The sequence below is a fragment of the Ovis canadensis genome, chromosome 20 (genome assembly GCF_042477335.2).
Source record: "Ovis canadensis isolate MfBH-ARS-UI-01 breed Bighorn chromosome 20, ARS-UI_OviCan_v2, whole genome shotgun sequence".
NCBI lineage: Eukaryota > Metazoa > Chordata > Mammalia > Artiodactyla > Bovidae > Ovis > Ovis canadensis.
The window spans coordinates 51,168,523-52,222,892 of record NC_091264.1 but is presented as its reverse complement, the minus strand read 5'-3'; the positions used below and the strand labels follow the sequence as shown (position 1 = coordinate 52,222,892).

Below are 1,054,370 nucleotides of genomic sequence, written 5' to 3'. Positions count from 1 at the left end.
TTAATGTTTTTCTCTCTCTACCAGTAACTTCTGAAAACATAGACAAGAGGTTATTTCTTGCAGGAAGAATTATCTACATAATTTGTCTCTAACCCGGTAGATTGCTATATGTTTTGCAAAGGTATTGAGCAGTCAGACATTGGGAAGACTTCCAGTGAGAACTCAGTAAGAAACCATGGCCAAATTCAAAACAAATCCTTTTTCCTATAGTGGCTAGGAAAATACATTACTCTGCCTACCTCTATTAAGAACTTTCTTACCTTATCTATACCTCAATTTAAAAAAATGCTAAATTTTAAAAAAGAAACATTTGTAAAATAAATGAGTGAATAATGAGTTAATTTTTTTAAATTTTATTCAAATTTTTGTATGAAACTTTTGATTAATAAATTTCTTAAATTAAAAAATATTGTTATATTCTTATTTTCTAGTGAAGTTCTTTCTGGCTTTGCTCTGCTCACAGCATTTTACTTGTGGGAAAAATACTTTGTGGGCTACAGATATGCTCAATTATTTTTCTGAGAATTTTTTCAGGTATCTACAAGGAAAAACTGAAGAGAAATAATATATATATAATTAAAATTGAGATCATTAAGCTGAAAAATCACAAAACACATAAAAACAGAGAAAAATTAAAGGAGGTCAAAACAAAAGGAATTGGTGGTGCTGGAGAAGACTCTTGAGAGTCCCTTGGGCAGCAAAGAGATCAAACTAGTTGATCTTAAAGGAAATCAACCCTGAATATTCATTGGAAGGATTGATGCTAAAGCTCCAATACTTTGGCCACCTGATGCAAAGAGCCAACTCATTGGAAAAGAGCCTGATGCTGAGAAAGATTAAAGCAAAGGTGAGGAGGGCAGTAGAGGATGAGATTGTTAGACAGCATCACCAATTCAACAGACATGAATCTGAGCAAACTCCAGGAGATAGTGAAGGACAGGGGAGCCTGGCGTGCTGCTGTCCATGGGGTCACAAAGAGTCCAAGATGACTTAGCAACTGAACAGCAACAACAAAATGGAGATTATACCTCATGCATCCAAGATTATACTTTGGATTAGAAATCTCAATATTTGCTAGCATGACACTTCTTCCCAAATCAATCTATATCTCTGCCCAGTTCCTGAATGGCCAGTGACAGGGGCCTTGCTCATGTCCACTGGCTAGATGCATCTCCCATGACCCATACTTTCTGATGGGTATAGTGGTACAAATATCTTCCCATTTTGTACCCGTTTTCATATGCCCAGCCATAAGCCTCTGATCCAGACCTGTTTGTCACCAAACTTCCAGTCCCCTCCCTTCCAAGCTCCTGACCACACTTCCTGGATTTTTTAATTTAGTTGACTGCACTGAGTCTTAGGTGCAGCATGTGGGATCTAGTTCCCTGACCAGGGTTGGAACCGGGGTCCCCTGCATTGGGAACGCAGTGTCTTAGCCACGGGACCACCAGGGAAGACCCCTTCCTGCAGTCTTATTTAATCAGTTTGAATTATATTTATTCTTCTGTGCATATCACATCACAGGCCAGAGAATTCTGCCTGCATGATGTGGAAGGGGCCAGCCCACTAGCCGAGAACTTCCTGCCCAAAGGTTTATCTACTGTGTGAGAACAAGAGGCAGTTTTCCGGCAGTAGTAGTGTCATGCTCTAATACATGATCTGAATAGATCAATCAAAGTAAAACACAAGCTTTAGAGTGAAAATAGCTTTAGGGAACACTGGATTAAATCAGGTTTTTAAAATCTCTCTGTTTTTTAAGCCAGATGTCACAATGCTTTTAATGTGGTAAGTTACACTGTAAATCTCCAGTAAAGAACTAAGATAGTCACCATGTCCAAAACTTTTTTGATCACAGACCCCCTTGCTTTTCTTTTGTGAACAGCTCTCCCGATTAATGTTTTGTGGAACTCACTTTAGGACATGGCGTTCAATAGTTATATGATGAAAACAGCACAAGTGGATTTTTGTTTCGCAGAACAGCTTCGGCATTTTGCTCTGCTGAAGCAAATTGCAATTACCATTTATTGCAAAATCTGTATCTCCTTTCAATCTTTCTCATCACCGGCCCATTTGTAGTACCAGCCGCTACATCTCTACTCTGCATCAGGAGTGTACCTTCATTTTAAATTTCAAATGTTTCTGCACTTATAGATTACCTCTTAAGAGTTTCAGTGTTTAATAGAAGATATAAGACTTACAAATAACTATGCCCGATAACTAGAAAATGACTTTGAGATATTATAGTAAAAATTAAAATGATCATATTTAAATGTATTTCTCAATTATGATTCAATAGGTATGAGTTTAATTTGTGCTCTCTGCCAAAAATATTCAAATAAACACTTTACAATGTCACACTGGTATGCACAAAAAAAAGAACTCACACTGAGTATTGACCAATTAGATCGGTGATGTGTTTATGAGTAATACTAGATGACACACACTCTACAGGTGTACTACATTACTATGTGATGCAATGGTTGAAGTGAAATACAGCTCTACCAGAATGGTAGAGTTGTGTTTAATGGGAAAGTGTTTCACACTGCTTTAGGTTTCTAAGTTAAAATGGAAATTACTTAAAATGAAATAAAATGTAAAATATAGTTCCTCAACTACTCTGGCCATATTTCAAGTCCTCACACGCCACATGTGACTAATAGTTACCATATTGGCAATAGTGAAAGGAAATGCAGGGTCATGGGAGAGCGTCTCAAAAGACAAGAGAGATTTGCACACACAGTACTGGAGAGGGATGCTGCTGACTGGAGAGGGAGAGGGGGTACCTCACAGTGATGGACGAGGTCCCCAAGGAGATGTGAGGACATAGGATCCAGAGAGACCAGACTTGAAGAGGAGGAACATATTACTCCAGCTCTGAAACTACTTCTAGACCCTTATACTCCATCTCCGTGTACCCCATCCCTACTCCTCTAAGAACAGTACATAAAGGAAGTTGAGAGCCTCTGAAGATGATTGTAAAGGAAGGGGTTTTAAAAAGAGTGTGGCATCAAATAGACCTGGGTTCAAATCCTGGCTCTATCATTTACTAAGTGACTTTTGTCAAGTCATTTAAATTTCTGAGACAGTTTTCTTCTTTTTTTTAAATTGAAGTATAGTTGATTTACAATATTTATTAGTTTCAGGGGTACAGCAAAGTGATTCAGTTATATATATAGTTGTCAGATTATATTCCATTACAGGTTATTACAAGATGATGAATATCATTCCCTGTGTTATGTATAAATCCTTGCTGCTTATCTATTTTAAATAAGTAGTGTGTGTCTGTTCACTCCAAAGTCCTAATCTATCCCTCCCTCAAATATTCCCGTTTGATAACCATAAGTTTGTTTTCTATGTCTGTGAGTCTGTTTCTGTTTTGTATATAGATTCATTTGCATTATTTTTTAGATTCCACATTGAAGCAATATCATATAATGGTTGCTTTATCTCTGACTTATTTCACTTAGTATTATATTCTCTAGGTGTATCCATGCTGCTGTAAATGGCAATATTTCATTCTTTTATGGTTGAATAGTATTCCATTGTGTGTGTGTATATATACACATCTACATCTTCTTAAATCAGTCAACTGTTGATTTGAGTTCGGGTTGTTTCCATGTCTTGACTATTATAAATAGTGCTGCTATGAACACTGAGTTTTCATCTTTTTGATATATGCCCAGGAGTGAGATTGCTGGATCATATGGTAGCTCTAGTCTTAGTTTTTTCAGAAACTTCAATACTCTTCTCCATAGTGCTGCGCCTGTTTTCTTATAATTAAGATAGGGACACTTCCTGTCTTCAAGAATGGTGTGAGAATCAAACAAGGTAATGCACACAAAGAAATGTTTCATGTAGTAGCCACCTCATTAGAAGCACTGAATCCTTCACATCAGGCAGTAAGAATACCTTTCACCTATTTCTGCCTGAGACTGTATCTGATAGCTGTGGGGAGCCCCAGGGCTAAATGACTGACAGCAAATCAAAGAAGAGTAGTGAGAAACCTGGACATTTTCTAAAGTACTTTCCCATAAACACCATCCTTTTCCGTGAGGCCTTCTGCAGCTAAACCTCCTGCCCTCTCATTCAAAGCATACTATGAGACAGAGGAAGACAGCTAGTAGTAAAAGATGACCTCATTGATACCTTGGTGATACCTAGTTGGATATCATACACTTGGCCCTTCCTTCCTGGATCTCTGACAACCTAAATGTAACACGACATTTCACAAAATACTTGAGAGGTTTCCTCCAGTTTTGTGGGCAGAAAACCTTTCCTAGACTCTTGAAAAGACATTCTTTAGTCCTCCAGTAGCCAGATAATCTCAGAAGGAACCTAACCAATGCCTACTGCCAAGGGAAGGGGACTCACAGAGAAGAACTCCTCCCCGCAGATTCCTCCCCGCCCCGCCCGCACCATGCACAACGATATCAACAAGCTTTGGTGAGGCTGCTAAGTTGCATCAGTCGTGTCCAACCCTGTGTGACTTCATAGATGGCACCCAACAGGCTCCTCTGTCCCTGGGATTCTCCAGGCAAGAACACTGGAGTGGGTTGCCATTGCCTTCTCCATTGGTGACACTAAGAATAGACAAGTTCTTGAAGAACTGTACCAAAAAAAAAAAGATCTTCAGGATCCAGATAATCACAATGGTGTGATCACTCACCTAGAGCCAGACATCCTAGAATGTGAAGTCGAGGGGGCCTTAGGAAAAATCACTACGAACAAAGCTAGTGGGGGTGATGGGATTCCAGTGGAGCTATTTCAAATCCTAAAAGATGATGCTGTGAAAGTGCTGCACTCAAAATGTCAGCAAATTTGGAAAACTCAGCAGTGGCCACAGGACTAGAAAAGGTCAGTTTTCATTCCAATCCCTAGGAAAGGCAATGCCAAAGAATGCTCAAACTACCACACAATTATACTCATCTCACACACTAGCAAAGTAATGCTCAAAATTCTCCATATGTGAACCATGAACTTCCAGATGTTCAAGCTGGTTTTAGAAAAGGCAGAGGAACCAGAGATCAAATTGCCAACATCTGCTAGATGATCGAAAAAGCAAGAGAGTTCCAGAAAAACATCTATTTCTGCTTTATTGACTATGCCAAAGCCTTTGACTATGTGGATCACAATAAACTGTGGAAAATTCTTCAAGAGATGGGAATACCAGATCACCTGACCTGCCTCATGAGAAATCTGTATGCAGGTCAGGAAGCAACAGTTAGAACCAGACATGGAACAGACTGGTTCCAAATAGGAAAAGGAGTACGTCAAGGCTGTATATTGTCACCCTGCTTATTTAACTTATATGCAGAGCACATCATGAGAAATGCTAGGCTGGAAGAAGCACAAGCTGGAATCAAGATTGCTGGGAGAAATATCAATAACCTCAGATATGCAGATGACACCACCCTTATGGCAGAAAGTGAAGAAGAACTAAAGATCCTCTTGATGAAAATGAAAGAGGAGAGTGAAAAAGTTGGCTTAAAGCTCAACATTCAGAAAACGAAGATCATGGCATCTGGTCCCATCACTTCATGGGAAACAGATGGGGAAACAGTGGAAACAGTGGCTGACTTTATTTTTGGGGGCTCCAAAATCACTGCAAATGGTGACTGCAGCTATGAAATTAAAAGACATTTACTCCTTGGAAGGAACATCATGACCAACCTAGACAGCATATTCAAAAGCAGAGACATTACCTTGTCATCAAAGGTCCATCTAGTCAAGGCTATGGTTTTTCCAGTAGTCATGTATGGATGTGAGAGTTGGACTATAAAGAAAGCTGAGCACCGAAGAATTGCTGCTTTTGAACTGTGGTGTTGGAGAAGACTCTTGAGAGTCCCTTGGACTGCAAGGAGATCCAACCAGTCCATCCTAAAGAAGATCAGTCCTGGGTGTTCATTGGAAGGACTGATGTTGAAGCTGAAACTCCAATACTTTGACCACCTGATGTGAAGGGCTGACTCATTTGAAAAAATCCTCATGCTGGGAAAGATTGAAGACAGGAGAAGAAGGGGACGACAGAGGATGAGATGATTGGATGGCATCACTGACTCAATGGACATGGATTTGGGTGAACTCTGGGAGTTGGTGATGGACAGGGAGGCCTGGCGTGCTGCAGTTCATGGGGTCGCAACGAGTCAGACATGACTGAGTGACTGAACTGAACTGCCCCTCCAAATTCCCCACCCCTCTTCCAGTCACTTTCCCTACCTCCACTAATTGGTTGGAAGTTCTCATCCCTCTAGCCTGTCATTCTGGTGGTATAATTTCCCCAGTGGTAAATCAAAACACTGATTAAAAGAGTGGGTGTACAGAATAATTTGATGACTTTAAAGTGATCATGGCTTCAGAAAGCCTGTGTACAGGTGTTTTATTATGAGGTATTTCAAACAGAAAATAAACCAGGGAGAACAAAATAATAGGCTCTTAGTCACCAATATCCAGATTGTTCTCATTTCCTCGTGTTTATTTCAGATGTTTCTGAGGAAATAAAATATCACAGATGCAGTTGAAGTCTTCTTTATACCTCTTTTGGAAGTTGCAGTTATTGTTATTCTTCAAACTTTATAAACACTAGGTTGTGAGCATGGTAGTAATAAATCTGAAAATAACATTCAAAGGCAAAGTGAAATTTTTCTTCTCCTGTTGCTATGGATTTTAATTTAACAAGTCTTAGGGCATGTTTTACTTCTCATTTATAGGCCTTTTTTTTCCCATTATTTTCCAAATAATCTCATACCCAGAATTAGGGTTCATTGTGCTATTAAGCTGTAAACAAAAAACAGATTTGAATGTGCTTTGAAATTTTTCTCTGCCTTCAATCTAAGTTATTAAAGTTTAAGATACCCAAAGATATCATAAAAATCTTGTATAATTTCACAAGTTAAGATATTTGATTTTTATTTTATTTCCCTATAGAGTAGCCATTTAGAATTGCAAAATTTCCTGCAAAAATAACTGATTGCTGCTCTTGCCCAACTGAATCTCTTCCTATTCAAGTTTTTACTTGTTTTCATCAAAGTCTGAATGGTTACTTATCCATCAATTACATAACTCAGGATGAGAGCCCAGCAAATGTAATAAATATGTATTTTTAGTTATTAATTAAATTTTAGTTAGTATTGAAATTTTCACATTCTAGAAGACAAGACTATCTAGAAATTTAGAAGCTTTTTTGGGTTATCTTCCAAGGACCCATTTGGAAAACCCAAACTTCCTTATCTTCCCTTCAAGTTCATTCATTCAAATTATTTTTCCTATAAAACTTTGTGCCCATTCTCCTGGAAGGAAATCTCCATACACATGTACTCCCTCTCTTTTGCCACCTAGAGGTCAAAGAGTAAAACAACTCATAATCTTCCCAAGATATTTCCACCCCAGAGTTCTTAAACCTTCTTAATTGTACAAAATTATCTTACTTTCCTCCACCATGGGAATTCCTGTAACACCTTCTACCACTTTTAATTTGTTTCTACATTTTACCCTATACAGTAGTTATTTGTGAACAACTCTTATGTCCCCTTACAGACACCGAATATCTTAAGGGGCAGGTATGTATGTTACCATTCTTCTTATCTTGCATAACACCTAGCTGTGCTTTACAGAGAGAATAATGAATAAAACAATGAATGACCCCATAAACAAACATATCAATTTTGGGACAGAATCTCATTCAGCCCCATTCTGTCTTGGGTATATAAGAAAAGATGACAACCATAAGAAGACGCTTTCTGGAAGCATGGTGTCGGGTAGAGTGGTGTTGAAATATGGAAAAATATGACCTTGGGAATCAGATTCTTGCCTTCTCCAGTTCTAGCTCTGTCCCTAGCCAATCAGGAAATTGTTGGTTAAATGATATTTAGGCTTAGACTTGCTTTCTCTTTCTCTAAAATAAAGAAAATAATACCTATTTTGTAATGATGTATGAATACTAAGTAATACAGTGTAAGAGAAAGTGCCTTGCTCTCATAATAAATAAACAACAATTATACATGATTGTTCCTGGAGAGGGAGCTTACTCATAGAAAGATAGATGATGTTTCCTGCCCAGCTCTGACACAGGCTGACCAGCTGTGCAACCTTGAGGAAGTCATCACCCTCTCTGGGATTCCCCTTTTCTCATTTACGAAACTGAAAAGTACATATAATCCTTGAGGTGTCTCCCAGCTCTATGACTTAGAAGATAAGTGTTTAATGTATCAACTCCTTATCACAGTATGTCTGGGTTGAGGAACTCCATAACTCTCTTTTTAAAACAACACAGTTGACAAATTTATAGTAACCACCACTTCTAAATTTTGTTCCCCTCATGAGAAGAGTTAAGAATCCAACTTAAAAAAAAAAACAACCTATGCATCTTTCAGAAAAGAATATTTAATTGGCTTTACATATGACACCATCCATTGAGCATATTTTTGCTTCAACATAGTTTTGCTGAATGAAGGAATGAATAATACTTTAGTGGGTGTTTGCCAAAAGTTCCAAGAATAATAATTCACATTCCCAACTAGGCTTGATTCTTTATAAACAGCCAGCTTAACTTTTTTTTTTTCTCCCCAAATTGGCTTTGAGTCACTGATATGATTCACAACATTAAAAAAAGAAAAAAAAGGTTGAACCTGAAATTGCCCTGGCAGGCAGGAAATGAGCTTAAAGAACACAGTCCAGGTGAAAGAGAGATGCCACCACCACCCCCCAACCAGTAAAAATGATGTGTTCTTTTTTTATTTTCTAGTTCCCAAAATGAGATGACAAAATGTCAACATATAGCCTGATTCTCATCTCTCTGATCACACTGGTTGAAATAGTAAAATCCAATATGAAATACAGAGCAATTAAATGTCTAGGCACATTTTTTTTTTTCAGATGCAGTTGGTCTTCCCACTCCTCCCCCAGATGAGTCACTCAACAGGAGGTAAGCAGAGGAAGGTGAATCGACACTTCTGCCAGAGGAAAGGAACATAACCAGGTCAGGTCTTGACCTACACAGAAACCACTGATGTCACACAGGAAGATACAGGTGGCAAGAGCTAAGAGATGAGTACCAGAGAGAGATGACGATGGTTGAGCACAGGTCGCCTGCTGACATCCTTGAAAAGGGAAGAGAGACAGCCAGCAACACAGGGGCCACTGGGAAGGGGGTCTGCCTGACCGAAGGAGTTCAGGCGCTTGCTTGTTTCAGGAAGTCTCCCATGTTTGAAGGAGGATCCTCAAAGATGAAAGGGTGGTTTCAGTTCCATTTTCTACCTCCTCTCTGCAGCTCAAACTTCTGGTAATATCTGGACGCTCCTTTGCCTTCTCCTGGCCTATATATTCCCATGAATAATGGCATATCTTCGTGGTTGTCCAGAAGCTTATAAAAGCAATTATCTTAGGAAAATAAACAAGATGGACTGGAGAGTATGTATTTTAGTAACACTGTTAAATAGGAGCGGGGTGGTTTAAGCCCTTAGGCAAGTACCCGGAAGTTACCTGGTGCCCACCCTACGATGTGGGCAAGAAAGCTTCCTGCCCTTGACTCCATGCATAGAGAGCTCCCTCTGGCTCTTCTCCACCCATCACCCCTACCTTCATGAGCAAAAGGACACACCAACTTGGAGCTCGTGACCTCTCTCTGAAGACCTTGGAGTTCCCTTCCCAAACGACCCTGAGCCCTCTTCCAGGGCTTGCCCTGGTCTCTTCTCTGGGTCTGGTGCAAGGGCAGGCAGAACAGCTAGGATACCCACTCCCAGCCCATGGGACAGCTGCTATGGAGGTGGCAGAACGTGGACAGAGATTCTGTGCAAGACTAGGGTGCCCACGTGTGCCAAATGCCACAAGGAGCCCACAGTACCGGATGGAGCTGGTGATGGGAAGACAAGAGGGGTGGCCAGGGGCTGCGGACATTCAACACTAAGTGGTCTAAGAATTCTAAATCTGACCTTGACTTCCAATCATGAAAGTACATCAATCGATATAGGAGGATAGAACATATTTTGTTTAGCAAGTAGCTAGTTTGGTTTAACCTTTCTAGGGATCGATCCCCAACCTCTGGGATCCAATGCCTGATGATCTGGAGGTATAACTGATGTAATAATAATGGAAATAAAGTGAACAATAAATGTAATGTGACTGAATTATCCAGAAACCATCCCTGCCACCCATCCATGGAAAAGGTGTCTTCCAATAAACTGGTCCCTGGACCAAAAATGTCGGGGACAGCTGTTTAAAGCTATTCCATGTGGGTTTCTACTGTTGCTTTTGCCTAGGTCATGCAAGTGTTGGAAGTGGGGTGAGTATACCATGCACTTCAATCAAAGGTTGGTTATTTATTGCTTTCACAATGACAAGGATTTGAATTTGGTCAGTAGTAAATGGCTGTTTCTTTAATATGTGTCAATTTCTCATTCTGTTAAGGAGATTGGTATGCTCTATACCCTAGAGCAGTGTGTAACTTATGTCAATAATTCATGACAATACCAGAAAAGGGGCTATGGTTTTTAATGTAAAGGAAAATGAAGGTGTCAGTTTGGATTATGGTTTCAAGAAGTTTCTAGTGACAGCTGTTCAATTTATTTAAATTTCTAGACACTTTCTTCCTAGATGTCTTTACGAAAGGACTTTTCAAAGTCTGAGTATTTAGTAAATTAATGAATTTTCTGTGTTTTAGTTTATTTTAGAGAGAGCACCAGCAAAATATTTAAACATCTTTAATTCTAAAAAGTGTTTAGTAGCTCTCAGAATTTGCAATGGTTATTACTATAGTAACTAGCTTGGGGGTCAGGGTCCCTGCCTTGCTGCTGCTCCACTCATAAAAATACCAAATAGACACCAAAGTCTTGTTAAATGCATCCTGACAAAGTACAGAATCCTGCTTTACAGTCTGTCTCTAACACTGTTTAAGGGACTAAGTTGCCAGGGAACCTCATTATCAGGGGATGGTATCTGTGCCCTGGCCCTAACAGCCATCTCGGGCAACAGCATGGTTGTAAACTGTCAATTATCATGAGCACAGAAGCTCTCAAAGTCTTTGCGAAAAGGGGACAGGACTTTTGGTTTTGTTTTGTTTTTACTTTACTTAGCTCCCTTGCCATATTATTAGGCTTTTGGGTATTTAATTAAAGATTTGATATAAGTATTAAATTCTATCCTCTTATTGGTTTGGTCACACAACATACAGTGCTAAAAGAATGTCCTAAAGAGAATATACTCAGTTGGCCAAAAAGCCCACTCAGGTTTTTCTGTAACATGTGGGAAATCCAAAGGAACATTCTGGTCAACGCAGGAAGTTCACTCACCACCCAGATGAAACTGAATCCTGTAAGGATGGTTCCCTTTCAAGTAACAAATGCCCATAACTCAATCAGAAGTCTTCAGGAAAAGGGGTCAGACTCTCTCTTACTTCTCCCCTTCCAGAGGAACGCATGGACCCCAGGTAAATCCTTTTGCCAGCCCCAGGTATTGTTGTTCAGGTTGCTCTTCCCTACCCTCGAGTGCCAGGTTGCCTCCACTCTCTCTGCAGGCTCTCTTGGTTGCTAGTCACCTTGCCCCGTCAGCCACCAAGCTGGCACTTACTTCCTGACCGCTGGAACCCAGTCATGGCTGTGTCAGCCAGCCTCACAGACATCCCCCTGCCAGTGACATTTCTCACTCTGTCCCCGGCCAGCCATCACTGACTGTCATCACTGGCTCTGTTGACCCTCATATTAGTTCCTTGAGAAGCTGAGGAAAGAGGGGACATCTAGGCTGTAGACATACTCTTGCCCAACGCAGATCCTCAACGTCGCTCTTTCTCTGAAGAGGTATGAGTCAGGCCAACTACCTGTTCTTTCACACAGATAGATTAGACAGTTCCACTCATGTTCTTTTCGCATTTCTTTTCCATGGGGATGGTTTCAAAAGCAGAGACATTACTTTGCCAACTAAGGTGCATCTAGTCAAGGCTATGGTTTTTCCAGTGGTCATGTATGGATGTGAGAGTTGGACTGTGAAGAAGGCTGAGCGCCGAAGAATTGATGCTTTTGAACTGTGGTGTTGGAGAAGACTCTTGAGAGTCCCTTGGACTGCAAGGAGATCCAACCAGTGCATTCTGAAGGAGATCAACCCTGGGATTTCTTTGGAAGGAATGATGCTAAAGCTGAAACTCCAGTACTTTGGCCACCTCATGCGAAGAGTTGACTCATTGGAAAAGACTGATGCTGGGAGGAATTGGGGGCAGGAGGAGAAGGGGACGACAGAGGATGAGATGGCTGGATGACATCACTGACTCGATGGATGTGAGTCTGAGTGAACTCCGGGAGATGGTGATGGACAGGGAAGCCTGGAGTGCTGCAATTCATGGGGTGGCAAAGAGTCGGACATGACTGAGCGACTGAACTGAACTGAAGTGAACTGATTCATGTTCTTTGATTAGCAGATGTATAATATCCTCTCCTTCAGGCTGGTCTTTTACCCTCCGTACGTCCCTTATCACAACACTTGTCTGAATCTCTTTGCGTTCACTTGTCCACCAGTGCTATATGGGCAGGATTGCACCTACCTTGCTAACTGTTACATCTCTCTAGCATCTGGTCCTCCCGCACCCCATAAATCTTCCTTAAACTTAACTGAACCTCAGAAACTTAGGGCAAAAACTGCACAGGCATCTTTCAACATGACAGCGTGTACCTCCAGAACTTCTTCTCCAGCCATCACCTCCCCCTTCCCAGCTCAACAATCAAAAATTTTGATCAAAGAGGAACCCCCTTCTCTGCAGGGTCTTATCTGTCCTGGCGGTGGCGGGGGGGGGGGTTGTCCCACCCAGGGCATATGCTGGGCTATATTAGTCTAGATGGTTGGGGTGAAGTTTTGTCTCAGTGACTGAGGTTTCCAAATACCTCCTCAAAATTAGGGGTGTGACTAGTGACTAGGAGAGGAGGGGAAAGCACCCTTCTGTTTGGATCTGCAAAGGACACTGCATAATCTCCCTGCTGGGGAAGCCAGACTCTCCACTGAAAGCGACTGAGCCTCCGAACCACAGCCCCACCATGTCTGCCCACCTGTTGGTTGGGGAAACAGGATCAGGAGAGATAGGCATATAGAAATGGAATAGAAGAACATGATACAGAAAAGGTATGCTTCCATCTTCATTCTTAGCCCAATAAAGTCACAATTAACTAAATTGTAACTTCATTTTCCTCTAACAAGAGATAATTCTTTTTAAAATTTTTATTTTGTATAAAGTTGCACAATTGGTGTATAGCAATTACAGCAAGTTTATTCAGTAAATGTTATGATAGAGTTATATTTGGGCTTGTTTGTTTAGTTGCTAAGTTGTGTCTGACTCTTTACGACCTCATGGACTGTAGCCTGCCAGGCTCCTCTGTCCAAGGGATTTCTCAGGCAAGAATATTGGAGTGGGTTGCCATTTCCTTCTCCAGAGGATCTTCCCCCACCCAGGGATCAAAACCGCGTCTCTTGCATTGTCAGGCGGGTTCTTTACCACTGAGCCACCAGGAAAGCCCATTCCTAGTATGCCTGATTGTAAAACAGGCAGGGCTTTCCTGGCTGCATAGAGTCTATTTTCTCTGTAGCATCTCTCAAGGGTAGACAGTGATCACAGCGGTGGGGTTCCTTGTGGGGATTAGGCATGCTCAAGTTAAAGGGCTAGTTCACTGGTTCATCAACAGGTGGGGAAGGGGAAGAGGGCTGGGGAGAGATGGGGCTGATTTTGCCCTCAGGGAACACTGGACAATGTCCAGAGGCAATTTTGCTTCTCATAACTGGAAGACATCTAGTGAGCATAGGCCAGTGACCCTGCTCAACACCCCATAGGGCACAGGACCGCCTGCCTACCACAAAGAGGTGTCTGGCCAAAATGTCAATGGTGCTCAATCTCTGCTCCAATTTTGAACCTCCAAAGGCCATCTCTGTTCTCCTCACCCCCAGATTGGATGCCTAAGAAACTTCACTGATATTCTTTTACGACCCTCACCATCTTTTAGCTCATTTTAGCTATTGAATAACTTGTTTCATCTTCCCTGTCTCCTGACTAGTATTTGGAGTACAAACCTCACCCCCTCAAAAAAACAGGACTTCCAATCTGACTGGGGGAAGTGGTATTAAGAGATGCTTCCAAGGTTGATGTTTAAGATGAATCTTGAAGGCTAAGTATGACATGGAGAAAGTGAGGAGGGAGGAAAGAGCAGGGGCATTCTGGGGAGAGGCCTTAGTACATGCAACAGCATGGAGGTACCACGTCTTGTGATGTCCTGGGAACCATAAATATGGCTAGAGATAAAGGTGGGTTGCAGGATGTGGGAAGTGGTACTACATAAGTCACGTGGAGCCAGATCATGCTGTAGCTACTGTGCTAAGCTCAGTTTAGAGGACCACAGACTGGCTTAAGTTGTTTCCTGTACTGTCAATGCTACTAAGGGCGGAGAACAGATCTTCCTTGTACATTTCTATATCCTCGGTGCCTAGAACGGGATAGACTCTCAATAGATGTGTGTTGGACAATTAGATTAACTTATTAATTAAACCCTGTCACTGGAAGGAGAAGAGTTTTTAAATCAATTACAGGAAAAGACAACTTTTATTTATATTAGCATATAGTTACTGCAAAATTTTTTTAAATTTAAAATATGAAAGATACTTTCAGTTAAAGGTAAATAATTTTTTTTGTTTTTTGAAAGATAAAATTGGTAATAAGCTAGACTCACCAAGAAAAATAGAGAATTCAAATAAATAAAATCAGAAATGGAATAGGAGACACTATAACTGATACCACAAAAGTACAAAGATCATAGGAGACTACTAAGAATAACTAGATACCAACAAATTGGACAACCTAGAAGAAATGGGTACATTCCTGGAAATATACAACCTGCCAAACTGAATTATGAGGAAACAGAAATATCTGAACAGAGACTTATCCATTAGAAGATTGGCTAGATAATCAAAATCCTTCCCGAAGGGCTTCCCTGGCAGCTCAGTGGTAAAGAATTCACCTGCCAATGCAGGAGACATGGGTTTGATCCTTGATCTGGGAAGATCCCACACGCCCCGGAGCAACTAAGCTGACGCACCACAACTATTGAGACTGCACGCAGAGCCCAAGAGCCACAACTCCTGATGCCTGGACGCCCTAGAGCCCGTGCCCCTCCATAAGAGAAGCCACTGCAATGAGAAGGCAGTGCACCACCACCAGAGAGTAGCCCGTGCTCTCCTCACACAACCAGGGAAAAGACCACGCAGCAGCGAAAACCCAGCACGGCCAAAAATAAAAAATAACCTCCCCCCAAACAAAAGTCTAAGAGCTGAAGTCTTCACTGTTGAATTCTATCCAATAATTGTGTGTGTGTGTGTGTGCTCAGTTGCTCAGTCATGTCCAACTCTTTGCAAACCCATAGACTGTAGTCCACCAGGCTCCTCTGTCCATGGAATTTTCCAAGCAAGAATACTGGAGTGGGTTGCCATGGCTTCCTCCAGGGGATGTTCCCAACCCAGGGATCAAACCCACATCTCCTGCACTGGCAGGCAGATTCTTTACCACTAACACCACCTGAGAAGCCATCAAGCATTTAAAGAAAAATTAATGCCAATCTTTCTCAAACAATTGAAGAGGAGGGGATACTTTTGAACTCATTTTACAAGGCCAATTACCAAAACCAGACAAGGACTCCACAAGAAAAGAAAATTATACACCAATATCCCTGATGGCCATAGATTCAAAAATTATCAACAAAATCTTGGTAAGTCAAAATCAACAATACAGTAAAAGGATTGTACACCATGATCAAGTGGGATATTATCCAGGGATGCAAGGATGGTTTGATATCCACAAATCAATCAATGTGATAGACTACATTAACAAAATGAAGGATAAAAATATGATCATCTCAACGGATGCTGAAAACATTTTACAAATTCGACATGTGTTTATGGTAAAAAAAATTTCAGCACAATGGGTTGTTTTTAAGTGAATAGACATTTTCCCAAAGTAGGTGGGTAGATGACCAACAGATACATGAAAATATGCTCAAAATCACAAATCATCAGAGAAGTGCAAATAAAACTCACAATGAGATAACACCTTACACCTGTTAGAAAGGTATTATCAAACATACACACACACATACACACGTTGCTAAGAACGTGGAGAAAAGGGAAACTTTGTGCACTGTTGGTGAGAATTAAATTGGTGCAGCCAAGATGGAAAGTATGGAGGTGCCACGCAAAATTAAAAATAGAATTACCATATGATCCAGCAGTCCCATTTAAGGATGTTTAGGCAAAGGAAAAGGAGAAGACAATGGCACCCCACTCCAGTACTCTTGCCTGCAAATCCCATGGATGGAGGAGCCTGGTGGGCTGCAGTCCATGGGGGTCACTAGCAGTCAGACACAACTGAGCGACTTCACTGTCACTTTTCACTTTCATGCACTAGAAAAGGAAATGGCAACCCACTCCAGTGTTCTTGCCTGGAGAATCCCAGGGATGGGGGAGCCTGGTGGGCTGCCGTCTATGGAGTCGCACAGAGTTGGACACGACTGAAGCGACTTAGCAGCAGCAGCAGTCAAAGGAAAAAAACACTAACTTGAAAAGATTCTGGCACCCCCATGTTCACTGTAGCATCACAATTGACCCTTAAAGTAGTCATAAAGTTGACTACTTTAGTGTTGGGGCACTGGCCTCTGCTCAGTCAAAGCTTTACATTATAACTTTGTAGTTAATCCTCCACATCCAAGCTTCTATAATGGCAGATTCAACAAACTGATGATCTTGTAGTACTATACTACATATTTGTTGAAAAGAAATCCAGTACAAGTGGATCCATGAAGTTCAAACTCATGCTCTTCAAGGGTCAACAAGGGTCAACATCTTGGCATTTACAACAGCCAAGAAACGAAAGCAATTTAAGTGTTCACTAATGGATGAATAGATGAAGAAAAGGCATATATACACAATGGAGTATTATTCAGCCACAAAAAAGAAGGATTATCTTGCCATCTGCAATAACACTGAAGGACCTTGAGGACATTATACTAAGATAAATAAGCCAGACAGGGAACCATAAGCACCATACAATCTTGCATGTATGTATAATCAAAAAACCAAACTCATTGATACAGAGAAATTGGGGAGGGAGGCAGAAGTGAGTGAAGGTGATCAAGGGTACAGACTTTCAGTTATAAAATAAACATCATGGGGATATAACATGGTGTATGGTGACTGTAGTTAATAATACTGTATTACATGTTTGAATGCTGCTAAAAGAGTAGACTTTAAAGTTCTTATTACACACACAAAAAAGACGACAAACATACAGTACCTACCACAATTAATATAAAAAAGATTTAGATTCCATCAAACAGATCTCTTAAGCATGCATGGAGTTCTGGGGAGTGGGATCCTTTTTCATGTCTCATTAGAAACACAGCAGAAAATATCTTTGAAGTTTACAATGCTGGACAAGCATCCCCCAGAATTTTAATTTCACATACTATGTCCCCTGCAATATCCTTTAATTCCTTGTTTATTCTAAAATTCAATTTTTAACTGAATGTTCAGAATTTCATGTGTCAAATCTATACTACGGCCTTATAAAATACTGATTTAAGTTAAACAAATATTTTTAAATGCTAATCTTCACAGAGCCACTGAGTAGATTCTGGTAAATAATGTTTCTCTGAGAGGGAACTGAATGTGCAGTTTTTCTCAAACTTAACAGAACTTCATGTTTTAAGTGAACATCCCCAAGCTAGTCTGGAAGGCAAGTACTCAACTATCTCTGGAGGTTTGTTACCTTATTCACTGTTTCTATAATTTCTTATTGCATTCTGATCAAATCATTTCCCCATTTAATATTAGTAAATCATTCATTGCAAGAGAAAGTCTGAAATCCTTAGCTCAAAATGCAGGGTCTTCCCCAATCTGTTACTCATCTCTCCAGCTTCACTCCTAGGTTTTCCTCAAACACACCCTACCTGCAGGTCCCACTGAGTCCCCTCCACCCTCTGAACATTCCATATTCTTTCAGACCACTGTGGTCTTTGCACGTATTTCCAGAAATGCCCTTCTCTAGGCCCCTCTCTTCTCAGTGAACCATTAATCCCATAAATGAATGAAGATGTTCCTGACTCCTCACTGAACAGGTAGTCATTCTTTCCTTCTTCCTCGTACAACACTTGGTACATTTGTCTATTAGTACTAACCTTCCTGTGTATCATGTATTTATAGGTCTGGATCCCCCTCCCTCACCCTCACCAGTAGAGAATCAACTTTTCCAAGAGTATCACTTTACACCATTCTTTTCCATTTATTTTATTTTACTTTTTGGCCATGCCATGCAGCATGTGGGATCTTAGTTCCCCAACCAGGGATCGAACCCACACCCCCAGCAGTGGAAACATGGAGTCAACCACTGGACTGCCGGGAAAGTCCCTATGCCATTCATTTTCAAGTCAGGGGATTTGACACATATATGCTGGAAAACGATTTGGGAATTAATGAATAAATAGTAAATCTGATTTTTTAAAAGAGAAGATTCAGGTTGTGGCATGCCTCTGTGCTCAGTCGCTTCAGTCATGTCCGACTCTTTCCGACCCATGGACTGCAGCCCACCAGGCTCCTCTTCCGTGGGATTCGCCAGGCGAGAATAGTGGAGTGGGTTGCCATGCCCTCCTCCAGGGGAGCTTCCCCACCCAGGGAGGGAACTCACGTGTCTTACGTCTCCTGCATTGGCAGCTGTGCTACACTTCATGCCCCCGGGAAAGCCCTCAGATCATGGACCCTTTCCCTTTTCCTCAATCCTCTCTTCTGATTCTGCAGAAGACCTAGAATATCTTCCAATAAAATGACTACTTAAGAAATAGGTACCATTTTAAAGAAATCAACTCAGAATTCTAATGCTCCTCTGAAAAGAATAAGATGCAATGAAACTAGGTAAATGTCTCCAAACATAGTACCTATCTCTCTATGGATCCTTGCCTTCCCATGGATTATGATTATATGATTAAATTATTCAAAACCTGTTTTTCTCTAGTTACATAGTTACATATTCAAGAAGTTTTACTGACATTCAATTAACCTGTTATCTTCTACCTGTTCCATATGTGAGGTATTATTATTTTCACTTTAAGAGACATGAAAGTGTAAGAAGCCACACCTACATGAGAGGAAATCCTCTTCAGGCATTCGTCTAAAGATCTTGACTGATTTAACCACCTTCAACAACCAATTAGGGGCTTCCCTGGTAGCTTAGATGGTAAAGAATCTGCCTGCAATGCAGGAGACCCCAGTTTGATTCCTGGGTCCGGAAGATCCCCTGGAGAAGGGATAGGCTACCCACTCCACTATTCTTGGGCTTCCCTCTTGGCTCAGATGGTAAAGAATCCACCTGCAATGCGGGAGACCTGGGGTCGATCCCTAGATCGGGAAGATTCCCTGGAGGAGGGCACGGCAACCCACTACAGTATTCTTCCCTGGAGAATCCCCATGGACAGAGGAGCCTGTGGGTTGCAGTCCATGGGGTTGCAAAGAGTTGGACACGACTGAGCAACTAAGCGCATGCACACGCACACACACACACACACACACACACACACACACACACACACCAGCCAATTAGAGACCATAAGTGTTATTCAATCTGTCTGATTCAGGTACCTCTCTTAAGAGTATATGAAGAACAACTTCAAAACTCAGGAATATATAAATTCAACAAAAAGATTAACTAAGACTAATGAACCCACTATATGGAATGAACAACATGCAATTTACTAACGGCAGATATATATTATAGATAAAAGAGCCAGGTGTATGTAACCTTTCCCCAATTGGAATTTACTCTCACATCAAGTCCTGATATGTGAAGATTTATTTTCCAATATATTTTCAACAAAAAGAGAGTTTGACTTCAAACATTTTAAAAATGTGCATTAAAAGTTGTGATTCCCTCTATGAAGGAAATTGAAAAAGAATTAAAGGCAGAAAAAAAAGGAAGTGAAATGAGTGATACAAGCATGGCTGCATGCATGCTAAGTCGCTTCAGTTGTGTCCGATTCTGGGCAATCCTATGGATTGTAGCCTACCAGGCTCCTCTGCCATGGAGTTTTCCAGGCAAGAATACTGGAGTGGTTTGCCATGACCTCCTCCAGGGGATTTTCCCAACCCAGGGCTTGAACCTATGTCTTGCATCTCCTGCATTGGCAGGCAAGCTCTTTACCACCAGCACCACCTGGGAAGCCCACAGGCATGATTATTGGTATATAATATTTGCTGACTTGAGTTGGATCAAGATAAGGACATTGAGGCTTATGTAATAAAGTGAAGAGAAAGATATATATATTTTTAAAAGGCTGAGGGAAAGTAAATGCAGGCTTTAGAAACTCACCACTAGGAATGAGAAGCCTACGATGGGTAAAGGAGGATCTCACATTGATTGACACAAAGCCACCAAGGGCTGGAGGAAGCCTGGCTGCAGAGTCAGGGAGGCTGCTGAGAAACACGAGCCTGATGGGGTCAAGGAAGCTGAGCAAGGCTGATACAGCTTTGCTCACTGCCAGCTTTCAGTGATTATCTCAGAGGCCTCATAGGGACCCTACAATAAAAGTTTATTTATTTGAGAAGTAAACTGTCTGGGATCATAAAATGAGAAAGACATTCGCTCTGGGATGGAGGCCCAGAAAGACACAGAGCAGCCTCAGAGCCCCACTGAGCATCTGGCAGGACAGCTCGCACAGCTGCTGGTGAGCCAACGAGGATGAATGGAAAGTGACTCTGCGGACCTCATGGTCTGCAAAGGGCATGGACGAGATCCTGAAAAGTGTCCTTATTTAGTCCATTGTCTTTCTGGCTTTATCCTTAGGAAGAGTGACAACTCAGCTTTCATACTCCAGGCTTGTTCAAGCGGTTTTACATAGAAGCCATTCAATCCTATTAACAATCCCGTGAAGTTTGTGCTGTTATGATTTTCATTTTATAAACAAGGAAACTGATACATAGAAAGATCTCTTGGCAAGTAAGTGATGGAGGGAGTAGCCACTGGAATCTCGTCAGTCTGCCGGCACAGGTGTGCACGTGTACCCCCAGGGTGAAGGTTTCATAGCAACTATCCAGCCATCCTCCTCCAAGTTGTGCTGGGAATGACCAGGGTGGTGACTGTCAGGGTGCACTGTAGGGGCCATCCCACACAGACTAATGCACCAGTGGTCGTGTCTGTGCTAAGCCAACACCTGATACAGAAGCTGCTCACTCCAACCCCAAGAAGGATTTGTGACCCCTCTAGGTCAACAGAGGTCTACTTCCCTAGTGGCTCAGATGGTAAAGCGCCTGTCTACAATGTGGGAGACCTGGGTTCAATACCTGGGTCGGGAAGATCCCCTGGAGAAGGAAATGGTGCAATCCACTCCAGTACTATTGCCTGGAAAATCCCATGGATAGAGGAGCCTGGTAGGCTACAGTCCATGGGGTTGCGAAGAGTCGGACACAACTGAGCAACTTCACTTTCCCTTTCACTACGTCAACAGACAGCTCACCCCTTGGCTATTAGTCCAATAGTCCAAGTGGTGGGCATCAGAATCCCATATGAATCATCTAAATCCTTCCACAGGATCTTTGCAACTGAAATTCAAAGATGAAGAGACATCTATAGCTGCAGATCTCTCAGGATGTGACTTTGACAGTTGTTGAAGGCCATTTATCCTATTGGGCAGAGAATGTCCATCTCTATTAACAGAGAAGGAAGCTTAAGTGGAGCAGATGAAAGAGAGACAGAGAACCAGTGAGCGAACATTTGGGTTCTAGTCCGTGACACTCCAGAATGGCTCCAGGTCCTGTGACGGTCCTTTGAGCTACTTCTATGCTCTTCCGATAAATTGCTCGTTTTGTTCAGCCTAGTTTGGATTGGTTTTCTGTCCCTTGCTGTTCAAAGCGTCCTTGCTGAAGATTCTTCTCTCATTTTGCTTCTCCATTATCACATCCTGTTTCTTCATCAGCTGAGGTGCTTCTCTACGTGGACCACATCCCATGGCAGTCTACCTCCTATGCTGATTCGCATCTGTCCACACCCTCTGCAATCTGATCTGTGGGCTGCAGAGGAGATTTCAGTCATTTATACCTACAGTTCTCAAAGTTTAGCTTCCAGACACATATGTATAATACTCATATTGTCATCTCTCTAGATATCCCCATTTTAATTGCTATTACACAAATTAAGTGGAGGTTATTACACTGATGTCATCTTAACTAAGTACATATGCAAAGACTATTTCCAAATAGGGTCACAGTCTAAGGCTCCAGGTAGAGGTGAAGTTTAAGGAGATACTATTCAATCCACTACAGGAAATGACTGCTAACTGGTATAGGGTTTCTTTCTCAAGTCATGAAAATGTCCTAAAATTGACTATGGTGATGACTGTACTAGTCTATGAATATATTAAAAACCATTTAACCACATACATTAAATGAAATAACTATATGGGATGTGAATTATTTCTCAGAAATAAAAACTATCTTAAGAAGCAAAAAGAATTAAGATTCAACCAGCTTCCAGTAATGGAACCTCTAAAAGATGTATAGAGAGAAGAAGAAAAATGATCCCAGGAAAAAGACAAGAAGTGTAGGAAAGTTGGAAGTTAAGTCCCTGAAGGTCAGAGACTTTGTTTTGTTTACTGGCTGAGTCCCTAGGTTTATAGTTGATGTTCAAAAATTACACATTGAGGAACTTCTCTAGTGGTCCAGTGGCTAAGACTCCGTGCTCTCAATGCAGGGGGACCCAGATGATTCCTGATCAGGGAAGTAGATGCCGCTGCCACTAAGAGTTCGCATGTTGCAACTAAAAATCCCGCATTCTATAACTAAAGATCCTGCATACTGCAACAAAGATTGAAGGTCTCACATGCTATAACTAAGACCCGTTGCAGCCAAATAATTAAATAAATAAATATATGGTTTTTTAATTGCATATTGGAGAAATGGCTGATGAGCAAACAAATTGGTAAATGGGAACATAAATCTAAATAATCATTTTCATTAAACAATAAATTTTAACTTTTATGGTTAAACCAAAAAAAGAAGATGAAAATAGTGGACAATAGCATGTAAGCTGGGAGAATGTGATCAGTTGGAGCAAGGCAATGCCTTGGCATCTTTGAGGCCTGGGTTAAAGTGACTGATGGATGGCAGACTTTGTAAATTAAATACGCATGAAAATATTTCAAAAGGAACCATTACAAGAATAAAGAGGGTATAACTTCCTAGCTAATTGAGCAAAATCTTTAAAAAAAGAGAAAGGAAGCTCAGTTAATCCACTGGAATGTTGGAAAGGAGGAAAGAACAGATAATGTGGGATAATTAGAAAGCAAAAAAGACAGAGGGCAGAAAAAAAATGCACATACATCAGAAATAGATGTAAGTGGACTCAGCCTTCCATTTAAAAGACATGTTGTTATATTAGATTAAAAGTAAATCCAGCTATGTGTATTTCTTTCATAAATTTTATAAATATTACTTTACATCTACTCAATATATCATGAAAATATTCTTAAAAAATTAAATCCAGCTAAATGCCACCTAGACATACATTTCTAAAACAAGAACACGGGGAAAAATATACATATAAAAATATATTTATATATTTATATATGCAACTATATAAAATATATCCTATATAATTTATAAATATGCTTATTTTATATTATATTTGTTATATAACATATAATGTGTATTACATATTTTATATATTATATAGTTTTGTATGTTTTATGTTATAAATATTTTGTATCATATAAAAATGTATACACACACACACACAAGTCTTTGATCCAAACCCTAGGACAAAATGTTTCCAAATTCATATTATTTTAATTTATTAAGAAATTAATAGAGGTATATGTTATATCTACATGACACCCCCAGTGGAGTTCAATGCAGCACCTCTTAATCAAGCACAATAATACTTCTGAAAGAAACATTACTATTCACTCTAAGTGGAATAAAGACTAAAGAGCTTCACATCAGCACAGATCAGGTTTTGCTGCCAAATGAATCATGGAAGAAACCTTTTTCCAGAGCTTTTTGATCTTCAGAACAGCAGATAGGGTTATTACAGACTCGAAGCAGGCAAGTATTAGGCGGAAGGAATGGTATACCTGCAATAATAGCAAACCGAAGAAGTTCTAAGGCAAATAACCTTATCAGGGCTTACCAAATAATATTTCTAGAAGCTTCTGTTCACCAGGAGGGTATAACAATTCTAAATGTATATATTCTTATTGAGAGAGCCTCCAAACACAAAGGAAAACTAATAGGACAGAAAGAAAAATCTGGTGAACACATGAAGTCATTTCAACATATGATATATTCTGTTCAGTATTTCAATGTGTGTATTGTCACCCCAACTAGATTGCAATAAATCAGCGGTGAGTGGGTGTTTTCCTTCCCAGTGAAAGGCCCTTTGTACTCTCGACCTCCTTTGAGCTTCATGCCCCTATGCGGTAGGAACGGTGTGGCCTTGCTGTAACAAAGGAGATAAAGTAGTCTGTCCAAAATCGCGCTGCTAAGTATCAGAGTCTGGATTTAAATTTAGTTCTGTTTGACTCCAAAGAGCCAAGACCTTTACAGTGGATCCTGAAATAAGCATAAGACATCATTCCCTTTGCACGCATGCCCGTGCCTGCTCAGTCGTGTCCAGCTCTTTGTCACCCCATGGACTGTAGCCCCCCAGGCTCCTCTGTCCATGGGACTCTCCAGGCAAGAATACTGGAGTGGGTTGCCATTTCCCTCTCCAGGGGATCTTCTCAACCCAGAGACTGAGTCTGCTTCTCTTGGGTCCCCTGCATTAGCAGGCGGGATTCTTTACCACTGCACCACCTGGGTTACCATCCCCTGAGTTAGCGAAACTGAAATGGCACTCATCGTATAGAAGAGTTTCAATTGACACTAGCGACCTATACATAACATCTGTCATTTTTCCAAGAGGCATATTATCAAGAGTCCACGGGCAGGAGACACCTTCTAAAGCCGTGTACAATCAGCATCCTCCTACAGCTCCCCAAATCCTGTCATTTTCTCCCTGACCTTCAGATAGCTTTGAAAAGAGCTGAACTCACAATCCCAAGACATTCTGAGATTTCTCAGCCTTAAAATCACATTATCCCTGTAACACAAAAATGCAGAGTTGTATGGGTTAGGAATGAATTCATAGTTTAAAACGTAAAGCCCTTTAAAACCTGTTTAAAATGGATTTTCTGCTTTCATTCAGCAATTATCCTCCGTCAAACAGAGAAAATGAAAACTAAAACCGGTGATAGTAGCAGCAGTTGGCAGAAAAAGAAACAGAGAAAAATAAAATCTAGAAATAAAAGCAACATATTTGTCCTTATGTTTCAAGAACCAGAGACCTCTCAAGACGGGGCCTGCTTCTCTTCACCAGGGATGGCAGAGGATACTCAAGACAAACCACGGCTCATCTCATGTCACAAAGAACCCGGGAGCAAGATGGAGACGTGCATACTGAGAGTCCACCACAAGAGGGCGCTCATCAAAAGGGAGTGAAAGGTCATCCTGCCCTAAATATGCACCGGAAGAGTAAATCCCTGTCTGAAAAGCCTGAGAATATTTTTATCATCAGGCGCTGCTGCTAGATGGTTTGGTCACACAATGATCCAAATTAAGATTTTTTTTCCCCTCCAATACCATTTTTGTGTCGTCAGTCCCATTTCTTAATGAATTCTAAGAGACATTCTATAAAGAATGAAAACAGTTTGCTGTCTGTATGGCAAAACAGAAATCAAATAAACTGCTCACATAAAATAATTACAGTAAGAGTCAGCGTTAAGTGAATTTTATTTTAGATAGACTTAGTTAAAAAAAAAATTGGGAGAATAAAAGGGATTCAGCCTGCATTTCCTTTTTAGAAAGGGAGAGAGGGGAGATGTGAATTTAAATTTCAGTTCCTTATAAACTATTGAAGAGTGAAAAACTTGAGTTCAAATTCCAGTTTTATCTTCCAAAAATGTTGCTCGCAGCTGTCTCAGCCTCACTGATCTCCATATCATTGGTACAGGGTTTGTCTTGGATGACTCTCCTTCAGATGACTTACACTAATAAAGCCATTGTTGTTGTTCAGTCCCTCAGGACTTTTTTGAGACCCCATGGACTGTAGCCCATCAGATTCCTCTGTCCATGGGATTTTGCAGGCAGTATTACTGCAGTGGGTTGCCATTTCCTTCTGCAGAGGATCTTCCTGACCCAGGAATCGAACCGGCTTCTCTTGCTTGGCAGGCAGGTTCTCTACCACTGAGCCACCTGGGAAGCCCAACAAATCCATCCTATAGATCTAATCTGTTAACAAGAATCTGTTAGGTTTCCAGGTGCCCAGCAGCCAAGAAGTGGTGTGTGCCCTACAGGCCAGACAAGCTCTTTGGTCGGGCGTTTCTGTGTTTGAATGCTGGCTCCACTTCTTACTGGATACTTGTAACTTCAGGTTAGTCTTTCAATATGCCTCAACCTGATTCCTTATCTGTAAAATGCAAATAATAATAGAGCATAGATAAGGATTGAGAATTAGAGGTCTAAACTACTACATGTAAAATAAATAAGCTGTAAGGATATATTGTACAACACAGGGAATATTGTCAACCATTTATAATAACTATAACTTTAAAAATTGTGAATCACTATGTTGTGCACTTGAAACTTAGTTCAGTTCAGCTCCGTCGTGTCCAACCGTTTGCGACCCCACGGACTGCAGCACAGAAACTTATACAATATTCATCAACTATACCTCAATTTGAAAACTAATAGAGCATGGAACAATTGTAAGGACTCAATGAGATTAAATGATAAAAAGAATATAGTAAAGTGCTTTGTCCAAAAATGTGCTTGGTAAATGTTCATTATTAGATGTCAATTACTCACAAATATTTATTGATTGCCTTGCTGTGCCAGGTATATTCTGAGAGCTTGGGATACATCCATGAACAAAAATACAAATGACCCCTGCCATTGGGAGTTAGTATTCTATCAAATGAAGGCAGACAGTCAACAACAGCCATTATAAGTAAGTAACATATGCTAGAAGGGAAGAAGGTAACCAGAGCTATGGAAAAGAAAACTTGTGGCCAAGTAGTGCTAATGTTAAAGAACCCGCCAGCCAATACAGGAGACTTAAGAGACGCTGGTTCGATCCCTGAGTCGGGAAGATCTCCTGGAGGAGTGAATGGCAACCCACCCCAGTATCCTTGCCTAGAGAATCCCTTGGACACAGGAATCTGGCAGGGACAGTCCATTGGGTCGCACAGAGTTGGACATGAATGAAGCGACTTAGCACGCACACAGGCAAGATTTTCTCTGCATGGTGTACAATTCTCTGAGCTTTGACAAATGCATATGGTTACGTAGCCACTGTCATCATCAAGATACAAAACAGTGAGGGCACTCTACTGAAACAGTCCGTGTGTCCCTGTGTAGTCAGCCTCTCTCTCTGCCCCCGGCAATCACTGATCTCTCTCCTGTTCCTATAGGTTTTGCTTTTCTAGCATGTCATATAAATGAAATCATTCACTATGTGATCTTTTGAGCCTGACTTCTTTCACTTAGCAGAACGTATTTGGGATTCATCCATTTTGTTGCATATACTAGTAGTCTGTTCCTTTTTGTTTTATGGGAGAACCAGCAGTGTGTAGAACATTTAAACTGCTTTCAGTTTCGGGCAATTATGAACAAAGCCATCAAAATCTGTCATCTGCAGGTTTCCGTGTGAACATTATGTGTTCATTTTTCTTGGATAAACATACAGAAGTGAAATTATTGGAGCAGGTAGTGTATTTAACTTTTTAAGGAAATGTCAAACTGTTTTCCAAAGGGACTGTCACCATTTTACATCCCTGCCAACAATATAGGATAGTTGTTCTAGACCCTCAATAGCACTTGGTATTATCAGTTTTTTCTTTATTATTGTTATTTCCCCAATTCCAGTAGGTTTATTTCATTGTGGTTTTAATATATATTTCCCTAGTGACAATGTTGAGCATCTTTTCACATGCTTACTTGCCATCCATATAAGTTCCTCAGTGAAATGTCTATTCAAATCTTTTGTTATTTTTAATTGCTTTGCTTGTTTTATTATTGGGCTTCCCTGGTAGCTCATATGGTTTTTAAAAAATGCCTGCAAGGCACTAGATACAGGTTTGATTCCTAGGTCAGGAAGATCCCCTGGAGAAGGGCATGGCAACCCACTCCAGTATTCTTGCCTAGAGAATCCCATGGACAGAGGAGCCTGGCACGGGTTGCAAAAGAGTCAGACACAACTCAGCAACTAAACAACAACTATTACAACATATACACCAAAGCAACTAAAACCTAGATCAGACAGAATGTTCAGAAGCCGTATTAAGGGAGAAACAAGGAAAACATTCAGCTGCAAATATGCAATGGATGCTTATTTGTTCTCTGAGCTTCCTATATTATCTTCCAGGGCAAAAAGAAAAAAAAAATTCTTTTGGTTGTTAATTGGAGAAAAATAATTTTTTCATCAGAGGAAAACATTTTCCTTCACTAATTCTCAGACAAATTTGTCACATAATTTCTTATATAAAAGATCCATAAGAAATATTGACTAGCATCATGAAAACCACAGTTTTGCAGGAGATGCAAAAATTTCTTCGTAGGAAATTGCATTGCATTCCACCTTCCAAATAATCTATCAGAACACAGCGTGTAGGAAAATCAATGTATTCATATCCAGTCTCTCAAACATGGTCACTGGTACACGTGGGTCAAAATCACCTGGTGTTATTTGTGTGTGTGTGTGTGTTAGTCAGTTGTGTCTGACCCTTTTCCACCCCACAGACTCTAGCCTTCCATGTTCCTCTGACTATAGAATTCTCCAGGCAAGAATACTGGAGTGGGTTGCCATTCCCTTCTCCAGGGGATCTTTCCAACCCAGGGATCAAACCCAGGTCTCCTGCATTGCAGGCAGATTCTTTACCATCTGAACCACTGGGGAAGCTGGTGTTAGTTGATACACATACAAATTCCTAAACCCTATCCCAGGAAAACTCATTCAAAATTTGAGTAGACAGGGCCCAGGAACCTGGTACATTAAAGTCTGAAAAACCACCCCGATTAAAAAATATGGTTACTTTTAGGTCCCATAGAATGCAGAAACAGAAATGGAAGGATTTGGGAAAATGAATAATTAAGTAACATGCCCTTTGAACCATCTCTCGATATTAATTGCTTCCACTGTGCTTTTGGCAGCCAATTAAGTGCTGAGTTCTTTGGTAAGTGCCTGGGGTGCAAACCTTCAATATTATTGACTGAACCTTGGCAATTTAAATACTTTGAAGTGTGTAAGTCTACCAAAGAAGCCGTACTATAGATCATCTCTTGAACAAAAAAAGTCTCGATAAACACTTGAATTTAAAAAAAAAGGTTGATCATATTTTCACTTCTATTTGCCCAAACTACCAGCTGTAAGCATGTTAGCACACTGCACCACCCATCAGAAATGGGACATAAATATTTTTTTGAAAGTGAAAGTGAAAGTTGCTCAGTCATGCCCGACTCTCTGCAACCCTATGAACTATAGACTCCATGGATTTCTCCAGGCCAGAATACTGGAGTGGGTCGCTGTTCCCTTCTCCAGGGGGTCTTCCTAACCCAGGAATCAAACCCAGGTCTCCCCCATTGCAGACAGATTCTTTACCAGTTGAGCCACCAAGGGCTTTTTTAATTTTACATATTTGTTTTTTGCTGTGCTAGGTTGCTTGGGTTCCTCTCTAGTTGCAGCAAGTGGAGGCTACACTTCTTTGCGGCAAGCACTGGCTTCACATTGCAGTGGTTTATCTTGTTGCGGAGCACAGGCTCTAGGATGCTCTGGCTTCAGCAGTTGTGGCTTCTGGGCTCTAGAGCACAGACTCAATAGCCAAGGCACACAGGCTTAGGTGCCCCGAGGCATGCGGGATCTTCCCAGGTCAGGGATCGAACTCGTGTCTCCTGGATTGGCAGGCAGATTCTCTACCACCGAGCCACCAGGGAAGCCCACAGATGGGACATAAACACAGAGCAGGAGGCCCTTAACTTGGAAATACCTTGCCTGAAGCTTTAGTTCACGTATGAGCCAGAAAGTCACAAACCATAGTTCTTTAAAATTATTCTTAAGTTTAGACTGTACTCCCACACTTCATTGAGGTTACTGAAGTGTTACAGTCTATGTTTTGTGACCCTCCTCATTCTTACTTCAGTAAACCACAGGAGGATTAGTCAATTTTCTTGTTAAAAACAGGATAAACAGAAGAGGCGAACCAGTGAGAAATAGAAATTTCAAGTCTAGAAAACATACTGCATTTATTTTATAATCCCATTTATATTGAGATCTAGCGCATGCCCAGAAGACCTTGATATACATTTATTTCCTTGGGAGGAGATGCCAGCCTGTATAACAATATCTGCAGTCATTATCTCTGTCTAGTAGCAGATCACATTTGTTAAGCCCTTGTGGGCATGTGCGAATGCTGGATGAGTTATAATTCCTCTATAAGTGTTTACATTCTAGGGGTAAAAAACAAAACAAAACAAAAAAAACCCTCCACGTTAACACTGAATGTTGGAATAACTTGGATTCCTAAAACCCAGTAGAAAACTAGGAAGACAACTCCCACTGAAAATAACATGCTTTTGAACTTTAAATCCACGCAATTAAACATACCACTCTTTCTATCAGAATATGCAAAGAAAACCAATAACCACCACTCATTGTTTGCTTTGGAACAATTGGAAAAACAAAATATGTGAACATTATATTTGACTTATGATTACATTTAACTTTCATTGCTATTTAACCCAATCCTTTTCACCTCATGAACTGAAAAATCCTGGTTCTCATTCAATACAGACCATCCTTTCTTCTCCCCACCCCCAACTTGAGCTCTCAAGGAATGTATTTCCTAGAGGAATTTTCTGGTCGATGTTCTCATTCCTGCCCTGCACACTGTTATGCATACACGTAAGTATATACTTTGTGCTCTTTACCCTTAAAGGACTGATGTTAATGGTCACCCTAACAGTTGATTCCTTTTCAATCATGCAGTTGATAATAGCTGGAAGTTCCCTTAGAGTTCCCCAGTTTTTAAACATTAAGTCTTTTAGACTCATTCCACGCCATTTCCTTTTCTAGTCTTTGACTCTTTCTTGAAATGACCCCTTTTAGTTCAGCCAAATGTAAACAGAACTGAATTTTAGCCCTGCTCTTACAGGGCTGTGTTTAGATTGTGATTTACTTCAGGCCAATGCTTTCCAAAGGAGGAGATTTTGATCTCTGGGAATCCTTGAAGGTGAATAATGACAAGGATCGGGAAGGCAAAATTAAAATTTTATATATATATATATACATATATATATATATTTGTTCATCATTCTTGTTAGAGGGGGAAAAACTAGATTTAGATGCAAGTAAAAAGCATCTAAGCATGAACAGACACTGACATAATTCAAAAACACAGAACTATTAACCATTAAAATAACCGTTTACTTATACCTGCATATTATTTCAAAATGGATTTTATTATGGTGCTCAGTCGCTCACTTGTGTCTAACTCTTGCGACACCACAGTCTGTGACCCACCAAGCTCCTCTGTTCATGGGATTTCCAGGCAAGAATACTGGAGTAGGTTGCCATGCTCTCTTCCAAGGGATCTTCCCGACCTGGGGATCGAACCTGAGCATCCTTTGTCTCCTGAATTATAGGTGGATTCTTTATCACAGAGCCACCAGGGAAGCCCTTAATTTTATTATATGATTCCATTTATAGGAAATATCCACGATAAGCATATTTGTAGAGTCAGAAAGGAGACTGGCAGTTGCCTAGGTCTGGAGGGTGGAGATGGGGAGAAGTGGGAGAGGCTGCTTGGGGTGCAAGGCTTCTTTTGGAGATGATGAAAATGTTCTGAAACCAGACAGTGGCGATGGTTGCCCAACTCTGTGCATAGACTGAAAACCACTGTATTGTATACTCTGAAGGGGAGGAATGTTACGGCTTTGTGCATCAGATCCCAATAAAGCTGTTATTTTTAAAATGTACCTGGTTCCCACCCGACCATAAGAAGATAATAAATAACCCAAAAGAAAATGCACAAAGGATATGTATTGGGAACTCTCAGAAGAGGAACCAGAATTAGATGAATAAGTGGTTTCCCCCCACAAAGAGTTGGGGGAAATGCAGAGGGCAGACAACAAGGAGATAGGTAAGGCCATTATATTGGCAAAAATGGTAACAATTCCAAATGATATCAGGATGTGAAAGTGACATTCTCACTTTCCCACACAGCTGGTGGGAATGTAAATTGGTACAAGAGCTTCAGAGGGTGATTTGGCAACATCTCAAAGTTAAAGATAAGCATACCTTCCCACCTGGCACTTCCGTTTCATTTCTCAGCACACTCTCCCACAGCAGCGTGAAGATATATGGACAGGGACATCCGTTAACATCGTTTGTAATAGGGAAAAAAGGCAACAACTGAAGGATCTATCAATAATGGGGTGGGGAATTAAATTGTAGTACATGTTTACTACAGAATACCATAATACTAAAGTAAATTAGATTCACTAGGGGAACCCTTAGCAGCCAATGCAAAACAAGGAAATTTGATCAATCACAGAATCAGACTGTGATGGAAAAACACACAGCTCTTCCTGACACTAAGATCCAAGGGAAACTTCCCCCAGGGTTTTCAGAAAGCGACAACCACCACAGTAGTGGAGTAATTAACATCCTCGCTGTCATTCTCTCATTCATAAGAGACCCTCATTTCCACAAAGACACATCCCTGTGCTTCGGTCTCCAAGTGTCTGGCTTTGTCAGAAGATTCATTTTTGAGAGCAGAGGTTAGAAACTGGGTGCCAAAGTACTTTGCTTGGCCAGCATGGTGTTTAAGATTTTTTAATTTGAATGCCTCCAGATGGGACATGTACTCCTTGGAGGAGCCTTGGTAAAAAAAACTTTCTGCTGTGATGAACATGCTGTGATGAACATGCTCTGTTATCTGCACTGTCCAGTGCGGTAGCTGACAGTCCAATGCAGCAACCTACTAAGTATGTGAAACGTGGCTGGTTTAGTAGAAGAACAGAATTTAAATTTAATTTAATTTTAATGTAAATAGTCATGTGTGTCTCGTGGTGACCCTACTGGGCAGTACAGCTCTAGAAGACCGCAGGTCCCACCATTTTCTACTTTATTAAACCTCCCGTGCTCAACATCACACATTTAGGTTGTCTGGCCCCTAGAGGTATTTTTGTGTGTCACTCATGTTCTAAAGTACCACGTTTTGAGGAAGGACAGATCGTCATTTTATTGTATTTCCTCTTTTGTTCATTGATTCAGTACTCTTTCTACATATATCAGTCTGGGGCAACACAGCACTTACCATCTCAGGGGCAGCACAGACAAATCAATCTATGTCAGCCCTGCAAGGATGGGTGATGTGTGTGACGGGGGAAAAGCAAGGTCCATGGGGGCCACACAGGATGGAGATGCTCTGTAAGGGAGAACTAGGGATAAGCATAGATCAGCTGTGGGGAGGAACGGTTTTCAGAGGAGGAAACAGCATGGCCTCCTCTACAGATTCAAAGAAATTCACTAGAATTTAGAATGTGGGGGTAGAGGATTGTGAGAGATTGTCAAAGGGTGAGATCATGCAGGATGTTTGACCTGACTTTGGACTTTGTCCTGAAGGCAGCGGAAAACCACTGAAATATTTTACACAGAGAAGTAGATTCTTATGATCTCTACATTCAAAGAAATCCACAAGAATTACCATGCGATCCATCAATTCCACTTCTGTAGATACCAAAAAAATTGAAAACTAGGTCTTGAATATGTATTTGTATGCCCATGTTCATAGCACCACTATTCACAATAGCCAAAAGATGGAAACAACTCAAGTGTCCATCAAGATGAGTGGATAAATAAAACATAGTCTATACATACAGCGGAATATTATTTGGTCTTAAAAAAGAAGGAAATTCTGGCACATGCTACTATATGGATGAATCTTAAAGACATTATACTAAGTGAACAGGTTAGAGACAAAAAGAGAGATAGTATATGATTCCACTTATATCATGTAACTAGGACAGTCAGATTCACAGAGACAGAAAGTAAAACGGTGGTTACCAGGGACTGGGAGGAGGAGGGAATGGGAAATTACTGTTTAATGGGTACAGAGTTTCAGTTTGGGAAGATGCAAACTCTTTCAGAGATGGGTGGTGGTGATGGTTGCATAACAATATGAACATATTTAATGCCAGTGAACTGTATACTTAGAAGTGGTTAAAATGGTAAATTGTCTGCTATGCATATTTTATCAAAGAAAGGCAATGCCAAAGAATGCTCAAACTACCGCTCAATTGCACTCATCTCACACGCTAGTAAAGTAATGCTCAAAATTCTCCAAGCCAGGCTTCAGCAATACATGAACCGTGAACTTCCAGATGTTCAAGTTGTTTTTAGAAAAGGCAGAGGAACCAGAGATCAAATTGCCAACATCCGCTGGATCATGGAAAAAGCAAGAGAGTTCCAGAAAAACATCTATTTCTGCTTTATTGACTATGCCTTTGACTGTGTGGATCACAATAAACTGTGGAAAATTCTGAGAGAGATGGGAATACCAGACCACCTGACCTGCCTCTTGAGAAATCTGTATGCAGGTCAGGAAGCAATAGTTAGAACTGGACATGGAACAACAGACTGGTTCCATATAGGAAAAGGAGTACGTCAAGGCTGTATACTGTCACCCTGCTTATATAACTTATATGCAGAGTATATCATGAGAAACGCTGGACTGGAAGAAACACAAGCTGGAATCAAGATTACCAGGAGAAATATCAATAACCTCAGATATGCAGATGACACCACCCTTACGGCAGAGGAACTAAAGAGGAACTAAAAAGCCTCTTGATGAAAGTGAAAGAGGAGAGTGAAAAAGTTGGCTTAAAGCTCAACAGTCAGAAAACGAAGATCATGGAATCCGGTCCCATCACTTCATGGCAAATAGATGGAGAAACAGTGGAAACCGTGTCAGACTTTATTTTTCTGGGCTCCAAAATCACTGCAGATGGTGACTGCAGCCATGAAATTAAAAGACGCTTACTCCTTGGAAGAAAAGTTATGACCAACCTAGATAGCATATTCAAAAGCAGAGACATTACTTTGCCAACTAAGGTCCGTCTAGTCAAGGCTATGGTTTTTTCCAGTAGTCATGTATGGATGTGAGAGTTGGACTGTGAAGAGGGCTGAGCGCCAAAGAATTGCTGCTTTTAAACTGTGGTGTCGGAGAAGACTCTTGAGAGTCCCTTGGACTGCAAGGAGAGCCCACCAGTCCATTCTGAAGGAGATCAACCCTGGGATTTCTTTGGAAGGAATGATGCTAAAGCTGAAACTCCAGTACTTTGGCCACCTCATGCAAAGAGGTGACTCATTGGAAAAGACTTTGATGCTGGGAGGGATTGGAGGCAGGAGGAGAAGGGGACGACCAAGGATGAGATGGCTGTATGGCATCACTGACTCGATGGACATGAATCTGAGTGAACTCTGGGAGTTGGTGATGGACAGGGAGGCCTGGCGTGCTGTGATTCATGGGGTCGCAAACAGTCGGACACGACTGAGCAACTGAACTGAACTGAACTGAAATAAACTCTTCATTATTTCTTGCACAAACTCTGCAAAACCCTCCTTACTGATCTCTTTCAGACCATTCTTGATCCCTTGTACAAAGTTTATTTTCTACTCAATAGAGCAAGTGATGGATGAAACATGAGTCAGGTCATCTCCTCTCTGACTAAAAAGTTTTCAGCGGCTGGACAGCCTCTAGATATCTGGTCCCTCATCACCTCCGTGGCCTCCTTTCCTCCACTTACCAAAGGCTGACTCCACTCCAACCTCACTGGTCTCTTTGAGCTTACCAAGAAAGCTCTTTACTTTAGGTCTTCCTCATTCTGGAACATCCTTTCCTCTGATGTTCACCTAGTTTTCTTTCTTACTTCATTCTGAAGGTAATATTACCCTTGAAACACCTTCCTTGACCTCCTTACCTAAAAATATGGCTACCTTGCTTTCCTTCATAGCACTCAACCCACCCATCATTTTAGTATATATCCATTTGTTAATTTCTTGTCTGTCTCTCTTGCAATGTTAAGTTCCATGAAGACTAGGACTTAGTTTTGGGTGCTACTGAATTCCAGCCATTGGAACAGAGGCAGTCATGCAGGAAACATTCAATAAATATGTGGTGAATGAAAGAATAATGATAGTTCTGTTTCAGCAAGATTGTGAGGATGGATTGCAATGGGGACTAGAATGGGAGAAACCAGGTTGGGTAGCTGCTTCTTAATCATACAAGTGGTTAAAGCAGCCAGGATGGATGATGGCGGGGGTGGTAAACAAGAAGATTCGGGGAGACAGATATTTAGAAGAGGAAATCAAGAGGCGGGATGGTGGGTTCTCTCAAAGAAGTAGAAGAGTCAGAAAGAGAAACAGGTTTGCAGGAGAAGTGAACTCCATCTTAAGCTCAGAGTGGACTTTCTTCATAGAAATATTCAGCGGGCAGTTCAATTTCTTCAACAGAGAAATCTGGGTTAGAAATGCAGATTTGGCAGTTCATAAATATAATCTCAGTGGAAATTTTGATAACTGTTGAGCAGCAGTTAGTTGGAGGTTATACTGTTTGAATTAGTATTTGAATGTACATATTCACTGCTGCCAATTAAACAGACTCATGTGCTCTCATAGTCAGCCAAGCTGGTCATATTTTTTTAAATGTAAGGAATGCAGGAAATGAAACTTCTATTTAAAAAAAAATTGGGGTAATGCTACTCTTTTTTTTAATTGCAACTGAGTCAATTTTAATGGATGATATCCAATCTTAAACCATATATTCTATAATCCACCTAATTAAAAATACAGATTAATGTTTGGCCTTTATGGGAACATCATTATCCTTTATATTTAAAAAATTATCTCCTAATCCAACTCATCATTTCACTTATGTGGAAATAATATCCTTTGGATGTTAGTGACCCACCCTTCTGAAAGTGAAAGTCTTAGTTGCTCAGTAATATCCGACTCTTTGTGACCCCAGAGACTGTAGCCCACCAGGCTCCTCTGTCCATAGGATTTCCCAGGCAAGAATACTGAAGTGGGTTGCCATTGCCTCCTTCTTTGACCCAGGGATCGAACCAGCATCTCCTGCACTGCAGGCAGATTCTTTGCCACTGAGCCATCAGGGAAGCCCAACTCACACAGTTGGATGTAGCAAAATAGAACTGGAATCCAGAGCTTGTACTGTTTCTCAGTAGTTCATAATTGTGGGCACACTGTTTTAATTTCTGTTTCGGTATATTCTTGGAGGATTCCTTCAAAACTGCTCATCACAACTGTGTGTGGTTTACCAAGGCCAAAGCTACCCAGAGATCCTACAGTTACTGCTGTCCCACCCAGGGAACCATTGTTAGACACCAAGTCTTCACTCTTCATTAGTTTTCTGCAAAGGTGAATAGGTACAAGAACTGCTTGAACATAGAGATATGGCCTCCAAGACATGCTCAGGATTTCACATTACTAAAAAGGACAAGGCATTTCTGCCTTCTTGATTTAAAGTCTGGACTTTGCAACCACTCCAGGCCTCTTCTCCAGCATATTTCTTACTTCATGGAAATACACTTTTAGATGATGTCCCTAAGGATCAAAGTTCAGTGCCCACATCTAGCAATGAAACCTTACCTTAGAAGCAGAATAAAGAGCCATCTCAATTGTGAGGGTCACTCAATCAGAGTTGGTCATTTTCTGACCATAGTGGAAACTAATTACAGCAGACTCTTTTATCACATGGGTAATTACAAAGGCAACCAACTTTATTTTTTTAACTTTTTGTTTTGTATTGGGGTGTAACTGATTAACAATGTTGTGATAGTTTCAGGTGAAGAGCAAAGAGACTCAGCCATGCATGTATACGTATCCATTCTCCCCCAAACTCTCCTCCCACCCAGGCTGTAACTGCAGCAAACTCTTTAAATGGCCACCCCAAGCCTCCCCCACTTCTCCTTAGACCTTCCTACTGCAAATTCCTCACTGAAGTGCAGATACCCAAGGGACTCAATTCAGATCCATGATACATAAGCAGAAATCTTCCCAGGCAGATGCTGGTAGTTGGCATGATCCTATTCCCACTTCCCTTTCCTCCTTATGGATGTGATGGCTTGAGCTACGGCAGCTTTCTTGCGTTTATGAAGGAAAGGGCCAAGCAAATCACACAATAGGGGCCCTCCCATTATCTCCCTGCTGAACCAAAACCCACCAATGCCAGATCTCTCAAGTGAGAAAAGTTATTTTCTTTTTGTTTAAGCCACTGAAGATGTATTTTGTTTCCCACACCTAAATGCAATTATATTAGATTATTCAATCTGATTATGGGGAGGTGGTGGTGAAGCAGTAGAAGAAATGGGAGAATTGGGTTCTTTTAGTTTAAGTAAGTTTTATTATTTTAATTTTTTAAAATAAATGAATTATAAATAAATATAAGTATAGCCAAAACAGTAATGAAACAAGTTGAAAGGGTTGGGGACGGGGGTGGGATCTATCAGAATATTTGTAGTTGGAAACTAGTGCGTATATGAGTATACACATTATAACTATGTGTGTGCGTATATATATATGTGTGCGTGTGTGTGTAGCCCCCAACACCTTCTCTCCCAATTGGGAATTATTTGTGTATAAGGTTTTCTTATGAGGTCCAGTTTTATCCCTTTATACCACCATAATCAAGCATCAAAATAAAATTTAAAAAAACTTTAAAACTGACCTAGACAGTCAATATCTGAAGACAACTTTCATACACAGGGAAACTTTCCTAATTTGTTAAAGATTGAAAATTGCCCCTAAAATTTCAGAAAATATCCTAGGAGTATGCAATTGTACAAACCATTAGAGATCCTCTTAGGCCATTTGTGAAGCTCTCTAGGGCTGCACCCGCAGGACCATGTGCTGAAGAGATTAGGGAAAATCTGCTTTGCTCAGCCTGGGACTCGGGCTCCACGCGTGTCCTGACACGACCCTGGGACAGCCCACTCCCTCGTCTGTGCAGTACGCAGGGCCTCAGCTGACTAAGGAACTGCGAGCCTCGGGCTCTGTTGCTATCAACGCCTTGGCCACATCACTGCCAACCATCTGCTGGTTTTCCTTGCCTCCATCACTCTGCGAAGATCACGGTTCAATCTGTTCTTTCACACCGGGGCCAAAGCTTCCTGATTGACAATGCTAGTCAACCCAGAAGTCAAGATCTTGTCAACAGTGGATTTTTTCTTAGGTCCTGGGTGGTTTTCGACCCAGTTCTACAAATAACAAGGGTAGGAGGCCTTTGAAATCCAGAGGCATTTTCTTGGTTCTCTGACTTTGCAGGTAACCGCTGAGCAAGTGTCTCAGCATTATGTTGTCATCCTTGATTTGATTACCAGGCTAGGAAACAGTGAAATGGGTGAAGTCAGCCCACCCTGGCTCTGTTAGGACACCTGCTGGCACCCTCAGAGCTTCTTCTTCTCCCAGGTGCCACCTGATGACTCTATGCCCACCCAGAACCCTCCCCAGCCAATCACTTGCCACACCGGGGACAGAGGCCCTTCACGAATAACTTAACCTAGACTTCAGGTTATATGCCTTGTGGGCACTGGCTCTTTAACAACCACCCCAAATCCAAAGGCATGAATCGGATGGTACTATTTCAGGCACCAGTTGACAGGCTGCTGGGAGACATTCTTCAGCAGCAACAACCCCAAGCATGTCGAGATCCAGCCTGCCTTCATTAGAAGCCTCTGCATTCTCACTTTTGTGAGACATTTTGATTACTCTAGCACTGACAAATAGAAAAATAAAAAAAAATACAATCTGCACACGTTTTATGTGTCCTGTTTCTACTATCAGCTATTTCTTAAATCATCTTTTTTATTAATCATAGGAGTTGTAAAACAGTGTCAATGTTTGCTGGAAATCCTAGAAGCTCATCAAACTAGCAAACCTGTAGGTATACCACACTGTTGTAACCACACACAGGCAAAACTTGTTCAAACAAGGCAGAAAAACAGCCCATTGGATCACTTTCCTTCACATTAGTGGCATTTTCCAGTGGCCACTAAGAGTCATCTTGTCAGCCTCTCTAATCACAAATGTTCCCTATTGTAATGTTGTTGTTCAGCCGCTCAGTTGTATCTGACTCTTTGTGACCCCATGGACTGCAGCACACCAGGCTTCCCTGTCCTTCACTATCTCTCAGTTTGCTCAAATTCATGTCCATTGAGTCAGTGATGCCATCCAACCATCTCATCCTCTGTCGTCCCTTTCTTCTCCTGCCCCATTCTTTCCCAACATCAGGGTCTTTTCCAATGAGTCAGCTCTTTACATCAGGTGGCCAAAGTATTGGACTTTCAGCTTCAGCATCAGTACTTCTAATGAATATTCAAGGTTGATTTCATAGTCTATATTTTTGTTTCATGAATTAATTTCTTTGTTTTTCTAGCTAATACAAATGAAACATCACCTGATTTTTCTCTCATTCAATGCAGTATAGACTCCCCCACTAGCTCTGCAAATTATTTTTTTCAGTGGTGTGTGGAAGCTGGCAGAATAAGCGATCTGTTATTTGTCCTGCTGCAGTGGCTTATGAAGAAAAAAGCATGACAATTACAAGAGCAATGTTGTGAGTACTTAAGATTGATGTAACTAATTTTAAAAGTCCTTCTGATCATCGTAAGCTCCTCCCCTACCTTCTGCCAGATCTTTTAGGTCCTGTTGAAAGAGCCTCTAAAATCATGGGAATTGTGTTCAAAGTAATTTAAGAAAACAAACTTTACACCTTTGCAAAAATAGTCCACTGGGAATTATTGGTGTCAGTTTTCAACCCCGGCAGACTGCCTGGTGTGAATTTCACCTGCCATTTGTTAAGGATCCCAAGGCTTGATTCAAGGCAGCCGGGGGAGTCAACAGGCAACTCCTCATAACATAATTAGAAGGGAACTTTTTGTCCCAGGAGTATTTTTCTCTTTCTTTCCTGCCCTCTGCAGTATGGGCTCCAGATCTAAAAATGCCACTTCTTAGAAGAAGCATAACAAGCAACAGGCAAATGCATTCTTGTCTGTGATGGAAAGCAAGCCCGCATGGCTCATTCTTACTGGGATAAAAACAAACCAACACGGAGACAAAATGCATTACGAGGCATACGAGCCCATGGGTGGAAGATTTCACCTCAGAGGCTGTCTCTGTCATGTGATGGGCAGGTGCTCAAAGGCACCAGTTCTGTTAACCAGTCATGCTGTGTGTGCCCTTCCCTCTCCCTGCTTCCCTGGGTGAGACATCACACGAAGCCTCTGTTCTCCCAGGTGTGAAACAAGCACAATGATAACCTCACAGAGTACCTCCGTGAGGCCTGGGCTCACAGTCATGCCCCTGTCTACGTCTGGGTCACTTTCCTTTGCCTGCACCCGCAAAACCCCCGTGAAAATCTGCAAGGGGAATTTCTGTTTCTTTCTCTGTCTTTATCACAGCCTCTTTTTCTATTCCCACTGTTGACACAGTCTCTCTAGTTCTACTCACTTCCATCTGGCTGCCAATTCATTCCCACAAAGCCAGATGGAATTACAACCCAACACTGCACCGATCAAATGTGGATTTCCTCCTTGTCCCATACATCCTAGCTGTACTTTGATAAAATGAGACTCTTTGGACATCATAAAGTGATGATTACTTTGCAGTGTTACATGTTCAAAGGTCAGAAAGCAATACAGGAGGGAGAGTCTTAAACAGTTTATTTCTTTAAAAAAAATTTTTTTTTCTGACCACACTGCACAGGATTTTAGTTCCCTGACCAGAGATCAAACCCATGCTCCTTGCATTGGAAGCACAAAGTCCTAACCACTGGACCACCAAGCAAGTCCCCAATTTCCTTTTTAAACTGTATGCTTCCAGTCAATCTGATGGGATTACATAGTGAATTTGTATAAGAAGTAATTTTGCATCTATTGCCTGCTAATCTGCAAAAAAAAAAAAAAATAGGGGGAAGAATAGGACTATTGTGCAATGAATCAGCTCAGTTTTAACAAGTTTTGTTAGGTAAATGATATCCTCAAATGGTTTATGGATTAGAAAATCCCAGCACAAGAAGTACAAAAACATACCTGTAAAACAACGCCAACCCCATCAGCTGTTTTCCTTACCTTTGCATCTGAAGGGAATGGAATTCAGTATTAATTTCATGACAATTTTTTTCTAAAGCTAGGATCAAATCATGGCTCTTCAAAAAACTTTGAGAAGGAATGCATTTTTAGAGGTAGGGTTGTGAAAGTCCCAGAGTTATGTCCGACTCTTTGTGACCCCATGGATTGTAGTCTTCCAGGCTCCTGTGTCCATGGAATTTTCCAGGCAGGAGGCAGGGTTACCTGGAAGTATGTAGAGGCTGAGAAATGACACTTTAGACTAACGTAGGTTCAAATTCCCACTCTTCTACTCATCAGCTATATACCTTGGACAGATTACAAAGCTTTGGTTTTCTCATCTCAAAAAGAGGAATGAGAGCATTTTTTGTAAGATTTGTGGCATTGTGTATATAAAAGAGGCTGAGCACAAATAGTGGAGTTTTCTACTTGGGATTGGACCCTGGCATTGTTATGTGACCTTGACCTTGCTATGTATTCCAGCACCATTATAGCTTAAATGGAACCATGATACATGTCTTACAAGACTGCTATAGAATTAAATGAGACTCCAGTACAGGGGTCAGTAAACTTTTTGTAACAGGGTAAGATAATAAATATTTTAGACTTTGCAGGCCTTGAGGTCTTTGTCACAACTATTCAATTCTGTCCTGGTCACAAAAATGCAGCCATAGATAATGTTGAAATGGCATGGCTGTGTTCCCACAAAAGTTTACTCATGAAAACAAGGCATGAGCCAGATTTTGTTTATAGGCTATACTTTGCCAATTCCTGCTCTAGAGATGATTAATAAAAGATAAAAACTGTAGTAAGGAACACAATCTTTTTAATTCACATAATGGATAATAGATGAGAGAGAAAGAGAAAGAACTGAAGATTCAGTCTTTCCTTAGACATCAATATGCTTTTACATAATTATTCCATGTTATGGTAGTTCAGCTGGTAAAGAATCCACCTGCAATGCAGGAGACCCCGGATAAATTCCTGGGTTGGGAAGATCCCCTGGAGATAGGCTACCTACTCCAGTATTCATGGGCTTCCCTGGTGGCTCAGACAGAAAAGAATCTGCCTGCAATGCAGGAGACCTGGGTTCAATCCCTGAGTTGGGAAGATTCCCTGGAGGAGGGCAAGGCAACCCACTCCAGTATTCTTGCCTGGAGAATCCCCATGGACAGAGTTGCCTGGTGGGCTACAATCCAAGGGGTGGCAAAGAGTCAGACACGACTGAGCAACTAAGCACAGCACAGCGTATATCCATATGAATTCTATGAACAATAATAGTGCATATGTTGTTGTATAGCAGAAACGAACACATTATAGACTAATTATATTCCAACTTAAGACAGTTTTAAAGTAGTGCAATAAACAATAAAAATACATGTACTCCAGTATTCTTAGCAGCACTGTTTATAATAGCCAAGACCTGGAAGCACCCTAAATGTCTGTTGACGGATGAATGGATAAAGATGTGAAGATGTGGTGTGTGCGTGTGTATGTATATATATATTGGACTATTATTCAGCCATAGAAAAGAAAGAAATAATGCTATTTACAGCAACCTGGATGGACCTAGAGATTATCACACTAAGAGAAGTAAGTAAGACAAATATCATAGGATATCACTTATATGCGGACTCTAAAAAATGAACTTATCTGTTTTGTAAAACAGAAACAGACTGACAGATATAGAAAACAAATTTATGGCTATCAAAGGGGAAACACGGACAGAGTGAAAAGACAGGAGTTTGGGATTAATAGAAACATACCAGTATACATAACATAAAATAAACAACATCTCATTGTATAGCATGGGGAACTATATTCAGCATCTTATAATGACCTATAATGGAAAAGAATCTGAAAAGAAATATATATATATATACACATATATATATATATATATATAACTGAATCACTTTGCTGTATATCAGAAACTAACAGAACATTATAAATAAACTTCACTTTAAAATGATTTTTAAAGTATTTTCATAGGCTGAGTCCAAATAAAGCAAGGTCATGTGGGTTACGATATATATTTTGGGATATATATATATTCCCTTCATCCTGAGGGAAATGGAGACCAACTATGGGGTTTTAAGCAGGACAATAGCAGAAGTCAGATTTGTGTTTCAGAAGACACGGTGGCTATAGTGCAGAGAATGGACCCATTAGGAATCTATTGCATAGTCCAGGCATGATGTAATGGTAGCCGAGACAGGATTGGTAGAAATGGTGGAGAAGAGTGAATGGACCAGAGAAATATTTAAAAGGTACAATTGACACAATTGTTAGATTGTTAGATTGGTTTCTGAGAATCAGAAGTCATGGGAAAGACTACAGTGAAAAGAGGATAACAGTCTGGGAAAAGACAAGGAGTGGATAGATGGTCACATTATCTAGTGAGCTAGGGAAGAAGAACAGGTTGATTTAGGGGCAAGACGCTTTCATTTTGCACTTGTGTTTGATGGAACCATGAGATGCCCAGTTGGAGAAAGCTTTTACCACACCTTCTCGGCTGCCCACCTCCCACCGTGCGCCTCTGACCTGCTTCCTTTCTCTTCTTTGTTCTCTTTCTCTCCTGAGTTTAAGGCCTCCCAACCTCAGGTCTTTGCATTCCCATCAGAGGAAACAAAAATAAAAACATATTTATGAGAAGGACTCATAATTAATTCTCCCTAGAGAAGACATTTGGAGAAGGCAATGGTACCCCACTCTAGTACTCTTGCCTGGAAAATCCCATGGATGGAGGAGGCTGGTGGGCTGCAGTCCATGGGGTTGCTAAGAGACGGACATGACTGAGCAACTTCACTTTCACTTTTCACTTTCATGCATTGGAGAAGGAAATGGCAACCCCCTCCAGTGTTCTTGCCTGGAGAATCCCAGGGATGGGGGAGCCTGGTGGGAGGCCGTCTATGGGGTGGCACAGAGTCAGACACAACTGAAGCAACTTAGCAGCAGCAGCAGCACAGAAGACATTTGACAATCTCATATCAGAGTCTGATGCATCTCCTTCCATTGATTGGATGGTATTCACTGGTCTGGAACTTCCCCACAATAATGGCTAGTTATATGGTTCATCTCATATCTGTTGATTAAAAGTGGTCTCCAGTGGCTTCTTTCTCAGAAGACAGTAAGATCACTGAAATATGAGTTCTAACTTCTTTCCTAGAACCACCTGGGATTCCACCTACCCTGGTAGATATCTCACAACGTATTTATATTAGAGCTGTGATTTTTACCCAATATCTAGTTGTGGAACCCTTTTGTCTAAAGAAAGTTTTCCTAGAATAGAAGTTCCCTAGCACAGAAGCTGAGATGGAGATTCTTGCACAAGTGATTTATGGAGGAAATGCCCTTGGAGAGGAGGAATAAGAGAAGAAGGATAGGGAAGGATGAAAAACCTAAAAAAGGACAAGGATGCTGTCTCAGCTGGAGCCTAGCTTCAGTTGGATCCCCAGGGAGCCTGGGAGCCTACACCAAAGTCAATTATGCATTAGGCAAGGGGCCAGCCTTTTGTATCCCACCAGTTGGTCATTGACTGGGGGTGGCTGAGAGGGGTATAACCTCCAGGCAGCTCCATACTAAGGGCAATTCTTTGGACCAGAGGGGCAGCAGTGGGTCATAAACAGTCAATGTTCCCTGCAGTGAGGGGATGGGTGCACCCATCCCCCTAGATTACCTGGGAAAGGTAACACAGACAGGAAACTCATGGCTTTCTTCAAACAAGATCTTATCAGGAAGCCCAATGTATGTAAAAGAAAATACATGCTCACGTACACTGCTGATGCATGGCACCTTCATGGAAAACTTTCTGACTCCTCGTCACCCCCAGAAGGAGAGAAAGCTCACCAGTTTGTATGAGAAGCCTACATAAGTAAATAGTAAATATTGTGTTTAAATACTTAATGTTTAAAAATGCGAGAAAAGTAACCAAATTAGATAAGATGATCATCATCTCAAGATATAACAAGCTTAAAGCACATTCTAAAAACCTGATGAATGAAAGAAGAAAGAATAGCAAAAACAAAGATAATTTTCCAAGGAGATGCAAGAAAAGTGTGTGACTAGTTTGATTATTGAACCCAATCCACACTGGGTACTTAATAAAGATTTGCTGAATTGAATGGCTGAATTGAATATCTCCCTCAAAACATCATCCTCTGAATGTTTAATGTTTTAAATTCATTCATTGAAGTCTTAACCTCCAGTATCTCAGAATGTGACCTTATCAGGAGACAGGTCTCCACAGAGATAATCAAGTCGAAATGAGATCATTAGGGCGGGCGCTGATCCAGTATTGCTGGTGACCCTATAAAGGGGCAAATGTGGACAGAGACACACAGAAGTAAGGGAGTATGAAGAGAGATTGGGAGAAGACGCATGTCTGCAAGCCGAGGAGAGAAGCCCGGAACCACTCCTTCCCTCACAGCTCTTAGCCACCGAGTCTGCCAACACCGTGATCTTGGACTGAGCCTGGAGAACTGTGACTCAACAAACCTTTGTTGTGTAAACCACCTGGTCTGTGGCCCTTTGTTAAGGTAGTCCCAGGAAACCAATACGTGTGCCAAGGGACACGTCTGGGGAAAACACTGAGGGAGGGCTTGACAAGTGGTCTAGTGGTGAAGGCTTCAGCTCCAAAGCAGTGGGTGCCGTTCCAATCCCTGGTCGGGGAGTTAAGAGTCCCACAGACAAAAATTTGAAACATAAAGCAGAAGCAATAATGCAACAAATGCAGCAGACATTTTCAATGGTCCCTGTCAAAAAAGAAGAAAGGAAACTGAAAGTGGCTATCTCACTGCTTGAAAGAATAATCAAAGTTATAGTAAACAGCACAAAGTCTAAGAATACCAGCATACGTCGCAAGGAAAATATAGACGGAAATAGAATTGTACTTTGAAATGATGGTGTTCCACACGACAAATCCAAAGGATCAAGACTGAACAAAGAAAGTGTGGGATTGATTATTATAATAAATTAGGTATAATTAACAGACGTAGAATCACAGAAGTAAAACTTTGTTTTAGTACAATGGGTCATCAAAAATATCAATCAAATAAAGCACAAAAAGTTTTCTTCACTTGAACAACAACAAAAAAAGATTCTACACACCACATTCCCAAAGTAAAAAATAGTGCAACTTGAAAGAATAAACAATAGTAGAGTTGATTAAAATTTTAAATAATAACCTACATCAGAGAGCAAATCCACTATATAATTCAGTATATTTTAAACAACACATCCGTTTGGTCTAATACGTACATGTGGTCGATAAAGCTTATACATGACTGTCACAAAATTTTGCAAATGCAAGTAAATGCATCAAAATAAACATAGTTGTCTTTGGGTTGTCAGACTCAGCCCTAATTTTCCTTATTTAATGAATTTTCTAAATTATCTGTTTTCTAAGAAGAAAGAAAATCATTAAGAAAAACTAGGAAAAGGAGAACTGATAAACCAAGCATAAATAAAGAAGCAAAAGCTATAGCATGAGTAACAGGAGGTTCTTTGACAATTTTTTAAAAAGTGTTTATCAATGAAATAAAAAGAAAATCCGGATTAATAATATTCAGTCCAAAAAAAATAGCTATCACAATTCAAACCCCAATTTTTTTATTTCACTAAAATGGAGGACTATTATTTTCTATTGTATGTTAAAACATTTGATAACCAAAACAAAACAGATGAGTTTCCAAAAATATAAAAGCTAACAAAACTTGCAGAAATAAAAGGTCTCATTTTGATTAGTGTACTGTCCTAAAGAATACCTCATAAGGTTTCCTGAGAATGTCTTCAAAAATCAATCTCCAAGCACCAAGTACCTTTGTTACTCCACCTTAGAGTGAAAAATTAACAACAGGAGATGATTTATTATAACACACTTACTATATTGAGTTGGCCAAAAATTCCATTCAACTTTTCTGTAACATGTTACAGAAAAACCAAGGCAAACTTTTTGGCCAGACAATAGCAGAGAAAAAAACGCCCCAGCAGAATTAAATAGAAGGGGGGAAAAAAGGAAAAGCTTTCACAATAAAATGAAAAAAAAAAAGGAGAAAAGGCAACTGACTCTTGCTAAATTTGCAGATCTTTCCAATAATAAATAACTCTGTCACATATTGTTTCAAAAATGGAAAAAAAAATAATATGTTTCTGACCTGACTTTATAAGTTAAACATGAATTTATGGCCCAAACCTAAGGCCAGTAACAAAGAAGAAAACTATAATTATCAGCATAGATGCAAAGGAAGAAAGGGCAAAAGGAAGGAAGGGGAAAAGGTGAGCGAGTAAGTGAGGTAGTAGGAAGGAGGAGAATGAGATTGTTCCAAACATCTAAACACAAATAATCACTGATGACTGAGTCTGGTTTATTTCGGGAATAAAAGGTTAATATAACAAAACATGATCAAGACAATCATCATATTAACAGGAAAGAGTAAAGATCATATAATTACATGAATAGGTACAAAGAAAGTATTCCATTAATTACAAAATATTTTCTTGATTAAAAGTTTAGGAATTTTTCTTTCTTAATTTGATAAAGAGTACATTCTTAAACCTGATAGTAACTATTGCACATAGCATAGAAGTTAGCATTAGAAATGTTCAACTTCAAAATAGGAAGCTGACAAATTTCCCTTTGTCATTAATCCTACTTAATATTGTACTAGAAGAGTTGTCCATTGTATTCTAAATAAAAGAGATGCAAATACAGACAAAGGGAAAAATAATCTATGACTTTTTACAAAATGTTATATACGAGTTGCATGAAGAAGCAGGTTGTAAGGAAGATCCATGCATCTTAATTGGATTGTCATAAATTAGTGACATGCCTTAAAAAAACAACCAGTGAAGTGGTGATACTAGATGTTTTGTTCTAGAAACCAGGAAACAATGATTAACCAAAAAGAACCGAAATCAGGAAAAGAGTCACTCATTAATGAGTATTATTGGGATAACTAGATATCCATATCAAAAATTATGTGGATTACTATGTTATGTCATACAATGAAAAATAACGCCTATTTTAAAAATAGAAGCTATAAGAGTATTACAGCTATGGATGGCTGGTTATCACTGTTGTCAATCAAAGATAAGATTTCAAAAGAGATGAACGGGTAGGATGAGAAAATACAACAAAACAAGGCATACAAAATTCACAGGCTTACCATTCATTATGAAAATCAAAATTTAATAACTCTAGGATCCACCTTTTAAATCACCTAAAATTGATTTATATAGCAAAAATCCAATACATTGGGACTGCATGCAGAAGGGCATACTAACAGCTACGTCGGGGCATGTCTTTCCAGAAAGCAATCTGACAATATTTAAAAACATCATTAAACCTTCTTCTGCAGGTTGACAAATCTATTCTCATTCTCCTCCAAACTCCAAATTTTAGGAATAATAGTTTACGTAAGAATGTTCATGGCAGCCGTTTAATAGCAAGCTGTTATAAACAGCCTAAATGCCCAACCAGGAGTAGATGCTTAAGCAGATGAAGGCGAGTGCTGTGTGAAGCGCTCGCTTTTCTCCTTCACCCCCTCTCTCAGTGAATGACAGCACCGCCCACACAGGAACCCAACAGAGAAACCTAAGACTTCTTTCTTTACCATATTCCAGCCCTCCCCCCATCTGTTAGCTTCCTGACTGGTCTGGGCCTCCAATCTCAGACTCCTCCAGGTCATTTTCCGCAACAGTGCCAGAGTGCTAATTCTGAAATTCGAGTCTACTTTAAAGTCCTATAGCGCCCATCCCCCTCTCCCCAATCGCCCATAAAATTAAAATGCAAACAGCATGGCATCCAAAGTTCTCCCAGACCTGACCCTACCTACCCGGTTTATTTCTTCACACCACTCCCCATCCCCCAGTCCCTACACACACACACACACACACACACACACACACACACACACGCATATACCCTGTTCCTAACCATCTGGACCATTTTCAGTTCAGCAAGTTCATCACGCTGTTGACAATTTACAATGCTGTTTCCTTTGCCCGGAATGCTCTCCCCTCCCCTCTTGTCCTCCTGACAAACACGCCTCACCTTTTAACCTTCACTCAAGCTTTACTTCCTTATAAGTCCTCGGCCGCATAGCTGGGGTAAAATGTGTGCATTTTTGTCTCAGATAGGCAAAAATGCATTCCTACGTTGATTTCCCCTCTGTTGGATTGCTCCTGTTAGTGATAGGGGCAGTACCAAAATGTATTGATAATTCCGGCTCTTGGGGTTTTAAACTGTTAACTTTCAGGAAGATGGGGAAGGTTCCAACACCTCATGAGTCAATTTCTTCTTTTTCAAAGAGACTCATGCGCCCCCACCACCCCCACCCAACACTCCCTGCAGGGACATCCCATATCTTCACCACTTTCGTCTGAAGATAGGAGTCTGAAGATACCAGTCTCCTTCCTGGCTTTGCTGAGATGGCACCTGCCTTGTCAAGTCTCTGAACATAATGAACTAGTAGTTGCTGAGATACGGTCGACCTGGTCTGAGGAGATTGTAATAATAAGAAATCCATGACCTTTGGCATCATGCCTATATTCTAAAGCCTCCTCAGTCTGAGCCCAGGAGTCTTTCCAGTCTCCTGGCTGAACGAACAGTCCTGCTCTGATGTGTGTGTGGAGCTTCTGGAACCCTCATGCCATGTACAGGCTTCGGGCACCTGGTACTTTGCCATCAGGCTCATCCATGGTCCATCCTTTGCCAGTGCCATCCTGTTGTTCTTGAGAGATACAGGGTGGGATGAGTGATGAACTGCCCCCAAATAAATACCCAAAGAAACAAGGGATCTGCCCCAATATAATACCAGACTGTTTCTACATCTTTTCCCAACCCTGAAGATGAAGTTCAACAGTTATAACTCAACCCTGGCCCTTCACCTCCTCTCTCCTGAGTGCCTTCTCTTAGTGCTGGAATGGGTTTCTGATGGCCCTTCCCAACTTAACAGGAATTACTTACATCAGTGCTTCTCAAACGTTGATGTGAATATAAATCCTCTGGGGATACTATTAAAATGCAGATTTCTAATTCAGTAGTTCTAGAGTGGGACCTGAGGAGTTTCCAGGTGACACCAAGCAGGTTGGTCAACTGCCACTTTTTCAGGAACCAGGCTTGACCCATCCTCGTTCACTGGATTGTATTTGTTTCGCCCACTCCACTTCGCTGGGACAATAATAGCAGAGATGGCTCAGGGAAAGAAAATAGGCACTCAATGGGAAAATGTCTCGGAGGGTGTTCCACAGATATTATCTCAGTCCACCACCTTTTCCTCTCCCACTGGAATCCTCCTGCTTCTTATCTGCTGTACAAATTTCAGCCACTGCTCCTGTATCTGATTCTCTGCATTTCTCTAAGGTTAAGTTTCTTGAAAGTACAGAACAGAATTCCCAAATTGGTGGCAAAGGGCTGCATATGGTCCCACAGATGTTTTGTTTTACCATCACTGTTTTTAAAATATATGAATAGGTTGCCAAAGGCAAAGCACTGATTTTCAACCCCAACTGCACATTAAAATCACCCGGAAAACTTTCAAAACGTGTCAGTGTCTGAATGCTACCCTCTGAGCAATTCCACCTTAATTTAGTGCAAACACATCAGTGCTTGTTTTTAATAAACTTTTTTTTTCCTTGTCATGCCACGCAGCATGCAAGATCTTAGTTTCCTGACCAAGGATCAAAACCCTTGTCCCCTGCATTGGGAGTATGGAGTCTTAACCACTGGAACACCAGGTAAGTCCCGTTAATAAACTCTTCATTCTAGAACAATGTGAAATGTAGAGAATTATTGCAAATGTGGTGGTTTAGTCGCTAAGTCGTGTCCAACTCTTGTGACCCCATGGACTGTAGCCCACCAGGCTCTTCTGTCCATAGCATTTTCTATAATAACAGGCAATAATTTTTATTCTAGTTACAACTACATTTCCTAGACTCCCACACAGCAATCAGGGGAGGGTGGTCCTGACAAACTTACTTTGCCCAACTTGGAAGGAGGCATGAAGCCACAGAAGGAGAAAGCTGGGCACAGGGAGAGTGGTTTTTCTGGCCAGCACAGTCATGGAGAAACACTTGGTTATTCAGAGACCGGCAGACCTGACTGGGGCCTGGAAGCAGCAGCTAGCAGAGCAGGCCAGTCCTCAGTGTGGTTCTTGGAGCTGTTCCCCCAAACACAGCCCCCTCGATCTATTCTTGCATCTTCCCAACAATTTCTCCCTAAATTTACAGCCTGGATTCTGTCATCTTCATTTATTCCTCTTGAGTGATAGAATAACTGGCCCGAAACTGCAAATTGCCTACCCTGTATCTATTCTCTTCTTCACTAACTTCTATATTTGGGAGGTGTAAATATGTCCTGCTTTAAAAACATATGCTTCATCTCCATATCCCTTTTGCAGAATGAATGGCCAAGGAGATGAAATGGAAGAGTCTGGACAGCGCTTCTGGGAAAGGTCTAGAGGCAAGACCTCAGAGATACCGCAGGGTCGGTCCAGACCACCGTAATGAAGCATATAGCACAATAAAGCCAGTCACACCCATTTTGGGGTTTCCCAGTGGATCTAAAATTATGTTTACACCATACTGTAGTCTCTTAAGTGTAGTCTATTAAGTGTGTAGTCTGTTACGTCTATACTATAGTCTGCTAAGTAGCCCATGTCTTAAAAAATGTACAGACCTTAATTTTAAAATACTGTATTGCTTAAAAACATGAGTTAACCATCATCAGCTCATCCTGCTGAGCCTTAAGCAAGTCATAATCTTTTTACAATAGTCATATCAGAGACCGCTGATCACAAATCACCATCACCCATATAGTCATCATGGACAAGCTTGAAATCCTGCACAGAGGTACGAAGTGAGCAAATGCTGTTGGGAAAATGGCACCGACAGACTTGCCACAAACCTGCAATTTGTTTAAAAAAAAAAAAAAAGTCCACTATCTGTGAAGGACAATGAAGAGAATCGCCACAAAACGAAGTATGCCTATCCTCGATGGCAAGCACTCATTTGTCCAGACCATCCTCCAACTTGGACGAGCTGTTTTTAACACCAGCTCTTGTGAAGATGGAAGCCATGTGCTAGGGATGGCAGAGAAGAAAGCCAGGAGGAGGAGGCTGGATGCTGATGCCACAGCGGTGCTATCTCACCAGCCCTCAGCTGCCTGCCTCCAGCCTTCCTGTTATGTCAGCAACAAACTGATCTTGTTTAAGCTACTATTATAGGACAGGGTGGGAAGGGATTCTCCTTTCCCAAGCATTTAGAGCAGTTCTTTCATAATATCAACATAATGCAACAAAATATCCAGCTGGAAATGAAACTTTTTGAGTGATTTTTGCTCTAGGGAAAGGGGAACTAGAAAGTCAGCTTGGTCTTTTCACCTGCCCAGTCTAATCTCCTTTGAGCAGTCAAAAGGGTCTCCTTCCATCTTCAGAGCCAGTTTAAGGTCTGGATGTTCACCCAGGTGGTCAAGGCGGAGATGATGAAAGACTGCCCTATTATCTGGCAAGGGAATTCTTTCATTTTAAAAATAAAAATTATTTATTTTGTGTGTGTGGAGTATTTTTTTTAACTTTTTCTAGTATACTGTAGTATAGCCGATTAACAAGGTTGTGATAGTTTCAGGTGGACAGTCAAGGGACTCAGCTGTACATACACCTGTATCCTTTCTCCCTCAAATTCCTCTCCCATCCAGGCTGCCACATAACACTGAGCAGAGTTCCCTGTGCTATACAGTAAGTCCTTGTTGGTTATCCATTTTAAATAGAGCAGTGTGTACCTGACCATTCCAAACTCCCAGACTATCCCTTCCCTTCATCCTTCCTGCAAGGGGACTCCCTCTCATCAGCCCTTTATCCAGACAAAGCCTTGTGGAAAGCCTGACTTTGGATTCATTTGTTTATTCAGGGCTTCCTAACTATTCGTTGTGGTTCACACAAAAACACTGTATATGCCAGACACGGTCTGGGTAGTAAGTGGCAACAAGGAATGAAAGATCAGGCTCTACCCTCAGGGAGCGGGCACTCTGGTGGGGCTCCTGCTGGGAAGATGAGCTGAGTTATAGAATCAGCCAAGAGAAGGTGACTGCGTGGGTGAAAATAGAGAAGAAATCTCTGCCCATGACGGCTCTGCAGCCTGGGACAGAGCCCCCTCGCCCTTTAAGGGAGGGTTTCTCTCTCAGGCCAGCTGTCTCTCTCTAATCTGCCCTCCCCACCGTGATCCCAGCTGGACTCACGGCTCACCGGCTTCCCTGTTCCTTTGTAAATTATGGATAGGAACTCTAGGCCTCATGTTCTGGGAATAGGAGAGTAAGCTGGGGTACAGTGAGCTTAGAGAGGGGGGAGCAGAGGTCTGGTTAGGTAGTTATTAAATCTTGGTTTTTAAAGACAGGTTTCTAATAGAATATACGCACTGATTATAACCATTTATTTTATAATGAACAGACTGTGGCCTGCCATGTGCAAGGCACTTGATCTCATTCAGTCGTCACAGAAACCCAGAGAGTGATACACTATTATCTTCATTTTACAAATGAGATCAGTGCTCAGAGAAGTTCATTATCTTGATTGGGTGCAGTAAGAAATCAAAATTGATCCATCAGGCTTTAAGGTCATGTTCTTTCCACTTCACTGTTCTGCCTCCTCCATGCCAGCCTGCAATTAAAGACCTTGGATCCTGGAGAATATGGCCAGTTTAAGTTTTGCCAGGGAACTCATACAAATTGAAAACACAGCCACAACAATCACACCACAAGAACTGATGCTGAAGCTTCAGATGGGCTGCCCAGCTTGGAGGAGAGCACTGGAACCATATGTATCCAGGAATTCAATGCTTTTCAATAATTATCTTTCTCAAGAGTATATCCAGCCATAAGAAATATTTGACAGAACAATAAATCACTACCTTTTTAAAAATTCTTTTTTTGGTAATTTACATGACCTATTCTTTCTGGGGATGTGGGCTTAAGGCCAGTTACTGCTGCCTAAAAGACAGGAAAAAAATTTTTTTTTTTTTCTCACCATTTCACCTGCTCAGTCTTTGATTAACGCTGTAGGGTCTTCAGAAATACCCAAAGTTAATGAAAATGCACAGAGGAGGGGAAATTGGAGAAGAAAAGGAGTTACCAGAAACTTTTTTTCCAGACCACTGGCTCCTCCTAGAACTAATTAGCTAGAGGCATGTAGGAAGAGAGATTATATGTCTCATGGTCAGTAGGAGTGTTGGTTAGTCACCGACTGTTACCCTCTCCAGGCTGAGGAAACTTACTCCCCCAGACAGAGGCAGCGGCTCTGCTCCCACCACAGGAGGAAGGTATGTCTAAATTTGTACTTACCACATACCTGCCACCTCAGTATCAGGAATGACGTTTTGTCATTTATGCCTCTGGGTCAAAACTCTTGAGTTGTTGGTGGCAAAAGACAAAAAGTTAATTCAAACTGGCATAAGCTAAGAGGAAGTGTGGTGTTTTATTTTTGTTTTGTTTTTTAAAGGAAATCTATTGGCTCATGAAACTGAAAAGTTCAAGGTTAGTACCAGATTGATAATGCCTGGACCCAGAGGCTCAAATAGTTATCTTCAGAATTCCATTTTTCTCCATCTCAGCTCTGCTTTCCATAAGTGAAAGAAAGTGAAAGTGAAGTCGCTCAGTCGTGTCCGACTCTGCGACTGCATGGACTGTAGCCCACCAGGCTCCTCCATCCATGGGATTCTCTAGGCAAGAATACTGGAGTGGGTTGACCATTTCCTTCTCCAGAGGATCTTCCCAACCCGGGGATCGAACCCCGGTCTCCCACATTGCAGGCAGACACTTTTAACCTCCGAACTACCAGGGAAGCCCATGGGGTGGGTTAAACACTATGTGCTGACTGCTGGCAAGGTCAGGTTCACCTCATTCTTACTATTATCAACCCGAGAAGACATTAATGTAGTGCCAGTGCTTCCCTCCGGAGAAGGCAGTGGCACCCACTCCAGTAGTCTTGCCTGGAAAATCCCATGGGCGGAGGAGCCTGGGGGGCTGCGGTCCATGGGGTCGCTAAGAGTCAGACACGACTGAGCGACTTCACCTTCACTTTTCCCTTTCATGCATTGGAGAAGGAAATGGCAACCCACTCCAGTGTTCTTGCCTGGAGAATCCCAGGGACGGCAGAGCGTGGTGGGCTGCTGTCTATAGGGTCGCACAGAGTCGGACACGACTCAAGCGACTTAGCAGCAGCAGCAGCAGTGCCTCCCTCTTAAGTTCTGGGTTCAATCTGATTGGAGAAACCTGAGTGACTCAGCCATTTCTGAACCAATCACTAGCTAGGAGAATTCAGTTCTGCTATTGGTCAGCCTTGAGGCACGTGCTTCATCTCTGACGTGGGAGACTCTAAAGGAGGGGCGTGGAGACTCTAAACCATTGGGACTGAGCAAGGTTGGATGGGAGTAGTTCCCTGAAAGAAACCCATGGAGCTTTTTCTGGAAGAAAAGGTGGAACAGATAGTAAGCGATCATAATGTTAAACTCTTTGTGACCCCATGGACTGTAGCCCACCAGGTTCCTCTGTCCATGGAATTTTCCAGGCAAGAATACTGGAGTCGGGTGCCACTTCCTTCTATACCGATGGGGCCACTTCCTTCTCTACCGATGGAACCAGGGCCTCCTGCGTTGGCAGGTGGATTCTTTACCATTGCTCCACCTGGGAAACCTGATACAACACCTATTCGCACAGTATTCCCACTGCCTAACACAGTGTTTGGCACATTGTAGGAGCTCATAAGTCTTTATTCAATTTATTATTGCAGTAAGAGGTCTTCCTGGTGCATATCTGTGCTTGGAGGAGTGCCTTGACTCTAGCACCCAGTGGTGTTGGTAAGAGATGCCCTTCTTGGCTTTCTTTACTCTCAGCGCCTCTCCTCTCAGTTCTGACTTGATCCTGCATAATCTGCTCTGCTTCACAGCATGCCTTCCATTTCCTAGTCGTAACCAGTCAACCCTCTTTTCCCTGAGGTTGAGCTCTTTAGAAGGCAAAGTCCAAGTTGCCTCCCTCCCTGGTCTTCAAAACTCAACTGGACCTGAGCTGTTCCGGGTGAGACACAAATTGGGACAAGTGCATTGCTACACCGGGATGAAGGACAGAGAGTAAAAACATTGCAGAACAGGAGTTCTGTTCTCTAGCTCCTTCATTGCATCCTCTTTCCTAGCCACCTAGGGCCTCCTTTCCACCGTTTATCTGGTTGGTATCCTGAGAATAAGTCCGGTGATCTTTCAAGATGGCAGCAGTTAGTGTCTAAGCAGTATAACTACACTGGTAAATTTCCACCTCAGAGTGTTTTACTAGTTGGCCAGAAAATATTGTGCCCTTGAAACAGTCAATAGCTAAACCCTGTCTAGCATCTGTAAGAAGATACATTCATTTCCTGGTAATCCCCAAAGAACTTAAAGTTGACTGAATCATCTTGAATTATAACTCTCACATGCTAAGTTAGCCTAACAGGATGTTAGTAATCTTCTTTTTGTTCCCACAATAATTAATTTTTTTTTTCTCCTAAATGTTTGCCTAATTAATCAGTTCAGTTCAGTCACTCAGTCGAGTCTGACTCTTTGTGGCCGCATCGACTGTGGCACGCCAGGCTTCCCTGTCCATCACCAACACCTGGCGTTTACCCAAACTCATGTCCATACAGTCAGTAATGCCAAATTGATGCACTCATTTTAAAAATTTACATTGTATAGAACAGCTATTGACCTTTATCATGAAAATTGTGCTCCAGAAGGTAAAATATCCAATTTCCTATTTTCACCACCCATATTATTTTTAAATAAGCCTGACATTTAAGACATTAATTATAGACTTGCATTCTAGTTCAGGCATCAGAGAAGAACCTGGAGTAACAAATAAACTTTTCATTTCTTATGCATTCCAAATAAGAACTTGAAAAGGAGAACAGGGAAGCAGTTACCCATAAAAGTGGATTTTAATGGGTGCTTGAGGATTTGTCTTCCAGTATTACTTTACAGTCAGAGGAAACCAAAAGTGAAATATAGCATAGCTTATGATAAGAGACCTGGTCTATATCTGTACCGTGCATTTCTTCACAGAATGTTGTAATCCTTATCTCAGTGATCTTTATAACCACAAGGGGAGCTGAGTAGGCGGTCAGTGATTCCATTTTACAGATAAAGAAGTTGAGGTACAGAATAATTGAGTTTCTCAAAGTCACATACATTAGAGATAACACTGGGAATAAAATCCCAGTCTAGAAACTGGTCATATTTTTCAAAGCAAAAACCCACCCAGCTTGGTTTTGAACCTTTATTCTGCACACTGCCGTTCTTTCTGTCTCCCTTGATTTTCATCTCAGATATCAATTCAATTCTCTTCCTGACACCAAAATCTTTTATTTTTTCCCTGATTCTTGGTTGTCTCTGAGTATGAATTGATTTCCTGTTTGTGTTCCTAAAGCTCACGAGTGCATTTATTTTTACCAGCTAAAAGACATGAACCAAAATCCTTGTGACATACATTGAAATGCAGCTGAGTTGTTAAGTGGAGCACAAAATGTTGTACAATCAAAATACAACGGTTTGTGGGTGCAGAAAGTACGGGTCTTATGCTATTCAGCCTTCATTTCCAGGAGGCATGTGTCTGCCCTTTGCTGATGGAGGGCTAAATTTGACAAATTGATTTTTTTCCAACTAGGGTTAAATAACAATTAATTTCCCAAGGGGTATAACTTTCCTTAGGGGTTGTAGTCAAATGTCCTTGTCATTTCCATGGTTAGGTGACAGAAAAGTTGTATCTTTGGTTTTTAAATAGGCATTTGACAGCAAACGTTCAGAAAGCTTCCAAGGGCTTACACTAAACACCAAACTCTTCCTGGATCACATCACTTATTCTTAAATATATTGCAGATTCCAGGAGGGGAAGCATTTATTTAGCATGAATCGCCTTCATGCTAAATAAGGTGTCAGGGTCTTCTAGACACTGTTTCCCTAATCGAAAATGTATCATTGAAAATGAAGTAGAGAGAATAAAGAATCAATATTCGAGTAGGCTTTTAATAGGAGGATAGAGTGTGTTGATTAACAGCAATGGGCTGCAGAGAGCTGTGGACTCAGAGCTTAGCTCTCTGCTGCCTTGGGATAGTCAGTTGATTTTCTGTGCCTGTCTCCTCACTTATGAAACGATGTTGATGGTACCCAGTTCCTAGCATCCAAACGGAGCTGAAATGAGCACGTCAAGCATCCTTGTAATACTCAATGAATAGCAACTGTTTGAGAGTATGCTTAAACATTTTCAAAGGCTGTTAATTGCACTAGTGTGTATGAGAATATTCAAGGCAATTTGTCCTTGATGATTGGTGATAACCTGAACTTTGCATCCTGTTCTGTTCATCTTGTATACTGTTGTATGTCTCAGACACAAGGTAGCAAAGTCACTATGTGTCCATTTATAATTTGAATGAGTGTAGATGGTCCAGTTGTCTCATGGGCAAGTGGTAGAGCTTTCAGTTTCTGTAAGAAATGAGAGCATTGATTTCCAATCTTTTCTAAGAGGAGGGAGACAGAGTTCCTCCCACTGCCCTAGGATCACAGAAAGGTAATGCTGTATCCTTGAAGATTTGAGAACCCAGCTGGTTACCCTTTTGTAAGTAGAAAATCTTTGTAGATGTGATGGAATTGAATTTTATTTTTGCAGATGATCTAATTTGAAGCTCTGGGGTTAAGAGGGAATAATCTCTTATTTACTAAGAACTGAATTAGAATTGGAGCTTATGATGTGTCCTTTGACACCCCTGTGGCTGTAAGGCAGCTGAGCCATGAGGACCTGGATGTAACCCAAACTCAGTTTCTCTTCCATCTCTTGCTCTGTTGGGTGTATTCTGCAAATGCTTAGGAGAATGCTTTGGCCCCCCTGCACCTTTTTACAACCAACGCGGCATCTGGAATCACCAGCAGCTGCCACTAGCAGAACCTTATGCAGCAGTTTCCAGGTCTTTGCTTTCGGTTCACTCTGATACAGGTGTATAAAGCCCTGCAGAATCCCTGCTGATCAGATCACTGGTCATGGCATGCACGGAGCTCATTAGCACTTTTCCTGTGTGAATGGGACCACTGCCTTGGTGTTCAATTGGTGGGAATCGAACCAATTACCACCTATAAAGTCACTCTCTTTCTCTCTCTCTCTCTCTCACACACACACACACTCACACCCACTACCAGCTGCCTGACCTGTGGATAAACAGCCACATCACATCCCCATCACAAGGTCAACACCACCACTAACTAGGAAGAAAGACCACAGGACTCCTTCATGTTGGGGAAAGTGGACAGTCTTACCCAAGGACAATCCTCACACCATCATTACTGGGAACAGCAATGCAAAGTATATTTTAGCAACAAGGTAGGAAGAGTAAGGATGTGGAATGATTCAGGAAGCAGAGATAGAGATAAGCATGAGGTCATGTTGGTTAGCTATTATTATGGCACTTAAAAAAAAAAAAAACAAAAAACCACAGAATGTACTTGGGCATACAGGAGGGCCCAAGAAAAGTCAACTAGTATCCATTAAGCAACAACGTTGATCACAGTATTGAGTTGGATGTGGTTGGAAGCACATTAGAAGTACCTAAGTTCCACCCATCTTTTAAGGCCTAACTTAAGTACCACAGCTTCTAAAAAACCTACCAAGAAGAATCCTCTGAACTTCTATTTCTCGTCTGCCAGAAGTTTTCAAACTTTATTCTTACCTTGTTTTTTTCCCCCTGTGCTATACAGTAGGTTCTCATTAGGTATCTATTTTACACACAGTAGTGTGTGTGTGTGTGTGTATGTGTGTGTACAAATCCTAATCTCCCAATTTATCCCCCCACCCTTGCTTTCCACCCTTGGTGTCTATACATTTGTTCTCTATGTCTGAGTCTCTATTTCTGCTTTGAAAATAGGTTCATCTGTACTGATTTTTTTCTAGATTCCACGTATATGCATTAATATGCAATATTTGTTTTTCTGACTTACTTCACTCTGTATGATACTCTCTAGGTTTATCCATGTTTCTGTAAACGGCACACATTCATTCCATTTCATAGTTGAGTAATATTCCATTCCAGCACTTCATGGCAAATAGATGGGGAAAAAGTGGAAACATTGGCAGATTTTGTTTCCTTGGGCTGCAAAATCACTGTGAATGGTGACTACAGCCATAAAATTAAAAGACACTTGCTCCTTGGAAGAAAAGCTATGACAAAACTAGAGAGTGTATTAAAAAGCAGAAACATCATTTTGTTGACAAAGGTCCATCTAGTCAAAGCTATGGTTTTTCCAGTTGTCATGTATGGATGTGAGAATTGGACTATAAAGAAGTCTGAGTACCAAAGAATTGATGCTTTTGAATTGTGGTGCGAATTGTGATGCTTTCGAATTGTCCAAGACTCTTGAGAGCTCCTTGGACAGCAAGGAGATCAAGCCAGTCAATCCTAAAGGAAATTAGTCCTGAATATTCATTGGAAGGACTGATGCTGAAGCTCCAATAGTGTGGCCTACTGATGCAAAGAGCCGACTCATTGGAAAAGATCTGATGCTGGGAAAGATTGAGGGCAGGAGGAGAAGAGGGCAACCTAGGATGAGATGGTTGGATGGCATCACCGACTCAGTTAACATGAGTTTGAGCAAATTCCAGGAGAAAGTGAAGGACAGAGAAGCCTGACGTGCTGCAGTCCATGGGGTCGCAAAAGAGTAGGACGTACCACATTTTCTTTCTCCATTCCTCCATCAATGAACATTTAGATTGCTTCCATGGCCTACCTGTTGTAAATAGTGCATATATATGTAAACATCTTGATTGAAGACAAGAATTCTGCAGAGGCCAATATGAACACCAGATATAAGCAGAGGGGCTCTGTGAGAAGTGGGGATGTGCTTGCCTGGGCATCTCTCCACTGAAAACCTGAGGAAACCTAGGGTACCCTGGAACACTATTTAAAGAATACTTGTCGTTAAGGTCCATCTAGTCAAGGCTGTGATTTTTCTAGTAGTCACGTATGGATGTGAGAGTTGGACTATAAAAAAAGCTGAGTGCCGAAGAATTGATGCTTTTGAACTCGTTTTGGAGAAGACTGTTGAGAGTTCCTTGGACTGCAAGGAGATCCAACCAGTCCATCCTAAAGGAGAGCAGTCCTGGGTGTTCATTGGAAGGACTGATGTTGAAGCTGAAACTCCAGTACTTTGGCCACCTGATGCAAAGGGCTGACTCATTTGAAAAGACCCTGATGCTGGGAAAGATTGAGGGCAGGAGGAGAAGGGGACAACAGAAGATGAGATGGTTGGATGACATCGCCAACTCAATGGACATGAGTTTGAGTAAACTCCGGGAGTTGGTGATGGACAGGGAGGCCTGGCGTGCTGCAGTTCATGGGGTTGCAAAGAGTCGGACACGACTGAGTGACTGAACTGAACTGATCATTTACTTGGCAGTTAATTGGCATACACTGTCTTATGCTTCCCCCTGATTCTTATAGGTTCGCCAGCTTGATTACAAGTTTCTAAAGGGCAAAGATTCAAATGACAACAGAAACAGCAAGGGCTAGGAGCCAGAAGATGGAAGTTCTGGGCCTGGCACTGCCAGGCATCAGGCCTTGCATATGCGCCCACTCAGTGTGCTGGGCTTTTGAAGACCAAACTGGATAGCACATAAGAAATTCCCAGCATCCCATGATAGTCTTGATTTCTGTGTGCTGGAGATCAATGACTTAATTATTTTTAGGGCTCCTTTCTGAGAGTAAAAGGAGCCCCCAAAGTATCCTATGGACAGAGGAGACTTGCAGGCTACATTCCATAGGGTTGCAAAGAATTGGACATGACTGAAGTGACTTAGCACTCACTCTCAGAAGTCTCCCGATTTGGGATGATAATCATATGACTTCTCTAAGGCTTATATTTATTTTTAAAAAATATTTATTTATGTGTTTTGTTTTAATTTTGTTGGCTGTGCCAGGTCTTATTGTGGCATGCGGTATCTTTAGTTGAGGTATGTGAACCCTTACTTAGTTGCAGCACATGGGATCCAGTTCCTTTGGCCAGGGATTAAACCCAGGACCCCTGCATTAGGAGCATGTATCACCAGGGAAGTCCCATGGCCTCTATTTGATTCACGATGCTGTGCTGGTCCTACAGTCTTCCCTGGTGGCTCAGATGGTAAAGAATCTGCTGGCAAGGCTGGAGACCCAGGTTCAATCCCTGGGTCGGGAAGATCCCCTGAAGAAGAGAATGGCAATCCACTCTAATATTCTTGCCTGGAGAATTTCATGGACAGAAGAGCCTGGCAGGCTACTGTCCATGGGGTGGCAAAGAGTCAGACACGACTGAGCAACTAACACTTGCATGCCGGTGCTTCATCTACACATTCACACACCGTAACACATACACACACACACCCTGGGATCCAGCATTGGGCTTAGGACATAATAAGGACTCAATGTATATTAAATTAATTCATGGTAAGACATCATTATTAACCTAAAGGAATTCATAACCTAGCTGAGGAGATGACTTACATGTATGAAGTCTCTGGAAATCAGTACAAACCAGTGTCCGAGGAGGGCTGGTAAATTGCAAGACACATAAGAAGGCCTGCAGGCAGATCCCCTGTGCTCTGTACCACAGGTGGTCCTTCCCATCACAGCAAGTGAGATTCTGAACATCAGAGCCAGTGAGAGAAGCCAGCTGAGCAATGGCCAGGACCCAGACACAGCAGACCACCAAGTGGGAACCGTGACTAGGGCCACAGGGATTTCAAGGTAGTGAGTATCCGGGAGGCACAGTGTGGGCCTGGTTAGCTGGCTGGCTGGCTGGCAGCACTCCACAGAGTGAGACAATTGACAGCAATCCAGGCAGGCAGCGGTGTCAGTCAGGTCCTTGTGCAAATAGGCCAACAGCAGTGGGGTTAACGTGCTATGGGCAAGCCAGGCGTTGGGTCCAGGCAACCCCATGCAGCTGCCAAACCCTGGAAAAGAACAAGGCATAGTGGTTTAGGCAGGAACTTTCTGAATGTTGGGGGAAAGTGGATGCTCTAATTTGGGCTGATTTGGCCAAGGGACGTGCTGGGATCTCAATGGTGGGTGAGAACTGAAAGAATGAGCTGAAAGTTGGCGGAGACCGAGAAGTGGGATTAATGTGGTTTTAGGCATGGCCCCAGGGAGAGAAGCGGATGTCCAAACCACAAACTAGGGTCTGACTTGGGTTAGTACCAGTGTTCAAATCTGGCAGCAGAAGCCCAGTCCCTGCCTCCTGTTAGACAGAACCAGGCAAAATCACTGGGGCTAATCCCACCAGATATGATGGGTCCCTGGGCATAACACTACTTTCCCAGGGCGAGGGTTGCAGTGGGTGAGGCTGAAGGGAGAGACTTCTTTTTTTAATATAAATTTTAATATTTACACTGGATGTGTTTTAAAACTGACTTTGTATTTGACTTCATGTTTTATACCAACAAAAATATTGCACAGGAATTAGATATAATAAAATATTAGGTGGCCAGTAGAAATGTGCTCCTAGACTCTAATAATCCTATGAAGAAGTATTTTCACTCTCATGCACCTACAACAATTCAATCTCTGTGGCACGAATAGCCTCCTAAGACGAATGAATAATATCTGTTGACATAATCTCTTCAGCTCTATTAGGAAAGAGTAACTCAGGACTCTTAGTAAAGACAAATCTTTATAATGTTCACAGCAGCACTGCTTACAACAGCCAAGATATGGAAACAATCTAAGTGTCCCTCCACAGATGAAAGGCTAGAGAAAATGTGGTACATACACACGGGATGGAATACTACCCAGCCTAAGAAGAATGAAAAATTTTCCATTTCCAGCAACACGGATGGACCTGGAGGGTACTACGCTGAGTGAAATAAGTCAGAGAAAGAAAGCAAATACTGCATGTGCCATCACTTATTTGTGGAATCTGAAAAACAAAACAAATGAATATAATGAAACAGAAATAGACTCACAGGTATAGAGATCAAACTAGTGGCTACCAGTGGGGAGAGGGAAGGAAGGAGGGATACAACAGGAGTAGCAAGTTAAGAGGTACAAGCTACTATCTATACAATAAGTAAGCTGCAAGAATATTAGTGTGTAGCACAGAGAATAGAGCCAATGTTTTATAATAACTTCAAGTGGAGTATAATCTGTAAAATTTTTGATTCACTATATTATACACCTGAAACTAATATAATATTGTAAATTAACTATACCTCAATAAAAAAGTAAAAAAATCATAACATTTCAACACACAAAATACTTAGACGGCAAATCTAAAACTAGGTCATACTTCAGTCAATGAAAAGCCATGAACTCCTTGTTTACTATCAATATAACCCTCCCAACTTCCTCTTCTGCTCCATAAAAGCATCCTCTTTCTCTTGCTGTAGGGAGACTTAACATGGCTCATCATGGTTGCAAACCCCAGATTGCAATTCTCTGCTGATTCCTAATAAACCCACTCTGCTGGGAAAAAATAAATAAAACTAGGTCATACAGCAAGGGTTTGATTGAGAATAGTTTTTGAGTTAAAGAGCCCACTGGGAGATCAGGAAACTAGGGGAAAGAGGTGAAGAGCGCGGAGCACCCAGGACAGTTTCCGGGGCAATTTCATGACAAAATGTGAGCGCCTAGAGTGGCCTTTATGTGTAACAGTCCCAAGAGGACTGACATAGATGCACTTGAGCCCCTGAGGAGCCGATGGTGCATGGCAACAACCATCTGCAGATAAAGGTTGGGCAAGTGGTCAAGCAGGAGGGAGGCTCCTGGTTCGATGAGAGCCTGGTCAGCTGAGCACAAGATCGCACCAGGCAGCTGGAGGGCACAGCTGCAGAAGAGGAGGTGGGGAAGGTCTGAGGCAGGATGCGAGGGCTTCAGCAAAGCAGACTGGGAGTCAGACTGGAGCTCCGGTCTAGGAGGAAACGTCAGAATCGAGGACAGAAGCACAGACACACGGATGAGGCACAGGCAGTGAGGAGAGATGTGAGGCCGGAGCGTGTTGCACTCGCCCAAGTCCACAGATCCTGGACGTGGGCAGCAGGACTGCAGGGGGGTGGAACCTGGCATCCGCTCTGGACTCAGACTAATTGGGGTTTTTGTCTTGATTCTACCATGAGCTGGCTGCGAGACTGTCGACAGGTTATTTAACGTCTCTGAGTTGCGGTTGTCTCATCCTGAAGAGGAGGATAACAACATGGACTTGGCACACGGTGGCTGTGAAGATTATGTGATGGGACGTGTATGAAGCACTAAGCCTGGTGCCTGGCGCCATGATAGATGCTCTGTAAACAGAGCTATTACTATCATTAAGACTAAATCCAAACCACACCTACAGTGAGGAAGGCAGATGGAGCCTTTAATACGCTGCCAGGTTGGTCCAGATCAACAAAGGAAACGGATGATGCCTAGCCTGGAGGCTCGGAGAAGGCAATGGCACCCCACTCCAGTACTCTTGCCTAGAAAATCCCATGGACAGAGGAGCCTGGTGGCTGCAGTCCATGGGGTCGCTGAGTTGGACACGACTGAGTGACTTCACTTTCACTTTTCACTTTCATGCATTGGAGAAGGAAATGGCAACCCACTCCAGTGTTCTTGCCTGGAGAATCCCAGGGATGGGGGAGCCTGGTGGGCTGCCGTCTATGGGGTCGCACAGAGTCGGACCCAACTGAAGTGACTTAGCAGCTTAGCAGCACCCTGGAGGCTGAATGGTGCTGAGACAGAGGGACCAGGAGTGGGCTTGGTCCTACGGAGAAAGCAAGGGCTGTGTTTCTTAACATAGGAGTTCAGATTCAGAGAACAACCAGCCTTGGGGTGCCCACTCACTGGCCTCTGTTTGCAGCTCAAGGAGCACCAAGCCTATAAGCAAGGTCCAGACAACCCTTGCAGAAACAGGGAAGGGATGTGGGATTCAGCAAATAAACAGCTCATCACCTGGAGAGCCAGTGTACCCTGTCATCCAAAAAATACCCCCTCTCCTTAATTCTGGACCATTGGTACCTAAAATTCCATCATTACATGTTCATTTCTTTGAGTTAAATATTATTCTCCCCAGGCATAACTGTTCAAAAACGTAGGCCTTGGAAGATGTGGAACACACTGAGTCACTCAGTATTTGTAACGAGACCTTGATCTGCTGAGATGCCTGCAACCCTCCCAGAGGATTCACGTGGGCAGCGACCTTCCCAGACCTGGGGCAGCCAGCACCAGAGAAGATGAGGAAGAATCTTTAGGAAGACTTGGGAAGAAAGTGAGAAAAGATGGAAGTTCACACAGCATTTGTTCTCTTTTTCCTGCTCACATCGGGGTTTCATGGGGTCTAGTTTCTAGATTCAGTTCTCAGCATGAGGACTACAGGCGTCTGGTCATAGGAAGATGGTCTGGAAAGGTAGGTAGAGGAACATTGTCTCCACCACTTCCTTTTCTTGGTGTCTAAAACCCTGATAAGACCTTCTTCATTTGTTCTCCAGACTTCCCCCGACAAAGCTAATACTTGGACACAATCTGGCTGAGGGAGCTCTGAATTTAGGTCTGAAAGCTACATGAGAAATGTATGTGTGGTTGGCTTGCAAAGGTAACTTTTTGACCTGTAGCCCAAACCATGTGTGGCTCCTGAGCCCTTGAAATGTGGCTGGTTCAAACTGAGATGTGTTATAAATATAAAATACACACCAGATTTTAAAGACTTATTACAAAAAGAATGTAAAATGCCTCTTTAATAATTTTATACACTGATTACATGTGGAAATGATAAGATTCGGAATATGCTGGACTAAATAAAATATATTATTGAAATTTAATTCCACTTTTCTTCAGTTCAGTTCAGTCGCTCAGTCGTGTCCGACTATTTGCAACCCCATGAATTGCAGCACGCCAGGCTTCCCTGTCCATCACCAACTCCCGGAGTTCACTCAAACTCATGTCCATCGAGTCGGTGATGCCATCCAGCCATCTCATCCTCTGTCATCCCCTTCTCCTCCTGCCCCCAATCCCTCCCAGCATCAGGGTCTTTTCAAATGAGTCAACTCTTTGCATCAGGTGGCCAAAGTATTGGAGTTTCAGCTTCAACATCAGTCCTTCCAATGAACACCCAGAACTGATCACCTTTAGGATGGACTTGTTGGATCTCCTTGCAGTCCAAGGGACTCTCAAGAGTCTTCTGCAACACCACAGTTCAAAAGCATCAATTCTTCGGCTCTCAGCTTTCTTCACAGTCCAACTCTCACATCCATACATGACCACTGGAAAAACCATAGCCTTGACTAGATGACCTTTGTTGGCAAAGTAATATCTCTGCTTTTCAATATACTATCTAGGTTGGTCATAACTTTTCTTCCAAGGAGTAAGCATCTTTAAATTTCAAAAATAAAAGTCTGACACTGTTTCCACTGTTTCTCCATCTATTTCCCATGAAGTGACGGAACCAGATGCCATGATCTTAGTTTTCTGAATGTTGAGCTTTAAGCCAACTTTTTCACTCTCCTCTTTCACTTTCATCAAGAGGATCTTTAGTTCTTCTTCACTTTCTGCCATAAGGGTGGTGCCATCTGCATATCTGAGGTTATTGATATTTCTCCTGGCAATCTTGATTTGCTTGTGTTTCTTCCAGCCCAGCGTTTCTCATGATGTACTCTGCATTTAAGTTAAATAAGCAGAGTGACAATATACAGCCTTGATGTACTCCTTTTCCTATTTGGAACCAGTCTGTTGTTCCATGTGCAGTTCTAACTGTTGCTTCCTGACCTGCATACAAGTTTCTCAAGAGGCAGGTCAGGTGGTCTGGCATTCCCATCTCTTTCAGAATTTTCCACAGTTTGTTGTGATCTACACAGTCAAAGGCTTTGGCATAGTCAATAAAGCAGAAATAGATGTTTTTCTGGAACTCTCTTGCCACTTTTCATAGGTTTTTAAAAATGTGACTACTAAATTTTTTCAGTTCCACATGTGGCTTGCTGCTGCTGCTAAGTTGCTTCAGTCGTGTCCGACTCTGTGCGACCCCATAGACGGCAGCCCACCAGGCTCCCCCATCCCTGGGATTCTCCAGGCAAGAACACTGGAGTGGGTTGCCATTTCCTTCTCCAATGCATGAAAGTGAAAAGTGAAAGTGAAGTCGCTCAGTCGTATCTGACCCTTTACAACCCCATGGACTGCAGCCTACCAGGCTCCTCCATCCATGAGATTTTCCAGGCAAGAGTACTGGAGTGGGGTGCCATTGCCTTCTCCGCATGTGGTTTGCATTATGTTCCTATCGGACAGTACTGTTTTAGACAAATTGTTGACTTAGTTTTGTCCAAAGAGCCCTAGCCCCCAAAGGTCTGGCCACCCCCACAGTGATCGATCAATCGGGTAGATACCTGACCTCTGGCCAATCACAGAGGGGCAGCTCCTCTGGTGAGAGGGAAGTGGTGGTTCCAGGTAGGCAAAGATAACTGAACTTTCTGTACAACAAAGGAAGCCATCAACAAAATGAAAAGACAACCTGGATGGGAGAAAATAGTTTTAAATTATATAATTAATAAGGAGTTAATATTCAAAATATATAAACAGCTCATACAACTCTGTATCAAAAGGACAAACAATCCCATTAAAAAAAATGAGAAGACTGGAATAGACATTTTTCCAAAGAAGACAAACAGATGGCCAACAGAATGTGGAAAGATGCTCAAGCTCATTAACCATGATAGACATGCAAACCAAAACCACAATGAGCTATCACCTTACACCTGTTGGAAGGCTTTAATCAAAAAGAAATAAGTGTTGGTAATAATGTGGAGAAAAGGGAAACTCTGTGCACTGTTGGTGGGAATTAAATTTATACAGCCACCATGAAAAGCAGTATGGAGTTTCCTCACAAAATTAAAAATAGAACTACCATGTGACCCAGTAATTCCACTTCTGGGTATATATTTAAAGAAAATGAAAACATTAATTTGAAAAGATAGATGCACTTCAATGTTCATAGCAGCATTATTTACAATAGCCAAGATATGGAAGCAAACTAAATGTCCATCAACAGATGAATGGGGAACTCCCCGACTTAGGGGCTTAGGACTCTGCACTTTCACTGCCGAGGGCCCGGGTTCAATCCCTGGTCAAGGATCTAAGATTCCATAAGCTGCATGGCACAGCCAAAAACAAAACAAAACAAAAAAACAGGTGAATGGATTAAGAAGGTGAGGTGTCTATACACACACACACACACACACATACACACACAATAGAATACACATACATGCAATAGAATACTATACATACACACAGTAGAACACTACTCAGCCATGAAAAAGAATGCAATCTTGCCATTTGTAACAACATGGATGGACCTATGGGGTATTAGACTAAGTGAAATAAATCGGACAGAGAATGATGAACTCCATCTGAGCTCACTTATATGTGGAATGTAAAAAACAAAACAAAACAAAAAAACAGACTCACAAATACAGAGAACAAACAAGTGGAGAAAAGGAAGGCGGGAAGAGCAACATGGGGTAGGGGATTAAGCATGCAAACTACTATGTATGAAATATGTGTAAATAAGCTACAAGGATATAGTGTATAGCACAGGGAATGTAGTCAATATTTTGTAACTAATAATTGAATATAACCTTTAAAAATTATGAGTCAGTATGTTGATACTATGTTGAACACACATATATATAAGCTTATAGAAACTCATATAATATAAATCAACCATACCTAAAAAAATAGATTTTAAAAAATAACTGACATTCCTTTTATCCCTGCTGCTGGGATCTGTTAAGGAAGTGCTGTCTTGCTTCTTGTCAGACACGAAGGACACTCAGGCAGCAGAAGAACCACTCCCACCCTTTCCCCACCATCAGCACCTTATAGTTCCTGCCTGTGTGCGTAGAAACAGAAATTCTTAACCCTCTATTTTTTCACCAGCTGGTACCTTGGAGGACAGAACCTCCATTAAAATATCTTGTAGGGCTCTTGACTCTGCTAGCACCTTCTCACCTAGATCCAAAAACCTGCCCTAGCTCCACCTCTGAAACAAGAAAAATTAGTCCTTGATTAGATTACTAAGGACACAGACCTTACCTCATTTCTGTATTCATTCAACAAATATTTGTGCAATGTCTATTCTATGCCCAGCATTGAATAGAAGAGCTATCAAAACAGACATCTGGCTTTACCAGCAGAATTTGATGAGTCCACCTTGAAATTTCCTTCCTGAAAAACTTGCTCCTTGTCGCCGCTAGACATCCCTGTTTCTTAGTTCTTCCTACTTAATTGTCCAATCCTCCATCTCTTAACTAGTTCCCAACTGCCCCAATCTTTTAATCCTGGAGCTCCCTCAGTCTTCATACCTCATTTTTTACCATCACAAACTCCCCAAGTTATAACTATCTTCCAATGGCTGCAAATTCAATCTATGCTGCAGCAACATCTCCTCTTCTCCATGACCAAATGCCGGTCCCACCTCCCCCTTGGACCCCAGACTCATACATCCAGCTCCCTTTTCAACATTTCCACTTGGATGTGCAGTAACCATCTCAAATGGAACACATCTAAAGCTAACTTCTACTTTCTCCTCTAAAATCTGCTCCAATTTGATATCTCGAAAACCCATTCTTCCAGCTGTTTAGGTTTGAAAACAACTCTGCTCAGTGTTATGTGGCAGCCTGGAGGGGAGGGTCGTTTGGGGGAGAATGGATAGATATATATGTATGGCTGAGTCCCTTTGTTCTGCACCTGAAACTATCACAACATTGTTAATTAGCCATACTCTGATATGAAATAAAAAATTTTAAAAAAAGAAGACACGGAGCAGTCCTCTTGCCTAGAATGAAAAATTAAATAAAAAATAAATAAAATAGGAAAAAAATCTTGGCATTGTCCTGACTCCTCCTTCTCTCACATCCCATTTCAAATCTGTCAGCAAATCCTATCTGCTCTATTTCAAAATATATCCATTTTCTGACCATTCTCTCCATGCTGACCTCTACTCCTTTGCATCAAGCCACAGTCATCTCCTATGGGGGAATAGGGAGGAATATTACAGTTGTTTCCTAATCAGTCTTCCTGCTAGTATCCTTGCCTTCCTATATGGTCTATTATTAAGTCAAAGGCCAGAGGGAGCTTAAAAAATGTGAGCTATAGCATTATCATTCTCAGAACACTCCAGCCATTTCCATGTCTCTTTAAGTGAAATCCAGTGTTTACTATATCAACCAGGTCTACCATAGTCCCCCTGTTCTCTCCAGTCCAGCCACCCTGGTCCCTGGTGTCCTTGCTTTCTTCAGACGTACCATCCAAGATGCACACACTTCAGAGGCTTTCAATTTGCCATTGCCTCTCCCTAAAAACTCTTCTCCTAGACATGTGCGTGTCTTGCTTCCTTACTTCCTTCCGGTCTCTACTCAGACGACTTTCTCCAAGAGGCCTTCCCAAACCACCTCTTATAAAGTAGCACTCTATTCCTTGCTATCCCCTTCTTCTGTTTGATTTTTTTTTTTCCTGATGCTCATCAGTACCTGTTGTATATTCACTTCTATGTTTTTTTGTGTTTTGTTTTTTGGCTATACCATGCAGCATGTTGGATCCCTGACCAGGGATTGAACCCACACCCCTTGCATTGGAAGAGCAGAGTCTTAATCACAGGACCACCAGGGAAGTCCCTCACTTTTGTGTTTATTGCCTGCCTATTAGGATGTGAATTCTCCGACAATAGGGAGTGTATGTTTTTGTCCACTACTGTCTCCCAGTATCAGGTATAACACCTGAAAGGGAAAAGTGAAGTCGCTCAGTCGTGTCCGACTCTGCGACCCCAGGGACTGTAGCCTACCAGGCTTCTCCATTCATGGGATTTTCCAGGCAAGAGTACCGGAGTGGGTTGCCTTTTTCTTCTCCAGGGGACTTTCCCCGACCTAGGGATTGAACCTCCGTCTCCTGCATTGCAGGCAGAGGCTTTACCCTCTGAGCCACCAGGAAGCATGGTGAAGCATTGTTGTAAATGCTTGTTCAATATTTGTTGAATCCACAGAGGCAAAGAAATGGTTTCCTTCATGAAGATAATCATTGTAAGAGGCAGACAATACACCAGAAAAGAATAAACATATATAATTACAAGTTGTGATGAGTGCTGTGAGGAAGCTAACAGGTACAGTGATGGAGAAACCACTTTAAATAGGCTGGTCAAAAGGGATCTTGGGAAAGAAATGATGTGTAGGATTAGAAGAATGAGATTGGGCCAGTCCTGCCAAGGGGGGAGAAGACCATTCCGGAAGGAAAAAAAAACAACAACACACATTCAAAGAACTTGAAGTGGAAATGAATTTGACATCTTCGAAGTATTGAAAGGGGACCCAGAGTAAAGGAAAAAATGACAAGAGATGATGTTGAAGAGGACCTGATAGACTATGGTAAAGTTTAGATTCTATTCACCCTTCTAAGGCAAGATTTGTTAGTAGCAAGTTGAGAGGCATAGGTGTCCAGAGATGGAGTATGGATTTCTGGCCCATTTCTTTAAGTTTCTTACTTAGGAGTGAGGTTGCCTTTACAAGGAGAGTGCAGACTGGTCCTCCTACAACAGAACTGCCAAGATGCCGTTTCCCATGCAGGCAGCAGCAGCATCCTCTCTCTATGGGAACCGGTCCCTGGCTGCTCCAGCTGTTCTCTTCTCTGGGCCCTCTGTAATTATGTAGGCAGTTTCTTCTCCCACCGCAGCAATGTATCACATGACATTTTCAGTCCAGGTGGCCTGGTCCCGACTGTCTCGTCTACATCCTCTTGGCTGACCCCTAGGCCATTGCTTATGCCGTTTCCCTGCAAAGAAATACCCTGGCCTCGCCCACATCTTCAAAACTCAACTCTAATCCTGAGACAACCAGGAGATCTGACTTATAGGCCTGCTCATCATTTCACATTTACTCCACTAGGGCAGAAACCTGAATAAATGCCCCCTCCTACTGCCGTCTCCCCAGATACCTAATCTCTCTCCAGAGATTAGACATCCTAATCTCTGGAGCCTGTCAATGTTATTTTCTGTGGCTAAAACAGGACTTTGCAGATGGATCTAAATGAAAGATCTTGGCATGGGGAGAGCATAGTCCACTGTCTGGGCCCATCCTAAATGCCATCACAGGGATTTTTATAAAAGAACAGTAGAGGGGAAAAAAACAGACCAAAAGGGGGAAGGCAGTGTAACCGTGGAAACAAAGATGGGAATGATGCAGCCACAAGCCTGGGGATGCCAGCTGCCACCTGAAGCTGAAAGAGGCACGAAATGGATCCTCCCCTAGAACCTGTGGAGAGGGTGGCCATGTGATGTCTGGTTTCAGCCTAGTGATTCTGACTTCAGATATCTGGGCCTCCAGAACTGTGAGAGAATAAAGTTCTGTTGCTCAAAGCCACCAAGTTTATGGCAATTTGTTACAACAGCCACAGGAAACTAACACGATTATGCTGCTCTTTCTCTTGGCATCTTGTCCCTTTGGGAGGTCACAGCACCTTGCTGTCGGCTTTCCTGGTGAGTTGCTAGATAATTCCTATTCTTACCCTTGATGCGATGCCCACTCACATTTGTTGCATCTTAATTTCACAGTTTCATGCATGGATGTTCTCTCTCTTGCAATCTTCATCTGAAAGCCCCATGTCCTAGCTAGTCAGACTCCAGGTAAATATCTTTATGATGTGGGTGGCAGAATCCAGGATAGACTGTGCTCAGCAGGTCTAGAGGCTAGTTCAGTCATCCATGGGGTGTGGACTAGTAGGTGGTTTGAGCTAGTTGGATTTTCTTTTTTTTTTTAATTTTGATAATACTGGGCGCCTAGAATTGTGATGACTAGAGGCAGATAACAAAGGCTTCAGGCTTGATTGTACCCAGGGACTTGATGACCTGAAAGGAAAGGGAAGAACTAGCAAAACATAATAACTGAATGGCTCCAGGGGGTAAATAAAATAGAAACACAAGGTTTTAAACCTGAATCACTGGGAAGATAAATAGTAGTACTATTTACAGAAAGGGAAATATCAGGATGCAATGAGTTGGGGAGAGAAAATTATAGATTTTTTATTTGAAATGCTGAGTCTTAGGTAAGTGGGAATGGCCACTTGAAAGGTCATCTCCTGTGAGAGGGCTCCTCCTCACCTTTGGTGCTTTCAGAATCCTCTGGTTATGCCTTAATTGTAGCCCTGATGCCCCTAAAGCATGATTACTGGCTTTTCTGTCTCCACAATGGGCTTCCCAGGTGGCTCAGTGGTGAAGAATCTGCCCACCAATGCAGGAGACATAAGTTTGATCCCTGGGTCAGGAAGATCCTCTGAAGATGGAAATGGCAACCCACTCCAGTATTCTTGCCTGGGAAATTCCATGGACAGAAAAGCCTGGTGGATGCTACAGTCTGTAGGGTCTCAAAAGAGTTGGACACAACTTAGCAAATCAACAATTGTCTCCCTAACAGCCTGTGAATTCCTTAGGTGAAGAATCGTGTCTTCTTTTATCTCCAGCACCAAATACACTATCCAGCACCTAACAGATGCTCAATAAATAAATTTTCAATGAATTAACGAATGAGATGACCCCCAGACAAGATGTTCAGGCTTCAGCCAAAGTCTTAGAGTTTATAACCCCCTTTCATTGGTAAGCAGTGAAGCCATGAAAAATAGCACAGTTCAAACAGATGACAGCTTGTCATCAGTTGGGTTCTATAACAACAGGAGGTAGTTCCAGCTAAGTAGATTTGTAAACTTTGACCCAATATTCAGGTGTCAGGGATCACAATAATCAAATAAGGAAGAAGACAGGAGTCTGAGACATTATCATCCATCCAGAGCTTTCACGAAACTAAAAGTAATTTTTCACTAGCCAGGCAGGTCAAGGTTCAGTCACCCTTATCCCTGTTGTCATGCAATCTTATAATAAGCTGCCGTCAGAGGCATAAAGATATTCTTTATGTGATGTGCCTGACTTCTGGAGACTGGTAATTATATTTTATGCCATATCAAAGATCTAGTCAGGGCAGGAAGATCTACAGGCAGTATACTTTCTTTGTTGGATATTTCTGCTTCTAAAAAGCCACCAAAGGTATGGAGCATTCTCTAAAATGCATTTCAGGCACTGCTGGAAAATGCTCTTCCTTAAATTCCCAGCCAGATCCTTTTTGTACCTCCTGTAGATATCCGGATATGGAGGTCAACGTCTTCTGAATGCCAAAAAATTCAGATAATAATCCTGGCTGTTTTAGATACTTTCTTACCTTCATAGCCTGGATCTATCATTGAATTTCCCTGGGCATTTTATGATATATTGATTGAACCTAATTAAGTCAAGAATTTGCTTACTGTTATCTGCCTTCACAGCCTCTGCACAGAGCTATTCAATTCAAACAACATTTACTAAGCTACTAATAAGTACAAAGCTCTGGGCTGGACACAAAGATAAATAAGACACAGTCCCTCTTGTCTGGCAGACCATGGTCTCAGAACAATTAGGGTTTGTGTGCATATACTCTAACCCAGGAAAATTAAGATAAATACTGCAAAAGCAATGTAAAGAGGGATCAACCTTTTTCACAAAGTTTACCTTCAGTTACTGGGTTGAAATGGTAATGACCTGAATTATTTGTTGGAAATAATAATGACCCTGCCCACAGATTTGTATGCATTTATTCCTGAAACAGAGGATAAGGAATACTGACTCATGTGGTATTATATACCTCAATCACTTTCTTCACGATTAACCCAGACACTTTCTTCTGGTAACCACCTCCATTGCTCCTCTGGTTCCAAAGCCCATGTTTAGACAGACACAAAAAGATGTGGGATTATGTCCTAGGAAAATGCGGGAACATTTCTAGGATGACCTTGGAGAGCTTTGCTTCTTTTTTTTTTTAATAATTTTATTTATTTATTTTTCTTTGGGTGTGTTGGCAAAATGGATGTTTGAGGAGGCCTTACAAACAGCTGAGAAAAGAAGAGAAGCTAAAGGCAAATGAGAAAAGGAAAGATATACCCACCTGAGTGCAGAGTTCCAAAGAATAGCAAGGAGAGATAAGAAAGCCTTCCTCAGCAATCAATGCAAAGAAATAGAGGAAAATAATAGAATGGGAAAGATTAGAAAACTTCAAGAAAATTAGAGATGCCAAGGGAATATTTCATGCAAAGATGGGCTCAATAAAGGATAGAAATGGTATGGACCTAACAGAAGCAGAAGATATTAAGAAGAGGTGGCAAGAATACACAGAAGATCTATACAAAAAAGATTTTCATGACCCAGATAACCATGATGATGTGGTCATTCACCTAAAGCCAGATATCCTTGAATGCAAAGTCAAGTGGGCCTTAGGAAGCATCACTATGAACAAAGCTAGTAGAGGTGATGGAATTCCAGCTGAGTGTTTTCAAATTGTAAAAGAGGATGCTGTGAAAGTGCTGTATTCAATATGCCAGCAAATTTGGAAAACTCAGCAGTGGCCACAAGACTGGAAAAGATCAGCTTACATTCCAATCCCAAAGAAAGGAAATGGCAAAGACTGTTTAAACTATTGCACAATTGCACTCATCTCACATGCTAGCAAAGTAATGCTCAAAATTCTCCAAGCAAGGCTTCAACAGTATGTGAACTGAGAACTTCCAGATGTTCAAGCTGGATTTAGAAAAGGCAGGGGAACCAGAGATCAAATCACCAATGTTCATAGGATCATCAAAAAAGCAAAAGAGTTCCAGAAAAACATCTACTTCTGCTTTATTGTCTGTGCCAACGCCTTGAACCATGTAGATCACAACAAACTGTGGAAAATTCTGAAAGAGATGAGAATACCAGACCACCTTACCTGCCTCCTGAGAAATCTGTATGCAGATCAAGAAGCAACAGTTAGAACTAGACATGGAACAATGGACTGGTTCCAAATTGGGAAAGGAGTATGTCAACACTGTATGTTGTCACCCTACTTTTTTAACTTATATGTAAAGTACATCATGTGAAATGCTGGCCTGGATGAAGCACAAGCTGGAATCAAGATTGCCAGGAGAAATATCAATAACCTCAGATATGCAGATGACACCACCTTTATGATAGAAAGAGAAGAGGAACTGAAGAGCCTCTTGATGAAAGTGAGAGGAGTGAAAAGGCTAAGATTATGGCATCCAGTCCCATCACTTCATGGCACGTAGATGGGAAAACAATGGAAACACTGACAGACTTTATTTTGGGGGGGTTCCAAAGCCACTGTGGACAGTGATTGAAGCCATGAAATTAAAAGACGCTTGCTCCTTGGAAGAAAACCCATGACCAACATAGACAGCATATTAAAAAGCAGAGATATTACTTTGCTGGCAAAGGTCTGTCTAGTCAAAGCTATGGTTTTTCCAGTAGTCAGGTATGGATGTGAGAGTTGGACTATAAAGAAAGCTGAGGGCTGAAGAATGGATGCTTTTGAACTGTGTTGTTGGAGAAGACTCTTGAGAGTCTCTTGGACTGCAAGGAGATCCAACCAGTCCATCCTAAAGGAAATCAGTCCTGAATATTCACTGGAAGGACTGATGCTGAAGCTCCAATTTCTTTGACCACCTGATGCGAAGAACTGACTCATTTGAAATGACCCTGATGCTGGAAAAGATTGAGGGCAGGAGGAGAAGGGGACGACAGAGGATGAGATAGTTGGATGGCATCACCAACTCAATGGACATGAGTTTGAGTGAACTCCAGGAGCTGGGGATGGACAGGGAGGCTGGCGTGCTGCGATCCATGGGGTTGCAAAGAGTCAGGCACGACTGACCTGACTGCTGGATCTTCACTGCTGCACAGGCTCGTTAGTTGCAGTGAGCGGGGACTGCTCTATAGTTACCATGTTCGGGTTTCTCACTGTGGTGGCTTCTCTTGTTGCAAAGCGTGGGCTCTAGTCTCGCAGGCTTCAGTAGCTGTGGATCCGGGGCTCTAGAGCACAGGCTAAATAGTTGTGGCATCAGGCTTCGTCGCTCCGCAGCATATGGGATCTTCCCAGATCGGATATCAAACCTGCATCCCCTGCATTGGCAGGCAGATTCTTTACCACTAAGCCACTGAGGAAGCCCTGTTTCTTTATTGTTATTATTATTATTTTTTTTTTGCAAATTATCATACACCCATGAAATCAATTTTAAATCTCTGAGGGGAAATGGATATTTCTTGTTTTGCTTTTGACATCTTAAAACTATTCCTAGCTTTTTAAAGTTATTACTTCTTTTTAAAGTTTTCTCAAATTGAAGTATCTTTGTTTTACAATGTTGCGTTGGTTTCTGCTGTACAACAATGTGAATCTGCTATATGTATACATGCATCCCCTCCCTCCTGAGCCTCCCTTCTATTCCCCAGCTTTCTTTCTTTAGTTGCAGAATCCTTTTTATCACATTCTCATTACTTGATTCCCAGTTCTGGTGGCTCGGCGCCATGTTACCCAGAAACATTTGAGAGCTAAATTTCAACAGTTGTGTGTGGACTCTCCTCTCTGTGGGACTCTCCCTGGTATCTTAACAAAGGTTATTGATGCTGAGATAACGTCCTTCACAATTCTTTCCCACTCCTTCCTTCTGAGAGCAGCTAACATTCTTACATGTCTCCACCACTGCCAACACTCCAAGACAGGCACTCAAGAAGTGGATGAATCCAAATCTTCAAGCAGATAATGCTGTATCCTAAATTCTGATAGAAAATAATGTTTGTGGAAAACCATAGCTATTTCTCTGGAATATTATTTTATATAAAACTTCAAGGTAAGTGGTACTTGCTTATGTGTGTGTATATCCATGTAGATAGATAGATAATCTGAGTGTCAACTTCCTAGTTACTTTCAAAAACTATAATTAGAGCAACTTATGACTAGGCAGTAAGTGAATTGATTGCATCTCACAGACTTCTAGACTTCAAGTGTAAGGGTGGTTTAGGAAGAAATTACCATGCTTTTCCTATACATAGTATCTTTAACAAGTCACTTAACCTAAATCTTAGTCACCTTTTTACAAAATGAGATGGTATCTGACCTTCTGAACTTTCAAAGTGGTTATGAGGAACAGATAGAACCATATTGGTAAGACCACCTTATATAAAACAAAGGGATTGTGACGATAATGATTCAAAAGTGTCTTTGAGACCTTTGGGTTCTTTGCTCTCTGTAGACCACTTGGCAACCTAGGTATTGTGGGCATTAAAGATGGACTTCTTTCCATTAAAATTACTTATAATCTTGAATCCCAAACATCTAAGACTAGAAGGTATTCGACTCAGAAAATCCAGAATCTTGTGTGCTGTGCTTAGTTGCTCATTTATGTCCGACTCTTTGTGACCTCATGGACTGCGGCCCACCAGGCTCCTCTGTCTGTGGGCATTCTCCAGGCAAGAATACAGGAGTGGGTTGCCATGCCTTCCTCCAGGGGAATCTTCCCAACCCAGGGATCGAACCCAGGTCTCCTGCATTGCAGGTGAATTCTTTTACCATCTGAGCCACCCTGTCAATTGTTCAGTATTGTGTGTTATTAAATGTTCCTCTGTGCCAGCCACAGCAATAGACCTTGGAGACGCTAAGACAAAGAATTCTGAATTCCTGCCTGTAAAGGGCTTGGAATATAAATGAAAGAAACAAATAAATGCAATAAAAATTTATGGGTGGTATATAGAAGTTTGTATGGAAAAGAAATAGCACTCAGGAGGGAGTGGTTGAATCTAGTGTTGGTTGGGGGTGGGAGGGCGACAAACTGCTGACTGCCTAGCTAACAATCGCCCTTTCCCCTTCCCCAGCTCTGCTACCCACTGGACAGACTTCAAGGTCAAATATTCCCTTTCTCACCCTCCCAAAGCAACTAAGCATGCATGTGACACAGATGTGTTCTGTGAGATACAAGAATAAATGTACTAGAATTGCTTTCTTAATAAGAGTGTTCTTGGAAGGTTGTATTTTTCAAAGACGGCCACAACAAATGGTATCGATGAATTCATTTACAAAGCACAAATAGACATGCAGATGTAGAGGACAAATATATGGATATCAATGGCGGAAAAGGGTTGGGATTAATTAGGAGATTGGGATTGCATAAATACACTACTCTGTATAAAACAGAACTATTGAGAACCTACTGTAGAGCACAGGGAACTCTAGTCAATGCCCTCTGGTGACCAAAATGGGAAGGAAATCCAAGAAAGAGGGGATATATGTACACGGGTGGCTGATTCACTTTATAGCAGAAACTAACACAACATTGTACAGCAATTATACTATTAAAAAAAACAACAACAACAATAAATAAAGGTGGCCACAACAATGGCTCTCAGCCCTATGCTCTTCTTACAATGTGATCTTAAAGCATCTCCCATTAAGAGATAGGGTCAAGGTCCCGTTCCCTTGATCCTGGAGTGAGCATTGACTGTCTTAGACAACAGAGCGCAGAAGTGGCATTGTGACATTTGAGGCTAGATCATAAAATTGCTACGTGTTTCCATCTTGCTCTGTTGGGATATTTGCTTCTGGAAGCCAGCCACCATGTTGCAAGGAAGCCCAGACTGTACCAGGAGACCACAGGGAGAGACCATGTTGCGATGTTCTGGACAATATAGCAGAGGTCCTAGCCCACAGTTGGCACCAACTACAAGAGGTGTGAGTGAGGACATCTCTCAGTGACTGTAGTCCCTTCCAGAGAATTGTGCCTGGCCTTCATCCTAGCTGAGACCCAAGACATGGTGGGACAGAAACCATCTTTCCCTACTGTGCTCTGTACAAATTCCTATAGAATCAACAAGCAAAATAAAATGGTTCTTCAGGGATAACTAGGTAACTAATGAGAACCAACTGTATATTGCAGGGAACTCTACGCAGTGTTCTGTAGTGACTTAAATGGGAAGGAAACCCCAAAAAGAAGGGATGTATGTATACACATAAATTGTTTCACTTCGCTAGACAGCAAAAACTAATGCATCGTGGTAAAGCAACTACCCTCCAATAAAACATTGTTTTTAAATAAAGTAATTCCTTTTATGTTACTTAGCTTTGGGGTGATTTGTTCATATCTAGAGTGTGGATATAGCTGGCCTGACCCTTTCTTTCTTCTTCCAACCTTGATTCTAGGAGCTGAGCAGAGTGGGAGCAGCAGAAATCTTACAACCATGTGGTGAAAGCACGATCTTGGCCTTGACATTGTTGAGCTGCTGAACCAACACCCACAACTATCTCCAAACCTCTTGAAATGGGGGGAAAATTAACACACTCTTATTTGTTTATGCTGCTATATGCCAGATTATCTGTTACTTACTGTTAGCCTGGTAAGATCTGGTGGGTTTTGTGGGAATAAAATTTGATTTTAAAATATCAGTGACTGTCTAATCAGAAAGTGGAGGTAGCAGTTGTAATCTACTCTTCTGAGAAATCTGACTCTGAAGAAAATAAGAACATGAAGTGGTAGCTGGGCTGGGGATGGGGGATCCTATGGGGAAATTTTATAATCCATGAGGCCCTATCTAGCAAAGCCTGAGAGATTAAAGACTGGAAAGAGGATGACCTCAGCAATTCTTGGCACAGCTCAATCTTCCTTTGGTTCTGGCTGTCTTCAGCTGGCCTCCCATCCAAGTACTAACCAGGCCCGACCCTGCTTAGCTTCCAGCTTCAGACAAGATCAGGCACGTTCAGGGTGGTATGGCCATAGACCAGCCAGTCTCAGAGACTCCCTTGGAATTGTTAAAAACAGGGCCAGGACTTCCCTGGCGGTACAGTAGATAAGAATCTGCCTGCCAATGCAGGGGACACGGGTTTGATCCCTGGTCCAGGAAGATCCCATGTGCTGCAGAGCAGCTAAGCCCATGTGCCCCAACTACTGAGGCCCACGCACCCCAAAGCCTGTGCTCCACAACCAGAGAAACCGCTGTAATGAGAAGCCCACACACCACAACTAGAAAGTAGCCGTGTTCGCCACAGGCAGAGAAAGCCCACACAAAGGAGCGAAAGGCACAAGGCTCAGCACAGCCAAAAATAAATAAATAATTAAAATTAAAAAAAAAGAACAGGGCCAGTTTCCAGGGCATGCAGCCTATACTGCTGCCCAGAGTTTTGTGCTGAGAAGGACCTCTCGTGTGATGTAACGCTCTACTCTCTCTGTCTTGAATGTCTTGATTTTTGAATAAGGGCCCCATGGTTTCATTTTGCAGAGTCCTGCAAACCACGTAGACAGTCCTGCCTAAAAGTTTCTTGCTCCAACTACCCACATATGTGAGGTGCTAAGAAACAACTTGGACTTTTAATATTAATGGATTTTTGTCTTAAGGGAACTATATTCCTCTAGTTTTAAATAATGTGGCACAGGGTGGCATATAGACAGATCCCCAGATGGCCATCAAGAAAGTAGCCTCTAAAAAGAAAAGAAAGAAAGTAGCCTTTTCCATCTGGGAAATTTTCCAGTTCCCACAAGTCCTGGGCCAGATGACCACAAGAGAAGTGAGACTCTTGTACCTCCATATTCAGATCATTCATTTGAGCCCAAGAGTCTCCTGCCCAACACCTGCATCACTGTGTCAAACGTACAAGCAGACCTATGAATTAACTCCTCAAGAACTACATCCCATTATGCCCAGATAAGTGGGCAGTTGAGTGGCCCATGGCTGACTAATACCTTCTATGTGACCAGCTGAAATATTCCTACCACAGTAATTAGGAATTCTCTGTTCCATCCAGCCCATGACTACAACTGCGCCCACAGGATGCACTCCTGGTCAGTCTCTGGGACACACTTCATGGGGCAAAGGCATGGTATGAAGTCCTTAAAAAAGAATGCAGCTGATTAAAGGGGATTCTATATGGATGCAATGACCTTGGTCGCCATACTCATTACATTTTCTCTCTCTAGCTGTTCAGAAGATCTCAGGATATCTCTCTGAGGATGTGAAGAGCTAAAAATAGTTAAGCAAGTGATCTGATCCATCCACTCTTACTGATGTAGATGAACAAAACACTGTTCTCTTTTTCCTTTCTGTGTTTAAGATTACCAGAAGCTAGGACTTCACCCATTGCTCCCCAGAGACACCCCTAAGGTGGGGCAAAGGGGACAACAGAGTGTTTTGCGAAGCTGTCATTTATGAGCTGTCAGGTGTGTTAAAAAGCAGAGACATCATTTTGCCAATGAAGGTCCATATGGTCAAAGCTATGGTTTTTCCAGTAGTCATATACAGATTTGAGAGTTGGACCATAAAGAATGCTGAGTGCCAAACAATTGATGCTTTCAAACTGTGGTGCTGGAGATGACTCTTGAGAGTCCCTTGGACAGTAATGAGATCAAACCAGTCAAGCCTAAAAGAAACAACCTGAATATTCATTGGAAGGTATGATGCTGAAGCTCAAGGTCTAATACTTTGGCCAAGAGTGCAAAGAGCTGACTCATTGGAAAAGATTCTGATGCTGGGAAAGATTGAGGACAAGATGAGAAGGGGACGACAGAGAAGAGATGGTTGGATGGCATCACTGATTCAAAGGACATGAGTTTGAACAAACTACAGGAGATAGTGAAGGACAGGGAAGCCTGGCATGCTACAGTCCATGGGGTCGCAAAGAGTCAGACATGACTGAGTGACTAAACCACAAGGCATGCGCCATAACTGTGGATCAAGAATCCCAGATGCAGAGCTCATTCCTATTCTAGATAAAGGCATGGTGATCTGGTCTCCAGCCAGCTGGGCTGAGCTTAATCATACCGAGAATGGAAACCAAGCAAGGGGATGGGAGGTCTGCTGAGGGGTGGCCCACAGATGGTAAGGGTTTGATTAGAACCAGGGCCTGCATGTCCATGAGGGTGTCTATGGCCCCATTTTCCAGAAAGAAAGCTGCAGACTCTTCCCAAGCTCCCTCGTCCTCCCCACCAGTGGGCAGAGAGCTGCTGACATACACCACCTGCCCTGACTCTTAACAGGCTCGGGGAAGCAGATGGTCATCTCTAGCAGATGGGGGTGAGTGTGCCTGTGAAATGAGGGCGGTGAAAGCAGGAACTTCCCTCCTCTCCCCTTCCTTCTCCCTGTGCTAAGGGAAAAGGCTGAGATGAATTTATGCCTCCACAGCCCCTTGTGCCGGAGAAGGCAATGGCAACCCACTCCAGTACTCTTGCCTGGAAAATCCCATGGATGCCTGGAAAATCCCATGGATGGAGGAACCTGGTAGGCTGCAGTCCATGGGGCCGCTAGAAGTCAGACACGACTGAGCAACTTCACTTTCACTTTTCACTTTCATGCATTGGAGAAGGAAATGGCAACCCACTCCAGTGTTCTTGCCTGAAGAATCCCATGGTCGGGGGAGCCCGGTGAGCTGCCATCTATGGGGTCGCACAGAGTTAGACAAGACTAAAGTGACTTAGTAGCAGCAGCAGCAGCAGCAGCCCCTTATGCAGGGCTCAGCAACCATTTAAAAAAATAAAATTTAACACTTGTTTTTAATAACAAACACTGGCAAAAAGGCAGAAAACAAAGTGCTACTCACTTAGAGGTGCTGTGTTTAGTCACTCAGTTGTGTCCAACTCTTTGAGACCCCCACAGACTATAGCCCGACAGGCTCCTCTGTCCATGGGATTTCCCAAGCAAGAATATTGGGGTGGGTTGCCATTCCTTTCTCTAGGGAATCTTCCCCACCCAGGGATCAAACCTGAGTCTTCTGCATTGCATGCAGATTCTTTACCATCTAAGCCACCAGGGAAGAGGAAAAGCTGGTAAAAACCGTGGGTGGTTGATAAATGTCTTTAAGACTCATTTCTGTGCCCACAACAGAGAGCCCCGTGGTCCAATGCTTGCACATCATAGCAGCCTGAAATCACTCTACCCCTAATATCTTGACAAGGCATATGACATCCTTTTTAAAATCTTCTTTTTCTTCTCTCACCCACTGTCCCACACTCAACAGCTCACTTCTCAATTCTCAAAACCCTTCAGAAAATATCCTCCTCGCCCTAGCCAATATGCCTTTCCTCTTAATACTCATCACAAAAGCCGAAACGAATTCATCCGGCAAGACAGGCCCTTCCATAGAGTTTAAGGAAAAGAAACCTCTCAGGCAGTTAGAATTCTCCGTTGCAAGTGGAGAGAGGGGAAAGTCGAGCTTATGTTTTGGTAATCGTTGTCTTATATGTGCATTTAAAAAAAAAAAGAGTGCTTTTCTACATCCATCAGTATTCTATGTTGTAATTTTGACTGGCTTCATTGTATTCCATTGTACAGAGAAACTATAATTTCTTTAACCAAGCCATTATTTATTTGCAACTTTCACATAAGGTCTATAATAAACTTCACTGGTTTTTAAATCTTTGCAAATATCCCCACTTACTGACTTAGGGTAAATATCCAAAAGTAGGAATTCAGAGGCATTACTTAGGATATTTTGGGCCACATGTGTGACATAATAGTAGCTTAAATAACATGAGTGTTTTTATATCTGGGATAAAATCAGAGTTGGGATGGTGATTCTGCATTGTGACATCCAAGATCCAGGTTCTTTCCATCTTGTGGCTCTGCCATCTTTAGACATTGCTCTTAGCCATGTGAGTGAAAGACACACGTGAATGCCAGGCAAGGAAAAGGGGGAACAAGACACTGCACCCCTACACTCCTGCCCTTTTAGGGCTCAATCTTGAGGTTACACATGTCACTTCTGCTCTCATCCCATTGACCAGAACTTACTCATGTACCCATTCATTGCTGCAGGGGAAGCTGGGAATGTGATCTTTATCCTGGGTAGCCTGGCTAAAAATTCCATGACCATAGAAGAAGGGGTTAACAAGCATACATATTTTTAAGGTGTTTGATATAAATTACCTTATTGGTTTGCAGAAAGACTGTAGCTATTTATATTTTCCTCTCTTGTGCCAACACAGGACAATTCAAATATCCTGCCAAATTAATAACTCAAGAAAATGATCGTCATGCTACTTTATTTTGCATTTTCCTAATTTCTGGTGATTTTTCTAACATTTATGTTTCTGGTGAAATACATGTTAGAAGTGATTTCTGAGATTCTAAATGCAGAGGCAAACGGGAAACCCAGATTTCAGGATTATGGACACTCAGCAGGGCGTGCCAGCTTGCCTAGCATCTTCCAGGGCTGTTTTGTTGCAGATGGTTCTAGTCCTGGTTCTCAGGAGTGGCCCTTTTTTCCCACCAGGTCTGGATCTACCATTATCAAGTAGGTACCCATGGGTTTTACTATTTCAAAGACTTCATGGAGTGGTGAGGCAGCCCCTTTGAGGCTAGGGCTGAATTCCTTAGAACTTAAAAGGCCTGTTCCTCCCAGGAATTCCAGGTAAACTAAATTCAGTGTTATCTTTGTTCCTTTAACGTTACTGGTCACCCAGGACTCCCAGTCCTAACTGAGAGCCTGATCCAGGACCACAAAAACTCCTGCCAGGTCTGGGAGATGTTCACAGTATCTGTTATGCTGAGGTAACAAACCCTTCCAAATTTCAGTGGCTTAAAACAACAGAGCTTTTTCACGCTTACAGCACTATCTACCTTGTGACTGTTTAGGAGTAGTGGGCTCTACTCCATGCCACTCTTAGCATGAGACCCCACCTAATAGAGCCTCACCACGTGAAACATGGCCAGCCCCTAATGCAGCAAATCATGTACTTGCTCACAACAGCTTTTTCTCAGAAATGACATGTGGGGACTTCCCTGGTGGCACAGTGGATAAGAATCCGCCTGCCAATGTAGGGGACACAGGTTTGATCCCTGGTCTGGGAGGACTCTGCATGCCTCAGAGCAACTCAGCCCGGGCGGCACACCTATTGAGTCTGTGCTCTAGAGCCCTCGAGCCACAATACTAAAGCCCACGCACTCGAGAGCCCAGGCTCCACAAGGAAAGAAGCCACCGGGATGCAGAGCAAACTCCGCTGGCCTCAACTGGAGAAAGCCCAAGCAAACTCAGGACAGCCAAAAATAAATGAAATAATACATTAAAAAAGTGACACGTGACTTCCACTCAGATCATATTGACCAAAGAAAGTCATACGGCTAGACTTCATTTCAAGGGGAAGGAGAAGTGAAATTCTACCAGGATCTGCGACGGAGGAGGACCAGAAACACTGGGGAATAGCACTAAGGACGATCAGACTCTCATTCCCCAGGATGTAGGGGATGGTGAATGCACTTCAGGTTTTAGGAAACTTCAGAGTCATCTTGGTTGGTTTTCTAAGGGTTTTCAGGTTTGTTTTCCATTGTCCTGATGAATCTGCAGTCTCCTTAAGATACAATCTCATCTCATTTGCTTTCGATCCCCAACACCTGGCACATCTCCTGGCAATTACTCAGCAAATATTAATTGAATGAGGGATGAGAGAGGGAATTGCTCTTATATGAAAAGTACTGGAGAATGGAGCGCATAGGAACAGAATGCTAAGAAGGGTGACTGCCTGCTTGGGGCATTTCAATTCACCGCATGAAAGGAGCCAGAAATAACAAATGTATATAACTAGGAGGCATGAGTGAAATGGTGGACAGCTAGCTAGGATGGAAGGATATTGACCCACTATTCTCATCATCACACACTCAAGACTCATATCGCCTTGACACACACACACGCTCAGTGCGTCTGAGTTCACACGTGTATCAGTTTAAATTCCAATTACCTCATAATGCTACAGGGACGCATAAACACGCACATACATACACCCAGCACTAGCTGATTATAAATCTCTTGTTCATTTTTTTTAAAGGCTTGGTAATAACTACCATCACCTTGAAAAAAGAATTTTAAAAGCCCCAAACCTTTCCATGATTTAATTTTTCATAGGCAAGAGGACAAGATTGATTTACTCTTTATGTTTTATCTCACTAATCTTTTAAACTAAACAAGCAATACATGTTGTGTCAGTAAAGTGATACTTTGGTTGCAAACTGCCAAATCAATTTAGGGTAACTGAAAAACCAAAGACAAAACAAATAGAAGAAGCTGGGTAACCCTAAAATCAAAGAAATTCCTAAATCCTCGAGAAAGATAGAAACCAAGGAAATTTCAGGTCTCTTTTAACACGGCCAACAGGAAATTCGACTCTAAAAACCATCTTTTCCTATATTATCCGTATTAAGATTTAGATTCCAGGAAAGTATCAGATTGGCTAACTTTAGGTGATATCTATCTGCTTTTCTGTTAGTGGGATAGAAGGTGGTAAACAGAACCACACGGACAGAAAGCAGGGTAGTTCCGATTAGGACAGAAGTAATAGCTGTTTATGACATGCGCTTATACTTTTAGAATAAAAATAAATATACAGAAAGAAAATTTCAATCACCTATATTCCCATGAAGTTTATATTCTGGTATATAGCCTTTCAGACACTTCTCTAATCATATATTTCTTTTCCTTGCAAAATTTGAGTCATACTGTATATCCTGCATTATAATTTGGCTTTTTTTCACTTAAAATATTGAGTTGGCCAAAAAGTTCCATTGAGTTTTCTGTAACATGTCGTGGGAAAACCCAAAGGAACTTTTTGACCAACCTAATACCTTGTGAAAACTCTATATAAATAGCAACAAGATCAAAATATAGTTTTTAATTCAGAGTAAGGACAATCAAATGAATTGTAATCAGAGATAGTGAACACTAGACTAATTAATCAATGTTAGAATAAACATTTACAGTTATGCTTTCCAGACCTATATTCCTACCCATGAACAGCTACTACCAGTACATCTGGATTTCCATCTCTTTGTCTATGTATCTTTCTACCAACATACATACCTATTCACCATCTGGCTAGCAACCTACTATACCAGACATGATAGACTAAGTTATGCTCCAGTAACAAATACCTGTGAAATTTCTGTGGCTTAATAAATGTATTTTTTCATCCTACCACATGTCCAGTCTTGGTTGGGGAGATTCTGTTCACCTAGGTACCTGGGAACCAGGGTAATAAAATTTCCATTCAACCCAGCAGGGACACCGAATATGGCAAAGCACACCCTAGTTCGCAAAGCCTCACCCAGAAGTGATATATCTTTTTACTTCTGATCATAACTCATTCATCAAAGCAAGTCTCATAGCCAAGCTAACAACTCTAAGGCAGCAATCCTGCCACGTGACCCTGACATGTCCTCAGAAGAATGAAGATATTTGTGAGTGGCAAGCGGCAGAGATGACATTTTGTTTTTTGGAGTTTATAAACAATTTAGTAGTCGAAATTAGGTTTGGAATGGAAAATAAAATCTTTCCCAATTTGCAAATCCTCTAAGAGGATCAAATGATTTAACCGTATTAGTCAGAGTGTGCATCATAAATCATTTCCATTTCTATCTCAAACTGTATTTTTCCCTTGCCCTAATTCCTCTGTTCCTCTATTACCAAGTGAACAAGAAAGTAAGGATGTGGACAGCTGGTGTCAGTAACTCGCACAGAAGATGACTTTGTGATATGCTATTAAATAAAAAGCCCAGAGTTATTCATTCTAGGGGATCTAAAACAAATTCTGAATAGTTTTGATTATTTAAACTGCTTTAAAAACTATCCCAAGGAATAGAGTATTAATGTCAGAGCATTATCATCAGTGATTCAGATCGGGAAACTGTTATGAAAATACGACCTATAATAGTAGGTAGCTCAGGGACCAGTTTACTTCAATGCCTACCAAATATATTAACTGATTAATGTTTTAAGTGTTTTTTAAAGAAGTGATATATTATATGGCTTTCCTGGTGGTTCAGTGGTAAAGAACCCACCTGCCAATGCAGGAGACATGGGTTTGATTCCTGGGTTAGGACAACCCTCTGGAGAAGGAAATGGCAATCCATTGCAGTACTCTTGCCTGGGAAATCCAATGGACATAGGAGCCGGGTGGGCTACAGTCCATGTAGTCTGAAAGAGTCAGACACGACTAAGCTCACATACAGATACATTAGATAAAATATGTGAAAGCAACATCTTTAGCCATTGCACGATGCAACTAAGATATATCAAACTGTTACATATATTGGTAGATCCCAAAGGGCACTGTCTTGAGGAAGAGAAAGATGGACAAGGTCATCTTAAGAGGGGATCTGAGTCTAGGACAAGTTGGATACCAAAGTACACAGCCCTCTGAGTTAGGTGGCAGCAGAGATGGAGGCCAAGGTAGCTGATTGAGTCATACTAGAAACTATGGATTCGAGGCAGACAGGTTCCAGGGATGACCTCTGATGAGACTAGACACAAATGCTCATTTATAACCAATTTTGTCAACTCACTGGTAAAGGGTGGAAAAAGCGGAGATGATGGGATGACAGTTTGCAGCCCTTGGAAAGGGGAACTGAGCCAGCAGCGGGCACACAGAGGACTCCCTGAGGCCCAGGGCAAGTCTTACTGGGACATGGGCAGAAGAAGACTTCTGCACCTGGGGTAGCAGAGGAGGATGCTTCCTAGAAAAAATTCATGAAGACTCTGAAGAACCAAAGCTTGCTGCAGAGGGAAATTCCAAGCTGGTGGTTGAGGGCTTGGCTTTCATTTCCTGGTCCCTGAGCAGTTTAGGGAGGGTGAAACTGGCCTCTGTCACACACACACTTCTTGCCAGACCTCGGCTACTCTGAGCAGAGAAGTGAGGGTCTCCTAGTCCTAAAAATGGAGGGGACAGGCTGAGGGAAGAGGGATAGATGAGGCGAAATTGGATTCAGAAAAATTCTGCCAATCCTGCAATGGCCCAGTTAGTCCACCCTTCTTTTAAAGTCCAGAAGGTGTATGTTTGGTGATATACATGCATGTTTCAATCAAGCCAGCAAGTATTTTTTTCAGTCCAATATAATAAGCAAAGTGGTTGAGCTATTTTTTTTAGTGCATCAAATATACTGGAATTAAAAAAAATATTTTGTAATTATAAAATTAATATCTAAGAATTGCAAATATTTTTGGAAAAGCAGAAAACTATAAAGAAAAAAGTTTAAAGTAACCATAAGCTCACTGCCAGGAGATGGCTATTGTTAATGTTTAAAATAGTTCCTTTTCATCTCTTTGCAGTTTTTAACACTCTAGACTTGCAAAAACATTTAAAATTATATGTTATATAGTTTGGACACTATATTTGTCAATTTTAAATAAAACATGAATGTCTTTCTATGTATGGGAAACTCTAATACTATTTTAATGGCTTTACATCATCTTACTGGTTCACTAGCACTTATTCATTTTCCTATTGTTAGTCCAACATTTCATTATTATAAGCTACACTGAAAGGCATTCATAAGTGCATTTCAGTATAATTAAAAAATATCAGTCAATCGGTCAGTTCAGTCGCTCAGTCCTGTCCGACTCTTTGTGACCCCATGAATCGCAGCACGCCAGGCCTTCCTGTCCATCATCAACTCCCAAAGTTCACTCAGATTTGCATTCATCGAGTCAGTGATGCCATCCAGCCATCTCATCCTCTGTCGTCCCCTTCTCCTCCTGCCCCCAATCCCTCCCAGTATCAAAGTCTTTTCCAATGAGTCAGCTCTTCGCATGAGGTGGCAAAGCACTGGAGTTTCAGCTTTAGCATCATTTCTTCCAAAGAAATCCCAGGGTTGGTCTCCTTCCGAAATATGTATTAAATATAAGTATATTATATTATATATATATGAGCATATAACTTTGTCCACATTTTGAATTGTTTCTTTAAGATAAGTTCTGAGAAGTGAAATCCAAGAGTCAGAAGACAAACATTGAAGTAGTTTTGAAACATGACCCTGAAATTCTCCGACACTTTCTAGGGAGGGCTGAGGGTCTATATCCCTTCTTGAATCTCGGCAGGTTTGGGACAACTTCAACCAGCAGAGTAAGCAGAACTGATGCTGTGTGGTCTCTGAAATTTGATGGCTGGAGCACTCACACTTGAACCTCTGAGTTGTCATATACACAACATGACTACCCTATGGCTACCATGCGGGGAGGAAGCCAACCCACATGGAAGCCAAGGGAGGACTTTAGGGGACGTTGCTGGCCTGTGCACAGCTAGTTGAGAAACCAAACTTGTGAGTGAGCAAGCCTTCTGAAATTTTCAGCCCCTGGCCACTGAGTCACCCCCAGCTTTCAGGTCTTACCAGCTGAAGCCCCCACATGTCCTAGAGCAGACAAACCATCTGCTCGAATGACAAACCCACAGTTCGAATTCCTGATTCCCAGAATCTGTGAACTTAATAAAATGATGCTGTAAGCCAAGTTTCTGGGTAATTTTTCAGGTAGCAATAGTAACCGGGTCAAACATTTTCGGGGTCCTTGATTTATCCTGTCAATTTGTTTTCTAGGCAGCTTATGGCAATTTGGCCTCCCACCTAGAGCACACGAAACCTCCCACTGCACTGCACTGATCCACACTGACATATTACAGACTTCATCTCTTGTTTAATCTTAAAAAGTTTAACTATGGAAAATGAACATTCACAAAAATGAGGAACTAATATATGAATGACCATGTACCCATCAGCTAGCACCAGTAATTCCCACTCTTACATCATCTCTGCCCCTTCCTACTCCCATTTCTTCTACCAGCAGAGCTGTTATATTTATACATTATTCTTCTTAAATAAAGATATATTTGCTCCTGTAGTCAATGAAGACCAAGATTTGCCAGAAATAGCTTCATTAAACAATAAACAATGGAGTAAGAAGATTGCTGAATACATATTAAATACTACATATTAAATAGTTACAACAAGCAAAGAGCTGTTGTATCACATGTAACTACTTATTTATGCCTCTTAGGAATTCTAAGAGGTAGGTCAAATTAATTATAATCAGCCCATTTTACAGATGAGGACACAGGAAACGAACCTGTTCCAGTTTGCATAGCTAACTAGGAAGTGGTAGAGACAGAAATGGAACCCAAGCAATTTGGCCTTGAAGCCCAGGCTGATAATCCCTCTACTACTTCACTGCTCTTGAGGAAGCCTAAATTTTGAAGTTGCTCAGTCGTGTCTGACTCTTTGCAACCCCGTGGACTGTAGCCTACCAGGCTCCTCAGTCCATGGGATTCTCCCGGCAAGAATACTGGAGTGGGTTGCCATTTCCTTCTCCAGGGGATCTACCCAACCCAGGGATCGAACCCGGGTCTCCCACATTGGAGGCAGACGCTTTAACCTCTGAGCCACCAGGTTGGTTATAGCAAATTAGCTTGTATGGCACACTGCACTGATCCTCTAATCCACCATCATCCCAGTTACTAGGAGGATATTTGAAGGGTGAAGATAGATATGGTGCCATTTGATGAGGTAGCTCAAGTATTTCTGGTTTGTGTGGAGCCTTATAAAGAAAAAAGCCAGGCTAGAAAAAAAAAGACAACTGTATTATAGGCTCATGAATCAGGGTTTCTACTGCATATGAAATAGGTTGTTTTATACTAAAAGGAAAAAATACAACCTCTGGATTAATATGGTAGAATGAAGCTGAATCTTACTGCATTCCTAAGGAAATAATGGGAAAAAGTAGAAGCAAGTCCTTCAAAAATTCATCAGCAGCAATCAGTGAGGAAAGGAGCCTATTCCACTGCCATAAACCTTGAAACAATGGTCCAGAAAGAACACAGACTCAGGGTCAAGCAAGGCTGCCAACCCCAGTTCCTTGGGTCCCAAGTTACTAAACCGTAAACCTTCTCATCAAAACTTCATATCTACAAATCTATGTGATTACCCTTATTTTTTCTGCTTTCTGGGTTGCAGGGAATGGAAATGGCTGCTGAGGTAAATTGGGTGAAATAGTCAATTGGAATAACCTGGACAGGAAAGCTCCTAGGCTACCCTCTAAACCAGGGGTCCCCAACCTCCGGGGTCTAATGCCTGATGTTCTGAGGTGGAGCTGATATAATAATAATAGAAATAAGGTGCACAATAAATATAATGCTCGAGTACTTCCCTGGCGGCAGAGTGATAAAGAATCAGCCTGCCAACGCATGGGACACGGATTCGATCCCTGGCTCGGGAAGATTCCACACGCCGTTCCACAACTACCGAGCCCATGCCCTACAGCCCAAGCTCCACAACAAGAGAAGTCATCACAATGAGAAGCCTGTGCACTGAAAAGGAAGAGTAGCCCCTACTCCATGCAACTATAGAAAGCCTGAGCACAGCAACGAAGATCCAGAGCAATCCAAACAAAAAAAATTAATTAAATAAATAAATGTAATGCACTTGCCCCAAACCATCACACATCCACTACCATCCAGGGAAAAACTGTCTTCCACAAAACTGGTCCCGAGTGCCAGAAAATTGGGGACCACTGCTCCAAACTGGAGAAGGGATCCAAACCCTGTAGAAATGCAAAATGACGAATGAACTCAGAGAGAAGCACGTAGCCCAGGCTTTCTAAGAGGGCTCCAGCCTCAGAGGAGCCCCCCTGCCATGGCCGAAGGGTGCAGAAAAACAGCAAATGCATCGAACCCTCCAATTATCGCACCACACCGAAAACAAACTGGTTTCAGATAAGGCGGGAAGACAGTCACGGAGTCACCCACACAACATCAGAGCAAACCGGGGGGTTGACAGAGCTGCCCGAACTTGAGCAGATGAAAAGCCTTAGCACTGGAGAGGACGCACCGTGCTGTGGGGCTGGGGGCAGAGTGGGGGTGGAAGGAACCAAGGGGAACAAAAGACAAACACACTGCAGCTGGCATGAAGATGTAACGCAAGGAAAAGGAAGATCTGACCTTACCAGCGTCTAGGACAAGGCAGACCCAGGCAGCGGGACCTTTGAGAGAGGAGAAAATGGAGGAGAGCAGAACCAGCCAGAATGCGTCCACCTGAGACAGTGCTGAAGACCTTATTCTTTCATGAAATTCAAGGAAGTGAGCCAGCTCCAGCTTTCGGACTAATATTGAACCCTTCAAGGGCTTCCCAGGTGGTGCAGTGGTAAAGAATATGCCTGCAATCGCAGGAGATGCAGGAGACTCAGGTTCCATCCCTGGGTCAGGAAGATTGCCTAGGGGAGGAAATGGCAGGCCACTCCAGTATTCTTGCCTGGAAAATCCCATGGACAGAAGAGCCTGGTGGGCCACAGTCTATGGGGTCACAAAGAGTTGGACACAACTGAGCATGCACGCACACACACACACACACACACACACACCTGCAGACAGCTATTTGAGTACCATGATGCATTAGGTACTAAGCTCTTTTCCTGCATTAAATCATTGAATCCTTACAGTAACCCTACGAGATTATACTCTTATCATCCCATTTTACAGATAAATATATTTACCCAGGGGCTGAAGAGGTGGTCTGCATTCAGAATCTACCCTCTTATCCATTATACTCCCCGGAGTCCCCTTTACTCAAGAAAAAAGAAAAAGAATCTTCCTCTAGAGCTAGAGGAACCCATTAGAACTACTGGACAGACAGAACTAACCACAGCCTGCCTATCCTGAGAGAAGTTAAGAGTTTTCTTTGATTTTTTTTTTTCCTTCCCACTCCTATCCTCAGAAACAGGTAAAGAAGGAAAGCATCAGCCACCCACTTGGTTACACTTTTGCTACCAAACCTTATTGTCCATGTAAAAAACCAGGTGAAATTAATGCTATCTCTGTTAAGTGCTAAGAGCTTTCTCTTGGGTAAATGAAAATCCCTCCACCAACAGGTTTGGCTTCCCAGGCTGCAGACTACACCCATACATAAAACACCCACGCAGGCACACACAGCTTGCAGCAGTGTTTTAACACAGACATAATTATGACTCACAGATAACCATGGCTGGAGCATAAAGCACTCAACCAGAGTTACATAAGCATGGATGACATCCATTTTCTACTAGAGCAGTACTAACATGATGCATCGTGGGTTGGAGATTCAATTAGCAGAAGGCAGAATAGGCCATTTATTGCAATGAATTCTTGAAACGGGGAGGGGAAGGGGGGAACTGTCTTGTAATCACTAGTCCACTGTGGGGAGCGTAATATTGCAGCAATTAACAACAAACTCGGTGATAAGCCCAAATGTCTCTTCCAGAGAGGAATTTGGTCTCCAAACCAGTGACTCTGACTCAATATTTCGTGTTCTAGGGTTGATTACCCTTAAATAATTCCCACATGTGAATGATGTTTTCTTTTTTATATCTCCCGGAAAGTACCTAAATTATATCAAACTTCTCAAATCAAGAATAGGAGAGAAGGACAAAGCCAGGGTTCTCAGCTCAGAAGCATGAGGGATACAGGAAATACCTACAGCCTGTGGGGCCGCAAAAGTGTTTGACCCAAATGCTGTACCCTCCTCTCTGTTTTGTTTGTTCCTTGATCCTTCTCTAAAGTTTTTGGTGTATGAGTGTATGGAAAACGTGTGAGAATAGGAAGGGTAGAAGGAGCTGATTATTGGAGACCTGATTATAAGAAGTTGACTGTAAAAAATAGATCATTGGGGACTTCCCTGATGGTCCAGTGATTCAGAATACACACATCCACTGCAAGGTGGTGCAGGTTCGATTCCTAGTCGGGGAACTATCGGGGAACTAAGATTCCTGCATACTGCCTGGCGGACCAAAAAAAAAAAATCATTGGCAGCCCTATCCTCTGTGACCTATTCTCTATAAAATATTAGTATTCCTGTCTCTGTAGTACACCCAACTGTTGGCACATAAAGGTGTTAGATGTAAAGGTGTTAGGAAGATAAGCAGGAAGAGAGATCAGGTGACGTCAAAAGGAGGATTGTGGCTGAAAGCGGTGTTGGCGCCAGTAAAACTCCCCCCTGCAGCAATGAGGGTGTGCTATAGGAAATGATCTCACATCTGGGGAGACTCTGGGGCCCTCCCTGAAGCAACAGGAGTGTTTAGACTCTAAGTGAGAACAAGTCAGCAAGAACTACTACTATTCAAAATCATCAAGGATATTTAAGTACTTGCACGGGTATGAGTGCAGGGGACAGGAGAACAAAGTGTATCAGTGGAAGAATCAGGAAGAGTGAGAAGAGGGGAAAAAGGGGGCCACTGAAAAGCAATTACAGGGAAGCCAAGAAGGTAGGGAGTTTCAAGAAGAGAGAAATTAAGTGTCCAAATAGTAGATGTCTTGAAATGTTTACTCCTTTAAAAAACAGAAGTCCTTTCTGAATCCTACACATCTCCCTTGTGCTCTCTCCCAACTACTGTCCAACCACGCTCTTCCTCAAGAGAAGTCCACTGTCCTTTTGTTCCTCTCCACCCTGCCTCTGAGTAATTCCATCCACTCTTGTACCTCCTTGCTCAAATGCCCAGGTCACAGTATCTGAATGCATGTTTTCTGAGTTAATTTATAGATGTGAAACCCTAACCAAATGGAAGAAATTAACTACTTGATAATCATGAGCGGGTAGCCCCCCATGCCTGCTGAAGCCTAAGGTGATCAGGTTAATACCTGTGACATCTGTTACCTCACCACGAACCAATCAGAGGATTGGGCACGAGCTGTACCCTGGAATGCATTCCTCCCACCCCCGCCCCACTTACCTGGCCTTTAAAAATGCGTTGCTGAAAACTTTGGAGGAGTTTGAGCTTTTTGAGCACTCGCTGTCCTGGATCCCTTGCTTGGTGCCCTGCAGTAAACGCTGCACTTTGCTTCACCACAACCAGACTGACTTTACTGTGCGTGGGTGAGCAAATCCAAGCTTAGTTTGGTAACACTTCCCTTATTCTTAGCCACCTCTCATCTACGTGTTCAGAGTCCCAGATCAACCCTACCTCTCTCTATCTCTCCCTCAAGTTTAGGCTTTTTTTTTTTTCTTTTTCAACTTCTTGCTAAACAGTTTCACCTGGATGTCCTACTGACCCAAGTGAACAATTCTCCCTGTCTGTAACTTTCAGCTAGACGCCCTACTATCTGACCATCACCGAAGCTGGAAACCTGAAAGGCATTTTTTACAATTCCTTACCTCCAACCCTCATTTCTGATACCTGAGACTTGCCTCTTTTGAATTCTAAACATTTCTCAGATTCATCATCCCCTCTCCAGCCTGAGTACTTCCTGCCACTTCATCTCTCCTCTACCACCACTGCGCGTATGCGCGTGCATGCTCAGTCAAGTCCGATTCTTTGCAACCGCATGGACTGTAGCCTTCCAGGCTCCTCTGTCTGTGGATTTCCCAGGCAAGAATACTGGAGTGGGTTGCCATTTCCTTCTCCAGGGGATCTTCCCTACCCAGGGATTGAACCCACGTTTCCTGCATTGGCAAGCAGATTCTTTACCACTGAGCTACCTGGGAAGCCGCCACCATGATGATCTATTATTGATCTCCTCTTCTCTGGTCTTGCCTCCCTCAAGCCATCCTTCCCACATTCTCAGGGTCAGCTGACGGCAAAGCTCACCATTTCACTCTCCTCTTTCAAACTTCTCTGGGACTTCCGTGGTGGTCCAGTGGTTAAGAATCTGCCGTCCAATACAGGGGATGCAGGTTCTCCCTGGTGGGAGAACTAAGACCCCACACGCTGTGGGGCTACTGAGCCTGTGTGCGTGGAGCCCACACAGCACAACCAAAAAGGCACACACAGGGTAACAAAAGATCTCACATGCCGCAGTGAAGATCCCACGTGTGGCACTGAAGAACCGATGCAGCCAAATGAATAAACAGATACCAAAAAACCCAACTCTTCAATTGCTGCCAACATCCATGGACACTATGTAAACAACTTAAGTGTCCATCAATGGATGCATGGATAAAGGAAATGTGGTATCAACACACAATGGAAGATCATTCAGCCATAAAAGAGAAATTTTGTCATTTGCAACAAAATCGATGAATCTTGAGGGCATTATGTTAAGTGAAATAAGTCCGAGAAAGAAATATCATGTGATCTCTCTTATATGCGTCTCCTTGGACAATTCATCGCCCAATGTTAGACAAGAGCCCAGTTTCAGGCCCTGGAAGGGGTCCGCCTTCCTGCAACAAATGGTGACTCTGGTGGGACTCTTCTTCGCTGAGACTGACATCCTGACCATTCGGGGTACTCAGGGGCCAGCTTGCCTACCGATGGACCAGACCCAGTGGCCGCAACTGGGACCCTTTTGTCCCTGGTCACCTCCTGACGCAGACAGCTGGCCAGAGTGCCCCGACCGGTAAGGAACAAGAGACTTTATTGACTTCTCTCCCCTTCCCTCTCTCTTTCCTCTCCTTAACCCTTCCTATCCTTCCCTGTTTTTCTAGTCCCCTGGTCCTGGACGTAGGAATCTGGTTGAAGGGCCCTCAGCCTGAGCTGAGGATTGGAGATTGATCACCTCCTCTTGGCAGAGAACTCGAATTCTGGTTCTGGTCTGGTCTGATTTCTGGTAGGGCCGAGTTCTAGTCCTCCCTTCTCTGGAGGCCCAGGGAAAAGTCCCATAATGCCTGGGTATCTGTAGGTGGCAGGAGACATCTGTAAGGCCACTCCTTTTGCCCCCCTCTCCCATCTCCTCCCCCTTCTTCTTTCAACCTGGCTTCCTTTCCTCCCTTGAAATCTTTGATGTTAGTGCTTAGATCTGAAGTTCTGTGTCTCTATAGGAGGTTTTCTGAGAGACTGTATTCTTGTATTTAAGGGCTTCCCTGATGGCTCAGAGGTTAAAGCGTCTGCCTGCAATGCAGGAGACCTGGGTTCGATCCCTGGGTTGGGAAGATCCCCTGGAGAAGGAAATGGCAACCCATTCCAGTATTCTTGCCTGGAGAATCCCATGGATGGAGGAGCTTGGTGGGCGACAGTTCACGGGTCGCAAAGAGTTGGACATGACTGAGCAACTTCACTTTCACTTTCTCTTCTATGTGGAATTTAAAAAAAATAACAACTCCTCATCAGTAAAGAGAACATATTGGTGCTTGTCAGAAGCAAGTGGTGGGTGCGGGTGAAATGGGTGAAGGCAGTCAAAAGATACAAATTCCAGTTATAAAAAATAAGTCATGGAATGTAATATACAGCATGGAAATTATAGTTAATAATGCATGTGTGTGTTAGTCACTCAGTCGTGTTTGACTCTTTGTGACCCTATGGACTATAGCACGCCAGGCTCCTCTGTCCGTGGGATTCCCCAAGCAAGACTACTGGAGTGGGTTGCCATTCCCTTCTCCAGGGGATCTTCCCAATCCAGGGATCAAACCTGGGTCTCCTGCATTGCAGGCAGATGCTCTACCATCTGAACCTTCAGGGAAGTCCATAGTTAATAATACTGTGTTACATATTGGAAACTTGCTAAGAAGGCAGATCTTAAAACTTATCGTCGCTGGAAAATATTTGCTATGTATGATGACAGATGTCAACTAGACTTACTGTGGTGATCACTTTGCAACTTATACAACTATCAAATCATCACACTGTATACCTGAAACTGCTGCTGCTGCTGCTAAGTCATGTCAGTCATGTCCGACTCTGTATAATAGACATATAACATTAACCTGAAACTGACATAATGTTATATGTCTATTATATCTCAGTTGAAAAAGAAACTTCACTTGCTGCCCATCATGCATTGGATAAAAGTTCCATGTCCCTCCATCATCCAGCCCCTGCCTTCCTCTTCCATCTCCTCCCAATGCTCTCTTCCCCAAACTCCAACAACAATGAAACTTATGAGGTTCTAATTACACGTGATGCTACTTATTCCTCTGTTTCTCTGCTCATGCCTCTTCCCTGAGCCCAGCTCAGCCTGACCATCTCATACTTTAAGACTCAACTTTCTCCAAAAAGCTTATCTGGTCCTTCCAGGCTACTTTTCCTCCTAGTACCTCATATGATTTTTAGTTCATGCAATAAAACACTCAGAATTGTACCCAACAAGTGGCCTAGAGTAATAACTCCAGTACACTACTGCTGCTGCTGCTAAGTCGCTTCAGTCGTGTCCGACTCTATGCGACCCCATAGATGGCAGCCCACCAGGCTCCCCCATCCCTGGGATTCTCCAGGCAAGAACACTGGAGTGGGTTGCCATTTCCTTCTCCAATGCATGAAAGTGAAAAGTGAAAGTGAAGTCGCTTAGTCATGTCCAACTCCTAGCGACCCCATGAACTATAGCCTACCAGGCTCCTCCGTCCATGGGATTTTCCAGGCAAGAGTACTGGGTGGGGTGCCATTGCCTTCTCCGCCAGTACACTACACAGCTACTCTGTTGCATCCCACATCATATTTATAGTACCTGTTCCTATTTGTCTTAGATACTGAGCTACTTGAGGACTTGCAGGATACCTTTCATCTGGGCATCCAGATCTACTCCACCCTACTCCTTCTTATTCTCCTTGAGGAGGCTGATGTACAGAAGCATCAACTGGGTTCCTCCTTCACTGGCTTCCAATCGGTTTGGAAGGGACCCATCAGGGTGAGGCAGAGAAGGCAATGGCAACCCACTCCAGTACTCTTGCCTGGAAAATCCCATGGGCGGAGGAGCCTGGTAGGCTGCAGTCTGTGGGGTCGTGAGGAGTTGGACAGAACTGAGCAACTTCACTTTAACTTTTCACTTTCATTCACTGGAGAAGGAAATGGCAACCCACTCCAGTGTTCTTGCCTGGAGAATCCCAGGGACGAGGGAGCCCGGTCCCTGGGCAGGAGCATCTCTGCTTACCTTCCTGGTCCTTCTTCTCCTTCACCTCCCATGTCCCAGTAGCTCTGCTCCCCATCTCCCCCAGTTTCATGCCAAAGGACGGTAAGGGATTCCTGCTGTTACTGGTCTTAGAAGACTACACTATCCCATGTGTTTTCCTACACTCTGTCTACATTCTCTTCATTTTTAAACTTTTTTTTAAACCATCTCTTTTTTTTAGATTAGTTTTTATTGGAGTATACTTCATGATGTTGTGTTAGTTTCTATTGTATAGCAAAATGAATCAGCCATACATATACATATATCCCCCCTTTTTTTGGATTTTCTTTCCATATCAGGTCACCACAGTATATTAGAGTTCCCTGTGCTATATAGTATGTTCTCATTAGTTGTCCATTTTATACACAGTATCGATAGTGTACATATGTCAATTCCAATTGCCCAATTCCACCCCACATTCTCTTCAACTTACCCAGCTTTAAATACCATACATTTTCTACTGGAATCCTAACTGGTACAGGATAGTTATCTCTGGATATTCCTATCTAGCAGAGTGCTTGGCAGACAGTAGGTGCTCAATAATGAACTACATGAATAAATGTGTCATCCTGCTGCAGTTCATCAAGTCACACCCAACTATGTCTGAGACAAGAGTGATAATTAACAAAGTAACTAAACTGGTTCAAGAGGAAATAGAAAGACTATCAAAAGCCAAGGAAGGGGAGTAGTCCCAACAGAGGGACTCAGAGTCTGTTAGAATTAGAGAAAGCAGGGATGGTCTTGATCTTCCTGGTAAATTTAGGAGAAAGGAAGTTCACCTTTGGAATGTAAAGAAGGTTGGAACAACTAATGTGAAGAAGGAGATATGGAAGATAGAGAAAAAAGAACTATCAATTATCAGGGAAAGCTGAGTTGGCATTAGTAATTGTTTGTATTTGCATATTTCTATAGTATGCTGGGGTAATGACTCTCTGATGTGAATAGAGGGACAGAATCCAAATAAACACTGTGTTGAGTACTCCCATGGGCCAGGCATTAGGGTATAATCTGGAGACATAACAATGAATGAGACATGATTTCTATATTCAGATAAAAAAGAATAGTAGAGAAGACAAATACAAAAACAGATCATTTCAGGGCCATTTGGTAAAGACTATGGTCTATGGGGAGCGCCAATAGACATAGGAAGGGTTATCAAGCCAGCTTGGAAGAGAGAATGGGAAAGAAATCCAGGAAGACTTTCTGAGGCAGTGCCCTTGAAGAGTCAGCCAGGTGAAGAAGGGCAGCCCAGACTTGTAGTAAGTACACTGAGCAGGGGAGAAAGTCAATGGGATAGAAACCTACTAGGGGCTGCTTGGGAAAATGTGTTGTCTATTATTAGCTTTAATTACAAAAGGTATCATTAAAACATGTCTGTAAATAATTCAAAGAAGCCAAAAGAGGATTTACAAAGTAAAATCAGAAAGTCTGCTCCCTCCTCACTTTCAGTTCCCCTCCACTCCTTAGCGATAAACCCTACTAATAACTGGAGAGGTTTCCCAAATTTTCTTCTGTGTGGTGAAATAATATGTTGATATATTAATCGGGGTGATTTTGTCTTTGATATTTGTTTTCCTTTCTTTTTTTTTTTTGTAATTCTTTTTTATGTGATAACTCACTTAGTCATACATAGGTCCCTACAGACTCTATAGTCGTTCAGTCGTGTCCAACTCTTTGCAACCCATGGACTGTAGCCTGCCAGGTTCCTCTGTCCATGGGGATTCTCCAGGCAAGAATATTGGAGTAAGTTGCCATGCCCTCCTCCAGGGGAACTTCCCAACCCACGGATCAAACCCAGGTCTCCCACATTGCAAGCAGATTCTTTACCATCTGAGCTACCAGAACCCATTTTTAAATATTTTTGTGACTAAATGAAAAGTCCTGAAGTTCTTGCAGACAGCATAAGGGTATTGGTGAAGGATCTGAGTCAGAGACAACAGAATCACTCTAGCTAGCCATGACAGAAATGGATTTATCACTGCTATCTAAGCTTAAGGAATTTCCAAACGGGGCAGGTCCAGGTTTGGCGGCCACAGGGCCAGGAACAATGCCTTCAGGATAAACACCCAACCACACCAGGACCCTGTCTAACACCCACTCAGCTGCCGCTAGGACCATGGGGCGCCAGACAGCTGTGCCGCCATCGGGTGGCCCTGGAGGGATCACAGTCTCCACCACAGAATTCTCTCTCCCCAGGGGCTGCCAGCTCATATCATTTGCTCCACCTTCTGAGTTTCTGGCAGAAGCTACTTACAAATGAATTTGCAAAGTGGATTTTAAGCTTTCTAGTCTCCGAAGTCAATTGGCACCCCACTCCAGTACTCTTGTCTGGAAAATCCCGTGGATGGAGGAGCCTGGTGGGCTGCAGTCCATGGGGTCGCTAAGAGTCGGACACGACTGTGCGACTTCACTTTCACTTTGCACTTTCCTGCATTGGAGAAGGAAATGGCAACCCACTCCAGTGTTCTTGCCTGGAGAATCCCAGGGACAGGGGAGCCTGGTGGGCTGCTGTCATGGGGTCACACAGAGTCAGACACAACTAAAGCAACTTAGCAGCAGCAGCAGTCTCCTAAGTACAATCCAGAAGGGTTTGGAGTGAGCTCTACACAATTGACAGATTTCACTACAAGGAAACATACTTTTTCCCCCTAAAGATTCAATAAAGTTTTGTCTTCTGTGAATGAGGGGATGAAAAGAGAGATGATTGAGAAATATCTTTGTTTTCTTGAATTGGCTTTCTTACAATGTGTCCTATACAAGAGTGCACAGCTGTGAGAGAGAATTAGAGGCTCCAGTTATAAGAACAAGGTGAGGGGACTTCCCTGGTGATCTGGTGGTTAGGAATCCACCTTGCAATGCAGGTGATGTGGTTTTTATCCATGGTTGGGAACTAAGATCCCACATGCTGTGGGGCAACTACTGAGCCTTTGGGCCTCAACTAGAGAGTCTATGCCACAGCTAAGACCCAATGCAGCCCAAAATAAATAAATAAATAAAAGAACAAGGTGGGAACTGGAAACTGGTCAAGAGTCAACATTTCCAAACCAGGATAGCCAGTCACCTGTTAATACAGATATGACAGTAATGGACATCCATGGCACTGTCCCCCCCAGCACTGACCTCTCTGTTCCTGAGAAGTGCCCTCCCCATCCCTACTCCCATCTGTTCAATACATGGCTACTTCAGAACTTCCCTTCCCTTGTTCATCTATGCTCTTTATCATTCTTGCATGACTACAATTCCCAGCCAAAGGTGGCTGAGCGAAGGAGTGGCAACTGGAGCCAAACCAAAATAATGCCTACCTTTACTGGTGGTTTTGAGTTTGTGACTTGGTGGTGGAACCCATAAGATCTGACCCTAGAGAGCTATTCGTAGCCCTGTCTCTTACTAGTCTGCAATGAAAGAAATAAAGCTAAGCCAAATGAGGGAAGCCATGGCCATAGACAGAGTTCCAGTAGTACTTGAGCTACTGGTTCAAGTCGTCCCCAGGATGTACCTGCATTACAGCCCTCTGTGATTTACCCGATGAAGTTTCAGACACCATCACACAAAAGATGCACCGCACGTTATGTATGCATTTTATGTAAATATTCTTGTAAAAACAGTAATGTTCCATCAATTGTCAGACTCATTTCAGAGCTATTTAAAAAATTATAATGCAAATTTTAGTATCAATGAGATAGAGTAGTTATTCAACTCTTCCTTGGCATCTAAGCAAATTCAAGTTGGCTTGCCATGAATTACAATGACAAGAATAACTAATGTATTATGGACTTACATATGTGAATATGATGCAGAAAAAAGTTCCGACCTGGGAGTAGGATAATGTGAAAAACACACGGCAGTAAGTATTTCTTAAGGGAAAAATTATTTCATGCAAGAATTATAAACAGCATAAATTACCCTGAAAGTAAGCGTGAGTGCCAGTGTCCTCATTTGCCCCAGTATTACTTGGAAGCACTCTGGTGCCCCATCTTGAGGTGAAGAACTAATGACAGTAACAATAGTTTCAAGCAAGTCAATTAAGCTGTTTTCTTATAATTATCAAACAAACACAATTTTGGATATTGGTTCATATACATAAGCATCTTCTCAAGAGTGAGAAAGTCCTCAGAATCCAGCCTCTTCATATAGTTAAATCATATTCTAACAATTAGTGATGAGAGAATAATTCGAACTAAAGAAAGCTTTGTTGTTGTTCAGTTGCTGAGTCATGTCCAGCTATTGGCAACCCGATGGACTGTAGCATGCCAGGCTTCTCTGTCCTCCACCATCTCCTGGAGTTTGTGCAAGTTCATGTCTGTTGAGGTGATGATGTCATCCAACCATCTCATCCTCTGCTGCCCTCTTCTCTTGCCCTCAGTCTTTCCCAGCATCAGGGTCTGTTCCAGTGAGTTGACTCTTCGCATCAGATGGCCAAAGTGTTGGAACTTCAGCTTTAGCACCAGTCCTTCCAATGAATATTCAGGATTGATTTCCTTTAGGATTGACTGGTTTGATAACCAGTAAAAATTAACTTTTTTAAAGAAAGCTTTAAAACTTTACAAATAAGCAAACTTTTCTTTGGGAACAAAGCCATTGATAAACTCAGACTTACCTTTGTCAGCACAGGTAAAGAAGACCAGTGGGAAGACTACAGAGATTTGCCAACTTTTAAAGGTGACAGTCCCACCAGAAAGAATTTACAGAGCAAAACAAGAACTCATTCTTACAAGTTCAAGTGTCCCGTAGCTCACTTTCATTTTAAATTTGACTCGTGGTCTCGCTTCTGCCATAGCATGAGCTGCAAACTCACACACTCTGCCAGATGGCTGCGGGAAGCCCATTAGTTATGCATCACACATCCTGATCAAAACTGAAAGAAATTATGCTCAGATTGAGGAGAGATGCTCGAGAGTAAGGCAATGATTAGAATTTTCTGTATTTCTACAGAAGATTTCACATCATCATTGTCCATAAATAAACTCATTCTTATGATCTGCAGACCCAAATTCTGGGATTGCTGCCAAAGGAACTCCTCTCATGGTTTGGGTCAAAACACGCACGTCCCTGTGATATTCATTACAGAATGCCATGGAGTTGATGCCTTTTCAAGGTTATCTCAAAAAGTCTGAGAATTAGACTGCAAGATAATACATTAAACATTGTGCCTTTCAGAGGATGTCTGTTTTTTAATGCATACCGGGGAGGAAGAGGAGGAATTCAGTTACAAAGGAAGCTTATTAGAAACTTCAAGAGAACAAACTTGAAAATTAATGGGAAATGCAATGTATAAATATTGGTGATGAGAAAGATATTAAGCAGCACTTTGAAAGGAACTGAGGGACCCAAAGTGCATACAACAATATCAACTAATTGCAAAATATATAATCTTTGAAATAAAATATGATTGTATTTGTTGCTCAACAAAACCATCAGATTGTATTGTAATCATATGTTACTAGTTTTCTGCTAAGTAGAAGACATTCATATAAAGGCTTATTCTAATGTAGTCTCCCCAGAAAAGTTCTTTTTTGTTAGTGCTTAAGGAAAACCAATTACTGTACATATGTCCATGGAAGCCAATCCCAGCTGCACTTGGTATTATTCTTTTGGCAAAGAGTGAAATGAATAACTATTCTAGTCCTTGGTTTCCTCATCTAGGAAATAAGAATTAAGATACCTATCTTTTGGGATTTCCCTGGTGGTCCAGTGGTTAAGACTCCCTGCTCCCAATGCAGGGGGTCCTGGATTGGATCCCTGGTTAGGGAACTATAACCACATGCCACAACTAAAGATCCCACATACTGCAACTAAGACCCAGCACAGCCAAAACAAAAACAAAACCTCTCTTTCCCCACCCACTGGGATGCTGTGAAGAAAAATGAGAGAGAGAGACATTTCAAAGAGGGGAAAGCTCTGTCTCAGATGAAGAGGAAAATATCTGTCTGTCCTAGTCCCAAATTTTCTGAAAAAGCTAGACAAATGAACTCTCACTGAGCATCTACGATAACTCCAAATCAGTTCCAGGGGAAGCTTAGAAGACCACAAACAGGCAACTGCAGAAATAGAAGTAGGGAAAATAGCACAGTGGTCCAGGGTGAAGGTGGCCCTCCAGTTGTGGGAGATGCAACCTATATATTCCCTGCTCCTGTGAAGCATCCAGCCTAGTGTCCAGGGGAACCCTGGAGATGCAGTGTCTAAGCCTGGAGTGTCTCCATTATATTCACCTGGGAAGCTTCCTGTGAACACAATCCCCGGGTGCCTCTCCCCATATCCAGTGAACTGGAGCATTAGGAATGAAGAGGCATGTAACAGGTAGAGAGGTAATTAGATGACGCCCTGGACTTCTCATCCAAACTCGCATCACTGAGGCTTTGCCCTTATTATATTCAGCAAGATCCTGGTTGAACAAAGAATTCATCATCTAAAATAAAACAAAATTAACCTTTGATTTTGAAACACCGTAGGTCTAATGGGCATCCTCCTGAACAGAAAATGATTTCTAGAGATTCATTCATTCACTCATCCTTCATTCCTTCAACAGATATTTCTTGTATGTCTCTTGTGGCACTAGGGTCCCAGCAGTGAAAAGGACAAAGTCCCAGCTCTGAGGAAGCTCTCACCAACATAAACTGGGCATCCAGACCCCCAGCTTTTGTTTTCTCAGGTTTGATTCTTTAACTGAACCAGATGTTCGTCCCATAATTCCAAACATTCCTTCTCACCCTACCCCCTTTCTGCCACCCTTTCTTCCCTCCGGAAAGTCATTTCTATTTATTCGCAAACACAGGTTTTAACGTTTGCTCATCTGAAGTTTATTAGTCTCTGCATATTTCTGCCCTTGATTCTGCACTAGGCAGTGCAGTAAAGCAAGTGCGTCTGGGTAACACGTGGTTGCTCCTTGCTTCATTTTCTTCTGTTCTATATTCAGGATGACATGTGGGAAAGACATCTTGGAGCAGGATGTTTACATGTACGGAGCTTGGGTAGATACAATTTGATGGGCAATGTAGACATAATCAACCGACAAAGACTTATGAGACATTCCTGAACATACAAAACAGTATTCTCACTCTCAAGAAGTGTACCAAGCTTCCTGTGATAGACAACACAGCCAAGGTAACAGAGACCTACCCTCTCCCTTCAGTAGCGTGAGCAGAGGAGAGGAGGGATTTTAAAGGTGGCAGGCAAATTACCTCCTGTTGAATTAACAGTCCAAAGTCAAAATAATAATTGCCTTATATTGAACAGTTTCACTTTAGGTACTATTTGTGTGCGTGTGAGAGAGAGAAAGAGTGAGAGAGACAGTGAGTGAGAGATGCAAAAATGGGAATAGTGTGTACCTAAAGGGACGAGCTTTTCACTGAATATCTCACCAGCTTTGGGCAGGATGAAAATAAGGTCACTTCTTGATAAAAACCAACAAAAAGGAAGATGGGAAGGTGACCCTCGGAGCATCCTCTCCTCCTTTGTTCTTCCTGCTCACCTTCAAGTGGGCTTTCTCATCACCATCCCTCCCATCTTTCTGCTCCCAGACATGGCTATCCAAGGTCCTACAGTTTGTCTTGCCTCCTCACTAGGGTATGAGGATACAGCATTCTATCCAGGCCCCTCCTTCATTCATCAACAGAGTAGGTCCAACTGTTCTGGTGGATGGACCTCCCTTCCTCCCTGCTTGAGAGCACCCCCCTCCCGCCCTTAAAGCTGCCTGGCCAAAGGGGAGGATGACCTTCCTAGACAGAAAGGGCTGTTGTCCACATAATATAAAGAGCCTTCTGGTCTCTCCAACAGTCCTCCAAGCTCATGTTGTGTTTTCTCCACTACCAAATTTAGCTTCTCTGATCCAGATTCTTTAACATTGCTGGTAAACTTTAACAGATCAAGTAAATTATTCCAGGCTAATCAGCTCATGGGAGAAGAGCCATGGATAATCTAAACACTTATCTGTTACCTGTCTCAGATGTCATCTGTGAATTATTACAATCTCTCAAAACAATGATGTCCCGACCTTTGTTTGCTTAACCCAAAGAAATGACTCTGTAAGAGAAGGAATTTTAGGCTAGAGTAGAAAGGGAAAAGGGAGGTATATTAGTACCGGAGGGTCCTTCTCTTCATACTAATACCTATAGGTCATCCCCCAACAAAACTAGTTCAACAAAGAAAATTCAGTAACCTTCTTGCAAATTACCTTTATTATGAAGGGAAAAACATTAACATATGCTTCAAATGGTAGCCATGCTTTATATACTTTCTGCCATAGTTTAAAATGTTTTCACACAACCATAATGTGTAAGTATCTTTCTATACATTTCTCCCCCCCCCAAAAAAAAATAACCTCAGAGTTTAAAAAGAAGTCTGTTTTTGTAATAAATGTTGGGGGAAATAATTATAGGAATTAAATATCAGCTACTTGCTCTTAAACCAAGAACACATCATTTCTCTTTGAACTTTGAAACAATCATTGAGTAACAGAAGATAAAAATCATATTGTTTCTGGCTTTTTATGTGTGCTTTTGTTTTGTGTTGAGAAACTTAACATATAAACAGAAAATACTATCCTGGAGAAAAGAATGTGATTTTTTTTTCCTTTGGCAAATAAGATGTTAGCAAAGACATTTACCTTTGTAGAATTTATTAGAAACAAATTTACCTGCTGTGTTAGTATCCTAGGTTGCTGTCATGTAGGGTTGTAAAACCAATGAAATTTATTGTCTCCTAGTCCTGGGGGCTAGAAGTCTGAAATCATGGTGTCAGCAGGACCATACTCCATCTAAAAGCTGTAGAAGAATCCTTCCTTGCCTCTTCCAGTCCCTGGTAGTTTTCTGGCAATTGTGGGCATTCCTCAGCTTGCAGCTACACACCTCAATCTCTGCCTTCATCATCATATGGCGTTTTCCCTGCCTGTGTCTTCACGTGGCCATCTTTTTATGCAAACACCAGTCTTACTGGATTAAGAGCCCACACTATTTCAGTATGACCTTGTTTAACTTAACTATGACTCTATTTCCAAATAAGAGGACATTGTGCAGTACTTGGGGTTGTTCTTATTCAGTTGTTAAGTCGTGTCTGACTCTTTGTGACTCCACGGACTGCAGCACACCAGGATTCCCCATCTTCACCATCTCCTGGAACTTGCTCAAACTTAAGTCCATTGAGTCAGTGATGCCATCCAACCATCTCATCCTCTGTCGTCCTCTTCTCCTCCTGAGGGCTAGGACTTCACTATATCTTTTGAGGGGGACATGACTCAAGCCATAACATCCAGAATCTGCTATTTTATTTGAGAATGACTTGGAAACCAGGTATGGTTCTCTGGAGGAGCTGGGTACTCGGTCTAGACCAGTGATCCATTTTCAGAGCTCTGTTATATATAGGTCACTGGGCTCCCATTTAGGGGGTATGAGTTGTAGAAGTGTCACTAAATCAAGAGTAGAAACATTGGGCTTTGAAATTCAGCTCTGCCAGTGGAGTTTGGAGGAGAATGGCTACATGTATATGTATGGATGAGTCCCTTTGCTGTCCATCTGAAACTATCACAATGCTGTTAAACAGCTATACTTCAATATAAAACAAAAAGTTTTTTTTTTTTTAACAAAAGTGAAAAAAAAAAAAAAGAAATTTAGTTCTGCCATCTAGCAAGTGTATGATTTGGGGCTATGCATTTGATATCTGTAATCCCTTGTGTTAGAGAGGGTAAAAATACCTAGATTTTTCAGAAGGTTAGAAACACCTATGTATCTCAAGAGGCAAAAGCACCTAGCCAAGTGGGTTATTGTGAATATTTTAAATTGTTCAAAACAAGACTGTATTCATAGATTACTTGTAAAATTAAAATACCTTCATTAAAAGCTTAAGGCTTTATAATCTGTAAAGCACTCCCAAATTAAGGTATTATTACACTTAATAAATCATCAGTCAGTTCAGTTCAGTTGCTCAGGCATGTCCGACTCTTTGCAACCCCATGGACTGCAGCATACCAGGCCTCCCTGTCCATCACCAAATCCTGGAGTTTATTCAAACTCATGTTCATTGAGTCGGTGATGCCACCCAACCATCTCATCCTCTCCTTCTCCTCCCACCTTCAATCTTTCTCAGCATCAGGGTCTTTTCAAATGAGTCAGTTCTTTGCATCAGGTGGCCAAAGTATTGGAGTTTCAGCTTCAGCATCAGTCCTTCCAATGAATATTCAGGACTGATTTCCTTTAGGATGGACTGGTTGGATCTCCTTGCAGTCCAAGGGACTCTCAAGAGTCTTCTCCAACACCACAGTTCAAAAGCATCAATTCTTTGGTGTTCATCATACCCAACGTTTTAAAAATATTAATATTCTTTCCAAAGCACCTACCATTCATCTTAGACATCACTCGCACAAGTAAATGGCATTTGACGCAATTTTGTCCACAGCACTCCTACAATTCCACCTCTGTCTTTTTCTTCTTCTTGCCTTTCACCTTTCCCATTTGTTCCTCTTCTGCTTTTTCTCTGTTGCTTCTCTCAGGGTTGCTTCTCCACTCGAGGGCATTCCTAAGAGCACACGGGATTAACAGAAGCAGCTGACCACTAATATAGAATGGCTAACAGTGTGGCCTGTCGACTCAGTGCACTACATTATACTTACTGTTCACCTGTGACTGCAGAGTAGCTGTGCTGGAGAGTTCCCCAAGGCAGCTGCACCTCACGTGTAAGCCCAGCACCTCCCTACAGTTCTGCTTGAAGTTTTCTCCCAAGGTGAGGAAGCCTGCTCAACTGGGTGCACCAGCAGCCCTAAATTCTGATACATGAGGGAGCAGAGATGCTGCATAGATGCCTGCGTCTCCCTTCCTTGGGTGGGACGACTCTGAGGCGGTTTACCCAGAGGGTCTCCAGGTCATCAACAACCCCTCTTTATTGGATTTTGCCCTTTCACTCTCATTGCTTCTTCATCCTTGATATCTTCACCCAAATAACCACCCACACCCTAATACTTATCTCTGGCTAAGGAGCTCAAACTAAGACAACATCTGATATTAAAAAAATACAACATCTCATAGATTTCAACTCCATAAGTCTTTAGATCAGTTCAGTTCAGTTCAGTCGCTCAGTCGTGTCCTACTCTTTGCGACCCCATGAATTGCAGCATGCCAGGCCTCCCTGTCCATCACCATATCCTGGAGTTCACTCAGACTCACATCCATCGAGTCAGTGATGCCATCCAGCCATCTCATCCTCTGTCGTCCCCTTCTCCTCCTGCCCTCAATCCCTCCCAGCATCAGGGTCTTTTTCAATGAGTCAACTCTTCGCATGAGGTGGCCAAAGTACTGGAGTTTCAGTTTTAGCATCATTCCTTCCAAAGAAATCCCAGGGCTGATCTCCTTCAGAATGGACTGGTTGGATCTCCTTGCAGTCCAAGGGACTCTCAAGAGTCTTCTCCAACACCACAGTTCAAAAGCATCAATTCTTCAGCACTCAGCCTTCTTCACAGTCCAACTCTCACATCCATATATGTATGAATTGTCCCATTTGCAATAACAGAAACCCAACTCACACTACATTAAGCAAAGAGGATCCAACTCATATAACTGAAAGTACACCTAGGCTTAGGGACTCTAATTGTATCATTAGTACTTGAATTCTCTTCTTTTTTTTTTTTTTTTCATTTGCATTGTCCTTTGCATTGACTCCATTCTCAGGCAGTCTCTCTCTAAATGGTGGTCTCTAGATGATTTAGACTTATACCTTCCCAGCTTAGAATACAGTAGAAAAAATTCCTCTTTTCCAATAGATATAGAAAAAAAAAATCCTGAGTGGAGTTTCACTGGCTTGGTTTAAGCCATATGCCCACCGATGACATTCAGTTCTACCTCATCTTACCTTAAGAAGAGAAACAAAAGGCAAAAGGAGAAAAGGAAAGATATATCCATCTGAATACAGAGTTCCAAAGAATAGCAAGGAATGATAAGAAAGGCTTCCTAAGTGAACAATGCAAAGAAATGGAGGAAAACGATAGAATGGGAAAGACTAGAGATCTCTTCTAGAAAATTAGTGATACCAAGGGAACACTTCATGAAAAGATGGGCACAATAAAGGACAGAAACGGTATGGACCTAATGGAAGCAGAAGATATTAAGAAGAGGTGGCAAGAATACACAAAAGAACTATACAAAAAAGATTTTAATGTCCCAGATAACCACGATGGTGTGATCATTCACCTAGAGCCAGACAGAATGTGAACTCAAGTGGGTCTTAGGAAGCATCACTAAGAACAAAGCCAGTAGAAGTGATGGAATTCCAGCTGAGCTATTTCAAATCCTAAAAGATGATGCTGTGAAAGTGCCGCATCCAATATGCCAGCAAATTTGGAAAACTCACCAGTGGCCAAAAGACAGGAAAAGGTGAGTTCATTTCAATCCCAAAGAGAGGCAATGCCAAAGAATGTTCAAACTACTGCACAATTGCATTCATCTCACATGCTAGCAAAGTAGTGCTCAACATTCTCCAGGCTAGGCTTCAACAGTACATGAATGAAGAACTTCCAGACATTCAAGCTGGATTTAGAAAAAGCAGAGGAACCAGAGATCAAATTACCAACACCCACTGGATCATAGAAAAAGCAAAAGAATTCCAGAAAAACATCTACTTCTGCTTCCTTGACTACGCTAAAGCCTTTGACTGCATGGATCACAACAAACTGTGGAAAATTCGTAAAGAGATGGGAATACCAGACCACCTTACCTGCCTCCTAAGAACCCTGTACACAGATCAAGAAGCAACAGTTAGAACCAGACATGGAAAAATGGACTGGTTCCAAATTGGGAAAGCAGAACATCAAGGCTGTATACTGTCACCCTACTTATTTAACTTATATGTAGAGTATCTCATGTGAAATGCTGGGCTGGATGAAGCTCAAGCTGGAATCAAGATTGCCGGGAGAAATATCAATAACCTCAGATATGCAGATGACACCACCCTAATGGCAGAAAGCAAAGAGGAACTAAATAGCCTCTTGATGAAGGTGAAAGAAGAGAGTGAAAAAGCTGGCTTGAAACTCAACATTCAAAAAACTAAGATCCGTGGCATCCAGTCCCATCATTTCACATCAAATAGATGGGGAAACAATGGAAACAATGACAGACTTTATTTTTGAGGGCTCCAAAATCACTGCAGATGGTGACTGCAGCCACAAAATTAAAAGACGCTTACTCCTTGGAAGAAAAGCTATGATAAAACTAGACAGTGTATTAAAAAGCAGAGACACCACTCTGCTGACAAATGTCCTTCTCGTCTAAGCTATGGTTTTCAAGTAGTCATGTATGGATGTGAGAGTTGGACCATAAAGAAAGTTGAGCACTGAAGAATTGATGCTTTTGAACTGTGGTGCTGGAGAAGACTTTTGAGAGTCCCTTGGACTGCAAGGAGATCAAACTAGTCAATCCTAAAGGAAATCAACCCTGATTATTCACTGGAAGGACTAATGCTGGAGCTGAAACTCCAATACTTTGGCCACCTGATGTGAAGGACTGACTCATTGGAAAAGACCCTGATGCTGGGAAAGATTGAAGGCAGGAGAAGGGGACGAAAGAGGACAAGATGGTTGGATGTCATCACCAGCTCAATGGACATAAATTTGAGCAAGATCCAGGAGATGGTGAAGGATACGGAAGCCTGGTATGCTACAGTCCATGGGGTTGCTAAGAGTCAGACATGACTGAGCGACTGAACTGAACTGATCTTATCCATCTTATTATTTTTGGTGTCACACAAGCTCAGGACAAGTGAGTCCTGTTCCTATCCCTAGAGGGATAAATCTTTCAATTCTACTCATGGATAGCTCACCAGTTTTGGGTAGAATGAAAGTAAGGTCAACTCTAGGCAAAATCAACAGAAGGGAAAGTGGACCTCTGAGCTCTAAAGCAGGAAAATCTAAGGCTTAGGAAAGACTTAATGGCCAGGACCAGGCCACATTTGAATTTTATTTAATTTTTCACATCATGGGATATATTCTTCTTTTGATTTTTTTTTAGCCATTCAAAAGAATAAAAAAGTCTAAAAATGGCTCTAGATTGCAGGTTGTACAAAAACACACAATAGCCAGATTTGCTCCAGAAGCTAGATTGCCCATCTCTGGTCTGGTCCCATCACTTCATGGGAAATAGATGGGGAAACAGTGGAAACAGTGTCAGACTTTATTTTGTGGGCTCCAGAATTAGTGCAGATGGTGATTGCAGCCATGAAATTAAAAGACGCTTACTCCTTGGAAGAAAAGTTATGACCAACCTAGATAGTATATTCAAAAGCAGAGACATTACTTTGCCAACAAAGGTCTGTCTAGTCAAGGCTATGGTTTTTCCAGTGGTCATGTATGGATGTGAGAGTTGGACTATAAAGAAAGCTGAGTGCTGAAGAATTGATGCTTTTGAACTGTGGTGTTGGAGAAGACTCTTGAGAGTCCCTTGGACTGCAAGGAGATCCAGCCAGTCCATTCTGAAGGAGATCAGCCCTGGGATTTCTTTGGAAGGAATGATGCTGAAGCTGAAATTCCAGTACTTTGGCCACCTCATGCGAAGAGGTGACTCACTGGAAAAGACTTTAATACTGGGAGGGATTGGGGGCAGGAGGAGAAGGGGATGACAGAGGATGAGATGGCTGGATGGCATCACTGACTCGATGGATGTGAGTCTGAGTGAACTCTGGGATATGGTGATGGACAGGGAGGCCTGGCGGTGCTGCGATTCATGGGGTTGCAAAGAATCGGACACGACTGAGCGATTGAACTGACTGATTGACTGACTGACCTAGATCATTGCCACAGTCCTGGCCCCTCCAATACATTCCCCATCCTGTCACCAGAGGAATCCTTCTAAGACCAAGTCTTACCATGTCACACATCTGTCTCAGTGACCTTTCATTGCCTTCAGAATAAACTCCACATATCTTGTTAATGGTAAGTTTCTTCACAATTTCTTGCTGAAACACTTTCATTTCCTCCAACAAGTCATGCATCCGATATTCCCTGCTCCCACTCCACAATAATGAAATAATCCCTACTCATTCTTCTACCTACTTTTTTCCTCCAGGAAACCTTCCTTAAATTCTTCCCCCAGCCTGGGTTAGGTGTCCTTAGTGTTTTGATACCCCTGTGTATTGCCTTACCTCACAGCACCGATTACATACGATATCATTAATATCATAATATGTAATTACAATGACCATGCTATTATCATTTCCTGTTTGCCAGCCTGTATCTTCAAGCTGGATGAAGACAGCTTTAAGTCTATGCATTTCTCACTTACATCGCAGTTCCTGAACTGGGGTCTGGCACAAAGTTGATGCTCAACAAGCATTTATCTGATAAATAAGTAATATGAGGAGGGCTGTCTTAGGAGACTTTGCAGAGGAGATGTCCCCTGGGCAAAGTCTTAATAGATGAGTAAGAGTTTATCAGTTTGACAAGGTGACTTCCCTGATGGTCCAGTTGCTAAGATTCTGTGCCCCCAGTGCAGGGGGCTGGGGCTCGATCCCTGGTCAGGGAACAGGATCCCATGTCCTGCAATTAAAGATCCCTCATATTGTAACAAAGATCAAAGATTCCGCATGCCAGAGCTAAGACCTGGCACAACCAAATAAATAAATATTTTAAAAAATTTGACAAGGAGCGGTAGGCATTTTTTAAGCAGAGTGACAGCTATATTAGACATGGAAGTGGGAGAAACCATTTGAGATACTCCAGACAGTGTGAGTACAGCTTGGAGTTCATGCTGCCTACTGGAAAATGATGGGAAGTGAGGCTAGAGAGATAACTGGAGAACTTGTAGATGAAGATAATGAATTTAGTCTTAAATCTTCAGGTAATGAAGAGCCTCAGAAGGACAGTTTGTTGGATTTACATTTTAGAAATTTCACTTAGATTTCATTGCACATGGAGATAGTCTAGATGCAATGAAAGTGCCTAGGATAAAGCAGACACGATCATTCTGGCAGCAGAGGTAACTGGACTTTGATGCCAACTTCCTTAGGAAATAATATTGGAGTCTGCAGTGACAATGCATGTAAGAAATAAAGGCCATGTGATTTAAGGAAATGTCAGTGGAAAGTTAGTGAAAGTGTGTATTTAAAACAGGAAAAATGGCCAGGTTGGAAATAAAGAATTAGAAGAAGTCACAGCCTGTCAATATACAATGTCTGATTTACTAACGCACATGTGGCTATTTAAATTTGAATTTAAGTTGATTAAAATTATATAAGGGGCTTTGCTAGCGGTTCAAGATGGTAAGGAATCTGCCTGCATTGCAGGAGACCTGGGTTTGATCCCTGAGTTGGGAAGATCCCCTGGAGAAGGAAATGACAACCCAGAATTCTTGCCTGGAAAATCCCATGGACAGAGGATAAAAACTCAGGTCATTTGTCAAACTAGCTATATTTCATGTGATCATTAGCTATGTGTGGTTAATGGCTATTGTATTGGACAGTACAGAATTATAGAACATTTCAATTATTGTAGAAAGTTCTATGGGACAAAACTACATAAACTGTTGTTGACATTGTAGCTTATGTCAAGATTGTCCCAAGAGTGCCTCAAAAAGTTAAATATAAAACTACCATATGACCCAGAAATTCCACTGCTGGTATACAAGCATACTTCATGTTATTATGCTTTGCTTTACTGTATTTTTACAGATATTGTATTTTTTTTTTTACAAAGTGAAGTTGTGTGACAATTCTGCATCAACCAAGTCTATCAGCACAATTTTTGCAGCAGCCTTTGTTCCATTTCATGGCTCTGTGTCACATTTCGGTAATTCCTTCAATATTTCAAGCCTTCCACCAACAAAACTATTATGACTCACTTAAGGATCAGATGACAGTTAGCAGTTTTTATCAATGAAACATTTTTAAAGTATGTATATTGTTGCTTTAGTATAATGCTATTGCACATTTAATAAACTACAGGACAGTATAAACATATCCTATTTGCACTGGGAAAACAGAAAATGTGTGTGGCTCACTTCATTGTGATATTCACTTTGTTGTGTGGTCTGGAATCAAAGCCTCAATATCTCCAAGGTATACCTATATATCCAAAAGAATTGAAAGCAGGTACTTGAACAGATATTTGCTTATTAATATTCATAGCAACATTATTCACAATAGCCAAAAGGTGGAAGCAACCTGAGTCTACCAACAGATGAATGGACAAACACAATGTGTATGCATATAATAGAATATTATTCGTCCTTAAAAAAGGACATTCTGACCCGGTACCACGCAGATGAACCCCAAAGATACTATGCTAATTAAAATAATCCACACACAAAAGGACAAATTATATGATTCCACTTATATGAGCTACCTAGAGTAGTCAAGTTCATACAGACAAAAAGTAAAACAGTGATTACCAAGAACTGAGGGAAGAAGAGGATGGGGAGATAGTTTAGCAGATACAGAGTTTTTGTTGGGGATGAAAAAAAAAGTTTGCTGTATAGATAGTGGCAATGGTTATACAACATTTATTTAATACCACTGAATTTTATCCTCACAAATGGTTAAAATGACATCTACTATGTTATACAGATTTTATAATAATAATATAAAAGATTACCCAGAGAGAATGAAGAAGAGGAAGAGGAGAAAGAGATTTGTCAGGAAATAAGAAAATGAAGCCATCAAGGAGATCCAGAAGGTCAGAGGGCTAGAATGAGAAACCAGAGGCAGTGCTGTCAAGGAAACCAAGGTGGAGAAGAAAAAGTACTTTTCTGCCCACAGGTCCATTTGTGACATGCTGCCCGCCATGTTCCCTATTTAAAACCCACAAGAAAGAAGTACGTCCAGATTATCAAGTCTGAAAAGGTAGCCTGCATCCTTCTGCTTCCTCCCATCCCAGATCTCATTCTAGCCATTATCTAAGGGGACCACTTTTCTTCTTCACTTTTTCAAGTTCTCTCTGAGAAACTGAAAAGAAAACAGCTCGTCACTTTACATGCTGCTGCTAAGTCGCTTCAGTCGTGTCCGACCCTGTGCGACCCCATAGACGGCAGCCCACCACGCTCTGCCGTCCCTGGGATTCTCCAGGCAAGAACACTGGTGGGTTGCCATTTCCTTCTCCAATGCAGGACAGTGAAAAGGGAAAGTGAAGTTGCTCAGTCGTGTCTGACTCTTAGCGACCCCACGTACTGCAGCCCACCAGGCTCCTCCGTCCATGGGATTTTCCGAACAAGAGTACTGGAGTGGGTTGCCATTGCCTTCTCCAATCACTTTACGTGTATACACACACACACACACACACACACACACACACACACACACGTACACACATATTTGACTGTGCAAGTCTTCCAGGATCTATAGTTGCAGCATGTGGGATCTAGTTTCCTGACTGGGATCAAACCTGGGCCCCATGCATTGAGAGAACAGAGCAGCCTTAACTACTGGACTATCAGGGAAGTCCCTCCCTTAACATTTGTTGGAAACATTTTTGGCTTATGTGGCATTGTTTCAAGGACACTTCCAATCTGGTAGTCTCAAAACAAACATTAAAAAAAAAAAAGGAAAGGTAAATCTGAATAAGAGGATGAAGCAGCATCATTTTTCCATCTCTCCTTATTCCCACATGAGAACAGAGAGACATCTAGATAGGAAAACCGAAACCCATGGTCTACAAGACTTGGCGGCAGTGTTGCCCTGGGAATCCCAAAATACAAATGAATGTGAACCAGCCACCAGCTGCCATAAGAGCTGTGTGGTCTCAGCCTGTATATGAGGGAGAAGGAAAGACTTGCATGGTACTCAGTGCCTGCTGGACCTAAGAACAGGAGAACAGCCCCCCTCCAAGAGATCCAGATTTTCATTGGGATGTGAGTGGACTGTTGGGGTAATGGCTGGGACAGAGAGCGGTTTTGCTCCCCAGGAGCAGGTGAGAGCAAGGGGCTGCAGTAGAAGGTCTAGAGGGACCAGAGCAGTCTCACCCAACTCCCCTCAAAACCGACCCTCAGGGCTCCCTTTTAAGACAGAGAGGAAGACCAAGGAGGAACTGCTGGGAGTGGAATCAAAACTGACCAGGACAGTATGGAATCAACTAAATGTCCACTGACAAATGAATGGACAAAGATGTGGGGGGTGTGTGTGTGTGTGATGGAATACTACTTAATCATGAAAAGGAATGAAACAATGCCATTTGCAGCAACATGGATGGACCTAGAGATTATCATTCTAAGTAAGTCAAGTACAGAGAGAAATATCATATGACATTACTTATATGTTGAATCTAAAATCTAAAATGATTCAAATGAACTTATTTACAAAACAGAAATAGACTTATAGACATAGAAAACAAATTTCTGGTTAATAAAGGGGAAGAAAGATAAATTATGAGTTTGGGATTAACAGATACACACTAGTGTATATATGATAGATAACCAGCAAGGGCCTACTGTACAGCACAGAGAACCACATTCAGAATCTTGTAATGGAAGAGAATATAAGAGAATAAAAGAAAAAATTTATACATATATATAAATGAATCTCTTTGCTGTATATCTGAAACTGATACATTATAAATCAACTATATTTCAATAAATTTTTTAAAAACTTTATATCAGGGGTTCCCAGGTGACACTCGTAGTAAAGAATTCAGTTGCCAATGCAGGAGACTCAAGAGATGCAGCTCTGATCCCTGGGTTGGGAAGATCCCCTGGAGAAGGAAATGGCAACCCACTCCAGAATTCTTCCCTGGGAAATCCCATGGACAAGGAGCCTGGTGGGCTACAGATGTGACTGAGCACAGAGAAAGGCATATCAAGGCATATCATTTTTTAATGGGCATGACTAAATTATATTTCCTGGTGATGCATATTTGGGTGACAAATTTTTTAAAAAACAAAGAAGTGAAGACTTAAAACTATCAGGCTAATGGTACTTTTATTGGGAGGGAAGGGGCTGTGATCAGGATTGTGGGGAATGAAAAGGACTTCAGGGGTGCCGATTAAGTTCTACTTTTTGACTTGAATGGTGCTTACAAGTGTTCACCTTGTAATAATTCACTAATCTGTGATTTGTTTTGTTTAGTTTTCTGTATTTTTTTGTTTCAATAAAAGCCTGGTAACTACTGTGTGATCTGTAAGATTCTTCTAAGAAATTCTGCTTTTTAAAGATAAAAATACCACACTGAGAGGGGTGACTTACTTATATCCCACACTAGTGGGTGGTCACTCTATTTATAGGATCTTTAAAGGAAGTACATTTTCAGTGAGCTAAGGTGAATAAGGAGACAACTAAAAGTTGTCAAAAAGTTTTAAAAGATTTAAATCTGCTTCAAAACAGCAAGGAAACACACACCTTTGAGATAATACCATTTTTTTCCCCATCCAGTATAGTGTATCTAAATAGTATTGTTAACTGAGCAGGAAGAGCTTCAGTAGAAGAGGCAATCTGCAATCAGGGTACAGGCTAAATAAATAGTTACACTAACAATGGTAACGTTAGTTGCTCAAAGATTCTATATACAAGAGAACTGTCTATGTCATCATTGCCTAGGAAGCCAATGCGTAGAGCAGACTGCTGGGGCATGCATGCCTGTGCGGCAGTGTTTCCCCAAGTGTATTCTGTGGACCACCTGCATCACAATTATCCTGTTTATGATGTGGATTCCTGGAGTCCAACCAGAAATTCAGATTCAGTAGATGATACGGAGACTAATGCTCTAATGCAGGAAGTTCATCTGAGATTTATTTAAAAACACAAAAGCTCTATCTAAACAGTACCTTCCTGGACTGGTCAAAGAACCAAAGACAAGAAACTCGACACCAGCACCTAAACCATCTATAATAACCATAATGGTCAATTTTAAAGGATAAGCACCTAGAAATTTTGTTACTACTGTTTGCTATGGTAATGGCTTAAGGACATGCTCCTTTTTCCTCCTAACCAGGAGGATAAAAAAACCAGAATGTTATTTCTATGTGGGCAACCAACTGAATTGCAATAGAAAACCCTTAGATTCAAATCTTTAGATTCAAAACTCTATACTCTCAATCCAATGCAGGAACCAGATTTGGCTAAACTAAATTAGAGGCACAATTTAAACTTTAGATGTTCCAAAGACTATCTGGGTTTGTGAGCAGTTTCCTTAATCTTGGAAACTCATAATTTTTCCATCTGAAGATTTAACATTTAATTCCAAGACAACCATTTAATATTGAATAGTATTATTTCTTGGGAGTTATTTATATAGATCTTATTATTGGCCAAATTGTATTTGACACTGAAAAATGAAGACTTTTACCAATAATGTGTATAATGTGTGTATGTGTGTGTATATATATATATGTATATATATATATATATATATGCATACTACGTTGCTTCAGTCATGTCCCACTCTTTGCAATCCTATGGACTGGGGATTCTTCAGGCAAGAATACTGGAGTGGGTTGCCATGCCTTCTCCAGGGGATCTTCCTGATCCAGGGATCAAACTCTTGTCTCCAGCATTGGCAGGTGGGTTCTTTACCACTAGTGGCACCTGCTGCTGCTGCTGCTGCTGCTGCTGCTGCTAAGTCGCTTCAGTCTTGTCCTACTCTGTGTGACCCCATAGACGGCAGCCCATCAGGCTCCCCCATCCCTGGGATTCTCCAGGCAAGAACACTGGAGTGGATTGCCATTTCCTTCTCCAATGCAGAAAAGTGAAAAGGGAAAGTGAAGTTGCTCAGTCGTATCCGACTCTTAGCGACCCCATGGACAGCAGCCTACCAGGCTCCTCCATCCATGGGATTTTCCAGGCAAGAGTACTGGAGTGGGGTGCCATTGCCTTCTCCAGCTGGGAAGCCTATAAATATGTGTGTGTGTGTGTGTGTATGTGTATGTGAATAAAGAACTTGTTAGGATAAATGGCAGGATAAGAAGGTGCAGTAACAGATTGGAAGCACCCATCAGGGTATTAGACATTGGGGTGGCAAGGCTGGCTGTAGCAATGGGAAATAATGGGCAGACTATTTGACTCTGACCCTCAACTCTAGAGCATAAAGGACTTACCTGGAGGGACTCGTTAAATGAGTCTCAGGGATTCTGACTGGCTGGGGTAGAGCTTAGGAATCTGCACTTAATGGCACCCCACTCCAGTACTCTTGCCTGGAAAATCCCATGGACGGAGGAGACTGGTGGGCTGCAGTCTACGGGGTCGCTAAGAGTTGGACACGACTGAGCGACTTCACTTTCACTTTTCACTTTTATGCACTGGAGAAGGCAATGGCAACCCACTCCAGTGTTCTTGCCTGGAGAATCCCAGGGATGGGGGAGCCTGGTGGGCTGCCATCTATGGGGTCGCACAGAGTCAGACACAACTGAAGCGACTTAGCAGTAGCAGCAGCAGGGTAAGTCTACACCAGGTGGTCAGCAAGTCATACTTTGAAGAAACTTCAACAGGAGCTATCACCCAGGCTGGCAATGAATATCATCTGTGTACAGTAAAGAATAGTATCTTGGCAACAATTCAAAACAGGGTGAGTAGCACCTAAGAGGTCTGAGGCTTAGGTAGGCAGGCTAACCAACCCAGGATTGCCATAATAAATCACCATAAACTGGGGAACCGAAAACAACAGAAACCTACTCTATTGCAGGTCTAGAAGCCAGAAGTCCAAAATCAAAGTGTTGGCTCTGCTCCCTCCAGAGGCTCTAGAGGAGATTCTGGTCCTTGCCTCCTCCAGCTTCGGGTGGCTGCAGGCATTCTTCAAATTCTGCTCCTCATTCCAACCTCTGCTGCTGTCTTCACATGGCCATCTCGCCCTCTCTACACGTTTCTCTTCTGGGTGTCTAAGAATACTTGTCATTGGATTTAGGGCCCATTCAGATAATCCAGAATGATCTTGTTTCAAGATTCTTAGCTTAATTATATCTGCAAAGACCCTTCTTCCAAATAAGGTCACAATCACAGGTTCTAGAGATCTGTACGAAGATGTGTTTTGGGAGCACTGACACCATTCAAACAGAATCGGGGACCAATTCTGGGACAGTTAGTTGCCTTGGGTCACTGTCAGAGCAAGGGAGAGCGTGGGGGTGATTGGCAGAAACAGTCTGGCTCCAGTGCTAGAGCAGTCTGACCTTTGAGGGAAGATCTTGGGGCTCAGATTTAGGGACCAGTCAGAAGCTGGCCACCGACAGATGAGCGGGTTGGAGTAGGAGCTGCAAAGTTGACCTTGTTACCTTGAACTTCTGAGTCAGGATTCTATAATCCCCCCAACCAGGACTCGACTGTGCTCCTGCCCTGGAACAAAGCTAAGCTGCCATGGCAAGTGGACATCCGGTGGCAGTGGGAAGATTAGAGGCTTGAGTCAGAACTGGACCAAAAAGAGCTACAGCACAATTGCACAAATAAGTAGATTCATAACTTGTTGTTGTTTAGTCACCAATTTATGACCAAATCTTCTTATGTGACCCCATGGAGTGTAGCCAGGCTCATGGTCTGTGGGATTTCCCAGGCAAGCACACTGGAGTGGGTTGCCATTTCCTTCTCCAAGAGATCTTCCTGACCCAGGGATTGAAACCCACTGTCCTGCACAGGCAGTCAGATTCTTTACTGCTGAGCCACTGGAGAAGCCCAGAATCATAAATACCTATTAATTAAAGTGCTATTATTATTGCTCCTTTTCATCATCATCTTGTGATATCAGTATTAACAACATGGGATCTCATTTAACATACAAGAACACAAGCTTTTAAAGATGAAAGTTAGATAGCCAGTAAGTAGAAGAGGTAGAATTTAAACCCAGATCACTCTGGCTCCAAATCCCCTTTTCTTTCTACTAAAACATTCTACCTCTCCACAAATTAACTTCCAGCGCTTCCTCTTCTCTCTTTGAACCTTTCCCATCCCATCCTGGGGTTCACTGAGCATAACATGTCAAAACATGTCTTTCTCCAGTAAATACCTTATATTAAAAAGTGTAACTTGGCTAAGGTAGAACGGTAAATATTTCAAATCTTTCTAAACTAGAACCACAGGGGTGGGTCTAGGTGGTGAACACTTGCTACCTGTGACTGTGTCCTATCCATCTTACCATGAGCAGTAAGGGGGAGTGTGAGGAGTTGAGGCAGAGATCCTGTGCACAGTCCCAAGTCCTAGGCTTGTCTCTCATCTTAAAATGCAGGTCTATAATGAGAGTGTCTGTTGTACCATCACTCCTTCCACAACCCCCACTATATCCACCCAATTCATGCTGCCAGTGATGTTCTGTTATTGCTGTTCAGTTGCGTCCGATTCTTGCAATCCCATGGACTGCAGCCTTGCCAGGCTCCTCTGCCCATGGAATTTCCCAGCCAAGAATACTGGAGTGGGTTGCCATGTCCTACTCCAAGGGTTCTTCTTGACTCAGGGATAGAACCTGTGTCTCCTACAATGGAGGATTCTTCACTGGGGAGCCATAGGTAAAGCCCAGTGACATTCTACAGCTGGTGATACCCAAGTAGTTACTAGTTTCTTCCACAGTGACCCACAGTGGAAAGTAACATTGATGATCAAGACCAAGGAAGTTGCTAATACCTTATGCCTCTAGCCCAATGAGGCATTGATGCCCTATGAATACCACCTAATCTGTCCTAAAGATATTGTCAGTTTGATGACATGTATCATTCATGTTAATAAAGGTTTGGGTACTGGGCCTTGAATCCTGAATGCTAAAACCAAAATTTTCCTGAGCCTGGTGCAAATTTTAACAATACTTTGAGCTCACCCTATTTCAGGTAATAAGACTGATATATCTTGTCAGGCTTTTCATAGGACTGAGTATATGAATTTTGGAAACTAATAATAATAGTCTTGCAAAATGGCTGGAGGTATTGCAATGCTCATCACCCAGTGAACACCAACCAGATCAGCAGTTATTTTGTACAATTTTCATTGACTGGAACTGTAAATGATGACCTGACCTATGTACACCTTTTCTCTTAACCTGCTCAGGGTCCTTTTCCTGCTTAGTCTCAAAGGCGCAATCTTCAATTTTAAAATCCATGAATACTTGCAGCAGCACAAAAGTCAGTTTGACAATAATTTAATATTTTTCTGGTGGCAATATCTAGTTTACTTTAAAAAATTCTTTGAAAATATTTTGGAATAAGTTTAGGTCGTCCTGTCAGAGAACTTGCTAGGAAACCAAAATTGTAAAGTGCTGGTGCCAGGCGTGCAGCGTTTGTTTGGAGCAAGACGTCATCGTGGGAAGCATGTACTTCTTCGGGTTACCGTTCGGCGGATTAGAAACCCGCCGATCAGTCCTAGGTTAGCCCAGATTAACTGCCCTGGGTGCTTCTGGGCCAGAGGGTGAGGAGGCGTTGGAGGTGTCTGCTGAACTCAAAATTCGTTATAAGATTTCACTTGGCAAAACATTTGGAGTTAATTTTTACTTAAATCCCATCAGGCTAATAATGAAACTACCAGAAATGATCTGGAATGGTTACTAAATGGTGCCCGCAACCACGTCAGTCGAACCTTCTGCCCCCACGATTCTGTCTGCCCACATGCTTCTGTCTGTCAGCCTCGGCCTCGGGATCAGCTCTTGCCGCATTGGTTGGATTTCAGGAAGGGGGAAACCCACGATTTAAAGGGCTTAGTTTCCACCTGCCAGGCGTCATTTGCAAGGTCCAACTTGCCTTTGGCACACACTTGGGAGAATCTCTCGCTGTCGTTCACCTATTACGGTTACTGGTCAAACGAAAGCGAGTCCCCGAAAAGTGTCCCCTTGGTCACCTTGACAATTTCCAAAAGCGAAACTTGCGCTCTAGGTTAAATCCACACTGAGTCTGCGGGGCGCGGAGTCCCTGCCCAGGTCAGCAGCGCCCGCCCGGCTGGAGGGCGGGGACGGGGGAGGAGTCTGTACAAGGCGTGGTCTTCCGTGGGAGAGAAGGCAGACTTTACCCCCCACCGCCTAAAACCCACACTCCGCCCCAGCCAATCAAGGAAGCCTATGCAAATAAGAGCCCTGTCGCCCCGACAACCATGATGCGCGGCAGCCAATTGAAACCGGCAAGTCGCGGCCCTGCTCCACGATTGGGACGGAAGGAATGAGACAGAGGCCCAATGGGCTGTGGGAACGGTCCTCGGCGGGTTGAGGGGCGGGGACATGCAAATATGGTTTGAAAAGCCGGCGGGAAATCTGAGTTTCGCGGGAGGACCTTGGCGCGTAAACCGTATCCCTTCATTCATTGTCAGCAGCAGCTTCCTGGAGCCATTTTTCAGCTGCCGGCCGCAGCACTCGGGCAGCCGCCGCCGCCTCGCAATCCATTGCATCGGCCGCCCCCGACGCCTCCATCCCCCCTCGGGGCCCGATATCCGTGCGGCCGGGACCCTCCTCTCTCCAGGGCCCCGATTATTTTTGGCCCCCGGGGCCCGTGCGGTGCGGAAAAATAAAAAGAAAAGAGAGAGAAGGGGCTCGGAAGCGCCGGGCGGGGAGGAGAGAAGGAGAGACTTGGAAACTCCGACTGCAAATAATAAAAGAAATTGCAAACAATACGTTAATATTACCATAGCAATAAAAAGAGCAGGAGCGAGAGATGAGAAAGGGGATCCAGCCCGCCCTGGAGCAGTACCTGGTGACCGCCGGGGGTGGGGAGGGGGCGGCTGTCGTCGCCGCGGCCGCTGCAGCCTCCATGGACAAAAGGGCACTGCTAGCCAGCCCCGGCTTCCCCGCCGCCGCCGCCGCCCCGAGCGCGTACATCCAGATCCTCACCACGAACACTTCCACCACCTCCTGTTCCTCCTCCCTCCAAAGCGGCGCCGTCGCCGCTGGCCCCCTCCTCCCCAGTGCCCCCGGCGTGGAGCAGACCGCTGGCAGCCTCATCTACACCACGCCGCACGGACCCTCCGGCAGAGCCGGGCTGCTGCAGCAGCCACCAGCGCTGGGACGCGGCGGCAGCGGCGGCGGCGGCCCTCCGGTAAATGCCCTCCCGTCCCCACCGTCCTCAGCCCGGGCGGGAGGTGGGCTCGCATTGCGCGGGGTGGTGGGCGCGCTGCGGGCCGCCCTTGGTGGGGAGTGCGGGGCCGAGCGTCTCGGGCCTCGGCGGCTGCCCCTCCAACGAGGGTTTATTGTTAAAGACTCGTGTGTTGACCCCCACCAGCACCCGGAGGGTCGGGGGGCTCCGCCGCGAGCGCGGGGCGGCGGGGATCGCCTTGGCGCGAACCACATCAAAAACTCCGAAACTTTTCGCGGCCCCCCCCTCTTCTTTTCCTGCACTTTTCCCTACCCCCACTCTCCCCTCCCCTCCAACTCGAAGCTTCCTCTTTCTCGGGCGTAGGAAGGGGTCACGCCCCGGATGGAGAAGGGGGTGGAGGAGGGAGTAGGGAACTGGGGAGTGGGAGACGCCGGGGGGTGGAAACCGAGGTGGGGGCCCTGGGGGTGATGGCCCCCCCTTCCGGCCTCCGAGGCCCGTTGGCAGCCGGGGGTCCCTAAGGCGTGCTCGGAGTGCAGGGGCTCTGCCAGGTTGCGCTTCGACACATTTGGGGATCTGTTAACTCCCGGCAACAAAGGGGCTGGGGGGAGTGGAGGCGGGCGGTGGAGCAGGGAGCCGGGTGCGGGCGCTGGCGTGGGCTGTCTAGGGGGTGAGGGGCTCGCGGGCTGGCGGCCCCGGCCTGGGCGCATCCCGGCGGTGGCCGCGGCGGCGCCCGCGTGGCCCGAGCGCCCGGGCCTTCCTCGCCGGGCCCCGGGCCTGCCCTTGACCCGCCTCTCCCCTTGCCCCTTCCTTCCCCCCGCCCTGTCCCCCTCTCCGCCCCCCGGCGACGGAGGGCGGGGGCAGCCGTGTTCCCGTCCCGCCGCCTGGGTCTGTCCCTCTCCCCGGGACCCGCCGGTGACGTTTCGCACACGTGCGCGGAGGACGCGCCTGTGACTGGGGAGGAGGCGGCGGCGGCGGCGGGAGGGGGCGCTGGAGGGGGAGAGGGGGCACCCACTTCCTCCTGCTCGCCGGCTCCCTGGCCTGGGACCGTCCCGGCGCCCTCGCACCCGCCCCCGGCGCGGCCACCCTCCCTCTCCTCTCCCCGGCACCCCCCCCCTCCACGGGCGCCCGCCCTCGCCCGGCGCCGCCGGTCCGCTCGGCCCTCCGGGCCCCCTCTCCAGCCGGCACCCCCCACCTCCCCCCCGGAGCCAGGCTGGTTTCGGAAATGCCCTTACAGCAGCAGGTTAGTGACCGGGACGGCTCGGGGGGCCGCCGCCGCCGCGGGGGCACAGGGTTCTGTTGGGGGGCTGGAGCCGTGAGGGTAGGCGGTTGAGCGGGGTTTTGGAGTGGGAACGGGGGGTTGGGTGCTCGAGGGAAATGAGTAAGCAAGAAAAATGTAACTAAGTAAATGCCCCGGCCTCCGGTTCTAGGAACCCAGGGGGCAGGAGTGTCCGCCCCAGGGGGTGGGTATGGCGTTTACGTGGATTTTTTCCTAGGGGGGCCGAGGGATGGGCGATCGGAGGGGGGCTTCTCGCCGATGGCCGAGTTGAGCTCTGTTTTCTGTCTTCCTTCCCTTGTGCTGGAGGGGGAGGGGGGCGGGTCAGAGGGTAGGGTGTCTGTAGGATTCCCAGGCCACCCGCCACCCCCTCCCTTTGTCCCTGTAATTTATAAAGCGCCTTTGAGAGATGATTTAGGTCAGTATGCGGCTTCTTTTTTTGTTGATACTAGAAAGAAGTGTGGCCGGGAGGTCTTCCCCCTTTCTCCTTTTCTCTCCTGCATTCCCTTCCTCCATGCCTCCAGTCTTCTCCCTCGTGGTGAGGCTTGGCCCCCACGAGGCTAGAAACGAACCAGACCCAGTTTAGATAAATGGTGGGTTGGTCGTACCCGTCGTTGACCTCACCTTGTCTCGGCTCCGAATGGGCTGAAATTTGGGAAGACTCAAGATTCTGCAGAGATCTTTAAGAGCGGCAGCACCCAGGCAGCACTTCGGGGGCAAGAGATGGGTCTAGGAAGAATGAAATATATTATTTCCTGACTTTTCTCAATTTCTCCTCGAGTTGGGTCTTTAGTGCTTTCAGCCCCGGAGATACTTGCTAGGGATGTGTGATACCTTCTCAGTCAAAGGAGCTCTCATCGCGTTTAGTGACTAGGGTCTGCCAGCAGGGGGGAAAAGAGTATAGGACCTGCTCACACATACAGTATCCACTGTGCCGGATTCTCAGTCACAGAAATATGCCACTCTTACTAACATTAAACACTATTACTGACTTTACCTAAACACGCTTGGATGTATTTCAAACATATATTCCCCCTACTCAGTTCTGCCCCTATATCATAAACCTAATCTGAAACAACCAGCTATTGACATACTTCTGGGATTGGATTCAGATTTATGGGAGGGTAGTTTTGATCATGGGAAATTGCAAGACCACCGGTGTTTTTTTTAACTTTTGAATTTTAGCCCACTTGGGCCGAGTCTTTGAAACTGTGTAGCCAAACTTCTCTGTAGTTCATTGTATTTAAGTTTTGAAAATTACCCTCACCACCTTCCAAACTATTTCAAAACTTTATCCTCCTTTTTGTGAGATGATTATTCTAAAGACATGAAAACTGTGTATAAAGTTTGGTTTCTTTTTTTTTTTTTTCTTATCAAAATTGTATTAGCCCTCTATTTAAGTCTTGAACTTTTGTTGATATTCTTTCCCTAAGCAGGAGAGACAGCACGGGGAACGCTAAGTGATTGGCTGAGCAAAGAGATCATTTAAACACTTTGCATCCAAAACAGGTTGAGAAATCCTGTTGAGGTTGCCAGAGTTGCAGACCTACCTGGTTCTGATTTCCATGCTCTGTCTTTGGAATTTAAGAGCATACTCTTCACTTGTTTTTTAATGTGGAAAAAATCCATATATATGTGTGTATCTATTATTTGTATATATATTATTTATAGATATATGTATGCACATTTAGTACTGCCTTACTAGCTGCAATTGCCTGTGTCATTTACAAGTCATCAGATCTTAGGCAAATAACAATCTCTCTTACCAACAGCACTGTAAAAAGGGGGCAATAAGAAATATGAACATGAAAGTATTTTTTAGGGTTAAATATGACAATGCAAGTAAAACACTGAACCAGGCAAATAGTAGATGCCTAAGAAAATGGATATCCAGAAATGTTATTTTTTTTTAACTTAGAGAAATAATACAAGAACATGTGTACACTGCCCCTTTGTTGACATGTATGAGTAAAATGGCTAAAACTCTTTCTAAAGTGATGCATAACTATTTATACCTACTTGAGTTTTTAAATCCATATGTCTCGGCGATCTTCAAGAATGGATACAATAGGGATACATCACTAGGACAGGCCCATGTTAGAGATGGCAGTGATGTGCTACCCCAGCATGAGCCTGTGGCTTGAGTTGAGACAAATCTAGATCAACTCACCCTCACTTTCTGGCCTTGCTCTTCCCTTGATCCCAGGGACCTACCATCCTTGGGTGCAGCTCTGTAGCTTTTGTAGAACTGGGCTCTTCATCATTGCCATGGCAGAGACATGCACCAGGTAAATGCAGTTTCAGATGATGAGCTGTTGGGCACAGAAGGGATCTAGGGAAACCACAGTCAACAAGCACTGTTTTCTAGAACAGAAGGGGCTTCATTATTTTCTGTCTCTGCTAAAAAGCAGCTGAATGATTTCATCCCACTTCTAGAAAGTTTGGGATCTAATAATGCAAGAGACAATGACCTGTCACATCTGATTTAATTTGATCCAGTCACAGCAGCCCGCTGATTAGACTTTGGGAAGGAACCCACAATGCTTGAAATTTCCGTGTAAGAATGGAGAAACCATAGGTGCTACAGCTGAGTCTTTTTTTCTTTTCTTTTCCTGTATGAGTATAAAAGAAGAAAAATGCTGGGTTCCTGTGGTTCTGTACTCAATAATCTTGCTTCTGCTGAGATAGATGGTTAGTGCCAAGTTTAAGCTAGGAGAGAATTTTTAGTCACTACATACCCCAAAATGGAAGTTTTAATATAATGCAGTGCCCAGACTCGGGCAGTACAAATAGCTCTACTATAATCAGTACCCATGGTGCCACTCTAATCATCCTCTGAAACAAAGCACTCTTAAATGTGGCTCTGTGAGCTAAGGAACCCAAGCTTGCAAACAGGAAAGGATTTTTTTTTTCTCTTTTTCTATAAATCATCACCTTGTGTAATACTTGGAAGAGTAGATTCTGAGATTAATGTTGTGTTGTGCAAAAGCTAACTTGAAAACAGAAAATAATACTCTAATCTTAGACATGAATAAATAACAGCACCTGGAGGTTGAAAGGTTGTAGAGAAAAGTGGCTTTTATTCTCATTTCTTACAGGTATAATGCATAGTTGTCTTATTGCCACTCCCAACGATATACCATCCGTACCTTTAGCCTCTTTCCAAAGGACCTGGACCCATTTGGCAAGGCTTCAAATATTCATAGTTGATTTTCTGGCTGCTCTTCTAATTTGACATGAGTTTCATATATTCCATTTGTATGTCCAGTTTTCATCCACTTTCCTCGGCTGACCAACTCCCAATTCTTTTTTAACCATCTGCTTTCTACTAACATTTTAAACTAGGATGAGTGAAAAATCAACCACTGCCTGTGCTCACTAAATCATGTCACTCCTAGATGCACGTGAAACCATCGCAAATAGTGCATGGCAAAGAAGGTAGATTGCAATTCTTATCAGATGCTCTGTTTCATTTTAGTTTTTAAATAGAGGAACTTCCCTGAATTCTTTGAGGTACTAAGCATGTGGTTTAATGCATATTTTTCATGCTTGTTAGCAGCTTAAAAGTAGTGTTTCGAGTACTGTATTTACAATGGCTAAGAAGCTTTTTTTTTTTTTTTACTAATAATTTTTCAGGGGACTAAGAAGACCAGCTAACTGGGAAAGCAGTGAGTATAGGAAACCACCAGTGGTATCTTCTTCCTCCTACCCTGACCCCTTCTTTGGCTTCCAAGAGTGACTTGGAAAATGTATCTTACACAAGGACAAGTTGTACAGCAGAAGAGACAAAAAAGCAGCAACTGGGATGGGGTCAAGAAATCCACAGAGGTGATGGTGGGGTAATATAGAGGGATCATACACACAGCTTCTGCATCAGTAGAAAGAGAATTGGTTTGTTTTCTGTTTTCGCTTTTGCTTCAAACACTCTTCCCCCAAAGCAATGCATTTTTAGAACGCAAAGAATGTGTGGGTTTCAAGGATGTATTCTCAGGTAGCCTCCAACCTTAACTGCAGATCAGGCTTGTTGCTGTGGCAGCTACGGTCATCTACAGTAGGGGTGCCCAAGCTCCCGGATCAAAGAGGTAAACCCCCTAGTCACCAGATTATAATCACAAAGCCTGTGTACCTTGCTTTGCTGGAGAACCTGGGTGAAACAGACCACTGCTTAGGTTTACATCAGCGGAGGTTGATAGTGAGAACAGACAGCTGATGGAATAGAGAGGACTTCGGAGGAGGTGGGAAGAATAAAAGTAATTGACTTCGGTCTGCTTTCTGTTACTTTAGCCCAACTGTCTGGGGCCATTTCTAGTGTCCCGGCAACATTCTTATAACAATTCTTACAATTAGCACAGGCAATAATTGATATTCTTGATGGTCTTTGAATCATAACATGTGAGAGCTGTAAAAGCAAGAATCATCATGTGACCCAATGCCCTTCATTTCACAGGTGAGGAAATTAAGACCCAGTGCAGTTGAGTTACTTACCCAAGGTCACAAGCTAACTAGCGACAAAGCCAGAACTGAAACCGGAGACTTGAATTCTTAGAAGCCTCATTCGCCAAGAGAAAGTTAACTGTGTCCCAGGTGCCCTGTATGGGAAAATTGGGATGAGTAGAATATATTTTAGATTGCCTTCAGGAATGGTTACACTTTTTGAAAATAGACACATACAAAAGTGTCCTTTGAACAGTTGGCTTTAGAGTAACAGCTCATTCTCAAAGATACAAAATAAGCAAAGCTCCTTTAGATGTTCAGTGAGAGGGAGTTAAAAAAAAAAGAAGGAATGACTGACTCATAGAAACGTGAGAGTAGCATGTTTAAAGCTTTATGTGTTATTTGCAGACTTATGTGGATATGACACTTCCGGTGCTCAGAAAGTGAAACACACACTTCACTGAGAATAGAACCTGGAAGGATTTTTGCCATCGTCTTTGGGAGAGGGGTACACCGTAGCTCTGGTGTTGGAGGTCTGTCTGGGCCATCCACATCCTGGGTGACTGCTGTGCTTTTTAGAGGTCAGGGGCCCTTGCCTAGTGACCTTAGACCAGGTGCCCTGCTGTCTTTGAAGATTGCTGGCTAAACAGAATGGCCGGTCATTTTAACTCTTTCAGAGGAAGTCCTCATCCCCTAAAAGCCAGAACTAATTTCCTTAAAACGTCTTCTTTTACTCCTGAAATTGAGAAAGCTTAAAAATAGAATCACTTCAAGCCCTGAAGCCCAAAAGTGAAACATAATCCAGTGTGGCGGTAGTCCACTGACTAGTTAGGGGGCGGGGATATATAGCTGGTCTATAATTCACAGACCGGAAAGGTGTCGCCTGCAGGTACAGTCTCGATCAGGGCAGCTGTTGGTGAGACCTGTGGTCAACAGTGAAGCGGATTTCCCCTGGAGGACTCTATGGAGGATGGAGTCCATCTCAGGAAGTGGGGGAGCTAACCACCCTTGGTGCTCCCAGCCAGCTCATGCCTGGCTACCCAGGAGATCCTGTTGGCTCCTCCAGCCTGACTGCTGAGAAGGGCTTCTCTGAGCTCTGGAGATGATCCTGAATGTTGCAGCTCTGGACACTTGGGGTCACGGGAGGTCTACTCGGAGCCTGTAGACTTCACCCCTCCCTGGCCCTTTTTCTGTGTCTGATGCTTTAAGGCTCCAGAAATAGAACCCAAGCAGCCGCCCTGTGGCCCCATCCCTTCTGAGCCTTTCTGGGTTTGGCGGCCCTTAGGAGAGGTGAAAGCTTCTGTGTACCAAACCCATGCCCTCCACCTAAAGGGCAAAGTAAACGGCAGCCAAGTAGACGATTCAGACGATTGAGCGTGAAGCCAGTGTCTGGGTTCTTATTCTCTCAACAACTGTGTCACTGGGCAAATCCGCTTAACCTCTGCATCTTCATTTCCTCCCCTGTAAAATGGGTGCATCACTGTACCTACCTCATGGGATCGGGAAGATTAAATGAGTTCATGTTGTAAGGTGTCTAGACCAGTGCCTGGCCCATGGGAAGGATTCGGTGGATTCCTGATGGAATTGCTCTTTCTGTTTAGGGCTGTCTCTCAGGCCCTTCCTCCAGTAGTTTATTTTCAGAACCAGCCCCAGCGTTCATCCAAACCCAGTGATGCCTCTAAAAATGACGGTGATGGGGAGGAACAGTGAACTGCGAGGCGGGTTCTCCTAAACATATTCTTCAGGATTTTTGTATGTCTTTATAAATTGTGCATGGACTTGGGAGAAAGAGCAGAAAAATATACTCTCTATTATAATAGCCCTCTCAGTAGTGATAGTTTCATGACTAGAATTTTTTATTTCTGTGATGATCTGTGCTACAAAAGTTGCAAGTATTAACGTGATGTCACTTCTGTACAGTAAATGAGGGCTTGAGACAGAATGGTGGAGATCAGGATGTCCGAGGTCTCTGGGCCCTGGAAGGTTGGGGAGGTCCCCACGTCGGTGTGGGGGAGGGGCTCTGCCTCTGGGCCCCTCTCTCCCTTTCTCATCTCGGGCTGGCAGTGCCCGGTGGTTCAGTGTGTTTGCCTGTTCCTCCCACTTACCCCTCACCTCTCCCTCTGCCTGGCGTTTATAGAAGGATTCTCGAGTGACTTATCAAATTAATTACAACCTCCTCCCTACCATTTGAGGTCCTGGGAAATCTCGCCCTTCCCGTTCTTCTTCCCAGCTGGGATGTTGGCGGGCGCAGCGTTTAAGGTGCTGCTGCCCTCCTTCTTTGTTGTTCAGTCGCTTATTCATGTCCAACTCTGTGACCCCCGTGGACTGCAGCTCACCAGGAGCTTTCTCTCTAAGGCATTTATTTGCTCGCTCCTCTCGGTCCTTCCTGGTGGCCTATCAAGGACACATCCTGCACAGGGCCTCCCCTGATGTCCGGGGCCTCGGGTCCCCTCCCCTTCCTTGAGTTCCTGCTTCCTTCCTTCCTATAGCACATTTTAGTTCACCTTCCATCCCCATCAGCGGTGCCCTTGACTCGCTCTTCCTCCAAACCCACAAGCTTCAAGAAAACCAGCCTGTGGTTTGTCTTCATGTTGCCCTTGCCATGGCTTCTTCATCGTGGATGCTCAATTACTTGAGAAGAGGGCCTTTTCATCAGGCAGCCATGGTGTGCTTGGCACCCCAGTCTTCCTGTTGAGGACGCAAAAGAAGTATGAGGTGTGTGATCCACCCACTCTTTGCGTTTACAGTCTGTTTGGGGAGCCAGGCTTTAAACACAAGCTGAGTCGCAGGCAAGACTAAACAGGAGTCGGGAGGAAAACACGACTCATCTCGTCCTCGGCTGTACAGTGTCGACAGGACGTGCCCGCCGGGCCGGCAGAATGAGGAGGCCATGGCTCCCGTAGTCACCAACCTTAGAGCACGTGCGGCTGTACTTCTGGATCACCTGAGCACTTTGGAGAAATACCCCCATCTAGACATGAGATTTTGAATGTGTCCCAGGTCTTTTTAATGTGCATTCAGTTGGAACCTCTGGACTAGGTAGACAGGGAGGGCTGGGGAAGCTGATCATGGCTGGGGAGACATCTTGAAGCCAAATAGGGAGGTGGGAAGTAGGCATAAGGAGACCAGCTAGACTGGCATCCATAATGGAAATATTCAGAACTAGCACTGGATACATTGAGATGACTGGTCTAGAATAGAGATTACCTTCCTGCAAGGGCCAGGGGTATGGGAAAGTGAATAGAGATTACTTTCCTGCAAGGGCCAGGGGTATGGGAAAGTGAACGTGTTAATCCCTCAGTAGTGTCTGACTCTTTGCGACCCCACAGACCATAGCCCACTGGGCTCCACTGTCCATGGGATTCTCCAGGCAAGAATACTGGAGTGGGTAGCTATTCACTTCTTCAGGGGATCTTCCCGACCCAGGGATCAAACTCAGGGCTCCTGCATTGCAGGCAGATTCTTTACTGTCTGAGCCACCAGGGGGGAATGGGAAGGTGAGAATAAGTGGCATGGGGGTTGGTCTTGAACAGAGAAGAAATGCCCTTTCTGAAGAGTGCCAAGGGACCCCGCCCCAGGTGATGGTTGCCAGAGGGGAAAACAGGCCGCGTTTGTTGCCAGGTCTTCAAGTGTCTTAAAATGGCCAGGAATCTACCAGTTTTTAAATGTTGGCTCAATTAAAAAGGAAAATGTGCAAGCCAAACAAAATAGGTCTCTAGGCCAGATCTGGCTTTAGCGCTGCCTCTCAGCAGTCTCTGGTCTATGGGATAATAATAGCTAATGTTTATCAAGTGCCCACGCGTGGAGGGCCCTAAACTAAGTGCTCTACGCGCATTAGCACATTATCCATATAACCTGTGGAGTGGGTGTCATTATCATGCTTATTCTTCACAGAAAGGAGCAGACAGTGAGGGGTTAAGTGGCTAGCTCTGGGCTCCACTGAGGAGTGAGGCAGGTGAAATTGAACCCAAGGAGCCTGGCTCCAAGGTCTCTGCTTGTTCCTGGTCTTTATCCTGTATGGTCTCTGTTATGGTATAAATTCTATAGTACGGACCCCAGATACCTGTCAAAAAGAAGGGATCCAGTGTTTTTTTCCAAGCTGCTCGAGAATAAGAATTGCCTGCAGCGTGTGTTCCAGATGCAGGTTCCCAGGCACTTTCTTTACCCTCAGTCAGAGAAGTGCGCTGGCCTTCTGGAACATTTGGGAAACACTGTTGCAGGTGGTTGAGCACAAGCAAAGGTTCTTGCAGCTGGAATGACCTGCAGAATCAGAAGCTGCCTGCAGAATCAGAGCGCATTCCATTCATCCCAAGCCCTTCCTCACAGACCCCAGAAACCAGGGCCAGGTGTACCGGTATCCCATACCTACCCTTTTCCCAACTTCTGGATTTCTAGCTCATTGCCAAAGGCAAACCATCCAAAGAAATGTGACCCCAAACCCAAAGGAGGTAAAACAAGGACTTCCTGAAAGGCTGAGAATCTTAGAGGGGTCCAAGGGAGCACTGCTGCCTGGCACAGCACCACTGGGAACCATGGCAATTTCCTGGACAGCCTGCCCTTGAGGGATTTGCTTTGCCTGATAGTAGGAAGGCTTTCCATTCTGTTGGGTCTGGGCCTGCCTGGAACAGGTTACCACGTGGGCAAAAAGCCAGACCTCCCCCTGGAAAGAGAAGTGGGGCATACCATTTAGAACATGGGTGCTACAGTGTCGATGAATCTAGAAGCAGGACAGCGATGGGATGGTGTGAAAGGCCAGATGGAAGAGAGAAGAAGTATATGGCCTTGGCTCCCCACGTAGTTAGATTATGGGGCTGAAAGAATGGACTCAGTTTTTCCTCCATGAGGGTTTGTACCACGTGGAGGGAATGATGAGCTTGGAATGTGTTGGCTGTGAGGGATGCCAGGGGCCACCCAGCTTTCTAAGAGGCTGGGACCCAGCACTAGAAATATGGCTTTGGCACAGAGGTTAGAGGGGAAGGCTTGATGAACAACAGCCAACCAAGAACTGATCTCCCTAGCTTTAAAAAAAAAAAAAAAGTGCCACAAAAACCTTTCATTTTCACTTCTCCCTTTATAATATGAAAACGAGACAGATTCATCAGGTTGATTTGGGCGGGGGGAGGATCAATACTGTCAGGGCTCCCAGAGATGAGCCATCAGTTGTTATTTATGACGTGCCTTCCCAGGTCTGGGCCTGGCTCCTGGCTGCTTTGAGAAAGCCCACAGTTTACAGCCTCTCAAAGCAAAGAGGAGCCAGCTGGAGAGAGCTGTGCATAGAGAAAGGTCACATAATTATGTCTTGAACTAAGATGGCTTTTTTGACCATGATTTCCTAGGCTCTCTGATTTTACAGGTTAAAAAAAAAAAAAATCTTGGATTTATTTTCTTAAGCCCTAGCATATTAAAATTTAAAAATGAAAGTGTAAATTCTTTGTTATTGATTTTTAAATATGTAACTTGTGTTTAAGCCTATTTGCAATAACCCTGGAATTGACCGATTTTTGTTGGTGTGGTGGATACCCAAACTTGTGATGATTCCACTAATAATGTGGTAAAGTTTTCAATCTTTTCTATTCCTGTTTTCCTTGCCAGCATCTCAGACACTCTAATCCTGGGACTGGTCTTTAGGAGGGAGGTTTTCAACTCTGGCTACCCACAGCATTGGGGAGCAGAGGGCTTGGCGATCTGGCTCCAGAAATGGGCCCTGTCACTTACCAGCCTGTGATCCTTCACAAATTCCATCTATGAGCTGTAACTACCAAAAATAGTGCTCCTGTCTCTTTCAGTAATTGAAAGGATTCAATGAGCTGTGTTTATAGGAAGTGTACTGTGCATTCCTAGCTTAGTGTATACACCCGACCTTCCCTCTTCCATGGTAAGAGCTCTTGAGAATTGATTACATCTGAATTCTCTGTTTTTAACCATTGGAGGGAAAACAAACTACAGGACAGATACTGAGCACTGAGCTGACTGGGTTCCCAGTATTCTGGGTGCTCCAGTGACTAAGATACTCTTGCATTCAAGTTCATCAGGAGATCAGTTCAGTTCAGTCGTGTCCGACTCTTTGCAACCCCATGAACCGCAGCACGCCAGGCCTCCCTGTCCATCACCAACTCCCGGAGTCCACCCAAACCCATGTCCATTGAGTCGGTGACGTCCTCCAACCATCTGTCATCCCCTTCTCCTCCTGTCCTCAATCTTTGCCAGCATCAGGGTCTTTTCAGATTAGTCAACTCTGCATCAGGTGGCCAAAGTATTGGAGTTTCAGCTTCAAAATCAGTCCTACCAATGAACACCCAAGACCAGTCTCCTTTAGGATGGACTGGTTGGATCTCCCTACAGTCCAAGGGACCCTCAGGAGTCTTCTCCAACACCACAGTTCAAAAGCGTCAATTCTTAGGCTCTCAGCTTTCTTTATAGTCCAACTCTCACATCCATACGTGACCACTGGAAAAACCATAGCCTTGACTAGAAGGAGCTTTGTTGACAAAGTAATGTTTCTGCTTTTGAATATGCTATCTAGGTTGGTCATAACTTTCCTTCCAAGGAGCAGGCATCTTTTAATTTCATGGCTGCAGTCACCATCTGCAGTGATTTTGGAGCCCAGAAAAATAAAGTCAGCCACTGTTTCCCCATCTATTTGCCATGAAGTGATGGGACCGGATGCCATGGTCTTAGTTTTCTGAATGATGAGCTTTAAGCCAATTTTTTCACTCTCCTCTTTTCACTTTCATCAAGAGGCTCTATAGTTCTTCTTCACTTTCTGCCATAAGGGTCATGTCATCTGCATATCTGAGGTTATTGATATTTCTCCTGGCAATCTTGATTCCAGCTTGTGCTTCCTCCAGCCCAGCATTTCTCATGATGGGCTCCATATAAATTATATGCATATAACTCTGCATATAAGTTAAATAAGCAGGGTGACAATATACAGCCTTGACGTACTCCTTTTCCTATTTGGAACCAGTCTGTTGTTCCATGTTCAGTTCTAACGGTTGCTTCCTGAACTGCATACAGGTTTCTCAAGAGGCAGGTCAGGTGGTCTGGTATTCCCATCTCTTTCAGAATTTTCCACAGTTTATTGTGATCCACACAGTCAAAGGCTTTGGCATAGTCAATAAAGCAGACATAGATGTTTTTCTGGAACTCTCTTGCTTTTTCGATGATCCAGCAGATGTTGGCAGTTTGATCTAGGGGAGATGAAACAAGTTTTTCAGTAACTAAGATGCGATAAAAGATGATGAGGGACCTAAGAGTATGGATGAAGTTTCTTAGGCATCCAACCTGAGGGCGAGAACGGATAAGGATTTTGGAGGTTCAAAACTGGAGCAGCATTTTGGTACTGTTGACACTTTGGCCAGACTCCTCCTCGTGGTGGGCAGGCGGTCCCGTGCACCGTGGGGTGTTAAGCAGCATCACTGGCCTCTGCCCGCTAGATGCCTGTAGCACCTTCCAGTTACGAGAAGCAAAATATCTCTGGACATTGTCCAGTGTCCCCTGAGGGCAAAACTGGCCCGCACTTCTCCTTGGCCCCCTCCCGGGCCTGTTGATGAACCACTGAACTAGCTCTTTAACTTGGGCATGCTCCACATGGAGCCCCAGCACTGGGATCACTGTCCACCACTCAGATGATACAGAGGAAACAGGCTCTATAGCCAGCAAAGCCCTGCCTGTTTTACGACCAGGTAGGCGCTCTAGGAATGGGCCACTCGAAGCCCCTCCCTAAGCTGGAGAAGAAGGGATCAAAGTCTGCAGTTCCAAGAAGGCCAAAGAAGTTTTGCATTTATCATTGACTCAACTGGGTAATTAAGAAAAGACTTTCTGAAAAAACAGGGTTTAGGACTTGGTCATATCACTTACTTTCCAACCTGTTTCCTCACCTGTTAAATGAAGAGAATCAGGGTTCCCGTCTCTTAGGTAATTGTACAAATTGAATGCCCTCCTGTGTGTTAAGTGCTGGTTTCAGCGCTGGCCATGTGCACTCCGACCTGTATGTTGTCATCATGCGTGTCGTTATTGCTGTTGTTGCAATCATTGCTGTCAAGCTGAGCTTCCCTCTCAGGGCAGTTCAGCTATTAAAAACCATTCCCTTCCTTACTGGTGTTTCCACAAGCACTTTCCTTGAACCTCCATCTCCCACCACGGGGCAAACTGATCCATTTGACTTACTTAGCAGGTATGTTTGGGGCACCGAGTATATATGTCAGCCCCTGTTCTAAGTTCCGAGATGCAGCTATGTAGGCACAAAAATCCCCTGCCTTCATGTGACTTGGATTACGATTGATGAAAAATTTGCCACATTTTGGCAAAATAGCCACCTCCTCCCAACCTCCTACTGTTCTGTCTTTTTTCTTTTTTTAATTGGAGGATAATTACTTTACAGTATTGTGGTGGTTTTTGCCATACATCAACGTAATGTATGCAACCACAGGTGCACACGTGTGCCCCCACCCCCAGCCTGACACCCCTTCTTCCACCACTCTCCCCACCCCATCCCTCTGGGTTGTCCCAGAGCACCTGTTCCTGTGTTAGATGGATCCTGTCCTGTTTTGTTTTGTTTTACAATGTTGTTTCTTAAATCTGTGGTTCTAGATCAGTAGCAGCATTCAGCCTGTTAGAAATGCAAATTTTGGATTTATACCCTAGACCTACTGACCCAGAAATTCTGGGTGTGGCCAGCAGCTTGGGGTTTGATAGATACCCCAGCCCAAGTTGAGAGGCACGGTTTGGGGAAAGATGCCTCTCAACAAAAAGGACTAGGGGAAACCAAGGTCTGGGTTGGGCTGTGTTGCGTGCTGCCATCAGAGAGGGAGTTGCCCATATAGTGTATGCGTGAATTGTTCAGTATTGCCCGACTCTTAGCGACACCATGGACTGTAGCCCTCCAGGCTCCTCTGTCTATATAATTCTCCAGGCAAGAACGCTGGAGTGGGTTGCCATTCCCTTCTCCAGGGGACCTTCCTGACCCAGGGACCATACCTGGGTCTCCCGCATTAGAGGCAGATTCTTTACTGTCGGAGCCACCAGGGAAGGCCTGCCCCATATAGTACATTTCCAAAAACAGCAGAGCTTACGAAAGACAGTCTTAGATGTATCAAGACAGTTCAAAATGGGCAGCGTGCTTTGATCTCTTCCGGGCCTGGCCTCCCTCCTTGAAACAGGAGGATCCTGCAAGCCACAGTGCAGAACTCAGTCACAGACATTCTTAGCCATCTTTGGGTCTTCCAGCATGCTGAGAATGGGAAAACTGCTTCCTTCCCTTTTCTCCAGAGCCTTGTGAGGTGTGTGTTTGACAGTTATGCTCCTTCTTTTAATGTCTTCTCCTTTAATCGTCCTCCTATCTATCTGAAAGTGAAAGTGAAAATGAAGTCGCTCAGTCGTGTCTTGACTCTTTGCGACCCTCTGGGCTGTAGCCCACTAGGTTCCTCCGTACTCGGGGTTTTCCAGAAAAGAATACTGGAGTGGGTTGTAATTTCCTTCCTGACCCAGGGGTCGAACCCAGGTCTCCTGTACTGCAGGTATCTACCACCTGAGCCACCAGGGAATCCTGTTCTTTCCTATCTAGCACCAGTAAAAAAAACCCTCACATCATAAGCCAGCTAGATGGACCAGGCTTCCCTGAAGATGAAATGGTAGCTGTCCGTACACGTCTGGTAATTTGGGTATTTAAAGATACCGTGAGGAGTAAATGAAACGAGAGACCCTGGGCCAGTGTCCAGCCTGGAGCTGGGCACAGAGTGTCCAGCCACTTGATAAATTCCCGCCCCTGTTCCCAACTCATTATGAAAACCAATAAAGGCATTAAATAGATACCACAGTTATTCGTATGAAAAGCTTTTGACTATAGACAGTTTGAATGAGTATGAATAACCATCGTATAAATTATAACCAAAATCATGGAATCAGAAGTTTTGATCTATTAAAACTCGTATTAAATATGTATGTAATTAAATAAACTTTAGAGACTTAAAAGAAGTATATGTTACCTGATTTTTCTCTCTCTCTCTCTTTTTTTTTTTTTCATGAAAATGGATTTTTTTTTTCCTTTGTCTGAAAGACATGTAGGATCTTAGTTCCCTGACCAGGGTTTGAACATACACCGCCTGCATTGGAAGCGTGGCATCTTAACCACCGTACTGCCAGGGAAGTCCCAAAGATGGATTTTTATTTTTTTAAAGCCCTAATCAGATTAATAGAAATTCTTTTCTTCTGCACTAACCCAAACCTGGTTCTGCTTATATGGAATCTGTTAATGTAAGAGCCATATTCAGTTTACAAATGCTAATTAATTACTATTATGTTGATCATGTTAAAAGGCGTGTTTGAGATGGACTGATGGTTCCTTCTGATAGGGTTTTGTCTTGAACGTGCATGTGGAAGGCTAGAAAGCTTTACTGTGGTCCAGCTTGGCCTTCTGCAAGTGTCTCTCTGGCCATCGGTGGGCCTTTCCTCCCCCCACTTCCAGCCAAAACAGCTTCTGGTCACAGTGATGGCTTTCGGTTTGCCATTTGTGGTTGATTGTATTTTAGAGGTTGGGAAAGTAAGGTGAGCAGTACTCATTTCTTGCTTCCTGCCTCGCTTGAGAATAAGGATCAGCTTTTCTCAGTCCTTGACTTTCAACGTTTGCTCCTGTATATGGTAAGGGTGGCCAAGGTGTGGCCCTGCAGTGGCGCCCCTCTGAAGGTCTGTTATGACGCAGTGCCCACCGCCCTTTCCAAAACTAGCTCTGGGGACCAGGGTGTGGGCCTCCCCTGTGCCGTGCAGAATAAAAGAAGTATCTAGACTAGAAGGAAAAGACTAGAATCTAGTATCTAGAAGTAAAGGACTAGAGCCATGCTGGCTGCATAGTTGAGTTTCATAAATATTTTTTAGACGGATCTAAACAAGCATCATCCCATCTGACAGTAACAGGTTACCGAGTCCTGGAGTTTTGCTGTAATAGAAGAATAAAGTTACAGTGGTCAGCTTGTGGGCTGCCCCTTTCAAGTCAGCTAATCTCCAGCTCTTTGCACCTTGGAGAAGTGCACTCAATCAGACTAGACATAGACCCCAACTTGGCACGATTAAGGACTTTATTTATTTATTGCTCTTGGGACTACTTGGTGTAAATCAGAGTTCTGGAGGTTGATGAACTGGAATGCAAACTTACTAATTTACTCTGAGAAACATAACTGCCAAGTGGACAGTTGCAGAAATTGGTATTGCCTTGGGTTTGCAATCAGAAGATTATTAGCTGAGTCAGAATATAGGGGTTTGACTCATCCTGTTAGCATCTTCCCACTGTGCCGGCTCCCCTCTGGAGCTCACCTGCAGGGTCAGGAGTCCTGCCTTCTGCTGGAAGAACATAATGGACACTGTCATTTACTCAGGCGTCCAGTGGTGTCTGTAAGGATAACATTGACTTTGTTGCCTTTTTTTTTTAAGGGAGAATACTTGTTTTTAGTCCAGGTTTGTTATTTAAAGAAATCAAAGATGGTCTAAGTCACTGAAGTAAAATTTGAAATACCCTCTCCACTCCCTCCTAGTCCTGCTTCACTTTCCAGAGGTGACTACCACAACTTGGTTTGTCACTTTTATATCCACTTGCAAATATGTATCTTATATGCAGATGCAAATTGCAGCTTGCAGTTTGTACTTAACAGGTATTAGATGTATTTCCATCTTAATGTCCATTACACCTTGTATGTGAAAGTTACTCAGTCCTGTCTGACTCTGCAACACCATGGACTATACAGTCCTTGGAATTCTCCTGGCCAGAATACTAGAGTGGGTAGCTGTTTCCTCCTCCAGGGGATCTTCCCAACCCAGGGATTGAACCCAGGTCTCTCGCATTGTAGGCAGAGCCTACCAGTGAGCCACCAGGGAACTGCTGCCCATTATATGCGATATGCCAGAATGTAGTTAACTCTTCCTATTTGATTGTTTTTCCTAATTTTATAAACAGTTCTACACTGAATATCCTTGTGCGTATGTTTTTGTGCATATGTGTATTTCTGAAGGCTAGATTTTTTCTTTAAAAATTTTTAAATCCAGGTATAGTTGATTTATAATATTAGTTTCAGGTGCACAACATAGTGATTCAAATTTTTTATAGATTACACTCCATTCAAAGTTCTTATATGTAGACTTCTATACATATATTGAATTTGTAGATTGTATTGTACATATTCTATTGACTATGTAGATACGTTCATATCTATGAATACATATTCATATATTGTATTGAATATGTAGATTTCTGTACATACATTGAATTTCTGTCACAGGGCACGTATAGTAAAATGCTGGATTGTTGTTGTTTAGTCACTAAGCCATGTCCGGCTCTTTTGCAACCTCATGGACTATAGCCTGCCGGGCTCCTCTGTCCGTGAGATTTTTCTAGGGAAGAATACTGGAATGGGTTGCCATTTCCTTCTGCAGGGGATCTTCTTGACCCAGGGATTGCACTTATGTCTCCTACACTGGCAGGTGGATTCTTTACCACTGAGCTTCCTGGAAACCCAAAATGCTGGACAGATAGGGCCAAATTGTCCCCCACTAAAAGCCAAAGCAATTCTTCTTCCTCTCACCAGTATGGAGAATGCTTTTTTCTCATACTCTTTACAATGTGAGATCACGTTAGTTGTTTTGCAGTTTCGCTCATGATGATTTTGCTAGAAATGCTAGATACTATCTCCTGATTCTTGTTTTGTGTTTCCTTAATTATACGACTGTCATCACCACCACTGCTGCTATTATTACTGCTGCTGGTTAATAATATTTGTTGGATGTTTTATGTGACAGGATTGTTTTAAGCACGTTAAATGAAATTTACTAATTTAAAGTTCAACATCCCTGTGAATTTGGTATGATTATTTTTGTGATTTTACAGATGATGAGAGAGAAATTAGTCAATTTAAACATCTCTGCCCAATGCATTTCTGTGAGTTGCTTCTTTGAATCCTTTATCATTTGTGTTTATACAGCTATTTATAGTTTTCTTACTGATTTATTGGAGCTTCTCAGATACTGCACTTTCTCTGTATGTATGTGTGTGCACACGTGTGTGTACCAAATATTTTTTTGCCAGTTTGTCATTTTTCTTTTATCTATGCGATGTATTTCTCTGTACAGAAATTGTGCTCATTTGTTAATATATAAAATTATAGTCTTTACTTTTGTCAGTTTGGCGGCCCTTCCTAGTCCCCAAATTATAAACTATTCTCTGTTTTCTTCTTCTGATCTTATAATTTTATTATATTGATGCTTAACCTCTTTGGAAGGGGTTGTGTGTAGGTGTTAAAGATCTGACCCTGTATTTTTCCCAAATGGATAGCTAGTTATACTAGTGCCATTTATTGAGTGGTTCAGCCTTTACCCATGAATTTGAAATGCCACTTTTGTTGTGTGTGTGTACATGTGCAGCCTCGTGCACGGATCTGTGTTGATCAGTACCTGAACCTTCTACTCTGCTCTGCTGATATCTTTGTCTCTTTCTAAGGAAATACTATCCCTCTAAATACAGTAATTTTATGCTAATTTTGCTATAAATTGGAAAAATCCCATCCCCTTTCATCTTGTACTTGTTTTTTTTCATTAAAATTGCTTTTCATTATTGGTTTTCATTATTCATTCTTGCAATTGTACAGACTGGGGTTCTCTCTCCCCTCTCCACTGTCAGTTTGGGGCCATAAGAAAGATAACAGTTACCTACTTTATTGTGACTGAACCACCACCACAACAACCTGATTGAATAGTTTTGTACACGAGGAATGGCAGTGAGCATCTTACATATATTATTTCATCTTGTAAAGCAACCCTCCCTCATCTGTAAAGGTGGAAGGTGAGGCTCAGTGGTTAAGCTGTTTGTCCCCAGCTACACTTCCAGACGAAAGGATTTCAAACCTCTCTCTTAATTCTGATGCTCCCCACCCACCCCCAGACACGTGGAGTCTCTTCATGGGATACTTACAGGCCTTTGTCTGGGGTGGGTTATCAAGTGTTTCCGTGTTCTGCGGGGCAGCTGATGGCATTTAAGCAGTCTTTATTGTGTGAAGAAAACCTAACAAGATCTCTCCTAAGGACTCACACATTGGGGCAGCAAGAGTTGAAAGACCTGGCTTTACCAAGAGTAGTTTTTCCAATTTAGGATGAGTCAAGGTGGGGTCACAGTGTAAAATATAGAAAGTGAGAGGAGAGGAATCACTTAGCAGATGCTTCTTAGGCTGGATACTGGTTTAACTCATCCTCGGCTCTGAGAGCATCTTCGGGTCAGGGCCTGGATCATACAGAGGTGAGGTATACACAGCCCTGGATGTTAAAGGAGGGGCGTTTTGATGGAAGAGGCCACAGATAGGACTCTGGGAGCTTCTACATTTTCAGAGAAAGGGCAGCACATGTTGGAGGAACAAAGGCCTGCAGAGGTCCTAAGAGGAGGGTTTAAACAGGGACGCTTTCTCTCTTTGTCTAAATCTATCTACCTACCAGTCTATGGGGCTTCCCACGCGGCGCAGTGGTAAAGAATTCACCTGCCAATGCGGGAGACACAAGAGACACGGGTTCAATCTCTGGGTTGGAAGATCCCCTGGAGTAGGAAATGACAACCCAGTTCAGTATTCTTGCCTGGAAAATTCCCTGGACAGAGGAGCTGGCGGGCTACAGTCCACGGGCCCGCAGAGTCGGTCACAACTGAGCAAGTGAGCACCAGCCTAAGACTTCCCGTCCCACTGCTGGTTGCCTCTGGATTCAATTTCTCTCAGGTGCCTTCTGTGGCTTTTTAAGGGTGAACATCAGGAAAGTAATTTTCTTAGGAGAACTTTGAAACTGCCTCCCAAACAAGTCCAGCTGAGCTCCCACCAGGAGCTGTGGAAAAGTAATCCTATTTATTAGTAGTAGTATATTGATTTTGCGTGTAAAATGGACCCAGAGGCCTGTGACAATGAGTCCATTTGAAATTATAATTTAAAATACCTAACAGAATAGCCGGGCAGAACTACTACCCCCCGAATGTAAATTATTAGATGCTTAGTGAATTTCTCGTGTGCAGTAAATTGGCAATCAGCAGGTCAAATTTTGTTTTTTAATATCCTAAATTCTTTCATTTTTTTCCTTTTCTTCAACAGTCGCAGGTGTAAGGATAGAGGCGTAGTTATTAAATCTCAGGGACCTATATAAAAATAACAATATATAGTTGTGCTTTGTTGTTCACTCGTTTAATCAGTCCACTTTACCGTAACACACAAGGCACTTCATCAAAGAATTCTTTTGCTGCATGACTGCACTCTTAATTTTGTGAAAACTTGCAAGGTTTCCTTCCAGACTGAAAGGTAAATGTATGATTACTTTATTACCTATTTAGCACTGGCTACCCGGCTTTGACTTTAGGTCTGCAGTTATGGCTGATACATCCGTTTCAGTCCCACCTGCCCATTGGGCATATCTTTCCAGTCACCACCTAGTGTCCCGGGACTATGACCCCCAGACGGGCCGCGGGGCTGCTCTGGTGGTGACCACATGATGCGGGGAACTGACGCCCTGGCTTCACCTCTGCTGACCTGAGCTTTCCCTTGCTCCTGGGGCTGAAGTTTTAACTCTGCCCACTCTATTAGCCATTCTTCTCCATCTTTCTTTTAAAATATACTTTCACTTTTTCCTTCCCATCCACGCCCCACCCCGCCACCCCCAATACAACTGCCTCGGCATCCTGGCTTTTTCCATTCTTGACAAATGATCTGTCCACTGTAACCGTAGCTCCGTTGTGCTGATATCTGTTGAAATTAGACCTAGAATCTAAATGCGGCTTCATGGAATGATGGGTGAGAGAGACATTTTTCTCTTCGAACAGCCGGTGATCTACTGCTACTCCAAACCACCTATCTGTACCTTCCCCACTATGATAACTGGGGAGGTGGGGGGAAATGGGGAAAGGGACTTAGAATCAAAAGTTCTGTATAAGGTACTGCATTAGCTGGTTTTGCCTCCATAATAAAGCAGCGGGGTGTTGCCCACCATTGCTAACTGCTCCCTCCCCTCAAGCATATTGAATGGGACTTCACCCTCATTGCATTTCTTATCCTGTGATAGGAATCGAGAACCTTCCCTGTATTCACACCCATAGCTGCTTCTCACCCTAGTGTGGCTTTGTAACCCAAAGATGAAACATTTCCCTTGTGCTTTAGGGAATGTGCTGCCCAAATGGCGTTTTCCTTTAGAGGTTCAAAATAATAACTGGGTCCTGAAACTACTCCTGCAAAGATAGGTGTGTGACAAATATGACTGTGCTGGAGACGGGCCAGACTGCGCGGTGATTTCTTGGGAGGCTGCTTAGGAAAGAAGGATGGACCAGGGCCCAGCCAGCAAAGGGGTTTGCTGAGGGGCAGGCTTCTCGTGGCGACCTGGGGCCTGGTGGGGCTCACAGCCTGGAAGGGCCAGATCAGTTCTTTCACACCTTGGCTCATTTCTGATCTGTCAGGTGTGAGCCATCTTTATGGCCTCCTTGCGCTCAGATCCCCTGTGACTTTGTCCACTAAGCTACAGGGGTACTTGGGGGCTCAGGGTAGCCGCTCAGCTGCACCCATGCATTGGGTGCTCCACTGGAGGTGACTGGGACCCTAGCAAGGAGGGGAACCACTGAGGGCGGAGTCATTCCCATCAGTCACCACACCCTTTCCCAGCCAGACTTGATGTCGCTCACTTCTCCTCTTTTCAAGTCCTAAGGGTTAATTATGTTGTTTACTGTTTACATTTGCATTCCTGATAGTGCTCTTTCACAGTGAGTTGGCTCATTTTCTAGTCTAAGTAGATCTCAGAAGCAGGGTGTGGTTCTTCTGGCCTTTGAGATGGGCACAGTTCAAGTGCAGCAGGCCTAGAGAATGCCACAGTCATTCAGAAATCGCTGAAGATCGCCGCCTGCCCGCGGCCAGGACTTTGGTCCCTGCCGTCTAACGACTCACTGAAGTGAAATTTAAGTTCCTGCAGCGATTCTGAGAAATACTGAGAAATGCTATTTCTGGGTTGCAGGTGAGGAAACAGAATGAAGGTCAGAGACATTTAGTGACTTGTTTTCCCCCCACATTGAGGTTAAGAGGTTAGAACTTTGCAGTTACTTAGTTTTAAAATCTCTCAAGCTGTGGGGGCTCAGTAAAGTTACTTCGCTTTTCTAGACCTCAGTTTACTCATCCATAAGGTGGGACAATTCATGGCCTGCATCTCCAGGTTGGTGGATAGACAGATGAGAAGGCACATCATAGAAAGTGACCAGAAGGTTAGGTCTTCTAGACGTGGTGAGCAAGTAGGAGAGATGGGACGGAAAACAGCGCTCCACTTCCTCATATAAAGAGAATTGGAGGCGTCTTTAGATAAATAGACCTGTTGCATTTAAATATACTAGCGACCCCATGGACTGCAGCCTACCAGGCTCCTCCGTCCATAGGATTTTCCAGGCAAGAGTACTGGAGTGGGGTGCCATTGCCTTCTCCAATAAATATATTTAGAGCAATTTTGATCATCATGGATTTGGTGCAAATTTTGTTATAACTTTTTTCCCCCTTCTCTCCGTTGTTCTAAGCTACGCTGCAATGATACTTTAAAAAATTGCCGGGAGCTCAGGACTAGAGAATCAAGACACTAAAGGTTCTCCTAGGCCAGTGATTCTCAACTGGAGCAATTCTGCCCTCCTGGGGAGGGATATTTGACAATGTCTGGAGACATTTTGGGTTGCTACTGGCATCTGGTGGGCAGAGGCCAGGGATGTTAAGCACCCTGAAACGCACAGGGGCAGCCTTCCTTGCAGCACAGGATTATTGTTGTTGAGTCGCTAAGTTGTGTCTGACACTTTTATGACCCCATGGACTGTAGCCCGCCAGGCTTCTTTGTCCGGGGGATTTCCCAGGTAAGAATATTGGGGTGGGTTGCCATTTCCTTCTCCAGGATATCTTCCTGGCCCGAGGATTGAACCCATGTCTCTTGCATCTCCCATCTGGGAAGTCCATTATCAGGCCCCCAATGTCAGCAGTGCTGAGGTTGAGAGGTCGTGCTCTCAGGTAATCCTACTTCTGTTGCAGTCAGACTTTCTTCCGTTATTGCAGAATCATTCAAAGCTTTTCAAACAAGGTGTACTCATTTCCTAAGGTATAGTGTTTTCCATGTGAGCTGTCTTCTAAATCCTGAAAACCTTGGACCATGTCTCGGACTATAAGCGGAGGAGGAGACAGGAGAAGAAATTGTTCAGCTCTTCCTCGAGGTGTGTAGAGCATTCAAATCCAATCAATTTTTCTCAACAACTTTCTTTTTTGTGTGTTTCTTTCCCCCCAGGGTCATATAGCCTACATTAATGTTTTAGTTTTTGTAAGCACTAGGTAAACAGTAAGCTATTCAAATAAAATGGGTTCTTAATACATTTTAATCGCTCTTTCTTGTACAGGTAGTTTATGGCTTTTTGTTCCTGCACATGGATTTCAGGGGAATTTTAATATTTATTCTTTAACTTTTTAATTTATTTCAAATTGAATGACCATAATTGTTAGAATGAACCATCAGTTCTAATGGGAATCCTGTCTGTTAGAATAGCAGCTTATTTGAACTAGTCATGCTTTGAGCATGTGGTTTATTGAAATTAAAATAGGAAGTTTAAATTCTAAAAAGAAATCTTACTTTTAAATCCTAATTTTGATAATTTTCCATTCCAGGATATTAAGGTAGGTAGGATTGCCATATAAAATAAAAGATGCCACCAGATAAATAAGTACTTTAAGTATGTCCCATGCAATATTTAGGATATACTTATAATAAATTATTTGCTGTTTGTGTGAAACTAATTCAGCAGAGTGTTATGCATTTTTATTTGCTAAATCTGGCAACTCTGGTGATAGAACTCAAGAGTATTGGAAAATACCAGGAAATACCACTCATGTCTGGCATCTCCCTGAATAACTTCATCTTGGATGCTGTACTTTACAAAACTGTTAAATAATACGTTTCAGACAATTATTTGCCAAAAAGATGGAAATAATTTTCTGAAGGAAATTTAGAAAATTTGTTTTGTGATCCCATTCATCTGTCTTTAAGGGTAGCTTGAATAAACTAGAAGTAATCCCATCTGAAGTTCAGAAGTGCCATATATCTGACCTTAAAACTCAGCTTCAGAGATGAAACTTGGATGGGAGAGAATCCTTTCTATGGTGTGACTTCCAGGTATTACCTGGAATTTAAATGAGGACTTAATAATCTCTAAACTCTCTCTGCTTCTCGTAAAGCGGTAGAATTCCTTTTCAGTGCTGAAGGGCCCGTTACATCAAATGGAACAGGTAGATTGTAAAAGACTTTAGATTGGCTTTGGAAAATAGCACACACAAAAAAGCCAACCAAAATTCTTCTCTGAAAGACGGAATTTTTTGTGGGGCTTCCCTGGTGGTCCAGTGGTTGAGACTTCTCGCCTTCCAACACAGGGGCTGCAGATTGGATCCCTGGTTAGGCAGCTGAGAAGCTAAGGTCGATCTCACATGCCTCGTGGCCAACCAACCAAAAAACGTAAAACAGAAGTAATATTTTAACATTCAATAAAGACTTTAAAAATGGTCCACATTAAAAAAAGAATCTTAAACAATAAAAGAATTCACAGGAGTCTACTGAAAGCCTGCATGCCCAAGTGAGTCTTCTGTAACCTTCCTCTCAATTATCTACTGATACCCATATTTACCCTTTGGGAAGAAAGCAGCTGTCATGGATGCCAACATCTTTTACGTCTTTGTGGCCTGGAAATGGGTCCATCGCAGAATGTTGCTGTCTTAAGGAATTTTTTGCCTCTGGAGGAAGAGCCAGCTGTGTCAACTGTCGTCACCTAACTGCACATTCCCTTGGGTCCCATATCTTCTTCCTGTGGTCCACCCTGTTTTCAGCCACCTCCGGTGCCAGCAGAACTGGTTTTTGCTTTCTCCCGAGGAGCTCTCTAGTGCCACAGGCACTGCAGCCTACAAGTCAAGGGAGCTAACACCCCTAGAGGCAACCCTCCGCTCCCTGGGAAAGGAAGGAAGCCATCAGTTAAATGGCCCTGCCTCCCAGAGCGCTTTTAGGGGGCATTCTGTTACCCATGGCTGTGAACTGGTCCACACTCTCTTAAACAATACGTCTGCCTCCTGCCCCCTGCTGCCCATTTCTTCTCCCTGGGAGCACTTCCAAATAAACTGTTTGCACCCAAATCCCTGTCTTGGTTTTTGTTTTTGGAAATGTCTAATGTTAAGACACCTGTTGCATTAGTTGCTAGGGCCGTCATAACGAAATAACCACTGACTGGGTGGCTTCAGCAATAAAAATTTATTTTTCAGAGTTCTGGAGGCTGGCAAGTTCAGGATCAAGGTTAGGTTCAGTTCAGGCCAGCAGGGCTGGTTTTTCCTGAGGCCCAGCTCATCTTGGCTTGCAGATGGCCACCCTCTTGCTGCCTCTTCTCATGGACCCTGGGCATGTGGATCCCGGTGTCTCTCTGTGTGTCCAGGTCTCTTCATCTAATAGGGATACCAGTCATTGTGCTAGGGCTCATATTAACGGCCTCTTTTTCTCTTAGTCATCTCTTGAAAGACTCACTCTGAGGTACTAGGGGCTAGCACTTCAACCTATGAATTCTGAGGTGGATGTTCTTCAGCCCAGAACGCCTGTGAAGAAGAAAAGGTTGACGTAGAAAACGAACTGTTGGGAAAGTTAGTCACTCAGCCATGTCCGACTCCTTGGAACCCCATGGACTGTAGCCCACCAGGATCCTCTGTCCATGAGGTTCTCCAGGCAAGAATACTGGAGTGGGTAGCCATTCTCTTCTCCAGGGGATCTTCCCAACCCAAGGATCAAACCCAGGTCTCTGGAGTTGCAGGCAGATTCTTTACCGTCTGAGCCACCAGAGAAGCCAGACCCACCATAATTATTTGGTCCCAAGTTTGTGGCTGTTTCCACAAAAATTTTCCATCTTGTCTATCCTAGGACCTTGGAGAGGTAGGTCTAGGAACTTGGAGTGGAAAAAAACTACAGTAGTTGGCTATCTTGCTTTAAGTTTAGCGAGCAGCCTACATTCTGGAGCAGTCATGCCAGGCGAGGCTGCCTCTTAGCCTGAAGGAGCTTAATGTCTTAAAGAAGAAAAAGAGATTATTAGACATACATTAGCAGAAAACTGTTTGAGATAATAACTGACTATATGGTATAGTCCGTGAACTTAGTTTAGGGGAGATGGGCTCCTTCAGTGGGTTGAATTTCTTATCCCTGAAAGAATGATCAGATTATGACAGGTCATGGTTGAATTAGGTGATTTGTGGAACTCCTACCCTGAGATTCCCTGATTGAGAGATCAGTGTGGCCTGGAGCGTGTGAACTCGTGTGATAGACGAAGGGAAGAAGGGAAGGTTACGGCAGAGATGAACAGAGTCTCTTTTGGGACCTTGGAAGAGATCCTCAGCATCTTACTACTTTTTTTTTTTAAGGTCATATTTACTTTTTTAAGGTCTGTGAGAGGAAATGCTGACAGGTCGTGGTGCAGTCAGGTGAGTGGAAGGAAAGGGACCTTTTAATGTGTTTTCTCAAGGGTCCCACAGAACAAAGGAAGATGCTCTAGGTGGTGTTTTGTGGGAGGGAAGGGGGGTCTAGGGAGTAGAGCAGCTTTTTAGAGGGAAAGAAGTTCGGAAGTAAGAAAGGCCTGAGCCAAACTTCTTCCTACCTCACAGCCTTGGTACTTGCTGTTCCCTCTGCCTGGAATGGCCTCGCTCACGTCTTCCCACGTGGCCGTGGTTCCTGGTCGGGACTGACTCAGCCGACACTTCAGAAAGGGCCCTGCCACCAGCCAGTCTAAAAATGCCCCTCTCCCACCAGCCACTGTCTCCTCTTCTTGTGTTTTATTTGTGTCACACTAACCTCCCCCTGGACCTGGGCTCTTCACCTAGTGCCTAGAATGTCGCCCACCACTGACCAGGTGCCTGGTGAATATTTGCTAAATGAAAGAACTCAATTGGGCTCCAGGGCCCGGACTGTCCAGTTGACCAGCTGTCCTCACGGACTTGGCTTCCGGGTCCCGTGCACCTAGTTGCGAGTCTGTTGCAGTGGGTTAAGGATATGTTTCTTTTCAGTTGCTGGCAGTGGGTGGGAGGTTGAAGGTCACTAAGAGTTTCCTCAGCATCTTCTTTTTTTTTTTAGGTCATATTTGCTTATTCCAGTTCAAATACTTACTGAGTCCCTGTCTTGTTGCTGTGTGTTGCTGTGCTGTGCTTAGTTGCTCAATTGTGTTGGAGCCCACCAGGCTCCTCTGTTCATGGGATTCTCCAGGCAAGGATGCTAGAGTGGGTTGCCATGCCCTCCTCCAGGCTGTGCATTAAACTTACTGTTAAATAGGTCTCAGGAATCACAGAGCAAATAAGACCTCAGGGAGATCACAGGTCAGTGTATGGTCCCCCCCACCTTTTTTTTTTTTTTGAGTTTGCAGTAACTTTTTTTTTCTTTCAACAATTTTATTTGTTTTTGGCTGTGCTGGGTCTTTGTTGCCACGCAGGCTTTTCTCTAGTAGCGGAGAGCAGGGGCTACTCTTTAGTTGAGGTTCATGGGCTTCTCATCGTGGTAGTTTCTCTTGTTGCCGAGCACAGGCTCTAGGGTGCTTGAGCTTCAGTCGTGGGCTCAGTAATTGTGGTTCCTGGGCTCTAGGGCACCAGTTCAGTAATTGTGGCACACCGGCTAAGTGGCTCCGTGGCATATGGGGTCTTCCCGGGTCAGGAGTTGAACCATGTCTCCTGCACTGGCAGGTGGATTCTTTACCACTGAGCCACCAGGGAAGGCCCCAGTGTGTATGGTTCTTGATGGGTTCCCAAATAGAATTCTAGATTTTTCTTTCTTTATTTTTACTAGCCTCTAACTGAAATTTGGGGCTTCCCAGATGACTCAGTGATAAAGAATCTGCCTGACAATGCAGGAGATGCAGGTTGCCTCCCTGGGTCGGGAAGATCCCCTGGAGAAGCAAATGGCAACCCACTCCAGTAATCGTGACTGGGGAGTCCCATGGACAGAGAAGACTGGTGACCTGTGGGGTTGCAAAAGAATGACACATGACTTAGCAAGTAAACTACAGCAGCAATGACTGAAATGTTGCATTTCCTTTCATTATGAATGTAGGCAGTAAATCAGAGCAGTACTGACAGTACCTGTGGCTTCATCACCTATAGAAATCACAGATATTTTCATATCATGTTACACTTGTTGGCAGATATCTTCAAATGCTCATCACAGCTTCAAAAAGACAGTGATTTTTGGACCTGCTACTGGATATTTTTATTGAATGCTTAATGAAACACACATTACTGTATCATAAATGTCTTTTTAATATTTGAGTAGCTGTATCTATCTCAGTACAAGTGTTTCCTTTATGATCCTATGTATTTTATCTTAGGCATATAAAAACATTAGTCTGAGCAAGAGTACATGGGCTTCCCCAGAAGAAGCCCCTGGCACAAAAGAAGTTAAGAGGCTTAGTGGAATTATGTAAAACAAACCAAAAAACGGGTCATATAACTTTATCTTAAATTAGGATAGTTGGTAATTCCTATCAAAAATGGTCCCCTGCTCTGGGCTTACTGATTCTTCTTGAGTCTTCTTCCGGCCCCCAGGATCTTTTGTAATTTTGAGATGGACCTTGTGTGAAAGATTCTTTTTTTCTTGTAGTTTGATTGGAAGACATACTCACCTTGACAGGACTGTAAGAGAATATTGCAAGCTTTGATGATAGAGCAGAAAAATCTTAGGACAGCTGGTCAAAACAAGCTTGTCCTGCCTTGTGGGAGGGACAGGGCTTTCAAATGATCTTTTGGTTTAAGACCTTAATTAAAAACAGCCTAAATTCACTTGTGGCAAGAATTTATTAAAGGAAAATAACCATGAGTAAGTCTCTGTTGTGGTCTAAAGAAAGGAGTATGCCAGCAAGGGTCAGGAGGCTCGAATCCTGGTGAACTTGGTGCAGAGTACCCAAGAAACCTCGGACTGGTCACTTAACAGTTTGTGAGCCATATAATTAGGGAGTGGTTTGGTCACTAAGATCTGGGAGTCTCTGAACCCGAAGACACAATAATCTGTGACATATTTATATATAGTTTAAACTGTGATGTCAAGGTGTTAGAAGAACAGTTTACCAGTGATACCTCTCAGTTTCTCTTCTCATGCGAGAAGCCTCTTAGACCCACAAAAAGCACCTCAATGCATCAGTGGATTTTTCAGTGTTAACAAAAGTGTTCTGCTTGTTCTTTGTCTAGACAATACATAGAGCAATGCAGGTTTCTTCCAAAATGCCCTTTTATTCAGCTCAACTGTCAGACCTTGGAAGCTTCTCTTTTTGGTCTCATTTAGGATCCGAAAGGGGCCAGGTAGCTGAATGTCCTTTCCCTGCCTGGACACCCCATTCACTGCTGCAAACTTTTTAATGCCTCTGGGTATCCTTGGAATGACAGCACTGGGGACCAGACCCGCGCCATACTGAGCAGAGCGAGTGGCTTCTACCCTCCAAAATCAGCAGAGGCACATGCGCACAATCAGAGCCTGGCAGATGGAGAGGAGGTGGGGAGCCTAGAGAGTGACCAGTTCCAGGCGTACTCCATGGAGAAAGGCCCTGGAGTATGGCGCCAGAGCCAGGACAGTTGGCATCTGCCCCCAGCCCTCAGTACAGCGTCGATGTGCTAGTGGGTGTCACCGTGGATGAGTGAGGTCCCACTGGATTATTTCAGAATATTTCATGATGGTTTTAATGTGTTCTTCCCAGCAACAGCTCTTTGAAGTAGTTTACTAGTGGATCCATTTTACAGAGGAAGAACTTGAGACCTAGGTTGGTTATAACTTGCCCAAAGTCATGTAAAAAATTAATAGTGTACCCTGAATATGTGGCGACTTGAATATTGCTTGGACTTTTTGACTTGATAACAAGAGCAGACTTTTTAGCATAGTAAAAGTTTACTAAGTCTGTTTGTTAACTTAAAAAAAAAATAAAAAAGAGGGAACAATATGTGTTACTAAAATTCATTGCACTGGCTGAATACCATAACAGGCCCAGGGACAGTAGAACCGGTGGGCTGCCGTCTATGGGGTCACGCAGAGTTGGACACAACTGAAGTGACTTAGCAGCAGCAGAAGTAAGAAGAATGAGCTCCTTTTGTTATTCTAGAATAATAAAAGTGTTGTTAGTCCCTCAGTCATGTCCAGCTCTGCGACCCCATGGACTATAGCCCACAAGGCTCCTCTGTCCATGGAATTCTCCAGGCAAGAATACTAGAATACTGGAGTGGGTTGCCATTCCCTTCTCCAGGGGATCTTCCCAACCCAGGAATCGAACTCCAGTCTCAGCAATTGTTATTACAGCTCCTTCTTTCCTTGCTTTCTTGTTCCTCCCAACTTCCCCTGGGGAAAAAGAGAACTTTATCAAAACTAAGATCATACACCAAAGAAGTGCCTTTGTGAAAAAGGAATATTTGCGTTTTCTCTTAGAACATTTACAGTAGAATGGAAATTCTAGATTTTCTTCCTCTCTCTGTGCATTAGGAGCTTTCTCTCATTAGCAGCCCTTTCCCCCCTCCCTTAAACAAAAGGACCAGGCAGGAGTAGGGAAGCATGCAGGTAAAGAGATCACAGTGACTGTAATTCAAGCCCTTGAATTCCAGTAAAGTTCTAATATGGACTTATAAAATTGTAGCCATTAAGTCCATTTAGGGAGCAGGGAAATCTTTCATACCTTTTAAAGTATCAAAAATCAACATTCCCAGGTGGGACGTACTACCAAGAAAATGAAGTCTCTTGGTTGGACCTAACTGATATGGAAGGTGAAAGAAACATCAGTCATTGCCAGCTACAGGTGGACTGGTCATTTTGAATAGCATTTATCAGCCTTTGAAATGGCATCAATTTTAAAGGAACAATTCTCTCTAGGGCAAGACTGTTCTTATTCTGGCTTCTGATAGCCTTGATCTATCAGAAGGGTATAAAAATTGGCTGATGCAAATCCAGTTTGGAAAAGAAACAGCCTTCTAATCTACAGGAAACATTAGATGAGTCTCAAAATGTTGGTTCTTCAGTGTTCATATATTGCTTTACTTAGGTTGGCCAAAAGTTGGCAAAATGCATTTCATAACCCAGTTTCTGTTTTGATCCCTGGGTTGGGAAGATTCCCTGGAGAAGGAAATGGCAACGCACTTCAGTATTCTTGCCTGGAAAACCCCACGGACAGAGGAGCCTGGTGGGCTACAGTCCATGGGGTCCCAAAGAGTCGGACATGACTTAGCAACTGAACAACAGCAACACATTCTATTTAGTTGGGGAGAATGGAGAGTGATTGACTTGGTAAAGCATCTAATATCCAGAAGGGAAAGAAATTCAGCACGGAATTCTGAGTAGGCATGAACAGAAAAAAGTGAAGCCACTCAGTTGTGTAACCAACTTGCTATTGAAAGGACTTTGGAGATTCTGTACTTAGTACTTTTGCTTTACTGCTTAAGAACTGAGTCAGAGAAATCGATTGCCCAGGGTCAGACAAAGCCAGTGGGAATGCTGCTTTTTTCATTACCACTTTCCCTGCACCATCTGTATTCCCCGGCCATGCTTGGTTATAAGATTTATTTAACGACATGTGTTGACCTAGGATTATTTGTGATGGTGAATACCACAGATTTGACTGGGTAATGTGATCCTTTTTATTTGCTTTAAGTTAACTTTAGCCCTTAGCATGGTGTGTTGGAAAGGGCACTAAACTTGGATCCAGAAGACTTGAGTTCAAGTTTCAGCTTCGACCTTAGCTTCTCTTCAGCAAATCTGAGAGCCCTGTATTCTTAATCCATAAAATGGGGATAATAATACCCAATTTACCCTCCATAGTGTGAGGATTAGTTGTGAAAAGCTTTGTAAAGCATAAAGTGCTAAATAAGCATAAGGGTATTCATGTTTTCAAATTTCGCTCACCCTAATTTGCATAATCAATACAAATGCTTTTTCTCTGTTTTTTACTCTAAGTATCTTTTCCCGTTAGAATTTCTAGATGCTAGGAATGATAGCATCTCTCCTGATCTGGCCTTTGTCTCAAGCTGTATGCACTCAAAGTAGTACCTCTGGTGCAATTTGTCCGTCCCTCGATCTGTCTTAAATTTTTGTTTCATTTGATGTGAAGCAAATGTTCAAACTTATATTGTGAAAATCCTAGCTTGCTCTCCACTGGGGAAGTGGAGAACTGAGTATGGTTTGTGATAAGAGCATCACTTTAAAACAGCCCACCTAGGCAACACAGATTGGAAGGAGATCTGGTAATCGCATTCTTTTGTTCTATGAATATAACCGATCTGGGCAATTTGGGCACCAGAGTGAATTTTTAGGCATGAGTTATCTGGTTAAGTTAGCCAGATAATTGCCAGCTGTCTCCTCTGCTCTCTGTTCTGTAGACCCCAGCCTGAGCAATTGTCTTGTTTACTCATGCAAGCAAGTTGCTGGTTTCCATTTTCAGACAAAACCAAACTACATATTAGAATGATATTTTAATTGAGCTATTTTTGCCACTGATTCAAAGGTCCCCCATCTCTTGCCAAAGGAGTTGCCCAGATGCGAACCCATGAATTTAGTTGATTTGGGGGGTTCCCTTGTTGGCTCTGGGAAAGACACACACAATAAAAGAGATTTGGAAGTTGATGGTCTGAGATTTTGTGAAATATTCAAAACTTATCTCACATTCTGACCAAATATTTTTCTACTAATTTTCCTAACTAAATGGAAACTCCAGCTGTATAAATAGTGATTTTTGTTTGAAAATATTTCTTCCCTTGTTTTTAGAACCATCAGGGGAATTAAATTATAAATAAGTAGCAGCAAAGAGCTGCTTTGTCAATGTGAAAACAAATGAAAAATGGCTGAAATTTTGAACTGAATTCTAGAATGTAGACACCACCCTTCCACATGGGTTGACAAAGCAAGCTGCTCTCTCAAGAGGGAGGAAGATGCTTACTCACATGTTTCATTTTGTTTGTGTGTATGTTTATTCTTAATTTATTTGCCCATTTCTCTGTTGGATCTGATTTGAATCCTGAAGTTCTTTCCACATACTTTTAACTGATTACCAGTGTAGTAACGTGTCCATCTGAATCCCTCTTTTTTTCTTCCTATTTTTTTTCTAAAAAAAAAAAAAAGAAAGAGGGACTACCCTGGTAGCCCAGTGGTTAAGACTTCTCCTTCCAATGTGGAGGGGTGCAGGTATGACCCCTGGTCAGGGAGCTAAGACCCCGCATGCCTCAGGACCAAAACACTCAAACCAAGGCAAAAAAAACCCAGAAGCAATGCAGTAACAAATTCAATAAAAACTTTTAAAATGGTCCACATCCAAAAAAAAACTTTAAAAAATTCACCTTTCATTGACCTCACAAACCTCATCCTACTTAAGCATATGCAATGAAGATGCTTTATGACCCATGCATTCTGTATATTTGTATTTTGTTTATAAACTCCAGTGGAGAAGGCAGTGAGTCATAAGCCTAGCCAGGGTGTTCTCTGCCCAATACTTCGCCTGTTGCTGTGAAATCCCCTTATCAAAACATTATGAATGGGGACTTCTGTAGTGGTCCAGTGGTTGAGACTCCAAGCTCCCGTTGCAGGGGGCCTGGGTTTGATCCTTGGTCAGGGAACTAGATCCCACACACCACAACTAAAAATCCCATATGCCCCAATGAAGATTGAAGATCCTGCATGCTATAACTAAGACCTGATGCAGTCAAATAAATAGAATGAAACTCAATTATAATGATAAGCAGGATAAATATAAAGAAGTAAAATTAAAAACAAAAATACGTTTTGTGTTATCAGGACTCTTCATCGCGCTTTCTGAGCTCCTGTCACTGTACATCAAGGATGTAGTCACATTATTGAACTATAAGCTTCAGAGATTTTGAACTCATCTTTCATTGGAGGGAGCTGTATTCATCATTCCACAAACACTTAATCAATGAATATTTTGTGATATTACTATCAAAGAAATGGTAATAATGAGTTATTTTTATTTAATTATAATAACCTAGGTTAATAGTGTCACTATTATCTTACATTGAACTTTCCTGTAGAATTATTCAGTAGAAACAAGTGGTTGCTGTGATCTTTTTTTTTTTTTTTTGGCTATGAGTTTTTACCTTAGCCCTGGCTTACTTCTTATCGTGAGAGTTATATATCCATCTGTCCAAAAAAGAGAAGAGCAAATTTAGCCCCCCTCCCCTGCCCGTCAGGAGAGCAAAAACCATCTACACACCTCAAGGCTTCACCTCTGTCTCTCAGGCTTCTTGGTAGGAAGTCAGTGACTCCAATACAAAAAGGCCGTTTTTCTTACTTGGGATTTGGTCTGCTCTCTGGAAACCAGTGGAGACACTGAAGTTTTCTTTCCATAATGATCTTAAGTGTTGGTAGTTACCGTCTCTGTGAAAACTCGTTAGGAATGAGTTCTTTTCCTCTGGACTGGGAAGTCACACGCTGGAGCTCACAGTGGAACAACAGAACGGAGGATCACAAAGCTGCTTTAACTCAAATTTATTTCCGCCTCCTTCTGCCAGGAGTAATTTCAGTGGATATCTCACTGTGTACAGATGGTCAAGGAGAGGGAAAGTGGTCAGGGGTAGGGGTGGGGAGACCTGGCAATCCAGTGAAACCCACACCAGGCAAGGACCTGCAGGGGTGAGCAATCCTTTAGGAATCTTTGTTTAGTTAGTTAGTTTTATTGTGGTAAGATATATATCACATAACATTTGTCATTTTTAGGTGTATAATTCAGTGACACTAAGTACATTTATAATGTTGTACAACCATCACCACTATTTCCAGGATTTTTTTTATCATCCCTAATAGAAATTGCTACACAGTAACTCCCCCCACCCCCCACCCCCTAGTCCCTCGTAACCGCTGTTGTACTTACTGTCTTTGAACTTGGCTACTGTGAGTGCCTCATACAAGTGGAATAATAGACTATTTGTCCGTCTGTGTCTGCCTTATTTCGCTTTTCCTAGTGTCTTTGAGGTACATCCATGTTGTAACATGTATCAAGATTTCACTCCTTTTTATGGCTGAATAATATTCCATTGTGTACATGATACACCCACTGTTTATCTGTTCATCTTTCAATGGGCTGTTGTTTCCATCTTTGACCTATTGTGAATAGTCCTGCTATGAACACTGGTGTAGAAATATCTTAGTTTCTGCTTTCAATTCCTTTGGGTATAGACCCAGCAGTGGGATTGCTGGGTCATATGGCATTTCCATGTTTAACTTTTAGAGGAACCTCTGAGCTGTTTTCCACAGAGGTGGTTTTCCACATTCCCACCAGCCTTGCACAAGGCTGGGAATCCTTGTTTTGACCCCTATGAATGTCACCTAATTCTGATTTGCTCACCAGGCCTCATTCCTCACTGGGTTTCCCATGAGGAACTGTTTTTACTATCTGGTGAGTTGGCTGTGATTGGGGAAAGGAGCGTTTTTGTCGTGTTGTTACCTGGTTGGACACGGAGGCCTGTTTGTGAGGTGTAGGAAGGCTTCCTGGGGCCTGGCTGTGGGTGCTGTGGTCTGTGTGTCCACTGTAAAGGGAGCCGCGTGGCAAAGGCTCACCCTCCCTCCAGAAGCAGCCTACTTTCCAGGCTTTTCAATCTCGGTAACCATCTTAATAGCTGCCGGGTCGTCTAAATGAAAAATTTATCTTGTGCTGCTTACCCAAAGGAGAGGCTCCTCACATGTCAGATATTATTTTACCAATTATCTTGGTAACTTCTGTACTTTTCATTTCTTCAAGCAAAGGTTAGAATTATTTTGAGTCTCCATAACCTTCAACTTTGTACACCTTTTTATAATTAGTTAGTAACAGTAAACTAAGCAAACTTTAGAATTATTTGGAATGCTATGACACCTTCAACTGCATATGTATTTGTGTGTGTGTGTGTGTGTGCACTTATATTTGGACATGATTCTTTTCCTTCATCAATGCAGATAAAGCCTTTCATGTAGGTTTGCCAAATAATCATTTTTATGGAAATCTGAGATTTTTTAAAAGTAAATTTTAAATGAGTCAATTTAATTAAATTTTACATTAATTTTAAAAATTAATTTATTTAATTGGAGGCTAGTTACTTTACAATATTGTGGAGGTTTTTGCCATACATCAACATGAATCAGCCATGGGTGTACATGTGTCCCCCGGTCCCAAACTCCCCTCCCACCTCCCTCTGCGCCCCATCCCTCTGGGTTGTCTCAGAGCGCTAGCTCTGAGTGCCCTGCTTCATGCACTGAACTTGCACTGGTCATCTGTTTTACATTTGGTAATGTACATGTCTCAATGCTGTTCTCTCAAATCATCCCACCCTCACCTTCTCCCACATAGTCCAAAAGTCAGTTCTTCACATCTGTGTCTCTCTTGCTGTCTTGCATATAGAGACATCATTTCTTTCTAAATTGCATATATATGTGTTAATATACTGTATTGGTGTTTCTGTTTCTGACTGACTTCACTCTGTATAATAGGCTCCAGTGTCATCCACCTCATTAGAACTGATTCAAATGAGTTCTTTTTCATAGCTGAGTAATAGTCCATTGTGTGTATGTAACACAACTTCCTTATCCTTTCATCTGCTGTTGGACATCTAGGTTGCTTCCGTGTCCTAGCTATTGTAAACCAATGAAACCTTTTATATTGTAACCTTTGACACATTTGCATGAAGTAGGTAGCTTGAGCACCGGTTTTTTTTTTGTTTTTTTTTTTTGGCAGATGAAGAAGTGAGCATGTCTGTCAATGAGGAAAGCTGGACCTGCCCATGTTCCCTTGGGGGTATGATGTGGGAAAGGCCAGTGTAGATTGGGTACCACCATCTGTGGTGGGAGCTGTGTAGGCACAAGTAGGGGCAGAGGCCTCTGCTTTCATTTCTGTCTCTCTGTGTAGCCTTATCCTTTTTGGGTCCTCACTCTTTTTCTCTTCCTGGATTACTATGCTGGATATGGACATAACCGTCCCACATCACAACTTGTTGTTTCCCCATACCCTCACGCTTTACAAATACATACTTTCTTCATCTGGAATCCCCAGTATGGGGATAATCTCTGTTATCCCCAGGGATTTGGGATAACGTTTTTTGAAAACTGTAGTGCTTCAGATGCTGTCTCAGCCTGTGTGAATTCCCATGGCTTTATTGCCTATGGAAATTATTTGACTGTGTGTGTACTAATATAGGCGCTTCCCTGATAGCTCAGTTGATAAAGAATCTGCCTGCAGTACAGGACACCCTGGTTTGATTCCCGGGCTAGGAAGATCCACTGGAGTATTCTTGGGCCCACTCCAGTATTCTTGGGCCTCCCTGGTGGCTCAGCTGGTAAGGAATCTGCTTGCAATGTGGGAGACCTGGGTTCGATCCCTGAGTTGGGAAGATCCTCTGAAGAAGGGAAAAGCTACCCACTCCAGTATTCTGGCCTGGAGAATTCCAAGGACTGTATAGCCCATGGGGTTGCAAAGAGTCGGACACAACTGAGTGATGATATGGGCTTCCCTGGTAGCTCAGACAATAAAGAATCCACCTGCAATGCAGGAGACCTGGATTTAATCCCTGGGTTGGGAAGATCCCCTGGAGAAGGGAATGGCAACCCACTCAAGTATCCTGGCATGGAAAATCCCAGGGACAGAGGAGTGTGGTGGACTACAGTGTACTAATATTGCATGTCTTCTGTAAGTTAAAAGTTAGTGGTTATTTTATTTTATTTATTTCAGTTTAATTTCCTATCAACTGTTTGATCATTATTTAGCTTGTAAGTTTTGTTGAGATAAAAGTTCCATATTAGTGCCTTGTACCTTTGAAGACACGTTACTGTCTTCCCTATGGTGTCCTGTACCACACATTTATGATTTGATACAGTACTTTTGAGCAAAGAGGTATTTGGCGGGGGGCAGGGGTAGGTGTTGCAGCATGCAAGATCTTAGTTCTCAGGTCGGGGATTGAACTGGTGGCCCCCTGTACTGTGAGTGTGGAGTCCTAACCACTAAACCACCAGGGAAGTCTCTCGCAAAGAGATTTTTAATATTAGATACTCATGCTTCATCACAAGTTCAGCCTCTGTGAAATAAGCTTCATTCAGACCTTTGAAATGTCCAGTGTGTTTTGCAGAAGAGATGCGTAGTTGACACCTTGAACAGATTAAGCCAGCCAGTATGTGCTCAGTTGTGTCAACCTCTCTGTGACCTCACAGATTGTAGCCCCCACCAGGCTCCCGGGGATTTTTCAGGCAAGCATACTAGAGTGGATTGCCATTTCCTACTTCAGGGGATCTTCCGAAGCCAGGGATCAAACCTGTGTCTCCTGCATCGACAGGCAGATTCTTTACCAGCTGCGCCACCTGAACAGTTTAAAGGTTTATCCGTCTCTTAGTTCATCCCTTCACAAAACAAGAACATCTAGTTTCTAGTATGATCCCTAGTAGCCCTCAAAAAATGTTAGTTTCCATCCACCTGTCCAAGTCATGGGTCTGTTTCTCTTTATCCCATTGTATGTCGGTTCTTTACTGTGACTGATTCCAGAAGAAAAGGCAAGAAAGCAGAGTGAGTGTCATCCTGGCAGTTCTGCCCACGTTGTTCACATCCTCACCCAGTAGCAGCAAGACCCTTGGAAATGAAATGTTATGTCAAAAGACAAAACAAAAAGAACAGAGAAAACACATTTTCTTTCTTAACTGTTCAATTCAAGGCTTTCTATTAAGTCTGAGGAAATGTTACAGAGTCAATCTAAAGGCCTTGGAAAGTCACCCTGAGTTATGAATGGATGTAGTTTATGGCCGGGACATAGCATCAGGGCCTCTGAGCTTTCATTCTGATACTAAGTTCCCCGGAGGCAGGTATCACACAGGACCCAGGTCTAGCCTAGTTTCTGCCACATAATAGGTGCGTGCTTTTTGAAGCTGAACTGCCTTGGTCCTGCCACGCCTTGAACCCTTGGTCAAATCACAGCCTTTTGAACCTCAGGCTCCTCCTCAATCAGGGCAGGAAGTGGGGAGCAGGTCATCATGAGTTGTCGCTTTTGTGTAAGAATCAGTGTATTTTCTCCATTTTCCAAGACATGACATTTTTTGGCAGATGTTATCTGCCCCTTAACGATTGATCTCTTTGTTCATTTTTGAAACGATGGTACATCTTGCAATCTGGGCTTCTCAGAGCCAAGGACTTTGTTTTCTCATCCACTCTTGGTGGGAAATTGGGTATCAGAAAGACAGGTTCTGGAACTTAAAACACGGGTTCAAGTGGCTGCTCGCTTTGCCATTGTTTCCTCATCTGTGCCATAGGAGTTCAGGAAAGATGAAATAATAATTTTGAGCACCCCAATCCAACTTTCAGCAGAGGCTCGGTGCAGGTTAACTATAATTATTTCACCAAAAGTTTAGGGACTTACTCCTGAAAGTTCAAGGAACACCCCCTTGACACACATACAGGAGTTGGGTAATACCATGGGCAGTGCTTAAGCTGGACACATTACTGACCCCTGATGTAAAATACCTGTTTCTGAATTAGGAAACAAAAAATGAGATTTGTAACCCATCCTTTGTCTTATTTTTGACAGAATGGACAACTCTCTCTCTCCATATATATATATATATATGTAAACCTAGAAAGTTTAAGAACAAATAAACCTTCATGCCAAAAAAGCAGCTTTATGAAATATCACTGGTTTACTGCATCATTATAAAGAAACGCGGCCACCTTGGACCCAGAAGACATTAGTTTTTAAAAGTGTCTCCCTTGGCTAATATTGGGATGTAGTGTGATAAGTTAGATTAATGTATTGTATTAGCTGTGGCTCCAGAGAAGACAGGGAGGGTCCTCAGAGCACAGAGGAGAGAGGACCCTCCACGCTGTCTTGAATGCCACTGGAAGGGGAATAACACCAGCCACTGCCTTGGTGTTCTGCAGCTTTTGACAAACTTGGGGGAAGGGCCCAGACTCTCTTGTGAGTTTTTTTTGCCCATGGGACAAATGAGCTAAGCAGTACTGCATTATTGGTTGTGTGTGTGTGTGAGAGAGAGAGAGAAAGAACCTCACAGTAGCAGAGCTGAATAGGTCCTGCCATTTTGCTTTACATCTGACCAGCCAAGCCACTGCCTTCTCTGCTTGGGCCTCTCAAGGAGGCAGTTCCTCCACTGCCCTTGACAGAGACCCACAGCGATCTTCTGGGATACTTTTTCCTGAGTGTCAGTGATTTGTACTGATCCAGCCTCCAAGGGGAAGGGACAGGATGAAATAGAGAATTTATTTTTATACTATGTCATCTCATGCAGAGACTGCTACATAATCAGGAGTCAGAAATCGAAAGGATTAGGCCGTGAAGTCACTCTGCCCACGAGCTAGGTTACAACACGCTTATTCATTGTAAAGCAACAGAAGCCCCTGTCGTCACCATAATTTATTTCTGACAGAGTAAGCTCGAGGAATTAAGCAACTTGGAGTTCCCGTCTCTGCTGGAGAATGCTGGGGAAGACCTCTGTGAGACCTCAGCTACCACCACCACCTTCTGGAGATGAGTACATAGAGGCCCAGAGAAAGCGGTGACTTGCCCGGGGTCACACAGCAATTCAGGGCCATATCGAGGGTCAGGAAATGGGTAGTTCTTGATAATGTCCTTGGGTCTTTCTAATCCATTTCCTGATGACACAGTGGATAGGATTTTCCTCAGATTTCCTTCTTTAGGGTTGAAGTGAAAGGTCTTTCACTTGTCCAACCCCATTCTGTTTTTCCAAGTAGATTACAGGTAGCAATTGTAGAAATTGAGCAAGAGATGCTGGAAAGCTAGTTTGTGGAGTAGGTGGTTTATTTTTTTTTTTTGGTTTGGTTGTCAGGAGCACTCTCTGTGCACAGCCTAGAAACACCTCCCAGGAAATGATCATTGGTTCTCCAGGGAGTGTTGTGCAGTGGCCGGGTCTGTGCTTGCTGATAAAGGCCCTTTTGTAGGTTCCTGCCGCTGAGAGTCCATGCAGGAAAGGTCAGCTGACTTGTTTTCTTTCATTGATATGTGACACAGAGTCAGAACTGTAACTCTAGTGCCTTGACATGTGGCCAGAATAATAAATGTGCTTGTTTTTATTTTTAAAAATTTTCTATAACATTTATATATATAAGGTTTATATTAACTTTAGTTTTTGTTTTTCTTCCAATTTTATAGAAATGTTATTGACATGCAGCACCATGTAAGTTTAAGGTGTACAATTTGACTTACATCATCAAATGATTACCACAAGTTTAGTGAGCATCTGTCATCTCGTATATGTGCAAAAGAGAAGAAGAGGAAAAAGTGTTTATGGAGCTACTGGTAAAGAACTTTGCCTGCCAATGCAGGAGACATAGGGGACGTGGGTTTGATCCCTGGGTCAGGAAGATCTGCTGGAGAAGGAAATGGCAACCCACTCCGGTATTCTTGTCTGGAGAACCCCATGGACAGTGGCAGGCTATGGCCCATAGGGTTGCAAAGAGTAGGACACAGCTGAAGCAACTTAGCACACTTGGCAAATGAGGAGCACTCAGGATGTACACGCTTAACTTTCAGATTTAACATGCAGCAGTGTTAATTATATTTCTCTTATTGTACATTATATCCTTGACGACTTCTCTGGTGGCTCAGACAGTAAAGCGTCTGTCTACAATGTGGGAGACCTGAGTTCTATCCCTGGGTCGGGAAGATCCCTTGGAGAAGAAAATGGCAATCCACTCCAGTACTATTGCCTGGAAAATCCCATGGACAGAGGAGCCTGATAGGCTACAGTCCATGGGGTTGCAAAGAGTTGGACACGACTGAGCGGCTTCACTTTCCTTAGTTTTTATTTATAACTGGAAGTTTGTACCTTTTAACTGCCTTCATCCAATTCCTCCTCCCCCCTCCCCTCATCTCTGGTAACTACAAATTGAAGTTTATATTTACTTTATAAATTTTATGCAACAACAGTCTGAATATAGAGATGATTTTAAAATAAGATACTTCAGGGATTATGTAAAAACTGGCATCTCTTCAGGGAGGCATGGAGGTATTAAAAATTTGGTTACTCTGACTTATTTGTATATTCTGTATATTGTACTTTGTACAGTATCAAAAGATGTTTCCTGGTTTTGATTTAGAGAAAAGACAGGTCTGAGAGGTGGGGGAAGGGGAGGGTGTCATTCTTGGTCTGATCTAGGGAATTTTATGTTCCTGAAGTCTATAATTAGGTGCTTCTGTTGATTGTTTATTTATTAAAACAAAAGTGGGGGGAGAGTGCCACGGAGTGAAAAACACTGGATGGCAAACATCTTGAGTGTGGCTTAAAAGCATGGGCTGCAAAGAAATGGAAATTCATTGACTCAATTGGAAGAGAATATTTATAGAAATTGAATGATCCAGTAAAATTAAAAGCCTGGCTTCTTTCATCTTCAGAGACCTGTTGTAGTAAATGCTCTTCTGAAAAGCCCTTGCCTACAGAGTGGACTTTGCCACCTAATGTCTGGCCTCCTAGAGGTCAGTGGTTTTGGCCCAACCCTATCACTTGACTTGTATTTACTAAGCCCTGTTTTTTGAATGGGGGCAGGGTACAGGACTTTGAAAGGTGCTGAAAACATGTAAAGGAAAAGTACTCACAGACACCAAAGTTTTCTCATGTTTTGAATAGTACTACACTTGGGCTGGGGCTTCCCTGGTAATAACTCAGATGGTAAAGAAACTGCCTGCAGTGCAGGAGACCTAAGCAATGCAGGTTTGATCCTTGGGTCAGGAAGATCCCCTAGAGGAGGGCATGGCAACCCACTCCAGTGTTCTTGCCTGGAGAATTCCATGGACAGTGGAGCCTGGCGGGCTACAGTCCATGGGGTCGCACAGAGTCGGACACGACTGAGATAACTTAGCCCAGCACACTTTGATTTCAATCACTATTTATTATAGAGGAACTTTTATGAGGTGTATCTGAAAATCGTACTCTCAGGCCTGTTCCCATCCACCACTCCACCCTCCTGTTTCCATTAGTGTCTTGTGAATTCTTCCACTGTTTGTGCAAACTCAAAAAATTAAATATTTTTCTTTTCCTCCTTTTCTTACAAAAGATGACAGCTGTTGTTATTCTGCAATTTGTATTTACATTTAACGAAATACTTTAAAAAAAAATTTCTGTTGGCATATAGTTGATTTATAATGCTGTTTCAGGTATACAGCAAAGTGATTCAGTTAAACATGTACATATATCCAGTCTTTGTTACTGCAGATTCTTTTCTCATATACTCAGAGTAGTGAGTAGAGCTCTCTGTGCAATACAGTAGGTCCCTTAATGAAATACTTTAATGAGCCTTCCATGTCAGAACATACAGAGCTACGTCGTGATTTTTAGAGGTAAATAAGCCTTTGACTGTGTGGATCACAATAAACTGTGGAAAATTCTGAAAGAGATGGGAATACCAGACCACCTGACCTGCCTCTTGAGAAACCTATATGCAGGTTAGGAAGCAACAGTTAGAACTGGACATGGAACAACAGACTGGTTCCAAATAGGAAAAGGAGTACATTGTCACCCTGCTTATATAGTCACCCTGCCGTATATTGTCACCCTGCTTATTTAACTTATATGCAGAGTACATCATGAGAAATGCTGGGCTGGAAGAAGCACAAGCTGGAATCAAGATTGCCGGGAGAAATATCAGTAACCTCAGATACGCAGATGACACACCACCCTTATGGCAGAAAGTGAAGAGGAGCTAAAAAGCTTCTTGATGAAAGTGAAAGAGGAGGTGAAAAAGTTGGCTTAAAGCTCAACATTCAGAAAACTAAGATCATGGCATCCGGTCCAATCACTTCATGGGAAATAGATGGGGAAACAGTGGATACAGTGTCAGACTTTATTTTGGGGGCTCCAAAATCACTGCAGATGATGACTGCAGCCATGAAATTAAAAGACGCTTACTCCTTGGAAGGAAAGTTATGACCAACCTAGACAGCATATTCAAAAGCAGAGATACTACTTTGCCAACAAAGGTCCGTCTAGTCAAGGCTATGGTTTTTCCAGTGGTCATGTATGGGTGTGAGAGTTGGACTGTGACGAAAGCTGAGTGCCAAAGAATTGATGCTTTTGAACTGTGGTGTTGGAGAAGACTTGAGAGTCCCTTGGACTGCAAGGAGATGCAACCAGTCCATTCTAAAGGAGATCAGTCCTGGGTGTTCATTGGAAGGGCTGATGCTAAAGCTGAAACTCCAATACTTTGGCCATCTGATGGGAAGAGTTGACTCATTGGAAAATACCCTGATGCTGGGAGGGATTGGGGGCGGGAGGAGAAGGAGAAGACAGAGGATGAGATGGCTGGATGGCATCATTGACTCAATGGACATGAGTTTGGGTAAACTCTGGGAGTTGGTGATGGACAGGGAGGCCTGGCATGCTGTGATTCATGGGGTCGCAAAGAGTCGGACAGGACTGAGCGACTGAACTGAACTGAACTGAACTGAACATTCCACTGCATGGAAGTTGTAGTTACTAAACCAAGCTTCTATGAATAGTCTCATAGATTCTGTCAGTCTTCTTTTACTACAAACAAGGTTGCAGATGTATCAGCTTCACTCACTTGCAACTGTAACTGCAGAGCAATTTCCTGAAGGATGGGTCAAAATTTTGATCAGAGAATATGTTTACACATACTTGATGTTGTTAATTGCCTTTTCTACGAATTGTTTTATTTTGCTCTCTTTCCAACAGTATATGAGAGTTTTACCAACAGAGTGAGTTTTCACACTGTTGAAATTTTGCCAGTCTGATATGCAAACCATATCTCAATATATATTTTACATTTGCATGCCTTTTTTAGAGAGTGTGAGATGAGACATCTTATCCATTTAAAGGCCATTTGTATTTCTTTGTTTGCAAACTGTATCTTCCTGTACTTAACTTACTTTTCTACTGAGTTGCTGGCCTTTGTGTTATTAATTTATAGAGCACTTTATATAATAGGGAGATTAATTAGCTCTAAGACCATGATATGATCTCCAAATATTTTTCTCAGTTTATCATTTTCTTTAGTCTTTAAGGTTTTGGTTTGCCACACTCAGAAGTCAATTTTTATAAAGCATATTTTTTTTCCATTCTTTCTTTGTTGACTTCCAGATTTTGAGTCACAGAAAGCATCCTCCACTATCCCCCTTCCACACACACATACAAAATTGAGCCCGTTTTATTTTTTTTGCAGAATTATGTAGGTTTTTTTAAAATATTTCAATATTTGCTTCATTTGAGGTTTTTCCTACTCTTTTATAAAGTACAGACTCAACTTTGTTGTTGTTTTTTTTCCCACGTATTACTCAATGGCCCTGACCACTTAGTTAAAAAGCCCACATTTACAGCCAATTAAATGCTTCCCAGGTGGCACTAGTGGTAAAGATGCAAGAGATGTGGATTCGATCCCTGGGTTGGGAAGATCCCCTGGAGGAGGGCATGGCAAACCACTCCAGTATTCCTGCCTGGAGAATCCCAAGAACATAGGAGCCTGGCTGGCTGCGGCCCATAGGATTGCAAAGAGTTGGACAGAACTGCAAGGAGTTGGACACACAGCACAGATGCCGCGTTATGAAATAAGCATTTTGTAAATGAAAAATAGCCACTATTTTTTTCTAAAACAAGAAACCATGGGAAAAAAAAAAAGAAATCATGAGTTGATGTGTTTTTGAGGGTAAATCTTTTAAGGTCTTCCTCTTTTAACTTGAGGCATATCTTTCATTTTCTCCTCTGAGGGTAACATTTACTCACAAGGGAATAAATGAAGTTAACTCCTCTGTCCCTTTCTAGGGGGATGATACAAATTTGCCTCTTGACATAAATCTCAAGATTTATCTTAATATCTCATTTCAGTCAAAGTGAGTTTTCTCTTTATCACAAAGCCTGAAGCAAGACAGAAACATTTCTTGTTACTTCAGAGCATGCCATTTGTGAGCTCTGGGGACAGAGGTCCTCAACATAGGGTCCTCACACCAGCAGCATCTGTGGCACCCGGGAACTTGGAAATGCAACTTCGCATCCTCAGCCTCTGGAATCACAGATCTGTGCTCAGGGTCCAACAGTCTGCATTTAATAAGCCCTGTGGGTGATTCTCAGCATGCTTAAGTTTGGGACCCATGGCCTTAGAAATTATATTCAATCTATGAATGGAAAATTGCAACCTTAGAGCACTGCCTTTAGGGTAGATAGGTTTGATCCTTATCTTCTTGCCATGGGAAAATTAAAGACTGGTAAGAAATGACAATATCTGCACTTTAACAGTAGTATTCTTAGAATAGACGTCTTCTCTAGATTCTCCCAGAGATAATGTCATTAGTGCTTTGGACTAGTACATCTTCCATCCAGAATTCAGCCGATTGGGTCAGTGCTTCCCTTTGTCATATAGTAAAAAAAAAAAAAAAAAAACTGGTTTCTGTCATACGCTAGGAAGTTTTGTAGCATTGAAGACCTGCCTTACTCCTACAAAGCATCATTGTTCTTTCTGTCTCTTGCCCTTCTGCCTTTAAAAATAATTTGGTATCAGAACAGAATACATATTTCCCTCTGATGAGTGTTCGCTACACCAAAATTGTGCCTCTGTTTGGCAGGTTAAGGCAGACTTTCCATAAACAGCAGTACCTTCTGAGCCTAATTGCCAACCAGGGTTTACCTGAGAGCTGTAGTTCTGAAACTTTGCTAGGCGTGAGACTCAGCTGCAAGGCTTTAAAAACTCTTGCCACCCATGTAGCCACATGGATGGACCTCGAGATTATCATATTAAGTGAAATAAGTCAGACAGAGAAAGACAAATAAAATATGATATCACTTATATGTAGAATCTAGAAAATGATGCAAATGAGCTTATTTACAAGACAAAAATAGACTCAGACATAGAAAACAAGCTTATAGTTACCAAAGGGGATGGTGAAGTGGGGATAAATTAGGAGTTAGGACTTACTATAAACACACTACTATATAAAACAAACAACAAGGACCTACTGTATAGCACAGGGAGCTATATTCAATATCTTGTAATAACCTATCATGAAAAAGAATCTAAAACAGAATATATATTCCTTTTCAGAATATATATATTCATATATATATATTGTACACCTGAAACTAACACAGCATTGTAAATTAACTATGTTTTTGTTGTTTAGTCACTAAGTCATGTCTGACTGTTTTGCAACCCCATAGACTATAGCCCGCCAGGCTCCTCTCTCTGTCCATGAGATCTTCCAGACAAGAATACTGTAGTGGGTTGTCATTTCTTCCTCCAGGGGAACTTCCTGACCCAGGGAACAAACTTGTGTCTCCTTCATTAACAGGAGGATTCTTTACCATTAAGCCACCAGGGAAACCCAAATTAACTATATTTCATTTTAAAAGGCTTAAATAAATGAATATGAAAAACAATTTTGCCACCCAAACCACACCCATATACCTAATCAGTAATGTCCCAGTTGATTCCAATGTATGTCCAAGTTTGGGAACCAGGACTTGGGTGTTTATTTTACTGTCATCTCGGATATCACAACAAAGACTGTTAACAGTGACCAGACATCACATGCAAAGAAAATGGTCCTGAAAATGCCACATACAATCAGAACAAGAAACTTGTAGTTGAAACAGCAACTGGCTTGAAACTTAAATCACTTGCTTTGGGGATGACTTTCTCATCTTTTGAAGATTCGGGGTGGTAGCATGTGTTTCTCTCCAAACCCCCTGTATTTCGTGGTAACAGCCTCTCTGATTTGGTTGGCTGCAGAGAAAGTGACAAAGTGCCCAGGTGGGTCATTATTGGACTTTCGCATTGGCTTTGCTTTCATGCATTTAGTGGGTTGATTCCAACCCTCTTTGGAAACTTTGATCTCCTGAAGGTTCTGCTGTCTGAGCGCCTCTGGGAAAGCCGTGGTCCTTTTCAGATCTTTTCCTGCCTTTTGCCCATCAGATACTGCTTTCTCTACAGCAGGAGTCGATAATCACGCCTAGAAGTCTGTGACTTTATTAACTGACTCTGCCATATAAGTTTCTCTGTAGAGAATCATAGCTGGCCGAAAGGGAAAATGAAGATTGAGTGCAAACTTTTTGAACATTCTGCATTCCCTGAAGACAGGGGACTGTTCATAATAAAGCAAACATTCTTTTGCACAAGCCCTGAGGCAAGGGTGTCCCAGATGCTTTGACAAGGGTGCCATTTGGTCATAAACCAATAACAGGGTGGGGACAGAAAAGAAACTCTCTCATCCCTTTTACATCTCCAGACAAGTCTAGAACCAGACCCTGAGGAACCCGGGAAAGAGCTTGGGAAATGATCCAGAGGTTGCTTACACACCCACACACACACCTTGGCCACTCAGGTTTAACGGCTGAAGGAGCTGGGGAGAGGGCAAAACTGTGTTTGGCTACGAACTAAGTCACAAATCAAGAGACTTTTGCTCTTCTTAAATTTCTGCTTCAGGTTCTATGACAGCTTTTGAAGTGTCTTTATTTTCATAACCAATCTAGTAAAAATTTCTGGTGAATTTAACACTTCCCAGGGTCTGGTTAGAACCCTCTTATGGAAGGGATCTTGCTCAGAAATGTAAATACAAGTGAACTTTATTAGTAGATGAACTTTATTAGTAGATGAGGTTTCAGAAATGTTCACAGGCATCAAGACTCTGGAACGTATTCTAGGGATCTTTCTAGTCCTCTCTTCACTGTGTACAAACAAGGAAACTGAGGTCCAGAAAGCTCTGCAGCTTGGCCAACATTTCTTGCCCTTCACAGTCTCACTGTTAAAAGAAAAATCTTTTTTTCTTAAAGTTATATTTTGTGAACTGACAGAATGATATACTACTGTGGTAGAAATAACAGTAATGTATATGTTCCTGTAGCTTATTTTATTCCCCTTTATAAACCACTCTGAGAATATCAAAATAAAGATTGTTCTCCAAAATTGGAATGTGACTCAAATAGCCCTCTTTTCCTGTCTGCTTTTTATGAAGTGGCTGCCTACACTGCACATGTCTTTCAGTGAGCAAATGCAATTGTGAGTACAAATAGAGATTTTTGTGAAAAATCAATGTCAGTCCACCAGTTGAAAAAAGTACCAAAGTAATTACAGGATTCATTAATGATATGTTTAATAAAAACTATCCAGGTTTTTTCTTTTTTTGGATTGGTTCCATTTATTCTATAAAAATCTTAACATCCTCAGGTTGGTAAACATAGTGGTTTGCAGAGATCAGGAAGTTTGACTTATCACACAGATTTGTTATTTTTAATGACCAGGTATTTACTTCACATTTACAATAACTAATTGTGGAAAAGTTTAACACAAGTTATAGGAACGTTCGCCAGGGGTCCTAGGTTAAGAAAAGCTATGCATTTCCGGTTTGTGACCTCACGTTGCTAACCGCGAGATTTCCTGGCCCAGAAGCCGCGGGAGGAGGCTTCACCGCACTCAGAAGGAGCGGTGTTTGGTCGCGATGCAGGTACCACTTCAGAGATGAAGAGAGTGCTTGTGCTTCGTGCCTCCACCAAGCCGGCATCTGGAAGTAAGTTCTGTTGTTCCTCGGTTTCCCCGGGAGATTTGGGTCCAGGACCCTTACGTATACCAAAATCCCTGGATGCGGAACCCACTGAGCCAGAGGGCAGACTGTATACTGACAGGGGAGAAATTGTTCTCCAAGTTGTCAGGTTCAACTTAAGTCATTTTCATGATCTCTCTTTTGTCTCCCAATTAACATAATATCTATCGAGATAACATCCAGTGCCCCGAATAAGGTACATAGGTTAGAGGTAGTAAAAAGATAAAGGGGGTTAGAAAAAGGAAAAAACCCTCACTTTAAAAAAAAGAGACAAGCTCCATTGGCCCCTAAAAAAGAACCTGATTTGTTCCACGACTGAGCTTAAGCGCTGTTCAGATAAATCGCTGCTTTTCCTGTAATTACCAAGCTGCTGAATAGAGCCAGGTCCTTGATAAGCTTTATAGCTTGTTATTGATTTTCATCATTACTAAAGGTTAACATTTATCATCATCTCCTATACAACCCAGTAGCTTTTTTTTTTTCAACTCGCGATAAAAAACATTTTTGCCTACATGCTCTTTGAATTCAATATTATCAAGTTTGTACATTTTTAGAGCTATTGTAGCACCAGTGTTCAATCCCACGTTTTTCATAGCGTTTATTCCTAATATGTTTGCAAGATCTTTTTATGTGCGTTTGGGAAATGAACCGATTTCATATGTATTCATTAGCCATCACTGCCATAGGCCTTTCTGTTTGATTTTCTTCTGGACCTCAAAGGTAGTGGCTCATTATGAAACAGAAAAAGCGAAGACCTTGTTCTGAACCTTTCCTGGGTAAGTGAAAGGATTCTGAATGATAATCTCTATCAAAATGTTTGCTCACGTTAATATAACAGGGAATTAAAGTCCATTTCGTGTGTCAGAACCTGAGAAATAAAAACTGCAAAAGTGAGTAGGAGAATTTGACTCCTTTCAAAGGGTTATATTTTTTTCTATCTTGATGGCTGTATTGTTTTGCCCTGCAAATTTAAGAAGAGAGGACCCATGCTTTGTGTTCTCCAGACTGCGGGGTCTTTAAAACCTAGGTCAGGCAGTACGTACCATTCAGGAATTGCTCTGCAGCTAAATAAGGTTCCCCACTCACACAGACGACTCCTCCCCTCCCTTGCCTGAGACCATTTCTCCATTTCTTCACCCTTAGAAAACTCACTAGCTGTCCTACTTGGTGAGAAATTTCTATTCTTTATTGTTTAAAGAATAAAAATTTAATGTTTAGAAATTTAATGTTGAAAATTCAACATTTTAAGAGTGTTGAATTCTCATCTTAGAGCCAATACATGTCTTATGGGTATTATTTTATTCACTTTCTAATGAATCCATTCTATCTTTTAAACTCTGGGAAGTTTCTCAAGAATAGGTAGGCCTGTTGGTAAAATTCTGTCATTATAAAGCAGGTAAACTTACAGTTTTTTTGCAAGTGAGTAGTTCATTTAAAATAATCTGTTCCCCAGAAACAGGAAGCGTCTGTAAAAGTTATTGGGGAGAAAACAATTAGAATAATGAGGGTCTTCTATCATGTGTTCCCTGTCTGGGTGTTTTAGGGTGATTCTCCCATCTCAAAAGTTGTTTAATCCCATATTTACTTTGTTGGGGATCATATGAATTAGGATCTATGTTAAATTTTCGGTAAGTATTTGCTCTTCAGTGATCTTGCCACGAAGAACACCAGTGGGTGGAATGGATTTACAGGGATTATGTGAAGAGACTCATTAATCCCAGGATAACCTATAAAAACCAAGACTCCCTTATTACCTTTATATGGAGAGACTACAGTCAGCCCTTCCTATCCACAGGTTCTGCATTTACAGATTTAAGCAACCTCAGATTGAAAATATTCTGGGGAAAAAATTCCAGAAAGTTCCAAAAAGCAAAACTTGAATTTGACATGCACACTAGCAACTATTTACATAGCATTTACATTGTATTTACAAAGCATATCAGATATTATAAGTGATCTAGAGATGATTTGAAGTATATGGGAGGAATGTACATAGATTACATGCAAACACTATGACATTTTGCACAAAAAAAATTGAGAGTCCTTTGATTTTGGTATCCTGGTTGAGGGGCAGTGGGGTGGGGAGGCAGTCCTGGAACAAATCCCCTGTGGACACTGAAGGACAAAGGAATTCTGAAATTCTCCAGTTACCACTGTATTGTGTTTAATATTGTGCTTCTAAATAGTCAGTGTATCTGAGAATTGACATCACTATGTTTACATTGTTTTTTTTATAAGAAGAAATTTTCATCTTAAGAAGTGAAAAATTTGTCAGAGGACCCACCTTTCCTTAATTGAAATAATCTATATGAAAGTACACAATAGGCACTGGATAATCAATTTCCTTTCTGAAAATTTGAAAGTTACCTAATTATAGGGAAGCAAAGAAGTGATATTATAGAAATGGTCAATAATCCTAAAACCTGAAGGCTCTCATCCCCTTCTTTCTTCCTTTCTCCCTCTTATCCTTCCATCCTTTTCATAGACTTGATTCTTGGTCAGTCTTCACAGAGCTTCCACCCACCCTACCTCCCAGAAGCCCAGCCATCCCCAAACCTCATCATCATGAAGGCCAGGGCTGGCTGGCCCTCACACTTCTCATCTTTAATTTCTAGTTCCTCACATTTGTCGTTTGCAAATTCCTGGTCCCTAGGCATTTTTGTTTTTAACGTTTCCTCTATTAATATTCTTTTTTAATCAGTTTTTGAAGTGAATCACAAGGTAGTGTATTATGATATACCTTCTAGCAGAAGTCTATAAAACTTAGTGCCTTCCTTCATCTCTCATCTTCCTCCTCATTGATGGACTTCCACTTAGGCCTTTCTGTGTATTTTCAACAGTGGTTGTTTTTGCTTTTACTTAGGATACCATAGGGTAAATACTGTTCTGACTTGCTTTTTCTCGTTCTCTAACTAGATAAAGCCAAAGATAGATCTCACCATAAAATACTGCAGCTATATAATGTGGGTGTATAATGTAATGTTTTACTTAACCATTCCTCAATTAATGGACAACAGACATTTAGGGTTTTGGTGTTTTTTTTTTTTAGCTCCCCTCACCCCCCCCCCGCCCCCGACCCTGTTAAATGCAAAGCTGTATTTAAATCCTTGTACTTACCTCTCTGTGCATGCGTTTTTAGTATATCTCTAAATTGGTTCTCAGAAGTGCAATTGTAGGGTCAAAATGATGTGCTCATTTAAAATGTTGATCACACTGCCAGATTACCCTCCAAATTGTTGGGCATGTACCTACTCTTTTACTAGCCAACTCCTGTTCATTGTTTAATTTTTTTTAATTTACTATAAAATGTTTCAGGTACAAAGGTACAAAAAAATAGCCGCATGTAATAACATGAACATTTTGAGTGCTGAATTCTCATCTCAGAGGCAATATGTGTCTTATCAGTATTATTTTATTCACTTTCCAGTGAATCCATTCTATCTTTTAAACTCTGGGAAGTTTCTCAAGAACAGGTAGGCCTGTTGATAAAATTCTGTCATTATAAAACAGGTAAACTTACATTTTTTTTGCAAGTGGGTAGTACATTTAAAATAATGTTTCCCAGAAACAGGAAGCCTCCATGGAAGTTACTGGGGAAAAACCAGTTAGAATAATGAGGGGTATTCTAATGCCAGAGAAGCTGAAATTGAATGGTGCTATGATGACCTACAAGACCTTCTAGAACTAACACCCAAATAAGATGTCCTTTTCATCATAGGGGACTGGAATGCAAAAGTAGGAAGTCAAGAGATACCTGAGTAACTGGCAAGTTTGGCCTTGGAGTACAAAATGAAGCAAGGCAAAGGCTAACAGAATTTTGCCAAGAGAACACACTGGTCATAGCAAACACCCTCTTCCAACAACACAAGATAAGACTCTATAATGGACATCACTAGATGATCAGTACCAAAATCAGATTGATGATATTCTTTGCGGCCAAAGATGGGGACACTCTATACAGTCAGCAAAAACAAGACCAGCAGCAGACTGTGGCTTAGATCATGAACTCCTTGTTTCTGAATTCAGACTTAAATTGGAGAAAGTAGGGAAAACCACTAGACCAATCAGGTATGACCTAAATCAAATCCCTTACGATTATACAGTGGAAGTGACAAATAGATTCAAGGGATTAGATCTGATAGCGTGCCTGAAGAACTATGAACAGAGGTTTGTGACATTGTACAGGAGGCAGTGATTAAGACCATCCCCAAGAAAAACAACTGCAAAAAGACCTGTCTGAGGAGGCATTACAAATAGCTGAGAAAAGAAGAGAAGCTAAAGGCAAAGAAGAAAAGGAAAGATATTTCCATCTGAATGCAGCGTTCCAAAGAATACCAAGGAGAGATGAGAAAGCCTTCCTAAGTGATCAATGCAAAGAAACAGAGGCAAACAATAGAATGGGAAAGACTAGAGATCTCTTCAATAAAATTGGAGATACCAAGGGAATATTTCTTGCAAAGTGGAAGTCGCTCAGTCATGTCTGACTCTTTGCTACCCCATGGACTATACAGTCCTTGGAATTCTCCAGGCCAGAATACTGGAGTGGGTATTCCAGTATTTCCCTTCTTCAGGGGATCTTCCCAACCCAAGGATTGAACCTAGGCCTTCGATATTGCAGGTGTATTTACCACCTGAGCCACAACAGAAGCCCAATACTGGAGTGGGTAGCCTGTCCTTTCTCCAGCAGATCTTTCCAACCCAGGAATCGAACTGTGGTCTCCTGCATTGCAGGCAGATTCTTTACCAACAGAGCTGTCAGGTATTCTCATTTCATGCAAAGATGGGCATAATAAAGTATAGACCTTAACAGATGTGGAAGATAAAAGAAGAGGTGGCAAAAATACACAGAAGAACTATACAAAGAAGGTCTTAATGACTCAAATAACCAGGATGGTGTTATCACTCATCTAGAGCCAGACATTCTAGAGTGTGAAGCCAAGTGGGCCTTAGAAAGCATCACTATGAACAAAGCTAGTGGAGGTGATGGAATTCCAGTTGAACTTTTTCAAATCCTGAAAGATGATGCTGTGAAAGTGTTGCACTCAATATGCCAGCAAATTTGGAAAACTCAGCAGTGGCCATAAGACTGGAAAAGGTCAGTTTTCATTCCAAGCCCAAAGAAGGGTAATGCCAAAGAATGTTCAAACTACCACACAGTTGCGCTCCTCTCACATGCTAGCAAAATGATGTTCAAAATTCTCCAAGTGAGACTTCAACAGTACGTGAACTGAGAACTTCCAGATGTTCGAGCTGGATTTAGAAAAGGCAGAGGAACCAGAGATCAAATTGCCAACGTCCGTTGGATCAAAAAAAAAAAAAAAAGCCAGAGAATTCCAGAAAAACATCTTCTTCATTGACTACGCTAAAACCTTTGACTGTGTGGATCACAACAAACTGGAAAATTGTTCAAGACATAAAAATACCATACCACCTTACCTGCCTCCTGAGAAACCTGTATACAGATCAAGAAGCAACAGTTAGAACCAGACATGGAACAATGGACTGGTTCCAAGTTGGGAAAGGAGTATGTCAAGACTGTATGTATATTGTTATCCGCTTGTTTAACTTATATGCAAAGTACATCATGGAAAATGCTGGGCTCAATGAAGCACAAGCTGGAATCAAGATTGCCGGGAGAAATATCAACAACCTCAGATATACAGATGATATCACTCTAATGGCAGAAAGCAAAGATGAATGTAAAGGGCCTCTTGATGAAGGTGAAAGAGGAGAGTGAAAAAGCTGGCTTAAAACTCAACATTCTAAAAACAAAGATCATGGCGTCTGATCCCATCACTTCATGGCAAATAGATGTGGAGACAATGGAAACAGTGACAGACTTTATTTTCTCGTGCTCCAAAATCACTGCAGACAGTGGCTGCAACCATGAAATTAAGAGATAGTTGCTCCTTGGAAGAAAAGATATGACCAACCTAGACAAGGTATTAAAAAGCTTTACTTTGCCAACAAAGGTCCATGTAGTCAAAGCTATGGTTTTTCTGGTTGTCATGCATGGATGTGAGAGTTCAACCGTAAAGAAGGCTGAGTGCTGAAGAATTGATACTTTTGAACTGTGGTGTTGGAGAAGACTCTCGACTCCCTTGGGTAGCAAAGAGATCAAAGCAGTCAATCCTAAAGGAAATCAACCCTGAATATTCATTGGAAGGACTGATGCTGAGGCTGAAACTCCAATACTTTGGCCACATGATGCAAAGAGCCGACTCACTTGAAAAGACCCCGATGCTAGGAAAGCTTGAAGGCATGAAGAGAAGGGTATGACAGAGGACGAGATGGTTGGATGGCATCACCAACGCAATGGACGTGAGTTTGCACAGGCTCTGGGAGATGGTGAAGGACAGGGAAGCCTGGCATGCTGCAGTCCATGGACTTGCACCAAGAGTCTGTCCTGACTGAGCTGCTGAACAACAAATACTTCCATCTGGCATAATTTCTTTTTGCTCAAAGGACTTCGTTTAATATTTCTTTTAGTGCACATAGTAAGTTTTTTTCAGCTTTTGTGTCTCAGAAAAAATCTCTGTTTTGCCTTTTGGATTTTGAAAGATATTTTTGCTTGGTATGAAATTCTGGTTGGACAGTTTCTTTTCTGTCAATGCTTTCAAAGATGTTGCTCCACTATCTTCTGACTACATAGTTAGAATTGGGAAAGTTCCCATCATTTTAATTTCCTTTTTTAACTTGTCCTTTTTTTTTAATCCCTCTGGCTGCTTTTTGGATTTTCTCACTTTGTCATTGATTTTTGAACAATTTGATTGTGATATGCCTTGATACAGTTTTCTTTATGTTTCTTGTGTTTGAGATACTGAACTTCTTGAAAAAAACTGTACGTTTATGTCATTCATGTCTCTACTTAACTTTTTGAACATATGCAATATAGTTACATCAACTTTTATATATGTCTTTGTCTACTATTTCTAACATTTGTGTTGGTTCTAGGTTCATTTCTGTTGATTGTTTGAATTTTTTTTTTCTCCTAAATATAGGTGGGATTTTCATGCTTCCTTGGAAGCCTGGTAATCTCTGGTCAGATGACAGTCATTATTGGGTGCTAGACATTTTTGTATTTCTGTAAATATTCTTGAGTTTTGTGTTGAAATGCAGTTTCGTTTCTTAGAAACAGTTTGATCTTTCAGGCTTTGCTTTTTTGGGTGGGACAAGAGCATGTTTATTCAAGGGCTACTTTGGCCTCAGCAATGAGACAACATTTTTCTGAGTTTTCTACCCTATACCTCATGAATTATGAGTAGTTGTAGTAGTTGTTGTTGTTGTTTTTCCAGCCTGAGAACAGTTGTAGGAACAATGTGCCTGTAGTTTCAGGCCCTGTGGGAACTCTCGACAGTGTTTTCCATCCCCTTTGGGTGTTTGTTTTTCCTGGACTTGATTCGTGTCTTCCCATACATCAACCAGTCAGGGGTCTGCTGAATTCAAGGGACCTTCTGCAGATTTCTAAGATTCTCTCTTTAAATAGGTCTTTCCTTTTTGGTCCTTTGTCCAAATTGTAGCTATTTTGAATTCCCAGACTCTAATCAACATCTTCTCAACTCAGCCTTCACCTGGGTTCCTTCCTGCTGTACTACTGCAGGCTAGAAACTCCCAGCCCTCAAATAGAGGAATTGAGTTTGCCACAAAATGAAAGTTGAGTGAGCAGGAAAACAACGCTTTTTGGCCATCAAGTCAATTGTACAAGTATTGAATATTGCTGACATGATTCGACACTAGCAGATGTCAGCTTTATGTTCTTTGTATTTCTTAAAGTAACACTTTACTACTTTAAGAAGGAGTTCTTCAATTAGTTCTTAGGGTCATAAATCTTCCCAAACCATTCTTACTTCTTGAAGTCCATTTATTAATATCTTGCTTCTGTACCAGGAGATAGTTTGTGAATCTATGTCCTCCAGAGCGAAGTGCCCTGTCCCTTGAACCCTGGGTGATAATTAAACACATGCTGTTTTTCTGAGATTTAAGGTACCAGCACTGTGCTACAAGCTATTTTAGCAACTATGTTCTGAAGCAAGCTTCTGTGAACTCACCAGTCTGGATTCAGAACAATTACCCTCGTGTGTTAACAGTAACTCAATGGGAGAAAGATTGCTGATATTTTTTGGTGCTAGTAATGAAACAGTGAATTACTACTCTCTAAAACTGATCCATCAAACCCATGGTAAGAATTTGTTTATATCTGTTTATTGCATCTATAAACTATCTTTTTTAGAGGTGAATGGTCGAGGACATAAAAAGAAGTACCTTTGTGTGTTTAATTATCATTGTTTTCCGTGGATGGGATGAGGTCCAACTCTTCAAATGGATAGCTCAGATTTGCTTTTATTTTTAGTACTTGTTTTGAGTCCTCACAGATAACATTAAGCATGACAGAGATATAATTTCATTAGCCCAAAAGATGATTGGCTTTGTCACTTCATAAAATTTTAGTGTTTGGTATGAGCAACATAGATGTCCTTTGATAAAACATAATGAACATTTATAAGATGGTAATGATTTATCCTGTGAGTCCATAGACTGTGGTCCAAGGCCCTATCTGTTCCACTGCCTGTTTTTAAATAAAGTTTTGTTGCAATAGAGTCAAGCCCGTATATGTATGCGCTCTGGATGATTTCTTGTTACAACAGCAGATTTGAGCAGTTACAACGGAGCTGTGTCCCACAAGGCCTAAGATATTTACTGCCTGGTCTTCTTGTTTTATTCCACTGCTGATGAAAAGAGGTAAAATCTTAAGGAAAAAAAAACTAGGGATTGGAAAGGGAAGTAGAGATTAAATAGTACTCCAGTGGGAGCAGCAGAATGAGAGCCTGTTTCCTAACTGCCCATCACTGAATATATTTTAAATACTTTTGCCAACCTCCAAATTGGAAATTCAGATGTCTAAAGAGAAGAATTCTTGAATTCCATTTTATGGGCAATAACTACGTATTCAAGGCTAGCAATCATTTAAATTAAAGAAGAACACATTATGAATTTGGTAGTATAGATGAATGTAAAGCTGTCTTTTAAGTTAGCAATTTAATTGCACAATTTTCCCTGTCATTTATTTTTCTGTAAAAGCATAGAAAATTCAGACTTTGAAGGGAGCAATAAAGCGTAAGCATTGCAGAGGGGATAAAAATCTTTTGCCCACTCTGATTTAGAGACCTCTGTGACTCACAGATAAAAAGGGTGATCATAGTGTTTCTTATTATTAAAAGTATTACTCATTTTTTCTTATTTCATCTGAGTAGCATTAGGTCTATATAACTTATTAATCATTACTTTATCTTAAGCTTCTTACCCATTTACTCTTAGTTTGAGATACATAGCCAGACAGACAGATTGACAGAATTACTCTGTTAAAGGTTTTCAGAGGTCTTCACTTTTTAAGACCAGCATATTATTAGGGGTAGAAAGACATTAGAGCTTCAGCTGCTATTTGTAAAAGAAACAATTGCCTTTATTATGTGGTTTCATTTACTGATATAAAGTGCCAAGCACAGTGCCTTATGCTTAGAGACCCAACAGTGTATATGTGTCAATCCCAACTGTCCAATTTATCCCATTCCCCAATTCCCTGCCCGCCCCCTCCCCGCCCCACCGCCCCAGCTTGGTGTCCATACGTTCTCTACATCTGTCTTTATTTCTGCTTTGCAAATAGGTTCATCTGTACCATTTTTCTGAATTCCACATACATGCACTAGTGAATGTACTTAGTGCCACTGAACTATAGTGTTAAATATGGTTAAAATAGTATGTTTTCTGTTGTGTGACTTTCACAATTGAAAAAAAACCACTTAAAAATAATTAGTGGTACTAGAGAGGCTTTGCTATTCAGAAAACAAGAACAACACGCCATGAAAATAGGTTGAGGGAGCGAAACAAATGTTCTTGGAAATTAAAAATCTAGTTGCCCGTTTTTTAAGTCAAGTAAAAGCTAAATTTGGTGTAAGCAAGTAAGTAAATTTGATGTTAGTGAGTAGAACAACAACAAAAAGACATGGAAAATAGAAGATAAAAGCTTCAAAGGATCAATCCAGGAGGAATAGGAATTCCGGAAAGATTAGACCATGACAATGAGAGGGAATGGCTTACAGCATAAATATTCCTCACAGCTGAAGGCCAAGCATGTAGTTTCTAGAAGCCCGCAGTAAGTGAAAAAAAGACGCACACCTGACTATGTGTTGTGAAATTTTACAATAAATGTGAGACAAGCCTGGAAGCTTTGAGGGAAGTTAAAAATCGCAGAGCTTCAAAGGAATGAGAATCTGTGACCGCAGGTTTCTCATCATCCACCCTGGATATCAAAACCCTGGGAACAGTGACTTCAGAGTCCTGAGGGCTGCTGACGGTCAACCTTTGATTCTTAGCTTAGACAGACCATCAGGTGCGAGGGTGGAACACACGTTTCAGGCATGTAAGGGCTCAGACTCTCTCTTCCATACTACTTACTGTTGGGAGGCGTTCCAGGAAAACAATGAATTAACAGCAGGATCCGGAAACTGACTCTGTTGCAAGCAGTAGTACCCAACTCTGGCCAGCTTAAGCAGAAAAGATGTTTATTGAAAGGATATTGGATAACTCCACTAAATTGTCAGGAAGATTAGAGAACCAGGCTTGGCAAACAGGCAGAAACAAGGAATGTTCTGTAGCCAGAACCACGGCTAAAACATTTCACCACAGCCATCACCACCGATCTGCTCTTGGGCCGGAGCAACTCCAAATTGCATGTCTAGTGAAGGTGTATCTGCCTGTCCCAGCCCAGGGAACCCTAGCCCAGGTTCTAGGGAAATTGGGAGAGAGGGCTAGGAGTCTTCAGTTTCTGTAGTTGATTCAAGAGGGGGGAGTTTCTCCCCTAACCCTCTTGAGTTCCTTTGGCTCGTGTAATGATTTAATTGACACAAAACAGATTAACAGAGGAGGGGGAAAAAAGAAAAAGCAATTCATATGCACGAGGTCTCAGAGGACTAAGATCCCCAAAGTGACCAAAGCAGGCCATTTATCATTTTAGATGAAGAACCAATTACTTGTGAAAATTTAACCACAAAGGGGCTTGTGCTTGGGGTAACAAACTGATGAAGAAGTAACAAAGTTTGTTTATATGGCTTCTGGTGATAAGGAGGCTTTCTATACCTTCATATGAAAGAGTTATTTCCCACTTTCATGGGGAATGGGGTGGGGGGGGGGGGATGGACAGGGTGGTTTTTTTTTAAAATATATTTTTTCCCATCTATTTCCTCAAGTAACTTTTAATTGGGGAGTAACTGCTTTACAATATTGTGTTGGTTTCTGCCATATACCCACCACATTCAGCCATAAGTACCCACCTCAATCAGCTGTAAGTATCCATGTGTATATCCCCTCCCTCTTGAGACTCCCTCCCACCTCCCACCTCCCACCTCATCCCACCTCTCTAGATTGTCACAGTCAAGTAACTTTTAATTCAAAGTTTTTAAATATAGAAAGGAAGGCAGTCACCAGTTCATAAGTAATTGACTTCTGTTCCAAAAGTTTGTACGTCAATTTAAGATTTCTTTTCCTTTAGAAGCATTCTTGTGTACCTGGTTAGATTCCCAAACTAGTCCATGAATACAAGTTAGAGCGAAGTTAAAATGCCTAAATCTGTTGTTTACAAATCAAAAGAAACAACAGGGTCAGTTTTGGGGTCCATTCTAGTAGTCCAGTGAGAAGTGATGGAAGGATTTGGCTGGGGCCGTGAAGCAGGCGTGGAGGGGGGCACCTGAAAAAGAAAAGAGAGTATTCTGCCCACCAGATGCTCGTGGCTGAATGTGGGACCTCAGGCGGCATCTCCAAGAAAAACACACACCGGCTAGTGCCAGTGCCAAATGCTCCCATCTGCGCTTCTCTAGTGCCGTTCAGTTCATCAGTCCCCCGAGATACTGGTTTCTAAGTAGGCTTCTCACCTAACAGCTTCTCCTGATAGATTCTAAACTTAACCTGTTGCTGGAAAAAACTGGGAAGACCAGAGCTCTTCCTCTTAGGTAACCTCACGTTCAATGAAAGATTGATGCTGGCAGTGTGGTTATTAGTCTGGTATTTCAGGGACGATGATCTGGCCCTTCTTTCATCCTCCGCGCCCAAGCTCCCCTCCTTACCCACTAGCCCCTCCAAACCAGGGCCCTTGCAAGTCACTGTGCTTCCAGGCGTGCTTGGACTGCCTGCTTAAGGCCCCCAGCTCCCACTCCCTTTTTAAATGGTTAACCAGATTGAGTTAATACATAGTCACAGCTGGAAACTAGGTATTCTTTTCTTAAAATCCCCGTGCCCTAACCCACTGACCTAATGGCCAGAATCCAAGTGAGTTTCAAGTGTGGTCTGGTCTCAAGCTGGAGATCGCCTCCTTTGGGCTATTTCACTGTTGTATTGAATCTGGTCCTCATGCTATTTATTTAAAGTCTGTTTTCCTCTATTTCCCTCCCTCTGTTCAGAATGCCCTATCTTGCGCTTGACTTGGAGACAAAATATCTCTAAATTCTTTCCTTTGCTCAGATCTGTTAACCAGGGTAAAGGGAGTTTATTTTAATGTTCACAGAATAATTTTTTTCTTGATTTATCTTTTTTTTTCCTATGACTCAGTTGAATGCTACATAAGAACACCACTTCCCTTCCCACCATGAAAATGGGATGCCTGTTCTGGTAGCCTACCCCCATTTTTGTTTTGAACCAGTACCTGTACACATTGAGTGAGTATAAACCACTAGACTTTTTTTGTTGAACTCCAAATGGAAATGATTTTCATTTTTCTTTTTATGTGAGAAACCCACACTCACTTTAAAGTGACTTAGTAATATTAAAAGTTAAGAAGAGGACTTCTGTGGAAGTCCAGTGGTTAAGACTCTGTGCTTCCACTGCAGGAGGCATGAGTTCTGTCCCTGGTCAGGGAACAGTGAGGCCAATAAATAAAGCATTAAAGAAAAAAAAGAAAAAAGAAAAAGTTAAGAAAATAAAATCACTGTAATCCTACCACCCAAAGATTAATACTGTTAAACTGTTTGTTATTATGTATCCTTAAACTTATATACATAAATGTATATCATTATTAATTGTATAACATTACATTATATAAATGTAGAATAACTTCCTGAATTTTTCTTCTGAGATTGGGCATTTATGTTAGATATATATGGAAAAGTATAAATATTCAAGAAACTGGGTGTGCTGTTTTTAATAGACAAACTGTAGAAACAACATAAATGTTCTCAGAATATACTCCAAAAAATGGAAGTTTTAGTTTGAAAGATAGACATTTAATGTGTATACAGACTCCTCACTTTGTGAAATCCAACCAAATATTACAGAACTATAAACATGAAATCATTACCTCATATTTAATTTTACTTCTTAGACATAATCTCCATTAACATTGGATGTGGATCTTTTCAGACTTCTCTCCTCTGTGGATACATGGGAAATTTCATATTGAGGTCTATAGTTTTATAGTTTTTTACCCCCATGAGATATTCTTGTGCAACCTTAATTTTTCCCCTTTATAAATATATCTGAAAAAAAATATTTCAAAACATGTAGATGTATGTTTGTGTGTATGTATATATATGTATATATTTATGCCTTTTATAGGTTGGTATTGTTGGAGTTTTGTGATTTACCTGCCAAAAAACGTTGGGAATTTATTCCTCGATTCATTGAAAATAAATACGTCAGTTTGATTGAGTGCATACCATATGCAAGGCTTTGGGGAAACTAAGCTACTTAAGATCTGAGCTCATGGTCCGGTGTGGAAACCTGGAGAGTCTATGTGTTATGATAGTGAAATCATGCCCCAACAGCTTAGAAACCACTATCCAGCAAAGGAGGGACGTGTCAATCAGTCCAGGAAGTCATGGTCACTGACAAGCTATTTGAACAGACCCGAGTTCAATCCTGGTTTCTGTGATTTATTAACTGAGATTTTAGGTAAATCCTTAACTTCTCTGCCTCAGTGCAAGATGGGTTTAGGAATGCCTCGCCTATGATGCTGTCATGAATATTTATTGGGGAAGTGGTTATTGCAGAGGAGTGTTGAATGCCTATTAGTAGGTGTCTGTCTAGGTAAACAAACCATGATATATTAATGGATACACTATGCAGCTCTAAAATATAAAGTCATTCTGTGTATACTGATAGGGACCAAACTCCAAGACATATTATTAACAGTGTGTGGTTTGCTACCATTTGTGTTAGAAAAAAAAATTTTTTTAATAAGGTGTGATGGTTTAAAACTATATGTACTTGTATTTACACAGCCTGTCTGAAAGGATATCTAAGTAACTTGGTAGTGCTTACTTTGAGGAAAGGAATTGGGGATCTAGAGTGGGAGAAAGGCACAACATTGAAAATCAACTGTCCTCAGTAAAAATTTTAAAAGGAACAGAAAAGAATGGGAGACAGATTAGCTGTCCAGGTATATCCATTTGTGCTGCTTAAATTATCTTCTGCGTTTATTATGTAAAGGAAAGTTTTTTTTAAATTATGAATAAAATAAAACAAGTTTATCATAAAGTAAGATGGTATCAGTTTAATATAACTTCAAATATTTTTATATGCCAATCTTTCACTATCATTTTATGGAATGGTTATAGACACAGACTTTAGAGTACATATTTACTGGCTGTGGGGATATTGGAAAAGTTATTTAAGAGATCTAAATCTCCACTTTCTCCTGTAAAGTAGGAAATTATATTAACCACTTTATGGGGTTGTTGTAAAAATAAGATACATAGTCAAATGGAAAGCGATTAACCTGTTATATGATATGTTGTAAGCACTCAAATGTTGAGTGTCAGTTCAGTTCAGTTCAGTCGCTCAGTCGTGTCCGACTCTTTGCGACCCCGTGAATCGCAGCACGCCAGGCCTCTCTGTCCATCACCAAGGAGTTCACTCAGACTCAGGTCCATTGAGTCAGTGATGCCATCCAGCCATCTCATCCTCTGTCATCCCCTTCTCCTCCTGCCCCCAATCCCTCCCAGCATCAGAGTCTTTTCCAATGAGTCAACTCTTCACATGAGGTGGCCAAAGTACTGGAGTTTCAGCTTTAGCATCATTCCTTCCAGAGAAATCCCAGGGCTGATCTCCTTCAGAATGGATTGGTTGGATCTCCCTGCAGTCCAAGGGACTATAGTTAATACCAAAAGGCTGTATCTAGGACTCTTTGTTGCAAGTGATAGTAATCTAACCATTGTCATTTACCAAAAAGGGACATTGTCAGCTCACACAAATGAAAGTCCAGAGTAGCTCTGTTTTGGGGACTGGTGACATCTAGCAACCCCTTTGAAGGGACTCAGTCTCCCTTCAGCTCTTAACTCTGCTTTCTTCTCTGTTGGCTCATCTCCTAGAGAGCTCCAGGCTCATGTCCTACTAGCCTAATAACTCGCAGTGAAAAGAACCCAGTACTATCCAACAGAAATCCCATTATTGACTGATTCATCCTGCTTTGGTCATGGGCCCATCCGTCAACCAGTCAGGTTAGCCAGCCGACTGGACCATGCTGATGGGTGGGCCCAGATTGAGGCACCCACCTCTGCAACTTTAATGGGAAGGGCCAGCCTAAGATGCTGAACAGTGTCAGACATTTTGTTCTCAAGCTTGGAGACAAAGAAACCGCCTAAACTAAGAACTGTGAAGAAGTTCCCCGGATGAAAAAATTAGGAGCCAGAAATAGCAAGGTAGACAGAAACCATGTATGTTCCCCTCAGCCCACTGCTTGGCTGCCTGACAGTTATTCCTGTTATTTTCTGAACCGCTTAATGGTGCAACTCTTCCATAGAGAGTCATGTCATCATAGTTGGGGCTGAGGTCCTAAAGTTAGCACATACTTCCTTTCCAGTAAAAGCCACCCTTGATAATGACAGCTGAGGAAGATGCTGCATGGCTCCTGGTCAGCATTTACTCCTCCTCAGGACCAAATGGCTGGACCTTCTGTTAAGTACCAGATGTATTGGTTGCTTTACTGGTAGGGGGCATGTAGTTTGAAGATCCCTTTATAAACTGGGTAGCTCTCCATTCAGCAAGACTAAGAGCAAACAAACCAGCAGGAGATTTTCCTCTGTGCTGCTGCTCTGCCCAGGGCAAGGGAGTGTGTAGGTGGAGACTACCTGCCCTGTTTAAATCCTCCCATCTGGCTTCTTGTTTGTTTCAGCAAGCATGTGTGCTGGAGCTTGCTAAGGTAACCATTCAGGTGATGCTGTTGGATCATATATCAAAATGTGGAGCCCTTCCCCCAGAGTCCTGTTACTGTGCCTGTCTTCAGATCTAGGGCCTGCACAAGTTCTGTGTGGTTCAGTTCAGTCCCCATTCACTACCCAGTGGAAGAAAGGTACCAGGATAACTCGAAACTTCCATTTGAAACAGGGGAGATCACACACAGAGTTCACCTCCCAAAGTGCATTGTGTCCTCCCCGCAGCAGAAGGCTTCCTGGAGGTGTGACCTGCTTGTGGGGCCAAGACGGCCACTCTGATTTCTGTCCTTTGGGAGAATTTTTCTGAGGGTGCCCTTCTTTCATTTCCTTTGGGTATAAATTCACAGGCTTAGTGACTGATTCCCTTAGAGATGGAGGTGTCATAGGCCTCAGTTTCTCGGGTGTCTTTCAAATTGAGTCGATTTTCTATCTAGTATTGAGATTTGGTCCACTCTGGTTTGGTGCTTGGTTACCAAAGTCACACAGCCTGGCTAGTTCTGGTCCTTGAAGTTGAATCTGAATTTCTTAGCAACAGATCTCAGAATTTCCCCCAGCCTGCAGCCTACTGCTTCCACAGACCTTAGCCTTAGAGCAGTTAGAAACAACAGCCTAGGGTGGGGAAGCAAAAACGAGTTTGTCCCCGGGCTGCTGGCCAGCAGATGGTTCTTTATTGAGGGGTCAGGAGGATGCAACCTGTAGGGTGCACGAGTTTAGGATCCCAAGCTCTTTTCCCATTTTACTTTCCTTCTATGGGCGCTAGCCGGGGCAGAGAATACAGCTCTCTTAAGTTCTTGGGTTCCTTTTTACAGAGAGAAAGCATCTCTAGAGCAGAGCTGTAGAGCTTTTTTCTTTCTCTACTTTTAGGTAAGCCTCAAATGAAGCTTGTCTCTCCCAGTAATAATTTCCTGAAGACCACAAGAAGTGGCCACCACACCCTGCCCCTCTCCAGCGATGCATGCCAGCTCCACATTGCACTGGAGCCCGTCGTGACTCAGCCATTTCCACAGGCTCTTGCTCTGCCCACCTCACCTTCCTTCAGGAGGTCGGTCCTTCAGAAGGTCCTCAGCACACCTTCAGGAGCTCAAAGTGCTCTGAGGAAAAAAAGAGGCTTTATTGGCTAGTGTAACTGAAAAGTCTGGGGAAGACCAACTTCATGACCTTACCCAGAGTTCTGAAGGATGGCCTCAGACTCCCATCTCTCCTTTTCCTCACTCCGCTTTCCCCTGGGGAGGCCTCATTTTCAGGCCATTTCTGGCTAACAGCTTAACCTTACTAACAAGCCACACCCCTTCCTAGCGGTTCCAGAAAACTTCCTTGGGTTGCCTTGTTCACCCAGCTTTGATTCTAGGTCATCTGATTCAATCACTGTGGGGGAGGGGGAGGAATGAAAGAAAGACAAGCCCGGTCAGGGTCACCTGTGTGCACGGATACACCTGTCTCTGGGAAGAGATGCTCTCCAAAGAACAATCAGGGAACTTGCCTGATGAAGAAGGAACGTTCGCTGGGCCAGCCAAAGCAACAGGCCCATACAAGGACTTGACGGACTATTTGGGAGCAGATGATGACATGCTTCCCAGGTGGGGCAAGTGGTAATAAAGAACCCGCCTGCCAATGCAGGAGGCATGAGACAGGGGAGGGTCAGTCCCTGAGTCGGGAAGATCCCCTGGAGGAGGTCACGGCAATCCACTCCGGTATTCTTGCCTGGAGAATCCCATGGACAGGAGCCTGGCGGGCTTTGCTAGTCCATAGGGTCATATAGAGTTGGATACGACTGAAGCTGCTTAGTACACACACAAAGTTAATTTGCTAATTGTCATTTCTGAGCCTTTGGAGTGGATGATGTTTAGCTCAGCACTGCTCAGTGGAAAGATAATGTGTGCCACAAACGCAGGCCACACAATAAAAAGATGTGTGTGTGTGTGTGTTTAGATAATGGAAATAGATAAAATGACCACTTTAGTAGTATCTTATTTAATCAAGCCAAAACAGCACCATTTTAACATGTAATCAATATTAAAAAAATGATTCATGAGCTCTTTTACCCTTAGTTTTTGAAATCCAGCATGTGTCTTACATGGACAGCACATGTCCGTTCACATGAGCCTCCTGTGGCTCATGGCCACTGTAGTGAACAGAGTGAATTTAGCTGATAACTTTTCCATAGAGAAGCTGGATATGTGTCATCAGCTGATAAGTTGTTACTTCAGTGTCTACGTCATGGGGAGTTATTTTGAAATTGTGAATCTCCTCGTTAGAAGAATCCGCCCTGAAATGAGCCTAAATGCACATTGCCACGTGGGTGTCTCGCTGGTACCACCCCTGTCTGAATGCCCTTCACACCCGTGCAGTCAGCAGTTACTTACTTAATTATCTGGCTTCTCTCCTGGTCTCTACACAGTAGGAACTAAGGGACTCTTTATCTGTCTTGCTTAGCTCTGTTCCCTGAGCCCAGAGCCCAGTACACAGAAGACAGAAAGTGGATATTTTTAAAGTGAAAATCAGATGAAAAAGTTGGGCGAGAACTTCTCGTTTGCCCATGTTGATAACAAAATGCAGAAAGTAATCCTAGTGGAAGCCCAAGATGGAGTGTTTGTGGTATTTTTTTATTCTGATGAATGACCATTTGTAGTCTGTGACTAGTTGTGTTCCTGTTCAATCACTCTTTCTTTCATTGAATATATCAATATATGTATATATATAGAGAGAGACTGTGTGTGTGATTGAATACCTACAGAAACCCAGGCTCTGTGCCAAGCCCTAGGTATGCAAAGATAAATGGGAAACAGTCCCTGCCTTAAAGGAAATGAGAAACAGATAAGTAAAATAACTCACATCCAGCAAGTGTTATGATACCAACAAACGTAGAGTGTTTGGGGATCACATGGAAGGGGGTTCAGTCCAGGTCAGAGATGAAGGTAGCAGCCAGGGTTTGCTGGGGGAAAGTGAATTAAAGTTCCACGGTGCCTGTGGTGTTCTTAGTCTCCAGCCCCATGCCTGGCACGTGTGTGGAATCCATGAGTAAGTGAACAAAGTGGCTGCAGAGCCTAAGCCTGAAGGATCATTGGATTTGTCCATCTGTGCACAGGAGGCGAGAGCCCCACCTTGGAGGGTTCCAGGCAGCCCAGGCTGGAGGGACCTGAGACCCAGAGGAGGCCGAGGGGGCCAGGGTAGGGCTGATGCAAGCCTGCTGCGTTTGGCAGGAGCCAGGCCGCAGCCTCACTTGTGATCGTCCACATGACCCGCGACCAACAACTGTACTCTCTTATTCTAGGCAAAGCGCAGGCTGGAGCTAGGAGAAAGCGGCCAGCAGTACCTCTCAGATGGTTTAAAAACCCCCAAGGGCAAAGGAAGAGCGGCACTCCGGAGTCCAGACAGCCCAAAAAGTAAGGATTCTGTCGTCTCTCCCTCCCCCAGGTGTGAGCTTCCCAACTTTCAGAGCTCGTGGCTGAAGGGACGCCGAGGTGTGGACAATTTTGGCATGTTTGGTTCTTTTTCATTTCTGTCTTTGCCTGTCCAAAAAAATAAATATGTCTGCAGACACCCAGTGAAAGGTTTACAGAGTGAGTCCTGTTACCTGTATGCTGACTTCAGGGGAGGCCTCTGTTGATGTGAGCAGTTTGATTTTTCAACTCAGAGCGTAAACTCTTTGGTACCATTCTGTAGTCAAATCTAACTTTAACTTGCCTTCATGGACCTTACTTGAGGGACCAAGGCTAGCTGGGCATTAGGTGTTACCTCCATTGGCCTAAATCTCTAGCTCAGCATATGGCAGCATAAGAATTGATGGAGACCAGTGAATTGCAGCTAGTTTGCATTTCCATCAACACGATCCTTGTTTCTTTGAGAGAAAAGGAGGTTGTCAATAGCTAAATTGTCCTTTATGTCTCTGGCATTTAATGTGGAGGCTAAATTAGACTTCATCTTCTTCTAACCTGTAGTTTATGAATTAGGGAGTCCACAAATTGTGTGTCCTATTCAGTTAAACCCTTGACCTATATACCTGTAAGAGAGTAAATACAATATTAAATGGGGATATTTCATACCAGAGGGATGGGGAGATGGGATTGACAGACTTTCCTAGGCATTCTTCATCTACATTATTTGAAAAGTTGGTGAACAAGTTATATACAAACAGATAAAGGAGTCTGAAAAGCCAGTTAGGCTGGGTCTGTCATCAAAAGCTGAGAGGTTCACAGTCTGAACCCTTTGAGTTAGGCTCCATGTGTGCTGATTCCATGAGGCTACAGCACTTTTCATTCATTCAACAGATAGTTTTGAACACCTACCATCTGTGAGATACTTCACTAGTCCCAGAGAGTAAGATAAGTCAAAATAAAAACTACTGAGAAATTCACAGTGAAACACTCACCAAACAGGAATTTTTATTCCATCCCTTCCTTTTCTAATAAAGCAGTTCATAGCTTTCTATGACTCACCAAAAACATCAGCAACAACAGCTTTGCTTCTGACGCTAATACCTGGGCTGCTGGGGGAGAAGGGGCTTGCTTGACTGCAAAGAAACCCTTCATTTCTTTACCTTTCCCCCTATCCCCCCTACCCGCTTGGTTTTTGTTTTTCTTTAAGCTCCAAAATCTCCCTCAGAAAAAACACGGTATGATACATCCCTTGGTCTGCTCACCAAGAAGTTCATTCAGCTACTGAGCCAATCACCTGATGGGGTCTTGGATTTGAACAAGGCAGCAGAGGTGCTGAAGGTGCAAAAAAGAAGGATTTATGACATCACCAATGTCCTGGAAGGCATCCACCTCATTAAGAAGAAGTCTAAAAATAACGTGCAGTGGATGTGAGTATGGGTCACCTCCACCACCCCCAGTTTGCTGGCTCTGGGCTGGGTTGGGGGTGGGGTTCCTTGCAAACTGCAGCAGGGTTTCTCCCAGCCCCAGCTTTCACACTCATGCCCACACTTCATTCCTTTTTTTTCTGCTACTCTCTTCTCTCTCCTCAGTTCCTTAGCCAGAAGTTCAAAGTCTCTTTACAAAGAGACCTTCTGTTTAGATGGTATTGTAGATAAAAGGATTTATATTCAATCAGCCTCAAGCAAGGGGATCCTGGGATTAAATAGGGCCCTGCAGATGTACAGTAACTTGCTGTCCGACTGTCACCCTCATATCAGCATGTGTGCTCCCATGTAATCTAATAGATGCTTACACAGGCCTCTGGCTTGTCTCTAATAGGAATTTAGAAACTGTCTATGGCTGTGTATGAACACATACGTGTATATACACAGTATCTTTATCCATGGTTCTCACTGCGGATTAACTCACTTTCTGTGTAAATTAAGTCAAGACAAATGCCTTGGTTCCTTCTGGAAAGCCGAGATGATAATACTTGTCACCTACACACCCACGTGCATGATTAAATGTGTGATCACATCATTTGTGAATTACGGACAGAGAATCTGAACACCCAGTATTTGAGAAGCAACTTCCAAAGCCTTATTAGAGGGAATTAGTCTGTTATGGGTTGACTTTGAAAAAATACTGCTTCAAACATAATAAAACAAACAGGTAGTTTTCTTGAACTTTTTGGAATTTTGTGACGATTCAGTAACCCACTTTAGCTAGTGGTTGAGACAGACCTGTTGGGGATTGGTCTTTGTTCTTGCATCCAGCACATCTGTGTTTCCTTAACCTCCTTTTCCTTTTTAGTTGTTGATATAAGACCCTCAGAAATTACCTAGGTTTTTCATGCTTTTTTGGGATGATGTTTGGTTGAATTTTTGAACGATTCCATCTTTTCCTTCCAGTCTCTCTACCTTACTGTTTCTTTCCTTCCCCCCACACCCCCCTCCCCATTTCTTTTTCCCCGCTGGGAGGCACGTGGCAGGAAGAAGAGCTGCCTCCTTCTGCCCTTTGAATTTGAGTCTTCTAAAGAAACAGGCCTCCTACGGAGGAAAGAAACCTGAAAATAGCAGTGTTTCTTCACTTAATTTCTATGGTGTGAAAAGTGAAGGACTGTATGTATTAAAAAAATATATAAACGTTCTAATTTTAACACTTGGCTAGCAAGCAATGTGACCTCCTACATCAAGAGGGGACATTTACCCGAAGGACCATTTCTCCCAGCCCTACCTTTCACTGCCCCACCCCTACCCCCCCGCCCCCCCCACCCTTTTGGCCCGTTGAACAGCCAGGCAGAGTCTGTGTTTGGATTTCCAGGGGCTGCAGTCTATCTGAGGACGGGGGCATGCTGGCCCAGTGTCAAGGCCTGTCAAAAGAAGTGACCGAGCTCAGTCAGGAAGAGAAGAAATTAGATGAACTGATCCAAAGCTGCACCCTGGACCTCAAACTGTTAACCGAGGATTCAGAGAATCAAAGATATCCTTTGTGCCACCTGTTCAGTGGGGGTCAGTGCTTTCTAGACTATTTCCAGAGTTGACCATCTGACGTTAATGTGCAAGGTAGAATTTTACCCTAGTTTCATCCAAGTAAGTTGGGCGGGGGCGGGGTGGGGGGGACATGTATGTGTATTCAGTATGTATGGAATGATAGTTATTAGACTGTATCCTATCATCTTTCTTCTGATAACCAGATGGGAACTATTTTTTAAAGCGTTTTATTCACGTGTGGTTGGGACATAACGAGTACATTCATAGCATAGGGCAACACTATTCATGAGATCTGTAAGGTGTCAGTATTCATATTAATGATAACATTCAGCAGATTCATCTTAGGCTTCCCGGATTTTGGATGGGTGTTAGGTGTCATTGTTGGGGTTCTTATATTCTGTTTTCATTTCATCAGATATTGGAAGCAGTTGGAATTTATTGACTCTGTGACCGAACTATAGTTGAAGGACTTGAATGAGTGTAAGAAGAATTGTTCTGTAATTTTTAAAGCACATTATGGTGGCTCAGTGGTAAAAAATCTGCCTGCCAATGCAGGAGAGGCGGGTCGGATTCCTGGGTGGGGAAGGTCCCCTGGAGAAAGAAAGGGCAACCCACTCTAGTCTTCTTGCCTGGAGAATGCCATGGACAGGTGAGCCTTGTGGGCTACAGTCCATGGGGTCACAAAGTCAGACATGACTGATGGACCAAACAGCAACAACAGTGCTGAATCACAGCACTGAAAACTGATTTCAGAAGCACCCTAAGGCTTAAGAAATCTCAGTTTATCCATTCTTCTAGTCCTTGAAAGTAAAAGTACTAAAAGGCCAACTCTTGTTCTTAACTGGCTGGCAGTCTGTTGACTACTTGAAGGGAACTTACTGGTCATCACTTCACGTCAGACCATAGAGGAGGGCGATTACTTCATTGTGTTGACAAGAAGATTTTGCAATCTTCTCAGTTATTAGTAGAAAACAAAACCAGTATTTTAAATAATCCTGTCTCTAATTTTAGCTCGACATTTATCTTCGTTAGACAAAAAATAAAATGTGACCTGCCCAGTTTCTTGTAGTGTCTCATCTAAAGTAACCTTTCGCTTAAAGTTATGGAGACATTTGTTTTCCAATTCAAGCAGTTTTTTAAAAAACTCAATTGTTCATTTCCTGTTGGCCAAAGGATTAACCTTGTCAGCTGGTGGTTAGTGAGCTGGAGAAGAGGTGTGATGATTTGACGCCCACCCCGCCCTCCAGGGTGGTTTTACAGGAGAAGAAATAAGAATAGCTATAGCTGGGCTGTTTCCTACATTGTGTAGTCAGGAGCCCCCTTCGAGGAGGAGATGTGGTTTTTACACATGATTGGCAACTTGTAGCCTTATCACCTACATTAGCTTTCTCTGGGGCCTTTGTGGCAGAAGGTGAAAGGTTCCTTACAGGGGGGGGCTGCTATCCTGAGAAACAAATTCAGGAGGGAGCCACAGGGGAAGCACTTTCAAGTTTGTAAGATTAGAGAATATGTTTGCACAATTTATTTCAATTTGCCATCCAGTTCCGAATGTGGTACAGCTTGTTCACATATGTGTTGAAATTTTCCTTCCTGTAGCATGTTGGGTAATTGTAGATGAGCTTTTATTTTAATAAGTTGTCAGATAGCTTTCTGACAGTGGGCTGTGGGGCAAGTACCTAGTTATCAGTTTCCCCACTGTTCTCAGTAAAAATTCACAACTGTCAAGTCTTCCATAAAGATAGCAATTGGCTTCCTTGATGAGACAGATGACCTAAAACCTAGAATCCTGCATGAGCTGTTCTGTCAAGCTCAGCAGTAAATTAGCTGTTGTCTGAACTACTGAGACTTAACATGCTAGGCTGTGAGATGCTGGATGCTCAGTTGCTTCAGTCGTGTCCCAACTCTTTGTGACCCCATGGACTGTAGCCCACAGGCTCCTCTGTTTAAGCGATTCTCCAGGCAAGAAGCCTGGAGTAGGTTGCCGTTTCCTACTCCAATAGTCTGTGAGAGATGCCCCTAAATGTGCATGCAGGGACTTCCCTGGGGATCCAGTGGTTAAGACTCTGTACTTCCACTGCAGGGGGCAGGTTTGATTGCTGGTCAGGGAACTAAGAACCCACATTCCACTCAGGGCAGCCAAAAAAAAATGTTTTTAATGTGCATGTAGATTATGGGTGAAGGTGTTTTTTTCTGGACAGTAGGTTCATAGCTTCCTTTAATTTCTAATAAAAAGCTACTAATCTAAGGGACATCATTTCCTCTAGGCTAAGTCCTATGACTGTATCGAACATATTAGATCACAGACTCCTTTCCCTATGTTATCTTCGGAAATGCCTTCATTGGCTTGTGATTTGCTGTTTCATCCTAGGCATTTTTTGGTAAGTTAATATAAAAAAGCAACTGGCTAAAGCCATTGTAGATTAATTATGTTATTCCGTATCCTTTATAAAAGAAAGCTATGTGACCTCTTCTCTAGTAGCACCAAGTCAAAGCCTGTCTCTCTAAGCAAGCTTGCACAAATACCTTTATCATATAATAAATACCATATTCTTTCATAATATCCTCTTAGGTTTGACTGTCAGTCAGGGCACTTTAAAGAATTGTTCAGTGCCCAGAAGTAGCTACTGAGAGTACTGAATATGATTTTACTCTCTTTTCCTTAATCATTTAGTTTGCAGAGCATCTGGAAGCTGCTTTCCTCCTTGTGAGCACCAAAATATTGTAGTTAATAATATTATAGAAAGGACAGTTTTCCTAACAGAGAAATAATGACACTCTTATCAGCAAGCAGTCTATAACACAACCAGCCCAGGTGCACTTAAGAAAACAAGCTGTCTGCCTGAGTGGGACTTGGAGTTCTTCCACGGATAAATGTAGTTGCTACTCATTCATTCATTTTGGGTGGCTGCTGACACTTTCAAATAGTAGAGTAGCAAATAGAAGTTACTGCAGTTTCAACAAAATTATGGCTAATAGAGCTCAAATTTTTTCTGTAAATTGAGATTCTGCCGTCATTCAACTTGAGTGACAGAACATTCAGAATCTGGTTTGAAAAGCCCTGACCAAACTGAGTTTTAGTTTTCTTTTGAGAGTTTAACTATTCTGTTTCTGTTTTTATGTTAATATCTTAAGTAGCCATGGACTTTTTAGAAATGGGCAGGAAAAAAGCTATATATTTGTTTTGTTGTTTGGAAGATCTACAAGGAGATAATATGTAAAATACTTAAAATTTTTTCCATGCATCTATTTGGTTCTGTTCATAGTGGTTACATCTGAGACAATTAGTTGGAAGAGTTCCTTAACGCTCATTACGTTAGCTTATGTTACATATCAAGATATTCGAAAAATTAGTGGCCTTAAAGACCAAACTGTTATAGTTGTGAAAGCCCCTCCAGAAACAAGACTTGAAGTGCCTGACCCAATAGAGGTAAGGAGATATCTCTGTTCATCTGCAGAGATCTTTTTGGAATGCCTGGTGTTTTTTTGGTTTTCTCCTTATAAACTTTATTATGTATTGGAGTATAGCTGATTATGTCGTGATAGTTTCAGGTGAACAGTGAAGGGACTCAGCCATGCATAGAACATGTATCCGTCCTCCCCCATACTCCCTTCCCATACAGGCTGCCACGTAACACTGAGCAGAGTTCCATGTGCTATATGGTAGGTCCTTGTTGGTTATCCATTTTAAATATAGCAGTGTGTACCTGACCATTCCAAACTCCCAGCTGTCCCCCTACCCCCACAACCATAAGCTCATTTTCTAAGTCTGTGAGTCTATGTTTTGTAAGTTGTACCATTTCCTTTTAGATTCCCCGTATTAGGGATGTCATACGATATTTTTCCTTCTCTGTCTGACTGACTTCACTCAGTATGACACTCTCGGGGTCCATCCGTGTTGCTGCAAATTGGAATGCCTAGTGTTTAAAGAACCATTGACGTCAGTTAAAATCCATATATTCCTGAAAGCTTGAGAGTTCTTCCCCATCTGTTTTACTTAATCCTAACCTTAAAAACATATGAACAGCTTGCTGTGTATTGAATGTCCATAAAGTCTAATTTTAACATAGCAGAGCATTCAACTCAAAGTGGTTGATAGTTTACAAAGTGGCATATGGGGCCCTGTCTCTCTTGTGGTTTACTCTTTTTCATAATTTGTTATCTGGTGGTTCTGATTGATTTGAACCAGTGGGGACTTTTATGTTGCTTACCCTGGATATGGTCCCCACCATGAATAGAGATATAGATGTTTTAAAGTAGCTCCCTACCTTATCTTAGCACATTTAAAGAATTTATTTATTTATAACACATTAACATTTACACAATCAAATGAGACTTTGGGATTGTTGATAGATGAGAATTAGAGCATATTTTTGTGATTGTTTTCAGATATACTTTGATAATATAAGCTTAGACTATAAGATAAAGAAATGTAGTAAAAGAATGCACACAAAATAAAAAGAATGGAATTTACAAACTCCCATCTAGTGTAGAGTTCTCATCTTAAATGATCATAATAGGTTTATGACATAGATGAAGAATTTTAAATATAAGTGTTCTATATTCTTTTATTAAACTCAGTTCCTAGCACTTAAGACTACTTACTATTCATGCAGTGGCAATTAAAGTTCAATATAAAAAAAATCTATTCTTCAGGAATGAGTAAAATGGAAATATGGTATTTGGAACATTTAAAAGACCTTTTAATAGTTTGCATAAAAGAAATTTTTTTTAAAAAAAGATTCACCTCCTCTTGGCAGGGATCAGCAAAGTTTTTCTTTATAAAGAGCCAGAAAGTAAATATTGTTGGCTGTGTGAGCCCTATAGTCTGTTGGGACTACTCAACTGCACAGCCCTACTGTTACAGCATAAAAAAAAAAGAAGAAGAAGCCAGAGGCAACAGATAAACAATGAGAATAGGTGTAACTTTTCCCAATAAAACTTTATTTACAAAGCCAGTTGGTGGACAGGATTTACCTTCGGGCTGTAGTCTGCTGACCCCTGCTCTAGAGGTTAACAGTCATTGACTGAGATAGCCTACCAGTGGAGAAGCAAACGCAACAATGAAAATTACCCTTACTTTCCATTTTTCCATGAACATTACAAAACAGCTTCCAGTTTGAACTTTTCTCACTTCTATTCATAGAGCCTACAGATACATTTGGCAAGTACCCAAGGACCCATTGAGGTTTATTTGTGTCCAGAAGAGACTGAAACACACAGTCCAATGAAAACAAACAACCAAGACCACAATGGGAATATCCCTAAACCCACTTCCAAAGGTAAAAATTCCACTTTTGTCATTTGGAAACTATGTTAAAAATGAAGGTAACTAGAAGGATCCAGTATCAGAATCACAAGTCTTGGCAAGAAACAAAAATTTCTATCATTAATATTACATTAAAAAAAAATTCTGAATAGTTTACAGAAGAAAATAATGATCTTGGGCAAACGGCTCCTCCACTCACTTAATGGAATCCCCTCAGGCTTTTGCTATCAGCAGAAACGGTTTCTTTGCAGTGTTTTGGAAAACCAGCGAAAATGAAGAGTGGAGGTGTGAGCGGTCCAGCTGAACCACCAGCTATACTTGGCCACATACCTCTGAGTGATATCACAGATCATTGGAGAGGGAACTGAAAAAAAGTTGGGAGAAGGAAGCCTTTTGCCCAAGAAGTTTTATCTTAATTGTTCCCCCCCAGTGTGATGGGGAGAGAATAAGGGAAGAGAAGAAAAAGTAAATCTAATTCCTCCCTTCGTTGTCTCCACAGCAAAGGAAGCTCTTTGTAGTCTTTTTGTTGTCTCAGATTGGAGATATGCACTTCATTTTTTCTCCCTCCCAAGATAGCAGCAAGAAGTGATTTAAATAATCAGATCTGACTTAATATTGAGGGAAAAAAAAAAGGCACCTCAAATGGTAAAACCAAAGACCACTTTTTCCCCCCACCCTAGAACTTCAAAGTGGATGTGTCCTTTTATTTGTATTTTCAGAATTATCTTTAATAAGCTAGTTGTTTAAAAAAAAAAAGACTAAGTTAAAATCAGTGATCTCTATGGGGAAGCCAGCTTTTCCGTCTGCATGTTTTGTTCTGTTTTTCCTAAAGGATGACTAACTGGTATCAGAAACTTGTTTTTGAACTTGTTCGTCTCTAATCTTTGAAGCTACCTGTATTCTTGTTTGCTAACAGTTGATATTTTAAAAGATGAGTGAATAGACAAGAACAAAAAAAAGCTGACCAGAGTCCCTACTTAACAATGCACATTAGTATAAGAGGTGATCTATACCATAATGTCAGGTTTCCCTAGTGGCTCAGTGGTAAAGAATCTGCCTGCCAATACAGGAGACATGGGTTCCATCCCTGGGTTGTGAAGTTCCCCTGGAGAAGGAAGTGGCAACCCGCTCCAGTATTCTTGTCTGAGAAATTCTATGGACAGAGGAGCCTGGCAGGCTACAGTCCGTGGAGACACAAGAGTTGGACATGACTTACAGACTAAACAACAACAATGTCGTAATGTCATCTAATTGTCCTTAGCGAAAGAGCGCATGCTTCTGTAACAGCAACATGTATATGCTTCCTCCAGATTAGATTTTTGCCTGACTTATTTTCTTGTTTCCACCACCTTTTTCTTTCTTCTCAGACTTGGCTTCAACCAACTCAGGACATAGTGATTGCTCGATTTCCATGGCAAACCTTTCTCCTCTGGCCTCCCCGGCCAACCTTTTACAGCAGACTGAGGACCAAATTCCTTCCAACCTAGAAGGACCATTTGTGAACTTACTGCCTCCCCTGCTCCAAGAAGACTATCTCCTAAGCCTCGGGGAGGAAGAAGGCATCAGCGATCTCTTTGATGCTTATGATTTGGAAAAGCTCCCGCTGGTGGAAGACTTTATGTGTAGTTGATTATGCTTTGTGTGAACTCCCCTTATAAACCAATATTTTTTTATTATGGAACCAGAACATGTGTCATGCAGTGTTGTCCCTTCCTCCCTTCTTCCTCCAAGATAGTATCATGAAGTAAACTACAGACTTCAGGACAAAGCTGACATTTTAATGAATTAAAAAAAACAAAACTGTCTATCAACGCACAGTTGCAGGCTCCCTTGGGAAAGCCCTGCCTTGCCCCAGGCTCCAAAATCTCCTGGATGAGTCAGCAAGTGAGAAAATGTGCAATCAGGTGTCTCTCACCCGTCCTCTTCCTCCCTCCCTCCCTCCCGGATTGGCTTGCTGTGCCTGACGGATGGGCTGTAGAATGGGTTCTGGCCACCTGGCCCACTCGAAAACAGCAATCTTCCTTAATAGCATTTCAAGCCGTGCCTTCTCCGCAGAATGCATGTCTTTGGGGTCTGCTAATTTGGGATGGAAACTGCAGGAACTGTAAACTTGAAGTCATGCGAAAGTATGAAATGGATTTCTTCAGCTCTTCTTAGGAATATTTAAATTACTGTCATAATTCAGTTTAAGCTATGGACCGCGTGTCCCACTTGGAGGCCAAGAGATCTTCCACAGCCTTTCGGATGAAGAAACTGTTCTCCAATATTCATTGCAGATACAGAAGAACAGTCGAGTTCTGCCCCTCTAAGCTGTTGTGGATTTTCCTGTCTCCATAAACCACTCCCACTCTCTTGCCCCCAACATATTTGTAAGTTTGAAGTTTATAGCAAATGCCTACTTAGGAGTTCTTTGTGGATTGTTTCTTTTTCTTTCTTTTTTTTAGCTGCCATTTAAGCATTCCTGTGGCACCCATCAACCATTTCAATTTAATTGTTTACTTTGAAGCGGTTTTTGCTAATTCAAATTATTTTAAGCAGAGGTAGAGAACCTCTACTGATCAGAGCATGTGTGATCTAAGGCTTAATAGCCTCAGCGAGAAGCTTTGCCCCATCTCGCATCCTTCCCCAGGAGGGGGTGCTCGGAGCGAGTGGAGCTCACTGACGGGGGTGGCCCATTGGAGAGAACCAGGTCAGACCCCAAGGAGCAGCAGGTATGGATGGATCCCTCCGTCCCTTGGGCTTCCCAGGCCCCCTGTGACCGGGGAAAGGGCTCTTACACTGCACTCAGGGAGACCACTTCTCAGGATGGGGTCGGATGGAGAGGCCTCTGGGGAGAAGGACATCCCCTGTCATGAGTAGCATGCTATCAGTAGCACTTCACTTCAGCCGTTGAGAGCAGGGAGCTCCCACTGTGTTGGGGGCTACAGGAGTCCTGGCCAGAACCCCTGTTCCCCCTTCCACTGTGAAGGAGCAGGTTGGACCAAGGAAAGCTGGGGCTATAGAAAAAAGGCAGGGCAGGATGCCAGGGCATCTTCTGCTTAACTCTTTAGGAATGGCATCCCAAGTCGGAGGCTTCCTGACAGCGGCAAAATCCTACCAGTTGAGTCCAAGAATGGCTTTCCCATTGGCCACGGGGTAGATGGCCATCTCCCACTGGGAATGTGGCAGAGTACCTCACATCCATTCCTTGGATGCTAACGACTGTGGGAATGAGGGAGTCATCTAATAAATAAATTAAACCTCAACACCAAGAATGGTTGAGTTGAATTGCTGTTCTACCCGACACAGTGGGAGGCACGTGGTAGGCACTCGATTCAACAGGATGGGAAAAAAGAAATACTGGGTTGGCCAAAAAGTTCATTTGGGCTTTTCCATACCATCTTATGGAATATTCCTTACTTATATCCCTTAGGAAAAGTACAAAACAAAACCCACGAAAGCCCCAGCCGATTTACTCTAGGTAGATTTCCACAATATGCAAAGTGGTGGTGGGGTCAACACAAATGACACCAGCACTTTAAACTATTTGTGTAGGTATGCATGGGTGTATGTTTGAGAAGAAAAACAAAGGTGCAGTTTATCCTCCTTTTTCTTCGGCCTCCATCCCCACCCTCCTCCCCTGGACACACACTGGACCTGGTCCGAGATGAAGCATTGGGTGGGGGAGGGAGGGGGAGCTTTGTGTCAAGTGCCTACTGGAAATGCACTGTGGGGTTTTTTTCCTGTATGGGAAACCATTTATGCCAAGCTTTTCCCTATTTCCCATATTTATCTCATCTGGTTAGCTGCCTCTGCTTCCAGCTTTGTGTAATTCTCTTTGCCAGCTGCACAAAGCTGATTTTTTCCCAAAGTCTAAAGACTGAGCTCACCTGACTAGGTGGTTGTGTGTTTGGTTGAATTTCTCGTTAAACCTTTTCGTAACGTGATGCCGTATTTATTGTTTTAAAAAACGAAAGGAATCCTAATAAGTCTTAAAAGTTCCTTCATGCATAAGGCTTTCCCAGTTAATGGGCTTAACTGGTGTATAGTAAGTAGATGTCCATACTGTATTCTGTTTGCAGTAGTCATTTTCTTTTTGACATAAGTTTCTGGCACACGAAGTGGGTTAGTACTACAGTATTTGTGTTACTTTAAGTACTGAGTATGCAGGTTTCCTGGTACCATTGAGTTGCTGCTATTAAAGCTCACACATGAAATGGCTAAAAGTTACAAGTATGCGAATTATGACTGCGTGAGCCTTAGAGAGTAAATTGTATAAAGAGCAACACATGAGCTGTCAAACAGTGTTAGGTGTGTGTTTATATGTACAGATTTGTGCGTAGTAATCATTTTATTTAAGTTGATATGCGGTCTCCTCATATTTTCATTATCTAGCAATTTTGTACAAAAATAGCAATTAATTTGTAAACACTGCCAGAATATTTTCTAGCTGGTTTGTAATTTTTAAAGAGTGTTATTTTTTTTTTCTTGTTGTTGTTCTTGTTGTGGTGGTTCTTGTGTTCATTTTTGTTGTAAGTGTAGATCTGTAAATACAATTGCAGTATTTAAAGCTTTAGCTTTCAGGAAAAAGAAAGTAAGAACTCAGTGTGTGCATGACAACTCGTGTGTACGAAATGAGGGATTTGAAGGAAGATGCCTTGCAGAGTGAGTCGGGTGGCAACTGTCCGATTGTGGGAATTTCTTTTCCTGTGGGGTACGAGATTTTGTCAAAAGGAAGTATTTCTCCCAGAATTGGGAGTATGCAAACTACTAATCAGTTTAGCTTTGTGTTGTATGCTAGTTTAAAAAAGAAAATATGTAATATAATGTAAAAAAAAAAAGCTTTTATGATGGATTTTGTAAATAGATTTGTTACAGGGTAACCTGTTCTCTAGCTGTGATCTTACCACTTCAAATGGGTGTAATTTGAATAAATTTTGTATGGTAAAGGATCAATAAAATGATTTTTTTTTAAGAGTTCAGCCTTGTGGATGGTTTCTTACTATTGGCTTATGCTCCTACATTATATTTCTAAAGATATGCTTAAGTTAAGGGGAAAGGTTAAACAAAAATTCAAAATATCATATGCCTTCCTGTTTATTTGGGATCTGGGGAACATTAAGCAAAAGGTTTTTTGACCACTTGTGAGTGTTTGCCACTTTAGGAAGCAAAAGAACTTGCCATATCTCTGATCACCTGCAGAAGCCACTGCAGGTATGGAAGATGGATTTGTATACCGAGAAAACACCAAGTCAAGTTTTCTTCCTCATAAGGAGCTGGAAGGCAGTAGATTATTTCTCAATACAGGTAATTGCCTCTCTTGTTCAATTCACTCCATGTTCATTAAGTGAAGTAGTTGTTCATTTATTCATTCAGTCACTCTTGGAATGAGCATGAAGTGATTACTATATGCCCGATATGGTTGCAAGTGCTGGAGTCCAAATAGAAAGAGACATAGATCCTTATCAGCATGAAGAAGCTTACAGTCTAGTAGGGAGAGAAATAAGTTTTAATTAGGAGAATTAAATTCTGAGGACAGGCTCTTAAGTGATTTTTTCTTCTGAAGCCATATTTGGAAGACTTAAGGATAGATGCTTTGAGGCAAAAATGGAAATGAAGGGAAGATAAAGCCTTGCTATTGGAGAGCTGTACAAGGAGGAGAGATTCTGATCCGGAGAGCTTTTGGGGCCTATGCGTCTGGAGGCAGGAAGATTTGCAGAAGACTGCCTGGGTAGGCATAACTCAAACTTGAATAGCCAGTGGATTCATCTTCTAGTATGTAGGAAGCTGGGGAGCACCTGAATCCAATCTAGACTACAATCCAGATATCATGAAAGAAAATAGAAAGATTAAATGGTAGGTCATGCCTTGGGATATGAATGAGAATCCCTGCCCTGCCTACTTAGAATTAATCACCCAGGAGTCAGTCAGAAGTTAACAGAAATACCATTAACAGCAGGAAGTTGCAGTGATCCACAGAATGCAAAGAGCAAGCTTTCTGTTGTGCCCTTAAATCTGGGACTGAAAGACAAATAGAACAAGTTCTTAAAATACTCTGGAATGTTTATAACACTAGGAATTACTATTACACTTTGTTGTGCAAAGAGTCCTATCAAAAAGTTCTGGAATTCCTTATGCTGGGGTGTCTGAAAAGTGTTGTGGGAAACAGAAGGGACAAAGTCCCCATGTTATCACGTGCCTTAGTAACAAAACTGGAAATTCTGGCATGTTGGGCTTCTGTTGGGCTGTTTTAGGACTTGAGTATATACAACAGAAAAGACCGAGTTAGTTCCTAGGGAAAAGGGAGAATATGTGTGTCTTTTCTCTTTCCTGTATCAATTTCAGTAGCTGCCTGCACACATCAGGAATACAGAAACAAGGGAATCAGAACCATGTTTTAATTAAAGCAGGGGATTCAGATAAACAAACCAAAAACATTAATTAAGGCCTACTTTTTCAACTTGAGCAAAACCATGTCAACTAATAATGACCAGAGAGTCACAGGATTTGAACTGGAAAGCAACCTGATCCTGAACAAGGAGCTGGTGTCCTCATGTGACAATTTAGCTTTTTTTTTTTCACCAAGAAAACCATCTCCATAATCCTAATCCAGTGCTTTTTCTGCGATATTTTAAGGTCTCCTAGTTCCTCCGCCTCAGACATATATGAGAAACCTGCCTCTTCCCAGTTTTACTCTTGGAACCACAGCCTGGCTGACGTGGTTAATTCATTCTGAGTTAACATCACCTTCTGGAAGATCTGTGGCCATCCTGTCCATTGGCACTGATTTCTCGTACTCTTCCCCATCGTGTTTGATGGATGCTGTCACTATCTTCTGTGCCTCTGCACAGTTACAAACTGAGAGAGATGGAAACCATTGGAAGGCTAAGTTGAAGGACTCCTCAGTGGTTCTTTTGTCCTCAGTCTTTGATAAAAATGAATTTGCTGTATTTAAACAGAGGAAGAATTGAATCCACAACAGCTTCTAAATAGGATATTCTATTTCCCCCTTGAAAGACTCAAACTTCTCTTCCTGCACAGACTACTTTTCAGCTCCAGAAGCCTTTAAGACTTTTTTTCTGCATAATCAAATTCAGGAACAGTTGCCTCAGCTGAAACCTAAATTATACTGTGTCTCTCAGCCTTGAACAGCCCTTAGCATTGTACAGGACTTTACAGTTTACAATGCATTTTCATCTGCCTTATCTCTGCATATAAAGCCATTTGTAACTGATGGCATTAGCTGCAGAAGTAACCAATCAGTCTAAAAATGACAGAACAGTATGTGGGCAGTGATATGAAGAAAGGACGAAAAGCACTTAGCTTTAAGCCATACTCTGGAGACCCAAGGAACAAGAAAGAACACTGATTCCACAGGAGAGATCTGAAATAAAGACATCAGTAAGTAAAAATTAAACCATGTCAACAAAGAGAGCATGTTTCAATAGTTTAGGGAGGGGAAGAGAGGTTGTATGTGCTTAGAAATGGGAGGAAGCAGAACGAGACCCAAGATGCTTGAAAAGAGCCGCAGCCAAATCCTACCCTTGGCAAGAAACCAAAGTACAGCTGTTCTTTAGTCAAAGAGAAGGTACCATCACCATTGACTCAAAGTTTGGTTATCTATCAAAGGAATAAAGTGAGTACTAAAGACAGGGACAGGCATAGGGGTGCAGCAAAGAAAAGGAGACAATAGAAAGTGTAGAAATTATTCCCTTACCTGGTACTGAGAAGGAGCTAAACCAGCAACAGGGGGGCAAAGTTACTTCTAAGTGAAGAAGAAATAATTGGATAGGACTCCTGCTCTGGCAGTATGACAGATTAAATGGCCAGGAAACCTGTTACAAAACATCTAGACTGCACAGAAAATTTTTTTTTATTATACTGCTGAGATTACAAGGAATTCCCATGGGCCAGAAGAATAAAAAAGAGCTGAGCTAAAAAGGTTGAAGAGCATGTAAACAGTAAAGACAGATAAGCCTCAGGTTGGCTACCAGTTACATTTCTAATACTGTTGCTGGAATTGAGAAAAAATGTCTCAGGTCAACAAAGAAAGCCTGAAGAACTAAACCTAAGATTCAGATTAAACCAGATAAACTGGAAGAAGGCTCTAGTGCTCCAGCTCAGAGTCATCTCTCTGGCTTTCAGCAGAGCAAACTCATCCATATTCTGGACAAGACCACATAGGACCACAGACTGTATGTACCAAATAGAGTGTTAGTCACTCAGTCATGTCTGATTCTTTGTGACCCCATTGACTGTAGCGCCCCTAGGCTCCTCTTTCCATGGAATTCTCTAGGCAAGAATACTGGAGTGGGATGCCATTCCCTTCTCCAGGAGATCTTCCCAACCCAGAAATCGAACCTGAGTCTCCTGCATTGCAGGCAGAGTCTTTACCATGTGACCCACCAGGGAGGCCCCTAATATAAGATGACAGTGAAAGGTGAACAAATACAAAAGGAAACAGACCAGCATTGATAACAGAAGCAGAAAACATCAGATTTAGAGCTCAAAGAATTCAAATAATGGAATTACCAGATATAGTATATAAGATAAATAGGTATGAAGTGTTTAAGAAACAGTACTACAAAAATGAGCGACCAAGAAGAAATGATCAAAACCTGCCCCAGAGACTTGGAAAAGAATAAAATGTTAGGAATAAGAAATATAATTGTTGAAGAAAAGAAATGATGGCTAAACCAGCAGTTTAGATATAGCTAAAGAGATCGAAATGAATTGGTATGACAAAATTACCCAAAGTGTAGCACAGAGAGAAAAGGAGATGGAAAATATAAATACATTTTGAGAGATCCAGATAATAAATATTTTAGGCATTGTGGGCCATAAGGTCTCTGTCAAAACTACTTAACTCTGCAGCGTGAAAGCAGCCATAAACAGTCAGTAAATAAATGAGCATGGCTGTGCTCCAATAAAAATTAGGGATGCTAAAATTTGATTTTCATGTATTTCTCACTTGTCATGAAATAATATTCTTCTTTTGACTTCTCTCAACAATTTTAAGAATGTAAAAACTGTTTTTAGCTCACAGGTTGTACAAAAAGAGGTGGTGGGTGGTTTCTGGTCCAACATGTAGAGTGTGGAAGCTGTCACGCCTGTCCTCAAAACAAGAAAAAGACTGAACAATGTGAAAATCAACAACCGTCAGAGTGAATTACAAACTCGAGGAGGGCTCAGACCAAGGGGCACCTCCCAGCACTGCTGCTGCCAGTGCCCCCACCCCCATGGTGAGCCACTGCGACCCACGTCTTCACAAGAAACCCTCCAACACTAGCAGATCTCGGCTATTTCCCAATGGGCTACAGAACGTGTCACACAGGAGCACCTCCATAAATGTTGACTGCTTTACCTAGTTTCTTTCTGCCCCCCATTTAACAATAAAGAAACCGAGACTCCAAGAGCTTAGGTGATTTGCTCAAATTCACAGGGTTAATAAGTGGCAAACTGGGGGTTTCAACGCCAATGTTTTTTCACTCTGCCACACCACCTCCAGAAGCAACTAGAACAGGTGGGCAAAATACATCATTCTAGCCTTATCTAGAGATGCTGACACTACACAGGGGAGGTGCAGAGTTCTGCAACACATTTTTTTAACATAAACATTACTTCAGTACAAAGACCAAGCCCTTGCTGACCTCACTTACTTCAAGAATATTCTCACACATGTGTGCAGTCCTTTGTGACACAGACACATATCACAACCTGTACCTCCCTGCTCCCTGGCCACACAGCTGGACTGCACTTCCCTGCTGCCCTTGCAGCGAGGCACGGCACGTGGCTGCCTTCTACACAATGGAATGAATGAAAGCACTGGCCATCACCTCCAAATCTGGCCTTTAAAACACCAAAAAAAACCAAAAAACAAAAAAACTGACAGCCAACTGTATGTTATTTATAATATATCTACTTTAAATACAAAGACAGCTAAATTAAATGTAAAAGAATGGGAAAAGATATGCCATAAATACTAACCAAAGCCAAGTGGATTCGCTATTAGTTTCAGATAGAGCAACACCGTTTGAATTAGTGCCCCCCCGAAGCAGACACTTAGGCATAAACCTAATAAAATATGTATGAGATCTACATGAGCAGAACTGTGAGTCTCTGATGAAAGAAGTCAAAGATCTATACAGATAGAAAGCTATTCCGTGTCCATGGATAAGAAGACAAAAAATTGTTAAGGGATCAGTTGTCTCCAATTTGACCTATAGATTCAATCCCAAATTAAAATTCAGCAAGTTATTTTGTGGATATCAACAAAGAGATTATAAATTTTATATGGAAAGAGAAAATCCCCAGCATAGCCAACCCAAAACTGGAGAACACAATTGGAAGACTGATACTACCCAACATGAAGAATTACTATAAAGCCATAGTGATTAAGTCAGTATGACACCAGTAAAATAGACAAACTCAGCTGTGAAACAGAAAAGAGAGTCCAGAAGTAGAACCACAAAAATGTAGTCAAGTTATCACTGAGAAAGTAACAGAGGCAATTCAATGGATAAAGGACAGTCTTTTCAACAAATGGTGCTACAACAATTGGTCATCTACATGCAAAAAAAAAAAGAATCTAGACACAGTTTTTACCCTTTTCACAAGGATTAACTCCAAATTAATCATAGGCCTAATGTATTGGAGAAGGCAATGGCACCCCACTCCAGTACTCTTGCCTGGAAAATCCCATGGACGGAGGAGCCTGGAGGGCTGCAGTCCATGGGGTAGCTAAGAGTCGGACACGACTGAGCGATTTCACTTTCACTTTTCACTCTCATGCATTGAAGGAAATGGCAACCCACTCCAGTGTTCTTGCCTGGAGAATCTCAGGGATGGGGGAGCCTGGTGGGCTGCCGTCTATGGGGTCGCACAGAGTCAGACACGACTAAAGCGACTTAGCAACAGCAACAGCAATGTAAAACACAAATCCATAAAACTTTTAGAAGATAGAATAGAAGAAAAATCTAGGTCCCCTTTGGCTTGGTTATGGCTTTGAGACACAACACCAAAAGCATGATTTGTGAAAACCGTTTTGATAAGTTGGTCAGTCTGTCCATGGGATTTTCCAGGCAAGAGTACTGGAGTGGGGTGCCATCGCCTTCTCCTGATATGATAGTAATGGTCTTTTATTCTTAAAAGTGGGTAGTGAGTTCATAGGTACTCATTTTATTATTAAGTATCAACCTTACATTCACCCTGCACATAATACTTTGTAAAATAATTACACATTTTTTTTCTTGAGTTTTGAGGTTGGGCCTCAAAATGTCAGAAGGATAAAGGCAATGGATTGGTATGTTCTGCGACAACCAACTGGTCTTTATGGTGGTTTATTTGCTAAGTCATGTCTGACTCTTTTGCGACCCCATGGGCTGTAGCCCGCCAGGCTTCTCTGTCCACGGGATTCTCCCGGCAAAAAGACTGGAGTGGGTTGCCATTTCCTTCTCCAGGGGATCTTCCCCACCCAGCGATCAAACCCGGGTCTCCTGCACTGCAGGCAGATTCTTTACCAGCTGAGCCACCTGGGAAGGGGGACAACTGCTCTTTAGAGTACCAAATATGATAGATTAATACCTCATATACTGCTGCTGCTGCTGCTAAGTCGCTTCAGTCGTGTCCGACTCTGTGCGACCCCATAGACGGCAGCCCACCAGGCTCCCCCGTCCCTGGGATTCTCCAGACAAGAACACGGGAGTGGGTTGCCATTTCCTTCTCCAGTGCATGAAAGTGAAAAGTGAAAGTGAAGTCGCTCAGTCATGTCCGACTCTTCACAACCCCATGGGCTGCAGTCCACCAGGCTCCTCCATCCATGGGATTTTCCCAGCAAGAGTACCGGAGAGGGGTGCCATCGGTGTGCCATCGCCTTCTCCGCTAACCCACCATAGATTGAATTATCTTTTTTTTTTTCTGTGCTGCACACTACAATAAAGCCTTCTGATAGATAAAAATAGGGAATTGGGTAAATTAAGAGAAAGGCAAAGCTTTACAATTCATTATTTTTTAAAGCCAAGAATTAAATCAGAAACAGAATGCTTAGGAAAGAAACAAGTAGACAGAAAAAATTAGTTTCACCTCAGCAGGATGACGGCATGCTCTGCCTAGCACTTCTTTGAAGTGCTGATGTGTGCAGACAGAGTTCCACGAACTGCCCTCGATTAAAACTGCTTTTCCTCCAGGCCCCTTGTCCAGCTGGGTTCAGTTACCTTTTCAAAGGCCCCAGGCACAACCTGCTTGTGGACGGGTGCCAACAGGGTAGAGGTCGGTGAGAGCAGGAACCACCACTGATACTGAAATGTGTGCCTTGCCCCTTTTGTAGTAATTTCATGAAAATACTCAGCAAAAACTGGAATAAGAAAGGATTTTTTAAGCCATTCTTGCTGATTTATTCTCTCTTGCCTGTCTCACCTCCAAATTTCACAGCCCATATCATATCATCTTTGCCTTATCTTCTTTCTTCCTTCAGGCCTGCTGTTTGTCAGATCACAACCAGTGTGAACTTGATTCAGATGCCTACTGACCCAGCACTGACCTCCCAACCCTGAGCCCAAATCCCCCCTTACCACCCAGAGTTAGTATTCTGCATCTTAGTCCTTAATATTCCAATTCTGACTCTCACAGTATGCACTAATGAAAGAGCAGAGACAATCAAACTATACTGCATTAACTATCCTCTGGAAAGAGCCATTCAACTCATTTTACAACCTTCTTTGGTTCTCTGATCTTTTTTTTCCCCCACTTATTGTACTTTGAGGGAAAATTCTATATAATCTATGTACTTTTATCCTTTAATTGTTTAGTTTCTTCCTCTTCTTTGCTTTCAAAATAGATTTTTAGGTATTATCAACATTTGGCTTAACACATGAAAGTCTAGAAGCATCTAAAAGTTATTTCTGACACTTTTTCATTTCACTGCTTATGTTTTAAAAATCAGAAACCCTACAGTTGAGTAAAGCTGCAGTGATGTGGATTTCATCACTGAAGTTTCACGTTTCCTCCCAAGCAGTCAACCAATATTTATCATCAAGCCTCAATTCCCTACCACCTACAAGTTCACTGTGGCCTCTTCTTTAGTCCAGTGCAAACTACCCTCACATACACACACATTAAGAGTCTCCAAGTCACTCACAACACACAACAGTCTCTCAACACTCATCTGCTTGCTAATTACGAGTCATTTTTCCTAACACTGCCTACTAGCTCTTTGTCCATTTCTCCCACAATACTCAAAACAACAAAAGAAACAAGTTCCTCTTCCCTGGAAGAACTAGAAACAAACTAGCTCTTTACACTTTTTTTATACCCCCTTATTCTGTCCCCCACCTTTGTTATTTAGAAGGTGCAGGGTCTCCTTCACCTCTGCTACAGGTACCAGCACCAGTTGCTGGCGGATCCAGGACAGACTAGCTTCAAAGTCCTACCCCAGCCGTATTCAGTCACCTTCTCCACCAGAGGCAGCTGCAGAGCCCAGGCCATCCTGGCTCCTTCCTTCTGTGATTCTCCCCAAGGAAGGCAAGACTAGAAAATTCCAAATCAGTATCTCCCACCTAGTACCGGCCAGCCATGCCTAAGTCCGACCCACACTGCCTGCACCCCTTGGTTCCTGGCTCTTGGCTGCAATAACCTTAAAAATTTCTCTCCCCTCTTCTCTACAGCTGTGCAAGATCCCTTTGGCTTAAGTCTTCCTGATCATCCGGAAGCACCCTGGACTCCCCGCATCCCCCTCGCTGGCTCTCCCCTTAAGCTTGTGCTTCCCAAACAGACCAGCGACAGTGACCCGCCTGCCGCCTACCCATTGCTCTCAGGCGACTTTCGCACCTTTTCTTGCCCCCTTAAGACTGGAAGCCCTCTCCCTCCTGGGATCTTCTCTCTCACTTCCAGCCATACCTAGCTTCTGGCCATCCCAATATCTTTTCCAGTCACCCTTTCTCAACCCAGGACCCTTAGAACCAAATCCAAGGTTCTGCTGAGCCGACTCCCTGCCCTGTGCAGCACCGTGTGCCTGGAAACAGATGGAGAAGACCCAACTCCAGCTTGAAACCAGACTAGCCAGTTTCCTCCACTGCCCCAGCTATCTAGCTTTGAAAATCACAGAGGTATTTTGTTTCTGGTAAAATCACAATTTTGTCTTCATATATATATATATATATATATATGATTATTTGACATAACTGAAATAGATAGTACTAATGCTATGTCACTTATGAAAACTTTTGTTTTAGGATGACTATTTTTCTTTCTAGGGTAAAAAGGTGATATGATAATAGAAAAAGAAATGGGGGCTACCGCCCTGGTAGTGGTTAAGACTTTGCCTTCCAATGCAGGGGTTGCAGGTTCGATCCCTGGTCAGGGAGCTAAGATCCCACATGTCTTAGAGCCAAAAAAACAAAATATAAAACAGAAGTGATATTGTAACAAATTCAGTAAAGATTAAAAAACAAAAAAGGAAATGGGGACCACTCTCTGGCCTTTCCTCATTTTGTTATGTACTACTTAGAGCTGCTACTCTGGAGATGCCGGGGAGATGCTGAACGAACATCACATAGAAAGCCTCAACTCTTAGTGTTACGTACATAATAAAGTTCCTATTGCTTCAGTTATCAAAATATAGTGGTTTCAACGTAACCTCCTAAACTTAAGTATATAGCTGTGTAATTAAGATTTTCCAGATGGTTCAGGAAAATTCTAATGCCATCCATGTTTATTGAACAGATTCAGTTATAATTACAAAGACTTTTCTCAGTTCTCGTCTTGACCTCAGCAACTCTCTCTTACTTTAGCTCACTTTTTAGCCCTGCCACCGCCAAAGAAGGCTTCCCTGATGGCTCAGACAGTAAAGAATCTGCTCCAATGCAGGAAACCCAGGTTTGATCACTGGGTTGGGAAGATCCCCTGGAGAAGGGAATGCAATCCACTCCAGTATTCTTGCCTGGAGAATTCCATGGACAGAGGAGCCTGGCAGGCTAGAGTCCATAGGGTTGCAGAGAGTCAGACATGATTGAGTGACTAACACACTATACACTATACCCCCAAACAAACGGCTTCTTCTAGAATCCTTTTGTTTGTAGATCTGAGGAAAACAGCATAGTTTTCAGAGGTGGGGGGGGGGGTGCGGGGGATGGGGTGGGGCGGGGACACTGCACCAGGTCTTCTTTGCTATGCATGAACTTTTTCTGGTTGTGGCGACCTGGGGCTACTCTCTAGTTGTGGTTCATGGACTTCTCATTGCAGTAAATTCTCTTGTTGCAGAGCTCTAGAGCACTAAGGCTTCAATAGCTATGGTACTTGGGCTTAGTTGCTCTTCAGGATGTCGGATCTTCCTGGACCAGGGATTGAACCCATGTACCCTGCATTGGCAGGCAGATTCTTAACCACCTGACCACCAGGGAAGCCCCATAGCATTTTTTTTTTTTAGCATATGTTTTAAGATGGTTTTATGGAGAACAGTTTAAGCTGGTTAAAAAAAAAAAAAAAACCCTGTATATATCCTTATGTGTGTTAAGTTGTTTCAGATGTATCCACCTCTGTGCAACCCTATGTACTGTAGCCTGCCAAGCTCCTCTGTCCATGGGATTCTCCAGGCAAGAATATTGGAGTGGGTTGTCATACCCTCTTCCAGGGGATCTTTCTGACCCAGGGATCGAATTCTCCTAAGTCTCCTGCATTAGCAGGTGGATTCTTTGTCACTAGCGCCACCTTGGAAACTCCTGTATACATATACATCTTTATCCCTCTATCGGTCAATGACTACTTACAATGGACATTTAGGTTGCTTCTATGTCTTGGCTATTGTAAATAGTGCTGCAATGAACATGAAGGTGCCTGTATCTTTTTGAATTATGGTCTTCTCCAGCTGAAAGGTACACCATATTTAAATCAACTATACTTCAATTTTTAAAAAATGCCTGGAGCTGTTTTGACAACACATTGCATCATTGAGCGCTTGGCTTTCATTATGCTTTGAACGGTGAGAGATTGATGGTATGTGCTGTTTCTTTCGAAACTCTTAACAGGAAGGCTGGAATGGAACGAATGTGAGAATCAAATCATATGATTGTAGTGGTGGCTCCCCAGCCCAAACCCGAGGTGTGATGATCCCTTCCCTTTTCCTTCCCTGGACTGGCTAGTGCTCTCTGTTGAGGCAGGGGCTGATTCATCGCGCCTCTCTGAGCCCAGTTGTGCCTAACTCATTAGGCCACTGCTCCCACTACCCACAGCTGCACAAACTGGCACACGGGAGCTCCACTCAGGAGGTGCCAGCTCCCGGACCGCCTTGTTGGTCGTGAGGTGACTGGTGGGGCCAGAGAAAGGCTGAGCCCACGGCTCCCACCGCCTCAGGCAGTGGTCCTGGTTAACGGGTGTGTCAACTGCCTCTGCGTGGCCTTCATGATCTCTGCCGCCTGCAAGCCTCGCTCCACTGGGGACGGAGGATGACATTGCTGGAGCGGCGGTTACTTCGGACCTGGCAGCTTTCTAGAGTCACACCTTTCAGCTCGGGGTACTGCTGTTGGCGAGATGAGCACCGGTTGTGGCGGATACGAGTTATAGCGGCGGTTGGTTGGTTGGTGCTCACATCGGCCCCTCCCCCAAGCAAGCGACCGGTAGTGAGCAACTGTCAGCTAGCGACCGTTAGTGCTCCTGCTCCCCCATTGGTCGGTGCCGCAGGGGCCCCCTCCCGTTTTGTATATAAAAGGACCCTGAATTCTGACTGAGATAAGTTGGTTTTTTGAGAGGCTAGTCTGCCAACTTCTCAGTCTGCTAGCTTTCTGATTAAACTCATTATTTCTTGTTCTAAGAACTCATCTTCCAATTTATTGGCCTGTTGTGAGGTAAGCAGAACAATCTTGGGCTCAGTAACAGGGTGACTTTTTTAAAAAAAGACTGGTCTGTTATATGGCTATCCTATGGGTTCTGTTTTCTGGAGAACTTGACTACTGTAGCATCTATGTAGTAGAAAATTGTGTCTGCACCTCCTTCAAAATCAAGCCATTGAGTCATCACTGGTGGGCCTTCTGATTAATATTCAGTTCAGTTCAGTTCAGTCGCTCAGTCATGTCCGACTCTTTGCGACCCCATGAATCGCAGCACGCTAGGCCTCCCTGTCTATCACCAACTCCCAGAGTTCACTCAGACTCACGTCCATCGAGTCAGTGATGCCATCCCGCCATCTCATCATCTGTCATCCCCTTCTCCTCCTGCCTCCAATCCCTCCCAGCATCAGAGTCTTTTCCAATGAGTCAACTCTTCGCATGAGTGGCCAAAGTACTGGAGTTTCAGCTTCAGCATCATTCCATCCAAAGAAATCCCAGGGCTGATCTCCTTCAGAATGGACTGGTTGGATCTCCTTGCAGTCCAAGGGACTCTCAAGAGTCTTCTCCAACACCACAGTTCAAACGCATCAATTCTTCTACATGACCCTCATTTCTTAGACTCAGTTGATTGAACGAAGTCTCTTCTCTAGGAATTGGAATTAAAGTGAAGAGAAATTCGTGTCTATTTCTTGAATAGAGGAGATGAAACAATTCAGGAGTGTTATGTAGCCACTTTTCACATGAAGTGAGTTGCAGAGGAAGCCATGGCAATTAAAGAAAAAGGAACTCCAGAGGTTAAGAGAAACTGAAGTAAGAGAGCAGTGAGTTCCACATGTTCCTGAGGCCAGCAGCCCTCCAGCCCTGAAACTCTTCTTATAATAAATTCTTCACTGCTTACTTGGGCTTAAGTTTTTTGTATTACTTGCAACCAAAACCTCTTAACTAATTTAATAACCTAGTGTGTCAGACAGTTTATCAGTCAATAGGGATATGGAGATTAAAAAAAGAGATATTCTTATCCCACCAGCCCACAACTCTCCACCAAAAAAAAAAAAAAAAAAGACATGGTCCCTTCCTGCAGGGAACTTCCAGTACCCAACGGAGAGGTTAAGCAGATAAAGTCTACACAGTATACTAAGTGAGGAGATACATTGTGTTGCCAAATTTAGAAAACAAAAACAAAAGCAGGATGCCTGGTGAAATTTGAATTTCAGATAAACGATGAACACATTTTAGTATAAGTGATTCACAAATATTTTATCTGGCAACCCCAATGAAAGGATAAACCACAGACAGATGTTAGAGAAGTGTGTATGTGCGCGCGCGCGCACTAGCTCAGGCATGTCTGACTCTTGGCAACCCCATGGACTGTAGCCCATGAGGCTCCTCTGTCCATGGAATTTTCCAGGCGAGAATATTGGAGTGTGTTGTCCTCCTCCAGGGGATCTTCCAGACTGAGGGACCAAACCCGTATCTCTTGTGTCTTCTGAATTGGCTGGCAGATTCTTTACCAACTGTGCCACCTGGGAAGCGCTGTTAGAGAAGGGGGTACTTAATTCAAACTATGTTGTCAGAGAAATCTTATTTATTTATATATCTGCTTGGTTAGTTCTTTTCTGGAAAAAGATCACTTGGGTTAAGTTTTAAAGGACAAGTGTGTGAGTTCACCAGGGGAAGAAAGGCAGGAAGTGTATTTGAGTGAGAGAGAGAAAATAACAGGACTAAAGGCATAGAAGCACGACATGGCAGTATGTGAGAGGGGATCTCAAGCATTTTGGTATCACCAAAGCTCACCAGTGCAGGCAAGGAGATTTAAAATGTCAGTAAATGTTCAAGGATTCAGATAATACACTAAACATGATGATTTTCTGTCTGTGCATATACCTATTGGAATATCAGGAAAGATATTTTAAAAAATGTAATTCATAATGACACTAGAAATGTAGAAGGGCTATAGGCAGCAGATAAAACAGTTGAGGAATTCATGGAAAATAGAACATTCATAGCATAATAGTAGCAAAGCAACAAAATGGAGAAACTATAGGCAAAACACTAATAGGAGAAAGTCACTTCAGTAATATTTCAAGAGTAAGAATGAATTTTCTTAAGGAAACCCAAAGTTTGGTTGTCCATACATAGAAAAAAAGAAAAGAGCCTAGATACATTAAAATGGAATTCCTGAAAGGTCTGACTTGGGACAGCAGTATCTTCTGGATCTCCCTCTCCTCCCTATGTGCTAGCCAACAGTTTGCTCCCAGAATAAAGGCTTGGGAATGTTTTTTCTAAGCGTGGCAAGGAATGGTTAGGGTTAGAATTATCATGGATATTTGGGTCAGAGAGCAAAGCAGGGAGGCGCCAGAGGTAACTCTAGACTCTGGCCAAGACTATAGAGGGTGATGGCACCCCACTCCAGTACTCTTGCCTGGAAAATCCCATGGACGGAGGAGCCTGGTGGGCTACAGTCCATGGGGTTGCTAAGAGTCGGACACGACTGAGTGACTTCACTTGCGCTTTTCACTTTCATGCATTGGAGAAGGAAATGGCAACCCACTCCAGTGTTCTTGCCTGGAGAATCCCATGGACAGGGGAGCCTGGTGGGCTGCCACCTATGGGATCACACAGAGTCGGACATGACTGAAGCGACTTAGCAGCAGCAGCAGCAGCATAGAGGGTGAAAGATTCCAAATTAAAGTCAGGAGCACTGCTCTGTAAAGAGAATTGTATTTCAAAAGATAGGCAGAGGCCCCAGGTAAGAGGAAGGTGCCTCCAAAAATCATCCTCAATCTTTCTCGATCTCTCTTTCTGTATATAAACAAGTACACACGTACACACACGTATATTATGTATATATTATCTTTCTACTTTGACAAATACTCCTTCATAACAAAAATTTTTTAGTATTGTATTCAAAGCCATGATTTGTAAAATATTCAAGATGTCTGACTTTAAAAGTAATACATCTGTCTGGATGACCAATCATGCTTAAATGTGTAAAAAAAAAATCTGTAATTAATAAATGATTATGTATTTAATCCATAGCATTTCTTTTTACTGACAATATCAGCAAACTATTTATTATTATATCAATATTTTCATATAATTGGTGCTCTACTGGCAGTTATTATCTGAGGGATTAAAAATGTAAATATCTTTAAAATGTATAAAATTTCAATTATTTTAATGAAAATGTGTATAAAAATATGAAAATTATTTCTTACATAAGGTTTCAAATGTTATATCTTCTAAAGTTTTAAATCATTAAAATGACTACAAATTTAATTTAATGAATATTGAATTTTCAAATCAAATTACTTTTAAAACTGAAATTTAATTTTATTTTTAAAAATTTATTTAAATGTTATTAATTTAAAAATAAAATACATTAAAAGCTAGTCACATATTTAGTTTTTATTATCCATCTGGTTGTCAGTAGAATCAGCATCATGTGACATGCCTATTATGTCTAAACATGTACCTATATATGCAAATTTAAGAGTAATATGAATGATAATATTGGAAAATTTTACTCAGCTGTACAGTTGTTACAAATGTTGAGCTAATGTAAAAGAATCTTCAGATTCACAAAGGTAGGCAAGAAAAATGGATACTGAGCCCACTTAGAGAATAATCCTTCATTATGCAAGAATCTACTGCATTCACCTTGAGAGAAAGGATTTGTCACAAGAGTTATTTTGTATTTTCTCTCTCTTTAGTGTTTCTGCCTCTTGAAACCTCCCTGCTAAAACAATACCCATTTCTGAAATTGGCAGAACACAGCTAACAAACATTCAGGGCCTTTGGACAGGATTACTTTTTTTTCCATTTCAAGGTCATGGACTTGAGGGAAGGTATTGGCGTGACAGCAGATGTTTAGGGATGCAGAGCTCAGTGTGCCAGGACTGAGTTCCTGTCCTGAGTAGAAAAGGCACTTGCGTTCTCTTTAATAATTTATTTCTGTGCAGAATCTTTTATGCCCGAGTGTCAGAGTATGAATGCTCCTGTTGCCACATGACCCAGCTCTCAGTGGCCATCATCAGAAATAGTTTTCCATGGTCAAAACTTAAGCCCACTGGACTTCCCTGGTGGTCCAGTGATTAAGAATCCACCTGCCAGTGCAGAGGACATGGGTTTGATCCCTGAGCTTGAAGATTTCACATTCTGCGAGGCAACTAAGCCCATGCACCACAATTACTGAGTCTGCTTGCTGCATCCAGAGAAAAGTCACATGCAGCAACAAAGACCCAGTGCAGGCAAAAATAAGTACAAAAGAAAAAAAAAAAAAAGGCGGGAACTTCTGTTTAAAAAACAAAAAAACAAACTTGAATCCACTGATAGGTAACCAGAGAGCCTCATTTGAGGGCTTCCCAGGAGGTACTAGTGGTAAAGACCCACTCTGTCAATGCAGGAGACATAAGAGATGTGGGTTCAATCCTGGGGTCAGGAAAATCTCCTGGAGGAGGGTATGGCAACCCACTCCAGTATTCTTGCCTGGAGAATCCCATGGACAGAGGGGCCTGATGGGCTACAGTGCATAGGGTTGCAAAGAGTCAGGCATGACTGGGGTGACAGCACACATGCACACTCACTGAAGTGTGGAAATAAGATGCTTAATTTAGGTCCACACAGCAAACATTAACAAGAAAGAAAAAAGAAAGAAACAAAGCAAGATCCACCAAGCATCTGGGGAAGAGCAACCCTTTGAACGAGCGGCATCAAGTGCAGCAAGTAAGAGAATTAACTCTTGGTTACACTGTGTTCCTTAGAGGAGAGACAGACAACAGCCAGGTCCTGACAGGCCTTTCAGGTCATGCTAAGGAGACTGGATGCTGTACAGCTGTCAGAAGGCCAGGAAAGGTTTCATCAGGGAATGCCTTTATCATATTTGTGTTGTAGACAGGTCACAGGCTGCAGTGTGAAAAACAAGTTCCAGGGGAATAAGATTAGAGGCAGGAAATAATTTAGGAAACTATTTAACAGTCTAGATGGGAGTTGATGGATGGAGGCCTGAACTAGGCAATGAGAGTAGGAATAAAGAAAATTATCTGAAAGTACTTATAGATATTATTATTAGAGCATAATGAGTGATTGGATATAAAGAGGAAGAATAAAAGCATAATATAATATCAAGGATAATATCCAGTTTTCTGGTATTTTAACTGTCTGGATCGTCTTCCTGATTTAAAAAAAAACAACAGAGGAGGAGAAACAGATTAGGTTAAAATTAAAAGTAAAAAAATAGTCACAACAATAACTGCAATAAAATATAGATGACATCTCATGAGTTTCCACTGTGTGTGTAGTCATGCAATCATGTCTGACTCTTTGCTACCCTTTGGACTGTAGCCTGCCAGCTTCTTAGTCCATGGGATTCTCCAGGCAAGAATACTGGAGTGAGTTGGAGCTTCTACTATGTCTATATAATTCCATTTTATTCTTTGAAATAGCTGCATCTATTATTCTAGTTGATGTTACAGACATTCTTAAAAATGGGTACTATTTTAGCAAGTTTATTAGGGTCGTTTCTTTTCATGTCTGCTTTAATCTATCACTGCATAGCAAAATACCAGAACCTATTGGCTCAAAACAACAATAAACATTTATTATCTCATACAGTTTCCATGGGTCAGGAATTGGGGAGCAGCTTTATTAGGTGGTTCTGGCTTGAGGGGTCTCATGAAGCTCCAGTCATCAGCCAGGGCAGCAGTCTTCTGAACTGGACTGAGACTGGAGTATCCACTTCATGTTGGTTCACTCGTGGTAAGTATGTTGGTGCTGGCTTTTGGCAGGAGGCCTCAGTCCATCCCATGTGGACCCTTGAGTGTCTACTTGAGTGTCCTAATTGCTTGGCCACTGGCTTTCCCAGGGTGAATGATCTGAAAAAGAAAAAGATGGAAGCTACACTGTTTTTTATGTCCTAGCCTTCCAAATCACACAGTCATTTCCTCAATATCTTAGCGGTTCTCCAAGTCAGCCAGATTCATTGTGAAAGAGGAATATATAAAGTTAAGCCTCTTGGGATCATCTTGGACATTGGCTGCCGTATGTCCTCTAACTTCACTTTGTGGCATGAAGTCATAAAACCTTTCAACAGTGTAATCTAGCTCTCAGCTCATCTGACTTAATCCACGTGTGAGTGTGTGCTAAACTGCCTCAGTCATGTCCGACTCTTTGCGATCTTATGACTGTAGCCCACCAGACTTCTCTGTCCACAGGATTCTCCAGGCAAGAACACTGGGTTGCCATGCCCTTCTCCAGGGATCTTTCCGACCTAGGGATCGAACCTGTGACTCTTAAGTCTCCTGCATTGGCAGGCAGGAGACAAGCATGCACTCCATACCCATAAGGCAATCTTTTACTAATGTTGAACCTGTCAACTGAGCTGTAGTCAATGCTGAGTATCAGAAAATTTGACACAGTAATCACTGACAGGTTCCTTGAGGCCAGTGTAGCTTTCTTGGTGACTAAGAGTATAGAAGGGCTAGCATAGTGGTCTCTGTCTCACTCCTGTCAGGCCACTCTCTTCCCATTCATATATTTCGGTTTCACTGGCCCTTTTTTCCACTTTGGAGCCTTTGAATCTGCAGTCCTCTCTGCCTAGAATTTTTTTCCTTGCTTCCTCACATATTCTCTCTCCTCTGGCTTCTTATTCTAGGCTTCAGTTTACATATCACTACTTCAGAGAGTCCTTTCCTCTTCATATGAGATTCAAATGGAGTAGTGGCCTCTCATAACTGAGGGGCCCCAAAACTGACATCTTGCCATGAAGCAGGTGAGAAGAACTCTGCTCTGATTGAGGAGGGCAGCTCCATTAGCACCCACGTGGGGAAGAGATGGCACCATTTTTACAGTTATTACGAAGGATGATAAAGACAATTACTGTTATTTGTCAGCACTTAGAGAGCAGTGGTACCCTTGTCCTCAGCTCTTTTAAGAATTCATGAAAGCAAGAGTGAATAAAAGGGATTTTACTAAAGATGTCATGGGAAGAACGAGAAGAAAATAATCTGCAAATGTATCTCTTATATATCTCCATTTCTAAGCAACTTTCTTTGCTGCTTTGGTATATTTTATCCAGTGTTTAATGGGGACAGGGAGGCCTGGCAGGCTGCAATTCATGGGGTCACAAAGAGTCGGACACAGCCGAGCAACTGAACTGAACTGAACTGATTCAGTGTTAAATGTTTACCAGCCAGCTCTTTCAGGGGTAGAAAGGACTTATTTGTAGAGTTGCCAACTGCTGCAGTGTAAATATTCTCATTGTAGTTGATTTAACACTATCAGCATGATATCACTGAACATGGAGTTATGAAGAAATGCCAACCATCAGCCCTTGGGAGCCAAGAGGAGCCAACTAGAGCACCTACTACCCCCTTAGCACCAACCACATTGATTCTTTTCTTTTTCCTCACAGATTTAACTTCTCTCTCAGCTCCTGACTATCAAACATCCCATATCCAAACCCTACTCAGAAAATCAAAGGGCCTCAGTCAACAAGATTCAACCCTCCTAGAAGGCAGTATATATATATTTTTTATTTGGTCAAAGTTATTGAGCAGCAACTATGTGCCCAACCCTCGGAATACAGCAGTGAACAAGAAGGACAGCTATCTGTCCTCATGAGCTAATAATCTAGCAGCCAGCTAGCCAACTACATCCATAATTTTAACATTACTATTATAATAAATGCTCTGAAATGGAAAAAGCAAGAGAGTTCCAGAAAAACATCTATTTCTGCTTTATCGACTATCCCAAAGCCTTTGACTGTGTGGATCACAATACACTGTGGAAAATTCTGAGAGAGATGGGAATACCAGACCACCTGACCTGCCTCTTGATAAATCTATATGCAGCCCAGGAAGCAACAGTTAGAACTGGACATGGAAGAACAGACTGGTTCCAAATAGGAACAGGAGTACGTCAAGGCTGTATATTGTCACTCTGCTTATTTAACTTATATGCAGAGTACATCATGAGAAACACTGGACTGGAAGAAACACAAGCTGGAATCAAGATTGCCAGGAGAAATATCAGTAACCTCAGATATGCAGATGACACCACTCTTATGGTAGAAAGTGAAGAGGAACTAAAAAGACTCTTGATGAAAGTGAAAGTGGAGAGTGAAAAAGTTGGCCTAAAGCTCAACATTCAGAAAACAAAGATCATGGCATCTGGTCCCATCACTTCATGGGAAATAGATGGGGAAACAGTGGAAACAGTGGCTGACTTTATTTTGGGGGAGCTCCAAAATCACTGCAGATGGTGACTACAGCCATGAAATTAAAAGACGCTTACTCCTTGGAAGAAAAGTTATGACCAACCTAGATAGTATATTCAAAAGCAGAGACATTACTTTGCCGACTAAGGTCCGTCTAGTCAAGGCTATGGTTTTTCCTGTGGTCATGTATGGATGTGAGAGTTGGACTGTGAAGAAGGCTGAGCGCTGAAGAATTGATGCTTTTAAACTGTGGTGTTGGAGAAGACTCTTGAGAGTCCCTTGGACTGCAAGGAGATCCAACCAGTCCATTCTGAAGGAGATCAGCCCTGGGATTCCTTTGGATGGAATGATGCTGAAGCTGAAACGCCAATACTTTGACCACCTCATGCGAAGAGTTGACTCATTGGAAAAGACTCTGATGCTGGGAGGGATTGGGGGCAAGAGGAGAAGGGGCCGACAGAGGATGAGACGGCTGGATGGCATCACTGACTCAATGGACATGAGTCTGAGTGAACTCTGGAAGTTGGTGATGGACAGGGAGGACTGGCGTGCTGCGGTTCATGGGGTCGCAAAGAGTCAGACACGACTGAGCGACTGAACTGAACTGAACTGAAGAGAAGTTTAACAGTACGTCTTGACCTCCATGGAGTAATCAGACAAGGTCTCTGTGAGGAAGAAACACTTAGGATTAGCAAGGTGGGAAATGGAGGAGTGTTGCAAGCAGAGAGAACAGCCTGTGTGCCGGCTCTGAGGCAGGAAGACAGTGAACAGAAGGCCAGCCAGTGTGACTGGAACATAGGGAACAAAGTGTGGGTGATGCCAGGCAGAGGCTGATTTATGCAAGGTCTTTGGATGTAGGACTTTATTACAAAAAAAGCTGGAAGCTACTGAAGAATTGTCAGGAGGAAAGTTAGATGCTTAGGTTTGTTTTCTAGACCTCACTCTGCCATGTGTGGAGGTTGTTGTTTAGTTGTGAAGCTAACTCTTTTGAAATCCCGAAGACTGTAGCCCACTAGGTTTCTTTGTCCTTGAGATTTTCCAGGCAAGAATACTGGAGTGGATTGCCATTTCTTTCTCATTCAGTTCAGTTCAGTTCATTCACTCAGTCGTGTCCGACTCTGCAACCCCATGAATCGCAGCACACCAGGCCTCCCTGTCCATCACCATCTCCCAGAGTTCACCCAAACTCATGTCCTTCTAGCCGATGATGTCATCCAGCCATCTCATCCTCTGTCATCCCCTTCTCCTCCTGCCCCTAATCCCTCCCAGCATCAGAGTCTTTCCCAATGAGTCAACTCTCGCATGAGGTGGCCAAAGTATTGGAGTTTCAGCCTCAGCATCAGTCCTTCCAATGAACACCCAGGACTGATCTCCTTTAGAATGGACTAGTTGGATCTCCTTGCAGTCCAAGGGACTCTCAAAAGTCTTCTCCAACACCACAGTTTAAAAGCATCAATTCTTCGGCTCTCAGCTTTCTTCACAGTCCAACTCTCACATCCATACATGACCACAGGAAAAACCATAGCCTTGACTAGATGGACCTTTGTTGGCAAAGTAATGTCTCTGCTTTTGAATATGCTATTTAGTTTGGTCATAACTTTCCTTCCAAGGAGTAAGTGTCTTTTAATTTCATGGCTGAAATCACCATCTGCAGTGATTTTGGAGCCCCCCAGAATAAAGTCTGACACTGTTTCCACTGTTTCCCCATCTATTTCCCATGAAGTGATGGGACCAGATGCCATGATCTTTGTTTTCTGAATGTTGAGCTTTAAGCCAACTTATTCTCTCTCCTCTTTCACTTTCATCAAGAGGCTTTTTAGTTCCTCTTCACTTTCTGCCATAAGGGTGGTGTCATCTGCATATCTGAGGTTACTGATATTTCTCCTGGCAATCTTGATTCCAGCTTGTGTTTCTTCCAGCCCAGCATTTCTCTTGATGTATTCCGCATATAAGTTCGGCAGTATATTTTGTTGGCACAGCTTGACTCTTGGGATCTTTGTCATCAAAGTATTTCTTCTAAACTCAAATGTGCTAGATCATAAGAGGAATTCAAGAGAATGTTATCTCCTCTCTCTTTATTCATAGGTCATCTCTTATACAATCCCCATGGCTGTCATTTGGGATATTATTATCTCAGTTTACCAATTAGGAAATTGAAGTTCAATGAGTTTAAGCCATTTTCTCAAACTCATTGAGATAGGAAGTGGAATAACTAGGATTTGAAGACAGGCTGTCTGGTTCCATTTCTGGGCTTTTGATTTTTATCTTACATTAAGTGCACCTGTGAACCATGCTGTGTCACTGAGCTTTGGCTGAGAAGCACTGATAGAGTCATTTCTCAATCAGCTCCACAGCCTTTTCAGGATGTTGCTGGAAAACTACAGAATTAAAACTGTGACTCAAACTGTTTTAAATATACATTTAGAAAACTTTTCTTTTGTGTCAATTTTGTGCAAAGCACAAAGCAAGATAGAGTTGTGAATATAAACTGGAACCAAGACCTTTTCAACATCTGTAGAAAAACAGTGATTAAAGTATTTTAGGCCAAGTTTCACAGGGTGCTGCATCTTGGAGGCAACCGATAGGATCATTGTTAACTGGACAAAGTGTCAACATATCAGGGGAGAGTCTCAGAAAATCAGTTCCTTCTTCCTAAACTCAGTTTCTGATGGATAGCATCCATTCACCCTTCTTTTAAAAAGAATGCTCATTTTATTCTGTGAAATCTTGCCTCCCCAACCTTTAGTCCAGGTGCTGTAGATGGCATTCATTCCATGTCCCACTTCCAAAGAGTTGGTATGAGATAAACTTTATGGCTTGTGAACTTTATCTCAATAGAGCTGTTATTTAAAAAGCAGAATTCATGCAACTTAGACTGGCTAATTAGAATATTACATTTTCCTGGCCACAGTAAATTTGTTCAGGGACAGTTATGCAACTTAATCAAGCTAGTAAAAATAAATGAGACTTTTGCTGGGATTGTTGAAAGGCACACCTTAAAAAATTTTTTTTAATTAAATTGAATTTAGGAAGATGTTTCTACAGGCAGCCATCTCATTACCTCATGAAGCCAGAGAATAAGCCCAGGCTTCTCAAGACAAGAAATTAAAATGGTGTTTCCTGATGACACTTTGTTTCTCCTTTCTCCCAATCCAACCTTGATTGAAGTGGGATCTTAATCAAGACTTCACTAACAAGCCAATAACCTATCTTTATTTAATCCAATTTGGATTATAGTTTCTGTTATTTGCAATGACATAGACGTTCTAAATGATAAAGAAATGCATAATAGAAGGACACTAAACTGTAGAAAAATCTAAAGTGGGGTAGGGTATTTTCAAGAAAAGTGAAGAATCCTTTCTCCTGGGCTGGAAAGTTGGTAACTCTTAACCTTTCACGTAAAGTAGTAACTGATCAAATGACTATCATATATTTTATCTTGGGACTCAGACTGTTTATTGACAAAGGATGGAACATCAGAGGATGGAGTAGAATGATGTCAGAATTTTAGAGTATACTGGCTATTTCTTGTGGCCTATGTTCTTGTGTTCCAAAAAGGAGGGCTTAGGCTGCAAGTGATTCATTATGAAATCTAAGAGCCAGCATCAACATTTTAAAAACACTCCTAACCCCACAGATTCAATCTAATCACCTTGCAAAAAGTGCTTCTGCCTGAGAAACTGAGCAAGTACTGTTTACAAAAGAGTGGATGGAATATAGGCCTGGAGCAGAATAACCTCATCTACCTACCCCAGCAGATCATTTCGAACTTTTCAAAACAGATGTGGAAAGAAAGGTCACTAAATTAAGGGTTATAGAAGAACAACAGAGCACTGAAACCTGCTGCTAAGAAACAGAAGTCCATAGATCCTGGTCTAGACTCAACTAGTTGTCTGGCTTTGGCTGTTAGCCCAGAGAGTTGCAAAGAAGCAACAGCTAACTAAACTCCAAGTCTGGCAAACAAAGACTAGTGATTATCTCACATCTGAATCTCTCGCCACACTATTAGTAGCTGCAGAGATGTGAAGGGAAATCCTCCCCAATGTCCACCTCAAAAATGGCCATGGAGAACAGGGACCATTTTGACCAATTACGAAACTGACTTCAGGATCCTCTATGATCCACTTCCCAGAATACTGGAAATAAAAGCAAAAATAAACAAATGGGATCTAATTAAAATTAAAAGCTTCTGCACAACAAAGGAAACTATAAGCAAGGTGAAAAGACAGCCTTCTGAATGGGAGAAACTAACAGCAAATGAAGCAACTGACAAATGACTAATCTCAAAAATATACAAGCAACTTATGCAGCTCAATTCCAGAAAAATAAACAACCCAATCAAAAAATGGGCCAAAGAACTAAATAGACATTTCTCCAAAGAAGACATACGGATAGCTAACAAACACATGAAAAGATGCTCAACATCACTCATTATCAGACAAATGCAAATCAAAACCACAATGAGGTACCATCTCACACCAGTCAGAATGGCTGTGATCCAAAAGTCTACAAGCGATAAATGCTGGAGAGGGTGTGGAGAAAAGGGAACCCTCTTACACTGTTGGTGGGAATGTAAACTAGTATAGCCACTATGGAGAACAATGTGGAGATTCCTTTAAAAATTGCAAACAGAACTGCCTTATGACCCAGCAATCCCACTGCTGGGCATACACACTGAGGAAACCAGAACTGGAAGAGACATGTGTACCCCAATGTTCATTGCAGCACTGTTTCTAATAGCCAGGACATGGAAACAACCTAGACATCCATCAGCAGATGAATGGATAAGAAAGCTGTGGTACATATACACAATGGAATATTACACAGCCATTAAAAAGATTACATTTGAATCAGTTCTAATGAGGTGGATGAAACTGGAGCCTATTATACAGAGTGAAGTAAGCCAGAAAGAAAGACACCAATACAGTCTACTAACACATATATATGGAATTTAGAAAGATGGTAATGATAATCCTGTATGCGAGACAGCAAAAGAGACACAGATATATAGAACAGATTTTTGGACTCTGTGAGAGAGGGAGAGGGTGGGATGATTTGGGAGAATGGCATTGAAACATGTATACTATCATGTAGGAAACGAATCGCCAGCCTATGTTTGATACAGGATACAGGATGCTTGGGGCTGGTGCACAGGGATGATCCAGAGAGATGATATGGGGTGGGAGGTGGGATGGGGGTTCAGGATTGGGAACTTATGTACACCCGTGGCAGATTCATGTCAATGTATGGCAAAACCAATACCGTATTATAAAGCAAAATAAAGTAAAAATAAGAATTTTAAATAATAAATAAAAGAAAAGAGAAAAAAAAAAAACAACACGAAACTGACTCCACTGCCATGATTGGGGACCTTGCTAGACCTATTCAGCAGTATATGATCTATATGAACTGGGGACCACTGTGTGTCTTTTCATACTTTTTCCTTTTTCAAAAAAGGGTTGATGGAAGCTTGGTAACAAAGACAGATCATGACTTCACTTTTATTTTTGATTCTCTTCCCCAGATAACTTGAAACTCGGTATAGAGCGTAGTGTTGGTTCTAGCCTATTAAGAAGCAAATGCTGATGAAGTCAGAAATGCAAAAAGGTGTATTGGCCAGGAGTTGGGGGGTGGGAGGGATAGGGAGTGGGGGTGGAGAGAGGTTTATACTACGTTAAAAAAATTTATTGGGAGTAATGTCTGTAAGGCCTTCCCTTGTGGCTCAGTGGTAAAGAATCCAGCTGCCAATACAGGAGACACAGGTTTGATCCCTGAGTCAGGAAGACCCCCTGGAGAAGGAAATGCAACCCAACCCAGGCTCCATTGGAGCCTGGCGGGCTACTGTCCGTGAGGTCACAAAGAGTTGGACATAACTTAGAGACTAAACAACAACAACAAATGTATGTAAAAGATACCGGGGGAGCAAGTTGGTTAGGGAAAAACCTACCCAATCACATGAAGTCTAGGCCAGTGCCATGGACAGTTTTGTAGCAAAAACTGCAGTCAGAGTAATGGCTACATATGAATATCAAGTTTCATCATTACCTGAGGGCAGTTGCTCAGGAAGGGCATGGCCACAGCTGAGAAGCTGGGGTGGATCCTGAAGCGCTGCTGCTGAAGCGGGTGGCTAATTGCACTCTTCAGAGCTGAGCAGCTTGTGCTTTCTTGAGAGCAACCCTGCTGGTTGCACTTCCACGGCTGCCACGGGGTGGTAACCAGTTGATCTGACCATCTGAGCAGCTTGTGTCTCTCATTACCATTACTATACATTGCATATGTGTGTGTGTGTGTGTGTGCTTGCATGCACATGCACAAGAGTTGTTTTTATCATTTAATTTGGACTTTTCTAGAGTATATGGAATCACTTAGAGAACTTAGACATGTATTTCAATGGAGCAACTAGACAGGTCTTTGAGTTGTCTTATTTTAAGAATGGAGTGGTTGTGTTTTGGTTGCATATGGTATTCCTGTGTAGAAGTGTGGGCATATTTTCAGGTGTGCATATGGAAAGAAGGGTGTGTTGGAATGTTGAGCTGCTGAAAGGAATGAAATGACTAGTGGAAATCCATTTTTCTACCTAGTGCTTGGTCATCCTTCCAATTTTCCTCTATGGAGGCCCCCCTATCCCACACCAGTGCAGGTGGTTCGGAGCGAGCTTGTTCCACACTTGCACCCACGGGTGAGAGCCGCTCAGTCATTGTACTGCAGCCCCTGTGCCATAGCAACTCTTTAAGGAGAGGCACAATACCCAGTCAGAGCCGACGGCCTGCGATGAGACTTTTGTTTTTCGATTATTGAGTGAAAACTAATCTTTTATTCTTTTCTTCTGGATTTGAATCTGGAAATTGGCCTGGAAACTAATGACAGAGTCTGAGAATGAAAATGAGGTCAAAATGAATGACAGAGTCAAGCCATGGAGGGAGAAATTGGTTGTGGGTGAAATTATTTGAGGCTCTAAATCCATTTTTTTGCCTGAAGCATGAACCATCCAAGGATTTAAACATCCTGTTTTACTTAAGAAAATCTGGTTTATGTGTATTCACACACACATCATTCCCCACAGACCTAAAATGTATATACACACATATATACACATGCTTTTCTGTTTATATTTTCTTCTATATCTACTTTTATATTAAAAATGAGTTCACACTGACATCTCTAATTTAAATCCAGTACCCCAGGATTCCTCCTTATTTTGTCTGTTTTCGTATTTCTCATTCTCTTGTTTGTGAGAAACTTGGCTCCCGTTATCCCCAATACATTATTTGCTTGATCCTCTTATATGTAACTAATCTCCCATCATGGCCACCATGCCTCTTCCCTTGTCATAGACACCCTCTCACCCTTGGAATCTGACACCCCACCCTCACCCTTGGCAGACACTCTTCTTACTCATTCTGAGTTCTGATACTTTGTGCCAGGTTGGTACAGGTGCTGTCCCATACAGATATCCTGAGTCATCCCTGGCAGGTAGTATCCATAGTATGGAGATACTGTTGTTCATGAAACCATTTACCTGTTGAAGGATGTGTTAGTTATTTCCAGTAATAGTGTGCAGTATTACAAATAAAGCTGCTGTGGACAGCAACATGTTTCTGTGTTAACATGGGTCTTCATTTCTTAGGAATCAATGTCCAGAAATGTAATTTATAGATCATCTGATGTTTAGTTTTTAAAGAAACCATCAAGTTCTTTTCCAGAGTGGTTCTACCCCATTACATTCTCCTGGTCTAATGACTTTTTCACTAAATTGTTCAGGCAGGGCAGAGCAAAGGAGGGAAAACAAGGGAAGGGAAGGAAAAGAGGAAAAGGAAAAGATGGTTGTAAACTATCCCCTATAGTTAAGTCAATATCTATGTCTGTTTGTTTGGGCTTCCCAAACAAACTCAGGCTCAGTGCTAAAGAATTTGCCTGCCAAGCAGGAGACAAGCTTTTGATCCTTGGGTCAGGAAGACCCCCCTGGAGAAGGAAATGGCAACCCACTCCCAGTATTCTTGCCTGGAGAATTCTATGGACAGAGGAGCATGGCGGGCTGTAGTCCAAATGGTCGCAAAGAGTCAGACATGGCTTAGAGATTCAACAGCAAAAACACAGCTGCTTTCTTTAATTTTTTCCTTTGCTCTAGATTTCTGTTTCCATGCTATTAACATATCATTTTAATTTTGGTCTATAGAATATTCTTTTATAAGAGCATTGTTTTGTGTGTGCATGCATGCTGTCACTTCAGTCATTCCGACTCTTTATGACCATATGGACTCAGTTCAGTTCAGTTCAGTCGCTCAGTCCTGTCCGACTCTTTGCGACCCCATGAATTGCAGCACGCCAGGCCTCCCTGTCCATCACCAACTCCTGGAGTTCACTCAGATTCACATCCATCGAGTCAGTGATGACATCCAGCCATCTCATCCTCGGTCGTCCCCTTCTCCTTCTGCCCCCAATCCCTCCCAGCATCAAAGTCTTTTCCAATGAGTCACCTCTTCGCATGAGGAGGCCAAAGTACTGGAGTTTCAGCTTTAGCATCATTCCTTCCAGAGAAATCCCAGGGCTGATCTCCTTCAGAATGGACTGGTTGGATCTCCTTGCAGTCCAAGGGACTCTCAAGTCTTCTCCAACACCACAGTTCAAAAGCATCACAGTCCAACTCTCACATCCATACATGACCACAGGAAAAACCATATCCTTGACTAGGTGGACCTTAGTCGGCAAAGTAATGTCTCTGCTTTTGAATATGCTATCTAAGTTGGTCATAGCTTTCCTTCCAAGGAGTAAGCGTCTTTTAATTTTATGGCTGCAGTCACCATCTGCAGTGATTTTGGACTATAGCTCGTTAAACTCTTCTGTCCATAGGATTCTCCAGGCAAGAATACTGAAGTGGGTTGCCATGCCTTCTTCCAGGGTATGTTCCCCGCCCAGGGATCTCTTATGTCTCCTACATTGACAAGGAGGTCTTTTATCACTAGCACCATCTGGGAAGCCCAAGAGCACTTTTTTTATCAGTCCTTTTCAGAATTATTCTTCAATATTTTGTCCATTAAAATTTTAAAAAATCCAGTTTTCAGTTCAGTTCAGTTCAGTCGCTCAGTTGTGTCTGACTCTTTGTGACCCCATGGACTGCAGCACTCGAGGCCTCCCTGTCCATCACCAGCTGCCAGAGTCTACCCAAACCCATGTCCATTGAGTGGGTGATCCCATCCAGCCATCTCATTCTCTGTCGTCCCCTTCTCTTCCTGCCCTCAATCTTTCCCAGCATCAGGGTAATCCAGTTTTATTGAGGTGTAATATGCATACAATAAAATTCAACATTTTTGGTGTACAATTCTAAGAATTTTGGCAAATGCACAGAATCGTATAACAACCATTCTTAAGATATAGAACATTTTTTAACACCTTAATATGTTCTCTCACTGTTTACAGTCACCCTTTCCTTTATTCCCAATTCCTGTCAGGTGATGTTTTCTGTTTTTATAGTTTAACCTCCAGAATGTTATACAAATAGAATCATGTAGTATGTAACCATTTATGTCTTTTTCATGCAGAATATTTATATGTGTTACAGAATTCATTTCTCTTCCTGAATAATATTCCATTAAATGTCTGTACTAAAGTTCAATTATTTACTAGTTGAAAGACATTCGTTGCTTTCAGGTTTTTCTGGTATTTGAAAAAGTGAAGTTTATGAACATATCCTCATTTCTACAAAAATTCTTTTGATACTATCTTCATGTATAGTTTTATATTATTTTTTATTTGCTTGCCATGTCTATGTTCTAGCTTCTAATTATTTTACTGTGTTATATCTGTCACTTGTTATAGCAGTCTCTTTTAGAAAAATCAGCTGTTGATTTTGTCATGTGTTTTTAATTTCTAATTTATTTTATTATGCTTTTAATATTTTTTTACCCAAGGTTTAAAATTTTTCTTATCTAAGATCTTAATTTAATGTTTATTTAATTATTAGTAACCAAATAATTTAGAAGAATATCTTTTATTTTTTTATTTTTTTATTTTTTTGGTGACATCGCATGGCTTGTGGGATTTTAGTTCTCCAATCAGGATTCAAATCTGGGCCCCCCCACTTCTTCCCCACTCCCTGCCCCCACAGTGGAGGTATGGAGGCCTAATCACTGCACTGCCAGGGAATTCCCAGCATATTGAATTTGCTTGCCTTTTACAGCTTTTGAGAAACATTTTATTTTTTTAAGTAAGTTTTTATTGTGTTCTTTTTGCTTGATAAGTCTACTATTTAGGAGAATTAAATTTTTTTGTATGTAATTAGGCTTTTTTTTGGTTTAATATTTTTGTTATTAATTTGTTTTTTTCACAACTGATGGCCTGAAGAACATTATATATGCACTATAAATAGAATTCTTGCACCTCATTTAATTTATTACAAACATCAATTAAATCTGTATTTGAAGATGTCAAGACCTTTTATACAATACTTCATTCACTCAATCTCTCATATTGACAATGGAGAATTAAAATCTCCAGCATAATTTTGAGTCTGTCAGTTGCCTGTATTTCCAACAAACACATATACACCAGGGTTTCGACACTTGGGTCACACTCTCTATCTAATTTCTGCAACTTCTGCACGTAAATTACACATACCATTTCTTCCTGTCAGAGTTTCTTAGTCTCTACTCCAACTCTTATTTCCTTTCAACAGCTCACTCTCCTCACCACATCCTGGACCTTATTACAGTTTGGGGCTCCTCCACCTATGACATTGCTCTATCAGACCACATCTTTTCTTCTTGATTCCTGACTCCCACAAAGCAACAAATTCATCTAACCATGTCCTGTAGCCTCTCCGCTCTTTTCCTTCTTCCAGTTGGATTTATCCCATTTGGGATTCTCATTCCAATTTGACTCTCATTTTCAACCACTGCAGCTTCGTTCTCACTGGTACCTTTAATTTCCTTTTCTTCTTGGGCTTCTACTCTATCTGTCCTACAGAGCCCCATCACTGGGTCAATACGTTCATCTGCCTTCTCTGTCAATACACTCATTCAACTGCGTTCAGAGGCTGCAGAATCAGTAAGGATTCTTTATTGACAATGAGAAATCAACTGGAGCTAGCTTCAAAGGAAATTATCATGAAGATTCACATTTGTATCTGCTCAGGACTTCTCTCTTCATTTTTATCTCTGTTTCTATCTGCCTGATATGCTTCTTTCTTCTCTCATTCTCTCTCTTTGGATCAGCTTTCTTATCTCCCATAGCCTCATGGATTCTCCTTTACAAACAACTATTCTGTTAGATGTCAAAACTGATATTGGACTCTTAGTCTCAATTTTGACTTCATAGGGGAAGACCTCTGATTGGGCCAATTTTGGTCAGAGGTCAACTCTAGATTAATCTATTAGGGCCAGAAGGGCATGGTCATGTTTTATAAAAATGGCAGCTGGGGACTCTTGTTACCAAAGGATTGTGTTACCATATACTCATCCATGAACTTATGGCCAGGGAGAATAAGATATTCTGATGGGGCTTGCCCAGTTATATGTAAATCCAGTACTGTGGTTGGAGGAATCCTATGTTCTGATTGAACTGGTCTTAGTCACTTTCCCACTAATAGAGGCTGAAAGTAGTCCATGGTAGCCTGAACCACACAGAATTAGAGTAGGTTCTTCTGGACAGAGAAAAACAATGACTATCTGATGTAGTTGCTAAATGATAGATAATGAAGCTGAGAAACTTTCTGGTACATCTGTTTATTGGAAATTTTTTCATATGCAGAGCTAAGCTATGATCTACGTTTTCACTCAGTATGTTTTTGTTGCTTTATTTGAAGTTTTTAAAAAGATCTTAGCATGTTAAAAATACTCACATTCATTGCCAAATATCAAACACTTTTTTCAAAGTCAAATATAAATGACCTTAGATTATTTTGGATTAACCGCATCATTGTTTCCCTTCATTAGCCAAGATAATCAACAATCAGCTAAATAAACTTATACATCATTTGTTTAATAATACATCATAATTTTGTCAAAACAAGTCAACTTCAGGGAATACAGTTTTGTTTTGAGCAAATTCATTTAGGATATTAATTTTGCCCATATTTACAGATAACATAAATATATCCTTTGAAAATAAATGCTTTAATTATTCAGTGAGTGCTTTTTTGCTAAACAGCCCTTTTTGCCTCCTTACAAATAATTTATTGAGAAATTAAAGTGGGTAAATATAAGAATACAACAAAAAGAAGACAAAATGTCTTGTTTCCTTTATTTTCCTTGCTTTTTCTTTTGATCTTTGTTCTTATTTTCTGGTTGAATGGACACAAACTCAAGGAGGTCTTTGAGAAATTTAGAATAATCAAATTAACCATAACTGGACACTCCCTCTACTTCCTCCCCTCCTAACTATTGCAGCTTATTTACTTATTTTATTTACTTGGCTGCACTGGGTCTTAGTTGCGGCATGTGGGATATAGTTCCCTGACCAGGGATCCAACCTGGGCCCCCTGCATTGGGAGTACACAGATTTAGCCACTAGAACATCAGGAAAGTCCCTGCTGTTGCAGTTCAAATCTGACTTCTCTGTAACTTCAGGGAATAAATCCTCATTATATCAGCTATGTATTGATACAATTGGATTGCAAGAGTTGTTCTGTTCTCTGGCAGAGAGTTTCTGACTAGTATTGTCCTCCTCAGCCTTTATCATTCTCACCACTCACTCTCAAAGAGATTTTCTCTCAGTGGAATTGCAAATCTCTGAATTTCCCCTACAGATTTATCACTTGTAAGAAAGTACTTGGAAAGAAGCCAGTGAGAGATATGACTAATAGAGAGCATTTAATGAATGCATCAAACACACACACACACACACACACACACACACACACACACGCCATCTATGGTTAAGGAGAAAAAAAGAGAAAGGAAAAAAGGATTTTCTGTTTCTACATTTTCCTGGCAATGATCACATTCTTCTACTTTCCAGTGAAATACATCTCCAGTATAATATATTAGTTGACTCTTGATGATCACTGCTAAGGACTTATTATTTCACAGAAAGTTCTAGTTATTAAAAAGTCACATTTCTTTAAACATGCTTTTTAAAATAACATCAGCCAAATGTACTTGATTTTTTAAAACAGGGTGAATAACCTTTATTTAGTCTCCGAATATTTACGTCTCAGGTACTATGATATAATGCTTAGAAAATCGTCACTGTCCTTTCTCAGAAGTATGACTTCAGTAGTTTTTCCCTCTCTGTACAGTACCATGAATTTTCCCATCTCCAAAGGATTATTCTCATTTAACACATAATAATTCTCTTGTTTTTCTATCTTAACAAAATTTCCCTCCTTTTGAACCTACTTTCTCCACTTTTATAGTCCTGTATCTTTGCTCTTCTTTTTAAAAAATTTATTTTTAACGTTTATTTATTGTAATTGAAAGATAATTGCTTTACAATATTGGTTTGATTTTTGCCATACATCAACATGAATTAGCCATAGGTGTACATAAGTCCCCTCCTTCCTGAGTCTCCCTCCCATGCCACCTGCCCCTGCCCCTGCCCTGTAGGTCTTCACCGAGCACCCTTTGCTCCTCTTTGCGGTAAAACTTCAAAGTTGTCTCTAAGTCCTACCTCCAATTATCTTCCCTTCTTCCCCCTTGAATCCACTTCATTCAACTTTTACCCACTCCCATCCACCAAAACCACCCTTCCAAGTTGCTCAATTCCGTAACTTTTTCTCAGGCTTCATCTTACTTGACCTGGCCACATAATTGGACACAGCTGATCACTCCCTCCTCCATAATATACTGTTATCATTTGACTTCTGAGATACAACCCTCCTAATTTTCTTCCTACCTCACTGGTTACTCCTTATCAGTTTTCTCTGCTGGTTCTTCTTTCCTCTTATCTTAGTATTGGAGTGCCTCAGGTCTCTTAGTCTTTGATCCTCTTCGCTTCTTATGTCAATTCTAATCTCATTTAATATTTTGACTTAAACATCATCTAAATTTCTCACGCAAACCTCAGAATCATAATTCTAACTGCCAAGTTAACAATCCAGTTGGATGTCTAGTAGGCCTCATAAGCTAAATAGGTTTAAATTCCGAGCTCCAGAAGCAATGCCACTTGATAGCAATGAGCGCACCCATTAGCAGTGAGCTCATGTCTAGTTTCTAAATACCATTTCCCACTAAGAGGAACCACAACTCCTTGGAGAACTGGCTGGTTCTAGGCATAGGACAGAGCAAGTGCAAGGTGAACCTAGGGCATCTTGTGCTGCCAGAAAATGAGGTGTGGAAAAAAAAAAGGAATAATTCTCTGGCAGTCAAGTGGTTAGGACTCTGTGCTCTCACTGTCAAGGGCAGGGGTTCAATTCCTGGTCAGGGAACAAAGATCCCACAGGCTGCTCAACTCATCCATGAAAGAAAAAAAAAAATGCAGATGTGTCAAAAGAGCACAGAAGCTAACCTGAAGGGCAATGGCCAAACCTGGAATAACATGAGCATCGAATTAATTTTGGTAGAGGATTATAAACCAGAGAATAAAGTAAGTATCTGTGAACCCATACTAACATAAACAATTGAATACAGAAATGAAAAGGGACAGGTCATTTAATAGTAAAAATAGAAGGAATAATGGAAATGGAAAATGACCTTTGTCAAACAGCAGAATAATAGCTGTTGTCTACATCCCTAGATCATTAAGGGATAGTGTAACGGAGGCAAATACACGATGGGAAACAGAATACTTATATATTCTCAAAGTATCTTCCCACAAGACACTTACTAATAACAATGGGAAATATAGTAACCTTACATTGCAGAAGCCAGGTTCACAGTGCATCACTGGTAAGTGAGACCTATCAACATCAAGCATCTCCTTAATATGATGGGCCGAGAGGGGCACAGCATCACTGCTGGAGAGTGTTGCCAAAAATTTGTAACCTGAATTTGGTCATCAGCAAACATCAGACCAGCTCATATTGAGGGACATTTTACAAAACAACTGATTCATATTCTTCAAAAGTGTCAAAGTCACAAAAGACAAAGGAAGAATGAAGAACTGCCCTAGGTTGGATATCATATCAATGTTAATAGTATTGCATCAATGTTAATTTCCTGGTGTTGATACTTATACTTTGTGTGGGTATGTGTTAGTTGCTCAGTTGTGTTCAACACTTTGTGATCCCATGGACTATGACTTGTCAGGCTTCTCTGTTCACGGAATTCTCCAGGCAAGAATACTGGAGTAGGTTGCCATTCCCTTCTCCAGGGAATCTTCTCAGCCCAGGAATCAAACCGGAGTCTTCTGCATTGCAGGCAGATTGCTTATAGTCTGAGCCACCAGGGATTGTACTTTGGTTATATAAAATGCTATCCTCTGAGGAAGCTAGGTGAAGGTTATAGATGAAATAATTATAATAATTTTACAACTTTAAAAATCTAAAATAAAAAAAATTAAGCAGATTCAAAAATACCCTAAGTTCCTGATCTCCCCCTCAGCAGTCTGTTCCATTTCAGTTGATAGCAATTTCATTGTTCTTATAGTCTAGGCCCCAAACTTGGAAGTCATCATCCTTTATTTCTTTTTTCTCCTGATACCCTAAATCAATCCACAGGAAATTCTAAGGACTGTGTCCTCAAATATGTCCAGAATCTAACCACTTTTTATCACCCCCTTCTCATGGCCTCTTAGTCTACGATTCCATCAGTGACTCCCTGGGTTATTTCAACAGCTTTCTAACCAGACTTCTTCATCTGCCCCTCCTCTTGGAACTCTAAAGTCTCGTTTCTTGAAAAGTCAAAGGTCTGAACACACTTGTAGTTTGGGTTTGTTCAATCTCTGACATCTTATTACTTACTCTGTTCCAACCTCACTTATCTTCCTTCTTTTTTCAAAAAATTGTTTACTTATTCTTATTGAAGTATAGTTGACTTACAGTACTATGTAAGATACAAGTGTACAACACAGAAAAATTTCAATTCACAATCTTTCAAGGTTATACTGTTTATAGCTATTATAAAATATTGGCTATATTCCTTGTATTGTACAATATATCTTTGAATTTTATTTATTTTATACATAACAATTTATACCTCTTAATCCCTTACTCCTGTCTTGTCCCCCCCACTTCCCTCTCCCATTGGTAACCACTAGTTTGTTCTCTGTGTCTGTGTCTTTTCTTCATATTTGCTTGTTTGTTTTATTTTTTAGATTTCATATGTAAGTGATAATATACAGTATTTGTCTTTCTCCATCTGACCTACTTCACCAAGCATAATACTCTTCAAGTTTATCCATGTTGTTGGAAATGGCAAAACTTCATTCTTTTTTATGCCTGAGTGGGTATCACATCCTTTTTATCCATTCATCTGTTGATGGACCCTGCTATCTTTTGAACATGGCAGGTGTTCGCTTTCCTTAGAGACTTTCCCCTGGCTGGTACCTTTTATTTGAATGCTCTTTCACACACATTTTTTTTTTTTTGCTAACCTCCTTATCTTTTTGAAGTCTTTGCCTAAAGGTCTTTTTCTCAACAACCCAACCAATGTAGGCTTAAAAACTGCAAGTCTATCTTTAAAAATTGCATTGCTCACTCTTGATTCTCCTTAATCTGCAGCAATTTTGAGGTTATCACCTCTGAACATACTATATAATTTTAATTTATATCATATTTATTATGTATTGTCTCTCTCTACTTGCTGTCATGTAGACTCTGAAGAGGGATGAGATATTGGTCTGTACTTTCTCCCCTGAGTGTTAAAACAGTTCTTGGTATACTGTATATACTCAATGAATATATTATTATATAACTCAATAAATTTGTTATTTGAGTCATATATTACTGAAGGATAGAGAAAGGATAGAGAAGGATAAAAAAAAAATCATACGTCTCTTCTCCAATCAGGGAGTTAGACAACCAATATCAGTTGTTTAAAAGCTAAGAGAATATGTAAAAATAAGATTATGAAAGTGTTAGTTGCTCAGTCGTGTCTGACTCTTTGCAACCCCAAGGACTGTCCAGGCTCTTCTGTCCATGGGATTTTCCAGGCAAGAATACCGGAGTGAGTTACCATTCCCTTCTCGAGGGGATCTTCCTGACCCTGGGATCGAACCTGGGTATCCTGCATTGCAGGTAGATTCTTTAGCATCTAAGCCACCAGGGAAGCCAGGGGAAAAAAAAAAAAAAGGTTAGCCAGGGCTCTTTTGGTTGCAATTGAAAGACTTCTGCTCACAGTAGTTTTAGGGATAAAAAGGGGAATTTACTTGTTCACAAACCTGGAGAGTTCAGAAGTAAACCTAGCTCCAGGCATGTGGAAGTAGGGGCCTTACAGCTGTCTTTAGAACTTCTTGATGTCTCCCTACATCACTCAGCTCTACTTTCCTCTGAAATAGCTCGGTCTCAGGCAGGTGTGGTCCATATGGTGGCCCTGGAAGTTCTAGCTGTAGATTCTCCCACTGACTGAGAGCCCAGAATCCTCTCTGGCTTGGCATGGGTTACCTGCCCTGGGGCAAGGCAATGTGGTGATCTCATCACTCTGGCCTGGGGCACAAGAACAGCCCCCAACCACTCACAGTGAGAGTGGGAGAAGGGAAAGATAAGATTAATTATAAAATTGAGCCAAACCAATTTGTGTAAATTGATAGAACAGGATAGCTGATACTAGAAGTATGGCACTCTGACCCCTAGTGGTTAGATTACACCAAGAAAATTCAACATTAGCCCAAAGACAATAGCATGTTAATTTATTTCACATCATGTTTCTAACAGGAGGTGGCTCAGATGGTAAAGAATCCGTCTGCAATGCAGGAGACCTGGGTTCGATCCCTGGGTTGGGAAGATTCCCTGGAGAAGGGAATGGCTGCCCACTTCAGTGTTCTGGCCTGGAGAATTCCCTGGACAGAGGAGCCTGACAGGCTACAGTCCATGTGGTCGCAGAGTCAGACACGACTGAGCAACTTTCACTCACTCACTTTTTCAGTTTATTTAAGGACACCAACGTCCTTTTTTATCCTCTACATTGAAGCATTCACCCATTTGGAACGAATGTTCTTTTGACTATTCTTGTATCCTTTTAAAATTCTGTTTCTACTATCATCATCTTGGTTTCATATTTAGACTATTGTGATAATATCCTTATTTCCTTATTTTTTATCCTTTATGTAAACAAACACCTGAAAACTCTTACTAAAAAACTGCTTTAGTTGTACGGCATTCAGCTGGGAAATTTACCTGACAATTGATCAGACCCAATCAAAATCCCTGGGTCTAGAATTCATTTTCATGCGTCCCCTTATTCTTTTGTAGTTAAGAAATCACAGTTACCTTCTACTACATGTGGTGGGAAGGTAGCATATGTAATAATATATTTGCATAATACATGTTGACCTGCTGAACTTTAAAAATTGGGAACATATATATATATAAATAGATTAATTCATTTTAAATTTCATTCTACTAAACTTATCTAATATTCTACACAGAAAATTTCATATATATTTATTATCATTTTTCAAGAGTTAATTAAATGTATGATTCATTTATCCTAAAGAGATACTGATTGGCACAAATTTATAAGTATGCCAGATAATTGCTCAAATCATAAACTAAATGTAAAATATGGCTCCTAAATTTTTATAGCTTTCATATTTTACTTTCTTTCTTCATTAGTGGCTGAGATAGTAAGAATTCTCTAACTTCATTATTGCCCACATTTTCTCTTTAATTTTCACTGTGAAGAATAACATTAAAAGATTGAGTTAATCGCTATGAAGTTTTATAATTTTATTCTATATTTCCCTTTTCATTCTTTTCTTTTTTCTCCAGTGATTTTCTTTATTTGAAATTATGCATTTTAAATGAAAGTATACAGTTTCTTTCTTTTGAGTTATTTATATAGAGTTGAAACAAGCACAAAAACCTAAAGTCAGACTGCCTAACCTTCAGTTTTCTCTGTAAAAAGGGGATAATGAGACTAATACTAGTACTCCTAATTTATAGGATTACTTATGGAGTCATTGTAAAGAATACATTTGATAATTCACATAAAGGACTTAGGGTGGTTACTGGCACGTGTCAACTCTCAAAACATGTTAGCTTTTACAATTATTTTATAGGCTCAGTTGCATTTTTAATGTATCTGTTTATACACCAACTGGTTTGTCTACCATCAATCATTTATAAAGCATTAAAAATATAATATTTTAATATTATATTGTTGGCTGGAAAAACAATAACAATATGGAGTGTCTATTCTTAGGAAGTTTGAAAGCTAATTGGAGAAACAAAGCATGAATATTTAAATTTATAAACAAAATGTGCTATATACATAAATGGAATATTATTTACCCTTAAAATGAAAGGACATTCTGATATGCTGCCACATGGATGAACCTTGAAGACATTATACTAAGTGAAATAAGCCAGTTACAAAAGGACAAATATTGCATGGTTCCACTTATATGAAGAAACGACAGTAGTCAGATTCATACAAACAAATTCTGTAGGATGGTTGTCATCAGGGTTTGGGAAAAATGGAGATTAGGGAGTTATTGTTTAACAGGTAGAGAGTTTCAGTATGGGAAGATGAAAAAGTTCTGGAGATAGAGGGTTGTCTAAGAATGTGAAGGTACTGAATGCTGCTTACTGAGCTGTATAGTTAAAAATGGTTAAAATGGTAAATTTTATGTTATGTACATCTTAACATAATAAAAAGATTTGAAATTTAAATGTTCATAAGAAAAAAATACAATGTAAGCAGATAAACCAGTAAATAATAAATTATCAAATGTCATTTTAATTTTATTTATAAAATGCATCCATTTACTTTTTGAATAAATAATACGTCTGCATGGTCCAGAAATGAAAGGTACAAAATGACATACAGGAAAAAGCAAATCTTCCTTTAGCCACTCAGTATCTTTTCCTAGAGGCATGATTCTATTACCAATTATTTATACATCCTACCAGAGATTTTATACATGTCTAAAACTGTAGTTATAGCTATAGTCACACACTCTTTTTCCACTTAAGGATAGTGCATAAAGAAATTATCCTTCAATTAAAAATAAATTTAAAAAAGAATAGATACTGCATTAAAAATAACCTTGTTCTTTTTCAAGAACTGTATAGCTACCGTAAAGATATTTAACCTATTCTCTACTGAGAAGCCAGAGAGTTTTCAGTCTTTTGCTTTTGAAAGGAATCTTTCAAAGACTAATCTGGCACATATGTCATTTTGTGTAACCGTGAGCATTTCCATAAGTGAAATTCCTAGAAGTAGTGTCACTGGCTTTTCAAATGATTCAGATTGAGTGCCTTAACGAGACAGATTTCACCAAAGAAGTGCTAGTGTCAGCTGCTTTATTCCCAAACTTGGAAACATCCTTGTATCCTTTCTTTCACACCTATCAATCTCTAAGTCTTGCTCATTTTACCTTCTCAATATCTTTTCTGTCTTCTTGTTTCATTTTCCCATTGCTCACAGCCAACAATTTCATTTAGGCTTTTCACTGTTCCTTCATGTTTGAAATGTCCTCAAACCCAGCCTCCTGCTCGGGTACTTTCATGCTACCCAGCACCACCAGGATTAAGTCTAATGTCTTAATTTGAGCAAACAAAGCTCACCTTAATCTGGTCCCTGCCCTTTCCTTTTCAGCTTTTTCTGCTATTATCCCACTTTACTCTTTTTGCTTTTATAATATATAACAGTTTATGGTTTTAGGCCACTATGTATTTGCCCTCACTGTCTTCTGAGTCTGGAATACTCTCATGGCATCCCAGAGGCAAGTACTGATTTCCTCATGTAAGAAATGGAACCTCCCTGTTGTGCCCACAAGCCCCTTGCATTCATCTTCGACAGGGATTGCTCTTCTCTAGTGAAGCTATATCCTTGTAGCAGCCTCAAAGAGTGGTAGGGAGTTGTCTTTTTTCCTTTCTAACCCTAGTATCCAGCTTCATCTTGCTTGAGGTCACATGGCATGCACTCAGTACACTTTCTTTGACTGAACTTAAATCAGATCTTGTAGAGAAGGGGTGCACTCATTTTTTCACCCCACATATGTTTAATGAGAGGCTATAAAGTGCAAGAGTATGTATTAGGCAGTGGGATTATCACCAAGAAGAAGATGAGCCAAAGCCTACTTATGGTCTAGAGAAAGAGGTGGGGCAACATAACACACAATTCTAATTCATTTGGGTAAAGATTGCCATGGATGTCATATCACAATTTAGAATTTTTTTTTTATAGATGATAAGGATGAACAAAGTGTGGCATTTTGACTGGAGGGAGTTGCACTAGGAAACTTGTTTTGTATTACAAAACAAGACAATAACTCCAAATCACTGTGAAACCCAGAGTTAGGCATAATTCTGAATTCCTGTTCGTGTCCTATTGTCTTCTATAGTGGAGATGCTTTTCTGGTAAACAAGGTCAAATACGATGTCTAGGGTAAAGAATAAGGTGAGATAATTCATGTAAAAGGTAACCACGTCAGAATCTTACATACCCCTTATTAAAATTCTCTTTTTATGCCAGACTTCTACTCCTAAACTGTCTTCTGACCGTTAAAAAACAAAACCAAAAAACAACAAAAACCCTTGCTTGCTGTTAAATGATCTATGTTAAGTTTAATGCAGCTGTTCTTTCTTTACCCTTTTCCATTTTCGTTAACACGATCTCTTTTCAGAAAAGGCTGAGGAAGTTGGGAAAATGTAATGAAAAGAGCAGGTTCTTTGGAGTCCGGCAGAGTTGGATTGAGTATGGAGGACAGTCACTACTAGCACAGTTATTTTGGACAAGTAATTAAACTCTTAGCTTCCTCTTCTGTAAAATAAGAATAAATGGGAGATAATGTTTATATAAAGCGTGGAACACAGTGTCCCACAGTAGTAAGAGCTCAGGCATGCATGCTCAGTGGCTCAGTAGTGTCCCGCTTTGCAACCCCACAGACTGTATGTAGCCCGCCAGGCTTCTCTGTCCATGGAATTCCCCAGGCAAGAATACTGGAATGGGCTGCCATTTCCTTCTGCAGGGAACAGCTCGGGGAGGTTAGCTATTAAACGATTCTAAGAACTCGATGTCTTGAAGGTCTTCTCCCTCCTGCCGTCAAAGGAATTAAGTGTAATCGGTTAAACCCGAACGCGCACGTTCGGCGCCGATGTAGTTTGACCTCTCCGGGCCGCCGTCTGCGAGCATGCGTACATAAATGTGGCGGCACGTACGTGTCATGGCGAGCTCCAGCTAAAGTCGCTGCAGTTTCCGGCGAGTGGCGTGTAGGTTCTGTTACTTTTGGTTGGCTTGTTATTTCCCGACTGCTGGGTAAGGGTGATGGGTGGATCGGTGTGGGGCAGAGGTTGACCAGAGCTGCTTTTACGGCAGAGCCTTGTTCCCTCAGTTTCAGTCCTTCTCGTGGCCGTTCGCTGGTTTGTTTCGAAATTGAAAGAAAACTTACCAGCTGGGTTGGGAACATTGGGAAGCAGATAGCGTTGCCTGAAGTGAGGACCGGGACCTTGGCCTTAGGTGCTGCAGGACTGTTAGGAGTACTTAAGAGATCTCGTTGCTTACTGTAAAATTTAATTTCCTCCGTTCTCCCACTTTCTGCGTTAGTTCGTGGGACGGGATAAGGCTTTTACAGTTACCATGCTTTCACGAGGCTGCATCTCAATAAAAATTTAAACTGAAGTTGGTCTGAAGAGCAGGTGTCTTGATTTTTCACTTTTCTTTCTCGTTTACTGTTGAAACCTGTCACAACACGTGTCTTTCGGGTGTCGGGTGATATGGAAACCTACTTGTTTGCTCTGTTTTGTAGTATTCTTACTACTGGATCACGCTGACGTATTGTAGTGCCGGATAGAATTTATTACTAGGGCCATACGCTGGATCTCAGTCATAGCAAATGTAGCAGATGTCAACATACCTGTCCTAATCAGTAAGAAATTGGGAGTAGTACGGAACACCGTTAACCTTGCTCTATAAAACCACCTTTTATAGAGTGTAATCTCTTTTAGGCAATTTTAGAGGCCTTACTGTGGTTTTGTAAACTTGTTGCAACTTTCTTTTCTAAACAGTTTTTATTTTCCAGACTCATCTTTCAAGACGATTTAAGACTAATTGCAAATAATCAAGGTACTTGTTTATTTTAAAACTTTTATGTTGGGAGTGTTATTTACCCAATGTAATATGCAAAGAGGTAGCCTAATTTTAATTTGTTAGTGATTTTGTTGCCATCATTATATGGAAACACCAAGATCTCTATATCACTAAATCCAAGAAACATTTTCACTCATTTTACTCAAGCTTTCATCACTTGCCTTAAGCAGCACTGACCACGTCCACCTGTTTGACATACTGTCTTCATTTTCCTTCTGTGACCCTCTGATTTTTCTCATTTGGTGACTGCTTCTTGATCTCCATTGTAGGCGGTTTCTCTTCTGTTTGGTAGGTAAATTTGGAGTTCCTTAAGGCTTGGCCCATCACCTTTTCCAATTAGAAGAAATTCTATTCTTTTTCTCTCTGGGTGATCTAATCTACTTCTTCAGCAACACCAAGTTCTTTTTTATTTTAGCCATCTTAGTATGTGAGAGGGCTTCCCTGGTGGCTCAGATGGTAAAGCGTCTACTTGCCATGCGGGAGACCTGGGTTCGATCCCTGGGTCGGGAAGATCCCCTGGAGAAGGATATGGCCACCCACTCCAGTACTCTTGCCTTGAAAATTCCATGGACACAGGAGCCTCATAGGCTACAGTCCATGGAGTCGCAAAGAGTCGGACACGACTGAGCAACTTCGCTTTTAATGGTCTTCACTTTAAGTATGTGAGAAGTGTGTTGTGGTTTTGATTTATATTTCCTTGATAGCTAATGATGTTGGCATCTCATGTTACTGGCCCTTTGTATATCTTCTTTGGAGAAGATACATATTTGCAAATATGTATCTTCTTGATGGAGTTCTTTGAAGCATGAAAGTTTTAAGTCCAGTCTCTTTTCCTTTGTTTCTTGTTCTTTTGGTGTCATAAGAAAGACGTCATAAACACATACACCTATGATTTCTTGTAAGAGTTTTATAGTATTTCTTAAATTTAGGTCTGTAATCAATTTAATTTTTGTTTATGACGTGAAGTTGGAATCCAGCTTTATTCTTTGCATGTAGCCATCAAGTTGTTCCAACACTGTTTTTTGAAAGCATACTCTTCCTCATTGAATATTCTTGGCACCCTTTTAGAAAATCAGCTGACTAGGTGATGTGTTTTTGACAGGCATTCTAGATGATTTTTATGAAAACAAACAAACAAAAAAACAACTCCAGGACAGTGATTTTCAAACTGTAGTGCATGTCGAAATCACCTGGAGGGCTTGTTAAAGATTGCTGAGCTTTATTCCAAGTATCTGATTCAGTTGGTTTGGAGGGGGACCCAAGACTTCGTTTCTAGGAAGTTCTCTAGTGACACTTAATTGTGCTGGTGTGGGAGCCATACTATAAAAACTATGGGTGTAGGACTTTTGTTCCCAGCTGTGGCAGCACATGAGACTTACTGGAAAGTTTTAAAAAATATTGATGGCTAGGCTGAGTTCTAGAGATTGATTCAACTAGAGCAAGGCTCTAGTTGATAATTTTGTTGTTGATAATTTTCTATAGCTCCCCAGGTGACTATAATGAACATCAACTGAGAACCTTCCTAGGAGAACAGTGGTTCTCAGTGAGATGTATAGTGGAATCACCTAGACAGGTTTTACATAGCCACCCTTAAATTCCACTTTGGAGATTCTGATTCAGAATGGGGCTTCGGTGTTGGCTGTTATAAAAGCTCTCCTAATAAATCACCTGTGTAAATAGCCAGTACTCTATACTATTTGTCATCATTTTCCATGTCTCCTTTTTCACTTTCTGTTTTTCTTTCCTTTATCAAACTTGATTTTCTCTACCTTTGAGAGAGAACTTTATATAATTCATTCTGTAGCACTTAACTACTATCTTGCTTTCCTTCTATTCTCACACTTTCATTATTATTCACTTATTTAATATTTTCTGAAGGCTAACAATTCACTTTACCAGTTTGCTGGAAGTAAAAAGCTTGTTAATAGTGATAGGTGAGTTTATTCAGGTGTTTATTATATGCAGCCAGGTTTAGGAACCTCTGCGTTTTATATTTGTCTCTTTTGTTTAGAGTGAATTTCTAGAAATGGAATTGCTGGGCTAAAGGATATATGTGTGTCAAAGTTTGATACGTATTGCTAGATTGCCCTTCAGAAAGGGTTTGGCAGTTCTACCATGCTTTTAGCTAACAATTGGTTTTTTGTCAGTCTTTGTTATCAGTGGGGTAGATGGAAAATAATTTCTTGTTTAAGTTCATGCCCTTAGTGTGTTTGAGCATTCTTTCCTATGCTTAATGGCTATTTGACTTGCTTAAGTGTGTTGCCAGTTTTTCCTTTGCCCATTTTTTTTCTGGGATGATTTTCTTTCTTAGGGTCATCTCAGACTCTTGCATTGTTTGTGCTTTGCCAATGAAACAGAGTCATCTGGGGAGAGCTTGGTGTTGAGAGAGGGTCCAATTCTAGCTCTGTCAGTGGACAAATCTAAGTCCTTTGGACTTCTCCCATCTAGTGTAAGAATTTCCTTCTGTGTTATAGAAAGACTAGCTAAATTCAGCTTAAACAAGGATTTATTCATCCTTTCATTCAGCAGATATTCTGCACTTGCTGTGTGGTAGGCATTGTTATAAGTGTTGTAGATATAGTGGTGAAAAAGACAGGGTGCCTCTGTTCTGAAGCTTCCACTGTAGTGAGAAAGACACCAGCAGTTACATATATGGAGTCAGGTAAGTGTGATGAAGGGAAACGAAGCATAAAGTGGAGTTAGAGGCTGGTGAGAGTGTGTGGGATGCCTGATCAGTGTGTGGTTATTTTAGATAAGGTCGTTAGGAAAAGCCCTTTCCAAGGAGGTGTTATTTGAGTAAAGGAGTAGGCAGCAAGGCATCCAAATATCTGGGGATGATATTCCAGACAGAGGAAGAGCAAGTGTGAAGGCCCTGAGTCAGAAACTAGCTTGGTCTGCTTGGAGAATGTTGGAAAGGTTATTACAGTTGGGGCGGAGTGGGAGGTGGCAGAGGGACCATATTTTGTAGACTGGGTTGTGGACAGTTTAAAAAAAATTTCTTTTTTTTTTTTTTTGAGAAGCTGCCATGCGCTAGGTAGTTTAGGCACCACCTAGGATAAAGCAGTGAACAAAACACTCAAAAACCTTCCCACCCCCAGAGTATATATCCTAGTAGAAAGAGAGGGTAATAAGATGATGAAGATACTGTTGTGGAGGAAGAAATTTTCCTTTACAGTTCTCAAACAAAAGTGTAGTAGCATGCGGCATGTAAACATGAGCTTCCCTAGTGACTCGGGGGGTAAATGATCTGCCTGTAATGTGGGAGACCTGGGTTTGATCCCTGGGTTGGGAAGATTCCTTAGAGAAGAGAATGGCTACCCGTTCCAGTATTCTGGCTTGGAGAAGAATGAGTGGATATCTACTCCTCTCCTCCATGGACAGAGGAGCCTGGCAGGCTATAGTCCATGGAATTGCAAAGAGTGGGACATGACTGAGCAACTCACACTTTCACATACATGGGACAGACCCAGGGAAACTGAGTAACTTGCCAAAATGCCTGAAACTTACCTTAAATATTGTCTTCAGCTAAAGACAAAAGATCTTGGGGGTAGTGGTTTGGGACCTCAAAGCGGAGGAAGGCAGTTGCCATGAGATGGAAAAGCAAATGTTTGGTAACAGTTTTAACAGACAGACTTTGCCTGGTTCCTCCCCCTCTGTGCGCATAGTTCATACTATAGTTATCCATGGGGATCGCCTCCCTTCCTGAAACATGTCTTCTCTTTACATTCTTTTAGCAGTTAGAAGGAAGGTCAAAGTTTCTTCTTGGCCTTGATTTGTCTTCAGCTCAAAATAATCCACATGGCAAAGAGACATTTTCGGGTGGCAGGTTTGTTCCTCTGTAGTATCTAAGCACATGGGGAGGTGCTGTGGCACGAAAGCAAGGCTGGGGGGAGGGGGACAGGAGGTGTGTGTACATGGCGAGGTGGGGGTTGTTCAGAAAGACCTCACTGGTGACATTTGGACAGAGTTCCAAAGGGCTTGAAGGCATTCCAGGCTTGACCAAGACCTTGAGATGAGTGTGTGCCTGGTGGGTATGAACTAGCCAGAGAGCCCATGTGTCTGAGTGGAGTTGAAACTGTGCACCTCAGATGGGACTTGAATCCACAGGCTGGGACCCAAACCTTGCCAGAACCCAGACTGGGACTTGAACCCACAATCTTTTTGAACCCACAATCTTTTAATCGAGATCACACACGTGGTCTCAGGGCTTCCCCAGTAGCTCAGACAGTAAAGAATCTGTCTGCAGTGCAGGAGATCTGGGTTTGATCCCTGGATTGGAAAGATCCCCTGGAGAAGGGAATGGCAACCCACTCCAGTACTCTGGCCTGGAGAACATGGACAGAGGAGCCTGGTGGGCTACAGTCCATAGAGTTGCAAAGAGTTGGACACAACCAAGCGACTAGCACATAACACATACCTGGTCTCAGGACTTAATGAAGCTCACGTTCTTCTTATCAAAAGAATTCAGTGAGAGACAAAGTAATAGGTAAGAAATGGGTTTATTTAGAGAGAAACACGCTCCACAGAATGTGGGCCTTATCAGAAGGTGAGAGGCCCCAAAATATGGCGTGGTTAGTGTTTATGTCTAGGTAATTTCATAGGCTAATTTCATGGGCTTCCCTTGTAGCTCAGTTGGTAAAGAATCTGCCTGTAATGAAGATCTGTGTTTGATTGCTGAGTTGGGAAGATCCCCTGGAGAAGGAAATGGCAACCCACTCCAGTATTCTTGCCTGGGAAATCCATGCACAGAGGAACCTGGCAGGCTATAGTCCATGGAGTTGCAAGAGTTGGACACAACTTAGCCACTAAACCAGCAGTCTCTAATTTCATAGGCTAATGAGCAAGAGGATTATTCCACTTATTTTGGGGAAGGGATGGGGATTTCCAGGAATTGGACTACTCTTCAGCCTTTCACGGTCAGCTCTGAGCTGCCGTGCGGTGGCTGTGTTACTTTAGTGTGCTGATGTAGTACAATGAGCGTACAAGGCTCAGGGCCCACTAGAAGTCGAGTCTTCTGCTACCTTGGACCTAGTTGGTTCTTACCAGTGTGTCATGTCCTGTGGCTAAGAATTGTGGAATCTTCCTGGACAAGGGATTGAACCCATGTCTCCTGTATCGGCAGGTGGATTCTGGATTCTTTACTACTGAACTACCAGGGAAGCCCCTGTCCTTGTAAAACTTAGTGCTTTTAACTCTGGGCTTTTTACTCTGATAGAATACCAATGGAAGGTTTTGATCAGAAACCTGAGATGAACTCAGGTTTTAGATGGATCCCTGGCTTATTGTGCAGCAAGGTTCCTTTGGGAATTGAGGGTAGAAATAGGTGACTATGACAGTAATCCAGGCAAGAGTTAATGTTGGGACCAAGAATATAACAGAGGGTATGGTCAGAAATGGTTAGATTCTGAATATATTTGGAAGCTCAAGCCAATGGGATTTTGGTGATGTATTGGACTTAGGGTGAAGGAAAGAGGAGTCAGGGATGATTCCGGGATTTTGGGCCTGAGAGGTTAGAAGGTTGGTATTGCTTTTCAGTGAGATGGAGAAAGTCGTGGGGGAATCTGTGTGATCCTCCTGGCTGCAGGTGGGGTCAGCTGGGGAGAGAATTAGGAGTTCTGTTCTTGATTTTAAGTTTGAAGTAACTCTTAGCCATTCAAGCAGGGTGTTAAGTAGGCAGTTGGATGGACATCTGAGTCTGAAGTTCAAGGGAGGCCTGGGGCTGGTTATATAAGCATATATAGTTAGTATTTCAAGGCCACGAGGCTGGATGAGATCACCTAGGATGCGCCTGTAACTAAAGAAGAGAAGACATCCTGTAACGGAGCCTTGGGGGTGTTCTGACCTTGAGAAGTTGGAGAGATGAGGAACGGGCAATGGAAACTTGGGGAGTGGCTAATGCAGGAGGGGGAGAACTCGGCGTGTGGGATCCCGAAAGCCAGGGAAGAAGATATCTTGAGGGAATGAAGGGTCAGTAGTGTCAAGTGCCGCCGGCAGGATCACATGAGGTGGCTGAGAGTTGACTGCTCTGTAGATTGCTGGAGTCACTGAAATCAGGTCGGCAGTTTTGGGATGGTGGGGGTGAAAGCCTGGCATATGAGGGACTGGGAGGGGGAAACTAGAGACAGTTCTTGCAAGGAGTTTTAAAGCATAGAAATGTGATGGAGACAGTAGGTAGAGGAAGTGAGGCCTCGATAAGGTTTTTGTTTTTTAAATGGGAGAAATAAGAGTACCCACAGACAGTTAGTGATTAGGTAGGGAGGAGCATGACTAGAATTCTGTGCTCCAGCAGGTTAGAATAGCAGGTTGCTGTTAGAGGGGTGGGTAGTTCTAGTAACAGGTTGGTACGTGGGCGAAGAACCATTTCCTATTAAGAGAATGCAGTCTTCTGTCTGCGGAATGTGGGAGGGGATCTGAGGGTGGGCTTCACTCAGGCCTCCTGTTTTCAGTACCATCTATAGCCTCATGAAGAGGCAATCCATGAGAAATTAATTTTCAGGAAGTTTCTAAGATCAGTGAGTTTGTTTCTTTACTGTAGTTCTTCGCAGTCCTTGCTCTCGTAGTATACACATACATGCATGCACACACATACTGGGAGTCTGAGAGAGGCAGAATTTTCCAAATTTATTTGACCACAGAACTAGTTTTTCACTGATAGTTCATAGAACCAGTTTGGGAGACACTTAGTTCATTTCACCTTCCCTAGTGTGCTGAGTCAGCCAGGGCTCTTGTTGGCAAGAGCAGAAAGCCCAGCTCAAATGAATTTAAGCCTCAGGGAATTCCTGAGCTCACATGAATGGGCAGAGCAGGGCTATGTCTGGCTTCAGGCATTGGTTGGATCCAGCTGCTCAAGTATCTCATCTCTCCAGCTCTTATAAGACTTCCTGCCTTGGGTAGTCTTCTGCTTTGTGGCAGGCAGGATGGCCCCCCGGTAGCCTCAAGTTGACATCCTCCTAACTGAGCCACTTCAGTGAAAGAGAAGTTAGCACTGGCATGGAAGTCCTCATGGTGACTGTGACTGACTGGGCTTGTTAGGTCCAACTCTGAGCCGGTCTTTATGGCTCAGGGTGAATTACTCTGGCAGGCATGGGTCACGTGTGCCATTGCTGCGCCTGGGGAGGGAGGAGGCCTGTAATTGACAGGTGGTATGCATGCTGCGATTCATGGGGTCGCAAAGAGTCAGACATGACTGAGCGACTGAACTGAACTGATGCATGCTGTGGTGTGTTACAGATTTGTAGTGATATCTCATTGTGGTTTGTATTTCTCTGATTGCTGGTAATGTTAAATCTCTTTTCATGTACTTTATATCCCACTCAGTAAGATTTGTCTGATTTATCCGATGTTTCTTGTTTTTCAGTATCTCTTGTATTTTCTGTAAAGTTGAAGTTAAAATCTAAAGGCTTTATTAGATTTAAGTTTGGCAAGAATATTTCATAGGTGATATGTTAAACAGATGTTCTGAGGACTCATGCCTGTATCATTTATAACTTGTTTATACGATAGAGAAGATGCCTTCTGCATCCTGTGATACGTTCCTGGATGACATAGAAGATATTGTGTCACAAGAAGATTCAAAGCCACAAGATAGGCATTTTTCGAGAAAGCACGTTGTTCCAAAGGTGCGAAGGCGAAATACCCAAAAATATTTGCAAGAGGAAAACCGTCCACCAAGCGATAGGTAAGCTTTTTTTGAAATTATATTCCGTATCGTACCATGGGAGAGGCTGACACTACTGTATGTGATATACATAATGTATCTTTTAAAAGAATCTTTGAAGTTTTGAAAGGAAATATGTAGGGTTTTTAAAATTTGAATGGTTATATTTAGCAAAGTCATTAATTAAAGATGTCAAATTGCATATTGGCCTAGGGCAGTATTTGGCACAAAGATAGATCACCCTGCCTCCCACCCTCCTTCGACCAGATCTCTTTGATATCATTGTGGTTGGTATGTTCTTGTTACTTCCACATTAAAATTTTTATTGGAATTTATGATTCTTAGGAGATAGTGGTGGGAGATAGTGGTGGTTTGGGCATGTGGTTTTTCTTAGCAAATTTAAAGTACTTATGAATCAACTAAAGGCTTTGACACAAATTCTTGTGCTGTGTGTACTATTAGGTATCTAGTGAAATTCTAATACAACCTAGCCAGAAAGGATTATGCAGTTATATAGTTTTAATATGCTTATATTTGTATATCTAGTAAACTTGAAAACTTTGATGCATTTGATTTATTTGGAACAGAGTCATAAAGTCTATGAATTTAAATTTGCTTAATACTTGAAATTTATTAACTTTTTCTTGACCATATGATTAAAGGTAATGTCTACTTAGTTGTTAATTATTTAGGGCAATCCAAGTTGAAAGTCCTTTTATTCCCTTTCTAAAAATTACATTTTTTAGAACTCTTTGTATATGCGGAATACTTTTAATAGTGCTGTAGGGTGACAGATTTTCATTTTGATTGAGTTATTTATATCTAAGTTATGAAGATTTGATTAGTATATAGTGGTCTTCAGATGTGTTTAGGTTTTCTTTATTTGCTTTTGCTGCTAGAACCATTTTCTGTGCTATTGTTATTTGTTTGTACCTTTCCAGGAATTGAACTTAGTGGTAGTATTTAGTAGTATTGAACTTAAAATACAACTTGGAGAAAAGATATTCTTTACATAGAAAGATAGTCTTAGAATGTTATACTGTTATTTTATCTTGATTTTAGACTTTTGGTATAACAGCAGATTAAGTTGGTACATTTAATGAATAGCTTATAAATAGAATGCAGGGAGTGTTTTTGCATAATATTCTCAGAAATTAACTTGTGCTTTTTATTAAAAAAAATCCCTTAATGAGGCTTATTTTTAAAAATTGATTAACAGCACTATTCCAGGCATACAGAAAATTTGGATACGAACTTGGGGTTGTTCTCATAATAATTCAGATGGAGAATACATGGCTGGACAACTGGCTGCTTATGGATACAAAATTACAGGTAATGAGATACGTAATGTGTTTTATTGATTACATTTTTTAAAGCCAAGGTTTTTAGAGGTATAAGTTCTAGCTTCAGCAACTAAAGGATAATTTAGCATGACAATGATTTTAAGAGAAAATAAAATGCTAATATGTTGTCTAGACTCTTGAGCAATGTGGCTTTGAGCTGTGTGCCACACTCATCTGGGGACCTTTTCCAGTGCAGATGCTACTGGACTAACAGTCTGGGGCTGGTTGAGTCCTGGGATGTGGAGCTCTCCAATAGTGGAGCCAGGTGTGGCACTTGGGGATATGTGGGGTGATATCGGCTGCAGGTCTGGGAACCAGTCCCCTGGAAGTGCTGAGGGATGACTATATATCTCATTTAAAAAAAGAAAAATAAAAACTCCTCATTTTGAAATAAGTTTGAACTGACAGAAAAGTGGCAAAATTACGTTTCTGTATGCCTTTTATATCTTATGTAGTTATGGTATAATTCACTGGGAAGTGAGCAATCTGCCAGTTTCTCAATTTTTTTCTAATTTTTTATGACCTTGACGCTTCTGAAAGAGAATCATTTTGTAGAATGCCCATCATCTTAGGTTTGTCTGATAGTTTCTCCTGGTTAGAATAAAGTAATTAATGCATTTCTGGCAAGAGGAACATACAAGTGGTATTGTATCTTTCTCAGCTCAGCGCGTCAGGGGCTTCATGATGTTGGTACACTAACCCTTATCTGCCAGATTTCTCTTCTGAGTTATTTTTCTCACTGTCACCGATAAGTATCCTGTGTTTCCTCAACCATTTGCATACTAATTTTAGTATTCGATAATTTTAGTATCTGTTGGTGGATCTCGTCTGCAACTGTTGTTACTGTGATAGTTGCGCAGTGGTGGTTTTCTGTTTTCTTTCCTCCCACATTTAATAGTTTGGATTCTTCTGAGCCTCTGGAGAAGGAAATGGAAACCCACTCCAGTATTCTTGCCTGGAGAATCCCATGGAAGGGGAGGCCTGGTGGGCTACAGTCCAGGAGGTCCATGGGGTCACAAAGAGTTGGACACAACTGGGCGACCGAGCATACACACATCCTTCTGTGAGGAAGCGCTGTCCTTTTGCCACCATGCTACTTGTTTTTATCAGTATGGGCTCACGGATATTTACTCTACAGGTTATAGTTCGCTGCTGTCATGTCGTTGCTTGCATTGTTCTAGCTTTGGCCACAGGACCTCATCAGGCTGGCGCCTGTGTATTTCAGACATGCCCCCCCTTGCTTTCTGATCACTTCTTATTTTCTGGCACCACAGGAGGTTCTAGTCTTGTATTTCCCTTTCCCAGCCTCAGAAGCAACCACTTTTTCGAGGAATCCTGACCCTTTTCATTAGGAGACTAGTGTTTAGAACCGGACCAAAGACCCGGGCACTAGGTGTGCTCTTTGCCACCATGAAGTATCAGTGCTTCTAGGTCCTCTCCGCAGACAGAGTTAGGAAATACGTAGATATACTGACTGGCGCACACACATCTCTATTTCTGTCGTATGTGTATTAGATGGGAACTTAGTTTGAGTGCTTTGTGACAGGCAGTGGCCCAATGCTTTATTTGTGTTATCTTACTTGTGCCCTGCTCAGTTGTGTCCAACTCTTTGTGACCCCAGGTACTGTAGCCCTCCAGGTTCCTCTGTCCATGGGCATGGACAGAGACAAGAATACTGGAGTGGGTTGCCATTCCTTCTCCAGGAGACCTGCCTGGCCCAGGAATCAAACCTGAATCTCCTGCATTACTCCAAAACACTGCTTTTGACCACTAGTCTATATCGCATAGCAACTTGCTTTTGCATGTGAAATTGGCTGGTCCCAGGTTCGATGCACATGTTAGGAGTAGGGAAGATTGGAAAGGTAACTCCTTTCATAGCTTTGTTTCCTTCAATAAGTAAATGCTCAAATGTCATTAATTTTGTTTTTGATACCATTTTTTAGAGAGCGAAATCAGTCTTATGTAAAAAAATCCACCTAAAATCTGCTTTTAGAATCACTTCTCTGTGTTCATTAGTAATTTTTATATAATTTAGCCTAGACTTGTCTAATACATTCTGATGGTACATTTGAAAATGAAAGAAATCACTTTAAAGGTAGTTTCCTGAAACATTAAAAAAAATTCAAAGTTTGATTTATCCTGTGTGTGTGTGTGTGTTAGTTGCTTAGTCGTGTTTGTCTCTGCGACCCCATGGATTGTAGCCCACCAGGCTCCTCTGTCCGTGAGATTCTCCAGGCAAGAATACTAGAGTGGGTTGCCATTATCCTATATGATATTAAATATCTAACATATTTTAATGTTTTTGTCTATTAGCATTAAAAAAAATCTTATAACAGTACTCTTCTATGTAAAGTAATAGTCTTAACGTGTTTACACAAGAATGTTAAGCTTTGTTATGTACACCTAATTTTGGTTTCTCATTTGGGAATACCAAAAAGGGAATTAAGGAACCAATCACTTGAATATGAAATTTATTTTTCTTAATGTGGTTTATTTTATATGCCTGTGTAACTGATACATATTTGTATTAATTTTACATGTTGTTGATTTTACTCACTTCAGAAATTTGTAATTGGTTTCAGTTTAGTCTGGCTTGCATGCAGTAGACACTAGGACCACTTTTCATGCTTGTCTAGATGCTGTAGGCCCAGAAAATATAAGCATTATCTTCAGTAGGACATTTAATAAGGAAATCTCTACAGGAAATCTCTCATTTAAGTTAGATATATGAATGATTTCTGGATGCCTATGCCAGTGGCCTCTTTTGTTATTGTGAAATAATGGGAGTTTATAAAAAATATTATTTAATAGCTTATAATTAATCAAATGTAGACCTAAAATGGGCTTCCCTGGTAGCTCAGCTGGTAAAAAATCCACCTGCAATGCAGGAGATTGCGTTTTGATTCCTGTGTTGGGAAGATCCCCTGGAGAAGGGCATAATAACCCACTCCAGTATTCTTGCCTGGAGAATCCCATGGTCTGAGGAGCCTGGCGGGCTAAACTCCATGGGGTCACAAAGAGTTGGACATGACTGAGCATCGAAGCACAGCACATACCTAAAATATTTTCATTTAACTCTGTAATTGATAAGAATGAGGTATAAAATAGTTTATGTATAATGTTCACAGAGGTTATTGAAAACAGGATACAGAGAAATTCAGAATTCTCAGTTACCAGTGGTGGATATTTTTACTATTTGAGGAGAGTGGACATTTTTTACTATTTGAGGAAAGAAGAGAGATTATGTCAGTAAATACTTGAAATTGTTGCTTTTGTATAAATCTAGGAATATAATTTGGAGAAGGCAATGGCACCCCACTTCAGTACTCTTGCCTGGAAAATCCCATGGGCGGAGGAGCCTGGTGGGCTGCAGTCCATGGGGTCGCTAAGAGTCAGACACGACTGAGCGACTTCACTTTCACTTTTCACTTCCATGCACTAGAGAAGGACATGGCAACCCACTCCAGTGTTCTTGCCTGGAGAATCCCATGGGCAGAGGATCCTGGTGGGCTGCTGTCTATGGGGTCGCGCAGAGTTGGACATGACTGAAGCGACTTAGCAGCAGCAGCAGCAGGAATATAATTACTCCATTGTAACACTGCACAGAGGCTTGCTCAGAGTAGTAAGTGCTTATTTGGTGACTCTTTCAAACCCTTTTTATTTTGAGGAGAAGGTGATTTAAACCTTAGAAAATAATTCCTGCTTGCCTTTCATTTCATTTTCTGCCCTGCTGAGGGAAAAATGATGTCATTCCCCAAAACTCGGACACCTGTTTGCATGATATAATTAAATTAGTATCATGGAAAGCAGTCAAACTGTCCTGGTAGGTACAGTGGCTTTTAAAAGAAGTATGATTTGAACACATACATTTCATGAGTGTGTTCTTCAAGTGAGTGATTTCTTATAGACTAAGTAGAAATGCACTCCCCCCCTCACCATAGTGCTTCCTTTGGTTATTGGTTTTGGATTATTTCTTTTGGAAAGTTGGTAAATTATTTTCAGTTCCTCTTGCTTCAGTGCAGCTCAGTTGCTCGGTTGTGTTAGACTCTGTGACCGCATGGATTGCAGCACATCAGGCCTCCCTGTCCATCACCAACTCCTGGAGTTTACCCAAACTCATATTCATTGAGTCGGTGATGCCATCCAACCATCTCATCCTCTGTTTTCCCTTCTCCTCCTGCCCTCAATCTTTCTCAGCCCTCAGTCTTTCTCAGCATCAGGGTCTTTTCCAGTGAGTCAGCTCTTCGCATCAGGTGGCCAAAGTATTGGAGTTTCAGCTTCAACATCAGTCCTTCCAATGAATATTCAGGACTGATCTCCTTTAGAATGGACTGGTTGGATCTCCTTGCAGTCCAAGGGACTCTCAAGAGTCTCCTCCAACACCACAGTTCAAAAGCGTCAATTCTTTTGCACTCAACTTTCTTTGTAGTCCAACTTTCACATCCATACATGACTACTGGAAAAACCATAGCCTTGACTAGACGGACCTTTGTTGGCAAGGTAATATCTCTACTTTTAATGTGCTGTCTAGTTTGGTCATAACTTTCCTTCCAAGGAGTAAGCGTCTTTTAATTCTATAACATTTTAAGGGCGATCTAGTATGGACATTTAATAATATTAATGGCTTTAATGATTAGAGTAGTTGCTTTTTGCTGTCCTTCATTTTGAAATTTCTTCTCTTGTATGTACTAGTCTCTTCTATGTGATCCTTATTAGAAGCCATTTTTCTCCTGGACTGGTGGGTGAGAGGGATTATACCATTGGACTCCATGCTGCAGGAACGTGCACAGCTTATTAACTTCTGTTCTGAGTGAGAAGTTGGGAGTTGCTGTTTAGTTATAGACAGCAGTGTCGGCTGAGAGCTTCCTGGTCCATTCCTACCTCCTTAATTATGAAGTCATTTTCCATCTTCTTGACTTTTCCAGTGCAATTTTCTAGTGCAATTCAGTGAAAGAATCATCAGGCATCTTAATGCAGAGCTTTTAGCTTGCCTTCCATGGACCTCTGTAATTTAGACTTCTTGCCCCTTCACCATCGCCACAGTTATTTACGTGTGGGTAGCAACTCACTCCAGTACTCTTGCCTGGAAAATCCCATGGACAGAGGAGCCCCTTAGGCTGCAGTCCCTGGGGTCGCTGTGAGTCGGACACGACTGAGCGGCTTCGTTTTCACTTTTCACTTTCATGCATTGGAGAAAGAAATGGCAACGCACTCCATTGTTCTTGCCTGGAGAATTCCAGGGACGGGGGAGCCTGGTGGGCTGCCGTCTATGGGTCACATAGAGTTGGACATGACCGAAGCGACTCAGCAGCAGCAGCAGTGTCTTACAGTTTGTAAAATGCATTCATATCTAATTGCTAGTTTTATGTAGCTTTGGGATAAAGACAGAACAAAGACTGTTGACCTAGGCTTTGAAAAAGATATTTAAAAATATCCTGACATATAGGTTGCTGACTTAAATTATATATATTAGTCATTAATGTTTATAATGAAGGTTTTAGTTATGTGCTGAGTAGAACATTTTCTTAATGTAATACAGAATTTCCTTGCAGAAACTCTTTATTGTGTAGCCAGAGATGGTGCTTTTATCTGAAGGTTTTGAAGTCTGTCTGGAATTACAGTGAAAGTAAATTTCACTGTGATCATTTGCAGAGTGCTTGTAATGCAGAGGGATCTGCAGCTTATACATTGTTGAATCTTAGCGTTATTTTAAAGCCCAGAAGTTAAACATAGAAAGGATTATATAAAGGGAAACAAAGCCTTCCCTCCACTAAAATAGAAGCTATATCTGATCTGTAAAACGTCCTCATGTGGGCATTTCAGGCTAATTCTATAAGCTTTTACTTTTTATATATATCTTATGTTCTAGAAAACTATACTCTTATTTAAAAGTACTTTCTTTTAAGTAAGAAAGTATTTTTAAGAAAATACTTTTTACTAACTTCCCAGTAATTTACTTTCATTTTCTCTCCCTGGTTATTGTGGAAATGCTATATTAGGTGCTTTTCATGTAATCTTGTAAGAATATTCTTCATAAGTCATAATATTTTTATGGTTACTTTTTGCCACTATTAAATCACCTAGAAAATTGAGAATTTTATTAAAAGCTGGTCTTGTATGAAGAACTGATGGTGCAGGGATAGAAGAGTAAACCTTTTTTTCAGGGTGTGTCTTCCAGCAAAATAAAAGGGATGAACCAGTTGTGGCAGGGATGACAGTTGGTATTGGATCACTGAGCTCTGTTTTTTCTATGGAGTCTCTCTCCAGCAGATTCAGCTTTTAAGGACAGAGGTCTTAAAGAGAAGTCTTAAAGACCCTTTTATCTGCCCAGACAGAAGAAAAACCAAAACAACTCACAATGTTAGGATTAGTAGACAGAAAGTAATTAGATGATATCTATATCTTAAATCTAAATATATATTATTTACTTTTATTTATTGGGATTGAAACAGTCGAACCAGATGTTTTCTTTTTGATCAGACCTCCTGTTCTGGGTAGGGCTTCCCTGGTAAAGAATCCGCCTGCAATGAGGAGACCCTGATTCGATCCCTGGATCGGGATGATCCCCTGGAGGAGGGAATGGCTACCCACTCCAGTATTCTGGGCTGGAGAATTCCATGGACTATACAGTCCATGGGGTCGCAAAGAGTCAGACACGATTTCCTGTCCTGGGTGGGTGAGACTTTGGAATCCTGTACTTGGAGTTCTGGAATGGCTTACCTGAAACAAGAACATTGTGATCTCAGAAGGAATTGAGTCAAGACTTAGTCTTCAGCAACATCCCCCTTTTGTTGAAGAAAGTTGACAAGGAATGGTAACAAAGTAGAAGATGCAATGCTTGAAGTGTGGAAGATGAGCAGCTATTTCAGGGGGCTAAAGTGTGATTTTTAAAGTGGAAATTGCAGGCTGCAGATTTGATTTCCTAAATAAAACCGAAGACCGAAATGAAAGTCATTGGAGGAGAATTAATTAGCCGAGGGTGTGCATGTGTGTTAATGAAAAACTCCGTCATTTGGAAGAATGTGGACAAACGTAATTGAGAAATCATTTTTATAAAGTACATATAATTAATTGCCATATGTTGTGCATCACTTTCTGGAAAACTATCAACTGTTGCCTTTGTGAGCTCAGGGTGTAAGTAGACTTTATAAAAGTGTTATAACATTGTTTAGGTTACCTGAAAATGGAGCTGAATATGTACATTTCATAAGTGTTGTAATAAAGATATTGCGTTTCTTAATTGGCATATTGTGATGAATGGTTTTCCTGTGAGTTTCTTTTCTTTTTGTTTTACTTTAAAGCAACTTTATTGATGTATAATTTAGATTATATTTACCCTTAAAATTTACCTGTTTTCCATATAAGGTCTTGTAAGGAAGTTGTCTTTATTTTTAAATCAGCCTAAGATGACTGAGAAAATAGGAGAAAATTGTTTTTTGTTACATAAGGAATAATAGTATGCTTTATATTATAAAAAGTGAATAGCTTTCTCTATTCAAGTTCCTAAAATTTAAATTCTGTATACTAAAAATTTACTTAAATCCTACAGTGCTTTAAGTGGAATGAAACATCTCAAAAAGGTGTGTTGGGAATGCTACTATGATAGAGATCAGGATACGTACTGTTTTTTTTTTTTTTAATCTTTACAGTCTAGTTTTTTCTTCTTTAAATAGAGCATGGGAATATTTAGTTTGTTATTTCTCCTCTTTTTGTCTCAACAGGAATGTCCTCTTATCATAGTAAGAAGCACAAAGCTACATGTGTTTCAAACAACAACCAACTAAGTGGCCCTAGCTTTGATTGTACTGTTATCCATGCAGATTAAGTAGTGTCAACTTTGTCATTGTTTACATCCTGAGCAGTGTCTCCCTTGTATTTGAGAGTGAACCTACATGGTTGATTAGAATCTTCACCTTTTTCAGAGATACAGAGAAAATCTAGTTTACTCTTGTGAATTCTAAAATATTTTGGCTCCAGGTTGTGAATGCCCAGTAGTAGTTAATAATGTGCATGGTAATCAAATTATTTGGATAAAAGTTCTGTGTTCTTTTTGTTAATTTTCTCACTAATAAATGTGGGGAAGCTTCACCTTTTTTTTTTTTCAATCGTCTTTCTTTGAGAACGTGAAGATCATTTTCCATCCTGTTCCACTTTTGGCTGGACCTTTTCAAGTCACTTAAACTTCTTGTTTGCATTTTTTAAAATTAATTAATTAATTTTGATTGGAGGCTAATTACTTTACAATATTGTGGTGGTTTTTGCCATGTAGCATGTAAGTGGTAGTACTTCAACTCACACATAGTTGCATTAATTTTTGTGAATAAACTGGTGTGGAGTGCTGAGTTGTATTAAGAGGACATCTTTTTAGAATTGCTGGCATTCTGGTACTGAAGAACTTAAAATAGTTTCTAGGTTCAGTATTTTAGAATTTTTATGAGTGACAAATTGATGTAGACTGATAGATTTTCAGAAACTTTTGCTTAATTGCTTAATGATTCATATTACTCTTTGAGATTTTATAAAACTTCTTTTTGATAATTTAGACATAGCCTGTTTTAAAATTTTATTTTTTAAGAAAATGGGCAGATGAGTAATTATCACCAAGGCTTCACTTGAAAATCTTTCTAGGCATTGTTTTCTCTGATTTTGGGGAAAAAACTTTTTTGAGATATTGACACCAGAGCATGTAAAATAATGTTGGCTTTTTTTGGCTTTTAAATTTTAGTGGCTTTGGGTTAGAGAGACATGTGTTTTTAGCTCTTGGACAATAGATGGCAGTATTACATTACATGATCACTGCAGCTGTGCCATTACTAGGAAAAGTGAATTTCGTGTTACAAATAGTCTTCTAATAAAATTATTAGAAGTCATTAAGTTTGTTAACTCTATTTTATTCTGACTTACTGCTTTTTAAACTTTTTAGTAGGCCTTGTGTAAGAATTGGACAAATTGACCTTTCCAGAGGCAGCATGATTCAGCTTGGATACAGCCCACCATATGCTGGACGCTGCATGTGAAATTATTCATTCATTGCATACTACTTGACATCCTTGTTGCTCTGTTGCCCTGACTGTGGTTTTTCTAGAATGTGGTTATTGTCCTTTTGCCGTGCGAAAGTGGGAAATTTTGAATCTGAGGACAAACATTTGATTCCTTTTGCCACTATATTGCTTTCATGCTTAACTAAACACTGTTTGTGTAAGGTACATCTTGAGTATCTCATTACTCCCCAAATCTGTTAACAAATATTGAGGTTAAAGGAGAATAGAGTGGATTATAGCACTTTAAAATTTCCCCCTCATTCCCACTTTACCAACATGTGTTTGGTTGATTCAAGATGGTTTGAATGTCCAGGCATTTTCAGAGACTTTCTGTTTGGTCCTTTCTTCATTGTAGCTTGATGATTCTCAAATTGAAGAGTGTCTACGAATTTTTGTGTCGTGTTGTATACACATATTCATGTATATGGGTGATTTAAGGGCTGTGTGTGGTGTGGTTACTCTTTTGATCACCTGATTTGGTCATTTTAGTTCCATTTAACTCCTTTTACAGCTGTGTCTCCACTTGCTCTGCTTAGTTATAATTACTTTATAATTCACTGTTCAGCTTACTTCCCTTGACTTAGAGTGGTAACTCAGCTACTTCCTGTCTTTGGATGATTTATCGTGTTTTTTTTTTTTTTTTTTTACCTTTTCTCTCCCATGGTGTGTGAGTTCCTTCTGTCTTAATCATCTTTGCCTTTGTTTGGCATCTCAGACACTGTAGCTTAGTGATTAAGAGCAGACTGTAGCCAGCTATTAATATTGAGCCAGACTGTGAAACCAGCTACCGCAGTGTATTAGCTTTATGACTTTGGGCAAAGGACAGTACCTCTATGCTTCAGTAGTAGTATTTATCTAATGAAGATGACAATAGCAATCCTTTCTAAACATTAAATATTGGTATATACAGAAGTGTTCAGTGTGTGGTTTCATCATTATCAAATTCAGTACCTGGCACACAATAGGAATTCAAGTGTTTTTTGTATGTGTGTGTTAGTGCCAAATGAAAACTATTTTTTGACTATAATGAAGTTAACTTTATTCTTTATGCTCTAAAGAATATTTGTAAGATATACAAATTAAAGTATATTCTAAAGGTTCAGTAAATGTGTGTGGTGTGTGTGTGCGTGAGTCCCTAAATAGGAGTTTTTTCAGTAAACTCCAATTTAGTGCCTGTCAAGTCCAGACTGCATGGTCCTGACATGTCTTGGTAAGATCTTCATATTATCACGTTGCCTGACATGGACACTGCAAATTATATTGAATCAGCAATCTAATTTAATCCATTCTTATAAATTGGAAGTAATTGCTTTTAATTTAGTAGGATTGAATTCAGTATTAGAAATTTTGCTGTTCCTTCAAATGCAGTAAAATTTAGATATATATATTTTCATATATCTATGTGTATGCCTGTACATTTGCAGAGAGAAGTGATCTTGGAGCATTGCTTGTAGTCAAATGAGTTATTTGCAGGAATTGGTAAGGGGGCAGATAGTACAGGGTGTCAACGAAAGTGGCATTTTCTCCTTTTTTCCCCTTCTACCTAGGGCGAAAGCAAAAGAAATAAAACTAAGGGCCTTCAAAATGGGATTTTCATTCATTCAGAAATAGTGGAGGGAAATTAAGAGTATCTAGAGAAGATTTCTTAGAGAAGGAAATGGCAACCCACTCCAGTATTCTTGGCTGGAGAATCCCAGGGACAGAGGAGCCTAGTGCGCTGCTGTCTATGGGGTTGCACAGAGTCGGACACGACTGAAGCGACTTAGCAGCAGTAGCAGAGAAGATTTCTATGTTATTTACTCTTGGTGGGGGCGGTGGGGGGGGCGGTGCATTCAGCCCTCCCAGTGATGAAAAAAGAACTGTGAGGGTGAAATGGAATCCTTCAAAAATGTATTTAGTATGTTTATATTCAATCTTTCCCACTAAGTTATTTTTAGAAATGGCTAGCTTTACCAGCTTTTATGTCTCACACTGTGCTTATTCTTGAATATATTAGGAACAAGAGGTGAGACTACTTAACGAACATTTCTAGTTAATGTCTGATAATTGTATTAATTGTGGAGTTCGGTTTCTCAGAAGATGTACTTCTGACTCTTCCCTCTGGCTTGCTCTTTGCTTTTATTCTTTCAGTATTTTCAGGAACCATTTTAGTTACCATCTTACCAGCTCTTCTTTCTTTTGAATTGAGTGGCGGTATACAATAATTTAAGAAGGACTCATTACTTATATTAACTGTTTCTGAATTTTCCATAAATTACTATCAATGACTGCACTTTGAGTAAAATTCATAGTAACAAATGAATCAAAGATAAGACTGTTGAATATTTTCTTTTTTCCATGTGAGAGCTGAATTCTTAGTGAGCTTACAAAAATCAGGGAGTTGTGAGGGTGTTTTAGAATAAATATATTACAGTCTCATAAAAATTATTCAGGAAATCAGCGAAAGAGATTAAAAATAGAAGACGCTGAAAATGCTTTACAGACATCTAAATATGAGAGATCAAATTAAGACAGAGAAGCTTTAGGGAGAATATTTGAAGCTTATCATTTCCATCTCATCTGTAAGCAGCTTTTTATCTTGTGTCTTACCTAAGTTGCAAATCACGTGCAAGCCATAAACAAGGGCTTTTGTACGCTGAGCGAAAAAAATGAGAGAAAGTGTTTTAGTTTTCAGTGAAGGTTTTCTCTGTTAGCATAGAGGCAGGAAGAATACTGTGTTAGATGAAGAGTTTTTGTGTTTGTAAAATGTAAACAGCTGTGTGAATGTAGTCAGTGTGTGTTCTTCATGTAATAATTTAAACATAAATATCTTTTCTTTGCAAGTGCGTACAAAAAACTGTGCAAATAATAGTTATTTTGCAAAATCTTATGTAGCGTGGAAATGAATCAGGAAAACCTGATTTTTTTTTAATTCAGTTCAGTACAGTGCATTATTGTAACTTACAAGATTTGACTGAGGAACTAACATTGACATCTAAAAACTAGCAGTTTCAGGATATTGAGGACTCAGCCATTCTTAACTGAGGAATTATTTGGGTCAGGCATTAACATTTTCTGAACCTCAGTTTTCTTTGAAATGACATGGTGGTCTGCCAACCTCATGAAAATGAAATGGAAGCATATACACATGAGATAATACTTCAGTTTTTGAAAATATTTATAAGTTTTAAAATAAACAGCTAATTTATTACACTTTAATGTTAGTAAATTGTAAACTGGTGTTTTTTTAATTTCTCTTTCATCTGTTACATTTAAAGGTATTTTTGTACAATTTAGAAGCTCAGTTCCTAAATATTCCAAAAGGTGGCACTGTTTACATATGTATACTCTGCGTTTTGATGAAAAAAATGTTCCATGTTTTATCTGCAAAGGTATTAAATTGAGGTTATATTTTTTAGTTTTAATTTTCTGTTTTGTAAATGGATTTTTAATTCATGTGAAGTTTGCTAGGACCAGGTTTCATTTTTATTTGGAAATGGTTTGGAAATTCAGATATTTAGCAATCATCTTGTAGACATAAACTCCTGTATAATCCAGTATAATTAATGATAAAACCTTGTATTAATGTGACAGCCTAATGTTTCATGGAAAACATAGTTGCTTTTGTATAGCAAAAACCATTAATTTTTTTTAAGCCTCTAAAAACTATCCAGTGATTAAAACATAACAGCTATAAATAAATTATTTATGTGGCTTTTAGGTCATACCACATAGGTTATCCATTCTGCAGTGTTATTTTATGGTAAAAATACCTTTGAAAATTTACGAAGATCTTCCATTGCTTGAATTTCCTACTGGCAGTAGTGTGATGAAAGGAGACTCTAGATTCTATGAATAGCTTTCTAGGTGAAGAATGCAAAAATTAAATAAAATGAATTTGACTCAGAGTGAGGATTATTTACATAATAGGATGTGGTGAATACATTTCCCATGCTATTAGGTGAAAACCTGATTTTTTTTTTTTTAAATTCATGGAGCATATTACATCCAATGTAGTTTATGACCTAAGAAGATAATACAACTATTAATATTACATTTTTAATGTCCAATCAAAGCTCTGTAGTTTTTTTTTTTTAAATATAAATAGAATTTGCCAGTGATTTTTGCTGGATGTAGACCAGCACAGAATGCTTCTGTGACCAGTAGTATAAGATGCTTGACTTTTGTTTGGGGGTAAGATTAAGAAATCTAAGACAACTTCAGGTGTGGTTCCACTGTTTCCTTTACTTGAAAGTAGAAAATGTTTCCAGCCAACATAGCTTGTACATTTCAGTTTTTGTTATTTTCTTAAATATCTCTTTTTAAGGTACTAATCCTTAGAAATAGTTAACATCTTGCTCCATTAAAAACTCATCTTTATAGCTCTGACGTGATTGTCTCAGTTACTAAATGTATGTAGCTTGGGGGAGGTGAAGACATACTTGGCAGTGAGAGGGTTCATTATGTTTATGAGAGTGTATGTGCTTATATCTAAATGTTCCCTCTTATTGCTGCTTTTGCTGGTGTTACTAATATGATGCATGTGTGATTTGTCTGAATTATTTAAAAAATGGATAATTAAAGGAGGATTTGACCATTCAGCAACTGTTTTAGTAGCTAAAAACTATCATTTAGACATTTTCTTCCAGTGGTTGACAATTTTTTTGTGAGCTATGAAATAGTATGAAAAATTGAAGGGAAGTATTGTGACATTTTAATACTTCAGAGCCCATACTCTTAGGAAATTCTTATTGTAGAGATTAATAATGTCTTAATTATTCAGCGAGAGACAGATCTGTTTTTTAACCTAGTCTTTTAATATATGTAAAACTTGCGGGTTTGGTAAATAACAGATTATTTTCCTAAATGACTTCGGGTTTACAGATTTGTTGTAAGTTAGAGCAGAAATGCACTCATAATAACTTAAAAAAAAATTGTTTGTGTGCATGAAACTGAGAGACAGCTATGTGTCCCCAAAATGCTTTCAATAGGTTCCCACCTACCAGCCCTTCCCCAAGGTTCCCCATAGCTTCAGATGTGCTTCTCAGGATAAGAGCTGAAGTAATAAAATGTGATATTATACAAGCAGTTTTTTCCCCCCTAAATAATGCTTGTGATTAAAAGAAATCCAGTCAATCAGCATTATATATTTGTATGAAAAAAAAATCCATCATACAAATTCTGTTTGGCTCCTTTAGATGCCTTCATAATGTGCTAATTTATGCTGCTGGTCTAACGGTGTGACCCTTCCCTGTGGCCTAGATATGTAGATCTGTTACAGCTTCTTAATTTCAGTCATCTGTGTTGGTTGAATATACTTGTTAGTCCACCGTACCACTCACCAGTCTATGTCAGGGACTGGAAAAGAACAAGAAAAACGAATCTCAGAATCAGTTTCTTTAAGCCTGCATTAGTAATGAAGGAAATTACAAAATAGACATAATTTTAATAAGACTGTTACATCTGAACATTCATTGAAACTAGTAAGTACTCCAAGTACTGTCAGCTTTTAATTAGGAAAGGGAATTGGATCATTGGTTTTATTAAGCAGAGGCTTATCAACATCTTTTTATTTTTTAATTTTTAAAAATGTCAATGAGAAAATATCTCAAGAGTAAGAAACAGACATCATAGGCAGTTGCTAAGAAGTGAACCATTTTATTATGCTTCTTTCCTATTCGGTGAACTTTGAGGATCATGTATTCCCAAACCCCAATAGTAGAAAAATACTGCCCGTGGTTGAAAATTGCAAGACCTTATGATGATTATGCAGTGAGGATGACCAAGCTTAAAATATGGGTGAACTAAAATATTTTTAAAAACGTGTTAAAAATATCATAGCAAACAATGTATATGACTTAAACATAAGGAATTCAACTTACCTGTTCTTCTTCATCCAATGAGAATTACAAGATATTTTTATTCTTTCTATTCTTTCTGTGAAAAGTATTCTAGGGGGGATTACTTTTCCTTCGATTATTTAGCCCTTTATCTGAAAGTGTAATGCCCCTGTAGCTTTGTCTTGGAATTTTTGTCTCCCAGTTTTGGTTCTTGTCATAATCTGAAAGACACTGATCCACTCAGATGCTTGAACAACGTGGGGTAATTTTTAAATACGCATACTCAGCATCACTGAGTAAGTATTTCTCATACCTCTCTGAGCCTGTGACTCCTTGTCTCTAAAATGGGTTATGGGGTTGTTGTGAAAATTAATAAATGGTTGATAAAATGTTAGCTTTTATTATATTAAGTATTTAATAAAGAAAATTCACCATTATGTTTTAAATTTGAGTCTCTGCAATGAACTGGTAACTTAATGAAATTTAATTTAAACGTGTTTAATTTACTGTAATCTATTTAAATATCTTTTAAAGTATTTCTCTTGCACATCTTTTTCTTATGGTGAGTGTTAATTAGGACACGAGGCTAGTATATTGAAGTAATGTATAATAAATGGCTTCTTCAGGGAACCAGCGAGGCAGAATGAGGTGATTTCATAGAAGAAATAAGAGATTAGAAGTTGGGAGATTGGAGGTCTTGCTTCTAAGATGACATGGATTATCAGGGAACTTATTTATCTTTTCTTTGGCTTTCCCCCCTTGTTTTTTTTTTTAAATGTTTTACTTTGGGCTGTGTTTTTGGTGTTCAGTCGCTCAGTAGTATCTGACTCTGCAACCCCAGGGACTGCAGCTTGCCAGGCTTTCCTGTCCTTTACTAAGCTCCTGGAGTTTGTTCAAACTCATGTCCATTGAATTGTTGATGCCATCCAACCATCTTATCCTCTGTCATCCCCTTTTCCTCCTGCCTTCAGTCTTTCCCAGCATCAGGGTGTTTTCCAGTGAATCTGCTCATCACATCAGGTGGCCAAAGAATTAGAGCTTCAAGCTTCAGCATCAGTCCTTCCAATGAATATTCAGGGTTGATTTCCTTTAGGATTGACTGGTTTGATTTCCTTGCTGTCATTGGACTGTAGTTGATAGTGTATACATACATAGGCCTCCCAGATGGTGCTGCTGCTAAGTCGCTTCAGTCATGTCCGACTCTGTGTGACCCCGTAGACGGCAGGCAACCAGGCTCCCCCGTCCCTGGGATTCTCCAGGCAAGAACACTGGAGAGGCTTGCCATTGCCTTCTAGTGGTAAAGAACTCTCTTGCCAGTGCAGGAGATGTAAGAGACGGGTCTTCGATCATTGGGTTCGATCAGGAAGATCCCCTGGAGGAGGGCATGGCAACCCACTCCAGTGTTCTTGCCTGGAGAATTCTACGGACAGCGGAGCCTGATGGGCTACAGTCCACAGGCTTGCAAAGAGTTGGGCACGACTGAAGCAGCTGAATACATGCGCACAGTGTTAGTCTCATTACACATGTATGTGTACCTTTTTTTTGACTTTTTAATTCTCATTTGTGAAATAACACATTTTGACACAGAAATGTGAGGGGCGAGTGGACAGATCATGTTTTCTCACTTACTTTGCCTCACTTTGAAAGAGGTAAAGCTCCAGGTTAAGTACCAGGTGTGAAATCCTTCTAATTCCATTCCTCCTTATCCCATCTCCCTCACCACACCTCCCAAATCAGGCTTTTTCCTTAACACACTATTACCACCAAGATCATCTTTATCTCTGCTTATAGCACTCATTAGACTCTATAGAGTTTTTGTTTACATATCTTTGTCTTATAAAACTGAACTTGAGTACAGAGATAGCCCTTGTTTCTTGTGTTCTTGGTTCAGTTCAGTCCAGTCGCTCAGTCCTGTCCGACTCTTTGTGACCCCATGAATCGCAGCACGCCAGGCCTCCCTGTCCATCACCGTCTCCCGGAGTTCACTCAAACTCACGTCCATCGAGTTGGTGATGCCATCCAGCCATCTCATCCTCTGTCGTCCCCTTCTCCTCCTGCCCCCAATCCCTCCCAGCATCAGTGTCTTTTCCAATGAGTCAACTCTTCGCATGAGGTGGCCAAAGTACTGGAGTTTCAGCTTTAGCATCATTCCTTCCAAAGAAATCCCAGGGCTGATCTCCTTCAGAATGGACTGGTTGGATCTCTTTGCAGTCCAAGGGATTCTCAAGAGTCTTCTCCAACACCACAGTTCAAAAGCATCAATTCTTTGGCACTTATCTTTCTTCACAGTCCAACTCTCACATCCATACATGACTACTGGAAAAACCATAGCCTTGACTAGATGGACCTTTGTTGGCAAAGTAATGTCTCTGCTTTTGAATATGCTATCTAGATTGGTCATAACTTTTCTTCCAAGGAGTGTTCTTGGTACCCATTATCATATTTGGCCTATAATAAACAGTCAGTTCATGTTTGTTGAATGAATTTATATCAATATTCATGTCATTCATGAGAAATGGGTCAAATTTACCGAGTGATACCATGTAAGTACAGAGGTGGTTTCTCATTTTCGTTGCCCTTTCTTTTACCATTAGGTGTAAACCACCGATGGTTTCTTAACCACCTGAAAGAATTATATTTAGCATTTTTTTTAGGTCAAGTAGTCTTAAGTTTTTGAGACCATTTAATGAGCCTGACCATAGTAAGGGGCCTTCTTGGTGCATTACAAATGCTGTGATTCATGGGCGCCTTAAGCATAGATTTCCTGCCTGAAATAACTGAACAGAATAGACACATTGTTCTTTGTTAGTTTCCTCAATTGGTTCTTTTAATTTTCCTGTTCCTACTGGTGATACCTTAAGGCATCTGGCCAGTGCTGAGAATTTCTTCCTGACTCATCATTTCTTCTGCCACCTGCCAAAGACATGCTTTTACTTTGGTCAAAAACATCTGGGGCGAGTTAGATTTCATTATGGTGTAGGTTATGGAGCACCTGAGAAATCTAAGCATGTTGTGCTAATTAGCATTGACTGGCAGCCACTAGAATGCTTAATTCTGGTGGTTTGCTTTTTAAACCTAAAGGTGTTATAGAGGATGGAAAAATCCTTTATCGGAGTATGAAACTAGCTACTAAGTTTGAATACTTGCCCCCACTGCCAGTATGGTTTTTACATTGTGTGACGTTCCTATAGATATACTTACTTTTTTTATAATCCTTCAGGATCATTAGAATTTGTTTCCTCAGGTATATTTAAATCACCCCTTTTAAAGATAATTTAGAAAAGAGGACACTGAGGTTTAGTGATTAAAAAGGAAGAAAAATGGCTCCTAGATCGTTTGTAGAGACTTAACGTTTCACCCTGGAAAAGAGAGAGACTTTGGGGTCCTAGTGCTTATCATCTTTTATCTGAGAGATGGGAGGAAGCTGAGATATGTGCTGGAGGGTCCCTGGGACCTCTTAGGACCCCTCCCTGCAAATGGGAATCTGTTGGAATTCCCAGAAAGAATCTGTTGGACTTGTAAATGTTTGGATACATCTTGAGTATGCATTTTATCTGCTGCAAGTCAAAAGAAGTTTACTCATATTTGAATTAAACTATAGAAAGGAAATCCTGAATTTTCTCGGAAGTAGGGGAGGTTAGAGAACCTGAAAATGCAGTCTTTGTCATTACGAACTAAAAGTAAAATGTCACTGTTCTTTCTTTTAGTGTCGTATCTTCATTAGATTATAGTAAATTTTACAGATATTAATAGGGGCTTCTGTGGGTTCTTTTTCTACCTTTGGTTTCCCTGTCCTGTCTTCCAGTTAGATCTTAAATTCCTTCCAAATTTATTATTCTCCTGCTATGGGAATCTTTAGAAACATTAGCCCCCTGATTGGGGAGGGTCTACATTGCATCTGTATTTCTTAATTTCTAGAAAGATTTATGTTGAGCTTAAAGAATTAGTATTAAAGGTGGGAGAACAAGAAAAAATTTGATGTAAAAGCAGCATCTAGTGTGTTAAACTCTGCAAGGCTGACCAACTTGCCTTGTGATCTTAGCCAAGCCATTTAATCTTTTTGGGTTTCAGTATACTTATATCTAAAATGAGTGAGTTGAACTCCAGTATTCTCTGGTTCTTTATAAATTCATTTATTCATTAGATATTCATCATGTGCCTATGGTGCTGTGTATTTATCAGTGAACAAGGCAGATACAGTCTCTTCCTTGTAAGAAGGCTTCTATTTCTCCTGTCTCTGCTGACCTGTCTTTCTCCCCGTTCTTTGCTTATCTAGTAATTGGGTGGATAATGAAGAAATGAAGCAATGTGAGGTGATTAGTTATGAATTTGGGGATCCTGCTTACTTATGTACAGAATGGATCAGTGTTTTTTTTTGGTGGGGGAACACCTTGTAAAGAACATAGTTTGTGTATATTTAAAAGGTTATTAAAATGAAGTGAGTTATCTGCTAGTGGAAATGATGGGATAACTTAGGAGTGAGAGAACTGAAAGACTGCTAGAGAATGATCTTGTTTGAGTTTTGGTGTGTCAGTTATAAATGGCATAGATTTATCCCTGGTGTTGAAAAGTAGTTTAAGAAGTGAGTTTTTTGGTATATTTTCTCATGCCTAAGGTCAGATGTAATTTTTTGGGGTGGCAGAGGGGTGGGCGGATCTCCTTGGTTTGAATCAGCTCTAATATCTTGAGCTCTATGCCTTTAGTTGGAGAACTGAATTTATCTCAGAAAAGGGGGAAACAATTTGAATAGAGTTAATTGAAGTGAATGGAGTAAATTTTTACTTAATTAAGATATACATTGAGGCATCCAAAATGAAGGAAACTCCTATATTTGGCTTCTGCATCTGAAGTGATCCTCTAGTCTGTGTACATTGATTCAAGAGCATTTTAGTCTCTTGGAGGCAGCCAGGTTAGCTTCATAGAATTTAAAACTCTGGGTTTTCCTGAGATACTGACGAAAGCTGCTAAATTTATTAGTTATTAGGGAGAGAGAGTAAGTTCAATTTTCTCCAGACTTGTGACAATTAGAGGTTGGTTCTAGCATATCTAATGCTTCAGTTTCAAGGCTCCCTCTATTTGAGAGCTGTTTTGGGGAGATAACCCTGTAACACATACATTTTAATGAGTACATTACTTTTACCACCTGCTGAAGTCAACTTGGAGTGACTACTGACCTGAAGTGAATGCCTGTGTTCAATATTAATATGGCATGTCTGGATCCAGACAGCAATCTTTCATTTTGACATGCACATAGTCAAAGTAAATTAATGTTTAAAATGTGAACACTTTAAGTTCAGCCAGTGTGTGCATTCCATAATAATCCTTCAGAAGCAGTTTACATAGAAATGCTGAGTGCTTTCTTATACTTTATTTATCATATGTATGGGTCCACATTGCAGTATTTGTAACAAGATTTATCCAGTGCTATTTTTTGTGACTCTTCTTGAGGTGGCTAAAGAAATTAATTATTTTAGGATTTAGTCTTTGCATGTTTTAAATAAAATTACACTATTTTTAAAAGACATTCCTGGCAAGACAAGTAGTCTAATTTCAGTTATATTATTTTCAGTTTTTTTCTTTTAACTAAACTAGTTACTTCCTTTATTTCTGCTCAAATCACACATTTTTGAAAGCATAGTAATTTCTAACAAACTAGGCCTGGAAATAATGCCTATTTGTGACTATTTATGTAATAAGGATATTGCTGGAGGACTTTTCTCTTCTTCCTTACTTACCATTTTCTAACCTTGCTTATATTGGTTAAAAGAACATTCATGGCAGATGTAGTAATGGGAAAATTATATTAACATTTAAGTATTAAATTAGCCTGTAGCCAGTCTCCTGCTAATATGATGACATTTAGTGAGTTCAGGATTTTAAGGACCACGTTGTGCAACTCATTGTTACACATTTCCTGTTTGCCTTTTTAAAAAAGCATGTTAGATCTGCCTTTTCAGATGGAAATTTTCCATTGTGGAATACAGTATTCTTATTTTACCTTGCTTGTCACTGTTTGCTGCTTATGTATTAAGAATATGTGTATACATATTTACACACAAGTAACAAATGTGTGTGTGTGTGTATACATATGTGAGCATATATACACATTTACTATACATGCATTCTTAATACATAAGTAACAAACACTGACAAGCAAGGTAACACAGAGAAGCGCACGTAGTGACCACAGTGGGAATAGTGTGTGACTGGCGCCATCTGCAAACGAGAGTTTTCATAACATGTTTACAGTTTAATTTCAAAGAAGAATCTCAAGTTATATTTATTAGCAAACATATTTCAGTTAGCGAGCTTTTCATCCTTTAGAAAGATGGCAGATGGAAGTGAACCTAATATGTGTTTAAAGAAAATACACTGCATTTGTTTTAAATTCTATTTCTTAGAATCAGCCTCATGCTTTTTATTTTGTCTTAGAGTTGTAATAAATGGCAAATATTACTTTTGCTGCAAATATCAAAATTAGGTTTCTGCTCTGTCTTACAGAATTTTCTGTTCAGAAATAAATCATTTAGTTTAGGATACAGACCATCAAATAACAGCTGTTAGACTACACTTTTTTAGTACACTTTTAGTGTCCTGGATCTTGGATATTCCTCCATCAGAAAATTATGTACTTTTACCCATGATCCAGTGGGTTTAGACTGGATTTGGAATCTTTGCACAGAGAACACCTATTGTTTCCTGTGACTTTGTGACCCGCTGCTCTTCCAATGATCATGGATCTGCCCTGATTCAAGCACAGTCTTTCACTGGGTCCTGTTTTCAGTTCTCACGTGTGACGGCTGGCTGGCAGAATTAAACACCTGCTTTGTGGCTGTGGAAGGCAATGTGACTAGCTGGCTTATGCTGGGTTCAGAGTATTATGCTGTCACTACCTGAATTAAAACTAGCTGTGGATAAATTGTCTTATACCATATGAACATGCTCATATCTTTTTGTTCTGCTGCATGGGAGATTTTTGTCCATCTGTAAGGCTTTGTAAGAGGTTTTGTGTCTCAGTTTGGATTCATTGAGAAGTCAGTATTTTAGCATCGCCTCTTTCCCAGTCAGAGACTTTGTGAGTGACTTCTACAAAAAAGAGACCGTATAAGATTAGATGATCAGGCCTATTATTCCTGATCTGACTTTTTATTTGCTTATTTTATAATTTTCTACCAAAAAAAAACCCAAACCCAAAAAACTCAGCCATATTCTACCTCTAGAAACAATGAGTTTAGCTGGAATATATGTACATGTAGGTTTTTATGGAGGGTTAGACTGAAGCGACTTAGCAGCAGCAGCAGTAGACATCTGTACAAACACATTATAGAGGAAGTGCATTTTGTTGAAGTAGTAAGATCTCTCAGAAGTAAGAGGTATGAAGGCCACAGAAGTCTTGGACTATTTTGTTGGAAGCTACCTTATACCTCCATTGACAGATGATGAGGCAGATATTTTCTTTGGTGAAAAGTAGTTCACAACAAACTCCGATATCCACCTCTTGCAGCTTTATGGACTTACTTCAGAGGCCTGGTTACTGAGCAAAATATGTGCATGATTACATATAATCAAGGTTAATTTTTATCAAGGGTCACCATGTTTTCGCCATGGTCTGACAGTCATGACCTACATTACAAGAGCCCTGTGGGTCTGTCTGGTGTATTTTTGCTTGATGTCTGGGTAGTTTATTTCAGATGCTTGTCAGTTTCATTATATATTACTGTTTGTGGCTCTTGCTAGATTTTCAGGTATGCCATAAAAACAGTGCTCTTTGCAATTAGATTATCATGAGGGAGCTTCTGTTTTATGGTATGTAAACACTCTTTAATCCTGAAGGATGAGTAATTTGGAGGACTTTTTCATTTGGTTTTGTGTTATATTCACTAGGTAGATTATTTTGAAACAGAACAGGCTTTAGTTCTACAACCAAGATTCCAGAATTGATTCAGTTAATTCATTCTTAACTCTTCTTGGGGAAAACATTTTGGAGTTTTCAAATGCATTTTCCATGCTTAAGAAAAATTCAGATGAGTAGTTTATTTCACAACTAGCAAATAAGTTGAATTTATAAGTCAAGAACTTACAAATATTTTCCCCTTTTGCCAGTACAAAAGGAATGGTAAAGTGTTTTTTAAAAATGTAATTTAGGACATTTTGGCGACTCAAAAGACAAGACTTAATGGCTGTTAAAACTGGGTATTTGGTTTTGTAGTTTGAAATCATATTTAATTTTGGCCATATCTATCTTAGAAATTTAAAGGATAAACAGTTCAAACAGTAAGAAAAAAGCAGTTTGTGTTTTGTCAGTTTTCAACTTTAGATATCAGTAAATCATTGCTGTAGCCTTCTTTATCTTTTGTTTGCACAAAAAACCTGTTAGAATTATGTCTGAGGGGACCATCTGCTGTGGTTCCCAGTCTTGTCAGTGTGATAAGGGATAAGCTGTATAAACAGGGGCAGCAAAAAAAAAAAAAAAAAAAAGCAAAAAAAAAAAGCAGACTGCTTTTAGGAAGGGAAAAGTATGGTGTGGGTTTAATTTTATAATGTATCCACAGAAAGTCATAGGATTTTGCTCATAGTCTATCGGGATTGAGGGTGTAATGTATTTATTTAGAAACCACGGGTCCATGTTATTTGAATGGCTTATCTTCATGTTAATATTATATCTTCCTTTTTGATTACAGGGTTCCTATTTTGGAGGTCAGGCTTGTATAAGTTCTTTGAAAATATTTCATTATAACTTTTGACATTGCAGTATTTTCCAGGTTGTCTGTTTAGTTTTTGGTTTTTTATTACCCCCTAGGTGTTAAGTTTTCTCTGAGTTGAATCTTCAGAAATCATCCTATTCCTTTCTCATTTGCCATGAAGTCATGGTGCTTCATAAGGAATAAGCCAGTCATTTCCATGGCAACACACTATCAAAACATCGCAAATCTGTCTTGTCCCTTACCTTTAAACTCTCAAGTGCAGGAAGAAGGAGGTGTGTGAGCAGTGGCGTTATTCTTAGAGCATATTGGATTACAGAAGGGTTGGAGGAAGGAGAGGAAAGTCAATTAAAAAAATTAATCTCAAAAGTACTTTAAATTTACTTTGTTATACATGCGTGGTACGTGTGTGTGGTTGACTTTATTTTGAATCAAACATTTTTTTTTTTTTTAGAATGGAAAAATGAAGTTTCTAAAAAACTAACTTGAGACCAGTCATTTAGTGTCTATGAGAACAGCAAAAGAAGAAAAAGTAACCGAGTTGTATTATCCGTGTAAACATATTAGTCACTCCAGTCAAGAAAAGTCTACCTTTGCTTAAAGGCTCAATCTAGCACATTCTCATCCGTCATTTTGGCTTAAGGCAGTATTATTTCAGCATGAGAGTAGCACCTTGAACTTCACAGTGAGTTCCAGAATTTTGTCAGTTTTTTTTTTTCTCCCTTGTTGGGAGGAGCTAGTGAGATGATGTGATTACCACTTGTTTATGGAATAGGAGGATAATGAGTGTTGAATCATTACTGAATCATACGCAGCCCCCGTTGCAGACTTGTGCTATGTCTTCTCCAGTCCTTACTGTAGAGTCTACCCGCTGTATTCCTGCAGTTGGCACCCCTGACTATCCCTCCTATTGGATGGCAGGCACTTAGGAGGCAGGAGTTTGTTTTTCTCTGGGTGAATGTTAGCAAGTGTTCAGTAAACATTTGCTTAGAGAATAGAGATCACAATGAATGGAGTTAGTTGTTTATGATAAACTATTTTTTTCCTATGGCAAAGGTATATATACTCCCTTTTTTTTTTTTTTCTGTGGATATATAAAATGAAGTTGGAATATGTCCTACACCCCAGGCCTAACACACAGCCATCACTAGAGACATCTTAGCCTGTCTCCTCTCCCATTCACTTCCACATCTGACTAGCTAACCCTGGCATCTCTAAGTTGTCTGTCGTGGAATAAGCAGCTGCTGGTGGGGAACGTTTTCAAAGTCTACAGGCACTACTTGGTGGATTGCATTAAATTTTTTTCATTACAAAATACTCGACAGAGAAAAAGAGTTAAAAGAATAAGGCACAGAACAGCCATGTACTCCCAACCCAGATTTAGAAACAAATGCTTTCGGTAGCAGCTCCCTTACGTATAGGGTAGAGATTAGGTGGGAGTCTATTTTTCATTCTCTCTTTCTGCCTATTTTCTCCAGAAAAGCTCCAGCCTTCAAAGGAAATCTCCCCCCTCCTCTGTGCTTTCAGAGTACTATACTCCAGGCCTCTGAACCCAATATATTATGACCAGCTGTTCAGATGTCTGTCAGCTCTGCCAGACTGGGCCTCACCTTTGTATTCCCAGCACCGCACACAGTGACCGGGATGGGATAGGTGCTCAGTAAGTGCTTGCTGAGTGAACGAATGAATGAATAGGTGCAGTTCTTTCCTAACAAACACCATTTTAATGTGGGATTCTGTTCTGTTCTGCAAAACTATTTCCTTGTCTAGGCCATAGTTATAGGGCTTTGCTGCTCTGATTTGAACAAATTGAATTAAACATAAAATCCTGTAGAAGAGATGCATTTACAAGTCTCTGCTCACACAGCTGCTCGCCTATTTAATAAAAACGTTGCTGTTTTGATTGAGTATTCATAGTCTTTCTTTCTGTTAACTCTGTTAGCATCGTGGTGTAAGCAGAGACAGCAAACTCTGCGTTGAGTGGAAGAATGAGCCAGTGATCAGAACTGAGAGAGACAATAGGAGATGGATGAGGTGGATATAAATAGGAGGTGTGCTGTTACTAGAAAGCACAGATGCATATATTTGTTTTCCGTGGACCATAACTCATTAAGTTTTGACCCTAAATTTCACAATTCTTCAGTCTTCTCCTAAATCACCTATATAACATCCCTAACTCTCAATTACAAAGAGGTATTTGCTTTTTTAGTAAAAAATTCAGGTATAATTTATATCCAATAAAATATACAGGTCTTAAGTGTTCAGTTCGATGAATAGTTCCCATTTTGTGTATCCATGTGTATCCAACCACCCAAAGAAGATGGAGACCATTTCCATCATCCCGGAAAATTTTGCTGTGCTTCTTTCCCACCCATCCTCCCTTTTCCTTCCCAACTGTAGCAGCCAGTTTCTGGTACTATCTCTGTTTGTTCTTGGGAGACATATAAACAAAATCATATGGTATGTACCCTTTTGTGTATGGCTTCTTTTACTCAATGTTTCTGAAATTTGTATTGTTGCATGTACAAATTCCATTGCTTCTGATAACAAAACGTGTACACTCACAACCAAATAAAAATTTATTTTTACCTAAAGCCGAGAAATTGAGCAATGCTTTTTCAGGAGCATTGTTAATAGAATTAATGACTACAACTCACATTGATGGAGTGCCAGCCCTTATGCTAAGTTCTTTGCACACATTATCTTATTTAGTTGAGTTCTGTGGTTATGTGTTTATTTAGTCCTGTGTGGCAGACCTATTTGGTGAAAGTCTTGACATCTGATGAAGGACTGTCTTGTGTTGTAAAATTCTAATTGTTTTCCTTAGAAGCAGGCAATGTTTATAGCAGGTGTTGATGACCTAAAACATGAACCAAGAGCAGGAGCTTAAAAGGACAGGGGAAGAGTGGCACTGGGTAGGAAAGAAAGCCGTGCGGTAGCTTGGTTTAGATTACCCTGACATGGCTGCAAGGAAATAGCCTTTGTACGTATGAAAAGTTGTTGTGTTAAGACTTTTAAAAGATGCTTGTAATAATACAGTGCCCTTCATTTTGTTGAGGATTTTCAGTCCAGCTTTGAGGTTTCATGTCGGTTTTGTTTTGCTTGCACTTATGTAATGCCTGCTGTGTGCCAGACACTGACCTAACTGCTTTACATGTATTCTCACAAATGTGCGAAGTAGGAACTTTTTCTTCTTAATTCCTGTTTTGCATGTGAGGCTGCTGAATCACTGAGAGGCTAAAAGCCTGGACCAAAGTCACGTGAGTCATAACGGTGAGCCGGGATTCTTACCCTGGCCGGCTGGTTTTAGAACCCACACTGCTTTTAGTCACTACAGTATAAGCCACAGTCCCCCAACCAACTTCTTCCTTTTGCTTGACCTTGGTGGTGATACTGGCTGAGTATTGGGTTATTTGGAGGATTGATAATATTTATACAGAGGTAGTGATTGGAACTTAAATTAAGACTTGTGTAGTCCATGAAATAGTGCCTCTTCAAACCTTTATGCACAGAGGATTGATACTTCTCAGCTAGTTGTCTGTACCCCCTGTGGGTGAGAGATTTAGAAGATTCGTTGCAGGCAAGGTCTCTGAATATGTGTGTGTGTGTGTGTTTTCTCAGTCATTGGCAGTTGAAAGTAGTATATCACCACATGGGGTCTGGTGCTCTGAAGGACTGGACGCATCTGCACTAGGTCCTTGACATTTGTGAACTTAGCCTTCAGGGTTTCAATTATTTTCAAGCACCCAGAAAGTCTATGACATTTGGTAGTTTGTTATGAGAATACTATCAGTTTTGTAGTTGTAGGAATTAGCTGTCAGGAGGTGGGATTACAATTTCTAGTCCCTTTGTTAGACAGTGACCCCAGCAGAGTTTCCCACCTGTCTTTTGATGTTCATGAATTTGGGAGGATCTCAGAATTCATCCATTTGCCATGTCAAGGAGGCACTGTTGTCACTCGGGTCCAGACCGGCACAAATTTCTTCCCTGGACTTAGGCCCCCTTGTCACTTATGGAGCAGTTACTTTTTACTCCTGTTTGGTCTTTAAAGATGAAACCCCTTTATTATTTATTGTCTGTCTCCCCTCTCCAGATTGTAACAGAGACTGTTCATGGCTGTCACCTTTCTTAGCTGTGGGTTCAAGCATTCTGGAGAGGATTTTCCCTTTTTACTCTGCTGTCGCTCTTGTATCTCTCCCTCAACATGGCTAGGTTGGCTTCACTGATGTTTTTTCTCTAATTTTTTTCATCTTAAAATACGTTATTAATTTTTGCAAGAGAAGCCCAGATGTTTTCTCAGGATGGCCTTCAGAGCCTTAGTAGCACCTTGATGCCTACTAACTTGGATCTTTGGACCTTGTGGAAACCTGAAATGGGGTTATTATAATACACATTTTTCATTTTTCAAAGTCATACTTAACATTTCATTTTACTGTGAGTTGGGGATAAAAGATTATCTCACATTTAAATCTTAACAAATAAACCATATATCCTTTCTGGTAGAGATTATTTCAAATTGAGAATTCTTTTGTGAAAGAGTATTTTATCTGTATACTGACTCATGAGATATACTGCCTGTGTTTGGTTTGGTAAACAGGCCAGCTTACACTTCTTGAAATTCTTAGGAGTTGTTTTCATTGCAGCTGTGCAGTGTGTACTTAACTGTGTAAAAGATACTGAGGTTTGTGTTGTGGGGGACTTGGAGATGAAACCTTGTCTTCCATTCTTAGAAAACATTCCTCCTTTTTTTAAAAGTTGAAAGGTATTAATGTTTTGGGCAATCCAAATATAAATTTCTTTTGTTAGAGTATGGGTAAAATTTTGAAGAACAATTCTATACATATATATTAATTTATCACAAATTTCATTAACCCTCATTTTTAATGCTATTCCTTATTCCTTTAATGCTGTTCCTACATTAATGAAATGTGGGTATTAAAGTGACCCATATAGTGTGACAGTCAGTAATGGCGGCTGCTGTAGCGCCTTCAGAACTGAGCAGGTTTACAGCCAGTGCGAAGTGCCTGCAGTGGTCTTGAAGTACAGTCTTCAGTTTGGGTATTATTTTACTTATGATTTATACTAAATATCATGAAAAAGGCAGGTTTTGCCTTTTTCAGTAAAGTACAAGTCAGTAAACAACCTTTAACGCCCCAGTTTTGGTTTAGCTATTCATGGTCATATCGAAAATGTACTTAGCTTTTACTGTATGCTAGGCATTACTCTGAATGTTAATGCATGGTTTTTCAAAAAGTAATACTAAATCTTTCTGGGAAAATAGAACAAAGCTGTCTTGTAGAACCTGGGTTTGAAAAGCCTAGCACCGTATCCCCAAACCCTTTCTCTGGAAAAAAAAAAAATGTGCTTGCAGATGTATAACTTGTATAAATATATTTTCAAATGTAGACACACTGCAATTTTCTAATTCATGTCTTTAATACATAAAATGCTATTTCTTTCACAAGACGTTTTATATCAACCTTTTCATTTATGTGAAGTTGGTTTTAACACGTTGCTTAGCTATTGAGTGAATCTGAGATACACTGCTGCGGGTTGAAGGAAATGACTTTAAAAATGAAAAGATTTGGTCTTTGTCCTTATTTTTTTCAATCATTGCAGGTGGCAAATACCTGTGATTCTGATATAAAGCGATGCCCTTGTCTTCCCAGTGAGTAGGTTAAGGAAAGTGTTCTGACTAACTGGAATATATAAAGTTTAGGAATGCAGATGAAATTGTCACATATCCTTAACATAAGTTAAGGATGTGTGCTTTAAAGTTGCATCATATGAAGTCGTTTTTAAATGTTGCTTTCCTCCCCTGGCTTTTCATGAAGCAATTTAAACACTTCCAGGGCATCATGAACATAAGGGTTTTTTCTCCCTCCTTAAATCACTTTGAATTGTCTGACAGTTTGACTTTACTTCCATTGGGCTTGTTTGAAATCCAACATATTTTGAGTCTTTGAGGTCCCTGAAAATTTCCTCCATGGTGCCCATTCTCATTATTAAAGGACAGTTGGTTTTGTCTTTCCTCTTGGAGAAGCATATATGTTGATCTCTAAAGTGTAACCACTTATTATAATGCTTTGTAAAAATTTGTCTTTGAAGGACTTGTTTACAGTGAAATCAAATACTTGCCAGTGTCAGGTTATATCCTTAGGAGTTAAATCAGGCTTAAATCCTTTACAGCCCTTCTGACCGGTTCAGTTGGCTGATTCAGGTGACTTCCCTAGGCTTCCAGGGATCCTGTTACTTGGGGTAATGTCTACTTGAAGTGATACTGTAACTCACAATAAGGGGATGGAGAGAGTAAGAGCTGTGGTAAAAAAGAAAGACTTGATATGGACTTGATAGGAATATGAAACAATTTTCTCTTCTGAGGGATAACTGTACCTTTGCATTTGGGCTTTTTTTTTTTTCTTTAATAGCTATCTAACACCTGGTGGAGAGAGTGGATAGTTGTATTTTTGCCCACTTTTTCTTACTGTACTGTCACCATTGTGTACTTGCTTTTCCTCGCCATGAATTTAGTTCTTCTTACCTGATCTTTATTTTTATGTTTTTTGGTTTCATATTATCTTGTTAGATTTTTTTCCCTTGTCAGTTGAAGAACCGTTTATCACTATTGATGTCTTCAGGATCATAAATATCTGTAACTCTTATTTGGGGCATTAGAATAATGTTCTATTGGCTAAGATTCTACCAACTTGACCTCTAGTACATGCTGATATATTTCTGGAATGAATGTTCCTGTGGCCCATCCTTGCACATCAGAACTTTAATATTTGGATTCAGACCTGTGCAGTGCAAAAAGACAAAATACGCTTTTAAAATATTTGCATGATAATCTAAAGAACAAAAACATTTAGTGGGAGTGGTGGTAGAATGTTTCCAGGATCAACACTTGAGTGTTGTAGGAGAAAAAGAAAATTATTTTAATGGCTGGCAGGTGGTAGAGTTGAAAAACAGGTTTTTTATAATGGAAATGCTAAGAGTCTTAGCTACAGTGAATGGTATTGTTACACTAGATATAATAGATGTATTGCATTATCTTATCTAATCAGACACTTTTGTTAGTCAAAGCGTCCCCCCCATTAGTTTCAGCATGCTTATTGCAGAGAATGATTCCTCTCAGCAATTTGAACTACTTACACAATTTTTGGAAGACTGAGGATATTATTTTTTCTTTGTCAAGTTTTAACAGATTTAATAGGCCTAAATTTATTTGGTTAGAAAAATACTGTGTTATGCTAGGAAAGCAAGTATAGGAAGTGAGCTAGATGTAGTCCAGATTAGAGGGGATATGACTTTGCCCCTTTAATGAACATCAGTAATGTTGACTGCTTTTTTTTTTTTTTTTTTTTTTATGTTACTACTCCTGTTTAACATTTGATTTGTTTTCAGTGCCCTTACTCTTAGAAAAGGGCTCAGGAAATTGAATTACATTTTATATAGTTAATTCCTAATATTGTTCAAGTTTTGTATAATTTCTGAAAGCTCATTGTAAACAGGGGTCTGTAGTGTTTGCAAGTTTGGGAGGCTAGGAGGGGAAAGACCACACAGGAGCTGGGTTTGATCACAATGAGAAAGGCACTATATATGGTATGCTTAAAGGCAAAGAGACTCAGTTATAGTCTAAGAAAGTAGAACCGCTTGGTCTGTCCTAAGTAAACAGACCACTGTCTGAAGGGGGAAATCAGTCAAAATAAAAGTGGGTAGTTGCCATCTGGGGATTACAGGCAGGAGACACTTTCTGCACGTGGAAGCTGGATATATGTATAATCCTCCCACCCCATCCTAGAGTAGCAGTGCTGTGTGGGGAGGGCAAGGTGGCGAGCTGTGGTTGGTGATGACTGTGACACCTTTTCTTCTGTGTAATGTTGAGTGTTCTCTGTACAGAATGGATTGGTAAGTCCTGCACAAGTCAGGGCTTAAGCTGAGGTCCCTGTGTAGTCTGATAGTTCCAAGAATATGTTTGTTGGATAGAACTCTTGAATAATTTAATGTGTGCCAGCTTGCTAGTGTTAGGAATACAATGATAACTAAAACACAGTTGATTCCTTTGAAAAGCAATGTCTAACGGGACACATAACTGTTTAGAACTATCAGAATAGTCACATGTTCCCAATACCAAATCTTCCTGTCTTCATGAATTTATTTCACCAACCTACCCTGGCCCCTCCATGGCCCTTGATGAATGGTCTGTGCACCCTTCTGATGAGATGGTTGGATGGCATTACTGACTCAACGGACATGAGTTTGAGTAAGCTCCAGGCGTTGGTGATGGACAGGGAAACCTGGCATACTGCGGTCCATGGGGATGCAAAGAGTCGGACACGACTGAGCGACTGAACTGAGGCCAGCTGTATCATTGTGAATTTACCTCCTCTCATCTGCTCAAGGACGTTCCTGCTGTTTTCTCCTTCCTCTGTTGAACCATTTCCCCTCTTTATTGGATTATTCCTGTCATCAAACATGTCATCTTAAAATAATCTCCTTCCTTGGCACCATACTTTCTTCAACTGTTCCATGTCTTTTTGTAGGTGGCAAAAGCTCCTTGTAAGCAGTTGTTTATACCTACTGCTTCCCCTTCTGCTCCCAGCTTACTCCAGTCGTACCCCGTTACTAAAATGTTCTTGTCAAGTTCACCAGTGACCAAATGCAGTCAGTACGTCTTTGTCCTCTTAGTTTTTGTCTGTTTGCATTTGTCATAGCCCTTTCCTTCTCGAAATACACTCACTGGTCTTCCTGGACACCACTCCCTCTTGGTTACTGGTTCTCTTCCCATTTCACTGGCTGCTCGTTTAGTCATATTTGTTGATTCCTCCTCATTATTATGATATGATATCTAAATGTTGGAGAGTCTCCAAGGTACTTCTTTGTTTATTTTCTTACCTGTACTCACTGATTTGGAATTTTATAGAGCTCTACAGCTTTTAAATAATCTTTATATGCTGCTGCTGCTAAGTCAGTGCTAAGTCACTTCAGTCGTGTCCGACTCTGTGCGACCCCATAGACGGCAGCCCACCAGGCTCCCCCGTCCCTGGGATTCTCCAGGCAAGAACACTGGAGTGGGTTGCTATTTCCTTCTCCAATGCACTAGAGTGAAAAGTGCTGGCACTTCTCAAATATATATTTCTGAATTTAATCGCTCCTTTGGGTCCTAAACTGTCTAGTTATGTATTATTTGATTGTGGATCTTTAATAGGCCTGTCTATTTAACATGTCTAAAACTCCTGATCTTTCCAACAGATCTCTTCCTCTATTGTCTTCTTATCTCAGTAAGAGGAGTCCACCTTCCAGTTGCGTGTGCGCAAAATTTTGGAGTCAAGGAGAACACGTCTGGTTTTCACACCTCACACTGAATCTGTCAGCAGATGCTGGTGGCTCTGTCTTGACATCCAGAGTCCTGCTAGTTCTCTCATCCACACCGAGGCTACCATCTTACGCTGAGTCAGCAGCTTCTTGTTGCCTAGATTATAATAGTTGCCTGACTTATTTCCTTGTTTTCACTCCTACAGTCTGTTTTCCACCCAGCAGTCAGAGATTCTTTGAATACCATCTTTTGCTGTTCAGCTCAAAAATCACGGCACTGTCCAAGAAAACTTTCTAAGTGATGGAAATGTTCTGTTTTACATTGTCTAATGTGGTACCTGGGGCCTCCCAGATGGCTCAATGGTAAAGAATCTGCCTGCCAGTACAAGAGATGTGGATTCGATCCCTGAGTTGGGAAGATCCCCTGGAGGAGGAAATGGCCACCCACTCCAGGATTCTTGCTGGGATAATCCCATGGACAGAGAAGCCTGGCAGGCTACAGTCCATAGGGTCACCAAGAGTCAGACACAACTGAGCATACATGCATGCAGTATGGTACCCATTGACCATAGGTGGCTGTTCAGCACTTGGAAATTGGCTGCTGCTGCTGCTAAGTTGCTTCAGTGGTGTCCAACTCTGTGCGACCCCATAGACGGCAGCCCACCAGGCTCCCCCGTCCCTGGGATTCTCCAGGCAAGAACACTGGAATGGGTTGCCATTTCCTTCTCCAGTGCATGAAAGTGAAAAGGGAAACTGAAGTCGCTCAGTTGTGTCCGACTCTTCGCGACCCCATGGACTGCAGCCTACCAGGCTCCTCCATCCATGGGATTTTCCAGGCAAGAGTACTGGAGTGGGGCACCATCACCTTCTCTGTGAAAACTGGCTAGTGTAACCAGAAACCTGAATTTTAAATTTTATTTAACTTTAATGAATTTAAATATAAATAGGCATGTGAGTAAAAGCGGGAGTTTTTATCATGACTTGGGAGGTGTGGGGTGAACACGCTTTTCATTTCTCTGGCTTGATCCGCCACCACTGTCACCTTCGTGTTCTTGCTGTTCCTTGAACACAGGGAGTATGTGCGCGCTCTTGCTGTTCCCTTCACCTGGACGGTTTTCCCTCCAGGTGTCTCCTTGTTCTGGTCTCACATTTCAGACTTCGTTCAAATGTTACCTTCCCAGAGAGTCTTTCCATGATTCCCCTATATAAAATAGCATCTTTCCCTTCTAGCTCTGATTTTCTGTATTTCCTTTGAGTATTGATCACCAGCTGATAGACTTACTTGTTTGTGATCTGTGTCTTCCTCACTAGAATGTAAGTGCTGTGAGAGCAAGGGCCTTGTGTCGCAAGACTGTTCATAGCTCCAGAGCCTAGAGCAGTTGTTGGCAGTCAGTAACTAGTTAATGAGTAAGTGGTTAGAGTCAAGATGATGACATACTCTTGTTGACTGATGAATGAAGTCTTCTTGTCATTATAGAGGAATTAGTAATGACTTCAGATTCAGGACTAGAACTATCCTCATAGAACACTGAGGCTCGAATTAGGCATTAATAGAAAATTATCTTATTTTAGGAGCGATAAAATTAATGTGACTTAATTTATATTTCGTTTTTACCTCGTTTTCAACAATGGTGACATTTAGGCAACTCAAATGAATACTCAAGTTCTGTTGTGTGGTGGGCTCTGTGCTGGGTCCTAGTGAGATAAAGAAGATAAATATGATGTTCTTGCTTCCTTCCAGGAACTCATTGTATGTGATATAGTGATATTCACTGATTGGAAATAGAGTAAAGTAGTGAAAAGTTTAAGTTCAGCTCTTTCTATTAGCATTTAAATGATATATGGATTATTTAATAATTAAGAGATTGACGTATTAAAAATATATTGAGCAATGTCTGTTTGATTCCATCAGTACTGATAATGACCATTCTTCCTCGTGGTTGATTCGCTCCAAGCTGTTGTTGATGGGGATCAATTTTTTTTTTCTACCTCCCTCCTCTTTTCATTATGGGATTGGGTTCTGTAGAAATCTAACCAGGCCAATAAAACTCATCAGTTGTCTGTGAACTTTCAAAAATAACAAATTTGAATTGTTAAGATTTTCATTGTTAAAGAGGAGCACTAACTAGGTTAATATGATAATCTTGGATTGCTGCAGAGTAGATCTTTGTGCATACTTGATAAATTTAGTGCTTTTTAAAATTGAGTAAATATAAACTGAGACAGTGTCTTAGTACCCATTTCCCAGTGTGTTGTGGTTCATTTAGATATCCTGGGTGAAAAATGAGCTTTTCAAAACTACTTCCTTTTGTTCAACCCAAAGAGTATATTCTTCAAAGTCACCTTCCCTCCCTCACCCAAGAAAACTCATCTTTCCTCCTAGCTGCCTATGTTCCTCTTAATTCTTTGAGCCCACCTTTGAATTTTGGACTTGTAAAATTATAAACATTTATAAATGTTTGATCTCTAAGTCCATGGAACAGCTTTAAAAATCTTCTTTAATCTCTGAGATGAGGCAGTCAAGAGTCAGGCATCTTCGATTATGGAATCTCTTTGAAGTTTTCTTTCTTTCTCAGTTTTTCCCTCTAGCACTTCTACGTTCAGTGGCTCAGAGGTGGGTTTTTTCATTAAAACATTTTTTTCCCCTTTCACTTAGGTCTCTTTGGCAGTCTTTCAGAAGTTCAGAGGCAAAATTAGTAAAATTAGGCTTTGAACTTTGTTTATTGTTTTCAGACTCCACCTCTCTACCAAGATTATTGCTCGAGTTAGAAAGATCTCCTTTTAAAGTGTTTTTTAAAATCTATTTTGCATGTTATTGCTGCTTCTCTTGTAGGTATAATAGTCCAAAAAACAAGCTGTTGTTTTCCTTGTCTAGACTAGAAAATTCAATTAATCAAGATGTCTTTAGTCTAGTCTAGCTACTATCCATTTCTGTTTAATAGAATTACACACATAATTTTTGAAATGAAAAATCTGAAAACTTACAATGTGAGATTTTATTTTGTGGTTTTACATGAATCAGGTCTTGGGCCAGGGAATAATATGAAAACTCTACTACAAAAAAAGAAGGTATCTTGTTGTTTTTTCATTCAGGTAGCCCTACGTGAGATTATTGGTAGTTTTTCTTTTTTTAATCTCATACCTACTCTCCTACATTGAGAAATGTGCTTTGCTTTTTGTTATCAGATTCATATGTTATGAATGTTCAGGGTGAATAGCATTAGTCAGAGCTGTTCTACTACATGTATCATAATATCTTGCATATTTATGTTGGGCTTTTACTTTGGTGATGGGTTTGCCTCTGCTTTCTCCTTTATACTTTGTACACACACATACACACACCCTTCTAGTTTCAGATCACTTGCAGCTTGATTTTAGATGTCACTGATACTCTTACTGAAAGTCAATGAAATTGAAAGGCTTAACTTTGTAAGAAAGTTTTTGTTTCTTCAGTTGTATACTTAATAATTGTTTCTCAAGTTTCCTTTTGCAGGTATTCTCATGGAACATTCCAGGATCCTATAATACTTCTTGTTTCATTAGAAAATTATTCATTACCTGTCTCTCAGTTCTTTAGGAAAGTAGAGAGCCTCCCTCTTCACATCAGTGAGACTGAATTTCAGATAAAGAATATATTGCACAAAAATACTTAAAAATTATTTTGTTAGGTGAGTTTTCTCTTATTTTGGTGAAATTTTATGAAGCTCAAATTTACCTTTCAGAGATTTGCAGGGTGACTCATTGACTGTAGAACCGCATTCTGTTATTTTAGACCTTAGTGGGATGGTATAGGAAAGCAGGCACCAGGCTGCCTAAGTCCAAGAGCCATCTCGTTACTTATTTCCTTTGTCACCTTGAATAAGCTGTTTAACCTCTCTGTACAGAGTTTTCTCATCTGTAAGGAGGATGATAGTACCTATTCTGTATGGTTGTTATGAATAATAAATGAACTTAGATTAAAATATTTAAGACACTTAGAAATGCATTAAAGTGTATTGAGAAGAAACAGTCTGATAGTAATGCAGCTGCTACTACTATTATTCTTGTCCTTATTAGTATTAACAGTTCTGTGCCTGGATTCTTGCTCTGTCATTGAATATTTATGTGACTCTCCCAGCTTACTTTGTTTCACGTCTAAGTTTTCATCTTTAAAATGAAGATTATATTATGTTGTACTTAATAAAAGTCATCAGGAGGCATAGACGCATATCCAAATAATCTACTACACTGATTTTCAGAGTAGGGCATCATAACTTTATTACTAGCAGTTGTATTATTAGTATTTTTTTTTTTCTCTTGAAAATCCTACCTGATATCCATTTTCCTTTTTCTTTAACCTGTTGTAATGTTTCACTGTATCCTGCTAAATGAACATCTAGAGAGTTTCCAAAAAAGAGGCATGCTTTTGGAATTCAGGACTTTAGACAGAATTGAAATAAATGTTGCTTCATTGCTGACTGTGGGAGAAACATGGGTGGGGACCATTATGGTTTCAGCACTGCGCGTGAGGATGTGAGTGCTGGGCCAACGTTTTCCCTCTCCTTTATCTGCTGTCTGTCTGCAGATAGCCCCTTCTCTTTGTCCAGTATTGTTTCTGTTGTGAGGTTGTTACAGTGCCTGGAGTTACCGTGCAGACCCTGTGATATGAATCACAGTCCTTTTAGAGTGTCGGCATGGGGCCACATAAAACTGTAAAGGCATTAAAGGATTAAATGAGTTTCAGAGGCACTGTTAGAAAGATGAAGTTGCATTTCCTTAAATTCTTAGATTTGTCATGGTTACAGTTAACGAAAGCATGAGAATAATCTGGAACCTAGGGAAGGCTGTGGCCTGGGCTAGTTTTGTGTCAGAGTTTGCTTTTGCTAATGTAGCATACTGATTTTCTTTTCTCCGGAAGGCAACATTGTTTCTAAACTGAAACCTCAGCTTACTGAGCATAATATTGATTTTGAGGGCTGTATAGTGATGACTGAAAAATGGGTTACAGCCATTTTTGAAGCGAGAATGTGTCTGAACTTCTGCGTTAAGAGTGGCATGTGCTACGTGTCTGACACATCTTGCTGAAGCAAGTCGGTAATGGCATGACCTCCTGTCATGAGCACAGACACATGTTTTAAATTCATAAATGGTGGCCCACTGAGAAATGTCTACTGTGTTCATTAAAGTATACATATGAAGCTGGAATCAAACATTTCAAACAGCTCATTTTATCAACTCTTAATAATTAATTAGTTTTTTGCACTAAGAATAAAGGTAATTAAAATAGATTTACTCCATGCTATAAGATTTCTGCCTCAGGAAGATGAAATAGGACATTTATTTTTCATACACTTAAACATTGGTATTTCTGCTTTTATTCTCTGGGGCCTTTGTATATAACAAAAGAATTTACTGAGTTTTCTAAATTATACAACTATAATTATGAAATATATTTAATGCTTTTTTAGTCTACCTAAGTTCAATTACAGTCTGTTGAAATATTAAAATTCCTTCTTTAACTTCTGCAATTAATGAAAAGGTGTTTTCTGCTACTGTGGTGTATTTTCAGATCATTTTATTTACATTTTTCTTAGTCTCTGGTGTGGTTTATGTCTTCACATGGTTTAAAATACCCAAGACATAAAAAGATTCACAGACAAAGGTATGTTCCTGTCTGAATTCATTCCTTATTTACTCTGTTCTCATATCCTCTCCTTGTGAAAACATTGATTAGTTTCTGTGTATCCTTCCATAGTTTAAAGAATGCAAATAAATACATTGTCACATTAAAAAAAAAAAAGGTAGAGATCCAGGCATATAAGGTAATAGGTAGCAAATGTTAGATAATGCCTTGGAAAGAACAAAGTCAAAGTATTGTTATTCTTGGAAATCATTCAGCTGTGTGTATCACCCGCTCCCCTATTATTTCAGGCTGAGTGTACCTGTTTGCTTCATCTTCAGAATAGAAAGTTCCTGGTGAAGATCTATCCTATCTGGAACTGTTTCTGTTGGACCCATCCTATGCAAACTTACTCAGTCATGCAAACACTGAGTGCTTTATACAAATATTACCACCTGTATTTTTTATTTGTGTTTCTCAAAGGAGTTTTTGGTAAAATTTGCATAGTGATTCAGCTCATTTAGTTTTGTATATTGTTAGGAGTTCAAATGCTGTGGATATGAAACATTATAGTGTGTACCAAATAGAAAAGTTCTATATGATAGGCAACGTTCTCAGGATAACTCTGTCTCAGATATTCAAATTCTAATTTGCATATTGAATCTAGACCTATGATTATTAACCCAACTCCATTTACAGTTGATGAAGATTTGCATAAAATTGGTCTGCTTGATAGCTTATGGTATAGTGAGCAAAATGTTAACTCCTTATTTATGTAGCATGTGCAGCTCTGACTGACTGTCATGATGAAAAGCTAATCTAAGCACATTTAGTTCACTGATAATTTTTTCTGGAAATTAGCTGTGGTATCATGTCACAGTGTCAGACACATGTCTGACAGGTTTGCCTTTTCACGCAGGAGATGGTGGATGGCATGTTTCAAATCCTAGAAGCATGTTAAATCCTCTCTATATGGATCTTTCAGGAGAAGGGTGTGTTTTATAATTTTGAAAGAAATTGCACTAATTTTGTTTACTTCATGTTGGCTCTTGTTTCATTGTAGGCTTTATTTCTGGTGTTAACTGACAACTTCCCAGTCATCTCATCTTTTTTGTTATTGTTTTTGGAGCGGATTCTTTTTTTTATTAAGTACTGTGTGAGTGTATGTATGTGTGATGATCTACTGGAGGCAGTGAGTGAGTGAGTGAGTGAGTGATAGTTGCTCAGTCGTGTCCGACTCTTTGTGACCCCAGGGGCTGTAGCCCACCAGGCTCCTCCATCCATAGGATTTTCCAGGCAAGAATACTGGAGTGGGTTGCCATTCCTTCTCCAGGGGATCTTCCCAACCCAGAAATCGAACCTGGGTCTCCCACGTTGTAGGCACTCTTTACTGTCTGAGCTACTAGGGAAGCTGTCACTGGAGGCAGTGAGCTTATATAAATCTTTTCGGATAAAGTTCCTGGTTATTTACAAAGGTTGATTACTTTTGAGAACAGTGATTGCCTGAGATTTGCAAAGGCAGAGGAAAATCACACTTCTTGCTTTACCTTTCTCCATCTGTTAAACCTACTGTAAATATATTGGTAAGGGTGTTAGGCCATTGACTAGGCGGCTGTATTTGAACAGTTTGATTCTATCAATTCTATTGAAGTCGTTATTCTCTGTAGGACCTCAGGATGATATCAGGTTCGAGTTAGTGGCTGAACACACATCAGTCCTTAAGCAGTAAAATTTCAATTAAATTTCCCCTTTTGTTATGAATAGTCTCTATGCCCTTTTAAAATAAGTTTTTAATAAGATGGTAATTGAGTAATACTCAAGGTATTTGTAAAGTTTTGGCTGCCTTGAACAAATCTAATGATGTCCCCCAAAGCCTTGAATTATAGATATATAAATATAAAATATTTTGTAGCATTATTTATAAGTTATTTCTGGCTAATGTGCACTCCTTAGTGTATTTAAAATATTAGATTTGTAAAATTCACTTTATATACAATATTAGTTTAGGACATGTGTTATGTAAAGCCAGGCAAATGCCTCTATGAAACCTGGCATGTTTTTTTTGTTTCCAAAATCTGTGTTGTGTGTACTGAGTGATAAACAGTCACGTTCTTAGTCAGGTTGATCCTGGATCTCCTGAGGGAACTGGTAATTTCCCTTGAATGGCATTTCTAAATTTGCAGTTTCTTCCTGACTTGCTCTCCGTGTGGCTCACACTGAGGTCAGATTTCTGAGAAATTCAGTGTTACTGATGAATGGTTTGTACACGATTATAGAAGGCTCAGGACCTCTGAGAAAGAGGAGAGATGTAATTAAATGCAAATGGTAGTAACTTGTTTAATTTTGAGTTAATGTAGGTTAATCTCACGTCATTGACCACTTGGGGATATGGGGTCAGTCTAATAAATACAGTGATTCTTAGTTTTCCTTTTAGATAAATTAATGTTTGAGTATAGCAAACTTTATTAAGCTTGAACAAACTTTTTCTGGGAGAAGGGTAAGTAGTGATTAAAGTTTTGAGTTTAATAAGTGGAAGGAAAAGAAAACCCCTGCGAATTGATTTAAATTTGTCCTTGGAGGAATGGGAGTACTCAGAGCACCCCTGGTAGTGAGCTGGTGTGTGATGGTGATGAAGGGGAAGATATGAGTAAAAATCCAGGAGGATCAAGCACAGGTGTATTAATAACACAGAACTTAAAAGTTTGCTTTGTGATTATTGATTATAGAATTGTAGTGGAGGAAGAAACTCTTGCCAGCACTTGACTCACACATGTATTGTATTAGTAGGAAAACTGAGGCCCATAAAGAATGGGGAACTTGTGCCAAGTTATTGAACTAATAAGTGACAGCTTGGATTCCAGGTCTTTTTTGTTTAGCCCAGCACCTTTTCCTTTGCTACTATCCTTACTTGTTTATTGGTTATACGGAATTATTATTGGGCTGGAACTGTGGTGTTGGAGAGGACTCTTGAGAGTCCCTTGGACTGCAAGGAGATCCAACCAGTCCATTTCTAAAGGAGATCAGTCCTGGGTGTTCTTTGGAAGGACTGATGCTAAAGCTGAAACTCCAATACTTTGGCTACCTCATGCGAAGAGTTGACTCATTGGAAAAGACTCTGATGCTGGGAGGGATTGAGGGCAGGAGGAGAAGGGGACGACAGAGGATGAGATGGCTGGATGGCATCACCAACTCGATGGATGTGAGTTTAAGTGAACTCCAAGTGTTGGTGATGGACAGGGAGGCTGGTATGCTGCGATTCATGGGGTCGCAAAGAGTTGGACACGACTGAGCAACTGAACTGACCTGACCAGATGGTTAGGTGTGATTGAGAAAGCAGGTAGGACGACCTCCCTATTTCACAGTTCTACTGAGGACCAGGGTGGCTGACAGTCACAGTAGCCAATGTAGCATCGAGGGCTTGCTGGCTAAGAGGCATGGTGCAAAGAGCTTTCCATGTACGTGCCTGTAATCCTCAAAAGAGATCTGGGAACTAGAGAGCATTATTATTCTATTTTGTAGATGCAAAAGGTAAGTCTTAAAGAGATGAAGTAATCTGCTAAAGATAAGTATCTCCTGAGTGTAGGAGCACAGATCTGAACTCCCATTCTGCTTCCCATTGTATTCTATCAACATCTAAGGGAAGGCCTTTGAAAAAACCCAAAGCCCTTTCTAGCTCTTAAAATCTAGTGACCACTGAATTTTAGTATCTTTTCTTCTGCTTTTCAGTTATAATGGGAAAGTTAGCTTATTGGAACTCACTCTAACTTCTAAGTGAGTAGACTCCTTCCTGTGATAGAGCTCATGCTGAATGGGCTGATAACCCTTAGAAAGGGAACAGTTTGGTTAGGTTGATCACAGATACGCAAATAGATAGGAAATTTTAGTCCTCAAGATTTCAGGCTTCTCCTGACTAGTTAGTGATTACTTTCTGAAGTGGTTTGAAACCATCTTTAAAATGATTTATTTACAGTCCTCTGAGGATTAATGGCAAATGGACAGGTTGCCCAAGGTACTTGATCTTTGAAAATTGGACTATTTACCTACCTTTTTGTCTTCCCATGTTTCTTTGTTTCTCCAAAACTTCAGAGATTAGTGATGGATTGGGCAGCCTCACCTGCTTGTTCTCTCATTACCTGAGATATCAGTCACATGGGCTGGATTTAGAACAGTGAGACACTTTATTCTTCCTCATCTTGGCCTCTATTTCCTTTTTGTCACATTCATTGTTTTCTTCTCTGATCTGAAGAAAAAGGGTCACATCCAGTTTCTCAAGGCAACAAAGAAAAACTCAGTAATCATCTTTTCTCGGGGTCTCTTTTCTTGCTTGGGACTGTAGTCCTGGTGTACTGATGAAATCTCAAGGGGATAGATTTAGGGAGCAACATTCACTTGTTCCCTTTTGGGTGCAAAAGTTGTATTCTGTGATTTTCTGCCCCTCCTACTTTTTCCTTTTTCTTGTGATTATTTGCCTCTGGCAAACACCGCTAAGAATCACAGTGCAGATGTCAAGGATTTAGCGGCAAATCTATGGACTCTTCTGCAGATAACGATTCTTTTGAGAAATAGCTGCTGGCCTATATTGGGCCTTACTGGAGATTGAATATGCAATCATGAGATACCAGGTGACCATGTGACCTGAGCTCCCTGAGCATTGGGTGTTGTCTAACCCATTGGGCCAGAGATTGGGAGTGAAGAGCACCATCTGTTATCAGATGGGAATGGTATATGAGATCAAATTCGGGCAGGTGTGGAATGTGTAAGTCGGTTGTATGAGTAGGGGGGTCCAACGCCTTCAGTCCCGACTTGAGTTGCATTGCTTCTTCTTTTTCAATCTGTGTCTCTGGCCTCTTTGGAGTTCCTTATGATCACCTGAGCAAAGAAGAAAATGACTTGAGCCTGGTTTACAGATGAGTCTGCATGATATGTTGGTTATCACTTAAAAGCACAGACGCTATAGCACTGAAACCCTGCTCAAGACCAACCACACATGACAGTGGTGAAGGAGAGTCCCTACAGTGGGCAAACGCTGAGCAGTATATTTTGTTGCCTGCTATCCTTGGAGTGGGAGATGACCAGAGAGAAAGACCTAGATTGATTAATGGGCAGTTGCAGATGTTTTGTGTAGAAGGGACACAGTCTGAAGATTGGTGACAAGGAAGTCAAGGGAAGAGATGTATGGATGGACCACTCTGAATATTCAGGCTGTGAAGATTGTTTCCCTTGTGAACGCCCACCAAAGGGCATTACTGCAAATGAGTTAGACAGAACGATGTACTCTGTGGATGTCAGTTAGCTTCTTGCTGCAGCTTCCCTGGTTCTTGCTCAGTTGGCTTATGGAATAGTGACCGTGTTGGCAGGGCTGGAGGGGTGCTCATGGTTCAACAGTGTGGACTTTGTGTGACAAGACTGACCAGACTGACAACTGTTGCTGAGTCCCTCATCTGCCAGCAGCAGGTTCAACACTGAGTCCCTGACAGGACCCTGTTAACTCAGGGAGCCAGTCATCTGCCTGCCAGTAGTTGATTGTATTGGACCTCTTCTATCATGGAGCGAACAGAGGTTTAAATCTTCACTGGAATAGTCACATAGTCTGCATATGAATTTGCATTCTCACCTCTAATGCTTCTGCCAGCAGCATCATTTGGGTTCACAGAAGATTTCATCCACTGTCGTGGCATCCTGTGGGCTTCCCTGGTGACTTCCCTGTGAAGAATCTGCCTGCCGATGCAGGTTTGATCCCTGGGTCAGAAAGATCCCCTGGAGACGGGAAATGGCAACCCACTCCAGCATTCTTGCCTGGGGAGTCCCATGGACAAAGGAGCCTGGTGGCCTACAGTCCATTGTGTTGCAAAGAGTTGAACACGACTTAGCAGCTAGACAACAACAACATGGCAGTCTGTATTGTCTTGCTTCTGGTCAGGGCATTCATTTCACGGCAGCAAAGGTGTAAAATAGGCTCCTGTCCTTGGAATTAGCTGGTCTTGCCACATACCCTGTTACCGAAAGTGCCTTGCCTAACTGAAAAGTGGAGTGGCTTACTGAATACTCCATTACAGTAGCATCCTTTCAATACCATGAAGGGATGCAGTTCTGCATTATAGGATGCAGTCTAGACTTTGAATTATACGATTCTGTCTCTTCCACAGTTAGAATTCATGGCTCTGGGAATTAAGCATTGAAGTGAGAGTGGCGTTTCTCACTGTTATACCTAATAATCCACGTGTAGAACTTTTGCTACCTGTCTTGGGAATACCAAGCTCTGCGGTTTTAGAGATCTTAGTCTCCAAGGGAGAATGTTTCCACTAAGGGGAATGATGGTGGCTCTGCTGAATTGGAAGATGAAGATACCATTTGGCCATTTTAGAGACGTTGTACCATTGAACCAACACGTGGTGAAAAATGAGGCTAACTTATGCACTGGAGTGATTGATGTTGATTACTAAGGGGAATTTGGATTACTGTTATTTTATGGAGTCAAGGAGACAAAATCTGGAATACAAAGGGTTTTGGGGCATTCCACTTAGTATTTTTATTCATAGTAATAAAGGTCACTGGAAAACTGTATCAGTCAAAAAAGGACAGTGATTAATGACTCGTCTTTTAAAAATGAAGGTTTGGGTTCACTCTGCCAGATGAGGAACCCAGAGCAGCTGAGATAGTTTAATCTCTAGAGATTCAATTTGTTTTTTTTTTTTTTAGTCTTTCGGGTCTATGCTTAATTTCTTGAACATATGTAGATAGTTATAATAACTTGTTAATGTTTTTGTCGGCAGGTTCTAATGTCTGTGTTAATTCTGGGTCAGTTTTGATTTACTGACTTTTCTCCTCATTATGGGATTTTATTTCCCTTCATTTTTGCATTGCATTTTTGATTAGATGCTAGACATTGCAGACTTTACCTTGTTAGATGTGTATTTTTATATTCCTATAAATATTCTTAAGCTTTGTTCTGGGATCCAGCTAAGTTACTTGGAAGCAGTTTGGTGCTCTGGAGCATGGCCAGAGCCATGCTTGATCAAGGGCTGCTACTGAGACAAGACCTTTCTGTGTACTCTACACAGTGTCCCATGAATCATAAGGTTTTTCCATCTGGCTGGAGAGAACAGGCATTATTCCCAACCTCAAGTGAGCTTTGGGCACTGTCACCTCCATTCTTTTGAGGTCATTCCTTTTCTGACTTTGGCTTGTTTCCTCACATGTTTGCACTGATTAATGCTCAGCTGAATATTTGAAGAGTCTCTTCTACAGATCTCTGGAGTTTCTTGTTTCCCGTACTCTGTCTTGCAAACCGTAGGAAACCTTGGTTTCCCCAGACCCTTAACTCTTCTCAATTTAGATTCCTCTAGACTGTCTTGGTCAAATACATCTAGACTGGAAATTGTGAAGGCCGTAAGCTGGGGCAGTTGAGAGCCCACCTCCTTTGTATCCCATCTCACAGGGCTCATTGTCCTTCACAGTGTGATGTTCAGTATCTTAAACTGCTGTTTTATATATTTTGCATGTCTTTTTTGGGTTGTTTCAGGTGGGAGCTTTTAGTGTAGTGTTTGAGGCCACATATTCACGTAACGTTTGATAGGCTAAGATTAAACAGAACAAAACATATTGGTTATTTCAAAAGTCAAAGGAAAACCTTTCTGCATCATGGGAACCTGTTTTTAGCCATTTATATCCACTTCTTAATCATGGCGAGATGTATTTTTATTGAAGATTTGTGTGTCTCCAGAGTTTTTCTTCATAAATTCTATCAGTAGAACACAGACAAGAGAGAATGCAGATAAGATTGACCTGATTGCCTCTGTAGGTTTGTGTTTGCAGAGCAGCTGAATGTGTAGAATTTCAAGGTGATAGAGAGTCGAGAGGAGAGTTTATCTGAGCACCAAAGAATCATTTGTAAGTAAACGTGGGATGAAAATGAAGAATCAAAAGAGAAGCTTTTAATGCTCAGTATTCCTAAGGTCTTGTCTTCAGTATATGTTTCTGTGTTTGTTGTTTATTGATTTGAGATTGGCTTTGTGTACGTTGGAGAATTTATCAGGCTGAAGGAGTTGGTCCAGACATGCTGCAGAAAAGTTGGATAAGAAATGGGAGAGCAAAGAGCTAACTTTGCAACTTTTCATAGAATTGATCTCAATTAAGGGAGAAAATGGCAAAACCTTGTGGCTCCCACTGCGGTTTTGAAGGCTATTCTGGTTGTTGATTTGAGTCTTTATGAAGTGAGGTTTTTATTCCTTTAACTTCTTTTTGCCTTATTCTATGTCAGGTGCTTTCCCTGGAGAAGGGAATGGCTACCCACTCCAGTGCTCTTGCCTGGAGAATTTCATGTACGAGGAGCCTGGTGGGCTCTAGTCCATGGAGTCACCAAGAGTTGGGCACAACTGAACAACTAACTTTTTCATTTCATGCCAGGTGCTTTACATATATTATTTCATTTTTTTTTTCCCTTGACAAATCCTGTGAAGTATTTGGTGTTAATCTCATTTTTAAAATGGAGATTTTTGAGGCTTATAAGGGTTTTAGGTAGTTTATTTAAGGTCACTGCTGGTTAGTGAGCAAGGATTGTGCTGGAGTTTTGACTCATAGACAAGTATTTTTTATACATCATCACATACTTGGGTTGTGTGTTTATACCTTCCTTCTGAAGGTAATAGATAAAGATTTCTTTCTGTGGGTAAAGAGCAAAAACTGAAGAACTGAAAGTAGTTCTTAGGTTATCTCAGTTTATTCTGGTCACCAAATTAACAGGAAAAGGGAAGTATAGACTGAGTAGCCTGTCTAAAACCCAAGTTTTGTGTTTTCCCTGTTCAGACTTAACGTACATTTTGTTGAAATGCCCACAGTCACTGTGTTGAAATGGCCATATATGTTTCTAAATAAAATAGTTACATATTTTTAAATGCCTTTTTAAAACTAGTTAATCATGCATTCTTCTAAATGATCCAAGGGTTAAAGTAAGTTTTTGTATCAGATAGCACTTGGAGTCATAATTTTAGTATCTCAGGAAGATTCAGAGTCTGTTTCCCAAATAAAATCATCTGATCCCAAAGCACAATTAAATAATACTATAAAAGCAGAGTTGTTATGACTGGGGGGGTGGTGGCTGTACCTTTTTCTCGAAGGCAGTGTAAGAATAGAGTTGAACACATTCAGTGCAGCATGTATTCTTTTGTTAAAGCCTGTTGCATTATTAAGAATGTTAAACAGTGGTTTACTTAGATAGCTCGTATTACTTTAAGTCTGAGTATGTTCTGTAGTTCCTAAAATAACATATGAGTAGTAGATTTTGAGATACCACCATGTGGACAGATGGAAGTTTACTGAGGAAAGCAGTTTAGTGCTCATCATATAAAAGATATTACTGCTTTTGGTAATGTATAAAGCCTGTGGCCAAAGTTGAGAAGATTCTTGAACTAATAAAAATAATTCTCATTGTGTGATTGTGACAGTGAAATTGGCACTTTATGTGCTTTTGTTTTCTTTGGTATACTGTGTATGTGTGTGTGTATGCTCTGTTATGTCTGACTCTTTGCAACCCCATAGGACTGTAGCTGACCAGGCTCGTCTATCTATGGAGTTTTCCAGGCAAGAATACTGGAGTGGGTTGCTATTTTCTACTGGGTCGGGACCCAGGGCTCGAACCATGTCTCTTGCGTCTCATGCACTGGCAGGTGGATTCTTTACCTTTACACCACCCTGGAAGCTTATATACTTGATATTTGAGGAGTTGAAAAATTTAAGAAATTGAAGATCTTTTTTAGTACTTTTTAGGTTCCTGGTTCCAAATTGGTATCAGTTTTTATAACTGCATTGTACTATGTTTTACTCTAGCCAAACCTAAAAAGTAAATAAAATTCAATTTTATATCCTTGACAAGAACACTATTTTGTTGCTGGCATATGGTTCGTCATTAGTTGTATTCAGTACCATACCTTCCTCATTTAATGGCACCATCTGTTAAAACTATGACTGATAGCAGTAGAGAGGAAGCCAATTATTTATTTAGTTTGTAAACATGGAGTAAACGACAAGAAGTTGCCTGCAGTCAAGTACTTTACAATGGGTTTAGTCAAAACAGTTGGTGCTAGTGCTACGTTGGGAAACCAGATCAGGAAAGAACATGATTTAGCATCTTTACTTACTCTTAGCAAAAGGGTAATGTGTTATAAAAAGTAAATAACACTTGATTAAGTTATTTTAAAAGATTTGCCTGATATACCTTGTTTTAAAAGGAACTTCCTTGGTGAATCAGATGGTAAAGCGTCTGCCTACAATGCAGGAGACCTTGGTTCAATCCCTGGGTTGGGAAGATCCTCTGGAGAAGGAAATGACAACCCACTCCAGTACTGTTGCCTGGAAAATCCCATGGATGGAGGAGCGTGGTAGGGTACAGTCCATGGGGTCACAAAGAGTAGGACATGACTGAGCGACTTCACTTCACTTCCTTGTTTTTTACTACTCTTGAAATATAGGTGTTTGTGGTTTGTGATTGCAGCTAACATGCTGAGGGTTCAAAAAGGTGTTCACATAATGAGGCAGAAACTTTTACAAGAATGATTTTTATAGACTGGATTTAGGACAAGTTTATACAGTAAAATAAATCTTAAGAAAATTGTTCAGTTCAATTGCTCAGTGGTGTCTGGCTCTTTGCGACTCTATGAATCGAACATGCCAGTCCTCCCTGTCTATCACCAACTCCCAGAGTTTACTCAAACTCATGTCCATTGAGTTGGTGATGCCATCCAGCCATCTCATCCTCTGTCGTCCCCTTCTCCTCCTGCCCCCAATCCCTCCCAGCATCAGGGTCATCAGGGTCTTTTCCAATGAGGCAACTCTTCACATGAGGTGGCCAAAGTATTGGAGTTTCAGTTTCAGCATCAGTCCTTCCAGTGAACACCCAGGACTGATCTCCTTTAGAATGGACTGGCTGGATCTCCTTGCAGTCCAAGGGACTCTCAACACCATAGTTCAAAAGCATCAATTCTTTGGCACTCAGCTTTCTTCACAGTCCAACTCACACATCCATACATGACCACTGGAAAAACCATAGCCTTGACTAGATGGACCTTTGTTGGCAAAGTAATGTCTCTGCTTTTGAATATGCTATCTAGGTTGGTCATAACTTTCCTTCCAAGGAGTAAGCATTTTTTAATTTCATGGCTGCAGTCACCGTCTGCAGTGATTTTGGAGCTCAAAAAAATAAAGTCTGACACTGTTTCCACTGTTTCCCCATCTATTTCCTATGAAGTGATGGGACCAGATGCCATGATCTTAATTTTCTGAATGTTGAGCTTTAAGCCAACTTTTTCACTCTCCTCTTTCACTTTCATCAAGAGTCTTTTTAGTTCCTCTTCACTTTCTGCCATAAGGGTGGTGTCATCTGCATATCTGAGGTTATTGATATTTCTCCTGGCAATCTTGATTCCAGCTTGTGCTTCTTCCAGCCCAGCATTTCTCATGATGTACTCTGCATATAAGTTAAATAAGCAGGGTGACAATATACAGCCTTGACGTACTCCTTTTCCTATTTGGAACCAGTCTGTTGTTCCATGTCCAGTTCGAACTGTTGCTTCCTGACCTGCATATAGGTTTCTCAAGAGGCAGGTCAGGTGGTCTGCTATTCCCATCTCTTTCAGAATTTTCCACAGTTTATTGTGATCCACACAGTCAAAGGCTTTGGCATAGTCAGTAAAGCAGAAATAAATGTTTTTCTGGAACTCTCTTGCTTTTTCGATGATCCAGCAGATATTGGAAATTTGATCTCTTGTTCCTCTGCCGTTTCTAAACCTAGCTTGAACATCTGGAAGTTCGCAGTTCACGTATTGTTGAAGCGTGGCTTGGAGAATCTTGAGCATCACTTTACTAGCGTGTGAGATGAGTGCCATTGTGCGGTAGTTTGAGCATCCTTTGGCATTGCCTTTCTTTGGGATTGGAATGAAAACTGACCTTTTCCAGTCCTGTGGCCACTGCTGAGTTTTCCAAATTGGCTGGCTTACTGAGTGCAGCTCTTAATTATTAGACATTTAGAATTTGCTCCTTTTCATGGCTTTGACTCTGTTGTGAAATAAAGTTTTGCGATGCCTGTATGGGGCAATAGCACAGTTAGAGACCTTGTTGGAGGGTAGGAGTATACACATTGTTGGGGTTCCTTACAGCCCTCCATGGTTGTGCTGTGACGGTAGTAAACGTGCGTGCTGTCAGTCTTTTCACCGCTCCATCTAGGCTCTTGGGACAGTTTTATTGTTTTTTAATAGTTTTGACTTTGAAATTACTTACGGTTGTGCTTCTGTCTGGTGTCCTCTTGACTCACCCTTCCTGCCCAAACTCTTTAAAGGACCAATAACCAATATCAGGTTAGGATTTTCCTTCCCTCTCTCTCCCCTTCCTTTCCTCCTTTCTCCCCTCCATGAGTAAATCTTATCCAGGTGATAAAACCAAAAATTAACAAAATATAAAAGGTAAGGAGATATGGCAACAAAATTCACCCTTGACTTAGAATCTGTCCTGAGTCATTGTGTCTGAAGAGGTCTGCGGTAGTACACTGTCTGCTCCTCCTCAACCGAACGTGATTCATACTTGTTGGAATGGACATAGTTTTCTAGACCAAAAATGATTTTCCCTCAGATCTTTGAGGCATTCTTTCCTTTTAGAATTCAGGCTAATAGATCGGAAATCTGATGACAATGTGGCTTTCTCTCTGTAGGTATCTTATCTTTTCTTATCTTTCCTTTTTAGAAAACATTTAGGACTTTATCTTCAGAAAGCCTCAGTCTGAAACAGCAAAAGGGTATTTCCAGGTGTGGATGATCTTTCCGTTACCATACTTAGCACTCTATTATCAGTCAGAAGGTTCCAATATCTTATCTCTAGGAAGTTTTCAATTTTATTCTTTATTTCCATACGTTTATTTCCTTTGTCTTATTATATTTGTCGTGGACTGAACTTCTTTGCCTTTTAACTTATTTTCTGTTTGTCTTTTGGCAGTACTTTCTGGAATTTCCTTTACAGTGGTACACTAAAAAATATGTGGTAGCAGTTAACTTTAGTGCATATTTAAAAATTCGTATGTGCATTAACTATATCTGAAGAAATATTTTCCATATTCCACATTTTCATGCAGATTGTTAATATATTCTCAAATTTATATATACATATAAAGTGTTAATTTTGTGCGCTAGGATGACCACCTCTTTATCAACAGTGACTTCTGGGCTCATCTTTCATGCCTCTCTGGAATTTTCTCTCAGTTCTCTGCTGTAGGTTACTTTCTTTTAACTACTTAACCATCTTTTGCTTTTGCTGCCTCTTTCCTATCCTGAGAAAGCGTGCCAGTGCCCGTCTACCCACCCCAGAATAATTTTCTTCTAGTTGTGACCATTTCATCATCTTACTTCTTTAGCGTAGAGACAGATGGCAGGCAAACCAGACATTGTGCCTTGATGATAGAGTAGTAATTATAACAAGCAGTTGGTTGTGCCTGCTACTTCTGTGGATGTAGGAGGAATTCTAATAGTCTGATTGAGAACAAATTAGAGATTATTTTAAAGTGATAGTATCATTGTCAGGCCTCTTAACTTTTTTATCAACATATTTTGAGTAGGGAAGACTTTTTGTGACTCAGGACCAAAGCATTTGTTACATCTTTCAGTTCAGTTCAGCTCAGTCATATCTGACTCTTTGCGACCCCATGAACCACAGCACACCAGACCTCCCTGTCCATCACCAACTCCCAGAGTCCACCCAAACCCATGTCCTTTGAGTCGGTGATGCCATCCAACCATCTCATCCTCTGTCGTCTCCTTCTCCTCCTGCCCTCAATCTTTCCCAGCATCAGAGTCTTTTCCAATGAGTCAGCTCTTCTCATCAGGTGGCCAAAGTATTGGAGTTTCAGCTTCAACATCAATCCTTCCAATGAACACCCAGGACTGATCTCCTTTAGGATGGACTGGTTGGATCTCCTTGCAGTCCAAGGGACTCTCAAGAGTCTTCTCCAACACCACAGTTCAAAAGCATCAATTCTTTGGCGCTCAGCTTTCTTTGCAGTCCACCTCTCACATCCACACATGACCATTGGAAAAACCATAGCCTTGACTAGACGGACCTTTGTTGACAAAGTAATGTCTCTGCTTTTTAATATGCTGTCTAGGTTGGTCATAACTTTCTTTCCAAGGAGTCAGCGTCTTTTAATTTCATGGCTGCAATCACCATCTGCAATGATTTTGGAGCCCAGAAAAATAGTCAGCCACTGTTTCTCCAGTTACGTCCTTCAGTTTTACATTAATAGTGTATGTAACCAAGACTCTGGTGTTTACTGTTACCATCATGCTTTTGAATCAGATGGAGAATATTAAAAAAAAAAGTTTTTGAATGAATAATTTATTCACATGGCACAAAATTCAAAAGGAATGAAAGGGTGTACAGTAATGTCTCCATCTGCTTTAGTTACTAAATTTTCCTGAAGAAATCTGGTTTTAAAATTTCCTTCTCTTTATAAAGAAGGGCTTGGAATTATAAGGATAAATGTGCATACATAATCACACTCACATGTATAAACAAAAAAGATTTTTTTTTGCTTCCTTTTACCTTTTATAAATGTAGGATCATTTTTTTTTTTAACTGGGCTGTTTATTCTAGACATTCACACTGCTTCTGTTGTCTGTTACTGTTACCAAGAGCACTGCAGGGATACGCGAATCTTTGTGTTTGTGTGTTATTTTGCCCGTATATCTGTTTGAATAAATATCTGGAAGTGTTATTATTGGGTCAAACAGTGTATGCATTTATAATTTTGGTTGCTGCCAAATTGCTTTTTTTGCTAATGTGATGAATGAAACATGGTATTTCCATGTCTTTTAATGTGCATTTCTCAGAAGAGCTATTTTTATCTCTTGTGACCTGTCCATATCCCTTTATCCTTTTTCCATGGGGTGATGCTTACTAATTGGTAGGCCATCGCTGTTTGGGAAAGTGTCCCTTTGTGATACGATTTCCAGATTGTCCCCTCTTTATTGTGCTTGTTGTTTATGGTTGCTTTTGCCATAAAGTAATCGTTTTTTTATACAGTTGACCTTATCAGTGTTTTCTTTTGTACCAAGATGATGATCATAATTCTCTCATCGCTTCTGCTGTGACTTTAATAGTTTCACTTTCCTACATTTAAATCTTTGAGCTGCTTGGAATTCATTTTGATTTATGTTTGACATGTGGATCCAATGCTCCCCCTCGTCCCAGATGACTAACCAGTTCTCCTGACACTATTAACTGAGTCATTTATCTTTTCTCCTTTAATTTGAAATGCTACCTTTACCATACATTAATTTTGTATATGCATTTGTATTTTTTTCCATATTTAGGAGTTACGTTTGTTTATTGTGAAAGTGCAAACATCCACCCAAGTAGAGGGGATAGTTGAGTGAGCCCTCTACAGCTATCAACAGGTTCAGTAATTAAGATTTATCTTTCTTTCATTGTTTGTTTCTGCTGAGGAATTTTAAAGCAGTCCCAGATATGTTATTTGACTCTTATATAACTTTTGCCCACAACTCTAAAAATACACATATTTTAAAAGATAAGTTAAATATTTGACTTTAATTTCAAATTCAAGAGAAAAAGCATTTGAGGCTAATATTTGGTGTCTCTGTGCTTTTCTTAGTCATCTGTTGCTTCAGAGGGTGATGTCATATTAGCCCTTTGGTTGTTTAGTGTTGAATCATCATGAAATTCTCATCCTGGACTGTTTTTTTTTTTTTTTTTGAAGAGCCTGGATCTGTGTACCATGGGTATTGAGATATTTTTATTAGTGTAGAGGTGTTCCGATGATTTCACTAGTGGGCTGCATAATGACCAGTCTGTGTGTAGGGTATGTGAATAATAAAATTGTAAATGGCAGTTAAATATAGCCAAATGTATGGATGAGAGCAAGGGAGTGATACATAAGCAGTTAAGCTCCATCTTAATCTGTTTTCTGACACTGTATGCTGCTGCTGCTGCTGCTGCTGCTGCCTGAAACTGAACTTGAGAATCAGGGCTTCAGATTGTGTGGCCCATTTGACTCTAGAGTTCTGTCTCTAGCGTTAGTGCTATTTCAGGTGTGTCAGTTTCATATGAGAAAGTACACGTCCACAGTGCCAGATGGGTACAAACGTTTTACAGAACTGTAAATTTCAGTTTAACTTATATTTGTCAGGTATCATGGCTAGAATGTTTCCTTTCAGTTTAATCTTAAGACTGATCTAACTTCACAGAGCTTGTTCTTAATAATTCAATTGTATCCTCAGATTTACTTCCAAAAGCAGCTTCAGAAACTTAAAACATTATCTCACAGTATAATACTTTTGGAAATGATAAGCCATTTTCATCAACTAGCCCTGATATTCTGTATGATTCACCAAATATCTTACTGTGATGTAAAATGAGTTTGGAATTTAGTTAGCATTTGCATATTTCATATATCCAATTTGACTAGGAATTCTTCCTTTTTTTTTTTTTTAAGATTTTTACCACTTCTTGATTTTCTTTAGTTTCACTGTGTTTTATATGCCTTGTTAAAATCTGTTACTGTCTAGTGAGTCTCATAGATATTTGACTAGTGAGGTCTTCCAGAGCCCTACAACTCCCGGAAATGATCTGAGGAGGCACTTTTTCATTTATGTCATTGATTTTTACTCTCTTGTCATTTGATTGAATTAAAATAAACTCTCCATGTTCTTAAGCTTTTAAATATCCCCTTAACTTCTGTATGTGTTCAGCTGACTTGGAAAGGTTATAGCACAATCTCTTAATGAATAATTTACTGGAAGTCTAATTACCACCTCTTATTTGACTTGAATAAACTGTCTGAAATCTTCTTTTCACCCTATGGCAAATTATCTATGGCAGATGTACTCCGTTTTTCCATGTTAGACAGAATTTCTTGTTTTCTTCTGGTAGGTTTTTGTCTCTTATTACATATGTGCTGGCTAAATAAAACAGAATATGGGCTGAAAACCTTACTTTTCTACATATAAAAAAACCATACTTTGTATTTGAAGAAAAAACAAACACAAATCCTCAATCTGTTTGAGGGAAATGGTAAAAATCTCAAAGTAGTATCTAGGCACTGTGTGTTTAACAAGATAGCTTTTCAGTTTTTATAAATACTAACCTTCTTTCAGAACTACTAAATTCAGAATTATTGAAAATAATTATTAGTCCAGATCCTTAAAGAATTTAAATGTTTGTACCATCTCTTAAGCTTCAACAGTTTGCTTCACAGTTTGCTCTATCTTGTCCTAGTAACAACTTTGCGTATATCGTCTTTAATTTTGACAACAAATCCACAAACTGAATATTATCCTCATTAGATGAAGAAACTGAAGCTCCAGAGGTTGTCATTGCCATTCACACTACTAGTATATGAAGCAGTGAAGATTCAAAGCTACATTTCTGAATGCAAAGTTCTTAACTTTTCAACATTTGATGGTTTCTATCGAATTCGTGAAGATGACAAAACTCAATAACACTCTGACATTTGTTGTACTTTTATTCCCTGTCTATCTCAGGGGTAGATTGGAGAACTTTAAACTTTGAAATAGTGAATATTTTTTCTTACTAGGCTTTTTTGGTGGACAGTTTTAGACTTAAAGGTTAAACATATGGTACAGAGTTCATATATATGTCCCCATTCCCCCATACATTACCTTGTTATTAACATATTAATACGGTATATTTATTACAATTAGACAGCCAATATTGATGCATTTTTTACTAAATCCAGATGTAGATTGCCAGGCTCCTCCTCTTTAGACCAAGAGGCCGTCACTCATCTCTGAGGAAACTCCTCTGAAGAGGTAGAGCAGAAACCAGTCTATATCTGATTTTTGGCTAGGAAATATAAGCAGTCAACATTCATGTTGGTAAGAGATTACTGCTAGGCACAAAAAATGAATATCTCAGTTCAGTCAGTCAGTCATGTCCAACTCTTTGTGACCCCATGGACCGCAGCATGCCAGGCCTCCTTGTCCATCACCAACTCCCAGAGTTTACTCAAACTCATGTCCATTGAGTCGGTGATGCCATCCAATCCTCTCATCCTCTGTTGTCCCCTTCTCCTCCTGCTTTCAATCTTTCCCAGCATCAGGATATTTTCAAATGAGTCAGTTCTTTGCATTAGGTGGCCAAAGTATTGGAGTTTCACCTTTGGCATCAGTCCTTCCAATGAGTATTCAGGACTGACTTCCTTTAGGATGGACTGGTTGGATCTCCTTGCAGTCCAAGGGACTCTCAAGAGTCTTCTCTAACACCACAGTTCGAAAGCATCAATTCTTTGGCACTCAGCTTTCTTTATCTCAAGTTAATGATTTTAGTCTTTTTCTGTGTATGGGTAGATGCAGGAATCGGGGGTCAATGAAATTCTTCCCGAGGTAGGCTTCTAACTCTCTATGCAGCTAGTTCATCCAAAACAGAGAGTGCCTTATCCTCTTTTTTTCTTTTTCATCCTGAATTGCTCTAGGGTGCACTGTCAGTCAGCAGCTGCAGTGGCTTCCCACTTCACCGTTGTGGAACTGGGTGGTGGGAAACACCCGATGTTCTTCTTTGTTCATCCCCAGAAGCAGCCATTTCTCCAGGGAGCCCTGGTTCCTTTTACTGGAGAGAGGTGTTTGAAACCAAGGTTGGGGTGCTGGATATACTAGTTGCCAGTGCTTGTCATTACCTTTAGACCATCTCTGATGGCAGATCAAGGAAATATATATAGGTACTCTAACCCATGTGTCTATACATATGTATAAATATTTCTATCTGTATCTATGTTAAACATGAGTTCTTACTTATGTCTCCAATTCTAATTCAATATAACTCTAATTTTTTAAGTAATTAAAATTTTTTTTTTCTTTTACAAATTTATGGCAATTTTATCCTGTCCCATAATAGATACCCTCTTCTGTTCTTCAGCTTTGTTTGTTTAGCTATATTAGGTGGATTCATTGTTCACTCCCAGTTGTTTCCTGTAAGGACTTCTCCATTCCTGTGTCATTTTCATTCTTCTATGGACTGTATAGCTTTTTTAAACTCAACTTGCTGCCTCCTCCTTCCCCAGTGTTTATGGATAGCTATATTTCCTAAGCTCTTACTCATATGTTTGAAATTGTATTTTAAATAAAAATTAAGTTCTATCAGTGAGCTATTTGAAAATTTTATCCATTCACCTTTCATCCTCATAATATTTCTTATATTTCTGCATTTATTTATTTATTTTTTGGCCATGAGACATGAGAGATCTTAGTTTCCTGACTAGGGGTCAAATCCACAGCCCTTGGAGTGGAAGTGTAGAGTCTTATAACCATTGGAGCATCAGGGAATTCCCTCGTAGTTTCTGATTTTGAATAGATAGTGGGGGCAAAAGAGTGAAGGATAACTCTGAGATGATGAATAAAATATTTTGTTTTCAGTTTTATATGTTTACTCTGCTTCCAGATGACATTAAAATTTTTTTTTGTAGATTAAGTTTGGCCCTTCTCAGATTAGAATGCCAGTGGTATTTTTTTTTTTTCTTTGTTAATTTTATTTTTTCTGTTTAGTTCATTGGGGTTAGAAAAAGGTTCAGTGATTCTGTGTTAATCTGCCATCTTTTTCCTTGACCAGCACATTTTTTCTTGAAAGCCTTCCTACTCTGGTTTGCTGCTTCCTCAAATTTACTATTTTCATTTCAGTACTATTGTGCCATCTAATTATTAATCTTAGCTGTTATCTAGTACAACTCTCAATTTTTTAAGAACTTAATCAGCTGTAATTTTCATGAGAAACTGACAAATTGATTTTTTTATACTAATCTGAAACAGAAAGGAGACCACTTGGATTTGTCAGGCTTTTTCAATAAAATGTTTTTGTTCCTAAACATCTTTGTGGGGATTAATTGTATTGTTTTTATATGGCTTTTTGGTGAAGAAAAATGTGTATTAAAGTTGCTTTGTTGGTTAGTGAGCAGTGAAATATAAATCAATCTTATATTTCCAGAACAAAGCTAACCTCTCTTCAAATAAACAGTTATAGACAAGTTTTGTTGTTGCTAAAATCCCATTCATTTTTTAGTAACAAAGAATTTTAACATTCCAGTGAAGTACATACCCTGACTTTAGTGGAATATGTTTGGAAAGATCTGAAGATAATCAGTATATAAGCTAACTTTATAAGCCAAGAAAGCAAAGAAGTTTATTTAGTGATCCATTTGGACTGTGGACAGTGGGGAGATGATACAATATTATAACAGCCTGCCAACTCACTTATTTTGTAACACTTAAGTTATTTACTGTATTAAAGGTTTTAAATTGGGATCCTTTACAATATACTTTCCCAAAAGGGAGATTGCTATGTTGTGTTCAGATCTTGTTAAAATGAAGTCTTATTACTGTAATTTACAGAAAGAGAGGTATATTGATTCAGAAATTTTTTTATCAAGTGCAAGATGCTTACTGTATGTGTTTTTACAATGTAAATCAAGATGGAAGTTAGTAATTCATAGGGAGGTTTTGCTGATTTCTAAGTCATAGTGCCTGACATAAAGAAAAATAGTGCTATGTAATGATGCTAAAGCTGAAACTCCAGTACTTTGGCCACCTGATGTGAAGAGTTGACTCACTGGAAAAGACTCTGATGCTGGGAGGGATTGGGGGCAGGAGGAGAAGGAGACGACAGAGGATGAGATGGCTGGATGGCATCACTGACTCGATGGATGTGAGTCTGAGTGAACTCCGGGAGATGGTGATGGACAGGGAGGCCTGGCGTGCTGCGATTCATGGGGTTGCAAAGAGTCGGACATGACTGAGCAACTGAACTGAATAGACCCTTATTTTATTCCTGATATATTTTGAAGTGCTTTTACCTACATTTGACAGCAGGAGTGTGTAAGTGGTGATTAATGTTGAGAGTTTGGAGCCAGATTGCTCAGTTCAAATCCTTGTTTTATCATTTGGCAATGTGTAACCTTGGCTGAGTTACTTACGCCCAGGTTCCTCATCTGTAAAGTGGAAAACAACCATGTTCCTGTCTTGTGGAATTGTACGGATTGAATGAATTTATGCATGTAGAACTCTGAGAATCTGGCACAAGAATGTGCTGAATAAGTAATAGTTATGATTTGTTATTTTTTTTTACATCTCATTTTAAAAAGGTATATTGGTTTATTCATGTGCTTTCTTTGGGAGATTGGAGAGCCTTTTATTTGCAGCTTATTGTGGAATTCTTTTCTTGAAACTAGTTCCTGTGAAGTTTCGGAGAGTTTACTACCTAATTCAAGGGGTTTGTTTTCAAAGTTTATGAGAAAGCATTTGGTGATTTGGGGTGACTGCTAGGGTGAGGGGCTGGTCAGCTCTTGGTTTAGGAATGGAGTAGTAGTAGTTAAGAGGTGAGACCCATGGAGATGGTCTCTTCTCTTCAGTCAGTGAAGAGGACTCAGTAGGAAAAACGCATAGTATTTTGTCTGTTTTTGTAAGACTTTCCTTCTCTTTTGAAGATGCTTATTGTTATCGTCTGACTCAGGAGTAGGCTAGGGAGGTAATAGTGTGTCCAGCTTCTGGGCAGGTAATAGGTCCTGCCTCTGATATACTTGAATCCCTACTTCTTTCCACCTTTATTCCGTCTCAACAGCTCACCACCACCCTAAGCTCCCCAAACTCACATGAAACTGGGCTATCATTTCAGATGAGAACCGAGGGCCAGACTTAATTTAAAAGCATCTATTTCCACAAACGAAGGGAATAGTAGGGGGAAAAAAGAGACACGAAAATCTGAAAAGTATTTCAAATTATAAGATGACTTAGTACTAAAATATGTACATAAACTTCTATGTTTAAAATGCTGTGTAGTGTAATATTTTTGCATAGTTGATGGAAGCAAATTTTTGTTTGGTTTTAATTGACTTTGTTTTATTCACACCAACAACTGGTATTAGAGTAGGCTGTAGAACAGAAAGTTTCTTTGTAACAATGATTTTATTGAAACAAAATTCTGTCTCTAATGCTTATATACTTTTTGCGTAGATCCTACTATTATGGTTTGTAAAAATATTCTCACCTTCTTCTTCATCTGTTTTCTGACTAGTAGCATGATTTCCCAGAATACTTAGCACACTTAATTCAAAAAGACAATATTTGTCTTTGCTGTGGTTGCAGTGACATAAAACACTGATGCATTCTGGATAAAGATATTATGGACAGTTAATTCCTAGAAAAAATTATTTTATTTCTTTTAAAGCTTTTTCTAAGAATAAAGGCATAGATATGATTGGTATCTGTTTTAACAACTGTAATCTAGAAATAGTTCCATATTCTATTCCGCTTTGGCAAACTTCTTTTAAATACGTTGTAAAACTTTTATTTATGTAAGTTCTCTTATCTATCAAATGTAAGAATGGCTATTAGAGAAAATTTCATTGGTTAATTAATTTAGTGTGTAGTCAGTATGCATTCATTTTACTTTCTCTGCATTGGTTAGTTAGACAAGAATTCCAGGGTGTCTGTATTAGTCTAGAATGTTACCCACAGTTTCTCACCAGGGAAATGTGTGAATTTCACTCAATTAATGAAAAGTTTTTAATGTCTTTGTGACTCATGACAAATTGCTGAAAATTGGGGCTTTCTAATGAGTCAAGTTATATAGGTAGTGTGTAAGAAGTCAATATATTGCTGTAAGGTACATTTTAATAAGTGTTTAGACACATTTGACTTAAATGCACTCTGTGTATTTTAACTCTCTTAAGTGATTTGTAATATTTAGATCTATTTGCCCCATGAGATAAAGTAGAAGTAAGGCATTTAACAATCAATGAATTGCTTCTGGGTAGAACAGAACAGACAGATTTGGCTGTAGTGAAGATTATAAAATACCATCATAGAAGAAAATGTTGACTGGTAAGTTAAAAAAAAAATGTGAGATTTTATAAAATCGAAATCGGGAGACTCTACCCTCATTTGACAAGTCCTGCTTTCTTTTATTTTTTGGTTTAGGCTTAAAGCCATAGCACTGTCTCCCAGACCTATGTTAATTGTATTTCCTATTACCCAACTGTTACGATTTAGGATCTGTTTTCTTTACTGCAGTTGTTTTGCGCAGAGTGGGGTTGAGAATGTGGATTGAGTGATTTTTTTTTCCTGTTTCTTTTATTTTGTAATTATTTAACTTCTAACTTCGTAGTTACTACCTTTTTTTCCCCTCGTAGACTCACCGAGTTGGAGTAGTCTCTTTCAGAAGCCCCCTCCCTTTATTGTTTTTTTCCTGATGCCTGTATTATATACTGAACCTAGCTTCATTGCTTTGTAACTGGGTTTTGGGAGATACCATTTTCCATTTGTCTCATTTTACAAATCAATCCTGCTAGAATGTAAGCTGGCTAGAAACAGGCTTTGACAAAATCTTGATCACTTTGTTTTCCCAGCACCTGGTAGAGTGCTTAACACATAGTAGCCTCCTCAGGGGAGAAGGAAATGGCACCCCCTGCTTCCCTGGTGGCTCAGAGGTTAAAGCGTCTGCCCCCAATGTGGGAGACCTGGGTTCGATCCCTGGGTCGGGAAGATCCCCTGAAGAAGGAAATGGCAACCCACTCCAGTATTCTTGCCTGGAGAATCCCCTGGATGGAGGAGCCTGGTAGGCTACAGTCCACGGGGTCGCAAAGAGTCGGACACGACTGAGCGACTTCACCTTCACCTTCGGTACTCTTGCCTGGAATATCCCATGAATGGAGGAGCCTGGTGGGCTGCAGTCCAGGGGGTCACTAAGAGTCAGACACGACTGAGCGACTTCACTTTCACGGTTCACTTTCATGCATTGGAGAAGGGAATGGCAACCTACTCCAGTATTCTTGCCTGGAGAGTCCCAGGGATGGGGGAGCCTGGTGGGCTGCCATCTATGGGGTTGCACAGAGTTGGACACAACTGAAACAACTTAGCAGCAGCAGCAGACTCCTCAGGATACCTGTTGAATGAAAGATAGGAAATGAGATCCTAGGGAGGTTAAGTGAATATATGTGGAGAGTGTATATTATAATACATACTATCAAATTAATATCCTTTCTAAAAGTGCTCCAGAAGGCTTTAAAAAGATGAGTTATTATGTGTGATATTCATGCAGTAGTAAATAATTATTCATATTTTAAAAGAATCTATTACTAGATAACATACCTTGTTTCTAGGTAGGGCTGCTTTATATTGTATATAACAAAACACCAAATCAGCAGTGGCGTAAACTAATGAGGATTTATTTTTCTTACATGAGGAGAAGTTTGGAGGCAGGTATCTTGCTGACATTGGCTGAGCTGCTCAACATTGTCAGGTCTGTTCTGTAATTTTCTTGGCCTTTCCTTCATGGTTGCAAGATGGTTGCTCCTGCTCTAATATCACCTTTCTGTGTGGGGTGCCAAGAAAAGGGTATGGATTGACAGAAGTATCTGTGAGGAAGCCAAAAGCCTTTGTGAGACATCTCTCTTCATTTCACCAGGAAACCAGAAGCTGTCGGGAAACCTTTTTGCACAGCTGACTTTGCCCTAAGTGTTACGGCCAAACTGTTTCAAGTGGTCTCTCATAATGGAAAGGAAGCCTGAAAAAGCTTTCCCAGCCTTTGGTAAAGAGGGAGGAAGGGAGAAAGTTTGGAAATAGGTATTGATTTTGGTAACTGTTGTTTTTGCTTAGTCCCTAAGTCATGTCTGACTCTTCCGTGATTCTTTGGACTGTAGCCCTCCAGGCTCCTCTGTCCATGGGATTTCCCTGGCAAGAATACTGGTGTGGGTTGTCATTTCCTTCTCCAGGGAATCTTCCCAACCCAGGGATTGAACCCACATCTCCTGTATTGGCAGGCAGATTCTTTACCACTGAGCCACCAGGAAGCCCCTTATTAACCATCAGTTCACCTCAGTCGCTCAGTCATGTCCAGCTCTTTGTGACCTCGTGGACTGCAGCATGCCAGGCTTCTCTGTCCATCACCAACTCCCGGAGCTTGCTCAAACTCACGCCCATCGAATTGGTGATACCGTCCAACCATCTCATCCCCTTCTCCTCCTGCCGTTAGTCTTTCCCAGCATCGGGGTCTTTTCCAATGAGTCAATTCTTCGCATCAGGTGGCCAAAGTACTAGAGTTTCAGCTTTAGCATCAGTCCTTCCAAGAAATATTCAGGACTGATCTCCTTTAGGATGGACTGGCTGGGTCTCCTTGCAGTCCAAGGGATTCTCAAGAGTCTTCTCCAACACCACAGTTCAAAAGCATCAGTTCTTCGGCGCTCAGCTTTCTTTATAGTCCAACTCTCACATGCATACATGACTACTGGAAAAACCATAGCTTTGACTAGACGGACCTTTGTTGACAAAGTAATGTCTCTGCTTTTGAATATGCTGTCTAGGTTGGTCATAGCTTTTCTTCCAAGGAGCAAGCGTCTTTTATTTTCATGGCTGCAGTCACCATCTGCAGTGATTTTGGAGCCCCCCCCCCCAAAAAAATAAACTCTGTCACTGTTTCCACTGTGTCCCCATCTATTTGCCGTGAAGTGATAGGACCAGATACCATAATCTTAGTTTTCTGAATGTTGAGTTTTAAACCAACTTTTTTGCTGCTCTCTTTCATTTTCAAGAGGCTCTTTAGTTCTTCACTTTCTGCCATAAGGGTGGTGTCATCTGTGTATCTGAGGTTATTGATATTTCTCCCGGCAGTCTTGAGTCCAGCTTGTGCTTCATCCATAGTATTTGCAAAGTATATCACTTTGGCTAGCTAGAATCAAAACACAGCCTTCTTATGACTGCAGTTACCTCCTCTCTGGGGAGATGACATACATCTACGTTATAGATCAGGATGTCTGCTTGACATGTAGTTTTCTTCATCAGCTTTGGTTGTAGCCGATGACCTAAAGCTAAAAGAGAAAATCTGCATCCTAGTATACTACAGTGGATTAAGGAACAAGGTAACAAATTCTCCCACTTAGGAAAGTGGGGAATTAGAAACTCACTGGTCCACAAACACAGCATACTCTGGAGGATATGAATATCAAAGGGCTCTGTTCTGGCAGTGAATTTAACTTCCTGAATTAATCTATCTGCTGCCCCATTTTATGTTTCCTGGGAGGATCTCCTCAGTCATAAAGGTCTTGATTCCTGTAGCTATCAGGAAGACTGACTCCTCCCACTTTCCTCTTCCTTTGCAGAATTGTTTGCGCTATTTTAGGGACTTTCTTTTTTCATTTAAATTTTGGAGTAAGTATATCTATTTCTACCAAAAATCTTACTGGGATTTGATTGCAATTGCATTAAGCTTATAGATCAATTTGGGGAGTATTGACATCTTTACTATGTTGAATCTTCTAATCCATGGACATGGTAAGTCTCTCCAATGATTTGGTCTATTTTAATTTTTTTCAACAAAAGTTTGTAATTTTCAGCATACAGATCTGGTACATATTTCTCTTTTCTTAGATTTATACCTATTTCATTTTTGTTGAAGCACTTATAAGTGTTATTTTTTTGTTGATTTTTTTTCACTTGTTAGTTGCTAGAATATACATGTGCGCTTGCTTTTTGTTTATTGATTTTATATTCTGTGACCTTATAAAACTCGATTATTAGCAGTTTCTTTTGTAAATTTCTTGGGATATTCTATATAAATAATCGTATTATCTGCAAAAAGAGAAGGCTTTCTTTCTGATTTGTTTGCATTTCACTTTTTTTCCTTTATTGTGCTATCTGGACCACCTTGTCCTTTGTTGGATTTGAGAAGTGAGATGGGGCAGTTGCCTGGATTTTTGATCTTAGGGGGAAAGAGCTGTCTTGCACCATTAAGTGATGTGAGCTGTAGGAGTTTTAGTAGATATTCATTATCTATTTGAGGAAAATACTTTTTCTTTCTAGTTTTCTGAGTGTTTTTATCAGGAAAGGGTGTGGATGACTTATAGATACTTAAAAATGCTGTGAGGGGAGACTGAATAATTTTTTAGTTGGAAATATGTTAGTGCATGAATAGAAGAATGATAAAGTCTCTTAGCTAATACATATGTCACTTAACACACCAAAGACATAAGTATCTGGCTCTGAATCAACTTCACTTATTTCTCCATATTTACGGAAAGATTTATGAATATAATTACATGTGAATATTTTTCTCTTTAGCTTTTAAAATAGATAGTCCCTTAATAAAGAGATTTAGAAAAAACCTACTTTGTCAGTATATTCGTTGGTCCTGCCAGACATTGTTCCCATAAAAATGATGCGTATTTTCCTGTCAGAGAAAAAATGCTGCTTTTGGATAGTCATGTTCCATGGTTTTTAGCGCCTTTTATTCTCTTGCAGTTTTTTTCGTGGCAATGTGGTGTTCTCATGTTGGGGAACAGCCTGTTTTCTCTAGTTACTTCATTTCAAAACTAAAAAATAATGTTTGTAGAAAAGTTGTAGGAACACTGTAGAAAATCTGTTTCTTTTTCTAAGCTATTTGATAGTAAGCCATTCATTTGATGTCTTGTCACCCCCAAATACTTAGTGTCTGTTTCCTGTAAAGTTATTGTCCAACAAAAGCCAAAACACCGTGATCAAAAACAGGGAATTGGCTCTTAGGCTTCCTCACCACCTCCTCCTTGGCCCTCACATGGGTTATCCCCATAATGTCCTTCATAGCAGGAGGATCTGCTTTGAAATTCTGTTTGCTTGTTTTATTTTTTAAAAATCTATTATTAAGTGGAGGATAATTGCTTTACAATATTGTGTCGGCTTCTGCCATACAACAATGTGCATCAGTCGTAAGTATACATATGTCCCCTCCTTCTCGAGCCTCCCCCGCCCCACCCCATCCCACCCTTCTAGGTTGTCACAGAGCACCCTGTTGAACTGCCTGCGTGTTACACAGCAACTTCTCATTGGCTGTTTTACATATAGCGAGGCAGATGTTTCAGCGCTACTCGCTCACTTCATCCGACCCTCTCCTTCGCCCACTCTGTCCAGAGTGTTCTCTGTGTCTCTGTTCCTGCCCTGCAGTTAGGTTCATCAGTACCGTTTTTCTGGATTCCATATATACATCTGTTAATATGTTTGCTTTTGTGTTTCTGACTTACTTCACTCTCTATAACAGGCTTTATGTTTATTCACTTCATTGGAACTGACTCAAATTCATTCCTTTTTATGGCTGAGTTATATTCTATTGTTTGTATGTATCACAGCTTCTTTGTCCATTCATCTGTCTGTGGACGTCTGGATCGCTTTCTTGTCCTGGCTATTGTAAACAGTACTTGTGTGGTCATTGGGGCACATGTGTCTTTTTCAGTTATGATTTTCTCTCAGCATATGCCCAGTAGTGGGATTGCTGGGTCATACAGTAGTTTTAGTCCTAGTTTTTTAAGGAATTTCCAAACTGTTCTCCCTTAGTGGTTGTATCAGTTTACATTCCCACCAACAGCACAAGAGAGTTCCCTTTTCTCTCCACCCTTCCCAGCATATATTATTTGTAGAGTTTTTGATGATGGCCGTTCTGAGCAGTATGCGGTGATATCTCATTATAGTTTTGATTTGTGTTTCTCTAATAATGAGCGATACTGAGCATGTTTTCATGTGTGTGTTGGCCATCTGTATGTCTTCTTTGGAGAAATGTCTGTGTGAGTCTTCTGCCCACTTTTTGATTTTTTTTTTCCCTCTTGGTATTGAGCTCCATGAGCTGCTTGTATATTTTGGATATTAATCCTTTGTCGGTTTCATTTGAATCATTTTCTCGCATTCTGAAGGTTGTCTTTTCATCTTGTTTATAGTTTCATTTGCTGTGCAAAAGCTTTTAAGTTTAATTAGGTCCCACTTATTTAATTTTGTTTCCACTACTCTTAGGAGGTGGGTCAAAGAGGATATTGCTGTGATTTATGTCAGAGTGTTTGCCTATGTTTTCCTGTAAGAGTTTTATAGTTTCTAGCCTTACATTTAGATCTTTAATCCATTTTGAGTTTGTATATGTTGTTAGGAAGTGCTCTAATTTTGTTCTTTTCCATGTAGCTGTCCAGTTGTATTCCTATATACTAACAGTGAAAAATCAGAAAGAGAAATTAAGGAACTAATCCCTTCACCATTGCAAAAAGAAGAAAAAAATACCTGGGAATAAGCCTAAGGAGAGAAAAGACCTGTTTACAGAAAACACTGATGAAAGAAATCAAAGACACAAACAGATGGAGAGATATCCCATGCTGCTAGATTGGAAGAAACTATACTACCCAAAGCAATCTGCAGATTTGGTGCAATCCCTATGACTAATGGGGAAAAATGACTAATGACACTTTTCACAGAATTAGAACAAACAGTTTCACAATTTGAATGGAAACACAAAAGATCCCAAATAGCCGAAGCAATCTTAAGAATAATGGAGCTGGAGGCATCAACCTTCCTGATTTCAGACTGTACTACAAAGCTACAATAACCAGGACTCTATGGTACTGGCACAGAAATCCAGATCAATAGGACAAGATAGAAAGCCCAGGGATAAACCCACACATCTATGGGCACCTTAGCTTTGACAAAAGAGGCAAGAACATAGCACAGAAAAGTTGGCCTTTTCAGTAAGTGGTGCTGGGAAAAGTGGAACCACATTTTGTGTTGAGGTGTCACATCTCCTTAAGACTGTCTTAATCTGGACCAGTCTCTCTTTCCTTGCCCTTTTACTTTTGTCATTTTTGAGGAGTACAGGCAGTTATTTGAATGATCATTCTGTCATTTGTGTTTGTCTGAAGGTGCTCGTGAGTAGGTTCATGTTAGGTGTCTTTGGAAGGACTGTCTTTAGAATCGATCCTCTTAGTGTATCCTGTCTGGTGACACCTGCCTTGGATTTGTCTCATTATCGATGATGGATGACGTTAACTTTGATCAGTTTGTTAAGGTGATGTAGGGCTATTTTTTCCCTGTTATAGTTAATAATGTATTTTGTGAGAAGGTTCTTTGAGCTATGTAAATTTCTTCTTAAAATTTTCACCTCTCTCAAACTCCTGTACTCTGCGTCTTGCTGCGTCCTACAGGGCTGTCCTCCTCAGCCCTCTTGTAGCCTGGTGCCCTGTGAGCACACCCTCCTAACAGCTCACAAGACTGTCCTCCCATGTGCGGTCACCTCACACTGTTTATGCTCTGACAGCAGACACCTGCCTCGTGTGGCACCCTCCTCACCTCCCATGGGCTTGGGACCAGGCTGCCGTGGGCAGACCAGGCTGCCCTCTGTGCACGTGCCCCTCTTACTGTGCTCCAGCTCTGGCACCCCGCTGGGCTGCCCCACCCCCCACCCCAGGATGCCCTTTTTCCTGGGCCCTGAGACCCTGGGCTGGGCTGTCCACCTTAGTGGGTGTTACCGCTTTGCTCAGACTCTGCCACTTGGTGTCAGGCCACACTCCTTCATTTCTTGGCCACTGATACCCCATACCAGTCACTCTCATCCTCCTACTTGTGCTCTGACATTCCCCGCCTCCCGACCCCTGCCCGCTCGGTGGGCTCTGATACCACTTCATGGCCACCGCCCACCTTCCCCAGTGCCCACTTTGTTCAGTGCCCCTCATTGCCCTGTAGGAAATTGTATGGAAGGGCGGGGAGGGTGAGGGGCGCTCAGGTTTCCTCTTGTTACTGTCTTATCCAGCCCCCACGTTGTTGCTTCCTCATCTCCTCTCTCTACTTCATAGCTCTTTTTTATGAGGAGTCGTTAGAGATAATTTATAACATTCAAAGTGCTCAATTTACTTTCTTTGGAGAAAAATATATGACTATAATCTGTGATAGTGTGCAAATCTTAGCTGTTTTAAGTATCATGAAAGAAATAATCTCCCTACATGGGCATTAAGGCAACATCACCATTTCCCTCAAAAGGAAAAGCAATAGTTCAGATTACAAGTGCTTCAGTTCACCTGTTAGACACACATCCATCCTGGCCCTGCCTCCTGGCTTCCAGCTTAGGACGCCAGTCTGCAAGTCATGACATCTTTCTATCCCTGTTTCCTCATCCACAACCTGGGGATCATAAATACTTACCTGAGCTCTTGGAGCTCAGATGAGATAATGTACTTGAAAGTGCTGTGCAGAGGGTAAAATGGCATGCAGATGTGGTTCTTCAGTTCTAATTTATTGCAGAGTCAAATGGGAATCTACAGGAAATTAAGTCAAGCATTTAAATTGCACTTGTGATTTCTAGGCAAATTCCCTCTGATTCATAAGGCAGGGAAGAGGTCAGCATAGATTTTGCTTTTCGCTACCACTGTAAATCCATTGTTCTGTCAGCATTACTCAATCTGACAAACACTCCTCTTTTGAAGTCCTGCCCACCCATTCTGCCTCTGTGACACATTTCCACCTCCTTGATGATTTTTACCCCTGGTGTACAGTAGTCCTCTTTACCACGGTGCCTGCTGTCTATCACCTGTGGTGACCCCTGCATCATCGACCTTATATGAGTTCTGCGTTTGGCCTCATAGGAGTTGTTTGTGGTGCAGTTGTGTTCTCACAGACCACTGGAGAGTATCTCTAAGTGAGTGTGTCTAATGCTGCAGTCACACGCTTTTCCTGTGACCTGCTCCTCCCTACAGCTTCCATTTATGTTACTAGTGTCACGCTCTGCGTGCTCCTTCTACGTTAGAAACCTTAAACCCTCTGTCATTTGCTACTATCTAATTGATCTTGGGTGGCCTGGGCCTGCAGTGGCTTGAAGCAGGGCTTTGGTTTCCTGCTGGAGATTGAGAGCACCAAATCCTAGCCACTAGACCAGTGTTCAGTGACAAGGCCTCGGCCCTTCAGTTTTGCAGAAAAATAACTCCCCGAAAGATGGAAAGTAGTGAAACAAGTAAAGTATTTGTCAGGAGGAAAAAGAGTACAGTAAGTATGGATAGAAACACAAGCAGACTCAGAGTTGCTGAGTTGCGCCATTGTGGTAGTTTGATTTACTTTTATGGGGCATTTCTTCCAGGTTTCCTATGGCCAGTCATTTTGATTTGCCTGGTTCAGAGTCCACATTTGATGTCTTAAGATACCTCCCATGAGTGTACATGCATCTCTTAGCCAAGATCGATTCCATACCAAAGAGGCTTATGGGTAGAACATCAGGATCACTCCCGTTTTGACCTCCAAGGGCCCTTTCTGTGCTTGTGTGGTCAGGGAGGTCTCTTGACTTCAAGGATGAGGAATATGTGGTCTCTTACCTCCCATCTGGGCAGGACCCAGCCTCCTCCCTTAGTTGTCGTCCCATTCTCAGATCCACAGGGAACAAACCTCCGGTTGCTTTACTCTGGTGGCACCCATCTACCTCCTATCACATCATCATTCACTAAGTTCTTTTGTTTTTGCAGAAACCTCTTTCTCACTTGAGCCTTCCTTTTCCTGTAATTAACAGCCTATCTCTGGCCCTTATTACCTAATCTCTGAGCTATCAAAATAGCCTTCTTCAAGGCCAGTGTCAGAACCTTGACTTGCCAGGTCCCAGCCTGGGCCTCTATTGAATAACTGGATGAAAAGGAACCTCCGGGCCAAAGCCAAGTCTCAGAGGGGCCAGCCCTTGCAGATGAGTCAGTAGGATGGTATAGAACATGTCTTCAGAGACCTTAGTTGAGATCAGGCTTGGGGAAGAAGCTCTGCCTTGTCAGGCTCAGACTTCTATCTGAAAGCCTCTAGAATTTAGGAAGACCTCATCTTTAGAACATGAGTGTCATTATCTAAATGTAGCTCCAGTTAACACTTTGGCATGTTTCCTTCCAATTTATTTTTAATGCATAGTTTTTTTTTTTTTACTTTTTCTATAATTGTATGTATAAATTGCATAATGTCTATTAAATAGAAAACATTTCCCATGGTATTTTTGCAAGTGCAACTGAGAAAAATGATTGGTGCATAGTGTTGCACAGAATGAAAAGTTGCTGCTATCGTTCTTCCTGTTAGAACAAGAAGATCCCTGGAAGAAATACTGGATTGTCTGTCAGAGCCTGATCCCAGCTTCTGTTGAAAGCAGTATTTCTCTAGATGTAACTTTTGATTGCTGACAAAAACTACTCTCTTTGCCTCCAAAGTTTGGTCTTGATGCAGATTCATTAACTATCTTGATCTTTGCTGCTTTGCTTATTTTATTTGTTCATCCACGTGCCTCCCCTTCCCCCTCCTATTTTCTTTCTCTCCCAGCCCCACCTTCGCCTCTTTGCCTCTCACTCTCCTTCCTCCACCACTCCCTTCCCCTCCTCCCTTCTTTCCATCCATCCACAGTAAGAGCATGTTCTCTTCTAAGTCCCGAGCTTGGCTCTGGGGATTTAAAGATAAATAGACAATTGAGGGACTTCTTCTAAGGGAGAGAGATGCTTATGACTGCCAGGTTGTGTCCCAAGCTCATTTGGGTGCACATGGAGGGCAGTGCCTTACTCTTTCTGAAGAGGGTAGAGAAGGCTTCCTGGGGCGGTGACTTGTACCTGAACTGTGAGAGGTATCACCTGGTGGATATTTGGGTTTTTCCTACTTTTTGTCTATGATAGATAATGCTGCTGTGGACATTGATGTACATGTTTTTGTGTGGACATATATTTTTATTTCTCTGAGATCTACACCCAAGAAAGGAATTTCTGGATCATATAATAACTCCATACTTAACAATTTGAGGAATTTCCAGACTGTTTTCAAATTAGCTGTATAGTTTTCCATTCTGATCTGATGACTGTTGACGTAGAGCATCTTTTCATGTGATAAGTTATTTGTATATCTTTGGATAAATGTCTTATTGAGAGCTTTTGCCTATTTTAAAATCAGATTATTTGCCTTTTTATCATTGAATTATAGTGATATTTTATTGTCTCTAGTGGTTTGAAGCAAAACCAATACCACTTTGCTTTTGACTTTTAAGTAGAAAATGACTCAATCAAAATTTTGAACCACCTAAAAAGAAAGAATTTAAATCTGAAAAATAGATTGGGAGTTGAGTATCAATACTAATTTCCAAAAAGAACATACATAGTTTCCACAAGTCGAATGCTATTAAGTGGTCATACTTGTTTTTATCAAGCTTCTTCTGCCTGTTTATGTGCACTGCCTTGCCAGCTCAGCTGCTCAGTCGTGTCTGACTCTTTGCAGCTCCATGGACTGAACCCCGTTAGGCTCCCCTGTCATGGGATTCTCCAGGCAAGAATACTGGAGTGGGTTGCCATGCCCTCCCCCAGGGGACCTTCCTGACCCAGGGATCGAACCTGCATCCTCCTGCATTGGCTTCTTTAGCACTGCACCACCTGGGAAGCCCCACTGATGTGCACTGGTGTCAGAGAATTGAAGACTTCTCTCAGAGAGTCCCCAGCCGCTGTGATAAGTGGGCAGCGTTTTCTAATAGCTCTTCTTGCCCAGATAGCCTTTAAGGCCATTGTTTTTCTTCTCTTTATCTCAAATTGGTCAAACACATTTGTAACTTCAGAAAGTGATGCTGTGATTTGGAGATATTATTTATGCATATCTGTCAGTCAGTTGAACAGCAATTATTGGATGCCTGCTTAGGTATATGGTTGACTCACTTTGTTTCTCTTCAGGGGTCATACTCAAAATATCAAACATTGGTGTGGTGTGGGCCTTAGCACATCAGAATGGAGGCTGACTCTAAAGTACTTCACTCACAGTTTCATTATTTCAGTCATAGATCCTTTATATTATTCTTCTTTGTGTTTTGAAATCTAGCAAACCTATGCCTAGTCCATAGCTTTTTTTTTTTTTTCTTTTTTTTTTTTTTTGATGTGGATCTTTCCTCCTTTGGTAGTTTCATGTATTTTTCTTTTGACTGCCAAATTGATAACTGTTTTGGCCCAGTATGTTTGCTGGGTGTTAAAATTGGAAGTAACTCTTATATTAGAGATAATAATATTCAGCAGATATCGTAAACTTCCCTTCAAGGAGATACTTCTGCATTCTAAAATTGGTCATGGAAGCGTACTATTCCAAGCAGAGTTATCAATTGCTAACCAGTTGAGGACTGTATATAATTTGAGTGTTTTGAGAATTTGCTCGTGAGTGGTTTCTCTAGGCCATGAAGATTTATTCCTCAGCTGAATAGAACTCTTTTCAGTATACCATTTTAAAAATATTTGAATCAGGAAGAAAATTTTTCATGGAATACATGACTGTAAAGATATAATCGGACTAGTTGGCTGCTCCAAAAAGCCATCTTTTCATTGTCCCTGCGCCTAGCTCCCTGCACACCGCAGCTGTAGGTTGGAACACCTCCTCCTCAGATGTGGACTCAGGTGACTGTGCTGCCAGAGTCCGTGAACTGGGCTTTCTCTTTAGTCTGGTGCACCGGATAGCCAGTGTGCCCCACCATGTCAGACGCCGCTGTGGACACCAGCTCTGAGGTCACCGCCAAGGACTTAAAGGAGAAGGAGGAGGTTGTGGGGGAGATGAAAAGTGGGAGAGGTGTACCCACAATGGGAAGGCTAGTGAGGAAAGTAGGGGGCAAGAGGCTGCCAGTGCGGTAGAAGAAGGCCTAGAGGAAGGAGGTGTTGGTGAGGAAGACGGTGAAATGAAGATGAGGAAACTGAGGCAGCTGCAGGCAAAAGGGCAGCTGAAGGGAAGTGGGATGACGATATTGACACAAGAAGAAGACGACAGATGAGGATAACTAGACAACAGAAAAGGAAAAAAGAGGACAAAATAAAAAAGGCCACCCTGAGCCATTCATTTTCCAGTTCCTTTCTTAGAATCTCAGCAACATGATTACCTTGGGGGGGCGAGGTTGTCGCCTCGTGGGCAGAGCCACCCGAAGGTGATGCGTGCTCTCGCCACCATCCCACAAACCCATAACACAAATCTGCAATAAGAGAAGGAAAAAACTCCCAAGTTTTCCAGGCATGTCCTGCTGCTTAAAAGTGCCATGGAAGACAAGCTTATGGTTAACAAGGAGGAAAACCAGGATGGGAGGGGTAAATTAGGAACTGGAGGTTAATGTATACACGCTATTATATGCACAATAGATAATCAACAGGTGCCTACTGTATAGCACAAGGAGCTATATTCAGCATCTCGTAATAACCTATAATGGAAAAGAATCTGAAAAAGAATACGTTTATATTTATTTCAACCCTGAATATTCATTGGAAGGACTGGAGGTGAAGTTCCAGTAGTTTGGCCACCTGATGGGAAGAGCCAACTCATTGTAAAAGACCCTGATGCTGGGAAAGACTGAGGGCAGGAGGAGAAGGAAGTGACAGAGGATGAGATGGTTGGATGGCATCACTGACTCAATAGACATGATTTTGAGCAAACTCCAGGAGATAGTGAAGGATAGGGAAGCCTGGCATGCTGTAGTTCATGGGGTCTCACAAGAGTCAGACAAGACTTAGAAAGTGAACAACAATATACATATTTGTATAACTGAGTCACTTTGATGTATACCTGAAACTAACACAGTGTTGTAAATCAGCTATACGCCGATTTTAAAAAAGTGCTTTTGAAAGGAAGATTTGTTTGTATTTTTAATTTGGATTTTTATCTTTAAACATACTGTTAGAGTTTAGCCATTTTTAATGATTGTGGGTGACCAGACCAACCATTGGAGTGTTCTCCTTCCTATTTCTGACTTGACTTGTTGAGTGACCAATTCATTCTAATTTCAAAGGAGAAAAAAAAACTTGGTTTTAAAAAAACCCATAAAAACAACAACAAAAGCATTCTTATTCCCAGGATGCTGGTAAACTTTTCTGTTTATGTATGTAACTGTACTCTAAGTAGTTTTATGAGATGATTTTTTTTGTCTATGAAGTTGTTTATTTTTTTGCCTGTTTGTGTGAAACATTGTTGTTCAAAAATAAACTGGAATTGTATTTTACTAAGTCATTTTTTAAAAAAAGATACAGTTGTGTATATTTTTTAACAACTCTATTTTCTGGTTTGCAGCAAATTTTCAATAATGACTTATTTTCTCCTTACCAAAATATAGTTGCAAATAGCTGCCAATAGTATGTATCTTGTTCACCAAGTTTTCACTGTCCACATACATAGATTATCCATGATAATCTAGTGAAGACAAAAACAGCTCTTGCTTCCCTTTGGTTCATTACTAGTTTTCATAGTTACCTTAATGGCAGCCATAGGGAGGGACAAGCCTGTGCCGTGGTCCAGGTGACTTAAACAAGAGTGTTGGCTGTGGAGATAAAGAGCAGACACATTCACATTGTTTTGGAGGTAAAATCCTTTGGAAGTTGTTGGATTTGCTGTGGGAGAAGATGAGGTGAAAGAAGCATCAGTGATGATTCCCAGGTTTCTGGTTTCAGCATCTGAGTACATAAGCCATGAAATTGAAAGACTGTTGCTCCTTGGAAGAAAAGCTATGACCAACCTAGACAGCATATTAAAAAGCAGAAACATCACTTTTCTGACAAAGGTCTGTATAGTCAAAGTTATGGTTTTTCTGGTAGTCATGTATGAATGTGAGAGTTGGACTATAAAGAAGGCTGAGCACTGAAGAACTGATGCTTTCAAACTGTGATGCTGGAGAGGACTCTTGAGAGTCCCTTGGACTCCAAGGAGATCAAGTTAGTCAATCTTAAAGGAAATCAACTCTGAATGTTAATTGGAAGGACTGATGCTGAAGCTGAAGCTCTGATAGGTTTGGCTGTCTAACACAAAGAGCTAACTTGTTGGAAAAGACCCTGATGCTGACAGAGACTGAAGGCAGGAGGAGAAGGGGTCGACAGAGAATGAGATGGTTGGATGGCATCACCGACTTAATGGACATGAGTTTGAGCAAACTCCTAGAGACAGTGAAGGGCAGGGAAGCCTGGCCTGCTGCAGTCCATGGGATTGCAGATAGTCAGTCCATGGGATTGCAGATAGTTGGATATAATTTAGCAGCTGAACAACAACATGTGTCATTTATAGAGATGGGGAATTCTGGAAGAGGGTAGAGTCAGTCATTTGCCTGTTTGCTCTAAGATTCAGTTTCCTGACTTCTGTCCTCTGTATTGCAGGGAACTGCAATGGCAACCCACTCCAGTACTCTTTGTCTGGAAAATCCCATGGACGGAGGAGCCTGGTAGGCTGCAGTCCACGGGGTCGCTAAGAGTCGGGCACAACTGAGTGACTTCACTTTGACTTTTCACTTTCATGCATTGGAGAAGGAAATGGCGACCCACTCCAGTGTTCTTGCCTGGAGAATCCCAGGGATGGGGGAGCCTGGTGGGCTGCCTGTCTGTGGGGTCGCCCAAAGTCGGACATGACTGAAGCAACTTAGCAGCAGCAGCAGCAGCAGCAGCAGCAGCAGCAGCAGCAGCAGCAGCAGCAGCATTTCACAGTCTCCTTGCCTTTTGGTGTTTGTGGTTAGATTTGGCACGTAATGGGCACTGATGGAAGCCTAGCAGATGGGAGTAGGGATGAGGTAGGGTTGTTTCTCCCTCTTTTTTCACTCTGGGTCAGGTCCCAGGAAGTAGGTGGTTTCATTCCTGTGGCTTCAGTCCCTATCAGAGGGCTCTTCCTTTGCTTGCGGTCCTAGTTTCCAATGGGCAGCTCCTGTTGTTGCTCTTGCTGCTGCCAGCGGTGAGATGCAGGTTCTGGGCTCTTCCAGTGGGTCCCTCTCGCCCTTGGGCTGGTAACAGTTTCCTAATGTTACTTAGCTCCTGGTTACTTCACCTTCCCCATCTGGTGACTTGGCTTCTTCATTGCCTATGTAACCACACTTCTGTATTAATTATTCTTTATCTTAATGCCTTGAGTGGTTTTTGTTTTCCTAACTAGAACCTTAAGAATACGAGGGTGAAAATTTGAGTTTAATTTTGGAAATGGTCGGTGTTGAATTTAATATTTTTTTGGTACGTTCCAGTGGAGATGTTGCTAGATAAGTTGGATGATGAGTTCAGATGGATGTTTCAACTGGGGATGTAAGTGTGGATGCTACTCTCAGTGCGCTGGCAGTGTTTAACACTGTGAGAAATACAGTTGGAAGCATCCAGGGAGCAGATGACAAGGGAACCAAAATCTAGGCTTTAAGTCTGCTTCGTGGAGGACAGATGGGGAGGGATAAAGTAAAGTAGCTGAGGAGGTAAGAGGGAAACAGGAGAGGGATGCTCTTGACAATGGAAGGGAGTGTTTGACGGCATGGTGGGCGGTCTTGTTGTGTTTGGTTATCCGTTTCCCTGATGAAAGAAGTTTGCAGGAAATTGAGAGTGGCTGAAGCTCTTCATCAAAATGGAGTGGTGGAAGAGTGACTGGGAGGTAACAGAGTATAGCTGGTGCACAGAGACAGTTCTTTCCAGGTATTTGACTGTGGAAAAGAGTGTAAGAAACGGGAAGATAGTGGGATGATTAAGACAAACTACATTTTGTAAAATTGCTCTTTTTTTTTTTCCTTTGAAAATACTGAAGTTTTGAATAAGTTCAAAAATTGTAAAAGGTTATACAAGGAAAATATCTTCCTCTTGTCTCCCATCAGTCCCGTTCCAGTCCCAGCCATTGCTATTCATTTTTTATACACATGCCCCCAAATTTCTGATGCAAATACAAGCAAGTGTAAATATATATTCTTGATTTCCAGTGGTGGCATAGTATCTTTATTATTTAGTTTCTTATTTTCTTTGAACCATATGTTCTGGACATCTTTTTACTTTAGGGCTTTGAGGTTATTCTTTTTTCCTCCTATTTTAAAGCATCTTTATAGTAGTTTCAATTCTGGATAGACTAATATGTCTTTAGCCGGTCATCTTTTGCTGTTACAAATAATGCTGCAAGGAATGACTTTACACCCGTGCAAATATGTTTGTCATAGGCAAAATTCATGGAACTTCTCAGCCCCAGGATATGCATTTGCTATTTTCAGAGATAATGTCAAGTTGCCTCCATGGATGATGGTCTAGTTTGTAACCTCTACTATGCATGAGAGTTCCTGTCTCCTCATAGTTACACCAGCTCAGTGTTTTATCAAGTGTTGGGGCTTTTGACAATATAGGAAGTGAAGAAAAATGGTACAGGTATAGTTTTGTTTTGTTTTTGGTATAGTTTTACTTTTCATTGATTAAGAATGAGGTTGAACATCTTTGTTCAAGAGCCTTATGTGTTTCTTCTTTCATAAACTCTGTTCATATTCTATGCCCTTTTTTTATCCAGTTAGATTTTGGTCGTCTCAGATTTGAATTTTACATACTAGGCCTGAGGGCCTAAAAGCTCAGTGGCAGGAACATAGCATATAAGGTGGGCTTTGGACAGAGGGATTGGGACCCAATAATGCAGTGCCCCGTAAAGTCCATTTGGTGTGTATATTGCTGCTTAGTCAAGAAGCCTGTTTAACACAGTTGAAATAGGGATTCTTTGGACACAGTTACTTCTGAAGTAATTATGTGTCAGGATCAGCAGAACAGTTTAACCTGGAAAGAGGATGGAGGAATATTAGCAGTGTTCTGTAAAAGGTCTGTCTAGCATTCTGATTCATACAGGTCTGTTTTCCTATATAATTAACTTTCAACGGTTATCGGTAGAGTTTTGCAACTCTTTTTTCTCATTTAGAAGAGAAAAAAAATATTCTTTTCCCTTCATAGAGTAAACAGGGTTCAAGCTGACCCTTGGCTTCCTCATCTTATTTCTGCAAAATGCTCAGCAGGAGTATTTTATTTTATTTTATTTTTAATTTTTATTTTTACTTTATTTTACTTTACTGTATTGGTTTTGCCATACATTGACATGAATCCGCCACGGGTGTACATGAGTTCCCAATCCTGAACCCCCCTCCCACCCCGTATCATCTCTCTGGATCATCCCTGTGCACCAGCCCCAAGCATCCTGTATCCTGTATTGAACATAGACTGGAGATTCGTTTCTTACATGATAGTATACATGTTTCAATGCCATTCTCCCAAATCATCCCACCCTCTCCTTCTCCCTCAGAGTCCAAAAGTCCGTTCTATACATCTGTCTCTTTTGCTGTCTCGCATACAGGGTTATCATTACCATCTTTCTAAATTCCATATATATGTGTTAGTATACTGTATTGGTGTTTTTCTTTCTGGCTTGCTTCACTCTGTATAATTGGCTCCAGTTTCCTCCACCTCATCAGAACTGATTCAAATGTATTCTTTTTAATGGCTGTGTAATACTCCATTGTGTATATGTACCACATCTTTCTTATCCATTCATCTGCTGATGGACATCTAGGTTATTTCCATGTCCTGTCTATTATAAACAGTGCTGCAATGAACATTGGGGTACATGTGTCTCTTTCAATTCTGGTTTCCTTGGTGTGTATGCCCAGCAGTGGGATTGCTGGGTCATAAGGCAGTTCTGTTTGCAATTTTTAAAGGAATCTCCACACTGTTCTCCATAGTGGCTGTACTAGTTTGCATTCCCACCAACAGTGTAGGAGGGTTCCCTTTTCTCCACACCCTCTCCAGCATTTATTGCTTGTAGACTTTTGGATCGCAGCCATTCTGACTGGCGTGAAATGGAACCTCATTGTGGTCTTGATTTGCATTTGTCTGATAATGCGTGATGTTGAGCATCTTTTCATGTGTTTGTTAGCCATCTGTATGTCTTCTTTGGAGAAATGTCTATTTAGTTCTTTGGCCCATTTTTTGATTGGGTCGTTTATTTTTCTGGAATTGAGCTGCATAAGTTGCTTGTATATTTTTTAGATTAGTTGTTTGTCAGTTGCTTCATTTGTTATTATTTTCTCCCATTCAGAAGGCTGTCTTTTCACCTTGCTTATATTTTCCTTTGTTGTGCAGAAGCTTTTAATTTTAATTAGATCCCATTTGTTTATTTTTGCTTTTATTTCCAGTATTCTGGGAGGTGGATCATAGAGGATCCTGCTGTGATTTATGTCGGAGAGTGTTTTGCCTATGTTCTCCTCTAGGAGTTTTATAGTTTCTGGTCTTATGTTTCGATCTTTAATCCATTTTGAGTTTATTTTTGTGTGTGGTGTTAGAAAGTGCTCTAGTTTCATTCTTTTACAAGTGGTTGACCAGTTTTCCCAGCACCACTTGTTAAAAGAGATTGTCTTTAATCCATTGTATATTCTTGCCTCCTTTGTCGAAGATAAGGTGTCCATAGGTGTGTGGATTTATCTCTGGGCTTTCTATTTTGTTCCATTGATCTATATTTCTGTCTTTGTGCCAGTATCATACTGTCTTGATGACTGTGGCTTTGTAGTAGAGCCTGAAGTCAGGCAAGTTGATTCCTCCATTTCCATTCTTCTGTCTCAAGATTGCTGTGGCTATTCGAGGTTTTTTGTATTTCCATACAAATCTTGAAATTATTTGTTCTAGTTCTGTGAAAAATACCACTGGTAGCTTGATAGGGATTACATTGAATCTGTAGATTGCTTTGGGTAGTATAGTCATTTTCACTATATTGATACTTCCGATCCATGAACATGGTATATTTCTCCATCTATTAGTGTCCCCTTTGATTTCTTTCATCAGTGTTTTATAATTTTCTATATATAGGTCTTTAGTTTCTTTAGGTAGGTATATTCCTAAGTATTTTATTCTTTTCGTTGCAATGGTGAATGGAATTGTTTCCTTAATTTCTTTTTCTACTTTCTTATTATTAGTGTATAGGAATGCAAGGGATTTCTGTGTGTTGATTTTATATCCTGCAACTTTACTATATTCATTGATTAGCTCTAATTATTTTCTGGTGGAGTCTTTAGGGTTTTCTATGTAGAGGATCATGTCATCTACAGTGAGAGTTTTACTTCTTCTTTTCCAATTTGGATTCCTTTTATTTCTTTTTCTGTTCTGATTGCTGTGGCCAAAACTTCCAGAACTATGTTGAATAGTAGCGGTGAAAGTGGGCATCCTTGTCTTGTTCTTGACTTTAGGGGAAATGCTTTGAATTTTCACCATTGAGGATAATGTTTGCTGTGGGTTTGTCAAATATAGCTTTTATTATGTTGAGGTATGTTCCTTCTATTCCTGCTTTCTGGAGAGTTTTTATCATAAATGGATGTTGAATTTTGTCAAAGGCCTTCTCTGCATCTATTGAGATAATCATATGGCTTTTATTTTTCAATTTGTTAATGTGGTGAATTACATTGATTGATTTGTGGATATTGAAGAATCCTTGCATCCCTGGGATAAAGCCCCCTTGGTCATGGTGTATGATCTTTTTAATGTGTTGTTGGATTCTGATTGCTAGAATTTTGTTAAGGATTTTTGCATCTAGTTTTCTTTTTTTGTGGCATCTTTGTCAGGTTTTGGTATTAGGGTGATGGTGGCCTCATAGAATGAGTTTGGAAGTTTACCTTCCTCTGCAATTTTCTGGAAGAGTTTGAGTAGGATAGGTGTTAGCTCTTCTCGAAATTTTTGGTAGGATTCAGCTATGAAGCCGTCTGGACCTAGGCTTTTGTTTACTGGAAGATTTCTGATTACAGTTTCAATTTCCATGCTTGTGAGGGGTCTGTTAAGATTTTCTATTTCTTCCTGGTTCAGTTTTGGGAAGTTGTATTTTTCTAATAATTTGTCCATTTCTCCCATGTTGTCCATTTTATTGGTATATAATTGCTGATAGTAGTCTCTTATGATCCTTTGTATTTCTGTGTTGTCGTGATCTCTCCATTTTCATTTCTAATTTTATTGATTTGATTTTTCTCTCTTTGTTTCTTCATGAGTCTGGCTAATGGTTTGTCAATTTTATTTATCCTTTCAAAGAACCAGCTTTTGGCTTTGTTGATTTTTGCTATGGTCTCTTTTGTTTCTTTTGCATTTATTTCTGCCCTAATTTTTAAGATTTCTTTCCTTCTAACTCTGGGGTTCTCCAATTCTTCCTTTTCTAGTTGCTTTAGGTGTAGAGTTAGGTTATTTATTTGACTTTTTTCTTATTTCTTGAGGTATGCCTGTATTGCTATGAACTTTCCTCTTAGCACTGCTTTTATAGTGTCCTACAGGTTTTGGGTTGTTGTGTTTTCATTTTCATTTGTTCCTATGCATATATTGATTTCTTTTTTGATTTCTTCTGTGATTTGTTGGTTATTCAGAAGCGTGTTGTTCAGCCTCCATATGTTGGAATTTTTAATAGTTTTTCTTCTGTAATTGAGATCTAATCTTAATGCATTATGGTCAGAAAAGATGCTTGGAATGATTTCAATTTTTTTGAATTTATCAGGGTTAGATTTATGGCCCAGCATGTGATCCATCCTGGAGAAGGTTCCGTGAGCAACTTGAGGAAAAGGTGAAATTCATTGTTTTGGGGTGAAATGTCCTATAGATATCAATTAGGTCTAACTGGTCTATTGTATCATTTAAAGTCTGTGTTTCTTTGTTAATTTTTGGTTTAGTTGTTTATCCATAGGTGTGAGTGGGATCTTAAGGTCTCCCACTATTATTGTGTTTTTGTTAATTTCCCCTTTCATACTTGTTAGCATTTGTCTTACATATTGCAGTGCTCCTATGTTGGGTGCATATATATTCATAATTGTTATATCTTCTTCTTGGATTGATCCTTTGATCATTATGTAGTGGCCTTTGTCTCTTTTCACAGCCTTTGTTTTAAAGTCTATTTTAACGGATATGAGTATTGCTGCTACTGCTTTCTTTTGGTCTCTATTTGAGTGGAATATCTTTTTCCAGCCCTTCACTTTCAGTCTGTATGTGTCCCTTGTTTTGAAGTGGGTCTCTTGTAGGCAGCATATATAGGGATCTTGTTTTTGTATCCATTCAGCCAGTCTTTGCCTTTTGGTTGGGGCATTCAACCCATTTATGTTTAAGGTAATTATTGGTAAGTATGATCCTATTGCCATTTACTTTATTGTTTTGGGTTCGGGTTTATATGCCCTTTTTGTGTTTCCTGTCTAGAGAATATCCTTTAGCATTTGTTGGAGAGCTGGTTTGGTGGTGCTGAATTCTCTCAGCTTTTGCTTGTCTGTAAAGCTTTTGATTTCTCCCTCATATTTGAATGAGATCCTTGCTGGGTACAGTAATCTGGGCTATAGGTTATTTTCTTTCATCACTTTAAGTATGTCTTGCCGTTCCCTCCTGGCCTGAAGAGTTTCTATTGAAAGATCAGCTGTTATCCTTATGGGAATCCCCTTGTGTGTTATTTGTTGTTTTTCCCTTGCTGCTTTTAATATTTGTTCTTTGTGTTTGACCTTTGTTAATTAGATTAATATGTGTCTTGGGGTGTTTCACCTTGGGTTTATCCTATTTGGAACTCTCTGGGTTTCTTGGACTTGGGTGATTATTTCCTTCCCCATTTTAGGGAAGTTTTCAACTATTATCTCCTCAAGTATTTTCTCATGGTCTTTCTTTTTGTCTTCTTCTTCTGGGACTCCTATAATTCGAATGTTGGAGCGTTTCATATTGTCCTGGAGGTCTCTGAGATTGTCCTCATTTCTTTTAATTCATTTTTCTTTTTTCCTCTCTGATTCATTTATTTCTATCATTCTGTTTTCTATTTCACTAATCCTATCTTCTGCCTCTGTTATTCTGCTATTTGTTGCCTCCAGAGTGTTCCTGATCTCATTTATTGCATTATTCATTATATATTGACTCTTTTTTTATTTCTTCTAGGTCCTTGTTAAACCTTTCTTGCATCCTCTCAATCCTTGTCTCCAGGCTATTTATCTGTGATTCCATTTTGATTTCAAGATTTTGGATCATTTTCGCTATCAATATTCGGAATTCTTTCTCAGGTAGATTCCTTATCTCTTCCTCTTTTGTTTGGTTTAGTGGGCATTTCTCCTGTTCCTTTACCTGCTGTGTATTCCTCTATCTCTTCATCTTGATTATATTCCTGCGTTTGGGGTGGCCTTTCTATATTCTGGGAATTTGTGGAGTTCTCTTTATTATGGAGTTTCCTCACTGTGGGTGAGATTGTATCAGTGGCTTGTCAAGGTTTCTTGGTTAGGGAGGCTTGTGTTGGAGTTGTGGTGGGTGGAGCTGGATTTCTTCTCTCTGGAGTGCAATGAAGTGACCAGTAATGGGTTATGAGACGTCAGTGGTTTTGGAGTAACTTGGAGCTGCTTGTGTATTGAAGCTCAGGGCTGTGTTCCTGTGTTGCTGGAGAATTTGCATGGTATGTCTTGCTCTGGAACTTGTTGGCCCTTGGGTGGTGCTTGGTTTCAGTGTAGGTATGGAGGCGTTTGATGAGCTCCTATTGATTAATGTTCCCTGGATTCAGGAGTTCTCTGATGTTCTCAGGATTTGGACTTAAGCCTCCTGCTTCTGGTTTTCAGTTTTATTTTTACAGTAGCCTCAAGACTTCTCTATCTATACAGCACCGATGATAAAACATCTAGGTTAAAGATGAAAAGTTTCTCCACATTGAGGGACACCCAGAGAGGTTCACTGAGTTGCATGGAGAAGAGAAGAGGGAGGGGGTAGTTAGAGGTGACTGGAACGAGATGAGGTGGGATCAAAAGAGGAGAGAGCAAGCTAGCCAGTAATCACTTCCTTATGTGCACTCCTCAGTCTGGACTGCTCAGAGGTGTTCGCAGAGTTATACAGGGAAGAGGAGAGGGAGGAAGTAGACAGAGGTGGCCAGAAGGATAAAAGAGGGAAATGAAAAGCAGAGAGACAGATCCAGCCAGTAACCAGTTCCCTAAGTGTTCTCCATCGTCTGGAACACACAGAGATTCACAGAGTTGGGTAGAGAAGAGAAGGGGGAGGGACGAGACAGAGGCCACCTGGTGGAGAAAAAGGAGAGTCCAAAGGAGGAGAGAGTGGTCAAGTCAGCAATCTCGCACTCAGGTAAAATTGGGTACTGAAGATTGGGTTTTTAAATGTACAAAATTGACAACAAATACCAAAAAGCAAAGATTAAAAATCTAGAGTAGAGGTTGGATTTTCAAAAATACAATATTAAAGAAAAGAAAAAAAAAGCCATAAGAATTATTAAAAAACAACAACAACCACAAAAAGACTATATATGGTGTTTGCTTTAAAAATAGGGTCTTTAAAAAAAAAAAAGTAATAGTAGGTTATAAAAATAAAGATTAAAGGAGAAATAGAGGACTTAAAAATTTTAAAAAGTTAAAAAAAAAGAAAAAAGAAAAGAATAAACAATCACACAACAACATCAACAACAACAAAAGGAATGATCGTAAAAATAGTAAAGATATATCTGGCCTTTTCTCTGGTGTTGTGGGCAGTGTGGGGTCACTTCCAAGGCGGTTCCTTCTGTTTAACTTCTTTTTTTTGGTGGTCCCTTCAGTGTCTGATTTCCGTCCTGACACAGGGGGGTCAGTGGTGGACACTTTTTTTTTTTTTAGGCTCACTTGTTCGGTCGTGCTGTGGGGAGGGAGGGATGCTGCAAACAAATAACACTGGCGTGTGCTCGCAGTGTCTCAGCCCCGCTGGGCCTGCCCCTGCTCCCTCGGGACCCGTCTGAAGCCGGCCCTAGGATGCATGCACCTCCCCGGTCTAAGCCGCTCAGGCTCGGTGCTCAGGTAGCCCTCAGAGGTGAAGATTCTGTTAGGTCTCCCAGGTCCAAGTAGCTCAGGTGTTTGGTGAGAGTGATCGCTGTGACTTATCGCCTTTCCCATCTCTACTGCTCAGTTTTCTGGGTGTACTGCTGGCATCCCTTCTCAGGCAGATGATGACTGTCCAGAACCCCCAGAAGTCTTAGTTAGCAAAGAAGCCTGCTTGCAGTTTGGTAGGTAAAGTCTCTCCGGGGCTGCGATTGCCCCCTTCCAGCCCTTACCGCTCTGGCTGGCTGTCACCGGTGGGGGATGGTCTGCAGCCGGGTATTTCTGATCCGTCCTTTGTTCTGTGCGCCGTCCTGGCGGTGTCTTATGTTCGAGCTTTTCGCGTGGTAGGTATCCCACAGTCTGGTTTGCTAGCCCAAGTTAGTTTGCTCTTGTTACGTGCAGGGCGTTCCGGCCCAATTCTTGAAAGCACTGCAGCCCGCGCTTCCCGAGCCTCCCTGCCCAGCCCCCACTTGCTAGTGGCAGATGCAGACGTCTACGCTGCTTCTCTGCTGGGGGAGTTACTGTTGGGCTCGTAATCTGTTGGTTTTAATTATTTATTTATTTTTCCTTCCTGTTATGTTGGCCTCTGTGCTTCCAAGGCTCGCCACAGACTCAGCAGGTAGAGTGTTTCCTGGTGTTTGGAAACCTCTCTTCTTAAGATTCCCTTCCCGGGACAGGACTTCCTTCCTGGGACAGAGCTCCCTCCCTACCTCCTTTGTCTCTTTTTTCGTCTTTTATATTTTTTCCTACCTGTTTTTGAAGACAATGATCTGCTTTTCTGGGTGCCTGATGTCCTCTGCCAGCATTCAGAAGTTGTTTTGTGGAATTTACTCAGTGTTGAAATGTTCTTTTGATGAATTGGTGAGTGAGAAAGTGGTCTCCCCATCCCATTCCTCCGCCATCTTCGTCCTTTCCCAGCAGGAGTATTTTAAAAGAACAAACTCATTATGCATGTAATCTCCAAGCATAAGTGCTTCTCCGGGAGATGCTGTATTCTGATTCACTCAGAAACATGCCAAACAGTCACCAGTGCTGTCCAGTGAGGGAGGGTCAGTTCTGGCTCCAAGTGTTTCAGCCTGGGAGCTGGAGGTACTTGCCGTCAGTCTGTCCCTCTTTCTCCTGGTTATTTCTTCTCTTCATCTTTCCTACTCTGTTTTCTCTCTCGTCTTCTCCCCAGCCTCCCAGCCCTCCAAGCCCAGCTGGTTAAAGGGAATGTAGTTTGTCAGGATCACTTTGCTTTTATAAAATAGATCTTGAAGGCATGGTTATTCTATGCTTTTGTGCATTTATACATTCCCTATAAAGAACAATAAAATGTGGAAGGAAAATATGAATGCATTGACAAGAATTTTTATTTTTTGCCCTTCATTGGTTTGAAGATATTATTTTTCAATATGTTCCTTAAAGGTGCTTTAAAATTTCATTAAAGCATGCTCCATTCTCCGAGTTTTTCGTAGGCATCCAGTGGTTTGTCTTACATAAAGAAATTTCCCCAGCTGGATTAAATGTAATGGGTATTGAAACTGTTGGGACGTGATTTGTCTTCCAGAGTTCTGTGGTAAAGAAATTGCCCCCAGATGCTGCTGGGTCTAAAACAGTCAAGACCATTTGTCCCCCTTCGTTTTGTTCTTAATGGATTTCTCTTTGTACTAGCTTGCTAACTTCCTTGCCTACATCTATGGATTTAAGTCTTTTAAGGCTCCTCGCACTGTTTGCGGCTGTTCCTGTGCGCAGTTGACAGTGGAGCGGTTCTCTAAGGCGCGTGTCTCACTGAGTAGCTGATGTGAGCCACGCCCGTCTCTTCTGTAACGTCACCTTTATGCAGAAGGCTGCGAGGGGATGGGAAGATGGGCTGCTTTGAGAGTCAGCCTGTGCTTTCCAGTGGTGCTCCTGTACTCGGTAGTAAGCTTTTCTTCACTTGCCAGTTTCCCACTGATTATGGAAAGCCAAGAGCTGACGTGTTCATGGTCTTGGAAATTTTGGAAATAGCCTAACAGTTTCTTTTGAAGTCTGGTTATTTGCCTTCTTAGAAAGAGTATCATGAGGCAATCTCACGGTCATGGAATGCTGCTTTATTTTGTTTTTAGGTATTGGCTGTGTTATTTTTGATCAGGAAGCAAAGAGCCACTAATGAGGCATTCTGATTTCCTTAGGTTTTCAGTTTTGGAGTCAGTTTGTCTGGATTTCTAATCCTTCCCCCACTGTCTTATTCTGATTTTAGGCAAGTTACTTTTCCTTTCTATCCTTTAGCTTCCTCCTCTGTAAAACCAGAGTAAAAGGTAAACCCACCTCAATTTGGAGGATTAGATGGATAAAAAGAAAAGGAATATGACATGCTTGGCTCATTGCTGGGTGCATAATATGTACTCAATAATGTTAGCTATTATCATTATTGCTAATCAGATTTATATTACTTTAGATTTTGAAGCGATTTATCTTGTGTACATAAAGAAACAGTTTGGAAACTAAATGCATTTCTATTAAAATAAATAATAGTTTGTTTCTCTGTCTTCATACTCAGAGTGGGTGGTGTGTCAATGGCCATCATTTTCTTGGTTCAGTGAGTACAAAAGCTTTTAGCAGTGGGGAGAAAAGTCCCAGAAAATATTTATCAGGTCACTTTTTCCATGATGGATCACAGCAGGAGCACAGTTTATGTTCTACCTTAAAAATGAAAGAATGCTACTGATTCTGAGCTCTATAAAAAAAGGAAATTAAAAATGATTTTTTTAAAGGCTTGATTAGTATTTTTAGTTTAAATGCTTTTAGAAATTCAAACAATGCAGATGGATATAAATTAAATATTAACATGTCCCTTCTCAGGGTTAAACTTCATACAATTATAAAAGTAATATCCATGCAAGTTTAAACAAAGAAGAGAGGGAAAGACTATAAAAGGTGCACATTAGACCATATTGGAGGCCAGCTGAGCCTTCATCTTATTTCCAAGGGTTAACACCTCAAACCCTTCCATATTTATGCTTCAAGAAATTTTGTTTTTTACTTAGAATTTCCTCTTTTCTCCTTTTCCTTTTTTAAAACACAGGGGAAGTACAAGACCTCCTCTTTACCTTGCTTTCATTGATGATATAACAAAGATTATTATAAATAAGCACTTATAGATATATCTTGCCTTTTTAACGGCTAAATGGTTTTGTAGCTGCAGTCCCATTATCTATTTAATGTCTCCTTATAACAAAAATGTAAGCTTTCTGAGTTCTTTGTTTTTTCAATCTTCCATGTGAACTAATGTTTTTGTGTGTGTACATATATACACATACATGTATATATGTGTGTTTGTATATAAATATGTGTGTGCTGCAAGTATCCTTCAAGCATGTGTAGGAGAGATTCTAGGGCAAGTTTAACTATCTGATAGCTATTCCCACGTTGTATTCCAAAGAGCTTCATCAGTAGAGGCTGCATCGATAGAGGAGAGCTTGACACTTCCTCATTCCTTTGCTATCACTAGGTAGTTCCATACATTTTAATATTTTTCAATTTGGTATGAGAACAAAGGATCTTATTTTGTTTTGCATGAAAAAAAATCAGTAAGAATGATGTACATTGGGATACAGTTTTAATAGAGCCAAAATCTAAATGTAAAACCCTGAGTGTATTAAAATATGAGTGAATTCCTTAGTAATCTGGGAGTAGAGGAAGCTTTCTAATTATGACTCAATATCTGGAAGCAATAAGAGAAATATTTGATAGATTAGCCAATGCAAGCTGTTATATGTAGGATAGATAAACAGTAAAGTCCTACTGTGTAGCTCAGGGAACTATATTTAATATCCTGTGATAAACCATAATAAAAATATGAAAACCAATATATATATATGCATAACTGAGTCATTTTGCTTTATAGTAGAAATTAACACTGTAAATCAACTATACTTCAATAAAATTAAAAGAAGAGTTTGATAAATTTGATATCCTGAAAATTAAAAAGCATGAGGAAACTATAAAAAGTAAAATAACAAGCCAGGAAAAAATATTGTACCTTCTATCACAGACAAAAGATTAACATCCTCTATGTGTGTGTGTTTGTAGGTATGAGTAAATTAAAACGTGAGATTAAAATGACTGTTTAGCCTAGTAGAAAAATGGGCAAAAGATCTGAACAGACAAAAAATGGGGGTGGGGGTGGGGAATGACTCTGCATCTGATCCTTAAACACGTGAAATGATGCTCAACTCATTCTTCATAAGAGAAGTGCACATATTCAAATCCTACTGGCTTCCTATTTCTCATTGCATTAGCAAAAGTACAGAGGTTTGATAGCACACTCCATGGGCGATGCTGTGGATAAGTAGGTAATCTCATGCATTGCTCATGGGAGTGTGAAGCTGTGTACCCCTTACAGACGGGAATTTATCCTTTGACTGAACAGCCCCAGTTTCTTGGACTTCATTCCAAAGGTAAAATGGGAAAAATACAAAATGATACATGCACGGTGCTGTTTATTACAACACCATTTGTAATAATAAAGGGCTGTGAATAATCAAATTTTGGGCTCCAGATTCCATCTGGCCAGCCTCAAGCAGGTAGCTTTTCACACCCGTCCTGATATCCCAGCTCTGGCATTGGCAATATTTGGCTTATGTACAGGTGATTTTCAGCTGCAGATCAGGGGTTAACAAGTGTTAGAACAACTTAAGGGTAGGTAGAATTCAGTTCTTTGGCTTCTCAAAGTCTGTGCCTCCCATCTTGGTGCCTTCTCCCTGCCTTTCCCTTTCTTGGTCCGCTCTTGCTCTAATTCTGCTTCTTTTGGGACTGGAGAATCTGCCATGGATTAAGGCAAGACCATGAGATGTTAACCTTCCCTTGAAGTGAAGTGAAGTCGCTCAGTCATGTCCAGCTCTGCGACACCATGGACTGTAGCCCACCAGGCTCCTCGGTCCATGGGATTCCCCAGGCAAGAATACTGGAGTGGGTTGCCATTTCCTTCTCCAGGGGCTCTTCCCACCCAGGGACCGAACCCGGGTCCCCTGCATTGTAGGCAGACGCCCTACCGTCTGAGCTACCGGGCAAGCCCCATTAGGATGATAATAAAAAGAATGGAAAGGCAGGACAAATATAAATGACACTGCTGCTGCTGCTGCTGCTAAGTCACTTCAGTCGTGTCCGCCTCTGTGCGACCCCATAGACGGCAGCCCACTAGGCTCCTCTGTCCCTGGGATTCTCCAGGCAAGAACACTGGAGTGGGTTGCCATTTCCTTCTCCAGTGCTTGAAAGTGAAAAGTGAAAGTGAAGTCGCTCAGTTGTGCCCGACTCTTAGCGACCCCGTGGACTTGAGCCTACCAGGCTTCTCCATCCATGGGATTTTCCAGGCAAGAGTACTGGAGTGGGGTGCCATTGCCTTCTCTGTAAATGACACTAGGAGATAATAACTTAAAAGTCACTGGTGTCAAGAGATTTCGAGTTTGATCTCCAGGTCTAACAAAGACATTAATCCAATAACCAAATTACCTACTAGCAATAGGATGTTTGAACATTTGTTTTGTTTTGTGTGATGAGGTTCTAGACACTGCAGGTGTTCTGATATTTCCTGATTGTTCTAGATGGTGCTGCTCTACGGTAGATGTACCAAATACTAGCTTATTTCTTCCATTTTAAGTGCATGTCACCCTGCCTCCTATAGTAGTGTTTGAAGTTGGGATGTATCTTAAAACTTAAAAGAACTGAATATAGTGTTCATTGTTAAAGCTCTTGAAGAGCTATTACAAAGTTGACTGTGTTTCTTATGGTTGATGGCATCTTAAAACCCAGAAAATGGGTTCATAAGGGGACAAACATGTGGAATCAACATTTCTTAATGGCAAATAGCCATATATAATTTTTTATCCTCACTCCCCTTTTGTAATGAATTTTTCTGTGTTATTTAAAAACCTTAGAAAAAGGCCTTTGCTGAGTGTGTGTGTGGGTTGGCACAGAGCAAGCAAATACTCAAAACTGAGAAAGGAAAATGATAAAGGGTGGAGGATCATCTTAATTTTTTAGTAACTGTACAGATATCTTTCTTTGAACTCTTAGCATTTAGTACAGTGGATTACTCCTTTTAAAAATACTCTTCGTGGATTTCTGTGACGCCACGGGCCCTCGTTTCTATCTTCTCATCTTCCCGGCTATTTCTTTTCGATGGCCTTTCTCATCTCAGCTTCTATGAGACCCTGGAGCACCAGTGTTCTGTCTTCCGCTTCTCTCTTTCTGTTCCCCTCTATTTGCTGTCCTTAGGTGAGCACATCCATTCCTATGAATTCAGTTATTTTTTTGGGTTTCTGAGTCTCCCATTTGTGTCTCCAGCCTGGAAGACTCCTGAGATCAAATGACTGATCAGTATTTCTAGTTAAATGTTTAATCGGGATCTCGAATATAACATGGGCACAACAAAACTTTGGATTCTCTGTTCCCCAAATCATGTCTTTCTAAACCTTCCTCATTTCGGTAAATGGCACCACAGGCAACTGATACTCAGGCCAGAATCTTTGCCATGTGCCTAGGGATCCTATTTGATTCCTTCTTGCACAGCATATACCTACTCTATCAGTTTTTTTTTGATTCTACTTCCGAAACATGCCTCTCTTCACTTCTCTGATTCATGTCATTGCTCTGACCCCAGTCTAGGTTTCATCACCTTTCGCTTACTCTTAGACCATTGCATTGCATCAGCTTCCAACTGGTTTTCTTGCCTTTACTTTCTTCTCCCACTTGTTTTTACTTTTACCCTATCTACAGACTTTTCTTCACAGTGATTGAAGAATGGGATTACTGAGGTAGAAATTAGTTTATATGTTTGAAATCCAATGGTGACTTCCCCTTACTCTTAGAATAAATGTAAAGCTTTTACATATTAAAAAAAAACAGAGGCATTACTTTGCCGACAAAGATCTGTCTAGTCAAAGCTATGTTTTTTCCAGTAGTCATGTATGGATGTTAGAGTTGGACTATAAAGAAAGCTGAGTGCTGAAGAATTTATGCTCTTGAACTGTGGTGCTGGAGAAGATTCTCCAGAGTCCCTTGGACTGCAAGGAGATCCAACCAGTCCATCCTAAGGGAAATCAGTCCTGAATATTCATTGGCAGGACTGATGCTGAAGCTGAAACACCAGTACTTTGACCATCTGATGTGAAGAACTGACTCATTTGAAAAGACCCTGATGCTGGGAAAGATGGAAGGCAGGAGGAGAAGGGGATGACAGAGGACGAGATGGTTGGATGGCGTCACTGATTCAATAGACATAAATTTGAGCAAGCTCTGGGAGTTGGTGATGGACAGGGAAGACTGGTGTGCTGGTCTGTGTGGTCACAAAGAGTCATCGGACACAACAGAGCAACTGAACTGAACTGAAAGCTCTTAACTTGCCAACATCATCTGATTCCTACCTGCTTCTCAGACCTTTCTCTCCCTGTGTCCAGTCACGCTGATCATCTCTGTTACTGGAACATGACAAGCTTGGGCCTTTTTCATGGCCTTTGCACTTGTGGTATTTTCCTCTTCGAGTGCTCTCTCTTTCTGATCTTTGCTTGGCGGATTCCTTCCCATTGTGTCAGTCTCAACTCAGATTTAAACTTCTGAGGGACACTTACTTTGACCAGCAACCCCACAGTTATTCTCTGTTCATTACCCTCTTTAATCATCTTAATATCATTGACCAGTGCCTGAAATTACCTTGCTCGTTTCTGTTCCTTTGTTTTGATCAGATTTCCTCTTTAAGATTGTAAACTCCTTGAGGTTGAATCTCTTTTACAGCCACATCCCCAGCACTTAGGACAGAGCCTGACACATAGTACAGCCTCATTGCATTTTGATTGCTGGTTGATTTACACTTCTGAGTAGAACAATCTTTATGACTTCTAAGTAGAATGATCTTTTTGACAATACTAAATATATTAGCTCAAAACTAAGTTCAAAGATAACTGGATAAGAAACTCATATGTTCATTGGAGAAAGGACATGGTCTTTTTGGAGGTGGTTACCAAAAAGTTTGTCCTCTGGTGGCTCAGATGGTAAAAAATTTGCGTGCAATGCAGGAGATCCAGGTTCTGTCTCTGGGTCGGGAAGAACCCCTGGAGAAGGGCATGGCAACCCACTCCAGTATTCTTGCCTGGAGAGTTCCATGAACAGAGGAGCCTGGTGGGCTACAGTCCATGGGGTCACAAAGAGTTGGACACAACTGAGTAACTAACACACACACCGAAAAAGTTAGATAACATTGTGGGCATATTGGTGTATTCACAGGATTCCTGTTGATCACGAGTACTGAGTCACCAAGCATAGTATTCACTTTATTTTGAAAGGCAATACATTTCAACGTTGGCAAAATTCCAGACAAAGTAGAATAATGTGCCTTATTTATTAATGGAGTTCTCCTTGAGAAGGCTTTTGTTGAAGTATGGGAAAAGTGGTCTGACAACTTGAAGGTGACTGAAGAAAAGAATGTGCCAGGATATAGAGTTGTCTTCTGCCACATATGGTTCTGTCTTCTGACTTTTGTTTGTTTGAAGTAAGCCCATAGTCTCTACATTCTTCATCATTAGCTAACAGACACCCGTGACTTTTTCCTATGTGCATAATACATAGCTCATAGTATTGCTTTGTCTTTCAAGATTCAGCATTCATTCAGTAAATAGTAGATACTGACTGAGTACCTATGTACGAGGCATTGTAATAAGTACTGGGGATCTGGCTGTGAATAAGGTAAAATCTCGGTCCTAAATATTTGTTAAATAAATTGGTGAACTTCTTGAAGCTTATTTTGGAGGATTGGTGTGGCCTTCAGAGCTTTAGGAAATTGGTAGAAGGCATCTAACAAGCCATACGCATGTGGTCCCACACATTATCTCTCTAGCATCTTTTTTCTTGTTCCTGCTTGTGCCCTGTTTTGTTTTCCATGGTTACTTGAATGTCTGTTTTGTACCCATCACTGTGTTAGGCCCTGGACTTTCAGATAACAGCAGAAAAAAATGTTGTCTTCAATATCTCTTTAATAGTAATATAGACAGACTGGGAAAATGTATTATTTTAATGCAGAATTGTAAAGTACAAGGATAGTCTCAACACAGTCTACTATGGGAGTGCAGAGAGGAGGCGTCAAACCAACATCAAGGGGGAACTGAAGGGCAAATAGGAGTTAGCCAAGTGGGTAGGCAGATGAAAGGGGCATGAGCTGTTTCTGTGAAGCAAATCAAGTGTGCTCCTCAGATGGACTAGTGCAAACTTGAGGAATTTGCTTTGGTGTGGCTGGAAGGATAAAGAATATAGGGAGAAATGAATTTTGAAGTTAAGGAGGTAGAGATTTTTGAATACCAGCTGAAATTCCCTGGAAGATTGAAAAGGTAATTGATCAGATTGCTACAAGAAGACTGTCTTTTAGGTAGCATCTCTGGGGATAATTTGGGAGGAACTAGAAAAGGTAGGTGAATACTCGTCATCTCTGAGTTTGAGCAGGCAGCCAGGTGGATGTTTTATGGACAGCCCCTCTGGGTTCTGGGTGGGAAGATCGACTCTGGGGTGCGGGTGAGGCGTGTGAATGGAAGGAGTAAGACAAGTTAGAGGGAATCTTAGTATTCAGCTGATGTATAGTAATGAGGAGCTTTTCTTTTCAGAGAGTTGTGTATCTTGCCTCTTTGTAAAAAGAAATTTACCATTTTTATAAAAGATGCTGGGGAAGAAGGTTTTGCTAAGTTTTACTGGAAGCTTGGACATGCTCACCCTCCCTTTCATGTTATGTTCTCACTGGAAGTTCTGTTCCCAGGCAGAGACTGTACACACAGACATCAAGTGTCCTTGGTTCTTCATGTCTTTTGACCTTTGCTTCTGTTCTTAATGAAATACCAGTGAAGGTGCTGCAGTTTTCAATTTTGGTTTTCCTTTCATCGTGGTAATCCTGTTTTACTGTTTAAGTCCTTTTAGGCAGTAAGGTTGTTGGAATAGCATCAAGCACTTCAGGCATTTATAAATTCATTTCAGTAAACATGAGTTTAGGTGATTTGTTGCATAGCTAGTGAGTTTATTATTGTATATAACAGTATCTAATCGAATTAGTGAGAGGAATAAAAGGTTTACTTTGATGTAAATCATTAACTTTTTCAAAGAGGACAAGCCATATTTTTAGTAACATCTCAAGCTGAAGAATATTCAGTGAATAATACATGTGCTTGAATAATGTTAACACACAGTCCCCAGAGAGGCAATTAATTTCATATTCAGAGGTAAGATTAGGCCAGTTTCACTTTATCTTTTGGACGTTATTAAATACTTGCAGGTGTTGACAACGTAGGAAGAAAATGCTTATCCTCTTTATATTTTAAATGAGAAAATGAGAGCACAGGTTATATATTTTTAATATTTATTTCTCACCAATGTTTCCATATTGAAGCAGCTGCGTATTGTATTGTAATGGCCCATTGACCTGAGTCATCCTCTAGCTCTTCTCCCTAACCCCCCACCCTACCACAGTCCCAATGCCATTTGAGTAAGCACTTGGATGTTTTTGGCTGACTAAATGTGATACTTACTTTCCTGTTTCATATTTCTGTTTTTAATAGAAAATGCATCAGATGCAGACTTATGGCTCCTGAATAGTTGTACTGTAAAAAATCCGGCTGAAGACCACTTTAGAAACTCAATTAAGTAAGTGAAAGCTGATTTTTTTTTTCTTTCTTCATCTTTTCTAAGTGTTGTAAGAATTTTGGGAAAATAGCTTTTAAAAGATTCTTAACATTACAAATACTCAGGATGTTATCAATAAAAGTATGAGTTGGAGTTTTCTAATTATACTGTTTTGACTTTATCTGATAAAGAGCAAAACTTGAATGCAGACTTTTCTAATAGATGTTTGAGTATTTATAAAGGTGGCTAATAGATGTTTTGACTATCTGTTAAGTATTAATAACATAGTTTTCTCAGGGAATCCAGTCCCTAGTTTTTGAAACTGCCCAAAGCAGTCCTTACCTCTTCTCTCTTCCCTGCCTGTTAGTGCTGTTCTAGGTGCTAATAATGCCTGGCCATCAAGGAAATTGCAGTTTACTGGGGGAGTGGGCATGTAATCCATGGTTATTGAATTGTTCTTCAACTTACAGTGAAAGAAGTATTCTTCTTTCACATCTCTGAATCTTACTCCACCCACCTTCTTAGAACCTTCATTCTATAAATTTATATTCTCATTCACCTCTATTTTCAACCTCTCCAACCCCATTGGTGCCTTTTCATTGACCTATAAACACACTCAGGTCTACTCAGCCCCAATGCACCTCTTTTAGCTATCATCGTATTTTTCTTCTTGCTTTTCCTGAGAAACTTGTTAAGAGTCTTCATTTCCTGACTTCACTCTCTTCATTCTATCCCACCACATTGGTTTTATTGTGAAATATGTCATACATAAATGCGTTTATGAAACATGTACAGTTTAAATAGGATAACAAATGTAACACTTATGCATCCACCATCCAGCATAAGAAATAAGGCGTTACCAAGACCTTAGGTAACTGCCCCGTGTTCCTCTTTCAGTCGTATCCTCAAGATGTATTTTTTTTCCTGACTTGTGTGAGTCATTCCCTGCCTTTTATTTATCATCTGCTAAATATATCTGTAAACAATGGGTTTAATTAGTTTTGCCCTGTTTTAAGCTTTATTTATTGGACTTACACTGTTGATGTTCTGAATTTGCTTCTTCACCATTTTGCTTTTAGATTTATCCATGTTGATGGATGTAAAATAACTCTGGCCATTTGTAGTATCTTACTAAATGAATTTGTCATAATTTATTCATTTTATCATTGAAAGAGTTTTGAGTTTTCCCTGTGTTTTGCTTTTATGAGCATTGGTGCTCTGAATGTTTTGAACATTTTCCAGTGCAGCCATGCAAAAGTTATTTTAGGATATGTACCTGGGAGTTGAATTATTGGGTCACAGGTGTGTGGATATTCAAACTTTTAGGTGATATTGAACTTTTTCCCTGACGGATATACTGAACCTCATTCCCACCGGTCATGAATGTGTGTGGTTGTTCTCCATTCTAGCCAATACTTGATATGGTCAGGGTTGTAAATTTCTGCCAATCTGGTGGCGGAGATGGTATTTCAATGTGGTCTTAATTTGTTTCTATGATTACTAGTGATGTTGAGGTTCTTTTTGTATGTTTGCCATTTGAATTTTGTGTGTGTTTGTGAAATGCTTTTGAAGTATTTTTTCTGATACTTGTCTTTTTATTTGTGGGAATACATTCAATGCATTCTGTGTACTAACCCTTACATATTACATTTGTTGCAGCTATCAGCTGTGGCTTGTCTTTCAATTTCTCTAACGGTATCTCAGGCTGAAGAGAAATTCTGGCTTAAAATGTTCAATCTTTGCCTTTGGGTCTGTGCTTGTTTTCTTTAAGATGTCTTTCCTTACTCTAAAGATATTCTGTGTATTTTCTTTTAAAAATTTTGTGGTTTTTAATTCTTACATTCATATTTATAATTCATCTGGAATTGATTTTTTTTTCTCTTGGTGTGGTACCAGGAAGGGGGTCCCATTTTATTTATTTTTTTGCATAAACACCAACTTTCCCAGTATCATTTATTATTTTTTTTAAAAAGCCTGCCCGTTCTCCTTTTATTTCTTTATTACCCTCTTTGTCATAGGCTCATTGTCCACAGATATTTGGGTCTGTCCCTTGGCACGGTGTTCAGTTTCATGGATCTATTTCTTTGTTTCGGTGCTTACTCTACATAGTCCTAATTAGTCTAGATTTATATTATTAGGCCCAAATGTTTGATAGTGCTAGTGCCTCTTTGTTCTTCAATTTGAAGGAAGACATGTTTTAGTTTTGAAAATGTGAAGTTACAGCTAAATATTATTATAAAGTAATGGGTAATATTTGATCCTCATCAAGTGTCTTCTGTATGACAGGCACTGTTCAAGGTGCTTTACATCAATTGGATATTATCTAATTTAATTCTTGCAGTCTTCCAATGAATTATAGTTTTCACTTTTATTTCTGTTTTACAGAGGAAAAAGCATCTGTTTTTCAGATGAAGTTCTCTAAAGCCCTTGAGTTCATAAATGGTGGAGGTGGGATAATAACGTAGGCAGTCTCACTACAGCCTGTGCATTGTTAAATTTAATACTATGCTTTCCAGGTAAAGATGTCAGGTAAGCAGTTGTAGATTTGGGGCAGATTATCAGACAACACTTGAGATACAGCTTTTGTATTTCCATAGAAGTGACCTTTGAATGTGATGGTGTTCTCAACTCAGTAACTATGGAAGGAGCAGTGAAGACTTGCTACCTGAACAATGGTTGGGAGGCTTAGGAGGGTGGCGGTGATGTAGGTAGGAACTAGGGAGTTAGGGCTGTGGTTAGGACCAGAAGAAGCGAGAGTTAAAACAACAGCAGAGCATGAAATTTGCCAGGTGCTGCTTATTTTCAAAGAATGCTTTTTATTTTGTGAGACGTCTGTCATGTTCCACATTATCTACTTTTTTCCACACTGGAAAGGCGTAAGATACAAAGATATTTTAGTGCTACTGATAGCCTCTAAACTCAAAACCCAGAGAAATTAGTTTCTGTGATTATCAATGTTATAATGTAATTAATGGATACACCTCTAGACTGTTTCTACAAGTTTACTTAAAAAGTCAAATATAACTTGTGTCAGTGGGTTTTCTTATATAAACTGTTGTGAAAGTGGTTTAAGATAATGATACGGTGTTTGATTAAGTGAGGAAATCACTTAAGATGTGTTTGTCATTTTAATGCTACAAAGCTAGTGGTAGTGAGTGTAGGTTCCTTTAATGCGCTGTTCTGCTTGATTGAGAGAAAATTTAACAGTACTATAGGTGATTAAGTATTTCTGTTTTAAATGGCTTTGAAGGCTTTTGATAATCATAACTAGCTCTTGTTAATGTAACACCTAAGCTAATGTTGGATTTGTTTCCAGAATAAATATAATCCTGTAGAAGGCACATTAACAATTAACATTGAGAAAACATCCAATTCAAGTGACATTTATATATGTACAGACTTTCAGTGAAAGATTACCTACTCTTGTCAAGCATTTCACTTTATTTAAATGTTTTCCCCTCTTTCATCACTGTCTCCTAACAAAGCAAAACAAAGATGGATAGTTCATAAACTTTATTATACCTTCAGTCATGCGACATGTTTGTCTTCTCTCTACCTCTGGCTCCATCCTTTCCCTTCAGCCTGCTCACTAGATGCATTTTTTTCTTCTCATCATAGTGAGGCAACATTTAAATGCAAGGATAGCACTATCGGGGCTTCCCTGGTGGCTCAGACTGTAAAAAATCCACCTGTGATGTGGGAGACCTGAGTTTTATCCCTGGGTGGGGAAGATCACCTGGGAGAGGGAATGGTTACCCACTCCAGTACTCTTGCCTGGAGATGCCCATGGAGAGAGGAGCCTGGTGGGCTACAGTCCATGGGGTTGCAAAGAGTCAGTCACTACTGAGCGACTCAGTGCAGCACAGTGCCTGGTAGGATGTCGCATTTCTCTTTGTTCAGCCGCACCTAATCCCTTATGCTCGAACTCACCCTTTATTGAATGGGCTGGGGGCTATATTTCTCTAGTCTGAAAGCCCTACGAGTGATGATTGCTTCACTTTGCTACTTATGTCTGGGTGTTTGTCATTATTTCTGATCATCTGCTTTTGTTTCTCTCCCAATGTAATCTTGATATTTAAGAGTAGTTTGTCTGTTATCAAATCATTTTATCTCTTGAGCTACCTGGCAGTAGACCCTCCTATATTTACAGGAGAAAAGAAAGAAAACTGTGAGAGCTTTATTATCTTTCATGTGATTAATGCAGCCTTGATTAAGATCTCAGAACTGTAAATATGTGACAAGGCAGCCATGGCCTTTTTCTTTTCTTTTGGTGGCGGTGGTCAAAAGTATTAGGTTTGCAGCATCACAGTATAAAAAATATTGGGAGTATTATTTAACCTTTGTTGCAGAGCATATTGGCATAAAATTATTTGGAAATTTTCATTTTATACACTGGTACTGATAATAAATCATTGTGTCCTTAAGTAATTTCTTAACCTAGTCAAAATAACATAGTTGGGATGAAAATGCATGTCTGTTCATCTGTAGGCTCTACCGCTCAATACTTTCTACTAGTTGGTCTAATCACTAAGGTTTTGCAGTGTTTATATCATTGATACTCAGATTGATAAGAGTAGGAGTTTTAAGTAGTGAAAAAGGAGTTAAGAATGATTTTTTTGTCTGCCTTTTGAACTCTGAAGTCTTAAATGCTATTATTGCCTTTACTAATTTTGAAAAAGTTGCTAATGAGCCCCGCGTTTTGTGATGGCAGGCTGTTGCACGCATACTCTATCCTCTTGAGCCCTTGCCAGTTGCCCTGTCCTTGTTTTTATCCAGTATACCAATTTGATTTAGACAATATGGCCTTTAACTTGAGGGGCTCTTGAATAAACGAAAAAGATCAAAAGTTAAAAAAAAAAAAGAATTTCCTCTTAATGAGAGTATCAAATAAGAAAACTCCTTTGGTTCATGCTTTATAGAAATGTGGGATCTTTTCCATGCCACCTAAAGGAGGTCATTCAGAGGCTGGTGAAAATAAACACGTCTTGTGTGTTGCATATAAATGACAGAAAGAATAGCCAGCTTGCTTTGATCATGGACTGTCAACCTCTGTTTGACCTTGTGCATTATTAACCCAAATGGGCACTGTGGTTTAGCCATACTGATAGTGGATAGACAAGTCACGAGTTCTTTGAACCACCTTTGCCTGAAGAAATAAATGGTAATGTTAAAGGGATGGTTTAGATATCTAAGTGAAATTACTGGAAAGAACCATGGAAATATAAGGAGTAATGGCCCAAGATGAAAGTGTGTGTTGAGACAGAGGGTAGCGTGCTTTGTATGATATCTTCAGTTTAAAGGAGAGCTCTTTTTAGAAACAGCATCTTGTTGATCAAACAAATTATTGGAACTTCATTTCTATTATGAAAATATTTTTGGCTTTATGTGGATTTAGTGAACTTCCTCATCATAAGTTAAAGTTGGGGGACACATCAGAATATTATTTCAACTTGAATTTGTAAAATAAATTGCCTTTGAAAAACTGACTTATTAAGAACAGAAATGTTTTCGTTTTCAGTTAGTACTTACACTGTTTAAAGAAAGGAAAAAAACCTCAACTGGTTCTATTTTAACTAGATTTGTTAGTAATCAGGCAGTCTTTTTTTAATTAAAAAAATTGGCATTGGGAGATAAAACTACTAGCTTTTAGTTTGGCTTTTTGCAAGAAACAGGTTAGATAACATAGTTTGTTTTGTTAAACTTACTTTTTTTTTTTTAATACTGTAGGCTGTGGATTTTTTCTTTACACTGAGATATTTTAATTTTGGCTTTTCTGATTGTATGAAGTGACTTTAGTTCAGTATCAGTTTTATGTTATTGTTTCAAGCGTCAGCCACAGAAAGTGAATCATTGTTTGCTTGTACCAGTCACCGTCTCATGGTTCCAGCTCTCCTTTCCCACCTTAAAGGTTTCCCTCAACATGGAGTGTTAGTTCAAAATATTGTACTGTTTGACCTAATACGTATTGTTGCTCGTTTTGTCTAATGTGACAGTTTTTCTCAAAGCAGGGCTATTTTTAACATGAGCTTACACTTCCTGCTACCATTTCTCATCTACTTCTACTGTTGAGGTACTATCTGTATGCTGATTACTCCCAAATTTCTGTTCCTGATCCTGGTCTCCCCTTCCAAGAACCAAGCTTGTACGTCTAGCTCCTTTCTGGACTTTGTCATTTAGATGCCCCGTTGACACTTTAAATCATTGTGTCAGAACCTCTCCATTATCTGCCTCACCTTTCCTCCAGCAACGTTCCTATAACCTGTCTTTGTTGGGTTACAAGTCACTGATCAGAGAGTCTGAGAGTTTTCTTTGTCTCCCTCTTTCCCTTGCCAATTTTCCCTGTCCTTTAGAATTGATTCTCCTTCTGAAATGCCCTTTTCTTCCTCCCTTCAACTTCTTTCTTCTCTTTGCTTTTGCCCAGTGCTATTAGTGTTTATTGCTTCTTGGAATTTGCAGTGAACCAGTATGTTCTCATGTTTCATCAAATTGCCACGAACTGGACACATTAAATTGAATCTTTTCTCTCCATCCCTGTTGCTAATGTCTTAGTAACGGTCCTCCGTGTTTCTTGCACTTAATATTACAGCAGAAGTTGAGCCTGTTCTCAGCTTCTTTTCTGTTCCAGCTCATGCTTTCCTGTCCTTCACGCTCTGTAACAGTTCCTTCTCAGATACAGAATGAAGATAGAATTTCTTAGTTTAACAAGGTATTTAAAACTAATCTGTGTGGAGAAAAGGGAACCCTTTTACACTGTTGGTGGGAATGCAAACTAGTACAGCCACGATGGAGAACAGTATGGAGATTCCTTAAAAAACTGGAAATAGAACTGCTATATGACCCAGAGATCCTAATGCTGGGCATACACACCGAGGAAACCAGAATTGAAAGGGACACGTGTACCCCAATGTTCATCGCAGCACTGTTTATAATAGCCAGGACATGGAAGCAACCTAGATGCCCATCAGCAGATGAATGGATAAGAAAGCTGTGGTACATATACACAGTGGAGTATTACTCAGCCATTAAAAAGAATACATTTGAATCAGTTCTAATGACGTGGATGAAACTGGAGCCTATTACACAGAGTGAAGTAAGCCAGAAAGAAAAACACCAATACAGTATACTAACGCGTATATATGGAATTTAGAAAGGTGGTAATGATAACCCTGTATGCGAGACAGCAAAAGAGACACAGATGTATAGAACAGTATTTTGGACTCTGTGGGAGAGGGTGAGGGTGGGATGATTTGGGAGAATGGCACTGAAACATGTATATTACCATATGTGAAACGAATCGCCAGTCCAGGTTCAATGCATGATACAGGATGCTCGGGGCTGGTGCACTGGGATGACCCAGAGGGATGGTACGTGGAGGGAAGTGGGAGGGGGGTTCAGGATGGGGAACACAGGTACACCCGTGGCGGTTTCATGTCAATGTATGGCAAAACCAATACAACATTATAAAGTAATTAGCCTCCAAAAAGAAAAAATCTGTTCCTCGCCTGCCTCCATTGCCTCTTTTCTCTCTGCTCCTCCATAGAATTTTACTTCCTGCCAGGCTTGTATGATTTTCCAGACACATAATGTGTTTGCATATGTTTTTCCTCTTCCTTGGAGTGTGCTCTTCTTCCCCCACAAGTGCATGCATGTGAATACTCTCTCTTCTCTTCTCTCTCTTATGCACCCCACGCAATCCTACTTGGCAACCCAGTCATCTTGTGGCTCTCCTATCAGAGGTAATTCAGTGCAAGGTTATCTTCCTGCTACCACCAACCCTTCACCGCTAGCGTCCACAGAGGTAATCGCCTTCTCCTCTGTGCTGCTGCTTTATCCCAGACAAACATCTATTGTTGCATATTACATTTTATTATTTGTTTACATATTTGACTCTCTACTAGATTGTGGTCTTTAAGTCAGGTTATTGACCTCAGGAAAATCCTTTTTTATGAAGTCTTTGACCCTCTGACTCCACCATATAATGATTTTCTTTTTCTTGGGAAACAGATACCATCAATAGAGTAAGACTTGCTTGTCAGCTATTTGGAGACTCCCAAGACCACTGTGACTCCCTTGTAGACACAGGCTTTGATTTGCTACAAGGGGAAAGAACTTTCTAAGTTGGAAGACTGTACGAAAGGGCTCTCTTTTTAAGGAATCATGGCATTTTGCTTTTTATGTTTTGCTTATAAACTAGGAAGAAACCTGCTCCCTTGTTGTCCTAAATGAGATAAGAAGCGTGCTTGTCACAATGAGTCCACAATTCTTCCCAGAGGGAGGTAGTGAAAGGAGTGAGAGTTCTTCCTTCTTGAAGTTTCGCTTGGTCATGTTGGCAGAACCTCAGCTCTAAGTGGCAGGACCCTGTTCTTCCTGCCACATGAGGCAAGCTGGGCCTGCTTCAGAATCTTGGCCATTGATTTAATTGAAGCTTCTCATCTCAAGTCAGAGGGTGGGAAAGGGTAGATATAAAACAGGTAGTATTTGACCTTGTTGTAGACACATAGTTGTACTCAACATGTATTTGTACAATTAGGTTAAATCAATTGATTCTTCCTTTTGGGGGAAGAGTGCTTGGCAGCATTCTGCTGTCAGGGCATCAACAAGTCATTGCTAATATATTATTTTGTGTTATGTTAAGTATATTATAAATTATATAACTTTATATTTGAGTATCAAGTTGTCCAGTTTCAATGAATGAACAAAATATTAAAAACCCCAAAGTGGGAGAAAAAAAAGTCAACATGACTGTTGTGGGTGAAGAAGTAGATGTTTTGGGGAGGTTGACTTGATACAGGATCTTTGTGAGAGGAGTGGAACAGTAAGATCTATGTGGACAGGGATGTTGTCTTGTTTACTGAGGGATCTTTAGTTTCTAGAATGGTGCCTGGTAAGTATTTGGCACTGAGTTTTTCGTCGAATTGAAAGCTGGTTTGATGCAGGCCAAATTTCTCTGGATGAGTTGCTGTTTCTGCGTTAGATCTTCTTACTGTCTGCCATATGTGAATTCATATTATTCAAGTCTTAAGTCATGGGACTGTTTAGTCTACTTTCTGTTGTTGCTAGGACTTTGTATTGTTTTTCTCCCCCGTCAGCTAGTCTGGGGTTAATGATGGTATTGGATGAACGTGCTTTCTGGAAACATAAATGAAGAGCTCTCTGTTGATTCCTAAAGTGAAGGGTGAGACTTAAATAATTCAGGGCAGATTTTGACCCATTTCCTGTTACAGGCTTTAGTTGCATGTCCCCTATCCATGGAAAAGCATGGAGATGAATGGGAGTACAGGGAGATTGGTATGTGACAAATCCCAGTGAGAAATTTGATGGGGCATAAAGGAGAAAGTATATTTTAGGATTGAAGTCCTGGTTAACTTCAAACAAACAAAAAAGGAATAGTTAAATATGCAGTTGAAAGATTAGTTCCTTAATTTGCAGATCAGGAACAGAAAAAGCAGTTTAGATGTAGTAAATCATTTTAAAATGCAAAGCTGAGTTTCATAGCTACCTAACATGTTTTTGGAGAATAGTATTTTGCATATTTCATGATTACTGTTACAGCAACAGTTGCTTTGTGTTTGCCGTTTTAAACAGGAGAGTAAGTGAAAGAGGTCAGTGTATTATATACTGGCAACAGCTGGCTGATAGCATTGAATACTTACGTAATTAAATATATGTGTTGGCTGTTGTCCTAACATCTCTGTAGGTGGAGGCCCAGAAAGCATGCAGAAACTTGCTTCAGCAGGATTAAAGATGAAATCAACATGATCTAAGCCTGTGCTTTCAGCCAAGAGTGATTTCCTATTGTTTTGGTTTGAAAGACATTCTACTTATTCTTGGTGTGTGTGTGTTTATGCAACAGGAGAGAAAAAAAGATGCTTGTGTTTTTTTTCCTCCCCTTCTTGTATGCTGTAAGTATGAAAAACGTAATTTTTCTGAAGTTTTGGTCATTCAGCAGTGTTATTAGCTGATAATAAATGAAAAGTATGACTTTAAACCCATAGGACAAGATACTAAAATATTAAATATTAACTGTTTCTGTCCCTTACTTGTGGTTACAATTAGGTTTAGGTGTCCTCTGGGTCATATTAAAAGAGTTACTTTGAATTTTTGACTACATTAAGACTTGGTTGTCGTTGACCGTGGGAAACTGGGTGGGGTGCAGTGAAGGATACATAGAGTCGTCGGGTAAAGTGCAGCTCTGCCTTTAGAGAGTGGTCTTACCTGTGGATGCACATTCTATCCTAAGTACCCTATGTTTAGCTTCTCTATTACTGTTTTTATAGCCCAGGGGCTGAGGGCAGTCCTTAAGGCGCACCTTTGAGCACAGACTTTGAGTGGATGGTACCACTGAGGGTATTAGGGAAAGATACCAATTTTTGTAGACACAATCTGACAGCTGTGTGTGGCTGCCCCCTATAAATAACCCTGAGTTTTAATCATATCTTTGTCTGTAACCCATTTTGAAGTTCCTTTAGGACAGCCACTGTGTCTTTTATCTGTATCCCAGCACCTCATACACTGGTTGACAGTAATAGTTGAACAAGTGAATGAGTCAGCCCACGTGTTTGCTTTCTTGGTGTGTTGGCTTCCCCCCTCCCCCCCCCTTTTTCTCCTGACCTACTCCACTCCCTGCCTTTGTCAGAACAAATGTCTTCCTTTGTAGTTTTTCATAGAACTTTTTCTGTATCTCTTTCCTATTAGATTGCATTACTTAGAAATTAAGTTCAGGTGCATGTCATAGAAAACCCTAAAAATAGAAGCTTAAGTAAGATTGGGGGTTTATTTTTCTTTATGTAATACAAAGTCCATAGTTAGGAAGTTGCTGGCTTTAGTTTACCAACTCAAGGATGTTGAGATCTGAGTCTCTAAAGTTCTCTTGATCTTTCCATTATGATGTAAAATGGTTGCTACTCTTCAGGCATTGTATGTACTTTACAAAGAGGAGGAACTACGAAAAGGGACAATGCCAGCTGAGTTTGTCCCTTTTTTAAAGAAGCTTCATAGGAAGTCTCACACAAAACCTTGTGTTTGCACCTGTTGGCTGGAGCCATATCACATGACCACCGCTATTTGTAAGGGAGGCTAGGAAATGCAGTGTATTTTCGTTTGATTTAGATTAGTTCTTGCCTGGAGGATTCCATGGACAGAGGAGCCTGGCGGACTACAGTCCATGGGGTCACCAAGCGTCGGACACAACTGTGTGGCTAAAACTTTCACTACATTTCAGTCTTGTTTTTGCTTCCAGCAGAATTGGGGTTCTGTTAGTACTGAAGAAAGGGAGAATACTTACTGTGCCTTGATACCTCTGCCACAGGTTGTAGTCTTTGAGGCAAGATACGTGTTTTATCTTTCTCATTTATCGCATCTGGAATATTGGGTGACATTCTTAGCACATCTGTGAACCAATGGACCCTCTTGCTCCTGTTTACTTTATTCAGAATATTTAAGAAACAACATAGTTGATGTTTGAGAACTTTTCTTCTTTTTGGTTACCCTGTGCTATTTCAGAAATAATAACAATAGCAAAATGGGAATTTTCGCATACTTTCTTAAGAATTGCAGTGACCATATTTGACATGGAATTTATAAGGAAAGTATGTATCTCATTGTTTCTGATACTTCATTTTGTGATAACAAGTAAACCTGGTTTAGAAAAGTGTTAGAACAGTTTAGATGGAAAACAAAAACAGAGTTTAAAATTTATCACAGAAGGTCTTAAACAATTGGAAGACAGGTTGAGATTTAAATCCATTATATAATTAACTGCTTGAAAACAGTATTTTTATATAATTCTGAAAAGTTTGTTTCATCTGAGAACAATGCTTCTTGTTCTCAGATGAAAGTTTAGTGTTTTGCATTTAGTTTGAAAATGGAGAATTAGATACAACCAGTGAAAATCTAACGAAAGAGAAGAGTTCTATAATACTTGTTGGATTTCTGTAGGTGCCATTGGATATTATTAGAGGAAAGTTGAATATCCAATTCCCATTCCAGATTGTGACTTGAACATTCTGCAACAGCGTCTTTGTGTCCCTGCAGAGATTCATAGACTACTTCTTTGTGCTCTCGTTCATTTATGGATTCGTAAATGTTCTCTTTTATATATGTGAAATATTATTTACTCATCTATTGATGGACATTTAGGTTTTTCCCTAATAACTGGCTGTTATAAATATTGTTTATAAACATGCTTTGATTGGAATTTTATAGAGTATTAAACTTTTGTATTAATTTGCATCTTGAAATAATGTAATACTGAAAAGTTACATAACAGGGCAGAGATTTTCTATGGACCTTTCACTCAGCTTCCTGTAATGTTTAAATATCTTACAATACCATAATGCAGTGATCAAACCAGGAAATTAATATTGATTAATTATTAATTTATTGATAATTGACAATAAATTATAGTAAATTTATTATTATAAATAAAAACCATAAATAAGTTCATGGTATTGACAATACCATGAACTGTTGTTCAGACTTCATTCAAAATTTTGTGCTTTTCAGGTTCAGGATTCAGTTAAAGATCCTACGTTGTCTGATATAGGACAGTTCCTCAGTCTGTCTTTTATGACATTGACACTTTTGAAGAGTACTGGTGACCTTTGTTGTGGACTATTGCCTAATGTGAGCTTTTCTAGTATTTCCTCATGATTGGATTCAGATGTTAACGCATTTTATCGAGAATATAGAAAGTGATAGGTATGTGTCCTTCTCAGTGTATCATACTAAGAAGATTCAGGGTATTGTTAAATCTTTCTGTTGTTGTTGTTAACTTTGACATATACTAGCTGGATATTAAATGTATCTGCTTAAGGTGGTGGCTTTCAGCTTTCTGCACTAGCTCCTATCTTTGCCTTTGGAATGAATGAGTATTTTGTGATACTTTGCTATTATGCATGTATCCTGTTTCATGTTTTCACCATTAATTTTTGCCCTCATTGATTATTTTTACATATAACAATTCTGTGTTACTTTTCAAGTGATGATTTTTCTGTTGCCATCGTGCATTCTTTGGTAATTAATTGGAATCTTGCTATAAGAAACAGCTGACTCTTTCCTTCTTCCATCTGTCTATCGATGGCTCAAGCAGTAAAGAATCCACCTGCAATGCACGAGACACAGGAGATGCATGTTCAGTCCCTGGATCAAGAAGAACCTTTGCAGGAGGGAATGGCAACCCACTCCAGTATTCTAGCCTGGAAAGGTCTCGTGGACAGAGGAGCCTGGTGGGCTACAGTCCACGGGTCACAAAGAGCTGGACATGATTGAGCACGCACACAGAGTCAAGGTTATTTATTTTAATCTTAGACATAATTCCTTGCTATCATTATTTTGCTGCTCAAATTGTCTGAATTTGGCCAATGGACACTCCTCTAAGTTGGCTACTTCCCAATGCCATGAGAGTCCAGGCTTCTCTTGTGCTTTCCTTGCTTTGGTCTTGATTTGAGCCATTTCTCCAAGGAGTTCTGGTTTCTTTCATTGGTGAAGGATATAAAGAAACCTCTGAGAAATAGGTACGCTCCTTGTTACTGGGATATCATTGCAATTCAGTTCAGTTCAGTCGCTCAGTCGTGTCTGACTCTGCGACCCCATGAATCGCAGCACGCCAGGCCTCCCTGTCCATCACCAACTCCCGGAGTTCACTCAGACTAACGTCCATCGAGTCAGTGATGCCATCCAGCCATCTCATCCTCTGTTGTCTCCTTCTCCTTCTGCCCCCAACCCCTCCCAGCATCAGTCTTTTCCAATGAGTCAACTCTTCGCATGAGGTGGCTATTAATTGTGGACAGGCCTAGGAAATGTATATTTGTACACGCATTTATATCTATGTATATGTCAGTTCAGTTCAGTCGCTCAGTTGTGTCTGACTCTTTGAGACTCCATGGCCTGCAGCTCTCATCCTCTGTCATCCCCTTATCTCCTGCCTTCAATCTTTCCCAGCATCGGGGTTTTTTCAAATGAGTCAGTTGTTCACATCAGGTGGCCAAATTGTTGGAGTTTTCAGCTTCAGCATCAGTCCGTCTAATGAATATTCAGGTCTGATCTCCTTTAGGATGGACTGGTTTGATCTCCTTGCAGTCTAAGGGAACTCTCAAGAGTCTTCTGCAACACCACACTTCAAAAGCATCAATTCTTTGGCGCTCAACTTTCTTTATAGTCCAACTCTCACATCCATACATGACTGCTGGAGAAACCATAGCTTTTACTGGATGGACCTTTGTTGGCAAAGTAATGTCTCTGCTTTTAAATATGCTATCTAGGTCAGTCATAACTTTCCTTTCAAAGAGTAAGCGTCTTTTAATTTCATGGCTGCAGTCACCATCTGAAGTGATTTTGGAGCCCAGAAAATTAAAGTCTGCCACTGTTTCCACTGTTTCCCCATCTATTTGCCGTGAAGTGATGGGACCAGATGCCATGATCTTAGTTTTCTGACTGTTGAGTTTTACGTCAACATTTTTTCTCTCCTCTTTCACTTTCATCAAGAGGCTCTTTAGTTCTTTTTCTGCCATAAGGGTGATGTCATCTACATATCTGAGGTTATTGATATTTCTCCCAGCAATCTTGATTCCAGCTTGTGCTTCTTCCAGCCCAGCATTTTTCATGATGTACTCTGCCTATAAGTTATATAAGAAGGGTGACAATATACAGCCTTGACAGACTCCTTTTCCTATTTGGAACCAGTCTGTTGTTCCATGTCCAGTTCTAACTGTTGCTTCCTGACCTGCATACAGATTTCTCAAGAGGCAGGTCAGGAGCTCTGGTATTCCCATCTCTTTCAGAATTGTCCACAGTTTGTTGTGATCCACACAGTCAAAGGCTTTGGCATAGTCAATAAAGCAGAAATAGATGTTTTTCTGGAACTCTCTTGCTTTTTTGATGATCCAGTGGATGTTGGCAATTTGATCTCTGATTCTTCTGCTTTTTCTATATCCAGTATCTGTATGCATGTTAAAAAGTATAAGGTTTACTCAGAAGTATCACTTGGAACTTATGCTGGTTATCATCCCGATTCTTCTCTTCTTTCCATCCTGTTCCCACCTGTCTCCATTAGCTTCTGGTTTCTTCTTCTTTTTTTTTTTTTGTACATATAAGCGCAAGTCAAATCTTGATTTTTCTATTTCCATCATGTCTTTTACATTTTTTAATTGGACTTTTACTATGAGGGTAACAGTTGTCTTTAATTATTTATTTATATCAGTTTTGACTCACAGTTATTTACTCTGTGGATCATTATTCCACAGAATAAATATACAGAATTCTGTATGCAGAATCCATGTAAGTTTTAGAAATCTCCCTCTAATTTAAATGATGGCATATTCTAGAGATTTCTTTATTCTTTACCCTTTTTCGGTAATAGAGGCTGGAAACTCTGCTTGAGTTGATAGAGATCATCCTTTCTTATGGCTGAATAGCACTTCGAGTGGCTGTATTTTCAGCCACTTTCAGACACGTGCACATTTACGTTGTTTCTAATATTTTGTAGCTCCAAATAGTGCTGTAGTGACTAAACTTTTGCATATATACTTTTGTATTATTGGAAGTGTATCTTCAGGATTAATTTCTCAAGTAGACATGGCTAGGTTGAAAGGTAAGTGCATACATAGATGTTAGTTACCAAAGTACTCTCCAAAAAAAAAAAAAAAAAAAAAAGGCCTTCTCTTTGTTTTTAAGGTTCTTTCTTCTGATGGCACACTTGTGAGATTCTCCATTTCATATCCTCTAGTTCCCCTGAGATTAAAACCCTTTCAGACTCAGCCTCTTTAGTCTATGTGTGGTTCCAGCACTATTTGGTCCATGAATATTTCTAAGTCTTGTAATTCTGTTGTCAGTGGTGGCTTTAGAATTAAAGTGTTCTTTTCCTATTTAACCCTTGCGGCTTGAATTCTACTTTGCTCTTTTTTTGTACGCTTTTTATACCTTTGTCTATCCCTTTAATTTAACCATTCTGAACTACTTTGCTTCACTTTGTCTCTTGTGTATAGAACATTTATAAGCCAAATTTAAAATCTTTTTCTTTTAATAAAGCCAAGCTCCTTTGTATTTGTTGATATGACTGATATATTTATTTGTGTCTCATCTCCGTGGTGATATTTTGTGATTCTCTTGATATATATTGTTTTATACTTGTTATATTTCTCTATGAGATATACTTTTTTCCTTAGATTACCTAAATGGTAATTAGGAGCATTTGTATTTTTATTTTAGTTGTTACGTTTGTGTTTGTCCTGTTTGAATGATTGTATTCCTCTTTTACCTATTTAATCATTTACCATCTATTCAGTGCTAGAGTTTAACTTCTGGCATTTTCCCAACCAGTGGACTTAGTTTACTTAGTCAACTTCCTCTCCCTTTTCTTCAGATTTTTTTTTTTTGCACCATTTGTACTTTGTTACAACGTACAACATTTGTACATTAATCTTCAGCTTTCAAAGATTAATGTTCTCACTTTTATTTTAGTCTCAGATTTACGGTTATTTGTATGAATGGACTTACCACTCTGTTTCTCTGAAATTTCCCTAGTCATTGGTTGGTTGCATAAATAAGCTTATTTTGTAGTAGATTCTTCAAGAAAGGATTATGAATTCCTATTACGTTTAAGACTTTTTATATAGTGTTGATATTTGAAGGACAGCTTGACTGGATGTAAAATCCATTATTCATACTTTTTTCATTGAATTTCTATAAAAACAAAAACAAAAAGCTGCTCTACTGTTGCCATGCATCGTGTTTTAGAAACTCGGATGTGTCAGATTCGCTTGCCTTTGTTCATTGTTTTTTTTTTTTTTTTTGCCTGTGGGCCTTGAGTATCTTTATTTTAAAGCCTAAGAGTTTACTAAGGTTTATCCAGGGGATTCTTCCACGTTAACTCTACTAGATATTGGAAGAATTTCAATATGTAGACTCAGATCTTCGTTTATTTCTGGAAAGTTTTCTTGGGTTCTAATTTTAAATATTGGCTTTATCCTTTTTTTTTTTTTTTAATCTTTCGAAATCCAGTTTTATGAATGTTATTCGCATTTCCTGTTCTCTAATTCCACCACTTTCTCTTCGAATTGCTTTTCTTTTTTAGCTTCTTTATCTCATTTTTTGGGGGTGCTGATTGATTTACTGCATTTCTTAATTATTCCCTATTGCATTTTTATTAGTTGTAGAATGGTTCTTTATAGTTAGGTGGGATCATTTTGGGGTGAACTAGTTGGGAAGGCTTTTGAAAGAGTAACTTTTAATCTAGATCTCAAATGAATTCTAGAATATTTATTCATAGTAAGAGAAAAATATTTCAAACATAGCAGAAAAACACTTAAAAAAAAAAAGAAAGAACCTGTGTGTTAAATTGCCATTGCCATTCCTATTTCTGCCATTCCATTTCCAGCCCTCCTTAGATGAGACCTAAATTATTACTAGGAATGGAAATTATATGTGGATAGTATTTTGTTCTGTTTGGAACCAGCTGACAAAGGGTTCATTATGACCAGTAGCAGTGAATAAGAATAAATTGAATTATTTTTTAATTAGTAATAGTGACTATGAGATAAAATGAGTGGCATTGTTATCCACAACCTGGGCCACCTTGTGTGTTAAACATCTATGTGGAGAGACCCTTTTAGCAGTGAAGTCGCTCAGTTGTGTCTGACCCTTAGCGACCCCATGGACTACAGCCTACCAGGCTCCTCCATCCATGGGATTTTCCAGGCCAGAGTACTGGAGTGGGGTGCCATTGCCTTCTCCATCTCCAGCAAATATCATCCCTTATGTCTTACACATTGGACAGTGTTCTGGAAACTGGAGCATGGACCCTGTCCTCAGCTATAGATAAGCATCTTTAGGGGAGAGCTTTGAGTCTAGGTCTGTTTTGTGTTGAATGGTTTTAGAGGGAGGTTCTGGCATAATTGTATAGTTTCTGAAAGATGAATGGATGCTCCTTCTGAAATTTATTGGAAGAACATCTTAGGATACAAGGACATTATCAATTTTGTTGCTATTTTAAGAAAAACTTTATTTTGTAATGATTGTAGACTCCCATATATTAGTAGTTTTTAAAGCTATAACATATTTGAAGTTAGTTTTGTTATAAATATGTGCCAAATTAAGGAAAACTGAGAGTGAATTTCCTGACAGTCCTGTTAGCAGTGTTTGATTTTTTTTTTATCTTTATTGCTCAAAGCACTACTATTCTAGGACTAGTTTTTTTTTTATAAGATGGTTAAGACTAGACAAGTTGTCACTTGCCTCGAATTGTTCTCTCAGTAAGCAAGACTTCGTTAAGACTGAATGTTGTCTGTCACTGTCTACATCTGTGATTTTCTTTATTCTGATTGAAAGAAAATGTTTACTTTCTGCATGTTGCTTTCTGTGGGGCTTTCAGGTGGCTCAATGTTTAGTTCCACCTGCTAATGCAGGAGATGCAGAAGACTCAGGTTCGATCCTTGGGTTGCGAAGATCCCCTGGAGGAGGAGATCCCCTGGAGGAGGAAATGGCTACCCACTTCAGTATTCTTGCCTGGACAATCCCATGGACAAAAGAGCCTGGCAGACTGCAGTCCCTGGGGTTACAAAGAGTCGAACATGACAGAGCAACCGAGCACACGCTCATGTAGCTTTATGTAGAAATCTGGCTGCACAGGGCACTTTTGGATCAAATCTTGAGCCTTAAAAAACCTTGAAAAAGACAACTTAATGATGGTTCTTTCTGTTCAGCAAGGTGAGGTTTTTGATAATAGGGCAAAACTTAAACCCATATTTCTTATTTGCTAGCTTGTAAAGAGGTGTTTTGTTTTATCATCTAAGTTTCCTGACATCAGGATGTGATTTTAAGATGAAAAAGTAACAGTTTTGGATATCAATGATATCCAAAGTTTTTAATATCTGAGATGAACAATGAAAAATGAGAGAAAGGTTGGGAAGGATCCATGACTTCAGTTTTGTTTGTTGCGTCACTTTAGGTGGGGATCTTTAGATTAAGGCTCGTTCCTGTTGGCCCGCTTTGCCTCAATTGTTCAGTGTTGTCCTGAATGCATTTACAGTTCTTTTGCAGGATGGCCTCTCTTTTGTAGATGAATCCCTATAAGGAACACAGGAAGTTGTTACAGTAACTCCCAAAGTGTGATTCTAGGCAGCCCCAGTCCTGTGCTCCCTGGAGTCGGGGAAATCAGTGCTTTCCTGCTGCTAAGTTGTGCATTGTCCCTGGCCTTTGACTGGACAGGCTTGAACCAAGTATTTGCCTGGGTCTAAATTCTGTTTTCTTTCCATGTCTTAAATTCCTACTTTACACCAGGCATTGTATTAGGGGCCAGGGACCCAAAAATGAATAAGGGAGAGTCCAGTCTTTATTTGATAGGAAAGACGGTGTGCCAGCTCTCAGTTTATCATCTCTTAGCCCCTAGTCCAGCCTTCTCTGTCTTGCTTTGTGGAACTGGAACTGGACCCGGTAATAATAGTCCTCGTGTTAGCTGCTGCAGTCAGTAGAGGGCACTGGTGGGAAGTTGCAGGGCTGTAGGAGGAGAAAAGCACTTCTCTGGCTTCTAAGCCTCCTTCCTTTCTCATTCACGGCAGAGCCAGGCCGGGTGCTTGGAGGCCTGGGGAGGATGGAGTGGACAGTACAGATCCTTTCCAGCAATGACGACACTGCAGGCCGCATCCCTCAGGCAGCTCTGGTCCTGGCTGTACCATACCACCTGTACCTTTACGGTCTTCCAGTATCATTGGTTGTTGATCCATAGACTTTTCAAACTATTTTTCTTCCTGATTATTTAAAAAATAAGGTTAGCAGCAGATTGTAGAATGTTTGGAAAATGCAATTTCAGAGTTGCTTGTGTTCCTTTGTGCACTTAGCATGCTGCTGTGTGTCTCTCCAGTCTTTATCTGCATGGGTTCCTCTTTCATACAGGTGAAATTGTTTGGTGCTATTTTTGTGTCTTACTTAAACACTCAAATTTATTACTTGATATTAATTTTCAATGGCTGTGTAATAGTTCATGTTATGGATATATTATAGTTTATGTACATTTCTTTGATGCTTAAATTTCATCCAATTTGTCCAGTGCATCCAATACATGTATTATGAACATGAAAAAAATGAACATCTCGGGTATACGTCTTTGGGTTCATTGCTGGCTGGCTAATGTATATATATTTTAATGTAGCTTATATTTGCAAAGGTATAAATTTGGTTGAAAACAGTATTTCAAAAACTCCAGGTACATGTTGTCACATTGTTCTCTGGAAAAAGTGTATGAATCAGCTTCCTGTCCAGCAGTGAAAGAAACACATTTCTTTTAGAATTACACCTTTTGACTTTGCTAATTTAATGGGTATTCGGATGATAGTTCCTTGTTTTAATGTGTGTTTCATTGATTATGAGTGTAATCGACTATTTTTAATGTATTTGGATTAGTTACTGTTTACTTTGTCTTTAATTACAGACTTTGTTTTATAAGTATGCTCATGTGAGCTTCTTTGTATATTGAGAATCAGCTCTAGGAGAACTTTTAAAGTCAGGGTTGCTTTACTGTGCTCTTAAAGACAATGAAAGTGAAAGTGTTAGTTGCTCAGTCATGTCTCTTTGTGATCTCATGGACTGTAGCCCATCAGGTTCCTCTGTCCATAGAATTCTCCAGACAAGAATACTGGAGTGAGTTGCCATTTCCTCCTCCAGGGGATCTTCCCGACCCAAGGAGTGAACGTGGGTCTCTTGAATTGCAGGCAGATTCTTTACCATCTGAGCTACCAGGGGAGCCCATTTAGACAGTAATCAAGACAGTGAATTTAACATTCAGATCTTGGGAGAAGGTTTTGTAGACCATTTTTTGCTATTTTTCCTGTGTATCCACCATGGTCTGTTTGAGTACTTTCATCAGTGTACAAAAACAGGAAATAGAGATTATGATATGTTATATTAATAACCATTTTGCTCATACATAATAATAAATATATTTTTCAAATAAGATGAAATATATACTTCATGCAACAAATACTATATTACTAGACTTTTTTTTTAAGTAGGAAATATCCAAGGGAGTGGGCAGTACTGCTTAAAAACGATCTTCAGGGACTGTGGGTGGGTAAAATGCTGTATGACCCAGCTCCCAAGAGGTTTTGTAGCTCTCATTTGTAAGCTGCCGTTCATTATTCTGTCTCTTGTCTTTCACTATCTGCAGCTTTCTTCCTTCATCTTTGGACTTGTTTCTGTGGAAAATGTGAGTTCACAGTGGTGCCCCGCCGGGCCAGGGCATCTCTGGGCCAGCAGGCCCCTAGCAGCCAGTGCTGCTGAGAGCAGGTGCGTGTGCAGATGGTGTGGGGGGCCGGCCTGCCTTCTGCTGGTGGTGCTGGAGGTGATTGATCACACTGCTTGCCCTGCATGATGGTCTGAAGCAAGGGCAGCAAGTGTACCAGGCTAGGTGAAAGTCAGCAGTGGCAGGGCAAGCATGCACACTTAATTTAATCTGAGTTTTATTAGACTTCCTCATTAGTGCTCTTAAGCAGTGGCCTCTGCACATGCTGTTTTGCCTCCTTGTCCATCTCTTGCCCTGTATCTTCTGATGGAGGTGGTACTAAAGGTTTCAGAAAGGGCAGAAAGCAAGCATCTTGAGTTGGAGAAGATAATCAGTTGTTGGTGCTCTCATAATTTGAATGGACTCCAAGGCAGTGTAAAGGCCTCAGTCTGGTTTCTGTCTTTTCTTGTAGGTATTTCCAAAATAGAGTACACATACCCACAGGGTAGATAAAACAGTGCACTGGGAGTTGGGTGGGAAGAAAATAGTACAAGCTTCATTTTTATCTCATTCTTTACATTTTCTGTTTCTGTATATTTTTCTGAAGTACACAAACAGTTTTCACAGTGAGTTGTGTGTGTGCATGCTAAGTCACTTCAGTCGTGTCTGACTCTTTGTGACCTCATGGACTGTAGCCCGCCAGGCTCCTCTGTCCATGGGATTCTCCAGGCAAGAATACTGGAGTGGGTAGCCGTGCCCTCCTCCAGGGGATCTTCCCGACCAGGAGTCAAACCCATTTCTCTTACGTCTCCTGCATTGGCATGCAGGTCCTTCACCATTAGTGCCACCTGAGGAAGTGTATAATTTACAAATAAACATATATAAATTGGGGTGGTATGCTTAGAAGCCTTTTAGTTTTGACTTTATTTTCACAGCAGGCAGCTTTTAAATTTGTAGGACTTTGTCTTATGGGATTTGTTGTATAGGTCTGGTAACTTTTGCATAGTAATACTAGGACGTTGGTGAAACCACAGTCCTTCTTGGATGGGACTTGAATCCATGATCCCTGATGATCCCTGACAGTGGGACTCAAACCCCCTGTCTTTATTATTATTATTATTATTCTTTATTTCTTTAAAACTTTTTATTTTATATTGAAGTATAGCTGATTAACGAAGTTGTAATGATTTCAAGTGAACAATGAAGGGACTCAGCCATAAATATACATGTACCCATTCTCCCCTAAACTCCCGTCCCATCTTGGCTGCCACACAACATTGAGCAGAGTTTCCTGTGCTATACAGTAGGTCCTTGTTGGTTATCCATTTTAAATATAGCAGTGTGTATATAACCATCCCAGGCTGGAACTATTATGGTGCTGCTTAAGTCATATGCATATTAGCAAAAGAGGGGTAGTATATACTGAAATACAGTAATTCATCTCAGGTTTCGGTATAATGTCCCCTTTCACCTAGATTTTTCCCCCTTCACCTATATTCCTGTCTTGGGCAAAAGCAGAAACGCAACTCTTCAAGGACTGTTAACTGCCTGTCGTCATGTAACAAGATCCAGACCCCAAATCTACCGTCTTGTGTTTCAACTTTCAGGACCTGTGGCTTGGGTGTGCCACGAGCTCCAGTGCGCCTGCTCTTCCTTCAAGGTAGTGTAGATTGTTGCCGGGTTACTGGATTCTTGTCTTGAGTGGTCATTAGCTTAGGTTGGTCTCCCAAGCTCCCTTAAAATTCCCTTTCTGTCTTTAATCCCTTAGTGGCACTTTTAAAGTAACTATTTCATTATCCTCCTCTGTCCCTATCATTGGGACATTTACATAAGATTACTGTCTACCTATTAAGAGTTTTTTTGTTCTGCCTTTTTTTCCCCCCTCAGAGTAAATCAGAGTACATATGTACTTAAGAGAGTACATATGAAGGCCATGAGGTCCAGGACAGTTCTCACTGTTTCTTTGCCAGGATTACATTCTGAATTTAAAAATGTCAAAAAGAGGAAAGAGATGGCTAGTGTGGATGTATTCTCGGTTTGTTATTTAACCTCAGAGTTGACCTGGAGTTTTATAACTATTTTAGGCAGCTTTCTGTTTGGAGCCCCAACCATCATGAGCTCTTGTGAATTCTGTCTACAGCTAATAAATAGGTGTAATGATGGTAATTTGTCTCTGGTTTTCTTCATCTTTACTTCTTTTAAGTGTTTGTTTATGAAGTTGAAACCATTCTGGCCTTTTAATTTGGTGTGTTGCACAGAATTTCTGTATGAGTTGCTGAGGGGTTAGTTATTTTTGGGAACTCTGATATTTTATTATTCTTGTGGTTTGAAAATCATGAAACCTACAGTGAAACCATTGTAGAAAGCTTACTGATGGGGAATATCAGCTGTGAGAATTTACAGTAATTCTCATTTTTGCATTTTTTCCCCTTAGAATAAATAATTTATTAGGGCTTCGTTTTTTAGTTTTAGTTGTTGTTTTTCCACAGCCCCAAACATGAGAAAGAAAATCAAACCACTTGGCTACATTTGGAAAACCCATATTTTGAGGGGTCACAGTTAAGAGAAAATGGGAGCTGCCACCAGTGGCAAGAAGTTAAGAAGGAGCCAGAACTTGGAAGGGATCAGATCTCAGCTGGTCTTTTGAGGGGAGTGGGCCTTCCAGTTCTGAGGGAGACTTACTTTTCTTCCTACATTCTCATTTCCTTGACGTATGTTTTAAATGTGCAGATACTTACTGGCTTTTCTTGTTAGAAATACTAACCATTTGTGATAATTTACCTAATTGAGATAAGAATTCTTACTTACTTGCACATCACTGAAATTCCTTTGAAATTAAAACCTGTAGAATTATCAGCTATTAGTACTTTTTTTTTTTAATCAGAGGAAGAAAAACAGTCATCTTCTTGTTTTCCAGAAACCTAGGAGTGAAGAACAGGACAGATGACCATACTGTCTTTCCAGATAGATGTGTGTCTTCCAGGGATGAATATTCTGTTCTCAGTTTTGTTTTGTTTTTTATTTGATAGACTTCCTATTAATATACGCCTAGCACTACACACAACAGCAGCCTTCCTTTCTTGCCTGTGGCTTCCCATAAGGTCAAGACCACAGAAATACTTCTGCCTTCTCTTGTCATGTCTCATCCATTTAATGTGGATGATTGAAATCTAATAGTAAAAGCTTTTCTAAGACCTAGTTATACTTGAACTTGAGGTTACTTGACTTAGAAAAATTTTGGTTTAATTAACTTGGAGTTCAGAACCTGCAAGCTAAATTTGTAGGAGTCAGTTTTTGCTCTTGATACAGGAGGAACCCCTTTCCTTCCACAGAAGGAGAAGAAAGAACATCTGTACCTGTGCATCAGGGTGTCATTCTCTGAGTTGTACAGAGTGCTCTCTGCTCCCATCTTTCCACATTTTTCCATGTCAATTTGTTATCAGGCATCCACTCAGCAGAGGTAACAGGAACCACAGGTACACTGATGCCAGGGCTAAAGAAGCCCTTTCTGTCTTTTCCTGTACAGCCCAAGAAGGTAATGAAACATGTCATCACTCATGTACCGAAATACATAAAAAACATACTGAAGACCTTTGTCACTCCATTTCACCTCTAGAGAAGAAGTAAAAATGTTTTAAGTCCCTGTATAATACATAGCTGCCTCTCCGCCAGCTTGTAAATTTGAAAGTAGATATAGGACTGCTTTTTAGGATGTTGGCTTCCTGGGAGAAATGGAGTTGTTTAGCACTTTCAGAACTCAGTGTTCTCATACTTCTAGATGAAACTTGACCCTGATAGGTTTGTCCAGAATTGTTTCTAAAAGGGTATCTAGGACGTTTGGCCCACCGTCCAATAATCCTTTATCTGTCGGATGGAGGGCTTGTTGTAAAACTCATCCCCTAGGGCTGTTCAGGTTATAAGTCTATCCAGATGTTCATAAACACACACGGTTTTCTCTTTCAGAACCGAGCCCAGATGTCAGGTTGTCCTTGGAGGAAGTGGTATTTCTATATCATGAGGGAGCTTTGGGTCTTCATGTCTGCTAATTCAGTTGCCACCTGGCTTCCTGATACCTGTTCCTGCTACTTCCATCGTTATTTTGTTCACATATTCTCTGGCCGTGCAGGTACACCCTTGATTGCCACTCATTCTGCAGGATGCTGTGTGCAGCGAGTCTGGGTTTCACTGATTTTATTTTTTATCATGATAAAATGTACATAACATAAAATTTACCATTTTAAACCCTTAAATATACAGTTCAGGTGGCACTAAGTACATTCAGATTGCTATGTAATGCTCACCACTGTCCACTCCAGAACTTTTTCATCTTCCCAAATTGAAACTCTACCCATTAAACAATAACTTCTTTCTTCCTTCCCCGCAGTCCCTGGTAAACCCCATTCTACTCTCTGTCTTCATGAATTTGTTCCAGGTACCTCACATAAGTGGAGTCACTGAAATGTAAAACATAGATCTGAAAAGATCACTGCCATGTTTCTTGAATGCATGGCTTAAATCACCAGTTAAGTTTACATTTCATCTTCTCTTAGCCTGTGGCCCCCAAAGGCATTCTGCAGTGACTGGCCAGCTAGAAGCAAGAGAGGAAGACATGCAGGGAGACCCTTGAGATGATGGGCCTTCTTCCTTTTAATAAAAACTAATCCTGTTGCTGCTGCTGCCTCTGCTAAGTCACATCAGTCGTGTCCGACTCTGTGTGTGCAACCCCAGAGACGGCAGCCCACCAGGCTTCCCCGTCTCTGGGATTCTCCAGGCAAGAACACTGGAGTGGGTTGTCATTTCCTTCTCCAGTGCATGAAAGTGGAAAGTGAAAGTGAAGTCGCTCAGTCATGTCCGACTCTTTGCAACCCCATGGACTGCAGCCTACCAGGTTCCTCCATCCACGGGATTTTCCAGGCAAGAGTACTGGAGTGGGGCGCCATCGCCTTCTCCGAACTAATCCTGAGAAGTTATCTAAAAGTGAAAGAGTTCTTCCCCATGTTTTTTATACCCCTCAGTGACAGCGATGTTGTAGTTCCACAAAACAGAAAAACTTGCAAGTTACTCAGGCTTTACTTAGTCTCCAAAGATTTTTAAGGTTAAACTGTGAATTCTTTTAGAAATTGGGTAACTAAAGGCATCTCAAATTAGTGAATGAAATAAAGTCCATTCTTAGAAAACAAAAATTAGAATTTCGCCTAGCAATTCAACAAGGACATTTTCCTTTGGCTAGCTTTTTTCTCTCTAACACTAGCATATGGACATTTAAATTTGGAACTCCTTTTTATCTCTAGCTCTCATTTCATGCTTGGATTAGATAAATTTGTTTTTATTTTTTTATAATTTTTTAAAGTAAATATTTTGACAAAAGCGTATTTTAACCAAATATCTCTGAAGTTATTTTTAATATAGAATGTATGAAATTGAAATATGCTATGATGGAAGAAGTATCACAGCTGATGGTTATATAGCATTTGAGTCCATGCTGTTTTATGCTTTCGTTAACTTTATGGAAGTAAGTCCATGACCGCGCCCGCTGCTCATTTTCCTTCCAGCTTTCTCCGGGTAGGATTTGATCCAAAATAGTACATGCTGAAGGATATTTGTGTGATGTTGGTACTCGGCACTCACTTTTCATAGTGTTCATCTGTAATAAATTTTAGCATTTTCCCACATTTGCTCATGAGGATTGAAAAAAAAAATCTTGTATGTTGCTTTATCAGACACTTGACTGCTTAGATGATGATCTGATGTTTAGCCGCATTTCTGGTGACTACACAGAAAGCCATTTTTCTATATCAGTCTATTCAGGATGAAAAAGATGAGAGAGGTGCAACTGGTGTAAAACATAGTTGAAATAAACGGATTTTGTTTAAAATGAACAACAACGAAAAACAAGCCAAACTAAATCCCACTGAGCTGTGCAGATCATTCACACCTTTGGATAAAATCATTTGAAATCCAAAATGCATCATTGATCAAAAAATAATGACTTCTCGAGAAGTTTTGATTTCTGCTTAGGGTGAGATGTTTGGGATATCAAGTGAATTGTATTTCCTAATAGTTAAGACTTTATCTGTTTTTGGAGGGGATGGAGTAATCATGTAGATCAAATGAGAAGGCCCACTTATTTTTGGGAAAATTTAAATTGTGTAATTTAAAAGAAGACTGATTTTAATGGAAAAAAACAGTAGTTGTTGGTGAGTGATTAGGGGATATGATTTGGTGATATGATTTTTGAGTCACAAATCATTTTAATAATCTGGTAAAAGCTAAGGACATCTTTCCCTATCGAAAAGAAGCACAAATATGTGAGAAATGTTCATACAATTTCAGTTGGATTTCTGGAAGGCCATCCATGGGGGTGAAGTTAGAACGTACACAGATGCCAAGTCTTTCTCTAGAGACTGTAGTGAACTGACGTAGGTTGGGTTTGTCCTTCATGACACTTAGTTTTTGTCAAATAAGTTTGAGGCAGGGGGATTTCTTCTCTACTAGTTTCATACCACATTAATACACAGTGTGTTTTAATCAGTCATTAGAGAAACAGGCTCAGAACAGTTAATGCAGTTTGTTCCATAAACTTGACTGAAGGTTCAGATCTCTGTTCTCTTTGGTGCCTCAACTGGCACTTTGTCTGGAAGGTTCATCCAGGCAGATGCAGTGACGTTTTAGAAGCAGGATTCAGTTACTTCCTCCTACACCCAAAACTGGACACAGGACCTTCTGGAGATGAAACTTTGGGAGCTGTCTCTAAGGGTAAGAGCTACGGACCTCACTAACTCGTCTGCCCTGTCAGCTTAGAGTGGGTCATATCCCTAAATTGTTCAGTCAGTTCACGTGTCTTGCATCCCATTACTTGCAGTAAGTGAAACCCATTTCTGGCAAGAATTCTGCACAGAAACGAGCTACTGTTTTTACAAAAACAAAAACACCCTCATTTCTGACATTTAATGTACCTATTAGCAAACACTAAGTTGTTACTTGAGATATTGATAATAGAAATAGCTATACTCGTTGTGTCTGGAATTAGGATTCTGGTTAGAGCACCCTGAATGTCCCTAGACTCCAGGTTTGAACTACAGAAACTTCCTTCTTTATGCTGAAATATTTAAATTAGCTGACAGACATTGTAACAACAGATAATTGTATGTTTTCTCTCAATGAGACCCTTGTTTCGTATCCACCTGCTTGTAATCATTTTCCTATCAGGGTTTCCTTCAGTCCTACGTTTCAAGTGTTCCAGCGTGTGTTCACATGGTCCCCGTCTCGTGGTATGCTCTCCAGTACGTTTCCTTGTGTGTGGCTATAATACAGTGGCTGCTGAATGAGTTTTGATTGAATGAATAATGGACAGTCAAAATGGCTGCTGAATAGAACGTCAGACGGCATTTTAAATTTGGAAGAATTATATTTACACAAAAGTTGCGAAGATAGTGTAGAGTTCCTGTATACCCTTCACCCAGTGTTGCTGTGAAGTCATGTTTTCACCCATTCCTCACTGTTGGCCTCTTCCATTACTGCAGTGCTTTTGTTACAACTGAGAAACTCGCCTTGGTACATTACCATTAAGTCCACACCGTGATTTATCCAGAGTTCACGAGTTTCCTTTTCTCTGTTCCAGGATGTCATCCCGGATTGCGTTTGATGGTCATGTCTTCTTAGTCTCTGGTCAGTGACAGTTCCTCAGACTGTCCTTGTTTTTGACAGTTTTGAGAAATAGTGTCTTGAAGAATGTCAGCTGTTCTGTAGAATGTCCTAAAGTTTGCATTTGTTATTTTTCCTCATATATAGAGTGGGGTTATGCTTTGAGGGAGGAAGATCAGAGATGAAGTGCCACTTATCAGGAGTACATACTAAACAAATTTTTAATATTTCAGTGTCAGAGTGGAGAGGTGGAGAGAGCAAGAAGGTAAAATTTTAAATCCATTTTGACATGCTAAAAATTGTGGTAAGGATAAGGCAAGGACTCTGAAGCTTAAAGAAAAATGTAAACCTATCTGGGGAATTCAGTCCTAAATACTCATGTCGTGCATTGTGCTGTATGTAGGAGAGTTGATAGTATTCACTTTATTTAAATGCCTGAGTGATACAAATCAGAGCAATGAAAAGGCCAGTGGTATAATGGATGATGCACATCAAGGTAGTACTGCAATGATGTTTAAAAAGTTTCTCAAATAACCAATTTTTTGAAGTCAGAAACATTCTTAATGGTATTTTTTTTTCCTTTCCGGCTCTGTGTTTTGCTTTCCCTGTGTTCTTCTGCATCAGGGTTGATATTTTTCAGGCCGAGTTAATGATATTGAGAAACATTTCAAAGCATTTGACACCAGAGTAGTTTATCCCTTAATTAATGGTGAGGTGGTTTTGCAGACGGATGGCACACTTTAATCTGTTGCAGAGACTAGTCTTGTTAGTTATTGATTAGTGATGAATAAATTACTGCCATTTTTAATCAGAAGAAAATTTCTTTTGAGGATAATTAATCAGATTCATATATTTCCCAACCAGTGTTGGGTTGTCATCTTTTTTAGCGGCAAGAATGAACCTGCCTGCTTCTGCCCTGGATAAATTCAGGATGGAGCAGACAGGCTTCCAGGTTTGTATTTTGATCTTTACTTTCATTTAGGCCGACGAGAAGTGTACTTACTTAAAAATTACTTCAAACCGCCTTTCCTGTTGAGTAGCTTTTGAACTACCTGCCTGACAGATGGTGTTGGAAGTAATTACTGAAATCATGTGTTTACCTGTACGTGGACATGTGTGCACCAGATGCACTCTGTTTACTCAGTGCTGCTGATTTCTTAAAGGAGTAGACACCTTCTGGATAGAGTTGCATAACTTAGGAGAAGGAGTACAAGCTCTGCCAGCCAGAGCGCTCCAGCCCTCAGTTGCAAACTCAGCTGTACCGGGAAGGACATTGATTTCTGAGTGGTCTTCATGAGTGGTCACATTAGTTGAAAGAACCACTTTCAATTATTATTTACCTTTCCTTCTTTTGACTCAGTATTTTTATTTTACCTGCCTACTAATTAAGCAAATAACCCCCATCCCCAACTGTATACTCAACAGTAGTTAAGAGTGATCAAACTTTTAATATGATGATTATGGTTTATTATATTATTTATACTCAATATTTTAAAAACCATGTTTTCCAGGCCACATGGTAAAGATATATCTTTCTCTCTTTCTACATTCTGATTTTGGAGATCTGGCCTTGGATTAAGCATTTTTAAAAAAACAATTTGTGGGTAATTACCTTATTCATTGAAGTTGGAGAATACCTACTTTTAATGTTTTATTTATTAACCATCAAATCTGAATTTATGTTTTCCCCCTCATTTCTATTTTACTTCTGTTTAAATAAAAATTTAAAAACTTAAATGATAATGACCACCTTTTCACATATGTGCCTGAAGTGTTCAGGTCTGCAACTCAGTACATTTAGCTGTCTATAAATCCTGAGAAACAAGGGAAGTCATTGTTTCAAGATTTTGACAGGTGCAAAACTGTAAATAATTACAGGCCTGGGCAGAAACTAGAACAGAAGTTGCAGAGCAGCTGGCAGGCCTGACCTGTGACAGGTCTGACCTGAGTTAAGTAGCCTAGATTTCATGGCAAGCTCAGATTTGTTTTATAGCACAAAATTCACCTTCTGCTATAAGACTACAGTGATTGAGACTAGATACCAGCTGCAAAGGGAGAAACATATACAGAATATTGAGAAAGGAAACTGTCCGTTGAGCTACCTTTTGTGTGACTTCACAACCAGATGGAATTTTTATAGATGAGTTTTTAAATTGATTTACATGGTGGCTGAAATAAATCACTCAACACCCAAGAAGAAGGGTGGTCTGGCCTTTTTTCTTAAAAAGTAATTTTTTATATTATCTGTTTCTAAAACATCTAGATTTTCAGTCTTAGGAGCATAGCTGACTTTTTTTTTTTTAAAGAATAAAGCAATTTTAGTTATACTTGGGAATACCTGAGTTGTCCTTTTCTTGGTTTTCTTAGAAAATAATGCAAATTTTTAATGGAATCAGGTTTTATTACCTTCAGATTACATTAGGCAGTTCCCCATTTTAAAATTGCCAGATTTGTTGTTTCCCCCTCCATGCGCCATGTTGTTATTGCCGGGGAAGATTATAATAATAATAAACAGGAAAACATGGAGTAATATAGTTAGTAAAATCATATTAGTAAAAATTAGTGAAATAAAACTTCTGTTATATTTTGGGCTACAACTCTTTTGGAAGGAAGAATATAATGGCAGTAAGTATGTAAGCATGACATTATGTAACCAGTTTTACAGGTAATATATTTTCAGGAATATATTTAATGCTTAAATGTGCACATATGGTTCATTGTGGTATTAATTTAAACTTTGAAAACTGCTAAAAGTTTCAATTATTAGGGAAATAGTGACGTTTATGATCAATTTAAACATGAATTAAAGATCTTTATTGTTAATTGTTTATTGTTTATTTTGAGAACATTTGAAAGTAACAGGCCTGTATTGTGAGGTTCAGTCAGCATGATGTTCAAGGTATCTCAGGAATTAAACACTGTTCTAGGCACTGGGGCTTCATTGAATACAAAAGCACTTAAGCTTACATGGGCACAGAGAGAAATAAATATGCATTGATAAGTTATTTATTGAGGTATACCAAATACTCTTAAGTCCTGAAGACATAGTAGTGATTAAAGCAGATTTTTTATGCAGTCATTTATGTGTCTTGAGAAACCCATATGTAGGTCAGGAAGCAACAGTTAGAACTGGACATGGAACAACAGACTGGTTCCAAATAGGAAAAGGAGTACATCAAGGCTGTATATTGTCACCCTGCTTATTTAACTTATATGCAGAGTACCTTATGAGAAACGCTGGGCTGGAAGAAGCACAAGCTGGAATCAAGACTGCCGGGAGAAATATGAATAACCTGAGATATGCAGATGACACCACCCTTATGGCAGAAAGTGAAGAGGAACTAAAAACCCTCTTGATGAAAGTGAAAGAGGAGAGTGAAAAAGTTGGCTTAAAGCTCACATTCAGAAAACGAAGATCATGGCATCTGGTCCCATCACTTCATGGGAAATAGATGGGGAAACAGTGGAAACAGTGTCAGACTTTATTTTTTGGGGCTCCAAAATCACTGCAGATGGTGACTGCAACCATGAAATTAAAAGACGCTTACTCCTTGGAAGAAAAGTTATGACCAACCTAGATAGCATACTCAAAAGCAGAGACATTACTTTTCCAACACAGGTCCGTCTAGTCAATGCTATGGTTTTTCCTGTGGTCATGTATGGATGTGAGAGTTGGATGGTGAAGAAAGCTGAGGGCCGAAGAACTGATGCTTTTGAACTGTGGTGTTGGAGAAGACTCCTGAGAATACCTTGGACTGCAAGGAGATCCAACCAGTCCATTCTAAAGGAGATCAGCCCTGGGTTCTTTGGAAGGACTGATGCTTAAGCTGAAACTCCAATGGTTTGGCCACCTCATGCAAAGAGTTGACTCATTGGAAAAGACTCTGATGCTGGGAGGGATTGGGGGCAGGAGGAGAAGGGGACGACAGAGGATGAGATGACATCACTGACTAGATGGACGTGAGTCTGAGTGAGCTCCAGGAGTTGGTGATGGACAGGGAGGCCTGGCGTGCTGCGACTCATGGGGTCGCAAAGAGTCAGACATGACTGAGCAACTGAACTGAACTGACGTGTCTTTCATATAGTTTACATTGTAGTTGGAGAAGAGAGGTAATGGGTAATTCCGGTGACAAATGTTATGAAGAAAGCAAAGTCTTGGGAGAGATTGGGGATTCTAGTTTGGATAGAATGGTTGAGAAAGATTAAGATTTCTCTGATTAGGGAAATTTCTCTGATTGGTGACATTTGAGCTGAGACCTGAATGAAATAAGGTGCTAACAGTGGAGATATTTGAGGAAAGACTATTCACAGGGAATGGAATAGCGGTGAGAAAGTGCTGGGATAGGAACGTGCTAGTTTGTTCAGTGAACAGCTAGGACAGACCAATGTGGTGGTGGAGAAGGAGCCAGTAGAAGAATGGTAGGAGATGAGTTCATTTTCTGCTTAATGAATGGCTATGCTTGTATATCAGGAGTAAAGTCACATGGGGCCAGGCTAAATTCTATATGAAGTGACAGTGGTATAAAACAAGAAAATAAGGATCTGTGGAAGATGTCCCTAGACCAGACCAGGAAATAATAGAGTCAATTTGCTCATTGTTCCTGAAATTAAATCTCACTTCTGTGACTCTCTTGGCGATTGACTCTTTCAAAGTGGAATTCTACATGGTATAGTCCATGCCCTTGAGGTCTGTATAAATTGTTGAATTTATGGTGTGCCAATACCCATTACAGTGTGGCCATCCGGTTAATTGCAACAAAGAATATGAGGTTTGGAATAAATGGGTCAGAAAGCCTGACTAAAATGAGAATAACAGTTCACATTCAATTAAAATGTGCACAGCCTGCAATAATTTTTCATTGTAGTAGGGTTAAGGGGAGACCAGAAGTAGAATGATAATTAATAGTTGTAAATTTAAAAGTCAGCTTTATTCCAAGTGTTAATTTTTCCTGGAAGTGTTGTGCAAAACGGTCAAGTTCCAGAAATTGTAGAAACACAGATCATAGTGTTTGTAATTGACAGGCATGCTAGGTAGCTGACCTCAAGTGTGAACTAATTAACTCAGGGCTTGTGTAATATGCTTTAGTAAAAGCAGATATTTAAAAATAATTGCTTTTTTTCATTTTACCAAAGAAAATACTTATGGAGTTTTAATTTTTTGTAATATTACTGAGCACTTTTTTTGTTTTGTTTTGTTTTTGGTGATTTTCAATTTTGACACAGGTATCAATAAATGAAATTTTGTTTCAGGCATAATATTATTCAGTTTATTCACAAAATATTTATAAAGAACATAATCAACTATTATAAAGCTACCATATTTAAAACAGTGCAGGTTTTTGAAACTCAGTGATGATTATGAAATGCCATACAAAGGTAAGACTAGTTAAATCTGTACCATTCAGAGAAGTATTTCACCAAGAAGGTTTCTACATGTAAACAGATTGTGCTTTAAAAAAGTTCTTTTGCAAAAACTTGGCAGAATTCGGGATTCGTTTTTACTCAGAAGTAATAATGTATATGGTATTTGATTTTCAGCCAAACTCAAAATGTATCAGGAATCTATTCAAATGGATTTTAGAGACAACTCTAGTGCAGTTTTGAGCAGATCTAATTTCCAGTAAAAACCTGTAGCTTTTCTTTTCCTGGTGCACGTGTTTGAGCAGCACACTCCTCCTCGAGTCTGTTTGGAGTTACTTGTCTGCTGCCTGTGTCACCGTGTCCCCTGTGGTGGGTAAGGAAGTCCGTGTTCATAGGATTGCTTCATGTATTGGGTCTGTAGGTAACACTGTTATTGATGTCACCAAACAGTTAACCTGTCACTAGTTCTTCCCCGGGTCAACAGTTCTTACCCATAGGTCACCATCCCTTGATTCTCAGCCACAGGAAAGCTGAGGTGATGGGCAGGGCAGCCCCTGACCCCACCATGTGCTTCTCACCTTGTCCCAGAGTAGGAGGTGGTAAATGCTGAGTACCTTGCCTTCTTTCTTCTTAATGGCCCAGGGTGCTTCCTGTGAAGATTTCATTGACTTAATTTGACTCTAATGAGGGGATACTCACCCCTTTCACTAACTTTGCCTGATGCAGGGGTGCAGGGTTGTTTGTGGTTGGGCATTGGCTGGACGGTGAATTGTGTGGTGGGGGAAAATAGATAGGGAGGGAAGAAGAAAAAATCACTCAGCCTAATTCCTTTTACTTTACATTAGGCTTTCCTGGTCCATTTGGGCAAATTTGAAATAGTGATCAGATGCCTGTAGGTTGACCCATCCAGCTTTTGCCTACTTTCCATTCTTAAATTTCTATCACAAATATCCTGCAAGTCAAATTCAAGGAAGCTGGCTACACATTTCTCCTTGCTCTTGACTTTTATTTCAGATTTGTAGCATCTCACCTTTATTTACTGAAACAGGTGTGTTCGTTTAATTGAGCCCCCTAATTTTACAACAGAGGAAGCAGAATACCATCAAATATATAACCGTATGTAAGTACAGAAGCATATTTAAGTACATAACTGTGTATCTGTGTTTATGTGTATCATTTGTACGTCTGTTATACAGAGTAATAAATAATCCAGGAGCATAGCATCTGTCTCTCACCTGCTGCTCTCTTTATGATGTGAAGGGATGAGTCACATGAGTAATTGTATAACTTGTACAAAGTACTTGGAAGACAGTTTCACTTGCCTAAGTCCTTTGCTGCCTGTCATAAAGATGAAAAGTTTGAGCCATCTGTTACTTAAAAAAAAAAAGAAAATTTTACCCTGGTGTACCACCTGGTGTTTAACTAGGCCCCGGGATTTGTTCCAGATACAGCACTGCTTCATTGAACAAATATTGGGGTGAGGGGTGGGTAGGGTTTGGTGATTACTTCTGTAACTTGGGAGGGGCCCTTTTCACTGAGTCTCGAACAATGTTATTTAGATCATTGTTATCTCCTATTGTGGTTTGCCCATCGTTAAAACCAATTTTGTCTTAATTTTGAAAATTGGATATGAGGAGTAACATGACACAAAAACAACATCATACAATGCTGGAGATAATGTTCTGTGCAGCATGATTTAATTTGGAGCAGCGGATGGCCACCTGCTAGGCCTTTGTTCTTGTGTCAGTCTGGCAAGTGGCCCCAGTGTTTTGGGTCTTTCGTTGGTCACGTGGCCGTGGAGCTCTGCTGGGTTTAGTTGCAAACCATTAATCTGGGAGCACTGAACGATGGAATATTTGACTACTGGGTGTTTGAATTAAGAAAACAAATCCCTTTTAAAGTTGTTATTCAGCAATCACAGAATGCTTTTATCTTGTTGATATAACATCTGAGTCCTTACATTTTATCTGAGGTTGGGTTATTCTTATCTACAACATAGTAACAAAAATCTAATAGTAGTATTTGGCATTATGGTAACTAGCTACCATATAGCACCTGTCGGCTTACCCACTGTGGTAGAGTAAGCCTGTAATTCAGTGGCCAACCTGGGACCTCTGAGAGCGACAGAGAGCCACTAAAAATTATACTGGGCTTAGAGGCATACATGAGGACATGTGAGTACTATATGTATAAAACATGGGCATTTTTATCATCCCCTGTGATCAGGAATAACCAAATATTCCATATGCATTTAAGGATGATTTCTTTATTTAAATTGCATTAATTGTGGCTGGTATAGAGTAGGCATTCAGTATTTGCAATTGAATAAATGTTTATATTTTTAAAATGTCTAAAGCTTCCTGCTATTTAAAAATATTTGTCTTTAAAAATGTACATTTATAAGCAACTTTGGGTAAAAAATCCTCTGTGTATTTTCCCACTATTTGGGCCCAGTCTCAGGCTGCCCCATAGTGATAGTTCCCATTGGCTTATGGTTTGAACTCTGAAACCATTTCATTATGTAGTATACTATAAAGGTAGCGATAGCACTTGAAAATTGCAATTGCCTATGGTTCTGTCTAAAATAATTTAAAATACACATTAAAAGAGGGAGCCATTTAGTCCAGTGCTCATGACTTAGCCTAGTAACTTACTTTACCTTGTTACTTGAAGTTGTTAAACAATTCATTGGATACTTAATGATTCCTTAATTTCTTCTGACAAAATCAGGATACCAAGTTACTCAGTTTAGTTATCTGATAGTACCCAGTCAGAGAGATTCATGATGCGGGAACACTGAAATTCTGGACAATTTTTATGCAGAGCTTTAAGTTTGTGTTTATCACTTTAAAATTTTTCTTTGATTTAAAATTTCTCTATTAGCCTTTATTTTTTACATATGAGACATAGAAGAGGGTGCAGGAATTTCTCTCTTTTTCTATATGAGATAATCAAATGGTGTCTCTTGCTCATGTGGCCATCTCATGAGGTGGATTTTGAACTCTGGAATGTGGGTTACAGTGTGGTGGGTTTTGAAAAGTCAGTTGTGGTTTAGAGGTAGTCTGTGATGTGGGCTGGGAACTTCAGTGTTTTCTGCTGGTCTGAGATAGGTTTTTAAAAAAATTTTTAAAGAGAGATGTTAGAAGATCCGGGGTTCTAGACCTTGTTAATTGGTCTGACATGCCATTTGTCCTAGTCTCTTTCTTTCTAATGTGAAAATTGTAATATATGTTAAATTCCCATTTCTTTATTCGTTGTGTCTGTGTTTTGATGATTTCATAGTCTTGACCTTTCTCCTTCTTTCTCTTCTTTTTAACAACTCTGACCTGACTTTTTTTTTCTCTTTATTTCAGTTTTTTTCTTACTGTTCTCAGGTCGTGTTTCTCTGACGTTTTCTTCATGTTAGTAAGAGTTCATGCAGTCTTCTTGTTTATTTCTACTCTCAGTTCAGTTCTGTTCAGTTGCTCAGTCGTGTCCGACTCTTTGTGACCCCATAAATCACAGCACGCCAGGCCTCCCTGTCCATCACTAACTCCCAGAGTTCACTCAGACTCACATCCATCGAGTTGGTGATGCCATCCGGCCATCTCATCCTCCGTCATCCCCTTCTCCTCTTGCCTTCAATCTTTCCCAGCATCAGGGTCTTTTCCAATGAGTCAGTTCTTTGCATCAGGTGGCCAAAGTATTGGAACTTCAGCTTCAGCGTCAGTCCTTCCAATGAACACCCAGGACTGAGCTCCTTTAGGATGGACTGGTTGGATCTCCTTGCAGTCCAATGGTTCATAATTTTCAGATACTGATCATGATAGAACTTGCTCAGTGCTTCCTGATTTTTATACAGTAGAACTAAATCCATGAGGGAGATTTTTATTTACTTGTTAATTATCTTTCCCTCTTTGCAGTGGAAGCTTCCAGGGCTTTGTTTATAGCTGTATTCCTAGAGCCTAGAAGTATGCTTGGTGGCTAACAACTATGTGAAAAAATGAATAGAAATACTTTAGTTTCCTGATAGTTTATTAAGTCAAGATATTAATTAGGGAGGGTCTTGGAGTTCCCTTGCTCTAGAGAAAACCTGAGTCTTGGCTGGTATTTGAACCATCTCTTGAGGGGGGAAGTTCTTTGTAGTGATTCTTGTTGTAATAATATAGGCTTACAGCCTCTTGTCTTTCTAGTGCTTTTTGTCCATAGACTTGATTTTACTATTTCATCAGTTAAGATCCTTTTTGCTGCAAGTAATAGAAATCTCAGCTGAATTTCGCTTACACAATAAGGAAGTGGATTATTCTCAAAACAGGAAGCCTTGGGAAGCTTCAGGGTGGGTTGACTGAACTTAATTGTTGTCATAAGAGATCTAGGTTCATTTATTCTTTTTCTTCTTCCTTTTATATTCTTACCTTCATCCTTAAACCTGGTCCTTTTTGTGGTTATAAGGACCACAAATATAGCTGAGTCCCTATTTTAATAAAAGTGGGGAAGAGGCTGGCTTTTCCTTCTTTGAAGACCTAAGCAAGACTTTCTGCTGTATCATTGGTCCAGACTGACGTCAGACTACTTCCTGAACACTGGCAGAGAAGACGGAAATATAGCAATTGACTTGGACTCCTCATCTCTGCTGCTGCTGGTGCTGCTGCTGCTGCTGTGTCACGTCAGTCATGTCCAACTCTGTGCGACCCCAAAGGTGGAGCCCACCAGGCTCCTCTGTCCCTGGGATTCTCCAGGCAAGAACACTGGAGTGGGTTGCCATTTCCTTCTCCAATGCACAAAAGTGAAAAGTCAAAGTGAAGTTGCTCAGTCGTGTCCGACTCTTAGCGACCCCATGGACTGTAGCCTACGAGGCTCCTCCATCCATGGGATTTCCTCATCTCTAGTGAAATAGGTATTGGAATCGGGTACAATACTAAGATTGCATATAAATTAACCTTTTGAAATAAATTTCTAAAGACTGTTGATTTCCTGAGTCCCAGGTTAGTACTTCCCAAAGGAATTAGGCTCATAACCAAGAGGATGCTAAGTGAAGTCAACGTTATCATGATAATTGCTTCATTAGGGAAATTATAGTGTTTAAAAAAATGTGACAGTTTTGGTCTGTCTTGCCAAAGTCTAATAAATATCATATGCTGCAGCGTTTTTATAAAGTAGAAAGTAGATGTGTTAAAGGCAGAACCATCACTCCCCCTTAAGTGTATTTACACTGATAACAATTGGTTTGTTTAAATTATTTAAATAAAACTAAATCTTGTTGACTTGAAAAGTGAAAAAGATAAATAGGACATAGTGAAGCTTACTTAAAAAAAAATAAAAAGTCAATATACAAGGCAACGTGCATCTGTCACCTAAACTTACTAAAAGGTTTTTGATTTACTTGAACATACAGTAATGGATTATTTTTGTTTGGCCAAGAATTATCAGTAAATATTTAATGCACAACTTGGAAGCACTGTGATATTGTAGAGAAAGCGCTGAATTAGGAATTTGAATCCAGATTTCTAGTTCTGATTCTGGCCCTGACAATCCGATTTCTAGTGAAACAGTCAGCCTCTGTGAGCCCTCCTTTCTTTATCTGTAAAAGAGTTCCCCTTTAGTTTCCTAAAAATGTTGTGCACTTCATTGGTTGAAACCATTCCTTTCCTGGGAATTCAGTGACGTATCTTTTTCCTTTAGAGGTGTGGTTTTTAGTGTAGTTAACATTATATGTACTTTAAGTTTATTTGAACTAGGAGGGACAGGTAAAAAGTGAGTCCTGGTTGTGAGATAGATAGGTGTTCGGTGTTTAGTGCATATCGTACTTATAGAAAAGAGTTTTTCTCTTCTGAGACATACATATTAACTCATCAGAAAGGCAAGTATTTTGTAAGTATAAGTGTCTTACATTTTCCCAACACTTCTTGTACCTCATTTGCCAAAATGAACTTCTGATGATGTCTGGCATCTGGAATGATGTCAGGCTAGTAGGTTTGTAAATAAAGTGCAGATGCCTAGATTTCCTGGATCAACTGTGATTCAGTAAAAAGAGGTCTGGATTTGGAGTCATAAGAGTTGATTGAAATATAACAGTTGCCATTCAGCCTATGAAAGGGTGAAGCGGTGCCATTGAGGGTGACTCTGTCGGTTGTTAGGCAGGAGCATCTCGTAGTGGCAAACAAGGAGGCAAGGCCTGCGCTAAGGCAAAAAAAAAAAAAAAAGTTGGTTCAAATTCTGGCTTAGCCAGTTAAGAAGAAAGCCTGGTAGTACAGTAGAATAATATGGACACCGGGATTTGTTTGGCTCTACCGCTACATTAATATAGTGTGATGAACCAAGACATTTCAGCTTGGGTACCTTTGGTTGTTAAGTAGCAAAAGACTCAACCAAAAGTAGCCTGAACTGTGAGGGCTTTATCATCTCACATAGTAAGAAGCCTGGAGATCACAGTTCTGGTTTGATTAATTTCGTGGCAACAGTGTCTGCTATGATACATGGTCCTTTTGATTCTGCTGTTCTTTCTCTGTGGCAATATTGCTATCGTAGCAATAGTTTCCAGTATTATGTGCACTTACGATGCACAGCCAGTGAAGAGAGAGATTACCCTCATCATTCTCTTTTTTAGTAGAGGGGAGAATCATTCCTCAAAACTCCAACTGCATACCTCTGGCTAGAAGTGGATCCCAAAGTCAGACCTAAAAGTTACTTACTAGCAAGGAGAATGGAGACATCTTCACTGACTTCTTTAGACTGTTTTTTTTTTTTTTAACCTGACCCTGGGATCTGGGGAGACATTCCCAAGCACAATGCCTCAAAGGACTGACAACAAACAAAATCAAGTTTCTGTTAGTAAGAAAAAAGGTATGCGTCGGGAGAAGGGATATGAGTTGGCAAGCAACAGTGAGCACTCCAGCTTTCTCAGAATCTAATAGGAGGTGCACATTAACCAAGAGACTGTGGTAATAGAATACGATACAATCTATGCTAGGGAGATGTATGAGGCACTACAGAAGAATACACAAAAAAACTCAAGACCGAAAGTTGCAGTGGTTAGAAAAGACTTTTCTGGAGGAAATGACATCTAAGTTGTTACTTGAAGAATGAGTGGAAATCAGACAATTATTAGTCATGGGGCCATGCTTCTTTTCCCCACGTTTGTAAGAGGTCAAAACCTAGTCATGATGGTGTATCTGAGACTATTTTAAGAAAAGTTTTAGGGCAAAAGTTTTGGATTCAAAACCCAACAGTTTTCAGCCTCATTACCTATAGCTATAACAATTAATGTTCAGAATGTTTCTTATTCTTCAAGTAAAAGTTAGATAATAACTTTCCAAGGGCCATATATTTTTAGTATGAAACCTTATATAAGAGTCTAATAATCGGAGAACTGTAATTGCGATGTTCTTAACTCTTGTACGAAGCAGCTGTCACTTACCGGATGCCTTGTAGTGAGAAAAGAGTTGAGTAGAACAAAACCTAGGATGACGTTCATTATTCAGGAAGCACGGATGAGAGACCTTTCCTTTTGATTAGGATGCAAAGCATGTGCAGTTGACCCGTTTTGATAGAAAAGAGATGGATTTCCCCACTTGTTTCACAGAAGGGAGATCAGGAATTCTGACTGGAACATGCTTCATTTGAGATTTGTTACTAGACAGCTGCTTATATAGATGAGGTTGAGATTTAAGAGAAGCATTTGGGAATCCTCATTCTGGTATATAAATCCGTGAGCCCGAAGAAGTTAGCTTAGGGAATTGGGGTAGACGGAGGAGGAGAAGACCAAGGACTAGGAGCCAGCAGAGGGGGCTCAGTCCAGGTGGAAGAAACCAGGAGTGAAGCCAGGAAGAAACTTTGTCTCAGAAGCCAAGTGAAGGATACGTCTCGAGAAGAGAGAGCGGTCAGCTGTGTAAGTGCTGCCGAGAGATTGAGTCAGTTGCAGACCGAGAATTGATCTGCTGAGTTTGTCAACTGGGAGTGAGCTGGTGGTGGTTCTTGCTGAGCAGTTACAGTAGAGAGGTGGGGATGGATATAGGACTGATGTGAGTGAATTTAAAACAGAATCAGAGAGTAAGACAGGGTACAGATTGCAACTTAAAGGAGGTTTGGTATATAAAGTGAAGCAGAAATGGAGCTAGAGCTGAGTGGAGAAAAATTTAGGGTCAAAGAGAGTTTTTGTTTTGTATTTTTGTTTTAAAAAAGAAAAAAAGCAATTTATTGGGCTGCACCAGGTCCTAGATGCGGCACGTGGGATCTTAAGTTGCAGCATACAGGATAGCTCAGCTGGTAAGGAATCCGCTTGCAATGCAGGAGACCCCACTTCAATTCCTGGGTTGGGAAGATCCCCTGGAGAAGGTATAGGCTATCCACTCAGTATTCATGGACTTCCCTGGTGGCTCAGACGATAAAGAATCTGCCTGCAATGCGGGAGATGTGGGTTTGATCCCTGGGTAGGGAAGATCCCCAGGAGGAGGGCATGGCAACCCACTCCAGTATTCTTGCCTGGAAAATTTCCACAGGCAAAGGAGCCTGGCGGGGCTACAGTCAATGGGGTCACAAAGAGTTGGACATGACTGAACAACTAAGCACACACGTGGCAGCAGAGTGTGCACGAGCGACTGGGATCCCACGTACAAGCAGAAGTATTGGGCTTGCATGGCAGTGAGGACAATTGATTTATTTTAACAGATGTGGACACAGAGCAAGTAGTTTGATAGACACAGTGGTGCAAGGAAACAGCAATTCTCTTCTGATTGCTTCTGATTTTCAGTGAAATAAGAAGTAAGATCATCTGCTGAAAAAGGAGAGAGGCCATGTCAGAGCAATAGAAAATGTTTTATTTTCTAAATGCTATTTTAGGAATATATTTTTCCCTTAGTTGTTGGGTTTTGTTGTTGCTATGGTGGTTAGCAGTCTATGCCCAAATACATTTTATTTTAACAGGGAGAGTTGAATTTCATTAGGGCTCGTACATCATATATCAGACTCAACCTTCTCTCCTCCCACGGCTTTTAGAGTATGGGGATTTGAAATTCTGTAACCATGGGAAAGGTTTGGGGTTTTCTCTGTGTTCTAGTTCTTTAATTTTGCAGTGGTAGAGAGGGAGGATGGATTCACCGAGTTCAGTTACTTTCTGCAGCATCCACTTGCTTACAAGATTTGCAAGTAGTTGAAAACACATTTCTTCTACAGTGAAGTGTTAACTTCTGAAGCTCTAGTGGCCTCCCTACCCCTCTAGTGAGGGTGACCCAAGTAGACAGATGCTTTTGTCCAGGTTTTAAGTGAAGCCTCATCTTTCTTCTTCAGCAGGTAGCAATCTCTTCCATGTATTGTTTTTTTTTTTCCCTGAGTATTTTGATGTATCCCTTTTGTTTTAAGTTCTAGAGCCTAATGTTAATTTCCTCTCTTATTCTTGTATTCCATTTTTTTTTAGCTTGCTTCTCTAACCTTCATTTTCCTTATTTGCAAAGTAATAATCCATCCTTTAACTCACAGGTTCTTCATGAAGCTTGCATGAGGCAGCATGTAATATCTGTGAAAACTGTTCTGAAAAAGCCTAACGTGATGTAAAAAGGAAAATTCTGTGGTCATGATGATCATTTTTGTTGTCCTCTAGGAGGCATGGACCATCCTTTAGACTCTTGGGTTTCACCTTTCAGGGATGTTCATTTCTTGTGCTCTTATTTCTTTTCTGTTTGGCGCTTAATGTAGTGGCTTGAATGTTACTTGGAATTTTGATGGGTGGAGTTTAAATTTGAACACTATAAACTGGAGGTGAGAGAAAGGAAATGGAGTTTTTTTACCTGTTTTCATTATTGTCGCTTTTTAAAGCCACAGTAATTTCTGTCACAGTTTTACAAATGGATTTGTGAAACCATAAACCAGAATATAAAATATTTAAAATGAAATTTCTTCTTCTGTTTTCATTTGCTGATTTTCAACTCTACTGGAGCTCAGTGGGGTGTAAAAGATTGAGCATCCATCACAGCTTTTTGGGGGGAATTTTCAAAGAAATTTTATTTTTTTGTAGTTAAATAAAACTTTATAAATGGGAAAGAAAAAAATGTCTAATGATCTTTGCCACTGTGGTATTATTTGCTAAATCTTGGTGGATTCTTGTGGCAAATATTACCTTTTGGGGGCAAATATTTCTCAACAAGATTTTTAGTGCTGGAATAAGTGTCAGTGTTCATCTTGGTGAACCATGTTCATGTGTATGTGAGAAAACGAAGATTCAGAGATGAAGGCAGTTTGTCTTGCTGATGATTTGTGACACAGCCAGAGCCCAAATGGACAGCTTAGGATCTTCGTTCCTGAACCACCTGCCTCTTAAAGCTCACAGTTATGTTCTCAGAAAGAACGGGTGAAGTTCCCTGTCCTCAGTACAGAAGAGCAGGCAGAGTCCAATTCTGTTCACTCTTCATGCTTTTTCATTTTCTTGTCCTTTCGGTGGTGTAAACAGTAACCAGGTGCCACAAAATATAGAAAACAAGCAGCTTTTTTTTTGTGATATTCTCTTGGAATCTCTTTAGTAATAATTCTGACTTGCTTGGTCTCTTTCAGTGTCATTCCAGTTACCTCCTCCAAAGATGTTCAGAGGACAGAATACAGTTTTCTTTCTACAAGCATGCACTGGGGTTCTTCCAGCTAACTGTGACATCCTGTTTACATACCATGGGTTCAAACCGCTTTTGTGTGGGTTCTGAGATATATAGGGAGGTTGAAAAGACTTCAGAGACAGCTACCACACTTTTACTTCTCTTCCCCTTTTTGTTTACTGGGAAATCTGTGGTTATTTAGTTCTAGAGTATTTTGTTGTTGTTGTTGTTAAAGATTTATTTTAACTCTACAATAATAAATTTTAAAACTTATTATAATTTTATAATATATAAAAATTATATGCCGAACAGTGTATAGGTTAGGGAATTACTTTAAAGCAAACACCTCTGTCACTATCCCCTCAGTTCAAGAAATGACCCATTTAGGAGGAAACACCTGAAGTGTATTTTAAAATCTCTTAATCAGTAGGTTCCCCTTCTGTCTCTTTCTTTATCTGTTGAAAATTTACCTGTTGAAGAACCTGGGCCTTTCAACCTGCGAATTCTTCATAGACCAGATTTTGCTGAACTGCGTATTCCAGTGCGGTTCAGTATGTTCCCCTGTCCTGTTTTTGCTGCAAATTGGCAGCTTGCTGCAGTGCCTTGATGGGATTTTAGGTTGAATTTTATTCTCATCAGGAAGCTCGTAACATGTGGTGGTTTGTCTGTTTGCAGTGTTACCAGCTTTTGATGCATAATACCCAGAGTCTGTATTTCTTTGGAGTTTGGAAAATGGTGACTTTCTACCATATCATCCTGTTGTCCGAAATTAGCTGTAATGATGTTATACGGACCTGTTCCCCCTCATCTGCTATTTACTTGTTGGTAGAGTTTATAGAGAAAGGCAGATTAAATTCTAGATTCTTTTTGTTTACCCGATTTCCTAGATAATAAGTTGGTTTTCTGTCATTCTCAGAAGGTGACTGGTAATCCATTTTTTAAAAACCATAGTTAGAAATTCATGAATTGAAACATATTTGGGCTTTAGTCAATTGCGATTCTTGCCCAAGTTCAAACTGTCCTGTCGTTGGCCACTGTGATGCCCTTCAGGTTGGTTTCTGAGACCCTTTGACATGACCCTGGAACTCTCTGATAGCTTCCTTGCTCTCAGGTGGTTTGATAAGATGTTCCAAGTTCATCGTGTACATTTCTTGTCCTAGATGTACAATCAACCATTTCTCTGCAAAGCCTTGGTTATTTTAATGGGAAATGGAGTTTCATCACCACATCTGGAGGTTTGCTTCTGTGTTGGTTTTTATTTCTAGTCCATTTCATTCTTTTTAGTGGGCACATACACACACAAACCCAACTTTTAAGATAAAATAGCTCACGAGTTCATATTGACATTTCCAATTTACACTTAAGTTTATAGGGTTTTCACCTTAATCTCATATATTACATATATATTTCCTTCACCAAGAATCCTAGTTCTCAAGTACACTGAGGATGACAGCATTAGAATTATCCCATAGTTGTCATTGGGGTTCCCTGGTGGCTCAGATGGTAAAGAGCCTGCCTGAAATGCAGGAGACCTGAGTTCTGTCTCTGGGTCTGGAAGATCCCCTGGAGAAGGAAATGGCAACCCATTCCAGCATTCTGGGCTGGAAAATCCAGTGCATGGAGGAGGCTGGCGGGCTACAGTCCATGGGGTCTCACAGAGTCGGACACGACTGAGTGACTTCACTTTCACTTTCATAGTTGTCACTAGCTTTTCTCACTTTCTACATGCGGTGAAAGTATTAGATACTCAGTTGTGTCCGACTCTTAGTGACCCCATGGACTGTAGCCCGCCAGGCTCTTCACAGGAATTCTCCAGGCAAGAATACAGGAGTGGAGGAGCCAGTCCCTTCTCCCGGGGATCTTCCTGACCCAGCGACTAAACCTGGGCCTCCTGTATTTACAGGTAGATTCTTTACTGTCTGAGCCACCGGAGAAGCCGATGTGGTAGTGTCAGGATAATAATACTTGGACATCACCAATTACAGTTACTGAAGATGTTAAAAAGCTTTTTTTTTTTTTTTGCTAATACTGGATTCCATTCTCCTCCCAAATATTTTCAATGGGAATTCTCTATCATCATGTAGTCATTACATAGTCTCTCATTTTCAACCCTTCTTTGGCATTCATTCCCCAAATGACTGTGTGTTTAATGCCTGCCACAAGATCCCATGTAAATATCCTTCTAGTTATTTTTGGTGGTTTGAAGTGCATTTGAGTAGGTTTCTTAGAAAGGATTCCTGGGAACAGCAGCCTCTTGATCACGGTATGTCGATAATAGTGCTCTTTATACTTGATAATCAGTTTTGCAAGATCTAAAATTCTGGCGTAGAGCACTGCTTTCAAAGTCTGGTGACACTCTTAAGTTTTCCCTTCTTAAAACTCATGTGTTGTCTTTGCCTAGAAGCTCAAAGGAATTTTTTCCTTAGGGTCCAGTAATCTTATTGAGTGTGTCTTGGTGTTGGTTGTTTTTGTTGTTCTGGGGTGATGTTCTCAGGTATATAGTATAATCTTCCGATATATAGACAAATCATTTAAAATGTTTTTATGTAACTTTTCTTGAATTATAATTTTTCATATACTGCTCCATTGCCTTCCCGTTTTTTTTCTCTTTTAGGAACTCCTATTATTCATATGATAGCTTGTCTTTGCCTGTCTATTAATTGCTACTTTCTCTGGAATCCCATGGTCTTGCTCAACTAACTTGTTAGTTCTGGTAGCTTTTTATTCCTTTAGAACTTTATACATACTCAGTTATTTCATTTGTGAAGAAACCTTTTTAATTCCTTTCCCCTGTGGTCATATGCCTTTTCTTTCCTTATAGCTAGGCCCTCTATTATAATACTGAATAAGAGTGATAAGAATGGGCATCCTTGCTTTGTTTCTCATCTTAGGGAGAAAACATGTTAACTGTTAATTACAGATAATATGAAGTATCTTGTTTATTAGTTTTAAGATAAAAATGAAGGAATATCAGTCTAATACTGTTAGTTCTCTTTTTCTCATGTATATAGATATGTCTGTGTTACTTCTGTGCATTAGTAAAATATAGTTACTTATAGGACCAATTAATTGATCAATTTCAGTAGAATTCAGAGAAAAGTCTCCAGAGGAAAATGGAAACTAAATTACCCATGGATGTCTGCTAGCCTTAATAATTAAAAGAAAGAAATCACAAGAATGACATGCTTTGTTTGTACAGATAAAGGGAAATGGATAATTAATAAGGCTATACAGTTAAACTAAACCAAATCTTTCCCTTCATTCTTAACATATAGTTTTTGACTCAAGATATTGCATGCTTGCTATATAGCAATTGTTCAATAAATATTTGTTGATTAAGTAAAAAATTTTAAATTGCTGCAGTCCTGTATGTTCTTTGTGTGTGTATATACACACACACACACATGTTGTTTTACATGTCTCAGTGGGAGCCTATAGTCCCTTTCTATATGATTCTGCTGATAATGATGAAATAATAATGAAAAAACTTCTCTTTAGTTTATTATGGTATACTTTAGTTTGAATCATGTTGCTAAATGGTGAATGTCATCTGCTTGGTTATTTCAGTTGAGAGTTTGAATTGGTGTCAAGGTGATGAAGTTTGCCCTTTGGCTGGTATTGCAAACAGGAAAACCTTGACAGACTCCCCCACCCCAAAGGTTTTGGTAATGGGGCATTTTCACATAGAAGGCAGTGTTTGTTTTGCTGAAATTGCTTTGCTTTCTAGGAGTAGAATTGAGTAGTGGCTCCAAGGTTTGTCTGTGAGGTTAAAAAAAAAATGTTTGTGATCAATACCTTTCTCATCTGAGGTCAAGAGTAATTATAACTAGTAGCTATATTACTTTTCTGAAGATAAAATAAAAATTTAAAGAAAGAGTAGTGGAGGGGACAAAGGAGAGAGTTGAAAGGTAAATGGTGCTGTTTAAACCCTATGAAAATAGTTCTGAATATGATAGTAATTCTTATAAGCTGTTTATTTGATTTCTGAAAGTCAGAGACCTTTAAGGACTTAATTCAGAGTATATAAATGGTGTTGATACTAATCGAAGGTAGTTCCTATGATTGGATTGTCTGTATTCCTGGTGATGAAAAATATGGATTCCTGCTTAGTGCTGGCTTTATTAAATTTTAAGGGATATACGCATGGCTATTAATCACAACTTGAGTGAATAATTGATTCTAGTGTTATTTCCTGCTAATTGCTTTTTCATTGGTTTATTATATTGCAAGAAGTTTCTTGAAAATGTACTCTGAGATGTGTAAAGAGAATCATCTAGGTATTACCCTCAAGGAACTTACAGTCTTGTAGGGCAGAGATGTCTATTGAAAGACAGAGTACTACATAGATCAGTGCCGAAGATTGGAAATAATTTGCTTTATTTTTATTTATTTATTAATTTTTTTAATTTTAATTTTTACTTTATTTTACTTTCAATACTGTATTGGTTTTGCCATAGAGTGCATGTACACCCGTGGTGGATTCATGTCAATGTATGAAATCATTTGCTTTAACAGTATTGATCATTTAAGACGATGACTTCTTCTGAATTAGCTAGTTCAACTAGAGTATGTTAAAAAATGAGTTTTTTTAATAGCACCCTAGGGACTTCTCTCAGAGAAGGCAATGGCAACCCAATCCAGTGTTCTTGTCTGGAGAATCCCAGGGACAGAGGAACCTAGTGGGCTGCCATCTATGGGGTCGCAGAGTTGGACATGACTGAAGCGACCTAGCGGCAGCAGGGACTTCCCTGGTGGTCCAGTGGCTAGGACTGTACTTCTAATGCAGGGGGCCTGGGTTCAATCCCTGGTTGGGGACTAGATCCCACTTGCCACAACGAAGGCCCAGTACAGCCAAATGAGTAAATAAATATTTAGAAAACTAGCACCGCAAAATGCTGATATTCTCTGTCTCTTCCCTTCTAATGAAACCTCTCGATCATGCAGGAGTTAGAGCTGCCTGAAGCCCAGTTAGGGCAGTTTCACTGAATCTCTTCCGTTGCCTCATTCCTGTGGGTTGGGGATTCCATGACTGTAAATTAGCCAAAGAGATGACAACTGCTGGTCCTCACCTTTCCCAGGGCAAAGTATTTCCTGCTTGTCCAGTTTAAACAAAGGATGTTTCTGGTACTGCTACCAGAGGATCCGTTTTTCCATTAACTAATGCCTCTTTGGAAACGTGATTTTGAAAAGATGTAAAAAAACTGAAAATTTTGTTTAGGAACCTTTTATAAGCTTTTACAACAGCTTTTTATTCAGACTGTATGAACCAATTATAAATTCTAATTTTGCCTGGGTCTTCCACCAGAAATCAGGTTGGGACCTAATAGTACTCTAGCTCAAATTGTACTCAGGTTGGAACTCTAAATATGGGTGAAAACTACCAACTATGTGTTTTCCTTCAGAACTTTTATGCCTGTAATACCATGTTTAGTTGGAATAAGAACTGTGAATTTTCTTTATTCCTTTCTCAAAACATAGCTTCCTATCGTAAATTAATTTTGGTCTTTCTTGGTGTATGCGATAATTAGAGTAAGTTATAATTAAATGTGCAAATTGGATGGCGAGTTGAATAAATGTAACAGCTGATCAGGACACTTCTTTTCAATGTCACCTTATTAAGGTCTTCCTATATACTGATATATTTGAGGCTTTTTTTTTTTTCTTTTAAAGCAACTTTTTCTTTTTCCTTTCTTTGTTCCTTTTCTCTGTTGAAGGATATTCTCAAGTGTTTGCTATGACTGGAGTATCAATGTATTGATTGTAGGGAGGTGAACTAGTTACAGATTTGCTTTTCATTTTATGGAAATATTAAGTGCTATACAAGTTCTAAATGCAGTTTTAAAAAATATTTTTAAAAGTCTATTTGTAGTGAGGTATCATGTATATAGTGATCTGGTGATGATTAGCTTCATTCATTTTATTTTGCCTTGAATTTTGAAGTTACATGAACTCACTGAACCTTAAACGTCATGATGTAGGAATGGAGGGGGAAACCTCTTTGTATGTACCCTCTTAGGTTTAGCAACTGGGACATGTAAATTAAAGTCATAAAAGACAAACTAATCAGAAAAATAAAACAGATGTAATTATGTAAGTATGCAGGAGTTAGAATTTGGAGATTATTATCCCCTTAATAAAGGGGGTAAAGAATTGAGAAAAATTTAGGGGGTTGGGGTTTATTGGGGAGGTATAGATGATGAGAAGGTGATTAGGATATGTATAGTAAGAAAGGCTTTTTAGTAAGGCTTTTATGCAGATAAGAGTCTGGTGATAAGAGCTGTCTCTGAAGTAGTTCTCTTCCTGGGACTAGAGAGGGAGACACCTTTACAAATGGAAATTTATGTCCTGCTTTTTACAGATAAAAAGGGTTTTTTCCTGAGTCTGCTGTTTCTTAATTGCCTTCAGCAATAGTTCCTGTGCCGAATTGGCATATTTTGTGTTGGCGTATTCTAGCCCTTCTATGAGAAAAGCTTCTAGGTGACTGATAACATTACACCAGATTTTATGAGGCCTTGTTTGATGTTTAGTTGCTAAGTCGTGTCTGACTCCTCTGCGACTCCATGGATTCTAGCCTGCCAGGCTTCTCTGTCTATGAGATTTCCCAGGCAAGAATACTGGAGTAGGTTGCCATTTCCTTCTCCAGGAAATCTTCCCAGTCCAGGGATCAAAATCACGTCTCCTGCATTGGCAGGCGGACTCTCACCACTGAGCCATCACTTTTTTTTTTTAACTGGCATGTCCCTTGATAAAAAGTTTGGTTGCTACTTGTCTGTAAAGTTACTTGTATTTACTCAAGTTCTAAAGACCCTGAGCTGGGAGAGATTGAGGGCAGGAGGAGAAGGGGATGGCAGAGGATGAGATGGTTGGATGGCATCCCTGACTCAATGGACATGAGTTTGAGTAAACTCCAGGAGTTGGTGATGGACAGGGATGCCTGGTGTGCTGCGGTTCATGGGGTCGCAAAGAGTCGGACACGACTGAGCGACTGAACTGAACCTTGCGCATAAAATATATTGCTTTTATATTTCTGTTCAGTTTGTATATTTCATGCTTTTGTCTTGATCTTTTTAACTTCATGTGTATTCCTGGAGGCGCAAATTCCTTTTGGTATCTGGCAGACCTCTAAGCATATATTGTACATGTAATAAACGCAAAATATTTCATTAATGAATTTGTGAAAATAATTTAAAATGAAGTTTTTGGTTGTTTCAAAATTACTCCAGAAATTTTTGTAGATTCATTGCATGGCAGTTAGAAATGGTGGTAGATTTGGATAGAAAAGTTAGAAGTATCTTGAAGTAATAGCTGACACACAGGAAAAAGAAGAATCAATATATATGGCTTATCGAGATTGTTTATCATGGGGCCACCTAACCTTATGGATCTTGTTACTCCCTGGTTAGGACATCATTATATCAAAGCAAAGGGTAGTGATGCGTGACCACTAGTACTGTCTTTACTCTGCTTTTGGGTAATCTATTTAATCTTTGTGGTCCTCTGTTTCCTGTTTTAAACGTGAAATGACAGAGTTGGAAAGTTTCAGATGTCTCTTACAGATGTAAAGTCTATCTACAGTGATTATCTAAGGCAGTCAAATACAGGTTCAATTAGGTTCACGGTACCTTATGTAATAAGTGTAGGCATGCCACATATTTTGGAAATATTTCCTTGAAACGGGTACACATGTTTTGCCTGGGATGTAGGCCAGTGTGTAGAGGATAAAGCTTTGGGAGGTGAAAGAAGGCAAATGAGAATGACTAACTGGAAGTTATATAGAGTTAGAGTTTAATCATATAAACATATGGACAAAAACAGGTATGCGGTGACTAAACAGGAAGTTTTGAAGTAGTGAACTTGGTTCCTTTGAGGAAGTAAAGCTGAAGCCACACGTCCACTTACAAGGGATATTGCAGAAAATATTAACCATTTGAGTAAAATCTGGACAACCTTCCTATCCAAGAGAAGGTCTGGGAATGTGGGGACCACTTTAAGGTTACCTAAGTAAGTTAGGGAAGTAGATAGGGAGGAGTATGGCACATCCATCCTCTTAGGGTGGTCTTTATTCCAAGGTGGCTTAGGGTGGTCTTTATTCCAAGGTGGTGTCTCCAAGAAGCTGGTCGGCCTGCCTTTCCGCAGACACTGGAGAATCTTTCCCTTGCCCTGTTTGGGTGTCACGTTTCTACAAACAGTGTTACGAATGTTCTCTCTATTTTTCTTAATTCCTTATGCAATAGAGATGACTATTATTTACAATTTGGGATATTTTCTTTCAGAATCCCTAGTGGGATTCCGAGAGAAACATCTTCCCATAAGCCTGAGGAATCGTTCTCATTCTCTGCTCTTGACTTCCTTTGGAGCATGAGGTCAGCTAGGTCCACCTGGTGCTCTATAACCTCGTTTCTTACCTTCTACCCACCGTGCAAGCACCATTCACCTATTTTCTGATTCGTGCAGGAGGTCCTTCCTCGTCCTTCTTCCCAGACTTCCTGTCTTTGGTCTCTTCCCTGTCCCACATCACTTTTCCCCTGTAGATTTTTTTTTTTTTAACTTAAAAAAAATTTTTTTTTTGAAGGTTCATATGTTGGGGATTTCCTCTAAGTCTCTACTTACATGACAACAGACAATGACCCACCAAACTCCTGCATGTCACAGAAGAAATCCTAGTCCCTGATCCGTTACAAGAGCTCCTCCAGCCCTAACAACACCTGGCCTCGTCATAGGATTTCAGTTCAATACTAAAATTATCATTAAGTCCACTAATACTCTGACACTATATGGATAATGATGAGACATCATCCGAGAAAGCCCCTGCCAAGGCCGTCCTACACCAACTGTTCCAAAAGGACTTTGATCTGGACTAACTCTTTCCATGCTTTCAGAAGTCCTGTTTCTTTCTTCTTCTCCTTCTCCTTCTTCTCCTTCTCCTTCTTCTCCTTCTTCTTCTTCTTCTCCTTCTTCTCCTTCTTCTTCTTCTTCTCCTTCTTCTCCTTCTCCTTCTTCTTCTTCTCCTTCTCCTTCTCCTTCTTCTCCTTCTTCTTCTCCTTCTTCTCCTTCTTCTTCTCCTTCTTCTCCTTCTTCTCCTTCTTCTTCTCCTTCTTCTCCTTCTTCTCCTTCTCCTTCTTCTCCTTCTTCTTCTCCTCCTCTCCTCCTCTCCTCTTCTCCTCCTCCTCCTCCTCTCCTCCTCTCCTCCTCCTCTTCCTCCTCTCCTCCTCCTCCTCCTTCTCCTCCTCCTTCTTCTTCTTCTCCTCCTCCTCCTTCTTCTTCTTCTTCTTCTTCTCATCCTCTCTTTCCCTCTCCCCATGTCCATAAGTCTAACTCTATGTCTGTTTTCCATTGCTGCTCTGAAAATAAATTCTTCAGTACCATTTTTCTATATTCTGTGTACATGTGTTCAGTTCAGTTGCTCAGTCGTGTCCGACTCTTTGCGACCCCATGAATCGCAGCACGCCAGGCCTCCCTGTCCATCACTAACTCCCAGAGTTCACTCAGACTCACATCCATCGAGTCAGTGATGCCATCCAGCCATCTCATCCTCTGTCGTCCCCTTCTCTGCCTGCCCGCAATCCCTCCCAGCATCAGAGTTTTTTCCAATGAGTCAACTCTTCACATGAGGTGGCCAAAGTACTGGAGTTTCAGTTTCAGCATCATTCCTTCCAAAGAAATCCCAGGGCTGATCTCCTTCAGAATGGACTGGTTGGATCTCCTTGCAGTCCAAGGGACTCTCAAGAGTCTTCTCCAACACCACAAGTTCAAAAGCATCATTTCTTTGGCGCTCAGCTTTCTTCACAGTCCAACTCTCACATCCATACATGACCATTGGAAAAGCCATAGCCTTGACTAGACGGATCTTTGTTGGCAAAGTAATGTCTCTGCTTTTGAATATGCTATCTAGGTTGGTCACAACTTTTCTTCCAAGGAGTAAGTCTTTTAATTTCATGGCTGCAGTCACCATCTGCAGTGATTTTGGAGCCCCCCAAAATAAAGTCTGACAGTTTCCACTGTTTCCCCATCTATTGCTCATGAAGTGATGGGACCAGATGCCATGATCTTCGTTTTCTGAATGTTGAGCTTTAAGCCAACTTTCTCACTCTCCACTTTCACTTTCATCAAGAGGATTTTTATTTCCTCTTTACTTTCTGCCTTTAAGGGTGGTATCATTTGCATATCTCAGGTTATTGATATTTCTCCCAGCAATGGTGATTCCAGCTTGTGCTTCTTCTAGCCCAGCGTTTCTCATGATGTACTCTGCATATAAGTTAAATAAGCAAGGTGACAATATACAGCCTTGACGTACTCCTTTTCCTATTTGGAACCAGTCTGTTGTTCCATGCCCAGTTCTAACTGTTGCTTCCTGACCTGCATATAGGTTTCTCAAGAGGCAGGTCAGGTGGTCTGGTATTCCCATCTCTTTCAGAATATTCCGCAGTTTATTGTGATCCACATAGTCAAAGGCTTTGGCATAGTCAATAAAGCAGACATAGATGTTTTTCTGGAACTCTCTTGCTTTTCCCATGATCCAGCGGATGTTGGAAGTTTGATCTCTGGTTCCTCTGCCTTTTCTAAACCCAGCTTGAACATCTGGAAGTTCACGGTTCACGTATTGCTGAAGTCTGGCTTGGAGAATTTTGACCTTTACTTTACTAGCGTGTGAGATGAATGCAATTGTGCGGTAGTTTGAGCATTCTTTGGCATTGCCTTTCTTTGGGATTGGAATGAAAACGGACCTTTTCCAGTCCCGTGGCCACTGCTGAGTTTTCCAAATTTGCTGGCATATTGAGTGCAGCATTTTCACAGCATCATCTTTCAGGATTTGAAATAGCTCCACTGGAATTCCGTCACCTCCACTGGCTTTGTTTGTAGTGATGGTTTTTAAGGCTCACTTGACTTCACATTCCAGGATGTCTGGCTCTAGGTGAGTGATCACACCATCGTGATTATCTGGGTCGTGAAGATGTTTTTTGTATAGTTCTTCTGTGTATTCTTACACCTCTTCTTAATATCTTCTGCTTCTGTTAGGTCCGTACCATTTCTGTCCTTTATCGAGCCCATCTTTGCATGAAATGTTCCCTTGGTATCTCTTAATTTTCTTGAAGAGATCTCTAGTCTTTCCCATTCTGTTGTTTTCCTCTATTTCTTTGCACTGATTGCTGAGGAAGGCTTTCTTATCTCTTCTTGCTGTTCTTTGGAACTCTGCATTCAGATGCTTCTATCTTTCTTTTTCTCCTTTGCTTTTTGCTAGTATTTATCTCCCTCTTTTAGACTTACTTCACTCTGTATAATAGGTTCTAGGTTCATCTACCTCGTTAGAACTGACTCAAAGGCATTCCTTTTTACGACTGAGTAATATATATTGTGTGTATGTACCACAACTTCTTTCTCCATTCATCTGTCGATGGACATCTAGGTTGCTTCCATGTTCTAGCTATTGTAAATAGTGCTGCAATGAACAATGGGATACATGTGTCTTGTTAAGTTTTGGTTTCCTCAGGGTGTATGCCTAGGAGTGGGATTGCTGGATCATATGGTGCTTTTGTTTCTAATTTTTTAAGGAATCTCCATACCATCTTCCATAGTGGCTGTATCAATTTACATTCCCACCAACAGACTTTTTGATGATGGCCATTTTGGCTAGTATGAGATGATATTTCACTGTAGTTTTGATTTGCATTTCTCTAACAATGAGCGATGTTGAGCATCTTTTCATGTGTTTGTTCACCATCTGTATGTCTTCTTTGGAGAAATGTCTGTTTAGATCTTTTGCCCCTTTTTTATTGGGTTGTTTGTTTTTCTGGTATTGAGTTGTATGAGCTGCTTGTATATTTTGGAAATTAATCCTTTGTCAGTTATTTCATTCGCTATTATTTTCTCCCATTCTGAGGGTTGTCTTTTCACCTTGCTTATAGTTTCCTTTGCTGTGCAAAAGGTTTTAAGTTTAGTCAGGTCCCACTTGTTTACTTTTGTTTTTATTTCTGTTACTCTAGGAGGTGGGTCATAGAGGATCTTGCTTTGATTTGTCATCGAGTGTTCTGCCTATGTTTTCCTCTAAGCGCTTTATAGTTTCTGGTCTTCCATTTAGGTCTTTAGTCAGTTTTGAGTTTCTCTTTGTGTATGGTGTTAGGAAGTGTTCTAACTTCATTCTTGTCCATGTAGCTGTCCAATTTTCCCAGCACCATTTACTGAAGAGGCTGTCTTTTCCCCTTTGTATATTCTTGTCTCCTTTGTCAAAAATAAGGTGCCCGTGGGTGCACGGGCTTACTTCTGGGCTTTTGATTTTGTCCCATTGGTTTGTGTTTCTGTTTTTTGTGCCAGTACCAGTGTTGATGACTGTAGCTTCTTCCCAGACTTTCTGTCTTTGGTCTCTTCCCCGTCCCCATCACTTTTCCCCTGTAGTTTTTTTTTTTTTTTTAAAGAAAACTTTTTTATGCTTCTCATTGAAATCAGTCCTGTGATCCTGAGATTAATACTCCAGTTACTTTGTATTTGATTGTCTCCAGATACCCCCAGTTACATAGTTGAATATATCTGGATTATTTTTTAGGTTGATAAATCCTATCAACACTTAGAGTAACTTTATTTTCAACCTTTGGCAGCTCCTAGCCTAACTCTCAGAGAAGGCAATGGCACTCCACTCCAGTACTCTTGCCTAGAAAATCCATGGACGGAGGAACATGGTAGGCTGCAGTCCATGGGCTCGGTAAGAGTTGGACGCGACTGAGCGACTTCACTTTCACTTTTCACTTTCACGCATTGGAGAAGGAAATGGCAACCCACTCCAGTGTTCTTACCTGAAGAACCCCAGGGACAGGGTAGCCTGGTGGGCTGCTGCCTCTGGGGTCGCAGAGTCAGACACGACTAAATCGACTTAGCAGCGGCAGCAGCAGCCTAACTTTGCAAGTCCCGACAACAGTCATGTCTGGAGACAGTGGCACTGTTGCTACAAACTTTCCTCTTTGACTGGTTGTTCCAAAACTTAGGAAGGAGATTGTGGTTATTGACACAGATCACAAACTTAGATCCTTAGTTGTTTTGTCTTAGATTATTTGCTGAGATATTTATAATGAGTTTCAGAGGGCTATATAGGCCTGCATGTAAATACTTAAAATAGCATCCTCTCACTTGAATATTTGAATGGAGACAATACTCACGTGCAGAGTAGTTTAGACTGCTTGCTTTGCATAGAAGCAGCTGGTTTTGACCTTCTTTCCATTACTGTTGTGAATAAGAGTTTTCAGGAGTGTTATCAGTAGACATTTAGAAATAAAAAAAATCAGATGTAGATTTAAGAATACTTTCTCATGAAAGAGAATTTTGATTGAAGGCTTAGATATTCTATGACTATTTTTATATAGATTAAGTGTCAATTTGCAGAAAGCATATAAGGAATAATAGAAATGAACATGGAGAAGAAGCAACATTTCCTCCTCATCTGCTACTTTTAGAGAACTGTGCTTTTCTTGATAGATCCATGAATTTATTACCCTTCTGTTAGACTATGATTTTGTTCATGAGACTCAGGAAAACAAGAATTGTGAAGTATTAAATAGTGTTTCTACTTTGAAGACATTCAGCATAATATAATCTTTGTCTTTCTGTGTTGTTTTAATCAAGAAACTTTTGCTCCAATGTTTATTATACAGTCAAAACTCAAGTTTGATTTATATTCTGAAATGTAAGACTCAAGGACCCTGGATATCCTGGGCGCTCATGCCAGCTCCAGCACTAACTCCATAAAGTGTGGACCTCTGGGCCTGGACCATTGCGTCTTAAGTCTCATTTGTGAAATAATGATATTATGTCATCTTTATTTTCTGTTGTTTTTGTTCAGTCACTAAGTCTTGTCTGACTCTTTGCTACCCCCATGGACTGCAGCACACCAGGCTTCCCTGTCCTTTGCTGCCTCTTAGGGTTTGCTCAAACTCATGTCCATTGAGTCAGTGATGCCATCCAACAATCTCTCCTCTCTCGCTTCCTTCTTCTCCTGCCCTCAGGTTTCCCAGCATCGGAGTCTTTCCCAGTGAGTCAGCTCTTTGCATCAGGGTAATCTCTTTGGTCTCCTGTATTGGTAGGAGGATTCTTTACCTCTCACCACCTGGGAGGCCCCTTATTTTCTATGATGCTATGAATTTTAAGATTCTGTACGAATTACGTCTTTTGATGCTTGGTAGAAAAGAAGAAAAGGTTTCTTTGTTTTCTGTATTATTCAGATTAATGCTTTAGACAAGGATATATCTCTTTCAATTTAGAAATAGGCTTCAGAAATATGAAAGATTATATTGAATTAACTTTTCAATTTTCATTTTAATTGACATTTCAAGGCTATCTAAAATTTATAGTATTTTAGAATTTCTTAAAGTATTATTCTTGTCAGCATTCATATTTTGAAGGATAAGGCTTTAAAAAATATGTCTGTGCTAGGTACATTTCTAAATAAAAGAAATTCCAGGCTTATTAACCTGAATTAAAGTTCACAAAGCAAAAAGAACAGGATGTAAGAAAGGAATATTTAGAACAAGAACACTCTTTGAGAAATCGCATTAAAACTTTTGGTCACAGAGTGTAGCATCAATATTCCATAGCTGGGGTATGATTTTTGGCTTATAGTTCTGGTCTGCCCTAGCATTTTAAAGCCAAATTCAACAAAAAGCATGAAATAATATTTTAAATAAATTATTTAAGCATCTCTATTTTGAACCTTTCCTCCTAATTTTCTGGTGTTCTGCTTACACCCTAAAATCAGTCTTGGACTGTTGTTTCTTGACCTGGTCTAGTGTTCACAATGTTAGCCGAACACTTTCCCTGGGTTGTCATATATTGGCTGTACTGTTTTCAAAAGTACATAATGAAGAGCGCATTACGTTTCAAAAATACGTAATGAAGTACGTATAGATGCTATCCATGATTATTACTGTTATAGAATTGCTGGTAGTGATTTTATCTTCTTTGTTTTTCACACTAATATGTTTTAGCCTATGGGAATGTTTATACTTTGCTAAAGAACCTTACAGTTTTGTACTCCACAGATTCTCTCCACATCTTTAGAGACTGTCGCATCCATTATCATCAGCCATCACTTTGGACTACATTTCTAAAACCTACCCCCGACTTTATTGCCGGCCCGCCAGCCCAGTTGCATTTCCAGAGACTTGCTGGGCATTACTGTCACCTCAGATCTGATCTGTCCTATTTGAATTTCCTTCTATCCTTACTGGGGCTTCCCGGTTGGCTCAGATGGTAAAGAGTCTGCCTGCAGTGCAGGAGACCCAGGTGTGATCCCTTGATCAGGAAGATCCCCAGGAGAAGGAAATGGCAACCCACTCCAGTATTCTTGCCTGGAAACTCCCGTGGACAGAGGAGCCTGGTGGCTGCAGTCAAAGACTCCGACGTGGCTGAGAGACTAACACTTTTGCTTTCTATCTTTACTGCTCAGCCTCTGCTGATAGCTGGTGACGCCAGTGTTCTTTTGTATTTTCTTAGACTAGAGATTTGCAATCTCTGGCCTTTGGGCCAAATCTCACCTGCTGCTTGTTTCTAATAAAGTTTTATTGAAATAAATGCACCCGTTTAAGTACCACGTCTATCTGCTTTTACCCTAAGATGACAGAGCTAAGCAGTTGCATTGGAAACCTGTGGTCACCAAAGCCTGAATTAATTCACTGTCTGGCTGTTTTTTTAGAAAATGTTAATCCTTGCCTTAGTCTCAAAACCTTGGCACCACCTTTGATTCATCCTTAAGCTTTCCCAAGTATATTCTAGCAAGAGAACTCGTCTCCGTTTAACTTCTTTTCTTTTCTTTTTTTTTGGATCCTCCACGTGTGTTCAGGTCCTCACAGCCTTTTGCCTGGGATATTAAATGTGTGTCACCACCCCTTGGCTTCTTCCCCCATGCAGTTCATTTTGCACCTTGCCACCTTGGTCCTTTACTCAGTTTGGCTCCACTTGGTGTCCACTCTGCCACCAAAACTTAAAAAATTTCCCCACTGCCCACTAAATTGGAGCCTGCCCAGCCTTTTTTTTGTGCGGCTCCTTCCACGATTATAAGCCCTATTCATCTCCTTTATACAGAAATTTTCTCTGTAATGAAATGCTTTCCCCCAGCTTTCTCTCTTCTTGCCTTTGTCCATGCTGTAACAGCTGCCTGAAGCTTTTTCTGCCTCCATTGCACCCTGTCCACTCCTATGAGCGCATGCTCAGTTGTGTCTGACTCTTGGCGACCCTGTGGACTATAGCCCACCAGGCTCCTGTGTCCCTGGGATTCTCCGGGCAGCAATACTGGAGTGGGTTGCCATTTCCTTCTCCAGGGGATCTTCCTGACCCAGAGATTGAATCCGATTCTCTTGTATCTCTTACATCGGCAGGCAGATTCTTTACCATTGCGCCACCTGGCAAGCCTTCTCCACTCTTATCTTGTTTTTAAAATCCTCTCAGATTTTTTCATAAAGCTTTTTACTGTCTTTTCCTGTGTGCATATTCTTTTTCCCTCCATCATATGTTGTTTGTATATCTTTCTGTTGCTTAATGCTGTGATGTTGTTGTTCTTTTGCATCTTATCTGTTATAAACCAGAATGGTGTCAAGTACAAAGTACGTGTCTTCCTCTTACTGTGGTCCCTTAAACACTTACTGTCATGTCTTGTGTGGATACTTGCTCAGTCATGTCTGACTTTTTGCAATCCTATGAACTGTAGCCTGCCGGGCTCTTCTGTTCATGGAATTCTCTAGGCAAGAATACTGGAGTGGGTTGCCATTTTCTTCTACATCATGTCTTCAGTTCAGTTCAGTCACTCAGTCATGTCCAGCTCTTTGCGACTCCATGAATCACAGCACGCCAGGCCTCCCTGTCTATCACCAACTCCCAGAATTCACTCAAACTCACGTCTGTCAAGTCGGTGATGCCATCCAGCCATCTCATTCTCTGTTGTCCCCTTCTCCTTCTGCCCCCAATCCCTCCCAGCATCAGAGTCTTTTCCAATGAGTCAACTCTTCGCATGAGGTGGCCAAAGTATTGGAGTTTCAGCTTTAGTATCAGTCCTTCCAATGAATACCTAAAACTGATCTCCTTCAGAATGGACTGGTTGGATCTCCTTGCAGTCCAAGGGACTCTCAAGAGTCTTCTCCAACACCACAGTTCAAGAGCAGCAATTCTTCGGCGCTCAGCTTGCTTCACAGTCCAACTCTCACATCCATACATGACCACTGGAAAAACCATAGCCTTGACTAGACGGACCTTTGTTGGCAAACTAATGTCTCTGCTTTTGAATATGCTATCTAGGTTGGTCATAACTTTCTTAGATGTACTTAATGAGTAATTGAATCACATTATTGGAAGCCAACGTTTTTTGGGGTGGGTTTAGTTTTTGATGACCTATCAGACTCTTGCACATTTGACAGTGAATCTAGGTATATAGCTGAAATTTTTGAAGAAACCAGATATTATTCCATTGTATGTGTTATTAATGTAAAAAATTTTGTTACAATGGATTGATTTTTTTGTTTGTTTGATAAGGTATTTCATATTTCACATTTACTGCAAGAAAGCTATTTGTGTGCAATGATGTGCTTGGTACTGATTTTTTTTTTTTTAAAGTAAAACTAAGTGGCAGAGCTAGGCAGTAATTCTCTTGGTTATGTTAAGCAATTTACCACAGTCACATTTCCTTGATCCCGTTAACAAGTTTTTTCATGATTCCAAGTGGATAAGTTATACCAGAGTATTTTAAGAAGTTATGGAAGTGCTGTTAGGTGCTTATAGGTGCTGATAAACGAGTATTTCGTCCTCTGCCTGTTCATTCATTTAATCATTCTCTGCATACTTCACAGCAGGCTTTGGTGTTGGCTCTTGGTCACACATAGCTGGCTCTGTTAATCCACCCCCCACCCCCCTCACCCCACCCTCACTTTTTTAGGCTTTCAGTTCTGAATTTGTACACTTGAGAAAGTTGACAGAAACAAGGTGTGCCAGGTATAGAGACTTTTCACTTCATAGTGTGTAGCCTAAAGTTTCCACTTCTGGAAACGGGGCTGCTGATTCCCTTAGCTTTCTCGGTTGGTTTCAGAACCCTAGGCATTGCCTGGAGAGGACAATCAGAAGCACATTTGGGTGTATAAATCACCCGTAACTGGGCAACCTGTGAAAAAAACATACAGAGTATCACAGGTCCAAAAACCACATACTCGAAAAAGAATTGAAGATTTAAAATTTTAATGTAAAATAAGCAAAGAATATTGATAGTTTCCAGGAGGAGTTGTTAGCTCTGCTTGGTATTCCACCATCTTCTAGCAGAGCATCAGTGTTTGCCAAATGCACACATGCCCAGACAAATGATTGACACCCTAACCTGCACTCACATCAAATATGTCCCAACTTCCTCCTAAGTAAAGAAACGCCTAATACAATAACCAGACATATATACCTTTGAAACAGCATTTCCGCGTCTTAGAATTTATGTTAGGGAAATAGAGAACTTGGCATAGCTTTCACACCTAGGTTTTTATAATCCAGAAATACTTTGTCAAATATTCAAAGATTATCTTATCTATCCAGCCTCATGTGTTTGTGCATGTATATGTGTGCACATATCTATATGCATGTTTATTGGAAAATAATTTGTAATAGTGAAAAATTGGAAATACCCTAAATGCCACTCAGAACAAGATTAGTTAAGCTATAGTATACCTACACTCTTATGTTTAAAAAGGATGAGATTCCACTCCTGGATGTATATCCAGGATATGTAAATACTAATTCAAAAAAATACCATGCATCCCCAATGTTCTTAGCAGCATTATTTACAGTTGTGAAGATTAGGAAGCAAGCTAAGTGTCCATCAACAGATAAATGGATAGAGAAAGTGTCACATGTATTTACTATATACACAATGGAATATTATTCAGCCATAAAAAAGAACAGAATTGTGCCATTTTCAACAACAGGAATGGATTTGGAGGGCATTGTGCTTCATGAAATGAGACAGAGGAAGATGAGTACTATATAACACCACTTATATGTAGAAGCTAAAATATAAAAAAGCTAGTGAAGTTAACAAAAAATAATAGACTCACAGTGCAAACAAATGAGTGGTTATGAGTGGGAAGAAGGAAGATCAGGGTAAGGGATTAAGAGGTACAAATTTAGGTATAAAATAAGTAAGTTATGAAGATATACAACATGGGGAATATCGCCAATATTTTATAATACCTGTAAGTGAAGTATAACCTTTAAAAACGGAATCGTTATGTTGTGTACCTGTAACTTATATAATATTGTACTGTACTATCAACTGTAATATCAAATGTACTTCTATTAAAAAAAGTAGAATACAAAAAAAGGGAGGAGGCTAATCTTTAGGTAAAGACGCAAATGATAAACAAGGAGTGTTGGATGGAAGTTATAAAGTATTGAAGTATTGTTTCATCTTTGTGTATTTATAGTGAACACAGGTCTATTTACACATCATACCTGCATTGAGAGGGATTGTCTAGACAGAAGCATAAATAATCCATAACTTGTAGACATCTCTGAGGAACAGAAGTGAGGAGCTGTGTGAATTCTCTGAAGAGAGGGGGATGTTATACCTTCTGTTTCTTTCCTGTTCAACTTTTAAAATGTATATTTTACTTTTATACTAGACAAAAAGACTCAGAAATCATATAGTATGTTTTAGGAACATTGTCATTAATATTTAAAATAAATATAACTTATTTGAATGGCTGATGTCTGTCTGGAAAATGTGGCTTTCAAGAACGATTTATATCCTTGAGAATTCTATATAAGTGAAATTTTTTTGTTTTAGAATGAGGCGGTAATGAATGACCTTACCAGACTGAACTGCCATGGTGTCCCTTATGGTGTGATAAATAGACGCCTAGTCCAGAAGTCATATTATAATGTACTCTCTCGAAGCAGCTGTAAGAAAATCCTGTTTTATACTAGATGGGCCTTTTGAGTTCTAGGGAACTTATGTGCACTAACATCGGTTTCCCAGGGCAAACTTGCGAGGAAAAGAATTAACACTGCTTTCTCTTCTGTCTTTTAGAAAAGCTCAAGAGGAGAACAAGAAAATAGTGCTTGCTGGCTGTGTTCCTCAAGCCCAGCCTCGTCAGGATTACCTCAAAGGGCTGAGCATCATCGGGGTAAGCTTGTGCCTGATGGGAATATAGTCCCTCACTGTTAAAACTTGTCATGGCCCCATATGTTCTGTTTCCAGGTTATTTACAAGCTTGGTTACACTTCTGGATGTCCTTCACACACTTTCCCTATTGCTGTGAAAATTTTATTATGTCTTTGTAACATTTGAACCTAGCATGGAAACATGTTCTAGGTTCTCTCATTAAAAAAAAAAAAAATACACAATAAAAACCATGGTATGGAATTTAACTTCGTTAATTATAACCTAATCTGTGTCTGCCTTCTAGCACTGTCTCTCTCTGTATCATAGTAAATAGATGCGTCTTTTGGAATGTCCCACTTTGTCATAGTTGTGCCCCGAATCTTGGCTCCACCAGTACGCTGCCTCAGTCTGTGCCAACTGCTCTGTGCCAGCCTCGACAGTCCTGTCTCTCGGTTTCCCTTTACTTATTATTCAGTTACCTTTCATTTACTCTCTCGGCATTTCACAGAGTTGTAAGTTTGGAGTTAACTTGTATGATGTTTTGAATATAGCCACCTCTCTTTTTGAATTATTAGCTCCATGCCAACAGATTTTCTATCTTTTTTTAAAACTCTGACCGTGTTTTTCCAGCCTTTCCCATGGTGCCAGAGATACAGTAGACAGTCTTTCAGGCAGTGTTTGGTGACTGAATGAAAGCAGTTTTCCCGTTGTACTTTTATTGTTGGTGTGTTCCTTTCCCTGTTGGGCAGTAAGCTCTCTCAAGTCGGGAAACGACGACCTACTATCTTTGTGGTCATCACTATTCACACGTGCCCAGAGGTAACATTCAAACGGTATTCGTTGACCAAATGTTGGTGCTTCATCCTTTTCACCATTCTACCACAGCTGTACTCACTGTACTCAGTGATGATCTTCTTTTAAAGAGGTTTCATAGTTTAAAAAATATACAAAAATATTACATGCTCATAGAAAAGACTGTATATAAAATCGCCATCTGGATTGGACTCATTGGATTTTTTTTTTCTTCTTTCATATACTGTTGATAGGTTCTTATACTGTATTCTCAGTGTAATGAACTTGTTTTCTGCTGTGAAGTCCTTACCCCACTGGCAAATTTAATAATCTTTGAACAAACATTCTCCTGTTAAACAAACAGAATCTGAATGTTTGGGAACTTTAGTTTGTTTTTACCACTTGTCTGTTTACATTTTGATTTCTCTTGGTTTAAGGAATGAACTGAATATGGACTCCTGAGTTATCTTTTCATGTCAAACTAACTTTCTCCATAAACATGATCCTGCTGTGTTAGGAAAATAGAAAACTAGTTAGAATGCTGTTTTAGAGACAAAGTGTGGTAAAAGCTTGGAATTCGTTTTTTAGTTTATCTCAAGGAATTAAGTTCCCAGAATAATAGAATTTCTGTAGTATGGCAGAAGCCTCCTCCCTGTGTGCATTATAGAAACATTTCCCAGAACTCTACTGTGTGTTGTGAAGAGTTCAGTGTATGTGAGGATCTTGGGGAGATTCTCAAGATATTGTAAGAGAGGACGCCAGTGCTGGTGATACGGGAGATGATATTCAGAGATGATGTAACTCAAGGATGTGGCAGTAAAAATTTATCCCCATTTGATCTGGCACGCTTTGTGTTCTGTCTCCTTGTCTCATTTTATTACCTTTTAAATTCTTTAGATTTATTTAGTTTCTTTACAATTGGAGAAATAATACATTTGAAGAAAGTGAATAGAAAGAAAATTCATGATCCTGTCACCCTAACACAATACTTTCAGAGAAGGCAATGGCACCCCACTCCAGTACTCTTGCCTGGAAAATCCCATGGATGGAGGAGCCTGGTAGGCTGCAGTCCATGGGGTCGTTAGGAGTTGGACACGACTGAGCGACTTCACTTTGACTTTTCACTTTCATGCATTGGAGAAGGAAATGGCAACCCATTCCAGTGTTCTTGCCTGGAGAATCCCAGGGACAGGGGAGCCTGGTGGGCTGCCGTCTCGGGTCGCACAGAGTTGGACATGACTGAAGTGACTTAGCAGCAGCAACACAATACTTATAACTTTGCTTATTCTCTTCAGGGGCTTCCCTAATGGCTCAGACGGTAAAGAATAGGTCTGCAATGTGGGAGACCTGGGTTCAATCTCTGGGTTGGGAAGATCCCCTGGAGAAGGGAATGACTACTCACTCTAGTATTCTTGCCTGGAGAATTCCATGGATAGAGGAACCTGGTGGGCTACAGTCCATGGGGTTGCATAGAGTCAGACATGACTGAGTGACTAACACTTTCACTTTCATCCTCTTCAGACCTTTTTTAACCTCTGCTTAGTTTACTTAATTGCAATGTCAAAACTATTTCGTGTCTCTGTTTTTCCATGAGATTTTATTCCATGAACTCTTAAGTCCTGTGTTAATATTCTACTGAAGGATATGCCACAAGTTACTTACCTGTTTATAATTGTTGGATATAAGTGGTTTTCTAATTTTTAGGAAATACACATAATACAGTAATGTTCATCAAGGGCTTTCTATCTTAAGATCAGCATATTGTGAAAAGTTTCCAAAAGTAGAATTGCTCTATCAATAACAACATTTCAGCATTGTAATGTAATTATATCTTTAGTAATATTACTAAAGTATAAGATTGTTCTCTGTCAACATCGTTTTACACAGCATTTGTATATGTGGCAGCTGTATGTCATCTGTCATAACTGACTATGTATAAAAGCTGTGTCTAGGAGAACTGAAATCTTAAAAAAAAAAACTGGAGAAGGAAACCAGTATCATTTATAATTGCCATTTGGAGAGATCCGTTTCTGAATAGGGCTTCCCTGATGGCTCAGTGGTAAAGAATCCACCTACCAAGCAGGAGATGCTGGTTTGGTCCCTGGATGAGGAATATTCCTGGAGAAGGAGATCGCAACCTGCTCCATATTCTTGCCTGGAAAATCCCATGGACAGAGGAGCCTGGCAGGCTACAGTGCATGGGGTCACATAGAGTCTGATACAACTTAGTGACTAAGCAACAACAACGGTAGTTTCTGAATAGAATTGTTGAACTGCTACAAAATCAAAAACCTTCTGAAATATAGTGAGTTGTAGTCAAGTAAAGAAACAAATTATATTGGTTTACGCAAAAGAATTCTAAAGTGTAAAACAATATGAAGATGTTTAAATTCAGTTATTTGGGAAAGTATTTTTAGGAGGATATTTAGAATTGTATTAAACAGTTGATTTACAGACTGTGTGAAAACTGTTATTCCATCTCAGTATTTCCCTCACAGTGTTTCTATGATGGAGGCATTAATAGAGATGGAAGGAAGACCAGCTGTAACTATGTCCTGTGCTTCCACCTCCTGCTAAGATTTGTCTTTGTTGCCCCTCAATACAGGGAGGGTGGTCTGCTCTGTTGACCAAGTGATTGAAATAAAAAGCTTTAGATTGTGAGCAAGGAACTTATTGCAACCCTGGGGTTAAAAAGACATACTGTCCCATGTTTGCAAGTGCTCCTGGAGTAAGCGTTTAAGAAGATGTGTACTAAGGAAGAGTGATATTTGTTACTGTTTTGACATGCTAACTTCCACCCATATCAGCCTTTAGAAATGGGACATTTAATTTGTTTCCAGAATCAGAGATAACAGTGTGGTGGGGGCACATGATAATTGGTGATTTGCTGCCTCGGCTTTATAATATCATCTCTTAATGCCTTCTGAATCCAGTTGTGATTAATATTATCTGTGTGGTGGGATAGAGAAAGAGAGTTAACAATATCAAAACCAGAGGTAAGACCTATCAACCTCTGGGTCCAGAAGTACTGGCTTCGGTGGCAGTAATCTTTAGATTTCTCTCATCCTGGTTTTTTCCTTATAGTAGGAGAAGAAAAAGGACAGATTTGAAAACATATATGTTGGATAAAAAGATCTTTTTTTTTAACCAAAACTCTTTCCCTAATGTGATTAAATGAAGTTTATTTGTAGAATATAAATTTATAAAGATAAATTTATAGGTAATCAGTGCAGAATCAAGATCTTTTCCATTTTTAAGGGATCTTGAAACATTTTACCTTACTGTGAAAACTGTTATTTCTTTTTTGACAAGTACTTAGAGTTAACTATTCACCTTGCAGTTAGTTTTCATGCAGTGCTACGTTTTTTGTTTTTTCAATCCCCCGCTCTTAATTGTTTACATTGGTTACTCTGTGGCTAGCTGTAGGTAGTTCCAAGATTGTGCGACTGCTCTATTGAATGCTATTTTTCTTCACTTTGTTCATTTTTTGGCAGGAAAGTTGCTTTTAAATTAGCCAGAAAGGATGTTCTCTTTTAAAGTTTGGTAGCAGGAAAAGAATAGCAGACATCAGAGCTCAGAAAGCCAGACTTTAAATCCCAGGGTTGCCGCACCATTCTTTCTTCTATTCAGCTAGTACTTACTGAGTGCCTACTAAGTGCTAGCTATTGTTCCAGGTGTGAGGGATGCAGTGGTTTATGAAAAAGATCCTTGTCCCCATAGAGCTTACATTCCAGTTCTTGGGGAGAGAAATCTGGTTTGAGCCCAGGACATCTTCAGCCTCCTGGAGCATTTGGTGGGATGAGTCCCTAGGCAACAGGGAGATTGATGAGGTGGGAATTTCTTTAAAAGCGTCAGATGCAAATACACTTTGTGTCCATCAGCTGGGAGTTCTGTTAGGAATAGACAGCTGAAATAGCATTTATTTACTTGAGCTCTTCCTGAGGTGGTGTTATTCCTCAGTTCTTAGAGTACTCATTATTGATAGCCATGGTGTTTATTAAGAAGCTTGGTTTTTATTCTGTTACATGAAAGCAGGCTTACAGAACTATACATTTTGTGTGTTTTTTTGTGCTAGTAAACAAAGACTTGCATCTGAACTTGGCTTGGTGTTGACTCATTAGCCTTGTCTTTGTGTTAATATCTCTAGAAATACTAAATAACTGAATTAATAAACCAGTTGTAACATTTTAAAACATGCAGTTCAAAGAGGAATATACAGTTGGATGTTCAAAATCTGTGAGTGATAGAACTTCCTGATGTGCCAGCTGTGAGCCCTGCAGGCAGGTGCATATTTTCTTTGGAGAAATGAACAAAAATGTGCTTTACCACAGGTGTCCACTTATCTCAGGGACTATTACCAGGTTGATTTGCAGTGGTTTAAACATTTTTTCAGGCAGACTACTCTAATCCCGGAGAGTCAGACAGCATGGTGACTGTTTCATATATGAATGTTAATTTTGAAAATTATGTGTGTAAATAAAAGAACATTTGAAAGAGGATACGTTTTAGAATATTTCTATGATATACTGTATTCCAAAAGGTGAATTCATGAAATGAAACAATGTCCCAGTAACAGTGGCATCGATATTGAGGGCAAAACTTGAGAAACTATTCTTCTATTTTTTTCTACTTCATGTCATTTAATATTTCTTCTTGTCATATTCCTTTTTTTTAACTTTAATTATAAAAATGACAGCATTGGCACAGAATGACAGGTGGACGTAAAAGCCCATTCATTTTTGTGCCTTGCTAGATCTATTGTTGTTACTTTTTTGGGGCCTCTACCTATATGTGTACATATTTTTTGCCTGAAAGTGAAAGTGAAGTCGCTCAGTTGTGTCCGACTCTTTGTGACCCCATGAACTGTAACTTATCAGGCTCATCTGTCCATGGGATTTTCCAAGCAATAGTACTGGGGTGGATTGCCGTTTCCTTCTCCAGCTGATCTTCCCGACCCAGGGATCGAACCCAGGTCTCCCGCATTGTAGGCAGACGCTTTACTGCCTAAGCCACCAGGGAATTTTCGCCTACTGAAGTATATAAAAGGAGGTCTAGCATACTACGATTCAGGTTCATGTCCCAGCCCACCGCTTGTTAGCTGTGTGACCTTGTTCAAGTTACTCAACCTTTCTGTGCCTCAGTTTCTTCGTCTGTAGTGTGGAGAATAATAATAGAACCTAACTCTGAATTTTGTAAGGGTTACAGTGTTTAATAAATGTAATGTGCTTAGCATGGTCCCTGGTACATCATTAGTGCTCTGTATTAGCTTTTTAAAATTATTTAATTCTCTTACTAGTAGGATTAACACTGAGCACAGCTATGTGCCTGCAATGAAGCTATCTGCTAGAGATACAGAGCTGAATAAAATTTGTTCCCTAAAGACAGTGAAATCTGAAGAGAGCTGCAAGTAATCATGATAAATACACCTAAGGATCCAGTCTGGTGGGCACACAGAGGTTAAAGTCGTTCTTGACTTGGGTTTCAAAGGTCAAGTAGTGGTTTGATGAATGGAGGAAGGGGAGAGGGCTTCTGAGCAGAAGGCTCATATCTAAGGAAAAGCATGTGTCCTTAAGGGTGCCGTGGAGGTAGAAGGAATATCAAGAAGTGTGTCCTGATTTGAGTATAACCTGGAGGCACTGGCTTTAAGAGGTGTGGTTTGAAGTATTGCAAACTAGTGATAAATAGAGTGGAAAGGAGGAGTCAGAATCAGCATGACTGGGTTAAAGATGGGGGTAGGAATAAGGTAGTATGAAGAGGTGTTACAAGCAGTATAATCTGGTGGTTATTTCTATATACCCTTTGTTCATTATTTTAAACTCTTCTTGTATGTTATTGGTACTAACTTTTCTCTTTTAAGTAAGATTTATTGAAATATAATTAACATGTAATGAAATCACCATTGAGTTTTATGTGGAACATTTCCATTGCACTGGAAAGTTCTCTTATATCCGCCACCCCCCACCCTCAACAAATGTAAACAGGGTCCCTGGAAGTCAAATTTCTGATTTCTGTTCCTACAGTTTTGCGTTTTTCAGATGTCACATAAATAAAATTATAAGCATACCTCAGAGATAGATAGTGGGTTTGATTCTAGACCAATAAGGCAAACATCACAAAAAGCAAGTCACATGGTTTCTTTTTTGCTTTTCAAATGCATATAAATGTTATATTTACACCATATTATAGTCCCTTGTGAAGTGAAGTCGCTCGGTCGTGTCTGACTCTTTGCGACCCCGTGGACTGTAGCCCACCAGGGTCCTCCATCCATGGGATTCTCCAGGCAAGAATACTGGAGTGGGTTGCCATTTCCCTCTCCAGGGGAATCTTCCGACCCAGGGATTGAACCCAGGTCTCCTGCATTGCAGGCAGATGCTTTAACCTCTGAAGAATCTGCCGGCAACGCAGGAGACCTGGGTTTGATTCCTGGGTTGGGAAGATGCCCTGGAGAAGGAAATGGCAACCCACTCCTGTATTCTTACCTGGAGAATCCCATGGACGGAGGAACCTGGTGGGGTCTAGTCCATGGGGTTACAAGAGTCAGACATGACTTAGTGACTAAACCACCACCACCATAGTCTCTTAAGTGTGCAGTAGCACTGTGTCTAAAAAATATATTCATACCTTAATTTTAAATGCTTTATTGCTAAAAATGCTGTGATCTGAGTCTTCAGTGAGTCGTAATCTTTTTGGGAGTAGAGGGTCTTAACCTCAGTGTTGATGGCTGCTGACTAATCAGGGTGGTGGTGGCTGAAGGTTGGGGTGGCTGTGGCAATTTCTTAAAATAAGACAGCAGTGAAGTTTGCCTCATTGATTGATTCTCCTTTCCGTGAATGATTTCTCTGTAGCCTGCAATGCTATTTGATAGCATTTTTCCTACAAGAACTCTCAAAATGACTCAGTTCTGTCAGATCCTGCTGCTTCTTTATCAACTAAGTTTATATAATATTCTAAAGCCTTTTTTGTCATTTCAATAGTCAATTAAGTTTGCTGTCTTATGTGGGCACAGTTCATGGTGCCCAAAAATAAAATTACAGGAGTGACGTTAAAGGTCGCTTATCTCAGATCACCATAACAAATATAATAATGAAAAAGTTGAAAATATGGTGAGGATTACCAAAATGTGACACAGAGATAGGAAGTGAGCAAATGCTGGAAGAAAAATAGTTCCAATAAACTTTTTCAATAGCATTTCCATAAATCTTCTATATATATATATATATATATATAAATATATGTATATAACCCTCAGTATTTGTAAAGGGCGGTAGTACAAGCTTTGCCCCTGTATATGTTACTTTGTTTTTTCACTTAGCATAATTCATTCAGTGTTCATACATGTTGTGGTTAATCGTTTTTTACTTTTTATTTGTATGGAGTTATTTCACTATATGGATGGACAGTTTGTCCATTCAGCTAGGTGATGGAAAAGTTGTGTTGTTTGCAGTTTGGGGCTATGAAGAATAAAGGTCCTGGACACGTGTGCGCAGTCTGTGTGTGTCTGCATTCTCTTGGGTGAATACCTTGGAATGATACTGGTTGGTCCTGTAGTTAGCATTTGCTCAGCCTTTTAAAAACTGCCAAATTGTTTTCCAAAACAGCTGTACTGTTTTGCATTCCTACCAGCAGTTCAGTTGCTTCACCTCTTGACCAGAGCTTGGTCCTGCCAGTTTAATGTTAGCAGTTGTAGTAGTAGATTAGTATTAATAGTATCTCGTTGTGGTTTTAATTTGCTTTTCTCTGTTGGCTAGTGATGCTGACCGTATTTTTTGTGATTATTTGCTATCCATGTATCTTTAATAGAGCGTTCGAATTTTTTTTTTTAATCACCTTCTCCTTTGGTGACCTTGAGTTAGGAAAGTGTTTCTTAGATAGGACACGGACACACACACACACACAGAGCACTGTTTTTTAGGACAGGAAGGAAAAGAAATGAATAAATTGGAGTTTTCAAAGATACTATTAAGATGAAAAGATAAGCCACGAACTGGAGAAAATATTTCCAGAACATTTGTCTCCTAAAGGGTTTATATCCAGAATATATGAAGGACTCCTGTAACTCAACAGCAGGGAATCAACCTATTTTAACATGGGGGAAAACGTGTGTGTGTCTTTTAATCACTATTTTTTATTGCCTTTTAAAATATTGATATTGTGGAAGCTTGGAATTTGAGGGAAGAAGGGAATGAATGGGTAATATCTCCTGTGGTTTCAAAACTTAAAATTTATGTTTCCAGGATCTAGGAACAGGTCTGATTAAAATATATATATTTTTCTCTTTTAACCACCCCCCATCCCTCCCCTCCCCCCCCGCCGCCTTTTTTTTTAAGAATGGAAGGGATTTGTTCAACTCTTCAATCTGTTTGCAGTCTATCATGGTGAACACTTACAAGCTGCAGAAAGCGAGGGATTTTTTTTGCTCTTATTTTACAGCTTTACATATTTTACATTATTTTCTGTACTTAGTACAGTGCCTGGCTCAGTAAATTTGTTGAGTGGATATTTGTTAAATATCAAGTATGCATTTATGTTTTTCCATATTGTTCTCAGTTTTACCAGCAGCATTTAATTTTAAAATGTCTTTTCCTTCTTTGATGCTACCTCTTTATGTTTGTTTCTTAATGTTTGCGTTTTGTAGATTGCTTAACAAATTACCATAAACATGGCTGCTTAAAATAACACGTTTGTTATCTTATGCTTCTGGAGATGAGTTGGACTTGGGTTTTGCTGGGCTAAAGTCGAGGTGTTGATAGGGTTGCATTCTTTCCTGGAGTCTCAGGCAGGGGCGGGGGGCGGGGATCTTCTTCCTTGGTCTCTCCAACCTTTAGAGGCACTGCATCCCTTGACTTGGGGTCCCTTCTTCCATCATTATGGCCAGCAACGCTGTCTTTTTCTCTGCACCTTCCTCTGGCATCGCCTCTCACCTCCTGAGATGGGAAAGATTCTTAGCTTTTAAGGACCAACAGGACTAGATTGGGCCCCTTTGCCTAATCCAGGTTAATCTCATCATTTCAAGGTCTTTAATCATGCCTGCAAAGTCCGTTTGTCTTGGAAGGTAACTTACTCTCCAGTGCTATGGATCATGACTGGAACATGTTTGAGAGGCTATTATTCTGCCCACTACATGCAAATTATTTATTGATGATTTACATCCCTAATGTATATGTTTGTTTTAATTCTAATAGTACTGTTTTTTTTCAACTTTAGTATTACTTGAAACATAATTTTTTTACTTTATAACATGTCCTGTTATTTAATATGGCTATAATATTCTAATGTCCCAAGGAATATTTCCTTATATAATTGAGTTTAGTGTGTTGATTAGCTGCTTAAGGTTTCTCCCTCTCCCCACGAGAAAGTTTTATAGGTATTTTAATTAGATTTAAGAGGGAAAAGTTCCTGGTACTGATCCCCATTTTGCTGGCATCCATCTAGCCTGGCTTCATCTTTCACTTAGTAATTTTTATCTCTTACTCGATGTTCATCACTCACTGGTACCATTCAGGTAGAAAGTATGCTTTCAGTAGTGTGTGGAATGTGTTGTCACATAACTTTTGATGAAAGGGCTATTTCTACCACTGGGGAAGAATTTTTCTCAATGAAGAGATGAAAGGGGATCATGTACTGGCAGATGAGAGAGTTTTTGTTTTTTTTTTTTGAAAAAGTTAAACCACATGTAGTGTCAAATGCTCTTTTGTGTAATTTATGAGTAAACTTGTTCAGGGGCTTGTGAATTCAAGAAATTTTACTCCAGTAGAGTTAGCTAGTGACTACTCTGGACTTCCCCAAATTTAAGAGATTTGGAAATAGAATTCTCTTCCAATAGCATTTATAGAGATAGGGACTTTCCTTAAGAGCTTAAAGAAAAATTTTTTTAGAGAGAAAAATTTTTATTTTTAGCCATGAAGTCAGTATTGAATTTTAACCTGTCAAATGCTGATTATTGGATCAAACTCCGGTTATGGTAAGAGTGAAAAATCTGAATATATACTTAATGGAAAAGGCTTTTTATAGTATAGTTCTTCACAGAAAAAGAAAAGCTTTTTAAAGTTTTGGTCTGATATTGCTTAATTAGAGTGAAATGACAGATTGTCCTAGTTTATTTATGTACAGGCGGGGTTAAGAGTGCTAATGAGAGAGAGCCTCAGTATCTATGTTGATGTGTATCTATAGTGTATAACCTTTGTTACTCCTGAAAGGATCTGAAGTATCTTGGGATAAAATCAAGAGATAGTGAAACCCCAGCCAGATTCATGCAGGTATAAAAAGACTCACATCAAGTAATAGAGGAATATGGATGAAGAGTAGTGTTTGCACATTTTCGATAGTATTAGCCTGAGCGATGCTGTTGAGATTGTTCTGTTAATCCTTCAGTGACTTCCTTCTTCGGGTAGAATAAAATCTGATCGGCCCAGCATGAGCTGCAAAGTCTTCCATAGGCTCCCTCCTCTGATTATCTCACTTCATTACCTACCACAGCACTCCTCATTCACCATGGCTTCCATCTCTCTTCTTCTGTGTGTGATCTTCCCCCTGGAGGTTCACGCTGGTGTTTCTGGCATATGGCTCAGGTCCCCAGCATTGATACTGCCTGTCCAGAGGTTGGCCTGGACCACTGTAAAAAAACTGCCCTCTCCTCCTCCAGTCACTCCCACATTTTGCTTTCTTCATAGCGTCTGTCATGATAGGAAATGAACATGTTCCATTGTTTAGCTGTTTATCTCCCCCAACCAGAAGCAGGGACTTGGTGTTTTTTCGCCATTAGTTCCCGGGTTCCTAGAACAGTCATAGTGCTTGGTTGTTGCTTAATAGATACTTGTTGAGTGATTTGTGGATGAGCATTTGGGGGGATAGTTGTTGCCTGGGTTCACTTGAAAGTCCAAGTTCAGTTGGATAGCATTTTGTGATTATTTAGTAATGACGTCTGCATATAAAGGAAAGGGGAAATTTGAGAAACCTGCCCCCTCAGTGCCGTTTCTAGATAAGATTTACTGAGACTCAGTTCAGTTCAGTCGCTCAGTTGTGTCCGACTCTGCGACCCCATGGACTGTAGCACACCAGGCTTCCCTGTCCATCACCCACTCCCGGAGCTTGCTCAGACTCAAGTTCATCGAGTCGGTGATGCCATCCAATCATCTTATCCTCTGTCGTCCCCATCTCCTCCTGCCTTCAGTCTTTCCCAGCATCAGGGTCTTTTCAAGACTACTTGGTTAAGAATTTAGCAGGATACCTTCATTCCTGTGTTCCCTCAGCCTAGGAAATAGCAGTAAGTATCTACTGCCGAGGGATGTTGTGAGGGTTAAAAGTGATGGTGCATGTGGCGTGTTAGTGCAGAGCCTGCGGCAAGGTAATTGCTCATTATTACTAGTCATTAACTTATCTAGTTGCTGGTTATTGAGAAAAAAGGATACTTCATGCACATACTAAAGCTGTATCTCTGACTGCAGGACAGTTTCAACCTCTTCCTGATCTGTGCTTTTATTTTAGCCTGGTGGCAAAGTTGTGTTTGAGGTGTGTGTTAGTTTCCTGGGCCTGCTTGTATCAAGGCAAACCGAGTGGCTGTCTTAGCCATACTCCCAGTTGCCAATAACCACAGGTGTGTGTATGAATTAATTAAAGTTAGAATTTAGTTCCTCCATCACAGTTAGCCATGTTTCAGGCAGGCAGTAACTACATGTGACTAGTGGCTCCATGTTGGACAGCCCCACGTGTAAACGTTTCTCTCGTAGAAAGGTCTGTTGGAGAGCGCTGCTCAAAAGAATTAGGAAGCAGACTAGCTCTTTTATTTGCTTTGGGTAACTTTGTATAGGTTTATTTCTTGAATATATGTTGTGTTATAAATTTGGAGTAGTTCATAATAGCTGAAAAAATATTTTTATGGGTTTCTTTTAAAAGTTCTGGAGCAGAATGACTCATGAATGTTATTTATGAATTGTTTATTCACCAACTCTTTTCTTCATTGTCGAGAACATATGGAGTCACTAATAGAACATACTGCGTGTCTTTTTTTCCCCTTGTATATTTATAACGAAGTGCCTGAAGGACACAAGATACTGTTTTATTTATTTTATTTGAATTATATGCCTGAGACTAAGCTCTTGTGTATTCGGGGCTACAATTTATAGTATTAATTAAGAACAGCTTTCTTTTTCTCCCCAGAATGAATTCAATGTATTCTTCATTATATGTGAATCTTGAGTTTGTTTTCATTCATGATTGTTTTTTCTTCTCTCCCTGCCTCCCACCCTGTGCTTTTTGCCTCCTGACCTTTCCTTCTTCCATTTAATTCCCCCTCCCTTGACTCTTTCTCTTTCTTCGCTGACTCCTTTCTTTTTTTCTCCCACTGCTTCCTCCAGTAACCTTCTTACTAGAAATGGAAATGACATAATATTCTCTTTAAAGCATTTAATGAACTTCTCCCATGCTTTTTTGTAACCAAATGCTCCCTCCTCCCCCCACCTTTTCCTTAAAGATACATACAACAGTTTTTTAAAGATACAATTCAAACACCATACTACTCTTCCATTTAAAGTGTGTAATTCCGTGGTTTTTAGTATTTTCACAAAGTTATGTGACCATCACCACAATCAGTTTTTAAAATATTTTCATCACTTCAAAAAGAAACACAATACTCCTTAGCAGGGCCTCTCCCGTTTTCCCCCCACCCATCTGTAGGCAATCACTCATCTACTTTGGCTCTCAAGGTTTCCCTGTTACGGTTATTTCGTTTGGATGGAATCAGACAATTTTTTTTTCCCCTCTGGCCTCTTTCCTTTAGCATAGTGTTTTTAACATTGTTAATACTTCATTCCCCTTAATGGTTTAATGATATGTTGTTGTATGCATAATACCAGATTTTGTTTTTATCTGTTCATCAGAAACTGGGAGTTGGGTTGTTTCTACCTTTTGCATATTATGAATAATGCTGTGACTATGTACAAGTGTTTTATGTGGACATATGTTTTCATTTCTCTTGGGTATCCGCCTAGAATTAGAATTGGTGGATCATATTCTTTAGTGGTTTGAGGGTCTGCTAGACTGGTTTCCAAAGCAGCAACATGATTTTATTACATTCCCACTAGCAGCATGTGATGAGGGTTCCAATTTCTCCATATCCTTGCCCACACTTGTTACTGTCTGTCTTTTTTATTATAGCCATCCTAATGAGTATGAAATAGTATTTCATTATGATAAAATATATATAACATAAAATTTACTGTCTTAACCAATTTTAAGTGTGTAGTAGAGTGGTGTTAAGTGCGTTCACTTTTCTGTGTAACCATCACCACCATCCGTCTCCAGAACGTTTTCATCTTTCCAAACTGAAAATCCGTGCACGTTAAACAATAACTTTCTACTTCCTCCATTGTGGTTTTGATTTGCATTCTTTGGTTGGCTAATGATGTTGAACATCTTTTCATGTGCTTATTGGCCATGTGTATATCTTCTTGGAGAAGTGTCTGTTCAGATCTTTTGCCCATTTTTAAATGGCTTATTTATCATTTTACTGTGTTGGAATAGTGCTTTATATAGTCTAGATTCAAGTCTCTTCTCAGGTATATGATTTACAAAAATTTTCTTCCATTTTCTATGTTGTTTTGTTATTTTCTGGGTAGTGTCTTTTGATGCACCAAGAGGTTTTAATTTTCATGTTCAGTGTGCCTTTTTCTTTTCATCGGTCATACTTTTGATGTAATAGTAAGAAACTGTTGTCTTATACACAGTTCATTTAGCTTTATGGCTGTGTTTTCTTCTAAATTTTACAGTTTTAGCTTACCTCCAACTTTTCAGCTGTTCCCTCCCACATGCTATTCTGACTCTTCTCTAGAGATCCTGCTTCTTACTCAGTCCATGAGCTGTGAAATTGGGTGCAGTACCTCGTTTGAACTGCTGTGTCTCCAAGTGCATAAGAAAGCATTTTTGTTTTGGTTTCATCATTGAATTATTTCATATCGCACTTCTTTTATGCTGCCTTTATCCTTAACTGATGTATCGGTTGTTCACCTACACTGGCTGGGAAATTTGACCAACTCTTCCTTCCTTTTCCTACTGGTGTTTCTAATATTGTGGGCAATCTGAGTGTCCATATGGAATGTCTTATCAACATTCTAACCTTCCTTACTTTTCAGCTCCAGTGGTTATCACTTTTATCCTTTTTCAGCAAATTGTTCTCATGCCAAGATCTTGCCATTCTTCAAAAATGCTAAATGTTTATACCTTTCCTCTATTATCACCTCCTGTTCTCTTTTTCTCTCTCTCTCTCCTCTCTCCCTCTTACCCATCCTCCCCTTCTTTCTTTGCTTTCCCCAATGCCCAGCCACTTTGTTTCTCCTTCCTGGCTCTGGTCTCCAACCTGTACTTGAAGTATCATCTTATCCAACATGCATAGTTAATTTCCTTTTTTCTGTATCCTTCATGTCCGTCCTGTAAATCTCTCCATGCTATTTCCTCAGCCTTTTGAACCTTCCTCACATATGTTGTTGTTCAGTCACTAAGTTGTCTGCAACCCCATGAACCGCAGCACGCCAGGCTTCCCTCTCCTTCACTGAGTTTGCTCAGACTCATTGTTCATCACATATGTTAGATGTTCAATAAATGATGAGTGAATGAATGAATGATAGAATGAGCAAACCTTGGATCAATTTATTTAACTGTTCAGTTCCAGGGCCCTGAGAAAAATGACACCTATTCAAGGAGTCACTGGTAAAAGTTCATGATATCTCAGTACTTCAGCAATATGTATGTATTTCTAGTCTTTACTTCTTTTAAAAGGTACTAAACCTTTTAACACATATTTTAAACATCCACTGTGTTCTTATTTAACAATATTCTTTCTCATAGCAGATGAACTTCTATTTCATGTAGGAAATCGAGGCCAACAGATGGGAATCTTGCTTAGTATTCTCTGGCTTCTAGAAGAATAATAGCGTCTGTTTTCATGCTTCCCTCCTAACCCCCTATTTCAGAAGAGGATGACTTGGCCCCTCTCCTATTCTGGGCTTGTGTCTCTAATGGTGTTTTGAATCTTACTCTCTCTACCTCCTGAAGGACCTAGCTCTATTAATTATTTCTCCTGTCTCCAGTTCTTTTTTCTCTATGGCCCTTCTCTACTTAGCATGTATACTGTAAAAAAGGAAGGAAAGAAGGAAAGAAAGAATTAATACACTAACACATGTATACTCAATTTTTTTTTAAGCTACAGGAGTCCTCTTTCTCTTTTTTCCTACTTTGCTTTTAGTAAGCATCGTCGAAATTAGCTGTCACCATTTTCTTATGACTCGTGATTAATGAACTGTTTTTCCTGAGTTAATTGACCCCCTTACTGTTAAATCAGTTTAGTCTTTATGTTACTAGTTATCTCTGAAGCGTTTGACACTGTTGGCTACTTCTTCCTTTTTGAACTCTCTGCTATCTTAGCTTTGATCATATTCTATTAATATAAGGAAGCCATGTGGATTTCTTTTATAACCAAGCTGAATGGTTCCAGTGGTTCTAGGTGGACATATCCATCTCCAGTTAGGTAGGTTTGTTGAGGAGTGAAGATCTACCTTTGAGATTTACTTTGCCTTTAACAATTTCTGAGCAATTATTGTTACCACCGCCGTCATGCTGGGCTGAGTGATCACAGGTGGAGCTGGATTCAGTGTGTTCTCACACGTCTTCCCTTATTTCCTATAAAGCACTGAGGCCAAAAGAATGTTTCAAAGAGATTTAATAAAGTGTTTTCAAAAGGTTCTTCTTGTTTCAGTTGAGTTTATTATGACGTTTTTGTATAATAATGAAAGATTAAGAATAACAGAAATGTTCATCAATAAGGGAATGTGTGGATTGTTGCTGTTGTTCAGTTGCTAAACCACGTCTGGCTCTTTGCGACCCCATGGATGGCAGCACGCCATGCTTCCTTGTCCTTCACTGTCTCCCTGAGTTTGCTCAAGCTCATGTCCATTGAGCCACTGATGCCATCCAATCATCTCATCCTCTGTTGCCCCCTTGTCTTCTTACCCTTTATCTTGCCCAGCATCAAGGTTTTTTCCAATGAGTCGACTCTTCACGTCAGGTGGCCAAAGTATTCGGAGCCTCAGCCTCGGCATCAGTCCTTCCAATGAACATTTTGGGTTGTTTGCCTTCAGGATTCACTGGTTTGATCTCTTTGCTGTCCAAGGGACTCTGAAGAGTCTTCTCCAGCACGACAGTTGGAAAGCGTCAGTTCTTCAGCACTGAGCCTTCTTTATGGTCCAGCTCTCACGTCCGTGCATGACTACTGCAAAAACCATAGCTTTGGCTATTCAGACCTTTGTCAGATAAGTGATGTCTCTGGTTTGTAGTACGCTGTCTAGGTTTGTCATAACTTACCTTCCAAGGAGCAAGCGTCTTTTAATTTCATGGCTACAGTCACTGTCTGCAGTGATTTTGGAGCCCATGGGAATGAAATCTGTTACTGTTTCCACTTTTCCATCAGCTATTGGCTGCAAAGTGATGAGACCAGATGCTATGATCTTCATTTTTTGAATGTTGACTTTTAAGCCAGCTTTTTCACTTTCCTCTTTCACCCTCATTAAGAGGCTCTAGTTCCTCTTTGCTTTCTACATTATGTCATATCCATACATAGATAATAGACACTAGTAAAATGAATGAAGTGGATCTAGGTGTATTGATGATGTCTAGAAAAAAAAATCAAGGAGCAGTTCTATTACTTTATCTGTCATCTATCTCATAATTTGTAAGGGGGAAGAAACACTATGGAACAGAACTATGTATAAATGTTTAACAATTGGTATCTACTCATCAAACCATTATGAGTGAGTTCATCTGAGGACTGGAAATGGAGGGTGTTATGAATTACTTTATTTATCTTTAATATTTCTGTTTTGTAATAGAACAATAATGATTTTGAGAATTTTAAATGTAGAAAAAAATATCAGCTTATGACCTATTCTTACTTGTCTTGCTCTCCTTCCTCTAGCTTCTTAGGCTACAATCTTTGCTTGTTTTCATTTTCCTTCCAAACTCTAGCCACTCTTCTGAATCCCCTTAGTGGGCATCTCCTATCTTAATCCTGTTTATCCCTCAAGAGTCACCTTTGGTTCCCACTAAGCATTGCTGGATTACTCAGACATATTTTATTATTAATGTTTTCCCTCTGTGTTCCCGTGGCACCCTGGGAAATCTTTAGTCACTGGTGTCTGGAGCAGGAGCTGTTATTTGATTTTGTATTCCATGGACCTGAGCGGAGTACTCAGCACATGGTAGAAATTCATTAAAAGGGGTTTCAGTGTTAAAATAATAAAGCATCAAATTTGGAGTAGATCTTCTTAATACCAGCAAGTCCTTTTTTGTAGGTTGTCGTATTATGCTATTTTCCTTGAAGCTCTGTGTGAAGATACATGTTTTAATTAAACTGCAGTTTATATCTCAGGATGTGCTGAGTTTATATTTGATAGGCTATTCTAATTGAACTCCAGGCAGTTTATTTAAATGTAATATGATTTCTTTAATTATAATTGTAGGATGGAGAGTGATAATTTCATACTTCATTGTAACACAAAACAATATGGAGTATTTTTATACTCTCTTCAAATGCTTTAATTAAAGAAGACCTGCATTTGGGTGTTTCAAAATGTGTTCTCTTGACCCAAACAGAAGGATAAACAAAAATTAATGTTTCTTTTGCATATAAACTGCTTGCCTGACAGTTTGCTTTCTTTTTAGGTTCAACAGATAGATCGTGTAGTGGAAGTTGTAGAGGAAACAATTAAAGGTAAGTGTTGAAAGTGAGATAATGTGTATGTTGTTTGAACTGTATCACAGATGAGGTAGATCTAAGTGTATTGATGATGTATAGAAAAAAATCAGGGGACAGGTCTGTTACCTTATCTGTCACCCATCTCATAGTTTGTAAGTGGGAACAAACACCACGGAACAACTCTGCATAAATATTTAACACTTGGTATCTACTCATCAAACCGTAAAGTGATTTCACCTGAGGAGTGGTATTAGGGGGTGTTATGAGTGAGATAATTATATGTTTGAAATATATCATGAAGGTACTATACTTAACATTTGTTAAGCATTTTTATAAAAGTTATTGTTGGACAAAAATCATAAAATTTTGTCCTTGCCTGCTTCGTGCATTGACCAGTCCAATATGGGAGGCATACGTTTGTTTGGCTTTTTATTTTAGTGTAAAATAGACTTAATTTGAACCTGGGATCAGGAAGATAGGATTTAATCTTAAAATAAGGAAATGGCTTTATTTGCTCTTTTTTTTTGGTTTTATTGAGGTACAATTGATATTTTTTGCTTGCTTTTATATCACATAATTAGTTGTAGTTATTCCTTCTGATAGTACTCAGTTTTGATTTCTCTTCTATATGTAATTTTTGTATTTACACCAGAAAATAGAATTACGCTTTGTTTTATTAGGCAGTATTCTTTGAAATAGATTCTTACTGAAGCCACTGAGGAATAAACCATTCTTAATTCTGTGAATTGATTTGTAAATATTTATAGTCTACTTCTGTTAGATTAGCACGAATGAAAACTGATAATATGATATTAAAATATTAAGTGAATTGAGGTTCTCGCTTAAAATTTTAACCATTTTTTTTAGTAAATGCAAATTTGTTTTTTTTTTTTTAAGTCTACTTCCACAAAGTTGATATTTTTAACCGCATACTTTTCCTGCTGGATTGTATTTACTACCTTCTACATGCTGTTATTCATTAATTGTGAATCTTTAATTTACTGTTGTTGTTGAGTTGCTAAGTTGTGTGTGACTCTTTGCGACCCCATTGACTGCAGCACTCCAGGCTCCTCTGTCCTCTACTGTCTCCCAGAGTTTGCTCAAATTCATCTTCATTGAGTCAGTGATGTTATTTAACCATCTCATCCTCTGCTGCCCCCTTCTTTTACCTTCAGTCTTTCTCAGCATCAGGGTCTTTTCCATTGAGTTGCCTGTCTGCATCAGGTGGCAAAGTATTGAAGCTTCAGCTTCAGCAAAAGTTCTTCCAATGAATATTCAGGGTTGTTTGCCTTTAGGATTGACTGGTTTAATCTCCTTGCTATCCAAGGAACTCATAAGAGTCTTCTCCACCACCACAATTAAAAGGCATCAGTTCTTGGGCACTCAGCCTTCTTTATGGTCCAGATTTATTTAATTTATTATATGATCACAGAATATGAGAATTTTAGACTTACATGTTAGTCTGCCTTGAAATTTTGAGATAAAATGAAATATCAGGATTAAAATTTTGTAGCAGTGGTAAGTTTGAAACTTTTTTTCAAACCATACTTCAGCCCTATCTTATCAGGTCTAGAAGTACTAGCATTTATTGTGCACTTACAGGGTGACAGGCACTATACTAAGCATGGAGTAAGTCATTTCAATATTTTACAACAGTGCTGTGAAGTTTGTACATCTGTTTTCCTCATTTTTCAGAAGAGGAAGTTTGGACACAGGGGTATACAGGTAGTAAATGGCGGAGTTGGAATCTGAATCTAAGCATTATGACTGATGGCCCTGCTCTTAAATTTGCCACTCCATTCACACTCTACTGGTTGAGAATCACTACCTTAACAGTTGTTCAATTGAGCTTCTTAAAGTAGTGTTTCAGGATGCTTGAGGATTCTATTGCTTGTCTTGAGTACCTGGCACATACTGTTGTTGTTGTCTAGTCACTCAGTTGTGTCTGACTCTTTGTGACCCCGTGGACTGTAACCCACCAAGCTCCTCTGTCCATGGGATTTCACAGGCAAGAACACTGGACTGGGTTGCCATTTCCTTCTCCAGGGAATATTCAGGAATATTCCCAACCCAGGGCTCAAACCTACTTCTCCTGCGTTGGCAGGCAGGTTCTTTACCACTGAACCATCTTGGAAGCCCACCAGGCATATACTAGTCCCTAAATTATATTATAAAAAAACTAAATGACAGTGAAGACAGGAGAAAAATCTAGCAGACTATGGGTGTGGCTATGACTTTTTAGATGATACACCGAAGAGGGACTGTCTGTGAAGGATAATTGATGAGTTGAACCTCGATAAAATTAAAAACTTCTGCTCTGCAAAAGATAGCATCAAGAGAATGGGAAAATGATCTATAGACTTTTGCAAAAGACATACCAGGTTAACTGTAATCTAAAGTACACAAAATACCTCTTAAAACCCAGCAATTGGAAAATAAACAACCTGATGAAGAAATGGGCCAGTGACTGTATCAGAAACGTCCAAAGATACACAGGTGGAAAATAACCATATGAAAAGATGCTTCACATCATATGTCATCAGGGATGATACCAACCAGCCTCTTTGCTCCAGGAGTTAACTCATTAGTACAGATTCAGATTTGCTTGAAAGGAGCTTATTATGAATAACAAAAGGTGCCCCTCCCACTGCTGTCACTCAGGAAATAATAAGAGTTTTAGGAAATCAGTACCAGGAATGAGGGATGGTTATATATTTCTGTATCACAGTATCACAGAAGGTGTATCACTTCCAGGTTGGTTTAATTAGGGATAGCCTCTCACTGAAGAGTTTTGCTTAAGTAGATTTATTGGAGAGATTGTAGTTGAGTTTTTGATAGTCTACAGCAAAAGTTGAGTTGAAGATGAAGTTGATGTGGAGTTGATGTGGGTGTTCACTGGCAGGTTGGTTTGAGATAGGAAGGTTGAGGATTTAAATTTTAGTAATACAAATCGGGAAAGGAGTATGTCCAGGCAGTACATTGTCACCCAGCTTATTTAACTTAAATTCAGAGTACATCATGCGAAATGCTGGACTGGATGAAGCACAAGCTGGAATCAAGATTGCTGGGAGAAATATCAGTAGCCTCAGATATGCAGATGACACCACCCTTGTGGCAGAAAGCAAAGAACTAAAGAGCCTCTTGATGAAAGTGAAAGAGGAGAGTGAAAAAGCTGGCTTAAAACTCAACATTCAGTAAACTAAGATCATGACATCCGGTCCCATCACTTAATGGCAAATAAATGAGGAAACAGTGAAAACAGTGACAGGTGTTAGTTTTGGGGGCTGCAAAATCACTGCAGATGGTGATTGCAGCCATGAAATTAAAAGACAGTTGTTCCTTGGAAGAAAAGCTATGACCAACCTAGACAGCTTATTAAAAAACAGAGACATTACTTTGCCAACAAAGGTCCGTCTAGTCAAACTTTGGTTTTTCTAGTAGTCATATATGGATGGGAGAGTTGGACTATAAAGAGAGGTGAGCGCCGAAGAATGGATGCTTTTGAACTGTGGTGTTGGAGAAGACTCTTGAGAGTCCCTTGGACTGCAAGGAGATCCAACCAGTCCATCCTAAAGGAAATCAGTCCTGAATATTCATTAGAAGGACTGATGTTGAAGCTGCAACTCCAGTACTTTGGCCACCTGATGTGAAGAACTCACTCATTGAAAAAGACCCTGATGCTGGGAAAGATTGAAGGCAGGAGGAGAAGGGGATGAAAGAGGATGAGATGGTTGGATGGCATCACCGACTCAATGGACTTGAGTTTGAGTAAACTCTGGGGCTGGTGATAGACCGGGAGGCCTGGCGTGCTGCAGTCCATGGGGTCACAAAGAGTCGGACATGACTGAGTGACTGAATCGAACTGAATACAAGAGAATTTTAGAGACAGAAGAAACAATTTTGATAGATGTCCTTAGCTTGCAGATCAGGAAGCTGATCCAGGAAGGAGTTGTGTGACTCATCTGAGATCTTCTGGTTAATGGAAATTTGGGACTGATTTTTCCATTCTTTGCTTTCTATTTCTTCTGCCAATCCTTACTTTCATTAAGACAGCACAAGTTTGTGAAATAATGTGGTCCTTGTAACAGTAACTACTTTCTGTCTGTCTTTCAGTAAGTTATTTCTCTGAGGCTCAGTTTAAAATGGAGAGGATTAAATGGGTAAGACTTTTGCAATACCTGGGATATACTAGGGGGAAATTCTTGTGTATTTATTTCTACCTCTTTAATACTTAGGCAGCTGGAATAATCTAACTCACCTTCAATAGCAGAGATGCTCCTTTCAGTTGGACTGTGTATATGGCCCTCATGTTCTGGAAATGTTTTCCTCTCCTGCATGTGTACCTTCAATGGTCGCCTGTTACCTACCAAGTTAACTGATGACTTCTGCCTCATTCCACCATTTCCACTGTTTCTTCCATCACTTCCATACTAAGCCTTTTGCTCCAGCCAACTGGACTGTTTGATGTGTCTTGTATATTATTTGCAATTTGCTCTGCATTTGTCTTAGGAACTTACACATAAGCAGAGAAGTTCTGTTTGCCCGTGAGACCCATTCCCTGCCCTTCCCCACCTCGACGTGTGTCCATGGAGGCAGACCTGTGTGGACTACATTGGTAGGATCCTTGTTACCTGGTGTCTAGTTGCATTTCTCCAGTTAGAAGTGTGATTAGAGTATGAAATGGGAAGATTCATTCCCTTCTCTCAGTTCTTTCTTTCCTGCTCATCCTAACCCGAAGGTCATAACTCCTATCAGGTGGCCCTCTCTAGTCATCTGTTTTTCTCCTGGTTCCTGTAACTCTTCTTTTCCTTTGCTTTTTCAGGCCCAAAGCTGGAAACAGCATCCTGTTGTTGCTTGCCTGAGACTCTTGCATTGTCTCTTGTTGGTCTTCCTAACCTTGCCAAACTTCAGTAATTAGTGCCTTTATTAAAATCTCTTCCATTATGCAGTGTGCCATCTGCTTTGCTGGGACCCTGGTTGATAAATGCTCGGTGGACAAGAAGGCTCTGCCCAGAAGGGCCAGATGGAATACAGGCTGACTAGGGGATTCTGCTGTAACTGTTTTCTTTCTACATTTGATTCCTGTTGGGCTCCTTCATATGTTTTCCTTGATGGGGATTTGGACACACAGCCTCTACCACAGCCAGTTTGCATTGTCTTTGCATTATATGAAGTCATTTTTTTTAGAAAACATATTAATAAGAAACATTGGTGACAAAATATTTAAATCTATTGTATTGGATTGGCCAAAATGTTCATTCAGGATTTTCTGTAATAGGTTATCGAAAAACCCAAACGAATGTTTTGGCCAACCCAGATAATTATAGTAAAACTGTATAAAGCATATTCCTTTTATGTCTGTCTTGGTTGGAGGAAAATGGAGAATTTAAGTTAACACTTAAAGACTTCTCAATGTTTAACACTGCTGCTGCTAAGTTGCTTCAGTCGTGTCTGACTCTGTGCGAGCCCATAGACAGAAGCCCACCAGGCTCCCCCGTCCCGGGATTCTCCAGGCAAGAACACTGGAGTGGGTTGCCATTTCCTCCTCCAATGCATGAAAGTGAAAAGTGAAAATGAAGTCGCTCAGTCGTGTCCGACTCTTAGCGACCCCATGGACTGCAGCCTACCAGGCTCCTCCATCCATGGGATTTTCCAGGCAAGAGTACTGGAGTGGGGTGACATTGGTGGCCTGAAAATACCATCCACATACATCATTTGCTTTAAGAGAGACTAAATTGTAATGACTTTAGGATTTTCTTCTGTGTCATCTTCACAGTTCAACAAGATATGTAGCTGAAGCTAATGGAAGGAGTAGAGTATTTAAAGAATATCAGTTCAGTTCAGTTCACTCGCTCAGTCAGGTCTGACTCTGGGACCCCATGAATTGGAGCACACCAGGCCTCCCTGTCCATCACCAACTCCCAGAGTTTACTCAAACTCATGTCCATCGAGTTGGTGATGCATCCAACCATCTCATCCTCTGTCGTCCCCTTCTCCTCATGCCCTCAATCACTCCCAACATCAGGGTCTTGTCGAATGAGTCAACTCTTCACATGAGGTGGCCAAAGTACTGGAGTTTCAGCTTTAGCATCATTCCTCCCAAAGAAATCCCAGGACTGATCTCCTTCAGAATGGACTGGTTGGATCTCCTTGTAGTCCAAGGGACTCACAAGAGTCTTTTCCAAAACCAAAGTTCAAAAGCATCAATTCTTCGGTGCTCAGCTTTCTTCACAGTCCAACTCTCACATCCATACATGACCACAGGAAAAACCATAGCCTTGACTAGATGGACCTTTGTTGGCAAAGTAATGTCTGTTTTTGAATATGCTATCTAGGTTGGTGATGACGTTCCTTCCAAGGAGTAAGTGTCTAATATTCCATGGCTGCAATCACCATCTGCAGTGATTTTGGAGCCCAGAAAAAAAAAGTCTGACACTGTTTCCACTGTTCCCCATCTATTTGGCATGAAGTGATGGAACCAGATGCCATGATCTTCTTTTTCTGAATGTTGAGCTTTAAGCCAACTTTTCCACTTCTCTTTCACTTTCATCAAGAGGCTCTTTAGTTCTTCTTCACTTTCTGCCATAAGGGTGGTGCCATCTGCATATCTGAGGTTATTGATATTTCTCCGGTCAGTCTTGATTCCAGCTTGTGTTTCTTCCAGCCCAGCGTTTCTCATGATGTACTCTGCATAGAAGTTAAATAAGCAGGGTGACAATATATAGCCTTGACGTACTCCTTTTCCTATTTGGAACCAGTCTGTTGTTCCATGTCCAGTTCTAACTGTTGCTTCCTGACCTGCATACACATTTCTCAAGAGGCTGGTCAAGTGGTCTGATATTCATATCTCTTTCAGAATTTTCCACAGTTTATTGTGATTCACACAGTCAAAGGCTTTGGCATAGTCAATAAATCAGAAATAGATGTTTTTCTGGAACTCTCTTGCTTTTTCCATGATCCAGAGGATGTTGGCAATTTGATCTCTGGTTCCTCTGCCTTTTCTAAAATGAGCTTGAACATCAGGAAGTTCATGGTTCACATATTGCTGAAGCCTGGCTTGGAGAATTTTGAGCATTACTTTACTAGCGTGTGAGATGAGTGCAGTTGTGCGGTAGTTTGAGCATTCTTTTCCATTGCCTTTCTTTGGAATTGGAATGAAAACTGACCTTTTCCAGTCCCGTGGCCACTGCTGAGTTTTCCAGACTTGCTGGCATATTGAGTGAGGCACGTTCACAGCATCATCTTTCAGGATTTGAAATAGCTCAACTGGAATTCCATCACCTCCACTAGCTTTGTTCATAGTGATGCTTTCTAAGGCCCGCTTGACTTCACATTCCAGGATGTCTGCCCTAGGTGAGTGATCACACCATTGTGATTATCTGGGTCGTGAAGATGTTTTTTGTACAGTTCTTCTGTGTATTCTTGCCACCTCCTCTTAATATCTTCTGCTTCTGTTAGGTCCATACCATTTCTGTCCTTTATTGAGCCCATCTTTGCATGAAATGTTCCCTTGGTATCTCTACTTTTCTTGAAGAGATCTCTAGTCTTTCCCATTCTGTTCTTTTCCTCTATTTCTTTGCATTGATCGCTGAAGAAGGCTTTCTTATCTCTCCTTGCTATTCTTTGGAACTCTGCATTCAGATGCTTATATCTTTCCTCTTCTCCTTTTCTTTTTGCTTGTCTTCTTTTCACAGCTATTTTAAGGCCTCCTCAGACAACCATTTTGCTTTTTTGCATTTCTTTTCCATGGGGATGGTCGTGATCCCTGTCTCCTGTACAATGTCACGAACCTCTATCCACAGTTCATCAAGCACTCTATCAGATCTAGTTCTTTATATCTATTTCTCACTTCCACTGCATAATCATAAGGGATTTGATTTAGGTCATACCTGAATGGTCTAGTGGTTTTCCTTACTTTCTTCAATTTAACTCTGAATTTGGTAATAAGGAGTTCATGATCTGAGCCACAGTCAGCTCCCAGTCTTGTTTTTGCTGACTATACAGAGCTTCTCCATCTTTGGCTGCAAAGAATATAATCAATCTGATTTCAGTATTGACCATCTGGTGATGTCCATGTGTAGAGTCTTCTCTTGTGTTGTTGGAAGAGGGTGTTTACTATGACCAGTGTGTTCTCTTAGCAAAATTTTATTAGCCTTTGCCCTGCTTCATTCTGTACTCTAAGGCCAAATTTGTCTGTTACTCCAGGTGTTTCTTGACTTCCTTCTTTTGCATTCTAATTCCGTATAATGAAAAGATCATCTTTTTTGGGTGTTAGTTCTAGAAAGTCTTGTAGGTCTTCATAGAACTGTTGAACTTCAGTTTCTTCAGCATTACTGGTTGGGGCATAGGCTTGGATTACTGTGATATTGAATGGTTTACCTTGGAAACGAACAGAGATCATTCTGTCATTTTTGAGATTGCATCCAAGTACTGCATTTTGGACTCTTTTGTTGACCATGATGGCTACTCCGTTTCTTCTAGGGGATTCCTGTCCGCAGTCGTAGATATAATGGTCATCTGAGTTAAATTTACCCATTCCAGTCCATTTTAGTTCGCTGATTCCTAGAATGTCTATGTTCGCTCTTTCCATCTCCTGTTTGACCACTTCAAATTTACCTTGATTCATGGACCTAGCAGTCCAGGTTCCTATACTATATTGCTCTTTACAGCATCGGGCCTTGCTTCTGTCACCAGTCAGATCCACAACTGGGTTTTGTTTTTGCTTTGGCTCCATCCTTTCATGCTTTCTGATCTCTAGTAGCATATTGGGCACTTACCAACCTGGGGAGTTCCTCTTTCAGTATCCTATCATTTTGCCTTTTCATACTGTTCATGGGGTTCTCAAGGCAAGAATACTGAAGTGGTTTGCCATTCCCTTTTCCAGTGGACCACATTCTGTCAGACCTCTCCAACATGACCCGCCCATCTTGGGTGGCCCCACACGGCATGGCTTAGTTACATTGAGTTGGAAAGGCTGTGGTCCATGCAATCAGATTGGCTAGTTTTCTGTGATTATGGTTTCAGTGTGTCTGCCCTCTGATGCCCTCTCGCAACACCTACCGTCTTACTTGGGTTTCTTTTACCTTGGTCGTTGGGTATTTCTTCAGGGCTGCTCCTTACCTTGGATGAGGGGTATCTCCTCACGGCCGCCCTTCCTGACTTTGAACATGGAGTAGCTCCTCTAGGCCCTCCTGCACCTGCAGCAGCTGCTTCTTGCACTTTTGGTTGTAAATTAAAGGATTTACATTTCTTTAAAAAATAATCATGAGCACCTTAGTCATGTTTCATATGATAATTAAAGCCCCCCACTCCCTTTTTGGTACAAAAGCTTTGAAAGAAATACAAATCTAAGCATTTTTTTCTGATATATGAAGTCCTCTAAACAAAAGTAATATTTATAAAATGTTTTCATCTGTGTAAAAGATAGCCTAACCAGGTAACTTAAAATAAGTGTTTGTAAATAAATATTGCATATTGAAAATAGAAAAAATGTTTTTACTGTTATGTCATATTTCTTCCCTCATCAGTCTGTAGTAAAGGAGGCCTTTGTTATTTTATCTGTTTTGCTGGTATTTCATTTAGTCTAATTCCAGATGCCTCCAGTGTTGATAATTCAAAACTTTCCAATATGGTACAATCTGCAAGTTTAATTGATTTTCCATTTCTTCTGACTTCTTGGTAATTGATGTGGTCCTGGATTAGACTGACCTGAATTCCCAGGGTACTTCACTGAACAGTTCTTTCTTATGTAACACATTGCTATTAATCTTTACTCTCTCAGAATTGTATGTTGCATTTATTACTGATTAAGAATATAAACTTTTTGTAAATTGAGACTGCAAGGCAGAACTGTCTCAAGTATAGTTTTATCAGTGTTAATGACTGAGGAACCTCCCTGTAAAGTCCAACCAATGAAAATTTTCTTGAAGATGTTTCAAACTTAATGAGCAAGTGACCTCAGCTTGGATAAGTAGTCTCGTACACCTGGGATAGTATTGGATCACAGGTAGAATTGGATCACATCTGCTTTTTCAGTATTTGCTTTTCAAAAGCAAGAGAGTTCCAGAAAAACGTCTATTTCTGCTTTATTGACTGTGCCAAAGCCTTTGACTGTGTGAATCACAATAAACTGTGGAAAATTCTGAAAGAGATACGAATACCAGACCACTTGACCTGCCACTTGAGAAATCTGTATGCAGGTCAGGAAGCAACAGTTAGAAGTGGACATGGAACAACAGACTGGTTCCAAATAGGAAAAGGAGTACGTCAAGGCTATATATTGTCACCCTGCTTATTTAACTTCTATGCAGAGTACATCATGAGAAATGATGGGCTGGAAGAAACACAAGCTGGAATCAAGATTGCCAGGAGAAATATCAATAACCTCAGATATGCAGATGACACCACCCTTATGGCAGAAAGTGAAGAGGAACTATAAAGCCTCTTGATGAAAGTGAAAGAGGAGAGTGAAAAAATTGGCTTAAAGCTCAACATTCAGAAAAAGAAGATCATGCCATCCGGTCCCATCATTTCATGGGAAATAGATGGGGAAACAGTGGAAACAGTGTCAGACTTTGTTTTTTGGGCTCCAAAATCACTGCAGATGGTGACTGCAGCCATGAAATTAAAAGATGCTTACTCCTTGGAAGAAAAGTTATCACCAACCTAGATAGTATATTCAAAAGCAGAGACATTACTTTGCCGACTAAGGTCCGTCTAGTCAAGGCTATGGCTTTTCCAGTGGTCATGTATGGATGTGAGAGTTGGACTGTGAAGAAAGCTGAGTGCCGAAGAATTGATGCTTTTGAACTTTTGGTGTTGGAGAAGACTCTTGAGAGTCCCTTGGACTGCAAGGAGATCAGCCCTGGGATTTCTTTGGAAGGAATGATGCTAAAGCTGAGAGTCCAGTACTTAGGCCACCTCATGCGAAGAGTTGACTCATTGGAAAAGACTCTTATGCTGGGAGGGATTGGGGGCAGGAGGAGAAGGGGACGACCGAGGATGAGATGGCTGGATGGCATCACTGACTCAATGGACATGAGTCTGAGTGAACTCCGGGAGTTGGTGATGGACAGGGAGGCCTGGTATGCTGCAATTCATGGGGTTGCAAAGAGTTGGACACGACTGAGCGACTGAACTGAACTGAAAACAATTTTCTTGATTTTTCAAAATATGCTTTGAAAGGGCACTCCTACACAGCCTCTCATTATGTGTAATGTCTGATGTAGTTACTGTAGTTTCAATATAGTGGAAAAAGGTGGATGTTGGTTCTACATGTTGTGAACACTTTCCAGTGTCCCTGGTGCAGTTAGATAGGTGATAACTTCTGCCGCCTGATAACTAAAGGAGCCAGAATTTATTGCAGTCTTTTTTTTTTTTTTTCATAAGCCTGTTTGTTTTACCTGTATGTTCTGTATTAACCTGTGATTACAGGTTGGTAAGCATTGCATTTTTTCTCCTTTGATGTGTCAGTTGATGTTCTGTTCATCCTCTTTCCTTTCTCTCCTCTCCTTTAGTTTCCCCGAATAACCATAGTCCTCTACCTTTAGTTATTTGTCCTCTGTATTTCTTGTCTGTCCTAGAATGTACTTTTTATTAATCATATCTCTTTTGGATAGCACTTTTCAAATCATAATAGTTTTAGAAATAAGACCAAGCAAATTTCTTTATGACCCCAAACAGCAAAGTTCTCCCATAAGACTGTAAGTTGATTTCTTCACATCACTTTATTCTATAATAGATGGTTTGGAATCATGACTGGATAGGACTGTTCATGAGAGGAAACTACTGTGTCTTGTCTGAATATCTATAACTTTATAATTATCAATCCTGTTTCTAGCCACAGAAATAATAAGCGGTCCCAGTATTATTTATCTGCTTCAAAAATAGCCAAGAGATGCTCTCCCAAGAGTCTTCTTTAAACATGGGAAATAGTTGCATTTGTTTTATTTTTGAAAATAAAAGTAGTTAAAGAACTTTAAGTTGGTCAAATACTTTTCTGCCATTAAAGCTTTTAAAAGTCAAATGCATAAGTATGTTTCCCAGGTGAATTCTGCTATGCTAACTTCAGTGTTTTATATGTTTTGGTTGTGTTAATTTAATTACACTCCTTTTGTGTGTTGAGGTGAATTCTGCTATGCTAACTTTAGTGTCTTATATGTTTTGGTTGTGTTAATATAATTACTCTACTTTGTGTGTTCATCACTTATATTTTCTATTCAGAGATGCATGATCTTATGGTTTGCAGCTGCCTTTACTGATAATGGGATTTATTGATATGAAGACTTGGGTGTTTCATTAACTTCGATTTCTTTATTCCAGAGTGGGAGTGGGGTGGGTGCATAGTGTTGATTAGTTCGTCAGATTGATGCTTGTAACGTAGTTTTCACATAACTGTTATAATGGTTCACTGGATTTGATTGTTCAAAACAAGGAAAGGAAATTACTTTAAGTTTGAACTTCTCAGGCTTCCCATGACCCAGCCCATGTGTTTGTGGTCTCAGTGATCTGTCTGGTAAAGCAGCTTCATCCTTCCTTGTTTAAATATTAACAAAGACTTGCCTGCTGTGAAAATTGGGTTTACATGTTAACTCTTTGCAAAGTTTGATACTGCCTTGGCAGATTGCAGATTGTTGAATTCTCTAAAAATGCATTATTGTATTCTAAACTTTTGTGAGTGTTGTTCATGTTAAAACAGTTTATAAAGTTTGAACATCAGTCACATTAATTATGTCTGTAATAATTTTCTTTTCAAGTATTTGGTATTCTCGGATGTAAAGATCTCCGAGTCCTGTAGTTCCAATTTCTGTTTACTCTACTTTATGGAGAAAGAAATGGCAACCCACTCCAGTACTCTTACCTGGAAAATCCCATGGACGGAGGAGCCTACAGTCCATGGGGTCGCAAAGAGTCAGACAGGACTAAGCAACTTCACTTCACTTCGCTACTTTCTTTAGTAATGCCAAGTAGATCAATTAATCCTATTTTGAGGCTCTCATAGAAGTCCTTAAAATTAATGTAATTAAAAAAACTTCAATGTACCTAAGTTCTTTTATTGTAACTATCTTTTTAGAGAATTAGCATGTGGTACACTGCATTTATACTCTGCTTGTGTATATGTGCTTTCTTACTATTTGGAAAAGTTTGTCTTCATTTAAAGACTCTACTATTTTTGTTTAGTAAAATGTGGCAAGAATAGTTAAGACTGTAAACTTAGGGGAAATAATCCTAGCAGCTTTATTACATTTTTTAAATAGAGAGTAAAATTGTGGGTTGATTGTGATGTTGTCTGTTTCCATATGACTGTCAACAAAATAGTAAATTGTATTGGTAATTCTTCTTTAGTACTTAATAGCTGAGTTCTATAAAAATAGAAATACAAAGTGAAAAACCATGTTAGATCATGTTAGAGGTGTACTATCTTAAACCCCAGGAGCAAAAAATACATAAAATTTTGACATCTTTGAAAAATTTCTTAAAAATACTTTATAGCCAGTAAAATCATATATCACAGACAAGTGAGAAAACTGGCAACATAGAGTAATTTGATGGCTCAGATGTTACTGGACAGGAAATTGAAATCTGATCCTCTCTTTTTCTTGAACATTTTGATAGAAGAATTAACTTAATGAGACAAGTTGTAGGTTGTCTTCTATTAGGTGATGTCGTTGGCCCTTCCTTAGAAAATTTAATCTTGCTAGCAACTGATGTTGAGAAAGAATGCTCAGTTAATATTAAAGTTTTGTATCTAATGTTTGAAGATGCACATATTTTCTTTGAAAACTTCATCTCATAACCCTCTACAAAGCACACAGCATACATGCAGCCATTACTTCGGAGACTGCAAGAATAAACACCAATTTCACTTACTTACTAGTTTGAGGATGGAAAAATTCATTTGCAGAATCTCCAGTTAGGAGATCAACTATGGATGGATTTTTAAGTAGAAACTTAATCAGTACTACTGTTTTATAACAAAGCGTATGCTGCATTGAGTAAGAAACAGTAATTGAAATGTCTTCATAAAAGATGCTGTCCAACACATGAAATCTTTATTGTAACTGAAAATACAAGTGCACCATTTCTTTAAGCTGCGCTGAAGTCTGGTGCTGTAATGGGTGAGAATCATGGATTGAGACTATGCAGGGTTATGCTGAAATACTTGGCTCTGATGCTCACAGTGTCATGTTTAACAACCCACACAAGCTCCTTGGTTCTCCATTTCCTGGGCCATAAATTGTAGGATATGGTAGGTCCCTTCAACTCGGAAATTTTAGGTGTGTTGGGAGTCTGCAATATAAACTGAGCTTCTGAGCCCATCATTAGAAGGAAATGGTGACATTTTGGACAGTGATTTCTAGCAAAAGTTACTGTAATGTCAGTAGCTTTTTCTCGCAGCCTAATCTCCACATGCCAGATTTTCCTTTTTTCCCCCTATGTTGTCTTACTTACAAAATGAATCTGAAGGCATTTGTGGCAGACACACTGTGCACTTTGCTTCTCTGTGTCCTCATATTCTCCAGTGCAGAGGGTCTTGAATAAAGACAGTTCCCTCAGTCCTTTGCCCTTATTCCATTCCCTGGTATCACCCTCCTAGGTGGTGACAGGCTGTGTACTTCCCCGTGTTGCTTAATAGTTTCGTGCTTCTCTAAAGCAATTTTCAGTTCTACCCTGGGGCGTGTTTTATTTTGGGGCTTTGAGACAGGTATTTTGCATCTTGGTGGCTGGGATTGCTGGTGGGGGGGGGAAGTAATTTGAGAGGATTTAATGTAAGGCATGAACTTCACTTGCAGCAGTGATTCTCTAGAGTGTTTGCTGGGAGGGGGACCCTTCGCCAGAATGGCAAGATAGTAGGGTCTTTTATTTGAACCTGGGGAAGCCAGGCTGGAGACTGCCACATGGCCTCTCAGCTGGATTCATTGCCTTGTGAGTCACTGGTATGATGCTCAGGATCCTGTCACTCCGGTGTCCTGGGGTGAGAAGATAGCCATGGCTGTCCGAGCACGTACGCTTAGACTTACCCAGGTCAGGTGCAGTCCCTGGTGCCCTACTTCTGCCTTCTTTCTCTTTCTTCATATCCAAGAAATAATATCAGAATGCCAGCGAGTGATCTGAGAAGGATGACCTTGAATCTACTTTGATTTATACATTAAAAAAAAAAACCATTTGAAAACCTGATTATCATTATCAATGCAATTATTTGTGACCTATTTCCTAGCCCTCCAGAGGTTTAAAGATAAATGGAATCTGACTTTAACATACAGTGCTTTAAAGTTGTAAAAATCTCCCTGCTTTCTTCCTTTTGAGAAGCGTCATTTGCATTATAGGTCTTGATAGGATTACAATTGCATTAATTACAGTAGCAACTGTAATTAACTTCTTTCTGGCTCTTTGTAGCTTACCCTTTCGTATACGTTAATTCATTTGTACTCCACAGGAACCTGGCATTGCTGATTATACCATAATTATGGTACATTGCAGTGTACCATAATTTGAAACCTAGTCCTCTAATCTCCAGTTCTGTTAAGCTGCTTACCTTGAATGGAGGGAAGTGAGAAAGTGACACCTATTTATTATCTCCATCCCTCCTGACTATTGACTAAGGTCCTGGCTCACCTATTTCTAGTTCCCTGTCATATTCTTCACGTATTTTGTTCCTTTACGTGATTTCTTTTTCTCTCTCCTTCTCAGTTTTGCATGAGATTTTATTTTGTGCCATCATAAAAAACTTTTTTGTACGGAGTTGATAAAGATTTGCTGGTGGCTCAGCTGGTAAAGGGTCCACCTGCAGTATGGGAGACCTGAATTCAATCCATGGGTTGGGAAGATCCCCTGGAGAAGGGAATACCCACTCCAGTATTCCAGCCTGGAGAATTCCATGGACCATATACTCCATGGGGTCGCAGAGTCGGACATGACTGAGCGACTTTCACTTCACTTCACTTCAGTAAAGATTTGCTATATCTTTTTAAAAAATTCTGAAAAGCGTATTTTAGTCTTAATCTTGTTGTAAAGGTATTTAATTTAGGAAATGAGTGAGCACACATATTCATTAACTGTAAGCAACCAATAAAAAGTTAATCTAAAAAAAAAAAGCTAAGAGATTCTGCAGAGCATTCTCTTGGGTGTTTTTTAAAGGGTAATTTTTGAAGGTTTTAAAGTAAAACACAGTTTGTACAGTTTTTACTGTCAAATGATTAGGTCAAGAATATCCTCCTGTGTGTTTTAAGGATATAGCCTATGTTCTAAATTCTAGTTTTGTGTTTAGGCTAGATAAGTACTGAAGCTGTAACCAGAGGATTTTGATGTGGATAGCTTTCAGCCTTTAATATTTCATAATCAGTATTAATTGTAATTTCTTGAATTAAGATTGTTTTTCTTTTCCCTCCAGTATTCAACACTCAAGGTTTGAATTAAGCTTTAAAAATAATATTTGACCAGTCTTCTGATTAGAGCTAAGAATTCATCTCAAACCCACATAATTTCTACCTCATAAACTATGTTTAGACACATTGAATTTTTGAAGGTGTGGTTTTTCACAGTGGAGCTCCTTTATGCCAAGTCTTAATAAGTCTTCTCAGTGAATTCTGATTGTAGTGATAGGCTGGTTTTAAGAAGAGGGAAATGAACAAGCAGGAATTGTAGCAAAGATCTGCTCGCTGTGTTAGTAGTATGGTGTCCAGATGTGCTGGGAAACGTATATAGTAGTCATGTATGTAACTTGGCGCCTCTCCTGCTTGGCCTCCCACACTACTGTGTCATTTCTCCTTGAAGCCTTTCCTGATCTTTTTCTATTTTTAAGGAAAGCTGACCACTCTCTCATGGTGAACCACTGTACTTAAAGACGTTGATCACCTCTGGCACTTCATTCCAGTTATTTGTTTGCAAGTTGTTTTCCTCAAGACCTTAAATCCCTTTAGGGCAGAAGTCATTGTGGTGACTCAGGACGGAATAGTTTATTGGGGGTCAGGGTGTTTGTATTTGGGGACTCTTTATGTTGTACCTAAATAACAAATATAATATTTCAAACATACTTCATTTTTTTACTCATCTGTGGCACTTTGGAACTTTCTGTTCCAGTTATGCGTGTGCATTAGTGTGTTCTGTTGTGATATAAAATGTGCTTCCTCTTTGTTTTCCTTACATTTTTACACTTGTTTCACTGTCCACATTTTTGCAGAAAGGCAGTGATGATGCCTGTCACAAGGGGTTGAGGACCATGAGTGTGAACTGAAAGCCAATAAGCAAGTGCCGGATGCCCCCTTCCCTTCCTTCCTTCCTCTGAGGCTACTTTTATACTGTTCCCACCTCTCCTCTGCCATATTTTATAATGATTTGAATAATAGCAGGAGGAACTTGACATGTTCATTTGTGATTGGACTTGGGGATTGGGTCTTCAGTTTTTGAAAGTTAAATGTGGCTTGCAGGTTCTCAATTCTTGTATAATATCATTCTCTCTTTTTTTTAAGGACCCTTAAATGCCATCTGTTATTAGGTCTGTTATCTCTGCTTTCCATTCCTGGTACAGTAATTTGGGGAATATGGGTTTGAGCATGAGCAATGATGTAAGTTTTTCATTACTCCTATGGGTGCTTTACTTACTGAAACTGAAGTGTTGAGTAGCTTTACTGCTATAAACATTAAAGTCTTGGAGCTACTTAACTTTAGAATTCAGGAGAGCCTACTGTAGCCAATGACCTGAGTTCTTTAAGAGTTAGTACTAAGGTGGAGTTACTGACATGGAACTGCTTGGACATTTGAGTATTTTGATGTACACTTGGTTTAGATTGTGAAAAATAAGTTGGCACCATACAGGTCTCCTCTCATTGTCATAAAAGATATATCCACTTGGAAAAGAGATAATTAAAACATACAGTTAAGTGCTTTTGATAGTTTGCCTCCAGAGGGTATTTCCATTAATGAAGATATCTTGCTTATGCAGATTGTTTATTATAAGTATTCTTTGTCCAGTGTGATGACTTTAAAATAGTTGCCATTAGTTATACCAATAACGCTGTGCAAATAAAAGAAAAAAAAATTGCCTTAGAACATTCCATTCCAACATGTTTTCCTCTTTACATCTTCCATAGTTCCAGCTACTTCTGCTGCTAAGTCACTTCAGTTGTGTTTGACTCTGTGCGACCCCATGGACTGCAGCCTACCAGGCTCCTCCATCCATGGGATTTTCCAGGCAAGAGTACTGGAGTGGGTTGCCATAGTTCCAGATCATACATTAATTTCACATCATTATAATTACAATATAAATACATTTTTGTGCAACAAGAGTTTTGATACTGAAATAACCCTCAAAAATTTGCTGCAGTCCATGGGGTCGCACAGAGTCAAACACAACTGAAGTGACTTAGCAGCAGAAGTAGCTGGAACTATGGAAGATGTAAAGAGGAAAACATGTTGGAATGGAATGTTCTAAGGCAATTTTTTTTCTTTTAGGCTTTGTATTTTGTTTTTGTCCTGTCTTCCTCTCCAACCCCAAACTCTGAAAATGCATGCTGGTAACATCAGAACTTTAGTAGGCTTTCTTCACTTTTACTTTGATTCACGCTTTGAATTCTGTCTTTTTGGACAATTGATTCTTACTATTCTTCTCTTATTGTCTTTTTCTAAGTGTCATTGTTCTAGTTAACATTAAAAATTTTCATGATTGCTGAAATCTTAGTAGTTAAAATTGACACTCAAATTGTACTGATATTGTGTTTTTGCATCAATTCTGGAATTTCAGGTAAAATTTTCCAGCTTAGATTAGCTGCTTCTCTCACTTAACCCAGCTTCTTTGTTTTACATTGCTCTCTTCTTTTAAGATGACAGTATTTCAAGAGAGTTACTAAGTGTGACTGTTGGAGAATGCTGGCTTTCTTGGGAGGAGCCTACATCTAAAGAATGACATTGGTTGGAGTAGAGACAAACTTTTGGCCAAATTTTTGTTTTTCTGTCTAATTAAGTAGTTAAAAAGCCTTTGGAGGCTATGCCAAGAAACAGTGCCAAGCATTTTGTAGAAAAACAGAGTAAATTGAGCACTGGCTTTCTAATATTCTTAAACCATATTCAAATTGATGGGACTATGTTTACTTAGGTGAGAGTTGTGTTTGTAGTGCATTTACTCGTTTTTAGAAATTTTTGCTTGAATATATATCTGCCTTCTCTTACCCTCTGTCCCCAGCATCGTGTTGGATTGCTTTATTAGGAAGTTTTCCAGCGGGCTGACCCAGAGCTTAGGGTTCAGATAGGTCTTTGGAATGGCTATTAATAGGACTGAATTTGTGTGAAGTGAGAGCAGTTAGTAAGGGATGAAAAAATTTGGCATGAGGCCTCTCTGGTGGTGGTGGAGGTGGGTGGTCATATATTAAGGAAATAGTGAATGACCTTTAAAATTAGGTGAAATGGATGAAATATTAAAGGAAAGTCTGGCTGTTTATAGAGCCGTTAGAAGAAAAAGAAATTAAAAGGAAAAGAAATAAACAATTGAAATACAAGCTGCCAGATTACCAGTGCTCCTCTAATGTGTAATGATATTCTAAGGCTTTTGTATAACTCACTGTAGTTTGAAGAATCAGAGGGGGAGGTTTGATTTTTACATGGAAACATAGTTTCATTAATAAATATGTATTTTGTAGGTAGTCCTATTTCTATCACTCTATGTATGTGTCTATTTATATATACACATATTCCAGGGGTTGGTACGTTTCTGCTTGTAAATCACCATTATAATTGGATTCCTGATATGTTGACAGATTGGGTTTTCTAGTATGTATGGGTGGGATGTTTTTCCTCAGCTCTAATAATGTCCAATGCAGTTAGCCCTGTGAGATTTGGAAAAGATTATTTGCCCCTGAAAAATCCAAAAGAACACTGAATGTTAATTCAACAAGTATAGCAATTATTGTTCAAAACATGCCTTTTTCATATAGGTTTGTCAGTATTATGAATTCACAAGTATGCATAGTGAATTATATAAAGCAAACTAGCTTTAGGTTCCATACTTTGTAATGTATAATAATTTTAGCTAATAAAATGGTTTAGTAACATTCTTTACTGAATTAGATCAAATGTAAAAACCAGCACAGAATCAGGGTTTTGTAGCTGATTTATAAATAACTGCTGAAAGCCTCAGGCTTAAAATTAAATTTGGTTTAACAGGATGAATTTTATGTGACACTTGTAACAACTTAGAGAGAAGTTTATTAAAGATAGTTAATAAGCCCACTGAGACATATTTGACCATTATTTAAAGGAGATGAAATGTGAATTTACATTGAAAATTGGAAAGATAAAAGATCTCTGGAAATAGAACATTTGAGTGTGTCCCATTCTACATATAAGGCAATCTTCTTTTTTCATCCTTGCATTAAAACCATACATTTCTGTTTTAATCACTTACATCTTTATTTCTGTCTCCTCAGAGGTCTCATGTTATTATCAGTTGACCTGGCCATCCTGAGCATAATTGTTTCCAACTGTTCCTATTAATACTTCTTCCTCTTATTATGTGTGATTGAAAAAGTGAAAGGTGCTCAGTTGTGTCTGACTCTTTGCGACCCTATGGACTGTATAGTCCATGGAATTCTTCAGGCCAGAGTATTGAAGTGGGTAGCTGTTCCTTTCTCCAGGGAATCTTTCCAACCCAGGGATCGAACCCAGGTCTCCCACATTGCAGGTGGATTCTTTACCAGCTAAGCCACAAGAGAAGCCCAACAATACTGGAGTGGGTAGCCTATTCCTTCCCCAAGGGATCTTCCCTACCCAGGAATTGAACCATGGTCTCCTGCATTGCAGGCAGATTCTTTACCACCTGAGCTATCAGGAAGGCCCGTTGAAATGATGTAAAAATTAATATTTTTACTCGGCTCTTCTTTCAAATTCTGTTGTCCTGTTTTCTTTTCTTCCTCTCCTTCTCTTTAGCCACAAAGGGTGATGAAATTTACAGGAGTCACAAAATAAATCAGTATTCATTGAACAGCATTCTCTTTCCGTTACAGTGCTAGGCATCAGTGACCATCCAGAAGGAACTGAACAGAGAAGCCATGTGTGAGTGTCTAATGGTGGTCCATGTGGCTTGGTCCCTTCAGAAGTATAGCATGTTCATTTTCAATATAAATTTGCTCTCAGAGTTTCCTTTTTGCCTTCCAGATTTTTACTCCTTGAGCATGTTTCCCTTTCCTGAGTCCTTTTTTCCTATCTTTCTGTCCCACAGATAAACCTTGTTTAAGACATCTTCAGTTTTATTCTTTATTTTGCCAAATTTCAGTTTGTTTTAGAGGGTAATACTGATACCTACTCATATAATGGGTAGTGATTTGTATTAATATTAAGAGCATATGTTTTTATTCTGTGGTCTATAGATATAAGGAGTTAATTTGATGCAGCAGTTCTGTTTGCAAAAAGATTTTTAAAAGAGATGATATATAACAGGTGTAAAAGTTTTATACTGCTGCCCTGTTTTTATTTTTATTTTTAATAATCATTATGTGATAGAATTTCCTTTCTTTCATCTTTGGCCAGATATAATGAAGGGATTTTATATTATTTCCTACTTTATTTTTAGTGTAGTACATTTTTTCAATTAAAAAAAAAAAAACCCAGACTATTGTTAGGTCTGCCACTCTTTAATGAATCATTGGATTGGAAAATAACTCATTATATCATCAAGCAGAGATATGTTCCTTTATTTGCATGTAGATAGTGGAGATGAATAATTTATCAAATGTTATTAGTACGGGCTCATATTGCTGAAGTCTCAGCAGGATATAATGAAATTTGTCTCATGCTAGTATGAAAATAGCATGCCTTTGCATAGTCATTATTGAACTTTTGGCATCTCTCAGAACTATTACGTTATCATGCCAATCTTGCTCACCTCTTCATTAACTAGACTTGTGATAGAAGAGTTGAACTTATCTTGGAAATCTGTGAAATCTGGTATGCCAAATGCTTGCCTGAGTCGAGCTATGTTTCTCCATCAGAGCAAGAATTTTCAGAGTAAATGAAGTACTTAATGTTTCTTATTAAAGTGATTAGTACAAAAAGGCTATGACTAATGGTTTTATTACTTCTAGTCCTGAAAAGCTATCTGAACAGGAGATGTTTAAGCAATATATCTTTCTGAATTGAGGGATGATGAAACATATATATATAATTGCTTATATGAGTCTTATATCTGTGCTAATTATGTATTTGAAGTTATTTTAAATAATTGCTTTTAAAAATTTGGCTTTGATTAGCTTGTGGCATGACTGTATGTGAAGGTCAACAAATCTCCCCACAAGCAGCAATAAAACTGGACAAATGGTCAAAACCAAACCATTCTGTCACTGTGGAAACTGACCAATAGCAGTCAGCAAACTGAGAAGTGTGTCTCTGTGCGAACAACTGAACTTTGGGTAAAAACAGTGTGAGTCTAAGGTGTTTGTGCTTTTGGTAAGAACAGTGTGAGTCTAAGGTGGTACTGTTATTTTCTTTCCTCAGCTCCATAGGCAAGGTTGTTCACCTAGGGCAGAGCAGGCTGTGAAAACCAGCAGCTTCACTGCTGCACCAAGAAGCCTCAGTTGACTTGAAGAACTGTTTAGACTTTAATGGCAAGTGGCTAGGGGTGAGTAGGTTTGGTGGAGGGGGTGGCAGTAGGTAGGGGATGGAGTGTCTCTGACTCTATATACCTGAAGTTGTAGCTTGTTTGGCAGAAGTAGTAGACAGACAGACTAGCGATAGCTTTAGCAGAGACTTCTGGGAAGTGAGACAGAGAGAGGATGCTTGATAACTCTTCACAGACTGAAGGTTGATTAGAGGGTACATATGCCTAGCAGGGACCAGAGCGGGCCCAAACCACTTAAACTTACCTGTCTGCTGGAGCTTGCATGCTAATCTAATTCATAGATTTAGTCCAGGTGAATTACTAAACAAAGACAGCAGTAACCTTTAGGGGATAAATGTGAATTGAGAATTGCTGCAATATATTACCTAAAATTTCTAATATTTAATAAAATATTATAATAGATACAAAGAAACCAAATATACGTGTAAGTGAGCCACTTTGCTATGTAGCAGACGTTAAACACAACTTTGTAAATCAACTATGCTTCAATGAAAGGAAACAAAACCAAGTATAACCATAATCAAGGTGGGACAAAGCAGTAAGTATCAATTGTCTTTGGCCAGAAATGTTGGATTTAGAAGACAGAGACTTGATAGAACTAAGTGAAGTGATGTTAAAAGGCTTAAGAAAAGGATGATGACAATGACTTGAATAAAGAATTACAAAATAATGGAAATTATATGAGAACCAGTAGGAAATCTGGAGTTGAAAAGTACAGTAGCTGAAGTGAAACATGCATTAGCGAGGCTCAACTGCAGATCTGAGATGGCAGAAGAACATTTGTGGATAGACGAAGAGAAAGACCTGACTTGGGTAGAAGAGCAGATGAAAAATGAGAAAGGCCTCAGAGACCAGTGGGACATCTGGCACACCAACAGATGTATCATCATGGGAGTCACAAAAGAATCCAGTAAAAAAGCAATAACAACAACAACAAGCTTCCCAAAGTTGATGAAAACTGTTACTTAGCTTTTTGGAACCCCAAAGTGAGTTCCATGTGGAAAAATCCCAGAGATCTGCACCTATGCACATCATAGTCATTGTTGAAAGAGAGGGAAAAACTTTATTGCATAAGACAAATGACATATTAATACTGTGTGTAGTAGAACAACAAGATTAATGGTTGACTTCTCATCAGAAGCAACAGAGGTCAAAGACAGTGGAGTGATGCATTCAGTACTCAGAGAACAAAACTGTCAACTAAGATTTCTATACCTAGCAAAAGTATCCTTCACAAATAACAGCAAACCAAAGACATTTCCAAATAACATTTTTTCTTGGTTTACAAGAACTATTAAAGATAATTTTTCAGGCAGAAAGTGGTGCCAAATGGAAATCCCCAGGAGGAAATGAAGAGTGCTAGAAGTGGTGATTATGTGGGTAAATATATTGTACTCTGTACTTAGATATTTTTAACATTTAAAAAAAACATGCAATTGTATAAAACAACAATTCTAGCATTATATTTTTGAGTTTATACAACTATTTGAGGTCTTTCCTGGTACCTCAGATGGTAAAGAATCTGCCTGCAATGCAATGGACCCTGCTTTGATCCCTGGGTTGGAAAGATCCCTTAGAGAAGGGAATGACTGGCCACTTCTCCAGTATTCTTGTCTGAAGAATTCCATGGACAGAGGAACTTGGCGGGCTACAGTCCATGGGGTCGCAAAGATTCAGACACGACTGAGCAACTAACACTTTCACAGCAGTATATGTTAATATATGTGATGACAATAACACAAAGGAGGAAGAAGGAAAAGAAATGAAGCTGGGACAGTTGAATATCTGTGTGCAAAAATAAAGTTAGACCTTTATTAAAAAAAAGTAACACAGTGGGCCCTAGACCCAATTATTAGAGTGAAAATGATAAAAATTGTAGAAGAAAATGTAGGAGAAATCTTTGGGCTCTTGGTCTAGTCAGAGAGTTCTTAGATATGACACCCAAAGCATGAGCTATAAAATAAAATATAGTAAGTTGAGCTTCATTAAATTTAAAAAAGCTTCAGTTTTCAAAATATGCTATCATGAAAGTGAAACTGTAAGCCACAGACTGAGAAAATATTTACAAATCATATATGTCGTAAAGGTCATATAACCAGAATATGTAAAGAATTCTTGTAATTCAATAATAAGACAAACACTACAACTAAAATATTGGCAAAATACTAGAGTAGACATTTGCACTGGTGAGGGTTCCCCAGAGAAAGAGAGCCCAGTAGGGTGTGTGTGTGTGTGTGTAAAGGCATGTCTTATTATGTTACATGCTCCCACCATCAAGGAGGCTGAGAATTCCCAATAGTCAACAAGGTGAAGACTTCAGAGAGCTGATGTGTAGTTCTGGTCCAAGCCCAAAGGCCAGAGAATCAGGAGAGTTGACGGTGTAAGTTCTGGTAAGCAATTGGGAAGGCATGAGACCCCAGAAGATCTAATATTTCATTCTGAGTCTGAAGGCTGGCAAAGACCAATTAGTCAGCTCAGTAGTCAGGTGGGAGAAGTTCCCTCTTACTCAGCCTTTTTGTTCTGTTCAAGTCTTTGATTAATTGCATTATGCCTACCAGTGTTAGGCTGAGCAATCTGCTTTACTCAAGTCTACTAATTCAATATCAGTCTCATGTGGAAACACCCCCACAGACACACCCAAAATAGTGTTTGGCTAAATGTCTGGGGACCCTGTGGCCCAGTCAACTTGACATATAAAATTAACCATCACAACATATTACCAATTGGGAATACAGTTGGCTAATCACATGAAAAAGTGCTCAGTATCCTTATCATCATGGAATGCATAGTCACTCAAAGCACAATAATATACCACAACATGCCCACTAGAATAGCTGTTCTCAGAAGTTACAGTATGAGGTCTTGGTGATGTGGAGAAACTCAAACCCTCATACATTGCTGGTGGGGTATAAAAATGGTAGCACTTCTTTCAAAAACAGTTTTTTCTTATAAAATTTAAATTTACAGCATAACCCACAATTTTCCTAGATATCTATCCAAGAGAAATGAACACATATATCTGCATGAAGATCTGTATTCAGATATAGAAGCTTTATTATAAAAGGTGTTAATTGGAAACAGTCCAAATGTTCATCAGCTGGTTGATAGATTAACAAAATGTATCTTTGGTTTGGGAGCAGGGATAGACTATAAATAAGCTTGAGGGAATTTTGGAGGTGATGTTCTAAATGTTCTAAAAATGGGTCATGATGACTGTACAGCTGTATAAGTTCATTTAAAATTGTTGAATTGTGTATGTACAATGGGTGAGTTATATAGGATGTACCTCAGTGATATTATTAAAAAATTGTATGTGTGTGTATAAATAAAATGGCAAAATAATAATTAGGAAATATCAAGCAGATGGAAATTCTTTGTTCAGTTCTTCCAACTTGTCTGTAAGTCTACAGTTAATTCAGAATTTTAATGGGTCTTAGTGTTCTGATTCTTTTGTAATGGTTTTTGGAAAATTGTTTAAAAACTTTTTTTTTCTTAAAAATCCAACCCTCATGTGTCATTTTATCTCAGCTTTTCATTTTTTACTTCTTTGATTGACAATTTGCCTTGAGCAGATGATCTGCTTTTGCACTTGGCCTTCAGGACCAAGTAAACCCTTCCTACTTCCTAGATATCTGTGTTAGAGACCACTCAGACCTGTGGCATGACACGCTGAAGATATTCCTATTTCTCTCATTAGTGCAGTATAAATGTGCAAATATTCTAAGCAAGGCGCTTATGACTGGAGGACTTGGCCGCAGCTGTCTTTCCCTTTGGTAGTATTACTTAGGGCCAATGATCATATCTTCTCTGGGTCATTTTTGTTTGTTTTCATAAAAGAAAAAGTTAAATGCAAATATCAACACATTTGTTGAAAGCAGTAAATTAAAGTGATGTTGTATGACTCATGCTCACATATATTTATGTGCTTTATTTGAAGGTCACTCTGTGAGACTGTTGGGTCAGAAAAAGGATAATGGAAAACGTTTGGGGGGAGCACGACTGGATTTGCCAAAGATTAGGAAGAATCCACTGATAGAAATCATTTCCATCAATACGGGGTAAGCTTCTCTTGCACTTACTCATTAAACATTCAGTGTACTCTAGTTTTTTGTTTGTTTGTTTGTTTGTTTTCCTAGCTATATGATATAGGAAAGTAATTGAACATTTCCATGGGAAAGAAAAATAAAAAGTGACTTTTTTAAAGAATCATACCTGAATATCATTCCCTCTAAGATGTTCCCTGTACGCAGTTACACTTATATTTGCAGCAAGGGTTTTTGTCTTTATGAAGATAAAAAATTAAAAAATTAACATTATTCTAACTTCTCCTTTTTGGTTAGAAACATGGATTTTATTTTTCAGCTCTGCCCTTGGATAAAATCTTTTTAAGAAGAGTATTACATTTTGTAAAATGGTTACTACACCCATCATCTTTGACTATTTTTTGAGTGGGTTTTATAGTAAATATTGCCCAAGATCCTAACCATATTCTGATTCTTAACTATCTGAAATGAAGGTTTTTTCAGTGTTACTTTTATGAGCCTTAAACTGCAAATAAATACACGTTGTGACTGGATATCAAGTACTCTGAGTTCCATGTTGATCTGAAGTTCTGCCTGACTCTTAACTCCTGGGATAACGAGACATACTTGGTTTTATTTCCTTTTGTTTAAATTATGACTGCATCTGATAAAGTTACTTATTTCCCACTTTGATCTACATTATCATAGGCTGATAATAAACTTAAATTTAAACATCAAGGGGTCCCTCCATTTATGCATCTGCCTCTCATTTCCCACGGATTTAAGCCTTCCTACTCCTTTAAAATTTTATCTAACTTCCCTCTTTACATTGGGGTACATGTGTCTCTTTCAATTCTGGTTTCCTCGGTGTGCATGCCCAGCAGTGGGATTGCTGGGTCATAAGGTAGTTCTATTTGCAATTTTTTAAGGAATCTCCACACTGTTCTCCAAAGTGGCTGTACTAGTTTGCATTCCCACCAACAGTGTAGGAGGGTTCCCTTTTCTCCACACCCTCTCCAGCATTTATTGCTTGCAGATTTTTGGATTGCAGCCATTCTGACTGGTGTGAAGTGGTACCTCATTGTGGCTTTGATTTGCATTTCTCTAATAATGAGTGATGTTGAGCATCTTTTCATGTGTTTGTTAGCCATCCGTATGTCTTCTTTGGAGAAATGTCTATTTAGTTCTTTGGCCCATTGTATGCAAGACAGCAAAAAAGACACAGAGTTCTATAACGGACTTTTGGACTCAGAGGGAGAGGGAGAGGGTGGGATGATTTGGGAAAATGGCATTGTAACATGTATGCTATTATGTAAGAATCGAATCGCCAGTCTGTGTCCGACGCAGGATACAGCATGCTTGGGGCTGGTGCACGGGGATGACCCAGAGAGATGTTATGGGGAGGGAGGTGGGAGGGGGGTTCATGTTTGGGAACGCATGTACACCCGTGGTGGATTCATGTCAATGTATGGCAAAACCAATACAGTATTGCAAAGTAAAATAAAAAAAAAAAAATTGGTCTTTACCTGCCCTTTGCTTTCTTCATGCCCTTTCCCATTGAGAACAGGTGAACTTATCTCTCCAGCTTCAGCATCTTCCTGCCTCTTTCCCAGCCTGTGCCATCCTTTACCCCTATACTATGGCAAGTGTGTTGTCACTGGTCATCTTTGCTCTTGTCTCATCACCTTCTGGTTCATCCCACCACTGCGGCCAAAGACCAGGGAATGTTGATTTTTCCCTAAAAGCCCTGGGGGACTTTCAGCTGACTTTGTGAACTTGTCCAGGACTAACTCTGGCTCTCAGTGTGGAAGATTCAGAACCCCGCCGCCGCCCCAAGCAAGTCTTACTATTCTCCACTTTTTCGGGCAGTCCTGCTGACAGTGTTGTGTGCCCCTTTCTGTGGGTGGCTGCTTGTCCCTCCCTCATGACTGAAGGCCTTCCTCTGCACCTGCAGCATTCCCTGTCTGCCTTGACTATGGCACTTTTCAGAATGTATACTTTGTATTTTCTACCGCATCGTGAGCATCCTGAGTTTAGAAAGTATTTCAGTTGTCACTGTTACTACCTCTGACTTCAGTGTCTAGTACAAAGTGAGTACTCGATAAATGTTGAATTAATGTTGTATTTTTAAATTATTTCTGATTTATTTGGCTATACATTTTTCAAAATTTCCCATAGGTAGCCATTGTAAATGCATTAAGTTAAAAATTTCTTCCCCTATATTATAATTTAACATTTTCTTCTCTTGGGCTTAATGTTTCTTAAAATGAGGCTATGGACTTTTTAAAGCTTGCTGGATATTTCCTTTCACTCTCTCATCCTCTTACATCTCTCTTATTACTGTATAGGATTGCCCCTTAGTAAGTAAATTAGCAAACATTCTTCCACTATTAAGAGGATTCAGTTCATACTGTCACTCTTTGAGGTAAGAGTTTCTAAACTTTTCCGACTGCTAATTATTCTTCGGAGTCAATTGGAGCCTTATCACTTGTTCCCAGATGAAAGTATCTCTGTCAGTGTTTGTCAACGATATCACTCTTAACATCTTTACCTTGATTTTTTTTTAAACCTCTGATAGAGCTCATAGCTTTTTTTTTTGTTTACATTTAAATATTTTAAGAGTTCTATGGGTAATTATTTCTTTCAAATGAAAATGATCACTTCCATCAAAATCTTACGCTTTTCAAAGTTTTATGGCTTTCAAATTAAATATGGATATACAAGTTTCATTTAAATGTTGTATTTATCAGTTAGGGAAAGGATTCATTTGTAACAAATTTCATTCCATGTATTGGTAAATTATCAAAGTGACTGTTAAACTCTACAGTTTTACAGTTCTAAATTAAAATGTAAAAGGGGTATATTGGTTGCTTTAGCCAAGGAACAAATTGAAACTCTCAGATCATGCTAGATTGTGGATGAGCTGAGACGACTATTTATTTGATCATATTGTGTATAATATGAGTACCTTTATTTCTTAAATAGCACTTATCTTTTCCTTCTATACTGTCCCAATATTATGTTCAATTATTTATCCTTGCTGTATTGCATGTATAAATTTGGTCCACTCTGTTCCTTATCCCAATTTACAGTGTCCTTTTTTTTTTTGAGATGAACCTTTTGAGGTTAGCTGCCCCTTGTCCAATGTCACTCTTGTTTCTAGACTGTCCCTTATGGGGTAAGGACTCCTTGTAGACATAAATAGGCACATGTTGTCTAATAGGATGATAAAACTATGTGGATATGACTCAATACAAGTAAGAATAAAATTAATCATTGCATTGGAAAAGACTCTGATGCTGGGAGGGATTGGGGGCAGGAGGAGAAGGGGACGACAGAGGATGAGATGGCTGGATGGCATGACTGACTCGATGGACATGAGTCTGAGTGAACTCCGGGGTTTGGTGATGGACAGGGAGGCCTGGCGTGCTGTGATTCATGGGGTCGCGAAGAGTCAGACACGACTGAGCAACTGAGCTGAATGTATGTATCAATGCCAAAGACTATTCAAACTACCATACAATTGTGCTCATTTCACATGCTAGCAAGGCAATGCTCAAAAATCCTTTAAGCTAAACTTTAGCAGTACATGAACCGAGAACTTCCAGATGTACAAGCTGGATTTAGAAAAGGCAGAGGAACCAGAGATCAAATTGCCAACATTCATTGGATCATAGAGAAAGCAAGGGATTTCCAGAAAAACATCTATTTCTTTCACTACACTAAAGCCTTTGACTGTGTGGATCACAACAAACTGGAAAATTCTTAAAGAGATGGGGATACCAGACCAACTTACCTGTCTCCTGAGAAACCTGTCTTCTGTATGAGGGTCAAGAAGTAACGGTTAGAACCGGACATGGAATAGCAGACTGGTTCCAAATTGGAAAAGGAGTATGACTGAACAATAACAACAACAATGTATGTTAAGTGCTTAATACGTGCCAGACACAATTCTGTGAAATGTGTATTTTCTCCTGTATTTCTGTATCAGAACAGCCCAGGAGATTTTTTTAGTAGATGAGGAAACTAGGTTACAGAGAGTTTGGTGACTTCACGTTGTCCTGCAGCTAGTAGGTGGCTGAGACTGTGACTTATCCACTATTCCCATCAGATATTTTTGTGGGTTCATAGGAACAAGGAGTCATATTAAGTGAGGGGACAGAATAATCTTTGCATTATAATAACATTTGAAATGCTATAGACACACACACACACACTCACTCTCTCTCTCTCTCTCTCTCTCCCTCCCCCCGCCCCAACATCAGTATCTGTAGGCCACCCATGTTTCTTGCCTGTGGTTCTGATAGCAACCCAACCAGGAAGGAACAAGTGCCTGGGTGGTAGTTTCGGGAATGAAAAGCTAGGGTGGCAGAACTGTGAAATGGTTAAGGAGATGGGCTTTGGCATTCTTCAGTGGATTTATTTGTTATCATGGAGCTAGAAGTTCCAAAGAGCGTTTGGAGGTAGAAGTACAAGGCTGAAAAGAAGCCTTAGTTGGAGGGGTGAGAATTGAGGTCATTGAAGGTGAATGGTCAGTGCCTGTGTACAGAAAATAAAAGAAGAGAGAGGAATTATTTATGAAGTAGAACTAGTCAGAGGTGAAGGTTTTATGAATGTGTAATGTCTAACTATTACTCCCGATTCCTTAAGGAGAAGTAATACTGGGATTGTTGTTGCTCTTCAGTTGCCAAGTCCTGTCCAACTCTTTGCAAACCTATAACTGCAGCCTGTCCTTCACTATCTCCTGGATTTCTCAAACTCATGTCCGTTGAGTCAGTGATGCAGTCCAACTATCTCATCCTCTGTCGCCCCCTTCTCTTCTTGCCCTCAATGTTCCCTAGCATCAGGGTCTTTTTCAATGAGCTAGCTCTTCGCATCAGGTGAATAAAGTTTGGAGCCTCAGCATCAATCGTTTCAATGAATATTTAGGGTGAGTTTCCTTTAGGATTGACTGGTTTGATCTCTTTGTTCTCCAAGCATCTCTTAAGAATCTTCTCCAGGTACCACAATTCAAAGACATCAGTTCTTCAATGCTCAGCCTTCTTTATGGTCCAGCTCTCACATCTGTACATGACTACTGGAAAAACCATAGCTTTGACTAAACTGACCTTTGTCAGCAGAGTAAGGTCTTTGCTTTTTAATATGCTGTCTAGGTTTGTCACAGCTTTCCTTCCAAGGGGCAAGTGTCTTAATTTCATAGGTGAACCACTTTGAAAGAGTGGGAAAATTAGAAATCTTGTTAGAAATTAGTGGACTTTGCTAAATGATGATTACTCTTTGGAGGAGTTCAACTATAAAGTGAGAGAGATGGTCTTTAGAAAGATTTTTCTGAGCTTGTTTATAGAGGCAGAGAGGTAAGGATTAGAAATATATGGACAGGAGAAACTGAACAGGAACAGTTGTGAACATAGGTAGACAGGTAAGTGCTGGGAGAAAGATGCTTTCATAATTCCTTAGAGATAGGATTTAAGGACGTAAGTTTGGTTGTAGAACTTATCTCTTCATTTTTCTTACAGATTTTCACTGATTTAGAAAAAGATGTTCAGTCTCTCCATGTCGTCAGGTGGGATGGAGGGTGGCAGTTCTGTGTCACACCCCTTACGCTTTGGTTGATATGTTAATGTCGTGGTCTCTTTTTGATGCTACTGACTTCAGATACACCCAGTGCTCGATCAGAATAACCCTCACCTTCAAGGATTTATCACTTTTCTTCTTCCCCTCTTTTCTGCCTTTGATGGTAGTGTTCAGCTGATATTCTACTCTTGGCATTTTTTAAAACTGGAATCCATATGCAGTCTGAGATTCTAATTAAATATTTGGCCAGAAATAATCTTGTTTCTGAGGATATATTTAATGAAATTTGAAGATTCATCCAGAGTGTTTTTTGTTTCTAATTTTTGTTTCCCGTTCATTAAATTCATGGAGTGAGGTCATGGTTCTGACACACGAGAGAGTAGGAAATCTCTGGGTATTTATGTAGAAGTGTGTCAACCAAGTGTTCTGGTCAGTATAACGGGGAGTCAACATGTGCATGAAAGGAAGAAGTATGCTGAGGTTGAAAAGCTCAGTGTTTTGTCCAGGGACCCCGTTTGTGTGATTGCTTATTTATCTTTCAGTAGTGAGAATGGAGTGTGGAGGAAGAAGGTGGTGCTGGGGACAAAAAGTTAAAATCAGAACTTGGGCCATAAAGAAAATCTCTGGTTCATTTTGCCTTCCCTGTCACTATTAAAGTCATCATTTTTGACAATCCCTTGGCAATTTTTGTTCTTCCAAAGCCAGGAGTTGGATGCTGCTCAGCGGTTCTGATATGTCATTTTTTAGACACTACTATCAGATTATCCTCAATTTGAAGGGATAATCCTCCACAGGGCTAAACACATCTTAGAAAATACCCTCTGACCCTGTAATACTTTACTGATACTTTCTCTTTTAAAATTTATCTTGTCTTTCTTGTTATTTGCCATCTGCCAGACATAAAATGATGGTATATGGTAACTTTTAAGGGGAATCTAATTTTTTTGAGATTACATACTTAAATTTATTTTCATTTTTAAAGTATCTGTTATTTCCCCTTCCCACCCCATGACACTTTAGCTTTGGGAAAATAAACTAATTTGGATGTTTTAACTTTTTTCTGTAATGTCCAGAATTCGTAAGTCCCTATTCCAGAGCTAGATAGGTAGGTGACTGAATGAATGAAAGAGCAAAAATGCAAATTTCTCTCATACAAATGATCTTATTTTTAGAGAAACAGAATTACTAATAACATTTGGTCATCTTTCTGGTTATAATGGTAAGACATGAAGTAGTTATTAACTAGATATAATCACAGTGCATTTGAAAATGCAGTGATTATTACCACATCACCAGGTATTGTGTTAGATATTATGACATACACAAAGGTGAACATTTCCGGAGCCAAGAGATGACCAGTACTGACTGAAATAATCTAAAACATATGGCTCTAAATCGGAGCAAATAGCGGCTCCTTTGTGGGGAGCTTATTCTGTTCCATATTCTGGGGAATAAGTGCTCATAAGTTCCAGCATGACCCTCGTCTAGGAGTGAGGGTACACAGCAGTGAGTCCTGAGACCTCTGAAGGTAAGAGATGTGAGACACTCAGTTATCCTCTTACTGCCCTTCTGTGAGATGTGACAGCCACACAGAAAAAGGGTTGTCTTTTCCTTGACCTTTGTCATCAAACGAGACTACTGCCCTTATCAGTACAGATGTGGAAAATGTAAACCTCAAATGCTGTTTTTTAATGTTACTTTTAAATTATAGCTTTCAGAAAATAATGTTCTGTTAAAAAACATTTTTTGGAGGTATTTAATTGTAAGTATTCTTATAAAGCTTGAATTAAGGTTCCAAAGAGATCCTTGGAGGTTGAATATATGCAGTATCACACTTGTGTTAGGCTGAATCTTTCTAATATTTTGTAAGTTGTTAATATCTTAGCATGGTGTCAATAAATAAGATGTTCTTTTTTGCTCAGTTATACTGTACTGTTCTGTTCACATGTCTTGATTGTATTAACCATGGCCCTATTCTGAATCTGCTATCCTGAGAAAAGTTCCCTAAGCCTGGTGCCATCCTCAGAGACATTCAGGTCCTGATACCTTTCTCTAGGAGACTGTATCTTAAGATAAAACATGTTCCAAAAAGAATTCAGCAGACTTAGTAGTCACTCATTTACTTAAAATTTATGAGTCAGTGTCATTTTTTTACATTTAGACCACTGATTGACTATAAATTAATGTAAGTCAATTTTGTCATGTGTAACTCTAGAGGTCTTTTGATGGACAGTAGTAGCTACCAGTGAGGATTAGTTTGCTTTCTACAACCTAGCTGTCAGGTTATAATGAAAGCAAGTCCCAGCACAAAATCTGCAATGAGAGTTTAAGTAAGCTGGCACCTTCTACCTGTTCTGGGTGATTAAATCAGACCTTGCAAGAAAGGGTCACTTGAGTCAGATGAGACAGTATGATTAGCCTCAGGCAGCCAGAATCCTCTACCCAGTGTCTAGAGTGAGTGTAAAGGAGGGACCAAGACAGAATAGTGTCCTTAAGGGTCAAACTGTTTCCATTGTTTCCCCATCTATTTGCCATGAAGTGACGGGATGGGTTACCATGATCTTTGTTTTCTGAATGTTGAGTTTTAAGCCAACTTTTTCACTCTTTTCTTTCACTTTCATCAAGAGGTTCGTTAGTTCTTCACTTTCTGCCATAAGGATGGTGTCATCTGCATACCTGAGGTTATTGATATTTCTCCTCGCAGTCTTGATTTCAGCTTGTGCTTCATCCAGCCTGGTATTTCACATGATGTACTCTGCATATAAGTTAAATAAGCAGGGTGACAATAAACAGCCTTGATGTACTCCTTTCCCTATTTGGAGCCAGTATGTTGTTCCATGTCCAGTTCTAACTCCTGCCTACAGATTTCTTAGGAGGCACGTCAGGTGGTCTGGTATTCCCATCTCTTGAAGAATTTTCCACGTTCTTTTGTGATCCACAATTAAAGGCTTTTGCGTAGTCAATAAAACGGAAGCAGATGTTTTTCTGGAACTCTCTTGCTTTTTTGATGATCCAGCGAATGTTGGCAATTTGATCTCTGGCTCCTCTGCCTTTTCTAAATCCAGCTTGAACATCTGAAGTTCACGGTTCAAGTACTGTTGAATTGAAGTCTTGCTTGGAGAGTTTGAGCATTACTTTGCTAGCTTATGAGATGAGTGCAATTGTGTGGTAGTTTGAACATACTTTGGCATTGCCTTTTTTTGGGATTGGAATGGAAACTGACCTTTTCCAGTCCTGTGGCCATTGCTGAATTGTCCAAATTTGCTGGCATATTGAGTGCATCACTTTCACAGCATCATCTTTTAGGATTTGAAATAGCTCAACTGGAATTCCATCACCTCCACTAGCTTTGTTCATACTGAGGCTTCCTAAGGCCCACTTGACTTCACACTCAAGAATGTCTGACTCTAGGTTAGTGATCACACCATGTGGTTATCTTGGTTATGAAGATCTTTTTTGTATAGTTCTTCTGTGTATTCTTACCACCTCTTCTCAATATCATCTGCTTCTGTTAGGTCCATACTGTTTCTGTCCTTTATTGTGCCCATCTTTCCATGAAATATTCCATTGGCATCTCTAATTTTCTTGAAGAGATCTCTAGTCTTTCCCATGCTATTGTTTTCCTCTTATTTCTTTTCACTGATCACTGAGGAAGGCTTTCGTATCTCTCCTTGCTATTCTTTGGAATTTTCCATTCAAATGGGTATATCTTTCCTTTTCTCCTTTGTCTTTAGCTTCTTTTCTTTTCAAAGATATTTGTAAGGCCTCCTCAAACAACCATTTTGCCTTTTTGCATTTCTTTTTCTTGGGGATGGTCTTGATCACTACCTCTTGTACAATATCACAAACTTCCGTCTATTGTTTTTCAGGCTCTCTGTCTATCAGCTCTGATCCCTTGAATCTATTTCTCACTTCCACTGTATAATCATAAGGGATTTGATTTAGGTCATACCTGAATGGTCTAGCGGTTTTTCCTACTTTCTTCATTTTAAGTCTGAATTTGGCAATAAGGAGTTCATGATCTGAGCCACAGTCAGCTCCTGGTCTTGTTTTTGCAGACTGTATAGAGTGTCTCCATCTTTGAGTCCAAAGAATATAATCAGTCTGATTTTGGTATTGACCATCTGGTGATGTCCTTGTGTAGTGTCATCTCTTGTGTTGTTGGAAGAGGGTGTTTACTATGATCAGTGTGTTCTCTTGGCAAAACTCTGTTACCCTTTGACCTGCTTCATCTTGTACTACAAGGTCAAATTTGCCTGTTACTCCCGGTATCTCTTGACTTCCTACTTTTGCATTCAAGTCCCCTGTAATGAAAAGGACATCGTTTTGGGGTGTTAGTTCTAGGAGGTCTTGTAGGTTTTCATAAAAGCATTCAAGTTCAGCTTCTTCAGCATTACTTGGTTGGGGCATAGACTTGGATTAATGTGATATTGAATGGTTTGCCTTGGAAACAAACAGATCATTCTGTCATTTTTGAAATTGCACTCAAGTACTGCATTTTGACTCTTGTTGACTGTGAGGGCTACTCCATTTCTTCTAAGGGATTCTTGCCCACAGTAGTAGATATAACGGTCATCTGAACTAAATTCGCCTGTTCCAGTCCGTTTTTGTTCACTGATTCCTAAGATGTTGATGTTCACTCTTGCCATCTCCTCTTTGACCACTTCCAATTTACCTTGATTCATGGACCTAACATTCCAGGTTCCTATGCAGCATTGTTCTTTATAGCATCGCACTTTACTTCCATCACAGGTGGCATCCACAACTTTGCGTTGTTTTTACTTTGGTTCATCTCTTCATTCTTTCTGGAGTGAGTTCTGTATTCTTCTCCAGTGGCATATTGGGCCCCTACCAACCTGGAGAGTTCATCTTTTGGTGTCATATCTTTTTGCCTTTTTGTACTGTTTATGGGGTTCTTAAGGCAAGAATGCTGAAGTGGTTTGCCATTCGCTTGTCCTGTGGACCATGTTTTGTCAGAACTCTCCACCATGACTCGTCCATCTTGGGTGGCCCTACATGACATGGATCATAGTTTCATTGAGTTAGACAAGGCTGTGCTCTGTGTGATCAGTTTGATTAGTTTTCTGTGATTGTGGTTTTCATTCTTTCTGCCCTCTGAGGGATAAGGATAAGAGGCTTATGGAAGCTTCCTGATGGAAGAGACTGACTGAGGGGGAAATTGGGTCTTGTTCTGATGGGCGGGGCTGTTCTCAGTAAATCTTTAATCCAATTTTCTGTTTATGGGCAGGACTGTGTTCCTTCCCAATTGCTTGACCTAAGACCAAACTATGGTGAAGGTAATGAAGAAAATGGTGACCTCCTTTAAAAGGTATTGCTGCAGCTGGTGACAGCAGCCGTGAAAGTAAAAGACGCTTACTCCTAGAAGAAAAGCTATGACCAACCTAGACAGCATATTAAAAAGCAGAGACATTACTCTGCTAATACAGGTCCATCTAGTCAAAGCTGTGGTTTTTCCATTAGTCATGTTATGATGTGAGGGTTGAACTATAAAGAAAGCTGAGCATCAAAGAATTCATGCTTTTGAACTGTGGTGTTGGAGAAGACTCTTGAGAGTCCCTTGGACTTCAAGGAGATCCAACTAGTCCATCTTAAAGGAGATCAGTCCTGAATATTCATTGGAAGGACTGATGCTGAAGCTGAAACTCCAATACTTTGGTCACCTGATGGGAAGAACTGACTCATTTGAAAAGACCCTGATGCTGGGAAAGATTGAGGGCAGGAGGAGAAGTGGACGACAGAAGATGAGATGGTTGGATGGCATCACTGATTCAATGAACATGGGTTTGAGCAAGCTCCAGGAGTTGATGATGGACAGGAAAGCGTGGCATGCTTCAATCCAAGGGGTTGCCAAGAGTTGGATGTAAGTGAGTGAGTGAACTGAACAGGACTGGACTGAACTGAATGGTCCAAGATAGTGCTACCTGAAGTGTGATCTGTGGACTAGTGCTGGCTTGTTAACAACTGTGGATGGCTTGTCTGTGACAATTACAGAACTTGAGAGCAGGCACCTTAGAAACTTTAAGATGGTTTAACGTTGCTCTGATGTCTTATAATTCCTTTTCATTGTGTTTTACAAAAATACTGGTTCACAAGAGGTTGGAAACCAAAAGCCTGGTCTGTCACTACAATTTGATAAATATCAATCTCAGCTAGGGTGTTGCAAGATTCTTTACCCTCTTTTAGCAAAATGTTTCAGCCAGTTGGCTCATCTTGAGAGTCGCTGATTTCAGTAATGTGATCCCATTTCTACTATCTTTTATGCTGATCAGTAAGCACTTGTGTTTAGTAGTTAGCCATTACTTTCAGAAATGAAAATTTATTTCTGTCATTTATTATGCTAATTTGCAAAGCCTGTGCTGTTGACCAAAGATAAAAGACAGCTAAAATGTATCAATTATCTCTGGAAGGTAATCTTTCTAATTAAGTACTAGCAAAAGGAGTCTGTTCTCAGTTGTAGCTTAAAATAACTCATACAGTTTTATGTTACACCCTTGACATTAGGGTTTTCGAAAGTAACTTATAGAAGTCCTAGCAGGGCCACATGAATCTTGAAACTGAAGGTTGTAACTATTCTTTTGGCACATCTCTGAAGTCAGTAGATAACTGTTATTATTATTGTGCTTCTGCAAGCTTATGGAGGCCAGGAAATAACTCTTAGTAATGAGCCTGGAATGTGGCTCCAGTGTATTCCAGAGAAGATAGAGTTTATGGTTCATCGAAGGGACCTCTGTGCTTGGGGTTTAGAGTCATAGACACTGTTATTTTCTAGCTCCATGACTCAGCTATGTTGGGTAACTTCTAAGAGCAGATCTCTTTTGTAAGTTGGACATATACTACGTGCTGTAGACGTAGCCTGACACATCATGGGCATTTCAATAAGTGTTTTCCGTAGTATTATGATCTTGCTGTATCCTGTTCTCTATCAGCATTCTCCAAGCCACCCCCGCCATCCTTTCTCTTCTCCCTTTGTACTTTTTTGGCTGGAAAGGTGCTGGTACTAGAATTTAAGGTTAGGAGTTTATCTGAGAATCATCAGCTCTTCAACTTCCTGTTTCACTTGTTGAGTTTTAAGTGAATGTTTGATAAATAAATGGAAAAAAAAAAAACACCACCTAATCTTAGTCTCACCCATAGCTTGTATAGCAGTGTTACTCAAAATATTCACTTCATAAGCATTTTAGTATTTCAGTGACAGCAGGATTACTTAAATGCAGGAAGTTCTTTGGCTGAGCTGGAATATAATTCTAATTATTTCTCTCTGGCTATAGATGATTGTTTTGTAGAGAAAAAATGTTAATTTGGACCATGAATGAAGTGAAACTTATCTCAAAAAATTAAATGTGTGAAATTGAAGCATTCATGTCAATTTTGAACTTGTTACATTTTTGCTTTTATCCCATAACTAGTTGTCCTGAAATTTGCAGCTTTTTTTCATATCTTCAGTGAAATCCCCAGATACCTTATTTCCACTTAACTATTGTGCAAATAAAATTTTAAAGTAATCTTATTTTTAGTGCATCATAAAAACTGTATTTGGGCAAGATCATTTATAAGAACAGTGGATGGCACTATTGGCTTAAATCTGTGAAATGATTATCATTAAGTTGCAGGATTTTGAAATGCAAGGTTTAATAAATGGCTTTAAGTGGCCCAGTTAAAAATTTGAGGCAGTGTTAGGGTGGAGATTTGTTCTTAAATTTTGTAACTTCTTTTTTATGTATCATTATTTTACATAAACTTTGAAATGAATATATAACTTTTTTAGTAATTGTATATAATGGCTGATTTTTAAAAGCCATTTCAAGTTCTAGCATGTTACAGTCTATAACATCATTGTAACTAAAAAGTGCATCTTCCTTACTATATTTCTCTGATCAATAAAATTGTTTAGTTTGATGAAGCTAGAAGAGCTCTGAATTTGAATAAAAAAGCAAAATTTAAAAGTACTCAAATTTTAGCAAGGAGATTAAACCCCAAGGAGATCAAGACATAAAAGAAATCAACCCTGGATATTCATTGTAAGGACTGATGCTAAAGCTGAAGCTCCAATACTTTGACCACCTGACACAAACAGCTGGCTCATTGGAAAAGACCTTGATGCTGGGAAAGATTGAAGACAGGAGGAATAGGGGACGACAGAGGATGAGATGGATGGATGGCATCACCAACTCAGTGGACATGGATTTGAGCAAATTCTGAGAGATAGTGAAGAACAGGGAAGCCTAGTGTGCTGCAGTCCATGGGGTCACAAAGAGTCAGACATGACTGAGCAACTGAAGAACAACAAATTTCAATACATCGTTAAAGAAACCTCAAAGTTAATTGAATAGAATGGTTCACAATTTTTTTTCAGGTTTGGAGATTGTATAGTGAGGATATACATTAGTTATAGATACTTACACATGCTTTTATAGCTTAGAAGGGTTATTATTTTATTTCATATATAGAAGTCTTTTATATTTGTTCTTTAAGAAAACTGAAGAACCCTGTTTTTGGACATTGATTTATTCAACAAACATGGCTGAACATTTATTAAGTGCAGAGAGTTGAAAGGTGTGTTAGTTTGGTGTCTGCCCTTAAGAATTCCACAGGAGAGAGAGTGAAACAAGCACAAAACATTTAAATGGTAATGTTGTAAGTACAGCAGTACAGGAGTGAACAGAGTTGTTTACGAGCATGATGGATTGTTTGAATGAGTTAGAAGGCGCTTCCCTGAAAAGTGAATCCTGTCTCTCAAAGTGTATTTCATAGGTGGGTTCAAAAGCAGTTTAAGCAGGCACCCCCTCCTACTACCATGAACAGTGGTATTGACTTGTGAAAGGCAGTGTCTCATACAGAGAATGATGAGTGGATCAGTGTGGTGGTATTTTGAGTAAGGGAATGGTAGGAGAAAGGCTAAGAAGAGAGAGCTTGAGATTTCTTGGGTTCAGATATGGCTTCATCATTTTATCATTTGCTTTGTGATATTGTATGTTATTCAGCCCCTCTATAGATCTCAGTTTTCTCATCTATCAGTTCAGTTCAGTCGCTCAGTTGTGTCTAACTCTTTGCGACCCCATGGACTGCAGCACGCAGTCCATAGGCCCACCTATAAAAGGGGGTAATAATTGTGTTGTAAGAATTTAAAGTGATCATATATTTAAAGTAGTTAACACAGTGCATAGCATGTAGTATCTGTTCATGCAATGATAATTGTTTACTGCTATGCAAAGAATTGATGCTTCCAAACTGTGGTTCTAGAGAAGACTCTTGAAAGTCTCTTGGACTGCAAGGAGATCAAACCAGTTGACCTTCAAGGAAATCAACCCTGAATATTCATTGAAAGGACTGATGCTGAAGCTCCAATACTTTGGCAACCTGAGGGGAACAGCTAACTTATTGGAAAAGATCCTGATGCTGGGAAAGATTAAAGGCAAGAGGAGAAAGGGACAGCAGAGGATGAGATGGTTGGATGGCATCACCAACTTAGTAGACATGAATTTAAGCAAACTCTGGGAGATAGTGAAGGACAGGGAAGCCTAGCGTCCTGCTGTCCATGGTCGCAAAGAGTTGGATCTGACTTGATGACTGAACAGCAACAACAGTCACAACTAAACAGAAGCTAGACCTCTGACTTCACTAGACTACAGTTTCCTTAAGACCATGGAGGAGTAAGTGACTGCATTGTAACTTAAACCACATCATCTAACCAGTTCTTTTCCCAGTAAACCACAGGCTCACTGGCTTCTAGCATAGTTTTCTGTTTTTCCTTGCATTGGAACCATAGTTGTTTAGTTACCAGAAAGTGAAGCCAGTCTACAGGATAGTCAACTAAACTCAAAAAAGATGCGCTGGGCCCTGTGATTTTATGAGGAGAATGGGAAACATGGGCTGTCAAGTGAAGATGGACTGGGAGAATTTCTGCTGTTAGGTTTTACTGTGTCAGATACCTCTTAAGACACATTAAGTTTATCCAGTGGGACAGAATCTGAGATTCCTATTCTGATGTGTAAAGGCTAGGACTGCTCAGTCATACAGATTTAGAGATGGGTGATAAGTATGCATTCCTCTCTGGTTGGTTGGTTGTTTTTTTTTTTTGTTTGTTTTGTTGTTGTTTGTTTGTTTGGTTGGTTTTTAAATCAGTGCTTGAGTTAGGGTGCACTTTGTTGCTGTTTAGTTGCTAAGCTGTGCCCAACTCTTTGCGACCCCATGGATCGTAGCCCACCAGAATCCTCTGTCCATAGGATTTCCCAGGCAAGAATACTGGAGTCCGTTGCCATTTTCTTTTCCAAGGGCTCTTCCCCACACAGGGCTTGAACCTGCCTCTCCTGCATTGGTAGGCATATTACCACTGAGCCACTTGGAAAGTCCAGGCTGCACGTAAAAGGGCACAATAGGAGTGGATGATGGATGTTCCCAAAGCACTGCCATTTGTCAGTTTTCCTGTTACTTTAGGAAAACTTGTTTTCCAGTCTTGTCAGGAAGGGGAGAATAACCCCAATACTTGGGTTGCTCAACTTTAATGAAGTATAATTGAACACATATGTAATAAAAGCCTGTCAGTTTTTTCAATACAAAAATAATATATATTTTATATTTATTTCTGAAACTGCTTTATTTTTATTCTGTTATATCTCAGCAGGGTAGCACACCAGTTGTTTTATTTTTGCTAACCCTAACAAAGCAGAATGTTTTGTTTGGCTTTTTAAAAAGGCAGTAGTGCATGTAGTTAAGACCTTTACTTTATCTGATGAAGTCATCTCTGAGGAATGTCTGTTTTTCTGTAAATCCACTAAGGAAATGGGATTTAAGGCGAGGTCATCTTTTAAAATCCTGGTTTTCTATTTTTAAACAGTGTATATAGGTCTGTGATTTGTAATGTGTATTTTTTGGTTCCTTTTAAGTTGTCCTTAAAATATTAATGGTGAGAGATAATGCAGATTTCAGAAAATCTTTGTACCTTGCACAGTACCTTCTATATGTTGTTCCATTATTGCTCTTGAGGAAAACAAACTGTCTGAAATGAGATTTTTAGTCTGTTCTCTTCCTTCCCCACTTCCTTTGCCCCATCTCTGTTTTTCTCCTCTACCCCTCCTATAAATTTTTGGGAACAAGGTATGTATGGATGGATCAATTTATTTCGGACTGATAATCCTTCTGACTGAACAATATCCCTAGCCATTACTGATGATCATATACTTTATTCATTGGTTTGTTCATATATTCGTTTGTTTATTCTTCAGTTCAGTTATTCAGCAAACATCTACAGGTGTCTGTATGTATCAAATCCTCTACTAAATGCAGTGAAAGAAACAAGGTTTACCTATTTTATCACTGGCCCATGAGTCTTTTATTACTAATGTAGTTTAGTTAACTGATAAGTAACCCTGTTTTAATCTTCATTGAATATAATAATCATTAGATTTTTTTTTAATATGTGAGACATAGAGCTGTGTGCCTAGAAATGGCTGCAAAAATAAAGAATGAATAGAACAGAACTTGTCTCATATATGATGGCTGAAAACGGATTTGTACAACAGTAGGATATCACTTTTGTAACAAGTCAACTGGGTAGGCCTCTTTGGTAAACTGATTACTGTTGAGAATTGTGTCATCTGTTTTCAGTCTGGAATTCAGGAAACCTGTGATCTTTTGAATGTTGATCCTCTGCCTACTCTGTGAAACACCTGATTTCACTTCTAAAGAATGAAACTGTTAAGACCCCTTTTTGCTTCTTCCAACTTCTCTCTCATTCTTATTTCTACTATTATGTTTATTTTTCCATTTTACTACCATAATTGTCAATAACATGCAAAGTAAGAAGCAAAACAATAACAATAAAAGCAAACAAAATTTTGAAAAATGTTCACGTATTTTTCTATTGTTGCATTTCATGGCTTGTAGGATCTTAGTTCCCTGAACAGGGATTGAACCCAAGCCCTGGCAATGAAAGCATCAAGGCTTAACCATTAGGCTCCCAGGGAATTCCCCACATTTTTTTTTCACGTTTAAAAAAAATATCACTGTGTCCAATGCCTATGAGGAGAGAGTGAGAATGAGGTTCTATTGGTGCTGAAAGCAAATTTAGTAATATTTAGTGACACCTGATGGTTGCTACATGGTGACTGGCATACTGCAAGTCTTATGTGTAACTGAGTTGACTTAAACTTACATATTTTGCTTTTTACACTAATATTTTGAATAATAACTTCTTAATTTTATTGTGACTTTGCTGTTAAATTTTCTATTTGCAATATGACTAATACAATTTAATACTCCACTAACTTTAAATTCAGTGATAGATTTTCAAAGGTGAATGATAAAAATAAGAATAATACAGATATTTCAGGATTTCTTCTTTTTATAAAGTTATAATTGGGTTATCTTATTTTTGTAAACCCTAATTCAGAACCCAAATGTGGGTAAAATTCATATGTAGAGTACTTTTCTGATATATTTTAAAAATGCTTATTTGAAACAGCATCACTGTGACTTGCCTAATTTTTTAGTTTCATTATCTTTTTTGTTTGTATCTTAAAGATATATCCTAGACAACTTTAATTAATTGATTCTGTCATGTCTGTATTTTCTGATTTGTCTTATAGTCTCTTTATTATCTTTAAATTATTTCTTTGTTCCCTTCCCATTCTCCCACCTTTTATGTCTCCTGTCTTTTCATTTGAGGTATCATTACCATGGGGGCTTCCCAGGTGCTTTGATTATTAGAATAGTTTGGTCCTAAGAAATCACTAATGTCCTATTTTTTCTCTACATCTGATATGGAATTATTAGTATTTTGTTTGTTTGTTTATTGTTTTTTTCTGAAGAGTGGACCTTGGCAGCACTTTTCTCCTGAATTGAGATAGATACAGTGACAACAGCCAGGAAGTTGGTTTTATGTATGATCTGGGCTCGATTATCTCTTCTTTTTAGAACATAGTACTTTATAAATTTGTCCTTGTTCTTTTACTCTGATGGTCTTCCCAGGTGCTCTGATGGGCTTCCCAGGTGGCTTAGGGGGTAAAGAATCCCCCTGCAATGCAGGGGATGCAGGAAACCTGGGTCAGGAGGACAAGGCAACCCCCTCCAGTATTCTTACCTAGAGAATCCTGTGGACAGAGGAGGCTGTCAGGCTACAGTCCATGGCGTCACACAGAGTCGGACATGACTGGAGTGACTGAGCACACTGTTGGTCTTAAGTGCAGTTAGCTTTGACATGTCTAACTTGTACTACTACATATTAAAGAGCATAGATTTTCAAATACATTCATAAATTCATTAGGGTGAATTTACAGAAGTGGAATTGTTATGTCAAGGTTAACCTTTTTATGGATTTTGGAATATAAACTCATTGCTTTCCAAAATATTGTCATTTACAATGCTAACAAGAGGTACACGTTTCACTTCCCGTTTTAGAGAAACTGAGGTTGGAGAGATTAAATTATGTGCCCAGAACTACCACCTTAGTATAGATATAGCTAAAATTTGCAGCCTCATTTTATTAAAGAGGCCTGTTAGGCCTAGTGTTAGGATTATAATTCTGGAGCCAAACTTCTTGGGTCTAAATCTTGGCTTCAGTGCTTGACTATGTAATTCTGGGCAGGTTTCATTGTTAGTTTTCTCATCTCTAAAGTAGGAATAATAATGAAAATAATATGTTTCATAGGATTGTTGTGAGGATTAAGTATATCTCTGTATATATATAGCTTAGACAAGCATCTGGTAAATATAATTGCTATATAAGAGATTGTTATCATTATCACCATTATTCTTTCTAAAACAACATAGGCATTTTGGGTAATCGGATTACTGAACCATTCAAACCATTTTGTGTGGATGAAAGAAAGCCAGCCAGTTAGCCAACCAGACTAGAACCCACATCTTTGGCTTTTATATAATTATGATGTTTTACTAATAGCCTCCTTATTTTGATATACTAGATGAGGAAGAACTAGTCTAACTTAAAAATGTCTATTGTAAACATATGGATTTGTCCTTTGTAACATTTCCTTGCCAAATGTTTGGATGGGTCATAGAGTAACATGATAGTTTGCATTTTGAACAGCAGTTTCATTTAAGCTATTTAGTAATGGGTTATACTGCCTAAGATCTTTTGCCAATTAATGAGAATGGTCTGAGGCCTCCTTTTAAATACGGGATGGAAAAAATAAAACCTTTTAATTAGGGATAGACTCTGCAAACTATTTAAAATTTTCTTTATTATTTGTAGCCCTATGGCCAAATACCAACTGCCCACACACCTACTTAATACGAATCTATTCTTGGATAATTAAAAATCCTTTTGGCAGATTTATATATTCAGAGACTGTTAGAGCCAGAAAAGATTTTAGAGATTCAAAATCTCTTTTTCACAGGTGATGAAGCTGAGGCCCACAGGACACTCAATAGCCTGAGGTCTGGTGGCTTGCCTGTCACACTCACTTTTGGAAAATTTGGTTCATGACAAACAGAAGCCACTTTGACAGGTGGTAGATCTTCACCTTTAGGATTTTGAAGGTTGGTGGGAGGATTAGAAGCATTTGTAGTCTGCAAGACATCATAAAAATGTTACTTTATTTTAGCTTGTGTTGAGCTAAATATAGATCAAAACACCAGAAAGTGGTATCGCTTTGGCCATTAATATTTGCCTAATAAACAATGGAAAACAGTGACTATACGAAGTGGGTTGGATTGCATGGATTAACAAAGCTATTGAGACCTAAGATTTTCGTGTGATGAGTGAGAACCTTCACAGCAGCTCCAGACCTCACATATCCTTGTGTTCCTCTTTTATTGACTCATTATTTGCCTTTTCTGTCAATATTTCTGGTTCTAATTTGTACCTTACATTTATTCCTGTTGGTTTATGTGTTTGTATACTTAGTGCCTGTATGCTAATAGCAACTAGCATGCAGATGCTCTCAAAAAAGATTTTAAGACCCAGTAATGGTGTGTTTTCATTTTCAAGTGTCACTGTTTCCTGACTTGGCCATGTATTCCAGCCTTTCTCAGTTTGTGCTGAGAGAATTAAGCCTAAACTTACAACCCAAATGTTGCAGGCATTCACTGTGGTTCATGGATCTCTCCTGGGCATCTGGATGGGTACATAGCCATGTACGAGTCTTGGGAGAAGTGAGAAAGTGATCACTTAGATTATTTTTTCTACTACTTAGTTATCTTGGCACACTGGTTGAGAAAGTCTGGTTTATTCACTTTATCTGAACCTCTAATACCCTTCTTAAAACTTACTTTTCTAAGAAGTGTCATCATTGATTGACTTCATTGGGTTACCAGTTTTTGGTTTTGCTTTTTTTTTTTTCACTCCGCATTCCCTTAGGTTGTGTAGACTTAAATTTTGACTAAGGGTGATTGCTAAGTTTGCTTTTTTGCCGAATAAGTTACAGAAAATTGGCTTATTCTTTTCAACGAACCAGCAGTAAGTGTGTGATGGAGTTCTCATGTTTCTGTATTTTTCTCCTGTAAATAAAGCCTTTACTACTTGAGTGTCAGACTGGTCACTCCTTGGGTGGGCTTGTATGTCATGGTCGTAGCGTGTCTTACATGCCAAAATACCATCCATGTGTGTTATCCGTGTCACTGCTGGAGAAAGGAGTGCTTTCTGTACGGCCCTTCCTGAGAGAAAACAGGAAGCCTGTTGTATGATGCCTCCAGCCTTCACTTAGGTTGTTTCTCTCTTGCCGATTGCTAGAATCAACTATAGTCCTGAGTGCGGCAGTCTCCCTGATAGTGAGTCACCACGTCTGAGCGTGGTCTTGGGTCTCCTAAAGCAGGGGCTTACTGTGGGATATTGCACTGATGATCAGCATGTTACAATTTACAGTTATAACTAATTCTGCAGTGTTTTTGAGATGTGTATTGCTGTTGTTTTATTTTTGATATTTTTGATGATCAGAGCATAGCCATCGTCCCAAACAAGAGAAAGGTATATGTTGAATGTCTTACTCTTAAAGATATAGTGTAGTGAGGATAATTTTGTTACCAGATTAGGTGGCAGAGTGTTGTGTTTATTATCCCCTGGCACTGTGCTGAAAGAATACAACATGCCTGGACGTAACCAGAGGGAGCACTCATCACAGGTTTCCCAATCCACAGGAAAGCAGCAATCAGAAAAATTGGCAATTTAACATAAAATATCTATTCACAGCAGAGTTTCTTTAGAGAAGTGAAAAAATGAAAGTGAGGCTGCAAGCAAATTAAGTTTCTGACGAGCACTGTTGTTAGCCAAATAAGAAAAGCTGCTCATCAATAGTAACTTAATTAAATCATGTTTGATTGTAGCGCTAAGGAAGTGTATCCAGTGAAAATAAACTTGTTAAACGTTAGGTGAGAACAGTTGCTCAGAGTTGAGGATGTGGGATGCTACATCAAGAGTTAATTAAAAAGCAAGACAAATGATTTTGTGTGGTTTTCTCTGGGTCTTTTATTAGTCAACAGATGTTGTTAATGCTGCTTGGTTATGGTTTATTAGTGGAGTCACTGATGAATTTGTGGTGATGGAAGGACGAGCCTCTTTGAATAGACTGTGTGGAATGATCTACAGGTGAGAATTTTTTACAGAGAAAGTAAGAAAGCATTGAGTACGAGCTGAAATGGAATCTGTGAAGATGTGTCCAAATCTTTGATGAAGTTACAAAGGGAAATTGTAAGACGTGTAAAGCATATCATTATTTATTGTTTTATTCGTCAGCAGATAAGATTTAAAGAAAATAATCTGAGTCTTGGCATGTATTACTGCACCAGTGATGTCATTGGTGAACTTCATGTTTTGTCTTACAGACTAAGCCTTTCTCATTTCCATGAATTTTTGTCAGAAACTAAAGCTAAATATAGTGACTTGCCTTTCTACACAGCAGTTGGCTACTTAGCAGTGGCAAAGTTGTACTGTGACTTTTTTTTTTTTTTTTTTTGAGATGGGGGCTGGAATTGAAATTTTTTGAATGGGGAGAACCACTCCTACCTACTATTGCTGAACATTAAATGACTTTGGAGATAACAAATCTTTGCTAAAGATTCGATAATATTTCTTAAAATGAAAAGGTAAAATGGAACTTACATGTAAAGCTTACACGATAGTAAATTCATTGTTTGCAACTAATGTTCACATCCCAAGTAATCTCCACCTCCTCTTTGCTTCATGTGCCATCAGAACTTAAACCAGGAAGCACACTCTCCATTCCCCACAGGTTTTGTAGCAGATACATCTTTTGATCTCCAGCTACCATCCTAGCAGCATTTTTTTGGACCACAGTGTCAGAGCTAAGGAAATTTCCATACTTCAAAATCCATTTGAATGTGTAGTGAGGAGCTCCCATCTGATCTTCATTGAAAAGGATTCATCTGTCTTGTAAATGACAAACTAAAAGGCAAATACCAAGAATAGAATTCTGTAGATGCCTTCCAAGTGATGAGTGTGCTCAATTAAAATCATCCTTATGTGTGGTTCTTGGTATTTTGCCATTACCTATCTGTGTGAAAACCCCTCAGGGGCTTTCCTGATGGCTCAGAGGTTAAAGCATCTGCCTCTAATACGGGAGACCTGGGTTTGATCCCTGGGTCAGGAAGATCCCCTGGAGAAGGAAATGGCAACCTACTCCAGTATTCTTGCCTGGAGAATCCCCTGGATGGAGGAGCCTGGTGGGCTATAGTCCATGGGGTCGCAAAGAGTCGGACATGACTGAGCGGCTTAACTTATCTGTGTGAAAAGATGTTTTCAAAGGTAAAATAAAGTCTCATCACATGTCAGTCTTAACAAATGAACATTTGTAGTTGATTTTGATGATAAGGGGACATTAACTTTGAAATTAAGTAAAATGTTCTCTCTCATAAGGAAAGAATGTCACTCTTCTTATTAATATACTTTTATTACATTAATACATTAATGTATTGATTAGTTTTGTTATTAACAGAATCAATTTTTTATATAAGTACTTACATATTGACCTCGATATTGCCTTTTGGCCTGGAAAGCTTGGCCTAAAAAAATATTTGCTGTCTGGCCCTTTATTGTAGAAAAAGTGTTCCATGTGTTTATTTGCTGATTGAATGAGGAGAGGTAATCTTGGTAACAGGAGACATGATGCTACCCATGGTGGCAGGAGCAACCCATGGTTTCTGGCGGGACATTGCTCTGATGTTCTTGCAGATAGGTCAAGAGAAGACGTTTGGTGGTGAGACAAAGATGAGCAGTTGAGTTTTGGCTCTGTGTTTGGGGTGCCTGGGGGAGATTTTCAGGAGCCAGTTGAAAATTTGGGTCTGGGTTTCAGGAGAGAAACCAGGACTAGATATGCTGTTACTTGCATAAGATGATGGTAGAAACCAAGGATATTGTTTTAAAGGTACTCTGTAATCCTGTAGGAAATAAGTATGTCTTTCTACTATGTTTTCTGTTTTGAAACAATGCTTGTTTTTCATGGAGTTTCTAAAACACAGACTCTTGTCACTAAGTAACTACCGGTCTTTGATTTTATACTACGAGGAATATTTCACAGTATTTTCTTGACTACATGATAGAATTCTCTTTCACTACCCACACCTTTAATTCTCAGCTACAGTACTTGAAGTAGCATCTAGAAGATCTTTTTTGAAGGCAAAAGGCATACATGCATTTTGCTTCACCAGTGTTGCTTGCAGAAACCACAGTGTTTTTATCAGGGGGAAAGCAAAAACTTGTTTATAGTGGAAAGCATAACAAAATCTGTGATCTTTTTTGCCTGAGGACTCTTTCCAAAACAACTTACTGTAACAGACATCTAAGGTCAGTATTTCCTAATTAAGACTATTCAGCTAGCGCTGGGGCTCCCAGTCCCAGCCATCACCCATAGGGCCATTCCTTACATAGTCCCCACACACACTCCCCACACACATACACACATTCCTTCCATAATACAGTGTGTATTTCAAGCTATTAGTCAGCATCTGGTAGCTGTGCTTTTTTTAGCTTAAAATAATATGTTACAAAAAGTTGTTTTACTTCATATCACAAGTGATTTTTAACTTTTATTTTTGCCCTTTTTTGAAAAAGTAAATTAGAAATTCAGTGTGCTGAGTAGTAATACCTCTTCAATAGCCAAGTGTGAGCAGAGAATTTAATGTATTGATATTTTTGCATCTGGAGTATGTGAGATGAAGCACTGGCTCGAGGAGGCAACACACTTCTTTTTGTTCTTATCTGCTCTCATCAGAATGCCTCATTCTAGTGAATACTCAGTAAATATTTGTTCAGTTGAACTCAGTGAAATCAGCGAAATAGAGGATTAACAATTGAAGAATAAATACATTTTAGAAAGGGAGAAAGGACACTTGTAGATGAGTTGCTCTGGTTCTTAAAGAGTGACAGAAATTTGGGGACTGGTTTGACTTGTCCCTTTTAGATATTTTTTTTTTCTTTTAAGAGTGTAACTCCCTGAAGAAAGGTAATTTTATTTTTGAGATCTTATGAAATTACTCAACAATATTAACTATGTTTAGTATTCCAATCTTGTCATATGAAAAAAAATTAACAAATTCAAAAAGAAAGGGAATGCAGCAAGTCAGTTTAAAGGTGCATCTAAATTTCCAGGGCTTCCCTGGTGTCTAGTGGTAAAGAATCTGGCTGCCAAGCAGGAGATGCATGTTCCGTCCCTGGGTCTGCAGTGTCCCTGGGAAGGAAATGGCTACCTATTCCAGTATTCTTGCCTGGAAAATTCCATGGACAGAGGAATGTGGCAGGCTCCAGTCCATGGGGTCACAAAAGAGTCAGACATGACTTAGCAACTAAACAACAACAAACTTGCTTACAGGTAGACATCGCTATAGGCTGATAGTTATCCTTTATTTTGTGTCCCATTTTTCTACCTGTACTCTTCCACATTTCCTTTATTTATTTATTTTTTCATTATGGAAAGTTTTAAGCATATAGAAAAAAAGGTAATATAATGAACCCTGAAGCATTCACCAGGCTGCAATGATTACCAACTAATGGGCAATCTATTATTTCATGTGCCTCCCACCACCCCCCGCCCCTTGTCTGCACTTGCTCAACTTGATTATTTTAGAGCAAGTTTCAAACATTGTCTCAATTAATTGGTAAGTATATCAGTTATATATCTCTGAAGAAAAGATCTTGTTCATTCTTTTTCCTTATGTGGAGGGGAAGGGAAAGAGAGACTAATCTAATATCATTGTTACACCTAAAATAAAATTAATAAATTTCCTTACTATCAACAAATACATAACTTTCCGCTGATGCCCTTGCTCATTCTTTTCCTGCTCTTCACCAACCATCTTCACAGTTGGTTCTTTTGAATCAGGACCTGAAGGAGATCCTCAAATGCCTTTAGTTGAAATATCTAACATTACAGCACTGGTGTTAAATGTCCAAGTTGGCTATCAGACTCATAAGACTCAAGTGAGTTTAATTTAATACGGCTTTTACTTCAGTTCATAGAAGGACTAAGGCTAGGAGACAGAACAGGTACAGTCTTCTCATCTCAGCAGGAAGCCTTGCCTACCTACTCCATATACAGCTTATTTTAGCCTTCACCTGTGTTGACTATTTCACCGCCATAGTCAAGAGTGTGGATGCTACATTGACACAGTGAAGCCTCAGCCTCAGTTTTTTACTAAATTTTTAAACCATTCAATTAAGTAGACCCCAACCTACATACTGCTTTGCTGAATACAAGGGGCAGTTCCATACTGCAGAAAAAGAAGGCATAACATTCTGATTTTATAACCCCAAAGTTTCCAAGTGGGAGAAGACGGACACTGACATCATTCCCAGATGTCAGCCCAGGCCATTCAGTTCAGTTCAGTCACTCAGTCGTGTCCGACTTTTTGCGACCCCATGAATCGCAGCACACTAGGCCTCCCTGTCTATCACCATCTCCCGGAGTTTACTCAAACTCATGTCCATCGAGTCCGTGATGCCACCCAGCCATCTCATCCTCGGTCGTCCCCTTTTCCTGCTGCCCCCAATCCCTCCCAGCATCAGAGTTTTTTCCAATGAGTCAACTCTTCACATGAGGTGGCCAAAGTACTGGAGTTTCAGCTTTAGCATCATTCCTTCCAAGGAACACCCAGGGCTGACCTCCTTTAGAAGAGATACCAAGAGAACATTTCATGCAAAGATGGGCTCGATAAAGGACAGAAATGGTATGGACCTAACAGAAACAGAAGATATTAAGAAGAGGTGGCAAGAATACACAGAGGAACTGTACAAAAAGATCTTCATGATCAAGATAATCATGATGGTGTGATCACTCACCTAGAGCCAGACATCCTGGAATGTGAAGTCAAGTGGGCCTTAGAAAGCATCACTATGAACAAAGCTAGTGGAGGTGATGGAATTCCAGTTGAACTGTTTCAAATCCTGAAAGATGATGCTGTGAAAGTGCTGCACTCAATATGCCAGCAAATTTGGAAAAGTCAGCAGTGGCCACAGGACTGGAAAAGGTCAGTTTTCATTCCAATCCCAAAGAAAGGCAATGCCAAAGAATGCTCAGACTACTACACAATTGCACTCATCTCACATTCTAGTAAAGTAATGCCCAGGCCATTCAGTTCAGTCACTCAGTCGTGTCTGACTCTTTGCGACCCCATGAATCACAGCACGCCAGGCCTCCTTGTCCATCACCAACTCCCAGAGTTCACTCAGACTCATGTCCATTGAGTCCGTGATGCCATCCAGCCATCTCATCCTCGGTCGTCCCCTTCTCCTCCTGCCCCCAATCACTCCCAGCATCAGGGTCATTTTCCAGTGAGTCAACTCTTCTCATGAGATGGCCAAAGTACTGGAGCTTCAGCTTTAGCATCATTCCTTCCAAAGAAATCCCAGGATTGATCTGCTTCAGAATGGACTGATTGAATCTCCTTGCAGTTCAAGGGACCCTCAAGAGTCTTCTCCAACACCACAGTTCAAATGCATTAATTCTTCGGCACTCAGCCTTCTTCATAGTCCAACTCTCACATCCATACATGACCACAGGGAAAACCATAGCCTTGACAAGACGGACCTTAGTCGGCAAAGTAATGTCTCTGCTTTTGAATATACTATCTAGGTTGGTCATAACTTTTCTTCCAAGGAGTAAGCGTCTTTTAATTTCATGGCTGCAGTCACCATCTGCAGTGATTTTGGAGCCCTCCAAAATAAAGTCTGACACTGTTTCCACTGTTTTCCCATCTATTTCCCATGAAGTGATGGGACCAGATGCCATGATCTTCGTTTTCTGAATGTTGAGCTTTAAGCCAACTTTTTCACTCTCCTCTTTTACTTTCATCAAGAGGCTTTTTATTTCCTCTTCACTTTCTGCCATAAGGATGGTGTCATCTGCATATCTCAGGTTATTGATATTTCTCCTGGCAATCTTGATTCCAGCTTGTGTTTCTTCCAGTCCAGCATTTCTCATGATGTACTCTGCATAGAAGTTAAATAAGCAAGGTGACAATATACAGCCTTGATGTACTCCTTTTCCTATTTGGAACCAGTCTGTTGTTCCATGTCCAGTTCCAACTGTTGCTTCCTGACCTGCATACAGATTTCTCAAGAGCAAGTCAAGTGGTCTGGTATTCCCATCTCTTTCAGAAGTTTCCACAGTTTATTGTGATCCACACGGTCAAAGGCTTTCGCATAGTCAATAAAGCAGAAATAGATGTTTTTCTGGAACTCTCTTCCTTTTTCCATGATCCAGAGGATGTTGGCAATTTGATCTCTGTTTCCTCTGCCTTTTCTAAACCCAGCTTGAACATCAGGAAGTTCACGGTTCACGTATTGCTGAAGTCTGGCCTGGAGAATTTTGAGCATTACTTTACTAGCATGTGAGATGGGTGCAGTTGTGCAGTAGTTTGAGCATTCTTTTGCATTGCCTTTCTTTGGAATTGGAATGAAAACTGACCTTTTTCAGTCCTGTGGCCACGGCTGAGTTTTCCAAATTTGCTGACATATTGAGTGCAGCACTTTCACAGCATCATCTTTCAGGATTTGAAACAGCTCAACTGGAATTCCATCACCTCCACTAGCTTTGTTCATAGTGATGCTTTCTATGGCCCACTTGACTTCACATTCCAGGATGTCTGGTTCTAGATTAGTGATCACACTATCATGATTATCTGGGTTGTGAAGATCTTTTTTGTACAGTTCCTCTGTGTATTCTTGCCACCTCTTCTTAATATCTTCTGCTTCTGTTAGGTCCAGACATTTTCTGTCCTTTATTGAGCCCATCTTTGCATGAAATGTTCCCTTGGTATCTCTACTTTTCTTGAAGAGATCTCTAGTCTTTCCCATTCTGTTGTTTTCCTCTATTTCTTTGCATTGATCGCTGAGGAAGGCTTTCTTATCTCTTCTTGCTATTCTTTTTAACTCTGCATTCAGATGCTTATATCTTTCCTTTTCTCCTTTGCTTTTCGCCTCTCTTCTTTTCACAGCTATTTGTAAGGCCTCCCCAAACAGCCGTTTTGCTTTTTTGCATTTCTTTTCCATGGGGATGGTCTTGATCCCTGTCTCCTGTACAATGTCACGAACCTCATTCCATAGTCCATCAGGCACTCTATCTGGCAGGTCTAGTCCCTTAAATCTGTTTCTCACATCCACTGTATAATCATAAGGGATTTGATTGAGGCCATACCTGAATGGTCTAGCGGTTTTCCCTACTTTCTTCAATTTAAGTCTGAATTTGGCAATAAGGAGTTCATGATCTGAGCCACAGTCAGCTCCTGGTCTTGTTTTTGTTGTCTATATAGAGCGTCTCCATCCACACATTCTCTTTAAGAATTTTTTAGTTTTTTTCTTTCTTTTTGATCTTAGGAAATCATTTCATTTGTCCTCCAGTTTCTCACATTCTAGGTTTTATTGATTATATCCTCACCATGTTATTTGATATGTTTCTTTATTTCCCAGTTTCTGCTGTAAATTGGAAATTAGATCTAGAGACTTGATCAGAATTTAGAATTTTGGCAAAAATACTTCATAGCAAGTGGTATATACTACTTATTGCACCATATCAGGAGGCTTATTTTTAGTTACCTTACTTTTGTTAAGCAGTACTTAGCCTGTTTGGGCTGTATAACAAAATACCACTAAATAGTTTATAAACAACAATACTGTATTGCTCACAGCTCTGGAGGCTAAGCAGCCTAAGATCAAGGTATTAGCATGGTCACCTTCTGCTGAGGGTCTTCCTCTTGGCTCAGAGCCGTCACCGTCTTGCTGTGTCCTCACATGTGGAAGGGTCACATAATCTCTCTGGAGCCTCAAAATTATAAGGGTGCTAATTCCATTTATGAGGACCCACCCTCATGACCTATTCCCCTCCCCACAGTCCCGCCTACTAAAACCATCACTTTTAGGGATTAGAATTTCAACATTCAAATTTTATTGTTAATTGTGGATTTTATGTTCTTGAGTGAATTTGCTTCTGTTCCTAAATTTGCTAGGGATGTTAATCATGAATGGATGTTTAATTTTGTCAAATGCTTTTTCTGCATTTATTGAGATGATCATGTGTATATTTATTCATTTACAGTCTTAGTATGGTGAATTACATTAAAAGATTTTAAAATGTTAAACCAACTTTGCTTTACTGGTTGGTATAAATCTCACATGGTTAAGAAGTATTATTATTTTATGTATTTTTGGATTCAACTTGCTTAAAGTTTGCAAAGAATTTTAAAACATATTTTCATGTAAAACGTTGTTCTGTAGTTTTCTCGAAGTCTAGCTTTTATATATGGGAAATGCTGACCCCCATCTTTTTATTGGTATGTTTAAACCACTCACATTTAGTGTGGTTATTGGTGTGCTGGATTTAATTCACCCATTTTGCTGTTTGCTATCATCACATGCATTTTGATTCCATTTGTCCTCTTCTCATGCCTTCTTGAATGAAATGTGATTTTTTAAATTCTATCCTTTATTTTTGTTCCATTTTCTTAGTAGTTGCTCTGCACACTTTGCAGTATTTATGTTTACTATAATTCCAAGTTATACCATTTTAGATACAGATGAAGAGAAACCCAAGTAAGATGGTAGATGTTGCGAGAGGGCATCAGAGGGCAGACACACAAACCATAATCACAGAAAACTAGTCAGTCTAATCACACGGACCACAGCCTTGTCTAACTCAATGAAACTAAGCCATGCCCTGTGGGGCCACCCAAGACTGGCGGGTCATGGTGGAGAGGTCTGACAGAATGTGGTCCACTGGAAACGGGAATGGCAAACCACTTCAGTATTCTTGCCTTGAGAACCCCATGAACAGTATGAGAAGGCAAAATGAACAGTATGAAAAGGCAAAATGATAGGATACTGAAAGAGGAACTCCCCTGGTCAGTAGGTGCCCAATATGCTACTGGAGATCAGTGGAGAAATAACTCCAGAAAGAACGAAGGTATGGAGCCAAAACAAAACCAATCCCAGTTATGGATGTGACTGGTGATAGAAGTAAGGTCCGATGCTGTAAAGAGCAATATTGCATAGGAACCTGGAATGTTAGGTCCATGAATCAAAGCAAATTGGAACAGGAGATGGCAAGAGTGAACGTCGACATTCTAGGAATCAGCGAATGAAAATGGACTGGTATGGGTGAATTTAACTCAGATTATATCTGCTATTGCGGGCAGGAATCCCTTAGAAGAAATGGAGTAGCCATCGTGGTCAACAAAAGAATCTGAAATGCAGTACTTGGATGCAATCTCAAAAACGACAGAATGATCTCTGTTCATTTCCAAGGCGAATCATTCAATATCACAGTAATCCAAGTCTATGGCCCAACCAGTAACACTGAAGAATCTGAAGTTGAATGGTTCTATGAAGACCTACAAGACCTTTTAGAACTAACACCCAAAATACATGTCCTTTTCATTATAGGGGATTAGAATGCAAAAGTAGGAAGTCAAGAAACACTTGGAGTAACAGGCAAATTTGGCCTTGGAATGCGGAATAAAGCAGGGCAAAGGCTAATAGAGTTTTGCTAAGAAAATGCACTGGTCATAGCAAACACCCTCTTCCAACAACATGAGAGAAGACTCTACACATGGACATCACCAGATGGTCAACACCAAAATCAGATTGATTATATTCTTTGCAGCCAAAGATGGAGACGCTCTATACAGTCAGCAAAACAAGACTGGGAGCTGACTGTGGCTCAGATCATGATCTCCTTATTGCCAAATTCAGACTTAAATTGAAGAAAGTAAGGAAAACCACTAGACCATTCAGATTATGACCTAAATCAAATTCCTTATGATTATACAGTGGAAGTGAGAAATAGATTTAAGGGATTAGATCTGATGGATAGAGTACCTGATGAACTATGGATGGAGGTTCCTGACATAGTGCAGGAGACAGGGATCAAAACCATCCCCGTGGAAAAGAAATGCAAAAAAGCAAAATGGCTGTCTGGGGAGGCCTTACAAATAGCTGTGGAAAGAAGAGAAACGAAAAGCAAAGGCGAAAAGGAAATATGTAAGTGTTTGAATACAGAGTTCCAAAGAAGAGCAAGGAGAGATAAGAAAGCCTTCCTCAGCGATCAATGCAAAGAAATAGAGGAAAAGAACAGAATGGGAAAGATTAGAGATCTCTTCAAGAAAAATAGAAATACCAAGGGAAAATTTCATGCAAAGATGGGTTCGATAAAGGACAGAAATGATATGGACCTAACAGAAACAGAAGATGTTAAAAAGAGATGGCAAGAATACACAGAAGAACTGTACAAAAAGATCTTCATGACCAAGATAATCACGATGGTGTGATCACTCATCTAGAGCCAGACATCCTGGAATGTGTAGTCAAGTGGGCCTTAGAAAGCATTACTATGAACAAAACTAGTGGAGGTGATGGAATTCCAGTTGAGCTATTTCAAATCCTGGAAGATGATGCTGTGAAAGTGCTGCACTCAATATGCTAGCAAGTCTGGAAAAGTCAGCAGTGGCCACGGGACTTGAAAAGGTCAGTTTTCATTCCAATCCCAAAGAAAGGCAATGTGAAAGAATGCTCAAACTACCGCACAACTGCACTCATCTCACACGCTTGTAAAGTAATGCTCAAGATTCTCCAGGCCAGACTTCAGCAATACGTGAACTGTGAACTTCCTGATGTTCAAGCTGGGTTTAGAAAAGGCAGAGGAACAAGAGTTCAAATTGCCAAAATCTGCTTGATCATGGAAAAAGGAAGAGAGTTCCAGAAAAACATCTATTTCTGCTTTATTGACTATGCGAAAGCCTTTGACTGTGTGGATCACAATAAACTGTGGAAACTTCTGAAAGAGATGGGAATACCAGACCACTTGACTTGCCTCTTGAGAAAACTATATGTAGGTCAGGAAGCAACAGTTAGAACTGGACATGGAACAACAGACTGGTTCCAAATGGGAAAAGGAGTACATCAAGGCTGTATATTGTCACCCTGCTTATTTAACTTCTGTGCAGAGTACATCATGAGAAATGATGGGCTGGAAGAAGCACAAGCTGGAATCAAGATTGCCAGGAGAAATATCAATAACCTGAGATATGCAGATGACACCATCCTTATGGCAGGAACTGAAGAGGAACTAAAAAGCCTCTTGATGAAAGTGAAAGAGGAGAGTGAAAAAGTTGGCTTAAAGCTCAACATTCAGAAAACGAAGATTATGGCATCCAGTCCAATCACTACATGGCAAATAGATGGGAAAACAGTGGAAACAGTGTCAGACTTTATTTTTTGGGGCTCCAAAATCACTGCAGATGGTGACTGCAGCCATGAAATGAAAAGACTCTTACTCCTTGGAAGAAAAGTTATGACCAACCTAGACAGCATGTTAAAAAGCAGAGCTATTACTTTGCCAACCAAAGTCCGTCTAGTCAAAGCTATGGTTTTTCCTGTGGTAATGTATGGATGTGAGAGTTGGACTATTGTGGTGTTGGAGAAGATTCTTGAGAGTCCCTTGGACTGCAAGGAGATCCAACCCGTACATCCTAAAGGAGATCAGTCCTGGGTGTTCATTGGAAGGACTGATGTTGAAGTTGAGACTCCAGTACTTTGGCCACCTCATACGAAGAGTTGACTCATTGGAAAAAACCCTGATGCTGGGAGGGATTGGGGGCTGGAGGAGAAGGGGACGACCCAGGACAAGATGGCTGGATGGCATCACAGACTTGACGGACGTGAGTTTGAGTGAACTCCAGGAGTTGGTGATGGACAGGGAGGCCTGGCGTGTTGCAATTCATGGGGTTGCAAAGAGTCGGACACGACTGAGGAACTGAACTGAAGTGAATAACTTTATAGCAGTATATGATTGCATTCTCTTTTCTTCCTTTATTCAATATTCCTCCATTTTGCTTTTTTATGTATTCTAAGCCACATAATAAATATGATTTTATATTACTTCATCTTGGCCAGAAGCTAAAGTCTTTTTGCCAGCGTTTTATTTAGCGTTTTTGCTCCAGTATTCTTGGGAATGGTTGCAGTTTTGGTTTAATTGTCAGATTTCCGAATTACTGTTATGTTTGTTTAAGAAGAAAAGTACGGATAATTTACTTGTTTTGCTGTGTTGAGGAATAGTTTATGTCGCACTTGTAACATCTGCCATCTCAAGACTCAGCGGTGGAAGGAATGCTTTCGATTGTCTGCTCAGATATTGGGTGTTTTGTCTTCATGTCTTCTCTGGGATCAGTTTTACTAATTTGTATTTTCCTAGAAGTTAATTCGTTTTACCTGAAGTTTTAAAATTATTTAGATAAGTTTTTGCAAAGTAGTTTCTTATTTTTAAAATTTGCCTGTTTTGATGAGTATTTCTTTCTTGGCCTTTCTGCTTCTGCATGTTTTTTCCTTTATGCTTTGCTTCCGGATTAGGTGAGTGTTTGTATCCTTTTTTTATGGAGTTTTCCTTTATTGGCTTTTATTCTGATTTAAAGATGTAAACATGTTTATTGAAAAATGATTCACAAAATTTGGAAGAAGCACAGCTAACGAGATAAAAATCAGCTAGTCTATCACTCAGAGATAAGCTTTGTTAACAGTTTGGCAACATTTCATATGTTGCTATGTATGTAATTAATTGCATGTTAATTTAACACAATTGAGATCAGTTTTCTGTGCACATATTTGTATTAATCTCCTAGGGCAACCATCAAAAAGTAAACTGGGTAGCTTAAAATATCAAATTTATTCTTTCTTGGTTTCAGAGGCCAGAAATCCAAAATCAAGGAGTAGGCATGGCCATGCACCTTCCAAACAGAAGTCTAATCTCTGTTCATCTTCATGTGACTTACTCTCTTGTGTGATTATACTTCCCTGTTGTTTTAAGGACTAGTCATTGAATTAGGACTCGTCTGAATCCAGGTTTTTAAGGCATCCTAATTATGTCTGCTAAGATTATATTTCAAATAAGGTCACAGGTTTTGGGTGGACGTGAATAAGGTGGGTATTCCACTCACCCAGGGCTTCCCTTGTAGCTCAGCTGGTAAAGAATTCGCCTGCAATGAGGGAGACCTGGGTTCAATCCCTAGGTTGGGAAGATCCCCTGGAGAAGGGAAAGGCTACCCACTCTAGTATTCTGGCCTAGAGAATTTCATGGACTATACAGTCCATGGGCTTGCCAAGAGTTGGACGCAACTGAGCGACTTTCACCATTCACCCAAATACTATATTCTGTTACTTCCCTTTCTATTTATTATAAGGCCTTCTTTGTACTTTTGTTTTTATAGGTGAATTTTAGGATCTGCTGCTGGCACTGTCAGTGCTAGATTAATCAGCATTGTGATGAGCCAGCAGCAAACTATATTCAAAGTTTACCCACAAGCACAAATTGCTGTCTTTACCTAACAAAGCATCTTCACAGAAAAGAGGAACATGGCTCATTACATTTCCTTAGAGCTTATATTCTGGTTCATTTTAGAGGTTGAGAATGTTCTTTCTCATGTTATTCTTGAAAATAATTTAAATATGTCATATATAAGTGAATAGACTGAATGTGGTATTTTGAAACCCAAATTAAGTATTATAAAAAATCAAATAGATTTAATCAAATTGTATCATTGGAAAACTTAAAAAAAAAAAAATGGGTGGCTTGAGTGATTTTTTTGGTTGTTGTTGGTGCTGGTGGTGCATTTTCCTGGACCTTTATCATGATACCCATCCTGGTCCTCATGTACCCTGTAACATTCTCTAGTTATTTCTTTAACAAATGTTGATCTCGTTCCGTTCCTGTTTTTGTAAAACAAAACTCAGTGGCTTTTCCTTATTGTGATGAGTTAATAAGTAAGTACTTATTGATGTGGCTGTTTAACATTTTAAATTTTAATTAGTCTCAATTCAGGATTCTAGAGGCCAGGTTATGGGCAAGGACACAAACATATTTTGTGGATATTACATGTAATGTACTGTGTGCTATCCGGATGTTTTTGCTTGTTTCTTTAAACTAACTGAAAGGTAAGTATTAAACCACACAAGAGAAGACTCTACAAATGGACATCACCAGATGGTCAATGCTGAAATCAGATTGATTATATTCTTTGCAGTCAAAAATGGAGACACTCTATAAAGTCAGCAAAAACAAGACCGGGAGCTGACTGTATCTCAGATCATAAATTCCTTATTGTCAGATTCAGACTTAAATTGAAGAAAGTAGGGGAAACCACTAGACCATTCAGATATGACCTAAATCAAATTCCTTACAATTATACAGTAGAATTGTGAATTAGATTCAAGCAATTAGATCCGATAGACAGAGCACCTGAAGGACTATGGACGGAGGTTCATGACAGTGTACAGGAGGCAGGGATCAAGACCATCCCCGAGAAATAGAAATGCAATAAGGTAAAATGGCTGTCTGAGGAGGCCTTACAAATAGCTGAGAAAAGAAAAGAAGCTAAAGACAAAGGGAAAAAGGAAAGATATACCATCTGAATGCAGAGTTCCAAAGAATAGCTAGGAGAGATAAGAAGGCCTTCCTCAGTGATCAGTGCAAAGAAATAAGAGGAAAACAACAGAATGGGAAAGACTAGAGATCTCCTCAAGAAAATGAGAGATACCAAAGGAACATTTCATGCAAAGATGAGCACAATAAAGGACAGAAACAGTATGGACCTAACAGAAGCAGAGGATATTGAGAAGAGGCGGCAAGAATACACAGAACTATACAAAAAAGATCTTCATGACCCAGATAACCAGGATGGTGTGATCATTCACCTAGAGCCAGACATCCTCAAATGTAAAGTCAAGTGGGCCTTAGGAAGCATCACTACGAACAAAGCTAGCGGAAGTGATGGAATTCCAGTTGAGCTAGTTCAAATTCTAAACAATAATCCTGTGAAAATGCTGCACTCAATATGCCAGCAAATCTGGAAAACTCAGCAATAGCCACAGGACTGGAAAAGGTCAGTTTTCATTCCAATCCCAAAAAAAGGCAATGCCAAAGAATGTTCACACTGCTGTACAATTCCACTCATCTCACATGCTAGCAAAGTAATGCTCAAAATTCTCCTAAGCCAGCTTCAACAGTACATGAACTGTGAACTTCCAGATGTTCAAGCTGGATTTAGAAAAGGCAGAGGAACCAGAGATCAAATTGCCAACATTCGTTGAATCATCAAAAAAGGAAGAGATTTCCAGAGAAACATCCACTTTTGCTTTATTGACTATGCCAACGCCTTTGACCTTGTGGATCATAACAAACTGTGGAAAATTCTTCAAGAAATGGAAATACCAGACCGCCTGACCAGCCTCCTGAGTAATCTGTATGCAGGTCTAGAAGCAACAGTTAGAATTGGACATGGAACAACAGACTGGTTCTGTATTGGGAAATGAGTACGTTAAGGCTGTATATTGTCACCCTGCTTATTTAACTTATTTGCAGAGTACATCATGTGAAATGCCAGGCTAGGTGAAGCACAAGCTGGAACGAAGATTGCCCGGAGAAATATCAATAACCTCAGATATGCAGATGACACCACCTATATGGCAGAAAGCGAAGAAGAACTAAAGAGCCTCTTGATGAAAGTGAAAGAGAGTGGAAAAGTTGGCTTAAAAGTCAACATTCATAAAACTAAGATCATGGCATCTGTTCCCATCACTTCATGGCAAATAGACAGGGAAACAATGGAAATGGTGAGAGATCTTTTTGGGGGGACTCCAAAATCACTGCAGATGATGATTGCAGCCATGAAATTAAAAGACACTTGCTCCTTGGAAGAAACACTATGACCAACCTAGACAGCATATTAAAAAATAGAGATGTTACTTTGCTGACAAAGGTCCATCTAGTCAAAGCTATGGTTTTTCCAGTAGTCATGTAAGTATGTGAGAGTTGGACTATAGAGAAAGCTGAGTGCTGAAGAATTGATGTTTTTGAACTGTGGTATTTGAGAAGACTCTTTAGAGTCCCTTGGACTGCAAGGAGATCCAACCAGTCCATCCTAGAGAAAGTCAGTCCTGAATATTCTTTGGAAGGACTGACAATGAAGCTGAAACTCCAATCCTTTGGCCAGCTGATGCGAAGAACCGACTCATTGGAAAAGACCCTGACGCTGGAAAAGATTGAAGGCAGGTGCAGAAGGGAATGGCAGAGGATGAGATGGTTGGATGACATCACCAACTCAATGGACATGAGTTTGAGTAAACTCCCAGAGTTGGTGATGGACAGGGAAGCCTGGCGTGCTGCAGTCCGTCGTAGGACATGACTGAGTAACTGAACTGAACACCACTTTCAATATTAGGAACATGAAGACAAAATTATATCAGTGGTTATTGGTACAATTGGAGCTGTAATTTAGGCCTTAATATTCAAAATTTTGCTCATAGCACTGCAGACAGGATTTTTAACTTTAGATTATTGTGAAAGTGATATGCATTCAGCAGAAGACTTCCATAAAACTTTTCATTTTGATATTTTCCCAGGCTAGTGGTAGGAGGTGCAGTGCTTTCCCTTCATGCTGGGCAGCAGTGGTGAGCAGCCCGCCACCTGCCAGGCCACCAAGAAGGTAAACACCTGCACATTACAGACATTCCTCACCCAGACAGCCATTGTTTTTCATTTTCAGTACAGAATTCTGTACATTAGAGCTCCAACACTTTATTGTAGAATAGGCTTTATGTTAAGTTAGGTGGTTTTACCCAACTGTGGACTAATGTAAGCATGTGTAAGGAGAGGTAGGCTAAACTAGGAGATTTGGAAGCTTACTGTATTAAATGCAGTTTAGATTTAGCCATATTCTCAACTTCGAATGGGTTTCTTAAGACCTAACCTCATTGTAAGTTGAGGAAGGTATGTAGTTCATATTAGGAAATGTACACACAGGCCGTGGTGTAGAGACAGGAGATTGTGTATGTGTGTGTGTGTGTCTGTGTGCGTGTCTGTGTGTCTCTGTGTGTTGCTGCTGCTAAGTCGCTTCAGTCATGTCCGACTCTGTGCAGCCCCATAGACGGCAGCCCACCAGGCTCCTCTGTCCATGGGATTTTCCAGGCAAGAGTAGTGGAGTGGGTTGCCATTGCTTTCTCTGTGTGTGTGCGTAAGCATCCTCTATGAAGTCTTCTGTAAGGAAACCCATTTTTAAGAGCTGAAGTGGAATTTTGCTTAATTAGTTTTTTATTTAAATCATTTAAATTCTCAGCCATACACTATCTCTTCATCATCATTATAGGTTTAAAATAAGTTATTTGTCAAAAGGTCAGAGAAAGTCATTGTTAAACTGCCTTTATTTTATGCTACTGACTTGTTTTATGTTGTTGAATTAAATAAAGGGGACTTTTTAGGTGTTTTAAAAACCTGCCTTTAAAAAAAACCTGTCTAACAAGAGTTTACTAATATTTTTTGAAGGGTAATAATGATATAAAGTTGCTCTCCATCTCCAGCAAGCACACAAATGCACCATTGTCTAATCAGCTTGGTGTGACCTGAGAAAGCCGACTTACTACATTATACTGAGAGTTTTTATGGTTTACGTCAACAAAGAACTTTATCATAGGATTTTTGTGGGGGAAAAAAAAATGACTTGATTTTACAGAATGCTTTACAGAAATAATGGCAGACTGGATGAACATGAGTATAACCTAACGTGCCTGGCTCTCAAAGAAACTTCCTATTCCTTAAAAAAAAAAAAAGGTCTTTTTACTCTTTTCCAAGCCTTGTGCTCCCATTCCCAATCCCATCCCCGACAATACTTACCAAGTGGTCATTACATTATGGTTCATACTATGGTGCCGGCTTTTCCTAAAGGTGCTCCCCTCAAGCTAGTGAGTCATTTGTACGATGATGGCTTATCTCAGAGCTTTCACAGTCTCTTATTTGGTCTTGTGGAACCAAATGTTACATTATCACAGTCAAGGGTTAGATTACGGTCTTTGATAATGTGTCTCAGAGTTGGAGTAAGCACTGTTTCTTCACCTGAGGTTTGTTTCTGAATTGCATCCTGTAAACTGTTCTCTGACAGTAATGCCATGTGTCTCAGATTAGTACCTCAGTCATTACTCACATACTATGGAGCAATAAAATCGAATTATTATACAACATTATTGGGTTGTCAGTATTATAAATAGCAAACCAGTATCAACTAATTATCTTTTTTGTCTGAGTGTTTTGTATTTAAGAAAAGTGATAAGGTTCTTCTCATTAAAATCGAGCCAGTGTTACTTCTCTACCTCCTGTCATTGAAATGAGTTACTTCAAAGAATTGAAGATCTCTATTAACCACAGAAAATAAGAAGAATAACTACATAATTGCCCATATTAGGCTTCTCCTTAATAAAGCTTCATTCAGAATCAAAGAATAAGGTTTGTTAGAACAGATGTGTTCAAATTACATAAACATTTAAGAATTCGTAGTAAAATTCATATCAGTGAATTATACTATACCAGTATGGTAGATGTATTTTAAAAGTGCTCCTTGTCAAGTCGTAGTGAGATGCTGAGGTACCCGGGGGAGTAAGGAGAGTGGCTCAGTGTTCATCCTCTTGTGGCACATCTTATAGAATGTTATAAACATCTTTTCATCCTCTATGTGTTATTAACTGATGGCGGGAGTATGTGTTTCTCCAGTTCATAGATGATGCAAGAGCTTGATATGTGTTTTCTGTTAAAACAATCATTTGGCTTAATTGTGTTTGCAAGTTGCTCAATTGATCTGACTGTTGAACAGTTTCTCATAGTGCCCATTTCAGTGGTGTTTTCTATATTTTTGCCCCTCGTGTGGTCAGTGTATCTTGTTGCAAAACTTTAATTTATCTGTTTGCTGTTTTATTTCCCCATATTTTGTATGCTCTACTGTTTATCTCGAGTATGTCTTTTTTTTTTTTTTTTTTAACCTATATTGATGGATTGTTTGGCAAAGATGGCAATCTGCTGGGCTGTCCAAAAAAGTTTTAGGTGGGTTATAAGCAAACATCTTTTTTTTAATTTGCTCGGGAAAAGATTTAGAGTATAGAGATTCCCTGGTAGCTCATCTGGTAAAGAAGACACCTTCAGTGCAAGAGACCCAGGTTCGATTCCTAGGTTGGGAAGATGCACTGGAGAAGGGATAGACCACCCACTTCAGTATTCTTGGGCTTCCCTGGTGGCTCAGCTGGCAAAAAGTCTGCATATATTTTTCTTACCTATGTTGATGGATAGTTTGGCAAAGATGACAGTCTGCTGGGCTGTCCAGAACATTTCATGTGGGTTATAAGCAAACATCTTTTTTAATTTGCTTGGGGAAAGAATGAGAATGTGATAGGTGTGCCTGGTAGATTTCTTCTGACTCCAGGCCTCTATAGATACAATGATTTGGAGGTTTTTTTGAAGAAGTGGCAGAATATTTCATTGTTGCTGGCAAATGTATTTCTTTGCGGTTCATTTAGAACTCTATCTTGAGATGGCTGGACGGCATCACTGACTCAATGGACATGGGTTTGGGTGGACTCTGGGAGTTGGTGATGGACAGAGAGGCCTGGTGTGCTGTGGTTCATGGGGTCACAAAGAGTAGGACACGACTGAGTGAACTGAGAACTCTATCTCCTATATTCCTGATGGTCAAACTGATACCTGAACTCTGCTTTACCCCTTTGATGACAGAAAACACCAACTAACTAGATACTGTCCTGTGGTGACAGATGATCTAAGTATTCATCTTCTAACGCCTTGAAATCTTTGATCACTAAGCGCATGAGACTTTTCTATACTTGAAAATAGTGCTAAGTTGAAAGATTTATTTGTGGTATATGAATATTTTTCTTACATTCTGCATTACAAATGGATTTTTATTACAGAGATAGGAAGATAGCAGTAAATCTCATGTCAGAAAATGTTAGCTTTCATTCAGTGTTCTGAGTGAAAATTTTAGAGGATTGCTCAAGAACCTTGCTCACTCCTGCCTTTGATGCTGTGAGCTGACGTGGAGGCTGCCTAGTACCCGTGATTGCCCCTGCTTCCTCTACTCCGAGAACACCAAAGGGCTGAAGTCTAGGGTGTGGCCTGCCCTGGGCGCCAGTGGATTCCCTCCAAGAAGTCTGTGCTTGCTTTCTGTTGGTGCTCTTCAGAAATCCCGAAAGTAAGCAGAAGTGCTTAGGCCTAAAACGTGTCGACAATATTGTCACTGCTCACAGCTCCTCAGAAACGAGGGTTGTAATAGTGCGGGCAGAAGAGAGTCTAGGCTTCTGACTCTGATTTCAGCTCCTTTTGCTGCCTGTGGTTACACCGACATATTTAGTCTTGCTGGAGTCAAGTTTTCATGTCTGGAAGCCAGTCTGTTCTTTAATGGTGGTGATGGTGGTGGTCACGGAGGAGGAGGAGGGGGAACCCTTGTGCTCTGTTTGTTGGTGAGAGTATGACTTGGTAGCCACTGTGGAAAACAGTATGGCGCTCTAGCTCTATGTGCTTAGATGCCCCAAATATGAACCTTGTAAAGAATGTGTTACTGGTGTCAGACAAGGTCCATACAGAAATAGTCAGCATTGACAAATTTTGCATCAGGTTTTAAAATTTGTTTTGTGTTTTGGTCATTTTAGATATAAGTAATATTTCATTGTGTCACACCCTGTGCTTTTATGACAGCCCTTGTCAACTTTTAGAGGATGACGTGATTCTTCTTGGCAGTACTTGTGACACGAAGGCATATCCCTTAGTGACACACTGTATTCGATGTAAAGACTTTTAAGAACTTTTGCTGATAATATAAGTCTAATAAATGAATTTTTAAGTGATCCCAGTTTACAGATACTGGTCCAAGTTGGTTATTTGTAAATGCCTTAATGAAGGTATTGCCAGATTCCAAATATGGGTAGGCTCCATAGGCCTCTAAACCTCCTGTGGTCTGTTATTTCTTTTAGATTTATATCTCCCCTCCATTCTATTTTTTTAATAAAATTTGAGAGATTACTGTGTTACATTATATTTGAGGGAAAAATTAATTTCTTTTTATTCACAGAGTAAATTTGGTCCTGGAAGAGAGGTTCTTGCAACGTGTGATTATTTAATTCCCTTCATATAGGGTCCACATTTAAGTAGATGTAGCAACTTACAGTCTATCTGCAGCCTTTCTCTTTTGAGATAGAAGTAGAGTTTTGAGTGAAAATTGCTCTCAGGGGAAGCCAGTTCCCCCATCCTGGTGGACTCAGCCTGTTGGCTTGAGGAGAGAATGGTTGTCCTCATGGGCTTCATGTAAATACAGGAAGGAGGGGGATCTGCTGAATTAAGTCCTTATGACAAAAAGCTGTGACTGTTTTCTCTCTAAATATAATAATTTCTTACTGTGACATATTTCATCCTCTGATTTATAGTGTTTCTTTTTTCTCTCTTGCTTCTTTGGTGAAACTTGCTATTTTCAGGTGTTTTGATTTGGAGGGAAGTTATAAATGGAATTGTGTATTTTGGAGAAGGTCATCAGTCATCACATGCCTAGCTCCCTTTTTTATTTTTAAACGGCACACGAGTGTCTGACTCGCACGTGGTGTTTCTTGCTTGGCCGGCTGGTGCCAGACACTGTGCCTTTTGTTTTTAAGAGATAAACGTCTGGTGGTTTTTGTTTTTCTGTGAGACACATGTGAGTCATACTTTTCATGAACTGTGTCCTTCTTCCAAACCTCTAATTGTTTTGAACAACTTACCTAAGCATTTAGAAGCTAATAGGTTAAAATTGTCAACTGTATGCCTGTTTATAAAGGATAGCTGAGTCATTTATACTTTTTATTCCTTCATAGGTTACTGCAATTTTGTCTTGGTTGAGTATCTACCAGTCCTGTTGGCACCAACTTTGTTTAAAAAAAAGTATCACTCAATCTCTGCGACTTACATCTTTCTTAGTCACGTGCAGTACCAAAAATCTAGATTTCATTTGTGTGTTGAATCCTGTGAGTTACACTCTCTAGTTGAGTGGCTCATAGTTTTAAAAAGCAAGCAATACTAATACTCAAAAAGACAACTGAAATGCTTCATATATTATTGAAAACCCTGTTCAGCATGATCAAGATCACCTTTATTTCCCAAATATAGTACGTGTAATGGTTGAGAGAGTGGATGTGGAACCTGCCCTGTCTGGGCTTATATACTAGCTCTACCACTCAACTGGTTCTGTGATGTTTGTCATCTTTGTCAAATCACTTTGTCTCTATGTGCCTCAGAAAAATAGGGAACAATAATAGTACCTAGCTCAGAAGGTTGTTTTCAGGATTAACTTAATATATATAAAGTGCTTACAACAGGTAGGTTTATGTAAGTCTTAGCTATCATTAATCATCTTTGTGATTGTCTAGTGTTACTAACAAGCAAAACTGTTAATAATAAGAACTTATTCAATATTAAATGTACTAGGATTTATAGTTTTTAAAGCTAAAAATTTCCTGTAGAAACCATTTTTTTAATCCATAACTCTTTAAGAAGTGAATAATTGAAGCAAAACACTTTTCACTACCAAAGACAATTGCAAAATAGTGTGTGGTTTTTTTTTTTTTTTTTTTTTCACTTTACTTTACAGTACTGTATTGGTTTTACCATACATCAACATGAATCTGCCACGGGTGTACATGAGTTCCCAATCCTGAACCCCCCCTCCTACCTCCTTCCCCATACCATCTCTCTGGGTCATCCCAGTGCACCAGCCACAAGCATCCTGTATCCTGCTTCGAACCAAGACTGGCGATTCATTTCTTACATGATATTATACGTGTTTCAATGCCATTCTCCAAAATCATCCCACCCTCTCCCTTTCCCACAGAGAAATGTTTTAAACATTAAAAAAATATATATACCTGGAGTTGTATGAAAGACCAAGGAATGTGGTTCTACCATTTTTAACATTGTTTGTTCTTTAAAGATTTACTTAAGTTCCTAGTTCAAGACATAAAACATCTGATTTTCTACAGAAAGTAGATACCAAATCTTCTATGTCTTCTATCTAAAACTTAAGTTTTCATTGAGCTACCACTTAAGTTTTCTTGACTGTTGATACACTTCCACATTATTGTTTTAAATAGTCTTTTTTTTTTTTAATTGGGAACATTTCCTTGAACATTCACTTAAAGTATCAAAAGAAGTTTTTGTTTGTGGTTGGAAAAAATGTCTTTAACCTGCCAAGAGAACTTAAAATTGCATAAGAAAATGGGTGTTGATGCTGAGAAATGGTGTGTAGGCTGCAGATCTCTTGTTCTGTCTGAAAACAGTGATGAAACACAAACAACAAATGTGGAATTGCTGGTGCTCTATTTTTGTGTGGGAAAGACAACTTCAGAGAAGGAGAAAACTTTCTGCTGTTTTAATAAATTTCTATTATATTTAGGCATGGGATTTTCTTGGCAATCATTATAGGGATCATGAAAAGCTAATTTCTATAAAAAGTCCTATGGTGCCTATTTCATTATATTTGTGTTGACATTTAGCAGGAGTTTATAACTTAGGATTCCTTGTGGATCTTTAAGTGATCTGTGAACTCTGAAAATTATCTGTAGAGTTTACTTTGTTTTTGCAGATATTATGGTATTTGTTTTCACCAATCAATTTTTACTTTTTTTTTTTTAACAGAGTAGTAAGGTATATATAACAAAATTAACCATTTTGACCATTGCTAAGTGTACAGTTAGTTCATTGGTATTAAATACATTCATATTTTTGTGTAATTGTCAGCATTGTTCATCTCTTAGAACTTTTCGTTGTCCCAAGCCGAAACTCTGTGCCCATTAATCAGTGACTCTCCATCCACTGCCCCACCCAGGCCCCTGGCAACCACCATTAAAATTTATGTCTTTAGGAACTTGACTACTCTAGATACCTCAAATAAGTAGAATTATGCATTTGTCCTCCTGGCTAATCCACGTTGCAACATGGGTCAGAGTTTTATTTTTTTAAGGGTGAATGACATTCTGTTTTATGTATAGGCCACATTTTGTTTACAGATTAAACTGTTGACACACGTTTGGGTTGTTCTGCATTTTGACTATTGTGAATAATTCTGCTATAAACACTGATGTGCTGTTAAAGTTTCTGCTTTCAGTTCTTTTGTGTGTATACCTAGAAGTGGAATTGGCTGGATCATATTGTGATTCTGTGTTTCAGTTTTTCAAGAACCAGCTTACTGTTAGCCACAGGGGCTACATTCTACTGTCTATAGAATTCTGTGTTGTGTACATTTTTCTTGGGAATCAATTATGAGACTTGGACAAAGTCTCAAAGTGAGCCATTGTTCTCATATTTAGTCCTTATCAGATTCATTTTAATTCCTACATTCCTAAAACAGTGAATACTGTATTCCAGACATTAGTTTCATTAAGCCACCCACGTGTTTCCTTGTTCTACCAAAACTTCCCTGGGAAGGTGAAGTGCACAGCATTACCTTTCAGCTTTAGTCTTATGACTTAACATCAAAATGGGTAGCTGTAGGATTAAGTAGAATCTTGTGTTCAAGTCATCCTGAAAAACAATTTTTTTTTCCAAGCTTACCAAAGACTGAGATGACAAAACACAAAAAGTAGCTTCAGGTATTTTATCTCAGGTCTTTCTGTCCTAATAATATGGCAGTGATCTAACATTTATAGTTTTGATTTCTCAGATTCACAGAAGAGACTGTATCATGTACCTGTTAGTACTTGGGTTAGCTTTTTTCAATGTGACTGTGTTAATGCAAGTATGATAATGAATTTTCTAACAGTAGGTTTTTTATTCTCTACTTTAAGCTTTAAAAGAAGCAGGTGATGCTATCTCACTGCACCTCTTCTCTCCTCTTTTGTCAAGGATCCCTCTTGTTGATGGGACAGGGGCCTGTCTCAGCATCATCTTTGGTCAGGAGAAAAGGTGGACAACAAGCAGTACCATTAAACTGCATTTTAGAAAACATGCTTTTTTCTTTTCTTCTTGAGATTAATTAGCTGAATCGCTAGGTCTCCATTTCTTGTGGTAAAATGAGAGGATTGAACTAGAAGGATGTACTTTCTGATTTTTTTTCTAACTCTGGTTTTCTTCTTTGTGTGTGTGTGTGTGTGTGTGTGTGTGTGTGTGTATGTGTGTTTGGAAAAGGAGTATGACACCAGACTCTTAGAAACACCCCAAATTCTGAAACCTATAGCGTATTACCCAAATAATCTTTATGGAGCCTTGATAATATGTCTATGCTGTAATTCTTTTCTAATTTGAAGGGTCTTTCTATCTTGTAAACCTCATATCTCCCAATATAAAGCATTTTTCAAAGTTGGCACCTAGAAAGAATGCAAGTGCGAAGAATGTTGTTCAGGTTAAAGCGTGTCCGACTCTGTGACCCCATGGACTGTAGCCTGCCAAGCTCCTCTGTCCATGAGATTTTCCAGGCAAGAATACTGGAGTGGGTTGCCATGCCATCCTCCAGGGAATCTTCCAGACCCAGGGAAGGAACCCATGTTTCCCACATTGCACGCAAATTCTTTACCATCTGAGCCACCAGAGAAGCCCTGTTCCAGTTAAGGAAGGTATAAGATTATCGTGGCAGACTGTATTTAATTGGTTCTTAGACATTCTTAATGGATTTTGCTGCATATATTGGTTGTTAGCATTCACATATTTCAACTACAGATCATCAATAACCTACTGATAATGAAATATAATGATTTATATAATGCTAAGTTAAGAGATACACCTTACTTCAGTGGCTTTGTTTGCATTTTTTTGTGATATTTATGGCAACCTTCCTCTGACTTTCAGAACATCAAATGGTCTTGGGTGCAGACCTGTACTTCATAATCTCTAAAGGAGAGGGACTATATTTTAAGAGCGAAATATTTCCCCCAAGGTCTCAGTGCATTTTGTTGATTAGTGCACACTTCTAAACTAATTCCAGTTTCCGTAAGAATGCCATGTGCTGATTGGCTTAGTTCTGAGTTCCTGAAATAATTTATTGAAAAGGAAAAGGGATTTCTCTGTAATCATGCCCTGCTCTAGAACTGGTGCTGGAGCCAGTTTTTCCTGAGCTTTATGGATGATATGAGGGAGGAATCAATTCCTGAACAAAGCCAGTCTTCTTTTAGGAAAGGGAACGGGACTAAATCCAGGGCAGGAACCTAACAACATGCCTTATAGTTCACTTTTCACTCCCAGACTCCTCTCATACATGTTCTTAACTAAAATTTGCTCTTCAACAAGACACCCTCACCACCTCCCTAAACAGGGACATTTCAGTGTCTCATTCAGTTCCAAGACCAGGTCATCTTTCTCCAGTCTGATGGAATGCCTCTCTGTCTTGCAGCCTAAGGCTGGAGCATCACTTCTTTGTGTCTACTCATCATGCTGGAGCAAGAGCAGGATGATGGCGATAAAAATTCCCACTTTTAAAGGAGAATAATGGGAAACTACCCACGTTGGCCGCTGTTTCATGGTCCAGGAACGATTAGTACTCCCTGTACCAGCAGGAAGTTAATTTCTTAGTCAGCGTACTTGACAGCACGCGAGTTTTACCTCTGAAAATGTTTCCTTTTTCTTGTCTTCCATGGCACATCTGGGGTGGCCTTTGGGAAGGACTGTCCATTGGGAACTGCAGCTTCTAGTAACTCTCCCACAGTGGATGGGAGGCTGCCTCAGAGCAGTGGTTTTCAGTGTGGTCTCTGGACCAGCAGCACAAGTATGACCTAGAGAGCAAATTCTTAGGTATCACCCCAGACCTACTGAGTCAGCAACCTGTCTGTTGACAGCACTTTCTAGAGCTCTAGACCTGCTCTCAAGTTTCCGAGCCGTTGACATAGACCTTTAGCAGGTTTTGTGGTTTCTTTGGCAGATTAGCTCCCACAAAACCCAAGTAGACTACTGGTTGATTTGTGGTCATTTCCCATTCTAGGTACCCAGACTTGTTCTTCCTGAGCCTGTTAGAACGTGAAGCCTCCACCCAGGCCCTGGGACCCTAATTTAAAGGCCATTGCCCTATCTTGGCCTCTGCTTGCTCCTTACCCTTAGGCTGCATTTCAAATCCATTTTCACAATGAAGTGTATTGTCTTCTTTGTTAGGCTAGGGTAAGGCCTATTTTAGCTGGAGGTGCTCTGGAAAGGACAGCTGTGGGGGCGGGAGTTAGGTGTCTTCTAGGCTGCAGTCTCCTGTCCTGTGGAATCTAACTTCCCAGACTGTTTCACAAACCTTAGTTTGGCTTTCACAACTTAGCTTTTTGTTTGCTTAGTTTTTGTTTTAACCCTGCTGGAGTCCACATAAGGCCAGACTTTTAGGTTATTTGGCTTATTGAGGCAGAGAGAGTCTATTGTAGCAAAGATCTGTTTTCTCTGCTTTCAGCCTCAGTTTATCTTAAGTAGGAACACATTTCATCATTCTTCATCATTTTTTTTTAATCATTCATTATCATTTCATCATTTTGGGGATGCCTCCCCAAAAAGGCTGAGAGAGAGAACGCTTGTGTCCTTCAAATTAACCCTCTTCCTCTCCCTCCTTCCATCTTCTGAGCATTGGAACGTTAGCCCATGGGTTCCAGCTTTGACTTCCTTTGCCTCCTATGTAATGGAAAGGTAATATCTTCCACACATGCACATGTGAATTGACCGAGTACCTGTGTCATTTGTTTGGAGATGCCCTCAAGAAATGGCAGTGGGAAAAGAAAAGGCTTGAAGTGAATCAAACTGATGATTGTGTTTCAGTTCAGTTCAGTGACTCATTCATGTCTGACTCTTTGCAACCCTATGGACTGCAGGCCTTCTTTCATCCAGGCCTTCCTGTCCATCACCTACTCCCGGAGTTAACTCATGTCCATTGAGTTGGTGATGCCATCCAACCATCTCATCCTCTTTCATCCCCTTCTCCTCCTGCCTTCAATCTTTCCCAGCATCAGGGTCTTTTCAAATGAGTCAGTTCTTCACATCAGGTGGCCAAACCATTGGAGTTTCAGCTTCAACATCAGTCCTTCCAATGAATATTCAGGGCTGATTGCCTTTAGGATGGACTGGTTGGATCTCCTTGCAGTCCAAGGGACTCTCAAGAGTCTTCTCCAACACCACAGTTCAAAAGCATCAATTCTTCGGCGCTCACCTTTCTTTATAGTCCAACTCTCACATCCATACATGACTACTGGAAAAACCATAGCTTTGACTAGACAGATCTTTGTTGGCAAAGTAATGTCTGTTGTTTTTCAAAGGCTGTTTAATTTGCTGAAGTTTGCCTGTTAGCTCACTGTACATGTAATTAATTTGCATGTTATGAAAATATTTTCTCTTAGAAATAAAAAGGCAGCACCACCAAGGCAATCATAGCTGGAACCTCAGCTTAAACTTACCTTCTGTGGCGAATTGAAAGACTTTACAGTAAGAAATAAAGAGATACTCCTGCTCCTGTAGCACATTGCAGTGGGGGATGCCTGGCAGGTTAAGGAGTAGTGAGTTTGCAGGGGCTGCAGCTGTTCTAGGTTAACATTAGTGTAGCTTACAAGCTACATTTCTTGAAATTTAAATACCTTAGGATATGATATTTGGTCATGGATATCAGATCATCAGTGGAATCTTGTCTGTTAATCTACCTAATTTTGACTTTGAATCTTGAAGTCTGATGACCTAGGGCTTCTTAAGTTCAAATCCCAGCCTCACCACTCATTAAGGTGAGGTAAGGTGAAGTCGCTCAGTCGTATCCGACTCTTTGCGACCCCGTGGACTGTAGCCTTCTAGGCTCCTCCATCCATGGGATTCTCCAGGCAAGAATACTGGAGTGGGTTGCCATTTCACCACTCATTAGCAGCCTTTAAAAAGAAAAGAACTCACTAGACTATAGTTGCTTTATAATGTTGTTAGTTTCTGCTGTATGTATGGCAAAGTGAGTCAGCTGTATGTGTACATATGTATCCCTTCTCTTTTGGATTTCCTTCCCATTTGGGTCACCACAGAACATTGAGTACCGTTCCCTGTGCTTGATTCTCATTAGCTATCCATTTTATACATACTTAGGCTCATTCAACCTGTTTTTTCATGTGTGAAAGAAGGTCGATAAAAGCATGACCCTCACTAGGTTGCTGTAAGGACTGAAAGGGATTTGTTGTTGTTGTTTAGTCACTAAGTTTTGTCTGAGCCCATGAACTGTAGCCCACCAGGCTCCTCTATCCATGGGATTTCCCAGGCAAGAATGGGTTGCCATTTCCTTCTCCGGGGGATCTTCCCAGACTGGGGGTCAAACCCATATCTCTTGCATTGGCAGGCAGATTCTTTAACACTGAGCCACCAGGGAAGACCACAGAAGTGATTTGATACATGGAAAGTGCTTAAAATAGTACCTCACACACAATAAACATTGTGCCACTATTACCTCACTATTTATTATTATGCCAGCAGTAGTGTTTTGTTTTTAAGAATCTGTAGTAGAAAGATTATTTCTTTATAAACTGTATACAAATTGTGCAGTTTTAAAATGCAATAAAATATGTATTAGGTTGGGAATCAAGATATTGGGAAATAGTCTTTTAACACATATTAGCAGATTTGTCTTTGGAAAAGTTAGACCAATTTGCACCCTTATCAGCAACCTTTGAGAACCCTGGAAATGGAATTACCAAGACAAATTAGCATGATTTTATCTTGAAAAATCTGAAAATGAACCTATTTCCCCTATTTTATCTAGAAGAAAAGTTATATAGAATAGGAGACACTGGAATTTTCCAGTAGGATCTGTTGAAAGTGAAAGTGAAGTCGCTCAGTTGTGTCCGACTCTGTTGAAAGCCCCCCCAAAAAAGGTAAGACATCTACTCTGGAAGAGACTAATAAATAGCATTTCCTGTCATTTATTTTATATTCTTTGGGAGTTGTGGGCACTCAGCTACCTGGTCTGATCTCCCAAATTTGGGAAATGCTTTTATCCAAGCATGATTCTTTAGAAAGGATTAAATTCTGTATTTAATTGGGGTAGCTTTTATCACTCCTCTCCCTGTGCCCCCAAAAAAGGGAAGAAAAAGAGCTTTTTGGGGATCAGTAGGGGTTCTTGCAATTATTCAAGGAAATAGGTGCAATATGTATGAAGGAGGAGAATACTGTACACAAAACAACCCTTTGTGCAGCTGAGACTTGAATGCAGACGTTTTGGAGGTTTTGGTGGCTTGCTTCATGGGCAGCGACCTTACATTAGGGACCTGCTGGTCCCCTCATTTTATCGTTGATATGTGGTATTTTGTCTTGGCCCTGCTTTAGGTATAATTGCCAAACGGAAGAAATAGGTAGATGGATTTTACTTATTCAGTTATTTTAATTCTAATTAGAATTGTACTTCTCAAATTTGGAGGTTTTATTGAAGTTAAAATGGTGGGTAATTGCATAAATGGTTAGGTGTTATTTTTACATTTCAATTTAAAACACCTCCTCTCTCTTCATTATGTAATTGCACTATTATTTGGCCCAAACTATTTTCTTACACAGGTTAGAAAATTATCTGAGTTTAGCTTTCTAGTTTTAACACAGTTGGAATATAAGATATATATTTTTTTCTTTCCCCAGGATGTTTTGACCCATGTTGGAGCAATACCTTTTATCCTAGGCACCAAAATATGGTACCTGTTATATGTTACAGAATTCATTGCTGCTAGTATTTTCTGTGAGATTTTACCCTGGCAGACATCTGCCTCCAGAGCCACTGAGGAAGCAAAAACAAAAGCTCTCCGCTGATTCTCCTTTACTTTTTAATAGATTTTGGGGTCAATTATTCAGGTTTTTATTCCCTTGGTATAATTAGTGTGTGGTTCATCAAACTTTGAGGAGATTAACCCTTAGATAAGTGTTGCTGGAGATTACTTCTCATATGTTATCCATTAGAATACTTGGAAGTGAAGCTTCAGTTTTCCTTAATAGCAGATAACATTAGCAAATGTGTTAACTATTAAGCCACAAGAAGTAAATTGTTATTTCTAATATCACCAGGTAAATTTGGCCTCAATTTAGGCATATAAGAATAGTACCACTTTTTACAAATGCATATGTCTTGGTTCCATTCTTGTAGATTCTGATACAGTATGTTTGCAAAAGGAACCAGTTGTCTGTATCTTAAAAAAAAAAAAAATCAAAATGAAAAACAAACTCAGAGATGCAGTGAGTATTTAGGAGTGAAACTGGCAGAATTCTCTGTGTGTATGTCTGTGTACTTGCACATCTGTGCTTTACATACAGGTGTATATCTCCGTGATTACATTACCTTAAAAGAGTATTCATTACTGCTTTCTTGACCTTATCATATATATATGATTTACACACACTTTGTAACTAAAGTGCCTTATTACTCTGTTAGCAGATAAATAGTTGCCATCAGAGTCCCTATTTCTTTTTCAGCTTGGACATAAATAAGTTAATTCACCTCAGCCGCACATAGTCACTTTGGCCAATCAGTTGTTTTTGCTTCACTAGTCAATATTACTTGATGACTACAGCTATCTCCACTGAGAGAGAGAGAGAGAGAGAGAGAGAGAGAGAGAGAGAGAGAGAGACAATAGCTTAACCTTAGTTGTTTGTACTGTTGTCATTGTTTTATAAAATTAAAAATAACAATGTAGATGGAATAAAAGAAAATTTTGGAAAAGTATGTGCTTTATGATTGTCAAGATTTCCTCATCTTTCACCATATGTTTTGGTAAACACATTCAGAAAACAGTTATTGCTGTTATGGGTGTGGAAGTGTATCCCCCAAGGAGTAAGCCACTAGCTACAAATAGAACACATTTGGAAATCCAACTGGTGATTTTTATTGTTGCTTATTAGTTATATTCTATGTTTGTATCAGTTGGCATGTTACTTGATTTAGGCTAATATTCAGTAAAAATCTTTTTTTTTCTCTGCTTTTTTCACTTATCCAGCTTCAATTCTAAAGGTTATCATTGACCAAAGAAGGCATGCATATGGCCAAGAAGCACATGAAAAGATGCTCAGTTCAGTTCAGTCACTCAGTTGTGTCTGACTTTTTGCGACCCCATGAATCACAGCATGCCAGGCCTCCCTGTCCATCACCAACTCCCGGAGTTCACTCAGATTCACATCCATTGAGTCCGTGATGCCATCCAGCCATCTCATCCTGGGTCGTCCCCTTCTCCTTCTGCCCCCAATCCCTCCCAGCATCAGAGTCTTTTCCAATGAGTCAGCTCTTCACATGAGGTGTCCAAAGTACTGGAGCTTCAGCTTTAGCATCATTCCTTCCAAAGAAATCCTAGGGTTGGTCTCCTTCAGAATGGACTGATTGGATCTCCTTGCAGTCCAAGGGACCCTCAAGAGTCTTCTCCAACACCACAATTCAAACGCATCAATTCTTCGGCACTCAGCCTTCTTCACAGTCCAACTCTCACATCCATACATGACCACAGGAAAAACCATATCCTTGACTAGGCGGACCTTAGTCGGCAAAGTAATGTCTCTGCTTTTGAATATACTATCTAGGTTGGTCATAACTTTTCTTCCAAGGAGTAAGCGTCTTTTAATTTCATGGCTGCAGTCACCATCTGCAGTGATTTTGGAGCCCCCCAAAATAAAGTCTGACACTGTTTCTCAGCATCACTAATTATCAGAGAATTGTGAGTCAGAGCTGTAATGCGGTATCACCTAACACCGATCAGAATGGCCATCATCAAAAAGTCTAGTCAGTGCTGGAGAAGGTGTAGAGCAAAGGGAACCCTCCTGTACTGTTGTTGGGAATGTAAATTGTTACATCTGCTATGGAGAAAAGTATCTATGTTCCTCAAAAAACTAAAAATAGAGCTACCAATTCTTTCCAATATAGTTCTCGAAGTGGAGCTGCTGGATCATATGGTAATTCTACTTTTACTTTTCCGAGGAAGCACCATACTGTTTTCCACAGTGGCTGTACCAGTTTACATTTCCACCAGTGCCCAAGGATCCTGGGTTCTCCACATATACTTCAACACTTGTTTTTTGGTTTTGTTTTGTTATTTTGGTAATAGCCATCCTAATTGGCGTGAATTAGTATTTCATTGGAGTTTTGACTTTTAGTTCTCTAGTGGTTTGAGTATCTTGTCATGTCCTTCTTTTGGTCATTTGTAGGGCTTCCCTGGTAGCTCAGCTGGTAAAGAGTCCGCCTGCAATGCAGGAGACCCTGGTTTGATTCCTGGATTGGGGAGTTCCCCTGGAGAAGGGATAGGCTACCCACTGTGGTGTTCTTGGGCTTCCCTGGTGGCTCAGGAGGTAAAGAATCCACCTGCAATGCAAGAGAGCTGGGTTTCAATCCCTCAGTTGGGAAGATCCCCTGGGGCAGAGCATGGTGGTCCACTTCAGTATTCTTGCCTGGAGACCCCCCCTGGTAGGCTACAGTCCATGGGGTTGCAAAGAGCTGAACACAGCTCTGTGACTAAGCACAGACATTAGTCATTCATATGTCTTCTTTGGAGAAATGTCTGTTCAAGTCCTTTGCACATTTTTGAATTGGGTTGTTGTTACTGAGATTTTGAAGTCCTCTGTATATTCGGAACATTATTTTTTATCAGGTATTTAGTTGGCAGATATTATCTCCAGTTCTGTGGGTTGCTCTTTTACTCTGTTGACAATGTCATTTGATGCAAAAAATTAAGAACTTTTCCTGAAGTCCTTTGTCTGTTTTCTTACATTGTCTGTGTCTTTGATGTCGCATCCAAGAAATTATTGCCAAACCCAATGTTGTGAAGCTTTTGTCCTTTGTTTTTTTCAAAGAACTTTATTGTTTTAGGTCTTGCATATAGGTCCTTGATCCGTTTGAGTTAAGTTTTGTATATCATTTCAGGTAAGGGTCCAACTTCACTTTTGCATATGGCTATCTAGTTTTCCCAGCATCATTTGTTGAAAAAGTGATCTTTACTCTTTTGTCAAAATCCTTTGACCAGATGCATGAGGGTTTATTTTGGGGCTCTCTATTTTATTCCACTAGTTGACATGTCTGTGTTTATGTCAGTACCACACTGTTTTAATGTAGCTTTATAGAAAGTTTTGAAATCAGGAACTGTGAATCCTCTAGTCTTTCTGTTTTGTTCAAGATTGTTTTGGCTGTTTGGTCTACCTTGATATTTTATATAAATTTTGGGATAGGTTTTTCTATTCCTACAAAAAATGTCATTGGAGTCTTTTTTTTCTTTTTTTTTTAAACCGGATCCCATTGAATCTTTAGATCATTAAATGACATTTTAATGATATTAGGTTTTCTAATCTAACACGAGGTCTATTCACATTTATTTATGTTTTATTTATTATCTATGGGTAACATTGACATTTTAATGATACTAAGTTTTCTAATCCAAATTGATGTATATTTGTATTTTTGTGTCTCCAGTTTCTTATAGCAGTGTTGTCATTTTCACTGCAAAAGACTTTACAGCACTTTGGTTCAGTTAATTTGTAGGTATTTTATTCTTTTTGATGCTATTGTGAATGGAATCATACGCAGAGATTATTTTACCTCTTTTTCCTAATTTCTATGTCCCTTCTTTCTTTTAGTTGCCTAATTGATCAGGCTAAAACTTTAAGTATTATGTTGATTTGAAGTGGTGAAAGTAGGCATCCATGCCTTGTTGCTCATCTTAGAGGGAAACTTTCAGTTTAATCACTGCACATGATGTTCTTTGTGAGTTTCTCATATATGGGTGTTTTTTTTTTTATTATGTTGAGCAAGTTTCTGTTTCTAATATGTTGATTGTTTACATAGTAAAAGATGTTGAATTCTGTCAAATGCTTTCTCTTCATCAACTGACATCATGTTTTTTTTTTCCTCTTTCATTCTGTTGATATAGCATATTATGTTGATCAATTCACATTGTTGAAATATCCTTGCATTTCAGCAGCAAATCCCAGTTGGTTGTACCATATAATTCTTGTAATGTGCTGCTGAATTCTGTTTGCTAGCATCTTGTTTTGGAGAAGGACATGACAGCCCACTCCAGTGTTCTTGCCTGGAGAATCCCAAGGACAGGGGAGCCTGGTGGGCTGCCGTCTATGGGGTCGCACAGAGTCAGACATGACTGAAGCGACTTAGCAGCAGCAGCAGCAGCAGCAGCAGCATCTTGTTTATTGAGGATATTCACAGGGATTTCCTTCTCTTTTTCTGTGATTTCCTTCTCTTTCAGTGGTTTTGTATGACTTGAGTGTTAGGGTAATTTTGCTCTCAGAGAATGAGTTGGAAGATATTCCCTTTTCTTCAATTTTCGAAAAAGCTAGAGAGGAGTAGTTATTAGTTCTTCTCTAAATGTTTGCTAGAATTCACCAGTGAAGTAATCAGCTTCAAAGCTTTTGTGTGTTGAGAGATGTTTGATTACTGATTCAAGCTCTGGACTAGTTACAGGTATATTCACATTTTCTATTTCTTCCTGATTTAGTCTGGATATGTATGTGCTTAGTCGTTTAGTCATGTCTGACTTTTTGCACCCCGCAGACTGTAACCTGCCAGGCTCCTCTGTCTGTGGGATTCTCCAGACAAGAATCCTGGAGTGGTTTGCTATATCCTCCTCCAGGGGATCTTCCCAACCCAGGGATCGAACCCAGGTTTCCTGCATTGCAGGCAGATCTTCACTGTCTGAGCCACCAGGGAAGCCTATTTAGTCTGAATAGTTTTTTTATTTTCAGATATGTGTTCATATCAACTGGGTGATTCAATTTGTTGGTATACAATTGTTCATGTCACTCTTATAATCCTTTTAATATCTTTAGAGTTAGTAATAATGGCCCACTTTCACTTCTGATTATACTAATTAGTCTCCTCCTTTTTCTTTTCTTTATCTAGCTAAAGGTTTGTCATTTTTATTAATCTTTTTGAGGAATGAACCTTTGATTTTGTTGATTTTCTCTTTTGTTTCTCTATTCTCTATCTTTTCTCAAATCTTTATTTCCTTCCTTCTACTAGTCTTGATTTTAGTTTATTTTTCTTTTTCTGTTTACTTTGTAAAGTTGAATAATGATATGAGTGTTTTTTTTTTGAAGTGTTTTTAGCTAGCTATGAAATTTCCCATAGTACTCCTTTATCTGCACCCCATAACTTTTGGTGTGCAGTGCTTGTTCTTGTTCATATCTAATTGTTTTCTAATTTCTCTTTTGTGGTTTGTTTTTTGATTCATAAGTTATTTACAAATGTGTTGTTTGATTTTCACAATATTGTGAATTTTCCTCTCTTTTGTTACTTACTTCTGACTTCATTCTCTTGTTGTCTGAGAAGAAACTTTGTGTGATACCTATCTTTTAAAGTATTGGAGTCTTAAATTGCAGTCTAACATCTGGTCTGTCCTGGAAAATGTCCCATGTCTATTCTGTTGTTGTTGGGCAGTTTGCATTCAGATCTTCCGCTGGAAGTTGCTAGCCTTCAGCAGACTCCAGAATTCCAAAACCGTTACACCAGACAGATTCTGCCAGTGCAGTTGTTGTCTAAGTGGGGAGACAGATTCCTAGAGCTTCCCACTCTGCCATCTCATCTTAATCCTCTCTGACAATCATGTATTCTTACCTAGAGTAATTTATTGTATGTCATGAGAAGTAGAGTACAATCCATGATACAGGAATTTCCGATCAGATCGATTGCATCTTCTACTTGGCCATCTATGCAAATTTGGACACATTTTTAAATCCTTTTCAACCTCAGTTTCCTGTATGAAAGTTAGGAATAATGATACTTATACCAAGATTGTTGCAAGGATAAATGAAACAGTTAATATAAAATTATTGTATGCCTGAGTGCCTGGGAAGTATTCCACAGCCATCTTTTACTCTTACTAGTACTTCGCCTGGAGAAGGCAATGGCACCCCACTCCAGTACTCTTGCCTGGAAAATCCCATGGATGGAGGAGCCTGGTGGGCTGCAGTCCATGGGGTCGCAAAGAGTCAGACTCGACTGAGCGACTTCACTTTCACTTTTCACTTTCATGCATTGGAGAAGGAAATGGCAACCCACTCCAGTGTTCTCGCCTGGAGAATCCCAGGGACGGGGGAGCCTGGGGGGCTGCCGTCTCTGGGGTCGCACAGAGTTGGACACGACTGAAGCGACTTAGCAGCAGCAGCAGTACTTCCCCACCCCAGATGATTTTAAAGCTTATGTTGACTTTTATGGAGATTGATTGATGATGATGATAAAGATATCTTTCAGGTAAAGGAAATGAGAAATAAGGGTACAGAGTTTAAATACATTGACACAACTCCTTGAAGCAAAAGATGTAGCACAGCAGCTAATGGGAGTAGGATAAGGAAAAAATGTAGTTGCAGTTGGTTTTTAATTTAGTACAGATAATAGAAAGGTTAGCAGCTGTGCTCCCAGACCCTTCTGTCCCAACCCCTGCAGTTGCAAAGGGTACAATTACAGTTAAAGACAGAAGCAGCAGTTATTACAATGAAATATGGGGGTAGGATGTTGAGACTGGATATGGAGGCAGGAACTCAAGAGATTTGTTCCATGGGAGGAGCCCTGGCCATCAGTTCAGTTCAGTCGCTCAGTCGTGTCCAAATCTTTGTGAGCCCATGGACTGCAGGCCTTCTTTCATCCAGACCTCCCTGTCCATCACCAACTCTCGGACCTACTCAAACTTCATGTCCATTGTGTCGGTGATGCCATCCAACCATCTCATCCCCTGTCATCCCCTTCTCCTCCCTCCTTCACTCTTTCCCAGCATCAGGGTCTTTTCCAATGAGTCGGTTCTTTGCATCAGGTGGCCAAAGTAAAGTATTGGAGTTTCAGCTTCAGCATCAGTCCTTCCAGTGAATATTCAGGATTGATTTTCTTTGGGATTGAATGGTTTGATCTCCTTGCAGTTCAAGGGACTCTCAAGAATCTTTTCTAACACCACAGTTCAAAAGCATCAGTTCTGGGCTTCCTGGTAGCTCAGTGGTAAAGAATCTACCTGCCAATGCAGGAGACATGGGTTCGATCCCTGGTCCAGGAAGATCCCACATGACGCAGAGCAACTAAGCCTGGGCACCGCAACTACTGAGCCTGTGCTCTAGAGCCCAGGAACGGCAACTACTGGAGCCCACATGCCCTAGAGCCTGTGCTCCACAACAAGAGAAGCCACGGCAATGAGAAACCAGTGCATCACAACTAGAGAGTAGCCCCTGCTTGCCGCAACTAGAGAAAAGCAAAGACTCAGCACAGCCAAACCTAAATAAACAAATAAAATTAAAAAAAACCAAAAGCATCAGTTCTTCAGTGCTCAGCTTTCTTTATAGTCCAACTCTCACATCCATACCTGACTGCTATAAAACCATAGCTTTGACTTAGGTGGACCTTTGTTGGTAAAGTAATGTCTCTGCTTTTTAATATGCTATATAGGTTGGTCATAGCTTTTCCAAGGAGCAAGTGTCTTTTAGTTTCATGGCTGCAGTCACCATCTACAGTGATTTTGGAGGCCCAAAGTTAAGTCTCTCTCTGTTTCCATTTTTTTCCCCATCTATTTTCCATGAAATGATGGTACTGGATGCCATGATCTCAGTTTTCTGAATGTTGAGTTTTAAGCCAGCTTTTTCACTCTCTTTTACTTTCATCAAGAGGCTCTTTAGTTCTTCACCTTCTGTCATAAGGGTGGTGTCATCTGTGTATCTGAGGTTATTGATATTTTTCCCGGCAATCTTGATTCCAGCTTGTGGTTCATCCAGCCCAGCGTTTCTCATGATGTATTCTGCATATAAGTTAAATAAGCAGGGTGACAATATACAGCCTTGATGTACTCCTTTCCCAATTTGGAACCAGTCTGTTGTTCCATGTCCATAGGAAGCTTAAAGAATTTAGGATATATTCTAGTTTTTCAGGTATGTTATTTTTTCCTTTGCTTGTTCAGGATTTTGTTCTTGGCAAACAGGAATTATCATTTGAAGCTCCAATCAGATTTTGCTGCTAAAGAGTATCTTTGGATTTGTTTAAAAGATCAAAAAGTTTGTAAGTTTCCGGGAAGTACTCTTGAGTATTTTAAAAACCATGATGAGGGTTCACAATAGACTATATTTAACAATCAAGTCTGGCACAGCCTGCAGTGTGTGAATCTTTTTGTTTCTTGAGTTTTTGTTTTTTCTTTGCTTCATGAGGGTTCCATATGGAAAGGCACAATGTGATTTTTCCAAGGTTTTGGTTTACAAAGGACTTATTTTGTAAAATTTGAAGCTTTGAGAAAGATGATGCTCTGTCAACTGATTAAAAATAAATAAGAATTAGAGTATGTGAATGACACAGAATGTTAGTTTGAAGTGTTAATGTTATTGTTAAAAACAGTAGTTTTTGCAAATTTAAAATCATCTTTGTCCTGAAGCAGAAACAGAATCCTAAGTCACATAATTTTTTCTCCCCTTAAAAAAAGAGATATCAGTATAGGTGAATTTTTAGAAATATAACTCTGATGTTTAAGTCATTCTAAAGCTTGTGGTTTCAGAAGATGCTCTTTAAAAGAAAAAGCCTAATGTATTAAAACTTTTAATTTTCATTCATTGCATGTGGTTTAGGTATCAAATTAGCATGTTATGCATTTGAACCCTTTGAAATATTTTTTTGATAATTTTAAAATTTTAATTGTGGAAATTCATTATTTGATTGTTTCATTTAAATAATGTAAAACTATTCTACCACAGATGTTTTTTAAGACTTGAGTTATACTGCTAAATTAAATGCCTGGTCTGCCTCTGCTTTTGAGGTTTTCAGTTATTTCTTGGCGTGTGGCCATCTAACAACCTGTACAAAGATGGGTGGGTGGAGTGTGCTAGCTTTACCCTTCTGTGACAACAGGGTATGTCTGTTCAGGAGTTTGCTTCTTCCTTACAGTTCAACAGCCATCTCTTTTTGGTTTTGGCTTTTAACAGTCAACCCTCAAAGATCTTTTGTTTTCCGACAGTTAAAGAAACAGGCTCAGTGTTCTTATTCTTAAACAATTTCTTAATTGTTTACAGATAACTGAAACTACGAAAGGTTTCTGTGATGAATCTATTTTGATGGAGGCTTGTCGTGTGGAAATGATTGGTCATCATATTTCCTGGTGATTGAGAAGATTGTTTTTAAACCAAAGAGCATCAAAAAGCTCACTGTTTTCTGATTTTGCATTGGCTATTTTTCCTGTGTATTTTAACAAACCTCTCCTTTTAAAATGTAAGACCTAGCAGACTTAGTGCTTGATTAGTGCTGTTCTAACATGCTTAAGAAATACTCCCCATAGAAATTTTCACTTTATTTAAATAATAATAGGTATTCTTGTGGTAACTACAGATAGGGATAAACCTATCTTATACAGTGGAGAGTTTAGAACTTCAAAAATATATCACATCAACAACTCTGATTAGCCTGGAGGGAGCAGTTTAGTAAAGAATATTTTTAATTCTTAATGTAACATTTATACTTTGTGCCTTGTTTTGATGATTATAAATGTTTCCGAGTATAAGTCACCTTGTTTTATTGAAATGTTTTAGTCCATTTTCCTAATTGGTTTTCCATGAGGAGTACATTCCCACCTTTATTAAGTGAGCCAGTAGGAAAACATGATTTGGTTTTCATAGTCATGATTTGGTTTTGACGTCAACCTGTCCGCGACGCATCAGTTCCAAAAGGTCAGGTATTCCTGGAACATGATGGTGCATAATGATTTCCTTACAGAATTGTTGAGGATGGTCACAGTGAGCAACCACTGACCAGTACTTACTGATCACTTAGCTAGGTGCCAGCAGTACTGCAGCCATGAAATTAAAAGACGCTTGCTCCTTGGAAGAAAAGTTATGACCAACCTAGACAGCATGTTAAAAAGCAGAGACATTACTTTGCCAACAAAGGTCCGTCTAGTCAAGGCTATGGTTTTTCCAGTAGTCATGTATGGATGTGGGAGTTGGCCGATAAAGAAAGCTGAGTGCCAAAGAATTGATGCTTTTGAACTGTGGTGTTGGAGAAGACTCTTGAGTCCCTTGGACTGCAAGGAGATCCAACCAGTCCATTCTAAAGGAGATCATTCCTGAGTGTTCATTGGAAGGACTGATGCTGAAGCTGAGACTCCAATACTTTAGCCACCTGATGCAAAGAGCTGACCCATTGGAAACGACCCTGATGTTGGGAAAGATTGAGGGCAGGAGGAGAAGGGGATGGATGACAGAGGATGAGATGGTTGAATGGCATCACTGACTCATAGGACATGAGTTTGGGTAAACTCCGGAAGTTGGTGATGGACAGGAAGTCCTGGCATGCTGCAGTCCATGGGGTCGCAAAGAGTCTGACATGACTGAGTGACTAAACAGAACGGAAATATGGAATAATAATCATATATTATGAATCAGAAATTCAATCATATATTTTGAATCAGATATGTGGTTTACAAATATTTTCTTTCATTCTGTTGTTTGCCATTTCATTTCATTGATTGTTTTCCTTTGCTGTGCAGAAGCTTTTTAGTTTGATGTAGTCCAGCTTGTTTATTTTTGCTTCTGTTATTTGTGCTTTGGGTGTAATATCCAAAAATAAAATCATTGCTAAGAACAATGTCAAGGAACTTTTTCCCTGTGTTTTCTTCTGGGAGTTTCTGGTTTTACATTTAATTGTAATTGTAATTTACATGGTTTATGGTTTTACATCTAAGTCTGTAGTTCATTTTCTATTAATTCTTCTCAGTGATACAAGTAAGGGCTTTTGCAAGTTAATATTCAAATTTCCCAGCAACATTTGTTGAATTGACTGTCTTTTCTGTATTGAGTATTCTTGGCTCTTTTGTCAAATGTTAGTTGACTGTATATTCATGAGTTTATTCCTGGACTCTCAGTTCTTTTCGGTTCGGTTCAGTCGCTCAGTCGTGTCCAACTCTTTGCGACCCCGTGAATCCCAGCACACCAGGCCTCCCTGTCCATCACCAACTCCCGGAGTTCACTCACACTCACATCCATCGAGTCCGTGATGCCATCCAGCCATCACATCCTCTGTCGTCCCCTTCTCCTCCTGCCCCCAGTCCCTCCCAGCATCAGAGTCTTTTCCAATGAGTCAAGTCTTCGCATCAGGTGGCCAGAGTACTGGAGTTTCAGCTTTAGCATCATTCCTTCCAAAGAAATCCCAGGGCTGATCTCCTTCAGAATGGACTGGTTGGATCTCCTTGCAGTCCAAGGGACTCTCAAGAGTCTTCTCCAACACCACAGTTCAAAAGCATCAATTCTTCAGCGCTCAGCCTTCTTCACAGTCCAACTCTCACATCCATACATGACCACAGGAAAAACCATAGCCTTGACTAGACGGACCTTTGTTGGCAAAGTAGTGTCTCATGAGTTCATTCCTGGAACCTCAGTTCTTTTACATTAGCCTATATTCCTGTTTTGTCACTGGCACCTACTATTTTGATTACTGTAGCTTAGTAATATCGTTTGAAATTAGGAAATGAGCTGCCTTTGGCTTTGCTCTTTTAAAAAATTTTTGTTTCATCAATGTGTTAAACTTTTCATTCTACAGATCTTTAACCTTCTTGGTTAAATTTATTCCTAGGAATTTCATTGTTTTTGATGCTGTTGTAAATGGGATCATGATTTAGTCTTGGTGGGCTGTTTCTTGAGGGTTTATTTATTCTAGGTTGTCTAGTTGGTGTGTAGTTGTTGCCACAGTAGTATCTTACGCTCCTTTGTGTTTCTGTGAAATCAACTGTATTATCTAACTTTTTCGAAGCATCTGTAAGATGGAGACAGTAACACCTAATTTGAGAAGAGTTAAATGGGATAATATATGTACGACGTCTAGAATAATGCCTGGTGCTCACTCTGGGCTAAGCAAAAGGAAGTTAGTCTTCTACAGTGTGAAAGTGAAAGTCGCTCAATCGTTTCTGACTATTTGCAACTCCATGGTCTACAGTCCATGGAATTTTCCAGGCCAGAATACTGGAGTGGGTAGCCTTTCCCTTTGCCAGGGGATCTTCTCAACCCAGGGATCGAACCCAGGTCTCCCACATTGCAGGTGGATTCTTTACTAGCTGAGCCACAAGGGAAACCCTAGTCTTCCAGTGGCACCCCACTGCAGTACTCTTGCCTGGAAAATCCCATGGACGGAGGAGCCTGGTGGGCTGCAGTCCACGGGATCGCGAAGAGTCGGACGCGACTGAACGACTTCACTTTCACTTTTCACTTTCATGCATTGGAGAAGGAAATGGCAACCCATTCCAGTGTTCTTGCCTGGAGAATCCCAGGGACGAGGGAGCCTGGTGGGTTGCTGTCTATGAGGTCGCACAGAGTCGGACATGACTGAAGCGACTTAGCAGCAGCAGTCTTCCAAGGGGAAGTTTTAAAAAAAAGGTTACTTTTTTCCCTTATTATGGAACAAATGAAAGTTCAAAACAGAAGACATGTAACAGTTGGGGGACCAGAACTTCTATTCATATGAGAGACCACAATTTGTGTGTGTGTGTGTAAGTGGCTTAGGAAGAAGGGGATGTTAGTTTTTTAAGAGTATGTGGTCTGTTAAAAAGTTAAAAATCCTTGCCAAAACAAATGTGTTATTTTACTCAAGAGTTCCATGCAAAAATAATTATAAATTAAGCATTACATTGTTGCCTCCTGATTTATATGATTTATATGTATTTTTAAATTATATGTTAACAGAATGACACATTGGCTACTTGTAATTATTAGAAGTTTAATTTTTCTCAGTTTGAAATTTTAAAGCATCACTTAGTGATGGTCTTAAAAAACCTTGCTATTTATTATAGCAGTTGAATCTTTGAAGAGATGTTATTCTTTGTTCCGTTCAGTGTTGCTGAGACTTATCTTTCTGGCCAAAGTATATTTTATTATGTGTAATGGTTTTTTAAATTTTATAATAAAGTGTATTTAAACTATTTTTAAATTATAAGATTAGAACCAACATTTTCATTATTAAAAGACAGTTCTTTATCGTCTCTTTAGTTTTTTTGGGAGAGAATTCTAGTTTTTAATTCTTTGAAACTAATGTTGTCATTTGGTTTCTGTGATGAATATAATCCCAAAGACCATTCATTGGACCTGTTTGAATATTTCTTTCTGATTTCAAAGAGTTAAAGATATTATTTGAAGATTATTAAGAATGTTTTTGCTTATGAGAATTCTATGTTGCTGATTTATTCTTATGTCATTAGTTAAAAGTTAAAACGTTTTCATTTATGAATAATGCAGTATATAAGTGATATTAAAATTTTAGTTTTATAATAGCCAAATAAATTCCATTGGTTTAAGAATTATGAGTGTTTTTTCTTTTGATTAACCATTTTAAGCACTTATAAACTTTGTTCCATATTAATGTGTGCATTTGAAATTAGTATTATGTGGTTTGTACAACCATTCTTGAATAGCTGAAACTTTTAAAAGAATTACAAATTGCAGATTTCTGTGCCTGGTGGAAATAAATATGAAGCCTCGTAGATACTCATTTTCCATATCTTTTATGTAAACTGGCAAATGATACTAAAACAGCACTTTGGTGTATATTTTGGATATTTTCCCCCTGTGTTAAGTGTCTTTAAAATTTTTAACTGTATTTATCGCTATTATTTGAATAGGTGTCTCAATGCTTGTACCTACTGCAAAACTAAACACGCCAGAGGAAATTTGGCCAGTTATCCAATTGATGAATTAGTAGATAGAGCCAAACAGTCTTTTCAAGGTAAGAGTTTCTAGAATTCTGTGTGATTTCAGTCTCTTTAATAAATTTTAATAGTCTTCTAAGTAAAACTTCAGTTTATGTGTATGCTTGTTTAGCTTTCTGAAGAGTTTGCAAATGTTTCAGCGTATCTAATAGAAGATATTATCAGATCAGGTTATGCTGTTTGCATAACTTTTCTTTCACCACTCTGTTCTCTTATGACTCTAAGGTAAGGGACATACTTTGAAATTTATCACCTGTCTTAATATTTCATGGAAAAGACAAAAAAATAGAAATGAAAGCCATGACCTTCTGGTGTGTGTTAGACTTTTGTGGACTGAGTGAAATATTTTTTAAAGATTTCTGCCTCTTTCTTTGTTAATTTCTGGGCCATTTGGAAAACATAAGGAAAGAGAGAAGGTAGATTTTACTTTGAGCAAGTAAAGATAACCCCCACTCATCCATAGGACTGTTGGAGCTGTGAAGATTGGTAATGGTATAGAGTCCTAAAGAGAGCAATTCTTTGTGTGGGTGGCCAGCTACTTCTGATTCATCACTTGCTGGAAAATGTGATTGCCTCGATATCTCTCAGCATATAGTAAGACATTTGTAACGTGAATCACAATTGTGTTGACACATAACCATAAATTTCATCTTCTGTCTTTGTTTATAGTATGTGTATATAACATTGGTGTGTTTTTATAACCAACATGAGATAATCTATTGTCTCATAATCTTGTGGGTTAATACTTATTGGCAATGTGCTTTTCCTTTTAGCAAGTAACTTAGAGTGCTACTCTCAGGACTTCACACCCTGAATCTCAGAGAGTATGTTTTACAAACACACGTATTTAGTGAAAAGCTTCCATCAACATGAATTTCAACTGCTCTTTAAAACAAAGAGAAAAATACTCTTGATTAATTCAACACTTCTGTACAATTTTTTTTTTCCTAACGTTATATTCTTAGCACAGTCCCCTCTTGTGTTCACATTCAACTTGTACTGAAAGGAATAAATAGAAACTCACTGACTCTTGTAGTTCTTCTGTTTCAGAACCAGGTGAATTGCCTAATCAGAGGAGAAGTCTGAGTGGTTGTCTTTTCTGCAATATGGTTACTTTAAGGATTCTTTAGAAAGGGAATGAATTTGGACAGAAGCCTACTTTGTTTAAAAAATGATCCTTTGCTGGCATTCTTACTTGGTGTTTGTTTTCCCCTATATCTATTGGATAACAGAGATTTTAGAACTGTATGATCTATCCACTAACTGATTTAAAAAGCATACAAATTACAAGTGGGTTTGCTGATTAAAATGAGTGACTTAAAGAATATATCAGAGGTTAACAGTGACTTAGTGGTATTTCTAGAGAAAGTATAAAAAGAGATTTCTTGAATGTTATTTTCATCATCATCAATAGATACATATTTGCTTGGTTAGTCCCCCCACCATGAAATATGTGCAGTGCAGTGTTTTTCTATTGTCTTGTTGATTGAAGGCTAAGTTTTGGACTGATGGGCTTATTGGGTTGATAGGTGGAACTGTTACTAAAATACTGAGGTCTTAACTTTCTAGGTAAGCCAGTGTGTTTAGGGAATTTTAAGTTGTGAGTATCTGATGCTCTTTGCCATAGGAGAGTTTGAATTCACAACAGTGCTCTGCTGGGTTCCAGCCACATGATCTGACAAAGGTACTTGATGTATACAAGTCATGGTTTTCTTATTACTGTGACACGTAGTGTTGCTTGTTTGAATTTGAGATAACTTACATGAAGTCATTGGTTGTGCCCTTATCATAAAGAAGGCATGCAACTTAAACTGGAGGAATTTAAAATAAATCGAAGAAGAGAAGTCTGATTTTTTTTTGAGAAGTCCAGTTTTGAGTGAGAATATTGTAATATCTGTAACATTAATGATTAGAACCATGAGACATTTTCTTTTACTTCTAAAATATATTTTATGAAGAATGTCTTTATAGATAGGAACTATTGAGTATGACAGTCACCTTTTGTTTTCTCAGTTTGACAAATGCAGAATCATGTGAAGGCCTTATTTCACAATAGGAAATAGCAATGCATAAGCTCACATTTTAAAGACATTGAGTTAGCAGCATTGTCTTTTGTTCTGCAGCAAACCTTGGTATCGTAATGGTTGTGTAGAGTTCCTATGAGTTTTAAAATTGCTATCAGTTTTTAAATTGCAAAGAATAATTTATGGAGTTAAATGTAATAGTAGAAATAGCCTGTTTTTCTTCTTTGGTGACGCTTGTGTATCATTCTTTAATAATTGAGAAATTAGGAATATTTAGAGGATCAGAGCCCCTTAAATTCTATATTATACCATTATTAAATTTTCCCATAATCAGTAATAAACATGGTTCTTTGAGGATTTAAGAAGAAAAGTCTAAATATGCTGTTGCTAAATTTTAGTGTTTAAAGCTGTTATGTCAATGCAAGTTAAATTTCCCAACTGAAAATTGCATTTCTTTTCTTACTTTTTCTTAAATTTTTAAATGACGATGTGTCACAAATACAAAATGGTTTTTAAAAAATCTCTATACCAATTGTAGGATAGGGATTATATCCCTGGTTGCCTGTCATGTGATAGATTATACAATAAGGTAACAATTTCTTTCTGAATAGCATATTCATGGGACACTTTATATTCATAAACATTTATTTCTTAGACATCTAATGAGTGAAGAGACTAGTGCTAGCCCATAGGCAAGGGAGCATTCAGAAGAGATTCTGAAATAATCATGAAATCATTCTGAATATAAAGTGGCTTCCTAAAGTACTAAAAATACACTGACTATACATTCAGCTGCCAAGAATGAGAAAAGGAGCCCATTAACTTTTGAATGGATATCATTAAACAAACTTTATATTTTTAATAGAAACTGTAGTTTACCTTTTATGAAAAATATATATAGTTTATATTTTGTTGGTTTCCTAGCTTTTTTTTTTTTTTTTTACATTTTCATTGACTATTTTAACCTTCTCATGTGTTTTCATTTTCCTGGCAGTTCTGCATATGAGTGTGATATTTACCAGATTAATTTCTGGGTATCATCTCTTTGTTCTTAACAGACCATTGGGAAACCTCCCACCCTCACTTCACCTGTGCTGAGCTTTAGGTTTTAAAAATTCCTAGCCATGACAGTCTTTAGGGACTGGGGTTTGACATAGTTGCATTTTAGATATCTAGAAAAACATGTCAAGCAATGACCAGGACTTCGTTGGGGCCAGAATGAATTTACAAGCTAGTGTTTTCTAGGATATTTGTATTGATTTTTCTCCAGCAGCCTATCAATCAGTTTCAGTTGTATAAGTGATGGAGCAAACCTTTTTAAGTGTGCTGGGTGAGTGGTGTGGAAACAGCACCTTTCTCTGCTGTCTCTGGAATCAAAATGTAGAGATGATGGATGGGCTGTTTTCATAGCTCTCGTGTGTTTTTCTAGATCTCATTTCTGTGTTGTTACTTTTTTTTTTCTTCCTCATAAATCTGAACACCCCCCCACAAGATGAGTGGCATAAACCGGTTATGGAAAGGTGAATAAATTAAGATGAAATATTCAGAGCAAGGAGAAAATTTCTTGATGCTTAGTGATTTATGTTGGAATTTGATGAATTCAGTTTTATTTCAATACTTGCAAAGATACTGTCTAGTGTGTATGAGATTAATTATGCAATGCAGCTGGAAAACATTGCTTCCTGCCCTTTTGGATAAGAGAGGATATGAGCAATATTTGATTTTCTGGTATATAAACTTGAAATTGTTGAGTTGTATGGTTTACATGAAATCACATTTGACTTATAACCTTTAGCAATTAATACTGTATATTGATTTTCATCTAAGATGAAAAAGAGACCAATAATTGCATCCTATTAATTTATATGGCAGTTGGTTAAATGTCTCTTTTATTCTTTTATCTTTTCATTTGTGCTGTGTTCAAACTGAGAAATCTGTTTCTTCTGTAGGATTAGTAACATTCATATATATATTTCTTACACATTGTCAACTTCCACCAAAGGATTTTAGGCAGCTTACATTAAAGGATTATATGTAATAGACCATAACAAAATAAAGGCTATATGAAATACTATATTGTGTTTCAAAAGAGGAAAGATAATTTTACCAACTTGTGAATCTTGGCTCTCCCAAAGAATAGGGGGTTAGGGTGATTTATATAATTTGATAATTAGTTTTTAATGACAAATCCACCTGTCTCTAGGCTATAAATACTAAGAAGAGTTATTTGCTTACATCCTTTTCTAAGAGACATTGACAAATATAATAGAAATGCCTTTAGCCTATCATATATGGAGAAGGAAATGGCAACCAACTCTAGTATTCTTGCCTGGCAAATCCCTTGGACAGAAGAGCCTGTTGGGCTATGGTCCATGGGGTCACAAGGAGTCAGACATGACTGAGTGATTTAGCACGGTGAGGTATAGAATTTCAAGATAGTCTCTCCATGGCCTTTTCTTCTGTTGAATGTTACAAAACCCCCCAATATAACATTAAACCATAACTTTTAGAAGAAATTTTAATGGCAGAGCTAAATAAATTTACGTACTATGTGTAACTTGATAGGAGGATCTGATACCTAAATAGCTGTTTGTCAGATATTCGGTTTAAATAAGCTGAGATTAATTACTTTGGTGTCAGAGAATGTTATCTACAGCAGACCGGAGTATAACTGACTTGGTTCTCGCCTCTTCAGACCTTTGAGTTTCTAAGTCAGTGGTGTTCTTAGCAATAAAGCAACTCTTTTTCAAATGAAATTTGAAAAGTAAAAGAACTGCCAGGATTGAAGGTACGAGCCCTTTGGTGCTGAGGCCTTTCTTTCCTCAGAACATTTAGGATTCAGCCTGAACTGGCTGGTATTGATTAATGCTTCTGCTCTAGTCCTTAAATCCACCAGTCCAGTGCTGGCAGAGGTTTTCTTAAAGGGCCACATCATAAATGTTTTAGGCTCTGTGGGCTGCAAGGACTCTGTCCCATCTGTTCATTGTTGTCCTTGTAGCATAGAGTCAGCTACCTGTAGACATGAATGAGTGGGTGTGGCTGTGTTCGAATAAGGGTTTAGTGGTCAGCTTTGGGAAAAGGTAACTTAAATAAGATATTATTGAGAACAGTCTTATGGTCTCTAATATGCTAGGTAATACACATAAATTCATAAGAGAAGGAAATAGTCTTTAGGAACTAATGTTCCTCTGGCATTGATTAACATTATCAGTCTGGCTGTTCATTTTAGTCAGTTGGAAATTTCGTAAAACCAAAACCACACTGATGTCTGTGTCCCCTTGCTGACAACTGCATCATCATTTCTGTGGATTGGGAGACCCTGCATTTTCTAAAATACAGATGATTCTAACGTATAAGCCAGAGTTGAGAACTTGAATTGAGATCCACTAGTGAACTGACCCTCTCAATCTCTACTGAGAGGGACTGTGAGGAGGAGACCCTGGTTGATTAGTAAAGAATGAGCCAGGCTAGGGAGAGTAGTGAAGAAGGCAGTGTCACCCCACTCCAGTACTCTTGCCTGGAAAATCCCATGGATGGAGGAGCCTGGTGGGCTACAGTCCATGGGGTGGCACAGAATCGGGCACGACTGAGTGACTTCACTTTCACTTTTCACTTTCATGTACTGGAGAAGGAAATGGCAACCCACTCCAGTGTTCTTGCCTGGAGAATCCCAGGGACGGGGGAGCCTGGTGGGCTGCCGTGTCTGGGGTCGCACGGAGTCGGACACGACTGAAGCGACTTAGCAGCAGCAGCAGCAGCAGCAGCAGCAGCAGCAGCGAGGGTGGTGGGGCAGAATGAAAAGTGAAAGTGAAGTCACTTAGTCCTGTCTGACTCCTTGCAACCCCATGGACTTGTAGCCTACCAGGCTCCTCTGTCCATGGGATTTTCCAGGCAAGAATACTGGAGTGGGTTGCCATTTCCTTCTCCCATAGTACTGTTCATTTGTAGATACCACTGTGCTGGTTAATGGCTGGTTTCATAATCCCCTGATGGTGCTTACTTATGTGAAGAGGCTCAATGATTTTTATTTTCACTAGGTATCACAGAAGGGTCAGCTGGCATTTTACAAGTGTTTCCTGGGCTCTGTGGAAATCAGAAAGCTGGAAAAGGCTTGTCTCCAAGGAGCTCCTCCTAATTCGAGAGGACAGAGTAGCCAGTTAGACTAATGAAAATTAAAGTACACCGAGCCAGGAAAGACAGTGTTCAGATGGCAAAAAACACCGAGCTTTTTTAACTTTGGATTTTGATCCGTGATCTGTCAGGGTGATGTCAGCAAATTGATGGCCCTTGTGCTCCTCCCCACCTTCCCAACTCCAGGCATCCTTCACTAATCAGCCAAGCTTTCCCCTCAGAATCCCTCTCTATACTGAGTGCTATTTGCCACCACTTGGTATTCTAGATGAACTCTACTTGCCATTCTGAATCTTAAAGTTTGTGTTATGCTGGAGGTAGACGGAAGAAACCACGGTAACTATTGGAACTGTATGGTTGTTGTTTTGACATTCATTCAACAAATATTTATTGAACATTGCTTAGAAACAGTTCCTCGTTCTACTGATAGGTATGTGCTTTAGAAATGTGGTGATAACGATACATTATTATAAGCAGCCTTTGGTTACTTCTGCCAGTAAGATAGGGAGACCAGTGGTGAGGTTTGCTTATCCCTGCTGTGGGAAAGAAAGATGCAATCCCAGGGCTGTTTTACAAAACGGCATCTGTTTATAATTCTGTAAGCTTTCATAGATCAGAGTACATATAACCCGAAAGTGCAGAAAATTTGAAGCTTCTGGGAATATCGCTTTAAATCGGTCCCTAGGAAAACTAGAGTGTAATCAATCCCCCACTATTACCGGTGACTTTTACCTTTTTCACTCTGTTTTGTTCTACAAAACAACCTGCAAGTATGCAATTAGTTATGAAAAATTATATATAATATGATAAGACCTTTGCAAAACAAATGGGAAAAGTCAAGACTTGGTGTGGAATTGGAACTTGGGAAAGTAGGCCATAGTCACATATGCTGTTTCAACTCTGAACTTGTCTTAAAAGCTTATTTTCTGTAAGAATAAAAAAACCAGCTTGGCATTAGATTTGAGAGAAAATTTTCACTTGTGATCTCTTGTAGGGAATGGGAAAGATGTATTAGGTCTCAACAGCATCCGCTTAACACTCAGATCCACATACCGAGTTTCTTACAGTTGTATGTTTTGGCATTCCTTGTTAGAACTTGCAGCCATGCCCTGTAAAGCATAACACTCTGACAGGATTTCTTGGGAGCCTAAGAGAATACGTTCCAAGTGTTTGGGACTTGCTAGTGATCTGGCTCTACTCCCATGTTGTACTCCTTGGGTACTACAAAGGAATCCTGTTGTAGAGGCTAATAGCTTAGGGTTTGCACCCCCAAGGTTGTTTTGCGAGATGATAGATCAGAGTGCAGGAAGAAGATACAAGGATTTGTATTGATTTGTATTTTCTCTTCCTTAAAAGTTTTTTGGTATATGTTTTATATTGTGTATAATAGCACAGTCGTGCTTGAGTATAATTAGTAAATACATCTCCATTGGGATTCATTAAACCTTTTTTTAATTCATTCAGGAGAGTGATTTTCTAAAATATGGAAACTGCTGATTCAGAGGAACAAATAGCCTGCCCGTTTACCACTAGAAACCCAGTTCTTTGCACCAGGCATCTGGTTTGAGTAGGGTTTGCTCTCTGTCAGGGTCCTAAGTTGCCCATATTCTGTTTTGATTGAGGGCAAATCCATCTGCTTTTGAGATCAAATAAGCAAAGAATAAAGTTGATGACCTTTGGAGGAAACCTGTGGTACTTAATGAAGACTCTTGCAGAGCATCTGCTCAGAGGCAGGCTCTTAGTCCTCAGCAACACGTGTTTCCACTCTGCTTCCGTCTGGGTTTCAGATCATTGGAAGACTGAGCCAGGAGGGTGTCGGGTCGGGCCTGGGAGACAGTCCATATTTGGGTTTAGTAGGTGCTCAGTAAATGTTGAATCGGTGGCTGATCCTGAATTGATTATGCTCGATGCAATTCCATATGCGACTTGGAACCTGCAATGAAAATACAGCCTGGAAAAGCTATATTTCTAAAGTGGGCAAGGGATATTGCTTAGTTTCAGCTGCTCTTCCTTCACAATTGAGTACTGTGTCTCATAACACAGGCTTGATTTTATGACACCAGACATTTGGTGGCAGTGGCTTTCTAAGATTTGCAGAAGAGAATTAATTTACTTTTGGAAAGTATCTCCTGGTACCTGTCATTTTACCAAAGGAGTATATCCATGTAGGTCCCATGTTTCTAATTATAAATAAACATTTGCTTTGACATTTCTCTTCTGCGAAGCAGAATACAGCAAACAGTTTGTGGTGACAAGGGGACCAAAGTTAACTGAGGGTTTGCCTTCGGAAGTTCGAACTGAAAGTAATCTGTCTCTGGGATCATTTTGGTGAACTTTAAAGGCTGCAAGTTAGTTTTGGAAGGTTGTTTAATGGAATGTTAATAGCCCTGGAAAGATGTGAAAGTGATACTGCTACCTGGTGGTTTGTAAACCTGACCTTTGTGAGATGTTTTCTGGGCAAAAGTACTATTTTGTGATGCCAGCAGCTTTTATTGATTCTGCAGAGTCTGCAGTTTTCTAACACTGGCTGTCAGTTCATTCCAGCTGAAAAATTATTAAATTTCTTCTCCTGCTTGTGTGGATATTAAATTGCAGTAAACATACTTGCGCAGTGTCAGGTACAGCAAGCACAATTTTCTGCGTGAAAAAAAATGTTTGTTAGTGGGACCTTGGCGGTTCAGCAGAGGTTATAAATTTTTGTATTTCTTCTTATTTATTGCTCTCAGTTATGGTTTTTATTTCTCTTGGTAAGTTCCTTGTTATTTGTAATATAAGAAAGAAAAGTTTGATTTAGACTGCTGACTTTAAAAACTATGCCCTTTAGTCAAAAGAAAAAGATGGCAGTAAGAGGATTTAACCAGTAAAAATATGATTGGAACAGAATGAGAAAGATCTGATGAAAGAATGAATTGAATGAAAAAGGGAAAGGATAAATAAAATAATTCGATGATCATCAATTCAGTTCAGTTCAGTTGCTCAGTTGTGTCTGACTCTGCAACCCCATGAACCACAGCAGGCCAGGCCTCCCTGTCCATCACCAACTCCCGGAGTTCACCCAAACTCATGTTCATTGAGTCGGTGATGTGATCCAACTATCTCATCCTCTGTTGTCCCCTTCTTTTCTTGCCTTCAATCTTTCCCAGCATTTGGGTCTTTTCCAGCAGAAATAGATATTTTTCTCGAACTCTCTTGCTTTTTCGATGATCCAGCAGATGTTGGCAATTTGATCTCTGGTTCCTCTGCCTTTTCTAAAACCAGCTTGAACATCAGGAAGTTTAGAGCCCAGAAATATTGTCGAACTCCAAAAAAGTAGCCTGGAAAGGCATCAAAACAGCGATCTGAATAGAGATTAAAACCAGAGTCTGAAACCAAAAAGACAGAAAATAAAATCCAAGTGCCTGGAGAATAAATAGGTGAAAGTCCTAACTAATTAATTAGAATGGGCCATGTTGCTTACTTGCCACTTGCAGAGTGATAAAGTTAATTCAGGGTTTAAAGGAAATGTGTGCAGTGGACAAAACCCACTTTTGGCATTATAAACTGTTTGAAATAGTTAAGCTTAGGCTTTTTATTTTTTTGTTTTGGCTGTGCTACATGACCTGTGGGATCTTAGTTCTTTCACTAGGGAACCAGCCTGTGCTCCCTACAGTGAACACATGCAGTCCTAACCACTGGACCACCAAAGAAGTCCCATAAGCTAGTTGATTTTATGTTTCATAATTAATTACACATTTTTATAAATGCATTTTAGAATCTAAGATTTAACAAACCCAGCAAATTGTAATCCCTCTTTTCTTCTCTCTAAATATCATGTAGATGAACAGTGAAAAAATCTATCAGTCAGTGGCCACCATTGACTCTCTCCGCTGGTAGTCACGCTTTGTGTAGACAGGGCCCTTCTACATTGGCTGTCTGCTTGTCATGTGTCTTGCTTTGGCCGTCGGCGCATGAGAAAGCCTGATGCAAGTAGTTTTATAAACACTTGTATGATGGGGCTTGTTCTTATGGAATGTTGCTTGGATCCCTGTGTCTCCTTGAAAGTGGTCCAGCTAACCTATTGCAGTTATTGCATGGACATAGCCCACAGATGTACCAGCTGAGACTCGAGATGTGAATGAGGTAGTCATTTTTAATGCTCCCACTGTCACACTGATCAAAAAATCAAAACCCAATCCACACTGCAGAACTATGAGCAATAATAAATTATTGTTTTATGCCACTAACTTTTGTGTAGTTGTTTTGCAGTATTAAGTATATTGTGTTAGCTATTTAGAAAATGTATTTTAAATTCAAACGTCATAATGCTATCATTATATTTACAGTACCTATTCATTTTAGCCAAATGGATTCAGGATTGCATTTTGGTTATGAACAGAAAGGGTTAGATTCTGTGACATTAAGAAAGCTGTTTCTTCTCTCTCAGGTTCAGTTTTTTCATCTGAACAGTAGAAATAAAGCATACTCGTTAGATAATCAGCATAGATTTTAAGCAAGATGCTGTAATACTAAATGTATGCTACTTTGAGAATACTTAAAAACTCTTGTTTTTGTTCAGTCACTAAGTCATGTTCGACTCCTTATGACCCCATGGATGGCAGCACGCCAGGCTTCCTTGTCCATCACCAACTCCCAGAGCTTGCTCAAACTCATATCCATTGAGTCGGTGATGCCATCCAACCATCTCATCCTCTGTCGTCCCTTTCTCCTTCTGATTTCAGTCTTTCCTAGCATCAGGGTCTTTTCCAATGAGTCAGCTCTTCGCTCAGGTGACCAAAGTACTGGAACTTCAACTTCAGCATCAGTCCTTCAAGTGAATACTCAGGGTTGATTTCCTTTAGGATTGACTGGTTTGAGCTTCTTGTTGTCCAAGGGACTTTTGAATCTTCTCCAGCACAATATGAAAGTATCAATTCGTCGATGCCCAGCCTTCTTTATGGTCCAGCTCTTACATCTATACATGACTACTGGAAAAACCATAACTCTGACTACATGGACTTTTGTAGGCAAAATGATGTCTTTGCTGCTTAATATGCTCTCTGTGTTTGGCATTCCCTTCCTTCCAAAGAAGTCTCTTAACCTCGTGGCTACAGTCACTGTCTGCAGTGATTTTGGAATCCAAGAAAATAAAATCTGTCACTGCTTCCACTTTTTCCCCTTCTAATAAATGGTTGCTTATTATTATTGTGTTTGTTCTTAATGATTTAGTAAAAGGACAAGGAGGAAGAAGGGGGAACAGAAAAGAGAAAATATTGTTGCCATTTTATTTTTCTTTCCAAATCTGTCCTGTGTATATTAGTGCATATAGGGACATGCCCTAGCCTGGCTATTTTTTGAGCTTCCCTGGTAGCTTAGACACTAAAGTGTCTGCCTACAAAGCAGGAGACTCGGGTTCAATCCCTGGGTCGGGAAGATCCGCTGGAGAAGGAAATGGCAACCCACTCCAGTATTCATGCCTGCAAAATCCCAGGGACCGAGGAGCCTGGTAGGCTACAGTAAGAGGAAACATTGGCTGGTAGGTGTGCTTCTCACACTTTAAAGGGCAGACAGATCATCTGGAGATTTTGTTAGCATGCAAATTCTATTTCCGATGGGTCTTGAGTTGGGCCTGAGAATTCGCATTTTAAGTTCTCTATTGATACTGATACTGCTGGTCCTCATGACTGTTCATATTTTAGTTCTGAATCCCCTCTTCAGCCATCATCTTTCACCATTCATAATTTGTTCATCACTCACTAATTCAGAATTTTTTCTTCATACGTCTGTGATAGCGCTTGCCAGGTGTAGTTAAAGTGATCTGTTTAAATATTTATATTTTTCTACCTTACCTCCTCTGTGATCTCTCTGATAAGAACTGCTTGCATCTCACTTTTCTTGGTATCACAATTAATGTTCAATAAATGTCGTTTGGTGCATGCCCTTATGATTCTCATAACTGGGAACTTCATCTTCCATTTTACTAATCGGAAATAGTAAATGTTCAGAGAATAAACCTTCTCAATATCTGGCTGTGAATCCTGGAGTTTGAAGGAATAGTCAGCTAGTGGCCTTGCTTGGGAATGAGAGAAGAATGGGTTGTTCACAGATGTGAATAATTTTGGGAGGATAATGGGGATTGGACACAGTTCAGACTGTTTCTTTTTGTGAATATTAATCTACACCCATACTATATCATATAAACAAATAGTAGAAAATTAAGAATATTTGAGGCAGATTTAATGTTCTAGGTAGGAAATGTTGAAGAAAGCTTGTATTTAAAAAGATAATATCTGTTTTCTTTGAAAAATTGGGTTGCTACATATTACGTAGACGTGAATTCATTTCTGCTTTTGTATCTATGTTTGTTCACTCCGGCTACATCTGTGCTTTATTTTTTAAACTAGAAATAATTTATATACAATGGTCTGACCTTAATTTACAGTGTAATTAGTTTTAGTGGAAAAAAAGTAATAATAGGGGGAGGTGAGTAGGAGAAGCCTGGGACTATGTTAAATGGAGAATAATTGAATAAAGATTTTAAAAATAATTTCTCTAACTGTATTAGCCCTGTATTTGAATATTTTAAGCAGGATTATTTCTGCACCTAAATGTTCAAATAGTATGTGCTTTTTATAAATTCATAAATATTATAATCACATGAAAATATACCTCTCCCTGTGAATTTTGAAAATCTGTAAATTTTTTTGCTCTGATTGACTGTCATTTTGCTGAATAGTTCTTGATTTGAAATGAGTACATACAGGGAAATATATGTTGTTTCATATTTTAAGCACCTTTGCCAAGATTAGTGTTAGATTTAATCTTAATTGTAATTATTATTTGTTTATTTAACAAACATTTGTCAGGTACCTAGTAAGTGGGGATATGTGATAGTGAAATCTTTCTGTAGTGAATCTTGGGACATCTAGAAGAAACAATTTGTGATTTTTAAATATGACTTGATAGCAGGTTATGAAACAAATATATATTTTCCTTCACTAAAATACAGAATTTGATAAAATAAAAGTTGCTAAAAAATGACTGACTTGTTCAGAATAATTCATATCAAAGGAAAGCAAATGGAAACTTGGATCAGTGTATTTTAGGTTAGACAGGATATTTCTCAAGTTGGGTTTCAGCTAACTCTTGACATCTTATCACATATTCAGCCCCTCCATTGCTAATTATTTTTAAACTTGGACTTCAGGAAGCCGAATTGCCATCCCTGAGCAAAGAAAGATTATTTTGTATGCTGCATAGCATTTATTGTATTCTACCAGCAACACAGAATTTTTGCACATCACTGATTTCTTCCTTGCTTTATTTTATTCATAGTAGTGATACTGATTTTTTTTGTGTGATAACTGTAGGTACGATTGTAAATCTAGTTCAGACAGTTAATAAAACTGTGTAAGAAGTGGGTGTCAAGTAATGTTCTTTGTACTATTACATCTAGTGTTTCACTTCAGCCTTACTGTTCGTTGAGTGAATTATAGCTGCTGGTGCTTGTTGGCCCTGTTTTACTGCCGCACAGGTTCCTCTGAAGGTCTGAAGAAGAATATGAAGGTAGAGATTTCCTGATGGATGAGCCAGTGTGCTTTGCACTGTAGCATGCTGCTCCTTAGGGAGAATATTGCAAATACATTGGTTGCTATAGTGCAGTTTAGTCTGTTATCATAACTGGGGTCATTTCATCAGTTGGGATCGTTTTGAGAGACGCCCTCGTGAAATTGCAGTCATCATGCTCTTGAATGGTGGCACTGACGCATTTCACAGGTTTTCAGCTTCTTCGGTCACGACTCTTTCAAACGATTAGATACCTAGAAAAATAACAGAATGCTGAAAAACCAGGCCCACACAGAAATTTCAGGTTCTAGATACCTTAATACACCAGAAGAAACTATTTTCATTTGTGTGTCAGTAAATAGACTACATTTAAGTTCATTCATTAAGTCAGTTCATTAAGGTACATTTAAAACTCTGCCTTATTGTAAAATTACCTGTTCTTTTCAAGTTTGGAGATTTAAGAACTGTTTAAAAGTGTATTTCACTGTACGTGAAATGAATATAGAAGTGATGGTAATGATGCAGAAAGATTAGTTCTATATGTAACCATTAACTTGATACTTTGGATCTGTGAAGATCCTTAGTTTCTAGTGTACCCATCAGAGTTGCTTGATTGCCTGAAATCTATGTTCTCCTCACGCCACAGACTTGCACTAAATGAACTGTGAATTTTAATTTGAAATGTATTTGGAAACCAATTTCTATTAAAAATGGATTTATAGCTTGAAAACTGGGTACCTCAGAAATGCCAAGTAAATCCAGTTCATCTTCAGTTGCCAGTTGTGTCTGTTTTTAATTTTAGGCAATTGCGTTTGTGACCCACTCTTGTTTGGCTTTACTTTTTGAAAACCAGTGCTCCAAAGAAAGGAAAAATAAACCCACTTTTGTTCCTAGTTTATTTGCAAACCAGGTCAGACGCCCTTGATTAGCTCTCAGTTGGAGGATAATTTGAACCTTGACAGATTGAACCCAAACAGCAGGGTTTCTCTAGTCTGGCCAACAGATAGAAAAAATAAAATAAAAGCTAATTCCAGTTCATAAGCCATACAACAGGACTGAATAAACGTGCAACTGTTAATGAATAGCTATTTCAAATATTTACAAAAGGCCCGAGAAAAAAGAAAAGATTAGCATCTTAGGCAGCTGTTCTAAGGGAACCCTATTAAAAATAAACATGATAAATGATGCTTGAGAGCTTATATATCTGTCAAATATCAAATACATTCAAAGAGGAAAAACACTTTCAGAAAAAACAAAAAACTATTAAGACTCTTTGGAGCATGACTATCCTGCCTTGTGGTTTACAGTGGAATTTTATTTTTATTCTTTTTTAAATGTATCTTTTCTAACCCCTCAAATATTCCTAGGGATGCTGTTTGATAGAGTATAAGGTTATGGATAAGTGAATGAAATCATTTGAATGGTATCCATTGTGATTAAATTGGTTAGGAACTTTAAAATTCAGCTGTCTGTCATTTGAATGAAGACATACTGTTAATTTTTATTTTATGGGATTGCAGATGACATAATGGTTTGAATATGACTGTAATAACATTTTAGCATCGTGGCAGTTGTGCTAGAAAATACTACGTAGAGATGGAAATTATTACTGACGCAGTGAGGTGTTGGTTCCCCACACTGATTACAAGTACAGTTATTATTGTCTCTGTGTGCTTTGAGCAGTGTTTCTACAAATCCACCCGAGTCTATGTAAAATACCCTTTGTGTGCTTAGCTAAAATAAAAGAAACTATACCTGCCATACATTAATGACTTACATAGCATATCTTTGGAGTTCAAGGCTTACCATTCATGTTTCTAACTATTTTTGATTCTTTGAAAGTGGAGAGGAGCAGTTTGAATTTTCTGAAGCTTGAATTTGTATTTGAGTAGGTGTGTTCTGAGGCTAAAGTGGAAGATCAAGTCATTTGTCTGATGAGTGAGTTTAGATAGCAGCCCAGCATTTGTCTCTTGTGATGTAGAGTAAGTCTCTTGTAAATTTTTAGTTGTAAATGACTAAATCTTTGTTTCTATGTCCAAGATGTCACCTAAAGGAAAGCCAGTACTAGTGGCGTAACCTTTGTGGATTTGGAGGTCTGTAGATGATAATGAGCTACTGTATTAACAATTGAATATTTGAAAAGTTTAAAAAACTTAGTTATTTTGATTTGAGGTCATTTCTGATTTTGTAAAAGTGTGATTCTTTATCGGGAGTACAGATCATTTTGTGAAAGTTCAAAAAACATGTCAGTGGTTGAAGTATAGCCTGCGCGGGTGTGAAGTCTGTGATATAAATATAGAGCAACTTGGTTGTGATCTCAAGTACAAGTCAGATCAGATATACTGATGGATTCTTAGGCCCACTGTTTGTTTTCAGGCTAGTTTCAGAACCAGTGCAGGAGTGTGGCCATCCTCAGTCCATTCTAGAATGGGGGACCAGGCTGACAAAGGATCATGAGATGTTGTGGTCTGGCCCTAGACTTCTCTGACTTCATGTTCCATTCCTCTCCTTTATGGATCCGTTTCCCCTATCCCCACCCAAACTGCCACAACTGAATGCTCCATAATACCCTATCACCTGAAATAGCATCACCATTAATTCATTTTTGCCCTCTAATGTAAGGGTTAGAAAGTGGGAGGGAAATGACTAAAGAACCTAAAACTGATGTATAAAGGGGGCATGAGTATGTAATAAGAGGATGAGGAAGAAAGACAAGTCAGTCCTTTTCAGTTACAGGTTGCTTCTGTGTAATAAACAATGTTATTATTAAATTACTATTTCTTTGAAATATACACACTGCATACACACACACCTGAGGGGAATTTTATTATGACTTATACATGTAAAGAGATTTTTAATGGTAACTTTTCTGTTTCTGCTCTTTTGAAGGGTACTCAATATCACTCCCTTTCTGAAAGTGGTTTTAGTGAAATCCGAAAGGGTCTGTTCTTTCGAAAATACTTGGGTTCAGACCCCATTGATAACACTACATTTTCATGCTGTTCTGCAGTTAGAGTAGACCCTTAAACTTAGAGACTCTCTTTGTGCTTCATCATTGTAATTTACACACTGGGCTGGTACATTCTCTTCAAGACAGTTTGTCTTGTGCCTCCAGCTGCTCCCCAATAGCCATTGTGCTGAATAAGCACTTATTTCAGTATGTCCTTGATACAATTAATGCAGGCATCTGCAGAAGCGGCGGCAGCAGCAGCAGCTGCAGTGCCTTATGGAAGCCAACTTCTGCTTAGCATTGTGATAAAAGAAATAGTTTTGAGCTGGAAGCTAATGTTGGCTTATTTTTAGCATAAAAAGAGTTGCACCTGCCAGGGCTAGTGGAGGACTGAGGTTTGTTGATTACACGTTCTTGTTAGTGCTATTGTTATTGGTAAAATGGGGATGATGTCATCCTTATCAGACTGAATTGGCACCCTGTAGAGTGACAAATAATTTACCCTCTGCGGTTTTATCAGCATGGACCGCATGTTAGAAGCAGCCAGAGTGCTGGGTTTTCACAGCTGAATGCTATGGAACTGCAGAGGTGTATGAAAATGAAAGGGATTGATACTTGTAATCAGTGCACATAGTCACGGCCAAGGTGTAATGAAACATAAGTGCACATTTAGGGTAATTATGCTGCTACCAGGTGGGGCCCTGGGGCTTTGCATGTATAGACGCTGCTTGAGGTGGCGGATGTGCAGCGAGGGACCCTGCAGCAACCATCTGGTAGATTCTCATTTTCTCATTAATTCTTCTGTCCCCTAAGTCTGGGCTACATTGACTCGGAACAGCGCTTCATCTGTTCAGTATCTCATCTCATCTTAGTTGGGACTTGCTTTCAGCAGTGGTATTGATATGATGTAATTCAGAGTCTCAGCTATGTGAAATATATTAGAGCAAATCATTGAGGTGATTTTTTTGTTTTGTTTTGTTTTGTTTTTGCAGTAAAGCTAACTGTCTTTGGTAACATCCACATGGCTAATTATAAATAATTTACCACTTTTGTAGTTATTTTTTAATAACATAAGTAGAATAGCTGTTCACATTGGCTAAATGTACATGGTTCTCCAAAACGTTTTATAAAACACAAGATTATTTATAAAAATTACAAAAGTGCATTTTCTTTGGTAATTATAAAAATTATATGTCTTATTTCTACAGGGTGATATAATTTTTGTCTCAGATAATAACAAACACTTACTTTACAGCCAACCTTAGGGATAAATTATTTGCACAACAATATAAATATACTTAATGCCCCTGAGCATTTAAGAATGATTAAAATGGTTCTTAAAAAAAGAATAAGAAAGTGGTATTTGAAGTTATGTTTGTTTGGTAGGGAAGTAAAATGCCTGAAATTTGCTAAATGAATTTTATAAATATTTTCACATAATATTAAGAAAAATAAATTTAAGGCATCTAGCATAGTGTTTGTAGGTAGTTCTCATGACTGCTTTAATTATTAATATAAATATTAATATCTGAAAACATTTAGTGAAATCTGTAGTATGCATTCATATAAACACAAAAAATAGCAAAGTAACATCTACTGGATGACTTTTTTATACCACATATTTTATATCAGAGTTTGATATATCAGAATAATGTGGACAATATTCTGGAGTCTGTGGTTGCACATAACTGACATGAGATTAGTGATTTCACAATCTTTAATAAATACAAATATAATATTTGTATGGTCTGCATGATTCTCTAAGAGCTTTTTATAAATAATAAAAATACCCCTATTGAAATTTTCCACCAAGGGAATCCCCATGCATTTTGTCATTCCATTTCCATGAATTTTCCTAAAATGGCAAATGAAAGAAAGATATATCAGCTTCTTCTAAAAACTATAGGAACGCCCCCAGCGATGCCCCTGAGGTCTGTCAGTGGGCTTGCACAGAGAGAGGCTTGGTGGACATTTCTAGTCGCAGCAATGCTGCCATCTGAATGTCACTTCAGTGGATCCAGCCTGCTACCCAGATACCTCCATCTGCATGGAAGGAGAGAGTTAAAAGCAATTTACTGCTTTAAAATACCCAACTATTTTTTTTTCATATTTGTCTTGAATAAGGCTCCTAAAACATTAATAAAATGTATCTCATTTCCCCTCCTTTCTATTTATATAAATTCATTTAAGGCAGCAGATGAGAAGAGGTTGAAAACTCCTTGTAAGTTATCTCTTGGGAAATTATTTGATTATTACTTACTAAGTAGTGTGATGGTATACAGAAAACATGTCAGTAGTACTTTATTCTCTCAGAGTTTACTCATTTGTGTTCAGAGCATTTAAATAGGATTTTTTTTTTCCTCATACATTCATTGGATATTAGCTAAATCACCTATTTACTAGGCTGTGAGCTTAGCCCAAGTCTGGGCAAGAGGTCAAATCATTTGAATCCTGACTTGGCCACTAACCAGGTATGTGACTTTGAGCTAGTGATTTCACCTTCCCAAGCCTCAGTCTTCTCATCTAAAACCTGGAAGCAAGAATCCTTTACACAAATCATGAGAATTCTTGATAATGTATTCCTCCTAGCGGAGGACCTGTGAATGGGCACTCAGTGGATGGTTGCTGCTGTTACAGTTTTTTTACTAACAAGTGTGATTAAGAACCGGTACTCCAATGTTTAGATTATCTTCAAAGAAACCATTACACAGGAAAATACAAGAATAAATCATCCTATACTGACTAGCGCCACATGTTTCTCAAAGGCAGAGGTGGACATTTACCTACATAGTTCCAAGATATTTAATAGATTAGAAATGCCAGCTGGTGTGTATTGATCAATTAGGAGAAATACATCTACATCCCTTCTCACTGTGGTATTATATGTTGTATGTATTATGTATGTATTGTTTTTAAATACATAAAATACATAAGAATTAAACAAATTATATTGAAATACCATCAATGTGCAGAAAGGACACTTTTGTGGTATGTGTGTTTTATGAATATATTAAATAGCAAGATGCAGCTATATATCTAATAATTTTAATAATTTCCTAATAGTGATATATCAAAATATCTGGAATAACTATAATATATAAAACTATATACAAAAATTACAGGTACTGTAAATACTGGTGACTTGGTACTATAATTCTAGAAATGCAAAAATTTGGCAAAAGATTAGTGAAAGCAGAGTTGTGATATATTTTTTTTTCCCTCTTATTCAAGTTCAGGCATTCTTTCCTGCACCCCTCAAGTCTGTCATACCTTCAGATTGTTGTCCCCCAGGTGGAGTATAGGTAACTTTCAACTAGCTTTCTTAGTGAAGGAAGAAATGTATACAGCAATGACAGAAGCTAGTACACACACTTATCAACATCAGCATAACAATCTAAAAATGATTCAGACCAGCTGGTTTTCTGTTGTATTAGCCCTTGACCAAGATCCCTGATAAATGGACTCTTCAATACTACCTCAGTCCATCCCTTCAGTTTTATACTCAGTAGTTCCTTGTTATTTGATTATGTTTGCAAATACACGTGACTATTTTATTTGAACTAGAATACAAACTTTCCGTGAAACTGATAAAACTTATTGTTAGATCTGTGTCATAGGTCTATAACATTCACTTAGTTTACAAGAAAATATCTATCCCTTTACCTGTGAGCAAGATTATTCAGGAACACAGTAGACTTGGAGTTCTCAAACCATGGGATCTTAGCTTGAGTAGATACCTAAATTGAAATCTTCAAATTATTTTGTCCAAACATGGAGCAACAAGAAAGATCCAAGCATATTTCTTAGAAATTGTAGTTGTGTAGTTTTGTGTATCTTTAATTATAGAAGATTGTAGCCACAAAAGTATGCCGTGTTTTTAAGAACATATTCAGCAACTTATATTATTGAAAACATTTTAATTTAAGTACATTCTTTAAAGGAGCAATACTTCCCTTTTTTTTTTTTTTTTTTTGTTAAACTCTGAAAAGCTTTCTTTTCCTAATATGGGCTTTTCTGATTAGGGTTTTGATTATCAAAATTGTACTCCGAGCTAAGTAAAAGTAATTTAATGAGAGTCATCAGAGTGCAGAGAAAGATGAATTTTGGCTTTCAAGATGGATGCAGGATTATCTAGGAGGTACCTGTAAACTGAGTTTCAAAGGACATATAGGATTTGATAGATGGTCATGAGGGACTTCCCTGGTGGCTCAGAGGGTAAAGCATCTGCCTACAATGCGAGAGACTGGGGTTCAGTCCCTGGGTTGGCAAGATCTCCTGGAGAAGGAAACGGCAACCCACTCCAGTATTCTTGCCTGGAAAATCCCATGGATGGAGGAGCCTGGTAGGCTACAGTCCATGTGGTCGCAAAGAGTCAGACACTTTGAAGTCAGAAGGAGTTCGCTTTCACTTTCACTTTCATGTGGTAAAGGACCTTTCTAGGCTGGAGGAAGTAATGAAAAGTGAAAGTGAAAGTGTTAGTTACTGGACTGTGGCCTGCCAGGCTCCTCTGTCCATGGGCTTCTCCAGGCAAGAATACTAGTCTGAGTAGCCATTTCCTCTCCAGGGGATCTTCCTGACCAAGTGATTGAACCCTAGCCCCCTGCACTGCAGGCGGATTCTTTACTGTCTGAATCACCAGGGAAGACTTTGCTAGGCTGGAGAAAGAATATGATCAAATACTGAAGAAGAGTGACTTACGTATTTTCCTTAGGAGCAGTCCGAATATGGACTCTATAGAAGCCCAATTATTGAAGATTTATATCCACAGCTAAGAAGCTTAACCATTATTTTGTAATTATTGGAAGGAAATAAACTTTTCTTTTTTAATAAGAAAAAACATAACAAATCTACGTTTTAGGGAAATAATTCAGGTTGTATTATGAAGGATGATGAGAAAACGGAAAACATTGGAGAATGAGATTGTCAAAGGCTGTTCGAATGTTTGAGGTGAGAGACTTGAACTTAGCATTGGGAATTTTGAAAATGATGCATTAGAACCAAGGGAAACCTTAGAATAAAGATTTTAAAAAATTAGAGGATGGGGGAAAACACACACAGTCTCAAATACCTGACATTTTAACCTGCATGATTGGAAAAGGAATTGGCAATCAAAAAAGGAAGAGCTTGTTTTAGAGGAAAAGGCAATTTTAGGCTTAGGCTCAGTGTAGTGTTGGAAGCTTTTCTTCATAGAAAAATATAGCTGCCTATTCTAAATTCTTATCTGACGCTCTCCTAAGAAGTTCAAGTTTAAAGAAGATTGGGAGAAAAAAAAAAGATTGGGGAGTCAGACTTTGAAGGAGAAAGCTGAAAAGGTGCCATCTGTTTTGTAGAGGTTAACTAGGATGAGATTTAAGAAAATATCATTGATGTGAAAATTAGGAACTCACTGATTTCCTGAAGAGAACAATTTGGGTATAGTAGCTGGCCCCAGACTTACGAATGGCCATAGAAAGCTTGTCTAAAATGTAGGTTTATTAAATTGTTATCACTGGTCTCTTGGACTAGGGCAGGGCCTAGAAGTCTGCTTTGAAAATCACTCAGATGATGATGATGACGGTGATGATGGTGATGATTATGAGTAGCTGATACACACACACATACATACATATATATACAAACACATATATATATGATTTAGAGAAGGCAATGGCACCCCACTCCAGTACTCTTGCCTGGAAATCCCATGGACAGAGGAGCCTGGTGGGCTGCAGTCCCTGGGGTCACTAAGAGTCGGAGACGACTGAGCGACTTCACTTTCACTTTTCACTTTCATGCATTGGAGAAGGAAATGGCAACCCACTCCAGTGTTCTTGCCTGGAGAATCCCAGGGACGGCGGAGCCTAGTGGACTGCTGTCTGTGGGGTCGCACAGAGTCGGACACAACTGAAGCGACTTAGCAGCATATACCAGACACTGTTTTAAGTTGATTATAAGCATAGTTTCATAAGAACTCTATGAGGTGTGTACCATAATTGCTCTATTTTACAAATGAGAAAACTGAATCACAAAGAGATTAAATAACTTGCCCCAGTTTTCACGGCCAAGAAATGATGACGCCACCGCCCGTGATCTTGACCACAGCACTGCTTCCAGCGAGTGCTGAGAGTCAGTAACTTAGCACACCAGGCATCAAAGGCAGCTAAAGGGAGACCATTGACTCAACCCTTCATCTTCCAAGGCCCTTAGTCATCATATTTATTTATTTCTGTGGGTGTCTTAAAAGGCATTGCTTTGTTTCCTGCTACAATTCTTGTAACCCTGTTTTGACCTTGCTTAATTTTTATTATTATTTGAGCCTTAAAAAATGTAAGTGACTAGGTTTCTTTTCACTTTCCAGAGGCCCTGGGCAAGTGATTGCAGAGGGAGTCGGCTTGCAGTGCAATTAGTAGCTGAGGGAAGGCAGAGGAGTCAGAAGCAGCAGGGGCTGCTAAGGAGTAGCTCCTGGCCCAGAAGTCTACGTGGAAGGGACTTAGGGAGGCCATCCGAGGTGGGGAAGCTGTGGCTTTAGAACAAACGCACTGAGTCCACTTCGAGTTATGTTAACTTGTACTACTTGGTTAGGGCCTTGGGCCAGGGATACAGAAGGAAATAATTGAGGTTGGGAGTGGGGGTCAGGGGGAGATTGCTAAAGCCCTATTGAAAACTACCCTTCAGTGTCCCCAACTATGGACAGAAGAACAAAAATGATGTGGTAGACGATGAAATTGTATGGAGGGACCGCTGTTTTTACATTAGGGGCTATTTATGCATGTGTCCGTATGACAGGGAAAAAGAAAGTAGAGATAAAGTTTTTGGTCTTACTGGAGAGACAAATCTTGCATAATGGGAGAGCAATTTCAAATGAAACGGGAAAGGATAGCAAGGTTAGACAAGCAGAAAACTAGGAACACTCATACTGTGACACAAAAAGGGAAAAGGAGAGTTCATGTCAAAAAAAGAGAAATTTTGAAGTGATGGAAGGAAGGTTAGAGACTTTTAAGATGAATATTCTCCAGTTTTTTAAGAAGTAGGTAGCAAGGTCGTTGGCTCCCAGGACTCACTGGGGATTTGAGGAGCATGGTTGTATATCACCTGATAATTCTATGTTTCTGTAGATCTTTAAGATTAGTAAGAGAAAAAAGTAATAGAAGCTCTTAGATGTGTCAGTGTTTGCTGTTGTTTCTGAGATGTGTTGGGGGGGTTGGAAGACTGATTCCAGGAGGGGGCAGCAGTGCTATAAGCATTTAATTCGGGTACGTATTTCTTTCTTCTGTTCACTTGGCTTTTAAAAATTAAGTAATAATGTGTTTTCTGTCCCTATTACCTTAACTAATGAAAAAAAAGAGTCTATAAAGGCACTTAATTGTTTTACAATTAATTAATTTGTCTCACACTACTAAGCATAGCAATTGTGGAAAGCACTAAGAATTATCCTTATATGTCATAGTTTGATTTGAAAAATTTTGATTTGAGATTGGCCTAATTTTGCCTCATCTCTATGCGCAGCTTATAATAAGAAAAAGAAAAAGCTCACCAGCTTAAATTGCTTTTAAAATGTAAACTGTGGGAATATAGGATTAATTGTGCTTGTTGAAAGAGATTTTAACATATAAACATTAATTTTTATTGAGCACAGACTGAATTGAAAAAGGCTAAACTTCCATGTTAAAATAATTTGGCAATCTAAGTGCAGATTCAAAATTTCTGAAAATATAAATAAATTAAAATGTTAGGCAGTGTTTTGCCATCTGTAATGAATTAGCATTCCATTTTACCAGCTGCTGCTGGGGTTTGGAAGCCTACTCAGGATCTGAACACACTAGTGGGTTGGTTGCTACTGATAGATATAAGAACCTGTAGTTTAGACTGAGGGAGGGCTGGACCATGCAGTTTTAAGCATGGGAGATTCTTCCATTTGAGGCAGGAGATAAGGGTACACTTTGTGTATAGATGTTAAATACAAAGGAGGAAGATGGGTACCATTACCTGCTACTAAGTGGTCAGAACATTCAGGATGTTGTTCTGAATACTCAGCAGTAGTGTTTGAGCAAGGAGCTGTCCTTGGAGGAGGAAAAAAGAAAAAATGGCACCCATCTTTTATCTCAGTTCAATCACTCAGTCGTGTCTGATTCCTTGCGACCCCATGGACTGCAGCATGCCAGACTTCCCTGACCATCACCAACTCCTGAAGCTTTCTCAACCTCACATCCATCGAGTTGGTGATGCCATCCAACTATCTCATCCTCTGTTGTCCACTTTTCCTCCTGCCTTCAATCTTTCCCAGTATCAGGGTCTTTTCCAATGAGTCAGTTCTTCGCATCAGGTGGCCAAAGTACTGGAGCTTCAGCCCTTATAGTAGGTACATTTTAGGCTAAAATGGCAGTATTTGTATATTGCCATGAAATTTCATACTCCAAATTCTCAATTTTTTTTTCTTCCAAAGCTTTTATTATTTCCAAAGCTTTTATTCTGAGCTTAGAAGAGAGAATGATTTCTTGGAAAGAATTTGAACTTTGAAGTAGACATACCTAGAAGTAAATTCAGACTCTGTCATTTCTTAGGTGTGTGATCGTGTCAAAGAAATTGCTTAAACCTTCTGTGCCTCAGTTTCCCCATCTATAAAATAATGATGATATCTATCTGGTGAAATTGTCAGGGCAATTCTGACACCTTGGAAATCCACCTCACTCTGATTACTGTTTCTATAGCCCTGAACATAGGTAAATCGAGGGAGAAAAACAACAATGGCTTGTGTTTGGTCATTACGCCTTTCTAAGAGATAAGGCCCAGCTCAGTCATCTGTTGATTTCCTCCACCATGTTAACATCTGTGATACTATGAGTAGTAACCGAGACACAGATGTGAAGGTTCACCAAATAAAATGTGCCCAAACCATACTATATTCATTTCACAGATAGGAGGTTACATTGGTAGCTCAGCTGGTTAAGAGTCCACCTGCAATGCAGGAGACCCTGGTTTGATTCTTCGATTCCTGGGTGTAGACTTATCAAAAGGACAGATGCTTACTAAGAGTTTGTTTGCTCCAGAATTGAAAGTGTCCTGCATCCTTATGTTGGCAATATCATGCGAACTCAATACGTTTTGCTTCTAGAACAGATTTCGAATTCAGTGTGTGATCATTAAGCATTTTGTTGTCTTTCCTCATTTTGAAGAGGACAGACACTTTTAAGTGTTTCACTTTTAACACTTTCAAGTAATGAAAACAGTTATGTAATAGATTGACCAGTTCCTAGTGTGATACATACACATACAGACACATCTCTGTGTTTCCCTCTTACCTCTTGACTGTCAATCTTACCAGTTAGCCTTCTAGATATTGTAAGAAGTCTTCTAGATATTATAAGATACTGTAAGTCTTCTAGAATTTACACACTAGCCAGAAACAGCTCAAAGTCAATATTTATTCAGTCAACACACAGTATTTTTAGTGTACTGTGTGTGCTAGGTATGGGAAGACCTAGCTGTGACTGTTACAATCCTGGCCTCACATAGCTGACATTCTAATGGGAGTGGAGGGGGTGATAGTTTGGATGGCTGCAAATGTCTAAGAAAAGACCAGCATATGTACTGTGATCTGGCGAGTGCTGTGATGGGGAAGACTAGCTTGGAGAAGGAAATGGCAACCCACTCCAATGTTCTTGCCTGGAGAATCCCAGGGACGGCGGAGCCTGGTGGACTGCCATCTATGGGGTCACACAGAGTCGGACACGACTGAAGCGACTTAGCAGCAGTAGCAGCAGCAGCAGGGTGGTGAGCGGAGCTTTCCTGTAGCCAGTGGTACAAAATCTGCAACACTTTACCTAAAAATGTATGTAATAGCAGTTAGGACTCAGGGATGTGGAAACGCCTCTGTTGTTTGATAAACATAGTGTCTGACTCTGACAGATTTGTGCAGGCCATATACAAACCTGTATGGTCTAAGACTTGACCACAATTTAGAGAATTTTTAGGTAAATACAGTGAAAGTATCCTGGAAGTTTCTAGATCTTTCTTTGTCTAAAATTTCTGTTCTGTTCCCACCATCACAGAACCTTCAGGTATCCTCCCAGCTTGACCAGTACTGAGAGTGCCCATCAGGCCATTATACAGGCCTGCCTGAGCTCACTGCCCAAGGGTGAAGACCTGTGTCATCGATTGACTAGTGACTCACCTTGTGTTACTCTGACTGGCCCTGACAGCCTCCTCAGCGGGAGTTCAGTGTGAACTCAGAACCTCTTTGTGACCCTAAATTAGTTCTGTGTGCATTTCTCACCGTTACTCATCCATGCATGACTCATGGCTCGGCTCTCATTTTAAACGTGTACACTGGGGTCACTCTTAATTGAGCCTTCCTTCTCTTAGAAGCAGAATTTCATACTTATCCTGTGTTGACTCAGCCCTTGAATGTTTGAAGTGTCTGTTTGGCTTTGGTTATAATCCTAGCTTCGTAGCCTGGAAATTCAGGCTGCTTGTGGTCTCTGTTTCCAGCCAGTGGCCTGACCACCCCACTTCCTGTTGCTCCTGTCAAGCTCACCTACTTAGACTTTTCCACTGTGTTTCAAGCTTTGCCACCAGAATGATGCATCTTGGCCAACCTGGTTTCATTCCTTCAAGTCAAGCTCAAAGTTGCCACATTGGTTTTGAAATTTGAGATGATTTCTCCTACCAGAAATAATTTCTCCCTATTCGAAAGTGTCTTGTATATAGTAATACTAGTAATACTTTCCTTTTTCTACCTTGCATTGTAGTTTACTTGTATTATGCCTTGTCCCCTCTACTAGAGTATAAGATGTTTTTGTCCATGTCCCATGGAGAAGGAAACAGCAACCCACTACGGTATTCTTGCCTGGAGAATCGCATGAATAAAGAGGAGTCTGGTGGGCTGCAGTCCGTGGGATCACAGAGTTGGATATGACTGAGTGACTGAGTTCACATGTGCTGTCTCCTTCATACAGGTTCTCAGTAAAATTTTGCTCAAATTGAAGAAAGTGGGGAAAACCACAAGGCCATTCAGGTATGACCTAAATCAAATCCCTTATGATTATACAGTGGAAGTGAGGAATAGATTTAAGGGACTAGATCTGATAGAGTGCCTGATGAACTACGGACGGAGGTTTGTGACATTGTACAGGAGACAGGGATCAAGACCATCCACCACACCCGCCGCCTCCCCCCCCCCCCACAAAAATGTCAAAACGCAAAATGGTTGTCTGAGGAGCCCTTACAGATACCTGTGAAAAGAAGAGACATGAAAAGCAAAGGAAAAAGGAAAGATAAACTCATTTGAATGCAGAGTTTCAAAAAATAGCGAGGACAGACAAGAAAGCCTTCCTCAGCGATCAGTTGAAAGAAATAGAGGGAAACAATAGAATGGGAAAGACTAGACATCTCTTCAAGAAAATTAAAGATACCAGGGGAACATTTCATGCAAAGATGGGCTTGATAAAGGACAGAAATGGTATGGACCTAACAGAAGCAGAAGATTTTAAGAAGAGTTGCAAGAATACACAGAAGAGCTGTACCAAAAAGATCTTCACGACCCAGATAATCACGATAGTGTGATCACTCACCTAGAGCCAGACATCCTGGAATGTGAAGTTAAGGGCCTTAGGAAGCATCACTATGCACAAAGCTAGTGGAGGTGAAGGAATTCCAGTTGAGCTATTTCAAATCCTAAAAGATGATGCTGTGAAAGTGCTGCATTCAATATGTCAACAAATCTGGAACACTCAGCAGTGGCCACAGGACTGGAAAAGGTCAGTTTTCATTCCAGTCCCAAACAAGGGCAATGCCAAAGAATGCTCAAACTGCCGCACAATTGCACTCATCTCACACGCTAGTAATGTTCAAAATTCTCCAAGCCAGGCTTCAGCAATATGTGAACTGTGAACTTCAGATGTTCAAGCTGGTTTTAGTAAAGGCAGAGGAACCAGAGATCAAATTGCCAACATCTGCTGGATCATTGAAAAAGCTAGAGAGTTCCAGAAAAACATCTATTTCTGCTTTATTGACTATGCCAAAGCCTTTGACTGTGTGGATCACAATAAACTGTGGAAAATTCTGAAAGACATGGGAATACCAGACCACCTGACCTGCCTCTTGAGAAACCTGTACACAGGTCAGGAAGCAATAGTTAGAACTGGACATGGAAGAACAGACTGGTTCCAAATATTTCCTGTATTTTTCAGGAGTACGTCAAGGCTGTATATTGTCACCCTGCTTATTTAACTTATATGCAGAGTACATCATGAGAAACGCTGGACTGGAAGAAGCACAAGCTGGAATCAAGATTGCTGGGAGAAATATCAATAACCTCAGATATGCAGATGACACCACCCTTATGGCAGAAAATGAAGAAGAACTAAAGAGCCTCTTGATGAAAGTCCTGTCTCTTCATGGAAAATAGATGGGGAAACATTGGAAACAGTGGCTGACTTTATTTTCTTGGGCTCCAAAATCACTGCAGATGGTGACTGCAGCCATGAAATTCAAAGACGCTTGCTCCTTGGAAGGATAGTTATGACCAACCTAGACAGCATCTTAAAAGCCAGAGACACTACTTTGTCACCAAAGTTCTGTCTAGTCAAGGCTATGGCTTTTCCTGTAGTCATGTATAGATGTGACCGAGTTGGACTATAAAGAAAGCTGAGCGCTGAAGATTTGATGCTTTTGAGTTGTGCTGTTGGAGAAGACTGAGAGTCCCTTCGACTCCAAGGAGATCCAACCAGTCCATCGTAAAGGAGATCAGTCCTGGGTGTTCATTGGAAGGTCTGATGTTGAAGCTGAAACTCCAGTACTTTGACCACCTGATGTGAAGAGCTGACTCATTGCAAAAGACCCTGATGCTGGTAAAGATTGAGGGCAGGAGAAGAAGGGGACGACAGAGGATGAGATGATTGGATGGCATCACTGACTCAATGGACATGAGTTTGAGTAGGCCCCAGGGGTTGGTGATGGACAGGGAGGCCGGGTGTGCTGCAGTTCATGGGGTCGCAGAGTCAGACACAACTGAGCAACTGAACTGAACTCTCCATCTTAATATTCTTATCCATTTCAAAGTAAAATGCAGACATCAGTCAGTTCATTCTAAATATTTCAGCAAGCACATATGGCTATTTATTAACATTAAATAAATACAAACATTCAATTGCTCAGTTGTATTAGCCACATTTCAGTGTTAAATTGCCACTGTGCCTAGTGGCTACAAAAGCACTGGAGCAATACCCCATCACACTCATAGATTCCACCCACATTCAAAGGGGGGGAGTTATGTAAGGCATGTACAGCAGAGGGCGAGGATCTTAGGGACCATATTTCAGCTCTGCTCACCGCATGTGGGAAAGTGGCAGCTGCCTGGAATTAGACTTCCTGATCTTGACGACAGTGCAACAACTGGGAAAACAAAGCACGCCAGAGAAGGTAAGAGGCGCTCAAGTTCAGTTCCGCATACTCTGTTTCCCATCCAGTCAGCTATTAAGAATTGGGTTTTATTATGCTTCAGTATAGATCTGAGAATCTCCTGTTGAAAGAATAATTGGGGCCGTAGGCCAGTCTATAACAGAACTCATGGTAATACTTAAAATATCCAATTTTATCTATGACTCACAAATGTCTTTAGACCGCTCTCTTACAAAGAATGAATTTTAAAAAACTCACACTGAACAAAAACTTCAGCAGAAAAACAGAAAATTTAAAAAAAAAATCAAGGACTAAAGATAGACAAGTTTCCATCAGTACAAAATGTAAATATAAGAAGTTTTCTTTCAGTTTTGGAAGCTTGTTCTTAACACACTAAAGGACACTGAATCCAGAAATCAGAGGCAGCCACTGTGAGAAGAGAAGACGTTGCAGTAAGTAAAGACTACATGAAAAAGAAAAACTGGTGAGGAAAGTCAGAAACTACCTAGGATGTTATTTCTCACAAAAATCTATACATAAAGTTTTATAGTGGCTTTATTGATAATTGCCAAAATTTCAAAACAGTGCAAAGGTACTCCAATTGGTGAACTGATAAATAACTTAAAGAATGTTCATACAATGGAATACTACTCAGCAATAAACAGGAATAAATATGCAACAATACGGATGAATCTTAAATACACTATGCTAAGTGAAAGAAGCTAGTCTGAAAAGTCTACATACCATATATACTATATGATTCTATTCACAGGACATTCTGGAAAAGGCAAAACTACTGGGACAAAAAACGAATCTGTGGTTTCCAGGGCTTGCAGTGAGAAGAGGGTTGGACAGCAAAGGAACAAAGAGGACATTTTTCATGGGTGGTACAGCTGTCTAATGGGTTTACCAGGTGGCTCAGTGATGAAAAATCTGCCTGCCAGTGCAGAAGATGCAGGTTCAATCTCTGGGTTGGGAAGATCCCCTGGTAAAGGAAATGCCAACTTGCTCTAGTATTCTCGTATGGAAAATTCCATGGACAGACAAGCCTGGCGGGCTATAGTCCATAAGGTCCCAAAAATCTGACGTGACTAAGTGACTGAGCATGCTCATCTGTTCAATATCTAGATTGTAATGACAGTTATAATTTCCAAACAGAATGAATTTTAAACTCTGTAAAATTAAAAATAAAATTTTAATTTGAAGGCAGAAATAGGAGATTTGAGATTGCATAAAAATGAGTAAGGACAGACTTAAAAAAATAAAACCTTAACAAACAGATTACAGCAATATGCTAGCAGATAGGAAAAGCATTTCGCAAAGAGCCATTTCTGGAATAAGCAGAGTTCAAAGAGGAAAACAGAGATAGATGTTTACCTAGAAAGCCCAAAAGAAGCAACTAAAAATCTACAGGATTAATAATTAATAAGAAAGCTCAATCAAATGTCTGGATAAATATAGCAGAATCAATAGCTTGCCCATCTGTAGGTTGATTAAGTCAGAAGACATAACCAAATAAGAAAATCCATTCACAAGAATAAGCTAAAAATAAAATCATAACAAATAAAGAAAAAAATTAAGGTTTTTAGATTTACATATTAAATATACAGAATATATGTTTATAAATATTTAAAGAAGGGGTTTCCCAGGTGGTGCTAGTGGTAAAGAATCCCTGCCAATGCAGCAACTCAGGAAACCTGGATTCAATCCCTGGGTCAGGAAGATCTCCTGGAGAAGGAAATGCAACCCACTCCCATATTCTTAGCTGGAAAATCCCATGGATACAGGAGCCTGGTGGGCTACAGCCCATGGGGTTGCAAAGAGTCAGACATACTGAGCGCTTGAAGTCAGCATAGTGAAGAAGGAATAAATGGAGAAAGGAAGGTCTCTTTACAGTGATCCCTGAAGTACAGTCCCAGACCACCAGCAGCAGTAGCATCTTCAAACTTGAAAGAAATGTAAGTATTCATGCTGTACGCTAGATCCACTGAATCATAAACTCCGGGGATGAGGCCCAGAGATCTGTGTTTTTCATAAGGCTTCCAGGTGACTGTGATGTTCCTCAAAGTTTGAGAACCAAGATGCTGATGCTGGTTTTAGGATCATACTCAGAGAACTGGTAGTTTATTTAAGGAATAGTGATGGGACAAATACTTAGCAGATATCCGGAAGGACATCACATTAATTCCTCATTATATATACACAATTTATACTTAACGGTACCAAGTGGGGCAGTGGTAAAGAATCCGCCTGCCAGTGCAGGAGATGCAAGAGACATGGATTCAATCCCTGGGTCGGGAAGATCCCCTGGAGGAGGAAATGGCAACCTGCTTCAGTATTCTTGCCTGAAAAATTCCATGGATAGAGGAGCCTCGTTCAGGAGCTACAGTTCAAGGGGTCACAAAGATTCAGACATGACTGAGCACACACATATACATATGTTCATATATATATATTAACAGATTTTGTCCTGCATAAGCTCCAGATGGAGAAAGAGTAGCTAAGGGCGATGCCTGGGTAACTCCCCATCCTCAGAGAGCTGGTGACCCCTTGCCAAGGAAACACCCAAACCCATCCAGCCAAGTCACCTGTGGATGTTCTTCCACCTGCCGAGCTGCTTGGGTGTCACAAGAACCAGTAATAATAAATTTCATAATCTTCTTATGGGAACTTAATTTGCAAACTTCTGCCCTTTATAACATTTAACTCAATATGTATATAGTTATATAACATATAACTCAAATTTCTAGATAGTCAACCTTCCAATATATTTTCAGATCTACATTATAAATTCAGGAGGCTTTCTATAGATCATATAAGATATATAGGTCATAGTGAAGTGAAGCAGTCCTTGGTGGCGTCCGACTCTTTGTGACCCCATGGACTGTAGCTGACCAGGCTCCCCTGTCCATGGAATTTTCCAGCAAGAATACTGGAATGGGTTGCCATTTCTTTCTCCAGGGGATCTTCCCAGCCCAGGAATCGAACCTAGGTCTCCCGCATTGCAGGTAGATGCTTTACAGTCTGAGCCACCAGGGAACTATATAAATAACAGAAATACCTTTTATGACATAGCATCTTTTACATTAAAGATGTAATGTAAATGTAAATTTACATATTTTACATTAAAATACTGTAAAAACTGAAAGAATTTCATTTCTCTGATCGGGGGAGGGGGCGGGAAGCCCATAACATAAAATATGTAGTACTTCTTACCCTTACCTCACGTTCCCATTCTAAATATTCTGGAACCCCTGGCAAAACTTCTTCATGTTCATGCGTAAGGAAATTACTTACAACAATTCCAATATAATAAAATATTCCTGAATGCTTCTCTGCCTGTTATGTTGAAGACATGGAATTTATTTATAAAAATAAAAAAAAAGAAGAATTGAACTATTAGAAGTCACAACCTCTGAGAAAATTAAAATGACTCTCTTGGTGAACCAAACACTGGAGAACAATGGCAAGAACATGGCAGACATCCCTGCTCATAACAGCCAAGGAGGCCTGAGATGGAAGAAGAAAGAAGCAAGCAGATGTAAAACACAGCAAGACAGAAATTGAAAGAAGGCTGGGAATAGCGAGAGGATCATCAGCACCACAGTTCTGCCTGTAACTGAGAAATGGACAGTCGTGGTAAACCTTTTAATTGACAACGAGGAAAAAACTCTGTTTAAGAAACATGGTCAACTGCTTGGTTCTAATGGGTTGAATTCTTTCACTAAATATCACTACAGGATGCAGGCAGCTAACAGCAGGGATAGTTGCACAGACAAGGACCCGGAAGTCCAGGAAATCAGGGATCACTTCTAAAACGAGAGAGGTGAGAATAATTAGAGGAGGTCAGGGGCTAAAAGTGTAGAAATTCAGCAAGGATAAAAAGGAATTAGCCGATAGAAAGGAAAATGAAGTTTAAATTAATTTCAAAATACCAGGCAGAGCCAGCAATAAGCCTAACACCGGGACATACATTTTTGCTTCCTGTATCTTCGAATTGCAGGCTTTTCATCTATAAAAGCAGGAATAATAATTACCCAAAAAAGTTGTTTTGAAGATTAAATGACGTAAGAACTGTTCAAAAACCTTGTACATAATGGACAGGAAATACTATTTATTGAGAGCTTTTTAAAGCGTATATGAGCTATTTTAAACCAAGAGGTGTATTCTGTTCCTCTTAACCAGGGTGCACCAATACTGTACTTTAAAACTGAATAGAGATTGTTACTGCACTTTCCTCTCACTTTTAGAGTGTTCACTGCCGGTTCAGCTTTGTCAGTGGTACTAATGGGCTTTCTGGGTCCAAAGAAATGGAAAGAAAGCCCTGATGACTATCAGGCTTAACACTGTAAATACTTCACTGTTCTTGTAGTACTGGAACTATCTCTGATGAGAGAGATTTATTTAAAAACATAGGGTTGTTATGGTTGGCTTCAAAGGTTCATTGACTTACTCAACAATTGGATGACTACAGGACAACAGTGGAAAGCTGCTGTACGTAGGAATGAGGGCAGGGGAGGTTAGCACAGAAGGGGTGCTGGAGATCAACATCTTCGGGAAAACAGGGAGAAGCTCATTAGGTAACAGGTAAGAAGGACAGTCAATCTTGCTGCTCTTGGTTCCTAGCTAACATATGGGAGCCCACTCCTTTCCACTAGCAAAATTCAGTTCAGTCACTCAGTCATGTCCGACTCTTTGTGACCCCATGAACTGCAGCACGCCAGGCCTCCCTGAGTCAGTGATGCCATCCAACCATCTCATCTGCAGTGTACACCACCGCTGGTGTACAGTCAATATAATCAACATTTAAAAGGTTGACAACACTAAATGTTGGCAAGGATGTTGAGTGACTGGAATTTCACTCATTGCTGTTGGGAATTGAAGTTTCTAACCACTTTGGTTTCCAGACCACTAGACCACCTGACCTGCCCCTTGAGAAATCTGTATGCAGGTCAGGAAGCAACAGTTAGAACTGGACATGGAACAACAGACTGGTTCCAAATAGGAAAAGGAGTCTGTCAAGGCTGTATATTGTCACCCTTCTTATATAACTTACAGGCAGAGTACATCATGAAAAATGCTGGGCTGGAAGAAGCACAAGCTGGAATCAAGATTGCTGGGAGAATAGCAATAACCTCAGATATGCAGATGACACCATCCTTATGGCAGAAAGTGAAGAAGAACTAAAGAGCCTCTTGATGAAAGTGAAAGAGGAGAGCGAAAAAGTTGGCTTAAAGCTCAACATTCAGAAAACGAAGATCATGGCATCCAGTCCCATCACTTCATGATAAATAGATGTAGAAACAGTAAGAGACTTTATTTTTCTGGGCTCCAAAATCACTGCAGATGGTAATTGCAGCCATGAAATTAAAAGACGTTTACTCCTTGGAAGGAAAGTTATGACCAACCTAGACAGCATATTAAAAAGCAGAAACATTACTTTGCCGACTAAGGTCCATCTAGTCAAGGCTATGGTTTTTCCAGTAGTCATGTATGGGTGTAAGAATTGGACTATAAAGAAAGCTAAGCACTGAGGAATTGATGCTTTTGAACTGTGCTGTTGGAGAAGACTCTTGAGAGTCCCTTGGACTGCAAGGAGATCCAACCAGTCTATCCTAAAGGAGATCAGTCCTGGTTGTTCATTGGAAGGTCTGATGTTGAAGCTGAAACTCCAATACTTTGGCTACCTGATGCGAAGAGCTGACTCATTTGAAAAGACCCTGATGCTGGGAAAGATTGAGGGCAGGAAGGGAAGGGGACAACAGAGGATGAGTTAGTTGGATGGTATCACTGACTCAATGGAAATGAGTTTGGGTAGGCTCTGGGAGTTGGTGATGGACAGGGAGGCCTGGCGTGCTACAATTCATGGGGTCACAAAGAGTCGGACACGACTGAGTGACTGAACTGAACTGAACCACTTAGGAAAAGGTCTTATAGTTTCTTTAAAAAGTGAAAGTGAAACTTTCTCAGTTGTGTCCAACTCTTTGCAACCTCATGGACTATGTAGCCCATGGAATTCTCCAGGCCAGAATACTGGGTACCCTGCCCCTTTCCAGCAGATCGTCCTGACCCAAGAATCGAACCAGGGTCTCTTGCATTGCAGGTGATTCTTTACCAACTGAGCTATCAGGGTGAATGTACACTTTTCTAATGATCCAGATAGTCTACCCATTTACTGAAGAGAAGGAAAAGCAAATGGTCAGAAAAGATTTGTACAGGAATGTTCATAGCCATTTTGTTGACAGTAGCCCCCCCCCCCCAAAAAAAATGGAGACATCTCTTGTGTCCATCAGTTGAAAATGGATAAACAAAGGATAGTTTATTCACACAGGAGAGTATTATTTATAGATTAAAAGAAACTTTTAAACTTTTGCTGATAGATAAACTTTTGCTGATAGAAGCAAAAATGGATTTGTCTCAAAATGTGCTACGTCAAAGAAGCACTACACAAAAAGTACTCGAGGTATGTTTGCCATTTGCATGAGTCTGTAGAACAGGCGGAACTAACTTAGGGTGGGAAAACGTTCAGTGTGTTGCTTCCTCTGGGATGTGGCGCTGGAGAAGGTAGTGCGTGGGGATCACTTTCCAGAGGAGTGCTGATGGCATCTTGAGAGTCATTTAGGTTCCACAAGTGTTAATATTTGTCAAAACTCACTTAAGATCTGTGCATTTCCTTTTATGTAAATTTTGCATCAAATGGAAAAAACACTCTAGTTCGTGCTATAAGAGGAAAATAATTCTAAGCTTTGAAGTCAGTCGCTCAGTAGCATAAAACAACTGCATGTCTTACGGGGCTGTTACTGCTAACGTTGGGCAGCAAGAGCCTGCTGTTTTACAATGCACTCACCTTACATCTTAACAACGAACACTCTAAACTACATCTTGGTGTTTCTGACTGCTTAATTATCCATTTGTAGACTCTGAGCAGGATGCACAAATGCTGTTTATGGAAGCTTTCCTTTCTCAAGAACTTCCTGTCTAGTAATAAAGTCATTGGGACCCAGATTTGAACACTGTGTGCAGTTGTTAAAAAAAAGAAAAAAAGTGCTCAACAGTGAAAGTGGAGGAAGTGTGCAGTAGATAATTCGATACGTTTTCAAAGATAACAGAGTATTTATAAAATCATCTTTTTATGTTTGTCCCCCTTGTAATTTCAGTCTGTTGGCAAAGAACCTTCTGGTGACATCCAGAGTTTTCCCTCCTAATTTCTTTGTGCACAGTCGCTCAGTCATGTGCAACTCTTTGCGGGCCCCTGGCCTGTAGCCCACCAGGCTCCTCTTTCCGTGTGATGTTCCAGGCAAGAATACTGGAGTGAGTTGCCATTTCCTTATCCAAGTGTTTCTTTAACATTGCTTAAAATAAGAATCTCCTGGAGTGTGGGTTCAAAATACATTTTCTACACTCCTCTCCTGGACATTCTGCCCCGACATGTCTGGATGGGAATCATGGTTGATACATGTCTTTTGAACAAGTATTTAAGGCAGTTCATATCAAATTCTTTGGGAGACACTGCTTTCTGATTGTATGTAAACACATCAGACATGAAGTACTCTGGTAATTCTTAGTGGTGACCAATAATAGCTTAATTATTCAGTAGGACAGTAATAACAATTATACAATAATATTATTGAATATGGCACTGTTAATGTAATCCAGTCACTCTTCTGAAGGCCTTGTTTTTATTGCCTTGTTTAATCCTCTACACAAGAAGAAGGTGCTATTATTATGTCATATTACAAATGAGGAAATAGGCCCAGAGAGGACAAATATTTAATTTGCCCTTAGTCACGAGGATAGAAGGTGACAGGATCAGGCTTTAAACCTAGATATTCTGGCTGCAGATTCCATCCCTTACCTAGCATTTTGCTTGGCTACAAAAACAGGTTGTGGAAAGAACCTCTTGGGAAAAAAAAATTTTTTTAACCTTAAAATTTTTTTTAAAAAAATATTTATTTGCCTACCTCGGATCTTAGTTTTGGCACAGTGTGGCATCTTCCATCTTCATTGGGGCATGCGACCTCCTAGTCTCCACATGTGGGATCTAGTTCCCTGACCAGGGATCGAACCCAGGCCCCTTGCAGTGGGAGTTCAGAGTCTTGGCCACTGGACCACCAGGGAAGTCCTGAGAATGTCTTCTTTTGAAGGTTGGAAGGAATTTCTCTCCATGAGTGTGATGAGGTAGAATGATGTTCCAGTGCCTGGATCCTTCCTCTTATCTCCTTACTGACTTTCTAGCACTCTTGACCTTGAACCACAGAGGGGTTGGAAGGCTTTGGCTTGACCTGTGCAAGATCACTTATTAGCAACTGGATGGTGGGTGTGTCGCAGCCTGTCCTTACCTTGAGTTCACAGTGCTTCCTATGGTGGCTGGATCATGGCAGGGGATGCAAGGGATATGTCACTCATCCTCTACTCCTGTGCCGTTTCACCCTTTGCTGACCTTCCTGTTCTTTGATGTATATGGGGCTCATCCACTTTTCTTGATGGTTGCCTGTTTTTCCTTTTAGCTATCTGTTTAGTCACTGAGTCATGTCCAACTCTTTGTGACCCCATGGATTGTAGCCCACCAGCTCCTTTGTCCATGGGATTTTCCAGTCACGCATACTGGAATGCCCTCCTCCAGGGGATCTTCTTAACCCAGAAGTCAAATCCGAGTCTCTTAGGTGTCCTGCATTGGCAGGTGGGTTCTTTTGTCTAATTTCCATGCAGTTTTCTCCTCAACTCTTTCCGTTCCTGTAGCTTCCTTAGAGTTGCTCTGGTTTTGTATCTCTCCTCCTCTTTAGCATTTTGTGACTTTTGCTTATTGTGTATCTCTGTTAAAATATGTGTTTCCACACCACCCCCCATGAAGAATCGGTACCTAAAAGTTGAACTCACATTTGATGAAGGCAGTGCCAAAGACATGGGGCCTGGGAAACTGTACTTGAGCGATGCAGCCTGAGGAAATTTATGGAATCAAAGATATGTGTCTTCATCAAAAAAAGAGTGATAGGAAGAGAGATGGAAGGGGAACCATATAGATGAAAGGATTTTAAAAGAAAATTGTGGGCTGTGGAGTGCATGTGGATCCTTATTCAAACAAACTTTTAAAAGATGGACACTTATAAAATTGAATACTGATGAGTTAAAAAATATTTTAAAACTTTTTAAATGTTGTGATGAAATACCTGTAGTGAAGTGATATATCTGTAGCTTGCCACAGAAATCTCTGGGTGGGGTCAGAAGGGAGGGTATGTATGAATGGGAGGCCTTGGGTCTCTATGGGTTCTGTTTGTTGAAGCTGCTTGGTAAGTATATGAGGGTTCATTATACTATGCTATCTACTTGTATATGCATTTGCAATTTTTCATTATGAATAGTTAAAATGAAATATGTGCTTATACTCCTTTATCTGCATCAACCTCCAGAATTAATGAAGCAGTTCTTACTTTAAAATGGATTCTTTATTAGGAGTTTTCATTTACCTTATAGTAACTATCCACTTCTACCTTGAACTGCTAAGATTTTGTTCCAGTATTTTCTGACAAGATCTTTCGAGATAAAGCAAGCCTTTAGAAAGCAGTTCCCCCCAGCATCTGTCAGTAGAGTCTGATCAGATTGGTTAAATTGAATGAATTCAACTGAGGCAAAGTCAAGTGCATGAGAACCTCATGGTCTCCACCGAACATCTGCTCCTGGTGACGGGCTCGCAAAGGTCAGGCTACCTGCTTTACCTGAGCTGCATTTGAGGGAGCAGGTGCAGAGTCCTTGGCTTCTTTTGTCCTGCACCTGCCTCACCTCAGGTAAGGAGAAACAGCTGTGGAAAGCAGAATAGTATTACTCTGTAGGTGGTGGGTCTGGAATGATATCAAATAGGCAGCTCTCTTTGCAGCCTCAGTTTTAATAGCTGATAGCTTTAACTTGGCATCACAGAAGAAACATGTTAGGACATCTGAATAAGGTACTAAATTCTTTGGGATTTTGATTGGAGTCAAGTGATCATGTTTCATTCCACTACCTGCCCTGAATGTAGTTTAGAGCCTACTTTCGTGAGGCATTTGCTGGCCTTTCCTTGCCTCAGAGCCACAGAATAGTAGGTTCTGTGCACCTGCCTCCCTGCTGTATGGCTTACTGGTTCTTGGCATATTCATTTTAGGTCTCAGGCCTGTAGCAAATGTTTAATAATTGTGGCAAAGTGCAAGGATGTTTCTAGTGCTAAAGAACCTGCCTGCCAATGCAGGAGATGTAAGAGCACAGGTTTGATCCCTGGGTCAGGAAGATTCCCCTGGAGGAGGGCATGGCAACCCACTCCAGGATTCTTGCCTGGAAAATCCCATGGACAGAGGAGCCTGGAGGGCTACAGTCCAAGGAGTCACAGAGAGTCAGACACGACTGAAGTGACTTAGCCTGTGTGCATGAAGGCATGTTACATGATGTGTTAAGGCAAGGCTGTCTGTTTAAGTGGGGAGGGCCCGACTCAGCAGGGCACTTAACGTAAATTTTAAGGTGTATGTGTCTCATTACATGATATTTATTTGTAAACAGAGTTGCACTTATCAATACAGTTTTCAAAGTTTTCTGTCTGGTAGAGTACAGAATGTATGCTGCTGCTGCTAAGTCACTTCAGTCGTGTCCGACTCTGTGCGACCCCATAGTCGGCAGCCCACCAGGCTCCCCCGTCCCTGGGATTCTCCAGGCAAGAACACTGGTGTGGGTTGCCATTTCCTTCTCCAATGCATGAAAGTGAAAAGTGAAAGGGAAGTCCGCTCAGTCATGTCCAACCCTTAGCATGGACTGCAGCCTACCAGGCTCCTCTGTCCATGGGATTTTCCAGGCAAGAGTACTGGAGTGGGGTGCCATTGTAATGGTTAAGTAATTGACTTCCACAGTTAAACGAATCGCTCTTCTCCTATTTGTTCAATCTCCATGACTTTAAATAACTTATTTAACATAATTATCCTCAGTTACTTGTCTGTCAAGTGAGGAAAATGATAGAACTAACCTCATGAGTTGCAGTGAGAATCAAATGAAAACATGTATGTAAAGGGCTTGGTAGGGATCAGGCTTGAACAGGTGCTTAAGTGATGGTGATGATGGTAATACTCGTGGTGGTGGTGATGGTGAAGTGAGTAGGAGTAGTAGTATAGCAGTGTGTGAACAAAGAGATTGGGTATGTAACTTTGAACATTTTTAGAAATTAGCATTATTTTATGCTAACAAAGCAGACTTTGCTCAAGCATTCAAGTGGTGTGATTATAAATGAAATATAAACACATAAAAAAGTTTTGCAAGCTTTTTTGACATATAATTGTATACTGAGCCCATTGTAATCAAGGCAAGAATGGAATTACTGCCAAGGATACTGGTAGTTCATTTGCTTATTGGCTGCATGCTTAGTATCTAAAAATGTCATTTTGGGAACTTCCCTGGTGGTCCAATGGCTAAGACTCTGTGTTCCCAATGCTGGGGACCAGGATTGGATCCCTGGTCAGGGAACTAAGATCCCACATGCCACAACTAAGACCTGGCACGGCCAAATAAATACAAATAAATATTTAAAATGTCATTTTGGAGTCAGTCTAATACACGAGTTTTCAATTCAGTGTATTATTGACCTCAACTATTTGGTTTTTAAAAATTCAGCTTAACTATTTTTTCAGTCAAACATGGTAAATTAGTATACATATTCAACAAAAATCCGTTTTTTTTTTTAACCGTACCATTCAGATGGTCTTAATCAGTAGACAGTAATAAATTTATTAGTGTTAGAACTTGGGAGAATTAACCTCTGATCTTGCATTGTGCACTATTTTTGCTGTGTTTTCAATCATATAGGAAATATTTCTTCAAGTGATATAAAAGGGAAAGCACATTAACACCTTAAATTTTTTAAAAGCCTTCAATTTAAGCTGTTTTTAAAAATAATTTTGAATGATAATATTGTTTGTAAAGGCTGCTCTTCTAAATAAGAGATTTTCCACTTGGGAAAGTTGGAAGAAGGTCTTTTATTTCATGTTTGCGTGTTTCAGGTATAATAATTGACCCTACATTTATAGAGCTGAACCACAGATTTTTAGAGATAACCATTATTTTTATTTTTCACTAAGCTATGTACTTTCTAACTTTAGTTTTGGCAAATAAAAATAATACGTGAGATATATCGCTGTTATAGCAAAAACTGAATTTTTCAAAGAGAATGAATAGATGTTGGTATTGTCACATGCTCTTTAGTTTTTTTAAGAAATAAAATATTATAAAGTTGAAATACCCTATCATCTCCCACCGGGTTTTATTCTCCTACTTTTCTACCTAAAGTAACTGCTGTCATGAATTTGGTATTTATCATGTGTGTATGTTTTGTAAGTTGTAACAGTGAAAAATGGTTTCATACTCTAAAATATTTTTTAACTTTTCTCTTTTCACTCATCATGTTCTTTTACAGGGCTATCCATGTTGGTCCATATATTTGTTTCACTCATTTTAACAGCTCTATAGTATTTCATTTTATGAGTTTACAGTTTATTCATTTATTTGGTGATGAACATTTGGATTCTTTCTGGGTTGGGAAGATCCTCTGGAGAAGGAAATGGCAACCAACTCTAGTATTCTTGCCTGGAGAATCCCATGGACAGAGGAGCCTGGCAGGCTATATACAGTCCATGGGATCGCAAGAGTCAGACGTGACTTAGCAACTAAACCACAGTTACCAATGATGAAATCACAGTGAACATCCATGCTTATTTCCCTGAATACATGTGTGGTAGTTGCTTCAGGGTATATTACGTCTAAGTGAAATCTTGGGTTAATGGATGTGTTTATTTTCAGCTTTACTGGACATTACCTCACTGCTTTCATATAATCCTTCCAGAAGCATATAAGTATTTCTGTTTCCCCACATCCATACAATTCATTTTTTGGAGTTCAGAATCTAAAATTTCTGTCAGAAAAATGATTTAAGCTGACAGATACATAGATCAGTGAACAGACATAGGTGTGTTTTGTTCAGTAGGTCTTTACCATCATTGTGTTGATAATTTTCATTAGGAGATTTCAGAATTTGCAGGTTATATTCAACATTGGTTGTTGTGAGAAGGTCAGATAAGTCTCATGTCTCTTTAGCTTTGTTTAGCTTCCACTGTTTATAACCATTCCTAGAAAGAACAGGAATGGCTTCCCGTGATAATCTGCCCTAGTGCGAGTACCCCTGTGTCCAAACTGTACTCAGGTGCGTGATTACCCAGTAGAAATATGCATGTTTCTTAATCACTCCTTAAAATTCTGTTTCTCAGCTTTCTTTTTCCCTTTTGAAGAAGCTTAAAGTCTGATTTCCCATGCTCCACAGCAGCGTGTCAAAAATGACTTAGCATTCTGGACATAGGCTAGACAGGAACCCTGACAGATAAAAATTAAGAGATTAGGATTTGGAAATGGCTGTTTTTTCTTTTGAAATCACTTTATGAAATTTAGAAATGAGATTCAGGAGGATGGATAACAAAGTCTTGGTAAAAGCATATTAAGCACATATAAAGACATATGTATTATGTCCTGTATGTATGTATGCTCAGTTGTGTCTGACTCTTTTGTGACCTCATGGACTGTAGCCCATGAGGCTTCTCTGTCCTTATAATTCTTCAAGCAAGAATACTGGAATGGGTTGCTATTTCCTTCTCCAGGGGGTCTTTGCTACCTGGGGATCAAACCCACCTTTCCTGTATCTCCTGCATTGTGAGCAGATTCTTTACTCACTGAGCCACCACCTACGTTCAGTTGATATAAAAATGCATATTTTGAAAATTGTCTTCTGCTCATGTGAAAATGGAAATAAAAAGGTAAAAAATATTTTAAATTAATACTGAAAGTCAGGATTGGGTTTTGTGGTTTAGGAAATAAGTATGTATAGTTGCATTTAATTTGTGAACTCATCAAATTGATGTGGTTCTTTCATTTTTCAGTTAACATTTCAATGTTGATTAGGTTTCTGCTCCCCACTGTTTGAGACTGGGACTGTTAGATGCTACAGGTTAGGTGTGGAGTGCAGCAGGAACCACCAGGATGAAAACTCTATCCCTCTTCTCTCCCTGCCTTTCTCAAAATAAATCTGTCTTCTCAAAGAGAGCTGTGGCGTTGGAACCCTGTAGTTCGTAGAACTCAGTTGGGTTAAAATGTTCTTGAGTTTAGAGGATGATCTCATAAATTATTTTTTACTTAGACCTGCTGTCTCCAACAGTAAATGAAAAGAACTTGAAACTTCTGTTGGTGAAAGTTAATTTTAAAAGAATTTCACAGTCTTTTGGACTCTGTGGGAGAGGGAAAAGGTGGGATGATATGGGAGAATGGCATTGAAACATGTATAATATCATATAAGAAACTAATAGCCAGTCCAGGTTTGATGCAGGATATAGGATGCTTGGGGCTGGTGCACTGGGATGACCCAGGGGGATGGGATGGGGAGGGAGGTGGGAGGGGGGTTCAGGATGGGGAACACGTGTACACCTGTGGTGGATTCATGTTGATGTATGGCAAAACCAATACAATATTGTAAAATAATTAGCCTCCAATTAAAATAAATAATTAAAAAAAAAAAAGAATTTCTGTATGAAGCTTACATTTAAATGAAGAGCTGCCAGGTAGAGTGTTGAGAAGTGTGGCAGTCTTGGCTAAATGTACCTAATAATTTGGAAACTAATTGTTAAGTTTTATTGTTTCCAAGACTCCTATGCTACTAATGTAGATTCAGAATTGTCCTAGACAATTATCTTAATGTGTTCAATAGCCAGTGTTCTGCTAGAGACATGGTTATCTTTATGGAAAAGATGACCTTCTTAGAACAAAAACAACTGAAATATAAAGGGTGGATGAGGATTGAAATAAGTAGTTATCTCTCAGTAATGGAACTTCTTTTAACTTTATATTATATAGAATCTTTACAGTGAGTATGCAAAATCTTTTTTCACACAATTAGTGTGAATCACACCCCCCATTATAAAGTAATTAAAAATACATAGCTAAAGCACTTAATGGTTTTAATACTGCACAAAAAGTGGGAGGATATATGGCAGCTGTGATTTTTGTGTCATTTATTCTTTTTTTTTTTCCAGTTAAATGGCTTCACAGCTAATGAATCAATCTGTTTAAGACTGGAGTATATGAATGACTCAGTCAAGGTCTGATGAATTGATGAAATCTATAGAAAGTCCATGAAAAATGTAGTTACTCTTCAGGGTATAGTCTTATTAATCAACAGACTTTTACTCGTTCACTCCTGGGTGGAGAAGGATATCCCAGTGACTCTTGGGTCTATTTCAGTTTGTGACAGTTTATAACAGCTGGGTTCTGTAATGGGGGACTCCTTGGGCTCTTTTTTACTGTTAATGCTTAGTCTGAATTTTGTTTCATTTGCCTCTGCGTATCTCAGCATACACCGTCCTGTCCTGTGTGTCTTTCTCCATACCTCTCGATCTTCTCTTGGTCCTTAGAGGTGCAGTCTTTCTGCCCCGCCCCCTCCTTTTGTTTCTCTTCTTGTTCCTGATCAATTTGTAGCCCTCTCTAGTTGGGGCATTCTGATGAGATATTTAAATAGGCTAGACCTTAGTGACTAGAGCAGACTCACTCAATGTGACTGTCACCGAGAGAGTGACTCCATGCTTAGTTTTCTTTAGCTTCTTCTCAGAAGCGAACACATTTTTATAGGAATGCTATCATTATTCTAAAGTGGCCTACTCTTGACTAATGGCTGTTTTTCTTGGCATCTGAAATCTAACAGGAAACCAATTCTGTTTTCTAAATACTATGAATTCAGTAGGATTGGAAATACTTGTTGAGAGTACTGATAAATGGACCAACATTTAAATACTATCACCATGAAAATTATTGAATAAACTAATGTTCTGTGAAGTCAATCATATATATTATCTCATTCTCAAACAGATTCTGTAGTTAATCTTATGGTGGAGCTTTTTACAAAACAGTTCCCTCCTAATATATGTTTGCTCAAACTAGCTTATTGCTAAGATTGATGACTTCCAGAGGTTCCCTCTATATAAAATATTTTATTGCTAATGAGTATTTTGGACATCATCTTACTAAAGTTCATATTTTATTTGTATGGAAATTGAGAGCAAAAGGGGCTAAGTGACTTGCCCATGTTATATAATTATCTAACTAGTTCTAGTGAGCTCAGCACAACAAAACATAGTATCCTAGAATCCTTCTTCTTCTATTTCACTCCCAGTTCTGTGGTCTGAGAGTCAATATCACTATTCAGGTATAACATATATATAAAACATTATATTAATCTTAAGTGGTTTGACCTAGTGCCTTGGCAGTGCAGATGGAAAGAACTGGACAGATTGAAAACACACACACACACACACACACCCCTAGGCTGCACAGCTGGCTAGGTCAAGTAAGCAGAATTTAGATGTAAGGTATGAGGAAGAAGCAAGGGAAGCCTAATATTTCCCAGGTTTATGGTTGTGGTATAATGTACTGAATGAGAAGGACCAGAAGAGGCACGAATTTGTCTCAGAAGCTCTGGAGGTCCGTGTGGGGCATGTTATTTTGAAATAAATGAGCTGTCAAAGGGGGATGATCAAGGAGGTGGTTAAATATATAGCAATATTGGAAGTTTGAGAAAGAGAGTCTGAGCTGGAGCTCTGAATTTGAGAATTGCTAAAAGAAATGATTTAAGAAGGCATGGAATACCATAAAAGGGAGGCAGAGAAATGAAGATGTGATCCCAAAGGCGATAACTGAAGAATGGCCGTTGGTTGTAGATGGCAGCAGGTCATTTAGGCAGGCAATCCTCATGGATGATGAATTAAGAGCCTCTTGAGGTAAAGCCTTCCTGGGAGCCCAGGAAAGTAGTGATATGCTTGGTTGTGACCTTAGGGCTTCTGCCCACAAGTCATCCATCTGTAATACTGTGGCTATCACTGCATTCTATAGGCTAAATAGCCCTTAGCTTATAAAAGTGAGTTTGGTCGGTTGTTTCCAACTCTTTGCGACCCCATGGACTGCAGCACGCCAGGCTTCTCTGTCCATCACCAACTCCTGGAGCTTGCTCAACCTCATGTTCATTGAGTCGGTGATGCCATCCAACCATCTCATCCTCTGTCGTCCCCTTCCCCTCCTGCCTTCGGTCTTTCCCAGCATCAGGGTCTTTTTCAATGAGTCAGTTCTTCGCATCAGGTGGCCAAAGTATTGGAGCTTCAGCATTAGTGTAAGTGGTGATTTTTGAGGGAAAATGGGCAAGTTTGAAGTTGTGGATGGAAAACCCACACTATTTTTAATGTATATTTGCCGGTCCTGCTTACAAAATGTCTATGCCTAATTTCTACATCTGAATAACCAAGCTTAACTGCAGTCTTCCCTTCCTCCCTCCCCTTGATACACATGCACACACACACATACCTTTAATGCTGAATATCTTAATTTTGATATCAAAGCTTTTCTGAGGATGTTAGTCTTTGAAACACTAGCTCCTTTAATCTTCCCAAGCATCATTATTTGGAGATGTGTTCTTGAATAAAGTGCTGCTGGAATTAGTAAATGTGTATGTTCATTACTTGACTCAGCCCAAGTTCCTTTGAGACTTTGTAATTGAGCATTAGTAATATGCATCATTTTAGAAGTCTGCAGAGATCAATGTTGATGTTCCCTCTCTTAGCTTTGCTGCTCTTACGTGCCCTTATATGTTTATTGGAAAAGACTAGATGGTTTTCTGCTCCTGCATGCTTCAGTTCGATTGTTCAGTCACAGTTGTATTTTCTAAGGAGTGCATATAGTAACATAGAAGACAAACGAATTCTGGCAACGAACATGCTATTTTTAAATAGAAAGTGTTTTATTTGGAGGTGCGTATAACAACCCTAAGGAGTAAACGGAACTCAAATTTCTATGCAGTCCTGTCATAGAACAGAGCTGGGCTTGCTTTATTTTGTGATGGTAGACATAAATCCTTTTAGGATTAGAAATTGTAGTCTCAAAAGTGACTATGAAGAAAAACTAGTAATTAGGGAAACAAATAACAACCGTTCGCTGATCCTCTCACCACTGTGGTCTAGGAGGTATATGGGTCAGTTAGGTTTGTCAGGGAAGCAGGGCCACTGGGAGTTATGGGACAAAGGATTCCCTATAGGGGTGGGGGAAGCAACGAATTCCCCAAGTGAGGCTTCAACAGTACAGGAACTGAGAACTTCAGGTGTTCAAGCTGGATTTAGAAAAGGCAGAGGCACCAGAGATCAACTTGCCAACATCTGTTGGATCATTGAAAAAGCAAGAGAGTTCCAGAAAAATATCTGCTTTACTGACTATGCTAAAGCCTTTGACTGTGTAGATCATGACAAACTGTAGAAAATTCTTCAAGAGATGGGAATACCAGACCACCTGACCTGCCTCCCGAGAAACATCTATGCAGGTCAAGAAACAACAGTTAGAACTGGACATGGAACAACAGACAGGTTCCACATTGGGAAAGGACTATGCAAGGCTGTATATTGTCATCCTGCTTATTTAACTTATTTGCAGAGTACATCATGAGAAACGCCAGGCTGGATGAAGCACAAACTGGAATCAAGATTGCTGGCTGCTGCTGCTGCTAAGTCGCTTCAGTTGTGTCTGACTCTGTGTGACCCCATAGACGGCAGCCCGCCAGGCTCTGCCGTCCTTGGGATTCTCTAGGCAAGAACACTGGAGTGGGTTGCCATTTCCTTCTCCAATGCATGAAAGTAAGAAGTGAAAGTGAAGTCGCTCAGTCCTATCTCTTTGCGACCCCATGAACTGCAGCCTACCAGGCTCCTCCATCCATGGCATTTTCCAGGCAAGAGTACCGGACTGGGTTGCCATTGCCTTCTCCAACAAAGATTGCCGGGAGAACTATCAATAACCTCAGATATGCAGATGACACCACCTTTATGGCAGAAAGTGAAGAGGAACTGAAGAGCCTCTTGATGAAAGTGAAAGAGGAGAGTGAAAAAGCTGGCTTAAAACTCACCATTCAGAAAACGAAGATCATGACATCCGGTCACATCACTTCATGGCAAATAGATGGGGAAACAATGGAAACAATAACAGACTTTATTTTCTTGGGCTCCACAATGACTGCAGATGGTGACTCCAGCCATGAAATTAAAAGATACGCTCCTTGGAAGGAAAGTTACGACCAACCTACATAGCATATTAAAAAGCAGAGACATTACTTTGCCAACAAAGGTCCATCTATTCAGAGCTATGGTTTTTCCAGTAGTCATGTATGGATGTGGGAGTTGGACCATAAAGAAGGCTGAGCACCAAAGACTTGATGCTTTTGAACTATGCTGTTGGAGAAGACCCTTGAGAGTCCATTTTTACTGCAAGGAGGTCAAAACAGTTAATCCTGAAGGAAATCAGTCCTGAATATTCATTGGAAGGAGTGATGCTAAGCTGAAGCTCCAATAGTTTGGCCACCTGATGCAAAGAACTGACTCATTGGAAAAGACCCTAATGGTGGGAAAGATTGAAGGCAGGAGGAAAAGGGGACGACAGAGGATGAGATGGTTGGATGGCATCAGCGACCCAATGGGCATGGGTTTGAACAAGCTCCTGGAGTTGGTGATGGATAGGGAAGTCTGCCGTGCTACAGTCCATGGAGTCACAAAGAGTTGGACATGACTGAGTGACTGAACTGAACTGATAGGAGGTTGAGCTTCCACAGTGGGGCAGAAACTGAGGATGCGTGTCCAGGCGGGGGATTGGCCATGGGCCTCAGGCTGCTGCTGATCCACAAGGTCAGCTCAGACACACGTGCTGGAAACAAAATGGAGGAGAATGAGAAGTTTGAATCTGCTGGCATTTCTGTGCTGTCAGCACTTCTAATTACAATGAGTTTCATTCAAAGTTGTGGCTGCTGCCTCACTTCGGCTTCCAAGCCTCATGTGAGGTCCTCCTTGGGCAGCTTACACTCAGGACAGAGCAGAGTAAAACAGACAGAATAAAAAAAAAGAAAAGTAAAAAAAGAAACAGACAGCCACAGTGCAGAATCTGAGCAACAGGACTCCTGAAAGTTGATGTTTGCTTTCAGCCACTTTAAATACCAGAATTATCGAATGGAGATAAAAGAAATGTTAATGTATTTTTCACTAGAAAACAGAAGTCTAGAATATGTAAGGTCAACTTATTACGCACTGCCAATGTTTATCAGATTTAGATGGGCCTAAATGTAATTGCTTGAAAATATTTAGCATTGAGTAAAAAATGATAGGAATTATGAGTTCAGATTTAATTGAGTGAATACAGTGAATTCCGTCCTGAATCTTCCTTGGTAGGTAAATAAGAAGACACACTGGGCCAGGCATAACTCTCTCTCGATTTTAATAGTAGCTGTGTTACAAACTAACTCTGTGACTTGGCATAAATATTTAATGTTTTTCATCTTTACCTACTTTATTTATGGAGATTAAAAGAAATAATGTACGTGCAAACTAAGAAGCAGTATACGGTCTTCAGATATTACCATGTCTTTAGGGGAAAAGTTCCCTCCAATCGAAAAGAGGTTAACTTATAATCATTTTAATTTGAAGTAACAACCTTTTAACGAATAGACCGTGTGTTATATCTAGTAAGACTGACTCCAGTGAAGTCCCTCTTCAAGCAATTGTAATTTGACAGAATATTTTTATTAAAATTTAAGTATTCATATTTCTTTGTTGTTGTTCTAAGAGGATTCTTCACCTGTATTTTCAGTGAAAGTGCTGGGTTAGCTTTAATAATAAGAAAATTATTCATTTTCATCCTAGAAATTATATCCTTGTTTGCCCTGCTGCTGCAGTACATCCGAAGGAGCACTAGGCATTGATCTATTCTAATGCTTTGTCAGATTTTGTGGTTGTTTCCTCTTTGGTGCTGTCTCCTTTCCTCATATACAAAACTATATTCAATAAAAGATCAAGCATTATATGTTAAAACCCAAAAGCTAAAATAACCAGTAATGTGATAAAGCCATGTATGCTTTTCTCTCTGTGATTTGTGTGTATGATGTGATACATACAATGGTTTTGTTGAATTTATGCCTCTCTAGGACAGAGTTCAGATTACACAGGGCTGAGAAATCTTTCTAAATATCTCATACAAGAAGAAAATTGAGATTAGGTAATCAGAATTGATGAAGGGACCAAAAATGGGTCAGATTTTCCCAAGAATATATCACGGATCAGCACCTCTTATAATTAATCCAACAAGTCTTGACTCATTCACTATAATTTAGTTTTGTAAACCATTGATACTTTGCTTAAAAGGCCACTAGTCACATCTAGACTATTATTGCTTAGGCAGTCAATAAGATTTATCTAAATGCTGTAGGTGCTTCATTTAAAATTAACTTAAAGCACAGATTTTATTTTCATGTGGTGTTTGCCCTGGTTTTGTTTTGTTTTCCAGTGTTTGAAACATACATTAGTACGTTGTGCTGCACCCAGACCACCCACCGACCAGGTGCACCTCTGCCCTTCTTCTCCATTTACAGGGAGAAAAATGTTGCCCTAGCGAGAAGGAGGCAGAGACACAGGAGGCGGGAAGAACAGACTCCTGGGCAGGCCTCAGGCAGAGCAAAGCTGTGGTGCCCAGAGAGGCAGACAGCAAGTGCTTGTTTTCTGCCAGGAGGGGCCCTTGGTAGTGGAGCAGTCTGAGTTTACAACTTGAACCTGGTGGATTGAGCCCAGTGGGGAACAGTGTAACTCATACAGTCATCACACCCATTCCCATCTCTGCAGCAGATAAGCATGAATGATTTGTGGTTATCAAGTCCTCTTCCCTCTATTCTCATGCTTTAAATGAGAAAAGGCTTGTTATTCTCAACTGTTTTATTTCTAGATGTTTTCACTTGATCATTCTTCTTTGTTCTTATTCTGACAGCTATTCTTTGTCCTCAGCTAGACCACTGTTTCCCAGATGTCTTTGGTAGGAATCATCTTAGCTACTGGTTAAGCCTCTAGTTTTCTAGCCTTTCCCACGGAGGGTCTGCTTCTGTGATTCTGGGTGGAGCCTGGGAATGCACATGTATAACAAGTACCTCAGGGGATTCTTAGGGTTTAGGCAGCGCTGCCTGACCTTGACCTCAGTGTGGCAGTGCACTGCTGCTGCTGCTAAGTCACTTCAGTCGTGTCCGACTGTGCGGACCCCATAGACAGCAGCCCGCCAGGCTCTGCCGTCCCTGGGATTCTCCAGGTAAGAACACTGGAGTGGGTTGCCATTTGCCAATCCATATGTGAGTAGGATGCCAGCTTTAGCAAATAAAAATTCTGGAGAGTCATGGAACATACTTATGCCCCAGATTATTCATTGTATATCTGAAGTTCAAAGTTAACTTGGTGATTCATCTGGCAATCCTACTTTTGGGAAAAAAAAATAGATCTCTACTCTAGACGCACCTGTTTGAACTTATACAGCCTGGGGGCCAGATAAATTCTAGCCAGAGTTAGAAGTCTCTTGGACATAAAATGGAGGTGCCTCTTCAAACCCTCAATGTGTCCCCTCCCCCAAATTCATATGTTGAAGTCGTAAGCCCTAGTACCTCACCTTATTTGGTGATAGTGTCGTTACAGAGATAATCAAGTTTAAACGAAGTCATTAAGGTAGGCCTTAACCCAATATGACCGGTGTCCTTATCAAAAGGGGAAATCTTGTTGGCCAGCACTCACATAGGGAGAATGCAATGTGAAGATGAAGGCATCACGAGGGTGATGCCAGGGAACACCAAAGATGGCCAGTGACCACAGGAGGCTAGGAGACAGGCATCAGATTCAACCATTGTAAGGAATTAGCTGTTCCAACTCTGTGGTCTTAGACTCTAGCTTCCAGAGTAGGAAATTCTGCTGTTTAAGGCACTCAGCTTATGGTGCTCCATGGGGTCGCAAAGAGTCTGACACAACTGAGCGACTTCACTTTGACTTTTCACTTTCATGCGTTGGAGAAGGAAATGGCAACCCACTCCAGTATTCTTGCCGAGAGAATCCCAGGGATGGGGGAGCCTGGCGGGCAGCCGTCTATGGGGTTGCATGGAGTCGGACACGACTGAAGTGACTTAGCAGGGCAACCCTAGCAAGGTAATAAACACGTGGTACAAAAATTGGGCTGATGAGCTTTTTTTCTCGCTTTGGTGTGGAAAACCTGTGGAATGTGGCCTTGACAACTAGCATGATCTCCATTTTACAAATGTGAGAGCTGAAGCACAAAGTAGTTAAATGAGTTATACAAGCTTACACAGCAAGCCACTGATCATGGTGTTTCATATTTACCAACATTTATTAACATATAAACAGGGAATCATATTTATTGTCAGTAAAGTAAAAGGTAATAACCTTTGTTGAGTGACTGTCTTATGCCAAAAACTTGATATTCATTATCTATTTAATGTTCAAGATAACCAGTGGTTAGGGACTGTTCAATAACTTCATTTTATGGATGAAAATCAAAGCTGAGGAAGATGAAGGGTTTGGGCATAGTCAAGTAGTACTCTCCTCCAAGAGGAGGAGCCAGGAATCAAGTTCAAGTCCTCTGGCTCCAAGCTCTATTCTGTACCACTTCTAGACAAAGATGCTTACCAGCTGTGTAGCTCTAAAGGAATAGATGAGACAAAAATAGGTTATTTATTTAGTTGGATTTTTTTTTTTTTGGCTCTAGAAGTGTGTATTTTGCTTCACATTCTCATTTTGCATACATGCACATGAATCAGTAATCTTTTACGTGGGCAAGATCACTCACAGTGCCTTCATTCATGAGTTTTTACCAAGAATTAGAAGAATGTGATAAAAGTTTTTGTATTATTACATATTAATACGAATATTATTCGTATTATTATTACAGGCACTTTTATTCATGCTCTTTCTGTTTTGCCTTTAGACCAGAATCAGTTCAGTTCAGTTGTGTCTAACTCTGCGACCCCATGAATCACAGCACGCCAGGCCTCCCTGTCCATCACCAACTCCTGGAGTTCACTCAAACTCACGTTCATCGAGTTGGTGATGCCATCCAGCCATCTCATCCTCTGTCATCCCCTTCTCCTCCTGCCCCTAATCCCTCCCAGCATCAGAGTCTTTTCCAATGAGTCAACTCTTCGCGTGAGGTGGCCAAAGTACTGGAGTTTCAGTTTTAGCATCATTCCTTCCAAAGAACACCCAGGGCTGATCTCCTTTAGAATGGACTGGTTGGATCTCCTTGCAGTCCAAGGAACTCTCAAGAGTCTTCTCCAACACCTAGACCAGAATAGATGTCAATTTTAATTTCTGGGTTTTAAATTCCTATTAATGCTCAGCAGTTTCCCTATAGGATTGCTGTCAGTAAAATCTTTCTGATGAGGGAAATGTTAAGATTTTACTTCTGTCTTCTTCTTCCTGTGCCTTCCCCAGCACCTGAGATTTGTGGTGCGGATTTATTCCTTTGAGTTTTCACTGCAATGTGTCTAGCCCAGCGTTTTAACAGTTAATGTTTGCCTAGTAACATTGGAAAGGAGGATTTCTCACCAGAGGTGATTTCTGGCATGCAGAGTGTGTGGCTTCTGAGATTTATTATTTTAATGGGGTGGAGAAGTTTCTCCAGGCTATTTCTGTGAATGAGAGATCAAAGTCAGATGGATCTGACAACTTTTCCTCTGAGAGGGACCACCCAATAGTTTGATAGTTCTTGTTTTTTTTTTGTTTTTTAACCACTCAGTGATTGATGTTCCCATGATCCACTGTCATTTTGTTTGGAGTGAAAGCGTATGAAGAAGCCCCTCTTTCTGCTCTTGATGTTTGCCAGGAAACTACTGGGTGCTTTCATTGTTGTTATTATTGTTTCATTCAAATTCATAAAAATTTCCCATGTTCTTTTTCCCTCCAACCACCCCCCCAGCTTCTCTTTAGCTACTGTTTGTTTGTTTTCCCTTCAGCTCAAGAGGAGTTCAGTGAAACGTATTGGACTCCCTGTCTGGGTGGGGAAGCAGCAGACTTTCCTGGATTGGGTTCTGGCATCAACTTGGAGACTAGCTTCACCTTCTCTTGAGGTGAAGTCGGTCTCCTAGATTCTGCTGATGGATATAGTTTTATCAGGGAAGTGGTGTGTTGCTTTGGCCTTCAGTTCCTTACCATGGGTAAGGCATTCAGGAGTCTAGATACATGAGGAATGGGGTGATCTAATTTAGGAATAGCTGAATGAGGCAGGTAATCAGAAGTGAAATCAGAGGCACCCTATGAAAAACCAGATAGTTCAGCAAGGAGGATTAAGTTGGAGGCACACACGGTCAAACAGTTGATCTAAGAATCAACTTTAACTCTGGAAAATTTCTGCGGATCTCACTTTCCACGTTGCCTTGTGCGAGGCTGCTCACTTTTAAAAAGTCCATGTTTCACACAAAACTTTCTCTGTTAAAAGTATTTTCTAAAAAATGCTTTTATTTATTTATTTATTTTCATATAAACACACAGCATCATTTATTCATTCATCCAGTATTGCAGTGCTTACTTCTGTAAGGCACTATAAGAAATACAATAAAAAATACTTTTATTTTTTAATAAAAGTTAACTTTTATTTAAAAGTTATTTTAAAAAAGGAAAATGAAAATCATAATAATCTTGAATTTTGCTAGAAGATAGCATTGTAGGTTAGTTAGATTTTGAAACTGTTTACTCAGTAAATGAATCTGCCTGTTTTCCCTAGTGGGAGAATTGTGACACATGGTCTTTCTTGCACATCAGAGAAAAGCCACAGAGAAGAGTAAGCCATGCTCATTCTATAATTCTGCCCACATATAAGTACTGTGAAGTTTTGTATGTGCTTCTAATTATTTTTAAGGCTAACCCAGTCATTCTCCTTGACTGCAGGAAGGGATTCCAGGACTGTTGGAGACACAAAAATCTAGATTGCCCAACTCCCTTATATAAATCTGAACAGTACAGTTGGCCTTCCATATCCATGGTTCTACATTCACTGATTCAACCAATGGTAGGTTGGTTTTGACCAGTGATTGGTTGAATTCCAGGATGCAGAGTCCACAGATGCAGTGAAGGCCCACTGTAAATGCAGTGTTTGTTTTAGGACTTCAGCCTGGAGCTGATAATCCTCTTACATCTACTTCTTAGTCTATTTACTCACTTATATTCCTATCCCTAAATACAGTTTTTCACCTGGGAGGCTCCATAAAGTGATGCTGTCTTATGGAGGATTAAGAAACGGAGATCCACCCATCTTTGTTGTGTTTATCCATGCATGATGCTGAGGTGAGCAAGAATGCCACAGCACTTGGCTTTCCTGGACGATCCTACCCTCTAGGACTGACCAGTTGCAGTTTTATACGTATTTTATCCTGAAATCCTTCACTTTATGAGTCAGAACAAAGTGTGCATGTTACGAAGGTGGCTCCATGTGAATACACGTGTTTAATGATGAAAGCATTTTTTTTGTGAGAACTTAGCAAAAACTAGTATGTCAGTAGTCATTGAGTTACTAAAGGTAAAAGGCAAAAGGAAAGAGGAAAAGGAGAATTAAAGGAAACAGAATTCACCAAGTGGGACACAAATCAGTAAAGGGCATGAAGCATCAGCTGTGCCTGTACAGTTTGAAAAGGGTGAGGGTGACTGGTATGTATTGGAAATGTTGGCATCAGACAACTAGAAACACTGCCGATTTTCTTCCTCTCTATTTATAATGGACTTAAATCATGCTTGAAGATACTACTACAGCCAGACCATATTTGTTTGCTGTATTTGATATAATTATTTGTTTTAAAACATTCTCTTTTCCATGATGTAGGGAGGAAAGCTATTCACTTTCTTCTTCATGAGGCTGTTTATTTGGTCTTAGCAATTTATAACTTCATCCTGTTGGCATTAGTTGTGTTTGCTGGCCACCCAGTACCCTTTGAACTTTCTTGGGTATAATCTGGGATGTTTCCAACCTTGGAGAACCACTTCCCCAGGATGTAGCTCAGAAAACCAACCTCCTGTGCCCTAGGGCACTAGAGCATGACCTAGATTCCGCCAAGAAATCTAAATTCCAAAGTGAGCAACTTGAGGATAGAGGCTCCCCCTGTAATCCATTTTTGCTAGCCAGAGGGGTGGAGCAGCCGCCTGCTCTTGGGGGTGGCCATGATTGCAGGCTTGGATTCTTGGTGCAGTGGAAGCACTGACGTTCCCCTTAAGCCTGTTTTGTATTGTGTCATATGTTGTTCCTGGAAGCTTAGTACTGAGCCTCATTCTCAGTATCCTGTTAATAAACTCCATTTTTCTGCAATTTTTCAGAAATCAGCTGTTGTTACTTACAACTAAGAACTTGAATAGTATCAGTTCTCAATTAACACGGTGAAGCATCTCATTAGGGTGCCAGACTGAACTTAGCATGCCTGTATTTCAGGGACAGATAAAGGCAGAAAGCAGGGTCTAGGCTTAGAACTTGAAGAATGGTAACGTTTTTAGGACTAGACCTAGAACGATAGGCCTGTCAATGAGAAGTGATGCCTGGATTCAAGGTAAAGGTTTGAGTTCACTCTGGGAAAAGACAACTCCAGCATGAGGTGACAGTAGATATCAAAGTCAGGAAAGTGAGTGGAATATGTTAGATTCATGCTTGATAGGCATGTTGCTGCTACTGCTAAGTCGCTTCAGTCGTGTCCAACTCTGTGCGAGCCCATAGACAGCAGCCCACCAGGCTCCCCTGTCCCTGGGATTCTCCAGGCAAGAACACTGGAGTGGGTTGCCATTTCCTTCTCCAATCCATGAAAGTGAAAAGTGAAAGTGAAGTTGCTCAGTCGTGTCCGACTCTTTGCAACCCCATGGGCTGAAGCCCACCAGGCTCCTCCGTCCATGGGATTTTCTAGGCAAGAGTACTGGAGTGGGGTGCCATTGCCTTCTCTGGATAGGCATGTTGAAATATGGGTGATTTTTGTATTGGTTATAGACAATTTTAGATTTCAGTACCAAATTTTGATTCTGACTTTCCTTTGTCATATTTCCAAGATATTAAGTCTTAAAAAGTTTCAAAGAATTGGGTTCTTTGTCTACTATATACAGAAGTGACTAAGCCTAAATTATTTTTATCTTTAGGATTGTCTTATCATCCACACTTCTGTTTAGTTGATTTTCAAATTCTGATGCTAATTTTTCCATTTTTAGTGAACGGTACACCCAAGAAAGCACTTATAATGAAAATACACTTCAAAAATTGTGGACCTGTGAATTTATTATTTGGATACTCTTAGTAGATTTATCCCAATATTGTGAGTTTTACTTAAAATGAATACTAAGTCTTAATTTGGGAATATGACAATTAGAAGGTAATGTTATTTTAATAATACAGACCAAGTGCTAAGTGCCTCTCTTCCTTGAGATTCAGATGATTATTTTAAAGTCCTTCTCATACCTATACAATTGAAGGTTTCCTTCTTAAAATTTTCTTATTGCAAACTGGTACAGCCACTATGGAGAACAGGGTGGAGATTCCTTAAAAAAACTGGAAATAGAACTGCCATATGACCCAGCAATCCCACTGCTGGGCGTACACACTGAGGAAACCAGAATCGAAAGAGACGTGTACCCCAGTGTTCATCACAGCACTGTTTATAATATCCAGGATATGGAAGCAACCTAGTTGTCCATCAGCAGATGAATGGATAAGAAAGCTATGGTACCTATACACAATGGAGTATTACTCAGCCATTAAAAAGAATACATTTGAATCAGTTCTAATAAAGTGGGTGAAACTGGAGCCTATTATACAGAGTGAAGTAAGCCAGAAAGAAAAACACCAACACAGTATACTAACACGTATATATGGAATTTAGAAAGAAGGTAATGATAACCCTGTATGCAAGACAGCAAAAGAGACACAGATGTATTGAACAGTCTTTTGGACTCTGTGGGAGAGGGCGAGGGTGGGATGATATGGGAGAATGGCATTGAAACATGTAAAATATCATATGTGAAACAAATTGCCAGACTAGGTTTGATGCATGCTACAGGGTGCTCGGGGCTGGTGCACTGGGATGACCCAGAGGAATGGGATGGGGAGGGAGGTGGGAGGGGAGTTCAGGATGGGGAACACATGTACACTCATGGTGGATTCAAGTCAATGTATGGCAAAACCACTACAGTATTGTAAAGTAAAATGAGTAATTAATTTAAAAAACATATAATGATAATAATAAAAATAGCCTCCATTTATTTAGTGGTGATTGGATCCAGTCTCTGTGTTATATGTTTTACATAAATGATCTCTAATCTAAACAACACCCAGCCAGACAAGTTGTTATCCCTATCATATTAATACCAAGAATATAAGGCTCAGAGAGCTTGAGTGACTTGCTCATAGCTCTCCAGGTCTGTTTAAAGTTGATGTTTCAGAGTAATGTTTTGTTTGTTTGTTTTTGCCACACCATGCAGCAGGCCTGCCTCCCCAACCATGGATGGAACCTGTGTCCCCTGCAGCAGGAGTGCAGGGTCTTACCCACTGGACTGCTAGGGAAGTTCTCAGAGTAATTTAAAATTAAACAAAAGGAGACAAAGATGCTTTTCTTAGGAATCTTTACTTAACCCTGAACCTGATCTCAGTTAAAAAAAGTATAGTGGCCCTGTGGCCCATCCTAGCTTTTATATTCAGAGAAGAGTTGTCCTTACTCTGTGGACCAGATCTGTGTCTTGATGTCACAAATTATTGTAACAACCAGCAGTGACTACTGAGAATGACTTCATTTCACTCCCTGTTGAAGTAACTCCTCATAGATTTCAGCTTCACTTTTCTAGTTTCCATTCTTCACGCATGGCCAAAACAGTAAAAATGCGTTGAGCGAGTGCTGTGTTGAGAATGTAAACCCTCTGACTTGTTTCTCAGCAACTGCAGATACCTCCACTATTTTCTTGTTCTAAGAAGGAAAAATTAGTCAAACGTTTCCTCTTATCCTGAGAGATGCCAGGCGTGATTTGCACTTATTTTAGAAGCCTTAATATATTGTTTGTATGCTGTTAACTGTGAATGAAGTACCTCAGATAGATTTTCCAGAGCTGTAGTACTTAAAAGCATAGTATATTTCGAATAAAATGTAACAGGATATTTGAACAAAATTCAGCTTGGTTTTGCGATAAGGGCATGCATTCTGAGCCAATGCAGAGAGAAGAATCACATCAAACTTTTGTCAATCCTCCTGTGCTATTTGGAGAACAAACTTTACATTTGAATAGATCATTAACCCATCAACATTCAAAGGGTCTGCTTCATGTTCCATAATGAGTCACGTACTCAAAATACAGACATAAAAGGAAGCACTGTAAATTTTTTTGTGTGTTTTCAGCTATAAAGAAATTGTGGTTTTGAAGTTTTTCTTTCTTGACCCTCTTTAGTATTCTTATTTCTGGGATGTCTGAGTAGGGGGGCAGGAAGAACTTAACAAAGCGATGGTCTCACCTGAGAAATACTGGAGTTAGAGAGAGGAGACAGTATGGAAATGAAGATTTTCAGTTTTACATAATAATCTAGTAACATCTAGTCGTGTGTGTGTATGTCCTGTTTTGGGAAGGATGACACGCAAACTGCTATAGTGAAAAAGTGGCGAGGTTAAACTGAGGGTTCCTTCATTTCCCTGTGCATTGCCTTCAATATTATTTTTTAATTGTTTGAGTCAAACAACTCCAAGCTTTTTCACCCAGAAAAATAGTCTGCAGTCTGCAAGATCTGACTGAAGACTGGGATGAGAATAGAGAAATGGAAGTTGAATTTTATGGCTTGACTTTATTTACCCAATAACTATCCCTTTGGAAGCTTTTGTTCTTTACAAAAATAGGTTATTTCAGTAAGTCTAAATAATGCACAGAAATTCCCGTCATTTATCAAATGGTTTATAAGTTCAGCTGCATCTGCACACATTTGAGATGATATATTAAAAATAATGAATAGCATAACTTATGTTTAAAGTATAGGTCTTAAGCATTAGGAACCAGAGTACTTATTAGGCGGGGTGGTATTTGACTCAAAAATGTTCCATTATGCAAAGTAGCGCTTATAAAAATGATACTGTCATTTTTAAAAGGTATTTAGAGAGGAAAAGCATGAAGATATAACTTAGGTATTTAAGGTGTCCAAAATTCTAATAGAGAAAATTGGTCATTAGCATACTGACTTGTTAGGTAGTTAACTCTCTAGCTTACATTGTAAGTACTACATTAGTGATATTCTAAGGTGTACTTGCTATAGAATACATCGTTGCAGGAGCAAAAGTCCACAGTACCCTGTTTAGTAAATTTTAGAGTACATTGATTTTTGCTTTGAAGTGAGGATGCATTTATATATCATTTTGCACCTAAATGAAGGTATATTTTATAAATGAGGAAATTTTGTAATTATTTGGAAACATTTTATGGTAGTTTTTTCCCTTAGAACCACATTTTCCAAAGTGTATTTTATTTTTTCCCAGGTTTATTGATACACAATTGACATATAACAAAAACAGTGTATTTTATATTGTTGGTGTCTTACATTCAATTATATATAATAATTATCTTTTAAGTATACATATCAATATATAAGAATTGTAAAGATACTAGAATCTCAGCCAGTTTTGAGGTTCTAATGTTAAGCCAGTGATATGGGTTGGTAAGTACTATGGCATCTTGCAGAATACTTCCAATTAATTTTATCTCTTTTATGATAGGGATGGCCCAGCTGAAAATGTAGGAAGCAATTAATGTTAATTATCCAGACATCAGTGAAAATTTTGACAAATTCCAGTATATATTTTCCATAAGAATGTTAGGAAGATGAACTCAAACATATTAAAAGATATTCTGCTATGCTCTATTAATATTTAGCCTGTGGATGGTTTCCTACAGATGATATCATTAAACTGGAACATTATTGTACTTTATTTAGTAAATAGAATGAAAAGCTTACAGAAGGTACCGATTCATGACATCAGTATGGGAGAAATTGGTGGTGTTAACAGAATGGAAGACTCTGAATTAACTGTAGAAGATTTGGTCTGAAACATCAATAAGTGTATTAGTATGTTGAACTTGTATAATTGTTTCTATAAAGAATTGAGGTCTAGCACTCACCCTGCTTGGGGTGCTGGGGATTTGGGGGTATGGGCAGCTCGTTTAGATTATATCAAGGATATGTTGTTCTTATAAGGGTTAATATTACTTTGGGATAAACTATTGATATATAAGTATTGAGAAATAATTCTTCTGTTAGTCTCCAGGGAAATTCAGGGGAAATGGGTTAGAAAAAGATACCTCTAAGAAAAATTTTTAAAAATTGAAATGGTTTGATTTAAACAGAAGAATCAAGCGATTGAGTTATAAGAAAAGGTACCAGCTGTGCCCCATTTCTATGAACAGAGAGTAAGAATAAATGAGTATCAGTGAGAGTGGAACCAGGCTGGCCATTGTATTAGTACCAGAAAGAAAAAGAGGAACCTATTCTTAGGAATTTTGAATGCAGTACATAATTGCACCTGGTAATAACTAGGTACTCATTTCATAAATATTGAATGTCTTCCATAGGAAGGTCTAATGTTAGGTATTGATTCCTGTTTGAAGCCAAGATGCGAAGGACTAAATATACAGTACCCTTCCTAGTTTTCTTTCATGAAAGTGGTCAGCAGGCTGAGTGACACTTCTTGAGAAATGGAAAAACTTGTGTGGTATCTATTCCACGAGGTGAATATATCAATGTTACATACAGTCAAGAATAGAATGGTTCTATAGAGTTCGACACTCTTTGATGTCAATTAAACTGACCTTCCTATTGAAGTCTCTTTTGCATATTCCTTAAGAAATGTCAAGAGAAGCAAGAGAAGGTTAGTAATGCGGCTTATATTTTCTTTGTCATTATTTACAGTGTATTATGTACATAGTGTAATCTGTCAGCCAACTTTAATTTCATAAGCTATTCATTGTGTTTAAACAGTGCCTTTCTTATATTAAATATTTATGGCAGTCTTTGAGAAGAATACATTAAAATGGCAGGTGGGGGTTGTTTTAAACATTTCCTTGATTGAAGGCAAGGGACCCCCTTGTGAATTTATAGTTTGCTTTCAAAGAAAAGTTCACAATGTCTGATAATAACCCAAGGAAGCTAGAAGTCCGCCAATTCCCAGCACTGTGATTTCCAAAAGCAATGGCTGCAAACAATCTTCATGCTTCAGCACCTTCCATTTTGAAATTGTTTGCAAGGGCAGTGAAGAATGATGAACAAAAACATTTACAGTTGTATTGCCTATTAATAATTCAATAGGAGTGCACCTATTTTACATTAATATTACTTTTTCATTGATTTTTATCCACAGTAACAAAGATAAGTGGAAAATCAAATTTTTGACCTATGTTGGACAAGAAGTTATGTCCTAAACTCTAGAATTCTGCAACTTAAGGGATACTCTGGGAGTCTTGTCTTTGGTTTCCTGAAGGAGGGATGTGCCCTTTTGCTTTACTATTTTCTGTTTGCCTTGGTAGCTGATAAGCCTGAGTGATGATTATTTATTGGAAACCATCCAATAACACTTAACCAGGAGTAACACTTTTTTTTTTTTTTGCCTTTGAGAATGATGTCTTCTAGGTTAAACTTGGAAGAACTATCTATCTTTAATTACATTACTGTCTTTAGTAGTCATGATAAAATTTGTTCTCTGTAATAAGAGCTTTGCTGAATATAAAAACAAATTCTGTGAATTTTTATGAAAATCTTAGGTTATTTATTAACTGTCTAATCTGTCTGTTGATAATTGAGATGCTGTCTCCTTAACCACTCTTACTCTTTCTAAGGGAACAGCCTACGTTTGATGTAAAAGGGTAATGACTGTTTCTGAAAACAAGTTATTTTAGTTCATCCAACTACTTCATTAATGTTTGGTGAGAGCTTTGAAAGTTTCTAGTTGGAGAGAAATTATGACTCTTGTACTACTTAAGTCACTTCCTAATCATTAGTGGCCATCCTTTGTTGATAAAGTGATTATTTACAACTAGCAGAAAGTATGGGCATGTGTGGGTACCATGGACAGTCTGGTAATTTCAGAGTTCTTTTAAATTTATATCTTTCAAGTAGTTAATTGACAGTTATTTAGTGCGGATGTTAGGCAACTGATTTTCTAGTGGTAAAAATTGTGTATCTTAATTTCTTTTTAATGGTTTATTATGTGTATGGTCTCTGGCATCATATTTTTAATATATAATTGGAGAATTCTTCCACACATGTGCTTTCAGGCATCTTTGAATCCCCTGAAATAGCAAGCTAAATATTGTGTGTGGCTTATTTCTGGAAAGGGATCCGTAACTTCCACCGTGTCAAAGGCAATCTCTAACCCAGAAGATTTGAGCTAAGTAGCCTATTCTAATTTTCTTATTTTCCAGATGAAGAATGTAAGAGCCAGCAAAGTTAAATGACTTATTTAAAGCTCTTATTAAAGAGCTTCATTTAAAATCCTTTCTCCCACCTAGATTGTCCCTGGGGTTTCCCTATTTTAAAAGTTACATGCAAAAAACCTGGAATTGAAAAAAATTATGGACCTTTTCCATACAAAAGTCTATTCAACCCACGATCCATATGAGCTAGAGACCTGGACTTATAATACTTTTATGATCCTGTTTTGAATTGCATCTGAACTTGAAGTTATTATTTGCAGAAGACAGCCAGTATTGATTCCATTATTGTAAGAGGAAGTAATGCCTCCTCCCCTGCCTAATTTTAACCTTATACAGTGGGAATTTAGCTTCTCCTTCTTCTGATGTCTATTGAATAAATCTTGCTAGTTCCCAGATAATAAGGAGGATTCCCAGTAGACCCTGGAAAGATCCTCACTTAAAGGCCCCAGCTTAGTGAGATGGCCTTCCTATGAGGATGGTGACAACATATGGTTTTAATACATGCAACCACTCATTTGTTGGGTTTTCTTTGGGGATACTCCTGGTCTTCTTGGGGCGAGGGTACATAGAGATATTATCCCATTCTTTCTGGTATTAAAGGCTCACTTAAGGGCAAGGATACTAGTTACCAGTGCTGCACAGTGTAGGAGAAGGTGGAGGAGAGAGTCCCAAGGAGCAGAGAAGGTCTCCATTCAGAGCCACAGTCGGGAAAGTCAGATACAGTCAAGAAGGAAGTGGGATGGGGATGTTCTGACAAGGGCAGCTACTCACAAGAAAGGAATGATAGCAGACTGCATGTTTCCTGTTTAATCTTAATCCTGTTTTTTAATAGTCTTTCTGTAGCAGTGATTTTTATGTCAGCAGAAGTGATTTTTGCTTTGTTTTTGGCCTTTATTTAACATTCATAATCATCAAAATAAGGTTTTTGGGGTTTGATTTGTAGCAGGCAGGGCATGGGCTAGATTTATTATTTTTAATTTTTGCTGGCTCACACCAGCCCTCACTGAAAATCTACCCCTGTCCACCTCAGCAGTCTCTGGCACCTGTGTTCTTCTACATGGGCAGGTAGGCTGCTGATGGCCCCTTCTCGAACATCATTCATTCAAGGACCAACTCACATCAGTGTCTCCCATCCCATTTGGACCAGAAAATATACAAGGAAAAAAGGCTAGAGATTTAGTGCACTTTTATTAAAAAAAAAAAAAAAAGTGTCAGCTCCTGGCTTATGATGTAAGCACTTGTTTAAATATTCTAAAACAGTATTTTCTTTTTCTTCTCTAATTTTAACTTGTCTTCATAAAGTTCATTTCAAAAAATTTATCAAGGTGGTTTGCATTTTCCAGATCAAAAGTGTCAGTAATTTCTGGACTTCTTTCTTGACCAAAAAGTGCCAAGAAAAGCTGCATTAAAACAACAAATCTAATTTTAAGAGCACTTCATGTGTTAAAAAGCAGACTCAAACCAAACTAATGAAAGCTATTTAAGAGAAGTCAGTTGAAGTGGTTCTAAGCACTTATTTCATTGCTTTCTTAACTCCTTGACTGTTAACACTATAAACGTGAATTTGAGAAAAATTAACTTGTTTTTGAACTCTATAAAAAGTATTTTTTTTCTTTTAATTAACTTTATTGTTTTTAAAGCCCAGCATCAAGCTCTATTTCTGTGCTTGGGTAGTTCCCATTTGCAAATGGGGCCATTTCTGCATATAGGTCTGAACAGACTGTGCCACAATTATCCTTTTTATTGTAACTTGACTGTCAAATAAGTAGTTTTCTTCTCCAAATGGAAATTCAGAGTAACTCAAATGCCTTCGTAAACGTATTGTCATTTCCAATTTCCAAAGGCAATGGCCCCTGATCCAGCAAACAAAACCTGCATTGAGACCTGAAATGGACCCAGAATGCCTTGTTACTTTGGTATTTCATATAATAGTAACGTTTCTAGTATTTGTTGTCTACTCTGTGGCAGCCAGAGTGGGAATTGCTTTGTATGGATTATTTCATTTATCTTTACATCGTCCCTGTGAGATGTGGATATAATTATCTTCAAATCACACCTGAGGAAACGTGTGCTCTGAGTTTTGGAGCTGACTTTACCCAAGGCTTTCTTGTTTAGTTGCTCAGTCATATCCATCTCCTTTGTGACCCCGTCGACTGTAGCCCACCAGGCTCCTCCTTGTCCATGGGATTCTCCAGGCATGAATACTGGAGTGGGTTGCCATTTCCTTCCCCAGGGAATCTTCCCAACCCAGGGATCGAACCTGCATCTCCTACCCAGCTGGCAAATGGTAGAGCCAGAATTCTAAACCAGGTTGACTCAAAAGCTCCTGTAACGTGAGCATCTGTGTTGTACTGATACCCAGGGACGTATATTTGTGTGTGTGTTTCTAGTGATAATTCATCTTTGAAGCCTCTTCAGTTTAGAGGAGTAACTATACAAAGTAGTTGGCCTTATTGGCTTTAGGTCCTGTGCTGAGTTCTTTACTGGAAAATTTGCCATCATTGAATTGTCACAATCCAATGTTGCTGTGCCCACTTTACAAACAACACAGAAGATTTTAATGTGGTCATTGTCACTGACTAGTAAGAGGCCATCCTAGGACATTAAAACCTGGTCTTTCTTAGAAATATCATATGATGTCACTTGTATGTGGAATCTAAAAAAAAAATTTGTAAATAAGTTCTTTTTCTTTTTTTTTGTAGATTCCACATACAGACTCAGGCGTAGAGAACGAACTTACGGTTACCAGGAGGGAAGCATAGGGGGAAAGGGGAGGTTGAGAGTTTGGGATTGACATGTATACACTGCTATAATTAGAATTTGTAGTCAGCAAGGACCTGTACTGTATAGCACAGGCAACTCTGCTCAGTAATCTGTAATAACCTAAATTGGAAAAGAATATGAAGATGAATAGATACATGTCTGTGTATGACTGAATCACTTCTGTCTACACCTGAGACTAACACAGCATGGTTAATCAACTATGCTACAATATGAGTAAAAATTTAAAAAAAAAATCTGCTCTTTCTCCACACAAAACTATTTTTCTATTTATGGATTTTCTATTTAGAAAATAGAAAAACTATTTTCTATTTCTGTACTATTGGACAAGCTACACAAAAGGATTAAAGTACAGAGGTAGGGGGGTTTGTTTGTTTTGTTTTAGTGTGTGGTGGTTATTTGTCTCTGCAGGATCTAATCTTCAGAACACTTTCTAAAGAATTGTTTCCTAACTACAGAAATATTGGAAAATTTTGTTATTTAAGAAATGCATCCTTTCCACAAAGGTTAAATATTTGAATCATTTCCCTGCTGTCTGCCCCATTGCTTTTCTTCCTTTAGCAAATATTAGTTAAGTAGTTATTATGTGCTATGTTCATTGTATGAAGGGCTGAGAGCACCTAAGTGAATGAAACCACTGTGACCTTTAAGAACTTCCAGGTGCTTTTTGAGCGACTACTGTGTACTGCTTACTTTGAGGTTTACAAGTAGAGTAAAGCTCCTTAAGATCAGGGGATTGGTTTTCCAATATAGGTTATCTTTTTTTTTTTTTCAATATAGGTTATCTTTACATGTTTAATATGCATCTCAAAACACTGAGATCTTATTCTGCATTTTAGCTCCCACATCTAACCATGAAATCTGGCCATTGTCTTCTCTCTCTCTATTCTGTGTTGCTTCTAATTGTGGTGGGAAACCTGTTCATCAGGGTGACACAAGAACTATTTGCAAACTCTTGCTAAGAATCGAGAGCCTATAATTCTTTTGGGGATCAGTAATTGGGAAGTATGAAATCAGTGTGTTAACTGATTTCAGGGAGGAAATTTTAAAAGTCTTGGAAAGATTGTTTTTAACGAATTTTGATAATATATTTAATTGTTGTTGCTGTATACTTCCATGAAGCCTAACCCCGGGTGTTTCTCTAGGTGTGGTTATCAGTATCAGCAGAATACCTAGACTTAGATAGACATCACCCAGATGTACTTCAGTAGAATTTTACCCCCTCTGCTTGAATTTTTAAGATGCTTTGTAAGTTATTCTTAAGCACAGTAGCACTTGAATTCTCTTTCCTTTTTTATTTTGCATGTATTTAAGCAGAAGCAACTCTAGTTTGAGTAAAACAGAAATCACAGAGGGATACCTAATGACTTGTGAGCCCTAAAGAAAGCCTTACTAGGTGTCCGTATGCCTTCTGGCCCAAAGATGTGCCTTCCTTAACAGATGGTTGTTTCTTCAAAGGTTCTAAGTAGGGTGAGGCCAGAATTCCGTAACACCAGATTCCAGAGCTTTGAAAACTCCCATTTCTCAAAGAATCTAATTTCCTAACCAACACCAAAAATATTCCCTTAAAAAAATGGAGGGGGAATTTTTTTTTTTTCCTACTTAGTTCCAAAGAGACCTCTTTTTCTGATGAATTCATGTAATCCTCACAGACCCCTCCCAGGAAACAGTGTTAACTTTGTTATATCCTTGCTACAGATCAGACTCTCTACTAGATATTTTTGTGTTATTGAACAGTTAGGTGAGATGGTTATTATTTATTCTTACATCCTAGTTAAATAACTAGCCCAAAGATACCAAGTTAATCAGCAAAGATTTTAGGAATGAAACCGCAGTTGGCTAAATTGCACAACCCTCTTCCTAAGGCAAGAACAATGGAAGACAGAGCTTCCCATTCTGAGCCCCACACAGAAATTCCCATACGATGAAGCCAACATCTTTCCGAGCTTCACAGCAGATTAGTACTGAGTGAAAGGACTTTCTTCATCTCCCCTGAAAGAGAGTCACCCTCTTTCTGAATTTAAGTATTTACCTTACTCATGAGACTATAGTGTCATAGTGTCCTTTGCCTCAGGACAGTAAGATAACTGTTTTAGTTTTAGGGGTCTTTCCTTTTGGCTGTTACAGGTTTAGAATAAACAGAAGTTATGTTTTAGTAAACAATATTATACAGCCAAATAGGTGACACTGTCCTAGTAAAAGCTGGATGAGAGTTGAATTTAAGACAGTGATGAGACATTTTTGAACTAAAACTAGAGACTCAAAATTAAGACTGTCTCTGCAACTGTAACTTTAGCACATTTGACTGAATGTTATAATGTATTCACTGTAAAGTCTAGAAGCCTTATAAATATATGACTGGCAGTTGCCTTAGGCAGAAATCTTTTACTGATGCAATGAGATAAAAGTAATTAAGCTACATGTAGACTGATGGGTAATTAAATCCATGTGAAGCATTTTGTAACTAATTGCTATGTTCTAATCACAGATTGCTTTCTATTTGTCAAGGTAAGTGTATATAATTACACAGTCCTTATTTTCTTTAATCTGAAATCATCCCAGTTGGATGAATATTTTTAAGCACTGAATCTTAGACTATATTCGGTACATTTCTTGCATAAAGATAATTTGCATATTTTGTCATTTGAGGGCCTTTTATAATAAAATAGCTGTTAGGGTCACTGACGGCAATTCTGTGGTCAATAGAGATTTCTGCAATCTAGGTTCATTGTTCGTTTTTATTTCTTTTAATAGTAAAGCTGGTTTGTTATTTGCTGAAACTGGTAATGTTCAAAGCATCATGCGCACTGTGGTGCTGATCACAATCGTTTGAAAAGACCAAGGGTCAGTACGTGGTGTAAAAGAATTTCAGTCAAAAATGGAACTAGAGGAGGTGAAATGGAAAATCTCAGAAGGATGGAATTTAACTGAGAGAATGATTTCCTATGAATATCTGATTTACAGAAGACAGAGTCATATCTCTTGTATGTTTTTGTTTGGTCGCTAAGTTCTGTCTGATTCTTTGCGACCCCACGGACTGTAGCCCGCTAGGCTTCTCTGTTCATGGGATTCTCCAGGCAATTATACTGCAGTGGGTTGGCATTTCCTCCTCTGTGAGATCGTCTTGACCCAGGGATTGAACCCAGGTCTCCTACATTGCAGGCAGATTCTTTACCTGCTGAGCTATCATCTAGGAAAGCCCCTTTTTGTTGCTAATGACTATTAGCAACAGTCTATTGCTATAGTATGGCCACGTTGTAGTATGGCCATATAGTATGGCCATATTATACTATAATATGGCTATCTACAATATGACGATTAATAGTCTTGTAATTTATAATAAATATTCTTTACCTTTGGTCTCCTCTGGTATCTGTTGTGCAAGTCATGGTTTCAAGATGAAATGTAATATATTTGATAAAAAGCCAGATGCTTTCCCCCCTTGTCCTTCCCACTGTTTTTCCTCCAGTTGTTCAAGTTGCCCTGTGTGCATGCGGTTTGGACTCCTGCTGCACACCAGACCCTCCCCTGCCCTCTCTATGGAAGAGAGTGTCCGCAGCGTCCCAGTGATGGGATCTGCTCCTTATCAGTCGTAAGTGTTATGTTGATTCCTTTACACCACAGTTTCTTGTCCTCTAGATTCCCCTTTGTATTAGTGCTTATATAATAATAAATATAGATGTGATATATTTTATCTTTGTTATGTGCTGTGCTGTGCTTAGTTGCTCAGTCATGGCTGACTGTTTGTGACCCCATGGACTGTAGCCTGCCAGGCTCCTCTGCCCATGGGATTCTCCAGGCAAGAATACTGGAATGGGTTGCCAGGTCCTCCTCCAGGGGATCTTCCCAACCCAGGGATTGAACCCAGGTACATCTCAGTTTAATACCTCAGAAACATGGAATATTCCTTCCATTGCATGTTGACATCGTTTTCACATCTCCCTGGCCTACTCCTTAGGATTATTTACAAGATAGATAATATCTTATAATTATGTAACTTAAAAATATTCTGTGCATTTACTTTTAAATTCTCTTTCATAAACGTGTCATCCATTTTGTTTATAAGTGCCCTAAGAAACTGGCAAACGTCACCAGGACTCAGTGGTGACTTCTTAATAAGTACTACTCTGTGATGTTAATGGCAATAGTAAGACCTGTTTCAAAAGCCAGACTTTTCACTTCTAATAGCAAATAAGTATATAACATTTTTCTTCTTTATGTTATGTGTGAAGCTTTTAATTTGAAGACAAATTCTTCAGATTTGGTTCATTTGATGGTATTTTTTTAAAAAACAAGGTGATAATTTTTAGAAGCATCCTGACATTAGCTACTTTAAATCAGGAAGTTGTACTCTTTGCTAAGGGAAATGGGTTCTTGATTTGCATTGTTTTTATGGGAGAATGGTGTTTAAACCCAAGGTCACTAGTTGTGCTGACTGCTTCTGGCTTATCATCTTCTGGCTTGATCTTTGACATTTCAAATGCACGGAGTTTTATGGAACTGAATAGAGTGTACTTCTGTATAAAGTGATGATCTTCAAATGATTCTCTAGTGGAACTCTTTTTTCCCATTAAAATAATGCTGTTTTCTTCATTTCAAAAGGAAAATATTAACTTAAATCATAGAAGTATCTCAGTTGTCAGTATTTTTTAGAGAACTTTTTCTCATTGTTTTGATGTCTACCTTTTACTTGACTGAATGTATGAAAGATGACAAATTAATTCCTAAATAGAAAACATGTATTAACTGAAGCTCAAATAATTTATTATGATTATTTTATAGTCTTTGATTTTTTTCTGTTAAATGTATATTTTAAGTATTTTTTTGATTGTACAGTTTTTACTATAATGAGAAAAGCATTTTTTTACATATTTAATTTTTTTAATTGGAGGATAATTGCTTTACAGTATTGCATTGGTTTCTGCCATACAGCATCTCAAATCAATCATAACTATATATATTCCCTCCTAGAAGCTTCCGCCCAGCCCCCCCATATTTATATTTTGTATTCTGTTTGAAATACTGTGACTTTCTTCTGTTCCTGCCGCTTAAACCTGAGACCTGCATTTGTAGGCTCCTAGTTTAGTCCCCCGTGTTCTCACCCCCAAGTTGTCATCTCCTTCTTTAGCACTTTGTGTGTTCCTTTCTTCCTGTCCTTTTATTAATTGAGTAACTAAATCAACAAACATACATTGGATGCTCATGAAGTCTCAGGCAGTGGTCTATATTACAGGAGATACATTAGTGAAGAAAACAGGTGAAAATCTCAGTCTTATTGTAGTTTTCATCCTAGTTGGGGGTGGGGAAGAGCGAAAATACACTATAAACATAATTAGAAGTAAGCTATCGTGTGTTAGACATTTTTCTCCATATTTCCTTCTGCTGGCTTCTCCCTCCTGTGCTATTCACTGAGTTACCAGGGATACTTTTGGAGATTTTAAGAATAAATAGAGAGTGAAAGAGACCCTCTCTAGGACCTCAGCTTAATCCTCAGCCAGTTGAAGTCACATGAGATAACACAAAAGAACTAAGAAATTTCAGAATACAGAATAAATCCCTCCCCTCGCACACACACAAAGGGTTTTTTTTTTATTTTTTAAAGAATATTTAAGTAAACCCATTTGAAATATTGAGACTGGATTTCCTGGAAGAGATTTTACAGACTTAATAGAGGTAAAATAAAGCATTTAAAAAATGTAACCAACTTACTTATTTTAAAAAAAAATTTAACAAAATGACTTTGCTGCAGTTGGCTGAGTTTGGTCCGGTACAGTTACCACAAGTACTCTAATTTCTTTTTAAATCATTTCTGCATAGTTAGAAAGTATTATAATGTATTGACTGCAGGAATGGAGGAGGAGAAGGTAGAGAGTTCCTTGTAATGGTTTCATGCAGGGGAATTGAGAGAAGGCAAAATTATTATTAAGTTAACATGAATGTTTGATATTTCAAACAAAAATGAATGGGTGATATTTCATTTTTTCACAAAGAAGAAAAGTTGTGTATATCAGCCTCGAAAATTAGGAGTTTTTTAAAGGATTTCTACTCAACTGATATGTTGGTTAATAACAAGTGAGTCACTTACCACACTCATGGTCTGTGTTTCCTCATTTTTAAATTATGAGCTAAATAATGGCTTACAATTAGAGGCAATTGGTAGATCTTTGTATCAAAGTCTGGGAATACTGTTTGTAGTAATACAAAGTATGAGATGAAGTATTCAAGGAATTTTTAAGTATGGTTTTATATAGAAGAATAATCTTGCTTTTTTTAAATTGTGAACTATATGAAATGTACATGTCAAAGATGATTTAACTATAATACACAAAATGGTTGTAATAGAATTGGGAGTTTGCTAATGGCATTTTTACTAACTTTAATATTTTGTGAGATTTTAATACAATATAGCAACATAATCAAATAAAAATAGATATAAGTAAATGAAGTATAAAATGTATAGGGTATAACATCTTATATCTGTTATTTAACTGAAATTTTTGTTTCTCTTGATTATTTAGAAGAAAGTACTTTTTATTAATGAATGAAACTTCGTGTTCTTTTAGTTCTGCATTGTAGACAATTTTGTAGTCTACATAACGGTGCTGTCCAATAGAAATACAATGTAAACCAAGTATGTGATTTACAAGTTTCTAGTAGTCACATTAAGAAAAATAAAAGAAAAAACTACAGGTTAAATTTTATCAAATGTTTTAATTAACCCAATATATCCAGAGTATTTCAACTTATAATCAACATAAAAGTTCTTAGTGAGATATTTACAGTCTCTTTTTCATACTAAGTCTTCAGAATCTGTGTACTTACTGCATATCTCAATTTGAACTAATCATATTTTAAATATTCAGTATCCAAACATGGTTGGTAGCTGTCTTATTGAATGGTGCAGGCTTATACTCTTAATGCATCTCATGGGTTATCTATACCGTGTTTTGATTTTCTTCAGTCAGTTCTTATTTCTAATGTTACTATAGCTTTCTTTCCTGTGAGTTCTAGTTGATACTTTTCAAGTCTCCTTCCCGACCTGGGGATCGAGTTCAGGTCTCTCGTGTCTCCTGCATTCGCAGGCGGGTTGTTTACCATTAGCTCCACCTGGAATGTCTGACTCTCTGCTACCCCATGGACTGTAGCCTGTCAGGCTCTTCTGTCCATGGGGAATCTCCAGGCAAGAATACTGGGTGGGTTGCCTTGCCCTCTTCCAGGAGATCGTCCCAACCCAGGGATTGAACCCAGCTCTTCTGCATTGTAGACAGATTCTTTACTATTTGAGCCACTAGGGAAGCCCATGGTTGTTCTAGGCTTTAAATATGCATAGTATTCTTTACAATGAATTTTCTCAGCTTTGTTTGTCTGAAGTCTTTATTTGTCATTGGAAAAATATTTTTCTATTTTCTTTGAATAGAAAATTCTAGTTCAGTTTTTGAGTATTTTGAGGATGTTTCTCCATTACATTCTAGATTGCATGGTTCTAACAAGAAGTTTTCTGTGATTTTTCTGTCTATGCCTGTGTATAATATCATCCTCATCCTCAATTGCTTTTAAAAGTTCCTCTTTCTTTTTAAAAACAATTAATTTATAATATCCTTTGGTGTGATTCTTTATTCTACTGAGGCTGATTGAGTTTCTAATATTTTTATAGTTTTTATCAAATTTGGAAAAAAATTCAGCTGTTGCTTTAGGGACTCTAACTCTGCATGTGTCAGTCGGCTTACTGTTGTTCTGTTCGTGCTCATACTCAGGGTTCTTTGTGCCTCTTTGCTTCATTTTGGTTAGTGTCTGTTATTAGATCTTTTTCTCCGGAAGTTCCAGTACAGTCTTTTAAAATTTTCTGGTGATTTTCTCATCATGTTCATATTTTTCGAACATGTGAATGACATCTACAGTAGCTATTTTAATGTCCTTGTCTGCTAACTTTGTCATCTCTGTCATTTGTGACTCTATTTCATTTGATCAATGTTTTTCTCCACATCATTACCATAGTCAGTATTTTGTTATATGCATGCCTGGTAATTTTTGTTCAGATGACAGGCATTTTGAAAATTATTTTGAATTTTGCTGTGTTCTTTTTGGACTTTGTCCTATTTTAGAGTTAAATAGTTTGAAATTAGCTTTATTCATTTTTTGAGGCTGTCTTTTTTCAGGTCTATTCGTATAGGTCTAGAGCAGCTATGGGGCTTCCCTGGTGGCTCAGGAAGTCGAGAATATGCCTCCAATGTGGGAGATCTGGGTTTGATCCCTGGGTCAGGAAGATTTCCTGGAGAAGGAACTGGCAACCCTCTCAAGTATTCTTCCCAGAAGAATCCCATGGACAGAGAGGAGCCTGGTGGGCTATAGCTCATAGGGTCTCAGAGTCGGACTCAGTGGAGGAACTGACACACATAGAGCAGCTTTTAGTTTAACACAAATTTTTTCTCTGCCCCTAAGGTGGTTATGGAGAAGGCAATGGCACCCCACTCCAGTACTCTTGCCTGGAAAATCCCATGGGCGGAGGAGCCTGGTAGGCTGCAGTCCATGGGGTCATTAAGAGTTGGACACGACTGAGGGACTTCACTTTCACTTTTCACTTTCCTGCAGTGGAGAAGGAAATGGCAACCCACTCCAGTGTTCTTGCCTGGAGAATCCCAGGGACAGAGGAGCCTGGTGGGCTGCTGTCTATGGGGTCGCACAGGGTTGGACATGACTGAAGCGACTTAGCAGCAGCAAGGTGGTTAACCTTGTAAGGACTCTATCCAGTGATTTGTGTACTCTGAAGTCTTTCTTTTGGCTTGTAGGAACAGACTGTTCCTGGTCCTTTGTAACTTCAAGGAATTGTTTGTCTTATTGCTTTTCTGTGATTCTTAACCCAACTTTGGGGTTTAGTTTTTCCTCCCATGCATTCTCAGTGAGAAGCTTGAGGGGAGCCATCTACTATTCTTTGGAACTCTATCTCTGTACATCTTTCTCGTCAATGATATTTGCGCCTGTAAAGGTAGCTCTCTGAACTCCAGTTTCCATCTCCTCATTTTGGCAAGATCACCAGGCTCTATTTGCTTCTCTTTTTCTGTGCTGTGGACTAGAAGATGCCGCCAGGCAGTAAGATGGACAGTTACAGGACTCACCTTATGTGTTTCTCTCAAAAATCATAGTCCTGGACTGCCTTCTGGTCCTCGTCTGATGATTGTTGTTTTATATATTTTGTCAAAATTTCTAGTTGTTTATAGCATTAAGGCAGTTCCTGTTATGGTTAATCCTTCATGTGTAGAAATGAAAGTCCTCACAGTATTTCTTTTTAATTAAAATTATTTGCTATCATTAACATGGCCAGAGTCCACAGTTCATACTGGATATTATGCGTTCCTCTACAGAAACAGATTGTTGGTGGATATAATTTTGATTAGCATAGACTGGTCAAGCTACAGAGCTAGGCTTTGGCATATATGTTATTCTATTATATATTAAAAACTTTTATTAATATCATGTGCAAATGTTTATAGTGCTTTGTTCTTAGAAATTTTAAATTGAAGAGTAGTTGATTATGAAAATCAGACCTTGCTATTCTGATTCATCTTCTTCTCCAGGCCCAACCACCAACTTCTCCGTACAACTTCCAAACATTTAGATATGTTTTTGTCCTAAGATTGTACTGTAACATTTCATTATATAGAAATAGCACTCACCTCTTCCTCCCACATTTTTTTAGTGTTACTCAGCAGAAAACATAAATATCTTCTGATCTCTGTGATATTACACCTGGAAAGGGCACAAGTAATGCTTCCTGACTATTTTAACTAGCCCATTTTTTGGTCAGTTGCCAGTTAAAAAAGAGTAAAACTGACCTCAGCTATTCTGTTTATCATAATAGTTACTTGGTGTGTGGGTAATAGATTTTTGAGCACTAGCCTCTTTGTCCTTCCTTTTTCCCTGCCACACAAGAAAGGATTCTATTTTACTTCTTCTTATCTGTCCTTCTTCCGGAAGTCACTGTAGTGGTTGAGCATCTTTGAAGACTCTCTGAGTTTGTGGCACTTGTTGGTTTGTTGGATGTTAGCCTAAGTGATGCTCAGTGATGGGGTGATAGCATTATAACCAGTAGTAGTGCTTAGGCTCTGTTGGATGGGAAGAAGAAAAAGGAGCAGATATATAAGGATGATACCACTTTCTTTTTCTCTTGGTGCTCCCAACTAGAAAGCATAAATGTGTTTCTGATCTTGGGTTTTTTGCTTGTTTCCATTTAAATACATGAGTTTTGTTTCATACATTTTGGTCAATTGTAATAAATTCCCTTCTTCAGAAAAAACAGTGAAAGAAAGCAATCTGACAAAGCCTGGACAGTGGCGTTTCCTGTTACTTCTTGTCCTGACCCTTCTTATGTGCCAAATCTAGAGAGTTGAGAATTCCCAAACTGTTTGGGATATTTTTGATCATAGGTTTGAGAGTATCTTAAAACCTGGAGTTATTGAGAGCTTTCACTAGCAATTATAATATCCAGCTTGCATATCCATTGCATACAATAGTTAATAGGTTATGGATATGTAATATTTACTCTCTTAGCTCCGCCCAGTGAGCTTGAGCCTCACTGTTGTCACTGGTGGCTCCCATTTTGCAATTTTTTTTTCCCCAGCACACATCCCTTACCCATTGTGCCCAACCACACTGACAGCTTTGTGCTCCCTTGGGAACTGTAGAAGTGCTTGTGCTGGTCTTTGCACTTACAGTGCGTTTGGTGCAAGCACTCTTCCTTCAGATTGCTGGTCTAGTGGGCTTGCTACTTGGCTCATTCAGATTTCAAGTCATCCTGAGTTGTCCTCACTATTCGCTGTCGACAGTGACTGCATCCATTCCCAACCACTGTATCACTTGTTCCTCTATTCCTGCTTCCAGACATTTTATTAGCAGTTATTTTTACTTGACAACATATTCTTTATCTCAGTTTGTCTCTCACTTGAATACATTTCTTAAGGGCAGAGACCTATCTCTAGATCTGAAACAGTGTCTGGCACATAGTCTGGCAGATATTTGCTAGAAGAAGGATGAGTGAAAGAGTGATTGAGTGAATGAATGATGCATTTGTAATAAGATACCTGCTCGATGCCCCTTCAGGCTGAATATAAGAAACTACTAGAAAATAGAAAACTCTGTTTGCTGTTTAAATACTTGAAATATTAATAAGCTTTATATTTAAAGTCAAAGTTCCCTGATTCTAACTACAGAATTTCTGATCCTATTTGACTGTATGTTTGATGGAGTTCACTTATGAGAAAGACATTTAGGATCAAAAAATGTTAGTCAAAAAAACATTCTGTTTATAAATATTTTTGTAATGATTATATGTAATAATTACATAAAATTATTCTGTAATAATTTAAGTTCTCTTTGTTCCTCATTCTTTACTTGAGTTCAGTAGCCAAAATAACACCAAATCTTTTTAGTTTCCTTTACCCTCTAAACTCTTCTGTAGCTCTTCTGGTTTGTCTTGGAATCCAGATAAATTTCTGCCCATCGCTGTGATCAGCTCATATTAATCTTCTCTGAGACTAGGTCCTGCATTACAGGTGTCTGTTCTTTCCTCCTCCTACTTCCTTTTTCATCTATACTGTTTGGACTGCTGGGAGTGGAGCCCGCTGTAATTTAAAAAAGAAACAAAAACAAAATAACATTTCTCCCTACATCCTATTGAATCACCAGAGGGTCCTTCATAGACACAGCTGTCTGTATTCTCTCTAGGGGGTATTTAAAAAGCCCTGTGTATGGAGCAGAACACACTAGTATTAAGAGGATAAACTTAATCTGCCTTATTGAGGCTTATTGCAGATTTTTGGAGACTGAGGAGTCAGATGCCTTATTTTTAGAAAATGTGTCATCCTTTTGTGGTGTTTAGTTTGGTTTTAGCTTTGCATTATTTCCAGATTCTTATGAAAGTGTGGAAATAAACAATTTTTATATGATTATGACCTTTTAAAAGGAATTAAGTAGGTTTTTTTTTTTTTTTTTAGCAGCAACATTGTCAATCTATTCCAACAATTCTTTTTTTCCTGTGTATGACTGCAGTCAGATGTCAGTGTACTCTGGAAATACTGTCTCTTTGTTAACTCTTATTGTTAAAGCACTTAAAAAGATCATTTTAAAGTTTGGTAAATTTGTGGATAATTGATCCGTCTGAATTTACATGCACATGGGAAGTTTTACCTCTAAGTAAAAAGATAGTTTGTGGTCACTTGTCATGGTATCCTGTAACCACTATCTGGTAATAAAGAACTCTAAGTAAGGATTGCTTACAAGTTAAACTATGCAACAAATGTGAAGTATTCAAGTTGCATTTTCATAGTGTCCAAAGAAAAGTGGTTTTGATATTTTCTCATTGCCTAGTGCAGAACCCGGTGCATTACTGTGTATACTCTGCGTGTATCCATGTGTACACATATATGTTTATATATACCTATGTGGGGACAAGGAAGAATACTTTCAAATGTTAGCTGAATTCAACTTAATTACTCATTTTTATTGAACACAATCTTATTAATTAAATCGATTGGAACTGAAGTTTATTGAGGGCTTCCTGTGTGCTAAGGCACCATAATAGGTCCTCGGCATAAGTGTATTAGGAAGATTTTGCATCTCTGACCAGAAGATTCTTCCATCCTCTCAGGAGAGACAAGCAGTTAAACCTGTAATTATAATGCATTGTGGTATGAAATTTTGTACAAGATGCTGGGAAGCACAGGAGAAGGAGCATCTCAATTAGCCTGGTTGGTCAGCAAAGTTTCCTGGAAGGGGTGTTCATTATGCAAGAAGAGTGAAGTGTATTTTAGACAGAGAGAACAGTGTGTGCCAAAGCACTGAGTTCTGACCACAGAGTTCTCCAGTGTTCCTCTTGCCTGATGTAGTGTTTGTATTGTGAGAATGTGAGGGAGAATATTCTTGATCTTAGAAGCTATATGCTGACATATTTAGAGGTAAAGTACCCTAATGTCTGCAGCTAATTCTCAGACGGTTCAGGAAGAAAAAAAGAAAGTTGTATTTGTGGATGTGGAGAAAGTGTTCACAAATGTGACAAGATGTCATTCCTGACTCTGGGTGAAAGAGGAACATGTGTTTGTTGTACTGCTCTTGAAAATTTTCTTGAAATTCAACACTGTTCAAAATAAAAACAGGGCAAAAACCTTCAGGCCACTAATAAACCTTTTTTAAAGTTTACAAAAACAGTATAAACATAATTGAAGAATTAGCTCATCAATAACTATCTTCTTTGGTGGCCTTTTTGGGTATTTGTCCATGATAAATCATTGTTCTATAAAAGATAGCCTTGATTAGATCTGCTGTGATGCTTCTTTAATAAAAGTGTTACTTAAGCCCTTTTTATCTCAATGGAAACGTAAGATCGCTGAGTGTCTAATAGTAGGATTAGAAAGGACCAAAGGAGTTATATTGTCCAATTCACTCTTAAATGAATTAGCTAAATAAGTAGAAGGCTACCTGTGTGTATTATTACTTAGAAATGTTGCCATTGAAGCAATTTTCATGACCTTTCATATGATTAAACAGAGGGTCATATTCAGTTCTGAATTTTCTTTAAGATAGTTTTTTAAGAAGAAAGAGCCCATAAAAGTCTAGTTCATATACACTGTGACCCTTAAAAGAGAAAATGGGGAATTAAAAGCAGAGAATGGAACGCAGACTCTCTGTCTATGGGATTTTTCAGGCAAGAGTGGTAGAGTGGGTGGTCATTTCCTTCTCTAGGGGATCTTCCCAATCCAGGGATTAAACCCGGGTCTCCTGGGTCTCATGCATGGCAGGCCGATTCTTTACCAGCTGAGCCATCAGGGAAGCCAAATAAAGACAACAAATAATGTATGTTTAATTCATATTCCCCACGGGCCTATATTCCCTACATGGAGGAGAAAATGGAGCATGAAGGCTGGGATGGATGGTGAGAAAGACTGGGGAGCGGAATTGTGGGAGAAAGGGAAGGGCACGGCTGGCAGTGGGGCGCACAAGACACGGGGAGACAATGCGTCTTCTGAGGAAGGAAGGGGCAGCGGATTGTGAGGTGATTTTTTTCAGTATAAAAGTATAGTTGATTTACAATGTTGTGTTAGTTTCTGGTGTACAGCAAAGTGATTCAGTTATACCTCTGTGTGTGTGTGTGTGTGTGTGTGTGTGTGTGTGTGTGTGTGTATTCCTTTTCAAATTCTTTTCCATTGTGGTTCATAGCAATACATTGAATATAGTTCCCTGTGCTATATAGTAAGCCCTTGTTGTTTATTTTATGTATAATAGTTTGTATCTGCTAGTCCCAACTTTCTGCTTTATCCCTCCCTCCAGTATCTTTCTCCTTTGGAAACTGTACATTTGTTTTCTATGTCTGTGAGTCTGTTTTGTAAACAAGGTCGTTTGTGTCTTACTTTAAGTTCCAAGTATAAGTGATATCATATGATATTTGTCTTTCTCTGTCTGACTTACTTCACTTAGTATTATCATCTCTAGGTCCATACATGTTACTGCAGATGACATTTTGTTCTTTTTTTATGATTGATATTCCATCGTATATATGTACCCCGTCTTTATCTGCTCACCTGCCAATGAACACACAAAGGTTGCTTCCATGTCTTGGCTGTGGTAAACAGTGCCGCAGTGAACAGAAGAGTGCATGAATCTTTCAAGTTATAGTTTTTTTCTGGATATATATGCCCAGAAGTGAAATTGCTGGGTCATATGGCAACTCTGTTTTTGTACCAGTCTACATCCCTACCAGTAGTGTAGGAGGATTCTTTTTTCTGCATGAGGTGGGTTTTTTGATATCATGTTTAGTTGATTGTTGATTTTCTTACCATATAGTGCTAAGAAAACATCACAATTTGCAGTTTTTATATTGGTATAGTCTCTATTTTTAGAGACTACTCATATGGAATAACTGAGACAACTCATGATGGTGGAAATTTTTCCCAGTGATAAAGCATGAGCTACCAGAGAAATATCACTTCTCTGATCAGATGAAATCAATCATCACCCATATTTTAATTTATTACAATGAAGCTCATACACAGGAAAATTTATAGTGAGTCATAGGCTTTTGGAATTGAGTTTTGGCAAAGTTTGTTTTTTCAGAAAGGATTTTCTTTATTTTGAGACTGTGTTACTGAGAACATTATCTTTCTATTACTATTAACTTTTTATTTCTTCTACTTTTTCCATCCTCTGTCATCTCAAATTACTGTGGAGCAGAGATCAAAATCCAACTGTTGATGTTGCTCTGTCTTCAGGGGAAAGAGCATTTCAGCTATAAGCTGATCTGTAATTACTTGGGTAAAATGATAATAAATTCCAATAACTAAACTTTTTAAAGAATTTTCCTTTATAAGATGCATTTCCTTTCTTCCTGGTATCTGCTTTCTTTAAAACCAAAATTAATACAACCAAAGGATGATAATCTTATGAATCTAGTGTTTATTAGGAAAGTCAGATAGACAGTAAGGAACATGAACAAAAGTCATTTTTAGGAATAAAGTAAGATATCTCCATGGATGCTTTAAAAAGACTCATTCCTGTCTCTTGAGTTTCTACCCACCACTTTCTTTTTATGCATGTATTTATTATTATAAATATGGAAGGATTTATTGGTGATTCACTTCTCTTATCTCAGTTCTTCCTGCCTCCGACTCTCTTTCATTTCCATGTTTGTTTTTCTGACATGTATCGATATTAGTTAAAATCTGTGTTGCAGTGTAGACTGGCTCTGTGTCACTGGGGTTACCTCATATGCACTTCAGGCCCCTCAGATTGCCCTTGATTTCCGTTTCTCAGGCTGTGTTCCACCAGCATCCACCCCTGTCCACCATCACCAATAGGGATGTATATGAAGTCCCCAGGGCATCTGTCAGTGCCCCCTCACCAACGCCTGAGTAATAGCCAGTCTCAGATCACAGAAGTCTAATGATGAATCCATGTCTGTCATGAGCTGGAAGAGCTGCAGGGCGCATAGTAGGTAAGGGCCTAATAAATGTTTGATGGACAAATAAAGAAATGAATGTGCAAAGGAATAGAGCTCATAACTGAAGTCCTTGAGGAATGAAGCTGTTTAGGCAAGCACTTCTGTCCATAAGTATAGCCAATTAAGTGTGCAGCTCGAAGCATGCATGCGTCCCAATATCCATCAGTGATTTCAGACTGCAGCCTTGGGTTTCCCTGGTGAATTCATATGCAAGCTGACCTGACCGGAACTGCTTGCACTATGAATAATCACAAGGCTTCCCAGAGGGCAGGGTTTCAGTGGCGGGGATTCCGCACCACAGAGCTTCACCTTTGCTATGAAATGGCTTTGTGTGTCCTAACGGTGGGAGGCACTCTCATTAGAATGAATGCTTGAAAGGTCACCTTCCAAAACCTGAACTTTCTGATATAAAGAGCAAAATCATCTTTGACAAAGTTGGGAATTGAATGAGCAAGGCACAGTTCTCCTCAAGTCCAAGGACTTCGTATTTTGCACATGTTTTCTCATTTCATTGTGTTTTGTACCAGGTTGCTATTATATCAAGCATTTTAGCAGCCTTGATCTTGGAGGCATGGAGACCATTATTCCTGTTGTTGCTGACTTACTGCTACAGCTGCTTCCTCTTTCTGTGATTTAATTTGAAGCTTCAGCCCACCAGGGGGCTGTTGGTCCCCACCTATGCAGACTGAAGAGCTGGCTGCTGTTTTCCGCATGGCTATTATTTCCACCCTATTCATAGTGATTTTTCCCCTTCTATATTCATCTAGCAAACAGCAAGGCACTGTTCCAGGAACTTGCTCTCTCTACATAAGGCATAACATGGAACCATTTGGATGGAAAAATTATAAATTAAAATTATTCTGTTCATTTTAAAATATTCATATTGTGTTGCTCAAATGCCAGTAACTGGAAAATCATGGATAATGTCCTGTTTTTATAACCTCTTTCAGAGTGTTTTAAAATCCGTTTATGTTGTTACTTAGCCATCTCTTTTCCTGGAGTGGATTTTGTGATAAGATTTAAAAAAAAAAAGGGTTGTATGAGTCCAGTGTCTGATGGCATATGTCATGTTAAAATACAGATGATACCACTAATTACAACCAGTCTTTTTCAACAGAAAAACACTCTGTGTACAGAGGATATTCATAAAATTATAGAACCACAAAGATAGCCTGTGGATATGCCAGATTATTTACTTTGAGGATAAAACTTTTTATTAAATGATTAAAACTAAGCAAAGGTTTATTAATTTCTGAAACAACATATTTAAATTAAGAAAAGACATATTCATAACATTACGGATTTTCAAATATGAGGTGTTAGAAATGTTTAAAAAACATCTCTGACTTTTAAAATGAAACTTGTTTTTAAATCTCTTCTTTAATTTGGGGAAACTAAATTTTATTTCTATCCTTGTGTTTTCCATGTTGTCTGGATGTGGGTGAGGATGTGCTTGTCTGAGAAAGAGAATCAAGTGGGGAAGAGTTAATATGTTTTTATGTCGGTTGATTAGTTTGTTGATAAAGTAAATATATCTCTTCTTCTAATGGAAAGAGCTGTGATTGGAGATCATAACTTCATGTATATTTTTCCACCTCTGTGTAACACATTAAAGAGAGTGAGGATCTTTCTTTTTTGCTTCTTTTTTCTGTTAAAGTTCACATTCACATAGAAACCGTATGTTTTATTTGTTGTCTCTCTTGGCTGGGAATACTTAAGTGTATTTTTTAGATTCTTCTGTCAACCAAAGACAATTTAAAATTTTAATTTTTCAGTCTCTTCCTAGAAACTTCTACTTTTGGTTCAGGCTGTAGTATTTGTTTGTGTGCCTTGTGTGTGCATCAAGTTTCTTCAGAAGCAACAAACCACATTAGCCTGAGCAAGTTTCACAGTCCCTTCTCACTGTCTATTTCTGCCTTGTGAATCATTTGGCCTTATTAAAACAGGCTAATCCTTTCATTGAGTATGCCTTCAGAAACATTCTGTGCACCCTACAAACTTGGGTGGCTCTTGCTAACTCTGCTTTATTTATTTTAAATAATACTAGGTAATCCCAAAGTATTTCCTTTCAATTTTTGGAAAACTGTTATTGCAAGCGGTAATGTTTGAAGTCAGGATCCTTTATAACAGTAGCAAGGAAACATAGATACATTTTCCTAAAGTCCAACTGATGGAAAATAGGATGCAGTCTGTCCTATTTTTAGTAAACAGGTTTTCCCACACAGATGCTTAGTTCCTACAGCGACCAGCTTCTTTGAATGCAGCAATACAAGGCACTCTATTCTTAATTGAATAAAGAAAACAAATTGGCATAGTTACTGCAGGAGAAGTGGGTACCTCATGATGAATAATTTGTGAGTCCAACTTTAACTACACTTGACATTTTTCCTTAGGTCGCTGACAGACTGATTAGTGAGTTAACTGCTGATGGTACCTATTCTGTGGAGGGACTCTTTCAGTTCTGGGGCTTATGCTGTTCAATCAACTAGGTATCCTCTGTGATGGGACTAAAGCCTCAGTCTTGATCAAAGGGCTTTGGAGGAAGCATGGTTGAACTGATTGGCTGTGAATGTTAATCACTCCATAGGACGCACTGATAATTTACAGCATTGTTGTAACTCTCTGGTGTTCATAAAATGAACTTAATAACCCAGTGCCACCATGGGATAAGCTGCTTTTTCTCTGCAATTGAATACCCAGACTTGCCTGCATAATAATGTTGAAAAAACCTGCATTAAAAAGAGTGAGCAGCTGTATGATGAAGGAAACGGCTCTGCAACAGATTTGTTAATTATCTCCTTTGATTCGCAGAGGGTGTTTGTGAGATATGGTTGACCAGTGAAGACACGGGGGCTTACGGCAGAGATATTGGCTCCAGCCTCCCGGCCCTGCTGTGGAAGCTGGTTGAAGTGATTCCTGAGGGAGCGATGCTGAGGCTGGGCATGACCAATCCACCCTATATTTTAGAGCACCTGGAGGTAAGGAAAAGCAGCTCATTTCCATGCTGACACAGACCTGAACCAACCCAGGCAGCATGGCGGCAGCCTCAGCACCATCCCACGAGTTTCCTTTAAGACCACTTTCACATTCCTTTTGTGGTCCCACATTACCAAGAATGAATTGGGAATTTCAAGTCCCCTTGTCATTCTGCACATCTTGTTTGTTTCCTCACCCTTAATTAATGTTGCCTAAGTTTTCTAGCATTTGTGATCTTGTCCCAGTTCTTTGTATCTTGCTTACAGTTTGCCCTTCAGTTTTCCAATGTGTTTATTTGCCTCAATCCCTCCATTTTTAACTCTTGTCTATTTCAGGACAGATAATATGGTGCATTGATTTTGCAACCAACTGTGAACATTGCATTATCTGAACTGCTGTTAGCCCTACCAGTAAGGATACTGTGCTGCAGAATTTAAGGATGTTTTAAACTCCATCCCTTTGTCTGGCGATAGTCAGGGGTGAAATGAGATCAGAGAGACACAGAGCTTCATGGTCTTCCACTTGGTTCTCTTGTGACCACTGTGAAAAAAGGAGTTATGATAATGTAAGATCCAGAGTCTTATTTTTATAACTTCCATGGATCAGGTTGCTTACCCTCAAGCAGCCTACTGTTAAATTAGGAAAATGAACATTTGTACAAGTAACTATGGTTGTTGTTATTGTTTAGTCACTCAGTTATCTCCCAACTCTTTTGTGACCCAGTGGACTTTTGCCTGCCAGGCTCCTCTGTCCATGGGATTTCCCAAGCGAGAATACTGGAGTGGATTGCCATTTCCTCCTCCAAACTTTCCAACCCGGGGATTGAACCCAGGTCTCCTACATTGCAGGTGGATTCTTTACCACTGAGACTCCAGGGAAGCCCAAGTAACTATGGTACTTGATGACAAATGGTACAATAAGTATGAGCAAAGAATATGGGCAAGGAAGCAACCGTTTAAATGAAAAAGTATATGCTGAGGTCCTTGATTTTTATTTGAGAAATAAATTATGCTATTAATCTCATAGTTGAGGACAAGTACTCTTGGAAAATCATGCATAAAGTGTAGAAACAAGTCACCTATATTTTTAATCAATTGTGTTCTTTGCAATAAGTTTGCACAGAAAAATGACATCGCAAAGTTTTAAAAGCAAGTATAGTGGCTGAAATTAAATGTGTAAATGCAAATAAATATCCCTGAATTGTTTCTGTTGATTTGGTTTAGAGGCATTTACCATGAGGTTGCTGCTGAAAAGTCACGCTACTATGAACAATCCATTTTAGAAATTCTGAAAACAGTTGATTGCAATCTGGTTGTTAAATATAAATATATAATGAAGAGATTTAGCAATTTTGTTACATTTTCCCAGCAAGATCTTTTTAGTAACTGTGTGTGATTTATATGTTAACTTTGGTACTTTGGGCAGTGTGGGACAATTATGATTTGCTATTTAAAAATAAGTTGCAGGCATGTCTGTTTTTACTTAACTCCTTGAACTTGAAAAACCAAGATGATTCTCTGTAAAAAAACAAATCTGCTAAGAGTGGTCTTGCTGTGTTTGCAATAAATGTGAGCCATCATGAAGACCAGGGAGATGTGTTGGGTCTTTGGTGGGTAGGAAAAGAAGTAAGCCCTGCCAGTATATAGCTGATAACAGGCTAGTTTCTTTGGATTTAAAAAAAAAAAACAAAACTGATTAAAGATCAAGGGAACATTAGTAGCTACAGAGAAGTTCAGGTGGGGAGTAAACACAAGGGGAAAAAAATAATGTATTGGCTCTGAGATGAGTAACCTAATATCTCTTGGAAAAAATTCAGTCCTTTAATTAACTGCAAAATTGCAGAAGCTAATATTGCAGTTATAGCAAACCCTAATGCTCAGCACCTGGCATGATGACAGAGTTGTTGACCTCTGAATAGGCGCTCCAGAAGAGCTGCTAAATCAATAGGAGATGCCAAATGAGCTTTATACTTTACCTGGAAAAACAATAGGTGTTTAGTTCATGGATTGTAGTTAGAGTGAAAATAACTTCCAATTGTCATAACGTTGTTGTTGTTCAGTCACCCAGTTGTGTCTGACTTTACCATCTCATGGACTGCAGCACGCCAGGCCTCCCTGTTTCTCACTATCTCCTGGAGTTTGCCCAAGTTCATGTCCATTGCATTGGTGATGCCATTCAGCCATCTCATCCTCTGTTGGCCTCTTCTCCTTCTGCCTTCAATCTTTCCCAGCATCAGGGTGTTTTCCAATGAGTCGGCTGTTTGCATCAGGTGACCAAAGTATTGGTCATTACATTACCTTTTAAAAATGCTTGCTTTAAGATACCTATAATGTTGGCCTTCCCTCCTACCTTCTCATCTTCACGAGGGCATTGTCACTGTCTGTCTCTCGATACCCCACCCAGTAGTAATTCAATGAATGAGTGAATCAAAGGGTGAATAAGGAAGAGCTTTCTTCATAAAATAGATTGTAGAGCCCACGCTGTTGTTTTCAATTTCAAAGTGTTAACATTCTGGCCAGAAGAGGCAGCACAAGATGACAAAGTAAATGAGCTTCAAGGGCTTCCATGTGTGAAAAAGGACATTAGGGAGGGAAGCCAACCCAAGGGCGTCTCAGCCCGTACCCACAGTGCATTGTATTTACCCATTTCCCTCTTACTAAGCTTAGACCACTCTGAAGAAATTACTTGATTTATCTAAAGTGCTGAAGAGAATTCATCAATAAGGAAAAAAAGAAAACAGAAGCTGAAAACAGAGGGAAAAAAAATCCCAGTGAATGACAGGTGATTTTTTTTTTTTTTTAACCATCAGGATAGAAGGAAGCCACTCTTGAATAACTTCTCTGATGCTTTAATACCTTTATGGTGGGCATTCCTAGCATATTATATTGGGAGGACCCAGCTTTTTTGTGTTTCTGGAAGATGCTTCATGCTGCTGCTGCTGCTGCTGCTAAGTCGCTTCAGTCATGTCCGACTCTGTGCGACCCCATAGATGGCAGCCCACCAGGCTTCCCCATCCCTGGGATTCTCCAGGCAAGAACACTGGAGTGGGTTACCGTTTCCTTCTCCAATTCGTGAAAGCTACAGACTTTAATTACAGAACACTTCACTAGGTGGCTTTCCTTCCTCTTGGTTCTGTTCACTTCACATTACCTGACTCTTGAGCTATTTTCTTAAACTCTTTTTTAACAGTTTTTTTTTTAATTGAAGAGTTTAAAGGAAAAGTCATTTAAAGGAAAATACCAAAGTTTCTAGCATTATTTAAATGTACGGTGTGGAAAAATGGGTCTGTTGAAAATAAGATTTTATTAAATAATAAGTCAAATAAATTATTTAATATTATTAAATAATAAATATTAATTAAATAATTAATAATAATAAGATTTTATTCAATCTTCCCAGGAACAGAAGATATCACACTTAACATAGGATGTAGGTTTTAGTTTCTGTTGAGAGTCTAGCGTTATGTGTGGCACTTTATACAGCAGATATTGCATGAATGTGTAATAAAAGAAAAGGAGGGAGAATTCTTAATCACTAACAGGCAGTCAAAGTTGAGTATCTGATTGGAACACCTACAAACCCTATTTTTAACTTACCGATTCTGTAAAGTACCTTAGGGGATTCATTTTAAATGATGACATAACTGACAAAGATCTTATTTATACACATACACATATATATGTATATACATCTATATAGGCATGTGTGTGTGTGTATAAAATGCTTGGTGGGAAAACACCCTAAAATTGAAGAATTATTATAGAATTGAAGAATGTAATAATTATTAAGTTGAATATGAAATAGAAACTATTGATAAAATAGTAGATTAAAAAGCATTTTATCTCATATTAGATCTGTGATGCCTCTTCATTACTCACCATGTAAAGAAGCTCTTTATCATGACCTATAGGGTCCTGCCAGCAAATTTGGAAAACTCAACAGTGGCCACAGGACTGGAAAAGGTCAATTTTCATTTCAATCCCAAAGAAAGGCAATGCCAAAGAATGTTCAAACTACTACACAATTGCACTCATCTCACATGCTAGCAAAGTAATGCTCAAAATTCTCCAAGCCATAATTCTCCAATTCAGCAATATGTGAACTGTGAACTTCCAGATGTTCAAGCTGGATTTAGAAAAGGCAGAGGAACCAGAGATCAAATTGCCAACCTTCATTGGATCATCGAATAAACTAGAGAGTTCCAGAAAAAAATCTGCTTTATTGACTATGCCAAAGCCTTTGATTGTGTGGATCACAACAAACTGTGGGAAATTCTGAGAGATGGGAATACCAGACCACCTGACCTGCCTCCTGAGAAATCTGTATGCAGGTCAAGAAGCAACAGTTAGAACTGGACATGGAAAAACAGACTGGTTCCAAATTGGGAAAGGAGTATGTCAAGGCTGTATATTGTCACCCTTCTTATTTAACTTATATGCAGAGTACATTATGAGAAATATCAAGCTGGATGAAGCACAAGATTGCCAGGAGAAATATCAATAACCTCAGATAACGCAGGTGACACCACTCTTATGGCAGAAAGTGAAGAAGAATTGAAGAGCCTCTTGATGAAAGTGAAAGAGGAGAGTGAAAAAGTTGGCTTAAAACTCAACATTCAGAAAACGAAGATCATGGCATCCGGTCCCATCACTGCATGGCAAATAAACAGGGAAGAATGGAAGCAGTGAGAGACTTTATTTTGGGAGGTTCCAAAATCATGCAGATAGTGTAGCCATGACATTAAAAGATGCTTGCCCCTTGGAAGAAAAGCTATGACCAACCTAGACAGCATATAAAAAGCAGAGACATTACTTTGCCAACAAAGGTCCGTCTAGTCAAAGCTATGGTTTTTCCAGTAGTCGTGTATGGATGTGAGAGTTGAACTGTAAAGAAAGTTGAGTGCCGAAGAATTGATGCTTTTTGACTATGCTGTAGGAAAAGACTCTTGAGAGTCCCTTGGATTGCAAGGTGATCCAACCAGTCAATCCTAAGGAAGTCAGTCCTGAATATTCATTGGAAGGACTGATGCTAAAGTTGAAACTCTAACACGTTGGCCACCTGATGTGAAGAACTGACTCATTGGAAAAGACCCTGATACTGGGAAAAATTGAAGGCAGGAGAAGGGGACGACAGAGGATGAGAAGGTTGGATGTCATCACCAACATGATAGACATGAGTTTTAGTAAGCTCTGGGAGTTGGTGATGGACAGGGAAGCCTGGCCTGCTGTAGTCCGTGGGGTCGCAAAGAGTTGGACACAGCTGAGCGACTGTACTGACTGACAGGGTCCTTAAGATGCTTCTTTCATTGCATTCCTGTTTGCTCTTCCCTTTGCTACCCTTATGATGCCTCCTGTGTGGCCTGTATTTTTTTTAACCCATCTTATACTCCTGCTATTTTTACTTTAATTTTTTTTATATTTCATACTTACCATATGATGACCTTGGGTAGTAATGTTAATCAGAATTACTAATGTTTGCTACTGCATATATTGACTAATATATTCCCCTCATATGTGCTCCTATGGCATCTAGTAAGAGATATTTTCCCTCTATTTTTGCTTTTCTGTTGATATCGCTAAGATAGTAATGTTGGCATACTCCTCTTCAGTGAACTCTGACCTTCTAGATGGAGTGGCTTGTGAATTTGATACTCTTGAAACTGCATCGCTTAGTTTTGCCCTCTGGGTTGTGGGTAGCCCACAGGTAAGGTATTATGTTACCTCAGACTGACCAGTTGGTACTAGTGGTAAAGAATCTTCCTGCCAGTGCAGGAGATGCAAGAGATGTGGGTTCAATCCCTGAGTTGGGAAGATCCCCTGGAGTAGGAAATGGCAACCCCCACTCCAATATTCTTGCCTGTAAAATTTCTTGGGCAAAGGAGGCTGATGGGCTAGTCCGTGGGTTTGCAAAAGAGTCGGACACAACTGGGCGAGTTAACAACATCTTCATCTTATTGGCAGAGAAGCCAAGTCTTAGAAAGCTTTAATAATTGCCTGTATTACATAAGTGATTAGCAGCTGTCTGGTCTCTAATCTCTGATTCTAAAATATTTTCTACAGTCCTGCATCTGCCATAAGACCTTTCCCAATAATTTCCAGTTTCTTTCCTTGCTTTGTCAGACTCTGTCCAACATGTCTGTGTCGGCATTTGTCATGGGGCAACATGATTCCTTATTTACACATACATCCAACAAAAGTGTTCTCATCTTTAGGGAGAGGCTGTATTGTTTATCTTTGCGTTTCAGCGCCACGGAAAACATGTACCTGATAAGTGTGTATGGAATGATGTGCTGGCTGTCACTTTACCTGCTGTTTGACTACGTGTCTTACACATGTTGAGGCTCTTTCATATCAGGGCTGAGCATCTGGTTTTGGAATAGTTTGTGGATGGTTGTCATACATGCTTCTCATTGTGGGTCACCCTAGTGTGAAGAGGCACTAGGTGGTGGGGGAAAACCCACCTAAGTGGTATGCTTTAGTTATTTGCCCTGCTAACATATCATGGTGACAGTTCATCTCTTTTGAACTACCTAGAGCCAATGAGTTAATTATATGATTACTGAACTTGTTGATTATTTAGGTTTTTAGCTTCTTTCTTCTCCTTCCTGCCTCTTAGCTTTCACTGCTTTTTATCACCTCCATCAGAGAAGTCAACAGTGGATGGTCAAGGAGGAGAAATTAAAACCAGGCAGTTTGTCTTGCTCTTTAGTTTGTGGGTTGGCTGGTAAGGAATGGATATGAAAGCTGTTGACCAGTAAGGGATATGAGGATTATCTGTGAATTTGATTTATCTAACCTATCCTGGTTCTCCTTGTGTTACAAATAATTTATTTTTTTTATTTTTTTTATTTTTTTGCTGTTCAATAAGTTTATTATTGTATTATCTGAAAAATCTTGATAGAAAATTGTGGTTTGGTTTAACTCTCAGCAGCTCGTTCCTGAGCTCTAAGGAAGCTTGCCTTCTTCTGAGCTACCCGATCTTTCTTCTGGGCAAGTGACATTTTGGGACGGTTCCACCTCTTCTTTTTAACTTCTTTCTTAGGCTTCTTCTCATACACTGGATTCTCTCGTATTGCAGCATGAGCTTTCTTATACATCTCCTCCATGTCTGGAGTTACGTTGTTCTTTATGTACTGAGAGAACTGTTTCTTGTAAGCATCTTCATCTTCTTCAATCAGGTAACGCATGTAATCTGCCACGTTTTGCCCCATGATGTGCTTTCGGTGGACCTCAGCACTGAATTCTTTGCTTTCTGAATCATAACCAGGGAACCATTTGGTACTGTGAGGGATATACAAGCCTCCATCGACAGCTCCCTTTAGGGCCCCAAAAACTTTATTCCCGGTAGTAGTTCTGGCAAGTCCTGCATCCAAGTAACAGGTGAAGGCACCAGGTTGACCATCAATGCTTTCCACATTGTATTCATCACCAGTCACCTCGACTTGGCCTTCATAAATTTTGTCCATACCAAACCTATTAAGAAGCCTGCGGGCCAGCAGCAGGCCAGTACAATATGCCGCAGCATAATTTGTCAGGCCAACCTTCACACCGTATTTTGGGAGTTCGTGAGCATAAGCTGCACAAACTATCATATCTCCTTCTATACGGGCATAAGCAATCTGACAAATGATATCTCTGTTCGTTACACGAACTATCATTCTGTATTTAGGTGTGTTGTACTTATTTTTATCTTGGATTACCAATCGTTTCCGAGCATAGTAGTCAGTTTTGCCCTCTCGCCTTCTTCTGAATTTCACTTGGTATCTCTTGAAGTAGGCCTTGTTCTTGACAACTTTAACAAACCCCATGCTGAGGAACAGAACCCCAACTCCGCGGCTTGCCACAGAGCTGCAGAACCAGCACGGCTCCGGGGGGGAAAAAAGCACACATAATTTAAAATAACTTTTATCTTCCTTGAAGATGCCTGTGTGTCTTAAGAGTCTTATCAGAATTTTGGTGTACCACTTACAGCCTGGTCCAGAGAGAGCAAGTTGATTAATCTGGAGGACATATGCTTTTTATTAAGGACTTTTCTTATGTTCGGATTACGAATAAAGCAAATTGGTTACTTTTAAATTTATGTCACTCTGCAAAACATTGCTGAAAAGTATTGCCACCCATATTTAACATTGATTACATTTTAATCAGCTTGATTTAAAATGTATAGTTTTTTTACAAGATTTATATTTAGTATATTTGTTATATGTATTATATAATGTAAGTTTAATCATAGTGATATTTTAAGTATTCCGTCCGTTTTTGATTGAGAAATCTTGTAGTTACTACAAGACAGTTTCCTGCTACTCTTGATTTTTGTATATTTTATTTACTTCTATTTAAAAGACCTTACATTTTTATCTAATTGTTGATTTAGCAAAGTAAATTTATCTGGTAAAAAACAGTAGATATCTGTCAAGGACTTTCGCTGCGTGGTAATTTATAAACATTAACAGTATGTTTGGCTTGGTCGACTTCTGAAAAATGCCTCATAGTTTCAAAATAATAGCAAACTCAGTACCTGCTGTGCTTATGTTTCATCAAAGCAGTACAGAATTTCCAGATTGAAGTGAACAGTTCACATGTGTCTTTAAACCTTTGGATTTTTCCTTGAGATTATATTTTGCAGCATAATAGAAAAATATGCAAACAGATTTTGTGCTGTTGTATGCAAACCATTTCACCCTTTCCGTGAATAGAAGGGCAAGGAAATGAAAAGGAGAAATGTTTTATTTCTGCAGTCCACTATAGCTTTAGAGTCTTGTCAGTGTGGTTTGATGTGACTGTTGGCACCCAGCTCTCTACTAATTAGAATGATCAGCACTTTACTTCATTCTTAACCTGCCATTGATTTGTGACTGGATTTCAAGAGATCAGTGAAACTTCTGAAACTGGAAACCAGAGTTTGTGCCTCTGAAAATTTAGGGGGAAGAGGCCTTCATCAATTATTAAAAGGATTTCCATATCCTTAATAAAGAGCTCATCAAGCCTAATTCTGAGAGCTGGGAGCAGCCCTCCCAGATAAACGGGACTTGTGCCCCAGTCCTGTTTGCTGAATGACTTGAATCCTGGTAAAACCAGGAAATAAATTCATTTATTTATGAAGGCACTGCTTGTATTTTTTAAATTAATTTTTATTGGAATATAGCTGCTATACAATATTGTGTTGTTTCTTCTGTACAGCAAAGTCAATCAGTTATCCATACACCCACTGTTTCTCAGATTCTGTTCCCATATAAGTCATTACAGAGTACTGAGTAGAGTTCCCTGTGTTATACAGTAGGCTCTTATTAGTTATCTATTTTACATATAGTAGTGTTTGAGTGACTAAGTCTCATAACAGCACGCAGGTCAGAGGACCCAGAAAAGAAACGAGCTCATAAAAAGTTAGGCTTGATCTCAACAAATAACTGTTGCTATCCTCACAGCCACAGACTCATCAGTTTCATCAGAAATTTTGTTTATCATCTCAGGTATGTTTTTCCCAGGGGGAGAATGAACTATTTTGTGCATGACTGTTTCTCATGTTGAAAATATTATCTCTGTCTTCTTGGGGAGAACAGTGGAAAATCCATATTTAAGATTCTGTTTATGTGGTGGTAATTTATACAGCGACTCACCCTGCGGGCCTCCCGGCCGCCCTTAGTTTCTGAATGACCAGATAGCTTGGGTTGGAGTGTACACTCAGCAAACGAATATAAATAGATTGGTTTTGGTTATCACAATATGGTTTAATCCACTTGGTGATAATATCATCTGAACTTTGCAACCACTGATAACATTTTTCTCTTGCCATTGGCCTGAATTTTTACGTATTGCTCATGAAATCTAGTGACTTATTGACAGTCATTCCCCAGAGAGATGATCATTTTCCTGAGAGGAAAAAACAGAGAGATAAAACGTGGGATATATATTTATGTATCCTTTAACAAAGCAGAACACTTTAATATGTCAGAATTGTAAATATAATTCTAGGATACTGGAAGCCTGGAAATTTACATATTTTGATTGTGGCATACAAAATATTCCTGTTTCATCTTTTAGTATTCTGGTGTACATCTCAGTTTCTAAAGAAGGGCATTAGATATGTATATGCTTTAATTTGCATCTTAAAAGGCATTTCACATTGCCATTTCCCTGAATCCTTAATTTCACAGGAGTAGCTGAGAAGGCTTCCATGTCACCTGTCAAAATTTGTATAGTTCAAACTCCACAATACACCATCTGTGGGCTTTATCTTCCTCATTAATTTAGGAAGTCAGTTATGCTCAAACCATTGAGAAAAGCTGCCTGTGACTTTTCCTTCAACAGCACAGAACATGGCTAACACATAAGGCATTTGATGTAATTTTTCTTTACACCTCTCTTTGAATACTAGGATCATTTCTGTATTGATTTCTTTGCTCTGATACCCTACGAAAAGCTACCATTGCTAATTCAGCACTTAGTAAAATGAAATCTTCATATTTTATATCAGGTGGGTAATGGAATTTTCACGTGATTCATGGTGTAGAACAGAAAGGTTGGTAATGAAGTTAATGGTTCATAGAAGAATTGAGAGACATTATGCATATTTTCCAGAAATAGTTCCTTGGTTTGCTTCTATTTATTTTTAATCTACTAAATTGTTTGTTGTTTTTAGATCCAGTGTGCATCTGTCCTTTTTCCCATATCTTCCTTTGCCTACCACAAAAATAATCCACATGAAAATGTTAGGCTTTCACATTTTAAGTCCAAAATTCTTTAATGTCATTTAACAGTAAATGATGATTGTGTCCTAAATTGGAAACATAAGGGTTCTTAAACTATTAAGAATGCCTTTACTTGAATGTGTTGAACAGAACTATCAAGTAGATAATGAGCATGAGTGGTATATGTATAATAAATCATTGTTAGCGTTGGTGGGTGCTGCACGTGGGCCAGATGAGTCAAACTGTTTAGAGTAATATTGAAAGTTCTCCAGTTGTTCGTTAGTTTAGCGGGGGCAGAAATCCATTCTGTCTCTTTATAGCTTGTATCTTTCTCTGTTTTTCAAATTGCTGTGAGAAGTCTGCTCCTTGTAAAGCCTTGATTAGAGAATATATTGTTGATAAATCTATCTCTAATATGTGGCAACAAAGAAGTAACTTTCATAGTTATGTGTTAAAATATGTCTAAAAAGCAAGCTTTACATCAACTTTTTATTACATAGTCATATGAAATAGCAGCCTAAATCCTACTCGGTTGAAATTTGAGACATTCATCTTCTCTTTCATTGTCTGCTCTATATTCATGCTTCTTTTTTCCACCTCAGTAGATCTTGTTTTTTGTTCCCTCTTGCTCTATTACTGTCTTTGTTTTAGCTTCCTAAGGTCACTGTAACAAAGTACCACAAATCGGGTGGCTTAAAATAACAGAAATCTCTGCTCACAGTTTGGGAGGCTAGAGGTTCCTGAATCAAAGTGTTGTCAGTGTTAGTTCCTTCTGACCTGTTCTCTCTCCCGGCTTCTGCTTGTTGCTGACAGTCTTTGGTGTGCCTTGGAGGCAGGTGGGCATATCACTGCAGTCTCTGTTTCCATTGTAACGTGGTGTTCTTCTCTGTGACTAAACCGCCTCTCCTTTATAAGGGCACCCGTCATTGGGTTAGAGTCCATGCTAACTCACTGTGCCTTCAGTTAAACTTGATTACATCTGCAAAGACCCTGTTTCCACAAAAGCTCATTTTCATAGGTTCTGGGGATGATGATGTCAAAAATGTCTTTTTGTGACTCACAGTTCAGCCTACAACAGCATTCTTTTGTGGTAAATACATAACCTCTATGTGCCATTTGAATTTATATATTATTATCTTTAAAATTACTTTCTCAGTTCTTACTTTGGTATTTTAATTTATAGTAGTCTAGTTTAGGCTAATATCAACTTTGCAATAGGATGCACAATTTTTGCTTCTGTATGTAGCTCAATTCTCTCTCCCCTTCTTTATGCTGATGTTATCATACACAAGCATATCTTTATAAAATGTACATGTATCTACATATTCATAATTAATACTTCATGCATTTGTTTACAGAGATGGCAATGGCACCCCACTCCAGTACTCTTGCCTGGAAAATCCCATGGGCGGAGGAGCCTGGTGGGCTGCAGTCCATGGGGTCGCTAGGAGTCGGACATGACTGAGCGACTTCACTTTCATGCATTGGAGAAGGAAATGGCAACCCACTCCAGTGTTCTTGCCTGGAGAATCCCAGGGACCGGCGAGCTTGGTGGGCTGCCATCTCTGGGGTCGCACAGAGTTGGACACAACTGAAGTGACTTAGCAGCAGCAGCAGCAGCAGTTGTTTAAGTTAGAAAGACAAAAATAAGAGTTACAAACAGAAACTACATTTATATCATCTTGTATATTTACCTTTCCCCGTGTTCGTTCTTTGTGTGGATTGGAGTTTACTATGTAGTGTCATTTCATTTTGGCCTTGGTGGACTCTATTTAGTATTTCTGAATTGGGGTTCTTATCAAAGTATTCTCTCAGTTTTTGTTTATCTAGGCATGTGCTAAGTTGCCTCAGTCATGTCCTACTCTTTGCAACCCTATGGACTGTAGCCCACCAGGCTCCTTTGTCTATGGGATTCTCCAGGGAAGAATACTGGAGTGGGTTGCCATGCACTTCTCTGGGGGATCTTCCTGACCCAGGAATCAAACCCACATCTCTTATGTCTCCTGCCTTGGCAGATGGGTTCTTTACCATTATCGCCACCTGGGATAGCTTAGCTTTTTGTTTATTTTTGAAAGATGGCTTCTCTGGAGAGAGAAGTCTTGGTTAGCAGTCTTTCAGCACTTTATATTTGTCTTTCCACTACCTTCTGGCTTCTGATTTCTGATATCAACTGTTAATCTTATTGAGGATCGCTTATTCATGATGAGATACTTGTCTCTTGCTGTTATCAGTATTCCCTTTTTGTCTTTCAGTGGTTTGTGAGATCACTAGGTATAGATCTCTTTGAGTTTATCCTGTTTAGAATTTGTACAGCTTCAAGGTTATGCAGATTAATGGTTTTCCTCAAATTTCTGAGTGTGGGGATATAATTGTTTCAGATATTTTTCTACGTTTTTATATTATGTATATATTCATATATTTGATGGTATCTCACAGATCTGAGACACTATTAATTTTTACTCATTGTTTTTTTTCCTCTCTGTTCCTCAGACCGAGTAATCTCAATTAACCTGTCTTCAAGTTTGCTGATTGTTTCTTATGCCAGCTCAAATCTGCTGAGATCCTATAGTGAATTTTTAAATTTCGTTTCTTTTGCTTTTCATACCAGAATGTCTTCTCATTATTGGTATTCTTTATTCAGTGAGACATCATTCCCATGCTTTCCTTTAATTCTTTAAGCATGATTTTCTTTACTTCTTTGAAAGTCTTAATCAGTCAATTGTGTCTCTCTTTGTGACCCCATGGACTGTGGCCCATCAGGCTGCTCTGTCCATGGAGTTCTCCGAGCAAGAATACTGGAGTGGGTAGCCATTCCCTTCTCCAGGGATTTGTCCCGAACCAAAGAATGAACCCACGTCTCCTGCATTGTAGGCAGATTATTTACCACCTGAGCCACCATGTTAAAATAATGATTTAAAGTCATTGTCTAGCAAGTCCATTATGTGGGCTTTTGCTGGGTGAGTTACTGTTGATTACTTTTTATGTGTGTGTTTTTCATGCTTTGTAATTTTTTGTTGAAAACTAGACTTGTAAATATAATGTGGCAGCTCTGGAAATCAGATATTCTTTACTCCCCAGGATCTATTGTTGTTGTTGGTGGTTTAGTGACTTTTTAAAAATTCAGTCAAGTCAGTACTTTGTTATATGTGGCCAGTGAAGTCTCTATCAAATTAAAAGCTTAATAGTCAACTAATGATTGGACAGAAATTTCCTTAAATGCCTAGAACCAAGAAGTTTCTGTCTTTGAAGAAGAGCCCTTTATGCATACTGGAGCATCCTTCAGCACTCAGGTTGCTTACAATTCCTGTTTGTGTAAAATCTCAGACTTAGCCATAAGTGAGAGCAAGGGCCTTCTCATGTCTGCTGAGTAGGTGCATAGCCAGACAAGCACACGTCCTTGTGCATGCACGCAGCCTTCTAGAGTCCCAGGAATATGTCAGTGTGTTTCAAAACCCCTTCTGGACATCACATTCCCTCGCTTTTCCTTTTTAAGCTTTTTGATTTGCTTATTATTTGCTCTGTTATTTGCAGCCCCAGGCAGCCATGATGTTAAGCAATTGCAGCTGATTATTTTTGACAAATGCCCCTGGGAAAAAGGCTTTTCTCACTGGGTGAGTGCCAGGTCAGGTTAAATAAGAAATCCATGTGAGTGGAGTCTTCCATGAAACCACGACACAGGTCAAATAGTGACCGTTTTTCTGGGAATGGAGTTTTGAAGGAGCTCCAGCCCTCTTCTGCTCCCCTCCAGTGGCTGCCGCAGCTGCTGGTTTTCACCATGATTAAAGATTGTTGGTTTTTAAGGCCACCACAGAACTGAGGAGTGGGAGGTGAGAAAAGAGCCGGTTTAAAATGCCACGTAACTCTGTGTTCTTACCCAGACTGCTCCACTTTTCCTGAATAAACACTCCTCAGATTGCTGTAAGCCTTTCAGTTAATTTCCAGAGTTCCAGAAAAAAATTGATTCTGACCATTTTTGTCACTGTCCTCATTGTTTTTTATGGAGGAGAGGCTTTTCAGGGGTCTTTACTTTGCCATCCCTGCTGATGTCAGTAAATATTGTTTATACCTTAAAATGGGCTGCCTCTGTGTCCGTCAGGCCAGGAGTGTATGGAGTTGGCTCAAATTTCTTCCTTAATTTTTGTGTTCCATGTTAAAGGTGCCATCAGCCACTTATGGTTCCATCTGCCCTTGTGAAGCTTGTGAGGAGGAACTCATGTTATTAGTAGGTTATTGACTGCAAAAGGTCACTATTAATTGAGTCTCTCAGTGGCCTGTAACAAACAACAGCCTCACAGAAGGCATTTTAGCCACTAAAATGCATCCCTCATTAGATACTCATAGCTGTGGGCATCAAACAGGAAAATGTCGCTTACATCTATGGAACCTTGCCTGAGACATATGGTTGCCCCCCTGTCTTTTTTTATTGATTCTTTTTCTAAAAACCATATGAAATATTAGTCTGTTATATATATTCTAATAGATCAGCCTCCAAATCACTTTCCTGTACTGATGAAACTATTGTAAATCTCTTCTCATGAAAATGCTTCATTTTCTTGATACATGGTATTTCCATATATGTTCCATCCTCTGGGTCATCTTCCAGAAAGCTTTGTGCATCAGTTGACTAGGTATTTGTTAATTCGAAAGAGGTTTGCTGTTGATCTGCTTTACTGAACTAGGAAGATATCAAACTTAGAATTAAGCTGTATGCTATAGAATTTGCAGTGAAACACTGGAAAATATTGGTAATTTGCAGATATGTAACTCCTGAAATTAACGAGTCATTTTGAAATTTGCAGTGTGTTGTTTTACTGTCATGAAAGTAAACATAGGTTTTAAAGTTTACCAAAATTTTTGTTGAAATATCTTTATGATGTTTTTCTTTGTTATCCTTCTAGCTGAAAGGGACATGACTGAATTGAAATGTTCACAGAAGTAGGAGACCTGAGTCTGAATCAGTTTGTCATTGATCTGGGAAATTAGCTGAATCTTGATCACTCTATTTACATTTCAGTCTTTTTGAAAAGGGAACATCATTTTGAAGGGATTGCGATGAATGAGATAGATTGAAATTTTTCCATTTGATCTCTTTAATTCTGAGCCTTCTAAATCTTGGCAAACTCATTTTACTTGATGTGACCTAGAACTTAAAAATATAGCATTTCAGAGAATTGCTGGAATTCCCTGGTGGTCCAGTAATTAGGACTCCATGCTTTTATTGCTGAGGGCACAGGTTCAATCCCTGGTCAGAAAACTAAGATCCCACAAGCTGTGTGTTGCAAGCAAAAAAAAAAAGAAAGAAAGAAACCCACAAAAAAACAAACAAAAAAAAGCCAAAGAAATGTTGTGTCATTTCATCATTCCATATTTGGTATGAAATAATCATCCTAATACTTTCTTTGATGGTTGTATCATGTTTATATAAGCCTGTGAATGAGAGGCCTGGATCACAAAAGCTTTCTGATTCTGTAGTTAAGTATGGGGAGTCACTTAATTTGTATCCTCTGTCTAACACCTGAGAAAGAAACATGGAGCTCCTCACTTGCAAGTGTTTTTCATGCTGCAGATGATACAACAGAAAAATGGAATCTGTAGAAAACCATATCAAGAAGATCTCTCTTATTGAAGGAATAATTGTTCCATAGACCATTCTGGTTCCCCACTTACAACCCTGGAGAGGAATTGGGGATCATTTAGGGGGCTGGCGCCATAAGCCGATAGGTATACCGCCAGCATTCACTCCCAGTCTTCCTGGGTTTGAGGCACTTGACCCCATGGGCTTCCAGGCCAGAAGACTAGAGTGGGTAGCCTGTCCCTTCTCTAGGGGATCTTCCCAACCCAGGGACTGAATCCAGGTCTCCCGTATTGCAGGCGGATTCTTTACCAGCTGAACCACCAGGGAGGCCCATGGGGTTGCAAAGGGTTGGACCTGACTGTCTTGCAATATTTAAAGCTTTTTCATTATTATATTTATTATGGTGATCTGTGATCTTTGATAAATCTCTTTCAAAAAGATTATGACTTGCTGTAGGCTCAGATCATTGATTAGCATTTTTTAGCAGTATTTTTTAACTAAAGTATGTACACTTTTTAGACATAATGCTGTTGCTGCTGCTGCTAAGTCGCTTCAGTCGTGTCCAACTCTGTGCGACCCCAGAGACAGCAGCCCACCAGGCTCCCCCGTCCCTGGGATTCTCCAGGCAAGAACACTGGAGTGGGTTGCCATTTCCTTCTCCAGTGCATGAAAGGGAAAAGTGAAAGTGAAGTCGCTCAGTCGTGTCCGACTCTTTGCGACCCCAGGGACTGCAGCCCACCAGGCTCCTCCATCCATGGGATTTTCCAGGCAAGAGTACTGGAGTGGGGTGCCATTGCCTTCTCCCAGACATAATGCTATTGCCCACTTAATAGACTACAGTAAAACATAAACATAACTTTTCCCACTCTTTTTCCCTTCCCCCCCCAACTTTGAGTTATACTTGGCACATAATATTATATAAGTTTAAGGTGTACAACGTGATTTGATTCAAATAGTGTTGTGAAATTCACCACAACAAGGTGAATTGACGCATCCTTCACATAACGTAATTACCACTTTGTTGTTGTTCTTGTTATGGTGAGAATATTAAAGCTCTGTTCTCAGAGTAGATTTCCATGATATAATACAGTATTGTTAACTGTAATTGCCATGCTGTGCATTAGATTCCTAGAACTTAATTCCTCAGAGTCCTTACTATTTCTGTAAAGAAGTTGTCAAAATAGAGCAGGAAAATCAATAACCTGCTTCTGTTTCTCTGTTCTTCTATACTTCCAGTTCTTTTTTTGCCGGGTGACGGGAGGCTGTGCTGTGTGGCATGTGGGATCTCAGTTCCCCAACCATGGGCTCAAAACCTGCACCCCCTACAGTGGAAATGCTGAGTCTTCCACTGGACCACCAGGGAAGTCCTGAACTTCCATATTTGTATATAATCCTGGATGTGCTGCTGATTTGTGTGGGGCACTGAGGGAATTTTTCACATTTCTCTGGGTTTTGATGTTTTCATGTATCAGCCGGGGCATATAGCAGTTACCTATACAAAGAGTATTGAACAGTGTATCACCAGTGCTCTATGGGATGCTATATAAATGTAAAATTTTTGTTTCAGTTGGATTAGAGTAACATTGGCAGAACAATGAACGTCTTAGAATAGTATCTAACATACAGAAGTACTTAATAGTTTTTAGCTATTAATATTACCATTATTATATCAGAGTTTTGAAACTTAACCTTAAATCAATGCATCAGATCAGAAAGTACTTGTTCTTTTTCTGTATAAAGGTATCGTTTGGATCACACATGTATTTGCTAATCAGAAATCTCACAATTAATAGAATAAACTGAAGTATAAGGTCCTCATGGGGAAGGAGAAAGAGATCTAGTGGGGGAGTGAAGCGGGATTCATTTGGGAAGTGAGAGACTTTCCAAGGGCTCTGGGGGAGGAGTGGCTTGTAGGTAACTGGTGGTATGAGCAGAGATGGAGGGATGCCATTGGTCACCTGGGCCCTGCAGTGATGCTGCTATCTGTCATTGCCCACCAGCATGTCTACAAGAGTCCCCCATGTTATTCTCTATATTGGGAATTTGTTACTATTCCATTGTGTGAAGTGTTCCATATTGTGAGTATATCATAGTTTGTTCAGCCATTTTCCTGGTGAACACTAGGGTGGTTTCCAGATTTCAATTACTGTGAAGAAAGCTTACATGAACATTATCATATGTGTCCTTTACTGAACCAATGTATTCATTTCTCTGAGGTATATACCTAGGAGTGGTACTGCTGGGCCATCGGGTAGACAACTGTTTGGCTTTGATAAAATTACCAGCCTTGTGTGAGAGTTGTCACTATTTGCTTAAATAGACTTTTTAATGGGAAGACCCTTCAACAGGTGGCCTAGTATAATATTCCCCCTGTAAGGCTAGTAGTTTGGAATTGGTTGTGAGTTGATTTTCTGCAATAGGTACTTGATGGAATGCCTGTTCAAGAGAATTTTAAAAAATTTTAATGTACAGGTTTTATTTATGTTAAATATGTTTATATGATAGCAGATTCAATAATTGAACCAAATATTCTGTTAGAATGCCTTTTGATATAATTTAGTTTAAACTTCCTCTCATACAATACAATTTAGATTTATATTTGAGAGGACACTGCTCTGAAAATCTGAAGATCTTGGTTCTAACCCTAATTCTAGCACTATATATCTGTTTGACCTTAGGCAAGTCATGTAACCCCTTTAAATCTTCCTAAAGAAGTAGTAGAGATAGAATGGGAGTTTGATTTATATATCACTTAGTTTCCTCATTCTATGATTTGTTTAATATTGTCCCTTAAAGTTAATATTGTATTCTATATTAATATCTAAATAATAAATTAGTGACCTAACAGATTAGTTTTCATTAACTCAAAGAATAAAAGTGGTTACAGGCTCAAAGACATGGGAAGTGACTCTCAAATTTTCGACTGCTGAGACTGTAGGATTTAGTAAACCAAAAATGTTAAGTTCTTAAAAAATAAAATGCCAGCAACTTTTCTGGCAACTACTTTGGTTTTGTAATATGTCACAGATGTGTCTCCTCCGCTACTACATAGTCAGAATCCTAAAGGAATTTCCACATATAACATTGCAGAGGTTCAGCTTTGGACTGGATTTTGTAAAGTCAGCTTAAAACAGATTCAACTCGTCTATGGTCCTTCAGATCCTACCTACACAGATTCAGAGTTTCACATGTGGCTAGTATTTTTCTTACAGTTACTAGTAAGTGCCATAGTGTAGGGAAAAGGGCAATAGCTGTTTATGTTCTGATTGAAGGTAGAAATTTCCTTTCACAGTCTTGCCATTTCAGAATTTGATTCTTCTATTACATCCAGATGGGACTAAAGGAAGCCTTATATTGTACTTTTTCTTACTGAAGAATATATAATTACACTGAGCAATGCAGAATACCTTGTGAAAATATAAACAGGAAACAGATGTTAAGTTAGACATACAGATAACTTATAAAGTTGAGCTGTATCCGAAGAGTACCATATTTTCATATTCTCTTTGGGCTATAAGTTAATAATTATATTACTGAGTGATGACATGTTATATATTCTGTTTGAAATGGACATGGGAATTTATCACTGCATATTTTAATGTTGAGTAAAAAAATTATTTAATTATCATTTTGTTATTGGTTGTTATTTGAGAGACATAAACAGTAAAATGGCTACTGAATATGTAATTTTTTGTTTTTTGGGGATTGTAGTTTGTCTGCTTAGAAAATTTCATATTTTGAACAGGAAAAATTTAAGATATGTTTGAGTATTTTAGCATTTGAACAGTATTATCTGCTTTTCAACCAACTGGCCTTGTCATGTGACCTCCTTGTATCTTAAAAATGGCTTTAATTTTAGGTTCCTATAATTTAGTAATATATATAATTGGCCTCATGTTTGGAAATGGTGACAAGTTATTTTTTATTAACTTCATTTAAAAAATCTACTGTATAAAAGATGTAAGATGTCCATTGATGAATACATAAAGAAAACAGCAACCTGAATGGACCTTGGGGACATTATATAAAGTGAAATAGGCGGAGAAAGACAAATACTGTACGATCTCACTTATATGTGAAATTAAAAGAAAAAAGAGCCCTTACAAAAACGCAGCAGATTGGTGGCTGCCAGGGGTAGGAGAGTAGACAAAATGGGTAAACGTAGCCCAAAGGTACAAACTTTCAGTTATAAAATAAACACGTTCTGGGAACGTAATGTATAGCGGTGACTATAGTTAATAATATTGTATATTAGAAAATTGCTGAGAAAGTCCATCTTAAAAGTTATCTTCACAAGAAAAAGAAATTTTGTGTCATGAGGGATGTTAACCTGACTTATTGTGGTGATCGTTTTGCTATATATATATATATATATATATGTCAAATCATGAAGTATACCTGGGACTAATATAATGTTATATATCAATTATATATCAGTTTTTAAAAATGAATGCCAGTTCTGCTTTTGGTGTACCACTGTACGAACTTACTCAAACTGTACAAAAAAGCAGCCCTGTAATCTTCAAGCTTAAAGTGCAGAAACAGGTATACGCTACCTATAAAGTTGCGGATTCCTTTGGAGGCGCATACAGAATCATTGAAAAAGCCACAATGAGAATTGTGAATACTGAGTCTGTAATTTGTCTCATTTAAACACATTGACTCATGATGAAATGAACTACTATTCAACTCAAACCAAAAGATACCAAATATTTTTTTACTTATGGTGTGGTGGGGGGGTGTTGTGGTGGAGGGTTATATAAAGTGCTTTAAATGAGAATTGAAAAGAAATGATCCTTTGTGTACCTTGTGAAACACAGGAAGAATTGATATATGAGATGTGGGTAGTTTTTCATAGGCACAAGTAACCTGGAAGTAGGGAGTTGCATTCTAGGCTGAGGCTGACATATGAACAAGGGTGAAAAATCTAGAGCACGTTCCAGGCAAAATGCTATAGATCTTTTCTGAGTGGAAATGGCTTCCCAGGGAGTTGGTATATGTTGGAAAGAGAAAAGAAAGCCATCAGGGAAATGAGATTGTAAAGAGAGCAGAATGCCCGACTAAAATGTTGGGACTTGGCTTTGCAGACCCATGCATATTCAGTTACTCAACCTTGTTTGACTCTTTGTGACCCCATGGACTGTAGCCCACCAGACTCCTCTGTCCGTGAAAATTCCCAGACAAGAATACCAGCATGGGTTGCCATTTCCTACTGCAGGGCATCTTCCTGACCCAAGGATCAAACCTGCATCTCTTGCATCTCCTGCGTTGCAGGCAGATTCTTTACCACTGTGCCACCTGGGAAGCCCATGAGTGGTATTGAAACTTTTGCTTGATATTCAGTTCAGTTCATTAGCTCAATCGTGTCCGACTCTTTGTGACCCATGAACCACAGCATGCCAGGCCTCCCTGTCCATCAAACAACTCCCGGAGTCCACCCAAACTCATGTCCATTGCGTCAGTGATGCCATCCAACCATCTCATCCTCTGTCATCCTCTTCTCCTGCCCTCAATCTTTCCCAGCATCAGGGTCTTTTCCAGTGAGTCAACTCTTTGCATCAGGTGGCCAAAGTATTGGAATTTCAGCTTCAACATAGTCCTTCCAATGAACAGCCAGGACTGATCTCTTTTAGGATGGACTGGTTGGATCTCCTTGCATTCCAAGGGACTCTCAAGAGTCTTCTCCAACACCACAGCTCAAAAGCATCAATTCTTCAGCACTCAGTTTTCTTCACAGTCCAACTCTCGCATTCGTACATGACCACTGGAAAAACCATAGCCTTGACTAGATGGATCTTTGTTGGCAAAGTAATGTCTCTGCTTTTTAATATGCTGTCTAGGTTGGTCATAACTTTCCTTCCAAGGAGTAAGCGTCTTCTAATTTCGTGGCTGCAATCACCATCTGCAGTGATTTTGGAGCCCAGAAAAATAAAGTCAGCCATTGTTTCCACTGTTTCTGCATCTGTCTGCCATGAAGTGATGGGACCGGATGCCGTGATCTTCATTTTCTGAATGTTGAGCTTTAAGCCAACTTTTTCACTCTCCTCTTTCACTTTCATCAAGAGGCTCTTTAGTTCCTCTTCACTTTCTGCCATTAAGGGTGGTGTCATCTGCATATCTGAGGTTATTGATATTTCTCCCAGCAATCTTGATTCCAGCTTGTGCTTCTTCCAGCCCAGTGTTTCTCATAATGTACTCTGCATGTAAGTTAAATAAGTAGGATGACAATATGCAGCCTTGACGCACTCCTTTTCCTATTTGCTTATTACTCCAAAATAATTTTTTAAAATCATGTGCTGCCTCATAGATTTTTTTATTGATATTGAAGTTTTTTCATGGTAAGTTTAAATAGTTGCAAAAGATGTAATCTTTGCTATATTTTAAATAAAGAATTATAGTCAAATAAAACTTATCACTCATATGTATTCAAATAAATATTAAAAATTAGAAAAATTTACATCATCCTTTTTTCCCCTGGATTTAAATCTCCATTTTCTCTATAGAAGCCTAATATAGTGTATTTTTAAGCTTGAAAGTCATCTATTGATCATTCTATCATCCTTCTCTGTATCAAAATATATAAATATGATATTTCACCTTCTCTGACTTCACTCAGCGTGACAGTCTCTGGGTCCATCCGTGTCACTGCAGATGTCATTGTTTCATTCTTTTAACAGCTGAGTAATAGTCTAGTGTGTGTGTGTATACACATATATGGGCTTCCCTGGTAGTTCAGACAGTAAAGAATCTGCATGCAATGCAGGAGACCTGGGTTCAGTCCCTGGGTTGGAAAGATCTCCTGGAGGAGGGCGTGGCAACCCACTCCAGGATTCTTGCTTGGAGAATGCCCATGGACAGAGGAGCTTGGCAGGCTCCATGTGGTCACAAATAGTCAGACACAACTGAGTAACTAAGCCCATATGGGGTTAGTTGCTTAGTGTGTGGTGTGTATATATATACACACACACCACGTTTTATCCATTTCCTCTATCAGTGGACATTTAGTTTGCTCCCATGTCTTGGCTATTGTGAACAGTGCTGCAGTGAACATTGAGGTGCAGGTATCCTTTATGACATCCCTTATATGTGGAATTTTAAAGAAACGATACAAATGAACTTAGTTATGAAACATAAACAGACTCACAGATTTAGAGAATGAATTTATGGTTGCCAGGGAAGCGAGGGAGAAGGTGGGGGAAGATAGGGAGTTTGGGATTGACTTGTACACTCTGCTATATTTGAAGTAGCTAACCAGTGAGGTCCTCCTGTATAGCACAGGGAACTCTGCTCAGTGTTATGTGGCAACCTGGATGGGAAGGGAGTTGCGGGGAGAATGGACATGTGTGTATATATGGCTAAGTCCCATTGCTGTCCACCTGAAACTATCATTGTTAATCGGCTATACTCCAATATAAAATAAAAAGATTCTTAAAATGTGTATATAGATTAAAAGATTTGTGACCACAAGTATCTAAGTATTTCTTAAAGAACCCTATTTTATTAAATTGTCATTAGTGGTAGTATATAATTCATCAGAAACTAAAAATACTTAGTAAGCATTAATATAGAAGTGCATTATAAATTCTGCTTTGAATGACATGGATGTTGAGGGTGGCAGGCATGGTAACTCTTTATATTGCTTTGAAAAAGGCAGCTTCATAAGTCCCTGCGTGGTGACCTGAAGGTGTTCAGTAAAAGTGAGAGGGAGGTGTGACGGGCGAACTCCGAACGAAGAAGCCTTGACCACGGACAGATGGGTTTTATGAAAATGTACAAATGGAAATTAAAGACCTGGACATGGATTCATTTTTAAGTGACCCTCGCCTGCTTGTTTGTTTCACTCTAGGAATACTCTGTGCCCGTTTGAAGGGCCGCACTTACACTATGCTTTGTAAGAAAGAAGTCTGTGACCTAGACAGTGCAAAGTCATGTTCAGAAGGTGGATTTGGCCAAATATCAGAGCCTTCTGAGGGTGAGTGGTAGAAAAAACACACAGTAGATAATGGGGCGTAATGGGTGAAGGTGAGAAATGCAGAGATTTTGGGTTGTAATTCTTTGGCAAAGATATGCTGAGTTCATTTTTTAAAACTGAGCTATAATTGACATATTACTTACTAGTGTCAGATGTGCAACATAAAAATGTGTTATTTGTATGTATTCTGAAGTGATCACAGTAGGTGATAAGGCTGGGCAGCCACCAGTCTGCTCTCTGTGTCTTATGAATTCTCTTTCTTTTTTTAAATTTCAAATGTAAGTGAGATCATACAGCATTTGTCTTTTCTGATTTATTTATTTCATGTAGCATAACACCCTCAAGGTCCATCCAAGTTGTCACAAATGACAGGATTTCCTTCTTTTTTTGGTCTGAATAATACGTATACTGTTGTGTACATACACCCCATTTCCTTTATCCATTCATCCACAGTGAGTTCATTTTTAAACGTCATATATATAATCAGTGCTTGGGAAGGTCTTTCAATAGTTTATTAACGGGAAAATAAACACCCAGATGGGAGTATCCCATTTGTTTTTAATTTTTAATGAGTAGTTTTAATGTCTAATCTTTAAACCTCTAAGGGGTTGGATTTTCCTGTCTTCATTTCACTCAGCTGAAAACATTTCAGAGTGTTCATTGTTCTCAGGGCAGCCTCTTCAGAGAAATTTCTTTATCTGGACCTTGTTCTCCTACTTCTTGATACCATTTTCTTCAGGGACACTGACTATTGTTTATTCAGAATAAATTATCATTCTTATTTCAGAATAATCCCAGGTTTTTATAGATTGCCTGTATGAACTGTGCCTGTCTAGGTGGTTTTGTGGAGAGGTTATTTAGAGTCCTGTGAGGATGGGACGAAGGAGATGATCTGAACATTCTATGGACAACTGTGGATGGCACCGTCACTCTCCATAGGGTTCATTTCAACGTATTAATGTTTTGTTAGCCTCTCTTTGACACTCTGTTTTCCTATCTTCTAGATTACCAATCTCTAGATAATTTTGAAATATTAAAAAAGACAGAATAATTGACTTGGAAATTCTTTTTCTCATGTAAGACAGGAGGAAATACGTAGCATGTAATATGGTGTCTTACATCTCCTTAATGATTGTTAATCCACATTGTAATTCACATTGCAGGGGGATTCTTTACCAGATAAGCCACCAGGGAAGCCCAGGAATACTGGAATGGGTAGCCTATCCCTTCTCTCGAGAATCTTCCCAACCCAGGAATCGAACCAGGGTATCCTGTATTGCAGGCAGATTCTTTACCTGCTGAGCTACCAGGGAAGCCCTTAATGATTGTTATGTAGATCTATATTTATCCAGTTTTGAAGCCAAGTAAACATCATATGTGAATAATATATAACTTTTGATCATTGGGAAGATGAATTTCAAGTCCTGCTCTATTATCTTTATTTTCTAAGTAGGTAAACCCTCTAAAAATGGCAACATGTAAGATCTGAAAATACTTTCATATCAAATGATCACTTCTCTTATTAGGCAGATCCTTTCAAAACTGTGCATCAGTTTTTTATATTTTTAAAGGCCACAGACCTTGCCAGAGAGAAGGAAAATAAAAATCTTCATTTTCCCCTCTAATCTAAGGAAATAAATTTTAATTGCTTAGAATTTTAACTTCAATTTGATTTAAAAAACACTTAAAAAAATATTAGGTTGGTGCAAAAGTAATTTGTTTGGGACCATGAATTTTAAATCATTATAACTAGGCTCAAACACATCTTTTTAAATCAAAATTGGAACCATTACAGTCAACATATTTTTGCCAGCAAGCAATAAGTTTGGTTATTCCTGTAGCATAAAAATCCAAACTATAGGATTCAACAAACTCTTGGAAAGCATTTTCTGCCTGCTGTTGATTGTGGAAGGATTTTCCCTGTAAAAAGTTGTCGAGATGCTTGAAGTCGTGGTCTGTTGGCAAGCAGTCAGGTGAATATGGCAGATGAGGCAAAACTTGGTAGCCCAATTCGTTCAACTTTTGAGTCATTGGCTGTGTGACATGTAGTTGGGTAGTATTGTGGAGAATTGGGCCCTTTCTGTTGACCGATGCTGGCTGCAGGTGTTGCAATTTTTGAAGCATCTCATTGATTTGCTGAGCATATTTCTCAGATACAATGATTTTGCCAGGATTCAGAAAGCTGTAGTGGATCAGATGGGCAGCAGACCACCAGACAGTGACCATGACCTTTTTGGGGTGCTAGTTTGGCTTTGGGAAGTGCTTTGGAGCTTCTTCTCGGTCCCACCACTGAGATGGTTATCACCAGCTATCATATAAAATCCATTTTTCATCGCACATAACACCTGATCAAGAAATGATCGTTGTTGTTGCATAGAATAAGAGAAGACAGCCTTTCAAAACGACGACTTGTTTTGGTTTTGGTCAGTTTACGAGGCACCCACTTACAAGCTTTTTCACCTTCCCAGTTTGCTTCAAATGCTGAACTGCTATAGAATGGTTGATGCTGAATTCTTCAGCCACTTCTTGTGTAGTTGCTGCTTCATGACCCATTTTGAACTCAAATAAGAAAATCACTCGAATTTGCTTTTTGTCTAACATCAGTTTCCTAGTCTAAAATAAATATAAAATAAGCAGTAAGTAATAAATTTTAGCAAAAAACATAAAGGAGATGTGCCCATTCAAATGATGTTTAACATAACCACATTTGTTTATTCCAATATAAAAGGGAAGATTTCAATAATGGAAAAACCGCAATTATGTTTGCACCAACCTAGTAGCTCAAGTCTTAACAGGTAAATTTGGCTCATCAAATGAAATTTTTTTGTGATATTTCTTTACATTCTAGATAAGCTATCTGATCCTACAACTTTGGAACCACAGTGCTTAAAAAAGCAGCAGATTCAAATCCCAAAATACTCTGTTAGGTTGTTCTTAGACAAGCTAGCCTGCCATGCAGTAACTGGAAATGCTTTCATTTTAGGTCCAATTAAAGAACTGACATGTGAAGCCAGTTTTACCAAATGAGAATGTTCCTTTATAAAAATCATATACCCATTTATCATTTTGAACTCAAATTCCATATTATTCAATAGCAAAAAAGTAAAAAGAGTCTATTAATTTTTCTTTTAATTTCAAGTACTGTAGTAAGAGCCATTTAATTCATGCATTTTGAGACATTTGGGGAAATTTCACATTTTAATAAATCAAATGTAAGGAGAATTTTGCAAACTGAAAATTTTTAGTTGTCTTTGTGTTTTTGGTGTTGTTTTGGAGCGAAAACTCTTCACTGTTTATTTGCAGCCCTGTTTCGAGAAATGATTTACTGTTTACATTGTCATGTGAATTAATTAATGCTGGTCCTCAAAAATTATTTCAGATTTAGTGAGGACACATTTGTGAGACACGTTTTGGTGGAGCAGAGTGTAGGAGAGTACAAAATCTTTTCCTCTACCTATCTAAGGATCTCCAGGTGGTTTCTCTAAGTTAGACTAGCCAAAGATAGATTAGTAAGAGAAGAAAGGTTATTAACATGTGCTTCCTGCCTATGTGCATGGAAGCACCCAGTAGTCAGTAACCCTAAAGGGTGTTTAGAACTTGGGTTTACTTACCATCTTATGCGAAAACTAAAGAAAATGTAGCTTCTGGGTGTAGAAAACTAGTTATGGGAAAGTGACTAGGAACTGTATAGGAACTGTATAGGAACTAGGAACTGTATAGTGACTAGGAACAGGGATTGTTTAGAAAGGTTTCTTATGCCTTTTTAAGTCTTGTCTTCACCATTGATTTGTTGTTGTTTCTCATTCACTCAGTCAGATCTGACTCTGACCCCATGGACGGCAGCACGCCAGGCTTCCCTGTCCTTCACTGTCTCCTGGAATTTGCTAAGATTCATATCTGTTGAGTCAGTGATACTAGGCCAGAGTATTGGAGCTTCAGCCAAGGTACTGGAGCTTCAGCCTTAGTATCCGTCCTTCCAATGAATATTCCGGACTGATTTCCTTTAGGATTGACTGGTTTGATCTCCTTGCTGTCAACGGACTCTCGAGAGTCTTCTGTCACCACTGTTGATAGGAATTGCTAAAATTTTGTTCTCAGTGTGGAATTTCCATGTTTACATCTTTTTTTGCCCAAAATTTCTACCTTTAAAAATGGAAATTTTATATGTAGAAATTCCTTTTACCAAAGGAAAACAAAGGTGCCATTTTTTGAGCTTTTCCTGGGTCTGCTGGTTCTCAGTTGCCTTTAGCTCAAAATAATGTATATATGAAAGAGGAATATTTGAGAGTCGGTCTATTGTAGCTTTAATCAGGGTGCCTGTGTTTATACTACAGCTGTACCATTGACCTTGAACAAGGTTTTAACTTCCCTGAGTCTTAGATTCAGTAAAACTGCTTTCTAGGTTTGCACAGAAATTTAAATGAGATAATGAGTGTTGTCATCAAAGTAAACTTGGGTCTGCTTTCCTGACTCACCAAAGCCAGTCTGCTGGCACTAAGTTGTATGAAGGAAAGTGTAGCATTCATTGCAGGGTGCCTTGCAAGGAGAATGGGCCCCTCCCACTCCAAAGACCTGAGCTCCCTGATGACTTTCAGGGAAGGATTTTTAAAGACAGAATTTGGGGTGAGGGTTGCAGCTCATGGACTTCTCTGTGATCTGTTGGTGGTGAGGTAACAGGGTGATGTTCTGGAAATCTTAATCATCCACCTTATGGTTCACAGACCTGTGACTGTACCACAGTCAGAAGTCTAGAGCTTGTGGTCAGTATGTAATTGCCATCTCCCACTTGGGTGTGGGTCTTAGTTTCTGCAGAACATCTCAAAGGTGTGTGTCAGATTGTTATGTATATCCCTTGAGGAGGAACTTGGACTCTCTTATATCCCTAAACTATTGTTTCAGCTTTTAGTACTTTTCTTGCTTCACTACTTTTCCTTTGTGTCTGTGTTCTCAAACTTGGATAATTAGACTTGAGTCTGCTCTTTGGAATTTAGGGGAGGCCTAAGGGACTAAAACTCGCCTGAAAGCCCCTGCCCCCCAGCTCTGCAGGTTTCAGCATGAATTAGCAAATGGTACCCCCCGGCACCTAAGGAGGCTATCTGTCATCATTGTTGTTATTACTATGACAGCTACTACTGTTGGGCTTCCCTGGTGGCTCAGATGGTAAAGAATCCGCCTGCAATGCATGAGACTTGGGTTCAGTCCCTGGGTTGCGAAGATCCCCTGGAGAAGGGAAAGGCTACCCACTCCTGGATTCTGGCCTGGACAATTCCATGAACAGAGGAGACTGGCATTCCATGGACAGAGCAGCCTCTTTCCATGGGGTCAAAAGAGTTGGACAGGACTGAGCAACTTTCACTTTTACTTTTACTACTACTGTACCACTTAATAGGATGTGATTCAGAGACTGCTGAGATCTTTCTCCTTTCCTCTAATAATCATTCCAGTTAAGTGACTGCTTATGGTCTTTTTTTTTTTTTTTAATTCCCTTGTGCTAATTGGCTTCAGTCTTATCCAACTCTTTGGGACCCCATGGACTGTAGCCTGCCCAGGCTTCTCTGTCAATGGGATTCTCCAGGCAAGAATTCCCTTGCAATAAATTTGAGAGTGGGGAAAGATTTGCCCCTCCCTCTTTTCCTTTTACTTTCATTCTCATTTTTGTCTTTTTGAACAAAGAAATTTCTTCCATGTCTATTTTTTTCTGCTCTCTCATCATAATACCAACACTGCTCTACTGGTAATAACTTCTTCAGGAATGACTCTGAGCTGTTTTGCTGATTCTTAACTCTGATTCTCCTTTGTTTGTTGTTTTCGTATTCCAGTTTCTCTCGTTATGCTAATGTGGGAGTATTAGGAGTCCCTTGAGTATAAGGACCTGGGTGATTTGGACCCTGCTTAGAAGAAAGTTTTTGCTTCTTTCATATCTGAAGAAATAGAGCTCTCACAGAATGATATATTGCCAAGAAATATTATTAACTTGATATTTGGTCTTTGAAAATCATTTTAGATTTTCTAAGTCCACTAGCTCGTATCAAGTATAATTTTATAATTGTTTCATGATGATAGTAACAACATTGCTTGAACTGTGATTTGTTTTTCTCTATTTTTTCTGTTTTCCCAAAACCTTAAAAATGAGTATCTATTACCTTTGTATAAAATAAAGACTTTCATTTTTTAAAACAGAATAATGTGTTTTTTTCATTATTTTATGTTCACTAATTACCATGTACATCTTTATTTTAGAAGTGAGTAGCAGGTTTAGCCTGTAAAATCTATGAGTCCAACCCTCAAACAATTCTTTCTTTAAGGTAATTTCAACAAATAATTTTACAGTCAGTGTATTTGATAAAAGAGTAAATAGGTAGAGAATCATTAAGTGGTCTCCAAGCGTACTTATTACTTTTCCCAAATGTACTTTTAAAGATAGAATTTATATTATTAGATTAAAAAAAGCAGAACTGATATGACAGGTCACTGGATCACTTTATAAGATATACCACCTTATATCTTATGTGTTGTTATACCTGTTGACTGTTTTTGAGTGTACAGTTGACTGACATTAAGTACATTCACAGTATTATGTACCCATAACCACAGTCCATCTCTGGAACTTTTTCATTTCCTAAACTGAAATTCTGTGCCCATTAAACAATACACTCCCTGTGCCTCTCTCCCCTTTATCTCTCTGGAGTATGCCTATTGTAGGTACCTCATGTAAGTGAACTCATGCAATATTTTTCCTTTTGGTCTGGCTGATTTCACTTAGCATAATGTTTTCAAAGTTCATCCCTGTTGCAGCAATATTATGTTATTTTAAATATCTCTTTTTGGGGTAGTTTTATTCTCACCGCCAGAGCATTCTGTACAGACTTCATTTAGCTCTTCTGTCCTGCAATTTTACCATCCATGCTCATACCCCAAGAGCATACTGCGCTTTTCTGTATCTCCTCATTTCCTTGCTGCCTGGCACTTAAACAATTAATTTATAGTTGAATGAACAGATGATGGAATCGTTCAATAATAATCAATATGGCTGTTTTGGAGTAAGTCCTACAAAGATTTCTAGGTAAAGGTAAAATGTCTGATTAGGACAGACATTTGTCATCACTTATTTTAATGCAAACACTGAAAATGTTAACTCTTTGCAGTTATGCATTAAAGACAAAATCAGTGTCTGTGTTCTAGGAGATCCTATTTCTGGAGTCACCTTCAATAATACTCTTAAAGTCATATAAGTCAAGGTAAAATAAGACCAGAGTTATGTTTCACCCATTACTTCATTAATGACACTGTATCAGCCACTAAGTCAGTTCCCTGCATCTGAACTTATTCTTGAGGCTTCCCTGGTGGCTCAGTGGTAGAGAATCTACCTACAGTGCAGGAGCTTTAGGAGACTTGAGTTCCATCCCTGGGTCAGGAGGATCCCCTGGAGGAGGGCATGGCAACTGACTCCAGTATTCTTATCTGGAGAATCCCATGGACAGAGGGACCTGGAGAGTACAATCCATGGAGTCGCAGAGAGTCGGACACGACTGAGACAACTTAGCAAACCTGCATGCAAGCTTCTTCTCAGCCATTTAAAGATAAATTAACATTAGTAGCATTAGAAAGTAAACTAGGGAGCATAAAAAGAGAACATTTCCCGTCCTTATATCCCAAATGAAAAGGAGTTGATATTGTGAACAGATTCTAATTTACACTTGATCTATAACTTAATGATAATAGGAAATTCACTTCTAAACTGCACAGAGTTAACATTTTCAGTATTTGCATTAAAATAACTGAAGACAAAATGTGTGTCCTAATTAGCTTTCATAGAAATGTTAAAAGGACTTTAGTGCCCAATTACCATTACCAGTTCACCTCAGTGTCATACTCATCTCAGTGTCCGAGTCGGTAATCAGACTTTACATTATGAAGATAAGAATATATGTCAATACTAAATGTCAAAACACTAAGAGTTGTTAATTATAAACACATTTATTTTCAACTGATATTATCAATGGCTTGTTTTATTTTAAAATTATTATTCTACTCTGCTAAGGCCAAGAAATCCAAAGAGAGCTCTTATATCTGGCATGTGGTGATCGTTACATAAATCTACACATATATTAAAATTCATGAAACTGAACACATAGAAAAAAAGTCAGGTTTACTGTACTAATTTTAAAATAAGATAAAACAGAAGAAAACAAACAACAAAATCTGTTGTGCTTCAAACACTATATAACATGAACAAGTATATGGTAAAAAACAGGTATATATATACGTGTGTGTGTATACTTTAAAAAGTATATATACTTTTCCCTTTAAAAAAGACCATGTCTACCAAACACTAAAAGAATGAATCAATACCTGATCAATTTAATAGGGATAGTATTGATACATTCAACCTAGTTAGACTGAGCATTCAATTCAGACAGTTCAGTTGGCTTCTCTTTAATATGAAGTAAATAAATACTTAGCATTGACTGGTAGGTTCTTTACCACTAGCACCACCCTGGTAGCCCCAATTAAAGAATCCAGTCTGAAGGCAGATGTTAGAGATCTGTCTAGAAATATTCAACTCTCCTTTATTTATGATCTGATTATCCCAAATGATGCTAATTTCAGATAACTTTTGTTTCATGTGTCACATGGAATAGAGTGGAAAGTATGTTCTGCTCTAGTTACAGATGCTTGGTATATAAAATGACTCAGCAAAACCAGTGTTTATTAAACAGCAAACTGTGTCTCTGGGATGGGGATGCAAAGAAGGCAGTAACCTCCTTTGTGTTTTCTAAACATGGGGACACATAACAGCCTCCTCTGATGAAGGAGCGCTCACTTGTGTCAGGCACTCCACTGAGTACTTTATGTATCTCTCATCTGACCCCTCCGTCTTTGGTGTAGGAATTTTTTATTATTTCTCTGGTAGATTGTATCATTGCTTGCCAGGCATTCTGGTTTCCCTCTCTGTGATGGAATCTCTGCCTCTCCCTCCTCCGCGTTAGAATCTCTGCCTATTAAACCTGAGAGTAGCTGTGAGACCTGCAGTGGCCAGTGAAATGCATGCAGAAGTGACAGGCAGGATTTCTGGGCATATGGTTCAAGTTGATGATTCTCTGTGTCTCTCTTTGCTTTCCCCTCTTCCACATTTTAAGGTTGGAAGTGAAAGTGACTTAAGCAAAGCTTCAACCAATCTATGACATTCCTGTAATATGAGGAAGAGTTACATTTTTGTTGTTACAAGCCACCAAGAGTTTTGAGGTCATATACAGTATCACCTGATGCATGCTACTGATACACTGTCATTTTATGAATGAAGAAAACAAACATTCAGAAACATTTAAATAATGTGACTGCAGTGAAGAACAGTCAATAGAATAACCAGATTTAGAGCCTAAGCCTGTTCAGACTGCTGAGTCCTTTCTCTTAACCACTCTTCAATACATATTGGAATGGAAATGTATATCAGTTACAAAACTAGAACACGGGACAGAGAAATGTACTTTCATGGGCCACAGAAAGTTCCACTCCAAATGGAGTTTACTTGTTTTTTAAATTTATTTATTTTTTTAATCAAAAGATAATTGCTTTATAGAATTTTGTTGTTTTCTGTCAAACCTCAACATGAATCAGCTATCAGTCAGGTCAGTTCAGGTGCTCGGTCATGTCTGACTCTGCGACCCCATGAATCACAGCATGCCAGGCCTCCCTGTCCATCACCAAATCCCAGAGTACAGCCAAACTCATGTCCATTGAGTCGGTGATGCCATCCAGCCATCTCATCCTCCGTCGTCCCCTTTTCTTCCTGCCCCCAATCCCTCCCAGCATCAGAGTCTTTTCCAATGAGTCAACTCTTCGCATGAGGTGGCCAAAGTACTGGAGTTTCAGCTTTAGCATCATTCCTTCCAAAGAAATCCCAGGGCTGATCTCCTTCAGAATGGACTGGTTGGATCTCCTTGCAGTCCAAGGGACTCTCAAGAGTCTTCTCCAACACCACAGTTCAAAAGCATCAATTCTTCAGTGCTCAGCCTTCTTTGCAGTCCAACTCTCACATCCATACATGACCACTGGAAAAACCATAGCCTTGACTAGACGGACCTTAGTCGGCAAAGTAATATCTCTGCTTTTGAATATGCTATCTAGGTTGGTCATAACTTTTCTTCCAAGGAGTAAGCGTCTTTTAATTTCATGGCTGCAGTCACCATCTGCAGTGATTTTGGAGCCCCCCAAAATAAAGTCAGCCACTGTTTCCACTGTTTCCCCATCTATTTCCCATGAAGTGATGGGACCAGATGCCATGATCTTCGTTTTCTGAATGTTGAGCTTTAAGCCAACTTTTTCACTCTCCTCTTTTACTTTCATCAAAAGGCTTTTTAGTTCCTCTTCACTTTCTGCCACAAGGATGGTGTCATCTGCATATCTGAGGTTATTAGATATAACCCTTTTTGAGTTTCCTTAGTCATGCAGCAAATTCCCATTGGCTATCTATTTTACATAAGGTAATGTAAGTTTCCACATTTCTCTCTCCATCCATCTCACCCTCTCCTCCCCTCTCCCCATGTCCATAAGTCTATTCTCTATGTCTGTTTCTCCATTGCTGCCCTGTAAGGAAATTCTTCAGTACCATTTTTCTAGATTCCATATATATGCGTTAGTATATGATATTTATCTTTCTCTTTCTGACTTACTTCACTGTGTATAATAGGCTCTAGGTTCATCCACCTCATTAGAACTGACTCAAATGTGTGTTTTTTATGGCTGAGTAATATTCCATTGTGTATATGTACCACAGCTTCTTTATCTACTCATCTGTTGATGGGCATCTAGGTTGCTTCCGTGTTCTAGCTATTGTAAATAGTGCTGCAATATATGATGGGATACATGTGTTGTTTCCAATTTTGGTTTCCTCAGGGTGTATATCTAGGAGTGGGTTTGCTGGGTGGAGTTTACTTTTGAGTGATAAGAATTTTCTAGGGACTCTGCACCATCCTGTAAATATACTTAACATTTACTAATAATTTCTTACTTTTTATGAGTGAATGGTATGGTATGTATTTATATATCAAATAAGCTATTTTTAAATTCCTAAGGGTAAATGGCATAGTTTCTTCTTTTTTTTTTAAGGTATTCTTAGGTTAGCTTATGTATATTATGTATGCTTGCTTCTTAGGTTAGCTCATGTATCTTAGGTTAGCTAAAAAAAAAAATAGCAATGTTAAATTTTGCATTGTAAGTATGCATATACTTCCCAACAAAGTTATAATCTGAGAGGGCTTTCACTGTGAATGAATTGCAGGGACATCTGAATGCAAGTATTAATGTATATTATATACTCCCACACACTGAGTGACTTTGTTGGCTCCTACTGTATATATATTCAATACCAGGTAGAAAATGATGACTAATTTGATAATTGCAGGGCACTAAAAGTGAGACTTAACATTGCTTTTAAAAATATACCATATATAAATTATTTTTCAAAACTAAGCCTGTTTTCATTCATTAATTTTTTCTTTGCTTTTTAAGTTCATTAAAAATCTAACACTGAGATGATTACCAGCTTGTAATAGGAAATCTCCATGTGAAAACAACAGATAGAAATACTATTTTCTTGATCTGTTAGGCATTCTGTGGGCCTTACCTACAAAGTAGTCAACATTTGTATTTTAAGCAGCCTTGATACTTCCACCCTTACATTAAAAATGAACTTGTATTAAAATATTAATAGATACTATTTCTATGCTAGTTGCTACAAGGGCTCCTCAAAACACACACCTGTGTGTGCACATGCCTGCCCACATACTTGCCTGTTTCGTTGTTGTTCAGTCACCCAGTTGTGTCCCACTCTTTGTGATTCCATGGACTGCAGCACGCCAGGCCTCACTGTCCTTCACCATCTCCAGAGTTTGCCCAAATTCATGAGTTGGTGATGCCATTTAACCATCTCATCCCCTGATGCCCTCTTCTTCCTCTGCCCTGGATCTTTCCCAGCATCAGGGACTTTTCCAATGAGTCATCTGTTTGCATCAGATGACCAGAATACTGGAGCTTCAGCTTCAGCATCAGTCCTTTCAGTGAATATTCAAGGTTGATCTCCCTTAAGATTGACTGATTTGACCTTGCTGTCCAAGGGACTTTCAGAAGTCTTCTCCAGCGCCGCAGTTTGGAGGTGTTCTGCCTTTACAGTCCAGCTCTCACAACCATACGTGACCACTGGGGAGACCATAGCCTTGAATGTACAGACCTTTGTCAGCAGAGTGACGTCACTTGTGTTCAGTCTCTATTACACACCTCAGAGCTTAGGGTTGCTCTTGACTGCTGTTCTTGAGCACACCATTTGTAAATTACTTCCATAAGAATGTACACTGTGATTTTAATCCAAAGCTCCAGCAGATTTTTAGAGCTATAACCCATGTTGGGGTTACCTAGAAAGTATCTGATCTTGGCTTCTAAAATTGTTGCTGTTCAGTTGCTAAGTTGTGTCTGACTCTTTGCAAACTATGGACTGTAGCACGCAGAGACTCCCTGTCCCTCACACTCTCCTCTCATCCTCTGCCGCCCTCTTCTCCTTTTGCCTTCAATCTTTCCCAGCCTCAGGGTCTTTTCCAGTGACTAGATTGTTTGTATCAGGTGGCCAAAGTTCTACAATTAAGGCAGGCCAATTATCTGCTTGTATACCTGCCTGAATATGTGCTTATCTACCTTCTTTAGCCAAGTGGGACTAATGGAAAGTTTGTTTTACTGTCAAATAGCAATTATATTTTAAATCTTTCTCTTTGTATGTGGATGTAGTTCTGACTTAAATCTCTGTTTATGTGTTTGGTGGTATATACTTGGCATAGTCCTAGCCATTGTAGAATCCAGAGACTGGAGTAATACATGATTACCGCCCTTGTGGACCTTCTGTTTGGGAGATGCACGGCCACGTTGCCTGGTAGATTTAAGGAAATATGTTGGTGATTGCAGGAACAGGTTGCTGAGGCATCACAGAATAAGAAGTCATCCCTTATACCAGAGAATCTGGAACTCCAAACTAAACCTTAAAAATAGAGAAGAATTTTGAAATGGGAAGTAGCCCAAAGGTTATTCATTTGTTGTTCAGTCATTCAGTTGTGTCCAATTCTTTGTGACCCCGTGGACTGCAGCACACAAGGCTTCCTTGTCCTGCACTATCTCCTGGAGTTTGCTCAAACTCAAGTCCACTGAGTCGATGATGCCATCCAAACATCTCATCCACTGTCGTCCCCTTCTCCTCCTGCCCTCAGTCTTTCCCAGCATCAGGGTCTTTTCCAATGAGTCATCTCTTTGCATCAGATGGCCAAAGTATTGGAGGTTATATGTAACCAACAGTATTAAGTGAGAAGAGGGATAGAAGGAAAAACAATACAAAAAAAATCTGCTTTGTCTCTTTGGGTTATGTTAATATATGTTAAGTTGTGGTTCTTCTAATGAAAGAAGTACAGACTTTATGCAAGGGGTGAGCTTATGTTTGTGTTGCTTCTTTTATGAAGTTGTAAAGTCTGTAGTATGAAGCTGGAGATAATTACTGTTGGGAAATCTTACTTTGAGAGCCAAAGGGGAGAAAACCCACCAAATTTATCCTGCTTGTTTTCTATTAACATTTTAATTTGAAAATTGTCATACTATAATAGGGTGATGTTTCATCTAGTGAAATATCCTGTTTATAGTAGAAGGGCCACCCTGAGTGTTTCCAATAGAGAGAGACTGCACCCCTTCTGGCCCCCAGGTCATGTTCACTGGGAACCCCTTCCAAATTTATTTTTTGCAAATCAGTACAGGTTATCACTCCTTCACTTACTAGCTAAGGAAGCTACCTTGTTGAAAAGCAGTTCTGCCTATTGATGTTTTAATTAACATATATGAAAATGTGTTAGTATGAATTTTAAACATTCTCCAAAGAAGAAGAATGTTAGATAATTTATGTCTTAAATACTAACACATAAGCACTTTACTGGGTTGTCTTATTCTTACCATAGCCCAGTAACCCTATGAGGTGGGAATTACCACTGTCTTCATTCTTCAGATAAGAAAACCAGTGCACAGAGATTGAGAGTAGAACTTGGATTCACAAATTGTGTTACTTGTAAAGGTGTCATTTTTTTTGCCACAGTATGTATGTTGCAGGTTAGCTAAAACTGAGTCCTGCCCCTTTAGAAAACAGATTTTTGTGTAATTGTTTTTTTTCACACTGTTCAAGAATGCTGATACTCAGGTGTAAAAAACCTGAAAGACGCAGAGTCATAGCAGGAGGCCAATGTATTTACTCAGAGTCGGTAGTGATGATAAATGTTCAGGCCTGCCTCCCACAGCCTTATACATAGTAGTCTTGAATAAGGAGGTGAAGAGCCTTCTGACTAAATACCCAGGCAAGAAATGTAAGTTTTGTGAAGGAGAACTTCAGGTAATGTGTTAGCCAGGTATTTTGCTGCCAAATAAATTCTTGAACTTCAGTCCCAATTTAGTAATCTATGTTTAACACAGTGTGTTTGGGTGTGTTAGTTGCTCAGTCCTATATCCCAATTAATTCCTGGAAGAGAAGGTCAGTAAAGGATATCCATGAGTAATATCATTTGGTTATTTGAATTTCTTAATCGGAAGGATTTTTTTAAACCAACTAAGCTACTCCTAAGAAAATAAGTAGCTTGAGTTTGTCATTCTTTCCTTCCACTTTGGTCAAAATACTAGTGGAAAGAAAATGAAGGGGCAAAGGGCATGGGTGATACATATACATGACTGACCCCTGAATAGCAAAGAGGCAGTCACCTCTATGGAATTAGGTGGCTCTTTGAGTCCTCAAGATCCCTCAAAATGCTTTTCTAATGATAAAATCAGATAGCAGATGTGAGTACAGTACAGTACTTTGAAAACTGAAATCACTGGACCCATGCAGGTTACTAAAGAGCAGTTCCTTTCTTGACACTGTTATCTCTTTCGGACCCTTAGTGTCCACTCTCTCTCATCTCCCTCTTTTCCCCGCTTCCCCCTCCTCCTCCCCCACCATTGCTGGGCCATAAGTTTGGCACATTTTTCTTATTGCTCACTTAAATGGTTTCCTTACCTCAGTATTCCTTTTACCATTCTTTTTCCTGTCCACTTCATATCCTTGGAAGAATTTAGAACAATCTGTGTATTTCCTAATTATTTCACTCAAGCCTGCTCTCTTTTAACTTTGCCAGACAGATTCTTCTTCCTGCTCTTCCCTTCTTTCTCCTCTTTGAAACTCTGCAGCTTATAGGTAGATAGCAGTAGGTGACCAGAGGTGAACTACTTGGCTTCATTGATACTGTGCCTTTTGCATGCTCAAAAGTAAGTGTTTGGTAGCTAGCTGAAAAAGAAATAGGTGAGTCACAGATTTATTTTTCTGCTTTAGTATTTAAAAAAAAGTATTGACTTGCTGTAAATTTGGGAACTTTATTCAAGTACTCAGGATTCTACAGCTTCAACTGTTTGCCTTAAATATTGCTGTTTCTGCTGCTAATGTAACAGGCCAGAATATTATAACATTACCTTGAGGCAAGGGATGAGTGGTGCTTATTTTTGAAGAACTCAGAAATCTTTTTAGTCTCTAGGATTTACATGAGTTTATCTCTGTTTCGTCACCTAAGAGAGGCAATGACCATGAGAAAGCAGCTCTTCGGTTAAATCCTCGGGAGGTCATGTTAAACTCCCAGATGCATCCTAGAGTGCAGTCAGTGGACTTCACTGAGGAGCCTAGAGGATTGGTCTGTTTTTAGCTGTGTTTATTCACTTGCATTTGTGAGAGTTGATCTGAGGGAAACCCTTCTCTGATTTGTTAAAATGATTAATGTTTTCTCCTTCCATCTTTCTCAAGGAAATGGCAAAAATCCTTCATCACCCCCGAGTCTATGCTTTTCTGCACATACCAGTTCAGTCTGCCTCTGACGCTGTGCTCATGGAAATGAAAAGAGAATACTGCGTGGCTGACTTCAAAAGAGTGGTGGATTTTCTGAAAGACAAGTAAGTCTGTTAGCACTTAAGAAAATCACCGTTTCTTTTTTCTTTTAAAAGCATGTGGCAAAAATGCACTTATGGTAGCCACAATTAAAGGCACCAGAGAGAGGTGAGACTTTTGAAGCTTTCAAAGCCTTTAAGTTTTCCTTAGACACCCTTGATGTGGTTTCTTCTTTCCTCTCAGTTTTATCCACCTTCCATCTGGGCATCACACACCAGTAATTTGTGTAAAGTTGCCAGTCTTCCTAAGGTAGTATGCATTGTGATCATTTCTGTACCTGACCTAGTAGATGGAAACTGCTTTAGCTTTCCTCTGCTTACATCTCCTTTCATGTGGCTTCTTGAAGTTGTCAACTGTTTCTGACATGGAGATAGGTCAAATCATGTCACTACAAAAGAGATAATTGTCTACGAAATAGCATTTTTGGAAGAGTATCTGGGAACGTCTTTGCTTTTACACACTTACCCCTGTAGTTTTCTTGAAGAATGGAGCTTTATAAGAAGGTTTTGAGATTCTGTTTTTTTAAAGTTCAAATTGCCATTGACCAAAATTAAGGCATATTTACACAATCTCAGGCATGAATGATAATTTTGCTTCCACAGAAAACACTTGCAGCCTATAATTATATTCTTAAAAATCCTACTTCTCATCATCACCAAGGGTGAATGCCTTCTATGATTATACAAGGCAGGAAATAGTGCCGGCCAAGGTCATTCGGAACGTTCTCAAGTCCAGGGCACTATTCTCCCCTTGGGGAATATGTCATTTATCTTGGCATATTTGTGGCATGGGTCTTTCTACTTTCCATAATTTTTTTTCCCATAATTTTTTCCTCTGTTGTTTTTCTTAATTAAAATACAACTCTTTATTTCCATCTTGTTTATAATTATGTACCTTTGTACCAAGTACTACATGGATATGATTGCTTTATACAAATTGTAAGCAATTATTTTTTCCACCTTCAATTAGCCACTTATCCTGACTACATACGAGTCTTTTTCTTCTGTTTACTTTCTCCTTCCTTCCTCATCTTCACTTTATGTGTCTAATTTTTTTTTTTTTCACCTCTAGGCGTTTCTTGATTATCCTAACCACCAGAAATAAAGACACTTGGTTTGCATTCAAGCAAATCCAGCTAATTGTTCAAATATTCAAATCAGTGAATGGAAAGTATACTTATTCTAGGATTTCATAATTATAATCATTAAGTATATACAACTTTCAAAGTGGAAAACAGAATAATGATGGATCTCTAATACTTCCTGATCTTGAGAACAGAGGGCAAAGCTAAAGAATAAGGATTTTTATGTTAGATGTCTGTTGTTGGCCTGTGTCCCCCCTTTGCATCTGTTCTAGCTTATTCTGTGTAAAGCTGTCTCATGTACAGACAAGTTTGGGCACACCAGTAGGGTGAGTGTCTTGTTTTCAGAATTACAAATAAATTGTTGTGATATGTGCTGTGCTCAGTTGCTCGGTCATATCTGACTCTTTTGAGACCCCAAGGACTATAGCTTATCAGGCCCCTCTGTCCATGGAATTCTCTAGGCAAAAACACTAAAGTGGGTTGCCATTTCCTCTTTGAAGGTATCTTCTTGACCTAGGGGTCAAACCAGAGTCTGCTGCTTTGGCAGGAGGATTCTTTACCACTGGGCCACCTAGGAAGCCTCAAATAAATTGTTACATCTGTGAAATTTCTTACCTCTTGCTTACCAGAGCAGTAGCAGGTAATGCAGTAGCAATAGCAGATAAGCACATGGTTCATACGTTTGCACAAGATTTTGCCGAGAGAAGACATAGCCTTTTGTGCAAAATAGACAAGAGCACTTTCCAAATAGTTTTATTAATGTGATTCAATGAAGGTAAAGGAATCAACAGCTTCCTTTGCCTCCATTTGGGTAAGTGCTAACTCAGTTTTTTTGGGAAGTACTGTGGCTGCTTAACTGGACAACAAGTTCCTGACAAGTTCTAGCCTTTTATGCTACTCCAAAGATGGACCTTTTAAGTCTGTTGCCTCTTGAACACTTTCAGCAGCATCCATGAGCTAAATAGGGGTCAAAAGATGGATCACGCCAAGGAATTAGAAAATAGTGCTGAGCTCATTTTTCTTTCTTTGGATTCTGAATTACTCTGAGGCATCCACAGAGCTTTTCTAGAATTACCCAAACTGTCTGGAAGACTCCAGAACCTACCCAGGGATCTCCAGGATTTCCAGCACTAGAAATATCAGCGGTCCCTGTAAGAGGGAATTAGAGATTGCTGGAGAAGATAGCCCATCCCACCCATCCATCCACAGTTTCAGTTTCAGGTGCTATGAATCACTGGAATTGGAAAATACAAGTCTAGCCAGTTAGGATCTAAAAAATTTTTTTTAATTAACTCTTGTACTATTTATAGTTTTAGACAGTTCATCAGAACCAAAAAATTATATGTTTTGTCCAGTTTGTCTTCTTCCTTGGACTAGTACAGGTTCACTCTTGTGCAGACTCTAATCTAACTTTCTCTTTAGTAGAAAACTTTTTCTGTCCTCTCAGAGAAGTCCATCTATCCAGTGAATCATTTCCAGTGATGATGGACATATAGGAATAAATGAAATATTTTAAGCTCTGACATTTGCTTATTTTTCCCTATAAAAATCTCACATAACTTCAAGCCAAATAAATTACTGCTTCATGGAAACAGCAAAGTTTCATGGATTTCTATAGACTCCCAGTCTGGGTAACTGATCCAGCACGTAGTTGTTTCATCCAGTGTTTATTAAAATCTAATACAGTATTGTCATTCTTAGAAAGAAGGTCTGATATTGCCATGTTGCTCCTGTGGTGTTGTTCAGCCTGTAAGTCGTATCTGACTCTTTGCAACCCCATGGACTGGAGCACACTGGGTTCCCCTGTCCTCCACTGTCTCCCAGAGTTTGTTCACACTCTTGTCCATTGAGTCAGTGATGCTATCCAACTGTCTCATCCTCTGTCACCCCCTTCTCCTCCCACCTTCAATCTTTCCCAGCATCAGGGTCTTTTCCAATGAATCAGCTCTTCACATCCAGTGGCCAAAGTATTGGAGCTTCAGCTTCAGCTTCAGTCCTTCCAATGAATTTTCAGGCTTGATTTCCTTTAGGATTGATTGACTGGTTTGATTTCCTTGCAGTCCAAGAGACTCTCACGTCTTCTCTAGGACCACAGTTCTAAAGTGTCAGTTCCTCAGTGATCAGCCTTCTTTATGATCCAGCTCTCACCTCTGTACATGACTACTGGAAAAACCATAGCTTTCACTATATGGCCTTTTGTCAGCAAAGTGATGTCTTTGCTTTTTAATATGCTGTCCTGATTTGTCATAGCTTTCCTTCCAAGAAGGAAGCATCTTTTAATTTCATGGCTGCAGCCACTGTTTGCAGTGATTTTGGAACCCAAGAAAATACTTCCCTTCTGTTTGCCATGAAGTGATGAGATCGGATGCTATGTTGCTCTATTTTGTGAGTGAGTGAAATCGCTCAGTCATGTCCGACTCTCTGCGACCCCAGGGACTATAGCCCGCCAGACTCCTCTGTCCATGGGATTCTCCAGGCAAGAATACTGGAGTGGGTTGCCATTTCCTTCTCCAGGGGATCATCCCGACCCAGGGATCGAACCCAGGTCTCCTGCATTGCAGGCAGATGCTTTACCCTCTGAGCCACCAGGCAGCTCTACTTTGTGCCTCATACTGAATACTTGATGATGGTGCTCACTCAATATGGTAGGTCTGGTGCTTGCTTCTTGCTTTTTAGCTTCTGTGTAAGTGTGGCCCTTTTTATTCACATCTTGTTTCCTCTGAAGCCTTTTCTGTAATGAACCTTTAACAAATAAAGAGTTACATTAATTCATTTTTTCTCCAGCAGTGTGCGGCTTCTCAAATAATCATGAATTAGGGACGAGGCATTTCCGAATCTGTTTCTTCAAAAAATCCAATCTTTAAAACAACCTACTGCATTTAAGAGTGAAATCCACACTATGGGGTTTTACCTGAAGCTGCACGCTTTGAAACTCCTCATTCAGCAGTATTTGTGGGGCCATGTTTCTCAGACAGCAGAGGCGAAGTCTTTTTAATTAATTTTCTTTACAGTTGAAATTGCCATGTTTTAGCTAGGAGCAGTAGAAGTTTACATATGAGCCAACTTGAAGCTGATTCATTATTCTCTTCAGTTGGTTGAAAGTTGGCAGCTACTATCATAACAGCAGCTGGACTGAAGATAACCTCGAAGTGTTGGCACGTGTGGAGGCATATGGGACTTTATTAAATCATGCAACCTTTGCAAAGAAAAGTGTCTGAATTACTTAATGTACTAATTTAAAACAGCTGGTCACGAGCAGACACTCATATGACTGAAATTATTCTATTCAAATTTATTAATGTAGTTGGAAAATTAACCATAGTCCTTTGATGTTTTTATTTAAATGAATAAGATGATTTCTTGAAAGATGTGATGGGATTTATAGCAGTATGGAAGGAAACTATATAGAACAAAGCATGAGATGCAATTCGGGTTTTCAAGAGATTTAATAATTTCAGGTGTTTTAATTTTAGTAAATACCTGGTAAATTTACTTTCATTCCCTGTCACTTTACTAGTTGGTCTGTTGTCTTTTTAACATAATACTGGGATTTAAGAAAAGTAGAATGTTTGAATCATTTACTTTTATTTTCTCGTGTAATTTTAAAGAGTTACCTCCCAATGAGAGAATTTTTCACCATGATATATGAGGAGATTGTAATTAGGGTTCCCAGGACCTTGGGGCCTTAGATATAAACTTTGAGTCCTTCCCCATTTGAGCTGTGTTGAATTTACAGTCACTCCCCGATGAAAACTATATATGGTCATACATGTTTAAAAAATGATAACATGCAGAGTTCTCCTCTCAATCACGTGTTCTAATGCTAAGTAAAACAACTGCTTAGTCCTCAGATTCACACTTGAATGTGTGAACAGAATAAGCAAGAATGTCGTATTGATAGATGCATCTTAAGAAATGAAATAGTTTATGAATTAAAAGACTTAACTGTTTACACAAATTATTTTGTTAAAAGTCCAATGGCCTTGCGGTTTATGTTAAGTAGACCTTAACTGGGAGACAAGATTCATCTCCTAGGCAAGGGTGGGATGATTTGAGAGAATAGCATTGAAATGGGTATTACCATATGTAAAATAGATGACCAGTGCAAGTTGGATGCATGAAGCACGGCACCCAAAGTCAGTACCCTGGGACAACCCAGAGAGATGGGGTAGGGAGGAAGGTGGGAGGGGAGTTCAGGACGGGGGAACCCATGTGTACCTATGGCTGATTCACGTCGATGTATGGCAGAAACCATCACAATATTGTAATTATCCTCCAGTTAAAATAAGTTAATTAATCTAAAAGAGAAGATGTGATATGACGCCCTCCCTGAGAGGATCTTCCCAACTCAAGGATCGAACCCAGGTCTCCACCCTTGCAGGTGGATTCTTTTACCGTCTGAGCCACCAGCAAAGTCCTATAGATACACAGTGGACTTGGAAAAAAAAAAATTCATCTCCCTTACTCAGTAAATAAAATTTGAGTGAATTAATGACCAGTTTATTTTTACTTGCAAGTTGCATGGGTCTAAAGTAAGTCACACCATATGATAGCATCTTTGTGTTGCCTTGTAGTTTTATGATATTTGCTGTCTCAGAATTTACCTTTATCATTTGTCCCTTTTGTCCTGTGACATCCATTCACACACCCCTAAGTTTACTATACTCAGATTTCCCAGAGAAATGCCAATAACCAATAACTAGTGAGCACTCAGGGGTAAAGAGGAATCTTCTAGTGGCAAAAGCAAAGTAGAGGTGAAGTGGCAGCTTTGCAGAGAAAGTTCTGACCTCTGATCTGTCCACTCTACACTCAGACAGCGAAGGGTCACAAGGGCACGAAGCCGGGGTCACCCGGGCAGGCTGATTTCTCTAAGTGAGTCATGGAATTACCATGTCCAGTCTGTCCTATGCCTCACTTTATCCATCTATCTGCAAAAAAGTAATGCTGTCTTTTTAGCATGCTGAGTTCTTTTTCTTCCTTTCATGTGCTCATACTGGAGCACAATCTGATAAAAGGCAAATTAATATTAAACTTGTATTTCATTCCATCCCCTCCCACCTCCATCTTGTTTTATTCCTAGTGGCTTGGCAACTAGCAATATTTGTCACAATAGAAGAAAAGAAAGTTGCCCAAAAATAAAAAGAAGAAGAAGAATGATTCAAGAAGGATTCGGTAATTAAGTTTTATTCCAGATGCCTTCCCAGATGTGTTTCTGTTCACTGAATACCCACCTCCAAAATAACTTAGGCAAAACACTTCCCTCAAATATATTTTCTGTCTCTTTATCATCATCTTTAATATCTTTAACTCGATTGTTATTTTGAGGAGACCCTAGGGTCTTTTTCACACTTTTATCTTTTGTCAAATTTTTTTCAGAGGTAGTAAAGTTCTGCTTTTCTCCCTTCTCTCCTTTTAAATTTTTTCATTTTTAAATTTTTTTTGAACACGATATTATATTTATATTTGGAAGATTTTTACATCATATAGTAAATACCGTTTTACTCTTGGGTTATCTCAAACTTGATTCATTGGTTTGAAGGTAATTAACTTTTCTATTGATTTAGCTATTTTCCTTCTAGCCCAGTTAAGAGAAAAGTCTCATCACCCCTAACCTCTTCCCACCTTCTATTGTAATATGATTGTAATATAATATTTCTTGTAGAAACTGAGATGTTACCTTCCTTCAACCCTTTGTATGTGTTCTCTACCTAAGTGTTTTCTTGTAAACATTATTGGCTGTAAAGTCATATACTAATAGTAAGCATTTTTCCTTTCAGGTGCTTCTTTTATTTCGTAAGGCTCACACATTGTCATAATGGTGTTACAGAAACCTAGGCAAGTATGTAGGTTAGGTGTTTTCAATCTGCACTATAGGATGAATGTCAAGATTCACTTGGTTAAAAAGACTTGTTGAAATCCCATAGTGACTTAATTCGTTATAGGACTAGATCTTCAATTTCTACTGGGTTTCAGTCTTCCATCTGATTCTAATAATGTTAATTAAATGGTTCAGTTTTTTACTTATCTGTTTTGTGCCTAACACTATCATAACTGGAACAAAAACAACATGGATATTTATGTCTGTAAAAGTCATGGTTCAGCTTGTCTGTGAGTGACAGAAAAGAAACAATGGCATAAAGAAAGTAGTTTATTTTTCAGTCATGTACATGAAGTCCAGAGCTAGGAAGTAGGTCTTTATAAGGCTCTGGGATATCAGGGATGCAGGCAGGATAAAGCTTCCATCTCATGGTCTAAGACTGAGCTCCAGACATCAGATGTGCATTCTAGTCTGTAGCAATGTGAGAGGCAAAGAAGAGTATGTGTTCCTTCTCTTTAAATGCTTTCTGAAAGTCACACATGCTACTCTGTTTATATCCAGTTGGTCAGAACCTAGTCCTGTGTCTGCACTTGGCAGAAAGAAAGGCTAAGAAAGGTCACCTTTATTTTGAGTGGCTTTGTCCCCATTTGTAAATGAAGAGCTCTGTTGGAAATAAGAGTAGGTGAGATAGTGGGGAGCAACTAGTAGTCTCTGTCTCAGTCTGTCCCATTTGATCACTCTTCTTGCCTCATACAGAGCTCAGCCTTTATCTGAGAGAGATAACCCACGCCCCATCTAGTTACCCCGTCCTACTGTACCGTGACTTAGGGTTGATGCTCCTTCCTTTTTAGAAGGCCCAGTTGTGGCTTTCTGTGGACTGATGCTATAAACTAAAGAGTGGTATAAAGTCTTTGTTTAAAATGGTTTAAAAATAAGATGAGTATTATAACTTTTTTAAAATTTAAATGTATTTTTTAATTGGAGGCTAATTACTTTACAATATTGTATTGGCTCTGCCACACATCAACATGAATCTGACACGGGCGTACACATGTTCCCCATCTTGAACCCCCCTCCCGCCTCCCTCTCCGTACCATCCCTTCAGGTCATCCCAGTGCACCAGTCCCAAGGATCCTGTATCAAACCTGGACTGGAGATTCGTGTCTTATATGATATTATACATGTTTCCATGACATTCCCCCAAATCATCCCACCCTCTCCCTCTCCCAGAGTCCACAAGACTGTTCTATACATCTGTGTCTCTTCTGCTATCTCGCATACAGGGTTATTGTTGCCATCTTTCTAAATTCCATATATATGCATTAGTATACTGTATTGGTGTTTTTCTTTCTGGCTTACTTCACTCTGTATAATAGGCTCCAGTTTCATCCACCTCATTAGAACTGCTTGGTAGAAATCATGAATATTTTCTGCCCTAGTACTGAAGGACATTCTTCAGTTGTCCCGTCTGATAAGCCCAGATTTCCTTCTGTGAGGGCAGCTCCCCAGTTGACAGGCCTTCATGGCCATATCTGAGAAAGGCAGTAAGCAATGTGATCTTCTGCCTGGGTTCAAACGCTCCCATGCCTGCTTCCTTCTGGTGCTGATTAGAGATGTGGAAATTGCTTTAAAAACTGTCCAGTCTATACATGGCATCCTGGTGTATCTTTAGCAGTTCCATCCCCTCAAAAATTTAGTATGCTTTCAGTCTGTTTCTTGTCAGTTCCATGAACAACCATAGTCAAAAGTCATGTCTTGACATAGTTTTGAACCTGAAGGCTGTCTTATTTATTGACCTCTGGCCTCTTTATCTCCCTCCTCTGAACTTACTGATGACTCCTTTCAGACCATCCAAAACACTCTTAATCCCATCACTGCTGGTATACTGGTACTAGTGTATGACAGGGCACCAGTTCCATCTTCCGTGGTATTGTAGCCAGAGCCTTCCTTGGCTTTTGCAAACCTGCAAACCTCAAAATCACAGGATTCTCAGTCCAATTAGACAGTAATTCACAATGATTTTCTTAGAAAAGCTCTGTTTTCTTCCATCTCAGCTTGCAGCTGGCCAGCCCAAGTCTGTTCCTTGTGGCTAAGTACAGCAAGGAGAAGCCAAATAGTGTTTAACATTCTGAATCATTTGTAACAATTCTACTGCTGCAGACTTAGTTAACATTTGGTCTGTCTCCCAAGGTTCAGCGGGGTGACAGTTTGACCAAGAATTTTGCCGACTTGTAACATTAATTAGCTTTCCAGCCTGCAGTATGGGCTCTTTCTACCTGCTGCCCAACTAAACTTCTGCCATACTTTTTGATTCTGTTGAATGTAGCACTCCAGTTTAGATAAAGTTCAGTTCAGTTCAGTCACTCAGTTGTATGCGACTCTTTGAGACCCCATGGACTGCAGTGCGCCAGGCCTCCCTGTCCATCACCAACTCCGGGAGTTTACTCAAACTCATCTCCACTGAGTCGGTGATGCCATCCAACCATCTCATCTTCTGTCATCCCCTTCTCCTCCTGCCTTCAATCCCTCCCAGCATCAGGGTCTTTTCAAATGAGTAAGCTCTTCGCATCGGGTAGCCAAAGTATTTGAGTTTCAGCTTCAATATCAGTCCTTCCAATGAATATTCAGGACTGATCTCCTTTAGGATGGACTGGTTGGATCTCCTTGCAGTCCACAGGACTCTCAAGAGTCTTCTCCAATACCACAGTTCAAAAGCATCAATTCTTCAGTGTTCAGCTTTCTTTATAGTCCAGCTCTCGCATCCGTACCTAACTGCTGGAAAAACGATAGCCTTGACTAGATGGACCTTTGTTGGCAAAGTAATGTCTCTGCTTTTGAATATGCTATCTAGGTTGGTCATAACTTTTCTTCCAAGCAGCAAGCATCTTTTAATTTCATGGCTGCAGTCACCATCTGCAGTGATTTTGGAGCCCAGAAAAATAAAGTCAGCCACTGTTCCCACTGTTTCCCCATCTATTTGATGAAGTGATGGGACCGGATGCCATGATCTTAGTTTTCTGAATGTTGAGCTTTAAGCCAACTTTTTCACTCTCCTCTGTCACTTTCATCAAGAGTTTCTTTAGTTATTCTTCACTTTCTGCCATGAGGGTGGTGTCATCTGCATATCTGAGGTTATTGATATTTCTCCCAGCAATCTTGATTCCAGCTTGTGCTTCCTCCAGCCCAGCGTTTCTCATGATATACTCTTCATATAAGTTAAATAAGCAGGGTGACAATATATTTGGAACCAGTCTGTTGTTCCATTTCCAGTTCTAACTGTTGCTTCCTGACCTGCATACAGATTTCTCAAGAGGCAGGTCAGGTGGTCTGGTATTCCCATCTCTTTCAGAATTTTCCACAGTTTATGGTGATCCACACAGTCAAAGGCTTTGGCAACTTTAGATAAGATTATGAATGGCCAAAAACATAAAATAATATCTCAAAGAAGATGGATGTATATTGCCCTCTCACATTTAAAGAAAAAATTGAGGAGGTAGTGATCTTGAGCTGATGGAATGGTCCCTCGTAGCAAAGATTCAGGATTGATCTTGTTACTCAGCTATCCTCAAGATGAGTTCCTGTGTCATGGTCTGTGATGACTGCTTAAAATCCATCCATCAAGTCTGCATTCCAGCTAACAAAAAGTAGAAAGAATTTAAGAAAGGGCTTCACGGGTGGCTCAATGTTAAAGAATTCGCCTTCCAATGCAGGAGATACAGGTTCAGTCCCTGGGTGAGGAAGATTCCCTAGAGAAGGAAATGGCAACCCACTCCAGTATTCTTTCCTAAAAAATCCCATGGACAGACCAGCCTGGTGGGCTACAGTCCATGGTTTTGCAAAGAGTTGGACACGACTTACCAACTGAGCATGCACATACTCCTCCTTACCTTAAAAGTTACCTTCTTTGAAGTTGTATATGACACTTTCACTTATGTATCATTGATTAGAATATGGCCATCCCTAGCTGCAAGGGAAAATCGGAAATAATACTTCCTTCCAGGCATCCATGTGTCTAGCTAATGATCTGTTTCTGTAGAAGATGGTGGGAGTGAATATGGAGGGGTCACCAACAATCTCTGCTACTACATACACTTTTTTTAAAGTTCTCATTTTAAAGTTTGATAACTGCCTCTAAAATGAATTGTATTTGTAATCGTAATTCTAAGCATCTGGGTATCTTTTCTCAATATCATACTTCCTTTTGCACATAAGGCAATAAATAGTCTTTATTTTTTATTGCTGCTGGTGGGGATGGTGATTTGATTTTTTTAAATGAACACATACCGAAACCACCTCCCCAAATAAATAATATTTTGCCAAATTATCAGTTGTCTATTTTGAGTGATTGTCAGAAAATGCCATTTAAAACTTGAAGACTTGAAGAAATTCAACATCTACATATATATTTTTTTGCTCTCATGTTAAATAGAAATTAGTGTTAACTTCAATTTTTCTTATCTTGATGTTCTTTTTGTGTGTACTGTTAATTGCTTCAGCCTCATGATGGGTCCCTTCTTGTGGTTCTGTAACTTCTAGGGCATATCTTTCTACCCACTGCCTGTATCTGTCACGCTAGATCAGAAAGTAGATGCCGGTATCTCAGTGGTAAAGAATCCCCAGTACAGGGGACACGAGTTCCATCCCTGGTCGGGAAGACTCCACATGCTGCGGAGCAGTAAGCCCGTGGGCCCCAGCCGCTGAAGCCTGCACAGCAGAGCCTGTGCTCTGCAGCAGGAGAGGCCACCTCAAAAAGAAGCCTCCACACCACAGCGGAAGTAGCCCCCGCTTCGCCACAACGAGAGGAAGCATGGCACCCAGCAGAGAAGACCCAGGGCAGCCAAATGTAAATTAATTATTAGTTATAAGAAAGTAGATGCCAAGTCTTAAGTATATCTCTTCTGCTACCATCTCCAGAGCTGGCAATCTGTCACAATATTGTAACAAGTCAAATAAAGACTTTAAAAATGAGTGTGTTGGTCACCCAGTCCTGTCTGACTCTTTGCAACCCCATGGACTGTAGCCTGCCAGTCTCCTCTGTCCATGGAATTCTCCAGGGAAGAATACTGGAGTGGGTTGCCATTCCCTTCTCCAGGGGGTCTTCCCAACCTAGAGACTGATCCCTGGTCTCCCGCATAGCAGGCAGGTTCTTTACCATCTAAGCCACCAGGGAAGCCTAGTATCCTTTAAAGTAAGCAGATTTCTCTTCCCTGAATTATTATTTGGAGTAAAATTGTTTTTAGTCTAAACATGTAAATAAGACCAAGCATTAAATATGTTTAGAAAATACTGTTTTAATTCAACCATCCAATAATGGCTCTTCCTCATATATTTTCCCCTAATTTATTGTGATTCAGTGTTTTAATTGTATCATTTGAAAAAATTACTCTTCAGTTTTTCCTTGAAAAAAGTTGCTTCATTGTCTAGTTCTGACTCTTTCAACAGTTATAATTGGGTTTCATTCTTTTTTCTTCCTTTTAAATAATTTGTGCTTTCAAGAATCATGATATAATTAAATTTTGCAGAGTATTTTTCTGCTTATAAGAAAGTCAGAATTCATCTTAACTTTTATAGCAGTGTAATTCCCTGAATTTTTCTTCTAGTGATAAAAGAGACTAAATTTAATGGGAAACACTTTACAACATTAAAAATCCTGGTACATAGGAAACTTTAAGAAAACTATTAAATTTTAAAACATTTTTGACTAATATTTTCATGCATAAAAGATGTATGTTTTCCCTTTCTGTAAGCGAAAATAAATCTCTATTTTTCCCCACATAAATAAACAACAGAAATATACAAATAGAAAAACATTTGCATAAAAATATTTACACTTAGTGTCATGACCTTTTGTGTATGTATTACTGAATAATTATATTAATAGCTAATACTTATTGAGTACTTAAAAATGTCTCAGTCACTCTTCAGATTGGTTTATATATATGAACTGATTTAATTGTTAAAACAACCTTTTGAAGCAGGTATCTTTGACCGTCACATTTTAGAGATGAAGAAAACTGAAGCACAGGAGAGCTTGAGGTCACACAGATAGTAAGTGACAGAGAAAACTTTGAGCCCTAGTTGCCGGGTACCGGAGCTAGATCTTTTTAACTATTTATTGTGCTCTACTATTGAATGTGCTATCCTCTGAATAAGTACTGCTCAAAAACTGGCTCATAGACCAGTGCCTCTTTGCAAATTCTTTGTCATCGATGTAAAGATTATTACTGAAACTGAAAGCAAGCACGTAGATTTTCTAGTAATTTAACATTTCCAGGACATCAAATTTATGATATATATTTTTAGTAATGCATCTTACTTACATTTTAGAAAGGTATGGGTCCATAATGAATTGGAAGGAAAACTGGTTATTCTCCACAAATCATTCAAGAAGCACTGTTCTGAGTAAAGTGCCTTTTATGGCTGTTAGGTGCTTTTAAATTCATAATTTCATTCAGTTCTCACAATAACCTTGGAAGTTTATGGTGCTAGTCACATATTTTTTAGGTTGAAAAACTAAAGATTAGAGAAGATATATATATATATATGTGTTTGTGTGTGTGTGTGTGTGTGTGTGTGAGATCTACAATTCAAACCTGTTCTTTATTCTGTAAAATACAGAAACCATATTCTCCTGTCTCTGGCGACATTCATATTGAAACATATAAATTTGTTGAAGCCTTTCAAGATATTTTTTTTCTTCTGTTGGTTATCTTCATAAAAGAGAACTTTGATTAAGGAAGTAAGAATTTTTAAAATGTAAAGATTCTTGAATTCTACAGAGAATAATACAACCTGGTCATTTATTAATTCTTTGGTAAGACATTATTTTTATTTTTTAGAGGCAGTTCTTCAAATGTTTATTGGCAACCCTAGTTCTTTCCACTTACTAGTAAATATTGCTTAGAATGAGGACTTCAGATCTTCTTATGGTAACAGCAGAGCAGAAGGTAGCGTTTTCTCAGTTTCCTCATCTATAAAATGAAAAGGATGTGGGACTTGCCTGGCGTTGTAGTGGTGCTTCTACTGCAGAGGGTGTGGGTTTGATCCCTGGTTGGGAAACTAAGATCCCACATGCTTATGTAGTACTGCCCCCAAAAATTTTTTTAATTTAACTTTCAAAAGGATGAGCTAAGTTATTTTGAATTCCAGTCTTACTGAAGATTTGTATCATTCCCCACCCCCCCACCCCCCGCTTTTCTTAGCTTTCTTCTGATGAGTGTTGGTCTTGTCTTCTTTCCAGTTACTCCCATTCTCCAGAAACCCTTCATGGAGCTTGCATTTACCTGTGACCCATTCCTCCTCACGCCCACTTTCTCTTGAAGAGTGGCTGCTTCCCCTGCCTGCCTCCACCATCTCAGCTTTCTGTCCGCTTCTCAACCCTCCAGGGTCTGGTTTCTGCCCACTGTCCTTCCCTCCTGTCAAGTTCCTCATTGCAGACTCCGGCAGGCAGTCTTCTTCCAGCCTTAATTTTCTCCTCTCTTATGTTGGCCAGCTCCCTCTGTGAGTCAGGTTCAGTCTAGTCCACGCTTGTCCCCTCCCTTCCCGGCCCTCACATGCATGCGTCCTTCTACAGACTGCTTTTCAGTGAGAGCCTTTGCCTTTCCCTCAGGTGCTCAGTGCTCACCTTTCACGCTTACTCTTTCTGCCCTGCTCGTCATCTTAGTACGAAGCCCCCCATTCATCCATCCAAGTCAGAGCACAGTCTTTTGAACTTCCCTCTCACCTTTTCCCGGAGAAGGCGATGGCACCCCACCCCAGTACTCTTGCCTGGAAAATCCCATGGACGGAGGAGCCTGGTAGGCTGCAGTCCACGGGGTCGCTAAGAGTCGAACACAACTGAGCGACTTCTCTTTCACTTTTCACTTTCATGCATTGGAGAAGGAAATGGCAACCCACTCCAGCGTTCTTGCCTGGAGAATCCCAGGGACGGCGGAGCCTGGTGGGCTGCCGTCTATGGGGTCGCACAGGGTCGGACACGACTGAAGCGACTTAGCAGCTCACCCCTTCCCACTCAGTCTCATCTGCCACAGGTCTCATGCATTTGATCTTCCGCTCGACTCGTGTCCCACGCCTTATCCCCATTGTCACTGCCTTCATCACGGAGGTTCTTTGAATTGTGCTGCCTCCTAAACCCCTTCCCAAACTCCAGGCTCATTCCCTCCAGCCCGTTCTTCTCTTCATTGCCAGATTGTTGTTTCTAAAATATGTACTGACCATATATTTTTAAATCAAAATTATATTCCAGTAAAAAAAAAAATCATCCTTAGATCCCCATTTATGGCCTTCAGTACCAGAAATGACAACAGTAGCCATTATACCAACTACTAGTTACTAATGTGTATGCCAGAAATTCTGCAAAGGATTTCACCTGTATAATCTGCTTATAGTTTATCTCCATTATGGTGCTTCCTACATGGTTCTGTGCTTGTGTTTCCCTCCACAGACACTCTCCCAACCCTGTATAACTTCATGAGTCTCTTCATGTATTTCTCTCCAGCACCTACTATAGTGCCTGAAACATAAACCCAGTGTATTTCCGCTGAATGAAGGATTTCTGTTGTTGTTGACGTAGGACTAACTTGTGTTATGGGATGTGGAGATTTCAGAAACCTGTAGTAGAAAAGCCTATAGTAAGGACAGCAAAGGCTTTGCTAGTGAGGACGGAATACCTGTCTCAGCTCAGGGAGCCAGAGGCTCTGTATCCCAGCGCCCCTGCCTCTTTCATCATCACCTAGTTGTAGCAGGTCTCAGAAAGGGTGAAAACGATTGTCTTTATGCTTTGATTCAGTGCATACAGCCTCCTCCTAGCAGCCTCATGCCAACATGCACCATATTTTAAGGCAAAATAATTGTATTCTCTAGAAAATAGCCTTGGAAATTCAGCTCCCTTCCTCTCTCCAGTTTGCCTCATTCTTCACTGCCGATCCCCTTCACTGAAAGACAGTGATTTCATTATTGCTACTGTAAGAGAGCTGACTCTTCCAAACTGTTTTTTATTTCCTAAATGATCAACCTTCACACAGCACGGTATTCTCTGGTTAGCAGCAGAAACGGTTCTTTTTAATTTCCTTTCTTGGGTGTTTAATTTAAAATATATAAAGTTTAATTTAATTTTTCCATTTCTGAGGTGTTCAAAGGGTGTAAGCTGAGCTTGTGAACACTTTTAGGTCAGGTTACCAATAGGAATTTGACATTTATGTGAATAAGAATAATACCAAGAGTTACAAAAGCTAATAAAGAATTGCAAGGACTCTCAGGCTCTGTGCTTGCGGCCATAAATTGATTGCCAGCAGGGGTCAAACAGGAGTCTCTCCTTGCTCCGCACTCTCCCTTGGGTAAGCCGTTGGAGTGCTTGGTGCACCAGCGGAAAGGGCAGAGTGAATTTATGCCTGCCTTCAAACAAATTGCTAGAATATTCGCTGCTTAAGATAGGTGGGGATTAATAGAACTTCTTACTTAGCTAAACGCAAGGCTCAAGATTATTTTTCTAGAAATAATACCAAGCCAAGAGAAATAAATCTAACAATGCAGGCAAGTATATACAGACAGGCTCTGTTTGGTCCATACTGTATGTTTCCAGACCGGATTTTGTATTTCTATTTCTGCTGTAAAAGCAGTTGAGAAAAACTAAAGAAACACTGATTTCAGAGAAACTAATTTGGTGCTAATTCCGTAAAAGAAAATGCAGAAACCAAAGTTGGTCCTTCAAGTATAAATATGTATATGTTGCAATTTTTCATTGTGTCTGTTTATTTCATATTGGTTTAATGGAATGTATGCTTATAAAAATGTCATTGAAACATTGGAATAAACTTGTGGCTAAGTAATAGAAGTTATACTTAGATATAAAATAGAAGGATTGCCTACCCTTTTGCAAATATTGTGACTTTGAGTGCTTTTGGTAAAGGTGAACTCTTAAGTAAACCTTTGTTTTATCGTTTCCAGTCACTGCTTTTCATTCTTTATTGTGGTCAGAGTGTCTTTTGTGAAGGTAGGAAGTGAACTCTTTTTAGTCTGCATTCCCTCACCTGTTGTTTATCCATATATAAACTCGGTGTGTTTCCTTAGTGGCAAAAGGGAGGTTATACCTCACCTACCTTATTTTATTTCTGTTGCTTTGTCATATGTCTCATTTGTTAGGTGTTTTCTTGTTTTGGTTTGGTTTTCATTTTTAACTATAATAATTGATTTCTGTTGCGTTCATCATGGAGTTAGTCCTTTTTTCTTTTCTCTCACTCTCAGCTTAAAGAGAAATTATTTCTGGGTGCCCGTTATTTACAATACTGCAGATGTATTATTATTTTTTTCCTAATTCAGATCCCATGTGTTATTCTTTCTACTGTTGTGTCAGGTGCTGCGTACAGAATTAGAGTTTCTAAAGGAGTTGTTTTTTGCATTAAAAAAAAACACACTGGAGTCTAGATGGCATATGTCTTAGTGGTTTGGGGTATGAATTGGATATATGAAATGTAAATAATACCTTTGCCAGAGCCTTAAAAGTCACTCAGTATAGCAGTAAGCAGCCTGTGCTTCAGCTGTTAACACACAGTGAACTGCTGTCTTGTGTGGCATGCATCTTTTAAAAAATTTTTCCTTACTTAGTTGGATGTACATAGGGATCATCATCCATACAGCATTAAGCAACATATAACCTATTTAAGTCTATCCTTCAAAATGTTTCATATGTCGGTAGGCCACTAGGAGATGCTAAATAACAATATGGCCACTTAATTTACTTATGTCAGCTAGCATGAAGGAAGGAACCTGAAATGTTGCTTCTGGCTTCATATATATATATATATATATATATATATATATATATATATCCCCCCGCCCCACTTGACCTTTATTCAAATCTTTTTATTTATGCAATGGTCATTTTCTCTTTCCTTCTTCACCCCCCAAATATTTTATCTCCAAAGTAAAAATGCTTCTTTAACACCAGCATCCTAAATGATACTGTTAAGAGCTATGATGGTAACCTCATTAGAAACACATGTTTCTTCCTCTTTTTCTTTTATTCTTTACTCCAAAAAAAAGAAAAGATCTGTGGTTTTGCCAGTTTAATTAGTATGCTCATGAATGTAAGGAATGAGAAGGAAGCTTAGAAACATAGTCTGTCTTTCCTTATTCTCAACCAAAGCCTAGAGAAGTTTTGGGGTTTCTTTGTTTTTGTCTTTTCTGTTTTATATCTATTTAACAGGGTTGCAAAAGAGTCGGATGTGACTGAGCAGCTAAACACCAACAAATGACCAAGTCAGTCTCCAGGGTTTTCTGTGGCACCTCTTGACTCAAGAGGCTCATTTCTGAACGTAAAAAGGCTCGTTTCTGAAAATGTCAGACAGAAATCTATAAGTTGGTTGTATTGGAAATGGCCCCATATCTTCATTCTGAACAAGAACTTTTTTGTATGGGAATACTTAAAGTCAGAATATTGGAGCACAGGCCAGATAAGCTAGGTTTAAATCCTGACTATCTTTGGAATATTGACCCAGTTGCTTAACCTTTTTGACTTTGGTTTTCTTACCTCTAAAATGAGGATAGCAGTACCCTTTCTTTAAGGTTCTAAGACTTTGGTGAGCTAATATGCAGCAAGATTTACTTAGTACAGTGCTTGGTATGCACTCATTAAATGATTGCTGCTACTTTTTCTTCTAATAACAATAACAACAGCAGCACAACCACTACACAGAACAGTTGTCAGGTGATAACTAAAAAACAAAAACACAATGCACGTGGCCTATGCAGTCTTAAGATACACACAAAATCAGTATAGAAGAAGAAAAACTCACTGAAAATATTTTTCTATTTTATTTTCTTCTGCAAATTTTTAGAAAATGTCCCACTAGGTTAAAAAAGTAGTTTATTTGGCAGAATTCATCTAAAAGGTTGAGAAGAAGGTGAAAGTGCAACACCTACTAATTAAAGTCTACTAATGTCTCTAACCCGGATAGCATATTAAAAAGCAGAGACAGTACTTTGCCAACAAAGGTCCGTCTATTCAAGGCTGTGGTCTTTCCAGTAGTCATGTATGGATGTGAGAGTTGGACTGTGAAGAAAACTGAGTGCCAAAGAATTGATGCTTTTGAACTGTGATGTTGGAGAAGACTCTTGAGAGTCCCTTGGATTGCAAGGAGATCCAACCAGTCCATCCTAAAGGAGATCAGTCCTGGGTGTTCATTGGAAGGACTGATGTTGAAGCTGAAACTCCAATACTTTGACCATCTGATGCGAAGAGCTGACTCATTGGAAAAGACCTTGATGTTGGGACAGATTGGGGGCAGGAGGAGAAGGGGATGACAGAGGATGAGATGGCTGGATGGCATCACCGACTGAATGGACTTGAGTTTGGGTAAACTCCAGGAGTTGGTGATGGACAGGGAGGCTTGGCATGCTGCAGTTCATGGCGTCTCAAAGAGTTGGACACGACTGAGCAACTTAACTGAACTGAATGTCTCTAAAGATCATGCTTTGAATTGGGGTCACTTTTTTTTTTTGAGAACTAGAATTTCCATCACCATTTCAAGACCCTTCTCCCTTGTTTACCCCATGGCCTCATTCAATCCCCAGTTGTTCCAGTCCTCTAAACCTTTCAATCTTTCCTCTTCATTGTTGTTGTTCAGTCACTACGTCATGTCTGACCCTTTGTGACCCCATGGACTGCCGCACACCAGGCTCCCCTCTCCTTATTGGAAACAAAGCTAGTGAAGGTGATGGAATTCCAGCTGAGCTATTTCAAATCCTGAAAGATGATGCTGTTAAAGTGCTGCACTCAATATGTCAGCAGATTTGAAAAACTCAGCAGTGTCCAGAGGACTGGAGAAGGTTAATTTTCATTCCAATCCAAAAGAAAAGCAGGGCCAAAGAATGTGCAAAGTACTGTACAATTGTGCTCATTTCACATGCTGTCAAGATAATGCTCAAAATTCTCCAAGCTAGGATTCAGCAGTACATGAACTGAGAACTTCCAGATGTACAGGCTGGGTTTTAGAAAAGGCAGAGGAACCAGAAATCAAATTGCCTCTTCACTGTAAACCTGTGCTTTCCTGGAACACCTCAAAATCTTCGTCACTGGCAGTTAATTTTGCATGAAGTTATTCTTGCTGAAATGTCATTGATTGATAATGCCTGAAAACTTCTTTCCTAAATAAAATTTACATTTGGCTGGTGTCTTTATTGACTTAAGGAGAAGAAGAAATAACAGAGAATAGGTTAAGAATTCTGAAGAGCCAATATACAAGATAATTTTGTCCAGAAAGAAATGTCAGAAGTTGCATGTTTTTGAATGAACCCACCTACCCATTTAGTATGTGGAATAGTACAGGCCGCTAGCACTGCCTCTTCCTTTTCTGCCCCCAGGTACAAAATGTAATTTCATTTAAAAGCAGAATTAGTTCTGTCCGCTCTGGGTGGTGTAAGACATTACCTTGTTCTACTGTTTTAAAATAAATACAGAAAAGTATTCTCCTGAGTTGTTGCACAGGTTTCTGCCTAGCCCAAGAGTTAATTTTGAGCACTATTGAAAGAGGGTAGATTATCTTCAGAACTCTCATGGCCTGGCTACTGCCCAGAGTCCTGGGAGATGTAATCAGTTTCAGTTAATTCTAAACAATAGATTGTGGCGGGAACTCCAGTAAGTGGCGGGTTGACTGCGCCCAAACTGTTGATTTAAGTTGTCAAGAGAGCTTGACTCATACTTAGACCTGACACCAGCTTGGATCAGCTGACTTATCTGTAAACCATTACCAGTAAAGGAGGCTGCTTTTGTGTGTGAGGAGGGAGGGGATGACCTCTGGTCATGTTAGCCCTCCTCCCACTCTCAGTGGCCTTCACAGCCTGGCCATGAGGCTCTTTCAATGGCTTTTCCTCTGCCCAGGCTTTGGCTTCTTCACACCACTTGTTCCCATCGCTGGTTATCCTCTCACAGCCCAAGGGAGATGCCAGTGTGGTGGTGGTGTGTAGTCAGTATAAGTCATGTCTGACTCTGCTGTGTTTTAGTCACTAAGTAGCTAAGCCAGTGTACTATGTGCTTTGTCTGATTTCTGTTTATTTCTGTCTTGTTAGTGATGTTTAATAAGAAGTGCATTAGTATTCACTTTATCTTGTGCCACATCTGTATTGCACTTCATGATTCTCAGAGGGAATCATATCTGTCCAATATATTTTAGGCTAGGGCAGGGCAAGAAGTACATTGCATCAGCATTAATCATCCTTGTTACCTTATGATTAGATCACTCGGGTTAAATACTGGTTGAAAGAGTGATCTAAGGTTGAAAGCACGAGGATGAATATGGGCAAAACATTAGCAGTTCAGTATGATTTTTTTTTTAAGTTTGAAGGTAAATGTTTCTCAATTTGTATTCAATTTTTTTCTACCATTAGTCTTTCAAGATAAGTAGTGATTTGAAATTGAGACACACAGACAAATGGAAACTTGTTAGCCCTTTGATATATGCTTAAATTTATTTACTCTGAGGTGACTGACTGTCCATCTCTAGGGATGTTTGTTTCAGTAGATCCTCTTAAAGGGAACTTTTATTTCATGGGGAGGTTCTGTGAGGAACTGGACCCCAGAGAGTGAGCCAAGGTGGCTGTGACCTCACACCCTCCTGTTAGTGCCTGACTCTTGAGTCTCAGGAACCCTTGAGGACGGTGCTTTGGTATGGATTATCTTCATGTTCTTTCTATAAATTAGTTTTTGGTTTGGAAAGCCAAAAAGCTGCAGCTCTTGAAGTACATAAATCAAGTGATTTTCTTCTTCCATTGCCTTATCACACTTTATTCCCCATCTCTTTCCTGTTACAATTTTGGAAGTTTCCAAATCATTTAAAAGATTTGCTTCTCAATCATAAATGATTCCATTTTCTAATAACTAGCATTTTATCTTTTGGAGAATGTGTGTGTGTTCAGTTGCTTCAGTCGTGTCTGACTCTTCGTGAGCCCATGGATTGTAGCCCTCCAGGCTGCTCTGTCCATGGAATTCTCCAAGCAAGCATGCTGGAGTGAGTTGCCATTTCTTCCTCCAGGGGATCTTCCTGACTCAGGGTTGAACCAGCGTCTCTCTTGTGCATTAGCAGGCAGCTTCTTTCCCACTAGTGCCACCTGGGAAGCCCCCCTTTTAGAGAATATCTGCTACAAATTTCCCTTGGTTTTTATTTTACTTTTCTGTTTGCTTTTCATTTATCTTAGAACAGAGTGCGAATTTTCATGAGAATAGAAGCAATGGAATGGCATGATATATTTTTATTTACCATTGATCATGGCCATTTCACTTTTCTCTGGCAAAATGGGGACAAATCCATCATGGCTCTTTCATCATTTTCTGTGTCATTCACTTTAATGGGGTACGTTAGTTACTCACATGGTGTGACATGGGAAAGGAAAGTTACAATTGTTTTCCTTTGGTTTACATAATGTCTTCACATGAGAGGAAACTGTCCTTGAAGAATGTATCATGAATTTTAGTGTGTGCCATTTCCTTTTATATTAATTTGTAAATAAATATAGAGATAGTAAAATAACAAGACATGGCAGTTCCATTTTAGCCAACTAAATAATATGCATATTATGCTTAAATCTGCTAGGTTTTACTTTACAGAGATGACTTGATAAAAAGCATCAATATTAGAAGTAAATGTTTGAGGGGACAGGTATGAAACAGTTTGATACATGACGTGAGCTTATATAATTTTAACATATATTAACAAATTTATTCATTTATACCTACTCTCAGGGATTGAGTAGTTTATAGAGAAATGTGAAATGTATTTTTTTAACGCAATTGAAAAAAATCAAGAAAAAGGTGAAAATTAATGTAGGCAAGATAAGATGATGCCAATGGTCAGATTATTATTAAAAATATACATCCTCCAGTGTCAAGCACTTTTCAAGTTGGTTCTGGTTAATTGTCACTTGTACATTTGTCATCCCATCTTTTTTCTTCCTCCAAATTCCTTCTGCTTTGTGGATTGTTAAGATAGGCTATGATAGTATTTATCAGTATTTATAAGATAGTATTTATGACTCAGACACCCTTTTTCTGATTAAGCATGCTCTTATCTAGTTGCTTTTCTGTATGCTTTCAGTTCGTTGTTTTTTTTTTTTTTCCCCAAAGACTTACTTGTCTGCTCTAGTTTTTTGTCTTGATTTGGTTTTGCTTGTTTATATTTGTTATAAATTTAAGCAAGTTTTAAAAAAACGCAAAGGAGGATGAGTGTTCTTGTCACCCCTCTCCCTCTAGAGTTTACAGGCCACCCCTCTGACTTCTTCCTTATTCCATTTGGAGACAGAGATTTGGGTCTGTTAAATGAGCAGTGAAATGGAGATGAATGAAAAGAATTCAAACTATCGTTTTCTCTGAGCCTTGGAAACGAAAGCTTTAAGGGAAATCTTTGAATATATATGGGCTGTAGTCATTCTCTTTGAAATAAATAAATAGTAAACTGATTTTTGTGAACCCTTGCTCCTCTTTCTAGCTGCCAAGGAACTTAATATCAAGAGAGAGAAAACTTCATCCCAAACTTGCCTGACAGCTTGCTCTTTCATCTGCTTGCTTTTCATTGGTTTATGTCATGGACATGAAAGAACTTTATAGAAAAAAAATACAGTGTCAGTTAATTTTCAACTATTTATTATTGTTCACTGAATTTACTGCTGAATACCTATTAGTTTGTATCCATATCTCTCACATCATTCTTTTGAATACACATTTCCATGATTCAATGTTGTCCATTTTAAGAGGTTATATAACATTTTAGAAAGTTAACATTCACTTCTTTCCTTAGTTATGCCTCATTGTTGAACATTTGAATTGTGTCCAGCTTCCAACTACCTTGTAAAGAGTTGGCTAAGAATTCCTTTTCATTTTTTCTGAAGTGGAGACTATAGAAACAAGTTAAAATTCATCGTACAGCTGTTTCTTGGTCTCCCTGGGGAATTGGTTCCCAAGCCCCAGTAGATGTCAGAATCCATGGGTTTTCTTTTTCAGTCTGCTTTCCATATTCATGTTGGCTCAAGTCCCTTACATAAAGTGGCTTAGTACTTTCGGCTCCCATGGGTTCCATATCCTTGGATACAGATGGGTGACTGTATGTACAGCTAATGTATTAATGTTAGACAGTCCAAAATTATGATACTATACAATTGCATTTTTCATTTCTGTAGATTCACTATAAGTAGATTATATATCAGTATATATTCAAAATAAACAGTATAATTTTGCTCATATTATGGGATTCTTTTGAATGCTGTTAATGGCACCCCACTCCAGTACTCTTGCCTGGAAAATCCCATGGGCAGAGGAGCCTGGTGGGCTGCAGTCCATGGGGTCGTGAGGAGTTGGACATGAGTGAGCAGCTCCACTTTCACTTTTCACTTTCATGCATTGGAGAAGGAAATGGCAACCCACTCCAGTGTTCTTGCCTGGAGAATCCCAGGGACAGGGGAGCCTGGTAAGCTGCCATCTATGGGGTCGCACAGAGTCGGACACAACTGAAGTGACTTAGCAGTTAGCAGTAGCAGTAGCAGCAGTGAAGACATTTATTTGAAATCAAAAAAGTAGCTTTGTTGAATTGGAAAAATTGATTTAATCATTGTACCTTCAATTTGAGTCTCATCTTTTGCATGCAGAGAATAGTTTCAACATGCTCTGAAGTTCACCTTTGCTCTAAAAAGTCTACCATTCTAAAACTTGAAACATAGTTTTGCTGTTTTAAATTGTTATACATGATTATTACTTTATCTTTGCATTTTATGATATATTCTTAGTCTCATCTCTGATTTACTTAATGTTGAGTCACAACCAGGAGGGCAGCAACCAATATCTTTATTATCCCTTTGAGAAAAGGCAGACTTTCATGACGTTTTTTCCAGGAATTTATTTTGGAGAAAAGTGGAAACTACTCATGTGTGAAAACAAACAAATGTGTGGTCTTAACTAAGATGTTGTCAGAAAAAATGGCCTCATTTCTAGACACTTCTTCATCTCTTATTCGGCATGATTTTATAAATTATGTTGTCCATTTACAATAATGAGTGGCTGCCAGAGGGTAAACTTCAGCCTCCCTGTGCTCTCTCTTTCCTGTTCTTCATCCTTGTCATGAACTCTCATCATTTGATCTCTCCTAATTCTCTGATCTCCTGGTTTCCACCTGGCCTGGACCCCATTGTCCTCTCTCAGTGACATTCTTTGATAACAGCTTTGACATTCCTTTACTTCTAATCCCACCCTACCACTAGCCTTGCCTCTACCACTAGCATTCACTTCTCCCCCCTCCAGTTTGCTAAATATGACTATAGAAGTCTGGCTTAAACCTTACTAAAGGAGTCAAATGTTTTAAATCTCTGAATGAACAAGAGAAAAAAATTAGATGAAAGTCTAAGTAGAGATCATTGGAAGTCAGAGTGATGGAAGTGGTCGTGGAGAAGCCCTGTTTTCCTATAAAATTTCCTTAAAAACTTACAGCTTCTCTGTAGAATAAATTCGTTTTGATATGCGGGTTAAGCGCTCTAACTTTAAGGTTTGTATGTGTATATGAGCATCAGTTCAGCTCAGTTCCGTCTCTCAGTCGTGTCTGACTCTTTGCAACCCCATGAACTGCAGCACGCCAAGCCTCCCTGTCCATCACCAACTCCTGGAGTCCACCCAAACCCATGTCCATTGAGTCGGTGATGCCATCCAACCATCTCATCCTCTGTTGTCCCCTTCTCCTCCTGCCCTCAATCTTTCCCAGCATCAGGGTCTTTTCCAATGTGTCAGCTCTTCGCATCAGGTGGCCAAAGTACTGGAGTTTCAGCTTCAGCATCAGTCCTTCCAGTGAACGTTCAGGACTGATCTCCTTTAGGATGGACTGGTTGGATCTCCTTGCAGTCCAAGGTACTCTCAAGAGTCTTCTCCAACACCGCAGTTCAAAAGCATCAATTCTTCTGTGCTCAGCTTTCTTCATAGTCCAACTCTCACATCCATACATGACCACTAGGAAAACCATAGCTTTGACTAGATGGACCTTTGTTGACAAAGTAATGTCTCTGGTTTTTAATATGCTGTCTAGGTTGGTCATAACTTTCCTTCCAAGGAGTAAGCATCTTTTAATTTCATGGCTGCAGTCACCATCTGCAGTGATTTTGGAGCCCCCCAAAAATAAAGCTTGACACTGTTTCCACTGTTTCCCCATCTATTTGCTATGAAGTGATGGGACCGGATGCCATGATCTTCGTTTTCTGAATGTTGAGCTTTAAGCCGACTTTTTCACTCTCTTCTTTCACTTACATCAAGCGGCTTTTTAGCTCCTCTTCACTTTCTGCCGTAAGGGTGGTGTCATCTGCATATCTGAGGTTATTGATATTTCTCCCGGCAATCTTGATTCCAGCTTGTGCTTCCTCCAGCCTAGCGTTTCTTATGATATACTCTGCATATAAGCTAAATAAGCAGGGTGACAATGTACAGCCTTGACATACTCCTTTTCCTATTTGGAACCAGTCTGTTGTTCCATGTCCAGTTCTAACTGTTGCTTCCTGACCTGCATACAGGTTTCTCAAGAGGCAGGTCAGGTGGTCTGGCATTCCCATCTCTTTCAGAATTTTCCAGTTTATTGTGATCCATACATGAACATCAGTTTCCACTAAATCTCATCTTCCAATGCTTTCTTGAAATCATCTGCAGATATGTCATGATGAATTTCATTCTTATTTTTTTTGTAATAGAGAAAAAATTTCAAAAAAGTTTCAAAAAAAGTAGGAAGGGGATGCAAAAATAAGTCTCTCACTCCAGCCAGTCAGTTTCTCTTTTTCTGGGGTATTTTTAATTGAAAGGAGTTGATTTAATTACTCTCTCGTTCCATCCTCTCTTTTCATTGAAGCTGACAGGGGTTTTAGTAAAAGTCTGGGACTTGGCCTTAGTTCACTCTTTCTGTCTTCATTTCTTATTACTGAATGATAGATTACGACATCTCAAAGCCCAGTCTCTTTCAGTATGTTATTTGCATGACCTTTGAATATTATTAGGAAAATGTTTCAATGTCCCAAGGTTCCCCAAAGTGTGGAGTCATCTAGGCCTTTATTCCTGCATTACCTCTGGTGACTTTTTTTTCCTTTGTTTGCCTAGGACCTTCCTGGTTTATGCCTGTTGTCCTGGCATATTTATTAATAACACCATGATTTCACTCCATAGTGCCTGTGCTTGTATGGAGGATAAATAGCTTAGACACATAATCTGTATCATTTAGCTCCCACAAAGTGCATCTTTTTCAGCTTCTTCTTTCTACCATCCTGATAATGTTTTATATACTGACAACCCACCGACCTTAAAGCTCACCCCGTTACATCATTTGTCATATGCACAATTAAGGAAAGGATTTTGAACAGCGTCAAACACGGTAAGTAGGTCAAGTGGAATCAGGGCAGAAAATAACATCCGTGGATTTGCCAGAGATGAGATCATTTCATCACCGTGCTGGGGCAGGAGCCAGATTATAGCAGGTTTACCAGGAAGTTAATCATGAGGAAGAAGAAGCAGCAACAATGGACTGTTCTTCCAGAAGTCTGGAAGGGAAAGGAAGAGGAAATATTTGGAACCAATTAGAGGAAAGGGATGGAAGACCCAGGCAAGATCAGCTGGGTGGATTTTTTACTTAATGTAGGCAAGCCATAGTATAGAGAAGAGCTTGGTGGTGGTAGAGGAAGGAGCAAGCATTAAGAACAAGAAACCCCATCGGGGTCTCTAGCAAAATGGAATCCAGAGCACAAAGAAAAAGTAAGTGTGTTTCTAGGAACCTGGAAGGAAGATACAGAAAATGACACCAAACCATATTGATACATGTGGATGAAGACAAAATGTTGGTCCAACCAGGTGGTCCCCATCTTCTCCCTCAAGCTGCTGCTGCTGCTAAGTTGCTTCAGTCGTGTCCGACTCTATGCGACCCCATAGACAGCAGCCCACCAGGCTCCCCCATCCCCGGGATTCTCCAGGCAAGAACACTGGAGTGGGTTGCCAGCAGCCAGTGTTATTTTCTGTCACCATGTTGGCTTTGCAACTGGTCCTGTTATGAGTTTCCCACTCTTTACCTTTGAGCCATCGTTGTCTTATCTCTGGAGATTTCCAACATCCTCTAAGTTTTTTTAATTTAAAAAAAAAAGTAAAGTAAACAACTGTTTGAAATTACACCTATTTAATTTTAAGTAAGTGGCCAGTTAAAGCAGCTCATAGATGAGCTAGTCCGGTAGGCTTTATGTTACAGAGATGAATGCAGTCCTTTAAAGCACACATGTAGTTTGATCTGAAGGCTGGCCTGTACCTAGTAAAGTTAGTCCAATCACTGAGGAAAACATCTGTTTTGTTATCAGGCCAACACAAACTGCCTACAAGTTCAATGCATAAAAGATGTGCTCATGTGAACATAGGGTTAGTTTAATGCAGCTGTTTGTTCATCCAACCAAAAAATGGATAATCTAATCTCAGCAAATTATTTTTGTTATTTTTTAAAGAACCAATTTTGGTTCAAGATAAATATGAAGAAATAAACCATGAGCAATTCATGTATGACATTTTCCCTATGCAAACAAAAGAGACAAGGGTACAAAATTCCATTTTAAGAATTTTATTTGTGAGTTGTAAACTCAATTACTTTTGAAATCTTTTAATCTATAAATTTTGCAATGTAGTGGATTTGTCTGCATGGCATGTGTAAAGATACAATGTGTTTTACTGGTGCTCATTTTTTACAGGATGCTAAGAACTTTTCATATTGAAATACTTATTCTGTTAATGTTTATGCTTCTTGGTGTTTATGCTTGAGATTCAGTACAAATTTTATTTCAGCACCTTTCTCTCCTTATCAACAGCAGTCTTAGGTAGTCTTAGAAACTTATCACAGGAACATACAAGATTTAATTAACATCAAATATTGCCTAAAGAGTTAAGTTCTCAATAAGCAAGGTTTTGAGACCCTCGATTGGAGACTGGGCTTGTTTCAAATCTATTGAAATTCTGTTTATAGACTTATTCAGACTAAAGTACAGGCAATCTCTGAGACAAGGTATTACTGCCTAGTACCCTCTTGGGAGTCTCCTGTGCTCTGGTGCTCATCTTTACTATTAAAAGATGTAGCTGCCGTAGGTTTTGTTTTCAGCATAACATATCTGAGAGGAATGCTTTACTTTTATATATATTTTAAACTATTCAGAGTATTTAGAGAAGCATCTATTACAGGGATCAGCAAGATTTTTTTATAAAGGGCTCAAGAAACAAAATCAACGATGATTTATATACAGTCCATCTCTAAAGAAGACCAACCTTCACAAATTGTTATTGTTGAAATTAAAAATATAATAATAATGTACTATAGTATTTAAACTATTGGCCTGCTAGTAAGAAGGATAGGATTAATTTATTTGAATAACATTTCACTTATTGGAGTACAAAAATTAATGTTTCCTGTCATCACTCAGTCGCTAGTATTCATTTGTCAATGTTGATATCTAATGAGATTTTTTGTATTTCTTTTTTTGAAAATATCTTTTCACACAGATCCATAATGCTGAATATTGGTATCACTTCATGATATCAGTATTTCATAGTTTTAATTCAAAATTTCTATCACTTGTCATTTATAGAATTCTCTTAGATCCTTTATATATATATGTATATTTTTTCCTTTTATCAAGTCTGTCACTTCCAGTTGAAGGTTGAATGGAAATTCCTCTTAGTCATACAATTAAATTATTTTTAAATGTGGATGTTTCCCAAGCACCTGTATTAAGATCAGAAAAAATGCTGCTTATACTGTAGTTTGACCTCAGAAAATAAATCTGCTGGAAATTTGTGTGGGAATGAAGAGCATGTTTCACTTTTGACAGCATAGTAAATATATAAAGCAGATGAACATTGTGATTTTTTTAAAATATACATTTATTTATTTTAATTGGAGGCTAATTACTTTACAGTATTGTGATTTAAACAACTTGGTTGTCATCATAAATGACTGTGTGTGTGAGTGTGTGTGTGTGTGTTAGTCGCTCAGTCATGTCAGACTCTTTCCGACCCCGGGGACTGTAACCCAGCAGGCCTCAGGCTCCTCTGTCCATGGAATTCTCCAGGCAAGAATACTGGAGTGAGTTGCCATGCCCTTCTCCAGTGGATCTTCCCAACCCAGGGGTCAAACCCAGGTCTCCCACATTGCAGACAGATTCTTTACCAGCTGAGCCACCAGGGAAGCCCATAAATGACTTTACTGCAGTAGAATAAGTTTTGCATAAAAGCAAAACTTACCGCTTAATAGGTTGATTCGTTAAGAAATGGAATACTTGGGTTGAATTCATTAAGAAACATTATCATATATATAACAAAATATAATCTTCAAGACCTTTTGATAATATTGGTTGAAGTTGATTCTTCTTGTCAAGAAAAATTTCAGTTATCAGCCTCCATCTCAAGAAAATTACTGTATGACTTAACCACTGCTAAAACTTTGAAGTGGTTTGTAGTAGGGTGAGACCAAATATTCAACTTCTGTCTCTAATAAAAATTCAAGGAATTGATGAAAGTTAAGTCCACAAGAGTGAATGAAATTGTTGGTTTTCTTGGCTCAATAACATAAGATTCAAATATTTCCACAGAGTACCTGCTCATCAGTATCATCAGCTTTCATTCTCACAAACTTGAAATTTGCTCACCTAAGGCTTTCTTTGTGTTTCATTCTTTATTTTTACCTGCCATCAGTTATGTTATCGCAGATTCCACTCCGGATTGTAATGAATTACTGTTTTCTCAACTCCTTTGAAAATATTCTTGCCTATAGGTGTGCCCTGCAGATTATTCACAGAGGCTAATTTTCAGTTACTTCAATTTTGGCATGGACTTCACTCATAAACATGCTTCCGAGGTGGCTCAGTGGTAAAGAATCTGCCTGCTGATGGAGGAGCCACAGGAGACATAATTCAATCCCTGGGTTGGAAAGATCCCCTGGAGAAGGAAAGGGCAACCCACTCCAGTATTCTTGCCTGGGAAATCCCATGGACAGAGGAGCCTGGTGGGCTACAGTCCATGGGTTGCAAAGAGTTGAACACATCTGAGCACACACGCATTTTCTACCTAACTCATAAACAAAAATAACTTTGCAGTACTTGTAATATCTCTTAATTCATCAGAGCCAAGGATTACATGTCAAAATCATTTGCTTTGTTTTCTGGTTGATTGTTGACCTTGGTCCTAAAATCCTCAACTCTGTGTGGATAGAACATTGAAAAGAAAGGTTGTGGGGAGAGATGAGGCCAGAGGAGTTAGGTTGTTACAGGCCTTACCTGCTTGCTATTTATAATACTAGAGATGTATCTTACAGGACATTGAAAGTTTAGGATTTTTTGTTTGTTAGTTTGATTGGCCTCACAGGCCTTTATTGAGAAGAAAAAAAATATCTCCAGGGTAAACCCAACCTGGAAGAATTAAATCTGAAGTTGTTCTGGTTGAAAAGTCAGGAAATGGGAGACCTAGAGCCTGTGGTCCTTTAAAGTGCCGCTCAAGCCCTATTCCCTTAGTCTTTCGTGCAGAACAGTTTGAAACCACTGTTTTTAGCTTGACTGGGGAACATGTGATAAAATGTCCTTTGAACAAAGTGCCTTTGCATTACCAGAGCAAGAGGAAAGAAACTTAACCAATCCCTGTTATGTATTAGACACTGAGCTAGTAACTCTTTTAAAATATCTCAATCCTCATGGCAATATAATGAGTCAGTTCAGTTCAGTTCAGTCACTCAGTCATGTCTGACTCTTTGCGACCCCATGAATCGCAGCACACCAGGCCTCCCTGTCCATCACCAACTTCCGGAGTTCATTCAGATTCACGTCCATCGAGTCAGTGATGCCATCTAGCCTTCTCGTCCTCTGTCGGCCCCTTCTCCTCCTGCCCCCAATCCCTCCCAGCATCGGAGTCTTTTCCAATGAGTCAACTCTTCACATGAGGTGGCCAAAGTACTGGAGTTTCAGCTTTAGCATCATTCCTTCCAAAGAAATCCCAGGGTTGATCTCCTTCAGAATGGACTGGTTAGATCTTCTTGCAGTCCAAGGGATTCTCAAGAGTCTTCTCCAACACCACAGTTCAAAAGCATCAATTCTTTGACACTCAGCCTTCTTCACAGTCCAACTCTCATCCATACATGACCACAGGAAAAGCCATAGCCTTGACTAGACGGACCTTAGTCGGCAAAGTAATGTCTCTGCTTTTGAATATGCTATCTAGGTTGGTTATAACTTTTCTTCCAAGGAGTAAGCATCTTTTAATATAATGCATAGATATCACCAATTTGTGAAACGGGGAAAAAGAAACTTCAAATTCGTGGTTAGAGGTGTTTTTTTTTTTTAAGTATCTATAGAATCTCAGCTCTCAGAAACAGTGCTGTCAATAGAGCTTTTTGCAATGATAGTTACAAACGAAGGTTCTATATCTGTGCTGTCAAATATAATAGAAAGTAGGTGTATGTGGCTACCGAACCACCTGAATGGTGGCTGATATAATTGAGGAACTGAATCTTAAATTTATTTGCTTTTAATTCACTTTCATTTAAATAGGTAGATAGCATCTCCTATATGTGAAAATTCAGCTGTAGGTAACAATCTCATTCAAACTGATTTGCTCTCCAGTGATCCTCTTACTTTCATTTCCTTGGAAAGATTATTATGAGATTTATATTTATCTTAGACTGTTTTGTTATGTGTATCACATAAACATTTAATTTTACTTATTTAAACGAAAACGCTGACAATCGTGCCTCAATAAAAAGCATTTATGGGATTTGATTTTTCCTCCTTAAAAGGAGGACTAGGTCTTTAACTGATTGATTAATGTTCAGTCAGCACCCGCTTTGTGCCAGGCACTGAGCTGGACCCTGGGAATGCAGAGGTAGCAGGACAGTCAGTGTCGTCAGGAAACTTACCAGTCCCTGTGGAGAAAACGTAGACATAACAAGCAATTGCATTGGAACCGTAGAAAACATGGAGGACTTGGCCGCTTGGAAAAGGAGTGAATGAGTCAAAGTGCAGGGAAGTTTTCCTAGGGGAAATGCCCGTTAGTTAGAGGTCTGAATAATGAGGCAGGCTTAGCTTTTCCAAGAAGACGTGGAGGAGCAGTAAAGAGACTTGTTTGTGACGTCTTCAGCTAGAGAGCAGAGACTGCAAAGAAGGGATGGAGGTTCAGTGGGATGGACTGTAACACAGGATGCGAAGTTCAGATGATGTACCCTACACAGCTCAGTTCTCTGGGGGCACATAGCAGGGCACAGAGGCTAGGAATGGCTGGCAGGGGACAGAATAATTAGCAGAAATTATAAAACCTGAATGATATTTTGAAGTTTAATAAAAAGCAGGGTTTTTTTTATAGTAGTTATTACTGCACTTACTAGTCATGCTTACTTTCATTACCATCCCTTTGTTAATTAATTCTGTCTTGAGAGAATTAGGGGGATCACTCAGTAAGAAGAACTGTAAATCTCCACTTTTAGAAAGATGATTCTCCTCTTACACCTCAAGAATATCCTTTTTGTACAAATCTGAAGTTCCTTTTGAAATGGTCATTTTTCTTAAACTGCCCTAACATATTATAGTACCTTAAAGGGTTATTCGAGAGATACACGTGTGTGAGCTCAGTCATGTCCGGCTCTTTGCATAGACTCTAGCCCACCAAAATTCTATGTCCGTGGGATTTTCTAGGCAAGAACATGGGAGTGGGTTGCCATTTCCTTCTCCAAGGGATCTTTCTGACCCAGGGATCAAACCTGCATCCCCTGCTTTGGCAGGTAGATTCTTTACCACTGTGCCACCTGAGAAGCTTTACTTGAAAGATGGCCAGAATATAAAGCTTTTCCATTATCAGTTTTTAAATTAATTTTTGATGCAGTATAGTTGATTTGCAGTGTCATGTTAGTTTCTCCTGTATAGCAAAGTGAACCATATACATGTATCCAGTCTTTTTAAAATTCTATTCCCATGTAGGTCATCAGAGTATTGAGTAGAGTTCCCTGTGCTATATAGTAGGTCCTCATTATAATTATCTGTTTTATACATAGTAGTATGTATATGTCAATAAATCCCGATCTCCCAATTTATCTCTCCTCCCTCCTGTATCAGTTTTATGCTTAATCTTTACTTTCTTCATCTATGAATAAAGAAAATATGAGTTGCCCAGTGTATTTAGTATTGGTGTAGGTGCACTGCCTAAGAATGAAACCTCATGCATGAGTATATTTACTGTCATATTCAGTTTCTTCCTTGAGAGCTAAATATATGGGACCTACTTATATATATATATATATCATGTAAAATAGTATACATTAATTCAGTGTCTGATGATGATATTGACAACTAGGAATTTCACTCAGCATACTTGTCTTCTTCTTACACCACTAACCTAATGAGAAGTGGGCATGATTTTCAACAGCTCACCATTAAGCTTTACATTGATACACGCCTGCTCTAAACATGTGAAAAACCTGTTTAGAAATGAGCACCTTGTAGAATATAGGGACCATTTAATTAGGGTCTCTACTCCAAAATCACTGCAGATGGTGACTGCAGCCATGAAATTAAAAGACGCTTACTCCTTGGAAGAAAAGTTATGACCAACCTAGATAGCATATTGAAAAGCAGAAACATTACTTTGCCAACAAAGGTCCGTTTAGTCAAGGGTATGGTTTTTCCAGTGGTCATGTATGAATGCGAGAGTTGGACTGTGAAGAAGGCTGAGCACCGAAGAATTGATGCTTTTGAACTGTGGTGTTGGAGAAGACTCTTGAGAGTCCCTTGGACTGCAAAGAGATCCAACCAGTCCATTCTAAAGGAGATTTGTTATTATAAATGACAGGGTGTTATTATAAATGACAGAATGCCCTGAGTGTTCTTTGGAAGGAATGATGCTAAAACTGAAACTCCAGTACTGTGGCCAACTCATGTGAAGAGTTGATTCATTAGGAAAGACTCTGATGCTGGGAGGGATTGGGGGCAGGAGAAGAAGGGGACGACCGAGGATGAGATGGCTGGATGGCATCACGGACTCGATGGACGTAAGTCTGAGTGAACTCCGGGAGTTGGTGATGGACAGGGAGGCCTGGTGTGCTGCGATTCATGGGGTCACAAAGAGTCGGACACGACCGAGCGACTGAACTGAACTGAACCTTCATACTTGTATTTTAGTATGTTTAATTTCTTGCTAAATATTGATGAACTTCATAATCTTCATAATTCCAAGAGATTTAATTAATTTTAACTTTTGGAAGCATGTCTGTAAAAAATGAAATCAGAGCAGTATTATGCCTATAGAAATCACTCAGATATTTCCCCTTGAACAACAGCAAAGTACGGCTGAAATGTAGGGAACCGAGCCATATGAACCAATGTTAGTCAGTAGACTTGTCATATAATTTTCTCTATTTTGATGTCTTCTATTACCTTTTTTTTCTGTTCATGCATGATGGTTTTAATGTTTTACATGGAGAAGTTATATAAAAAATTAGTGTTGTTTCAGTGGCTGATTTTGTGCAACAAACATTAAATCAGTTCCCATGAACAGCCCCTTGGTGCAACCCTTAATAAATGCAAACTTTATTTTTAGTAATGACCTTTCGTAATGTGAGCCTTGATCCATTGAGATGCTCTTCACTTTTGATGCATCTCCAAATCCCTTTTTTTATGCATTTTAAATCAACACACGCTTGCTCTGAATTTATGCATGTGGATTGACGGAGATGTAATTTAAACACATCTGTTCAAATATGCATTTCAGATCAACTTGGTGCCGGTTCTCATAATACGATGGAGTTCTTGACGGGTATTATATCCCTAAAGTACACAACAGATGGCATTTATTAGAGAATGAATAGAAATGAAGTTTAAGGATGTTGAGCTTTTTGTCTTAAGTCATTCATTTTTTAGTCATAAAACAATAATGGTCTGAAGTCCTGTGCCCTGTGATAAAGCTTTGTGAGCATGTTCTGTTTTAGATGAATGTCTCTTTGTCAAGTCAAGATTAAAAATATTTTTGTTGAGTGCTCACCATTGCTGAGAAAGTTAGATAAAAAAGGGATAGAGTAAATAGTAGGCTGTTAAAAATTAGATCCTAGCTATAATTAATACTTTATAAGCCATATGCATAATGGATTTAAATAGATTGAATAGCTTCTTGAAAAATCTTTATCACTTTAGGCATATGTCAATTAAGAGTTTCAGATTTATTAAAAATATTGTTACATGAATACGTTGGGGTCCTTAGTTCAATGCTAAAAGTGAGGTGTCTGTATTAATCTTCAAAGCCAACCTTTGTAACTTTTAGTACAACTACTTGTACTAAAATAAATGACATAATATAATGTCATTTATAATAACAATATTATTTATTATTAATATTATTGTAGATTATTTTTATAATAATATTATAATCTATAAAAGGATGATCTAAAATTAATGTAAATTATTTAACATAATTTAACATAATAATCTATAAAAGGATGATCTGAAATTAATATAAAGAAACTCATTGCCTTTCAGATTTACCATTTTCAGTTGTGAAATATGCCTAAATGATTGTCATTTCAACAAATGTAGAAAAATACCACATAAACACACATTGTGCATTCCTTAATTCCTTGCACCCCTCACTCTTTGAAGCGTCATGCCCCCGCATGTATCTCTGTGCCCGCTCCTGTGGATGAGAAGCTGACAAGACTGCAGTGGCCCATAAGATGATGAACCCTTGGGAACAGTGAGGACTGAAAGGTTTTCAGGGCTGTGATAACTAGTTTTTAGAGCTTATTTCCTGTTCCAGAATTTATAATGTTGGAAACCAGTTCCGAAGAACTGAATCAAGGATGAGAAACAAAATCTGTATATGCATGCCTTTTCCCTGCATTTGATGGGAAGCAGCTATAGTCTCACATCTGTAATCAGATGTAGGTAAACTAGACTGAGATTATTTTTTGAGCTGTTACTGACTTCTACAAATAACACCACAAATAAGTCTCCCCCTCTCCCACCCAGAGATTTAGACAGGGGGAGTGCAGAAAGAAAGTCATGATTTGTAAGGTAACCTGCAGTTATGTTAGGCAGTAATAGAAAACATTTTAAAATATTTGAAATAATATAATTGCTTTGCACTGGGGACACGCACATGAATAAAAGATGTTAGCAGGTGTCCTGCTAGTATGGAATCTCATGCTGTTGTATTTATTGGAAATATGCACACCATCAGCAGATTTAAATTTGTAAAAAGTAATTGGACCAAGTTTGAATAAAAAACTCAGGCTTAAAATCATGTAACTCCTTTAAACTGAATTTCCAATTTAATAAAATAGAGTTTCTGCATCAAATTACCTTTTATCTTAGATTTTTCACTAGTATTCTGAAATTCATATTTCTGGGTATTTCATATTTTCCCCTTGAAAATATTTTAACACACAATATACAATAATTGCCTATCATATGTGATGTGTCCTTTGCATAATATGATAATGGTTTTTGTAGAATTTCTAATATTTGATTATTAGGGACTTAATGTTTAATGTGTCTCTTGGTTGTACAGATTTATAAACATCTCTTTATTATGGTTGATGTACAAAGATTCATTTTCTTATTTCATGTTCATCAGCACAATTTGTTTTAATACAATAAATTACATGCATAACAGTTTTAGCTTTGTATAAAGGAATAGTCGTCTATAATGCTAGAGTGCAATTTGCTTTCTGATAAAAGTGTAGTTTGTTTGTTTTTTTTTCCCCTCTCCTTTGGCCCTGTTTTTATTCCCTTAATGTTCTGAACTGCATGGGAAATGTAGAGCAAGTCTGAGTCCATTTTGAGAGAGGGCACCTGCCTTTCCAGCGCTTCATATATAGTCGTTATGCTTTCCTTTCAACTTTACCTTTTAACTTTCCTGCTGTGTACTCTACCACCACTACCGCCATCCACCCCGTCCCTGCTCCTGTGCTAACACTTTCTAAAATTGACATACGACATTATATTAGTTTCAGGTGTACAACATAATGATTTGATATTTGCATGTATTATGAAATGATGGCCACATAGGTCTAGTTAACATCTGTCTTCATGCAGAGTTACAAATTTTGTGTGCATTTCCGATGAGGACTTTTAAAAAAGATCTACTCTTTAGATGTGATGTGATAGCTATTGGTTGTGTTTCACCACCTTGAGTTTCTTCTTTTATTTTTTTGATCAGAGATTGATTTGTTAAAGATGTTTGGAAGTATTCTCTATGATTGGCGCTACATACATAGACTGAAGTGGCGTGTAGATTCTAGTGACGTCACACTTTGTTCATTTCAGGAGATTGTAGGTTAGAAGGTGGCAGTCTAGGGCCCTGTGCCCCCTGTCATGCCATGCTGTTATCATGCCAACAAGCCTCTGCAGTTTTTCCTTGTGTCCTTTCTCTCCCCATCTCCAAACCCGTGTTATTCCTAATTTCGTGTTCTCTGTGGTTCATACTCCCATTTATTTCACCACTTTCTCCCTTGTATGGAATCTGGCCCCATCAGCCACATTACTGTCCACCCCCATGGGTGTACAGCCCTCCAGTGGACTCTGATTCTATTTGCTCAGCCCTTTGGTCTGCAGGTGAAATTCAGTTATCGGCTTCCCGGGTGTCTCAGTGATAAAAAATCTGCCTGCCGATGCATGAGACACAGGTGACCTGGGTTCAATCCCTGGGTCAGGAAGATCCCCTGGAGGAGGAAATGGCAACCCAGTCCAGTATTCTTGCCTGGAGAGTCCCATGGACAGAGATACTTGGTGGGCTACAGTCCATAGCATCACAGAGTTGGACACGACTGAGCACACCCACACCTTTCAGTTGTTGTATGTTGGATTGAATCAAATTGCCTTTAAATCAGGCTTTCATCTGGTAGCTCCTACCACCCCAATGCCTTTCTGATAGACTGCACATCTCAGTTTACATTGGTGCTCACACACAAAAATTTTTGGTGGTCTAATCACAGTACAGAAACCTTTTAGATGGACTGTGGTTCCTGAGAATTGTTCAGTTCAGTAGGTTTGAGAGGTAGTAGTGTTCCTCTGTGCAGAGGGTTTGCCTCTCAGAACCTCTGTAAATCTCACCCCATCCTTCTGAGACGGTTGTTTTGATGTCTGTGAAACAGCGCAGAGAAAGCAGTATCAGCGTGTGCCACACTGTGGGTCTTTAGATGTCAGTAGTGTCTAAACTGTATGAGAGACAGAGATACTGTGGTTTCTGTACCAGGCTGTGAACTGTCCAGGACTTGGAATCCAGCACCACCATCGTTATCTTCTAACTATTCCTTAGATTATTTCACCAAAAAAGGATACAATCAGGGCTACTTTCTAGATTACTTGCATAATCTGGGATGTGCTGTAAAGTGTTCAAAATTAACAAGATTTTTTGTTTTCTCACTGGCTCTCTGAGCCAAGGGCTAGTTCTGTCTGCTAATGTTTCTAATCTCCTGGGAACCTACCTCTCCTTCTCATTTGGGCACTGCTGAAAATATGTGTGATAAAATCTGAACTTTCATGAATACCTTTTTGCTAGCTACTGGCACAGATAGGCTATCTGGTGAGGATTTTTTTTTTTCTTTCTCTCTTTCTTTTCTTTCTACGTTTTTTTTCCTTGGCTGAAAGGTAAGCATCTGAGTAAAGGACTGGGAGTCAGAAACCATAATACCAGGGCTGCTGTCCTGTTAACTCACTCTGCGACCATGGACAAGCGACCTTGTCCTCAGGGACCTTAGCATGGAAGTGATACTTGCATAACTGAGGAGAGACTGAGCAGATAATGTTACATGGGTATTTTTGTTATTTCGTGGTTGTGGTCTCATCAGATGGCACTCGTGTTTCTGGATAACGTCTCAGTCAAGTCCCTCTACAGTGATATCCGGTAGTTCATATTTCTGAAAATGGAGGTCTTTTGGGATAATTGTATTAGCACTACTGGAGATGCGCTGCCCACCATTGCAGGGAGTCAGTTTGTCATTTAAAATCACAGACTCTGAAACCAGACAGACCCAGGCTGTACTGGTTATTGCTGCATGACATTAGGCAAGAGACTTAATCCCTCTGTGCTTCCGCTGCCACATCTATGAAATGGAGAAAATATTGCCCATCTCATTAACTCCTCTGAGGATTAAATGAGTCAGTATATGAAAAGTACTTGAAGAATGCCTGGAAGAGGGTAAGTGTTCAATAAGGTTCAGAGAGGCTGGCCTCAGAAAGCACCACGCAGTCACCCTGGCACTGAGCTAATGTGACTAGTCGTGTCTGTCTTCTCTCCTAACGGTGACTTTGGAGTTTGTTATAGCGTCCTGATATTCCCTTATGCTTTGCTCCTGGCTTTTAGGACGTTTCTTGGTTTAGGATCGGCTTCCACCAGCCTCAGAAGAAGGCCCAGCATCCCAGCCCCGCTAAACCCAGTGTATGAGGCACAGGCTGCCCGCACACAGCTGCTGTGATCAGAATGGAACCAGGTTACTCACAGTCAGGGAGAGCCTCAAGCATCTTAAGGCTTGGAGAAGCGTGTCTTAGGTCATGCTGTGGAGGGCTGGGGGACCCCCACTGCTGACAGACCAGTCTAGCGTGGTGTGAGACAGAGCAGAATTGCTCTTTTGGAGGTAAAGATGTGGACCAAATGGGGGATCCGGAAGGCAGTGTCATAAAGAGTGATGGGCTCTTCATGTAAAATCTATAGTGTTTCATGAACAGGCCCATTTCATGTGATATTTGTGTGGAAAGGGCTCTCGGTCCATTGCTGCCCCTCTGCCACAGCAGCCCTTTGAGATGTTCCCTATCCATCTGCTGAGAGGGCCTTCCCCAGAAGCTCACTGGGTAAAGAATCTGCCTTCAGTGTGTTAGACGCAGGAGATGTGGATTTGATCCGTGGGTCAGGAAGATCCCCTGGAGGAGGGCAAGGCAACCCACTGCAGTATTCTTGTCTGGAGAATCCCATGGACAGAGGAGCCTGATGGGCTACAGTCCGTGGGGTCTCAAAGAGTTGGATGCAGTGGAAGTGACCGAGTGTGCTTTACTGAGAACGTACCATCCAGTTAATAAGCAGTTTTTGAATGATGGGACTTACCACCCTGAAAAACACAAGGAAGCAACTCTAATGCAGAATTAGAATGAAAACCCCTCTCCCAAGTCTCATAAATCTGGCTTCAACTTCAAACATTCTAGCTCAAACCCCATTTTGCCAAATTTTAAACTGAAAGTTACAAATAAACTCAGGTCATTTAAAATAAGCCTTGACCCCTTATAACTGTTTTACTTATTTCTAGAAGTAAGAATTGAGAGTGAAGCAACTGTTAGTGAACTAATACATATTTTTAAAAGTGCTCGCTGGAGAATCATTGCCTTCATTGTAAGCAGGGCAGATCAACTCTGGTGGCCAGTGTCTGGGCAGCATCCATGAAGCCTTTACTCCAAAGAGAAGCTTGACACTTAAAAGCCCTGGACATCGCCTGTTCTCTTCCCTTGCCAGATAGATAAAGGCCAGAAGTGGGCTTCTAGGACTTTGAAGTAGAATGCTGAGATTGATATTAGTCAGAACAGAGATTACTCATTAGTGCATATGAATAAGGAGCTTCCCAGGTGGTGCAGTGGTAAAGAATTCGTCTGCCAGTGCAGGAGACGCAAGAGACACGGGTTTGATCCCTGGGTTGGAACCATCCCTTGGAGTAGGAAATGGCAACCTGCTCCAATGTTGTTGCCTGGAATATTCCACTGGACAGAGGGGCCTGGTAGGCTACACCCGTGGGGTCACAGAGTCGAACACAACTGGATGACTGAGCATGCTCACACACGCACGCATATGAATAAAGCCTGTTACTTTATTGAAATTTTTTGTTCATCACCCCTGTCTTTTTTCCCAGTTCTCCCTTGCCCATCACCTTTAATTCAATGGGCACCTTTATGGAGCCTCAGCTATCAGTAAAGCTGCTGCAGCCTTGCCAAAGAGTATGAGAATGTGACTCTGACCCCATCCTAGTTCCACCAGGTGCTTATGATTTACTAGGACACATAAGACAAGAAAACAAATGTGAGAGGTGCCAGGTGCTATCATAATCTGGCCTTCACAGACATACGAAGTAGGAACCAGGGAGTCGAGATGCTGAGAGAAAATCAGAAATTATTTTGTCAGAGAGATGTGTCATGAGGGATGAATTGTACAGATAGGTGCTAATAGATTGTGCACTAGGATTCCTCAGGGAAAGAGTATTCTGATTTGAACTGTATCAAGAGGACTTTGGTGATAATGAAAAGATTGATTTGGGCTGCATTTTGCACAGCATCATATGCCCACCGACACCTCTCCTCCGCCCCCCGCCAGTTACCCTGGAGTGTCCCTGGGAGTACTTACCAACAATTAGACTCATCAGTTTGTTTGGTTGTTTATGATACAAGTAATAAATATTTTTGGCTTTGTGATTGCAACCGTCACAGTTACTCTTTTCTTGTAGCCAAAGCAGCCATAGTTGACATGGAAATGAATGAGTGTGGCCAAGTTCCAATAAAGCTTTATTTATAAAAATAGGCAGTGGCTGATTTTGCCCCATGGGCCATAGTTTGCCAACCCTTGATCTGATTTTGAGAGTAAGCAGAACAGGAGTTCAACCAATGAGGGATAAAAAAAAAAGTGTGAATATTGCTTCTGTGTTTTGGTTTGATGGCTTTGGGCATGCCCCCTCTGTCTGTATTTTTCCAGTATTACTTAAGATGCTATACAGGTTGCAGTTTAGGATGGCATAGACTTGAAATGTGATGTCTCTGAGTTCTTAATGATAACAACACCTCTATTAAAAGTAGAAATGTGCCTAATTTCTTATTTGTAGTTGACTGGATAACATAGTGATAATGTAGTTATCACTATAGCATTTTGTGAATTATTCTTCCTGAATCCAGTGTTTAGTCACCTTCTAGTCATGCTTTCCTATTGTGATCTGGCTCTGAGTCTCTAAAATTTCAATAAGTGATTTTTTTTTTCAAAGTTTAATTTAAGAAAAAATTAAGCAACTTGCCCAACTTTGTAGTTTTTGCCCTGTCCTGATATTCATTTAATTGGTTCTGCTAATGTGAAAACCCTTTCAAATATGAAAAAAATAAAGCAAGAGAGAAAAGTTGATTATTTCTGTAATTGGATTTTCTCTTGAATAAAATGATTTTACCCACTTTATCTTTCTGACTTAAGGGATGGGGGTGGGGGACCAGTTCTCTTTCATATTGTAGTCGGAAGCAGACAGAAGGTTTAGTCTGTTGCAAGGTATCAGAATAGTGTATTGGTTCTGGTTGTAATTAATTACCGATGCTGAATATACCCTGGCCCCTGCTTTCATTCCCAAATCTAAATTTCCACTGTGTGCAAAATAATTCCATCCAGGAAGAATTCTAATTACTTTAGTAATTATCGTCTTATCTCTAAATGGAATTCAGACATTTGTGGCAGTTTATGAATGTTAGAAATGTTTCATTTCCTTTTCACCTTGAGTAACAGAAAAATACACATTACAGAATCTGGCTTCATTGAACCTTATAATTCATGTTACCATAGAAACAGAAAAACTCATATAAGAATTGTGTTAACAGTAGCATAGATAGTAAATACCTTCACTTTAACCAGCAATATCATAAAATGATTTTAATAAAAGATGTGTAAAACTTCTGTGAAATTTAATATGGTTCCTTTAACTATTATAACAATATTATCCAGTTTGCTTACTTTTAATTTTTAAAGCAATATCTTTGGTCTTATGTAAGGCTTTGTGCTTACTCCTACATACTTGCTGTAAAAGCAAACATGGTGTTACAGGATAAAAAACTTACTTAACATAGTATTTATTTAGTTTTTAGTTAACTGTGATGATTCATTTGATTTTTTGCCTGAAGCCAAACTGTATATTCTGGATTTAAACCAGGTTTAGAAATGTAATGGATGACACTAAATTCTTTGGTGTTATGCATATGCACAGCCCCATCTTTTTTTTCCCCCCCTTATTTACCAGCTACTTTTCTTTCTGAGTTTGAGAAACACTTCTACCCATGAACCTGATTAGTTTTTACACAGACATTTAATAGCCTTTTTTTTTTTACCATTTTATTTTGTTTTGTTTTTCAGTTTTTAATATTTTTAATTGAAGTATAGTTGATTTACAATGTTGTTAATTTATGCTGTACAGCAAAGTGATTCAGTTCTACATATATACTTTCTTTTTTATAAATACTCTTTTCCATTGTGGTTTATCATAGATATTGAATATAGTTCTCTGTGCTATCCAGTAGGACCTTGTTGTTTATCCATTCTTTCTCTTTATATGAAAGCTTACATCTGCTAACCACAACCTCCCATGCCATCCCTCTGCCAACCCATTTCTTTTTAAATCCTGATTTTAAAATTTTAATCCATTTTAAATCCTGATTTCTTAGAATTTCTAGAAATTTGCAAAGCTTTAACAGATCATCTGTCACTTTATCCATCTTCCTTTGCTTGTCTCATGTATATTACTTTTTTACTTCAAAAAAGTAAAATTGTACCAAATTTAAACAGTAAACATCTGAATTCTTTTAAGCTTATCAAAAGATTTTATTACTTTCAAAGAGAAGGAATTAAAAAAAAAAAACAACTGATTACTACTAGCTGCTGTTTCTCAGAGAGACCTTGAAAGTCTATCCCTGATTATAAATATCACTTAAAATTACTATGTGAATTATATATTAGCATGTAGATTTTGGCTACTATTGAAAGTAATTTCTTCAAACAAGTAGATTAAACTGCTCTCTGAAGGTCAGGAATTTTATATGTTCTGTTTTGAAAACGATCACAGCTATTTATTTGTAGGAATACGTTTATGTTCTTACTATATTCAGGTTCTTAAAAAATAGGGTTGAAGTTTTTCTAAACCTGTGTTTTTACCATTTATGTGTAATTTTATCCTCAGAGAATGTGATCTGTGTAAATGTGATCTCATTAAGGTAGTAGAATATGAACTTTGATGTATTTGATTGTTTCGATCAGTGTCCTTTTGTGAGGAAAAATTTTGCAAGCTTTTTCTAACAGAGGATATTTAATAAACCCAAACATTTCAGCCTGATCAGTGCTCTTTCCACTGCTCTTCTCTGGTGATTATAGAAGCATTTAAAGCCTAAATGGTTACCTGATAATATATACTTTTTTATCTTTATCATCACTCATCAAGAAATGGGTAGATATAATTATTCCTATTAACAGATGGTTCTGAGAAAGGAAGCAGTAATAACATCCTTAGGAAGAAATCAGGTTTTAAATCCAAGCAGATTTGGGTTTCTAGCCCCAGTTTCTAGCTACTCAATTACAGATTATCTTAGTTTTCTGAGCCTCAGGTCCCTCTTTCACAAAATAGAGATGACAACACATTCCTTCCTAGACTGCTGTGACAACCAAGTAAAGTGATGAATATGAAACATTTATAATAGCAGCTGTTGTACAGTATGTGCTTAATAGATGCCAGCTTGCTTTTGTGTTCCTTAAGAGACTAACAGAAATGGGAAACAAGACCATGCCAGCTCCCTTGAATGTGGACTCGCCTCCTTCTGCTACACTTAGGGCCCCTACTTCTGCTCATGTTTCTTCTGTATCTGATAGTGTGGGTAGCGAAAGTGAAAGGAGCTCAGTCGTGTCCGACTCTTTGCGACCCCGTAGACTATACAGTCCGTGGAGTTCTCCAGGCCAGAATACTGGAATGGATAACCTTTCCCTTCTCCAGGGGATCTTCCCAACCCAAGGATCAAACCCAGGTCTCCTGCATTGAGGGCAGATTCTTTACCAGCTGAGCCACGAGGGAAGCCCAAGAATACTGGAGTGGGTAACCTATCCCTTCTCCAGTGGATCTTCCCAACCCAGGAATCGACCCGGGGTCTCCTGCATCATTGCAGGTGGATTCTTTACCAACTGAGCTATCAGGATAGTGTGGGTAAGTGTTAGTAAAAAATTGCAGCAGTAGTATATGATGAGAATATAAAAGACACTAAAAGTTGACATGCTGTGATTAGTTTGATACTCTTCATCACACAAAAAATTAGAAGATACTGACATGGTGATGTGATTGAAGTATAAATATGTATGAATATGTGTAAAGTTGGAAGAAAAGTTATGACCAACCTAGACAGCATATTAAAAAACAGAGACATTACTTTGCCAACAAAGGTCCATCTAGTCAAGGCTATGGTTTTTCCAGTGGTCATGTATGGATGTGAGAGTTGGATTATAAAGAAAGCTGAGTGCCAAAGAATTGATGCTTTTGAACTGTGGTGTTGGAGAAGACTCTTGAGATTCCTTGGACTGCAAGGAGATCCAACCAGTCCATCCTAAAGGAGATCAGTCCTGGGTGTTCATTGGAAGGACTGATGTTGAAGCTGAAACTCCAATACTTTGGCCACCTGATGCCAAGAACTGGCTCATTTGAAAAGACCCTGATGCTGGGAAAGATTGAAGGCAGGAGGAAGGGGATGACTGAGGATGAGATGGTTGAATGGCATCACCGACTCAATGAATATGAGCTTGAGTAAACTCTGGGAGTTGTGTGGACAGGGAGGCCTGGCGTGCTGCAGTCCATGGGGTCGCAAAAAGTCAGACACGACTGAGCAAGCGAACTGATGTGTAAAGTATAAGAAATTCAAAAATACTCTTAATACTAGCAATTTCTGGCAGTGCAACCTGACAAAAGTCCAAAAATATCTAACACAGGAATTATAAGAGCACTGAGTTTGTTTCTGTAAGTTAATTATGTTAAAACCTGTTGCACAAATAAAAACTGGTCCATAGAAGTTGATAACTAAAAATAAAATTAAATAAGTAGAACTTAAAATATCTGAGCCAAGTTTCTACTTAGAACGTAACTTAACCAGCAGTTCTGTACACGATTTTCTGTTTGGTAAGGTTTGTTCAAATATGTACATAAGTGTGATCAGTACCTAAGTGACACAGGTAAGTGATAAGACTGACCCTTCCTTTGCCATATAGTGGAGTGGGTAGTTGTTCCCTTCTCATACTGGAGTGGGTAGCCTTTCCCTTCTCCAGGGGATCTTCCCAGCCCAGGGATTGAACCTAGGTCTCCCTCATTGCAGGCAGATTCCTTTACCAGCTGAGCTACCAGGGAAGTCCTACCATTTAGTGATTCTGTGACTACTGGCAATTTCTTCTACCTTTCAGAATTTTATTTCGCTAATGTTACTTTCCTTTTCATAGGGACTAAGTAGACTGTACCTTACATGGAGGTTATATTAAACAAAATATTTAAGTTTACATATTGCTAGTATCCATATGATAAATGATGGTTACTGTTAACATCTCTCTGACAGGATTAGAAAAATACTGGTTAAAACATGGCAGGTAGTATGTTGCATGGTACTAGCATGCACCATCCTAAGCAGCTAGCATATGTACTAACTCATTAATCCTCGTATCTGTGAATACTTTCGCTATCCTCATTTTATAGAGAAGAAAACTGAAGCATCCTGGTACTAAATAAGTAACTTGCCCAAAAGCTTGCAGCTCGTTAGTAGCAGAGCCCCTCAGGGAAGATTTTTCTCCTAGTCACCCATGTTAAAAGATTAGGAATGGATTCCCAAGCCTTCTAGTCTTTCTTTGTCCTAGTGACCCATTTTGGCTTTTCAGCCCTTAGCTAAATATATCAGGGGTTTTTCTGTTTTCAGTCCAGGTCCTTTGAGAACTTTTTTGCAAACTTAATAAAATAAATTTAAAGCTGCTGAAAAATTTTTTAACTTTCTTTGAAGATGTCATACTGTTTCTCCCTAAATTTCCTCCTTTAGTATGAAGAAAATGACTCCTTGTTTTCATAAATCAGTAGTTGGGAAATAAATGCAAGTTTTCTTCTTTCTAGTCCATCATGAAAGTAGGCTCTGAACATAACTCCCTTTCAACCTTAACTTGACCTTTTATTATCTTTGCCTTTTCTCCCCTATTTGACCGTATTTAACTCTTGGCTAAGGACTTCTTAGAATAAAGTATATTATGGAGAATTCCTTAACTATCTTCAGACAGATAATTTTTGTTTGGGTGTTGTTTTTTCACTTTTAAGAGGTTTGTTGTGGGTATAATTCGGACGCTATCCAGTATGCACCCAACATAAGTGTGTGTTTGAAGATTTTTAGTAAACGTATACATTTGTGCAACTGTCATCACAACTCAGTTTTAGAATGCTTTCGTTATGACAAAGATTCTCTTAATGACTGCTTGGAGTGAATCCCTGCCCCCCGCCCCAGGCAACCACTGATCTGTTTTCTGTCTCTATAGTTTTGCTTCTTGTAGAAATTTCACCCAAGTGGAAAATAGTAAGTAATCCTTTGTGTCTCCCTTCTTTTATTTAGGAATGTTTTCAAGGTTCATCCATGTTGGTGCATCTATCATTAGTTGGTTCTCTTTTACTTGTAAATTTCCATTGTATGGATATCCATTTGTTTATTCATCCACCAGCTGATAGACATTTGGACTGTTTCCGGGTTGGAACCATTATGAAGAAAGCTACTGTAAAAATCTATGTACGAGTCTTTGTGTGGACATATGTTTTAATTTCTCTTGGTGCATAACTAGAAATAGACTTTCTCAGTAACATTAAGTGTGTTTTTAACTTTTTAAACAATTGCCAAACCATTTTCCAAAGTGTGCCATTTTAAATTCCCACCTGCAATGGGATAAGTGTTTCGGTTTCTCAATATGCACACTGATGTCTGCTCTTTTCCAGTTTTTTCAGCATAGCCACTCTCCTGAGTATGTGGCATCTTACACGGTTTCACCTGGGGTTTCCAGATTACTAATGATGTTGGACAATTTTTTATGCACTGTTTTATACTCTCTGTATATCTTCTTTATTGAAGTGCTAATAATCCTTTGCTCAGTGTACAGTTGTGTTGTCTTCCTGTGTTGATGAGCCAAAAGAGTACTTAATATATTTTGTGTACAAACTATACAAATCTTTTTATCAGATGTATGATTTGTAAAGCTGTTCCCAGTCTGTAGCTTCTCTTTTTGGTTTCTTAACAGTGTGTTTTTCAGTAAGCCCAATTTATCAGTTTGTCCAACTTCTTTTCATAGATTGTGCTTTTGGTATTGGTGTTACAGCTAATAGATCTTTGCCTTTTTAGTCAAGTCTCAAAGTTTCTTCTGGAAATTTAGTAATTCTAGCTCTTAGATATCTGTGATTCATATAGAAGTACTTTTTATGTATAATACAAGATAAGGGTCTAATAAGTTCTTTTTTTCTCTCTTTTTTGGCACATGGTATATAATTGCTCCAGCACCATTTACTGAAAACACTGTCTCTTGCCCTTGTTGAATTTCCTTGGCTGTTTTGTTGAAAATGAACTATAAATTTATGGGTGCATTTTTGGATTCTCTGTGTTGTTTCTCTCACTGGTCTGTTCTTATACTGCTGCCATGCTGTCTTGATTACTGTAGCTTTTGTTGTAGGTCTTTAAGTTGGGTTTCACCCTTATGGCAGAAAGTGAAGAGGAACTAAAAAGCTTCTTGTTGAAAGTGAAAGAGTAGAGTGAAAAAGTTGGCATAAAACTCAACATTCAGAAAACGAAGATCATGGCATCTGGTCCCATCCTTTCATGGCAAATAGATGGGGAAACAGTGGAAACAGTGTCAGACTTTATGTTTTTGGCTCCAAAATCACTGCAGATGGTGATTGCAGCCATGAAATTAAAAGATGCTTACTCCTTGGAAGGAAAGTTATGACCAATCTAGAGAGCATATTGAAAAGCAGAGACATTACTTTGCCAACAAAGGTCCATCTAGTCAAGGCTATGGTTTTTCCTGTGGTCATGTGTGGATGTGAGAATTGGACTGTAAAGAAAGCTGAGTGCCAAAGAATTGATGCTTTTGAACTGTGGTGTTGAAGAAGACTCTTGAGAGTCCCTTGGACTGCAAGGAGATCCAACCAGTCCATTCTAAAGGAGATCGATCAGTCCTGGGTGTTCATTGGAAGGACTGATGTTGAAGCTGAAACTCCAATACTTTGGCCACCTGATGCCAAGAACTGGCTCATTTGAAAAGACCCTGATGCTGGGAAAGATTGAAGGCAGGAGGAGAAGGGGAAAACAGAGGATGAGATGGCTGGATGGCATCACTGACTCGATGGACATCTGAGTGAACTCCGGGAGATGGTGATGGACAAGGGAGGCCTGGCGTGCTGCGATTCATGGGGTCGCAAAGAGTCGAACACGACCGAGCAACAGAACTGAACTGAAGCTGGGTTTATGCATTCCACTAACTTTGTTCCTTTTCAAAATTGTTTCGGCTATCTTAGGTCCTTTGCATTTTCATATAAATTTTAGAATCAGCTTACTGATGTTTTCTATGGGAAAACATGCTGAAATATTTTGATGGTGGTTGCATTGAATCTTGCATCAATTTGAAGAAACCACCCATCTCAACAACAGTTAAATCTTCCAATGCATGAAAATGATATTTTTTAGTTTATTTAGCTATTCTTTAATAATCCAGCAAATTTTAAGAAACTCTCTTTATCTGTTTTTATGCTCAAATGTTTTCTTAAGTATTTTTATGCTAATGTGAATGAAATTCTTTTCTTGATTTAATTTTCTCATTTTTCATTTAATATATCAAAATACAATTAATTTCTATATGTTGATCTTTAGCATTAGTGAACTCATTTTTTCTACTGGATTCTTTTGATTCCTTAAATTTTCTACATATGAGATTATGTCACTTACCCCCCAAAAAACTTTTTCTTTTCAATCTATATGCTTTTAATTTCTTTCTCTTGCTTTCCTGCCCTGAATATATGTTCTGCTCCACTAAAATGCTGAATTGAAGAAGAACAGAATTCTTTGCCTTGTTGCTATTCTTAATGGAATAGCATTTAGTATTCTACCAATAAATATGATCATAGCTCTAGACCTTTTATCAGACTGCAATAGCTTCCTTCTGTTCTTTCTATGCTGAGAATTTTTATCATGAATCAGGGTTGGTTTTGTAAACTGAATTTTCTGCAAGTACTAAGATCACCATGGGGTTTTTATCCATTTTTCTTTTCATATGGCTTATTTCATTAATATTTGCGTGTCATACCAACCCTTGCATTTCTGATTAAAAACATAGTTATGATATAGAATGCTTTTAATGTATTTCAGTACTCGGTTTGTTTATATTTTGTTAAGGATTTTTGTCTCTTGAGTTCATGAAGATTATTGGTCTGAAAATATTAGTATTTCCATCTCTTTCTCTGTTTTTTCATATAGACCACTTTTGCTGAAATTGTAAAATGAGTTTATTTCTCATCTGTTTTTGAAATCATGTCTAGGAATTCCTGATTATCCAGTGGTTAGAATTCAGTGCCCTCACTGCCGCAGCTCCAGGTTTGATCCCTGGTCAGGAAACTAAGATATGGCATGCCAACTGGCCAAAAAAAAAAAAGAAATAATCTCTGTAGAATTGGTTGTATTCCCTCTTAAATATAAAGGCATTTAGACTGGGTTGTTTTGTGTTGTTTTCTTTGACAATATTTTAAATTACAAGTTGGATTTTTGTAATAGATAAAAAACTATCCAGATTTTCCTGTCTTTTTCGGTCCATTTTTATAACTTACATCTTTAAAAGAATTTGCCCATTTCATCCAAGTGTTTTTAGTTTTTTGACACAAAATTGCATATAATATTCCCTTATTATCCTTTGAATATTGATAGCATCTATAGTGCTTCTCCTTCATCATGCCTGAAGTTGGTTATTTGTGTTTTATCTTCTCAGTCTACTACTAGTTTAGTAATTTTATTATTTTTAAAGATACACCCTACTTTTGTTGTTTTTTCTCTATATTCTTTTTTTTTGTTTCCTTCTTTTACCTTTACTAGTTTATTTGTCTTACTTTGGACTTGATTTGCTCCTTTTTAAACCTCTTAAGATGGAAGGTTAGATTATTGTTTACCTCTTTCTAACACAGACATTTAAATTTATTAATTCATTTCTAAGCACTCCTTTAGCTACATCCCATATATTTAGAAAGGTTATATTTTTATTTTCATTCAAGATTGTTTTTTCTCTTTCTACTTCTAATTTAGTGTTTCCTGAAAGTGTGGACTGATCGTCCTAAAATTAATTTCCATAAGACTAAAAAATAATTCTTTTAATCATGTATTTTGTTTATGCCTAATAATTTCAATAGGTCTGATCCTTTTTCTGATCATTTTTACTGCTTTGAGATAGTATGTGTGTTAGTCTTACTTTTTTCATATGTGCAATTTGAAGCTCATGATTTATTGAGACCTAAATAATGATGTAGAATCATCCTTCTTATACTTTTGCCAATAAAACACCAAATTGCAAGTGAAAATATAGAAGTGAATTAAAGCACCACATTTTTTGTAGCATTTCAGATATAGTATGGAGTGTATATTTGTAAATATTTTTAGTCAGTCTAAATAATAAGTATTTTAAAATATTTGGAGTTTTCTTAAATGCTGGCCTACTTACTATATAGGTAGTATTCTCTTCACATGTCCCTGACTGATTTCTCAGAACTAATCATAAGATCAGAGCAGAGGCATAGTTGGAAATGTTCTCATTAATTCCATTCCCAAGTTATTTAATGAACCTTTTTGCAAGTAAATAACTAGTGTAAGTCGGGGAAAATGCATCAAAATTTCTCTTATTTACGCTAATTGAACATTTTCATCATTCTTTCAGAATTAATACTACTATGAAAATGTAAATACAGAAGGTCTTCTAGATTTTAAAAAGCCTTAACAGCTAGTAATTATATTTATTAGACTCACAGTTTGAATACATTTGTAGAAATGGTCATTTAAAAATATTAGTATTTTGAAAACTTATATTGTCTCAAAAAGCAGCATTTAGTCACAATTAGCATTAAATATTTGCATTAGTATTCTGTTTTACGCCCCTTAAAATTTCCTCACAGACTCTAAAATCATATGCAATTAATTTAGAATTTGGTCCACTTCAAACTTGTTTGATTTTTCTCATGTACTGAAGAGAATTATTTACTAGGCAATTAACAGTGTAAATATGAGATTTTTTTATTTGGCTCACCTAAGAAGCCCAGTTATTTTGAAGAACCTACGTAGAATGATTTGCATGTACAAAATCAATGTATAGATGAGTTTCAACAGTAAGGTGTAGTCTCTAGTTTGAGACATTTTATGGGTAGTTAGTTTATGTTGTTACATACTTTGAAACCTAAGTTGCATTTGTTTTTGAATTCTAACTGAGGTCTTTCACTAACTCATAGTGTGCTACCCTCACCTCTGTTATTGGTCAGCTTTTTTGTAGATGATCAAATGTATTTATGCATTAAACACCCTCTTTGTTAACATTTATGATGACTACTGTAAAGGTTTGTCTTTTCTTTTTTGCTCTGGACTTGAAGGCCAAAGTAAGCAGGTGTTGCATCATGCTGAACCCAATTACACGGGATCAAGAAGGATGCTGGGTGAGGGGGAGGAGCAGTAGGTACTTTCCTTTGGGAATGCCCCGCAGTCCAGTGCCAAGTTCATTCCAATTCATAGCCTAGTACACTAGCCAATTGTCTCTGTCACTGCAGTGTTTCACAGGCAGTTTCTCAGATTTTTTTTCCTCTAATTTCCTATGAGAGATAGACTCGTCTCTGTCATTTCTGCTGTGATCTATTGCTTTTATTTTTAGTTGTGGATTTCTTTTGTTCAGAAGTAGTTTTATGTCAACTGTAAAAAAAAAAATTGCTAATTGAAGTTATTGACATAGTTTTATTTCACATGCTTTAGTAAGTCTAGAAATCATCTTTTTATTTAAAACTATTAAAGCATGTTTTATGATATTTAAAAATAATTTTTATAATTACCCTTAAAAGAAAAAATAATTTTATATCACAATAAAAATTAAAAAAAAATTTTTCCATACATGCTGTTTCATTCTTCTTTGTGCATTTTTGTCTCTTTTTCTTTTTAGCAGCACATAGACAAGTTCCAGAACTTGGAACTTTTACTAATTAAAGTTCAGCCAAATGAATAGCTGGGTGAGACTAAGCAGAAAGCAAGAAACATTTTAAAAAATGAATTGTCATTCTTTCACACAATATTGTAGCATACTTATGGAGAAACTCAATAGCCAAAGAGAAATGACTGCCAAGATGCTAACATGAAATTTTTTATACTTTCAAAAAAAAATTAACACCCTAAAAACTTACAGAAAGTTAGGGGGGGCACATGTAAAAAGTTTGCATCAGAGTCAGTCTGGAAATCTCATCAGCATCCTTGCCTAGTTAAAAAAAAAAAAAAAAAGAGGAACAACACAACATTCTGATGGCTAATACTTTTTATTTTGGAGTACTATGCATAGCCACACTATTGGTCAGTTGTGTGGATTAAGATGTTCAGAGATGTTAAGACAGTAACAACAAAATTTCCCTGCCACTCTTTTTAATGAAGCTTTTGAAAGAATACTCCAGCAGAATTAAGGAGAACAGAATAGTCAAGAATTAGGATGACATAGGATCCAGGGAAAAAAGGTGATTGAAGAAAAGACCAAGGAATCATATTCAAGAATGAGAGCTGGTCCATTATGAAAGCAACTCATACTTGAAGAAAGTTAGGAATGGCATTTCCAGAGAGAAAAAGGGAACCGGTGAATTATATGGTACTCTGAAAATTTAGAAAATAATATTGGATTTTGACAAAACTGATGAATCTGGAAAACATTTAATTAAGTACATAGAATAGTAAATATTTTTTTTAAAAAAACAGGCAGTTATTAATTATACAAAAAATTAAATGTGCAAAAGAAACCCTATTGATAGCATACCAGTTGACTGTAGAGTGAACAATATCTTAGCAATTATACCAATGGAAATACCATTAATACTGTTAATTTAACTAAAAGTTGAGCACTGATTATGTTGGGAGGAGAAGGATAAAGTAGTTTAAAGAGCTAAATCCTTGTTGAAGTCGTCAAGTGCTGCCTAACAATCAGTAAATCTAGAAATAGCAGAATAAGCATCAGTACTAAAATGTAAAAGAAAAGACAAACATCTGAATTATTTTAAAAATGGGTACTTTTGGGGAATGGTAGGGAGCCATGTTTTTTATAAACTTTAACTATTTAGGGCATTTTAAAACTCTTTGCAAATGTCTCTTTCCTAAAAATAAAATTTAATTTTTAAAGGAATAATGGGGTTTGAAATGTCAAGGAAGTAGAATAATTATGGATTGCATTTAACTTTGTACATTTTTTGTCTCATTATTTTCTAGAGTTCCTGGAATAACTATTGCTACAGATATTATCTGTGGTTTTCCTGGAGAAACAGACCAAGATTTTCAAGAAACAGTGAAACTTGTTGAAGAGTACAAATTTCCAAGTCTCTTTATTAACCAGTTTTACCCAAGACCAGGAACTCCTGCTGCAAAAATGGAACAAGTTCCAGCACAAGTGGTGAGATACTTTTCTTGTAAGATGTTAAATTTAGCCAGTAGCTATAACAATGCAGCTGTGTTGCCTACCTTCAGGCAACCAACTCATGGTGTGACCCTTAAGTTACAAATTATGGAGCGTTTGTTCCCAGTTGGGGTCAGGGGCAGGGAGACCTTTGTACACTTAATGACCTTAGGCGACTAAAATGTTACTTTTTGTTTTTCCCTCTTGGGGAATGAGGATCAGATAACACTGGGAAAAACTTTTTTAAACTTTTATTTAGTACTAACTGTATTTACAAGATAAGTCCTTGGATGTTTGAAAATAAGGCAAAATTTAAATATCTGTGAGTGAAAGAGGCTTCCCTACTTCATAAGAGCTGCTTTTCATAATTTGTTGCTTACTGGGGAGTCCCCTGGTTTTCTTCCCTTTCCGTGGGATAGATTTGATGCTGTCTATTTCAGATGTGGTATTGCTTTCACAATGAACCTCAATTTCATTCTTACATGTTCATTGATATATTAGAATAAGATGACATGAAATATATGTGAAAGAGTTTGAGATCCAGGAAAGGCAAACTGTTCCCCAGAATGCCCCAGAAATTAATCGCCTCACACAATAGCCAATTTCGGTTAAATTCATTGGCTCAAGATGAAAAAATATTAGTAAGCCTTAAGAGGAAGTAGATTATTTTCAGTGAAAATGTTCTGCTTTGTTTCTGATAACTAAAACAAATTGTGTGCTACCATTAGTTTTTCATAAACATTAAAAAAAGTTTTCCTTTTTATATCTAAATTACAAATTTTATTGACATATAATATGCATACAACAAAATTACCTCTTTCCAGCGTGTGGTTTTTCAAATCTTGATAAATGCATTCTCTAGTGTAACTGCACCTACCGTCAAAATATGGAACAGTTCCATCAGATCCCCTCAAATTCCCTTTTACTTTTTTGTAGTCATCTACTCTCTCCATCCCCAGCTCCTGGCAACTACTGTTCTATTGTCCTTAAATAGTCTAATTCTTTTTTTAAACTTCTTTAATAAAAAAAATTTTTTTGAGCTATGAAATACATGCAGAAAAGTGTGTTTCTAGATGTTTTCTCTTCATCTCTTTTCTGGTTTCTTGCTGTTTGTGGTAGCGAGGAGCGAGGTGAACAGCCAGCAGTGACATGTTTGGTCCCTACAGAAGTAAAGCTGCTGTCCCCCCATGGGGCTTCTGGAAATGCAGACTCTGAAGCCCCACCCCACCCCAGACCTCCCCATTCAGTTTTCCTCTCCAAGTGATTTGTGTGTACATTAAAATTGTGGTCTTGGAGAAGACTCTTGAGAGTCCCTTGGACTGCAAGGAGATCCAACCAGTCCATCCTAAAGGAGACCAGTCCTGGGTGTTCATTGGAAGGACTGATGCTCAAGCTGAAACTCCAGTGATTTGGCCATCTGATGCCAAGAACTGACTCATTTGAAAAGACCCTCATGCTGGGAAAGATTGAGGGCAGAAGAAGGGGACGACAGAGGATGAGACGGTTTGATGGCATCACTGACATGATGGACATGAGTTTGAGTAAACTCCAGAAGTTGGTGATGGACAGGGAAGCCTGGCATGCTGCAGTCCGTGGGGTCACAAAGAGTCAGACACAACTGAGCAACTGAACTGAACTGATCCTAGTTTACCATTGCTTTACTCATCTATTTTTAATCTGTCCTCAAATCCACCTAAGGAATTTCTAACTTTAATGAATCTATTTTTTTACTTCTAGAATTACAAAATTATTCTTTTTTTAATAGATTCTAGTGTTCTGGTGAAGTTCCCCATACTTTCCTCTGTATTTTTATGTTTAATTAGTTACCTTAAAGCCCATACTGAATTCTCTAATATCTGAATCTAATGTCAGCTTGTATTGACTTTTTTCCCTTGATTTGAATGACTTGTCTTCTCTTTCCATATATATGATCATTTTCATTCTATAATTACCTTTGTCTATTAATTTAAAAAAAAAACAGCTATGGGTTCTAGACTGTAATATATCTTCCTCTGGGAGGACTTTGGTTTTGTTAGACTCTAACAAAAACTGATTATTGCAACTGATCTGAGATTGATTTTTGAAACTATTTTTCAGTCTTTCTGAGGATTGGGTTATTTCTAGCTTGCCCTAACTTTTTGAAGGCGGACAGTGGCGGGTTGGTATTTAACAGCTGACATTCAGTGGGATGGGTTCTGACTTGTAGCTTTTGCCGATTTCCATAGTGTAAATACTTTCACTGCTGCCAATTTCAAATCACCAGTGTGATATCACTCAACATGAAATTGGAAAGAAAAAACACATAATCAACTCTTGTGAACTGGTAAAAAGCCTGAGCAAACCAAAATTCTGTGGTGGTTAGCAGGGCCTTTTCTTTATGGGAGGTTTTCAACTTTTAATTTTTGTCTCTGCAAGCTCATGAAAACACTTAAGGCTCTGCATAGTCACTCAGTCTCTTCGGTTTTACTTGGCTTCTCAGGCTCCCATCCACTGCTTATAAATTGCTAAATACCCAGAGGGGAAAAGTAGATTCAAATATTGAGCTTTTCTCTAGGATCTTAATTTCTCAGGTTCTCACTCCCTTGATAGCTTTTTGATGTTGAAACAGTACATATTATAAATTTTATTCACCTTTTCTAACTGTTGTTGCCAAGATCACTGGTCTGATACAAGCTGGTTTGCCTTAGCCACAAGCAGAACTCTGCATAAAATCAACTTTCAGATGCTTTTTATTTTGTTCTTTCGTCTTTTACACATAACCCCTTAGCATCTTCCTTACATTTTTAGACTTCAGTCATCCAGCTGTGGCATAGCAGAACCTTTTTTTTTAAATGACTTTATATATTTAAGAGCAGTTTTAGATTGAAAGCAAAATTGAGTAGAAGGGACATAGAGTTCCCTTATAGTCTGCCACATACACGTGCAGCTTCCCCCAATACCAGCATCGCTCGCCAGAGTGGTGTGTTGGTTACATCATTATCACCCAAAGTCAGTAGCTTATATTTCGTTTCACTCTGCATTCTGTGGGTTTGGGGAAATGTGTAAAGACAGGTAACTACCATTAGAGTCTCGTACAGAATAGTTGGATCTTCTGTACAAACCCTCTGTGCTCTCCCTTTTTGTTGTTCCCCTGCCCCTCAGTACTACCATCTTCATAATTTTGCCTTTTCAACTATGTCATATAGTCGGGATCCTAGGGTATTGTAGCCTTTTCAGATTGCCTTATTTCACTTAGTAGTATGCAGTTAAAGTTTCTCCATGTCTTTTTATGGCTTAATAGCTCATTGCATTTTAAAACAACAGAAATTCATGGTCTGACAATTCTGGACACTAAAGCCCAGAGGCAGGCCCCTGCTTCTCTGGACCACACAGGAGAATCCTGCCTTGCCTGTAGCTGGCTTTGGGTGGTTTCCCGATCGTCTTCCCTTTGCTTATATCTGCCTTCATGGTCACATGATGTCCCCGCGTGTCTCTTGTCTTCATGTGGCTGTCTTCTTGTAAGGGCTCCAGTCAGAACAGGTATGGGACCCAGCGCACTTCTCATCTCAACTTCTTACATCTGCAGTAACCCCCTTTTCAAATAAGGTTGTGTTCTGAGATTAAGGGGTTATGACTTCAACATACAACACAATCCACAGCACTTCTCTAAATTTCTGTAATTATGCTCTAGGTGAAAACTGTAGCCTGAAAGACTTTCATCTTTATAAAATTCAGAATCTTAAATAAAGGGAATTAAGTATTAGTGATGAAACTTTAGAGGCTTTCCATCAAAGAGAGGATGTATCCTGTGCCTTGAATCTCATTGGTTTTCTTAAATTTATCAAAAGTTAACAATTGTCTACTTTAAAGTAGGTACTTTTGAAACTTCTTAGTAACTAGACTTCACTAAAGTAAAACATGGCTACCAAATACTTAGATAGGAGATTTTCCCCTAATTTGTTTCCCATTTCCTTATCTAAAAAATCAGTGATAAAAATAGGCTCTAACCCATACTGAAAGAAAAACAAAATAACAGTTACTTTCAAACAACACTGTTTATCCTGTCTTTAGAATGCCTCAGTGCAAATATGTTGTTGCCTTGAATATATTGTATTTCCATTAAAATCAAACTTCCCAAATGTTCTTTCCAAAGGTCAAATTGGTATGTTTATATTTTCTATTTCATTGAGTCTTCCTTTATTAGTCTTCATTAATCTTAAGTAATTCTATTAGTATTTTAAAAATTGTGGCTGAGGTTCTTAGTCTAGCTAGAAGAGGTAACTTAAGTTTTGAAAGTCCTTTAATTCTTAGCTATCATTTCCAGACTTTGTTTTTAAGAAAATTTTGATGAAGAATAAATAATGAAACTCTAATGAAGTCTGTGTTTTAAGAGGCCTATGACTTGAAAAAAAAATAATTTTTAGGTGACAAGACTAGCTTTGGAATGTTCATGTTGGTTTAAAACATTACCTTGTAATATTAAATCCACCTGCTTGCTTGTCTTACATCTTGGAACCAGAGATAGAGATAATGTGTTTAGATCTGTGTTAGCATAAAATACTCATAACTCACTCACGTGCAGTTTCTAGTACATTTACCCTAGGGATAACGCTTCTTCCTCAGCTAGGAAGAGTGTAGGTGCTTGTTTCTGAGACAGCTGCAGGGCCATCCTTGGGGTAGATGAAGGTAGCTTCACTGAAAATGTCCCCAGTGGATTTCGCTGAGGGAGTGAATTTTTGCTGGAGGTGTTTCGGATCAGGGCGAGGTGACCACTTGGAATAGATGTCAAATAAGAAATGTTCTTAAATCATATGCAGATTTAAGAACAGTGGCATATAACTGCTCTCCCAAATCTAGCTGCCTATGAATTCTTTAAAAAAGCAGAATGGAGAAATAAAGCAGATAGACAAGAACTTTGTCACTTTCTCTAAATGTTTTTAAAACTTTCTGTTATTTCTAAGTATGATGTAAAAGTTTAACAGCTCAATATTTTAGAGAATCACAAGTTGCCTTAATGGAAGGAATTCTGATATTTTTACCTTTGATAGCATAATTACATTATTTACACAGTTTCTGATTTTCAAATTAAACTTTTCTTTGGGAGGAGAGGGAAAAGTATTTTCCAGAGTTTTTGTACTCTAGATTGTTCATTGTATTTTATTCTAAACCAATTTCCAATCATACCTCAAGGCAAGCCCTTTTTCTCATGATCTTTTTCATTTGATTTATCTTTTCAGAAGGAATATTTTGGGTTTCTAGAGCAGTTAATCGCATTTGGTTCCTCTAGTGGGTCTTTTAAGTTTCTTTTTTCTGGACATGTCATATCTCTTTTTACTTCCATTTTTGATAGAGTTTTTAGCCTAACAATAGTTTTGTTTTTATAGATTTCAGCAGATTATTTAGAATCTTTTATGATGACTCTATCGAAATATGAGAAGTATGAGCTGGATTTTCATCCATGTAGGTGGTTGGGAATCACCTACCTTGAATGAGTTTTAATACAGATGGTATTCATTTAACAAATGGAGAAGCAACTTGAATGGTCTCTAAGGCCCCTTGAAACTCTTAATTGTCTTTGATTCTCTATCATTTGGTCTTAAGGCCACCATTCAAACCAATATTTAGAAACTTTGGGTGCTTTAGTTTCCTAGATCATCCACTTAAATATGTTTTCTGCATTTCCCTGTTCTTTCACCTTTTCCTTTATTATAAATCTGATGACTTTTTGTTTGTATAATAAGTTAATTAAATGGCTTTTTCTTGACTATAAACTACTAATAGTAAACATAATAATTTGGTTTTTGTGGGGACCTGTAATGGAGGCAGTAAGACCAGCTGTGGTAGAGAGAATAATTGACTCCCAGAAATGTCCACAGGCTAATCCTCACACCTGTGAATGTGTTGCCTTACAGAATAAAAAGGGCTTTTAAGATGTGAGTAAGTGAAAGCATGTGAAATGGGTGGGCTCAGTGTAATCTCAAGAATTCTTCTAAGAGGAAGGCAAGAAGGTTAAACCTACAGAGAGGAGATGTAAGATCAGAAGCAGAGATCAAGTAATATGCTTTGAAGATCAAGGACAGGACCATGAGCTAAGGGATGCATGTGGCCTCTAGAAACTGGAAAAGGCCAGGAACAGATTCTCCCTTAGATATTCCAGAAGGAGCACAGCATTGCCAACACCTTGATTTTAGCCCATGAGACATGGTCGTAGGCTTCTCACCTCCAAAACTAGGAAAGAGGCAACATCAGTGAGACCACTGTTCATCTGTACTGCCATAGGTGGGCTTTTGTTTGTTTTTTAAGGTGATTGCTCCTGATTCCTCTCAGCCTGAATCATTCTTCAAAAAATCTCAGCCCTCCCTCCGTGAATCCTCACTGCCCCTACCTTGATTTCTGCACTCTGAATCTGACCTTTTGCCTGCGTGCCTGCCACAGAGCACTGCCTAACTTTCTATTAAGTCCTGATGTGATGGTAATGAACTAATTCCATTATCATGTAAATCAGTTCTCATGTAATCAAGCCCACAGAACTAGACTTATGTAGAATGTAACTCTAGGATGGAGCCATGTTTTGCTCAGGATGGTAAAGATAAGAAAAAGCACAGATTTTTGTTGGTACCTGAAACCCTTTCATATGACTCTTCTGTTAAAATATAAGCCATTGTAAGAAAAAATTAGAGATGGCTATACTTTAGAACCATGGTTTGTCTTGAAAACCTTAGTATTTCAAGTTTTCTAAGATAACCCAATTTTAGGACAGTGAAAAGTTGGATATGGTTTGAGAACCTTGAGTTCAGTGATAGCAGTCTGAGTTCATACTTTATGGTGACCTCATAGAAGGTTTTTTTTTTTTTTAACCTTTCTTAGAAAAAAAATCGCTTGTTTCTTATGATTTTTTTAGATTTTTTCTTTCATTTTGGCATTTATTTTTAGCCTGCTTATTTTATGAATTTATAATTACCAAATTAGTGGGAAGGTATGTGGTTATAAGTTTTCTATCAGATGCTGAATAATTGTGGGTATTCAGGGTGAGAAGGACTGAGTGATTTTGTATTAAATAAAGAGAATATAAACTCTATCCTTTGCAAAGTCATCTTTATTATATTTTAGTCTAACTTTTTTTCAGTGATGATTACATGCTTTGATTCATACAAGTTTCAGAAAAGTTGGAAAGATCTACATAATTCTTTTATGCCTTTTATATGAATTTGATTTATTAAAATTGTAATATTCAATTTGAACTCATTTTATTACCTTAATAACAATTTTAGAACTGAATAGACTCTTCGGAGTAACTTCTAAAGATAAAGAACCTCCTATTTTTTGATCTTATATTATTTTTTCTGTAATAACTATGGTTCATTAATAACTCCATATTTATAACCTTCCAAGGGATTTATATGTGTAGTTCCAAGTATTAGAGCTAATGTTAAATGTGTATTTAGGTCAACAGAATATATTTTGTAATTTAATATGACACTCTTTTCTAACTTCTGCCTCCTAGGATCATGTTTATTTCATGATTAAGGACTATCTTTATTTTTGCTACTCATAATAAAATACCTTTTACAAAGTGGTATGTAAGATTAGAAGATATATTGGCAGGGAAAAGAAGCTTCCATTGTTTGATTATTAATATGTGCCTGAATCATATAGTCTGTATTTTTCATGTACTTTGTCCCATGTTATTCCTCCAACAAAACTTTTATGTATTGTTTCATACTTTAGGGGTGAGTTAGGTGAGACTTGGAGAAGTTAAATGAACTCATCCATGGACTTCCCTGATGGCTCAATGGTAAAGAATCCACCTGGCAGTGCAGGAGGTGCAGTTTCAATCCCTGGGTCAGGAAGATCCCCTGGAAAAGAAAATGACAACCCACTCCACTATTCTTGCCTGAAGTATCCCATGGACAGAGGAACCTGGTGGGCTGCAGTCCACAGGGTTACAAAGAGTACATGACTGAGCATGCTCGTACACATAAGTGACATGTCTGAGACCCCATTCTTTTCTGACTCTTGGCTCCATACTCTTATAAACAGTAAAGTATTTATCCCACAGAGTCAAAATAATTTAAGAATATTTTGACCAAAGAGTGTTGGCTTCCAAAGTTGTTTTTCTGTCATAGCAGTGATTTCTAAAAATTTTTATTTCTTATAAATGATTTTAAACTGATAGAAAAGTTGTATACCTCCAGTATACCCTTTACCCAGACTTACCAATTTTTAACATTTCCCTACACTTGCTTTTTCTCAAGAAACAGACACTTAGACATTGGCTTTTCCCCCTAACTTACAGTGGAATATAATCTGAGAAAATGCACACACACTCTCACACACACACACACACACACACACTCACAAAACTGACATTATGCTGCTTTGCCCCTTAATATTTAGTGTGCATTTCCTAAAAACAGTTTCTTAATCACAATATTGTTATCAAATTCAGGAAGCTTAACAGTGATACAGTGCTTTCTCTAATCTACGGTTCAGATTCCAATTTTGTCAAGGATCCCGACATTGTCCTTCATAACCGTCATTTTTCTGATATGGGACTCAGTTCAGAATCTTACATTTAAGCTGTTTAGTCCTCTTTAATCAAGATAGTTTCTCAGATTTTCTTTATATTTCATGGTGTGTTTACACTTTTTAAGAATAATGGCCAGTTATTTTATGGAATGTCCCTCAATTGGGGTGTGAATTTTCCTCCTGTTTAGATTCATGTCACATATTTGGCCCTGTTTAAGTAAATAAATGATGTTATATCCTTCTCAGCATATCACATCCGGAGATACATAATGCCTTTCTGTCCCTTGCTGGTGATCATGTGGTTAAGGTGGAGTCTGGTTTTCTCCACTGAATACTTATCTATTTTTAGCAAAAGAATGTTTAATCTCAAGTATTTAATAGGATCATAGACAGGAATAAAAAAAAAAGGCCTTGAAAACTCAAAAATTTTAGTGGTTTAGTTCACACTTTCAATTCTATGATACCTTGAACTGCCATAATGATGTAATCGAAACAAATTTTCATTTCTTAGTTTTAATATATTCTAAATCTTCAGTTTTTTTCTATCAGTTTTTAATCCTTAGAGTACAATTGTTTTAAACAAGATACTTTCCCCATCTTTTAATTGAAGCATAGTTGCTTTATAATGTTTTAGGTGTACAGCAGAGTGATTCAGTTTTGTGAATGTGTATATTTGTGTATTTTCTCAGATTATATTCCATTGTAGGGTACTGAAGGAAACTGAATATAGTTATGTGTGCTATGCAGCAAATCCTAGTTGTCCATCTGTTTTTTTATTTAATGTAGTGTATATCTGTTAATCCCAAATTCCTAATTTATCCCTCCCCACCCTTGAATATGACTCTTTAAATTGAGTGTGCAGTGACAGAGAGGGGAAACTAAAATTGGAAAGGCAGAAAAATTGTTTCATTGGCGTGCCTGTATATTTACACAGCAAATAAGCACATGTAGAACTTTCATTCTTAAAAATAGTGCATTTCAAAAACTTGTGTGGGTCAAGAGGAGCTAGGAAAATTCATGGATCTTTAACATTTGGAGGGAATTCATAGGTCATGAGTGAGATATTTCTCCTGAAATACTGTTACACTTACCAGCCCTGTTGGAGTATACTGAGTGTCAAAGTCATACTGTTGGAATAAGAAATATTTTCCATGTATCTTTTATTCCTTTATTGTCTTTCCTCTTGAACTTTGTTATTGGTGAAATGAAAAGGTATCCTCTCAAACTACTTTCTGAGTCATTTTAACTTATTAATTTAGGACAAACAAATATAAAAAGGTGAGGGCGAATTCTGTATGTGAATTCCATGGCAGAATCCAGTTACTGTTGGTTCTATTTGGAATCAAGCACAGAAACATGATTGAGATCACTGGGGACATTATAGAGTTAATGGAAAGATTCAGTAATTGATGGATCTCTTCCCAACTAACTTGATATTAAGTCTTAGAGAGCCCAGGAGCTCCAGGACCCCCCAGGGAGCAGCCCTCTTTATTCAGATGCTATTAAAATGAAAATCAGAGTGTGCTTCAAGGGTCTAGAAAGGTTATCCAAATGGATAATTTGTCGGGTACCTGAAATCCTATTCCATTAGAGAATTTAAAGACCACTGTGAAGTAGTTTAATTTGATTTCATCTTCTATTAGCAGCCAGAATTATACAGGGACAGATTGGAAGATGGAAAGAGGCTCTCTGCTGGGACCTCGCACCAGTATAACGTAACCACAGCAGTCAGAGTGCCCATAATGACCAATGACATGGTGCTGGGGAGCAATTTCAGTCTCTTGATCCCTTTGGAGATTGGATCTGCTGTTTTTAAAAATATAGTCAAAACTATAGTTAGGGTCAAAAAAGTCAAAGTGTTAGTCTAGGTCTCTAATTCTAGGTCAGTGGGTCTTAACATTTTTTGAGAATTTGATGTTATATATAAATATATATATATATAATATTTACTACATATATACATGCATATGTATCCATACATATGCATTCTTTCCAGAAAAAAAAGCAAATTTTCCTAAAAATGTTAATGTTTTTAGAGTGTATAGATATCCTTAAGCCACCCATGGTAAGGAACAGTGTGCAGAGTGATTTGTGTCACCTGACTGGCCCCCTGTTGACTCTGTTGACTTCCTGTCCACAGTTGGACATTTCCTCAGAGATGGCAGGCACCAACAGTGAATGCTTGCTGAATGGAATAAAAGATTAAGTGTAGACTAACCACATAATTGCTAAAGAAGTCTCATAAAAACACTAACTTTGATAAATAGATTCTTTGATGAGGAAAACATACTTGAACATATGGTTGGTGAATATGCTTCGTATAAACCCAACAGAGAAAGCCAAGTCAAGAACAAAGATAGCACAGCACTTCTAGAAACTGGGCTTATAGAAGTCTGAGAGAGGATGAGAAAGAGACCACTCTAAGAGTCATAAAATATGACCTGAAACTGGAAGAGAATTCACTGAAGCAGTTTATAAATGGCACTTAAATGTAACTGCAACAGCGTGCATGCTCTGTAGGTTAAATGATTGGTTGCATTTTTTGTTGTTGTTTTGGGTTTAGGGGATGTGGACCTTCTATCAGAATGTAATCATTATTTATAATGAAAACAGTACAGCCTGGTTCCAAACAACCAGTTTACTTCATCATCTGCATTTTGGGGGAGACGCAGTTCAGTTCATGTACCTTACGCTTAGGCAATCAAAGATTACTAAACAGCTGAGGAACGCAACTAACATGAAGAATAGGGCCAAAGCAAACAAAGAGAAGTGGGATGAGAGGGAAAAAAAATAGGCACAGAACTATGCAGAAGGAAGAAAGCTTTAAAAAAAAAAAAGACCTTGATATTTTCAGAAAAATGAGAGAAGGTATTATATTCCTGAAACAAGATCAGACTGCCAAAAGTAAAGCTTTAGAGAACAAGAATAATTCTTGGACATTAAAAGCATGGTAACAAAGTGAAAAATTCAGGAGAGTTAGAAAATAGAGGAAATCTCCAGAAAGTAGAACAAAAGGAAATGAGATAGCAAATTTACTAGGGAAAGAAAGGAAAGTTAAAGAACCAATCCAGAACAGGCTAACATTCAAATAATAGGAATTCCAAAATAAGTAAACAGAGAAGGATGAAATTATGAATGAAATAAGTCAGGGGTATTTCTTATGACTATAGGACATGAATTGCCAACAGAAAGCCATCACCCCGAGCCCAGCAGTATGTATGAAGACTAGGCCTATACTAAGACAATAGACATGATCCAAGTCACATTAAAAGGATCTGTAATCAGAATGGCTTCAGACTTTTTAATGGCACCCAGAAAACGAATGATGCCATCTCAATTCTGAAGTAAAATGCTTCCCATCCTAGAACTTAATATCTCACCAAAGTATCAATCAGACTCCAAGATACCTCTTTTTCAGAAAGGTTTTAGAGAATTTCTGGGCATCATCAAAACAAAGGAGTATACTGAGAAAGGATTTAAGATAAAGGAAACAGAAGACTCAACACAGATGAAAGGCAAGCAGAGTCTCCAAGACCATGGTTAAAGAGAGAGCCATGAATCAGAAGAGCTTGGAGAACAACCAGACTAAACATTTAGTCTGAGGGAAAGGCTTCAAGAAGATTAAAAGGATAGACTACTTCATGTGAATGAATTTCTTGAACAAAGACTTAGATAAGTGGAAGGGAATTGGGGGTTGAATTAGCAAATGCATAGAAGATTAAGTAAGTGAGAAAAATGACTTTAACTCCAGGAAAAGAAAATATACATAAAAGGAAATGTAACCATAGTTGTTACACAGCCAGATGCTGAATAGCATGTGTATGATGTCATCATATCAGGAAGTAGAGGGAGGGAACATACAAGTAAACAGGGGGAGGGAAAGGTGTGAAAGCTCATGTCCTATAGTGAAAGATCAATACATAGTATTTAAGACTAAAAAGTAAGGATAACAATAAAGACATGTTACTTAGCAATATGGTGATAAATAGACTGAATACTACTGAGGAAGCAGAATTGGGAAAGGGCAGCTGGGAAGTATGTTGAGGTTGACTCTTTCAGATTAGATGCAGGTATAAATGATTTTGGAAAACAACTGAAAAGAAAAGCAAATGATGGGGAGATTAGGATTAAGAGAGTTGCTAAAACCAAACAACACTCACAAAAAAGAGATTACCCCATCACTGCAAACTCTCCAACCTAGGAACTTGTCGAGGTGCACATAAAAGGCAAAGAAGAGGCCAGCGGTGTTGAAGGAGGAAAAAGAGTTGTAAAAATGCATAGCTCTCTCTACTGCTAATAGGTTCATAAAGAACTTCCAACATTGCTCTAAAATTTAAAAAAAAATGATAATGAAGCTTATGGTCATTTGCTGTTGGTAATAGAGGAAACCAGTTTATCCAGTCACTGGGTGACGAGACAGAGGTTGAAAGTTGCTTAGTCGTGTCTGACTCTGTGTGACCCCATGGACTATACAATCCGTGGAATTCTCCAGGCCAGAATACTGGAGTTGGGTAGCTGTTCCCTTCTCCAGGGGATCCTCCCAACCCAGGAATTGAACCCAGGTCTCCCGCATTGCAGGCGGATTCTTTACCAGCTGAGCCACCAGGGAAGCCCAATTGCTGATAAAATGCATGGAGCATTCAGTAAATCTTTGAGTAAATGGATAAATACTTACCATTGTATAGTTATGAGCACTTTGAAAATATATAAAGCACTGTATAAATGTCAAAAAATAGTGTTTGGACTTTGACATTTATTAAAGTTACTTTAAGCATAACTCTTAAAATCATCGTAGTCAGGTAGTTTATCCAGCTTTTTCTAAGACACTTGTGATTTTGCATTGTAAACGTGCATGTATGTTTACCTACAGGCCTTTTCTTTTTCTTTTTTCACCTCAGGATCATCCCCCAGTGAAAAAGCAGAAAGCACGCAATATTCACAAGTAGCTATCAGGGTTTTCTCACTTAGCTCTTCCTCTTTGGAGACAGAAAGATAGGTGAGAGATGAGAGACTGAGGGTGTGAGAGTGGTTTGAAGAGGCTACCCTGAGCCCCGAGGATATGCCTCAGGGGATGCCTCCCTAAGAACCAGGAGCGTGGCTGAAGTGACAACAGTTGTGCAACCTCCAAAGTGAAGTGAAGTCGCTCAGTCGTGTCCGACTCTTTGGGACCCTGTGGACTGTAGCCCACCAGGCGTCTCTGTCCATGGGATTTTCCAAGCAAGAATACTGGAGTGGGTTGCCATTTCCTTCTCCAACCTCCACGGAAGTTTCTAATCCTGGACTTAGTTACAGAAACCTACCCTCTCTGGGCCTTTTTTTTTTTCCCTGCTTGTGTGAACATGGGTTAATTTCTCCAAAAGCTATTATGTAACATGAATTACATTTAGCTGGAGTTGTCTAGTGATGGAATGGCACAGGGCAAACCGCAGCCACTCTGTGTTCCTCCTATCTTGCCCTTTGTCTAACTTCCCAGGCCTCAACCACCTACCCACCTCCACCTGCATCTTTCTTGACAGTGGCTGAAAATATTGTTTGTCTTAGAGCCAGCCTCAGATATTTCCATCCTCTGGCTGGATGCCTAGTAACCTTGTTCTGCAATGTGAAAAAGAATCGACTGATATCTGAAGTGACGAGGACAAGAGAATGGAGAAGATTGAGCTATATATTAAATTGTCTTCTGGTTATCAAATAAAGAGTCCTCTGTCATAAAGGCCAAAGAGAAAAAAAGAAAATGTGTATGTTTAATACATAGAACAAAAATAAGTCTATTTTTGATGTAGGACTGGAAGAGAAAATAGGTCAAAAAGCCCAGCCGCCCCTGAAATGAATTTTAGACTCTTATTATTGATGTGATGGGGCAGAGAGAGATATGGGTGATGGTCGCGTTGCTGATAAAAGTGATTTTTTAACAGTAGGTGCTGAATTAGATGTAGAAAGCAGAAGAGTTATCAAAACTACATTGTCATGTCTGACCTTCCAGGTCCCAGTCGTGGAATCATAATAAAAACGAGTTGTGGGCTTATCTCAAGATGCAGCAATAACTGGCACAGAACAATTTTCGAGCTTCTCTTTGAATGGAGTGATACCAGGGGTTCTTTTGGGTCATGAAGGAGATACATTGGTTTTGATCAGTTTTTAGAACCGTAGAGCAGCTTATTTGTGGGTCAGAGAAATTTAGTTTCTTTCATTCTCATGTCATCGTTTTTCCCCTTGGGTGAGAGGTGGGTTAGCCTCTGGAAGCCATAATGAGGCTCTGAGCCTTAATAGAGTTTGTGCAGATCCAGACTCTACAACCCTGTGCATTTCACCATGTTGGACTCCAAACTCACCAAATGTTAGATACAGTAAAAGCATGTCACTGTCTCTCTGTAAAGGACAGGAAGGAAAGTATTTAATGACAATACAGGAAGACATAGGACTCCAGGGCACTAAATTAGAAAAAGCCAACCTGCATGTATTTTTATCCACTTGCAAAATAGTATCGTTTCATAGTGACATCTCTGATACAACTTCCTATTTTTACCTTTTTTCAGTTATATAATTTGTCCTTACTAAAATGGTTTACAGACATCAGATGTTATTATTAAGCAAGTAGAAAAATCATTTAATAAAATCACTTGTCCCTGCCCTCTCCCTAATTTCAGGCAGGTCATAGCATAGTCAAACTTTGGAGACAAAAATAAAGACCATGAAGTGCATAGATGGCAGCGGATTTGTTGCCTGGTGCTGTTCACTGGGTTGTGATGATGGGTCAGACATCCAGAGGGTTTTAGCACTGTTAACTGGCCATTCTAAAATACCACAGTGAGAACAGTTGTCACGTGTTAAAGGGATTTTTAAAATTTTAAAAGTAACAGTGAAACCTCTTCTTGTACTGGTAATATTTATATATATGAATTGGTCTAGAAATTCTCAAATTGTGTGAAAGCAAATTTTACAGGAATTAGATTAAGCCCAGTTTTCTTTCCTTTGCCAAACTACTTAGGTAAAGAGTACCCAAAGGGATGGGGTGGGGGAATGGAAAAACCTCCGTATGGAGGTAATATTTATCTTGCTCAGCAAGTATTTGGGGTATGTTGTAAAAGCTAGTACTGAATACATGGATAGCGAATCAGTTATCTGGCTCTATTCTGAACTGTTATTGGTTATTTTATTTACCTGTTTATTTTAAATGTTAGTAGCTCAGTCGTGTCTCACTCTTTACAACTCCATGGACTGTAGCCCACCAGGCCCCTCCATGCATGGGATTCTCCAGGCAAGACTACTGGAGTGGGTTGCTATTTCCTTCTCCATGGGATCTTCCCAACCCAGAGATCGAACCCGAGTCTCTGACATTGCAGACACTTTACCATCTGAGTTACTAGGGAAGCCCTTGTGGGTAATGCGTGACTTATAGCTGTTGATTTTGTCCTTTCCTAGTGTTTTTTCTACCTGGCAAAAGATACTGGTGCTGTCCTTCCCCATCCTGTATATAACCTGTCAGAGAGAGGAGCAGGCTTTATGAGAGTGCAGACATGCTAACAAAAATTTTTGTGTACATATAACTTGACTCAAAAGCAAAGTCCCATGGAAATAAGTTTCAAATTCTGGAGTTTTTATGATTATCATCTTGAAGCAGCATTTTATGGTTATAAAAATAACTATCAAGCATAAAATTAATTTGCATTGACTTAGTAATCTGTATACAAACCATAAACAGGTCATTTGTTAGCACAGTCACTTAATAAACAGTGTTAATGCCAAAATGTTAATAGCCAGAATTTTTGCGATTCATTTAGCAAACATTTCAGTACTTGCTGTCTGTGTTCCTGGTTGTGGTTAAATGTGATTATTTCTCCCTGCTAGTTTGTAAGTTCTGTTGAGTCCAGTGGCTTCATCTGACTTGGTTTCCAGCTAAACAGTGATTAGTATGACCCCCGGGGTACACAGTCAATGCATCAGTTGAATGAATAATCGATTCTGTTAGTAGCTGAGGGTTTTTAAAAATTTATTGGAGTATAGTTGATTTACAATGTTGTATTAATTTCTGCTGTACAGACAAGTGATTCAGTTGTATATATACATTGTTTTTCATACTCTTTTCCATTATGATTTATCACAAGACATTGAATATACTTCCCTGCGCTATACAGTTAGGACCTTGTTGTTTAGCCATTCTGTATATCACAGTGTGCATCTGCTAATCTCAAACTCCCACTCCATCCCTCCCCCAGCCCCCTTGGCAACCATAAGTCTGTGCTCTAGAGCTGGGAGTCTGCTTTGTAGATAAGTTCGTGTCGTATTTCAGATTCCACATATAAGTGATGTGGTATGTGTCGTCTCTTTCTCACTCACTTCACTCAGTACGATCATTTCTGGGCTCGTCCATGTTGCTGCGAATGGCATCGTTTCATTCCTTTTTATGGCTGAGCAGTACTCCACTGTGCATACGCACCCCGTCTTCTTTATCCATCCGTCAGTGGACATTTAGGCTTCTTCCATGTCTTGGCTTTTGTAAATAATGCTGCTACGCACATAGTGGTTTAGTAACTAAATTTTAAAGCTTAGAGAGGGTATTTTAGATACAGAGGAAGAGAGTGAAGACAGAGAAACTGTTGAGGAAGCTCTGAGGAATGACCCAGGCATGCTGCAGTGGCTTTGGTTCAGAGATAGTACCCAAATTACCCAGGGGGCAAGTGATTGGATTAATGTGAGGTGGGGGAGCAGGCGTCATAGGGAAAATGAAGGACAAAGGAATATGCGGAAGCCAAGGTTACCGACTTGAGTGTTGTGTTCATGAACCAAGAGCCTGGGGGAAAAGGTGACCTGGGTTAGTCGTTTGAGGCTCAAATTCAAAGGATCAGTGAAAATTAAACCAAAATGATGTGGGATTATGGAGGTGGCAGCATTTGTTGGGCAGATCCCACATGCAAGTCACTTTCTTTAATAAAACATTGTGGACAGAAGTGATGACCAGGACATGGCTTCTGCCCCAAGGAGGCAGTGACACACAGGGAGGGTGGTGAAGAGATCTGTGAAAGCCCATGGTTTAAAAGGTTCTTTCTGTTTGGCTAGGGAGGGGCGGGGATCCAACACAAATTTAAACTGGGCTTTTCAAATGGGTATAATATGTGGAGGTGGTAGGGAAAGCATTCCAGGCAAAGGACATAGCATTAGCAAGATACGGACTCAGGAAAAGGCAGGGTCTACCAGGAACAGGACATTGTCTTTGGTGTTAGTGGGGAAAGTGGGACAAAGCCCTGATGTAATACTTGAAACTTGATTCTCTGAGTGACCCTTGCAGGTTCTGAAAGAGGAGAGTGACAGATGATCATGTCTTACAAAATTCATTCCAGCCTCGGGGCAGACTTGGGTTAAGCAGTGGTTCTCAACCTTAGTTTCACGTTAGCCTCACCTGCAAAGATTTAAAATTCCAAATCCCAAGCTGAACCCCAGATCAATTAAATCAGCTGTGCGTACTTAGTCGCTCAGTCATTTGCAACCCCATAGACTGCAGCTCGCCAGGCTCCTCTGTCCGTGGGATTTTCCAGGCAAGAATCCTGGAGTGGGTTGCCATGCCCTCCTCCAGGGGATCTTCCCAACTCAGGGACCCAACCTAGGTCTCCTGCATTGCAGGCAGACCCTTTACTATCTGAGTCACCAGAGTCTCTAACAGTGGCACCCAGACGTCAGTATTCTTTAAATCCCCCAGTGGTTCTAGCATGCAACGAGGACTGCACACCAGTGACTTTGAACAGGGCTTGGCAGACTCTTTCTGTCAAAGGCCAGATAGTATTTTTGGCTTTATGGGCCACAGGGTTTCTGTTGGAGCCATCCCAGGCCACCTTGATCCGCAAAAGCAGCCACACACAATATGTGAATGAATGAGTGTGGCTGTGTGCTAATAAAACTTTATAGAAATCTGAATTTCATATGATGTTCACAGGTCACCAGTATTCTTGTTCTCTGGATTTTTTTTTTTTTTCAAATAGCCATTTGCAAATATAAAAGCACACTGCAGACTGTACAAAACTTGCAGCCAGTCATTATTTGGCCCGCAGAGTCTATTTTGCCAGTTCTTAATTTTAGAGGGTGAAAATTGGCCTCAGGTAGTCCAGGAAAGAAAACATTTCTACAGCAGTTCAGATAAGAGGTAAAGTTAACTCTCTTTTGTGGTTCATTGCAAGGGCAGAGTGAAGATAAGTGATACTGAGTCGATATTTATAGCAACTCACGTTCTCATGCACTACTTTCGAGCACCCAGAGGTTACTGTACAAAGGAGCCTGGAAGGAGGAACCATTGTTGGTGGTGTGTAGAGCTTAGTTCCCTTTGACTTTGTTCTCTTTGCGGGGATTTGTTTTACGTTGAAAGGCTGTTTCTTTTCCCACTGCTTGTGATGGCTTTTCATTCAGCAGCACCCATCACCACCAAATAGCCAAGTCTCCTTCCTTTCTTCTGTGCCAGCCATGCCTTTGTTTTCAAAGAATGACCTTTCCTTACAAACAAATGTTCTCTTTAGAAAGTAAGGTGAGCCTGATATAAGGAGATAGGGCTACTTATATTTTATTTTATCAGATACCACTGAATTTATGCAGAATTCCCTCTACGTTTTCTTCCAGCATTTGTTGCCTAGTTAAGGACCTGCCAGGGCAGATGGCGCCACTGCTCCTCCACCACCCCGACTGGGAGACCCAGAGGCTGATTGCTGCTCCTTCTTTCCACTATTTTAGGAAACGTAAGACTGGTGAAAGTTTCCCACTGATACCTACTGTGCTTTAGAATCAGTGGTACATTTCCATGATGGCCTGGTTATTTTATTTGAACACCATTACATTGAGTGAACAGATTCACTTACCTGTTTTCTGACTTCTGCTCTTAGAAGTCTGCTATCTCAGAGTTCTCCCAGAAATGCCTATCCTGACCCCTTTCCTAACTGTGAAGACTGAAGAACTAAAGAACACACTCACTCTCCTTGGATTTGCTCTTACAGGAGGGAGAGAAGGAGATTTAAGACTACAGCCAGCAGCGTTCATGGTCATTTCCATTTTCTTACAGATCTTACTAGAAAATAAGAGGTCAAAAAAATCTATAAAGTTAGAGCAGGTTTTTTTTCCTCACAGTAGAGTTGTTTCTCAAAGAACACAGAAGTAGTAAACATATCATATAAAGGAAAAACAGATGATATTCTGAAGAATCTGTTTGTTGTCCTGAATATTTTGGGGTGTTTTTTGATCACCAAACATACTTCACATCACTAATTTTTTTCCACCAATTTCTAAATGTGGGGGTCTGTTGTTTAAATTCCAGGGACTTGTTTTTCTTTCTTTGCAGTGACCTTGAATGATTATCATAATTTTAGGGACACCAGCCAAAAACATACAACGTAAAAGTGAGGTTGTGATTGAACACTGATGATGTCAAGTGCTTTTAATTAAGCTTCTGACGTTTTATACATTGATAACAAAATAAAGGTTCAGGTTTATTAAATTAGCTTCCGACTTGCTTTTTCAAAAACTCTTCCCACATAGGGAACTAAATATATAACAGCAGCCTGTTCTCTGCAGTCAAAGCCTCAATGTGCCCTAGAGGAATTCCTGCATGGAATCCATTTTTAAGGAAAGGAAAAGGTCAGGAAATAAGGCAAAGCCACAGACATAATATGGGGATTAAGAATGGGAATGTCTGGTAGAATTCACAACCCAGGATGGCAGCAGCTGAAAGACAGTGGGGAACTAAAATAGAGGAACAGAGGTTACCAGTTGGAGGAGACCTTAGAGATCGTCTGGGATAGTGGCTGTCAGCTTTGGCTGCTCACTGGAAAACTCAAGAGCATTTAAGTCACACACTTGCATAGGTCGCACCACGCCAATGAAATCAGCATCACCGGGGATGAAGACCGGAGCTCAGGTGTACTTGAAAGGCTCCGCAGTGATTCTGACCTGCAAGCAGGGTGGAACCTAACCCGACTCCTTCACTGGGCACTGAGGTCCAGAGCAGATGCCCCGCCCAGTGGTCAGAGAGGTCTTGCCAGTCTAGGTTCCTCATCTCAGCATAGGGCAGCTCTCTCCCCTCAGCCGTCTGTGCCAGAAATCATGGTGTCTTCCTCTGCCCTCCCCCGTCTTGTACTCCCGTCTAACCCAAGCGCCCCCTGTCCTGCCTCTGGGCTGTTTCTCACATTCATCTCAACTCCTCTCCTTGCCCCTCGCTTCCTGCGGGACGGTGTCACTGTGTGGAGCCGCTGCACCCTCCTCTCTCCGTCTTCAGCCTCTAGCCTTGCTCCCATGCTCCATCTGTAACACCGTGACAAAACTCTCTCTGAGACACGCATCTGATGGTTTTTCACAATTCTTACACCACACGCTCGAATCATTTAGCTGTTTCTTTGGTTCAACAAAGCATGTCCTTTTTTCTCTGTCTCTGCATGCTTGTGCCCGACCTACTTTCTTATGGTTTATAAATGGCACAATCTATCTATAGACTCAATTCTTTTCTTTCTGCTTTTATCAAAAACTGACCTCCCCCAGTAGGCGAGACCATTTTCCCTCTTCAACCAAACGTTGTCCTATTTCAGCTGAGTTTAATGGGCCACGCTTTGCCTACACCCTGACTAGAGGAACCTGCCGATGCAGAAAGTATAATAGAGGATCCCATGGTCGACATCAGACCTGCCTCAGCCCCAGACCACATCCCTGGGAGTCACAGCCTTCGCTGACCTCTGAAGGTGTCCCGGCCACTTCCTTTCTCATCCCTGACTTCAATGTCTGTAACTACTCTGTGCTTAGTCCTTGTTCTCACTGTGGTTCTCCCAGTTCCTAGTCCTTCACCAACAACCCTTTGGATTCTCAGTCCTTGGTTGTTGCCTTGCAAGTCTTGGCTCTCTCCACCCTTTTGTCTCAGGACATGGTTCTCTGGCTCTCTTGTGTGCTGCTTCTGTGTCATGCAGTGACTGACCAGCCCTTGTTCCCTAGCCCTTACTACCTGGAGTTTTGACTCCAGCCCCTCGGGTTGAATTTAGAGCCACACTCTCCTAGTCCCCTCGGCCCCATCACTGCCCGATAGTCGCCGCTGCCCCTGCACAAGCACAAAGGGCAGCTGTTCAGAACTGACTGTCCAGAGAGTGAGCTTGCTCAGCTCCCATCCTCTCGCTCTGACTTTGCTGCTGCTCCTTGCCAGTTAATCGGCTCACCACTTCTTAGACCACTGCCAGAAAGGAAGCAGGAAAACATAAGTGTGTTGAAACTCTCCTTTCTTAGCATATCAGTTATACTTAGAAAAGCAACTAACTTATTTTATCGGTTGCTCTAGAATTTGCAACATCCATTTCTAACTAATCCCCCCCCAAAAAAAGATCCACTTTCATATAGGATGATAAAACTTCACAGGTAGTATGAATACTGCTGCTGCTGCTGCTAAGTCACTTCAATCATGTCCGACTCTGTGCGACCCCATAGACGGCAGCCCACCAGGCTCCCCCATCCCTGGGATTCTCCAGGCAAGAATACTGGAGTGGGTTGCCATTTCCTTCTCCAATGCATGAAGGTGAAAAGTCAAAAGTGAAGTCTCTCAGTCATGTCCAACTCCCAGCAACCCCCTGGACTGCAGCCCACCAGGCTCCTCCATCCATGGGATTTTCCAGGCAAGAGTACTGGAGTCGGGTGCCATTGCCTTCTCCAGGTAGTGTGAATACTTTGTAATAACAAAACAATCCTCATTCCTTCCTCCCATCCCTTGTATGGTGGCCTTACAGGAGGAGTAAGGCCTTATTTCACATATACATGAGCGTGCGTAATCAAATACATTGTTGTTGTTTTATGTATTTTGAACAAACTGTTGCCTATTAGATCTATTAAGAATAAGGCTCACATTTCTGACATATATTATTTCCCTTTTCTCTAAAGAGTTTCTTTTAACCAATTCCCTCAATTTTTCTTTGTCTGAAAGAGTCTCCAGTTCAGTTCAGTCGCTCAGTCATGTCTGAGTTTTTGCAACCCCCATGAACTGCAGCATGCCAGGCTTCCGTGTCCATCATCAACTCCCAGAGCTTGCTCAAACTCATGTACATCGAGGAGGTGATGCCATCCAACCATCTCATCCTCTGTCGTCTCCTTCTCCTCCTGCCTTCAACCTTTCCCAGCATCAGGGTCTTTTCCAATGAGTCAGTTTTTCGCATCAGGGGGCCAAAGTATTGGAGTTTCAGCTTCAACATCAGTCCTTCCAATGAATATTCAGGACTGACTTCCTTTAAGATTGACTGGTTTGATCTCCTGGCTGTCCAAAGGACCCTCAAGAGTCTTCTCCAACACCACAGTTCAATAGCATCAATTCTTCAGCGCTCAGCTTTCTTTATGGTCCAACTCTCATACGCATACGTGATATGGGTCTTAATTGCTCCTTTATTTTTGAAGGATCATTGTTCAGGGTACAGAATTCTAAGTTGGTGGATTTTTGTCTCTCAATACTTCAAATATTTCATTCTACTCTCTCCTGGCCTGCAAGGTTCCTGAAGAGAAGTTTCTTACCTTTGCTCCTCTGCAGGTAATATGTTTTTTCCTTCTGGCATCTTTCAAGATTTTTTCTTCTCTTTGATTTACTGTAATTTGAAGATGATATGGCAAGGTGTAGTTTTCTTGGCATGTGTCCTGCTTGATGTTCTCTGAGCTTCCTAAATCTGTGGTTTAGTTCCAGAACCTTCCAGAATTTGACCTTAGTTTGGGGAAATTCTTGGTCATTCTTACTTCAAGTTGTTTTGTCTTTTCCCCTCTCTTTTTTCCTCCTCCTATAAGTCCAATAGCATATATGTTATACCTTTTATCTCACAATCTTTGGATATTCTCTTTTCTTTCAGTGTTTATTCTCTGCTTTGCAGTTTAGAGGTTTCTATCAAAATACCCCCTAGCTCAGAGATTCTTTCCTCAGCTGTTTTCGCTCTATTAATAAGCCCATAAAGACATTCTTCATTTCTGTTACATTATTTTTGATCTCTAACATTTCTTTTGTGTTTTTTTCCTTAGGATTTCTATCTCTCTGCTTCCAATGTCCATGTGTTCTTGCATGCTGTTGCTTTACCCATTAGAGATGTTAGTATATTAATCATAATTGCTTTATGATAATTCTAACATCTCTGCCATGTCTGGTTGTGACATTTGCTCTGTCTCTTCAAACTGTGGGTGATTTTTTCCTTTGACATACCTTGTGATGTTTCTTGATCATCAGATATGGTGTCCTGGTTAAAAGGAACTGCCTTCAATAATATGGCAAGATGTGTGGGGGGGTGGGGAGTGTTCTGTATTCCTGTGATTGTGTCACAGTGTCTCAGTCAGCCTAGGCCTCTGCACTGTGATCTTCACAAGTGTTTCTCAGTGTTTTTCTCTCTCTTTAGGTGGGATTGGATGGTGAGGTGGGCTGGAGCTGTGTGTTCCCTTCTGAGGTCAGTTAGGTAATACCCTAGCGGGTTAGGCTCTGATTAGCTAGCTTCTCTTAGGGGCGGACCTTGTGAAGAGAAAAATGCACTGGTGTATTCCAAAATGATTCTATTTCCCCCTCCTCCTGCCAGAAGCCCAAGGGGATTTTTCTCTGATTTTTCTGTGGAGCTTCTGCTGGTAAATGTCACAGCCTTGTGGGGCCCCTACAACTGGATCCCATTGGAGTCCTTAACTCCCAAAGTTGTCAGCACTGAGCTTCCAGTAATTATTGTTCGGGTTTCCCTGCCCCAACTCTGGTCCCAACAAGGGCCTGCTCTGCTCGGTTGCTTGTTGGTCTCCCCAGTTCAGGGTGGGTGGGTGGGGAACAGTGTTCCATGTGTCCTTTGCTCTCGTTTGGGTCCAAGACAAGTTGCTGATTTTTCAGAATAGTAACTTCCAAGTTCCTTATAGACAGAACCAGAAACCAGCAGTCAGTTCACTGAAACTCAAACTTGTTCTTTTGTCTTCTTACCACAAAGTATGATGAAGACCTGCTGAAACACTTGAGTTTTATTAGAACATATTTTAAACACATCAAACTCCTTGAAAGCTTGTAGATTTTCTTGTTTTTGAGAATCCATATGTAGAGTTATTTCAGTTTCACCTTATACTCAGCATTATTTTATTTTAGAAAACATTAATCTATAAATAGAGAATGGGCCCAGAAAGCATTGAATTCATTTGGGGAACCAGGAGAAGTAAAATTGGTGGATATTGTTAAAACTCAATTGATTATATTTTGATCTTGTTCGAAATACAGGTTCTCATCACACGTAGAATGCCTTTCAGATCTGAGCTCTGTTGTTATCTTTGATGAAAATTGAAATAATTACATTATCTGCAAACCTGAACTATTAAAAAAAATTCTCCCCTAGGACCTTTAATTTTGTTTGGTTTTGTCTGAAAGGGAGTTTAAATGTGGACATAAAAGGGGTCATTGGTGTTTTCTGTCCTTGCAGAGTGAAATTCTGACTTCCCCTGGAGGAGGGCATGGCAACCCACTCCAGTATTCTTGCCTGGAGAATCCCACAGACAGAGGAGCCTGGTGGGCTGCAGTCTGTGGGGTCACAAAGAGTCGGACATGACTGAGCATGCACACACATCTCTGTGACCTGGGCCTTGAGCTTAGTGATGAGGTGGACTTGAAGGCACTTTACACAGTTCTTGGGGAGGTGTTTGCCGTAGTTACTGTACTTTGGCCACCCTCATTCCAAGTTCATCACACAACTTGTTTAACATGTTTACTTTTTAAACACTTGGAGAATTAACAGGTGGTTGCATGACTGAGATGTTTGTTTTAACAGGCGAAAAAGTGGGAGGTAATTTAGACACACACTGTGATGCAATAGGAAAATACCTAATTATTCCATTTTTGGCTCAGCTTTTAGTTTCAGTTAAAACTGCTGATAGCAAGGCTCAACAAGTCTTGTAGCTTCGTATTGTTAACATGGTCTGCGAGTGAGAAACTGGCTCACTAGCAACTGGCTTACTTTAGTTACTCGTACACAAAACCTTCTACTTGGCTTTAGCACTCAGTTCAGTTCAGTCGCTCAGTCGTGTCCGACTCTTTGCGATCCCGTGAATCGCAGCACGCCAGGCCTCCCTGTCCATCACTGACTCCCGGAGTTCACTCAGACTCACGTCCATCGAGTCAGTGATGCCATCCAGCCATCTCATCCTCTGTCGTCCCCTTCTCCTCCTGCCCCCAGTCCTTCCCAGCATCAGAGTCTTTTCCAGTGAGTCAACTCTTCGCATGAGGTGGCCAAAGTACTGGAGTTTCAGCTTTAGCATCATTCCTTCCAAAGAAACCCCAGGGCTGATCTCCTTCAGAATGGGCTTTAGTGCTAGAACTTAGTAAAGGGTCTCTTCTCAAAGTTTCTGTCACTAGCAGTTATAATGTGACTACAGAAAGCTCCAAAAGCCCTATTTCAACATGCTCTCAAAAACAACTTGTAACAGTCTCTGTCTGAGTGTAGAATGCTCAGAATGCAAAATCCTGAAAAAACAGCTAATTGATATTTTCCTTGATATGTTCATCCTGTTGTGTCAGGATATAGGTTATGATTGATTCTTGAACTGTCTTCATTCGGTGAGCAAAAGGAACAAGGAATTTTGCTGGACAAATAGTTGTTCATTTAGTTTGGGGTCACAGGACTATTGCCAGAAGTGGACATGGTCAAAGATAGAGAGTCTATGAATAGATCAGAGATGGCTCTTTCTATAACTGTTTTTTGTGAAGAGTCAGATAGTAAATACTTTAGCATTTATGAACTATAGAGTCTCTGTTGCAACCACTGAAATTCTGCTGTTATGGCGTGAAGGCAGCCGTAGATAATACAGAAGTAAGTGAGTGTGACTATTATTTTTCATTAAAATTTTATTTGCAGAAACAGACAGTAGGCTGAATTGACCCAGGGGCCATCATTTGTCAACCCCTATTCTAGATCCCAGAAGATGCAGCTCTGGGCTACATGACTCTGACCTCACAGGAAAAACAGCAGTGGTATTCAGTTAACTGGACTAATAATATATAACCTTCCATAGTCACAGCCAAGACTTCACTGTAGTTGTATATAGTAAATTTGTTGTCAGACAAAAGGGCATTCTTCACTGCCTTCTTTTTGGGTTTAATCTGAATAGTGTTATTTGCTATTTATTTATACCCTACTTTCTTCCCCAAATAATAGAAGGTATATTTAGGTTTTAGCAATCAAAATAAAGATGTAAAATCGAAACCCACAGAAAAGGCCACACCAAACTACCTCTGCCTGTTCCTTATCCACTTGCTGACTCAAGCTGGTAACTCTGCCATTTTTGGACTGAGCGGTCCCGGGGAGACCTCGTAAGCTGAATACTGATATGCTGCCTATTTTATCTTCTCTAGCATAATTTCCTTTCTGAAAAAAAAAAAATTTTTTTCCCCAGTGTTTTATATTGTCTCCTACCAAAGGAAGTGTTAATATCCGTCATTTCTCTTCTGATTGAAGTATAAGCCAAGAACTGTTAAACCAGCTAAGTGGGTGTATGGAGAGGAAAGAGAAAATTAGAAGCTAATGAAAACTCTGGTAGGCAGGTGACCTGTTCAGAACAGATGCCAGGGCTCAGAGAGCCATGAAACTGTTTCCATACAGTTAGACATACATCTCTGCTCTCCAGAGAAATGGAGTTAGGTTACTGACCAGCAACACTGCTCAGGGGTGGACAGGGGAAGTGGGAATTTTGGCTGACCTGCAGAGAGGGATTTCAGCTAGTGGGTGTCAGAATATGGAAACAGGCCAAGTGATTTGAAGGACTGCTTACTTGAATTGGGCTCCAAAGACAGTTCCGAAGTAGAGAACTAACCTATAGGAACTCCATGAGTGTGTGCAAATGACTCTAACACAAGGGCCTCATTGATATTAGCTCTGACTCCTCAACCAGGTAGATGCCAAAGGTCATGTAGTCTATGCTGGAGATCTGTGTGGATTTCACCCTGGGGAGGTGCAATGGGTGTGCTCAGGAGGAGACTGGAGTTTAAAGGAAGGAAATCCTTCCCTAGGGAATGTGGGGACCGGGCAAGGATCAACATCAGAAAGACCCAGAAGCCAGATGGGGGCAGTCTTAAGGACAGACTGGCCACTCTCATGACAGAATTTTAAGATGTGGTATATGAGATGGTTGGATGGTATCACTGACTCGATGGACATGAGTTTGAACAAGCTCTGAGAGTTGGTGATGGACAAGGAAGCCTGGCATGCTGCAGTCCATGGGGGTCACAGAGTCGGACACGACTGAGCAACTGAACTAAACTGGAGTGGGCTAACTTTATGATACACAAAATCTAAATACAGGAAATGCATTCTATAATCAGCAGCTGGGATGGTGTTTTAATACCTGTTTTTTTTAATGTCTTATCTTTTCTCTAAGTTTATAAATGTTCTAACCTTTAAGGGGAAAAGAGAAATTAAGAATTTCCAACCTAAGCCATAATCCCTTTTCTCATTCACTCTTGGTGAGAGGGAAGGTAGGTCTGCTCTGGAGGAGGGGGCTGCCTGGCTGTTCCTATCAAGGTAGTAAACATGCCTACTCCTTGATTCTACAACTGGACTTCCATAATTTATCCTTTTAAAAAACACACCCTCTCAAGCTGGCCTAGATGTTTGTGCAAAGATTATCATTATATTTATAAATTGAAATGCATTGCAGGAAGAAAGTTCAGATTTCAGGAGTTTTTGGATTTTAGAACTCTTAAGGGATCACAGTGCTGGATATACAGGCACTTAAGTTTTGCAAGGATAAATAGTGAAGTGGAAAAAAAGTAAATTTCAGAAGAATGTATACAGAATGATCCTTTTTCTTTGAAAGTAAAAGTTATCAGTTGTGTGTGAAGATACATGCACAGAAGGTCTGGAACTATCCACAAAATTTTTCACAGCGGTTATGGGAAGGTGGACAGATCACAGTGGATTAACACGGTGATTAAACAATTAGTAAACAAAATAATCAGTAAAACAAAAGTAAACAAGCTGATTCTTACAGTCACCTCTCCTAAGAGAATAACACCCTTCGTTATCACAGATGCTGGGGCTAAAAGAGATGGAGAGGCCTCACTTCTTATAATGAAGAAGGCATCTTGAGAAGTGAAAGGGGCTATTTTCCTTGTAACTGTGTATGAGAGTCACATGTTGTCATTACTGATACAGTTGGTATATGCCTGTCTAACTCAGGTATGTTCGTTTATTCATTAGTTCAGCAAATATTCATTGAGTGCCTACTGTGTGTGAGACACCATTGTATCTATAGCAGTCATATATATGTATGCGTGCATGCATGCTAAGTCAGTTGAGTTGTGTTCGACTCTTTGTGACCCTGTGGACTCTAGCCCGCCAGGCTCCTCTGTCCATGGTATTCTCCAGGCAAGAATACTGGAGTGGGTTGCTATTCCCTTCTCCAGGGGATCTTCTCGATCCAGGGCTCCAACCTGTGTCTCCTTCAGCTTCCACATTGCAGGTGGATTCTTTTACCGCTGAGCCTCCAGGGAAGCCTTGCTCGTGCCCAACTCAGAGTAACAGAAGAAGTGGGTGTTGCTGTGAAACTGAAAGTGTTCTAAATGTATTTTCTTTCTTCTCATAGTTTTTTTTTTTTAGTGTCTGAATTTATGCATTTGTAATAAGTAGAGTTGTAATTATGAAACTTTCCATAAAGAGATTGCCTGGCTGGTCTGTGACAGTGATCCACATAACCATCAAGTGGCCTTGGTTTCTGGTTGTATCCATTCATCCCAAATTAACCGTGTAGGTCCTCGGCCTGCACAAAGGAAAAAAAATCTCAAAATAATGTCATAAAGTAGATAGTGAGATAGAGCTAGAGATCTACATTTAGATATATACACATGTGTGTATTTTTGCCACCTGTCAACTCAAAGGTTTGTGTTTTCTCCCACAGAAAAAGCAAAGAACAAAAGAGCTTTCCCGGATATTCCATTCGTACAGCCCATATGATCACAAGGTAAGAGCAGTATGTTCTCAGTGTGGCTGCTAATGGAAGGCCTTCTGAACGCAGAGCAGTGTTCACCAGTGCACAGCGGTTTTGAAGTGCACTTCTACCAATTACATTCATATTTCAGTTTTAATTTTTAACTGTTTATCTCTTGTAAAGAAGAGAGAAAATTTGTATCTCTGAACTAAAATATTCTTCTGTATTCATGTTAAAATCTGGTTACATTATTGTCACTGAAGCCTCAAAGACTGTCAAAAGACAGATTTGGGGGTGTTTATCGATTAGTGTGTTTTTTCCCTTTCCAAACAGTGTGGTAAATGAACTTGGCTTTTGAATTGATGAAGATAGTTGAAATATTATCTGCCAACTCTTGGTTCACCATTGCTCCTGACAGAAAGTTCTCTTTCTTTAAAAAAAAAAACAACACACACTCTCTAACAGAAAGCAGTGCCTAGAATTATACCTGAAATACTCACTCCCGAGAGCTTTGCTGTACCGAAGACCACATGGTTAATGACCTTGGCCCTCCATCCATCAACTTCATAGATCCACAGCCAGTCTTGTTGAATTTATACCCCGCACTCTCCGCTCCCTGTCTTTGAAGAATTCTTAAGCCTCTTCTCACTGATAAGTATTTCACTATATATTTGTAAAACATAAATTCTTTAAAAAGCCCACTAACTTTTTAAAGAAAATGGGCAATACAACATCTTATGAAAGTATCCTGAGACTTGTTCAAATCTTCTATATCAAGTAAGGTTCTGATAAATCTGTTAATTTGAGGTGATTTCAGAAGCAAACAAAACATTTGCACAGTTGAAATGCTGATATAAACTTAAATCTATATCTATGAATTTACAAAGAGACATGTGGTAGGGATTTTTTAACTAGCGAAAATAAGAGGTGTGAAAACTACTTTCTTCATTTGAGAATACAGAGATGTCTGGATTCAGGAGGAAAAAAATTGTGCCAGTTGTTCATAGAAGTTGAAAGAATTTGAATAGCTTCCAGTTGTCTTAAGCGTCAAAAATCTGTCAAAAGAGATATTGTATTCCATGTGACCACAGCGATGTACAAGACTAAACATTTATCATTTCTAGTTAAATTTTTCAAGTGGAATCAATCACTGAAGAATAGCAATTTGTTGGAAAGAGCTTGAGCAAGCCAGGAGTGTCTGACAATGCAGGCGGGAGGTGCAGACTGATAAGTAACACGACAGCCAGAGGAATGAGATTGGCCAGATTTCCGATGGGAAAGTTGCCTTTTTTTTTTTTTTTTTTTTTTTAGGCAGTGTCATTTAATTAACGTAAATGCAACAGCGTCTGAAGTTAATATTTAACAGCAGCAGCAACAATAAGCTGTGACAAATCAAAGGTTTTGCCTGACTTGTCTAATTTTGCCCACTTCTAACATTTTTTGAATTCACTGTTAAGGGAAATTCCATTATTCTTTTATTAGAACTCTTAATGGAGCTTAGCTACTCACAGCTTCTCCTGGCTTCCTCTTCATATCCTTTGTGGCATTGTATCAAAGTCACATCAGATGGTTTTGGCTTCCTCTGTGAAGACTTCATTCCTCTACAAATTAGTCATCAGGCAGTGAGGAATTGAACATAAATGCTAGATGGAGTTCCCTTTGATCTTTGCTTTAAGGTCAGTCATAAATTACTGTTAAGTAGCTGGACGGCTTGATGAGTGATTTTTGAAGCACCCAAGGTTTAGCCTGATGGCATTCTGTTTTATTCTATATATGCAGTAAAAAGGGGGACATTTTCTAGGAAAATTTCTCCTTCCCCTTACTCACCTCTTCATGTTTTTCTAAACTCCTTCCAGGCAAATTTAACTGTTTTAGTTTTAACCATGTCTCTTGAATCATGGGCGTTGAGTGAGGTACACTGTTTTCTCAATATTAGAATGTTCCTTTTTTCTCCATAAATAAAATAGTAGAAGATTGTGATTTGAGTTACCTTGTCATTTTAATTGCCCGATTATATTCAAATTAGTTTTCTAGACAGATAGCTTTTAGTGTAAAATGTTTTGTAAGATGTGGTTAAAATTGGTTTAAACATCTCATGCTCAGTGAGCTTTCTGGAGAGATCTTTCAGGTTAAATATATACATGTGTCGTAAATGAAAGCTTATATAAAATACAATATAGGCTGTCTGGGATTTGCTTTAAAAAAGAATTAAAAGGGGGACATGGGTAGGGCACAGTAAAAAGAAGGTTGGCCTGTGTTGATTATCAAAACTAAATTATTGTTTTGTGGGAGTTCATCCTTCTATTCTGTGTATTTTTTTTAATATGATTGAAATTTTCCATAGTAAAAATGACACCAGAAGTAAAAAAAACACTACGGTCTACTCATGGGAGTGAGTGTTACGGTCTTCTATTCTTCTCTAGCTAGATTTTTTTAATTGTTCATTTTTCCCTTGATGTAAATTTGTACCAAAGAAGGAATACTTAGCATTTCAGAAGGTTCATAATGCTGAGCAAACCCAGAAATGCAAATCTTGTTCTAAAGTTGGCATAATTTTCTGGGGTCATAATTATAGTGGGTCACTTAAATGATAGTCTTGCCTCCAAGAAACTGTTAAAACAGTTTAATGAGAAAGGGGAGTCAGCCCCACCATTTTGCTCTCAGTGAGTCACTTATGTTTGCTCTCCTTTTCTCCTCCAAACCGAGACTGCGCCTGCCTGACCCCAGACACAGGAAAGTCACCAGGTTAAACAAATTTGTTGTTTGAGTGAAGCCAGGTGTGTTTCTTAATCAGACTTGAAAGCCATTGTTTGGGTTGTAAATGGTCAGTTGGTTTTCTCTAAGTGCTGTTGCAAAAAGCAAATAGAGCTTAGGGCAAAAGGAGCACTCAGGATGAGTCTTGAGGAAAATACTCGATTTGGTTTTTTTAATACTCTAAGTCCAATTTTGCTGGAGCCTGGAAGAATTTCGCTTTGGATTGTTATCTCTAGTCCTATGTTCATCTTTTTTAAAAATTGTTTTTAGGAATCCTCGTAAACATACACAGAAAGGCTTGACCAAACCCTAAGTCTCATTTCTCTCTCCTAATAAAAAGGGAGCATTGGTAAAGGAAATCCAGTAGCTGCAGGTAATCTGATTGTGTTTTGTACATTATATTCTGTCCTCTGTTGTTTTAATAAACACATAATAAACAGAGCTTGGAATTTCTGAAACCACATCACAGCTAACCACAAGCTTATAGGACCAAAGATCTCCCAGGCCAAGGACAGCCAACTGGAGTTGCATTTCTCCTTTGGATAAGTCAAGGATAAGTGGAATAGGTTATCATTAGAACGTTGTTATTAAAGCTATGCAGATTAGCATATGCTTGTTGTCTCCGACCTGAAGAACATATTGCCCTGCATATATATGATGTCTCCTTCTTTCCTATTGCCTTCTTTTCTTTCTTGTTACATATTATCAGAATTACGTGTTGGGGGAAATCTAGGTTTATCAGCTAAACACAGATGTTTATAATTTGCTATCATAAAATGCTACTATAAAATATGAACATACTTGGAAAGGAAAAGGTACACAATTCTGTTTAGGTCTGTAGTGGTTTTTACATCTGCAAAATTCAATGCTTCCTCAACATAGATAATCTATATGAATTAATATATACTCAGCCATTAAAAGTGAATCTTTTTAACAGGTTGTCATTGTTATAGTTTCTGTATTTTGTGAAGCGGGCTTCTCATTTTCTTTTAGTGACTGTTGTTGTTTGAATAATTTTCGACATAAATCAGTGGACACACACGAGTAGAAACATACTTGTGTTGGTGAAGTAAACTTTTCTTTGTCTTTTGGTGACCAGTGTTATTTTAATGGTTTTTTTCTACACACATAGACATGTATCGCTTGAACTGTAAACAGACTCCTGTGTGTCCAAAAAACCAGCTGCCTGTGAATTGAATACACTTGAGAAGTTAGCATATGAATAGACAGAAAATCACTCAACCGGAGGTCTTTTGTGTAGCGATCTTAGCCGTCAAAAACACAACCCAGAACCTGAAAGTAAGCCAGCCTAGGTCCAGACTGTCACAATCATCTAATTCTCTCTCTCCCTGCCTCATTAGTTCTTCAGTTCTCCATCCACAAACAGTCCACTTTAAAAAAAAAAAAAAAGTTCTAACAAACATAGATGCGTGGTTTCCCAAACCACAGTCAACTCTAGCAGCAGTTAAAAAGAGGGTGGTTATTGCTTCAAGAAGTCAGAGCTCCATTAAGAAGTGGCAGCATGCAAAATGAATGCAGGGACAAGGTCGGCCATAAAAGCTCTAAGTCATTAACAGAGGGATTCTAAATGTGCAGCTGCCCAAGGCCACTTAATGTGGATCCAAATATCCCTATAATACATTTTTTGTAGTCCCAGAGTAAAATAATTGGACCTAAATTACCTCAGGAAACAGATGTTTTCTTTAAAAAAAAAAAAGAAGAGATGTGTAGAATCTATTTTTACAAACATTGATCTTTTAAGAATAAATCGTCTTTATCCTGAAAACTCTCTTAGGAAGAGCTGGTTGTTAATAACATTGGATAAATGAAGTATGTATTACTATAGAGAGTGGTTTAGTAAATGAGAATTAGTCAAAGAGTGGTTGAACACGTATTGGTAATTGGGTAAAGAAACTAACCAGGTGGGACAGAAGATGTATGAGAGCCTAAGAGGGGAGAAGGGTAGAATCTGTCTTCCCCCCAACTATTTATTTAATTAAATCCTCTAAAATTATTCAAGCCTTTGAGAGTTATATTTTTATCCTAAAGCTTATTCTAGGTATAACTTGAGTGAATACTGGTAAGTAGTGAATCAGTACAATAAGTTTTTTTTAATTTCTGAATTGATTTTGGCTGCACTGAGTCTTCATTACTATGCACAGACCTTCTCTGGTTGCAGTGAGCGGGGCTGCTCTCCATTTGGGGTGCATGGGCTTCTCATTGTGGTTTCTTCTCTCATTGCAGAGCACGGGCTATAGGCTGCGGGCTGAGTAATTGTGGCACATGGGCATAGTTGCCCTGAGGCATGTGGACTCTTCCCAGACCAGGGATTGAACCCATGTGCCCTGCATGGCAGGCAGAGTCTCCACCACTGGGCTACCAGGGGAGTCCAGTACAGTGCATTTTTACCTGCAGTATTAAATGTACGAGAATAATTGACGTGTGTTTTCCTTATCCACACTTCCTAAGATTACCTTAAGAACTGTTATGGATACAAATACTTCTTGGAACTCGTACCTACTAGTGTATAGTGAACTATGTAATAGAAAGTGTAAAATTATATTTTCTGCAGCTTCATTTGGACAGAAGCCCAATCTATTTCAGAAGTCTTGGAGAAAAGAAGTCTTTGGTTATATACCGTCCTTTCTTCCCTAAGAGGCTAGTAATCTCTATGGCATCAAGTTTCATAAATCCACATAACACAACTTAAGCCAAAGGAACAGTTTCATTTCAGAAAATCATCTACTGATTTACATTTTTCCATTAATCACATCTATCTAGTAATTTAACATAGAAGTTACTTTATCCAGTTCTCTATGTTTGAAGAGTCATAGCCATTTGACTCAGTCCTGAGGCAGCTACAGAACTGTCAAACCTGCATCATGCCCTGTGCTTGGAGTGAAGCAGCATCAGAGTGTCTTGGGTTGTACATTTAGAGAAGGAGATGTGGGTTTGGATCATTGCCTGCTGGCCCTACTGGGCTTTGAGCTATCTGCTGTCTGGAAATAGCAACTTCAGTTCTTAATGGATCCAGCACTCTTTGATAGCCAGATTTTCATGGCACATGCAGAGGAAGAGACAAGTTATTGATTTGCCATGTTTATGCCATGCTTAAAACGGTCCTCTGCAGCAGATTGGACAAAACTATTTGTGCACTTAACTCTGGTCCCCATCTTTGGCAAAGACTAAAAGTTGTTTGAAAAGTAATTTGGGGGATGTTGCTAAATAGCAGGAACAGTTGGATAAATGTCTGATTGACTTCCCTTACTGTTAACATTTGTCACATTCATACTAAAACCATAGTTGCAGTTTTAGTAAACTAAAGAGCATACAGCATACTAAAACCGTGCTCAGGTTATGACCTTGGAACACAGGGAAGTGAACACTTCAGTAAATACTAAACTCATTCCATTGGCCTCAGGAACTCTACACTAAAGCCGTATGAGGAACTCAGTCTCAGAATAATGGACATTCTAAAGAGCTCTTTTGGTGTAAAATCTGTGCTTCCTGCTCAAGGTAACCATATGATTGTTACCACAGAGGCGGATCTGCTATTTCTGGCTTCAAGAATAGGTATCTCTAGACACCCTTTTGCTTCCTGATCCATGCCAACCTGATCCAAAAGCATTTTCTTTATTTTTAACTTTTCTTAGCTTGTGATTCAAGTTGAATAACAGGTCATGTTTCCTGGAGCCTAACTTTGATATTGTACCATTGTATTTTTCTCTTTTCCTTCTAACATGGCATTGTTCTAAAAATTAAACTTTTTTTTTAACACATTGATTTATTTTGTTACTGTAACCTCAGGGATAGGTTGTATCGAAGTATATGTAAATATTGATGATTTTAGTGGTATGTTAAAATGATATATCCAGGGACCCATAGATGTCAGAATTCTGCTCTGGCAGTTTCCCTGAGGATTGGCAAGGAGACTGGAATCTGATTGAATTATCATCATCATCATTACACTACTTAAAGCACACCATGTAACTGGTACTATTCTCAGAGCTTTGCATTTACACATTTAATCTTCATACCAACTCTATCAGTACTGTCATTGGATTGGCCAAAAAGTTCATTCAGGGCTTTCTGTAACATCTTACTGAAAACCCAAAGAAGTTTTCTGGCCAACTCAGTATTATCCCTTGTTTTACAAATGATGAAACTGAGACATAGGTTTAAAAACTGCTCAGGGTCACACAGCTAGTAAGTTACAGAGCAGTTTAGCTCCAGAGGCCATGCTCATCACCCCTGCGCCACAAGTAGCAGCAGATCTGCAGATGAAGAGGCTCTCGTAAAGGTGGATTGATGAGCGCAACTCAAGTTCCAGGTCAAAATGGGCCTTCTTACCCTCCACCTGCAAATCTAAATCTAAATAGGCAAACTCCATGTAGACACAGAGGGAGGAGAAGAAAGAAGGAGAGAGAGAGGACAGAAATAGTCCAGGGGAAAAGCATCAAGGATTCCGTAGACTGCTTCCCCATAAAGCAGACAGTAGAGCAGCGAGAACCACCACCTCACCTCCACTCTTCCCCAATCTGATAAATCCACCGTCAGCCTGGGGCAAGGGAAACTTCATTAAGCTGGACACCAGGGCTTCTACCATCGGAGACTAACAGATGACTGTTAAGCACTGTTGGGCACTCTGTTTGCAGAGCCTGTTCACCTTGCTCTCCTCTCAGCTTGCATCTGTGAGGGTGGGGACGGGACAAGTTGCATCTAAAGGTTGGAGTGTTTAGGGCCAAAACAGCAGGGGATATCCAAGCCAGAGAAATAGGACAAGCCCGCCTATAAGCCTAGAGCCCAGAAAAAGGTTGAGGAGAGAATGAACTGAAGTCACGTGGAGATGGGAAAATGGCAGCAGGACAGTTTGGAAACCTGTTCCATTCATCAGGACCCCAGCTAGCATTTCTGACTTCTTTTATAGGCAGCTGGGGTTCTAAATCAGAAGTCAGAGAGTTCCCCAGGTCCTCATTTAAGAATGTTCCATTTAGTAGCATGCTCTCTTACCTTACACCTCTCTGCCCAGCTCCTCCCAGGAAATTCAGGAATAAGGAGAAACAAAGTTCATGATCAAATATTTTGCCAGCATTTAATATAAAAGTATTGATAAAAATTAATCAAAAGAAAATCTAAAAGGAAACAGAAGCAAAAATAAACAAGTGGGATACATCAAACTAAAAAGCTTCTGCACAGCAAAGGAAACCATCAACAAAATGAAAAAGCAGCCTACCAAGTGGAAGAAGATATTTGCAAATCTTAATACCTTATGAGAGATTAACATCTGAAATACATAAAGAACTCATACAACTCAGTAGCAAAGTAACTCACAAACAGTTCAGTTAAAAAGTGGGCAGAGAATCGGAATAGACGTTTTACAGAAGAGGGTATACAGATGGCCAACAAGCGCCTGCAAAGATGCTCAGCATCGCTGACCATCGAAGTCAAAGGAATCAAAGTGAAAGTTCCTCAGTCATGTCCAGCTCTTTGGGATGCCATGGACTACACAGTCCATGGAATTCTCTCGGCCAGAATACTGGAGTGGGTAGCCTATCCCTTCTCCAGCAGATCTTCCTGACCCAGGGATCGAACGGGGGTCTCCTGCATTGCAGGTGGATTCTTTACCAGCTGAGCCATAAGGGAAGCCCTTATCACTCACTAATCATCCATCACTAATCATCAGTTCAGTTCAGTTCAGTTCAGTTGCTCGGTCATGTCTGACTCTTTGCAACCCCATGAATTGCATTACGCCTGTCCATCACCAACTCCCGGAGTTCACTCAGACTCACATCCATCTAGTCAGTGATGCCATCTAGCCATCTCGTCCTCTGTCATCCCTTTCTCCTCCTGCCCCCAATCCCTCCCAGCATCAGAGTCTTTTCCAATGAGTCAACTCTTCGCATGAGGTGGCCAGAGTACTGGAGTTTCAGCCTTAGCATGGTTCCCTCCAAAGAAATGCCAGGGCTGATCTCCTTCCGAATGGACTGCTTGGATCTCCTTGCAGTCCAAGGGACTCTCAAGAGTCTTCTCCAACACCACAGTTCAAAAGCATCAGTTCTTCAGCGCTCAACCTTCTTCACAGTCCAACTCTCACATCCATACACTAATCATCAGGGAAATGTAAATCAAAACCACAATGAGATATTAACTCAAACTGTTAGAATGGCCGTTATCAAAAAGTCAAGAAATAAGTGTTGGTGAGGACGTGAAGAAAGAGAATCTTTGCGTTCTGTTGTCAGTTGGTACAGCCACTATGGAAAACAGTTTGGTGGTTCCTCAAAAAATCAAAAACAGAACTACCAAGTGATCCAACAATTCCACTTTTAGTTATTTATTCAAAGAAAACAGGAACACTAACTCTACAAGAGATATACACCCCATTGTTCATTGCACCTTATTTACAATAGTCAAGACATGAAAACAACCTGAGTGTTCATGGATAGATGAACAGATAAGGAAAACATATGTGTATGTACACACACAGAGTGGAATATTATTTAGCCATAAAAGGAAGTCTTGCTAACGGACCTTGGGGGCATTATGCTAAGTGAAGTAAGTCAGGCAGAGAAAGACAAATACTGCATGATCTCACTTAAATGTGAAATCTAAAACAAATCAAAATAAACTCATAGATTAAAAAACAAACAAAAAAACAGATTGATGATTTCCAGAGGCAGATGTTGGTGGTAGGTGGGAGAAATGAATGAAGGGAGTCAAAAGATAGGACTTTTGTTTATAACATAAATAATCCATGGAGATGCAATGTACAGTATGACAACTAGAGTTAATAATTTTGTAGTGTGTATTTGAAAATCACTAAAAGAGTAAATCTTTAAAGTTCTCATTCAAAGAAAAATATCTTACATGTATGGGGACATATGTTAACTGGACCCACTCTGATCATTTTGCAGTATATACAAAAATTGAATCGTTATGTTGTACACCTGAAACTAACAGAATGTGTTTCAATCATATCTCAGGTAAAAAAATAAAGTCTACACAGAAGTGGCAGTTACTGTATTCTAAATTATGTATCAAGTCTAAAGGTATCTCATTTTCTACTGTCGTTATATGAAATTCACTAGCGTGAGGAAGAAATCAGCAGGGGAAGGAAGAGGAACTGCATAGTATCAGGAGCCAGAGTGTGTGCCTATACCACTCAGCCCTGAGCTGCTTACCTCCCTCTGCTCCGCCAGTCACCCCCCAGGCTGGTCTTCTACCATCAGCCTCTGTATGCAGTTAAAATGTATCACCAGCCTCTTTCTGTCTTGATACACACCCTGCCCAACCTTTTTTTCTGTGTCTGACCACCAGTGGGCACTATCGCTTGCCAGCCTTCCCCAGCAACATACTTAGCTAGCACACCTTCCACTTGACATATTAGGCCTGTTGCATGTTGGGTTGTCAGTGTTGTTCAGTCTCCCAGTCATGTCTGAGCCTTTCCAACCCCATGGACTGTAGCACGCCAGGCCTCTCTGTCCCCCACCATCTCCGGAAGTTTGCCCAAGTTCATGTCCATTGCATTGGTGATGCCATCCAGCCCTCTCATCCTCTGGCACCCTCTTCTCCTCCTGCCCTCAATCTTGCCCAGTATCATGAACTTTTCCAGTGAGTCAGCTGTTTGCATCAGATGACCAAAAAACTGGAGTTTGAACTTCGGCATCAGTCCTTCCAACATGTCGGGTTGCCAGCTAGCAAATGAAAACTGGACACCAGTTACACTTGAACTTCAGATAAACAACAAGTTGTTGTTGTTTGTTTGTTTTCATTTTCTTTTCTTTTTTTTTTAGTATGTCTCATGCAATATTTGGAGTTTACTTGTACTAAAAATTCATTCATCTGAAATTCACATGTAAGTGGATGTTTTGTTTTTATCTGGCAACCCCAGTTGCATGTGCATTACACTTTTCATTTTGGCAAATTGAGATAGAAAGATGAAAGGGAAAAGAACATCCCAGAGAGAATGAAATAAAAAATGAGTTTGAAACCTCCCCTATATATCACATGAAGGCTATGTGCAAGTTTCTTCCTGTTCCTAACCCCATCCTTGTATAGTGTGCCTGGCCTCCCTGTCAAAGACTGACACCAATGTCAGATGGGTGTTCAAACATTTACTGTTTTAATGAAGAAGATGAAACAAGTTACTCATCTAACTTTTGTTCTCTAAAATCTTGTGACTGTGTTTTAACCTGGGAAACCTGTTTGGAGAATTGCTTGGAAGACACAGAAGTTGAAATTCAAAAGTGCTCCTAGCTTATTTTCAAGGAAGAGTTTTCAGATCTTCCCCTGAAAAGTACACTTTGTTTCTCCAGCAATACATTTTGTCGTAAAATATGTTAATGACTTCTCTCCAGCTCAAGTTCTTTTTGTTGAGATGTTTTGACACTAAAAAGCATTAATGCCAGTGATGCTTAAACCAAGTAATGCAGGCATCCACTAGAGAAATGAGGAAGCTACTCCTGATTTTTTTTTTTTCCCATCTATAGCTCTGCTGATAAAGTTTTCAGCTGGTTGAGAATCTTTTCATTGGTGGTGTGAGGGTTGATGCTCTTTGTAGAGTTTTCTTCCCAGACCTGGCCTCTATCTTCCTTAGCACATTATTAACAATACAGACGTTATTCTGTGTACCACTCTCCTATGATCACCAACCTTCAATACAGATTGTGACTTCCACATATTCCAGAATTCTCTTGACAAAGAGTAGTGAAATGAAAGTATCTCCATGGGCCAGTAATTCATTCTTTCTAGGGTTTCTGTGCAAGGTTAAGAAGACATAATTACGGTTAGCATCGGTGGCGTTTTTTAAATGTATACATTAACACTCTTCTCTTGAAATTGTAAATCTAGAGAATTTTAGCATCTGAGAAAAAAATGAGTTAAGCAGCTTCTTCTCATGATTGTTAATACTTTTCTTTATTCAGCGTTCTACCTTTGGATGCTTTTCAGATTTCCAGAAATATTTTAAATGCACTTGTGTCAAATAAAAATAGTTTTGAAAACTCAAGTTTTTTTAATGTAGCTCTGTCATTATATGGCACACACATGAGTAAGAAAGGAAACGATTCCCTTTTTAATTACTGTAAACTATAATCATCTGACATAGATCTCTAGTTCAGCTTAGGCTCCCCCCCCCCTTTATTTTTTGAGGGAGTAATTTTAAAGTTGCTTGTTTGTCTATATCCCTCACTTCTTATTTCATATCAACACTTTATTTTTCTAATTTAATTTAAAACTATGATGTAGTTAACACTTTTACCTCCCTCCGCTCACCTCTAGGGGCTTCCCAGGTTAGCACAATAGTAAATAATACACCTGCCAGTGCAGGAGACACGAGAGACTTGGGTTTGATCCCTGGGTTGGTTGCCTCCCCTGGAGAGGGAAATGGCAACCCACTCCATTCTTGCTTGGAAAATCCCATGGACAGAGGAACCTGGCAGGCAACAGTCCATGGGGTGGCAAAGAGTCGGACACGACTGAGTGACCGAAGCACGCACGTACACCCCCATCTCTAGGGGCTGGGTGCTTCCGTTGATTATTCTTCAACTTGTCTCTCTCCCTGTAAGCTAAATATCTTCCCCATCCATTGTTTGTACTATATTTCCTTACTATTACCACTTACTTTTACATCTCTCCACACAGTTTCTTAGATGTTTTTGCTTTTTACCCTCTAATGTGTTCCTGCTTGGAGTTGTATGGGTTATAGTTCTTGGGATCTTCAACCTGGTGACGTATTCTGGGACTTGCTTCCCTTCCCTTGGAGACAGAAACATGAGAAATCAACACAGTGTCCGTCCCTTCCCCCTTCTTAAGCTAGAGAGCGCCTATAATCCCTCCACCCTCCCCATTCCACTTCTTGTACACATAAAGAAGTCTCTCTGGTCCTGTTGAATTCTTCCTCTTACTTCACGACTCAGTTTCATTTTAGCATCTTTGCATCTTTTCTGATGTACCTGGGAAATCGTTCTCATGTTGCCTTTATGACGAGCATATGTCTTTATTATTTGAGTTGTCTTGCTCTTAGAACTCAGCTCCGTTCAACAGCCATGAGGTTTGATTGCTTGTTTGTTTTTTAGGGGACTGGTACCATACCTGGGATAAAATGCTTAGAATCCAGTGGGGCAAGAGGAGGAGGTGGCAACAAACGCTGCGTTAGAGTCATTTTGTTCTGTTACGTATTTATTGTTGACATAGCTGTTTCCTCCTATTACACCATAAGTGTCAACAGGACAAAGAGCATGTCTTGTCTTTTTCTTTCCCATCCAGGGGAAGACCCTGAGTGATGGACTAGAATCGAATGTCTTATATGCATGAAGTGTATTTTTTTCTTCTTTTGCTCTGCATACCATAACTATCCCAAGCCCTTACCCGTTATCCCACAGCAAATACAGGGTGAAAATCCAGCCTTCTCATTCATTGACAGTTTGGTGCTCTGGCCATGTCACTGTAGTTGGAATGTTCCAGTAGTAATGACCACCGCTTTAGGAGGAGGCACTAAGTTTGTTCTTGGTTTTTATAAAGTAGGTAATACATGCACTTACTACCATATTCAAAGAAAGTCTCCCTTCTGACCCAATATTAGAGATCCCTGTTCCCCTCCAGAGGCAACCACTGTTTTAAGTTCTTTGTGTATACCTCAAGTTGCTTTCTGCATATAAAAACATATACCTTTCTATGTGTCTTTACATACAAATATACTCTTTTAGAAAATTTATTTATATTTAATTGAAGGATAATTGCTTTACAGAATTTTGTTTTCTGTCAAACTTCAACATGAATCAGCCATAGGTATACATATATCCCCACCCTTTTGAACCTCCTTCCCACCCATCTCAAATGCTTCTCCTTTTCACTTTATAGTATGTCTTGAAGATAATTTCAGTCCGTACATAAAGAGCTGCCTTTTTCCTTTCTATAAAACAATAGATGTAAATGTGCTGCTCCAGGTGTGTACTGTATTTATTTAAGTAGACTCTGACTGATAGATCTTCAGATGACTTCTGATCTTTTGATCTTATACTCATTGCTATAGTCTATAATCTCACATGTCATTTCACACATGTATAAATATTAACTGTAGGATAAATTTCTACAAGTGGAATGACGGGATCATAGGTGTGTGCATTTTAAATCACGATAGGAGTTGCAAAATACCCACTAGACAAGATGTTGCAACGTACATGCTCACCAACAAGGTCGTTCCCCCACACCCTCTCTGACATACTATGTCAACTGACTTTTTAAATCCTTTCCTGTTAGAGAAAGACATCTTCTTGTAGTTTTCATTTGTATTTCTTTTTTTAGTGTAGCGACTCAGTTGTCAGAAATATCCACAAAAAATAGAATAATTGAATTTTTGATTTTATGTAGCTATCTCCACATTTAAAACTTGAAATTCTGACACATAGATTGGCTTGGCAAAAAAAAAAAAGTTCATTCAGGTTTTTGTGTACCATCTTATAGAAAAACCTGAAAGAATGTTTTGCTCAACCCAATACATACCAGCTGTGTACCTTTGCCAAGAAACTAAAGCTGTATTTATCTCCATTTTCTCCTATGCAAAATGAAAATGTATATAACCCTAAGAAAAGAAAAAACTAGCTACTATAGTAGTGAGACACCATTCATTAGAAGACACATCTCAAACTGAGAAATGCTAAAATGTAAAGGAGAAATGTGCAGTTAAGAATCAGTGAAATTTGCTTGTACCTGCTTCGTAGGGTTGTCCTGAGGATGAAATGAAAAGCATTTGGACTAGCACCCAGCAGGTACATAATAAGTGCTCAAAAAAAGTCTGCTATTGTTCTTGCAGTAAAATCATAATTAATAAAATATCAGCTCTACCACTAGTACTAAGCATATAGTACATTCTCAATAAGTAACTGCTGCTGTAGTTATCTTTATTATTAATGCAAAATTTATTGTTAGAATGTAATCAGGAATTTTGTTGGTTTTGTTCAATGCTGTTTCTCCACCACCAGAAACAGTGCTGTTATGGCAGGTGCTCTGTAAATGCATGTTGATTGAAGAAATTAATCTACTGCCTCCTCCAAAGCTTCAGCAGAATTGTATGTAGAAATCTTCATTTTTTCTGAGTAGCAGGGTGTGGGGATCTTAGGGGTCTGTGGTCTTGGGCTCTTCTCTCCCCACCCCTGCCACCTCCATATTCACTGAAACTTCTAGACCTTATTAAAAAACATCTGCTTTAGTTCCAGAAATAGCAGAGCCCTATGGAGCTCAGTGTAAACACTTAAAAGCCTATATTTATAAAGCTAAAAACTTTGAATAGAAAGAATTCTTCAGGATATTGTTGGTATAATTTCTTTCCAAACAATAATCAGACTATTGGTCAGTTGAAAAAAAAAAAGTTTTATATAATCTGTACATGATTCTAGGACTTCCCAGGTGGCACTAGTGGGAAAGAACCTGCCTGCCAGTGCAGGAGACATAAGAGATGTGGGTTCGATCTCTGGGTCAGGAAGATCCCCTGGAGAAGGAAATGGCAACCCACTCCAATATTCTTGCCTGGAGAATCCCGTGGAGAGAGGAGCCTGGTAGGCTATAATCCATGGGGTCGCAAAAGAGTCAAACACAACTGAAGCGACTTAGCACATACATGATTCTAAGAAGAACTAATAAGGTTTGTGTAAGTCCTACATTTTTAGAGTTTGCATTGTCAAAGCACAGTATAGTCATACTTCAGTTTCTACAGGGGATGGTTCCAGGACAACCCCCTCACCCAAGGGTACCAAAATTCACAGATACTCAAGTCCCTGATACAAGATGATAATAGTATTTGTATGTAACCTACACACATCCTCCCACGTACTTTAAATCATCTCTAGGTTGCTTATAATACCTTGATGTTCGGTTGCTAAGTCATGTCCAACTCTTTGCTACCCCATGAACTGCAGCATGCCAGGCTTCCCTGTCCTTCACCGTCTTCTGGAGTTTGCTCAAACTCAAGTCCATTGAGTCAGTGATGCCATCCAACCATCTTGTCCTCTGTTGCCCCCTTTTCCTCTTGCCTTCAATCTTTCCCAGCATCAGGGTCTTTTACAGTGAGTCAGCTCTTCTCAATTAGGTGGCCAAAGTTTTGAAGCATCATTTTCTTCCGATGAATATTCAGGTTTGATTTCCTTTAGGATTGATTGGTTTGATCTTACTGCCCAAGGGACTTTCAAGAGTCTTCTTCAGCACCAGAGTTCAAAACTATCAATTCTTCAGCATTCAGCCTTCTCGCTCCAACTCTCACATCTGTACATGACTACTGGGAAAACCATAGCTTTGACTACATGGACCTTTGTTGGCAAAGTAATGCCTCTGCTTTTTAATACCCTGTCTAGGTTTGTCATAGCTTTTTTTCCAAGGAGCAAGCATCTTTTAATTTCATGGCTGTAGTCACTGTCTGTAGTGATTCTGGAGCCCAAGAAAGTAAAATCTGTCACTGTTTCCACTTTTTCCCCATCTGTTTGCCCTAAAGTGATGGGACTAGATGCCATGATCTTTGTTTTCTGAATGTTGAGTTTTAAGCCAGCTTTTTCACTCTCCTCTTTCACCTTAATCAAGTGGCTCTTTAGTTCCTCTTCACTTTCTGCCATTGAAGTGATATTATTTGCATATGTGAGATTATTGATATTTCTCCTGGCATCTTAATTCCAGCTTGTGAGTTATGCAGCCTGGATTTCACATGCTGTACTCTGCATGTAAATTCTATGTAAATAGTTGCTCTGTGTGTGTGGGTGGGGTGGGGCTCAGTTGTGCCCAACTCTTTGTGACCCCGTGGACTGTAGCCTGCCAGGCTCCTCCATCCATGGAATTTTCCAAGCAAGAGTACTGGAGCAGATTGCCATTTCCTTCTCCAGCGATCTTCCTGACCCAGGGATTGAATCCTCATCTTTTACATCGCCTGTGTTGGCAGGCAGGTTCTTTACCACTAGTACCACCTATAAAATGTAGGAGATATGAAATATAGACTTCAAGTGTGTGTATATGTCTTATAAATATTTGTGGGGTATGTGTATTTAAGTGTGTAGAGAGAGGTGTATATGTGATAAGACTAAAATATAAGCTCTGGCTAATATCAAGGTTGGGCTTCCCAGGTGGCGCAATGGTTAAGAATCTGCCTGCCAGTGTAGGAGATGCAAAGAGACATGGGTTCGATCCCTGGGTCGGGAAGATCCCAGAGAAGGAAATGGTGGCCCCCTCCAGTGTTCTTGCCTGGAAAATCCCATGAACAGAGCAGTCTAGTGGGCTATAATCCATGGGGCCACAAAGTGTCAGATGCAACTGAGCACCCAAGCAATATCAAGGTTAGCTTGAATAAATTCTCTGCAAATAGCCAACTTCTGGGTAGTTGTTCCCACCTTAGAAGTGACCTTAAAATTCTTTGAATGGCTTCAACCATACTCAAAAATTAAATGTGGATGTTTTTACCTTAAATTTAGTTGAGTGTTTGAGTGACAGTTCGTTTGAAAATTCAGCTATCTCTTAAATCAGCAGAGCCTGGCCCTGCTCTCGGGTCCTTGGTGGAAGAAAGAGGGCCTCTTGCTGTTGTACGAGCATCTCAGTGTAGATGGAGGTCAATCCGGGGGTTATAAAAGTTCCCTTTTATCACAGCCCCATTTGCTGATGGGTTTATCTGACTTTACAGTCACTTACCTTTCACTTACTTGAAGAAGATTAGGTCAAAACCTGAAAGTTTGCTCTGAAAAATTGAGGCAAGCCTGGTCTCTCCTGCTGAAATGCTGGCACAGTCTGTAGTGAGGTTAGAACAACAGAAGAGAACTGCTACCGAGCTGTCACTAAGCTCGCGCCACTGAAGGTCAGCAGTTGCCGAGGCTCCGCCTGATGACCGAGTTTACTCTCTCTTTTTGGACTTGGTAGGTGTAAACATCCCCCAGTCTTCACTTCAGTTGTAATGTGCAGATGTACTCATTTTAAAATAAAGACAAATGGTTTTAGTTCAGGGATGAGAAAGCTCTTTCAGATTAAGTATTCATAATGACAGATTCTGAAGATGGAACACACGTGTATTTTAAAACATCCCTTAAGGATTGCAGAACCCTGATCTGAGGATATAATTTGCTGATTTTCAGGTAATAGGTTCATAGTGTAATACACGCATGTTAGTTTGTTCATCTCTTCCAGGGTTTCCCCTCACCTCCCCAGTCTCCCCTCCAGGCTTCTCCTCTGTGTCTCTGACGAAGGTAGCTCTCGCCTGTTCACAGCAGTGTTCTATTCCTTGTGTGCCCGTGGATGCTCCCAGGAACCTGAGCATCCATGCAGCAGGCTGCAGGGCATCTCCTTTGGAATCATCCCTTAACCTCACCACATCCTGGACTGAATTCACCTCCTCCCTCCGCTCCATGCCCAGCACACCTACTCTGAGTTTACCACCTTGACAAATACCAGCAGGTCATCCTGGCCTCTCAGCTGCAGTCCAGGATGGCATCCCCTCTCCCTTTACCCGCCACCTTTGCCTGGTCAGATTTTCCCGGATCTCCTGTGCTTCATCTAGATCTGACCATGGCCTTCATTACAGACACCCTCACGGGGGCCTCTGACAGTTCTCCCCTGAGTTTCTTCACCTGCCTCAGATTGATATCCCTGTTTGCATTCTCACTGTGCTCCCAAACTCTAATCTGTTCTCCTACTGCTTTCTTTTTTTACCTGGTTGATTGTGTTTTAAAAAATTTAATAGTAGATTGTTTATTTTTTATTGTAGTACAGTTGTTTACAACTATAGTTGTATATTTGTAGTTGTATAGCTGTATAGTTGTTACATTAGTTTCTGCTGTATACCAAAGTGAAACAGTTATATATATACTCTTTTTTTTTTAAGAGTCTTTTCCCATATAGGTCATTACAAAATACTGAGTAGGATTCCCTGTGCTGTACAGTAGGTCCTTATTAGTTATCTATTTTATATATAGTTATCTATTTTATATATAGTGTATATATGGGGCTTCCCAGGTGGCTCAGTGGTAGAGAATCCGCCTGCCAGTACAGGAGACACAGGAGGTGTGGGTTTGATCCCTGTGTCGGGAAGATCCCCTGGAGAAGGAAATGACAGCCCACTCCAGTATTCTTGCCTGGGAAATCCCATGGGCAGAGGAACCTAGCGGGCTACATCCATGGGATCCCAAAAAGTCAGACATGACTGAGCACACACACGCACAGAGTGTGTGTATGTCATGCCCAGTTTGATGGGGGTATTTATAAAACACCATTCAGATTGTGTTAATCCCCTGCATGAAATACTTCCACAGCCCTGAGTCACTTACAGAATAAAGCCCCAGAGAGATAGCTAAGGCCCTTTCTGGCTGGTTGCACCTTCCTTTTACCTCATTCTCCAGCCTTCCCAGGTCCAACAGAATTACATGCCTCTCCCAGGTACCCCATGCTCCTTCTGCCCCCCATGTCTCTGTACTCCCTGTTTTCCATTTCTGGGAGCTGCTGCTCTTTCATTTCCCTGTTTCATCTTTCCTCTTCCAAACTCGAATCCAGTCACCTCCTCCAGGAAGCCATCCTTGTCTTCTTTCCTCTCCACCTGCTCCCCCAACCTCTTGGTCCTTCTGTCTCCCCTGGATGACTGAAGTTTTTGAGGACAGAGTTTATGTCTGTAAGGTCTGCAGCTCTGAAGGATTGGGGATGGCTGACACATAGAATATGTTTAATAAATGGTAATTTAAAAGATGAACATAATGTTTTTTCAAGGTCTGATTGTCTTATACTCTTGGCTGTGTATCTCTGAAGCATCTATATCTGTGCACACATGAGAATTATAAGCTTGTACAGACAAGCAGTGATCCCACTGGATTTCTGTATTTCATATTTAAAATTTATCTTTTGTGTTCCCAGTTATGTTACCTTTATATAAAATTAAGGAGAATGGTTTGAAAGCAGGGTATGCTTTCTTCTGTGGTTGAGTGGAGTGTACAAGGGTATGTTGCCTCTTCCACACCCAAGGTTTACAAATTTGATGGCAAATTAGAATAATGGGGTGCTTTAAAATGTACTGCTGCTTGCATCCCACGTGTCGGCACAACATGTGTGTGTGTTACATTGCTTCCAAATGTTCTATATGAGCGTAATCAGCTTCATTATAAAGTTATGTGTTCCCATCTCATCCTTTTCTACATTGGCAGTCAGCTCCCTTTCTCATTTCTCTTGGCACTTATCCTAAACCTTTATCACTTTTCTGAGTCCTCCTGTCTCACTACTACCTGTAGCATGCACACACATGCACATACACACACACACACACACACACACACTCCACAGCCCAGTCATGAACTGCTCTTCTGTTAAGTTAATATTGCTCAAACAGAAGACCCAAGTCTACAATTTTGATTTGCTAGTTTTACCCACATTGTACTTAATTTGATAATGTGACATATCCCTAAGGATCCTAATTGACTTATTGGATATTTTATTTAAAGTAATGTTGTGAATAACTCAACTCATGCTGACTTGAACGAAGAGACAATTTATATGTATAATTTATCGGCTTCCTTAATTGAACTGTCAAGGTAGATTTTTGCATTAAGCCAAGTTTGATTCAGAGCTCACATGGAGTCACCAGTAGCAATCTCTGCTGTATCACTTGGCAGGGTTTGATGTATCAGCCATCCTCAAGCTCCCCACAACCTTGGAGTTAGCAAAGTGGCTGTGGCACCCCTGCTCCTCACACCACCAAACGTAAAGAAGAGAGAAAGCCACTGTCCTGAAATATCCAGCTGAAGTTCCACCAAATCTGATCAGTTTGAATTGTATGTACTTCCCTGACTTTGGGATCAGTGTGCTTATTGACTTAAGCCAGTCAGCGTTCTCACCCCGGGAAGCAAGAGATGTTGTTAAACTCACTCAGACCACATTGGCTGCAGCATGAGAGACGAAGGGGCCATGAATTCCCCAAGGAGTAAAGAATGAATGCAGCTCGGGCAAACAACAAATGTTCACAGCCCCTACGGTGCCGTAATATAGTCTGTCTATAAGGATTTTATCCACATTTGAGCAATGTATATTTAATTTGACGTGTCATACATGTGGATATAGTAAAATTGCTGGGTCATATTGGACCATTTTGATTTTCTAGTGAAGCGAATGCCAAAACATAGTTATAATATGCTCTGTTGTTATAAGCAGTATAGGAAATCACTCTCTGTCATTTGAATTTATGAGTTTAATTATTTTTACAAATAATAAAATTGCTCCACTAAATATTAGAATTATGGTAAAACAGAGTCTGAAGTTGTTGTTGTTCAGTCACTCAGTCATGTCTGACTCTGCAACCCCATGGACTGCAGCACGCCAGGCTTCCCTGTCCTTCACCGTCTCCCGGAGCTTGCTCAAACTCATGTTCATTGAGTTGGTGATGTCATCCAACCATCTTCTCCCCTGTCGTCCCCTTCTCCTCCTGCCCTCAATCTGAAGAACCAACTTCAAGTGCTTCAACCAACTTCGGTGCTTCATGACTTGATGTTGGATAAATTATTTTGTCTGATCACTATTTTGTTATCTGCTAGATGTAGATACTTATTTATCTCACAGAGTTATTGTATCAAATGAGGTGATACATGTTAAAGCATATAATAAAAAACAAAGTTAATTGTTATTTATTTCACTATTTCATCAGGTTGAGTTTACCTGACCAAAGAAAGTATCATTATAATTAAAATATGATTCTCTTTTACTGACACATTGCCTTCATTACTTAAAACCTGTTTTGTTTTTATTTTTTGGCTTTATCTAAAGCCTCAGGGTGGCTTATATAAAAAGTACATAATACATTTTAGAATAGAATAAGAAGAGCTGTGTTGTTTACCCATAAAGTCTGAGTCATTGTTACAGTTGAGAATAAAAGCCTGGGCTTCTGGGAAGCAAAGGCAAATAGATAAACAGCTAAATGCACAGCTTTCATTTTGTAATAACGGAAAGTATATCACTCAGGAGGAGTGACAACCTTTTCTTAGGGCAAATCTCTAAATAGAATATACTCCATCAATCTTCCTGTTAAGGGGCATTGAACAGCATAATGGGCTATTGTACCATCAAATTTATAAAACCCAGTAAGCTTTCAAACTATTTTGGACAGTTTTCAAAAGAGAACACTGAAGCCTAGGTTTTAATAGGCCATTTATTATCCCTGTGACATAAGCAGTTTGCTAAACTTCTCTGAGCCTCAACTTTCCCATCTCTGAAATGGAGATTAAAAAATAATACCTACCCCATGGAGTTATTATAAGGAATAAGAAAGAGAATATATGTTGAAGAGATTGGTACAGTGCTCTGAATGTTGTGCTTAATAAATGTTAAAAAATAAATCCACCAGTAAACTTGTATTGCTATAATTAGATATCTGTTGAAGAATATCAACAATGAGGTAGTTTTTTGGCAGTTAAAGCATCCGTGTGATTGGATACTAGAAAATATCACTAGGGCCCTTCAACTAGATAAAAATCTAACTGGTTTGAAATCTGAAGGAGAGAAGTGAAAATTGTTCAGGTTCTCTCTGTGAACTGATTGTTTCTGCTGTATGTATATTTTTGAAGTAAGTCATTTTAGTATAGCACTGAGACACTCCAGGATAGCATAACAGTGAAAAGCCTGTGCTGTGAAGGGTCAAAAAGCTAACTAAGATGTGTGAACCCAAAGTAGACCTCATAATTCACACTTTGACTGACAGTACCTGCCTTGGAATGCTGCTTAGTGTGTGTTGCTGTATTAGCATACCGCAGCCTGGTTCTTGTGGTCCAGCCATTCCTTTGTATAATCAGTATTGTCTTGCAGGATGCTAACTCTAGTTTTCCATTTCCCCCACCCCACCCCCAAAAAAGAACAAGGAGAAAAAAATAAAGTGTACTGATAACTGTAGATATATATAATCCAAAATAAGATTACTTAGATTATTTTACATGCTAATACATGGGCAGTAGATGGTTTTTACCTTTATCTCTTAAATTGTCAAAGTAATAGAGTATATATTTAGAAGCATTAATGTTAGCACTGAGAGGAATGGTTAAGGTCAAATTAATAAGCAGTTCCTTCTTTTTTCTTCCTTTTTTAATTTATATATGGAAACTATGCCCACAGGGGTTACATGCCCCGGTAGTTAGCTAATTAACGATGAAACTGCACCTTTCAGTGAGATTTGCCAACTCCTAGTCTGAGAGGCCTTTCACCACAAGGTGCTTTGGAGATTTGGGGCATCATTGTATACTTTTGTTTGTAGCTATTACTGATTTTCAATATTTGCGTTCTACAGAATAAGAGCTTCTTTATTTCTAACTACTCTGGAATTCAAACCTTCAGTGGATTCCACATTTTAGCAAGCTGGACTTAACAATTTGGGCTTTCCTCATAGCTCAGTCGGTAAAGAATCAGCCTGCAACGCAGCAGACCTGAGTTTAATTCCTGGGTTGGGAAGATCCCCTGGAGAAGGAACTGGCAATCCACTCCAGTATTCTTGCCTGGAAAATCCCATGGACAGAGGAGCCTGGCGGGTTACAGTCCATTGGGTCGCAAGAGTCAGACATGACTTAGCGACTAAACCACCACCACCACCACCAGAGAGACTTGATACTGCATTAGTCATATCCTGAACTAAGAAAGTATAGACACATCCGTTTACATGTACTCATACATAATGTTACACTAATTGCTCATTCAGCCTGCAAAACAGTCATAATGTATGCAAGGTCCAAATTAGTGAAAAATATTTATTTTTAAATAAGGGAGTATTTAGTTTATACTAAAATAATAATGGGTAATAAATACATAAACTTGAAAGCTATTACCTTCAAGTAATCTCTACTGATTTCAAAGAATTAGACAAATTCAGTATTCCAAGAAAGAGTATCTTTGATTCATTTTATGAGTAGATAAGCGTGACACATTTTCTAAGACACTGATAAGACTTTAAAAAGGAAATGTGGTTATTTAACCACAGAACAATTCTTAACCTAGCCAGTAATTAAAGTAGTAAAAATTTAAATTATAATAAAGTATTATTTTCACCTATAAAATTATGAAGACTTTTAAACGGAGACTACCAAGTGCTGAATGAGAATATAAATTTTAGGGCCCTAAAATTTTAGAGCGGCAGTTCTGCTTCTGAAAATCTTTTCCAAGGAAATATTTCATAAGACAGAAACACCACTTTTCACAAAAATGTTCACTATATTATTAATGATAATAGGAAAGAGAGAGAAAAAAACTCAAATGTTTGCCATTAAGGAAATTAATTATATAAGTAAATCATAATATATAAGTGCAGTAGAATAATACCCAGTTGATAACTATTATTTACACAGAATTTATAACAATGTAAGAAATGGTCATATTATTAAGGGAAAGATGGTAACAGAATTTTATATAACTTTGCATGTTAGTCCTGGTTTAAAGCAACAAAATGTTGAAAATAGAAATATAAATTTAAAAATCTCGTAAGTACTGCAATTCTATTTAAGGTCTTAATTATGTAAATATGCATAATCACTTCTTTTTCCATTATTGCTACAAAAGTTAAAGTAGGCTGTTCTCTTTCCAAGTTCTCTTCACATGTCAAGCTATGAAGGTCATATAATTTTTATCTTTAGATGCAAATATCTTTAGATAACACATTTAAGTTTTTCAAATATTTTTATTTCCATTAGCCTTTTAAATTTGTGGTTTTCAACATATTTAAATATCTCATTTTGCTGCATAACTCTTCTGGAAGGAGTATACATTTCCTGGAATTTTCTTCTTGCCTGTACATCTGTCTAGCTTCTCTAAATTCTAGAAAATTAGAATTCCGAGATGGTATTTCAGTGGCTATTATATATATTTGTTTTAAATTTTTTTTCCTAGTCCTGCAATGCATGGGGATTAGTTAACATTTTCGAAGCACACATGATCCATTTACAAAAACAAAGCACCTTGTGTTTCTGTAGTTATTTTTATGTAAAGCTATTAAAGGAACAGGAAACATCTTTCGACCACCTTTCTGCCTACAACTGCCCCCAAAATAGTCATTAGTATTAAACATAACAGAGACCAAAATTGTTTCCCATAGATCCGTGGAGAAAGGCTGCAAAGTAATACTAAAGCATTTGGGGTTATTTATAATAAAGCCTGTGCAAAAGAAGCAAGATGCCAGCTCATGTGTCAGGCAGACAGTGGCAGCTGCTGTGTTGCTACGTGGCACTGTCCCATCCCAAATCAAATGGGAAATGGATGCTGTTTGACACATACTGTCATCAGTGCAAACATTATTAAAATAATGAAAAAGCTTCTGAATTTCTTTTTTGTTAACCTTAAGGACAGTCTGTTTGGTTGTTGGGGTTTTCCCAGCTCTTATGCTCAAGGGCTCCAGTGACGAATGCCCGCGCCAGATTTTGTATCCCGCCAAGCCTGAGCTGCGACTTTTTATCCCAGTGGGACAGTGCAGCTATGTTCTTGGCATTTTCTGCCTATTACCAGTTAGGGTCTGTGAACAGCATCTCCATTTGTGAGAACCTCATTGTGGAGAGCACGCAGTGGTCTTTTCATTTTGATTGATGGTTCTAGTTCTGCACCATCTGGCTTCTGATAGGCTGCATTAATCATATCCTGAACTAAGAAAGTGTAGACACGTCTGTTTAATATGTACCCATACATAATGTAACATTAGTTATTCATTCAGCTTGCAAAACAGAGTCATAATGTATGCAAGGTCTTTATATAGTAAAGCATAAATATTAATATGCGACCCATTAATGCTGTTTTTACTTGTGCTAACCTCCCACTAGTACATTTGTTTGTGAAGATTGAGGAATTAAGAGAAAGAAGGCCATATGCACATTTACATGAACATATATAGTTTTGCTGATGTCGCCTATGAATTTAGAGCACTGCATGCTTATAGTACTTATCTTGCCCATACTTACTTTGTATATCTCTCTAACTGCTTCTTAAAATGCAGGTTAAATGCAGGCTGCAACACAGATTCCCTTTTTCTCCTGTGAACTGCTTGTGTCCAATGTCGGTCATCCGTTTGTTTGCTGGGATCGCTGGGGTTGTATGTGGCCCGCTGTTTTGTGCTTCCTCCGGCTGGGCCCACCTTTCACACACTCTGTCTCCTGCTGTGTCATAACACCGAAGGGAAAAAGAGAGAGGAGAGAAATTCTCAAGTCGGAGGAAGTTGTTCCAGATTCTGGACTGTTGTACTTCTCAGTAGCTTAAATTTGGTTTTAGAAATTTGCTAGGCCCTTTCCAGTGAAGAGAGATTTAGTGGGCATTAATCATAATCGTTTCAGCACCTCGAGGAGGGAGGGTAAAAGAAGATTTAAATTCTCTTGGGAAGTTCCCTTGTACACAATTGCAAGAGCATATTTCTTAAGGTAGTAAATTAAAACCATAACTTTGTAAAACATATTTTGTGTTTTATTAATTACATTTTATCCTAAAAGCACCGTCTTCCTCAGTAGTTACATCTTCTTAATGTGTGCCTTAAATTCTAAGGATGTATTTTAATGAATCCACCTCCTGAAGAAAGAGTGAAGGTTAAAGCTTCACTTTAACCTTGTATACAACTTGGGTTGTATGCAAAATACAAGCCAGACTCTTAACAGGGCTCAGTCCTAGAAGAATGCATGGGACACAAGGCTGATACCGTGTTTTTTTTTTGTTGAGAAAAACGTAAACTGCAGTTTCTGTTTGAAATGTCATTTCATTGAGGTTTAATGTGTCATATGAGCACTATGAGCAATACCAATAAAAATTGTATAAAATGTAATCCATGGGTCCAAATGGACATCCGAAGGGTTTATGATATTAAGGTAAGATTATCTATAAAGCTAGAAAAAAATAGTTTTTAAGACTTAAAACAGTAACATAAAATATTCATCTCATCTCTTTCTTATTTTAAAGCTATTTTAAGCTATTTCTTCCAGCAGTTTACATCCCATTATTACTTCATTCATTCCATTAATTGATTTCAAAAGATACACTCAACTGCCAAGAACACTGCATTGAAAAACTAGAGTAGAAAATCTGTGATAAACAGGACTATGACCATGAGAACACCGATGTAGTTCTAGGAATTTGTGAAAAACTCTGATTTTGTTAAGGGAAGGCAGGGTTCATATCTTGGCAGTGCCACTCAGCTAGCTGAACAGTATTGAAAATAGGTTCAAACTGGCCAGCCTATTTCCAGTAATTTACATCCTATTATGACTTAATTCATTCTTTTAATTGATTTTTAAAAATACACTCAACTACTAAGAACACTGCATTGAAAACCTAGAGAGTAGAAAATACATCATCATCCTTCTCATACATAATAGTCTCACTGAGCTTTTTATCTAAAAAAGAAATATCTTTAATTCAAACCTGATTTATTGAACATGGTTTGTGAGGGTCAACTAGTATAATATGCACGTGTTAACTTTTAAATACATGAGAAATATATGTGTTGTAATTTGTGTCAGTGAAACTTCCCTAGATTTTATCTGTTATAGTCATGAGAGTTTGCGCAGTGATACATACCCGTCCTACATCACAGTAAATTTAAAAACCAGTGAAATGATGATCACACGTGTTTCCTGGTGCCTGGGTTCCTCTTCTTGTATAAAATCCCTTTAGAGTTTACAGCAGAGTTTGAAAACTTTTCCTGTAAAGGACCATATGCTAGTGAATTCAAACATAATTTAATTCCTTCTTCAAGCAACGTCTAAATTATTGGACTGTGCTTCTTTAAAATTAAGGACATTCATCCTGAAGCTTGGACAGGACTGAAATGGTAGGGCTTTTGAGCAAAACTTTTCATTGGTTCAGAACAGCAATGCCAGAAAGACACTGCCTAAGCCCGGTGCTTCACTTCTCTATCGGAGAACCGGGGCCATGCAGAGAGACGGCATGAACAGACACACAAGTTACAAACTAGACAGCTTTCCCCTTCCTCCACGACTCATCATTAGACTTTGATTCAAAAGGCAATAAAGTCCCAGAGTGCCAAATAAACCTCTTTCAAATAGTAAATACAAAAACACAAGTGACTTTTAAATCTGTAACTTTTTAATGAATCTACACTATTCTGTTTTGGCATGATCATGAATATATAAACGTTTATTTGTTATTGAATTTTAGGCACTTTTTCATGTGCCAGCTTGTTGGAGGGATGTGTATGGTTCTGCAAATAAGGAAAAAATAAATTCCATTCAAGGCTTGATTTTGTGTTTGCTCTGACTTTAGATGAAATGAAGTGCCTCTGTGCACTGAGCCTAGTATCACAGGGCGGATTTTAATGTCTGTAAACAGTAAGTCTTGCCCTGATGCCATCTTTGTCCCCATTTAGCTCAAGACTCAGAAATCATTATGTGAAATTTTATAAATTTGTATTTGTTTAATCAGTCGCTGTAAGCAAGGCACTGGAAACAAAGAATCATGTAGGCCAAGGTCTCAACATGTGGTGTGCTGAGGAGGAGAGAGGTGAGCAGCTAATTTTAATTCTAACAGCCACACCAAGTGCCACTCACACCACTGTTATCAATGACTCTGTTATAGTAATATTGTTCATAGCAAGCTACAGATACAGGACCCACATTGTATGAAACTTTGAAAGCACAAGGAATTCTGTACCAGCTTCACACCTGAAGACAGTTGTGGGGACAAGGCTCATTCATTATTTGATTCAGGTCAATGTATTCCTGGGTGTTCATTGTAAGGGCTGATGCTGAAGCTGAAACTCCAATACTTTGGTCACCTCATGCGAAGAGTTGACTCATTAGAAAAGACTCTGATGCTGGGAGGGATTGGGGGCAGGAGGAGAAGGGGACGACAGAGGATGAGATGGCTGGATGGCATCACCGACTCTATGGACATGAGTTTGGGTGAACTACAGGAGTTGGTGATGGACAGGGAGGCCTGGCGTGCTGTGATTCATGGGGTCGCAAAGAGTCGAACATGACTGAGCGACTAAACTGAACTGAATGTATTCCTCATTCGCCTAAGTCCTAAAATTACCCACATTTCCCCACTAAAACTCCTATTTAGAAGTTTATCTGAAATTGTCACGGGCCTTGTGTTCATTCACCAAGAGGGTAATGGTCCCAGTGTACCTCTTTGGGTTTCTACATCCAGCTTAAATTGTAACCAAAGAACCAGCATGTACCTGTGCAGGTAACTTCCCGGTGCTTTTTCCTTGATGGAGGAAATACTCTCACGTATTATGTCTTTTGACGCTAGCTTAAATCATAAAGATAATACTGAGGGTTGCTTCCTAGCTCTCTCTCCTCTACCACAATAGATTATTTGCTCTTGTATCTTCCCCAAGGTCTCCAAAGTTATTGACAGTCCAGACTGGTGTCTACCATTTCCACCGCCTCACCCCTACCCCTGACTAATGTGTGCCCTGCGCCACATGCATGGATGTGGAGTAAGTGCACTGACTGGAATAAAAGCGGAAAACTCTATTGGGAGGAGCCAGAGAATGGGACAATCATACATTATGCAGAGTTTGTCGGCATTAATGTGAACCAAAGGTCATCAAGGCTCATTTACAATAGGGAACGAACATTGGCTCTGTAGAATTCTACATGTCATAGTTAACCGAGTTTGCTGTAATTATTTAGTTTCACATTGAAGATACCCATTCTTGCTATTAAAAATAAAAAGCTAGCTGTTTTTGATAATAGTTGATCAACCTGTGTATTAGTTATGAGTTATTTCAATTATTCACAACCTGCACTTGACCTTCACTGCCAAAGGTGGATTTATAATATTAAAGAAAGGAACTACTCTTAACTTACCTTCTTTTTCAGTCTGTTACCTATTTGCAAACTATTTTCAAAAGGTAGTTTAAGCATGAAAAAATCTTGAAATGGTAAATAGACTGAAGTCTTCTAAATATATGAGATATTTATCATTTGAAAGAGTCTTCATTTTTATGATGTAGGCTTTAAAAAAAAATAAAACACATATAAAAATGTGAATTGGTTTTCTTTTCCTAAGCAATAATTTCACTAGAATTCTTCATTAAAAGAATCTATTCACAGGGCATAATGATGACATGATGGCTGTTAAAGCTCATTTCTTTCAGATGGCAGAAAAACAAAATACTGAAAGGAAAGCTTCTTGCATGGTTAATAGAAAGGTTAGACAAGATAGGAAGATGCTTGTCAGAATCAAATAATATATAGGCCAAGGTGTCCCTATTTTTCCTAAGAGTGGAAAGTCTTAATATCACAGCTCTTCAGCTTTTCATTCCGCATCTATTGTTTATAAACATTCCTAGAACAGCTCCGTGTACGTGTGCCCTGTTCTCCTCACAGATCCTCCTCCTTCCTTTCAGCCTCATTTCAGTTTCATTCTTGCTGTTTTATTCATTTCCCCTCTCTCCCTTTAACATTAGCAAAGCAATTCACTTTCAAATTTGTTCCTAGGACCATATTTTTATTTCAAATGATGCTTGGTGCCCTTAACCCCAGAAGATCTGTGTAGATACTTTATTGCTATCTCAATTTTGTCATGCAAAAGAAAACAATTTCTCCAAAGTCAGTAGCTCAGCCATAGTAACCAGCATTATCAGGGGGTGTGTGAGTTTGGAGGAAACCATTATTTAACATTTCAACCCAGGCAACCACAATCCAAAGCTTTTTAAATGTCCATCCTTTAGCAAATATAATTTTTTCCCCCATTTCTGTAATCTAAATTTGGCAAAACATCTGGGCAGCATAGCAAATAGGAGAAAGAGAAAGTAATCTGAAGTTTAGGTGAACCTAGCTTGGGAAGTGCATTTTCTCCTTTACTAGCTGTGAAACATTGGGCGCAATTCATAGTCTGTCTGACCCTCTCATTGGTCATCTGTAAAGCAGGGGAGCATGGTATCTAATTGTTGTGAGAAATGAACCTCTCAAAACAGCTGAGTCATTGTACGTAAGTGCTCATAAAATCTCTTACCCATTTCCTTTCCCTTCCTGCTAAACAATTACTATTTAATATGCTCAGGAGTCTAGACACTTAGAAATACTGAATTATTGAATATTTTCATGTTGTATTTCTCATGCCTTTCCATGGCAGTTGAGAAAAATACATCATAATGAAAATACACACACATCATGGCTTGACCCAGTCAAGGCCATTTTTATATATAAATTCAAAGTCCAGCCCAGACCTGGAGAAGGTTGTGAAGTCAAGTTTGCCTCTTCTGGCAATTACCTTCCCCCTTTCCTCTCTGCCTGACCTGCTCGTTGCTCCCAAGCTCCTCCACCTCTCACAGTCAAGCCACTTGCAGGAAAGACTATGCTAAACATGTCCATTACCAGGTATAAATGATTGAAAAGGGTCAATGTGAGAATCTCCCTGGCTACTTTCATTTTAATAGAAGAGACAAGGACTGAAGCCCAAGTACTCATAACTAATTGTTGACTCACCTGTGTTAATGAACCTTCTTACTTTCTAACAAACTTTCTGGAACTGATCAATTATGCAATCTATGAAAATGATAACTTGAAATTAGCCTTCTCCCCAGTGGGAGGTTACTTTTGATGACTGTGATCCCAGCAAAGAGATCCACAAATCACTGGCAGCTATCCCTTTCAGGCAAAGCCCATAACACTTTGTGACCATGTCGTTCAGGAAAATCTAGTGTCATCGAGGAAGGGAGCTAGGGTGAAGAGAGGATGGCGGCAGCAGCGCAATGACCAGGAGTTATTTCTGGTCACCAGCGTATCCTAAGAAGGACATAGCAGCACTGGAGAAGGCAGAGAAAAACAACTTCCACCTTCAGCACAAAATCAGTAGTAGTGTGTCTTTTCTTAAAATCACCACTTACGGAGAATATAGGAAAATCATGTTGATTGTTAGGATATATGATACAGTCAAGAATCACTTTGTTTCCTCTTAGGTAAATTAAAATTGCATCTTCTCCAAAATCCCTAGTAAGAGAGAGACTGGGAAGACTGGTAGGGAGTTGTTGGTAATCTCTGCTTTCTGCTGACTTTCTGTTTCTTTGTTGCGCTTCTCTGATAGAGGATATGGTCAGATATGAAAGATCAAGGAGAAGGAGTAAAGAGGAATCCACTTAATTGCTAAATGTTCCCATGAAACATATGAATAATACTCTTGTCAAGCACTGGATTATATACCGCCTTGTGTGTATGCTTAATTATGTCTTGGCAACTAGATTATAAATTTCTCATGGGTAGAGGCCATGTCTTACGTTTTCAAATGCTTTAAAGGAAACTAGGCCAGAGGTTGACATTTAATAGGTTCTAAGTAGGTACTTGATGAGTGGAATTCGATTTACGGTAAAGTTACTTACGGATTCCCTCCCGTGTAGAGGCCAGATGTAAACACTGGAGGAATCTGATGTGATTTTTCTTGGGAAAAACCTAGACATGACTGATGTGATCTTCCCTGAACACATGTTTTAGGATCATTGGTTCCACTGCATCTTCTTAAGAGACTTAGCCACTTCTTGACTAAATAATGTGTCTACCCGAAGTTCTCAACCAGGGTTGTTGTCATACTATGATGGTGTCCTGACATGGGGTACCAGGGGTCAGGGATGCTCAGCATCCTGAGTGTTGCTCAGCACAGTCCTGCACAGCATGAACTTGTGGTCATGAGCTTACAGGAAGCACTGGATTCCCTACTTGTCCCTTCCTCCTACTCACACCTCGTGTTCACGCCTTGCCGCTTATCCGCTGTGTCTAAGCTTTCCTCCCCTACTTGATTCTCAGTCATGCCGAGCTCCGTCTGCTTTGTTATCTTTGCAGGTTCTGTTTCCTTTGTTCTTGTCCTGCGTTCTCCTCTGGCGAATGTCTTCTAACCCATTGGGACTCAGCTCAGGCACCAGCTCTTCCAGGAAGCCTTTGCTTGTTTCAAACCCAGACTGGCATAAGTGGCACTCTCATGTGTGTTCATCCTTCTGCTGTGACGTGTATCCCCATGAAACTGTGGTTATGGGTTTGTTTCCTGTCTCTCTTATTAGACTGAAATCTATTTAAGAACAAGTTGGATGTCCCAGGATCTCACCGAGTGGCTGACACATACTGAGCACTTCATAAGTAATTTTTTGAGTGAGTGAATCAATCAGTGCAATTTTCACACAGGAATTAGTTCATTCAGCAAATATTTATCGTGTACCTTTCATAACTAGGAAGTGCCTTTGCCATGAGGCATACACGGGTATCAGCACCGTTGGCATCGTGGACGGCGAGGGAAGGGATGAGGTCAGGATAAAGGATGGAAAATTATCCTTCCCATGGGGCCAGCTCAGGTTTGATTCACTCAGTAGCTCTGAGACTGTGCGTGGGACCCAAGAGCATAAGAAGCCTAGCCTGTGCTGTTCTAAGTGAGATCATCAGATCCAGCAGGTCCTCAAATGTTTTGATCTCAGAGGAGCTGTGTACAGAGGTGGGAGTAAGCGTTTAAGAATTTGACAAAGTAATTTATAAGTCAGTTGGTTCCTGATGCATCTGAAATATTTTTCAGAAAGGAAGAAAGGAAAGAGGGGAGAAATTTTTTAAGCTGCTCTTCACCTCAGATATTTGAGCATCATTGGTCCAGGCAATCCCAGAATTGTGATGAATTTGTTTCACACAAGACTTCAAATTGGGTGATGCCAAAGCAGGAACTTCCTGCTAATTCTCACCTTCCTTTCCTCCCCTCCTGGCAAGGGACTAGTGAACTTGAGACAGAGCCAAGGGATTAGAATTAGGGGCCTCTCTGAGTACCTAGGGCTTTCCTCATAGCTCAGTCAGTAAAGAATCTGCCTGCAATTCAGGAGATGCGAGTTCAATCCCTGGGTCGGGAAGATCCCTTGGAGAAGGTCATGGCAACCTACTCCAGTATTCTTGCCTGGAGAATCCCATGGACAGAGGAGCATGGTGGGCTATAGTTCACGGGGCCATCAAGCAGAAAAGAAAGAAAGAAAAGAATTTGTGTGGATCAAGTCAGTCTGTCAGGAGTTTCAGGAGAGCTGAGACTCCACAGAAATTGGGATACTACATTTTCACTTCAAGCAGCAGGGTTTAGCACACCTAATTTCACCTCCTACCTCCTAGTGAGCTAGTGGCCACCAATGTACCCTCCACCCTGACAATGATTTAGCTCAAGAACTAAGTGAGACTGGCTGGATTCATCAGCTGAGAACTCTCACTGGCAGCAACTGAGCAGGTTACGGGAGGTGGAAGCTGACACGCCTAGGATGTGAGGAGCGCCGTGCCAGATATTACGAAGATTCAGAGGTGAACAGTTGTGTTGACAATTTGAGCCAAAGCATAGGCCAGAACACAGATAGAGTGCTCTCAGAGAAACAGGAAGTGCAAATTGTAGTAAGATATTCATAATGAATAAACATGAACTAGTTTGTGTGCAGATTAAAGCAAGAAAACATTATTTTTTACAAAATTCTTGCAAAAAGTCAGAGATGGGAATGGCAGTAGTACATTTATTGACTGTTAAATGAGAAACAGTATGACCCTCATAAAGATTGTTTATGTGAGATGGGGTAGAAGTGCCACATGACAAAACTCGTAAGCTTTGCTCACAAGAGTTCTAACTAGTGTAGAAAAAAAAAAAATTCCTGCCAGACAGCATGTCTGCTTTGTTTGGAATAGCAGCATAAATATCTAATTTGCCTTGTTACCGAGAAGAATGCATGATCCAGCAGCCTGTAGCCAACCAGATAATCATTCCATCAGGCTGAAAATGTCGGGAACACAATTAATTTGCTGATTCAGCCTAATCCTTATTTTCCAATGAAGGAACGATAATCTGTAAGTTCATATTTCATTTAGTCATTTTATTTTTTAGAAGCTCAAAACAGTTTTGCCAGGACATCAAAAATAAGAGCAACCAGGATAGGTCAGTATACCCTTAGTTGGGGAAGTTAAAAACACACACAGTAATACATTTCTAGAGGTTTGTTTTTCTTTGAATATATCTCTGTTTTATAGGGGGTTTTTTTGTATTTTCATGTGTGTCATCAAAGCAAGTGTGTCTGTAAGGATGACCCATGTCTCATGAGTGCAAGGCAGGTCCACGTCAGCCTTTAATATTAACGTTTCCTCCCCAAAGCGCTGCTGTTCATTTTTCAATGGCAAAAAAACGAGGGTGACTAACAGCTCACACAAAAGCTTTGTGTTTGTTTTTAAACAAAATTGGCTTGATGTTACTTAAATTAGAAATTGATACTTTGCTTCTTGAATTTGTCAGCCTTTCATTTTTTTTCTTCAGCCGGTGTCTTGCTAGGTATTTCAGTTTCCTGGTGCAGTTGTAATAAGTGAAAGCAAATACATTTTTATTAAACCATAAAAATGATCAACTATGCACTTTTCCAGAGCAGGCTCATGTGCAGCGTAATTGTTTAATAACTGTTTTCCTTCCACACAGAGTCAACGCAAAAGACCGCTGATTGTACCAAACCCCCTTTCTTAACGCTCCAGGCCTGTGTCCCCAGGAACCCTCGTCGCGAGGGTAATTGTGTGTCTTGCTGCTTTCTGTTGAACACTCAGTGACAGGCCGTCTGGAATAGCTCAGGTCATAGAAGTATGTATTTCCCCATGCTGGCCGGCCTGCTGTCTGCCACACAGGAGGCACACCTCTTCATGGGTGGCTAGGTAAAGAGGGAATTTGAAGGTGGGAAACACCAACATTTTAGTAGGCATATTCAGAAAAGAATAGCATACCCTTCTATGTGAAGTTTTTTTCTTTTTTCCTATGTGAAGTTTTAATTTTACCTTCATTTATAGAGATATGCCAAAATCATCCTAGTAATTACTTTCATTTGTATAGTACTTTACACAAGGCACCATGAAGCCCTGTTCTCTTGAATCAGTTAATTTCACTTCCCTGAGCCTCAGTTTTTTGATCCGTTGTGGGGAGGGGTGGTGGGGAAAGAATGGGCATAAAGTTGTACATGGTCCTCTTAACCCCACCGAACTGTGAAGGTCAAATGATGTAGAGTTCAGTCAAGCAAGTGTCAGGTATCTTCCCCTTGGCTCGAGTGAAGTTGCCTACATCCATTAACAACTGTTTTTAAGCAACCACCCCACTGGTAAGGTCTGAGCCATGAGCGGAGAGCCCAGTGTCTCTCTCACAGGCTCTAGGAATGGATTCTGTGATGGGGCGGGTCACTCTGAATCACCTGTCAGTTCTTCAAAATGAAGGAAATGGGTGCAAGCAAGCTGGGACCCCAGTGAGGAGGCAGCCCAGGGGAATGCTCGTCATCACTTCACATATTTTCTGAGACTTTTCTGTTTCATGTATTCTTCAGTTCAGTTCAGTCGCTCAGTCATGTCCGACTCTTTGCGACCCCATGAATCCCAGCACGCCAGACCTCTCCATCCATCACCAACTCCCGGAGTTCACCCAAACTCATGTGCATCGAGTCTGTGATGCCATCCAGCCATCTCATCCTCTGTCGTCCCCTTCTCCTCCTAACCCCATTCCCTCCCAGCATCAGAGTCTTTTCCAGTGAGTCAGCTGTTTGCATGAGGTGGCCAGAGTATTGGAGTTTCAGCCTCAGCATCAGTCCTTCCAATGAACATCCAGGACTGGTCTCCTTTAGGATGTTTCATGGCTGCAGTCACCATCTGCAGTGATTTTGGAGCCCCCCAAAATATAAAGTCTGACACGGTTTCCACTGTTTCCTCATCTATTTCCCATGAAGTGATGGGACCAGATGCCATGATCTTCGTTTTCTGAATGTTGGGCTTTAAGCCAACTTCTTCACTCTCCTCTTTCACTTTCATCAAGAGGCTTTTTAGTTCCTCTTCACTTTCTGCCATAAGGGCGGTGTCATATGCATATCTGAGGTTATTGATATTTCTCCCGGTAATCTTTATTCCAATCAAGTATTCTTACTTACTCTCAATCAGAGATTTACACACAGTGGCTTCAACCTCATGAAGTGACCAACATTAGTTCTTCACTTTCCCTAGGCTTGAGCACTAGGTGGTCACATTCCCTTCAGTTGCCTGGAGCCTTGAAGATTTTAACATCTTCCACGTGTTTCTGTGAGGTCTGCGTAGCTGAGTGTGCAGGACTCCTGTACACGTATTGGAGTCACAGCCTCTCTTCCCAAGCAGTTAAAACGTTTGCCTTCTCAGAGCAATGTCTTGACTGTTAAAAGTGTGCAGACTTTTGTATTTGCTTTTTAACAATGAAGAGCAGAAAGTCTGTAAAAATTTTAAAGTAATAATGTCAATGTCTTCATTTATTGAACTGAACTTTTTATGTTCAGAATAAATATCTCCTTTGTAGTAACTCCTTAAAAAGAAAAATTCTGAAAGCTTGTAACATTATTATGAGAAGAGATTTTTTTTTCCTCCTGTGTTAGTGACATCCCAGAAAACTAGAATTCTCTATTAACCCCTAGGTCAAGCATCCACCTTGGCACGCATCTCTCTTATTCTACCTCATTTGTAAAGGAGCATTTTTTTCTTAACTTGATTCCTCACCTCTTTTTAGGGAGCATTCCAAGTTAATCTCAACAAAGAATAGTAATTCGGATTTGCAGCCTGTGGTATTAGGGAATAGGTGAAATCAAGTAAGTTTAGCATTAGAAGAACCATAGAGATCATCTTATCTGACCACTTCATTTTGCACTGAGGCTGCCACAGTCCAGAGAAGCTGAGTGTCTGTCTAAAATCACATGGCTGGTTTCTGACTGATTCTATAATTTGATATACTAGGCAACATAAAGAGTGATATTTCCTAAAGGTTATGGTGGACTAAAATGTAATGTTTTTTATTAAAATAAATACATGTGAAAACTGGCTTGGAGACTTCACACTTCCAAACTAGTATTCAATATTACATCTCCCTGCTGTCCTTATTGGGTCTGGACTGTGTGCAATATAATCGCCCAGTAAAAGAAAATGTATCCTCAAGTATGGCTCTGGGAGTCAGGGACCAGGCAGCTGCCTGAGTGCCAGCATGTACTTTCTGGGTCTTGGGTTTTTTCCCCTGCTCTGAAATTAGAATGATAAGGTGGCTGACATGACCAGCTATCAGCTCCACAGCATACCATTCTTCCTTTAAGATTACCCCAAAATATTGCAGTTGTTGTCCCATAGCCCAGAGGAAGAAATGATTTTGATTTTGGACCCTAACCTCTCCAATCTATCATACCAATTTGAAGGTAGGTTCAACTCATTAAATATGGAAAGACTGGACTGGACTCAGTTGCCTCCACTCTTAACCTTACGAGTTTTGAAGTGGGAAGGAAAATATATGGATGTATTTCTAGAGAGTCTAGCATTGTTCATGGGAGAGACTGGTACCACTAAGACATTCTTGAACTCACCTTCCTACCCAGGTGTCTTCAAATCTTTGCTGTTTCCCTGGGATCAAAATAAACCTCCTGTCTCCTGCACTCTCCTAACTGATCTAGATCCATATATTCGTTTAGGGGAGCCTGCACTTGTCCATACCCATCAGCCGTCATGGTTGTGGGTGCCATGACCGAAGGCTCTTCAGCCAGCACAGGCAGAGAGTTGACTGTCGACGCCCTAGAACCTGCCACCCAGCAGACAGGTTTTTGCCATGACTGTATCACACGATACAGGTGAGGACCAACTTGGCTTCTTTTTCATACATCAAGTCATTTTTATTGAGATGCTTCTTGACATATAACACAGAGTGACTTCATTTAGTAAAGAGAACGCTCAGCAAGATGAAAGTCTGGAAAGTTTAGGTCCTCAACTTTATGGTGTATTGTTCTTCACTTTAAAAAATGGCTTTCACCTTTAGTCGTCTGAAGAGTAGCACCGTGGGAGTAACTTGCTTTCTGCCAGTAGAGCCTGGTGGGGACTAATGGGACCTGTGGAGTTAGGAGGCCTTTCTGGACTGGTCTGGATCTAGGAAAGGTCAGACCATCACACAAGGGCTTAGAGCCTAAACTAGTAGCAATAAAGAAGCCTAACCTGCATCTCCACTTCCCTTGTCAGTTCCCAGGAGCCTTGCAAGCTGTTTGAGCCAAGCTCTCTGGTTAGTGCCCTGCAACCAGGACCACCCTCTCTCTTTAGTCATGTGGGATTCTGACTCTACTTTGACTTGAGGAGAAGTTAATTATGGCTTGATTTTTTTTTTGAAAGAATGATTAATAATCACTTCCATTTGGTGGAATGTAATCTGTGGAGACAGTATTAATGCTTTTACTCCCTTATAAAGCAACATAAGGAAGAAAGAAAAGAAACAGGAAGCCTGGTATACTTTTTGCAACAAGCTATAAAATGATATATTTAATCTTGAATAATTAAACAAAAACATTTTTATTCACATAATGTTACAATCATGTTGCTAATACCAGCTTAATGCTTACTTTTTAACTAATTCATTTTCTCATTTGTGGCAATCGAGAAAGGTTTATTAAATCTAATGACTGTTTGAGGATTAAGTAGGGGGAAAGCATGTTCTAATTACAGGGATGGATAAAAGCAAACTAATTAACCAAAAACATGTATTTCCTTCCTGAGAGCTGTCTGGTCAGCCATATCCTAGATGAACTTGGGTTACCTAACTCCTGAGTTTTTTAATCATGTTTTTAGATTGCATTTTGTACACCATCTGTACCATTAACACGACTGTAATTTCTGTCACAGTTGGAAGCCTCAGTTAATAAATGTTTTGTTTTGGAAGGGGATGGGGAGGCAGACAAGAAGATGGGAATGTTTATGAATGAACCAAAGGAAGAGACTGTGTCTTAACTGAGGGGTTATAAAGTTAAATGCTAGACATGTACGACTGACATTCTGGTGTTGCCCTTCTGTGCTTCACATTATTGCTAATGTTTACATTGGGAAATAGTCTTAATTCATCCTTTAGAAAAAAATCTGATCTCAGAGATAATCACCATCTAATAACAACAATAATAATAATACCCTAATAACCTCATTCAGAACATATACAGAAGAATAGATCTTTGTTTTATGAAACTCAGAAGCATTGATTTTTCAGTGTTTTGTATATGCTAAGCAAAGCACAGAATCACAGTGCTATAATTTTGAGCCCCCAATAAATTATTTTATCCTTTTTTGAAAAAATTACAGATTTTCTGGACGTGATTTCCTGTTTTAGCTAGCAACTACCACAGCAGTCTTTTTTCAAACACTTTGATTATGTTTTCACAGCTACAGAGAGTGATCAGAGGTTTTTAAAGCATCTGATTATAATTTCAGAGAATGGTAGTATACTGATAAAATGTCCACAGGAGTAGAGGATAAAGTTGAAGGGCAGGGGGAGAGATGAGGCACAACAGGAGCTGCAGACTATTGTCCAAAACCAAGGCTGTATACTTTGCAGATGGAAAAGATGGCCACTCATGACTAAAATCTTAAAAACTATATGAGGACTGAATTTTTAGTTAAGTCCTAGAATACTCAGATGAAATTTTATCTCTGGACATTAGCATTCGTTCTGAGTAGGAAACAGCAGTGTCTGTTGTGTGCCTGGTATCTGCTGTGTGCTTAGGGATACAGGAGATAAAGATAGCCTCCTTCAAGGAGCTTATGGTATCAGTCAACATTAGAGGGACGAGGAGTTAAAGCAAAATAGAAATTGTAGTGATTTATATACAAAAAAACATTCTAAGGAGAATTTATATAATAAAATGATCTTGGTAGTGTACCATGAAAATAGCACTGATCTGGTTACAGTAATTTGTGTATACAATGGCCTTTTGGCATTCTGCCAGCTATATATCCTAGAGCCTTTGACACTACAGGTTCCCCAACAACCTTGCAGCTTATCATTACCAGCCTACATTATGCTAATAAAAGTATTTGAAAATTTATTAAGGCATGGCAGCTTCAGGGCTTTCTGAAATAGACTGTGTACACTGGCAGTGAAGAAGCCATGTGAAGATGTAAACACTGGGAAGCTGGCTGCCTTCACTCTTTAAGCAAGTCCGTTGCATCCACCAATCTTGAAGTTGGGAATTCCAGATTGTGTGTCACCAAAAAAGCCGAGAGACACTTGTCCTGAACATCCCAGTTCAAAGGAGCAGTAAGATCTCACACTCGTTTGAAGAGTTCTTGCACTGATTGGACATTTATCAAATAGCACACACTTTGAGGAGCAAGAGAAAATGGCTGTTGGGTATTCATAAACAGGGTACACAGGTATCCCTTATTTGCAGTACTAAAAGTCAAAATGTCCAGTGATGCCTTTGAAAGCATCTGGTGGAAGCTTGTTTACATGGCTTTGGTCCAGGACCGTGTTTTCTAGCAATATGTTCTTTTTAACAGAATCCCACCACTGAAGGGAATGGTTCAGACAGGAATTTTGTTGTAATGCACATTTCCCTATATAACCAAATGGTCACCCTTAAAACCTAGGTAAGATGATGAAGGCAAGTATAGTCAAAGCCTCCATGAAGTTTCTTGAAACCTGGCTCAAATGTCAGCTAGCCAAACATTCTTATCAATAAAACCAGTAACCTTGGAACTGATCAGATTAAGTACTCCAGCCAACTTAATATGTAAAATGCTTTCAGATAATTGCCACTGAGCCTTATTAAATACAGCAGCCTGATTTCAAGGTTATCCTGTCAAGTTCATCCTGACTGGCTTCCATATTCCATTGCTGGCTTTCTAACTCACTCTTCACCAGACTGAAATCAGAGTAATGAAAACAGTCAAACTGCTCATAAAATGTCACATTACTATGAGAGCACACATTATTTCTACAGATATTTTCTGTCAGTCACTAGATCACTACTCAAATGACAGCAGTGCCAGCCTGAAACAGGCTTTAAAAATGACAACCCCGTGCTGTAAAGACTACTTCAGCAGTAAAATTTACCGAGTTGTCCCTTTGATCTCAGTCTACAAAAGATACCAAATGTTACTCAGGAATAAATAAAACATTTATAGAAAAGGGGAGAAAAGGTTATAAGCTTCATTTTGCTTATCAATGTCATTTCCAAGCCAACAATTTTATTAGGGGTAGGGGTATGGTGACATGCTATTTTTAGGTTGTGGGGGAGAAATGTGACATTTAGAACAAATGTCATAGCATTTCTTCAATAAAAATCCATGCTGTCAGCTGCCTAGCTCTAGAGAATTACAGAAAAGCCGTACTGAACTGAAAGAGGAGTAACAATAACTTGATTTTTACCTTAACCCTCTCAGACCCAGCCTCAGTGTGGACCGACATTAATGACAGTTTTTGTTTGGTGTATAGCTTAGAAACAGGTCTGTATTTGCACAGAATGTTTCTTAAAAGAATCTGTTCTGTCTACTTAAGAAATGACTCTGTGTTCAACCAAAGCTTTGTGGTTTGTTTTGTTCAGTGAACCTGGAGGAGAAGCAAATTCTTCACAAACTGAAGAACTCAAATACGTACTAAAATAACTACTCCAAGATGAAAGCCTTCTGTAAATGACTGTATTTATTGACTGTAAAAAACAAAATGTGCAGCAGCAAAAAAGAAAAAAAAAGGGGGCAGAAGAGATAATTATTAGAATTTAATGTAAAAAGAAATAGCATGAATGTAGTTCTTGTTATGGAACTTCTTGCCCTTATCTCTCTCACTTTTTTTTTTTGGCATCTGTTCACATTCTACCATGAAATATCTCCGGGTTGTTATTTAACTTCTCAGGGACAAGAGGCGTATCTTACATTTCTCTCAATTCCCCACAGTGCCTAGCACAGTTCTTGATAAAATTGCTGAACAGTTACAGCACTGGTTTGGGAAATACGGTCCATATCTGATTGATTCGATGTTTTCGTTCTCACTAGCATGCCACGCCCTCCCCATCCACACAGTAACTTTCAGGCTCCATTTTCAACGCTCAGATTCTACTCAGTCCACCCTTATTCCTGGTCAGGTAATAATGTCATCTTTGCTGACCATGACCTATGCACTTTTCAAACAAGTATCATTATTTCATTAACTGGGAAGATGGAGACCGCTGTGACTTCCTAAATATTCTCGCCTTTTCCCCTCGGAAGTAACCCTGGGCTTTGTTCATGATCTTTCCTTTCCTTCCTGTCCCAAATAGGTTCCTCTCTTCCTTCCCCTCGACTCTCAACCAGGTCTCTGCCGGCTTTCCTGGAATTCTCTCACTTGTCTCCAGGAGTCTTTTTGCTTTCTGATGGGCCTAGTAATAATTCACGGTTTACCTTCCTTCTTTGTGTGCTTAGTCGCTCAGTCATATCTGACTCTTGGTGGCCCCATGGACGGTAGCCCACCAAGCTCCTCTGCCCATGGAATTTTCCAGGCGACAATACTGAAATGGGGTGCCATTTCCTACTCCAAGGGATATTTCTGACCCAGGGATCGAACCTTTGCATCTCCTGCATTGACACGTGGCTTCTTGACCACTAGCGCCGCCTGGGAAGCCCACCTTCTTTAATGACCATTAAACACTAAACAAACCTCAGTCCATAGTTCATCAGGTACTCTATCTATCAGATCTAGCCCCTTAAATCTATTTCTCATTTCCACTGTATAATCATAAGGGGTTTGATTTAGGTCATACCTGAATGGTCTAGTGGTTTTCCCTACTTTCTTCAATTTAAGTCTGAATTTGGCAATAAGGAGTTCATGATCTGAGCCACAGTCAGCTCCCAGCCTTGTTTTTGCTGACTGTATAGAGCTTCTCCATCTTTGGCTGCAAAGAATATAATCAATCTGATTTTGGTGTTGACTGTCTGGTGATGTCCATGTGTAGAGTCTTCTCTTGTGTTGTTGGAAGAGGGTGTACGCTAGTAAAGTAATGCTCAAGATTCTCCAAGCCAGGCTTCAGCAATACATGAACCAGATGTTCAAGCTGGTTTTATAAAAGGCAAAGGAACCAGAGATCAAATTGCCAGCATCCACTGGATCATCGAAAAAGCAAAGGAGTTCCAGAAAAACATCTATTTCTGCTTTATTGACTATGCCAAAGCCTTTGACTATGTGGATCACAGTAAACTGTGGAAAATTCTGAAAGAGATAGGAATACCAGAGCACCTGACTTGCCTCTTGAGAAACCAATATGCAGGTCAGGAAGCAACAGTTAGAACTGGACATGGAACAACAGACTGGTTCCAAATAGGAAAAGGAGTACGTCAAGGCTGTATATTGTCACCCTGCTTATTTAACTTCTATGCAGAGTACATCATGAGAAACGCTGGACTGGAAGAAGCTCAATCTGGAATCAAAGACTGCTAGGAAAAATATCAATAACCTCATATATGCAGATGACACCACCCTTATGGCAGAAAGTGAAGAGGAGATAAAAAGCCTCTTGATGAAAGTGAAAGAGGAGAGTGAAAAAGTTGTCTTAAAGCTCAACATTCAGAAAACGAAGATCATGGCATCCAGTCCCATCACTTCATGAGAAATAGATGGGGGAACAGTGTCAGACTTTATTTTGGGGGGCTCCAAAATCACTGCAGATGGTGATTGCAGCCATGAAATTAAAAGACGCTTACTCCTTGAAAGGAAAGTTATGACCAACACTAGATAACATATTCAAAAGCAGAGACATTACTTTGCCAACAAAGGTCCGTCTAGTCAAGGCTATGGTTTTTCCAGTGGTCATGTATGGATGTGAGAGTTGGACTGTGAAGAAAGCTGAGCGCCCAGGAATTGATGCTTTTAAACTGTGGTGTTGGAGAAGACTCTTGAGGGTCCCTTGGACTGTAAGGAGATCCAACCAGTCCATTCTAAAGGAGATCAGTCCTGGTGTTCATTGGAAGGACTGATGCTAAAGCTGAAACTCCAGTACTTTGGCCACCTCATGCGAAGAGTTGACTCATTGGAAAAGACTCTGATGCTGGGAGTGATTGGGGGTGGGTGGGAAAGGGGACGACAGAGGATGAGATGGCTGGATGGCATCACTGACTCGATGGACGTGAGTGTGAGTGAACTCCGGGAGATGGTGATGGACAGGGAGGCCTGGCGTGCTGCAATTCATGGGGTTGCAAAGAGTCGGACACGACTGAGCAACTGAACTGAACTGAACTGAAATACTAAACGTGAATGCATACTCAATGGGTCCCAGACATTGGGCCAAGTAATCCACGTGGGTATGTATATATATACCTTCGAATAAGGTAGAATCTCTTCTTTTCAGTAGCTGACAGCTGTCAAACCAATTCAACAGGTAACCTGTTCTACATATCACCCCCACAAACATTTCCTGAGTCAAATCCAAGTGACACAGTGATGGCTAATGACACTCCTAGCTCGGGGATTGCATAGTGTTTGCAGTTCCGTGAGCCCGTACCAGCCTCACATCTCATTTTGAACTTGCACTTGTTTCCTGTCCCAAATTCTGAAGTGTATTTTATATGTATCCAGAATGCTACATGTGGTTTTTCTTCAGTTTTGGTAGAAACATTTTGAAGGCAAAGACTGTTTTTCCAAAACTGAATAGCTTTTTATCTTTCATAGTCATTGCCTGACAGGGGACTCTAACCACAGGGCCACCTCCTGCAGCCCCTCAAGCTGTGCTCTATTCAGCTCCAGGGGGACCAAACACACCTCCATCTAAGTGACTCTTGGTGCTCAAGAAATATTTGTTTGACTTTTAGGATGCCAGCAATTTATGAAACATCATTTTGTTTTCAAAAATGTATCCTTAAATCCTTTCTTTCTCCTACTCTCTTCGGTTTCCTCTAGAACATAGAGCCATGGAAATAATTCATACTCACTGGCTCAGAAGTAGGTGATGTTTTGAAAATTCATTTTCTTATGAATCAGATACATATGATTTAGTAATCTGTGTATGCCTCCAATTATATTCCTAACCTGTTGTTTTCTGTTGTGTTTTGACATGACTTTGTAACACTTGTTATATATATTGACAACCTCATTGGAAGGATGGAGGTATGTGATTTCTTTTTATCATTGAGGGTTGTCATTTCTAACCATGGATTCTCAAAGAAGAATGATTGCTTTTGTATGGATTTAAGACTTCAATGAATTAACGTAATGTCATTTAAACTTGAGTTGCTTCTGCTTCTGTTCTGATGTCAGTGAACGTATGTCAGATTTCTTCTGTTACGGCAGCAGTATAGCATCAATAGCAATATTTCATGTTAATCAAAATATAAGATGTCTCACCTTTATCTTTGTGTGCATATATAGGGCAAGGTGGGGAAGGTATCACTCTCTTAGCTTGGAAAAGAATTGCTCTTAGGAAAGGAAATAGCTTTATCTAGGAAACTATTTTGAGAAACAGTTTTATGGATGAAAAAAGAACCTGAGGCCATGAATTAGAAGGAAACAACACTGTGAAAGATAGAACTGACTGCTTGGCAGTAGAAAAATAGAAGGAATTTTTCTCTCAGTATAAACGGTAGAACGAGTGATTAAAGAGAGGAATAAAGTAGGGAAATAATTAATATTCAGTTCAATTAAATAATTAATAAGTGATTTGTACTTTTTTCCCTTTGTGCCCTTAATCACAAAACTGAGTCAGAAGACCAGAAATTGGGAATTAGATGTGACCTTGAGAATGCAGGACCCCTAGATGTTGAAAGTCATGTGGAGAAGGAGCTGTATTTTTGATAAGACAAGATTTGGGACATTGGAGCCTAGATCTAAAGGAGTAAGAAGACCCCAGATGACATCTGTGTTTCATATATAGTCGTGTCTGGCTTTGATTCTCAGCTCTGCCTTTTTTACCAGCTGTGTACCCTTCAGAAAGATACATAATTGCACTGTGCCTTAGTTTCCTCATTCACAAAACGGAAATAATAAAAGTATATGTGTGTGTGTATATAGATGTGTATATATATGTATGTATGTATATGTGTATGTATGTGCATGCATGCTAAGTCGCTTCAGTTGTATCTGACTCTTTGCAACCCTATGGAACATAGCCCATCAGGCTCCTCTGTCCATGGGGATTCTCCAGGCAAGAATACTGGAGTGGATTGCCTTGCCCTCCTCTAGGAGATCTTCCCTTCCCAGGGATCAAACCTGCGTCTTCTGTGTCTCCTGCCTTGGTAGGCGGGTTCTTTACCACTGGTGCCATCTGGGAAGTCCATACATATGTATGTATATGTGTGTGTGTGTATATATATATATTTTTTTTTTTTAACTGAGTTGTCTGATGAAATAAATTAATACATGTGAAGAGGTTAGAAAAATGCTATACATAGTAAGCATTGAATGTTGCCATATACATTGTCCATCCTCATGCAAGCACGCATATGTCAGAACATTTCGGTTTGCTTTTCATGTATACCCTTAAAACTGAGTTCCAAAGAAGTAACACATATAAAAGCCATGCTCATGCTTAGTTGCTCAGTTGTGCCTGACTTTTTGGGACCCCTATGACGGTAGCTCACCAGACTTCTCTGTATGGGATTTTTCAGGCAAGAATACTGGAATGGGTTGCCATTTTCCTCCTCCATGAGATCCTTCTGACCCTGAGATCAAACCTGTGTCTCCTGTATCCCCTACACTGCAGGCAGATTCTTTACCTGCTGTGCCATTGGGGAAGTCTGTAAAGCCCATTTTAAGTAGTTAAAATTGATTCAGAATCCATTTTTTCTAACACTCTTATTTCTCTTTTACACATAAAAAGGTATTTTATACTTAAAACAAATGAGTAATTTATTATCTATATATCAATATATGTTGATATCTATGAATGAATATATATTGATATCTATAGATATCTATATATTGATCTATATCGCAAAATATAGATATCAATATATATTATCTGTATATTTTTGGCTCCATATGTCATCTTGTGTTTATTTTTTCATTATATATTTTATAAGACCAAAATCTTACCAAAGTCTTGATATATTTTCCAATCTGCTTATATTTGCTCTTCAGAAGTAGTGCTTTGTTTCTAAAGTAATGGTGTAACTAGGACTCATTATACATAACTTTAATCGTTTTAATCATTGGGCTTTTGTCTGCATAAAATGGAAAAGCAGCTTACTTTGTAGAAGTTATTAACTTCAGCGGTTACTAAATGCTGTCCTGTGTAAAATATTAAACTACAAGGCTGGTGATGTTATTTTGAGAATGTAATTACTGAGTGTTTCGATTGCTTCCTCGTAAACCTTTAGGCCATTTACTACTGACCAATTTCGGTAGCCATTTATGTTCGTAAAAACTGTTTTACCTTATTGATTCCAATATATCTAGAAACTTAGCCATGAAAAACTATAATTTATATCTAAGTAATCTTCTAGAAAACCTTTTCCCCTAAATAACTGTTTTACCTAATTTTTCTCCAGAATTATTCTGCCTTTTAATCATTGTGTAAGTAGGGTGGCAGGGTGTTGTAGGGGCGCAACTTTAAAAAGATACACTATGTAATAGTGTTTTCTTTTATAGTTGGGAGGGAACTTTTGAAATAAAATATTCTGTTTTAGCTCAGCACAAGTTAGAAAACACAGGAGAATAAGGGAAATCGTGATGGCAGAAAGGATGAGGGACCTGACTTGAGAAGAACAATGGAGAAATCCAACCTCATTCAGGACATCGGGCCAACCCCAATACTTCCCCCTTTACCTCCAGACACTTTTCCAATCTGGTCTTTCTTCTCTGTTATCATGACCTCCCATTTTTGCACTTTTTGCATCTTATTGCTTCCTTCATTTTCTGTCTTGATAACATGAAAGCTCTAGGAACAAGGACTGAGTCTGCTTGCTGTATCCCCAGTACCTAGGGCATTTAGAAGGCTAACGAGTATGTGTTGAATGAATTAGTGAATTCACTTATACGTCACTTTGCAAGTTAGTGATTATTCACTGTGTTCAGAAGACCCATTTCCCACGCCTTAGTACTTAGTCTGGCAAGGAATTAAATTCATAAAATCTGTGAGAAGGACAGCCTGCCAGTACGTATCAAGGCCTTCCAAGTGTACAGAGGAATATGTTAAAAGAAACGGTCGTGAATCTGAGTAAACATAAATCTATGAGAATGTTCATTACAGAACTGTTTGTAATAATAAAATGTTAAAAAAAAAAACCCTAAATATCCAACAATAGGTAATGAGTTAATAGATACTCTACATTCACAGGTTAAGGCCATGAGGTCACTGAAAATCGTGTTGTGAATATTGAATGGTGGGGGAATGTTTATTGATGTGTCAAAAATGGAAATAATATCTTTGATATCAACTTTATTAAAATAATTATTATTATACATTTGCTTAGAGAAAAAAAAAAAAAGACTGGTAACACATACCACAGCATTAATAGTAGTTATCTCTAAGTGACAGAATCCTGGGTGGTTTCCATTTTCTCCTTTGGTGGCCTTTCTGAATTTTTTGAAAATTTCTAAAACAAACACATAGCACTTTTGTAGAAGGGTAGAAGAAAGGAAGTTTTTCCAGTGTCACTTTGTGGGATAAACGCATGAGGAAGGAATTGAAAGGGCAATGGATGGTGAGGAGCGGAGATGGTGTGTGCTCAAGATACAGATGACTCAGTGGTCAAGAGGAACAGCCACCAGAGAGTTTGCCAGTGGGGTCAGTAGAGCTCGGATAGCTGGCCTGGTGCAGAGAGATCCCTGGAACCTGAGGAGCAAGGTTGGTATGCTTCATCTTTGTCATTGCTTTGGCATGGAATCCTCCGAAGAATGTTAAGCCATGTGAAGTAGGTAGAAAACAGAATCCTGGTAAATTGTGTCTAGAGGAAGGGTCTGTATTCTGCCTGGGTGGGTTTTCAGCATAGGATTAGCCATGTATTCCTTTGGCTCTTAATATGTGCTATTGCTTTCTTTTTTCTGCACTTTGTTCTTTGTTTCTGCAGTGATATTTTGAGAGACAGTGGGTAGAGTGGAAAGAGATGGGCTTTGGGGCTTGGCTGAATTCAGCAGACAGGAGCTCAAGCTCTGCTTTATCGACTCTGAGCTCTATGACCTTGGACAACTTTGTTTCCATGCCCTGAGCCAAGAGTATTAAAATGAGGCTAATAACAAGTACCTTACAGGGTTTCAAGCCAGATAGATGTATATAAAGTCACTAGCTCAATGCCTTTCGCAGTCATAGAAAGCTAATAAATGTTAGCTGTTGTCCTTAAGATTGTCTTTTCTCATTACTCTTGCTTACACAAGCATGGTTATCTTATAATTACAAAACCATATGCTTGTGTTGATGTTTTGCTTGTCATTTTCAAAAAATTTTTACTTAAGTAAAGAAAAACTAGTCAAAATCTTTAAAAAGTTCAAATCTTCCCCAGTCAAAGCAAGCTGCTTTGTTGATTCTGAGTGATCCTAACCAAAATCAATAGTGTGGTGATACTTCTGTTTCATTCTGACATCTAGCAGTCACCTAAACTGGCCCTCCCAGAACAAAACAGTCTTTGAGAAATGCAAGCACATCACTCAGCCTTGTTATGGAAAACTGGCAGACACCTGGATGTGCCCACAGGGACTGTGATTCCATTTCTCACTCCATAAGCAACATCCTTCTGTTGTGAATTAAATCTTCACAGTCAAAGTCTGTGTCTGCATGTGCTTGTTTATTTGGAAAAGAAATGTTATTCAGAGACATTTTATTTGTAATAGTTATGGAGCAACATGAGAGTGGGTGAGCTGAATAGTGGTATAGTGCGCTTTCCATGTGAAGATTCCTCACGAGCGTTTATTTTTCTTCCTGGCTTAACGCTCATTTCCTATTAGGACAAGGGACAAGTTATATTTTATACATAAGTGTGAGTGTGAGGGCTTTCATGTGTTGGTAACATGTATGGATATTCTATGTGGTCTGCACGTCAGTTGGTGTATATAATACCTGAAGCTGTGCATGTTGGTGAACTGATTTCTGTTTGCCCACGGAGGTTTCTTTTCTCTGGTTTCACCCACCCTTGCTTTATCCAAGAGGGTAAATGCTGTCCTCTTATCTCACAGCCCAAGCCGAGTTCAGCATCTGAAGAAGCTTAAGGTCCCAATGCATCAAATTATCGTGCTCAAACTGTTGTTTATTACAGTCCAGTGTGTCCTGTCATTCCAATGACAGAATGTCAAAGCTTTTCTTTCCCGTTACCTTCAGCTCTCAGCATCTGCAGGGATCTGATATGCTGTTCCTGCTTTACTCTGGGGGAAACTCTGAAATGCACGAGATGAAGGCTGCAGGCGCTGGTTAACCCTTTGCTGAAGCTCAGGTTTCCGCCCCACTGTTTCCTTCACCAAACCGCGAAAGCGTGGTCCATTTTATGGCTGTTGGGTACTTTCTTACATATTTCCATCACTCTTCTTTTGAGCAGTAAATAACCACAAGCAAATCATGTGTGATAGCATTCATGAAAGTATTGACAGTATAAGTCTAGAAATTCACTGTGCGTTTCATCACTAACTACAAGTATGCAATCTGTAATCTGAGTGATTTAATTTGGATAAATAAGAACCTTGTATCCTTTAAAACTCAGTCTAGAATAGCTAAATACGCACATGAAATTCCCATTGGATGTTTAAAGTCTTCAACTTCTAGACTTTCTTTTTTTTAATTAGACACGTGTACATAATTATGTATTTTTGGTTTTACATGACTGTCATCATACATGTAATTACATATGACTTATCTTTCTGGGATGAAGTTTTGTGCTTCCTAAAGATGCTTTCATTGCTAGGATAGAATGCAACTTCTCTTGTTCAGGTAAGAGAAAATCTGCCAGTAGTGAAAAATGCCACCCTGGTTCAGGGAAACGTTTGTATATTTCTCCTTAAAATCTTTGACCAGGTTAGCCCTCTTCTCTCAGTGGGCTTCAGCAGTCACCTGCTCACTCCTCCCTCTGCATTCATTCTTGTTTCCCTCTCAGATCTTTTCACTGAAGGGAAACTAGAATGATCTTGCATACCAATAAATTTGATCATATAACTTCTCTGCTTGAAACTTTATGTGGACTTTCCATTCCATGGAAAGCCCTCCTGTACATGAAGCTGAATCTCTCCCCATGCACCCCCGGCTCTCTGCTCTGAGCACACCTCGCTGCCTTGTGCTCCTTCATGCAAACCTTGTTCCTTCTGTGCTGTTTCTCTGCCCAAAATGCTCTGCTCACCCTTTTTTTTTTAACCCCATTAGCTCCTCGTTACCTTGTGATCTCACCCCAGAGCTTTCTTAGAGAACCTTTCCCAGACCTGTCTGCCAAGGCCAGATCACCATCCTTGTTAATTACAGGTGACATGCCTCTTAAACACACATCCGAGTTAGCGTTTTATACTTGTGTCATTGTTTGATCTCGGTTCATCTCCCTCACTGGACTGAGTTCCATAAGGACAGGGATCATACCTGGTTTTGCTTACCATGTCAACAGAGCCCAGCCTAAAGCCTGGCATATGGTACATGCTCAGTGGAAGCGTGTAGGAGAATGGAATGAAGACAGCCGTATCTATAGAATTTTCTATTTTATGAAAGTATATCCTCAGTCACCCTGGTTTACAAGTTTTCACAGATAGCCACTCTTTTTTTAATAAATTGAAGTATAGTCAGTTAACAGTGTTGTGTTCATTTCTGTGGTACAGCAAAGTGATTCAGTTATACATGTGTATACATTTTGTTGGACTTCCCTGGTGGCTCAGACGGTAAAGCGTCTGTCTACAATGCGGGAGACCTGGGTTCGAGCCCTGGGCTGGGAAGATCCCCTGGAGAAGGAAATGGCAATCCACTCCAGTACTATTGCCTGGAGAATCCCACGGACAGAGGAGCCTGGTAGGCTACAGTCTATGGGGTCACAAAGAGTCGGACACGACTGAGCGACTTCAGTCAGCCATACCTTTTGTAATATTCTTTTCCATTAGGGTTTCTCACAGGATATATCACAGCTCCCTGTGCCATACAGTAAGACCTTGTTGTTTGTCCATTCTCTGTATAATAGTTTGCATCTTCTAACCCCGAACTCCCAACCATCGGTCCCTCCCTGCCCCCCCGCCCCCCCCCCCACAGTCACAAACCTGTCCTTTACAGATAATCACTCTTACCAGGGACACCTAATTCACTTAATTATCACTGTTGAGAACTTGCTGCCCTTATATATTCGTTTTGTAGTCCGCTGTATAGACTAGCCTTTTAAAAATTAAAATCCCTGCTCCAAGCAGTGTTTGAAATTCAAAAAGAAAGTGAAAGTGAAGTCACTCAGTTGTATCCGACTCTTTGCGACCCCATGGACTGTAGCCCATCAGGCTCCTCTGTCCATGGGATTTTCCAGGCAAGAATACTGAAGTGGGTTGCCATTTCCTCCAGGAGATCTTCCCAACCCAGGGATCGAACTCAGGTCACCCACATTGCAGGCAGACTCTTTACTGTCAGAGACACCAGGGAATCAAAGAATTCCCTCTAGTTTTAAGCAGCATGGATCGGGTTTGAGGATGTTTCCATAAGAGACAAGAGAGGGAGATTATTGACTTCCTAGCACCTCTTGAAAAAGATCCTTCCAATGAGACCTGATTATTTTCATATTGTGTGTTTTCAGAACAAGAGATGTTAAAAAAGAAGAAGACACCATGATGTCAGATGTACAGGCTCTGTCCTTGTGGTTTTGGATTACCTTTTGCTTTTGTCCGTTTGTGGCCATTCTCTCGGGGATTGCTTTGCCGAGCTGGGCAGTATGTGGCATGTTTGTGGTCTGTAAATAGTTGTAGACCCACTTTAAACCGCACTCAGACCCAGGCTTGAGGGTTCCAGGGAAAGATCAGGAAAAATCTTTTGGCTTTAAAATGACATCTGAGTATGCTACCTTTTCATTTTTGTTTCATCTTTTAGTTTCAAGGAGGAAAAAAAAATGATTTTTTTATTCACTGTAATTTTTGGATACATATATATTTTTACTTAAACAGTGACTAATTCAGTCAACAAAATAGCTGTTAATTAGAAATTGCAAGTTTAGGAAAAATAGGAGTCAATTGTAATACAGGAAGCCTAGGGGATATGATGATGGACAGAGGGGCCTGGCGTGCTGCGATTCATGGGGTCGCAAAGAGTCGGACACGACTGAGCAGCTGAACTGAACTGAGGGGATATGGTGAAGTTGGGGTCAAGGTGGACAGAGAATGACCTTTTGGTGTCACCAGCTCAATTTGCGTGTCACAAGTGCAGAATAATGAGTTACCCCACTTCTCTGAGCTGAGAGATTATGGGAAGCTTATATAAATGGGCCCATCTTCCTCCCATACTTGACGAGGCTACATTTTTTTCTCCCCTCCAAAGATACTGTATAAGATTGACATTATCAGAATGAAAATAATGTTGCTTGCTATTTTTTTCCTAAACAGCAGCAGATAAGCAGAGGCCATTTTCTAAGTAACAGTGACTTCCTGCTTCATTAAAAGATTATTTATGTTCTGTAGAAAACACGATTGAAATGGTAGTTCTAGCAAGCAAGTTGGACCAATATCACTCTTTCCAATCAGTGCAGAAGATAAACCGTTAGCAATAATGAAGAGATGCCCACCGAACTGAGAATATACTGTTTTGTGATAAAGAACTTCGGGGTGGTTTTAATCACTTTTTGCCTTTCAAGAGAATTTGTCCACTTAATATATTAATAGAAGCAATCTTAGTTTCAGATTTATAATGTTTCTGAATATATGTTTTTCATTGTACACATAAAAATTAAATTTAGAGGGAAAAGTCTCAAAAATCACTCTTCTGTAAAGCTGACTATAAACTCTGCTTCTCCGTTGCTGCCATTATGGGATTGGAGTAATTAAGCAGACATAATATAACACATAAAGGAATTTATTAGGCTTTTATTAAGGCTGGATAATTTGAGTTTCTGGTTTTAAATCTCAAAGGGCTCATAATTGTTGTCATTTTCTGCTAAAAGCCACATTTAGAAAGAAGTTAAACTACGGTGCAAAGGAAAAGATGTGTTTGAATGGAAAGTACATAGTGCCATTTTCATTAATTCAGCACTTGAATGCGAGTGCCTATTGTGCCTAGCATGAGGCTTTTAATAAGTAATAAGACACTGCTTGCCTGAGTTCCCTAATTTATGCTGATATTTTTCTTGAAACAGTGTTAATTGCAGGAAGTCATCATTGGAGATGGAGATGTGCCTTGGTAGGAAGGGAGAGATTGGTTTCAAATTCCAAAAATGTGAGTGACTAATTTGCCAGACCAATTTAAAATCTTAGAAAGGTTTTCAATTTGATTATTGACTCAAGAAACACACTGAAACAGCTCCAGGACTCGGCAGTGTGAATTTGGGAATGGTTTAGAAGACTGAACAGCCTTCTTCTGGTTAAACAGTGTGTCCTTGCAGTTTCAAGCTTTGTTTTTAAAAATTCTGTCTGAAGAGTGTCAGTGAGTGTGGTATCTTTATTTTTTAGGACTTTCTTTTTCCTGCATATTAATATATTTGGTACTGAAATTCTCTCTGTAGATATTGTAAGGTATTGAACTTTACTGCCCCCACAAAATTCATTGAAATTTTGCCTCTCTGATTATGAGCCTTAATTTACAGTTTCTCCAGAAGTCTAGAGAACATCCAAAAGCCTTTCCTCGTGGCATGGTTGTCAGGGCAACAGAGAAGTGATGCTTCCTGTCCTGTCCTTGCGTGTGGTCTTGTATGCTCTGCTGCTGCTGCTGCTAAGTCGCTTCAGTCTTGTCCAACTCTGTGCAACCCCATGGACAGCAGCCAATCAGGCTCCTCTGTCCACAGGATTCTCCAGGCAAGAATACTGGAGTGGGCTGCTATTTTCTTCTCCACATATATGCTCAGTGTGTCCAACTCTTTGTGACCCCATGGATTGTAGCCCACCAGGCTCCTCTGTCCATAGAATTTTCCAGGCAAGCATACTGGAGTGGGCTCCCATTTCCTTCTCCACATATATGCTCAGTTGTGTGCAACTCTTTGTGACCCCATGGATTGTAGCCCACCAGGCTCCTCTGTCCATGGAATTTTCCAGGCAAGCATACTGGAGTGGATTGTATTTCCTCTTCCAGGGGATCTTCCCTACCCAGGAATCAAACCTGAGTCTCCTGTATTGAATGTAGGCAGACTGTTTACCACTGAGCCACCTGGGAAGCCCCCATCCTATCTCCTTACAGATTCCTCATTCCCCATAAAGCTGCATCTCTTTGGGGTCATGAAAATAAATATTTCCCCAAGAGAGGCAACATTTTAAAATTTAAGAGACCCTGGAACCAAAAACTTTGATGGAAAGAGGGTAAACGGGACTCAAAACCCTGAAGTTCATTCCACTGTTTTACGTACAGCCAGCCCTGGCTCAGTATTTAAGTTGGATGAATTCTGTTTAATGGAGGTTTTGGTCTTATGTTGAAAATAAAAACAAAACTGCAGGGATCAGTCAGGCTGAGCATCAGTTTGTAGTTTCCGTGCCACCTGTTTGTTCTCATGGACCTGGAATAAGACTGTTGATGTCTCATTTCCTATGTCACACCTGAGCCCATCAGGGTGGACTTACCACACCCACAGAGTGAAGTCAGGGCATCTGTCTCACAAAACATACAGAGTTTGGCCTTAAATTCCCGCCTGGTGTAGGGGGCCAGCAAATGGCCCTTTCACCTCCTCTCTACTCCTCACTAGTCCCGCCTTGTGAAAAAGACACTTCTCTCCAGATGGCAGAAGCTGACGTGGTGGTTTCTTGGCCCTGGCTGCGTCTGGCTCCTCCCTGGAGTTTCTGTAATACCCTGGGCCACTTCACACCTCTCTCAACACTGCAGAGGCCTCACATACATTTCTCACCTCTTTGAGCTGCACTCTGGCCTCTTGGTCGTCACAATAACATGAAACAAACACCAGTGTGGAGCTACAGAGGGAACCCTGTGTAGTTTGGGGACAGAGTAGCCCTTGATTTCAAGTCACCACTTTTTGCTCTTTCCTTGCCTGTTTCTCTTCCACCTTAGTCCCTACCGTTCTGAACCCTTAATGGTTCTCCGTCCAAATGCCAAAATCCTTACTCCATGGAGGCTTATACACCACAGACATTTGTTAGATGAATAGCAGGAAAAGGCATGTGGAATTGAGTTCTCAAGCCAATCTTATCATAAACTTTGTGGCCTTAGAGTGATTCTATGGTTTTAATTAGGTGGGCTTGCAGCTCTCAGTCTTGCCTCTGTAGCTCTGTCTAAATTATAGTCCCAGGATGGTCTGTCTCAGTGCTCTTAAGCCTTCAGTGCTGGTCCAGGGTGATGTTTTCACCAATCTAACGTAAGGACACTACAATATAATAAATTTAAAATCACTGTTGAAGAGACACTTTTTAAAATGCCTTCCTATTTTGAAATGATTATGATCATAAATATTAAATCTTCACGAAAGTATGTCCCTACTTGTAAAGTTAAAAAAAAAAAAGGTTAACCTTATAAACAAACTGGTTTTCTTTCGTTTTTTAGAAGCTTCATCTGCCCCCTTCCCCAATTTTCCTAGTATTCCTGCTCTAATACCCTATAATACCCATTGGTATCTAAGCTTCACCACAACACAAAGGCCTGAACTGGCCCCCTCTACTTTCCATCATCTCTACCATTTCCTGTCTCAGAACTCAATTGGCTGGATGGCATTCATTCCTAAAAGTACTGGCTGAGGAAAAATACATCAATGATGGTATAATAATAACCGAGAAACTTATATTCATAAGCACAGGGTCAAAAAGTTCTCAGTCCTGAGACTAGATCAGAGCGTCCTTTCCTCTCCTAAGGCTTCCTTTCTGCTTGAACCAGCTCTTCTGCCTTTGTAAACCTGATTAATTTGGGGAGGTTTGATTTTTTTTTTTTTCATAATTTAAGATTATATATTTCCTTACAAGAGGAACGTTTTAACAAATTTTACAGGTGTCAATCAACCCTTGTTCAAAATTGGGCACACATCAAATCTAGCATTATGGGAGTTTTATTTGGAAGTGAACTTTTAACTATTAATACAAATGCCAAGAGATACTACACAGAACATCCACAGGAATTTTTTTCATCTTTTTTTTTTTGAATTGTTCACAAACATTTCCTACATAATCCAACATATAACAGAGAAATGGTACATCTTTTTCTTTCAATTTGCATACAATGGAAAAACAAGTATATATATATATATATATATATTTTACAAAGTTTAACTAATAGACACTACCAAGCTGACAGTTTAAGTCTATATGTGAGAAATTATCTAATAAAAAATAATCAGAATTTATTTAGCATCAGTCACTTCCATAACCAAGTATTATTCTGATTGATAAAGCTTGTCATTAAGCTTCTGGTATAAACTTATACCACTATTCCATCGGTTGTGTTGCTCCCCACCTTGGTTCTTCAGAATCACGAACAGAAAATTGTTGCAAAGTAGGGGCAAGCATTTGCAAAAACAAACAAAAATCCCCAGCTTATTATAAGCATGAATGTGTGGTGGAATTTCCTCTCAAGCAATGGACTTCAAATCATTAAGAATCACCAGAACTGAGTATTGTCAAGATATTTTGCCTAAGTCCAAGAAGAGATGCCATTTATTTATATCCAACGGAGGACTGAAAATTAAACTTAGTGTTCCGTTCGGGGGTAGGTTGGAGGGAATTCAGCCATTTGAAAAATGACCATCTTAAAAAAAATGACCACCAAAAATCGGTTCACTAAATTTATTTTAAAAATCATAAAACGTTTCTTACAAAAGAGCGTTACATTCTGCACACTGCTCTGAATAGATGCCAGGGGCGTATGGACTACTGTTACTGTTCCTCCCTGTCCCACCACCCCAGATGTTAGTGACCACAAAGCAAAGTGTTCACAATAATTACATGGGGGGACTTCTTCAAACCACCAACAATGAACAAAAATTAAAGTTCACTCACTCTGCTGCTGTTTCAAAATCTCAATGTTAGTTTTTGCACACCCTCCCCCACCCCCACCCTGTTTGTAAGGAACTAAAACATTACATCTGGTGAACAGCAAAGATTTCACTACACCTCAAATGCAGAACACCTATGAAGCAGAGGAATGTTGGCTTTTTAAACAGAAGCAGATTAAAAAAAAAAAAAAGATGCAGGACTCCTTCAGTTCTTCACTAGTCTTAGAAAAACTTTCCAGAATACTGCTTCACACTATAAAAAAGAAAAAATATCTTGCATTAGAATCCTTCAACATCTGCATACTGCTTCACACTGTTCTGCAGCAAATACTGTGCATTCTGTATCTGGTCCTGTGTTCCTGTAATGGTAATGATCCGATCTTCGGATCCTTCTAAAGGCTCATCAATTTTGATCGAAGCTCCTGACTCATGACGGATTTGTTTAATCCGCTGACCACCTTTGCCAATAATAGATCCAGCCAAATCTTTGGGAATAGTTACTTGTGTAGTAATAATAGGTCCACCAAGATCACCATATGAGCCACGACCCCCTGCTTAGGAATAATCATATCCAGAGCCAGTTTTTCACAGTGGCTACACCAATTTACATTCCCACCAACAGAGTAGGAGGGGTCCTTTTTCTCCACACCCTCTCCAGCGTTTGTTGTTTGTAGACTTTTTGATGATGGCCATTCTGACCAGCATCAGGTGATACCTCATTGTAGTTTTGATTTGCAGTTCTGTAATTGATGCATTTGAACTGTTGTGTTGGAGAAGACTCTTGAGAGTCCCTTGGACTGCAAGGAGATCCAACCAGTTCATCCTAAAGGAGACCAGTCCTGGGTGTTCATTGGAAGGACTGATGCTGAGGCTGAAACTCCAATACTTTGGCCACCTCATGCGAAGAGTTGACTCATTGGAAAAGACTCTGATGCTGGATGGGACTGGGGGCAGGAGGAGAAGGGGACGACAGAGGATGAGATGGCTAGATGGCATCACTGACTCGATGCACGTTAGTTTGGGTGAACTCCGGAAGTTGGTAATGGACAGGGAGGCCTGGCGTGCTTAATTCATGGGGTTACAAAGAGTCGGACATGACTGAGCGACTGAACTGAACTGAACTGAATAATTAGCAGTGTTGAAATCTGATGAATTTTTATTCATCCTTGCCACTTGACTGCCAGCCTCTCCATCAGTGTACCTTACTGCCAGCCTCTCCATCAGTGTACCTGTCTCTGTGCTCCACACCTGTGCTCACTGCTTTCCTCAAGAGCATGGGCACATTATATCAGAAATAATCTTTTTTTTACATCTGTCACCATCACTAAGCTGGAAAGTTCCACAAGGTAAGGTATCTGGGTTCTTCAGCTTTGTGACCTTTGCACACACTCGGAAGATTTTTTTGAACTGAAACGAACGGAGCAGACGGCTAAGATGTGGCTAAGCAGGATGGAAGCACTTTCTTTCTTCCTTCTCCAAGTGACCCTTCAGAGGAGCAAACTTCCTTCCTGATTAAACCCCTGTTGCAAAGCTACGGACTGGACCGTAGCTTTGGCAGCAGCAAAGAACACTTCTTACATCCCCTCCCTTCCACTTTCTCTTTCATGAGGGGTGGGACCACCTCGTTCCTATTTAAATCACTCAACTCTTCTAAGAGTGTCTGAGCAATCACTCCACTCCTGAAATCAGTTTCTTTGTTGCCCAGCTCACCTAAAATTTGGTGTTCAAATTTTTGTGTGGTGGTAAAGTAAAAAAGTCGCAGAGTCGGACACCACTGAGCGACTGAATTGAAAGTAAAAAAAGTATCAATAGTATTGTTTAGGGGTCTAAGCAAAAGAGCCAAAAAAAAATGATTGATAATCAAAATATCAGATTGTTTTTATTTGTTCAGAGTGGTCTGACATGATAAATAAGCTAGTAGCTTCTTTTTATTTTCATATTCATATAAAATTTCTTGATATTACCTTATGGAGAAGGAACTACTAAAAAAACACTCAGATTTGAGAACCATCAGAAGAGATTAGGTCAATAAATTGTTGTGTTGATGTATTGTTCTCATTGTAAGGACAATTTTTCATTTTATTCAAGCAAAATGCATTTCTTCAGAATGGACTGTGTCCCAAGCTTGTGGCAGATACCGAGGAAAGGGTGAAGAGGACACAGGCCACGGTCACAGACGGGGAGGCTGGTGGGGGTCAGCACTGCGTATCACTGAACACTTACCGAAGAGTGGGTAGCATGCTGTCAGGGTGATAACTGTGAAGAGGGAGGGCCCTAGCTACCTGAGGACTGGGGCAGGTAGGCAACTGAAGGGACGTTTCACAGGGGAAGAGAAACCCGAGCTGAACCTAAAGTCTAGTTCAGAGCTTAGGAGGACATTCTGGAAGCAGACTGCCCGGATTCATATCCTAGTGCTTCCATTTACCGCCTGCATGACCTTCAGAAAGTAACTTAACCTGCCTGCGCTGATAGCTTTCTCATAAGTAAATGGAGGGTAAATGTAGCCCTTACCTCTTATAAATTTTTCTAAGTGTTACACAGTTGAAATGACTCATGTTATACTCACTGAGTGCTTAGGACAACGCCTGGCACAGAATTAACTTTAACTACTATTAGGAGTTGACCTGACAGTTGAATCAGGGAAAAGAAGTCAATGTGGGGGTATAGAAGTGTGAGAGAGCCTCCAAAGCTCAGGGAACTTTGTGTAGTTTTTCAGTATTGCCCCCAAAGGAGGTGCTACACGTTAAGAGTAAAGAGAGGCGAAAACTGTGAGCAAAGGGCTTTGGACCTTATTCTGGGATGAAGCGGCGGGGCACCCATTAAAAGGCTTTAGGTGACTGGGTTTGGGCTTTGTAAAGAATATCCTCCTGCCAGTTTTAAGGCAGGAAAAGGAGACTGAGGATAATGTTAAAGCAGATAGTATGACATGGCAGACAAGCAGGGGGGTGGACTCACAGGAGCGGCAGAGGAGAGGGTGCTCCACTCCTCACATGGAAGTTTTGTTAAAGGCTAATTGCTTTCATCCCTTTTGGTGGGCCACGTCCTTTGATACACTAGTCATCAGCCAAATCAAACACTACTACAAGTATATTGTCCTCATTTCGAATTTAACTACTGAAAAATCTTTAAATGGACAAAGGCTTGGCTTTCAATAGACTAACCAAAGAGAGCATAGTCAAAAATTATTACTGGAAAAGAAAATTTAGACCTGCTGTGAACTATTGGGAGTATGGATTTTTTAAATAGAGGAATAATTAAATAACCTCAGTGAAGATTATTGTTGTTGTTGAATCCTAAGTCATGTCCAACTCTTTGTGACCCCATGGGCTGTAGCATGCCAGGCTTCCTTGTCCTTCACCGTCTCCTGGAGTTTTCTCATACTTATGTCCATTGAGTCAGTGATACCATCCAACCATCTCATCCTCTGTCTCCCCTTCTCCTTCCGCGGACTCTTCTCCAGTGCCACAGTTGAAAGCATCCATTCTTCAGCGCTCAGCCTTCATTATGATCCAGCTCTCACATCCATTCTTGGCTACTGGGAAAACCATAGCTTTGACCATGTGGACCTTTGTTGGCAATGCTTTGCTGGATCTTTGTCTTTGCTTTTTAGTACGGTGTCTAGAAAAGCTGTCATAGCTTTTCTTCCAAGGAGCAAGTGTCATTTAACTTCATGCTTACAATCACTATCTACAATGATTTTGAAGCAGAAGCTAATAAATACATGGATACCATACTTTGACAATCACATATGTTGCTACTAAACATGTATTTATTGCCTGCATCAGCACCAGTCTATTATGAGGGTGGAATATATAAAACCCATACAACTGCCTATGCATGTGTGGATGCTCAGTTGTCTCTGACTCTTTGCAACCCCATTGACTGTAGTCTGCCAGGTTCCTCTGTCCATGGAATTGTCCAGGCAAGAATATCGGAGTGGGTTGCCACTTCTTTCTCCAGGGAATCTTCTCGACCCAGGGATCGAACCTGTGGCTCCTGCATTTGCAGGCAGATTCTTTACTGCTGAGCCATTGGGTAAGCCCTGGGTGACTATGAGCATATCCCTTAACCTCTGAGAGACTTGGTTTCCTTTTCAGTTTCCTGGAGATAATATGGTCATGCCCTGGTATCCTTGGGGATTCCAGAATGCACACTCATGCACGCACATGCAGACACACACACACACATAATACCTACACCAAAATCTGTGGGTGCTCAAGTCCCTGATATAAAAGTGGCATAGTATTTTCATATAAAATACACACATCCTCCTGTATACTTTAAATGGTCTCCAGATTTTAATAATACCTAATACAATGTAAGTGCTATGCAAATCATTGTAGATACAATGAAAATGCTATCTAACAGTTTCCAGGCATACATAAAATTCAAGTTTTGCTTTTTTGATCTTTCTGGAATTCTTTTTCCAGACCTGCAGTTGGTTGAATCTGCTAATGCAGAACCCACAGATACAGAAGGCCATCTGAACTTCACAGGGTTGTCATGAGAAACAAATGTGATAATGTAGGTGAGAGTCATGTGAAGCAGAAAAATAGCAGAGGTGCTGTGGTTTGTCAAGCTATCCATCTCCCATGGGCTATTTTAAGCTGCTTGTCCTCTGGTTCTTATGAATTTGGGTTTAGTTCTTGTGGAGTTTTTGAGCCAGGGTAGGAGTTTGAGTTGTAATGCTGTTCAATTTTAATTTTTGAATTGCTTTTCCAAAGTATTTCTTCCAAATGCACTGTCAGAGCTGACAGTTGATTGATTTAATCACTTGTAATGAAAATGCTGCTAAAAGTAACCATAACTAATTCATATGAACCATGGAAGGGCTATTTAATAAATACCAGAAAATATTTAATTAGCTTAGAAACAAAGACAGCAGCTAGTTTATAATAGACATGACGATCTTACCTAGCAGTGGCTACTCAACTTTATCATTCTGCCAAGGTCACCAGAATTATTTAAGAATCTTAGGCCTCATTGTGGCCAAGAATATGCACTGCTCACAACAGTTCTATGGTCTCTGTACTCTATTCTGTGACCTCCCTTTGACACAATGTGAATGTACCGTCTCAGATGACTATAGCAAAGCTTGTAAACTGATTAAAGGACCAAACTCCTGAGTATGTTTACACGGATGGCCAGTTGACAGACCTTATCTAACATGTACTTCTCTGCCATTGAAGTAAATCAGGACTGTTAGAGATTCTATTTGATTTAATTTAATAAACTGTATTTGCCATGAGGCATTATGCGCCTTACTCAAGGAGACACAAGGGCCTGCAAGCTGATGTCAGAGTACATGTGTGAGTTCTTGAGGCCTTTTTACATTGCCTTCTACAGATGTCTTCTGAAACTCTCGACTCTGTCTTGTGTGATAGACGCTAGACATAGCCTAGAAGGTGTGCTGGATTATAAATGGCTGTGCACAGTTGGCGGCGCATTCGTGCTTGACAGTAAGGCTGAGGCATGGTGCGGGTCCATCCAGGCCGTGTATGTGGGATGTGTCCCGTCTGTGGCCACATACCACAGGTGACCGAAGGAAGCATGCTGACTAGTGGCTTGAGAACAGGAGCAGAAGATGAAATGAAGTCAGTCAGTATATCCTTTGTGAAGATAATAGACAACTTCTCACACCATTGAACTCAACTTTCTACTCCTAGTGAAGAGCCAAACTCCATGCGGGTAACATCTGGGCACTCAAGCTGCTTCATCAGCGATGCTTATGAAGGGCATTTGAGATTAAAGCAAGATGGGGTCGTGATCAGGGTCGTCAGGTGTCATCCAGCCTGGAAGACAACTCGTCTGAGCAGATGCTCTACAAGCAACACATGGAGGCTACAGAGAGATCAGTTTTGAGTCACTTTGGGGAAGAACCTTTAATGCTTAATTGACAGAGCTACACACGAGGACATTTTTGTAAGTGTGCATTTCCTTGGGCTCAAAGCTGTTGTCTTACAAATCAGAAAGTAATACACCACAGTTGGGAAAAGTTGATAGGAGTAATTTCAAAATAAAATGCACACCATCTGTTTCTAAGGGCTAAAGGGAATATTCTGAAAATCAGGGTGATTTCAAAGAGCTATAGAAACAATTTTTAATGTCTCCATAGCCCAGGTAAATAGCAAGCTTTCTTTTAGGTAATATATTTAACCCCAAACCAACAGCACTTACAGTATTTTTCTGTCTCTCTCCATCTTGGTTTCTATTCCTGTTTGTCCCTCTCTCTTTCTCTTGTCCTTTTCTCAGAGATTCCTTTTTCCTCTTTACAAATATCCTCCTTCCCCAAATCATAAATATGTAAGTCTGTCCTTTCCTACCTGAGATAAGAGCTGATGTGATGTGACTAGGTATCTTGGGCTATAAGACAAAGTTCCAAATCAGTGAGGACTTGTGAGAGCCAATAAATTATTTATTTAGAGAAAAGGGGAACCTACACAGGACAGTTTTTATCCCAATGAAAGGAATACAGAAACAAAATGAGATGGTCTATAAGTTGGACATTAAAAATATATATGAGATTAGAATGTTTCACAAAGTCCACCCAGTGACAGCAATGTTGATACCAATGTTGTGCACCTGTATCCCCACTGAGACCTCGTATCACACCTAGCCTCACCCTCGGTGGCCTGGTCAGTCTTCTGACAGGATAAGACAAAAGGAAACCTCCAATTAAAATAAGTAAATGTATATTAAAAAAAAAAAGAAAAGCAAATAGAAAAGCCATCAAGTTTTTGATGGATGTAGATGAACACATACCTACCAGTGAGAGAACAAAAGTAATCATGAGAGTAGCTAATGACCTGTGGAGCATGCAGGTGAAGCTTCGTTTGTCTGATAAGGTGCCTAAAAGCACGCCCGATCACCCGCGGTGATCATCAGGACCATACCACACTGTCACAGAAGATGGGCGGGTTGACCAGGCACTCGTTTAATATTAGTAAGGCCGGAGTTATGAGGGAAGATTGCAAAAGAATGAATAGTTTAATTAGTCATCTTATTTCATACATATTACCTACTTAAGGATTTTTTTAGGTTTCCCTTCTACTTCGTGAAGGGGCAAAAAAATCATGACCCTGTTTCTAAAATATTTCTGAGGCCATGAATATGTTTCACTGTTTTCACAGGAAAGGTAGGGAAAACTTCCTGCCATTTACAGAGACTGAGAAAGTACTGATACCATAACCTACCAAAACAGACTATATTGTTTTTAGCCGACATTTTTCACTGCTTAGGAGAGTTGTAAGGTGATGGTTTGTTTGCAACTCTTGTCATTCATTGTCAGTATTCTTTAATTCTCATAATATTAAATAGAAAGCTGAAATAATTTTATAAGCAAAAGTTACAAAATGGGGAGTGGTAGTTCTGATGATCCCTTTGCTTGCTCACTTTTGTTAGTAAAATGTATGCATGCCTGTTGCTCAGTCATATCCGATTCTTTTGGGACCCCATGGTCTGTAGCCCACCAGCCTCCTCTGTCCATGGGATTTTCTAGGAAAGAATACTGGAGTGGGTTGCCATGTCCTCCTCCAGGAGATCTTCCCAACCTGGAGATCGAACCTGCTTCTCCTGTTCAGGTGAATCATTGCTACAGAGCCACCTGGGAAGCCCCTATTAGTAAGATATTTTTATTAAATGAGTTTTATATGGTTGTTTTAAAAATGCCTGTTTTAGAGCATCTGTAAAGGGGAGAGGAAGGGAAGGAAGGAAGAAAATTAATCACTCATAATCCCACAACCCAGAGTTAACCATTAGCCCTTTTTTGTATGTTTATTTCCTTTAGCTTATGTTCCTTTATTTTATGATGCTGGCATTATACTCTGTATACAAGTTAATTTTAAAAAATTACATTGTGAACATCGTTTGTGTCTTTGAATTTCATGAAGTCAAGAATGGGTATATCCTAAACCTGGACTGGATGCATCAGCTTGCTGGCTATTCCTCTATTGTTGGCCACTCAAATTGTTTCTCATGCTTGTTATTATAAATTACCCCATAATAAGCATCATATAACACACATTTTTTGGTCCCAATATCCATTTTCAGTAAATGTATTTCTGGAAGCACAATATTAGGTGAAAGAGTATAAATATTACTCAGTTAAGGGTTCTTGATAGATACTGTGAAATTATTTTCTAGAAAAGCTGACCACTCTACATTCTTCCCCCAGTATAGCCTTCAATTTCAAAGATTAATTTTGGGGGTACCGATGAATGATTCTTCTAATGTGCTTTTGTATTTATTTTGCTTATATTGCATCCAGATTTTCTACATCTGTGCTCTAAAGTAAGATTAATGTGTAACAGTGGGTCTTAATTTAGAGGAAGTCATGATTCATTTGAAAATCTCATGAAAACCATTAACCTTCCTCTCAGAAAAATTGACATACCGACAAAATGCATAATTTTACATATTTTCAAGGGAGGACTGTCCACAGTCGTTCCCTTAAAATATTGTGGCTGCCATTATACTAAATGCTTTATGAGGATTATTTTATTTAATCCTCACAGTTTGGAGCATCACAGAGGAAAATAACTCACTCAGAGTGATGTAAGTAGCACAGCTGATGCTCAAACAACATGCATTCAAGTTGCACAGGCCCACTTCTATGTGGATTTTTTTCCTTCAATACATCCATCCCGCAGTACTGCACAGTTCACAGCTGGCTGAATCTGCAGACACAGAGCCACAGATGTGGAGGAAAGACTAAAGTTACTCCAGGATTTTCGGCTGCACGGAGGGTCGGTACTCTGAATGCCTGTGCTACTCAAGGGTCAACTGTGAGTGGCCGACTGGGATTCCAGCTCCAGAACGTGACCTTTTATCCAACATATTACATTGTATTGAGGTTAAGGTACCTCATCTTTCATCTTCCTTTTTCGTATTATTTTCTCAGGTTTTTTCCTAATGATAGTAATGCTGACTTCCTAAAAATCTAACGGGGAGATTTGACATATTTTTCGATGCTCTGGATCTGTTTCTCTAGCTTGAGGTTATCTGTTTCTCAGAAGGTTGAGCTGACTGCTAAGAAGCTTTCTTGCATAGAGTCTTTTAAGAGGAAATTGTGTAATAACCTTTTCAGTTGCTTATATGCGTATCGGTTTTCATTTTGAGTCAATTTTTGTAATACAGTCCTACAATCCATCCTACACTGATTTCCGTTTTCACCTTTTTTTAGCATAGAGTTGTATGTAATGTTCTCTTGCCCTTTTCATTCCTCATTTTTCTTTTTTCCCCCATCTTGACTGGTTTTCTAACATTTTGTCTGCTTCAGTATTGATTTGTTGCTATGTTTCATTTTGGTTTTGTGAGCTCCTCCCCCCTCAACATGAACAAAAATATGCTTGAATGATTAATTGTTCCTATTTTTATGTGTTCTATTTCTGGCTTTAATTGTATTCCTTTATTCTGCATTTCATAGGGTGTGGCCATTGTTGGGGCTGTTGTTGTTCTTATTTCTCTGATTGCCAAACTTGCGTATTTGTTAATTCGTTTTCTTCTTCCCTGTCTAGTATGTAGCGTTCTAATCTTATTCTTAAACTGACTTCTTTGGAGTTTCTCTTTCCTCTTTGGTCTAGTGACTAGCATAGTGTTTTTAATTTTCGTATGTATTTTAATAGGTGAATAAGTCTTAAGATAGTAGAATCTTAAGTGCGTTCCATTCAATAAGTTTGACCATCATAGAGAGGAATGAACATGAATGGACACTCACATGTGAATTTACATTTTAAATTCTGTTCACTTCAGCGACTGTTTATTGATTCCCCACTGTGCGCCAAGATCTATGCCAGGCAGTAGGAACATGCCAATGAGAAGACAGACGTCATCTCCTTTCTCATGAAAGTTTTATTCTGGTAGAGAATACAGACAAGTGTACAAGTACAGGAGAATTAACTGAAAAAGTAAGTGGTATGAGCCAGGCAATACATAGACCAACATATAAATCCAGTAACAAATGATAAGATCTTCAGGATGAAAGCTGATTTTTTTTTAATATAGAGGATATATATATATATATTTTTTTTTTTTTTAGTTTTTTATTTTTTAAATTTTAAAATCTTTAATTCTTACATGCGTTCCAAAACATGAACCCCCCTCCCACCTCCCTCCCCATAACATCTCTCTGGGTCATCCCCATGCACCAGCCCCAAGCTTGCTGCATCCTGCGTCAGACATAGACTGGCGATTCAATTCTTACATGATAGTATACATGTTAGACTGTCATTCTCCCAAATCATCCCACCCTCTCCCTCTCCCTCTGAGTCCAAAAGTCCATTATACACATCTGTGTCTCTTTACCTGTCTTGCATACAGGGTCGTCATTGCCATCTTCCTAAATTCCATATATATGTGTTAGTATACTGTATTGGTGTTTTTCCTTCTGGCTTACTTCACTCTGTATAATCGGCTCCAGTTTCATCCATCTCATCAGAACTGATTCAAATGAATTCTTTTTAACGGCTGAGTAATACTCCATTGTGTATATGTACCACAGCTTTCTTATCCATTCATCTGCTGATGGACATCTAGGTTGTTTCCATGTCCTGGCTATTATAAACAGTGCTGCGATCACTCATTATTAGAGAAATGCAAATCAAAACCACAATGAGGTACCACTTCACACCAGTCAGAATGGCTGCGATCCAAAAATCTGCAAGCAATAAATGCTGGAGAGGGTGTGGAGAATAGAGGATATATTTAAATTATAAAACAGAACACATTCTTTTGTAGACAATTTAATATCATGCTACTGTCAAATTTCCCCATATTATTCTATATTGTCAATACAATCTTAATCAAAAGGCCAACAAGACTTTTTGATAAATTTTGCTACCAAAGAGTAAGCATTTCTATACAATAAATGATAAAAGATAGGCAAGAAATCAGGGGGAAATATCTTTAATATTTTGTTGTTGTTCAGTCACTAAGTCATGTCCAACTCTGCGACCCCATGAACTGTGGCACGCCAGGTGTCCCTATCCTTCACTGTCTCTCAGAGTTCACTCAAACTCACGTTCATCGAGTCAGTGATGCCCTCCAACCATCTCATCCTTTGTTGCCTCCTTCTTCTCCTGCCCTCAGTCTTTCCAAACATCAGGTCTTTTCCACGGAGTCAACTCTTTGCATCAGCTGGCCAAAGTATTGAAGCTTCAGCTTCAGCATCAGTCCTTCCAGTGAATATTCAGGGCTGATTTCCTTTAGGGTTGACTGGTTTAATCTCCTTGCTGTCCAAAAGACCCTTAAGAGTCTTCTCCAAAATTACAATTCAAAAGCATCAATTCTTCAGTGCTCAGCCTTCTTTTTGATCCATCTCTCACATCCATACTTAATCATTGTACTTCAGTAATTGCAGCTTGACAGACAAACGGGCAAATTGCATTCAACAAAGGTATGAGAGATATGCAATCTCACTGGCAACTAGGGAGATGAAAATTACACCAAAAATATTTCTTTACTTATTATGCTACAAAGGTGGCACTACTGGTAAAGAACCTGCCTGCCAATGCCAGTGATATAGACCTAGGTTCGATTCCTGGGCTGGGAAGATCCCTGGAGGAGTGTATGGCAACCCACTCCAGTATTCTTTCCTAGAGGATACGATGGACAGAGGAGCCTAGTAGGCTGCAGTCCATAGATTTACAAAGAGTTGGACACAGCTGAAGTGACTTAGCAAGCATTCACACACCATGTTGTTGGGTCTAGGAAAGAAAGCCCTGTATGCAAAATCAGTTCAGTTCAGTTCAGTCGCTCAGTTGTGTCTGACTCTTTGCAACCCCATGAATCGCAGCATGCCAGGCTTCCCTGTCCATCACCAACTCCCAGAGTTTACAGACTCATGTGCATCGAATCAGTGATGCCATCCAGCCATCTCATCCTCTGTCATCCCCTTCTCCTCCTTCCCCTTCTCTATGCTAAATGAGAAGGTATAAATTGATAAAGCCATTCTGAAGGGCAATTTGGTTGTATATGTGAAAATTATAACTGTAAATATTCTTCCTTCAACCTGGTGATTTCACTCGGAGAGAAATGCTCACCCATGTGTCCAGAAAGGTATGCATTGTTGTTTTTCATAGCCAAAAACTGGAAACAAGCCAAATGTCTATTAATAGGGAAAGTAGTCAAATAAATTATGACATCTTTATTACATGGCCTCCTGTGCACTGATTTAAAAAATAAAATATGGCTTTAAGTGATAGCTTTCTCCTGAGAGCACTGGGGACCCATTGTAGGATTTTAATGGAGGTATATGACATGGCCAGACTTGAGTTTTTAAAATATCTCTTTAGACGGATTATGGGAAATGGATCTGAGAGACAGAAAATAGAGGCTGTTAATCCCTTCGAATATTAGTGGTGGCTCTGTGGTATGGCAGAGCTTGAAACTGTTGTTACGCAGCTAAAAAATACTCTTATTAGAAATTTATTTTGTGCTCCATTTTAATATGTATGTGTTGTTACTTTTCATTTTAAATTGGAGTATAGTTAGTTAACAGTGTCGTGTTAGTTTCAGATGTACAGAAAGCAATGTGCTTATATACACCCACGTTCTTTTTCAAATTCTTTGCCCATTTAGGTTATTACAGAATATTGTGCAGAGTTCCCTGGGCCTTGTTTTTAAAACTAGGTCTCTTGCTTTCTACTGTGGAGGTTTTGGGGTTTTTTTCCTCCGTATTAATACACTGGCTTATTTCCATTTTTAGGATATTTTGTTTTTATATATCATGATAATTACTGTTTTGCTAAATTGAACAAACATCACACACACACACTCATAAATCCTATTTTGTAGAAAGTATATCTATTATCAAATAAAAGGAGGAACTAGTTCTAGTTTCTAATGATTACTTATTTTTCGTAGATTTTATTTGCTTAATTCTGTTTGGAAACCTCATATGATTATTTTTCTTTAATTATTTTTCTACTCTCTTATTTAACTCCTAAACGTGAATATATTAAAAAGTAGGTGTTTTGAGCAAAACCAGAAGACTTGATGCATAAAAACAAAGACTTGATTTAAAGAGTGTGATACGATTTTCAGCCCAGCTAGGTATTATTTAAGATTTTCATCTTTTAGTAACAAGACGATGATGCATTACCTCAAAGATAACTGCTGGATCTACTCAAACATTTGTTCCATAAGGAAATTGGAGAATCATCATTTACTGAGATATTTGATGATTTTCCAAAAAGATAATGAAAGCAAACACATAGAGTAATAGTTTATTTTTGATTAAAAAAAGCTTTCTTAGAGCCTAGCAACCTAACCAGAAATGTTGAATAAACCAATATGAAAAGTGTCATTTAAAAATATATTTCATGGTATTTTAGCTGCTCTTTTTATGTATGTTTCTTTAATTCTAAGGTAGTTGGATGTAAGCTTTTCCCATTTTATAGGCAGCAGAAGTGAATGGCTTGTCCAAACAAAAGTCACAATCTCACTTGACCTCAACCTGTTTAGTCGCTCCTTGATGTTCTGTCTAGTCTGTCAACTACGTAAGGAAATGCCACTTACAAGATAGGAGTAGCCAGTGCTGCGAGCACAGAACAGCAGAAAAAACATGAGTAATGAAGATTCAAGGGGCCATCATACAGTATCCAAGGTGAGGGCAAGTTATTGGAGAGCGAGTCAGGTGAGAGAGAATGAGAAACTGTCATGAAATTACATTCTTATCATCATTCTAAACCGTATGACAGGGGTGATATATTTAAGGATTTTTAATAATATAAAATTTTTGCACAAAGCCCGTGCCTATTGTTCTTTATAAATCCTTCACCATCGATGTTGCGATTGCCCTGATAGTGGAAAAGATATCAATGTAATAATAATATAGATGTGCTCTGTGTAGATTCTGAGCTCAAATAATGAAGAAGAGGCTATACTTTTTAGCCTTTTTTTTTTTTTTTCTAAAAAGCTTGGTTTTAGTGTTAATTTTGGGCTTTTCTGATGGCTCAGATGGTAAAGAACCCACCTTCATGGCAGGAGACTGGGGTTTCATCCCTGTGTTGGGAAGGTCTCCTAGAGGAGGAAATGGCAATCCACTCCAGTATCTTGCCTGAAGAATTCCATGGACAGAAGAGCCTGGTGGGCTACACAGTCCATGGGGTCACAAAGAGCAGACACGACTGAGTGACTAACACTTTCATATTCACTTTTAGCATTAATTTTAAATTGTGTATGTGTGTTCATGCTCAGTCATGTGGAGAAAGCAATGGCAACCCACTCCAGTATTCTTGCCTGGAGAATCCCAGGGACAGAGGAGCCTGGTGGGCTGCCTTCTCTGGGGTCAAACAGAGTTAAACACAACTGAAGCAACTTAGCAGCATCAGCAGCTCAGTCATGTCTGACTCTTTGCAACCCCATGGACTATAGCCCACCAGACTCCTTTGTCCATGGAATTTCTCAGACAAGAAATACTGGCATGGATTGCCATTTTCTACTCCAGGGGATCTTCCCGACCCAGGAATTGAACCTGCATCTCCTGTGTTGGCAGGCAGATTCTTTACCACTGTGCCACCTGGGAAGCCCTAAGTTGTACATAAGGCTTTTTAACTGAAAGCAAGGAGGAATCACGTTGTCAAAGATGATCCTATTAAAAGCCATTGCAGAAGGAATTGTTTGATAAAAAATAGTACCCAAAAAAGTTTCTAATCCTAGGCATCTTCCAGAAATAACTTCCTCACTTGTACAATCTCTGGGCCTCTGTAGTTGTAATGGTGATACCAGCATCACTAGCAACTTATTTTCATGGAGCGGTCATCACTTTCTTAAGAAATCACACCTGCTGTCATTTGTTGAGTGAACTGGCAGTATTTGCATCTGACTGAGGCCCAGAGAGGACTTAGCAAAACACAGGGGAGCTCAGCTCTGGTCTGCAGCTGGGTTCCATGTTCTCTCTGTAACGCTTGGGTTCCTTGCAGAGCACACAGCTTAGGGAGTGAGTCCAGCCTGCCACATTTTTCTGAATTTTTACACAAACAACATTTCAGCTCAAACAGTGTGAGGAGATCACTGTCACAATGAGTTTCACAAGTTTAGAAACTTCCTCGCCAACATTGCTGTTATCTGTTAACCTAGGACACAGCAAGTGAGAGACTCATTAGAAGGGAAGTGACTCCCGTGGTGTCAGGTATGGCTGCATAGCTTCCCTCAGCCCTTCTCAGAGTGAGAAAAGGCCCCAGTATCTTTGCCAAGAAGGTCTGGGATTTTCAAAGAGGGAAGAGGAAGTGGGGTGTGTGGGTAGGGGCATGATGGGCAGGGGAAGAAAGAATGAGAGAAAGAGAGAGGATGAATGAGACCATAATAGAAACATAACCCAAAATAGACTTATAAAGTCAGTTGCCCAACAGTTCTTTATCATGGGTGTGCTTGTTGATAGTCAGATGTTTCCTTCATTTATTAGTCTGTGGCCTTATTTAACCTGAAGACTAAGCTCAACAAAGTCAGACACTGAACATGAAACTGCCTAGTTAGAAGCAAGTAGTTTGGGGGAGGGAGGGCATTTCCCCCCACCCTATTTCTAGGCTGGATATATTTCAGTAATTAGCCTTAACTTTTTTTCTACTTCTTGCCTACTAGCTTTCTGGCAAGCTGAAGAATTTGGAAGTGATTGTTGATTCATAATAAATTACTTTGTATTTTTAAAAAATCAGAAATAAAACTTTTGTGACTGAATATTGTAGCCCGTGAACTATGCCTCCCTAAAAAGGAAATTATTCCGCTTCACCATCATACACTATGTGACCTTGACTTTCTTATATGCCTCTTATCAAGGGCCTTGTTTCCTGCTCTCTTCCAGACGCAAAATAAATAGAAGGGTGGTACAGCGTTGGAGACTGCAGAAAACAACTGGGCTAGGATGCTTGGTGCCCGGGAGCTGTATCTAACTCACTTAGCCTTGAGCTAGTTACTTAACTTTGTGTTTCTTGGTCTCAGAAACAACAAAAGTAGAGGTGAAAATGAAAAACAGGGAACTGTTGTCATCCTTCACCAGAGTAGTACATTTGTTACAAATTATGAACCTGCGTTGATACATCAATAGAGGCTGTGCCTATATTGGACAAGGAATATTGGGAAGTCTTTGGATCTTCCTCTCAGTTTTTCTATGGACATAAAACCACCATAAAAAAAAATAGGTCTTTAATAAAAATAAATAAGGAGCTCCGTAAGCAAGATTATTGCAGCTGCTATTGGGCTTCCCAGGTGGCATGGTGGTAAAGAATCCACCTGCCAATGCAGGAGACACAAGAGAAGCAGGTTTGACCCCTGGGTTGGGAAGATCCCCTGGAGAAGGAAGTAACAACCTGCTCTTCTTGCCTGGAAAATCCCATGGACAGAGGAGCCTGGCAAGCTGTAGTCCATGGGGTCACAAAAGAGTTGGACATGACTGAGTCACACACAGCAGTAGTTCGTTATGAAGGTGGTAACAGAAAAATTTATTTCTTCTATGTTCCTTGGAATAAACTAGAGGATTAAATCCTTTGAGAATAATCTCACTGATGATTTGATTCCAGTTTAGCAAATTTTTACAAAATATCAGTGCTTGATAGCAAATACAAATATGTACTCTTTAAACCAATTCACTCATTGATTCAGCCTTTATTAAGCACCTACAGTGAACCAGGCATGGTGTTGGCACTAGAGATATAGCTGTAAATAAAAGAAACACAATCTCTGATCTCATAAAATGTAGAATATTGTGAGCTTTCATCTAGATTATTTATTTCCCCTAAAAAAATTTTAAGGTATCAGCTCGCTTACCGTAAGTAGGATATTTTGCCCTGCTGTAGTGCCATTTGTATGTACTGTTCTTAAACTTCCCACTGCCCTATGCACTGTTTGGTAACAGAATTGTTTATTATTATGATTCTGATATGTTAATGAAGAGGTACTCATTTGCAAATAACTGTTTAATCTGTAATTAAAATCTGGCAGCTCTCTTAAAAATAAAGACAGTTAAAATGCATAGTCACTGGCCTGCTGTATTAAATATGCAGTTGCAAGACATTAAGCAAGGCATATCCTATTTATCACTTTTAATGAATCTTTCACCCTAGTCCCACTGTAAGCCCTTGATGGTATTCCTGTTATCCCACCCATATGCTTCTGAAAGCATTAACTGTTCATGGGTCTGTGCGTGCCCCAGTATAAAATCAAAACCTCTAGGGTGTTTTTGATCACATATAAGCAAGCTTTAAAAAGAAAAATTATCACTACCATATCCTCATTAAGATGATGGGCCTCTGACCATATCCTGATGTTTGCCTAGCAATCTGAAATTCATGTATGCAGAAGGAATTTTTCTTATCCTTTTGAAAGAAGAATGATAAATATTTATATAGCCTTAACTCTTTCAGGCAGGCACAGGATCATGTTTTAGAAATGACAAGAAGCTGCTTGAGGTGTTGTTGTTTTCTTCTTTTTTTAGCATAATTCATCTGTCCAATAGCTACTGAAAACATAAATTGTAGGTTTATCAATATTGGACAGTTTTCTTCCTTTTTTCCCATTAAATGTGTTCTGTCTTCTCTGAAATCCTTGTGAGTCATGGCTTTGAAAAGGAAGTACAGAGCTATCTCTGCTTTGGGGGCAGAATTCCTCAAGAGAGGTGACAACAGGCCCAGCAAGACCAGCAAGGACCCCCTGCAGCCTTCTGTTTTGTTAGCTTGTTTAGCCACCATCTATATACGCTAAATAGTCCTACATCCATACTGCATTGCTTTCTAAAAGTTGTGCCTGTTCTGCAGCAGTAATTGAACAGAGCCCCAAGATGGTTTTCTTCTTAAAATTAAATTTTTCTCCTGACTCCTTCAATCAAGATATCCAGGAGTAAGGTTGAACTCATAAATATGTTTCAGCTAACAGATCTACCTTCTACAGCCAATGAAAGATGCATGATATTTGGGAACTTACTCCTGGTGGGAACAGGAGTCCCATCAGCTATAATGCCAATAGTCATCCAACTTTTCCAGCACATATACTGACTCCCAAAAGTTAAGTCATTAATCTGAAGAGTCAAGTCAGGTAATTATTGTAATTGTTTCTTTCAGACAGGTAAACTGAATCCCTGAAATGTTACTCGCATTCATTCTCCTGTTCAATCTTGCCTTTGGCAAACGTTGTTAATTCCAGGCTACCTGTCAACTCTGGAAGTGAAAGGAAGGAACAGTGGTGATTAGACTAGTGCTGGGTGTGCAGCAAGGGCCAGCCCAATTGTGTCCAGAGGATGCTCGAAGCTGCTGTTGCCACCACAAACGCTGCCTGCTGAAGTGCAGTTTCCTCTGTGGGCGCTTAGCCCTCACTGCAGGACACGTTGCTGGCCCTGCCTCCTCCACGCATATGTGAACCAGAAGTAGCCTTTCCATTGACTGGTTTCAAACCCCCTTTAAGATGAGGAAACTGAGGCCCCAACGTGAAATGATTTGTTTGTGGAATCAAACAGCTCGTTAGTGGCAGAGGTCAAACCACAGGCCTCTGGTCAGTTTGATTATTATGTGTCTTGGTGTGTTCCTCCTTGGGTTCATCCTACTTGGGACTCTATTTCCTGGGCTTGTGTGACTGTTTTCCTTTTCCATGTTAGAGAAGTTTTCAGCTATTATCTCAGGCCCTTTCTCTCTCTCTTCTCCTTCTGGGACTCCTCTAATGCAAACGTTGGTGCTTTTGATGTTGTCCTGGAGGTCTCTTAAACTGTCCTTGTTTCTTTTCACTCTTTATTCTGTTCCATGGCAGCAATTTCCACCACTCTGCCTTCCAACTCACTGATCTGTTCTTCTGCCACATTCATTCTGCTGTTGATTCCTTCTAGTGTATTTTTCAGTTCAGTTACTGTATTTTTCAGCTTTGTTTGATTGTTTGTTATATCTTCTCTTTGCTAAAATATTCTTGTAACTTCTCACTCTGTGCATCCTTTCTTTTCCTGAGTTCTTGGACTATCTTTACAATCATTACTCTGAACTCTTTGTTGTATAGATTTCCTGTTTCCACTTCACTTAGTTGGTCTTCTGGGGTTTTATCTTATTCCTTCATCTGGGAAACAAAAGACTTCTTGACTCCCTGTTTAGGACTCTTCAAGCTTTTCTGTTGACCAAGGCTCTGTCTTAAAAGAGAATGAAATTGTACCAATGTATCCAGAAAGCTTTGTAAGATATTAGACCATAGACTCAGATTGTGATGGTTTCCAGAGATCCAGTTACTGACTGGGAGTTAAAACACCAAATTGTTGTGCTTTAAAATATAAATCGGGACAGACTTCATAATAACGTGTTATATTTGTATACTCCTGCTGCTGCTGCTGCTAAGTCGCTTCAGTCGTGTCCGACTCTGTGTGACCCCAGAGACGGCAGCCCACTAGGCTTCCTCGTCCCTGGGATTCTCCAGGCAAGAACACTGGAGTGGGTTGCCATTTCCTTCTCCAATGCATGAAAGTGAAAAGTCAAAGTGAAGTCGCTCAGTCGTGTCTGACTCCTAGCGACCCCATGGACTGCAGCCTACCAGGCTCCTCCACCCATGGGATTTTCCAGGCAAGAGTACTGGAGTGGGGTGCCATTGCCCTTCTCCAACTACTTTTTTGCAAAACTTTAAGGTGGAAATAGACAAGAAGGTGGTTTTTTTTCCTCTCTCTTTAAAGGTACAAGGTGATCTATTAAACAGGAAACACTGAGTGGAAGAGATTTTTAAAAACTCACTCTTCCTCACGGGTGGAAGGTGGCGACCAGCTCTTGAATGTGGAGTAGTTCACCAGAAGGAGAAGGGCCTTTTAAGATTAAAGTGACTTATCAATTTCATTTTAACTGTGTGCTGCCACATGCGGAGTGCATGTAGCATCAAAATATCTCACTCCATGTCTGCCATGCATGATGTGTATGACCTGAATATTCTCTAGGTCTCTCAGTCCCTGCAAGGCAGTGACTTTGCCACGGTGTGGACAATCCAGACATATACACAGGTTGAGGAGGTTTTCCCAGCTGCTTGAGGCATTGGCTCAGTTTCTGTTCTTGAGTCTCTGTAACACTTATAGAGGTTCCTGTCCACCCCTGTGATCAACAGCTTTTCCTAAAGCAGTGTTTGGGTTAAAGTAGACTCTATAATACTGTATTTGGCAGGAAAGGCCATTAAAAAAATCAAAGCAGGCCTCATAACTAGATTCCTTTTTGAAAGGTTACTGACCAAAAAAATACAGCTCAGAATTGGAAATTGTTCAATTTAAATAACTGCATTATTTTCTCTTTCCTACCCTCTCAATCCTCAATCCTTCCCCCAAAGTAGATTGATATGAAAAAGTACATAGGATTACTTGACACTTTCATCTTTCTTAGTGATCACCCTGGAAGAATATTTTTTTTTATCCTTGGTTTAACTAGAATCTTTTATTTTGGGGTTAAATTTATACAAAAACTACCCACGTGTTCACCTGCAACCTCAATTTCCTTGTGTTGAATTTCACATATTTTCTCAGTTGTCTATCATCAAGAGAAGATGGGGAGAAGGGATAGGTCTGAACCAGACATTTAAATTTCATGGGTGTGTGTGTGTGTGTGTGTGTGTGTGTGTGTGTGTGTACGCGCGCATGCACACATGCTCAGACTAATTACTGGTTGCAATAAATTGGTCGAATTTCAATTTAGCTTCATTAACTCTGAAACAGGGTAGTGATATCAAAGGGAAGGGAAAAACGGAATAAGGGAAGAGAAGCAGATCAATTGTCTTTAAATAAATATATTTTAGGAGGGAATTGGTATTCATTTTTTAGGTCATCATTGCTACTTCTCAATATTATATACCTATAAACAGCCCTGTAGTAGGACTTGTCATGTGCTTGAAGAAGCTACGTTTTCACAGCCAAAGAGGAAAGCAGAATAAAACATTGAGATGCAGGTGCCCAGCAATAAAAGTGGCCTCTTTGCCTGCAGCCATAATGCCTGGCGGAGAAGGCAGAAGCTCTCAAGCCCAGCTCTCAGGGTCTCCCTGAGCTAAGCCAAGAAGCACGGAGGTGGGTGGGGCTGGGAGGGAGCAGAAGGGAATAATTGTTATTCAGTCTTCTTTAATGAGATGTATTGCCCACTGCTGAAAGATTGGAGCTGTGCCTTTTGTTATGTTAATTAGACACCATTAGAGCTTGGCTGTCTTTGATTTCTGCTTAATCCTTTCTGCTTCCTCTGCCTCCATCCTGACTGGCAAATGGTTGAAAGATGGTGGGTGCGCTGCACGTGTTATTTATTGCTCACATCTATGCTGAGTTCTTTGGTAATAGGGTTGCTAACAAAAGATTGATCTTACCAAAGGTGGTAGGTATTTTAGATGTTCATTTTGGCTTTTTAAAAAATGAATTTGAGAAAGGTCTATTTCTGCCACACATCATTGTTTTTTATATGGTTGTTCTTGCAGCCACACAGAATGGGAAATGACAGATTGGAAATTTTAGACAGCCTTTCTTTGGTTGCCCAGATTACCTGGAAAACAACAAGCAAATTGATCATGCCTTAGGCTTTTGGAGAGGCTAGGGTTGACCAGAAAAAAATGGAAACAAGATTAATTTAAAGGTCAAAAAGAGAAATTTAGTAGTTTGAAATCTCTGCCTTTAACAATTTATAGATATGTAGGAGAAGGAAATGGCAACCCACTCGTTTTCTTGCCTGGAGAATCCCAGGGATGGGGGAGCCTGGTGGGCCGCCGTCTATGGGGTCGCACAGAGTTGGACACGACTGAAGCGACTTAGCAGCAGCAGCAGCAGGTATTCTTTCTTAAAATTAAAGCATTGCGTTTACATAATTAGTCCAAATAAGGGTGTTTGGGGTGAGTTAAAGAGGAGAAAATTAATCAATCTGGTCCTTAAAATAGTGAAAGGGGGAATTTCTGTTAAATTTTTAAAGATCACATAAAAATGTTTTATTTTGTTGCCATACAACAAATAAGGCTGTCATTTGTTTCTCCAAAAAAAAAAAAAAAGATTTATTACAGATGAACAAAGAATTGCAAGTTTGGTGCCCACCACCTTGGTGCATGGGTGGGTACTTAGTCACTCAGTTTTGTCCAACTCTTTGTGACTGTAGCCCTCCAGACTCCTCTGTCCATGAGATTTCCAGGGAAGAATACTGGAGTGGGTTGCCATTTCCTCCTCCAGGAGATCTTCCTGACCCAGGGGATCAAAACCTAGGTCTCCTGTATTGGCAGGTGGATTCAGCTGCACCACCTGGGAAGCCACATCTATGGAGCCACATGCCAGTCTCCACAAAGCAAGGAGAAGAGCACTCTTTGCAAGAAGGGAAAAAGAAGTCAGGAGGCTACAGGAAGCCAGGAGTTTGCTGGAGGAATTGAGTCAGAGCACTACTGTAACTTTTTTTTTTGGCTGCTTTTTTTTTGGTTGTTTCAGTCTCACATTGGCTGAGTCCTCGCCAGGAAAGTAGAGGAAGTCTTCTTTACTCTTGGGTGGTACAATCCTCCTAAAGCACAGAGCAAGCTTCCCCTTCCGGCCTCTTGTCTAATTTAATTGAGGTTTCTGTTTATCAGTTTTAATGACTTCAACCTGTAAACAATGTAAAATTAATGAGTTAGTTTGCACACTCTCAGTTACATTAAATTTCTGAGATCTGCTGAGCTTTTTGTCCTGGTGTGTGTTTTCCAGCATATCTCACTAAGGGTTTCCCACATTCACGTGCTCCACAGCCACCTGTGGCTGGTGGCCACGGTACTGGGTGGTGCATTTTCAGATTACTTCTTTAATTTACCACAAGCCTGAAAGCACCTGTCAGGATAAAATCCAATTTTAAAGTTACAGATAAACTTGATGAGTTATATGTTAACATTAAATCTCTAAAACTCAGCTGCCTACCTTCCTTTCTTTTTGTAATCTGAATTATTTATTGTGTTACCAGTGAAGCAAAAATTCTAAAGATGCTTTCCAAGGAGGTAATCTGTTCAACAGTTCTGAGATATAAGTATGATCACCTTTGCACTTGTGTGAAAAGCTCATCAAAGAACAATGGTCCAGACATGCTGAGCAATGGTTGATAGGGACCAATGGGAAAAGATTGGGAAGGCAGAAGCAAATGGAGATAATTTGTTCAATCTTAGAACTTAAATCTTAATAAAAAAGGGTTCTACGTACATATCCCATGTTGGCCCCTCTTGGTCATCCCATTGATAAGACCTCATGAATAGATTTTACTGGCAACATCTGGTTTTAGCACTTTTGATAGTTTTAATGTAGAGTTTTTTCATTGTAGAGCTTGCCTAGTTTGGGAAAAAATACAGGTAATGTACTTGTGCCAAGTACGTGATAAGGAAAGGCAATTTATTGGGGTTTGTTAAGAGAACAGATCTCATGTTGTATGTTCTTATCACAATTAAAATAATTCCATAAAAGCATTGCAGATAATACCTCAGAATGTTCTAGATTACCAAAAATCTCCAGGCAGATAAATAAAACTTGACTGGTTTTCAAATTGGAAGTTCAGTCAGCACTGAGGTACAGATTTCTAATGCAGCCAAGAAATCAGGTCGACATTTGTCATGTAATTATTTGCTGTTGAGAATTACTATATCAATAAAGCACTGTTACTATACTGATTATTGTTGGCTAACTCCAATACTTTGGCCACTTGATATGAAGAACTGACTCATTGGAAAAGATCCTGATGCTGGGAAAGATTGAAGGCGGGAGGAAAAGGGGACAACAGAGGATAAGATGGTTGGATGGCATCACCAACACGATGGACATGAGTTTGGGTAAGCTCCAGGAGTTGGTGACGGACAGGCAGGCCTGGCGTGCTGCAGTCCATGGGGTCACAAAGAGTCGGACACGACTGAGCAACTGGACAGAACTGATCCACCAACAGAAGAAAAAAAGCCTTTGTTAGGAATGAAATTGCCTCCACCTGGGAAGAAACCCCTTTGGTTGCCTTTCTCTTACTGGGATGTGCACATAGCTAGAAGAAAATCAGCCAGCAACTGAAGACTAAAATTGTTAGAAGAAATTTCATTGTCTGATTCGATTTCAGCAGAACCACCTTGGGTCTGGTCTTTGTAACTTTCATCACTGCTTTGGGAGGAAGGACTTTCAACAAGCCAGATTGTTTTTTGCGTGTGTTTAGGTTATTTATGAAATGTGAGGAGGGAATAATAGAGACACTAAGATACTCATGGCAATTACTAGATAAATAAACACTTTAGAGGTATGGATACACTTAAAGGAGCATTCTTTCCCTTTGAACACACTTAATTCTAATAATAAGAATAGCTAACAAATATGTGGGTTTTTTTTTTTTCACACAGAGGATGGTATTTTAAAAAAAAATCTAACAATGTATTTCCCATCATTGTTTAAGAGTCGGATCCAAGTCCAGCCCCTTTCACAGTCAACTGTCCTCCATCGTCTCTCCGGAATCCTTAAGTAGACCAGTAAACTGATAGCAGGCATTTTCAATACGCTGGACTTAGAGGCTCATTACTCGTTTTCTATTCTATCATCATCTTGACACACATTCCTGTGTCATGGCCCTGTTTCGTTATAGAAGGGCGTTGTGGCTAAGGGTGATATTAAATTTTAATGTTATTGCTATTATTACTGTTGACTGTTTTTAGCTTAAGTGTGCCTGCTTCTTTAATTCCAGCTTCAGCAGGGCCAGAAAACAGAAGTGTGCATAAACAGTCAGGAAAATTACTGTATACCCTGGAGACCCAGCATCGCATGCTCTGCCTGTTGTGAATGATGAATCAAAATGGAAAGGTTATCATTTTCATTAGCTAGGAAAGAACAAGACCATACTTTTCTCCAAGTGTAATTACAGTGGTTCACTGGCAACATTACACTGCAGTAATTAGTCTAAAGGTGTATGTGAGGGCAGGCTTTTGCACAGACACTAGAAATATTATTTCAGAGTTTAAGGTCACAGCCTTGTGTTTAACATGTTCCAGGCAGCTTAGGGGGAAAAAAAAAACTAATTTGACTGGAGCTAAAGAAAGACATTTGACATTTCCCAGAGTCATGCATTCAGAAACCAGTCAGGTAGAAAAATTGTATTTTATTATCTACAATTAAAAAAAAAAACTTAGCTGTAAAAGTAGCATGTCAAAATATTGTATAGGATAAGCAGAGATAAAATTCAGGCTTATTAGAAATGTGCAGTAAATAATTATGAGAGCTTTTGATATGTGTGTTTTAATCTCTATTTCTCCACCTAAGGCAACTGGACAGAAAAATTAATTGCTAGAAACTTTTCAGAGGAAGCAAAATAATTCCTCTACCTTCTTATAACTGTTTTCAAGAAATAAATATTTCTCTAACACAAGTCTAATACACATCTGTCCTTTATGAATGGTTTTGGGTACTCTGAGCAGTTATATTGAATTATTGAAATCTCTGTAACCTGACCCTTTAAGAGTAGAAAGTGAATTGCAATTATTTTTCAAAGCCACATGTAAGGTTTTCTGTTTAAGTAAAACAAAAGTGAGGGTGGGGGGGGAGTTGAAAAAAGTAAAATTTACATGAAGTTTATATTTTAAAGCCACATTATGGGCTTAAAAGAAACTCTGCTTCTTCTAGTTCAGGGAATACTTATACAAGTCACAATTCTTACTGGGTTAAAGGTAAAAACCCAAGTACTCTTAATGTCTTTGTTAAATTTCAGTATTATCTGCCTGTCTTGAAGCAATTCTTTTTAGCTTCTCTCTTTACATCCTGAAATAGCCGTGCAGAATGTTGTTTGTTTTAGGACCCATGGAGAAATAGAATGTACTTGAATGAGCATTCATTCAGCAACCCAATTCTGTTGGAAACCACTGTTTTTTTCATGCAAGTGTGTGTTTTCTGTGTGTTATCTGCCCATATGGTTAGAACTGATGTTTCTCACCACTTCAGGCACTTGGGAAATTTGAAGCATAGATGTGACACAAAGAACACAGCCAGCTGATTATATAACGGACTGAGAAATCTGCCCCCAAATTGAATTTTAAAAAGCCACTGCTTTACTGCTTTTTGTTTGTCACAGATGTTTCCCTGCTCAAGGAAAAGCCACACACTCCAGAATCAGAGCCATGATGTACGTTTTCTGCAGCTAGGAATTACATAGGAGACATCAAGTAGCAAGGATGCTTCCAAAACTTCTCTTGGCCACTGAACAGATCAGTGCATTCTGCTGAACCTCAGTCTCCTCTCTGAAATCAGTTTGCTAAGCCCCTTTCAGGTTCTGAGCGTCTTTGTCTATTCAAGGGAATGCAGTCTTTATTTTCTGCCTTTGTGTTGGGGGGGGGGGGAGCAGAAGCCCTTTTTTTTTTTTTTTTCACGTCTTTCCAACAAAGCCTAGAAGGTTCTACCCCAACCCGCACCTCCCCCTTCATAGCAGGGACCATGGTTCCCATCAGCTCTGTGAGATTAGCAATCATGCAGGATCCTGTGGGCTTGTTCTGTACCTTCAGTGACCCCATCTGTGAAGCAGAGGGATGGTTTCCTAGGACTGTTTCTGTTACAACAGGCTCCAGTGAATCCCAGAGACGAGGTGTTGAGGCAAGAAAGAGACTTTAATCGGGGAGCTGGCAGACCAACAAGATGGCAGGCTAGCACCTCAAAATAATCATCTTATTGGGGTCTGGATGCCAGATTCTTTAATAGATCAGAGAGAAAGAAACAATGAGGAACTAAAGTCAAAGGCAGAACAGAGAGGAAGAGGCAGTGGGAGAGTCAAGTGAAAGGGTCTTCTGTCTTGCCAAACATCTCCAAGGGAATGGCCAGCCCTTGGAAGGGGTGTATTAATCTCTTCTGTTCACAGGTGGGAAGGGACAAACTCTCTCTCCATGAGCTGAACAAAGGCACTTTAGTTTACAGTCAAGCAGAGGGGCAGGGTCCTCCAGGCAAGCCATGGAGTGTCAATAATAATAAGCCGTGGAGTATTGATTATAATAATAAAAGCAAAAAAAAAAAAGCAAGTCAACAAATGTCTCCAACATGGAGTCAGAGTTGGCTTCCTCCCTGCAACATTTCTGTAGTTCATTTCTCATAAAATGTGATTTTGAAGTTAGGTTCACATGGACTGAAAGAAGTTGTACATGTCATAGGAAAAGCCATTGTCTTCACTGACATCTGATGAATAAATTACAGAGTACATTTGTCTGCTTACAACAGGTGCCAGGTCTGACAACCACTTTGAAAAGTTCTGATGCATGTCCTGAAGGTCAGACTTTGTAAATGGAAAGTGAAAAGTGCGAGAGACTCTGTTCCCAACCCAACTTCTTAAACTCTAAAATGCTTTAGAAATTAAAGAAGCATTTTTATAAATTAGCTATAGATTATATACCTGTAAAGCAAATCAAAAGGCAAAGAGATTAATTTAAAAAGGACTTTGTTGGGAAGATTTTAACAGGATTCTTCAGGTGCAGGTCACTGGATAGCTTTATGAGAGACTTTGTCAATGTTTCTTTGGTGGGTATTAAAATCAAGTTGTTCCTTTCAGGGCAATAAGAAAGTGGCTATAGTTTGCAGAGGGCTCTAAGCACACACTGACTGGGAGAAAAGGGACAGCCTGGATTCAAAGTACAAATTTCCTTCATCTGAAACCTTGTCAGCAGATCAAATCTACCATGAATGATGACTTAGAATTTTGGAACTGAGAGGTCCTCTAAAAATCAGAATTCACTTCCTCTTCAGTCTGCTCGCCTCTCCCCTCCAGTATCACTTCTACCAAACTCTCATTTTTTTTCCTGTGAGGAAATCAAAGGCCCAAAATGTAGCCAAATTTCTTTTATCTTCAAAATAATCTTCTCAGACCTGTGTCCTCTCGCCCCACTCTCCAGTTCAAACATGTGGCATTTGATGTCTTTGAATAACCCTTCTTCCTCTCCCCAGGGTTCTGCTGGAACTGTGCATTCCTGCTTCTGACCCTTCCTTCTCCCTCCATCACTTTTCCCTTCCATCCTGTCCTTGGAAGTTCCAGTTATCTGGGAGTCACCCTCTGGATCCTTCTGTGGGTTTATAGTTCTACTTGAGTCTTAATCCTTCCTGCTGAATAGCCAAGTTGTGCTACCAGTCACAGAGGACATCGAAACCAGTCTTTTCAACCTCCTTTGTATTCTCTTTCTCTCTCTGTGGGCGAGTGTGTATACCTGTATATATATTCTGTGAACTCAGGAGTTTGTTCATTTTTAAAATTATACAAGCAGTCATTCTGTTAACTTCCTCTTCGAGGGGCTTGTCTCAAAGCCAGTGAGGGAGCCTTGCATTCCTGTCAGAGATTCCAGTTGCTGGGGAGGTTCTGTCAGCGAGGGTGAGAAGCCGTGGAAGACGCCTCCTTCTCACAGAATCTCAGAACGTCAGCAGAGAGTAGATGCTGCAGAACCTCAGAGAAGATTCCGTGTAGACCTATCCTTCTGTAAGACAGGCTGATCCTTCTCCTGGGGGATTCCTCTGCCTTTAGTATATTTGAGAGCTGGGTGATGTTAGTCCTAGGGACTTAAGGGTATCTATAGCCTTGCTCTTTTGCTTCTGAAGCCCCACTTCTTCCTCTGAGACCAAGACTACCTTGCTGGGCAGTAGAGGCATTCTAAGTCAAATTAGGATGATTACCCTAAATCTAGTACCCTGGTAGCTCAGGCAATAAAGAATCCACCCGCAGTGTAGGAGACCTGGGTTCGATCCCTGGGTTGGGAAGACGCCCTGGAGAAGGAAATGGCAACCACTTCATTATTCTTGCCTGGGAAATCCCATGGACAGAGGAACTTGCCAGGCCTCAGTCCTTTGGGTCGCAAAGAGCTGGACACAATTGAGCAACTGACTACACCCTAAATCTTGTTATGTGATCTTTAACCACACAGAGTTGTCATGTAGGGTTGGGGAGAAAGCGGTTAGAAAATAGGGAGATGACTCATTTAAAAAAAGATTTGAGACTTACACATTTGGCCTGTCTGTAAGTTTCCTTGTTGTCACCAAGGCAATGTTACCTCTTCCAGAATTGCAGCTCAATCCCCCCTCTACACACTTCCTTAACTTTGTTGTTGTTTTTAAGGTTATTTGAAACAGTTGATTCTCTTAAAAGTCATATTTGATGTTCAGTTCATTCTTTAAAAAATACTGCATTAGAACATTTATTATTTATTTTTTTGTGGCATGGAGGGCGGTTTCAAGGGGTGGGGATAGATGGCATCAATTTTTGGTCACAGTCCTAGGTTGCTCATGCTCATTTTTGCTCAGTAGTTTCTGGGGAACTTAAAGAGCCAATGAGACAAAATCGATGGCTGAAGGGACCAAAAGGGTGACTGGAGAGGTGTTTGCCACTATAAATGACTGCCCATTGCAATTTTCCTGAATCCCATTGGCAAATAGTTAAATACTCCATACAAATTGTTCTCTGATGGTTGATCAAATGCCCTGCCCTGTGCTGTATAAACATAGCAAGTTTTTCTAACTCTATGTGTGTGAATTACTGCCATGGTTAGTCTCTCCAGATAAAATGGAATAACCCCCAAAGTGCTAACTGCAACCATCCACATTCATTCTAACAAGAGGAAAGTCTCAGCATTCATTTTTGGTGGCTCTGCAGTCTCGTATTGTTGTTAATTTCCTGAAAACTTAATGTTAGATGAAGTGTAATTGCAGATTTCCTTAAGAACCATTGACAGATACTTATCCTGTTATAAGCAACTCACACTGTGAAATGTGTGCAAACATTCTAAGTTTCCTTCCAGAAGAATATACTTCAGTGAAACCCAGTATTCATCAGTTGGTTTTTGTTTGTTTTTTTTTTTTTAAATAAACAGGGCCATTAAAGCTCAAAGTAGAAGTTAGGAGAACTTCCTTTTGTTGTAACTTGATTTTTAAAAGAGATTAATGTTGTAGGAACTTTCACTGGTTTTCAAGGAGTGAACTGCCTCAGTCTGTGATGTGTCATCTTGCAGACCTTACTAAGTGGCTATATTTGAATGATAGAGTTAAAAAAAAAAAGAGCAAATTATAGCGTATTTAGGTGTTGGCATTGTATAATGGAGAGAGGAGCTTGGTGTTTTCAGGTTTTTCTTTTTAATTGTTAGGTGGTCTATTTAGTGCAGCTGTGTTTATGTTTCCTAAGTGGTAACTGCCTGAACATGGTGACAAGTCCCTGCATATGAGAAAAGGGATTTTGTTCAAAAAAAATCTTGCCAGTGTACTTTAACATGGAGGGTTGCATTTATCAAGGAGCAATGGCAAGAATGATTCTAGGCATAATCATCTAATATAGCTGGTTTGCTACATCAGCCATTTTGACAACCTTGTTTAAAAAAACAAATAACAGATACTTTAAATGTTGCATTTCACAGTGGAATAAACTTGGAAATGGTAGAATAATTTAGAATGGTCACATTGCTTTAACCAATGTTTTGGCTAATTTAACTTCTTGGTTATTAAAAATTCATGCTTGAATCATAAATACAGATCTTGTAGAGAATAGTCTCTTAAAAAAATAAAATGAATATGCAGTCACAGCTGCAGCAAAAAAAAAGAGACAGTTGCCCATGAGAGAGAAAATGTATATATTAAGCAAATAACGGAATTAATCAATAATTTCAGAATTGCATGCAGCGTATGAAATGTTTAGATGCAGAGACTTAATGACTAGTTTTTGAGGTGTTTTCTTTAGTGTTACATCCCTCATAACTCAAATTAATGTTTATTACCAGTCTCTCATATTGCCAAAATATTTTCATGAATTTGGATTAGAAGCAGCTTGTTCTGGCTTGTTTTGCAACTTTGTTTCAAGAAACAAAGTGATATTTAGAAGATTTTTGTGTGTCTCAGAAGCCTTAATTATCTAACTTCTGTTGAAGGAAGACAAAAGATCAAGTTTTGCTTCACAGTTCTCTAAGACAATAAGATTTTTTCTACCCAAATTTTATATTACTACATAAATAATAATGCCTTTCTGGAAATTTGCATCCATGATTCTGTATTGGCTGTTAAGTAGCTAGCAATCCAGATTTACTTTAAATTCAAGAAGACCCAGCGTGGGACTTCCCCAGTGGTCCAGTGGTCAGGACGTCGTCTTCCAGTGCTCGGGGTGCGGGTTCCATCCCTGGTCGAGGAGCTGAGATCCCACATCCCTCACAGCCAGAAAACCAACACATAAAAATAGAAGCAATATTGTAATAAATTCAACAAAGACTTTAAAAATGATCCACATTTTTTAAAAAAAATCTTAAAAAACAATTTAAAAAGACATGACTTGCTGGTCCATAACTCTGGGTTGGCATTTATTTTGGATTCTCAGACATTTGCTTGATGGCTCCTATTTTTTTTTCCTCCCCTCTTTCCGCAGATTGGTCAGAGACAACAAGTGTTAGTCACCGAAGAATCTTTTGATTCCAAGTTTTATGTTGCTCACAATCGATTCTACGAGCAGGTAAGAGACACTCCCACACTCTCAGGATTTCTCCAAAACGAGAAAGAATTCTGAAAGTAAATCAATTTAAGCAAAAGAGACTTAAAGTAGCCGAGATTCATATTGATAGCATCTTGTGGCAGGAAGGCTATTTTATAGAATCAAGCCAGCCAAGCTAACGTGGGGCTTATCTTTGTGGCTTAATCTATAAAACATTCTATCCAAAGGAGTAACTGTTTTTAGTCCTCATTCATCTTTGATGGGAGCAGCCTCTGGCGTTGGGGAGTTTGAAACCGGCAGTTCTGACCGCCCCAGCCTCCCACAGCCTGGCACTGTGGAGGGAAAAGTTCTGTCCAGGGGACAGGAAGGATGTCTGCTCCGGCGACATCAGCCTGGAAGGGCGGGGACTTCCTCTCCCTGTCTCAGCGCTCTAACAGGCTTTTGGTTGTTTGTCTGTTGGTTGGCTTTTTTAGTTTCAGGGTTTTATTTTTTTGTATTGCCTTTTTTTTTTTTTTAACTTCCATCATAATGAAAAGCACTTGGAGGCAAAAGGAAAAGAGTGTGTTCCTTGGACTCAGCTCACATTGTGTGAACAACTTTGGAGACTAGAGTGAGGATCACACTAGCTTCACTTGGAGAGTTTTCTTCGAGGCGCACCTGAAGGGGCTCCCCAGTCCCTGCCCCTCTAAGGCAGCGTGCTTTGCCGCACCAGCAGCCAGACTTCTAGTTCAGTGTTTGGGATTGCACTTCCCCAGGGGGTAAAGCAATTCAAAAGTGACTAAAGCAGACAGTACCTCCTTCAGGGACCATTGGCAAGGGAGGCCAACCTTCTGTGTTAGAAGGCTAACCTTCTGTGTTAGAAGCAGGGAAGCAGGAGTGGGAGGGGGCTTGAGCATGGGTGTCCCATGTGAACTCATCTCACGCCAGGCACTGGGTCCTCAGGGAACAGGGGAGAGCTTTACAAGGCCCAGGCTGAACATGCCCTGTTTAGGCCCCAGTAGAGACTACAGTCGGAGAAGGCAATGGCACCCCTCTCCAGTACTCTTGCCTGGAAAATCCCATGGACAGAGGAGCCTGGTAGGCTGCAGTCCATGGGGTCGCTAGGAGTCAGACACGACTGAGCGACTTTACTTTCCCTTTTCACTTTCCTGCATTGGAGAAGGAAATGGCAACCCACTCCAGTGTTCTTGCCTGGAGAATCCCAGAGACAGTGGGCCCCCGTCTATGGGATCACACAGAGTCGGACACGACTGAAGCAACTTAGCAGCAGCAGCAGCAGCAACTACAGTTGAGGTGGTGGTGGTTGTTTAGTTGGTAAGTTGTGTCTGACTCTTTGCGACCCCATGAACTGTAGCCCGCCAGGCTCCTCTGCCTATGGAATTCTCCAGGCAAGGATGCTGGAATGGGTTGCCATTTCTCCTCCAGAGGGCCTTCCCGACCCAGGGATTGAACCTGGGTCTCCTGCATTGCAGTCAGATTCTTTCCCTTCTGAGCCAGCCAGTTGAGGACTGATCCCAGCCCTCCATGTTGGAGCTGAGCCTTCCCCATTCTCCATCTCCGTAATTGACTCCAGAGAACCCTCTTCCCTTCAGGCCAGGCTTCTGCGCAGCTCTCTGGAGGAGCTGGATTATATTTTGGTAGCCTCTTTCCTCTTCTTTCTCTTGCCATCTGGGTTTTTGTCTCAGCAGGGAACTTTTTCTCCCCTTCATTTTAAAGGCGATGGCATGCCTCATTAGCTGTTTCCTCCAGTTTAAAGCAGTGGAGCTTTTTCCAATTATTAAAACCGGAGGGGCAAAAAACACTGAGCTCTTCATTCAGATCAAGGCAGCAGATCAAGGAGAGTTATTTTCCCCCAGAATACTACCAGATCTCCCAGGGACAGTTTACTCTAGAGATTTTCTTGTTTTATAAAAACTGATTTAAAAGGGCTTTCATATCCTGACACTAAGGCTCTCTTAGTTCATTTGCTTGCCATGAGTAATCCACCACCCAGGTGACCTTTTTCCTATACTTTGATGAAGCAGTGTACTCAATGGTCATAGAAAATCAAACTCAGAAACACCAAGATCCAATTTAGCCTCTCGGAGAAACTGGCTGTGGAATTTCTGGCTCTCATCTGACTTTTTTTTTTTTTTTTTTGGGTCTCTACAACCAAGCCTATCGAAGATTTCATAGGAATTATTTTTCTACAAAAGATGACCTCCAGAAGTGAAGGTTGTATGTAGATATCAGAGTAGACTACTGGATCAGAATTAGGCTGTTTATTTTGGATTCTGCCTTGAAAAGATTGGCAGGTAGCGCCAGTTCTGAAATAGAAGTGTGAGGGAGAACAGAATACATACGGGCTACACGTAGGTCCCAGAAGAAGAGAAACATTTGCTGGAAGTAAACACGTACCTTGATCTGTAATCTTAGTGGAAAGAGACCATCTGACAGTTTCCTGTGAGCCAGCCAAAGTACCCTTCAGAGGAGCTGGTTCTGCGTGGATGCAGAGCTAGCAAATAACATGCACTTTATAACAGAGTGAAAGAAACAACGGAAACCATCAGTTAAAGAAGTCATTTAGCTCCACACACCAAGGTTTGAACTATGGAAAAAGGGGCTGTGAAATGTTCTTCTTCTTCCCCCAAAACAACAGGCATGTGCACACACACACACACGCAGCCAAATATTCAGGCCTTAATTTAAAGTGGCTGCTTAAATCATGACTCTGACAGTGAACATGCAAGGTTCCAAACGTATGAGGGTTTCGTCGGTGTTGTCTCAGTTTTCTTCATTGCCTGGGACAGCCGAGAGCAGGATATCAAAGGCCTGTTCAAAAGTAACTGGCTGTGCCTTCCACGTGCCTTAGGACCATAGGCATCCTGCGAGGAGTGAGCACTGTCTGCGGCCCCACCCCTCCCAGAAATGGCCTCCCTGTGCTAGGTAGCCAGATTTTTGAGCATCTGGAAGATAGAGCCCACTTAAGATGGGATCCCCGAAGAGAAAAAGGACATTAAGAGACAAGTGAGGAAATTTGAATAAATTATAGACTTTAGTTAACAGTAATACATCAATACTTTGTCCACCTCATGCGAAGAGCCAACTCATTGGAAAAGACCCCGAAGCTGGGAAAGATTGAGGGCAGGAGGAGAAGGGGACGACAGAGGATGAGATAGGTGGATGGCATCACCGACTCAATGGACATGCATTTGAGCAAGCTGTGGGAGATCGTGAAGGTCAGGGAAGCCTGGCATGCTGCATTCCATGGGTTCACAAAGAGTCAGACACAACTTAGTGACTGAACAACAACAGTGCATCAATATTGGCTTATTAATTGTGACAAATGTATCATACCAACATTAGATGTTAACGAGAGGGAAATTGCACCTGGGGTGTGTGAGCTCTCTGTGCTATGTTAACAATAATTCTGTAAACCTCAAACTGTTCTAAGATAAAATTTCATTTTTAAAAATTAAGTCTTCTGTCATTTTTTTTCAGGTTTTAGTGCCAAAGAACCCCATATTCATGGGGAAAATGGTCGAAGTGGACATTTATGAATCAGGAAAACATTTTATGAAGGGGCAGCCAGTTTCGGACGCCAAAGTATACACACCATCCATCAGCAAACCATTAGCAAGAGGAGAAGTCTCGGGTTTAACAGAGGTGGGTAAAAGCGGCCTTCCTCTCTGCCCAGCTGGTAAAAAGGCAGCTATGGGAGCTCAGTGATTTCCAACCATGTTTCTGTTATCTTGTACAGTTCCCTTTTTATATATGCATGAGGCTTTAATCCTTTCTGACAGATTGAAATTCGAATTAGAAAGATGCATTTTTGCTGATGCCTGTAGCTTTGCTTCTCTGCCTGCGGAGGGAAGAAGCTCTTTCTGCTTCTAGGCTAGAGGCAGAGGGCAGAAGCCATTATTTCCAGGTGGAAGATTTAACACCAAAGATGATCTGAGCCAGTATGTTTCTGTGTCAATCCTGAGTGGAAACAGGTAAGAAAAGGGTCATTTTTGTGCTGTGTGAAGATGGTTATAATACAGTTTAAAAAAAAAAAAAACCTACCTACAGTTAAACAGGCAGTAAACCATGTCAGTGGATGTGGTTATGGTGCCTTTCTCAAGGGTTTTAGCTGAGTATCTGTTTTAGTCATGTGGAGTGAAAATTAAACATTTTTTTTCTCTTTCTATAAAAAAGTAACCTGACCCCTATTTTATACCTTGGTAAATATGGCTGTTTGCCAGGCTCTCTCCTACATTTCATTGAGCTACAGCTGTAAAAGCTGATGGAGTGTGAAATGAAAATGTGTATCACATTTCTAAGCATCATTTGATGTCCTTTCTTCAACACAATTGTTAAGTGCTCCAAAAAAAAAAAAAAAGTAGAGCACTGACTTAACATTCAGAAAAATGATGAGTGATATTTATTTGGCTGTATAACTCCAAATTTGTTTTAGTAGATGTATTATCTCCCACCCCACCCCCCACCCCAGAGAAATGGCAAAGGCATGTTAATTAAATGTTAGGAATAGTGACAAAGAGGGTCCTATTATCTATATTCTCACCTATTGTGATGACAGTCTCTGAAATCGGAAAGTGAATGACACTTCTCACGAGCTTGACAAGGACATGTGAAGACTCTGTGGGCATAGCCGTCTGACTGATATGACCCTGCCAAGTGTGTCAGCCTACTTGACCAGGAGGGAACTCTCCAACTTGATAACCATATAAGCATAGAAATTAATGTTTTCTGTTGTTCAGGAAAAAAATCATACATCATACTTGGGGGTTTGGATGGATGACCGGGAAGGAGCAATGACATCCAGCATTTGAATTATATTGCTTTTGATATGTTAGGTAGTACTTCAGAAATTTTTCAAGCAAGTGACTTAAAAAAAAAAAAATCTGTTTTTCCTCATGGTATGTTTTACAAGGTTGATTTTAAATTGCCACAGTGAAAAGGATTTTATGGCAAATAGCAGCAGTGGGCAAACTGTTATTTCAAAGACCCTGCCTGATTTAATTCCTTCATGTATGCCTATCAAAATGGCTGGTATTTTAAAACATCACATTATAATTATATACAAATGAGGAAAAGCAGCACCTTTTCATTGGTTCCTTCACTGTAATGTTACTTTGTAAGAGGGCAGCCCCGTTTAAATTCCACAGGCCAGCCTTTTCTATTATCCTCTGCCTCTCTCCAGCCTGGGAAATGGTGTCATCAACTCCCCGACCAGCCCTCCTCTGGGCTGGGTTGACCCTAAAGTCCTAGGTGAGATGTGGATAAAGGTCATTTGACTGCTGGCCTTTCTGCCCCTCTAGGAAATATAGGTTGATCTCAGGCATGAGGCCAAAGGGTTCAGAATACTGATTTGTGCATTTACATTAGGGGAACATCCGGCAGCCCTTTATCACCATTTGTGACTTCATGTAAATTAATGAACAGAGCTTTCCGCTTCATTATTTGTCTGCTTCTAAAGATATGCCAAACGTGGGGTCAAAAAGCCTCCTTCAAAAAAGCATTTGTCCTGGTGTTACAAATGTTTTAGCTGATGATATGAACCAAAATAGATTAAACAGGAGAACAGCTTCCATTTTTATAGGATTTAGAGGAAGGCGATAGAGGTTATAATCCTGCCTCAGACATTTTGAGCTCTTTGAGCTCTGATAAAGGTGCTGGAACTCTTCAGTGAAAAAATGAGCTTCACTCTGTGGATGAAATGTGACCCTGGGGTCAGATAGACCTGAGTTTGCATCTCAACTTGTCAATTTACTCCTCTGAGCTTTGGTTTAGTCTGTTAAATGGGGATAATCATTTCTTTCATGGGGTTGTTGAAAGGAAAGCATTCGATAGTGTATGTAAACCACCTAAAACCAGGCTTGGGACATAGTGAGTCATTACTAAGTGGTTATCTCCCCTTTCCTCTAAATCTAGCTGCTTTAGAAACAGCAGACTCCGAAGATGACCTTTGGTTGTTAATTATTTAGCTGTGATTATGCAGTGCACATCGAATGGTGGGGGCAAGGGCGGCGGTGAATTTCTCTGATATGGTTATCTATTCGGTGCCAAAGAAACTAATCCCATCAGAATTTCTATCTTAAATTTTCTTGGGTTTTCCTGAGTTTTTCTACAGTAAATGCTTCCTCCTCCACACATTAAAAGAAATCTAGAAAAGCCAAAGCATCTAAAGCAAAATACTGTTTAAAAAAAAAAAAAGTGTTTCCCATAGTAAAACATGTTTCCTTAATTGAGAATATTATGATTATTCTTTAAGGTGAAGTCACTCAGTCGTGTCCTACTCTTTGTGACCCCATGGACTGTAGCCTACTAGCCTTCTCCATCCATGGGATTCTCCAGGCAAGAATACTGGAGTGGGTTACCATTTCCTTCTCCAGGGGATCTTCCCGATCCAGGGATCGAACCCGGGTCTCCCCCATTGGAGGCAGACGCTTTAACCTCTGAGCCACCAGGGAAGCCCCACGCTACTTTGGACTTATTTTGTCTCACTTTAGGCAAAACCACTGACTTCTAATAAAACTGGGAGAGCTACAACAGACCGGGGTAAAAGCACAGGCCGGGTGGGAGTTACGAGATTGGATCATAGGATTCTGGCCTCTGTGGCGATAGGCTCTGACCTTCTGTACATCACTTAGGCTCTCTGGACCTCAGCTGTCTCTAAGACTCTGTGTTTGAAATATTTCATCTGACAAAAACAGGTTGAATGCCTCCCCTGTGGCAGGACTTTGAATTCTGTAAATATTAATAGAAATAAGGCCTAGTTATTTTCAAATAATGATAGTTATGTAAATACCCATAGCATGGTAGAAAAGAAAAGCTTCTGTAGAGTCAAAAGGTAACTGTCCTCTAAGAAATTATATCCTAATAAAAACAGCATGTAGTAACATTTTTAAATGGTTATTGCTATTCCTCTTTTCAGTTTGGTTAGAAGAATAGAGGAAAAAGAGAATAGGATAGAAAGACAAAATTTGTCTGATTATTTTTAGAGAGGATGGGAGCCAAAAAATGCCACCTCTAACCAAATAGGGAACATTTTTGAATAAGTATTCTTTAAGGACAATTAATTTCAGAAAAAAAGCTATGTAATAGTTATCCTATGGAAAGCACTGTAGGGTTCAAAGGGGTAAAAACAGAAGGGACAGATTGTGCATTTTTCTGTGGACACTGTCAGGCAGCTTTGTTCTTAGGATGAAGAAGAGATGGGAGAAAGCAGAGGACGTGTACATTTTCATAGATGTTCTACGATAGTTGGAGAAGGAAATGCCAACCCACTCGAGTACTCTTGCCTGGAAAATCCCATGGACAGAGAAGCCTGGTAGGCTACAGTTGATGGAGTCGCAAAGAGTCGGACATGACTAAGCAACTTCAACTTCACTTCTGTGATAGTGATTCTCAAGTGTGGTCCCCAGATTGGCAGCATCAGCAGTATATGGGAACTTGTTGTAAGGGAAATGCATGGGCCCCAACCCAAAACTGAATAGAAACTCTAGGAGAGGGACCTCGTCCTCTGTTTCTTCAAAGGCTGTCTAGATAATACAGATGCACGCTGAAATTCAAGACCCACTCTTCCAAGAAAATGATGCTCAAGTTGGGGAGGAGTGTTTGATATTTGTAAAAGGAGTTTTACTATTTTAATGTAGTAATACCAGATTTTTAATATACCAGAGTGAGCTTACCCTAGGTACAAAAAGAGAGGGAAAAAAGGATGAGAAAATGGACAGTGTTAACCGTCTTCCCCTTATTCTAAGGGGTGTTTGAGCTGTGAGTCTGCCTTAGGAATACCAGGGAATGGAACCGCTGCTGCTGCTTGATAAAGATGAACCAGGTTCACGGCTGATGTTTCTTCTCCTTCTGTGGGCCCTGTTATACACCATTTGAATCCTCCCATCTCTTAGATCCATACTCAAGAAGTCAGAGCTATTTTGTGCCTTGCAAAAGAGAGAAAAGAAGAAAATTCTCTCCTAATTCTAAACTTAGAAGTAAGCAGTTTGATTCCAAAGTGTTCCTCTTTTTAGGTTTCTTCTTATTTGTAAAGAATCACTTTAAAGAAAGAAGGCAGGGTGGCTCTCTGAAAAGAGCTTGGGACTTGGAGTCTGGCAGGTGGGGGTTGAGACCACAGTTCCTACACCTTCTTCAGTCAAGTCAAGTCTCTCCATCTGTAAATGGAGATGAGTGATTTGCAGAAGATTAAATTAGATAATGTGGACAACGTACCCACTGCATAGTATGTACGTTAATATTTGATAAAGGGATGCAGTAAGTATTCCTTTAAAAATCAGTGATTTAATGGCTTTTATTTTAGTGTCTTTACCGCTCTGAGCGGTACACTGCTTCCATTGGTCTTCACCATCCAACACAGTATAGCAAATAACATGGATTCTGTATTCTGATCATCTGCATTTGAATCCCTGAGTTACCATAAGAAACAGAGCTTGGGACACTTATTCAGCCTCTTTCCAACTTAGTTCTTGCCTCTGGAACTGGGGAATAACAGTAGTACCCACTTCATAGGATTTCGGTAGAAATGACTCAGCAATCAATAAATGTCAGCTCCTGTTGCAGTAAATGTTGGTCACTGATAATTAATAATAATTATCATTATAATTTGCAGCACATGCTAGAGCATCATTTTACTTTAGGCAATGAAGGTAAAAATTGCACAGTCATGTATCATTGCAAACGTTGTGCTCATCAGCCATTGATTTCATACAATTTAAGGGTTCCTCCACACAGTGAGAATGACAAATTCACAGAGAGAGGCTCATAACAGTCTTATATCACTGACTGTTCTTACTGCCAGGCGTTTCTTTCTCTTATTCCTTACACTGCCTTTTAAAGAAGAATATTCTAGAATGGAGACCAGGACCTGCCCTGTTTCTCACAAGGGAAGGGAAGGCTGCCCCAGGGTCCGGGGCTGTCACCTGTTTCTCATCTACCGGGACTTTGATCCTAATAATGTATTCACTTGAGCGGTCAGATAGCTCAGCACCAACACAGCCGACTGCCCGCAGAGAGGAAGCAGGAGTTTTGAAGGGTGGCGTGGTTTGCCTCATTACTAGACAAAGGGCCAGCAGGATATTCAGGTGTACTGAGTTTTATGTACAAACTATACTATATTTTCAGAGCTTTGACCCTTAGAAAGGCATCGTTAAAATGCTTTCCTCTCCATCTAACATTCATTTCCAAAACCACTGAAGTAAAAGGGTCTATTAGTTCAGGGCCAGATTTGAAAGTGCATGAAAACTGCATTCATGAGGTTAAGAAATGGCTTAATAATTAAGTTAAAACATTTGAAAGTAGATCTAATTTCAAACAGATCAGCTAACCGTGTTAGAAGCAAATGAGGGTGTGTTGCTTCCCATTTTCCCTTCTACACCTCCCCCACCCCGCCAAGATACTGGCTCCAATTCCAAAGCAGTTTTTCCTAGTTTTTTTTTTTTTTTTCCTTTTTGACTTCATATAAGACTGAATTCTTCATCGCCCATATGTTAAATCGGTGTCACAGTGAGCGCTGCAGCACGTTTAATATTTAGTCCATTTCTTCCGTTCTTACGGCTTCTACTTAATTTCATTTGTAGATCTGTTAGGGCGTATTTGGGTTTCACAGTCTAGATATATAGCTTTTATTCTGTGCTCTTGAGCTGAATTTATTGGGGATTACAGCCTAACTCATTTGATTATGTCAGTTCAAAAGGCCTTTAGTATGTTAGCAGTGCCTTCTACTCACCAGTTTGAGTACCATCCACAGTGTGGTCAGAGCAAGCTGATGCTAAACCACTAGCTTTCATTTCACTTGTATCACTAACTGTGCAATCACTCATGATATTTCCCCTCTTGAGGCTTGTGGCCAGGGCATGGTGAGGGGAACTGCATACATCAAGGAACTGACTCTACCTCAGTGATGATAATAATAGCTGCCATTTACTGAGCCTCTACTATGTGTTGGGTGTTGAGCCTTCTTACCTGTGTTACCCCCACTTATGATTCCAGCCTGGATTAGAGCAGCAAGAACACTCAAAGTGTCCTTTACATAGCTGTGCACAGAGGCATCCTAGGGTGGGACTGGGTCCTTTGCATCCTTTGTCCACATGTGGGGAAGCAGGTGCAAGGGGCTTGAGGCAAAGGCGGGGGCAGACTCCCAGAGCAAGGAGGGGCTCAGGGTGAGAAAAAAGGATCAGACTGCCAAGCCTGAATGACTCACACGTTCAACCCACAGGTGGTGCCTGGCCTCTTAGAATATGTCGTAGCATTTACTGAACATCCTATCCCAGCACCGGACTACATATTGGAGATAGAAATAATAAGTGTGGTCTTAGCTTTTGAGATTTTAGTCTGGATGTTCTTCTGATAGCACTGCTGTTCTGTTGTGACCCTTGTTGGGAGGGATTGGAGTGAGAGAAAGGATCCTGTGGGTGTGCACTGGCTACCCAGTGTGACATCATTGCTCCGGTGATGAAAGTTTTATAGGTGATTCTCACCAAATCTAAGGTGCCCAAGACTGCTCTTTGGTATTCTCATTTGGACTATGTTCCTTTCCTTGCAAAAGTCTTGAGCTTTTTACTCAGGCATCAGTGAGCAGTGCCGAGTATGATCACGTCTCAGTTTGTCTGGGACAGTCCTGGTTTACACCTGCTGTCCTGGTATAATTAATAATGATGCCCTTTTTTCATTCTTTGAGGGGTCCTCATTTGGATGATAAATTAAGTGGTCCTCCGATCAGTCTGTAAAGTAGGTCCAGCACTATTCCAGTCACTGCTTGGGGTCAGGAGTCTAAGGTGTGATCCTTGCCCTCAAGGAGATGGAAGTGTAGTTGGGAAAGGAAGCAGGTGCTTTTTGAACAAAATCTGTAATATATAAGGTGATAAATGAGATGACATCAGATCATAAGAAATAGAAGATGGGAGACCTTTGTAGAGTTGAGGGATCAGCGAATATATGGATCAGGGTTCTCTAAAGATGACAGAAAACAGTTAAGCAGCAGGGGGTCTAAAAAGGGATACTGAGCAGTTCACAGAATAATTAGAAGGGCTGCGGAGCAGACTCTTTGCTAAGTTTTCCAGAAATAAGACCCAAACCACATAGAAGCTGCTAGTAAGAGATGTTGCCTCTGCCCCTCTTGCCCCAGCAAGACAGAAGCCCCGAGCTCCTGTCTACTTCCCGACAAAGCTTGCTTCACAGTCCGTGTCTCAGACCTGTTGCATCTGAGTGTGGAACCAGGGCCTCAGATTTGTACCAGAAGGACAGAGAGGATAGGAAGATGGAACGTGTTTCCTGGAATCTGTATCAGTGAGGTGGAATTTACAGTGTGGAAAACACTAGTGTGATGAGGGTATTCACACAGTTCCCACTGCAGAGGGTGTCATAGGTCTGATGGGATTAGAACTGGACTGGAAGATAAGAAGGACTTAATCAGGCAAGTGAAGGAGAAGATTCTTCTCAATGCCAAAGGAACATAAGTCAGTGACAGAATGAGCAGGAATGAATTGGGCTTTCTTTGGGCATCTGTAAGTAGACGTGGGCAGTTGGGCACAAGTGTATAATAATGTTCATTGTAAAAAGTGGGCCCCTGAGCTTTGAAGTGAAGTAGCAGATTATATTGGGTTTACCAGGTGGCTCAGTGGTAAAGAATCCACCTGCCAATGCAGGAGACACAGATTTGATCCCTGGTTTGGGAAGATCCTGCGGAGAAGGAAATGGCAACCCACTCCAGTATTTTTGCCTGGGAAATGCCATGGACAGAGGAGCCTGGTGGACTATAGTCCATGGGGTCAAAAAAAGAGCCAGATATGACTTATGACCAAACAACAACGGCAGCATGTTACACTGGGTTGGCTAAACAGCTCATTTGTGTTTTTCATAAGATGTGACAGGAAAACCTGAATGAACTTTCTGGCCAACCCAATACAGTAAAGCGCATGTATTAGTCTATGATACTGCAGTACACATTAACCCTGCAATCTCAGGCTTAACACAGGAAAGGTTTATTTCCTGCCCTTCACTGCAACACATCTCGTACCATTTATTGGGTGATCTCGAATCAGGGCTTGTCTGCTCTACACGAGCACTCAGGGACCCAGGTCGGCTGCCTAGAAAGCCAGCTCTTCACTGCCTCGCACAGGAGTGGCGTAGGGTATTTCTATTTATGTCCATTGGCAGAAGTATTCACATGGCCTAGAGTTTAGGAGATACACACTTCTGTATGAATAAGATATCAGGGAGTACTGGAAGTTTCTGCCATGCATGTTGGAAGGGTTTTGAGCATGAGTGTAATGATGAAAGTTGCCTGTGTGTAAGCCAAGTTCACAGGAGCAGGGCTGCCCCGGCTGCTCCATTTGCCACCAGCTTTGGGTCATAGCACAGCGCCTGACTCAGACTGGTGCTCAGTACACGTTTGTTGAATGAACTTGACTCTTACTGATGCGCACGGTGGGAGGGAGGCTTTCTTGGCCAGAGGCAGGGAGGTTGACAGTGCAGGATAGGCTGATAATCCTCATTTCCTTCAGCTCAGGACATTAGTATATTCTTCAAAGGCTAAAAAAAAAAAAACAGTCAAGCCACCCAACCTGCTCTTTGAAGTCATTTGACATCTTGATAAGCAGATTGCAAAAGCCTCTTTTAAATTGATAATAATCTTGCAAGTTTAAATTCTTTTCACGGAAACTATAATGATGAGTACCTTAGAACCAGGCATGCTTCTAACCATCAATTTTCAGCCTATGTCTCCTGTCGTGTTCAGAGTACTAACTTTGAGTTGTGCCTATGAATGCTTTCTGTTTTGTAGCATAGTTTGCCACATTTTAAATTTAAAGGGCTCCAGAGAAAGAAATTCTCTCCTGTCCCTCAGCCTCCCTGATGCCATTGTATAAAACTACTGAGAAACATAAATGTACAAGCCATGTGTCAAGTCAACAGTTATCTGGTAGGAAGTCAACCTGTAAAAGTAAGATCTGGTAACTTTCAAATTTGCCACCACTTGAGAAAGACGTCCAAAAGACAAAAAAATAAAAGCCAAAAAACCCTGGAGATGTACATAATCGAGGTCAGCATTTTCCTTCTGGAGGCCCCTGGCTCCTGGGGATTCTTTCTTGCAGATATCCACACTGAAAGACTAGTATATCCCTCAAGCACATAAACTTTGTGATCTTTCTACATAGATTTGGGATTTTGGTTCTGTCCCTGATAACTGTGTGATCATTGGCTGGTTACTTACCATCTCAAGGTGTGTTTCCTCTTCTATAAATTGAGGGTAATAGAGTCTATTCAATAGAGTGATTCTGGCAATGAAAGGAGATGATGCATGGGAGGCACCCAGTGGTACTGGCATGGAGGAAGTGATCCGTGACTGCGTGGTACAAAATTGGTGGCATGCTGAGGCTCACTGAAGATTTATTTGGGCCTGGTTAACTGAGATGTTAATATCACATCCATGGTGAGAAGAAGAGGTGGTCATTGGTCTTTTCAGTAATGTTTCTAACTGCAACAGTGTTTTTTAAAGTATAGTTACCTAAAATAAATACTCTGTGATCGTGTTTCTAAGTTTCCCCTTTTCATTGACTTTGAGTGATGTTTCTTTTCTGCTCTCCTTCAGATGATGTCAGTTCCTCTGAACTGTCAAAAAGCATCCATGGTGTAGGATAGTGTTACTTGCTACAGGCTTTAAAAAAAAAAAATATTCTTGTAGGAGGTGGTTTTCCATGCTCTGTACTGTATAATCTGATAATAAACACAAACAATCTGCCTAATTGGTCTCCCTGTTATTACCCTCTATAAAAGTCAGATCATGTCTCTCTTGTGCTCAAAATCATCTAAGATTCCATGACCTAACATATATACCCAACAAAATTAAAAGCAGGCATTCAAATAGATACTTGTTCTGCTTGTATGCAAATAGTATTGTATACCAGTGTTCATAGCAACATTATTCACTATAGTCAAAAGCTGAAAACAATCCAAGTGTCCATCAACAAATAAATAGATGAAACAGAATGTGTTTGATATGTTGATATATACATGCAATGGAATTTTGTTCAGCCATAAAAAGAAATGAAGTTCTGATATTTGCTGCCACAAGGATGAACCTTGAAAACATTATGCTAAGTGACCTGTCAGTTCAGTTCAGTCGCTCAGTTGTGTCCGACTCTTTGCGACCCCATGAATCGCAGCACGCCAGGCCTCCCTGTCCATCACCATCTCCCGGAGTTCATTCACACTCACGTCCATCAAGTCAGTGATGCCATCCAGCCATCTCATCCTCTGTCATCCCCTTCTCCTCCTGCCCCCAATCCTTCCCAGCATCAGGGTCTTTTTCAATGAGTCACCTCTTCGCATGAGGTGGCCAAAGTACTGGAGTTTCAGCTTTAGCATCATTCCTTCCAAAGAAATCCCAGGGCTGATCTTCAGAATGGATTGGTTGGATCTCCTTGCAGTCCAAGGGACTCTCAAGAGTCTTCTCCAACACCACAGTTCAAAAGTGTCAATTATTTGGTGCTCAGCCTTCTTCACAGTCCAACTCTCACATCCATACATGACCACAGGAAAAACCATAGCCTTGACTAGACGGACCTTAGTCGGCAAAGTAATGTCTCTGTTTTTGAATATGCTATCTAAGTTGTCATAACTTTTCTTCCAAGGAGTAAGCGTCTTTTAAGTTCATAGCTGCAATCACCATCTGCAGTGATTTTGGAGCCTCCCAAAAAAGTCTGACACTGTTTCCACTGTTTCCCCATCTATTTCCCATGAAGTGATGGGACCGTATGCCATGATCTTCATTTTCTGAATGTTGAGCTTTAAGCCAACTTTTTCACCTCCTCTTTCACTTTCATCAAGAGTTTAGTTCCTCTTCACTTTCTGCCATAGGCACACAAAAAAACAAATATTACAGGATTCCACTTATATACCAGATCTAGAATAAGCAGAGCCTCTTTCTGTAGAGCCAGAAAGTAGATTAGAGTTTGTCAGAGGTTGTGGGTACAAGAGTTGTTTCTTAATGGTTGTAGGGTTCCTGTTTGGAGCGATGAAAAAGTTTTACAAAGAGACAGTGGGGATGGTTGTACAACATGGCAATCATAATTGCCACTGATCTGTACACTTAAAAATGACTCAAATGGTAATTTTTATGTTATATGTATCTCATCACAGGAAAAAAAAAATTTTTTTTCAAGTCTAGGGTTTCCCATGACACTCAGCATGGAAGCCAAAGGCCCTGTAGTGACCTCCAAGGCCTAGTGCCTTGCCCACTCCGCTGGTCTCTCTACCGTATCATCATCCTCTTCCCCGTCGAACCCGCTGAGCCAGCCACCGGCTCATGCTGCTCCTTGGATGTGAACACACCGGGTTTGCTCCCTGCAGAGGGCCTTCCCGCTTGCTTGTCCCTCTGCATGGAACATGCTTCTCTTAGACGCCATGTGACATGTCTGTCATCTCCTCCATTCAGGTCTTTGCTGAAATACCACCTTATTCCTGAGGCTTCCTGAGGAGCCCTCTGTAAAATAGTTAACCCCACGTTCGGTCAGACCTAATACCCACTGTCCTGCTGGTACATCTTACCATCAGACATAGCAAATATTTATGTGTTAGCAGTCCCATCCATGAGGGCTGAGCTGTTCTGCTTTGCTGACTCCTCTGGCCTTAATGTCTGAAATAGTGCCTGCTCACTCGGTGTCTCGTGAATGAATGAATGAGTGAATATATTTGTGCTGTTGGGGTATCCCTTACCTCATTGATTCTAAAACCATATATCCAGTGGCACTGAGGATAATACTTAGGATGACAGGGTTGATTGTGACAGCAGGTAACATCACCCTTTTTTTGTTGTTGTTGTTCTTATTGTTTAAAACCCAAATATCTGCCAAAACACTGTCACGGTGACCTATTTGGACAAAATCCCTAAGAGTAATTATTTTGAGTTGAATTGATTAAAGATTAACTTTAAGGCACTCCGTTGTTACAGTCATCTACATCCCAGTTCAGTTTCCTCCACGTGAGGAGGAGGATGGTTTCGGTTGTGGTTTAAGAGATTATCGAAAGGACTTAATTAACTGTCAGTGAAGCATTTTGACCCAATTCATCCCTTCTTTTTCTTTAACTTTACCACACCTGTGGAGCAGCTTGCTTATTTCCAGCCAATAATTTGGAATAGATGAGTTCTGATGTCTGCTACTGTCATGAACATTGTAATCCCAGGCTTTATAGTTCTAAGCAAGCCTCTTGGAGTGTGTATGGGTGTGGGTGTCTGGGTGGGTGTGTGTACACATCTGTGGCTGATATTTAGTAAGCAGAAGAGAGAACTGTACTATTAATTTTGAATCTGACTCTCTACCCTACGCTGCTCCTTACTTTGGTAAGTGTGAGAAGTTGAAAATAAGGAAAGTGTAGGTTTATTTGAATGGACATTTGGTGCTAAGATTAAGAAGGTCAAAGAAGATGAAAGCATTCAGATAGAAGCCCACGGTGGAGGGTTGAGAAGGCAGCGAGACTGAGCAGTCACCTTCGTTCATCGCTTCTTCCCGGGACTCTCTCAGCAGTGACATTAGGGATGCTTGAGTGAAGGTGTGCCTCCCTAAGTTTATATTTTAGGGATAAAATGTAGTTACGATAGAGGTAGTTTTCTGCTCTGAAGATAATTTTGTATTCTAAGCAAACTTTTCAAAATTAGGAGATCTTGAGTTTCTTTTCCAATAGTGTATTGCACTGCATAATGTATATTTTAAGACTGTTTCCTTGCATTGATCACATATTTGGTTTCGATAGATTTTCTGTGTAGGCCATATGTTCAGGCTCAGTTAAAAAAAGATTCTGAACTCTAATTTATCTTGAGTTATAAGATATCAAATGATTTTTCCTTCCTCCCTGTTAGCTTCCACTTCAAGCTGTAACAGTGCCTCTGGGCCATGAGAAAATTTACACATAAGAAATATTTTGAATTTGTTAAAAGAAGTTCAGAGCTTAAGAGTTGTTTTCAGATCTCTTGAGTAGGATGAAATACTATCTTACAGGAAATAATTAGGTGATGGGCAGATGCCGAGCTTTTGTTTTTGATATGATTATGTATCTTTCTTTCACTGGGCGCAGCTCAAGTCAGAAGGTTGGGCATCTAACAAGGGGGGTCACCGAGACCACACAGGGGCACATCAGATCTGTTTCTTTGGTGGATGTCAAGCCAGAATTATTCAGGATAGAATCTGAAATGCATTTGATCCTATGGTAGATAGTTTAATAATTTATGTTTGGCCTTATTAGCAAAGCCATGTGTTTACTCAATCACCGGAATAAGAGGAAAAAAACTAAGATCATAGTGAGTTTTTTAAGTGTGTATGTGGTCCAGTTGAAAACCTTTTCTTTGCAGTTTTAATGATCTGATAGCAAGTACACATTTGAGGGGAGGGGGAGGGGAAATGACACATGAATAATGGCTGATTTGGAATTGCTCATGCTCCGCGTGGCACCCAAAGGCTGAGGGTGCTGTGCTGTCATCTTGTAATTGCAACAGAGGTTTTCCAATGCCAGTTTTCTCCCAGAATAAATGAAAAGGTGTAATAGATTCCAAGTTTCGTTTGTTGATCCTCTTACATGATGATGTGCCTGTAACACTAATGGACTGTATGTGTAGCATTCTTTCCCGAGACTGCAAGAGCTAGAAAATGCTACCATGTTTGGTTTGGAGATAATGAACACTCTTAGTGACGTAGTATTAATATGCTCCCAATTAGAGAAATGTCCTGAAGAATAGTGGAGAAAGGTGCCTTGGCCTCTGTAATCCCCTGTCTGTCCATCAGATAATGACACGAACGCAGGGACAAGGTTGTCTGTTCGTCCAGGAAGAGGAGCTGGCACATGGAATGCCATCGCTGGGCCCTGGCAGCACCTGCAGGTGGCAGGGGCTGAAGAATTCACTTAGAAGCTGCACTGCAAGATGGGGAGACAGGTGGCAGCTCTCTTACAGGGATGTCTTTTATTTGAGCAGAACCAGACCAACTGTTCCTCATTAAAACACATTTTGCAACATGTTCTAATGTGAGCAGATTAGGGATGTGTGCGTGTCGCCCATGCAGAGAAAACCCAATGACATACCATCCACCGGTCACATTTACTGAGTCTCGGCGTGGCTCAGAGCCGCAAGACAGGTCATGTGAAATCACCTGACCTGAGGCTGGTTTTCCTGGAAGGGCATTCTGTAGGGAAACACAGAACACCGTTACCTCCCTGTGAAGTGAACAAAGACAGTTTGGTAGGAATCTTGATACTGGCAGTTGTTTTAATAATTAAGCAGTGCCTTGATTTTCCTCATTTGTTTGCATTGCATTATAAGTATATCTCTGATGTGTAACTACCCAAGCTAGACTTAATATGACTAAAGCCATACCTCTCCCCTCCTTCCCCCTTTACACCTACTCTATAAACTGGACAAGTACTTCAAGTTGGGAGAAATTCATGTCAACTTCTTCACTGAGTGGTTGGGAGAATTAAAGGAGAGATGGCATGGGGAATAAAAACATGTGCTGGACACTTGGGGAACGTTCCAGAAACACTGAGTCTTCTCCTTCGTGTTGATGCACAGAGCTTACCTTCCGCCTGTCTTGCCGGATCCTTATGCCTCTGGCTCTGCAGCCGTGTCTCACTTTATAAATGTTTTTGGTGAAAAGGAGAAGGAAGTTGGAGCTGGCTGTGACTTAGTTCCTTCCTTTTTAGTTTCCTTGAAAATAGCACCAAAGCAATGTGAGATATTGGAGGAAAGTGTTATCCGCTTCCCGAGGTTTCTGAACATTGGTTTGGTTTCTAGGATTTTTTTTTTTTTTAGTGTATATTCATGGTTCTATTCTAATAGATTTATTGCTTTAATAGGATTTGATACGCTACACCTTTGAAAATTTGTAGAATATGTTTAAGAATTTGGATGTAAGTTTGTTTAGAACTTAATCAATGAAAGTGAGATTTACAAGGAGGAAAGATCATGTTAATTAAAGTTAGCACTTTCTCAATATGTCCTTAATCTACTATGACTAGATAAATACATGAATCTTTTTGACTGAGCAAAGGTCATATCCTGCTTTGTTTCTGTTTTGTAAAGGCACTTCTAAATGGAATTTGACTTCTGAAGAATTATAAATCTGAGTGTTGATGTTTGGTTATAGTAAATAATAAAATTTCTTGTATTTGTTGTATTATAGCTTGAGAGATAAAAGTGTGTCTTGAATTTCAAAAGTTAATAACTCTGCAGATGTTTAAGAGGTTTATGAAAGGTTCAAACCTTCTGTTTACTTTACAGAACTATTGACTATGCCAAGTTTTTCTCCTCTAAAGTCAGTTATGTGCAGTATTCTATGCACATGTGTATGTTTAAACTTTATCTTGCTACTGGTTATTTATCATCACTTCACCTATAAGCACTTTGTTCCATTACAGCCTGGAAATACTATATACATTATTTTCTAACCGTGAATGCTGCTCTGACTGTGGAAACTGCAATAGTTGTGTATTTGCATGTTAGAGGAACTTGGACTCTCTGAGAAAGTCCTTGTACTTCCTTTATTTCCAAATTACTTTTCCTTCAGTATCCCAGTGGTAGTTGACAATTGAAATGTACAAACCTGCATTGTAGTTGGCTACCAATTACTCTGTCATCTGAGAAACTTCTTTTCAATCATATTTAAAAACACATCATCAGACTCTTTTAATCAAGATCGTGAATTAGTACAGAGTGAAGACCTGGAGGCTCAGATGGTGAAGAATCCGCCTGCAATGCGGGAGACCTGGGTTCGATCCCTGGGTCAGGAAGATCCCCTGGAGAAGGGAATGGCAACCCACTCCAGTATTCTTGCCTGGAGAATCCCATGGACAGAGAAGCGTGACGGGCTACAGTCCATGGGGTCACCAAGAGTCAGATACGACTGAGCAGAGATAATAACCGAAGCACAGCGTGGTAAAGACAGGCTGCATTTTCTCTCTGCTGCCTTGTTGTCAGCCTCACATTGCTCTCAGGGAGAGTGGCCGGTCAGGGGGCTTCTTGTGGCTGTGGAGGGATGCCGCTGCACTTCCGTACGCTCCTGTGATGCAGCCTCTCCCTCCAGGACAGGAGAGTGCTGGCACCAGATGGGTCAGTTATGTTCAAATGTGTTCAGTGTTTGCGTGCGAGAGGAAAAAAAATCAGTGCCTGAGGAAGAATGACTAAGGCAAACCCAGCCCCAGATAATCTACAATGCTAGTTTAATAGGTACCATTTATATTTTGAGCAAAATTTTATGGCAAATGAGTTGGAAGGAGCAGAGGAAAAATTTTTATGAAACTTGTTAACAGTCAAAGGGTTTTTTTTTTTTCAGACTCAGCACAAGTACTTTACCTATTCTTGTAGTTTTGTGAAGCGGAAGGTGTTACGAAGTGAAAGTCGCTCAGTCGTGTCCGACTCTTTGTGACCCCATGGACTATACAGTCCATGGAATTCTCCAGGGCCCAGAATACTGGAGTGGGTAGCCATTCCCTTCTCCAGTGGATCTTCATAAAATCAACCAAACAGGTGGCTCAGTGGTAAAGAATCTGGCTGCCAACACAGGAGATATAAGAGATGTGGAGAAGAAAATGGCAACCCAGTCCAGTATTCTTTCCTGGAGAATCCCATGGACAGAGGAGCCTGGTGGGCTACAGTCCATGGGGTCACAAAGAGTTGGGCACAACCGAGTGACTAAGCATACACCAATGATTAAAGCTTGGAGACTCACCTAGTCCTGCCCCCGGGCAGCCTGACCCCTGGTCCAACACCAGTGATCACCTAGTGGCAGCTTCTGGAATTGCAGGCACAGAACCAAGGTCCAGCCTTCAGAGCTGAGGGTTGGGGTAGATCTTCCCTGAAGCTAGTAGAGCTTAAGACTCAGGAACTCACACTTTGAGGGGGCCATTCCAAGGGCCTGTACCTAATTTTGAATTGATTTTTTTTTTTTTGAGAGAAAGCATCAGGCCCCACAGTATCTGAATCTGTGAACTTCCTGAAGTTATCTGCCAGGTTTGAGCCAGGCTGTGTATATATGTGCACAGACGCCTCCACATCAGTCAGTAGTCCTCACTGACATCTCAAAGCCATCTGTGACTTAAAAAGATCAAAGGACACAGGCCTAGGAGAAATTAATCAGCCTCTTAGTTCTGGTCTTATAAAGCTAAGCTTAGAAAGTGCTGGTTTAATTGCTAGAGGCAGCAACTCATGACGTGTACAGTTGTGCCCATTGATCACCAGAGACATGGCTGAGCCCATTTTTGACCAGCTAGATCTCATCTGCAATACATCCTCATACCCATCCATCCATCCATTCATTCCTGAACACTTGCTTGCGTACCTGCTCTGTGTTTGCAGCTGTGGAAGTTCCAAGAGCCCAGAGATGAACTAGGTGACCTCCCTGCTTTTTAGGAACGTGCAGAGCGTCTGTCATTTCAGCTGTAGAAGTACACGTTCTTTCCCAAGGCTGCCATTATCCATATGAGTGCTGTCCTTGAGACCTTGGGGCTATTTTAAACAAATCAGAATGAAAGCTTGTCGTCATATTCCCCACTCCAAAATACCGTGCAGAACACCCATCTTACAAGAGAGTGATTCCCAAGGCGTGTTGGGGTGCAGGTGTCTCTGCTGTGGGGACAGTATCTCCATCTGACCAGCTGTGAGCCTCCTTGTCTGGGCCCCCGGCACAGGGACAGCAAGGGATCAGCCCAGGTCCCCAAGGAGCCTGGAAGGAAATGATGGCGTGACTGCCATTGGACTTGAGAGATGTATCCTTGTGATCCAAAGCTGTTTTAATTTTGCAATTAGTCTCCTGCGGTCAAAGCAAGAAAATTCTTCCATATCTTTCGCATGTAAGTCTTTGCTGGTGGAAATTGGGTTGTGAAAGTTCTCATTTTCCCCTTCCTAATCTTTGTCCCTCCATTACCCACTCACCTGAACTCAAGTATTGTTGATTCTCCATCAGAAGGCTGCCGTTCCCTCCTTTCCATGCCTCCATCATGGAGGTCCTTTTCCCCTCCACCCCATCTCTCGCCACACCTTGACCCAGATTCCCTACCCACATTCTCTCCCCTCCCCGCATTCTCTCCCCTCCCCTAACTCCACCCTACTTTCCTGCCAGAGTCATCTCTGTAAAGCACACTTCCAGCACTTCTGCTGTGCACAGAGGGGCTGCCATTCTCCGCAGAGGCCGAGGCTGTCACTAGCGGATTGTTTGAAAGCGTGGAAAGAAAGAATAAGCGAAGGGAAGTGGCTGTTCAGGGACCTTTGGTGCTTCTGTGGATCTCCTGTCCTTCCGCAGTCATGCCCCTGGGTCGCCCCCTCCTCCCCACCCGTGCTTCATTCCTTCCACCTGGTATTCTCCTTCCCCCAGCCCCACCTCCGTTTCTCAGAATGTTATCCAGGTTTCAACAGAAGAGGCACTGATTCTAAGGCCTGTGCATCAGGTGGAAATCTTATATCATGGAATCAGAACTACACTTGAAACCCTAGAACCCCCCTTGAGAGTGGCCAAGGGCCCCCGTCCTCCCCACACCTGCAGAGATGCCTGAGGGAACAGACGCCGCCTCAGAATTCTCACTGTAACATCTCCTGGCTCCTCGTGTTACCACCGAGCTGGGTTTCCCAGTCTTTCCATGTCTGGTACCCAGAGGGTCACCCAGAGGGCTATGTGGCACCTGGGGTCAATGGAAGGGCTGCATGGGGTGGATCCCTCTGGCCACCCAGAGCCCTTCAGGTGCCCCCTCACGGTCAGGAGCAGCCCTCCTACAACCAGTATGTTTGCTGAATAAAATTACTCCCTGTGGTTTTTCCTTTGTCATTAGTCTTTTCCTGAGTGGATACAGTCATATCCCTGAAAGTTAAGTTCCTTTGTGATGCATCTCCATATCGGTTCTGCCCTTCAGGGAATTCTGCCCTGATTCTCCATAAACATTCTTTATCTCTCCCATATAGTTTGAGTATAACCTGGAAATGTATGAACTTGGTCTGACCCTTAAAGGAAAGGAACTGTCGCTTATACCTGACTTAGCCCACCTGACCTGTGGTGGGTGTTTGAATGCGTCTGTGATGAAGGAGTAAGTGAAGCTGCTTACATCAAACTAGAACGCTTCTGCAGTGCAAAGGAGGCCATCAACAAAAGGAAAAGGCAGCCAACCGAATGGGAGAAAATATTTGCAGACTGTGTATTTGATATCTGATGAGGGGGTTGATACCTCAAACATATAAAGAACTCATGTAGCTCAATACGAAAAAAGAAAAGTGATTTTTAAAATGGGCAAAGAATCTGAATACTGTAGACAATTTACCAAAGACATACAGATGGCCAACAGGTGCGTGAAAAGATGCTCATCAGCACTAATAATCAGGGAAATGCAAATTAAAACCACAATGAGATATCACCTCATACCTGTTAGAATGGCTATCAGAAGAGATTAGAACTAACAAATGCTGGTGAGCATATGGAGAAAGAGGAACCCTCGTGCACTGTTGGTGGAAATGTAAATTGGTGCAGCCACTCTGGAAAGCAGTATGGAGTTTCCTCAACAAATAAAAATAGGACTGTGGTTTAATCCAGCAATTCTACTTTGGAGTGTTAGACCAAAGGAAACAAATACACTAACTCAGAAAGATACCTGCATTCCCATGTTCATTGCAGTGTTTTTCACAGTAGCCACGACATGGGCGTGGAAGCAACCGGAATGTCCATCAATGGATGAATGGACAAGGAAGATATGACGTATGTATGCAATGAAATATTACTCAGTATAAAAAAGAGGGAAGTCTTGGCATTCACAACAGCATGAATGAACCTTGAGGGCGTTATACTAAGTGAAATGCACCAGAGAAAGACATGAAATCTCAAATAACAGAACTGATTGTATAGATGCAGATGACCCGTCGGTGGTTGTCAGGGGCATGGCAGGTGGATGACATGGGTGAAGAGAGTCAAAAGATACAAACTTAGAGTTAGAAATACATCACGGGGATGTAAGGTACAGCATGGTGACTATAGTTAACAATTCTGCGTTGTATATTTGGAAGTTTTAGCGAATAGATCTTTAAAAGCAATCTTTACTAGGGAAGAATGTTGTAACTGTGCTATAATAAGACCTACTGTGATGCTCATTTCAGTGTCTACAAATACTGAATCCTTATGTTGTACACCTGAAACTAATACAATGTTATATGTCAGTTATATCTCAATAGAAAAATTAGTTCCTTCTAGGAATCTTTTGCTGAACTGATATAATATCAGTGCTTTTCTCTTTTTCTTTGTCCTTAAAACCTTTTGCTTTCCTCTATGTTTCTCTCTCCATAGGAATTCAGAAACAGGCTTGGGAATCACCTGAACTCAGTATCCCACACCTCAGCTGCAAATCAACGAGTGTCGGCCAGTTCCCGAATGGTGCTACGATTGCAAAGGCTACACCGGGACTTTGCACTGAAGATGTCTGTGGGCCTGGCTGTGTTTGCTATTCTTTTTGCGCTTTTGGTCAAGGTCTATAATTAAAACACAACCAGCTGAAGCATCTGTGAAGAAGAATAAATTTCTAATTCAAATCTTCAAAGAAAAGGAGAGCAACCACATCAGTTCTCAAAGGGCAATGATTTATACTGGCCTTACTAACGGCTTTTCAGCCACACTCTTTAATGAGGCTTCCCTGTCTCACGTTGAGTTGGACCCATTGGTTATTTGACCTAAAATCTAATAACGGCTGCCACAGCATATCTTTTCAATTAAGCGCCCTTGGGTTTATTTTTAGCAAAAAAAAAAAAAAATGCAAGTGGTTGCATTTCCTTTAAATCACCAGTCTTCAAGTCAGAACCTGTTTGTATGGTGGGTCTGGTTACCTCTTCCTCATGCAGAAGAATTTTCCATTTTCAATAAACATTTTAAAATCTTGTCTTTCTCTTTATGCATTGTTTGGGGCCCCAACATTACAAAACTTTTATTTTCCACAGCAGATGTGTTATGGAAAAGTTTATATGGAAACCTGTGTTTGGAACTTCAATCCTTTCGGAATGCACAGGAAGAGCCTGCCAATTAAGGGATGGTGGCAACATTTTGAAAAATCTGAGGAATCACCCCCTTCTTTAATAACCCACAAACTTTCAAAAACTGGATTTGTCTAAAACAAGCTCTGCCCCTTTCCTGGCTTTTTTTTGGGGGGGGGGATCTATTTACATGACTGTTTATTTCTACCTGATATCATTGGTGTTCACTAAATGAAGTGATTTCTGTTACAATTAAAGCAGTTGGTGTAATGAACAAGTCTCACGACTATCAGAATTTAAATAATTTATTTGGATTGTACAGTCACAGGAACATCAGGCACCTTGTGGTTACAGGACAGTTTTCATTTTAAATCCCCACCCTCTTCAGCTTGTGGTTTTATCCCAAAATGTTTCAACCTCTTTTGTGTCTTTAAGAAATCTAAGTTCAAATTACGTCATCAATCATTGAATTAAAAAAAAAAAATCAAAGACTTCAGTACATACCTCCCAAACCTGGTATGTGGTTCTAAGAGATCACGTTTAAAATGCAAGGATCTGCTCTTGACTCTCTGGAAGCCCTGCAGTGACTCAGCCACTTAGGATCTCCCTGATCCATCAGCAGGAAGAGGGAGAAGAGTTAGCAGAGTATGGGAGGGAGCCTGCTGGGTGCTTCCTTTTTGAGATACATGCAATCATTTCTTTATTAATAAGCAGTGGGTTGCAGCATAGTACTGGTTTAACGAAAACCTTACAGACATGGAAATACCACCGAAAGCCTAGAGTCACACTATACAGGGCAGAAGAAAAGCTTTACCTCTGATGCTAGAGACAGCAGGCTGCCCGTGCGCCTTCCCAGTCCCTAGCTCTGTCCCCCAAAAGCTTACAGTCCTTATTTCTAACATCAGAGATTGGTCTGCATGTTCATGAATTTCATACAAATGGAGTCACATGGCATGTGCTGTTTTGTGCGTCTGCCTTTTGCTCGGCATTGCCTGTGAGACACATCCAGGTGGTTGTATGTGGCAGCTGTTCATTCACTTTGCTTGCTGAATACAATTCCATTGTATGAGTATACCCCATTGTAATTATCCATCCTGCTTTTGAGTTGTTTCTGATATTTTGGCTATTGGAATAATGATGCTATGAACGTATGTTTGGGTCCACATATATATGCATCTGTGTGAACTTGCATTGCATTTGTGCACACCGCGAAATGGCATTCTGCAAGGGTTCTACCAACTTCCATTCCCGTCAGCAGTCATTGAGAGTTCTGTGTGTGTCCACTTGTTGACGTGTACCCTGCCATTCTCCCCGCTGTTTCTGCACCTTTGACTTTCTTCAGCCGATCTCGTCTCTGTTGTCTCTCATCATGACTAGCCCTGTTTTGATCATAATGATAATACTGATAATCATGAACCGTCTAGCCTTTGAAAGCATCAGACGAAATGATGGGGACTTTACAAGTGTTCCTCCTGGAAACACAGCCCTGAGATAGGTATTGTTATTCTCGCTTTGCTGAGGGGAAAAAAAAAAAAAAAAACACCTAAAGCCCCCAAGATTAAGTAACTTGCAAGGGACACAGAACCACTAAGTCGTAGAGGCAGGACTTGAACTCAGCTTGACTCCAAAGCCTCTGCGCCTGGGCTGTATACTCTTCCTACTCTCTTGGCTCCATCTTCCATGTGAACTTGACCTGAAGCAGTAGATGTGTATCTAGGATTGACCCTGTGGGTGCCTGGGTTCTGTGGGAGCCCAGCCTTGCCCTCTGTGTTGTCTTGCTCCAAGAATGTGCATGGTACGTGATGCACTTCTAAAAGATGTATCATGCAAGTTTATTTTCTCTTCCTTCGTCCCTCCCTCTCCCTCTCTTTTTCTTTCTGTCTTGCCTGATGTACCAAGTGTGAGACTGTCAATAAGATAATGTAAAAATTCTTTGGTGAAAACTTTGCTTTGTTGCTGGGAAAATGTGTCTAAACATCAGATTTCCATATGTCATTCAGTCAAAACATAGGCTTTTCCATTGACTTCACTCCAGGTTGCATATTTCAGTGTAAAATATAAGATGTCATGGAGAAAGAATTAAGAGTTACAAATGAAGCTTCAAGAGGCTTTAGCATTATAAAATGAGCATAGGGAAAAAATGTAGGAAGGAAGAAAGGAGGGAGAGAAGGAAGAAAAAAGAAGGGAAGTAAACGATTTTCTTAAGGCTCGCCTGACCCTAGGCATCCCAAGGGGCTCTGGTGAACAAAGGAGAACTATGGGCTATTTTAAATTTTTGAAGGAAACAGAGGGAATCTTTCAGATACCATGTAGAATAATAGCTCAAAATAGTTTACAACATGAAAATGCACATTTTTCGATGTTACCGTGGGCTCCCCAGGTGGCTCAACAGTAAAGAATCCACCTGCCTAGCAGGAGATGCTGATTTGATCCCTGGATCAGGAAGATTCCCTGGAGAAGAAAATGACAGCTCACTCCAGTATTCTTGCCTGGGAAAATCCCATGGACAGAGGAGCCTGGTGGGCTACAGAACATGAGGTTGCAAAGAATCAGACATGACTTAGCGACTAAAGAACAACAACAAAAATATCTTTCTAAGACTAGGTTTTAGGTGGTTGCTGTGAGAAAAAGCAGGTATGAAGTGAAAAAATCAATCTTTAACAAGAAATGAATGTGATTTTATTTCAAACTTTGAGAGGTTGTGCAGTGCCCAATAGATGCAGATAATTATAATTTGAGAATCACACATTTTTTCAAACACTTTTTGTAATATAGTAAGATGGAAGTACTTATTGTTAGTCCCTACCTACTTAATGAAAGAGAATGGGTAGCTGTTTCTTTTGGCCTAGGAGTACCTTGAATCAGGAAAGCTTGGGCACCTCTGTTCTATGATGCAGCCTAATCTAGAGCATCCAGGCCAAATTTGTATTTAATCTGGTGTCCTGATCACTTCTCAAAGTGCTGTTAAAAGTTAAGTCATGAACAGCACATGTTTAATAAACTTACACTTGCTTTACCATTGAGCTTCATTTCTACAGTGTTGAAACTGTAGAATTTGAGTTAAGGAACCGTGAAGGAGTTAAGGACCCTCATCGACTGGATTCAGATCTCAGCTGTTTCCAGGACAGATCTGAGGAAGACAGTATAGGGAAAGAGCATGAGATTTTTTACATCAACCAAAGTTTGGTTTACATTTGCAGCTAGACCACTTCTTCTTTCTGAGCCTCCTCTGTGAAATAGGAACAAAACTCCATTGCAGGGTCATTGAAAGATGAAATGAGATCACATTTATCAAGTAGCATGTCCTTGGGACATATCATTTCTTCCCCTTTCATGATTCCTTTAGCAGTTTTAACATGAAAATCGATTTTATAAATAAGGGTAGATGTTTTAAATTTTGATATTAACACATGGCCACCCAAAACAATTATATGTGGAATAAAAAGATCCCTGCCTCAAGGGACTTACAGTCTAATTTTAACAAATGCAGCAGAGGAAGAAAAATTCAAAGAAAATGGGTTGCAGCTGTATGTGAGGAGATCAAATTAATGAATGCTGCACAGATTTGGGTGGCCAATCTAAGATCAAGAAGCAGATTTTTCCATGGCCAAAGATGAAAAGAGCAAAGAGATTAATAGGGAGGTCTAGAAGTCATGCCCTCCTCCACCCTACCTTGGGGATAAAAGGAAATGCAGACACTGTTATTCTTCATTAGTTTTCTGTCAATTATTTCTTACCCGTACTGTTTCCTAGAGCTCTAAAGCCAAAATATCCCAGCTGTAGCAGTTGAAGCAAAGTTTCTTTTGGTTTCTTATGGTCTTCTTAATTTATGGGCATCTGAATACACTTATAAGTACTGATGAGGCAAGTGCCTAGAAAAATTGTGGAGGGAAAAAACCAAAAACATTTTGGATCAAGGTAAGGGAAAGCTGGGAGTTCAGAAAAGCCTGAAAAACTAGGAAGTTTAATTCTTGGGTTTATCTAATCTGCTTTTAATATGCCTGATTAATCATAATAACTATAGAGTTATCCCAGACTCTCCAATTCTGTGGACAAGCTTTTACCTTTGATTTTTAACTCCCAGTTGCCATAAAGAGCAATATTACACATGTGTTTTTTAAACAGACCTAAAGATTTTCATATAGATAATAAAGCAAGTTGTGTACTTACGACTTGATATACTTGGACCCAGCCTTTGTGACCTGAAGCATACCATTCGCATAATGGATACATAAGTAATGAAGTAATGAATCTAATTATACACTACAGCTTACTTTTAAATTGCTATCTCCCTCAAAATGTCACTTTGGAGTTATTCTGATGACACTCAATCCTGAAAGTAGTTCCTCTTGCTATCTTATGAATCTTTGCCCTTGCAGTAGGAATTTGTATATTTTTCAATCTTGCAGGTGTAATTTATTTTGAAATAACCAGAAGTAATTTAAACAGTGAAGCAAAAGACTGAACTAAGTGTATTCAGCAAATGAAAGAAAGAAAGTAAAGTTACTCAGTCGTGTCCTACTCTTTGCGACCCCGTGGACTGTAGCCTACCAGGCTTCTCTGTCCATGGGATTCTCCAAGCAAGAATACTGGAGTGGGTTACCATTTCCTTCTCCAGGGAATCTTCCCGACCCAGGGATCGAACCCAGGTCTTCCACATTGGAGGCGGATGCTTTAACCTCTGAGCCACCAAAGACTGAACTAACTAAGTCCCCGGAAAAATTCTTCTGTGGGCTTTGGCTCTCTTAAGAAAATACCTTGCAGGAGGAATTGTTTTCTTCAAGCACTAGTGCTTTATCCCTGACTAGCATAAACGAAGAAGAGTCCAGGAGCTTTTCACATGGCTTCACAGGTGAATTCTACCAAACATCTAAAGATAACTGACATCAATTCTTAATCTCTTACCCAAAAAAACGGAAGAGGAAGGAACGCTTCCTAACTCATTCTATGAGGCCAGAATTACCCTGATATTAGAGCCAGATAGACACTATAAGAAAATTGCGAATCAAAACCCCCCTATGAATATAGAGGCAAAAATACTCAGCAAAGTATGAGCAAATTAACTTCAATGACATATCAAAAGGATTGTTTACAATGACCAAGTGGGACTTATTCCAAGAATACAAGTTCAGTATAAAACCAATCAATGTAACGTTAATCAACGTAACATCACATTAATTTAAAAAAAAAAAATAGGTGGGGAGCATGTGATCATCTCCCCTGATCCAGCAAAGACATTTGACAAACTCCAACACCCTTTCATGACAAAACTTCTTAGAAGACTAAGAATATGGGGGAAATTCCTTAACATATTTATGAAATATCCATGTAGTGGTGAAAGACCAAAAGTTTTCCCCTAAGATAAGGAACAAGACAAGAATGCCCACTTTCACAGCTGCTATTCAACACTGTTCTAGTCATCCTAGTCAGAACTGTTAGCTAAGGAAAAGGGAGAGGAAAACTATATTTGCTGATGACACCATGATCCCATGTATAGAGAATTCTGAAGAATCCACAAGAAATCTACTAGAGCTAATAAATTCAGCCAAATTGTAGATGACAAGATCAACACACAAAAATCAGTTCTTTCTGCACGACAGCCGTGAACTAGAAATTCAGAAAGCAATTCCATTTACGACAGCATTTAAAAGAACTAAATACTGAAGAATAAATCTCACAGAGGAGGTAAAAATTTGTGTGCCGAAAACTACCAAACATTGCTGAAAGACATTTTTACATTTCAAAATAAATGGAAGAGTATCCACTGTTCATGATAGTAAATGGATTGTTTAAATGTCAGTACTACCTAAAGTAAGGTACAGATTCAATACATTCGCATTTGAAACAGCCTTTTTTTTTTTTTTTTTTTTTTGCAGAAGTGGAAGGTAACCTTTATTGTACTTTCTGTCTCTGAGTTTATCTACTCTACACTTATGAATGGTTACAATGATCAATAGTATGGTATACATATGTTACTGAAATAAAAACGGTATTGTTGTCTACAAATGTATGTATCATGAGTTTGAGAAATAGTGTAGCTAGAGTGAAAGATATATAAGAGAAGTGCCTGGAAATTACACTAAAAATAAGCTCAGGTGGTGAAAAGTTTTTATCCCATTCTAAAGAATTTAGGCTGTTTGATAGTCAAAGAAGAGTCATTCTAGGATTCTAAATGGGCTTCTAAGCTCTGAAGAGATTCCTGATTGGAAAGATGAGCAGTCTGGAAAGTGGTCTGTTCTCCTGTTGATGATCAGACCAATGGGCTCCCCTTACCTCACTCTATTCTGCCACTTTTGAAAACATACATCACTTTTCAGGGACCACAAAACAAGACTTAGGGAGAGTTAAATCTCTATCCTCGGTTTTAAGTTTTTTATCTGCTGCCATGCTTCAAATGTGTCCATTTTTCAAGAGAACCAATTGCTAAGCCTCACTTAGCCAGTGGGTGATAGTTCTTACCACTGCTCTAGCTGACACTGGTCTTGCTGATATGGGGCTGTTTGTTTTACAGTTGTTGCTGGAACATGTAACGAGAGCTGGCTGTGTGGATCCCATCAATATTTCAATTAAGAGAGTGCCTCAGCAAGAGTCCGGCTCCTGTCTTCGTAGTTCAGCGTGCTTGATCCTTAATCTTTGCTTTGGCACTCCTACACTGAGGAGCTTCTGGGCACCTAGCAACCCTCTGCTCCTCCAGCACCTGCTACTTACTCTGCTTATCTACCGTGATTCCCATCAGTGCCTCCAGCTTTTTGGTCTTGATCTCCTGTATCTCAAATTCTCTTAATACACCTGTTCAGTTAAGAATTCACATGCTTTGTTCTCAACACATGGATAAGAATTCTTAACCAAAAAGCCACCTGGGATAACTATCTCAGGCTGTGACCTTAGACAGCAGATGCTTCTGGGTTTTTTGTTTCTCTGTTTTTGGAGGTTTCCATCAGTGTAATTTCTGCAGCCTTACCTGGTGCCATTTGAGATACAAGGGAGGGGTTTTTGTTGCCGCAGAACCTTCATGGTCCACTACCCTCCACTCCGAACTCCACAGAAAACCTCCAGATTTCTGATTATTGGCCCATGGAAGTGTTAACATTTGTCTTGTCCACAGGACAAGGAAAAACTAGGCTACAATTTGGTCTCAATTCTGTGCTTTGGGCCTGAAGAAGGAGACTCGCCTGTAGCACAGTCTCTCACCCGGGAATCAATGGAGAATAGTCAGTGCCATGTCTTATTTGGTTCCATATCCGATAATAAAATTGGAAGTTAAACAGAAAATAAACCAGGAGATGGAGCTGGTAGAGTCTGAGTCCCCTTGAGAGAAAGTAAAGGAGCTTTTGAAATTCAGCTTTAAATGCATTATGTGAAGAGGCATTCCCGATGGGTTGAGTTTTGTGTCGTTGAAAAGGTCTGCTCTAGTTTTTGCCCTTGACCATTTCTCACCTTTCCTGTTTTTATGTCTTTTTTGGTTTCTGCTTTTGCAGTAGGTCTGCGTCTTATACATTTCTTTCACATGTAAGATCTCTAACCCTATTCAGGCAGGATAAGATTCTCAAGCCTCCAATTAAGATCCATCTTCTTTTTTTCCCCCTTTAACACAACATCCTCCAAGATTTTTGAGGTTAGAGAGGTTGAAAGTTCCAAAGCAGTCTGACAAAAAGCACAAGTTGGTTGGATCCCAGTCTGAAAAAAATTAATCTTATCAAACCAGTTTGCCTTGGGCAGTCAAATTATACCAACTACAAGAACATTCACTAACTAAAAATGTCGTATTTCAGGTTGGAGACTATTTTTAATGCCTTTGGACACACAAATGGAAAGGAGAGGGGGGGTGTTGGGGGAGAGCAGTTTAGCACCAGCTTTCCCTCACGCTGCATGGCAGAGTCAAGCTGTCTATCTGAGTAGCTGCAGTAACTCCAATTAATATTTGGAGTAAAACTCGTAGCAGCCCAACACTGAAGTCACAAGTGTAAACCCCTGGAAGGTCACCAGCGGCTGCCTTCTGGTAATCAGTCCCAAACAGCTTCTGTTTCTTTGCATTGTCAGGGAATTTAAACTTTCCGCCAGTCAGAGTGGAAATTTGAATAAGTTTTGCAGAAAGACTGTTCTTTCTCATCACTTGATAAAAGACTGGGCTTGCTGCACGTCTTTCTGCTTCACCCATGATTTGGGCTCGCAGGAAAAGTAGGGGTGGTGACCCCTGCAGATCAGCCTAGAATAAGAGCAAGAGGGGCTCATGGGGACCATAAAAGTGGACCCCCTTACAGAGGGCAAAGCTGAGCTTAGGAGGAGTTTGGTGGCTTGTCTAAGATCCATCCCTCTAGTCTGGAGCATTTCTGAACAGGAATTCCAAGGATTCTCTTTGGTGTTGAGATGCTTTGGGACTTACCTGTATCCAGACAATGTGTCTCTTGAGGTCCCGCCTCAGGGCTAAGAGAATGCTATCCAACCTGATGCCACCGGGTCCAGAGGTGTCCCCTGTACCTATCTCCATGCCCTCAGTTCTTAGTCCCAACCCCAGAGCAGGCAGTGGAGAGCCCTGTGCTGAACCGACCCAGACTGACTTTTATCTCTCCACTGGCATGGGCTCATAAAAAGCTTGAGTTATAAGAAGAAACTTGAGTGGAGTTATGTATATTCCTCAAACTTGAGTTTATTTCCTCCCTGCCATTTTTGGTTTTAGAAATGATGCTTAAGGATTGGTTAGATTGGCACAAGAATCAAAGCAAATGGAAGCTTAGCCATACTTCTGATGCATGTAGCAGTAATAGTAAAAGTAAAGAACAGCATCATCCTCGTAGCTATCATTTACCTAGTCAGGCAAGCACTTTGAATACATTAGGTCATTTAATCGTCATAGTCACTCCAAGCAATTATTCTAGAAGAGGAAACTGAGACACAGAGATGTGACTTGCCCAAGGTCATTAGCAGGTAAATGGCAGAGCCAAGATTACAGCCCAGGCAATCTGGTACTGCAGCCTGTTCTCAACCAGCTTACTGCTCTCAAGCCAGAGGGTGGGCAGGGCACCCACAAACTCACTGAGACCGTGAACATAGGAGCTGCTCACGTTAACTCAAGGGCACTGGGAGAAACAGAGTCCCTTCTGGATGCAGGTTGAAGACTCTGTGAAGGAGAAAGACAACTTGGCAGTCATTTGGTGCTAGGTGCCAAGCACTGTGCTTGGCACTGGAGCCGCAAAACGTGAACAGGACAGATGCCATCCCTACCTTTGGGAAGCTGGGTGGCGACTGCAATCCAGCCACTCAAGGTAGAAAATATAGGGAATCATCAGAGCATGGGAGGGACATCTAACATGGACTGGGGAGGTCCCCAAAGGCTTTCTAAAGAAAGTTAAGGGACTTCCCTGGCAGTCCATTGGTGAAGACCTATGCTTCCAATGCAGGGGACACAGGTTCGATCCCTGGTTGGGGAAGTAAGATACCACATGCTGCATGGCCAAAAAATTAAAATTAAAAAAAAAATACTAAGTACAGTGAAAGGGCAGATGTCATGAGATCAGGGGGCAAACAGAGTATAAACCAGGTTGCTAAACAGTGAGGGGATTAGCCAGGCAGAGAGGTCGGGGTAGAGTTTGGGGGAGACTGAAGGGTCAGTAGAGAGGTGACTAGGGCAGTCAGACCTTTACCAGAAGGTATCCCTGCTGACGGACCTTCTAAGGGCAAGTTTCCTGTAATCGGACGAGTGAAATGTCATCCCTAAAATTTACCCTAAAAATGATCAAATGAGGAAAAGTAAAGCCCATACATGAATTGTTTCTACCATGTAAAACAAAAAATCCACAGATTGTAGCCATTTAACTGAGAAATTTTATTTAGCCCCTTCTCTTTTCTTTCTGACCCTCTGTAGAAAAAAAAATTAATTTTGGAACCACTTAGTGCTCGTCAGAACCTCCCCTATCTTCAGAAGGTGGCAGGTGACAAGTCTTTTCCTTTGCTGATAATTTTCTCTCAGTGTTTCGTAATCAGATGTGGTAGTTCTAAATTCCCTTTATTCCAAACATAGGCAGGAAGCAATTTCTCAGACAGTTTAACTTTGATAGCAGGTAATTTTAATCCATTGCAAACATCAACCTGACATAGACTTGCTGTCTTCATCATTTTAATTACTCTTTTGGGCCACTTTGCCCACACCGCCCCCCCCCCCCACCCCCAACTCCTTCCTGGAAGAAGTGAATAGAAATTGGCAGCTTTAATCTGTCATGCCAAAAAACCAGATAATTTTTTGCTTAATAATGATATCATTTAGCTGCATACCTTAAGTAATGAAATTTGTTTGTGAAACTCTGTATCTTAACCCCCCAAAAAAGAGAAAAAGTTACCTTTTTTGATGGGAGGTCAGTCCCCTCTGTCACACTGCTGTCCGTCCTGTTCTGAACAGCTGACAATTTCTGTTAATTTACTTTCGCTCCCCAGTCCGACTTCGCATATGGAAAGCTGGAGTGATTTTTGAATAACAGCAAGTAATATCTGATGTGGCAGCAACTGGCAACTCTGACACTGAGCTCGGCTGTGGCCATTACCCAGGATTCCTCACTTCTCCTTGAGAAGCAATTACAATTTCACAGGCTGGAATTAAAATTCCCTGTGGTCTGCAATAGAGCAACTGACACTGTCAAAGTGATTTCAGGCTGCTAATCTCTTGCTGGGGTATGAGTGCGAAAAAAAAAAAAGAGTTCCTCCTCGTGCAAAACAGAGGTCTGACAACTTAAAAACTCGGACCCTTTGATATGTTGTAATTCACTCAGAGGTCAGCGGGCACTGCCTCCTCCCAGCATAACTTGTTATAGCACTAGATTGCAGAAGACAGGTGTTTTCATAATGGTGGAGCGGAAAGAAGGCTTGGGAGGGGAAGAAGTGTTCAGACTAGCAAGAAAATGAATGGAAATGGGGAACTTCCCTGGCAGTCTGGCAGTTAAGACTCTGGGCTTCTGCTGCTGGGGCCGTGGGTTCGATCTCAGGTTGGGGAGATAAAATCCCACATGCTGTGTGATGCAGCCAAAAATGAAGAAGAAGAAGAAGAAGAAGAAAGAAAGAAAGGGGCCCTCACTATTGTATAAACCGAATGAGAACATGGGCAACTTCTGAGCGCTAACCTGGGAAAGGACACAGAAGCACGTGACCTTTGCCACAGTTCTCTGAAAGGTCTTCATTGTTCTCTTCTGCCCCAGCCCTGCAAGGGAAAAGCAGGAGTAGCGTGTTTTAACAGAAAACTCAAGAGATTTGGGCATTAGACCTGAGTTCTAGTCCTGGCTTCTCCTGTTATTGTGTTATCTTTCACAACAAAATTTAGCTTCAAGGCTCAACTTCCTTTTCTGTTAAATGGGGCTCCTAACACCAATCTCTTTGCCTTTTCATACTGTTGATGGGGTTCCCATAGCAAGACTACTACAGTGGCTTGCCATTCCCTCCTCCAGTGGACCATGTTTTGTCAGAACTCTCCACTATGACCTGTCTATCTTGGGTAGCCTGGCCCGGCATGGGTTAGCTTCATTGAGTTAGGCAAGCCCCCTCACCACAGCAAGGCTGTGATCCATGAAGGGGAAATGCAGAGTATGCCATGAGAAATGCTGGGCTGGATGAATCACAAGCTGGAATCATGACTGCCAGATGAAATACCAACGACCTCAGATATGCAGATAATACCATTCTGATGGCAGAAAGTGAAGAGAAATGAAAGAGCCTCTTGATGACAGTGAAAGAGGAAAGTGAAAAAGCTGGCTGAAAACTCAACATTCAAAAAACTAAGATCATGGCATCTGGTCCCATCACTTCATGGCAAATAGAAGGGGGAAAAGTGGAAACGGTGACAGATTTTATTTTCTTGGGCTCCAGAATCACTGTGGACAGTGACTGCAGCCTTGAAATTAAAAGACGCTTTTTCCTTGGAAGGAAAGCTATGACAAACCTAGACAGTGTAATAAAAAGCAGAGACATTACTTTCCCAACTTTTGAATTACAGTGCTGGAGAAGACCCTTGAGAGTCCCTTGGACAGCAAGGAAATCAAACCAGTCAATCCTAAAGAAAATCAACCCTGAATATTTATTGGAAGGACTGTTCCTGAAGCTTAAGCTCCAATACTTTGGCCGCCTGATGCAAAGAGCCAAATCATTGGAAAAGACCCTGATGCCTGGAAAGATTTAGAGTAGGTAAAGGGGGTGACAGAGGATGAAATGGTTGGATGGCATCACCAACTCAATGAACATGAATTTGAGCAAGGTCTGGAAGATAGTGAAGGACAGGGGAGCCTGGTGTGCTGCAGTCCATGGGGTTGCAATGAGTCAGACACTACTGAGCAACTTGTGAAGGATCGGATGTGAAAAGTGCTCTACACAGTGGTCTATCCTTAATACATGCTGATTAAATATTGGCTTTTATGACCAAACATAAAGGCTTTGTTCAGTTATGACGTTTCCCAAACCTCAGGACTTTTGTCACAGCCAAGTACCATCAGCAGAGTTGCTTACTAAATAGTTTGCTTTCAGTCAATCACTTTGGAAACTTAAGTTTATCTATTTTAAAAGAAAACATTTATTACAAATGGGAAACCTATGTCACTTGCCAGCCATAGAAGGTTACCATTTAAAAAGTGAAAAATAAAAGGTGTTAATAAATTCTACTTAGCACTGGTGAAAAAGGCTCTGGAATTTTTAACACTAATTGGTTTAAAAAAGTAAAATGGAAAAGAGGAGACAAGAGAAATCATAGAGAAGCATCCAGGGCATTCTTGCCCCAGTCTGAGCAACTTCCCTGAACTGATGTCTTGGGCCTCCTTCTCCATCTTCTCACCCCTGCAGGTGTTTGTGGATCTGATCAATTTCCTGTTTGATTTCCTGTAGCCTCCTTCTTGCATTTAAAAATAGACAACCATCTAGCAGAGAAGGGAGTCAGTCCCTCTGAGTCTTTCTTTCACTCTACTCCCCAGACCCGGGTGTCAGTTTACAAGTGAAACCATGTGGGTAAAACTCATTTCCTTTCTGATGAAGAAACACGCAGACCTGCCAATGAGAGTTGGTAGTAACCCAGTAACACTCAGTCTGCTCCGGAATTTCTCAGTGGTCAGGAGCCTTGATGGAGCAGAGGTAGGAGATGTGTCTCTCAAACCCTGATTTCATTCCCTCCTTGCTGAGTGCCCCACTCAGCAACACAGGCCCAAGCAGGGACACTTTTTGTTCACTGTTTTCACGTTATCCAGTTATACCCTTGGTGCATTTTGATCTGATCAGTTTTTCAAAGGAAAATTATGAAGCGGGTCTTTTCTCTACAACTACCAAATCATTTTGATTTTATCATCTTATATTCCAAGTTTATCTTCTGAAAGAGTTTTTATAAAATTTCCACACCAAACCCATATCCCTTCTGGGAATTATATTAAGACCTGTTTCAGCTACATCTATACGTGAAAGTCCATGGCTAGCCTCAGACTGGCCACATCAGTATTCCTGGGACAAAGGGATCAGATGATGAGAAATTTCAATTTCTAGTGCAACCTTTCTACTTAGCTCCTGTGATCAACCCTCAGGATGCTCCGATATCTCACATACCCCAGGTAACCAACAAAGGCCAATGCCTTGGAAAACCTCACCTGTCCATTCTCAGAAGAACCTAGGGGAAACAATTATGCAAAAGAATAGAAATATTTATGACATTGAATAAAAATTACATTTTAGAGGGAATATAAAACTGTCCTGAAAGAAGGCATACAAAAACAAGGAAATTACTAAGATTAAATAATAGATGGAAAGTAATCCTTGGATTCATCTTTTATGTAGAATGATCACTTAGCATCAGGCAGTGTCTGGAGACAGTGCTTTCCATGAGTACAGAGGGAAGTCGGACACCTGTTTCTCAGCTTTTATGGGGATGACTTCCACCTTTTGTTTTTAAATTGCGATGAAATTCACATAACATAAACTTACTTTAAAAGGAACATATCAGTGACATGTAGTATATTTGCAATGCTGTACAGCCTCCACTTCTGTGTTCAGTTGAACCCCTTCCCCAACTTGGGGTTAGGGCTATCAACCCTCAGCTCAAAAACCCACACACAACTTAGAATCGGCTCCCAGTGCCCGAGGTTGCTCTGTATCTGTAATTTTTCTCCATATCCTCGGTTCAGCCAACCACAAATCCTGTAGTATTAAAACTACAGTATTTACGGTTGAAAAAAAATTTGCATCTAAGCGGACCTGCATAATTCAAACCCGTGTTTTTTGAGGGTCAGCTGTATCTCCAAAACTTTTTCATCACCAGAGACAAACTCTGGATGGAATAAGCAGTAACTTCATTTGCCTGTCACTGCTCTCTTTGCAGCCTCTGTTTTATTTTTTGTCTCTATGAATTATGCCCATTGTACATTCCTCAGTTACGTGGCATCCTGTAATAATTGTCCTTTCGAGTCTCGCTTATTTCACTTCACATAATATTTTCAGTCCGTGTTAGAAGATGTAGCAGAATCTCCTAATTGTGATGGTTAAATAATATTCAGTGGCATGTATATACCATTGTGTTTGTCCACTCACCTGTTGGTAGTTGTTTGGGCTGTTTCCATCTTTTGTCTATTTTGACTGGTGGTGTTATGAATATGTGTTTTACTTCCTATTTTATTTAGTTCCTAAAATACATGTATTTTAGTTCCTGTTTTCAATTCTTTTGGGGTATATACTTAGGAGTGGAATTGCTGGGTCATATTGTAATTCTATGTTTGACTTTTTGAGGAACTGTCAAACGGTTTTCTTACAAATCTGCTTCTGGTAACTCATTCTATTGGAGTATGCATTCCCATTTCCTTAGATCCTCTTAACAATTTGCTTTAAAAATTTCCTAACATATCTAGAAATTTAAAGTACAGCAAGTCCCATGTAGATACAACTTATCTTCAATAGCCGTCAACCTTCTGCTACAGCTGTTTCATTGTTTCTCCCCACAGACTACCTCATTTGGGTTTCATGTATCACGTAATCCCTCCATTCCCCAATCAAAACTTAAGTATACTACTAAAAATAAAGAGCACAATCTGTTACCACCATAATGAAATTAACATTAATTCTTCAATAACAACCAATTAATAGTCTATATTTACATTTCCCCAATAGTCTTAAAATACTGTGTTGCCTTTGATTTGTTTGAATCAGGATCCAAACAAGATCCATTGTATTTCTTTGTTTTATATCTGAAGTGATCGTATAAGTTGGTTTTAGCATCTTTCCTCTTTTTTTCCTTTTGGCTGCACCTTGAGGCTGTGAGATCTTAGTGGCCCAACAGGGATCCAGCCAAGGCCCATGGCAGTTAAAGGGCCAAGTCTTAACCACTGGACAACTAGGGAATTCCCAAATCTTTTTCTCTTTTATCTATGTCGTTGATTTGTGTAAGAAACCAGGTCAGGGTTTCCCTGATGGCTCAGCAGGTAAAGAATCTGCCTGCAATGCAGGAGGTACAGGAGATGTGAATTTGATCCCTGGGTAGGGAAGATCCCCTGGAGGAAGAAATGGCAACCCACTCCAGTATTCTTGCCTGAAAAATCCCATGGACAGAGGGCTATCCCTGGCCGGCTATAGCCCAAAGGGTTGCAAAGAGTAGGACACAACTGAGCAAGTAAGCCGCAGCACACGGATGTCTTACAGAATGTTCTCATTTTGAATGAACCAGTTTCTTCCTCATGGTATTGTTGATGTTCTCTGTTACGGTAAACATATCTTGTTTATAATAGTGATATAGTCAATTCTTACCATAGTCAATTCTTAAATAGTAGTCAATTCCTACAGTAGTCAGTTATGTAAAGCTTCTCTCAGACTTTAAAAACAACAGTAGGAATCACCTGAGATGTTTTGTTTTGTTTTGTTTTTAATGCAGATTCTTGGCTCTTGTGCCCCTCCTTTCATATTCCCCTCTGCTCCCCAGAGTCTGACCGAGGAGGTGTGGGTTACAAACCAGAAATCTGCATCTTAAGCAAACTTCTCAGGCAGTTTGGTTGCAGGTGGTCCCTAGCTACAAGGTAGAAGCCTCACCTTTATGGTGCAGTGTGAATGGACATGGGTATATTTTATGGTCACTTTTTATTCTACACTTTAACCATACATTTCAGTTACCCAACTAACTAACCCAGTATAAATAAGAATGTTGCTACTTTAATGCTACCCTAGATCAACTAGAAATGACCACCCAACATTCACTGTGCTGATTCAGTCACATCTTAAGTTACCCACGACTTCATTATCCAACGAAAGGACTAAACTCAGGTCCCCACCTGGGCCTGAAAAAATGTGGATTTCCTCAGCTGTAAGGTGTCTAGGGGAGGTCTGGGGTAGCTGATGGGGTGTCTCAGTATATCCCAAATGCTGTATATTTTATCTATTTTTAAAATATTTGTTTCTGTATTTGTCATGTTTGTGTTTGTCCTGACCACGGTAGTAGGTCAGAAAGCACTGGAAAGAGTGCTAGAGCAACATCTGGCCAACCTTATAAACCAGTTTTCTCTCTCATTCCATGTTAATAAATGGCAAGCAATAAGTAAATAGGTAACGTCAATTGTTGTGGACAACAAATGCCTTATTTTATACATTGGTATATATTCAGTGTTCTATTCTGAGTGTTTGTGACTAGCAGGGATAAATGCTTAGTGGATTTGGGGAATTTAATATCCTTGTGTGCATGTCTTAATACTGTAAATATTGATATTGTAATGTGTACTTCTGTAACAGTATTTAGGGCTTCCCTTGTAGCTCAGTTGGTAAAGAATCTGCCTGCAGTGCAGGAGACCCGGGTTCGATCCCTGAGTTGGGAAGATCCCCTGGAGAAGGAAATGGCAACCCATTCCAGTATTCTTGCCTGGAAAATCTCATGGACAGAGGAGCCTGGTGGGCTGCAGTCCATGGGGGTCACAAAGAGTCGGGCACGACTGAGCAACTACCATATTTGGTATTTGGAATATCTTAAAACTACATTTTATTGTAATAAAACTACAGTGTTAATTGTCTAGCAACTATTGTTCCTTTCTTAATTTCTTAAATCATTGCCCCACCTAAAATCAGTTGGTCAAATAATTTTGTTTAACAATCTTATAATTCATCTTCTGTGTATAAATGCAGGGTTTGAACTGACGGAAAGCTTTTAAATAGCTTTGGGGATAACTTTCAAATTACTGATGGCATTTGCTTTAAATTGTGATTCACTTCTCTGAGCAGAAGATTTACTTCGATAAGCTCTTAAAATTAAGCAGATTCTCTAAAGTAAGTTTCCTTAAACACTGGCCTTTGTATTTTATCAAGAATACTTAATTAGCATTCGCTATATCACTGTCCAACTGTGGATTTTTGAGAAGAGAATTGTCTGTGAGGTCCTTCATGAAAGGCAGATTCTCCCACCTACTTCCTAAAAGTGTCTGAGGTTCTGGGTCTTTGTATTCTCCTGTAATCACTATTCCTGACATTTACGAAACAATGAATCTGCTTTTCCTATTCATTATTAGTTCTTTCTCCTAAGAGGTTTCAATACCGGCACAAGTCTGATGTCATGAGCCACAGAATATTAATTAAGGGGGAAAACAGGTCACAAGTTCACTGCCCATTCATATGAGGAAAGCACCAGGAGAATGAACCCTTGGCTCTTGGCTCACCGTCATTCATTCATATCCACAACTGTCACCCTCATAGCTGTCAACCACTTTCTGCCTGTGCTATGACTTGGACAGTTATAACCAGTCATCTTACTGTCAGGAAAGATTAAAGATTAAGAGATAATAAGGAGGAGAAAAATGAAAACATTGGAAAATTAGAAACATTTTTTCAACTTACTATTTATTTTCAAAAAATGCTTTCGATTTTTCAGAGAGTTTTCAGTAACACACAGCAGGTACAGAAGAGTATCTCTGTAATTCTTGTCACTAGTTAAAAAAGAAAAAGGAAAGAAACCAACACGTGCTTCTTTCATTTTGCCAGACACAAAGTAGGGCACTTTATAGGAGCTGTCTCACTGAACATAATTAATAGTATTTAGAGTTCTCAAAATTTAGAAATAGTTTAATCCATACAGCATGGAGACAGGACCCGTTCTTTAAGCAAATACTTACAGATACTTGATAAAACTCAGGAAAGAAACCTAGAAGTAGAGAGGAGTTGAGCTTTGTAATGAAAAATTACTGTTTTATGAAGACCTGACTTCTAGAATGTCCTCTTAAAATGATTAAATCCTCTTATGTGGGCTCTGAGTAACAACAAAACTGCCTTAAAGCAACCTCCCCACAAGAGGCCAGCATGGGAAATTGTTTACAAACTGTTCCTCATTCGTTTCCGGCCCTCTCAGGAAGGGTCCCTTCTTCCCTCCTGACATATGCATCCTTCCTCCCCTCTTTCTTCCAGACACTTAATGGTATCTATTATGTGCTAAGTTCTATTAAGTAATGGGAATATCTCAGAGACCTCCAGGACGATATGAAACACTCCAACATTCGAATTATAGGAGTCCCAGAAGAAGACAAAAAGAAAGACCATGAGAAAATCCTTGAGGAGATAATAGTTGAAAACGTCCCTAAAATGGGGAAGAAAATAATCACCCAAGTCCAAGAAACACAGAGAGTTCCAAATAGGATAAACCCAAGGCGAAACACCCCAAGACACATATTAATCAAATTAACAAAGATCAAACACAAAAAACAAATATTAAAAGCAGCAAGGGAAAAACAACAAATAACACACAAGGGGATTCCCATAAGGATAACAGCTGATCTTTCAATAGAAACTCTTCAGGCCAGGAGGGAATGGCAAGACATACTTAAAGTGATGAAAGACAATAACCTACAGCCCAGATTACTGTACCCAGCAAGGATCTCATTCAAATACGAAGGAGAAATCAAAAGCTTTACAGACAAGTAATGGGAATATGAAGGTGAAAGAAACACGGTCTCAAAGAGCCAACAGTGTTTATTTAGCAGGAAAGAGAGCCACATAAAAGATGGCATTTTTGGGGTGTTAAAGAAGTATCTGTGCTTCTGCTCAGAAATGCTAGAGAAAAATAAGTTTCATTGTTTTGCATTATATATATGTGTGTGTGTGTGTGTGTGTGTGTGTGTGTGTGTTAAAGAAGTGAAAATGTTAGTCACTTAGTTATGTTTGACTCTTTATGATCCCATGGACTATAGCCCACCAGGCTTCTCTGTCCAAAACCTGACTCCAGGCAAGAATACTGGAGTGGGTAGCCATTCCCTTCTCCAGGAGATCTTCCCAACCCAGGGATCAAACCCAGGTCTCCTGCGTTGCAGATAGATTCTTTACCATCTCAGCCACCTTATTTTATGAAAAAATGGTACAGGCTTTAATTCTAGAGCCATGAAAATTGACAAGCAACCAGACCCAAGAAAATTTCAAAGAGTCATGGAACTAATAAGTGATGAGAGGATAGGAAGAAAACCTGTATTTTCCAAGAAGGTTGTCTCTAAAATATAAACGTGCTCTGCTAACGATGCTTCTCTCTTCCTGCTTTGCTTTTAGTTCCCGCTTTCCACCTTGACTGCCTTGCTACCTCTGCTGTGGAAATCTTCTCCTCTTAGTTCATGTGGTCCCTTTCTTCTTTGGAGGGTATATCGCACAGTCCAGGAATATGAGGGAGAACAAGCTTAAACAAGTGAGGGGGGAATACTCTCACATACAAGAAGTCTGTGGATTGGCTAGTAAGGTGGCTCCCTATGGCGTCAGGAGCCCAGATTCTTTCCAGATGTCTGCTGAGACCTTAGTGTGTGGTGGTGATGTCCTCTGGGTGGTGAGATGGGTATCCATTCTGTAACCTCGCGTTTGTGCTTAAGGCAAGAATAAGGAGAGCAAAAGCCAAAAGCACTTCTCATGGATTTGGCTATTTTTGAAGCTTTCCCAGAATCCTCACTCTGTGACTGCTGCTTACGTCTCATTGGTCAGAAACATATCGTATGTCCGTCCAGCCATACTTGCAGGAAGCTGGGAAATTAGTGGGTTTTTTTTTTAAATTTTTTATATTATATTGGAGTATAGCAAATAGTTTCAAATGGACAGCAAAGAGACTCAGCCATACACATACGTACATCCATTCTCCTGCAGCCTCCCCTCCCATCCAGACAAAAAGCTAGGAAATAAAGTGTTTAAAAGCTGGGCACATTCTGTGAGCAGTGGGATCAAGCAAGGATGAAGGAGATGGAATTTCAAAATTCCATGCCAGGGGGGCCTTCCCTGGTGGTTCGGTGGTTAAGAATCCACCTTTCAATGCAGGGGATGTGGCTTCAATCCGTAGTCGGGAAACTAAGATTCCCACATGCCTGGGGACAACTGAACCCTGTGCCCCAGACACAACTAGGAAGAAGCCCTCACATTGCAACTAAGACCATTCACAGCCAAAAATAAATATATATATTTTAAAAATCCTACTGCCAGGTCTCACCCCAGACCACTGATGTCTCACACTGGGTTTTAGCCTTGACTGCACGTTGGAATCACCTGAGAAGTTTTAAGAACTGCTGATAGCCTGGCATCATCTCCAGAGAAAAATAATGTGATCGCTCTGGGGTGAACCCTCCCAGGTGACTCTAATACCTAGCAACGTTTGGGAACCACCGTGCTCCCAGCAAGCCCAGCCCTCAGTATCTGTTCGCGCTTCGCAGGTGATGGCAATGTGCAGCCCGCCCGAGAACCACTGCATGAAGACAGCTCCCTTCTCAGCAGAAAACTCATGGTACTGAGTTGGGAGCTGCAGTGGGTCGCCATTCCTGTTCTTAAAAACCGGGATTTCAGAGTTGTTATCGTTTGAGCCTGTAGACAGACCACAGAGAGGCTCCTTTTCAAAGACAATGATTAAGACAAAGGAATAATCCAATCTCTACAGCCTTGTATTATCCAATTCATGTCCAACTCAATGGGCATGAATTTGAGCAAACTCCGAGAGGTACTGAAGGACAGAGAAGCCTGGTGGGCTACAGTCCATGGAGTCACAAAGAGTTGGACACGACGTAGCAACTAAACAACAACAACACGCTTACAAAGCACTGGTTGCCGGCACAGAGATTTGCAAAGGACTTTTCCATCCTTGGATATTTTTATGTCTTCAGTCCCTACTCTGAGAGCCCTCTCAACAGCTAGGTGAGTATTACACCTTTTATTTGCAGACGGTGAGGTTGGAGGGTGCTGTGAGTAGGAGGAGGGAGAAGCTCTTCTGGATGTAATGAATTTTCTGCCCAGGGCTGCCCTGTGAGTTGTTCAAACTCTTATTGGGGATTTTATTTTCATTGTGTCCTTGTCTGTGGTCATACGATCCTGCTAATTCTGGAAGGGTGAGAGTGTGTTGTGTTCAAAACCCGACTGCTTTGATTTTGAATGGAAATCGGAACAAACTTGAGATGATTTTTTTTTCCCCACTCATAATTAATAGAAATTGTTTCATGTATCTTTGAGCTGGATTATTTCACCTGTGGCAGGATACATTATTTCAGAGGCCTGATTCATGATTTTAAAATGCTTTTAAACCATTTCCAGAGCTTCACCAATGGCCCAAAAGTTTATTTTAGGGAGAAGGTAAGCTAAAGCCCCTTTTAAGGAACACAGTTCTACAGTAAAGATGAAGGAGATGAGACCGGAGTTGTTGTTTAGTTGCTAAGTCGTGTCTGACTCTTTGTGACCCCATGAACTGTAGCCCACCAGGCTCCTCTATCCACAGGATTCTCCAGGCAAGAATACTGCAGTGGGTTGTGATTTCCTTCTCCAGGGGATCTTTCCAACCCATGTCTCCTCCATTGCAGGTGGATTCTTTACCCCTGAGCCACCAGGGTGGCCCCTGAGACTGGAGTCTCACTGATAATTAGTACAAAAGGAAGTTTTGAAATTGAAAACACAGATTTGGCTCTCAGAGTCAAGGTGGAACCAAAAGGAGAAGGTTGCTTGGATAATTCCCCATAATGTCACCCTGACACACTGTATGTATATTGGTCTTTCTTAGAATTAATCCAAAGATTTGAGAGACTGGAGTATCAAAATGAGTTTGTTATAATAATAGGTATTGTGTTTTAAGTGCCTGTTTTGTACAGGATGTTTTTCTAGGCCTGTTCTGCATATTATCTAATCCTTACTATCGCCCTTTTTACAAAGGGCTTCCCTGGTGATTCAGATGCTAAAATATATGCCTGCAGTGAGGAGACTGGGTTCAACCCCTGGGTCAGAGACGATCCCCTGGAGAATGAAATGGCTATCCGCTCCAGTATTCTTGCCTGGAAAATTCCGTGGACAGAGGAGCCTGGCAGGCTACAGTCCATGGAGTCACCAAGAGTCAGACACAACTGAGTGACTAACTCTCCTTTACAGAAAAGCAGTTGAGGCTCAGTGGAGTATAGTGAGTTGATGGAAGTCAGCTCTGTGGTAGGTGGTAAGCTACAGAGCTGGGATTTGAAACCAGGTCTCCCCTTAGGGCAACACTCCCCAAACTTCTCGTGGAAGACGATTTTTCCACAGACCAGCAGTGGGGGGATGGTTTCGGGATGTTTCAAGCTCATTACATCTATTGTGTACTTTATTTCTATTATAATTACATCAGCTGCACCTCAGATCAGCAGGCATTAGATCCCAGAGGTTGGGGACCCATGGCTTAAGGAATTCCTTTAATTACATTATTTACAGAAGAAGGAGGAGGAAAAAACAGAAAAAAAAAAATCTGAGAAAGTGTTACAGAAATGCTCAACCATCTGTGGCTAATTTTTCAAAATATTTTTATCTGATGACTCCACCTCCAGATTTATTTCTAGACATAGGACAGTCATTTCATCAACCATGCTAAGAGGCGGGGGGATGTCATGACAGGCCCTCCCCAAGTATGAACTGAGTGTGTGAATGTGGTTTCTGCCATCTCCTCGCTGCGAAGTGCGAGTCAGTGGGACCAGAGCAGAGGTGCTCAGTGCTGTGAGCGGAGTTGTCCTTTTGAGGAAAAGGACTTCTGTTGGTATAATTTGAAACATCCTATCTGTGGTGGAAATACCAATGGCAGCTAAGATTTGGAAAAGCAATAACTATGGCCTCGGCATCTCTTTCCACAGTTCCTCCCTTCTGACTCTGGATTCATACTCAGTAGGCACTTACCTGACTCCCGTGGGGGCTTAGATGGTAAAGCGTCTGCCTACAGTACGGGAGACCCAGGTTCGATCCCTGGGTTGGGAAGATCCTCTGGAGAAGGAAATGGCAACCCACTCCAGTACTCTTGCCTGGAAAATCCCATGGACGGAGGAGCATGGTAGGCTACAGTCCATGGGGTTGAAAGAGTCAGACACGACTGAGCGACTTTACTTACTTAGGCACTTACCTTGTGCCTTCTGTTTGTCTAGCATTATCCTGGGTGTTGTGCCCACCTTAGCTGTAATTTTCAACCAGAAATTTATTCTAAATTAATTGCTAGTTTTTTAAATCTTAAAACTAAAGCTGGTTTTAGAAATTGCCCTTGGCTGCCAGTTGTTGACCAGATAATATCTGAACACCTAAGCTTGGCTCACCGCATGCTGCCAATTGCCTTGCCAACCTAATCCCTTGCCAGTCATCTTCATGGCAACTCCAGCTCCTCAGAGACTTTCATTGTTTTCTGGGCGGTGCTTGGTCCACTGATGACTGTGCCTTTGCACATACTATGTCTTCCATTTCGAATTCCCTTCCCTCTTAACCTGTAGCGTGTATTCCTGTCCATCCATAAGAGCCTTATTTGCACATCCCCTCTCTGTGAGGCCTTCCTGACTGTTAGGCAGAGTGAGTTGTTCTGTCTTCGGTTTTCATGACTCTGTTCCCAAAGTAAAGTAAATATAAAGTAAAGCCTATAACAATACTTCTTATTGACTCTTCCCTCCCAATGGAATTTGAGAGCAACAAGGGCCAGAACTATGTTTTATTTATCTTTATCTGTGGCGTGCCTGCCTGTTGTAGGATTTCAGTAGATGTTTGGCTGAATAAGTTGATAAAATGACACAAAATTGAAACTCCATTCAGAGAACCTGAGATTTGGAAAGGTTCATAGGGACAGGAGAGATGCTGGGAAAAACATCATTCCTGATTGTATAACTTTGAACAGATATGGAGTAGAATGATGAATATGTAGGTAATAACCAGGGTATGTAGACATATTAAAACTTAATATATGACATTTATATAACTATAAAGAAATTCAAAGTAAAGATGTGGTGTCTGTGGACTTGAGATTATTTCTAGAGGCTTTGTGAAGGAGATCAGTTTGGAACCTATGCTTGAAAGACAGGATGGAAGGTTCTCTTTAGTTCATGGGGAAATAGTCTTAGAAAGCCATCTGCATTGAGGAAAAAGAGGCAAGAATCCAAAAGCATAGAGTGCCTGGCAAGCCCGCAGTGGCTGCGTGATTTTGCCGGGCGTTGGAGTATCCACGTGCCCCTCATCAACTCCAATTTTCAGTTAATTGAGAACAAACACTAGCTGTCAGATGAATGACAGCGTTGGCAGTTTCACTACCCAAAGCACGCCCCTGGGAAACTGGACAACGTGCTCCCCGAAACCAAAGTCCCAGACCTAAACCCCAAATGGTCTTCCTGCTCCTGCGTCTGCAAGGTGGAGGCCGGTTCCCACCTCCTGATGAGCCAGGGGTGCACCAAAGATACGTAGCCAGCAGAGACAGCCACAGTCACCGAATGAACCCCGTCAGTGGCACGAGGGAGAAAGCTGGAGAGTGAAGGAGAGAGCTAGAGGCTGGCTCCTCAGGCAGCTCCTAGAAGCCAGACTCTGCGCACTAAGAACCACAGGGACCCGGAAGAGAAGCAGGCTCCCTGCCACCTTCAGGAGTCTGTGGCAAGATTTTAGGGGAGAGAGGGGAGATGGAGACAGCTTCAAACGCCTCTGACACTTTGGTGTTCATCTTGGAGTTAAACCAAAGCAGCAGGGTCTCTTTTTTTCTGGGACTAGCATAGACTTTAATAGGGTTGTGCTCTGCTAAGTCCTGTCTGACTCTTTGAGACCCCATGGACTGTAGCCTACCAGGCTCCTCTGTCCACAGGATTCTTTAGGCAAGAATACTGGAGTGGGTTGCCATTTCCTCCTCCAGGGAATCTTCCCAACCCAGGGATCGAACCTGCATCTCCTTCACTGGCAGGCAAATTATTTACCGCTGAGCCACTAATAGTGTAAGAGAGACATGTTTCTTTGCCCTTGCCCATGTTTAAATTGGGACTCAAATCTGGTTTAAATGAACATCTTTAGGACCCCAAGGGGAGGAAGGAAGTCTGTTTCAAGAGATGCTTGGCTGTGGGATTCACAAGGATGTTGTATTTATTTCCTAGGGCTTCCATAACAGATTACCTCAAATCATATGGCTTAAAACAACAGAAACATAGTCTCCCCCAGTCCTGGTGGCCAGGAGTCTCAAATGAAGCTGGCAGCAGGGACACACTCCCTCTGGGGTCTCCAGAGGTGTATCTTCCATGCCTTATCCAGCTTCTGGTGGCTCCAGGCCTTCTCTGACTTGGATGTACAGAATCCCATCCCTGTCTCTCTCTTCACGTGGCCTTCTCCCCTGTGCATCTGAGTTTCTCAAACCCTCACTCTGCCTTTTTCTTATAAGAACACTCACAAGTCACTTTATGTAGGACCCATCCAAATCCAGGGTGATCTGATTTTGAGACCCTTAATTAATCTGCAAAGATCTTTCTTCCAAATAAGATCACCTTCATGGATCCTGGTGGTTAGGACTTGGACTTCTCATTTGGAAAGCTCATATTCAACCCTCTGCTTGTGGGAATGTTTCCACTGAGGTGGTGGCTCATATAAGCTAAAACCTCTTGGGAGCCGTGTCAGCTCAGTCCTGTTCTGACTTTCTCTGTTCTTCAGGGCTTAGGGCTCCCCAGACTGGACCCAGATTTCCAGGAGCCAAATCTCTGTCTCTGCCACCCCCTTGTCAATCTCCTACCAACCCCCACCCCCCACCTTATTCTCTCTCCTTGCAGTAGGAAATACCCACTTTAAACACATGGACCTGGAGAAGTGAAGCAATTTGTCAAGGTTATACAACCAGTTAGCAAAGGCAGGACCAGAGTTCTGTGGCCCTAATCTGAAATAGTTATTTTAAAATCATATGGCCGCAGTTAGACAGCATGTGGAGTAGCGCTTTGGAATTAGAACATTCCACTTCCTGCATTCCTGGCAGCCTTTCCAGGCTGTCTCCAGAGAAACTTATCAGCCTGTCAGCCTTCTCACCAGCCCCTCTTACCTTCTCCGTGTCACAGGCACGACAAAGTGCAGACAAACTCGCTTCACACAACCTCCTCAGCCAAACGCTCCAGAGGCCTCCCATCCAAGGCGAGCGATGGCAGTGACTTCCAGGCAGCCGAGCCACCCACGAGCTCTGTGAACTACGCTGTCAATTTTTATTTGAATCCTCCTTTATTCACAGTGTGATTTCATTTAGGGTTGGCCTCACTTCCTGTTCAAATGCCAGGCCTGTGGCCTCACACTAACTGGCAGAACTATCTTGTCATCACTACAAAGAAAGAACTCTGCCCCTGGACTCTTGAGGAGGAGTGGGGCGTCTATGTGTCTATGCTAACTCCATCTTCCCAGGCAGCTCCCAATCCTCAGCCAACCGTCGAGAGAGAGCAATGAGGGATTCCATCTTTACTTTCTGTTGCTGGGAACCACCCTGGCTTGAAACTGTTTCTTTTTCTCAGATCAAGTTTGCTTTCTCGTGTTCTCAGGGAGTAGAAACAGAGAGACCAGGGTGTAGATCTCTGAAATGATGGCTCCCATGAAAAAGCTCTTCAAAGGGAAATGAATAAAGTGTTCTGAACCTGGCCTTGGAGTACTTGTGGAGTCAGAAAATGCCTTCTTTGGCAAAGGATTCATCTCAGGACACATGTAAGGGCTAGAAGCTGATCCTTCAGCAAACACTAATAAAAACTGGAGTATAGGAAATAGGAATGGGACAAAAGAAGCTCACTGCCATTACATTTTCAGTTGGACATCTTAGGGTGACCAGCAGGAGCTATGCCACAGCCAGGAAGGGCCAGGATGCAGGTCTCTGACCACAGCCTAAGAGAACATCCCTGAAGGTTGCTTCTGATATTTTGTCTGTATTTTCTGACTTGATATAAAGCCACTCTAAGTGTCTGCCTCTTTGTAAAGTTAATTTACAGCTGGTGGTGGTGGTGGTTGTTTAAATCTGGGAAGTTTAAGCCTAAGAAAAGCAGAGGCAACCTGAGATCACATTTGAGCTGACTTGGATGCCAGGCTTCAGAAAGGGTCAGAGGTTAGTTAAGGTGAGTTGGATACATACCAACTAGCACAGGTCACAGACACCAGAGCTGAGGTTGGAACCAGATTGAAACTAAGCAAAGCATGAAATGAAGCTGGGAGCAGAGGACAAAAGCAAAAAACGGTATTCAGGTCTTTGTCTTCTTCTCAACAAGGGGCCAGAAGTCAAAGTATGCTCTACCCGTGTGTATATTCAAACCACATAGGCCCCATGAAAGGAGGACAGGTATATTCCTGAAGGTCCCCACAAGCTTTTCAAGCTGAGACACCATCCTCTTCTCCCACTCTTTCTAGGTTTCCCTCACCATTTATTCCAAATCAACCATTTTTTCTCATCTCTAGCCATAAATGGAACTTCATATCTCTCTTGGGGCCTATGGAAATGATGAAACTGAGGCTCAGAAGTGAGGCAACTTGCTAAGCTCACACAGTAGGACTCAAAGCCAGGACTCAGAACATGCAATTCCAATTCCATGACCAGTGTCTTTTCTCTATTTGGGGCAAGATCAATAAATATTTTAGGTACATAGAGTTTGGGTTGGCAACATGGCACCCATTTGGGGATATGCAACCAGTTAACAGTGGATCGTGATCTAGGGGAAAGTCCAGGCTGGAAATGTCAACTTGAAGAGTCATTTGCTTGAGAGCTGGGAGGCTGATGAGAATGTTCAGAAAGAGAATATTGAGGAAATCAAAAAAATCTTGATGATAAATCCTAAAGGGATTTCCCAATTTAAGGAGTGGAGGACAACATATGAGCAGACAAAGATGTCCTGGTGGCTCAGACAGTAAAGAATCTGCCCCCAGTGCAGGAGACCCAGTTTGATCCCTGGGTTGGGAAGATCCCCTAGAGAATGAAATGGCAACCCACTCCAGTATTCTTGCCTGGGAAATCCCATGGACGAAGGAGCCTGGCAGGCTACAGTTCATGGGGTCACAAAGAGTCAGACACAACTGAGAAACTAACAGAAGATGGAAGGAAGAACAGTGGGAGAGGTGGGAAGAGGAGCAGGACAGGCTAATGCCAGAGGAACTAAGTTAAGACAGAGTTGTAAGGAGGAGGCAGTGTCAGAAGGTTTTACTTGGAGGTCATGTTTTGCAGGGGACAAGCTCCAAAAAGAGTCTCTTTGAGTTAAAGTTAACGGAGCAGTTGACCTTTGAGGTCTTCAGGCTAGACTTCTTTTCTGAATTCTAGCCTTGTTTGTTGAAGTAGTTACTGGACTTTCCCAAAGTACCACAAATTATATATTCAGCTGTCCTGAATTTACATCTTCCTTCCTCCATTCACCTCCCCAATTCAAATGCTCTTCTGTGGTTCTTACTTCCTTGAATGTGTCTATCATCTATTATGTATTCAAAGGTAGCTCTTGCTAACGTCTTATTCCTCACCTACTGGATATAATTCAGCATCTTCCTACCTGCAAGGGAGGCTGGGAAATTGGGCTGGAGTTGACTTTGACCAGGGCTTGGCAAGGGCCAGGCAGTAAATATTTGAGGTTTTGCAGGCCATATGCTCTCTGTTGCAGCTACCCAAATCTGTCCTTGGAGTGTGAAAGCATCCATAGACAGCAAGTAAATGAGTGGGTGGGTCTGTGTTCCCATAAAATTTTATGGGCAAAACCAGGTGGTGGGCTGGATTTGACCCAGGGGTCGTTTGCCAGCCTCTGGCTTAGACAAAGCACAACCTACTTCTAAGCGTCAGGGACACTGGAGCTGCAGACAGTCATGATTCTGTAAGCATGAAGTCAGGGGATGCTAGCTATTGGTGAGCCATTAACAGGGCCAGCTATGCCCTGGTCAGGGGCATTCTCTTCTCAGCCATGGGAAATGCCCCTTTCTGTGACTGAAGGCCACAAACTAGACATTGGCAATCTTTGTTGAATCGTGGAAGCCGTACTTTTGGTTTTCAGTAAAAAGTGCAGCTGAATGTTTTCTTCCCTGTCTATTGCTCATCAGAAGGGTTAGTCACTGATCGGAGCCTTTGGCAAAGGGACCCACCAAGCCTACAAATCAGCAAATTATAAAAATTTTAAACTGGTGCTCTCGCTCTGGAAACTTGGTGGAAAGGAAAGTCGGATTGAAATAGCTGGAGGGAGCTGTGAGGCCAGGGCACCTGCGCTGGGGTGTATGTTAATTTGTTTGGAAATATTTATCTATGCACACATAGATGGTGCACTTGATGAGTAACTATATTTGTACTGTACTTACATGCTTTTTCTCCGCCTTTAATGCAATCAGTGCACATTATAGAGGCATGAATATGCAAATGTTGAATAAAGCTTGAATTTTTTAATTAAAAAAGCTAAATCAGGGGAATTGTAAGTACCCAATTTAACATTTTAAATATGAAATGAAACGTTCTCCTTCATTCCCATTCATGGCCATGGATTTTGTTGATATTCATCATGGAACTTGATTATTTTGTGCCAATCTGTTTTTCAAGGAGCTGGCTTGGGCTTTCATGAGATCACAAGGACTAGAAGTTGGGGGTGTGGAGAGGCTAAGACTGGGAGGAAAATGACTGTCTAAAGAATGCCTCTTTTCCTGTCCTGGTTGATGCTATTGGCACGTTGAAGCAGTTTACAGTTGTGAACTCGCGAAGACTATCAGCACATAAATACTCAGTTAGGAATTAAATTTCCAAAAGGAAGCATTTCCCTACTCAATTTTCTCTTAATTCAGAAAAAATGCTTTTAATTTGATGTAACACAGCAGCTTATAACAGTTACATTATTCTCCCCCAGGAATAAAGGCAGGCTTTTCTCTGCTCTCTTTTCTAATTGGTAAACAAAGGCTCTCTCTTCAGGTTTTGCTCTTTCTGAAGAGGAAAGCGAGCCTGTCTACTGGCTGGGGGCTAAAGAGTTCACATCGTGATGGGTTGTTTGTTTATTAAACACTTCCTTACGTGGGGTTCACTACTGTCCATAATTAAGTTACAAAGAGTCCATGCCAGATTCTTTGGAATTTAGAATCTTCCATGGTCTATGCAGCGGGGTGACCTTAGCCTAGTGGCTGGTCATGATATCAGTAGTAATTATACTTTATAATCTTGTAGCAATTTATTCAAAGTATCTGTGCCCGTGTGTCCTTGTTTCATTTGAAACCTGCCTATGGGACTCAGGAAGAGAATGGGCCAGGCCATTCTAAGTCTCTTTTGAAGCTACCACTATGAGTTCGATAAGGTGGTTAAGTGAGAAAGAAAAGAAAGGGCTAGCCTAATAATGATCGCACCAAATTTAAGCCTAATTGACATGCTAGTGTGAACAAGTAGTAGGAATTCCAGTATACAGTGACTCAGTGATGCTTGGTCCACACTTGCCAATAAACTTTCAGGATTTGGAAGACTTTTCACTTGAGGTTCCCTGGTTTGGTCATTTTCTAAGGGAAATTCTCCCTGGAGTTTGTCCTACTCCTAGTATTTTATTGTATTTTCTTCTAATTACTATCATAGTTCAAGGCATGCAATCTGGAGTTTTCCAAGAATGTGAATTCTTCAAATTCTGAGATGCTTCCCACATTAAGAGAGGGAATACAAAGTGTTCAAGAAGTGACCATGATCTGATGGTGCAAACATTGCATTCATGGTGATAGCAGAATTAACCTGTCTTTTCTGAAATGAAAGGGCTGACAAAAATGTCATCTTGTAATACCCCTGTTTAGTTTAAACTCAATGTTTCTTTCACTTATACCCAAGTGAGGAAAGTACATATTAAAAAATTTTTTTAAATAAATGCTTCATTTTTGAATAATTCTAGATTTGCAGAAAAGTTGCAAAGATATTACAGTGTTCCCACACAACCCTCACCGAGTTCTCTCTACTGTTAGCATCTCACATTACTATGGTACATTTGTCAAACCTAAGAAACCACTGATAGCCACTATTAATGCAACTCCAGACTTTATTTGGGTTTTACCAGCTTTAGAAAAATATTTTCAAATCTCTGATGTCTGAGTCTGTGTACAGGGGTCAGTTCAGCAGTTTCAAGTTCTGTGAACCCAAGCTGATGATGTTGAATCACAGAATGGTATAGTAGAGAATTTTAAGATCCATATAGTGCTATAATATTTTTAGAAATGAGAGAAGTAAAGTCACTGGGGCAACAAAAATCACACAGGGCCAACATCACTTCAGTTGTGTGGCGTATTCTGCCCAGACACCTCTGACTAGTGGCCACTTAGGTCTTGGCTGCCCTTCTCTTGGTGATAAAAAATCCTTGGATATACAGACACACCTTCAGGACACATCGGTATGAGAAGTCCCTTCCTTTGTAACATGCAGGAAGATCCCAGTTCTCCTGGTCCTTCTAATCTGTTCAAGGAGAAATTTTATAGCAGGAGCCTGGGCAGAACAGGTAGGCAGAGCTTCTGAAAAGAGTGTGATTGAGGTCTATTTCCAGTCTTGAACAAAACAGCAGAGAAACGGGTTATCCTAAAACTGTTCGGGTTTCCTGGCAGTAGGCACTTCATTTGGGCTGTCTGTGTGGATGTGGGTTAACTTCAGGTACGTGTAAGGTGGTGTGATCTTGCATGTCAGCACAGCAAGGGGCGCAGGAAACACTCTGTCAACACACATAACCATTTGTCTATCTACAGCTGATGCCTTTGAGTCATCTCATTGAGGATCAGGGCGACCCGAATACATTTCTTCGTAGCAGTACAGATGGATACCAGGAAACCGAGCAGATGCATCGTCGCTAATCAGGCAGAGACACAGCAGGCTAACTAAGAGCGAGGATTCACATGCCTTTGCAAACCTTAATTAAAGAGCTTGGTGCCTCCTTTTGTTTTATCTGTTGCCAGTGTTTGGTCTCCTATTGTGACAGCTTTTTTTTTTTTTTAAGTAGTCATCAATTCTCTGTGATAATGGAATGGGGAGACAGAAGAGTACTGTATCTGTGAAACAGCCATAATGTCTGGCCAAGAGTTAAGGAGCTGCTGCTTCTGCAGCTGCAAACCAGTGTTTGCAAGAACCAACCGCAAGGGAGTCTAGAGAGAGGACGGAGGGATCCGGATACCTCGGAACCCATCCCACATCGTCTTCTGTCTTAGGCAACAGCCAACAGAAACCAAATGTCCTGTCCTCAAGGGAGGGAGCGCTAAATTATTGAGCAGGCTCTCAACAGCAGGCGAGTGGAACAGGCATCTGCAGATTTGTGTTTCACGCCCCAGTAATAAATACAGTGTTGAGAGGCGAAATCTGTCCCAGCAAACGCACAGGGCTTGGGGCAGACTCTGCTCACAGGCTCTTCCATCTTGCAGAGATTTGAGGCAAAGGTTGTTGGCTGGGCTCAATATCCCTCCATGTGAGCTGGGGGAAGGGCTGGGGGTGGAGAAGAGACACCTCAGCTCATGTATAACAGGGCTTCCTGTCATAGAGGGAGCTCAAGAGAAGGAAGCCAAGGGGAAATTTCACGTGGTGGAGAATATGCAGGAAAACGTAGCTTCGAGCAGGGTCTGTCTTGCCCCAGGGCAATCTTCTTGAGGTGAGGGACCCTCTCTTGTCTGCCAGCCTGTTCCTAGTTCTTTGCATACTCTCTGGTCATAGTGCTCTACTCAAGAAATATCTCATGGGCCTAGTTTTGTAGAAGCCTCTAAATGACACAGTCATATTTGTTGCTGGAAGGCAATGGAGAGACATATTGCATCCTAATAATTTGCAAGTAAAGATAGCTGGGTCCTTATAAAGAGTATGAAATTAGGAATCAGAAGTCCTGGTGATTTGGAGTGTACTTTTTAAATTCAGAAGTTCTTTTGCCAAGATATGTAATCTCTCTCCATGCCAGTTTCTCAGGACAATCCTATTTGATGGTGACAAAGGGTGCTAATGGGCTTGTCCACTGCCCTGGGTGGTGTGTTACCCCTTTACATCTTCATCACCCCTAGATCTAGACAAATTCATATTTTTAAAAGAAGACTGGCTCTGGCCCCTCTTCCCCTCCTCCCCCAAAGCAATGAATTCCAGGTATGAGGATTAGAGAGACCAGAGATACCTGAATCTGAAGACAGTCAGAGGTTTGGGTGGTGTGCCTCACTAGTGTGAGATCAGCCCTGTTTTAAATCCCTTGATGTGGGTTTACTCACCCATATTGAGCACGTGCAGTCACAGTGGCCCAGGCTCAGTGACCTCATTCACTCAGCCTATAGCGCCCGCTTGACCTCAGCTCCCCGCTCCTATGCCCTGGCCTTGGGACCATCTGGCTTCATCTTCTGGGTTGTGATATTGACCTAGGATCTGCCATGTTTGGGTGACCCATTGGACATTTCCCAGCATGCTTCACTATAGACTACAATAGATCCAAGATGGTGATAGAAATGAGTCTTGACATGTGTGAGTTGATGCCTGGTGTTTAGTCAATTACAATTAGTTAAGTTATTAAGTCAGGCCAGAGACAGGCATGGATTGGCCTCATTGTAATCTTGAGTCTCACAAAGAGGCCAGCTGACAAACCATGTGGAGAATATATGTAGCCCGCATTTGGAGAAGCCCAACATGCTTTCTCTCCTAGTGGGAAAAGAAAGACAGGAGAGGGAACCATTCTGTGACCCTCTTCTCTTCATTGACTAATAGGTTTTTCTTTAAAGCATCTATCTTTCACAAAGTTAACAATGCTTTATTATTACTTAGTTACCTGTGAACTGGCCTAGAGGCCCCTTGGAGCCCAAGATTGGGCTCCAAAATCACTGCAGATAGTGACTGCAGCCATGAAATTAAAAGACACTTGCTCCTTGAAGAAAAGCTATGACAAACCTAGGTAGCATATTAGAAAGCAGGGTCATTACTTTGCCAACAGGTCCATATTGTCCAAGCTATGGTTTTCCCAGTAGTCATGTAGGAATGTGAGAGTTGGACCATAAAGAAAGCTGAGCACTGAACAAATGATGCCTTTGAACTGTGATGTTGGAGGAAACTCTTGAGAGTACCTTGTACTACGAGGAGATCAAGCCAGTCGATCCTAAAGGATATCAGTCCTGAATATTCAATGAAAGAATTGGTGCTGAAGCTGAAGCTCCAATCTTTGGCCACCTGATGCAAAGAACTGATTCATTTGAAAAGACCCTGATGCTGGGAAGGATTGAAGGCAGGAGGAGAAGGGGACAACAGAGAATGAGATGGTTGGACGGTATCACTGATTTGATGGACATGAGGTTGAGCAAACTCTGGGAGTTGGTGATGGACAGGGAAGTCTTGTGTGCTGCAGTCCATGGGGTCGCAAAGAGTCGGACACGACTGAGTGACTGAAATGAACTGAGAGGCCCCTTGGATTCTGGAAGTCATCAGCCTATAGCTTGTGTGTTAATTTAGGTTTATCGTGCTAATATTTCTGTACTCCCAAAGAACTTCGGATTTGCTAAAAGCACTTCCAGAATCTGAGGGCAAGTTTGGATCCGTGTTTGTTATACCCCCATGCACAGTGTCATCTATGTATCTCTAAAAGGCTGATGCTGGTTGGTTCTCAGCAGAACATTTGGAGAACTACACCCAAATACACTCTCATCAGTCCTGTCAGGGTATTTCTAACTTTGATTGGGATTTGTGTTCATCATCTACCAGTGGCTCAGATTTGAGGGTAAATGAGCACACCACCCTTATGGCAGAAAGTGAAGAAGAACTAAAAAGCCTCTTGATGAAAGTGAAAGAGGAGAGTGAAAAAGTTGGCTTAAAGCTCAACATTCAGAAAACGCAGATCATGGCATCTGGTCCCATCACTTCATGGGAAATAGATGGGGAAACAGTGGAAACAATGTCAGACTTTATATTTTGGGGCTCCAAAATCACTGCAGATGGTGATTGCAGCCATGAAATTAAAAGATGCTTACTCCTTGGAAGGAAAGTTATGAGCAACCTAGATAGTATATTCAAAAGCAGAGACATTACTTTGTCGACAAAGGTCCGTCTAGTCAAGGCTATGGTTTTTCCAGTAGTCATGTATGGATGTGAGAGTTGGACTGTGAAGAAAGCTGAGTGCCGAAGAACCGATGCTTTTGAACTGTGGTCTTGGAGAAGACTCTTGAGAGTCCCTTGGACTGCAAGGAGATCCAACCAGTCCATTCTGAAGGAGCTCAGTCCTGGGTGTTCATTGGAAGGACTGATGCTGAAGCTGAAACTCCAATACTTTGGCCACCTGACACACTAGAAAAGACCCTGATGCTGGCAAAGATTGAAGGTGGAGTGAGATGGGGACGACAGAGGAGGAGATGGCTAGATGGTATCACCCACTCGATGGACGTGAGTTTGCGTGAACTCTGGGAGTTGGTGATGGACAGGGAGGCCTGGCGTGCTGCAACTCATGGGGTCGCAAAGAGTCGGACACGACTGAGTGACTGAACTGAACTGAACTGAACTGAGCATATTGAATTTACTCCAGGGCATTTGGAAATGCACTGGAGTTAGGAGTTGGTAGGGCATTTTTTGTTTCTCATTTTTACCCTTCAGCCAAAGACAAACATTGAACTCCTGTTGGGTGGATGCTGACCATCAGCCTGGAAGCTGAGGACAGCTACACAGAATGGAGAGGTCATGGTTCATGTCTGAGAAGAGTGTAAATGGCAGAGAGAGAAACTAAAAAAGGAAAGTGACTGAAACAGGTTAACACTCCCACAATACAGTCTGACCATTGTATTGATTGGAAATAACCTTTCCAGCAGATTGATTCAGGGAGCATTCTATCTCTTTGGAATACAAAAGCTTCAATTTTCCTGTTGCCACCCATGTTTATCTGAGTCAATTGTCTTGCTAATTCATTAGATGATTTTGTTTAAGTTTATGAGTTAGATTTTAGCCACACACATTTTGGTAATTCTCACAATATTTCAAACCTTTTCGTTATTATTATAGTTGTTGTGATGATCTGTGATCCATGATCTTGAATATTACTATTATGACTCTCTGAAGGCTCAGATGATGGTTAGCAATTTTTGGGAGTAGAATATTTTTAAATTAAAGTCTGTGCATTTTTAAAGCATAATGCTACTGCCTATGTATTAGACTACAATATAATGTAAGCATAACTTTTATATGTACTGGGAAACCAAAAAGATTCATGTAACTCACTTTATTGAGACATTCCCTTTGTTTCTGTGGTCTGGATGTGAATGCACAATATCTTCAAGAGTTCCAGAAAAACATCTACTTCTGCTTTATTGTCTATGCCAAAGCCTTTGACTGTGTGGATCACAATCAACTGTGGAAACTTCTGAAAGAGATGGGAATACCAGACCACCTAACCTGCCTCTTGAGAAACCTGTATGCAGGTCAGGAAGCAACAATTAGAACTGGACATGGAACAACAGACTGGTTCCATATAGGAAAAGGAGTACGTCAAGGCTGTATATGGTCACCCTGCTTATTTAACTTATATGCAGAGTACATCATGAGAAACTCTGGGCTGGAAGAAACACAAGCTGGGAGCAAGATTGCCGGGAGAACTATCAATAACCTCAGATATGCAGATGACACCACCCTTATGGCAGAAAGTGAAGAGGAGCTAAAAAGCCTCTTGATGAAAGTGAAAGAGGAGAGTGAAAAAGTTGGCTTAAGGCTCAACATTCAGAAAATGAAGATCATGGCATCTGGTCCCATCACTTCATGGGAAATAGATGGGGAAACAGTGGAAACAGTGTCAGACTTTATTTTTGGGGGCTCCAAAATCACTGCAGATGGTGACTGCAGCCATGAAATTAAAAGACGCTTACTCCTTAGAAGAAAAGTTATGAGCAACCTAGATAGTATATTCAAAAGCAGAGACATTACTTTGTCAACAAAGGTCCGTCTAGTCAAGGCTATGGTTTTTCCAGTAGTCATGTATGGATGTGAGAGTTGGACTGTGAAGAAGGCTGAGCACCGAAGAATTGATGCTTTTGAACTGTGGTGTTAGAGAAGATTCTTGAGAGTCCCTTGGACTGCAAAGAGATCCAACCAGTCCATTCTGAAGGAGATCAGCCCTGGGATTTCTTTGGAAGGAATGATGCTAAAGCTGAAACTCCAGTACTTTGGCCACCTCATGCGAAGAGTTGACTCATTGGAGAAGACCCTGATGCTAGGAGGGATTGGGGACAGGAGGAGAAGGGGACGACCGAGGATGAGATGGCAGGATGACATCACGGACTTGATGGACGTGAGTCTGAGTAGTGAACTCCGGGAGTTGGTGATGGACAGGGAGGCCTGGCATGCTGCAATTCATGGGGTCGCAAAGAGTCAGACACGACTGATTGACTGATCTGATCTGATCTTATCTTGCCTGTATTAGTTTGCAAATGACCATGACTTGTGTTGTGTTCATACTGTCTCTCTTGCTATCTCCTTTGCTTGCTTGATGAAGCCGGCCACCATATTGTATGCTGCCATATGAGGAAGCAAGGAATAGAATAAGGCCTCTGGCCACCAACCAGCTCACAGGGAACCAAAACTCTGAATCCAGCAGCCCGGGAGGAAATGCCTCCTGCCATCAACCTCTTGAGTGACCGAGGGCAGTATCTTCCCCAGTCAAGCCCTCAGCTGACCACAGCCACTGCCAACCCTGGGACTGCAGCCTGGGAGAGTCTGTGACAGCAGAAGACTCACAGAAACTGCGCCTGGATCCCTGACCCCTAGAAACTGTGAAATGATGAATGCTGTTTTGAGTCACTGAGTTTGGAAGGGATTTGTTAAGTAGCAGTAGATAACTAATTTGACACATTGAGTAGTTGACCTCTGATAGCGCTTCCAGACCTATAGGGTTTTTTAAGGATTAAAAAAAAATGAAACCCAAAGGTATTGACTATATTGATATCTAAGCTGTGTTTTTTCTTTTCTTTCTCCTCTCTTCTTATTAAGCCTAATAAATAGTTGTGCTATCTGTTGGGATTCATTTTTCCTTGTATTCAGGCTTGTCAGCTGGCTGAAACCTTATTAGGCTGGCCAGAAAAAGTGAACTAATTCAGGCAAGGGTCTTTGGAAATCCTAGAAAGTCCAGCAGGAAAAGGAAAATACCGTCTGGTTGCTAATGCAGTGTGCCTTGCATGTGAAGTAAGAGCGATCAGAGCTCAAATAAAGAGAGTGCTGAGGTGTCATTGATTGCTCTGGGTCTGAGCAGTGCTTTCTAATCCAATCTGTTATTTTCACCTTTAGCATCAGGGCCCTTTGGCACCAGTACTGAATGGTTCCTGAAGTCATCTATTCGAGTTGCTGCCACAATTGCTTTCTGCATAGATACATTTGTGACTTAACTGCTCTTGGTTCAATAAAAGAATTCCAGTGCTTTATTGTGACTTGAGGAAGCCCCGGCAAGGTTTTGCCACTGCAGTTCCAAAGATCTATTACTCTGCCAGTCCAGCCCACAGAGTTAATGTTTTATATTAAGATTTCTAGTCTTTATTCCTAGAAACGGAGAGGCAAGTGACATGCCAATGCCTGATGTTGTTGAAAGAAACAGAAGATGTGGTTTGAAATTTAGGTTTTTTAAATAAAAGAAAAATCTCAGCACAGTGAACCCAATTGACCCCCTTTCCCCACGGGGACGGACTTCACAATGCTTGAGCATTGGTGTATTTTAAACCAACAAAATGGTCTAGAAGACAGAGCCTATGGAGCTTGATCGTGTGAAAGAAATCATCCTGTGTTCTCAGCACAGCAGGTACTTAGAATCCGTTAGGAACAGGCACAACTGCCTGTTGATGCCTCTAAATAGTGTTCTGATTGTGAGCAGCAGTCTGTCTTGGGGGTGGGTGGAGACAGAACAAGAGACATTAGGGGGAACATGCTCGGGAGAGTGCAGCTGTGACCTTTAGTATCATCCCAGTGGCCTGGTGTCATGGATTTCTTCAGCCGTTGAGTATGTGCTCAGTATGATGGGTCTTACAGTTCTCTTCCAAAAAAGTATCCATTTGTAGGACATCCCTAGTGGACCCGTGGTTAAGCCTCTGTGCTTCCAATGCAGGGGGCACAGGTTCAGTCCCTGAACTCAGTCCCAGGGAACTAAGATCCTACATGCTGTGCAGACAAAAAAAAATTTTTTTCAAAGGTTTCCATTCACAAAGGTTTTCACAAAATAGGTTATATCTCCCATAACATACCAAAGACAATAGATCTAAGGGTATAACTGAGGAAACAGAAACCCAGAGGTTAAATCTTTTTTTCTTTTTAACTGGGATAAAATACGTGGAACATGGAATTGGCAGTTTTAGCCGTCTTCAAGTATGCAGTTTGATGGCATTAAGTACACTGACAATGTTGTACATCTGTTCTCACCATCCGGGTTCAGAACTTTTCATCACCCTACGAGGAAACCCTTACGCTCTTAGCAGACACTCCCCATTCCCTCTCCTTCCAGCTCCTGGCAACCACTAACTAATCTGCTTTCTGTCTCTATGTATTGGCCTGTTTTGTATATTTCATATAAATGGAGTCATATAATATGTAGCCTCTTGGGTCTGCCTCTATCAGTATTTCATTCCTTTCTATGGTGGAATAATAGTGTGTGGTATGGATAGACCACGTTTAGTTTATCCATTCATCAAATGATGGACACAGGTTAAATGTTTTTGACACTGATTAACAGCGACATTAGCTGAAAGTGTTTTAAGTACCTATTAATTAATAGATAACTATATTAGTAATAATGACCACTTAGTCCTAAACTCTTGAGAGTCCCTTGGACTGAAAGGAGATCCAACCAGTCCATCCTAAAGGAGATCAGTCCTGAGTGTTCATTGGAAGGACTGATGTTGAAGCTGAAACTCCAATACTTTGGCCACCTGATGTGAAGAACTGACTCATTTGAAAAGACCCTGATGCTGGAAAAGATTGAGGGCAGGAGGAGGGGGGACGACAGAGGATGAAATGGTTGGATGGCATCACCGACTCAATGGACATGAGTTTGGGCAAACTCTGGGAGTTGGTGATGGACAGGGAGGCCTGGTGTGCTGTAGTCCACGGGGTCACAAAGAGTAGGACACGATTGAGCAACTGAACTGAACTGAGTCCTAAACTAGGTAGCACATCATAAGAATGACCTCCTTGTTCTGGAAGCAAGATTCTTGATTTTGAATCGTCTTCTAAAATGCTAAGACAAAAAGGTGTTTGAAAGATGTGATTGTCTTGAAAATGGATCCACTGAATGCCATAGGATATTGTTACTGGTTCTGGCATTGGCATTGCCCTGGGGAAAACTTGGTCCCCAGCAGAATGATTGTGGAGTGCTTTTGGGAAGGTTCTAGGAGGAGGGTCCAGGAAACCATACTCTTAGGTAACCTATGTGTGTGGAGGTTCTGTTGTACTGCCTTTCTGGTTAGAGCTTTGTCGATGTTCATGAACAATTCTGCCTCAGGCATGCAGATGATCTTCCCCTAGCAGAGACATTCGTGTGTGGGGGTTTCTGTTACTCCAAGGTCTCACCATTACTCCCAATATGAATGGCACTGTTGAGCTTGGGAAACAGGATGGAATATAGGAAGGGAGAACCCATAGCCAGGGAAGCTGGCGGTAAGTCTGAGATGGAGAGGTTGGGCTGGTGTAGATAGAAGCGTCTCTAACGCATGTTTACATGAGGACAAGAGCTATTCCGATGTGTAATCAGAATAAAAAATGAGATGATCTTGGAACTCCTGAGGGTAGATAGACATCACAGGCCAGAGGAATGGGAGCATATTTTGCTGTAGTTCACATACACTTTGGACAGTTTTAATCAACTCAGCCTTGTGTATTTAGAGACTCCTATCAGAGTCATCTTTCAAGACACTTCTCAAACTCCAGCACTTGCATCAGAGGAGAAAGAAATAAATGCCAACTTCTTCTTGAATGGAGAAAGTGAGAACACAGGGGTTAGTTATTGCATGATTCTTTATATCCTCTATAGCTTTTATTAAAAAAATCATAGATGCCTTCTGATTTTGTAACAAATTCCTAAAGTGTTTGGCACACACCAAGCAGTTACAACTAAAATGGATAGTAATTGCCTTTCCTTTTGGAGAAATAGCCCATGCCCTTAATTAGATCACTGTGTGCACTGCACAGCATCTGTTTGCATGGTGCTTGCTGGGAAGTCTAATGTGCAGCGTTGAATACTAACGTCCTGTGTCCTCCACCACCACACATCCAGATGTGAGCTGCCACTTCCACTCCGGTTTCTAGGATTGGCATTTCTCCCTGGCCCATCCCTGCAGTTCTTAGGACAAGATCTCAAACTGGCTCCTATCTGCAAGTGAACATTGTGTGGGTCAAAGTCAAAGTAATTCATGAACTGTGAACATGATTTATCTACCCATGCAGAATGGCTTTTCAAGGAAGCTGCATTCTCTTTCTAGAACGGTTATCAGAATACCTTGGTCGTGACAGTATAACACATCCTAGGAAAAATGCACACGATTAACTATGAGTATCAGTGTACGAGGATACTCACATAGAAAATGGAGCATATTAAGTGCTCAATTCATGAGCCTTCATTTTGAAACCACTGGGAAAAGTCTAAGTTGGGGACCTAGAATATTTTCCAGGTGGGAAAGATATAAACAACTAAGGCTTGTGCCAGGCTTTTTGGAACAACCTGTCAAACATTTGTCAATTTCTTTGAGATGTGACAAGAAAATTTTAGTCTGATGCCAGGTGGACTCTGCAAACTTCTGGATGAAGGCACTGAATTCAGTGAGATACTTAAGGTGTTTCTAAAGTCTGTCTCTTCGTATAGAAAACATAAATCCTTTCTACCTTCTGTCCTGAGTGGGTATCTCATCTATGTTTGAATGTCTTCACTAGCAGGATCTCACTAGTCTAATTTCTGAAAATGAAACATTTGCCCTGTTTGTACTTTATGCCTCTCACAGCTCTAAAGGCTAAGACATCTGAAATCAAGCACCCAGACTATGAAGACACCAATCAGGTTGCCCATAGCTTCTTACCACAAACTTGGTAGCTTAAGACAACAGAAGTGTGTTCTGTCCCAGTTCCTGGACTGTATGCACAGGAACACCAGGGTCTATAGGAAGAAAAGAATCCTTGCTGTAAAGAGGTGTCCTTGTAAGGGGCCCTGCTTCACTCTTCTGTAAGGAGAAGGAAAGAGAAGACAAGGAATGGGGGAGGCAGGAAGACTAGGAGAGCTGGGGTATTCTTTTCTCTTCTCCTTTGAGGATTCCATTTAAATCCTGAAGAGAAAGCATTACCCAAACCCTTAGGGATCCTGGAAGAAGAGAGGAAGTTTGCAGCACCAGCAGGTTTTGCTGATACTTAATGTGTTTTCTAGTCTTGGAAGCCACAACAGGGCAGATGTAGTGGGAAGCCTAGACAGCAGAGGCTGCAGAGCCTTGAGATGGATTCCTACTCTTTCCATTATGTTACTTGTGACTGCAACCCCATTAGCTTTCATGATGAGCAACAGAGAGCCCACTGACGTTTCTCATCTACTAGGAGAGAAGAGTGTGCTAGACAGAACTATGAAATCAGGGTTTATCTGCTGTGTTAAAATATAGAAACCAACTTGTCAAATTCTCTGAGAAGTAATGAGAGCAAAATTATCATTATGTGGTCTCTAAATAAAAATAATACACATACATAGTAAAAGAGAAAGAAATGTTTATTGTAAAATATTTATAACATGCAGAAAAGCCCTAAAAAGAAAGTGAAATGGCTTGTAACTCTACCATCCAGTGATAACCCCTGGCATTTTGACATATATTGTTCATAAAGACACACACACTCCCAATTTGGATTAAATTATTCATGCTGTTGTGTGTTTTCCCTTAACAATATTGTTAATGTTTCCTTAAGGTGTTAATTTTTCCTCTAAAGGTGATTTTAAATGACTGCATAAGATTTTGTTGCATGGTTATGACATAATTTATCTAACTAATCTTCTAATTATTGGACATTTAGCTTGTCTCCAGTTTTTTAAGTGATGCTGCTATAAGCATCCTGTATGAAACTCTTCATGCACATCCTTTCCAGATAATTGACTTGTTGTGTTCTCTTTCCTATTTTTGCTATTTTCTTGATATATTCAGTTCAGTCGCTCAGTCGTATCCGACTCTTTGGGACCCCATGAAATGCAGCACACCAGGCCTCCCTGTCCATCACCAACTCCCGGAATTCACCCAAACTCATGTCCGTTGAGTCAGTGATGCCATCCAACCATCTCATCCTCTGTTGTCCCCTTCTCCTCCTGCCCTCAATCTTTCCCAGCATCAGGGTCATTTCAGATGAGTCAGCTCTTCGCATCAGGTGGCTGAAGTATTGGAGTTTCAGCTTCAACATCAGTCCTTCCAATGAACACTCACGACTGATCTCCTTTAGGATGGACTGGTTGGATCTCCTTGTAGTCTATGGGACTCTCAAGAGTCTTCTCCAACACCACAGTTCAAAAGCATCAATTCTTCTTTGGCACTCAGCTTTCTTTATAGTCCAACTTTCACATCCATACATGACTACTGGAAAAACCATAGCCTTGACTAGACGGACCTTTGTGGACAAAGTAATGTCTCTGGTTTTTAATATGCTATCTGCTGCTATTGCTGCTAAGTCGCTTCAGTCGTGTCCAACTCTGTGCGACCCCATAGACGGCAGCCCACCAGGCTCCCCCAACCCTGGAATTCTCCAGGCAAGAACATTGGAGTGGGTTGCCATTTCCTTCTCCAGTGATGGAAGTGAAAAATGAAAGTGAAGTTGCTCAGTCGTGTCCGACTCTTAGCAACCCCATGGACTGCAGCCTACCAGGCTCCTCCGCACATGAGATTTTCCAGGCAAGAGTATTGGAGTGGGGTGCCATCGCCCTCTCTGAATATGCTATCTAAGTTGGTCATAACTTTTCTTCCAAGGAGTAAACGTCTTTTAATTTCATGGCTGCGGTCACCATCTGCAGTGATTTTGGAGCCCCCCAAAATAAAGTATGATGCTGTTTCCACTGTTTCCCCATCTATTTGCCATTAAATGATGGGACTGGATGCCATGATCTTCGTTTTCTGAATATTGAGCTTTAAGCCAACTTTTTCGCTCTCCTCTTTCACTTTCATCAAGAGGCTCTTTAGTTCTTCTTCACTTTCTGCCATAGGGGTGGTGTCATCTGCATATCTGAGGTTATTGATATTTCTCCCGGCAATCTTGATTCCAGCTTGTGCTTCCTCCAGCTTGTGCTTCCTCCAGCTTAGCGTTTCTCATGATGTACTCTGCATAGAAGTTAAATAAGCAGGGTGACAATATACAGCCTTGACGTACTCCTTTTCCTATTTGGAACCAGTCTGTTGTTCCATGTCCAGTTCTAACTGTTGCTTCCTGACCTGCATACAGGTTTCTCAAGAGGCAGGTCAGGTGGTCTGGTAGTCCCATCTGTTTCAGAATGTTCCCTTGGTATCTCTAATTTTATTGAAGAGATCTCTAGTCTTTCCCATTCTATTGTTTTCCTCTATTTCTTTGCACTGATCACTGAGGAAGGCTTTCTTATCTCTCCTTGCTATTCTTTGGAACTCTGCACTCAGATGCTTATATCTTTCCTTTTCTGTTTTGCTTTTTGCTTCTCTTCTTTTCACTACTATTTGATATAGTCACTTAGCACCAGCAATTTTAAGTTGTACTTATGTATTATATTAAGGAAGCTCTTGTTTTATTTGCTGTCCATCTATGACACAAGTATATTTTCTCTTTTAAAAGCACTTCTTAAATAGTTAGGATAAACCTAGAAAACCTTATTTTCAACTACAGACACACTAGAGCATTGGACTGTGAATTAGTCTACTCAGAGTGTCATAATAAAATACCATAAAATGGGCGGCTTAAACAATAGATAAGGAGGCTAGAAGTTTCAGATCAAAGTTCTGGCTGATTCAGATTCTGGTGAGCATCTTCTTGGCTTTGCAGATGGCCACATTCTCTCTAGGTCCTCACATGGCCTTTTCTTGTTAAGCACATGTTTATGGGTAGAGAGTGGACTCTGGTGCCAATTCGCATAAGAACACTAATCCTCTTGGATCAGGGCCCTCCTCTTATGACTTAATTTAACTTTACTTCCTTAGGGACCCCATTTTCAAATTCAGCCACACTGAGGATTAGGGCTTTCACATAGTGAATCTGGGGGGAGATGCAAGCATTCAGTCTATAGTATTCTGCTCCTTGCTCCCCAAATCCATGTCCTTCTCAACGTGCAAAATACATTCACTCCATCCCAAAGCCCCCAAAGTCTTAACTCATTACTGGATCAACTCCGAAGTCTAAAACCTAAAAATCTCACCTAAAGATCACCTAAACCAGATATGGGGGAGACTTGAGGTAAGATTCATCCTGAGACAGAATTTCCAGTTTCTAATTTAGCCATTGAGAGTAAATTGTCCCAAATTCAAATGTGAAAGCCCTAACCCCCAATATGATTATATTTGAAAACATGGCTCTTAGGAGGTAATTGAGTTTAAATAAGGTCAAAAAAGTGAGGTCCTAATTCAGTAGTGTTGGTGGCCTAATAAGAAGAGGAAGAGAGAGATTTCTGCTGTCTAAGCTACCCATTCTATGATGCTTTGTTATGGCAACTCAGACAGACTAACCCAGTACCCCATGCTGCTCTGTCTCTGCTCCTTTGCATGTAACCTTAGTTTCTTCTCTAGAGGTGTTTAGGATCTATTGTTTCTAATGTTATGAAATATGATAATGCATCTTAATGTGAGTCATTAAAAAATAGGAACTTTTCAATCTGGAGATTCAGCTTCATTTATTTCAGTTTTGGAAGTTTTCTCTTGTATTATTATATCTTGATGTGAGTCGTTAAAAGACATGAACTTAGTTCAGTTCAGTCGCTCAGTTGTGTCCGACTCTTTGCGACCCCATGAATCCCAGCACCCTAGGCCTCCCTGTCCATCACCAACTCCCAGAGTTCACCCAAACTCATATCCATCAAGTCGGTGATGCCATCCTGCCATCTCATCCTCTGTCGTCCCCTTCTCCTCTTACCCCCAATCCCTCCCAGCATCAGGGTCTTTTCCAGTGAGTCAGATCTTTGCATGAGGTGGCCAAAGTATTGGAACTTCAGTATCAGTCCTTCCAATGAACACCCAGGACTGGTCTTCTTAGGATGGACTGGTTGGATCTTCTTGCAGTCCAAGAGACTCTCGAGAGTCTTATTTTCAATTTGGAGATTCAGCTTCATTTATTTCAGTTTTGGAATTTTTCCCTTGTATATCTCCCTAATATTTTCTCTGCTTTCTTATTTTGGAATTTCTATTATTTGGGTATTGGACATTATTGTCCAACCCTTAATTTTCTTGCCTTTTTCATCCTATTCTCCATTTTTATAATTTTTTTTAAAGTCTTCCCTATCTTGTAATTGTATTATTAAAGTTGTAAGTCTGGCTCTCATATTTCTTAGCTTCCAAGGGCTCTTAAATACTGATTACTATTATAATTATTAAATATATCTTATTCTTGTTTCATGAATGCAATGTCTAAGTTTTCTTTGACTTTCTGTGTCATTTTTATTTCCTGAGTGTTTTTTTTTTTTGCGGGGAGGGCAGTTATATGTTTATAGTTTTCTCCATTTTGGAAGTTTTCCTCAATAAAGGCTGAGAAGGAGGCAAGAGTCAACTTATTTCCTATACAGAATTCTAAACAATGTCCCTGTATTTATCTCATATGTATGTCCTTCAGGCTGAAACTGCCTCCAATATGCTTTTCTGAGTTCCTGAGATGCAAAGTAGCTGATTTCTCAGCATTGTCATCTCTGCCAACTCTTCAATTTGAGTCTTCCCTTATCTGCAAAGTATTTACTGTTCCTTCCTTTTCTTTCTGTCTTTATATGTTGCTATTTCCATTACAGTTATCTTCTGGTTTCATTAAACATAAACTTTGTGTTTCTACATCCTTGTTGTTTTGAGAGGGTTCGAGGGGTTCTTTTCAAGAGAAGGGGGCCACAAACATCTTTACCATCTAGATCCAAAAGCACTTCAGACCATTTGAGAATGTTTTTCTAGTTCCCTGGTGGAAGGGCGAGACATTTTGAGCCCCTTGTGAAGATAATGGACTTTAAAGCCAGAAGAGGGCCTTTGTGTGTCCCACAGAGGATCAGTGATATAGAAGAAAATTGGAAAAAATTCAAATCCCATCAAGGATTTTTCTGAAATGCAGAAAATGGATAAATGGTCTATTTGAATTATGGAATTTCCTGTTTGATAATGCCCATTGCTTGTAACTGGTTGGTCAAAATTAGATTTCACAGAAGCACGTTTTGATTACAATGTTAGAATTCTACAGCAAGACATGCAATGTGATTTGAAGTCCTCAAACTCCCTAACGGTCAAACTGAATTTTTGTAAGCTATACTTTTTCAGCCTTTAGAAAAACAGACAATGCTCTTCTGGCCAGAGTGAAGCAGAGTGGGAATAACCATGCCATATTTAAAGTGGGGATGGTAAAATACTGCCACTCTTTTCAAAATAATCAAGGTGAAGATTAACTTTCCCCAGTGATTGAGGAGAAAGATCTAGGACTTGACTTTGGGCTTCTCCGAGGTACAGAATGGTTTTGTGGTTCCTGCTCTCAAGGATATTGAAGGAATAATATTTTTAAAAAAGGCTTAGTCATTCTGTGTGTGTCATTTACCATCTATATGGTTTGCATTAGCAAGACTTCTGCAAATTGTGTGGAAAGGATTTAAAACAGTTCTCCGGCTTATAAGAGAAATGAGCCCACAATTCCTGGTTCAGAGTTCCTTGTGGGAGTCCTGGTGTAAAATGATCTTTTACATGCCTGGAACTATGAGTCGAATGACATCTGCATTTAAAAAAAAAATAATCATTTTGCATGTTGAACTAAAAATTTCTATTTCAGCCTTTTTTTAGTACAAAGTAGATGGATTCATTGTATATACATATTAGTACACAGAGAAGAATTGTCAACAGATTTAGAACACATATTTGAGGAGATCCTGTCGTGATGACTGTGTAACTATTTTGGAGTTGGAGTTCTCCACTTTTTTCCCAAACAGTGTTGTGTGTTAAAGGAAAATTCTCCCAGGTTACAGGTGCATATAGCCAAGTCAAATTTTCCCTATAGGCAGGACCCTCTCGTGTGATTTTAGGCAGTCAGAAAACGTCCCTACCTCTCCAAACAGCTTATGATACTATTACCCTCTGATAGACTCTCTTGTTCTACTTCTATAAATCCTGTGTCTATTTCAGCACCTTTGGGAGAAGTAGCACATTGCCAAAGGCACGCATGTCCCAGAGCAAGTGGTGAATTTGCTTTGCAGCATGGACTTGAGAGAGAGGAGGAGCTAGAAATGCCCATAAAATAGAAGGCAAGGAGGGCTTGGTTAAAAGGAGGATTTTGTAGCAAGACAGACAATGTGATTTGAAAACCACAAACTACTTAGTTGTCAGACTCAATTTTTAGAAGCCCAAAGCCAGAAAGGTGGCAGAACCTCATTAAGGCAAGCTTTCCTTACTTTTCAGTTTTGCTCAGGGCAAGCCCTGCAGATGGACCAGGAACTGGAAGCTTGCGTGTCCTGCGTGGTGAAAAGGCAGGATGACACAGATTAGCAGATGGGCCCTGGGAATGTGGTTTCTTGGACCATCAGGTGAACTCTGGGCTGGAGGATGGAACGCTTGTTTCTCCACCACCTGCCCGGAACAAGTTCCTAGGCATATCTGGGCCTAATAAACAGTATTCCTCATCTTGACAGCGTATTAGCTCCAGTGGGGAAAAAAGGGACTTTCACTCCTAGAAGTATTTGCTTAAAAAGAGTTTCTAGCACTTCGCAAAGTATAACTGTTTGGGTTGAACAAAAAGCTCTTTCGGATTTTTTTCCAGCCCATCTTAACCTGAAAGAACTTTTTGGCCAACTCAATATCTCTGTGAGAGAGTACAACTGACAGAGGAAAAAAAAAATCCTAGCTTCCTTAAAAGGAAGTGAGGACGGTTGTTATAAGTAATACTTTAGTGGCAGATTCCCAACTTTCTTTGTAATACAGGAGAAAAGACTCTGGGTCATGACCTTCTCCAGGTTAAAAAATGTTCTTTGACTCCTCTCTACCCACAGCAGTTATTCTTTACCTCTGTGAGAATTCTTTTAAAATGCTCTTCCCAGGAAAATGTGTGCACACACGCACGCATGCACACACTTACACTCTTTAATTATAACTCTTAGGCAACGTTAACATTTTCACATGAGAAGCTACGACCTACAGAAAAAGTCCAGTTTCCAAAGCTGTCCTTTTGTTTATTTATCAGCCTGGTCCTTCCAGTCATCATATCCACGTTGGGCAGAGATGTCTTGCCAGCCTGACTCAGTTGCCCTGCCCCTCTGGGCTGCTGACTCCTATGGCTGCCCATGTCTCCATGTGACTTAGACTCCATGGTCTAAGGCCGACCAGCCCTTCTTAAGGGCATCTAGTCTGCTTGGGTTGCCATAGAAGATACCATAGACTGGGTGGCTTAAGCAACATACATTTATTTCTCACAGTCTGGAGGCTGGAAGTCTGAGAGCAGATTGCCCTCTGGGTTCTGGTGAGAGCTATAGAGTTCTCTTCCTGGCTGGCAGATGGCTACCTGCTCATTCTGTGCTCACATGGTGGAGAGAAAGGAGGCTCTGGTCAAACCTTTTTCTTGTAAAGACAGTGCCTCCATCATGGAGGTCCCATACTTATGACTTCCTGAAGGCCCCATCCCTAAACACCATCACATTGGGGGTTTGGCTTCAACAAAGAAATTGGGGGAGGGACACAAGTGTTTAGTGTTTATAACATTTTCTCCTCTCTGACTATAGTTTGAAAAAGGGTAAGAAGTGAGTTCCAAGGAAAAAGACAGAGTACACCCAAAGCATTGTAAATCAAATATATTTTCAATAAAATAAAGTTCTTTAACTCAAAAAAAAGTAATAAAGTCCATTTTGTCTTAAAAAATGAAAAAGAGATTTGGGGGCAGAGGTGAAAGAGAATTAGAAGTGAGGAACCTGAGGTCTTCAGATTTGCATTCACCTATTATTTCCAGCGCTTGTAACTTTAGCTGTAGAGATCCTTTCCTGACACTTGTTTAAACACTCTAATGAACATTTTAACTTTCACACTGAAACATCTTCTCAGTTGAGAGGGGAGGTTTTCTCGGAAAATGTTGGGCTTCATTTTGAAACAAATGGTGTCTATAATTGAAATAGAGATTAAATTATCCTCCTCCAGATTCTATAGACCTTCTTTTTCCTCGAAGGATCACATACAAATTTCATGCATCCCCTGGCAAAATTATGGCTGGAGACAAGAGTCTGCCATTGAGGACAAAAATGTAATCTCTAAAGAGTTCCATCCTTGACCTCAACAGAAATAGAGTGTTTCCATGTGGTCGCCTCTTGGACGAAGGTCAAGATGAGCAGAGACCACCAAGCACATTTCAGGAAGGATATTACATTTCACTGGAGCCAGTAGCTCAGAAATGAGTTATTAGAGTTTTGTTTACTATACCCTCTGGCTATATCCTTAATTAGGTGGAACTGATAAGCTTGATAAATTTTGAACTATTGCTTTCTGTTTGCCAATAACAAAATATTACTGTGTAGGATGTTAGTCATTTTCCGCATCAAACCCCTTCTATTTTCCTGAAAATATCATTAGTTTCCATTTCAATAGGCCTTTTGTTTAGAGGGAGAAGAATGTCCTTTTTACCTTTTTTAATTAAAGCACCTCAGTGACTAGTATACAATTTCTTTAGACTTTACCCTGACCCCAATTCTCTACTTCCTTCTCTTCAGGGCTCCAAGGTTTCACTCTCTCAGGTAATAATTAGACCAAAGAAAGGATTCAGGCACAGGTTACTTCTCCCCAGTTCTCACACGTATCTTCGCTTATAATTTTTCTTTCTTCTTTCTTTCTCTCCTTCCTTCCCTCCCTTCCTCCCTTCTCCCTCCTCTCTCTTCCTTGCTTCCTTTCTTTCTCCTTCAACTGTGAATTAAGCAGACCCTACTGTATAGGTATAGGACTCGGTATAGGAATCTTATACCTATAAACATTATATTTCTATTATAAACTGATAAAAAGATACATGGACAGTATTTTAAGGAACCCCAAACTACTGGGGTAACAGCAAGAACAAGAACAACAAAACATAGAAAGCAACTGTGTGCTTGTTTATGAATCAATTGCATACATAAATTTATACATACAATTACACTGATATGACATGTTGGAATATTTCCTTAGTGATGTCTCAAAACTATAATTATAATCTTAATGAAGCATTTTGTCAAGTTTTAACAGGTCCAAGAATAATTATTTTACTGTTCTGTTTGGGATGCAAACTTAGAAGCCTAAGAGTTCAATTAATTATCTTACAGTCAAAAGAGTTTGAAAGTAGAAGGATTTTTTTCCAGGGTAGTGTTTAATATAGATTTAAGTCTGGGTTCAGTCTCTGCAGGCCAGAAAGATATCCTCTTGCTAACCCTGTCATTCAAATACATCTAGGAAGAATAGTCCAAGTAATCACACCTAGGAAATGAATCAGCTTATTGAGAGGTAAAGGGAAACACCTGGATTTTAGAAATGAACAGCAAGCTCAGCAAATGAGATTGCCAAGAATATCTGTGGGAAGGAATAAATCAGCAAGTATTCAAAGATGAGGTTCATAAGTTGTTGCAAGTTACCCTCAAAACAGAAGAATGTGAAACAATAGGCTAAAATGCTCTTTCATCTTATACAGAAAGATTGCCTCTAGGCAGAGGCTATTTAGGAAGATGGTGCTTGAATCATTTTTGAACAAGTTTCTTCTTTTCTGACTTATATCAAAAATGAGACTTCTAGACAGCCTTTTGTTTCAGGATGTTTTCTTTAGTTGGTTACTAACATGTTTTTTTGTGGCTGGGCAAATTTGAAAGAAGTAAAAGAGAAGGTTGGGGTAGAGAACATATGGGAAGAAAATAAAACTAAGGGTTGGAAGTGGCAAATATATGGGTAAATATATAAGACTGTGTAAATGTAGTTTTTTATATTCTTCAAAAGACATTTAGAATTGTGTAAAGCAATAATTATAGCACTGTACTGGTGGGTTTATAATATATATACACATGATATGTGTGGCAGTAATAACATACAGAAAGAAGAAGGAAATGAAGATATCCTGAAGCAAAATTTCTATATTTTACCAGAATTAAACTGAAGTATATTGTTATAATTTAAGATGCATAGTGTAATCCCCAGAGCAACCAGTATGAAAACAGCTTTTAAAAAGAGCTTAAAAAGAGGGATGAATATGGGACACTAGAAAATATCTATTTAACACAAAATAAAGTAGTAAAAGAGAAATAAAGAAGACTTGAAATATGGAAAACAGCAAAACAACAAATATAAATCCAACCAGATCAATGATTACATTAAATCTGAGTGAACTAAACATTCCAATTAAAAGGTAGAGATTGCCAGAATGGATTAAAGAACAAAAGCTGACAATATTCTGTCTACAACAAATACATTTTAGAGTCAAAGGCACAAATAGATTGAATGTAAAGTGGTAGAAAAACATATACTAGACAAATAATAATCATAAGAGAGTTTGACCATATTACTATAAGACAAAATAGTCCTTAATAAAAAATTATTATCAGAGACAAAGAGGGACATTTTATAATGATAGAAGAATCAATACATGAAAAAGATATGATGATGTAAGTGTATGCATATATATATAACAACAGTACTCCAAGGTACATCACCGAAAACTGACAAAGAAAAAAATGTCAAATTGAATAATCATAGATTTTAATGCTCTTCTTTCAATAATTAATGGAATAACTAAACAGAGCATGCTCAAAGATATAGAAGATTTGACTAGCACTATCAAACTTAAATGACCTAATGACATTTATGGAACACTCCACCCAATGACAGTAATTAATATATATTATTTTCAAATATAAAAGGAATATTTTCCAGGCTAGACCATATATTATGTCCTAAGAATAAAGGGATTAGAACTATTCAACCCTAATGGAATTAAAGTAGAAATCATTAACAGGAAGAAATTTAGCAATTTCCTGTTATTTGGGAATTAACAGAATTACAAATAACACATGGATCTAAGAAGACATCAAAAGGGAAGTATTTTGAACTGAGTGAAAATTAAAACATAACATACCAATAGTTATGAATGCAGCTAGAATAGTACTTGGAAGGAAATTTACAGATTTAAATACCTATATTAGAAAAGCAGTTCTCAGAATAAATCGTCTAAGCGTCTACTATAAACCAGCTAAAGAGGAGCAAATTGAACCCAAAGCAGCCAAAAGGAAAGAAATATAAAGGGTAGGACTCAATGAAATGGAGAGCAAAAACACAATAAAGAAATCCAGAGAAATCAAAGTTGCTTCTTCGAAGAGATGAAGGAAATTGGTAAACTTTTACCTACCCTGACCAGGAATAAAAGAGGGAAGACACAAACCATTAAAACCAGGAATGAAAGAAGGGACATCACTGACCCTACAGAAATGGAAAGAATTATAAATGGAATATTATACAACTTTATGCTAATAAACTAGACAACTTAGAAGATGGACAGATTCCCAGACAGGCATTAATTACCAAAATTAACTCAAGAAAAAAGTAGAGAATCTGAATAGAAGGATAAGAAGTAAGAGGAAACTAAAGTAGTAACTAAAAGTTTTCCTACAAATAAAGTCCCCCCCGTCCCAAGTGGTGAATTCTATCATTTATTTAAAGATGAAATAATACCATTTCTAGATGATGCTTTCAGATAATAGAAGAGAAGGGAACACTTCCCAGTTCATTCTTTGAAGCCATTATCACCTTGATAACAGAGCCAAACAAAGACATCATAGATGCAAAAACCTTTCTAAACATGTTAGCAAACTGAATCTAGCAACATCTGAAAAAAATAATGATATGTCATTGCCAGGTAAGATTCATGTCTGAAACGCAAGGTTGGTGTAACATCTGAAAATCAATCAACATACCATATTAATGGCTTCCCTCGTAGCTCAGTTGGTAAAGAATCCGCTTGCAATGCGGGAAACCTAGGTTCGATCCCTAGGTTGGAAATATTCCCCTGGAGAAGGGAAAGGCTACCCACTCCAGCATTCTGGCCTAGAGAATTCCATGGACTGTATAGTCCATAGGGTCACAGAGTGGGACATGACTGAGCAACTTTCACTTTCACCATATTAATACATAAAGGACCAACTTCCCTACATGATTAATGATAATCACTAAATGCAGAAAAGGCCATTGGCAAATACATCTCCCAATCATTATAAAAACTCAAAAAATTAAAAGGAATTTCCTTAACTTAAACAAGGGTCAGTTCAGTTCAGTCGCTCAGTCGTGTCCGACTCTTTGCCAGCCCATGAATCACAGCACGCCAGGCCTCCCTGTCCATCACCAACTCCTGGAGTTCACTCAGACTTGCGTCCATTGAGTCAGTGATGCCATCCAGCCATCTCATCCTCTGTCGTCCATTTCTTCTTCCCCCAATCCCTCCCAGCATCAAAGTCTTTTCCAATGAGTCAACTCTTCGCATGAGGTGGCCAAAGTATTGGAGTTTCAGCTTTAGCATCATTCCTTCCAAAGAAATCCCAGGGTTGATCTCCTTCAGAATGGGCTGGTTGGATCTCCTTGCAGTCCAAGGGACTCTCAAGAGTCTTCTCTAACACCGCAGTTCAAAAGCATCAGTTCTTTGGTGCTCAGCCTTCTTCACAGTCCAACTCTCACATCCATACATGACCACTGGAAAAACCATAGTCTTGACTAGACAGACCTTAGCCGGCAAAGTAAGGTCTCTGCTATTGAATATACTATCTAGGTTGCTCATAACTTTTCTTCTAAAGAGTAAGCGTGTTTTAATTTCATGGCTGCAGTCACCATCTGCAGTGATTTTGGAGCCCCCAAAAATAAAAAGTCTGACACTGTTTCCACTGTTTCCCCATCTATTTCCGATGAAGTGATGGGACCGGATGCCATGATCTTCGTTTTCTGAATGTTGAGCCTTAAGCCAACTTTTTCACTCTCCTCTTTTACTTTCATCAAGAGGCTTTTTAGTTCCTCTTCACTTTCTGCCATAAGGGTGGTGTCATCTGCATATCTGAGGTTATTGATAGTTCTCCCGGCAATCTTGCTTCCAGCTTGTGTTTCTTCCAGTCCAGCGTTTCTCATGATGTACTCTGCATAAGAGTTAAATAAGCAGGGTGACAATATACAGCCTTGACGTACTCCTTTTCCTATTTGGAAGCAGGCTGTTGTTCCATGTCCAGTTCTAACTGTTGCTTCCTGACCTGCATACAGATTTCTCAAGAGGCAGATCAGGTGGTCTGGTATTCCCATTTCTTTCAGAATTTTCCACAGTTTATTGTGATCCACACAGTCAAAGGCTGTGGCATAGTCAATAAAGCAGACATAGATGTTTTTCTGGAACTCTCTTGCTTTTTCGATGATCCAGCGGATGTTGGCACTTTGATCTCTGGTTCCTCTGCCTTTTCTAAAACCAGCTTAAACATCAGGAAGTTCACGGTTCACGTATTGCTGAAGCCTGGCTTGGAGAATTTTGAGCATTACTTTACAAGTGTGTGAGATGAGTGCAATTGTGTGGTAGTTTGAGCATTCTTTGGCATTGCTTTTCTTTGGGATTGGAATGAAAACTGACCTTTTCCAGTCCTGTGGCCACTGCTGAGTGTTCCAAATTTGCTGGCATATTGAGTGCAGCACTTTCACAGCATCATCTTTCAGGATTTGAAATAGCTCTACTGGAATTCCATCACCTCCACTAGCTTTGTTCATAGTGATGCTTTCTAAGGCCCACTTGACTTCACATTCCTGGATGTCTGGCTCTAGGTGAGTGATCACACCATCGTGATTATCTTGGTCATGAAGATCTTTTTTGTACAGTTCTTCTGTGTATTCTTGTCACCTCTTCTTAATATCTTCTGCTTCTGTTAGGTCCAGACCATTTCTGTCCTTTATCGAGCCCATGTTTGCATGAAATGTTTCCTTGGTATCTCTAATTTTCTTGAAGAGATCTCTAGTCTTTCCCATTCTGTTCTTTTCCTCTATTTCTTTGCATTGATCACTGAAGAAGGCTTTCTTATCTCTTCTTGCTATTCTTTGGAACTCTGCATTCAGATGCTTATATCTTTCCTTTTCTCCTTGGCTTTTCGCTTTTCTTCTTTTCACAGCTATTTGTAAGGCCTCCCCAGACAGCCATTTTGCTTTTTTGCATTTCTTTTCCATGGGGATGGTCTTGATCCCTGTCTCCTGTACAATGTCATGAACCTCATTCCATAGTTCATCAGGCACTCTATCTATAAGATCTAGGCCCTTAAATCTCTTTCTCACTTCCACTGTATAATCATAAGGGATCTGATTGAGGTCATGCCTGAAAGGTCTAGCGGTTTTCCCTGCTTTCTTCAATTTTAGTCTGAATTTGGTAATAAGGAGTTCATGATCTGAGCACAGTCAGCTCCTGGTCTTGTTTTTGTTGACTGTATAGAGCTTCTCCATCTTTGGCTGCATAGAATAAAATCAGTCTGATTTTGGTGTTGACCATCTGGTGATGTCCATGTGTAGAGTCTTCTCTTGTGTTGTTGGAAGAGGGTGTTTGCTATGACCAGTGCATTTTCTTGGCAAAACTCTATTAGGCTTTGCCCTGCTTCATTCTGCATTCCAAGGCCAAATTTGCCTGTTACTCCAGGTGTTTCTTGACTTCCTACTTTTGCATTCCAGTCCCCTGTAATGAAAAGGACATCTTTTTTGGGTGTTAGTTCTAAAAGGTCTTGTAGGTCTTCATAGAACCGTTCAACTTCAGTTTCTTCAGTGTTACTGGTTGAGGCATAGACTTGGATTACTGTGATATTGAATGGTTTGCCTTGGAAACAAACAGAGATAATTCTGTCATTTTTGAGACTGCATCTAAGTATTGCATTTCAGACTCTTTTGCTGACCATGATGGCTACTCCATTTCTCCTGAGGGATTCCTGCCTGCAGTAGTAGATGTAATGGTCATCTGAGTTAAATTCACCCATTCCAGTCCATTTTAGTTCGTTGATTCCTAGAATGTCAACGTTCACCCTTGCCATCTCCTGTTTGACCACTTCCAATTTGCCTTGATTCATGGACCTGACATTCCAGGTTCCTATGCAATACTGCTCTTTACAGCACTGGACCTTCATTGTATCACCAGTCACATCCAAGCTGGGTCTTGTTGTTGCTTTGGCTCCATCCCTTCATTCTGGAGTTATTTCTCCACTGACTTCCAGTAGCATATTGGGCACCTACTGACCTGGGGAGTTCCTCTTTCAGTATCCTATCATTTTGCCTTTTCATACTGTTCATGGGGTTCTCAAGGCAAGAATACTGAAGTGGCTTGACATTCCCTTCTCCAGTGGACCACATTCTGTCAGACCTCTCCACCATGACCCGCCCGTCCTGGGTTGCCCCACGGGCATGGCTTAGTTTCGTTGAGTTAGACAAGGCTGTGGTCCTAGTGTGATTAGATTGACTAGTTTTCTGTGAGTATGGTTTCAGTGTGTCTGCCCTCTGATGCCCTCTTGCAACACCTACCATCTTACTTGGGTTTCTCTTACCTTGGGCGTGGGGTATCTTCTTCACGGCTGCTCCAGCAAAGCACAGCCACTGCTCCTTACCTTGGATGCAGGGTATCTCCACACCACTGCCCTTCCTGACCTTCAACATGGGATGGCTCCTCTAGGCCCTCCTGCGGCTGTACAGCCACGACTCCTTGGACGTGGGGTTGCTCCTCCTGGCTGCCACCCCTGGCCTTGGGCGCTGCCCCTGGCCTCAGACGCGGGGTGGCTCCTCTTGGCAGTCTCAGACATTGCCCTTGATCTCGGACGTGCGGTGGCTCCTCCCGGCCGCCATCCCTGGCATCGGACGAGGGGTATCTCCTCTTGTGCGTCGCCCCTGACCTCGGACGTGGGGTAGCTCGTCTCAGCCGTTCCTGCGCTGTCGCAGCCTGGCACTCTAGGCTGCTGCCCCTGACCTCGGACATGGGGTAGCTCTCAGCCACGCTTAGTGCCGCTGCCTGTGCTTAGTGTGCCGGCCGTATGAAAAATCTATAGTTAATATAATACTTAGTAGTGAACTGAATGCTTTCACCATGCCTATTCAACATATACCAAAGGTTCTATCTAGTGAAATAAAGCAATAAAAAAAATCAGTGGCGTCTAAATCAGAAAGGAGTAAAACTGTCTTTGTTTGCAGAAACAGAATCCAGTATAAAAAATCTTAAGGAAATTACACAAAAGCTACTAAAACTAATCAAGAGTATTTAGCAGGATTCCAAAATAAGAGTCAGACACAACTTAGACACAACTGCTGAACAACAACAAAATAAAAGATCAGTATACATAAATCAATTGTTTTTTCTATGTATTAGAAATATATAATTAAAAAATGAAATTAGGAAACAATTCCATTGATAATAGCTTCCAAAAGAAAAAAACACTTCAGAAAAAATTAGCTAAAGAGCATGTCTCAAACTTAAAATTGTAAAACATTGATGTCAGGAATTTAAGATGATCAAAAGAAGTAGGAAGACATCCCATGGTCATGAATCAGAACTCTGTATTGTTAAGATGACAGTTCTCCCCCAAAGTGATCTATAGATTAAACACTGTCTGTATCAAAATCCTATTAGTTTTTTCCTTTTTGGGATAGGAATTGGCAAACTAATCTTTCATGTATATAAAGATGTAAAAGACCTAGAATAGCCAAAACACTTCTGAAAAAGAATAAAGTTGGACAACTTACACTATCCAATTCTAAAACTCACTGTAGCGGCATAGGAACTAAGACTGTAGCGTTGGCATAGGATAAACACATAGATCAGTGGAACAAAATTCAGCTTCTAGAAATAGACTTTTACAGTCTTTTTTGATGAGAGTGCAAAGCAGATCAGTGGGAGAAAAAACAATCTTTTCAACAGATGGTTTTGGAACAATTAGCAACTTTTTTTCCTTAAGTAAAAAAGGAATTTCCACCTAGACCTTATACTATACACAAAAAATAAACTTAAAATAGATTACAGATTCGGATATAAGAGCTGATGCTCTAGAGGTAAATTTAGGGGAAAATCTTTGTGATCTTGGGTTAGCCAGTGGTTTCTTAGGCCCCAAAGTTACCTTCCATTTAAAAATGTTGATAAATCAGACTTCATCAAAATTAAAAATGTTTGCCCTCTGAAAGACACAAGAATATAAAAAGCCATGTCACAGACGAAGAGATAATGCTTGCAAATCTAATAGACTTCTATCCAGAACACACAAACACACACACACATGATATCTATCTTATAGATAGATATCTAATGCCTTACAAAATATCTTATATAAATCCAAAGTATTTTATAAGTATGTCTTATAAGATATATATGTCTCACTATAAATCATATATGTGTATGTATAATGGAGGGCATATAGATGGAGTATATTGTTTTAAACTCTTTCTACTAAATAATAAGGTGATTCCCAAGTGTCACAGAGGTAAAGAATTTGCCTGCTAGTGCAGGAGATGCAAGAGATACCGGTTTGATCCCTGGGTCAGGAAGATCCTCTGGAGTTGGGAGATGGGGAAAATGGGGTGATGTGGGTCAAAAGGTATGAACTTCTCATTGAAAGATGAATAAGTTCTGAGGATCTAATATACAGTATGATGATTATCCTTAATACTGTACTGTATGCTTGAAAGTTGCTAAGCGATTGTAATTACATATATGTGATGTGATAGAGGGGTTAGCCAATGCTATGGCAAGTGTATCAGCATATTGTACACCCTAAACTTACACAGTGTTGAATGTCGGTCATATCTCAATACACCTGGGAAAAAGTGTTCAAATCTCCTTTATCTCTTAGTTGGTTTTTAAAACATTTGACACATCTGGAGTTTGTTCTGGCATCAACCCTGAACACCGCAGTAAGTGGTACAGTTGGCTAAGTTTCCAAAAGTATTGTGTAATTGGATAATTGGTAGTGATGCTGATGACATATATTTAATTCTAAAAGTAAATTTTTGTGCAGAATATTTATCATCTACCTGCAATATATTATGAATTCCACTGTGGTTTTTAGAGATAACCTTTTGCGATTTTTGTGGGAGAATGTATTTAGTGGGCAATAGGAGAATTAACTCTGTAGACTCTAACTGTTATCTCGTCCTTCTCTGAATTGGCTGAAGCCGGTGTGGGCTAGCCAGGAAAAGATGTGTTGTCAGGAACAAGAGTAATTGGCCTTTCTCTTTGACTGCTTAATGGAATCTTACATTAATGTGTATTAATGTATCCAAATTAGTGTCATTTTTTAAAGCAGTGTGAGTTTAGAAACTGAACCAAAGGAATGCTATTACTTCTTTTGTTTTATAAAAGGAAACTGAACAGAAGGTTGATTATAATGTGGCTGGTTTGCATGTATTTTAATTACATTTTGTGTGGCCCATAACCTCAGGAATAATGAGATTCTAGGAGTATTCCATTAGATTCTTGGTGATGATTTGAATGGATGAAATATATACATAAATTCTCTGCCTTGCCCCTCCATCACCCCAACACATGCAAACATATCATTTAACAAAAAAGTCATATCTGATTTCTAAAATAGACACATGCTAGAAATTCTATCCCAATGGCTTCTACCATCTAATCACTCTGAGACTAAAAACTTATTAAAACAATGTTGGTCAAATGTTTCTGTTGCTCAAACCAGTTTTGACTTTTTAAAATAAATACAGCTAGAACTTGTCTCAGATTTTTTTTTCTTTTTTTTTTTCTTTTTTGTCTCAGATTTTTTAAACAGTAAAGTTGACAAACTTTTGCCCTAGGAGGGTGACTTGTTTGAAGACAACTGGGATTCTTTTGGGGTCAAATTTGATGATGAAGATGGTTTATCAGGTTGGAAAATATAATTTTTAACTGAAAATAGTATATCCTGATTAAGTATTGAGATCTTTACTTATATGGTTTATAAACTCTTTTAAGGAATGGAAGTAGCTGTTGATTTCTTTTATGGAGATGAATTTTCTAGTTATGTGGAATGGAAGAAACCTTTTAGTCCAGCAGTTATCATATAATTCTTGGGAACCATAAAAATCATGGTGTCAAACTGAGTTGAAAGTTAGATACTATGATTATATTTTCAGAATTCTTAAACAACTCTGGAGGATCACAGATCTTCTACTATACTGTGGTTGTTCATCACTAATCAGGTCTGTCTGTTTCTGACTCCATGGACTACAGCACAACAGGCTTCCCTGACCTTCACTGTCTCCGGAGTGTGCTCAAGCTCATGTCCATTGACCACCCAATCTTCTCATCCTCTGTTGTCCCCTTCTCTTCGTGCCCTCAAGCTTTTCCAGCATCAGGTTCTTTTCCAATGAGTTGGCTCTTCCTATCAGGTGGCCAAAGTATTGGAGCTTCAGCTTCAGTATCAGTCCTTCCAATGAATATTCAGGGTTGATTTCCTTTAGGACTGACTGGTTTGATCTCCTTGCTATCCAAAGGACTCTCAAGAGTCTTCTCCAACACCACAGCTTGAAAACATCAGTTCTTTGGTGCTCAGCCTTCTTTATAGTCCAACTCTCACATCCGTATGTGACTATGGGAAAAACCATAGCTTTGACTAGGTGAACTTCTTCAACTATACAACATAAGGCTAAAGCGCCTCTTCTCTTCCCCCCCCACCAGTCCATCTTCTATTTGATATCAAGAGTAATCTTTTCTTCAGTATTTATTTGGCTGTGCCAGGTCTTAGTTGCAGCACATGGGATCTTTTTTTTTTTTTAGTTCTAATATGTAAGATATAGTTCCCTGACCAGGGATTGAACCCAGATCCCCTGCATTGGGAATGTGGAGTCTTAGCCCCTGGACCACCAGGGTAGTCAGAGAGTAATCTTTTAAAATGGTAAATTAGTGTCTTCTCACTTTGGAATTTTCAGTAAGAATCAATGATTAGATGTGAACAGTGAGGGAAAGAAGGGGATCCAGAGTGACTTCTAGGTTCTAGTTTGAGGCACTGAATAGACTCTGGTGCCATTTGTTGGGAAGCAGGCAGCCATATGTTCCTGCAGAGTTTCCCGGGGCGGGAATCCCCGTTCATGCCCACCCACCCCAGCTCCTGCTCGGACACCCTACTGTTCCTTCTTGATTTGGCCAACTCCTTTTTCTTTAAAACTTCAGCTCAAGAGTAGCCTGTTTACAAGCCTTATCTCCCCTTCTCCCACCCAGAGATACACTGGGTGAGTGTCTCTCCCCTCCTCCTTCCTTAGTGCTCAGAATTTACACTTGTGCACTTACACCAGTGTCTTCTCATGGCTGGTTTGCATGTCTTTTCCTCCCGAGACCATGAGAACAGCACACCCCGTGCCTTACCCGTCACCCTCTTTCAGAGCCTAGTGCAGTGTCTGCACTTGGTCCACAAAGAATGTTCGTTGAAATCAAATGAAGCTACTCGCCAGGTTTTAGTGATCACCATTATACCTCCCAGCTGCCACGTGGCAATGGCAAGTTTTGACGTTTAGAGACTTTTTCCATGTCTATCTGTGTTATGCCTTTTAAGGTGCTGATGATGTCCATTTAAATGTGTGTTTATTTAAGATGGCAACATCTGGGGTGGGGTTAGGGAGGCTTGGAACGAGTAGAGTGAACTGTGATTACATCTCTGATCCCAGGTGCTTTCAAGTCTACTCAAGTCCTTCATTGGCCATATTGACTTGGAAACATTTTCAAACAGTTTTCTCAACCTTAGTGGGATTTTATAAGTACATTCCTTTCATTTGTTCTCACAGATATGTTCAGTACAACATAAGAAATGCTTGTGTGATGCCTTTTCAAATAACTCCCCCTGAATTGTTTCTTACAATGCTGAAGACCTGCAGTGTCGTGCAGGCAGTGCAGACCCCCTGGAAGAGTGAGCCCTTCTCTTGACCTACAGATTCTGTACATGGAATAGATTGGTATGTGCACCAACGTGGAAAGCTGCCCGTACTGAGGCCAAGATGATGAGAGTGAGACTTTAAAGCAGAGAGCCTGTTCCAGTTACCGGGGAGAAATCAAAACTATCAAAAACACCTCTGAGTCAGGGATGGGATACAGGATGGACTAGGATATACGAGGAAAACCACTCCATGTGGGTCTCTCTTTGTGCCTCCTCCTCCTGGCTTCCTCTCCCTTCCACATTTTTTTCTCCCGCACATGCCTTCTCACTTTTTCCTACCTCTTGTTTGTTTTCTTACTCGCTACCTGTCATCTGCCCCTTTTTGGGGGAACAGTTGATGAAGAATTACTGTACATGTAACACACATCCCATACATATGCATATGTTGTTTGTACCTATAACAGAATTATATATATATTTCTTGAGTGTATGGTGTAAAGCTTCACATTTCCGGTTTTTAATTTTAGAATGGGTGCATTAAATAGTTTATATTTCTTTCTCTCTCAAAACAGTTTTTTTTTTCTTTTTTCTTTATCGTGTACACGTGAGCCTTTCTTATTAGATTATTTTTCTTCCTCAAGATCAGTTTCCCTGCCTGCTCCACCCCTCCCACATTCTTGCTTTCTGGCTGAGGAAAAAAGGAGGAGAAGAATGGGATGAAATGTGCTGTGGGGGGCAGGGCTGGAGGCAAGGAAACCAGGTCCCAAAGAGTGGGTGCCCGTTCCCCTTTGCACTTTTCCCAGCTAGAGCTTTGGACCAAAAGATTTATTTGAAACAGGAGCTTCACTTTCAACAAAAACAGAAAGCCATCTTTCCCCATTACAAAGGTGCTTTGCTCTTATTCAGTGGCATTTTTTCAGGGAGCACTTGACTTGCTCGCTCAGTGCCCAGGAAGCCACACTCTCTCTTGTCACCACAAATGAACCAGAAAATTCTCTGAAGCGACAGGACCCGACAGACAGAGGCTTGATTTCTTTTGTGTGCACATGTGTGTTATGCATAAGAAATCATTATCTTTCCATAGACTGGGGTCATTCTCTTCTTTCTTTTTACTACCGACCTATAAATTTAATTATTTGGTTGCTGCAGCTTTAATTAAAAAGTCTTACTTATCTTTAGAGGTTTCCTTTTTAAATTTCTGGAGATTAGGATTATCCACAGCATGTCAGCTTGTTTTATGTCCATATACTATATGGTTTCTATAATGATATAAAAATGAATTACTGAGATCCTATGAAGCTAATCATATTCTGCATTTTCCTCCTAATAATCCCAGATTACATTAATCATAAATGTCAGCAGCGTCTCTAGATGACTTCTTGACTTTTGACAAAAAGCCTTCATCTTGGCCCTTTAAATTCCAAGGTCAAGGAGAATGTAACATTCAGAATAATTATTAGCATTATTTTACGGTGACATTTCCCCTCCGCTTCTAGTTTAACATTCCACCCAGGCAATGAAGACGAATGTCATCTTTCGATTCACTGGAGGGAATTGCCCCAATTAAACCTGACTTAAAGGCTATTGGAAATGCTGTATTAATTTGCTGTTCTTCTTTAAAATAGAAAATATTTCATGAAGGAGAAGAATTTTCATTAAAAGCATTAAGGATTTACCATGACATGAACAAGCAGTTTTTGAATTGACTTCTTTTCTCCCCAGGCTAGAATAATAAGCACGGCACACCTCAGCCAGACCCGGGGCTCCCTGTCAGTGGGCATTCCATCCATACAAGCCGCCGCCTCCTTTCAGCTCAAAGGTCATCATTACAGTTTTGTCACATGAAAAATGATTAGAGGTGTCTCTTTTAGAAATCCTGGCCTTTCTGTGTAGCAGGGCCTCCTGCCTGTACTCCCTTTCCCCAGACCCCACCCTTCTCTAGTTTAAAAAAAAAAAAAAGGCTAAGGTTATTGGCCAGAAGAAATATCACTAACTTCAGATACGCAGATGACAGCACCCTCATGGCAGAAAGTGAAGAACTAAAGAGCTTCTTGATGAAAGTAAGAGGAGAGTGAAGAAGTTGGCTTGAAACTCAACATTCATAAAACTAAGATCATGGCATCCAGTTCCATCACTTCATGGCAAATATGTGGGGAAACAGTGGAAACTGTGAGAGACTTTATTTTGGGGGGGGCTCCAAAATCACTGCAGATGGTGACTGCAGCCATGAAATTAAAAGACACTTGCTCCTTGGAAGGAAAGCTCTGACCAACCTAGACAGCATGTTAAAAAGCAGAGACATTACTTTGCTGACAAAGGTCTGTCTAGTCAAAGATATGGTTTTTCCAGTAGTCATGTATGGATATGAGAGTTGGACTATAAAGAAAGCTGAGCACTAAAGAATTGATACTCTTGAACTGTGGTGTTGGAGAATACTCTTGAGAGTCCCTTGGACTGCAAGGAGAGCCAACCAGTCCATTATGAAGGAGATCAGTCCTGGGTGTTCATTGGAAGGACTGATGCTGAAGCTGAAGCTCCAATACTTTGGCCACCTGATGTGAAGAACTGACTCATTGGAAAAGACCCTGATGCTGGGCAAATTGAAGGCAGGAAGAGAAGGGAATGACAGAGGATGAGATGGTTGGATGGCATTGCCGACTTGATGGACATGAATTTGAGCAAGCTTCAGGAGCTGGTGATGGACAGGGAAGCCTGGCATGCTGCAGTCCATGGGGTCGCAAAGAGTCAGACGTGACTGAGCGACTGAACTCTGACTAAAGGTTACTGGAGCATGTTCTGAAAAAGTATCTAATGCTATGGTTGCTATTTAAGATGGGGGTGGTGAGCTACTTTCTAGAACTTAAGAGCCAGGAAGTCAGAGCCCCTTTCTGACTTATTCAATATTGCATCTCCAGCAACTGAACTGAGGTCAGACCAGTATTTCTGATGTAAATGAATGGAGGCCTGAGACTGTGAGTTCTGGAATCAAGACTGCGATTGTATCCCCAGTCTTGCCAACTACTTGAATTTGTGTCATCTTGTGTCTACTGGCAAGTTGTGACATCCTTCCAAGCCTCAGCTTCTTCATCTGGAAAGTGAGGGTAACAGTACCAACTCCATGGGGTGGTTGTGAGGATTAAGTGAGATAATGTTTGTAAAGTGTTGAACTCTGAGAGGCCTGGCAACATTTCAGTCTTTGGAGTGAGGCAGAGATGGGCCAGGGTTAATATCACATCTCCCTTCCCTGCCCCTGCCCCACTTAGATCTGTTTCCTAACTTTTGCCCTAGGGTGTGGGGAAAACTAAACACCCAGGTACCAGGTGATTTGGGGCCACTGCTAAATCTCTGCCATTCAATTTCCAAGCATCTCTTGTGAAACTGTAGGACTCTAACCCCCACCCCCCACTAGTATTTTTAGGTAAAATTCCTAATCCAGTCCTGCTTGCCAGGTGCCTGTTCCAGCCACCAGTCTGAGCTTACTGCCTGCAGCAAGTTTACGTCTTGGATGCTTGTCTCTGGACTGAATTTCCGGGCCTGGCTCACCTGGATCTCACCTACCTCTATGCCACAGCCTCACCTTCTCTGCTGATTGGATAGGGTCCCCTGGGTTTTGCAAGTGTTAACTTGCCTGATCCCCCATCTCCTGTGACTTGTGGCCTGACATGGGGCATGTCTGTCCCCCTGCAGTCTGGCCTGGCCCTTGGTTTCAATCCCTTGTCCTTTCGTAGAGCCACCTGCCACTGCGCAACCCCGTGATGTTGTCACCTGAACAAAGTTCATGTTGTTGTATACTGGGGCTTGTCTTAATGTCATGTTCACTATAGGTAGAAATTTTGGATTGGCCATAAAGTTCATTCACGGTTTTCCATAAGATGGTACAAAAACCCCAAAAAACCTTTTGGCCAACCCAGTGTTTCTTCCCTCATGCTAACTTCTCAAATAAACAAACAAGATACTTTGAAATATATCAGACATCCCAACAAAAGAGAGAGAGGAAATGCAGAGATAAAATAATACCCCACCATCAACACTAAACAAACATTAGCATTGAGCTAGGCTGGCTTCAGGCTTTAAAAAGCTGCAGGGTGCAGACAGAGGCACGTTCCTTTCCTGAGCCCTTCTCAGCACAGCTTCCTTCCTCCTCCCTTGGAGGGAAGCGCTGTGCTGAAGTGGGTCTTTTCCCTCCCACATGTTTTCATACTTTCACTGTGCATTTATGTGTCCATGAATTATATCTGCCATGGTTTTTGTTTTACGGCTGTATATAACTTGAAATTTTATGCAGTAGGCTGATGGTATCTGTTATGGGTTGAACTCTGTCTCCCTGAAGTCCTCTGTTAAAGGCCTAACCCCCAGGACCTCAGAAGCTGGCCTTATTTGGAAAAAGTACTTTTGCAGACTAGTTGAGTTATGGTGTGGCCCTACTGAAGTAGGGTGAGTCCCTGTGACTGCTGTCTTTATAAACAGAACATCCTGGGAATAGAAAGCCCTCCCGGGGGAAGATGGGATGTAGACACAGGAGAACACCTTGAATAAGCCAAAGAACACCCGAGGTATGGGAGCAGGTCATCCCAGCTCTCAGAGGGAACGCTGTCACCCCCCTTTTTAAAACATGCACCAAAATATCTATTTTTATTATGAAAACATTGAATATTGACATGTTACTTTATTGCTTTTAAAAAAAACCTACTTTCTGACTTAAACCTATTCAGCAAAAATGCCAATAAATCATAAACTATAGTTTGGGTCTTTTTAAAACTAGGAACATGATCTGTTTAATAATAATCAAACAGTAACACTCAACCTGAGTTGTATGAGCCTTTAACTTATAGTCCGTTTCAATATTGAGCTTAAAATAAAAACAAATAAAACAAGTAAAAACCAAATAAAACCAAACGCATGTGATAAACTGCTGCAGAAGTTTCTGAGCAACGCGCTCCTCCGCACTGTGTCAGCGTCCTTCTGTCTCTCCACCGAGGCACAGATGCAGCCAGATCACATGTCAAGGCACTCATTCTAAACTGCTGTCCTGCTCATCTTAGGAGTCACACTGGGTGGAGGGCTGATGCTGTGTTACCCCCCAGATCATACTATCTTGCCTTTGAGTAAATCCATTTCTTTAAAAGGAAATCATTAGCCAAGAACTGCAGTATCAAATTTAGAAACAATGATTCCAACACATTAAATCAAATGTGTTAGTACTTAAAGTCACAAAGTCTGAAAAGTAAAAATAGCAAATATAGAACTTGTATAAGCAACCAATGAACTAAGGCAAATAGCATTGCCACCATGTGCCTCAAAATGTTATATTTTTGGTGTCTGTAGCTTTTTGCAAATTATATTTTGGGACAGTTCAGATGAATTTTAGTAAAAGATGTGTGTTCTGCATAAAGTTAGAGTAATAGGATTATCGACATGGGTGGCATCATTTTTTAAAAAAATACATTAATAGTCATATTAGTGCATGGTTTTCACTTGGTTTCCAAATCTTTATTTTCTGCAGAAGCAAACCGAAGTGCTCTCTTAAGACTCCGTCTTCAAAGTTACAATATAATCTCTATTATTCCTGGAGATTTTAGAGCTAGGTATGGCGCTGTTCCTTGCAATCATCTTCATTTTCGTCATTCTCACCATCTTGGTCTCCAGATTCATTTCATCCTCTACTTCAGCCTCTTGATCTCAGGTTCCAGTGAGTACATTTATTTCTGAGGTTGAAGCCACCCAGTCTGTGATACTTTGTTAGGGCAGCCCTCGCTGACTGATACAGTCTCCTTCCACAGAGTTACTTTCCTTGCCTTGGAGCTATGCTGTCTAGGTTTAGCAATGTCAGAGGTAGCAGACCACCACTCCCATTTGAAATAACAAATGTGGTAAGGCTAACATCTTTTAAGAGAACATAGCCCCCACAACACATGCACCTCTTCTTTATTCTTGCCAGTAAAAAATATTCTGAGCACCAACTAAGTGCTGAGCCCTAGGACTTCAGGGAGAGCTGATGAGCAAGGGGGAAAGGCATTTAGGAGCGAAGGGAAGTGACCTGGCGCTTTGAACATCACGCCAGCAGGGAAGGGCAGTGGGGAGGGCGCTGGGTGGCACGAATGTCGTGGTGGTGTCGTGGGGAGAAGGGAGCTGTTGTTGGAAGCATCGTACTGCACTGCTTCTGAGATGTGCGCTCCTTTGTTGCAGGGCTTCCCACACTTCATCAGAATCCCTTGGAGGGTTTGTTGGAACACAGATTTCTTGGCCCCACTCCCAAAGTTTCTGATTCAGGTCTAACTGGGGCCCAAGGGTCTGCACTTCTAACAAGTTGCTCAGGTAGTACTGATGCTGCTGGTCCAGGGAACACACTTGAGAACCACTGAAAAAGAAGGTGAAAGTGAAAGCTGCTCAGTCGTGCCCAACTCTTTCTGACCCCATGGACTGTAGTCTGTGGAATTCTCCAGGCCAGAATACTGGAGCGGGTAACCTTTCCCTTCTCCAGGGAATCTTCCCAACCCAGGGATCAAACCCAGGTCTCCCACATTGCAGGCGGATTCTTCACCAGCTGAGCCACAAGGGAAGCGCAATGGGTCTATTGCATTTGATGGTTCTCGTTGTAGTGTTTGTGGCCTTTTGCTATTGTTTAACCAGTTTTCAGCAGGATCAAAACATACATGTGTCGTATCTCGGGTTGTAAAAGTCTTGCTCTGATTAGTCTTTTTTTTGTTTTTTAAGTTTCTGGTAGGGTTTGAGAAATTTCATTTTATATCAGTTTCTTAGTGTACACTTCTCACAACAGCCAGTGAGGATATGTACATCCACACCTGTACATATTACAAGAGCTTTTACTTCTCTCTGGTGATCTTCACACCCTTCTCATCCAAAGCCCCTTGTAAATGGTGAGAAAGTTTCTTAAACTCTCTTACTGCCTCTCTGAGCCTCTGTGTAGGGTTTTTGTTGGCCTCTGTTATGGACTGAACTGTATCCCCTAAAATTCGTATGGTGCAGCCCCTAATCCCTAGTACCTTAGAATGTGAATATATGTGGAGAGGAGATCTTTAAAGAGGAGTTAAGGTTACATGTGGTTATATGGGTGGGACCCTAATCTAATCTGACAAATGTCAGTATAATAAAGAGAGAGACACTAGGGATGCACAGAGGAAAGACCATGCAAAGGTCACAGGGAGCAGGTGACCATCTGCAAGCCAAGGAGAGAGGGCTCAGGAGAAACCAAATCTGCCAATATCAGATTGCACTTAATCTTGCACTTCCAGCCTCCAACAGTATGTGAAAGCAAATTTCTCATGAGCCACCCAGCCTGCAGTATTTTGTTATGGTAGCTTGAGCAGAGAGTACAGCTCTTCACTGTGGCCTGTATTCTCCCGTTACCATCTACAGGCAGAGGCTCTACCTCTTATCTCCATGAACACCAGAAACCCCTCAGTCTACATCTAGGAACTTGGGAAACCCAGTGCAAACGCAGGGGACTGCTTCTGCATCAGCTTCTGCTCATTCCTCTGACTTTGGTTTCTTTCCTTTCTGGCACTTGGCCATTTCCCACGTTTTCCTTCAAGCTCAGCTCTCCCTCTGTATTTCTAAGTGTTCTGCTTTATCCAACATTTGAGTATCTTTGTAACTGGAGGGATCGAGGCTGCATCAGGTTCATCTGCCGTGCTGCTGGAAATTCAGTATTATATCCTGAAATCCATTTAACACATTCTTGTATGCAGCTCAAGTCACATTCCTCCCAATGATTTTCATAAGACAGTATTATCACTCGCAGGTTACAGATGGAAATCTAAAGGTCAGTTTCAGTGATCTTCCCCATGTTGCAATACTGATTAATTTGGGAACTGGTCCTGAAACCTAACACCAGTGCCCTTTCCCTCCACCCTGGCACTGACTACAGCCTAAGTGTAATGGGAGTGTTTCTATAAGGTACGAGAGGAATATTCTAGTTCTATAGGCCATAGACTTATTTTAAAAGCCATAGAATATGCCTGGAAACTCTGCAAGTTTCAAAAACACTGCTAAAATTCTTCCAAGTAAAGCTGGGAGATGCTGTCAGGAACATCCACATTGGACAGTTTCTCTTCTATAGAGCTAAAAGCATCTTTCTGAGACTCTGAGAAAACTTTCTTTTGCATACCATCCATGCCATCAATCCCATGGGACAGATTTTCATCTCTATTTATGCCTGGATTTAGAAGAAATCCCCCCCCCCCTTTTTTTTTTCTAGTAGATTCTAGTGCCGGCCTCCAAAGGATTTTCCTCAGTAGTATATAATCTCAGAACTCTGTGTGTTATGAAAGGAATATGGAAATCTAGCTTACCCGTTTGGAAATAAATTTTAGGCTTAGCTTAGAAGTAGATTTTACGGTGGATTTCCTTCTTATATCCACTGACTTGGGTGGATAGAGGACCACGTGGATGCAGCAAGCATCTGAGTTAGCTTGCTGTTTGCTGCTCTGGGATCTATGATTGAGTTCTTTTGAACTGTCTTGATCTCTCACTCCCAACCTGGGTCAAGCAAATTGCAGGTTATCCTTCTGCCTAGGGAATGTTAGAAGGATCCTCTAGTTTCATTTAGATTCTCTCCATTTCTGCCCCATTTCCATCCACCTCTGGGTTTTTTGTGTTTGTTTGTTTGTTTGTCTACCTCTCATGTATGTTTCTTGTCAACACCCTTCAGCCCCTGCCTTTCCTGAAACTCATTTCCCAGCTGGTCTTGTGAGAGCTGTGGTGGATTTGCTCTTCATTCCCGTGACTGCTCGCCTTTCTCTATACATGGTGTCTCTATACATTTGCATCCTTTCATTCTGACCATCTGATATTGACATGCAATACCCACCTTTGCTTCTATACCCATAACTTCTTTATGGACGCAGAGTTACAATCACAGTAGAGTCCTCCCTCTGTATTCATGGAGGGTTGGTTCCAGGACCACGGTACCAAAACTGGGGGATGGTCAAGTCCCTTATCTAAAATGACGTAGTATAGTTGGCCCTCCATCTGTGATGCCAAACCCATGAGTACGGAAAGCAGACTGTACCTACTTAAGGCAGAAGAGTTCTTCTTGCACTACGGCACTTCTTCTTTGTTGACCTGTCAGTGCCTCAAAGTAACCCTGTACCGAAAGAGGTAGATGCTCAGAACCTGAAGCCTCCTTTCAGCTCCTTGGTGGCAGGATTATCACACTGCAGCAGTACTGCCTGTCCATGTTCTCGGCACATGCTACGCTGTGGAATCGCAGAAAAGAAAGTTCTGGAGTCATGTCTTTGGAGTATTGTCCACTAGCTCTGTTTTCTTCTAATTAATTAAATGTGAAAAAACAAGATCCAGGTCAAATCCCACGTCGTCTCCTTGGCACAAAAGTCTTCTCACAGCAAAAGTGCGGAAGCCTCCTGCTGACAAGAAGTCTTGGGGATATTATCAAAGTGACTTGGAGATGTGGTCTCTTCTAGGGAAAAACGATGCTGTCTACACCAGCCACGCGTCCTCTGATCAGTCCCTCTGGCCACGCTGTGTTGCTTGCGTGCTACTCACACACACAGCGGGCCCTAGTGATGCCAGGAATCTGTTTAACGTGCTTTCATGCTTCTCAGGGGATTCAGGTGATTCTTTCAAACGGCAGGAATTTTTTTTTTTAGCGGTTGAGGGGATAAACAATAATCAAAAACATTGCGCCTCTTGGATCATTTTTGAAGTGCGTCTATTTTTGTTTTCTGCCTGAAACCAAAATGCTCTTGGCAAAGTCTGTCCCTGCAATGATAAATATCTGAAGTCACAGAGTCCAAAAGAAGGCAGGGGGCCCAGTGTGCTAGTAACCAAAGTGGGAAACAGAAATCCAGATTTGAATACTTGACTGTGATTGCCTGGGTGAGTGAAGTGTTGGGTAAAATAGAACTTTCTTTGTGTGGGAAAAAAAAAAGTTTATTGCTACCACTCACTTCACAAGGATGCTTGGCTCCAACAGCAGCTTTGCAAAGCATGAGAAGTTACTGGGATTTCTACATCTGTGAGCGAAATGCTCTTGGAGGTTGGTGGGTTTGTTTTTTTTTTTTTTTTTGGTAAACAGAAAACTTCTAAGTAAAAACATCATCTGAATAATTGCTGTGAAGGAATTTTGCTTCTTAGATGGACTTGGAAAGCCTGTTAGCTTACCAACATCTTCCATTTTTCTATTCCTGCTTATGTGTGTTGAGGAGAGACCAGCAGATGAAGCCACCATATTCATCGTGTGCTTTTACATTTGCGTCTTCTTTCAAACACCTTGAATCTACACTTATGTTAAGGCTCTTTCTTTGCATCTTTGGGTCCTGACCCTGCGGCATTCACATCACGTCTCAACCCAGCGTTCCTCAAGCCCCAAGACTGGGCCTGGGCTTTGCTCGATGTCCACAGGGTGCTTAGAAATAGCTTCCATTCCCAAAACTGGAGTCAGCCTGAGGTTTCTGAGAGCGGAGAATGGGGAGATTCATTTGTGTGACTCATAGTGAGTTTGCTCAGCACAGAAAGGGAATTTAGGGTGAAACACACCAGAGAACCAGAGTAGGTTTTTCTGAAACTTCAATTGTTGATTTACTTGTTTGATTGGGGTGGGGAGGGGGGGGGTTGCTTCTGCTGCTCAGGGGAAACCCTCCTTAGGCTCTTTGGTCGAGGGGCTTCTCTGTTTTCATGTTGTACCACTTCTCACTTCTGCCCTCAGGATTCCAGTCTTGATTTCCACTGAGAGAAAAATCTCATTCGATTTCATACGACATGACAGGGAAGCACTGCTTTGAGGGTGTGAGTGGAGCTGGCGGGGGTCTCGCCTGCAGCGCAGGGCGGCAAGAAAGGAAACGACACTCTCCATCATTCTACCCAGGCCGATGCTCAGTTCCATGCCAGTGGCCGGACACCTCCATCATTGGTGCTGCGGCTGGACTAGCTTGTAACTTCTGTTTCCAGAGGGTTCTCTCTGAGCTCCCGACAAAATGATTAATAGCCCCTTAGGTCAACCCTCCAAGACTGAGAAGACAAATATACCTCGTTCATGGGGAAACAAGCCCTGGGACATATATGATCTGGGAAAAATGAGGTGGCCAATGAGCTGTTTCATTATTTATCAGCTTTAGTCTTTATTCTCAGACTTCATTTGGTTTTTATATACATATTTATATATATATGTGTATTTTTAACTGAATATACATATATATACTTTATTAAAAACAAGAAAGTACTAGGTAATAGAATATTATTTTTGAGTTGCTTTTCTTCCATTATTTTCCTTATTTCAAAAGATGGAGAAGACTGACATCAAAATAGGTTTAAGCAAAAAAAGAAGCTAAAAATAATCTATAGTTTTAAAATCACACAAATTAACTACTGTTAACTATTTGATATATATCTTTCCAGTTATTTGTCGGTGCATTCAAAGCCATTTCTTTAAACAATGAGAATTATATTGAGCATACAGTGGTATAATTACTTTTTTAATCTCAATATATTGTGAGGATTAAACAGGGTAAATTATTTTTTATTAAAAAATTTCAACACGCAACCTACTAAGTTCAGTTCAGTTGCTCAGTCGTGTCTGACTCTTTGTGACCCCATGAATTGCAGCACGCCAGGCCTCCCTGTCCATCACCAACTCCCAGAGTTCACTCAGACTCACGTCCATCGAGTCAGTGATGCCATCCAGCCATCTCATCCTCTTGTCGTCCCCTTCTCCTCCTGCCCCCAATCCCTCCCAGCATCAGGGTCTTTTCCAAAGAGTGAACTCTTCTCATGAGGTGGCCAAAGTATTGGAGTTTCAGCCTCAGCATCAGTCCTTCCAGTGAACACCCAGGACTGGTCTCCTTTAGGATGAACTGGTTGGATCTCCTTGCAGTCCAGGGGACTCTCAAGGGTCTTCTCCAGCACCACAGTTCAAAAGCATCAATTCTTTGGCACTCAGCTTTCTTCACAGTCCAACTCTCACATCCATACATGACCACTGGAAAAACTATAGCCTTGACTAGACGGACATTTGTTGGCAAAGTAATGTCTCTGCTTTTTAATATGCCATTTAGGTAGGTAATAACTTTCCTTCCAAGGAGTAAGTGTCTTTTAATTTCATGGCTGCAATCACCATCTGCAGTGATTTTGGAGCCCAAAAAAATAAAGTCTGACACTGTTTCCAATGTTTCCCCATCTATCTCCCATAAAGTGATGGGACCAGATGCCATGATCTAGTTTTCTGAATGTTGAGCCTTAAGCCAACTTTTTCACTCTCCTCTTTCACTTTCATCAAGAGGCTTTTTAGTTCTTCTTCACTTTCTGCCATAAGGGTGGTGTCATCTGCATATCTGAGGTTACTGATATTTCTGCCGGCAATCTTGATTCCAGCTTGTGCTTCTTCCAGCCCACCGTTTCTCATGATATACTCTAAATAGAAGTTAAATAAGCAGGGTGACAATATACAGCCTTAACGGACTCCTTTTCCTATTTGGAACCAGTCTGTTGTTTCATGTCCAGTTCTAACTGTGGCTTCCTGACCTGCATACAGATTTCTCAAGAGGCAGGTCAGGTGGTCTGGTATTCCCATTTCTTTCAGAATTTTCCACAGTTTATTGTGATCCACATAGTCAAAGGCTTTGGCATAGTCAATAAAGCAGAAATAGATGTTTTTCTGGAACTCTCTTGGTTTTTCAATGATCCGGCAGATGTTGGCAATTTGATCTCTGGTTCCTCTGCCTTTTCTAAAACCAGCTTGGAAGCCTGGCTTGGAGAATTTTAAGCATCACTTTACTAGCGTGTGAGATGAGTGCAATTGTGCGATAGTTTGAGCATTCTTTGGCATTGCCTTTCTTTGGGATTGGAATGAAAACTGACCTTTTCCAGTCCTATGGTCACTGCTGAGTGTCCCAAATTTGCTGGCATATTGAGTGCAGCACTGTAACAGCTGATCTTTTAGAATTTGAAATAACTCAACTGGAATTCCATCACCTCCACTAGCTTTGTTCATAGTGATGTCTCTTAAGGCCCACTTGACTTCGCATTCCAGGATGTCTGGCTCTTCGTGAGTGAAAACACTATAATGGTTATCTGGGTCATGAAGATCTTTTTTGTACAGTTCTTCTGTGTATTCTTGCCACCTCTTCTTAATATCTTCTACTACTGTTAGGTCCATACTGTTTCTGTCTTTTATTGAGCCCATCTTTGCATGAAATATTCCCTTGGTATCTCTAATTTTCTTGAAGAGATCTCTAGTCTTTCCCATTGTGTTGTGTTCCTCTACTTCTTTGCATTTATCACTGAGGAAGGCTTTCTTGTCTCTCCTTGCTGTTCTTTGGAACTCTGCATTCAAATGGGAATATCTTTCCTTTTCTCCTTTGCTTTTCGCTTCTCTTCTTTTCACAGCTATTTGTAAGGCCTCCTCAGCCAGCCATTTTGCCTTTTTGCACTTCTTTTCCATGGGGATGGTCTTGCTCCCTGTCTCCTGTACAATGTCCTGTACAATGTCACAACCTACTGCTGCTGCCAAGTCACTTCAGTCGTGTCCGACTCTATGCGACCCCATAGACGGCAGCCCACCAGGCTCCCCCGTCCCTGGGATTCTCAAGGCAAGAACACTGGAGTGGGTTGCCATTTCCTTCTCCAATGCATGAGAGTGAAAAGTGAAAGTGAAATTGCTCAGTCGTGTCTGACTCTTAGCGACCCCATGGACTGTAGCCCACCAGGCTCCTCCGTCCATGGGATTTTCCAGGCAAGAGTACTGGAGTGGGGTGCCATTGCCTTCTCACAACCTACTAGTATCCACTAAATAACAATTCACTGTTAAATTTATTTTTTGTGTGTGTCAAATATCATTACCTGTTTTAACTCTCATTATAAATAATCCTCTAATGAAAATTTCATGGACAGACCGTTACAGACAGCTATTGTTATTTCTTTCATATTGTTACTTGGAGAATGACTGGTTAAGGATATTCACTTATTCATTAAGCGACTCCTTATAGAGTGTTTTCTATTTGCTAGCAACTATCTCAGGAACCAGAAATAACAACCAGAATAATAAGACACATTTGGTGTCTGCTCTGGTGGACCTTGCACTCCAGGGGGAGATGAAAAATAATTAAACAATTACAGAGAAATTGAAGAAGAACCAAGTCAAATGGTCAACAAACATAAAAAGATGCTCAGCCTCCTCCTGTAGCAAGGGAATGCAAATTAAAATATCAATGAGCTGTCACATTACACCTATTAGAATGACAGAACTAACCAACAAACACCAAAAGCCAGCCAGGATATGGAAGAGATGCGTGCTCTTGGACCCACATTGCTGGCTGAAACATGAATTATTATCACAACTTTTTAGGAAAGTAATCTGGCCACATTTATAAAAAATAAAATGCACATATACTTTAACTCAGTACGCCTATGGAAATAGTACTTAAGAACATACATTTGAAGGGGATCAGTTCATGAAAGAATTTTAATAGACTTTATCAAATTTTTAAATTGAAATATAGTTGATTTACAATGTTGTGTTAATTTCTGCTGTATACCAAAGCAATTGATATACATATACACACGATTCTTTTTTTAATATTCTTTTCTATTATGGTTTACTGTAGAATATTGAATACATTAATAGTTCTTTATGCTATACAGTAGAACCTTGTTGTTTATCCATTCAATCTACAAAAGCTTACATCTGCTAACCCTAACCCCCCATTCCATCCCTTCCCCAAACCCTTTCCTCTTGGCAACCATCAGTCTCTTCTCTACATCTGTGATTCTATTTCTGCTTCATAGACAGGTTCGTTTGTGTCCTATTTTACATTCCCCATATAAGTGGTAACGTGGCATTTGTCTGTCTTTCTGTCTCACTTCATTTAATATGATAATCTCTAGTTGCCTCCATGTTGGTGCAAATAGCATTATTTTATTCTTTTATACGGCTGAGTAATATTTCACTGTATATTTGTACCACATCTTCTTTATCCGTTTGTCTGTGTTTCTGTGTTTTGGCTATTGTAAATAGTGTTGTTGTGAACATAAAGGGTGCGTGTATCTTTTTGAATTATAGTTTTGTCTAGATGTATGCCCAGGAGTGGATCTGCTGGGTCAGATGGTAGTTCTATTTTAAGTTTTCTGGGAAACTTCCATACTGTTCTCCACAGTGGCTGTACCAGCTTATATTCCCACCAACAGTGTAGGAGGGCTCACTTTTCTTCACACCTTCTCCAACATCGGTTATTTATAGACTTTTTAATGATGGCATTCTGACCAGCATGAAGTGGTACCTCACTGTAGCTTTGATTTGCATTCCTCTCATAATTAGCAGTGTTGAACATCTTTTCAAATGCCTATTAGCCATCTGCATTTGTTCTTTGGACTTCCCTGGTAGTTCAGTGATAAAGAATCCACCTGCCAATGCAGGAGATAAAGGTTCAATTCATGGGTCAATTTCCTGGGATACAGGAAAGATCCCCTGGAGAAGGAAATGGCAACCCACTCCAGTATTCTTGCCTGGGAAATCCCATGGACAGAGGAACCTGGCAGGCTATAGGTCATGGGGTTGCAAAAGAGTCAGACACAACTTCGCAACTAAACAACAATGACAAATTTCTTCTTTAAAGAAATGTCTGTCTTGGTTTCCTCATTTTTAAATTGGGTTGTTTGCTTTTTTGTTGTGAGTTATATGAGCTGTTTGTGTATTTTGGAAATTAAGCCCTTATTGGTTGCATCTTTTGCAAATATTTTCTCCAATTCTGTAGACTGTCTTTTCATTTTGTTTATAGTTTGCTTTGCTGTGCGAAGCATGTAAGTTTGATTAGGTTCCATTTGTTTTTTTCTTGTCCTTGTTTTTACTTCTGTTGCCCTGGGAGACTGACCTAAGAAGATATTGGTATGATTTATATCAGAGAACATTTTGCCTATGATCTCTTATAGGAGTTTTATGGTGTCATATCTTATGTTTGTGTCTTTACGCCATTTTGAGTTTATTTTTGTGCATGCTGTTAGGGTGTGCTCTAACTTTGTTGGTTTACATGCAGCTGTCCAACTGTCCCAACACTACTTGCTGAAGAGCCTTTTTTCCCACTGCAAATTCTTGCCTCCTTTGTCGAAGATTAATTGACTATGAGTGTGTGGGTTTATTTCTAGGCTCTCTGTTCTGTTCTGTTCATTGATCCATATGCCTGTTTGGAGCAGAGAATTGAAAGTAGGTTAGCTGTCATGCAGCAGAAAAGTCAGCTTTCAGTCCTGGGGCATTCCTCTCTCTGCTTCTCAAGCATTCCATCTGTATGATGGGTAACTTCTCTTGACCTTGTACGATGCTCTGCAGGATACCACGAGGTGAAATAGATGAAATGGCCCGGCATGAACCTGTCACGAGGGAAATCCTCACAAGGTGTTGCTTGATCTGAATCTGCCCACTCAGTCTCACAGTGAAGTGAAGTGAAGTGAAAGTCGCTCAAATAGTGAGGCAGGAACAGCTGTGAGGGAACTTGGGAAAATGCCAGGCCTGCTGCCCAGGGGAGGTCTTGACAGCAGCCAGGGAACCAGAGCTGGAGCCCAAGGGCTGGGAAGGCACTTGGTTCTCAGCTACATTCTTTGCATACTTTTCGCTGCAAAAAGTTGAACCAAGTACAAGAAATTGGTGACTGGGCTAACGGCCGGGAGAATGAGGAACTGGATGGGGTGAAGTGCTCCAGAGGAATGTCTGGCACAGAGTTTTCTTTCCAGAACTTTCCAGCACTGGCAGGTGTGAGGTTGTGCGGTCACCACCAGCCTTGCCAAGGAGATTCAGCACTAACGAGGGAGCACAGAGGGGAAAGTCCCTTGTGTGCCAGTCACAGAAGAGGGCACGATGAATATCAGCTCCAAAGATACTCTACAGGCATCGAGGCTTGGCCTGTTGCAGAGCTGCAGTGTGCTGGCCAGCTCTGAAGGATGGGGAAAAAAGTGACCAGACAAAGCCTGTCCCCACCATTCTTTTTAGAAGGTTCGGTGTGTACCAAGTGTCTCATACCACAAGGGAAAAATATCTGAAAAGACAAGGAAAGGGGGAGAAATCCTGCCTTATATTCATGAAACTGAATCCTTTGAATGCTGTCGCCCCGCCCCGTATGCACCTGAAACATGGTAGGGCTCCCAGCCTTCTTTCAAATCTAGCTTTAATTGTGCTGCGTGATGTTTTTGTTGTGTGCTTTGACCTTAAGGTAGAAATCTGGTGCCAAACCATGCCCAGGCCCAGTTCTCCTGAGAGAAGAAAGGGAGCTAGTGTGATAGATGGATGCATCCTCACGTGCCCTAGCTATGAAAGCAAAAGGAGGCAAGGGCAGCCTTGAGTCTGCAGGTAGGCGAAGGTCAGAGGATAAAGGGCAAAGGATGAGACTGGGACTAAAACACGTACTTTGATTTTGAGTTCTGAGGTAAAAGCCTTTTCCAGATGGGCCTCCTTCCTTCTCTCTCTTTATTCTACACCTTCCTGGCTTGATGACCTCATTGTCTCAAGTTAAGTCATGGTGGAAACCCTGTGAAGTAAACTGACCTCACGCAAATCCTCTCCTGTCCTCACATCCTGTGGTCAGCACAGGTCTAGGTAATCATTAATTAACCTTTTAGTGCTGGGTGTTTCTGTTGGCCACAGACATACAGAGGCTTCAGTATAAAAACAGTGCCATGCAGGAGACCTGGGTTTGATCTCTGGGTCAGGAAGTTTCCCTGGAGAAGAGAATGGCTAACCCACTCCAGTATTCTTGCCTGGAGAATTCCATGGGCAGAGGAGCCTGGCGGGCTACAGTCTATGGGGTCACAAAGAGTCGGGCACAACTGAGCAACTAACATTCACACACATATAAACAGCAGTTAATAATTCCCCATATTTATGTGAAGAAATATTCAGAAAAATGGAAGGTACTGTAAATTCAGTAGCTTTTTTTTTTTTTTTTTTAAAGAAGAAATCCATGCCAGAATTGCTACTGGTAGAACCTCAGCACTTTGGGGGGATTCTAGGCCTGGCTCTCCTAGTGTTTATAAGGACAAGTAACTTTCCTTTTTCTCATACATAAAATGAGGAGGTTGAACTAGATGATTACTATAGTTCACCTTCTTCTAAAAAAAAAAAGACATTTTTCCAGGATTCTTCTGCCTCAGGCAACAGTTAGGGATTACCAGATTGAGCAGTATTTGGGACACACTTATTCTAAAAGAATTCCCTGGTGGCTCAGATGGTAAAGCATCTGCCTACAATGTGGGAGACCCAGGTTCAATCCCTGGGTTGGGAAGATCCTCTGGAGAAGGAAATGGCAACCCACTCCAGTACTCTTGCCTGGAAAATCCCATAGACAGAGAATCCCGGTAGGCTGCAGTCTATAGAGTCGCAAAGAGTCAGACATGACTGTGAGACTTCACTTTATTCTAAAAAAACGTTTGTTGTTTATCTGAAATTCAGATTTCAGCCTGGTGTTCGGTATTGTATCTGGCAACCCTATGGCAGTTACATTTTTCTAGGAGGAGAGTGGCTGACCCAGGCTCTGCTCCCTGACCCAGGCTAGAAGCAGGACCAGTGGAAGGTGCCTGTGAGAATGGGCTCTCTCCCACCCAATCACACTGGTCACCCCGGCTACAGAGCAAGGTCAGACCCTGCTGTCCCACTCAACTTTCCTCTCATCAGGGACACAGTGAATTAAAATCTCTCCAGATCTTTTTAGGCAAAAAAGCTCAAAATTATATTTAATTTAGTCACATTTCTTTCTTTCTTTTTTTTTGAGTTGCAGAGAACATTTTATTTCTTTAGGTTCATGCAGTGAAACTCATGAGATAGACACCCTTAAAGTGGCACTATTTTGAGGTTTCAATGAGTATATGCTGATTCAATAATGTGTTTTTTCTTACATTTTCTTATTTTAATTTTTAATTAATTTATTTTAATTGGAGGCTAATTACTTTACAATATTGTGGTAGTTTTTGTAATTTGACCACATTGCTAATCAGCATTAAAAAACAGAAAAGTAATAACTCCTTTTCAGTATAAGGAGACAGTTTTTTTCTCTTTCTCTGTGGAATCAAGTTCTAGCATGTAACCAAGGAGGCAGGTCCTCCTCAACAAAAAAATCTTGGACACAGTATGCATTGGAATAAAATTCACTTGGTGGGGGTGACATACAGAAAAGATCTATACAAAAAAGAGTTTCACGACCCAGATAACCACGGTGATGTGCTCACTCACCCAGAGCCAGACATCCTGGAGTGCGAAGTCAAGTGGGCCTTAGGAATCATCACTGCGAACAAAGCTAGTGGAGGTGATGGAATTCCAGTTGAGCTATTTCAAATCCTAAAAAATGATGTTGTGAAAGTGCTGTACTCAATATGCCAGCAAATTTGGAACACTCAGCAGTGGCCATAGGACTGGAAAAGGTCAGTTTTCATTCCAATCCCAAAGAAAGGCAATGCCAAAGAATGCTCAAACTACCACACAATTTCACTCATCTCACACACTAGCAAAGTAATGCTCAAAATTCTCCAAGCCAGGCTTCAACAGTACGTGAACCATGAACTTCCAGACAGTCAAGCTGGATTTAGAAAAGGCAGAGGAACCAGAGATCAAATAGCCAACATCCATTGGATCATTGAAAAAGCAAGAGAGTTCCAGAAAAACATCTGCTTTATTGACTTTGCCAAAGCCTTTGACTGTGTGGATCACAACATAATGGAAAATTCTGAGAGATGGAAATACCAGACCACCTGACCTGCCTCCTGAAAAACCTGTATGCAGGTCAGGAAGCAACAGTTAGAAATGGACATGGAACAACAGACTGGTTCCAAACTGGGAAAGGAGCATGTCAAACCTGTATATTGTCACTCTGCTTATTTAACTTCTATGCAGGGTACATCATGCAAAATCCTGGGCTTGATGAAGCACAAGCTGGAATCAAGTTTTCTGGGAGAAATATCAGATATGCAGATGACACCATCCTTATGGCAGAAAATGAATAACTAAAGAACCTCTTGATGAAAGTGAAAGAGGAGAGTGAAAAAGCTGGCTTAAAACTCAACATTCAGAAAATGAAGATCATGGCATCCTGTCCCATCACTTCATGGCAAATAGACTTTACTTTCTTGGGCTCCAAAATCACTGCAGATGGTGACTGCAGCTGTGAAATTAAGACACTTTCTCCTTGTAAGAAAAGCTATGAACAACCTAGATAGCATATTCAAAAGCAGAGACATTACTTTGCCAACAAAGGTCCATCTAGTCAAAGCTATGGTTTTTCCGGTAGTTATATATGGATGTGAGAGTTGGACTATACGCTGAGTGCTGAAGAATTGATGCTTTTGAACTGTGGTGTTGGAGAAGACTCTTGAGAGTCCCTTGGACTGCAAGGAGATCCAACCAGTCCATCCTGAAGGAGATCAGTCCTGGGTGTTCATTGGAAGGACTGATGTTGAAGCTGAAACTCCAGTACTGTGGCCACCTGAGGCGAAGAGTTGACTCATTGGAAAAGACCCTGATGCTGGGAGGGATTGGGGGCAGGAGGAGAAGGGGATGACAGAGGATGAGATGGTTGGAGGGCATCACCAACTCGATGGACATGAATTTGAGTGAACTCTGGGAGTTGGTGATGGACAGGGAAGTCTGGTGTGCTGCAGTCCATGGGATCGCAAAGAGTTAGACACAACTGAGCAGCTGAACTGAGAGTGACATAGCCAGCAGCTCAGTGAGAATAGGGGTGTTCTGAATCTAGAAGCAGGAGTCACCTTCAGAAGAAAAGTGGGATGAAATTTACATTATATAGCATTTGATAGCTTATCAAATTTTTTCTTACATTGTATGAATTAATTTTTATCAATAACCCAGTGAAAAGTGTAGGTTTTTCCTGGTAGCTCAGATGGTAAGGAATCTGCCATCAATGTGGGAGACCAAGGTTCAAACCCTGGTTCAGAAAGATCCTCTCGGAGAAGGGAATGGTTACCAACTCCAGTATTCTTGCATGGAGAATTCCATGGACAGAGGAGCCTACAGTCCACTGGATCACAGAGTCAGACACAACTGAGTGACTAACACTTTTCAATGAAAAGGTTGTTGTATCTGTACCTTCCTGGCCTATTGGAGGCCAGGAAGCAACAGTTAGAACTGGACATGGAACAACAGACTGGTTCCAAATAGGAAAAGGAGTATGTCAAGGCTGTACATTGTCATCCTGCTTATTTAACTTATATGCAGAGTACATCATGAGAAACACTGGACTGGAAGAAACAAGCTGGAATCAAGATTACTGGGAGAAATATCAATAACCTCAGATATGCAGATGACACCACCCTTATGGCAGAAAGTGAAGAGGAGCTAAAAAGCCTCCTGATGAAAGTGAAAGAGGAGAGTGAAAAAGTTGGCTTAAAGCTCAACATTCAGAAAATGAAGATCATGGCATCTGGTCCCATCACTTCATGGGAAGTAGATGGGGAAACAGTGGAAACAGTGTCAGACTTTATTTTTTGGGGCTCCAAAATCACTGCAGATGGTGACTGCAGCCATGAAATTAAAAGACGCTTACTCCTTGGAAGAAAAGTTATGAGCAACCTAGACAGCATATTCAAAAGCAGAGACATTACTTTACCGACTAAGGTCTGTTTAGTCAAGGCTATGGTTTTTCCTGTGGTCATGTATGGATGTGAGAGTTGGACTGTGAAGAAGGCTGAGCACTGAAGAATTGATGCTTTTGAACTGTGGTGTTGGAGAAGACTCCTGAGAGTCCCTTGGACTGCAAAGAGATCCAACCAGTCCATTCTGAAGAAGATCAACCCCGGGATTTCTTTGGAAGGACTGATGCTAAAGCTGAAACTCCAGTACTCTGGCTACCTCATGCAAAGAGTTGACTCATTGGAAAAGACCCTGATGCTGGGAGGGATTGGGGGCAGGAGGAGAAGGGGACGACAGAGGATGAGATGGCTGGATGGCATCACTAACTCGATGGACACGAGTCTGGATGAACTCTGGGAGTTGGTGATGGACAGGGAGGCCTGGCGTGCTGTGATTCATGGGGTCAAAAAGAGTCAGACACGACTGAGTGACTGAACTGAACTGAACTGAACAGGTAAACAATTTGGCTTAGAAATGTTACATTTCTTCCCCAGATCACCCAGCAAGTCAATGGAAGATGGGGCTTGAACCTAGGTTCTTAACCACAGTTCCCTCCTTCTGCCCTGCTGTCTAAGAACTGTTTTTCTGGAAGAATCACGTATTTCTAGGGTGCCCGTGGGATTTGGAAAGAAAATTTCAATGCCTTTTTGATGCTTTTGACAGAATGGTAACATGCCAGTCCTTACACAGGCCCCTGTTCTGGGCCAACCCAGCAAGCCAGGACAGAGGCTCTGAGAGCTGGCTGATCAAAACCAGCCAGGCTGCTTAGCATTATTTCCACAGATGAGGAAACTGCAGGTCAGATTGTTGATATCAGAGCAGGCAAGCCACAGCTTGCCTCTTTCCCTCCAGTGATCAGGCCGTGCTCAGCCCAGGCAGCCCGGGAAATCCTCAGAAAAGCTCACATTGTGAATAGAAATGGCTTACAAAAAAAGTACACAGCCCTGTCTCTCATTTCTGTTGCTGATACGGGCTCACACTCTGTGTGTGTTTGGTGACTTAGTAATAACTCCATTGCCATTGGTCCGATTCACTTCTGCGGTCTCTGCATGAGTGGACTGGGCTGGGTTCCAGGCGTTGTTTATGCCAGGAAACTAGAAAATGGACCAAAACTCTCATATAAGCTTTGCCATGCTGCTCTGAAAAAGAGCGGCTAGTGTTAGAGTTTTGAATATTAATGGCATTGTTTTCCCTTACACGAATAGTCTTAAATGTTTTCCTGTTATATTTGAAAAGTATGGACTACTGATTTTATATAGTAATTAATTAGTTAATTTAGCTCTTGAGAGATAAATCTCTCACATCCCCTTACAATCTGTGGGTATCCCGTTTGTCTTTACTCATTTATATGCTTTATACATTTACATATTTTTTGATCACCAATGAAGAATAAAAACTTACTGGAGAAGAATAAAAATGGCATAGGACAAATGACTTTCGGAAAACAAACACCAGATGAGATTATGGAATGAGTTTTTAGATTCTTCTTTCCCTCTCATAAATATAAAATCCCTTAAACAATCTTTTAAAAATTATAACCGAAGGGAAACCTCCAAGTTGCCCAAGCCTACATCTAAAACCCAATCTCCCCAACTGCCTCACAGTCTCAGTTCTTTCTAGCTGTTGACAAACAACACATATTAACATAATGGAGATAATTAAGGGCAGTGCCAGGTACTGTTATGCTACAGGCTTCTGCAGTGCAGGGGCTGCCAGTTTCTGCTTCCTCCTAACAGCCTGAAGGCGTGGAGATTAACACCTACAAAGTGTGGTGGCTTGAATATAGATGAGGGGAGAGACACCGGCTGCTTCCTTTGATTAAAACATTACAAGAATAATTATTACAATAGTGAAATGGCTTCAGCCTTCTGTTAACATTTTTTTTCCCCCCTCTCTCCTCTAGTTTATTCTGTATCTCTGGAACTTCTTTTTTTCCCCCCATTCCTCCATATGGCAAATCACTATCATTGAAAAGTCTTATACTTCAAGTTGAGAACATTTTGTATGGTTTGAATTGGTGGTCCCCAAGACAGGCTAATTTTCATTGTTGCCAAAGAGAGGAAAATATTACTTCTGGAGAGCCAGCAGGTATTGTATTAAACAGTTGTACCAGCTGGAAATAAATTATTGCTTTTATTCGAAACTACCAATTTGAAGTCGGATGCATTCATTTTAGTGGGACATGAGTAACAGGACCAGCTTGGGTTCTTGCATTGACAGGTTCCCCAGCAGGTCAGTCTAGACCCAAATCACAAGCAACACTGAGGCTATTGGCTGCTGTTTTTACATCAAGGTTGTGATTGCTTTTAATTTGCAAACTGATTCCACTGTTACTCTTTTCTCTGTCTTGGGCTCTGCAATATTTAAGAGGATTTAGAGGAAGGGAGATACACATATTGAGCAGAATCCAAATGCAATATCCTTGTACTCCTATTTCAGTTGTGATTTCTACAAAATTATTGCATATATATTATTGCTGCAGCCTCTGGGTCCCCTCTGTGATATGAGATAAAAGAAGAGTCACCGCATTTTTGCAAAGGACAAAGACACTCTGGCTTTATTTCTAAAGATCTTGTGATCCAGAACTTGGTTCTGTTCTTGGAAAACAAATACAGCCTCAGCCAACAGTAGCACGAGCCGTGTTATCAGCTGATGTCTCCATTCTGTATTTTTAGTGGGCAAATAAAATCTATCAGGACAGTGTAATTTAGAAGGGTGGAGAGAGCCGCATAATTTCCAGGGCTGGGAAAAGAGTTCTCTGGAGCATTTTTGGTGGAACTGATCTGTTTTGGCAGTAACTTTCAGCTTCCTTTTTTTTTTTTTTTTCCTATGTGTGGGTTTTTTTTTTTTTTTAATGGAAAAATACAGCACAGGACCCTGAAAGCTGAGAAGCAACTACAGAGAACACTGCCTCTTGCTCTCCTACTAGAATTTGTTTTCTGCTGCCTCCTTGCTAGAGACCTGTTTACTACTAATAAAGTGCCTTCCTATCAGAAACTTAATTGAATTGAACTTATTCAAATCTTGGGGGAAAAGTGCCTTTTGGTCATTTCATTCCATCAAAATCTGACATATTTTTTGACCTAATTGATTAAAACCAAAAAGCCCTCCATTTAATTGTACGAATTGGGAACCCGGATCATTTTCCCAGGCAAATCATCCTCCTCAATCCTCCCCTGGAGCCCACTCTACTCTTTGAGTTTCTCAAGGGAGATAGAAATCAACTTTGGGTAAACCAACACTTTTTTGAAGATGGTGCAAATGAGACAGAATTAGAATATCATACTAGATTAAATGGGAGCTGGAATAGGGATCTTCAATTCCAGATCCAGGAAGTTAGCCACATAGAATCTTGTGTCCAGAGCTCAGAAACCATCTACCAAAAACATGTGCTCACTGTTTGGAGCAGAGTGAAAGGATGGAGCTGAGTTTGGTAGCATCACATCAGTTCTTTCTCTGTGAAACACAAGTGGAGTCCCTGGTGAAAGGTGGTGACCACCTCCAGATCCATTTGATTTGGCAGGTCGGTTGGTCCTATGAGAGGATGCCCTTCCTCTTCCTCTCCTCCCCAATCAATGAGACTGAGGGAGATGCTTGTTGCCTCTTCCACATTCGAGAGAGGAGCTGAAATCAGATGCATGTGATTACACAACTCTTTACACGTGCATCTGATTTCAGGTCTGAGTACTTGGAGAATCGCAGAAGCTTAGTCTGAATATTGGAGAAGGCAATGGCACCCACTCCAGTACTCTTGCCTGGAAAATCCCATGGACAGAGGAGCCTGGTAGGCTGCAGTCCATGGGGTCACTAAGAGTTGGACACGACTGAGCAACTTCACTTTCACTTTCATGCATTGGAGAAGGAAAGGGCAACCCACTCCAGTGTTCTTGCCTGGAGAATCCCAGGGATGGGGGAGCCTAGTGGACGGTCATCTATGGGGTCACGCAGAGTCAGACACGACTGAAGCGACTTAGCAACAGCAAATCTGAATATATGTATCTCTGTGTGTGTGTGTGTGTACATTTGAAATTTAACAAAAAGTACAGTAAGAAATAAATACCTGTGTTCATTTCCTTTGCTGTAACAAATACTCATACACTGGTGGCTTAAAACAATAGAAGTGCATTCTCACCCTTCTGAGGCTTGAAGTCCAAAAGCAAGGTGTCAGAGGGCTGCCTCTCTGAAAGCTCAAGGGGAGGACTTGGTCCTCACCTCTCCCAGCTTCTCGTGACTGTGGGCATTCCTTGGCTTGTAGCTGAATGGCTCTAATCTCCCCCTTCATCTTCTCATCACCTTTTCCTCTGTACGTCTCTGTGAAGGATACTTGTCACTGGATTTAGGATCATGATGATATCCTCATCTCAAGATTCTTAATTACATCTGCAAAGACTTTTTTCCCCCAAATAAGGTCATATTCACAGATTCTGAGGTTTAGGATGTGGGCATAACTTTTGGGGGGCCACCATCTTGGCCACTACAGCCCCTCAAACTTGACTATTTGCTCAGAAGAAAATGTTTGGAAGTAGGTGTGATATTGCAAACTGGTTGATTAACTTGCATAAATGTAGGGTTTTTTCTTTTATATGCTTTAATTTATTCCCCAAAGGTTTAAAGGTAGAAGCATGAGATCATGCATTGTTTATGAAGAGAGATGATTTTTATTCTAGGCTTGTATTGTTCTTGCAGATACACACAATGGTCAGTGGAAACAGCAAGCCTTTCTCAGGCACCTCCAAGCACAAGGAGCACTCGTTTCGCAAAAGGAGGAAGAGGATATTTCTCCTACTGTCTTGCCCATGTTCTACCAAGGACTTTGTCATCCCTATTTTGCCGAGTCTCCTGGTAAGCTGCTTCCACAGGTTCTTTCAAAGGCAGTGATTCTCTACTTTTTTTTGCAACTGCAGACCCTCATGCAGTCATGTTTGTTGACTCACGCTCCTTAAAGGAAGTCTAAGGAGAGAAATATCCTCAGGATCCCAGAATATTGCCTGGCCAGTTGGCCGAAGATGAAGAGACAGAGGACCTTAACTGACCAGCGCACGTTTCTTTGGTTTGCACCATGCCGTGCAGACACAGGCTCAAGGGAGACATGGCGACCAGGTTATAAAGAGATAACCATTCTCCCTTGTTCCGTGTGCATGTTGCCCCCGTTCCCTGAAGCCATCACTGCCCATCTTCTCCCACAAAGTGTAGCCGTCTTAGAAACCTGACTCACAATCCCTCTTAGGGATCATCATATTTTAAACTCTAGATCCCTACACATGTGCCCCAGTGTGCTGGTCCCTAGTCTCGGATTTGCTGATTAGTTGGACGTGAAGCTCTTGCTTAGAACGGTGGACTTGAGTCCTGGTTTTATCAGAGGAGCCAGCACCGGGGATTAGGGAGCATTTGTGCCATTATTAAGACTCTGCATTTTGATTCTTTTCCTGTGACTGTTCCTTGAGTATTGCCCTTGCAGAATCCTGGAGGGAGGTGGGGTATTTGTAGTCAGGATGCAGACATTCTTGGGTCTCCAGTCACAGTGCCTTCAAAGTATCATCAAGCCCTCTTGCAGGGGACAGTCACTTCTTTGACTGGCTCAGTGACGTATTATACTGATTATAATTGACATCTGGCATCATAAGAAAGGAATATTTCTTCAGAATCTACAGACTACAATGAAACCCCATACAGTATCTTAGCAAGGGCCTCTGCCCTCTACCTGAGAGATCATGAGGGAAAGAAGCCCAACAATCAACCTGAATCATGACTAATCAGATGAGCAATTCCTACTGAGCGGGAGAAAAAGCAGAAGCAGATATGATATGAGCAGAGCAATTCATTTCCCTTTCCACTTCTTTTCGTCACTTTGTTTATGTTGAACTTGACCGTATGATGGGCCCTAATTCATTGTGTTATCACTCTGCTGGATCAAGGTTTGATCAGTTCTGTAGTCCATCTGAGGTGAGCTGCCATGGGGCCTTAGCCTGTTTGATATCGCAGTCTGACATTTCTTCTCTGAAATGTAATCTTCCTATAGCTTGTATTTATACTTAGTGAAGGATTTCCTAGACTCCGATCCAAGAAGCATGAGTCCTGAGAGCTGTTTTGACAAGAAGAATAAAAGGGGGCCTGACGTCTAATATGTTTCAAAAACTCAGTATGCTATAATTCCCTACTTGGAGATTCATAACAAGCATTAGATGTCTCCTTGACCTTGGTTAATGTGGAGTTTCCCAAACGTATTTGACTCCAGAACTCCACTTTCAGGTAACACCTATTAATAGAGGCACATCCTGGAAAACCCTAGCCTGGTAGGAGAGATGTTGGATTTTGAAACAAAAGACCTTTGTCCAAGTCGCCTCTGTGATTTTCTGTTGGCATCAGATAAGGTACTGCTGCTGCTAAATCGCTTCAGTCGTGTCTGACTCTCTGCGACCCCATAGACGGCAGCCCATCAAGATCCCCATCCCTGGGATTCTCCAGGCCAAGAACACTGGAGTGGGTTGCCATTTCCTTCTCCAATGCATGAAAGTGAAAAGTGAAAGTGAAGTCGCTCAGTCGTGCCCGACTCTTAGCGACCCCATGGACTACAGCCTACCAGACTCCTCCATCCATGGGATTTTCCAGGCAAGAGTACTGGAGTGGGGTGCCATTGCCTTCTCCGGTTAAGGTACTAATGACCTCAATTTGCCTTGTATATAAAATGAATGTATACAACACTGGCTTATCTGCCTACCTGGGGAGTGAGAAACCAAGGTGTCTGTGAAAGCACCTTTAAAATTATAATGACTGTTCAAAAATAGTTCTGTGTATATAGATCTAGAAGAGCACACTGAATCTGCTCCCATTCCTGATTTTGTAAATAAAGTTTTATTGGCACACAGCCATGTGCCTTTGCTATGTCTATGGCTGCTGCACCAACAGCGGCAGAATCGAGTCACTGAGACAGAGACCATATGGCTTACAAAGCCCCAGCCTGGAGTCTTGTCTGAGGATGCCCAGGTGGCTCTGACCCCCTCACCAAGTAGTTCAGATGTTAAGGTCTCCAGGACTAGCTGGAAGATGGTGAAATAACTGCACAAGACTTTCTCTAGATAATAATTTGGGTGATGAACATGCTGGACACTTACAGTAGATTCTAGAAGGTTGCCCAGTCCACCCCAAGTAGAAGGAGGAGCAAAGAGCTTGCGACTCCAGGCCTATGGAAGGGGCAGAGGAACATCTGTCACAAATGCCTTATTGTCAATTGCAGCCGAGGACGTGATGTCTCTGAGTTTCTGAAATCCTTAGGAACCAGAAACAGGTATCCACTTGCAAGCACCCTTCTCAAAGGATTAGCAGAGCGTTGGAATATTGTGGTCACCCTTATTAACATTTCATCCTCAGGTCCTCCCTGGTGTGAGAGCTGGCGTTCAGGCCCCCCCGGTACCCACCTTTCAAACTGTTGGAAACACTCAGATTAGCATTCTGAAAAGCCACCTCAAGGATTTTTCTGGAACTTGGCACACTGAACTCAGCCGCTTTATGTTCACAAAACATTCCTGGAAAGAAGAATGCTGTCTACTTAGTTGGCGGGTGAATAACACGATAAGAGCCTTAAGGCCGGGAACTGGATGCTGGTCGTATCACTCAGACCCCTGTTTCTGGTCTCCACAGTCAGGAGCTGCTAACAGCATCTGGCGTCCGTAACTCTTGGTGGAGGAATGCTGGCCGGGCTATTTGTGGCGCCTATCTCTGAGAGCACACTTAAGACACCTCATACATCTCCAGCCTTCCTCCCCTGCTCGCGTGGGTGCGTCGGCGGTGATTGCGTTCATGACGGGGAGGGATGACATGCGCTGGAGAGTCACCGTGACCTTTCAGGGCTCTGTTTGTCTTCTGAGAATTGCTCTTGAGAGTGTGTACTTACTTCTAGTCCCCGATGATCTTAAAAACTCAAAGAAACAGGGTGAAAATCACAACTTGAGAGCTGATTATCATCCTGCCCACTCTCCCCTGCAGACTCATCAGCTGCCCTGAGCAATTTAGAGGCAGATGGACTTTCCTTCTGCTTGGGGTTCACGGCCCTCTTCTGTCTGGGGATGGTTTTGTTCCCCAGGACTCCCTGGCCTCCCATGATGGACAGGTGGGAGCGTCCCTCTCCTTTCTCCTTGCCTCATTCAGGCTCTTCTCTTCACCCTTCAAGCCCCATCTTTCCTGACATCTCTCAGCCCTTTTATCTGAACTCCCTCAGAACCTAAGCTCTAGATTGCAATTTAACATTTAAATAGATCCTATGACTTAGAGTCCACTTGAAATACATATGTATTTTTACTCTCCTCTTTCTAGCAAGAAACATCTGCTCCTTAAAAGCAAAACCCCATCTACTTCATCTGCGCCTCCCCATCAGTCTAAATACTACCATATAGTAGTTTGTCAGTAAATGCTGTTGAAAAAGGAGAATTTTGAAGAGAGGTTTCAGGGTCTCTCTAATGACTACATTTAGAAAAAAAGGCCAGGTTTCAGAGATCTGCAGTGGCAGCTTCAGTGTGAGCTGTGTTCATTCTAGGACTTGGATGCATCTGGCAGGCCAGGGGTAGGCCGCCAAGACCTATTTGCATTTGATCCAAGGAGTTTCCTAGGAAGGGACTCACCCTCGAGGAAGAGACAGTAAAGGGCTGTGATATTTGGACAAGGCCTTAAGCCAATGAGGGACAGAAGGGATTTATCAGTTTCCTGGCTCTGCCATAACAAAGTACCACAAACCGAGTGATGTAAGACACAGAAATGTGTTCACTGTTCTGAAGGCTAGACGTCCAAGATCACGATGTTGGCAGAGCGGATTTGGACCTTCCTTGTTGCTTTCAGCTTCTGGTGGCCCAAACATTCCTTGGCCTGTGGCCGCATCACTCCAGTTTCTGCCTGGCCTCATGTGGCCATCTTCCTCTGTGTGTCTGTCTTCACATGGGGTCCTCTCTCTTATAAGGACACCAGACATACAGATTAAGGCCCCCGCCCCCCGCCCATGACCTCATCTTAACTTGATTGCATCTGCAAAGACCCTATTTCCAAATAAATCCACCTCCACAGGTACTGGGGGCTAGAACTTCATCACATCATTCTGCGGGGCATAATTCAGCTTATAATAAGAGACATCTTTAATAGAGTTATCTGTTACTCTTTAATAGCTTTCCTTTCCTTAAAGCCTGGAAGGAAAGAAGTCAGTAAATCTTTATAAAACATCAAGTTTATATGCTTTTGTTGTATACAATCAGCCTTCTGTGTCTCTAGGTTCCACATCTACAGCTTCAACCAGCGTAGATCAAAAATATTTGTTTAAAAATATTCCAGAAACCAGAAATTCCCTGGTGGTCCAGTGGCCAGGATTCTGCACTTCCACCGCAAGGGATCCATGTTCAATCTTTGGTCAGGGAACTAACATCCCAAAAGGCACGCAGCATAGCGAAAAAAATAAAAAATTTCCAGAAAGGTCCAGAAAGCAAAACTTGAATTTTCTACATGCTGGCAACTATTTAAAAGCAGACATTTTATGAAGTATTATAAGTAATCTAGAGATGATTTAAAGTATACAGAAGGATGTGTGTAGGTTATGTGCAAATACTATACCATTTCAAATGAGGAGGTTGAGCAGCTGTGGGTTTGGGGACCTCAGGGTTCCTAGAACCAATCCCCCTGGACACTAGAGCAGGCATACTGATGACGTTACGGACATCTCCCCTCGTCTGGAACCTGTTGGAAGCTGAATGAGCAACCAGGTCTGAGCAGAGGCACCCATGCCTACCGCAGGAGCAGAAAAGCATAGGAGCAGAGGTTTCAGAAGAGGCAAGAGGACTGTGCCTAAGCACGTATTGGAAGGAGTAAGACCTCACCAGAGACTACAGGCAGCCCTCTTCCTTCCTTTCCTGCCTGCATCTAAGCTCCCCTCCGACTGCCACATTTCCTCTACGGGCAGTCTTGTTTCTCCAGCTCTCATGCTGTTTGGGCTTCACTTCTACCTTTTCTTCCTTATTCCAAGACCCTATCAAGCCATTTTATTCAGAGGGAAAAAAAATGATTTTCTCCTGTAGAGAGTGTCATCTGTGTCATTAGAGTTCTCTTGGCTCTGTTTTTCATTGTGTCGCTTTCAAGGAACGTACCTTTGCCTTGAGAAATGAACGACCCCTGCTTGCGCTTGAGAGCCCATCTCATTGCCCAGGGCTGTGGCCCCTGCTCCTCTCCAGATCTGGAACATCCTCTGACCTGCCCCACCCAGGCAGTGGAGGGGGTCAACAAGCCCCTTGGAGCTTTAGGTGGAGAGATCAATTTCTAGAAAATGTGAAGCACCCCCCTTCCAACCCACTTCCTTCTGGCTTCCCTGTCCCACTGATCAGCAGAGGGTGGAGATGACCAGACGTTTCCAGGTGTCACGAATGCCCTCTGGCTGTAGCAGCTCTGAAAAAGTGAAGTGAAAATGTTAGTCGCTCAGTCGTGTCTGACTCTGTGATCCCATGGACTGTAGCCCACCGGGCTTCTCTATCCATGGAATCCTCCAGGCAAGAATACTGGAGTGGGTTGCCATTCCCTTTCCAGGGGATCTTCCTGACCCAGGGGTGGAACCTGGGTCCCGCATTAAAGGATTCTTTACCGTCTGAGCCACCAGGCAGGCAGTTCTGAACCCCTGCCCAGAACTGTGTGGGTTGGCGCTGTACATACCTGTTGTTGACTGAGCTGGCTTTTACACATCCCCAGTGAGCGCTCTCAGCACCCTTTTTATTTGGTCACGAGCATCCTCTTTTTTTGACATAAAACAGAAATTAGACTAACGCCAGCCTCTCATTCTGGAGGCCCGCATTCGGTGCCTTGGGGAGAAACCTTTAGTGGAAAGCTGCCCCTACCGACATGGACCCACGGGGCCCGGGGCGTCTGCCCTGGACGTGATCCCATGGGAGCAGCAGAAGCCAGGCTGTAGCAGCAGCATCCACAGCCCTGGCATGTCCTGCAGAGCTGGGCCTCTGGAGATCTTGTGACCAGCAAGATGGGCTGCCGCGGTGGGGTCACAGCCTCTCCTGAGGGGCAGAGGGGGCAGGGTAGGAATGACTGCCCCTTTCCCCTCCCTACTACACCTCCACGCTGTGCCCTTGTTCACCTCCCTGGTACCCAGGCCTTTCAGGCTGGCACTGATGGGGTAGATGGATGCTCTGGTCACAAGTATGCCAGCCAGACCCCACCTGATGCATTTGCCAGGGGTATAATCAGGGCATCAGCGGGAACTCGACAAACCAAAAGAGTCGAAGCAAAGTCCTGAGATTTGGGCAAACATTTAGGAATTGAAAGATCTTTGTTAACATGAGTGCGTCTGCAGATGATATGTTCTTGCATGTGTTTGTGCTTACATATTTACTTACAGAGGCTTAATCATTAAATCATGTTATCCCCTAAAGATGTTCTCAGCAGCAACAAATCTCTTGGCATGAGATCTCATAGCAATAAAAACCCCTCGTGACAGGCAGGATGCTGCTGGAGTACAGAAAATAAATTTGAAAAACTAGGTTAAAACAGTAGGAGGCACGATAGTCTAGCAGAAATAAAAAGGACAATCTAAGATTGTCACATCTAGATCTTTTTCTGAATCATCACTGCACTATTTTTAGCTCTGATTGTGTGTGTGTGTGTGTGTGTAAAAATGATGTTAGCATTGCCTTTTCTCCCAGTTCCTGCTCAGAGCATCTCCATCTTCCTTGAGTCTGGAATCAATATAATTTTTATTGAAAGGAAACAATAGGATGTCATTAATTGATAGATTGAGAAATTGATTCAGCAAATTGGGTTCAGAATAAATGATAGTAATGAGGGGGAAGGAAAGAAGAAACTTTTAGGACACACAGCACAGTCTTCATGTTTTTTAAAGAGTTTCTTGTTACATGAAGTTGGCTATGATTTTTTAGACTGATATCAGTTAGTCAAAGATTAATAATAATGTTGCCATGTGACAGCCTGATGGAGGCCCTTTTTCATTAATTACTCAATCACACCATCTCCCTGGGGAAGGTGGAACACTCCCTGTTTTATAGCTGAGAAAGCAGAGGCTCTAAACCACCAAATGAGTTGCTTATGTAACTTGTAACCATGAAATGCACTGGTGGAAATATCATAGATCTTCAATGTGGATATGCTATGGGCTGTTCATTATCTTCTATCATTTACCCTCCCTTCCCCCAAGAAACTTGCTCTTGTGCTGAGTCCTGTGCTTCTTTGCTTCCAAGGCCTTATCCACTTGCCCAGCCCAGGACAGACTAAGAACAAACACAAACTTGGTCCTCCGGGTAAACCTGGAGACCAGGAGATTAGGTCACCGTGGCTGATGGACCAATCACTCAGTGACTCAAAGGCTTTCATGATTCCTGGCTTTCCCTCCCCATGCAGAGGCAGGCCAAAGAGGGATGAAAGTGATGCTGCCTCAACTGGCAGACCCCGGGCAGCGTGTGGACCGGGCTGGTTCCTGGCCTCATTTAGCATTACATGTTCCAAAAGGCAGCCTGTGAGACATAGGATGTTAAGTTTTTGACATTTTTATTTTATATTGGAATATAGTTGATTTGCAGTGTTATATTAGTCTCAGGTGTATAGCAAATGGTTCAGCTATACATATACATGGATCTACTCTTTTTCAGAGTCTTTTCCCTTATAGGTTATTACAGAGTGTTGAATTCCCTCTGCTATACACTAGGTCCTTGTTGATTAGGGATGTTGCTTTTTAATTTCTATTCTCAAGAATAGAGATGGGAGAACAGAGGCCTGGCTAGTACGTACACTGGTTAGGAGCACCTGCCCCCAGGGGCGGTCTCTTACGTGTGCAGCCCTGTACTTTACAGTCCAAGTGTGGCTCCTGGAAAGCTTTACTTCTTGACTGTCTCCAGCAGCAGCGGCAAAGGCTTTGTGAGTTAGCACAGGAGATGTTCGGAAACACTTTTTATTGTCAGGACAAGTGGTGGTGAAGATGCAGGCACAGGCTGGGACAGTCTCTAGGCCCCTCTGCCCTCGACAGATGGGGCTGACGACTGCAGTCAGCCTGGCCACAGGGCCTGCTCAGAATGGCATTTTGTGTGGCCCTGATGCAGTCACCCGATCTCCATTGGAAAGTAAACAGAAGTTTTCTGTTAGGGTTGAGGAATACACACCTCAGATATTTCAGAAAGTGCTTGTTGGGATGTGTAAACAGACCTGGGGTTTTACTCGCCTTTCAAGAACATGTGCTGTGACTGCACAGGTACCTGTTTGCTGGTCAACATTTGTCAAGGCAATCTGGGACTCAGTTTCATTGTAACATGTCCCTGCTGGTGAGTGTGTATGTGTGTGTGTGTATGCGTGCCTGCATGCTCGCATGCACACCTGCTATCCAATTGGTTGGCTGGAATTGCATGCATTACTGATGTGGGCTGGAAAGAGGTCACTGTGCAGATCGCTTCTCAACCTTGTGTCACAAAGTAGCTTAAAATTCACCATGAAAATGAGCAAAAAAGCTGAGAACGCTGGTCATTAAACATTCCCTGGGAAGGCTGGTCATCAAACATTCCCTGCACACCACTGCCTGTAGCCTCTGGAGGCTAATTGAGAATGGCCAAATTGGTTTAGGAGCGTTTGCAAAATAAATCAATCTGCTTACCTCTATTTTTAATCCATAATGATGCTCAAAGTAAGGTTTTAATTTGTCTTATAAGAACCTTAGAGTTTATATATATGGCTTCTCAGGTGCCTCAGTGGTAAAGAATCCGCCTGCCAAGCAGGAGATACGGGTTCAATCCCTGGGTTGGAAAGATCCCCTGGAGAAGGAAATGGCAACCCACTCCAGTATTCTTGCCTGGGAAATCCCATGGACAGAGGAGCCTGGTGGGCTGCAGTCCATGGGGTTGCAAAAGAGTCAGACATGACTTAGCAACTAAACAATACCACAACAACACACACACATGTACACACAAACACATATACACACCAGGTTTAAAAATGTTAAAAGCATCACACTTTATGAAATAGTAAGATAATAGAGAGGAGCCTGGCCAGCTACAGTCCATAGAGTCGCAAAGAGTTGGACACAACTGAAGTTACTTAGCATTTACATACACACACATACACACACACACACACAAGACATATAAAAAACTGAAAAAAATGGAAAATATCATCCTTAGTTCTACCACCCAAAGATAATCAATTTAAAAAACAGAAATTTACAAAGTTAAGTCACTTGACTAAGCTTTACCTTTAAGAAAGAAAGCTTTACCTTTAAGAAATCAAGAAGAGGAAGCCCTCTTCTTGATTTTGTTGATCAAGAAGGAAGGCCCACTGGAAAAGTGACTTTGCAGTCTTTCACGATCACGTAAATGTGTCACAGTTCCAACAGAAAATCTGCTTTTCCACGAATTTAAAACAATTTGAAACTGGCCCTCCCTTTGTCTTGGATTCCAGGGTCCAAAAAATTACAAGGCTGTCTGACTTTAGCGTGTTAACAGGAGTTTTAGGGGTTATGAAATAGCAAGATAAACCATCCTTCAAATTCTCACAGTCTGCCACATCTGAGCTCCCTGAGAAACTGTTCTCGGCAAGGAGTTCGGTCTTCAGAATCACTGAAAAATGAAGGCTCCTTCCGGTTGCACAACGAGAAGGTCAGCAGTCACTGTGGTGAATTCACGGGCCCACACAGTGCAGCCATCAGGGCCTGGCTGGGTTCAGAAGCCCACAGCAGAGCACATTAGCTGAGACGTGTTTGCTTTGGAACCAAGGCTGTTGTAGAAATAAATCGAGGATCCAAATGTAATAAGAGACGCAGGGCCAAGACTCTCTCTTCTTTTTAAACAGTGCTTGCAACTTGTTACCCTGCCTCTGATGCTGTCACCCTGCCGTTGAGCTGAACTCACTGCATCTGGCTCTGATTAAGTCACAAAGAGATCCAACCCACTAGCCTTCCAGGGCACCACCGCTACCCCTGTCCTGAAAATGCACCCGTGTGAGCTCACCCCTGATGCCTTGTGTAAAGTCAGGCTTGTGACTCTTCCCAACCTGTAGGAGACGTGTAATTCTTCTATTCTAGAACTTGAAGTCCATAGCAGTAGTTGTACAGAATGTTGACGGCTCAGAACTAAAGTCCCTGCCCTCATGATGGGGGACATCAGGGGAGAAACATCAAGTCATAAGGCCCAGCAGAACTCAGATCACAGAGCAAGTGTCATGAAACCCATGAGTAAAAAAGCTTCCACTCACCAAGAGTGAACCTGATGTAAACTAGGGACTCTGGATAATAATGATGTGCTGATGTAGGTTCATCAGTTGCAGCAAATGTACCCCTCTTATGTGGAATGTTGGCAGAGGGGGAGACTTTGTGTATGTGGGACAGGGAGTAGATGGGAACTCTCTATTCAATTTTGTTGTGAACTGCTCTTAAAAATAAAGGCTATCTTTGAGAAAAGCTTCCATATTCAAAGGGTGGGAAGAGGCAGTTTCCAGAGCGGTGACATTTCTGGTGACACTCTTGAGTATGTGTTGAGGGATGCACTGGACCCTCAGTCATTAGAGATGAGTTTTAAAAGAGAAAGAGAGAGAAGGAAGGAAGGAAGGTCATTTGTAAGCCTTTGTTTCCAATAAACACATTCACCCACTGATTTGCAAAAGTTTTCAGTTAAAAGTGATGAGAGAGGGAGAGATGATACACGTTCAGTATGGTGCCATTGACAACATTGTTTGCGGAAGATTTGATTCGTTTCATCGTGATGCAATAGAGGTCGAACAAGGGAGACAGTCAAAGGTCTAAAGATCTGCAGTGTGACTTCCTCCTGCCAGTCCACAAATCTCTAACAAAATCTGTAAAGAAAAAAAAATTAATAAAATGCCTGCCTTGGTGTCATCAGAGAACAGGCTGAGTTTTGTGTGCTGGGTGTCTCGGGGACAGCTCCCAAGGGTCTAGGAGAGTGAAAGCAAGAGAAAAGCACGAAAGGGAATATGATTGTCATAGGAAAAATAATTTTATTAGTGCTGGTTTTCTTAACTATGGTACTGGTCAATTTGAGGAATATTGTTACAACCAGAAGGATCCCTCTGGTGGATATATTATACCCAAACCTAGAAATTGCTGACATCAACACCAAAGCCAGATGGTGGTTTCTAAACTGGTTTAATAATAGAATCCAGTGTTATCACACAGAAGGCCTACAACTACTAAACCAATTTAATCTGAAATGATGCTCAGAAGCTATAATAGTGAGAGACAGGATAGCTCCAGTTATATGGGAAACTACTCACGATCCATTAATGTTGGAAGGTTATTGGAGAAACAGAGACATCACCTGGGGTTTGACTGTTTATTGTTAGAAGATAAATTGAACCACACTGGGAGGAAGTCATGACATCTGCTAAGTACTTTGAACTTGGCCAGAAAACCACATATCTCTTCTTGGTGACTGATGTCTCCAAGGTGGCTTTGATAAGACTTACTACTTTTCAGCTCCTTCATAATCAGACAAGAAAGAAGGTGGCAGGATTTTAGTACGATGCTCAAAGATACTTGTGGGAGAAACATATCATATATAGGTGACCTATTCCCAACCTTTCCCAGGGTTAAGCTTTTGTTGCCCATGGCATGACCACTACTTGCCCCCACTGGACTCCTTAAGAAGTCTTTAGCTCAGTGTTTCTCAATCATGACTGTAAATTAGAGTCACCTCTAGCCATACTTATGCTCTAAATTTGGACTGGAGAGGGCTTGGTATGGACAAGGGTTGATTATGGAATTTGGACTAAAGCATAGCTGCTGCTGCTGCTAAGTCGCTTCAGTCGTGTCTGACTCTGTGCAACCCCATAGACAGCAGCCCACCAGGCTCCCCCATCCCTGGGATTCTCCAGGCAAGAACACTGGAGTGGGTTGCCATTTCCTTCTCTAATGCATGAAAGTGAAAAGTGAAAGTGAAGTCGCTCAGTCTGACTCTTAGCGACCCCATGGACGGCAGCCTACTAGGCTCCTCCATCCATGGGATTTTCCAGGCAAGAGTACTGGAGTGGGGTGCCATTGCCTTCTCAGAAGCATAGCTAGATGGTTCTAATATATAGCCAGGGCTGAGAATCACCCCTTAGCTGAATCTACATCTGGGTTCTGCCCAGGGTTTATCTGATGCTTTTGTTATATTGACTTTTCTTGAGTTGACCTGGTATTGACTCCCCAGTGTGCCTGGGTTCTGATCTTTGATATTTGTTTGTCTTGTCTCCCAACCTATTGCCTACTTGTCCTTTGTAACTTGCATTCTTCTTCACAGTCTTCTGGAAAATGGCTTTTCCTGCAGAAAGACCCAATCATGTCAAGAGGCATTTTAGTAGGATCTTTACTTCCAAAGACCAGAACATGATTTTCTGGCTCCATCTGCAGTCTCTGGCTGTGAGACATTAAAAAGAGGAATCTGTAGCCCAGGGCTGCCCTGATAGCACAGTCCCGAAGCTGTAACAAAATGTCTCCAGGGCTCTCGCTGTCTGCATGGCTCCCTGAGTTCGAGACCCAAGGTTAGAAGTTGTACATGCAGCTTCCAAGGTTCTCCATCTCAGAGCCAGCACTCCAATTATAGAACTTTATACACCTCAGAACGGGTGGAAAAACATGGTGATCACAGTTCACACTTTGCCTAAGTAACATGTTCTCCCAAATGTAGGAAATTTTTGCTTCAGAAATGCCCAGCCTCTACTCTGAGATACTCCTGTGTGGTGTTTAAATGTCATCATTTCACTGTTGAGGAGACAGAGAGGACATTGGGTGGCTTCCGGAATCTAGATCAAGGTGAAACTCTCATAAACCTTTATTAGACCTCACTAATCCCTTCCCTGCTTTGTGTCTGTTATCCTGAGACACAGACTTTGCTGGGTGACAGGTTAAAAAAAAAAAAAGAATGAAAACTTCCCATGTCTCAACAACTTTGGTTAAAACCTCCAGGAGTCCTGGTCTCTTGCAAGTGAGACATTTAAAACAAAAAAGAAGCTTAGGAGTTGTGAACTCTTCCTTTGAAATTCTCATTTGCTTTTGAACATTCCCCTTCTCATAATGTAGGAGACTCACTTATATTACCCACAGCCCAGGCTGACTAGGAGAGATTTTCAGTTCTACAAAGCTAGCCTGGTTTTTGTGGGATTATATCTTCTTTCTTAAGTCTTTTTTGTGATGTAGAGTGATGGGTTTTCCTGAGCTCAGGTTCTGAGATCTGACACACCACCCCTAGGTTATCAATCTGAAATACAGCTTTAAAAACCTGCATAGATAGGGTGGTATTTGAAAAACCAAAGCCAAAAAACCCAACTCCCATACGTGAACTTTGTCCTCAAAAGATACTGAATCATGTGTTTGCTAAGTTAGAAATATTATTTAAAGCAGCTTTATTTGTTAAATTACTCTCTGTTCATTACATGAAGGACACATACAATTTAACACTAATTTTCTAGCTACTATTCCTTTGTTGTTACGGGTAGTGATACTAATTTTTCAAGAAACTGGAATGGTGATTTCGGGTAAAATACGGATTTAGGCTGCCTAGTGAAATTCAATGAAATCAATAGGAAGCTCCTGTGCCTGCATCCTGAGCATAGAAACTAAGGAGGTGTCAACACACATACATTTCCCAGTAATGAAGCTTCAAGATGTGCTCCTTAATGGAAGATAATCAACTGCAATGCAAATTTAATGAACTCTGATTTTGAAATGCAAACCAAATCCAGTATCCCACAGAAGATTAACCTAGTCGATAATCTCATTTGAAGCTTTGAGCTGTGAGAACCATCCAGGGCACTGACCAGATCTGCCTCTCGAGATGCTCATGAGAGGTAGCCGTCCTTCTCAGGCTTACTGCCGGTTCCTGCGGTCTTTTCCGCATATTTCACTATTGGCTAAATGCTACCACTCTGATCCTTAACAGGGGTACTATCAAATTTACAGTAAGTACCCATGAAATGTTAGCCTGCATTAGACTGTTTAGAAGAAGAAGAAGAAAACTTATCTGAACTCATGTTTTTTTTAAAAAAAGAGAAAGAAACAGATGAAAATATTGGCTTTATTACTGGTAAACTGAATTGAAACACTCCGTGGCAGAGCAGCTGGAAACTGCAAATGTCTCTTCAGATTCAGAGCTCAATCCGAAGACTTTTCAGGAAGCAGCATATTTAAATTTTAATGGCAGTCATCGAAAGATAATGTGATGAAATGGAAAGAGTTTTCCAATGCAATTTACCAGTATTAAAGCCAATATTTTCAATTGTTCCTAAAAAAAAAAAAAAAAACCCTTAGAACTGGACCAAGAGTGACCTTAGTTGTAAACTATAGCCTTCAGTTCATAATAATATATCAATATTGGTTCACTGATTGTAATAAATGTACACAGTAAAGTGTTAATGGAGAGGAGAAAAGGAAGAAAGCCTTCTCAGCCAAACCCTGCTCTGGTTTAATGCAGACATGCACCCCTCCACGGAACAGCTTCTTTTTTACCCGTTCCATCCTCCATCAAGCCTTGGGGGGGCTCTTCTTACTTTCCTTGAACCACAAAGAATCTCCTTCAGCCCCTCTGTCTCAGAAAACAGGGCGTTTGCCCTGCATCAATGCTTCAAAGTGGAACTCCCTTCCTTGATCCCATGGCCCTTTATCCTTCAAAGGTCCCCAGAGGAGGCCGCCTGCAGAGCACCCTTCTTTCCCGTGTAAAACTACTTCCTGCGGCTCAGGTGCCTCACCTCACACCATGTGTTTTTAGGAGTGGCTGACAATCAGTAGGTCTGGGATGTTTTTCTGGCTCTGTTGTTAAGCACCCTGGTGCCAGGCGGAGCAGGCAGCGGAATATGTAGGTCTGGAAAGTAGGAGAGAGGTCACAGTCGTCCCCACCTGGAACTATTCATTGACATTAATTGCAAAGCCAAGATTCTCAGCCAAGGAGACGGAAAATGGAACCAAAATTCCATAGCACCTTGAGCTCCATGGGGCGGGAGCTTGGTCTCTTCCATGTGAGAGAGAGAGTGGAAAAGAAGAAAAAAGAGACAAGTGTAGCAACTGGAAAGTCACACCATGTAGAGAATTCTCACAGCGCCGAAAAAGGATATGATGTTTTTTGCAGCTTTTCTAAGTCAATGAGGAATACAGGTTACTAAGCCCTTTGAAGAGTATTTTGGAAGCAAATAAAGCCTTCTGTAGAAGTTAATTTCTAAAGATTTATAGACTTGGTACTTAACAACTGTACTTAGAGTAACTGCATAAGGGAGAAGACGACTTAGCAATAACAGCTTGGAAACAATAAGGGCTGCCATAGTGCGGTTGGTGTGATTTGTGGTTCACAAACCACATGTGGCATATACAGTGAGATCAAGACTTGAGATGAGGAGAGACTGTTTCTGAAGCCACATTTGTGTTCAAGGTTATTCCCTCCCCACCCCACCCCCAGTTCCTTAGAGGAGAAAGAATTGGAAGCACGTGTTTCAAACCACTATGTAAACTTTATAGTTCATTTTGTTTAAATAATCACAATGTGCATTGTAAACTGAATCTGGGTTGCCAGATTTACCAAAAAAAAAAAAAAATAGGGACACCTAGTTAAATCTGATGGAGAAGGAAATGGCAACCCACTCCAGTGTTCTTGCCTGGGGGGTCCCATTGACAGCGGAGCCTGGTGGGCTGCCATCTATGGGGTCGCACAGAGTCGGACAGGACTGAAGCGACTTAGCAGCAGCAGCAGCAGCAGCAGCAGCAGCAGTAGTTACATCTGAATTTGAGGTTAAACAATGAATAATTGTTTCAGTGTCTGTTCTTAAACTGAACGCAGTTCTCTATTAGAGTATCACATTCAACATTCTCCACAAAACCTACTGTTTTTCTCATGAGGCTCCCAGGGAAAGGCCATCTCGGTTTTGCTGTTGTCCTCTGAACGGACTGAGTGTCCTCGGTAGCTCCACCATTTGCTGTTTCTCCAGTTTCTCTATAAAATCTCCATTCCCTTGTGCTGTTGTTGTTTAGTCACTAAGTCGTGTCTGACTCTTTGTGACCCCATGGACTGTAGCCCACCAGACTCCTCTGTCCATGGGACTTCCCTAGGCAAGGATACTGGAGTGGGCAGCCAATGAGGAACATTCCAGATTCTTGCTTCCTGAACCTGCTAGATCCTTCCTGTGCTTTTCTATTGTTGACCCTTTTCTTCTAGTTTCCCTCTTCATTGGTCCACTCCCCCACTTCTTGTCTTTCCGAGATGACCCGCCCTCATCTCTAGATGTCCTCTGCTTCACTTCCCCATCTGGGAGCCAGCCTTGCCCACTTTCAAGTGGGAGCTGCTTTTGTGGCCAAGATGGTGCACTGCACCCTACTTACCCCAATTTGCAAGCCCAACAGATCTCATAGATCCCCCTTAACTAGTCAAACCTAGAATTTCATGCCCGCAGAGGCCAAGATGAGGAGACACAAGTCCCTCTTACAGAGCACTGTCTCTTTAAGTTCTGCAAAGCTTCCGCAGTGAAGGCTGCTCAGACAGCTCCAGGGGCTGATTAGAGGCCAGTTCTCAGAGATCTTAGGTTAAGGCAGGGGCACATCTGAGAGTATTTTTGCACTATTTTATTTTATAACACTAAGATCTAGGGAGAAGAGCATTGCACCATTTTCTTAGGAGCTCCAGACTCCAGCTCAAAGCCTCATTCCAAAGAACCCTTTCATATTTATTCACCCTGAAATAAAAGGATTTTAATTTGAGCTGACAGTCTCGACATTTCATTAGCACTGAAATCAAGTAAAATCAATTCATGTCACCAGGATTGTTTATTACAGAGAAGGAATTTTATATATATATATATATTATATATATATTTATATTTATATTTATATAAAACCACATAGTGGCATTTTTCCACCCAATGGTTATAGCGAGAAGATGCCTTTCTTTGCAAGTGATGTACTCAATTCCATCCAGTCCCCTGAAACTGCTCTGCCTGGTTACCTCTGTGGGGTTATCTTAACATTTCTGTGACCTGGAGCCCTAAGAGTTCTGTTTTGGGTCCTCTGAGGCATGTTTACGCCTATCCAGGCTCGCAGTGATAAATGCCTTATTTTTTTCAACCAGAGGTTATTTCTACCAGAGTTCTGCTCAACTACTTCTAACAGCTCAGTACCTGGGTATAGTTTCTGCAGTGGCCCAGGGTGGGTTAGATCTGGGCAGGATTGGGGCAAGCCCCAGGAACCACTCCTAGCTAGTTAAAACATTATTTCCATGTGAGCTAATGCCATTCTGTAAGCTTTTCATGGAAACAGCTCAGAATTATCTAGCAACATCTGGGATGACTCTCTCTCTTTTCCCTCACAGCGTGAACACTGTCAGAGATTCTTAGTTCATGTGACTATTCGCCCTGTAAATGTGATTATCATAGGAACTGCATTTATCCACGTGGACAAATGAGTTTGTACATGTAAAAATCTTTGGAGCCAAAGCCAAACAAGGCCCCTCTCAGAAACGCAGACTTTTTGCCACCCTTCATTCCTTCGAGCTCACGGCTATTTTTACAGCAGCTCGAAAGTCTTGAGTTTTGGGAACAAGCCAGATGTTTTGGGGTGTGTCTGTGCAGATTCAGAGATCTTTGGCGGCGGGGGGGGGTTGGGGGGGGTGGGGGGGGTGGGGGGGGTGGTGGGGGAGGCAGCAAAAGAAAACAGTTTTCCTTCCCTTGGTTTCTAAGCATTTCTGATCATCTGCATCATGTATGTAATGCTAAGTTGCTTTACATTTGGGAAAATAGACTGTACTTTAATATTCTCTGTAATCTTGGTTTTCATTTCCTCTCAAGTCCTTTATTCTACTGCCAAGTTGCTGACCTGTCTAACCTTTGCTGCAAGGATAAACTCTGACCTTCATGGAAATTCCACCATCTCAGGAAAGGAAAACTTTAGCTCCAGCCAGGCCTAGAATCTTGCAATGAAAGGAAGCAAAAATGAGATTTTTATTGGAATAGACACTGTCCAATGGTTTGCTCAAAATTTAAAGAGCATTTTTATAGCATTTAAATTTAAAGCATTTTAAAGAGTTTCTTTTGTTTAAAAAAAATGTCTCCAACATTATTGTTTAAAATAGCTTCAGATGGTGCCTGGAATTAGGTTGTTAAAATAATAATAATAACAAACTCAGTGTTTTCTCAGTGTTCAGATCCTAAGTTCAAATCTTCAAATTTTATCATAGATGTGTATGTGTGTATGTGCGTGAGCTAACTCACTTCAGTTGTAGCCAACTCTTTGCAACCCTATGGACTGTAGCCCACCAGGCTCCTCTATGCATGGGATTCTCCAGTCAAGAATACTGGAGTGGATTGTCATGTCTGCCTCCAGGGAATCTTCCCAATCCAGGGATTGAACCCATATCTCTTACTTCTCCTGCATTGGCAGGCCTTCTCCAGGGGATCTTCCTGACCCAGAGATCAAACCTGCATCTCTTAAGTCTCCTGCATTGACAGGCGGGTTCTTTACCACTAGCGCCACCTGGGAAGCCCAACAGTTCTTAATATCACAAATAGGAAAACCTGCTTTATGAATTACTTAGTCTTTCTCTTCCATATCTTCCCATTTCCTTTTCCAGTTCAGAAGGGCATTTTTAGTCACTAAATATATTGTGATATTGCTTTTCCAAACTTTTAATTCCATGGGCTATGGAGGGTTTATTAAAACGGGAGTGATTCCCAGTATTGTAGAAAAAGTGTTTTTTTGTGGCGAGGGAGCAGTATCAAGCCATACTATTACCCTTACTTGCCTATTTGTTATTTGATTTTCAGAAAGAACTTACAAGTAGTCTGAGGTCAAAGAGTCTTTGGGGCTTCTCAGCTGGCACTGGTGGTAAAGAACCCGCCTGTCAATGCAGGAGACTTAAGAGATGAAGGTTTGATCTCTGGGTCAGGAAGATCCCCTGGAGGAGGGCATGGCAACCCACTACAGTATCCTTGCCTGAAGAATCCCATGGACAGGAGCCTGGCGGGCTACAGTCCATGGGGTCGCAAAGCACCAGACAACTGAGCAAGCACATCACATATATGTGATATGCATATAAATATATGCATTAAATATATGCATATATGTAATACTAGCTACATATATTCCTTATCCCTGGAGAAGGAAAGGGCAACTCACTCCAGTATTCTTGCCTGGAAAATCCCATGGATAGAGGAGCCTGGCAGGCTACAGTCCATGGGATCGCAAAGAGTCGGACATGACTGAGCGACTAAACAAGAACAAATATTTCTTATACTTGGTATACTAAATATGTTTAATTTATGTACCTTATTTTTAATATTTTAATTATATGTGCGTGTAACATATGTATAATCAAGGTACATAGATACACATGTTGTATTTAAGGCTGGAAAATATTAATGTTCCTTAGTAAAAAGAATAATGTTTGTACCATATGAGAATTATATTTGGAAAAAACACCCAGCAGGGGGATGTTTTGCAAACTTCTTTGGCTGGATCTGTTGTGGAGGCTTCCTGTGGCAGAAAGTCTCCATGTTGTATGTATATAAGAAGTTGTGTATATGTAAGGAATATAGATCAGCTATGTATCTAAGGGAGAGGAGAAAGAGCAGTGCTCTGTATGGATTTGACCATTTGCTCCTCCAACTGCATAAAGTACAGTTGTTACAACTGAACGTGGGAGGAAGTTAAAACTTGTAAAAGACGGGTGTCACATTCTTGACACTGACAGCTCATTTCAAAAGCTCAGCAGCAGTCCTATTTTCAGAATTTCTAAACTGGTATAGATTTGAGGTGCCAGCTAGTTAGGGAAGACAGAAATATATTAATAGACTCAGGTGGTGTGACCCGAAGGTGTGACTTTAACATTATAAATAAAATCCCTGGTTTTCAAAATCCACCCTCCCCTAACCCCATCCATCTCCAGTCTTCCACCCCCCTACTGATCGTTCATCAATTCCCAAGTTTTCATAATTGACAACAGTGCATTCTGCTAAAATATATATATATATATATATGTATGTATATATATATATATATATATATATCCTGAGATATATTAGCATATGGGCTGAGATGCAAGCTAAGCACAAGCAACAGACCTCAACTCTTCCTCCCTGATACTCTTATTCAGTAGGTCTGTGTGAAGCTAGGAATTTGCATTTTAACAAGCACCCCAGGGCTTCCCTGGTGGCTCAGACAAGAATCTCCCTATAATATGGGAGACCAGAGTTTGATCCCTGGATTGGGAAGATTCCCTGAAAAAGGAAATGGCAACCCACTCCAATATTCTTGCCTGGAGAATCCCATGGACTGGAGCCTGGCAGGCACAATAACAAGGACTCAATGATAGGAGGGATACTTGGAGTATAACTTGAGCCAGTCTGTATTAAAATGTGCATGGCTGACAGTGGATGCCTCCTCCAGAAGCTGAGGGGAGCCCTGGGTATATGCTTCGTGGGCATCGCAGGGAACAGAAAAATTTGGGCATACCATCACCTCCTCCATGCTTTCTCAGGACTAGCTCTTGATAATTATCCATATGAGATATTTAGAACGTAGAACAAATGAAAAAGACTAAAAAAAGATCTTTGCCTTCTTAAGAACAGTGTGAGTAAGATCATATGAAGGAACCATTGTTTACTGGAGGGAGGAGGGTTTGAAGCCTTTAACTTTGGAACCCAGTAAATGAGTATCAGCGGTGTTTGACCTGCAGAGCAGACAGGGGGCTGAATGATCTGGAATGGTTTCCCTGGACACCCTCCCGAGATGGACATCTCTGCTTCATGCACACTCGATACTCTGAGGACACAGGTGCTTCACTACGAGGAAGGCTGATTGGATTTGTGACCAGGAGTTGGGGCAGTCAGTCAGGGAGACCACTGGCATGGGGTTGAACTTGCTGGGAATGGCGAGGGCCTCGGAAAGACTGAGCTCACAGAAAGAGGGATGGGCCTGGGGCAGAGGGACAGGCCTTCCTGGCCAAGGCGGTGGTGCCCTGGAGGACCTGAAGCAGACTGATCTTGACTTGTGTCAACAGGAAAGCTGTAACAAAACACAGAAGGGAGACATCACTTTGGGAAGAAGGTTTTAGGGAGAAACAGCATCAGCCAGAGGGACCTTGAAGAAAGAAAGGCATATAGACATCAGATAGGGGAGCGTGGGAAGGGGCAGGAGCCCAGATGCTAAAGGATGCTCGCAACTCCTGCGGTCCGGTCCATTGACCACGATAAGGCTGAAAGGTGGGCTGGGAACAGCCCACCTGAATGTCAGGTTAAAGGGGTGTGTGTGTCAGTGATGTGATGGAACAGGTGAGTACCGTGATGAAGCCCAGGTTTTAGGAAGATTCAGTTTAGGAAGCTGCAGCTAAGGTAGATTCACACAGGGCAAGAATGAAGTCAGAGGCATAAAGGAGATTCTCACCATAGTCAAGGGAAGCGTTTTATGGAGGCCTAACTTCAATACTTTGGCTACCTGATGAGAAGATCTGACTCATCGGAAAAGACTCTGATGCTGGGAAAGACTGAGGGCAGGAGGAGAAGGGGACAACAGAGGATGAGATGGTTGGATGGCATCACCAACTCAATAGACATGAGTTTGAGCAAGCTCCAGGAGATGGTGAAGGCCAGGGAAGCCTGCTGGGCTGCAGTCCACAGGGTCACAGAGTCAGACATAGTGACTGAACAACAGCAACAAACTAGGGCAGTGGCAATTAGGGCCTTTGGGACACTTGAATTTTGCAGTGGAGCTGGGCCTGGTCAAGGAAAATGACCAGTTTGATTTTGAACCTACTATTACATCTGAGATGCTGGCAGGCAGTCCCTGTGGAAATGTCCAGCTGGCAGCTGGGGACATGGGCCTGATGGTAGAAGCCCTGAGTTAGGGAGCAGAGCCTCAGGAGCTGCTTTGGTTAGAGGCAGGGGTGGGCGAGGCGAGGAGGGAAGGAGACAGGAAAGGAGGCGTTCTCGAGGGAGGGACCTCTGTGGCACAGCGTGATGGGAGCAAGCAAATCAAAGAACCTCAGGGAGGAAGAGTCAGCCAACAGTGTCAGCTGCTGCAGCAAGGCCAGGGCTGAGGACCCCAGATGACCCAGGGGTCAGGACTACTGTTGGCATTAGTAATACAGGCAAAGTATAGAATAATTCACAACCTAGGTTTTGGAGCCAGGGGTCAGTTTATCCTTATGCCAAGTGGGTAGTGTAATCAAGGGAAGGATTTTCAAAATATTCATTCATGTTACTGTCAGAAAGACAGAGGTCCTTTTGTCAGGGAGGTATAAGAAAAGAGGGCAGAGGTTGAAGATACAAACAGGCTGTGTCCATGGAAACGGCTCAGAGGATGCAATGAAGAAGAGCTGTGAGCACGGGCCTTGGCACAAAAGGGGCCCCCGTTTTCTTCAGGCGCAGGATGGAAATTACTGGTGAAGTTACAGAGAAGGAATGTTAAAAGAGAAAAAAGGTACAGAGTTTCAGTTTGGGTTGATGAGAAAGCTCTGGAAATGGAAGGTGGATGTCCTTAATACCACTGAGTCATACATTACAGATGGTGAAAGTAGGAACTTTGGTGTTAAGCTACATTTTATCAGAGAGAGAGAGAGAAAGAGAGGGTGTGGTCAGTCTGGCAGTCAGGTAGGTGGGCAGCCCCCTCGGGCAAGGACAGGGGTGAAGAGCAGTGAGGAACCGTACTAGACAGCCTAAGAACTGGGTGCCTGAATGGCCCAGGCTCAGGGGTGTGGTGGGAGGTGCTCCTTTTCTTGGTAAATCTTAATCCCATCACGTTCACCCTTTGCCCAAAATTTGTCAGTGGTTTCCCATTTCTCTGAGGACAGAACTCTTAACTCTACCAGGACCTCCCAGGCCTGGCAGGAGCTGACCCCTGCTCGCCTCCCTAACCTGCCCCCCTCCACCTGAACCCTTCCTCTCAGACTCCTCCCTTCAGCCACGCAGGCCTTCTCAGGTCCCTGGACGTGACGATAGATGCCCTCCCTGGGGCTTTTACCTGTGCTATTCCCCCTGAACAGCCCCTCTCATGCTCAGGTTTCAGCCTGGGTGCCCCCTCCTGCAGAAGTGGCCTCCCGTGTCCCCCGTCATGCCCAGCCCCAACACCTAGTCACTCCCTTCACAGCGCTTGTCACACTGGGGAACAGGGTATGTATTTCTGTGTCAACCTGTTCATTCACTGCCCTCCCACTAGTCTGAGGGTGTGGTGGCATTGAGAACCACCGTGTCTGGCCTGTCTCTTCCCTACAAAGTGCTCTACAAAGTAGATGTTTGTTCAGTGAAGATCTGCCGTGTGAATGAATGAATGACTAGATCAACCTCTTGACATTTTGCCACAGTGCCCAGCAGTCTGGGCACAAGAGAAAAGAAAACAGAAAATGGCAATTCCACGGGAGTAGGAGTGACTTTGGGAGAATGTATGTGAGAATCTGGGAACAAGGGGAGCTTACCAGACTCATGAGAAAAGAATGTATGGACCCACTAGGGTTCTGAATAGACTGACTGAGATGAATGTACTCAGATAAGGAAGAGATGGCCATGCTCAGGTTTACTGTGTATGTGTGCGGATTTCTGCATAGCGCACTGAGGGTGGACAGGCCAACAGCCCCAGGAGATTTCCACCCAGATTGCCTGAGCACCTGAGATGGTCTGAGACAGCAGCAGTAGTAAAAGCTACTCTTGGGCACTTACTCCAAATCAGTGCTTGTACTTGGCGAACTGGCTTGTTTAATCCTCACAATAGTCCTCCGTGGTGAGTACTCTTATGAAGAGCAAGCCGTGAGCAAGATGGCAGAGTCGCTGACAGAAGGCATATCTTCCAGGTGCTCATGTGAGACAAAGGGTCAGTCCCCCACCCAACATTGAATAAGCGAATGAATCACTTGCCCTGGGGCCTAAAGTCTTTTCTTCTGCGAAGTATTGTTTAAAAATGCCTTGTCCAGAGCACACCCTTCAGTGATGACTTGATTAGAAAGCCCCCATGGAAGCACTGCATCTTGAGTCATTAGACTCATTCTTCCTCCTCCTTTTAAGCACCAACTGCCATCTTTGGCACTGTGCAGATTGGACAGAAGGTTTGCCTTCAGGGGCAGAGAGTGAAAGCCATAATTTTCTGCCCCACTTAGCACGATAGCAATTTTCATTTTCTGTTTATAAAAGTGATTAGCACCCATAGTATAGGAGCAACTTTTGGGGTGGAGTTTTGTTGAAATTTCAGCTTGGGAGCTTGGAAGGGAAAATAAGATCAAAGTGGAGTAAGAGGAGGAAATGTAAATATTAGGGAAACAGCCTGGAGAGGAGGGTGAAACGCCAGTCCATCTGACAGCAGGTTTCCACAGAGAAGCGTATTTTCATGACCAGTTCACATGTAAATAGTCCGCGGCATGGGTTATTTTGGCAAAAGTGAGTTCAGAAAATCTGCTCAATAATATTCATTCAACTTCCTTCGCCTTCCTGTTGACGTCAGTACTTTCCAGCATGAGCAAGTGCTCAGGAGCCACGTGGAAGGTGTGCAGCCCAGGCAGGAAGCCCCACCCCCCACCCCTTCCCCCCACCCCCAGCATCAGCCTTCTTTGGGTCATGGTGAGACAGTTCCCTTCAGGACCTGCTAGAATGGTTTTCAGCTTTGGTAATAGTGATTGTGAGGACTGGTGCTGAAAGAGACCCCTGCCTCCCTTCCCAACTCCTGCTAAGCCCACGGTAGATGGTCTTGTCAGTAGCGGATGCTCAGGTCGTTAAGGGTTGAACATGGAAGCACCATTGCAAAGCAGAAGAAAGGTTGATGCTATGGCTCCATGAACTATTTCTCCTTATTTTCAGTGACCTCTGTACTGCTCCTTGTTGGAGCAGAGTAATGTGAGGGATACAGCTAGGTGGTTTTGTAGGAAACCTAGATTGAGAACTGTTCTAGAGATTACTCTCATCTTCATCACACCGAAGCAGTGTGGGAAGTACATTAACTCACTGATAACCTGAGGTGGACAAGACTTACTGAGGGGGAATGACTGAAAAAGATTGCATTTTTGTTTCATTCCTAAACAGGGAAGATTTCCATTCATTCCTATGAGACTCTCACGCATAACTCTGTCAACACAGAGCTGATGGAGAAGCCTGTGGGAAACTGTCTCAAGTTGAAATGGGTGCCCATACTCTTTATTTATGGAGAGATGGCCCTGCTTCCAAATCAAAGGTTTTAAAATATTTTTTTTATTTTTTAATATCTATTTGTTTACTTGGCTGCGCCAGATCTTAGTTCCTACATGTGAGATCTAGTTCCCTGACCAGGGATTGAGGCCAGGTCCCCTGCATTGGGAACATGGAGTCTCAGGCACTGGACCCCTAGGGAACTCCCTCAAATCATGGAGGTTTTAAATACAGCAATGTATTTGTCTTCCAGACCTGCTGTAACAAAGTACGACAAACTGGGTGGCTTAAACAATAGGAACATATTGTCTCATAGTTCTGGAAGCTAGAAAATCCCCAAGATCAAGGTGGCCCCATAGTTGGCTCCTCTTGAGAACCATGAGGGAGACTCTGTCCCAGGCCTGTCTCTTCGCTTCTGGTGGTTGCTGGCCATCTTTGGTGTTCCTTGCCTTGTAGAAGCATCATCTTGATCTCTGCCTTCCTCCTCACACAGTGTTGTCTTTATGGGCATGTGTCTGCATGCAAATGTCTGCTTTTTTTAATATTTCTTTTAAAAATATGTTTTTAGTTTACTTTTGGCTACACTCAGTCTTTGCTGCTTTACAAGGACTTTCTCTAGTTGTGGTGAGCAGGGGCTATTCTGGGTGGCAGTGTGCAGGCTTCTCATTGTGGTAGCTTCTCTTGTTCTGGAGCTCAGGCTCTGTAGTTGTGATGCATGGGCTTAGCTGCCCCAAGGCATGTGGGATCTTCCCAGACCAGGGATCGAACCCATGTCGCCTGCACTGGCAGAAGGATTCTTACTCCACTACACCACCAGGAAAGTCCCAAATGTGTCCTTTTCATAAGAAAGTCGTATCAGATTAAGATTCACCCTACTCCAGTATGATCTCATTAACTACATCTGCAATGACCTCGTTCTGAGGTCATGTGGGTTAGGACTTTAACATACGAATTTTGGAGAAAATACAGTGCAATCCATAACAAAACCATTGTTACGAGCTTATTAATTAGCTGATAGGATATATAGGCTCTTGACTTGCCCTTTTTACTTTTTGTTGTTGCCCAGTTTCTTATAATAAAAGGTTAAGAAGGAAAAAATAAAGTTCAAGCTAATGTACCTCACTTTGTTGCACACAGCTTTGGGAATAGGATGAGGGTCAAAATGAGGCTTTTAGTTCATGGTGTGTGAGAGTGGCTTCCCATCTGGCTGAATTAAGGATAGGTACCAGAGCTAATTAGAATGACAATGATGAAGTAAGGATTACAATCTACCTTAAAGTCAGGAACCATGATATTAATGTTTTCTGGCAATGATGCTCACTGCCATGTGGTTTATTGTTTGACACCTTCATCCAGTGTGTACAGGTGGTAGGTTCTGATCTAGGCTGACCTCAGAGCCCACTCTCCACAGAGTGAAGCTGGCACATCCATGCCTGGAGGTCCAGGACAGGGCTTGAAGTAGGTTGTGGCTTGTTGAACAGACTGGGAAGACTGGTGGGCTTTATACTGACAGACATGCTTGCTTGCAGGTCAAAGGGTGATGCAGCTCTTATTTAAACAACAACAACAAAAAAAGACAAACTCTTTCTTCCTACGTATCACCATCTCATTTTCCTTGTAGCCCATTCTCAAGACCTCAGTCATGTTAGACATGCTACTGCTTCCCATCTTTCCATCTCATAAACTGATTTTAGACCAAATAGTTTTCATAGTTTTCTCCAAGGGAAATTATTCTGAAATTTCCACCACCAGAGTTTTTATTTTTATTTTTTCATAACATTCTAAAATGTAACCTCTGAAGGTATCAAGGAGATGTTTAGAAAATGAAATTTCATTTTACTAATTGCCATGCTGCATAGCTCTTAGAGGGCTGTGGTTAGGATTACGGGAGGAAGGCAGCAGAATGGATTACAACACAGAGCTGACCTTTTACCACCCGGCTGAAGCTCGAAAAACAAAACCAAATCCCATCTTTCTAAACCATACCTGCGTCTTTTCTGGGAAATACCCCCAGAATACTAGTTTGTTTGTTTTGTAACATGGTTTTCCTTGCCTGGGAGAATAGTCCTGAAACTCAAGTCTTACGGTTCTCATGCTACATAAGCATTTTGCCTCCTTGGGTTGGGCTTGAGGCCTTTTATTCTTTCCTTCTCCAACACACATCAAATGCTTAAGATCACAGTTTTGTCCTGGACAGCTTATGCAATTTTCATCTTATAAATATGAAAATAAAAGGCATAATTAGAGCTAAAGCAGGATGCTTTAATTTTAATCCAAAGGAAGCAAAAACAGCAACAGAGAAGAAAATAACCCGATTAGGACTGTCTCTGGGGTAAATGTCCACTGGTCCTAGTTTCTCCTACTTTTCTCACTCTTTTCTCCATCCCCACCCTGTCGCCCTCGGTCTTCATCTTGTCTGCCTCAGTGACACTCTGGTGTTCCAGTTCTACCCCAGCTTGGGCCACTAAAATAACAAAACTTAAAAACAGATTTAACCTGATGTCTTTGTGACAGTGAATTCTTCACTCTCAGGAATAAAGGGGGCTGGGGCTTCCCTGGTGGCTCGGCAGTAAAGAATCCACCTGCCAGTGCAGGAGATTAGAGTTCGATCCCTGATCCGGGAAGATCCCACAAGCTAAGCCTCTGGGCCACAACTCTAGAGCTTGGAAACCACGACTACTGAGTGTTTTGCACTCAGTAGTGTTTCTAGGGAGAAGGCAATGGCACCCCACTCCAGTACTCTTGCCTGGCAAATCCCATGGATGGAGGAGCCTGGTAGGCTGCAGTCCATGGGGTCGCTAGGAGTCGGACACAACTGAGCGACTTCACTTTCACTTTTCACTCGCATGCATTGGAGAAGGAAATGGCAGCCACTCCAGTGTTCTTGCCTGGAGAATCCCAGGGACGGGGGAGCCTGGTGGGCTGCTGTCTCTGGGGCCGCACAGAGTCGGACACGACTGAAGCGACTTAGCAGCAGCAGTGTTTCTAGAGCCGTGAAACCACAACTACTGTTTCTAGAGCTGGGAAACCACAACTACTGAGAGTTTGTAGTGTTTTCTGTTCTCCTTTGTTCATGGGGCAGGGCAACTGTGCTTTCCACTGAAGATGAGGCCTGAGAAATGTTGCAACTAAGGTTTAAGTATCAAATGTGTGCATACGATGGAATATTCAGTTCAGTTCAGTCACTCAATGTCTGACTCTTTGTGACCCCATGAATCACAGCACGCCAGGCCTCCCTGTCCATCACCAACTCCCGGGGTTCACTCAAACTCACATCCATTGAGTGGGTGATGCCATCCAGCCATCTCATCCTCGGTCATCCCCTTCTCCTCCTGCCCCCAATCTGTCCCAGCATCAGAGTCTTTTCCAATGAGTCAACTCTTCACATGAGGTGGCCAAAGTATTGGAGTTTCAGCTTTAGCATCAGTCCTTCCAAAGAACACCCAGGACTGATCTCCTTTAGAATGGACTGGTTGGATCTTCTTGCAGTCCAAGGGGCTCTCAAGAGTCTTCTCCAACACCACAGTTCAAAAGCATCAATCCTTCGGTGCTCAGCTTTCTTCACAGTCCAACTCTCACATCCATACATGACTACTGGAAAAATCATAGCCTTGACTAGACGGACCTTTGTTGGCAAAGTAATGTCTCTGCTTTTGAATATGCTATCTAGGTTGGTTATAACTTTCCTTCCAAGGAGTAAGCATCTTTTAATTTCATGGCTGCAATCACCATCTGCAGTGATTTTGGAGCCCCCCCAAATAAAGTCTGACACTGTATCCCCTGTTTCCCCATCTATTTCCCATGAAGTGATGGGACCAGATGCCATGATCTTCGTTTTCTGAATGTTGAGCTTTAAGCCAACATTTTCACTCTCCTCTTTCACTTTCATCAAGAGGCTTTTTAGTTCCTCTTCACTTTCTGCCATAAGGGTGGTGTCATCTGAAGGAAGTCTTGACATGCAACCACACAGATAAACCTGGAGGACATGATAAATGAAATAAGCTGGTCACAGAGGACAATTACTGCACGACTCCACTTACATGAGGAATCTAATAAACCCAAAGTCAAAGGCATAGAAACAGAGAGTAGAATGATGGTTTCCAGGAGCTGAAGGGAGGAGGGAATGCAGAGTTGCTAGTTCAGTTCAGTTCAGTCTCTCATGTCTGACTCTTTGCGACCCCATGAGTCGCAGCACGCCAGGCCTCCCTGTCCATCACCAACTCCCAGAGTTCACTCAAACTCATGTTCGAGTTGCTATTTAATGGATATAAAATTTCAGTCTTGCAGGATGAGTAAGTTCTGAAGACCTGCTGTGTGCCATTTGTCTACAGTCAGTAATACTCATTGTACATTAAAAAGTCTAGAGAAGTAGGTCTCATGCTGACTCTTCTTACTACAATAAAAACCACCACAACAAACAACCTCAAGTGTGTAATGGACCCACTCAGCTTTTTTTCAGCAATAGGATGGGGGTTAGGGGGCTGGCAGCGTAGGAGAAAGTCAATGATTAGATGGCAATTGAGAGGTGGATTAGAGAGGGGGCAAAGCTTCAGACGAGGACACAAGAGAATAGAGAGGATGCTGGTGAAGCAGAGGCAGAGAGAGAGTGTGTAGACTGGAGGGATCCAGGGTACCGCACAGGTAAATATGGAAACAAAGCCGGTAGCTCATTCTCTTGTGATTCCTTCAGCTGTCCCCTCTTGCTAGCTGCCTCCTGGTTGTAGCATAGCTTCTATGCCTCCAGCTAACATGCCTCCTTCCCAGTAGAAGGAAAACAGTGTCAAGGACATCCTTGCCAGCACTGTGCTTGTGTTCCATTGGCCAGAATGACTCCTGGACACCCCAGACTAGAAAGGCTGGGAGAACCAGTAAGCTGGCTGGGATTCCATTAAAAACTATAAGGAAGAAAAGAATGGGTGAGCAAGGTATCTGCTTCTGGGGTTGCTGTTAGAGCCTTAGTGTAAATAACTGATCAGTTGGCTTTTTTACCTGAAAGCTGTTACGCTATAGGAAAGGAATTTTGGCAGGGAGGACAGAAATAGACCCAAGGTGAGGAAAGGAAGGACAGTTTCGTGCTGTATGCTTTAAGAAACCAGGTTTCTGGGAAGTTCAAAGTGCAGATCACTTAATAGGTAGAAAATAGCCAGGCAGTCGAGGGTCCCAAGGTGGGAGCAGGGCCAAGTGATGGGATGGGGTGATGAAAGCAAGAGGTGACAGCAACAGTGATGAGCCCAACTTACAACTGAAATTTTCCCAGTACCAACAACTTTTCTGGTATCCCAGTTGCTCAACAGCTTCTTCAGTGCCTGTTTGTTTGGGGTTTCGTTTCTGTTTTCATTGCCATGCAAACTAAGACTTCACAGATGCCAGCTGTCAAAAACCACACCCAGGCCCCTTTCCAGGCCATTAAGAAAGATGCTAGCAACCTACAACCTACAGCACAGCTCGAGGAAGGAGCAGGAATGCCCTCCTGGCTTTGGGCAGCTGTTGCCTTTGAGAGTCAGCCTGTTCATCACCAAACTATTCGGGCTTAGAGGGGCAAGCCCAGGACAAACCTCTGTATGCTGCCTTCACTCAGCCACAGACTCTTAAACGGCCAATCTTGAATTAGTTTATTAAGAACAAGGCCAATCATGAATTAACTCAGCAGGAAGAGCCAAAAGGAGGGGAGATCCTGAACCCTCCCATTTAATTTATTTTCTCTCATTTATTCCCAGTTAATTTTAGCTCAGTTTCATCTTAGAAGTTCCTTTGGCTGTAAAGGCGTGGGTTTTCCCTGCAGTGAGGTCACGGCACTGGGCTTGGGGAGGATCATTTACATTTTTTGGTCTCCCGAAGGATGGAGCTGCTGGCAGCCCTCAAAGGCAGACAATGACTCTTTGTGGACCCAGCAGTGAGTGACTTGCCAAAGGTCATCCGTGTAGCTAGGGAGAAACTGCCACCCTCAGGGCTCCCAGTTGAATTTGGAGCCCAAAGGAAACCCAGAGGAAGGTTTACCCTTTTAGTATAACTTCTGCTATCTCCAGTTCGAGTGTTTGGCGTCAAATTGCTGGAAGATGATTTTTTATTTTATTTTATTTTTTTTGGAAAATGATTTTTTAAAACTTGCCTTATTTAAAGTGATTTCATCACTCTACAGACCCACCTGCCAGTGCAGGAAATTTAAGAGATGCGGGTTTGATTCCTGGGTCTATTAGATCCCCTGGATGAGGGCATGGCAACCCACTCCAGTATTCTTGCCTGGAGAATCCCCATGGACCCAGGATCCTGGTGGGCTATAGTCCACAGGGTACCTGAGTCAGACATGATTGAGCAACTTAGGCACTAACATAAAGGAAGAAATATAGGCTCTTCTGAGAGGTAGTTTTCATGCTACTTCATGTGAAATTAATTTTGTGGACTTGAATAGAAAAGTGATGTGAAAATTAACTGTTGGACAGTTTGACTGTTTTTAGGTTCATCTCACAGATCTCTGTAGATACCTCCACTGTATCATGTGCCCCATTGAATTCCAGCTCTCTGTGTACTTGCTTGTCTCTTCTACCAGCCAGAAAGCTACCAGATGATTTTGGATGAATAAATAAACGTCTGGGAATGGAAGGCGAGTAAAATCAAACAATGAATAATGAGTTAGAGCGATCCTTTAAAAGGCGCCAAGTAGGGGCTGGTGCACAGGGATGACCCAGAGGGATGTTGTGGGGAGGGAGGTGGGAGGGGGGTTCATGTTTGGGATCGCATGTACACCCGTGGTGGATTCACGTCAATGCATGGCAAAACCAATACAGTATTGTAAAGTAAAATAAAGTAAAAATAAAAATTAAAAAAAAAAAAAGGCGCCAAGTACTGAACATAAGTGCACAGTTCAGCTCAGGTGCAGTCTTATTAAGATGCCAGTATAAAGACACACAGAAATGTTTGCATCTTATTCCCCCAAATTTAGTTAGAGTCCTTTTGGCAGTAGAGAGTAACACAAGTGGGGATGAAGGTTTCATTTTCCGCCCATTAGTATTGACTTGTCCGTTCAGTTTACAGCAATTCCACCTTCACTCACACCCTTACCATCTCTCCTGTCCTCCTGTGACAGCCTCTGAGTTTGATCTCCCTGGCCCCTCTTTACAGATAATCTTTGCCATCTGTGGGCCTGACTGTGTCATTCCTCCTTTCAGAACCACTCAGTGTCTCCTCAACATCTAAAAGAAAAGAAAGCCAAGCATCTCTGTGTGCCCTGCTGCTGGGCTCCTCCTCACTCACCCCCATCTACCACCAAGCAGACCATATGTGTTAGTTATTGTCAATTTCGTGCAGCCCTTGAACTCTCCATGTTGTTTCACACCTCTGGGCTTTTTGCACATACTGTTTGCTCTGCATGGACTGTCCCTCTGCCCTTTGTCTTCCTATAACCCATCTTCAGTTTCTAAACTCAGCTCAACATTTGAGTCACTTGAGAGCACGCCCTTCCTTCTCTCTTTTCCTTTGTGACTAGGTTTATCTGCTTCTCTTGTAATATCTCTTAGTCTGTTGTTATCTTGTGTACCTGGTGATCATCTCCCGTGCACCGGCAGGACATGGGTCTCATTCATCTCTGTCCCTAGGATTCATACAGTATCTGATATGTTCCATTTTCCTGATTCATATCCGTGAGAATGGCTGAGTGAAGGAATATTTGTGGACTTTGTTGAAGAAGTAGAGCTGTGGGAGATTTTCAAATGGCGAGGATGAAAGGTATAGAAAGGGCTTGTAATTCCAAAGTGTATGTGGATTTAAGTCCCAAATACTGTGTATTAATTATAGGGTAGCCCTCTTTCTAGTCCTAGAGCAGTGGTTCTCAAAGTGGGATCCCCGGATCACAGCGTCCATTACCTGAGACCTTGTCAGCCATGCAGATTCTCAGGCCCCATCCCAGAGCTGGGGTGAACCCAGCAATCTGTATTTTAACAAGCCCTCCAGGTGATTCTGATTTAAGCACACTTAAATTTGAGAACCACTGCCCCAGGGAATAAGGAAGTCAGGCTTATGCAGTATGCTGGTTTCCTAGCTTGAAGTTAGTGCAGATTAGTGAGTTTGCACAGACCCACTGGGGAAGACCAGTGGGGACTCTCTTCCATACATAAGTATGGAAGACCCCCATCCTGCTTCAGATCTCCTGTCTTTTCTTAGTCTGGCTTTCCCACATCCCTCAGTTCCTAATGGCAGAGCAGAGAGTTCTAGAAAATAAGATCTAGAACATTTGATGAACGTGAAAAGATATATCAGTTCAGTTCAGTTCAGTCGCTTAGTCGTGTCCGACTCTTAGCGACCCCATGAATCACAGCACGCCAGGCTTCCCTGTCCATCACCATCTCCCGGAGTTCACTCAGACTCACGTCCATCGAGTCTGTGATGCCATCCAGCCATCTCATCCTCGGTCGTCCCCCTCTCCTCCTGCCCCCAATCCCTCCCAGCATCAGAGTCCTTTCCAATTAGTCAACTCTTCGCATGAGATGGCCAAAGTACTGGAGCTTCAGCTTTAGCATCATTCCGTCCAAAGAAATCTCAGGGTTGATCTCCTTCAGAATGGACTGGTTGGATCTCCTTGCAGTCCAAGGGACTCTCAAGAGTCTTCTCCAGCACCACAGTTCAAAAGCATCAATTCTTCGGCGCTCAGCCTCCTTCACAGTCCAACTCTCACATTCATACATGACCACAGGAAAAACCATAGCCTTGACTAGATGGACCTTAGTCGGCAAAGTAATGTCTCTGCTTTTGAATATGCTGTCTAGGTTGCTCATAACTTTTCTTCCAAGGAGTAAGCGTCTTTTAATTTCATGGCTGCAGTCACCATCTGCAGTGATTTTGGAAAAGATATATAGGGAATGCAAAAGACCTGTTTGTATTGAAACAAGTTCATTAGCCTCAGGGTCTGTTGTACCCCCTGGGGGAGATGGAAGGACACAGTATCATGTAGTGAGTGGGCAGATTGTGACTTTGAAGTCAGGGATATGTGGACAAGAATCCTGCCCCCAACACTGGGAAGTTGGCCAGCTCCTTGACTTTCATGGGTCTTAATCCCATCAAATACTAGGTAATAATCTATAAGGGAAAAGAATCTGAAAAAGAATATATATATGTGTGTGTGTGTCTCTGTGTGTTTGTAAACTAATTGAATTGCTGTGCTGTTCACCTGAAACTTACTTGATATTGTAAACCAATTATATTTCAAAGTACAGTTGGTTTACAACATCATGTAAGTTTTTTGAAAAAGAGTTCAGCTATATTTCAAAAAACATTTTTTTTTTTCCTGAATGTGAAAGGGGAACCAGTCCCTACCCTGTAGGTGTGTTGTGAGAATCAGCTGGGATATGACGGAGCTCGGATACTCAGCAGATACTCCCCATTTCTGTCCCCCACCACCTGGTAAAAGCCCTGTCCTCGGCCAGATTCACGACGAAAAGGAAGGAAAAAGCTGAATCACTCCATGCTACAACCTGAAGCCAGGCGACCCCATGGCATTCCAACAAGAAGTGGTGACAGAGAAACCCTGGCAGTTTGCCCAGTAAAATAGGGGGCACCCAGTTAAACATGAATTTTAGGTAAATGACAAATAACTTTTTAGGTAGTACCAGTGCATCCCAGGGCTTCCCTGATAGTTCAGTTGGTAAAGAATCTGCCTGCAATGCAGGAGATCCCGATTCAATTCCTTGATGGGGAAGATCCGCTGGAGAAGGGATAGGCTATCCACTCCAGTATTCTGGCCTAGGGAATTCCATTACAGTCCATGGGGTTGCGAAGAGTTGGACACGACTGAGCAACTTTCACTTTCAGTGCATCCCATGCAACATTTGGGATACACGCTCAACAATTACTCATCTTTTACCTGAAATTCACATTGAACTGGCTGGCTGTATTTTTCTTTGCTCAACCTGGCAACCCCGTCTCATCTTTAAGGCTTTCCTCCGAGCTCCCTAACATTTTAATAAAGGCCATCTCTGAGCAGAACCTTCTGGGCACAACCTGATAAGAAAACTCAGCACTGGGAGATGTAGTGGGTGGTGTGGGAGGAGGGGAGGACGGCTGCAGGTGGAGATTCCCCCCTCTATTAGCTTTAACAAAAGAATTGGAAGCCACCTCTTGCCTTCTGGCCCCCCCGCTCCGACTCCAGGCCCCTCTGGAGGTGAAGGTGTGGCCACTGCCCCCTGTGTGTGCACTCGCTGTACAACTTTAAGTCACGTGAGGGATTAGAAGCCACAACCTTCCTTGTTAGGATTCGATGGTGTTGATTTTCCAATTTGGTATTAGAATGGTAAATGGGACTTCAGTCAATCTAACACAGGAGTTGGATCTTAAAGCATTTGCTTATTTCCACCCACCTTTGAAAGTGCTTAGTAGTTGAATTATTTAAAGCTGAAAGAGCTGAGGGAGTTAGGAAGGAGGGCTGTCTGCCCCAGGCAGAGCCAGGGGAGGGTGCTAAATGCGGTTATCAAGAGATCAAAGACCAAGGAGAGACTCCTTTGATCTGCTGCTTGTCAAAGTTGCAATTAGATCTTTGAGACTCTGCACTTGGCCCCCTCCCACACCGCCCCTTCCCCACCCTTTCTTGAGATTTCTTCTCTTCCCTGCGCCCCGCTGCCCCCGCCCCCACCTCGCCCCAACACCTGGAAGTGAGGCATGCCCCGGAGAACCAACACCCTGTGGCTGAGTGTGCCTTAGGCCACCAGAGGCATAATCTCTCCAGGAAAACCCCTTTTCGAAATACAGTTGCTTTCATTCATCATTTTTGAGGGGAAAAAAGGTCCAAGTGAAATCCCCCCGTTAGACCTGCAGATGCACGTCCCAGTGTGTGAGCTGATATGAATCACAACTGTGCTTTCAACGCTTTTCCTTTGATACAAACAGGAAAGGTACCAACTGACTGGGACTCACTTTGAGTTGCCTGGATTTTCCCAAGGTTTGGATGAGAGGGACAGGGCGGGGGAACCCGGGGAGGTCTGTCAGATCTGAGCAAAGGCTGCTGCCTATCCAAGCCATATTCTCTCTCAGATTTCTGTGACTTCATTTTAAATTTTTTTATTTTGTATTGGGGTAGAGTCGATTAACAATGTTGTGACAGTTTCAGGTGGACAGCAAAGGGACTCAGCCATACATATTCTCCCCCAAACTCCCCTCCCATCCAGGCTGCTACATAACGCTGAGCAGAGTTCCCTGTAGTCTACAGTGTGACTTTTATTTTCCAGATAACACAACCACATTTAAGAGCCCTGCTCTGCCTTCCCTTTACCCCGAAAAGCTGCTTATCAGGGTCCTTAAGATCTTATTCATGGCAGTCTTCTCAGCAGCCTCAGTCTCATTCTGAGAAGTTTTTTTATACAAGTTGTACGAATTGGAAAAGTACAAGAATAATGGGTACATTTCTGCGATGAGTCAAACACTTCATCCCTATCAGTCTGTGTGAGGTACAGGATGTCTGTGGTTTTAATGTTTGTGTCCTTAATGGACAAGATTTGATATGTGTGTTTCCTAATCCTGAGCTATTGAAATATTGATTTTCATCCTGACCTGGCCTCCTGGGCACAGAGCCAGTCTATCTGCATCTCTGCCCTCCACATTTAGCCTGTCTTCCTGCTGGCCTAGACTGGGAACACCAGGGTGAGATTAGATTTGTTGGGGGGCAGGGGGAGGAATGTAAAACCAGTGAAATAACTGTCTGGCCTCATTTCTGTTTGACAGAACGGGGCAGCTATTCTCGACATTCTTGGCTAATGTTATCATGTGTTATCATGTTATCAAAAGGCTAAGAGCCTTTTGCCTTTTATTTTCCTTTTTGATTTTTTAAAATTTTATTTTATTGAAGTAGAGTTGATTGACAATAATGTCTTAATTTCTGCTGTACAGCAAAGGGATTCAGTTATATATATATATATATATGCTTTTCCATATTATTTTCTATTATGGCTTATTATGGTGACTTCCCTGGTGGCTCAGATGGTAAAGCGTCTGCCTACAATGCGGGAGACCTGGGTTCGATCCCTGGGTTGGGAAGATCTCCTGGAGAAGGAAAAGGCAACCCCCTCCAGTATTCTTGCCTGGAAAATCCCATGGACGGAGGAACCTGGTAGGCTACAGTCCATGAGGTCACGAAGAGTCGGACACAACTGAGTGACATTTACTTTACTTTACTCTAGGATATTGAATATAGTTCCTTCTACCATGTTATCCTATTTGATTTGAATATATAGAGGCTCTCAGTGAAAATAAAAGAAATCCAAGCTAAAGATCCATTTGAACATCTCAATAGGGTTGTCTAAAATATGTAAAATATTTTACAAGGAATTCCAGAGAAATGAATAATCTATACCATGTCAAAAGTATCTTCTGACATGAAAAATATTAGAGACTTTTCCATTTTTGTGTGCTCTTTGCATATCAATGGTTTGGAACCAAACTCACAACCTTGTGCTGGGCAGTGTCTGAGGGGCTATCAGTTCAGTTCAGTTGCTCAGTCATGTCTGACTCTTTGTGACTGCATGAACTGAAGCACGCCAGGCCTCCCTGTCCATCACCAACTCCTGGAATCTACCCAAACCCATGTCCGTTGAGTCGGTGATGCCATCCAACCATCTCATCCTCTGTTGTCCCCTTCTGCCCTCAGTCTTTCCCAGGATCAGGGTCTTTCCCAATGAATCAGTTCTTCGCATCAGGTGGCCAGAGTATTGGAGTTTCACCTTCAGTATCAGTCCTTCCAATGAATATTCAGGACTAATCTCCTTTAGGATGGACTGATTGGATCTCCTTGCAGTCCAAGAGACTCTCAAGAGTCTTCCCCAACACCACAATTCAAAAGCATCAATTCTTCCGTGCTCAGCTTTCTTTCTAGTCCAACTCTCACATCCATACATGACCATTGGAAAAACCATAGCCTTGACTAGACGGACCTTTGTTGACAAAGTAATGTCTCTGCTTTTGAATATGCTGTCTAGGTTGGTCATAACTTTCCTTCCAAGGAGTAAGTATCTTTTAATTTCATGGCTGCAACTGCAGTGATTTTGGAGCCCCCAAAAATAAAGTCAGCCACTGTTTCCCCATCTATTTGCCGTGAAGTGATGGGACAGGATGCCATGATCTTAGTTTTCTGAATGTTGAGCTGTAAGCCAACTTTTTCACCCTCCTCTTTCACTTTCATCAAGAGGCTCTTTAGTTCTTCCTATTTGAACATGGCGAGTGGGGAATGTGTGTGCCAGGCAACCATTCATCCTCATCAGTTCAACCCCTTTGCACCATGACAACGCCTAGGAAATAGAAATAAAACAAAGGTGAACCCTGAGGAGATGAATAGGCCTTCACATAACACGTTTACTGTTTTCTTAAACTTTGTTGACCTCCTTCCTCCATTCCTGTTTCTCACACCATTTCTTCAGTGCACCGACATAGTCATTCACCTGGACAAGGTGGTGACTTCCTCCTGTGGGTCCCTTTGCTCAGCCTTCTGCCTTTCAGTATTCACCCTCCATACCATTGCCAGCCGAGGTTTTGAAGATACCCACTCATTTACAGTCCCCTGTGCTGTGCTATGCTTAGTCACTCGGTCATATCTGACTCTTTGCGACCCCATGGACTGTAGCCCCCCAGGCTCCTCTGTCCACTGAGATTCTCCAGGTAAGAATACTGGAGTGGGTTGACATGCCCTTCTCCAGGGGATCTTCCCAACCTAGGGATCAAACCCAGGTCTCCCGCATTGCAGGCGGATTCTTTACCATATGAGCCACCAGGAAAACCCGCAAATACTGGAGTGGGGTAGCCTATGCCTTCTGCAGGGGATCTTCCCGACCCAGAAATTGAGCCGGGGTCTCCTGCATTGCAGGTGGATTCTTTACCAGCTGCGCTACCAGGGAAGCCCCTACAATCCCCCAGAAGCCTTTTACTACCCAGAGCCGCATGGCCCTTTATTGGCATAAACAGTCGTCCATCTCCATCCGCAAACTTGGCTTCCTTCCAGCTCCATCTTGAACTTTGCCTTCCAGAAATACCAAGATGCCATGTTTCGTGTTTGCCTTTGCACATGTAGTTCATTTTTCTTTGGAGATCCGTTCCTTTCTTTTTTCGTTTTGGAGACTTCACTCAAGAAGATCTCCAGGAATGCTTCCATATTTGCCATTTTTTTCCTCCTTTAACTTCCCTCCTTCGCAGTCAGTCCTTATATTTGCTTCCGTTGCTGTCCTCTCCACATTTACTGGTTTCCTTTGGCCCATTCATCTCCTTGACTACACAGTGAACTCTTTGAGAGTAGGAGCAGGCTTTGTTTACCTTTGTATCCATAGTGACTCACTCAGTGGAACAGAGAGAGTGCTCATGATGGTTTTGGACTGAAATTTTAAGAGGATGCTGAGAGTAGAAAAAGGAATAATAAAAGCAAAAGAAATGGGCATTGGTTACATTTTGATTGCAGTAACAACCCTTTGAGGAAGGATTATTACCTCCATTTTATTGATGAGGAAACTGAGGGTCATAGAGATTAAGCTTGGCCAAAGGTCCCAGACAGCAAGTGGAGGAGCCGTAACCCAAGCATGGACATCTAGAATAGTTCTAAGAAATGATCAATAAAGATAAATAAATATTTGTTGAACTGAACTGATTGATAAAATATCTACAAGCATCATTCTTGAGTGTGTTCATCATTAAATCATACACAGGAAGAGAATTTTTAAAGACCATCTGGTTTCTTTTGGTAGGATTTTGTCTTAGTACCAATTTGATGTAGTAAAATTAAGTAACACTCTCCGGGATTTAAAGAGTCCTTCATTAGTTCCTTCAGCAAGTATTTATCAAATACCTATTATGTGCTGGGCACTGTACTAACACATGGGAGTGTGATTTGGGGGAAGAAACCTTGCCCCAGTGATGTTTTTCTGGAAAATAATCTGTCTAAACAAACAAACAAAAAAATCCCTGTAATAACATGGAATGAACTAACCAGTGGCTGAGATATTTTACCAACCAGACTCATATAAATCATGCATACTAGTAGACCGTGATCGCTGAAGCCAGGAGCACTGATGAATCACCAAGGACTTCTGGATCTTTGGGGGTTAGTTGGAACAGAAAGGACCGTAAGCAGCCAAAGAGCTTATTGAAAAGATTTGTTGGCTCAGAGAACCTGTAGGACAGCTGAAGGACCAGGCTCAGCAACTGGGCAGAATCAGAAGGAGGCGATGCATCAGATTATTGGCCAACATCCCTCTGCAGAACGGGCCAGTGGGGACACTGCTGCCGCCACCAATCTGCGGTCCACATGGCTGCTGGCCCTGAACTCGGATGGCTCTGATACCACTGCCTCCACTAGAAAAGGGTTACTCTGTGTCCCCACATCTTACTGTCATCAGTTTCTCTTCCTTATGGGGACTTAGAATTACTGAACCCGGTGCACATTTAAGTCTGCCTTGGCTGGCAGGGATGCTGGGATCGTGGTGTCCACCTCTGCGGCTGCTAGAGAGGATCGGGGGCTCTGCCTCCCCAAAAGGCCTATATGCAGGGGCGTTCTCCAAACACAGGCAGGGCATCTAAATAGAAAAACAGTATCTGCTATGGTCACTAAGGTGGACTTTTTAAAATCTCAGTGATGGCTACATCGTGCAGTATCAGTTCAGTTCAGTTCAGTCGTTCAGTCCAACTCTTGGCAACCCCATGGACTGCAGCACGCCAGGCCTCCCTGTCCATCACCAGCTCCCGGAGTTTACTCAAACTCATGTCCACTGAGTTGGTGATGCCATCCAATCATCTCATCCTCTGTCACCCTCTTCTGCTCTCACCCTCAATCTTTCCCAGCGTCAGGGTCTTTTCAAATGAGTCAGTTCTTCGCAATATGGTGCAGTATGTAAATGAATAAATACATTTGTTAACACTACTAATTAAGTTCCTGAACTATCTCAGGTAATTAATTGCAGTGTTTTATAGAAATAATGGTCAAAGCTTTGTCACATGCCTTTCTTTCTGGAAATAATAAAAGTGAAACTGTAACAGTTTGTGGCCACATCTTTTTCCTCCCTCCCTCTCATCCTTCCTTCCTTTTCTCCCTCTCTCCTACCCTCCTTCTGTAAACATTTATCAAATCTCTACTATATTCCAGGCACCGTTCTTGCTGCTAGAAAATCAAAGATAAAAGATAAATAAGACATGCTTTTTACCGTCAAGTTGTCCCTAACGTCATGGAGGAGAGACAGACATGGAACAAATTTTGACTCCACCATGTTAGAGGCACTTGGATAGAAATTGAAAAAGGATTCAGTCAGGACATGAAAAGTTGTATGTTCATCTTTACCCCATGGAATTGAAAGGTTGGAGCTTCCCTGGTGGCTCAGCAGTAAAGAATCTGCCTGCAGGCAAGAGATGTGGGTTTGATCCCTGGGTCAGGAAGATCTCTTGGAGGAGGGAATGGCAACCCATGCCACTATTCTTAGAATTCTCTGGAGAATTCCATGGACAGAGGAGCCTGGTGGGCTACAGTCCATAGTGTCACAAAGAGTCAGACACGACTAAAACAACTTAGCTTGCACGTACATCAAGAGGGTAGGACAAGCTTTGTAGACAAGGTGGTATTCGAAATGAGTCTTCAAGGATGTAAGTGGTCACCTGGAGACATGACAGACGAACATTTCCAACTGGCAGGGTAGGGGGAACTCATGATGAAAGAAGAAGGCATGAAAAATTGCTGACTAATCAGAGTAACTCTGAGCTCTTGAAACAGCTGGAACGTAGTGTTTGGGGAGATGCCTGATGGACTGTATGATGTAAGACCTGGATGAAATAAAATGATGAAAGCCGCTCATTGCATGCAAACGGGTTTGGAGCTTACCTTGATGACCCATGGAACCACTAAAAGAATAACATGATCTGATTTATATTTTCAAAATATCACTCAGATGACAGTGAGGAAGAAGGTCTAGAATAAGATGAAAAACCAAGAGGCCAATTAGTAAATTATTTTAAATTTCCTAGTTAAAAGGAAAAGGTAAAACAGGTAAAAGATGGCAAGATCGTGTAGTACTGCCATCACAGTGGGAATGGAAAAGAGGGTAGAAAATAATTTTTTAGGAGCTGCAGTCTGTAGGACTGTATGGCTGAGGAGAAGACTGGGGTGCCCTTCCTCAAATAGAGACCTTGGGAGGAGGAACAGGATTTTGTTTGGGGGCACCGGCGCTGGTTGGGTGGAGACTGAGATGACTCTCTATGCCGTAACCATGTTGATCATCTAGACGGAGATGTTGTATTGGTGGCTGCATATAAAGGACAAGAGCTCAGGAGAGATCTGGGATAGGGGTCAAAAATAAGAGTTTTGTCTACATAATTACCTTACTAAGAAATCTCTAGGCTCCCCTAGTTACTAGAGGAAAGCTGATAACATATATTCCCAAAGCATGAAACTGGAAAATTCAGGCTTAGTCAAAATTCCAAAGTAGGAGCTGAAGTTTGCAGCCTCCTAAATCTCAGAGTATTTAAAGCAAATAATATTGAATTTAGAAATGCGTTTTTGACAATGGAAAAGACACTGGGCTGGCAATCGCATCTGTGTCTTCTGTAGAAACTCTACCCATTACTTGCTTTGTAAATTACTCTGAACTTAATGACATCTTCTCTGCAAAATGAGAACTGATTGATTTCTACAGTCTTTTTTTTTTTTTTTTTTGGTTCTTGTTGCTGTTCAATTGCTAAGTCGTGTCCAACTCTTTGTGGTCCCATGAACCGCAGCACGTCAGGCCTCCCTCTCCCTCATCATCTCCTGTTCACCCAAGTTCAAGTCCGTGAACTTGCTTGGTTCTAAATTAGCCAAAATAATTAGAGTCCCACCTTGGATACATATGAAGCCACATCCTTTTGATTCTTAAGTTAGGTCTAGCTTAAGCCTCCAGAGGTTGACGGGATATCCAATGTCTCTAAGTTATCCAGACTCCTGAGTTGTGGGAATAAACACCTCTTGGAGACAGACCTGCCCTATACACGAGGTGGCCCACCTCGTGGCTGCATTTGCTCCATCACTGCCTTCCTGTGGACCCACATAGTCACAGCTCAGTGCTCCAGCCTCTCCTGTGAGATGCCATTGCTATCCCAGGTCTCCTTGCCGAGAGCATGATAATCACTCTCTCAAGGTCCATAGCTCTTGGTTTACATTTCCTTGCTTGGCTGTTTCCCACCGTACCCACATTGTCCCTCCGACACCAGAACCACCTCTCCATCACACTGTTCTTATGGAGCTGGGCTTATGATTCCAGGCTTGCTCTCTGCCATCATGCTGAGACCCCCCTTTGGGGACCCTTGGTGTCTTTTTCCCCCCAGGAAGCCCTTAGTTAGTCTACTCTAATGCACCAGAGACTGATTTGTTGATACCTATTTACTTTACATTAAAACGATTCTCCCCAAAGCCAGGGACACCTCCAAGAGGACTTGCCATCTCTAGGACAGAGAAGTGGCTTACAAATTTCAAATAACTGCCTGCTGTCATTTTTTTTTAAGCAATTCTAATTGACCAGACACCTATTTAACATTATATATCTCTATAAACAATGAACAACAGAAAGAGAAGAAGAAACACAAAAGGAGGGACCTGGAGAAAACTCTGGCGAGTAAAACTTTTGTAGTCAGCATCCCATTAAGCAGATACAGTCCCTGTTTAGAAATCATTTTGTTAGAATCCAGTTTTTCAGCTGAGGCTATAGGAAATTCTTGTGGCGTGTGGGAAGGAGGGTGTCCATCATCACGACAGAAAGGATAGTTCGTGCACACCACCCACCCAGCGATCAGCTCTCTGCACACGGTGGCCACATGTTGAGAGCTGCCCTTGCTGCTTCTCCCAACTTAGGAAAGTGAGGGCCGACCACAGACTGCCTGGGGGTGGGGGCGAGGCTGGGGTGAAAATGTCCACCCCACAGCATCACAGAAGAGCCAGCAAGTGGGAGGGTCTCTGAGACTGCTGAATAATTTTCAAAGAGAAAGGGCAGTTTTTGCAAGGCAGCGTGGGGAAAGCAAGCTGCACTGATGTGTAAGGAGGCAAAACATTCTCGAAAAACATCACCATTTCTTGCACAATCAACCACTGAGTATGTGTCATCAAACACGAGATGATCCTTACCTGGCAATAACACAGCTGAAATAGAACATTTAAGTAATTTCGCATTTTGACTGAGTTCAACATGGTCTTTAAGCGTCCCGTAACAAGAATACTGACACAATAGTCTGAAGTACAGGAACATTTTATTTTCTTCACCATCAGATGAAAATGTTGTGGGTACAGAGGCAGAGAAGAAGCTCATACTGGGTTTTCCTTTGCCTTAAATTTAAACAGCTTTTCTATTTTTTTTTTTTTAACAGCAACTGTACTGTCCTAGTAAACTTTTTGAGATGAAATGAAGAATGTGGGTTTCATCGGGAAATCTACGTTCACCTTAAAGAGGAGACACAATAGCCTCAACTTTATTGTTTTCTGAAGATGAAAGGCTTCTTTGGGAATCAGAAGCCTGTTTTTGCTTTGTACTCATTGCATGTGTCAGGAAAACGTGAAGACAAAGCCCAGCGGGTTGACTTCAGCCACAACAGCCCGATGTACTGAGCATGAAATATGCAATGTGTGTAATTGCTGGACCCTAATCCCATCTAATGAAAACCCAGGACGGTGACTTGCTGATCCTTGGTTTCATAATTAGAAGTTTTGCAGGAACAGACCAAGTCAAGAGAAGAGGTGCACTTTTATAACTAGTGGTTGCTATAATTAAAGTTATTAGTTAAGGAAGGGCTGTTACTTGGGGCAAAACAATCAGAAGGAAGTTTAAGCAATTAAGTCAAATTCACTGTGGTTGTGAGGGTTTGGTTTCTTGTCCCCCTTTCTTTCTGGAAAACAAAACAACCTCAGGCAAGGGTTCTGTACTTCTCAAAGAGCATCTTGACTCTGCAGTGGCTGGAGGGCAAACAATGAACAGTGAACTGCGCTGTTGATTCCATCAGCAGGTTAATTAAGAAAGCTGTTAGTGATGATTAAAAAAAAAAAAAAGCCAGCACATTTTCAGTTCATATTGACAAAATCCATGATCTAGGCAGAACCGATGTTTGTTCAATACTAGGAAGACATGCTAGAGGCATTTAGAGGGAAGGACTGACACAGAAAGCTGAAGGTCCAGTTTGGGATTCCCTTATTAATAGTGTTAGTAGAACTAATCGTGAGAAATTCCACGTGCTTTTTCCTCTCACATAAATTATGTAAGCAGAACTGTCCAGGCCCTCAGACTCATTCTGAAAAATGTCGTCATAAAGGGGCTCTGGTTTGGGAGACTGGGTTCTGGTCCAAGCTCTGAAAATAACGTGTTACGAGTTTGGGGACAGTGGGTTTGACTCTGCATTTCCACTTCTAAACTTCAAGACAGTCCAGTCTCAGGAGCGCAGAAAACCCACCTTCCCCACGTAGCATCTTCCACTGGGGGAGTCTGTTCCCAGCTCTGGTACAGGCTGGTAGGAATGCATTGCCCAGAGGGCAGTGGCACAGAGTGGCACCTCCTCCTGCAGGATGAATCACTGCATCTGCTGCCTGGGCAGAGACTGATGAGGAATTTGAGAGGAGACCGTATGGGGGCTTGTCCTATGTTTGCAAACCCTGAAGTCAGACCTTAATCAGGAAAAGGCTCCCTGTTCCCTAGTTAAGCTTCTATTTCATTGACCTCAATGTTAGCTAGTCTATTTCTCTTTCCATGACCTATGCGTGTGTCTATGTGTCCGTGTGTGTTAGTCCCTGACTCATGTCCAACTCTTTGCAAGTCCATGGACTGTAGGCCACCAACTCCTCTGTCCATTGGACTTTGCAGGCAAGAATACTGGAGTGGGGTGCCATTTTCTCCTCCAGGGGAATCTTCCCAATCCAGGAATCAAACTCAGGTCTCCTGCATTGCAGGCAGACTCTTTACCATCTAAGCCACAGGAAAGCCCATTCCATGACCATGAGTCATTTCCAGTCCCCCAGAATTTGTCCCCTTCCTTGGAAACACCACAACCCGTTTCCTCACGTTGCTGACAAGCTTGAGGTGTCTATGGGATTGCTTAAGGGTCATGGAAAGGTGATAAAAGGGAGTAAAAGGCCTTGTCCTAGACCTGGCGTTGACTTTCCCTCCCTGCCCCTTTTCTCCTTTAGAGAGGCCACCACTGGTGATGCCCAGTTGGCTCAGGGCAAGGAGCCACCACAGAAAAAGGTAGGGAGAAGGGACCTCTCTCAGGAGGCTCAGGATGTAGGGGCTGTAACTGAGAAACCTCTGGCTGAAAATAAGAAAGTCAGGGGTGCTCAAAATGTTGTTTTGACACAGTGACTCACCACCTCAGAGATGAGTTCACAGCATCATTCCCTGAAGCCTTTTCTGTCTGTCAACACTTGAGCATCTTTAGAGACTTAAGCTCCAAATTTAATCCTGTGACATTCTGCACCCTTTAAAAGTCTGGTGGTAAGAGATACAAATATTGACTCCCCAAAGTGAGTTCAGAGATTTGATTGAGAAATTAAAATACACTTAAATAATCTCACTTGCTCTGGTTTACAGGAGCAAGGATATTGTGTATTTAGACAAAGTTGGCTAGATGGCATATTGAAAAACCCAAATGAAAATGAGAAGGACAGAGACCTTATAAGTTACATGGAAGAATCACAGGACATCCCTGGGAAGGTCATAATAGCAAGAGTCTTAAAAGAAATAGCAATAGAAGACCTTAATTAGCAAGGTCTTAGCAAGGGGCAATTGGAATTGGAATGAATAGAGTTGGAATAATTGAGCTCTGAAAATATACAGGGAGATGGAAACTCAACTCAGGGAACTAAATACACCATAAATTAGATAAACGCAGAATCTCAAAACCAGAATCTATGCCAGAGGCACAGACAGGAAATTGTTTGCTTTTAAAGGGTGACAGTTGGCGTAGCGTGGGACTTACTGTTTATGTACCTTGGTTCCATCCTATTTGCACCTACGCTTTGCTTCATATGATAGAAAAGCTTAACTTGTAAGGTTGCATTGGCCAAATGCCAGGCAGAAAGACTGAGGAAGGGGTGCCACTAAAAACAAAAATTTCACATTGAAATTTGCTAGTGAAAATTTTACTTTTATTTATTTAAAGTAGTTATGGGACTTTCAGGTACACATGCATTTTCTCTACTTTCTCTCTTTCTTTCTTATCAGTTCAGTTCAGTCGCTCAGTCATGTCTGACTATTTGCAACCCCATGAATCGCAGCACACCAGGCCTCCCTGTCCATCACCAACTCCCAGAGTCCACCCAAACTCATGTTCATTGAGTCGGTGATGCCATCCAGCCATCTCATCCTCTGTCGTCCCCTTCTCCTGCCCTCAATCTTTCCCAGCATCAGGGTCTTTTCGAATGAGTCAGCTCTCCACATCAGGTGGCCAGAATATTGGAGTTTCAGCTTCAACATCCGTCCTTCCAATGAACACCCAGGACTGATCTCCTTCAGAATGGACTGGTTGGATCTCCTTGCAGTCCAAGGGACTCTCAAGAGTCTTCTCCAACACCACAGTTCAAAAGCATCAATTCTTTGGCACTCAGCTTTCTTCACAGTCCAACTCTCACATTCATACATGACCACTGGAAAAACCATAGCCTTGACTAGATGGACCTTTGTTGACAATGTCTGTTTTTTAATATGCTATCTAGGTTGGTCATAACTTTCCTTCCAAGGAGTAAGTGTCTTTTAATTTTGTGACTGCAAACAACATCTGCAGTGATTTTGGAGCCCTCCAAAATAGTCAGCCACTGTTTCCAATGTTTCCCCATCTATTTCCCATAAAGTGATGGGACCAGATGCCATGATCTTCTTTTTCTGAATGTTGAGCTTTAAGCCAACGTTTTCACTCTCCTCTTTCACTTTCATCAAGAGGCTTTTTAGCTCCTCTTCATTTTCTGCCATAAGGGTGGTGTCATCTGCATATCTGAGGTTATTGATATTTCTCCCAGCAATCTTGATTCCAGCTTGTGCTTCCTCCAGCGCAGTATTTCTCATGATGTACTCTGCATATAAGTTAAATAAGCAGGGTGACAATATACAGCCTTGACATACTCCTTTTCCTATTTGGAACCAGTCTGTTGTTCCATGTCCAGTTCTAACTGTTGCTTCCTGACCTGCATATAGGTTTCTCAAGAGGCAGGTCATGTGGTCTGGTGTTCCCATCTCTTTCAGAAGTTTCCACAGTTTATTGTGGTCCACACAGTCAAAGCCCTTGGCATAGTCAATAAAGCAGAAATAGATGTTTTTCTGGAACTCTCTTGCTTTTTCAGTGATCCAGCAGATGTTGGCAGTTTGGTCTCTGGTTCCTCTGCCTTTTCTAAAACCAGCTTGAACATCGGGAAGTTCACAGTTCACATATTGCTGAAGCCTGGCTTGGAGAATTTTAAGCATCACTTTACTAGCGTGTGAGATGAGTGCAACTGTGTGGTAGTTTGAGCATTCTTTGGCATTGCCTTTCTTTGCGATTGGAATGAAAACTGACCTTTTCTAGTCCTATGGTCACTGCTGAGTGTCCCAAATTTGCTGGCATATTGAGTGCAGCACTTTAACAGCTGATCTTTTAGAATTTGAAATAACTCAACTGTAATTCCATCACCTCTACTAGCTTTGTTTGTAGTGATGCTTCCTAAGGCCCACTTGACTTCACATTCCAGGATGACTGGCTCTAGGTGAGTGATCACAGTGATCACACCATCGTGATTATCTAGGTTGTGAAGATCTTCTTGTACAGTTTTCTGTGTATTCTTGCCACCTCTTCTTAATATCTTCTGTTTCTGTTAGGTCCATACCATTTCTGTCCTTTATTGAGCCCATCTTTGCATGAAATGTTCACTTGGCATCTCTAATTTTCTTGAAGAGATCTCTAGTCTTTCCCATTCTGTTGTTTTCCTCTATTTCTTTGCGTTGATTGCTAAGGAAGGCTTTCTTATCTTGCCTTGCTATTCTTTGGAACTCTATTCTTTGGAACCCATTCAAATGGGTATATTTTTCCTTTTCTCCTTGCTTTTCTCTTCCCTTCTTTTCACAGCTGTTTGTAAGGCCTCCCCAGACAGCCATTTTGCTTTTTTGCATTTCTTTTTTTGGGGATGGTCTTGATTCCTTTCTCCTGTACAAAGGCACGAACCTCTGTCCATAGGTAATCAGGCACTCTGTCTATCAGATCTAGTCCCTTAAATCTATTTCTCACTTCCACTGTATAGTCATAAGGGATTTGATCAGGTCATACCTGAATGGTCTAGCGGTTTTCTCCACTTTCTTCTTTCCTGTAAGTCTCTAAATATCATGTCCTGATTATATTATTTCCCTGCTCAACATCTATAAGTCTCTTCATTTCTGTGGAATTAAGTCCAGCTCTCTCAGCCTAGCCCTTGTACAAGTTCTTCATTATCCAGAATGAAGAACATTATACTGTTAACCTACAGTATACAGCAGACCTGTGCTCCTTCATAGAGGGATGTGACAGGTGCTGGTCCCCATAGTGGGTGTTAGTGGTTTGCATTTGGCACTCACTTCTTTTCCTCCTTCCTTTATCCTGGCAACCCACTCCAGTATTCTTTCCTGGAGAATCCCATGGACAGAGGAGCCTGGTGGGCTAGAGTCCATAGGGCCGCACAGAGTCAGACATGAATGAAGTGACTTTGCAGGCATCCTAAGATAACCCTTATTTTTCTCAGATCTCCATTTATACTCTACTTGGAAATGTGTCTCAGAGTAAAAGGGAGGCCTGGTTGGTCTAACAGTAATCCAAATCTTCTTGTCAATGATTGGTTTAGAAATGTGCTAATTACACAGTTCTGGCCAATGAGATGTGAGAAGTGTGTCAGAGGCCTCGGGAACTTTTCTTGCTGTTGAGAGAGGCTTAGAAAGAAGTGAGGTCTGCGTTTGGATGCTGCGTGTGACTGGGTTTCCTGAAAGTAAGCCAGCCCCAAGGATGGAAGAGCAGAGAGAATCTAGGTCCTTACTGGCATCCCCAAGCTGCTGAAGCAACTACTAACTTTCCAGTCTGCCCTGCCTCTGGACACCCTGTGATATTGATATGATACTATTTTGTAGTTTAAATCTGGGTCAGCCTTTCAGCTACTTGCAGCCAAAAACACTGCACCCAATGTTGTTCCCTTTTTATTTACTGCTTCGACCTCACTCCAGTATGAATCTTCACCAGTTCAGGGTTCCCAGCCAGATATATCTGTGCTTCTCTATAAATGCCACCCCCCAACACCCTCCTTCCTTCCCTCTCCCCAGCTTCTGAAATCCTCACCATTAAAAAGCTTTTAAAAACACCCTTACCATTAAGAACTCTTTCCTCATAATCCACTCTCTCCTCCCAGCAAGTTTTCCCTCCTTTGAATTCCTAAACCCTTTCCTTACATCTCTTCTGGCATTTTTCCTATTCAGGCATTATAGTTATTTCTGTGAACATCAGGTCTTTTTCTCATTGGAAAGTGCTGGGCTGTGTCATTTATAGTTTTGTATTCACCTCCTACCTACAGTAGAGTCTGTGTTTAAAATAAAGCACAAGAAATTTGTTGATGGAATCAGATATTACTAGACTGATTGACCACCCAGCCTCTGAGAACTCAGTGGACACTAATCAGTATACTAATGAAGTAAGAACACTGATGACGCAGGTGATTCTCTAAAATGTCACCTCCATGTGAGACATGTATGAAAATGAAATGTTTGAAGAATCTGGCCTCTCTAGTAAATCAAGTTGAGTGAAATTTAGTGGTGACAACTGAATGACATTGTAAACAATAGGATCAGTTCATTAAGAAAGCTCTTTGCATTTAAAATGCAAGAGTAAATTGCCCAAAGAGCTTGGCTCTGGTTTTTCAGTTGAGTGGAACAGTCAGATGCCCAGATTTCAAGAGCAAAATTGGAACAAAACATAGTGCAGAAATTATGCTCCCAATTTATCTGATGAAATAATTGGCTCGTAGGACTTACAATACTGTGACAAATCTAACAAATTAGGAAACTGACATCTTGGTTTGAGATGAAGGCTATATATCATACTGGTAAGTGGCAATAGAATATTGACTTCATTCAGAAATCATGGGTCCCATTTATGTTCACCTTGTGATAATTTGTTGATCCACCACTCATGATTTCTACACTTTTCTGTCAAGGTATTTTGTTTCCATGAAATGATGAACATAATATACTGTTCTTTCATGAATACAACATATTTTAAATAAGGATATTAATGTTAATATTTTCTGTTCTATGCATTTCCTATTTTTTCAGGGAATTTTTTGTTCTTATGTTTTGATCAAATCTTCAAATGTCTGGCAACCCTTGGTTGTTCACATGCATTCCAGACTATGGCAATAAAAATTGTGTTTAGAAGCTCAAAAAGAAGGAAAGAAATCATGGGTCAATAACCTTGCCTTTCTTTTTTCATGGGATCTTTTAAAACAATGACATTATTTGTTGATTTCTGACCCAAGTCTGACTGTAAAGATACAACTAAGATTGCAGACACATTTTAACTTCATCATAATTTTTAATTAATTTGAAATCTTTTATGCATACAGGAAAACATAGAAGCTAATGTTACAGACACCCCGTATACCCAGCATCCTTATATAACATGATCATATTAGGCTGCATTTGCAATATTTATTTCATATTTTAGATCTCATCCTTTTTGTGATGCTCAGGATCAATTTCTACTCCGATTTTGAATTCACAAATCATTATGATTTTCTTGAGTTTTATTGTTAATTTAGGCAAAATTTACAGAGAGTAAAATGCATAGTAAATAAGTGTAAGTCCAGTGATTTTTGACAGACCTACACACCTGTGTAAAACATCCCAGTGTAGATGTACATTTTCATCACTCTAGAAACCTTGCTTGTGCTGTGTTGCAGTCAGTTCCTCTTAAGAAGCAAATCCTGTTCTATCACAGTAGATTACTTTTGCCTGTTCTTAAATGCCATGTAAATGAAATCATATGGGATATATATTCTTTTGTGTGTCTGACTTCTTTAGCATGACAAAAAGGATTTAAGATTTACCCGTGTTGTTACCTGTTTTCATTTTCCTCTTTAGATTGCTTAGTAATTTTCAATCATATGAATATACTATAATTTCCTTATCCATTCTCTTCCTAATGGACTTTAGGGTAAGCTTGGGATTATGAATAAAGTTGCAGTGAACATTTTTGTGCATGTCTTTTGGTAGATATGTGTTTTAATTTTCTTGAGTTAAATACTTAGAATGGAATTGCTGAGTCGTGGGGAGGTACATTTTTAATTTTATAAGAAGCCAAGAAACTTTTTGTGTAGGGGTTGTACAATTTTATATACCCAACAATGGTATGAGAGTGTGAATCACTGCACATTCTTGCCAGCATTTGACGGTTGTTAGTCTTTTTAACTATTATTTTTTTAGTGGAATGAGTGGCTTCTCATTGTGGTTTTAATTTGCATTTCTTTGTTGACTAGGAAAATTGAGCACTCCGTGTTTTCTTTTTATCATACTAATATACTTTTGGTGAAGTATCTATTTAAGCATTTTGCCCATTTGAAAATAAATTTCCTTTTTAAAAACATTGATTTGTAGTGGATTTATGTATTTTGGATTCAAGTCCCTTGATATATAATTATATATATATATATATGATTTTTCTCTTGTGACTTCCTTTTGTATTTCCTTAATGATATCTTTTGATTGGTAGAAATTTTTATTTCTCTTTTCCTACTTTTTTGGAGTTAGTTAAATATTTTTTAGTGTTCTGTTTCCTCTATTGACTTTTTAAAAATAGTTTTTTTAAGCCATAGTTGACATACAATAAACGGTACATATTTAAAGTGTACAATTTTATAGGTTTTGTCATATGTATACACCTGCAAAACCATTCCCATAACCAAGATAATAAACATATCCATCACTCCTGACATATTTCTTCAGTGCTCCTTCTGTAATCTTTTTCCCCATCTCTTCTCCTCCCCATTTTTAAAAATACCTTTGTAGTAACTACAGATATGCTTTCTGTTACTATAGATTAGTTTGCATTTTTTAGAACTGTATAAAAATGGAATCATGCTCTGTGTACTCTTTTTTTGTCTGGCTTTTCCAGTAGCATAATGAATTTTGGTTCATCCTTATACTTAAAAGTGAAGATCAGTTGTGTCCAACTCTTTGGGACCCCATGGACTATACAGTCCAAGGAATTCTCCAGGCCAGAATACTGGAGTGGGTAGCCTTTCCCTTCCCCAGGGGATCTTCCCAACCCAGGGATCAAACCCAGGTCTCCCACATTACAGGCAGACTCTTTACCAGCTGCGCCACAAGGGAAGCCCTTCTTATATTTGAGTGTGTCAATTCATTACTTTCTATTACAGGGAAGTATTCCATTTGTATTCATTCATCTACTTATGAACAGGTGGACTGTGTTCACTTTGGGGCTATTAAAGATAAAATTTCTATAATCATTTGCATGCAAATCTTAGTTTTGGCACATGCTTTCTGTTCTCTTGAGTTAATCTCTGGTAGGAGAATGGCTGGATCCTATGATAGGCTTATGTTTAACATTTTAAGAAACTGTCAAGCTGTTTTCCCATGGTTGCAGTATTTTATATCCCCATTCTCAGTGTAGGAATGTTCAGGTACTCTACATATTCATCCACACTGATATAATTTTAGACATTCTAATAGATGCTATGGCATCTCACTGTGATTTTAATTTGCATTTCCCTAATGACTGAGATTGAACATTTTTTTAAAAATCTGCTTATTTTCTTTGACCAAATATGTATTCAAATGTTTTGACCATTTAAAAAAATTTGGTTGTTGTTTTCTTATTATTGAATTTCGAGAATTCTTTATATTTTCTGGATACAAGTTTTTTTTTATCAGAGATGATTTGCACATATTTACCCTCATTTGTATCTGGTATTTTCATCCTCTTCATTTTCTTATCATAAGTGGCAGGAGTTTCTATTTCTGATTAAATCTAAATTATCAATTTGTTCTTTTATGGATCTTGCTTTTGTTGTCATTTATCTAAGAAATCTTTGCCTTACCCAGGGTCACAGAGACTTTCTCCTATGTATTCTTCTATAAAGTTTAAAGTTTTGGTTTTATATTTAAATCTGTGATCCACTTTGAGTTAATTTTTGTATTGATAGAAGTTTGCTTTTTGCATGTGGATATCCAATTGTGGGGCTTCCCTGGTGGCTCAGACAGTAAAAGAATCTGCCCACAATGGGGAGACCCAGGTTCACTCCCTGGATTGGGAAGATGCCCTGGAGAAGGAAATGGCAACCCACTCCAGTATTCTTGCCTGGAGAATTCCATGGACAGAGGAACCTGGCGGGCAATAGTCCATGGGCTGCAAAGAGCTGGACATGACTGAGCAACTAATGCTCACACATCCGATTGTGATGCAACGTTTGTTGAATGTTGGTTGACTTTATAGGTATTCCTCTTTGTATTTTTTAAAAACTATTGCCCTAGGGAGTTTATTATACATTCTTAGTTTGTCATAGTCCACTTAAAGTAATATTGTACCACTCCATGTAAAATATGAGAATCTTGCAGTAGTATAATTCCATATGCTACTACTCCTTTCTTTATGAATTATCATACATTTGCTTCTATTTATGTTGTAAAAATCACACCAAAATGTTACTATAGTTAATTTAAATGGTCAATTTTGCTTTAAAGAAATTTTAAAAAATAAGGAAGGCAGGTTTTTAAAAAGGTATCCACATATTTACTAAGAGCGGTATTGATTTCTCTTTGTATAATTAAAGTTCCATCTGTTATCATTTCTCTTCAGTCTGAAGAACATCCTTTACCATTTCTTGAGGTGAGGATCTGCTAGTAATGCATTCTCTCAGCTCTCTTTTATCCAGAAATTTATTTAAACCTCATTTATTGAAGGATATTTTCACTGGCTGTAGAATTCTAGGTTGACAGTTTTCTCTCTGTGTTTTGTACATTTCCATATCATTCAATTGTTTTCTGACCTTTGTTATTTTCTGTGAGTAATAGTCACTCATAATTCTTATCTTTGTTCCTTGATATACAATATCTTTCTTTTCCTCTAAATGCTTTAACAATTTATCTTTGATTTTTACTACTTGGACTATGATATGCCTACATATGATTTTCTTCATGTCTTCCATCAATTTTGAAAAATTCTCTTCTACTAATGCTTACTTTTTTCCCCTCTACTCTCTCTCCTCTCCTTCTTCATCTCCACTTACTATGCTAGATCACTTTGTATTGTCCCTCAAGTCACTGAGGTTTTATTTGTTTTTATTTCCAACATTTTTTTCTTCATGTTTAGTAGTTTGGAAAATTTCCATTGAGCCATCTTCAGGGTCACTGATGCTTTCTTCTATAGTATTCAATTTACTATTAAATTTATCCAAGGGATCTTTATTCCAGATTTAGTATTTTTCAGTTTAATATCCATTGGCTTCTTTTTATTATTTATATTTATTGACTAAGATTCCCCATCTCTTATATCACATTTATTCATGCTTTATTTCATATCTTTAAGGATATTTATAATAGGTGTTTTAAAATCCTCATGTGCTAAACCTAACATCTGGGTCATTTCAAGGTCTGTTTCTATTTTTTTTCCCTTGATTCTTTGCAGATTTAATAATATTTTATTGCATGCTATATATTGTAAATGATACATTATAGGGAGAATTTGTTGTAGGGAGATGTTGTCTCCTTTTAAAGGGTGATGAGTTTTGTTTTGGTAGTGGTTACATAATTTGTATTAATGGATCTTGATCTAGTCAGACTTTGTTTTAGAATGTCTTAGAATGGTCAATTACTATTTTTGCCCTAATTCCTGTGAAATGGCTTTTATTCTAAGACATAAATTTTACTGAGAAATGGCTTTACTAGGGTCTCAATTGAATCTTATGTTCTCACTGAGGATGTCGACTCCAGCTGAGCTGTAATCCCAAAGTCTCCAGACTCTGGGTGATCACTAATACCTCTTCAGCTCTCAGCCTCCAGCAGCAGAATTCAGAGTCAGTCTTGTACATGTGCTTCTCAGGTCTTGGCCCAGGATCTGAGGGATTCCCCACCCAGTTTTCTTAGGCTCCAGCTCTGTATACCTCCCCTTTCTCTGGCCATGCCCCCACACATTCTAGCTGCCTTCAAAACACCTTCTGATAACAGTGGTAATATGGATAACTCTATCTTGTTTCGATTTTAACAGAACTGTCTTTAGTATTTCATTGCTAGTTTCCAATAAGTGCTCTTACTTATAATTTTTCTTTTACTTAGAGGTTTTACCATGAATTATACCAATTACTCTTTTACCATATATTGGTATAGTCCTATAATTTCCCCTGAATTTATTAGTGAAATAAATTATGTTGATAAAAGTTCTAATTCACATTCTTAGATTTCTGTACTAGAGCCATCATTTATACACTGATAGGTATGTTTTTCAGTTTTTCAAACCCTTAACATTTCAATTAATAAACCAGAATAATAAGTTTTAAAACATAATGTGCTTTACCAAGAAAAGGAAAAGCACTAAGTTTCAGTCATTTTGTCTTAACATACCAAGGCAAGTAAACATAGTTAAAAGAAGTTTGTACTTCATCTATCTACTTATGTTACTAAGACAGTTATTCAGCTTTATAGAAGTATAATTGATGACAATTACACATTAAAGACTAACTTGATATTGTGAAGTGAAAACAATTTAAATTCCTAGATCTACCTCTTATGAACCAAGTGACCTTTTAAGTTACTTACCCTCTCTGTAAGATGGGGGGTAAACTTACCCACTTCAGTTACCCTCTCTGTAAGATGGGGGGTAAACCACACCTATCCTGCAAGGTTAATGTTAGCATCAAATGTGATGATGGATGGGGTATATTTTAAAAGCTATAAGTTATTGTTGGTGGCTATTTTCTTTTTTTTTTTTCCAAAATTTCTCTATTTCTTTTTCTTCTTTTAAGAATTAAGACGTTAGTATTTTTTAAAGCAGTTTAAGGTCCACAGCAAATTTGAGAGGAAAGTTTACAGAGCTATCGCATATATACTTCCTGCCCCTACACATGTACAGCCTCCCTCGTTATCTACATCTCCCACCAAGTGATGCACTTGTTACAGTTGATTCACTTCCATTGGTACATCATGATCCTCCACAGTCCTTGTTTACATTAGGGTTCACTCTTGGTGTTGAACATTCTGTGGGTTTACACAAAAGTATAATGACATGTATCCACCGTTATAGTATCATGCAAGGTATTTTCACTGCTCTAAAACTCCTCTGTACTCCGTTCAGCTCTCTCTCTCTCCAAACCTCTGATAATCACACTGCTGTTTTTTTTTTTTTTTTTTTAATCTCTATCGTTTTGCCATGGCTATTCTTTGTTACCTGTGGTCCCCAAGGACTGCACAGCGGACACAGGACATTCCTTGTTAAGGAAAGGAGTATAGGGAGACTGTCTCTTGACCCTTGTTGTCACCTATCCGCCACTGGGTTCACCATCCTGGCGGTAGGGCAGGACCCCCTGTTGTTTTTTGGACAGACAAAGAAGGGAAGAAGAATTCCACTCCCATTCCTTGCAAGAGAGGGAAAAAAGGAAAAGGGAAGAGAAAATTCATTTATCTCTGAGGGGAAAAGGAGGAAAGAAACGTAAAAGAAATACACTTCTGTAGGCTGGGACTCTACCAAAAGCAGAATTTTTATCCTGCCTCCAATATCCCTGTGAGAACTAGGTCTTAGTTTTTCTTAAAGAAACAATGGAAAATTATTTTAACACCAGTTCAACTACCTTAACATTTAAACAGATTTTTAGAGGCAGGTTTGAAAACCTAAACACCGAAAGAATTCTGGGAGATTTTTTGTTTGTTTGATTGTTCTTTGTGTGTGTGTGTGTGTGTTTAATGCATTATATATTAACCAATCATACAAAAAACATAAAACCTTGTAAAGCTGTAAGGCTGTTTTGTAACTTACCTCACCTTTCTGTCTTTACCCAGATGCTTCATATACACGTCATCAGCTCAAGCTCAAAATGCCTAAGCACACGACAGCAAGCAATGCTTATGAAGGGTCCTATTGAATGGCTGAAGAAAGGTGATCAGACATCAGAATTTATAGCAGAGAAAGCAGCTGTTCTGTTTTGGAAAGCCATGGAATGGCTTTGGGGTGGTCTTCAAGGAGCAGTCAACAAACCATCAGGTGAACGTCAGATACTCAGGGCTGCCTGACCCCAGACAATAAGAATAAAGGCGAGTTGTGGACAATTTCAGAGTCGAGAGTGTCTCAAAGAAAATTCAGTAAGACTATTCTTGGCAAAGTAGCCAAAGCTTTACGCATATAGAAACATATTAAACAAATGTGCACAGATGCCCTTCAACTTGTGACTCTGGGCAGTAAAACCATTAAGCGGCGATATTAGGCCTTACGTACATTCACTTGAACTAATTTAACTTACGTTTCAGATAATGAATCAAGTAAATTCTTAGCATTTCACTCTTCTTATTTTTCTTTCTTCTGAATTTAAATCCTAGTTCACCCCTAGGTTTCAGTATTCTGGGAGATCTGATTTGTATAAAACAGATGTAAAGAGAAGCCCTTCTTATTTATAACCAGACCAGAGAATGGTCAGTGGTGAGAGAAATATCCCCCTGGTTCAGCTCTGTAATCCTGAAGATAGCTAAAGGAGAAGCTGGTTGGTAGGCAGATATCTGTTGATCCATGATGCACTTAGATCTGCTTTCCATGGGTAATGTTCTATTTGGTTGGTAGCCTGGTTTGTTGTTTTTCAGGAAAAATACTGCAGACATACACATATACTTCCATGTTGCTGTTCTTCTGGTTTCCACAGTCCAGGATCTAAGCTTGCCCTCTGTTTCATTTGTGTCCCTTTAGAGACTCAAAATTGATATATGAAGTGGAATTAGCTTGGGCTGATGCAAAGAAGGTCAGGGACTTTTCAAAAACAGTGATGGAAAAAGGATTAAATAAACCAGACAAACCAAGATGGCAGGAGAAAAGAGAAAAAAAAAGGGAAGAACCGAAAATGATGATTGATGTTGATGATGCTGGTTTAACTGAGAAACTTAAAGGCTGCAAAACATTGTGAAATCAAATTAATGACCTGGAAAATAAACTCAGATTAAGAAATGTCAGACTGGAGAATAATCTTGATAGGGTAGACGTAAAAGAAACAATGACAGTTTTTCCCCCATAGAACATTGCAAAACTGCTTTGGGTGAATAATTTTTAATTCCTTCCACAAGCTCTATCTTAATTTCACTAAAGCTTGATGCGATCTGTATTTTATATGTGAAATGAGAAATTCTTAGAGCGAAAAGACAAATATCTTAACTTGCTTTGGCCTCTGATGACTTTCTGTTTCTGTAGAGAAGCTGACAGTTACTGGCTTTGATTGTTTTTTGATTATGTAGGATGAAAACCAAAGTTGTTAAGAGTACTAAACATAATGAGTCAAATGCTTATCTGGCTACCTCCAATTATCATACTCAAAACACATACTCCCTCCAACTATTATCTTGATAAGTATCTTTTCAAGATTGTGCTGAATCAAAAGAATTTTTGAATAGTAAAAAGGAAGGTATTTTAGAGAGGATGAGAGCAGCAAAGTATTTCCTTTGTTCCTGATCCTAACTTGGAGATTCTCAGAATCAGTCCTAGAGTCACAGTGGGTCAATGGCCTTTTTATTTATGGGATGTGGTATGATGCGTCTTTATTACACGTAGTACATAACAGTTGTTGAACATCTATTCTATGTCTGTGTCTATGCCAGACATCATTCGAAGTGCTTTATATGTAAATTCAGTTGGGTTACACTATCATCAATGCATGATTGGTATCCTCATTTTAAAGATGAGACGAATGAGCTGCAGAATTAAATCATGGCCCCAGGTCACACAGCTATTACAAAAGAGGCTGGACTCATATCCAAGTTATTCTGGCTCTAGAATCCATTCTTTCAACCACAATACTGTGGTTCTGAGATATTTAAAGACATTGGGATTTTAAAAATAATCTATTTCTGGCGGTGAGTATAAAAATATATTCATGTATCCCAGGAATAGTTTTGTTAGCAAGAGGAAATCTCTCTCTCTCTTTTTTTTTTTTTTTTGGTTACCCATTCATTATAAGTCAGTTTAAATACAAAACAAGTCAGAGTTTTCTGCACTGCCAAAAAGAGTACAGTAAGGTGTGGCGCGCACAACAGAAATGCATGCTTAAAGGGACTTTGTCTTATCTTCCTGGCCTGAAGGGGATCATATTTTCCTTTTTTTTTTTTAAAAAATATGGAGCTAAAGTTTAAAAGAAACTGATTTTTTGTTTTAATTAATTTTATTTCCTTTGACATAATGGCCAGTTTATGTGACCGAACCACAAGGCATGTGGGATCTTAGTTTCCTGACCAAGGATGGAACCCATGCCTCCTGCAGTGGAAGCATGGAGTCTCAGCCACTGAACCACCAGGGAGGTCCCCATAATGGCCTGTAGATATTACACAACAGCAGTGATTTTTGAAAATGCTTCCATTCAGAGCAGAGAAGAAGGAACATGTTTTGAACCATGGAATGAGAAGGTGTGAGTAACTCCTGGCTTACTAGGAGCAGAGATAAACTCAGAAGAAGGGGATGAGTTGGTTACTACATCCCTCACTGCAGTAGGAAGCACAGTGTCTCTCAACATGATGGCTATCTCAACACCAAAGCTGGAAAGAGGATTTTTTTTTTTTCCACCCAAAGGATAATTTTACACAGTCTCTCAAGATGGTTGAGGTGGCTGTAATCTGGCCAAAGTTTCTTGAAGGTTGGAGAGTACACGTACTGCAAAATAGAGGAGAGAGACCGGAAGCAGAGTGGGAGAGATGAGCTCCACCTACCACCCATCCACTGCTCCACCAACCACTTTTTCTTCCTGCTTTGCAGGGCTCAGTGTTTGCCACCAAAGTGGAAGAAAGGGTCTTTGTGAGCCTGGGAGCTCAAACAGGTGAGAGGAAATGCACCTACAGAAAGAGTGGTAAGAGTTTAGAAAAAATGTTAAAAAGCTGTGGAATTCCATCAAAACTCAACAGGATGGAGTTCCATCAAAACCACGCATCTTAGATGCCATTGCTGAGAGTCAAAGGAAGACTTAGCTTAGATCTCTACTTTTTACATTATAATTAGGAAAAAGTATATAGCCTCTTTCTTGTTTACAGTGCTTTCTGGCTAGAGAAAAAAAAATTCTCAAGGTTTTGTATGCAGAAAGATGACAAATAGCTTTAAGAGTTATTTCTTTTGCAAAGAGTATGTGTCCTTGCAATTTTATTAATTAATTTATTTGTGATATCATAGGTTAAGCCCACATTTGATGAGAATGCTGATGGATGAAGACATACCTGTATTGCGATTTTTGCAGTGGACCATGATTCTAGATTTTGTGCTTGAAGACGTGGACAAAGCAGGTACTAGGTCTCTTGGAAGATATTTTTATCTATAATTGGGACAGTTGCAGTTGCTTCTCAGTGGTGAGGATTAATGCACTGGTGGTGTTGAAGCATGTCACTTGACTTGACAACCTGTGAGTAGAGATTTGAGTGCTGCAACGAGCAAGGTATTAATATCACTTCTAATTTTCTAAATTGTGGAATTGTGAATAGCAGCTCTGACTGTGGATTGCACATGAAGACTCTCAAAGGCATTTTACTTCATGCTTTCTGAGATGGTAAAATCAGGATAAACTTTATGCAGATCCCCCCAAAAAAGGGTAGAGTTTGGGTGAGATTTCATATGAGATACAAGAGTTTGGGTGACCTGTTTTTCAATATAACCAATTTACAACTGATGAAGAGTTAAAATTCCACTGAAGATTTATCTTCTTACAGGGTAAGTTTTATGTATATTTTCCAAAATTATGTGCTTTATGATTTTGTCATAAAGTTAATGTCCATTCATTAAAATATAGAAACTTAGAAGTAAATATGTCTGAAAGAGTCATGTACTTTAACCAGTCCCACAAACAGTGAGAGTAGAAACTAAGTTAGGAACCCAGGAAGTCTGATTTCTAAGCCAGTGCTTTCTCTGTGGCATCTCAGTTTATCATTTAGCTAAATTAATATTCTACTTTTTGTTTTGACTTAACATTGTGCCAAAAGTGTATTTGAAGTAAATCTTTTTTGCGGGGAGATAGATCATTCTGCCAAGTACCCCACCAGTGCCTTTGAACAGGTAAAAAAAAAATCTTATGTCAGTGTTCAGGGTAAAGATCAAAATGCTGGAAGGTTCGCACTGTGGTGTTTCGACCCTGCCGGAAACACAGGGTATTGTACAAAGGCTATTGCATCCCTTCTCACCCCTGGTTGTGGTTTTACAGGGTCAGTAAGAAGAGGCGATGACTACATCTATCTTTATTTCTAGAAGTCAGAGAACAGCTTGGTAAATTTTATCTGAGAAGAAGACAGAATTTTTAAAATATTTAAGTATGATGTATGCCAGATCTTAGTCGCAACACTGGGGATCTTTGATCTTCACTGTGGTGTCCATGATCTTTTTAGTTGGAGGATGTGGGATCTTTAGTTGTGGCATGTGAATCTAGTTCCCTGACTAGGGATCGAACCCACGCCCCCTGCATTGGGAGTTTGAAATGTTAGCCACTGAACCACCAGGGAGGTCCCAAGAAGGAGATAGATTTTTGTTTTAATATTTATTTATTTGGCTGCATCAGGTCTTAGTTATAGCAAGCAGACTCTACTTTGCATCATGCGGACTCTTTCATTGCGGCATACGGACTCTCCAGCTGTGGCACAGGCTCAGTAGCTGTAGTATGTGGGCTTCACTGCCGCATGCCATGTGGGATCTTAGTTCCCTGACCACAGATCAAATGCACGTCCCCTGCATTGCAAGGTGAATTCTTAACCACTGGATCACCAGGGAAGTCCCAGGAAGGAGGTAGAATTTTTAAGAGAAATATCTAAACCATAAGAGAAAGAAATGGAAATTTGTTTCCTAGGAATTACTGAAGAAAGAAAGGAGAAAAAATCTCCTCTAGCTCACATGGTTAAAGTGTGTCTTTGCACGTCAATGAACGTATAAGGGTGTCAATTAGTTGTTTCTAAGCTTTAGATCTGTAAGGAATGTAAAGAAGTAAGAAAACAAAGCAAAGGATAAAGAGTAATTCAGCATAATACTCTCAAAAAGCCGTAGCTGAGTAATACTAGCACCCAGCTTATCGCAGGACTTGGGTTTTCCGATGACAGGGTGGGGAACCCTCCATTCTTCCTGGGGGTCCCCTCCATCTCCTGGAGGCCTTCCTCCACGGCCACTCTGCTCCCTCCTAGGCAGCTGTTGGCTGTTCCTTCATTTGCTGTTTTCTGGGCTCCCGCGTTTTCCTCCAGGACATCACTGCACTCCCAGCATACACATGCTCCTTGTCATGGATGCATCTCCTATGTAGATGTACTCTGTAGTTGGTGAAGTACCAGACTCATCTTACAGTTTGTAAATTATGCTTGGATTCAGGCTCAACCTCTCTACCAAAGCTTATGCAGCTAAGAGCTGCAGCTCATATCACATGCCCTGAGTAACACCCAGCCCCACTGCCCCTGCCCATCACTTGCCAGCAAGATTTGTTTTCTCTGCAGAAAAACATGCATTGCCCCACACTGGCAGTCACTTGTTTTAGCACTGGCTAATCACCAGTACTGTTTGTGTTAAGTGAGATTCATAGATGCTGATTGCATTTATTGCATAAATTACTTCATTATTAAAATCAGGTCATTTGAGCCCCCAAACCATTAACATGAAGGTTATTAACATAATTTCATAAGCTAATAAACAAGCACAGGAAAAGAATTAAAGGGTTCTTAGTGATAAGTGTTTCTTCAGAGATTAAGGAACACAATTTTCTTATGCATATATTAACATTTTATGAGTGGGTTCTCACAAGAGCAGTTTTTTTCTCTCTGTATACATGACTCACAGTCCATCTTCTTCATACTCAGCCTCTCTGAAACTCATTTTCAAAATTAAGGGGTTTTTTTCCCCTCTTTTCAAATAACTATAAAGCAATTTTCAGCTGAACCCATTAGCCTTCTGTGATATGCACTGCCTATAAAAATTCTTATCTTTTCACCACTTCTTACACTGTGAAAGCTTTGGGATGGAGGGAAGGCAAGGTGGAAATGGAAGGGAAAATACCTTGGATTGGTCTTAGATAATGCCATTTTCATTCCAGGTGAATTTCAAATATATTCCTAGTCTTAAGAGGTCCTACTGAAGTTCTAATTATCTCTCTAATTACAACACATACTGAGGTTAAGTGTTCTTATCAAATGGTGCATTAAAAATGGGTTTCATTCCCAGGCTGGATCTAATAGGCTCTGATACTGGCCTGAACACACAGAAACTGTTTCCCTCGTTCATTTCACTCACCAGATTGTGAAAGACTCTGCGGGTCAGAGCCATCATTATCCAGTGCAATGACGTTGCCTAGAAACGAAGAGAAGTCCCAATGTAAATCTGACTATAACAACTTTATCCTGTGTGCAATTTGTGTAATGTTTTTAGCAAATAGCAACTGATGGATCATAATTGAAATACGTAGACTGTTGTTAGCAAGCATTACGTGTGATTTTACGGGTGAACTGGGGAGATGGGTGGGACCAATGATTTTTTCTAAGAACAAAGGTAGTGAATCACACTACATCTTTCCCTCTGTATCTTCAGTGACTATGAATATTCCCCTGAATAAAGCACAAACTCCCCCCAGACCTATTCCTTCCCCCCTCCTTAAAACCCTTCAACTGCATCTCATTGCTCTTTGTTTTTTTGGTTGGTTTTTTTTTTTTTTTTAGAAAAAGAATTTCTCAGCATGGTCCACTAGCCTCATGTGGTCTAGACTGTCCTTATTGGTCCAACCTCGTTTCATAGCTGGCCCTGCAATTCTGCTTCCTTCAGTTCTTTCTAAGCACTGTTTCCCTCCCCATCACAGGGCCTTTGCACAGGTTTCCCTACCTAATTATAATATTTTCTGCTCTCTGGACCCACTGATTTCTATTGATTCTTCAGATCTCAACTCAAGAACCACCTGGTCCAAGAAGGCTTCCTTGACTTTTTTATTAGGTCAAATCTTGTCTGGTTCTGATAATACCATGAGTTGCTCAATTAGATGTTGGCACAATTGCCATTTTAAGTTTTCTAGTGTGTATTTTTCCTACTATAAACATGCTTACATGGTGAAAAAAATCAACATAAAAAAAGATGTATATTTAGCTATCTAGCTTTGATTCTTGTTCTCATTTACCCCACAACCTCTCCTTTGAGAGACAAATATTTTTCTTTATTAGTATCTTATTTATCTTTCCAGTATTCCTTTTTTTGCAAGAACACATACAAATACATATCTTGTTTCTCCCCCATTTAACAAAAAAGATATTTTATGGGAAGGGAATAATGTTGAAAGGGAGGGAAGTATATAGAGGCTAGAATAGGCAGGAACAGAAGAGACAATTTTTTTGTTTGGCTCGACTTTCAGCTTTTTATTTTATATTGGAGTATAGCCAATTAACAATGCTGCAGTAGCTTCGGGTGGACAGCAAAGGGACTCGGTCATATATATACATGTACAATTCTCCCCCAGACTTCCCTTCCATCCAGGCTGCCACATAACACTGAGCAGAGTTCCCTGTAGTATACAGTAGGTCCTTGTTGGTTATCCATTTTAAATATAGTAGTGTGTACATGACCATCCCAAACTCCCTATCCTGAAGAGACTATTTCTTATAGATCCTGTGAGGATGGAAAAGTATACATTTCTGCCCTCAAGGAGGTTATACTCTGGTAGAGAGCTATGTACATTCCTTCGAAGAAAAATGTGCAGTATGAGAGAGCCTGTGTCTGTGATAACTTTTTTTAAAAGTCTTTTTTGAATTTGTTGCAGTATTGCTTCTGTTTTATATTTTGGTGTTTTGGCCACGAGGCATATGGGATCTTAGAGCCCCAACTGGGGATTGAATCTGAACGCCCTGCATTGGAAGGCATTGTCTTAACCCACTGGCCCACCAGGGAAGTCCCTGCGATGACCTTCTGTTGATGTGCTCCTAGACCCCTGCCCTCCAGGCTTCTTTTGCATGAAAGAGAAGTAAGACCTTTGTCCTGTGCGGGTCTTCATTATTTGCTGTTGTTGTTCAGTCACTAAGTCACGTCTGACTCTTTGTGACCCCATGAACTATATAGCACACCAGGTTTCCCTGTCCTTCAGTATCTCCCTGGGTTTGTTCAAACTCATGTCCATTGACTCAGTGATGCCATCAAACCATCGCATCTTCTGTCATCCCCTTCTCCTCCTGCCCTCAATCTTTTTCCCAGCATCAGGGTCTTTTCTACTGAGTCAGCTCTTTGTATCAAGTGACCAAAGTACTGGAGCTTCAGCATCAGTCCTTCCAATTAAGATTCAAGGTTGATTTCCTTTAGGATTGACTGGTTTGGTCTCTTGGGAATCCAAGGGATTCTCCAGAGTCCTCTCCAGTACCACAGTTCAAAAGCATCAGTTCTTCAGTGCTCAGCCTTCTTTATGGTCTGACTCTCACATCCGTACCTTATTTAGGGTTCCGTTATTCACAGCCAGACCTAATCCTAACTGAACAGACTCATAGAAAAGACCTGAAGAATTATTAATAGCCCTTAAACAAGACCCACATGCTATGACTGGATAATAATAATTTAAAAAAAAATATTTACAAGGGAGAGGAAGATCAAAATTGTATGTCAAAGGGCATGATCCCTTTATATGCCCATAACGTAGTTCAGTCATCAGCGATCAATGCAAAGAAGTAGATGGTAACAACAGAATGGGAAAGACTAGAGATCTCTTCAAGAAAATTAGAGATACCAAGGAACATTTCATGCAGAGATGGGCTCAATAAAGGAAAGAAATGGTATGGACCTAACAGAAGCAGAAGATATTAAGAGGTGGCAAGAATACACTGAAGAACTGTACAGAAAAGATTTTCACGACCAAGGTAATCACAATGGTGTGATCACTCACCTAGAGCCAGACATCCTGGAATGTGAAGTCAAGTGGGCCTTAGAAAGCATCACTACAAACAAAGCTAGTGGAGGTGATGGAATTCCAGTAGAGCTATTTCAAATCCTGAAAGATGATGCTGTGAAAGTGCTGCACTCAATATGCCAGCAAATTTGGAAAACTCAGCAGTGGCCACAGGACTGGAAAAGGTCAGTTTTCATTCCAATCGCAAAGAAAGGCAATGCCAAAGAATGCTCAAACTACCATACAATTGCACTCATCTCACATGCTAGTAAAGTAATGCTCAAAATTCTCCAAGCCAGGCTTCAGCAATATGTGAACCGTGAACTTCCAGATGTTCACGCTGGTTTTAGAAAAGGCAGAGGAACCAGAGATCAAAGTGCCAACATCTGCTGGATCATCGAAAAAGCAAGAGAGTTCCAGAAAATCATCTATTTGTGCTTTATTGACTATGCCAAAGCCTTTGACTGTGTGGATCACAATAAACTGTGGAAACTTCTGAAAGAGATGGGAATACCAGACCACCTGACCTGCCTCTTGAGAAATCTGTATGCAGGTCAGGAAGCAACAGTTAGAACTGGACATGGAACAACAGACTGGTTCCAAATAGGAAAAGGAGTGTGTCAAGGCCGTATATTGTCACCCTGCTTATTTAACTTATATGCAGAGTACATCATGAGAAATGCTGGGCTGGAGGAAGCACAAGCTGGAATCAAGATTGCCGGGAGAACTATCAATAACCTCAGATATGCAGATGACACCACCCTTATGGCAGAAAGTGAAGAGGAACTAAAAAGCCTCTTGATGAAAGTGAAAGAGGAGAGTGAAAAAGTTGGCTTAAAGCTCAGCATTAAGAAAACTGAGATCATGGCATCCGGTCCCATCACTTCATGGGAAATAGATGGGGGAACAGTGGAAACAGTGTCAGACTTTATTTTGGGGGCTCCAAAGTCACTGCAGATGGTGACTGCAGCCATGAAATTAAAAGACACTTACTCCATGGAAGAAAAGTTATGACCAACCTAGATAGCATATTCAAAAGCAGAGACATTACTTTGCCAACAAAGGTCCGTCTAGTCAAGGCTATGGTTTTTCCAGTGGTCATGTATGGATGTGAGAGTTGGACTGTGAAGAAAGCTGAGCACCGAAGAATTGATGCATTTGAACTGTGGTGTTGGAGAAGACTCTTGAGAGTCCCTTGGACTGCAAGGAGATCCAACCAGTCCATTCTGAAGGAGATCAGCCCTGGGATTTCTTTGGAAGGAATGATGCTAAAGCTGAAACTCCAGTACTTTGGCCACCTGATGCGAAGAATTGACTCATTGAAAAAGACTCTGATGCTGGGAGGGACTGGGAGCAGGAGGAGAAGGGGACGACTGAGGATGAGATGGCTGGATGGCATCACTGACTCGATGGACGTGAGTCTGAGTGAACTCCGGGAGTTGGTGATGGACAGGGAGGCCTGGCGTGCTGCGATTCATGGGGTCGCAAGGAGTCAGACACGACTGAGCAACTGAACTGAAGCTTTTTCAGAATCTATGTAAAGTTCATCCTTTAATTACCTTTTGTGACTTTACTAACAATCCCATTTCTATGATTTACTTATATTCATTTCCCTTTTACTACTCTTCTATTTCTTCACATATCTTGCAAAGACCCTGATGCTGGAAAAGACTGAAGGCAAGAGGAGAAGGGGACGATAGAGGATGAGACAGCTGACTGACTCAATGGACACGAGTTTGAGTGTAGTCCGGGAGATGGTGAAGGACAGGTAAGCATGCTGCAATTTATGGGGTTGCAAAGAGTCAGACACAACTGAGCGACTGAACTGAACTGAGTACAATTCAAAGATTCTGGAAGGGCAGGAAGTCCCAGGGAACTAAGCTATCAGCAAAAGGAAGCCCACAAAGTGTTAAGGAAGCCGCGATGTGATCACACTGGCATCTAGCGCTCTCAGAAGCTGGGCTCGAAACGTGGAGATGTAGACCTTGGTGGCATGGTTTATCTCAACCATGGAACTGACTTTGGTTTATGATTCCTGACATATTAAAATCACTTTATATTAATAGTGACGATCTCTCTCCTTATTTAAGCCACTCTTGGGAATTTGAAAGGAGATCACCAAAAAAACTCCAGGCCAGTATGCTTCCACAGAACAAAATACCCGAGGAGCTTCCTGCTGAAAATGGCAGTGATGTGAGTGTTGCATACAGTAGACAGACTGAGCTCTGGGAAGGAGGGTGACTCTCCCTAGACCACCCAGCCTGATAGTGAGGCTTTGAACTCTCCTCCCTTGAGTCTCCTAAGCCCGTTCACTCTCCTCAGCACTGGCTTATCTACAAATTTAATCCACTTCCCTTCAGGAAAACTGGTTGTGCCCTGGGAAGGGGGCTGGAGCAGAGGAGAACATTCATCTTAGCCATAAAGTCACGGGCAATCAAACACTGAGCTTTCATCTGCTACCCATAAAAGAGAAGTTCAGCTTTCAAAATGTCTGCAGAAAAAGTTCTTTCAAGTTGTGCCTTTCTGACTGTAAGAAATGAGTCCTGCATATGATTCCTGCATGAGATGGTACCTGATGAGACACTTGGTGTGGGGTTGAGAGATGCAGGACAAGGCAGTAGTCTCCTGTTTTCCCTCCGGAGTTAGAGATCTCCAGGTCCCAAGAATTGACAGTGGACCAGTCACAGCTACAGTTACAAAGTTGTACTTGAGATCATGAAATCATAAATAAAACAAATGTTTTCTTTGATGCGAGATAATAATTTCCCAGTGCACAGAGCCCTTCAAACAACAGTATTGCTGGGTTTTTTTTTTAAATGCAAAACCCAATATGCTGTTTCTTTCTACTAAATCTTTCAGCATATTCCTGACTCGTTGCAAATTTCTAACACCCATCTGTGTACAAAGGTGCCAAATCTGAGTTGGATATAACAAATCCTCATATAATGGGAGTCGTGCTTTTTTAAAAGGCTTTCTTCCCCGTCGTTTCAGGAATGTAGCTATCTTCGAATCTCAGGTTTTTAACACTGAAAGAAACCTCTTAGTTCAATATATAAAAGAATCCAATCCCTTCATTTATAAATGAAAAACACTGAGGCCCAAAGAGAAGAAAGATTGTGCCCAAGGTCACGGAGCCAGTTGGAGTTTTAATAAGTATCTCTTCAATTGCTTTTCTGTCTTTGCAGAACAGATTAAAAAGAAATAGCTTTTCTTCTCCTTCTGTTTTCTCAGCCACCCAGCATTCCAGTTGAGGTCTCATGTTTGGAATCAGAAATATAGGACAACAAAGTACTACAATATACAATTCATCAAATATATGTATATACATATATATATATATTCTTTTTTTTTTTTACTCAGAACAAAATGTATCAAAACAATTCATTCTTTCTCACTTTTGTCATCAGCCTTCTATGCATAAGATGAACTGGCTGTTCTCTGCACTGAGGTGCGTGTGTGGAGATGTCACGTGTTAACAGCTAATTAGGAGCATTTCAGAGCAGAAGCTGGCCTTGCTAACACAAGTGAGATTCTGTGTCATGGTGCTGTTGGATGCAGCTGCAGCTCATAGGTGTCCACAAAGAAAGCCCAGCACAGTGGAGACAATTAGCCCAGGGTTAGAAGAAGGCTTCTGAGAGCAGCCAAGGTGCTCGCTTGGAGCCTGCCAAGTAGCTGTGTTGGCTATTGGTCTGAGCAAACGGCTAGATGCCCAAAGCCCCTTGGTAACCCACCGTGAGCTCCCAGCACCTCTTCAGATATTCACAGGGAACAAACTGCAGGCATCCAGAAGGGGCGGCAGACACTTGAGAAGGGCTGTAGCATTAAGAGGAGGAGACAGACATCATCGGCACCACTCCGCCTCTAAGTGGGTGATGTTTCTGTCCGGTTCACCTGCACTGTCAAAACATCAACAGCCGCTGGCCAAGCTTTCAGTCCCCAGACAGAAGTAAAACAATTAATGAAATAGCATGCTTTGGGGAAGGAGGAGAGAGCATGACATATTAAGATAATATCACTAGAGGTGATAAAATCCACACCTTCTATACACAATTTATCTGATTTACTACCGACAGTATCACTAGCATGTATCAAAGTTCTATTTGATGCATTCCAGGGAATTCAGTATTTTGCCTGCTTTGAAATTGATTAGGGTGTAGTAGTTTTCACTTCTCATTTCAAACATTTAGAATGAAAAGGGCCTTGCTTTTCTAGCTTCAACTCCAGAAAAACAAATAGTGGATTCCTCAGTATTTATTCAGTAACAACTCAGTATTCATGGGCCTGTGCTCAAAGATGTTGGGATTAAAGCTGGACCCACCCGATTCTCGGAGTACTTTTTAAGCATCATGTAATTCATATAAATATTGAGCACCTGATCCGGACCAGGCAAAGAAGACTGTTTAGACATTACTATTTTGAGATGGCTACTAGTGAAGGACAAAGACGCCTGGCGTGCTACCATCCATGGTGTTGTAAAAAGTCAGACACAACTGAACAACCGAACAACAAGAACTGGGTAATTGGGGCTTCCGAGGCAGCTCGGTGTAAAGAATCTGACTGCCAGTGCAGGAGATGCAAGAGATTCAGATTCAGACCCTGTGTTGGGAAGATTCCCTGGAGAAGGAAATGGCAACCACTCCAGTATTTTGCCTGGGAAATCCCATGGACAGGGGAGCATGGCGGGTTATGGTCCATGGGGCCACAGAGAGCCAGACATGACTGAGCACACACAAATACGCTCTTGGTAATTGCCACCTTCACTTCCTTTCTTTTTCCTTCACAGGCAATTCAAAAACTTCTGAACCCTTTCACTAGTGTTTCATGAAAACTAATAGAAACTGATTGTCATGCAGAACACAAAGAATATAATTGGTTTCACAATTACTTAATCCTTCCCATAAACAAACCAGAGGGACTTCTAAGCTAAACATAGCAGATAAAACAAACAAACATGATTATACCTCCATTCCCACTCAAAGCCTCAGTAGGATGACAGTAAGAGAATGGAAAACGTACATCGGTAAGGGCCATGGGGACAAAAGAGGAAATAACATTACTTTGAAAGCCAGAGAGCAGATGGATGGGCAATAACTAATTTACTAGACGGGAGAAAGCTGAATGGCAAGAGCCTCTAAGAAGCAAAGCCAAAATTCAGATTTGATGGAGCCACAAAGGCCTGGAGAGTCTCAGCAGCAGACGCACCAGCTGCCCCCAAAGGGGTGTGGGCAAGACTGATGCCAGGAGCAGCGACTACAAATCTGTTTAAGGAATAGCTGGACCTAGATTCCCTATGGTTTCCTGCACTGCCAGCCACTGTCTCCTCCCTACCCAGGACAAGTCTGGAGGTTTATTCTCAAGAGAGGCTAAGAGAGAACATTCTGGATAGAGGAACACTGGACACAGCTGAGGGCCTTGGTGACATATGGAAACCAGGGAAGCCAAGAGGGGCATCTGTACACAAAGGGTGGCATCAGCAGCACCATTTTTTAAAAAATCGGGGTATAGTGGCTCTACAGTGTTCTTAGTTTCTGCTGTACAACATGAATCAGCTATATGCGTATCTATATCCCCTCCCTCTTGAGCCTCCCTTGCTGCGCCCCCTGTCCCTGCATCCCACCCTTCTAGGTCATCACAGAGCACTAAGCTGAGCTCCCTATGCCCTACAGCAGCTTCCCATCTGTGTTACTCATGGTGGTGTATATATCTCAATGCTTCTCTCCCAATTCACCCCACCCTCCCCTGCCCCCACATGTCCAACATCCGTACTCTACGTCTGTGTCTCCATTGCCTTGTAAATAGGTTCATCAATACCATTTTTCTCGATTCCACATACTACATGCATTGATATACAATATTCTTCTCTTTCTTACTTCACTCTGTATCAACAGATTCTAGGTCTATCCATGTCTCTACAGAAGACCCAATTTCATTCCTTTTCATGGCTGAGTAATATTCCATTGTATATATGCACCATTTCTTCTTTATCCATTCATCCGTTGACAGGATATTTAGGTCGTTTCCATGTCTTGGCTATTGTGAATAGCAGCACCATTTCACCCTTGTTCGCAGAAAGCTGGCAGCCAGGCTGCACAGGTACTGGCAGGAGAAAGGAGGCTTGGGGTAAACTGATCAGCCCCAAAGAAAGTTATGTACAGATATGAGGCAACTGGTAAGCAGTGTGATGTTCAGTCCTAATCCCTGAGGCCTGTAACTATGTGAGGTTACATGGCAAAGGGTAATTCGGGTGGCAGATGCAATTAAAGTTGCTAATCAGCTGACCACAATAAGGAGAGGGTCCTGGATTATTCAGGTGGACTCACGGTCATCACCAAGGTCTTTAAAAGTGGAAGAGAGAAGCAAAAGAGGTCAGACTGATGTCATGTAAAAAAGACTTGACCCACTGTTACTGGCTTTGAAGATGGAAGGAGAGGGCTAAAGTTCAAGCAATAGGAGTGGCTTCTAGGACCCAGAAAAGGGAAGGAAATGGATCGTTCCCTGGAGGCTCAAAAAGGAACGCAGCCCTGCCAGCAACCTGAAGCGAGACCATATCAGACATCTGACCTCCAGAAGTGGAAGACAGTAAACGCGTGCTGCTTTAGCTGCCAAGTTTGTGGTAATTCATTACTGTGGGAAGAGAAAACTAGATATGAAGAGTTGGGGGAACCCAGCAAAATCCCCATCACCCTCCAGTGAATCTCATTCGTTGCAAATCCCACCCATATACTTTCATTCCTCAGACAGGAACTTTTGAGGACTTCTGCCATAGACTTTTTAGGACTTCTCTTGAAAATGGACAGCAAAAAAGTTAAAAGATATTTGAAAGAAATATCTAACATGAAAAGTGAAGTCAAAAATGAATAAATATCACAAAGGGAACAGACCATTCAGGGAGCAGAAGAAAATGTAAATAAAACTCTCAGAGAAATAAGAGAAGATGTTGCATCCATAACACAAGAATGGAGTCCTTTTACTTAATGGATTTTTTGTTTTAACTGGAGGATAACTGCTTTACAGTGCTGTGTTAGTTTCTGACAGAGTGCTCTTAAAAAGGAACATTCACAAGACTTAAAGCACTTTTAGAATTTCAAAATAGGTACATGAATACAGTAGTATTTTATAATATTTTAGTGAGACCTGATTTAGTTGCTCAGTCACATCTGACTCATTGTAACCCTGTGGGCTGTAGCCTGCCAGGCTCCTCTGTCCATGGGATTTTCCAGGCAAGAATACTGGAGTAGGTTGCCATTCCCTTCTCCAGGGGATCTTCCCAACCCAGTGATCAAACCCAAGTCTCCTGTATTGCAGGCAGATTCTTTACCTACTGAGCCACCAGGGAGCCTGATACAATAGAATAAATAAATATTAAATAGAATGGTCCATTCTAACATGTATACTATCATGTAAGAATTGAATCGCCAGTCTATGTCTGATGCAGGATGCAGCATGCTTGGGGCTGGTGCATGGTCATGTTTGGGAACGCATGTAAGAATTAAAGATATTAAAATTTAAAAAATAAAAAGCTAAAAAAAAAAAGAACATCAAACTGTATTTTTGAACTGTAATTACAGATATAATAAAAAGTCCATCAATAAAGTAGAAAATAAATAAATAAATAAATAGAATGGTCCAGAAATAGTTTTTAAAACTTCAAAAAAAGGTCCATGGCAAGCCATCAGCATGGATCTCTGTTAAAGATATTAACAATAGGTCTTCCTTTAAGAGCTACCAAGTGAATTTAGAAGAAACAAGAGGATAAAATCTATTGCTACGCTCGGAAACACCATGTGAACGAGTCCATCATAACTCGCTAGAGGATGGAAGTTTGCACGGAGAGTGGGAGAGGCACTCTAGCTGAGGCTGCTCCAGCTAGCCAGCCCCCAGCAATTCCAGTAACCAACTACAGCTGAACATGAGCTCCGTCAAGACCGGGATTGCCCAATCCAGTTCAAATTTCTGATCCACAGATTTGTGAGTACACAAATGGCTGGTTTAAGCCAGTATATCTTGGGATGATTTGTTACACAGCAGAACTAACTGATACTACATGTATGTGTGCATGTGTGTATACAGGAGTATGTAGTAAAGTGCAGTTTGCGTGTTTTATAATGGGAAATCAATACAACTATCTAAATTTGAAAAAGCAAGCAACACAAGAGAAGCAGGTTACTTAGAAACATGGGGACAAAAACAGTGACTAGAATTTAAATGGATAATCTGGTCAGTAAATGGATAATCTGAGAAGTATAAATCAGGGGTTGGTAGAGATAGAGGATTTCCTTAGAGGCTGGTAGAATTGTTTGCTTTCTAAAAATGAAGTAAACATTTCCTTTTGATATAACGGCAAATTAAATGGAAATTAAAAAGGAAAATAGCCCAACTTCCAAGTTGCTGGTAGTCAGCTGGTGTAGAGCATCAACCATTGCCAGCAGGAGTCATGTGTTCAACACATGCCCTGGCAGCTGCAGGAATTTCCTACTAAGGCCTTGAGCCGCAACCAACCCACTTTTGCCTTTTGATTAGTATTCAGTCTTCAGGCCTGCATACTTGTGGTTAGTACTCAGTGGGAGAACTGGGAAAAAAAAGAACATATGGAAAAGTTAGATGCTGAGTCTCAGACACTGCAGGTGTTCTTCAAGTTGGTATTCTCCGTCCTCGCAGAGTCAAATAAGGACCGCAAACATCATGGAAAACCGGCTGCAACCAAAAGCTGGGCATGGAAACACTGTCACTAAAAATCGTTCTGTGGTCACACTGTTGAATTGGCAGGAAGAGAAAAATGGATCAAATCACCATGCTCAACACCATGAAGTAGCACCAAGAAAACAAAGCACACAACAGCAGTAACAACATCTGTTGTCAGACGATCACCCTCTTCTCCAACACTACACTCTCTGTGCTTTTAAGTACTTCTCTTCTTTGAAATTATTATTTTTTAAGCATGTTTGTTAAATTTGTTTTCTTCTATTAGGAGAAAGTACATGACATTTTGAAAAGGTACAGAAGGTAAAACTAAGGTACTAGACCTTAAGTGACGTATGTATTAGCCAGGATAGGTAGGTGCTGTAGTAATCAAAACCCCCAAATCCCTGGGACTTAACAACACAGGCTACACCTTCAAACTCAGGTCTTCAGAAGGACCCTGGCTATCTACCTCACTCAAGATCTGGGCTGATTAATGCTGCCATGGGCACTTCCTTGCAAAGGTGACTGGAAGTGACACTCATCACTTTTGCTTGTTTTTGTTATTTGTTTATAGCCTTTTTCACATGGCTATGTCTAAATTCAAAAGAGTGAAAAGATGTAATTCTACCAAGTACTTACCCAGAAGGAGAACTGGAGTATTTGTGACATGTGCCAACGCACTCTGCTATTTTCCCTGCTGCTGAACATTGTCATACATCACCTAGAATATAAATGAGTTATGTGTATTTTTATCCAAAGTATAGGAACTTTTTTCCTAGACATGTTTTACTCCAGAAAATTATCATGCTTTAGAGGCAGATGATGAATCTGGCCAAGAGGGGAGGGCCCGGGAGGTTACATGAGGTTTGAAAGTTATATAAAGTAATGTGGTTTCCTTTTTGTTTTTATCTTCCTGTGGTTTGATGATGCAGCAAAACATAATGGAAAATGCACCAATCCTGCTCTTCTTCAAGTGGTTTCAATAATAAGACAATTTCCTTTCACCCGATCACTAATCAATTGTTTTATTGCTTTCAAGTAGAGCCTTATTTTTGCCTTTTTTCATCTTTTAAACTTTATTTTGTATTGGGGTATATCTAATCACCAATGTTGTGATAGTTTTGGGCGAACAGCAAAGGGGCTCAGCCCTACATACACATGTACTCATTTTCCCCCAAACTCCCTTCCCATCCAGGCTGCCACATCAGTAGAGCGGAGTTCCCTATGCTGTACAGTAGACTCTTGCTGGTTATCCATTTCAAATATAACAGTGTATGCATGTCCATCCCAAACTCTCTAACTATCCCTTCGCCCCTCTCTCCCTCCCCAACAACCTTAGTTCATTCTCTAAGTTTATGAGTCTGTTTCTGTTCTATAAGTTCACTTGTATCATTTCTTTTTAGATTCCACATATAAGGGATGTCATACACTATTTCTCCTTCTCTGTCTGACTTCCTTCACTTAGTGTGACAATCTCCCAGTCCATCCATGTTGTTGCAAATGGCATTGTTTCGTCTTTTTCAATGATTTTTGCCTAAACTTCAAAGACTGTGACTACAGGGGCACGCCACCTTCTGCCCATTTAAAAAATAATCAGAGGTGGCCTGGACGTAAAAATGCCAATGCATGAATAAGAAAACTTTATTTAAATCTCAGAGCAACAGTTGAGCTTTGAGAAGGAGCAGTTCAGGTGAGCAGGGCCTGTGGATCTTCAGGATCAGAGAAGGGGAGTTTTCAGATGAGACACTGGGGTGGATAGGAGGGGAATAGGTTTCCATCTCTGAGGACAAAAGAAGGAAACTTATTTTCCTGCTGTTATTTGTGAAGAACTTCAGTGATAACCACTGGACTTCTCTCTTGCATCAGGATGGAAATAGATAGAGAAGTAGGGGTTCCAAATATTTAGGCAAAGTACCCAAACCCTTTGATCCTGCAGCTTCAAATGTCATGCATCACAGCCAAGTATGGTTATAGTTCCTTGCTAAAACCCAAACAGAAAGCTGAAATAATCAGAACTCTTTATAGCCTGGGAGTCAGGAGAAAAAAAAAAAAGGCAAGTAAACCAGTTGAAATCAGGCACACCTTCAAAAGAAAGGCAATTTCTGGAATGCTACAGGGTTAGGACTGATCTCAGCCAAATGTCTTAACTTCTTTGAAACACATGGCACGTTCAGGCAGAAATAAACTTTGCTGAGATGAACCATTTACCACACATTGCTCATTTGGAACTCAAAAATCTTGGTTATGGAAGGTTCCATCTAGTCAGAATTATAAACAATAAGTTCTTTACCATGAGACCTAAGGAGATTTGTTGTGAATATTTGCGTGGATACTCAGACACATAAGTATGTGCCTTAAACTGCAAACCACCTACCCAGGGTTCTGAGAGGATCCTCCAGCTCTTCCAAACGTGCTGGTGACGTGCGGCCACCAGGGCTCTGAAGGCGTGAGGTGGGCGGGTCTGCTTTTCAGCCTCATGGCACACGCATGGCGATGCCTCTGGCCTCAAGCCCTTTATCTTGCAAATAGAAATTTATTGGTCATAGATTACTATATCAGACCCCACGGACTAAAGCCCGCCAAGCTCCTCTGTCCATGGAATTCTCCAGGCAAGAATACTGGAGTGGGCTGCCAATCCCTTCTCCAGGGGATCTCCCTGACCCAGGGATTGAACCAGGTCTCTTGCATTGCAAGCGGATTCTTTACCGTATGAGGCACCAGGGAAGCCCTACCACATCATATGTAGTCCATTATACAGATGTAGATTTGTAGATTTCACAGTGTTCACTTTAAGCTCTTTTTATACCTTATTAATTGAATTCTCTCGATCAGAGTTTCTCAGTTTTGGCACTGTGACATTTGGGATGGGTAATTCTTTGTGATGGGGGAAGACTGTCCTGTGCCTTGTAAAATGTTTTGCAGCTTTCTGAGGCCTCTACCAGCTAGATGTTCAAGGCATCTATTCCTTCCAGTTGTCACAAACAAAAGATGTCCCCAGATACTGTCAAATGTCCCCTGGGGGCCAAAATTTCCTCCATTTGAGAACTGCAGAGCTAGACCAATGCTGTCCTAAAGAAATATGATGCAAGACCTAAGTGGGAGCCTCAGAAGTAATCTTCAGTTTTCTAACAGCTACAAGAAGCAGCTAGCAAAAAAAATTGTAATATTTTTCACTTAACCCAATATCTTGAGAGTCCGTTGGACTGCAGGAAGATCAAACCAGTTGATCCTAAAGGAAATCAGTCCTGAATAATCATTGGCAGGACCTAATGCTCTTGCTGAAGCTCCAATACATTGGACCTGATGCAAAGAACTGACTCATTGGAAAAGACTCTGATGCTGGGAAAGGTTGAAAGCAGGAGGAGAAGGGGACGACAGAGGATGAGATGATTGGATGGCATCACTGACTCAATGGATATGAATTTGAGCAAGCTCCAGGAGTTGGTGATGGACAGGGAAGCCTGGTGTGCTATAGTCCTTGGGGTCACAAAGAGTCAGATGCAACTGAGTGACTGAACTGAATATATCCAAAATCTTATCATTTTAAAAGGTAAGAATACAAAATATTATTCATGAGGTACTTGCCACAGTATTTGTTCCCAATACTAAATTTTTGAAATCTGGTGTATAACTTACACTACAGGACATCTCCATGTAACTGAGCTTTCAAGGGCTTGGTAGTTACCTGTGGCTATTGGCGATCCTGCTGGATAGCCCAGGTCTAGACGGCTGTTAAGAACTTTGTGTTTGTCTCTCCAAAATTCATGTGTGGAAACCTACTCCCCAGTGGATGGTACTAGGAGGTAGGTTTGGTTCATATAAGGTCATGAGGATGGAGGCCACCCCCCAACCCCCATGGTGGGTTAGTGTCTTACAGGAAGAGACTCCAGTTTGTTCCTCAGCCACGTGAGGATACAGCAGGAAGACCACTGTTTGCAAATCAGGAAGAGGGTCCCCACCAGACACCAGTTTTGCCAAAGTAACCCTTAAATCTTAGATTTCAGGCAGCAGAACTGTGAGAAAGAAATGTTGTTTAAGCTACAGAGTCTGTGGTACTCTGTGTTAGCAGCCTGAGCAGACAAAATCAGTGACTTTGCTTTTTTCCACTGTCTCCTGCAAAATGATGCCTGCTTTGCTTGTTGACAGCCTGATGCCATGGTTCTCTGTCTCTCTAGTTAGAGTGTAAGTACTGGAAAGGCAGGGACCATAACTTATGCTCACAGCAGTAAATCTATTGCCTGGCACAGTGCTTGGCACAAAATCAGCACCAGTTGTTGAATGATTATGAGTACACACCTGTACTCTCTATGAGCTGTGTCTTCTTTCCATGGTGTTGGAAAAGGCAGATAGAACACTGACAATTCTGCTTAGTCACTTCATGCCAATTTTGTGTGGGTATGTTTGTACCTGAAGAACTACCCAATGAGAAGTAAAGACACGAACTTCTTTGATTTATCAAAAAACTTATATTCGGGGATGGGGGGTTGTGAAATGGGTAAAGGAGATCAGCCATATTGGATGGAAACTAACTTCTTGGGGGTGAGCATGCTGTAGTGATATAGAAGTAGAAATATAAGGCTGTACACATGAGTGTTACACGTATTATAAACCAGTGTTACCTCAATAAGTTTAAATATTATATTCACAATATGTTTACTCTTAAATACAAGCATGAAACAGTAAACATCATTATTACTAAGTTATCACAATGTTGGGTTAATTAGAATTCTCTACCACACATTCTGGAGGAATAGTAAATTGTAATTTTGCTGTTTTGTTTCACCATATTAGCTTTCTGGGGTTTTGTTGATTTGTCTGTTTTTTGGCTACACAGCATATAGCATCTTAGTTCCCCAACCAGGGATCAAACCAGTACCCCTGCAGTGGAAATGCTTAGTCTTAACCACTGGACTGCCAGGGAAGTCATCATATTGGGTTTTTGGATGAATGCATCCTATTCTAACACTGGTTAATAGAACTGTGTGCAACAAAGAGCATGAAAGAAACCTCAGTGATGGCCATTCTTTCCTATAAAGACCCTTTTTTTCCATGTGCAATTACCACTTAGAGAATTAAAACTGGTTTCAGAATAACATTTGCATATGTATGAGGTAGCATGGCTGGGTCTGTTTTTCCATTGGTAAGAATGATCTCTTCTTTGTATTTCCCTTTGTGTTGCTTCATCCCTGAGTCTTCTTGCCTGACAACCATCTCCAAAAATACTGATGAAGCAATGATTGAGAAACCCCCAGAGCAAATGATTTTCCTTTAATTCTTTCATTCGGAAGCAGAGAGTTTTGGAAATGTTCTATCACTGTCTCCTTTCCAAATCTGTAAGATCATCAGAAAAATCCTTTGGGGGTGGGCAGCTTTTTAAAAAAATGAAAGGGACAGAGAATATATAAAAGGGAAATGATGAAAAAAATTAAGAGGATGACATTTCCAAACAGGAAATAAAAAGCAATATGGAGGTGTGTCAGGCAGTTGACTAGTAAACGTGTTATTTTTCTTGAAAAAGAAGTCTTAAAGAATTCCACCCTCAGAGATTATATTTCACTGGGTCTGGTGTGGGTCCCGATCATTGCACGTTTTTAAGCCTCATGGGTGATTTTGATAATCAACAATAGTTAAGAATCAATGGTTTAATTTCCTATATGAATTAAAAGAGAGGAAATATGATAGGAAGATATATCCTAAAATCCTTTGTTTGTCTCTTGTGAGCCCATCTCTGGGCTAAGTGAAGTCTTGTCCAGTAGTGAGTCCTAGACATAAGTGAGGATTAATGAGAAATATTTTGAGCTAAAAGTGAAGACAGCTAGGTTTAATTTTGTTTTTCACAGTCTGTCTTTAACCAAGTCATTTATTCTTGCAATCAGTTTTTCTACCTGCAAAATGGATTTTATAAGCAATTACTGTACATTTGTTGACAATGTGGTTTGAAATGTATTTAGGCTTCGGAAAGTACCTTAGTCAAAACTGTTATGATTATCCATTGGTATATGAAACAAAAGATCCGACTTCTTAGTATCCACCCCCCCACCCCTATCCCCCGGCAAAAAAAAAGTTTTCTTGCTACTTTTTCTTTTTTGGTCATGCCTTGTGGCATGGGGGATCTTAGTTCCCCAACCAGGGATCAAACTCGTGCCTCCTGCAGTGGAAGCTCAGAGGCTTAACCACTGGACAGCCAGAGAAGTCTGTTGCCACTTCATTCACTGGTAGAAGATCCTTTTTGTTGTTCCCATGAGAAATCATCCTAAGATTCAGTCTTAGCATGGAAATACAAACACAGTAAGATCACAGATACATAAGAGATAGGCACAGATACATATGGTTTCTCTGATCTCAAGCAAAATCTTAACACAAAATTAGTTGCAGAAAATGATCTCTTCATTGTTTTATAGTATATTTTCAAATATATGGGTTTTTTACTTGTTTGGATAATATTTCATATTTAATGCATAAAAATGTAAAGCATTCTTTGGTTAATATTTTCTAAATGATAGGGCTAATTTCAATGAGACATAAAAGAAAACTGTAGTTAATAACCAAGTATGAAAACATGGCTAGTTAGAATTAATTTGCATATGTAAACTTAATTAATGTTTATTTTATTCAAACTGAGGCATTTGCATAAAATTTGAAGGGCATTTCTTTTATGGCTTGTTTTCATTTTGTTAAAGCTCTGATACTTTATAAATATCGCAGTGGCTCCAAGCAGTTATTATTCGGAGATAACAGGGTGTTATAATGATAGCTCAAAATTTGTGGTGAATTTAATTTCGTGGATAGCCAGTATTATATACTCCATCAAGTGTGTTTAGAATCTATCTTCAGAGAAGATAGAAGCAGCACATACTTACCTATCAATGTAAAATCTCAGTGATCTAGAAAGATGGAAGGTGGTCTCATCCAGCAATGGGCTGCTTTGCCAAGAGGCTCTTTCTCTGATTGGTTTACCGCTCATGGGAAGAGGCACATGTGTGGGAACCATCTCAGATGGAAGCCAGCACCATATGCCTCTTGTAAAATACCACCCTCGGAGGCAGAGGAGAAGAGCTCTTTCTTCCCATCTCCATCCCATTTCCTGCAGCTTCTGTGAAGTCACAGAATTTGGGTAAACAGTGACGCTTCCTGGCTTCCCCCTCTCACCATCTGGGAATCAGAATGAGAGGCCTGGCCTGCCACCACCACTTTCATCTGCCACATTCTGGGAAGTTCATCACCCATAGGATGATTCTAGCCGCTGCAAGTCACCCTCATCCAGGGGAAAGGGAAAGACTAGGATGTGAGTCCTCCCGGAAACCTCCTCCTGGCCACGCCTAAGGGCCACCACATCCTGAGCAGAAAGGCCTTAGGCTGACTCCCAAGGTCGCCAGTAACTGGGCCCGGCCCTGCCAGCTTCTCTCCTCAGCCAAACTGGCCTCGGGGATCCCTGAACAGACTCCTCCCCGCCCTTGTCTTTGTGGAGATTGTTGCTCTTCCCTGTTAGCCTTCCAGGGGGCAGCCCAAGTCCTAAACCTCAAACAAGTCTTTCCCAGTTCCTCCAGCTCACACTACAGCTCCTCCCTTTTAACCTTACAATTTTATCTGTAACAAGTAATTTAGAATCTAATTACATGGTAGGATGTATTGTCCTTTGACTGCTTCATGGTTAATTTTAGTTCCCCCACTTAAATTGTAAGCTCCTTAGGATAACTTTTGTGACTAATGTCTCTTTGCTAAACTTTCACTTTCCTTTCTTCCGGGAACCATCAGAGTGCTAAGTCCATAATAGGTGTTCAATAATTCATAGCATCTTAGACTCGGGACTTTTAAATCCAGATAATAGATGGCAAATAAACTCTGCTATATTAGAGAAATAACCACTTCCATAATGCTGGGTTCCTTTCTTTCTTCCTTCCCTTGTTACCACCTCCAGTCTTTCTTCTTCCTCCCTCTTTCCCTCGCTTCCACATTTATGCTCAATTGAAATCTCTCCACTCTTATTAGTTTATTCATTCAACCAAGATTTTTGAGCCCCTTCTGGGAGGTAGACCTTGCTAGGTTCTGAAGATATAAGGGTGACTATGACCTGGCTCAGTCTTTCAGTTCAGTTCAGTCGCTCAGTCGTGTCCGACTCTTTGTGACCCCATGAATCGCAGCACACCAGGCCTCCCTGTCCATCACCAACTCCCGGAGTTCACTCACACTCACATCCATTGCGTCAGTGATGCCATCCAGCCATCTCATCCTCTGTCGACCCCTTCTCCTCCTGCCCCCAATCCCTCCCAGCATCAGAGTCTTTTCCAATGAGTCAACTCTTCGCATGAGGTGGCCAAAGTACTGGAGTTTCAGCTTGAGCATCATTACCTCCAAAAAAATCCCAGGGTTGATCTCCTTCAGAATGGACTGGTTGGATCTCCTTGGAGTCCAAGGGACTCTCGAGTCTTCTCCAACACCACAGTTCAAAAGCATCAATTCTTTGGCGCTCAGCTTTCTTCACAGTCCAACTCTCACATCCATACATGACCACTGGAAAAACCATAGCCTTGACTAGACGGACCTTTGTTGGCAAAGTAATGTCCCTGCTTTTGAATATGCTATCTAGGTTGGTCATAACTTTCCTTCCAAGGAGTAAGCGTCTTTTAATTTCATGGCTGCAGTCACTCTCTGCAGTGATTTTGGAGCCCAAGAAAATAAAGTCTGACACTGTTTCCATTGTTTCTCCATCTATTTGCTGTGAAGTAATGGGACCAGATGTCATGATCTTCGTTTTTTGAATGTTGAGTTTTAAGCCAGCATTTTCACTCTCCTTTTTCACCTTCATCAACAGTCTCTTTAGTTCCTCTTCACTTTCTGCCATAAGGATGGTGTCATCTGCATATCTGACATTATTGATATTTCTCCCAGCAATCTTGATTCCAGCTTGTGCTTTATCCAGCCCAGGATTTCACATGATGTACTCTTCATATAAGTTAAATAAGCAGGGTGACAATATACAGCCTTGACATACTCCTTTTCCTATTTGGAACCAGTCTGTTGTTCCATGCCCAGTTCTAACTGTTGCTTCTTGACCTGCACACAGGTTTCTCAGGAGGCAGGTAAGCTGCTCTGGTATTCCCATCTCTTTAATAATTTGCCACAGTTTGTTGTGATCCACACAGTCAAAGGCTTTAGCATAGTCTATGAAGCAGATGTTTTTCTGGAATTTTTGCTTCTGGGAGTTTTGCTTTTTCAATGATCCAACGGACGCTGGCAATTTGATCTCTGGTTCGTCTTTTTCTAAATCCAGTTTGTACATCTGGAAGTTCTTGGTTCATGTACTGTTGAAGCCTCACTTGGAGGATTTTGAGCATGGCCTTGCTAGCATATGAAGTGAGCACAATTGTATGGTAGTTTGGATATTCTTTGGCATTGCCCTTCTTTGGGATTGGAATGAGAAATGACCTTTTCCAGTCCCATGGTCACTGCTGAGTGTTCCTAATTTGCTGGCATATTGAGTGAAGCACTTTAACAGCTGATCTTTTAGAATTTGCTTTGTTCATAGTGATGTTTCTTAAGGCCCACTTGACTTTGCATTCCAGGATGTCTGGCTCTACATGAGTGATCACACCATCATGGTTATCTGGGTCATGAAGGTCTTTTTGTACAGTTCTTCTGTGTATTCTTGCCACCTCTTCTTAATATCTTGTGCTTCTGTTAGGTCCATACTGTTTCTGTCCTTTATTGTGCCCATCTTTGCATGAAATGTTCCCTTGGTATCTGATTCTCCTGAAGAGATCTCTAGTCTTTCCCATTCTATTGTTTGCCTCTATTTCTTTGCATTGTTCACTGAGGAAGGCTTTCTTATTTCACCTTCCTATTTTGTGGAACTCAGCATTCAGATGGGTTTATGTTTCCTTTTCTCTTTTGCCTTTTTTTTCTCTTCTTTTCTCAGCTATTTGTAAGACCACCTCTGACAACCATTTTGCCTTTCTTTTTCTTGGGGATGGTTTTGATCACTGCCTCCTGTACAATGTCACAAACCTCCATCCATAATTCTTCAGATACTCTGTCTATCAGATCTAATCCCTTGAATTTATTTGTTACTTCCACTGTGTAATCGTAAGGGATTTGATTTAGGTCATACCTGAATGAGTATGGTTTCCCAACTTTCTTCAATTTAAGTCTCAATTTTACAGTAAGTTCATGATATGAGCCATTGTCAGCTCCTTGTCTTGTTTTTGCTGAATGTATAGAGCTTCTCCACCTTTGGCTGCAAAGAATATAATCAGTCTGATTTTGGTATTGACCATCTGGTGATACCCATGTGAGTTGTCTCTTATGTTGTTGAAAGAGGATATTTGCTATGACCAGTGTGTTCTCTTGGCAAAACTCTATTAGCTTTTGCCCTACTTCATTTTGTACTCCAAGGCCAAACTTGCCTGTTACTCCAGGTATCTCTTGACTTCCTACTTCTGCATTCCAGTCCACGATCCAGTCCAGTCCTACAATGAAAAGGACATCTGTTCTTGGGTGTTAGTTCTAGAAGGTCTTGTAGGTCTTCATAGAACTGTTCAGCTTCAGCTTCTTTGGCGTTAGTGGTTGGGGCATAGCCTTGGATTACTGGGATATTAAATGGTTTGCCTTGGAAACGAACTGAGATCATTCTGTCATTTTTGAGATTGCACCCAAGTACTGCATTTTGGATCCTTTGTTGACTATGAGGGCCACTCCCATTTCTTCTAAGGGATTCTTGGCCATAGTAGTAGATATAATGGTCATCTGAATTAAATTTGCCCATTCCTGTCCATTTTAGTTCACTGATTCATAAAATGTCAATGTTCAGTCTTACCATCTCCTGTTTTACCACTTCCAATTTACCTTGATTCATGGACCTAACATTCCAGGTTCCTATGCTCTTTACAGCATCAGACTTTACTTTCACCACCAGACACATCCACAACTGGGTGTAGTTTCTGCTTTGGCTCCGCCTCTTCATTCCTTCTGGAACTATTTCTCCACTCTTCTACGGAAGCATATTGGGCACCTACTGACCCGGGGAGTTCATCTTTTGGTGTCATATCTTTTTGCCTTTTCATACTGTTCATGGGGTTCCCAAGGCAAGAATGCTAAAGTGGTTTGCCATTCACTTCTCCAATGGACCACGTTTTGTCAGAACTCTCCACTATGGCCCATCTGTCTTGTGTGGCCCTGCACAGCATGCCTCATAGTTTCATTGAGTTAGACAAGGCTGTGATCCATGTGATCAGTTTGGTTAGTTTTCTATGATTGTGGTTCTCATTCTGTCTTCCCTCTGATGGAGAAGGATAAAAGGCTTGTGGAAGCTTCCTGATGGGAAAGACCAGCTGGGAGGAAAACTGGGTCTTGCTCTGGTGTGCAAGGCCATGCTCAGTAAATTTTTAATCCAATTTTCTGCTAGTGAGTAGGGCTGTGTTCCCTCCCTGTAGTTTGGCCAAACTGTGGCAGGGCTAATGGAGAAAGCGCCTCTGGGAGGACTTATGCCAGCATGCCGCACCTCCCAGGATGGCCCACGCCTCCACCAGAGACTCCTGGACACTTCCAGGCAAGTCTAGCTCAGTCTCTTGTGGGATCGCTCCTCATTTCTCCTGTGTCCTAGAGCCCACAAGATTTTGTTTGTGTGCTCCATGAGTCTGTTTCCCCAGTCCTGTAGAAGTTCTCTAATCAAATCCCACTGGCCTCCAAAGTCAAATTCCCTGGGGGTTCTCAGCCCCTTTGCCAGATCCCCAGGTTGGAAGATCTGTTGTGGGCCCTAGAACTTTTGCAACAGTTTGAGAACTTCTTTGGTATAATTGTTCTCCAGTTTGTGGGGCATCTGCTCAGCAGCTCTATAGTGGGGCTGATGGTGACATCCTCCAAGAGGACTTTTACCACACACCATGCCTTCCAGGACTGCTGCTGTCTTGAGAACCACCATGGCAGGCCACTGTTGACCCATGCCTCCACAGGAGACCCTCAACCAGTAACCAGCAGGTCTGGCTCAGTCTCTTGTGAGGGTCACTGCTCCTTTCCCTGGGTCTTGGTACATACAAGGTTTTGTTTGTGCCTTCTGAGCATCTCTGGTGGTATGAGACCACCATCTTGTTACAGCTTCCCCTTTGCCCTTGGACAGGGGGCATCTTTTTTTGGTGGGATCCAACATTCTCCTGGTGATGGATGTTCAACAGCAAGTTGTGATTTTGGTGCTCTTGTAGGAAATAAGTGCAGATCCTTCTACTCCACAATCTTACTTATACATGGGAGAAGACAAAAAGAGCTTTGTATGTCATAGCTACACTCTCCCGTTTAAAAAAAAATGAGGGTAAGCAGTGTAGCAAAAGATTTTTGCATCCTTTTCTTGACAGTAGTGGCAATCTGGTAAATGTTGTTTTGTCACCAACTTCTGGAATCTTCTAACAATTTTCTCCCTTCCTGGGTTGTCATAAGGATTAGAGGCCATGTATGAAAACTATCTGCCTGTGTAGTAATGACCATTAAGAGTAAAATAAGTTTAGTATTGTTGACGGCTTGCTGCTGCTGCTGCTGCTAAGTCACTACCATTACTATTGGATACTATGAGGTATTAGCAGAGATGGATGCTATTTGAAGCTATTTTTCATATTATCACTTTTAATTTTCACAGAAGCTCAGTGTCTTACTATTATGGCTGATTTATAACTGAGAAACTGAGATTCTGAACATTGAGGAGGGTCATTCAGTCACTACATGGCAAAACTGGTATTCAAAACTGCGCAGTCTTGGTGCTAGAGCCCAGCCCTCTGGCTTTTGCTGCTATTGTCTGTAGGGCCAGAAGACCATTCACAATTGAAACTGTCTTAGAAAATTCAGCACACTTGGTCTTGGTAGTTTCCAGTGGGTGGGCTCAGCAGAGGCCTTCTCTGGTGGCTCAGCTGGTAAAGAGTCCATCTGCCAATGTAGGAGATGCAGGAGACTCAAATTTGATCCTTGGGTCAGAAAGATGCCCTGGAGAAGGGCATGACCACCAACTCCAGTGTTCTTGCCTGGGAAATCCCACTGACAGAGGAGCCTGGCAGGCTACAGTCCATGGGATCACAAAGAGTGAAAGGTGGCTGAGTGCACACACGTGCACAGGCTCCACAGAGGGGACAGGGGGTCGTGTGTGAACATGTCACAGGGGCAGAGTGGGCATGAAGAGGAGAGCCACTGGGCTCACACATCTGTCATGAAACCCAGCCATCTTGCTCTCACTCACCCACAGCTACCACCACACTACCTCACTCACATTCTCCTGGGACCCATTTGAGCTCCCTGAGAATGCTTTTGCTCTTCCACCCCACTGGTCTCTTATCAAATGTCCCAATTTCACTTTCATGACTTTTATTTTAATTTTTTTCAATTGGAGGATCATTACTTACAATGTTGTGTTGGTTTCTGCCATACAGCAATATGAATTAGCCATAAGTATACATATATATCCCCTCCCTCATGCGCCTCTCTCACCCTCCCATCCCACACCTCTAGGTTGTCACAGATCACCAGGTTGAGCTCCTTGTGTTATACAGCAGCTTCCCACTGGCTATCTGTTTTACATATGGCAGTGTGTATGTACCAATGCTGCTCTCTCAATGTGTCCCACCCTCTCCTTCCCTGGCTGTGTCCACGTGTATGTTTTCCTTGTCTGTGTCTCTATTCCTGCCTTTGCATGGCTTTTAGAAACCAGGGTTCCTTTCTCGTTTTCTAGCTTGGCCATCTTTACAGCCTTCACACAGCAGGATGGGTCTTTTGCCTTTCCCCTCCACCTTTTCAATTTCAACCAGTAACAGAGATAGATTCATTAGATGATAAAAGCTAACATCATTCCCAAACATCATTGTTTAAAGTAAAAATCTCACTATCCATAGGGGATTGATTCCAGATTCCAAAATCTGAGGATGCTCAATCTCCTTATAGAAAATGGTGTAGTATTTGTGTAGAGTTACACATATCCTCCCTTACTGTGCATGCTAAGTCACTTCAGTCGTGCCCAAATCTTTGCAACCCTATGGACTAGTAGCCAGCAGGCTCCTCTGTCCATGGGATTCTTCAGGCCTGAATACTGGAGTGGGTTGCCATGCCCTCCTCCAGGGGACCTTCCTGACCCAGGGATCAAACCCAAATCTCTTAGTCTTCTGCACTGGCTGGCAGGTTCTTTACTACTAGCACCACCTGGGTACACACCAAATACATGGTAGATGCTATGTAAATACAATGTAAATAACTTTTAGCACACTGCAGATTCAAGCTTTGCTGTTTGGGGATCTTTCTGGAATTTTTTATTTTGCACATTTTCTGTCCAAGGTTGGTTGAATGTTGGGATGGGGATGCAGAACCCAGGGATACAAGGGAGCAACTGTACTCTTTTGTTTTAGTAAAACCCCAGCTTCAGGGTACCATTGAGGACTTGGTGGCCAGAACAGAGGAAAAGAAACTCAGGGGCTTCTGGGAGGTAGAGTGTAGGATGAGCGGTTAGGTGAAGCTGAGGAGGCAGGTGGGGTGGAAGAGAGAAGAGTATTTGGCTTCTCTCTCGCTCTTCTCCCTCCACCCCTCACCTTTATCTGTTCTGATGTCATAGACTCTGCCCTTGCCCAGCAGGGTGAGATAAGGACAGCCAGCAAGCAGAGGTTGGTGAGCCAGAGGGGCCTGGCAGCTGCTCTGGATCTGCTTTTGTGCAGGAGACAGATAAAAGCTGGCCCAGTGCATTGCGCCTGTCTGCATTTTTTTTTTTTTAACCACAATTCAAATGTCCCATTTTAACTTATAGAAATTAAGTGCAGAATGACTATAGAAAAATCAGGATACTTTAATCCAGACAGCACTTTTTCTGATCTCTTTTTGTTCCATCCAAATAATAGAATCTGTGGTCATCTCAGCTGCCAACTCGTCATTTGTGGTTTTATGCTAACTTCAGATTTGAGGGATAATCTTAGATTTAGATTGCCCTGGGTGCATGAATATAACGGACTCCAGTAACTCCTTTACTCCTAGGCCAGGCCAGAAACAGAAAGTAGAATACAATCTATCAAAATAAAAAAAGCAAGGCAAGACAAATTTTGAGAACCAGCATTTTAATTTTTCCAGCTGAATGTATTCACAGCCCAGTTTCTTTTCTTTTTCTTCTCCCTCCCTCCCTCCACCCCTGCTTGCCTTTTTGCCAACCTCCTCGGAGAAGGCAATGGCAACCCACTCCAGTACTCTTGCCTGAAAAATCCCATGGACAGAGGAGCCTGGTAGGCTGCAGTCCATGGGGTCGCTAAGAGTCGGGCATGACTGAGCGACTTCACTTTCACTTTTCACTTTCATGCATTAGAGAAGGAAATGGCAACCCACGCCAGTGTTCTTGCCTGGAGAATCCCAGGGACAGAGAAGCCTGGTGGGCTGCTGTCTATGGGGTCGCACAGAGTCGGACACGACTGAAGCGACTTAGCAGCAGCAGCAGCAGTAGAGAAATGAGTGGTCTCTGGCAGATTGAATATTATAACTGCTAACAGTGAACTCTGAAGGGGGAGTTGGCCCAGAATGTCATACAGCTGAAGAATAACTCCATGGGGGACTAGTTAATATGAGGACAGAGGAATCCTGAAGGCATCATGGGAATTGTGTTCAGGTAACCTTGAATCATAGCAGTTTGCAGAGAGTAACTGAAGTTGCTGACTGCCTTTCATGTGGAAAGGGAAAAGGTATCCAGTGACTCACAAGGTTCACTCATTCCTTGGCAGCCACTGGGCAGCATTTTGGGGGACAGGACACCTTGGGACTGAAATTTTGGGGATTCCACATCTTGATTGTGCTAGGTGCCAAAACTAGAGCTTGCCTTCTTTTTAAGGAATCATAGTCCCAGCCTCACCCTCTTTCCCAAAGTGCCTTCCGGCTCTTGGTTTGCCAAGTCAATGTGTAGAACCATGTCCTGTGAATGTGAAGATGGTGAGAGAAATCAACAGGGGACCTGAATTCTAAGCCATAAGCCCAAAGGAAACGGTCTTCCCATAAGTAAACACCATGTTTGTCATCAGAAACAGATCAACCACAAGCCTATACTTTGCTTCTTAAGTAATGGCAGGTGACCTTAAAAAAAAAAAAAAAGATAATAATAGAAGCAGAATAAAACAACATTAACAATCACAGAGACCACTTTAGGGGCACTTCCTCCCCTCGCTCCTGTATTTGTGTATTCCACAGCTGCCTTCCCATTGCTCAAAATGTAATTAAGAGGTGATAATGATATGTATCCCCCTTATCAAAGTCATTAACACATTATTATTGTTGTGAGTGGGCCAGCTATCGGGTGGTGGTGGAGATGCCGCTGGAGGAGAAGAGTCTTTATTGCTATACCAGGGGTTTCTGCTGTGATGAAGAAATTACAATTTGGGGATGAATTAGCAGGTCACATTCTCTGTGAGTTTGAGTATCTGATTTCCCCATACCCTGTGGGTTTCTGAGAACCCCTAGAGCCGTTCTCTCAGTTTAACCTAACCGCTTTCCTCTTTTCCAAGCTGTTTTCTGCAACTCAGGGATGGAACTCCCTTCTAGCCACCTAGTACATCTATTGTACCTGAAGGGTTGGCTTAGAGCCCCCTATCCTTGGTAACTTCTTGGAATCTGGACTCAGATAAGGACTTTGTACACATTCTAAGATCAGGTGATCTCCCTGTTTGGTGCTACCATGTACAGATTGCGGCAGAGTTTTGCAATTATGTAACCTCTTAAACATCTTGGAAAAATGTGTATCTTCTTATGGAACTTTTTCACATTTTAAAGATTTCTACAGATTGGAGAGGAGAAGGAGAAAACTGCCCTCAAATTGGTTTCTAACATCTCCTCCAGCTTTGTTGTATTAGAAAATGGTCCCATTCTTCTCAGATTTGTGTTTAAATGGTATGATCCTTGAGGGCAGCAGTGTATCTAATTTATTGGTCATAAGCCTCCTCAGAACCAGAGTTACAGAGCTTAAAAATGACTCCAAATGTATCCAATAAATGTATATATTTCAAGGGTAAAATATTGCTTAAGAGCTTTAACAAATAAAGACAAAATCCACAGTTATACTCCTGCCCCACCCCCTTTAACACCAGTCCCTGCACATAGCTACTGTAAATTAATTTTAGCCATTTCTTCGGGTGTTTACTTACATATTTCTAAGTAATATATGTGTCTCACCAGATCATTGTTTAGGGACTATTACAGTTGGGGAGGGCTTAAGTCTCCTATCCCCCAACACTGCTTCCTCTTGTTCCCCTTTTTGGCAAAATCAATATTTAGGATTTATATTATTATAACTGTGTAAATAATGTTCTCTACTGAGCTAACACTACACTATAATTACCTTTCCTTTCTTGTACAACTTTTTGTTTTCCTTGGAGTTAATAATTGGCTTGTTTTTTTCCATCAGCCTGACTTTGTATGTAACTATCCCCAACTTTCAACAGTGTCCCCAAATGTTCCACGTGGTAATCTGCCCGTCAAAGCACCTCCTTTCTGGGACCCTTGACTTCTTTTTTCCAACCTGGACAGTTTTTCTTCTGGGCCACTAACCACCGTTCTCCTGGGACTCCCCTCTGCTATCATCTTGTGGATTCTCTTCACCTCCTTCCTGTGCTGGAGCCTCTCCTTGGTTCCTCCCTGGTTTTCCTCTTTCTTGCTTTTCTCCCTCATTTTGGTGGCACACCCTTCCTAAGACGGGTGCTTGTGAGGTAAATTTACTGAGAGCTTTCCTGCCTGAAAATATCTTTATCCTACCCTTGCATTTGTTTGGCAGTGTGGCTGAAATTTAAATTCTAGGTTAAAATAATTCTCTCTGAATTTAAAGGCATCACACCATTATCAGCCAGCTTCCAATGTTTCGATTACCAAGTCTAATGTCATTCTGATTGCCCATCATTTTTATGTGAGCATTGTGTCGTTCTGAAATTCCTAAATGATATATTTTGGTTGGGTCTTATTGTGTTCAGCATTTAGTTGTCCTTTTAATTGAAAGTTCCATATCCTTTTGGATCTTTGAAGATTCATATCCTTTGGGTCCATGAAATATTCTGATAGTGTTTCTTCAATAATTTATTGCTACCAGCCCTGTTTCTCTTGCTACTCCCCAATCTCCCTGATTTCTCCTGTGGAACTCTTATTGGTCAGTTATTCACCTTTCTGGATTAATACTACATATTCTTATCTTTTCTCTCACAAATGCCTGCACTGTCTTTTTGTTTTATATTCTGGAAGATTTCACCTAGTTTGTCTCCCAAATTTGCTATTGATATTTTAAAAATATCAAGACCCACATTTCTAATTTATAGGGACTCTTTCATGTTCTAAGATTGTTCCATTTTTCCAGTACCTAAGCTTGGTGCTATTTCATAGATGCCATCTGTCTTTTGACGTCTCTGTGAATAGTCATCATACTTTATTTGAAGGGTTCTTCTGACCTCTGCATTGTCTTTCTTCCCTCTGGTTATCTTGTTTCCTGTTTGCTTGTTTCGTCTTTGTCTTTCCTGTTGGAGGCTGCCCCTCAAATCTTCTGATCCCTGGCTGTGAGGGGTCATGTGTGAACTGAACGTTCTGTGTTATGTAAAGCTCACCAACGGAGGGATTCACTATAGAATGATGGGGCAGCAAGCCAACATTTTTATTAGTTTACTCCTGAATTCTACAGATCTTTTCCTTAAACCTTTTGATTTCTTGACAACAGGCTTTTCCAAAGCTCTTCCCTGGGATTATAAACTGGGCTGAGGCTTTCTGGGTGGTAGGTAGGAGGAGGCTAGAAGAGTTTGTTGATCAGGCTTTTGCTAACAGCCCTGACTCCCTGGTCCTGAGCCCATTTGGTTGAGTTTTTTGAGAGAATAAGTCACCTGTCTCTGGAGGAGGGAGGCAGGTGGTGATGATGCATGGACTGAAGGAGCTGGCTGCCTTATGTTGACTTTCACTCACCCTTGACCTCATGCCTGTACCTTCTGCAGGCCCCACACCTCCAGCTCTTGAGACTTCCTGGAATTCTGAGGGATGGTTGGCTTGTTGCTTATTGGGTTGCCTCTGTGGGCTCACAGAATCCTCAGCTTAACCTGTTGTCACTTCTCCAGTAGATTTCATATAGCAGATATTTGTTGGCATCCTTGTCCACTGATGTCCTCTTTTTCTTGTGAGTTTTTACTTTTATATTCTTTTACTGACACGTGAGTGGGGTCCCAGGAGGAAGTGGGATAAATATATATATGTATGTATTCAGTGTCTCACATTTAAGTAGATATGAATTTTGTATCTGGATTACTTCTGAGTTATAGTTTATATATTGATAAATGAAATTAGAATGGGAATTTATATATAATATTAACATAGCATTCATTTCAAGGTTGATAGGTGGCAACCCAATCTTCCCATATAAATTAAACAAATAATATGTGAAAGTGGGATGTGCTGAACAGGTTAGACGAGGGTTTGTTTTATTCAGTTTCATGTCAACCATTCTCCTAGGACTTAGCCCACAGACTTGTACAAATAAACTTAAAACAACAGCAACAGTGAATTAACAGACATGCAGTTTTCTCCTTTTCTTCAGTAAACATTGTAATGATCAGCTACCAAGTGCAATACACTTCTGTATGAGCTGGAAATATGATGATGAAGGAAATAGTTCTCAGCCTGGAGAGTATCACAGTCTAGTAAAAGAAACTGACAAGAAAACAAACATCAGGCAGTGTATTTCATCTTAGTTTAGAAATAGGTACCCAATAGATGGGGAAACAATGGAATCAGTGAGAGACTTTATTTTGGGGGGCTCCAAAATCACTGCAGATGGTGACTGCAGCCATGAAATTAAAAGACGCTTCCTCCTTGGAAGAAAAGCTATGACAAACCTAGACAGCATATTAAAAACCAGAGACATTACTTTGCCAACAAAGGTCTGTCTAGTCAAATCTATGGTTTTCCCAGTGGTCACGTATGGATGTGAGAGTTGCACTATAAAGAAACCTGAGCACCAAAGAACTGATGCTTTTGTGGTGCTGGAGAAGACTCTTGAGAGTCCCTTGGACTGCAAGGAGATCCAACCATCAATCCTAAAGGAAATCAGTCCTGAATATTCATTGGAAGGACTGATGCTGAAGCTGAAACTCCAATGGTTGGCCACCTGATGCAAAGAACTGACTCATTTGAAAAGACTGTGATGCTGGGAAAGATTGAAGGTGGGAGGAGAAGGGGACGACAGAGGATAGATGGTTGGATGGCATCACCGACTCGACGGACATGAGTTTGAGCAAGTTCCGGGAGTTGGTGATGGACAGGGAGGCCTGGTGTGCTGCAGTCCGTGGGGTCTCAAAGAGTCAGACAGACTGAATGACTGAACTGAAGTACCCAATGCCGTGGGACTATCACTCCCCATGATGGTGATAAAAATATCTAAATTGCTTTTTCTTGATGCTCTTTATATAGAATCCAAGGCTCTGACTAGCGTGAAGGTTGGAAATGAATCTATATGGCCATAAGTTCTATCCTAGATATATAGCTATATGTGATAGATGATAGATCAATACAATACATCCATCCATCTGATGGTTGGATGTTCTATTTTAGCAAGCCTGGTAGCCTACAGGAGTATTACCAGAGATGGACAGAAGCTGTAAATACATCTTCTGCTCATCAAGGGGAGACTCCCCAGGCTATGCCTTCAGAATTGATCCAGTGGTGGGGTGGGTGTGGATTCAAAAATGCTCCTCAGTCCTTAGAAGAGCCCTGGTAATCCTTGAAAAGTGATGTTATTACTACAATAATCATATCATTGTTGTTATCTGTAAACACGTCTGTATAATCTTTGAGGGCAGGCTGAAGGTCTTATTCTTTTCTGGGGGTCCCACGGTGCAGTGCAAAGAATGCAGTCTTGTGTAGGGAAGCTGGGTTTGAATTCCACATATTGGCTGTGTGACTTTGGTCAGTTACTCGTTCTTGCTACACCTACATTTCCTGATATCTCAGACTGATGCAGTAATACCTAAATCCCAAAATTGTCATATTAAATGAACAAAGCCAGATAAAGGGCTATGCACAGTTCTTGATGGAAAGTCGGTACAGAATAAATGGTAGCTATTAGTTTTTCTTCCTTTCCCATCAGGCTGTGAACCTGAGCGAGAGACCATATGCTGTTCTTACATGTAGCCCCACCCTTCGTGCAATACTGGGCATGAATTTGGCACTTTGTGCATATTTAACGAATGAGTGAATAAATCAAAGAATGTTAGGACTGTACGAGTTGAGGTTATTTTCCTGAATCATTTGCCACTTTCTTCCTTTAGAATGTATTTCCTTAACAGTTTGCTAAGACTGACACCTGCTATTGCTTTCTGAGCTCTTGGATTTCTTGTGCCATAGTGCTGCAAATAGAGCTAAGGGACACTAACCTTATTTTTAAATGCCCAAGTAACATTTTAAATCCAATACTAGAATAAAAGGAGGCAATAGATTGTCTCCATTCTTCATTTAAAAGACTCTTTGGCCATCATTTCCTTTGGTGGGTATGCAGATAAGATAGTCTTTGGCTATGAGGCTCTGCAGTGAGAAGAAAAGGTGAGAGGAGATGGTGAGATGTAGAGTTCATGTGTCTTTATTTTTTATTACGTGTCTTTTCATGCATTGGTAGCTTTCATCCATAGAGCTGGAATGGGGCATTTCCATCATATCTTTCGTCCATTCATGAATGCAGGAACAATGTTGGCTAGAGAATCCATCCTTTTCTAGTTGGGGCAATGCCATTCTCTTAGGGTCATTATTTTAAAAGTTCTAGCCTCAATGTTATCCATACAGTAGCAATCTGGGCAGTAGCTGCTTTCGCTGTTTGTGGAGCTAAAAGGCTTCATGGCAGCTGGCATCTTGGACCACTGCAGAACACTGCCTGCCCCCTCAGGTAACTGGCATCATGTAATTTAGCTCTGAGTTCTAGTACCACTCTTTGGGTCAGCTTCCCCCCCGCCCCCCACCTATTATTGGAAGTCCTTTGTGTGCCAAGACCATTCCTTCATCACTTATTTCCCACTGTGCTAGGCGCATGCCTTGCTCCAAAGGGATCTACCATCTAGTGGCCTCTTGTCTGTTAGTGTTTCCTAGAACTCTGCAACAGCTGTCTCTTTGAAATACCTTTTTAGGTTAAACTCTCTTATGAGAACTTCTTTGAGCTTATGCTTTTGATTCTTCAATATTATTGCTGATCATGTCCTTTTCTTTCCTTTCTCCAGGGGAACCTCATCTATTTCTAGGGCTCAAATTATGAATTCTATGCTAATAACAGCTAATCTACGTACCCATCTTTACCCCTTTGGAAATTCACAATCAATACACCTAAAAGGAAATGAATTACCTTTTTGCAGAAATCAGTAATCCTCACTCTTGGAATTTATTTTAGTCTACCTTGTATTTATTTATTTCAATATGTTTCACTTGATTTTAAACTGTCTCTCCAGCTATACCTATAAAGATATGTCTCTATGGATATTTATCTCTGTACCCCTTCCTCACTTGGCCTATATAGATGTCTGAAAGTGAAAGTGAAGTCGCTCAGTCGTGTCTGACTCTTTGCGACTCTGTGGACTGTAGCCTACCAGGCTCCTCTGTCCATGAAATTTTCCAAGCAATAGTACTGGAGTGGCTAGCCATTTCCTTCTCCAGCGGATCTTCCTGACCCAGGGATCGAACCCAGGTCTCCCACATTGCAGACAGACGCTTTACTGTCTGAGCCACCAGGGAAGTCCATATATAGATGTCTAGTGAGTGAGTGTGGAGAAGGCGATGGCACCCCACTCCAGTACTTTTGCCTGGAAAGTCCCATGGGCAGAGGAGCCTGGTGGGCTGCAGTCCATGGGGTCGCTAGGAGTCGGACACGACTGAAGCGACTTAGCAGCAGCAGCAGCAGTGAGTGTTTGATGGTTTATCTTGCTTCATTGTTCTGGCCTTTATATTTATACAGAGTTAGGTCAAAAGGGCAGTGCTTTGAGCTGAATATTCTTCCAATCCAATAGGAAGGAACAGATCCAGTGTGTTCTCCAGAAATGATTATAGGGAAAATTAAAGTGATAAGGACATACATATACATTTTTTAAAGTTGATACTCTAAATTGGACTATAATTGTTTTACAATGTTGTATTAGTTTCTGCTGTACATCATCATGAATCAGCCATATGTACATACAGATCCCCTTTCTCCTGAGTCTCGCTCCCACCCTCTCATTCCACCTCTCTAGGTCATCACAGAGCACCCAGCCAAGCTCCCTCCATTATACAGCAGCTCCCCACTAGCGAGCTGCTATTGGACACTTGGTGTCCCCTGGAGGAGGAAATGGCAGCCCACTGCAGTGTTCCTGTTGGGAGAGTCCTGTGGGCAGAGGAGCCTGGCAGGCCACAGTCCATGGGGTCGCAGAGTCGGACGCGACTGGGTGCACACGTGTCTGTGTCGGGGTGCTCTCTCAATTTGTGCCCCCCATTCTTCGCCCTCTGTGTCCAAAGTCTGTTCTTTGCACCTGCACCTCTTTTCCTACCCTGAAAATAATTCATCAGAAGGAACTATTTTTTCCAGATGTTTTTATGCATTGATATACAATTTTGTATTACAGAAAATAGTTGATTTTATCAAGGAAATCACTAGGCCATGACAATGTCATGACAACTCAACTGGAGGGTCCAAACTAGCTCAAGGTTGTATTTTTGAGGCAGCTAGGATGGAGATTAGAAGCATTTTGTGCAGTATTATTATAGGTGACATGAGTTAAGTCATCTTTTTCAGCACAGTCTTGGAGGATATGTTTGTTTTTATGATTTCCAAGAGATTTCAGGGATGGCTCTTGAAACACAAGGATTGATAAGGAGGTTGTCCTTTGAGTGCGAGAGCTGTAGAGACTCACCTTATCACAAGCACTTGGTGCTGAGACCACAGGACACATCGCGTCCCATGGGTACTGTCACTGCCCCACCCAGATGAGACGGGAAAGCCAACTGAACTTGCCAGGCAGAACAGACCACCAAAGCGGTCACTGCTGTAGAACCTTCCCAGGGAATCCCTCCTCTCGCCTGCAGTCATCTTTTGTGGTGCTTCAGATTCACCAGTGTCTTATACACCCAAACATCCCAACCGTGCACAGATTTACAAGTAAGGTACTGGAACCTTCCATCTCCACTCCAAAGTATCTCCTTGGAGCCTCCATTGTGGTCTCTGTTTAGACTGGACCTTAAAACGCTAAATGTGCTTTTTCTCCACTAGAAACTTGGAGAGGGGGCTGTGAAATTTACAGCGCAATTCATATCATGGCAAGAATATTTTAAAACAGTGGTTTATGGTGTTTAAGCAAGCTGATTAGTCAGTGGGGATTTCTGCTGATGGTCCTTGGGATAGCAAATTACGAATAGCTGGCTGCATGTCTGTGTTTTGGGCTTTGAAATGCTTTGGTTTCTTGGGCCACGCTATCACAGACTTCACTGCATTTTCAAACAACACACATAATAAATGACGTCTCCAAGTATCACTGTGAGGCTTACCTGGATCCCTTTCCCCTTGTTTTGCACTCCATCATCTGTTGCTTACATTTAAAAGCCTTCTGGAGACTGTTTTTCATCTAGCTCACTAGAGAGGAGTAGTTTTTCATGAAGAATTGGGTTGCTGGAGTGATTGTAATTCTTCTTCTGACAATCTTGGCACTGGAATTGATTTTAAAATGTATACATTTAGCTGGGTTGCTTTGACTTGCCCTTTGATGGTGGATTTCGGTTGAATTCTCAGGCCTATACATGAACATCGACATGCTGATACAAATTAGCGTTTATATCTGCAAAGTCTCCAGTTAGATGCAATAATATTTAACTTAGTTGGAGAAATGAGAAACAACAAAACTTTACATGTGACACTGAAATCAGAGTATATTAAGATTCCCGTCTTTAGGCAGTGCTTCTGCAGGCAGTCCTACATGACAGTAACCATGCCAGATGGTTAAGTTAAAAAAATGCTGATAGACCTACAGATCTTTTGAGTTCAGTTAGCACACAGTACATTTCTCTGGTTCTCTGAGACTCAGGCTATGTGTAACCAGACATAATTAAAAGATTAAAGAGACATTTAGAAATGTGAAGCTGGTCACTTTTTAATCAGGGAGATTGATTTTCCAATCCCAATGTGGAGGTGGAATCTTAAATAATTTATAGGGTGGAGATCAGTGGCTTGTCACAACTTGGCAAAGAGAATAAAGGCGAGGGGGAAAGAGGGACTTAATTTTTTTCTTCTTCTCTAAGTGCTTTATGGAAAGGAGCATAGAAGGGAGGGAGCCGTGATTGGGTGGCTACGGTTGAGATGTTTCCCAGCCTCCATATCTCTGCTGGAAGAATGAAGATTAGTTTGGTCCTTCCCACCCTCCTTCCTTTTCTCCCTGTGGCTGGAGGTCTGGACAGATTCTCTCGACTACTCAGCAACATTTCTCTTTTATCCTACAGATACCAGTCAGGTTGCAATCAGG

At 40.3% G+C, this 1,054,370-nt stretch overlaps 2 protein-coding genes, 2 long non-coding RNA genes and 1 pseudogene across 10 annotated transcripts; 3 read left to right on the top strand and 2 right to left on the bottom strand.

The window, feature by feature from the left end:
* The first annotated feature begins 128,804 nt into the window (after positions 1-128,804).
* On the top strand, positions 128,805-212,555 carry E2F3 (E2F transcription factor 3). 4 transcript variants are annotated; one of them, XM_069562798.1, is made up of 8 exons: positions 130,518-130,775; positions 196,849-197,026; positions 199,256-199,367; positions 200,587-200,788; positions 202,164-202,322; positions 205,646-205,760; positions 207,477-207,612; positions 208,967-212,555. In XM_069562798.1, the coding sequence occupies exons 2-8, from the start codon at positions 196,940-196,942 to the stop codon at positions 209,227-209,229; spliced, it is 1,074 nt and encodes a 357-aa protein (XP_069418899.1). In that variant the 5' UTR covers positions 130,518-130,775; positions 196,849-196,939; the 3' UTR covers positions 209,230-212,555. The 4 variants fall into 4 exon arrangements, with proteins under 4 accessions (XP_069418896.1, XP_069418898.1, XP_069418900.1 ...); XM_069562795.1 differs by lacking the exons at positions 130,518-130,775; positions 196,849-197,026 and adding an exon at positions 128,805-129,538 and having other exon boundaries at positions 200,569-200,788; XM_069562797.1 differs by lacking the exons at positions 130,518-130,775; positions 196,849-197,026 and adding an exon at positions 129,064-129,538.
* LOC138425212 (uncharacterized) lies at positions 152,029-155,416 on the top strand. Its single transcript, XR_011251121.1, has 3 exons — positions 152,029-152,240; positions 153,351-153,462; positions 154,667-155,416. It is a non-coding gene; the product is annotated as an uncharacterized lncRNA (long non-coding RNA).
* Positions 212,556-254,743: 42,188 nt separating the features above from the next.
* Positions 254,744-863,361, top strand: CDKAL1 (CDK5 regulatory subunit associated protein 1 like 1). 4 transcript variants are annotated; one of them, XM_069562791.1, is made up of 16 exons: positions 254,744-254,859; positions 255,669-255,712; positions 263,240-263,414; positions 264,613-264,725; positions 361,088-361,172; positions 425,956-426,052; positions 444,529-444,577; positions 471,103-471,223; positions 537,567-537,670; positions 623,586-623,752; positions 663,823-663,968; positions 719,127-719,307; positions 748,684-748,746; positions 838,415-838,498; positions 841,958-842,122; positions 862,774-863,361. In XM_069562791.1, exons 3-16 carry the CDS (start codon positions 263,245-263,247, stop codon positions 862,963-862,965), a joined length of 1,737 nt encoding a protein of 578 aa, XP_069418892.1. In that variant the 5' UTR covers positions 254,744-254,859; positions 255,669-255,712; positions 263,240-263,244; the 3' UTR covers positions 862,966-863,361. The 4 variants fall into 4 exon arrangements, with proteins under 4 accessions (XP_069418892.1, XP_069418893.1, XP_069418894.1 ...); XM_069562793.1 differs by having other exon boundaries at positions 254,774-254,859; positions 255,655-255,712; XM_069562794.1 differs by having other exon boundaries at positions 254,785-254,905; positions 255,655-255,712.
* On the bottom strand, positions 630,576-631,627 carry LOC138425120 (large ribosomal subunit protein uL18 pseudogene; annotated as a pseudogene).
* A 152,505-nt stretch (positions 863,362-1,015,866) lies between the features above and the next one.
* Positions 1,015,867-1,024,121, bottom strand: LOC138425208 (uncharacterized). Its single transcript, XR_011251120.1, has 3 exons — positions 1,023,957-1,024,121; positions 1,017,609-1,017,665; positions 1,015,867-1,016,638 (listed from the first exon to the last, which is right to left on the bottom strand). It is a non-coding gene; the product is annotated as an uncharacterized lncRNA (long non-coding RNA).
* Positions 1,024,122-1,054,370: the final 30,249 nt, after the last annotated feature.

Coding starts and splice junctions, on each gene's coding strand:
- CDKAL1 (XM_069562792.1), top strand. CDS start 263,245: ATGCCTTCTGCATCCTGTGATACGTTCCTGGATGACATAGAAGATATT. Junction 426,053..444,528: donor AAGGGCTGAGCATCATCGGG/GTAAGCTTGTGC, acceptor CTTTCTTTTTAG/GTTCAACAGATAGATCGTGT. Junction 537,671..623,585: donor AGCCAAACAGTCTTTTCAAG/GTAAGAGTTTCT, acceptor TTTGATTCGCAG/AGGGTGTTTGTGAGATATGG.
- E2F3 (XM_069562795.1), top strand. CDS start 129,158: ATGAGAAAGGGGATCCAGCCCGCCCTGGAGCAGTACCTGGTGACCGCC. Junction 129,539..199,255: donor GCGGCGGCGGCGGCCCTCCG/GTAAATGCCCTC, acceptor CTCTTATTCTAG/GCAAAGCGCAGGCTGGAGCT. Junction 205,761..207,476: donor AAGTGCCTGACCCAATAGAG/GTAAGGAGATAT, acceptor TTCTATTCATAG/AGCCTACAGATACATTTGGC.